At 30.4% G+C, this 827,459-nt stretch overlaps 62 protein-coding genes and 7 long non-coding RNA genes across 164 annotated transcripts; 41 read left to right on the plus strand and 28 right to left on the minus strand.

Annotated features, from left to right (window-relative positions):
* Positions 1-2,032: 2,032 nt before the first annotated feature.
* LOC130665662 (uncharacterized) lies at positions 2,033-30,465 on the minus strand. 7 transcript variants are annotated; one of them, XM_057466134.1, is made up of 12 exons: positions 30,020-30,465; positions 25,518-25,879; positions 22,548-22,689; positions 21,093-21,110; positions 20,437-20,574; positions 18,605-18,750; positions 16,107-16,210; positions 14,624-14,836; positions 9,097-9,243; positions 5,118-5,512; positions 3,974-4,114; positions 2,033-2,836 (listed from the first exon to the last, which is right to left on the minus strand). In XM_057466134.1, the coding sequence occupies exons 2-12, from the start codon at positions 25,807-25,809 to the stop codon at positions 2,584-2,586; spliced, it is 1,989 nt and encodes a 662-aa protein (XP_057322117.1). In that variant the 5' UTR covers positions 25,810-25,879; positions 30,020-30,465; the 3' UTR covers positions 2,033-2,583. The 7 variants fall into 7 exon arrangements, with proteins under 7 accessions (XP_057322117.1, XP_057322116.1, XP_057322115.1 ...); XM_057466133.1 differs by having other exon boundaries at positions 2,033-2,845; positions 18,605-18,744; positions 30,020-30,461; XM_057466132.1 differs by having other exon boundaries at positions 2,033-2,845; positions 30,020-30,461.
* A 4,252-nt stretch (positions 30,466-34,717) lies between these two features.
* LOC130665664 (uncharacterized) lies at positions 34,718-48,013 on the plus strand. 6 transcript variants are annotated; one of them, XM_057466141.1, is made up of 11 exons: positions 34,718-34,953; positions 36,524-36,874; positions 37,113-37,222; positions 37,362-37,477; positions 39,384-39,476; positions 41,710-41,876; positions 42,028-42,219; positions 42,307-42,462; positions 44,197-44,364; positions 46,509-46,776; positions 46,850-48,012. In XM_057466141.1, exons 3-11 carry the CDS (start codon positions 37,207-37,209, stop codon positions 47,825-47,827), a joined length of 2,154 nt encoding a protein of 717 aa, XP_057322124.1. In that variant the 5' UTR covers positions 34,718-34,953; positions 36,524-36,874; positions 37,113-37,206; the 3' UTR covers positions 47,828-48,012. The 6 variants fall into 6 exon arrangements, with proteins under 6 accessions (XP_057322124.1, XP_057322125.1, XP_057322127.1 ...); XM_057466142.1 differs by lacking the exons at positions 37,113-37,222; positions 37,362-37,477 and having other exon boundaries at positions 46,850-48,013; XM_057466144.1 differs by lacking the exons at positions 34,718-34,953; positions 36,524-36,874; positions 37,362-37,477 and having other exon boundaries at positions 37,120-37,222; positions 46,850-48,011.
* LOC130665666 (meiosis-specific nuclear structural protein 1-like) lies at positions 34,947-36,498 on the plus strand. The gene has a single exon (XM_057466147.1). It carries the CDS (start codon positions 34,995-34,997, stop codon positions 36,162-36,164), a length of 1,170 nt encoding a protein of 389 aa, XP_057322130.1. The 5' UTR covers positions 34,947-34,994; the 3' UTR covers positions 36,165-36,498.
* A 788-nt stretch (positions 48,014-48,801) lies between the features above and the next one.
* On the plus strand, positions 48,802-51,399 carry LOC130665667 (uncharacterized). The gene is made up of 5 exons (XM_057466148.1): positions 48,802-49,067; positions 49,148-49,379; positions 50,433-50,704; positions 50,796-50,962; positions 51,117-51,399. Exons 2-5 carry the CDS (start codon positions 49,165-49,167, stop codon positions 51,279-51,281), a joined length of 819 nt encoding a protein of 272 aa, XP_057322131.1. The 5' UTR covers positions 48,802-49,067; positions 49,148-49,164; the 3' UTR covers positions 51,282-51,399.
* Positions 51,400-52,940: 1,541 nt separating this feature from the next.
* LOC130665668 (actin-binding protein IPP-like) lies at positions 52,941-57,468 on the plus strand. 3 transcript variants are annotated; one of them, XM_057466151.1, is made up of 6 exons: positions 52,941-53,222; positions 53,400-53,528; positions 53,601-53,994; positions 54,055-54,220; positions 54,925-55,839; positions 56,337-57,468. In XM_057466151.1, exons 1-6 carry the CDS (start codon positions 53,153-53,155, stop codon positions 56,571-56,573), a joined length of 1,911 nt encoding a protein of 636 aa, XP_057322134.1. In that variant the 5' UTR covers positions 52,941-53,152; the 3' UTR covers positions 56,574-57,468. The 3 variants fall into 3 exon arrangements, with proteins under 3 accessions (XP_057322134.1, XP_057322132.1, XP_057322135.1); XM_057466149.1 differs by having other exon boundaries at positions 53,400-53,994; positions 56,337-57,467; XM_057466152.1 differs by lacking the exon at positions 52,941-53,222 and adding an exon at positions 53,286-53,304 and having other exon boundaries at positions 53,400-53,994; positions 56,337-57,467.
* Positions 57,469-72,154: 14,686 nt separating this feature from the next.
* LOC130665055 (uncharacterized) lies at positions 72,155-84,806 on the plus strand. The gene is made up of 3 exons (XM_057465308.1): positions 72,155-72,638; positions 81,769-81,978; positions 83,035-84,806. Exons 1-3 carry the CDS (start codon positions 72,551-72,553, stop codon positions 83,382-83,384), a joined length of 648 nt encoding a protein of 215 aa, XP_057321291.1. The 5' UTR covers positions 72,155-72,550; the 3' UTR covers positions 83,385-84,806.
* Positions 84,807-86,662: 1,856 nt separating this feature from the next.
* On the plus strand, positions 86,663-90,511 carry LOC130665178 (mitochondrial E3 ubiquitin protein ligase 1). Its single transcript, XM_057465472.1, has 5 exons — positions 86,663-86,993; positions 87,082-87,287; positions 89,322-89,506; positions 89,795-89,993; positions 90,064-90,511. The coding sequence occupies exons 1-5, from the start codon at positions 86,889-86,891 to the stop codon at positions 90,389-90,391; spliced, it is 1,023 nt and encodes a 340-aa protein (XP_057321455.1). The 5' UTR covers positions 86,663-86,888; the 3' UTR covers positions 90,392-90,511.
* Positions 90,472-92,086, minus strand: LOC130665179 (cytoplasmic tRNA 2-thiolation protein 1). The gene is made up of 4 exons (XM_057465473.1): positions 91,929-92,086; positions 91,624-91,855; positions 91,221-91,528; positions 90,472-90,972 (listed from the first exon to the last, which is right to left on the minus strand). Exons 1-4 carry the CDS (start codon positions 91,974-91,976, stop codon positions 90,556-90,558), a joined length of 1,005 nt encoding a protein of 334 aa, XP_057321456.1. The 5' UTR covers positions 91,977-92,086; the 3' UTR covers positions 90,472-90,555.
* A 1,884-nt stretch (positions 92,087-93,970) lies between these two features.
* LOC130665180 (zinc finger protein 14-like) lies at positions 93,971-95,421 on the plus strand. The gene is made up of 3 exons (XM_057465474.1): positions 93,971-94,370; positions 94,625-94,736; positions 94,804-95,421. The coding sequence occupies exons 1-3, from the start codon at positions 94,260-94,262 to the stop codon at positions 95,154-95,156; spliced, it is 576 nt and encodes a 191-aa protein (XP_057321457.1). The 5' UTR covers positions 93,971-94,259; the 3' UTR covers positions 95,157-95,421.
* Positions 95,422-96,043: 622 nt separating this feature from the next.
* On the plus strand, positions 96,044-98,524 carry LOC130665176 (zinc finger protein 578-like). The gene is made up of 3 exons (XM_057465471.1): positions 96,044-96,405; positions 96,495-96,932; positions 97,022-98,524. The coding sequence occupies exons 1-3, from the start codon at positions 96,315-96,317 to the stop codon at positions 98,326-98,328; spliced, it is 1,836 nt and encodes a 611-aa protein (XP_057321454.1). The 5' UTR covers positions 96,044-96,314; the 3' UTR covers positions 98,329-98,524.
* Positions 98,525-99,120: 596 nt separating this feature from the next.
* Positions 99,121-100,567, plus strand: LOC130664812 (uncharacterized). Of its 2 annotated transcripts, none has more exons than XM_057464918.1 (4): positions 99,121-99,410; positions 99,497-99,775; positions 99,850-99,961; positions 100,029-100,567. In XM_057464918.1, the coding sequence occupies exons 2-4, from the start codon at positions 99,626-99,628 to the stop codon at positions 100,286-100,288; spliced, it is 522 nt and encodes a 173-aa protein (XP_057320901.1). In that variant the 5' UTR covers positions 99,121-99,410; positions 99,497-99,625; the 3' UTR covers positions 100,289-100,567. The 2 variants fall into 2 exon arrangements, with proteins under 2 accessions (XP_057320901.1, XP_057320900.1); XM_057464917.1 differs by having other exon boundaries at positions 99,123-99,410; positions 99,494-99,775.
* A 729-nt stretch (positions 100,568-101,296) lies between these two features.
* LOC130665625 (zinc finger protein 809-like) lies at positions 101,297-106,728 on the plus strand. The gene is made up of 6 exons (XM_057466082.1): positions 101,297-101,437; positions 102,909-103,771; positions 103,836-104,208; positions 104,270-105,845; positions 105,904-106,006; positions 106,075-106,728. The coding sequence occupies exons 1-4, from the start codon at positions 101,356-101,358 to the stop codon at positions 104,680-104,682; spliced, it is 1,731 nt and encodes a 576-aa protein (XP_057322065.1). The 5' UTR covers positions 101,297-101,355; the 3' UTR covers positions 104,683-105,845; positions 105,904-106,006; positions 106,075-106,728.
* Positions 106,729-113,081: 6,353 nt separating this feature from the next.
* LOC130665281 (zinc finger protein 239-like) lies at positions 113,082-114,612 on the plus strand. Its single transcript, XM_057465606.1, has 3 exons — positions 113,082-113,296; positions 113,355-113,457; positions 113,851-114,612. The coding sequence occupies exons 1-3, from the start codon at positions 113,132-113,134 to the stop codon at positions 114,498-114,500; spliced, it is 918 nt and encodes a 305-aa protein (XP_057321589.1). The 5' UTR covers positions 113,082-113,131; the 3' UTR covers positions 114,501-114,612.
* Positions 114,613-121,252: 6,640 nt separating this feature from the next.
* On the plus strand, positions 121,253-122,753 carry LOC130664682 (uncharacterized). Its single transcript, XR_008989446.1, has 3 exons — positions 121,253-121,826; positions 121,890-122,099; positions 122,229-122,753. It is a non-coding gene; the product is annotated as an uncharacterized LOC130664682 (long non-coding RNA).
* Positions 122,754-126,371: 3,618 nt separating this feature from the next.
* On the minus strand, positions 126,372-129,214 carry LOC130664681 (zinc finger protein 652-B-like). Its single transcript, XM_057464716.1, has 2 exons — positions 129,054-129,214; positions 126,372-127,226 (listed from the first exon to the last, which is right to left on the minus strand). The coding sequence occupies exons 1-2, from the start codon at positions 129,194-129,196 to the stop codon at positions 126,497-126,499; spliced, it is 873 nt and encodes a 290-aa protein (XP_057320699.1). The 5' UTR covers positions 129,197-129,214; the 3' UTR covers positions 126,372-126,496.
* Positions 129,215-129,584: 370 nt separating this feature from the next.
* On the minus strand, positions 129,585-138,342 carry LOC130664685 (peroxisomal acyl-coenzyme A oxidase 3). Of its 4 annotated transcripts, XM_057464722.1 has the most exons (12): positions 138,102-138,342; positions 137,926-137,977; positions 137,406-137,577; positions 135,733-135,894; positions 135,278-135,581; positions 132,826-133,289; positions 132,619-132,741; positions 132,422-132,542; positions 132,035-132,268; positions 131,378-131,532; positions 130,995-131,297; positions 129,585-129,888 (listed from the first exon to the last, which is right to left on the minus strand). In XM_057464722.1, exons 3-12 carry the CDS (start codon positions 137,529-137,531, stop codon positions 129,769-129,771), a joined length of 2,112 nt encoding a protein of 703 aa, XP_057320705.1. In that variant the 5' UTR covers positions 137,532-137,577; positions 137,926-137,977; positions 138,102-138,342; the 3' UTR covers positions 129,585-129,768. The 4 variants fall into 4 exon arrangements, with proteins under 4 accessions (XP_057320705.1, XP_057320704.1, XP_057320706.1 ...); XM_057464721.1 differs by lacking the exon at positions 137,926-137,977; XM_057464723.1 differs by lacking the exon at positions 138,102-138,342 and having other exon boundaries at positions 137,926-137,995.
* On the plus strand, positions 133,533-146,731 carry LOC130664694 (NIF3-like protein 1). Of its 2 annotated transcripts, none has more exons than XM_057464751.1 (4): positions 133,533-133,873; positions 144,367-144,475; positions 144,544-144,708; positions 146,360-146,731. In XM_057464751.1, exons 1-4 carry the CDS (start codon positions 133,568-133,570, stop codon positions 146,626-146,628), a joined length of 849 nt encoding a protein of 282 aa, XP_057320734.1. In that variant the 5' UTR covers positions 133,533-133,567; the 3' UTR covers positions 146,629-146,731. The 2 variants fall into 2 exon arrangements, with proteins under 2 accessions (XP_057320734.1, XP_057320732.1); XM_057464749.1 differs by lacking the exon at positions 133,533-133,873 and adding an exon at positions 142,879-143,192 and having other exon boundaries at positions 146,360-146,700.
* On the plus strand, positions 138,042-140,343 carry LOC130664701 (uncharacterized). The gene is made up of 3 exons (XR_008989448.1): positions 138,042-138,175; positions 138,296-138,442; positions 140,204-140,343. It is a non-coding gene; the product is annotated as an uncharacterized LOC130664701 (long non-coding RNA).
* Positions 140,783-142,803, plus strand: LOC130664690 (probable cytosolic iron-sulfur protein assembly protein Ciao1). The gene is made up of 2 exons (XM_057464729.1): positions 140,783-141,244; positions 142,134-142,803. The coding sequence occupies exons 1-2, from the start codon at positions 140,789-140,791 to the stop codon at positions 142,680-142,682; spliced, it is 1,005 nt and encodes a 334-aa protein (XP_057320712.1). The 5' UTR covers positions 140,783-140,788; the 3' UTR covers positions 142,683-142,803.
* Positions 146,732-146,975: 244 nt separating the features above from the next.
* LOC130664684 (probable replication factor C subunit 1) lies at positions 146,976-154,295 on the plus strand. Of its 3 annotated transcripts, none has more exons than XM_057464718.1 (8): positions 146,976-147,381; positions 148,828-149,046; positions 150,182-150,346; positions 150,581-151,562; positions 152,736-153,498; positions 153,567-153,736; positions 153,807-153,843; positions 153,962-154,295. In XM_057464718.1, the coding sequence occupies exons 2-8, from the start codon at positions 148,864-148,866 to the stop codon at positions 153,972-153,974; spliced, it is 2,313 nt and encodes a 770-aa protein (XP_057320701.1). In that variant the 5' UTR covers positions 146,976-147,381; positions 148,828-148,863; the 3' UTR covers positions 153,975-154,295. The 3 variants fall into 3 exon arrangements, with proteins under 3 accessions (XP_057320701.1, XP_057320703.1, XP_057320702.1); XM_057464720.1 differs by having other exon boundaries at positions 153,570-153,736; XM_057464719.1 differs by lacking the exon at positions 146,976-147,381 and adding an exon at positions 148,249-148,445.
* On the plus strand, positions 151,626-206,689 carry LOC130664700 (40S ribosomal protein S15Aa). 3 transcript variants are annotated; one of them, XM_057464759.1, is made up of 4 exons: positions 151,626-151,639; positions 204,499-204,636; positions 204,714-204,879; positions 206,493-206,689. In XM_057464759.1, the coding sequence occupies exons 2-4, from the start codon at positions 204,504-204,506 to the stop codon at positions 206,584-206,586; spliced, it is 393 nt and encodes a 130-aa protein (XP_057320742.1). In that variant the 5' UTR covers positions 151,626-151,639; positions 204,499-204,503; the 3' UTR covers positions 206,587-206,689. The 3 variants fall into 3 exon arrangements, with proteins under 3 accessions (XP_057320742.1, XP_057320743.1, XP_057320740.1); XM_057464760.1 differs by lacking the exon at positions 151,626-151,639 and adding an exon at positions 182,263-182,273; XM_057464757.1 differs by lacking the exon at positions 151,626-151,639 and adding an exon at positions 204,099-204,257 and having other exon boundaries at positions 204,502-204,636.
* Positions 155,653-164,559, minus strand: LOC130664691 (cyclic AMP-responsive element-binding protein 1). Of its 18 annotated transcripts, none has more exons than XM_057464731.1 (9): positions 164,401-164,555; positions 163,721-163,802; positions 163,418-163,625; positions 161,636-161,785; positions 161,095-161,221; positions 159,212-159,301; positions 158,675-158,818; positions 158,389-158,458; positions 155,653-156,789 (listed from the first exon to the last, which is right to left on the minus strand). In XM_057464731.1, the coding sequence occupies exons 3-9, from the start codon at positions 163,604-163,606 to the stop codon at positions 156,639-156,641; spliced, it is 921 nt and encodes a 306-aa protein (XP_057320714.1). In that variant the 5' UTR covers positions 163,607-163,625; positions 163,721-163,802; positions 164,401-164,555; the 3' UTR covers positions 155,653-156,638. The 18 variants fall into 18 exon arrangements, with proteins under 18 accessions (XP_057320714.1, XP_057320718.1, XP_057320715.1 ...); XM_057464735.1 differs by lacking the exon at positions 163,721-163,802 and adding an exon at positions 163,855-164,213 and having other exon boundaries at positions 164,333-164,536; XM_057464732.1 differs by lacking the exon at positions 164,401-164,555 and adding an exon at positions 164,333-164,395.
* LOC130664686 (probable allantoinase 1) lies at positions 165,093-170,254 on the minus strand. Its single transcript, XM_057464725.1, has 10 exons — positions 170,097-170,254; positions 168,611-168,780; positions 168,429-168,543; positions 168,219-168,365; positions 168,010-168,146; positions 167,730-167,916; positions 166,940-167,069; positions 166,694-166,866; positions 165,509-165,541; positions 165,093-165,450 (listed from the first exon to the last, which is right to left on the minus strand). Exons 1-10 carry the CDS (start codon positions 170,238-170,240, stop codon positions 165,316-165,318), a joined length of 1,371 nt encoding a protein of 456 aa, XP_057320708.1. The 5' UTR covers positions 170,241-170,254; the 3' UTR covers positions 165,093-165,315.
* On the minus strand, positions 170,438-175,588 carry LOC130664689 (lanC-like protein 2). The gene is made up of 10 exons (XM_057464728.1): positions 175,449-175,588; positions 175,279-175,367; positions 173,795-173,916; positions 173,100-173,279; positions 172,865-173,013; positions 172,501-172,777; positions 172,217-172,399; positions 170,847-170,993; positions 170,640-170,742; positions 170,438-170,577 (listed from the first exon to the last, which is right to left on the minus strand). The coding sequence occupies exons 3-10, from the start codon at positions 173,897-173,899 to the stop codon at positions 170,501-170,503; spliced, it is 1,221 nt and encodes a 406-aa protein (XP_057320711.1). The 5' UTR covers positions 173,900-173,916; positions 175,279-175,367; positions 175,449-175,588; the 3' UTR covers positions 170,438-170,500.
* Positions 175,661-177,551, plus strand: LOC130664697 (uncharacterized). The gene is made up of 3 exons (XM_057464754.1): positions 175,661-175,804; positions 176,996-177,160; positions 177,250-177,551. Exons 1-3 carry the CDS (start codon positions 175,661-175,663, stop codon positions 177,481-177,483), a joined length of 543 nt encoding a protein of 180 aa, XP_057320737.1. The 3' UTR covers positions 177,484-177,551.
* Positions 177,494-181,950, minus strand: LOC130664688 (myeloid differentiation primary response protein MyD88-A). Its single transcript, XM_057464727.1, has 6 exons — positions 181,724-181,950; positions 181,422-181,618; positions 180,845-181,068; positions 180,420-180,588; positions 179,037-179,199; positions 177,494-178,956 (listed from the first exon to the last, which is right to left on the minus strand). The coding sequence occupies exons 1-6, from the start codon at positions 181,834-181,836 to the stop codon at positions 178,581-178,583; spliced, it is 1,242 nt and encodes a 413-aa protein (XP_057320710.1). The 5' UTR covers positions 181,837-181,950; the 3' UTR covers positions 177,494-178,580.
* LOC130664695 (meiosis-specific nuclear structural protein 1-like) lies at positions 182,048-184,903 on the plus strand. The gene is made up of 5 exons (XM_057464752.1): positions 182,048-182,296; positions 183,687-183,808; positions 183,876-183,997; positions 184,062-184,138; positions 184,649-184,903. Exons 1-5 carry the CDS (start codon positions 182,164-182,166, stop codon positions 184,786-184,788), a joined length of 594 nt encoding a protein of 197 aa, XP_057320735.1. The 5' UTR covers positions 182,048-182,163; the 3' UTR covers positions 184,789-184,903.
* On the plus strand, positions 185,196-187,084 carry LOC130664696 (uncharacterized). The gene is made up of 5 exons (XM_057464753.1): positions 185,196-185,422; positions 185,491-185,612; positions 185,688-185,809; positions 185,890-185,966; positions 186,944-187,084. Exons 1-5 carry the CDS (start codon positions 185,290-185,292, stop codon positions 187,072-187,074), a joined length of 585 nt encoding a protein of 194 aa, XP_057320736.1. The 5' UTR covers positions 185,196-185,289; the 3' UTR covers positions 187,075-187,084.
* LOC130664699 (uncharacterized) lies at positions 187,193-189,289 on the minus strand. The gene is made up of 4 exons (XM_057464756.1): positions 188,958-189,289; positions 188,785-188,857; positions 188,499-188,711; positions 187,193-187,344 (listed from the first exon to the last, which is right to left on the minus strand). The coding sequence occupies exons 1-4, from the start codon at positions 188,967-188,969 to the stop codon at positions 187,193-187,195; spliced, it is 450 nt and encodes a 149-aa protein (XP_057320739.1). The 5' UTR covers positions 188,970-189,289.
* Positions 190,901-196,925, plus strand: LOC130664683 (ankyrin repeat and KH domain-containing protein mask-like). Its single transcript, XM_057464717.1, has 3 exons — positions 190,901-191,326; positions 191,399-191,546; positions 193,339-196,925. Exons 1-3 carry the CDS (start codon positions 191,135-191,137, stop codon positions 195,801-195,803), a joined length of 2,805 nt encoding a protein of 934 aa, XP_057320700.1. The 5' UTR covers positions 190,901-191,134; the 3' UTR covers positions 195,804-196,925.
* On the plus strand, positions 198,032-198,806 carry LOC130664698 (NADH dehydrogenase [ubiquinone] 1 beta subcomplex subunit 11, mitochondrial). Its single transcript, XM_057464755.1, has one exon. It carries the CDS (start codon positions 198,153-198,155, stop codon positions 198,654-198,656), a length of 504 nt encoding a protein of 167 aa, XP_057320738.1. The 5' UTR covers positions 198,032-198,152; the 3' UTR covers positions 198,657-198,806.
* On the minus strand, positions 198,476-204,000 carry LOC130664687 (Golgi reassembly-stacking protein 2). Of its 2 annotated transcripts, XR_008989447.1 has the most exons (4): positions 203,147-204,000; positions 202,747-203,077; positions 200,062-201,325; positions 198,476-199,169 (listed from the first exon to the last, which is right to left on the minus strand). XR_008989447.1 is itself a non-coding variant. In XM_057464726.1 (3 exons), exons 1-3 carry the CDS (start codon positions 203,798-203,800, stop codon positions 200,982-200,984), a joined length of 1,329 nt encoding a protein of 442 aa, XP_057320709.1. In that variant the 5' UTR covers positions 203,801-204,000; the 3' UTR covers positions 198,476-200,981. The 2 variants fall into 2 exon arrangements, 1 of the variants encoding a protein (XP_057320709.1); XM_057464726.1 differs by having other exon boundaries at positions 198,476-201,325.
* Positions 206,690-207,939: 1,250 nt separating the features above from the next.
* On the plus strand, positions 207,940-236,382 carry LOC130664379 (protein sidekick). Of its 5 annotated transcripts, none has more exons than XM_057464186.1 (13): positions 207,940-209,182; positions 220,279-220,374; positions 221,580-221,759; positions 223,073-223,286; positions 223,413-223,586; positions 223,660-224,019; positions 224,093-224,220; positions 225,464-225,580; positions 226,114-226,233; positions 227,142-231,389; positions 231,486-231,506; positions 231,772-232,418; positions 233,868-236,382. In XM_057464186.1, exons 1-13 carry the CDS (start codon positions 209,059-209,061, stop codon positions 234,108-234,110), a joined length of 6,672 nt encoding a protein of 2,223 aa, XP_057320169.1. In that variant the 5' UTR covers positions 207,940-209,058; the 3' UTR covers positions 234,111-236,382. The 5 variants fall into 5 exon arrangements, with proteins under 5 accessions (XP_057320169.1, XP_057320170.1, XP_057320172.1 ...); XM_057464187.1 differs by having other exon boundaries at positions 225,464-225,565; XM_057464189.1 differs by lacking the exon at positions 225,464-225,580 and having other exon boundaries at positions 233,868-236,380.
* On the minus strand, positions 236,328-238,638 carry LOC130664381 (uncharacterized). Of its 2 annotated transcripts, XM_057464191.1 has the most exons (3): positions 238,344-238,638; positions 237,797-238,256; positions 236,328-236,511 (listed from the first exon to the last, which is right to left on the minus strand). In XM_057464191.1, the coding sequence occupies exons 2-3, from the start codon at positions 238,137-238,139 to the stop codon at positions 236,471-236,473; spliced, it is 384 nt and encodes a 127-aa protein (XP_057320174.1). In that variant the 5' UTR covers positions 238,140-238,256; positions 238,344-238,638; the 3' UTR covers positions 236,328-236,470. The 2 variants fall into 2 exon arrangements, with proteins under 2 accessions (XP_057320174.1, XP_057320175.1); XM_057464192.1 differs by lacking the exon at positions 238,344-238,638 and having other exon boundaries at positions 237,797-238,282.
* A 1,245-nt stretch (positions 238,639-239,883) lies between these two features.
* Positions 239,884-241,780, minus strand: LOC130665795 (aminoacyl tRNA synthase complex-interacting multifunctional protein 2). The gene is made up of 4 exons (XM_057466386.1): positions 241,398-241,780; positions 240,707-240,859; positions 240,416-240,626; positions 239,884-240,345 (listed from the first exon to the last, which is right to left on the minus strand). The coding sequence occupies exons 1-4, from the start codon at positions 241,560-241,562 to the stop codon at positions 239,972-239,974; spliced, it is 903 nt and encodes a 300-aa protein (XP_057322369.1). The 5' UTR covers positions 241,563-241,780; the 3' UTR covers positions 239,884-239,971.
* On the plus strand, positions 241,141-256,300 carry LOC130665794 (nucleosome-remodeling factor subunit NURF301). Of its 4 annotated transcripts, XM_057466384.1 has the most exons (9): positions 241,141-241,296; positions 242,757-247,832; positions 248,493-248,938; positions 249,088-249,347; positions 250,390-252,623; positions 252,711-253,162; positions 254,230-254,425; positions 254,540-254,624; positions 255,702-256,300. In XM_057466384.1, exons 2-9 carry the CDS (start codon positions 243,678-243,680, stop codon positions 255,902-255,904), a joined length of 8,031 nt encoding a protein of 2,676 aa, XP_057322367.1. In that variant the 5' UTR covers positions 241,141-241,296; positions 242,757-243,677; the 3' UTR covers positions 255,905-256,300. The 4 variants fall into 4 exon arrangements, with proteins under 4 accessions (XP_057322367.1, XP_057322364.1, XP_057322366.1 ...); XM_057466381.1 differs by having other exon boundaries at positions 250,390-253,162; XM_057466383.1 differs by having other exon boundaries at positions 249,121-249,347; positions 250,390-253,162.
* A 3,730-nt stretch (positions 256,301-260,030) lies between these two features.
* LOC130665796 (4-aminobutyrate aminotransferase, mitochondrial) lies at positions 260,031-267,574 on the plus strand. Its single transcript, XM_057466387.1, has 10 exons — positions 260,031-260,167; positions 260,283-260,356; positions 261,893-262,020; positions 262,534-262,701; positions 262,797-262,883; positions 262,972-263,167; positions 264,602-264,774; positions 264,837-265,135; positions 266,242-266,510; positions 266,573-267,574. Exons 2-10 carry the CDS (start codon positions 260,293-260,295, stop codon positions 266,686-266,688), a joined length of 1,500 nt encoding a protein of 499 aa, XP_057322370.1. The 5' UTR covers positions 260,031-260,167; positions 260,283-260,292; the 3' UTR covers positions 266,689-267,574.
* Positions 267,575-267,719: 145 nt separating this feature from the next.
* Positions 267,720-273,966, minus strand: LOC130665157 (VPS35 endosomal protein-sorting factor-like). Its single transcript, XM_057465448.1, has 8 exons — positions 273,721-273,966; positions 273,549-273,636; positions 273,103-273,475; positions 272,686-273,019; positions 269,940-271,408; positions 268,618-268,919; positions 268,014-268,280; positions 267,720-267,925 (listed from the first exon to the last, which is right to left on the minus strand). The coding sequence occupies exons 1-8, from the start codon at positions 273,735-273,737 to the stop codon at positions 267,842-267,844; spliced, it is 2,934 nt and encodes a 977-aa protein (XP_057321431.1). The 5' UTR covers positions 273,738-273,966; the 3' UTR covers positions 267,720-267,841.
* A 53-nt stretch (positions 273,967-274,019) lies between these two features.
* On the plus strand, positions 274,020-278,256 carry LOC130665158 (uncharacterized). Its single transcript, XM_057465449.1, has 5 exons — positions 274,020-274,150; positions 275,354-275,635; positions 277,350-277,439; positions 277,585-277,737; positions 277,827-278,256. The coding sequence occupies exons 2-5, from the start codon at positions 275,579-275,581 to the stop codon at positions 277,860-277,862; spliced, it is 336 nt and encodes a 111-aa protein (XP_057321432.1). The 5' UTR covers positions 274,020-274,150; positions 275,354-275,578; the 3' UTR covers positions 277,863-278,256.
* A 2,135-nt stretch (positions 278,257-280,391) lies between these two features.
* On the plus strand, positions 280,392-283,647 carry LOC130664549 (uncharacterized). Its single transcript, XM_057464502.1, has 3 exons — positions 280,392-280,578; positions 281,770-282,479; positions 283,316-283,647. The coding sequence occupies exons 1-3, from the start codon at positions 280,482-280,484 to the stop codon at positions 283,355-283,357; spliced, it is 849 nt and encodes a 282-aa protein (XP_057320485.1). The 5' UTR covers positions 280,392-280,481; the 3' UTR covers positions 283,358-283,647.
* Positions 283,648-284,514: 867 nt separating this feature from the next.
* Positions 284,515-317,702, minus strand: LOC130664548 (G protein-coupled receptor kinase 1). Of its 2 annotated transcripts, XM_057464499.1 has the most exons (15): positions 317,344-317,702; positions 316,372-317,270; positions 296,045-296,121; positions 295,895-295,968; positions 294,096-294,197; positions 293,787-293,861; positions 291,548-291,609; positions 291,328-291,379; positions 291,040-291,231; positions 290,493-290,812; positions 286,934-287,108; positions 286,366-286,743; positions 286,217-286,271; positions 285,514-285,755; positions 284,515-284,731 (listed from the first exon to the last, which is right to left on the minus strand). In XM_057464499.1, exons 2-15 carry the CDS (start codon positions 316,482-316,484, stop codon positions 284,573-284,575), a joined length of 2,076 nt encoding a protein of 691 aa, XP_057320482.1. In that variant the 5' UTR covers positions 316,485-317,270; positions 317,344-317,702; the 3' UTR covers positions 284,515-284,572. The 2 variants fall into 2 exon arrangements, with proteins under 2 accessions (XP_057320482.1, XP_057320483.1); XM_057464500.1 differs by having other exon boundaries at positions 290,493-290,800; positions 316,372-317,702.
* On the plus strand, positions 317,462-318,107 carry LOC130664550 (uncharacterized). Its single transcript, XR_008989424.1, has 3 exons — positions 317,462-317,600; positions 317,668-317,825; positions 317,916-318,107. It is a non-coding gene; the product is annotated as an uncharacterized LOC130664550 (long non-coding RNA).
* A 2,040-nt stretch (positions 318,108-320,147) lies between these two features.
* On the minus strand, positions 320,148-325,172 carry LOC130665233 (deleted in lung and esophageal cancer protein 1-like). Its single transcript, XM_057465554.1, has 8 exons — positions 324,285-325,172; positions 323,938-324,206; positions 323,773-323,869; positions 322,535-322,799; positions 322,383-322,465; positions 322,119-322,307; positions 321,799-322,026; positions 320,148-320,255 (listed from the first exon to the last, which is right to left on the minus strand). Exons 1-8 carry the CDS (start codon positions 324,480-324,482, stop codon positions 320,148-320,150), a joined length of 1,437 nt encoding a protein of 478 aa, XP_057321537.1. The 5' UTR covers positions 324,483-325,172.
* A 142-nt stretch (positions 325,173-325,314) lies between these two features.
* On the minus strand, positions 325,315-332,015 carry LOC130664545 (serine-rich adhesin for platelets). Of its 3 annotated transcripts, none has more exons than XM_057464497.1 (7): positions 331,841-332,015; positions 331,430-331,701; positions 330,992-331,083; positions 330,696-330,838; positions 329,550-329,775; positions 326,471-329,461; positions 325,315-326,011 (listed from the first exon to the last, which is right to left on the minus strand). In XM_057464497.1, the coding sequence occupies exons 3-7, from the start codon at positions 331,041-331,043 to the stop codon at positions 325,914-325,916; spliced, it is 3,510 nt and encodes a 1,169-aa protein (XP_057320480.1). In that variant the 5' UTR covers positions 331,044-331,083; positions 331,430-331,701; positions 331,841-332,015; the 3' UTR covers positions 325,315-325,913. The 3 variants fall into 3 exon arrangements, with proteins under 3 accessions (XP_057320480.1, XP_057320481.1, XP_057320479.1); XM_057464498.1 differs by lacking the exon at positions 331,841-332,015 and having other exon boundaries at positions 326,471-327,428; positions 327,507-329,461; positions 331,430-331,805; XM_057464496.1 differs by lacking the exon at positions 331,841-332,015 and having other exon boundaries at positions 331,430-331,804.
* Positions 332,016-334,050: 2,035 nt separating this feature from the next.
* Positions 334,051-343,985, plus strand: LOC130664555 (protein turtle homolog A). 7 transcript variants are annotated; one of them, XM_057464512.1, is made up of 7 exons: positions 334,052-334,530; positions 334,903-335,193; positions 335,290-335,480; positions 337,024-337,153; positions 337,306-337,446; positions 339,689-339,719; positions 339,869-340,041. In XM_057464512.1, exons 1-7 carry the CDS (start codon positions 334,485-334,487, stop codon positions 339,894-339,896), a joined length of 858 nt encoding a protein of 285 aa, XP_057320495.1. In that variant the 5' UTR covers positions 334,052-334,484; the 3' UTR covers positions 339,897-340,041. The 7 variants fall into 7 exon arrangements, 5 of the variants coding, with proteins under 5 accessions (XP_057320498.1, XP_057320495.1, XP_057320496.1 ...); XM_057464513.1 differs by having other exon boundaries at positions 334,053-334,530; positions 339,874-340,041; XR_008989426.1 differs by having other exon boundaries at positions 334,055-334,530; positions 339,359-339,719; positions 339,874-339,985.
* A 4,490-nt stretch (positions 343,986-348,475) lies between these two features.
* Positions 348,476-350,350, minus strand: LOC130664556 (exosome complex component RRP40). Its single transcript, XM_057464517.1, has 2 exons — positions 350,061-350,350; positions 348,476-349,084 (listed from the first exon to the last, which is right to left on the minus strand). The coding sequence occupies exons 1-2, from the start codon at positions 350,243-350,245 to the stop codon at positions 348,565-348,567; spliced, it is 705 nt and encodes a 234-aa protein (XP_057320500.1). The 5' UTR covers positions 350,246-350,350; the 3' UTR covers positions 348,476-348,564.
* Positions 350,351-350,661: 311 nt separating this feature from the next.
* Positions 350,662-369,731, plus strand: LOC130664551 (serine/arginine repetitive matrix protein 2). 6 transcript variants are annotated; one of them, XM_057464503.1, is made up of 10 exons: positions 350,662-350,820; positions 351,075-351,306; positions 351,385-351,489; positions 353,599-353,886; positions 356,934-357,062; positions 357,140-357,218; positions 359,052-359,107; positions 359,190-361,013; positions 361,812-361,985; positions 364,771-369,731. In XM_057464503.1, exons 2-10 carry the CDS (start codon positions 351,080-351,082, stop codon positions 364,919-364,921), a joined length of 3,033 nt encoding a protein of 1,010 aa, XP_057320486.1. In that variant the 5' UTR covers positions 350,662-350,820; positions 351,075-351,079; the 3' UTR covers positions 364,922-369,731. The 6 variants fall into 6 exon arrangements, with proteins under 6 accessions (XP_057320486.1, XP_057320490.1, XP_057320489.1 ...); XM_057464507.1 differs by lacking the exon at positions 364,771-369,731 and adding an exon at positions 364,671-364,707; XM_057464506.1 differs by lacking the exon at positions 364,771-369,731 and adding an exon at positions 362,387-362,791.
* LOC130664557 (peroxisomal membrane protein 2) lies at positions 369,010-371,047 on the minus strand. Its single transcript, XM_057464518.1, has 5 exons — positions 370,798-371,047; positions 370,023-370,118; positions 369,565-369,712; positions 369,374-369,493; positions 369,010-369,310 (listed from the first exon to the last, which is right to left on the minus strand). Exons 1-5 carry the CDS (start codon positions 370,893-370,895, stop codon positions 369,215-369,217), a joined length of 558 nt encoding a protein of 185 aa, XP_057320501.1. The 5' UTR covers positions 370,896-371,047; the 3' UTR covers positions 369,010-369,214.
* Positions 371,048-371,190: 143 nt separating this feature from the next.
* Positions 371,191-376,076, plus strand: LOC130664554 (vacuolar fusion protein CCZ1 homolog). The gene is made up of 9 exons (XM_057464510.1): positions 371,191-371,471; positions 371,553-371,650; positions 371,719-371,812; positions 372,494-372,709; positions 373,355-373,530; positions 373,620-373,763; positions 374,697-374,842; positions 374,913-375,302; positions 375,377-376,076. The coding sequence occupies exons 1-9, from the start codon at positions 371,397-371,399 to the stop codon at positions 375,427-375,429; spliced, it is 1,392 nt and encodes a 463-aa protein (XP_057320493.1). The 5' UTR covers positions 371,191-371,396; the 3' UTR covers positions 375,430-376,076.
* LOC130664552 (uncharacterized) lies at positions 375,502-378,911 on the minus strand. Its single transcript, XM_057464509.1, has 4 exons — positions 378,689-378,911; positions 378,456-378,610; positions 378,117-378,385; positions 375,502-377,317 (listed from the first exon to the last, which is right to left on the minus strand). The coding sequence occupies exons 1-4, from the start codon at positions 378,786-378,788 to the stop codon at positions 375,502-375,504; spliced, it is 2,340 nt and encodes a 779-aa protein (XP_057320492.1). The 5' UTR covers positions 378,789-378,911.
* A 4,019-nt stretch (positions 378,912-382,930) lies between these two features.
* Positions 382,931-384,526, plus strand: LOC130665761 (uncharacterized). Its single transcript, XM_057466336.1, has 2 exons — positions 382,931-383,156; positions 384,259-384,526. The coding sequence occupies exons 1-2, from the start codon at positions 383,057-383,059 to the stop codon at positions 384,423-384,425; spliced, it is 267 nt and encodes an 88-aa protein (XP_057322319.1). The 5' UTR covers positions 382,931-383,056; the 3' UTR covers positions 384,426-384,526.
* A 239-nt stretch (positions 384,527-384,765) lies between these two features.
* LOC130665759 (unconventional myosin IC) lies at positions 384,766-396,125 on the minus strand. 5 transcript variants are annotated; one of them, XM_057466328.1, is made up of 8 exons: positions 395,984-396,125; positions 390,904-391,084; positions 390,578-390,693; positions 390,152-390,431; positions 386,799-389,150; positions 386,529-386,629; positions 386,360-386,462; positions 384,766-384,913 (listed from the first exon to the last, which is right to left on the minus strand). In XM_057466328.1, the coding sequence occupies exons 2-8, from the start codon at positions 391,027-391,029 to the stop codon at positions 384,899-384,901; spliced, it is 3,093 nt and encodes a 1,030-aa protein (XP_057322311.1). In that variant the 5' UTR covers positions 391,030-391,084; positions 395,984-396,125; the 3' UTR covers positions 384,766-384,898. The 5 variants fall into 5 exon arrangements, with proteins under 5 accessions (XP_057322311.1, XP_057322309.1, XP_057322312.1 ...); XM_057466326.1 differs by lacking the exon at positions 395,984-396,125 and adding an exon at positions 394,854-394,999; XM_057466329.1 differs by lacking the exon at positions 395,984-396,125 and adding an exon at positions 394,854-394,977 and having other exon boundaries at positions 390,904-391,081.
* LOC130665760 (kinesin-like protein KIF12) lies at positions 396,007-408,408 on the plus strand. Of its 6 annotated transcripts, none has more exons than XM_057466330.1 (8): positions 396,007-396,254; positions 401,659-402,043; positions 403,212-403,491; positions 403,556-403,792; positions 404,607-404,725; positions 404,795-405,267; positions 405,935-406,276; positions 407,876-408,408. In XM_057466330.1, the coding sequence occupies exons 1-8, from the start codon at positions 396,007-396,009 to the stop codon at positions 408,231-408,233; spliced, it is 2,442 nt and encodes an 813-aa protein (XP_057322313.1). In that variant the 3' UTR covers positions 408,234-408,408. The 6 variants fall into 6 exon arrangements, with proteins under 6 accessions (XP_057322313.1, XP_057322314.1, XP_057322315.1 ...); XM_057466331.1 differs by having other exon boundaries at positions 405,938-406,276; XM_057466332.1 differs by having other exon boundaries at positions 407,853-408,088.
* Positions 408,409-409,840: 1,432 nt separating this feature from the next.
* On the plus strand, positions 409,841-415,347 carry LOC130665758 (ubiquitin-like modifier-activating enzyme 1). 3 transcript variants are annotated; one of them, XM_057466323.1, is made up of 4 exons: positions 409,841-409,994; positions 410,092-410,217; positions 410,295-410,376; positions 410,486-415,347. In XM_057466323.1, exon 4 carries the CDS (start codon positions 410,534-410,536, stop codon positions 413,732-413,734), a length of 3,201 nt encoding a protein of 1,066 aa, XP_057322306.1. In that variant the 5' UTR covers positions 409,841-409,994; positions 410,092-410,217; positions 410,295-410,376; positions 410,486-410,533; the 3' UTR covers positions 413,735-415,347. The 3 variants fall into 3 exon arrangements, with proteins under 3 accessions (XP_057322306.1, XP_057322304.1, XP_057322305.1); XM_057466321.1 differs by having other exon boundaries at positions 410,500-415,346; XM_057466322.1 differs by having other exon boundaries at positions 409,924-410,217; positions 410,500-415,346.
* Positions 415,348-416,139: 792 nt separating this feature from the next.
* On the plus strand, positions 416,140-422,067 carry LOC130665186 (DNA ligase 1). 3 transcript variants are annotated; one of them, XM_057465487.1, is made up of 7 exons: positions 416,140-416,235; positions 416,363-416,410; positions 416,583-416,669; positions 416,734-416,813; positions 416,885-419,148; positions 420,309-420,506; positions 420,589-422,066. In XM_057465487.1, the coding sequence occupies exons 1-7, from the start codon at positions 416,216-416,218 to the stop codon at positions 420,763-420,765; spliced, it is 2,874 nt and encodes a 957-aa protein (XP_057321470.1). In that variant the 5' UTR covers positions 416,140-416,215; the 3' UTR covers positions 420,766-422,066. The 3 variants fall into 3 exon arrangements, with proteins under 3 accessions (XP_057321470.1, XP_057321469.1, XP_057321468.1); XM_057465486.1 differs by having other exon boundaries at positions 416,185-416,235; positions 416,580-416,669; XM_057465485.1 differs by lacking the exons at positions 416,140-416,235; positions 416,363-416,410 and having other exon boundaries at positions 416,437-416,669; positions 420,589-422,067.
* Positions 422,068-422,245: 178 nt separating this feature from the next.
* Positions 422,246-436,752, plus strand: LOC130666174 (protein spinster). Of its 4 annotated transcripts, none has more exons than XR_008989619.1 (9): positions 422,246-423,522; positions 425,035-425,231; positions 426,707-427,062; positions 428,084-428,215; positions 428,293-428,554; positions 428,659-428,757; positions 429,913-430,105; positions 430,312-430,424; positions 434,813-436,752. XR_008989619.1 is itself a non-coding variant. In XM_057466987.1 (8 exons), the coding sequence occupies exons 1-8, from the start codon at positions 423,318-423,320 to the stop codon at positions 434,866-434,868; spliced, it is 1,500 nt and encodes a 499-aa protein (XP_057322970.1). In that variant the 5' UTR covers positions 422,249-423,317; the 3' UTR covers positions 434,869-436,751. The 4 variants fall into 4 exon arrangements, 1 of the variants encoding a protein (XP_057322970.1); XR_008989620.1 differs by lacking the exon at positions 434,813-436,752 and adding an exon at positions 432,585-432,601; XR_008989621.1 differs by lacking the exon at positions 430,312-430,424 and adding an exon at positions 432,585-432,692 and having other exon boundaries at positions 422,249-423,522; positions 434,813-436,751.
* A 1,495-nt stretch (positions 436,753-438,247) lies between these two features.
* Positions 438,248-453,221, minus strand: LOC130666173 (MLX-interacting protein). 3 transcript variants are annotated; one of them, XM_057466984.1, is made up of 10 exons: positions 452,783-453,221; positions 451,359-451,717; positions 445,854-445,960; positions 445,140-445,213; positions 444,803-444,922; positions 442,811-443,027; positions 440,877-442,749; positions 440,344-440,467; positions 440,133-440,262; positions 438,248-438,405 (listed from the first exon to the last, which is right to left on the minus strand). In XM_057466984.1, exons 2-10 carry the CDS (start codon positions 451,706-451,708, stop codon positions 438,284-438,286), a joined length of 3,117 nt encoding a protein of 1,038 aa, XP_057322967.1. In that variant the 5' UTR covers positions 451,709-451,717; positions 452,783-453,221; the 3' UTR covers positions 438,248-438,283. The 3 variants fall into 3 exon arrangements, with proteins under 3 accessions (XP_057322967.1, XP_057322968.1, XP_057322969.1); XM_057466985.1 differs by lacking the exon at positions 452,783-453,221 and adding an exon at positions 451,796-451,814; XM_057466986.1 differs by lacking the exon at positions 452,783-453,221 and having other exon boundaries at positions 445,854-445,956; positions 451,359-451,496.
* A 1,412-nt stretch (positions 453,222-454,633) lies between these two features.
* Positions 454,634-459,288, minus strand: LOC130664431 (exosome RNA helicase MTR4). 2 transcript variants are annotated; one of them, XM_057464295.1, is made up of 6 exons: positions 459,162-459,270; positions 458,961-459,085; positions 458,798-458,890; positions 458,471-458,713; positions 454,967-457,413; positions 454,634-454,901 (listed from the first exon to the last, which is right to left on the minus strand). In XM_057464295.1, the coding sequence occupies exons 2-6, from the start codon at positions 459,059-459,061 to the stop codon at positions 454,744-454,746; spliced, it is 3,042 nt and encodes a 1,013-aa protein (XP_057320278.1). In that variant the 5' UTR covers positions 459,062-459,085; positions 459,162-459,270; the 3' UTR covers positions 454,634-454,743. The 2 variants fall into 2 exon arrangements, with proteins under 2 accessions (XP_057320278.1, XP_057320277.1); XM_057464294.1 differs by having other exon boundaries at positions 458,961-459,288.
* A 2,142-nt stretch (positions 459,289-461,430) lies between these two features.
* On the plus strand, positions 461,431-469,383 carry LOC130664432 (sialin). The gene is made up of 7 exons (XM_057464296.1): positions 461,431-462,032; positions 464,670-464,896; positions 465,111-465,347; positions 465,828-465,915; positions 465,989-466,209; positions 466,289-466,819; positions 466,964-469,383. The coding sequence occupies exons 1-7, from the start codon at positions 461,960-461,962 to the stop codon at positions 467,087-467,089; spliced, it is 1,503 nt and encodes a 500-aa protein (XP_057320279.1). The 5' UTR covers positions 461,431-461,959; the 3' UTR covers positions 467,090-469,383.
* Positions 469,384-472,559: 3,176 nt separating this feature from the next.
* LOC130664387 (mucin-5AC-like) lies at positions 472,560-796,868 on the plus strand. 11 transcript variants are annotated; one of them, XM_057464205.1, is made up of 19 exons: positions 472,560-472,882; positions 473,902-473,975; positions 494,347-494,506; positions 649,156-649,252; positions 725,289-725,335; positions 750,308-750,399; positions 763,982-765,966; positions 770,097-770,169; positions 771,221-771,261; positions 772,361-772,519; positions 772,660-773,667; positions 773,738-774,026; positions 774,076-774,368; positions 775,409-775,649; positions 782,835-783,029; positions 785,252-785,314; positions 785,389-785,657; positions 789,488-789,705; positions 789,802-796,868. In XM_057464205.1, exons 3-19 carry the CDS (start codon positions 494,348-494,350, stop codon positions 790,075-790,077), a joined length of 5,505 nt encoding a protein of 1,834 aa, XP_057320188.1. In that variant the 5' UTR covers positions 472,560-472,882; positions 473,902-473,975; position 494,347; the 3' UTR covers positions 790,078-796,868. The 11 variants fall into 11 exon arrangements, with proteins under 11 accessions (XP_057320188.1, XP_057320197.1, XP_057320189.1 ...); XM_057464214.1 differs by lacking the exons at positions 472,560-472,882; positions 473,902-473,975; positions 789,802-796,868 and adding exons at positions 474,703-475,042; positions 787,188-787,236 and having other exon boundaries at positions 789,488-789,625; XM_057464206.1 differs by lacking the exons at positions 472,560-472,882; positions 473,902-473,975 and adding an exon at positions 474,712-475,042 and having other exon boundaries at positions 773,753-774,026.
* LOC130664390 (F-box only protein 11-like) lies at positions 663,341-665,816 on the minus strand. Of its 4 annotated transcripts, XM_057464220.1 has the most exons (10): positions 665,780-665,808; positions 665,516-665,610; positions 664,813-664,842; positions 664,684-664,710; positions 664,574-664,606; positions 664,470-664,478; positions 664,352-664,384; positions 664,241-664,264; positions 663,644-663,685; positions 663,341-663,402 (listed from the first exon to the last, which is right to left on the minus strand). In XM_057464220.1, exons 2-9 carry the CDS (start codon positions 665,571-665,573, stop codon positions 663,675-663,677), a joined length of 225 nt encoding a protein of 74 aa, XP_057320203.1. In that variant the 5' UTR covers positions 665,574-665,610; positions 665,780-665,808; the 3' UTR covers positions 663,341-663,402; positions 663,644-663,674. The 4 variants fall into 4 exon arrangements, 2 of the variants coding, with proteins under 2 accessions (XP_057320203.1, XP_057320202.1); XR_008989395.1 differs by lacking the exon at positions 664,813-664,842 and having other exon boundaries at positions 663,363-663,402; positions 664,148-664,264; positions 665,780-665,816; XR_008989394.1 differs by lacking the exon at positions 664,470-664,478 and having other exon boundaries at positions 663,363-663,402; positions 664,148-664,264; positions 665,780-665,810.
* LOC130664392 (uncharacterized) lies at positions 674,503-675,519 on the minus strand. Its single transcript, XR_008989397.1, has 4 exons — positions 675,494-675,519; positions 675,265-675,355; positions 674,693-674,728; positions 674,503-674,629 (listed from the first exon to the last, which is right to left on the minus strand). It is a non-coding gene; the product is annotated as an uncharacterized LOC130664392 (long non-coding RNA).
* Positions 678,022-679,345, minus strand: LOC130664391 (uncharacterized). Its single transcript, XR_008989396.1, has 4 exons — positions 679,307-679,345; positions 679,118-679,199; positions 678,212-678,247; positions 678,022-678,148 (listed from the first exon to the last, which is right to left on the minus strand). It is a non-coding gene; the product is annotated as an uncharacterized LOC130664391 (long non-coding RNA).
* Positions 691,889-693,825, plus strand: LOC130664388 (uncharacterized). 2 transcript variants are annotated; one of them, XM_057464215.1, is made up of 5 exons: positions 691,889-692,020; positions 692,118-692,201; positions 692,275-692,346; positions 693,460-693,540; positions 693,611-693,823. In XM_057464215.1, exons 1-5 carry the CDS (start codon positions 691,963-691,965, stop codon positions 693,706-693,708), a joined length of 393 nt encoding a protein of 130 aa, XP_057320198.1. In that variant the 5' UTR covers positions 691,889-691,962; the 3' UTR covers positions 693,709-693,823. The 2 variants fall into 2 exon arrangements, with proteins under 2 accessions (XP_057320198.1, XP_057320199.1); XM_057464216.1 differs by lacking the exon at positions 693,460-693,540 and having other exon boundaries at positions 693,611-693,825.
* LOC130664394 (uncharacterized) lies at positions 693,883-698,207 on the plus strand. The gene is made up of 3 exons (XR_008989399.1): positions 693,883-694,110; positions 694,240-694,299; positions 698,077-698,207. It is a non-coding gene; the product is annotated as an uncharacterized LOC130664394 (long non-coding RNA).
* LOC130664393 (uncharacterized) lies at positions 703,810-706,907 on the minus strand. Its single transcript, XR_008989398.1, has 3 exons — positions 706,599-706,907; positions 705,596-706,510; positions 703,810-704,553 (listed from the first exon to the last, which is right to left on the minus strand). It is a non-coding gene; the product is annotated as an uncharacterized LOC130664393 (long non-coding RNA).
* On the plus strand, positions 706,994-707,972 carry LOC130664389 (uncharacterized). The gene is made up of 5 exons (XM_057464217.1): positions 706,994-707,221; positions 707,312-707,344; positions 707,419-707,448; positions 707,603-707,629; positions 707,695-707,972. The coding sequence occupies exons 1-5, from the start codon at positions 707,161-707,163 to the stop codon at positions 707,859-707,861; spliced, it is 318 nt and encodes a 105-aa protein (XP_057320200.1). The 5' UTR covers positions 706,994-707,160; the 3' UTR covers positions 707,862-707,972.
* A 1,366-nt stretch (positions 796,869-798,234) lies between the features above and the next one.
* LOC130665264 (uncharacterized) lies at positions 798,235-812,475 on the minus strand. Its single transcript, XM_057465589.1, has 4 exons — positions 812,128-812,475; positions 804,466-804,716; positions 801,339-801,607; positions 798,235-799,904 (listed from the first exon to the last, which is right to left on the minus strand). The coding sequence occupies exons 2-4, from the start codon at positions 804,712-804,714 to the stop codon at positions 799,901-799,903; spliced, it is 522 nt and encodes a 173-aa protein (XP_057321572.1). The 5' UTR covers positions 804,715-804,716; positions 812,128-812,475; the 3' UTR covers positions 798,235-799,900.
* Positions 812,476-823,209: 10,734 nt separating this feature from the next.
* On the minus strand, positions 823,210-825,563 carry LOC130664590 (charged multivesicular body protein 6). The gene is made up of 4 exons (XM_057464572.1): positions 825,375-825,563; positions 825,157-825,266; positions 823,427-823,833; positions 823,210-823,351 (listed from the first exon to the last, which is right to left on the minus strand). The coding sequence occupies exons 1-4, from the start codon at positions 825,438-825,440 to the stop codon at positions 823,311-823,313; spliced, it is 624 nt and encodes a 207-aa protein (XP_057320555.1). The 5' UTR covers positions 825,441-825,563; the 3' UTR covers positions 823,210-823,310.
* Positions 825,564-827,459: the final 1,896 nt, after the last annotated feature.

Genomic DNA, 827,459 nt, shown 5'->3' on the forward strand with positions numbered 1-827,459 from the left:
ATTCAAATATTTTTCATTATTTTTTTTACCCGCGAAAATAAAAATTTCAAATCTATAATTTTAGTAAAAAATAAAAAATTACAGTACTTATGTATAATTAAAAATTTTTCGATTAATAATGACAGTACACAGAGAGAAGTGAATGGTATATTCTCCAATGTAACATAGTAATTATTATGATCCTGAAGTTAACAGACAATTAGTAATTTTCGGATTTTTTTTTTCAACAAATCAATTAAAAAAAAACAAAAACTAAAAAAATGCACATGTGGAAAATTAAAAAAACTACAGGTGCAATTTTTTTTTATAATTTATTATTTAAAAAAAAATCCAAAAACTATTATACGTTTGCTAACTTCAGTCTCACTAATTATTACCATGGCTCCCTGCCTTTATAAATCCGGAATAATTTCTCATGCAAAAATTTATCAGCAATAATTACTCAAACAAAAATTGATCCGACACAAAAATTTCTCGCTATAAAAAATTTATATATAATTTCACCACATTTGTGGTGAGAAAATATGCCTTGAGAAATTATTGCTGAGAAATTTTGTCGCAAGAAATTATTGCATGAGAAGAAAAAGACGGTCGCCTATTACCATGTAGCATGGTAATGAAAATTTTTTAGCTGTATTATTTATTTGACATAGTAGTTTGTCCGATTCTGAATGGTAACGCTAGCCATGCAGCATGGTAATCATTCCTATGCTAGCATGGTAATTATTCCTATGCTACATTAGAATTATTACAATTTCGATGAAGCTGCTTCCAATTAAAGGTAGTAAGGTTAATATTAAAATAAGGTTTTATAATTAAGAAATTACGTTATTTAATTAATAATAAATAAATTTTTAACTGATTTAAAAAATTTTAACTGATTTAAAATTATTCCACACATTCAATAATACCTCTATTTTTTATCAGTGTGAATGTAGCAGACATGAGACAAATTTTAAATTATAAATAAATAGAGTAAATAATTTTTTAAAAAATATTTACAAAAATGCACTTATTAATTTTTAAATTTTTTAAATGCGCATTTTTTAAAAATTTAATTTAATTAATTATTTACTCTATTTACTTGTAATTTTAAATTTGTCTGATGTCTGCTACATTCTCACTCATCTATTTTTTTATGAAAAATTATTACATGTAACTTTTTTTTTTTTTTAAAGTTGTTTTATTTTTTTTTCTTTCAATAAATCGCAATCAAATGTTATTTATTACAATTATGGTCATGTCATAATTTATATATTGGACGTATATACTATATAGCAGCGCTTAATATTTAAACTGCTTTCACGTTATACAGCATGGGACTCAGTACCATTCTAGCATGGCTTTGATTTTTCTGCTACAAAGTAATATTTACCAGTAGCATGATTACTATGTAGTATGGTAAATATTATCTGAAGAATGGTAATCATTCCTATGCTACATAGTATCGATTCCATGCTTTAAAAAGGACTGGTTACCACGTAGAATGGTAATTATTACCATTCCCTTCTCTCCATGTAATAATTAAAATAATCAAAATTAATTACAATTTAAAAAAAAAAAAAAAAATATGTAAAGTGACGGAAAAAATAAAAAATGATGGATCAGTTACGATAAATTTATAGCAAATCATGAATGAAATATAATCTGACAATATATATCGTTGAGTATGTATATATGTATATATATATAAACATATGTACGTGTATGTATTGTATATTATGATAAGAGTTAAGGTTGCGATATTGATTTGGTCGGGTAGGTCTTTAAGTCCGCATTGTTGTTACTTGATGTTACTACACCTAATATATATATATTGACAAAAAATAGAAACATGTAATGTATTACAGAGGTAAGAGGGCACGAGGGATTACAGCAAAGTGGCTCAAGGTACAGTACAATTACAATTAAACTACTCTATTACTTATACTTGACAATCGACCATACATGTTTCTATAAACTTCTGGAAAATCATTATTATTTTTTTCACTTCATATCTTCAATTATATTCTTCTTTTAATTATTTATTATAATTCGTTTTCATTTATAAAATATTTATATTTTTAAATTTAAAAATAAATTTTATTTAATATTGTCGCGTGTTCGCGGATGATTATTATATTTTTAAATGAGATCATATATCTTTTATTATTTGATACCTTAATGTTTTTTTAAAAATTAACTTTACATTTATTATTATTATTAGATAATTATTTATTTAAAATTGACATCGTTAATTGTTCTGAATATTTTACCCTATTTTTTACGTTACAGTTAATAAGTTTACAAGTTTATTTATAATTTATGGTATTAAGTGTAAAGACGAAATTACGCATTACTTAGTAATGAAAACTTTAACCGTTTACTTTTTGTTGTTAAGAGTGTGGGTTATTAAATTTAAAGCCTAGAGCCATTAGTCGTATTAAAGTAATAAAACTATCGAGTGTTGAATAATTTAAAAATAAAATTACAGTAATGATTTTTGTTGATGTTTGTTTTTATCAACATTAAGGTATCGGTAGTATAAAAAAGTGGATATTACACGAGGAGCTCCTTCAGGGAGTGGTCCTCGTCAAGCAAATCCTACAAATAATCATCCAGCCGATTATTTTTCTCATCTGGTGGACTGGGCTCACTTACACTGAGTATTGGCAAACCAAAGTGTTGGATTTCGACGCTTGAAACAGACGTTTGTCGAGACTGATCGCTATCTGATGACGGGTGATAAACGACAGGGTTCCCGTTGCTTGTTGATGGCTTGTAGGGGAGATGATGGTGGTGATGGTGGTGATGATGTGCTTGAGATGAACGAGGGAAGTCTGGCTCACATGATCTTCTGTAATATCTTTTTTTTTAATTGTTATTAATTTTATTCTGAATAAAAAACTTCACTGATATTTATATATTTATATATGTATATGTATGTATTAGGGTGGTCGTTAAAAATTTAATTTTCTCAGACGCCCGATAAAAAGCTTCTTTTTAGTGAAAAAATACATGGGGAATTTGGTTTTTTATTTTTAAGTAAAAAGAACACATGCCTCAGGAAGATCAAATTTTGTTTTTTCTATACAATCGCGGTTTTTTTTAAATATCTCATGAAATATGCAGGTTAAAGGAAGAAATCATAGGAGCAATTTTGTAGGAAATTAAATTCTTGGCAAAAACGGTCATGTTCATTTTTTTTATAAAATGTGTATTTATGAAGATATTTAAAAAAAACTTTTTTAGATCTTATCAATTAAGGATTTAAAGGATTACGAATGTTAAAAATAACGTTTTTTCTTAAATATAGACAACTTTGTGGTTCCCTAACGTTTCATCCGCAGACTTTTTCCAAAGGTTTTGTGGGTGTAATTACAATAGTACATTAACACACGCACGCTTGCAATGGTACTGAAAAAATGAAATGAGTAAATAAAGTAAATAAATTATTATTAAGTCGCGAATTTAATGTCCGCGGGCAAACATTCGTGATACCAACTTCGTAACTCGTAACATATCAATCGTTAATGCTTGTTATAATTAATTACTATATACTTAGAAAAATGTAATTTTCAAAATTTGTAATCCTTAAAACGCTCAATTGATAAGATCCGAAAAAGTTTTTTAAAAATATCTTCATAAATACACATTTTATTAAAAAAAATGAAAATGACCTTTTTTGTCAAGAATTTAATTTCCTACAAAATTTTTCCTGTGATTTTTTCCTTTAATCTGCATATTTCATGAGATATTTAAAAAAAACCGCGATTGTATCGAAAAATGAACTTTGATCTGAGGCACGTGTTCTTTTTATTTAAAAAGAAAAAACCAAATTCCCTACGTATATTTTCACTAAAAAGTAGCTTTTTATCGGGCGTCTGAGAAAATTAAATTTTTAACGACCACCCTAGTATGAATGTATGAATTTTTTTTCGTCTGTGATAAATGATATCAGTTAATGGTCTGATAAATATATATTTAAATTCACCTGTCGTCAATGGAAGATGGTTGTCTGATAGGACATCTAACGTACTCGTGACTTCCGCTTATTCGCCAACCACTAAAACGTCTTACTATTAAAGACGGGGAAGGTATAGCTGTTGTTATCGTGCTTGATGAAATAAATTCCCTACAAAATAAAAAATAAATTTTATCAATATGAATAATAATAAATTTGAAATTTTTTTCTACGCAGAAATGAACGGCTGCCCAATTTCAAAATACAGTGTGACAAATTTTTCTAAATCGATTTTTTAGTATTTTTAGTTCCAGTTTCTTGTGAACATGATTCAAAAATTTTATTATTATCAGTTACTGTGTTTTGAAATTAGGCAGCCGTGAAATGGAAACAGAAATTTTCTGAAGACTAGAAAAAATTTTTTTGGGGCGAGTAAAAATTTTTTGTTATGATTTGACACAAAATTTTCTTATAAAAAATTACAGCACATTTTTTTGTGTGAAGATAAAAAATTTAAATGAGGACCTAATAATTTTTAATCAATTCATTGATAAGGCGAGGAGATAAAAAAGTATTTTTGTTACCGGAAATAGATAAAACTACGCAATTGATATTTTTATATATTGTATATAGATAAAACAAAAATTTTATTACTGTCATTTGATAAATAAAAATAATTAATCAAGATCTTACGTTTTATTTTAAATTTCTCGATAGCAAAAATCAATAAACCTCATATTTTATGACTACGTATAAAAATGTGATTTTAAATGTCATAGACTTTAAATTCAGTCCGCACTTGAACTTGTACTCAACTTTTTTTTAACCAATTGACCTCCCAAAGGGCCGACAGTAAAAAAATGCATTAAAAAGCAATGGGATTCATTCCCTATTCACAAAAAAATTTTATATCTCTCCTCGTAATAATAAATCACAACAATAAAGATAATAATAAACATCATTAAATTTATTTCGTATTCTTTTTATTCTTCTTTTATCTTCACTTTATTCCGTCCAAGTGGAAATACTTAACAATAAACTTAACAAAGTTTACGGGTATGAAAGTTTGTTAATTTCATTTCTGTATAATTAATACCTAGAAAACTTTTTATAAAAACTAGACGCAATTATTTAAATAAAAGTTTTATAAATAAAAATAAAAATAAAAAAATACCTGGATGAATTTTGCTGCGGTTGAGAAAATGATTCAGTGACAGAACCACCCGGCGTATTTTCCCTCAATAGCCGAGTGTCTGAATAATTAATAATTTTTTTTGATTGAAAATCATCAGTCTTGTCGTCTTGTTCGTCTTGATTTGTTTCGGTTGTTGTTGTTATTGTTGTTGTCATCGTCAACGGCAAAAATGTTTCGCGATCGGTTTCGTTCCCGTCATCCTGAGACGGAATTGAATTTCTCTGACATCTTTCCTCGTCATCGTTATCGTTATCATTGTCATCATCATTGTCGTTGTCTTGATGATTTGATGACTCAGTGACCAGGGGTAAATTATCTGCACTGCGAACTTTCCGACATAATCGCGAAGTTGAACCATGGCGGCGCAGAAATTCCTGTGGGATTTTAGAGAAATTTATTTTTTGTTTTTTTTTTTTTTTGATGGATTTTTGATTACATATTTATTGGATAATTGTTGGCGGTCTATTTGTTGTTTTTGAGATTACGGTGGGTAGATTTAGTCGTTACGACGAAATAAATGCGAACCACAAAATGTACAGCTCTAGTATATTCTGAATATTGATCTCCGCTCTTGTATAATATCTATTACGTTTCGCTATAAATTAACATGAACCTTGCCATTAGCTTTTATAGACTATATTGTAATAAGTAATTTAAATAATTGCTATAATGTATATGAAAAATAATATACATAAATTTCTTTTTTTTATGAAAAAAATCAGGAAGATAATTTATTTATAAAAATAAATCGGCGGTAAAATCAGTAAATTATTTTTTTTATTCGCAATTTACATGCAAACTATTATTTGAATTTCTATATATGGGTCATTCCATGTCAAATCGACAAATTTTTTACCTGACCCCCTTTGATTTCGCTGAAAATTTTCTATCTTTTTCTACCCCCCGAAAGTTATTTTTCAGAATTTTTTCAAATTTTTTTTCCCGACTCAAAAAAAGTTATGAATTTTTGAAAAAAACCGCTCTTTTATTTTTAAATTGCCAGAACTTTTTCAAAAATTGACCGTTTGGGAACTTTTTTTTTTCAAAATTTTTGTTTTTAAATGTAGTTTTCGAAAAAAAATATGAAAAAATTTTCAGAATCCCAGATATATGAAATATTTTAGTTTTTTTGAAAAAACCGTAATTTTCTCAAAGTCCGAACGTTTTTTTTTCTTTTTTTTTTTGCTCTAAAAATACTTCAACTAATTCTGCAATGATCCCCGTTAATCAAAAGATGTGACGACAATCGCTTCTAATTTTTTTTCTTGATTATAAAAAAATTTTTGTTGAATTTTTGCTGATTTTATACAACTTTGTTATGAAATTTTTTTTATTTCCTCGTGAAACCTCAAAAGTTGAAAAATAAAATTTTATTGGAGAATTTCAAGTGATAAGCGTCCAAGAAATTGTTATTTTTTTTAAAAAAGTGAAAAAAAAAAAAGACTTTTCATACTCTTAAATAAATTCACCGTCTCTTAACATCTTTAAATAAATTAAAAACATTTTTTTGTATGTGTTCAAATTATATTATCTTTTATTTAACATAATACTTGATTCTAAAATTCAACATTACACCTATTTTTATTATCTCTTTTTACTGGATGATTCCCTTCTTTTCTTCATCGTACTGTGAAAAAATAACAATTTCTTGGACGATAATCACTTGAAATTCTCCAATAAAATTTTATTTTTCAACTTTTGAGGTTTCACGAGGGAATAAAAAAAATTTCATAACAAAGTTATATAAAATCAGCAAAAATTCAACAAAAATTTTTTTAGAATCAAGAAAAAAAATTAGAAGCGATTGTCGTCACATCTTTTGATTAACGGGGATCATTGCAGAATTAGTTGAAGTATTCAAGTGTTCAACAAACCAAGGCTAGGGTTAAGAAACACCAGGCTCTTAGTCACAGCTAAGACTTCTAAGAGCTATGTCCACCATGGGCCTAGAAATAGAATTTCTAATCTAGTCAACGATCACTGCTCTGTTATCAACTTCTTAGAGGACACTCTGCAAACTTTCAACTCGAAAATTAAAAATATAAAATTAAATAATTAACACAAACATAATCACCAATCCACCACTAGTATTTATTGTCTCTAAATCTTATTCATTATGTACCTGGCCCACTTTCACTTTCTTTTAATACTCTTATAGTGCAATAACCATAATAATTAATGTATATTGGGGACTTAGAGTCCCCATCAGCAATATTTTATTATATTAATACATAATCATAATAATGTAAATAGCCGATTGGCGTTTGTCTATTAAATAAATAAATAAATAAATAAATAAATATTTTTAGAGCAAAAAAAAAAAAAAAAAAAAACGGTCGGACTTTGAGAAAATTACGGTTTTTTCAAAAAAACTAAAATATTTCATATATCTGGGATTCTGAAAATTTTTTCATATTTTTTTTCGAAAACTACATTTAAAAACAAAAATTTTGAAAAAAAAAAGTTCCCAAACGATCAATTTTTGAAAAAGGCAATTTAAAAATAAAAGAGCGGTTTTTTTTCAAAAACTCATAACTTTTTTTGAGTCGGGAAAAAAAATTTGAAAAAATTCTGAAAAATAACTTTCGGGGGGTAGAAAAAGATAGAAAATTTTCAGCGAAATCAAAGGGGGTCAGGTAAAAAATTTGTCGATTTGACATGGAATGACTCATATATAAGGAAATTTTGTAGTTTATTTGAATATTGATAAGAAAAAATTAACTAGGGTAGTGGACTATTAAATTACAGAGTAATTTTGATTTATTATTTAGACTCGAGGTCGTGGATTCGATTCCCGGCTGCAGTATTTGAAAAAATAAAAATTCAAAAGGTTGATATTCAAATAAATTGGCGGTAATTTTAAAATCATAAAATCATTTTTTTAGTTGCAATTTACATGCAAACTTATATAAAATAATAGATACATTTATATATATGAAACTTTGTAGCGAACATAAAAAATTATTATTTATTAATTTATTGAAATTAATTAATTAATAAAAATTATTCCTGCTTTTATTAATGGAAAAAATTTGTAGTTAATTTAAATATTAATAAAAAAAATTAATAAGTAGAGTAGGCTATTAAATTACAGAGTAATTTTGATTTATTATTTAGACTCAGAGGTCGTGGGTTCGAGTCCTGACTAAAGTATTGAAAGAAAGAATTTGAAAAGTTTGCGTTAAAAATTTATTCAGCGTTTTTGTATAGGATTTATTTTATAAAATGAATAGAAAAAGAATATTTGTCAATCTAATATTTAAAAAGTTTGAGGTAGTCGAGTACGAAACAAATAAATGCTATGCCTGATCCGAATAATGTTTTATTGCTTGTAACTTGGGAAATATCGAATCTATCAATTTGTATCAGAGGACCGTTTTTTTGCGGGCTATAAAATCCTCTAGTCGTTATTCAAATTTTTTATGTATGTAACTCGTGAGTTTAGTGGCGAGTTATTTTATCGGTAAGAATAAAAAATAGACTATAAATTTCTCTACAACACAAACTCTGGAGTTCAGATTTGACCCGAGCTTAAGAAAAATTTAATGCTTCTGCTCTTATTGTTGATAAGCTAAAATATTTTCGCGGTGAAAAATTAATGAGAAAAAAAATAAAAATTCCACCTCGGAAATTTATGAAATTCTTAGCAATCTTGAAATTTTACACAAAAGAACATAAATTTGTTTGATTAAAAAACTGAATTATTTTCTACTCTAACATTTTATTTTCAAACTTCAAATTTAAAATTTCAAATAATTCCTTTCATTTAAATTAATACCGACTCCCTTATAATCTTTTACTTTTATAGGATTCCATTAAACGAATGGAAAAAAAAATTTTTTATTTCCAAGGATTTAAATGCTCATTCACTAGAATGAAAAAAGAAAACATTTTAATAATAATTGAAACTAAAAAAAAAAAAAAAAAAAAAAACAATTCATTAGACAATATGACTCACCTGGGATAAAAATCCAGCAACGTCGATTGCACTGTTAACTCGAGGTCTCGAGGATCTGGGCCAACCCTGGCTGCCACCTCCTGCGGCACCTCCACCCCCGGTCGCGCTGTCCAGGGAATCCACACGATGGTTCGACCAGTGCAGATGCTGCAAATTGTTCATCAGCTCATACACACGTCACTCGAAATTTATCATATCTATTGTCTCCTTTTCACCTTCTCTCCATTTTATATTTATATTTATCATGTTTTAATTTAAAAATTTTTTATTTTCGTGTTGTTTATTTTCGCACATACGAAATTATACAGAACATGACAATTCCTTCAAATCCTCATGTCACACGTCCGTTTAATCTGTCAAATTATTGCCGCTTTTATATTTATTGATTTATCTAAACTCATATAAATAAATAAATATATATAATAATAATAAAAATAAAATGAAATTTATTTATTTTCCATTAAAAGGTATCACTATATTTTTATACAATAACATATATATTATATCATATATATAAAAACTGTCATATAATGGAAAATATAAAGATTAAAGTGATAATTTTTCCCCCTAAAATTTATTTTTTATATATAAATTTAGTATCAAACATTTTATATGGTCATAAATTTTATTTGATAAGATTATTTTTGAATGTCACTAAAATTTATACTCCACTTTGTTCAAGATTTAATTAAATTTAATTGAGAATTTTACTTTGACTAGATAAATATTATAGTAAAAAAATGAAAAATTATTTATTTAAGAACGAGTGTGAGTGTAGAAGACATCAGAGAAGTTTAAAATTATAAATAATTAAGAAAATAAAATTTTTAAAAAATGCACTTGTTAATTTAAAAATTTAATTTTATTAATTATTTACTCGATTTATTAATCATTTAAAATTTATCCGTCTGCTACATTCACATTCACATCAACGAAGAAATTTTTTAAACCAAGCAATTAAATTGTGAGACGTTAATAAAAAAATCCAGTTGATATCACACAGAATCGTTGAAAATTCAAAGCGTGTCGATAAAAAATTCTATTTACTCAGTGTGTTATATACTTTTTAGGTATTCCCATATATGTATCGGATACATAATGGATGTGCCTTGTGCGAGAAAAAATCGTGAGTAAAGAAGTGATATTGCTGTTAATTATTTACATATATATGTGAGTGCGAGTGCTGTATTTGCTTTACAAAAAAACTATTTTCAAAATTTTATTTTTTATTTCTTGTTTTTGTATATTATCTAAAAAAAAATTTAATTAAATAAAACCGCGGGAATTTTAAAAAAAAGTTCAAGTAGATTTTAAATATTTTGTGTAAAAAGTTTCGTCAATTTAAATTAATTTTTTTTAATTTTTAAATTGAGCGCGTAACTTTTAAAAAACAATTTAACTAACAGTAATTGTTTTAAATCTGTATTAAGATGGTACTTTTTTTTTGGTCTGTCTCAAGATGAGATTGTCCCCTTTAAAAGTTTTATCCCTAAATGAAGCCATTAAACTAAGAATGGATATAAAAAAAGTCTATTTATAGACTCAATTATTATTTTATGATTATTTTTGATCAATATAAAGTTTGAATGTAAAGTAATTCATATATATAGATATTTAATATGTATAGAGAGCGTCGGAATATTCAGCTCGTTAGTTTCATTCAAAGCGAAGGTAAATTTATTCTTTTCAGGTTTAATTAATTTATGGAAAACTTTATTTATATATGAGAGAAAATTGACTGAAAAAAATATGGATACAAAGATAAAGGGTTTAGACCCTTTGAGAAAGTTTGAAACTTTGTAAAATCAGATTCAAAGTAACCAAGCTAAAGAAATTGTGGTGAGCCAAAAGTTATGCGTCATTTAATTTGCAAAATAATTATTTAAATTTACATATTTCCGTTCTGTGTAATTTAAATTAATAATTTTTATGACTAACGATAATTTAAGTTGACGATTAAATAATAAATTCAAATTTATATCGGAAGTAATAAAAAATTTTGGTAATTATTCAAATTTTAGTCTTTCACTTTCGTTTAAAAATTAAGGAGTATTTTTTTCCAGGTCTCAAAAATTAATTTTTTGAAAAATTTATCAAAGCAAAACTTTTTTTTTTATAAATTTTCGATAGCAGTAAAAAATTTGATTTTATTCAAAATTTTTATACTCAAAATAATGACAATATTTTGTATTTTTTTTTATGCGTTAAATTTTACGATACCTCAATTTTTGTAACCGAAAATAGTAAGACCGTAAATTTGAAATAATTACAAAAATTTTTCGAAAAATATTTTGAGGTTTGAGTAAAAATAAAAAATATTTGAGTGAAAAACCAAATCTATAAAGCTGTGTATAAAAATAAACGAAAAATCAGCAAAAAAGTGTTTGAAAAAAGTAAAAAAAAAGTAAATTGTATGATATAATGATATACAAAAACAATAAACAGTAATACATATGATTATATATGTCGCAAGTGAAAATAAATAAGTCAAATTAATACATAAACGGCTGTATTAATTAATGAATTAATTAATACCGATGGTCACGCGATGTCCACCCTGTGTAGTAGAGCAAATTGGCAGCCACAATCACGAGGCTCACGAGTTCTTCTCTGATAATGAAAGCACTGCTCCAAAACTCCGCAGCCCCCTCCCCCGCACTGCATCACCATATCCGATAATGTAGTCAAAACCTTTTGTTTTTGTTTTTGTTTTTGGGTTTTTAATATTTTTTTTCAATCCAATTCAACCACCATCACATTTTAATATTTTTCAATTTTTTAAATTTTCATTTCAATTTCAAATTTTTTTTTCGTCGATTGGATGAGGACGTCGGCGACGGTTTAAAAGAAAAAAAATAGTGAAAAATGAATTTTAGTTTGAATTTTAATGAATTTTTTTTTAATTACAAAATTTTAATTCTATTAATTATTGATTTTTTTAATTTTAATCTACAAGTGTAAGCAGATGTTGCTAACAAGGCTCTACTATATATATAAAGTACTTAGAAATTTTGTTTTATCGCTTGTTAAATATATAACGCGTCAATAGATATATCGATTTAAAGTGATACTATTGCTATTGTTATTATCGTGTACTATCGAGTGTGAGTGAAGTAGTTTCACTACATATATATGTATATATTAAGGGTGCGCAAATAATTCGGACGTATGTTATTTGCATCAAATAAAATATTAATAAATTTGAATTATTAAATTTGAATTATAGATTCGAAGTGATCCGCAGATTATTTACACACCCAAATTTATATTATACATATATAGAGAGAGAGAAAATTTGTATAAAGTTTAAAGTACTACAAGAGCTTTTAATTACGTAGTAAAGCTATTTAATAATTTAATTAAATAAAATTAAAACTTATCTACTAAACCGTGTACTTGTTAAATTAAAATTAGTCAATTAACTTTTTTTTACATCGCTCTCTAAAAAGCAATTAGTTGAAATTAGTGAATATTCACTATTTGCTAGTGAATTTTGTCAATTCACTTTTGGAGAGTACCCGAGTCAAAAAACAAATTCGGGTTTAAGTCTCAAAGTTCTCAATGAGGTTTTTGAGGATCGATTTAGAATTTGGAGACTGACAACAATGTAGAAAGTTATCGTAGTTTAGTCTTCAAAGTAGTAGTTACGACCCATTTTACCATTTTGAGGACTAAACTGGAATAACATAATCCGGATTAGAGTCTCAAAATACTCAAAATATACAGGAATAATTTTATCCACATTTGAACCTCAAAAGTCTCCTTCGTATTCTCTCCCCGTCCTTTTATATCTAAAATTTTTAAAAGTCTGAATTATAGCTTTTCATTCGTTGAGGATTTTGAGGTCTTAGTTATAATTTAAAATCTATAAATTCAAACATCAAAAGAATTGAGGCTTTTGAGGACTAAATAAAATTTGTTCTTTGACTCGGGAACGAATTCTGCACGGAGAGAAAAATTTTATGGATATAATATCCAAAGTATCCGCAAAAAAGTACTGTTACGATAAAATGGTTCTTTGCATTACAAAACGGCTGTTTAATTTAACTCTGTGTCTTTATTTCAACTTATTCGTATTTTTTTATCTTAGTTTCAACTTATTCGTCTTTACTTCGAGCACGATAGTCATTCACCTTACTTTTGACTTGCTGAATCAAGTCGAAAAAAAGTTATTTCTTCGCTTTACTTTCGCCTTAATATATAAAAATTATTTCACCTTAGTTTTGACTTTTTCGCCTAATAATTTAAGTCGAATAAGTCTACATGAAGTCAATTTCGACTTGATTTCAACTTTTTTGTCTTAAATCGTGACTAAGTAAGCCAGTTAAGTTTGAACCAAGGCGAAAACTCAATGTATTTCAAATCTCCGTAAAAAAAAGTCGAGTTTGTCTTGTGAAAAACGGCCCAAATTTCGACTTGGTAAACCAAGTCTAAATCAAGTTTTATTTTTGACCCGGGTAATTTAACTCTGTGTCTTAATTTAATAGTCCGTAGTATCAATGGAAATGATATATGTTCATTTCATAATAAGAATTCATATATTTTATTAGAGCATATGACACTAGCTCTTGTAACCATACACTAGTTTTTGCTAAAAACCGGTAGCTGTTTTGTTATTGCAAAGATTTGTATCGCTAATTGACGATCCGATTGATTGCGATGGCGCACCGAAGATCGCGGAGCCTTCGCGATTGCGCACACAACGGGCTGACCGGCTAAAATCTTATGTTACAGTGATCTAAAGTGCCTTGGCAAGACTTTATTCAAAGTTCAATCTTATTATAATTTTTAAAATTCGTTTAAAATGGATGAGTGGCGGGAAACTAAATTGTCTGAGTAGAATTTGGGGAAATTCGATCAATCAATAAAATTTCATTTTTATCAAGTTCTTGTTCATTAAAGTTTATGATCATTCTTTATTTACAATATTTTTATTTTTTTTTTCATTAATCAAATACTATCCGTAGGATGGTCTTATGATAAATCCTTAGATTAGCTGTAGTGGTGATATTGTATTGTCATTTAACCGATTTGCAGAGGGAAATTTGAATAGCTAAAATGACCATACAGTCTATCATAAAAGAAGATGTCTATATTAAGTATACCTAGAATGACGATATGTCCAGTCATTCTGATTAAATTTTTCTCTCCGTGTAATGATAAATTGATCGTTATGATAAAATGGATTGTTATTTTATAACGAACATCGTCATTTGAATAAAGAATGAAAAGTTTTGATGGCTTGAGGCAATTTAAAATAAAAAACAAAAAGATGTGACTGTAACGATTGAATAAACATTGAAATGTATGAAGAAAAAAGAGATTATTTACTCGGAAAACTAAATATTTATATAGAGAATATGAGTTTTATGAAACTGAATATAAAATATTTTTTATTTATTTTCATAAATTATTTTTTTGATGAACTAAAATTAAAAGCGCGCAGAAAAATAGTGGCTGTTAACTACAAAATGTAACAGAATATTTTTATAAATATACTTATATATATAAGGGTTTTTTTTCTTACCTGCGAACAGGCGTGTTGTGAAGAATGTTGTGTGCAAGTCGTATTACTAGGAGCGCAAACCGCCCCTGTACCGGGAACTTTTAGCTGCTCTTTGTAATCAGGCTGATAAGGAAGCAACATGCGTATTTTACCCCACCGGTTGAAAAAAAGCGCTATCGCACCGGCCCAAACTATCAGTACCATCACGACTATTCCTACCTCGACCCCACGTACCTGTGTTGAAAAACAGATCAATAAAAAACAGATTATATTAAAGCTATTACATAATTTTAAGGTGTACATTTCAACAAGTCGTAAAATGTGAGCTGATACTATCAAAGTTCCTTCGTATGCCACATAAATTTTCACCTTATTTTTAATATGGAAATTAAATTATACAGTAGCTTATATTTATATCACAAATATATTGAATTCTTGATTAAATATTTTACACAAAAACAAGATTTCTTAGCACAAGAAAATTTTCATTTTCAATTCATAATGCAAAAAATTTCTTAGGGCAAGTGAAAATTTTCTTGGGGCGAGTAAAAATTTTTTGAGTTAAGAAATCCTTTTTTTCTGTTTACAAGTCCAATGATATTCATGCTTGTAAACTTTGACATCTTGAAATTGGTTATTTTTCAGTTTTCAGACAGTAATCTATCGGTCATCCATTAGTCATTTCGATAGAAAGTCTGTCAAAAGTGTATCGAAAATCTATCGAAATTCTGTCAAAAGTCTATCGAAATTATGTCAAAAGTCTATCGAAAGTCTATCGGAATTCTGTCAAAAGTCTATTGAAAATCTATCGAAATTCTGTCAAAAGTCTATCGACAGTCTATCGAAATTATGTCAAACGTCTATCGGAATTCTGTCAAAAGTCTATCGGAATTCTGTCAAAAGTCTATCGAAAATCTATCGAAATTCTGTCAAGAGTCTATCGAAAGTCTATCGAAATTATGTCAAAAGTCTATCGGCATTCTGTCAAAAGTCTATCAAAATTATATCAAAGGTCTATCGAAATCCTGTTAAAAGTCTGTCGAAAATCTGTAGAAAGTGTCTAGAAAATTTGTCAAAAACACAACTTTCACATAATCAAAAATTTCAATTAATAATAATATAATTTTTTTTTATTTAGAGTTTAATAGTTTATTATTTTTAAATTATATGTTAATTAACTTTATATAACTTTTCGTAATTAATAATAATAATAATAATAATAATAATAATATTTGTGACATAACAGATAATCAAATATTTGATCCTCTCTTTGTAAAATAATTAATTCTCCAACTTCATAATTAGTTCTTCTATTTAAATCTGCGGCAAAAAATTTCGATAATAAATTTTAGGTAAACTAGTGGATTAAATAATTGACTGAATATTTTACAGAGGAGAGATAGAACGTGATCTTTAAAATGTTCTAATATGGACACTAATAGAAATTGATCGTATTAGTGGTACTTAGTGTATTGTAATAATTAATAATCAATTATTGAATTACTTGTATGTGTGCTTGATGGGGATTATTGGACGATGATGGTGGCGGAGGTATTGGAGGCCCTCCCGTAACACTGGCATCCTGCTGTGGAGATGTACGTGGCGGCTCTGCAAAAGATAAAACGTAAGTATAATTTTAATCTTAATTACATTAGGGTGGATTATTATTCAAGGACATGCTTATGGTAATTTTAACTGGGTAATTATGTAAATCTTCATTGATTTTCGTTTAATTCGTTAATTTATTTAAAAGTACACGATAAAATTACTCAACATACTTTTTTATTTTAATTAAATACATTAGTCGAATTATTATGAGTCCATTAATTATTAAAATTTTCAATTTGCGATTCTTCTTTTTTGTATCTATTACTAAAAATCTGTTCGCTTTTCGTCATTACAGGCCTCGTAATAATTCAATTGATTTTTTTTAATTAAAAAAAACTCGCTATAAAAAAAAATCACCGCTTAAAGTACAAGTAATTTTTTACTTTAAATTCTATCTTAAGTTACTAATTTTTATTAACAAAATTAATCTCTATTGTCCGGAGTATGAATTATTTATAATCGACATGGTTCTGTCGAAAGTCTAGGACTCTAATAATGTTTTTCCTCCGGTAGTTTCTGTTATTTTACATTGAAAGGGTCTCAGAAATGGTGTCGGATGATAATCAGGAGGTAAAATGAGAAAAAAAATATCCGATGGACACACAGAGCAGATGCCCAGACACAAACCATACACACCCGTGTGAAAATAACATATATGGTCAAAATATATGTAAAAATATATGAAAATTATCAGAAAATATAAGTGGCGAATTTAACTATATTTTCTGATGTATTTTTTTTTATATTGAAAAATATAATACTCATCATATACAAGTCCGTATATATTTAGCATATATAATATATATACACGGAGAAAAATGTTGGTTCAAAACCTACCAATTTTTATTATGCTATCGACGAAACTTGAAACAGGAAGGGAAGCATCCAAAAAATTATTATGCTCTTATGAAAAATTATTATGCCGCATCACAATTATTATAATGTATGGAAGCAATTTTTATTAAATCTTATCGATAAGTGTCTCGCGCGTAGTAAGTCTTATGATACAGCATAATAATTGTTCGTATGAGCATAATAATTTTTTGGATGCTTCCCTTCCTGTTTCAAGTTTCGTCGACAGCATAATAAAAATTGGTAGGTTTTGAACCAACATTTTTCTCCGTGTATGTCAGTCATATACAAAAAAAATATTTTTATCATATATGAAAATATATATTCTTTTCATATACAAAAACTATATTTTTATCATACATAAAAATATGTATTTCTATCATTTACGAAAAATATATTCTAATCATATATAACACATATATTTTGTATTGTGTATGGAAAAAAAAAGTTTCTTATTCGTATGACCAACTCCAATTGAATTAGATCTAAATTTTAATATACTCTTTAAATTGCAGTTAAAATTTTCAAAATTAGTTAACTTGATGCGATTATATATACCCATATACATATACATACACCGAATAAAATATATGCTCAAATATAACAAAAAAAATATATGGTGCCATATATAATTTAAATTATATGCTACCATATACTTCATTTCATATAAAAACTTTATATTTTTTGAATATAAAAGGAAATATATCAATACAATATATTATGTGGTAAATGTAAATGTATACGTAGCTTAATATAAAAAACATATGTTACATATATATGGAATACATATATTTACTACTGTATATAATTCTATATTAAATCGGCGAAAATCTCTATATGACTTTTTATAATATACAATATAATATTTCATATATTTTTTTGTTGCAAACATATATGATTTTATATATTTTAACCATATATTGTTTTTTCATACGGGCATGGTCCTCGGAATGTGCTGGGACTGTAATAACTTTTTTTCTTCGGTATTGTCTGTTATTTTACATTGAAATGTTAAGTTTGGAGAATTTTACCAATGTACGAATCGCGCATGACTTCGTGTAAAATACTAAAATATTTATTTTATTACAATTATTTTAATTATTATTAATTTAGTCGCAATAATAATTTATTGTTCGTAATCGAAAAATAATCTAATTCAATTGTTATGGAAAATTTTTTAATTATACTGCAATTGAAATATTTCTGGAACTTATTAAATTTTTTGAACTTCAAAATCTTCAGAAATATTCCTCAAAATTTACAGCAGTGAAATGAAAAAAAAAAAAATTAAATAATAAAATTTACTGAAGTATTTCAAAAACACAAAACAATTTTTATTTTTATTCCTTGAAAAAAGAAATTAAAAAGACTTTCTTTCCGTCAATTATGCAGTAGTTTTAGCACTTAGCAATAAAAAGTCGTACGTAAATAAAGAGGCGCGAAAGGGCACGACTTGTGCAATAGTTAAAAAAAAGGCTAAGAAAAAAAAATATAATACATGAGACATATGAAAGTATGATGAGGTAATTATGAATGAATTACCCAGGGTGCGGAAGACAATAGGCCGACTTCTGTACTTTTTTCCGGCCCTCACCGCAGTAATCACCAACTGGTATTGCGTGTCAGCTTGAAGGTCGTTCAGAGTAACTGCATCGCTGTTTCCTGCGACCAACCGCACCATCCTGTAACTAACCGTCATGCCATTGTTATTTTATTCCTTAAAATCTTCTCATCACAATATTTTATATATTTTTTCATATTATTTTCATTTTTTACCCACAAATTTTAACTTTCTCGACACACGGAAGCAAAATTCATCATAGTGGCAATCAATCATTTTTTTTCTTAACTCTAAGAAAACTTTCTTTGCCTTGTGTCAGACTATTTTATTCATCACTACATAGTTCTATATCTATGACTAATCTATCAGCAGTTTCCAATTGCAGCCTCATCTAAATTATTTTAAATTAATGAAAGCTACCCTACGAATATTTTTAAATACACGGAGAAAATTTTTTTTTTTAAACAATTCAAAATAATTCTTGTTCCTTGTGACCTAAAAACATCTAACGTTCATTTTCAATCAATATCACTATTGATGACGTGGATTGTTTGTGTTCAAGCAACAAGCTAACTCTATAATGAACGCTATCAGAGTTTGCGGCAGTAGCCGAAGGCTTATGAACACAACAATCACCCAGATGATTACACAAAACATCGCAAACTTCTCCCAGAAAGAGAATGAACTTCGGAGACTCCCCACTACCTAGTTTTCCTATTCCGCGCATGCGCATGGAAAGGTGGGGGGAACACCCAGGTGGGAGTAAAAACCGGAAATACCCGAGGTTCACTTTCTTGCTGGGAAAATTTTACATGCAGACTTACATGTGTTTCAATACTTTCAAATATTTTTAAATTATTGACTTAGTAATTAAAGAAATTGTCGGATAATTACTTGACTATTTTAAAAATTTTATTCATTTGAATTTTTCCCGCTAAATTTAATGACAAAATTACAATGTCAGCTATCGGCATTAAACATTAATTGTTTATAATTTTCTCCGTGTAATAGCAATTGCCAGACCACTTAAAAAAATTGCAGTATTTATTTTTATAAAACCATCACTCACTAAAATAATTATTTATATTTGTATGATTGTTTCGTAGTTTGATTAAAACGAGATGAAATTGGTATACTATTTTATATGTGCTAAGTTTATCGTGTGAACAATTAATTTGTGCATTTACAGTACATTTAGCTCAAATATATTTTTTAATTTTATTTACGCTGACTAATCAACAGCCGACTGTACACAGAAAAAAAGGATTTCTCTGCCCAAAAAATTTTTACTCCCCTCAAGAAAATTTTTACTTGATCCAAGATTTTTTTACATGAATTAAAAACAAAAAGTTTCTTCAGACAAAAGTAGAATTTCTTGGCGCAAAAAAATTTCTTGATGCTAGAAATTTTTTTTCACCCCAGAAAATTTTTGTTTTCAATTTATAATGCAAAATATTTCTTGCACTAAGAAATTAATTTTTTCTGTGTAGTAAAAAAAAAATTCTGTTGCTATAATTACAATTAATTAATTAATATGCATGTTTATTATCGTATGTTTTGTTGATAAGCGTTTAAATGTCAAAGGGTGATTTGCAAGTCGATTGTTTGAAAATTCAATTTATACGCGCACATTCATATATATATATTGACATAAACTACAGTAGACATTTCCGTACTGTTTAATATTTCTATTAAAATTAATAAAAAAATATTTTTTAAATTAATTGAATGTTGAGCTTCAGTCTGTTGATTTAAAATTTGAGATGATAAACATGTAGGACACACGATAGACTTTTTGACAACAAAAATATACCTTTTATCATAAATATCATCATCATCATCATCGTACGTCTCGTTGTACGGTTCGTTGTAACTTAAGATGAACGTTTCATTGTAAGTTTCATTGTACGAAAAGATCTTACGTTGATCATAATCATCGATGGTTTCATTCCTATACGCCGGGAAAAAAAATTATCTAGTTACTATTTGAATATTGATAAACTATTCATTAAATCATCTATTGATTCACACAAACGTCACTACATCTTCAACTAAAAATGAATAACTGATGCAATTGATTTTCATTTTTTAAAATTATAAATAAATGTGTGCATGTCTGATGTATTTTAATATTTTAAAATATCAAGCCGTATATATATTTGTTTAATAAATGCTGTTGGATAACAATTAGTCATCGTAATCATAGCAGTCATACTAAAGTACCTTTCACTGCAATTAGTCCTGTGCCGCAGAATAATTAATAATAAGCAGAACCTAAATGTAATTATCCTACATCTCGCATTAAATAAATTAAACTATTATTTAATAATATAAACTACTTGTTAATGTAATTGCTCTAGTCTCGCGTACTTTTTTTTTAAATAATTAATCGCTATTACAAGCTCTTGTAATGAATATTTATGATTTATTGTTATTATTATATATTTTCAATTTTATATAAATTTATACCTGTCATTTGTGAAATTCCTTTGCCGCAAAACAACCGAAATTTTTATTTAAAGTGCACGCGCATTAATTTGTGTCTTGTTTCCGACATTCATTTATATATTTTCAAATATATAAATATTAGGGTGATTCAGAAAAAAAAATTTTTTTTGGTATTCAAAAATTAAAAGTATACTTGAAAATAAAAATTTTGGTGCCAACCCGAGCTCTTAATAATAATATTAAGGTTTGCCTCAAACCATTTTTCTATTTTCCATTTAAATAACATTGGAAAAAAATTTTTTTTTTTTAGAATTTTCTAGCTTAGAGACTACTCAACGGATTTTTATGCGCAATAAAACTTTGTGTAGAAAATTGAACGCTCTACAAAAAAAATCGCTTATCATTTTTTGATAAATCCCACTGTTCAAAAGTTATATAAGTTTCAAGTCAAATTTATAGTAAATTTTGAGATCTTTTCACTTTTCCGGCGAAACTATCAGTCTTATTACAAAATGTCATAAATATTTTTTGTAGGTAATTTTATTCCTTACAAATTATTAAAAATAAAATTTTTCGAAATTCCGCATTGTTTTCAATTTATTTTCATTTCAATGTCAAGCACTTAAAATTAATCAGAAATCTATTTTTTTAAGAGCTTGACATTGAAATGGAAATAACTTTAAAACAACGCAGAATTTCGAAAAACTTTATTCGTAATAATTTGTAAGGAATTAAATTATCTACAAAAAAGTTCCTATAATATTTTTTGATAAGACTGATAGTTTCGCCTGAAAAGTAAAAAAATCTAAAAATTCACTATAAATTTGACTTGAAGCTTAAATAACTTTTGAACAGTGGGATTTATCAAAAAATGATAAGAGACTTTTTTTGTAGAGCATTCAATTTCCTACAAAAAAATTTATTGTGCATAAAAATCCGTTGATTGGTTTATGAGCTGGAAAATTCTAAAAAAAAAAAATTTTTTTTCCCGTGTTATTTAAATGGAAAATAGAAAAATGGATTGAGGCAAACCTTAATATCATTATTAAGAGCTCGGAATGGTACCAAAATTCTTATTTTTAGTTATACTTTCAATTTTTAGATACCATAAAAAAAAAAAAAAATTGTTTTTTTTTTTTTGAAACACCCTAATAAATATATATATAGAAAAAAAGATTTTTTGATACAAGAAATTTTTTCTCACCCCAAGAAATTTTATGTTCATAATTTTTGGGGAAGTAAAAATTTTTTGCGGTAAAAAATCCTTTCTTGTGTACATTACATATATACATATATGTTTATAAATATGTGGACATGTGTTTAACGGATTGGTTGGGAATGTATAATGTATGTATGTATAAATATGTATGGGTATATGGATATATATATGTGTTATTTATAGAGTATGTAATTCATGCGGAAACGGTTTACGTATGGGCTGTTAAATTTTGTCGTAATAACCATCAAGCCACGCACCTTGCATCTGTTGGTTTGTATGTCACATCGTATTTTTCCACCTGATCTACTTGGCTCGTGCTCCAGGATACGCGGACGGATGTCGGACTGAGGAACATGACTGTTACGTTTTCCGGGACGCCTGGCACGCCTGTCATGGAACCTATAAAAAATTTTTATAAATAAACAAAGTGAGAATGAGAGTCAGTTAATACGAAACACAAAAATATATCAGCTATATATAGGGTAGAAGTAGCATTTGTGGCCACTGCTCCATTTTTGGACATTTATTTTAATCAATGAAGAAGTATGAAAAAATTTTCATTGAAATAGTCCGATAAGAGTATCTTTGTAGGGGAGGAGGGGGCAAAATGGGCCCCTTAAAATTTTTAGTACGCTGATAAATTCGGGTGGATAATAAGCTTATCGAAATTTCTTATACACTGTTAAAAAAAATTTGAAAATTACAATACAAAAGGAATTGAATTTTCATAACTAGATATTTGAATTGTATTTTCAATGAAAAAAGCTTTAAATTTAATATACGTAATTTAATAATCAAACTGGTATTCAAAATTAAGAAAAAAAATATGAATTTTAATAAACGTACTTAAAATTTATACTTGATTTTTAAATTTTCAAAGCAAGTATTGAAAATTCTAAAACATATATTGAATTTTAAAAATTCTATTTGAAATTTCATAATACTTGTTTGAAAATTCAAAAAAAAGTATTTGAAAATCCAAAGTGTTAATTTGAAAATTCAAAAACGTGAATTTTAAATTCTATATGGAATTAGTGATGAAATTTCAAGCACAAATGTATGTGTTTATATGATACTGAAGTTAGCAGACGTCAAATAATTTTGGAATTTTTTAAAAAACGATAAATTATAAAAAAAAAAAAATATTTTGAATAATTGCACTTGTAGATTTTTTTATTTTCTACATGTGCATTTTTTTAGTTTTTTTTTTTTTGCAATTGATTTGGTGAAAAAAAATCAAAAAATTGTTGATTGTCTGCTAACTTCTGGATCATGTGTTTATTGCGTTACATACAATCTTTGAAAATTCAAACAATTTTTTTTACAGTGTACAATGAGGGCTAAAATAGACCACTAAAACTGTTCATTAAATATAATTTATATAGAAAGTTAAAGATAATAAAGTTACGTTTTAAAGTTATGTCGCAGCAGACTATTAAAATTACTTTTATATTATTAAAATACAATTGTTTTATAGTTATTTGCAAATATCACACGTGTAAAGAATAAAAAATATCAAGTCCGAAATTTTTTGAATGGGCCCACTTTGCCCCTAATTTTCGATTTTTCAATTTTAATGGACGCAGCATAATGAAGCTAAACTAAAAAGAAGTAAACACGCAAAAAAAATGAATGATATTATAATTATTTTCTTAAGGGGCTCACTCTGCCCCCCTCTCCCCTGCACATTTTTAAAATTAATTATGTCATTGTGTCTTTTACAAATTAATTTATTAAAATTTTTCAAGTGTCCAAAACTGGCCAAAAACGGTACCTCTGACCTACTGTTTATTTTTTTAATTTCAGTTGGCGGGAAAAATATAAAAAATTTAGGATTTGACAAAAATATCCCCCAGCTTCCAAGTTCATGATTATCAGCAAGACGGATATTTATGTACTGATGTTTTGACAACTGGGTAATTTTTCATTGGCAATTGGGTATTTTTGAATTTGATATTTTCACTGATCATCATGTCAGTCATGTTCGCATGTGCGTTAAAAAAAAATAAACAAAAATTTTATGTAGTTGAGGATATTTTAATGTTTCAAATATTTTTTTAACACCATTATCATTTCTGGGGCAAATTATTTATACTTTTTTTTGAATGGCATACTTTTATTATTTTTACGATCGGAAATTATTTCAAGTCCATAGTACGTGGGTTAAAATTATCGTATTAAAATGAGGAAAATTTTATTTTAAAAATACAAATTCATGCATTAATTATTTTTTAATAATAATAAAAATGGAACTGGAATTTCAAATTTAAATTTTCTAATTTAAAATTCATGAAATATTTCAAATAAAAAATCTTACAAATTCAAAATTTCGTTATTTTAATAAAAATTATTCACAAGCTTAAAGTTACAGTTTTAAATCAAGTGATTTTATAAATCCATTTTTTTTTATTGATATAATAAATTTTATCTAAAGCCGTTTCTTTATCGTTTGATAAAACCCGAATTGAAGAGATAAGATTTTTAAAAAAATAAATTGAAGCTTAAATCATAAGCTCCCACATAAATTCAATAAGAGACTTCAAAAATTTTTAAAATCAACAAATACTGAAAAAAATTTTTTTTATACTTAATTATTTTACTCATTATTAGAGCCAGGATTTTTGAGTTAATTTAAAAATAATTAATAATTAGTGGTGTGAAATTTTTTATATTACGGGGAAAATATTGGTCTTATAAAAAAAGTTTTCAAACAAAAGTTGTGGGAAATTCAATTTTCTAAAAAAAATGTCTCTTATAATTTTTTCTTAGGGTCAATAAGAAAACCGTAATTTCAAAATTAAGATTTTGATAATTAACAAAATTTTGAATCGTTCATTATGAATCTTAATTTTTGAATTACGATGAAAATATTGATCGTATAAGAAAATTATAAGAGACATTTTTTTTAGAAAATTTAATTTCCTACAACTTTTGTTCGAAAACTTTTTTACTAAAGCCGATATTTTCCCCGCAATATAAAAAAATTGAACTATTAACTTCCAAAATAAGGCAACAATCTTGTCCCTACTCATTACAAACATATTTATATAATGACGTAGAAGCGCGTTAATAATAAATAACTCCAAGTATAAAAAAATAAAATATCTATATTTAGTGATCGACTTTCCTATTTATAACTACATACATATATTTTTAAAGTGTAGTTTATGTTTTCCGAAGGTGACGTTGCATTAAGAGTATTATTTATTAACCAAGTAAATATTTACCAACAAATCCTACGCCGTAAAGAACAAGCATAGCGGCCCAAAGGACCATACCGCCAGGGAGGTGAAGGCGGCGGACCAGACCTGGACCGCTTGTACTCGCGCACAATAAATCTGAATTTTTTTTTTTTATAAATATAAACTTTACGCGGTTTCCACATTCAAATTTTGAAATAACATTCGATAAACTTTTATCAAACTTCGCCAAATCACTGTCTCCTCTGTATCCGACTTCACTTTTGTCAGCACAAACATCAAATAACTTATTTTCAAATAAATTTCTACCAAAACGCATCTCGCGTACTGAGTCGCAGTAATTTCTTCATGTTCACATCACAATTTTTATCCATCGCAGGCCTCCTTCTCTGAAAACAAACAAAATTATCATCAATAAATTAAATATTTGAATCAAAAACACTCTTTCACTTTATATCGATTAGAACTAACTACCAAAAATATTTCAAAATATATATATGTATATATATATATATAGATTAAAACAAGGACATGTGTGATGTTTGAATGAAAAATAAATGATTGCCTCCAGCCCCAACGCAAACAAATAACGCGCAAGACTGAAAGCTCAAAGGCCAAAGAACAAAAAAATAAAAGCTGATTTTTTTTATCAAATTTGTTGTATTATATTTTGATTGACGTATTTTATTACTCTCTTTACATGTTACTAGGAAATAATTACATAATTATCTTTATCTCTGTTAGAAATATACAAATGTATGTATATATATTTGAGATCTAAGTTAACGTACACGCACGAGCAACTGAGAACATACAAACCATTATACCCAATGCTCGGCATTAACGTTTGGATAATTGCCAAAATATGTTTGTTTAAAAAAAAAATATTGTCTGAGGTTGTTGACATCCTGGGACAATAGATAATTTTAGATGAACTCGCGTATATCGAGTATGGAACGCACGCGTTTTTGAACTTTTTTGTTGTTTATAAACAATGACGGTAACAATTATTGGTTATTGTGTTGCAATCGACTTTGTGCATATAAAGGTTAATTATTGGATAGCCACTCAGGCCTTGAGCTATTAATTGAATCGTATATTTAATTATAACGGTTGGGTAAATTAAATTGTTACATTTCCAATTAACGATTGACGATTCTCAGTTTCGTCATTAAACCAAAATAGCGAGGCTTGGGTACTGTATAATGACGATATTAACTTTAATGAGAGGGGAGGCTGAGTCTTACTGTATGTATACACAGTAGGTTTATTAGTTGGTTACATTATATGTTGTCACATAATATTAATAATGTTAAAATTAGGTTGCCTTACACACTAAGTGGGTTTCATATTCTGTACGGTAGATAATAATCAAGTTCATTGTATTAAATTTGAGGTCGATGGGTTTAAAACTCTAGTTGATGGCACTTTAATTTTTTTTTAATTTTTATTGATTTTAGTTTTTACTCTTAGACAATTTTATTATTGATTTTATTGTTATTATTATTATTATTATTGTTATTATTATTAGAATTTTTTATGGCTTCCTGGGTTCAATTCCCAGACTAAATTATTATTATTTTTTCAGTTCCTTTCTATTATACATTAAATTGATTCACATGTTAACATTCAAATGTTATAGAATTACTTTACACTGTAAAAAATTTGCGAATTAAATGCGGAGTAAATATGGAGCGGCCCTGGTGAAAATTTTCCGGACTTTTCTCTGAATAACTCTGATAAAGTCTTTAGAACTTTGAAAAAGTCTTTAGAACTTTAGAACTGAGTTTTTCAGACAAAAAATTCCGAAAAATTTCCACCAGGGGGATGACTGTTTGTTTATTAAATCCCTACGGAGTGAAATTTACTCCGAAGGGGAGTTTATTTATATATTAAAACTCCTAATCGGAGTAAATGCGGATTTAAATAAAATCCAGATCACTACGAAATCACTCCGCTGAAAAAAATAGTTTCCTATTTACTCCATATGAGGTGATTAGTCCTAAAAACTCTAAAACTCCGAGTAACGAAGTGAATTCCGATTTAAATAAAATTTGTAATCACTCCCGATTTTTTACAGTGTAATTATAATACACGCAGATAATTTTTGAGTAAAAATTACTCATAAAGTTTGATACTGTAAGGACATCTAGCTAGTGACTAAATTTTTACCATGTTGTTAGTAGAAATTGCACTTCATTTAAATGCTATCGAGTAGTATATTTTATAATGTGCATGAGAAAAATTTAGATATTTACCACACACTGTAAAAAAAAAATTGTTTGAATTTTCAAAGATTGTATATAACGCAATAAACACATACATTTGTGCTTGAAATTTCATTGCTAATTTCATATAGAATTTAAAATAGACGTTTTTGAATTTTCAAATTAACACTTTGGATTTTCAAATACTTTTTTTTGAATTTTCAAATAAGTATTATGAAATTTCAAATAGAATTTTTAAAATTCAATATATGTTTTAGAATTTTCAATACTTGCTTTGAAAATTTAAAAATAAAGTATAAATTTTAAGTACGTTTATTAAAATTCATATTTTTTTTCTTAATTTTGAATACCAGTTTGATTATTAAATTACGTATATTAAATTTAAAGCTTTTTTCATTGAAAATACAATTCAAATATCTAGTTATGAAAATTCAATTCCTTTTGTATTGTAATTTTCAAATTATTTTTAACAGTGCATGTTATCTCAATATCATATTTTTTGGGTAATTTTTACTAAAAATTTATCTGCGTGTACAAGAAAACGTTCAAATTTCAAAATTGTAGATACGAAAACGCATACAACAGGAAAGTTAACTGTTTATAAGGGATTTAAATGGTTTAATAGTTCAAATAATGAATTAAGAAGTGAAAATCGAATTTCAATTTTCAAAATAAAGCTCGAAAATCATATTAAATTGAAAATTTACTACATGGATAAAATGAATAATTATATGTAATTTCCGAAATTGTAATAATTACGTAAAATAGCATTTGATAAATCAATAAACATTACACTGATATTATTATTATTATTTTTTTATTGTTATTCTTGATAAGATGATTATGAAGAGGAGTAACTTTAGACTTTATTGTTCATAAAACCAGTGTTTTAATTGAATTTTTAAGTCAATATACTTTCGTCATGTGTCTACGCTAAAATTAAACGATAAGATCGATTGTCGTTGCTACTCCCAGCACGGCACACATTTATAAATAGAAATTTTTCTTTGGTATTTCCTCGTGATTTTAGTGTCATCTCTTCAGTAATTAGCTCATTTAACAAAAATAATCATAAATACCAAAATCTATCTCAAAAAATTTTCAAACATCTGACGCCATTAAAAATAAACAAAAATAAAATAAATCACCGTAACCGTTTTGCAGTAAGTGACTAAATAATCAGTAATCAAATCAATAAACCCGACAATGAACTCTGATTGACAATTTAATAATGATCAAAATTAAATACTATTGTTAAATATCACGAAATTAAATGACAAACGACGTCATTATCGTTATTTATTTTTGACCTTTACATAAATATTATTTTTACCACTTATTAAAAAAAAAATATAGACCCGAGGGTTGTAAAAAGAGGGTTAAGGGGTCGTGTATAGTACAGCTCATTATCTTTTTTTTTTACCACTACAAATATCTTATGGACGTTAAAGTATCATATGAAACACGAATTCGACGTGCCATGACGAATCCTCGTTATTATCTTTGGGGCGTTTTAGTTGCCTAGGCAATCGCACGTGCCAACACTCACTGATACATTTGTACTTTTTTTTGACAAGGGTATAAATGTTTAAAAATGAGATGATTATTTTTTTTCCGCCATATGTGATCCAGTGGTTATATTTAACACTTCGGGTTATATATGAATCAAAATCATCGAGACATTTTTCAAAATTATTTTAAAATCAAAATCTTTCAATAAATTTTTTTTTTACTTTTCAATAAATTATTTATTTATTCAATACTTGAAAAAATTTTCTATAAAAATTTTTGAATCGAAATCTGGTTGCTTCTGTTAGTGGGATATTTAAAAAATAATTATCAGTCTCCGTTTAAATTTTGTATTTCGCGCGTTATTTATAACAACTGATAATCATAATAATTAATAAAATTAGTATCATTAAGTACATATGTATGTATATTTTTTTTTAATTAAGTCACAATGTGACATGAATCACGTGGCATTGCATTACCGCGGTGTTGCGGTCGATTTCATTGATCGTATGTACTTGTCGCATATAATATATACTGTTGAGTATATGAGAGTTCGACCTCGCATTCATCTCGACGGCTACAAAAGCTAACTCCGTAATATATCAGTATACTGCTGATAAAACGAAATTAAATGCTAAAAAATTCAAACTTCGCTTTAAAGTCCAAGTGCAGTTTTGACTAAAAAATTACGATAAACTTTGAATAAAAAAAAAAAAAGAAAATTAATTAAAATAAACTACAGCCAAGTGAAGATTTAAATGACAAAAGTCAGGATATTTAAATGTATACCTTATTTTAAATCCATCAGCAAAATAATTCCTCCCATGACATTTTTTGCGCGAAAAATCTTATCGTGGATAAGTTTTTCTTGGCGCTGAGCACTAGTTTATTTATTGTCTTAAATTTATTATTTTAAATTTTATTTAATATTAATTTCTGTCATTAACTACATTATTTATTTAAAACATTTCACCACATAAATTTGTACTGATTACTTTTTTTTTAAATTAATTTTTTAAAAAATATCTTTAAGCTTTTTTTGATCACTTGCGAAATTAAATTTCACTACTAAAAATTATTGGGGATTTTTAAAAATAATATGAGAAGCGCGAAAAAAAAAATTAGCAAGCGGATCTTGACAATTTGGTGTTAATACGAACGAACAGAACGACAGGAGTGAAGCGCTGACACTGAAAAGCTCGCCGGGGCGTTTACGAAAGCCAACTACGAGTCTACGGCGAACCGGACGACGTCGACGGGGTGGAATTGCGGCAGAGATGGGAGGAGGTAGAAGAGAAAAAGGAGGTAGTGGTAGAGGTGGTGGCTCAATCGGAGGATGAGGTGAAGCAAGAGCATGAGCAGGAGCCAGAGGAGGTTGACGATAAGCAGGAGCAGGAACAAGAGGAGGGAAAGGAGGATGAGGTGATAGTGTATGTAGAGAAGAGCTTGAAAGCTCGAGAGTGCCCGGGCTGGTCGTCATGCGGAGCCACTCTACTTGTACACTTGTCTACTTACACATACAAAAAAAAAACATTGTTTTCACAAACTTTTCGCGTAATTACTCCAGACATCTTTTAGGCTCTTGTTTTTTTTTTTATAAATTTTTAATTGCCAAGTTTATAAACATTTAAGTTTTTTAGGCCTCCCACTTTTAAAAATATCCAATAACTCAAATTTTATGCCCGTACTAAAATTTTATCAATTAATTGTAGAAAAGTTGAGACGTTAATTAAAAAAAGTAAAATTTCGAGATATAAATTTTTAAAAAATTGATTACAATTCTTATAAATTAGGAGTCGAGCGAAATTTGGTAAATAAATTCAAGCCTACAAAATTTTTAAATTACAATGAAAAAATTGACAAAGATTCTACTGAAATTTAATTACCAAATTTCGTTTGACTCCTAACTGATAACGATTGTAAGTAATTTTTTTTTTTCAAATCTATATTTCGGCGAAATTGCAACGTCGTCCTTTTTTCAATTAATGTCTTAATTTTATTTTTCCTTAATTAATTAGATTTTATTATACAGTGAATTCTCGATAACTCGAACCTTGTTGAACCGCTGAACTCTGAAATACGCGATATCTCGAATTATTTAGACTCTGTAACTCTGTTAATCAATTCGTATCTAGACATCATGAGTGCTAAACGAAAATTAACAATTTTAACTTTACAAGAAAAGTTCGATGTTATTAACGCGGTAAAAACTGGCATGAAAAAAAAAGACGTAGCAGCTCAGTACAAACTACCTGCCAGTACTTACCAAGCATAAGTAAAAATGAAGCTGTAATTTTATTAAGATATGACACAAGTGAAAACATATAATACAAAAGATATCAAAAAGCTAGAGAAGCAGTTGACACCCTACGATGTAGTGCATAAAGAAGTGACTTTCTAAATGTTGTTTCACGTGCTTTTCTCAGTGACATAATCGACGTGCTTTTTAAAGACATATGTGGCAATCATAAAAATTTCCTTTTCTATGTGTCATTTTGTTGTTAACTTTTACGAGTTGGAAATTTTTCTTGGCAGATTGATAATTCTTTTATTGGACTATTCGATGAAGAATTAGAATCCATGACTGTAATGTTTATCAAAGGCCCAAATAATCTAAACTCTATTTTTTCTTTAGTCACTTTTGTAACTGCTGAAAATATATTTAGACAATGTCGATTGCAAAATGAAAATAATATTTAAAAATAAGTACTGAGAAAAAAATTTTCTTCTGACAACTAAATTTTGGTTATGACAACAAAATGATTTGATTGCCCATTGCCGAATATATATCTGGTTGTTTTAACGAAATATTTTATAATCCACCAACAAAACGAATCATTATAAACTACAAAATACTTAGTAAAGATAATTACCCACACAAAATCAATTTGATTGCCTGTAGAGCTTTAAAGTAGTCATAATGAAATGAAATATATTAGTGAACTTTAGAGAAGGACTTATTAATAATAGTTTAATAATAGTTTAAGATGACAAAGTACTTATTAAACAATTAAGTAAATGTACATTATTCAAGTCTGGAATATAATAACTCTGAAATAAGTTTCTTACCAGGGACACTACAAGAGGGGTGGGCGAGATCTAGTGGCGAGCATCGAACTACTCCCGTTGCTGTTGGCTAGCATAGTGACAACTGCCTTTTCTGATGGTAAATATTTATTAGGTTCAAATATATATTTATTAACTTCGAACAAATATATTATTTATTCTAAATGAATATTTTTTTTCGTGTCTAAGTAATATTTATTAGTCAATATAATGAAACTTTGCTTTAATATTTGGGTTTGTTGGCACTATTAAATAATTTAGTTGTCTATCAAATAAATATTTTCTCAACTTTACCAAATGATTTTATTATCTTAGAGAGTAAAATATTAACGTCAACCAAATAGAGTCTATTAAATCATTTGTTAAAAATGACAAAATAGATTATGTTGACGTAATAAAATTTAGTTGTCCCAATCAAATTTTAGTTTAACAGAATTTAACAAAACCGATTTAATTGTCCGAAGAAAAATTTTTTCTCAGTGTACGAGTATGCATCTCAAGGTCAGTGATTATTTTCAAAAAGTGGGGGTATTATCAGAATTTTTTTTAAAAATTATCACAGTAATGGATATCATTTTTTTTTGGGTTTGAATAATTGCTGGGTGTATTGTCGCACAAATAGGTCAAGAAGAAATGATTCAAATTTTTTTTTTTATATTTAAATCAGTGTACCGAGAAATAATTCTGTGCTCGAGATCTTTTTTTACGGTTTCTTATTTTTCTGAAGATCAGTTGTAATATTTCACTGCTGATAAAAGTATTTTTATTATCTTAATAACGTTTATAGCTGTGCGACATTACGTACAAGTTATTTTTATACTTATATATATACATAAATATATAAATACATCACCGCTTAGAGCAATATTTAATTAAAAGTTGTCAACTTTTTCCCCTCAATCAACTGATTGATCTATAAACCCTTTGAAATACTATCGCATTATATTAATTTGATTTAATTTGTGTCTCAAAGGACGTAATTTCTTTTGCTCAGAGGTTCAAATACTAATTTTTTTTTTTTACCCTAATAATTAAATTTAAAATTTATTTACAAAAACAAAATTCCTTAGTTATTATTAACATAATTTACTATTTTTAAAAACTAGGGATGGATATTTATATAAATTTTGTTATGTCTAAAATATTTTTTAGCTCAGAAAATTTTTTCTACCCAAGAAATAGAGAATTTTTTTTATATCACGCGTCTAGGAGCAGTAAATATTTTTTCATTCTCTATGATGTCATATTCTGTCAGATCAATCTTTTCTCTTTGGGTTAGGGTCAGTTATTTAGGAGAATTTATTACTAACTTATAAGCTATCGGAAAAAAAATAAAAAAACTCACGCCATTTACTTCTACTTTAGATATAGAAATAAAAAAGTCACGAAATATTTATCGATGTGAATTTTGTTAATTAGTTGGCTAAAACATTCGGTTTAAAAAATAAAAATGGTCACTATCAAGTAAATTTATATTTGGCGCTCTTGAGCTTATAAACTTTTAAATCATTTTAATTACTTCTGGAGTAATTTATTTTTTTTTAATTCGTCTGGCAGCTGGAAATAATAAGAAACAATTAAGAAATAAATTTATTTTTTGTGTACTTTTTTTTAAGAAGGGGCCATTTTATCTCTCCTATTAATTGGCTGTCATAAATTTTTTTTTCATTCTTGATTATAAATTTCCAAGGAAAAATTGTAAATGAAAAATTTCAATTTGAAAATTCATTCGAACTGGAAAAATGAATTTTTGTTTAGTTTTCTCGGACCCGAATGTGCTTACACTGTAATTTATTAAATTTATATCGAAATAAAAACGTAATGATCCAGAATAATGAATTTAACAGTTGGAAATTTAATTTTCGCTTAATCGTCTAGAAAAAACTGTCATTTTAAACCGTGAAATAGCGAAAATAATTTAATTTTTACAGTTTCGGTTCGGACCACATGCCGCGCGAAGTTTAAATTTCGGTTTTTTCTTTTGCTAAAATTTTTCTCGTGAAAAATAAAAATTCATTGAAAGAAATAATTTTCAAGTCCAAAAATCTGTTTTAAAAAATTTTTTAAAACAACAAAGTTTTGAAAGAATTCAAAATCGCGCCAATTTCAAAATTCAAATAATAAGTTTTATCAGTTTTTAAATTTACATCTCTATAAATTTAAAATTTTCAAATAATTTATCAGTAAAATTGTTTTTTTTTTTTACAAATTAGGTGAAGTCTGCATATTTATAATTAAGAGTCAAAATTTTCCCATAATAAAAATATCCCGTTTTATCCATAACAATAATAATAATAATAAAAGGCAAAAGGTGGTGGTAAAGTAATGGTAGGTCGTCGAGACCGGTGGGACTGATGTAAAAGTGAGTTGGTATGAGAAATAGAGGGAGAAGGGATAGGTCCCAATAAATTTAACTGACTCTGTAACCATCGCCGGGCACTTTACTGCTGGGTAGCGGCATCGCCAGCAAACTGGCGTTCGTCTAAAGTCAGTTTCTCGTTATCCGGCTTCGAGTGCTGTGTTAATTTAAAATAAATATCTCTATATACATATATATGTCATACAATTAAACAAGTAATTAGTTTTTGTGAACTAGTGTTTTATAAAATTGTTATTAATTCCAGACTGATTTGGTTTTTAAAAATTCAAATTAAAAGGTAGAGTAGTATAAATTAATTTAAAAAATATAATTATCAAAATGTCAGAGTTTAATACCGAGTGTTTAATTACAAAAGGATTACGAAAAAATTTATTTAAACAGTCATCGAATGTTATTGATCATGGCGATGATGAAATAATTAAATTAGAAAGACAATTCCGTAATGCGTACATGCTAAAGTCATTAGAGGCGCAAATTGCCGAGAAGGAGGCTAATAAAATTTCCCAATCTATTCAGGATAAATTACAAATGGATTTAATCGATTACGATAACAAAAAGTTCATTGAAAACGAGTGTAAAAAAAAAATTAAAATTAAAAATCAGCAGGAAGAATACGTCGGTTATTTACGCAAACAAATTGAGGTGAGAAAAGAAGTTCGTAAAAGTGAAGAAGAAATGGCGCGAGAGGAACGAAAAATTTTAATTGAAGTTGACAAAATAGTTGACGACATGCATGAGTTAAAAAAAATTCAAAAACGTAATTTGCTAGCCGATAAATTAAGACGTGAGAAATTAATAATGGAAGAAATAAAGGAAGTAATGAATGCGAGAAGACAAGAAGAAGAAGCAGAAGTGGATAAAAAAAATAATTTGTATTTAAATGAAATGAAGTTGAGAGAAGAAATGGATAAAATTACTCGCGATTACGAAAAAAAATTACGTGACAGTTGGATTGAAAAAGTTAGCGAGTTACTTATGATTGATATGGAAAAGAAGAAAGAACAGTATGAGCGAGAAGATATCATTTGTGAGTTAATCGCCGAGGATATTAAGTATGAGTTAATTGTAAAGGAAAATGAAAATAAATCGCTGATGAGGGAGGGTAAGAAAATTTATGCGAGAGATTTAATGGATCAAATGCTGGAGTCCATTGAATTAGAGGAAGCTGCGCGTAAAAGAGATGAAATTTTGACAGAAAAAGTTATCAAGAGAGTTATGGAAGAGGATAATCTTAGCAGACTCACTGCTCAAGCACGGAAACGTAAACAACTACAGTATAAAGAAGACTTAGCTAAGTTTATCGAGGACGCCAGGAGAATACGTAAAGAAATTCTGGCAAAGGCACGTGCTGAGTTTGAATTAGAATCATGGATTGAGAATGAAATAACGAGCATTCAAATTGAGGACCAGCGTAGAAGATTAATTGACCGACATGCTAAAAATGTTGCCGCTTATTTGAAAAACGGAATCATTAGAGAAATGAAATGAAGAAGAAATTGAGTCCGGACTTGATAAATTTATAAAATTAAAATTGTTAATTTATTAATGGACGATTTTTAAAAATAAAAATTTATTAAAATAAATTTTTGGGTTTTTATTAACAAAATAAATAATTATTTATTTTTAAAAATAGCTTTTAATTGATATACTAAAAAAATTGGAGTAAACGCGGATTAAATCCGGAGCGGGTGACTTTTTATTTATTTAATTCCCTCGGAGTTGATTTTAAAATTTACTCCGAATCTGAGGAAATTAAATCAAGATCACTCCCGATTTTTCATAGTGTAGTTAATGGTGTTGTAGTTAATTAGCCTGGAGTTGTAATTAAAAAAAAAAATTATTTTCAGATAATTGTCCCAAGTGCAGTTAATCCGAGGAAATTTCATGGTGAATTAGTGAAATGTCATATGGTATGAAGCGTCAATCCAACCCAAGGGCATTTCCGAGTACCTGATTTATGGATAAATTCACTGGGACCCGATATGACGTATCATCCATGTGCATTATCCAGATCAGAACGACCGGCACAGTCGACTGACAGCAGATGTGGCCATTGTCGCTTCACTGACTCGATCCCTTATGGCCAGTGTTGATAAATGCGCTTACCTACACATATATCTATATATATATATACAAACACATTCATCCCTCAGTCTATTATATTATTAGACCCAACATACGGATCTCGTTTACTTCAGGTAAAAATTTACTGCATATGGTATCACTTAAACTTTTTTTTTTATTTATTTTATATAAAGCCGCATTCAAATCTAATTATTATTATATTTGCCTGATATTTATTTCTATTCAAATTATTTTTGCAGTAAAAGTAAAATTTTTTTAAAATTAGGGAAGAAATAAATTTGAATTTAATTATTAAAAAAAAAATGATTAATTACTCGGTTATTATTTTTATACAAATATTATTTTTATCAGAATGCGGTTATTATGATGAACGGATTATTATTTGAAATATTGATGTTACAACCACCGGTCAATAGTTATCGTTATCATCAAACATTAATCCGGAATGGGCAGACGATCAGGTGATAAAAAAATTTCCATGCAATATTTTTTTTATTTATTTATTTAGTTATTAGTATTCTCGGTAGTGTAATTTAGTGAGAATGTTTATTTATATATATATATTGATTTATCTTATATTTATTTAAACATAAAATCCAGGCGCGTGGTCCAGAGGATCTAATAAAAAAAGTGTATTATTTTACACAACTGACTGTGGAGGTGAAGATGAAAATGAAGATATCGCTCTAAGTCTACAGCAGCGTTCATCTTCACTGGTAATTTATTTTTTTAACCGAAATAAATCTCTGTTAAAATAACAACACGATGGATAAATATGTTGGTAAATTTAACATTCCGGTGTGAAGAAAAAAAAATAACATCTGATAGAAAACAACTTTTCTCGGCTTTCAATTTATGATTAATGATTTTCGCGATCATAAAATATAAGAAAATAAATAACTACTATACCTTTCAGACGTTTAGAAGTTTATATTAAAATGAAAAATTGATTTTTCACATGTTTTAAACATTTCGTTATTTACAAAAAAAATTTTCCTCTAAAAAATTTTGTAAAAATCATTAATAATTTTTTTTTCTGTTTACAAATAAAAATAAATTGATGGTTTTATTTTTGTAATCGTCTAAAAAATATTTAAAAAATTTTAAATAGTAAAAAAAATTAATAAAATTAGCGCGTAAAGTAACGTAATCTTTAATTTTATTTATTTATTTTATTTTACATAATTTAATATATGTGTTCATGTGTGTATATATATATATAATGGGGCTTTGTTTCCGTTGATACAATCCCACGTGTATCCAGGATACACGGGCGAGTTACTACGTTAATCACCACGCGCTGTTGAGTACTAAAAATATTCCTATCCATGATGTTTCTTGTTTAATTTCTTTATATTAAATTACTTCCACTTAGACACTCGACTAACAAATCTTCCCTTTTATTACGCAGATTTTTATTTAAATTATAATAAATTTTAAAAACGTTTTAACCCAGTGAAAAATATTGTAAAAATGAACACCATTTGTGTTAAAAAAATGTTAAAATTCTCTGATACTGGTTCTAAAACTTACACATTAAAATGTTTTCTGCTAACACGTAATGTTAATTTAACATTTTTATTTGGGTTGTTACGGTGTTATTTTGATACTCATGAAAATTTACACCGTAAAAAATTTTGGTGTAAAAATGGCCCCCGAGAATTTTATACGGCTGTAGTCCGAAATAACGGTGTAAATTATCCATCCGTGTAATTTTAACGAGGTGTAATTTGCTTCATTACACCATTCCGTGTTACTCGTTATAATTTTGATTAACGAGCAAAAAATATTACACATTTACACGCTTGACGGTGTAAAGATTTTTAATTTATACCACCTATATTTAACATGGTATTTGGTGTAATTTCTACACCGAATCATTGACACTACACCGAGTTCTAAATTTTCTACAGTGTATGAATTTGGTGTAATTTTTACACCAAAAATTTTACATCCAGAGCTTTACACTACACCGAGTTTAACATTTTTTACAGTGTATATATTTGGTGCAATTTTCACACCAAAACTTTTACACCGACAGATTTACACTACACCGAGTTAAAATTTTTTTACAGTGTATGTATTTGGTGTAATGTTTACACCAAATCATTGACATTACACCGAGTTCAAAATTTTCTGCAGTGTATGTATTTGGTGTAATTTTCACAGCAAAACTTTAACACCCAGAGATTTACACCACACCGAGTTCAAAATTTTTTACAGTGTATGTATTTGTAAGCGTAACAAGTGACTATACAGCAAATTTAACACATTCTTTATTGTGTTACTTTAATAAATTAACACTCACGCTCTATGTTAAAATTACATTTTAAAAGTGTTAACACTTGTTCAGATAGTAATACTGAGTAAATGTTAATTTTGTTTCAATTAACATTCTTTGTGTTAAAAATGAACTGATCAAACAAAACAGCAGCATGTTAAATTAACACAAAAAAATGTTAAACATTTAACACAAAATTTTTATTAAATAAATTTTTAACACAGACTTTTTTCTTTACTCAAACACGAAAAACTTTTACTGTAAAAATTCGTTGTTATTTTTTTTTTTTTAAATGGACAATTTATTTTACTGAAATTTGAATAAAGAAAAACTTTTTACAGACAGCACTACATAATGTAGACCCAGCAGTATCTTCACAGCAATTTTTATTACAAGAACCGAGAATGGCGCAATTGGAGACTTTGGAAGCTAAGGTAACACGCAAAAATAAATGTAGTCATATAATAGACAGTTGAGAAAAGTAACTAGTGTGGTGTAGAGTTAAGTATGAAAGAAAAATGAAGGAAAGAAAAAAAATGATGTATGATTGTATGTAATTTATGTTGAAGAAGAAATAGCATATACAGTGAGATTAGTGTATATTTAATAGGGAAAAAGACCGAAGAAAAGTTTACTTGAATGGTGAGAAGGGTGTTTATGTATTACTGTTCTTATATATATATATATTTTTTGTTTATAAAATTGTCTGGAGATAGCGAGAAGGTGATTTATGCGTTTATGTATGGGGATAATGTATCGTAACATTACATCGTGAATGTATTATGGGATGGTGTTATATGCAGCTTAAGTATTTTAAGTCGTCGAGTCTTGTATTGGGAGAAGGTCGAGTTGTCTTATGAGTTTTGGTTGCGAGAAATCGCTATTTAAATTGCCCCACGCTATGCACTAAATCCAATGGCGTAGGGACTGTCTTTAAGATTTATTTTCTGTATAATTATGATGTAGATTTTTACTATCTCGGTTTCTTTAAATATTTTTTTAGAGTCAAATTTATGTCCAATTTTTTTTTTTTTTTTATGGTTATTTAAAAGTGACCCAGGGTCATTATACAAAGTAGATTTATCAAAAATAATTTTGAGTATGTGATAAATTAAAATTAATATTTTAACGCGTTTTTGAACTTTATCAAAATAATTTTCCAAAAAATTTATCAGAATCAAATTTTTAACTAAACGAATTTTCGGAACGACGAATTATTTATTATAAAAAATTTGGGAAAGTTGCACATAAAAATTTATTAAAAAATATAAGAATCTATCATTTTGTGAATAATCGATTATTTATTTGAATTTGAATAAATATGAGATCGACATCCATAAAAATTTGAGCTCATTACCGTCATTCCAAAAATTATGAGTATCAAAAAAAAGAAATAATCACGAGTACAAAATTTCTAAATTTGATTTTGATACCCGTAGGAAAAAAGTATATATCCGTATATATATGGGCAAAATTAAATATATGTTTCATATATGCGTCATATATTCAGATTTGCCCGAATATATACTTTTTCCGTGCGGGTATAATTTAGAAAAAAAATATAAATATTACAATTAACTTAAATTTATTTTGAAAAAAGAAGATAATGACCAAAAGTAACAGGAGCTTAGTCCATAATTACCAAATCTACAAAGTGCAGCTCAAGTTTAACTAAAGTTGGATTAAAGGATTCCTTTTCAATTTCCTTTATACGAAAACAATTGCAAGGTTCATGTAACGTGAATATAATAGTCGTTGTACAGTACGTATATTGTATACAACATAAATTGAATAGCTTTTCTCAAGCTATAAACCCATACTATATACGCCCTTGTAAATTCTATATATACTATTATTCCGAAACCGCCAGTACGAAGATTCAAGATCTCCCAAACGAGATTATGCCGTGGATTCCGTACAAAAAGTCACTGACCTTTTTACCTGCGCTCATTTCCGAAACCGTTCGAATATCCACCGCGAAACCATATCACCACAAGTGTTTTTCGAACATTTTTTATTCAAAATTTAAAACCATCGCCGTCGAAATTCTCGACTCTCAATATAACGAAAAAAAAACGGAAACTTTCTTTTTGATCTCTTTGTAAGTAAAATAATCCCTTTATTTAAATATATTCTGTTTCCATAATAGCGACATACACTACAGACTGTACTCTTTCATTTATATTTTATATATATATATATATATATATATTTTTTTTTTTTTCCTTTGTCTCCGAGTCTAAAATTACACTCTCTGTTTAGTACTTTGTGTCCGTAGTATTAAGGTCGCATGTTTTCGAGCTCTTACATTAAATATTATATTTATCCGTATTCAGATATCGAAAATTTATATCTCTACATCCACATTAGTACCGAAATATGTATACAGAAAAAAAAAAATTCTCGGCTGAAGGTAAATATTCTTGATTCAAGAAAATTTTTTTGGAGACCTAAATTTTCTCAAATAAAGTAGAAATTTTCTCCGACCAAGACGAATTTTTTTTATCCAAGACAAATTCTCTTGGCTCAATAAAATCTTGACTTGGTTCCCGAAAACGTTTGTCTTCAAAAATATTTTCTTGACTCAAGATAACTTTTTTTTCTGTGTATGAATATGTTTTTTTTTTTATAAATAATAATCCGATAAATTTAAATATTTATTTGTAGATGGCGAGTATCGAGGTGTCATTATCCACCACAACTCCCAGAAGAAAAAAGGGTGGAAGTCTTACCGGTGCAATAACCTTGTCTACCGGTCACAAGAACAGAGATTACTATAAAGAGGTCGACGCTCTTAGGGTCGCCCTTCGGGACAAGGAAAACGTTATCCAGACGTGAGTACTTTATAGGGATATTTTGCGCGCATTATGTGCATGCGATTGTAGTAAAAATAATTAATCGCTTGTGTTAAATCGTTGATGCCGGGTTTTATTGTTATTGAGATGAGGTGGAGGTGAATTTAATTGAAACAGAAATTAATTTCAGTCTCAAGAGTCAGCTGTGTAATAATTTGAGTAATCGGCTCGCATTAAGAAATGGAGTACTTCCGAGCCCGCTCAATGAAACTGACAGAAAAAATACTGAAGAGAGAGTTAATAAACTGGAACGAGATGCTGATAATAAAAGACTGGCTATTAAAAATCTTAAACTGGCGTTAGAACGTTTAGATATTACGGAGTAAGTGATTTTATTTTTAATAGAATTTTATTTTATTTTTTTTTGTTATTATTATTGGAGTTAATTAACTGGGGTTATTTTTAAAAGTAACATTGACACGAGGATACAGCAAGCGGAATTGGAATATCGATTGGGGCGCGAAGAATTGGAATTGTTATCGGTTATGGAAGAAATGAGAACACTGCAAGCTGCATTGGAATTGGCTGACACCCAGGAGAAGCAGAAGAATGATTCGATTTTTAGGTAAATTTGGAATTTCATTACTAATGGGCGGGTTAATTATTAAAATGATCCAAGTACGGGGAGAGAAAAATTTTATGGATGTAATATCCAAAGTATCCGCAAAAAAAGTATTGTTATGATAAAATAATTTTTTGCATTGCAAAACGGCTGTTTATCCCGGGTCAAAAATAAAACTTGATTCAGGCTCGCTTCACTTTATTTTCTTTTGAAGTTATCGATTTGCCGACGATTTTTCGATAAGATCTCGACTTTTTCGACTTAAATTAATTTGTTTTCAACTTTTTGAACTTTTTTCATCTTAGTTTCAACTTATTCGTCTTTACTTCAAGCACGATAGTCATTCACCTTACTTTTGACTTGCTGAATCAAGTCGAAAAAAAGTCATTTATTCGCCTTACTTTCGCCTTAATATATTAAAATTATTTCACCTTAGTTTTGACTTTTTCGCCTTATGATTTAAGTCGAATAAGTCTAAACAAAGTCAATTTCGACTTGATTTCAACTTTTTTATCTTAAATCGTGACTAAGTAAGCCAGTTAAGTTTGAACCAATGCGAAAACTCAATGTATTTCATATCTCCGTAAAAAAAAGTCGAGTTTGTCTTGTGAAAAACGGCTCCGAATTTCGACTTGGTAAACCAAGTCTAAATCAAGTTTTATTTTTGACCCGGGTAATTTAACTCTGTGTCTTAATTTAATAGTCCGTAGTATCAATGGAAATGATATATGTTCATTTCATAATAAGAATTCATATATTTTATTAGAGCATACGACACTAGCTCTTGTAACCATACACTAGTTTTTGCTAAAAATCGGTGGCTGTTTTGTTATTGTAAAGATTTGTATCGCTAATTGACGATCCGATTGATTGCGATGGCGCACCGAAGATCGCGGAGCCTTCGCGATTGCGCACACAACGGGCTGACCGCCTAAAATCTTATGTTACAGTGATCTGAAGTGTCTTGGCAAGACTTTATTAAAAGTTCAATCTTATTATAATTTTTAAAATTCGTTTAAAATGGATGAGTGGCGGGAAACTAAATTGTCTGAGTAGAATTTGGGGAAATTCGATCAATCAATAAAATTTTATTTTTATCAAGTTCTTGTTCATTAAAGTTTATGATCATTCTTTATTTACAATATTTTTATTTTTTTTTTTCATTAATCAAATACTATCCGTAGGATGGTCTTATGATAAATCCTTAGATTAGCTGTAGTGGTGATATTGTATTGTCATTTAACCGATTTGCAGAGGGAAATTTGAATAGCTAAAATGACCATACAGTCCATCATAAAAGAAGATGTCTACATTAAGTGTACCTAGAATAACGATATGTCCAGTCACTCTGATTAAATTTTTCTCTCCTTGTACTTAATGTACTAATTTATTTATATTTTTCTACCCCAGCTTCAGAGTATCTTTAAATATCATCCCATAGAAAAATTGTTATCCAAATAATTTTTATTTATTCCAGTTTTTCAATCCAGCAAAGACCAATTTTTATTTTTCATTAAATTTCATATTTTAAAAAATTAGTACATCTAAAACTCCAATTATTTTTTTAAAATTCTGATTCACGTATTGAAAGTTACAATGCATCAAATTACGAGAAAAAAAATAAGTCAAGCCCGATAAATATTTTTTACCGAATTTCTTGTTGACTTTTTATTTATACGATTCGATAAATTTCTTATGTTATCTAATCTAATGCTATCATTTGTATTTTTTATAAAGCTGTATAAATGAAGCTCGTGGAACGAGATCAATGAATTTATCAGTGTATGCCATTGAAGTGAGCGCAGATCCCAAGAGCCCGAGATTCGGTGCGGGTCCACGAGACAATGCGCCAGGATTGTACGTCGACTGGGCCGTTGAAGATTCAGGCCTTCAAAAAGAAGATAGGTGAGCCCCTACTATACTTTCTCACATTACGCTTTTTCCTTTTTTTCTAACCCTCGCTATCTTATCTCCAGCTATAAAATTCGTGACGTCATAATGGATTTGATTTAATGGTTTACGTATCTAATAATTGCTTTGTTAAATATTATTAATATAATAACAAACAGAATAATTAACTGTACAGTCTAGCAAAACGGTAAAGAAACAATGAGAGTAAAAAGTTGCGAGTTTTCTCAAGTTTTTCACCTCAATAATTACAGCAAACAATGCCGGAAGTTTACTGTAAGCTTGTATATAAATTATGTTAAAAGTCACTTATAAGCTATTTTTTTAACATCTTGTTATATGACGATAATTATGAGAAACACGCCGACTTTGACAATTTATAATTATTATAAATATATAACAATGACGTGTTACACCGTTATGTTAATTATTTATTTTATCATTAATGATTTTATAATTGATGTTTATTATTTATTAATATAAATATTTTTTTTCATATGTATAAATAAATATATATATATATATATATATATATATATATATATGAAATCAAGAATGAACATGTGACATAGTGGTATCGGGAAAACTTGATGAATAATTAATAAGGAATAATTTTAAATGCGTGGGAGGTTACAACCTTTGCATGTTCAAATGCTCAAAATGACGCATAGCATATATGGATTTTTATTGAACGGTTTATAAAAATAAATAACTATTGTTTATATATTTTTTTAATTTTTAAAATAATGATAATAATTAAGGCCAGGATTTTTTCCTTAATTAAAAAATATGACAATTGATAATTAATGATGTCAAATTTTTGATATTGCGGCAAAAATATTGGTCGTGTAGAAAAATTTTTCAAGTAAAAGTTGTTCAAAATTCAATTTCCTAAAAACAATGTCTCTTATCATTTTTCCTTAGGATTAATAAGAAAGCCGTAATTTCAAAATTAAGATTTTCATAATTAACTAAAATTTGAATCGCTCATTATGAATCTTAATTTTTGAATTACGGTGAAAATATTGATCGTACAAGAAAGTCATAAGAGACATTTTTTTTAGAAAATTAAATTTCCTACAACTTTTGTTTGAAAACTTTTTCTATAAGACCAATATTTTCGCCGGAATATCAAACATTTGAACTATTCATTTCAAAATTAAGGCAAAAATCTTGTCCCTAATAATAATAATAATCTATATTGTTAAGAGAATAAAGAAAATTTTGTTCCAGCCATATCTAATATATATATATTAGTTAATGTTATTAAGTTTGGTATCGTTAAAAAGATCGACTTGAATTTGTGCCTTTTCACGGTTCAAACTCTTTTTTATTGACAAGTATCGTGATAAATCAATTTATCGATCGTTCGTATTACATTTAAATAACACGGGAAAAAAATACGATCGTATTTATTTTCTTTAAATAAATTAATAATTTTAATTATTCTGTCACTGAATATGATCAAATATATGTAACTACCATATATATAATTAAGAGAAAATAAAAAAAAATTTAGTCTATGTCATGTCTTCTATGACAATAAAAATAAACCCAAGATTCAGAGTTAATTTTAGAGTAGGGATTTAAAAAAAAAGTTAAATTCAATTCATATTTCATAAACTTGGTAATAATACTCAGACAGTCGGTGATTTATTATCATTATTTTAAGTTTGAAGACAAAAAAAATTAAATAATCAAAAGTAATAAATATTGAATCAAAAAAAAGTTTTGCAAACTCTAATTTAAAAGCCATGTAAAACTTTTCAAACTCGATGACTTTTTAATAAATCATCAAAACTCCATAATAGTTATGATCCTGAAGTTAACAGACAATTTAAAATTTTTGGATCTTTTTTTTAACAAATCGATTCCAAAAAATAATCAAATTGAAAATATGCACATGTAGAAAATTATAAAATCTAGAGGTGCAATTTTTTTAATTATTTTTTTTTTATAATTTATCGTTTTGTAAAAAATTTAAAAATTATTAAACGACGGCTAACTTCAATATCATCAATAGTTACATTTATTCTCAGTCATAAAACCGATTCAATAAAAACTAGAAAAATTTTTTTGACTTGTATATGTATTTAATATTCTCTAAGTCATGTGTTAATGATTTAATTTATCTGTTACAGATTATTAGAAGTAAACGGTAAGCTGGTAGTAACTGCAGCAGCGACAGATTTATCAAGATTACTGGGGGTAACACCAGAAGCCGCGCACATTGTCGTGTTAAGAAAAACAAATGATTCATTAGCGGCCTTACGAGCCCTAAGATCAGAGAATCTTCGGCTTAATCATCGTATCAGTTATCTAGAAGAGCAAGTACGTGATTTATTATCATCCCCCGTAAGGACTAAAATATCTGTTATCGATCCGGCAATTAATCGTCAAGATGTTCAAGTAAAAATACCACAGATAAATGACTTTTAAATATCTAATCAATATTTATATAATTAATACAAACTTTTTTTAGGTGTTTCAAAAAGGCCCTCAAGTGTCGCTGATAACAGGAAAAAAATCAATTGAAAATTTATCAACGTCATTAAAATTAAATAGTTCAAATGGAGAAACACGTGATAAGAGTTTACCGATTTATCAAACAGCCACAAGTATATCACCCAGTAAATCAACGCGTAGTGATACTAATTTACGTACACGTCGTCATTCAACGGATTTATTATCAACGTCGTCATCAAATTTGAATAAACTACAGTCAGATTTGAATTATAAATTAATGTCAAGTAAAAATCTAAAGAAAAATAGCGAAAGTAAATCAACTCGCGGGTCATCAGCAGCGGAAGTGATAGATTACTACCCAGATAATCATCAGCAGTACAATTATCAGCAAAGACGGAAAAACAGTACAAGTAGCACCAGTTTAGCGCACTATCAATTAGGATTAACAGAGTCGGCGATTGAATTCGACTCGGAGCCAATTTACTACCGATACAATCGGAATGGTAATGAGGACACGCAGTCGACTTGTTCGTCGCATTTAATTACTGACAGCGGTGGCGGACTGCAAGAGGATAATAAGAGACGTCCATTGACGGTAATGCCAATCGGAGTACCAAAGAAACCTCTGAGACTCTCATTACATCGGGCTACGAGCCTGCAATCTGTCGAAAGTGCGCCCCCCACACTTTCGACTTCAGCTGCCGTGTCAGCTGCGAGAAAATCTCTCAAAAGGAATTATCATGATGACTATGGAAATGTCATTGAAAATAATAACAGAAATAATAAATTAGAGATTTTCAATGCTGATAAAGACAGAAAAAATTACTATGATAATTATTTACAGTCTTCGTCGGCATCTACGCCGCAGTTGCATGTTTTGAAAACGAGTAACTCACGGACGGAGTTGTCTGGAAAAAGTAATCAGTGGACTCCCCCGAAATCTAGGAGATCTAGATCACATTTTTCTTCGTTAACGATGAATAAATGGTGTTAGCTACGCTCTATTTATTAATATTAATATACCAAATATTTTTTTTAGTGTAATTATTATTAATTTAATATACTTATAGATATGAAAATATATATACTTATACGTATAATAAATAATTAGTGTAGATGTAAGATTATTTTATACGTGAGGAAATTTATAAATAAAAAAATTAATTGATATTTATTTTGGAAATTATTTATCTTATTAAGGGCAAGGGGGCAAAATGGGTTGGCAGAAAAATTTCAGTACACGGAAAAAAATAAATAGTAAATGCAACATGATGCAGTCTTGGTAAATAAACATGATGAAATCATGTTGCATCCACATGATTTGTCGTGTTGCGGTAGCATGAGCAAATCATGTGGCAGCAACATGATTTTCATGTAGCCTTAATAGCATAAAATTAAGCTGCAACAACTAAATATTTATGCTTCAGAAAAATTATTTATTATCAAGCAACAATCAAGCAAAAAATCGATTTTTTAAAAATCCTGTCTACCCCTAACCCCTTAAGCAAAAATGTCATTTACAAATGATTTAATTTGATAATTTACTCTAATTTTCATCTGCAATATTATAAATCCAAAAAAATCTAATTGCTTGATAATAAATAATTTTTCTGAAGCATAAATATTTAGTTGTTGCAGCTTAATTTTATGCTATTAAGGCTACATAAAAATCATGTTGCTGTCACATGATTTTTCTCATGCTACCGCAACATGATTGTCATGTAGCCGAAACATGACAAATCATGTCGATGCAACATGATGTCATCATGTTTATTTACCAAAACTGCATCATGTTGCATTTACTATTTATTTTTTTCAGTGTAGGGTCCTTTTTGGAATTACATGTTTTGTGAAATAGAAATGTGTCAATCGATTCGATGTCTATTTGAAAACTGAATGTATCTCTAGTCGGGTTGTAAAAAAAAAAAATAAATCAAAATTTGTTTTCTACGTATTCTAATGTTTTAAATTGAGGTTACTTTCGTTTAAATATTTTGTGAAAAATTACCGATTCAAATAAATTTACAAGTTCGTAAATATGACCAATAAAAATTAGGAATAAAAAATTACAAGTAGTATTTTTAAAAAAGAGAATGAACTGGCTCTGGTTAAAAAAAAATTATGCGGAAGTTTAAAACTTATAATTTAAAAAATTAATTCACACATAGATGCGTTCAATGTAAAAATTTGAATATTTTCGGGGCTGCAGTAGCTGGGTATTGTAATGTTTCAAGGCAAGCCCGACTCCAAATAATTGTAATTTACAAATTTATTATATCGGTTAAATTCTAAAAATTTCATTATTATTATCCAGAATTTTAATGAATAAAAATGCGGATGTTTGAAATTTTTGTGATTCTCACATTTATAAATAAATCAATAAATATGTGCGTGGCTGTACCACTAGATATATACCTCCAGGATGTACACTTTGTAGTGGGAATTTTCGATGGTGGAGCCAGAGATCCAAATCAAATGAACTATTTGAACCAAGGCGTTTTAATTACTCAAAAAATTGTTCTCACACCATCAGTTAATGTCCTCGGGTATAATTTAAAAATTATTTCATATTATTTGGTTGTAATGTGCAACCTCTGTAGGAATTATTTACACTTTCTTTTTATTTGTCTGCATCAAAGTAAATGCGGATTTAAATGATATCCAGATCACTTCGAATTGACTCCCAATTTTTTACAGTGTACACGGAAAGAAAATTATAGCAGCGGTTCCCATAATTTTGTGAAATTTTTTCCTATACCATCATAGGAATTACGACCATAAATTATGGGAGCGGTTCCTATAATTATAGGAATGTTTCCCATAATTATAGGAATAGTTCCTATAATTATGGGAATGATACCCATAATACTATAGGAATGATTCCTATAATTATAAGAATGGTTCCTATAATTTATAGGAATACTTTCTATAATATTATAGGAACCATTCGTATAATATTATGGGAATGGTTCCCATATTATCATAAAAAAATTATTTTAAAGAAGTGTGGTAATCACTTCTACAATACACAGAAATATTATTAAACATAAAAACAAAAATTCAAATATTGAAAAAAAAAATCGTATTTGGCAAAAAAACATTAAAATTTTTAACAAGAATTTTTTGTCAGCACAAAACATTCAAGAAAATTTGAATTTTGGGAAATTTCTACACTATTGTGCAAAAAAAAAATTTTATGATATTATAGGGATGGTTCCCATAACATTATGGGAATAGTTCCCATAACATTATGGGAATAGTTCCCATAATATTATAGGAATAGTTCCTATACCAATATGGGAACCATTCCCATAATAGTATGGGAATGGTTCCCATAATATTATGGGAATCATTCCCATAATGGTATGGGAACCATTCCCATATCATTATGGGAACCATTCCCATAATGATATGGGAACTATTCTCATACTATTATGGGAATGGTTCCCATAATATATGGGAACCATCCCTATAGTAGTATAGGTTCTATTCCCATACCATTATGGGAACCATTCCCATAATGCATAGCAAAACTTCCCATAATTTTCTTTCCGTGTAGTGATTAATTATTAAAATAATAATTAACATTTTTATTTAAGGAAAAAAAATTTACGAGTTCGTGTTTATCCTTGGCAAGAAAAAAGTGGACCGCAGGGTGACCATAAAGCTGAAAAATCTGTTTACTTGGAACACAAAGTTGAAGAAAATAGTTTATTTCCTGAATTGAGTCAAATTTCTTATCTAATTCTTGACAAACCCTATTTTTATGTTAATCCTATTAATTACCTAGACTCTAACGATGGTGGATTATCAGGTCCGGGTAATAAATGTACGATCGTGAAATTGAAATGGAGTAACCGGATATTAAAACGTAAGAATGAATATAATTTTTTCAATGACAGTAAATGAAGACACTAAAAAAAAGTGTAAGGTAATTAATGATGATAATGATGATTGTTTAGAAATTAATCATCGTCAAGTAAGAGTTAAGCAGCGAGCTGTAGAGTCACCGTTTTATTATTTAGAGAATAAATATTCGCGAAATGCTGATTCCGACCCTACTAAAAGATGCTCACTTGCTTCGGAATTTTATTTTTGTATCGAAGAAATAGGGAAAAAAAATTGTCATGTGAGTCATTTTATTATTTCTTCTTAAAATAAAATTTACTGCAATAATTTACGAATACTTAAAATTTTCCGAATTAAAGAACATGAAAAATTCGTAAGCTCTAATTAAAAGATAAATAATCAAAATTTCAAAATTAATTAATTTTATTTTATAGTCATATCCAGGAGCAGCTTTAATTTGCGAGTCGCGTGGAAAACCCGGATATCATTATCTAGCAGGAATTGAAATTTTTCGAAAAAATTGTCAAGTGATGTTTGGAAATACTCAAGCGTTACAAGAATCTATTGAAAATTTACAAGATTATTTAAATGATAAATAATATAATCAATTATATTTATCTGTAATTTATACAAATCCATAATTTATTAATTATAATTTTTTATTTTTTGTTTTAATTTTTATTTAAACGCATACTTTATAAGGGAGGGAGAGATAAAACTGAGTAGAGGTATGGGGGAAAAATGCCCCCCCCCCCTTTTCTTTTTTTGTAAATATAATTGAGTACTATTTTGAATTTTTTTTGTTAAAAATTTTTAAAAAATCTAACGTGTCATTCAAACAATATTAATGACTTTTGATTTATGACAAAAACTTTAAAAAAAATTATGATGATGTTTCCGATACTTGGTGACAATTTAATATTAAAAAAACTCAGAGGAATAGGATCAGGACAAGTTAATTAAAACTCATATTTATTCGCGACGTTTCGGCTTTTATTAAGCCTTCCTCAGGCACTCTGAAAGAATGTATCACAACAATGATTTACAAAATACGATCAATATTAAAACAATAATCGTACAAAACATACCATAAATAACGTACACTATAAAAAATCACCGGGGTAAGTCCAAGCGGTGTAGGTGTTAAAATTATCAGTGTTAAATTGACCCCCGAAAGCGGTGTGAAAATAACGCCGCCACCGGGATAAACATTTTGTACCGGTGTTAAAATAACGCCGCCACCGGTGTAAATATTCTAGACCGGTGTTAAAATAACGCCGCCGCTGGTGTAGATATTCTTTACTGGTGTTAAAATATTTTACTTTGTGAATATTTTTACTCACTCGATCACTATACTTGTTAATAAATGATATTTTTTATTAATTTTCATAAAGAACTGACATTTTTTGTGTTTTATAATCTTTAAAGTTAATACTCCAAGCGGACGCAATTTACATCGCTTTTACACCGGTTACCCCGCTTTTACACCGGTTTTACTCTGCTTTTACACCGGTTACCCCGATTTGACACCGGTATTTTTAACACCAGTGTATTACTCCTCATACACCGGTGTAATTTAATTTTTACACCGGGCGGAGTTAAAACGAGTCCATTTTTAACACCGCTCTTTTTACAGTGTATGAATTTACTTATTTAACTAGACCATGTTTGCTAATGTACTATGACAAGGATTTATATGATTGACATTGTTAAAACGTCATTTATGGTATGTTTTGTACGATTATTGTTTTAATATCGATCGTATTTTGTAAATCATTGTTGTGATACATTCTTTCAGAGTGCCTGAGGAAGGCTTAATAAAAGCCGAAACGTCGCGAATAAATATGAGTTTTAATTAACTTGTCCTCATCCTATTCTTCTAAGTTTTTTGAATATTTAAAAAAAATTTTTTTTTACCTTTACGTCCAATAATCATGTAAAATATAATTAGTCTTCATGTAAATTACAAGAAAATTCAATTAAATCAAATTTATTTAATGTCCATAAATTTTTTTTTACCTTTTTTAGGAAGTATCCCATTTTGCCCCCAAAATTGTAAGTTATTTTTCAACAGCACCCCGTTTTACCCCTCCCTCCTCTCTATATATATATACTTTATAAATATATAATAATTAATCAACGTAAAAAATTAATTAAAATAAAAAATTGTCAGGAGTAAAAAAATTTTAAATTTCGCGCGCTAGTTTTGCCAACGGAAAGAAAGCAAACTGAAGCATTTGAACCAACATAACAAATATCTAACAATGACTGCTGGTAAATTAATGTAATCAGTGGCTTGGCATATGTCAAAAAATTAGTTTCTAAAAATAAATAATCAAATGAACAATAAATAATCAGTAACTAAAAGCTCCGAAGCAGTCAGTGTGTCGATTGTTTAAAACAAAATATCACCTGTCACTGACGACATCCAGAAGAACGAAATAAACGTCAATAAAATGAAGTGTCAGTGATGCGTTTAAAGGGGAAAAATGACACAAAGTCATTTCACAGCGTCTATAAGATGCTTTCTCGTATATGTAGTGAGTTAATTAATTGATTTATTTTTTTTTACATACATTTATATATACATATATATCAGACTTCATTAAATATCAGGATAATGTACGTGTATTATTTTTCAGTTAAATAAATTATGACCTGGGCGTTTGCTGTATGATTTAATTGGATGATTGCTGATAATTAAATTAAAATTACAGGGGCTGTGGACAAGGGTCAGCTGGACGGTTTAATGTCAGATGGACGCGTGCAGCCTCTAAAAAGTGGTCATAATTCCCAGACAATGGGTTTCGCATCACAAACAATGAGACAGACTGATGTTAATACGGGTAATGTATATCCAGTAGATAATTATCAGTCATTGAGACAACGACAACAAGCTAATGATGTACCTGGTAAAGTATTTACGGCTGGACAGTTCGCGAGTAAGGTACTGAGACACCTGAATGACCAGCGACTGAAGAACCAGTTCAGCGACGTGGGTCTAGTTGCTGGTGACAACGTCATCAGAGCACACAGATCAGTGTTGGCTGCTGGCAGCGCTTATTTCAATGCCATGTTCACTGGCGGTCTTGTTGAGGAGCAGCAGGAACTGGTGGAAATCCACGCGATTTCCCCGAACATCCTGGCGCTTCTTGTCGAGTTTATTTACACGGGTAATGTCGATATCACACAGGACAATGTGCAGGAACTCTTTGCCGCTGCTGATATGTTTGAATTGGACGAAGTCGTCGCAGGATGCATCTCTTATCTGCAGCAACAACTGCATCATTCTAACGCCCTTGGAATTTATCGGTAAGTGAAGATGATTATTTTGCTTGGAGTGACAGCTAATTATTTTTTTTTTTTATGAAGATTTGCTGAAGCGCACAATCGACTAGATTTAATGGAGACTGCCTTACGTTTCATCGAAGTCAATTTTCCTCAAGTGTCACAGGAAGAAGAGTTTCTTGATTTACCTAAGGAATATCTCGTTCATTTTCTCAGTAGTGAATACATTCACGTGGATACTGAATTTCAGGTCATTACTTTTTTTTTTGTCTATTAAAATTCAATTGTTGGTAATTAATTTTAATTAACTTCAATTAAAATTCTTGAGAATTTTATCTGTTTGTATCTGATGAATTTTTTTAAATTTTAAAGGCATTCTCACTGCCCACCACTTTTTTAAAATTTTCAATGACTCATAAGTATTTAAATTTTTTTAATTAATTAATTTTAAAAATTAAAATATTTATTGGAGCTGAGATTTAGATTTGAAAAAAAATTACTTGCAGTTGATATAAATTTGGAGTTAAACAAAATTTGAAAATAAATTTTCATATAAATTTTATAATTCAAATTTTCAAATTTCGTTCAATTCCTAATTGATAAAAACTGTAAGTAATTTTTTAAAAATTTTATACCTCGGCTACAATTTTTTAAAATTAAGGTTTTAATTTTTTTTTTAATTAATTAATAAAATTTTAATCCGGAAATTCAAAAATTTCAGAAAAATTGAAATATTTTTTTTTAAATTAAAACTTTTTGACCTTAAAATTTAAATTATAAAAAATTACCGGTCATTAAACTGAAATAATTTTCACCATTTAAAATAAAAAAGAAAAAAAGTTTTTTAAAATATAATGAAATGTCAGACAGATCAAGAATTAAATAATTAAATAAAACGGCATGAGAGTGTCCATTAAAATTGAATGTAACAATAAATTAAAGTATAATTTCTAGGTCTTCCAAGCTGCCTACAACTGGATAACACACGACATAACGTCACGGCGTTGCTACGTATTTGAAATACTCGGTCACATAAGACTGCGTCTGTGCTCATTAACCCGTTTAGAGTCAGTAATAATTGATTGCAAAGACGCGAGTTTAATAGTCGCCCTGAGATCAATACAAAAAGACCTGGTGTCCAACAAAGGATGTCTCGTACCCCTGAGAGCCCAGCCACGTCTCTGCGCCAAGAAAAACATTCTGGTGATCGGTGGGTCCAAGCGAGAGCACACTTCCGACAACTGGGCCCGGGACGCAGAGAGCACCTACGAGACGATCGAAAAATACGACACGTTCACCGGTCAGTGGAGCGAAGTCGCGCCATGTGGGATAGGGAGAATTTTACCCGGAGTAGCTCTCCTTGATGGCAAAGTTTACGTCGTGGGAGGAGAACTCGAGTCCTGCATTATCGCGAACGGGGAGTGTTACGACCCACGTGACAACGTCTGGAGTTCGATTGCATGCATGATTGAAGCACGTTGCGAATTTGGTCTCTGCGAGCTCGACAACTGTCTCTACGCCGTCGGGGGCTGGGTCGGTGAAGACATCGGTGGCACCATTGAGACTTATGATCCCATTAGCAATACTTGGTCCCTGCACGGCGAACTTCCCGAGCCACGTTTCAGTATGGGTGTTGTCGCATACGAAGGGTTGATTTATATTGTCGGTGGTTGCACGCACGAAAGCCGACACCGTCAAGATGTTATGAGTTATAATCCCGTTACAAGAGAATGGAATTATCTTGCGCCCATGCTAACACCACGTTCGCAAATGGGAATTACTATATTAGATGGTTATATATATGCTGTAGGCGGCATGAATAAGAATCAAGAGGTACTTTCGTCTGTTGAACGTTACTCATTTGAAGAGGTAATTACTTTTTTTTTTAATTTCGATAATTTATTTTTAAATTTCATCATACTGAAGTCAGCCGGCGTATAATAATTTTTGGATTTTTTTAAAAACGACAAATTACAGAAAAAAAATATTTTAAAAAATTGCATACAGATTTTGTAATTTTCTACATGTGTATATTTTTATTTTTTTTATTTTTGTAATTCTTTTGTTAGGAAAAAAATCCGAAAATTTTTAATTGTCTTCTAACTTCAGTCGCTTTAAAAAATTTTAATATTTTACTGATAAAAAAATTTATCAAATTAAAATTTTCATAGTTTTGAAAAAAAGTTTATTTAAAGTTTCAGTCGACTGACTTGAAAACTTTTCCAAAACCGAAATAAAATTTAAACTAGAGGCCGTTAAATAAAAATTTCAAAATTTGAACATTTTCCCGCGTAAATTAAAATCTTTAGTTTTAAATAAAATAAAATAAAAAGATGTAAATAATTATTTAAATAAAATAATTTCAGGATAAATGGACAGCAGTGGCACCAATGAACATGGGTCGTTCTTATCCAGCAGTAGCCGCAGCAGATGGACGTTTATACGTAATAGGAGGTGACCAATCGTGCGAAATAAATTTTTATCGAACTCAAATAACAATTTCCACTGTCGAGAGTTATGATCCCGCTTCAAATGAATGGAGCGAATGCGCATCGCTGCCAACAAGTCGTGGCGAAGCTGCAGCAATAATCGCACCCTTCTGATCCCGTCTTTTACTTTAAAAAAAATCATTTAAATTTCATTTCAACTAAACATTTTTTTAAATTTAATTAATCGTGATATAAATTATTATTTTTTTATAAAGTTCGATAGTTATTGAGCCTTCAGCACTCCCGTTTTTTTTGTGTCTCGCTCGCGCCAGAGCGATCGTGAAATTTGAAAACTGAAATGCTGATAGCGGGAGTGCTGGCGGTTTGATTTGAAAATCATGATAAATAAAAATTTGAAAAATTGTTATAAATAATAATATATTTTATTTATTATTATTTAATTGTTGCTAAATGGCCTTTATATTAATTCGTTGGCTATCAAATAATAATAAAATTAAATCATATCTAAAATCAGCTTAAGTGTTATTTAAATAATAAATTTATAAATAAACTGACTAATTATGTAAACTCGTCCAAAGAGCAAGTGGATGTTAATTATAATTAATAATAAATGTACAGCTAACGACGTAACCAATGGAATTGCACTTGTGTGCTCATCGATACTCAAAGCAACTAAAAAAAATTAATTATTTATCATACACTATTTAAAAATAATTATAAATAAATATAATGTAATAGTTGTTACTTTAAAAAAATCTATAAAGATATATGTCATACCATTTTTATACAAAAAATATCACCGATGCATCGATTCGTAAAATAAAGTCCACAATTTACTAATATAATTATTTAATAATTAATACAATTGTTATGCTAAACAATAATTATAATTAAAACGAATCATTGGAATGAATTATTGTAATATGTAATTATATATATATTAATAGATATTATTAAAATATAACAATCCACGATATTATACAAAATGGACGTTTTACACATGTATCACCACAAATTATTTTTTTTGTTTAAATAAATCTCTACGTAAAAAAAAAAGTTGTTTTATTTACGACACTGAAAGTAGTAGACATCAGACAATTTTTTTTTTTTAATTAAAAAGTTTACCTGAGAGTAAAATAAAATTTTTCGGACATCTACTAAAATATTTTTCAGTTTCTGATTTGAAATTTTTATTTTGTTTATTTAAAAAAAAAAAATTCTTATGTCGACTACTGTCGGTCTCATTCATTTTCTGATACTAAAAGTAGCGACCAGAAAATTTTTTAATTTTAATAAAAAAATTATCTGTAATTAAAATCAAAATTTTTGAACCCACAAATTAGTATATTATATACCAAGGGGGAAAAGTAGGACACCAAGCCGCGGGCATAATTGTCTGAACCAAAGGTGGGGGTGGCAAACACGCAGATTGAGACGTCTTGCCTTCCTTCTTGGGTGTGTATACAATTTTTCACTGTATCTGCACCGGAAGTTTTAATTCCCGCCTTGTTTATAGGGAAAAAAGTCGGCCTTTTCTTTTAGGAGAAAACAAGTAATGAAACTGAGCGCATGCGCCTTTTTTCCTACAATCAGAGGCAAAAATTCAAACTTTCAGGCGCAAGTCTGATAAAAAAACCGTAGAAGGCAATTACACATGGGTTGGAATGTCATACTTTTCTCTCTTGGCGTGTAATATAATAATTACCATACCTGTACCGAAAGTTTAAATTTCTGCCTAGTTTATAGGGAAGAAAGTTCGTCTTTTTTTTTTAAAAGAAAACGAGTGTTAAAAATTAGCGCCATTTTTCCCACAAACAGAGACAAGAATTCAAACTTTCAGACGCAGGTATGGTAAGAAATCGTAGACACCTTCAGCTCAGGTAGACAATTACACACGAGGGTTGAAATGTCCTACTTTCCTCCCTTGGTACATAATATACTAATTTTAATGTCTGCTTTCAGTCTCATTCATTTTCTGATACTGAAAGTATCAGACATCAGACAATTCGTAATTTTACTAGACAAATTACCTGTAAGTAAAATAAATTTTCAAACATCCACTAAATTTTGTATATGAAATTTAAAAATTTTTATTTTATTTAAAAAAAAAACGAACTTTCTTAATGTCTAACTTTCAGTGTCATGTCTAAATTACTATTTCAGTTTTGGAGGTTCTCGGAGTAGTTCGTTGAAGATGTGGAAAAAAGGTGACCATTATCGTGAGCTCTGTGACGAAGGATACTTAGTTGGATATTTACGATAAGCTTTTGAAATCTACGAGGATTTGTTTTGTAAGTATTACGTAACTTTGATACGAGGATCGACCAGCATGCTCGTACTTTCTTAATATAAGAGTCTTCAAGTTTCGGCAGAATGGCATTGAGCCGACAAATTTCATCTCGACGTACATTATCCGTGTCTGCCTCTATTACTTGGGTTGTTGATATTGATGTCAGATTATCAGGTGATTTGAATTCACCTTGTGCATTGCGATAACCCGGATAACCGAGTTCGCGATCTCGTTTCCAGGTTATCTGGTAATAAGTTATTATATCTTCAATTAAATTTGTCAGATACAAGAGTGATTGATGCTCAGCACAATTATTATTGCACTCGTAATTATCATAATTTTGATTTTTTTTAAATTTATTTTTCAGTGATTTTTTAATTTGATTTTTTTTACGTGACATCTTTCGGAATTTTTTATTTTTTATTCTTGTTACCGATTTATTAATAAATATGTCAGAGAAATTAAAATCTCAGTCGTATATAAATAAAATATTTTAAAAAATATAAGCGGCAATGACAGTAATTATAAAATTTATCAGTCATTTCCGCGTGTGTCATCGACTGTCAATTTAAAATGTTCATATATTTATTTATCATACCTGAGAATTAATTGGTTTTAAGAAAACAACGATGGGATTAATGAAGAAAAAAAATTACGTGATGCAAAATAATTCGCGGGTAATCAATGAATCATTAAAAAAATTAATTACTATTTATTTTTAACTTTTGCAAGGTAACATTTATTTTATTTTCATCATTTTTTATTAGTTTACGAATCGCATTATTATTATTTAAGTAAATTAAAGCGGGTAATGTAAGTAAATTTAATTATTTAATCGTTATCTCTTTCTCTTAAGTCTATTTTTATTTGAATTTACTCACGTACGCCGCGATTGTTTACAAATAAATTGCGCGAAGTTTAAATTGTAAATTAATGAGTGTAGATTTTTTTTTACGCGAAAATAATAAAAGTATTGCAAGGATAAGAGCGGAATGAGACGCATTAATTCCCTGAAAAAAATTATTTTTTAAATAAACTTTTAATTAATTTGTGGCTGATCTAAGCGTATCTTTGTTTACTTTCAATTATCTATTGAATGATTTTCCTGTTTACTTATTAGTTAGATAATTTTATAAATGTTTTTTTTTTTTTTTTTTTTTACAAAACCGGAAGCTTGAAATAATGATTTTATTTAATAAGAAATCAATCAAGGATTTTATGTTTAAAAATGAATTTAATTTTAATGGCGGGAACTTGATTTGAATTTAAATAAATAAAATTTTAATTTTGTTTTTTTTTAAGTTTTCTTCGGTTGGGAGTAAAAAAAAATAATTAAATTTGTCGGCGGCATTAAAAATTGAAAGTTCTAGAAGTTAAGCGGCTAGTGAACTTTTGAAATTTTTTTTATGGAAGTAAATAAAAAAAGAGATTGAAGTTTGTGAATAAATATTTTTAAATATTTATTGGCCATTAAAAATAAAATTTTATTTATTTGTCTATATTTATAAAATGCAGTTTTTTTTTATGGTGATAATTTAAAAGCTACTAAATTTTTTTTATTAAAATTTCATCATTCGACGCAACCGCTTCGAGATAAGTATAAATGATTCACACACGTTCTGCAGTTTTTTTTTATTTGCGTTTATAAATATTTATTCAAACAATTAATTTTTTTAATGACAAAAAGAAAGTTGTCATAAGTAATTTATTCATTTGTAAATTTTTATTTTTAAACAAAATTTTTAGCGAAACTATAGATTTTGGAGACAAATGTTTGAAATAAAAGTTGTAGGAAATTTAATTTGCTACAAAAAAGCTCATCTGACTTATTGACGTATCTCTGATAGTTTTTAAGTTATAGAAAAAATAAATAATTTAATTTGAAATAGTAAAATTGAATTTCTTTCTGTATGTTGTAATTACGTTGAAAGAATTAATTTTACGTAAAAATGTCAGGAGATCTTTTTTGTAGAGAATTTAATTTGCTATCAAATTGTCTCTATACATTTTTATCATATCTTTATTAGTTTAGTCATAATTTTGATTTTGTCACACGAACTTTCAAATGTAAATTTTAAAATTTGTAGTAATAATTTTTTTTTTCTAATCAAATTAATATCCAGTGAAGTTAAAAAATTTTTTTTTAGTTACTGTAATATATTTAGAGATCAAAAAAAATTATCTTTTGTCTCAGTTCATTCATTTTTTATGAACTGTTAGAAATTAGTAAAAAAAAAAAAAAAAAATTTCGGCGCGAAAATTTGAAACTAGATTATAATTTCAAAAACAGTAGCAAAGTAATAAAATATAAATATATGGATGCTAATATATTCAGTAATAGATTTTGAATAATCAATCAAGTAGGAAAGTTAATTTGTACAAGTGATCGAGTAATTAGTTATCAGAGTAAGCAATAAGACAGATCGATCGAGTTGTAAGTCAAGGAAGAGCTATTAAGATCCGTTTCGCCAAGTGGATAGACATTCATGTACTGCGTATAATCCGTAACCGAGGTATAGAGTGTAACGATGAGATGAGCTTTAGTCTTTAACTCGATGGATTTAAAAGACGGAGAGACGCGAGATAAACTTTAAAGTTAAAGTGAGAGAGATAATTTACCGTAACCATATTATCTCACAAGTGATCTTGTGCAAAACAGATTTCTGGGTTATAGTTCCTCCTAGTCCCGTGGGTCAGTCACGTCATCCTTGAAGTAAATGAGAAGCTGGACCAGATGAATAAGCTACAGCTTGAGCTAAAGCTACGGCTAAACTTAGAAGTAGAGGCGAGAAACATTAACCCTCACCTCATTTATAACTTGCCCTTTACTTTGCTTTTACTTTATCGCTTCATCTTTAAAACCATCCTCATTCTCATCCTTATCCTCATCTACGTTCACGTCCTCCAGTATCACTATCACTATTATTATTATTATTATTATTATTATTATTATTACTGTTATTGTTATTGTTATTTGTTACTTAGTTATAGTACTTAATTTAAAGACTTTTCATTTAAATTTTTCAGATGAGTTTTATTACAGATTTTTTTTACCTATTTTTACCTAAAGTTAAATGAAGAAAAAAAAATCTCTGGTATAAAAGAAAACGAGAAATAATTGCAGATATACATAAAAAAAAAAATGGAATTCTTGGTACAAAAAAATTTTACTTCCCTCAAAAACATTTTACTTGTCCTAAGAAATTTTTTGCATTACGAATTGCAGACAAAAATTTTCTTGAGGCAAAAAAAAATTTTTTTTCAATTCATAATGTAAAATATTTCTTGCATTAATAGGGTAAGTGTGGGTATTACTGCGTTTTTTTTGTGGGTCTGTTATATTTATAATTTTCAATAAATAAAGACAAACTAATACATGGAGTTAAAAAAAAACAATTATAAACCAATGTAAAAATATTTTAGTATCAATATCGATAATGGTTGTGTACAAGGTTTTTTTTTCAATATCAATATAAAAAAATGATTTCTACATTTAATATAATACCAGAAATATGAAAAAATTAATCAACAAAAGAATAATGCTCGACTAATTTTGTCGCTTGAATTATCAGATCTCAATCATACTTAAAACAGTAAATTTTCAATAAAGAATAATAAAATTAAAGCTGAAGCTTTCTATAACGACTTCTTGCGTCAAGAAAAAATTTTTTCTTAAGTGATTAAATTATATATTTATTGAAAAAATTATATAACAGCCTACGACATTATTATTATAATTATTTACTTTTATAATTTTATTGCAATAAATTTTTTCTAAAGAATTATTAAATCAAATATGAACCTTTGTAACGATTCTTTCGATCGAGAAAAAATTACTTTTGTACGCAATGAATATATAAATTAAGTCATTTATTTGAGAAAAAAGGATCTTTTAGTCTTTTACTTTTTGTTGTACTATGACTAATATTGTTCAGGGAAACATTAATATTTAGCATCAATGTCATAGAGTAATACGGGAGACCCCTATATTTCATTCAAAACAGTGTTATCATCGATCTGCTAGTATACAGTGAAAGATTCGTCCTGTGGACGTTTCAAGTCTGGAATATGATAACTCTGAAATAAGTTTCTTACTAGGGACACTACAAAAGGTGGGCGCGATCTAGTGGCGAGCACCGAACTACTCCCGCTGCTGTTGGCTAGCATAGTGACAACTGCCTTTTCTGATGATAAATATTTATTAAGTTCAAATATTCATTTATTAACTTCGAACAAACATATATATTTTAGACTGGGCCAAAAAATTGACTATTTTTTTTTTTCATAGCTATATCGAAAATATTATTCAGAATGACAAATGAAAAAATTTCATGAAAGTTTGAGCCCTTAATATTAATTTTAAGAGGTCTATCATCGCTATTTTTAATTTTAATTCATAATTTGATGTTTTACGTCAAAACTGCTAAAACATTGGAAAAAAAAAATCATTTCCACTTATTCTTATGTAAAATTAAATTCCCTACAAAAAAGGTCCGATTACAAATTTTCGTCAGATAAGCCGTTTCCGATTAATTAAGCTTAATAAATTGATATATTTTTTCGATTTAACATTATTACTTTTGAATTTTGTAACTGACGAATCAATAAATATCTAATAAAGACCATGACAGATTTTCAAAGGAAATTTAATACTCTACAAAAAAGGCCTCTTAAAATTTTTTGCTAAATTCACTCCTTCGAAAGTTATTCACGTTATTGAAATCGTTTTGACTCAAATTCAACCTTGAATAACTTTCGAAGGAGTGAATTTAGCAAAAAATGTTAAGAGACCCTTTTTGTAGAGCATTAAATTTCCTTCAAAAATCTGTCATGGTCTTTATTAGATATTTATTGATTCGTCAGTTACAAAATTCAAAAGTAATAATGTTAAATCGAAAAAATATATCAATTTATTAAGTTTAATTAATCGGAAACGGTTATTTGTCTGACGAAAATTTTTAATCAGACCTTTTTTGTAGGGAATTTAATTTTACATAAGAATAAGTGGAAATGATTTTTTTTTACTCCAATGTTTTAGCAGTTTTGACGTAAAACATCAAATTATGAATTAAAATTAAAAATAGCAATGATAGACCTCTTACAATTAATATTAAGGGCTCAAACTTTCATGAAATTTTTTTATTTGTCATTCTGAATAATATTTTCGATATAGCTATGAAAAAAAAAATAGTCAATTTTTTTTTGGCCCAGTCTAATATATTTATTCTAAATGAATATAATTATGTGTGTCTAAGTAATATTTATTAGAGTTAATATCCCTGATTAAACAACTGAATTCGATCGAGTTAAACAGAATTAAATTTTTAATTCTATTTAATTCAGATAAATTCTGTTAATTCGGTACCTAACTTAAAAATGAATTCTGTCTAATTCGGCAGGAAAACCAGAATTTGTCAAAATTAAAACTAATTTAAATAATTCTATTCGGTTGAATTCTGATTAATTAAAAAATAATTCTCCAATTTCTGGTTCTGAATCCGAATTAAACTTAATTTGAAATTTTTAAATCGGTTTTATTCTGTTTAATTCAAATTCAAATTTTCAATTCAGTTGAATTCTGTTTTGCAGAATTCGACAGAATATAACAGAATTAAAATTTTTAATTCAGTCGAATTCAGTTGTTTAATCAGGGATAATGAAACTTTGTTTAATATTTGGGTTTGTTGGCACTATTAAATAATTTAGTTGTCTATCAAATAAATATTTTCTTAACTTTACCAAATGATTTTATTATCTAAGAGAGTGAAATATTAACGTCAAACCAAATAGAGTCTATCAAATCATTTGTTAAAAATGACAAAATAGATTATGTTGACGTAATAAAATTTAGTTGTCCCTAATAAATTTTAGTTTAACAGAATTTAACAAAACCGATTTAATTGTCCGAAGAGAAATTTCTTGTCAGTGCACTTTCAAATAATTTTATTAAACATAATAATAAGTATCAGCAGTAATTTTTACAGTTTAAAAAGTACTTTTGACTAATATGGTAGTAAAATCTCGAAACTATCATTTTTTTATTCCAAGTTTTCTGTTCAAAACCCCGATTTACCGGACATTAGTCGCCCTAAGACGAACGGTAGCGTTAAAATTATTTTATAATTCAAAGGTTCTGGTTTTTTGAGCTCAGACAATTTCATAGCAGCTTCGACTGGTCAATTATGGGTTCGATCCCCTTGATCACTCGAGTTCCCTGATTTGGTTTTCATACCAAATCTTAAATTCTGTGGTCAATAATACATGTTCTGCGTTACTACACTGAAAAAGGATTTTCTTTGCGCAAGAAATTTTTTGAATTTTAAATTGAGAATAAAAAATCCTCACATTCAAAAATTAATTTTTTTTTACTCAGGTTTTGATTGCAACTGATGACTTACTATATAATTGACTAGTGTAAATAAATAAATATTGATAAGTTAAACCCTGAATTAAAAATAGCTGAGGAAAATATTACCGGCAATTGAATGTAACGCATTATATACTTGTGTTATGTTTGCGCAATGAGCTGGTGGATGACAAGTACAAAGAGTACATCATATCATATCATATTATACTCTATAGAATAAATGAAGTAAACTTAATGGCTAACAGATTGTTTAGTCGAGCGACAAAGCGAGTAATGTAATTTCATATAATGCAGAGTGAACATCGGCATTATGCCAGTGTATGAACGCGGGATGCCAACTACTAAGTACTTATTATTATAAACTCAATAAGAGGCTTAAAAAAAATGTTTAATAATACCGAGGAAAAAACAACATTGCGATGTACTTACACGGTATTATTTTATATTTATATTTAAATATATCTTTTTATGTTTATTATTTTTTATCAAACTTAAACGGTGATGTATGACCATAAAATACGGTACATAGTTGAGTAAACGAATTTACGAGCCCTTGCGGAAATAGTATCCTACGACCTATACCAGTGGCAGGCACTTTCAAGCTCACTAAAAAAATATATAAAAAAAAAACGAGTACCAATAATTCTGAATTTAGAAATAAAAGTATGGTCTGAAAATGAGCGAAAAACTTTTTTAACTATAAAATATGGGATTTTGGATTTATTCAAAGTACAGATAAAAAAAAAAGAAAAAAAATATGTCACATTTCACACGGAAAAAAATAAACAAGAAAAACTGTAACTTATACAGTAACGCGGCTCTCAATTTACGAGACAATATTCTGTAGGAATTACAGTTTTAAATAATAATTTTATGAAATTTATATATCAGCGTAAGTTTTACGGGTGAAAAATGTACTTTTGAATAAATTTTTAGTAAAATCTTTGAATTATTATCTGAAACTATAATTTTTTTAGTTTTCTATTCGAAGCGCCGCGTTTTGCACCAAAAAAAAGGCGCCAAAAATTTTAAGGATCGGCAGCACTGACCGGATTTCTGGATTTTGTATTTCTAGTGACGTTTTAAATATTCATGGACTCGAATAATGAAAATTTTCCGCGAATGTTCGGTCTGTGCATTTTTCCGAAAGCCGAAAAAATCGCTGTGATGATGATCGATTAATAAATCAATAAAAATCTAAAATTCGAGACTTTGCTGAGTACGGGCGCAGCCTTTTAGGAATTACAGTTTTAAATAATAATTTTATGAAATTTATATATCAGCGTAAGTTTTACGGGTGAAAAATGAACTTTTGACTAAATTTTTAGTAAAATCTTAAATTATTATCTGAAACTGTAATTTTTTTAGTTTTCTATTCGAAGCGCCGCGTTTTTGCACCCAAAAAAACATGAGACTGAAGTTAGCCGACGCCTATTAATTTTTGAATTTTTTTTAAACGATAAATTATTAAAATAAAAAATATTTGAAAAAATTGCACCCATAGTTTTCGAAATTTTCTACATGCGTATATTTTTATTTTTTATTTTTTCGTAATCGATTTGTTAAAAAAAAAAATCCAAAAAATATTAATTGTCTGTTAATTTCAGGTTCAAGAAAAAAGGCGCCAAAAATTTTAAAGGTCGGCAGCACTGACCGGATTTCTGGATTTTGTATTTCTAGTGACGTTTTAAATGTTTATGGACTCGAATGATGAAAATTTTCCGCGAATGTTTGGTCTGTGCATTTTTCCGAAAGCTGAAAAAATCGCTGTGATGATGATCGATTAATAAATCGATAAAAATCTAAAATTCGAGACTTTGCTGAGTACGGCTCAGCTTTAAGCAAAAATAAATAATTCAAATTTATTTGTTAAATAATATAGATAATTAATTATTATTCGTAGACATTTGAATGCAAGAAGCTTGCCGCGATATTTATAAACTAAAAGGAGGCGAGTTGAATGGAAAATAGGTTACATTAAACGCGTAGTAATAATGCAATGCAAATCTTAGTGTTTATATGTCTGGAGAACAATACATCAGGTTGGAGATGTTGTGCGGGTGTTTTAAAACTTAGGACGCAAAGACGCAACTACTGAGCAGGGGAAAGAGACAAATGTATAAATATAATATAACAATGTTATGTTGTGATGTATTCCGCGGCATTGAGTATACAAAACACGCCTGCTAAGTCATTCAAGATGGGCGCAGCAGTTTATGTCTGCTTATGGTTTCTCTTATTCCTCTCGTCTCTTAAACCGTTTTCTTACGGATATGATCCACGCTTCGCTAACTATTAATTGTATTTTATATCAACGGTAAATATTTTAAATTACTTTTCATTTTTTAAATTAAAAATTTCAATAGAAGTTTATCGGTTATTTTTTTGACTTTTATTCGAAAGTAAGGGGACAGAACTCGAAATTATTAGAATTAGTGTAGGAATTTATTGTGGGCATGAAATTTTGAAAAAAAAAAATTATATGAAATAATTCCTGATGTAAATTTAAAAAAAAGAGGGAAAAATTACGATTATTTTCAAATGAATCAAAAATGCGGGAAAAATTTTTTTTCGAATTTTCCTGAAAATTTAAAATAGTTTTTATTTTTTTACTATCAAATTGTTTTTAAAAAATCACGTTTCTCACTTGAATATATAAATAAATTACCATATTCGTAAAATTCCCTCAAAAATTTTTTTATTGCGACTCAATTTCAACTAAAAATAAAAAAATGTTTCAATTTAAAATTCATCTTTCCTTAAAATATAAATGAAAAGCTAAAAGATTTACCGTAGTCGGGATCAAAAATGCATTTTTCTCAGCGTTAATATTTTTCCATTTTCCCGACATCTACACAAAAAATTTTCCATCACAAACTCACTGATAATAAATAATAAATAAATCCTTAAAAAATTTTTTTATTATTCTTATCATCTAAATGTATTTACGCATTACTAAAATGTCTTTCATGTTCGTTGTTATGATACGAAAGATATGAGACTGATAAAAAAAAATATTTCAAAACCTAAATGATGATGAGTCTAATCTCCAACCAAGTTATCGATGATTCAATAGATTTATTAACATTATTATTATATAAAGGATATCAGGTTTTATATCACGGCTGGCATTAAATTCGATAGCGCCAGGATACAGGACATAGATACACTTCATATATATATATATATATAGAAGATAACATGAGATACAAGAGATGTGATGGCGGTTTTGGTTGACTGGCTGATAGTTTGCTGTATTGCGGTACTTTTTCTTGAGTTAAGAAATGAAAGAGGAGACATGCTCGTTAGTTCCACTCGCGGCTCGTTATCTTCAGTATTATATATAAAACCATGTCAAAATATTTATATATATATATCTACTGGTAATTAATCTTAATGTCATTGTGTATTTAATTAAATAAAATAATAATTTAATTAATTATCAACTTTAATATTTAAATTTATCATACTCATACACAGAGAAAAAGTATAGGGAAGTTTACTTAAATATATGAGTTGAAATTACTAAATTCATATTGTAAACTTTAAACGCTATTGGAATTGTGTAATTTTTACTATCTTGAGATTTTAATTTTTATTTATATTTTTTAACTTTTATTATTTTTATGCCAATAAATATAAACTGCATTAGTAAAACTTGACTATATATTTAGTGAAATTTATTATCCAGTATAATAAATTTTACTGTCTTAGAATGAAATTAAATAAAATTAAATTTTTATTAGTTTTTTAACTACACTGTAAAAAATCGGGAGTGAATTCGGAATAATTACGGGCTTTATTTAAATCCGAAGTCACTCCGTCACTCGAAATTCTGGAGTTTAAAAAAAAATCATTCTGCATACGGAGTTTGTCTTTTCAGCGAAAAGATTTCGGAGTGATCTGGTTCAATTTACTTGGATTTGGAGTAAATATTTCTGAAAAACTCCTCTTCGAAGTAATTTTCACGAGGGGATTAAAAAAATAAAAAGTCATCCGCTTCGCATTCACTCCAGATTTAATCCGCGTTCACTCCGAAAAATTTTTACAGTGTATTTATTATTATTATCGTAATTATTTATGGACATTAGGGTGGTCGTTAAAAATTAAATTTTCTCAGGCGCCCCATGAAAAGCTTCTTTTTAGTGAAAAAATACGGGGGGAATTTGGTTTTTTCGTTTTAAGTAAAAAGAACACGTGCCGAAGGACGATCAAAGTTCATTTTTCGATACAATCGCGGTTTTTTTTAAATATCTCATGAAATATGCAGATTAAAGGAAAAAGTCATAAGGACAATTTTGTAAGAAATTAAATTCTTAACAAAAAAGGTCATGTTCATTTTTTTAATAAAACGTGTATTTATGAAGATATTTTAAAAAAACTTTTTTTAGATCTGATGAATTGAGCGTTTTAAGGATTACAAATTTCGAAAATAACATTTTTCTAAGTATATAGAAACTGTAACAAGCATTAATGACTGATATGTTACGAGTTACGAAGTTGTCTATATTTAAGAAAAAACGTTATTTTTAAAATTCGTTATCCTTAAAATGCCCAATTGATAAGATCTTGAAAAGTTTTTTTAAAATATCTTCATAAATACACGTTTTATTAAAAAAATGAACATGACCTTTTTTGTCAAGAATTTAATTTCCTACAAAATTGTTCTCATGACTTTTTCCTTTAATCTGCATATTTCATGAGGTATTTGAAAAAAACCGCGATTGTATCGAAAAATGAACTTAGATCGTTCTTGGGCACGTGTTCTTTTTACTTAAACCGAAAAAACCAAATTCCCTCCGTATTTTTTCACTTAAGAGAAGCTTTTTATGGGGCGCCTGAGAAAATTTAATTTTTAACGACCACCCTAATGGACATGTGTACGATAGTGATGGGTCAATTTTTCATTTTAAAATCAACTTGACTTGACCGAGATTCGAACCCTGGCCTCCCGCGTGCGAACCCTTTCCTCAGTTCTGTCGGTCCAAAGTCTCTTTTGAACAACAATCTCTGAACTTGCAATACATATTCGCATACGCTAACTCTCTACCAATACTTCTAACGCTACCAATTGATAATTTTATCGATCTGCTTTCGAAAAATTGCAAACTGTTTAGTAATTTATTAGTTGCTGTGCAATACTTAAGAATTGCTGTTCTAGCAATAAAAAATACGAATGAATTAGTAATAAAAGTAATAATGGACTAAGTTTTTAGACAAACATATAGTAATAGTCAACATTTTGTGATTTTTACTATACATTTAATTAGTAAATAGTAAAAGTAATGACTATTGATTTGCATGAAAATTTTTTACTCAAGTTAAATATTATAATATTTTCGAGACTCGTTTTCTCCATGATATATTTATTCGAGAGTATTAGTTTAGTACTATCATATGTACATATATATGATATATATGTGTCATATAAATAAAAGGAAATGAATAGTACATTGTAATTTGCGTATATGGCACACACGGGAGCAGCAAATCACGAGTTTAGCCTCCGACTTTGGTAACGATTACGATGTTTGTCCGTGTCCGTATAGTACTGGAGCTACTGGAGACTGGAGTAAGAGTATAAGAGTAGTGTGGAATAGGAAGGAAAGTTTACGTAGAGAGTAGAATAGACTAGAGTAGAATTGAGTTGAGTTGAGTTGAGCTGAGCTGAGTAGTAAAAGGACGTGTTGGGCGAAATGGGTGTCTGGATGGGGTGTGGGTGGTGTTGGCTCGTGGTCATGGTGGTAGTGGTCGCGGTGGTAGTGGTAGAGGCAGAGGGCTACAAGTAACAAGGGGATGAGGCCGCAATAACGTTAGTCCAACGGAGTCTGATCGAGAAACCGCAGCATCCACTTCTCGGTCAAACCGCGTCTGAACCAACTTACGGTCTCAACAGAATCTCTCTGGCCCGCGGGCTTACACAATACTACTTCTCTATTACTTCGCTATTTAACATATCAATGAAACTTTTTTTTATATTCATTTTTAAACTAACATTTAGAAGTTTTAAATAAAATCAGGAGGTTAATTAATTATTTATATGCAGGGGAGGGTGAGGCAAAATGAGTCATCATTTTTTGATAACAAAATTTTTTTTGTAATTGTTTATCTAGTCGCTAGATCAAATATGGGGTAAGTTGGTCACCTCGAATAGTCCGACTGTTTCAAAATTTGAGCAAAAAATTTGATCTGTTTTCATTTAAAGATAATTTTTTTTTTTTTTTTTTTTTTTTTTTTTTTTTTCATTCAATTTCTTTGTAAATTTTTTAAAGAAATATTTTACAACAGAATTTAAAAATTTTTTTTGTTTAAAATTTTTTGTAATCTCTAGATAAAAATATAGGGGAAGTCGGTCACCTCAAATAGTCGGACTATTTCAAAATTTGACAGAAAAAGTTCATCTGTATTCTTTTAAAAAGATTTTTTTTTTCATTCAATTTCTTTATAAATTTTTGAAAAAAATTTTTACATCAGAATTGAAAGATTTTTTTTTTGTTGAAAATTTTTATCTAGTCTCTAGATAAAACTATGGGGTAAGTTGGTCACCTTAAACAGCCCAACTATTTTAAAATTTGACCAAAAAAATTTCATCTGTGTCCATTTAAAAATAAAATTTCTTTAAAAATTTTTGAAAAAATATTTTATACCAGAATCCAAAAATTTTTTTCTATTTTTCATAAAAAAATTACTATTACACTATTTTCAATTTTAGCAAACATGAAAAAAATTTTTTGCTAAAAAACAGTGTCTTATTTTACCTCAATCCTTGTCTACTTTTTTGTCACAGGAAGTAATTCTTCAAAGGATAAGAAGTAGAGGTATAGTGTTAGAATCCTGTGGAATACAAAGTTTGCGAGAGAGGAAGATATTGAAGAATTTGGTTAAGAGAAAGAATGAAAGACAATATAAAATAATACAAGTAAAGACAATATATATATTATATTATATATATAAAGTTTGTAAGAGAGAGGGAATCCCGTGAGGAGAATAGTGGGAGTATAAATGGTATTTCTCTTTCTATATCTTATCCTCTTGCTCATGCTCACAGTTTTACTAGCTCTCTAGCTGCACTGTCGGCTTATCTTGGGACTTTATGTATATTACGATGCCCAAGGCAGAGACACGAGCAGTTGAACGTTGGCTAACTAGCCGAGAAGTCGCGAAGGAAAGAGCCCACGAGGCTCAGTCAGCTTCTTTTTGCACAGACACTTGCTAATTTCGTTAATCATTACTAATATTATTCATTAATTGTTAATTATTTACTGCAAATAATTAAACATTCAAAATAAGAAAACAGTAATGAATTTTTATCCAGTGATTAAAATGAATAATCCAAGAACTTTATAAGAAATACTCCAATTGTTAATTAAAATGCCCAGTGTAGTGTTAATTAATAAAATTGTGAATACAAATTACCTTTTTTAATAAATAAATAATTTTAAATATAAATAGATATTTTTTGAAAATTTTAAAATGTTTTTTGTGGCTTCGTCGTGTCTAATTTTTGTAATTACGATACTCATTACAACGATACCGGCTATTTTTACGTCACCTAATCCAGGTAAAAAAAATTTTTTTTTTTCATTTAATTAATGGAACTTTTTTTGTCATTACAAAATATCTACTTGACATCAAATTATAAATTTTTTTCAATTACTTTTACTATCATTTTTTTTTTCTTCCCGTTACTATTTATAGATAATCTTTATATCTTAATATATATGATTATTTATCAAGCCCACTTGTTTATCATCACTCAATCATTAATTGATACCCATCGGTATTTTATTATAGAAACAGTTGATTGATTTTAAATGTTATCTAAATAAAAAATATAAAAAAATATCCAAGACCTTAGACCTCAATAATTCAACATACGATTTCGCGCCAGTTTCATTGCGTTGTCGCGTGATTTAAATTTATTGTTCATTACAGAAACATTTAATTTATCTACAATTATTAAATTTGAAATTTTATTTTTAAATTTTTAAATTATTATCTTTATTTAAAACATCATTTTTTTTCCGCAGATATTAATAATTTTGGAAATCCTCTTAACCTTCTTTGACACTCGAGTGCACTTGATTTCGACGTACCAATCAATATATTTTAAATTTATTAAAAATATCTGATGCAGCTAAAAATATATTTTTTTTATTTTAATAATTTAATTAATTAATTAATTTTTATAAAGTTGATTAATGAATTGATTTATTGCGTTATCGACTGACAAATTAATTCGTCGAACGCACACGCGATAATATATAAATCGTAATTATATATATATATAATTGTGTTTAATGTCTTCGCGGGAGATTTCCGACGCGACTCGTGTTATTTATCACGCACGCGCTACTTCATACAATACAAAGTATTATATTTTACGTTTTATTTTATTTTATTCACCCTATTAATTAGACACTAGTGAATAAGAATGAGAAAAAAAAATAATAATAATAAGTAAAGAAGCTTAACGAGAGCTTGTCAATTAAAAGTTAATCAGCTTTATTAAAATGTCAACTATTCAAAAATTATTTTTATTTTTATTAGCAATATCTCATAAAATAAATAAGATAAATAAATATATCAGCTGGGTATTAAAAATTTTATTTTATTTCCTACAATTTTTGCCTCTAACGAAAAATTTAAAGGTGTCTTTAAATATTTAATTTTTTTTTAAATTCAAATTATGACATACGTCAAACTGCTCCATTTTTCTTTAATTAGTGGTCTTGTGTTTTAAAAAAAAAAATTTTGGAAATGACGACTATTAATAATCAGCGTAAAAAAATTTTTTATTAAGAAGTTTTGTTTACTGAAATTAAAAAAAAAATAATAGAACAAGTAGCCCACATATTAGAGCACAAAAATTGTCGAAATTTTTTTTTATTTACATTTTTTTAATATTTTAAAGATTAACATCGCCAAGTTATTACTCGTGGTTTGCCAACACGATATTTCCTTGCCAGAATGGCGTTTTTAGACGATTGACAAATGAAAATAAAAGAAAATAGTGAAAAAATAAAAATATAGCAACAAAAAGAGAGAATAATGTTAGTGATAAAAATAGAAATAAAAAATAAAATTGACAAGAAATAAAAATAAAAAGAGCGCAAGTTCGTGACGAATCTCACGGGCATGAGTACGATCGCTCTTGTTACTCCTCGTTCTTGTTCTTGAAGGTAAATCCACGTAGCAAATCCCTAACTCGCTATTCTCAAAAGGGCCTTTTTTATTTTACAAAAAGTCTTTAAAAAACCGCAGTCACGAATTTGTAAATTTTATTTTTTCTGTTTCATTTCTTCTTATATCCAAAGAATTTTAAATATCATATTTTATTTTTCTTCCTTTTAAAATAAACTCATTCTTATCCATCTCTTCTCCTTCTTCTTCTTTTTCTTCAGCTTCAACTCAGCACCTCGAGCTTTTTCTCCAACTTATAAAGCTTTCCTCAAAGACTTTTTTCCCACTCGATCCTTATTCTTCTTAATTTTTTTATATTTCTTCTTACATCCTCTTCTCTTTAAACGTGTGATCGATTCGTTTCGCTTAATTGTCCACCGGTATCCGTTAACGACGCCGTTTTATACGTAACTTTGGCGACAAGCCAGCGTTTTCCTTAATGTAGGTCGTTGGTTATTGTGTAGAATTTTATCGCGATAAAAAATAAACCAACACCAAATTTTAAAAAAAATTAGATAACTAAATACTCGAAGTTAACCGCGGCGGTGACTGATAAAATTCCCGCACTTATTAATCCATTGAGTTGTCACTTAGTTTTATTTCCTGTGCTTAATTTTCCTTCACTACTCAGAAAAAAAAGAATTTCTTGACGCAAAAAATTTTTATTCGCCCCAAGAAAATTTTTTCATTATGAATTAAAAACAAAATTTTGTTGAGCCAAGAAATTATTTTCTTCTGTGTACTAAATTTGAACCAAACGTTTTATCAGCTCAAGCTTTTGCTGGGAAAATTAAAAAAAAATCTAAATTAAATTATTACTTCTTTATCTTCATCCTTTTATGAGAAGATCACAGTCCATGTAAGTCTCTGTAGATACAATAACTATACATAGTACTCTCATTTTTTCTTGTCTATTATACACAGTGTACTTGGTATTTCATCTAAGGCCGAGTATGTTACCACAAAGCTGAGAGACACTTCCATAGTCAGTATATCAAGGAGCACTCGAGTCTTTTCTTTATTCAATGTCTCCTTACATTACTTTTCAGCTGCTTGCTTGTCATCGTCATCGACACTTGTTAATTTTTATGTCTTTAGTTTAAAAAAAGAAAAAAAAAATTACATATACATATAAACCTAATTACTCAAAAGTGATGACACGAATTTTAAAATATAATATTTGAATTTAAATTTATCATGTGGAAATATTCATATTAATTATTTTACGCGAACAGGTGGTCAAAAATGTGTTCATATTACACACGCACTATAAAAAATTGCGAATTTAATTAAAATCCAGATCACTCCGAAATTTACTCCGAACGCGAAGTAATTTTTCCAAAGCCCGGGAACTCTAATAAATTCGAATTTAAATAAAATCCCGACTTTTTTCAGTGTAAATACTTTGGGTTTAATGAATTAATTATTTAAAAATTTATTGCATGACAGATTGACGTTCCATATCTGCTTTACCTCGAGTGCCATTGTGCGATGGCCTTATTTTCAATTTAAAATAAAAATAGTTGTAGTAAAACAAAGACAATTATTGTATCGGGAATCGAGGTAAACAATATACAAGGAAGTGTGTTAACATGCTATTTTTATAATTTGTTTACTAGTAAATGATTTCATAGCTGATCAATTGAGAAAATAATTCCATTCAAAATTCCCGTAAATTATTTATACAATTTTTTTTTTTTTTTTTTCAAATAATTTAAAATAAATTTCCATAATTTACTCGATTTCATTAGAAATTATTTACAAAACAAAAAAATGAACAACAGCGAATAATATTTTTCACTTTCAAAAATTTGAAAAATATTCAAATAAATATCCAAAGTATCCTTAACACCATTAAAAATTTAACATAATAAACAACACGTCTCTTATATATGAATCCCGCATAATTCTTATCATGCATTACACATAATGTAAATTAATATTTAAAACGTAAATAATAATTATGCAACCGTCAAGGTTGAAGACTAGACCTAATCTTTCGCCTTTCTCAGGTGATACTGTTAGCTAATTTTATGTAATGTTTTACAACAAAAAACAATCTAACGACAACAACAACAACAAACTGAAAAACAAATCATGATCATAATAATAATTATAAAGATGTTAATATAAACGTTTGTTGTTGATCTCCGTGAGAAAACACACTCGGATATTCAACTCGCAATTATTTACATCTGGAAAGATCCGGGTCAGCTTTTATCATGTACATACAATATATATATATTAACTTGTCTTGATATCAATTCATATATACATATATATCTGACACAATGTTTGCGACAAAATTTGTTCATATGTCTCTTGTCTGCATGGAACCAGTTACAGTCTGCATATAGGGTTTGACAAAAGTCGATTCCCACTTTACATATACCGTCATATATGTATATTGTATATGATATATTTGATGTATAATATATATATATATGTATGTATGTGGTAGTCTGGTTGATCGCGTTTGTCTCCAGAAATAGATGTTGGTTATAAGGGTATATTTCGGGCAAATAATACAATATCTATCGTACATATGTCACACATGTACTTCATCTATTCAATGTCTATTTATATATACATGTATAACAGAACCCGGGGCAAAATGAGATATATTTTTGGTAAATGTCCGAGAAAATGAGACACCATTTTTTGAGACGAGGAAATTGTTTTTTTATTTTATTTTATTTGAAAATACTCTGCTACAGTTTGTAGAAAAATGGGGCATGATGATCAGTCGGGACAGTTAGGCCTATTTTTTAATTTTTTGTATTTACAATTCAGAATCAGCATCTACACTGTAAAAAATCACCGGGGTAATCCAAGAGGTGTAGGTGTTAAAATTGACGGTGTTAAATTTCAACACCGAAAGCGGTGTAAAAATAACGCCGTCGCCGGTGTAAATATTCTGTACCGGTGTTCAAAAAAATTCTCCGGTATTAAAATAACACCACTGCCGGTGTAAATATTCTAGACCGGTGTAAAAATAACGCCACCGCCGGTGTAAATATTCTGTACCGGTGTTAAAATATTTTACTTTGTGAATATTTTTACTTACTCAATCACTATACTAGTTAATAAATAAAATTCTTTATTAATTTTCATAATGAACTGACATTTTTTGTGTTTTATAATCTTTAAAATTAATACTCCAAGCGGACGCAGTTTACCCAGCTTTTACACCGGTATTACTCCGCTTTTACACCGATATTACTCCGTTTTTACACCATTTATCCTGCTTTTATACCGATTTTACTCCGCTTTTACACCGGTTACCCTGATTTAACACCGGTATTTTTAACACCGTTGAATTACTCCTTCTACACCGGTGTAATTTTATTTTAACACCGGGCGGAGTTAAAATGAGTCCATTTTTAACACCGCTCTTTTTACAGTGTAGTTTTTAATAAAAACATTTAAGGAACGAATAAAAAATTTCTTTTTCAATGGAAACTAAAAATGAGACTGAGACGAAATGGGCCGATAAAAAAAAATTTGAAATTTCCCGCTCTGTGCACTGATCAATTTGCCCCATATTTTTCTATGAACTATAACAGAATTTTTAAACAATAAAAAAATTTTTCTTTGTCTTTCGAAAAGTGTAATTTTACCCGGAGTTCCCTTATATGTACATATATATTAAACTTACTCATACATACACATATATTTATATAGATACTGAGACTTTGATCACTGATGATTGGTATGTCTAAATTATTAACATAAATGATGATTAGTAATCTAGCAGCGTTGATCGCATCATAAGTTTTTTTTATTTTAAACCGTGTGACTTTTATACCTTCCACTACGACTCGCAAGATATATATAATGCGTATATAAGATTAAATATTAAATGTAAAATATATGTATATATATATATATATATATATATATATATATATATATATATATGGATGAAATTTTTATGTACAAGTAAATGGTACGCGAATATTTTATTAGTCGTGACATCGTGACTTGGTGGACAAACTCAATGGAGTCATGCGCTTCCTCATTTCTTAAAACCTGATCTGTGAATAAGAAATTCGTGACTTCATCTTCTTAGTGGCGGATATGATGCTACTGGCACATGTATCACTAGTATGATGGGGAATCAACGAAAGAACCGGTATAGGCGATGAATATCATATGAATTATGATTATAATATTATTGAAAAGATATAAAAGGATATATATGAGTCTGGATATATATAGGGCGGGATATCATTTTAATTTAGATATTTATTTTTTGCTTTGCTCTTAATTATCTCCAAGGTTGGGGATTTTTTAATTTTATCGGTAATTATTTTACCCAAAATAAATTTTCGAATTTATTTATATTTGAATTTTAAGTTGACAAGTGAAATTTAAAACTGTATGTAATAATTATGGAAATTTAAATTTCAATCTTGGATCTTAATTAAAATTGTAAGGGCTCTAATTGTAGGTAATTGAATTCTGTTCAAGTTTACACGAAGATAAATATTTGCTAGTTGTAAATTTAATATTTTTGTAATTAAAACTTTAAAATTTTCTTTATATTGAAGTAAAAATAAAATATTAAATTTTTTAAAAATTTAACTTCAATAAATTTATTAAATTTTAGTTTTGTAATTTAATTTTCAAAATTTACAGTTGTCTAAATTTTTTTTCCACTTTTTCTAGTCGCAAAAAAAATTAAAATGACCCATTTTTTCTTTACAAAATTCTCAATTTCTATTAGCAAATTAATTTCTAAAAATTTTTTAACTGACTAATGATTCAAAAATTTTTTAAAAAAATGTAAATAGCCCGTACCCAACTTTTAATTCTCATTAGATAATTTTATTTAAATATAATTAATTAATTATTATTATTATCCTTGAGATAACTCTTTTTTTATTTGCATAATTAAATTTTTGATAAATTTTATCAACAATAAAAAATTTCACATTCAAATCTTCGAATAAAAGCCCGCGAATTTAAATAATTTAAATATTTACAAAATTGACGAATAAAAATCTAAATTATCAATTTTTCGCGGCTTAATTTTCGATATGTAATAAAATATCAGTAGTCAATCAGAGTTTAAAAAAATTTTAAATGTAAATGTAAAATAAATGCAGTAGAAAAATTAAACAAACAAAAAAATCTTCATCTCAGAATGTAATTGTTGGCTCCAATTGCGCTGAGTTACTATACTATGTACTCTACCATATAGTACGTGACTTGTTACACGTGCCATTACATGTACAACTTTGTAAAGTGATCGTTATAGAACTCATTACGTAATAATAATAATAATAATAATAATAATAATAATAACAATAATACAGTACTGTGTATTTTAAGTATTAGTGTCTGTACTAATAATTTTTTTCTATTTTCTTTCCCTAAAAACGAGGTCAAGATCGATCACTAATATATTCATTATTTCGTCATAGATTTTTTTTATCTATCAATTAAATCATTTTTTTGTACAATACACAAATGAATTTAATTATTTTAGTAACCAACAATTAGCATTAAAAAGAAAAAAATTATAAGTAATAATTACTACTCAATATAATGAATGAAGAAATAATTTTTATTTTCAAATTCCATTACCGATAAATAAAATAAACTATCGAGCATTACTTTACTCAAAATTTATTAGTCTTAAATATTTATCGTGAGTCAGTAAACAAAGTCATTTGGTGACAATGTAATGATCGATAAATTCGAATATCGAAAACAAATACAAGTGGAATTTATATGGAAGTACAAACATAATTATTTATGTATCTGGGAGATAGTGAGGTGATAAAGAAAAATAGAAATGACTAATGGAAAAAATATAAATTGGGAAATAAAAATTTGATTGTTGGTAAGAGTAAATGGATTTTAAAATTTGAATTTATTTCGATGGGTTAAATTGTATGTATACTTGAAAACCTTTTTATAAATTTGTCTTGAATTTTTTTATAGTCATATCACTAGCTTGCTTATTCGTACTTTATCTTTTTCATCTTGTCTTATAGCACCTGGTTTTCTTTATACCGACAAGACTATTGCAACTTGATCTAGTTTCTTTAAGCGGGAAATACTCATATTTTGTAATTCCACTTGGGCCAAGTGTACGGTGGATGAAAAAAATTTATATCAATAATTTTTTTTTATTTACCGGTAGTAAATTTTATTTTTAAATAAAATTTATTTAAATAATTTTTTTTTAATTCTGACAGCGGCTTTATTACTTTTAATATTCAACTATAAAACTTTGATATTAATTTTTTATTCAAATTTAATATAAAAAATTTACTCCAATATTTTATTAAAATAAATTATTTAAGAATTTTTATTTCAATTTCGACTAAAAATTATTTGTTCACGGTAAAAAATTCGCGGAGTAAATTCGGATTAAATCCGGAGTGAATGCGGAGTGAATGAATTTTTAATTATTCACTCCTCTCGGAGTGAAATTCACTCCGGAGCGGAGTTTTGAAAATATTATTAATAAAAAATTGCTCCACTCAATAAAATCGAAGTAAAAACTCGCGTATTACATTATTGATCAGCTGATATGCACACACATACGCACATACATATTTAGGCACACACGCGCACTCGCACACACACATTTGCACACACACAGACATTCGCACACAAACCCCTGAACACACCCAAACACATACATGCACGCAAACACACACTCGCACACACACATTGTTTAGCAGTTTAATATAAATTAACATAAATTTATTTAAGTATTAAAACTCCAGACCGGAGTGAATTTGGAGTGAAATAAAATCCGCATCACTCCGAGATCACTCCGCTAAAAAAAAAATCCCAATTCACTCCGCATGAGGAGTGATTTTTTTTAAAACTCCGGAACTCCGAGTGGCGGAGTGAATGCGGAGTGAATTCGGATTTAATTTCAATCCGAATTCACTCCGGATTTTTTACAGTGTTTGAACTAAAAAGAAAAATATTAAAATAATTTATATTACTCATAAATGCAAAGCTAATAATAGTAATTACTCACAATAATTTTTTTCTTTTATTACCAACAACATTTCAACAATAATACAAATGCTTATTAAGTAAATTAAACTGCTTACTTTCAGTAATTTAATTGCTCACGAAACCAGAATATCTATCGTTAAATTACCCAGAAATATAATTTAATATCCATACTGTCTATTGCCACAGCCAATACCCTCAGCAATTCAAAATAAAAATACCAATTCCTTCCATAATTAAATACTACGTAATTATTATTACAATAACTGCGCTATCATTCAATTTACATCAAACTATTGACCAGTTCATCAATTCGGAACAAAGAAAAATACATTTAATTTGATTACCCAGCGGTTAATTAGCATAAACTAAGCATCGAATTACCCCTAATTGAATACTGAACATCAGTGATTGTAATTTACGTAAATCATTAAAGAAAATTCGGACTCGATCAGTAAAAAATTTTTCCCGCGAATTTTTATTTTTAAAAATTTAAATTTAATAATAAATTTAAATTACAGATTATCTGCACAGTTTAGCCAACTACGACTTCCCTGATTTTGGAAGAAAGTCACCGAAAACGAATGAAAGTAATCAAGTATCTCAAAGATATGAATCAAAGGCCAATGAATCACCTCAAGAAGAGCAAACAATGTACGTCATTGAATTTGAGTCGGAGCCACGAGAAAGGGGAATGGACAATGGAAGTAAAGACAGTGATCATGATTTAGGTGAGGTATAATAAAACAAAACCGCTGAACACATTAATTATCATACTGATAGCTAATTATCTCACTGCTCCCAACATTTTTCTTTCCCTCATAAAAGTAAACAAGAAGAAAAAGAAAAAAAAAACATTATTCTCATATAAATCCACAAGAGTCTTGAGCAACAGAAGGTTCTGGTTCTCGAACCGCTTCACCAAGAGCAACTCTTAGTGAGTGTAAAAACTGGTTCGTTGTATATATAATTGTCCATACAACCAACAACCGACCAGACGATTCGACTATTTTTAAAGTTTACTCACCAGTCCTTAATAAAAAAAAAAGAAATATAAATTTTCTACGCATCCCGTGTATACTTCAAACATTATCATATTTTTTTATTCATGTTTATTTAAAAAAAAAAAAACCTGTTTCGCTTCTTTTAATTTTTAAATTCATTTTTCCTACGCATAAACTGAGGTCAGGGTTCTGTATTTATAAAAAAAATATGCTAATTATAAAGATGTAATGATCCTGTAGTATGATACTGAAGTTAGCCGACGATTAATAATTTTTGTATTTTTTTTTAACGATAAATTATAAAAAAAAAATATTTGAAAAAATTGCACCTGTAGTTTTTGAAATTTTCTACATGTGCATTTTTTTATTTTTTGTTTTTTTTTGCCTTTGATTTGTGAAAAAAATGCACATGTAGAAAATTAAAAAAACGATCCTGAAGTTAGCAGACAGTAACAAATTTTCGGATTTTTTTTTCAACAAATAAATTAAAAAAAAAAAATAAATAAATATATACACACGTAGAAAATTTAATAATCTATAGGTGAAATTTTTCAAAATATTTTTTTTTTATAGTCAATCGTTTTTAAAAAAATTCAAAAACTGTCAGACGTCTGCTAACTTTAGTGTCATATTAAAAAAACTATCGGTGCAATTTTTTCCAATATTTTTTCATTATAATTTATGGCTTGGAAAATAAATCAAAAAATTATTAGACGTCGGTTAGATCGAGTATCATAAAACATAAGGGATTAAATAAAATAAAAATGAATATTTAAATTTCAGACATAGACAAACACAGTCCATTGGACCCTTGGTCAATAGTCTGGTACATTGGATCCTTTGGTGGTTTAGTGGCATTTTTTCTGATAGTGAGTTGCTCCGAATGGTGCTGCAGACGTGGTGCTCGTACACTTGGTACACCCTATGGTGTACCACGTACTGGCGAGCCTGTTAATTCTAGTCGCGGTGTTACTGAGACACCACCTCCGCCTTATCATCTATTCGCACCGCCTCCATACGATTCCGTAAACTACGCTGACCTAGTGGACAAAGCGTCGGGCGAGAAGTTGAATATTTACGTCATCTCAGTGCCAGTTCAATCTAATATTCCAGTACAGCCACAGACAGCGTAGGATTTATATATTTAATATCAGTAATCATCATTACTTAAGATTTATTTTATTTATCGGCCTGACATAACGGAAATTTAAATGTCAATGGATTTTTTTATTTTCATTTAAATTATTGGCCAGCGAGGATTCAATCTGGACTAAATTTCAAATAATTGTATATATATTTTAAATTATTAATTAGGTTTCAAATGTTTCAGTTCATTGATTTTTTTGACTAGAAATTTTATACTTGGAAAAATATTTTTAATTTTCAAGGATAATTACGACGATTTTTCCATGACGGAAATTAAGAAAATTATTTATTTTACAGGAAAATCGATTTGTTGATAATTCAAAAAATTAAAAAAAAATCTTAATTAGTTTTTGATAACTGTGAATTTATTAAAGTCTTGCTATGAAATTTCTCGTATTTAAAAACTAATTACACAAAAAAAAAATAATTTTCAATTAAAATTATGGTTTTTAAAATAATTCAGGAAATTAAATTTACATATGCCCGGGAAAAAGTCAATTATTTAAATGAACTAAAAAAAGTACATTGTAATTTAAATTAAAATGACATTTATCACTTGGAAATTTGAAGTTACGTAAAAACAAATTATATAAATAAGTTAATTTATAATTATATTTATATTTTGACTGATTTAAATTATTTTTTTTAAATTTCATTGAAAATTATTTAGTCCGCGACTATCATTACTTTTATTTCCAATCAAGTATTTTGTCTTTGTCAAAAAAATTGATGTTTTTTTTTTGTATATTATTTTTAAATTCTCTTTGTAGTTGAATGTGTCAGTAATTATTATTATGAGGGTGATAGAGATAAGATAAGAAAAATGATGTGGATTTAATGCTGTCAAAAATAGCTAGCTCGCGATGAGGCGTTTAGATTATAATTAAGAATGTGTGAATATATATTTTGTGTGTGAGAGAGAGGGAGAGAGTGAGTGAATGAGTGAGTAAGCAGAGATGTATAATAAAATAATAAAGAAAATAAAAATTAATAACAAGACGACGACCCCCCTATTTGGCCTCAATCTCGGATCTATCAAGGCCCCAATTGCGCCCAATTGTACAGATATATATATTTATATCACCGACTGCCATGAAAAATGCTGAAATATATATATATGTATATATATATTGGGTATGATGTGTATGATAAAGTCAAATAGACATATTTTTTATTAGCAATAAAATAAAAATCCGTAGATCATGAGTTTGTTTGTAGTGGGAATGGAATTGTAAAAGTGTAAGTATGAGTGGGTGTAGATATATATAAATATATGTGTGGGATAATATGATGTTATATGAGATTGTTGATAATTGAGTATGTAAAGTATAAATGTCAATTATTATTGTTCATACCATTCTATTGTTATTTATTTTTTATACTTTTTATAAATAAAATTTGTAAAATTATATGGTCGTTATTTTTTTTAATCCTTTAACTATTAATTTATTTTGTGATTTTTTTTTTAATTCAAAGAGAATTAATAAATATAAGTTTGAAAATAAGTTTGTAAAAAAAAAGTTTTCAGTTAATAAGAAAAAAAGATGGTCCTGAAGTTAGCAGACGATTACTAATTTTTGGATTTTGTTTTTCGACAAATAAATTACGAAAATGAAAAAACTAAAAAAATGCACATGTAGAAAATTGAAAAAACTGTAAGTGCAATTTTTTCGAAATTTTTTTGTCTTATAATTTATCGTTTTTAAAAAAATCTAAAAATTATTAGACATCGCCTAACTATGAATGATACTGAAGTTAGCCGACGTCCAATAATTTTTTGATGTTTTTTTAAACAATAAAATATCAAAAAAAAAATACTTGAAAAAATATGATACTGAAATTAGCCGACGTCTAATAATTTTTGGATTTTTTAAAAAACAATAAATTATGAAAAAAAAAATATTTAAAAAAATGCACTTGTAGTCTTTTAAATTTTCTACATGTGCATATTTTTAGTTTTTTTTTTTTAATTTAATTGTTGAAAAAAAAACCAGAAAATTGTCAACTGTCTGCTAACTTCAGGATCATTAACTATGATACTGAAGATAACCGACGTCTAAAAATTATTGGATTTGTTTTCATAGCAATAAATTATTAGAAAAAAATTGCACCTATAGTTTTTTAAATTTTCTGTATGTGCATTTTTTTTATTTTTGTCTTTCTTCTAATAATTTGACATTTTTAAAATAATCCAAAAATTATTAGACGTCGGTTAACTTCAGTATCATAAAAAAAGTATTTGAAAAATTTATTATAATTTAATTAAACTGGAGCATTAATGGACAATAAAAAAAAAAAACATAAAAATAAATAAGAACTTTGGGAATATAAAATAGCAGCTCCAGCAACGCGGGAATCACAAATTTGTTTGACGTCACGGGGATGATTTAAGCACAGGGTCAAATAGTAAAATATATAAAGTTGATAAAAAATTAATTTTTTTCTAGAATTTATTTTCCGGTACTTGAAGTCTAATTGCAATAACTCCTGGGTGTATAAAATTACACGTACACGATCCTAGTAAATTTAACCGCGTAGTAAATTAATAAATAATACGCGTTATAAATTTTTCAAATTTTTTTGTCTGTGCAATAAAAAATTATTATTATTTATTTCGCGGAAACTTTTTTTTCTTCCAAGAAAAGAAATTCAAATTTGATTAAAAATATAAATGATTAAATTTTATGAGTGTGAATGTTAGGAACATCAGACAAATTTAAAACTATAAATAAATAGAGTAAGTAATTAGAAAAAAAATATTTTTAAAAAATGCACTTATTAATTTCAAAATTTTTTAAATGCGCATTTTTTAAAAATTTCATTTAATTAATTATTTACTCTACTTATTAATAATTTAAAATTCATCTGATCTCTGCTAAATTCACACATGAAATTTTCCGGCTTTCAAATCAATAAAAATAATTTTAATTACTGTAATTATAATTTAAAAAAATAATTACTACGTAAATTAAATAGAATGCCCTCTAAGATTTAATTTACAACTTTAATAAAAATTAAATCCTCATAAAAATGCTTCAAAAAAAAAAATAAATAAATAAAAATCTCGTATAATAATAAAAAAAAAAACGATGATTGTACAACTTCAATTACACTATCCCGTAAATGTAAATAAATCTAGCAATAACACGTTTATTACAACAATAAAAATATTAAGTGTCAACATGAAGTTTTAAAAAAGACAATCAAGAAGGCGGGAAACTTTGCGGCGTAAAAAAACTGCCGTAAAAGAAAATAAAAAAACAAACGTCTGACGTCATAAATTTCGTATCGCGCACAATGAGTTTCTTTAAATTTCAAAGTTTTTAAAAATAATTTGCCTGAATATTTTAAAATTTAAAATACAATTATTTGAAATTTAAAATTCTGTGAAATGTTTGAATTTAAATTACGGCTATCACTGAAGATTGTCAAGTGTAATAGTAATAAAATAGCGGATATAAATTTAACGTCATTAAATCTAACCTCTTAGAATGGAGTACTTGGGTGAGATAATAGCTCTAGGTCTCGACAGTATTATCCTGGGGATATGTCTTAGACAATATTTCCACTGTCAGACGGCGATAAATTCAGTCAAGGTAAGGACTCGGTTATAAAATAATTAAAATTAAATGTTCATTTAACGTCTTAATCAATAGTCATAAAAATATTATAGTCAATTTTTAGGATATCCAAGTCCATGATGTAGGCGTTAATTTAAATGAATTAATTAAAACGACACCGAATCATAAATTTAATTATATTGCGATCCGTGGTATTGTACGACCACTTGGTAAACCTCTTTATGGAGTATATAATCCGACAATTACTGGTGTCATCCAGCGACTCACTGTCAAAGAGCATGTGGTCGCCAGAACTACCGCTGGATTTTGGTAAATATTTTTTCAAATTCAATTATTCGAATGTCTAGTTCGTTTATCATCAGCTACACGTGAAAATAGGGATGAGTGTGAATGTAGCAGACATAAGACAAATTTAAAATCATAAATAAATAGAGTAAATAATGGAAAAAAAAATATTTTTAAAAAATGCACTTATTAATTTTTTAAATGCGCATTTTTTTTAAATTTAAATTTATTTATTATTTACTCGATTTATTGATAATTTTAAATTTGTCTGATGTCTGCTACATTATCATTCATTTCTCATAATGTTTTTATTTATTGCACAATTATTTATGACAGTAAAGTTGGCAGAGATCTGAGAATTTTGAAAATTTTTAAATAATAAAATGAAATTGTTTAATCAAAAAAATTAAAAAATGGGCTTTTAGAAAATTCTACCAGTACATGCATTTTTTTTTTTATTTTATCAATTTAATTCTTTAATTTTTTTATATGGACTTTAAAAATAGTCTTATGTCTGCTGCATCTACACGCATCAATTATTTTGTAGTTGTAATTTAATAAGTTATTAGTAGGTACTAATCGTACGATGACAATTTTTATTTTTCTTTTGTATGTCATTGTTTTAAAGTCGATACTTTCACTTCTGTTTGTACTCAAGTGAAAAAAAAACAGTACAAGTAAATAAAGAATAAAAAAAAAATTTTAATTAATGAGTTTTTTTTAATTTGACAGAAAATTGATTTGAAAAAATTTTGTATTTTAAAATTAGATAATAAGTTCGAAGATTTGAATTTTTTTTCTTTGTTACGAAAATTTGTCAATAGTAAAAGTTCACATGCGTGTAATATATACGTATATATATGCATTTGTTTCAAACTTTATTTTATCAATTATTTACTCTATTTATTAATTATTTTAAATTTGTCTTATGTCTGCTACATTCACACTCATAAAATAGGGAGTACTGATTACTATTCTGCGCAGTAATCGACGTAAAAAATAAGAAAAAATACATTTTAACAAGACTGATTCATATTAGAACAGGAGTTAGTATCTCGGTGATACGGACCTCAAAAAAATAATTTTTTTTCTACTGTTTTTGAATTTTTTCTGCGAGAATGCACCAAAACAGACACAAAATGTATGATACTGAAGTTAGCCGACGTCTAATAATTTTTGGATTTTTTTTAAACGATATATCATTAAAAAAAAATATTTGAAAAAATTTCACTTATAGTTTTTTCAGTTTTCTACCTGTGTATATTTTTAGTTTATTTTTTTTTCAACAATTTACCGTTTTTCAAAAAATCATAAAATTATTAGACGTCGGTTAACTTCAGGATCATCATAAATGTTTATATTAGTGACCCTTATTCCTACAACGAACGTAGTTAGGGACTACCTTTAATGAAAATAATCACACTCTGTCCCATGGTCCGGATCGGTCCGTATCTTGGAGATACGGACCTCGAAAAAATGATTTTTTTTTCTTACACGGAAAAAACAATATAGTAGTGGCAACTCTCTGGGGGTGAACAGTCAGAATATCCATCAGAAAAATATCCATCGCGAAAATATCCATGAAAAATATTCAATGCAATAAAATGCAATAATATCCATCGAAAAAATTATTCATTTATGCAGAAAATTAATGACTTATGGATATTTTTTCCACTGGATATTTTTCTATTGAATATTTTTCATAGATATTTTTGCACTGGATTTTTTTACATTGGGTATTCTGGCCTAGAACCCTCTCTGAGATAGTACTGAGTACTTTCTGTAAAAAAATTTCTACTACTCTCTGGACAGTGCTGAGTACTATCGCGGACAGTAGTGGATATAGTCTAGATAGCATACATTACTGTCTGACACTTTTTTTTTTACAGAAAGTACTCAGTACTATCCCAAAGAGTAACCACTACTATATTGTTTTTTCCGTGTATGTATGATATGAATTTTTCTCTGTATTTTTCGTCGATTGCTGCGCAGAACAGTACCCAGTACTGCCTATTTTTTCCATGTAGACAAAAAATTAATTATTTATTTGATAATTAGGTCAGATCAAGAACGAACGATGCAAGAAGTTTACAATGCAGTACCTTTTGCTCTACAGAATGGATCACATAAAGTGGAAGTAATCGATGCATTGTCCGCGGAAATTCTTGACATGGATGTTATATCCGACGAATTTAAACCAAGTGCGCCAACAATAACCGACCATATTTGGGGTTTTTTCACGGGTATTTATTTTTAAATTCATGGTACTAATAAATATTTTTTTTACGCCCGGGAATATTTGGCAGTCGTTTAATACTTGGAACCAACATCTTAAACGTCGCATTTTTTCGCGTACAAATGCTTTTTTCAGGTCATTTATTTTTACTAGATGCAACCTCTGGAATTAATTACCAGCTTTGAAAAATTTTTATAGAGATTTCTAACAAAAAGACGTTTTTTTATTTACTAACTCGAGGAAAATTAACGAGAAGTTTTGAAAATCGTTACCTAAATAATTTAATAATTTATAGGAATACGTCAGAGAGGATTACAGTCAACTGAAGAAATGCTACGCGAGGGTGTAAAAATGACTGGTATAGGAGAAATAACAACAGATAAAGCTGGAAATTTGACATTACAACCACCAGCGGACGGTACTCCGCTTTATTTAACGACCATGAGCGTTGGGTCATTACTAAGAAAATTGGATGAACGTCGACGTGTCTACAGGTTTGTTTATTTCAAATAAATATAATTAATGTTGGTGTTAATTTATGAATCGATAAACTGGGACCCGCAGGTGGCTGTGTGTAATATTTGGAGCAATAGGTCTAGTGATTGGAGGAATGCTAGCCCGCAGATACTGGAAAGACCGCGAGGAAGAAAGACTATCTGAGGAATTGCGTCAGAATTTAGCGGAGACACGAAAAGCTCGTCGTCAAAGAGTGAGAGATCGCGAATTACGAGACGACCAACTTTGCGTAGTCTGTCGCGACAACCCGAGAGAAATAATTCTGTTACCATGCGGGCATGTTTGTTTATGTGAAGACTGCTCAGGAAGTATAAACGATTACTGTCCTGGTTGTCGGACAGCTATCGAGCAAAAAGCCGCTGCCTACATAATTTGATGCCGCCTTAAATTTTAGACTTAGGATAAAAAAAATAAAATTGTTTTAAATGTGGAATATAAATAAGTGTATAAAAACTGTATTATATACAAAATATATATTTAAATTGATGATATAAAATTTAATTAATTTATTAAATTTAATTACCAGAATTGGACTATTCATTAAAACTCTACTGATTTTTCCTCTATTTTTTCCTTGCTCAGCAGCTGCATTGCACGCTGAGATTTACCAATGCCTAGTTTAGGCAGACCTCGATTCAGTCCTTCAAGCAGAATGCAGGCTTTACATATTTCCTGACTTGAAACGAACCCACAGCGACTGCAATTCCTACGTTCTGGCATTTTTACAGTCTCTTTGATCTGCAATGTCTCCCCAGAGTGAATAATGTCAATAATTGATGACGGCCTCACTTTCTCTAAGTTTTTTAAAAACGTCCTAGTGTGGCCACGATAAGCGTTTGGAGCAAATATACATTCAGTTGAAAAGTAAACGAGTTTTTTGTAGTATGCGTACATAACTATTTCTTTTTCATAAGTATATTTCAATGGCTTGCAGCGCATTATTGTGTCCTGACCTGACTATTCATTGCAATAATTAATTTTAGCGGATAATTAAAATAAATATAATTAATTATTTACCAGTGAGTCTAGCAGACAATTGTCAATTTTTTAAATTTTGTAAAAAATAAATAAAACGTCAGTAGAATAAAAATTTTAAATTTTTCTCAATCAATTAAATTATTTATTTATTCCAAATTTAAAAATTGTCTTGTATCTGCTGCACTTACACTCATAATTATTTGTAATGAAGTAAAATAAAAACTTACAGTAATTATTGACGTACATCGTTGGAGTCTAGCGATGTCACCGCGTAAAATATTCATCAGAACAGTTTCCGCGATATCATCAGCATTGTGTCCAGTTGCGATGCAGTCAACACCCAGGAGAGCTGCGCCGCGGTCCAAAGCTTGACGTCTGAATACTCCGCAAAATGTACAATTATTTTTGCGGCCTATTTGCTCGACAATTTTGTCCATTGTCCAGCCGTACAAGTCTTTGTAAGACAAAATTTTCAAAGGCATTTGATAATCGTCTCGGTTCTGCTGCACTGTCTTTAGACTGTCATCCCGGTAACCTGGAATATTTTCAAATATTGTTGGTATTTTTATTTAAAAAATTGAATATTTATTGTGCAATAAATCGAATGGTATTAAAGTATTTATAGTTTACCAGTTATTCCTTCGTCAATTGACAAGAGGAATAAATCAAGGCCGTATTTATATCTGTCATTTAAAACTTTAAGAACGTAAGCCAGCACAGTGGAGTCTTTACCACCTGATGCTCCTATCGCAACTTTGTAACCGGGTTTAAATAACTTGCCATTTATAATCGTGTGATGAATTTCTGTCTCGAAGGCAAGAAAAAAACATTCTTTACAAAGTGCATCTCCAGTTTTTGGTCTCTGTTTAAATAAAGAAAACGAATAATTATTTGTTTTTTTAATTTAAATTTGAATTTAAAAATTGTTGACTTACTTTCAAAATTGCGTTGTTGGAACACTTTGCCGAACACTTTGGTGGCATTGTCAATTAATAAAATTTGAATAGTGATAAGTAATTAAAATAATGAGGTTATTTTCTCGATATTGTGCTACTGCACGTGGAAATGAATAATAAACGCCATTGCAGCTGACTAAAATTTGTCGCGCTTGCGCACAGTAAAAATTGACATATAACGATAGTTAGAGCTACAGCATTTCCGAATGCACTCAAAGTTATTAATTAATTTATTATTATTGCGCGGTAAATTTAAATATTTGAAAAATAAATTATTAAAAATTGGAGACAAATCAAGATACGTGCGTTAAAATAAAATGGCGGCAGAATATGATAGGAAAAAATTTTAAATATGAAAAAAAAAACACGCAAGTGTTTGAACAAACCTTGGCGGGAAAATAATATGCAGAAGGGTGTCCTAATGCACTTGGAAATTTAATTTAAATTGCTCCAAGTGTATTGCAGCTAAAAAAACGTCACTTAACTGCTATTTCCCACCAGACGATGCCAGATGATTTTACTCAGGGACTTGGAAGTTATCAGCATCAGCATCAACAATTCGCAACACTTTACACTCGCACTGAACACTTAACAATTTACACTAGCACTGAACACTTGACTATACCACAGACACTTTGCACAATTTAAATTAATAAAAGATAATAAAATTAATAACTGCACAATTTTACACGACGCCACTGCAATTGTATTTTAATTCAAACGTAAAGAAGAATCTGGACTACTACTGCCATTGTCTATGATACTGACTGTCGCTTTTGGACCATCAGTTGAAACAAAGCAATCGACTTTGCGATTCATTCCCTCCCCCACTTTAGCAAAAATTTGAACGTTGAATTCGGCGATGCGCAGTAGCGCCAACGGCGCGAAATTTCCAAATTGAAATTTAGTAATTTCATTAAAATTTATGTGTATGAATAATTATATTTAGACTACAAAATATACGCGACAATTTATATTTTCATCAATGAATTAATAATTATTCTCATTACTGGCGCGTTAAATTTAAATATTTGAAAATTAAATTATTAGAAATTGGAAAAAAAAAAAAATCGTACGACAAAATAAAATGGTTGCAAAATATGTTAGAAAAAAATTTTAAATAATAAAAAAAAAACACGCGAGTGTTTGAACAAACCTTGGTGGAGAAATAATATGCAGAAGGGTGTCCTAATACACTTGGAGATTTAAATTAAATTCAAATCCAAGTGTATTGCAGCTAAAAAAACGTCACTTAACTGCTATTTCCCACCAGACGATGCCAGATGATTTTACTAGATCACCACTATTAAGTTCGCGGGGAAGTTTGATTTTTGGAAATTATTGATATACCAAAAAATTGCTCTCTAAATGCTCTTTCAGAATCGAAAATTGCTCCAGTTGTAAAAATAATATTTAATTTATTATCGTCAATTAAAAATACAAAACTAATTTTGTGTATAACTCTGGACTCCGATTGTCCGATGTCGATGATACTGACTGACGCTATTGGACCACCAGTTGATACAAAGCAATCGATTTTGCGATTATTTCCCCCCCCCCCTACTTTAGCAAAAATTGGAACGACTACAGCGTCGCGCAACAGCGCGAAATTTCAAAATTGAAATTTAATAATTTTATTAAAATTGGTTAGTGGGTGCATTCGGAAATACTCTAGCTCTAGTTCTAGTCAAGTGTTGCTTTATAGTGAGAGGTAGAGCCAAAGCATTAATTGACTTTCTTACTTTTCGAACGTAAATCGTAAATTGAATAAAAATGTTGAATGCGCATGCGTATCGAATAACAAAACTCCCACCAAATAACGCAACCATATTTAAAAAAAAAAATTCTGTGGAGGGTAGAGGTACCTCTACTCTCCATAGCCGAGCTGTAGAAGTGGCGCTGAAATCGTATTTTAAAAATTACAAAATGGCTGACAGATTGTTTTCACATTCATTGTTTACCTCGTAATTAAGAATACATTAATAATACTATCAGTAACAATAAGTAGCACGTTTTTTTCATAACAAAATATATAATCATTTATTAAATCTCATTAAGTGAAATTGCATCGTAAATTTTAAAGATCAATGATTTATTTTAAATACTGATACTATCAATCAGATTATTTATTAAAGAAGAAAGATATAATAAAGACAATAATAAATAAAATAATTATTGGTTATGAATTTTGAATTTCAACGTCAATTAAAACTCAAAATATTACGTAATTAATTGTAAGTGTGATTTACTTACTTTTAAATATTATTTTCAAGTGAGAAAAGAAAAAATAGAATTTTAATTATTTCCACCATGAATTTTAATTCTTCATCAAATATTCCACACGAATATCTCCCTACTGTTGTTCTTGAAAAACTCGAGATTCCGAAAAATAGTATCGTCATTGTCGCAACTAATTCTGAGGTAACTAATTCAATTGATATACTTTTAATATCAATAAAATGATAAATTCATAGCAAAACGCCTGTCTCAAAAACATTTAGTAGACGAAAGTTTATCTGATCGAGTCGCTGCAGAAGTCCCAATAAAGGGACAAAACTTCCAATTTATGATCAAAATTAAACTCTAATTTTTAGTTTACTGTCCACCTCCCTATGAATTTATCATTTTATTAAATCAACCTGGACATGATTTTAAATTAAACATTTAATTTGCAGGACATCGACGCCAATGATCAGAAAAATTCAGAATCAAAGAGTAAAGTCTGCTACAAAATTCAGAGCATCGAATACATCTGCCAGCGCTGTTATCAATCATTTAGCACAGCTGGTAAAAAAATAATTAAATCATAATTATTTAAATTGCTATCAAATATTTTACAAGTTTTCTTTTATAGAGTTACATCGAAAGCATATTTTACGTCACCATGTCGAGGAAGAATGCAACAAACCAGCAAATCGCGTCAACGCATCTAATCAAGGATCAGATTCAAACCAAGAAATCAAGACCCAGATAAATAAACAGCCTCACCAATGTCCATACTGTGATTACAGCTGTAAATATTCATTTACTCTAAAACATCACATACGTTCGCATACTGGCGAGCTGTACAAATTGATGCGCTCAAATAATTACTCGAGTGTTAAAAAAAATTACATTCGTCGTTGTAAGAAATCATTCTCTTGTCATAAATTTCCTCGATCAAATACTCAAATTAGATCTCATGATATGAAATCTTATGTCCATTAGATCATACAGAAGGCTTTGATCTGTTGAGTATAAAATATGTAGATAAATATAAGTAAATTTTCTAAAAAGTCCCGAGAAATATAAATTTTTTTAACTGTACGAGAAGATTTGTATTATTTAGGTACAAATTGTAATAATTTTTATTTATTTCTACTTCGCAACCTGACTATTAAGATTTAAAAATAAGTATAATTTGTTACTGTAATAGAAAATTATTTAAAAAATGTATTTTCATATTTTTATAATAAGTAAATAAATAAATTAATGAGTGTAAAAGAAAAATGAATGAAAAATGATATTTTTTTAATGAGTATGAATGCAGCTGACAATTAACAATTTTTTAAATTTACAAATAAATAAAACGTAAGCAGAATAAAAATTAAAAAATGCGTACTTAGAAAATGGAAAAATCAGTGCGCGCATTTTTTTAAATTTCATTATTTTAATTCATTTATTTATTTATTTAAAATTACTAATTGTCTCATATCTACATGACACTGAAGTTAGAAGACAATTATCAATTTTCGGATTTTTTTTTCAACAAATCAATGACAAAAAAAATATTCATATGTAGAAAAATGAAAAACTGTAAGCACAATTTTTTGAAAATTTTTTTTATCATAATTTATCGTTTTTAAAAATCCAATTATTATTAGACGTCTGCTAACTTCAGTATCATCATATCTACTGCATTTACACTGATAATTTTTTACCAGACCCATTTTACCCCCACTCCTCGTGCCTGTAAAATTAATTATTTTAAAAAATTTTATATTTCGACACTCGTATAATAATTTTTTTTATTATAATTATAATTTTTAAAAAACGCCATAGTAATTTTTTTTTTTTGCATTTCCCATCAGCCATTTTTTCTCTATACAAAAAAAACCAAAACTTCATTCTTCGCGGAGAATGTAAACCAATTAATTAAAATGACTTAATAATTAATTTATAAATTGCAATTATTTTTAATAACAAATGACAAAAGTATAATTAACAATTAATTGGTAATTTCTTGATTACCCACAGTAAAAAGTTTGAACAATGAACAATTAGACAACAATTAAAAGGTTATGGTTTTAAAAAAAATTGAATGCTGATAATTTTTTTAAAGAATTTTTTGGTTTGATTTTAATAAATAAATTTTTAATTTAAAAAATGCATCCGCGAGATGTAATTGAACTGAGTGATAATGAATCCGAGTTTAGTGGCAGTATCGCTTTGTTCCAGATCGCAGATGACCCATCAGGTATGACGTTTAATTTTAAAGACAAAATTTAAGTAATTGCTGTAATAAAATTTTCATTATTTTAAATTTAAATCTTTTTCTTCACCCAGACTCCTCAGTTTTTGGTGACGCAGAACGCGATGATACTTTTGCTGTGCCAAGACGCGTGTCGTCAAAAGCAAAATCATCAAGAAAGAGAAATAATTTTATGAAAAATGTCAGTAGAAATCCTAGTGTCCATGTAAAAGTTCCAACGCAAGTTAATGGCGTAGCATCGAATGCAAGTCATGTTCCAAACAACATTAACTCCCGAAATCCATTGAAAAATATTAAAATTCTCTTAGACAAGATTAGTATTTCTAAACAAGAGGAAAATTCTTTTTCCAAGGACCCCAATACGTACGATAAATTTAGCAGTTCATCAAAGCCTCCGGATAAATATCTTCCTTACGTTTTACTTGAAAGAGTTTCAGTTCCTGATAAAAACTTCAAGTCTTCTCAAGAGCAACCCGATGACCAACAGTCTAAAGATGATGATAAAAATATCAGTAAGTTGTAATTTTTAAAACCGATGTTCTATTATTTAAAAATTTATTTTTCCAAGCTATGGTTGTTAATAAATTGACTGATATTACAGATACTTCACATCAAGATCCTCAACTCAGAAATCTTCCTTTTGTTTTGCTTGAAAGAATCAGCGCGCCTGTAAAAAGAGTAAACACCAGAGCTGATAATATTGTCCTTCGTAAAATTGCTAGAAAATCGTCAAATCCAACAATTAACTCTAGACGACATGAACTGTCTGCGAGTATTCCTGACAAAGAGCACAAATGTGATCACTGCGATTACGCGACTGACTTCGAATGGTATTTTAGGCGACATATGAAGTCACATTCTGGTGGACCTCTTTTAAAATGTACAGATTGTGACTTTGAAACTTTATATTCTGAGAATCTCAAAACACATAAACGTCGTCTTCATGCTAGAAAATCTCTCCCAGTTGGAAATATTAAAAAAACACACAAATGCGATCACTGTAATTACGGAACTAATGTCGCAACAAATTTTGACCGACATATGAAGAAACATTTTGGTGGACCTCTTTTAAAATGTACATATTGTGACTTTGAAACTTTATATTCTGACAATCTCAAAAGACATGAACGTCGTCTTCATGCTAGAAAATCTCTCCCAGTTGGAAATATTAAAAATAAACACAAATGCGATCACTGTAATTACGGAACTAATATCACAGCAAATTTTCACCGACATATGAAGACTCATGTCGGTGGACCTCTTTTAAAATGTACAGATTGCGACTTTGAAACTGTACATTCTGATAGTCTCAAAAGACATGAACGTCTTCATGCTAGAAAATCTCTCCCAGTTGGAAATCTTCATGGAGAACCTGAAAGTGTCGTTGGAAAAAAGCACAAATGCGATCACTGTAATTTCGGAACTAACATAGCCGCAAGTTTGAGCCGACATATGAAGACTCATTTCGGTGGACCTCTTTTCAAATGTACAGATTGCAACTTTGAAACCCTACGTTCTGATAATCTCGAGAAACATAAACTTCGTCACGTTTGCGAACCTTTTACTTGTCCGTATTGCCCATTCACAGCTTTTGAAATACGTGCTCTAAATGTTCATATTCGTTCTCATCCCGTAGCAAATCAACTTGAGTGTAATATTTGTCATTTGAAATTCGCTAGGCTGAATAACTTGACGATTCACAGGCTACGTTATCACACGTCTTGTGTGACCACTGTCTCGAAACTCACCTGCTCATTTTGCCAAAAAGTATTTGCAGATAAATATTCTTTGATGATCCACAAAAAAACTTATAAAAGTGGTAATGATTACAAATGTAAAAAGTGTTCGTACACAACACGGGAGTCGAGATTGTTCAAAAATCATTTAACTAAACATTTAAATAAATAATTAAAAAAATAATGGATTTAAAAAGCTAAAATACAGAATTTCTGTCAGCTAAATTTTAGATAACGAGTGTGACTGTAGCAGACATCAGACAAATTTAAAATTATAAATAAATAGAGTAAATAATGATAAAAAAAATATTTTTAAAAAATGCACTTATTAATTTTTTAATTTTTGAAATGCGCACTTTTTAAAAATTTTATTGTATTTATTATTTACTTGATTTAATGACAATTTTAAATTTGTCTGATGTCTGCTACATTATCATTCATTTCTCATAATGTTTTTATTTATTGCACAATTATTTATGACAGTAAAATTGACAGACATCTGAGAATTTTGAAAATTTTTAAATAATAAAATGAAATTGTTTAATCAAAAAAATTAAAAAATGGACTTTTAGAAAATTCTACCAGTACATGCATTTTTTTTTTATTTTATCAATTTAATTCTTTAATTTTTTTATATGGACTTTAAAAATAGTCTTATGTCTGCTGCATTTACACTCATCAATTATTTTATAGTTGTAATTTAATAAGTTATTAGTAGGTACTAATTGTACGATGACAATTTTTATTTTTCTTTTGTATGTCATTGTTTTAAAGTCGAGACTTTCACTTCTGTTTGTATTCAAGTGAAAAAAAAACAGTACAAGTAAATAAAGAATAAAAAAAAAATTTTAATTAATGAGTTATTTTTAATTTGACAGAAAATTGATTTTTAAAAATTTTGTATTTTAAAATTAGATAATAAGTTCTAAGATTTGAATTTTTTTTCTTTGTTACGAAAATTTGTCAATAGTAAAAGTTCACATGCGTGAAATATATATATATATGTATATATAAGAAGGGTACATAAAGTAAATTTGGAGAGGGGATGTGACTTAGAGTGTGTAGAAGTGTCAGTGTGATGCGGAGTGAGGTTAAAAGTTCAGTTAACAAAGCGTGTAAACAGTCGACAGTAAATATAAATTTAACTATTTAACAATTAAAATAACCCTGAGTTTATAATTACTAGTAAAAATCTAATTTACTTATATTTTTTTTACCCAATTGATGATTTATCGAACAAGTGTCAAAAAATATGTAAGTTTATTAAAAATATTTATACATCTCGAGAAAATAAATTTAAATATTCTGTTTATCCTGATTAAATTTATATTTTTCAGAAGAAATCAATACTACTGACGAGTTTAAATTTAAAGTTACAACAATATATGTTTTAAGTGAAGCAATCCCATAAACTGTCAATCTGACATACGGGACTCTGATACATGACAGCTTGAAATACTAAAGTAAAAATGTCGCAACAAAAGTCGGATTATTTTTCAAACGTTTCAAATATTTATTTCCCAAGAGTTGTTTTAGAAAAAATAGATATTCCAGAAAATAGTATAATTATTTCAACAATTATTGAAACTCCTTTGACTGAGGAACCTGCTGCCCCATCAGTAAGTGATTCCATATCTCGAGCGCCAAAATTTAAATTTTAAACAAATGTTTATTATAAATATTTTGCTTGTAGGATTTTATCAATAATGATTACAATGTTTTGAATCTAGATGATGAAGTCTGCTACAAAATTCATAGCATTGAATATATTTGTCAGGATTGTTATAAATCCTTTAGTTCAGCGGGTAATTATTTTCTTTTTTAAAATTTATTTAATAAAATAATTTTATTTTTAATTGCGCTAATTTTCAGAGCTGCACAAAAACCACGTACTGTCTTGTCACACTGCAGGAAATCGTCTGTTGAATATTCCGATAGAATATCTTCCTGTTGTGAGGCTCAACAGAATTGACGTACCTGAAAAAAAAGTAAAAGTTGAAATAAACAGAAGCAAATGTCCTGCGGGTACTAAATCAGCTCCTAAGAAATGCGGGAGTCAAAATAAATCCAAACGCAGGGATAAGAAGATTAATAAATCTTGTAATTCATCAAGCAAATACTTGAAGGTGTGACGACAATACCAGGGCACGGAAGTGGAATAACATCGGACATGCAAATATGACATTGCGGGATTCAATTTCATGCATAGGCTGGATACTGGCAATTATTTGCCAGCAGTTTAACAATTTTTACACCAGCACCAATCAACATTAATATAATTATTTAAAATATATTGGTTTTCAGTGTTTACTATATATATTTATATTATGATAATTATTATTATTAATTTGATAATTTTTTTTGTATGTATGAAAGTTTTTGTACTCAAACGAGAAAAAATGATAAAATTTAAATCTGAATTTGAAAATTTAAATTTAAATTAAATGATTTAATATTTAAATCTGATAAAAAATTATATGTAATTTTTTCTCGTGTATTTTGTATTTTTTTTTCCTTTTTAGTTGAAACTTTTATTCAATTGACGTTTAAATTTCAAGAAAATTAAAAAAATAATGAATTTTAATTTAAATGTTTTGTTTTTATCAATAATTATACACATGACATTTAAATAATCAAATTAATTTTAATTAACATAAAAATTTGTAAATAAAATATTTATTTTCACTTACTAATTTATATAATATGTATTTTTATACTTTGCGTGAATTTTATAAATAACCGATTGTAAAATATTAATTAAAAATAAAACCATTTTTATTGCATATTTTTTATTTTTTTCTGTCACCAATAAGTCGCTTGCGTTTGAATTTCTATTTAGTTTAAAAATTTTTAATTAAGGAAAATAATTTCCCGGTATTTTTTTAAACGGCTGCAGTTTTACGAGTTTGTATGGAGGATAAAAGTATATCTGCCCTCCACATTCTTCAGTCAGTAGAAAACAAATAAACTTGATATTTTGTGGTAATGAAAAAAAATAATTATTAAATTTAAAACAATCAATTTTAGTTGTAATTAAAACTACAATTAATAATTAATTGTAGAAGATTAATTAAAGTATCAATTGTCGAAGAAAAATAAAAAAATACTTCAAGAAATAGGTTATGGTCTTGTAGTGAAACGTAAATAATTTACGTTTTGGAGTTTAAATAAATTTGTAGGGTTCAATTGATTCAGAAAAATGTATAAAACGAACAGTGATAACATAAATGATGCTCAAGTCATGATAGATTCAAATTTAAAGCCACATGATGAAGTTACTGGTATGTTTTTATACAATTAATGTTCATTAATGATGATGACAGTAGCTGTCATTAAAAAATTTATTTATTTTGAATAAACAAAATGAATATTGACATGATCCTGAAGTTAGCGGATAATTAAAAATTTCGGATTTTTTTTTCAACAAATCAATCAGAAAAAAAACAAAAATCAAAATATGCACTTGTAGAGAATTTAAAAAACTACAGGTGCAATTTTTTCAAATTTTTTTTTTCTTATAATTTACTGTCTAAAATAAAATCCAAAAATTATTAGACGTCTGCTAACTTCAGTATCATAATATTGACAGGTAAAAATTTATGGTACTGAAGTAAGCAGACGTCTAATAATTTTTGGATTTTTTTTTAGATGATAAAAAATTTTAAAAAAAATATTTGAAAAAATTGCGCCTGTAGTTTTTTAAATTTCCTACATGTGCATATTTTTATATTATTTTTTTGCAGTTGATTTATTGAAAAACGAAAATTCAAAAATTTTTAAATGTCTGCTAACTTCAGAATCATAAAAATTTATAATCTTGAAGTTTATTTATTTATGCTTTCAGCAATTTACAAATTTTCATATTTCATTTGCATTATTCAGTGCGATAATCACAATAACTACAATATATAACAGATAAACTTTAGGAATAAGTTACTAAAGAAAAAATATAAAGTATTTGAAATTTCTAAATTATTCTTAATTTCTTAATTTTTGGCTTCAGCTTTCCCTCTGGTTTTTATTTCCACTTGGATTGACTTTTTGAATGAGTTAAGAGATCCTCCAAAGAAATTTACATTCTTTGAGTACTCGTTGACTAGTCCAAATATTCTGTTCCTGGGTCCGTTTTGTATAAATGACTTATTGGAGTAAGGTACTTCTAGAAGTCTATTTTCCCTCAGATTCTTATTCGGAATTTTGAATTTAATATCTGACAATATTTCTGGCGAATTGATCATATGGTTTACTGCCTTGAAAAGGAAAGTCAAATCTGCTAGTACGCGCCTTTCGGATAATTTCATGATCCCCATACTGGTTTTCACTTCTTCAGAATTCATCACTACACCATTTGCTTTCCAATATTTAACTATACATTTGATGAATATATTCTGTACAGCCTCCAGTCTATCAACGTGTACCGCATAATGCGGTGACCAGATCACCGTGCCGTGTCCAAGTTAGCAGACAACTACCAATTTTCAAATTTTTTTGCGATAAATCGTTTACAAGAAAACAAAAATTAGATATCGGCTAATTTCAGTATCATAAAAATTTTTAAAAACGTTTGTGAAGAATTAGAAAAAATTTTCATGTGTACATTTTTTAATAATTTTTCTAATGATCATTAACTTGGTAATTAAAAACAATGAAACTGTCAAATGTCTGCTACTTCCAGCATCATCATTAATGAAATCTTAAATTATTTATTTATGAGATTTATGATATTTATTTATTTAAATATAATATTTTTAGTTGGTGACTATTTTCTGGAAAAAGAAAAAATTTTCCTGGAAAATTCTTCAATTTCTGAAAAGAAGAATGAGGTTTGGAGTGATGATTATATTTCAATAATAAAAGAAGAAGGAATCAATCTACTGAAGTATTATGTAAAATTAAACAACTCGCCAATGCAATTGGTATTAAATTTAACAAACAGTTTAAATTTTATCAACAACAAAATTCTACTTGAACAAAATAATAACAATTTTTTGGCTAATGATCCAAAGTCAATTACTGGTGATTTAGTTTTTGATAAAATTAAACTCGAAAAAGATTTGAATGAAAATGGGCAGACGACAAGTGAAGTGAGTTGCAAAGAATCATGTGAAAATTTGATCATTAAGACCGAAGATGACGTTACCGTTCAGGAAAATTTGATTATCAAAAATGATTTAAATGAAAGTAATAGTCAGGAAAAAAAATTACAAATAACTGACGAAAATTCAAAACATCTTGAAGACATTGAGATTTTAAATAGATCTATTTCTTCAATGGACTTAAACTCATCAGATTTATTTGAAATTTCAAAAGACCCGCCGTTTAATGAGCCTATGAATGTAGTAGACTCTGATTTAGATTCAAATAATAAAGAAAAGTCACAAGTAAATTTAAAAAAAGTTACGGTTCCTGTTACCAAAATTCCTGTGTCAAGTCCAGTTGTCTTGGACAGTAAAATTTCACTTGAAGTAACTGATGACTGCAATGAGCAGAGTAATTTCGTTACAACAAATGAAAATTTATTGGATGCTACTGAATCCAAGGAGTCAGTGAAAAAAGTTTATAATAAATCGACTAATTTAGTGGAATTGCTGAAGGATGCGCATAAATTGAAAAATGTAAGATTTTATAAATTTCATATTAAATTTATTTTAGTTAAAATTTTTGTCTGCTTAATTTTAGATCAATCGAGATTCAGTTTCGAAAAAATCAAAACGCAAAGCCAATGATGATACTTATGAGATTTCGGTAAGAAATGATAGTAGGAAGCGCCGTAAAGCTGAAAAAAGTGAAAGTAATTGTAATGTTGGTTCATTAATGGGACGAACTGCGCAATCGAGTTGTTTTGAAAAACAAGGATTTGTTATTCCAAAAAGTTATCAGCCTTTCGTTCGACTCAACAGAATTGTTCTGCCTAAAAATGACGCTGATTCTTCAGCTATCGAGTCGAGAAATGATAAATTTGAGACAGCGGAGACTACTAATGCTTACAATTTAAGGCGATCTGGTAAAAATAATAATTGCAAGAAGTGCGGGAAGAAATTTGAGTCACCAAGTGAGTACTTTGTTCAGATATTTGAAATATAAAATGAAAATATTAATAATATTATTTACAGAGCTTCTGAAAATGCATATGAAGCATCATGCCGATAGCAAGCCGTTCAAATGCAGGAAATGTAGTTACGCGTCTGAATTTAAAGGGAATTGGAGCCGGCACGTCAAGATTCACATCAAAGAAGAGATGGTGACTAAAGCGCAATCGAGAGAATCAAAAAGTCGCGCGCGTTCTCAGACAAATGAACATGAGCATAAAAATGACAAAAGTTTTACTTGCAATGACTGCGGCGAATTATTTAATTGTAAAAAATTATTAACCGAACATTACAACGCTTATCATAATTCAGGATTTAAAAATAATCAGTATTCGTGTTCTATGTGCTCACGAACATTCAGGTACTACGGTCGATTTTCCCGTCACTTGAGAAATTTCCATGGTACAGGTTCACTGGTGCAGAGTAAAATTAATTAGATTAATATCTTCGAACGATTATAATTTCTATTAGGGATGTGCGAATAATTTGAACTTTCGATAATTCCGAAGTTTTCTTTTGACCGAGTACATATTGCAATATTATTTTCGATAATTCAAATTTGTGTCAGAAGAAAAATAGAGCTGACAGGAATCTATGAAAAAATAATTTTTTGATACTTTGAAAATTACGCTCTCTATTAAATAAAAATTTAATATTTGAAAAACTGATCAAAATTTTGCCCCTCGCAGATTTGAATCACGGTGGAAACACCGTGGAAGTGTAAACACCGTGGATCCACTGTGGTTACACGGTGGGTTTGTTCCATTTCACCACCGGGTATCCACCGTGATTCCACAGTAGCTTTGTGCTATCTCACCACCGTGGTTCCACGGTGTATCCACCGCGTAATCACAGTGGTAAAATAGAACAAACCCACTGTATTTCCACCGTGATTCAAATCTGTGAGGGTGTCGATTTGAATCGAGTAATTTCAAAAGTTACAAATAATTCAAAAGCTTTCGGATAATTCAGAAAGTTTTGAATTATTGGATTTGAACCCGATTCGCACTTCCCTAGATCATATATATATTTATTTTCTGTCATATTTTTTTAAAATCGCGCCATTTACTAGCCGACTATTCTTTACAATTATGTACTTGTCAAATTATTTTTTTGTACTTTAGTTTCTTCGCTAAAATTAATTTATAAATTAAAATAAAAAATGTATATTTAAAATTAAATTCTTTAATTTGACGACTAATTTATCACTTAATTTTCAGTAATTACTGAAACTAAATAAATAGCCCTGATAATTAAATCAGACTTTGATTGTTATAATTTATATATACAATTTTACAGTTGGATTAGCGAGACTGCGTTTCGGATATTTTCGGTTTTTACCCCCATCATTTAAATTTAATACCAATCGCTTGCCCTTTGATGGTCGGAGTAAAAGACCGAAAATATCCGAAACTCACTCTCGCTAATCCAATTACAATTTACTGTAAAATAAAAAGTAGAGGTGGCGCTAAATAATTAACTGTCATTGCGGTGTTGATACTAAAATAGTCGTAATTAAAAAATGTCGCAGTTAAAATTAAATTGTGGGTCAATTATTGACAGTAATTATCTCCAATCTCCTATCCAACCTCCGATATTGGTAATTAAATTGATTTAATTAAATAAATAAATTTAATTTAAAAAAAAATTTTTCGCAGGTCACTGATGATCCCAATCATTTGGTAGCAAATAACGAATCCCATAAAATTTGTGGCAGTGAATATGTCTGCCATGGGTGTAATAAATTATTCATATCAGCAGGTGAGAATTGAACCATTATAAATTTTTAATTAAATTACATCAGCATATTAATTATCAATTCATTACAGAAAAGTATAATGAGCATGTGCTGATCAATCATAAAAATATAAAGTATACCCATGAAAAAAAAGAAAATTATTTATACTGTAATATGTGTCTTTATAAGACAAAAAGGGCTCAAGACTTAAAAAATCACAGCAACAAGCACTTTAGTGATAAATTCTGTATATGTTACCTTTGCGGTAAGATATTTAAATTCAAATCTTCATTAGAAATCCACTGGAATACTCAGCATGGCCTCCCGATTGAGTTGATTGATAATCGTCAGTATCCTGAGAATCGTGTTGATAAAAACCTGAGGTATTTACTCTGCCAGGAAAAATTTTTAAACACTAAAAGCTTAAAACCTGTTGATACGGAGCATAAAAATGACACTAAAAAATGCAGTGTGTGTCTTTATGAGACATTTATTTCGGGTCATTTGAACCAGCACATGAGGGCACACAAGAATAATAAACTATACATCTGCTTTCATTGTGGCGCATCTTTTAAAATCAAAGCAACATTGAAAGAACACTTGAACTTTTATCGTGATCCAAAATTGAAGTCGATTAATCATCACGTGAATCCGAGATTTCGCATAAATACTCAATTTACGTCGAATAACATTTCCGGATGTTGAAAGTTTGAATCACCACAAAGCGACACATAAAATAGGAAATAACTTTCATTGTAATGTATGTCTTTTTACAACAACTTCAAAAAATAGCTTACGTTTGCACACAAAGAAACACTGATGATAAATTATCTACATGCTATCATTGCGGGAAGTCATTAAAAAAGAAATCGTCATTAGAAAATCACTTAAATTCTCATCGTGATCCCAATTCTCAAATGATCAATCATCATAATGCATTAAGTTCTAGAAATAAGAAGCTCGTGTGTTCATTTTGCCAGAAAAAATTTTCAGACATCAAAAGTTTGGAACAACACAAAGAAACCCACAACAAGGGAAATAATTATCATGACAATGCATGTGTTTATGAGACGAAGGATACTCGAACTTTGAAAGACTCACCAACACGCACATGAACGATGGATTACATACTTGTTATCATTGCGGGAAATCATTTAGAATAAAAGCGTCACTAGAATGATAATTTAATTTTTGTCATAATCCGAATTTTCGGGCGGTTAATCGTTCGGATTTAAGGAATCGTTGAAATAAAGGACTGAAGTATTGATTTGAAATTTCACGACGCCAAATATAGAAAGGAAAAAGTAATTATTAATATGATTTTGAAGAAAACATTAACGAGCACATGACTAAAAATTTACCTGTGCTATTATTAGCAATTATTTGAAATTGAAACGCAATTTCAATTTACTTAAGTTATTTTTATATCCCGGACTTTCATGTTCAGTAAATCAATCAAAAGTTTTTCTTTTTTTTTTTTATTCAAATGAAAAAATAATAGCAATTAATTAAACAGATAATGAACAAGTATCTAATCAATTATTAATCGACGTAATTAGTTATAATCTTTATATTTATCTTTATAAAATTATTTTTCATGATATTACGAAGCTATTGGTGTTGAGTCATAAGAAGAAATAAATCATCTGTACTTAGAAATTTTATTTTGGAAGTTAATAAAAATATAACTAAGATTTTATTTTGTATTTTACTTGCAAACATGTAGTTTTTTTCTTTTAATAAACATTTTTTATATTACTATTAATTTTATTATTTGATTTTCCTATTTTTATGTTTGTCTTCGCATAGAATTGCTGTAAATAATTTTAAATTAGGAAAAAAAAGTCTAAAAAATCCAAGTACTTGCATTAATTATAATTTATACATTATAATAGAAAAGCTCGCCAATAAATAAAAATTCAATATTTGAAAACTGACCGGAATTTTTTCCTCTTCGAGCTCGAAAATACTTTTGTATACCATTGTTTTCGAAAAAATTATTGGGTATTTTGGGTGTCATGGAAAAAAAACTTTACCTTACTTGATAGAAGAAGTTTATCGGTAATTTCTGAACTGATAAATTTGACAAAAGGTTTAATTTAGTAAAAAACCAGTCAAGCTTCTATCGAAGTCATCCCAAGTCCAATTCAAAGACGTAATAAATTAATTTTATAACTGGTACTGATTTACTAGACGAACAGTTGGAGTAAATTCATGATGAAAGTCATATTTGTGTCACGTTCTGAGTTTCGTCTCGAAATTCAGATCTAAATTCATATGAACGAAAATTTTTTTTACACGGATGAAGTCTGAGTTTGCACTAACTCATGATTATCGTGGAAAAATAATCTAACGGAGCACTTCGAGTTCCGTGTGCCCTCTGTAATTTCTACAGATTTTTGCAGACACCATAAAAAGCAATAATTAACCATAAATATTTATATTTAGAGCAAACCAGACAACAGGAACTGTCTGTTCATTTCGAGTTCGAAACTGTAAAAGTCGACGAACATATACCAGACTCAGAGGTCTGTGAAAAAATGGATTCATTCAATCCAGAAACAGATCCGTTGGCAATTCCTTTGTCCCAGCAGGCAATTATATTTTTTAAATTCCATTTAAATATATTTTAAATAATAATTCTACATAAATATTTATATTTAGATCAACAACAAGAAATGTCTGGCAAATTGGAGACCGAAATAATCACTATCGACGAATTTAAACTCGAGACCGTGGATGACAACATCATCGCTCCATTAGAAGCCATAAACTTTCCGTCAACAAGCATAGGTGATCTTTGCAAAAATCAATTTTGTAATCCTCATCATTTGATTAATCACCAACGCATGCATAATGACACAAGTAATTTTGGATGCCAAGTCTGTCTTTATAAGACAGATAGGCAACGAATTCTAGACCATCACATGAAAAAACATATTAATGGTGTATTGACATGCTATCATTGTGGTAATGGGTTTGAACTCAAAGAAACTTTACTATATCATTTAAATCTTTATCGGGACCCAATCACAAATTGTATTAATGATCATAAAGCTATAAATAATCAAAGAAAATAGAAGACACACTATCAATTTTGACCTAAAAAGAAAAATGACGAGAAATATTTATAGAAACTTTTTCGGATCTATAGTTGGGTACTTAAAATATATTATTTAAAATGCTCGTATACAAGCGAGTTGACACAATGAATCTTGTAAAATCTAAAAAAAAAATTATACTTTACATAATCATTTTTTTTACTTCAAAGACACAAGTGTTCTCGGGTATATTTTTATTTATAAAATTTCAGATAAACGTAACCTTATATTACTATCAAAAATGAATTATCATCACTCTGCTAACATTCAGCGGGAAACGCGTTCCATGATTGCTTCAAGATCAGAATTTATAACTTCTGAAATGAGTATCTTACCAGGGACACTACAAAAGGTGGGCGCGATCTAGTGGTGAGCACTGAACTACTCCCGCTACTGCTGCCTAGCATCATAAGTTTTTAACCCTTTAGAGTCTGACCTTGAAACCCCACTCTTCGGTCTGGCGGAGCCCGATAGAATTAGAAAGAGCGCGAAGCAAATGTGACAGGGCCGTATTAAAAAAGAAAAAATTTCACCTAAGCGGGAATTAAAAATTATTTCATTTTTTATTTTTAATTTATTAAATAATAAATATCAAAAGACTTAAATTTAAAGTAAGAACAACATTTGGTTTCATTATAAATATAGTTAAGTAATATTGCAATTACATAGCAATGTATAAAATTTTTTTAATTTTTCTAACCTTACTTTCGGAGACTATTTCCTCACGTCAACAATACTAACTACGGCACTGTCGATGAACGCAGCGCGAGATTCAAACGAGTGGGAAGGTACTCACAGGCACACTACCACTCTTACGTGTCACTCATACATGCTCACGGGACTCTACAATTCGCGCTCTCCCCACTAGTCTCACACGGAGACGTTTCAAGATCCTCTGACTCTAAAGGGTTAAATCAATAATCATTAGGATTAAATATATATTTATTAATCTCGAACAAATATATATATATTAGGGTGCTTCATTTCGGAGCCAGATTTTTATTTTTCAAGTGCATGTGAAAAAAACCATAGTTCAACACAAAAACAAAATTTTCGCGCATGAAAAAAAATTCTATTTCAATTACAGACCTAGCTCATTGAGAAATTCGATTTTCCCATTTAAATAACGTGGGAAAAATTTTGTTTTTTGAGAGTTATTTTCATTTCAATGTCGAGCTCTTGATATCGATCAGAATCACTTTTTTAAGAGCTTGAAATGCGGAATTTAAAAAAAACTTTACTGATAATAATTTGTAGAGAATAAAATTGGCAACAAAAAAGACCTTGTAACATTTTGTGATAAGTCTGATAGTTTCACTGGAAAAGTAAAACGATCTCCAACTTTACTTCGAGCTCTAATAACTTTGAAACAGATGGATTTATCGAAAAATGTTAAGAGACCTTTTTTGTAGAGCGTTCAATTTCCCACAAAAATAAATATTAGTCTATTTGATCTTCCGATTTTTTAATGAGGTTAAAAATACTTAAAGCTAAAAAAAAAATTTTTCCCATGTTATTTAAATGGGAAAATCGAATTTTTCAATGAGCTAGGTCTGTAATCGAAATAGAATTTTTTTCATGCGCGAAAATTTTTTTTTTGTGTTGAACTATGGTTTTTTCCACATGCACTTGAAAAATAAAAATCTGGCTCCGAAATGAAGCACCCTAATATATATATATATATATATATATTTATTCTAAATGAATATATTTTTTTGTGTCTAAGTAATATTTATTAGAGTTGATATAATAATATGTTGCTTTAATATTTGAGGTTGTTGACACTGTAAAATAATTTAGTTGTCTATTAAATAAATATTTTCTTAACTGTACCAAATGATTTTATTATCTTAGAGAGAGAATTATTAATGTCAACCAAATAGAGCCTATTAAATCATTTATTAAAAATGAGAAAATAGATCATGATGACGTAATAAAATTTAGTTGTCCCAAATAAATTTTAGTTTAATAGAATTTAACAAAACCAATTTTGACCACTGTGTATACACGGTGGCTTTGTGCTATTTCACCACCGTGGTTCCACGCTGTTTCCACCGCGTAATCACAGTGAAAACACCGTGTATACACGGTGGTAAAGCCACCGTGGAATCATGGTGGATACACTGCGTAATCACAGTGGTAAAATGGAACATACCCACCGTGTTTCCACCGTGATTCAAATCTGCGAGGCAACCCATAAAAAGGGGAATAATTATCACTGCAGTGCGTGTCTTTTTAAGATAAAGGATACTCGAAACTTTGAAAGCCACGCCAACACGCACATGAACGATGGATTACATACTTGTTATCATTGCGGGAAATCATTTAGAATAAAAGCGTCACTAGAATGATAATTTAATTTTTGTTATAATCCGAATTTTCGGGCGATTAATCATTCGGATTTAAGGGATCGTTGAAATAAAGGACTGAAGTATTGATTTGAAATTTCACGACGCCACATATAGAAAGGAAAAAGTAATTATTAATATGATTTTGAAGAAAACATTAACGAGCACATGACTAAAAATTTACCTGTACTATTATTAGCAATTATTTGAAATTAAAACGCAATTTCAAATTACTTAAGTTATTTTTATATCCCGGACTTTCATGTTCAGTAAATCAATCAAAAGTTTTTCTTTTTTTTTTTATTCAAATGAAACAATAATAGCAATTAATTAAACAGATAATGAATAAGTATCTAATAAATTATTAATCGACGTAATTAGTTATAATCTTTATATTTATCTTTATAAAATTATTTTTCATGATATTAAGAAGCTATTGGTTGAGTCATAAGAAGAAATAAATCATCTGTACTTAGAAATTTTATTTTGGAAGATAATAAAAATATAACTAAGACTTTATTTTGTATTTTACTTGCAAACATGTAGTTTTTTTCTTTTAATAAACATTTTTTATATTACTATTAATTTTATTATTTGATTTTCCTATTTTTATGTTGGTGTTCGCATAGAATTGCTGTAAATAATTTTAAATTAGGAAAAAATAGTTTAAAAAATCCAAGTACTTGCATTAATTATAATTTATACACTATAATAGAAAAGCTCGCCATTAAATAAAAATTCGATACTTGAAAACTGACCGGAATTTTTTCGATTTGAATCGAGTAATTTAAAATGTTACAAGTAATTCAAATCTTTCGGATTACTAAAAAACAATCAGACAGTTCGAAAGGTTATCGAATTATTCGATTTTATCCCAATTCGCACATCCCTAGATCCTATATATATTTATATATTTATTTTCTGTCATATTTTTTTAAAGTCGAGCCATTTATTAGCCGACTATTCTTACCCGATGAAAAAAGATTTTATACAATTGTATAAAATTATATACAAAATGTTGCAAGTCTATATAATTATATACAATTTAATACAAATTATATACAATTCTATATAATTGAAATATATAGAATTGTATATAATTATATAGAATTGTATACAATTTGTATAGAATTTCTATACAAATTGTATACAATTGGATCGGGCCATTTTTTCTATCTAATTTATATATAGTCTATATATAATTATATATAGTCTATATATAATTATATATAATTGTATAAAATCTTTTTTCATCGGGTTTACAATTATGTACTTGTCAAATTTTCTTTTGTACTTTTGTTACTTCCCTAAAATTAATTTACAAATAAAAATAAGAAAAGTATTTTTAAAATTAAATTCTTTAATTTGTCGACTTATTTATCACTTAATTTTCAGTAATTACTGAAACTAAATAAATAGCCCTGATAATTAAATCAGACTTTGATTGTTATAATTTATACATATAATTTTACAGTTGGATCAGTGAGACTGCGTTTCGGATATTTTCGGTTTTTACCCCCACCATCTAAATTTAATACCATTAGCACGCGCCTTGATGGCGGGGATAAAAAACCGAAGATATCCGAAACGCAAACTCTCGCTAATCCAATTACAATTTACTGTAAAATAAAAAGTAGAGGTGGCGCTAAATAATTAACTGTCATTGCGGTGTTGATACTCAAATAATCGTAATTAAAAAATGTCGCAGTTAAAATTAAATTGCGGGTCAATTATTGACAGTAATTGTCTCGATCAATTTGCAATTGAAAGGAACAATAATTCTAGTAACAGTAATTTAATTACTGCAATAATAAAATTTCGTAAATTACAAAATAAAAATAATGAAACCCAACCACTGAAATTGGTAATTAAATTGATTTAATTAAATAAATAAATTAAATTTAAAAAAAAATTTTTCGCAGGTCATTGATAATCGCATTAATTTATTAGCAAATAACAAATCCCATAAAATTTGTGGCATTGAATATGTTTGCCATGGGTGTAATAAATTATTCATGTCAGCAGGTGAGAATTTACCCATTAGAAATTTTTAATGAAATTTAGATTTAGATTTAGATTTAGATTTATTTATGCCAAAGCTTAACTAGCCAGATCGCAAAAGAAAAATGTTTACATTACATAAGTATATTACATATTAGGTAATTAATTTTAACGAGATCTTTGAAACTCAATATACACTTAAACATAATTTGCAATAGAGTATTTGTATGACTGCAATACATAGATTATGTTATAAAAATTGATGTGATAAATAACTCTAACATATTATGTATTTAATGATTTTGGTTTAAATGATTTAACTGAAATTTAGTGATTTCACTGAATTTTAGCGATTTTACTGAAATTTAGTGATTTAACTGAAATTATAGCAGCATATTAATTATCAATTAATTGCAGAAAAGTACAATGAACATGTGCTGATCAATCATAAAAATAGGAAGTCTCTGAAGTCTGATGGATTTAACACGGAACCCAATAAAAAGTTAAATTTTCCAATTTCCCTGGAGGAAAAAAATATCTATGAGCACACATGTCCCCACTGTACATTCACAAGTAAAGAAATGAGTGGTCTAAAAGTGCACTTGGCCTCTCATTCTGATGACCGCCCTTACCAATGTCCAGATTGCAATCGTGCTTTCAAGACTAAATCCTATTTGAATAATCACTTGCGTCTTCACTCTAGTTATCTGCCTTACAAATGCCCAGATTGTGCATTTGAAAGCACACGACCCAATGATTTAAAACGTCATGCTCGTGTTCATACGAGCAAGAAACTGTACGAGTGCGATATTTGTAAAAATAAATTTACTCAGTTATCCAAATTGAAATTACACAAGATCGCACATCACGCGAATTCATTTGTCAACGTAACACTCGCATGTTCATTTTGTGCTAAAAAATTTTCAGACAGTTATAGTTTGATGCTTCATAAAAAAATCCACAGGAAAGGAAGTCGTTATTATTGTACCGAATGTTCTTATTCAGTATGTAAAGCATCTGGCCTTAGGAATCATTTTAAAAAAAAGCACATTGGAGAACTTGAATAACTGTAATTTTTAACACTTTTGTTGTTATTTAAGTTTATAATTTAATTCATGTCAACATGAATTGAATATGTTAATTATTTTAATAATTTTATAATGATTATTGTAGCTGGTAATAAATAATTGATCAAAGATAAAATAATTTTAATCTTTATTTTTTTTAAACGTTAATAAATAATTCATTACATGGACTTGTAATTAAAATTTTATTCAAGATCTGAATTAAAGTCAAGTAAATTTTTTCTGCTAGAATTTATTTCAATTGAAAAAAAAACAATTAAATTGAATTCTGATTTCATTTTCATTCAAATAGGGTAGAGGTACTGTTTTTGGTGACTTTAGAGCCAGTTTTGGACACTTGAAAAATTATAAAAAATAATTTGTAAAAGATTCGATAACATAATCAATTTATAAAATATGTTTAAAGATACTTCTATCCCACAACTAAAATGGAAATTTTATTTTACACTTTTTCATTAATTAAAATAAAGAATTAAATGTCCAAAAATGGAGCAGTGGCCACAAATGGTACCTCTACCCTATTTGAATAAATATTTTATTTATTTCGTTTGGCTCAACCCTATATAGCTCGCATTACCACTTTTAAATTTCCAAGGCCCATTTTGCTCTTGATTATTAATTTACATGCCTATTTTACCCCTAGCCCAATTTGCCCTCCCCCTTTCCGTTATAATTTCGCGTTACAAATGCCATAAGGGCGTACCAATAAATTTTTTTCGGGAATCGACGTAGTTATGCCTAAAACAGGCAGAAATGGAAAAAAAAATTTTGGTACGCCCTTATGGCACCCAGGGTACCTACCGGGAGCCATAAGGGCGTACCAAAAAAAATTTTTTCGGGAAACAACGAATTTTTACTTGAAATGCATAGAAATGATGAAAAAATTTTTTTTTCAAATTTGAAATTAACTTGGATTACTTTATTTGTGATTGAGAGTGATCAGTTTGAATCAAAGTATTTCAAAAAATTTTGATCAAAGTTAATTTCAAATTTGAAAAAAACATTTTTTCATCATTTCTATGCATTTAGAGTAAAAATACGTCGTTTCCCGGAAATTTTTTTTTTTGGTACGCCCTTATGGCTCCCGGTAGGTACCCTGGGTGCCATAAGGGCGTACAAAAATTTTCTTTTACATTTCTGCCCGTTTCAGGCATAATATATCCCAGTAAACACATTTACGTAAATTTGACGTCAGTGTGACTTTACGCTAGGTCATCATTTACGTAAGATATAAGTCACGAATGAGTCAGGTGTGACTCATTATTTCCCACTTTTTTACGTAAGATTATGATGTAAAACTAATGACGTATACATGACGTCAATGTGATGTCTGTGTGACATTCTATGACGTCAATATGACATATGGGTGATGTCAAAATTATCAATTCAGAAAAAATATTTTTGAAAAAAAAAAAAAAAAAATGAAATACCGAAATTTTGATCTGATTATTACCGCCCTAATGTATTGTGAATTCAGAAACAAGATTAGATAACGTTAAATAATATAAAAATCCTGGGCGTCTGCTGGGTTCGAACATGGTTCCTCTTGACTGGTAGTCTTGAACGTTGCTCACCGGTCCACATCACGAGAGTTCAAAGCTTGTGCTTAATTGATGTATTTAGAGTGAAATGCCGGAAAAGACAATGTTCATAAGTTTTCGTGAAAGATTTTTACAAAATTTAAAAAAACTTTATGAACTTATATGAATATTTATAGAAACAATATTTTTCGGCCTCGATGATAATTGTTTAAAATTTCATTAAGTTTCATCCAATTTTTTAATTTTTTGTTGTGATGTGAAATTTGAAAAATCTTATATAAAATTTTGCGAAATATTAAACAATTGCACAAAATCGAATGAAATTTAATCGATTGAAAAATTGCGATACTAAACTTTATAATCTTAATATCAAAAGAGTTTAAACTGTCGTTACATTTTCTTTGTCATCCTAAATGATGATTTCGATATATCATTTAAAAAAATAAAATTAATTTTTTTATGATGCTAATGTTTCAATCTAAAACGTCTGAATAATCTATTATCGAGTTTATCGATTACTTTGGACCCAAAAATCTACGACGTTTAGTTGTTATTTTTACACATTTACAAATTTTTGAAAATTTATTCTATGATTGTTTTATTTTAATAAATAGATGACAAAAACTAAGACTCGGAAATTACATCAGCATTGCGTAAAATAATGACTTGTCACTGATGTAAAGATATGATTTAAGAGTGACATCCATATTAGGTATAACCGTGACTTTGCTACTGACATAAATGTATGATTTTAAAATTACATCATTATGATATACGATAATGACTTTATTACTACGTAATAATGTGATGTAGATTTTATGTCAAACGTACGTAATACATAAGTCATAACTCTGACGTCATACAAGAGTCATGTGTACATCAATATGATGTCACAAGCTTTACATCATATTAAAGTCATGCAGAACGTCAGATTGACATCAAATTTACATCAGATGCCGTGACATTTCTATGACCTACGTATGACGTCAAAATAAGGTCATGTGTTCACTGGGATGCTAAGCGTATATCTATATATTGGCCTATTCAAATTGTTTTGAATCACTTTTCTTAATCAGGGTTATTTATTTAAGTTGATTTACTATTATTATAACTTTTTTTTGTCGAGGTCATAATTTTATTGACATAAAAAACAGAACTCAACCTTCTCTGAAACAGAAACAGTGAAAACCACTGTAGTCATTAAGATAAATTTATCGACTAAAAGCAAATATCAATTACAATAATGTTCTGATAGTATATATCATTATTAATTCTCATTAAGAATGATTTATATCAGCTTTAACAATTAGTGTTTAAAGGTAAGCGCATTTGAATCCAAATAATAATTAAAAACTCTGTGCAATTATAATAAAGACACGCGATAAATAAAAACTTATAAAATTTCGATTTATTATTGTTAAATGTAAATAACATTAATTTTGCGAACATTACTGAACGTAAGTACAACTTTTTTTTTTATAATTTTTCCACACCTTAAGCGCGAAGACGCTTCGCGTAATTTACTGACGCTTCTTCCTCTTCGACATCGATTTCATTACACCGAGTCGCTTACACTACGCCAAGGCCAAACATTTTTTACAATGAATGGAGCCACCTGAACTAGCAAACTATAATATTAAAACTGGGCGGTACCTGACAAATTCCCAAATTTTAAATTTCTATTAATTTATTAATTAATTATCATTACGGCGACTTTTTTAGCTTCCGACAAAAAGTATAAGAGAAGTTTTCTCGGAAAAGTTTGATCATTCGAGTCTCCAAATGTTTAAAACGTCATTAGAAATTAAAAAATTCGAAAATTTATTAGGTGCGGCCCAGCCTGACTGATTATTTTTACATTTCGTTGGTTGTTTATTTTTATTTTATGCTATCACATGAGCAACTGAGGTGTGCAATTTTGGATTCTCCAAAATTTAATTTTTTGTTGATTATAATTTTTAATATTACAGATTTGTGGCCACTATATATTTTATTTAACAAAAATGTATACAAAAGCATTAATTTCCTGTTTAATGTTGAGTTACATTTCTCAAATTATCCCACCTGCTGAGACTTTCCGCATGAATCTCGACAACGTTAAAGAAGCGTGGCAGCGTGTCCACTTTGAAAAAATATTGTATCCCTCTAAAGTTTACATGGGACAACTACCAAAAATTGTGAGTATCGATGTACCTAAAGGTAAACGGATATTTCAAGATGTCAAATTCCTTGAAGAAATATTTGTTAATATCAATTCACCTAAAGAAATACTTCAGAGCACCGATTTACCTGAAGAAATACTTCGGAGTACCGATCTACCTGTAGAAATAGTTCAGAATATCAATTCAACTGGAAATCTTCCTACGCCAGACGGACTCATCAATTATATACCAGATTTGCCTCGCATGAAAAGTAGCAAATGTTTACCAGGTGAAGATCTTCTTGACGATGGGACATGTCTTCCGCCTATGGAACCATAAATTTAATAATTTAGAAAATAAATTGTAACTCGTAAATATATATTTATTTTGTACATTAGCAGTTCAATTTTAAATGGATTCATTTTTCAAATAATTTCGTAAGACTTACTTATCGATATATCTTCCAACACAACCATTACTTCATAATTACTTTATTATTTTTTTTCTTCCGTTTTTCTTTTCTCTTTCTTCCCAGATTCTCCATCATCTTCTATTCCCGGTCGTTCAATCTGCCCTTTAGGCACCAAATCATAATCATAATCTTCAAGCTCTAAAATTCCATCATCATCTTCATCATCATCTTGATCTTCGTCACCATCAAATTCAACTGCAGTTAAATTTGTCTCTAATGCTTTTAAATTATTTTCTCTCCCAAATACTTTCTGATATTGCCAAGCCATCACCCGGAATAATTGTCCAAGTAAATTAAGTCCATTAATTCGTTTTTGGTCTTCATCAACAATCACATCTTCATCATCATCATGAATATCCTCAACTTCTCTTACTTTTTTTTCTTCAATAACAGCTGATGATTTTTTATCTCCACCTCCAGTATTATTTTATCATTTTTAGTTTTAATCTGCGAACTAGATGGAATCACAACTTTCGGTTTAATATCTTCCCTATCATCCAAATCTATATATTTGCCTATTCAAATTGTTTTGAATCATTTTTCTTAATCAGAGGGTTATTTATTTAAGTTGATTTACTATTATTATAACTTTTCTTGTCGAAGTCATAATTTTATTGACATAAAAAACGGAACTCAACCTTCTCTGAATCTGAAACAGTGAAACCACTGTAGTCATTAAGACTTAATGCTATATTTATCGACTAAAAGCAAATATCAATGACGATAATGATTTGATAATATATATCATTATTAGTTTTCATTAAGAATGATTCATATCTGCTCTAGAAATTAGTGTTGAAGGTAAGCGCATTTGAATTCAAATCATACGTAACCACTCGGTACAATTATAAAGACACGCGGTAAATAAAAACTTATAAAATTTCTACTTACAAGATTTTAATTTAAATTACATTAATTTTGCGAGCATTACTGAACGTAAGTACAACTTTTTTGAAATAATTTTTTCACAACTCAAGCGCGAAGACGCTTCGCCTAATTTACTGACGATTCTTCCTCTTCGACATCAATTTCATTGCACAAAAATAGATTCAATTGTATACTCGCACATAGAGAATTAATTGAGGAATAATTTAATCTCAATACTGAGTCGATTTGTTAATTCATTGATTTTAAATAAATTATTTTAATCAAACAAACCAGTGTTGTCAATTACTAAGCACGATAACTCTCGGCAGACATAATTAATCGGCATAATTTTATTTTTTAACTTTGTATTCTTTATTGCAAGAACCCTTTTGAAAATCACGGTCTTAATCTCTCCCATTTAAGGGGTAACGGTAACCGATTTTCAATTCAATTTAATTTACGGACAAACACTAGAAACCTAAATACAGAGTCTTTAGCGTTTTTTAAAACCTTAACAGAAGGCTAGAAATTTCGTATTTTCAAAAATTCTAATTCGTCTCCGAGAAAAATTGTTTTAAAATTCTCATTTACCCAACGAGTGCAACAAAGATAGTCCCGTTTATTTTTCTGAGTGTGAGAAAGAGGTCCGGTAGCGTATCCCCTTAATTATAATGTTTATTCAACTCATGCGCGCTATTCACGTTTTATCTTGCCTAAAATGCGAACCCTAAATGGCCGTTTACCGACTGATGAAAAATTATTTGTCAAAACGCAATAAAGATGTCTACTATCACGGCCATTGTGACGTAATGAAAATAAACGTAACTATCTTTCAAGCTCTTACTGAATATGGGGTAATTACAATTCCCTGTTGTTACCCATTGAGTAGCCAAGGTTGTGATGCCGAATGTTTTTTTTTCACCATGTCACTAAACAGCTATTGAGACTTCGCTTTTTAGGCAATTAATAAGACGTGGATAGCGCATAAGAGTTGAATAAAACTATGGGCGCAACATGTAGGGTAAGTCATAATCCGTCACCCGCGATGTGTTTAGTAATCACTTACCCTACTAGTTACGCCAATAACTATTTTGATTTTTGTTATTGGCTATCGTTCCGATTGGGCCATGTGTTAGGTAAAATTATAATTAATGGATCTCAGAACTGATAATTTGACATTAAATTCACGTAAACATGTCTAATGTTCTAGTTTTATATCTTTCTGATAGCTGATTACCTCTACCGTGATTAAACAACTGAATTCGACCAAATTAAAAATTTTAATTCTGTTAAATTCTGTCGAATTCTGCAAAACAGAATTCAACTGAATTGAAAATTTGAATTTGAAAAACAGAATAAAACCGATTTAAAAATTTCAAATTCGTCTTAATTCAAATTAATTCGGATTCAGAACCAGAATTTGGAGAATTATTTTTGAATTAATCAGAATTAAACCGAATAGAATTATTTAAATTCGTTTTAATTTGGACAAATTTTGGTTTTCCTGCCGAATTAGACAGAATTTATTTTTAAGTTAGGTACCGAATCAACAGAATTTATCTGAATTAAATAGAATTAAGAAATGAATTCTGTTTAATTCGATCGAATTCAGTTGTTTAATAAGGGTATCTATCTCTCTTTTTTCTTCCCATGTGTTTATCTATCTAACTAGTACTGTTAATAAAATTGGCGTGACAGTCGTAAAAGAAAATAGTGACACCTACGGAAAAGGCAGTCTATTCAAAAAAATTATTTTTTTTTTTAATTATTTTTATTTAAAATATAATTTTTTGACTGATGTCGTACGACTTTTAAAAAATTTAGTTATATTTTCTTCATTCTTTATTTTTAATGGATACTGTAAAAAATTTTGGTGTAAAAATGACCCCCGAGAACTTTACACGCCCGTGTAGTGTCGAAACAGTGTAAAAAGTAATCGGTGAAAATTGTCCATCCGTGTAATTTTAATACGGTGTAATCTACTTTTTTTACACCATTCCGGGTTATTTAGTATTTGAACATTTAAATATTTTTATGATTATTTTCTAAACGCATGAATGAGACGTTTACACACTTGATAGTTTAAAAATTTTTTACTCACACTACGTAATTAAACACGATACTTGGTGTAATTTTTACACGAAGTCGCCTACACTACACCAAGCCCAAAAATCTTTTACAATGAATAGAGCCACCTGAACTAGCAAACTATAATATTAAAGCTGGGCTTTATTTACATTTCGTTGGTTGTTTATTTATATTTTATGCTATCACATGAGCAATTGAGGTGTGCAATTTTGGATTCTCCAAAATTTAATTTTTTTGTTGATTATAATTTTTAATATTACAGATTTGTGGCCACTATATATTTTATTTAACAAAAATGTATACAAAAGCATTAATTTCCTGTTTAATGTTGAGTTACATTTCTCAAATTATCCCACCTGCTGAGACTACTTATCGCATGTCTCTTGGAAACGTTGTAGACGCGATGGATCGTGTCCAATTTAAAAAGTTATTGTTTCCCATTGACCTTCACATAGCACAACTACCAAAAATTGTGAGTATTGATGTACCTAAAGGTAAACGGATATTTTAGGGTATCGACTTACCTGAAGAAATATTTGTGAATATCGATTCACATGAAAAAATACTTAAGAGCACCAATTTACCTGAAGAAATACTTCAGATTACAGATTTTCCTGCAGAAATAGTTCAGAGTACAGATTTACCTGCAGAAATACTTCAGAGTACAGATTTACCTGCAGAAATACTCCAGAGTATGGATTTACCTGTAGAAATTTCTCCGAGTACCGATATAACTGGACATCCTCTTACGCCAGACGGACTCATCGCTTATATACCAGATTTTCCTCGCGTGAAAACTAGCATGTGTTCACCAGGTGAAGATCTTCTTGAGCATGGGGCATGTCTTCCTCCTATGCAATCGTCAATTTAATAATTTAAAAAAATAAATTGTAACTCGCAAATATATATCTATTTTGTACATCAACAGTTCAATTTTATATGGATTCATTTTTTTAATAATTTTGTAAGACCTACTTATTGATTATCTTCCAACACAACGATTACTTGATAATTTACTCATTAAATTAATTGTAGGCCGAAAAAATTTTTTAATTAATTTATTTTATTACCGATAAATTTTAACTTACGAATAATTAGTATCTATTTATTACAATTAAAATTAAATACACACATGATTTTTTAAAAATTTAATTAAAACATAAAATAATTAATCAGAAGACAGTTTCGTCGTAGATGTGACATTAACTTTTCTTCTTAATAAATTTTTATTAATCACTTTGTCTGTATTATTTTTTTCTCCCGTTTTTCTTTTTTCTTTCTTCCCAGATTCTCCATCATCTTCTATTTCCGGTCGTTCAATCTGCCCTTCAGGTTCCAAATCATAATCATAATCAAGCTCACTTCCTCCATCATCATCTTGATCTTCGTCACCATCAAATTCAACTGCAGTCGAATTTGTCTCTAATGCTGTTAAATTATTTCCTTTTCCAAATACATTCTGATATTGCCAAGCCATTATACGGAATAATTGTCCAAGTAAATTAAGTCCATTAATTCGTTTTTGGTCTTCATCAACAATCGCTTCTTCTTCATCATCATCATCTTCGTCACCAATATCTTCAACTTCTCTTACTTTTATTTCTTCTATAACAGCCGATGATTTTTTATCTCCATCTCCAGTATTTATTTTATAATTTTTAGTTTTAATCCGCAGCGATCAACACAACGATTACTTCATAATTTACTCATTAAATTAATTGTAGACCGAGTAAATTTTTTAATTTATTTATTTTATTACCGATCAATTTTCACTTACAAATAATTAATATCTATTTATTAAATTAAAATTAAATACACAAATGATTTTTTTAAAATTTAATTAAAACCTAAAATAATTAATCAGAAGACGGTTTCGTCGTAGGTGTGACGTTAACTTTTCTTCTTAATAAAATTTTATTAATCACTTTGTTTTTATTTTTTTTTCTTTCGTTTTTCAAAACAAAATAATTAGTTGTTTTCTTGCGCGCGCCTTCTAGCTCAGTTTCTGCAGCTCTGTTACCAACGGCGTGACTAAATGAAAACAACTAATTATTTTGTTTTGTTATTTAATTTTCTTCGCGAACATAATAAACCCCGAGAGATTGGTTTTTTACTTTTCTTTTTCAGAATTTATTGCCCTTTAATTTAATACCAGTCATCATAGGGCTTTAAATTAATAGATGAAAGTTTTTTAATGAAAATACACGGTGTCTCGTCGGCATCCCTATTGTTATTTTATTATTCATTTAAAAAACGCGGCCGAATTGAGCTTTTTTATTATTATTTTCGTGATCTACGGAATTTTTTAGATAATATCGATAAAAAAAAATCCACTTATTAATTTCCCCCAAACTCGGTTAAGAGTAAATTAAGTGGACGATATATATCACTATTAGTTTCAATTAAGAATGATTCATATCAGCTTTAAAAATTAGTGTTTGAAGGTAAGCGCATTTGAACTCAAATCATAATTAAAAACTCAGTACAATTATAAAGACACGCGGTAAATAAAAACTTGGAAAATTTCTACTTACAATATTTTAATTTAAATAACATTAATTTTGCGAGCATTACTGAACGTAAGTACACCTTTTTTTTAATAATTTTTTCACAACTCAAGCGCGAAGACGCTTCGCGTAATTTGCTGACGCTTCTTCCTCTTCGACATCAATTTCACTCACATAAAAACATTTATTTACTCGCTTAATTGCATACTCTTTTAATTGTATCCTCGCACACAGAGAATTAATTGAGCAACAATTTAATCTCAATACTGAGTCGATTTGTTAATTCAATGATTTTAAATAAATTATTTTAATCAAACAAACCAGTGTTGTCAATTACTAAGCACGATAACTCTCGGCAGACGTAATTAATCGGCATAATTTTATTTTTTAACTTTCTATTTTTTATTGCAAGAATCCTTTTGAAAATCACGATCTTAATCCCTCCCATTTAATTATAATTTTTTTTGTTTTTCGTTATTAGCTATCGTTATAATTGGGCCACGTGTTAGGTTTAATTACAATTAATGGATCTCAGAGCTGATAATTTGACATTAAATTCACGTAAACAGATCTAATGTTCTAGCTGTTTCTCTTTCTAATAGCTGATTACCTCTATCTGTCTCTCTTTTTTCTTCCCATGTGTCTATCTGTCTAACTAGTACTGTCAATAAAATTGGCGTGACAGTCGTAAAAGAAAATAGTGACACCTACGGAAAAGGCAGTCTATTCAAAAAAATTATTTTTTTTTTTAATTATTTTAATTTAAAATGTAATTTATTGACTGATGTCGTACGACTTTCAAGAAAATCAGTTATGTTTTCTTCATTCTTTATTTTGAATGGACACTGTAAAAAATTTTGGTGTAAAAATGACCCCCGAGAACTTTACACGCCCGTGTAGTGGTCGAAACAGCGTAAAAAGTAATCGGTGAAAATTGTCCATCCGTGTACTTTTAATATGGTGTAATCTACTTTTTTTACACCGTTCCGGGTTATTTAGTATTTGAACATTTAAAAATTTTTATGATTATTTTCTTAACGCATGAATGAGACGTTTACACACTTGATAGTTTAAAAATTTTTTACTCACACTACGTAATTAAACACGATACTTGGTGTAATTTTTACACCAAGTCGCTTACACTACACCAAGCCCAAAAATCTTTTACAATGAATAGAGCCACCTGAACTAGCAAACTATAATATTAAAACTGGGCAGTACCTGACAAACTCTCGAATTTTTAATTTTTATTAATTCTTTAATTAATTATCATTACGGCGACTTTTTTAGCTTCCGACAAAAAGTATAAGAGGAGTTTTCTCGGAAAAGTTTTATCCTTCGAGTCCCCCAAATGTTTAAAACGTAATTAGAAATAAAAAATTCGAAAATTTATTAGGTGCGGCCCAGCCTGACTGATTATTTTTACATTTCGTTGGTTGTTTATTTTCATTTTATGCTACCACATGAGCAATTGAGGTGTGCAATTTTGGATTCTCCAACATTTATTTTTTTTGTTAATTAAAAATTATAATTTTTAATATTACAGATTTGTGGCCACTACATATTTTATTCAACAAAAATGTATACAAAAGCATTAATTTCCTGTTTAATGTTTAGTTACATTTCTCTAATTATCCCACGTGCTGATACTTTCCGCATGAATCTCGACAACTTTAAAGAAGCGTGGCAGCGTGTCCACCTTAAAAAGTTATTGTTTCCCTTTGACCTTCGCACAGGACCACTACCAAAGCTTGTGAGTATCGATGTACCTAAAGGTAAACGGATATTTCCGGGTGTAGAATTTCATGAAGAAATATTTTTGGATATCAATTCACATGAAGATATACTTAAGAGCACCGATTTACCTGAAGAAATACTTCAGAGTACAGATCTACCTGTAGGAATAGATCAGAATATCAATTCAACTGGAAATCTTCCTACGCCAGACGGACTCATCAATTATATACCAGATTTGCCTCGCATGAAAACTAGCAAATGTTTACCAGGTGAAGATCTTCTTGACGATGGGACATGTGTTCCTCCTATGACATCGTCAATTTAATAATTTAAAAAAATAAATTGTAACTCGCAAATATATATCTATTTTGTACATCAACAGTTCAATTTTAAATGGATTCATTTTTTAAATAATTTTGTAAGACCTACTTATCGATATATCTTCCAACACAACGATTACTTGAGAATTTATTCATAAAAATAATTGTGGACCGAGAAAATTTTTTAATTTTTATTTATTTTATTACCGATAAATTTTTACTTACAAATAATTAATATCTATTTATTACAATTAAAATTAAATACACACATGATTTTAAAAAAATTTAATTAAAACCTAAAATAATTAATCAGAAGACGGTTTCGTCGTAGATGTGACATTAACTTTTCTTCTTAATAAATTTTTATTAATCACTTTGTCTTTATTTTTTTTTTCTTCCGTTTTTCTTTTCTCTTTCTTCCCAGATTCTCCATCATCTTCTATTTCCGGTCGTTCAATCTGCCCTTTAGGCTCCAAATCATAATCATAATCAAGCTCAAAACTTCCATCATCATCATCTTGATCTTCGTCACCATCAAATTCAACTGCAGTCGAATTTGTCTCTAATGCTGTTAAATTATTTCCTTTTCCAAATACATTCTGATATTGCCAAGCCATTATACGGAATAATTGTCCAAGTAAATTAAGTCCATTAATTCGTTTTTGGTCTTCATCAACAATCGCTTCTTCATCATCATCATCATCATCATCATCATCATCATCATTATCTTCGTCATCAATATCTTCACCTTCTCTTACTTTTTTTTCTTCAATAACAGCCGATGATTTTTTATCTCCACTGCCAGTATTTATTTTATCATTTTTAGTTTTAATCCGCGGTCTAGATGGAATCACAACTTTTGGTTTAATATCTACCCTGTCATCCAAATTTATTGGATTTCTTCTTAACAATTTATCATCAGATTTTTGTACTTCTTCAGAAGACTCTAATCTAGACTTGATAGCTCTCGTGCCACGTGATATAGCCAATGGAAATGATATGTAAGACGATGGATTATCAACTCGATACTCAGACCTATAAATTTTAAATTTAATCCATCAAATAAATAATAGTATATTGTGTGACCCGGGATCAAACAAAACGATTTCAGACCAGGGTGAAGTTGGCTGACATCACTCGCAGTTTGAAATTGTGTTTCATCTCGAGTTACACACAATATTTTTCAAGATTACCTGGATTAGAAATTAAAGTTTCATTGTAAGCAGCCAGTCAGAAACAAGTTAATTTTCGACCAATGGTGTCATCAACTATTAAATTGTCATTTGCAATTTATAATTAAGTAGAAACTATAAATACTATTTATTATTCAGACTCATTCTTATAAAACTTAATCAGTCAGAACTGTCAGTCCCGTAAGTAAAATTAATGGTCTAAAATTACTATTAAATAAATTACAAGTATCAGAGTTCAAATTGCGATAGCCTTCAGTTAGCGGGCAGAAAAATGATTATGTTTGTTCCCAAGGGACGAAACAAGTTTTGTTCCTACCCGCCCTATCCAAAAATTCCAATAGAATCCACTCAACTGCGACAAAAACCGCATAGAAACCAATAGTCTATAGGATTCTATGCGGTTTTTATCACAGTTGAATGAATTCTATGGGAATTTTTGGATAGGGCGCTGATTGAAGACATTCATAATTCACACGTTTGCTAAAATTCATTCGCGGTATTAGACTGAATTTATATTGAAGTATATTACAAACCTAGGTAAGAAAATAGGACATTCCAACCCAAGTGTCCCTGGTTAAGAATTCCGATTGAAATCCGATTGAGTATAATCGGAATGAATCGGTTCCAATCGGAAAATAATATTTTTATTTCGTTATTATTTTCCGACCCGTGTAAAAAAAATTCGTTCCAAAAAGATTCAAAAAAAGTTCCGCATGTGGAACTTCTAAAAATGAGACAGATTAGAACTTCAAATGGAACTTTTTTAAAACGTTAGTAATTTTAATGGTAAAAAAAAAGTTTTAATAAGCAAATTTAGAGTCTAAAAAAGACGTTTTTGGAATTTTTTATGGACGTTTTTTTTTGTTCTATAAAAAATTCAAAAGTAGTGATTTTTGAAGTATTTTGGCATGTTTCTGGAACGTCTTTAGTCTACAAAAGTAGTGATTTTGGAATGTTTAGGAATGCCTTTTTTAGTCCATAAAAAACTCAAAAGTGGTGATTCTGGAACTTTTTTTGAATGTCTATATAAAATTCCAAAAAAGTTCCAAAAACGTCCTTTTTTGACTCTAAATTTGCTCATAAAAACTTTTTTTTTACTATCAAAATTACTAACGTTCCAAAAAAGTTCTAATCTGTCTCACGTTCAGAAATTCTACATGCGGAACTTTTTTGGAATCTTTTTAGAACGAATTTTTTTTTACACGGGGACTGGAACCGATTCATTCCGATAAAAATTTTGAATGGAATTCACTAGGTTTCAATCGGAAAATAATATATTTTTCGGAAATTTCCGATCAAATCCTATTGAAGTGAATCGGATTTCTCTACCAGGGGTATAACCGCCTACCCAAGCCGGTGAGTGCGGCAACACGCGAATAGTCGTTTTTTTTCCGTGTTTAAAATTTTTCACCAGATCTTTTACCTGAGTTGAAAATTTTGCCTCTGCTTATGAGAAAAATGGCGCACGCGCTTATTTTTATCATTTATTTCCTCATTAACGAAAAGAATGACTTTCTTCCCTCCAAGCAGGGCAGGAATTCAAACTTTAGGTGCAGGTATAGTGAAAATTAGTTTGTTTCGACTGGCTGTAGAGACACTGAAACTCTAAGTTTCGATGCTGGTATCATGGAAATAAATTTTTATCAATATAAATTTAATTAATACATACCATGGACGAGCTAATACATATTGAGTGAACCCTGTATTATCAGATTGACGTCTACCACATGGGCAACCTTGCGGTAAACTAATACCCTGTGGTATTAAACTTGAAAAATATATTACTGTCAATATAATTATTTTATTCGACATCTTGAACACGTCTGATAAAAAATATTATTTTTCTTCCTTTTATAATTGAACTGTAAAAACAAATTTATTTAAATCCATAATAAGGAACAAAAAATTGTTAATAAATAAAAATAAATATTAAATATTATACGGAAGTGAATTTATTTATTTCCTGTAAATAAAATTCATTTAAATATAATTTTTATATTTTTTAAAAATATTTATATATATTTTTTTAAATTATTTGTTAAAAGTATTGTTGAGAAATCGATGTAATCAGGTCACTGTGACACTAAAACGTAACATATTTTTTTATATACGTCAGCGGTAATTTAATGCTTCATAAGTTGATTACAAAATATAAATGAAGTAATTAAATTTTTTTATAAAATTATTCAATACTTGATTTATTAATAAATTTAAATATGATACAATTTTTTTTTATTATTATCGTGATAGTGATAATTAACAAAAAATTCAATACATAGTTTAAAAAAAAAATAAAAATATATTGTGTTATTTTTAATAGAATTCTTGTGCTTATAAACATTTAAAAATATTTATTTTTTTATTTATTATTATTATAATTTATGTCAAAGTTTTGAACGTGGAGCAAGAGGTGTCTCTCCAGCAGTTTTTAATTCAGACCACCAGCTTGCACGATCCATCCCACCGGTATTGAATGTGAATACTTCTTCAAGACGTTCATAAACCTAAAATACATATAAATATTTTAATATCTCAAGTGTATTTAATATAAAATAAGTGCCAGTCGGCCATACCCGTATATTTTTTATTTAAATAAATTTAAAATCAAGTTCTAAAATTATTAACTAAAGCCGGCTGTCCAATTTCAAAACACAGTAGCTGACAAAAATAAAATTTTTGAAGTATGTATCGAATCATGTTCACAAGATCACTGGAACTAAAAATACTAAATAATCGATTTTGAAAAATTTTTTACTTACTGTGTTTTGAAATTGGGCAGCCGAGCTTTTTAGGTATATTTCTTTTAGAAATATAGCTAGTAGAAGGTCTCATGTCGCAATTTGTAGAGAATTTTACTGTAATATGTTTTATTGTGCCGAAAAATGCCGTCAATTCAAAAGTTTACATACGTATGGGTGCCTAAAAAAAATCGACTACTTTTTTTTTGCTGACACACCTAAATACTGTTGTACACATCGAAAAAAATTCTCTCGAAGTTTGAGTTCTTAATATTAATTTTAAGCACTTCCTTTTTCATTTGAAATTTTTCTCATTTAAAAAACATGTAAATCGAATTACATTTTTTTTAAATTGCTGTAACTTGACCGGATTTTAAGATATCTTTTTAAAACCAGATTTTATTTGTAGAGTATTTGTTGCTTTTTGGAAGTGTATAGTACGATTTTATTCTAACTCGATTGGTGTCGATTGTTTCAGCTCCAAAAGTAAATTTTTTCATTCTTTTCATATATTTTTGTTGATAATGAAGAAACGGGTCATCTTACGAAAAATATGCATGGGACCAATCTTTTAGGAAATTTTGTCCTCTACAAAATTGTTTGTCACACTTATATTGCTAAAGTGTATTGTTCATAAGATACAAGCAATTTAACATTTTACAGTAAAAAAAATTTGAACTATACTAAGCTTACAAATTTTCTCTACTGTAAAATGTTAAATTGCTTGTATCTTATGAACAATACACTTTAGCAATATAAGTGTAATTCTTTAAAAATTGCGACATGAGACCTTCTACAATAGCTATATTTTCAAAAGAAATATACCTAAAAAAAAGTGAAGAAAACAATTAAAAACAAGTGCGTAAACTTACACGACCGTCAGACATTCCAAGAACTGAATTAAGAACAAAATCAGGTGGTGCTAGAGCATCAGCAATAGCGACAGCTTCTGGTTTTAGTTCACTGCAAATATTTAAAATACTTTCACGTATTAAATCAGTCATTTGTGGTCCAGTACAGTAGCCACCTTGATAAAATGAAGCTAGATGTTTTTCTAAGCATGACAACGAGTACAGTAACATCATTTTATTCAAAACAACTTTCAAGCTTTCATTGGATGGCATTGTCTTAATTACTTTGTCTAGTCTAATCGTGCAGTACTTTAATATAATCATCTAAAAATTACAATTATTATTATTATTATTATTATAGCAATCAAATCTATGGAATCTACTATAAAAGAATAATAAATTACTTCTCCATATGCTCGTGATAGTGAAGCGGCGCAATAAACCTGTGCTTTAGATCTTGCAGCAAAACTATCCAATCCTTTAGCTTTACCATCTTCAAATTTACGCTGTGTCTCCATAACAAGATAAGTTATTAACCATTCATACGTATCTTTAACAACTGAAATCGATAGTAGCAATATTTTTAATAACAATTTTATAATTATCAATTATTAAAGGCATTCTCAGAAAGTATTTCATACTTTTTAAAAATATTCAATATTCAACTGTAAGTAATTTTCTTTAAATTTATCTTAGCGAAATTGTTAATACATTGACCTTTTTTTAATTAATGCTTTAAGTTTTCTTTACTCAGTTAATAAAATTTTAATTCAGTTATGACAGTTCAAGGTCATTATATATTTTTAAAGTTGACATCAGTTAAGTTAAACAAAACTTGTCGTTTAACTCTTAATTTACATCAATTATAAGTAATTCTTTTTTAAATCTATACCTCAGCGAAGTTTTACTTTTTTTCAATGAAGGCTTCAATTTTCCGTTAATTACTTAATAAAATTTTAATACGATTATGACAATTCAGTCATTATATATTTTTAAAAAGTCGTGGGCATCATCTGAGAGCACTCTTAATTAAATGTTTAAAAATATCAATTTTTTCTTACACTTCAATGATTTAACATCATCAATACAAGTTGCTGTAAACTTCTTATTAATTATCGAAGCTCCGTGAAGTAAAAATGTCACTGAAGACAATGGACTACCGATTGTTGATCCTGTTTGTACTTCCAACCATTGTCGCAAAACCCAATTACTCGTTTGCTGCATCAGTACATTATTGTCACCTTCATACGTCACCGTCGGTTCATGATTGACCGTCAAGTCGCCAAGATTGGCAGCTAAAAATAATTTAATTATTCTACAACCTCTTAAAAAAAATTAAGTCATCGACCTGGTTTATGACTCAGATAAATGACCCAGCAATTGACCGTAATCCAGTTTCTGACCTTTTGAATGATCATTAATTGAGATTTACATATATTATATATTACCTTTATGATAACCATGTCCACCACAAGCTTCTCTACATTCACTCAAAGCAGCTTTGCACGTCCATGTAATCAAGGGTTTTATTGCTGATACAATTGAATGAATCTCCCCTACGATTTGACTCTAAAGTAAAAGTAAAAAATTTTAATTTACAAAAATTCAAATAAATAAACAAAAATATTAAAGAATAAAAACCAACAAGATTTGGAATGTTGCCGCCACCCATTGATTTTTCAACATTTTCCACATAAACTTCCGTGAACTCAGTCATGAAAATTCGGAAGATTGACGCTGCTGCTAAATAAGGAAATAATCTCCATTGCTATAAATAAATTATTTGATTTATAAATGAATTAATTAAGTAATGATGTTAAATTTAAATTAAAATAAATAATAATTTAATTACATGAAGCTCGTATTCAATAATAGGAGACTCTATTTCTTTATCAGCAGACAAAGAAGATGCAAATTGTTTTCTCACGGCAGCGTAACGGACAGCAATAACAACTGCGGCACCTAATCTATTGACAGACTCTTGACAAATTCCCATACGTCCAGCGGATAAATTTTCTAATACAGCACCGAGTATTCTTTGGGGATCGGAGAATGAACTCTCGTACTCTCCGTCTTCGTTAATGTCGCCGGTACGGTTTAATAAATTATCTTTGGGAATACGATAATTATCGAACATTATAAAACCATTGTCCACTCCATTCAGACCCATTTTTTCTCCCATATCACCGATTGTTATTCCAGGATAAGGCAAATAAGTTTTGCTATCCCTAACAGGTACAATAAATGCATTCAAACCATGGCAATGTCCTTCTGTTATTAATTGTGCAAATACTATTGCCACGGTACAGGTTTTACCTGAAAAAAAAAAATTTTTGAATACCGTTTTCAAAAGGACTGAAAGTATGAAATCATTTCTCTGGGTCGAAGGAAGATTTAAGAGGGTGACCACAGAGAAATGATTTCGAAATTCCCTGTTTCCCGATTTTACAGTAAAGTTTTTCACATTTTTCACTGATTCAGAAATTTTATTCGTATCATTGATATTCAAAGTTTTTATTATTTTTTCATTGTCAATAATTAAATGTGATTGTTTTTAATTATTAATTTCTTGTTATTTATAGATTTGATTTTAGATGATACGTAAGCAGTTGGTTAATAGTTTACTATCTCGCAGTATGTCAGGAACAGCAGGTTTGCCACTGAAAAAAGTTGTCGAAGCATTGAACAATTTTGCTAATACGTCACTAGCAGCGTCATGGGACAACGTGGGTCTGCTTATTGAACCAACAGAGCCAAAAAATGTATCACGTATTCTACTTACTAATGATTTGACTGAAAAAGTTATGCAAGAAGCTGTGGATCTCAATACTGATCTCATTGTTTCTTACCATCCTCCAATATTTGCACCGCTGAAACGACTTACTACCAATGCATGGAAGGTAATAAATATAATTATATATATTCAGGGTGGCCACAAAGAAATGATTTCAAAATTCCCTATTTCCCGGTTTTACAGTAGAGTTTTTCACATTTTTCCCTGATTCAGAAATTTTATTCGTATCATTGATATTTAAAGTTTTTATTATTTCTTCATTGTCAATAATTAAATCTGATGATTAAATCATGCGAGAAACCAAAAAAAGTCAATAAAATAAATTAATAAGGCGGACTTTTGATTACTCGATGTTAAAAATATGTAAGTTAAAATATTTAATAAGAAATTTTATGATTAAAATAAATTAAAAACACACTAGTCACAAAAATTAGGGATATTTAAAAAATTGTAAATTTTTAAGTGATTTTTCCCAGGTTATAACTCGAAGGAAAATGGTCGTGCAACAAAAACTAAAAAGACAAATTGTAGCTTCAAGTGTCTAGTTTTCTGATCTGGTCTTAAAACTTTTTTATTATGCACGATTCTGGAGTAATCAAAAGTCAATCATAATTATCGAAAAAAATTTATTGAAGCCCGTAGAACGTTTTTAAGACGAGCAAAAATTTTGAAAATTTTTTTTTCGATGGTTTTCTTAGGATTACTCCGGCCCGCGCATATTAAAAAAATTTAAAGACGAGATCAGAAAACTAGACACTTGAAGCTACAATTTGTCTTTTTTGTTTTTGTTGCGCGACCATTTTCCTTCGAGTTACAACCAGGGGAAATTCATTTAATGTTTAAAAGTTTTGAACTGTCACAATTAAAAACCTCTGTCTTTTTTAAAAGTAATGATAAAAATTCAAAACGGTCATTACAATTGAGTCATTAAATATTTTAAAAAAGCAGGGGACTGTCTGAGAATGGCCTTAAATTGATTATAAAAATTTGTACCGCAGACAAACAAACGAATACGAAAGCGAGTTAGGACGTGTTCAGAAACACACTCTGGAAGAGAAATATTCAACTCCTGCGTTCAGAAATATCCTCTGGTTAAACCAGAAGTGCGATTTAATATTACAAAGGTACTAATCACACCTGGATAGGCAATTTTTTATCTCCAGAGTGTATTTCTGAACACGCCCTCAGTGTTGCATCGTCTCAATTGTCTCAAATTTCAATCGTACATTGAACGCAATCTTTCTTCTCCTTTTTTTTTTCATTCTCTTACATTATCTCTTTCTGAGCTATGTTCCAAGCTTGAACTCTAGCCCATCGTAAAATTACTTTAAAATCAATTACAAAATTCCACCCGAACAGACATACATAAAATCAAGTTAATAAAAACGGCAGTAAAAAAAACTACATCATTAATTACTGATTTAATTGACTGAGTACTATTGACTTATGTATATAAATAATATGAGTACTATTGACGTATGTATATAAATAAAAAGTTTATAAATATTACCAAGATTTCCAACCCAGCATTTAGCAGCTTGAAAATCCGGAGTGTAAAGAATGAATTCTTTGGTCGCTGGATCATAAGTTGCAGTTGTACGCATCATTTTAGTATTACTGCCATGTCCGACTTCAGTTAATGCGTAACAACCGAGTAGTTTTTTGTTCCATACATCTTGAAAGACTGGAATATGTCGATCCGTTCCTAAGCTTAAAATTGTATTGCCAAATAAATATACTCCTAAAGCAATTTTTACTGACAGAGCCGGACTAACAAGATTTGTCGCTTCATTTATGGTCATCAATGCTTCTGTCTAAATTAAAATATCAATTATATTCATTTATTATTATTCTTTTTTGCTAATTAATTCAGGGTTACCACTCAAAATTCATCAATAAAATTTAGAATTGAGTTTTTATATGGAGAGCGTTTACTGCGGATTTATTGAACAATAAATTATTTACTTTTAGTTTGTAGCCAACGTTATTTATATTAGAAGGTAAAAATTCTAAATGATTCAATCTAGCTAATTGGATTGCTGCTCGTCTTTTTTGTTCATCACTCGATACTCCATAATGTGGCATATGAAATTCATGATCAGCTTCCATGGACTTCCATACGCGCATCTGTTAATAATGTAATTAAAAATTTAAATTAAATTTATTTATTTAAGTAAATTAATTCCTATAAAATTATTTATCTTGTTGTCATGAATTTTAATCTTCGATTCCTGAAAATTATTATTTGAAATTCAAATCAATATTTACATGAATATTAATAATTGATATCATTGGATATAGAGAGAGAAGTTAATTTCTGATAAGGATTCAGAATTTAAGATAATTTTAAAACAATACTCCCACTTCTAAAAAATATCCAATGACCTTGAACTGTCATTATAGTAAATTTTTTCATTAATTGAAAAAAATACAACGTAGTTACAATTTCGCTAAGATATGAATCTAAAAAATTACTTGCAGTTGACATCAATTAAGAGTTAAACGAAATTTATTACATAATATCAGTAAAATCTACGTCAATATTATAATTTGAAATGTTAAATTTTGCGGGCTATAATTTACTTAGTAAATTAAAAAGTAATTTTTTTTTAATTAAGTAATAAAATTTTAATGCGGCTTTGAAGGTTGAAAGTAATCCAATATTTTCAAAAAGTGGGGGGCACTGTCTGAGAATGTCAAGAAATTTTTGATACTTAAGGAGGGAATAGGGTCTGAGATACAAAAAAAAAGAGCATACTTTTGATTTTTTTTTTAGAGTAACTTTTTTATTAAAATTTTCAAAATTTGTGTCATTATTAAACAACACTCCAAGAATGTTTTGATAAATTTTAATCAAAAAATATTGAAAAACAAGCCAGTGGTAGTGGGGAGAGACGAGTCACTTAAAAAAAAAGTCTCCATGCCGTAAGCAAGATAACTCATGACTGCTTCATCTGACATCAAAAAACCAAAAAGATTTCTTTAGTACAAAAGTTTATCTTGGATTTGAACGAAGGAATAAACAAAGTATTCATTTTTGAATTTTTGGTAAAGGTGCGATCAAAAAACTCTGATTTTTACCAAAAATTGCTCTTTTTGTTTAATGAAAAAATAAGTAGTTATTGAAAAAAAAATCCTCCGTTCAAATCCAAGATAAACTAATGTACTAAAGAATTTTTTTTGGTTTTTTGATTTCAGATGAAGTAGTCATGAGTTATCCTGCCTACCGCATGGAGACTTTTTTTTTAGATGACTCGTCTCTCCCCACTACCACTGGCTTATTTTTCGATATATTTTTATGAAAATTTAGCAGAATATTCTTGAAATGATGCTTAAGATGGTCACAAATTTTAAGAATTTTAATAATGAACGTACTCTGAAAAAAAAAATCACAAAACTTTGCTCTTTTTTTTGTATCTCAGATTCCTTTCCCCCGTTAATAAAAAACTACTTTTTAAATCCATAAAATTCCACTTTGTGATTTACGATCCTGAAGTTGGTAGAAAAAAAAAACTTCGCACATGTAGAAAATTATAAAATTACAGGTGCAATTTTTTAAATACTTAATAATTTATCCTTTTTAAATAAAATTCAAAAATTATTAGACGTCGGCAAGCTTTAGTGTCACAATAATTTACCTTGAATTGTAATTTCTCTGGATCTTCAAATACTAGGCGTAAAAATTTCCATGGAAAAGATGCTAATTTTCTATAATCATCCAATGCTTCACTTCTCGGCATGTCTTCAATCCAATCAACATCCATTTTTTTAAATTTTTTATTTCAAAATTATTGTACTACTGATTTAATCCTAAAATAAATAATTAAAAACATCAATTAATTACTTAACAATAGCATTATTGCATTTAAATAAAAAAAAAAGTTTATCACGAGCGACCTCTTAAGCAGAGTAATAAAAAATTCAAATCGAAATTTTCCCGCCACTATTATTAATCACCAAATTAAACGGTAATGAAAGCTGTCACAATTACCCTAACAATACAAACAATTTTCTAGGAAAAATAAATTTAAATTAAACAATACCGAGCTATCGGTAATGAATATACATAAACTGATAAAGAAATAACCATCTTAGTACTTATTGTACAGATTTAAATATTCAAAATGACAAAAAAACTATTTACTCTAAAACAATTACCTCGTGTGTCTAATATCTATCGAAGACTACGCCCACTGAACTAACCTTCAAACTAAACAGCGGAATATTCCTTTTAGATAAAAAATTATTTAAAATAATCCGCAATAAATTTGCAATTAGATTATGTACTAAAATTAATTAATTTATTAATTATTCCAATTAAATTATCAACTTACGGCTTTATTACGGCGTTTTATTTTTTTAAATTTAAAATAATTATTTTTTGAAAAAAAAAAATATATAAATATATGTAAGTAGATATAAAAATTAATATAATTTAAATTATTAAAAGAATATATTAGTTGTAATTATATGCAATTGTTTCTAATTAAAATAAATTTATAAAAATAAATAAATTTTTGAATGACAGCGTGAGGACGCCAACTGATCGACTGATTTTATTCTTTAGACTTTAGACACGGTTTTACCAAGAGCCGGCTTCCAAAACACAGACATGAATATACTCACACATATATAGATAAATATAAATGTATATTTTATATAATATAGATATTTAGTAAGTACTTAATATATACAAGTAATAAAATTTAAGGTAGCCGACGTCTAATAATTTTTGAATTTTTTTTTAAATCAGAGCTAAAAAAAATTATGAGTGCGAATGTAGCAGACATCAGACAAATTTTAAATTATTAATAAATAGAGTAAATAATTACAAAAAAATAATTATAAAGTTTTAAAGTTTTTTAATTTTTTGAATGTGCATTTTTTTTTAACTTTTTAAATTAATTACTTACTCTATTCATTTATAATTTTAAATTTATCTGATGTCTGCTACATTCACACTCATAAAAAAATATATTTTAAAAAATTGCACCTGTAGTTTTTTTATTTTTCTACATGTGCATTTTTTTAGTTTTTTTTTTAATTTTTAGTAATTAATGTTAAAGAAAATACGATAATTTTTAATTATTTTCTAACTTCATTGATTCTGAAGTTAGCCGATGCCTGAAAACTTTTGGATTTGTTTCAAAATCATAAATTATAAAAAAAAAAGATATTTAAAAAAATTGCACCTGTAGTTTTTTTAATTTTCTACATGTGCATATTTTTAGTTTTTTTTGTAATTGATTTGTTAAAAAAAATCCACAAATTTGTAATTATTTTGAAAATTCAGAATTTGATTTTAAAGTTAGCCGACGTCTGATAAATTTTGGATTTGTTTCAAAATCATAAATTATAAAAAAAAAAGAGATTTTTAAAAATTGCACCTGTAGTTTTTTTAATTTTCTACATGTGCATATTTTCAGTTTATTTTTTTGTATCTGATTTGTTAAAAAAAAATCTGAAAATTTGTAATTATTTTGAAACTTCAGAATTTGATTCTGAAGTTAGCCGATGTCTGATAACTTTTGGATTTTTTTAGAAACGATAAATTATAAAAAAAAAAGATATTTTATAAAATTGCACCTGTAGTTTTTAAAATTTTCTACATGTTCATACTTTTAGTTTTTCTTTTTGTAATGAATTTGTTTAAAAAAAATTCGAAAATTCGTAATTATTTTATGATACTGAAGTTAGCAGAAGTCTAATAAATTTTGAATTTTTTTTTAAACAATAAACTGTAAAAAAAAATATTTGAAAAAATTGCACCTGTAGTTTTTTAAATTTTCTATACGTGCATATTTTTATTTTGTGTTTTTTTTTTTTGTAATTAATTTGTTGAAAAAAAAATTCGAAAATTACTAATTCTCTGCTAACTTCAGGATCACATTATTTTCTAACTTCAGAATTTGATTCTGAAGTTAGCTGACGTCTGACAATTTTTTGATTTTTATTAGAAACCATAAATTATAAAAAAAAGATATTTTTCAAAAATTGCACCTGTAGTTTTTTTAATTTTCTACATGTGCATTTTTTCATTTTTTGTAATTAATGTTAAAAAAAAATCCGAAAATTTGTAATTATTTTCTAACTTCATTGATTCTAAAGTTACCCGAGGTCTGACACTTTGGATTTTTATAAAAACAATAAATTATTTTTAAAAATTGCACCTGTAGTTTTTAAAATTTTCTACATGTGCATTTTTTTCATTTTTTTTTAATTTTTTGTAGTTAATGTTAAAAAAAATCCGAAAATTTATAATTATTTTCTAACTTCAGAATCCTGCACGTAACATCAATTGACGTACAAGTAAATTAATCAAAATGCATAAATTTACAATTAAAAATAATCAAAGATCAAAGACAACATATTGCAATAAATATTTGTATATATATTGAATATCTATCAGTATTTATGAGGATGTTTTATTTTCTAGATTGATTTTTTATCAGCGGAAAATCCTACTCCGAAAACTATACCTAAAAAAAAAAAATAGTCACGTGCACAGACATCGGATTGTCAACTTGATTTTTCATCATCCGTAACTTCAATAATAAACTAAAATAAAAAACTGATAAACAATATTTTATGGTAAGTCATTACATCATGTAAATTTAATTATTTTATTACTTTGTTTATTATTTTCTAGGTAATTACCGTCGAGAATAATTAGATTTGTAAATAAAATTTAATTGTTAGGTTATAATTGATGACAATGAAAGCAGTAGATCTCACAATATTTTTATTCTTAAATAACAAAACGTAAATTAATATCAAGGTCTTAAAAATTTTTTTCATGTCATTTTTTTTGTAAAGAAAAAAAAATTATTGGACTTGTGATATTTTCAGCATCAGCATCATCGTCATCAATTAATTAATTAATAAGCTTATTAAGTATAGATTTTAAATTAAAAAAAAAAGATGAAAGCAAACATTCCATCTCCTGTGTACGAGTAAATAAATAATAGATTTAATTTAAAAAATATATGTAGAGATTTGATTTTTTTTTTTTTAGGCAACAATGAGTACATTGGAATTGAAGCAATGTCTTACGGGTCACAGAGGTAGAGTTTGGAATGTTTGCTGGCATCCAAAGGGTAACGTACTTGCATCGTGTGGTGAGGATAAGACAATTAGAATATGGGGTATGGAGGGACAAAAATGGACGATGAAAATGATATTGGCTGAAGGACATTCGCGGACGATACGCGAAATATCGTGGTCACCATGTGGTAAATTCATTGCATCAGCGAGTTTCGATGCTACGACAGCGATATGGGAGCAAAAATCTGGACAATTCGAGTGTAATGTTACACTAGAGGGTCATGAAAATGAAGTCAAAAGTGTCAGCTGGTCCAATAGTGGTCAGTTGATAGCCACCTGCAGTAGAGATAAGTCCGTTTGGATCTGGGAGTGCGATAATCATGAGTATGAGTGCGCTTCTGTTATCAATGCTCATAGTCAAGATGTCAAGAAGGTAATTAATTAATTAATTAGGAGAGAAAGGGCAAAACGGGGTGTCTCCAAAATTTTATAAAAATTGCAAAATTACTTTGAATTTTTGTTTTCACTGTTTTCGAAAAATTTTGTTTTTGTAAAAAAACAGTTTGCAATCAATTTGATTTTTTTTCTTATCAATTTACAATAAAAAAACACTGTGTGAAATTACTTCAGATGTTTTTCAATAATGGAATTGAAAATATTTACAATTTTTGAAATTTAATTAACTTTTAAAAGTTTTTTAATCGATTACTTTTATTTAAAAATATCTTCTTTAGAATTAAGACCTTTCTCAGACAGTGTCCCCGACTTTTTAAAAATTTTCAATGACTCAAATGTCATAAGTGTATCAAAATTTTATCAATTAATTAAAAAAAAATTAAAGCATTAATTAAACAAAGTACAATTTCGCCGAGATATAAATTTTAAAAAATTACACACAGTTGTTGTCAATTAGGAATCAAACGAAATTTGGTAAATAAATTTTTGCCTCCAAAATTTAAAAATTCAAAATTATAATATTGACATGAAGATTTTACTGAAATCTATTTACCAAATTTCATTTAACTCCTAATTTATGTCAACTGTAAATAATTTGTTTTAATTAATTATCAAAATTTTAATAGACCACTGCACTTGAAAGTCATTGACTATTTAAAAAAAAGGAGGGGGAGGAGGTTACTGTCTGAGAATGCCCTTAAGTTTTTAATTTTTTAAAAATTAATTAATAAAATTTGAATACGGTTACGACAGTTGAGTCATTAAATATTTTTAAGAACGGGGGAAACTTTCTGAGCCCTTAACTCTCGAATTTATATTTTATTAATAATGTGAACATAAATAAATAAATAAATAAATAATTTTAGGTTCGTTGGCATCCACATGAAGACATCGTTGCCTCAGCAAGTTACGACAATACCGCAAAATTATTCAAAGAAGATCCAGCAGACAACGATTGGTTTTGCTTTGCAACTTTATCTTCCCATACATCAACAGTTTGGAGTCTATCATTCGATTCAACTGGCACACGTCTAGTGACAGCCAGCGATGATCAGACCATCAAAATTTGGCAGGAATATAAGCCAGACAATAGTGCTGGTATACCAACACCTGATAATAATCCCGTGTGGAAGTGTGTATGTACACTGACGGGTTATCATACCAGGACAGTTTATGATGTCGACTGGTGTAAAAAAACAGGATTAATTGTAACAGCATGCGGTGACGATACAATAAGAATATTCCGCGAAGAAAGTGATTCAGATATTAATCAACCGACGTTTAATTTGATATGTTCCCATGAAACGGCTCACACACAGGATGTTAATTCTGTCCAGTGGAATCCAGTAGTTGCTGGCCAGCTCGCTTCCGCTGGTGATGACGGCAAAGTTCAAATATGGTTTTACAGCGACTAAAATTAAATTTTTTTAATTAACAATTTAAATTAATAATTAACAAAAAAATGTACAGATATTAATTAATATAAGATGAAATTTTATTAATTAGAAAAGTTTGTTCTTACATTCCACCCCCTTAACTTTTTATTTATTAAGTTGTAATATTTTTTTTATTGTTGTTTTTAATTATTAATTTATTATTTTTTATAGATTTGATTTTAGATGATACGTAAGCAGTTGGTTAATAGTATACTATCTCGCAGTATGTCAGGAACAGCAGGTTTGCCACTGAAAAAAGTTGTCGAAGCATTGAACAATTTTGCTAATACGTCACTAGCAGCGTCATGGGACAACGTGGGTCTGCTTATTGAACCAACAGAGCCAAAAAATGTATCACGTATTCTACTTACTAATGATTTGACTGAAAAAGTTATGCAAGAAGCTGTGGATCTCAATACTGATCTCATTGTTTCTTACCATCCTCCAATCTTTGCACCGCTGAAACGACTTACTACCAATGCATGGAAGGTAATAAATATAATTACATGTATTCAGGGTGGCCACAAAGAAATGATTTCAAAATTCCCTATTTCCCGGTTTTACAGTAAAGTTTTTCACATTTTTCCCTGATTCAGAAATTTTATTCGCATCATTGATATTCAAAGCTTTTATTATATTTTCATTGTCAATAATCAAATCTGATGATTAAATCATAAGAGAAACCAAAAAAAGTCAATAAAATAAATTAATAAGGCGGACTTTTGATTACTCGATGTTAAAAATATGTAAGTTAAAATATTTAATAAGAAATTTTATGATTAAAATAAATTAAAAATACATTAGTCAAAAAAATAAAGGGATATCAAAAAAATTGTAAATTTTTAAGTGATGTCCCCAGGTTGTAACTCGAAGGAAAATGGTCGCACAACAAAAACAAAAAAGACAAATTGTAGCTTCAAGTGTCTAGTTTTCTGATCTGGTCTTTCAAATTTTTTATTATGCACGATTCCGGAGTAATCAAAAGTCAATCATAATTATCAAAAACAAATTATTGAAGCCCGTAGACCGTTTTTAAGACGAGCAAAAATTTTGAAAATTTTTTTTTGATGGTTTTTTTAGGATTACTCCGGCCCGCGCACAATAAAAAAATTTAAAGAACAGATCAGAAAACTAGACACTTAAAGCTACAATTTGTCTTTTTTATTTTTTGTTGTGCGACCATTTTCCTTCGAGTTACTTCCTGGGGAAAATCCCTTTAAAATTAAAAAATTTTTAATTGTCGCTTTTCGAAATTCCCTGGCATTTCCCTGTTGCATTAAATTCCCTGATAACTCCCGGTATTCCCAGCTTATGGCCATCCTGAGATTACAGCTCTGTAAATGTTTTCGTGTAAAAATTTTATAATCTTGAGCTCAAAAGTTTTTTATTAGAAAGTTTTTTTATTTTTTCATTTTATTAGACTCCAATAACACGGTTGCGTGTAATATCACAATGTATATAAATTTTAATAATTACAATTAAATATAAATTAATGCATCAACGAATAACAAAAAAATGCAAAATAATAATTTTCGCGTCATGAAAATCGATTTAAAAATTTTTACAACTAAAAATAATTAGAACTGTACTTGAACATGATTACAAAATGATAAATAAACAAAATAAAATTTGTTGTACATAACATGCTATTATATTTTATCAGGAACGTATTGCTTTGAAATGTATAGAGAATAAAATAGCTCTCTATTCTCCGCATACAAGCTTTGATTCAGTTCGCGGAGGAGTGAACGACTGGCTAGCTGGTGCATTTGGTATTTATCTTCATATAAATTTTATCGAAATAAATTAATTGTTAATTGTATAAATAAAAAAATTGTAGATATAGAAACAAGCGTTCCGATAGAACGTGATTCTGTTAATCCAGACTATGGAATGGGTAGACTCTGTACTCTAACCAGTCCTATTACTGATCAGGAAGCAGTGAATCTTGTCAAGCGTCGAATTGATATTTCTTACGTCCGGCTAGCACGTGTCCACAGTCCAGGTATATAATAGTATATTGTGTGACCCGGGATTAAACAAAACGATTTCAGACCAGGGTGAAATTGACTGACACCACCCGCAGTCTGAAATCGTCTTTCATCCTGTCCACACTTAATTTTTCATGATTATCTGCATTGACACTCAAAGTTTCGTTGTCAGCAGCCAATCAGAAACAAATTAGTGTCATCAACTATTCGCGTAAGCGTACATTGTAATTTTCAATTTATAATTAAGAAGAAACTGAAAATATTATTTATTATTTAGACTCATTTTTATAAAAATTAATTACAAAGTCCGAGGTGTCATTTACGTAAGTAAAAATTTTACCATACCTGCATTGAAAGTTTAAATTCTTGCCCTGTTTATAAGGAAGACAGTCGCTCTATTCTTTTATGAAACAACAAATGATAAAAATTAGCGCATGCGCCATTCTTCCTATAAACAGAAGCAAAAATTTAAATTTTCAGGTGCAAATCTGGTGAAAAATAGTATGCACATGAAGGAAAATACGACGTCACAATCTAATTTCAGTTCAATGCCAAGGGCAAATATTAGAGAATGTGTAAATTGCGAACGTCTTCAGTCTGTGGGCAGAAATAAACTTGTTTCGTCCATTAGGAAGAATTAGTATATTATATACCAAGGGAGGAAAGTAGGGCATTCCAACCCTCGTACACTGAGAAAATTAAATAATAGGAATTACTATCTAGTTATGGTAAAATTTTTTACCATCAATCCGATAGTAGTGAATACTATCTAGATGATTGCATAAATCATCTAGATTGTAACAGTTAATTATTATTATTATTCTAAATAGTTAAATTTATAATCCAGATTGTAACAGTTACTATCAGAAATTCTAACAGTTACCATCTAAGGTAAATAAAACTTAAACATTTTTTCATAACATTTAATAATATTAGTTACCATCCTTGATAGTAAATATTATCATCCTGATAGTAACTGTTATCATCCTGATGGTAACTGTTACCATCCTGATATTATTAATCCTATTAAAAAAAATTATAACCCTAACTATTTTGCACTGAAAAACGTTCCAATCATTCTAGATGATTAGAATTAAAAATTTAGCATAATAAACACAATTACTTAATTTTCTTGGTTTATAGAATTGCCCCAAACACGCGGATGCCCTAATCCAACCTTCCTCCGTGGTGTGTATACAATTTTTCACCAGATCTGTACTTGAAAGTACAAATTTTTGCCTCCGTTTGTGTAAAACTCCTGCCTTCCTGCGCCATTCCTCCCACAGAGGCCAAAATTTAAACTTTCAGGTGCAGGTCTAAAAAATAGTATGCACACCACGGAAGAAATTACGTCTAAATCCGCGTGTTTATCATCCTCGCCTTTAACTCGGGCAATTACACACACGGGCCAAAATATCCTACTTTCCTTCCTAGGTGCGTAATATACTAATTCTTCCCAAGGACCGAAGCAAATTTACTTCTACCCACAGTCCGAAGACATTCGAAATTTACGCACTCCCTAATATTTGTCCACTGGGCCGAACTTACTTCGCTTCGACTGACCGTAGACACTGAAACTTTAATTTCCAATGCTGGTACCATGCAAATAATTCTATTTAATTAAATAAAAGTAATAATTACATTAATAATGAATAATTTAAACAGACAAATTAATAAACACGGTAGCAGTTTGTGCCGGATCAGGAGCCTCAGTTTTAAAGGGTGTAAAAGCAGATCTTTTTGTTACCGGCGAGATGTTACATCACGATATTTTGGAGGCTGTACAAAATGACACCGTAGTGATTCTCACCAACCATTCAGATTCTGAGCGGGGTTTCTTAAAAGAATTCGCTGTTATCTTAAACAAATCACTTGACAATTGTGTTGATGTAAATGTATCCAAGATGGACACTGATCCACTTATGACTGTTTAACATCAATAAACATGATGTCATGCCTATAAAAAAATATATATCGTTTTAATTTAAAGTAACAACAACAATAATACTATTTCTCAATAATTTCCTAATCTCCAAAGATTTTCAAGCCCATTAAATTATTATAATGCACGTGCATAAATTACCATAATATAGTTGACAAGAAAAGGTAGAGGATGAAGAAGTTGTTGAAGAGGAAGAGAATGGAGTAGTACCAGAGAACGGAGTAGGATAAACACTCGGTTATTTTACTTTTCATAAACGTGGGTACGTATTCTGGTGTAGCTTTAATACAAATATCCAAACTCCCTCCGGCTTCAGTGAAAGATCCGCGCTTGAGGCGAACGGGAGTACTTTTGCTACGGTGCTCTTGTTAACTCTTTATATTTAATTACAAATATTAATCATCTGTTTTTAAGTGACTCAATATTTCAAATATCATTTAAATTTAAATTATTTATTTATTCGTTCATTAATTCTAAAAATTATAGATTTAAGTATCTAATGCTCAGACATTAATGCAATTAAAAAAAAAACTGTAACGATACTGCTGTGGAAATTGTGTCAGATATATGTCCATGTCCTCAACCGGTTTCCGATTGATTGCACACGATACAAGTTAAGAAAGAAAGGCCTTATTCGGAAGCACAGTCATATTTAACCAGACTCAAGTTCGTTGCGTGACTCGGTCCTGTGGGCGATCTTTTGAGCTTCACTCCACTGATTACTCATTTTTAATTTTTTATACAGGTGTGTTATTATTTTTATCTTCCTTATCATTACGTCATTATTTGTCATATTTTGTTTACTCAGTAAATATTTCGCGGCTAAATTTTTTTATTATTTTAAATTTCTTAGATAAAAATATTAAAAAAACCCCGCCTTGGCACGAGTGCCCTCGAATCTGTAACCGGCTTTTAAGTACAGTCGTTTTACTCTTACATTACATTGCATTGCACACTAGATATTACATTAGACAGTGACCAATCCCACGGCAATTGACAATGACGTTTGAATTATTTTAAATACAGATTCAAATATGTAATCATTGTATTCTTTGTTTCATTTAACGCGGGTATTATTAATTTACATGATCGTACATCAATTGACAGTATAATTAAATTCAAATTTTTAAATTTATTTGCCGTAAATTAATACGCGTGTACTTGAAAATATTTTTAATTACAGGAAATAAAGTTATGTAATTACGAAATAAATTACTACTTGTTAATTTATCGCACGCGCTACTCACTTTCTATAGATTAAAATAAAATTTTAATTAATTTAAAAAAAAGAAAAGTTTAAATCGAAAAATTATTTAAATTATTCGCGGTATTTTTAAAAATTTTATTTTATCTTTTTCTCGTGTTTATGTAAATCACGTGCGTGTTGAAATGATTAATTCAGTTTAACAAATTAATATGTGGAGGCACGTTAATTGTAATTTGTAGTACATGTTAAATTACGTACTGTAATTACCTTGAAAGAAAATCGTGAAAGTTTTTAAAATTAAGAGGAGTAAAAAAAAGTAAAAGTAAGAATCGTTTTTTTTTTTTTAAATGTAAGAACAATTAAATTACGTGTAAAATTTCAAATAAAATTTATTGGGCATGGCTGCTAAATATACGTTTGTATCAGATTTGAAACAAGAGTTCGTTGACTCAAGGCTTTGAAAGCGGAACCAATGGATAAATTTTTCAGCGTAGAAGGGATTCAAGTTTTTTATTTTGCCCAAGAAAACAGTCGTGATGTAGAGACTACATGACTAAAGGAGTTAAGAAATAAAGAAGAAGAAGGAGATAAAGATAAAAAGTGTGAGTACGAGCACGAGGGAACAAAGAAAAAAAGACAAGGAGAAGAATAAGAATAAATAAACTCGAGGACGATCTTTAGGTCTTGCGGGGGCGACTTTACATCCGCGTCCTTGAGGACCCGTCTGCTCTTCGCCTACTCTTTATTTTTTTTTATTATTCGTTTTTAATTTTTTAAAATTATTATTAGTTTATTACCTAGTGTGTAGTTCGTCTTCCCACGTTCTACGACACGTTTACATAAATCGCGAGGCGTTTATTATGCATAAGTTCTCATCGCATTGTCACTCGATTGTTAAATTAATTTTTTTTTTATCATGGCGATTAAGTTATTACGATAATGTTAATTCATTATTTTTAATTAAATTAATTTTATTTATTGCAGGTAATTATTGGCGTGAGTGGACTGAAATAATACACAATGATGAAGATGGAAGTAGTAATGTCACCAGGAAGATTTAATGATGATGGAGCGCCGTTTAAAAATGAAGAAATTAGAGAATGGTCGAGAGTTGATCGTCTAACGGGGATGCTGGAACGCGCGAGAATCGAAACCGGGAGATGGAAAACTAAAAATGACGATGCTGCTCGTTCTTATGGAAAAGTAATTAATGATTTTTAAAAAAAATTTTCCAATTGTTTATAAGGGGTCAACACTTACGGGCAAAAGCAAAAATCCAATATTAGACAAATTGCTGTGAAACCAATTTCAACAGCAAGTATTTCTCGGTGGATTGAAGATATATTTGCTTAATTAGGTGTTATATAGGCATCAATAATATATGAGTACCCGTGCTACACTGCACTAATTGACATGATTTTCTTACTTTTCTATGCATTGACTCTTAAGTCAACCACTAAAATTTAAGTTACATGTCCATGTCCTTGGTAGATTCAAATTACGGTAAATTACACTCATTATCGTAATTTGCCATAATTTACTGTGAAATACGGTGTTTTAACGGTAAACGTACGGTATTTTACGGCAAAAGTATGGTATCTAACAGCAAAATTACGGTATTTTGTGGTAAGTTTCGGTAAAGTTCGGTATTTTACGGCAAAGATGCGGTAATTCATCATAAATTGGCGGTAATCCTGCGGTATTTAACGGTAAAAGTGCGATTTTTTACCGCGAATTTGCGGTAGTTTATTGTAAACGTGCAGATTTACTGCAAAATTATAGCATTTAACCGTAAAGTAAAGAATTTAACCGAGTTACGGTAAAAATTCCACTAATTGCGGCAAATTACCGCACTTTTACTGCAAACTATTGCATTCTACAATTAATTATTGTAAATATGCACCGTAAAAACTGGAAAAGTCAAAAAACATACGGCGCTTACAGTAAAAATGCCGCAAATTACAGTAAATTACCGTAGTTCACTGTAAAATAGCGTAAATTGCGGGAAAATTGCCGTTTAAGTACCGTATTTTACATTAAATTACGACAAAATGCGGTAAACTACAGTAATTCGAATCCGCTATGGATACTCTAATAGGTAGTAGTTTTGTCCTGAGCAAGAATTCATGCCATTTTCATCACTTTTATACACTTAAGGTACAAAACCTGGATAGGTATCTAGTGTTAAAGACAAAAATACATACAGAAAATTTAATTGTGGAATTTAAGGTGTAAGCACTTGAAACTTTGAAAAATGTGGTTGACCCTGATTGTAAACAGTTACCAAAAATTTTTAATTAAACATTGAGCAGTTATTTTATAAATTTGTATTCTACAGGTTACGGACCAACGCGAACGTAATTCCGTTGATGGCAGCGTAACGCAAAAAGCACACAGACAAGTTGAAATATTCCAAAGTAAAGAACCAGGTAGATCTGTACAAGTCGTACGCGCATCTCAATGGTCGTCTTCTAAAGTTACCGATGTTGAAAGTATTCCTCCAGTAAGTTATTAATTTTATCAGTTATTAATTAATTAATTAATTGGTAATTATGCAGTTTCGTTGCACCATAGGTTTTTAAAATTTTCAAATTTTAATTAATATAATTTCCATAAATTCATTTAATCATAGCAAGGCTGGATAATTTCTTATTAAAAATAGATGGAGATCCACTTGTGGATAAGAACAAATTAATTAAGTAATTAAATATTATTAATTGTAAATTTATACTTTTAGAGCCATGGATTAAATAGAATAAATGATGAATTAAAAATAGACAGTTGGAAATTACCATCTTTACGTGATATCCATGCGGAACTAGAACGCGATACTGAATTACCTTCTATTAGAAATACAATAAATGATAGCGTATTTAAAAAATGTACATTAAATAAAAAAAGTAATTCAGATGATGATTTATCGATACTAAGCACCGGTGATTCATCAAAAAACAAAGAATCTTTTACACGCGATTGTAAAAATAGACGATCGTTACAAATCTCACCCAGTGTTATTTCGATATCATCGAGTACCAGTGAGGAAAAAAATATTCAAAATGAAATTTATTCCCCGTTGTCATCAGCGACTAGCGGCAATACATCAGTAATAATTGGTGACAAATCTCTTTATGGTTCACTACGAAAACCTCCGATTCAATCATCACCATCATCATCTTCATCGCGAGGTAATCGCCCGGCAGTGACTGTAGTAAATTTAATAAACCCATTGGAGAAATATCAAGATGATTTGAGAAGTAAAAAAAGTATCGTGACGCTTCGGTCTTCGCCTATTGCTGAAGAAGAAGATATGAAATTATTTAATAATAATAATAATAAACAAATTGGTGCTAAAACAAATTCATCTGGTGATGAAACGTCATCGGCAATAAATTTACCCGGACGAGTTAAAAAAGTTGGATTTTGTAAGACTGAGATACATTTCGCAGCCGATTCTGGTAAAGTTAATATTGTGGAGACTGATGGTAAACCACCGCCGACGAATCGGTTTCGTCGACGTAAACGGAATCATAATTACTCATCTGGGCATGCTGGTAGTTATCCAAGACGAATGATTATTAAGGAAATACCACCTGATGTTAAACATAATAAACTGACAGGTGATGACGTAGGCGCTTACTCTGTTGTTGATTTAGAGACCAAAAAATTCTGGACACCTGAACGTGATGGTAAAATTCATACCACTATGATTAATGTCAGAGGTATAATAATTATTATTTATTACATCAAATAATTTAATAAAAAAAATATTTACTTTTTATTTTAAAAAATTAAATCGTCTAATTTATGGAGAAAATGAATTAGTTATATTGTTAAAGAGCACCTTGCACCTCAAGGGCAAAAACTGATCAAAGGGACATGAGATCTTACAAATTTTCCAAAGAAAATAATTACATGGTGACCACAGATTTTTGAAACTGAAATCCCCTGACTTTTCTAGGTATTCCAGTCAAATAATTAAAAAATTCCCTGACCATATGTAGGAATATTAAATCATTGGAAATATTTATTTAATTCAAAATAAAATGGCATAAGTCAGTTCAATAAATAATCAATCATTGTCGTTAAATGAAACTTTATTTTATTATTTGTCAATGTTCAGGTTTTTTTCATTTATTAAATGAATAATTTTTTATTTTTGATTTTAAATCTTTGTTTTTATATAACTTACTCTATAATAAAATATAAATAAATTTTTCATTTTCACTAGAATAAATTCCATAAATAAGAACGTTTTATAGAATATTAATAAAATATTAATCAAGCACGCGAATAATAAATATAGTGAAACTTATTAGTTCAATACTTATGTATACTTTTAATGTTTTTGGTTTTTTAACTTGTCAATGCATGTTAATGGCTTGAAGATCCTGACGATTGGTTTCTACTAAGACTTTTTTTTTCTAACAGCCTTTTTAATTTAAACTGCTTCATTTTTTCGCTATTAGAATCGATTTCTACTAATTTTTTTTCAAAATAATATTACAATCGCATTCACGCCGCGCCACTTTTTGAACAGTTTTGACAGAAAAAAAAATTTATCGGATTTTTTCAGTCAAAAGAAAAGAAAGTAAAAATTTTTCCAGCTTTGTGATGAAATTCCCTGACTTTTCCCTCATTTTTCCAGTATATTTATAATTTCCTGACATTTCCAGGTTTTCCAGAAATATGGCCACCATGTATTTATAATTTTTCTTTCCAATTTTCAGCTTTAGAATAAGTCTACAATATGATTAGAAACTAAAACCAAAAGAGCGTATAAAAATTTAAAACCTTTTGGAATTAGTGGCGCGATATTTCATAAATTTGGCAGTGATACTCAGACAGTCAGGTTGCGCGTTATCATTAATCATTTATATTATTTTTTTAAACAGACAATGAAGAGTTAAAGAAATCAAAAGAATTGACATCACCAAAAGTCGTATCTGAAGTGATATCACGTCGAAACATTGATCAAGTCGACAATAATACCGTAACAAAAGACGCTGAAAACAACCGCGTACTCTCAACAGTCGTTACAACTCACGAATCAACAATTGCACGTGTCGAAGACAACGTTCCAAAGATTAAAAAGCCAACTGATGATTTTAATAGATTCACTTCCTCATTGCTACGAAGAAATAAAAGTAATGGATTGAAACGTGCGTCGAGTGTCAAAAGTGACTCGGGCAAAAATTCACTGACTAAAAAATCAAGTAAAGACAAAGACAAAGATAAAGATAAAGATAAAGACAAAAATAAAGATAAAGATTTAAAAGATCCCGTGTACATTAACGTATTCCGAAGTAACCGGACGCCCATATACGAAAATTATCAACCCCCAGAAAAATCAACATCTGAACCCACCCACGAGTCCACTCCTGGAACTTCAAAGCCAATTGATAAGAAAAATTCATTCAAAATATCCAATAAATTAGGAAAAAGATCTCCAATAACTACAACACGTTTCGCAACGTGGAGTGGATCCATAGGAAAATATCCCCGTGATTTAACGAAAGCTAAAGTTATAAAGAAAGTTAATAGCAGTAGTAATAATAACAGTAACAGTAGTAATAACAGTAGTACAGAGACCGGTAAATTACAGCGGAAGAGTCCTACGAGTGAATCAAAGAGATCAGATATCAAAACCGGATCAAGGTATTTTTTATTCATGTAGACTTGTAGGTTGAGGTCATAATTAAATATTTTATTTGCTAATGTGTCAGTAGATCCAAGAAACCGATGGAAGTTATTTATCGCACGGCTGTTTATAACATGAAGAATGAAAAATTGTCAAAGCCGACTAAAGGCAGAGACAGTAAAACCCCTCCACGTTACATCAATGATCTCATCTGCGGTGGCAAAACCAGTCGGCCGAGTAACTCAAAGCATAAAGGTAAAAATAATCTTTTTACCTTATTTGTAACACACGTTATTGTAATATATTTTTTTTATTTTTTTTCCAGGCTCCATTTCTCAGACTAACAAAGAAATACAAACGAGGTAAAATAATAATCTGGTATTTTTTTCTTAATTTATTCTATTTATAATTTGTACTTAAATTATTTAGATTTTTATTAATAGTTTTTTTTTATTTTATTTAATATTCTTTGTGTTTCAGCCACTGGAAATAAATGCTCAATGTTATTATTATTTTTTTTATCCGTAAGATTCAGTAATAAAATTAATTCGTTAATAATTTATGTTAAATTTATACGAATAATTTAAATCTGTTAATGCTTTTTATATAAGAGACTTATTGAAATGACATTAGAAAAAGATAAATGATGATTTATTAACAATTGTAAGACTTTTAATTTAATTGTTTTATAGAAATATTTCATATAAGTTATCAAGAAGATTTACACGCTATTTTGTTGTTGTTTTTATAATTTTTTTTTCTTTTTTTTTTTTTTTTTTTTTTTTTTTTCAAGAAAGCCAATGATATGTAAAAATACATTATTATTATCTATATACAATACTTTATAATATAATCGGTGCAGCAACCAAGATATACATATATCATACATAATTTTTGTAATTATATACAAGTGGGGCTGCCTCGGTGTTCGATAAAACTATAAAATTTTAAAAAGTGAAAAAAAAGATAAATTTTTTGGATTGTACGCTTCTATGCATCGGGCAAAAGTTAAAAAAATGGCGCCAAAGCGAAGTACGAATTTAGAAAATGATACTGAAGTTAGCTGACGTCTAATAAAATTTTGAATTTTTTTTTTAAATAGTAAATCATAAAAAAAAAAATATTTAAAAAAATTGCACCTGTAGTTTTTTAAATTTTCTACATGTGCATATTTTTATTTTTGTAATTCATTTGATGAAAATAAATCAGAAACTTTTTAATTGTTGATTTTTGGATCATAGAGCTGACGTCTAATAAATTTTGGACTTTTTTAAAAACGATAGTTCATAAAAAAAAAATATTTTGAAAAATTGCACTCACAGTTTTTTAAATTTTCTACATGTGCATATTTTTATTTTTTTTATTTTTGTAATTCATTTGATAAAAAAAATCAGAAACTTTTTAATTGTTAACTTTTGGATCATAGAGCTGACGTCTAATAAATTTTGGATTTTTTTAAAAATGTTAACTTATAAAAAAAAAATATTTTGAAAAATTGCACTCATAGTTTTTAAAATTTTCTACAAGTGCATATTTTTACTTTTTTTTTTTTTAAATTTATTTGTTGAAAAAAATTCGAAAATTTCTAATTGCCAAACTTCAGAATCGTATTTCAAATACTTTTTTTTACCGCCAAAAAATTAGCAGCCCCAGTTCTACATAATTACCGCAATTTTAAAAATAATTTTTCACAATAGATTGTATTATTTTCGAAATAATTTATCTGCATCATTGGACAATTATGCGAAGGTCTCATTCGACAATTAAATGAGAATCGCGAGAAAAAATACAACGGACGTACGTGTAGGAGGTGACATAGGTTTCTTAATAATAAATTATTCACAGTTATTTTTTTTTCTTTAAATATTATTTCGATGAAACATTTTTAGATGAATACGTAAATTTTTTTTTATACAAATATTTTATTCATTTATCAATGAATTATTTATTAAAAATTTCTAATAAATCTAGTCAGTAAATGCTAGAAAATAAAATAAAAATTGCAATCGAGTTAACATTATTTAATAATTATCTTTTGTTCATTAAAAAAAAACGTTCACTTGCTGTTTATTATAAATATAAAGTCTACCAATCACGTACGTTCAACTGAAAATATTTTTTTTCTACTTAAACCGAGTACTAACAAATTTTATTCATTAAATTCTTTTCACTTTTAATTTTTTAATATTTATATATTTAATTATAATCATTAATTAAATATTTTATACACATATATATATTATGTACGAACATATATGTATATACTTCAATCTTAAAGGCACTCCTGATGTTTTATTATTTCTTTTTTTTAAATCTTATATTACAATTTTATATTTATATATTTTTTTACAATAGTGATTTAAAATTACCACCGTTGTATTTTTTTTATTTTCATTTCCAAGAGTACGATAAAAATTTGTGATTCTAACGGAAAATTTCTGTATAATTTAATCCAATTGCACAATAAAAAATAATTAAATAAAAGATCAATTAATTAATTAATTAATTAATTAATTACAAAGTATCAAATCATGACGTAAATTTCGTTATAATTTTCCAGTATTAAAAAAAAAATTTTTTTAGATTAAATTTAATCTAATTACATATAAATGTATATATATAGAAATTCGTTAAAAAAAAATCTTTAATAAAAATATAAGAAGAAATTTCCGTTTCTTTAAATCGTTTGTTCCTCGAACAAAACCTTTGGCTTCTTGCTTAAGTCACCGCAAGTTTTAAAATCCTTCCATTCATCGTAATCATTACATTTATTTTTTTTAATAATAATAATAATTACTATGATTATTATTATTATTATTACTATTATTATTATCATCAGAATCATCATACTTCAATACATAAATACAATATGATACAGACACCTATGTATAAGAGAACGGTTTTGTTCAGTGATTTAAATAATAACATTTGTTGTTTATTTATTATACTTTTTTAAATCTAAATATAAATATATATTAATAAATATATATTTTATTTAAGATTAAACAAACCACTTTTAAATAGAGTTGAGTTGGATTTATCATTTACACCGATTAAATATATGACAACTTATGTTGTTAATATATACGGCGCCAATGATTGGTGATTGGTCTGTTTAAAAAGACACCCGTAAAATAATAATTACAAATTTTGAATCTCATTCAGCTTTTTGCTGATGCTGATACAATTCTTTCAGTGTTTTAAGCTCGTCGATGAGCGTTTGGTTTCTGTTTTCTAATACAGCTACTCTGTTTTCCAGACACTTAATATATTCTTTTTTTTTTCTTCGACATTCACGCGCCGCTTCTCTGTTAAATTTTTTTATTATTATTATTTTATTAATCAATGGCATTTTCAGACACTGCCCCCACTTTTTAAAAATTTTATTAATCAATTTAAAAAAATTAAAGCGTTAATTGAGAAAAAGACAATTGTAATTTTTTTGAGATATGAAATTAAAAGAAAATTACTTGTGGTTGATATCAATTAGGAGTAAAAAGAAATTTGTTGAATAAATTTTAGTCTAGAAAATTTGAAATTTCAAGTTTGAAAATTGACATGAAGATTTTGATGAAATTTCGTTCAACTCCCGATTGATATCTACTGCAAGTAATTTTTTCTTAATTGAATTAATAAAATTTTGATACTCTTATGACAGTTGTGTCATTAAAAATTTTTAAAAAGTGAGAGGCACTGAGTAAGATCTTAAGGGAGACCACTAGTGTGAAATTTTGAAAAAATCAATTTTTTGTTGCATATTCCGATAGTCTGTAAGGTAAGAGCCACTAGTACCTGATCAGGGAACTAGTACCCGATCACTCATGTATTTGTATATCTATATTTAGTAAAATTTAGTAAATATAAATATTAAAATTCATGGAATGATCGAGTATTAATTCCCTGATCGGGTACTAGGTCTTTTACGTTACCTTCAAAAATAACATACTAAAATTTAAAGTTCATATCTCAAATAATTTTTTTGAATTACCGCTACCTGAAGGTCAGCAGCCGCTGATCGGTTCTCGAAACTAAATTTTTAAAAATTGCAGTTATAACTCAAAGACAAATCATCCGATCGATTTGATTCTTATTGCAGCTTCTTTTATATATTTCTCCATACCACGAGCCTCCAGTTTTCCAATCGAATAGAAAATGTAATTTTGCCAGGCTAAAAATCATCAAATTTTCGCGCGAAATTTTTTACTTTTTTTTAAAAACCCCACCATTTTGTTAAATTTAAATTTTTCTTTTCGGTCGAGGGTCATGGTACAGAAAATACCTTCTAGTTTAATAAACTTTTTGGTTTTTTTATTTCCTGCACTGCGAAGGTCGCTATCTCTGCTGCAGTGAGACTTTTTTTGGAGCCTTGGGAGATTGCGAACAACTCGCTGAGTTTTAAATTTATTTGTCCAAAAATTTTATCATATATTTATTATATATCCACGAATATACACGGAGAAAAATGTTGGTTCAAAACCTACTAATTTTTATTATGCTGTCGACGAAACTTGAAACAGTAAGGGAAGCATCCACAAAATTATTATGCTCATACGAAAAATTATTATGCTGTATCATAATACTTACTACGCGCGAGACACTTATCGATAAGATTTAATAAAAATTACTTCCATACATTATAATAATTGTGATGCGGCATAATAATTTTTCATAAGAGCATAATAATTTTGTGGATGCTTCCCTTACTGTTTCAAGTTTCGTCGACAGCATAATAAAAATTAGTAGGTTTTGAACCAACATTTTTCTCCGTGTATCCTCAAAACATTAAAACATTCCACGCAGTAGTTTTCTTTAAAAAAATTCCCAAAAATATTTTTTTCAGCGGTCACACTACTGGTCCCCCTTAATAAATTGAATATTAATTAAATTATTTTTGTTTCATTACTTACCTATTTTTCTGCAACCTCATTTCCCGTTTCCTGGCTGCATCTTCAACGACAACACCGTGGCCTGTGTACTCTGTAACATTGCAGAAGGATGTACTTTTTGAAAATAATTAACTCAAATAATTATTTAATTGTCTATTGCTTTTTGCAGACAATTTTCTTTTTTTTTTTTTTTTTCTTTTTTCAAGGGTTTAAATAATTGAACATAAGAATAAAAGACAGAAATAGAGAAAATAAATAAGAAAAGAAATAAAATAATAAAGAAGCTTAAGAAGAAAAAGGGACACACCTGGGACAAAAAATTGTGTATCCTGGCCCTGTGCATACTGCACTATCGTACCTCCTGCCGTTGTTGCATTGCTCATTGTCAGCGTATGAAGCCCTGGCACACCCTCCCCCTGGGTCGCTATTTGTATTGTTCCCGCCGGTATTACTGTAAAATATTTACTTCTTTATCTTTTACAGCAGCAACAACAACAAAATAACCCCCCCACATAAAAATCTTTACGCATTTAAACGAAATACCTCGTAAATCTATCGCGCTTTTTAAAATTCAATCAATCAAACGATAGAATAAATTTAATTCGCGGATTACCGTAGATGCCATACCAAGCAGAACAGAGGAAACGGCAGTATTACACAGGGACAGGACAACCTAGATTAATTAATTAACGGAGAGGAATTAGGTAGGATAAGCATTAATAATTTAATAAACAACAATTTAGTTTATGATTATAATTAATTAATAAATGAATAAATAATAAATAAAATAAATAAATAAATAGATTATTGATAATTGAGTTTATAGAGTAAAGTATAAACCAACCTGTTTGGTATTGCAGTGAATGAGAAGACATGTCACTGTCCACGTTAGAGTCACACTCTAGGGAGGATTCAAGGGGAGGCAAAGGACCCGCTGTAACACCGAATCAACAGACTCGGATTATTTTTTTAAAACTTAAATCCATCATCATCATCAACATCATCATCGTCATCATGATCTTGTTCTTTGTACATATCAAGTTGTAATAAATTTTAATTACACGGAATATCGGCAGCAGTATTCGCTATTGCGGTCAGTGTCCTCACGAATGTTTCATTTTTTTTAGTTTGTTTTTTAAATGGTAACTTCGTGCAGTCAGATCATACACGCAAGACAAGCGGTGCAAGTGTACGGGCTTTTAAAAAAAATTTTTGTTATTTAGAGGATTAACTCCAGGGTGGCCACAGAGAAATGATTTTAAAATTCCCTAGTTCCCGGTTTTACAGTAGAGTTTTTCACATTTTTCCCTGATTCAGAAATATTATTCGTATTGATATTTAAAGTTTTTATTATATTTTCATTGTCAATAATTAAATCTGATGATTGAATCATAAGAGAAACCAAAAAAAGTCAATAAAATATATTAATAAGGCGGACTTTTGATTACTCGATGTTAAAAATATGTAAGTTAAAATATTTAATAAGAAATTTTATGATTAAAATAAATTAAAAATACACTAGTCACAAAAATTAGGGATATTAAAAAAATTGTAAATTTTTAAGTGATTTTCCTCAGGTTGTAACTCCAAGGAAAATGGTCGTGCAACAAAAACAAAAAAGACAAATTGTAGCTTCAAGTGTCTAGTTTTCTGATCTCGTCTTTAAATTTTTTTGTTATGCACGATTCTGGAGTAATCAAAAGTCAATCATAATTATCGAAAAAAATTTATTGAAGCCCGTAGACCGTTTTTAAGACGAGCGAAGATTTTGAAAATTTTTTTGTCGATGGTTTCTTAGGATTACTCCGGCCCGCGCATAATAAAAAAATTTAGAGACCAGATCAGAAAACTAGACACTTGAAGCTACAATTTGTCTTTTTTGTTTTTGTTGCGCGACCATTTTCCTTCGAGTTACAACCTGGGGAAAATCACTTGAAAATTTACAATTTTCTTAATATCCCTTAATTTTTCTGACTAGTGTATTATTGAAAAATTTTTAAATTTTCAACTGTCGCAATTAAATTCCCGAATACTTTTCGAAATTCCCTGACATTTTCCGGTTCGTGGCCACCCTGAGCTCCCTAGTTTGCATTAGTATGAATTAAAATAAAAGTGTGCAGAGTCGAGTGTGTTAAGGGTAAGGGGGTTTTTAAAAATAAGAGGATGTGAAATATATTACAGAGGGGATTTAACAGTCGATAAAAGCTATTACTAAATATGATGATGCATGCTGTAGTGGTGCGATAATGGAGACTTTAAGCGTAAAATCATGCACAATAATATCTACACGGCTTGGTGTGGCATCGTCATTGTTTTTTTTTTTTATCGTTTCATTAAACCTCAAAGTCTTATTTTTAATTCCATTTATTTTATTTACACTGAAGTTATTATAAATTTACAAGGATTCTGGAAAAAAGGATTCTGTCGTATGACTGACATGCACTATTATGTTTAGATAATTTTTTAAAATAATAAATTTATATTACGACGAGTCGTGATTCACTGTTGCCGCAACAGTAAATACTTGTTACGTGTTAATCTCTCATTATATTTATTAATATAACCACACGTTATTATATTTACGTCGTTAAGTTAATTTACAAGTGTAGAAAAAGTAAAGTCATTAAATAATTCATTGATAACATAGATAATTTTTAAAAAAAGCGATAAGAAGTTTAGATGAGTTTTAGAAAATAATAATAGTAGTTAAATAAAAATAATAATTACCGGCTATTTCACTGGCACTTAAATCGTTTAGGATTTTACGATACGAAGCTCTTCTTGTCAGCAAATCTCGTCGTTTTTTAGGTGACTCTTCATCTGAAAAACTGTCATCACTGGCTGTTTCGACAACCTGGAAAAATAATTTTATTTAATTATTATTAGAATACACTAATTATAAAATCAATCAACTCACGATCAATTAAATTTTTATCACAGAAAAAAATAATTTCTTGATCCAAGAAATTTTTTGTATTTTGAATTGAAGACAAAAATTTTCTATGACTAGAAAAAATTTCTTGGCTTCAGAATTTTTTTCTCGTCTCAAACAATTTTTTTTTGCTCCAAGAAAACTTTCGATTATCTTAAGAAAATTTTTGTTTTCAATTTATAATGCAAAAAATTTCTCGGGTAAAGTAAAAATTTTCTTGGGATAAGTAAAAATTTTCTGGGGATAATTAAAAATTTTTTGCGCCAAGAAATCCTTTTTTTCTGAACAACTTTATAAGTTTACGCTCAACTATTTAAAAATATTAAAATAAATTACCTGTAATGTTTGTAAACTCCCTTGTGCCGATTGTATAACAGAATTCGGTTTACTGACGAGTATAACATTTCCTTTTGAAATAGCTACCGGTTGTATATTAGTAGCACTCTGGATCACAGATTGATGATTTGGTTGAATAACTGATTGTACCTAACAAAACAAAATAATTTTAATTAATATTTAATCATTTATAATTAACTTTTATGTCAAAATCAAACTGTCAAGACTTGATATTTAAAATTTATAAAAAAAAATTATTCAATTTTCATATCACCATCGAGGCTCAAAATTTTTATCTCGACAACCAGTCGACACAAGTTAATTTCAGTCCAATGTCACGAACAAATTTTAAACTTCTCATTATAGGGAAAGTTGGGGCAAAATGTAACATTACTTTCAAGGCAAAATAATAAATTACACACCGAGGTCTAGATAATGGTCTAGATTTTCTGACTGTGAGTATCGACTTTTTATAGAATTTTTTAGAACGCGATCCTGACCAAAACTATGGCATCGGTTGGATGATTGTAATTCTTAGGGAACCAATTGAGTCTATTGGAAAAACTCTAGCCTAAGAAGTGTAGGAAAAAAATTTTTCATGATACTAGCATCGAAATTTAAAGTTTCAGTGTCTCTACAGCCAGTTGAAAAAAGATAATTTCAGTCCAATGCCGCGATTGAATATTAGCAAACGCGTCAACTGTGAATGCCTTCAATCAGCGGACATAAACAAATTTGAGCATGTTCAGAAATAGACTCTGAAGATGAAAAATTACTTTTCCAGGTGATTGGTACCTTTGTAATGTCGAATTATTCCCTTGATTTGACGATCAAAGGATATTTCTGAACGCAGGAGTTGAATATTTCTCTTTCAGAGTGCATTTCTGAACATGCTCCTTGTTTCGTCCCTTGGGAACAAACATATGATGTTTCTGCCCGCTGACTGAAGGCTTTCGCAATTTAAACTCTGGTACTTGTCATTTGTTTAATAGTAATTTTAGACCATTAGTTTTATTTACGGGACTGATAGTTCTGACTGATTAATTTGACTAATTTAATAGTTGATGACACCATTGGTCTTAAATTGACTCGTTTCTGACTGGCTGCTGGCACTGAAACTTTGAGTTCCAATGCCAATCATGAAAAATCATGATCCTGAAGTTAGCAGACAATTAATAATTTTCAAACTTATTTTTCAACAAATAGAAAATTTTAAAAACTACAGATGCAATTTTTTTTTGTAATTTATCGTTTCGTCAAAAATTAAATATAATTAGATGCCGACTATCTTCAGTGTCATGAAAAATCTACTGTGTAAGGATGGAACACGATTTTAGTCTGCGAGTGATGTCAGCCTACCCTGGTTTAGTAAAAAATAAAAAATAAAAGAAATTATTTAAATAACAAAATTTTCGGTATCCAAGAACTTGATTGACATAAAAGTTAATGACAATAAATCTCAATTTAATAAATTAAAAATAATTGTAAACCAAAACCAGCATTCTGCATTGTTCTAAGTGCAAAAAAAAAGCATAATAAGCAAAAATGTGCGGGAAAATACAACGGATATCAAAGTAAGAGACCCAGTACCGATCCAGGAAACAAGTACCCGATCACTCCTGTATTTTTATATCTATTTACTAAATATATCTATACAAATTCATGGAGTGATCGGGTACTAGTTCCCTGATCGGGTACTAGGTCTTTTACCTCAAGTTTAAAAAAAAAAAAACGTGGAGAATAGGTACGCAGGATGTTTATTTAAACAAATCCTGTCTGTACCTGAGTTGTCCCCGACGTGGGTAATGTCAGATGCACAATGCTGGTGGAGGCTACCAGATGATGTGTTTGCTGTTGAGATCTACTCAATGATTGTACCGAGGTAGCGATTGCTGGTGCCGAATCACCACTGTGTGAATCTGGCGACAATGGGTCAACGGCTGATCCGTTTTCTTCGACCATACTTTCCATATCCTGGGGACTAATAGCCCTAAAAAAAATTAATTTATAATTTTAAAATAATCAGCATTAATTTAAACGGATTTAAAAATATTTTATAATTATTATTTAAAATATTAAATTCACTTGTATTATTTAAATAAATGATTTAAAATTTTCCCGCCATTCACATGGCACTGCAACAACTGCGTCATTTACATAAGCAGTTCTAAAAATAAAATTTAACACACACAATATAAAATGTTTTTAATTTTGTTCACCATCAATAATATAAATAGACAAATCCCAGTGGATAAACATCGCAACTGGACAATAACGAAGAGGTGGATGATACTTTTGTTTTATATATTCTTATATTTATTTATTTAAATAAATAAATACTATTTCCATCACAACATCAACACAATTCAAATGACCTAAATTTAAATTCAAATATGCACATTTATATTTATTTAAATTTAAAAAAATTGTTGCTCTATTGTTTGTTTGTTTGTTTGTTGATAATTATTTATAAAAAACAATAAGTTAATCTCAGTACGGGCGCCATATTTTTCAATATAAGTTATTCTGGTTAACGTCGACGGATTGTATAAAAATGCCTACGGTGATGATGTATACCCTCAAGAAACACACACACATGAGTGATTGAAAAATAAAATAATAAATAATGTATCACTAAATATGTATTATATGTAACAAAATGAATTGTGTGGCGTTTAAATTAAAAACTAAACGTACCATCCACCACCTCTTCGCTACGGTCCATGCCTCCTTGTTATTATTCTCCAGCTGGTGTATGTACTTACCAGTTACGTATTTCTCGTCACCAACTTTGCTGCAATACGAGTGGGCAAGCGGGCAGGTACGTAGCAGCCACGTCAAAACTCCAGTGGCTTCGTCACTGGTTGGAGAGACCGCGATCTCCAATACGCGCGTCACCATCAAAATGGCGCCTGCCCATTCCAATTGTATGAGTGAGTAAGACCTCTATTCTATACTATACCTAATATATGTACATGTATATATATGTATATTTTAAATGAACCTGATGGTTGTATGAACAAGAGTGAGTAAGACGTATCAGTGTAAGAGGGGACATATATATGTATATATATGTATACTAAGTATGTAAAGATAAAAAAAAGTCTCTACATTCTTAAAAGAGATTAGCGTTTATCGTTTATGTATTTGTAATTTTAAAAAGAGACAACTATAGCATTTACTTTTTTTAAATTTTAAAATAATTTAAATCTTTATTAAAAATCTGGAGATTTGAATTTGAAATTTTGAAATAAATGATTTTGTTTTAATTATGTTTTACGATTACAATATTTAAATATGTTTTTAAAGATAATGTATGTTGACGTCATCGGGTGACGTCATCGGTATATTTTATGCATTAAAATATGTATTTATATTTATATGTAGTTTTTTTTTTTGTTTTACGGAATTTTGTTCGTGAAACGAAAAAATTTTTTGAGTATCACTGAGTTAGAAAATAAAATATATGACATTTTTTTTTTAACATGGATATATTTGTTTATTGCTTTTACAAGATTTGTTTTAATCCAGAGATTATGTGTAATGACGTCATTTGTGATAGAGTGGAAGTAGAGAAAAAATGAGTCATGATGATATTTTACGTCGCGGACAAGGTCACAAGTGTTGACCCAAGACCTCATATTTTTTTCTTTAATGTATTTTTTAAATATAAGGTAAACTTATGAGTATCGTTTATTTAAAATAAGGTTTCCTTTTGGATTTTCAGTAAGAAGACCGTTTTTGTAGATGAAGTTTCCACGCAGAATTGTCGATACCACGCGACCATAAAATATTTTTCCTTCGTAAGGACTTATCTGTAATTTTAATTAGTGTTAATGCTATTTAAAATTATTTACATATTTATATGATTACCTTATTCTTGTATAATATATCCGCTTTTTGTACCTACAAAATGAAAAAAAATAAAAAAAAACATTTATTTAAATTTTAAAATTTAAATAAATTCCCTGTCAAAAAAATCCATGTGGGATTGCATTGGAGTCCGTTGGTATCCATATAGAAAAGTATGGATTTATGTAAGAATCCATAGGAATTAATATAGGAGTATATGGATTTATATAAAAATCCATGGAGGAAATCATGGATTTCTGGATTCCCATATGGGAAATGACATAAGGAACTGTGGGTACCAGGATTTTCATGTAGAAAACCGACATAGAAAACTGGGTACCTGGATTCCTATGTAGGAACTTCACATCCTTGATTAGAAAATACGATTAATGATGATTAAAAAACTTTTAATCGTTTGAAATACTCATCAATTGATAATTAAAGAGTATTAACCCGTCAGCACTCCCGTTATGAGCATTTTGGTCACAGGACAATATTCAACTTATAGGATGTCGCTGTCGCGCAAGCGAGACACTAAAAATCACGGGAGTGCTGACGGGTTAAAAACGATTGAAATTTTTAATGATCATGAATTGTTTTTAATCGTAAGATAATATTACAATTTCTGGTCCCGCATAAGGATTAAAAAAGATTCATGATGATTAAAAATTTTTAATCGTCGTGAATTGTTTTTAATCATAAAATAATACTACAATTTGAAGTCACGCATGAGAATTAAAAACGATTCATGATGATTAGAAACTTTAATCGTCATGAATCGTAAAATAATGAATAGTCTTTGGATGGTTAGAGATGAGTAAATGTAAAAAACCATGATGATTATGAGTATTAAAGATGATTGATAATGATTAAATTTTTAATCGTTTCTTATCATCACAAATAGTATTCTAATCAGGAAAAGGAAACTGGGTACATGGATTCTTATGTAGGAACTTCACATCGGAAACCGGGTACCTGGATTCCCATATAAGAACTTAAATATCTGAATTTCTTTGTGGGAAATTCATATAAGAATCTAGGTTTCTACATAAGTAATTTCTATAGAATCCAGGGTATCTGAATTTCTATATCTATCGTCTATTGGTACAAACATATGAATCTATGATGGATTCCTGTAGGAAACCATATAGGAATCTAGGCTGGGTTCCCATATGGATTTTTTTGATAGAGTTGCTAACAAATTACCATCAACTGGGATTCAGGATCCCAGACAACAAAATCAGCATCCATTCCTGGATAAATTCGTCCTTTTATTTTGTCTAGTCCACACAATTTTGCTGGATTTGTTGATACGTAACGTGCTATTTTGCAAATATTTATTTTCCTTCGCTGTGCTTCTGTCCAAATTATGGGCAATCCTAGATAATTAAATAATTTTATAAATAACTATGAAGACAAGTTCAATAAATTGATTATTTAATTTATTTTTACCAAATTGCAAAGAAGAAATTCCACCCCAAGCATCAATGAAACTATTACTCTTAAGATCTTGAGTACAAGGTGAATGATCTGAGACTATCATATCCAATACTCCATTTTCTAAAGCTTTCCATAATTTTTCCTATTAAATATTCAAATACATGAATAAATATTTTAATCAACTGAGAGGTAAAGAAAATTTAAATTTTATACGGGACAAAAAAACAACTTTTTTTATTTCAACAAACAAACTACAAAAAAAAAAAAAAAAAAAACTTTAATTATGCGAATGTAGAAAATTAAAAAATCTATAGACGCAATTTTTTAAATAAATTTTTTTTTGTAATTAATCATTTTCAAAAAATTCCAAAATTATTAAACGTCAGCTAACTTCTGTATCGTCGAATCGAATTATTCTAATCGAATAATTCGAAATTTACAAATAATTCCCAAATTTTCTTCAGAGTTTTTATCAGAGTCTACGAAAGAATTATTTTTTGTTACTTTAAAAACTAAGCTCTTCATTAAACAAAAATGGAATATTTGAAAGCTAATCAGAATTTTCTCGATTCAAACCAAGTAAATTAAAAAGTTATAAATAATTCAAAAGCTTTAATTCGAATAATTCTAAAATTGACGATTAATATGAAAAGTTACGAATAATTCAAAAAGATTCGAATTATTTGATTCGATTCGAACTCGATTTGCAGCCCCCTATTAATTTTTTGTGGTAAAAATATACAATAATTAGAAAACATTTTTTTTTTTCAATATAATTTAAATATTGATAAATAAAAATTACCTGATTTTCCTTTGAGCGAATTGGCGGACAACATTTAAATCTAGTATCACAATTAGGAATTTCATCATCAGTAATTGTTAAATAATGATAACACGTTTCTGCAGTTAGCGGTACACTATTTTTCTTAGCATCTGATACAACATCAAGAGCTTCACTTGCTGACAAATGGACAATATGACAACGTACACTAAAAAAAATCAATGGCAACAATATTAATTACTCGTAATTTTATTTAAAATTAAATTGAAAGAGAAAAATTTTTTTCAAGTTCCCAACTTACTTGTATTTTTTACAGAGCAAAGAAACAGCTTCAATAGCACGTACTTCCATACTAGATGGACGTGAATGAAGAAAAGTTTTGTATAATGTTGGATCCATTCCTTCTACTGATACTTTATCTTCTAATTCTGCATGAAACTACACAATAATTTTTAATAATAATAATATATTACATTTTTTGTATGTAATATAAAAATTATTTTTAGTTACCGCAAGAACAGTTGGAGTTGCTTGCAACTCTCTAAGAGCTTCTTCAACTTCCGGTAAGGTAACAAATTTAAATTCTTCTGTTCCGCTTGGTATTAAAAAACATTTGAAACCAACTACTCCAGCTTCGACCATTTTCTTCAACTCATTCTACAAAATATTTACACTAAATAATAAAAATAAATTTTAATTAATTAATGACAATTAACTTACAGTATTTCCAGGAACAACTCCGCCCCAAAAACCGACATCAACAAATACATTTCCTTCAGCGGATTTTATTTTAGTTTTTAAATTATCTACGGTCGTTGTCGGTGGTATGGAATTTCTGGACAAATATTTGAATTAATATAAAAGTATGTGTATATCTTATGGAAAATAATAATATTTCTTACAGTGGCATATCAATAATTGTCGTGACTCCCCCCGCAGCGGCAGCTTTTGTTGCTGTTTTGAATTCTTCCCATTGTGTACGTCCAGGATCATCGATATGAACGTGAGAGTCCACAAGACCAGGCATCAAAACATTCGATCCAAAATCTTCAATTATTATTCCAGAATATTTCTGAAATAAATATTTAATTCTTATCAACTGTAGTAAATTGTGTGACAAGAAATGAAATGAAACGATTTCAGACCAGGGTGAAGTAGGCTGTTACCCACAGTCTAAAATCGTGTTTCATTCTGTCACACATTAAACTTTTCATGATTATTTGCATTGGAACTCAAAGTTTCATTGTCAGCAGTCAATCAGAATCAAGTCAATTTAAGACCAATGATGTCATCAACTATTAGCGTAAGCGTAAATTGTAATTTGCAATTTATAATTAATCAGAAACTATAAATATTATTTGTTAATTAGACTCATCTTTACAAAACTTAATCACAAAGTCAAAACTGTCATCCCTATAAAAAAATCCATATGAGAATCCAGCTTAGATTAGATTTCTATGTGGGTTCTCACATGGCGTTTTCGGATGGATTCCCATATAGTTTTCGCTAGGAATCCAGATAATTATATAGAAACTCAGATTCTTTTATGAATTCCCCATAAAGAAATCCATATAATTAAGTTTTTATATGGGAATCCAGATACCCACAGTTTTTTATGTGAAGTTCCTACATAGAAATCCACGTACCCAATTTTTTATGTGGGTGTTCCTACATAGGAATCCATCTACCCAGTTTTCTATGTGGGTTTTCTACATGAGAATCCACGTACCCACAGTTCTCTATGTAGATTTTCCATATGAAAGTCCAAAAACCCATGGTTTCCTACATGTTTTTTATACGACGCGGATAAGTGTGTACAGAAATGGGTGGGATAGAATAAGGGATGAGCGTGCAGCACGATAACGTGCCATACGGTAGGCTATTCCGAACACAGGTTTTTTTCTTCATCTTTAGACACTACGATTTTTATATAAATCCATACACTCCTATATTAATTCCTATTCATTCTTACATAAATCCATACTTTTCTATGTGGATTCCTATGGGTTCCGATGCAATCCCACATAGATTTTTTTATAGGGATACTATTTTTTACCAGACCTGCACTTGGAAGTTTAAATTTCTGCCTCTGTTTGTGGGAAAAATAGCGCACGCGCTAATTTTTTCACCATACCTGCACCAGAAGTTTAAATTCCTGGCAGAAAATTGCACACGGGTTAGAATGTCCTACTTTCCTCCCTTGCTGTGTAATATACTAATTCTTCCCAAGAGCCGAAACAAATTCACTTCTGCCCACAGACTGAAGACATTCGCAATTTACGCATTCCCTATTATTTGTCCCTGACATTGGACTGAAATTAGCTTAGTAAAGACACTGAAACTTTAAGTTTTGCTGCTGGTATTATTAAAAAATTAATAAAAACTCACATTTTTAACATGTTTAATTTCTTCATTAATATCACCACAAATTACTTCATGAATTTTTTCATTTAAAACAACGACAATTGCTGGTAAAACTTCATCATCAAAAACAGTACGCTGTGATACAAAAGCTTTAATCTCCGAAGACATTATTATCAAAATTACTCGTCTATTTGTGCTGATTTATTTTATTTATAATTTATAATTAAATTGTATGGAAGTTTTGGTTACGTTATAACTCTACTTAACTGAGATTTCGATAATTTAATAATAAATTTAAACCTCCGTTACTCTAAACGATATCTTTTTTTTTTTTATGAAAGTTCAAAGTTAAAGATAAAAATTAATTCTACAAGTCATTAAAAAATATTAAAAATACGTAATGAAATAAATTATAATAAATTATTATTTTAGAGATCGTATCCAGGAAATTTGGCTGACGATGGAACAGTGAGATCAATTAAGTAGTAAATAATTCCAGCGAGACCTAAAAAAAATTATTTATTACAAATAGTAATTAACTTATTAAATTTATAAATTAATCTTTACCTTCAAATAACGAGTACGGACGATCGGGAATACGAGCTTGATGTTTTTCGTAATCGAAACACCACTCAGCAAACTTACAAGCACGATAAAGATGTTTCAATTCCTATCAAACGTTACGTAATGCAAATAAAGTAAATATTAAAATTGAATAAACGTCAAGACAAAAATAAAAAACAAGTCAGTTATCGTAATTTATTTAAAAATCACCTTCGTCTTTTGATAAAGACATAAAAATGTGTAAGCGTTTCCTGACACACCGTGGCAAATTCCACTGCCTTTTTTCAATAATCCCCGACACCAAACAACTTCGCCGCAATCTTTTGCTATTTCTAGATAATCTTGACGAGCAAAAACCTAAAAATAAATTGAAGATGTATTAGAAAAATAGTATATTGTGTGGCAAGGGATGAAATAAAACGATTTCAGGCCTGGGTGAAGTTAGCTGACATCACCCGCAGGTGGAAATCGTGTTACATCCGGAGGTACACACTAAATTTTTCATGATTATCAGGATTGGAACTTAGTTTCATTGTCAGCAGCCAGTCAGAAATAAGTTAATTTAAGACCAATGGAGTCATTAACTATTAGCGTAAATGTAAATTGTAATTAGCAATTTATAAGAAGAAACTATAAATACTATTTATTATTCAGACTAATTTTTATAAAACAATCACAAAATAAAAACTGTTATTTACGCAAATAAAATTAAGGCCCTTCTCAGATAGTGCCCCTCATTTTTAAAAAATTTTAGATGATTGTCAACTGTCATAAATTTAAATTTTATCAATTAATTAAAAGAAAATTACTTGCAGTTGATATCAATTCGGAGTTAAACGAAGTTTGAAAAATAAATTTCAGTTAAATCTTTATGTCAATTATATAATTCGAATTTTCAAATTAATTGATAAAATTTCGATTTATGACAGTTGAAAGTCATTCAAAATTTTTAAAAAGCTGGGACACTGTCTAAGAATACCGTTAATAGTCTGAAATTATCATCAAACAAATAACAAATATCAAATAATTAATTAATGAAACGGGACCTAAGTCCACCTCCGCCGACCGGAGGCCGATTCCTCGCCCTTTTGAGCATACTCGCGCTGCGAAGTCTTTTCTTTTCTACCATATTATTATAGAAGCCAAACATTGATCAAGCTCAATATTGGCGGATGTTATAATTCTAGGATCAGAGATCCTTTGCGTGTGGGTGCCGAACCAACAGCCACTACGAGTCCAGAACCCGGTGAATCCAGAGCATTCGATTTCCCGCATGCCGGCTTGGAAAAATTCGCCCATAGTACCAATTTCATGTATTGGTCGACAAATGACAAGTATCAGAGTTTAAATTGCGAAAGCCTTCAGTAAGCGGCCATAAAATTAATTGTTTTTTCCCAAGGGACGAAACAACTTTGTTTCTGCCTGCTGACTGAAAGCATTCACAGTTTAGTTCTCTGCTAACATTAATTCCCGGCAATGAACTGAAATTATCTTGTTTTGATTGGCTGTAGAGGCACTGAAACTAATTTTCAATGCTGATATCATGAAAAAATAAATTAATTAACAATAATGTAATGAACCTCATGAGCTAAAGCAAAGAGCATCGTCATCGACGGAGCTCCATGACACCAATGAACAAGTTTGTCTGAACTGCCACCAACAGACGAGGGAAAATTTCCAGTAGGATATTTTAATGAGACTAAATAATCAATTGACGGCTCAATGTCATTTTTTAATTGTTCTTGTGTTAAATATTGTCGTGCCTAAAAATAATATATATTTTGATTTTTTGTTTTGTTTCTGTTTATTTATTTTGATATTTATTTATTATTAAATTAATTAATATTATTTTATTGAAGCTCACTTGTAAAAGTATGTAAAGAATTCCTGCAAGACCATGAGCACCACCAAGATACTCCGAGTCATGCCAAATGTACATTAAAGGCGTACTGTATTTGCGCGACTTAGCGTAAGCTTTACCAGTTGTCAACATGGAATAAATAATTTTCTTTATTACGTCATCGTCAATTGAATTGGGAATGTGTTTGTTGACAAAGAGAAGCGCGTAGAGATAACCAGCACGACCGTACAATAATTCGTCGTATGAACTTTTCGTTGCATTATTAAACAGCGCCAGCAATCTAAAGTCATAACATAAAATATTTCGGATATTAATTATAGAACTGCCGAAATTAGATAATAATTATAGATTACAATAAAATATTAACTTTGTAATCATGGATTCGGACTGCGCTTCATCATTTAGTGACTTAAAAATAACAGCACCGAGTGCTAATCTTCCAGCTTCGCCAATTAAAAACGTTATGTCTCGTTTGCTTCTAGAACTATCTTGTCTGTCAATTAATTCTAAAGCTCTCTGTTGAATAATTTATTTATAAATATGATATTGAGTAATCAATTATCGATTATGTATAGTTTATTTTAATAGACTGGGTTAATTACTTTTATATAAGTCTCTTCATTAAATCTTGTACCGTAAAAATAATACAAATATGCAATTCCAGTGTTTCCAGTATAAATTGAAGAGTCATCTTGATTAATCCATTGTTTTTTATTGTTATTTAAATGATTTAACATTATAATTATTTTTTCTTTCAATGTTTCTTTAAACTCATCATGAATCTGTAAAATTTATTTTGTTTATTTTTTGTTTAATTAAACAATTGGTACTGTAAAAAATTTGCGGAGTAAATCCGGAGTTAATCGGAGCGGATGACTGTTTATTTATTTGATTCCCTCGGAGTGAAATTTACTCCTAGAAGGAGGTTATTTATTTAAAAAAAAAGATTGAAATAAAATCTGGATTACTCCGAAATTACTCAGCTAAAGGAGCAAACTTCTTATTTACTCCGTATGCAAATTGATTTTTTTTTAAACTCCGGAACTCCGAGTGAATTTAAATTTAAATAAAATCTGTAATCACTCCCAGATTTTTACAGAGTATGCAGGTCGATTTGTTTTTAAAACTCTGGCTCTGAGTGATGGAACGAATACTGATTTAAATAAAATCCGTAATCACTCCGAATTCACTCCGTAATCACTCCTGATTTGTTACAGTGTAAGTCTATTGTATATTAATTTTTACAGGCACAATTTGAATTTTGATCGCGTAATAATTTTTTAAAAAATGTTCTTACATCGTTTTTATTAATATCAACAATATTATCTGCAGTCGCTGGTGAATAATCTTCAAATTCATTCTTGAAATGTCGACCATCGTCACGAAAAAATCGAGAAGTCATTTTTTAAAAATCAAAACCTGCAATTAAATTTATGGAAAATAAAATAAATTTAAACGATTGCAATTATTAAGGATAATAAATTTGTGTTAACAATAATTATCTAAGTAATTAATTACTGTAATAAATTTTGAAGTATCAGGACTTTATTCATTTATTTTAATCAAATTCATTGTTTATAATTCATATTTTTATAGATTCTGCGGTATCTAAATAAATTATTTTTACTTAAATGTCAGTGAATGATTTCATTATTCCCTATTGTAAATTTTCTCTACTAAAAGTCTAGCAAGGATTATAAATTTTCCAAACAGTGTACATTTCACTAATAACAAACTATATTTTGCTATAGCTCTTGCACAAAATTTACGTACCTGAATATCGGAAAGTTTTTCGCGGAATAAAAATAAGAAAACGAAATGAACAGAAAAAAGTCTACTGGATCTAGAATACTTAAATGTTTCGCAAAGGTATTAGTATGCGAGCCGAAAATTGCGGCTACCCCCAATTACCCCTTGTCATCTTTAAGCAGTCAAATCACATAAATTTTTTCATTTTAGTTGGGCGAAAAACGTTCCGATCTTCAGGGACATCAAAATCTACACAGTTCTTGAGTACTCAAGTAGCACAGAGACAACATTAAGATGTCATAAAAATGTCTTTTAAAAGGACAAGAGTAATTTTTTTTTTGTCTCAAAGCCGTTTGTTTATATAAATAAGACATTCAGGTATTGGTCCTGAGTCATAGGAAATTTGTGTTCTTTTTTTCCCTCCTAAAAAAGTCATGTCAATTAAAAAATCTTCTAGGTGATGATTGATTTGACAATAATTTGTAATTTACTTTTTGTCGTCAAGTCTTTTACGCAGATATTTTATCGGTGACATAAATTTCTGATCACTGTCAACATTTTGGTGTCTTATCGATAAGTCAAAAAACAGCCTCAAAGCTTTTATCTTATAGATGTCACACAGCCAAGTGTGCTACTAGTGTACATCCAGTAACTACACTCCTATTGTAAATTTTTTTTCCAAATTTACTAATAATTTTTTTGTAAAAAAACTACCATAGATTTACAGCGTAATATTTTTTTATAAATAACAAAATTAAATGTCCAGTAGGCCATTGCTCAGGTGCCTATTCTCTTATCAGCAAACAGATTAAACTTATCAATTTAAAATTAGTAGTTTATTTTTACATTAACATATAATCTATCAATTAAATATTTATATCAATCGAATTTTTAAATACAAATTTTTGCATAGAAAAACATTTTTTCAAGGTTAGTTATTGTTGTCATTGTTTGTTTTTTTAAATATTTACATAAAATTGAATTAATTACTTACTTTTTATATATATTTCTAAATATTGAATATATAAATACCTTTTGACATAAATTTTTACATCAATTTATTATTAAAAATCCTTTTTTATTTTAAGCGACAGTCAAACCGGTTTGAAAAAACTGTAACTCTAAATAATAACAATAATTGTTACTTTTATATATATATTTATATACTGTATATATGTATGTATAGATATATAAATACTTACATACAATTAATTCGGTGAATTAAATATTTTTTAAAATATATCTAAGGATACTTTAATTTTGACTGTCATAAAAAAAAAATCATTTGAATTTTCAAATTGATTTTTGTAAATAGACTCGGACTTGAACGTTGGTATTAGAGGTTTTTAAACCATTACATCATCGGAATAAGTTCAATTGTTATAGGAGTATAGTATTGTTATAATAATAAACAATGAGTGGATATAAAGTCCCAAAATGGGACGAACCTGTCACAGTAATAAAAAAAGAACCGGAGAAAAAAGTTGTTGAAAAAGTTGTGAAAAAAGAAATAAAAAATGAAAATGTAGAAGAGAGAATTTGGGATGGAGAATGGATGGTAATTATTTTATAACCTTTAAAAATATATTTTTATATTTATTTAATTATTATAAACTGACATAAAAAAATTTTAATATAATTATTAACCTTTTAATATTTACCTGTGTAATTGATTACTGCTGTCTGTAGTTGATAAAAAATTTTAATAATAAATAAAATATTTAATTTCAAAATTTAAAAAAATTTTCACCCTCATAATTTCGGAGTATCATCAAATACAAATAAATAAACAAATAATTATATTTTCCCGCAATTTTTAAATTAAAATACATAAATTTAAGTCGACATTTTTTGAATAATATCAATTTCAATCAGTTTAATTACACGATTTCCTGGTGGAAATTTTTCGGAATTTTCTCTGAAAAACTCAGTTCTAAAATTCTAAAGATTTTTTCAAATTCCTAAAGATTTTTTCAGAGTAATTCAGAGAAAAGTCCGAAAAATTTTCAACAGGATACTGAAAGTAGCAGAGATCAGACAATTTTTTCATTTTTATCAACAAGTTACTTGTCAATAAAATATAATTATTAAAATATCTCCATAAAGATTTAGTAGAGTTTGAGAAGTAAAATATAACATTCAAATTATAAGAAAGTGAATGATACTGAAGTTAGCAGACGTTTAATAATTTTTGGATTTTATTTTAGACGGTAAATTATTAAAAAAAAAAATATTTGAAAAAATTGCACCTGTAGTTTTTTAAATTTTCTACAAGTGCATATTTTTAGTTTTTTTTTTTTTTTGTAATTTATTTGTTGAAAAAAAATCCAAAAATTTTTAATTATCTGCTAACGTCAGGATCATAGAAAGTGAATATATTTAAAAAATTTTAAATTTGCTTGGAGCCAGTCGGTCTCCGAACATACGGGGCCTAAATGTTCATCGTTTGATTGGTTGCTTTAGACTTTCATCCAGAGTACAACGAAATATAAAAATTAAATATTACGTCGCATCTCGGGTTACTCTGGTGAACACCATCGTGGCCCGAGTCATGAGTTTTGTCTTCGGACCCCTTGAAGTTCGCAGAATTGGCTTACCTGCTTCAGTTACTCCGTTGGATAAAATTTTTCCAACGGAATGACCGAATATTTAACTGTAATAATATAAAATATACGGGAACGTCACAGTCTCATTATTTTCTTATCATAAATCACTTATTTTATAACTTATTTTTCTCTTTAATTTATAGTTGACACCCTGTCATATGTATGAAGAAGAATATAGAGATTGTAAATCAGTAAGAGGTAGATTTTATCAATATTTTGTTCATGGCGAGCAATTAGATTGCACTCAGTGGAAGACAGATTATCATAATTGCCAAAGGTGGAAAAAAAAGCAAGACGAAGTTGCTTACGTATGTATCAAATATTTTATAAAATTAATATTCAATTTTAAAATACAGTACCGTCAGTAATTCATTTAATTTAACAATTTATTTAATAGAATGATTTATTGGAAAGCGTAAAGAAACGAAGATTAGAACGTTTGAAAAGTCATGTAGCCAACGACACGTGGACGAAACGTACAAAGCCACCAGAAGATTGGGCTGAACCGTTACCTGAATGGATGGTCAAAAAAAACGAAGGCACGTTTCTTGCTGCGAAGCAAAAAAGTATCAATGCACAAGGTCATGATCATGGATATGATCAATATGTGCCATCGTGTACAATACTGTAGTTAAATAATAATGTTATTATGTAGACTTAACAATTATTTTCTAATCAATACAAATTGTTTTAATTAAATATGAGTTTTTATTTAACGAGTGTGAATGGAGCAGACATCAAAAAAATTTTAAATTATTTATTTATTTTAGAATCAACAGCCTAGTGGCCAATAACAGGGTTGTTGACAATACTTATAAATTTAGATACACTATATATAGTGGAAACAATAAAATTTTACAATATTTTCATAAGTATAAATATTACATGATATATTTTGGACTTAAATTATGCAGTCTCACAGAAGTAATAAGTTCTCAAAGAACAAATGAAAAAAAATAAAAAATAAAAAGAAAAATAATTGTATAACTCAGCACTAGATACAGCTTAGCATATCGTAATTGTAATTAAGAGGATATGCCATCTATTCTCTTTCTCACACACATGTGAACAAACGAAACGGTCCTTGTTGCACTTGCATCAGCAAATGGAAATTTAAAATGAGCCGTTCTCAGACATAAACTCAAATTTCTGAACGAGAAACATTTCATTCGATAATTTATAACTTTAGGCATCAAATGAAATATTTTATTTAATGATTTGGGTCTTTGTCTATGAAAACAGTTTATTTGAAACTCGAATATTCCACTCTCTTAATTATACTTATTTTCTTTACCTTAAATCAAACTTTATTAAACATAAATTTTACTCGGTTAAACTAAAAATAAATAAGAATAAATTAAGTGCGCTGATTGCTAATGAATCGGTGAACATTTAGCGGTACTGGTTTATCATGGGTGCCATTTAATTATAAATAAATAGGGTAAATAATTTAAAAAATATTTTTAAAAAATGCACTTATTAATTTCAAAATTTTTTAAATGCGCATTTTGTAAAAATTTTATTTATTTTTAATTAATAATTTTAAATTTGTCTGATGTCTGCTACATTCACACTCATTTTATTTATTTATCGATACCACGAAAATAATTTTACTTAAAATTTTTTCATTTATAAAAATTAACTGATAAAAATATGTATCAAATATATATACATATATTTATATTTTTTCAGATATCACAGTTTTAATTGCATATTTTTTGTAACTTGTCAGGATTTAATGACAAATGATTTTATTTTTTTAGCGCAAGCTTTTATACTTTTGATTTTTTTAACTTTTTTTGGAGTTTTTTCCATCGAAATTGATGGGGATTCTAAGTCGTCTAAGCCTTCTAACGAAGGAAGCTTTTTAATTAAATCATTCTGACTGTCATCAGATGATAAGTTTGTAGGCGGAGCCGGTTTGGGGCTTAAATTTTTCTTCGTCCATGACAGTAATTTTGATTTTGATTTCGTCTTTGTAATTTCTGTAGATGTTTCTTTCGCTGCCGTGGGTGTTGTTTCGGAATTTAATGAACAAGTCGAAGTACTTGGAACTTCGGGTAGATTTACTTTTACGTCTTCGCCTTTCATATTCACTGAATCACTAAAATAAAATAAATACAGTTAATTAATTAATTAACTAATTTTGTTCATGTATAAATAGATAATTAATTAGTCACGTACTTTTTTAGAGTATCGTTAGTTATTGTTCTAACAGAATCTTTTAGTCTTCCCCAGAAGTCATACAGTTTAGATCTGTTGTAATCAAGGAGTAAAGTATATTTCAATTGAGGAGGTAATTCACATGGTTGGTATAAACATGGTATTATTTTTCGATGATTTTGTTCTGTTGAATAATTAAAAATAAAATAATTAGTTTATTATTCTGACACTAATTCAAAAAGGACATATTTTTATACGCCTTTTTGGCTTTACACTAAAAAATTGGGAGTGAGTTTGTAGTGATCACAGATTTTATTTAAATCTTACTTCACTCCGTCACTCGGAGTTCTAGAGTTTAAAAAAAAATGAGTCTGCATACGGAGTAAATAGGGAGTTTACTTTTTAGCTGAGTGATTTCGGAGTAATCTGGATTTTATTTCAATCTGCATTCACTCCGACTCAGAGTTTTAATGGCACATTATAGGTCTACCAGAAAAATCTTTACCTTACGACAACTGAATCATAACCAGGTCTATCACAAGTAACTGTACGACACGACAACTATATCAGTTTCAAACACTACCCGTGAAAATCTCAACCAATCAACAATTCTACCACTTAAGAACTCTCTCGCATTACAACTCTACCAGATTACAAACCTCCCAGTAACGAACTCAACCATAACAATATCTACCATAAACATCTCTACCACAAAACAAGTCACTTATAAAAATGCCTACCATTAGCATCTCTACCATTTACAAGCCTACCATAAATAACTCAACCACATTTCAACTATATCAGAATAAATCTCTGTCAATAAAATACACTACCAAAAAACATCTCTACAATTTTTTAAGCCTACCCAATGAAAACGCTACCACATAGGAACACAATCGAAAAAGTAACTCTGTCTATCACATACATAACATATGATGTGACGTTTTACTTTAATTTTAATAGACCTATTAATGTGCCGTTTTAATATTAAAATAAACTGTGAATTTTACTCCAAAGCAGATTTTCAATAGAAAAATAAACTCTCTTCGGAGTAAATTTCACTCCGAGGGAATTAAATAAATCACCAGTCACCTGCTTCGCACTAACTCCGGATTTACTCCGCTAATTTTTTACAGAACAGTCACTAAGTTTAAAACCAAAAGGGCATATAATTTTTTTTAATTCCCAATCATATTGTAGACTTATTCTAAAGTTAAATTTGTTTTTTTTTTTTTTTTTTTCATATTTTAACTATAAAATAAGTCGATAAAATGATTGGCAATGAAAAAAATTATACGCCCTTTTGACTCCAAAGAGTTTCCAAGAACCAAAAGGGCGTATAAAGGTATGCCTTTTTGGAATTTGACTTTTATTTATTTATTTAATGTAATTTAAATTTCTTACCTATACCAATAGCTTGAGCATAATTTAAAAAAAATTCATTGGCAGTACTTTTTATAAAATTCGGAGACAATACAACAATTAATCTATTACAGCGTTCAGATATTAATTTCATTATTGCCGTATGTTCAAATGTTATTCCGCTTATTAAATCTCTGTCTTTGATACAAAGCTGTAATTAAAATAAATAATATAATTATTGTTCAAATAATCACGTGATGGAGTAGAGTGAGGTTATTCAGGTCATCTCGCGAACTTTTACTCGGCTCTCCCTCATTTTATTTCAGAAATAACGTCTCGGACAAAAAAATCTTAGCAGAAACTTTTAAAAAATATCTCGTGTTATCTGACTGAGATACTTCACCTGATATATAAAGCGGGGTCGCCTTTTAATTCAAACGAAAAAATAATATTTTAATTCTAATTACCTTCAGATTATGTTTTTGTTCTAAATATTCAATAACTTGTTCAACAAAATCAGTATCCTCATCAGCAGAAAGTAAAAATGCATCGTAACGTTGGATTGACAAACCAGCTTTCACTCTATAAAGATCATCGACAGTTAACATTTTGCTGTCAATATCATTATCAGTTATTTCAGCAGACGTTTCGTTTCTCTCCATACGCTCATAATATTTTTCAGCATCTTTCACTGTTACAAAATTAATTTTATTGTAATTACATTGGAGGGAATTCGTTGATAAATTCTGCTTGACATTGCAGACAAATAAAAATATTCAATTAAAAAATAAGAAATAACTGATTTGTTAATTGTCTATTTAAATACGATCCTGAAGTTAGCAGACAATTAAAAATTTTTTTATTTTTTGTTGAACAATTAAATTTGAAGGAAAAAAAAAAACTAAAAATATGCACATGTAGAAAATTTAAAAGACTACAAGTGTCTTTTTTTTTTTTTTTTTTTTTTTTTTCATAATTTATCGTTGTTTAAAAAAACCAAAAATTATTAGACGTCGGCTAATTTCAGTATCATATTTAAATTACCAAATACTGGCTGCGTATCATCAACAACATCCCAACGTTCTATTTTTTCCAATACAATTTGTAAATCTTTTATCACAGTTTTAGGATTTTTTTTAGTCACAACATCTAGAATAAATGATATTGGATCTGGATTTGAAGCTATCGCTGGTATTAATTCACCACTAAATGAAAATAAATCAGCGATTCCTCGCCAATCTCTGAAAAAGTAAAACAAATATTGATTACAAAATCAAAATTTATCAATTTTATTTATTAAAAAACAAATATATATATATATATAAATATATGTATAATTAATTAACCTTGGATATCCATCGTCAGTTGGAATACATTTAATAGGATTTAAAAGTGTAGATAATAAAAATTTTGATTCTGAAGACAATGCAACGAGTGGTACCGCTGACACATCTGCCATTTTCTAAATAAATAAATAAACTAATAATAGTACAAATAACAATTAAATAAAAATAATCGAAAACTGTAATTAAAAATTCCAACAAGTGTCATGACGTCATTGCCAATGCCAATAAAACTGAATATTTAAAGGTTATGAGGGGGAATTTAAATTTGAGTGGTTTTAAATCGAATTTAAATTTACCGCCATCTGTGCAGCTCGTAGATAAAATAAAAATTAACGTGTTTTTAAAAATCTAACCTTGAAAAACGGTTAAAATTATTTTACAATGCAACAGTAATTACTGTAAATTAATATTGATAATTATAAATAATAATTAATTTAAAAATGGAAAAATTTTTATTACAACGTGACAGATATATTTCATCTGTACCACATAGTGAACAGATGAAAGAAAAATTTCGTAATTCTATTGGACAATTAGATAAAATAAATCGTCATAACATTCAACAGCTTACACGTAAGTTTAATTAACAAAATAATTTATAATTAATTATTAATAAAATAGTTAATTAATTATGATACTAAGATTAGCTGTGATACTGAAGTTGGCCGACATCTAATGATTTTTTAATTTTTCTTTAAAACGATAAATTATAAAAATAAAATTATTTCAAAAAATTGCAAGCATAGTTTTTTAAATTTTCTACACGTGCATATGTAATTTTATGAGTGAATGTAGCAGACATTAGACAAATTTAAAATTATTTATTTACTTATTTATTTATTTATTGCAAAAGAACGCCGATCGGCAGTATACATTAATAGTAACAAAAATATATTATGAGAGATATTTGATTTTAGTATAAACATAAATAATGAAAATTAGACTAAGGTAATATAAAATAAAATTGAGATTGAAATTGGTGATATTATACAAGCATTAGTTGTTTAGTATTGTTTTTTTTTTATCGTTGTTATAAAAGCAGACATTGAATCCTCGAAGAAGTTAGTATCCTGGCAGTGCTCGTTGACTAGATTGGCTATCCTGTTCCTAGGACCATGGTAAACATAGCTTTTTGTTATCTTAATAGCGTCCAACAGTCTATGTTGTCTTAAACCAGACCTAGGATGGATAATTTGAAATTGTTCTCGTATCTCCGGTGATTCAATACATCCGTTGACTGACTTATAGAAAAATATTAGATCGGCAACTTGTCATATTGGATCCACGAATGTACATGTAATATGATACATATTTACAGAATTTTTTTTGTATCTTTTCTACCTTATTTATCTGGACTTGAGTATGAGGTGACCATATGACAGTACAATATTTAAGGATCTGTCGGACTAATGACATGAATAGATGTATGAGTGTATGAACGTCGTTGAATTCTTTTCCTAATCTGAGTATGAATCCAAGTATGCTGTAGGCTTGAGATGTAATTTTATCAATATGCTTCGTGAAGTCAAGTTTATTATCTACTATTACTCCCAGGCCCTAAACTGATGTAACTTCTATAAGTTGATGGTGGATTATAAATAAATAGAGTAAATAATAAAATGTAAATAATCATAAGTATACATGTAGCAGACATAAAACGATTTTTTAATCACACATAAAAAAATTAAAATTAAAAAAAATACATGTACGGATTTTTGAATTGCCCAAATGTGCATTTTTTTATATTTATTTTATAAACATTTTGTTTAATTATTTAAAAATTTTTAAAATTGTCAGATGCCTGGCTAACTTTACTGTCTTTAAATGATCCTGAAGTTAGCAGACAACAATTTTAAAATTTATTTTTTCTTATTATCTTGTCTGCTAACTTCAGGATCATATTCACACTCGTTAATTATTAATAAAATAGTTAATAAATTTATATTTGTATTAATGTTGATAGAGGAGAGTAAAAAAATTGAAAGTCTGAAAGAAAATATATCAGAAAAAGAAGACCAATTATTAGTTGAAGAAAAAAAGAAAAACTATTTGAACAGCGAATTAGAAAACCAGGCAGAATTATTGGTAAATATAATTACTTATTACTATCCTGGTATTGTTATAATCAGTAACTGTTAATTATTTATCTTAGGAGGAACTACCAAATGAAAAATCGCGTTTAGTAATCGAAAAAATGGAGTTAGAGTCCAGAAAAAATCAATTGAAGGCTACGAAACCAAGTAATACGGATCAAAAACTTTTAGAACATGGAAGGTAATGTATAATTATTATTTAATTAAGTAATTGCGTGTGTTTATTAATTATTTATTTATTTTAGAAAAAAATTGGAGTATTACCGAATACTCACCGGCATTAGATGGGACTATCCGATGTTGAAAACTTGTACTAAAGGATGTATCCTTTTTTATAATTAATTAATTAAATAATTAATGATACTGAAATTAGCCGACGTCTAATAATTTTTGGATTTCTTTTTAAACCATAAATTAAAAAAAAAAAATATTTCAGAAAATTGCACTTATATTTTTTTTAATTTTCTACATGTGCAAATTTTTTATTTATTATTTTTTTTTTTTTTTTTATTAAATTGTTGAAAAAAAAACTGAAAATTTTTAATAGCCCCCTAATTTATGAGTGTGAATGTATCAGACTTGAGACATTTTATTAATTTTAAATTAGCAAATATCTAAATAGAAATAATGAAATTAAAAAAAAAACGCGTACTAATTTTTTAAATATTTAAATTCGAATTTCAAAATTTTTATTCTACTCGCATTTATTTATTTATTCAAAAATTCAAAAAATTCTCACTTGTCAGTTACATTCACACTCATGCTAATTTCAGGATCATAATAATAATTATAATTTTATATATTGTATATTATTCCTTAATGAAAGATATAGATGTAACAAATCGTCATGACTACACCCAGGAATTTTGTTTTAATGAAGACGACGAAAGAACAGAAGAAAAAATTTGGGAAGAAATTGAAAAATGTGTTGAAATTTTTGAAGAAAAAGAAAACTTAGCACCTAATAAATAATAATTAATTATTTAGATTGTTATGTTTTATATAATTGTATAAATAATGAATTTAATTACGAAATAATTATCAATTAATTTTAGAACGATGTGTAATATATATAGTATTGTATTATTTAAAAAGTATTTTAATATATTTTTTTTACTAATTATGATTAATTAAAACAAAATTTCAAAAAATTTGGACAATTTGAATTTTGAATATTTTTTTTAAATTGATTTGTTGAAAAAAATAAGAAATTTGTAAATTCTCTGGAACTTCAGGATCACGAAATTTGTTGGTTTTTAATTTTTAAAATTCGCGCGGTTTTTTTTTCGACTCACTCTCGTGTTAAAAACTGGAACTTGAGAATTTTCGAGTAGAGCCGCAATCTCTCCATCTTTTGTAAACGTAAATATTTATATTTGAAAATATTTTCTAACCTCAGTTTTTAAATACAATAACAAATAATGCAACACTTGTTATCAATTATACTATTAATCAATTAATACAATAAAAAAAATGGATAAAATATTGGCACTGCGCGAGGAATATTTGTCTTCAGTACCAGAAAAAAAAGATACGCAAGAAAGATTTCGTAATTTTATAACGCAATTAGATCAAATTAATCATAAAAATTGTGATCAATTAGCTAGTGAGTATTTTTTAAATTAATTAATAATATTTTGAACTAATGGTAAATTTTATTAAAAAAAAATTAAGATCAGAATAAAATAGAAGATGATTTGAATGACAAAAATAAACGGCACAAAGATAAACTGTCTACTGAAGAGCAAAAATTAAACAGTCTGCTAAATGATTTTGAAAATCATATTGACCAAATGGTAAAAGAATATTTTTACACTTAATTTTCTATTGGTCATTCATTTAAATTCATTTTTTTTTCTTTTTTATTGCAGGAAGAATCAGAAAATGAATTGAAAACTTTAGCATTTGAAAACTTAAAGGATGAACTAAAAAAAAATGAAATTGAATCTATAAAACCTAGTCCTAGAGACAAGCAAATTTTGGAATGTAGAAGGTACTTTAGTTAAATATTTACTTTTTGTCTGTACAAATATTACTTAAGTCTTAAATGCAATTAATAATTTTTTTGTTTAGAAAAAAACTGAAACATTATAAAGACTTAACTGGCATCGCATGGAATTATACGACTATAGAGAACTGTACTGCTGGATGTATCCTTTTTTACGTTAATTCAAATTTAAATTATCGATTGCTTGAGGGGGATCACTAGAGTGAAGTTTTGAAAAAATCAATTTTTTTTGTTGCATATTCCGATAGTCTATAAGGTAAGAGCCCTAGTACCTGATCAGGGAACTAGTACCCGATCACTCATGTATTTGTATATCTATATTTAGTAAATTTAGTAAATATAAATTTAAAAATTCATGGAGTGATCGAGGACTAATTCCCTGATCGGGTACTAGGTCTTTTACGTTACCTTCAAAAATAATATACTAAAATTTAAAGTTCATATCTCAAATAATTTTTTTGAATTACCGCCACCTGAAGAGCAGCCGCTGATCGGTTCTCGAAACTAAATTTTTAAAAATTGCAGTTATAACTCAAAGACAAATCATCCGATCGATTTGATTCTTATTGCAGCTTCTTTTATATGTTTCTCCATACCACGAGCCTCCAGTTTTCCGATCGAATAGAAAATGTAATTTTGCCAGGCCAAAAATCATCAAATTTTCGCGCGAAATTTTATACTTTTTTTAAAGACCCCGCCATTTTGTTAAATTTAAATTTTTCTTTTCGATCGAGGGTCATGGTACGGACAATACCTTCTAGTTTAATAAACTTTTTGGTTTTTTTATTTCCTGCACTGCGAAGGTCCTATCACTACAGCAGTGGGACTTTTTTTGGAGCCTTGGGAAATTGCGAACAACTCGCTGAGTTTTAAATTCTTTTGTCCAAAAATTTTATTATATATTTATTATATATTCGCAAATATATCCTCAAAACATTAAAACATTCCACGCAGTAATTTTTTTTTAAAAGAATTTCCAAAAATCTTTTTTTCCGGCGGTCACACTACTGGTGCCCCTTAATTTATTTAAATTTCTTCAGGTGTCATTCGTGCCCACTTACTTCCTTATCCTTTTTTGTTCAATTAAAAAAATTAATTATTCCTTAATCGGATATCTAGTCGTTTCAAATGGCCGCGATTACATACAATCGTTTTGTCTGGACAAAAATGACAAAAAAACCGAAGTCAAACTTTGGAAAGAAATTTCAAAGTGTGCTGGCAGTAATGCGGAGAAAATAAGTTATGATTAAATAAATAAATATATTAGCTATGAAAAAAAAATAACAATAATTTTTAAGTGTACAAATGCATTATTAATAAATTTATAAAATTAATTATATAAATTTTTGACGTTGATATTAAATAAATTTATCGAATTCTCCGGATATTTCTCATAAATGTAAGTAAGTAATAAGCTATTGACCATGTTAGAACACAAATTATTCCAATGACTGCAACTGTTGATAGTACGCAAAATAATATTGAACATAATACTGTTGCTCCAACTGAAAGTACTGCAACTGTAATTAATTACAAATCAAATTGTTATCAATTGTTTAAATATTTATGCCCTGTCAAAAATTTTGGTGTAAAAATGGCCTCGAAAACTTTAAACGGTCGTGTAGTGTAAAAACGGTGTAAGAAATCCTCGGTGTAAATTATCCATCCGTGTAATTTTAACAGTGTAATCTACTTTTTTTACACCATTCTGTGTTACTCGTTATAATTTTGATTAATGAGCAACAAATGATCATTGGAAATTTTTAACTATTCAATAAATAACTGTATTAATTTTATTTCGACAGTAAGCAGCATTTTGAACATTTAAGTATTTCTATGATTATTTTTCTTAACGCAAAATTATCATAAATTACACATTTACACGCTTGATGGTGTATAAATTTTAAATTCACACCGCCTAAATTTAAAACGATATTTGGTGTAATGAAAGTCTACGGTTTCTGTGGCGCAGTTAAATGACCGCGAATTCTTGTAGAACTCGACGAAATGACTTTTTTTTCAAATAACTATAACTTCTTCAAAAATGAACTAATTCAGACGTTTTTATTTGTCAGAATTTTTGTACTTTCTAGAAAAAAGTACAAAAAAGTTGAAGATATTAAAATCTATGAAATTTTTAAAAAAAATTGCATTTTTCTCAGACTACGGGAGATATCGAAAAATTTTATTCTTTAAAAAAATCTCATTTCGTCGAGTTCTCCAAGGGAACCGTAGAATTCCCGGTGTAATTTATGAGACGGAAGTCAGCCGACGTCTAATAATTTTTGGATTTTTTTAAAAACGATAAATTATAAAAAAAAAAACAATTTTAAATTGCACTTGTGGCTTTTTTATTTTTTTGCATGTGCATATTTTTAGTTTTTTTCAATTGATTCGTTGGAAAGAAAAATTTAAAAATTGTTAATTTTTTGCTAGCTTCAGGATCATTGTAATTTTAACAGCAAAGTTTTAACACCGAGTTATTTACACTAAAGTAAAAAGACCTAGTACCCGATCAGAAAACTTGTACCCGATCACTCCATGTATTTGTATATCTATATTTACTAAATTTTACTAAATACAGATATAAAAATACATGAGTGATCGGGTACTGGGTCTCTTACTTTACACCGAGTCAAAAAAATTTTTTTCAGTGCGTGTTGAATAAACGTACCTTGGACAATAATGAAACCAGTAAATGCAAATGCGATATTAATAATAGTAAATGATACAAACAAAAATATAGGTATTGTAAATGAAGCCAATATTAAGAGACAAATAGCTGATAAGACTGGATGAGACATTAAATATTTTATTACTTGATCAAAAAATTCATAAACTTTAGCATCAATCATAAACTCATTGACATTTTTCTTCATTTTCGCACCTGTAATTAGTTAATAATTTACATTAATTTATTGGTTAATTATTGTAATAATCAATAATAATTTTTTACTCACATTTACTAGCAATTGATTTAACGTAATTATTAAATCCATCATGATCACGATCTACCGACTCCATTGTATTTCTCTATAATTTATTTATTAACAATTAATAATATTATATTTTATTAATAAGATTTATATAAAATTTATAAAGCGATAATAATATTTATATTTAAATTACTTACAAGATTTGTCATTGCTATAATTTACTGGGTTACTTAGACCTAAATGTCAGAAATGTCAAAAGCAAATAACAATATTAATTTATTCTTAATTTTATGGATAATAATTTATTGCTACAAAAATTTTATTAATCCTTTATAAATGTTTTGATGAATATTTAATGATGTCTTGAATACGCGCAAAAATTGTACATGCGCAACATGTTGGCGCACATAAGAAAGTCTGGTTTGTCAACGCGGTCATAAATATTTTTTTTAAATTTAACTTTTGAAAGGCAGATTAATTTTTTTGTTCAAATAATAAAATTTATTTTGTAATTTTGAATTTATCGTTTTCGCGGTATTTTTATTTTAGAGTGCTAACGATAAATCAATCAATATATCTGATTTTTATTTTTCTTACAATGAGTTTATAAATTAGAAATGTTAAGGTAGTTATCCTGCTACAATATTGTCTAAAAGTTATGAGCCATATACGCGGTAAGAGTGGGTTAGGTGGTATAGTTAAAACGAAACATTGCTTTTGTTTAATACTGTACCCGTCAGAAGTTTACGTACACACTACTCATATATACGTATTAGGGTGATTCAAACAAAAATTTAATTTGTTTTTTTCGCTCTTACCCCCTGAAACGTTAGTGGCTGCCGAGAAAAAAATCCTCCCAAAATATGGGCTCTCTAGCTCAACTCTAAGAGTCCGCTATTTTAATTTTCATTTCCCATCTAATTAACATGTAAAAATTTACTTTTTCACTAAAAGTGTAATTACTCGTAAGCTGCTTAATATTTTTTGAATTTATACAAAGATCTTCAAAGCTGATTCCTCAAGCTTTCCAAAACCCTATGATAAGTCATAATTATCCCCAATTGAAGCTAGCAAAAAAAAAATCGAAAATTAACAATTTCATTTGAAATACAAAATCGATACTATTCAGATAGCTTCGATTGGCGTTCTAATTATAATATTTATGACTTGTCATAGGGTTTTGGAAAGCTTGAGATATCAGTTTTGAAGATCTTTGTATAAATTTGAAAAATTTTGAGCAGCTTACGAGTAATTACACTTTTAGTGAAAAAGTAAATTTTTACATGTTAATTAGATGGGAAATTAAAATTAAAATAGCGACCTCTTAGAGTTGAGCTAGAGAGCCCATCTTTTGGGAGAATTTTTTTCTCGGCAACCACTAAGTTTTCAGGAGGTAAGAGCGAAAAAAAAATTAAATTTTTTTTTTGAATCACCCTAATGTCCCTAATACGTATACACAAATACTATTGAACATTTTCTTAAATTAAAATTTGACATCGTCGCATATGCTCTGCCAGTTGCTGTATAGTGTACTGAGTACGTTTAAATTTACCGCTCAAATAATACTATGAATACTCGCGTACAGCGTTGTCAGATTGTTTTTTTCCAATTCACGACATGGATATTTTTTCATTTATTTTTGAACTTTGAATTGCTATATCTCAACAATGAGATAGTGAATATTTTTTTTTTTTTTTTTAAATTAATTCAGGACAAATTCATTAATTTTCTGTTAGTTTTTCAAAAGTTTCTGACTGTCAATTTTTTTATTAGAATCACGAACGCGACTTGAAACGCATACTCCTCATTGCTCGCAATGTTAATGATACGAACTGCGATTATTAATACGTCAAATTAGAAATAGTCAATCGACTTCAAATTTTAATGGTAATTGTATCTTAGTACCCTTAATAGGTATAAAAAATTTTAGAACTTTCTGAAACTATGTCCATCACCCGACAACTACCTTAAATCATTTTTTTCATGCTCTTTAAAGTACCCTGATAGCCACCTTAAGGTTAATTTATTTACCATTATAGACGACAAATTTATTTTTAATTAATGGGGAATGATTTGGGAAAATTTAGGAATATGTCTCTATTATTTAGGACTAATTAATTAATGAGTAATTACTATTTGGAATTTTAAACGGTAGGGCTTATTCATAAATGCACCTTGGTAGCAGTGCTGCCAGATCGTGCAATATTTTAACCCCCTCCTTACCCACTCCGTGCGATTTCACCTCGGGAAGGGGTAAATTGCACGATTTGGCAACACAGCTAGAAGAAACCCTGCTACGAGGTATGAAGAAAATTACCAACTAGTGTGAGTTGCACGTGGTTTGTTTTGTGCGATAGACGAAGCTGCAGCAGCAATGACTAGAATTGGTAGTGAAAATCCACCTGTGCAGAACGAGAAACGTTCGATTGTTGAAGCCTGTATTAACGGTGACGTTGAAACTGTTAGAAAATTATTAATTAAAGGACACAGTGTCCACGAAACTACTGAGAGAGGCGAAAGTTTGCTTTCTCTCGCTAGTTCTGCTGGATATTATGAAATAGTGCAGGTTTGTTGAAGTTATTTATAGTGAAAATATATATAGTCATTATTATTATTATTATTATTATTTTTCAAACAGGTACTATTAGCAATGAACGCCAATGTTGAGGATAGAGGTACCGAAGGAGACTGCACCCCGCTGATGAAAGCTGCAAGTGCTGGTCATACTGACATCGTTGGTTTGCTCATCGCTCTTGGGGCAGACGTAAATAAGCAATCTACTTCCGGTATGTATTATACTTTAACCCTTCGTCGGTCGCGTGCATTTTCCAGCCGAGTTAGGTCACGTGCTGAGCGTTACGTCGCCGCGTTAAATTGAACGCCCTGTTGCCAAATGTCGAATCGCAACTTTCATGCGTTTTCCCAGTATTAAACATTTTTTTTTTAATAAGAATTGTTTTTTTTCTGCTCCTTTTTGGCCACGTGCCACTCAAGAAAATTGTTATAGTCATCCCGACGAAAGCTTGGGATTTTTTTCCCACCACGGTTTCTTCCCCCACCCTTTAAATGTCGTTTTTGGTGGCTTTGCACTGGGCCCATTTAAATAGCGCATGCGTTCATTCTAACATTATGGTGGTGGAGGAAAATCCTAAGCTTTCATCGGGTCGACAAACAATTATTTTATATGAATAAAATTATTACTATTAAATAACAATTAAATTGTAAATAAAATAATGAAAGCAAAAACTAACCTCAAAAATTACTTCACTCTCAATAGTTGTACCCATTCCACAAGTGGTAAAACAGGCTAAGATAGTGACGGTAAAGAAACTTGTCAACAGGGCAGTTAAAAAAAGATTCGGACACTTACTCGCACTGGGCGGCGAAGCGCCGCTTTCTCATACTCGGTCTCGGATATTAAAATTTATAAATACTTTCCAAGTGTTTTTATGCTTGTAAATAGCGTTTAAATTTTCAAAATAGTTCAAAGAAGGAATTAAATTTTTTTCAAAGCTACTAATTCAAGCAATTTAAAAAAAAAATTTAAATTTAAAAACGGCGGCGCCACGCTCATGTGGCCTGACTTGTTTCTTTGTGTTTGTTTGTTTATATTACTGAGTATTTATATACATAGTCGGGTGGCCCAAAAAGACCGACTATTTTTTTTTTCGAGTCTCTAACAAAAAATTTTTGGTTTAAGATGTTTTAAGAAGCCTCTCCAAAAATCAGCTCAATAAAAAATTTTCAAGAGGTCGCTCACGAATTTTGAAAATATCAAAAATGATCGAAATTCGGAATTTTTGTTTCTGAATTTTTTCTTCCTCGAGGCAGCAATATGTTATATCTGCAAAATTATGACTATGCTGAAAATTTCAGTCCAATATTTAAATATTTAAACGGCGCTTAAGAATTTTGAATATTAACTGACAATATGTAACTAATACTTTGAATTAGTTTTTGTATTTTTTTATAACTCAATTACTGTCATTTCACTTAAATATAACTTTTGCATAACCGAAAATATACAGGACAGTCTTAAACAATAAAATTGGGTAAGTTTTGAATCAGCAAAAAAACCTAAAAATTGAATTAAAAAATAAAAAAGTATGTAAATAATTTATTATTTCTATTTCTCGGGTTGTATTTTTATTCATTATGATACAAATTGATGGTAAAAAAATTGAGAAGGTTTATTATTAACATTCAAGGGTCGCTCGAAAACGTCCAAGAGACAGTACTCGGAAACATTCAAAATTCTTGAGCGACGTTTAAATATTTTAATTTTGAGCTGAAATTTTCAGCGTAGTCATGATTTGATAAATATAAACTACAGCTGCCACGAGAAAGAAGAAATTCAGAACAAAAAAATCCGAATTTCGATGATTTTTGATATTTTCAAAATTCGTGAGCGACCTATTGATAATTTTTTATCGAGCTGATTTTTGGAGAGGCGTCTTAAAACATCTTAAACCAACAAATTTTCATTAGAGACTCGAAAGAAAAATAGTCAGTTTTTTTGGGCCACTCTAATACATAGACATCTCTAAAATAAAAACATTGTTTCTAAATGATTAATAGGTAATACACCATTGATGTACGGATGTGCTGGTGGCCACGTGGACGTAGTTGAGGCATTACTTGAAGCTGGCGCGAATTTAGAAGATTATAATGAAGATGGGCTTACACCATTGATGGAAGCAGCAAGTGCTGGCCATGTGCCAGTAGCCAAAATCTTATTCGAATACGGTGCCGGCAATAATACTCATTCGAATGAATTTAACGAATCGCCATTAACCCTCGCGAGTTGCAAAGGCCACCTTGATATGGTAAGATTTTTGTTGGAAACAGGTTATGATCAAGAGCACAAGACCGATGAAATGCATACCGCGTTGATGGAGGCATCGGCTGAAGGTCATGTAGAAGTAGCCCGACTGTTGTTGGACTCTGGTGCCCAAGTTGGTATGCCGACTGATGCTTTTGAATCGCCGCTAACACTGGCTGCGTGTGGTGGTCATGTTGATTTAGCGATGCTTTTAATCGAACGTGGAGCAAACATCGAGGAAGTTAATGACGATGGTTATACACCATTGATGGAAGCTGCACGTGGAGGTCATATAGTAATTGTGTCATTACTCTTAAGTCAGGGTGCGAATGTTAATGCTCTGACTGAAGAGACCGAGGAAACGGCACTCACGTTGGCGTGTTGTAATGGTTTTCTTCAAGTTGCTGATCGTTTAATCAAAGCAGGAGCTGACATTGAGATAGGAGAATTATCGCCCCTCATGGAAGCTGCTCGAGAAGGTCATGTGGATCTTGTACGTTATCTCCTTGAGTCTGGTGCAGATGTTCATTCTCAAACTCAAACCGGTGAGACAGCACTTACCTACGCGTGTGAGTATGGTCGCACGAATGTTGCAAATCTTCTACTTCAATTTGGTGCTGATTTAGAGCACGAATCTGATGGTGGAAAAACACCTCTGATGATAGCCTGTAAAGCTGGGCATTGGCACACCGTGCATTTTTTAATATTCAAATCGGCCAATCTCAATCGTAATACGACCAACAATGATCATACGCCGTTGTCACTTGCCTGCGCTGGTGGACACCTTTTGGTTGTTAGGCTATTGCTTGCCCAGGCTGCCGATCCATTCCATAAACTCAATGACAACTCAACTATGCTGATTGAGGCGGCCAAGAGTGGAAACACCAGTATTGTTAAACTATTACTTGGCTATCCTTATAGCATTATGGTGAATGCTGCTACCCTTGCCCTTGTAGCCGGGCAGGTCACTACAGATCCAGCTCCAGGTACTTATCCACCGGAAAATCAGAATCAGCAATTTTCTTATATGGATGTTAATTCAAAAACAGATAGCAATCATGAAACGGCATTAACGCTTGCATGTGGTTGTGGTCACAAGGAACTCGTTGAATTTCTACTCAGTCGTGGTGCAGACATTGAACATCATAATAGAAGAGGCTTTACACCATTACTAAAAGCAGCAGCTGCTGGACATATAAAAGTTGTTGAAATACTTTTACATCACAATGCAGACATTGAAGCACAGACTGAACGTAGTAAAAATACACCATTGTCACTTGCTTGCAGTGCTGGAATATTTGAGGTTGTAGAACTATTACTATCTCGTAACGCCAATAAAGAACATCACAATTCATGTGACTATTCACCACTGGCTTTAGCTGCATATGGTGGTTATGTCTATATAATGAACCTTTTGCTGCAGGATGGTGCTGAAGTTGATTCACGAACCGGTTCAAAACTTGGAATAACTCCACTGATGCTTGCTGCTATGAACGGTCATATTCAGGCAGTTAGGTTACTCCTGGATATGGGTAGTGATATTGAGGCTCAGATTGAAACAAATCATAATACTGCTTTAGATCTTGCTTGCCTCCAAGGTAGACATGAAGTTGTAAGTCTGTTACTTGATCGTAAAGCAAATTTTGAGCATCGATCGAAAATAGGGATGACACCATTAATGGAAGCCTCCAGTGGTGGTCACGTTGAAGTTGGTCGTCTTTTATTAGCTAAAGGCGCGGATGTTAATGCAGCTGCATCCACGGGTGATACTGCCCTTACTATTGCCGCCAACAAGGGTCACTACCATTTTGTTGAATTATTATTAGAACATGGTGCCCTAGTTGAGGTTAAAAATAGAATTGGTAGGAGTGCTTTATGGCTCGCTGCAGGAGAAGGGCATCTTAATGTTGTTAAACTTTTATACAATGCCAATGCTGACATTGATTCACAAGACAATTATAAAGTGTCTGGTTTAATGGCAGCGTTTTGTGCAAGAGATACTGAAGTTGTTGAATGGATGGTTGATCATGTAACGCAATTTCCAAGTGATCAAGATATTACAAGGTGTATGGATATTATTAGTGACGAAGATGAACTATTGGAAGACTTTCATATGTGCGTTGAAATAATACGCGCTGCTAAAGAAACCCGAGCAGCCAAAGCCTATGAAAATGACAGTATACATTTGAAAGAACTAGATAGGGAAATAAATACCATTTGAAATTTTAACAACTTAATTTGGGTTGTTTTTTTTCAAGTGTGGGTAAAAAAAAGTCATATTCAATACAAAAATACTATTTCGCGCAAGAAAAAAATTTTATCTCCATCACAGATTCGAGATTCGATTTTCCCATTTAAATAACACAGGAAAATTTTTTAACTTCCTGCTAAGAAAATTGTAAATTTTAAAACATTCGGGAAGTTATTGTTTTCACGCCGATTTTCGAAAATCGAGTTTTCATCAGATGTCGACGTTTTGAGATCCTAGGAAGCTATTCTGACTGTTTTCAGAATGATGTCCGAGTGTGTGTATGTATTTAATTTTTATTTATGGGAAAATCGAATTTTTCAATGAGCCAGATCTGCTAACGAGATAGAATTTTTTTTCTTGCGCGAAAATTTTTTTATTTAATGTCTATGGCATGCCAAAGCTTCTGAGGTGAAAATGAAAAATAAAAAAAAGGGCACATTTAAATATTAAGGAAATAGCCAAGACTACCAGATTTTGTAGTATTGAAATAATTAACACCTCAGGAAAGCGGCTGAGGCAGCCATTTGGCACGCGCGTGGCTCGGGCGATCACCGAAGATCACTCGAAGTCATTAAGTAGCATTGAGCATGGCCACTACTTGGCTGGGTGACCGTTTAGCCACGCGTTGGGTTCGAACGAAGGTCTTTGACCGTTAGGCGCGGGATGAAGATCCAGTGATCGATAAAATGGGAATTTTATCGATCACTGGAGCTTCACCTAAACCGAAACTGTACTGGCTAGATTTTCTCTGTCGTTTCCCTACGCCACTACACCTCAATTGCACAAGGGAGGTTGTAGGGCATCACCGTAATGATGCAGTACAGTATAAGCACAAGTCGGGCCACAACCGCACAATAGAGGCAGAACGAGAAGTAAAGCAGTTGCGATATAAAGGCAAAAAGTGTAAAAGGCCGTTACTACGGCTATATACTAGAAAATAATTAAAATAAAAAATAACATCTTCAGGAGAGTATTCCGAAAATTATTTTTGATTATAACAAATTGATAGTTAATAAAAAAAATATCTCAAAACTATGCACTTTTAAATTAATTTAAACCATTCATCATCCTGCATTCGAATTTCTGGTAACTTTATTTTTCCCTATGACATCCCTAGTCCTAGTTGAACTTAATTATTGTCGGGTGTCTGCTATTTTCAGGGTCATGATTGAATCTGATTGGAAAATTCTAAATGAGTGTGAATGTAGATGATCCTGAAGTTAGCAGACAATTAGTAATTTTCAAAATTTTTTTTCAACAAATCAATTACAAAAGAAACAAAAATTAAAAATATGCACATGTAGAAAATTTTAAAAACTACAGGTGCAATTTTTTCAAATATTTTATTTTTCATAATTTATTGTTAAAAAAAAAATCCAAAAATTATTAGACTTCGGATAACTGCAGTATCATTGAATGCAGCAGACATCAGATAAATTAAAAATTATAAATAAATAGAGTAAATAATCAATAAAATTAAATTAAAAAAAAAACCGCATTTAAAAGATTTTGAAATTAATAAATGCATTTTTTATAATTATTATTTTATTAATTATTTACTCTATTTATTTATAATTTAAAATTTTTTTGATGTCTGCTACATTCACACTCGGAAATTCTTATCAGATTTAATCGAAATTTCCGATTGAAAGTTTGTTTCCGATTGAATCTGATAGAAATCCTGTAATGTCTGCTACTTTTAGGGTCATATTCAATCGGAGTTTTTAATCAGGGATATATTTTATTATTAATTATTTACAAAACTTAAAATTTAAAATTTATAAGTTACATATGATTGTGAATGTACCAGATACGAGACAAATTTTAAATTATAAACCAATTAACGAATCAATCAAAAAGATAAAAATAAAAAAAATTCACATACCAATTTTTAAATTCCATAAATGCGAATTTTTCCATTTTTTTCCATTAACATTCTGTTTATTAATTTAAAAATTTTAATAATTGTCGAATGTCCGCTACATTTACACTCATCTTGCATTAAATATTCTTACAAACATTGTAATTTTTAAATACTTACAATTGAAATTTTTTTATGACACAATTTTCAAATACAGTAATAAACATTTACATCCCACACTTTTTTAAAAAATTACCTCTAACATTTTGCAAACGAAAATAAAACAGATTTATAATTTTAAATTTAAAAAAAAACCGCCCACTAGATGTCGTAATAAAATGTAGTTCTAACCTGTCCAAGTACAAAAATCGTGGATCGTTTCGTAACAAATCCAAGTGTTGAAACAAAAAACGAAAACAAAAAGTTAAATAAATAAATAATTGTCATAAAAAAAAAAAATGGCAAACTTGGTACGTCTCAGTACAAACCAACTGCTGCGGAGCGGTTTGTTGAAATCATTTGTAAAAACTCGTCAATTACCAAAGCCAGTATCAACACCACAATTAGCAGCAATACCATCACTGCGTTTTATCAACACTTCATCAAAGCCACCTCAAGCTCAATCAGACACCAGCTCTCCTGTAACACAAACATCTCACGAAGTAACAGAAACCAAACACTGGATCAGCTGGGGCTTTCATGAAGAAGAAGAATGGCTGGACAGAATGTTAACACACGCAAACTTTTTCTTTTCCATCACACTTATTATTGTTGGTGGTGGTTTCATTTTTTGTTATCTACCTGATCCAAAGTGCCGGAACTGGGCCCAACGTGAAGCTTACCTCGTTCTCCGGTACCGAGAAGATCATGGTCTGAAACCCATTGAGCGAAACCTCATCGACCCGTCAAAATTCACTCTGCCGACTGATGAAGAACTTGGTGACACTGAAGTTATTATCTAAATTACTTTGTTATTAAAAAAGAAATTTTTTTGAATAATTAAAAATAAGAACAAATGGAGTTTGTTATATTATTTATAAATAGTAAATTTAAAAGATATGTAAGTCATGTAAAATGGGACAGAATATAAGCATGGATACCATTTAAAAATATTTGATAATCTTGATGAGTGTGAATGTAGCAGACAGACAATTTATAAATTTTAAATAAATAAATTAATTTAAATAATGAAATTTTAAAAAACGCGCATTTTTATGAGTGAATGGAGCAGACATGAGACAATTTTTTAATTATAAATAAATAAATTAATCTTAAAAACTACTAATTGTCAGGTACATTCACACTCATGCATTTTAAAATTTTTATTCTACTTACAATTTATTTATTCAAATATTTAAAAAATTGACACTTGTCAGTTTCATTCATACCCATAATTATTTTTTATAAGTAATCATGTAGATAAATAATTATCCTGAAGTTATGAGTGTGTGAGTGTAGCAGCCATCAGAAAATTTCTAAATTTTAAATAAATAAATTAATTAATTTAAATAATGAAATTTTTAAAAACGCGCGTGCTAATTTTTCATTTATTTAAAACGCATTTTTAAATTTTTATTTTACTTGCATATTATTTATTTATTCAAAAATTGACACTTGTCAGTTACATTCACACACATAATTATTTTTTATAAGTAATTATGTAGATAAATAATTATCCTGAAGTTATAAGTGTGAGAGTAGCAGCCATCAGACAATTTATAAATTTTAAATAAATAAATTAATTAATTAAAATAATTAAATTTTAAAAAACGCGCGCGCTAATTTTTCATTTATTTAATTTTACATTTTTTAATTTTTATTCTATTTGCATTTCATTTATTTATTTAAAAATTTAAAAAATTGACACTTGTCAGTTACATTCACACTCATAATTATTTTTTATAAGTAATCACGTAGATAAATAATTATCCTGAATTATGAGTATGAATGTAGCAGACATGATCTTGAAGTCAGCACACAATTGAAAATTTTTTGATTTTTTTTTTTAGTTAATTAATTACAAAAAAAAAAAATCTGAAAACATCCACTTGTAGAAAATTTAAAAAACTATAAGTGCAATTTTTAAAAATATTTTTTTTTTATAATTTATCATTTCTAAAAAACTCCAAAAATTATTAGACGTCGGCTAACTTCAGTATCATGTAGCAGACATCAGACAATTTATCAATTAATTAATTAAAATAATGAAATTTAAAAAATTGCGCGTACTGATTTTTCATTGATCTAAAGACTCATTTTTTAATTTTTATTCCACTTACATTTTATTTATTTATTCAAAAATTTAAAAAACTGCTGATTATCAGGTACGTTTACACTCATGCATTTTTAAATTTTTGTTTTACTTACATTTTACTTATTTATTCAAAAATTAAAAAAATTAACACTTGTCAATTTCATTCACACTCATAACAATTTTTTATAAATAATCATGTAGATAAATAATGATCCTGAAGTTATGAGTGTGAGTGTAGCAGCCATCAGAAAATTTATGAATTTTAAATAAATAATTCAATTTATTGAAATAATGAAATTTAAAAAAACGCGCGTACTAATTTTTCATTGATCTAAATGAGTGTGAATATAGCTGAAAATTTTCAATTTTGTATTTGAAATAAATGAAAATCGAATAAAATTAAAAAAATGCGCACTTATGAAATTTCAAAATCTGTACGTGCATTTTTTTATTCTTATACTCGTTTATTTGTAATTTAAAATTTGTCTCATATCTGTTACATTCACACTCATCTAAATTTGCATTTTTTAATTTTTATTCCAACTAACGTTTTATTTATTTATTCAAACATTTAAAAAATTCCACATGTCAGTTACATCCACACTTCTATATAATCTTATCACTATTATTTTTTTTTCTTATTACAAAACTATCAATTTTATTATAATAATAATAATTATTATTATTAATTAGTAAATTAATGTTGAACGCAATCAAAACAAAGTCATTTTGCCATACATATTTATTGATTATAAACTGATATATTTTGTTAAATTATTATTTAATATTAATAATTATTAATAACTTTTAAAATTTTTTAAAAATGATAATCCAATCGTATTTACATCGAGCCTTATATTTTAAATTAATTAGCTCATTAATTATTATTATTTTTCATATAAAATGGACACGTCTGCATCATTTTATTATAAAATATTTTTAGTATCTCCATTTATTCGAATCCTCTTGAAAATTCAATCTGAAAATAATCCAGAGGAAGATGTTAGTGATAATTATAAAATAATAATTAATTTTATTGTGCCGTAGCAGAAGTTGGAATAGTGACACTCGTGTTGACGTTTGTCATTTGATTTTGATCTTGCATTGGGAAGAAATTGCTCGTTTGTGGTAAGCTTGCGCTCACGGTGATGGGTGGCATGCCGGGAAGTGAAATTGGTGTCGTTACCACTTGAGACTGGGGTAAGTACGGCACGTTTGATGTTGGAATATTTGTTTGCTGCGGCATTGCTGGTGGGTTAAAGCTATACTGAAGACTTGGTGATGAATCTGGAATAGATGTGTCCACGAGGAACGGTTGAGCTGGTGGTGCTACTGGCATTCCAGGTATACTTGGAGTGTTTTGATACATTGGCGAATCTAAATAAATTAATCAACAAAATAAAATTGTCATGATTATCCTACAGAGAAAAAACGGGCTTCAGAAATCTATGAATTTTTATTAAGTTGCCGACCAAACTTGAAACAGGAAGTTGAGCTGCCAAAAAAGTATTATGCTACACTACAAAAAATATTATATACTTAATAGGGTGGTCATTAAAAATTGAAAATACATGGGGAATTTGGTTTTTTATTTTTAAATAAAAAGAACACGTGCCTCAGGATGATCAAAGATCATTTTTCGATACAATCGCGGTTTTTTTTTAAATATCTCATGAAATATGCAGACTAAAGGAAAAAATCATAGGAACAATTTTGTAGGAAATTAAATTCTTGACAAAAAAGGTCTTATTCATTTTTTTTATAGAATGTGTACTTACGAAGATATTTTAAAAAACTTTTTTAGATCTTATCAATTGAGCATTTAGTGACGAATTTTAGAAATAAAGTTTTTTCTTAAATATAGACAACTTCGTAACTCGTAGCATATCAATCATTAATGCTTGTTATAGTTTCTATGTAGGGTAAGAGCACCAGTGCCTAGCCCCTAACCAGTAGCCAGCCGATCATATACTTTAACATTGACTTAAAATATATATAGACATAATTTAACATGAGGTGGCTGGCTACTGGTGCTCTTACCCTACTTAGAAAAATGTTACTTTCAACAATTGTAATCTTTAAAACGCTCAATTCACATGATCTGAAAAAAATTTTTTTAAAATATCTTCGTAAATACGCATTTTATTAAAAAAATGAATACGACCTTTTTTGTCAAGCATTTAATTTCCTACAAAATTGTTCCTATGATTTATTCCTTTAATCTGCATATTTCATGAAATATTTATAAAAAAACTGCGATTGTACCAAAAATGAACTTGGATCGTCCTGGTACGTGTTCTTTTTACTTAAAAATAAAAAACCAAATTCCCCAGGTATTTTTTCACTAAAAAAAAGCTTTTTATAGGTCGCCTGAGAAAATTAAATTTTTAATGACCACCCTATTAAGTATATATTTTTTTCTAGTGTAGCATAATAATTTTTTGACGACTCAATTTCCTGTTTCAAGTTTCTTCGACAGCAAAATAAAAATTCGTTGATTTCTCAAGCCCATTTTTCTCCATGTATTTTAAATTAACCCTGATCCCGTCGCTCTTTTCAGCCCCGTAAACCTTGACCATGGGTCATTGGCGTCCGCCACTCATTTAGTTGTTATTCTGCCAGAAAAAATTCGTAGATCTCCTCTGAACTTCTATGCGTTAGAATTATTACCAGAAAATCCTTTCTCGATAAACATTTTCACAAAATTTCAGAGGCACTTGGGCTGTTTACAGTAGAAAATTTGAAAATTCATGGACACAAACGACCCACGTTCAAGGGATCAGGGTCAATGAACATACTTTGGGAGTAATTTGGCTGATTGAAGAAGTTAGCTGCCGGATTGGTGGTTGTTGAAGCACCAGCAATTGCAGGATCAATAAATTTAGGTGGTGCTGACGCATCAATTGGCATTGTCTGCGGTACTGGCACCGTGGAAATTGGTATCGTTGGTGTAGCTATTGATGAAACGACAGTAGTATCAGCCGGTTGCATAATACCCGATGATGTCGACATGTAGTTAGGCGGTATTGCAAAACCTGGTGGTACAGCTGTTACTGCAGGATTGTTATTAACTTGCGGTTCGTAATTAACTGGCTGTGCTTGCGCAGCTATCGGGGTTTTAACTGATGTCTGTAAAATAAATAGTATTTCAAATACTGACATTCACTCAATAATTTTTCAAATAAATTGACTAATTACCTGATATGAATTTTGATAAATTTTGTTATCAAATACATTTCTTATGGGTATTCTATGAAGATAACCGTAACCGATACCACAACCAAGACTTCCTTCGCCCCCCCATTTAGAATTTGGTGTGATCGTAACTTCACGACAGGTATCATCAGTGGTATTGTAGACATACAATTTAAGTGGTCGTGCTTCATGGGCTTCAATCAACGTAAATAAGTCTTCGCTTTCATGTAGAGCTGAATCAGCACCAATAATGTAATCAGTAAATGATCTAAGGCCAGCAAGCTCTGCTGGAGATGACGGATGTACTTCTAATACGTGCCATACGTTTTCATTGGCACCTTCGAATGAACAGAACCGAATACTGACACCCAGCAAACCATGACCGCCCCACGTCATACTCGGTACTATTGTCGTCTGTCTGACAGTTTGATTCTTACTGTTGTAGACCGTCAGCTGCAATTCCTTGTCTATGTTTGTTTTCAGTATATCCTTCAGTGTATCATTGTCCTGGTCCAGTCTTATGTTACCAATAGAAACAATAAAATCAAAGAATGCCTCTAACCCGGCTTTGTAACCTGGTGATCCAGCTTGTACCCTCAGGACGTGGTAACCCTCGGTACCGCCACCAGGTACTTCGAGACTTTGTGATGAACCCATTATTTTTTTTACACGTAAATTATTATTTCAAGTTATTAAATATTATCATTAATAATTTACTTGTTGTTATATTTAATTTAAATACTTGTATATATTTATAATGAAACAAAATAATCAACGTCAAAATTACGTGGCACTAGAAATGGTACAACTTGGTAATGAATTATTTGATGACGTTACGAACTATCTGGGTAATCTACAAACATCAGGAATAGCGAATAATATAATAGTCCATTCCTGTTTTTAAATTTGAATTAAGTGACATCTTGAGTGTCGATGCTGAGTCCATTTAAATTAAAAAATTTTTCAAATTATCTGTTGTGGGTAAGAAAATTTTCAGTTCCGATTCACGGAGACGTTGACTTCCTGCGTGCGCGCATTGATGGTTTCGGTCCTTTTACTCGCTAGCTAACCTCTAGCTCCAGTCGGTGCGCGATAAACAAAATTTAAATCGCAGGTAATCTTTGTTTAATTTATTAAATAATTTTCTATTTAGTGTTTTTTTAATTAATTAATTATCGCTAATTAATTATCAGCAAATATTTTTTATCCGCAAGATTTATTTTTATGGTTTTTTGTCATATGTGAAGTAGAGTGATAAGTGGGGTTATGATTTACTGTAGCCATTTAAATATGACCATTGTTTAATTGTTTATTTGCGTGTTTTTAAAGTGCTTAAAATTTTAATTTTTTTTTTCCAGCCATGGTGCGAATGAATGTACTCAGTGATGCGCTCAAGAGTATCAACAATGCCGAGAAACGTAACAAGAGACAGGTTCTCATCAGACCTTGCTCAAAAGTTATCGTCAAGTTTCTTGGTGTCATGATGAAGCATGGTAATTCTTTTTAACATGATAGTATGTATGGCTTGTTTATTTTTATTGTTAAATTGTAATTATAATTTTTTTGATAGGTTACATTGGAGAATTCGAAATTGTTGATGACCACCGTAGTGGTAAAATTGTTGTCAACCTCTCTGGTAGATTGAACAAGTGTGGAGTTATTTCTCCAAGATTTGATGTACCAATTACTGACATCGAGAAGTGGACCAACAACCTTTTGCCTTCTCGTCAATTTGGGTAATTGTTTTTTTTTATTTTAATGTACAAATTAAATACTACTACAAAAAAATTTTAAATTCGTTCAAGAATTTTTGTGATCATATTTTTAAATTGCAGTAGACTCGCGATTTTCTTCCGTTTTAATTTTTTCCATTCGCATACTGGTTTACCGGACAGTACGTTAGTGTTAGTGTATAGTAAACCATGCACTCAAAAATTAATTCATTAAAATTTAATAACTGACCTACTATGATCTTAGCAGACTGATCTTTGCAATTGAAAATGTTACTTATTTTACAACGTACAGTTTTTTTAATTTCTTACTTATCTGTATTTTAGTGTTTTATAGATATATTTAGAGACAAATTAAAGAGTATCGAGAACGAATCAGCTTCTCACTTGCTCTCTGGACTGAGCGGCAAATTTTATCTCTTGTCCTCTTACTATTTTCGCAGAATTCAGGAAATCTTAAAATCTAATGAAGTAGTTGTTAACATATTAAAGGAAAGTTTTTCAGAAATTTGTAGTAAAAAATGGTTAATAACAGTTTTGATAGTACTTTGAATGGAAGCAATAATATAAATACCTTATCAGTTAAGGTTGGTAACGGTAATTAAAATAATCCCTTAGCACAGTTTGCTTTAGCAAAAGTTTCCTTGAATTTTTCGTCAAATGCTATACAATTTGACGTAAATTTACTACCCAAATTAGAATGCATATTTACTTCAAAAGTTGTCAATTTTCAGGCAAATTTTTATATCAATTTAGTGTCAATTTGACTTGAAAAATTGTTAAGTATTTTTTTACCGTCAAATTGCAGACAATTTTATGAATAAATTTGCTTACCTTTGAAATAGTAAGAATGACCGTTACCGACTTTTTTTCTTCTAAAATTTTACCCATGAATGGAGGAAAAATTAACCGCAAATTATTCTTTACAACTTTGACTGTCAAATTTTCAGCAACTTCGGAAAGCAAATTTCAGGCAATTTCAATGTCAAATTACTTTCAATTCTAAGCTAAAGTGGCTATTAGGGATGTTAGTAATTCTACAACGGATAGATTGTTGACGTGTTTACAATGAAATGAATTACATGTACTAAAAACTGCTGACAATATTGAAGCATTAAAATTATTATATCTATATTTCATATATTGATATGATGAATGAAATGATAAATATTAGATACTAGGACATTACACTATGTTCCCTGAAGATTCTTAATTCTTGCACACATACACAAAACATTTGCACAGACATATCTCCACCACCAATTATCACGCCTTTAAACTTCTTGATTTTCCACCAAATATTCCCGAAAACCGGAAGAAAATCGCGAGTCTACACTCAGTATTACAGGCATTTTTTTTTTAATCATGTGATTTGTTTACCAAAACTCCAAAATCATTAGGCGTCTGCTACTATTAACATAATTAATTTTTATTAGTGTCATTTATTATCTTCTTTAAATAATTAAATCGTTAACTGCCGGCATTAATTTAACTTACGACTACTTTAAAAAAATAATTTTAAATTATAATAAAATTTTTAAATAGTATTGATTGTCATTAATTTATATCTTTTAGTCTGTACAATTGATTACAATTAATATTAATTTTTTTGTTTACAGATACGTTGTTTTGACAACCAGTGGAGGAATTATGGACCATGAGGAAGCAAGAAGAAAACATTTAGGAGGCAAAATCCTTGGTTTCTTCTTCTAATTATTAATTTATAATAAATAAACACAAAAAAAAAATTTTGTATCAATGTTAAAAATGATATCTCCATAACAACTCGTCATTAAATATTGATGCAAATAAAAAACACGTATTTTTTTTACTTCATAGATGAATCCTCTAATTAAATTATCTAGTAGCTAATAATTGAAGTTAATTTTACCAAGAAGTTATGAATAACAAATAATAAAATACTCGGTCTCCTCTTCAAACTTACTCTCAATTTATTTTTTACAAATTCAGATTAAATTACTCAGGGTTCAGTTTACCTAAAAATCATAAATTTATCATAAACCAAAAATGATTCTGAAGTCAGTAGACAATTGATATTTTTTGTATTTTTTTTTTTAACAGATCAATTTAAAAAAAAATTAAAAATATGCACGGGTAGAAAATTAAAAAAACTATAGGTGTCTTTTTTTAAAATAATTTTTTTATAATTTATAGTTTTGAAAAAAATTTAAAAATTATTGCACGTGGGCTTCAGTATCATGAATAAAATAATTAAATGGATTTTGAAAAATCAATTCAATTGAAGGAAAAATTAATTTAGTTAAGAAAATAAATATTTATTTTAAATATTAGAAGTTTGGCATCTGATCTACTCTAAGATACTGAAATTAGTTGACGTCAAATAATTTTTGAATTTTTTTTTAAAACCAGAAATTAAAAAAAACATATTTTAGAAAAATGCACCTACAGTTTTTTTAATTTTCTGCATGTGCATATATGTTTTTTTTTTTTTTTTTTTTTTTAAATTGTTGAAAGAAATCCAAAATTTGTTAATTGTCTAACTTCAGGAATGATTGTGAATGTAGCAGATATGAGCCAGCTTATAAATTTTAAATAAATAAATTCAAATAATGAAATTTAAAAAAAAGCGCGCACTGATTTTTATTTATTTAAATTCTCATTTTTTCATTTTTATTTTACTCACATTTTATTTATAAACTCAAAAATTCAAAAAATTCCCACCTGTCAGTTACATTCACACTCATCTTCCGGACCCCTTCTACAAATCAAAACATTTCAAAATTTTTTTACACCTCAAAAATTAATTTTAATTTTCGTACTTGTAATTACTGACAAGTTTTGCTTAAAGGGGAAGGGGTACAGTGCTGTCAAAATATTTATCTTAAAAAATAATTAAAAGACCAAGAGATGTCACTAGAAGTCTCTTTAAAAATTTTTAAATCCCCGCTCTTGAAAGTAAATACATAACAGCTACAGCATATGGCATATGGACGTCTACGTCTATTGGCCGGTTTAATCTACCAATACAAATCCAGTTACTACCGTTGTGTATATTCAAGTTACATTCCAAACTTCTCAAGAAAGAAAACGAGTCTTTGACGTGCGTTCGGCGGGATTCGCGTTCAACCACGAGCTCATTTCATTTGTACACTTATCCATTTCATTTGAAACTCATAAATCAAATTTTAAATTTAATTTCACGTATTATCGAGTAATCGAATCAACATTAAGTTTAATTATTTAAATATAAAAAAACCATAAGTAAATTTTACTTGTGAACGTAAAGGTGAAATTTTTTACGGAGACAATAGGGTAACGAAGCCACGACCTGATGCCAGGTAAAAAGAGTCCACAGGGTTGCCAGGTCTTATGTTTGACTGTATTCCAGGTGAACGTGTGTTTAAAGCCCAGTGCAGTATTTAATTATAAAATAAATCAGTGAGTGTTTAAATAATTGTAATTTAAATTCAAATTCAAATTTGAATTATTTTATTGCGATCAGTATTTGAAAATTTAAAAAAAAAGTGAAAGTTAATTTGTTTATATCGCGTTGAGTAATTGAATGATTTTAAAAACTGATTGTCAATATAACAAATGATGATAATGACATACTGATTACTATTTAATTACAGTACTGTAATAATAGATAATGTAATAAAAATATTTATTTGTGTCATGAACGTCAATTTGATATTTCCCGGATGGAGAGCGAGGAAGAAATGCAATTATTTTATTTAAAAATAACAATCAATTTATCAAATAATTAACAAGTAAAATTCAAAAAATGAAGACGCGTAAGTTAATGAGAGACAGGTGATTATTATTATTTTTTATTTACCTTGGAAACTATTTCCTCGGCGACGATTTCTAGTGCATTGTTTATCTAATGATTTTTATTTACGTCACAAGACTTAAAATATTTATTATTGTTTTAATGCTGGTATATAAAAAAATCTAAGACTATTTTCTTCATATAATTCCTGGTTAGATTGTTGGGATTGTGTTTGTTGTGATAAGTTGGAAAAGGAAGTATGAGATTGTGGACAATGAAGAGAACTCGGTGGAACCGTTTCAACGTGTGAAAGTTCGGGAGTTCATATATTGTTGATCTGGAAAACAAACACTAATTATTTATGAATTATTGTTGTTTTATTGGTATTATTTAATAGTTACGATAATTTATATGACTGGATTTATTCGTTTATGACAAAGGAAGTGGATTTTTTAAAGATGACTGCGAGGTCGTCTGGAGGACGAGTACGGAGACTCGTTATTCTTTTTACGATTTATATTCTTCTCAATACTGATAATGCATCCGGTGCTGCTGGTAAGTTTTGTAATTTTATTTCTTCCTTTGATGTGGAAATTTTTATTTTTATTTTTTATAATTTTATGGATAAAAAATTTGCGGAGTAAATGTGGAGTAAATGCGGAGCGGCTGTTTATTTTTTTAATCCCTTCGGAGTGAAATTTACTCCGAAAGGGAGTTTACTTTGATATTAAAACACTGAATCGGAGTGAATGCGGAAATAAAATCCAGATTACTCCGAAATTACTCCGCTGAAAAGACAAACTCCTTATTTACTCCATGATCCTGAAGTTAGTAGACAATTAAAATCCAGACAAAAAAAAGAAAAACTGAAAAATGCACATGTAGAAAATTAAAAAATCTATAAGTGCAATTTTTAAAAATATTTTCTTTTGTATAATTTATCGTTTTGGAAAAAATTCAAAAAAAAATTATTAGACGTCGGCTAACTTTAGTATCATATTTACTCCGTATGCGAAGTAATTTTTTGTTAAAACTCCGAAACTCCGAGTGACGGAGTGAATTCGGATTTAAATAAAATTCAAATCGCGGAAAAGACAAACTCCTTATTTACTCCGTATGCGGAGTGATTTTTTGTAAAAATTCTGGAACTCCGAGTGATGGAATGAATTTGAATTTAAATAAAATCCAGATCACTTCGAAATTACTCCGCTGAAAAGACAAACTTCCTATTTACTTAGTATGCAGAGTAATTTTTTGTAAAAATTCTGGAACTTCGAGTGATAGAGTAAATTTGGATTTAAATAACATTAAGATCACTCTGAAATTACTCATCTGAAAAGATAAACTCCCTATTTACTCCATGATCTTGAAGTTAGCGGACAGTTAAAATTAAAAAAAAAATGCACGTATAGAAAATTAAAAAATCTATAAGTGCAATTTTTTAAAATATTTTATTTTTATAATTTATCGTTTTGAAAAAAGTTCAAAAATTATGAGACGTCGGCTAACTTCAGAATATTTACTCCGTATGCAGATTTTTTTGTATGAACTCCGGAACTCCGAGTGACAGAGTGAATTCAAATTTAAATAAAATCCAGATCACTTTGAATTCACTCCCGATTTTTCACAGTCTACTATTATATTGTAATATTTTTTCATAACTCGTTATCTTTACCACAAATTTAAACATCAGCGTATACTTGTAAAAAATGAATGTTCAATAGCGATGAAATGACGCAGAGAATAAACATTTATTTAATAACCCAGGTGAATCATTTTTAATGATAAATTTCCTGGTTAATGAAAATTACTAACTCAAAAAAATACATTGGAGTAAGTAAATATAGAGTTTTAATGGGATTGGAAGATGAGTGATAAATAGGGCTTTTAAAAATGAAGAAACAAGCAAACGATACATCAAAACATTCACCACGCCCTAGAAATAATACTTAAATCCCCTTTTAACAACACGAGTAATCAAATAAAAATAATCTAACCCCGATTTGCTTGAAAAAAAAACCGCACTCAATGTGCTTAATCTTCCCCAGAAAATTTTTTTCTGGGTCACAAAGCCGCATCTGTTCGACTGAGTTTTGAATTGATTATTAACGAGGTGTTTCGCATCTGCAACGTAAGCTCGTGTCTATATCATAATTCAATAGGGTACTGAAGGGTGCCAGAGTGTCTCGTTGACGAGTAAGAGCATTTGGGTGCCCAGACTGTGTCATGATTAAGAGAAAGATAGAGTTCAAGAAGAGTACAAAAGGGAGAGATTAAAGAAAGAAAGTAATTGTGACTCTAATTAGGATTTATTACTCTAGTTTAATTCGTCCGTCAATTAATTAATTGAGTTAAACTGTTGACCTGGAACACCGTAGGCGGTAGTTTGGACAGTTGAGACACTTGTCACAAACGCCTGCAAGTGTTTATTCATCCGGATCAAATGACATTTCATTTCTTTACACAAGATAAGAGAAGAGAAGAGCCCAGGAAACTAAAACCCGGTTTGCTTGTCTTGTTTGCGTTCATGTGATGTAATATTTTATTTTCAGGTGCACTGAGATACTAAATAAAATAATTCAAGTTAAATAAATAACCTGTGGATCTGGTATGTGGATTTGCTACAATCATATCAGAGATTACGCTTATTTCCTTCACTACGTTCGAGGTCATCTTGTGTACATCTACAGCCAGTAGTAGAGGTTCATCGTATCGGCAATTAGTTGGTATGCCAGCAACAAGCAAACCTGTCTCACCACTTATATGTGACTCAGATGAGTAGAGAGCCAAGTAAAGAAAACGTCTTATACAGCAACTAGTACTCATCATCTATTATCATTCTTGATCAAGAACCTGATTCTCTCATCCATGAAAACCATAATACTAAACAGCTTTACTTATTTTATATATATATATATTTGTATACAAGAAAATAGTACAGAGTATAGAGAATTATACAGTGAAGACTTTATGTGAGATCGGGCACATTGAGGGGAATAAAATATTTAAAAGAAGTAAAATTCAAGACAAAGAGTATATTTTAAAAGTAAACGTTTAAAAGAGAGGAAAAAAAAATATAATAATAATAAGACAATTGGATTTGCGTGATTCTACACGCCCTCCTTACTTTAATCACTCGTTGTATTGAGTAGAGTGTGGCCCTATCCTGTCCTTCGTCCTCGGAAACATGCCAGGAACGCTAACGCGTCGTCCGCCGGATACGTCTCTCCCTCGTCTCTCCCTCGCCTATACCTCTCGAGAACCGCATCGGCCTCGTTTTTACCATTCACCTGCGTTCTATTCACGTACAATGTCTTTCCCACCATATAATTCTGATGTTCCACACACTCTTTTTGACGGTGATGCTTTTTAAAAGCCATTCCTACAATTTATATACAGCACCAAATGTAATGAAACAAACCATAAGGTACAAAAAAATTTTTTTTTTCAAATCCTTCGGGATCATTTTAACTACCACTGCTACTATATTTTTATTTTAGACAACTAAACATCTGCCTTGACGGAAAATATCTTAACTTCCGAGTTTTTCTGATCGGAAAAAAATTTTACAAAGAGACGAAAGATACTTGAGCTTGATGTAGATATTTATAGAAGCATTTATTTTTATTTTTTGACACATGTCTAACGAGAAATAAAAATTATAACAAAATATTGTATCTCGATAAGGTAATAGAAGATGATCTCAGAGCAATGACGAAGAAATCGAGAGCTTCGTGGACGAGAGACCACGGATAGGATACGAGTTGTGATAAAATATAAAAAAACAATACGACGTCGAGTGGAAAACTTGATGTTGTAGTTACGCTAGAGTACTTATATGTATTGTAATGTAAGAGATATCTGCTACAAACTATACCACTACGACTATTAAGTGTGTAATATGTAATAGTAGAAGTATACAATATAATGCAGCAAACTATCTATATCTAGTGTTGATCGCAAGTCAGGCGATCATCAACCGTGAAATTACTCCACTCACCCGATGATACATTCGTAGGTATTATGTACCAAGTCTTACGTCTTATGAACTTTAACTTGAGAAAAAATATACTTATGAAATTTGAATACTATTTTTGGAGCAATAAATCATTTCATCACATTCTTTTACAGATAGGGACGGAGGTTGATGTGTTGGTTGATGTGGGCCTAAACCCAAAAATTACAAAAATTTTTTAGTTCATGGTGGAGTGATACTGTTATGTATGTAGTAAAGTGACCCAAAAAAAACGACTTTTTTTTATTTATGAGTCTCATACACTGTATAAAATCGGGAGTGAATTCGGAGTGATTACGGATTTTATTTAAATCCGGATTCACTCTGTTACTGGGAGTTAAAAAAAAATCACTCGGCAAACGGAGTAAATAAAGAGTTTGAATTTTCAGCGGAGTGATTTCGGAGGATCTGGATTTTATTTCAATGCATTCACTCCGATTCGGAGTTTTAGTGTTAAAATAAACTCCGTTTAGGAGTGAATTTTATTTCGAGGGGGAGTTTAATTTAATATTGAAAATCCGGTTTGGAGTGAATGCAGATTGAAATAAAATCCAGATCGATTCGAAATCACTCAGCTGAAAAAGCAAACTTCCTATTTACTCCGTATGTAGAGTGATTTTTTTTTTAACTTCGGAACCCCCGAGTGACGGAATGAAGTAGGATTTAAATAAAATCCGTAATCACTACAAATTCACTCCCAAATTTTTACGAAAAATTCAGAAATTCCAAAAATGATTGAAATTCGGATTTTTTTTTTAATTTTTTCTTTCTCGTGGCAGAAATATTTTCTATCTGTAAAATCATTACTATGCTGAAACTTTTAGCTCAAAATATAGATTTTTAAACGTCGCTCAAGAATCAACTTAAAAATTAAAAAGGGTTATATTTTTATTCGTTATGATATAAATTGATGGTGGCAAAATTGAGATGCTTCAATATTATTCGCTGGTCGTTCAAAAGCGTCTAAGAAACAGCACCTCAAAGTTCTTGAGTGACCTTCAATTATTTAAATTTTCGTTTAAAATTTTCAACATGCCATTGATTTTACAAATATAAATTATTTCTGCTACGAGAAAGAAAAAATTAAAAAAAAAATCAGAATTTTAATGATTTTTAGAATTTTCAGTTTGTGAGCGACCCCACAAATTTTTTATCGAGCTGATTTTTGGAGGGCTCAAAAAATATCCAAACCAAAAAATTTTCATGGGACTCAAAAACAAAAATTGGGGTTTTTGGACCACCCTAATATGTAGTGGATTCTGACAGTATATATATTTATATATATGGGAATGTACAAGCCAAGTTAAGAAGGCAATAGATTTTATAAGTAAAGAGCAGGAATGCAATAGGCAGACGTATATCCAGCACACGTGTTTGCCATCTACAATATTTTCCAAGTAAAAGTACCGGCTCTTCGACTTAACTTTTACGTGCGTATACTCTTATATACTATATGAGCATGTAATGCGTAAGCTGTAAGCTGTTGCGGGAATACTTAAAGTACCCATAATATAAGAGAGAGAAAGAGGGAGAGGATTCAAAAATGAGCAAGAAAGAATGAAAAGGCTGATCAAGAAGTAGTAAGTGTACTCTGTAGTGGCATAGGCAGTAAAGGGACGAATGAAAAATAATAATAAAAAAGAAACAGGAGTTTTAAAAGAAGAGAGGAAGGAGTGAGAGCCTTGCCGGGGGCGGTCACTGGCCCCAAGACCACGATACCACGAGACATTCTACTCTAACTCTTTCCTCTTTTTTTATTATTTCTTTCGAGATTATTCTTCTTTTTTATTATTTTATCTATACGTCTTTGTGGTCTAGCGTCACCTTAGTCACCACACGTTTGTCCTAAAGCACAGGTTGTTTATAACAAAAAAAATGCATACATAAAAAAGTCATTTTTTCGTTTCGCTGACTTTGATTTTAAAATTTCCGCAGTATTGGAAAAAATAATATTGTACTGGAGTTAAGTTGGAATAAAGCCAGTGAACTTTTATGCTCACAGGAATATCGATAGAACAATTTCTTTAGCTAGCTTATACTTTATAGTAGTCTAAAAACGGTTTACGCATAGTTATATATATATGTATATTATATATAGGAGACGGTTTAGTGTAAAAGAGAACGATTAGACAGAAACGCCCTTCGTTATTTTCCGTGGCACGTTCCATATGCATTTAAACTTTACTCCACTTATTTTATTCCCTTGACACTTGGACTTATGGCCAGTAACAGCTGAGTAGTAAAAATAAAAAAAAAGTTTAGTGAATGAAAATAATAACTAGAGAAATAGCGATCATTACCTTCCTCGTTTTCTGTTTCAGGCCCGAAGACTTCTGTTAAAACAAAATAAATTAAAAGATAATTTAACGATACGGAATTTTAAAAATAATTATCCGAGTCTGGATTTATTTTAAATTTATAAAATATGTAACGAATGCTGGCTTACTACTTTTTTTAATTAACGCATTACTGCGTCTATTGAAGGAGGTAACTTTTACTTTTGTGAGATGAAGATTAAATTAATTAAAAGTTCATAAATAATAATTAATAGAGCGAATCACGTTGGATAATTATTAGAACATGTGATGTAATTTTTATATATTTATTTTTAAGGATCTAAGTGAATAAGCGATGATGAATATCTGTGTCGAATCAGACAATTGAGTAATTGTTGATGAGCTAATGACTATTACCATATAGATCATCGACCGGAATTTCGCTTCAGCCAATCTAACCATAAAGAAAGTTTTATAAATAGACTCTACTCATCATAAGAAAACTTTCTTTTCTGTCTGCACTTTCTTGTACTTTTTTGCGAGACAGTTTCCCTTTGAGGGCGGGCTTATTTTCAAATAAATTGAAAGTTTATTCTGAGGATTTTTTTTTAAAAACGGCCACAGAAAATATAATTTTTGTGGAAACGATATTTTTTCGAGTAATAAATGGATATAAATTATTGGATTCATTTCATGTCTAGAGCGAAGAGTCATTTTTTTGATAGAAGAAAATCAAAATTTATCTAGACGATTGCAAAAAAAATCAAAATATCGGGAAATGAATGTGTTTTTTCGATTAAGAAAATTATTTTGAATAAAATCTTGAAATTTTTGCACCAAAAATAGGGCAGAAGTTCCATTTTTGGCCACCGCTCCATTTTTGAAAATTGAATACTTGATTTTGATTAATGAAAAAGTAGAAAATAAAATTTCTATTTTAATAGTGGGATAAAACTACACTGTAAAAAAAAAAAAACGGGGTAAGTCCAGGCGGTGTAGGTGTTAAATTTCAACATTGACAGCGGTGTTAAAATAATACCGCCGCTGGTGTAAATATTCTTTACCGGTGTTAAAAAAATTTCCCGGTGTTATAACATAATTATTTAAATAAGTGCACAGTAAAATTAAAATTTCCTCCAGATCATGTTCATTAAATTTTTATATTTTTTTATACATAATACATTTTTTTTCCAATTTCTATACATAGAATTTTTTTACACCGATTTAACACTGCCACATTACACCATCTACACCGGTGTTATTTTATTTTAACACCTTTTACAGTGCATCTTTGAACACATTTTAAAAATTAATTATTTCATTACGTCTTTTACAAATTATTTTATTTTAATTTTTCAAGTGTCCAAAACTGGCCCAAAAACTGGTACCTCTGCCCTTTATTAGGATTGAAAATTTTTAATAGCATAATTTCTTATGGTAAAAATATTCAATGATTCAAAAATATTTTTCTTTCTCAGCGCACAAATACGAATACTGTAAAATAAAAAAAAATCAATGACAATTTAAAAAAATTAAATTTAATGAGATAAATTGAAAACGATTTATATAAAATAGTCTAAAGGTTCATTCAACTCACGTGATATTCGATTAAGCAAAGTTGGCAGAAGAACAGCATAAAAAAAGCCGTAGAGTCTAGAGGGATGATTTCACCACGACGATATCGCGGGTGTTTTCACCCTGGCTCAAACTGCTGCTGCTGCTGCATAGTGGACGTGTTGGTGATGAAGAGGTAGAGGTAAAGGAATAGAGTACTGGCGAAAAAAGAGAAGACTGATAGGGTACTGAGACAAGCTTGTGAGACGAAACACAAGACAGAGACGGAAAAAAAACCTGCAAAATGTTGCGCATTGCGTCTTACTTGCCGAAAACTCCATACAGCAGGAAGTACTTCCATACAGATAATTTACAACTACGTGTTAACCCGTGAATTCTCTGCATTCTAGAGGTGATCAACCTTGCATTGTTCCGCGACACCTAAAAATAAATAAAGTTACCACATTGGGAAGTAATTTATTAATTTAGTTTAAATTTAAATTTTGTTTTTGAAAATTTAATTAAAATGTTTTTTTTGTTTTTGAAGCTACATGCTTTTTATAACGTCTGTTATGAATGAAAATACGAAGATGTCCCTGCGCTAGTGTACTTATACACGAAGCGGAACTTGAGTATGCAGCTGTTCTAGATCATAGGGTGGCGAATAACTAGACAATGAAGGGTGCTTGAACAAGTCGATATTATTATATATATACATATAAAAAAAGGGGTTGCCCAGGTGTTGCGAATGACTGAGAACTACCGTTAAATTTGAGCAGACATGAAGATGGTGAATAAAAAATGAATATAAGTGTTAATACAGCAATGGCCACAAACCGGGAATATCGGGAATTATCAGGGAATTTAATGCAATTGGGAAATATCATGGAAATGTCAGGAAATTTTGAAAGGTAAAAGATCTTGTACCCGATCAGGGAACTAGTACTCGATCACTCCATGTATTTTGTATAGATATATTTAGTAAAATTTAGTGAATATAGATATACCAATGTATGAGTGATCGGGTTCTAGTTTCCTGGTCGGGTACTGGGTCTCTTATCATAACCAGGGTGGCTACAAACTGGGAATATCGGGAATTATCAGGGAATTTAATACAACTGGGAAATATGGAAATGTCTGGGAATTTTAAAAAGGATCCGGGAATTAAATTGCGACAGTTAAAAATTTAAAAATTTTTAAATAATACACTAGTCAGAAAAAATAAGGGATATTGAGAAAATTGTAAATTTTCAAGTGATTTTCAACAGGTAGTAACTCGAAGGAAAATGGTCGTGCAACAAAAACAAAAAAGACAAATTGTAGCTTCAAGTGTCTAGTTTTCTGATCTGGTCTTTAAAGTTTTCTATTATGCACGGGCCGGAGTAATTCTAAGAAAACCATCGAAAAAAAATTTCAAAATTTTTGCTCGTCTTAAAAACGGTCTACGGATTTCAATAAATTTTTCTCGATAATTATGATTGACTTTTTATTACTCCGAATCGTCCATAATAAAAAAATTTAAAGACCAGATCAGAAAACTAGACACTTGAAGCTACAATTTGTCTTTTTTGTTTTTGTTGCGTGACCATTTTCCTTCGAGTTACAACCTGGGGAAAATCCCTTAAAAATTTACAATTTTTTAATATCCCTAATTTTTGTGACTAGTGTATTTTTAATTTATTTTAATCATAAAATTTCTTATTCAATATTTTAACTTACATATTTTTAACATCGAGTAATCAAAAGTCCGCCTTATTAATTTATTTTATTGACTTTTTTTGGTTTCTCGCATGATTTAATCATCAGATTTAATTATTGACAATTAAAATATAATAAAAACTTTGAATATCAATGATACGAATAAAATTTCTGAATCAGGGAAAAATGTGAAAAACTTTACTGTGAAACCGGGAAATAGGGAATTTGAAGATCATTTCTCTGTAATAAAATAATCGAATTTATTTAAACTTTTATATTTTTTTCATTGAATTTATGAGTACAAGAGATCTGAAAATAGATTTTAAAAGTCTTAATCTCCGAATGCTAGATTGAGATAGGGTAGCAGGGGTGTCGGTGTGTGCTGATGTGCTCGAAAAAAGAGATAAGAGGCCGGGGATAAAATTCAACTAAACTCAACTCAGGATTATTCGAGAGTAGATGAGAGGAAGAGGAGTTGCTGTGCCTTCAAGTGGCATACACTCTTGAAATTTCATCTTTTGCTGTTGTGGCGGGCGCCGCTCTTGCTTTTATTTCTTCTCTCCCTCACAACAAAATTTTTATTTCTATCTTTATCCCTCTGTACTTAGAGCTAACTATAATACTGCTCTCTTTACTTTGCTTTGCTTTACTTATTCCTCTGTACTGCTCTTATTTAACTGCTGCATTTGCCAGTACGTGACTCTGATTGAATACGATTGAGGCCTACGTTGCCTCACATCACTCAATTGTTCTTTTCTCATTATTATTATTATTATTATTTTTTTTTTTCCCGTTCATTCTCTCTTTACTTTATTTGTTCTCTTTTAAATTCATCGGGAATGTATTACGAATGACTGAATAAACTCTTCGAGCAATTGTTAAGAGCAATAAACCGTTCAGTTAACCAGAATAAACTTTTTATACTACAATTTGCCTTTACAATGTACTAATAGTATATACATAATGTTATTAAATTATAAAACTTCCAGTTATAAGTAAGTCTCCACTCGTTATTCGTTGAATTTTATAACGCAATTACCCGTTGGCAATTTAAATAAATAAATTTATTAAATATAGAAGCCTTGGATTTTTAACGATAAAAAAAATATGCAAAGATCATTAAAAACTTTTTTTTTTTTTGCTAAATGTATGAGCAATATGAAAATAATTCCACGTGTCGTTTAAACTTTCGTTTTGAGTATCCCATTCTCTTGAAGAATTAAATCCAATGTCCTGACTCACTATTTTATTATAATATATATAAGTACATATATATATACACATGAATTCATATATACCTTCTTTATAAATATATATATGTTGAGTAAGAGTAAAAGGACACGGTGAGAAGGCCATGAAGTATAAAAGGGGAGTAAAAGAATTTTTGTGGGCTCTACTCCAAAGTAAAAAGAGTTAAATATATATATGTATGTATATATATGTATGTATAATATCAGAGGTTTTGAATTTATTTAATGGTATATCCGTTAAAAATGAAAATAAAGGAAAAAAACGAGGGAGAGACAGAGCAAGAGAGGGAGATACATTGTAGTCATTTACAATTACGTGGACATGCCTGAGTAAACACAAATATAAAAAATGTAAAAAAAAATAATAAGCGTAACTAAATAACAGTATATCTATTGAACTAATAATGTCATTAGATTAGTGATGTTTTGCCCTCAGCCTTGAGGTTGTCTTTATAATTTAAACCTCAAAGAGGTCTTAGCAAGTCTTTTAGTATTGATGGGCTCTTTGTCCGGCTTCTTGTTCCTCTCCTACCGACATTGCTATCACCCACCGCCACGTAGATTATCTTACTTTATTACAAACTCTTTTTTATTATATATAGTTCATCAAAGTATCTTTTGAATTAAATGTTTCAATGCTCTACAGTATAAAAATTTATACCGTAGTTTCTTTGATGGCCGAATTTATTATTTAAATAAAAATTAATTGCTTCCTCTGCGGCGGTTTTATCTGAAAAAATGATAGAGTTGGAGACGAAATATTTTTTTGGTTTTTTTAATTACGGTCATTTTGTATGCAATTTCTTACGTTACCAATCGAAGTATTGATATATATATTCTTGTTTTATTTTGTTTCAGAATCCTTACAAGAGCCAAGATTTACCACACAACCATCTGGTATAAGCAATATATTGATAGAAAATAGAACAAAAATACTTCAATGTCAAGCACGAGGTAAATTGTCACCTATTTTTTTTTAATTAATAAAAAGTATTAACTATATCGCGTCATTAATATTTATAACTAATTATTGATAAAAATCTTTAATTCGTTAATCGATTGATTGATAAAAATATTTAATTGATTTACTATCGCATGACTAAAAGTAATAGATAATTTCCTATCAAATTAATCTAAAGTATTTTGTAATTTATTTCTTCAATTAACTAATCGATATCGATATCAGTAGAATACTTTTCCTACTTTATATTTTTTTACAAAATAGTTTTACAGAGAAAAAAAGGAATTTTTGGTGCATGAGAAATTTATGATCCTGCAGTTAGCAGACAGTTAAAAATTTTTGATTTTTTTTTTACAAATTAATTACACAAAAAAAAAAAAAAAACTAAAAAATGCATACGTAGAAAATTAAAAAATCGATGGGTGGAATTTTTTCAAATATTTTTTTTTTTATAATTTGTCGTTATTATAAAAATTCAAAAATTATTAAACGTCAGTTAACTTCAAAATCATAAAAATTTTGCATTATGAAATTTTTTCGCGCCCTAAGGAATTTTCTATTTCAATTTACAATGCAAAAAATTTCTTAGGGCGAGTAAATATTTTTTCGGACGAGAAAAATTTCTCATCTCCAATATCAAAAGTTTAAAAAAACCGCCACCGCGAAAAATGTCACTTTTGTAGAATCAAAAAAAAATTTGGAGTCGGGTTTTCTACCGATGACGTCCATATACTTGATAGTTTAATCAATTCTGCAACAAATAATCAACGACATAAAATTTTACTATCGAATATTTAATTAAAATCGTAAAACTGGAGTAAAAGTAATTGGTAAGACAATAAAAAAAATATCTAAGATAAACTTTTATTGAGTACTTGAAGTATTTAAATATACAAAGCAATCCTTTATTTATTTTGTAAGTGAGATTATACGTTATTGATGTATATAATCTGAGAGTATATATAAGTATACGGTAGCACGAGAATGCCAAAGAAGCATCGAGACAAACGATTGGATCGAATGACTGAGGGTGAATGAAGCCATAGAATTTCTGAAACTCGTCAAGTGACAGAGATAGATTTTATGAGGATAGAAAAAGATAGAAGTGTAATTTGATAAGAAAGAGTTGCTTGTACTGCCTATATAAAATAAATATAAAAAACAGTATATGTTTTATTAACATTCTTTTTGTTCCCAGGATATCCTCCACCAAAATACAGGTGGTTCAAAGACGGTGTCGCGCTGAGCAATGAATTTACATCAGAGTCATTTTGGCGGATCCAGAACGCAAATAAAAAAGATGCTGGAGTTTACTACTGCGTTGCTAGCAATGAAGTCGGTTCAATTTTCAGTGAACGTGTTACTTTCTCAGTTGCATGTACGTATTTATTTGATTATTAAATTTATTTCTATTTAGCTACTCTCGGTTTAGTTTTAAGTATCCATAACTTCCTGTAATTACAGAAGCTAAAATAATAATTTTATGTTGAGTGTTCCGAGTACTTTATATAGAGTTTTTATATTTTAAAAAAAAGGCCACTCGGCATCCGAAATGGAAGTCGATTTTTCACTATTTCTTTGATTTCTAATGAATTTCGAGCAAAAACCGCCAGCCATAAAATTTGAAAACTTAAATTGCTGCTTTTTTTTAAATACTCAACTGCTTTTTTAAATTTTTGAATTTGATCAAGATAATTTTCTAAAGAATAAGTGTATAAAATTTCAGAAAGTTCGTTTAAGTAACATGGAGAAGAAAAATTTTAAGTCAACGTCTCTTATTATTTTTTGATAAATCCATTGGTTCAAAAGTTATTGGAGCTTGAAGTCAAATTTATAGTAAATTTCGAGGTCTTTTTACTTTTCCGACGAAACTATCAGACTTATCACTAAAAGTCACAAGACCTTTTTTGTAGACAATTTCATTCCCTACAAATTATTTCTAGTAAAATTTTTTGAAATTCTGCATTTTTTTTTAGTTATTTTCATTTTAATACCAAGCTTTGGAAAAAAAATAGTGTTCTGATCGATTTCCAGATCTTGACATTAAAATGACAATAACTAGAAAACAATACGGAATTTCAAAAAACTTTATCAGAGATAATTTGTAAGGAATAAAATTGTCTACAAAAAAGATTCTATAACATTTTGTGATAAGTCTCATAGTTTCGCCAGAAAAGTAAAAAGACCTCCAAATTTACTATAAATTTGACTTCAAGCTCCTATAACTTTTGAACAAATGAATTTATCAAAAAATAATAAGAGACTTTTTTAGTAGAGCGTTAAATTCCCTACAAAAATATATCCTGAGTTTATCTGTACAATGAGCCATTGCCGAGATATAAAATTCCACTCAAATTTTTTTTCCTGTTATTTAAACGGGATATAGAAAATTGCGATGAGCGGCCTCTAAATATTAAGAGCTCATCTTTTAACAGGCATCTTTTTTCCCCCTCTCTACAACTACTTGATAAGGAGTTTCAAAAAAAAAAAATAGTCGATTTTTTGTAATCAGTTTAATATACATACATATATAAATTTTTGAACCAATGGTATTTTTGGAATCTACTCGACGAATTATGATAGACTATGGCGAAATTTTTTAAAAATTTTCCCATGAGGACAAATGCGATAGATTTCTATGAAATCTACTAAAAAAAAAACTAGATACATATTATGAATTATAACTTACAGACATGGGAGTATTTAAAGACCAAACAGAAAAGGTAATAAGTGTAGGGTATGGTGAAGCAGCTATTTTAGAGTTACCACCTATCGAGAGTCATCCAACACCCGACGTCACCTGGTCAACGCCAGACGGACCAGTACCTTATGGTATTAATTATGCAACGAGTCAGCGCAGGCTTCTCATCTTGAATGCCGGCGACAATGACGAAGACTTGTATAGGTAAGAAAATGAGGCCGTAACGTAACGTAAGACGCTCGTCAAGATCTTAAGTTATGACCGAGACTATAACATGGATCTCAAAAGGCCATATTAATATATAACGATTACTTATATTTTTTATTCAAGAGCTCGGGCTATGAACACACAAATAGGCAAAGAGGAGTACAGTCCGTACTTTAAGCTTGAAGTAATTGGCGATCCAAATGTTGAAGTTGCGCCTTCAATTATTATCGCTCCAAATGACACACAAATTGCTAAAGACCAACCAGTAACTTATCTTGACTGTATTGCAAACGCACGGTATGCATTAACTTTTATTTTAAATTACCAATTATTCAAACAAATTACTTATTAATTAATCGTATTGTTAAAGATCATTACACGAATTAAGAGTTCTCTGGACAAAAGACGGCGTACCAATTGAAAACGCCCGTATCTCATACAGCTTCAATGACTTGTGGAACCGGACACTGGAACTTATCTCTGCTAATTTAACGTACACTGGAGTCTACACATGTCACGTTACACTTCGCAGCGGTGGATATCCGATGATAAATGCCAGTGCTCGTGTTGATGTTTTTGAAAAGCCCACGTTTGTTAATGAATTGAAACGCGAGACTCACGGTGATTATGGATCAGCTGTTTTGATCCCCTGTGAAGTTGTTGGTGTTCCTATGCCTAAAATAACTTGGTACCATAATGCAGAACCAGTTGATTCTTTTATTGGGACCAAGTAAGTTTATAATTATTAGATAAAGTTGATTATTTAATTATTAGACTTTTTTATTGATGACAAATTACTTTAGGTTTGATATTAATGAAGACGGTACGCTGGTTATCAAGAGACTGACGATGAGCTACGCGGGAATGTTTCAGTGTTTAGCTTCAAATGATGCGGGTGAATCTTCTAGTTACACGTGGCTTAAAGTCAAGAGTTAGTATTTTATTTTTACTGTATTATTATTAGTATTATTTTAGGGGTGTGCGGATCGGATTCGAATCGAATTCGTAACTTTTCAAATTATTCGTCAATTTTGGAATTATCCGAAAGTTTTTGAATTATTAGTAACTTTTTAAATTACTTGACTCGAATTGAAAAAATTCTGATCAGGTTTCAAATGTTAAATTTTTATTTAAGATCATTCTCAAACAGTGCCTCCATTTTTTTTTAATTTCAATGACTTAATTGTCATAAGTGTATCAAAATTTTATCAATTGATTAAAAATTACTTACAGTTGACATCAATTGGGAGTTAAACGAAATTTGGAAAATAAATTTTAGTTAAATCTTTATGTCAATTTTATAATATGAATTTTCAAATTTTTTAGGCTGAAATTTATTTACCAAAATTCGTTTCATTCATAATTGATGTCAACTGTAAGTGATTTTTTAAAAATTCAATATCTTGGCGACATTGCAACTACATTTTTTTTTCCAATCAATGGTTGAATTTTTTTTACAGTAACCAAATAGTATATTACACACCTAGGGCAGTAAAGTAAGAAATGCCTCAGATCACATGTAATTGTTGACCTCGGCCTCGCCTCGGCCAACAATTACATGTGATCTGAGGCTTTCTTATTTACTTCCCAAGGTGTGTATACTATTTTTCTGCCCTCCGGCCCGAAAGTTGCCACTTTCGGGCCGCTGCCCTGAATGAAGTTGCAACTTTCCAGTTCCGTCGAGCAGAAAATTTTTTTTTTGTAGATTCGTATCTAAGGGCCAGTTTTTCTAACCGGGTTTAAATTAATGTTGCTGGTATATATAGATAGATATACTAGCAATAATAATTTAAATCCGGATTAAAAATAAGCCCAGTTTGAAAAACTGACCCCAAGCTCTATTTACCTCTGATAAAAATTTGAATTATTCGAAAATCTATTAAAATTTTACGTCGTTCAAAAAAAAATTTTTTAATTATTCGTAAACTTTCAAATAATTTAAGAATTTCCAAATATTTCGGAGTTTCAAATTATTCAAAAAATTCAAAATTTTCAATTATTCGATTCGATTCCTTACGAATAGTTCGTAAGTTCGAACTTCGCACACCCTTAGTATTATTATTATTACTATTAATTATAAATTGTTAATTTAAATGAGTAAAGTAGTAGCTAAATGACTAACGCGTAATTTATACGATTGATATGTGTATTTTTGTATGTAATTGACTAAACAGTGGGCAAAAGATCCGGCATGAACTTTGTGAAGAGAGTGGCCCGATGGGCTGCAGGCTATCGAGTAGTCAGGGTACGACAATCCGACCGGCGCTTTGAATTCAGTCAGTATCCAGAGAGTAAGATTACAATTACGAAGACGATAAAAAAAATCATGGCATACTCGATTGAACGAGAGATAAAGCTTTTATTTTTTTTTAACACAGTTGTGACACGTTCTGTAGACAATGAACAAAAAAAATATTTTTTATTAGTTTTTTTTTATACTTTTTTATAGTCACTAGGCACAGCTTGACGTGCGACACCTTTTTTTATCATTTGCTTGTTTACATTTTCATTTTATCAAACTTATTATCACTTTTATTGTGTGCATTGCCATCGGAATCACCACGAGCCCGTTCCCATTTCCTAATCCATTTTTTTTATTATTATCGTTATTATTAAAAAAAAAAAACATGCAGTAGTAACGAGTCAAGGAATGCTGAATCGTGATATTAGATGCCGACTTTTTTTTATTACAAGGAATTTATGGGATACGCATCTGTTTTATTTTATTTTATTTGAACCAATAAAATACACTTTTAGAAATCACGCATGAGATTGATAATAAAATTTAAATGTATAATTTAATGGTGAACTTTTAAAATTGCAGCTTCAATCCCGATTATGGAGACCAGCCCGCGAAATTTGACGGTTTTGGATGGAAAAGACGCGACGATAGTTTGCCGAGCTGTTGGAGCACCGATTCCCAACACGACGTGGATTTTTAATGGTAAAAATTAATACTTGAGGTCATTCTCAGACATTCTCTCCCCTACTTTTTTGAAATATTCAATGAACTCTGTATTGTAATGTATTTAAATTTTGATAATTAATTTAAAAAAAATTAAAGCATTAATTGAAAAAGGGCAACGCAGTTACAATTTCGCCAAGACAGATTTAAAAAAAAATTACTTACAGTTGACATCAATTAGGAATCAAACATGAAGATTTTACTGAAATTTATTTAACAAATTTCGTTTAAGGGATTTTTAAAAATACCCGCCACTTTATAAAAATATTCAATGACAACTGTCACAACCGTATTCAAATTATGATACTGAATTTAGCCGACGTCTAATAGTTTTTGAATTTTTTTTTAAACATTAAATTATTAAAAAAAAAAATATTTGAAAAAATTGCACCCGTAGTTTTTGTTAATTTCTACATGTGCATTTTTTTGTAACTGATTTATTGAAAGAAAAAAAAAATCCGATAATTATTAAATTCAAATAAATTTCAGAATTATCATGTCAATTTTATAATTAAAATTTTCAAATTTTGTATACTAAAAAATTGGGAGTGAATTCGGAGTGATCCTCCGCGTTCACTCCGAAAATTTTTTACAGAGACTCAAATTTATTTAACAAATTTTTTGAAACTCCTAATTGATAACAACTGTAAGTAATTTTCTTTTAATTTTATATCTCAAACAATTACAATTGTCGTCCTTTTTTCAATTAATGCTTCAATTTTTTAAATTAATTCCTAAAATTTTAATACTGTTTTGACAGTTCAAGGTCATTGAATATTTTTAAAAAAACTAGTCTTGGAGTAGTCTCTGTCTGAGAATGCCCTTAATCTTATTTTTAGCATTATTAAAATTTAATATCCATATTAACTTCGCTCAATTATTTTTAGATACGATACCAGTAGAGATCGCTGGCCGCGTTCAACTGCTTGACACTGGAGACCTTTCAATCGCGGCCGTGAATTTAAATGATGCAGGAAAATACACTTGTATTCGTTCAAATGATGCGGGTTCCGTCAACGGGTCAGGTTATCTGTCAGTGCACGTCCGGACACAAATAATTCGTCCCCCAAGTGACACATCAGTGCTTCTAGGACATACAGCAAAGCTTGAATGCAAAGTATCCAACGATCCAAGTGTTCCTTATGACATCGACTGGTTCTACAATGCGCAGTTGATAAATCGAGCCAGTTCTCGGGTAAAAATGCGTCACGACGGTACTCTGGAGATCGGCGCAGTCCGCGCATCTGATGTGGGCGAGTACACATGTACTGTTATCTCCCCAGGTGGTAATGAGACCCGCAGTGCACGTCTCAGTGTAATCGAATTACCATTCGCTCCAATAAATGTAGTCGCTGAACGTGTTGAAAGTATTTCCCCTCGATCTGTCAACATCAGCTGGGTGCCGGGTTTCGACGGCAACAGCGAGATAAAAAAGTTCGTCGTCGAACGTCGCGTGGTACCAGAAACTGGACCTATAGCTGATTCACTGTCCAACTGGGTCGTGGAAAATGACAACGTGTCTTCACAAGTACGCTGGTGTCTGCTCGAAGATTTAAAAGCCGCAGCTGCTTATCAATTTCGCGTTACTGCTGTCAATCTAGTAGGCGAAGGTCCTCCTTCTGAGCCGAGCAACGTCGTTATACTTCCGCAAGAGCCACCGTCAGGACCACCCGTTGGATTCGTCGGCTCAGCGAGATCTGATTCTGAAATCATCACTCAGTGGCAGCCGCCTTTGGACGAACACTGCAATGGACATATTCTGGGTTACATTTTAAGATACCGCCTCCATGGTTACTACAACCAGAGCCCGTGGATTATACAGAACATTACTAATGAAGCACAAAAAAATTATTTGCTATCGGACTTGATAACTTGGAAAGATTATCTGGTACAAGTTGCCGCGTATAATGACAAAGGTGTCGGTGTATTTACTGATGGGCTGATTATCAAGACGAGAGAAGGAGTTCCCGAAGCACCACCGACTAATGTACGGGTGAAAGCCATCAACTCAACGGCGGTCCAGGTCTGGTGGAAGCCACCGAATCCTCAGAAAATAAATGGAATCAATCAAGGATATAAAATCCAAGCATGGACTCGCGGAAATTTAACTGAAGAAAATGAATACAAGTCAATTAAAGTACCGCCGAGTTTATTTGACCCGCTCGCTGAACAGTCGGCTATCATAAGTGGGCTAAAAAAATACACAAAATACAATATTACGGTTCTTTGTTTCACTGATCCAGGAGATGGGCAACGAAGTAACCCCATTGAAGTACGAACGAGTGAAGATGTACCAGATGAAGTTGAAAATTTACAATTTGATGACATAAGCGATCGCGCACTGACAGTTAAGTGGAGTCCGCCGAGCGAAATAAACGGCGTACTGACGAATTACCAACTAAAGTACATGATTAAAGATTTGCAAGAATCATTGCGCGTTTTAAATTTTTCCGCGGATACGCTGTCAAGCAAAGTGGAACAGCTTCAACCAACAACGCATTATAAATTCGAAGTAATCGCCTGGACATCAAAAGGCCCCGGGAAATCACGAGTTGCTACTATTCAGTCGGGCGTTGAACCAGTTCTTCCAGAACCACCTTCAAAATTGGCTCTATCTAATATCGATGCATTTTCAGTTGTTCTCCAGTTCACACCGGGCTTCGACGGCAACTCCTCGATAATCAAGTGGACCGTTCAAGCGCAAACAAAACGCAATACCACATGGTACAATATTTATGAAGTTTCAGATCCGGATGCCAGCACAATTACTGTCAGCGGATTGACTCCATTCATGCAATACAAACTGCGTTTGATTGCTAATAATGTCGTCGGTGCTTCTAAACCTTCTGAGCCAACAAAAGAATTCCAAACGATTCAAGCTCCACCTTCGCACCCACCAATGAATGTCACAGTCCGTGCAATGAGTGCTACTGAACTCCGTGTCCGCTGGATTCCTCTTCAGCAGCTTGAATGGTACGGCAACCCACGAGGTTACAATGTGACGTACACCGAAGTGAGGACCAACAAGTCTCAGAGTATCACCATTGAAGACCACACTGCCAATTCTTACGTCTTGGAAAACATGGAAGAATTCGCGCTCTACGAAATTGTAATGCAGGCATACAATGACGTCGGTTTTTCCTCGCCAAGTCCGAAAGCTATTGAGCGAACTCGTGAGTCTGTGCCGTCAGTAGGGCCGTCGAATGTTGAAGCCAATGCTACATCGTCGACAACAATTCTAGTTAAATGGGGCGAAGTTCCGGTAGAACATCAAAATGGGCAGATTGAAGGCTACAAAGTTTACTACAGCGCTAATGGTCGCTCCTCATTCCAGTTTAGAAACATTCCAAAGAATACTACATTCACTACGACCCTCACAGAGCTAAAGAAGTTCGTCCAGTATCATATCCACGTGCTGGCTTACACGAGACTTGGTGACGGAGCGCTGAGTACTCCGCCAGTTCGTGTTCAGACATTTGAAGACGTACCGGGACCTCCATCGAATGTTTCGCTTCCTGATGTGAGTTTTTCTACCGCCCGTATTATTTGGGACACGCCTGAAGATCCCAATGGGGAGATTCTGGGCTACAAAGTTATGTATTATTTGAACAACAGCCAGGAGAGACAGTTCTCGAAAGAGGTAGAAGCAGAAGCGCGTACATTTACTGCTACTGGTTTGGAATCTGAGAAGCATTACATGTTCCTAGTGACTGCGCAGACAAGATTGGGCTGGGGAAAAACGGCTTTTGCGTTGGTGCTCACGACAAATAATCGCGAAAGACCGCAGCCTCCATCCACGCCTCAAATAAGCAGGTCCCAGGTCCAGAGCAGACAAATAACATTTTCTTGGACACCGGGAACTGATGGATCGGCGCCTCTGCGCTATTACACAGTACAAAAATCGGAGAATGCTGGAGCTTTTCAAGTTATTCCTGAGCGTGTGGATCCATCTCTCACGTCTTACACAGCAAATAATTTAAAACCATTTACATTTTACCAGTTTCGTATACAAGCGACCAATGACATTGGCCCGTCAGACTGGAGCGACGAGTCTGCGCAAGTGCAAACACTTCCTGCAGCCCCGTCGCGTGGTGTTACCGGTCTCAAAGTCGTCCCCATCACTACGACAAGTATCGAAGTACACTGGGATATGATCGAAGAAATTCATTGGAGTGGAGATCACACTACTGGAGGCTACCGAGTCGTTTATCAACCGGTCTCTGATTTTCCTACGGCACTTGAAGCGACGCCAAAGCAGGAAATAATCGGTATCAATCAAACTAAAATGATTCTGAGTGATTTAATGGAGGACAGAAATTATGAAATCGTCGTACTGCCATTTAATTCCGAAGGAGACGGACCCCCAAGTCCACCAGTTACCGTTTACGTCGGCGAAGCCGTACCGACTGGTGAACCTCAAGGTCTCAAAGCAGAGCCTATTTCCTCGACGGAAGTATTTTTAAAATGGAAACCGCCTCAAGCGCACATGCAAAACGGCGACTTACTTGGCTACAAAATATTTTATCTAGTCACTGACTCACCTCAAGTACTAGATAAAAAACAAGAAGAAGAAATCGAAGTTGTACCCGCGACCTCTCTGCAGCACAGCCTAGTTTTCCTAGACAAATACACCGAGTACAAAGTCCAAGTGTTGGCATTCAATCCCGCTGGTGATGGTCCACGTTCGCCTCCGATTACTGTTCGTACAAAGCAAGACTTGCCCGGTCCACCCAGCAATCTCCAGTTCACTGAAATCACCATGACGAGTATGCGCGTAACTTGGGACCCGCCTAAGCTCCGCAATGGAGAGATCGTCGGCTACGTCGTTACTTACGAAACCGCTGAGCAAAATGATAAATTTAGCAAACAAGTTAAGCAAAAAGTTACGGAAACAAGTCTTCTAATTCAGCCTCTCGAAGAGGAAGTCACGTATACTTTTACAGTACGGGCTCTGACAATCGATTTTGGTCCTCCAGTATCAGGGAATGTTACAACCGGTCCTCAAGAAGGCTCACCAATGATTCCAACGAATCTCTCTGTCACCAAAACTGTCTCCTATGTCCATTTAAAATGGAAGAATGGCGCGTCTGGCAAAGGACCTATTCTTGGTTACTACATTGAAACTCGCAGAAAAGGTAAACTTTCTATTTCTTATTGCAATTAAATAATTTAAAAATAAAAAAATATTGAGGGAAATGTCATGTCCTCATGTCGTTTTTTTTCTGGGACAGCCAAAGAAGATTGGCAGCATTGTAAGTGTATTTAAAAAAAATACCCCGATTGGATTGTTTTGAGTTTATTAAAAATAATAATTATTTATTAGGAGCGCATGAATTTTTTCATTTTTTTTTAATGAGAAAATGCCTTCCCGTATTAACAAATTTATTTTAATTAGTCGTAGAGTGTGAGGTAGCTTGTAATTTAACCAAGTACACATTTAAATTAAATCATAATTTGTAATTATGTGGGAAAGGATAAAAAATATTAACTATAAATTTTGTATTTTTTATTTATCAGATGACTCCCGATGGCAGACGATTGCGAAGAGCGACAACGGGCCGCTTGATGAATTTACGATATCATATCAAAATCTTTTGCCATCGACTGCGTACCTCTTCCGTGTGATTTCTTACAACCGCTACGGCATCAGTTATCCCGCTTATTCAACGGAAACAATTTTAACGCCGTCGAAATTGTACTTGGAGTACGCGTACCTTCAGCACCGTCCGTTTTACCGGCAGACCTGGTTCATGGTGACACTTGCCGCGACGTCGATAGTAATTATCATCATGGTCGTTGCTATTTTGTGCGTGAAAAGCAAGAGCTATAAATACAAACAGGAAGCACAGAAGACTCTGGAAGAATCGATGGCAATGGACATTGATGACCGTCAGGAATCTGATCTGTCACTTTACCGCACGCGGCCTTCTGGTGGTACTCTGAGTATTGGAAATGGATGTGGGACTTTGGGTAAACGGGGTACTATTGCCAGAAAGTCAATGCATCCTCCACCGCCGCCATTGCACGGGAAATCACCACCGAGACCTTCACCAGCATCCGTTGCTTATCACAGCGACGAGGAAAGTCTCAAAGGATATGACGAAAATCCAGATGACAGCAGTGTCACGGAAAAACCATCAGAAATAAGTTCAACAGACTCTCAGGTAATTTTTTATTTAAAAATATTATCATGACCACGGTTTTATTGGTGCGCCGTCAACTGATCCCAACAATTTTATATCACGAGTGATCCCTACAAATTGATCCCAATGATAATTGATATTGATAGTAGAATAGTTGTTCATAAAATGAAGCAAAAAAATCTAAGGAGTAAACAGATATTGTGAAAATTATTAATAAATAATTAATTGTCTATGAGATCAGTTGTCTGGGGGATCAATTGTCGGGGATCAGTTGTCATGGAAGCGTTTTTATTAACTCGCTTTCGGGTATGTCTGTTCGAGTGGAATTTTGTAATTGATTTTTTAAAGTAACTTCCTGATGAGCTAGAGACTTGAAATTTGGAATATAGCTTAGAATTAGATGACAATGCAAGAAAATTGAACAAGAAAAAAAAGAAGAAGAAGAAGAAGTAGAAGAAGGAAGAAAAAAAAAAAATTAAATAGTTTGATATATTATTGGTAGATAGATATAACGATTTTCTATTTCAGAGATGATAAGGTGAAAAGAAACTGAAATAAACCAGAAATTTGTCGCATGTTTCTGTCATTATTTTATCGAAGTCTTTAAAATCGATTGCAAAATTTCACACTCGCAATACTAAAAAGCAGAAAAGCATTATTGAAATAAAAAAAAAATTTTAATATACCACGTTTATAAAACGGACTAAAAAGTATGAAATAATATCTCAAACTTATGAAGATTTAAATCCCATACAGATTCTGAACTTCTTACAGATACTCCTGAAAATTTGTGATTGTGAATTTTTAATATCTATGAGAATACTTGTAAGATTTAAAACGAAAAACGTGGGGTACATGCAATACATAACTATCAAAATCCACGTGGAATTGCATCGGAACCCATGGGAATCCATATAGAAAAGTATGGATTGATATATAAAAATCCATGAGCTTCTGGATTCCCATGTGGGAAATCTACATAGGGAACTGTGGGTATGTGGATTCCCATGCAGGAACTTCACATAGGAAACTGTGGGTACCTGGATTCCCATATAGAAACTTAAATATATGGATTTCTTTGTAAGAAATTCATATAGGAATCTGGATTTCTATATAAGTAATTTCTATTGAATCCGGGGTATCTGGATTTCTATGTCTATCGTCTATTGATACAAGTATATGAATTTATACTGGATTTCTAAAGGAAACAATATGGGAATCCATCCGATTTTTCGTTTTGAATCCTACAAGTATTTTCATAACTATTAAAAATTCACAATCACGAATTTTCAGGAGTATCTGTTCGAGGTTCAGAATCTCTAAGGGTTTTAAGTCTTCATGAGTCAGAGAAATTATTTCAATGCGGTGCATACAAATTTTTTTCTATCTCAATTAATAGTTTCTCAATAAAAATAAATAAGAAATTTTTATTAATAATAATAATTTATTTTAAATTAAATTTTTGTGTAGGGCTCGGAGAGCGAAAATGAAAGTGTTCAATCAGATCCGCATTCATTTGTAAATCATTACGCAAATGTTAATGATTCATTACGACAATCGTGGAAGAGACAAAAACCAGTAAGAAATTACTCATCATACACAGATTCGGAACCAGAAGGAAGTGCCGTTGTGAGTTTAAACGGCGGACAAATAATAATGAATAACATGGCTAGATCACGAGCTCCACTTCCTGGTTTCTCGTCGTTCGTTTAATTAAATCTCGGCTTTAAATAATTTAATTAAATGGAGAAATAAATAATAATTTTAATTGCCGATCGTTTTATATCGGCACTATTGTGATATATACCTTGTTAGAATATTAAAAATTTTTAATAATATTTATACCTGCGATTGTTAAATCGATCTCGATAACGAGGATTCAGCATTCAATTGCTTTAGATAGAACTTTTTTTTTTTTATTAATAACGATGTTTAAAAAATATTAATAACAATATTTTTCATTTATTTAATTAAATAATAAAGCTTTATTGTCTGTATGTAAACATAAACATTGACATAAATATATGTCACCTTCATATCAGTTTAGAATAATTAGATCACCGATCTCTAATCATGAAACACATACTCGTGCCACTTAATCTATCGTGATTATCAAATAATTATTAGAGTAATTAGAAGAAATAAAAAGAAAAAAGGAAATATATTAATTAAAAATGACTTTTAATTAACATAAATGTACTTTATAAACATATAGTAATTTGTAAATGAGTGCTTTCTTTTTATACTAATGTACTTTTTATAATGTCGTCATATCATTTTTAAAAATGAATTTAATTACAATAATTAGGGTAGTAATTTAAATTAAGAAAAATGATAGAACTGATTGAAAGAATAGAATGCGATTAAATGTATGCTTGGTCACGAGTTAATTAATTATTAAATTTAACTATTTCTTGTAATACAAAAATGTAAATATGCAATATTTATCGACTGAATTTAATACTTCTTTCTATTTTTTTTTTTTTTATTACGAGTGTGAAAAAATTCGTTCCAAAAACACTCAAGCCAGTGAATTGCAAAAATTGAGAGAATTCTGAATTTTGAGTTGGAAATTTTTGGAACTTTGAAAAAATTAGGAAGTGAACAATTTTCAACTGGTGTAGGCTTTTCCTGTGGGTTGTTTTTTTTTTGAGCAAAAATAATTTGATTTGATAATTTTTTGGGTTTGAAGAACAGAAAAAGAAAGGAATTATGAAAATTTACAACTCTTACCAATGATACTAAAGTTAGCTGACGTCTAATAATTTTAGGATTTTTTTTGAAACGATAAATTATAAAAAAATATTTAAAAAATTGCACCTATAGCTTTTTTAATTTTCTACATGTGAATATTTTTAGTTTTTCTCATTTTTGTAATTGATTTGGTAAAAAAAATCCGAAAATTAATAATTGTCTACTAACTTCCGAATCATCTCTTACCAGAATTATCCAGGTATGAGGCAAAAAAAAATAAAAATGATTTGAAAATATTCATGAAGATTTTTTGACTTTCATTCGAAATTTTTGGGAAGCTCAATTTTTTTCACTTTTCGTACTCGTTTAAAAATAGTCCAAAAAATGAGTGATTGGAACTAACTTTGAACTTACAAAATTCTCAATTTAAATTAATTTTGCTTAAAAAAATTCAAAAAAAAAAAAAGTCGACAGTAGTTGAAAATTTTTCATACTTGTAATTATTTTAAAGTTCCAAAAATATTCAACTCAAAATTCAAAATTGTCTCAATTTTAGAAGTTCTCTGTCAGGAAAGTTTTCGAAAAAAATTTTGTCACACGGATAATAATTGCCAGTAATTAAATATCGGCAGCTAAAATATCCATTAATATTTATGAATTTTTTTTTTTTTACGTTGTAATAACGATGAAGTTAAATACTAAAAGGCTGATTTTTATCTTTTTATATTCTTATTAATGCTTTTACAAAGCATTTTATTATTATTATTATCGCTACTATTTAAAATAATAAATAAATATCAATATTATTTTAAGAAAATCCCTGATGGCGGATAAAGATTGCCGTGACTTAAAATTTAAAATATATATTATATATTAATTATACAAACACTGCCCAAGTATTTAGTTCAAATGGAATTTATGATTTATTTATATTTTTTAGAACTTCAAACTGCCTTATAAGTTTATATATAAATGAATCATGATTAGAAAATACGATTCAAAATAATTTTATTAATAATGTTCCTGTTAAAAATTTATCCAATAATTTTATGATAAAATGAGAGAAGCAAAAATCTATTAATTATGTATCGGCAAATTATAAATCATTTATTAAATTAATAAATTATCAGATCGATGTAACTTAAAATTAAAAATTTTAAGTTTAAAAAAATAAATGATTTTAAATCGTATTTTCAAAACAGGAAATAAAAATAAATAAAAAAATTCAAATATTGAAATGCTATAAATAAAATTGTAAGTTTTTTAATTGTATAAAAATCTTCCGGAGTGAAATATAAAAGTTATAAATTTACAGTTACAGTATTTATAAAAATTATTAATAAATAATTATATTAAATAATTGGTTGAGTTTTTATTTCTTATTGCAACGGCTCACGCTCTTCAGGTTCGCTGAAATCATCTGAAAAAATATTTAGTAAATTAGTAAATTATAATTTCATTATTAACATAGTGACCACAGATTTTTGAAATTGAAATTCCCTGACTTTTCCAGGTATTCTAGTAAAGTAATCAAAAAATTCCCTGACCATATGTAGTGATATTAAATCATTGGAAATATTTATTTAATTCAAAATAAAATTCTATAAATCAGTTCAATTAATAATCAATCATTGTCGTTAAATGAAAGTTTATTTTATTATTTGTCAATGTTCAGGTTTTTTTTTATTTATTAAATGAATAATTTTTTATTTTTTATTTTTTATTTTAAATCTTTGTTTGTATATAACTTACTCTATAATAAAATATAAATAAATTTTTCATTTTCACTAGAATAAATTTCATAAATAAGAACGTTTTATAGAATATTAATAAAATATTAATCAAGTACGCGAATAATAAATACAGTGAAACTTATTAGTTCAATACTTATGTATACTTTTAATGTTTTTGGTTTTTTAACTTGTCAATATGCATGTTAATGGCTTGAAGATCCTGACGATTGGTTTCTACTAAGACTTTTTTTTTCTAACAGCCTTTTTAATTTAAACTGCTTCATTTTTTCGCTATTGGAATCAATTTCTACTAATTTTTTTTTCAAAATGATATTACAATCGCGTTCGCGCCGCGGCACTTTTTGAACAGTTTTGACATAAAAAAAATTTATCGGATTTTTTTAATCAAAAGAAAAGAAAGTAAAAATTTTTCCAGCTTTGTGACGAAATTCCCGATATTTCCTGATTTTTCCAGTATATTTATAATTCCCTAACATTTCCAGGTTTTCCAGAAATATGGCCACTATGGAAAATTATTATACCGAACAAATTTATCTACAATAACTACAGCATAGCACTTAATTAATTACAAAGTAATTACTTCTTAAAAAATTGTTATTTCAAATGTTAAAATATTTGACATGAACTCCTGGACACTTGATTGCTATTTCCAACAGTAAAACTAAAGTTGATTTTTTTAACGCGTTTATTTTACGGCAATTAATAAAAATAAAAAAAAACTCTGTTTCAATATTTTTTTTCTTTTGCTGAATAGCAGGAAAACTCGATGTTTAAAAAAATCTACAAGTCAAATAACAGAGCAGAAGTTTTCTTTCAGGTAAAATTAAAAATAGTGAATAGAGGACTTTTTCTGATTTTTCCAGTATATTTATGATTCCCTGACATTTCCGGGTTTTCCAGAAACGTGGCCACCATGTATAAATAAAAAAAAGTAATAATTAAATTACTTACCTTCATCATTTAGTTGAGATAATTGTTCATAAACATTACGAAGATGTGTTTCCAAGCATTCAAAGTCCAAATTTATTTGTTTCGTCGCACTACGAATCTGAGAATTCAATTTATCGATTTCATTTGCGAAGAAGTCTATTTCACTTTGAGTTTTATCAGTTTTCAAGTACTCAACTTTTATTTGATTCAACATTTCTCTGCTGTCACGTAACGATTGCTGCATTTGGCAGTACAGAGCCATTCTTGAGTCTATTTCATTAGCCAAAATTTGCGTTGATTCAATTACATCCACGCTCTCTTCGTTTTTTATTATTTGTGGTACTTCAATACTTGCACAAGCCATTTTACACTTTTACTTTTAAAATATTGTATTTAATATCAGCGTTGGAAATATTTATTTAACACTTGAGACTCTTGCAAAGTTAGAGACGATGTGAGCAGCTTGTAAGCTAAGACCTGACTAAATTTAAGACCCGAATTTTCGGTATTTATGTACTAAAACTCTGTGAAAATTCAGTAATTAAGGGTATTCTAGACATAAACTTACCAATGATGACTAATTCATTGATCATTATCGTTATCTTGGCGCCTTTAAGATCTTCAAAGGTACAGATGTAATTTTAAACCTATTAGTACCTGAGCGCCATTATAAGCTTGTACCTGAAGTCTTTGTGTGAATCTTAATGAATGAATCTTTCTTATGAGAAATATTTTATGAATATTTGTATGAATTTTAATGAGAAAAATTTTAATTGTCACTTGAATATTCAATTATAAATAATAAGGGTTTTCCCAGACAGTTTCCCGACATTTTTCAAAAATATTTAATGATCTTGAACTGTAATAACAATACCCGGATTAAAATTTTAGTAATAAATTTCAAAAGAAATTAAAGCAGTAATTGAAAAAAGGAGAATGCAGTTACAGGGTTGCTAAGATATAGGTTTTAAAAAAAATCACTTAGTTGTCGTTAAGTAGGGATTAAACGAAATTTGGTAAATAAATTTCAGCCTACAAAATTTAAAAATTTTAATTGTGAAATTGACATGAAGATTTTATTGAAAATTATTTAACAAATTTCGTTTGAGGGATTTTGAAAAATACCCGCCATTTTTTAAAAATACTCAATGACAATCGTCACAACCGTATTAATATTATGATACTGAATTTAGCTAATAATCTTTGGATGTTTTTCAAAATGATAAATTATAAAAAAAAAAATTTGAAAAAATTGTATCTGTAATTTTTTAAATTTTCTACATGTACATTCTCTTTCTTTTTTTGGGACTGATTTAATGAAAAAAAAAAAAATCCGATAATTATTAATTGTCTGTTGACTTCAGAATCATTTAAAATTTATTTAATTTCAAAAAAATTAAAGCATTAATTGAAAAATATGACAACGCAGTTAAAATTATGCCAAAATATAGATTTTTAAGAAAATCACTCAGTTGTCATTAATTAGGAATTCAACGGAATTTGGTAAATAAATTTCAGCCTACGAAATTTGAAAATTCAAATTATAAAATTGACATGAAGATTTTACTGAAATTTATTTAACAAATTTCGTTTGAAGGATTTTGAAAAATACCCACCACTTTTTGAAAATTTTCAATGACAACTGTCACAACCGTATCCAAATTATGATACTGAATTTAGCCATCTAATAATTTTCGGATTTTTATCATAACGATAAATTATAAAAAAAAGTATTTTTAAAAATTTCACCTGTAGTTTTTTTAATTTTCTACATGAATTAAAAAGAAATACTTACAGTTGTTATTAACTAGGAATTAAACGAAATTTGGTAAAAAAATTTCAGCTCAAAAAATTTGAAAATTCGAATCATAAAATAGACATAGAAATTTTACTGAAATTTATTTGCAAATTTCGTTTAATTCCTCATTCATATCAACTGTAAACAATTTTTTTTAAATCTGTCTGCAAAATTTTAACTGCGTTGTCTTTTTTTTATTAATTATCAAAATTTTATTTCGCTCATTACAATCGAGTCATTGAATATTTAAAAAAAGTCGGGATACTGTCTGATCCCTCAAAACTTTTAAAAATAAATTTAATGACACTGTATTTAATAAATTACTTAGCAATTTATTGAGAAAAAAAAATTAATTACAAATTAAAATAAGAACATGTAAATATTTCTTTTTATAAATATTATAAGAATGTATTCTCACAGTTTCTGTACCAAGTACTGAGATTGGAAGGTAATTTATCTGAAGTGAATCGTTTGATAGCAGACCAAGCAGCAACATCAGCAACATTAAAAAATCTTTTGCCGCCAAACCATTTTTCAGTTCCTAATAATTTATCAAGGAGGTTCAAAGTTGTCTGCCTGTATTTCGGCAAGTCTTGATGCGTTAATAAATAAGACAGATCAAGAACTCTGTCAATTTTGAGCGTCTCTACAACAGAGTCAGACTTTTCGTAGCTCTCATTATCAAATAAACGAACTAAGTACCGTAAAATATTTGCCTCCCCTACAATAGGCTGACTCTTGAAACCAGAGGCGATCAATTCACTATCTCCCACTGTAACAATAATTATTTGTTATCTAATTGCCTAAAATTTTAATTGTACTCGATTAAAAAAATCAGCTACCGTTTTTCCAGATCAGTGATAAATTAATCGCGCTGCCATTGGAAGCCGGTTTATTTTTTTCAAACCCCTCAGGAATTTTTGAATTCAAACTGGAATGAACGTAAGGTGACAGTCGTAAATCAACATCACCCCATAACTTTTTTAATGCCACCAGTGAATAACAAGGTCTCGCTGGATTGACATTTATCACCACGTCAGCTGTCACCGGTGTCTAGTAAAAATAATTCATCAGTTATTTCTTCATCAGAAAATGATAATAAAATAATTCAAAATTTAAATAAAATTAATTACCCGACTCGCTCGCTTTGGATGTGATACTGCAGTGTCAGAATTATTTTTATTAAGAACATTACATAAATTAAAAACTTGCTCCTTAAGCTCAGCTAATTGCGCTAGAATTTTTTCCTGTCTTTCTTCTAATGCCTTAACTTCAGCCAATGGGGCCTGAAAAAAATAAATAATTATGTATTTAAATAAAATTAACCATAAAAATATTTGTATTTAAATAAATTTGATTAAACCGGTAACCAGTGATGACATTATTTAAATATCACCCATATATATCCTTATTATTATTATCTGTACATACATCCAGGTAATGATTTATCAAATAACCTCATAATTAATAACTTAAATAAAGTTTTATTTGTTTTTTTAAAATAATCTATATAAATACTTATACAGGAAATGAAAAATCTGGTGGGGTGCAATGGAAGAGACACATCGATCAAGCCAACAGTGAGAACCATATTCTCTCTACTCGGATCGAGTGATTAGTGACCGTTTAAATTTCGGAAAGAGTTCACGCCAACGTCGTCGTAGAAGCTAAATATCTTTTACGGGATTCAAAAATTTTAATAAACGCCATGGCTCTACCACGTGTAAGTAACAGTAAAATTACCACCAATCACTCGCTCATTATCATCACAATTTATTTAAATTTTAATTTCAAAAATCGGTTATTATTCAAATAATTAAATACCTTAGTAATGTTAATAAATTTATCAGTAACCTCTGAGACAATTGTGCACTTATGTTTCGACGAGTCGCCATCGTCATGAATATTTTTCATCTCGTACATACATGAGGATCTTTCAATTGCTGTATTATGATTTATTATTGCTTTTAATTCATACATTATCGTCATTTTTTAAATTATTTTATTTAATTTCACTGTTTTGTTAATCAATACTTAGTATATTTTTAATTAAATTTTTTTTTTTAAATGTGATAATGAATTTTTTTTGTTGCTGCTTTTCGAATTTTTCAATTTTTCACCGCAGCCATATTTTATTTTACATGCGCGAAAATCCCCACTCTGGAAATTTTAAATATGGCCGATTATTATTACACTTATAATCATTTAAATCAATCAAAATTTATTTTTACCTCACTAGTTATCACAATAAATATTTAAATATTAATTATTTATTAATTACAATAATAAAAACAATTAATTTTAGTATAAAAACATTTTTATTTATTTTTAAAGACATTTATTTGACACCGACTTTAGAAACGTCAAAAAAACAATGGCGGCTATTACTACGTAATTCGAAATTTAATTTTTGAAACTTTTATATCAACAAATAATATAAATAATCACGTAAATAATTCATATATTTAATTACCCTAAATATATCGATATTTAATTTTATTTGTCAAAATATTTTATACTTTTTTAAAATTACGCGGGAAAACTCCGGATGATGAAATTTAAATCGATAATCACAAAGTCTAAAAAAAAATAAAAAAACGACTGTAATTAATTGAATTAAATGATTTAATAATTAAAAATAATTATAGTAATTAATAAATAAAAAAATATTTAAATAATTAATAATTATTTATATTTTTTAATTGAAATCGTCACCGCATGGTGGCAGTTTGCTCTCAAGTTGGATTAAAAAAAATCCACTCGTCAATATTACAAGTTAATAATAAACAAAAATCATTGAAATAAAAAATATTAATTGTAATTAATAACTAATAATATTAGTAAGTAATATTAGCATATAAATAACCAATAAATATAATAAAATAACAATAAATATATTTTAATTGATATAAAAATAAGTAGTGGCCTCTTGCGAGGCTTGATGGTAACTAAGGTTAGACTGCGTTCTTTTCGCGGGTTAACAAGACAGTGCTACGCCTTTATTTCATCATTAAATAAATAAAAAATATATAAATAATATTATTAACAGTGTTACAAAAATATATAAATTATTTGCATAGACAGTAACAAATAATTAAGTGACAGAAATGAGTGATCGGAAGTGTGGTTAGAAAAAAAAAAGTTAAAGGCAGTGGAAAAAAAAAACTTTTTTTCTTTTTTCAGTTAAAACCGCAGTGGCGCCGCCTAGAGTCGCATCAAGGCGAATATCCGAGACCAAGTAAAAGTCGTCGAAGACGATTGGGCGACGTTCGTGTCCTGAAATTACCCGATAAAATAAAAATATCATCAGATTGGATGGATTTATCAGGATTGTGATGATAAAATTTAAATTTAAAAATCCTGACAGTTGTATTTAAATTGTAAAATTTTTATAAATTTATTCGATTGACAGTGCATCAGCCGGTAGAGTAATTAGACACGTAAAATGGCGGTGTTGTAATCAACCAATCAGGAAGGAGTTTACTGCTGCTCATCCGTCTGCTAGCTATAGTACGAGACTATAGAGCTCTTAACTTAAGGGATCTCTGCTTACTGTGGATTGTAGAATATTGAAAATTGCCCCTCTTGCAGCCCCGGTTCCCTCGCGTCCTACCAAACGCCAGCTCGCTCGTTAACTTGCGTTTTGTCTCGTCAACCAACCAATACAACACAAGTGAAATCAAGAGTGCGTTAGTGAGACGTTTTGTTGTTGACTTTTTTTTGTTGCGCATCATCGTACACCAACCGGTTGATTATACTCATTAAAAAAGTTTAATATTTTTGAATTAAAAACATTTATTTAAATAATATTTTTACGGGACACCATGAAAATATTTAATTTGATCACGTGACAGACACAAATGTGGATAAAAAATGGCGCTAAGATCAGAGTACAAATATGGGTTACAATTTATTATTATTACAATATCATCAATTGTATTTGTTTACAAACGCGGGATTTCATAAACCACGTGTTAAGTGACATTTAATATTTATATTTTACTGTACATGCTTTGTTTTATTTTTATTTAAATTAAAATTTATTTTTATTTCATCCAACAAGATAAATATTTGAGTGTAATAATTATTTTAAATAATTTAAAAATGACGGGCAGAGGTACTGGTACTAAACGACGTGGTCGGCCACCAAAGTCGGTGGTTATGGAGAGACCGAAAAAATTTCAAATGCAAAATTGTAAGAAACCGAAATATTTACAAAACAAGGGAACGGAAACTCCAAGTTCGCAGCCCAGTACTCCAATACCATCACGTGCTAATTCCCCGCTGGGAAGTGAGTCGAGTAAACGGAGCACGCGGAGCAGAAAACCACGAGGAGGTAAAGCCAGAAAGGGTGGACATGCTGGTCCATATTCTCGACGTGGCTACAATACGAATGTTGATTATCACGACTCAGAGTATCACTACGGCTCGGATTTTGGAGACGAGTCGAGTGAAAAGAGTGAAGCTGAAGACGACGTACTGCAGAGTGATGTCGAGTCATCGGAATCAATTGAAGAACCAGATCCGTCCAGCGATAGTGACTTTTCACTGTCCAGTTTCAGTAATAACAGCGGCACACCAAGAAAATCATTGCTCAGTCAACAGAGACCGCCTAGTCCCGAGCCACTTTGGTTACAAAACCGTGAACTGACACCACTGGAGTTGCCCAAGTCATCAGAAGATTTGCTGCTCGCCAATGAGTACATCATGCCCTGTCTGTCAGTCTATGAAGTCCTGAGACACTTTCGTACCCTCGTACGTTTGTCGACATTCAGATTCGAAGACTTTTGTGCTGCGGTAAACTGCGAAGATCAGACAAATTTGCTTGCTGAGATTCATATCCAGTTGATAAAAGCGTTACTGCGCGAAGAAGACTCACAGCAGACCCACTTTGGTCCACTAGATCAAAAAGATTCAGTAAACGTGACCTTGTATTTTGTTGACGCAATGACTTGGCCGGAAGTACTGAGGTCTTATGTCGAAAGTGATAAGAATTTTGATCAAAATGTCCTGCAAATTTTACAGACAACTGAGTATCCATTTACGTCTATTGACAATCGTATTAAAGTATTACAATTTCTTACAGATCAATTTTTAATAACGAATCCAGTACGCGAAGATTTAATTCACGAGGGTACAATGCACTACGATGATCATTGTCGTGTTTGTCATCGTCTAGGTGATTTGCTCTGCTGCGAAACATGTCCAGCTGTATTTCATCTCGAGTGCGTCGAGCCACCACTGGTTGATGTACCAACGGAAGACTGGCAGTGTAACATGTGCAAAGTACACAAAGTAAGCGGAGTCGTTGACTGTATACCTGATGTTGAAAAAAATGGTCTGCTGTGTCGTCAAGAGCACTTGGGTTTTGATAGACACGGAAGGAAGTACTGGTTCTTAGCTCGACGTATTTTCGTTGAGAGTGAAGACGGTAAAGTTTATTACTACAGTACGCCATTGCAGTTTGAAGAACTGATAAATTGTCTTGATAAAAATGAAATGGAGGTTGCGTTATACAGAGAACTGTCTGATTACAAGGATGAAATAACGAGACAAATGGAATTAACAGAAACAATAACGAATCAGTACAAGGGAAATAAAAAATCTTATTTGGAGATGGAGAACGCGGGTATACTGAAGAAAAGGAAAGAGAAGGAAGAGGAAGAGAAGAAGGAAAAAGAACGTCTGGAAGCTGGTGGTGATCCTGTTAAAAAAACTGAGGACATGGAAACTGGTGATGCATCAGCGACAATCAAAACCGAACGAATTAAAGAAGAGCAGGCTGATGATTCTGCTGCTAATGACAAATCCAAGTCCAATCCCCCGTCAGAAGTCGGTGAGGATGAAGACCATGATGAGAAAGTTGGCAAAGATGGTAAAAAACACACCATTGTTACCAGGTCCAAAACTGGCTCACTTACACCGCGTACTTTTAACATGGACGATTTAAAAAGACGTACTGGTAATGAGTTAGACAAATGTTTGAAAGATGATATCGGTGATAATGGACGCGTTACTCGACAGAAAGCGCATCAAATAGCGACTGGTACTCATTTATTTAAACTGGGTATGGATTGCAATTACAAATCTTACGTCAATCAGTTCAGTACAAACCCAATCGCTCTGAATAAGCCGCAGAGAAATGAAGAACGTGATAAAAAACGTCATTTGTCCCACAAGTTTTCATTGACTCCAGCTTCGGAGTTCAAATGGATCGGCAGCTTAACGGGTACACGTGCGCTGCTTGTCAGTACGATAAGACAGACGATTCTTCAACTGGAGAGTAACATCCAGGCGCCTTTCATGCACACCAACTGGCCATTGCTTAAAAAACCCTGGACTACTGCCGTTGGTTCCTGCTGCATTCCACGTGATTTTGCTCGTGCTCTGATAGTACTGCAGGCCTGCATTAAATCTGTGGTGTTCGCCAGTGTCTGGCATGACCAATTGGGTCACGTTAAATTGCAACGAGTCACTGCTTTAGAGAGAGAAGAAAAGAAACGTCAAGATAAAAAAGAAAAAAAAGAAAAGGAAGATGAAGAAGAGCGCAATAGATTGACATTCAATTTTGTCAAGTATTCATTGGGACTCAAACATCAAGTGTGGAAGCAAAAGGGTGAAGAGTATCGGGTTCATGGACAGTGGGGATGGTTATGGATATCAGCAAGTCGTCGTTATAAATCTGGTGATACGACAAAACTGGGATTGAAAGCTGGGCCTCAAAAAATAATGGTACAAATTCGTGATAACAAGGGAATTAAAATTCTAGCACTTGATCCACCGACTTACGATTATTTGATGCAGCTTCACGGACCATCAGCCAGTAAAGTCAAGCAGGAAGATGTCAAGCCAGATATCAAAGAAGAAATAGAACCCGAGGCTGATGACAAGTCTGGTATTGATGATAAAAAAACAGATATTAAGACTGAAGTTAAAGATGAAAATGACAAGGAGGATAAAAAAATGCGGGTACCGTTTGTGGAAAATATGAAAATTCAAAAAGTATTTCCTCTGATTGATAAATTTGAAGAAATCGATGTAACAAAAGCATTTACGACACCAGGACGTCTTCATTATCCAAAAGTTGCTAAGAAATCTCGTATTGATGATTTTTTATCACGTCGTGTTCATCTAAAATTACTTGAAGAAAGACGATTGTCACAGACAGCAAAACATGAAGTTAATAATCAAGCTGTAAAAAATGAAGAGGAAACTGACAATGATGACAGTAATGAAGACTCAAATAATACATCACTGCAGAGTATTTTATCTGGTAAAATGCCGCCTAAATCACTGGCACCACCAGTCAGAGAAATGCTTATCACTGTTGCCAAACGTATCCAACAAGTACGGAGTCAGTATGCAGCAGCTATGAAAATTGGCAAAGGCAACAGTTGCTATTCACGTTACTGTAACATGACTGGACCAGCTTCTAAAACACCAATTACACCACAAAGTTTAAACTCCACCTGTTACTCCCCTATGTGTCTGCAAAAAGCGAGACTCAAACGCGATCTAGTTAATTTATTAAGACGCGCGAATGCACTCAATAATAATCAGACAGCACCGGGTTTAGTTGCGCTGACATCAACGGGTGTAAAAAAAATATCTGAGGTCACTCCTGCAAAATCAGTCCAAGATGACAATAAGGATGCGATCAAACGTGATCTCGAGTCAGCTGTCGCTTCAGCGACTCACTGCTCCGAAGAAGTCGCCGCGACAAATGTTGACGTTAATAAGGAGAGTCCGAAAGCTAAACGTATTAAATTAGAGGATGAAAATGTTGACGTCGAGACAACTAGTACAGTTACGACAACGACGACAACCACCACGACAACAAAGTCTGTTAAAGTTGATGGTGTTGTAAAAAGTATTTCAGAAACTGAGGACACAAGTAAATCTGTTGATTCGACGGAGACGACTACTGTTAATAGTAACAGTGGATCGACGACAATGATCGTCAACAAACGTGGCAGAACTGTGCAACGTTCTGCGGTTGCTAAAGAACTCAGTGCTGATGGTACTGTAAGAATTTACTCGACAGTAAGCACTGAAGGTAAAATTTATTTGAAAAAAATCGCAGTCACGAGCGCAGAACGCAATAGAAAAAAACGTGCACCTGTTAAGTATCCGCTTTGCTCAACTTTCTGTACCAAAGCTAAGCAGAGGAGTATATTATTATTGCCGCAGCATGAGCTTAGAAAGTTGGGAAGAACTGGTGGGAAAACTCCAACTCAGGGATTTCATGCCCAGGCAAAGGTAAATTATTTATTTATTTATTGAAATTTTTGCATTGATTTTGAAGTTAATGGTTCAAATGTTTGATATTACGGCGAAAATATTGGTCTTGTCAGAAAAGTTTTCAAACAAAAGTTGTAGGAAATTTAATTTTATAAAAAAAATTTCTCTTCAGATTTTTTTATACGGCGAATATTTTTACCGTAATTCCAAAATTAAGATTCATAATGAATAATTCCAATTCTTGATCATTATGAAAATCTTATTTTTAAAATTACGGCTTTCTTTTTAGTCCTAAGAAAAAATTACTGGAGATATTTTTTTTATAAAATTAAATTCTGATCAACTTTTACTCGAAAAATTTTTTTATACGACCAACATTTTCACCGTGATTCCAAAATTAAGATTCATAATGAATGATTCAAATTTTTGTTAATTATGAAAATATTAATTTTGAAATTACGGCTTTCTTTTTAGTCCTAAGAAAAAATTACAGGAGACATTTTTTTTATAAAATTAAATTCTGAACAACTTTTGCTTAAAAAATTTTTTTATACGACCAATATTTTTTCCATTATATCAAAAATTTGACCCCATTATTTATTATTAGTTGATTTTAAATTAAAGCAAAAATCTTGGCGCTATTTATTATAATAATTTAATTCATTCATTATTTTGCAGGCCAATATGTCAGTATGGCCGTACCAGTGTCCAAGACCGCTGTTTAAAACCTGCTGGTTGTATCGCACAGTTGGTTTAAAATCACTGGCAGCCGCGGCACTTCAACTGAGAATACTCTGGGCATGTCTGAGGTGGGATGACATGGTCGCAAAACCTCTTTCAGCTGATGGCAAGCATCAGATTACGACTGACACTGAAATAATGTCACTGGAAATTTTAAAACATCGACATGTTGGACAATTTATGGACAGAGTTCAATATTTGAGACGCAAAGTTCTTATTCCATTGGAACTGCCTAAGCAAATTCGTGAAGTCACGTCAATACGCAGTGGATTGAGGAAACGTAAACGTCCGGAATCACCTCAAAGTACTGAGCCACAAGTTTCTGAGGAATGGGTTGATGAAGATAAACTGGAATTGTGGGAAATAAAACAGTATGGAGACAGGTAAGAATAGAAAAGTTTTTTATTGCTTTAAAATAAATTGTATTGCAAGCTTTTGGGTTTTTATAAAATCATTCCTATCCAAATTTTAACAACCTCGAATTTAATTAACTAACGCAAAAAATGCTTTTGGTGTGTCTTGTTTTATATAGGTTAGAAAAGGCTAATGCCCAGATTATTACTAGGAGTCGTTCGGGTATACCACAAAGTGGTTCTCTTAATCGTGGATCATTGGCGGGTTCGGGTGATCAACTTAGTGGTAAAGCAACACCGGAAGAAATAAAAGAAAAATTGGAACAGCAGTTGAGAATGCAACGAGCTGCTCATCAGCAGAAACGAGCTTTGGAGACACTTAAAAATCCTTCGAATTCATCACCTCAACTTCTTAAAGTTACAACGAATGCAAATCAAGGTAAAAAAAAATTTATTGTAATTATTTGTAATTTTAATTATGATGAGTGTGAATGGAGCAGACACGAGACAAATTTCAAATTACAAATAAACAAATTAAATAATTAAAAATATAGAAATAAAAAAAATGCACATGCTCATTTTCAAATTCTATAAATGCGCAATTTTAAATTTTATTCGATTTTTATTTAATGCACTTATTTCAAAATTTTTAAAATTGAAAATCGTCAGCTACATTCACACTCATAAATTTTGATACTGAAGTTGGCCGACGTGTAATAATTTTTGGATTTTTCAAAAAGAAATTATATAAAAAAATTACACCGGTAGTTTTTTTAATTTCCTACATGTGCATATTTTTAGTTTTTTTTTTTTAAATTGAATTTAAAAAAAAAAAATTCGAAAATTTTTAACTATCTGTTAACTTCAGGATCATTTTAAATTATGGGTGTGCGATTAGTATCGAATCGAATAATTGGAACTTTTGAATTTCAAAATTTTCTTCTGAACGACTTAAAATTGCAATATTTTGTCTAATAATTTAAATTTTCTCAGAGATAAATAGAGCTTAGAAACGAATCTACAAAAAAATATTTTGTTTACTTTTAAAACTGAGCTCTCCATTAAATAAAAATTGAATATTTAAATGCTAATCAGAACTTTCTCGATTCGAATCGAGTAATTTTAAAAGTTACAAACAATTCAAAAACTTTTGTATAGTTTTAAAATTTACGAATAATTTAAAAAGTTACGAATTATACGGAAAGATTCGAATTATTCGAATGAGTGTGAATGTAGCCATCAGAAAAATTTAAAACTATAAATAAATAGAGTAATTAATTAAAAAAATAATATTTCGAAAAAACGCACTTATTAATTTTTCAATTTTTTAAACGCACATTTTTTTAAAACTTTATTTTATTAATTATTTACTCTATTTATTAATAATTTTAAATTTGTCTGAAGTCTGCTACATTTACACTCCGAATTCAAATATTTACGTTGAAATAATTAATTTAAATTTGAATTTGAATTTATTTTAGATGGCGGAATTAAAGTCGTGTCTAAAGTTGCGATACCAGTTAATCCAAACACACCACAAGGAAAATCACAATTGACATCCTTATTAACAACTCCAAATCAAAACAAAACATTCATTGGCACACGTCGTATCTTCATGACCAAATCAGCAGACGGAACAACACGAATGGTGTCTGGTCCAACAAGTATTTTACCCAAGTCAACATCATCGCCAGCAAACGTTAATCAACAGTCACTGATTAAAGCCGCTACTCCCAGCACACCAGTCCAACAAGTGCAGCAACGTGTTCAAATTTTACGCGGACCAGATGGTAAATTACAAGTCCGTGGGTTAATGCCAGGACAGCAGCTCGTACAAATGCCCGATGGTAAACTTCACGTGTTAAATACAACACCAACAATTGCTGGGTCTGTTGTTACGACAAGTAACTCAACAACTGCAACTGTCGCATCACCACAGAGTAACGTCAAAACAGTAACGACAAAATTGACACCAGCAAAAGGTACATTAGTTAAAGGAATTGTCCAAAGTCAACCAGCCCAACCAACAACTCCATTGACTTCACGCATAAAACCAGCTGTGGCTGTAGTTTCAAATGCCAGTGGTGTTTTAACACCACAAAAAAATACAATTGTCATGGCTAATTCAGGGCAGATTCAATTGCAAGGTCAAGTTATCACTACTGGAGGTCAAGTTATAAATGCAAATCAAATAGTTGTCAATAATGCTAATTTAGCTCAACAATTAGCCAGTGGTAAAGCACAAATAGCAACTGTTGGTGGTCATCAAGTTATAATAAGAAATACAGCAACAGGAAATCAAATTGTTCATTTAAATCAAGCGAGTCCTGGTATTATTGTTAAAACTAATACACCTAAAACTCCAATAGCAGCTGCTCAAACAACTACTTCAACTGTTGCTAGTCAAACACCAGTGACACCTACAACACCAGCAAGTACAATTGTTCAAACTCAAGTTAATAATGTAACACCAGCAGCAACTACTCCAGCTGCTGTACCAGCGACAGCAGCTGCTACTCCAGTAGCAGCAACAACAACACCAGCAGCAGCAACACCAACACCAACATCATCGAGTATTCCAGCAGCTACTGAAGCTTCGTTACTTGCTTCTCAACCACCTGGTACTGTAATTAAATGCGTAACAGCCCAAGTTATACAGACAACTCAGGGACCTAGGATTGTCCTTCAAGGTCTCCAAGGTGCTGACTTTACTCCTCAGCAATTGACGATGGTCCAGCAGCAAGTTAAGCAGCAATTATTGAAAGCTCAAGCAACGACAGGCAAACAAGGAGTACTAGGACCAACTAAAATTTATCTCGCTGTTCAACCAGCACCTGGAGCAGCTACTCAGCCATCAACGACAACGACCACACCTCAAACTCCTACTCCTACTCCTACTACTACTACAACAACAACAGAAACTCCTGCAGTTACGGCGCCTGTTGCTACGACTCCAGTCAAAGCTCCAGCACCACTGACACCAATAAAAGTTGAGAAAAATATTGAGACACCTAAAGTTGCTGATAAACCTAAAGTTGTTGTTCAACAAGTCAGCAGGACAAGTGTCTCTGAAGACGAACCGCAACGTACTGGTTTGGCTAATGGACAGCAACCGACACCGACACCAACTTCAACACCAGTAACAGCAGCAGCAACAGCGACAGCGACACCTAATAAAGACGTTAAAATAAAGAGTGAAGAAAATAAAGACACGTTTATTGTAACGGAAGATTATATTGAACACTCAGTAAGAATAGCGTTGAAGCAAGAGAATTTGAACCCTGAAATAGCGGAAAAATTGTTGAAATTCCAACGCTATAGGGAGAGAAGCAAAAAAGATGCTGAGAATTCAGTTACAAATGTACATCACAATTTAACACCAGTAGCGCGCACACCCTCACGTAAAAGACCAGCGGCAGTTACTGGAGGAGTAACGACGACAGCATCAACGACAACATCAGCAGCATCACGGGAGTCACTGCAGACGATAAATGATAAAAATAATGAATGGTCCGAGACGCCACGTAAAAAGGTGATGATAAAACAAGAGCCCAAGGAATCGCCGAAGATGGGGAACGTTGAGGACAGCGACAGTGTCAACAGCAACGTCACTGGGGGTAATGCCAACGTCAGTGTCAACGAAGCAGCGGCAGCGGCGCTGAAGAATCGATCATCAAAAATAAAAGATTCACAGGAGGCGCGTAGGAAGCAGCAGGTACATTCTCGCATGCAAGTTCTACTTTTTCGACACAAAGAACTTCTCAAAAAGGATATACTGAAAAAACGTGCACTGCTGGAGAAGGAATTACAGATTGACATCCAGAAGGATCTATCCTCGGAGTTGACAACCCGGACCAAGGCTGAGCGGCACAAACAGGATGAGGTTAAAGTTGGAAGCGCGAAACGCAAAGCCAACGCACAGGTGCCGACCCAAGTCAGTCCAAGTCGCAGCGGTGGTAAATCTAAAAAACATCGCGCGCCGAGTCATCATCATCATACACCACCTGGTGGGTCATCGTCGGCGGGAAATCGTTTGAAAAAAGAAAAACTTTATTGTTTATGTAGAACACCCTACGATGAAACAAAATTTTACGTCGGGTGTGATCTATGTAATAATTGGTTTCATGGTGAATGCGTTGGTATTACGGAGGAAATGAGTAAATCACTTTCAGAATTTGTTTGCACTGAATGTCGACACGCTAGAGATACTCAAGAGCTGTATTGTCTTTGCAAGCAGCCTTATGATGAATCTCAGTAAGTCTTTATTTTTTACATTAATTTTAATATGATACTGAAGTTACCCGACGTCTGATAATTTTTGGTTTTTTTTTTAACGATGAATTATAAAATAAAAAGTATTTTAAAAAATTGCACCTATAGTTTTTTTTTTTTTTTTGTAATTGATTTGGTGGAAAAAAAATCCGAAAATTGTTGACTGTCTGTCAATTTCAGGATCATATTTTAATTCAAATAATTGTACTTTTATTTATTTAATGTATGGCGGTTTTTTTAACTGTCAGATAACATCACAAATTATTGATACTAATGAATGAGTATGTTAGATATTATTATAATTTATTTATTTATTATATTTAATATTAACAATAGATCATTTTTTATCCCATTTTTTTATTTGATGCCTTTACTGATTTAATAAATTTTTTTTATTGATAAACAAAATTTTTATTTTAAATTTAAAACATTTTTTCTTCTCCGATGTATCAATTATTGACGTCATAATTTCTAGGGTTCCTCAGTAGAACATTTTTTTTTATTTGATTTTTTTTTTTTTAATTTTGCAAACAAAAATTTTTAAATAATTTTTTTAAACTTTTAAAATACTTCCTAAAATTTTTAAATTTAACATAAAATATTTTGGCGCGAAAACTTTTATGATTTAAAATTTCAAAGTAAATTAAAGAAAATATAAAAAAAAAAAAATTAATTTAAAAAAAAATATTGAGATTTTCTACAGAAAACGAAAATATTTTAACATAAAAATTTATAAATATTTTTTTAAAATATTCAAAAAAAAAAGTTATTGATTTTTCATAGTATCGGTCCCTAAAATTTGCAATTTGAGATAAAATATTTTGGCGCGAAAACTTTTATAATTTAAAATTTCAAAGTAAATTAAAGAAAATTAATTTTAAAAAAAATGTGAAGATTTTCTACAGAGAACGTAAATATAAAAATATAAATAATTTTTTCACGTAATTTAATATTTTTATGATATAAATAATTTGTAGACGAAATAATTGTTAGTTATTTAGTTTATTTGTAAATCAACACATTGTATTATTATAATTTTATTCTTTAAGATTCTACATCTGTTGTGATAAATGCCAAGACTGGTTCCACGGTCGTTGTGTTGGAATATTACAGTCTGAAGCTGATAATATCGATGAATATGTTTGTCCTAATTGTCAAAAAAATTCATCTGTTAATTTTGCAAATATGAAAAACCTTGATAATAAAGATTTTGAGTTGTTGAAGAAACTTATTAAACAAATGCAGGTGTGTATTTAAATTAAAAATAATTTTTTATAATAAAATTTGTAACTAAAAAAACAATACTTATGTTTTATTTTATTTTATTTATTTATTTATTTATTATTAATAAAATTACAGGCTCATAAAAGTGCCTGGCCATTTATGGAACCTGTAGATCCAACTGAGGCACCGGATTATTATAAAATAATTAAAGAACCTATGGGTAAATAATTATTATTTATTATATTTTAATTCCTAATTTATTTATTGTCAAAAAAAAATTAGAGGTATGTGAATCGGGGTCGAATTATTCGTAACTTTTCCAATTATTCGATTCAAATTGAGAAAATTCTAATCAGCTTTCAAGTATTAAATTTTTGCTTAAAGAAATTCTCAGACAGTGCCTCTACTTTTTAAAAATATTCAATGATTTTTAATTGTAATGATCGTATTAAAATTTTGATAATGAATTCAAAAAGAGACAGCATTAATTGAAAAAAAGACAACGCAGTTAAAATTTCATCGAGACATAGATTTTTAAAAAAATTATTTACAGTTGATATTAATTTGAAGTTAAACGAAATTTGAAAAATAAATTTCAGTAAAATCTTCATATCATTTTTATAATTCGAATTTTCAAATTTTTCACGCTGAAATTTATTTACCAAATTTCGTTTAATTCCCAATTGATAACAACAGTAATTTTTTTAAAATTTATATCTCGGCGAAATTGTAACTGCGTTGGCCTTTTTTCAATTAATGCTTTAATTTTTGTGAAATTGATTACTTAAATTTTAATTCCAAGTCATTGAATATTTTTAAAAAGTGTGGGGGTGGGATTGTCTGAGAATCATGACCATACTTGAGAACTTACTATTGAATAATTCGAATCTCTCGTATTATTCGTAACTTTTTAAATTATTCATCAATTTTCAAACTATACGAAAGTTTCTAAATTATTTGTAACTTTTCAAATTACTCGATTTGAATCAAAAAAATTCTGATCAGCTTTCAAATACTAAATTTTTATTTAATGGAGAGCTTACTTTTTAAAGTAGCAGAATAATTTTTTTGTAGATTCGTGTCTTTCCTCTATTTATCTCTGTCAAAAATTTGAATTATTGGAAAAAATATTTTTCAACAAATTCGAGAATTTACGAATTATTCGAAAGTTTGAATCGAATAATTCAATTCGATACGAATAATTTGTAAGTTCAAACTATTCACACATCGCTAAAAACAAAAAATTAGTAGTAATGGTAATAATCAATTGATTAATTAATTATATTTATATTGTCAGATCTTCAAACAATCGAATTCAGGATAAACAGCCGATCATACAAGAAATTAAGTGAATTTATTGGTGATATGACTAAAATATTTGACAACTGTCGTTATTACAATCAAAAAGAGTCGCAATTTTTCAAATGTGCCGAGTCACTAGAAACATTTTTCGTCCACAAAATCAAGAGCTTACGGGAAAAATTTTCTGAAGGAAAATAAATAAGCGGCTTTTTAAATTAAACAAACAAACAAACAATAAATAAATAAAAAAAACACTACAGTGATTTTTAAAATAATTCTTGATAAAATAAAAGAATGCAATTTTAAAATAATATTTAAAATAAAAGAATTATTTTTATTTATTAGAGTCGTGTGAATGTTGACATGAAAAAAGTATATAATTAATTAATTAATATTTTTTAGTGTAAATTAATATTAGTCCCAACGATGTAAAGTTTAAAATTTTAACAAGAGATTTTAAAATAATTTTCTTGTTAAAATTCACGGCGATAAAAAAATTTGACATTTTTGTAATAATATCAAATTTACGATTGTATTTTTTTTTTCTTGTTTATAAATGCATTGAAATTATTAGAAATAGATAATAAAGTAATTTAATAAAAATAATATTGTCTATAAAATTTTAATTTAAATCATGATCAGTTTACTGTCTAATAAATACGCGGCAAAGATCATACGGTATAAAATTTAAAAAAATACATATGAAAATTGACATAGATCTACTCCATTGTAAACAAACTTTCGTGTCCTTTATTATAAAAATTACAATATTATAAAAAAAAATTATATATATATATAATTATAAAATAATTAGGACGCGCATAATAAATTGTACAAATTTGTTTATTGTGCTCATAAGTAATTAATTAATAAGTTAATTAATCAACGTTGTTTTAATCAAATAAATTTTCTATCAAATTGTTTATAAACGGTGACACGATGTTAGATTATAAGAAATGACTAATTGAATAATAAAAAAAAAAACAATTAAAAGTTGTAATGATTTAATTAAAAAAAAATCGCTTTGTATATAATAATTAATAATAAATTACAGAAGTTATAATTAATTAATTGCAATTGAAGTAATAAAAGGTGACAACATCTTTGAACTTTTTTTTTTAACTGAACGTAATCAAGTGCCCGTATAAAAAAAATTAATACACTAGTGGCAGTATTGTTAATATTTAAAAATAAAAAAAATAAAATATTGTAGACAATGCGATTTATAAAAAAAAAAAATTATTAATTAATTACTTATACTGCTTGAATTATTTAATTTTCATTTCCGTTAAGACATTAATTGTTTATTTTCAAATAATTAAAATGTATAATTAAAAAAAAAAAATTAAAATTTCGTTTTATATAAAAAAGAAAAAAGAAAAAAAAAATTTCTTTATTATTATTATCTGGTATTTTGTTTGAAACAAAAAAAAATTTTCGAAATTGTAAAAAAAAAAAAATAAATAAGTAAAATTGTGTTAATTAAGATAATAATAAGTAACGAATTAACAATGTACAGTATTTTAAATTCATGTTCTAGGTAAATGCCTGTCGAACAAATTTTTTTAAACAGTAATAAAGATAATAAATAATAAAGAATAATAAATAAAATGATAATTAATCGAATCTTAATATTAATAAAAAAAAAAGTTTAATTATTTTTCATTTTTCAGAATTAATAAATATAATTACGATAAGTTTTAATGTATAAGAGTTAATTATAAGTGCTATATATATTTTTTCTTAATAATTAATTATTAAATGTAAATGTTTTTAGTTAAACTTTTAAAATTAATTTAAATAAATAAGTTAAGTATGGAAATTCTCACGCAGGGACACGATTTAATAAATTTAAATTTACCTATTGTGACGTACACACACGTGCTGCACACAATGTTAAATAAAAAATGATTTAATAAAAAAAAGATTAATAAATAATTTTAAATTATTACTAAACGAAAATAGTGCCAGTGTAATATTTAATATTACTTATGTTTATTTCTTTTTTAAATGTAGTGCTTTTTTTTGTCACGCTGATGAAAAAGGTGGTTTATAATAATTCGAAAAAAGGGGGAGTTTAATAATTGAAATCATGTAAAAATGTTCAGAAAAAAAGCTCTTATACTACAATTTAAAGTAGATTATAATAAATATATTTGTATTAATTTTAATTGATTTTTTATTGTTTTAAAAAATTATATTCTATAATTTATTATTCGTTTGGTACAGAAGTATATTAGATTTTTTTATTCGAATTGATAGAAACTCGCAACCTGTAATTTTGACAAGACTGTCTGAGTATCAGTAGTGTAATTAATTGATGGTTTTAATTAATTTATTTATAGAATTATTTACTCGTTGGTTGCTATGAGGGCATTCTTAGACAGTGGCCCCACTTTATAAAAATGTTCATGTTCAATGACTTTAAAATGTGATAATGATATTTAATTTTTATTATTAATAATTGTCCAAGTAGCATAGAGACAACTTTAAGATTTCATAAAGATGTCTTTTGAAAAGACAATACAAATTTTTTTTTGTTTCAAAACCAAGTTTTTTTATGAGAAAAGAAACCCAGTACATGATCAGGGAACTGGTACCCGATCACTCATGGATTTGCATATTTTTATTTATTAAATTTTACTAAATATAAATACACAAATACAGGGAGAGATCGGGTACTGATTCTCTGATCGGGTACTAGTTCTTTTACCTTAATACCAAAATTTTTACACTGAGTTATTTACGCTAAGGTAAAAGACCTAGTAACCAATCACTCATGTGTTTGTATATCTATATTTACTAAATATATACATAAATACAGGGAGAGATCGGGTACTAGGTCTTTTACCTTAAATGAGACATACAGATGTTGGTTTTAGGAGTCACAAAAAATTCGTCTTCTTTTTTCCATCTTAAAAAAGTCATTTCAATTCAAAAATCGTTTACATGATGGCTTATTTGACAGTAATTTGTAATTTACTTTTTGTCGTCACTTGTGTCAAGTCTTTTAGCAGATATTTTTTCGGTGACAAATTTTTGATCTTTGTCAACATTTTGGTGTCATCGATGGGTCAAAAAACAGCCTCAAAACTGCTATCTTATAAGTAGAATTTCACAAGTAGCAGACTTTGACATCTATAAGATAGAAGTTTTAAAGCTGTTTTTTGACAGATCGATAAGGCATCATTATGTTGACAATACAATCAGAAATTTGTCATCGAAAAAATATCTGCTTAGAAGGCTTGACACAAACGACGGCAAAAAATTAATTACAAATAATTATCAAGTGTTATATGAACGACTTGTCATTTGAAGTGACTTTTTTAAGACAGGAAATAGAAGACAAATTTTCTATGACTCCTAGGACCAACATCTGTATGTCTTATTTACATAAAGAAAAACTAGGCTTTGAAACAAAAAAAAAATTTGTCTTGTCTTTATAAAAGACATCTTTATGACATAAAGTTGTCTCTTTGCTACTTGGGTTTGTAGAGGCATAGAATTAAAAAAAAATTACTTACAATTGTCATCAATTAGGAATTAATCGAAAATTGTTCAATAAAATCTTGATGGCAATTTTATAATTTGAAATATCAAATTTTTTTTTGGGCTAAAAATTTATTTATCAAATTTCGTTTAACTTCTAATTGACATCAAATGATTTTTCAATTGATTCTTTAGATTTTTTTTTTTTAATTAATTAATAAAATTTGAATATGGTCATGACAATTGAGTCATTGAATAGTTTTAAAAAATGTGTTGCCCTTAAACTTGCAAATATTATTCTTTTTCATACTTGTTACTTACTAAAAAAATTTTTACCATTCACATATATTTTGATTTGTATTCGTATAAATTATTTTTTAAATTAAAAGTCATAGCTAAAGTTTGAAAAAAGTATCAAGTTTGAAAATGTGATATTTTGACCAGTTATAGTATTTATTTTTTCTAGTTCGATGATAATAAATTTAAAATTTAATCTGCTGTTTAGATTTTATCATAAAGATATGACAGAAAAATTTTCTACAATTTAATGGCATTGAGTAGATAAATTATTTTTCATCTTTTTCAAAAGGTCATTGAACTTCGTCATAAAATATTTATTTTTTTAAATTTATTTCAAAATTTTATCTATTCAGAATTTTCTTTTTTTATTTAAAAATTTTGCTCCAATTTTTTTTCTCTATCAAATTATTTAGAAATTTTAAAGTCTTGAGTTTAAAATTTTTTAAAATTCGGTTTGTAGAAGAATGGAGTAGAATAAAAAATGGTGTTTTGAAAAGGGAGAGGTAATATATTGAACGAGACCAAACCAAGGGAGACTGGAGTATGCGTAGATTGAAAAACGTTTTTTTTATCTCATCATATATTATGTTGGCCCGTTATATATTTAGAAGACGCATTAGTGCCGTACGAACTTTAGTGAGCGATACGTCAAAGAAGAAACATTACTCGCCTGTATGTTACTAAATTTTTAAATTTATTCAAATAATAACTTAACTTAAAACTTGAATTACCCGTAATTTTTTTTAGTCTTGTTAATTTTTTTAATTGAATAATTTTTTGTTTTCAGTTTTTGGAAAATGATAAGCAAAAGTTACATTTTTGCTCGGGGCAAATCAGTCATTACCAACGCAGTTATAAAAGGTATTCTGAGTTAAAAACCCTTTATATTTAATTGTTAAGTTTAATTAATTAATTATTAATTACTGATATATTTAAATATCAATTATTTATTTCCTGGTAATTAAATTATGATCCTGAAGCATGAGTGAGAATGCAGACATTAGACATTTTATAAATTTTAAATGAATAAATTAATTAATTAAAATAATGGAATTTAAAAAAATGCGCGTACAAATTTTTCATTGATCTAAACGCGTATTTTTTTAATTTTTACTCTTACATTTTATTCAAAAATTTAAAAAATTTCCACTTGTCAGTTACATTCTCACTCATTTTTGAAGTTCGTAGACAATTTAAAATTAAAAAAATTTTTTTTAAACTCAATTACAAAAAAAAAAAAAAAAAACTAAAAATATGCACATGTAGAAAATTAAGAAAACTACAGGTACAATTTTTCAAAATATTTTTTTTTATAATTTATCATTTTGAAAAAAAACCCAAAATGATTATGAGTAAATGTAGCAGACATACAACTTTTTTATTACATAAAGAAAAAAAATAAAATAATTTAAATAATAAAATTTAAAAAAAATTCATGTACTCATTTTTGAATTATCTAAATGTGCATTTTTTTATTTTTATTTTACAAACATTTTATTTTTATTTTTTTTTATTATTTATTGGGTTTATATGCCAAGACTTAAAGCCAGATGGCAAAAATATAAAATTTATGTACATTGTCACATAGAGTACTATATATATATATATATACTGAACATATAATAAATATTTGTGAGATTTAACAAGCTAGTAGGTACTATCAATTTCTAAATTTAAGAAGAATTCAAATTCTTTATTTTTAAAACTTCCAAGAGAATGGGTGTTTATTACATCTGATGGTAGCTCCTGCCATAACCGAATTTTATTATTTCAAAGTTTTAAAAATTGTCAAATGTCCGCTTATTTTAATGTCAAAATTATTAGACGTCAGTTAACTTAACTGTCAAATTATATTTTTATTTAAATTAAATAAATAAAAAAATTACAATAATAGATACAATAAGTAGACATTCAAAGTTGTATTTATTTTTAATTTAAAAAATTTCATACACAGAATTTAAAAAAAAAATTTTTTAATTATTTTTTTTACGTCTAATTTTTAAAATAAAAAATAAAAAGATTTGGAATGTCATATTTATTAATAGTACAATAAAATTTAATCTTATCATTTTAAATTAAATGTCACCTTGAACTTGTTTGCGCAGACATTACAGGTGTAAAAAATTCGATCATTGACATTTAGCCAATAATTGATTATTTTTTCAAATTTCCTGCAATGACAGTAAATAAGAGCGCGTAAAATAAATTGAATATAAATGAAATAATAATTTAAAAACAATATTTTTAAATTACAAGGACTATTTATTAATATTGTATTGAAATAAATTAATACCAAAGTATCCACTTTAGTTTAAGTGGTTCAAATTAAACTAAATCAACTGTATTATAGACTCATTGTTATGTCATGTTGTCTAATGTAATTGATGTATAATATAGGGGATAGTAATACATGGAGAAAATGTTTGACGACTGCAACGTGTGTTGAGCCGAAGGGTCCGAGTGTAAAGACTCAAATTCCTGGACCCGCATCACGACATTTAAAAGAAGAACTTGATAAATTTCAGGTATGATTAGCAATGAAGCATTGAAATCGTCTTACGATTGTCTGGACAATTGTCGTCAATCAACCCGCGAAAAATTGACCTACGGTCATTTTGTGAATTCAATTCCGATTCCCGCGGCAACGAGATTTTGCCCAGAAAATTATTTTATAAAAAATTGACGTAAAAATTTTAACGTCACCACATCTAAATAGAAGTCAAAATAAATTTCTTACGAATTTTTTTTTTAATTAAAAAAATTAGTCGTTATGTTGAGGATACGACTCGTAGTTTACTTACAATTTATTTTATAAAAAAATGATCAAAAAACGCAATTAATTTTTAATGCAATTAGCAGTCAATTTATCGTGATCTGACTGAACATCAAAACGACGATCATTTCGCATCACTAGACATAATATATTTTTATAAAACTTTTAAACAAAAATAAATCTTTCATTTTTTTTAATGCAGTAAAATTGATTTTTGTGGCGTGAATTTCAATCTGCAGTTAAAAAAATTTCTTTTTGTTATCAGCAAGCAGCGACAGTCCAATTGTTCGCGGATTATGACAAATCATCAGGTAACTACATGGTGGACGTTGATGGGAACACATTGCTGGATGTCTACATGCAAATATCATCAGTACCACTGGGTTACAACCATCCCGCGATGCTGGAAGCTCTTTCAGATCCCCACAATCAAGTGCGTGTGTGAATATATTAACTGGTCACACATTATTTTAAATAAATAACAGTCAGATTATCATCATAAACATCATAAAAGATTATTCTTTTCAGAGAACAATCGTCAATAGACCAGCTCTCGGCGTTTATCCAGGTGCTGACTGGCCAAACAAACTCAAGCACGTGCTGCTCAGGCCTGGAGTAATTATTTTATTATAAAAAATCCATCATTATATATTTTTTAATTGTATTAGAATATGAATATTTAATTATTGCAAATGTACATTAGGTCGCTCCCCCGGGTCTAGGAAATATTACGACAATGATGTGCGGCTCTTGTTCCAATGAAAATGCATTTAAAAATGTATTTATGTGGTACGCTGAGAAAAACCGTCATGGTAAATCATTTTCTCAAGATGAAATAGAATCATGTATGATCAATCAAGCTCCTGGATCACCGAAGTACTCAATAATGTCATTTAAAGGTACGTTAATCTACACAAAAAAAAGTATTTCTTGGCGCGAGAGATATTTTCAATTATGAAATAAGAAGAAAAATTTTCCTGGGGTGAGAAAAAATTTTTTGTGTAAGAGAGAATGGAATGTATCCGAATGTCCACATAAAAAACAAATATAGAAAGCATATGAGTGCACTGAGAGAACAATTTATTTGAGCCAAATAAGATTTGTTTCAGGCAAATAAATCCTATATTTGAATGGACCCAATTAATACGTATTTGAGACAAAGATATGGTTCATTTGAATGAAATGGTTATTTGTTTATAGTTAACAAATCTGTATTTGAATGGTGGCACTTTAGCGCCATTTGTTAGCTACAAATAAATATATATTTGAATGAAATAAATGATTTTGGTCAGTCAAATAAATCTATTTATTGGGCTCAAATAAATTGTTCTCTCAGTGTGATAAATTTACATAAAAATCTCAGAAAATTCATCGACTTTTGTCAATTTTTTGAATGATAAGGATTTCGTTAATGAATTTTGAAAGGGATCGTCTTCAGGATGAAGGGAAACTTGTAAAAAAAAGTTTGAGTTTATTAATTGCGGCTGACGAACTCTATGGTGGTAACAAACAGACGCACAAACCTAGAGAAACTTTTAACTGCGTTTTTACAAACATTGGATATACGAGTTCTACTCAAAGGCCAGCTAGGCATTAAAACCTAGCAAGAGAAAAAAAAACTGTGTTTTCCTACATATATATCTATAAAAATGAATTAATCTAAAAATATATTTCTCATATTCATTAAAATTTATAGTTTTTATATTTATAAATAAAGGGGTGGGTCATTTTCCCAACTTTTTATATTTATATTTATAAATAAAGGGGTGGGGCATTTGCCCAACTTTAACAAATTATTTACGTTATATAAATAACAGACTTAATTTAACTACTAAAAAAAATTTGAGTCTATAGATTTTTTTTAAGAATCTCCTGATTATACAATCATCTAAATTAATGAGTTTGCGAATTAATGATAAGATTTGTCTTATTAATCTTGAATGATATCAAAAAAACACAAAATATCTGAGAGTTTATTGATAAGATTTTAATAAACAATAAAATTTAAATCATATTTCATAAATTTAGTACACAGAGATAAAAGTAATCTTGAGCCAAGAAAATATTTTTGAAGACAAACGTTTTCGGGAACCAACTTCAAATTTTCTTGAGCCAAGAGAATTTGTATTGGCCAGAGATTTTCATTTTACCCGGGAAAATTGAGGTTTTCAAAAAAATTTTCTTGACTCAAGAATATTTACTTTCAGCCGATAATTTTTCTTCTGTGTAATGATACTCGGGCAGTTACGTACTGACTGCAGGTTGTTCGTATTTAATTATTTTATAAAATTAATTAGTCATGAGTAATAATTTTTTAATTATTTTAAATGAAGGAGCATTCCATGGAAGAACTCTCGGTTGTTTATCAACAACACACAGCAAATATATTCATAAGATTGATGTACCTGCATTTGATTGGCCAATTGCCAGTTTCCCGGCTTACAAATATCCATTGGAAGATAACGTCAGTGCTAATGCTGCTGAGGACAAACGTTGTCTAGCTGAGGTATAGATTTCAAAATAATTATTAGCCAGCCAGTTGATAATTACCAATTAATTATCTTTTAGATTGAAGATTTAATAGTCAAATTTGACAAAGAAAAGAATGTACCAGTCGCTGGTGTCATTATCGAACCGATACAAGCAGAAGGTGGTGACAATCACGCATCACCAGAATTCTTTCAGCAGCTAAGACAACTGACTAAGAAATATGGAGTAGCATTGCTTATTGATGAAGTACAAACTGGTGGTGGTCCGACTGGTAAAATGTGGTGTCATGAACACTTTAATCTTTCATCTCCACCAGATGCTGTTACGTTTAGTAAAAAAATGCAAATGGGTGGTTATTATCATACTGCTGAGTTGAGGTAATTTTTAAATCAATAAATATTTTTTTCTTCATATTCTATTTGATAAAAATTTAATAAAAGATTTTTTATTAATTTATTGCCGATGATTCGTAAAATATTTTTGGTAATGGTTTATAATCGGGGCTCCACTTGTTTATATCAAGCAAAAAAAATACATATTTACAAAACATAGCATACAATAAAATAATATATATCAAATTTAACTATAAGTATTACATTACTTCATCAAGATCTGCACTTAAACAGTGAATTACAAAAATAAAATAAAACAAATTGAAGAATCTATTAACTATAATTAATTAACATCTTCGTTCAGATAATATTCATAACATGTCCTACGGAAATTTTTGAATGTTGGTGAAGACGTACAATAACCTGGTAACCGATTCCAAGATCTGATAGCGCTAACAAAGAACGATTTATCGTATTTAGCAGTTCGACAAAATGATAACTCAAGATAGTCTTGACGCACGTCACCTCTTCGTAAGCGGTGTTCAACGATCCGTAGATTTTTCTGAATAAGTGGCTTTTGATTCCACTAGAGTGCTTTATAAACAAGACATACTGAGAAAAATTATCGCCTTGATCTAAGAGTTAGCCAGCAAAGTTTTTTGTAATATTGCGTAACATGCTCGTACCTTGATATTTTTAAAATATACTGAACACAAGCATTTAATTAAGATCTCATGTTATTTTCATTAATTTTTTACCCTTGAGGTGCATGACCTAGAAACGTATCGTGTTACAGACAAAATTAAGGCCAGAAAATTTAATCCGCCGAGTAACTGAACTCGTGGAAATAGTTTATTTATAGAAATTTAAAATTTAAACACTTGGAAGTTTAAAAAATGTGTGGAGTCCCACTTATAGACCATTACCGCTACTAATTATTTTTTTGCATCCAAAACGAGAATGACCGCAAATATTTACTATTGAAAATTGTGGAGTGGCCGTTAATTTGAGTCCTGAAGAAGTCAAAAATGTTTGAAGAAATTTTGGCAATAAATTACGAAATTATTCTACAAGAGTCATAATTTCCCGCCAACTTTAATTATTTTCAAATGTTGACGGACATAAATATAATGAATGAATTAATTTTGTAGACCTAATCAAGGATACCGAGTCTTCAATACATGGATGGGTGATCCAAGTAAATTAATCATGTTAGAAGCGATTCTTAATGTTATGCAGAGAGACAATTTGTTGGAGAAAGTTTCAAAAGTAGGCGAGTACACGCTGGATAATCTTAAAAAAATGGAAAAAGAATTCTCGACTGTTATTAATTCAACTAGAGGTCGGGGTACTTTTATTGCTTTCAATGGAGCGAGTCCTAAAATACGTGATCAGATTGTCAGCAAACTCCTCGCTAAAGGTAAGATTTTAAAAATAAGATTATAATAATAATTTACTTATAAATTTTTTATTTTTTTTTAGGAATTCAAGCCGGCGGTTGTGGTGCCGATGCCGTTAGATTGAGACCGGCTTTGACATTCGATCGGCATCATGCTGACATATTTTTAGACACACTTCGTAAAGTTCTTAAGGAATAAATAAATATATGAAAAAATCCACTGTAAAAAATCGGGAGTGAATTCGGAATTAGATTTTATTTAACCCGTCAGCACTTCCGTTAATAGTTGAAATTTTTTCTATCTTTGAATAATTTTATCTATTTTCAGATTCCGCTTTAAAAAAAATTGTATGTTCGGTTATTCTCGTAACTGCTCGTATACCTTCTGCAGTTTGCGGTGTCTGGACTTATCCGGTTGAATTCGTTAAAGTTTAAATTACGTTTATTAATCGTAAATAAGTTACAATTATCATTTATTTGTTTATTATTATTCTAATAATACACAGAGTAATTAATTTATGAGAAATGTTGTCGTATTGAAAATTTTAAATGCGAATTTACTTCGTCCGGAGTTTTAGAAAAAATTACTCTGCATACAGAGTAAATGCGGAGTTTGTTTCTCCAGGGGAGTGATTTTGGAGTCATCTGGATTTTATGGAAATCCAAATTCACTCCGATTCAAAGTTTTAGTGTCAAAATAAACTCCCCTTTGGAGTGAATTTTACTCCAAGGGGATTAAATAAATAGTCCGCTCCGCATTTACTCCAGATTTAATCCGCGTTCACTCCGCAAATTTTTTACAGTGTAATAATAATAATAATAATTCAAAGCACAATAATCTCCAGTCTTCCAAAACTATAAAATCAATTATTAAAATAATTTTTAAATATTTTTGTATCAACAATCTATTACTTTGTCTCCTTGTTTTATTTTCCAACATTTTTTTGTTTAAAAATGTCGTTGTCGTACGTAAAAAATTTTATTAATCACAAAAAAAAATATTTATTAGCTGTAAGTAATAATTGTCTTCCACGAACTGTTTTAAGAACAAATTTGAAATGTTTGAAAATTTTAAAAGAACTAATGAATAAAAAGAAAAATTGATGCTTAATTATTGTTTTTTAAATTCCCTATCAATTTTAAAAATTCAAATTTTATTTATTACTAAATAATGAATAATTTTTAAATTAATGATATAAAAGGAGTTAATTAATAAATTAATGATGTAAATAAATCAAGTAAATTTAATTAACAAAATACTTACAAATAAGATTACACTAGTGTCTTGTACATTTATACAAAATTTTATAATCATATAAATTATGGATTATTAATTATCTCATTAATAATTCTCACGATATTTTTTTCAAAATCTCAGTTAAATGTTCAAATTGTGGATGCCTACTTTTACGCTTTACATATTCTATCGTTTTTGTCTGCAAATGAATAATTTAATAATTAAATACTTATTTAATTAACAATTTAAAGTACAATTAATAAATTAAAAAATATGTAGTAACTTACTCGCATTTTTTGATCAACACACCCGTGTTTTAATGACAAATTCCATAAACTAACAGCCAAATTAGCTAGCGCGGGTTCTTTAAGATCAGCCCTCATTACAAGCCGTCCAAATAAATCCATAGAGAGCGATGATTGTTTGTCATATTGATTAGAAGCTCCCAAGTACTTTAAATGATTCAAAATTTCATCTAAAACTTTTGTACAAATCTTATCAACTTCGCCAATAAATTTTTCATCACTTCCGTACAGTCTGTCGTTGGAATCAACCTATGGAACAAAAGATACTAAATATTATTTTTTTATTTGTGTAAAAATTATTTTTAAACACTTGAGTTTATGACATCTATAAGATAACAGTTTTGAGGCTGTTTTTTGACCTATCGATAAGACACCAAAATGTTGACAGTCATCAAAAATTTGTTACCAAAAAAAGATCTGCTAAAAAACGTGACACAAGTGACGATAAAAAGTAAATTACAAATAATTGTCAAATAATCATCCCCAAGTAGCACAGAGACAACTTTGAGATGTCAAAAGGATGTCTTGATTTATTTCAAAATTATAATAATTGCCAAACTGCCACATAATAATAATTATGAATTACCTTATCTACATGGTAGGGATAAGTTTCCAGAGTTATTGTAGACAATAAATCAAGAACTCGTAAATGCAGAACACACTTGATTGAACTGTTTTCATCAAAGCATCGTTGAACAGCATTAAGTAAGCCTCTCATTAAATATAAAACACCATGCTCAGGACTATCAGGAACGACAAGAAGTGTAGAAAGAAAATTTGATAAATATGATAGTAAATAAGGTTCTGTATTTTTAGGCCTCCCATCAACTTCTATTGTCTTGGGCATCTCCGGAACGAGGCTTAATGCGGCTTTAAAACAGGCGTCAGCTAAAAAAATAATTAATTGTATTTTAAATACATATACAAATACAAATATTTGAAATACTTTTACTTAAATATTTAATATTTAGGGCAGAGGTACCGTTTTCGCCAGTAAAATGACTGGTCTACATAGGGCACTTGAAAAATTTCAATAAATTTGTAAAAGACGCGATGACACAGTTAATTTTTAAAATGTGTACAAACATTTCTATCACTGTTGCAATGAGAATTTTATTTTCTACTTTTCCATTAATTAAAATGTCCAAAAAAGGATCAGTGGCCACAAATGAATCGTTTATTTGAGAAACCCCATAAGTCAAGAAAACAAAATTTTTCAGGAAACACAAAATACATTTTTTTGGAAAAACTTGACATTAAAATAATAAATAAATAATTGAATACTAGAATGTTAGCGTCTCTGAAAAAGATTCCAACAAGAAAAATTTAATTTTTTAATTGAAACTACTTAAAAAAATTATTTAAAGTTGATTGACTTATGGGGTTTCTCAACTAAACGGAAAAAAAAGTTATAAAATCATTGTTTTTGTAAATGTTTCCACTCAAATCATTTATTACACTGATAAAATGAAGTATCAAATGTGTATTTGAACTCTGAAACTCAGAAATTACAAAAAAATTATAATTAATTTAAATATTTTAATTAGTCCTATAACAGTCAACAATAAAACAACATTTGAAATTAATTTCCCAAAAAGCGCGAATTTTAAATTAAAAAAAAAAAAAAATGATTTCTGTAAAACTAAAACTGCATATGTTTCTTTGAGTCATTGACTTATGGAGTTTCTCAATTAAATGAAATTGCTGTCACCCCGTTAATTTTTTTTAAACGATGATTTGATGCATATTTTGATTGATTTCTATGGAGGGACATCCAAAGAAACCAAAAATGCAAAAAATCCAATTTCGTAAAAAACATGACTTATGGGGTTTCTCAAATAAACGATTCAAATGCTACTTCTACCTTCTAAGTGTAAAAACTAAAAATGAATATAATAAATAAATTACCTTGTCCAAGACACTGATTAAGTAAAGCGACTTGTCCAGAAAGTAAATAAAGCTGCAACCGAGTACTGACCAGCGTCAGCGAAGGAATGGTTATAAAACAAAAAGCAGCACAGGCCCGCACAAATGCTGATGTCCGTCTTGTATGATGTCCTCTGACAATCCTTCTAGTATCAACAGCCTGCCTATTAACGCACTGTACCAGTTGAATGTGTACTGAATCAAGATTAGGAAAAGCAGCTCTAGCTTCAGCGTAATAATTTAACTGTTTTTCAAAATCCCGTCCATAGTCAACGCGCTGTACCAGGTCACAAATCAATGCGCCGATCTGCCGTTTCTCGTCTTCCACAGTCAGTGCGTTTACCGAGTCGTGCATAATCCTCGCGATATACATCAGCGCATTTATTATTATCGGGTCTGTTACCAAACCACTCTGAGCTCTGAATCCTTCGATAATATTCTTACAGACTTCAACTTTGATACTTTCCTTATGAAATAAATCAATGAGAGGTAAAAAATTGTCCATCGCTAATAAAGATTCAAAGTCTTGGGTTTTGGAAACAATTTTTTCAACAATTGCTTGTAATTGCGGGTAATAATTTTCAAATATTCGCTTTGGACTCAAATGATTTATTATTTCTTTTAAAAAATCATCGAGTTCTTTCACTGAGAAATGCATTACGACAAATTGGATCCATACTTCAGCGCAATGCATAAATTTAACTGGCTCTTGTAAGCTGGTAATATATCTCCATATTATTTCATAAATAGTTTGACAGTCGTCTCTTGGTAAATCCTCTTTGACAAGACATTCACCCAGACTTCGATACAATAAATATTGGGGGAAACTTATGTCATGTTTGCACTCATCAACAAGATCAACAAATTCCATCGCTCGAGATGCGATGTACTCTGGTTTAAAAGCAACGAGTATCGCATTTAATAATAATGCACAATTGGCTTGTAATTTACAACGTGATATCACTTCTGAAAGAATATTTTCATCAGCAGTACGCGTGAGTACCTGAAGTATCCAGTCTAGTGCCGGTGTATATAAATTTAAATATATAAATATCGATATATTCTGACGATTTAATTCTGTCTTCATTGTTTGGGTAAATAGTTGATTGTATGTCAGTAAAAAATCGTATATATTTTCACGTATGAATTCATAGTCGGATGTCTTTAGTGCCAACCCAACGCGACAGAGATAACATCGTGCGTAGACGGCTATCAGTGGATTGCCGATACCTCGTATCATTTTAGTGATACGCAGCAATGCTGTATTGAATTCGGTGGTTGTTAAGAAACTGTATGATTTTATAATGGCCATTTCGACGTAGAGACGTGGCACTAGTTCACGTATTGATGCTATTTTGTAAAACCAATTTCTGCAGGTTTCCTTGGCGTTTTCAGGGACCATGTCTGGTGTAAAGTTATCTGGAAGACTCTTAGGTACTTTACTACCGGGTCTATAAATAAATTTATTGTTTTAGTAATTTATTTAGTATTTATAATACTAAGGCGCTAAGAATTTTTTTTTACGGCAGTAACTTAATTATTTAGGGGGAGAAGCTGGTCTGAGATACAAAAAAAAGAGCATATTTTTGTGAAACTTATGTACAAAAAAAATCTTTTTGGTTTTTTTATTTCAAATGAAGCAGTCATGAGTTATCCTGCCTACCGCATAGAGACTTTTTTTTTAGGTGACTCGGATCTCCCCACTACCACTGACTTATTTTTCAATATTTCTTAATGAAAATTTATCAGAATATTCTTGGATTGATGCTTAATAATGTCACAAATTTCAAGAATTTTAAGGGGGGGGGGTAAGGTTTGAAAATTATTTTTTTTAATTTTTTTTCTGAATGAACAATATGCCGAGAATATTGTGTACAAATTTTGAGTCAATCCGAGTAAAACTAACGGAGTTACAGCGTTTCAAACGACCGGCCGTGATACCTGATTCTTAACGAATAAAAAACTTTAAATCGATTTTCCCGAAAACGTTATTTTTGAATTTCGTGAACATCATAACTCAAAATGTACTGAACCGATCCTTTTGAAAATTTGAACATTACTTCTTCACATAAATCAACAGGTAACCACGAAGAGTTTTTTTTTTTTTTTTCATTTTTTTCTATTTTTTAATAACAAATTAACCGCGATTTTTTGAGCTAAAATCGCATTTTTCACTTCCAAGTGTTGTAAAAAATCGAAAAAAAAAAAAAAAAACTCTTGGTGGTTACCTCGAGAAATACATCACCTTTAGAATGCATATCAATTTTTTTTTTCGGATGATCCGGTAACGCGTAATGATGTTCATCGTAAAACCACCTTTTTTGAAGGCGCCTCGGGAGATTCAACGTCACCGGCTTATTCTTCAATATTTTTTAATGAAAATTTTTTCTGATATACTTTATAAGTTGTACAATAATATGTCATTAAGTTAAATAAAATTGTATTACTCATTTCGCCGAGAAAAAATCACAAAGATATGTTTTTTTTTCACCTTTAAAACCCTACCCCCTCCCCCCCTTAATAAAGAAGGTACTCTAAAAAAAAAAGTCACAAAAACATTCTCTTTTTTTTTGTATCTCAGACCAGCTTCCCTCCTTAAATAAAAATTTAATATTTGAAAGCAAATCAGAATTTTCTCGATTTGAATTGAAAAATTTGAAAAGTTACAATTCCATAGTGCTAATACTTAGAAGAACAATATGAATAATTTATAAAAAAAAAAACTTACTTGTAGTATTCAGCCTTAACTTTCAGTCTTTCATAGACAAGTTTACCAAAAATATCAAGTATATCAGTAATAAGAACAAATTTACTAGGATAAAAAGCCATTCCCGATGTATCAACGAGTAACTTAGCACACTGGATAGCTATTTTCAGTGCTTTAACTCGTTGATCTGCATGCCAGGCCTGCACAAGTTCATTGTTCAGCTGCTCTATCCTCGAGACGTATTCCTGCTGGGACAAATCAAGCATCTGCCGAACGGAGCCTTCTTCAAAGTCGTCAAGTTGCTCCAGACGATTACGCACCTTGTCCACGAGGTTGTTGGCTTGAACCTTAACCACTGGAACCATCAATAGATTTACAATTATAATAACATATATAAGGAATGTAACAGCAGCATGTAACAGACCAGTTACCAGTTACCTTTCTCGCCGCCTGATAAAAAACTAGTGACTATCGAAAGCTTCTCCGAGGTTGTGTATTTATTTAAAATAGAAGCTCGACGCACGGACCAGGGTTCCACGAATTCGTCGGCAGTGTCGCGTGGTTTTTTACCCGGTGCTACCAAACTTGACGAGTAATCCCATTCATCAGCAGCCATACGAGAAAGCGGATCCAGTTCTTCACGTGCGAATTGCGTTAGTGGATCAGTGCCATCTAATGCCGAATGTCCTGACAGCGGGTCACCAAGGCCTGAATTTATCGGCGTATGAGTCGGAGTTGGTGTACCAGTTGATGTACTGGTGCTGGTACTTCTCAATGTTCCTCTTCGTACTCCAGATTTTCCGTCTATCAACTAAAATATTTAACTTATTATTTATTAATTAACTTTAATTATAATTATTTGTGATTAGTCGAGATAAATTTACTGATATCGTTGCAGGTTTCAGTGGATGCTCCGAAGTCTCCTCTGAACCCAGTGGTTTTATCATTTTCAGGTCCAGGCGACATGATACCCTGGATTATATATTTTTATTTATTTATTTATTTATTTATTTACTGTGCTAAATATTTAAAATAATTATTGTGATATTTATTTACCAGCTGATTTCTGTCATGGCTTCAAATACTCGGTCTACACACGCCTTCAAAATCAATTGTCTACTGCTGCTATTTTATTTACATTTATTTATGTATGTACATGTTGATTTTTTTTTATTTACTGGACAATTGCGGAGTTGATGAGGGAGAATTATTTTGTTTATAAATAATTTATTTATCCGCCCTTTTAAACCGATGGTCCCTGGATGTGTTTTCCTCGGAGATAAAAAAAATAATCTGACACTTGAACGCCATCTTTGTTTAAATTTCAATTATATTTTTTTTGTTTCATATTTTCGCGGTTTTATTATTTGAGTTATTTGTTGGGTTCAATAAATTAATTGTTTTAATTAAAAATTTGAATAAAGATTGTTTGTAAATGTATATACTCATATATTTATATATTTTTAATTTAAGAAATAATTGTAAGGTTAGAATTTTATAATTTAAATTTGATTATTTTTTTCATACTTTAAACTATTTCAAAAATTTTAATTGAAAATTTAAATAAATTATTACATAGATTTTCATATATATTTTCTTATTAATTACTTAATTCATTATGAGTATAAATGTAGCAGACAATTGTAAATTTTTTAAATTTTAGAATAAATGAATAAAATATAAGTTGAGTAAAAATTTTAAAAATGGCCCTGAAGTTAGCAGACAATTAATAATTTTCGAATTTTTTTTCAACAATTTAATTTTTAAAAAAACGAAAACTAAAAATATGCACGTGTAGAAAATTTAAAAAAATACAGGTGCAATTTTTTGAAATATTTTTTTTTTAATAAATAATTTATTCTTTAAAAAAAAATCCAAAAATTATTAGACGTCGGCTAACTCCAGTATCATTTGAAAAATGCATATTTAGATAAATGCAAAATCCGGACGCGTATTTTATAAAATTTCATTATTTTAATTCATTTTAAATTTAGAAATTGTCTCATGTCTGCTACATTCACACTCATAATTTATTAACATAAATAAAAAATAATAAATTATTCTGAAGTAAGTAGACAATAAAGAATTTTTGAATCTTTTTTTTTCGGTTATTTAATTTAAAAACTAAAAATATGCACATGTAGAGAATTTAAAAAGCTACAGGTGCAATTTTTGTGATATATTTTTTTTTTAATTTATCGTTTTTAAAAAAATTCAAAAGTTATTCGACGTCGGCAAACTTCAGTATCATCATATAAATGATTCTAAAGTTAGCAGACAATAAAGAATTTTTGAACCTTTCTTTTCAGCATTTAATTTAAAAAAAAAATATGAACATGTAGGAAATTAAAAAAACTATAAGTGGAATTTTTAAAAATATTTTTTTGTACACCTCGAACGCGAAGCGGAGAGGTAGTATTTTATTGCCACCATTTTTTGATTGTCGTTTTTAGAATAAATTCAAAAATTATTCGACGTCAGTTAATTTCAATATAATAATAATCATTGAAGATATTATTCATAATTTCTTAGTATACTAATTAAAATTTATGTTAGTAATTAATCTTAACAAAAGAACACAAATTTGTCACTGCGTAATTGTATAATTACAATTATTCACTGAATTTAAAATTAGTCATTAATAATTTTTAAATTGACGTCAATGTCAACACTGACGTCTTGATTTTAGGGCTGGAAGCTTATCAACCCAATACGTCTGTAAAAAACTAATATTGACATATATATGGCGTGATTATATTAATATTTACATTGTTATATATTAATCATAGAATTTTTTAAAAGACGTAATTAACTTTAAATGGCAATGAATCACTTCGAAATTCGGGTATATAAACGCCAGCGCGTGGTCATAAATATGATTAATTGTACTACGAGTAATCAAAATTTTTGAAAGATGTCTTACAAGATTTTATTCATTACTTTAATTGCAAGCTTGTGTTTCTACTTTGAGGTGAGAATTTATTTATTTATTTATTAGAGAGTTTTTTTTATTTTTAATAAAAATATTTTTAAATTAAATAATTTTTATATTTATAAAGCTACTGTTAAATTTTTGAATCTAGTAAAGTGACAGTTCGTATATTTTTTTTAAATTTCCCGCTGTGATAATTGAAAATTTTCAAAAAAAGGGAAGTTATTGGTTTTGGTACGAGTTTTATCATATCCCGACGTTGTGTGTGTGAGTGTGTGTAAACTAATTTTTGTCGTACGATATCCTTAGAACGAATTAACCGATTGGGGGCAATCGAAAAGACTCATCAAGACTCAGATCTGATTACATTTTGAAGTCGATCGGTTGAGTGGTTTACGAGTCATACGAAAAATAAAAACTAAAAATTTTTTTTGGAGGTTTTTTTTCATATAACTTATAAATTACTTGCCTGATTAGTCTTAAAATGTAATCAGTTTTAAGTCTTGGTGAGCCCTGTCGATTGCCGCCGATTGATTGATTCGCTCCAAAGAAATCATCGAACAAAAAAAAGTTTACACACACACACACACACACACACACACACACACACACACACACACACACACACACACACACACACACACACACACACACACACACACACACACACACACACACACACACACACACACACACACACACACACACGCACACAGACGGACGGACGTCTGACTGAGAACAGTCAAAATATTTCCCTAGGGTTTCAAAACATCGAGATGTCAAAAACTCGATTTTTGAACATCGGAACGAAACCAATAACTTCCTTTTTTTTTTAAATTTAAATTTTCACGAGAAGTTAAAAAAAAAAAGAAAAATTTTGGTAAAGTTCCCGATTTTCAGCACTTTACTAATATGTCACTAGGTTTTGATATAATATAAGGAAGAGATACCGTTTTTGGTCACTAGAAAATTTTGAACACTTGGAAAATTTTAATGAAATTTAAGACGCAATAAGATAATTTTGAAAATGTGTACAAAGATATTTTTCTTACACTGTTACAATGGAATTTATATTTTATACTTTTTCATTAATAAAAATCAATTATTAAATTTTCAAAAATGCAGTAACTAAAATTTATATTTTTACCCTACTGAAAAAAATTTGTGGTTCATATGATCTTACTAATTTTTGGCTGGAAAAAATTCAAAAATTACGGTGTCATTAAATTTTTATAAATATTTCACTTAACGGATTAATAAAAAAAAATACATAATTCATAAAATTTCTATTAGTTTTATCTGTTTCATATGATAATATGACAATGCAGCAATTTACATAACATATTATTCACAAAGTAAAACCAAATTAAACAATTAAATTTATAAATAGATTTTGATTTTTTTTTATTTTATTCATAAAAAAAATTAAAGTAAACTAAAAAAATAAAACAATAACTTCTCAAATTTTTTTATTTTTGTGGGAAGTTAAAAAAATTCAATCAATAATTCTTCGATTTCAATTTTTAAATAGAGGAGCGACAAAATGGTCACATAGAAAAGTTCTATTGGTCATATAGTAAAAGTTCTTTTTTATATTTAAATCTTGGAATTTTTTTATCGATTTGCTGAAAAAAAAATCATTTAAAATTTTACTTTTTAAATTTTTTATAGCCGACAATTAGTGAGTAGGTAATTAAGCATAATTGTTGTATTGATTTATAACTAATGGATTGTCTTCAATTAAATGAAATAGATACATGCAGATAAAATTGACGATGAACTACAGGCACAAAGATTTAAATTATCAAAAATATGCACAGACGCCGGATTTGAATTTGCTTGCGTAAGTTATTTAAATATAAATATAGAATAATTATTCAAATATAATTTTTATTTCAAGCAAAATTTATAAGTATACAATAAAAAATATAAAATAGAATTTGGTTTAATATTTTTTTAAATATTTGTGTTTTTTTTTTCTCATTTAGGCTTTGGATGAAACTTGCGTTCCAAGTTGTGCTTACTATCAATTAGATGCTGAAAAAAATAATTGCCAGCATATAAGTGAATCTATATACAATCCTGATATGGTCGAGCACTTCCAGTGTACGGATCCAAATTACCCCGTTGATGACTTTGCAGTACGTATATTAATGTTGATGTTAATGTAATAATATTAAATTTAAAAAATTTATTATATTTATTTATGAGAACAAATTTTATTTTACAGCAATGCGATGGTGGATCATGTGGAAGAATATTCTGATGACTCTAAATATAAATTATTATTATAAAAAATAAAAAGATTTTTAATAGAATTAAAAAAAAATAAAGAACGGACAAACTTTTTTTTAAGAAACAAATAATTTAAAGTCTTGATATGAATTATTTGTACTTTCAAATTTAATTTTAACAATTTTTAAATTAGGGGTGTGCGAATAGATAGGATTTACGAATTATACGTAAGTTTTCGAATTATTTGTGAATTAACGAATAATTTCAAAATTTTCTTTTTATCGATTTAAAATTGTTATATTTTTTTCCGATAATTCAAATTTTTGTCAGAGTTAAAGTATAGCTTAGACACGATTCTACATAATAATTTTTCTTTTACTTTAAAAATTAAGTTCTCCATTAAATAAAAATTGAATATTTGAAAGTTGATCAGAATTTTCTCAATTCAAATCGAGTAATTTGAAGTTACAAATAATTCGAAAATTTTCGCACATCCCTATTTGTAATATAGTTTAAGAACAATAAATTAAATTTTATAATTTATAAATACCAATAAAAATTGCATAAATTAAAGTGATTAAAATTTTTTAATGGTCCTTTTAATAATCAATATAATTTAGTAAATTTTTCAGAAGAAAACTGTAGTCTGAAATTTTTTTCAAGAAAGTTTACAAAAATGATACAATAAAATATATTACGTTTATTTACAATAAAATTATTGTTTATTCCATTAATAAGTTTTATGACGATTTTTGAACTTCTTAAAATACGAAGGAAAAAAAATTGACTTAATAGAACCCAAGTAGCACAGAGACAACTTGAAGATGTCATAAACATGTCGCTTAAAAGGACAAGACAAATTTTTTTTTTGTCTCAAAGCCAAGTTTTTTTATATAAGTAAAACATATAGATGTTGGTTCTAGTCAGAAAATTTGTATTCTTGTTTCCGTTATAAGAAAGTCATTTAAATAAAAAAACCGTTTAGATGATTTATTTCAGAATTATTTGTAATCCACTTTTGCTCGTCTCGTGTCAAGTTTTTTAAGCAAATATTTTTTCGGTGATATAAATTTCTGATCACTTTGTCAACATATTGGTACCTTATCGATGTCAGAATACAGTCTCAAAACTTCTATATTTTATAGATGTCAATGTCACAGAGCCAAGTGTGCTACTTGGGATACTTAAGCCCGGGAAAAATAAATTCAAATTAAGTTTCAGAGTTTCCTTTAAATTTTATAAATCATTATTTTTTTTGGGAAATTGATTTTATACAATTCTAGCGTACAATAATTTAACTAAGAAATTTACTTGATTATTATCTTCTACGCAGAAAAAAAGGATTTCTTGGCACAAGAATTTTTTACTCGCCTCAAGAAAATTTTTGCATTATGTATTGAAAACAGAAATTTTCTTACGGCGAGAATGAATTTGCTCAGAGCAAAAAAAAATTTTTAAGTCAATAAATTTTTTCTCGTACCAAGCAAATTTTTGTGTTCAATTTATAATACAAACAAATTCTTGCGCCCAGAAATTCTTTTTTTCTGTGTAGTCTGCACAAAAAGTCCAACTAGTTAATTAACTTTATGAAGAAATTGCTTTAAATAATTGTCACAAAATAGTACATTTATTACACGTAAAAAAAAGTAAGCAAAACCCCCACTAATGGGATCCAATAGATTTTACTTTTGACAAAAGTTAAAAATTACTATTCCATAAGTAAAATATTCTATCGTAAAATAAAAATTACTAGGCGTTTTTATCTTTTACTTATGGAATAAAGTCGGACCGCGTTATGACCATTTGCTGTATTTTTTATAAACCAGGTATCGCGATAGTTTGAGAGAGAAATTAATAATTTTATAACGAAGTCTTACTTTTTTTTTTCCTTGTAATTATTCAGGCAATTAATCAATCCATAATTTTGTTAATAACAAATTTTTGTAACATAAATATAAATATACCCTAAATAGAACATATATTTTATTAAATACCTAACTATGTAAAAAATAAATAAGTTAAGTATCTAATTAAATTTAAATTTAATGTTAATCTTTGTTCTGAAAGTAAACAATAAATAAATAAAACAACAAACTGCTGTCTCTTTTTACTTACAATCGATTGTGTTTTAAATTCTTCCAATTCCTTCGTGTCTTATTTTCTCAAAACATCAGCTATCACTATCATGAAGAAACAAAATGTCAAATTGCATTAAAAAAAAATTGTAATAAAATTTGAATTGATTACCAGGTATTCTAAATATAAAATGAATTATAATTATTTCTGTAAAAATTAATTTCCGTATTTACATTCGCGTAATCAATTTACTGCGTGATTAATCTTTTATTAATTTGCATTGTTGTGTTGTTGTTCTTTGATAATTTTTTGGAGATAATAAAGTAGGAATGCACGAATTAAAATAAAATCTCGTGATTAGCAAGAAAATTATAAAGACTCGGAAATGAGTTAATTTGATATGCACGTTTTGTTTATTAAAAATGATTTTATCAATGAACAAATTTGATTCCTGGCTTTACTCTCAAGTATATAAAGGACAATTACCTCAATTGTCCATCATACTTCAGTTTAAAGTCTTAATTAATTCATTTAATTATTTGATATTAATTAAATAATAGAACATCAATTAACGATGAATAGTAAAGTGATACTTTTAAATATTTTTTATTTTATTGTAGTGTCAGCAAACTTAAATGAAGATAATTCTCAAGAGAATCACGAATGTGGAGGTAAAATTCATATATTAATTATTCAAAGTTACCTAAAAATAAAAAAGATAATTAATAAATTAATAATAATCTATATTATTAAGAGAATAAGGAAAATTTTGTTCCCGTGATATCTGTATAATAAAATATGTTAATTTTATTAAATTTGGTATCATTAGGAAGGTCTTGACTTGAATTTGTGCCTTTCCAAAGTTTAAACTCTTTCTAATTGCTGAGTTTCGGGATAAATCAATTTATCGATATCATTCGAATTACATTTAAATTACGCGGAAAAAAAGACAATTATATTTATTTTCTCGAAATAAATTAACATTTTAACTATTCTGTCACTAAATATGACTGAAAATATATAACTATTATATATATAATTAAGGGAAAATAAAAAATATTTAGTCTATGTCATATGTCTTCTATGAAAATAAAAATTAAATAGATTTAATTGGGTACCAGTGAAAAAAAAAATATATTAGACGACTAATAAAATAAAATTTGATGTGTAGATTTTTTTTGAAGAATCACATGATTATATAATCATTGAAATCAATGTTTGCGGGTCAATGATGAGATTCGTCTCATTAATTTTTAATGATAAGGGAAATACACAAAAGATTCTAGAGTATAGATTTCAAGAAACAGATAAATTCAAATTATATTCAATAACTTCTTTAGTAATACTCACGCATTCACGTAGTAACTGCAGGTTACTCGTAATAGTTAATTGAAAATCATATCCAGATCAATTTAGTAAAATAATAAATTCCTAAGGAGGTGGATAGTAAATTAAAACTTAAAATTTAATTTTTACCATAAATGAGATGAGTGTGAATGTAGCAGACATCAGACAAATTTAAAATTATAAATAAATAGATTAAATAATTAAAAAAAATAATATTTAGAAAAAATTCACTTATTAATTTCAAAATTTTTTAAATGCGCATTTTTTTTTTTTTATTTAATTTTATTAGTTATTTACTCTATTTATTATTAATTTTAAATTTGCTGATGTCTGCTACATGTACCCTCATTAAATTCTACTTTGTCCCTTTATTGGGACTTCTTTAGCAACAAAATAATAATATTTGGTATTAAAGGAATAAATGATTTCCTTTAATACCAAATATTAAAAATACTGATCGTCAAGTAGATTCACCATCAGAGAAAATAATAATAATAAAAATTTTTTAATTACAGACTCGAAAAAATTTGAATTCAAAGTAGATTGTTTAGCAGACGGTACAGAAATACGTTTTAATCAAGAGGGATCCGATGCAACCCAACTCTACGTCGACGGTTATCAAGATTCTTCAGATTGTATGGAGATATATCCTAGTGGAACAAATGATGGCAGTTTTGCTATCAAGTTCGATAAGTGTGGAGTTACATTCAGAAAATCATTTGCTCAATTCAATCTTACTGTCTTACGTCCACCAAATCGAATAAACGACAAAACTAAATATATTTTAATTCAATGCAACTATCCATCAAAAGTTGAAAAAGCATCTAAAGCTCTGACAGTACGTAAAAATAATAAATTAATACGTCATCCAGCATCATCTATGAATGTCTCACCAGCTCACATGATGTCACTGATATATGAAAATCAGCCTGTTAAAGAAGTAGAAGCTGGAAAAGTGATTACTGCTAAAATTTGTATCACGCCAAAAGTTTTCCGGGCAATGATAAAAAAATGCAACATAACAACAAACGACAATAAAGATAAAATAGTAGAGCCTGTTACTGGTGATGATGGATGTCCAAACCGCCCAGAGTTTGGTCTGTGGACATGGAACCCGGATAATAACTGTTATCAAACTGACTTTAGAGTTTTCAAATTTCCAAATCGTGGTGATCTAAGAATTGAATGTGACGTTCACTATTGCCTAGAGGGCCAATGTCGAGCTGTAAGTTACAATAAAATTAATATTATTTACTACATTTTATACCCGTGTAAAAAAAAATCGTTCCAAAAATGTTCATGACAGTGAACTTCAAAAATTAAGAGAATTCTGAACTTTGAGTTGAAGATTTTTGGAACTTTGAAAAAATTCGGAAGTGAACAATTTTCAACTGGTGTAGGCTTTTCCTGTGGGTTTTTTTTATTTTTTGAGAGAAAATAATTTGATTTGACAATTTTTTGGGTTTAAAGAACATTAGAAAAAAAGGAATTATGAAAATTTACGACTCTTACCAATGATACTAAAGTTAGCTGACGTCTAATAATTTTAGGATTTTTTTTTTGAAACGATAAATTATGAAAAAATAATATTTAAAAAATTGCACCGATAGCTTTTTTAATTTTCTACATGTGCATAATTTTAATTTTTCTCATTTTTGTAATTGATTTGGTAAAAAAAAATCCGAAAATTGATAATTGTCTACTAGCTTCCGGATCATCACTTGTAATTATTTTAAAGTTCCAAAAATGTTCAACTCAACGTTCAGAATTCTCTCAATTTTGGAAGTTCACTGTCAGGAATAATTATGATACTAAAGTTAGCCGACTAATAATTTTTTTTTCAAGCGATAAATTAAAAAAAAAAATGCACATTTAGTTTTTTTTATTTTCTACATGTGCATATTTTTAGTTTTTTTTTTTGTTAATTGATTTGTAAAAAAAAAATCCGAAAATTTTTAATTGTCTTCTAACTTCAGAATCATGAATAATTTTGCAACGATTTTTTTTACACGAGTAATTACTAATTAATAGCTAATAAAATACACACTTATTTTTTTTCAGCCCAAATGTAAACAGTCCGCGAGCCCATGCCCCGACGCATAAGAAAAAAACTTATTTTCTCATTATAAATTTAACGCAGCCTAAATATCGTTAATTTTTTATTTTATTTTTCTGTCAATATACAAATGAATTTTACTATTATTAATTATATTATAATTATGTTTTTCATGGATACGTAATAAATACCAAGTATCCTATTGTAACGTTTATTATCGTTTATTTTTTTTTTGTTTCATATAATTGGAAATAGAAAAAACTTGATTTATTATTATTAATATTCATTTTTTAGTTTAATAAATTAAGTAAAAACAAATAAAATTAGTTTATTATTATTTCTGTGTTATTTATGTGTCATGTCACTCGCTCATTTTTACTCACTTTCATACTCGAATATTTATAATTCGCATTTATTTATGCATCGAATTATGACTTACGACTATTTTTTTTTTCATTTTTTAATATTTATTAATGATTCTAGTGGGCGTATTTTTTTTTACCGTCGATTTATTATTATTTTTGTATCTCGTATTTTTTTTTTTATTCATTCGTTTGCTCTTAATTGTGTTGATCAATTTTATAACGTGGCTCAATTAACTAATTGCTACACGCCACACTGCACACATAACTACGAACATACAAATATATATGTATATATATGTATATATATACATATATATATACATATACGTATATATAACACAATTTGATACAAGTAACGACCTAAGTACACACATATGAACGTACATTGCATTTTATTTTAGTATATTATATTAAATTGCTGTTTGGTACATACGAATTATGTCAATGACATTTTTTTTGTACCGCAGATTATTTTATTTTTTACTCCACAATGCAATATATCTCTACTACACTCTAGAGTCTATACAATACGACGCTAATCGCCGCTACAATTTGGGACATTGTTATTATTATTATTATTTTTATTATTATTGTTATTATTTTATTCGCTGCAAAGGAAAACAATTTAAATACTCATGTCTTGATTTAAATTTAAATAAAAATAATAAAGTAATTGTGCCTTGTTTTCTAATCTCTCGTTAATTAATTAATTTTTTTTTTTGGTTTTTTTTTTTTTCTTAATTCTGATGGTATAAAAAAATTTGCTGCTGCTGATTTCGCTGCTGCGGGGCAGTGGGACAATGAGTCATATTTTTCCTTGTTTTTATTTCGCTGTTACCTATTATTTTATTTATTTATTATTAATTTATTATTTAAGTTATTATTTAATAAAGGGCGCTAGTTGCCATTTGTTGACCGCTGCATCGGTGGAATCACTGGATCACGTTCTGTGCCATATATTTTACCAGCTTTTCGCGCCATATTTCCTAACATCTCCATGGAACATTTGTGCGCTGATCTTAACGATAGCGCCCACTCTTTCAAACTGATTTCATCCTATAAATAAATGAGTTATGTATAAATATATATATTTATAAATTTATATAAATAAGTATTTCTATTGATTGATTAGGGGCCGCTCATAAAATACGTCACGCAAAATTTTACCACTTTAATCCTCCCACTCCCTTCGTAACGCTGTCACATTTTCTGTGTCTCTCCTTTCAATATCTCGTCACAAAAGATAGATCTCCCCCCCTATTGTGACTGAAATATAGGGAAGGAATGGGGGCAAAACGGGTTACTTAAGAAAATATCAAGTTTTCGAAGACTCAAATATGCAAAATATTTTTTTTTTTAATGATATTCAAAGTAAATAGAAAAAATTTTCAGTTTCTGTCAAAAAAATTCATTGTTGCGGGAAAAATGGACTGTTTCATTAAAAGGTGAAAAAAAAAAGAGTTTCTGGATATTAAATAAATTTTTTAAAAGTAATTTACATAAAGAAAAATTATATTTGATATAAATATTGGATACAAAGGAAACGAAATTTTGAAAATTTTTATCATAAAACAAAAGTCATAAATATTTTTCGACTGACACTCGATTTTTGAAAATTTTAACAACAAAAAATTTTGGGGGTACCCCCCGGCATAAAAATATTTATATAAAAGTATTTACAAATATGTAATGAATGACTTTCTATCGTAACAAAAAAATAAAACAGAAAAATTTGCAAAATTGTTTGATGCGACTTTTGCAGTAATCGACACCCCCTCCTACCCCATAAGTGCGACCATATTTTATTAACGGGCCCTTACTTTAGAACTAATACTTACGGGATTAGTGAGTACTATTTTAGCATCACGAGTACGTACGACAATGCACTGTTCCCCTTTAACATGCTGCAAATCAGCACTTACTTCTTCTACTTGATCTAGGAAGACGAGCTCGGGCTTTGTTGTTGATTCAGGATGTAATTCTAATCTATTAGGGTATAATTTGGCATAACGTGTTTGCCATGCACTAGCAAATGGACCACCAAGTTTTTTTATGTAACCATGGAGTATACAATCAGACCCTTCAATAAAAAAAATTAATGATCATATATTTTTTCAGTTGACTTAAATCTATAGTCCGACAAGGAGGATAAAAATTCTCAGGCTAAATGAGATATTTTTTTTTTAGTTGCTGATCAAATTTACTTACCTCTAAAACTTTAAATCAATATGCATGCGTTTGCGTGCAGTAAAAAAATTTAAATATTCTAAACTATTATTTTTTTTTCAAAAATTTTTAATAAAATTTTTTTTAAAATTTACATAAATAAAAATACTCACGAATATTTATTTATATTAAAGAAAAATCCACGAAGTAAAAAAAAAGTCTTAAATTTTGAGAAAATAAAAATTTTTATTATTGCGCGAAAACATTTTTTACAGGTAAGTAAATATGATCAGTAGCAACTTACAAAAAAAAAAAATCTTATTCAACCCAAGGGAATTTCCACTTCTTTTATCTGACTACACTTTTTTTATTTACCTTTTTCATCAGCATCAAATCGCTGCTTTTGTTTAGCTTTCTTTTTATTTTCCATCTAAATAAAATTAATTTTTGTATACTTCTATTTGTATCAATGTCACTATCAAAACTTAAACAATATAAAAAAAAAAAAAACTGTACTAAAATACCTTATCAGCTTCAATGTTGATTGTTTCGAAAACAGTCTCAGCGACTTCTGCTTGCCATCTTTCGGAAATGACGAGTGGGAAATTTTTGTAAAGATCTTGATCAGCGTCTGTTAGTTTTATACCCTTAGTATCTTCTTCATCAAACGAACCGATGTCAAATGCATCTGCTGCATTAACTTCCCCCCTGGGTGGTATTAGCGGGGGTGTATATTTCTGCATATAAACCTGCTGCCAATCAATCCCATTGAAAAACGGATGTTCTTTTAATTCATCAGCGCCAGCGCCGCGACATCCGAGCCTGCTGTTGACATCGCGTTGCAATAGACCCTCCAAAAGTGAACGTAATTCACGTGAAAACGTATCTGGCAACTCGACATTCTATAAATAAAACAATAAAAGTTGTAAAAAATAAATTTTTAATGAAATTGAACACCAAAAATAAAATATATTTAAAAATTATAAGTAAATATACAAATAAATCTCTGTCATGCAGTAGATAATATTTAAAAAACTACTGATAAACATAAACCAATATTTGTTCAAATACTGTGTAAATATTTACACCCACCGTCGTCAATGTCATTCGATCAATTTCATGTTTGTCCTTAGTCTTATGCTGCCTGAACGGACTGTGACCCTTTAGCAGTTTGTACATCATGCAACCAAAGGAAAACCAATCAGCGCTAGAATCGTATGTTGTTCCTTTTGACAGCACCTCGGGGGCCATATATCCATGGGTACCGCTAAGAAAAAAAAAACAAGTCAAATATTATTTTGATATTAATTTAATTTAATTTACTTGGTAAATTATTTTCATAAAAAGAAAAAATGAAAAACGATTGACCCTGCGAGGAAAAAAAAAACTTTCATGGCAGTGAACTTCAAAAATTGAAAGAATTCTGAACTTAAGTTGAATATTTCTGGAACTCTGAAAAAATTCGGAAGTGAACAATTTTCAACTGGTGTAGGCTTTTCCTGTGGGTTTTTTTTATTTTTTGAGAGAAAATAATTTGATTTGACAATTTTTTGGGTTTGAAGAACATTAGAAAAAAAGGAATTATGAACATTTACGACTCTTACCAATGATACTAAAGTTAGCCGATGTCTAATAATTTTAGGATTTTTTTTTGAAACGATAAATTATAAAAAAACAATATTTAAAAAATTGCACCTATAGCTTTTTTAATTTTCTACATGTGCATATTTTTAGTTTTCCTCATTTTTGTAATTGATTTGGTAAAAAAAATCCGAAAATTGATAATCGCCTACTAACTTTCGGATCATCTCTTACCAGAATTATTCAGGTATGAGGCAAAAAAAATAAAAATGATTTGAAAATATCTATGAAGATTTTTTGACTTTTATTAGAAATTTTTGGGGAGGCCAATTTTTTTCACTTTTCGTACTCGTTCAAAAATAGTCCAAAAAATGGTTGATTGGAACTAATTATGAACTTTGTATGAACTCACAAAATTCTCAATTCAAATCAATTTTGCTTAAAAAATTTAAAAAGAAAAAACCGCAAGAAAAGATATCGTCGAACAAAAAAACTTTACACACACGCACACGCGGACGGACGTCCGGAAATAGATTATTTCCTAAGACCTCAAAACGTCGAAATCTGATAATAATTTGATATTCAAAAATCGGACCGAAACCAATAACTTCTACTTTTTTTGAAAATTTTTAATTTTCATAGCGGGAATTTATTTTTTTAATAATAACAACTTATATTATTTCCAAAATAGTCTATTGTGTGACAAGGGATAAAATAGAGTGCTACCATCACACAATATCTGAAATCGCGTTTTATTCATGATACTGAAATAGACAGACGTCGTAAAATTCTTTGTTTGTTATTTTAAAAATTCAGTATCAGTAGAACAAAGTATTGAACATTTGCTTCTATAAATTTTTTACGAATCCACGGGTGGATTTTTCTAAATTTTCATTTTTATTGACGTGTAACTTGCTCAGAAAAATAAAAAAATTATCAGACGTCTAGTCATATCAGTGTCACTTTTATTTTACTACGTAGTATATTATTATTTATAATTTCCTGCATTGAATCTACGAGTTTCAATGCTTTACTTGTTTAGCCGGACGGAACGAGATAACTCAAGCCGAATAGCTGCTGTACAAATTTTAATTGTCAACTTGATTGGTTACAATGACCTGATTATTATGAGGCTTGCGATAAACAAAAGTGATTGTGACAGGACTGAAATTAAGTTAGAAATTTATTTAGCGGGTGGCAAATATAAAGTTTTAAGTTTTAAATTTAAAATGTCCACCCATTTCAATGAAACCATTTAATCAACAAAGTTGAAACATGGGTAGAAATATATATAATTTTGATTTATAATGTGCAGTATGTACTTTTGCTATCAATTATCGTAATGGTAAGAACATAATATCGAGTTCACTAGAGCCTCTTGCTGTAACTAAAACTCCGCTTTCAAATGTCGAGTACTCGAACAAAACTTGGTATCTCCAATATGAAATTAATCGTAGATACGAGGGTCTGTCAGAATACCCTCGGAATGCAATTAACTAATTTGGGCAACAATTTTCATCTCTTTTTTGACAGGGAATTTAGTCATAAAAATAACCAAAAGCGTCGTCTTAAAATAGACACTTGATCCCATAAAATTATACGACTTAAACCCCAGCTTCAGTTTTTTATTAACTATTTTAGTGATACTAAAATTGTCTTTTAATATGTCGATAATCGTATCATGATATCGTGGTTTTAAAATAGACATCGAATTAATATAAAATATTTGTGAGCGAATCGAGTTCGAATAATTTAAATTGCCGAATTATTTGTAACTTTATAAATTACTCGATTCAAATCGGAAAAATTATGATCAGCTTTCAAATATTCAATTTGTATTTAATGGAGAGCATGGTGACCACATACTTTTGAAACTGAAATTCTCTGACTTTCCCAAGTATTCCAGTCAAATAATTGAAAAATTCCCTGACCGTATGTAGTAATATTAAATCATTGGAAATATTTATTTAATTCACAATAAAATGGTATAAGTCAGTTCAATAAATAATCAATCACTGTCGTTAAATGAAAGCTTATTTTATTATTTGTCAATGTTCAGGTTTTTTTTATTTATTAAATGAATAATTTTTTATTTTTTATTTTAAATCTTCGTTTTTATATTAATGTTTTTGGTTTTTTAACTTGTCAATATGCATGTTAATGGCTTGAAGATCCTGACGATTGGTTTCTATTAAGACTTTTTTTTTTTCTAACAGCCTTTTTAATTCAAAATGCTTCATTTTTTCGCTATTGGAATCAATTTCTACTAATTTTTTTTCAAAATGGTATTACAATCGCATTCGCGCCGCGCCACTTTTTAAACAGTTTTGACAGAAAAAAAATTTATCGGATTTTTTCAGTCAAAAGAAAAGAAAGTAAAAATATTTCCAGCTTTGTGACGAAATTCCCTGACTTTTCCTGATTTTTCCAGTATATTTATAATTCCCTAACATTTTCCGGTTGTCCAGAAATGTGGCCACCATTGAAGAGTTTTCTAAAGTAACCAAAAATAACTTTTTCGTAGATTCATGTCTAAGCTCTGTTTACCTCTGACAAAAATTTGAGTTATTCGAAAAACTATTACACTTTAACCCAAGTAGCACACTTGCCTTTGAGGCATCTATAAGATATCAGTTTTTAGGCTACTTTTTGAGATATCGATAAGGCACCAATATGTTGACAAAACGATCAGAAATTTATGTCACCAAAAAAATATCTACTGAAAAGACTTAACACAAGTGACGACAAAAAGTAAATTACCAATAGTGGTAAAATAAGTAATTTAAATGACTTCCTAATTGAAATAAGACAGGAAAAACAACACAACTCGTCTCTGTCTCCGAAACCAATTGCATGCCATATTCATACCAAAAAAGGTGACTGTCAGACAAAAAAAAAATTTGTCTCATCCTTTTAAAGGACATATTTAAGACATCTTAAAGTTGACTCTGTGCTACTTGGGAAGTCGTTCAAAAGAAAATTTTCGAGTAATTCAAAAACTTACGAATAATTCGTTAGTTAGAACTATTAGTACACCCCTACAAAATATGTAGATATAAAAAAAACTTACACGCTCGCGTGCGGTTTCTTCTTCGAAAAATCACATGCAAGACCAAGATCAGATATCCTAACGTGTCCGTGTTCATCAAGCAAAATGTTTGCTGGTTTAAGATCTCGATAGACAATAAATCGTCGGTGCATGTGCTCGAGACCAAGAATAACTTCCGCGGCGTAGAATTTCATCTCAGGTTCATTGAAAACCCCGTGTTGGCTCAAGTGATAGTGCAAATCACCGCCATTCATCAGGTCTAAGATGAAACACAATTTGTCGGGTGTGTGGAAGGCGTACGTCATACAGACAATAAATGGACAATCCACCTGGAAGTATTGCTGTTTATCAATCCAAAAACAATTGGAGTGTGATAAAAAAAAGGTCAATGATTAATAAAATTTAAATAATTATTGTTCTTATAAACTACTTCTACTACTACTACTGTTACTACTAATTATAAATAATAAATAATTCTAGATATAGTTATAGCTGAAGATGTTCTTGTTGTTGTTGTTGTTGATGATAATTAGGTGTAATGAAGAAGATAAATAAAGTTAATAAATACCCCGGTGCTGACTAGAGATAACATTATCCTCTCGTTGAGTGCAAGTGTCTCACCCTGCTTCATCTTGATACGTTTTTTATCGAGACACTTCATCGCATACATTTTTCCAGTATCGGCCTTGCGGCATCCGTAAACCTCGCCGAACCCGCCCCTTCCTATTATGCGATGCACGCTGAAGTCGTTCATTGTCAACTGGAGAAACAATGGCAAATCGTTGACGAGCTCTATCGATTATTGAACATTCCCTCGAGGGACGTGAATGGAAACACAGAAACGTCTCTCGCTTACCTGAATATTTAGCTCGAGATTTTTCCATTGGCAAAAACGCGTGTACTTTTCACTGGAAAATATTATTACCGTAATTTTAATATTTTATCAAGTGCCGGTGCTTTTTTAAATTCTTAAACAACTAGTCCGTTTAAAATATAGGAATATTTACTTTGGAAATTTGCTTTATTAGTCTCAGGAACTAGTTGTTTAACTTTTGTTAATTATTTTTTATAATTACCTCTCCAGGAACTTTTGGAACGGCTCGCCCCTTAGATGATTGAAAATTTCCTCGATGTACGGCTAAAAATAAAACGTTATTTAATTCACGTTAACAAAACACACAATATGTGTGTTTATAAGACAAACAAAAAGTGTTTTTTTAATAAATTTTTACACAGTAACACACGATATTACAAATTATTATTTTTTACGATATGCATTTTTTGATAGACGGTAAAAAAATTTGCGGAGTGAACGCGGATTAAATCGGAAGAGATTGCGGACCGGGTGACTGTTTATTTATTTTATTCCCTCGGAGTAAAATTTACTCCGAAGGGGAGTTTATTTTTTAATTAAAACTCCGAATCGATTGAAATAAAATCTAGATCACTCCGAAATCTTTCCGCTAAAAAGACAAACTCCATGTTTCAAATAAAATTCGTAATCACTTTGAATTCACTCCTGATTTTTTCCAGTGTATTCATTAGTAAAATTATTAAAATACATTATTTTAAATTATTCATTAATTTTAATGTCTTAGATGATTTGAACATATGCTTAAAAGCTCTTGTGTAAAAAAAAAAATTGTTGAAAACCGTTGACGATTCTAAACTTCGAAACGTGACATGACGAACTTTTTTTAAATGTTTTTTAAACTTTTGAAAATTCAAGAAAAAAATCGATGAGTGTCTTCATACTTTTTTTTTTTATTTACTTTTGCAATTGCATGGCCATATTATAATTTTTCTAGATGTTAAATATTTTGGCTCAGATGACCTTTTTATCATTATTATTAAATTTAATGTCTTTTTATAAGTTGAATAAAAAATAATAGTCTTATTGCTATTAAAATATGCTCAAAAAAAAAGTTGAGAAATAATTCAAAATTAGCACTTTCTGAAGGTATTTTGTAATAAAAAAAAAAGATGAAATTCAACGCTGTTATAGTAAAAAAAAATTACAGTCTAGAAACGTTCGTTTATACTCAAGTCGCACACTTGGCTTTTTTGACACCTACACAGAAAAAAAAGTTATCTTGAGTCAAAATTGATGTTTTCAAAAAAATTTTCTTGAATCAAGAATATTTACTTTCAGTCAAGATTTTTTTTCTGTCTATAAGATCGCAGTTTTTTGATCTATCGTTAAGGTACCAAAATGTTGACAAAGCGATTAGAAATTTCTGTCACCGAAAATGCACCTGAAGATCGGAACGTTTTTCGCAGAACGAAAATAAAAAATCTTCTGGATCTAGATTTCTGAAATGTTTCGCACGTCAGCCGAAAATTGCAGGCCACCCCCAACTACTCCTTAAATCAAATTACATAAATTTTTTTCATTTTCATTGCGCGAAAAACGTTCCGATCTTCAGGTATATCACCGAAAAAACATCTGCTTAAAAAACTTGACACAAGTGACGACAAAAAGTAAAATACAAATAGTTGTCAAATAAGCCATCATGTAAACGATTTTTGAATTCAAATGACTTTTTTAAGATGGAAAAAAGAAGACAAATTTCCCATGACTCCCAGGACCAACATCTGTATGTCTTATTTATATAAAAAGACTTGGCTTTGAGACAAAAAAAAATTTATCTTCTCCTTTTAGAAGAAATCTTAAAGTTGTCTCTGTGCTACTTGCAGTATTAAGTCAGTTGTATTTTAAGAGGTTTAAAAATCGTTGAAAAAAATCTGTCATTGGATTACGTTTTGAGATTAAAAGAGTCAATGCATTTTCAATTCTTTCCCAACGATTTTTATTACGCCGACTCAAACATTATTTTTAATAATAAATTACATTTCTTAAATCATAAAGTATTTTTTTTTTCTGTGATTTATTTTTCGTTTGTACGATTATTTCATAAAAATATACTCATATATTTTTTTTATTTTAATAAAAATAAATGAGAGCGGAGAATGAACAAGAATCGCACTTTAATTCTATGAACTTTTAATATATCTCTCAACAAGAACAATATTATTTTCAGTTTTATTACCCAACAAAATTATCACATTTAAAATTTAATGTTTTACTTTTTTTTTTTTTCAGTCTTAATATTCCATTAATTTGTCGTAAGTAATTTTCTTCATTAATAAATTAAGAAATGAAGTCAAACTTTTTTTTTTTAATTTAAATTAATTTCGTATGATAAAAAATATATAAATTGGTGGTTTTTAAAAAATGGTCAATGATTTATATAAATATATATTATAATTATAAATATGTTATTTATAAATATGTACATATAAATCTAAATTTACCTCAAACAAATTAACAGGCACCTCGTTCTTCATTAGATATTTGTGTACATGAGAGACAGCATCTGTTGAGTATTCCTGCGAATTTAAAAATAAATAATAAAAATTAAAAATACATATAAATAATAATAATAAGAGCGTGTACATAAAAAAAAATATTAAAATATTAAAAAGAAAAGTACATAAAGGAAAAAAGTTATTTTCACTCGTTTCATAGTGTAGCCGTGATATGATAGATAAAAAAAATAAAGGGACAAAATAAAAGTTAAATAAAAATAAAATATAGACACAAGTGTGGTGTTGGATATTTACATGTGAATGCGCCAGGAGTTCTTTCATTATAAAGTTGTCGTATATCTCTCGTGCGAGTTTTCTTCTTTCTTCTGGGCATTCTAGTTTTTCATACGCCTTTATCTGTGTGCAACATACATATTTATCTTTTAAACCATATTTATTTATGAAAAATGAATAAATAATTATTTTTAAATTTAAAATAATACACTGTAAAAAATTTTTTTAAGAAAATAGTCCCGAGGACTTTACACGGTCTGCCAGGTGTGAATTGACGGTGTGAAATTTTTTTGCTGGGAAAGATCGAGTAGTATTTTTAACACGAGTAGATCAAAAATTGTCCGATTAGTTCAGTCAAAAAAAGATTTCAGATACATGCTGAGAGACGAATATAAAATTTTGTGTTGTTCGAATCAATTTAAATAACGAGAAAAAAAATTCACTGGAAAAAAACTGTGCGCTTATTTTTTTATAAACAAAAAAAAACAATTTATTCACCGTGATCGCGTAAACAAACGGCTCTAAAATGAAAACTATTAGTCGAATCAGATCGTCCAAACTCTCGTTTTGAAGGGGAAGAATCATAGAAACTGTGTACTAAATATCGAATCAAAATATTTGAAACTTTTTAAGTACACGTAGAGAATTTTATGGTATTTTTTGCATCAAAAATTTATAGAAAAACTACTATAGTCATAGTAACATAAGGACAGTATGGAATTATTGTACAAATTACCGATACTGTAGAAATTTTAAAATACATCGAACAGAATTTACAAGGTGCATTGTAATTTTGACAAAGCAACAGATGAAATTTATACCAACTGCATACTAAATATTCTGATTTAACCTAATAAATTTTACTATGCAATTGGTATAAATTTTATCTGTTACTTTGTCAAAATTACAAGTTACCTTGTAAATTCTGTTCGATGTATTTTTAAAATTTCTACAGTATCGGTAATTTGTACAATAATTCCATACTGTCCTATGCTACTATGACTATAGTAATTTTTCTATAAATTTTTGATGCAAAAAATACCGTAAAATTCTCTGCGTGTAATAAATGGTGTCACGACTAAATATTTGACCCTAAATATCTAATGTCAAAATATCTAAGAAATTAGATCTAATCCAAAAATATCTGATCAAATCATCTAATGAAGTTACTGGTGTAATTGTTTCTGATAGTATTGCTACTATCGTAGCAATTTTAAATGTATTTGTATATCTATATCTAGTCAAATTTACTAAGTATAGGAATACAAACAGTGTCACGACTAAATATTTGACCCTAATATTTTGTCATTAGATCTTTTGTCGTCAGATATTTTGAATTCGTTATTTAGTCATGTAACCGTAATAAATTGCTAGTCAAAATCGCAAAGTTATAAACAATTTTGACCATATAAATTACAATTATTAATATTTTCGTGGAGTTATACATGTATTTTTGTTCGGAATAAAAAGAAACTTCTTTTGAGTTTTAGCTGAACTCAATAGCTCGATATGCAAAAAAGTTATTGCAAAAAACTGTTTTTTTTACGGATTTTTTGATCCTAGGGAAAAAATCGTAGCGTAAAAAAAAAATGGAGAGTACTCAGAAAAGATGAAATTTTAATGTTATAATGTACCAAATAAATAACTTATACATTTCCACCATTAGTGGTGTAAATGTTTTAATTCACACGGTACAAAATTTAACACCGTGCGCTATGTAACTTTCACACCGGCAGTGTTAAAAATTTAAACACCAATCATTCACAGCTACCGCGTACTCAAAATTTTTTACAGTGTAATTACAAAATTTAGAAACCGACCTCTTCATAAAACCTAAGCTGAGGAACTGGTTCCTCTGATACAGTCTCACAAAAGTCTTTAAATAAAAGGTAACCTGAAAAAAATTAATCATTTAATATAATAAATAAATAAATAAATAAATAAAGTAATATTTTACATAAATTAATTACCTAACATTTGATTAAATATTTTATCAAAGTTAACTTCACTTTTCTTCTCTAGATATTTATGCATAACACTCCTTACACTGTAACATAAAGAATAAAAATTTATTAGAAGATATAAAGGCGAGTAAAGATAATTTATTACTGTGAATATTATTTTCCATGTAGTAAAAGTAATTTAAATTTTTTTTCAATTTATTTTCTTGCGAAACTAGTTTGTTTTTTTTGAATAGACGTTTTTGAGTTTTATTATTATGATTAAGGACACAGAAAGTTCTCTCCACTTTTTAAAAATATTCAATAATTTCCAACTATCATGACCTTATGAAAATTAATATTAATTGAAAAAAAGACGTAGTTTGCAATTTCGCCTAGAAATCGATTTTTGAAAAAATTACTTACAGTTGTTATCAATTAGGACTTGAACGAAATTTTGAAAGTAAATTTTACCCCACAAAATTTGACATTACGACTTATAATATTGACATGAAAATTTTACTAAAATTTATTTAAAAAATTTCGTTTAACTCCTAATTGGTAACAATTGCAAGTAATTTTAAACTTCCCGCAATAAAAAATGAAAATTTTCAAAAAAAGGAAGTTATTGGTTTCGGTCGGATTTTCAAAAATAAAGTTTTCATCAGATCCCGATGTTCTGAGGTCCTAGAAAGTTATTCTGACTATTTCCGGGTGGACGTCCGTGTCTGTGTGTGAGTGTGTAAACTAATTTTCGTCGTACGATATCTTCGGGACGAATCAACCGATTGGCGGCAATAGAAAGGGCTTACCAAGATTTAGAAGTGATTAGATTTTGTAGTCGATCAATCGAGTAGTATACAAGTTATACAAAAAATAAAAATTCGATAAAACAAATTTTATTTTAGGTTTTATTCTTATAACTCATAAACCACTTGCCCGATTTGCCCAAAACGTAATCAGTTCTAGATCTTGACGAGTTCTTTCGATTGCCGCCAAAAACGATCGAATCGGTTGATTCGTTTCAAAGAAATCGTCGGACAAAAATGATTTTCTTTCAATGAAATGTGTGTTCTTTCGGTTTAGTAGTTTTTTGAGCACGAAGAGCTTAAAATTTACAAGTCAGAAAGAGAGAATACGAATGAGACTTTTGAGGTTCAAATGGGGATAAAATTATTCCTGTATGTTTTGAGTATTTTGAGGCTCTAATCCAGATTATGTTATTCCAGTTAAGTCCTCAAAGTTGTAAAATGGGTCGTAACTACTACTTTGAGGACTACACTAGGATAACTTTCTATACTGTTGTCATTCTTAAAATTCTAAATTGATCCTCGAAAACCTCATTGAGAACTTGGAGACTTAAATCCGAATTTATTTTTTGACTCGGGATATCTTGTCAAAATCGTAACTGTGTTGTCCTCTTTTGAATTCATGCATTTAATTATTTTTGAATCAATTAATAAAATTTGAATACGGTTATGTCAATTTAAGGCCATTGAATATTTTTAAAAAGTGTGAGTATTCGATAAGAATTCCCGTCATAATAAAATTAATAGTTTTTTTTTTTAAATTATTAGATAAGACAGAGTTTAATACGATTTCAAAAATAATAAAGTTATAAAATATAAATTCGCTGTCATTTATTACAAGGAAATAGTCTAGGAAATAAATAAAATTGCCTGAAGGTATGAAACTTAAGATGTAGAGTCATATAAAAGTTACCCTAACGAAATGAGGAATAAAAAAAATCTAATCGATGCCCAAAATTTCATGAATTGAACGGTAAACTTTTTTTTTATTTATTTTTCGTGAACCCGGGGCATCGCGCATGCGATTTTTCTCTACACATGAGGGTGAAGATAATAAAAATTTAACTCGTACGTGAAAATTTTTCTTATAAACATGTCAAGAATACATAAATTAAATATTTATAAGCATTAAAATTTATAATTTATTATTTTTACTAAGTACGGTCCTTAAGTATGTGAGTTTCTAATTGCGGAATTTTTTTTTACCCTAAGGCGCTAATGGAATATTAATTACAAAGACGTCAGTAATCAATTAATATGATAAAAATATTTTTTTGTAATTATGATAAAATATTTTTTTCATCACTATGACGTTAGTGATTGTGGTATTTTTTATTTTTATTATCTTTTAAATATTTTTTAAATTTTATTCTTTGCGGTAAAAATGAACATGAGTGAAGATGTTTGTTGAAAGTAAAAAAAATTCATCGATGGATTTACTGAAATAGACATAGCCATATGTCAGATAAATATATATATACATATATGTTATACACTTGAATACTTCACAATCGTTGCTCAGTATAAGCATCCAATACTTGAGAATAAGACGTAAAGAGCAGACTTTTGTTGATGAAAAATTTTTTTATACTGACATTTCACACTAATACAAATTTATTTCAATTACTTAAATATAATATCATCTATATATATATATACATATAAATATATATGAATATAACGGCATCATAAATTTAAAAAATTTTATTTTGTCATAAAAAAGTAGCATTTTCCATTTTTAAAGGTCAAATGAAAAATGGAATTTATTTTTGTACTTAAATAAATATTTGTTCAAAAAAATGACTTTTCAATTTTGTTTATTAAAATATATCGATAAAAGTTTTATTAATTTTTTTAATTTAATTAAAACTCAATCCTACAAATATTTGGATTTATTTATACACAGAAAAAAATAATTTTTTGTCGCACGAAATATTTCGCATCACGAATTGAAGAGAAAAGTTTTCTTAGGACTAGAAAAAATTTTTCTTTGAAGAAAATTTTTGTTTTCAATTTTATAATGAAAAAAATTTTTCGCGCCAAATAATTCGTTTTTTCTGGATAGATTTAAATTAGATTACTGTATAAATATATATATAAATTTAAAGTTTTGATAAACTACAAATTGATGCAATGATAATTAGAGAATATCTCTGGGGAAAAAACTAAACTTGTAAAATTACTGTATGAAATAGTAATCAAGCGCCCGGGAGTTAATTGAGACATTTTGACATTTCGAATGTCAATTATTTTTATGTGCAGCCTTTAAAAGAAAAAAAAAAAAAATAGAACGCAAAAAATTATATCGATAAAATTTTAATGAAAAACATGTAAAGAACTTGATTTTTTTTTTAATTTTCCACTGCATACAAAAAGATTAAACTTTTTTTATAACAGCCGCTGTATCTTTTTACATCATACTGAAGTTAGCCGACGTCGAATAATTTTTGGAATTTTTTTTAAACAATAAATTATAAAAAAAAAAAATATTTGAAAAAATTGCACCTGTAGTATTTCAAATTTTCTACATGTGCATATTTTTATTTTTTATTTTTTTGTAATCAATTTGTTGAAAAAAAAATCAGAAAATTGTTAACTGTCTGTTAACTTCAGGATCATATTTTTACAGATGCGCTGTGAAGTAGAACAGTTTTTAGAAAAGAAGCATACAAAAAAATTTCTATTAGAATTTTATTATTAAATAAAAAAAAATTGTAATAAAGTAATTAGTAATTAGACAAGTATTTATAATTAACAACTTTGTCATTGATAATTTATTACAGTATATTTTTTATAGTTTATCTATCGAGTGACGATAAAATAAAAAAAAATATTAAACAGTATATAGTGATGTGACAATCGATATCACAGAATTTCATGGTGATAACTGTCTTAATATAGTAAATCCAAAGTTAATAAAAGCTAAATCGTTTGATCATTGGTGTAATCTAGCGTACAGTTAATTTATGCGTTCCATCGGCAATGGCTTCAAAAGCTATCGAATCGCAAATAACCATCTAGCGACATCAGTATCAGTATCAGTATCATTATAATAATAATATTAATCATAATCATCATGATCATTATCGTCATCAACAGCATCATATTCATCAATGCTTCAATCTACAAGTTTAGTTACCAAGCTACCAAGCATTTTATCTCAATATTATACTCATATATCGTACAACGCAGTGCTACATCCTATTAATAGTTAATGTGTGTCTAATACTAACGCTCGATTAAAGTTTGTATATCAGCTCCACATTTATCGCTTCAAAATAAAAATTTTTTTTCTAACTTTGACCATTAAAATATTAATATATCGCCCATAATGATTTATAAAAAATAATAATTAATAATAATGATAAAATATTAATAATGAATAGAACTTTTGTAAATAAATTATTATTATTATTATTATTATTATTATTATTATTATTATTATTATTATCATTTATGAGTGAAGTCAATGTTACAATAGAAAGGAATTATTATTATTATTAATAAAAGTTATTACATTTGAAATTTAATGCATGAATTCCATGAATTTTTTAAATTTTTGTTTTAATTTGCCAAAGTTATGAATACGCTACCAAGTTAATTTATTATAATAAAATAATAATAATAATAATAATAATAATAATAATAATAATAATAATAATAATAATAATAATAATAATAATAATGATGATGATGATAATAATAATAATAATAATAATAATAATAATAATAATAATAATAATAATAATAATTAGTAATGACTATAACTTTTGTAAATGAATTATTATTGTGAATGAATGATATTACATTTGAAATTTAATTAATAAATTTTATAAATTTTCGGAATTTATATTTCAATTTGTCAAACAGTTTAAAAAATTAATATTTTGATTAATTGATCAATCAATTGTCTATAATACCCGTGATAAAGTGATAAAATAACGTAGTCTAGTATTAATAAAATATTAATAATGAATAGAACTTTTGTAATTAAATTATTATTGTTATTATTATTATTATTATTTTTTATGAGTAAATTCAATGTTACAATAGAAAGGAATTATTATTATTTGTAAAAGTTATTACATTTGAAGTTTAATGCATGAATACTATGAGTTTTTTAAAATTTTTATTTTAATTTGTTAAAATTACGAATACGCTACCAAGTTAATTTATTACTACGACAAAATAATAATAATAATAATTAGTAATGGCTATAAATTTTGTAAATAAATTATAATTATGAATAAAAGATATCATATTTGAAATTTCATTAATAAACCTCATGAGTTTTCGGAATTTATATCTTAATTTGTCAAATAGTTTAAAAAATTGATGATTTGATGTTTTGATTAATTAATCAATCAATTCTCCATAATACTCGTGATAAACTTGTAAATTTATGTAATCTAGATGTGACCAAGATAAATAATAATAATAAAAATAATAAAATATATATGAATTTAACGGCATCGTAAATTAAAAAAAATTTTATTTTGTTATAAAAAAAGTAGCATTTTCCATTTTTAAAGGACACATGAAAAATTTAATTCATTTTTGTATATAAATAAATATCTGTTCAAATAAATGACTTTTCAATTTTATTTATTAAAATATATTGATAAAAGTTTTAGTAATTTTTTGATTTCGACAAATATTTGGATTTCATTTTTTCTGTGTAAATATTAATAATGAATAGAATTTTTGTAAGTAAATTATTATTATTTTTCGGAGCGAAACCTTATTTCGACGTTCTAATCCGCAAATTTTAATTCCATTTCGAAAATCCTCCATTCATGCGAAAAAAAAATACTTAAAAAATTGTTATTCATCTAAATATCAATTCCAAATCTAGTATATGTATAATATTTTTGCCTAGATCACTCAAATACTATTTCTTCTGACTATTACTATCTGAAAACTGCACAGAACCATCTACTAAAAAATATTCAGTTAGTCAATTTGCTAATCAGAACATCGATTTATAATATTAACATTTTTGATAATTAGAATCTATTCAATTAATGTATGGTATTGCGGTGCGTATTTAAAATGATGCATTTTAGAATTATTAATCCACATGTAATAACTCATACGTAGATTCTAAAAAATAATTTGTCAATTAAGCAGGTCAGTAAAGCCGCTATTCCTTTAATACAAAAATTAAAAAGTCCGATCGTTAAGTAGTCACACGGAAAAAAAATCTGTCTATCGGTTAACCCTGCGGGCCAGCCCCAAAACTTCCCGCTGTTTTCGAGCTTTGAGCTCGAAAACATTATTGTCAATACATTTTCGAGCTCTTCGAGCTCGATAATACTTTTGTATGCCATTGTTTTAAAAAAAAACATTTTTTAGCTTTTCTTTCTCCCACGATATCTCGCGAACGAATTAACCGATTTTGATGGTTGAGGCGGAAATCGACGTGTTTTATCAAGTTCTAAAGCTGATTAAATTTTGGAATCAATCCATTGAGCAAATTAAAAGTTATCCAAATAAAACATTTTTGAAAAAACTTTATTTTTGAAATATCTCCGAACGCACCCTACCGATTAAGCTCAAATTTTTACAGCTTCAAGACATTAACAAGCCGCGTCAAATGACACCTCAAAGATCAATATCGGTTCACCCGTTCAAGAGTTATGATATTTACATACATACATACGTACGCATGTACGTACGTATACACATACATACACTCGGGCTTCATCGTGAAATTAGTCAGGATAGCTTCCTAGAACCTCAAAACGTCAAAATCTGCTGGAAATTCGGTTTTTGCAAATCGGACCAAAACCACACGGAAAAAAGAGCAGTTGAAAAATTACAGTTTCTACAGTAAAAAAGGCTTTCGGGGCAAAAATCTTTAAACATTAAAGCTTAAACTGAACATAACATAAATAATTAGAAGTTGAACTACAATTATTGTCAATCATTTTTTTCCGTGCACCTTAAAAAAAATTATTATTATTATTATTATTATTATTATCATTATTATTATTATTATTATTATTATTATTAATAATAAAAGTTATTACATTTGAAATGTAATAAATAAATTTCATGAGTTTTTGAAATTTTCATTTCCATTTGTCAAACAGTTTGAAAAATTAATGTTTTGATTAATTAATCAATCAATTGTCCGTAATACCCGTCATAAACTTTGAAATTTACATAATCTGGACATGACCAGTATAAATAATAATAATAATAATAATAATAATAAAATATTAATCATAAAAGTAATGACATTTGAAAATTAATTAATAAATTCCATGAGTTTTTGAAATTATTAATTCAATTTGTCAAAGTTACGACTAAGCTACCATATTAATTTACTTCTACAACAACAAAATAATAATAATGATAATAATAAAATTTAATTATTGTGGTTAACGATGCGAAACCTTTTTGTTATAACTTATAATATAAAATAATAACAATCTATTGTAAAAAATAATTGATTATCAATATAAAGTATAACAAAAGCTATAAATATATTTTTAAACTCAATTCACGTAATTAATTTATTTACATAATAATTATTGTTAGCAACTTTTGTTATTGGATATAATAAATTGTTTATTATAATAAACTTTGATTATTTACTTGTTACTCGAGTTATCAGTAATCGAAGTATTGTTAGACTCGATAATTGTAAAATAAAATAAACTTTTTTTAATAAAAAGATATCGATCAAGTCTTCAGTCGTGATGTGTTTCTATACAGATCGTGTTTCAGTTAACAAAGTCGCTCGCGGTTACGCGATTACTCCTTTTTTTCATATATATTATATATTTTTTTTATTAAATTCAATAGTTTTTATTTTACACTATTTTTCTATATCACCGCCGTATTCATTCAATTTATTTTTTTGTCGTTATACATAAGAGTATTTTGTTTTTGTTACGGTTTTCTATACATTTTTATTTATATAACAAACAAGTAAAACTTGTACAGACGATTGAAGTTTAAATGAAATGATCGTATGGTTGATGACAAACAAACGTCAAGTAAAGAGAATGTGACACACTGCATTATATTATTATTACAGTAATGTTATATTTATATATATAATGTGTTGTCTATAGATGCAAAAAAGACGAAACCAAGTTTCAGACGTATGACGTCTGTTGCATTTTTTTAAAACTCGCATGTACGTTTTTTTTTATTCTATGACTCATAATTTAAATTATCATATTAATGTTAATTTTTAAAGAAATTAATTATTGAGTAAATTTTTGTTAATGAAAAATATATGAAAATTTTAATTTTAATTTTAAAAAGTCGTAAAGTTAAATCGGCCCAGAGAATAAATTTTGTTTTGCGCAATTGCCACGGCCGAGGCCACACGTCGACGTCGTCGTCACGCGTCAGATTTCTCATATATATATATATATATATGTATACATATATATAAAATATTTATAAATTAATGTGTATCCTGGTAAATAATTATTAACATGGGAGTAATAGTAAACCATCATATTACATGTCTTCATTATTTTCGTCTAACGATACATAAACTACAATATAGATTATAGAGGATTACATCTACTCATATGATCATGATCTTAAATCAATAAAATCTGTAGCAGGAGAAGCAGTAGCTTCAATACCCTCTTCTATTTCATACATCAACTATATAGCATCTATGTACTGTATATTATATATTATATATTATATCTAATGGTGTATCCAGAGTATCCAACAACGTACGTACGTTATCCAATAATGTAACAATAAAAATGCCAATGGCTGACCCAGTTTTATTTATTTATTTACTTTTAGTTGTAAATACAAGTGATCTTTGTTTCTCCGTCATACGGGTAATTTATTAAACATTTTCCAGCTAAACTACATACACTAAAATCCACATTGCAACGACGTGTCTATTTTGAGACGAAGGTTTTTAAACAACATTTAAGTGTACAAGTTAGTGTATAGTTGTAGGTAGTAACTGCAACGATGCCAGTCAACTTGGAAGTTAAGCATCAGCAAGTAGTTTGTATAGAATAGTTTGATATAGACGAGGGAGTATTGCTGCTAGACACTAGACATTTACCAACTTCCATCAATCAACCTAAAGAATCTTGATACCCATTTGTCTCTTTTGTGTTTTGTCTCTTGTATTCTATTACTCATCTGATAGATCGATTTATCGTGTGCTTTGTATTTCTTATCTTTTATTATGGAAAATTTTAAATGTTCGCACGAGGATTATTTTTTACTTTACTGCTGCAGAAAATTTTGCAATCCATTGCTTCTCACTTACTGACTTCTTTTTCTTTATTTTTTATTACTTCCCATGAATTTTTTTAGCTCTTTTCTATTTCTTCAACTACTTCTTTGTATTTCTTGTATCTTTTTTCTTATTTTTATTGTATCCTTCTTAGTTTACTAGTTGAAGCGTCCAACCGACTTATTGCCAATTTTCTTGGAGTGCTAGCCACAACTAGGTAATCGTAAAAGCTCAACAGAACTTCAATAACCGTTTGAACATCCTTCTTAAGTGCAGTTGCACGTGGACAAAGCTTCAATAATAATAACAATTATAATAATAATAATAATAATAATAATAATAATAATAATAATGATATAATGAATTCTCTATTTAGCATTTGATACATTATTAACAACTTTATAAGACTTAATTTAACTTCAGTAATAATCAGTATATATTTTACATTAAAGTTATTCTTAATATGACATTTAAGAGATCTTTTAAAAGCTACAATTGTCTCTTCTCTTATTTTTATTGGTAGATCATTATACCACATAAACCCTCTATATATTTTATAGACTTTTCAGCTGTTTTTGTTCGTGTATGATTTCAATCATTTTATTGTTTCTTGTATAGTAGCTACGTTTGCTATTTATAAGATCAATTTAATCAGATAGATATCATGGTGTCAAGTTATTAACCATTTTATAGACCAGTAAGCAATAATTAAACATCAATACTAATATAAAAACATAATAATAATAAAAGTAAATTATAAGTATAAACATTTGCAATAAATATATTTATATATATCTTGTTAATTTTTGACAATTGTTTATGATAAAAAAATAACAGGAACATACGGTCCATTTCAGTTTTATTTATTGGTACACTGTAAAAAATCACCGGGGTTAGTCCAAGCGGTGTAGGTGTTAAAATTATCGGTGTTAAATTTACCCCCGAAAGCGGTGTGAAAATAACGCCGCCACCGGTGTAAATATTCTAGACCGGTGTTAAAATATTTTACTTTGTGAATATTTTTACTTACTCGATCACTATACTGGTTAATAAATGATATTTTTTATTAATTTTCATAAAGAACTGACATTTTTTGTGTTTTATAATATTTAAAGTTAATACTCCAAGCAGACGCAATTCACCCCTCTTTTACACCGGTTTTACCCCGCTTTAACACCGGTATTTTTAACACCGGTGTATTACTCCTCCTACACCGGTGTAATTTCTTTTTTACACCGGGCGGAGTTAAAACGAGTCCATTTTTAACACCGCTCTTTTTACAGTGTAATATTTCACAAGGCCCGTGCTTCCATTTTCTCTCCAAAAATGAATAAAAATCACTATTCGGCAGTGAATAGTCACTTTTTATCAGTTAAAAGTATACCACTATATGAATTACTGACATTCTTTTCACTAGTAAGCAGTGAATAGTCACAATTTTCACTATTTCAAATTTAAGAGAGTTCAGACCTTAATTCTATAAAGTTAAATTAACAAAAATTATTGTAGTATTAACACAGTTAAATCTTGTCGCTAATTGATTACTACTTACAATTAATATTTTTTTACGAAAGAGATAAATTATTTAAATTTAACATCTTTCAGAAATTTTAGCCATTCCCGCATGAAAAAAACTTATACTCTGAAATTATATCAGATAATATAATATTTATTACATTATAGTATAATTTAGAATATAAATAATTATATATTTAAAAATAACTACTTTTTTGCCGTTTTCAATACAAAATTTTATATTTTAAAAGTATATCAATATAATATATAATTTTATATTTTGGCATATATTATCATTATAAAAACTCCATATAATATTAGATTATATAAAAAAAATATATGTCATTATATAGTATCAATTTATAGGTTTATATATATTATGATTTTATAATTCAAATTATATTATTAACAGTATAATATAATATATAATGCTCGTATATAAGCTTGTATAAATTAAAAGATATACATGACACTTTTGTGCTTCGAAAAATTTTCAGTTCCATGAATGCTCTTTCGGTATCCTCTAAAACTTATTTTATTTTGAGTAATTATTTTTTTACATTAAAAATTAATCATATAAATGAAAATTTATAGTCATAACGACTCTCTCTACAAATTTCCTTTCAAGTTCGATCTACATACTTAATTTACTCGAATAAAATATATTCTCATTGATACTCACAATCATCGTCAAACTGAAAGTCTTTATTTTTCATATTTTATTTTATATTTTTAGATATATAATGTATTATATAATACAATATACAATTCAATATCTTGAGATTCTCCAACGTCAATTATATAAAAAAATATATTTAACAATATAATATTTAATATATAAAAAAATATATTCTATTATATATCATTCCAATATATGTAAATTTATAATGAATTTTATAAGTTAAAAATTATATTTTATAATTATATTACATATTATGAAAATATGTATATATTTTTTTATAATTTAAATTATAAATCAAAGTATAACTTTGAATTTATATAAATATTATATTTTATTATACATACATTTTTGCCGTTTTATAAAATTATATATTTACGGTACATTTTGTTATATATAATCAAAATATATGTTATTTTCATGCGGGTTACTATTATTTATAATTGATTGTATTAATTAGACTTTGTAATTGACTTAATAAAAACTGCAATAGGGCGGACGGTCCAGTGAATGAACACGACCAGTAAATGAACTGTACACGGCGAGAAATGTCAAGTAAATGTGCCTATGCAGCATAGTAATGATTACATTACTCTATAGTTTGTGTCACGACGATTATATGTGACTGCGTATACAAACTAGAGTGTAATGTAACCATTACTATGCTGCATAGGAATATTTACTTGACATTTCTTTCCGTGTACATCGTTTAGATTTTTATCATAATTACATAAAGAGAATCCTGCATAGCTGTTTGATTGACAACTTTTTAAACTTCAATTATAATTTTTTTTGCATCCTTCATTATTAAAATATTTAAAAATATGACGGTTCATTCATTGGCCGAGAGTTCATTTACTGGCTTGGTCACCCTATATAATAAATAATTAAACCCCGAGTCGGAGTATTAGTTTTCTTTTGGTTCTCTCAAGTTCTCAAAATTATGCTTTTGTTTCTCCTATAAATTCTCCTTGTATTTCTTTTGATTCTCTTACATTCTCTTCACGTTTTTTTTGCTTTTTTTAGTTCCCTATAAGCTGTCCTGAGTTCTCTATCCGAAGTTTTTAATTCTCTAAATAGAAATTTATGTATACAATGATTCTCTTTTGATTCTCCTTCGTTCTCAAAAAATCAGTTTTCAAATCTGCGAATCATTTTCAAGAGAATTTGCCGACGACATTTACCCAAAAAAATGTATATTCATGTTTGTGTCTGCAGATTACATACTTTATTTGGCTTATAGATATTTAGTATATTTTTGCTGTAATTCAAATATATTCAAATTATACTCAAACAAGACTTTTAATTTAAATATATATTTAATATTTAATTTTTTTAAAAATGAAGTTTTAATAAAAGAGAATGAAAATCACATGACAATCTCTACTTGGCAGTGAATAGTCACTACTTTCACTATTTCAAATTTGAGAGAGACGGAAATCTTTCACTTGATTCTCTTTTGATATTCTTGGTGGGGAAAGGATAAATACTATCATCAGCAGAGTACTAAAAGGCAATCAAAATTACATGGAGTTAAATGAGAACGTGGTATCTCGTGTAATTTTCTTTTGGTTCTCGTCAATTGTGAAAATCAGGAGAGAATAAAAAAAATCAACAGAGAATCAATTGTTCGACTCGGGAATATATCGTTTTTTTTTAGGATATTGTTTATCATAATAGATATTTTGAATACCTGCACAGACAAAAATGATGATCAAAATTTTAATAGTTTGTAGTTTATTTTTGACTTAAAATTAGTATATTTGTATTCTAATATCAAACCAGGATCATTATATATTACAAAATGGCTATTATTTATATTAAAATTTGATACACATAGAAGAGCAAAATTCGTAATTTCGTATATTAAAATTAATGTGAAAAAGAATCGATAAATTGGTATCTACAGTTATTACTATTCAAATAAACATAGAAAAATTTAAAAAATTTACCACTTATTCGATTTATGTATATAATAAATTAATTTATAATAACGAATAAATAACATTTTATATTAATTATTAGTCAATGAGATAGAATTTATAAAATAAGAGTTAAAAGTTTTCGGTATTTTTATGAGCAAAAAATCAGTATCTAGTATACTAATTTTTCATTTTATTATTTACCACTTATTCGATTTTTGTATATTATAAATTAATTTATAATGATGAATAAATGATATTTTAAGCTAATAACTGATCAGTGATATCGAATTTATAAAATAAAAGTTAGTAACTTTTGCAATTTTCGGCTGGAAAAATCAGTATCTAAGATAGCAATCCTTCATTTGACCAATCATTATTTTTTAATAGATGTATGCCATAAATTAATTAATTTTCACTAATAAGTCACGTATTTATACACCTAAAAGTAATAATATTTACTTACTTTTTGGAATAATTGATAGTAGTTTTTAGGAATCTAAAAAAATTAGCAAAGTACTTTGCATTAAGTACATAATAGTACTAATTATTGATAACAGATTCCACTTTTTACTATTACTTATTAATTTTTAATATTCTGTTTTTTCCGTGTGAGTTACTAGATTTGTTGAAATTTACGTTAAAATAATACTAATACTAATAATAATAATAATAATAATCATAATAATAATAAAATATTGAATGTCGTAAAGTGAATTTAAATTTGTCAGACATTCAAAAATAAAATTTTTAAGTACACATTGATAAATTATTGCTTTCAAAGTTATAATATATACTTTTTATTATTTTTAATAGTGTACACTATTATTGCAGTTACTACAAGAATAGCATTTCACAAACAGTAAAATAGCCAAGGTAAATCTAAGTGTAATTGAGCTTCATGCTCAGTAAATTCTTATAACTCAAAAGTTATTTTATAATGCTTGTCAAGAAGAGAGAAAATAGAAGAAATATTTAATGTTAACTTTAAATAAAAATTAATTACTTTTAAACTTTTTACGTCATAGAAGCTAAATAATTTTTTTTTTAAATTACTCTACTACCGTGATAGAGTAGTCTTCATTTTTTTTTCGCCCACTCAATGTCTTTATCTCTTTATCTATATAATATATAGTTTCTATTGTAATATACTTTTTTACAATATATTTTATTCATACTATAGCTGGTTAATGCTCATTTATAGACTAACTCGATGTTTCAAGTACCAGATGCTTCAAATACATTTAACTTTATCTATATATCTTCTATACATTGTTCTAGTGCCAAAAAAAGGTCTTTTCAACTTCATCTCAACACTCAAGTACTTGATGAGTTGATAAATATTTTTACCGTGACCTTTTGTATTACGATAATTTTTTAAAAACATGGTGACCACATATTTTTGAAACTGAAATTCCCTGACTTTCCCAGGTATTCCAGTCAAATAATTAAAAAATTTCCTAACTATATGTAGTAATATTAAATCATTGGAAATATTTATTTAATTAAAAAAAAATGGTATAAGCCAGTTCAATAAATAATCAATCATTGTCGTTAAATGAAAGTTTATTTTATTATTTGTCAATGTTCATAGGTTTTTTTTATTTATTAAATAAATGATTTTTTATTTTTGATTTTAAATCTTTTTTTTTTATATAACTTACTCTACAATAAAATATAAATAAATTTTTCATTTTCACTAGAATAAATTTCATAAATAAGAACGTTTCATAGAATATTAATAAAATATTAATCAAGTACGCGAATAATAAATATAGTGAAATTTATTAGTTCAATACTTATGTATACTTTTAATGTTTTTAGTTTTTTAACTGGTCAATATGCATGTTAATGGCTTGAAGATCCTGACAATTGGTTTCTACTAAGACTTTTTTTTTCTAACAGCCTTTTTAATTCAAACTGCTTCATTTTTTCGCTATTGGAATCAATTTCTAATAATTTGTTTTCAAAATGATATTACAATCGCATTCGCGCCGCGCCACTTTTTGAACAGTTTTGACAGAAAAAAAATTTATCGGATTTTTTCAGTCAAAAGAAAAGAAAGTAAAATTTTTCCAGCTTTGTGACGAAATTCCCGACTTTTCCTGATTTTTCAGTATATTTATAATTCTCTAACATTTCCAGGTTTTCCAGAAATATGGCCACCATGGAAAATTATTATACCGAACAAATTTATCTACAATAACTGCAGCATAGCACTTAATTAATTACAAAGTAATTACGTCTTAAAAAATTGTTATTTCAAATGTTAAAATATTTGACATGAACTCCTGGACACTTGATTGCTATTTCCAACTGTGAAACTAAAGTTGATTTTTTTAACGCGTTTATTTTACGGCAATTAATAAAAATAAAAAAAAACTCTGTTTCAATATTTTTTTTCCTTTTGTTGAAATAGCCGGAAAACTCGATGTTTAAAAAAATCTACAAGTCAAATAACAGAGCAGAAGTTTTCTTTCAGGTAAAATTGAAAACAGTGAATAGAAAAATTTAATTATCATTTTCAAACATCATTTTTCATCTCTGATGGTATTTCCGTTGGTTAAAACTATTTTTTTTTATGCTCATAAGTCTTCTAGTATACCAACAAACCTCCCATATTTTACTATTACATAAATATAACCATTAATATCTCAGTAAAATAATGAACGTACAGAACCCGGAGTAAAAAAACTATTTGAATTATTTTTAAAAAAATAAACTTCAAACAAATTTAACTTTTTTTTTACATTTAAAATTTTTTGAACCCCAGTACAATAAATCAACCAGAAGCTCAAACTTTAAGCTTCAATTTCCGTTTTTTAAATTTATCCGCGTCAATTTATTTTCGTTTTATTAAATAAGAAAGAAAAAAAAATTAATAACTTTGGCTTAAAATTATTAGTCAATAAAAAAAAAAATACGAAAGCTCATGAATCCGTTATTCGAAAGCGGAAACTTAAAGTTCTCGAATGTTTTTGATTGATTTGAGCTCAGATGTTTTTCTTAAGTAATATTAAAAAAAATAATAATAATATCGAAACTACCGAGAGAATGTATTCTGCCCTTGTTATTAACTTTTAAAATTTTTTTTTGTTACATTGAAAAAAAAAATATCTATTCATCTCCAGAATGACATTTATTATGTCTAGAAAATCAGACCCGTCTTTATTTTTAATAAAAAAAAGTTCTCTTTCATCCAGAGATTACCTCAGAAACGTGGGGTAAATATTAAAACCCAAGCTCTAAGTTAATTACTGTAATTAAATATGTAAATAAACAATAATAATTAATGTTAAAGTAAATTAGTGTCTATTGATACCATAATCTTCATAGATCCCTTTATTTCTTATCTATTATTATCAGTCTATTGACAAGAATTTGCTTATTTTCAGTGTATCCAGAGGACCAATAACTTCTCTCCCCAGTATTGATTCGTTTTTCTCCTTCATACACATATATATATATATATATATATATATATATATATATATATATATATATATATATATATATATATATATATATATATATATATTTATATACGTCTGTTGACACATACCTACATGTGAGGTACTACATACCGTTGATTATGTCATTCATGTTATTTATCTTCCACAGTAAAAGAAAATACGACATAAATATATAATACATAAATCCTTTTATACTTCAGAGCTCAACATTAACCAAAACACAATAGTGATTTTTTTTCCTACTCATATCCATTACAAAAATTTATTTTCGTTGCTGTATAAATTAATAATTTAAAAGCCTTGAGTTGATGACAAAATCTCGGTATCCTTGATAATAATAAAAGTCCGGGACCTTATAGACCTAGATTAATACCCGAGCCTTTGATAAATGTCTGATGATAAAATATTACAGCGGATAATTTATTCGTAGTAGCGAGTACGTAGTACTTAATATATACAGGTGTAGAATTAATATGTAGAGGGTAAAAAATATTTTTAAGTAGACTGAAGTACACAGATGATAAGTTAAGCGTTGGGTTGATATATATCCATATATAATAAGTATATAAGTAGAGGCAGAGGTAGAAGACCGTCATCGTCATCATTATAATCATCAATGTGTATACTGTGCATAGAGATGGGTTATTAAAATACAATTTGTCTGCGAGAGGTAATGTTACGTTTACTCGTAAACGACAAAGACAAAGACTAAGATAAAGACCTGAGTCTACGTATAATATGTTGTAGATATAGATGACACCAGACGTAGGAGTGTTTATAATAAATTAACATCTTCATCAGTAATATGGACCTGGCTACACAACAGTTTGTGTCTGTGTGGGTCTAGATGACGTTTAAATCCTAGGAACATATTTCAAAGGGTTTGATAGTGTCTCCAATTTCCAAGCGATGTAGGTCGATGCACAGGACATTAGAGTGATGGAAAAAGACGTTGGTAGGAGGGTGGCTCGTTCCCAGAGAAGGTGGGATTACTCTGCAATGACCTTTTCGCGCTTGCGTACTTTTATTCTTGCTCCTCTTCTTATTCATTTTTTTTCTGCTTCCATAATATGCTCCATTAAATTATAATTTTTTTATATTTTATTGTTACGTTTTCTCACATACTTATTTAGATTTTTTTACTTCTTCAAGTGGCCGCTCTGTTTTTATTTAAATTTTTTAAACGCCTTTTTTATTTTCAAAGTTTGCTGCAGTGTAGTAAGAAATCACTAAAATTGTGGGAGTAGACAAATAAAATTGTATTTAAATCCGATGATGGTTTGGTAAAATTGATGGGTATGGAATAGAGAGACGAACGTTGATCTATTCGACACGAGATCCAAAACAATCTACTAGTGTCCAGGTCAGTCCCCTTAGCCGAGGTTTAATTTAAATCCTGAGCTAGTAAATTGTGAGCTATATGACATCAGAGGCCCAAGTCCCAAGTAAAGTGACGGTCTAATTACGTGATATTAAATATTCAATTTTTTATAACTTTTTTTTTTAAAGATCTCATAAATTTTCATTGAGAAATATTGAATAATTATAAGTTGTTTTATTTATGACTCGCTGGTTTCCGTGGAAAGTTAAAAAATAATAATACGGTTGAAATGTACAATTAATAAATAATTATTTTAAAAAATCACCTTTCGCGGTTTAATGTTTTATTTTTAGCGATAACGACACACTTATTAAAGATCTTGTTGGCTTTGATGATTTCCGGTAAAGTGTCTAAATGAAATCATCCGCGCCACCGACCGATACTTTTTTAAGCCCCTTCTGTCAGGGTCAATTTTTTAAATACCGAAATAGATAAAAATCTTACGGTATACGAGTTAATTTTTGGTTGTTTAATAAAAATTATTTCAAGCTTTAAAAAATTTAAAATTTATCTATCACAGAAAAAAAATATTTCTTGGTATGATACTGAAGTTAGCAGACGTCTAATAATTTTTGAATTTTATTTTAGACGGTAAATTTTTTGAAAAAAGAATCCGAAATTTTTTAATTGTCTGCTAACTTTAGGATCATTTTCTTGGTTCAATAAATTTTTCAAATTGTGAAGTGACAACTAAAAAATTCTTGGAGCGAAAATAAATTTTCTTAGATTAAGAAGAAAAATCTCGTCCTAAGAAAATTTGTGATACTGAAGTTAGCCGTCTAATAATTAAAATTTTTTTTTTCAAAACAAATTATAAATAAAAAAATATTTGAAAAAATTGCACCTGTAGTTTTTTTAATTTTCTACATGTGCATATTTTTAGTTTTTTTTTTTTTTTGGTAATTAATTTATTTAAAAAATCCGAAAATTTTTAATAGTCTTCCAAATTTAGGATCATAAAAAACGAGTGTGAATGTTGCAGACATCAAACAAATTTAAAATTATAAATAAATAGAGTAAATAATTTAAAAAATGATATTTATAAAAAATACACACGAATTTTTAAATTTTTGAAATGCGCATTTTTTTTAAATTTAATTTTATTAATTATTTACTCTATTCATTAATAATTTGAAATTTATCTGACGTCTGCTACATTCACACTCATTACTAAAGTTAGCCAACGTCTAATAATTTAAAAATTTTTTTTCAAAACGATAAATTGTAAAAAAAAATATTTGAAAAAATTGCGCCTGTAGTTTTTGTTATTTTTTACACGTGCATATTTTTAGTTTTTTTTTTTTTAATTGATTTGTTAAAAAACATCCACAAATTTTTAATTGTCATCCAACTTCGGAACATGAAAATTCAAATTTTCATTTTAAAATTCAAAAAATTTCTTGCGTCTAATTTTTTTTTCTGTGCACTAACAATAAAAAAATGAATAAATTTTCGAGATTATCGTACGGTAATGAATTAAAAATTTTTAATAGCTCGTTAAATATTTAAAAAATAAATTAATTACTATCGCGCAAACTCAGCGATATGTTCATGACTGAATGCATTAAATAACATTAAAGTAATAAACTTTAGTATGTTACAAAGGTTCTCTATTAACACGTAAGACCCTTTAGATTTTGATGGGACAAGATTACACGGGTCATTTGTTAGCAAGCCGACGCTCGGCTTGTACTATTTCTGTGTGAAACTTGTACTTAATTTTAAACAATCTTGTTATGCTGTTCCTCTTTATTTGTCTCATTAAAAACAAACCAAAACAAACAAATTAAATTCCATTTTCCTCATTTAAATCTCAATGAATATTTAAACGTGACCGAGTCAATTTCTCTTTACTTTGCTGAGCTTAAATTTAAATTTTTTTATTAGTTTACTCAACTTATTTTTTTCTGGCTCATACATTTAAAGATCAACTCTCGATCAAATAGAAAATAAAAAAAAAAAATGTTAATGAATGAATGAATGAATGAAAGAATTTTTTCACCTTTTTGTGTAAGAAAAAATATTTAGTCTATCCCGAGTTTAAAAAAAGGAGCGAGAGGGAGAGACAGAGTGGCCGGGGGGTCAAACGCCCCAATTTTAGTAGGATCGATGCTCCGGGACAATTGTTTGTAAACATAATATTTGACTTCCTACATTAGTATTTCCCGCTTATAAAAAATTAAGCTCATTAACGTTGAGCAGATAATGGAGAGCTTTGCTACTTTTACCGCCCTATCTAAGACAATAAATCAGGACTGTTCCCAAAAAAGTGAGATACCTTCGAGTAAATAAATAATGACAGTGACAAAGACTCATAAATAAATAAATAAAAAAATCTGTACCTAGGATCTGGAAGGACTATTTTCTTGCTAGCTCGTGCTGCTGGAGTACATTTACTCTTCTCCATAGCCATGAGATAGCTGACATCAGCGAGAACAGCTTCAAGATCCGCCATGTTGATAAATCACTTAATTTCTGGTAATTTATTATCGCTAGAATAATAAATAATACTGTCGTCTGTCTGCTACAAACCAGTACCCAAAAACTCGAGTACTTTTCACCCAAAAAAAACGTTCAAATCTTCAAGTGTCCGCGTTGTTGACGGCACCGCTGCGGCCAGTAGCCACAGCGGCGAATTACCGACGTCTTACACTCACCCGTCTCTTATTTTAAATCTCCTTAAAAACTTTTAGTTTAAATTTCAAATCTTATCGCTTATCGTGATCTCAGTGACCACGATATCCACTACTAGAAATCCTCTACTCTACTCAAGATCCTGATCTTGATCTTGATACCGATAAATTCAATGCTTCCGATGATGATCTTCAATACGTTGATAAAAAAAAATACTTCCTGACAATCCAATTAACTTTTATCGCACACTTTGTCTATACATGATTGAAAAACTTTTTTTACCAACAACAGTTTTAAATTATTTAACCCGATTAACTTTTAAATTAATTATTTTAACCCTTTTAAATTTAAAACACTGACAGTTACCAAGGAGTCATTGTCGTTACATCGTCATTACGTTTCATTAATTTGCGTAGCACTTAATGATTTATAAATATTATTATTATTATTATTAATGTTGTGCTTGTAGGATATCCCCTTAGACTTTTATCACTCTCAGCACGACACAGCGATCACGGAAGGCAACACCGGGAGTTCACTTTGGTCATACAATTGTTATTTATATATTTTATTTAAACTTTCTCTCTTTCTTTAAATTATTCACTCACTGGCAACATAAAAAAATAATTATTTATTAAGTGCTCCAATAAATAAACGAAAATTTAAATAATTTTCCTCACCTGATAAATTAAAACTCTTGTTATTATTGTGATTATGATTATGATTGTGATTATAATTATAATTATTATGTTAATAAAATACTAATGAGTAAACTCAGGTGTGTTTACAGGTGGTGTTTTGTTGTATTGTTTATGCTGGTTGGCTGTGAGGATGACAGGTAAATTTGTTAGTGACCTTTTTGTCGGGAAAACGACAATGACGGGGACGAGGATATGACACTCATGCACTAACTCACGTATCAAAACTCGAGTTGTTGGTATGCATAAACTATGAATATATATAGTTATATTACGTAGTATTAACTTTTAAGATATATACACTAGTTACTTCCTGACTGTGACCTCGTCCGCACCCTGATTGGCCGGAGACTGTAGAGAATTTTGTTAGAAGTGATTTCTCGACCTCGATGTCATTGTAGCGACTCGGCTTTAAATTACGGGAATATGCTGAAGTTACTTTTGTTTCAGGCTCTGTTGGTACAGTTGGTGTCTTCTTTTTCTTTTCATTGTTTTGTTTTTGATGGCGAATTTAATTAAATGATTTTTTAACTTTCTAATTCTCTGATATTTAGGACACGAGGGTCGTAAATTAAATCTAGTCATGGTGAAGACGATGCAGATGGTTTTTAAAATTGAAGATCATATTCTTCATTTGTTAAAATTGTTAATAAAATATCGGATTATTTTTATGGTATTTTGTAACTGATGTTAATGAGATTTAATTAATGTCAATAAATTTTTCCATGTACTTCAATATGGCCTATACAAATATCAATCGACTGTAATAATAAATATAAATATTTAAAAATTTATTGTTAAATTGTCAAGTAAAATTTGAAAAAAATATTAATAAGTTTTTTCTGAGACGTCATGATGCTGACAGTAACAAATATTCAGCAATTTTGTGTTTTTATAAATAAGTTATTAATCAATTAGCACAGAGACAACTTTAAGATGTTATAAAGATGTCTTCTAAAAGGACAAGACAAATTTTTTTGTCTCAAAGCCTAGTTTTTTATGTAGATAAAACATACAGATTTTGGTCCTAGAAGTCATAGAAAATTTGTCTTCTTTTTTATGATACTAAAGTCGATGATACTGAAGTTAGCCGACATCTAATTATTTTTGAATTTTTTTGATAACGATAAGTTATAAAAAACAATTTTTTTTTTTAAATTGCATCGAAAGTTTTTTTAATTTTCTACATGTGCATATTTTTAGTTTTTTTTTTTAATTGATTTGTTGAAAAAAAAATTTGAAAATTGTTAATTATTTGCTAACTTCAGAATCATTAAAGTTAACCGACGTCTAATAATTTTTGAATTTTTTTTAAAAGATAAGTTATAAAAAAAAGTATTTCAAAAAATTGCAATTATAGCTTTTTTAATTTTCTACAAGTGCATATTTTTAGATTTCCTTATTTTTGTAATTGATTTATTGAAAAAAATTCAAAAATTGATCGTTGTCTACTAACTTTAGAATCATTTTTTTTTCCGTCTTCAAAAAGCCATTTCAATTAAAAAATCGTTTAGATGATGACTTATTTGACAATTATTAGTAATTTACTTTTTATCGTCACTTGTGTCAAGTCTTTTAGCAGTTAATTTTTCGGTGAGATAATTAATTTTTACCCATAAGTATTTCATTTTTTTTTTAAAGAAAAAAATATTTTAATGTCTGCTACTTTCAGCATCATAAGACGTCAATATTTAAAACTCAAAAAATTACACTTATAGTTTATGATACGAAAAGATTAAATTCTGTGACGTTTATGAAAATATTTAAAAAACTATAAATTTCATAGAAATATAGGTCATGTTAATAATTAGTACGTTCGAGTACTCATATAAAAAGTTCAATATTTATTGCAAAATTAAAATCATTAATAGTAAAAACGGTTGATTTAATTAACAGAGGCATCAATTCAAATGCATTTAAAATAAACTAGTAATGAATAATAAATTAAGTATGATGTCGAACACACGTCTTATAGTGTGGATAATTAAGACTTTTACGTCAATTAATAATTTTAATAAACACTTACGTTCATACATTTACGACGTTTATTATTGCAGCCATAAATTAAAAATTTATTTGTAGTAATTGCTGCCGCAGGAATGTCTTCTAAAAAAAGTCTAATAAATTAAATTAAAAAAATGTAAAAACAAAAATGAAATATTAGATAATTATGCAATTACGTGGCTTAGCTTTTTTTTTATCTCATAAATATTTTTTTTCCCACGTGCTCATCTATGGATTAATGAAAAAAAAAAAATATATAAATATATATTTATATTTATGTAACTTTTCAAATAATTAATGAGCGACTGGTAAAAAAAATTCATAATAAATCAGAGAAAATTCTAATTAATTTTTTAATCAATTCATTGATACGTAGATGAAATAAAACCAACAAATTGGCGTTTAAAAAAATTAAAAATAATATTTGTAGTTCAAAAATACGCAGAGCCGCGGAATGTCATAATTATAAATTAATTATAGGCTTTAATTGACTGATTATAGACAACTGTAATTCAGTATGATAATTTCCACCGTCTAAATTTATCGTATCGATTGTGAGAGTGAATTGTTGGGTTGATGATGGAGAAAAGAGGCCACTGATCGAATCTATTTTAATTGAATCCAATGGGAAATCACTCAACGATTCATTTTCATCGTTATTGTATCTTGAATTATTTTTTTTCCAATAGTAATATATCTCTAATTCACTTTAATTTATTTTCAATTTAATCAAATAATAATTATAGTTCATCATATATTTATTATCATTGTAATTATTATTATTACCATAAATTTGTAATGCTAAATGGTACAAAATTATTATTGGAATCAATTACTCCTAAATCGATAAGCCAGTTATCAATTACCCGTTCATCGTTACTGTTTTCTTTCTAAAAATAAATTATTTGAATTTTTAAATTATTTTATTAAAAATTATTATTAATTAAGGGGGACCACTAGTGTGAAATTTTGGAAAAATCAATTTTTTTTTTTTTTTTTTTTGCATATTCCCATAGTCTATACTTTCAAAAATAACATACTACTTCTAGTACATATCTCAAATAGTTTTTTTGAGTTACAGCAATGTGAAGAGCAGCCGCTCATCGGTTCTCAAAAATACATTTTTCAAAATCGCTGCAGTTATAACTCGAAGACAAATCATCCAATTGATTTGATTCTTATTGAAGCTTCATGGTGACCACAAATTTTTGAACCTGAAATTCCCTGACTTTCCCGGGTATTCCAGTCAAATAATTAAAAAATTTCCTGACTATATGTAGTAATATTAAATCATTGGAAATATTTATTTAATTCAAAATAAAATGGTGTAAGTCAGTTCAATAAATAATCAATCATTGTCGTTAAAAAAATGAAAGTTTATTTTATTATTTGTCAATGTTCATAGGTTTTTTTTATTTATTAAATGAATGATTTTTTATTTTTGATTTTAAATCTTTGTTTTTATATAACTTACTCTATAATAAAATATAAATAAATTTTTCATTTTCACTAGAATAAATTTCATAAATAAGAACGTTTTATAGAATATTAATAAAATATTAATCAAGTACGCGAATAATAAATATAGTGAAACTTATTAGTTCAATACTTATGTATACTTTTAATGTTTTTGGTTTTTTAACTTGTCAATATGCATGTTAATGGCTTGAAGATCCTGACGATTGGTTTCTACTAAGACTTTTTTTTTCTAACAGCCTTTTTAATTCAAACTGCTTCATTTTTTCGCTATTGGAATCAATTTCTACTAATTTTTTTTTCAAAATGATATTACAATCGCATTCGCGCCGCGCCACTTTTTGAACAGTTTTGACAGAAAAAAAATTTATCGGATTTTCTCAGTCAAAAGAAAAGAAAATAAACTTTTTCCAGCTTTGTGATGAAATTCCCTGACTTTTTCCTCATTTTTCCAGTATATTTATAATTCCCTAACATTTCCAGGCTTTCCAGAAATGTGGCCACCACGAGCTTTTTTTATGTGTTTCTCCATACCATAAACCTCCAGTTTTCCGACCGAATAGAAAATGTAATTTTGCCAGGCCAAAAATCATCAAATTTTTGCTCAAAATTTGACACTTTTTATTTAAACTCCGCCACTTTGTTAAATTGAAATTTTTCTTTTCGATTGAGGGTCATAATACGGACAATACCTTTTAATTTAATAAACTTTTCGGTATTTTTCATTTCCTACACTGTTCCAGCAGTGGAATTTTTTTTGGAGCCTTGGGATTTTGCGAACTCGCTGACTTTTCAATTTTTTGTCCAAAAATTTAATCATGTGTTTACTATATATCCAAAAATATATCCTCAAAATATTAAAAAAATTCCATGCAGTAGTTTTCTTTAAAAAAATTCCCCAAAATCATTTTTTTTCCGGCAGTTACACTAGTGCTCCCCTTAAAAAAAAACCCCTACGTATTTAAACTGAATAAAATCTTGTTCAAATAAAATTCCATCGCCAAGTATATCTAATAATTTAATCGAATAATTATCACATATAATTAAAAGCTTATCAACATGCATTCCATGTGTACTTGGGGTAAAAAAAATATTTAAAATAATTATTTCATTTCTTTTGAGTGTAAAATAAGCAGGCGAAATATTAAAACAACTCAACATGACATCATTGTCTTCCGTAATGTTCTTTAAAATAATAGTACTTTTAAAAAATAAGTTAATAAAAAATAATAAATATAAAAAACAGTTAAAAAAAAAAAAAATAAATAATTACTCACATTAATATCCATAGTATACCAATCAATTTCATTGATTAAAAAAAATTTACCATCACCTCCATTATTTTTTACCTGCAATTTAATATTTATTTCTTCCCCAACAAAACAGTTTCCACATTCTAATTCTGTTTCGATCATTGGATCACAATTTAAATTATCACTGTCTATATTTTTATTATAATTATTCCACTAAAATATAAAAATAATTAATTAATTAATTAATTAACAATAAAAATTGGCGGCAAATAATTTAAAAAATTTAACTGATAAAATTTCACTGGTGACATCAGTTGTCGGCGTTAAAGTTTTCGAAGTCAGACATAAACATGGATCATAAATATTCGTTACTATAAAAGTAATTAAAAATTGGATAATAAAACTTTTAATTAATAAAATTAATTAGACAATTATTTTACTTTCGAGCACTGGACAATCTCGATAAGCATGAAGATTAATAGCAATTGATTTTCCGTTTTGCACACGAATGTTTACTTGTTCTGTAAACTCGTCCGGAAATTCCGATTCAAAATAAATAATTACAAACGCTTGCATTCCAGGAGCTAAATGTTCTTTTTCTCCTCGTGATGTAGAAATTAAGACACGAAATTTAGAACCCTCTGGTCTTTTGTCTACTTGATATCTTGCTAAAACGTTACTTACATTTTTAATTACCGCTTTTTTCTACAATCAGTTAAAATTACGTTTTTTTTTTCATAACTTCATTTAAGAGTAGTAATTAGTGATGTGCGAATAGTTCGAAATTACGAATTATTCGTATCGAATCAAATCGAACTGTTCAATTGGAACTTGAGAATAACTCGAATATTTTGAAAATTTTCAAATTACTTGTAAATTTTCGAATGATTTGTAAATTTTCAATTAATTCGAAATTTCCTGAATTATTGAAAAATTATCGAATTGTTTGAAATTTACGAATTGCAAAATTTTCTTTGGACAGAATTTCCTCCATTTATATCGAATAATTTGAAAATTTTTAAATTATTAAAAAACTTCTGGACACTCAAAATTGACAAACAATTCGAAAATTTTTGGATACTTTTGAAATAATAATTCGAAAATTATTCACGAATCATTCCAAAATTTTCTTCTATCAGACTTATCTTGATTTGTATCGAGTAATTTGAAAATTTTAAAATTATTCAAAAAATTCGGATACTTTCAAAATTTATAAATAATTCAAAAATTTTCTTTTATCAGAATTTTCTTGATTTGTATCGAATAATTTGAAAATTTAAGAATTATTCAGAAAAATTCGGATACTTTGGAAATTGAGAAATAATTCGAAAATTATTTACGAACAATTACAAAATTTTATTGATTTGTATCGAATAATTTGAAAATTTAAAAATTATTCAAGAACTTATGGATACTTTTAAAATAATAATTCGAAAATTATCTACGAATAATTCCAAAATTTTAATTTGTATCGAATAATTTTGAAATTATTCAAAATCTTACGGATACTTTTAAAATTGACAAATAATTAGAAAACTTTCTTTGATCAGAACTTTCTGGATTTGTATCGAATAATTAAAAAATTGACGAATAATTCGAATTACTCGATTCGGTCTGATTCGTACACCCCTAGTAGTAACTAGTAACTAATTAACATAATTAAAAAAATATAATTAACTTTGTAGAGTTTATTTAATTGGTAATTATTAAATTTAATTTCCACCGGCGTGGCAACTATAATTTTTTTCGGTTCCATTATCCTCAGGATACTGCGTCTAAACAATTTATTTACTAATGTAATCATTAGTCTTACGAACCACGATCTCATTAATTAGATACTTACACCGGTTGAGTTAAACTTGATCGATTACTCGATTTTATTTTCAATTCTCTTCCTCGACGTGATCTCTCCCCTAAATTTTCTTCAGCTCCCCTACTATTGGGAATCATATCCACTTGTAACTTCTTCTTAATCAATGCCAAGTCATCAGGATAAATAATAATAAATTTATCTGATTTAATTACATCTCCATTATCAGTTTGATATCCAGCAGCGATTATTTTCCTCGCGTTATTTATTTCTTCAATCGATTGTTTATAATTATCGAACTCCTGTAAGAATAATTAAAATAAATAGAAATAATTAATCAACTAATTAATTAATTCATTTATAAAAAATAATTGATGTACCTCAGTATCGACTTCACTTAAATCCACGTCTTCAAAAAAATCTTTAAAAATTTCTTCAATTAATCCTCGGATATTTACATTTTTCATCCAATTAAATTCATCTTCACCGCAATTATTAATTACTTCACTTAATTTACCATCAGACTCCATATTAACGCGAAAATAAAAGTAAAAAAAAAATCGCTTATCAATTGTCATATACTACAAATAATAAATAATATTTAAATTAAAATTCTTAATTTATTAAAATATATTTATAAAATAATAATAATATTTAATTAATTAAAACTAATTAAAAATATTATTTCGTGTAAGAACGTATTTTTTTTATTGGACTCTTACATTATACGAATGTCATTACCCCATAATTATTAATTAATATTTAATCATTTATTCAAATATCATTCACTCATTTCCTTAACTATTTTTAATTAATTAATTAATTAATTAATCTATCATCCAGGGGTAACACGACATTGAAGAAATAAGAGATTGATAAATCGAGTACACACTTAATTAATTTTAATTATTACTTAATTATAATTATCTCCCACGAGAGCCAACTAATCACGAATCCGAGATTTTTAAAAAGATCGGAGATCTTTTTATTGAAATAAAAATTTAAAAATTTGAATTGGCTTCATACCATTCCCTTCCAATCTCTTGTACTTAATCTACTATTATTTTTAATTATCATTTTTTTCTTTAATTATTTTTTTCCCAATAGTTTTGTTCATTGGTGCGACTAAAATAACTTTAATAATAATAATCAATGAATTAATTAAAATTTGTAACTAAGTGTATTGTGTAGCTCTCTTACAATTGTAAAATATAAAATTCCAGGTGATTATTTTTAATTTTTATTTTTATATTATTGTTAAAAATCATTTATAGTTTAAAATAACTGTACTTTTTTTTTATTACATCTATTGTTTGTTTACGTGATTAAATTTAAATGTGAAGTATGTGAATATCTTATTAATTAAATTTAATAATTAATAATGTGTCATAATCTATAGCAATGCAAATATATTTGCACAATTACAAGTTTATTTTTCCTTTTTAATGTGAAAAGTAAAATATATAAGAGCGGTTTGTCATTACATACTGAAATTTCTAAAATACAATTTATTTATTTTAAACTTATAATTATATAAACTTATCAATGTTGGATTTTTTCTTAATATTTTTTGTCAATTTATTTTAATTATTAGTCACAATTTAAATTGAATTGTTACTTGCTCGATCTATTAAATGTTTTCTTCTTTTCCTTTAGCGTCTTTACATCATTTAATTATTTATTTAGCTGATAAAAAGCGAGTCTTATAACGTGATATTACCATCAACATCATCAATTGTCGTACAGAGCTAACGATTCTTACATATATACATTAATAATAATTTTTTTATTTTCTATCCCATTTTTATGTAATTAATATTGTAATTAATATTCATTTGCTTATTAATCGTCATACTTTTAGTTTTGATGGACGTTAACTCATACAACTTATCATTAAACTCAATCCAAGTTTATCATGTTCTGTATTATATATAAATATATATGTATATCTATATATATGTATATATAAAATTTTTTTATTTCTTTATAATTATAAAAACACTTTAGACTCATTTGTCGAGCTCTAAAGCAGCATACTGTTCTTCGTCGACTTCAGTCATCATTAAATTACCATCCGGAAGTAAGAGAACAACTCGCCTGGTACCACCTGAAGAAAAAAAATTTAATTAATTTATTACTAAATGGATCTACACAAAAAAAAATTTCTTGCGTTTTAAATTGAAAACAAAAATTTCCTTAGGGCGAGGAAAAAATTTCTTGCGCTAAGAAATTTTTTTGATACTGAAATTAGCCGACGTCGAATGATTTTTTTTTTTTTTAAATGATAAATTTAAACCAAAAAATATTTTTAAAAAATTGCACTTATAGTTTTTTAAATTTTCTACATGTGCATTTCTTTAGTTTTTTTTTTTTAAATAAATTTGTTGAAAGAAAAAGTTCGAAAATTTTCAATAGTCTGCCAACTCCAGGATCATAATTTTTTCCAGTCCCAAGAAAATTTTTATTTTCATTTCATAATAAAAAATTTTTCTTACGCCAAGAAATCTTTTTTTTCTATGTAGAATAAATAAAAAAAATAAATAAATTATTGAAAATAAAATGTTACCTGGCGTAGGTTCGTCAGCTTGTACAACCTGAGCAACGACTTGAGCTTGACCGTCAGGGTCTTCTTGGGTACCAACAGCCCCCGCAGCCGAATTATCCATAATAGACATGACCATTTGATTATCAGCGGCCTCACCTTCGGCCTCTTTGACGTAGAACTGGGGCGTGAGATTTACCTGATCGGGCATTAGCTGGGCAACAGCTTCAGCGACAGCGTGATCGAGAGTGAGAACAGAGCCCTCATCACCCTGCTGTTCAGTCGTGACGTAGACGCACTGCTGCTCTCCATCGGCACCACGTGTCACCAGCAATGTCTGGCCGTCTTCAGCGTGACCTGCAACTTGGTATACAACACCGTCCTCCCCCGTTATTGTTACAACATTTGTCGCGTCATCGGCAACGACTTTTGTCTCCTCCTTTATCTCCTGCTTGACATGAGTGACAGTTGAGGCTGTGCTAGTTACTATCGTGCCAGTTAACCCGGCCGTCGTTGCCGCAGACTCTGAAGATATTGACTCGGTGAGTGAGACTGTTGGCTGTGCTGCTGTAACGGAAGTGGTCGCTGTGTCATCCAGACACGGAAGATCTGGTGCTATTGTTACGCCTGCAAGACTTAATTGGGCTGATGGATCAGTGCTAGCTTGTACAATCGTACCTGTTGTCCCACCTGGGCTCATTTCAACGCGCATTATACTATTTGTCTCTGTCAGTGATTCTAACGAGGGTAAAACTAACTCGGCTGTTGTCGTCGTTGTGGTCGTTGATGTGTCCATGCTCTCGGTTGATGAGGTGGTTGCTGTAACAGTTGTACCTGTAATTGAAGCTCCAGCAGTTGTGTCGACTGTCGATGTATGGGGTGTCGATGGTTCTGGCTCGGCAACTGGTTCTCCATCCTCACCGATGATTCGTCCAGTCAGCGGGCAGAGTGTGAACGGCCTCTCTGGACTCTCCGGTGGATTCTGCGGAATATTACATACATTATCGGCCTCTGATGAAACATCAGGTTCGGCTTCATCACTGCTCTCTTCACTCCCTACTTCCTGAAATTCCATGTGAAGTCCATCGCTCTCGACAATTTTTGTTTCCTTGGGTTTACCCGGTGCTGGAACTGCTGCTGCTGATGCTGCTGTTGTTATTTTACCACGTCCTCGTCCCAGTGGTGGCTTTGTATTTGCAACCATTGTTTTTACTGGAGTCTTCACACCTTGAGAAGTTATTTCTTGAGTCTTTCTTTTAGCCATGAGAATTTTTTGCTGAGGTGATATTAGTGACTGCGGTGGTTTGTTACCAGGTATTATTTTAGGCGACTGTTTAGCTTGGTTTGGACTGACAGTTTTTACAACCTGACCAGGTGCTGCAATATATTTAGCACGTATTTGAGCCTGTTGATTAGGACTTATTGTTGCTTGGGGTGAGCTGGACATAATGCGTTTCTGCATCGGGGTACGTGTCTGTGGTGTTTGAAGCCTTGGCGCTGGTGCACGTACAGGACTACGAATAGACCCAATACCAAGGACACTAGTTGGTGCTTGACCACGGACTGTCGGTCTGGGAAGCAGTGGACGTCCATCAGGTGTCTTTTGTTGCTGTTGAATAGTCGTCGGTCGTACATTTGAAGTCATCCTCGGCTGCATGCCTATTGGATTTTGTACCGCAGTCACCACATGAATCTGTTGGAGTTGCGTAGGGTCTGGCTTAGGTTGAATTTTAACTGGCTCAGCTTTAGGTCCTAATGATGGCCGTGGTTTAACCGGTACTTGTTTTGAGATCACTTTCATTTGTGTAACAACCTGACTACCGTCAGGCTTAGAGACAACTTTTACAGGCATTGAGTTTGCCTGGGATTGCGTTATCACTTGTCTTCGTACTACGGCAGTTTCACGATTCTGTACCATAAGAACACCTTGGCCACCTTTCATAGGTTTAGCACCTGGCGAAGAATCGAGTTTGATGATTCCTTCCTTCTTAGACATGACATAAACACCGGATGCCAAGTTCGGCATCTGTTTAGGATCGACTTTGACAACTCCTTTGGCATTTGCGACAAGAACTGGTGATTGATGAGTAGAAGATTTGGTAGGATCTGGCGACTGGAGACCAAGAGAAGTTGCCAAGTCAGAACTTGATACAGAAGTTTTGTTGTTACCATTGGACTGAGCATTCGCGCGATTGAACGCACGTTGAATGACGTCACTGCGCCCTGAAGCGGCGATACGTTCTTCCTCAGACTCACCAGTCCACTCTTCATCACTACCCATCTCCCCTTTTGGTCGTTTAGCTGCAGTTGTATCTGAGTCGCTGTCAGTCAAATCGGCACGGCGTTTACCCAGGAGTTCATTTTCTTCCTCTTTCATGGATCCACACCATTGCTTCACTTGATCCATAGCCTTCGACTTACTTGACCGCATCGGACGTGTTATTTGTGCAGCAGAACTCGGTCCTGGTGTACTCGGTTCCGCTTTGATAATCGTCTTCTGGGGTACTGTCCTGGTTATTATTTTAGTTGTCTGCTGCTGCTGTTGTTGCTGCTGCTGTGCCAATTGCTGTGCTTTCAATTCTTTCATTTCTTTTTGCTTGGCTAAATTACGCTCGAATTCTTCTAACAAAAATTTACATGACGACACAACGTCAGCCGATTCCCAAGTATTGTATTCAGGAGTGTAACCCTCCCATTTCAAATAATATTCAGCGCAACGTTTCTTGGTGTTGTAACGTTTGGCCATTATTTTTTCAACAGCAAATTCGTCTTCATTGGGCTCATCTCCGTCAGTTGGTGCCTTGCCCGGCCTAACTCGAGGCTTAACAAAAGCCTTAGGTCGGGTTTGAATAACTTTTTTAATTTGAGTCGGTGTTGAGATCGGTGTCGTTGTTGTCGGAGCTGACTCTGATGCCTCTGTCTTTACTTCGGCCTTGATAACTTCTTTTTTGGCTTCAGTAGACTCTTCTGGCTGGCCATTGCGTATTACTTTCCGTACTATTTGTTGTTTCATACCTTAAATAAAATAAAGAACCAGTTAAAATATCACCGACGTTTATATTACCCTTAATAAGAACTCTAATTAAATCTGTAATAAATTTACCATCGGTATTTTGTGGTCTAATGTCTGTCATTTTAGCGTTATTGATCTTAGTAAACGCTTGAATAGTTCTGCCAGCAGTGATCCATGTTTCCCGGACATGCTGCTCCATTTTACACCACTTCTGATACAATTTCCATGAAGTAACTGAATCTTTATCAGTTGTTTCTTGCTGTATTTGTGTGTCTTTCCACAGTAAAAACGCCCAGACTTGAGCTTTCTGTTCATTCTGAAAAAATAAAATTGTTTTATTTATTATTAATAAAAGCAATAAAAAATACAGTCCAGGATGGCCATGATATTTGCCGGTTTTCCAGTAAAGTTTTTCACATTTTTCCCTGATTCAGAAATTTTATTCGTATCATTGATATTCAAGTTTTTATTATATTTTAATTGTCAATAATTTAATCTGATGATTAAATCATGCGAGGAACCAAAAGAAAGTCAATAAAATAAATTAATAAGGCGGACTTTTGATTACTCGATGTTAAAAATATGTAAGTTAAAATATTTAATAAGAAATTTTATGATTAAAATAAATTAAAAATACACTAGTCACAAAAATTAAGGATATTAAAAAAATTGTAAATTTTTAAGTGATTTTCTCCAGGCTGTAACTCGAAGGAAAATGGTCGTGCAACTAAAACAAAAAAGACAAATTGTAGCTTCAAGTGTCTAGTTTTCTGACCTGGTCTTTAAATTTTTTTATTATGCACGATTTCGGAGTAATCAAAAGTCAATCATAATTATCGAAAAAAATTTATTGGAGCTCGTAGACCGTTTTTAAGACGAGCAAAAATTTTGAAATTTTTATTCGATGGTTTTCTTAGGATTACTCCGGCCCGCACATAATAAAAAATTTAAAGACCAGACACTTGAAGCTCCAATTTCTCTTTTTTGTTTTTGTTGCGCGACTATTTTCCTTCGAGTTACAACCTGTGGAAAATCACTTAAAAATTTACAATTTTTTTGATATCCCTTATTTTTTCTGACTAGTGTATTATTTAAAAAAATTTGAAATTTTCAACTGTCACAATTAAATTCCCAGATACTTTTCAAAGTTCCATTTCCCCGTTTTTTAGGATCGTGGCCACCTTGCAGTCATTTGTTTGTTTTTTTCATTATTTAAATTAATAATAAAATACTAACATTTCCATTGTCACGAAAGTGTGATGTTTTAGTGCAAGCGCCCTCTTTATTACGATGCTCTTGGAATTCTTCAACGAAATGAAATACCAAATGACACTGTCCGCATACCAGGACATCAAGTCTTCCTATCTCTTCTTGCGCAGCTAAAAAATACACAACAATACAATTAAATATCAATTACCACTTTTAAAAAATTATTTAACAATTCATTTTATCCTCAGAATCTCCAAGTTAACAATCAAAATTATCTCCAATTAATTTAAATTAAATAAATAGTAATTTTAAAAAATATTAACCTTTGATAACAGCAGGATTGTTGACTACCGCAGAACCATCGCCGCCTTCCATCTTGAAGTATTACACTGTGAAAATTTACTCACAGTCAAATCTAGAGAACAAAAAGTAAAAAAAATTTAAATCACAAGTACTCCGACTCTAAACAATGATTTAAAAAATTTAAAAAAAACCCGAGCCCGCTATTATTTCTCTACACGTGAACACAAAAAATGAATACACATATATATAACACATTAAATCGAATTCGAATTAAACCGATTCCCGCATAAACTTATAATACATAAACTTATTATATATATAATATATGTGCAACGAGTATAAAAAAAGGCGACAAATTTCCGAGGGAAAGAGTGATAGAAATAATTGAAAACGCGGCCAGTGGCGTAAATAACTAGTAAGTAAACTGAATTAAAAAAAAAATAAACTATTAAACTCACCTTAATAAATATTATTGTAAAATAAAAAAAAAATAAACGGCGAAATAATGATCCACTGGTTGTATTATTTATTGTCTTGATAATTAATAAATATAAAACTTTTAGTAGAGAATAATCCACGACACAAAGCAGCTTTTATTATCGTGATATGATGCCATCGTGCCGCTCGATGGCGATCCGTTTCCCTGTTGTGTATCCTCTTCTCCAAGATGGCTCTCACTTCCCACCTTAAGAATATATATCCCCAGCACACGTTGGCGTTAACTTTATATCTATCAAATATTCGCGGCTTTATTACAATATAATTTATCTATTGCCGTATATTTTATACGACGCTTTTATAATTATTACTGTTATTATTATTTTTTTTTATAGTTAGTTAACTATATATATTAATATATATTGTACTACCTGATAAATTTATGTAGTTTAGACGTGAGACTAACTCTTGTGTTAAAATTTTTTTTTACATATACTAAGATATTGTTACTCTTTCACTTGATGGCACTCGTTTCCCCGGGGATTATGTTCCGTGCAAAATTTTATTGCGACGCCAGGGACGCAAACGGCAGTACCGGGGACATTATACCGGATCGCGTCGTGCGACTGTGGCGCCGCCATTTCCTTTTTCGATTTTTATCACATGTACACATGTTCACTAATTTTTTGGCGGGAATTAAAAATATATGACATTTTGGGGTATATATGAGTTTTTAATTACATATATTTGTTTATTTATATATTTTTTAATTGAAAAAATGATTTTTTTTTGTTGGTTACGAATAAAATTCAATTTTTGCGGCGGTAATTTGTAGTCTATTTGAATTGCGGTAAAGTTCGCGCGCTTTTTAGAGGAAGTGATGATGGATGCGAGTTTATGTAGGGGGTCAAGAACAATTTATTAATGGAATTTATTTATTTAATTAGTGTTTGGGATTAATTACATTTGTTAGTAGATTCTTTAATAGAATTTTGAATATTTTGAATATTTTGTAGGGATTTTTGTTAATGGAGTGGGAAAGTTTGAATGGCGAGATGCTGATTTGACTATTTTGTGAGGTTAACTATAGAATTTATTAATTTAAAAAAAAATTGATGCATTGTAATAAAAAAAAAAAAGTATGTTTACATTGTACTGTTTTGTATCAGCAAATTGTAATTATAAATTTGCGCGCGTAAAATTTGTTACTCATTTTTTAAAATATATAATTTAACGCAACAGTAAAAATTTTGAATAATAAAAAAAAAAGCAAATATTAATTTTTAAAAATTACTTTTGTCAAAATATGTAGGTACAATAATTGATGAGTGTGAGTGTAGCTAACAATTGTCAATTTTAAAAATTTAAAAAAGTGAATTAAATGTAAATCAAATAAAATTTAAAAAATACACATGTATAGAATTTTAAAATCAGAAAGTGCATTTTTTTTTATTTTTATATTTTCAATTGTTTAATTCATTTATTTGTAATTTCAAATTTGTCTCATATTTGTTACATTCACACATGACCCCAGTTAACAGACAATTAAAAATCTTCGGATTTTTTTATTAACAAATTAATTGCAAAAAAATAAAAAATAAAAATATGCACATGTAGAAAATTTTAAAAACTACAGGTGCAATTTTTTAAAATATTTTTTTTTATTATAATTCATCGTTTTAAAAAGAATTCAAAAAATTATTAGACGTCGGCTGACTTCAGTTTCGTATTCACACATGAGTAAATGTAGCAGACATACGACAGTTTTTAAATTACATACAAAAAAAAAATAATAAAATTTTAAAAAATGCAATTTTGAATTGTCTAAACATGTATTTTTTTGTTTTTACTTTGTTAACATTTCAATTTATTATTTCAAAGTTTAAAAAATTGTCAGATGCTCGCTAACTCTACTATCATATTCACACTCATAAATTAAATTTTACTTTAGTTTTCACTTATTATTCAATTTAAATTTGAAAACAAAATACAAAACTCAAAAAATATGGGCCGACGATAAGCCAGTTCAGTTTTTGTTGTGAATCAACTGGCCACAGCAAACACATAGTTTATGAGGAGGAGATATAAATATCACCTATAACCCTTTCCCTTTTAAAGAACGGTCCTTAGCCGATCGACACCGCGTCAGCCCTCAGTGTCATTCTCCAACTAACTTGCAATATATAATCGAATCATCTAGTTATCAAGTATATGCGAGAAGCGAAATTCTGTCCTGCCATCTATTAAGTTTTTTAGAATTATTTATACTCAAATCAAACAGAATCTTCACAGTTCAAAGGCCAGCTGGGCACAAAACCCAGCAAGAGAAAAAAAAAAAAATCTTCACAGTTTCCAAAATAAAAAAAGTTAAGATTCCATCCCTAAAATATTTGAATGTAACTGACAGCTGTCATTTTTTTTAATTTTGGAACCAAATAAAAAGTGAGTAATAAATAAAAATTAAAAAATGCGCATTTCGATATTTGAAAAATTAGCGCGCGCTTTTTTTGAATTTAATTATTCTAATAAATTAATTAAAAAATTATCAACTGTCATGTCTGCAACATTCAGTCATAATAAATAATATTTTGTTTAAAAAATAGTTCACAGACATACCGCGTGGCGTTTAAAAACCTGGATTTCCATTATCATATTATCAGTTCGGGCGGGGGCGGCATTGAAGCTAGAGGACACACACAAGAACCATCACCACCAGCTTACCCCACATATTGACGTTCATATATTTTCACACACACAAGTTCCGCCGGACGGATTTTCTCTCATAACGTCAAAGTAACGTCATGAGAGTTTGACAGCTACTGTACTCGATTGTATTGTAGTTCTATACCAGCACCAGCACAGGACAAACCAGTTCTACTCAGTTTGAGTTTACTGTCTATTAAATGATTCACGTCGTCTAACATCCAGCAGCAGCACATTTGTCAATAATCAACAACAATGAAGACAAGTGTCTGAGAGTGAAAAATAATAACAATAATTAGCACAGCAATTAAAATAATAAATAAAAATATAAAAAAATAAGTGCGGTGATTTTTTACATCAGAATATGGAAGAATGATCAAGCACGGGATTATTTTTCTACTGCTCCTTGTATTGCCAGGTAAAAAAATTTACAATAACTTGAAAGTCATATTGATTTGTCTGGTATTTATTTTTTTTATTTTATTTTTAATATTTAAAGTAAAAGTTTATGATAATTTTTAATATTTTTAATTTAACAATTAAATAAATAAAATAGAAGTAAGTAAATTTATAGTCAAGGGCGAGCATAGAATGTACTTGCTAATAATTTATTTGTACAAACTGTAGTTTTAGTGTCCAGTCCAGGATGTTAGGTAATAAGATTGTTTGATTTTATCTGAGAATTTAAAATAGAACGGATATTAATAATTTAATCTATTCACTAAAAATGATTATTGATAAATAGATGGAGGTATTGGTACATAAAAATTATTTATTTGAATTATTGTAGGATGGCAAGAAGCCTTGGGATCAGTATCAGTCAGAACTGTCGAAGTAGACATCGGACAAAATCTAACGATAGCTTGTACTGATGAAAATGTATCACGTCATCCTGGTAATTATTCAAATGTCATGTGGGTCCGTGAGGGAAGAAAAGATGGCCAGGTTCGGAGAATGAAAATAGGATCGAATAAAGCACTTGAGCTGGTGAATGTTAGTCTTGATGACGCTGGTAATTACTTCTGTACACTTGACAATGACGCGAATGCTGTTAAAACACGAATTAATATTCAAGTTAAGAGTAAGTTTATTGTTATTGATAAATATTTATTGTTATTGTTTATGTTTTTAATGAAAATAACTGTATTTATTGTGAAAATATTATTTTAAATCGCAGCACCTCCGCCAGCACTTCACAATGTCTGGGTCAAACCATCGACGATACTCGCAAATATTTTATGGGAAGTAGCAGGTACTGGTGGTTATCCAATAATTGACTTCACTGCCGAATATCGTCTTAAACCAGGTGTAGGTGAAGAACCTGAAGACTGGAAACCGATTATGCCGACGCACATTCCTTCAAATTCTGTTTGTATTTTTTATAAATTTATTTAATTAATACACTGTAAAAAATCGGGATTTTATTTAAATCCGAATTCACTCTACGAAGTTCTGGAGTTTAAAAAAAAAAAAAATTACCCCGCATAAGGAGTAAATAGGGATTTTTTATGGGCGAAGTGATTTCGGAGTAACGCAAATTTTATTTCACTCCGCATTCACTCCGGTCCGGAGTTTTAATACTTAAATAAATTAATATTTAATAGGAACGGCTGGTAATTAGAAAAATAATTATTTCAATAAATAATTGATTCGATATTAATATTTAAACTTAAAATATTATGATTTTAATTTATAAAATGTTTTAGTAACTCACTAAATTATAATTTCATATATATGATACATAGTGAAAATATTAAATTATTGAACAGCTATAGGGATATAGTTTTTATGGGAATATTTTGTATTTCGGTATAATATGAAATGTATCTCGTGGTATGGTTGATGTAAGTCATATGACAGTTTGTGACTCAGTGAAAGTTTTATTATCAGCTGCTTATAATTTTTAAAAATCATTTCGCGTGAATATATGGAAAGGGAGCTCGTAATTATTTACGTACTCAACATAAATGTCACCCTATCAAAAAAATTCGTTTGGGAATCCAGCTTAGATTCTTAAGTGGGTTCCTACATGACGTTTTCGGGTGGATTCCCTTATGGTTTTCTATAGGAATCCAGCATATATTCATATATTTGTATCAATAGACGATAGACATAGAAATTTAGATACTCTGGATTCTAGAGAAATTATTTATATAGAAACCCAGGTTCTTATATGAATTTCTCACAAAGAAATTCATATATTCAATTTTTTTTATGGGAATTCTGGTACCTACAGTTCCTTATATGGGTTTTCTACGTGGGAATCCACGTACCCATAGTTCGCTATGTAGATTTCTCATATGGGAATCCAGAAACTCATGGTTTCCTACATGGATTTTTACATAAATCTTCTATCAAAAAAAATCCATATGGGATTACATCAGAACCTAGTGAAATCTATATAGAATTAATATAGAAGTGTATGTAGGAAACCATGGGTTTTTGTAGAAAACCCACATAGAAAACTATGGGTACCTGGATTCCCATATAAAAACTTGAATACATGGATTTCTTTGTGGGAAATTCATATACAAATCTAATTTTCTATATAAGTGATTTTCATAAAATCCAGAGTATCAAGATTTCTATGTCTATCATCTATTGATATAAATATATGAATCTATACTAAATTCCTATAGGAAACCAAATGGGAATCCATCCAAAACCGCCATGTTCGAATCCACATAAGAATCTAGGCTGGATTCCCATATGAATTTTTTTGATATGGTAAAAATATCAAAGACCTGAACTCAAGTATTAGTAATTTTTTTTTAAATTAATATTTTCCGAAACTCCCCTTCGGAGTGAATAAATAAAAAGTCATTCACTCCGCGTTTATTTCGAAAATTTTTTACAGTGTAAGGATTTAAAAAAAATTTATTATTCATTTATTATCAATACGAAATGACAGAGACAAATTGACGTTTATCATCTGGAGCCAAACACAACGTACTTGTTTCGCGTATGGGCAACAAATAAACTTGGCCGTGGTGAAATCGTTCAAGTTGAAGGTCATACTCATCACACCGTCGAAGAATTAGGTAAATTTTTAATTAATTAGAACCCCAGAGGAAAATGTACATAATGTAGTAAAGTTCTTGCAGCTTGAATCAGACTAATAAAATATATTTTAATTTATTGAAAAAAAAAGTTAATCGAGCATGTGTTCGATGATGATGATAAATAATTTCAGAGCTGGCGAAACATCTGTTAGCCGGCGTGGAAAATTTTGATACACGAATCTGGGTAGCGGCGGTAGGAATTGTTATGGGAACACTAATGGTCCTTGGTTTAGGTACATGCTACCTTCTGTATCGTGAGTGCAAGGCACCCTGTAAGCATTCTCTTGGAACTTTAAATACGAGCTTCCGCTTCTACTCTGTCTCTTTAATGCCCTTGCTTGAGTTGCGGACTTAGTCAATTAACATAATTTATTACTAAATAAATAAAAATATATTTAAAAAATGACATCACAGCTCGATGATTGTCATAAAATACTAGTGCATGATTTAATTAGGTTACTAGTTACCCCATTGATAATATGGTTAAGGGAGATAATTAAAAACAGCAGCGGAAGCAAGGGCATTGCTAGTAATTTTTAAATTTATCTATGGCCCTGATCTCTAGCTTTATCTAATTATTATTATTACTGATCATTACTTATTAATATCTATTTAATCTTATATTAATTAACAATACTATTTATTCCTAATTATTAATATCTATTTTATCACTAATTATTTTCCCGGCTGCAAGCGCTTTTTTAAAATATTCATTAGATATTTTAATAAATTTAAATTTTTAATCTGGTAATTTAAATTTTCACTTTTTACTATTATTATTATTACTATTATTATTATTAAATATTGCACAGTAAATCATCTAATAAAAATTAATATCATACTTGAAATAAAATCATTAGTAATAATAAAAGTACATCATTCATTAATCATTTTATTAAATTATTTATTTATTTTATAATAATTATAAATTAAAATATTAAAATAATATTAAATAGTTATTTGGTAGGGGTGTGCGAATTGTGTTCGAATCGAATCAAATCGAATATTACTATTCGATTCGAAACTTCGAATTATTCGTCAAGTTTTTGAATTATTTGTAATTTTTCAAATTTCTCGATTTAAATCAAGAAAATTCTGATCAGCTTTCAAATATTAAATTTAGTAAAAAATGAATAAAATATATAACAATTTATACTTTTGAAAGTTAGTGATGGCTTAAATAAATATTTTATGGTAATTGAAAATTTGGAGCTGTCAAAACGAGGTCTGTCTACAGAATAGAGACACAGCAGGCCCGCACTACACACTCACAGACATACGTGTGTGTGAACGTGTACTTGGCGCGAGACACTGCCGTGTCTCTGGATTTTTATTTATTGGAGAACTTAGTTTTTAAAGTAACCAAAAATTAATTTTTCGTAGATTTGTGTCTGAGCTCAATTTATACCTCTGACAAAAATTTGAATTATTGAAAAAATATTACAATTTTCAGTCGTTCAAAAGAAAATTTTCGTATTATTCGTAACTGCGGATAAATCAAAACTTTCTGAATTATTCGTCAATTTTCTAATCATCCGAAAGTTTTCGAATTATTTGTAACTTCTAAAATTACTCGATTCGAATTGAAAAATTTCTGCCCAGTTTCAAATATTCAATTTGTATTTGATGGAGAGCTTAATTTTTGAAGTAACAAAAAAATAATTTTTTCGTAGATTCGTGTCTGAGCTCTATATATCTATACCTTTGACAAAAATTTGAATTATTGAAAAAAATATTTCAATTTTGAGTCATTAAAAAGAAAATTTGTGTATTATTCGTCAACTTTACAATTATCTGAAAGTTTTTGAATTATTCATAATTTTTTAAATTTCTCGATTCAAATAAAAAAAATTCTGATCAGCTTTCAAATATTCAATTTTTAGTTAATGAATAATTTAGTTTACAAAGTAACCAAAAGTAATTTTTTCGTAGATTTGTGTCTGAGCTCTATATATCTATACCTCTGACAAAAATTTGAATAATTGAAAAAAAATATTATAATTTCAAAGCAAAAATCGTTCAAAAAAATTTTGAAATTATTCGTAAATTTACTAATAATTCAAAAAATTCAAATTATTCGATTCGAAGTTCGAATCGAATAGTTGGATTTGATTCGATACAAACAATTCATAAATTCGAACTATTCGCACATCCTTATTATCTGATGATTAAATTGTTATGCAGAATGAAAAATAGTGCAAATAAATAAACTAGAAGATCCACCATAGAGATTAGACAATACCGGCCTAGATAAAAAAAAAGTAAATAATAAATAAATAGTAAACACAATAAAATAGTAAAGTGTGCTACTAGAGACTAAAAAAATAAATAAACTAGAAATAAAAAATAGATTTAAAGTAGCACATAAATTAGTTGGGTGATGCAGTTATTAACTTCGATGAAGACATTATTAAATAAACTATAGACCACAGATCAGTTGAATTTGTCAGCGCAATACTCTAACACAGGATTATTTTTATTGTTCACGCGAAAATTTGTGATGCATACACCCAGCGATTATTGAGAAAATAATAACATTCAAAAGGTTGGTAAATAAATAATAATAATAAATAAGTAAATAATAAATTTAAAAAAAAAATTCAGAGAGAGAGAGAGAGAGAGTAGAAGCGTAGATAATTACTGGTATAAAATTAGACAAATGAAAATTAATTTGCTCCGCATAAAAATTTTCAGCGCAGCTGGAGGATCAGGAAGTGATTGAATTGGTACCGAATATTATTCTTAACCCGGGATTCTTTGACGAGAGATCTGAGCGACAGCATCAGCTGCAACATCAGGACGAGAATTTCAACAACCAAACAACCACACGACTGAACAACAACACCGTGATATTACCGAGACGACTTTAGCGTTTTATTAACAATTGATTAATTCATTTAATCAACTAATTATTTTTTTACTACTGGTCGGTTATTAACCCGCTATTAATTATTAATTATTAATATTGATATTAATATTAATAACTTTAATTACTTGGTATTAATTTACGGTAGACCGGTAGTTTTTATGACGCAGGAATTTATTTGTTACAATGCAAAAGTGTTCAAAAACGTATTAATTATATTAATATTTATAATAATAAAAAATTGTAAGACTTTGCTATAGATTTCACACATGCCGAATATTTTAAAATTTTTAAAAAACTCTGGTCGCTCGTGTAATATTACGACCACGTTGTTGTTGCTTGTCGACTGGATTTTTTCACTGTAAGTAAATTATTTCCACGAGCTGATGAAAGACTGGAAATTTTTAATGAAAATTTATTATTAATTATTTTTAAATTATTATTAATTTTTAACGAATTGATTGGTGGCATTTTTTTAATGACAAAAAAAAGACTGTTATGTCTGGCGGTTTTTGCAAATTTTTTTTTACTGTTACTTTTTTTTTGGCAAAGATTAAACCGCCTTTTTAATCTGATATATAATAATTAATTAATTAATTAATAACAAAATATTAGAAAAAAATGAAATTTTTCTCATTATTTATTTTTATTTTATAATTAACCTGGCGAGTCCGCATTAAGGCCAATTACGATAATTACCGTAATTTACGGTATTCGGAATCATTACGGTATTTTACGGTAAAATAGCGAAATTCGCAGTAAAAATCAATATTGTGCAGTAAACATCCGGTATTTTTACCGAAAATTTTTGGTAAAAGGACGGTAATTTATCTGCAAATTGCGCTACATGGAATATTGCACTGTAAAAATAGTTACGTTGCTTACGGTAAAAATGCTGCAAATTACGGTAAATTGCTGGATTTTTTGCCGTAAATCTCTCAAAATACTGTAAATTACCGCGCATTCATGTAAATTGTCGTAAATTGCGGTAAATATTTCATGAAAATGCGGTATTTTAGGTAAACCTGCGGTATTTTACGGCACAAGTGCGTCATTTCTACCGAAAAATTGCGGTGAGCTTGAGGTATTTCACCGTAAAGTGAAGAATTGCACTGTAAAAAATTACAGATTCTACAATAAAAATAGGCCTTCCAGGCAAAAATCTTTAAACATGAAAGCTTAAACTGTAATTTTAGAAATTTGTAATAGTAATAAAATTGATACAATTTTAAGCAGCAAATTTTACAGTTTAAATCGACAATATCGAGTTTGAAACTGTAATATTTGTTATTTCTGGATAAAAAATGTCATTTTTACAATTTCAGACTCGGAGCGCTTTACTACTATACGAAACTGTAATTTTTCAACTGCTCTTTTTTCCGTGTATTTTACCATAAATCACTGTCAAGTTGCTGTAGAAATACGTTATTTTATGGTAAACACGCGGTATTTTGCAGAAGTACGGTATTTTGACCGATAATTTGCAGTAAGAGAACGATAGAACTTAAAACAATGGTGCTCACGGTAAAAATGCTGTAAATTACCATGCATTAGTGTAAAATGTCGTAAATTGCGGTAAATATTCCACGGAAATGCAAAATTTTAGGTAAACCTGCGGTATTTGAAGGCATAAATACGTCGTTTCTACCGAAAAATTGCGGCGTATCTGCGGTATTTTACCGTAAAGTGAAGTATTGCACTGTAAAAACTGTAGAAATAAAAAAAACATACAGTATTTACGGTAAAAATGCTACAAATTATGGAAATTTACCGTATTGTACCATAAATCACTCTAAATTTGCCGTAGAAGTACGGTATTTTACGGTAAACATGCGGTATTTTACGGAAGTGTGGTATTTTTACTGATAATTTTCAGTAAAAGATCGGTAGAAATAACAAAATATATGGTGCTCGCGGTAAAAATGCTGTAGATTACCGTAGTTTACTGTAGAATGCCGTAAATTGCGGTAAATTTGCCGTAGAAATGCGGTAACTGACCGTAATTCGGATCCGCCAGGATAAAGGTGATTTGTTATTTTTATAATGACACTTTTGAGAGACGTAATGGAGTTGTTTGTTAAAAAAGAAAACAAAACCAAAAAAAAAAAGGATTATTACCTAATTGATATAAAAATTTAAATTAAAATTCCAGTGTCTACTGAATACTTAATTTTTAAAATATTTAATATTAATTATTTTATTTTGTTTTTGTTGTTGAAAATTTCTCGTCGAGATTGCGCTTTTGCTCTCGTCACTGCAGGGAATTATTGCATTAATAATGATAACAATCCACGAAGTATTTAAACAAATAAAAGTAATAATAAAAAATAAAAAAAAATTGCTTCTAAGTAGAATTTTCTACACTTCCAGCTTTTTGATTTAGCCGATAACTCTATTACTCAACTAAATATATCTGCTAAACAAATTAAATACTATTACGTAACAAAACAAAAACGCTTTCTATGCAGCTTTAAAAATTTATTATTTTTATTTTGTATCGCTGTTTATTTTCACTGAAATAATTATTAGATAGCCACGAAACACTCAACTGAAATCATACTATCGAATTTTTGCACAAGTTTCACACATTAATTAAATAAAATAATACGTAATTTATAAAATAAGTGCAATACAAAGCCTAAAAAAAATTAAAATTAGCTTCAATAAATAAAATCATTGTTACAAAAAAAAAAATTAATTGTAATCGAGCGTCGAATGATCAGAAATATGAGTAATTATTTTTAAATACTGGTTTAATCACCGGAGACAAAACTAAAATAATTAATAAAATCATTTTTTAAAATTGTATCCGGCGGATTATGAATAGTAGCATATCAGGAGGATTCATTGCATAAAAAAAAAATACATTTCATACCATATAGAATTAAAAAAATATATATAAATAATATATATTATAGAGGGAGGAAGTGAATTTGAGATAAAAAAAAGAGCATATTTTTGTGATTTTTTTTTCAGAGTACCGTCATTATTAAAATTCTCAAAATTTGTGACATTATTAAGCATCATTTCAAGAATATTCTGCTAAATTTTCGTAAAAAAATATTGAAAAATAAGCCAGTGGTAGTGGGGAGAGACGAGTCACTTAAAAAAAGTCTCCATGCCGTAGGCAGGATAACTTATGACTGCCTCATCTGAAGTCAAAAAACCAAAAATATTTCTTTAGTACATAAGTTTATCTTGGAGTTGAACGAAAGAGTAAACAAAATATTCATTTTTGAATTTTTGGTAAAGGTGCAATCACAAATCTCTGATTGTTACCAAAAATTGCTCCTTTTGTTTAATTAAAAAATAAGTAGTTATTGAAAAAAAAATTCCTTCGTTCAAATCCAAGATAAAGTTATGTACAAAAGAAATCTTTTTGGTTTTTTTATTTCCGATGAGGCAGTCATAAGTTATCCTGCCTACGGCATGGAGACTTTTTTTAAGTGACTCGTCTCTCCCCTCTACCACTGGCTTATTTTCCAATATTTTTTTATGAAAATTTAGCAGAATATTCTTGGAATGATGCTTAATAATGTCACAAATTTTAAGAATTTTGGTAACGACGGTACTCTAAAAAAAAAATCACAAAAAATATCCTCTTTTTGTCTCAGACCCCTTCCCCCCCTTAATTCAAATAAAAATATACGAATGAACGTGTGATCGTAGTATGATTTAAAAATTAAAATAAAAAATTGTGACTAGTTGAGAGTGTGCAGGCCTCGCAGTATTTATTATTTTATATTTTATATTTTTTTAATTTAATATTTATAGAAAAAAAAAAGTATTATTTTATTAGATAACTAATTGTACTAATTATTGAAAGCATTTCAACACGCATGGTTGTATAAAAATTGGTTGTGCGTAATCAGAAGCTGAGGATCGAATTTTTTCCCGCCTTTTTTGTTTTGTTTAAAAAATTAGTCATTTATTTATTTAAAAATTTTAAATAAAGTAGCAATAATTTACTGGCGGGAAAAATAGATCTGATTGGGCTTCGCACTGTGCACTCTGTGTTGTGAATGGTAATACACTTGCTATCATTAATAAAAATAACGTTATTAATAATAAAAATGATACATGATAATAATGAATAATAATAATAATATTTATAATGAATATATAAAATATATTTATATAGCCAATTTAGTAAATAAGAAAAAAGGCAATTTTTTATATACAAAATGAAATAAAATAATAATGCTGACCGTGCAATATATATTATTATATTAATCTACATATTAGTCATTTAATAATAAATTTTATCGCACTTTGTAGTACACACGCTTGCATCGGGACAATAAAATTGTCATTTGTCCGTTTAATTGATGAGTCAAAAAATATTCATCGTGATATTTATCATTTTTTTCTTCATACATAATAATAATTAAATAATTATAATTGTTATTGTAATTATTTATGGGCTAGTCATTTTTTAACAGATGAGAATTTATTTATATTTTCTTTGTTATTTATTTATTTAATTAATTATTTTTATTTGTTAATTAAAATTTAGCTATTTAGTGACTATTCCATTGCTTCCGTCTGTTGAATCTTTTTGAAATAAATATTTTTTTTAAATTTATTGTATTGAAAACATGCTTTGCAGTATCGCTATTACGATGGAATAAATAATAATAAATAATAAATATATATTAGCTACTGTTGAGACACATAATAAAGCGTATAGGTGCCTGTATTAATTAATTTTATTGTTTATTAATTAATTACTCATACATATTTTTTTTTTAATTTAATTATTGTTTAAATAATAATATTCCATGTACACAAAAGACATTAGTCAACATATTAGTATTATTAATATTTATTTAAATAATTATATATTTTATTTACGTAGTTAAATATATGTACCTGGAAACAAAAAATAAATTTAATAATTTTTCACGCTCAATTTATCAGAAACTCGAGACAAAAAATGGTTTTAAAAGTTTTTATTTATTTTTAAATTATGATTGATAAAAAAATATTTTTATTTCCGGTTAATGCCCGTGAAAAAAAATTGTTGAAAAAATGATGAGTATTCTAAACTTCAAAACGTAACACAATGACAAACTTTTTTTAAATGATTTTAGGATTGTAAAATTCCTGATGGAAATATATTACATTAATCATTATTTATTTTTTCATTAATGTAAATCAGGCCCATGAAAAAATTTAATTTAATGACTAATGATAATTTTTTATCATTAAAAAATTGAATTTATTGGCTAATCTCTAGTGGAAATTTTTCGGAATTTTCTCGGAAAAACTCAGCTCTAAAGTTCTAAAGACTTTTTTTAGAGTTTTTCAGAGAAAATTCCGAAAAATTTCCACCAGGGATAAATTTTTTTGCCATTTAAAAATGGAATTTAATGACTAATGAAAATTTTTCATCATTAAAAAATTAAATTTATTGGGTAATGAAAATTTTTGCCACAAAAAATTAAATTTAATGGCTAATGGAATCGTTAATGAATTAAAAAAAAGTGACAGATTATTTACAACCCTGAATAATTTTTAGAGCCAGTTTTTCAAACCGGGTTTGTACCAGGGTTTAAATTATTATTGCTGGTACATCTATCCATATATATGTATAGATTATACTAGCAATATTAATTTAAACCTGGATAAAAATAAACCCAATTTGAAAAACTGGCCCTTAAACTTCTGAAAATACAAAGAAAAAAACAATTGACTCAATATTAAAAATTAAAATTTTTGACTCATTTGTAAATTTTTTTTGACTTTCCTTTAAAAGTGCTAAGGGTTCATAATTTTTTTCAATGCAAAATACCATTAAAAAATCTGATTTTGAACTATTTCTCAACGTTTTTTCTTTTGGCCTATCAGGATATTTATTGATTTTTCTTTTGAATTTTCAAAAGTTTTAAAAACTAAAAAAAAATTCGTTGAAGTTTAGAATAGTCAACAATTTTTTTACACGGGTGTATTTTAAAAAATTAAGCAAAAAAAAAAACATTTTACCTGTAAATTTTTTTTACGTTAAAGGAAAAAAATTAAATAAATAAAAAAAATAAATAACGTATATTTTTTACCATCCGCAAATTATACAATTTAATAAATAAAAAAAAAGAAAACAAAAATCTTGGGCACATATCAGACAGATTACGCAAAAATAAATCCGCCTAAAATCGCATGTAATGATAATAAAGAGTGTAATGAATAAAATAATAACATGTAATAATAATATTAATAATAATACGAAAAAAGTAAAACAATAATGACCGTTAGGATAAAACATACAATAATTGTTCACGTAATGGATCAATATAGGCTTGTGTTTCATACAGGAAATAAATAAATAAATGAAATTTGTTATTTACAACTGCTTAAAGTAATTAGTTAACTAATTAATGAATTATTTCTGAGACACAAACAATATATATTTCGATATCAAGCTATAATTATTATTAATATAAAGTCGTTCGACCGCAAAGCGTGTCATTTAAATTTAAAATTTATTGTAATTATTATAATTAAGTTATTGTATTATGGTAATTGTAATTATTTATGTTTTCAAATAATATGAGTGTGATTATAATCATTAATGTAAGCCTACATATTTACACTGTATTGATGTAACTTATTATTGTAATACAATCAGTGTATTTTTAATTGTGTATTACACTCAATATTCATCAATCATCAATTAAAATCATTATAATTATTCAATTGTAAATTTATTCATCAGTAATTATCCTTAAATTAATTTTTTATTTACTTTAATTGATTTCGCCAGTCGGCAAAAATTAATTTATTAATTTTAAGAAAAACAAGAGATAAATTATTGAACAAAAACAAAAATTTATTTTTTTACAATCGCTGACAACAATGAGAGGGATCCCCAAAGAAGTTGATGTCAGTAGAGTGTCGATTCATCAACAGAACAATTCTATTTCTAGATCTATGGTAGAAACAATTTTCACTTGACCTCTCAATCGATAGCAGCCTTCTTGTTCTTAGGTCAGTCCTTGAAAGAATGAAACCAAAGTCGATCAAAGGCGCCCGTTATTGACCAGCCTGTTAACTGCAGGTCGGCCACTTGTCTGAGACTAATTAAGTTACTGATCTTAAATTGGTGGCGTATGTCGCTGATGCTGTTTACATTCGCTGACCACATCAAGCAGGGTGAATATTGACAAAATTTACGTTGAATCTTTTCAACCCTGATTGAATCCTATTAAACCTGATTGAAACTCAATGGGATTTCTATCGGTTCCACCATGATATCTCCCTGACAAAATCTCTCCAGGACAAAATCTGTTGAACACGATCTCTATAAACGAGATCTTATAATAATCTATGTAATTATAATGATTTCTACACTGACGACTGGAATCGTATTCAGGTTTTTTTTCACATTTTATGTGTATATCATAAATAAATAGAATGTGTTACACATACATGTATGAAATCATGGAAAATTCCCAGCCCAAATTTGACATCATCGTCAATTGCAAGACCTTGACGTAAACTTACTGTGAAGTTAATCAAAATCACTGAGCGTCAAATTTTTGAAGTGATAGTGTGGCCATCAGGGATTGGACTGATAAAAATAATTTTAGAAATTTTATCCTCGAGAGATTTTGTCATAGGGAGATTTTGTCCAGAGAGATAAAGTCGTGTTACCATTTCTATTAGATTCAATTGGGAACAAACATTCAATTAGAATTGCTTGGGAGTGTTCAAAGTTTCCGATTAAAATTTTGCAATCATTGAATCGGATTCTATTAGAAAATAATAATTTTTTTTTCAATCATTTTCCGATTTTAATTTTTTAATCAGATTCATTCGGAAAATAATAATTTTCTTTCCAAGTAACTTTCAATCGGATTTATTCATAACTTTCTGATGAAAACTAATTGAGTCAATCGGAAATTTCCAATCGGATTCAATCGGTGTTTTTTTTATCAGAGATACTATCGATATACTATTCAGTAAACGGAGACCAGACAACAGACCTATACTCCAGTATTATAAATTAAAATTTTTAAAGCTATGAAATATCCACATCTTTTCAGGATGTCAATTTTACTTCGACTTACGAACCAAAAATTCTGGAATTGTCTGACCCCCATGGTCCCACAAAGTTTCTCTTCAATGCCTCGAGTTTTCTAACTTAAATTTTATTTTTTAAATTTCTATTTTTCTCATGAACTCTCATCTCTAAGGAACATTTTCAATTATACTGCTGCTTAAAATTCATATATAGAGTAAGAGCACCAGTACCCAGCCCCAAACCAGTAGCCAGCCACTTCGTGTTAAATGATGTCTATATATATTTTGAGCCAATGTTAAAGAATACGACCGGCAGGCTACTGGTTAGGGACTGGGTACTGGAGCTCTTACCCTATTAAATTTATAAATTGTATATTTCTATTCTTTATAGTAAAGATGGTTAAGAATTTAATTAAGAATTAATCAATTTAGTTTATCATAAAATTTATCTTAAAAATATAAAATTACACTTTACTAATTACAAATAATATGAAAAATTAAATATTTAATAATTAATAAATACAGTCTGTGCGATACTGTCACATAATTTTTTAATCTGGTCATTACTCGTGTACTCGGCAGCCAGAATAGCATTGGCCAGCGCAATAGTTTCTTTTACAGATCTAGCTTTGATCCAAATCCTTCCATTCATACCCACAGCCAATTCATACGGCTGTTCTTTAGCAAACGCTTCGAAGAAAGGATTATTGGGACTCAATATCTTACGTACGAGACTCAGCGAACAAGTGAAAAGCATTCCATCAGGTCCCAAGACTCCTAGTTTACCTTTTTTACCAAGCGAATCAACGCACACTAACTCCGGTTCCATATCCTTGCTAGCAATCAGTAATTTAGCGAAGACGATGTCTCCGATCTGTACATCAGGACGATTTCTTTTACTCGCACCCTCAAATGCCAGGTATGGTAATGCGGCTTGATCACTTGCTCCAATGTCTACTTTGAATATGTCACCAGCTTTTTGTGTTACTATTCCTACGACATTTTCACCACGAGCTGGAACATACCTACAGTCATATTTAATAACAATAAAATATAATGTTTATATTTATGAGTGTGAATGGAGATGAGTGTGAATGTAACTGACAAGTAGCAATTTTTAAAATTTTTGAATAAATAAATAAATTGTAAGTAGAATAAAAATTTAAAAATGTATGAGTGTGAACGCAGCAGACATGAGACAATTTATAAATTTTAAATAAATAAATAAAAATGCACGCACTGATTTTTCATTGATCTAAAGACGCATTTTTTAAATTTGTACTCTACTTGAATTTTATTTGTTTATTTAAAAGTCATAAATTGTCTCATGTCTGCTTCATTCTCACTCACATTTAGATAAGAGTGAATGTAATTGACAAGTGGCAATTTTTAAAATTTTTGAATAAATAAATAAAATGTTTCGAGAATAAAAATTTAAAAATGCGTTTTTAGATCAATGAAAAATCAGTGCGCGCATTTATTTAAATATCATTATTTTAATCAATTAATTTGTTTATTTAAAACTCATAAATTGTCTCATGTCTGCTACATTTACACTCATTTAATGTAGCAGACATTTGACAATTATTGTAATTGTTAAATAAATGAAAAAAATGTATATCGAATAAAAATAAAAAAATTCACATTTAACAAATTTAAAAATCAGTATATAAATTTTTTTTATATCATCTTTTTAATTGTTTAGTTTGTTTATGTATAATTCAAAAATTTTCTCATATCTGCTATATTCACATGATACTGAAATTAGCTGACGTCTAATAATTTTTGAATATTTATAAAAACGATAAATTTAAAAAATAAAATATTTTTAAAAATTGCACCTGGAGTTTTTTAATTTTTTACATGTGAATATTTCATAAAATTAAACTGTTGACAAAACAAATTCGAAAATTGTTAATTGTCTACTAACTTTAAGATCATTACATTCACACTCATTTATATTTACTTATTTATTTATTAACTATTAGGTATTTAGTTTACCTTCGCTGATAACTGTCAACATAATAAATAGTCGTGCGTTTTTTTAAAACACCAGCTTTACATGAGTAAATAATGTCACCATCACGTCGAAGTCCTGGACCAAGAATAACTTTTTCTTTCGGATTAGTTGACGTTATTTTAATAACATCCCCAGGCATCACAACGTCTCCTATCATGTCACCCATTGTTTTAAATATTTAAATACTCAAAAAACAATTAAATGTTATTACATTCAATTACAAGCCACGTGTTTTACTAATGTACTGATAAATAACAAAACATGTATGTAATTATAGGTTATGAAACTTAGATTTCAAAATAAACCCGCGAGAATTTAAAAATCAGCTGGATTTTTACCGGCACAAAAAATTAAAAATATTTCAACTTTCAATTAAATTTTTGACATTTTGATAAAATTTTGACAGTTGATTCCATGATAATTTTAACGGCTAAAATATTGTAAGTTTAAGTTTTTAAATTTCGCGCTGAATTTCAAAACGAAGCCTGGAAGCTCTGCCAGTAATTTCCTGGTCTGTCTCCAACCAGCGAATTACGGATAAATATAAAACTAATTAAAAAAACGCGCCATCTTTTATCAGTAAAATATTTTATCTCACGGTTGTGTCCCGTTGGTCGTGTGCTTGTGTGTGTGCGTATTCTACTAATCGATCGTATTTTTTCTTAATATTTTATTATTAAAACAATTGCGGATGATTGTCAAACATTATACTCCATTGCCAATCATTATTTAAATTAACAAGTGAGTATTTGCACAATTGTTTCATACTTTTTATCGATTCTTTATAATAATCAGCTCCTAAATTCGATCAATAATCCATTTAAATTATTCTAACCTATTCAAGTGAAAACCATCCGGTTCAAATCCACTCTGCTCCAATTCTTTCTATTTTAATCACCAATATTTTAAATTATTAACCGTCTGTATTTTTGACTTTTCAATTTTTCAAATTAATTAATTAATTATAATAAATAATTAAATCGTTTGTTTATCAGGCGACATGTACAATGGAATTGGTCTGCAAACGCCCCGAGGATCTGGTACCAATGGACATGTCCAGCGTAATTGGGCAGTTGTACGTAAAACTAAAGACAAAGTCGACTATAAATCAGATGATAAATTAGACTCGATAAATAAACAGCCAAACAAGGAAATTCTTGATCATGTACGTAAAAGAAAAGTCGAACTCAAAGTCGCTGAGTTCACTGACATCCTCGAAGATCAGGGGTAGGCATCAAATCTTCATTTTTTCATTTAATCATCAATCATTTTCAAATTAATTTTTTAAATTAAATTATTTTCCAGATTTACCGCCAGTGAAATAAAAGAAAAAATTTCAAAATACCGTGAAGTTTTAATGGACTCAGGATTAAAAGCTCCTGTACCAATAGATGAATTTGGACGTGTAAAGTAAGTAATTAATAATTAATTAATATTTATCTGCATACTTCATTACTATTTCCGGTAATTTATTTAATAGTCGTGACTGAAATAAATTTAAATTCCAGTAATTCTGTATTTAGCTCGAGTATTTATTGATCGTCTTTAAAATAAATTTAAAATGTTGGAAAAAAAAAAATAATAATAAAAAAAATGTTTATCGCTTGGTAATTCCCGGGACTGACCTGGGTATCATAATAAATCTGGGGTTCGTTGCTAACTTTCAACCCTCGGTCATGTATACATATACCTATATATACATGATATATCTATATATGTGCATGCAGGTCATCCCTTCTATTTGAAACATCCGTGTATACAAGCTTCCAATATCGACTTCCCTAAGCGCCGGCGCTTCTCGTCAGAGAAAATAACAGAAATGAGAATAAGAGAGGAAGAGAATATCAGGCTGCGCGCAACCAGTAAAGATTCAATCCCACAGATATTTAAAGCTTGGATGGATGTGTGTGTGTGTTGGTAACGTGGTTACTATAAGTCCAGCATCATTCTTTACCAGTGCGGGTATGGACCGGCGTCGCGACGCCTTAAATAATCAGTACGTCAATTTAAAGACGTAAAGGAAAGGCGGATAAATTATACAGCAAAAATGTAGTCCGTGTTTTAATTAACGAGTTTGTTAACTCAAAATCACATAAGTCTTCCATTAGAATTAATAATTATATATATAAGATATATTAATTAAATTTCACGAATTTATAACGTCATATTTATGTGGATTTTTAATACTTATTATTTTTTTAATAAGCCAACGATTTATATAAAGTTACGGATTATTTAATTAATGAGGTTTATTAATTATAAACTAAGTGTTAGTGTGCCTGATCCAACGTCTTCCTAAATATATAAATAAATGAATAAATAGTAATAATATATATATATTTACACGATTTATACGATCGAATTAATTCTAAGTGTTGGAAATAATTAGCAAAAAAAAAGAATTCGAAGCTCGAGTGACTGAGAAGAGGAGAGACAAAAACATCCGGTTGTTAGAAGAGATCAGAAAGGAAGAGAAGAGGGAGAGACAAATTTTTAATTACAAGGGAACAATTTTATCCTGAAGAAGACAAAATTTTTTGATTGGATTTTAAAAATAAAAATGTCCGATTTATCAATGACTATGTCAATAGCCCCAGGGAAAACTCCACGAGGACGTGGTCCTGTAGACGGCCGTGCGTTTTTCGAACGTCTTTGGCGTGGAAATTTTTTTCTTGACCGCCAAAAAGCATTCAAACAGCGAACGCGTAAACGTAAATTACAGACAGCTAATGGTAAAAAACGGATCCAGCAACAATTGCAAGCTAAACAGCAGCATTGCTGCTGCTGTCAACGTATTCAATTACATTTACTTGCTGGTCGGCGTAACAGCATGAGATCCGTTGTTAGGTGAATAATTTAATTAATTAATTATTATAAATTGACGTGTTTATTATTCATGTTGACTTAAATAGAATTACTTGACTCACTTTATTATTTAATTATAAAAGATTAAATACTTATTGGATCAAAGTATTTTATTAGAAGGTTTCACTTCAAGTTTTAGCTTTAAACTGATTATTTTTTTTTTTACTTTAATGATTTTTAATAAAAAAAAATATTAATATTAATAAATAAATAAAATAAAAAAAATGTATGATAAATATGTAAATATTTTTGACTGTTATAATATATGGGATTATGATAATGACATTGGGGTGTCGCGGGTGTTAAAGAGAAAGTCCGAGGCATGAAAAAGAGCTCTGGCGATTGTGATAAAAGAGAACAGTGCAGCAGGGGATTGTATTGATCGCAAGCGCGAGGTTTAAATGGGAATAGGGGTGGATACTGAGCCCCCGGGTTTTCATTTAAGGGCGAGGGGGTATAGTTGCTGACTTGGCGTCGGTTGTCAGTACGTTATGTCATCTACGGTCTAGTAGTCATCATTTCTAGTCAATATCTCCAAGCAATAAATAAAAATGACTGTGAAAATAAATACTCGGTTTGAAATAACACTTAATTTTATAGAAAATTCTTATTATTGTTTTTGTTATTAAAAATAATTTAAAATTAAATTTCCAGTGTGCGAGAAACACATCAAGTTGCAGAGGCACAGCAGGAGAAAAATGCAAAATTACGTGAAGCATTTGGTATATCAGAATTCTTCGTCGAAGGGAGTAGTCTAGATCCAGAACGACATGCACGTGAAGCAGAGGCTCGTGCTGCTGCAAATAAAGTGTACGATTTAGTCCACAGTCCAAGTCCGGCAGCAGAAGAACCTGAGCCAGTGGTTGCTGAGAAAAAAGTTAAGCGCAAAAGATCCAGCAGCAGCAACAAAAAGAAGAAGGGAAAGAAGCACAAGAAGGACAGGTAGACGATAGTGTGTATGATTGTAAGCGTCTTTGGAGGCTGGAAACGTTTCGGCTGCTTTTATTTATCACGTATAATTATTAGTTTTTTTTTATTTACACTTATATTTATCGTACGAGTGGCCGAACTCTCGACTCGAGGCTCCAAGACCCCCGATAGAGAATTGCTTGCCCCTAGTAGTTTCCTATCATCTTTTTTTTACTCATTTATTATTTTTAAATGATACTTATAATTATTTATATATTACTATTATTATTTATCCCAATTTAATATAAATTTTATTACTGTTATTAATATTGTAACGCTTTTTCGACACATCTACGTCAGTTTTGAATCATTAAATTCGCCTACTGTCTCATACCCCGTACATCTTTCTCTGTTTCAAACAGAACTGAGGAGGACTGAGTGCCTACCCAGTAGGTAAGTTCGTCGCGAATTGATTTTAAAGCAAAAAAATTTATTTATTCATTTATTTTAATAATTAATTGCTATTTATTTATATATTTTATACCCTCGTATTTATTGTTACGTTTCCCACGGTACGGATTATTTTATGAACGTAAATGTTTGCTTATTTTTTTTTTTAGTAAAATATTTATCATCTAGTGATAAATAACTATTTTTTATTCGCGGTAATTAATTTTTTTTATTGATTTATTTTCATCCTGTCTTGATAAATAAATAAGCAAACACTTAGCGGATGTAACTTAAAATATATTATATATATTAGGGATATATATTTTTATTTTATTTTGTTATATCGATAAAAAAAGAGCCTATTGTTAATGTCATCTCTCTATTTTTTTCTGACAAGTCCGTCCCTATCGATGGTTATCAAGGTAATACTAATCCCATATTATAATCAATACAATCCTCATAAATCTCTCGTGTACTATTTTATTGTGTTGATTAAAAAGAAGTTTAAAAGATTTAGTTCTATTGTAAATATATGTTTTTTTTTTATTTACTGTTGAAAGATTTTATATTTTTATGACGTAGGAGAAGAAAAGATTTAGTACTTTTGTGTTTTAAAATTAGAATAGTTATGTCAGTCGAATTATCATGTCAGTTCGTGTAAAAAAAAAAGTTTGAGCAGTCAAACTTCAAAATTTAAGACAGAATTAAATTTTGTAAAATTTAAATACAGAAATCAGTAAATTGTGGGATAAAATTAGATGGCAAAATAAAAAATTTTATAAAATACGATACTAAGTACAAAAGTCCAAAATATTTTGAAATTTACGATTTTTCAAAATTTTTGTGAAGTAAAAAAAAAATGATTTGAATCACAGAATGATTGAAATTTTCAAATTTTTTTTACTTGGTTTTATGACATCTATAAGATGGCAATTTTGAAAGACTAAAAAAATGCGCATGTAGAAAATGGAAAAAGCTAAAGGTGCAATTTTTTGAAATAATTATTTTTTTATAATTCATCGTTTTCGAAAAAATTCAAAAATTATTAAACGTCGGCTAAGTTCCGTATTGCAGTTTTTTGACCTATCGATAAGACACCAAAATGTTGACATAACAATCAGAAATTTAGCGAAAAATTATTTACTTAAAAGACTTGACACAAGTGATGATAAAATGTAAATTAAAATAATTGTCAAATATGTCATCATTTAAACGACTTTTTTATTTAAATTACTTTTATAAATTTCAAGTTAGCCGACGTTTAATAATTTTTGAATTTTTGTCAAAACGATAAATAATAAAAAAATCGTTTTTTAAAAAATTGCACTTACAGTTTTTTTATTTTCTACATGTGCATATTATTAGTTTGTTATTCTTTAGTAATCGATTCGTAAAAAAAAATCCTACAATCGTCTCTTGATTTCAAGATCATACTTCAGGATCAATTTTTTTTAAACAGAAAAAAGAACATAAATTTCTTAATGAGTGTGACTGTAGCTGACAATTGTAAATTTTTTAAATTTTATAATAAATGAATAAAATGTAAGTAGAGTGAAAATTCAAAAATGGATATTTAGATAAACGCAAAATCCGTCCGTGCATTTTTTTAAATTTCATTGTTTTAATTGATAATTTATAAGTTGTCTAATGCCTGCTAAGTTTACACTCATAATTTGTTATGGCTCCTAAGACCAACATCTATATGTCTTATTTATATGAAGACATTTGGTTTTGAGACCAAAAAAAATTTTTCGTGTCTTTTTAAAAGACATCTTAAAATTGTCTTTGTGCTATTTAGGCATCAGTATGAAAGTTGAAATTCGACTGTTTAAACTTTAGTTTTTTACGCGGGAATAAATTGTAAATTTAAAATTTCAAAAAAAATTAATTATGAAAGATGCAAATTACTTGCGATATTAAATTATTGTAATTAATTATAAAATAACTTCTATAGTATTCGCGATTTTATAACAAATTAATTTAAATTTAAAAATTCGCGGTATTGATTTTCATTACTCATAAATAAAAATTTAAAAGTACTCGTCATAAAATTACAATACATTAATTGCAATGTATTAGAAAATTAAAAATTTTTTTAACAGTATAATTAATTGTTAATTACTTAGATGTATTTAATTATAAATTTATTAGGTATTAGTATGAACTAAATCTTTTAATTACGAGTAGTCGATTTGTTGATTGTTTTTTTATTGTACTTTTAACGGCACTCTGTGTGTGTCACTTAAAATCCACGTTTTAAAATTAAATTATTAATTAATTTTTAAAATTAATAATTAATTTAATATTGACAAAATTTAAGACGTTAAATTGTAAAAAAGAATTTTTTTTTATGTGTTTAATTTATTTGTTATTTATGTTTGTACATAACACTGTCGTATTATCGACTACGATTTATTTATTATCAGCACACGAGATATGCACTTGACGACATAAGGAGACGTCCACTGCAAGATTATTAGAAATAATGATAAAAAAACAATATATCATTTTTCATCTTTTATTCATAAATTTAAATATAAATAAATATATAAATAATATTTTGTTATTTTTAATTTTAATTATTGGGATTATAAAAATATTTATTATTTTTTTTATGTAATTTTTATTAGATCCGAGTCACCTAAAGAAAAAACTAAGAAGAAAGATAAATCTAAGAAGAAAAAGAAAGAGAAGAAACATAAAAAAGTTGAAGTCAGTTCTTCTGATAGTGACTCGAGTGATGATTCTGATGATAGCAGGTAATTTATTAATTAATTTATGATTTTTAATTGAAGTAAATGGTAGATAATTGAATTAATAAATAATTTAATTTTAGTTCTTCAGAAGCAGAGTCGAAAAAAAAGAAAAAGAAGAAAAAGAAGAAGTCGAAAAATGAAAGTGGAAAAAGTAAAGAGGTAAGAAATTTTAATATTCTTAAATATGTTAATTATTTTATTTTGAAAAAAGTTTTATCAATGATAAATGTTTTTAAATTTAAATATCAGCACGATATTGCATGTCCCTTGTCACTCAATTTTTTTTTAAAACTAAAAAAATATTTTTTATTTATCAATTCACGATTTTCTTTTTGTTTTTATTTATTTACTTCGCTAGTGAAGAAAAGACCCAACTATTTATACTATTTTATTTTATTATTAAATCAAATCCCTAAAAAAAATCTACTTGTTATTAATATCAAGTAATAAATAGTAAAAAAAATTTGTTTCAAAGACGTTCTCGTCAGTGTACTTCCAAAATTGAGACAATTCTGAACTTTGAGTTGAATGTTTTTGGAACTTTGAAATAATTAGAAGCCTGGAAAATTTTCAACTAGTGTAGATTTTTGTTGTGGGGTTTTTTTTTTAATTTTTAAGCAAAAATAATTTGAATTGAAAATTTACTGAGTTCATAGTCAATTCCAAACACTCCTTTTTTTTTTTAATAAATCAAAAAATGAAAAAACTGAGCTTCCCAAAAAATTCTGATAAAAGCCAAAAATATTCATAATATTTCGAAATTATTTTTAGTTTTTTTTTGCCTCGTACCTGAATAATTCTAGTAAGTCATAAATGTTCATAATTCCTTTTTTTTTCTAATGTTCTTCAAACCCAAAAAATTGTCAAATCAAATTATTTTTTTCAAAAAATAAAAAAAAACGCAGGAATATCCTACACTAGTTGAAATTTGTTCACTTTCTAATTTTTTCAAAGTTCCAAAAATGTTAACTTAAGCTGTAAAAAATTGGGAGTGAATTCGAAGTGATTACGGATTTTATTTAAATCCAAATTCACTCCGTCACTCAGAGTTCCGGAGTTTAAAAAAATTTACTCTGCATAGGAGTAAATAGGGAGTTTGCTTTTTCAACTGAGTGATTTCGAAGTGATTTGAGTTTTAATATTAAAATAAACTCCCCCTCAGAGTAAATTTCACTCTAAGAAAATTAAATAAATCCCCAGTCATCTGCTCCGCATTCACTCCGGATTTACTCCGCGTTCATTCCGCTAATTTTTTACAGTGTAAAGTTCAGAACTGTCTCAATTTCAGAAGTTCACTGTCATGAACTTTTTTATAACGAATTTTTTTACGCAGGTTTTAAATAATTGGGCCTTCAAACTTTTTATTTATTTATAAATTTATTGAATAAGTTAAGCATGAGTCCAGTGCTTGTTTTCGTAAAAAAAAAAAAAAACAGTTTAACCTGATTTTCAAGTTAAAAAAAAATCATTATTTCAAAGTGTAAATCTCAGTATTGTTTGTAATTATCAGCGCCATTTGACAGGATACATTCCCTGAGTGAGTACCCGATATGCCGCTACTCAATGTAATAAATAATTCGTAATTTATTATTATAAATATTAAACTATTATAATAATAACAATTATATATATTTAAAAAAAGAAAAACGAGTTTGCGACTGCTGTGTGTATCACTTGTTTTTTTTTTGTGTTGAGCACTAAATTAACGTGCGTTAAAAAATACACGAGGCTTCTAATCGACATAAAAAAATAGTTATGACTAGATCACTAAAGAAATAGTTAAGAGTGTGTATAATTAATTAATTAATTAATTAAAAAAAAAACGCCTGTACCCCATAACTAAATATTACTCATTCAGTGAACCCATTAATCAGATTTTGATGAATTTCCATTGATAAGTAATCGAAAGACTGTTGACTGAATGCATGTTCGATGTTTTATATTCACTCAATAAATAATTTACTGATATCTTTATTAAATTATTTATTTTAGAAGAAAAAGGCTACCTCGAAACGTAAACGTCAATCATCTGAAAGTTCATCTGACTCGTAAGTTATTTAATTATTTTTTTTTATCATCATTATAAACAATTATTTAATTAATTTTATTTTTATTTTTACTACGCAATAGTTCTCCCGAAAGACCAAATAAAAAATCAAAGAAGCAACAAGAAAAAAGTCCTGAAAAAATTCCCATTGTCGAGACAATCATCCGCGAAACCCGGCAAGGACGTTCACCAAAACGACAGGAGCGTTCTCGTGTAGAGACGCCCCCTCCAAGACAACGAGAATCACCAGTACGTCATTTAGTACCGGATAAAAAAGACCGATCATTAGATAGAATAAAAGAACGGACACCTGTTGTGGTACCGCCTCCAGTAAAACGTCACGAAAGACGCTCGGTATCACGCAGTCGTGATCGTGGTGGCATCAATGATCGTAATAGATCACCTAGAAGATACTCAAGACAGCAAAGAAGTCAATCGCCTCGACGAAGACGTTTTTCACGGTCGCCAAGACGGACAGCTCGATACTCAAGATCGCGAAGTCAGAGTAGACCGCGATATGATCGGTACCGAGGCAGTGGCTCGAGACGCAGACCTTCCCCGTTCAGACGAGAGAGAAGAAGATCTCGTTCACGAAAACGTTCGCCTCGTAGAGACCGGCGCGAATGGTCGCGAGACCGTCGACGAACGCGCAGTAAATCTAGAAGTCGCTCCCGGCGATCTTCTATCAGTTACTCGCCTGTTCGTAAAAATGTTGACCGTTACAAGGACACGCAGGAAGATAAGAAGAAGTTGATGAAACCTAGATCTGTATCACGGGGTAGGAAACCAAAGGTAGTGGCGCCTCGTGTGAGCTTGAGATCGTCGAGTGAAGACGAGGCGGATGTCGTTGACGATGATCCCAAGCAACAGGAGGATGAAGAGAAGTTGAAAGAACTGAATACTCTGAAACGTCTTCAAAGTGGATTAGCAGCCAAAGCGCGCGAGTCACTAGGGAAAAAAGTTAGTCCTGTTAAAATAAAAACAGAAAAAAAAGAAGAAAGTATTTTAGATATCGCTCTGCCTGCTGATCCTCCGAAAAGTTCATCAATCGCTCAACCAATTTTGCGAGACAGATCTAAATCTAAATCCAAGTCGCCGATTCAGTTGAATATCACACGATCTGTTGAGTCAAGTCGGTCACCTTCTCCCGCGTTGCCTTTAACGCGCGCTGAAGCTGAAGCTGCTGCTGCTGCTACTTCTACTTCTAATTCTATTTCTACTATTTCTACTTCAATTACAACTGCTTCGAATGTTCCCACAATTATTTCAAATACTATTTCACCGGTTAAAATTCATTTGAAAATTACGACACCACCTGCTGCACTTTTGATACAAGAACGTGATATAAAAATTCGTTCTCCATCTGAATCACCGCCAATGTCAAACAAAATAATACTCCGAGCATCACGATCCCCGAGCACACCAAAAAAAAGTCCTGTTGTAAAGAAAAAGTCTTACTCGCGGTCACCGACACGCTCGTCATCGCGATCAGTGTCGAGAGACCGCATCAAAGAAACTTCAAGATCACCGCGACGTCGGTCATTGTCACGAGATCGCGAAGAAACGTCGAGATCAAAGTCACGTGATAAGAAATCTAACTCACCGGGAAAACGATCTCGGTCTCCTTCACGGACAAAACAATCGCCGTCGCCAGTGAGGTCCAAACATTCTCGCGGCTCAAGATCCTCGTCGAGATCAAAGCATTCAGTCTCGCGATCACGATCCAGTTCCAAGAAAACCAGCTCGAGGTCTCCGAAGAAAGTGCGATCCAGGAGCAGGACCAGGTCCGAGTCTCACAGGTCTAGAAGTCGGTCGTTGTCGAAAAAATCTCGCAGTAGATCGAGGTCGGGATCTAGAGACAAACCGAAGAGGAGCCGCACTCGGAGCAGTTCTCGTTCATCTCGAAGGTTATTATTATTATTATTTTATTATTTTAGTTAAGAGGGGAAAGGGGTCTGAAATACAAAAAAAAGAGCAAATTGTTTTGATTTTTCTTTCAAAGTATCTTCGTTATTAAAATTCTTAAAATTTGTGACAGTATTAAGCATCATTCCATGAATTTTCTGCTAAATTTTCATACAAAAATATTGAAAAATAAGCCAGTGGTAGCGGGGAGAGACGAGTCACTTAAAAAAAAGGCCATGCCGTAGGCAGGATAACTCATGACTGCCTCATCTGAAATCAAAAAACCAAAAATATTTCTTTAGTACATAAGTTTATCTTGGATTTGAACGAAGGAATAAACAAAATATTCATTTTTGAATTTTTAGTAAAGGTGCAATCAAAAATTTCTGATTTTTGCCAAAAATTGCTCCTTTTGTTCAATTAAAAAATAAGTAGTTATTGAAAAAAAAAAAAATCCTTCGTTCAAATTCAAGATAAACTTATATACAAAAGAAATATTTTTAGTTTTTTTATTACTGATGAAGCAGTCATGAGTTATCCTGCCTACGGCATGGAGACTTTTTTTTGAGGTGACTCGTCTCTCCCCTCTGCCACTGGCTTATTTACCAATATTTTTTTATGAAAATTTAGCAGAATATTCTTGGAATGATTCTTAATAATGTCACAAATTTAAAGAATTTTTATAACGAGGTACTCTGAAAAAAAAATCACAAAAATATCCTCTTCTTTGTATCACAGATCCCTCTCCCCCTTAAAATTGAATTTTAAAAAAATGTTAATTATTTAAAATTTCCAATCAGTTCGACACGACGCAGCAGAAGAAGTTTCTCAAGTTCCTCGCGGTCATCAAGCAGCGCGTCTAGCCGTTCGTCACGTTCTAGCTCCAGTAGCTCTGGCTCAAGTCGTTCGCGATCACCATCAATACCCCGACGTCACGGCTCACCGAGTTTCCTCGATCGACGTCGTATCACCAGGTGAGTTTACTTGTGTTAACTCGTAAATACATTAGCCAATTTTTTATTTCGGCTATTTTATTATTTTTTTTTTTTTTTACTGCACCAACTTAAAGTTGTATTCACTCGCTCAGTTTAGAACATTTATTTTATTATTATTTATGTTTATTATTATTTATTATTTATATTTTTATTTTATTTAAATTCAAATATCCAACAACAAAAAATGACTAAAAGTAAATGAAAAAATTTATAAACTTTAATTTAAAATTTAAAATTTAAACTTAAAAAAAAAAATAGTTAACATGAGATATTTTGAAATTTTTTTAAATAATTGAAGATCAAAAATGAAAATTGATCGTTCAATTTGTATTAAAATTTCCTAATTTTCTTCTTTGTTTTTTGTTTGTTATATCTAGCAGAGACAGATCAAGGGGCAGGCATAGAAGATAGTGTATTCAGGAATCACACAGATAATTGTATAAAATGATTTTATCATTTTATTATTTTTTTTTTTCTCTTTTGTTTAATAAACATTCAATTAAATGGAACAGTACTGAAATAATAACACTTTGAATTTAGCTTCTGGATAACTAAAAAAAAATCAATAAAAATTATTTATGAACAGCAAACAAACGTCTTGATACTAATAATTAACATACGTACATATAATTAAAAACTAAAGTGGAAATAGAATTTTTTAATTTTTAATTTCATTTGTTACTTTTTATTTTATATTTTAATCATTATTTTAAATTAAACCATATGTGGATGCCCATTATCACTAAATTATTATTTTTTGCATTATCGTACGTAGCATGTGTGTATTTCCTATTATATGTTAATGTTCTTTATTTTCATAAATAATAATAATTCATTATTATTATTATTATTATTATTACCTATATTATAACTTATTGTAAATTGATTTAAATACAATTGCAAGTAGTTTAAAAAAAAAAATTTTATTTGCATTATAAATAAAAATGTATTTATTAGTTTATTTGCTAGTAATTTTTGTTTATTTATTTATTATTATTATTAATTTGTTACTAATGCAATTAATTTAAATTATGATACATGATACTGAAGTTAGCTGACGTCTTAAAGTCTTTGGTTTTTTTTTAAAACGATAAATTATTAAAAAAATAATATTTGAAAAAATTGCACCTATAGTTTTTTAAATTTTATAAATGTGCATATTTTTATATTTTATATTTTTGCCATTGATTTGTTTAAAAAAAACTCCGAAAATTGTTAACTGACTGTTAACTCCATGATCTTTTATGATACTGGAGTTATCAGACGTTTAATAATTTTTGGAATTTTTTTTTCTAAGCAATAAATTACAATAAAAAAATATTTGAAAAAATTGCACGTATAGTTTTTTAAATTTTCTACATGTGCAAATTTTTAGTTTTTTTTTTTTTTGCAATCGATTTGTAGAAAAAAAATCCGAAAATTGTTATCTGTCAATTTCAAGATTATAAATAATTTATAAGTCAATTAGTTTTGAATAATTGAGCTAAATTTTTAAGTGCAAAGGAAAGTAAATAATGAATTGCATTAGTGGCATGATATTTAAGGAAGTTATTTATTATTTATTATTTATTTATTATTATTAGTATTATTATTATTATTATTATTATTATTATTATAAAATTATAGTTATCACTTTTGTGAATTTTATTTTTGTTTGCATCGAAGTGTATCACAAATTATAGAAGAAAGTACGGTAAGTACCACCGAATTATTTTTTTTTGTTGCATGGTTATTTTTGAATGCTTGATTATTATTATTTTTTTTGTTTACACCAGACCCCATAAATTAAAAACCTCCAGATTATGATAAAAATGTCACAGGTTAAATAAGTTGACTTTTTTTATTAAAATTACGGATCAAATTTATTCAGTCGAAAAATTTTAAAAGGAATTTGGCTCCATGCAAACTGTGAAAAAAAATTAATTTAAAATTTTGATTTTTTCAAGAATAAAAATTTAATTTTGAGAAATTTGTTTTTTCATGAATTCCATGAAATTAATTTTTCATAAATTTGATAAAAAATTATGATACTGAAATTAGTCGACGTCTACTAATTTTTTGATTCTTTTAAAAACGATGTATGTAAAGAAAAACTATTTCAAAAAATTGCACTTATAATTTTTTTAATTTTCTACATGTGCATATTTTTACTTTTTTTTTTTTAATTAAATTGTTGAAAAAAAAAATCAAAAAATGTTAATTGTCTGCTAACTTTAGGAGCATAAAAAATTTATCATATTTTAAATTGGATAAATTTTATTCAAAATTTTATGATACTGGCGTCAGCCGACGTCTAATAATTTTTGGATTTTTTTTAAAATGATAAATTATAAAAAAAAAATATTTCAAAAAATTGCACCTGTAGTTTTTAAAGTTTTCTACAAGTGCATATTTTCATTTTTTATTTTTTTTGTAATTTATTTGTTGAAATAAAAATCCAAAAATTGTTAATTGTCTGCTAACTTAAAAATCATAAACTTTTTAGTTTTTGTTACTGCACTTTATTGCATAAATTTGATCTAAAATTTAACATATAAGTAACTTTTGATCCGCAACTTTAAAAAAAAATAATTTTATTAAACCCGGAGGTATTTTTATCATAATTAATCTGCTGCAACTTTAACAAAATAAATAAAATCTATTAATATATAAAAAATATTGAAGCTGGAGTTGGAGTGATAAATAATCAAACAGGATTTGAAAAAAATAAAGAACGATAAAATATATAAGAGGATGATGGATTAAAGAAAAAACTGGGTTCTAGTGCTAGAAAACGACCGATACCATATCACCGGCCAACACCATCGCCACAGTCATCACCAAGTAGCAGTGAAAGCAGCAGACACAGCGACTGGTCGAGTCCCAGTAGAAGGTCTAGTCATTCACCAACACGAAGTCCATCTTACTCTCGTTAGAATATAAATTTAAATCGTAAATAAATAATTGTGACATAAATTTAAATTAATTAATTATTTTTTTGTTAGTTAATTTTTTGTCGTTGCATAGCTCAAAAAATACATCAGCGCAATATTCAAAAATTGTGCTGGTTATTTTATTTAAAATAGTTTAATTAATGCAATCGATACTAGTCAGATTAAATTATTAGTTATAATTAAATTAAATTAAATTAAATTATATAATTATTGATATTGCAAAGCGACCAATTAAATTATTGTGATTCGAAATATTTTAGTGCAATGTTATAATCACCTGTTTCATCATATGTAAATAGATAATTTATACGCTCGATTAATCATAGTAATGTATATGATCTCAAAACAAGTCATTCCAAAGTGTGTAATTATTAATTATATTTATTAACTTATTTATTTGTATTACTAATGATAATTAGATCAAATTTAATTGTTTTTTTTTTAACAGTATTGATATTATAAAGTAATAAAATAAATTTTACTGATAATACTCAAAAGCTTGAGGGAATTTTTAAACAGTATCCCTTCCCCCTCCCAGTTTTTGAAAGAATCCAATGACTGAACTGTCAAACGAGATTAAAATTTTGTTAATTAGTTGAGAAATAAAATTAATGCATTAACTAAAAAAAGACGACGTAGTTACAGTTTTGCGGGGACATAAATTTAAAAAAAAATTACTTACAATAATCAACTCGTTTAGGATTTTTTTTAAATAAATTAATTACAAAATACTAAAAGTATATGAGTGTGACTGTAGCAGACATCAGACAAATTTAAAATTAACAATAAATGGAGTCAATAATTAATAAAATTAAATTAAGAAAAAAATGCACATTTAAAAAAGTTTGAAATCAATAAGTGCATTTTTTCTAAATATTTTTTTTTAAATTATTCACTCTATTTATTTATAATTTTAAATTTGTCTGATGTCCGTACATCCACACTTGTAAAAACTAAAAATGTGATGATACTGAAAATTGCCGCCTGATAATTTTTGAATTTTTTTAGAAACTATAAATTATAAAAAAAAAAAGTATAAAAACAAACGCACCTGCAGCTTTTTTAATTTTCTACATGCGCATATTTTTAGTCTATTGCTTTTTTGTAATCGATTTGTTTCAACAAATCGAAAAAAAATCCGAAAATTGTTAATTATCTGCTAATTTCTGCAATGCAAAATATGGACTTGGATAAAATTAAAAAAACTACAGGTGCAATTTTGAAAAAAAATTCAAAAATTATTAGACCTCAGCTAACTTCAGTATCAAATTTTTTTTTCAAATCCACATCTTGGCAAAATTGTAACTACATCGTCTTTTTTTCAACTAATGAAGAAACTCATTGTATATTTTTAAAATATATGGGGGAGGGTGGGGACTGTCTGAGAATACCCTTAAATAAATGATTCAATTTTAAAATTGATTGATATTAATTTAAATTGTTAAGACTTATTTATAATTTAAATTATTTATTTAAAATAAATAATATTTGTCTGTCGTTATAAAAAAAGTATTAAATTTCTTAATAAATCTGTAATATACTCTGTATTGTTGTTGTGTGTGATTAAAGTTCCAAGTGCTTGATAATAAAATGAAGTCAAAAAAAATTTATTAATTCATTTATTTATATTAATAAAGAGTAGGTTTAAAAAATTGGATGTTAATTGTTAAAATATTGCTCATATCTAAATAATTGTAATTCAGTTTTAGATCACGGATATTTAAATTAATATTGAGATTTTATCAGCCAACTGAAAGTAATAAAATTAATAATTCATACGGACACGAATCTTCGAAAACAAATTTTTTGGATACTTTAAAAACTAAGTTCTCCATTAAGTGCAACCAAGAAAACAAAAGTTGTTTAAGCCAGGAGAAAAATTTCTTGGGAAAAAAGACATATATGAAGGAGGGGAAAGTCACCGGTGCGAGGCAGCAGCAGCAGGAGTTCAGTGCTCGCCACTAGATGGCGCCCAGCCACTTTTGATGTCCCTGGTAAGAAATATACTTCTGAACTGTTATGTTTTCAACTTGGAAGCAATTCTGTGTCGTAATTAATCTAGTTTCTGACATGAATTTTTCCTCGGAAATAGCCAGCCATCCAATTGTAGAAATTTTACAGTCTAAAAACCAATCAAACTTAAAAAATTTAAGTGAGTTGAACCCACATAAGATAGGAATCATTAAATGAATTAATGAAAAATGCAACTATATGTATGAAAGTTACTTATTAATAAAGACAAGTTACAAACTAAAATAATTAGTCCAATCGAATACGTATGAAGTTTTTCGTAGATTTCGGCTCGAATATGAAATTAGAGATGAACAACATACAACTTCAACAGATATGTAATGTATGATGTAGTTGGCGGAAAGCGTTAGCTTCGCTTTATCTAACGCTGTCTATAAATATGAGAGACTGTGGTGCAAGCGCGCTTTTCGTATCAAGTATTGTAAGTTACAATTTGTAACCATTCACACCACCTATATAATTATATTAATAAACGATTATTGTTATCCAGTTATATTATATACTTATTATTAGTGCCTTTATCCAAACAATACAAGATACAATTTAAAACTTAAATATAGTTGGTTAGTTTTTATGAAACGAGAATAAAATAAGTTTATATCAACATTGCAAAACAATGTTAATGTAATATACAAACGTTTGTTTGTTTATCCCCATTGTAACCTGAAGATTTTAGCTATTGAAAAATAATAATGAATTAAATGAAAATTAAGAAACTTTTCACATAAAAAGAAAAACTTAAATTCCCAGAGTGAAAACAATATTGTTTTATTAAAGATAGAAATTAAAACTTCATATAAAATTCTTTAATTTTAGACAAAGTTCAGGTGTTCACTTTTGAATGCTTCGACGTTTTTTATAATTGATTAGTTTTACTAAATTATTTTGAATTGAATGCAACTAATTAATTAGAATGGATGGAAGAAGACCATAATGTATTAAATTAATAATAGTAATAGTCAGAAACTAATGAACAAACGTTCGTTTCGATTTTGGAGTTAAACAATAACGGGTCGAGAGCGATTACGAATTTTTAATATATATGAACACATCGTCTTCTTAAATATTTATTCACAAATTATCTTTGCACAACTTTAAGAAATCTTCAATTTATTTCGTTACCTGCTTTGTCGTTGGGTTGACGACGCTCGCTACGACGTCTAATTTAAATTTTTAATTCATTTAATTTTTTAATCAATGCTAGACCAGCGACGAACTCAAACTGAATTATGAAATTATCATTCACCTTCTATTCGTCGGTGATCTTATACTATAGGTGTCTTAAATATAAGACTGTTGTAAGCCATAAATGGGTTTTCTTTTTTGTTTATAAATTGAATGGAACAGTACTGAAATATTAACACTTTAAATTTAGCTTCTGAATATCTAAATCAATAGGAATTATTTATAAACAACAAACAGACACCTTGATACTAATAATTTATATACGTACATAATATACACTCATGCCAAAAATTAAAGGAACAGATAAATTTTAGTGGTTTTTGAATGGTCGTAACTTTGTGAAAAATAATCATATTGAGATCATGGAAAATGCATTTCAAAGTTTCATATCTCTAGTTTGGAGATCTTTTGATCAAAATTTTTTTCAGAGCTATGACTAAATTGAGTATCATTTTGAAAGCTGATCAGAATTTCCTCGATTCGAATCAAGAAATTTGAAAATTTACAAATATCCCAAAAACTTTCGAATAATTCTAAAGCTGACGAATAATTCGAAAAGTTTCGAATAATTCGATTCGAACCCGATTTGCACATCCCTAATAATTTACTATTTTTTAAAAAATTAATTATAAATACTGAGATTTAAAAATAAAATGAAATAAATCAATACTGATAAAATTTAACGTAAAATAACAACAATTAAATCTACAAATTTTCTTTATTGTGTTAAAATACAAATACGATTGACATTTCAAGGTCTTTGAATTTTTTTAAAAAGAGCGGGAGCTCCCGTCTGAGATTGTCATTGAACTGTCAGATTATAAATATCAACATTTAATAATTTATGACAATAATAACTTATTAATTCGTTTATTTATTATTTTAACTTTCAGTTGTTTGATAAAATTAACATAAATAAAAAATATAACTTATTTATAAGCATATTTGTGATAATTTTATTGTTATTGTACTTTAGATACCCGTGATTTTGAATTAAGAAAATATTAACATTGTATTCAAATTAATATAAAAATATAATGGCAATTATTCACAACAATTTTAATGTCTTCTTTGTCTTCTTGCGTCACTTGCTCGGACATTTGCTAAATAAATTGTCCATGCTAGCCCAATTATGTTGACAACCAAAACTTTCAACTAAAAATGAATAACAGTAATTAATAGATTTATTTACTTGTTTAATTAGATTACAATAATTACCATTGGAGGAACGTAACGTATGTTTATAAATTGCAGTAGTGTTAAATATTTTAAATTTGCACTAAGTACCGGCCAATAAAGTCTTTGGAGATTTGTACAAGATTGTTGATGAGATTTACCCTGATGAAAAATTATTTTATTATTTTATTTATTTATCAATTACGTATTTAATTAAATAATTGATATTTTACCTCAAACCGTGACAACATATAAAGAGAAAGAACTTGGAAACATGGAGTGTATAATAATCTTTCAATTAATAAAATAGCTAATGGATGTTTGAAATATTTATAAATTATTTTGTAAAAATAATGAGGTACTGGTCCACCGAATAAAAGTCTAAAATTAATGAAAAAAATTTAATTTATTATTATTATGTTTATTAATTAATTTTTTAAGATCCTGAAGGTAGCAGACAATTAACAATTTTCGAATTTTTTTTTCAACAATTTAATTTAAAAAAAAAAATAACTACAAATATGCATCTGTAGAAAATTAAAAAAAGTCTAAGTGCAATTTTTCCAAATACAGTAGAAAATTGAGAAAGCAATAGATGGCATCTAAATAAGTTTTTTTTTTTAATTTATTGCTTTTCAAAAATTCAAAAATTATTAGACGTTAGCTAATTCAGTATTAGAATTTTTTTTACCCAAATAATCCATAAGCTGACAATACATCATGATCAATTTCTTTGACTCCTCGAGTTTTTTGAGCGATGTAATTTCCAAATGTTGCTATGAGACAGCTGTAAAAAATAATTGTTTAATAAATAAATAATTAATTTAATTAATTAAAGTTCTTATTTATGATCTTCAAGTTAGTAAACTATTAACAATTTTCGGATTTTTATTTCTACAAATTAATTAAAAAAAAAAAAAAAATCTATATGAGTGTAAATGTAGCTGACAATTTTCAATTTTTCAAATTTTTCAATAAGTGAATAAAATCTAAGCAAAATAAAAATAAAAATTCGTATTTAGACGTTTAAAAAAAATGAGTGTGAATGTAGCAGACATAAAATTTTAAATTATTAATAAATAAAGTAAATAATTAATAAAATAATATTTTTAAAAAATGCGCATGTAAAGAATTTTGTAATTAATAAGTGCATTTTTTAAAATATTATTTTCTTAATTATTTACTCTATTTATTTATAGTTTTAAATTTGTCTGATGTCTGCTCCATTTACTCATTTAAAAAAAATCAGTACGCGCACTTTTTCAAATTTAATTATTTTATTTATTTTTAATTTATAAACTGTCTTGTATGTCTGCTACATTCACACATAAATATGCACATGCAGAAAATTCAGAAAGTTTTCGGTACAATTTAAAAAAATTTTTTTTTTTAGTTTATCGTTCCTAAAAAAAATCCTAAGATTATTAGACGTCTCCTAACTTGAGTATCACTTTTATTTTAAATACCTGGTTATCGCTTTTGTTTTTATTGGATTATTATACAAATTATTCATATAAGAAGCAACAAGATTAAAAACTATTTCTGATGGCTTTGATAACGACATTATTATAATTAGCAAATAATTAATTATCTATAAACAATTAATTAATTAACAATATATTAAATTTTAAACTTTAATAAATATTATTTTGTTTAAAAAATTATTTATATATTTTTCTAAAAGTGCCGAGTAATCTTTCAGTTAATAATTCAGTAACAAAAAAAATTATCAAGTGATAAGAATATTTATATGACTTGACTATACATAAACATATAATTCTTTCAGTTTGATATTATATTTTTTTATTTGTTTATTTATTTATTATTATTATTATTAATGTTCTATTTTTTATGGTTCGTTGAAATTACGCCTCAAGTGTTTCCATGAAATTGAACCTTTACACAGATGACAGATCTTCCATCTTTTGTAAAAAAAAAAAATCGCTCATAGGTTAGCTGTCAAAAATGTTGTAAAAAATTTAAATAAATATAATAATTAAAAATACTGGTTTTTTATTATTAATTATTGTCATTAATTGTTGATTAATAAATAAATATATAAATAATGACGTCAAAATCAGATGTTACATTGGATCATTTTTATGTTTTTAATGGAAATTACTCTAAAAGAGAAGGCGATGTAAATTAAATATTTTATTTACACAATTTATTGATAATTAATTTCATAAATAAATAAATAAATAAATTTTTTTTTATTTAGGAAGAAAAAAAAATATTTTATTATTATCCTGAGAAAATAGACATTGATACTAAAATTCGAAATGTTGGATTAAGTGAAGCAATTATTAAATTTACAGAGTATGTTTATTTATATTTATATATATTTAATTTATTAATTAGTTCTGATATTAATATTAATTTTCTAGATCATTTAATCCAGGGCAGACATGTGATTATTGTAATAATCATAAGACGAGACAAATTTATTATCAACCAGAGCCAGATTTCTGGATGATTATGGTACGAATTAATAAATTATTATTATTATTATTATTTATTTTTATTATTAAAAGATTTGATGTGATGGTAACAGTAAGTGAGAAGTGATAATTATTGATTTATTTATTTATTTATTTACGCAATTCGGCAATTATACATTATTGAAACAATAGGTAAAAAATAAATGATAAACTAAAATTACAAATTGAAGGAACAGATAACATCACATAGATGATAAAAAAAGTTATGAGAGAAAAATATAAAATAAACGTAACAGCAAAAAATAACAAATATCACTTATACACAAATAATATCCAGCCGCTTTGCGACCAATGAAATGACAGTTGATTTGATTAAAGTACTAAATTTCTAGCGACACTTTTAAATTTATTAGCCGAAACACCAAAAATGTCAATCTCAGATGCAAATTCGTTGACTAACTTTGATATTCTAAACAGCGGAGCTCGCGTGGAGTAGCGTGTTTTAACTTTCGGGACAACGAATACTCTTGATGCTCTCACTCTAATGTTAGGCATCACGAACTTGAACAGACTAAATAATTCAGGGACATCCAATCGGTTATTATTTATTAATAATATCAGCACCACAACATAATGTCAGATATTTTCTTCTAACAGCAAGAGGCCTACAGTCTATATATTCATAGGCCTGCTGCCGACTAATAAAAATATTATTTTCTAGATAATCGGAGTTCCCTATGTTGTAAAAAATAAAGACGGTATTGATTATACGGAGTATCAACATGACGAAGTGTCAAGTTCAGTATGTCAAGCAATACTCAAACAAGCTTACATGAGATTTAGGCTGTTTATGGGATCATTTGAAACTATATTAAATGATCCTCAGTATGGATCAGTTACATTACTCAGACATAAATTAGACTATTTTTATACTGGGGTAATTATGACTAACAAATTTTTAAAATTTATTTTTATTTATGATTGTGAATGTGGCAGATATGAGACACGCAAGTAGCACAGAGACAACTTTAAGATGTCATAAAGATGTCTTTTAAAAGGACAAGACAAATTTTATTTTATAAGACGTACAGATGTTGGTCCTAGGAACCAAAAAAAATTTGTGTTTTTTTTTTCCCATCTTGAAAAAGACATTTTAATTGAAAAATTGTTTAGATGAATTATTTGACAGTAATTTGTAATTTACTTTCTGACGTCATTGAGTCAAGTGTTTTAAGCAGACATTTTTTCGGTGATTTCTGATTGTTTTGTCAACATTTTGATGCCTTATCGAAGGTCAAAATACAGCCTCAAAACTGATATCTTATAGATGTCATGAAGTCAAGTGTGTACTTGGGCAATTAATATAGTTTTGAAATAAATGAACAAAATGTTAATAGAATAAAAATAAAAAAAGCGCAATCATAGAATTTAAAAATCGGTACATGCATTTTTTTAAAATTTTATATTTTTCATTGTTTAGTTCGTTTCTTTACAATTTAAAATTTTCCTCATATCTGTTAATTCATACTCGTTTATTTTTCTATTACAAGCAATTAGAAATTTGTTTGTTTGTTTGTTTTAGTATTTACCATCTTTGAAGCTGAATCATCGTGATATACTTGATATTTATCAAGGATTACAATTTTTACCATTAGACAAAATAACATTTTTAAAGGTTCAATGTTTTATGAATCTTATTGAAGCAACGTTCCCTCAAATTAAGTACACAGCATTCCTTTATAATGATCAATTAGTATGGTAATTTATAAATTTATTTACTAATAATGTCAGTGAATAGTAAAAGTTTTTTTTTTTAAATTCGAATTTGAATTTTATTTTTTATTAAGGAGCGGCTTAGAACCAGAAGATATGCAAGTGATTTATAATTATTTAATAAGCAGTCTTTTACCAGAATATTTAGAAAAAGAATTTCATAGTGGATCAATGCCACGTAATTCAGCCTCACCGTTTACAAGCTCACATTATGGAAAGTACGTAGCTCGAAACATTCATTTTTAATATTTTAAATATTGCAATTAATAATTTAAAAAATTTTACGCCTCGATTTAATAAGGTGGCCACAAACCGGAAATTATCAGGGAATTTAATGCAACCGGGAAATATCGTGGAAATGTCAGGAAATTTTGAAAAGTATCCGGAAGTTTAATTGCGACAGTTCAAAATTTAAAAAATTTTCCCCAGGCTGTAACTCGAAGGAAAATGGTCGCGCAACAAAAACAAAAAAGACAAATTGTAGCTCCAAGTGTCTGATTTTCTGATCTGGTCTTTAAATTTTTTTATTATACACGGGCCGGAGTAATCCTAAGAAAACCATCGAAAAAAAATTTCAAAATTTATGATCGTCTCAAAAACGGTCTACGGGCTTCAATAAATTTTTTTCGATAATTATGATTGACTTTTGATTACTCCAGAATTGTGGATAATAAAAAAATTCAAGACCAGATCAGAAAACTAGACACTTGAAGCTACAATTTGTCTTTTTTGTTTTTGTTGCGCGACTATTTTCCTTCGAGTTACAACCTGGGGAAAATCACTTAAAAATTTACAATTTCTTAAATATCCCTTAATTTTTGTGACTAGTGTATTTTTAATTTATTTTAATCATAAGATTTCTTAGTAAATATTTGAACTTACATATTTTCAACATCGAGTAATCAAAAGTCCGCCTTATTAATTTATTTTATTGACTTTTTTTGGTTCCTCGCATGATTTAATCATCGGATTTCATTGACAATGAAAATAAAATAAAAACTTTGAATATCAATGATACGAATAAAATTTCTGAATCAGGGAAAAATGTGAAAAACTTTACTGGAAACCCGGGAAATCGGGAATTTTGAAATCATTTCTTTGTGGCCACCCTGAATTCTATAAACCAATAAAATAATAAAACAAATTTCCAGATTTATAACCGGAGCATCCAGCATCAATGAATCAATTGGTATTACAAAATCACCAAAAGTATTTATAAATTATCCAAGTAAACCTACCTCATTATATTTAGTTGTTTATAGCGCCCTAAGTGCGACTTTATGTTTATTTGTCGACAGTAAGTATTTTAAAATGGAGTAACAAATTTATCATTTAGTTTAAAATATTAATTTATTTTTTTTCCATAGGTACAAGTTTATTAATTGATTATTTAAAAAGTCTTGATGCATTCCTGGGTCCTCAATTGACGACTCTAGTTAACACAGTAGCAGAGCAATGTTCTAAGCACGTACCAGACGTCTCTGATTCAACTCCGAAGTATCTTTACTTCAATAGACTAAATTTGGCGTACAAAAGTACTATTCATCTTGACAATAGAAGATGTTCTAATGTACTGACAACTCCAGAAGTATTGAGAATAATTACGGATATAAATAGTGATACAAATCGACTGAAAGAAGATGGCGAAACGATTATTAAAACTATGAGTGATTATTGGGTTGTTGGTAAATTATCCAATTTACGTGAATTTTATGTTGTGATACAGCAAAAAAATGCAAATATTATTGAAATCGATGGTCAGTATTTTATTTTATTTATAAATTAATTACTTGTATATCAATTAATTGATAATTATTATTTTTAATTACAGATGAAGTTAAACGACTGTGCGATAAGCAATTAAAAAGTATATTCTTTCATTAACAATAATAAAAAAATTATATCTAGAATTAAAAAAATATTTAATAAAAAATATTAATTATTACTATTAAATTTTTATACATTTTTCATTATTTTCTTTTTTTTCATTTCTTGCTTTATTTTTATTTTATTCTTTAAATTTGCTGCACTCTTATCGCTTATTTTTTCTTTCTTTGCTTTCTTCTTCATCTCAACCTTCTCTTCAACTTCCGCCTTTTCTTCATCTTTAACATTTTTCCTAGAAACTTTATTGGAAAATTTATTTCTTTGTTTCTCACCTTTATCATTCTTTTCTTTTTTTATTTCAATTTCCGCCTCCAGCTCCATTTCTTCACTTTCATTTTTTACATCTCCACCGTTCAGAATTTTATTTTTCTTTTTCTTCCCTTTAACTTTTTCATTCTTCTTCGTCACTTGAACTTCCTGCTCATCCACTTCCGTATTTTTTTTTTTATTTTTACTTTTCTTCCCTTCAATCTTTACATTCTTCTTCGTCACTTGAACTTCCTGCTCATCCACTTCCGTATCTTTTGTTTTATTTTTACTTTTCTTCCCTTCAATCTTTATATTCTTCTTCGTCACTTGAACTTTCTGCTCATCCCCTTCCGTTTTTTTTGTTTTATTTTTACTTTTCTTCCCCTCAACCTTTTCATCCTTCTTCGTCACTTGAACTTCCTGCTCATCTACTTCCATATCTTCTTCTTCTTTATCACCTTTATCTTCTTTACTTTTCATCGGGATGGCGTTAGAAAACTTTTTCAATTTAGCAACAAAAAATCCATCGACATTGTGCGTATGCGGATAATATCTTCTCGTAAGTTTCAACGAGGGGTGGAAGCGATGGTGTCTATAATTAACGAAACCTTCTTCCCCAAAGTCCGAACCAGTTGGCACTAACTTGACATTACGTTTCTTCAGAGCATAATCAACAATCCATTCATTTTCCTCAGGCAAAATCGAACATGTAGAGTAAACAATAACCGCAGCTTTAGATTTAGCATTGACGCAATCAATCGCAGCCAACAGTAATTCTCTCTGCAGAGTACAGCAGCGTTGAATGTCAGCTTGGTCTTTATTTGTCTTGACACTTGGGTCTTTAGCTACAACTCCAGTACCAGTACAAGGTGCATCCAGCAGCACACGATCAAATCCTTTGATAATTCCAGGAATTTTTCTACCATCGTAATTCGTAATCACGGAATTGACAATTCCCAGTCTATGGAAGTTACCAACAACAGCTTTCAAACGATCAGAGTTAACATCATTAGCAAAAAGAACGCCAGTATTTTTCATCTGCGCTGCAATGTGAGAAGCTTTGCCACCTGGTGCTGCAGACATGTCAAGTATCCGTTCATTTTCTTGGGGATCTAGCGCCATAACTGGCAATAGACTCGAAGCTCCTTGGAGTACGTAGTGTCCAGCCAAGTACTCTGGTGTAGCACCCATTGGTACTTGTGATGAATAGACAACTAAACCGACCTTGGTCCACTTGTCTAGAGGGTCTAGATTGACGCCACGATTAATCAAAGCCTGGGCCAAGTCACGTCTGCGTGTTTTCAATGTATTTGTACGCAGTGTCAGAGGTCGCTGGACTTCACTGGCTTCCAGGTAGTCGATAAGCTCACCCAGAGGGAATATTTGCATGAGTAAGTTAATTAAAAATTCATTGTAACTGTAGTAAGAGCATAAATCGGACTTGAGAAGCTCCAAGTACTCGCTACGGGCATGATTTGGATCTCGGAGACGTTTGAAGTCGTTTAGTACCATCACTATGTCACGGATACGGGTTTGAATGTCTTTCAAACTTATTGGCTCTTTTAATTCTTCTTCAGATGGAAATTCAAAGACGCACTGACGGACCATTTCGTCTGTTTCTGCCTCATCTAGTTTTCTAAAGTGGAGAAAAAAAAATTAATGAGTTATTTTATTAATGAAATTATTGTGGTCCTGAAGTTAGCAGACAATTTGGAATATTTTTCAAACTTATTAATTACAAAAAAAAATATGCACATGTAGAAAATTGAAACTACTATAGGTGCGATTAATTGAATTATTTTCTTTTAACAACTTATCGGTTTGAAAAAAATCCAAAAATTATGACGCGGTTAAATCGAGGATCACGCTGTGAAAAATTGGGAGTGAGTACAGATTTTTATTCAATCTGAATTCACTCTACTCGGAGTTCCGGAGTTTGAAAAAAATCACTCCGCATATGGAGTGAATAGGGAGTTTGTTTATTCAGTAGTTTCGGAGTGATCGGGATTTTATTAAAATTCACATTCACTCAGATTCAGACTTTTAATATTAAAATAAACTCCTTTCGAAGTAAATTTTACTCCGCGGGGATCAAATAAATAATCAGTCATTCGCTCCGCATTTAATCCGGGTTCAGTCCCCAATGAAAAAAAATCATACGTCTTCTTGGAATACGGAGTTTTTGCTCCAGCGAAGTGATTTAGATTTCATTTGAATCCGCACTCACTCTGATTTGGGGTTTAAAGATTAAAACGAACTCTTTCTAGGAGTGAATTTCACTCCGACCCGGAGTTTCAATATTAAATTAAACTCCCCGGAGTAAAATTTACTCCAAGAACATTAAATAAATACACAGCCATCTGCTCTGCATTCACTCCGCTAATTTTTTAGTGCAAAAATTATTTTTAAAACTGAATTAAAAAATAATTAATTACTTTTCCTCTTCCTGTTCCTTTTGTAGTCTTTTGCTTTCACGTTCAATGGGAAGTAAATCGTCGTCGTTATCATCATCATCGTCATCATCGTCTCCACCTTCGTCACTATCATTTTCGTCATTTCCATCAGTTCCTTCGTTAGCTTCTTCATCTTCAGTTCCATCAGCTTCACCATCAGAACCATCAGCTAAAATATCACGCTTCTGCCTAACGAATGATCCCGGTTTCGCTTCACCATTCATCTGGTTTTCTTCTTCAGAAGCGTACTCCTAACAAAAAACATAATAAATAAAAACTGCGACTCTCAGTGCAAAATTAATAAAATAATTAAAAAATTACCGGATCAGATTCATCCTCAGACTCAGTTTTAACAGCAACTTTCTGTTTTTTAAATGCAGGACCGTCTTTGTGAAATTTTCCACCTTTTTTTGGTTTTCTTTTCATAGAATCAGACCTTCTTTTTGCTCGCGGGTTTGATTTTTCTTTTTTCTCGGCTAAATTATTAAATAAAATTTATGAAAATTTTGAAAACGGTTAGAGATAAATTTTTTAAATTAATTTAATTTATTTACCTTGCAAATAACGTGGTAATACGGGATCCCCTTGTTTCCTAGCTTTTCTTCCTGGTCCTTTAGGAGTAGCGGCTTCGCCATATTTAGCTTTACGTCCCATTTCCTTTGTTTATCAATTAATAATTAAATTTAAAAAACTATAGAATGTAAATAATAAATTCGATCCCGACACGTGTGAACATGCTACGGTTTAAATATTTTTAAGGTTAAAGTTCTACTGCAATCTGCAAAAGCGCCTCTATCGGAAACGTGAATAAATAATTTTAATTTTAATGACCGTGAAGTTAGCCGACACCCGCCATTTTAAAAATGAAAAAGCTTATAACTTTAGAAAAAAAAAAAATTTTCAAATTTAAAAAAAATGCTCGTGTAGATTTTTCAATTTTCTAGGCGAGTATTTTTATAAAAAGATCAAAAAATGAATACTCGAGGTACAATTTGAAATTAAATTTTAAGATTACTTATTTTGTATTCAAAAGGTTTTACAAACCTCATTACCGTTTGATTTTTATATATAATTTTTCGGAATCTAGACGAGTATTTTTTTTATTTTTCACTTTACCAAATTTTAATCTGGAAATTAACCGTTTTCGAATAAAATGTCTTCTAATTTAAAAGAAAACAAAAATTTTGAAATTTCGAAAAAATACTCGTGTAGAGTTTTCAATTTTCTAAACGAGTATTTTTTTTAAACAATCAAAAATACTCGAATTGTTATTTTAAATAAAAATTAATTAATAATAATATCATTTATAATTTGTTTTTTATATTATATTTTTCAAATTATTAAAATAATTATTACTCGGACTTTAGCGACTTGACTCGTAGGACTTTTTTCGAAGGGAATAAAATTTCCTATAAAATTTCTATCAAAATTTTTGATGTACTTTCATTGGTTTATGTTCTGCAAGCCAATAAAAGTCAATTTCATAGGAAAAATGAGTTCCGCAACGGACACAAGTGAAACAGCTGGAATTACAGCTAAGTAACTATGGGCACTTTTGAAGAACACCAAATGCCCTACAATTTGCGACCAAAACCGCCTTGATATCATGAAACGCAGCTGAGTATTAGAAAGTTAAAAAAAAAGTAATTTAATTTACGTGTATTTTAAATGGGAAATCTTTGAAATCTAATGGCAAGTACTTAGCATTGGAATTAAGAGCTCATATTTGGTGAGAAATTTTTTTTTCGATGAAGATTGCTCAATCGAAGACTCTAATATTTTTTTTCCTCCGGTATTATCTGTTACTTTCGATTGAAAGAGTCTCAGAAATCGCCAGTTAAATTCTCTGGAAATCCCAGAGACATCCCATAGAAAACAAGACCTAGCACTCGGAGTTGTAAAAAAAATTGAATTATCGCAAGTTAAATTCCCTGGAAATCCCAGAGACATCCCATAGAAATCCCATAGAAAATATAGACCTAGCACTCAGAGTTTTAATAAAAATAGAATTATCGCAAGTTAAATTCTATGGAAATCCCAGAGCAATCGCATCGTCAAATTCTCTGGAAATCCCATAGACATCCCATAGAAAATGTAGACCCAGCACTCGGAGTTTTAAAAAAAAAAAGAATTATCGCAAGTTAAATTCTCTGGAAATCCCAGAGACATCCCGTAGAAAACAAGACCTAGCACTCGGAGTTGTAAAAAAAATTGAATTATCGCAAGTTAAATTCCCTGGAAATCCCAGAGACATCCCATAGAAATCCCATAGAAAATATAGACCTAGCACTCAGAGTTTTAATAAAAATAGAATTATCGCAAGTTAAATTCTATGGAAATCCCAGAGCAATCGCATCGTCAAATTCTCTGGAAATCCCAGAGACATCCCATAGAAAACAAGACCTAGCACTCGGAGTTTTAAAAAAAAAAAGAATTATCGCAAGTTAAATTCCCTGGAAATCCCAGAGACATCTCATAGAAATCCCATAGAAAATATAGACCTAGCACTCAGAGTTTTAATAAAAATAGAATTATCGCAAGTTAAATTCTATGGAAATCCCAGAGCAATCGCATCGTCAAATTCTCTGGAAATCCCATAGACATCCCATAGAAAATGTAGACCCAGCACTCGGAGTTTTAAAAAAAAAAAGAATTATCGCAAGTTAAATTCTCTGGAAATCCCAGAGACATCCCGTAGAAAACAAGACCTAGCACTCGGAGTTGTAAAAAAAATTGAATTATCGCAAGTTAAATTCCCTGGAAATCCCAGAGACATCCCATAGAAATCCCATAGAAAATATAGACCTAGCACTCAGAGTTTTAATAAAAATAGAATTATCGCAAGTTAAATTCTATGGAAATCCCAGAGCAATCGCATCGTCAAATTCTCTGGAAATCCCAGAGACATCCCATAGAAAACAAGACCTAGCACTCGGAGTTTTAAAAAAAAAAAGAATTATCGCAAGTTAAATTCCCTGGAAATCCCAGAGACATCTCATAGAAATCCCATAGAAAATATAGACCTAGCACTCAGAGTTTTAATAAAAATAGAATTATCGCAAGTTAAATTCTATGGAAATCCCAGAGCAATCGCATCGTCAAATTCTCTGGAAATCCCATAGACATCCCATAGAAAATGTAGACCCAGCACTCGGAGTTTTAAAAAAAAAAAGAATTATCGCAAGTTAAATTCTCTGGAAATCCCAGAGACATCCCGTAGAAAACAAGACCTAGCACTCGGAGTTGTAAAAAAAATTGAATTATCGCAAGTTAAATTCCCTGGAAATCCCAGAGACATCCCATAGAAATCCCATAGAAAATATAGACCTAGCACTCAGAGTTTTAATAAAAATAGAATTATCGCAAGTTAAATTCTATGGAAATCCCAGAGCAATCGCATCGTCAAATTCTCTGGAAATCCCATAGACATCCCATAGAAAATGTAGACCCAGCACTCGGAGTTTTAAAAAAAAAAAGAATTATCGCAAGTTAAATTCTCTGGAAATCCCAGAGACATCCCATAGAAAACAAGACCTAGCACTCGGAGTTGTAAAAAAAATTGAATTATCGCAAGTTAAATTCTCTGGAAATCCCAGAGACATCCCATAGAAATCCCATAGAAAATATAGACCTAGCACTCAGAGTTTTAATAAAAATAGAATTATCGCAAGTTAAATTCTATGGAAATCCCAGTGCAATCGCATCGTCAAATTCTCTGGAAATCCCAGAGACATCCCATAGAAATCCCATAGAAAATATAGACCCAGCACTCGGAGTTTTGAAAAAAATAGAATTATCGCAAGAACTTTTGCGGAAATGAATCACCCTAATATATATATATATAAAATATTATTTGAAATTTCAAAATTTGTAAACAGCGTCAAAGCTTTTTAATTCTGTCGTAAGTACACTCTCGTAGTCATAAATACGGGAGCCTCCGACTATAAATTTTAAAAACAAATTAGCTTTTGATTAATTATAAATTTATGAATTTTTATTTGAAATAACATTTCGAGTATTTTTGATCGTTTAAAGAAGAAACTCGATTAGAAAATTGAAAACTCTACACGAGTATTTTTTCGAAATTTTAAAATTTTTGTTTTCTTTTAAATTACAAGACATTTTATTTGAAAACGGTTAATTTCCAGATTAAAAAATTGGAAAAGTGAAAAATAAAAAAAATACTCGTCTAGATTCCGAAAAATTGTATATAAAAATCAAACGGTAATGAGGTTTGTAAAACCTTTTGAATACAAAATAAGTAATCTTAAAATTTAATTTCAAATTGTACCTCGAGTATTTATTTTTTGATCTTTTTATAAAAATACTCGCCTAGAAAATTGAAAAATCTACACGAGCATTTTTTTTAAATTTGAAAATTTTTTTTTTTTCTAAAGTTATAAGCTTTTCTATTTTTAAAATGGCGGGTGTCGGCTAACTTCACGGTCATTTAATTTTATTATTTAAATAATTAATTTATTATATAAACAATTAATTATCGATCAAATCTTGACTGTAATTTACTTGATATTATTTATAATTGTGATTTTATTAATAAAAAATTTGATTTTAAAACTTTAAGTGTCAGTTTCAAATATGGCGCGCAATGGCGGGAGATTTTAAAATCACAAAAATAAAAGAATTCAAATTAATTAAATTAAAATTAGTTCTTAATCAAAATAAGGAATAAATTAAATAGTAAGTAGTAAATTTTTTGATCGAGGGTTAATTACAATTATTGGGAATGTAATTAATTATATTTTAATTAATGACGTAGTTGAAAAGTACATTCCGTATTTGGGTTTTAAATCCTAACCTCATTTTTTTCCACGTGTGTTGGTTTGTTAGTAAATAAATTTCCTTGTTAATTATTGATTGCTTATTAATTTATATAAAGTGAGTTTTAAAAAAAAAAAGCGAAAATGGCTCAAGGAAAAATGAAAATAAAAACAAAACTTCCTGATAGTGCTAAAGCTAAACAAGGAAAAAATAAAAAAGGACCAGCTATTCAACGTCGTGGAAGTGAGTTTATTTATTTAATTTCAATTATTTAGTGTACTTTCTTTTAATTATTAACTTTGAGTGATGATCTACTTAATTAGACGAATAATTCAAATTTAGTTCAAGCTTTTTATGATCAAAAGATTTGTTGAAAAAAAAATAATCCAAAAATTTTCAATTGTCGACAAACTTCAGGGTCATGATTCTGAACTTAGATCACATCTAATAATTTTTGAATTCTTTTTAATACGATAATTTTCAAAAAAAAAAAAATATTTCAAAGAATCGCACCCGTAGATTTTTGAATTTTCTACATGCGCATTTTTTTTATTTGTAATCGATTTGTTAAAAAAAAAAAATCCAAAAATTTTTAACTCCTGCTAACTTCCGGATCTTAAAAAAAATACATACTAAAATTAGCCGACTAATAATTTTCGGATTTCTTTAAAAACAGTAAATCAAAAAAAAAAAAATATTCCCAAAAAATTACACCTACAGTTTTTTTAATTTTCTACATGTGTATATTTATAGTTTTTTTTTTTTAATTAAATTGTTGAAAAAAAAATCCGAAAATTTTCTATTGTCTGTTAACTTTCGTATAATAAAAAAATACATGACACTGAAATTAGCCGACGTCTAATAATTTGTGGATTTTTTAAAAAACGATAAATTATAAAAAAAAAATATTTACAAAAATTGTCCTCGTAGCCTTTTAAATTTTCTACATGTGCATATTTTTAGTTTTTTTTTTTCTTCAAATTTAATTAAAAAAAAAAAATCAAAAAATTTTTAATTGTCTGCTAACTTTAGGATTGTAAAAAATATGATACTGAAGTTAGCAGACAATTAAAAATTTTTGGATTTTTTTTTAGACGATAAGCCATAAAAAGAAAAACATTTGGAAAAATTGCACCTGTAGTTTTTTAAATTTTCTCTATTTGCATATTTTTAGTTTTTGTTTTTTTATAATTGATTTGGTGAAAAAAAAAATCCGAAAATTTCTAATTTGACTGCTAACTTCAGAATCATTAAAAAATATGTCTTTTTTTGAGTAATAATTTTTTATTTTATAATGACTGATGAAAAAAATGATTAACGTCATAATTAATTCATTATATTTCAGACGCTCCAATAAAAGCAAAAAAAGCAAAAATAGTTGAGGCGCATAAATTGAAACAAATGATTACTAAAACAGTCAATAAAGCAGCTGAAACAGAATTACGAGAACGCGCACTCGATGGAAAAATGGGATTAACTAAAAAAAAAGCACCAGCGGCATCAACGAGTTAATTCAATCAGCTCTACAGGCAATAAATAATAATTTACTATCAATGATAAAAATATTATTTTAAGCAATTTATTAAATTAAAATAAAGCATGTTGATAAATAACTGTCAGTTATCAAATTTTATTCGACAATTGAATCGTCAAATTTATTAAACTTTGTACATTAATACATAAATCATTTCAAAATCAAAAATCATGAAAATTTATTCATGGCACATAATATAAATACAATAAATACATTGACAACTATATCTAAATCAATAGATAATTAAATGCGTCGTATAATTTTTCAACAACTTAATAATTAATTAATTTATATACTTATTTATTTATCATTAGAATAATAATAATAATAATAATAATTTTATAGAAGTAGAAATATTTAAACAATCTTAAAAAAAAACATCATATATTATTTCTTATTATTTCAATCACATTGTTGAGGCAGCTTTATGTTTAGAAGTTTTTTTTTTTTATTATGGTGAAGCAACCTATAAAAGTAATAAAAATTATTAATGACGTATAAAAAATGATTTAATGCCAAGTTGGTCAAAAATGTATTAAATGTATTAAATTCAACAATATGAATAGAATTACACATATGTATTTTTTATGATACCAGCATCGAAACTTAAAGTTTCCGTGTCTCTACAGCCAGTCGCAACAAGATAATTTCAAGGCGATGCTGCAAACAACTGCTACTGAATTCGTAATTCAAAAATACCTTCATACAGCGGACAGAAACATGCGTGTTTCTGTCCGCTTGGCAAGAAACACAATTGTTTCTGCCCGGTGTCAGTTATATTTAATGTTAATTTGCAGCATTGGTACTCTCTTGTTGAAGGTGTTAATAACTCTTCAGTTAAAATTATTAAATTATCTATTTTCTGCTGAAAAATCTATTTCTAGTCCAGTCAAATAGACCTGATAAACGGAAACAGGTCCAACCAGGTCTGATTTTTTTAGGTAAGCTTCGGAACATGATTACAAAACATACACCAAAAAATCAAGGTAAAATTTCAATTAGACAGGTGAAAAAAAAATAAAAAACACTTTTAATTAGCGTTTTATCGAAGAATTAAATAAATTTCGGCGAAAAGTGCTATATAAAAGTTGTAGAGAAAAAAATATAGAAAATTATGAGTACCCTCAGTTTTATTGGGTAATGCGCGTTTCCATCCCCCGACAAAATATCCTACGGACAAAATATCTCCCGACAAAAGATCCTCCGACAAAATATCTTTCGATATAATTTTCGCAATTTTCTTGAAAAACTAGTTCTCTAAATAGGTAGTTATTATTTATTTATAAATTCCCACAATTTTCTTGAAAAACAAGCACCCAAATTAGTTGTGAACAGTACAAATAAAACATTTGAATAAAAAAGAGAAATTTTGCGGATAGGATATTTTGTCGGGGATATTATGTCCGGAGATATTTTGTCGGGGGATATTTTGTCCGTAGGATATTTTGTCGAGGATATTTTGTTGGGGGATGAAAACGCGCGGAATCGTTTTATTGTACACAGGTAGTAAAGGTAACAGATCACCTGAAAGTTTGAATGGAAAGAATCATGATCGCACTGACTGATCTTCAAACGTCTAATGAACTGTTGTACGTTAAATAACCAGATACTGTTTAGTGATATCACGTACTAGTAATAAGCAGTCTACAGCAAGTGTACATTGATCTATACTGATGAGCCTTATTGCTATATTCAAAATTAAGTACTTGAACAGTTACTAACACCTTTACCAAATTATTCAATAAGAATTGTACATGTATACTATTTTTGAAGAGAATATTAGTCTTGACCAACTTGGCATTAAATGATTTTTTATATATTATAATTATGGTCGTTAAAATTATTAAATTATTAACAACTTTTCATTAATAATATTAATCTAAATAATTATAAAATTTTAAAAAATAGTTACCACTAATAAATGACCACTTTGTCGATTTTTAGTGATTGCGGGTGTATTACCTCTTCTAAATTCTATTGTACCTTCTTTACCACTGACTAGTTTATGTGAGACTCTATTTAATAAATAAATATAAATTAATAATTAATTATTAAATATTTAAATAATAAAAAATACTTACGTTTCTTTATTAACGATATTTAATATTCTTGGATTATTAGTAATACTAATAGCTCGGGTAATAGCTTCAATAATTTGTGGTACTTCAAGAATTAAATCGCCCTTTAAAAAAAAAATTTAATTAGTGATACTTTTAATCTATCACTAGAATTTCGGTGAAAAAAAAATTTACTAAATGAATATTAATTTAAAATGTAAATTTCATTTTTTTCCAATCTCGGGTATGAATAATTAAATTTAAAAAAAATAATTCTTTGAGTTTAGACGATACCTTATCTTTTTTAAGTTCCGGAGGAATTCTAACAATTAACAAATTATCAGACTCTCCTGTAACAACTAATTCCTGAATAGACTCATAAGGAAGACGATGTTTTAGTTTATAACTTTTGGTAGTGTCCAAAATATAAACAGCCTTGCCAGTCAAAATCAAAATACGTTCCCGCGGTTTGTATCCATGGCGGTCATATTTAACTACGGGTGTCGCATACTCAATACTTTCATCAGCCGACAGAATATTACCAGCGACCGTCTGTTTCAGAGCACTGTACTCATTGCCCAGTCTCTCATCCAAGAATCTTGGGCCCACACTTCGTAGATAAGATTTTTTTTTGTCCTTAAACAATTTCTCCGCGAGTACTTTCAACTCAAAGTGGTCTTTTTCCGCAGGTGTTAGGGACAATCGATACTTGCGTGCTTTCCATTTCTTGTACATACCACGCAGGTGTTCAGAAGCCTCAGAGCAAGCATATGGGCAAGGTGGCCAGTAATTATTTAATACACCCGGCGGTAAATTTTTCGAGAGCCTAATTAGCCATTGAGACTTGGCCAGTTCAATGAAGGCAACATTGACTTCATTAGGCGGCCCATTGCGCGTAATGAAACCTTTTATAAATTTCCTGAGTGTATCGACAGCATGACGTCTTCTTTTCGCTTCCCTCTTAGCGATCCATCTCCTCACGTACTTTTCTAATACAATAGCAGCCTTGCGCATCTTCAAGAACGTCCTCCTCTGCTGTCTTCCTTTCCATTTACTTTGGATTATTGCCGCGATATCATTTTTCTTTCGCTGAAACGCATCTTCAGTGTCGAACAAAGTTTTCGGAAATCGTATGAACAATTTAGTGTTGCCCATTTGGTATTCGTTGTCATCATAATTCAGATGAGACACCAGTATCTGGACACCTTCTTTCGCAGTACCTTGATAAGAAGGCCACGTTGACGGACAAAGCGATTTGTAACGTTGCAAAAACTGATCATAGGGACGTCGATAAGCAAAACCGGCTCTGCGTACTCGCAAATTTTCCATCAATCCCAAGTATTTTACTTGATGCAACACTATTTTGTCATTAAATTGTCCCGAGATTTTAAAATCATTTGGTTTAATGCATCGTATATAAGAAGGCTCTTTACCCATAAGAATATCCACCAAATTATTTAAACTGTTTTTGAATTGTGTGACTGCTGTGTCAGGACGTTTCTTACTTTTTAAATCTTTGACGTCAAAAATAGCCCGCGTTATTGAATTGGTCGTATGTGACATCACCTCGCGTAGATCGCGGAACAATAGGTCGTTATTTTTTTCAAGAAAACCGCGAACGTTGTAAGTGACGTCACCGGCATAATGAACCAAACGAAATTCATCGCGACCCATTATCTTCTGTGTCTGAATGTCTGCTTTCTGGTGGCTTATGTAGTGGGGATGGCTGCTCAAATTTGAGTTCAATTTGTCCAAAAAACTAATGTCCGTCGGCTCGCCAGGACGCAGACATTCTTCGTCCATAAGTGAAATTATTCCTTTGTATTTTTCCTCAATCAAATCACAAATTACTTTGTTATTAAAGTAATCGATGTTCTCCCAAGTGATACCTTCGCGTTGATATTCTTCTTGCTCACTGCGCAATGTCAGTTGTATAAATAATTGCTGAAGTTTTTCATTGCAATAATTAATGCAGAATTGTTCAAAACTATTTTTTTGAAAAATTTCAAACCCGTAGATATCAAGGATACCGATGACGTTAGTGCGCGCACTTGAATTTTGTGAATTAAATTGCAAAGATTTGTTGAGACGGGCGACTAGCCAAGTAAATAGACGATCGTATACAGCTTTTGCGAGGGCATCGCGCGCATAAATTGCCAGCTCGCGATTTAACGGTGAAATAACAACATCACCTTGGGCATTTATTGTGCGATGAGTGAATGCTTTGGCCAACTGATGGACATCGCAGCCTACTAGAGAAGCTATCGCTTCTACGGAAGCTGGTTTTAGGATTTTAGCCTGGCCTTCTTCTTCGGTAAATCCTACATTACCCATATGCAATACTGAGGCAACTATTGAAAATAAATCGTCTTGCTCTTGCTGATTTAATTCAACGGTCTTCATTGCTTCAATTACGCGATTGTATTGCGCTACATCGTCTATTGTGTCTACTGTACCTTTTGTACCGTTGCTTAAGTAATAATAAGTATCAAGATTCCGTTTGAGAAATAGTTTTCGAAGTGTTTCGTCATTTGCGCCAGCGAGGAGTTGATAGAATATATGGAAATTACGTTCGCCACTAGATTGATGAATTACTCGGGATTTTTCGAGTAAATAATTTAAAATATTTCCACCTACTGGATCGCCCTGTAATTTAATTGTCAATTTTTACTGTCTACTTAATGGTAATTAAATAAATTAACAGTAGGGGAGTGCGAATTGGGTTCAAATTGAATAATTTGAATTTTTGAACTATTCGTCAATTTTGGAATTATCCGAAAGTTTTTGAATTATTTGTAACTTTTCAAATTTATCGATTCGAATCGAGAAAATTATGATCAGCTTTCAAATATTCAATTTTTATGTAATGGAGAGCTTAATTTTTAGAGTAACAAAATATAATTTTTTCGTAAATTCGTGTCTATTTATCCTGAAAAATTTGAATTCTTTGAAAAACTATTGAAATTTTAAGTCATTCAAAAGAAAATTTTGGAGTTATTCGAAAATTTATAAATAATTAGATAATTTACGAATAATTCAGAGTTTCGAATTATTCTAAAAATTACGTATAATTCAAAAACTTATACGGAAGAAAGCGGATTTCAAAATTGTTATAATTACTATAAGGAACGAAACTCGAAACCATTAATGGATTCGATAGCTTTTACTTTTAGCATAAGTAAAAAATTACTTTGAAAAAATAGTGTTTAAAATATTGTAAAAATTTTTTGTAAAATCATTGTTTCTAAATAATGTTAATAGGTCCCTGAAGATGCTGTAGGTATACTATGTGCGAAACTTTGGACAAAAAAGTTTAAAAATAGTCAATAAAGGATCGGCAAGGCCATAAAAAATAAAATAATTATAAAATTACTTATTATCTGATCATAGAAGTTTAAAACATAATAAAAAATTATCATTTCATAAGTAAAAGATACAAACGTTTTGTACTTTTTAATTTATGATCACACATTTTACTTATGGAATAGTAGTTTTCATACTTTTGTTCAAAATAAAAGCTATCGGATCCCACTAGTAATTTTTGCTTACTTTTTTTTCCGTAATACGAATTATTCGATTCGATTCGATACGAATAATTCATAGTTCGAACTATTCGCACACCCCCAATAAATAAATAGCAGACTCACGTGGAAATCAAATTGTATATCCATATATTTTCCAAATCGTGATGAATTATCATTTCTATTAGTTTTCGCGTTACCAAATGCTTCGAGTACTGGATTACTACCAATCAATTTAACATTGACAGCTTCAACTTTTTTTTTATGACCAGTTGCTGCGGCAATAAACTCTAGTACTTTCTTAGATGCTTCGGTTTTACCAGAACCGGATTCTCCTGATATCAAAATACATTGGTCGCGATTTTCTTTCGTTAACGCACGATACGCTGTGTCAGCTAATGCAAATCTATAAATATATAAATAAATATAAATAATAAAAGTACAAGCGATTTAATGCCTCGAAAGTATCGATATTTTCTCTTTTTACAGAAGAAAATTTTTTTTTTTTATTAACTATCAACATTATTATTGTAATTTAAATATTTAACTTACATGTGAGGTGGGGCTTCAAAAAAATTTCTCCTCTCGTAATATTCAATTGTACTCGTATCGTATATCGGTAACCATTTGTACGGATTCACTGATACCAATACTTGGCCTATATATGTCTTTAAAAAAATATGACAATTAAAATTAATGACCTTGGTTTTAAAATTAAATACAATAAGTTTCAACTAAGCGTTAAAATTCTTATCAATAAAAAATTTTTTTTTTAATTTTAGTTATGAATCATTTAGGTGAGTTGTCACTAAACTTTAATTGTTTTTTTTTTTATTACACAGGAATTTTTTTCTATATATATATTTTTTAATACATACGTAGATAAGATTTTCACGAAATCTTTTTCTCAAGTTGTCAATAAATGCCTGTTCATTTTGAAAATCTTCAAGGAGTACGAAATCCTGGACACCAACTCGATCTCGTTGGTGAAGATCCCGTTCCATACTGCCACCATAAGTTGGCAGAGATGGTTTTTCTAAATAATCTTTTTCTTCTCTACTGAAGAGATGAAAAAAAAAACTTAATTAATATAAAAATAAATAATTAAAAATTAAAAGTACTCCAGCCTTGGGATCAAGATAAACTGATTAAGTTTTACGAGATAAAACTTAAAAAATTATCAATTACTTAAACTTTAATTGTTAGGTAAATATAAATCAATAATTATAAATAATTGATCTCTTTAATCTGTAAGTAAATAAATATATAATTTATGATTAGATGATTAATAAAATAAATAAGTAAATATTATTTGAGCTTAAGAATAAAAGTTTAAGTCTAAAGAACACAAATTCAAGTCTATTAAAAATATTTAAAATTCGTTATCAATTATTTTTAAACACTCACCGCATATCCGTCATAACAAAATGTAAATAGTAATAAAATAAATTTTTATTAATAAAAAACTAATAGTAATAAATTGTAACAGATGTAAAAAAAAAAAATTGGATAGTAACACGTTGATACTTGATGTCTAAATGAATCGAATCTGGTATCGCAGTAAGTGTTTAAAGATAAGATTAAATTATCTTGATTGTTTTTTTATGCCTTTTATTATATTCTTTAAATTGTTCTCAATATAAACTACTAGTGTATTGTCAGTGTACAGCTATATTTATATGTGTATTGCATATATGGATGTATGTATGGATACAAATATATGTGGATAAATTTGTATTGTTATCATTTTTTTATTTTATTTTAGAACGTGTTAAGTTGATTTTACGAATGTAATAATTAGATATTGAGATATTAAGTAATTAAAATGTAATAAATTATTCAACGGATCAATTTCATGCATATGTATGGAATAAGTCGTTGAAAATCTGTGTGACTGATTTAAATAACGTAATGATTTATGATTGACCGATAAATTATGATAAATAAAAATTATTTATGGTTTTTTTTTTGTTTTTGTAAGGAAGTTTTTGAATTATTTTTGGGTAATGATTGATTTAAAGATGAAGAAACTGTAACTAAGTATTGTTTTCATAAACAAATTTTAAATATCCATGTAAGAAAATCGTGAAAAAGCGTTTATTTTAAACTTCAAAATGTGACACAATGATGAATTTTTTTAAACGATTTTTGAACTTCTAAAAATACAAACAAAAAAATTATATACTTAATACTATAAATTAACGTTCTGAGACTAAGAAAATTTTTGTTTTCATTTTATAATGCGAAAACTTTTTGGAGCAAGAAAAAATGTAATTTGGGCAAGTAAAGAATTTTCACGGCAAGAAATCCTTTTTTCTATTTAAGTTTCATCAATTTTTTTTGTGCAAAATACGTTCAGAAAAAGATAATTTTGAACTATTTCTGAACGTTTTTTTTTGAGTATATATATTTTCATATATATTTTCATGGCCCGTGTAAACAAAATCGCTGAAAAAAGCGTTGACTACTCTAAACTTCAAAACGTGACATAACGATGAACTTTTTTTGGACGTGTCTTTAAACTTTTGAAAATTTAAAAGAAAAATCAATGAATACCCTGATATTATTAAGATATACCAAAAAGAAACCTTTAGAAATAGTTAAAAATCAGGATTTTCAGAACGTATTCTGCACTAAAAAAATGATGAAACCGAGAACTTTTAATGGAGAATCAAAAAAAGTTTACAAAAGAGTCGAAAAACGATCATTTAAAGTAATAAGTCTACTTTTTTTTTCTTTGCATTTTCAGAAGTTTAAAAATCGTTGAAAAACGTTTGTCATTATGTCACATTTCGAAGCTTAGAATAGTGAAGAATTTTTGGGAAGAATTTTGTCGGAAATTTTATCTACTTCAAAAAAGATCTGCTGCAAAATTACTGTAGAAGCAGTAGTTCAAAAATTAGAAGCGTTCAAAACTTTAAGTTTAGAAAAATATATTATTTTCCTCTCAACTAAAACTTCAAACACTCATAACTTTTGAACAAATATTTGTAAGCTGATTTTACCAGAAACCTTTTTCGTAGACAATAAAATTTTCTACCAAATACTATCCGAAAATTTTTTTCCAAAGTCAACCGCTTGGGCGTGACAGGCATTTTAATGAGACACTAATGACTCTTTTGAAACTCTTTCTTAGTAATTCTTTTTTTTTTTAAGTAAATTAAATATTTTCAGTGTAAAGAAAAAAATGTAAATTTTTTCGATAGACTTTAATATTCGTGTGTATTTAATTATTAAATATAAATAATTAAAGGACATGTATAATTATCGTTTTAGAAGCTGGAGAGATAACGGAAAAAGAGTCGTACTATTGTATTGTATATTGTTTCATTGTATATAAGTAAAGGCATTTCCGGTTTCTATAAAAGACTGTCTGGAAAGCCTTATATTATTGCTATTATTATTATTATTATTATTATCATTATTCAACTGCTGGAGCCTGAGAAAAATTTAATTCCCTGATTATTCGCTCATAGTCGATTAACTTTCACATCTTTTTATCACTATTTCATTTTTCCTCAGCAAATATATTCTCATAATGTTTTTTCATTTCATTATATTTATCCTTTTGGACTTTATGATGAGTTCTTAAGCAAATCGAGTGTTTAATAATAGAACAAAAAACATTTATACGGATCGGAAGTACTACTGTTTTTTTTTCTTCTTTTACGATGAGTATTTATGTACGCACTACTCATATCTTTTTAAAATAAGCTGAGAAAGACATTAGACATAACACTAGACACTAGACATTTTAAGATTTTATGTACCATGAACTTGTATAAGTAAGTAGACAAGACCCAAACCGCTAGTTTTAAGGTATCAAGGTCATTCTATATAAAAAATACTTATGCCTTAACCGGTTTTTTTCATCTAGACACGACACATTCGCTTATTTTTTCTTCTATCAATCTTTAGCCTTTAATTGCTTTTTTTAAATAAATTTTAATTAAATGCCCAATAAAAAATTTTTTTAAACTTAAAATAAACTCGTAATTCCGTTTTTTATTTAACGATTTACAGCAATAGCTTGTAAAAAATTCTCAGAACAAGGATCATAAAAGTAAAATTTCAAAAGTTTATCCTCATATTTTTTTAAATTTTTATCCAGCGATTCTCTGCCCTCGTGATTCTTTTGAATTGCCAGTAAATTTAATGATCCAACAATTTTCTCTATATATTTATTTTTTATTGGTTACAGATTATACAAAATTGAGCAACTACTGTTGCTCATATATATATATATATATATATATATATACATTTATATTATTGGAGTAGAGTACAACGGCATCACGTACAAAAATACTTTACGAAGCCTTCAACTTTACACAAGGGATTTTTATACATGAAAATAAAAAAGTAAAAGACATAAAAGAATAAATAAAATAAAGTAAAAAATACCACGAGGACGTCGTATGAGTCATCTAGTATCTTTATGTTGTAATTTTAAATTAAACATATGAAAATTCGATTACAGATAACTCGTTATCGTCTTCTATTGGTAATAAAACGTAACATCGTTATCTTTCAAGGTAAAAAAATATTGTAACGTTTAAAAACAACAATAATATCACTGTTAACAATAAAAATCATATATATATATTATTAGTTTAAATGTTTTCAGCCGTATAAATCAAAAGCTACAAGATCAAGATGTAGAAATCATACCGTGACTCACTCAACTCTCCAGATGTACCCGATGCATCAATTAAAATCATTCGATCTACTCAATCTCATATTACATATATACATATATATAAATACATTTATACTTAAACTAAATACTTAGTACTCCATTATAAATTGCACTTTACTTTCTACTTACAATAAATCATAGACATCAAAAACGAAGGCTCAGTTGTCAAACTCTGTACTCAATGTCATATATTTATTTATTTATTTATTTATGTATTTATTTATATATAAGTTTGCTCGTTCTTTATTTAAAAATAAAACTCAGAAAGTAGTTAACAAGTTGCTAGAGTAAGTAATGAGGTCCGCGACCCGCGTGACCGGTCAGCGTAATAGAGATTCCGGTCTTGGAGAAAGGTCTCAAACTGTTAACTTTAACAAAACTAAGCTAGTTATGGTAATTAACACGAGTAACTACAACTATAACAGTAAAAGTGTATGGTAGAGTTGTGCGGTTTGTTTAAATGGTGAAGTGTAAGAGCACGTTGCCGATGTGTAACTAACGCACGGGATATTGAGACGACCATGAAGGAACCAAACGTTTCCCCACTCATCTTACACATTCTATCCTACTGTAACAGCTTACCATACTTAACTATATCCATACACACCATACACACTTGTACTTGTACTTGTACTTGTACTTGTACTCGGTATTAACAATAAAGAAGAGGATTCACAGAGAAAAAGTTTTTAAGAATAGAAGGAGTAGCATCAAAACATCAGCGGTACCATTTAGAGATTCCCCCATTATCCCTTTCGGGTTTTCACTTTTATTTAGCATTAATTAGAAACTCTGATTGCGCTTGTACTTGAGACTATATAATAAAGATTCCATGTTTTCATGATAGGATGAGTCACGTAAATACTTTACTGGGCACTTATGCATTTAGTGGCATAAATAATTAGCATTGAATGTCCATCAATCTGTCTGCAATCTACTGAATACTGACTAGCTGATTATCTACAAATATATCTGTTTTGTTTCACCTAGAACCCGGTGAGTCAAGGATGGAGAGGGTAAAAGTATACGAGGGTCAAGTCCACCGAACCAACGCAACCCCTAGTATATTCCTGGCGGGTAGTGGTCAGTAAGTTCCCAACACCTACAGTACTCTTGTGACAGTCTCATGTGCGCGTCCACTTATTTTATCGTGTATTTTTTTTTCGTACCTGATGGTCTAATATAAATTTTATTTGACACAGTAAGTAGACTTTATGTAATTTTTTGTTAATTATTTAAATTTAATTAATTAAATTTACCAGTGCTGGAAATAAAGTGACGGATGGTGCTGCTAAAAAGTCCATCGCCGCAACGCCGCGGTAATCGCATTAGCAACAATCAGCATCAATTAAACACATCTCCAACTCGTCAATTAAAAAACCCATCGCCTACGACGAAAGAACCAGTGCGTAGATCACGTGGCATTAGTCCTGGTACCAGATCTGATGGATCACGAGGCAGCAGTCCGGCAAAAGCTTCTTCTGTTGGGTCGAAAAAATCAATCAGATCATTGGGCTTAAGGAAATCAGAGTTAGTGATAAATTAATTTATTTAAATAAAATAATGACGAAATAAACCGATAAGATTTATTTTAAATGCGCGGAATTTTTTATCGCCCGTGTAATCGCGGGAGTTATTGACTTGTAGAATAAAAAAAGTAAAGTACAATTGTCTACATTGAGATCTAGGACATAGATCAAACGTTGTCATCATGAGCAGAGTTTAATGTTCATGTATATATTTTTTTTTTTTTAATAATATTTACTTGGAAAAAATTCTTGTGCAATTACTGTATAGTTTGAAGCGGGGTTCTGGGGATCCGCGGCGATTTTAAAAGCTTAGATAGACGGAGAAATAAATAAAAGAGATAGGATAATGTCACGGGGGTGTAGTTGTGTTTTATTATATGTTTCAAATATCGATCCTTATTTGTAAGACCTTGTATGTTCGTGTCTACGTAACGATCGATATCGAAATACTTATATTATTTTTATATATGTGACTGACATAAACATATGTTAAACGATGAGCTAATATGTGTAAAGCTTGTATCAAAAAAATTACTATCTATATATATATATAAATATATAGTGACGTATACTAATGCATTATTAGATATTTAAACTTGAAATGATAAATGTACACAAAGTACTTCGCATTTAAACTTTATTTTAAACGTCATTATTATTATTGTTGTTGTTGTTGTTATTGTTATTATTATAGTATGGATTTAAAATACTCTGTAGAGAATTGGGAGTGAATTCGGAGTAATTATGGATTTTATACGGATCCGAATTCAGTCCGTGACTTGGAGCTTGGAGTTAAAAAAAAATGTCTGCATATGCACTGTAAAAATTCGCGGAGTAAATCTGGAGTGAATGTCCTCGAAGTGAAGCTTACTCCGAAGGGAAGTTTATTTTGATATTAAAACTCCGAGTTGGAGTGAATGCGAATTTAAATAAAATCCAGACCCGAAATCGCTCCGCTGATAAGACAAACTCCCTATTGACTCCGTATGCGAAGTGATTTTTTGTAAAAACAACGAAACTCCGAGTATCGGATTTGAATAAAATCTGTAATCACTTCGAATTTTCTCCTGATTTTTTACAATGTTGAGTAAATTTTTTCCCCAGCGGAGTAATTTCGGAGTGATTTGGTTTTTATTTCAATTCGCATTAACTCCGATTTGGAATTTAGATATTCAAGTAAATTCCTTTTCAGAGTTAATTTTACTCCGGTCCGGAGTTTTAATATTCAAATAAACTTTCCGTCGGAGTTCATGTTACTCCAAAACGGAGTTTTAATATTCAAATAAACTCCTCTCCGGAGTTGATGTTACTCCAAACCGGAGTTTCAATATTCAAATAAACTTTCCTTTGGAGTTCACGTTACTCCAAAACGGAGTTTTAATATTTAAATCAACTTTCCCCGGAGTTAATGTTACTCCAAACCGGAGTTTTAATATTCTAATATGCTCCCCTTCGGAGTTAATTTTACTCCGGACCGGAGTTTTAGCATTCAAATAAATTCCCCTTCGAAGTTGATTTTACTCTAGACCGGAGTTTTAATATTCAAACAAACTCCCCTTCAGAGTTAATTTTACTCCAAATTTTTTAAAGTGTAACAACCGATTGTTAAGATAATCAATTATTATTATAAGCAATTATTAACTTTACAATCGGGTATTGCTGATGAGTAACATGAAAACGCCGTACAGCGTGACTGTATAAATTTGCGATAATAATCACACGTGTTTAACAATTTCCGTCTCTAACGTCCACATACATACGTCTCGTTGATCGTTTCGACGTTGACGATCGTTGATTATCGGTGACACAAAGAAAAAAACTAAATGCGGGTTTTTACTTAGAATTTTTTTCTACTATCGTTTATTTTCACTTTTTTTTTATTTACTTCATACGGGACTAGATAGAGATAACATTTCGAGGTTTTGCAAATTTTTTTTAATAGCTTGTAGACGATAAGATAATTAAGTCGGCTATGATAATTTATTTTTAAAAACAAAGACAATCGACTTATGATGCAGCAAAAACTTTATTGATTTCAATTTATTAATTATTTAAAAATTACTTAATCAATTTATTTTAATATTTCAAGTGATTCAAGTCTTGATTAACTGTTTGATTGCCACTGAATTATTTAAATTCATTAATTCATTTTAAAAATACCGCTTCATATATCATACATAAAATAGTAATGAGACACCATGAGGTCACCCTTAATGATTTTGTAAAATTCGAGATTACAATCAGTGTCCTTTTTATTAAAAATTATAAATGTTAAAAAAATTAAAAGGTTAATTTAAAATATTATTAACGATTTTATGACTTAATGTCCGGTAACGGTCACGTGCATTATCTTTGTATCGAACTAAAACAAGCTTATACTAATATTTAGATAAGCAGTTGTATTAAACGTCACACCTGTCAGTTGCCTCACGAGATAGAAAAAAAAAATTTATTTTCTATGTAAATATAGAAAAAAAAATATTATTTTAATAAATAATTTTTATTATATTTATTTAGCAAAAAAATTACAGTAATGACAAAGAGATAAAAAAAAATTATTATATACATATATATATATATTACTTTAATAAATAATTTTTATTAACCCTGCGTGTGTACACTATATTTTTCGAGACACGATAAGTGCACTGGGTATTTTAGGGAATAGTCAAGTTTTTAAAGTTTCTAGGCTTTCAAAAAATTTGAAAAAAATTTTGAATCAGTTCTTGAAGTGTCTAATACAGGGTCCAGAAGTTGCCAAATTCAAAAGTTTGAAATTTTTAACAAAAATTGAAGAATCGAAAATACGTAATTTTTTTAAAAATTGACTTTTCCGCCAAAGACCCAGTATACACGCAGGGTTAAATTTGTTTAGCAAAAAATTTGAAATAATTACAGAGATAGAAAAAAAATTATACACTGTAAAAAGAGCGGTGTTAAAAATGGACTTAATTCAACACCATGCGGTGTTAAAATGAAATAACACCGTTGTAGGTGGTGTAAAAATACTAGTGTTAAACCGGTGTGGAAAAAAAATTCCTCGTATAGAAATTAGAAAAAAAAAAGCACACCTACGCTTTCGCGCTTGAGGTGTGCAATATAATACATATAAAAAAATTTAATGAATATTATCTGGAGAAAATTTAAATTTTGCTATGTACTTATTTAAATAATTATTTATGTTATACGTAATTTATTTAAAAATTACACAATTTTACGGCCACCATTTCAATCATCAATAATTTAATTAATTAATAAAAATACTGCCTAACTTTCGTAATCAAGTACGTAAAAATATTCACAAAGTTGAATATTTTGTCCACCGAAAAATGTTTTAACACCGAGAAAGAATATTTACACCAGCGGCGGTGTCATTTGACATCATTTGTGGTGTTGAAATTTAACACCTACACCACCTGGATTTACCCCGTTTTTTTTTTACGTGCATTTTTCAAGTAAATGTAGAAAAAATATATATATATCACTTTAATAAATACGTTTTATTAAATTTATTTTGCAAAAAAATTCAAATATTTACGAAGCGGAAGTTCGATAAAAAAAAAAAATAATAATTGTCGATATTGTTTGTCAATCATTCGAGTAGAATAAATAATTAATGAAGGTCGATCGGTAGATTACACGACTTAAGAAGTCATCAATAAGTAAACGCACGCGATTATTTTCTTCTTTTATTTCTACCTCTTCCTGATGTCAATAGACTTTTCGTGAGTTGGGTTTAAATATAAATATTTAAAATCATTTTTAAAACTACCAACCCAAGTTATATAAAATTTGGACAAGTAATTTATTATACTTTAAATAATTTATTTAATAATAATAACAATAACAGTTACAGTAATAATTTTGTCGTAATTATCACATTCATTACACAATATCAATTTATATAATCTAGCTTGCGTGCGCAATTATTAATTAATAATTAAGTTAAGTATTGGGTACTCAGTAATATTTATTTAATGCTGGCATCAAATGTATTATACGTAATTGAATAGTTTTATTAATACAGAAGCTTAGATAGTAATATAGCGTGAGTTAAAATAACTCGAAACTGGTCTCTTAAAATAACTTTGTAATTTTTTTCCTCAACGTTAAGTAGTTAAGCTTTGAGTGTAAGCTTTAAATAAAAATTAATATTTTATATATAAGAGACTGTAAGAAATTGGTAGTGAATTCCGAGTGACTATGAATTTAATTCAATTCGAATTCACTCCGGCACTCGGAGTTCTGGAGATTTAAAAAAATCACTTCACATAGGAGTAAATAGGGAGTAGGTTTTTCAGCGGAGTCATCTGGATTTTATTTAAATCCGCATTCATTTCGATTCAGAGTTTTGGTATTAAAATAAACCCATCCCTTTACGAAGTTAATTTCACTTGGAACTGGAGTTCAAAATTATAATAAACTCCCCTTCGGAGTAAATTTTACTCCAAGAACATTAAATAAATACACAGTCAGTTCCGCATTTACTTCGTCACTCGGAGTTTTGGAGTTTTAGAAAAAAATTACTCCACATACGAAGTAAATAAGGAGCTTTTTTCCAGCGGAGTAATTTCGGAGTCATCTGGATTTTATTTACATTCAAATTTACTCCGATTCGTATTTTGAATATTAAAATTAACTCCCATTCGGAGTGAATTTTACTCCAAGAGCATTAAATAATTACACAGTAACCCGCTCCGCATTTACTCCGTCACTCGAAGTTCCGGAGTTTTACAAAAAATCACTCCGCATATGGAGTAAATCGGTAATTAGTTTTTCCAGCGGAGTGATTTCGGAGTCATCTGGATTTTATTTAAATCCATATTTAATTCGACTCAGAGTTTTCATATTAAAATGAACTCTTTTTAGGAGTGAATTTTACTCCGACCCGGAGTTTCAATCCCTGATGAAGAAAAATCACTTGAAATTATTCAAAACAATTTGAATCGACTTATATATAGATATACACAGCATGGATTACATCATTTTTCTTAATCAGGGATATTAAATTAAACTCTCCTTTGGAGTAAATTTCATTCCGGATTTACTCCGCTAATTTTTTACAGTGTATAGTATGAAGTACTTAAGTAAATGACGATAAATAGATAATAATGATAAGCAATAATAGAATTGATGACATTAAGTAAAATGAGATATATATGAAGGACACATATGCTATTTATCGATTTAAATACATTTTTTTATTGTAGTATTTATATTTATATACATGTATATGTACATATGAAAAGATGTCTTTGAATAACGGTCAATGGCTTCAGCAACCTTCAACTCACGTGTATTCTTTTGTCCATCTATTTCTTTGTAGTTAAATTTTTAAATAAGATTTTTTATTAAAATAAATAATAAAACTTTAAAATATTAAATTGTTTTCCCTTGACTTGCAGATCAGGGAGCATTGAAAGACTCGCTGATGGAGATAAAAAAGTTATTGCCTCGAAACACCTTTTACCAGAAGATAACATCAATGTAGTCGTGAGAGTAAGACCTTTGAATAATAAAGAAATAAAAGCGGGTGAAAAATTTTCAGTCAATTTTCCCGGTGATGGACAAATTGAATGTGATACTTTGCCCAACACTACGGATAAAAAAACAAAATTGTTTTCTTACAATGTCGTGTTTGAACCAGCGGCTAGTCAGGAAGATATTTTACAGTATTCGGGTATTAAGAAATTAATTGACATGACGATTGAAGGGTTTAGTTGTACGGTTTTTTGTTATGGACAAACTGGTAGTGGCAAAACTCATACACTTACTGGTCCACCTGGTCTGGTAATTAATTAATTACTCATTTATTTATTCATTTCCCGAGTCGAAATCTAAGGCATACTCTTATTCTAAATGAGCATTGAAAACCTACATTAGACTTTTTAGGACATGATCATTGTAAAAGCTTGAAATGAACTTACTTAGACTTACAAGGGCTTGAATTAGACCTACATAGTCATTGATCGAAAAGCGAACGTAACTAGACTTAACAGAAGAGAGGACTTGCAAGGAATACTATGAAAAGGTAAAATTGTTAAATTTACGGACTACTGGAGAATTGATGCAAGTGATCCAGTCATCTCTCCAGTGGGCTAATGACACCCAAGGGTGGATTGGGTCCCACAGGCAGCCTGGGACCAACAGAGGGTCAATTTAAAAAAATCCTATGACTAGTAAAAAATTGCTGCAAGTGATCCGGCGATTTTATCAGTACATTAATGACACCTAGGAGTGGAATAGGACCGAGAAGTAGCCTGAGACCAACAGAGAGTTGATTCAAAAAATTCTGAGCTTGTTCGTTTCACGATATATGTCTTTGTAGGTCTAATTTATGACTTTGTAAGTCTAAGTTGGTTCATTTCGGTTGCGTAACAACATATCCGCAGACAAAATATCCGATGAATAAAATATCTACGGACACAAATATCCTGAAAATTGACGTAACAAAGGGATGAATTCATCAGATCGAAATTTTCATAGTTAAATCATATTTTATAAACATTTATCATTTAATTCATTAAATACTTCATGCGAAAATACATATAATTGATACATACATACATACATAAATGGGTGTGAAACATAGCGCTTTTTTTTCACGAATTTTGTGTGTTTGCAATTACAAAAATATACCCCCACATAAAATGGTGTGAAAGATAGCGCCCTTTTTTCACAAATTTTTACCGACAAATATTTAATCAATTGAATTTTTTTACGGATATTTGTCTACAGATTTTTTGTACGCGTATGTTTTGTCAATGGATATTTTTTTGCGGATATTTTGTCCACGGATCTAAGCGTGTCACCGTTCATTCCAAGCTTTTACAATTATTATATCCTAAAAAGTCTAATTTATCTTTTCAATACTCATTTAGGCTCAAAGTATGTCTTAGATTTCGAGTTGGGTTGACAAAAAATAGTTAAATTATTGAATTATTAATATTTATTTTAGTTTGAAAATATGAATCATTACTCAGCAGAGCATGGATTAATATTCCGTTCATTTGTATATTTATTTAAAATTTTACAAGAACGAAGTGATTTTAATTTTATTATCAAGGCTTCCTTTCTTGAAATCTATAATGAAAAAATAATAGATCTTCTTAATCCTGGAAATTCAAGAAAATCATTAGCAGTAAGATGGAGTAAAAAGACGAGAGGTTTTTTTGTTGAAAATTTATTTACTGTTGAGTGCGAAGACCTTGATGATTTAATTGGTGTTCTTGAAGAAGGTATTGTATTAGTTTATTATAATTATTATTATGTGTGATATAATAATATAATAAATTTAAATAGGTATGAAAAATAGAGCAGTCGGTACGCACAATATGAACGAACACTCTAGTAGAAGTCATACCATTCTTACGGTTCACATTAGATCCGAACAGCAAATGGAGAATGGAGTATTTATTTCAAAGCAAGGGAAAATAAATTTTGTTGATTTAGCTGGCAGCGAAATGACTAAGAAGACACAGAGTGAAGGCAAAACACTCGAAGAAGCTAATAATATTAATAAAAGCCTTATGGTTTTAGGTAAAAAAACTATATATCAATAAAAAATTATTAAAGGTATTCTACGACAATATTCCCCGCTTTCAATAATATTCAATGACTAACTGCCTTGAAATTTTATTAATTAATTAAAAAAAAAAAAAAGCATTAATAGAAAAAAGGACAATGTAGTGGCAATTTTGCCAAAATATAGATATAGATGATTTGAAAAAAAATCACGATACCCTGATTAAAAACTCCGATTGAAAGTCTATCGGATTTCAATCGGAACCAATCGGATTCAATCGGAGTCAATCAGAGTTTTTAATCAGGGTATCGTGATTTGAAAAAAAATCACTTGCAGTTCCGAAGTAAGACACTTGGCTTTGTGACCTATCGATAAGGCACCAAAATGTTGACAAAACAATCAGAAATTCATGAAAAATATCTGCTTAAAAGACTTGACACAAACGGCGGCAAAAAATTAATTACAAATAATTATCAAGTGTCATCTGAACGACCTGTCAATTGAAATGACTTTCTTAGAACGGGAAAAAGAAGACAAATTTTCTATGACTTCTAGAATCAACATCTGTACGTTTTATTTATTTTAGAAAACTTGGCTCTGAGACAAAATAAAATTCGTCTTCTCCTTCCAAAAGACATCTTAGTTGTCTCCGTGCTACTTGGGTTGTAAAGCAAATTTTAATCTACAAAATTCGAATTATAATATTGACATGAAAATTTGATTAAAATTAATTTTAAGTTGAGTCATTGAACATTTTTAAAAAGTGGAGGGAGCACTATCTGAGAATGCCCTTAAGTATTTCAATTAATTACTTAATTATACATTTAGGCTACTGCATATCATCACTGAGTGATGGTAAACGTAAGACTGGTCATATTCCGTATCGTGATAGTAAATTAACAAAATTATTAGCTGATAGTTTGGCTGGAAACGGAGTGACGTTGATGGTAATAAATTAAATTTTATTATTTGAATTTAAATTCAAAGTATTAAAACAATTTATCAACTTATTTCAGATCGCATGCATATCTCCAGCACGTTCGAATTTAAGTGAAACTTTAAATACTCTAAGATACGCATCGCGAGCTAAAAAAATCCGCACAAAGCCCATAATTGTAATGGACCCTAGAGAGGCATTAATATTGAGTTTAAAACGAGAAAATAATGCTCTGCAATTAGAAAACGATCATTTAAAATCGGCACTTAATCTCGCCGCGCACAGTCCCGATGAACTTTACAGTCAAAAATATTATCAACAGTCACGGGAAGACCGACGAACTGCTACACCTCCTCAAGTTGATCTCGATAAATTAACAGAACTTGAGCAAGCAGAACTTACTCAGTTATTGCGAGCTTACATTGATGAGAGTGAAGCATTGAGACGCGAAAATGCAGAGCTCTATGCAACGCGGGAACAAGTGATAAGGGATCAAGAGCTCGTTTGTCGCGAAAATGAGAGATTATTAAAAAAATTAGAGGATGTTAACACGTTAGTATAATTAATTTTTTTTTTCATGATACCAGCGTCGAAACTTGAAGTTTCAGTGTCTCTACAGCCCGAAAGAAGCTAATTTTAAGCCGATGCTGCAAACAACTGTTAGCGAATTCGTAATTCAGAAATGCCTTCATACAGCGGGCAGAAACATGCGTGTTTCTTCCCTTGGCAAGAAACACAATTGTTTCTGCCCGGTGTCAGTTATATTTAATGTTCATTTGCAGTCTTATTACTCTCATTTGTTTACTTACCACTTGAGTTTACTCATTTCATTTTTTAAGTGACAGTTTTAATTAACCAAATAAAATTACTAAAAAATCAGTGAAAATAATATTTTTGTATTATTTACTATTTAATAAGTGACTGTAAATCCCAGATTTCTCATTATATAATAGTTCTCTTTATCATCGGCTTGAAATTAACTTGTTTCTTACTGGCTGCTGACACTGAATCTTAAAGATCCGATGCAAGTAATCATGAGAAATATAGTGTGTGACTCAGGATAAAACACGATTTCAGACTGCGGGAGATGTCAGCCTGCGGCTCGGGCAGCCAACCTCACCCTAGTCTGAAATCGTCTTGTTTCATCCCTCGTCATGCAATATACTATTTAAAATTGAAATTTATTTATTCATTACCTATTGGTTACTGTTTTCTTAAGTAGAGTTTGTTGCCGATCTCCAATAATTCCCGCTCGGCCAACCTACTCAGCAGAGATGCTTAATAATTTACACAATGATGATCTTCCTGGAGTACCTAATGTCTGGACGAATCCAAATTTACCAGAGGCAGATGTTAATAAAAATGGAAACTTATCTAAGCCCCAGAGTAATGGGATGCCTTCGAAAGTATTAAAAGAACTAGATAAACGTATAAATGGTAGTTTTAGTAACATTGCGGAAGCATATAGAGATAAAAGTAATCACCGGCGTTATAATTCTTGGGATAACGGGAACCCGACGGATCCTTCGGAGCAAAATGTATCACCTATTGAGATCAGCCAGTGAGTGTGAGCAATTTTATTGTTTTTTTGACAATCATTGTTGTTGTTATTGCTTTCTATATCTATATTTAGCTCACTGTGATGAATTAGCTGTAAATTAAATCTTATGGTATAGCAGAGAATGTTTACAGGGTGGCCACAAAGAAATGATTTTAAAATTCCCTATTTCCCGGTTTTCAGTAAAGTTTTTCACGTTTTTCCCTGATTCAGAATTTTTATTCGTATCATTGATATTCAAAGTTTTTATTATGTTTTCATTGTCAATTAAATCTGATAATTCAATCATGCGAGGAACCAAAAAAAGTAAATAAAATAAATAAATAAAGCAGACTTTTGATTACTCGATGTTAAAAATATGTAAGTTAAAATATTTAATAAGAAATTTTATGATTAAAATAAATTAAAAATACACTAGTCACAAAAATTAAGGGATATTAAAAAAATTGTAAATTTTTAAGTGATTTTCCCCAGGTTGTAACTCGAAGGAAAATGGTCATGCACCAAAAACAAAAAAGGCAAATTGTAGCTTCAAGTGTCTAGTTTTCTGATCTGGTCTTTAAATTTTTTTATTATGTACGATTCCGGAGTAATCAAAAGTCAATCATAATTATCGAAAAAAATTTATTGAAGCCCGTAACCGTTTTTAAGACGAGCAAAAATTTTGAAATTTTTTTTCGATGGTTTTGACCAGATCAGAAAACCAGATACTTGAAGCTACAATTTACCTTTTTTGTTTTTGTTGCACGACCATTTTCCTTCGAGTTACAACCTGTAGAAAATCACTTAAAAATTTACAATTTTTTTAATATCCCTTATTTTTTCTGACTAGTGTCTTATTTAAAAATTTTAAATTTTTAACTGTCGCAATTAAATTCTCGGATACTTTTCAAAATTCTCTGACATTTCCATGATATTTCTCGCTTGCATTAAATTCCCGGTTTGTGGCCACCTTAGTTTAAATTGAATGTGAGCAATTACGTTGATTATGATGGAAGACCTAAAAATTTACATATTTATGTACTTAATTTTAAGCTGTCAAGGTCACAATTACATTACTTATAATTACCGATTTTGTACACTCTGTAAATTATTTTGTCTTATGGCCGTCCACGGGCATAAGTCCCATGGACCTGGTTAAGAATTTCGATTGAGTTCAATTGAAATCCGATTGAATTTAATCGGAATGAGTCGGTTCCATTTGGAAAATAATAATGAAATAAAAATATCATTTTCCAATTTTAACCGATTCATTTCGATCAGAATTTTTGAATAAGATTCAATCGGTTTCAATGGAAAATTTTTCTATCAGAAATTTCTGATTTATTCCAATGCTCTCTAAAGGTGAATAAGTGAAATAAGTGAATATTCACTAATTCTGAGTGCCAACCGAACCACTTTTTGAAATTAGTGGTTCGGTTTGCACTTGGAATTAGTGAATATTCACTTATTTTCACTAATTCATGTTTAGAGAGTGGGATTCAATCAGAAATATCTGATCGAATCCTATTGAAATCAATCGGATTTCTCAACCCGGAGTCCAAGTAAAATTACATTACATTATTATTATACATATTAGTGAAGATAAATTATTCGTTACAGTGGACGTAGATCAGCGTTCCGTAGAACGTCAACGGTACCAGAAGAAAAAAAATCATCTAAAACAGATGCACTAGGTCCAATAGTATTTTCCCATTCGCTAGACGGCTCACCGGATTCAATTTTGAGCGGCCCGATGACTGAAGGATTATATTCAACTCCCAATACTGGGGATTCTGTCGCACCCACGACACCTTTCCCACCTATATCACATACACTTGTATCATCATCTCCGGTTGTTAGTTTGAAGAACAATACAAGTAACAGAAGAAATAACTCCGCTACTCATAAAGATCGTACGGCTCAACGTGCTTTCGGAAGTCCTGTGTCGGTAAATGATGAAGATGATGTTCGTTTTTAATATTTTAAGTAACATCTAATGATACGCGTATGGCCTACGTTAGGCTAGAATAATTAATTTATATATAAATATATTTTTAAGTATATTATTATTTATTAATATTTAATAGACTGCAGAATATAAATGCTCAGAATTTTTTTTTCTTATTTTTAATAATTTTATTATAAATATTTATGTGTGAAAAAAAATAATCGTCTATTTTATTTCAATCATCTCCCAAGTTTTTATGTATTTTTGGTGGTAAAATAATTTTGCTATTTAATGAGTAAAGTTAAATATGAGGAAACTTCCGGAGAAATTGTAGAAGTGCTTAAAATTTTAAGTTTTACGACAGAAAAAACTCATAGAAAATCTAGACCAAGGACTCAGTACTTGAAGAAAAAATTTTTTTCCTCCACTTTTATATGCGTTCTTCCAGAAGACTTTTCTGACACCAAGAAATCCCATAGAAATTCCAGAAACAATCTAGACTCAGGGTTCGGTACTTGAAGAAAAAATTTTTTTCCTTCATTTACATATGCTAGCGTTCTTCCAGAAGACTTGTCTGATACCCCGAGGCCTTCATGTATCCATCGGACGCCTTAATTTTGATCAATATCATCGCCTAAGAAATTTTATACATAATCTAGACTCCGCTTCCTGAGCTTGAAAACATCGGAAAGTTTCAAATTTTTTTACAAGTAATCAATTATAAGAAAAAAAATATGGACGTGTAGAAAATTGAAAAAACTACAGGTGCGATTTTTCGAAATTTTTTTTTTCTTTTTTAAAAAAATCCCAAAATTATCTGACGTCGGCTCCAGTACCATATTTTAAAATATTCCCCTATATTTCTAATAGAATATTTTTCAAATTCTAGAACTAAATAAAATCTCAGTTTCAAAATTATTTTTTTCAAATTAAAAGATTAAGAAATCTTTTCATGACCATAAATAACTGAAGCCATAAAAAAAATAATAACTCATTTTCTTACGGGTGTGAATGTACCAGACGTCAGACAAATTTAAAACTATAAATAAATAGAGTAAATAATTTAAAAAATAATATTTCGAAAAAATTCACTTATTAATTTCAAAATTTTTTAAATGCGCATCTTTTTAAAATTTCCTTTTATCAATTATTTACTCCATTTATTAATAATTTTAAATATTTTTGACGTCCGCTACATTTACGATAGTGAAATTAGCCGACAATAATTATAAAAAGCCGATAAATTTATAAAAAAAAAAATTCAAAAAAAATTGCACTCATAGTTTTTCGAATTTTCTACATATGCATATTTAAAATTTTTTTTTTCTCATAAACGATCCAGTAAAAAAAAAATTTGAAAATTCTAATTGTCTGCGATTTGTCATAAATTTAAACTCATATTTTTTTCATCTCCTTATAAAATCTATTCCTACAAAAAGCCGAGTAAAATAAAATAAAACATTTCTATTAATAAAATTCGCGTCATTCATACAATTTAAAAAAAAAAAATTTGACCTTCTTTTATTTTTATTCCCGACATCATCAGTTTCGATAAAAAAATTCCCATGACAGCAGAAAAATAAAAAAATGATAAAATTATCAGGTAGTAATTAAAAAAAAATTTTTATAAATCACAAGCCCGCTTTTATTAAATCGATTTCTCGAGTTCAAGATGTCGCCCACAATCGATCAGTTGATAATCGAGAGTGAGTCATCAACTAAAATCGAGTAGTCGAATCTTCTGTCCCAAAAAATATTCAATCGGGTTAAATAAACCCCATAATTAATACAGTAAATACAATAACTCATTACAATACTTACTGATAATTAACTAATTAATTAATTAATTAAATTAACTAATAAACTAATTAACATTAAAACTACAAAGTCAAATAGGTATCGGGTGTTGCTAGTGCTGCTGGTGGACGAAAGCGGCGACACGGAGTAGGCAACGAGAGCAAACTACAAGTGAGCCAGTAAAAGAGTGACGAAGCGGGACACAAAAGAAAGACAAGTAAGAAAGAACGCGAAAGTACTTTACATAAAATTACTCATATTTTATCAAACTCAAATTATTTTATTTTATTTCAGTCTTTTAAATTTATTCCGCATTCAAAATAATCCTGATTATCATAAATTGCCGATAAATCGCAGAGTTAATTATCTAAACTAGGTAAGCAATATCTTAAGGTTATAAATGTGTTTATTAATAAAAATATATATAAATATATGTATATCTATATTTATATTTGCATGTATGTATAAATATATAATAAAATGAGTACTACGATTGCAGAAAGGGAACATAAAAACGGCTTTTTTGTGGTCCGATGTCTAGTGCTGAGGTGGTGGAGAGTTCCGTTGACCCTCCAGCCAAGAAGCGACGCGTTGCTGCTACAACAGGAGGTGCCGACGACTCATATAAAACCCCGATAATGGCCAAAAATGGCTCCAATCCACCTGCTGGAGGCGGAGTTGATGGCAGTGGAAGTGCTGGTGGTGGCGGAGCAACAACCAGCGGTGACATCGACGAGGGCTTGTATTCACGACAACTCTACGTACTTGGTCACGATGCCATGAGACGCATGGCCTCATCAGATGTCCTGATATCAGGCCTCGGTGGTCTTGGTGTCGAAATCGCTAAGAATGTTATCCTTGGAGGTGTCAAATCAGTGACACTCCATGACAACCGTTTGTGTACGATCGCAGATCTAGGCTCACAGTTCTATCTCACCGAAGCGGACATTGGTAAAAATCGCGCTGTCGCTTGCTACCAGCGTTTGTCTGAGCTGAATAATTACGTACCCACTCGCTACCACGAGGGAGAGCTGGATGAGGAGACAATTAAAAAATTCAAAGTCGTCGTGCTCACTGAGACAACTCTGGATGATCAGTTGCGTATAGCAGAGATAACTCGTGCCAATGACATCGCTCTGATAATCGCAGACACTCACGGTCTATTCGCTCAGGTATTTTGTGACTTCGGACCAGCATTTACTGTAGTTGACACTACTGGTGAGCCACCGGTCAGTGCGATGATCGCAAGCATTTCTCGCGATGCCGAGGGTGTTGTCACTTGTCTAGATGACACTCGTCATGGTATGGAAGACGGGGACTATGTTACTTTCTCCGAGGTCCAAGGAATGACTGAAATAAACGGGTGTGAGCCGAAAAAAATTAAAGTCCTTGGTCCATATACATTTTCCATTGATGACACGTCGTCATTCAGTGAATACGAACGCGGTGGTATTGTCACTCAAGTGAAAATGCCCAAGACAATTAACTTCAAGCCACTGAAAGACGCTCTGGTACAGCCGGAATTTATCATCACCGACTTCGGTAAATTTGATTACCCAGAGCAGCTTCACTTGGCATTCATTACTCTCCATGAGTACGTAAAGACTCGGGGTAAATTACCCCGTCCTTGGAACCAGGAAGACGCAGACGCATTTATGGCACTCGTGGAAACAGTGAAAGAAAAACACGGTATCGCTACTGAAGTTAATAAGGAATTGCTGGAGACGTTCGCTAAGATATCTGCTGGTAATTTGAACCCAATCAATGCAACCATTGGTGGTATTGTTGCTCAAGAAGTTATGAAAGCTTGCTCAGGTAAATTTTCACCAATTTACCAGTGGTTGTACTTCGACGCTATTGAATGCTTGCCTCAAGATCGTTCTGAAATAACAGAAGAAGACTGCATGCCCACAAACTCCCGTTATGACTCGCAAATCGCTATATTTGGTCGTAAATTCCAGTCTAAAATCGGTGCGCTCAAGTACTTTGTCGTGGGAGCTGGAGCTATTGGTTGTGAACTGTTGAAAAATTTTGCTATGCTTGGTGTAGGCGCTGAAAATGGTTGTGTTACAATAACTGACATGGATCTCATTGAAAAGTCTAATTTAAACCGTCAATTTTTATTCCGACCCTCCGATGTACAAAAAGCTAAATCATCAACAGCTGCACGTGTTGTTAAAGCGATGAATCCCAGTATGAATGTTATCGCTCATGAAAATCGAGTTGGAACTGAGACTGAGAAAGTTTACAACGATGAGTTCTTTGAAGTACTGGATGGTGTAGCAAACGCTCTAGATAACGTAGACGCGCGTATTTACATGGACCGTCGGTGTGTTTATTACAGAAAACCGTTGCTGGAATCTGGTACACTGGGAACTAAAGGTAATACTCAAGTGGTTGTTCCTTTTCTCACTGAATCTTACAGTTCATCTCAAGACCCACCGGAAAAAAGTATACCCATCTGTACATTGAAGAACTTCCCCAATGCTATCGAACACACTCTGCAGTGGGCGAGGGACAATTTCGAAGGATTGTTCCGTCAGAATGCCGAGAACGCTGCCCAGTACATCAATGATCCTCAGTTTGTTGAGAGAACTCTTAAGCTGCCAGGTGTCCAACCACTAGAAGTTTTAGAGCTGGTGAAAACGGCTTTAGTTGACGAGCGACCTAAGACATTTGTTGACTGCATCATCTGGGCACGTCACCATTGGCAGGAGCAGTACAACAACCAGATCCGTCAGTTGCTTTTCAATTTCCCACCGGACCAAGTGACATCAAGTGGCCAGCCGTTCTGGTCTGGACCCAAACGTTGTCCAGTTCCACTTGAGTTTGACGTAAATGATCCACTTCACTTGGACTACGTCGTAGCCGCTGCGAATCTTAAGGCTGCTGTTTACAACATGCCACCCAACCGCAATCGTGATGAAATAGCCCGCATTGCCAGCAGCATTGAAGTCCCGCCATTTACTCCTAAATCAGGAGTAAAAATTGCAGAGACTGACGCTCAGGTCCAGGTTTCCAATGGAAGCGGCAGCGTCGATCACGAACGATTGAGTCAACTAATTGACGAGCTGCCGAAACAAAATGAAATAAAAGATCTTGTCATAAATCCTCAAGATTTTGAAAAAGATGACGACACTAATTTCCACATTGACTTCATTGTCGCAGCTTCAAATCTACGCGCTAGTAATTATCGTATCCCACTGGCAGACAGACACAAGAGTAAGTTGATTGCTGGTAAAATAATACCCGCTATTGCAACAACAACATCAGTCGTAGCTGGACTCGTTTGTCTTGAGTTAATAAAATTAACACGTGGTATTAAAGATTTATCACTTTACAAAAACGGTTTTGTAAATCTCGCTCTGCCGTTCTTTGGATTCTCCGAGCCAATTTCAGCGCCGAAGCTCAAGTACTACGACAAAGAATGGACTCTGTGGGACAGATTTGAAGTCAAAGGAGAACTTACTCTCAAAGAATTCTTGGATTACTTCAAAAACCAACACAATCTTGAGGTCACGATGCTGTCTCAGGGTGTCTGCATGCTCTACTCATTTTTTATGGCTAAAGTCAAGTGTCAGGAACGCATGGGACTGCCTATGTCTGAGGTCGTCAAAAAAGTGTCCAAGAAAAAACTAGAGCCACATGTACGCGCTCTTGTTTTTGAACTATGCTGCAATGATGAGAACGGCGAAGACGTCGAAGTTCCTTACGTTCGCTACACTCTGCCTTGACTTTACTAAATTGCGATCCACATAAATTCATTATTATTATAATAAATAATTATTCAACTGATTAGTCCATAGTCATTTATACAAATTTATATATTATTATAATTATAATCTTAATAATTATACAATTAAGGGGGAAACGGGTCTGAGATACAAAAAAAAGAGGATATTGTTGTGATTTTTTTTTCAGAGTACCTTCGTTATTAAAATTCTCAAAGTTTGTGACAATATTAAGCAACACTCCAAGAATATTCTGCTAAATTTTCATAAAAAAATATTGAAAATTAAGTCTGTGGTAGTGGGGAGAGACGAGTCACTTAAAAAAAGTCTCCATGCCGTAGGCAGGATAACTCATGACTACCCTATCTGTCAAAAAACCAAAAAAATTTCTTTAGTACATAAGTTTATCTTGGATTTGAACAAAGGAATAAACAAAATATTCATTTTTGGATTTTTGCTAAAGGTGCAATCAATAATTGCTCTTTTTGCTCAATTAAAAAATAAGTAGTTATTGAAAAGAATAATCCTTCGTTCAAATCTAAGATAAACTTATGTACTAAAGAAATCTTTTTGGTTTTTTGATTTCCGATGAAGCAGTCATGAGTTACCCTCCGTACGGCATGGAGACTTTTTTTAAGTGACTCGTCTCTCCCGACTACCACTGGCTTATTTTTCAATATTTTTTTTTGAAAATTTAGCAGAATATTCTTGGAATGATGCTGAATAATGTCACAAATTTTTAAAATTTTAATGACGAACGTACTCTGAAAAAAAAATCACAAAATATCCTCTTTTTTGTATCTTAGACACCTTTCTCCCCTTAAATAAAGTAATTGTATGAAAAAAAAAAAAAAAAAAAATGTATTGAGTTTAAAACGAGTGCTTAAATTTTTTAGTAACTTTATTTTGATAATTTACATTTTTCTACACGTGTGATTATTGACATATGCGCATTAATTATTGAAAATAATATTTTATTATTGATACTAATAGATTTTTGAAGAATAATTAATAGATAAATAAAGATACCTTTTTTTTTATGTAATCGTCAACAAACTTGGACTTTTCGCGTGAGAATATGTGGACTTTCTTGGCAATTATATATATAGATTAATATGTAAATTAATGATAACATTAATAATAAATGAAAAATGATAATAGAGTAAATTCAAAAATTTTTAGGCACTGCTAGATACCAGCGATGGTAAATTTACAGCCATTTAAAACGAATATTGAATATATTAATGAAAATATATAAGAGTGAATTAATAAAAATAATTGATTATTTATCAATTAGATGAAAGCAAAAAAAATTCTTGCCTCAGTAAAAGAAAAAAATTTTTTTTAAGTATTCAGCTACAATTTTTAAATGAAAATTGTTAATCATATCGATAATTTTTGTCATTTTAATAAAAATAAAGTAAAGAAGAAAATATAAGATTTTATTTTCGAAGAGACTAAAAATGTTTTTCAGGTGCAACAAATTAAAGTAGATTTAATTTTGTACAAAAAAAAATATGTTTGACAGTTTGGTATTCATTCAAAAGGATTATTTAATTTGAACTTGTGGATTATTGAATATTTTGATTGATATAGTGATGAATAATATGGAAATATTTATTACATTAACTCTAATGATTAATATAGTTAATTAAAAATGTGTTTGGATTGCAAAAGATAAATAAATAATTACAAAAAAAATACTATGATCACGTTTCTTTTTTGAATTATTAATTTAATTACACTCGTAAGCATTAATTTTTTTAAGTTTAAGGAAATTAATTTAAAATTAATTGGAATTAATAAAATTCTAGCTAAAGATTATTATGATACTCCAGTTAGCCGACGACTAATAATTTTTTGATTTTTTTTCCAAGTGATAAATTATAAAAAAAAAAAATATTTAAAAAAATTGCACCTGTAGTTTTTTTTAATTTTCTACATGTGCATATTTTTAGTCTTTTTTTTTTTAATTGATTTGTTTAAAAAAAAATCCGAAAATTGTTAATTGTCTGTCAATTCTATGAATGTGAATTATATGAATATATGAATGTTTAAATTATATGAATATTTAAATATTCAAAAAATCACTTATTAAAAATGAGAGAAAAATTAAAAATCATAAATCAAAATAAAATGGCGGCAGAATACGATAGAAATATTTGAAAAAAAAAAAAAAAAAAACAAGTGTTTCGCGCAAAATCGCTACAGCTGCTCGCAGCGTATTTCGGAATTTACTTTAAAAATTATTATTAATTCTAAAAATTCAAAAATTGCCAATTGTCAGCCGAATTCGCGCTCATTATATTTCATTTTTATTTACTCAAAAATTTTAAAAACTTCCACTTGTCAGTTACATTCACTTTCATGTTAATTTCAGGATCATAGATTTTTTTTTTAATAAAATTTTGAAAAAAAATTCCCGCCATTTTCTTAGAAAAAAAAAGTTCCCGCAAAATCTAAATAATTTGAGGTTATTTAAAAATGGCGCAGCGTTCTATAACGTAAGTCTTTTTATTTATAAATAATTACTCAAAAAATAATAATTAAACAATAAAATTATTAAATTAACATCATGAAAAAAATAAGTTAATTAATTAACCTGTAATTACATATTTTTCCATTTAACAGATCATTTTTTAAAAGAACCACAACTTCGGAGGATAAAAATGACTCAAGGTATGTTAGCAAGCAAAACAAATAAATAAATATATATAAATATCAAGATGTTAAAATTACTAAATGTAATTGAACGTTCATTGATTTATTATTCTAAAAATAATTCATCAGTTTTAATAAATAGTAAAATAATAAAATTTTCTAATCGCATTAATGTCATAAATGTCAGCAGTCAAAAGAAAAATGACAGACTCGATGATTCAACTGAAGATTGCGGAAAAAGAAAGAGGAATAGTGATGCCAATACCAGTAATTCTGAGTAAGTTTTTTTTTAATTCGATTAATTAATTTATTTAATTAATTTAATTTAATTTTTGTGCCAGATCTCCACCTGCTAAAAAGCCGGACACCAAAACTACAAAACCCAGAGCGCGAAAACCCAAAGCATCACCAAAATTAACAAGTAATTTAAATAATAATTTAAAAGAGTAAATTTTATTATTTTTTCATATTTATATTTATTATTATTTCTAGATAAATCCAAAAGCAAAGAGACGTTGAATAAATTGTCGTTCGTCAAAGAAACGCCTAAAAAAAATTCCACTGATGAAAATTCAACAAATGGAATTTCCAAGAAAGAATTGAATGGAAGCGGTACAAAAGAATCAGCTAAAAAACGTTCACGAGCTTTAAAGTCTGATTCAAGTGATGACGATGGTCATTTGCCGTTACCTGTTACGCCAGAGAAGTCTAAAAAAGTTGATGATGATGATGAAGAAATATCTGAAAATCCAGCATCATCTCCAGATAAATCTAAAGATAAGGAAAAGTCTCCAGAAAAATCCAATGATAGTAAAAAGTCTCCAATAAAAACTGAGGATCTAAAGAAATCTCCAGAAAAATCTAAAGATGTAGAAAAGTCATCAGAAAAATCCGACGATACAGAAAGTCCTCAAGAATCTTCTGACGATGAAAAACCGAACCCAAAACTTCAAAGGTCGCGATTAAGAATAGTCGACAGTGATTCTGAATCCGAAGAAGAATCACCACCAGTTGAGAAAACCCCTACTAAAGATATCCGTAACTTCTTCTCAAAGCCAGCGAAGAAAAATCCCACTAAGGCTGAAAAATCAAAGAGCAATTTATTCAGCAAGCAGGATAAAAATTCCCAGGACAGTAAATCTGAGCAACACAATACTCCTGAGTCTTATAATCCTCTAATGGACAAATATCACCCGATTTTAAATGCCTGCTGGACCAAAGGACAGAAGACTCCATACATAGCCCTGACCCGTACCCTTGAACTGATTGAGCAAACGAGTTCGCGGCTAAAGATCGTTGAGATTTTATCAAATTACTTGAGGTCAGTTATTGTCTTAACACCCGAAGACTTATTACCCAGCGTTTACTTGTGTCTCAATCAATTAGCGCCGGCCTACGAAGGTCTCGAACTAGGAATCGCTGAGACGACTTTAATAAAAGCTATTGCGCAGTGCACTGGCCGTACACCGGCCCAGATAAAAGCCGACGCGCAAGAAGCCGGTGACTTGGGTATCGTCGCTGAAGGCAGTCGGTCCAATCAGCGAGTGATGTTCCAACCAGCGGCACTCACCGTAGGAACCGTCTATTCAAAGCTGAAAGAAATCGCGCAGTCAACAGGCACTGCCTCCGTAGGAAAAAAAGTTGATCGTATTCAGTCTCTGTTCGTCGCTTGCCGATTCTCAGAAGCTCGTTACCTCATCAGATCACTTGCTGGTAAACTTAGAATCGGTTTAGCTGAGCAGTCAGTCCTTCAAGCGCTCGCTCTTGCTTGCGCAATGACTCCGCCCAATCAAGAATACCCGCCGGAGATTCTAGACGCCAGTAAAAAAATATCCAGTGATGAGTTCAAGAAAAAGTACGAGGCCATTGCGTTGATTATCAAGACAACGTACTGCGAGTGTCCCAATTATGGAATGATTATTCCGGTGATTTTGAAAGATGGTGTCGAGGCATTGCCGGATAAATGCAAACTGACACCGGGAATTCCATTGAAACCGATGCTGGCTCATCCAACAAAAGGTGTCCAGGAAGTACTCAAACGTTTTGACGGTCTGAAGTTCACTTGCGAGTGGAAATATGACGGAGAAAGAGCGCAAATTCATATATCTGATGATGGGAAGGCTTACATTTTTAGTCGCAATCAGGAAAATAATACATCTAAGTACCCAGATATCATTGGGCGGCTGAGTAACACTCGTGGTGATGACGTCAAAAGTTGTATTTTAGATTGCGAAGCTGTAGCTTGGGATCGTGAAAACAAACAAATTTTACCGTTTCAAATTCTAAGTACGAGAAAACGTAAAGACGCTAATGAGGCGGACATAAAGGTCCAGGTTTGTGTATTCATGTTCGACTTGTTGTATTTCAATGGCGAGCCTTTGGTAAAAAAACCTTTCGCCGAACGACGCGAGTTGCTGAAGAAAAATTTTAAAGAAGTTGAAGGCGAGTGGAATTTTGCTACCAGTCTTGACACGACGACCATGGAAGAAGTCCAAGAGTTTTTAGATGTTTCTGTTAAGGGAAACTGCGAAGGTCTGATGGTCAAAACTCTGGAGGAAGATGCTACTTATGAAATCGCCAAGAGATCGAGGAATTGGTTGAAATTGAAGAAAGATTATCTTGAGGGTATTGGTGACACGCTGGACTGTGTCGTCATTGGAGGATATATTGGCAAAGGCAAACGTACTGGTACTTATGGAGGATTTTTGCTCGCTTGTTATGATTCTGATAATGAGGAGTATCAAAGTCTTTGCAAGGTATTTTATTTTATTTTAATTACAAATATATGTCATATATGTACAACTTTTTCAGTTTCTTACAAAGTTTTCCTTTATCTTTGAAGCTCATTTTCATTTTTATATTCTTTAGATCTTTTACCCTTTTTTAATTTGTGCGACTGTAGTCCGACTTGCGCCTGTACTGCATCATTACATGCCCTAGACCTCACCCATGGAGACTTTAAAAGTTTCCATGGCCTCAACTTGAGGTACTAGTGCAGTCGGTACGGGCGACCAGCTCTGATACAAGTTGACAGCAAGCTAGCGAAGACCTACTCCAGCAACGTCACCAAGTTGGCCGCAAAAATTGAGATTTCCATAAGCTGTCAACTTTTTAGGAAAATTAGTAACAAATCGTAGTCAACAGTCACAAAAGCTGGAAGTTGTCGTCAACTTGATCGTATTTACTCTGATATTAAATCTTTCTGGTGATTTGCGATCAAGTTGATGACATCTTTCACCTTTTATTCTTTGACTACAAGTTGTTACGAACTTCCTAGTAAAGTTGAAGGCAACTTTCCGTCAACTAATGGAATGTCAACATTTACCATCAACTATCTCAGAAAAGTGGCGACCAGTTGCTGTCAACTTTTAGACATGCCAATTTTTGTGGCCAACTTAGTGACAAGTTGCTGCAGTAACCCTGAAGACTTTCTGATCAGAAAGTTGGTGTACATTAGTTACGACCAACTTGACGACAAGTTGTCGACAACTTTCAGCTTTTATAACTGTTGACTACAAGTTGTACATCTTTCCTAGGAAGTTGACAGCAATCTACTGCCGCAACCTGTTGACAACTTTCTGACAAAATTAAAGGCAACTTGCCGCCAACTTTTGCCATCAACTTATAAAAATGTCAATTTTTACGGTCAACTTGGTGACAAGTTGCTGCAGTAGCTCGTCGCTAGCTTGCTGCCAACTTGGCTATCACCGAAGGTTGTCACCAGCTTGGCTATCAGGGTAATTGACACCAACTTTTTAACCAGAAAGTCTGACTATCAAGGAGAGATTCATAAAATTCTCATTTTACCAGTCACTAGATCTTCCCCCACCTAGCACTTAGATATCTCCGTTTACCCAGCGAACATTCATTTTAACTGCAAATATTTTTATAAATAATGTTTTTCTTTTTTTTTTAGATCGGTACAGGATTCAGTGAAGAAGATCTCCAAAAACATACGACATTATTAAAAGACCATTTAATTTCTGGACCAAAATCTTATTACCGCTACGACTCGTCTCATGAACCAGATCATTGGTTCGAACCAACCCAAGTCTGGGAAATAAAGTGCGCAGATTTATCATTGTCACCAGTCCATCGAGCCGCCGCTGGAATAGTAAAATCTTGATACTAAAATAAATCATTCTTTACTTTAATGAACTTGAATTAATAATTAAAATTATTTTTAAAACAACTAGGTTGATCCAGTCAAAGGAATATCCTTAAGATTTCCCCGGTTCATTCGCGTACGCGATGACAAAAAAGCTGAGGATGCATCATCGGCGCAGCAGGTAGCTGAAATGTACAAGAGCCAAGAGCAGATAGTTAATCAACAGCCATCGAGTTCTGCATTAAATGAAGAAGATTTTTATTAATTTAATACCAATTAATTAACTCGGCAATTGAAAAGCAAGTACAATTTTATTTTTATTTTTATAAATTAAATGCTGTAGTATAAAAATATTTTTTTAAATTCCTGTCGATGTTTCAATTTTTTTAATTTAAATTTGTACAGAAAATAGCATTTAATTTTTTGTAAAAATAAAATTAACTCTTGCTGTCATAAATTTATTAAATTTAAAAGTTAATCTAATAATGGAGTTTAAATTAAATGATACTGAAGTTAGCTGAGGTCTAATAATTTTTGAATCTTTTTACAAGCGATAAATTATAAAAAAAAAAATATTTAAAAAAATTGCACCGATAGTTTTTTAAATTTTTCTACATGTGCATTTTTTTTTTATTACAAATCGTCTGTTAACTTCAGGATCATAAATTGTAAAGTAAATGAATTAATTCCTGAGTGTGAATGTAACTGACGTGTCAATTTTTATGAGTGCAAATGTAGCAGACGTACGACAATTTTCAAATTACATATAAAAAAATTGAATAATTAAAATAATAAAATGAAAAAAAATGTATTTACTGAATTTTGAATTGTCTACACACGGATTTTTTTATTTTTCAAACATTTTAATTTATTATTTCAAAGCTTTAAAAACCATCAGATGTCCGCTAACTTTACTATCATTCAATTTTTTTAATTTTTGAATTAGTAAATAAAATGTAAGTAGAATAAAAATTTTAAAATGCATATTTAGATCAATGAAAAATTAGTACGTGGATTTTTTTTAATTTCATTATTTTATTTCTTTAAAATTAAAAAAAACCGTCCATAAAGCACACCTGCGCTTTCGCGCTTGAGGTGTGCAATTGTCTTATATCTGATACATTCACACTCATAATTAATTCAAATATTAACGAATGTGAATGTAGCAGACATCAGACATCTAAAATTAGAAATAAATAGAGTAAATAATTAATAAAATATAGAATATTACATACCTAGGCGAGTAAAATAAGAAAAGTCTCAGAGCACATGTAATTGTTGGCCGAGGCTGACAAACATGTGGTCTGAGGCTTTCTTTTTTACTGGCCAAGGTGCGTATACTATTTTTCTGCTCGACGAAGCCGGAAAGTTGTAACTTCGTTCATATCAGGGCAGCGGTCCAAAAGTTGCCACTTTCCGGCCGGAGGGCAGAAAAAATTTTTAAAAAATGTGTATTAAAAAAATTTTGTAATTAATAAGTGCATTTTTTTTAAATTTTGTTTCATTAATTATTTACTGTATTTATTAATAATTTAAAATTTGTCTGATGTCTGCTACATTATGAGTGCGAATGTAGCAGACAGTAGACGAATTTAAAATTACTAATAAATAGAGTAAATAATTAATAAAATAATATTTGAAAAAATGCACTTATTAATTTCAAAATTTTTTTAATGCACATTTTTAAAAATTTTATTTTATTAATTATTTACTCTATTTATTAGTAATTTTAAATTCGTCTACTGTCTGCTACATTCGCACTCATAATGTAGCAGACACCAGACAAATTTAAAATTATTAATAAATACAGTAAATTATTAATAACATAAAATTTATAAAAAATGCACTTATTAATTACAAAATTTTTTAAATGCGCATTTTTTTTAAATTTTAATTTATTAATTATTTACTCTAATTATTATTAATTTTAAATTTGTGTGATGTCTGCTGCATTCACACTCATAAATATCAAATGATTAACTCTCTACATGTGCATATTTTTAGATTTTTTTTTCGCAATTGATTTGTTGAAAAAAAAAATCCAAAAATTGTTAATTGTCTGCTGGTTTCACACTCAAATATTAATAGTTAATTATTTTTTAAAAATTTATAAGTGACAATAATAATAACTAAAATATTTGGGCACTAAAGCGCCGCCATAGTTTGAATTTGTAAACAAAAATTTGTCGTTATGTCAACGCAATCAACTTTGTATATTTTTTTTTGTTATTCATTTTTCAAACGTATGATTCATATTATTTTTTATGTTGTGTCTACCATATAAACTACTGCATATTTATTTCATATATATGTCTACTTTAATCTGTGTGTATATTTCAATGCATTGATTTTTATATGTAATGTACATATACATATATCTATATATATATATACATCCACAAGGTTAATGAGTATTTAACACGTGACAAATTTAACAGGCAATACACGTTGTAAGAATAATTGTGTTGGTTATTACTATAAATATCTACCAAGAACCTTATCCTCGTAAACTCGAGCTCTGGTTCGTCAAGAAAAGGTGGCCTGACCTGAGGGAAACCGCTATGTAGACACCACATCATTTTATTACAACACAAATATATGTACATATAAGCGTACATTGATAAATACTATCGACGATAAACGATTGTCAATTATGAAATGATAGTGAAAGTTTAAATTATTATTTTATTTATATTTTGTATTTTATGTTGACATTTTCAATATTCAAACATTTGTATTTTTACTCTCAGTTATTTATTTAGTTTTTGTTTATTTGTTGAGGTTATTGTTTATAAAGTTATATATAAATATTTAAAAATGGAAGATACAATAATACCACCCCATGTATCTAGGCAATATTTAGTTGTTAATGAAGAAACTGGTGGCTCAAGTAATAGTGTAATTAAAAAAAATGAAAGTGACAAACAAGAAATAAAATCGGTAACTATGTCAGAATGGATCACTGTTGTCATATTATGTTTTGTTAATTTGATTAATTATATGGACAGGACAACAATTGCAGGTAAATTTTGAATTTTTTTGACACTAAAAATATGCTGAGAGTAGCAGACACTTTAAAAATTTGGTGCTTTAGATAAAAAAACTAGAATACTTGAAGAAGAAATAAAAAAAAAGTGATACTGGAATTAGTCGGGATCTAAGAACTTTTGGATTTTTTTTTGAATGATAAATTGAAAAAAAAAATATTTGGAAAATTGCACTTGTAGTTTTTTTAATTTTCTACATGTGCATATTTTTAGTTTTTTTTTTTTTTAATTAATTAGTGGAAAAAAAATAATAAATTGTTAATTGTCTGCTAACTTCAGGATTATAAAAAAATGAGACTGAAGTTAGCAGAAAAGTAAAAATTTTTTGATTTTTTTTTGATCAATTAAATTTGAATTAAAAAAAAAAACTAAAAATATTCACATGTAGAAAATTTAAAAAACTATAAGTGCAATTTTCTAAAATATTTTTTTTTGTAATTCATCATTTTGAAAAAATTAAAAAATTATTACGATACTGAAGTTGGCCGACTCCTAATCATTTTTAGATTTTTTTTTAAATAATAAATTGCAAAAAAAAAAGTATTTGAAAAAATTGCACCTCAAGTTTTTTAATTTCCGACATGTGAATATTTTCACTTTTTTATTTATTGAAATTGTTGAGAAAAAAACCGAAAATTCTTAATTGTCTGCTAAGTTCTAGGTCATAAATTATTAGACCTCGGCTAATTTTAGTATCATAAAAATTGCACATCTAAATCTTTGAAAAATTTTTCTGTGGGTATTAGAGAAATTTTATTTTACTTACAAGCCATTTATTTATAAAAACTAAAAAATTTTGCTACTTTCGTTATCAAAAATATCATTTCGCTAAAAATAGCAGTCATTAAAAAAATTATTGATTTTTAATAACGAAAGTAATTACTGACGAGCAAAATTTTCCAAAAATTTATTATTTATATTTTTTTTTAATTCAGAAATAGAAGACAATAGTTATTATATATTTTTTTTTTAGCAAATCAATAAAAAAAAAAAACTAAAAATATGCATATGAAGAAAATTAAAAAATCTATAGGTGCATTTTTTTGTAATATTATTTTTTAAAAATTTATCAGTTTCAAAAAAATTATTAGACCGGCTAATGTCAGTATCATTTTTTTTTTAATTTTTAAGATGATAATTAACTCAGTAATTAAAAACAATAAAATTCCCAATGTCAGCTTCTCTCAGCATCATAAAATATTACATAATTTTTTTTTTAAATTTGTAAATAAATTATTAATTATTATTATTATCAAAAGTAATTTTAATGATAATGAAATCTCGAGACATCTGACAATTTTATCGTTTTTAATAAACAAATTACAAATAATTAGATAAACTCATTTTAAAAATTTTTTAATTTAATTAAATCAGAAGTACAGAAAACCGGGTGTCCTTTTTTTTAAACATTTAAAAAATTGTCAATTGTTTGGTAATTTAATTATTTATTATTTTCTGGAGTACTGATGATCAATTTCTTTTCACAGGAATATTACCAGCGATACAGGAAAAATTTCAAATCGAAAATGGATCCTCTGGTTTATTACAAACAGCATTTATCGTCAGCTACATGATATTCGCACCATTGTTCGGTTATCTTGGTGACAGATATAACAGAAAAATAATAATGAGTGTCGGTGTATTTATTTGGAGCTTGACGACTTACCTTGGCTCTTATATGAAGGTTCATTTTTATTTTAAATTCAAATTTAAAAATTCACAGCTATTCTTATCATACTCACGCTCGGTTCTCTGGAGTTTATAAAATAAGTCAGACACGAATTTATGTTGATTTTAAAATTATCTATGATAATTTATTCTTGTCATTGATTTCTGAGATACGTTAAGTAAATAGTTGAGTTTTATATTTTTTAGAGATAGTAGATATCAAGTCATTGTGACTGATATCAGTAAATCAAAAGAATTTTATTTATTTTTATCTACATATTTAATTTATGAATGAAATATTTCAAAATTATCTCTGAATTATTTAATGATTTCATTTAATAACTTTTTTTTTAATTGCTAGATAAATTTTATTCAAGTTCTGAATGAAACTGACTAGTAATTTCTGATTTTAAAAATAATCTAATTAACTGTCATTAATTTATTCTAATGACATATAAGTAAATAAATAAAAAAACTGACTGATTTTATTATTCTAGACAATAATTACTCAGTAATTACATTCCGCGTCATAATTTCTCATTATTGTTTATATAACAAAATTTTATTTGAAGTTTTTTATCCGATTTTTTTTTTTTTTTAATTACTCTCGGAAAATTTTATTTAAGTTCTGAATGAAACTGAATAGTGGGGATAAGATTTTTGCCTTATTTTTGGAATGGATGGTATCAAATTTTCAATATTACGGCGAAAATATTGGTCTTATAAAAAAAGTTTTCGAACAAAAGTTGTAGGAAATTTAATTTTATAAAAAAAATGTCTCTTATGATTTTTTTATACGACCAATATTTTCACCGTCATTCAAAAATTAAGATTCATAATGAATGATTCAAAAATTGGTTAATTATGAAAATTTTATTTTTGAAATTACGGCTTTCTTATTAGTCATAAGAAAAAATTATAAGAGACATTTTTTTTATGAAATTAAATTTCCTACAACTTTTGTTCGAAGACTTTTTTTATAAGACCAATATTTTTACCGTAATTAAAATTTACTTATAAACATAGAAAGTTAAATTATGTAAATTAGTTGTTGATAAAAATCAATCGTCGATGGGATCAATTTGTAGGGATCACTTGTCGTGGTATAAAATTGTTGGGATCAGTTGACAGGACACCATTTATTCTAATGATATATAAATAATTAAATAAAAAAACTGATTGATTTTATTATTCCAGACAATAATTACTCAGTAATAAAATCTCGCGTCATAGTTTTCCATTTTTATTTACTTTACAAAATTTTACTCGAATATTATTTTGAAAAATTTTAAAAATCAATTCTTCCGCTCAATTTCTCAATTATTAAAGAAAAAAAAAACAAAATTATTTAAATATAATCAAATATATGAAATATTTTCCAATGACTTTCATTTATAGACTTATTTTAATACTTGAATTATTTTTTACCCGCGTTAAATTAATTTGAAATGTTTTACATACTTATGAATATATACTAAATTAATTTTTCAGTCATTTGAAGGATTTATTGCGTTAAGAATGTGCGTTGGAATTGGAGAAGCGAGTTATTCAACAATAGCACCAACGATAATAAGTGACTTATTTGTAAAAGACACTAGATCTAAAATGTTAGCGCTATTTTACTTCGCAATACCTGTAGGAAGTGGTCTGGGATATATTACCAGTGCTAAAATAGTACAGGCAACTGGCAAATGGCAATCGGGATTAAGGATAACTCCTGGATTAGGAATAATTGCTATTATTTTAATTTTAACATTAGTCAGAGACCCAGCAAGAGGTGAAAAAGAAGGCGGGTCACATATTTCTAGTACTTCCTGGTCCGTTGATATTAAAGAGTTATTAAAAAAGTGAGTCTCCATATCAATATTTACCAGACAATTAATTAATTTAATGATTTTTAATTAATGATGATGATACTGAAGGTAGCCGACGTCTAACAATTTTTGAATTTTTTTTCAAAACAATAAATAATGAAAAAAAAAAGTATTCGGAAAAAGTGCACCTATAATTTTTTGAATTTTCTACATGTGCATATTTAGTTTTTTTTTAGCTTCCCGCTGTTTGAAATTTAAAATTTAAAAAAAAACGGGAAGTTCTTGGTTTTTCGAAAATTGAGTTTTCATCAGACCTTGACGTTTTGAGATCCTAGGAAGTTGTTCTGACTGTTTTCGGGTGGACGTCCGGTCGTGTGTGTGCGTCACAAACCGAGAAAACTGGGAATTACCAGAGAATTTAATGCAGCCGGGAAATATCATGAAAATATCAGAAAATTTTGAAAAGTATCCGGGAATTTAATTGCGACCGTTGAAAATTTAAAAAATTTCAATATTACACTAGTCACAAAAATTGAGAGATATTGAAAAAGTTGAAAATTTTTCAGTGATTTTCCCCAGGTTGTAACTCGAAGGAAAATAGTTGCACAAAAAAAATAGTCAAATTGTAGCTTCAAGTGTCTAGTTTTCTGATCTGGTCTTTAAATTTTCTTATCTAGAAGATCTTAAATTTTCTACTACAAAGTAGTAAATGAAATTACTGATACTCCTGATATCAGAAGCATACATTGATTACTGTACCCTCTTTTCTTTCTTATACATATATTAAAATTTACAAATTCTAATATTGTTAATTTTTTTGTATATTGCCAATTGGCGTTTTTACTCTTAAATAAATAAATAAATAAATAAATCTTCGTTACATCTTAGCTCTCTGAGCTTGAAAATAGCGGGAAGTTTTGAAGTTAGCTTACAGGGTCACCGTGTTTCAGAATATTTTTTTGTAATTGATTTGTTGAAAAAAAAAAATTCAAAAATTGTTGATTGTCTGTCAATTTCAGGATCATGAATAATAATAAATTAATAAATATTTTAGCCGAAGCTTCATGTTATCAACGGGAGGATTCACATGCGTAGCATTTGTTACCGGTGCATTAGCACTATGGGCGCCAAAATTTTTACAATTAGGTTTACAATTACAAAATTCAAATTCACTAGTCATTGATGAGTGAGTTTTATTTATTTTACTATTCAAGTCATGTGTTAATTTTTAAATAAAATCTATATATATTTTTCTTGTCTTAGTGTATCATTTGTCTTCGGATTGATAGCAATGTTAGCTGGTCTAATTGGAGTTCCACTGGGTTCAATAATGGCTCAGAAGCTCAGAGTGTGCTATCATCAAGCAGATCCACTTATTTGTGCCGTTGGATTGCTCATAAGTGTTCCATTAATATTCTTTGCTGTTGTAACAGCCAGTATTAATTCAACGTTGTGTTTCATTCTCATTTTCTTTGGACAATTGGCTCTTAATCTTACGTGGTCTATCGTTGCTGATATTCTATTGGTAATTATTAATAATATTCAAAGTTTAACTGAAGCTCTCACAAGCTGTTATTTTATAATTTGAGTAAGTAATTAATTATTGTTATTAATTTTATACTTATTTAGTATGTCGTGATACCAACAAGAAGATCTACAGCTGAAGCATTTCAAATTCTAGTGGCGCATGCGCTTGGTGACGCTGGAAGTCCATATTTAATTGGATTGGTGTGTATTTAATTAATTAATTAATTAATTAAGCATTTGTGTAGAAGGGGACATTTAAATCTAGTAATGGCGGGGGAATATTAAGGGAGTTGTAAATTTTCCTAGTGCCCAAGTAGCACAGAGATAACTTTAAGATTTCTTTTAAAAGGACGAGCCAAGTTTTTTTTTTTTTAAACGGGCAACGTACATTCACTACGTGACTGCCCGAATATTACTGCCGAATTTATAAAATATAATTTGAATTTAACTGTTTATTAAAATCTCTACTGTAAAATCAACTCTAGAATCTTTCGTTTATTTCTGTTATCAGTAAAATTTAGTGACACAAATTTCATCATTAATTCGCAAACTTATTGATTTCGATGATTGTATAATCATGAGATTCTTTAAAAAAAATCTATACGGTGAAATTTTTTTTTATTAGTCGTCTAATATATTTTTTTTCACTAACACCAAATTAAATTTTTTAAATTTTCATTATCATAGAAGACATGGCATAGATTAAATTTTTTTTCTCTTAATTATATATATAATAGTTATATATATTCAGTCATATTCAGTGACAGAATAATTAAAATATTAATTTATTTAAAGAAAATGAATACGATCGTCTATATTTCCCGCGTAATTTAAATGTAATTCGAATGATTTAGATAAATTTATTTATCTCGAAACTTGGCAATAACAAAGAGTTCAAACCATGGAAAGGCACAAATTCAAGTCAAGACCTTTTCAACGATACTAAATTTAATAAAATTAACTGATTCTATCATGTAGATATGACCGGAAAAAAATTTTCCTTATTTCTCTTAATAATATAGACAAGACATACAGATGCTGGTCCTAGAAGTCATAGAAAATTTGTGTTCTTTTCTTCCCCCCAAAAAAATTAATTTAAATTCAAAAATCGTTTCGACGACTTATTTGTAATTTACTTTTTATCGTCACTTGTGTCAAGTCTTTCACGCATATATTTTATCGGTGACATAAATTTCTGATTGTGTTGTCAACATTTTGGTGCCTTATCTGCTTACCTTCTATTTGGGTCGTGAAAAAAAAAAATTCTTGTATTTTTAAATTTAAATATTTTCGCGCCATTTTATGGAGCCGCGGATATGCTTAATTAGTATTGATAAATTAATTTGTTTATAATAGATGTCTGAAGGATTAAAACCAGCACTGACACCACTAGGGCCATTTGATGAATTCGCTGCCTTGACGGAGTTCCGTTGCCTGCAGTACTCGTTATTCGTAACAATCTTCGTAGAAGTTATTGGAGGTTTATTCTTCTTATTTACTGCATTGTACATTGAAAAAGACAAAGCTGTCGTTGATCTCACCATGGCGGGTAAGTAAATTTAAATAATTGATTAATTACTGACATTTGACAATTACTAAGTCGAAAGGTATAACTTATTTAACAGGATGCTTTGTAAATAGCGCGACTTGCTTGGTAGTTACTTTTAGTTGCAGCAATTAGCAGAGTAGTGGGTTGCATAGTCTATTAATTACTGATTTTATTTATATAAAAATAACATGTTTTTACATACACAGTGCATGAGTTGATATCGAGTATGGAGTTAGAGCCACAGTTTTTAACTGATGATTGAGGTAATCCTGTTTTTTTCAAGATTAACAAGTTAAGCGTCAAGATTCCTGGTATTTCGGTAATCAAATTACTCTAGTATATATGCGTTACTTTGTTGCTGATATTTTTTATATTTCGTTAATATTAATTTATATATTTATTTTACTCATTAATATATTTCCTTTAGTCGAAAATTTTGATGATACTGGAGTTAGATGACGGCTAATAATTTTTAGATTTTTTAAAAAATGACAGATTATGAGATAAAAAAATTTTTAGAAATTGCACTTGTAGTTTTTAAAATTTTCTACGTGTGCATTTTTTTTTCAAATTAATTTGTTAATAAAAAAGAATTCCGAAAATTGCTAAATTTTTGTTAACTTCAGGATCATAAATTTTAATATCATTTTATAAATATTTTTGTAGTTAAAAAATTGAAAACTAGATTTTGAATTGTGTTCAGTAACAACCAGATCAGTTATTTAGTGACTTTGAATAAATTAATAGAAAAATTATTATGAGTGTGAATGTAGCAGACAGATAAATTTAAAATCATTAATATACAGAGTAAATAATTAATAAAATCCTTGTTTTAATTGATTACTCTATTTATTTATAGTTTTTAATTTGTCTGACGTCTGCTACATTTACACTCATAAATTATTTACTATTTTTTTTTTTAAGAATTGTTGGATAATTTCATGGTAATATGCTAATTATTTTTTGTTAAATGTGCGAAAAAAAACTAGGCGCTTAACATGTTATTTATTTTTTATTTGTCAGGTAATGGTACAGTTTCAGGGCTCCATTAATTTTATGAAAATGAAAAACAAATGTATAAATATTAATATCGATAAATATAAACATCTAAAGCAGCTGCAGAATCATCTATCCGCTGGTTTAGATCTGCCACAAAAATTAAGTTGCTTGCAAAAAAAAAATAAAAAAATGGGGCCCAATTTATAGACCCTTGCATTTTTTTTATAAACTTTTTTTTTACCGCATGTGGGCTTTGTAAAATATCAAGTAATGAGTTTATAAATAATGCATGTAATTATTTTACAATTTTTTTTAGTGCATTCAAACACTTGATGATTTTTTACATACTTTTTATTTATAATTTAATATTTTTTATTTATTTACGACCGTCTTGTTATTGAATGAAAATTTTATTATTTTCCATGAAAAATTTGTGATGATCTTTTTTCATCAAATTATTTACATACTAGAATTTTTATTAGTAATTTTTTTTAAAACTTTACATCAACTTTTTTTTTTTTAAATATTTATATGCTCAATAAATTTAAATTACAATTTTTTTGATTACGAGTTCGTAAAAAATGTATAAAAAAAAAAAAATAAAATCATAAAAAGTATAATCTTGTAAAAAGTACTTGGTAGCATATCGTCTTTAAAATTATAAATTATATAACGATAAAACGATTTTAAGTCTATTTATATGTCTGTAGATATGATAAAAAAAAACGTCTGTTAAAAAAAATGATATTTTAAATTTTTTATGTTAAAAATAACTCAAGTAGACACAACTAAATCTTTTATTATTTAAAAACAACGAATTTATTACAGTCTATAAATAAATTCACTTTATTTTTTTACTGATGGTAAATTAAAAAAAAAAAGAACAGTTTTTATTTTTGAATTCAAATACTTAAATGTTTTACAAATTCCCAGGTAGCACACTTGCCTTCGTGACATCTATAAAATATCAGTTTTTAGGCTACTTTTTGAGATATCGATAAGGCACCAATATGTTGACAAAACGATCAGAAATTTATGTCACCGAAAAAATACCTACTTAAAAGACTTAACACAAGTGACGAAAAAAGTAAATTACAAATAGTGGTACAATAAGTCATCTAAACGACTTTGCAATTGATATGAGACAGGAAAAACAACACAACCCGTCTCTGTCTCCGGAATCAACATTTGTATATCGTATTCATACCAAAAAAGATGATTTTGAGATAAAAAAAAAATTTGTCTTGTCTTTTTAAAAGACATCTTAAAGTTGACTCTGTGCTACTTGGGAAACTCAGGTATTTCATAGTCGCGCTCTTAATACAAATTTAAAATCATAATAATTAAATATTCAATAACAAGACGATTATAAAGTACTATTATTATTTTTATTTATTTATTTATTTATTAACTTTCTCAGCACACGCATGGGAATAATTATAATTTTATAATTTACAACTTACAAACATGTTTCTTGCAGCCGAATGTCTAAATGCTAAGAATAATGGGCAAGCAGAATCAACGCGTTTGTAGAAAAAATATAATTCACCAATGGGCCCTCACCTGACTAGTTATGCTCCGTAATATGGTACTTTCATTTACATTTTATTTTTTTTTTTTCATCATCTCTTCATTATTCCATAATTTTATATCACGTTACAAATCCCACAAAGGCGCATCCTCTTACAAGACACCATTGAAGAAATATGACTTCAAAAATTTTTTAAATTTCTAATCGACGTACATTTAATTTCCATAAATAAATTTTGAATTTTTCATTTTCGCGCTTCGGATTCCCGGCCCCTACTCTTGGGACAGAGCTTAGAAAAAATTTTTTTTCTTCATCAACGAATTTACAACTCGGGTTTAATTAAAAATGCTTACAAAAAATATAATTTTTTTTTTGCGCCCACATGAGTCCCGGAAACAAAAGGGCGTAGAATTAATCGTGTCCTTATGGGAACTGTAACGCGATATTTTATCACGATAACATAAATAATAAATAATAAACCATATGAAGAATAAAAAAAACTTTTTTACAAATAAGTAATACGTTATCACAATAGCAAATTGGTGGATTATCTTCAGCTGGTCCAACAATGGTAGTATTTATAAACATTAAATCATTTAAATAATCACATCATTGTTATCGCTTTTTTAAAAATAATTTATTTATTTATTTATATTCACTACTTAATCCACTTATTTTGTGGTCATTGCACTTGTGTTGTCAATTGCACTTATAAAGCTTTTTAATTTATTAATTAATTAATTAATATTAGTAATAATAATTAATATTTTGAATAGAAAATGATAATTTAATTTAAAATTAAAAAGCTGATGAAGCTTGCCTGTTTTGTTATATAAATTATATATATATATATATATATATATATATATATATATATATATATATATATATATATATATATATATATATATATATATATATATATATATATTTTTTTTTTTTTTTTTAAAAGTAGTTGCTTTTAATGTGTTTTTTATGCATGATAATTACAAATTTAATCATATAAATTTTTTTAATTATATTTAATTTAAATGAATTAATATTTATTAATTATTTGATTGATAGAATAGATTTTATAATGAGATGAATTTAATTATTGGATTTTGTATTTAGTTCTTTTTTCAGATTACGAATTGTTCAATTAAAGTGATTTTCAGACAATGCCCCTCCCTCTCCCATTTATTTTTTAAAGATATTTAAGGAATTTAAACTGCCATGACCGTATTCAAATTTTTTTAATTAATTAAAGAAAAATTAAAGCGTTAATTGAAAAAAGAACAATGTAGGTACAATTGTCGTCGAGGTAAAGATTTAAAAATAATTATTTATACACAAGAAAAAAATTTTCTTGACGCAAAAAATTTTTACTCGTCCCAAGAAATTTTTTTCATCATGAATTGAAAACAAAAATTTTCTTGGGGCGAAAAAAACTTTTCTTGGAGTGAGAAAAAATTTTTCAGAGCGAAAATAAATTTCTTGTGCCAAAAAATTCTTCTAGTTTAACAAATTTTTTTTTTTTAATTTATGCAAAATTTTTCTTGTGCCAAGAAATTTTTTCTTTTTGTGCAGTTGTTATCAGTTAAGGTACGAGACCCAGTACCCGATCAGGGAACTAGTACCCGATCACTCCATATATTTGTATATCTAGGGTAAAGGTGCCATTTGTGGCCACTGCTCCATTTCTGGACATTTAATACTCTATTTTAATTAATTAAAAAGTATCAAATGAAATTTCCAGTTTAATAGCGGGTTAAAAGTATCTTCGAATACATTTCAAAAATTATTTTTGTCATTGCGTCTTTTACAAATTAATTTTTTAAAATTTCCATGTGTCCAAAAAGGTTTCTCTACCCTATATTTTTAAAATTTTACTAAGTATAGATATAAAAGTACATGAGTGATCAGGTACTAGGTCTATTACCTTAGGAGTCAAACGAGTTTCATTTCAACTCCTAATTGGTAACAACTGTAAGTATTTTTTTTAAGCCTGTGGCTCGGTGGAAATGCAACTACGTTGTCTTCCGATTAATCCTTTAATTTTTTATTAATTAATTAATAAATTAAATTTTAATACTCTCATTACAGTTTAAATTCAATGGATATTTTAAAAAAATGGCGGGCACTGTCTAAAAAATGAAATAAAATGTAATCAATTATTTGTTATTATTTTTTTTCAGATAAAAATGAAGCTGAGACAACGCTAGTAGGTAATGGAGAAGACAATGAAAGATAATAATTATAAATATACAGTAAATGTTAATTATTAATTAATGACTGATAGATTAGTGCAAATAATTAATTATACTTAGTTAGTAATCAATTATTACTAGTTACTATAATTAATTTATTTGAAATTATTTTATGACTTTTTTCATATTGTATTAATCAGTTGTATTATCAATTCTCATAAATATTTTTTTTATATTTATGTTCATTGTTTCGATCTTGTAAAAATTTTTTTGTCGTCTAGGCGTTTTTGTAAAACTTAGCATTGTCTTGTTTGACAAAGGCTGTGCATTGGTGGTCCCAAAAATTTTATTTTGTGTAATCCAACAAATTATTTATTTAAAAAAACAAAAAAAAAATTATAATAATTAAAATTTGCAATTAGATAATTAAATGTTATGTCATTTTAAGGTATTTCATTATCTTTCCTCGAAAGATTTTAGTTAAAATTTTTTAGAAAACTTTTGAATCAGTTTCTCTTTATATGAATCTGATAATTAAAAAAAAAAAATTAATTAAGTCTTAAAGAAATTTATTAATTAAATTAACTTTTAAGGGGACTGAGAAGAAGAAGTGATCAGAAATAGAGAATTTTGTCTTGTCTTCGATTAATATTAAATATATGTAATAAAAAATTATTAAAATCGTATTTTCAAAATTTTTCAAATAATATATATGTATAATTATTCAAAATTTATGATAATTAATATAGTTTATATTTATAATCATTTTATCCGTAAAAATTCAAATTATTCCATTTGGCGCCAAATTTGAAATTTAAAATTCAGTCAAATGAGATTTGCCCAGGTAGCACACTTGCCTTTTTGACATCTATAAGATATCAGTTTTTAGGCTACTTTTTGACTTGTCGATAAGGCATCAGTATGTTGACAAAACGATCAGAAATTCATGTCACCGAAAAAATACCTACTTAAAAGACTTAACATAAGTGAACAAAAAGTAAATTACAAAAAGTGGTAAAATAAGTCATCTAAACGACTTGTCAATTGAAATAAGACAGGAAAAACAACACAACTCATCTCTGTCTCCGGAACCAACATTTGCATGTCGTATTCATACAAAATAGTATATTTTACACCTCGGGCAGTAAAGTAAGAAAAGTCTCAGAGCACATGTAATTGTTGGCCGAGGCTGACAAACATGTGGTCTGAGGCTTTCTTTTTTACTGGCCTAGGTGCGTATACTATTTTTCTGCTCGACGGAGGCGGAAAGCGGAAACTTCGTTTCGCACAGCGGGAGAAAAGTTGACGCTTTTCGCCCGGAGGGGAGAAAAAAAATGACTTTGAGACTAAGAAAAAAATTTTTCTGCCCTCCGGTCGGAAAGTGGCAACTTTCGTCCCGCTGTGCAAAACAAAGTTGTAACTTTCCGGCTTCGTCGAGCAGAAAAATAGTATACGCACCTTGGCCAGTAAAAAAAAAAGCCTCAGACCACATGTTTGTCAGCCTCGTCCAACAATTACATGTGCTCTGAGACTTTTCTTATTTTACTGGCCTAGGTATGTAATATACTATGTCTTGTCCTTTTAAAAGACATCTTAAAGTTGACTCTGTGCTACTTGGGTTATATAACATACATATATAGTATATATTGATGATGATAAATTATTATCAGGTTTCATTAAATCTTTGATTTAAAAATTAATTTTTCAAATTTGAAAAAATTATTCTGCTTTTTTTGGATTTTCATAAAATTAGAAGATTTTTTACGGACGTTAATATCGATTACTAAATTGGCGTTCGATTCTTCTCATTACTAATTAATATTATCGGCTTAATAATTTAAAAAATTTTGAATTTTCTATAAAAATGCTTAATAAGACTGCGTAGGCTTTAAAAACTTAAAATCTCCTTAAAATGACATTAAAAAAAAACAATTACTATTAAAATTAAAGAAAGATATTATTAATTATTGTAACTAAAAAGAAAACTGTAAGATATTTTTATAATTAGTCGTTAGTTACTTGATAAATATCAAGTAATTAAATATAAACCAATTATCATAATAAAATAATTGGATTTATTGAATCGTTAATAAACAAACTGTTAAAAGTTAAAAATCCATCCTCGATAGGTTAAATAATTAATAATAAATTTTTTTATACATAATATATATATATATAAATAAATAAATAAAATAAAATAATGTCAATTTTATTAACTTATGCTTCATTTTTATAACAAACTGTTTATTAATTTGTTTATTTTTTTTTTTTAGTTTTTACAATTTTTAATTAATGTAAATTTGATAGCAAAATTTTTTTTTAACATCCGCTTGTAATTTTTACAAGTCTATAAATTTTTTTTATTAATAATAGAATTACTTTTAAATAAGTATTTATATTTTTCGACGTTTATTCAAAACGTTAAGTGCCGATTGGTATAAAAAATATTTATAAATTTTTTTTTATCTTATAGGTACACTTTTTTTTAATATTAATAATAATATATAAATTTTATAATTTACATAAGTATTTGTAAAGTAAAGGTCCCAATTATCGACACTAAATACAAATATAATTTTATTTATTATTAATAAATAATTTTAATTGGGGTCTGGTTCAAAATTTTCCATACAAAAATATTTTTAAAAATTTTTATGGTCATTTTTGAGACCCCGATTCCCGGTTTTTTTTAGATGATTATTTTAATTAATAAATTATATTTTTAATTAAATATAGGAGTATTTTGTATAATTAATTATTGACATGTAATCTCATGGACGTAAAATTATTTTTTGTTTCATTTATTTTATCATAAAATAAAAGTCCATTTTCTATATAAATTTTCAAAACATTTAATAAAAATATAAAAGAAAAAGTAAATAATAAAATCAAGTGCCAATAATTGGGTCGTTTACTTTATTTACATATATATATATTTTTTTTTGTTCAAAGTATGGAATCTTAAATAATTATATGAATTTTAAAAAATAAAGAAGCTCATAGTCGGCAAGTAATGGCCAAAAAAATAGAATTTATCAATTATTTATTATTCCATACTTTTGATTATAATTTGTACCTTTATATAAAAAAAGAAAAAAAAACAACAACAATATTAATTAATTTTAATTGACTATTGAGAAGTTTAAAAATAAAATTTACAAGGAAAATAAAAATAAAATTATAAATTTTTAATTTGAAAACTTCTCAATTAACATTTTACACGTTAGAAATATTAATTATGTCAGTATGTTATTTTATAATTGTGACGTAACAAATAAGAACATAAAATTGCACAGGATTTTCAACAATAAATTTGTGCCATAACTTTTTTTAGCTTCAGATTAACGGAAGTCTTAAAACTTTCTATTAAACTTAAAAAAAAATAAAATAAAGTAAAACAATAATAATATTTATTTTATATTAATTAATTATTATTAATAAACATGACAGTCATGTTTATTACTGCGTTGATTTTTGTTTGTCTGTACGATTAACAGCTGCCAGAGCTTCTTCAGGTAATCGTTCAGGATCTGAAAGTATGTCTGTTGCAGTACAGAGATACCTCAATGAATTTAATACAGCTAAAAAAAAAGAAAAATTATTGCAATTAGTTAAATTTTTTAATATTAAAGGAATTTTCGGTTCTGTAACAATTAAACCGGCGACACTTCAATCGAACGACAGTTCAATCGACGATACTTCAACTATATGACAGTTCAACTTAACGGCATTTCAACTGAAGACAATTGTCTGATTGTCTGTCGCAGTAACTGGGTGTCTTCTCAGGAAGGCAGGGGAAGAAACCACGTCCACTCTCGACCAAGTGGTATGTCGACCAATACATGGAATTGGTACTATGGGCGTATCCTTCCAAGCATGAGGGAAACCGAATGCTAGGATACTCTGGGTTTGGACTCGTAGTGGCTGTTGGTTCGGCACTGACACGCAAAGGATCTCTGATCCTAAGGGTTATAACATCCGCCGAAATTGAGCTTGCTCAATGTTTCGCATTATGGTAGAAAAGAAGGAATTTCGCAGCGCGAGTATGCCTAAAAGGGTGAGGTATCGGCCTCCGGCCGGCGGAGATAGACTTAGGTCCCGTCACATTAACTAATTGTCTGTCGCAGTTATTTCATTCTTGATTATTGTGAGTACAGTGAAACCTGGATAAGTGGGCCCTGGATAAGTGAGAAACCTCTATAAGTGAGACTTTTTCTCAGGTCCCGGTACCTCTGCACTGAAAAACCTCTTTAAGCGATATTGATGAACCTCTATAAGTGAGACATTTTTTCAGGACTTACTAGTTCTTTTCTCTCATATTTAAAGCTATTTATCCCGTTGTATTGGCAACATTTGTTTAGTATGCGTTCATTAATGCGTATTTAGTATTCGTCACCTGTTTATTTGCAAATTACTTTATCTATTATGGCATTTCGAATCCATTCATTTTTCTTCAGTCATTCAGTATCATTCATTAGTCTGAGCCAAAATATCGAGAAGAAAATTACATTGTCTGTCAGCAACCAAAAAATCGAAGTTATAAGTGAATTACTGTATTTCATTATACAGTATAGTAATGTATATTCTCTATTTCTATTTATTATTCTTTGACCTTGTCTATCTGAGTTTCCCTCTCTGTGTGAGAAACTCGGGTAAGTGAGAAACCTCTATAAGTAAGAAAAAAATCTTAGTCCCTTCAAGTCTCACTGTATATTTTTTCGTAGCGATATTTTGTTTTGAGAATATCGAGGACTTTGTCTCAAGGACTATGAGTCAACAATTGATTTATACAGCAGTTCAATTGCCTTCGGTAGAAATTTCGTTAAGTCGAACTGTCGTACAATTGTCCGCGGTTCAATAGTCGCGGCACCGAATTCTCAGACAGTACCCCCCCCCCCCACACACACACACACTTTTAATAAATATTCAATCACTCAACTTGGCTGCCCAATTTCAAAACACAGTAAGGAATAAATTTTTAAAAATCAGTTTTTTAGTATTTGTAGTTCCAGTGGAGTCTTGTGGACATGATTTAATACATATTTCAAAAAATTTTATTTTTGTTAGTTACTGTATTTTGAAATTGAGAAGCCGAACTGTCATAAGCGTATTAAAATTTAATTAATTGATTAAAAAAAAGTTTAAGCATTAATTGAAAAAAATATGAATATTTTTAAAAAGTGGAAAGGGGGGGGGGGTATTGCCTGAGAATGCCCTTAATTATAATAATTACTTAAATTGTAAAGGTTGTAATTGTAGTTAAAGTTTAATTAATGCAAATAAAAAATATATTTCAAAGTTTAAATACCTGGTCTAAGATCTACAAGTGCGCAGTATTGGTCAGCCCACATGACCGTACTTCTACAGAGATCACTTATACTCGAGGTTGAAACAGAGCCATTAAACGATATTAACAAAGGCTCCAACAACTTGCTGAACTAAATTCAAAAAATTCATAAATTTATATTTAAATTAAAACAAAAGTAATTTAATTCAAATTTGGAAATCCAAATACTAACGATCCAAAATTTCCAATTTTCTTGCGTACGCTTGCGTACATAATCATCATACATTTCCCTCATTTTATTAGTCCTCTGTCGGGATACAGGTGCACCCGTGGCTGGTAACTGTGACTGACTATTACTGTAAAAAAAAATTTATATTTTTCAAAATTTTGAGAAAAAACAAACTTCCAATTTTTCTTCCTTTTTAAGTAATAGATTTTTTCATACAAGCAAAAAATAAATGAGAATAAATTTTTTTTTATACGCTCTCATAGTTCCCGGGGTTGATACTAAAAATCTTAAGGGCGTAAAAAAATCTCAAAATAAGTAAAATTTGTAAGTATAAGTAACAATATTTTTATATTATTATTGAAAAAATACATCATTTGATAAAAAAAAAAATTTCTACGTCTTCTTGGCTTCTGGTACCGATTCCGAGTATCATAATTTTTAGTAAAAAAATAAATTGATTACTAAAAAAAAATTTCTACACCCTTATGCCTTTACAAAGTAACCTTTTGCCAGGACCTGTAACCTGTAATATTTACCTTATAGAAGTGTTGAGTGCATCAATTTCCTTCCTCAAATTGTCCATTTCTTCTTTCAATTGATTTCTCTCAGACCTCAACTGCCTGATGTACTCCGCCCCCTTTTGCAGCATCGCGGCCTTGCTTAATTTGGCATTAGGATTCTGATTCAATTGCGGTATCAAACTATGCAGCGTATCAAACCCAGTTTTAATATTATATCTACGTTTTTGTTCAGCATGAATGTGTCCAACTCGTCGCGACTCCTTGTACGTTCCGCGTTCGCTAGATTCCCCTTTGACGTAAATCCTCGACGGTGACAGCGGGCTCCCGATGCTCATCGGACTGTGAAGAGGACTTATGCTCAAAGCTTGAGGACTGTGCGCACTAGAGTCATTGGGCGAGCCTGGACTATTCTGCTGTTGATGACTCGGCACCTGGACTTGCTGATGACTCGGACTCGGACTTTGGTTTGTTAGCAAAACTGTTGAATTTACACGCTGTATTGTCGACTGTCCAGGGTTTGAACTTAACGTTTGCACACCAGTACCAACACCAACACCCACATGATTTGTCAGATGACTTACACTCGTGCTACCAACTTGCCCAGCATTACTCGGTAGCATATTAACCGGAAGTATATTTTTGATGCCCGAATTACTGCTCATTGTCTGATTTGCGACAGTCGTAATTATTTTTTCCGGGCCACTTGTCACAGTATACAATCCAGTTGTATTATTAGTCAACAAGTGGGCAAGAAGGACATTGTTATTTAAATTTAACGCCGGATCACTTACTGCTGATACCAAAGGCGCCGGATGATTCCGCGTTACTGACAGCGCCGAGCTACTGCGCGAACGACTTCGCGCTTTCATTTGATATTTAGGTACCGCAAATATGTCTTCTTTTTCGGTATTTACAGACGACGTACTGCCAGATGGACGCGGTACGATTTTAGTCTGCTGTATTGATGTGGACAAGTCTAGTCCTGATGGCTTACACTGAAGTAAAATGTGCGATTGCGGTGGATTTGCTGATGACACGGTAACTGTTACTGGTTGTGCAACTTTTGTATTATTTAGTTTATATTTGTACTGATTGTATGACTGGGAGGATGATAAAGATGAGGTTGACGTTGAGGTTGATGAAGATGAAGATGATGATGATGATGGTAGAGATGTGGCGGTGGGTAATTTATAATTCTGTTGCTGAGGCACGAGTTTGAAGGGATCGGATATTTGTGGCAATGGACGTAACACTCGTTGTTGCGGCTGCGAATCTTGGGAGAGAGAGAAATTTGTTACGAGATTGACATTGTCTATTGTCATTTGATTTGAATTCAAATTCATGGGCACTTGGTTGCTGGTATTGAGGTGCAGAGGCTGTAGGTCTGAATTGTAACCGCGGGATTGGGGTTGATAAATAACTTGAGGGTTTTGATTGAACGCTTGGGGCTGCTGGATAACGCGGTTGCGATTTCCTGATCTACCACGTGGAGTTTTTTCTTTAATTGGACTTTCGTATGATTGACGTGATGTGTAATTGTCAATCATGTTGTTGCGATAGGAGTCTTGCGGCTGAGTATAAATTTTAGCTGTGTACTGGAGAGCTTGCATGTCATTGTGGTCTTGACGTAGTGATTGTTGCTGTACTGAGACGTCATTTGATGCTTCGGATAATTGATTTACTTGATTCATAGATGCCATTAAATCTAGATCGGAATAATTGCTGCTGAGTGTCCCGCTGCGAAATATGTCTTCTTCCTCGGGAACTGGCGGGAGTTTTGAATTTAAAAATTCTTGCAGAGGCTCCAGTGTATCCATGAAGTCATCGAGGTTGGGCTGAAGTGGGCCGAGACTCGGTTGGATGAAGTCCGCTAGACTTGCACCTCTGGCTAAAAATTTATGTATTTTTAAATTTTACTTTTAATTTTGTTTTATTTTTAATTGATTTACCGATTTCGCGGGGATCAGGAAAATAAATTGGCTGGTTAGAACTTATTGTTGAGAACAAAGTATCTGTCATTAATTCCATGTAATCTTCATCGACCATCATACTATCCGGGCCTTGCATACCACTTGCATTTCCATGAGAGTTCATCATACTCCCAGGAAAACAAGACGATGAATTCATTACACCGGTGTCCCAATCTAACATATCCATTGATTCCAACTAAAAAAATTAATTAATTAATTAACTCTACCAATTAAATCATTTTTATGCGAGTTTTGAATTTTTGTAAAATTTTTTCCTCTGATTAATTAAATGGAGAGAGGGTAGGAAAATTATTTCGTTGTAATTTTTAATTATAATTATTATAGGAATGGGATTCTCGGGGAATTTAAAAAATTACCGGTGGTCAATTTGCTTACGGTCAGTAGACGTCAATTTATCAACAGTATAATTAATGGTATATTAATAATTAATAGTATTAATATGATAATCATGTAATTTTGCAATTTTTTCCTCGGTCATGAAAAATTGCCAGTTGATAAAAAAATAACCAGTATTGTAAATATTGCAGCTTCAAATTTAAATATTTCTTTGGTAGATTATCATATTTACTCAGTTATTGAGACAAATTATTCAAACTTACTTAAGTCATTAATCTTGAAGCTGAAGCAATAATTTATTAAACTATAAATTATAACTACTTTTCATTATTTTTTTTATTTTTTAAAAATCAAGTCTGCTCTGTAAAAAATCGGAGGTGAATTCGGAGCGATTAAGGATTTTATTTAAATTCGAATTCACTCTGTCACCCGGAGTTCCGGAGTTTAGAATAAATTACTCCGCATACGGAGTAAATATGAAGTTTGTTTTCCCAGCGGAGTTATTTTGGAGTGATCGGAATTTTATTTGAATTCACATTCACTCCGATTCGGAGTTTTAATGTTAAAACAAACTCTTTTTAAGAGTTAATTTCACTTCGAACTGCAGTTTCAAAATTATAATAAACTCCCCCAGAGCTCCACATTCACTCGAAGTTCCGGAGTTTTAGAAAAAATCATATGGAGTAAATCCGGAGTTTGTTTTTCCAGATGACTGATCTGGATTTTATTTAAATCCACATTTACTCCGACTCGGAGTTTAATATTCAAAATAACTCTCCTTCGGAGTGAATTTGACTCCAAGGACATGAAATAAATACAGTCATGTGTTCCGTATTTACTCCGTCACTTGGAGTCTCCAAGTTCTTTCAAAAAATCACTCCACATTCGGAGTAAATAGGGAATTTTTTTTTCAGCGAAGTGATTTCAGAATGATCTGGATTTTATTTAAATCCTACTTCACTCCGTCACTTAAAGTTTCGGAGTATTTACAAAAAATTACTCCGCATACGGAATAAATCGGGAATTTTTTTTCCAGTGGAGTGACTTGGATTTTATTTAAATCCGCATTCACTCCGATTTAGAGTTCTAGTATTAAAATAAACTTCCCTTCGAAGTAAATGTTACTCCAAGGACATTAAATAAATACACAGTCATTTGCTCCGTATTTACTCCGTCACTCGGAGTTTCAGAGTTTTTTTTTTTAAATCACTCCGCATGTGTAAGTAGGGAATTTTTTTTCAGCGGAATGATTTCAGAATGATCTGGATTTTATTTAAATCCTACTTCACTCCGTCACTTGAAGTTTCGGAGTATTTACAAAAAATTACTCCGCATACGGAATAAATTGGGAATTTTTTTTTCAGTGGAGTGACTTGGATTTTATTTAAATAAAGTCCCCTTCGAGTGAATTTTACTCCAAGGACATTAAATAAATTCCGTCATCCACTCCGCAAATTTTTTACAGTGCAATAACTTTTTATCAATAAAAATAATTTGCAGATTTTATTAAAAGTAAAAAACTTTTCAGTAATTACTCAAAACAATTTCCACTAAACCGCCTTAATTTTTTCGAATTCCTTGTAAGCCTGGAAAATTATCAAATAAAAATATTACCATGCCATCCTTGTTGGTCCATCCCAGTATTTTGTTTCGGTAAAACATCCGCCATTTTTTGTACTCAGCAGTAACAGCAGCAAGTTTTCGCTTCCAATATTTACCCTCAAGCACCACAGCCTGATAAAATATATAAATATGTATCAATAATAACAAATAAAAAAAAAACAATACATCCACTGATTTTTTATTATGATAAGTGATTGTAAAATGTGAAGAAACTTTACGAAGCCAGACACGTTATAATTAGAACACGATATCTATGTAGGGTTTCTTTTAATTGAGAACGTCTGTACTCTACTGTTATTATAAATGTTATCTATTGTACTAAACTTACTTCAGGTTTATTATGAGTATCAACATCCAGAGGTGATGCAAATTGACACACCAAAGTATTTTGCTTCAATATAACTGCAACAATTATTTTTATTTCGTTAATTAAACATTTCATCCATTAATTTTTTTTTTAATCAATATTTATTATACTTATACTTTATCTTAATTACTAAAAATAATTAATCAAAGTCCCGGTCTCTATTTAAATAAATAAATAATAAATATTTATATTTTTTTTTGTAAACAAAAATTAACGTCTGTCTAATTACTTTATTATATTTACATTAATAATAATTATTTTTTTTAAAATTATTATTATTAAATGTCTGATGATGAAAATAACTCGTTAATTTACAAAGCTGACGAAATTGTTTGTAAGATATCGCGATGTAAACTGATTAAAGAAAGTTTAAGTTAGGAATTAAATGATAGATTAATAATATTATTATTTAAAAAGAGGGGAATTTAACACGCGTTTGCTGCGTGTGTTACTTTTATTGGCATTTTATAACTTGTATTTGTAAACTAAAAAAAAAATTAAAGATATAATTCATCGTTTTATTGTCTTATCTTTAAACTCGTTCATTTTTAATACTTGTCAAATTTTTATTTTTTCTTATATATTTATATGTATATATTTTTTGTTAGGGTAATACTAGTTGATCCAATTATTGCGGATTTAACTTGTTATTATTATTTTATTATTAATAATTACACTGCATATGCCAGCATCTCCAGATTACGTTGTTCAATCTTATCTTGTCTTTCCATCTCAGACGTATTCCTTTGAAACGATTCCACTTGGGTGATGTTAACTTCTGTCTGAAACAATTTCCATTTTTAATTACTTATATTTGTATTCATGTTTGTTATTTAACTTTACAATTTATCATTGTCGTTATTTGTATACTGATTATTCAATAATCGAATACCAGAGATAACTTGATCAGTAATTTTAATTGATAATCTATTTTTAAAGAAAAGATTACTTTAAATTCCCGCTAAAAAAATTGAAAATTAAAAAAAAGGCCATTCGGTATCCGAAATGGAAGTAGATTTCTATATATATATATATAATTTAATAATCACCCATGAAAAATTTTCAAAGATATAAACAATGGCATTATCACCATAACACATGAGTCAATTATGTGACTTTGAACCCTTATTAAGGGTGAAACAATTATCGTAGAACAAAAAATAAAAAAAGGAAAATATAGCTTTTTCTATCGGCTATCAAGTTCTTTTTACATAATAAGGATAGATATACCCGTTAAAAAGTTATTTACGAAGAAAGCTGAAAAAGTAGGATTTTTCGTTACTTTTGGAATTTTAAATGTGCATTTCTAAACTAGTTGACCAATTTTGCTGATCTTCGAACTTAACCGTGATGATCGTTCATAGAATAAGTGTGCCAAGTTTCATTAAGACCCGTTAAAAATTGTGGCCACTATCGTCGCAACAAGGCGCGTTATATTACATATATATATAAACTTTTGAACCAATGGTATTTTTGGAACCTACTCGGTGAATTATGATAGATTATGGGAAAGTCCTTTGAACATTCCACCATGGAGACAAATGCAAAAGATAGATTTCCTATGAAATCTAGTAAAAAGACAAGTTATTGATATCAGTTCGATTTTCGAAAATTGAGTTTTCATCAGATGTCGATGTTTTGAAGTCTTAGGAAGATATTCTGACTAATTTCAAGATGATGAGCGTGCGTGCGTGCGTGCGTGCGTGCGTGCGTGTGTGTGTGTGTGTGTGTGTGTGTGTGTGTGTGTGTGTGTGTGTGTGTGTGTGTGTGTGTGTGTGTGTGTGTGTGTGTGTGTGTGTGTGTGTGTGTGTGTGTGTGTGTGTGTGTGTGTGTGTGTGTGTGAAAATAATAAGATAGTAGTGCCAACTCTCTAAGATCGTACTGAGTACTTTCTGTAATAAAAAATTTCAGAAAGTACTGTAGGCTATCTAGACTGTACTCGGAAAAAAGTGTTGGCTCGAGACCTAGCAATTTTTATTATGCTGTCGACCAAACTTGAAACAGGAAGTGAAGCATCAAAAAATTATTATACTCATACGAAAAATTATTATGCTGTATCACAATACTTACGCGCGAGAAATTTATCGATAAACTTTCATAACAATTACTTTCATACATTATAATAATTGTGATGCGGCATAATAATTTTTTATAAGAGCATAGTAATTTTTTGGATGCTTCACTTCCTGTTTCAAGTTTGGTCGACAGCATAATAAAAATTAGTAGGTTTCGAGCCAACATTTTTCTCCGGGTACTATCTAGACTAAATCCACTATTGGCCGGGATAGTACTCAGTGATATACAGAGAGTAGTGGATACAGTCTAGATAGCATACAGTACTGTCTGAAATTTTTTTTACAGAAAGTACTCAGTACTATCCCAGAGAGTTGCCACTACTGTATTGTTTGTTCCGTGCACGTTTAGAGATATTTTAAAAATAAAATTTTTTTTTTTCGATAACTTGTTATGTAGTCGGTAGATTGATTTTAAAATCTAGTCAGATCTGAAACTATAAGCTGCGTCGAATGCCACCTCAACCATCAAAATCGGTTCATTAGTTTAAGAGAAATTGTTGTCAAAAGAATTGCGAAAACGTATTTTTGTCTAATAAAATTCAAATCGTTGATCTAATTGATAAAAGTTTCTATTTGAATGTTTGTGGTTAAGACACTGCGTCGGATGTCACCTTGAACGCGAAAATCGGTTCATTATTTCAAAAGATATTGCTGATATAAAATAAAAAAACTACGATTTACTTCATTATTTTTTTTTGTCATCATTTATTACTTTAATTTTCGCAATGGATTGTGTGACATTACTATTTTTGAGCTTGAAGAGCTAAAAAATGTATTAACAAAAAAATTTTCGAGCTCGAGAGCTCAAAAACAGCGGGAAGTTCGGGGCTGGCCCTCAGGCTCAGTCGGTTTTCAGATTTTTTTTATGATTAATTGCTAATTATTTTATAATCATGCAATCAATTGTTGGTAACTTTTTTAAAATTCAATTTCAATCATCAATATTATTTTCCTTATCTGTTTGTAATTAAAATTTATTCATTTTTTTTTATCTTTACTCAACAAATAGACGTCAATAAAATTTTTTACTACGTATTAATATTTCTTATAAATTATCTTCTCATATTTTTATAAAATAATGATACATATATATGATACTAAGTATAAGATTAACGGAAAACTTTTTTCTTTCAATGGATTTAGTAATTAGAAATTAAGTAATTAAATTAAACATTAAAATTTTTAAATTAGAAATCTAATTTATTGATCTTTGGAAGAAATCGATAAATTTTTTTTAAATTTCAATCTGAGAAATAGAAAATTTTCATTACAAAAATTGACATTTGTCAGTTCATATTAAATTCGTTACTAAGTATTGCAAAATATCGCGTCACTGCCTTTCCTTTCACCCCGCGACAGTGAATGTCCGCTTAAATTTCCCGCTTATTTTTAAATTCTTTAAATAAAAATTAAAAAAAAATACAATAATTCTAAACTCAAATTTTTTCAAACATTAAAAAATAAAAAATGACTAATAGACAAATATTTTCTTATCAAAAAAACTCGCCGCCTTAATCTACAAACTCCATTTTTTGAAAGTACTTTTTTCAAACCATAATTACTAAATTTACTTATACTTTTAGTTAATTGCATTTTAATATTTAAAATCTATACTTGATGTTTAGCTCCTAAGATTTATATAATTAAATTTAGTCGCGTCGTCCGATAACTTCTTATCATCAGATAAAATTGTTTGTCATGATAACTAATGTAAGTCGTACCCATAAAATAAAATTTAAAAAATGAAAAAGGAAAAGGAAAAGAAAAAGAAAAAGAAAAAACTATGAATTGCTCCATACTATAAACTAATAAAATACGACAGTAGATTTTACAAAACTTGAACTACTAAATATTTAATTTATTACATAAGTTATTAATTTATATAAGAAACAAAAACAAGGATATTCTATTACCGAGAATTACTATCGTGTCATTGGGTCAATGTCTTTAATGTCTCAATAATAATTAAAATATTTAAAAAAATACGAAGGCGTGGACTGGAGGCTTGATTTCGTTCTTTATCGATAAATCTATTTGACTTAACTATCTGATGACGTGACAAATGTCGACCTTGTCTTGATAAATATTAATCCCTTGTACTAAAATACCCATAATTATTTTTTTTCAAATTCTAAAAACATGACAACTAAAAATTCATATAAATTTTCATATTAATACCGACTTAATTAACTCTGAATGATAAAAATAAACATAAATTAGCTAATTTGATAAAATTACTATTGACCACGTGCGTATTTTTTGTGCGTACGAGTTGTGACGTCACTCATTGAATTGTTTGTTACAGCACGTGGTCTAAATTACTCGGTATTAATTTTTAAAAATATTTATACTGGATGTTAATAAATAATTTGTTACGCCATCTATTTTAATTAACTTATTAATTGTTATTATAATAGATAATTAAGATAAATAACTTTTAATTAACTGACGTCTAAGTTTTTAAAATAAATTGTCGAGTGATTAAAAATATAATTGATTTTTTTTTTATAAATAAATGGAATTTAAAAAATAAATATAAAAATAATTTAAAAGTAAATACCATTGATGTATTAAATATATATGTAAAATTTAAAAGACGTAATAACGTCACTTGGTTTCAATTGTAATGTTGATGTTAAAGTTCTTAACGTTCTCTCTACTCATTAAATTCAATCGTGTATTATCAAATGCATTACGCCACTAAGTCTACTCTCCCTCTTATTTTATAATCATCTTAAAGAGAAAAAAAACGACAGGAAAAAATAAATCTGGGCAGTATTTAAAAAAAATGAATATAAATAAAAATAAAAAAGTATCGCGTTCATTGACCGTGGACGAATAATTACGTAAGTATATTTGAAGCAACACGTGGTTGTAGAACTTCCCTCTCCTTATTACTTTCATCTAATTAAATATTTAAAATAAAGATCTAATTATTAAACATTAATTTTTAAATTTAAATAAAGTTTTATTTATTTAGATTAGACCAAAGTCCGGATGATAATTTAAAAATATAAATTTCTTTATTATCAAAATTGAAAAAAAAAAAAAAATTGTCGAATCTCATGTTACAATAAAAATAAAATAAATCTATAGAATTAAATACGAGAGTGAATGTAGCAGACATGAGACAAATTTAAAATTATAAATAATTTAAAAAATAATATTTCGAAAAAATGCAATTATTAATTTTTTAATTTTTTAAATTTTATTTTATTAATTATTTACTCTATTTATTTATAATTTTAAATTTGTCTGTCTGCCACATTCACACTCATAATAAAATTGAAGTGTCTCTTTGTAATTTTAAAATAAGTTTTTTATTAACAGGGATTATCAGATATTTTCCGCTGGGTTTTTTTCGGAAACAAAATCTCTCAATACAAAACACAGACTGCACTTTGATGCATTACTGTCTAATCTAGCGAAGTGCGCTTTAATTGTTTCATAATATTCGTTTGTTTAAGAAAAAAATTCGGCCAGTTTCCATTTACTGTACAAGTGCATCAAAGATAGTACCGTTCGTAGACTTGAGTGTAATAGAGAGAAAAGTGCGAACCCCTGTTAATGCATATGAAAGTATATACGGTACTTAGAACAAAAAAAAATAATTTTTTTAATTTTTGTCTGTTTTTTTTCCGGCTCATCTCTGAAACGGCTGACAGATTTTGAATGATTCTGAAGTTAGTAGACAATTAAAAATTTTCGAATTTTTTTTTCAACAGTTTAATTAAAAAAAAAAAAAACTAAAAATATGCACTCGTAGAAAATTAAAAAAACTCCGTGCAATTTTTTTAAATATTTTTTTTTCAATTTATCGCTTTAAAAAAAAATTCAAAAATTATTGTCGCCTAATTTCAGTATCATGATTTTGACGGGACTTTTACTGGCTCAAAAAAAAGTCGTTGCCCACGCGTATTATTTTTCAGTAGTCTCCTATATTTATTTCCGGTACCAATTAAAATTTTTTCCATAGAAAAGTGCGGGAGTAAAAATATTTACGAATATTTCGAACGATTAACGTCAGGACTGATATCAACAAAAAATTTCCAGCGAAGCGGGCAGGTAATAGCAAGAGTATTTAATAAAATAAATATTTTCTCACCTGTAAGCTAACGACATGCACTGGAATAATTTATTCAACGAAGTTTCAATGCTCAGCTGTTGTGAACTTTTATCCATCAATGAGTTGGCTATAGATTTACCCAACGTGAAACCAACAGGTGCTATAATAGTATTTCTCACAGCCTCTTCTTCAGGTACAGGTACAGCGAGTTCGTCTTCATCATCCTGAGCTTCAGCTTCAAAGTCCGAGACCATAAAATGTCCAGAGTGAATTGTTTCCCGTGAATCTTTAGATTCTCTCTTAAAACGATGGACACTCATGTTGTGATTTAATGTCGACATTCCTCGTGTTGTAATCATTGGTTTTCGGTACATCAACTCAGTCTGCATTTCCTGTCACTTAAATAAATATTTTATTTATTTATTTACTCAACTTTTTATTTTATTGATAATTTATTGAATAAACTGTCAGCCCACGCTAAATATTTTTATCCATGGACTTTAGACTTTGAAATATTTTTTAATTAATAAATATGTATCACTGCTATTTAAATGGAGTTATTAATTAAATATTAATTGTTGTGATGGAAAATTTATAATTACTATTTTATGTTAAATCATTTAGTTAATATATGTATATATTATTAAATATATAAAAGAACACGCCTCGTATTAGCAACAACCAATTGGCAACTAAGAGTAAAAAACAAAAAAAAAAAAAAAAGCTGAAGCGTAACTCTGTATTTTAAATGTCTGTCTATCAGTAAGACGTTATATTAAATAGTAACTAAGTCACTATTTATTTATCAAATATCTTGATGATTCTGTAATAAAGTTGATAAATAATTACAGTAGATTATTTTTAAATTTTAAATTAAACTCATTAATACAATAGTAAGTCATTATTATTATTATTATATATATAAATAAATATAAATATTATGAAAGTATAAATTTATGATCCTGAAGTTAGCAGACAATTAAAAATTTTCAAATTTTATTTTCGACGATTTAATTTAAAAAAAAAAAATAAATAAAAAAATGCACATGTAGAAAATTTAAAAAACTACATGTGCAATTTTTTAAAATATTTTTTTTTTTAATTTATGGAGTTTTAAAAAATTCAAAATTTAATCGGCCAACTTCAGTGTCGTAAGAGACTGAAGTTAGCCGTCGTATGATTTTTAAAAATGATAAATTGTAAAAAAAAATATTTAAAATAATTGCACTTGTAGTTCTTTTAATTTTCTACATGTGCATTTTTTTTTTTTTTCCTCAATTAATTAGTGGAAAAAAAATAATTAATTAAATTGTCTGCTAACTTCAGGATCATATTTACTGCAGGTTATTTTTCTATTTATTTTAATTTTAATTACTTTATATAAATATATGTATGTGATATATTTGTCTATATATGTATTTATTAATGAGTAAATTTATAAAAGAGAAGGGGTGACAAAATACCTCGTTAATCCTCGTGGCCACTTTTTGTTTTTTTTTTAGCAACGGTATTTAAAAATCGGGTTATTTTTAATAAACTTTTGATAACGAGTTGATAATTTTGATAGAGTAAGACACGATGGCGTAGTGAAATGTATGAGAGTAATAACAATAAAAAAAAGTTTAACAGCACGTTAATAACAAGATAAAAAATAAGAGTAACAGACGCCGTCAGACAATGAATAATTTACGCGCAATGAGCCCTGGTTTTAAACCGTAAGCTTTACTACGCGGTACACCCAGTTTCATACTGATATTACAATAACATTTGATTTATCTTTAATGTAAATAAATAATATGTCGATTATTTTGTCCATGTATTTATTGTTAAATAATTAATAACAGCTGAGTAAGGCGAAGGCGAACGTGCGCCTCGAGCGCGGACTGCACCCACACGACTACCGAGACACTGCTGCCAACTGTCGGTTCGATTTTGCGATTTGAACGCATGCGCGAGAAAAGTTTTTTTGAACATGCGCGGGGAGGCTCGAGCGCGGGAAAATTTTGAATTGTTCAAATAGTGCACCTGCACGGAGAAAAAAGAAATGTGCTGCTGTTTTTTCTGACGTCTATTGTCTGCGAAGGCTGAGGACAAAAAAATTTTTTCCGAAAGTATTTTTCACTTTGCACTGGGAGTTTTTAAAATAATGTGGGAAGATAATTTGTAGGAAGTATGGAAAAGAAGTGATCAGTAGACATACAGAGAAGATGCTCATAGACTTTTCTGAGACTTTCCATCTTCAATAAGGCATTGGGATAACCCATTTAGAAGATTTTCTATCGACTTTTCATAGAGATGCTCAGTGACATGTAACTGAGAAGGTTCTGAGACCCAAAATATTTTTCTGATAGTATTTTTCATCGTTTTAAACTGAAAAATATAAAAAAAGTTTACCGAAATAGAAAAACTTCGTGCCGAAAAATAAAATCGGGGTGGCGCATCTAACTGCGCATGCGTATTAAATAATAAAATAGTATATTTTACACCTAGGGCAGTAAGAAATGTCTCAGATTTTATTTACTGCCCAAGGAGTGTATACTATTTTTCTCCTCGACGAAGACGGAAAGCGGCAACTTCGTTTCGCACAGTGGGACAAAAGTTCGGAGTCGGAGGGGAGAAAAAATTTTTAATATTTTAAAATAAAAAAAGGGCGTATGTCTATTACACAGATGTATTAATAATCCAGGTGCCGATGATTCAGATCAAAAATATCTTATTCCTGATGATACAGATAATCAACCATCCAAATATCCCGATGACACAGATTGATATTCTTACTTACCAACTGCAAATTTTAAATCAAAAAGAAAATGTTGAATTCAAAATTTTCTATGGATTTTCTTAGACGGCGACGTCCTGATTTTCTATAACTGGGTGTCTTCTTAGGGTGGCAGGGGAAAGAGACCACGTCCCCTCTCGACCAAGTGGTATGTCGACCACTACATTACATTGGTGCTATGGGGAGCCAATTCCAAGCCCCACTTCGACCAGAGTGGTCTTGTCTCTTTATTTCTTGAGATGGGAGGAGTGTTGGGTCCAAGTGAGGTTGGACTCGTAGTGGCTGTGGTTAGATACCACACATAATGAGGATTTTTGATTATACCTCCGGTTAATGTCCACCTTAGTTTCGACTAAGTATGTCGTCTGGGTAGCAGAGACGGGATTTCGTAGCGCGAGTTTGCCCAAAAGGGTGAGGAATCGGCTTCCGGTCGGCGGAGGTGGACTTAGGTCCCGTTACATTAATTAATTAATTATAGATTTTCTATGGTGAGGTAAATTTTCAAGCAGTAAAATAAATTTTCCTTTCTCTAAAGTAATTTTTATTTAAAAAATTTATTTGTAAAATTTAACTTTACAATTTTATTTACATCAAACAAGTTGCGTTTATTAATGTCTCAAAGTAATGTAGTAATAAAATTAATAATTATAAATATAATGAGGCTGCGAAAACGATATCACGTTTTAATAATTTAATCGCCTCGCTAAATTTGTTTTCCAAGTCCGAGTTTCCAATATTTTTGGCAGCTTGACTGAGTTGTCTCAGCACCTCTTCCAGTCGTCTCATGCACCGAATAATAGAACCTGCAATTAAATAAACCATCAGTTATAAGCAAACTCTTTCCTCGTAATTTAAAAAACAAAGTTACCTTCAAAGATGTCAGTCATCTTGCAAATTTGAAAGAAGCTGGCCCCCTTGCACCAGGCATAGACGACGTCCATCAAGTAGGGTTTGAATCTCTCGACGTAGCTGTCTTCATCGAGCTCCAAGTTTGCTTCTGAAGAAACTTTGGCGATCCTGCGAGCCAGATCCTGCATTTGCCTCAACGGCCCGCTCAATTCGTTAGTGCTCTTGGGCATCTCGTTGGACTTTTCGTCGCAGACGAAGCAGCTCAACAGGGCGGTCATTTGCGGTACACTCAAAGCGTTGAACAGACCATTAAATATCATTTCAGTGAGCAGTAATTCATCAGCGCCGTTCAACTCACAAGCAACCCGTCCCTTCAGCTCAATAACGTCCGCCTGAGTGCAGTATTCCATCCGTCTCAAGACTCTCTTCCGACACTTCAACTCGTCCATCTGCAGCACAGACTTGGCTTGCTTCAGCTCGAGTTTCGCCTGCTTCAACTCTGTTCCCAGCTCGTCTTTGCGCAGAAATTCGTTGTAGAGATTACTGAGCGCCGGGTCTTTGTGCATTGGATGCGCGAATAATTTATCTTCGAGTATTTTTATCCTTCTGACGATGTCTTCAAACGTTGAGTCGCCGATTCCCATGTCTTTTATGGGATCCAGAAGCGGTATTCCATCTGGGAAATGTTTTTTAACCTCTTTTATAGATTTTAAAACACTCTTGCGATTGTCCGGTGGTCTGAGATCCTGAGGAATCGGCAATCTGAGAGTACTTATTTCGGAAATCAGCGTGTGCATAACAGGAACTATTTCAAATTCACCATCTTCATTCTCTCCGCAAGGTATCGGCGCATTTTCTGTTGATTCCTTGGAAATATGCAGCAGCATGTCGACGATAATAACGGCGCTCTCTTTTGGATTCTTTGAATTCTTCTTTTTAAAATTAATAACAACTCCCCAATCGAACAAATGATTTACGTTTTTTATCTTCACCATCCTTCCGGGCTGGAGAAATTTCAAAATATACTCGACCTTGGTGATGAAATTTCTGTAATCAACCTTCAGCCGGTCCAGCTGCAGACGGATGTCGTGGTAAGACGCGATCTGGTTGTATTTATCTACGACAATGTCGTCGTAGAGCTGCTGCAGCTCTTTAACTTTGTTGTATAAACCAGGAATGGCCGCTTGGTTCTGGAACTGGAAGAAACTTCGCTCGAGCATGTATTCGGGATTTATTTCTTCAACTCTCAGTAGATTAAGTACCATGTTGTAGGTCAGATGAAACGCTGAATTTATCGGATCGGCTTTGCCGAGCACAATCTCTTTGCCAACAGCTGGACTCACTTTTTCGTCAATCATCAGTATGACAATTCCCTTCTCGTCCAACCCACGTCGACCAGCGCGGCCGGACATTTGTATATACTCGCCGGACGTTATCCAACGAAAGTCTTTGCCGTCGAATTTACGCGGCGCAGTGAAGAGTACAGTTCTCGCGGGCATGTTCAGGCCCATCGCGAATGTCTCTGTCGCAAAGAGCGCCTTGATCAATCCTTCACCAAACAAAATTTCTACGGTTTCCTTGAGAATAGGCAGTAACCCGCCGTGATGGATTCCAATGCCACGTCTTAGCAGCGGCAGGACATTTTCAACTTGTGGAAGCTTACGGTCCTCATCACTGAGCACATCCATCGCGTTATTGAACACTTCGTCGATCAATTTTCTCTCAGACTCGCTATTAAAGTCCAGCTGTGACATCTGCATAGCGTAGGCTTCGCAATCTTTTTTAGAAAAACTAAAAATTATAACTGGTGCGAAAGTTCTCTCCATAATCATTTTGACAATTTTGAAAATATTCGACTGCGCGGCGTTGCCACCACGAACTCCGCCTTTACGACCTTTCAAGTCGCCCTTGGCAGCATCTCCATTCTGCTGGAGACAAGTCATGGCTCTGTTGAAGTTGTCTTCTTTGAACTGCCCGTCTTCGTTGACCACCAGATGGATACCATCGCCACCGGCTGGAAATATGTAGTGCTGCAGAGGTGTCGGACGATAGTCAGTGTAAACTACGTGGCAGGGCTGGTGGTGCAAGTGCGCAACCCACTCGACGAACTGTCTTGCGTTGGGTATAGTCGCTGACAGGAATACGTAGTGCACATTGTCGGGCAAGAGAATGAGAGTTTCTTCCCAAACTACACCACGTTCCTTGTCTCTCATGTAATGAATTTCGTCGAATATCACCCAACCAACTTCCCGCATCACTTCCGACCCGCGGTACAACATGTTCCTGAGAATTTCTGTTGTCATTATAAGAACGGATGCCGTTGGGTTTATGGTTACGTCACCAGTTATCAATCCGACGTCTTTAAATTCTTCATAAAATTCACGGTACTTTTGATTACTCAGAGCTTTTATTGGTGTTGTGTAAATTACTCGTTGCTTGTCTCTTAATGAACATGCTATTGCGTACCTGAAAATTTTATTTTTATTTATTTTAATAGAACATTACAGAAATTTTTCTAATTTATTTTTACGCGCTGAGCAACGGGTGTAAAAATATCTGGTCTAGATTTAAAGACGGAAAAAATACTGAGGTATAAATTTTTCTTTGATAATTCCAAGTGGACGTGATAAATAATTGCGATAAAATAAAAGCTTCAGTAACCGAACAAAAATTAATTTACCAGTAATATGAAATTTTTTTGAACCTCAATATAAATTTAAACCTGAGTTTTTAATTATCTGTTCGAAAATCTAAAAGCAAATTGACATTTATTACAAGAAGACAAAGTTTTAAATTATATTTTATAAATAAATAAATTTTTATGTACTGGCACTCGTTAACTGTAATTTTAAATATTTAAAAATTTGTTTCAAAGTTTATCACCCGACCCAGTGATTTTTATTTCCCGGCATTAAATTGCTAAAATCGACAAATAAATATTTTTACTACCCTGTAAAAAGAGCGATGTTAAAAATGGACTCAATTTAACACAGCGCGGTGTTGAAATGGAATAACCTCGGTGTAGGCGGTGTTAAAATACCGGTGTTAAATCGGTGTAAAAAAAAATTCCACGTATAGAAATCAGAAAAAAAATGTATTACATATAAAAAAAAATATAAAAATTAAATGAATATTATCTGGAGGAAATTTAAATTTTGCGATGTATTTATTCAAATAATTATTTATGTTATACGTAATTTATTGAAAAATTACACAATTTTACGCCCATCATTTCAATCATCAATAATTTAATTAATTAATAAAATCACTGTTTACTTGTAATGATCGAATACCTAAGTAAAAATATTCACAAAGTTAAATATTTTCAACAACAAAAAATATTTTAACGGCGGGAAATTTTTTCGATACCGGTAAAGAATATTTACACTGGCGGCGTTATTTTAACGCCGCTTTTGGTGATTAAATTCAACACCGAAAATTTTTACACCTACACCGCCTGGACTTACCCTGGTTTTTTTAACAGTGGACTGTAGTATTAATAAAAAAAAAAGCAAATACTCACTCAGCAACGACAGTTTTTCCAGCAGAAGTATGAGCAGATACCAACACAGATTGATTATTTTCAATGCACTGTATTGCTTCCTTTTGAAACGGATCCAAGACAAATTTATACTCCTTAGCTGGAGCTGTTGTTTTATTTTCTAATGGAATGTACTCGTGATTTGGCGGCACTGCAACCTCATGAGTACACGACTCAATTGTTTCTATTTTGTGTACTTTTATCTGCGATATCAATTCATCTAAACTGAAAGTATCGATTCAAGTAAATTAGTAATCAATTGATAAATAAAAAAAATCATATAACTAAATATTTAAGAACGAAATATACTTTATGTCTTCTAAAATAGACTCGACTTTCTGCTTTTTACTAATTACACCAGCGTCATCTTCAAGCTCACGTTTCGTTGAACTCACGTTGGCTCTAAAAAATAAAAACCAAATGAATAATTTATGAATTAAAAAACACAATAAAATTTAAAAAAAAATCATACTTGGTGTCAGTGCTCTCGGAATCGATTGCTGATGGTATCACCTCAGCTTCATTGTCGTTTTCCTCGTCGAACACGTCGAATGCATCAACTCCAAAATCCATTTTTCTCCTTATCTTTTTATCAAACTTAATATATTATTTTATATATAATACATACAAACGTATATTTATTATTTTATCAAGTAGACAATTGAATGCTCACTATAAAATTTATTTATAAAATAAATTTTAATTCACAATCCGCTGGAACCAGCACCAGATCGTAGGTTAGAAATTTTTTAGGTTAAAAGCCAGCACTGACCCTAGTAGCACAGTTTGCTTTTACTTTAGCAAAAGTTTACTTACAAAACAGTGCTACCGATGACTGAACTCGCAGATACCCTTCTCCCGACGGAATTACCCGATTTTACCCGACAACGAATGATAACAGAGTTTGCCGCTAAGAAACTTAACCAATAAGGAGTCGCCATTATAAGCGCGAAAATTTAAATTTAAATGAAGTGGAAACGAGTGGCATACTTTAAATAAAATGAATTCATCCCAAAAACATTTCTGGACATGTACTGGATCTATTATACGACAACTTTAACAAAATGCTTGATCTTAATCGCGGGAATTTAAAAAAGGACTTAAACAATGAGTGGATCTACCAAAATTAACAAAATTAGAATCAATAATTGTAAACGTACGAATATCAATAGCAGCGAAAATATCAAACGACTGTAATAGAAATATTACCGATTTGAATATTTCGCTAAATAAATCATTGCTCCCGATAGAAAAAAAGAGGAGCAATTTAATGACGGCAATATTTTTAAAAAATAAATTCATTTAAAATCGTGTCCTGATCAACTTAAGATTTTACCATTTTATTAAAAATAAAATTTATTTATTGAGTTATACATAACATTAGGTTTGTATTTTTAATTGATGATAATTAATTAATTAAATATTAATTTTATGACTGGAGCAATTGTGGATTCTGAAAGAGCATTTAGAGAGCAATTTTTTGGTATATCGATCATTAAAAAATATCAAATTTCCGCGCCAACTTAATAGTGGTACCGAAATGTCTTCCAGCGAAATGTACAAGAATACACCCTGATAGCAACCTTAACCACAAGTTAACTTCAAGTTACTGCCGTATTCTGAAGCAAACTTAAGGGGTAACGGTAACCGATTTTCAATTCAATTTAATTTACGGACAAACATTAGAAACCTAAAATAGAGAGTCTTCAGCGTTTTTTAAAGCCTTAACAAAGAGCCAGAAATTTCGTATTTTCAAAAATTCTAATTCGTTTCCTAGAAAAATTGTTTTAAAATTCTCATTTACTCTACGAGTGCAACAAAGACAGTCCCGTTTATTTTTCTGAGTGTGAGAAAGAGGTCCGATACCGTATCCCCTTTAGGGTCGGCAGTACTAAAAGAATTTTCGAATTTTACTTTTCTAATTACGTTTTCAATAATTACGTCACTCGAATGATGAAAACCTTCCGAAAAAGTTTGTCTTTCACGGAAAAAAATGAGCTTTAAAAATTACTATTTGAAATTATAACCCGGAATTATAATACGTGTCGTCTATTTTCTAAGTATCAGTTACGATTTTTAAAGTTCAAATAGTAATTTTTCTTACATAGACAATAAATTTTCATACTTATCCTGTAATTATTCACGTTTTAATCATAAGTGACAAAATTACTATTTAGAATGATGGTATTCACTGATCACTTTGTCATTATATTATTTGTCATTCTCAATTTATATAGATCATTTTTTTTCGTGTTCACATTTTTTCGAAAGCTATAAAAATTTCTGTAATGACAATTGATTAATAAATTAAAAGAAAAGTAAAATTCAAAAATTCGTTTAGTACGACCCAGCCTTAAAAGGAAAGTGTTGGAGAGCAAGCAGTTACCTTTAAGTTGACAGTAAATTGTCTGTAACTTGAATTCAATTTGACAAGTGTTACTGTCAGAGAATGAAGTCGTTGGTTGAGTTCCACTTTAAATTGAAGGCTAGTTTTTTTGTCAAATTACATTCAGATGACGGCAGTAGATTTGCATCAACTTGCACGCAAGTATTATCCAGCCGAGGCTTACCAGAAACTTGTCGTTTATCCGAAAATGTTTCACTGCAGAACTTGCTAAGCAATTATATTTAGAGTGTGGCTATCAAGGCACTTGTAGTGAAATTGAATTCAAGTTACAGACAATTTACTGTCAACTTAAAGGTAACTGCTTGCTCTCCAACACTTTCCTTTAAATTGGTTTCAGAATACGGCAGTAGTTTGAAGTTAACTTGTGGTTAAGGTGGCTGGTAGAGTCGACTTGAGTAAAAAAAAAAATTTCTTCCTTATCTACAACAGATTTTTTTATGACAGTTCCAACTTAACCATCATACTCACACTTTAAAGAGTACATGTACTCTTAAGCACGATCAAACGTCACATACATTTCATATATTCACCAATACCCATGTAATCTTATCTCCAGCTCAGCTGTCCAAGCTGCTGTTTATTTTTTCTTCAGTCTCAGCTCCACAGTCTCAGTCTCAGCACCAACACGCCCACAATTTTTAATTCAAATTTAAATTTACAATACATTTAAATGAAACAATAACAATAACTATATATGAAATATCATTGCAGTGAGTGTGGGGAGAGACTCATCGCGAGTGACAGTCATAGTCGCAGTTTGTGTTCATGTTCAAGTTGTAGGAGTTTGAGTTTGAAATTTAACTGTAGAGTAGTGACAGTATTACATTCGCCTAGACAAGACACCAAGACAGCGAAATAATAATAATTATTATAATAAATATACTGTATTAAATGTATGTAGTAATCACGAGTTCCACCATCTTAACTCTCCAGTGCGTCATAACATCCTAGAAAGTAACTTTACACAACGTTCACTTGGTGTTTAAAATCAATCCACCAACAATTGGACTGACAGCGTAAAATACAAGGATTTGTAATTTTATTCTTTTGAATTGTGAAAATTTATGATGGAAGTTTTGGATCCGACAGTTACTCACGACGACGCGCCACTTTGTATCAATGATTCTATAGAAAAATGTATGTATATATTTTATGTGTTTATAAACATTACATAAATATTGACCGTGAACTTACACATGCGTTAATGTCTATTGCCAATATATTAACACACTAACATATTTCATTTTATCACAATAGCGAACACATTTTTTATCATTTCCGGCTGTTGAGTTCTCACTCGATAGATCAGACAAAGAAATTTTTTCCCATATTCTGACCTATTTCAAGTTGATTATAATTATTTTTTATTGTCTGCAACGGCCAGAGCTTTTGTTACTATGAGTGTTTATGTAAAAGATATAGAATTTTTTAAATGCATATAAAAAAATTAAATAATTTAGAAAAATGCATGCACCGATTTTTGGATTTTCTAAACGTGTATTTTTTATTTTTGTTTTATAAACATTTTCTTTCATTATTTGAAAGGTTTAAAAATTGTCAGATGTCTGCTAACTTTATTGTCTTTCTATTATGAGTAAATGTAGCAAAAATACAATTTTTTAGTTGCATATAAAAAAATTAAATAATTTTAAAAAATGTATGCACTGCTTTTTGAATTTTCTAAACGTCCATTTTTTCATTTTCGTTTTATAAACATTTTATTTTATAATTTGAAAGTTTTAAAAATTGTCAGATATCCACTAACTCTATTGTCTTTCTATTATGAGTAAATGTAGCAGACATACAATTTTTTAATTGCATCTAAAAAAATTATAAGTGTGAATGTAGCAGACATCAGACAAATTTAAAATTATCAATAAGGAGAGTAAATAATAAAAAAAAAATATTGATAAAAAATGCACTTATTAAATTAAAAATTTTTTAAATGCGCATTTTTTAAAAATTTTATTTGATCAATTATTTACTCTATTCATTTATAATTTTAAATTTGTCTGATGTCTGCTACATTCACACTCATAAAAAATTAAATAATTTAAAAAAATGCATGCACTGATTTTTGAATTTTCTAAACGTGCATTTTTTTATTTTTATTTTATAAACATTTTTTTTTTTTTTCAAAGCTTTAAAAATTGTCAGATGTTCATTAACTCTATTGTCTGTCTATTATGAGTAAATGTAGCAGACGTACAATTTTTTAATTGCATATAAATAAATAAAATACTTAAAAAAAATGCATGCACTGATATTCGAATTTTCTAAACGTGTATTTTTTTATTTTTATTTTGTAAACATTTTATTTTATTATTTCAAAGATTTAAAAATTGACAGATGTCTGCTAACTTTATTGTCTTTTTGTTACTTAATTTTACTTACGGTCACTTTACTAATAAAATAATTGCAGATAATTATTAATCCTCATGATTTTTAATAATAAAATTTACACAATTTTGACATTCAAATAAACATGAAAAATTAAATAATTAAATATATGGTGATGTGTTAATTATATTTTTAATTTATAGTCAAACTTGATAGAAATTCTTCACGTTCTTGAGTTCTTTAACTAAAATTTATTATTTTTTTACTAACAAATTATTACCTGATGATTTACTGCAAATTATTTTGTTGTCTATTTTTTTCACAGAAAAAAAAAAGTATTTTTTTTAAAACTTAAATATTTTGCAGAAGAAAATTTATTCACAAAAGAAAATAATTTATATTTATTTGTACGGTTACAGAAAGTCAAATAATTATTTAATTTTAATTGAACAAAAAATGACTGTATGTTGATAAATTCAATGTAATTAAAAACAATTTAAATTTAAAACCAGTAAAATCTTTGACTACTACTTTTAATGAATTAATTTAAATCTGTTTCATTATCTATATTATTAAGAGAATAAAGAAAATTTTATTCCGGCCATATTTACGTGATAGAATCAGTTAATTTTATTAAATTTAGTTTCGTTGAAAAGGTCTTGACTTGAATTTGCGAATTTCCATGGTTTGAACTCTTTGTTATTGCCAAGTTTCGAGATAAATAAATCTATCTAAATCATTCGAATTACATTTAAATTACGCGGGAAATAAAGACGATCGTATTCATTTTCTTTAAATAAGTTAATATTTTAATTATTCTGTCACTGAATATGACTGAATATATATAACTGTTATATATATAATTAAGAGAAAATAAAAAAAATTTAATCTATGCCATGTCTTCTATGATAATGAAAATTTAAAAAATTTAATTTGGTGTCAGTGAAAAAAAATATATTAGACTACTAATAAAAAAAAATTTCACCGTGTAGATTTTTTTTAAAGAATCTCATGATTATACAATCATCGAAATCAATAAGTTTGCGAATTAATGATGAAATTTGTGTCACTAAATTTTACTGATAACAGAAATAAACGAAAGATTCTAGAGTTGATTTTACAGTAGAGATTTTAATAAACAGTTAAATTCAAATTATATTTTCTAAATTCGGCAGTAATATTCGGGCAGTCACGTAGTGACTGTACGTTGCTCATTAGAATTAATTTGAAAAATTTTAATCGTTTTTGTGGCTGGCAAATTTAAAAAAAAAATTTGAGCGGGAAATCCGGGGAACTCGAGTTTACTTTTGATGTAAAAAATTTTTATTAAATTTGTTGATAAAGTTAAATATTAAATGATTTTATTTCAAATGTTTATTCTATTGTCAGAATTAATTCGAATAAATTAATAACAAAATAATTTTCTATTTATAGCGACATTAAGACACATACCAGAAGACACGAAATCATGTATAAAAGCAAGATATACATTAGGGTTCCTAGGATTTCTAGGATTCGCACTGGTCTATGCTATGCGAGTTAATTTATCAGTCGCTATTGTCTCCATGGTTAATCAGACGGCCTATCCTGATAATAATGACAGCAATGACACCACTGACGTCTGCCCCAAAATAACGCCAGTCAATGGAACATTTGTTCCTGTAAGTTATTCGTTGCTAATAATTAAAATTTTTATTTAATTATTCATACGAAATGAAGGTTCTCTTGGAAACTATAAAATTCATTTGATTATTTTTTTATCACATGAGTCATCCGTTTATCTTAGCAGTAGTATTGAGTTTCTTTATCTTTAAACAGTTATTTAATTTACAATGAATATTTATTTAATTATTAAGATTTATTTTTATTTTACAGAGTCCAGGAGAATTCAATTGGGATGACAAGACACAAGGAATAATATTGGGATCATTTTTTCTCGGTTACGTAATTACGAATGTTCCGGGTGGGCGAATGGCTGAAAAAGTTGGTGGTAAATTAGTTTACGGTCTAGGTGTATTTCTAACTGCTCTATTAACTGTCGTAAGTCCATTTGCTGCTTACTGGGGTCTTGGTCCATTTTTAGCAGTACGAATTGCTGAAGGATTTACTGAGGTAATTTTATTATATTTATTTATTATATTTTTCCTTAACTGTACAACGTTACGTTTTTTACAGATTATATCTTACGTATATTTAAATATAGGTAATTTTATTATATTTTTTTTTTTAATTATTGCCAAGGTTTTAATTAATTTTAAATGGATAAAATTTTTATTATTTATTGCTTTCAATGGCAAAATATCTGATTACTTTACTTTTAAAAAATTTACAAAGAATTTTATCAGCTGAACAAAGTATCGGGGATCAAATTTCTTTGATGGATTTAGTAGATTTTTTTTTATTATAAATATTTAGATATCGAATTTAAAATTATATGTCATTAATTTCTAAGAATTTTTAAAATAAAAATAAATTTTTTGGAATTTTAAGTCAGCGGTTTTTTCAAACTTTTAAAATTTCGCGGTTTTTTTTTTGGATAATTAGTCGCTGTATAAATTTAAAAATAAAAATTAATAAGTAAAATAATTTAAGGGTGTGACGTTTCCTGCGATGCATTCAATGCTCGCACACTGGGTGCCACCTTTAGAGCGAAGTAAATTTGCAGCTTTAGTTTATGCAGGTAAATACAATATTACATTTTATTGTCACAATTATTTACATGATTAAAAAAAAATTTATTAATTTTAATCAAGGTTCTAATTTTGGTACTGTGATATCGTTGCCGCTGAGTGGTTACTTATGCTCATTAGAATTCTGGGGTGGCTGGCCGTTAGCTTTTTATCTGTTCGGTACTCTAGGTATTTTGTGGTACGTATTCTGGATGTTCTTTGTCTATAACACCCCGGCAGAACATCCTCGTATTGATTATCAAGAAAAATTATACATCGAAGCCTGTGTCGAACCAAACAATCCGGTAATTTCGAAATCGATAATTACTTAATTACAAGAAATAAATTATTCTTTTTTTATTTAATTAAATTTAAATAAATTAGGATGATGATGGAGGCGTTCCATGGCTATCTGTCTTGACATCAGCACCAATGTGGGCGATAACGATAACACAATGCGGTCAATCATGGGCCTTTTACACCCTCTTGACCGAATTACCGACCTACATGGATAGAATTTTACACTTTGATGTTCAACAAGATGCATTTCTTTCAACACTACCCTACTTGACCGCTTGGATCATGGGTCTAGTGATATCTAATTTTGCGGACTCGCTTATTGAAAAGCGGATACTGTCGCCTTTGACTTCCATGAAATTCTGGAATACCGTCAGTTCAGTGGGAGTTAGTTTGAGTTTCGTCGGCGCTATTTGGGCCGAGTGTGATCACGTTTGGCTCATGATTATGCTCTCTGGACTGGGTTCACTACAAGGCGCAATCTATGCTGGCAATCAGATGAATCATATCGCACTTGCTCCGCGCTATGCGGGTACATTGTATGGACTCAGCAATGCAACAGCAAATGCATGTGGATTCTTGGCTCCGTATGTTATTGGTCGACTCATCGAAGGTCATGTTAGTATTTTTTTTTATCTATTATCTATTGCACAACTTGTTTTTCTCGTTTCAATTATTAGTTATGATGAGTTTTATTTTTTTTTCTTGAATTTCCTTAGAGTAATTAAGTAAAATGAATTAATTATTTTAAATTTAAACTAGGAAACATTATCCAGATGGCATATAGTATTTTGGATGGCTGCGGGCATAAATCTTGCTACTAATTTTGTATACTTGATATTTGCATCTGCTAAAGAACAGTCATGGAGCCGAGGTAACAGGAGTTGATGATTGTGTTCATTTAGAAATATAACGCTACTACGTCGGTCATCAAGTTCAACGGCTGTTGATCGTGTCGCTCTCAGTGCTTTTTAGTTTAATTTTATAGGTCGGTTTACATTTTCTTTATAATTTTGTTTAATCAATTTATTTTTATTACTGACTTTTTTTTTTTTATTGAAAAAAAAAAATTAAAAAATCATTCCGACTAAAAAATCTTTATTTTCATTACATTTTACTTTTAAAATGTGTAATTTAATTAAAAAAATATTTTACAGTATAAATATTTGATCAGCTGATCGATTATAAAAGTAATGAAGAAAATTTATCGTAAAAATATTTTTTCATATGGTACTTGTTTTTTATGCTAAAATTTTATAATTGTTATCATAAATTATCTTATTTTGGTTTTTTTTTTTTTATGAAAAAAAGACGAGGATTAACTTAATATCCTATGATTATAGGATTATTTTATTATTGATGATTAGGAACAAGATTTTTGCAAATGAATGGTTCAAATGCGTGATATTACGGCGAAAATATTGGTCTTATAAAAAAAGTTTTCAAACAAAAGTTGTAGGAAATTTGATTTTCTAAAAAAAATGTCTCTTATGATTTTCTTATATGACCAATATTTTCACCGTAATTCCAAAATTAAGATTCATAATGAATGATTCAAATTTTTGTTAATTATCAAAATCTTCATTTTTAAATTACGGCTTTCTTATTGGTCCTAAGAAAAAATTACAAGAAACTTTTTTTTTTCTAAAATTAAATTTCGAACAACTTTTCTTCGAAAAACTTTTTTATGCGATCAATATTTTCACCGCAATTCCAAAATTAAGATTCATAATGAATGATTCAAATTCTTGTTAATTATGAAAATCTTAATTTTGAAATTACGGCTTTCTTATTAGGTCTATAAAAAAATTGTAAGAGACATTTTTTTTATAAAATTAAATTCCAAACAATTTTTATTTGAAAAATTTTTTTATACGACCAATATTTTCGCCGTAATATCAAAAAATTGACACCATTAATTATTAATTGTTATTTTTAAATTAAGTCAAAAATCTTGACCCTATTGATGATGATCTTTTTTTTTGAGCCAAAGTAGTTCAGTATAATTAATTTAGCATTTATACAAGATAAAAAAAAAATTAAACATTATTTATTAATGATATTTATTTAATATAATAGAGTCATAAAAAAAATTTCAATAATTTGTTTTAAAATTATGAAAAAAAAAAAAAAAAATGAATTTTTGAAAAAATGAAATGAAAAAAATATTCGTTAATCAATTATGACTTTATTACATTAATTAAAATAGATAATTAATATTTATTTGTTTTATCTCAATTATTTTTGTCACAATATCGCACAGTAATGCCAAGTAATTTAATAATTAATTAATTAAATTTATTAGGCGTTAGAAAAGTTATAAATTAATACAGGTTATATATTTCTGAAAAAATATTTCCTGTAACACAGTAATAAAAAAAATTTAATTGATAATTGATAGGTAACTAATAATAGATAATTAGTGATAAATTACACGGGAAATATTTTTGGAAATATTAAAAATATAAAACGAGAGCGCAAATAAAAACTCAGGACGTTATTTAAGAGGTATTTTATAAAGGATATGTAGATTAAAATTGTAGAGGCGTTTCTTCGAACTAAACTGTGAAAAAAAAAGAGAAAATTTTTACTGGCAACTAGATTTAATTTGTCGTATTAATTAATTATGGTCTTGAAGTTACCAGACGACAGTTTTTGAATTTTTTTTGAACAAATAATTAACCCGAAAAAAAAAAGACTAAAAATATGCACATGTAGAAAATTTAAAAAACTATAGGTGCATTTTTTTGAAATGTTTTTTTTTTTTTTTAATTTATCGTTTTTAATTAAATCCAAAAATAATGAGACGTCGGCTAATTTCAGTATCATAACTAATTGGATATTCGCTTTATTTTACTGGATATTTAAGTCAAAGTTTCTTAAAAATTGATGGAATGAAATCTAGTTGACCGAAACATTTTACCAGTGATTTATTATTTTGAATAACGGACTGTACAAGCCTTAAATGATAACAATAATCTGAGGCATAGTTGATTCTTGATACTATCAATATAAAGTTTGTCATGTTGGAAATCATAATAATATTCAAAATAATATTTATTATTATTATTTAAATTTAAGGAGGGAAAGTGGTCTGAGGTACAAAAAAAAGAGCATTTTTTTGTTATTTTTTTTTTCAGAGTATCTTCTTTATTAACATTCTTAATATTCTGCTAAATTTTCATAAAAAAATATTGACAAATAAGCCAGTGGTAGTGGGGAGAGACGAGTCACTTAAAAAAAGTCTCCATGCTATAGGCAGGATAACTCATGACTGCTTCATTTGAAAGCAAAAAACCAAAAAGATTTCTTTAGTACATAAGTTTATCTTGGATTTGAACGAAAGAATAAACAAAATATTCATTTTTGAATTTTTGGTAAAGGTGCAATAAAAAAAACTCAGTTTTTTACCAAAAATTGCTCCTTTTGTTTAATTAAAAAATAAGTAGTTATTGAAAAAAAAAAATCCTTCGTTCAAATCTAAGATAAACTAATGTACAAAAGAAATCTTTTTGGTTTTTTGATTTCAGATGAAGCAGTCATGAGTTATCCTGCCTAAGGCATGGAGACTTTTTTTTGAGGTGACTCGTCTCTTCCCACTACCACTGGCTTATTTTTCAATATTTTTTTATGAAAATCTAGCAGAATATCCTTGAAATTATGCTTAACAATGTGACGAATTTCAAGAATTTTAATAACGAAGGTACTCCGAAAAAAAAATCACAAAAATATCCTCTGTTTTTGTATCTCAGACCTCTTTCCTCCCCTTAAAGAAGAAAAATAATAATTATAATTGGAGAAAAATTTAATTATTAAGATATATATATATAAGTAAAATAACTGTTGCTTCTAACTATAGACATATCTTCAGTACCTTTGACGTTTCTGATTATTCATTAATTATAATTAATTAATTAATGAATTTAATTAGTAACGATTTATGTTTATAATAATTATAACTAAATACTAATTAAATATATATAATTAAGATGAAGATTCATTGACAATAATACTATAAACAATTCTATAATATTAATTATAGTAATTACATTTATGAAATTAATTTTTTCTATGTCTTTGATTAATAATTAATTGCATTAATTATAACTTATAACAAAATAATTAATTTTGTTAAGCTTTAATTGGTCTATGGTATTTTTTTATGTTTAAATTTAATTATTAATTAATTAATAAAATAATCAGACATGATTTTTATTTCAATAAATTAAATCTTCGTCTTGATAAAAGAAAATTTATTAAAATTGTTTTACGTTAACGTTAGTTACGTATGATTAATAAAAGATAATAATTACAGTATTTGGAGAAAGGATTTATGTACAGGATAATTATATAGATTAATTATTAATAAATATAATTATGTACCAATGTTACCGTGATAAATATATTTAGCAAATAAAAGACAATTAAATGTTTTAATTATTCTATTGACGGACCTTTAATACATCAATTAATAATTATTTTTATTTATTCTGCACTTAAAAATATTGAAAGTGAATTCTGAGGGATTAAGGATTTTATTTGAATACAAATTCACTCCGTCACTCGGAGTTTAAAAAAAATTACTCCGCATACGGAATTTTTTTTTACAACGAACTGATTTCAGAGTGATCTGGATTTTATTTCAACCCGCATTCACTCTGATTCAAAGTTTTAATATTAAAATAAACTCTCTTTAGGAGTGAATCCCATGGTGGTCACATTTATAGAAAACTTGGGAATGTCAAAGAATTATAAATATACTGGAAAAATCAGGGAAAAGTCAGGGAATTTCGTCACAAAGCTGGAAAAATTTTTACTTTCTTTTCTTTTGACTGAAAAAATCCGATGATTTTTTTTCCTGCCAAAACTGTTCAAAAAGTGGCGCGGCGCGAATGCGATTCTAATATCATTTTGAAAAAAAATTAGTAGAAATAGATTCCAATAGCGAAAAAATGAAGCAGTTTGAATTAAAAAGGCTGTTAGAAAAAAAAAGTCTTAGTAGAAACCAATCGTCAGGATCTTCAAGCCATTAACATGCATATTGTCAAGTTAAAAAACCAAAAACATTAAAAGTATACATAATTATTGAACTAATAAGTTTCACTATATTTATTTTTCGCGTACTTGATTAATATTTTATTAATATTCTATAAAACGTTCTTATTTATGAAATTTATTCTCGTGAAAATGAAAAATTTATTTTATTTTATTATAGAGTAAGTTATATAAAAACAAAGATTTAAAATAAAAAATAATAAAATGTTCATTTAATAAATAAAAAAAACCTATGAACATTGACAAATAATAAAATAAACTTTCATTTAACGACAATGATTGATTATTTCTTGAACTGACTTATACCATTTTATTTTGAATTAAATAAACATTTCCAATGATTTAAAATTACTACATATAGTCAGGGAATTTTAGTTTCAGAAATTTGTGGTCACCATGAAATTCTCTCCGAAGGAATTAAATAAATAAACAGTCATCGGCTTTGTATTCACTACGGATTCAATTCGCTAATTCTTTACAGTGTATTCGATTAAATATTTAATTTATTATATATTTCATAATCTTACTAGTAAAACTTGCGCAGTCAAGTATAAACTTGAGTATGATACTTAATTATTTATTTTTATGATTATTTTATTACATCAATTAATTTTTCTAAATTAGCTGATTTGAATTTTCGCGCTCCTTCATATCATAGACGCCAGAGTGCGCATGCGTCAAAATGGCGTCAGCGAAAATAAGTAACGACGCGTCGCCGGCTCGTCCGTAATTATTTATAGTTTTTAGTAAGAAATAATTAGAACTTAATTATAAATTCATACTCAAAGTAAAGATTATAATTTTTTCGTCAATCCGATATATAAATTATAATGAGTCATCAAAAATTCTATATAAAAAATTATAAATAAAATTTGTCTATTTTTCGGAGGGAATTTTTTTACTTTAGTTCCATTTAATTCCGTCGCTCGCGTTCGCGCATGGTCAGTATCAGTCTTTTGTTTAGTTTTAATTTCAAATGGACGCTGCTCGTAAAAAGTGAAGCTCGTGGAACCGAACTCGGTATTAATTCATTTGTTTAGAAAATTAATTAAAAAAACGGTTTTAAATTATAAAGATTAACTATTTAAATAAAATTATAAATAAATTTTAATGAATCGTGTCGGGGATTTAATTTAAATTTGAAATTAAATAAAATTTTTGCTGTCGCCATTTAAAGTCAGTCGGGATTTAAAATCGGAAAATTGTTAATTATATTTTAAAAATGTGCGGGAAATTTTTATTTTTAGTGCAGTGAGTGATAAATGAAAGTGTTTATTTAAAAAAGTCGTCAGTGTTCGGTTGTGATTTTTATTTTTTAAATTCGTCAGTGTTCGGTTGTGATTTTTAAAAAAATTCGTCAAAGCGTTCGGTTGTGATTTTTTAAAAAAAGTCGTGAAAGTGTTCGGTTGTGATTTTTTTTACCGGCGTATATTTGGAGGGAAATAAGTTTTTAGTTAGTGCGCATGTCTATGTCGGTGTTGTGAAGCCATTCGTGTTCGAAAACTTTTCGCGTCTTGTCGCTGATACCGTTAAGCTCGTAAGCTCGCGTGTGTTTTCTGTTGTAGTTTTTTATATTGTCATTTAATAATTAATAACGGTGGAAATAGTCTTCTATTAATTATTCAGGTAATATAATTTTACTTTATTGATATTCAAATTTTCTTTATTTATATCTTTCTCTAACTCTTTATTATCTATAGCCGTATAATTTATATATATAGATATTGTTAATAAATTATTCAAATATTGAATCACAATTTATCAGTCAACTTTTATTTATTTAAATAAATTATGGCGGGAATTTAATCTTATTGATTTTTATTATAAATATTTTATTTTTACCGTATATTGAAAATTAATAAAATATAAAATGATATTTTTTATTAATTACTAAATAATTAATTTACAAATTTAAATTTGAATTTTTTTAATTATTGAAAACATATTTGTTAATTATGTTGAGTTTTAATTTAAAATCATTATTACTTTAATAAAAAAATTTAAAAAAACAATTATTTGAATGACACTGACGTTTGCCGACGTCTAATAATTTTTGAATTTTTTTAAAAACGATGAATTTTAAAAAATAGAATATTTAAAAAAATTGCACCTATAGTTTTTTTAATTTGCTACACATGCATTTTTGTTTTCTCGTAATTGATTTGTTGAAAAAAAAATCCGAAAATTATTAATTTTCGGTTAACTTTAAAATCATTTTTGAATGACACTGAAGTTAGCCGAAGTCTGATAATTTTTGGATTTTTTTTCAGACGGTAAATAAAAAAAAAAAAATTGAAAACATTGCACCTGTAGTTTTTAAAATTTTCTACACATGCATTTTTTTTTCGTAATTGATTTGTTGAAAAAAAAATCCGAAAATTGTTAATTGCCGGTCAACTTATGATTTTGAAGTTAGTAGACAATTATCAATTTTTGGATTATTTCTTTCAACAATTGAATTAAAAAAAAAGAAAACTAAAAATTTGCACATGTAGAAAATTAAATAAATTATGGGTACAATTTTTTGAAGTATTTTTTTTTTATATTTTATCGTTTGAAAAAAACCCAAAAATTATTAGACGTCGGCTAACTTCTGTCTCGTGATTAACTTAAGGATGATTTATTTGAATAAATTTTTGTTTCAGAATGGAGGTTTGATTAAAAAAAAAAAAAATGACTCGAGATGAAAATTCAAGGGCAAAATTAAGTGATAAAAAAAGTGAGTAAAGTGTTTAACATAATTATATTACAAAGTTAAATTTAATATTTAAATGTTTTTTATAACCGCAGTTTTAAAATTTGAATCAATTATTATTTATGACAGTAAATAATGCATATGAAACTTCTCTCGTGAGAATCTTTAGATATACTAAGTTTAGCCGACGTAATTTATAAAACTTTTTTAATCCAAGTAATTTGAGGACAAACTCAAGCGTTTAACTAAAACGAGGGCTTATATATATCTATATATATATGTATAAAGACATATACCTAGACAAGTCGATGTACTAAAGTTTAAGTACAAACTCGACTACGTGGCGTTTGTATAAAAGGTATCTTCATTCTCCACTCGCACTTATAACACGTATACCTCGTGAATGTTTTAACGATTTATATGCCGATGATTCTACACTGTCTATACATTTGTATTCCTATTGAAATTTATTTCTGTTTTTACACTTATGCTATATACAGCATAACGTGGCCAATATTTACCCCCATAGATTATCACCACGTGGTACAATAACTTGCCCAGTACTTTCTACAACTCAGTATTAGACGTCGAATTCTCTATTGCCATTTATTTTACACTCCGTTTCTTGATTCAATTTTTTCGTTTTTTTTCATTCTGTTTTTCTATTAAATATTGTTAGTAAATAAATTTCGTGTGTTAACTTTCGTGTAAATTCCAATACAAGTTAATAGTGAAATAAAAAAAAAAATTATTGGACATTGGAAAAGTTTGTGGAGTAAAAAAAATAGACAGAAACCGCAAGTGAGAATAGTATGCGTGTGTGTTTGTGTGCTGTGTTGTCCAAAGGTTATACAGTTGTGTAGTTTTATATATTTACCCTTGCCGTTTGCCGTATAAAAAACCGGGGACGATCTATATATATGTACAAGTAAATATATATACATGTTTACACGTGTTATATGTACGATATGCTTATACTTGATTATATATTCCCTGGAATTTAATGCTTTAGTTAGTAGTTATAACTGCGTGGGTGCAGACATGTAAGAACAATGACTGGGAATATTTAAATTGCTTAGTTTTAATCATTGGTGAGTGATATGCAATTAGTATGATTATTTATTTTTCATTTAAGAACTTCTTTTATTTTATTTGTAAAATTAATTAGTCTGTTTGCAGTAAAAGTTATTGACATTTTTTATTTTATTTTATTGCACTGTAAAAAATTAGCGGAGTGAATGCAGAGTAGGTGACTGTCTATTTATTTAACCCGGGAGCACTCCTGTTATCACGACACTATTCAAATTAGGATGTCGCTGTAGTGCAAGTGAGATACTAAAAAACACGGGAGTGCTAAAGGGTTAATTCGCTTGGAGTGAAATTCCCTCCGAAGGGGTTTTATTTTATATTTAAATTCAGGTTCAAAGTGAAATTCACTCCTATAAGGAATTTATTTTAATATTAAAATTTCGAATCGGAGTGAATGCGGATTTAAATAAAATTTACATCGAAATCACGGTACTGAAGTTAGCCGACGTCTGATAATTTTTGGAATTTTTAAAAAATGTTGAATTGTAAAAAAAAAAATATCAAAAAAAATTGCACTTGTAGTTTTTTTAATTTTCTAAATGTGCATATTTTTAGTTTTTTTTTTTTTCTAATTTATTTGTTGAAAAAAAAAATCCGAAAATTTTTAATTGTTTGTTAACTTCAGTGAGTGTCAATGTAGCAGACAGACAAATTTAAAATTGCTAATAAATAGAGTAAATAATTAATAAACTAAAATTTTAAAAAAATGTGCATCTAAAAAATTTCGAAATTAATAAGTGCATTTTTTCGAAATATTTTTTTAATTGCTTATAATTTTAAATTTATCTGATGTCCTACATTCACACTCATTAACTTCAGGATCATTCCAAAATCACTCCATTAAAAAATGATACTGAAGTTACCAGACGTCTGATAGTTTTTGAATTTTTTTAAAAACGATTAACTGCAAAAAAAAAAATATTTTGAAAAATTGCACCTATAGTTTACTAAATTTTCTACATGTGTATATTTTTAGTTTTTTTTTTTCTAATTTATTTGATGAAAAAAAAAATCCGATCGTATTGAAAAAACAAACTCTTTATTTACTCCGTATACAAAGTGATTTTCTTTAAACTCCGGGACTCCTAGTGAATTTGAATTTAAATAAAATTCGTAATCACTCCCAATTTTTTACAATGGATTGTTTTTTTTTGTATGTTCAAATAAATTATAAATTTTTATTATTTCATAAAAATAAAATTAATTTTATTTCTTGTAACTCAATTTAAACTTTTTTATTAAAAACTTTTGTTTGACTATTTTTTTTTTACGTGATTTTAATTAAAGTCACATAAAAAAGTGTACAAGCGTTAAAATTATGTAGGTTTAATTACGATAGATTCGAAACAAAAATAAATTATTTTATTATTCAAAAACGGATTTAAAAGTTGTTTGGGAATATCGATTTAATATTTATTGTATTAAAATGTTAGTATAAATTGAAAAGAGTATTTTACTAAAAAAAAAAAAAAAAATAAAAAAAAGTGTGTTGAGATTGTTTGAAAAGCCGGATTTCCCCGACGTAAATTGACGGTTGTATAAAGTGTCATGAAGTAGTAGCTTACGGGCGGGTGTGTTACGTGTTATGGGGGTGCGATAAATCGGCGAGATGTGGATGATGCTACGGTGGTCGTTGGGGCGTAACATCTCCCGGGAACGCCTGCCCCCCTAAGGGAGAATCCGGTGGTAGGATGATTCGAAAGTTTTCGTCCAAGAAATTGGAGAGTAAGAATAAAGAATGAAAAGCAAAGGTCCGATGAAAGTTAAATGATAGTATAAGCTGACGATGCTTTTATATCTTCGTTTTTTTTTTTTTTTTCATGCTATGCGTCTTGAAAATTGTTTACTTGATTTAAACGTCAGTTAAATTATTTATTACCGTAAATATTTTATCTAATATATTTATTAATTAAATAAATAATTTTAGTACTTTAGTGTAAATTACTCATTAATTATTACCCATCGGTAATTGTAAACTCAACGATGATTACAGACGTGAAAACTTTTTAATGTATATAAAAAGTTTTCTCGGTAAGCTCGGAGTGAGCGGGAGCGAACGAGCTAGCGGGCGAGCGAGTTTATAGAACGGGGGTGTGTTCACAGGGGGATGAAAGTGCGCTCCGGAAATTAGTCGGCAGTTTCCGCAAAGTTGCCAACGAATCATCTATATACTGCTACCAGTGTTTATACATTCATTATTTAATTTAACTCATAAAATTAAATTTAAAAAAAATTTGAAAAAAAACTTATTTAATTAAACTAAATTATTATTTCATAGGCTATTTTTTTTTTTTTCCTGAGGCTAGATAATTTAATTTGAATTGGTAATACGGTCAATTAGGTATTTGTGAATAAATTTAAAAATTGATTATGACTTGATGGAAAAATATTTATCGTCTGTATAAGGACTGCTTATTAGTGCTCAGTAGTATAAACTGGATATGTGTATACATTTAGAGATTATAAATGTAGATGTGGGTATGAGGGTGTGGGTGTGTGTTGAATTGGACGAAGACCAATTAAATTTTACGTGAGAGTTTCTAGCGAAGGAAGGAGGGTTGGTAAAGTGACGTGGGCTGAGGTAAATGAGGGGAAGTGTCCCGTTTGCGAAAGAGTAACAGAGATGAAGTTAAAGAGAAGGAAAAGGCGAAGAGTTGCTTGTAGATCGGGATAATGAAAGAGTCGGAAAAGAGATGAAAGGAGAAGGGGAAGGGTTTGGAAGGTAGGACAGTAGGCGAGGGGTTGTAGGGGTTCAAAGTCGGAGTTGCGGATGAAAAGGAGGGTTTTCATAGCAACGGGTGGAGAATGATAGAGACAGCTTTACAAGTTTTCTGAAGAAAAATCTCGGTGGGGGTGTTGGGGATCGAAGCGGGGTATCAAGGGGTTGTCTTTTCCTAGTGAAGCGTGGAACGAGGTCGACTGACTGGGTTAGACTGAGAAAACAAAACGCAAAAGTTTGCTTTAAGAGAGAGAAATGAAATTTAACGGTCGACTCGTGGGGGTTGTAGGGTTGTGGCGTCGCGCGACACGACGATGACTTTCTCACTCTCTCGTATATATTCAACTCGGGGATGTTTTTTCTCTATTGCGGGTGGAAGGCACACTGATGTTGAGATAGTAAAGGATAAAATGATGGCAGTCAGAAAGAAGCAATGAGATAAAACGGGCTAGTTATTGTTGAGTTCACGTAAGTATAGCAGAGACAGATGCATCGATCGGATTCCACAGTAGGAGCCCAATGAAAAGCATCTTTAAGACTCGTGTGGCATGAAACGCGCTAGAGGATAGAATAAAACTTTAAGAGGATGAGGAGAATGAGAATACAAAGATGGGAATAAAGTATTATTTCTTTTGTCTTGCTCTATCTTTTCGTTGTCTTTATTTATTTTCCTTCTTACTCTCGAGTCTAGTCTACTCGTGTCTTGTATAGTAGACAAGGGTAAGGGGTAACAGATGAAAGAGTGGAATGGGTATTTGTAGAGTTCGCCTTTCTGGAAAACTTTCCGAGAACAATTTATTACGGATATACGTGCCATTTAGAGACTCTCAAGTTATTATGACGTTCCAAAGTTTATGCCAACTTTTTTTATTTTTATTAAGATTGAAAAGTTTCAAAGAATTATGTTTATATAGTTATACTATTTTTTTTCCTTTGCTTTAAACGAAAAAGTATAAAAAACATTTTTTTAGTGTCAAGATTTTTTTATATTAATGGTCATATTAATAATGCGGTAGCTCATGTTTGTGAAATACACGCACACACACACATATATATATACCTACACCCATTTGCACACATGTTATTGTGTACTGCGATTGAACGTCGTGAGTCGCCCTTGTAGGGTATATAGAAGACAGGAGAGAGGGATGTTAAATTTTCATGGTAACGGTAATCGATTCACCACCACCGGGTGGTACACACTCGAAGATGGCCGTAGGTCATGGACTCGACTCGACTCAACTCAGCTCGACTCAACTGGCAGCCTGAGCCGCGCGCGTTTTACAAATCGACCAGTCTCGCGCACATACAGAGACAGATTAAAAGTCGGTTATGTATTCTATCTCTGTACTCTATATTAGGTCTCCCACCCTGACTCCCCCCACTTTGTGTACACGAGCTTTCGTCCCCTCCATTAGAATCTAGTTGATTAAATGGGCCAATGCTTCGAACAAACTGTTACACGTTTATTTTTATGTACTTGTTAATAGAAGAAAAAAAGCCCTGCGGGAAAATAGAGGGAGGAAAAAAGAAAAAAAAGAAATGCTGATAAAAAGGTTCAATAGAAATGAAATGGGAAAAGTTTTAGTAAGAAAAAAAAAATATGATAAAAGTTTTAGCTTATAAAAGTGTACTATAGAGGAAGACAGGATTGACAGATTTGATTTGAAAGTATAACATCCACTTGTTACGCCGTTGGACAGTGGGGTTAGTTTGCCGTCGAGTTAGAGTAGCTGTTGGGGTGGTACGGTTTATAGTTGTTGTGGTAGTTGTAGTAGTGGAAGTTAGGGGATGGATGAGTTGCTGCAATTGTATAGTAGCGATAGATAAAGAGATAAAGTGTGACAAGAGATAGAATACACTTGGCGTTGGCCGTTGCCAGGGCAATGAATCGCAGATTGACGCAGGCGTCACGACGTTGTCGTTGCGCATCCGCTTTATCTATCTTTTGCGTGTTTCACCCTTCGTTATTCTCCCCTTTAACTGTGTATTCATCATACATATATATATATATATATATATATACATCAGTCACCATCCATACTCCGGTTGCGAAACTAGAAAAGAAAAGAAGGCAACAACAAAAAAAGTACAAGGAAACTCGAGGAACTTTGTCGCTGTTCCCCCACGGGTAAAATCTCCTCGGTAGCCACTTGTATTTTTTACAAGGAAAACTTTTTTTCCGTAGCTCTTAAAGTGTAAGAAAAGAATGAAAAGTTGATAAAAGTTTAAAAAGAAGGGACTCTTTCCCGCTAGCACCTTCTTCATCTCCATCTCCATCTCCACCTCCACTTTCGCCTACGCTTACACTAGTTTCATCCCTGTTTTCTGCCAGAGAATGCCGCCAATACCGTCATCCTCTTGGATAGATCTCATCGGGGTGAGTTGTGGAGCCTTTAGAGGGTGTTTGGGATTCCGGGGAAAGTTTAGTTGGTAGTTTTAGTAGTAGTAACCGTGTGAGAAAGATAGTAAGAGATAGAGATAGAAATAGATAAAGAGGGAAAGAGAGTGAGTTAGCTGAGTGGCTGAGAACGCGCGTTTGCTCGGCTGCCAGTTCCCGCTAAGCGGCCGCCACGGCTGGAACTACTAGACTGCGTGCGATTCGCGGGCGAGTGGTGGTGGGAGAAATACTACCCTACGACGGGAATTCCCGTAGTGAAGTAACGCCAAGTGGGGATACCAACACGCGCGAAATTTGAACTTGTTTTATTAAATCAAATCCACTTAATGATATCAAATTTCACTTGTCATCCAATTAAGTGATTTAATATCATATCTACTTGTTAGTTACAATCAATAAATTTTATTTATATAAACTATTTATTGGCCAATCCATAAATAAACAATTAAAGATTATTAAAGTCAGCTGTCTCTATTGTAAGCATTTTATCTGAAAGAAGTCTGTCGGTTCGCCCCTAGTGAGATATTGATTTCCCTTAGCTGACTCCCACGAGGGTCTCAATCTCTCTCTTTCTTGCTCTTGCTCTGTGTTAGCAGCATCAGCAGCAGCCGGCACGCGGCTTCTCGGGCTGCCGGCCGAGCCGGCTTTCACTTTGCCGTTGCCGTACACCAGAGAAGGCGCATTATTATCTATATATATGTATGTCGGTGTACACAGTTGTCGCTGGTGTGTCGTTTGATATATATATAAGTGGGTGGTGGGTTAGAGATTTAAGTTTATATACATTTGTGTGTTGATGTGCGCGTGCCCGGCGTACGCGCCACAGAGGCACGCGACTTTTATACACGATGATGATCTACTTAGACTTAAAGTGCTTACTAAGTCTGTTTGTTAAACTGTTCGTTGTTGATTTTTTAATATAAATTCTCATCGATTTAACTTATAGAATGTTACTTCTTTATTTACAAGTGTCTTATTTGTTTATTTAATTATTTATTTACTGTGTTAACATAACAGTACAATATTTATGTACATACATTAGTTTAAAGTTTTTCTTTGTCTTGAAGTATGTGTAATCTGTATTCAGTGTTAGTACACGAATTATTTCCAAAGTGCGTAAATTCAGTGAACATGAGAGTTTATAAGTTTATGTAGTTTGGAAACAAGCTTCAAACATTGGGAACAAACGTATAATTTAACTGTCGTACAAGTTTCTCGCCGAGTTGGCGGGTTCTGAGTGAGTTGGGGGTGCGCGAGGATGCGAATGGGATACAGTCTGTGTAGAGTGAGGATGAGGATGAGGATTTTGTAGTGGGAGCTAAAATTATGGAAGGGGATGAACAACAGTTTTAAGTGGTGTGGGAGTAACCTTATATTTTTTTATAAAATACGCGGGTAGTAAAGTTTTGTATGCGTAACGCCATGTTGGAACATGCGCTCGGTCATCCGTTTCGGCCGCAAGTGACTTAAAACTTATTTTTCTATATTTATCCCCTAAAGGCAATATAACTCTTGCGCATATTATAACATCCCCTGCATACACTTTGTACCCCTTATCGCGAGTCGCGTAAACTTTTCTCGAGTTTGCTGGTGGGGTTTCAAGCGCCTCGGTGTATAATATTCTGGAAGATACAAGACAGTCTACGGGCTTTTGATCTCATTCTTAGTACAGTTTTAAAAGTTAAGAGCTCGATATCAAGTGAGAGTACAGGAATATTTTGACAATGGATTCATTCGCGGTCTTTTTTCAAATTTTTTTTATTATGAAATATTGACTATAAAACTATCGGGAAAAATTATCAGCCATCGCGCTACGAAATTTCATTTATTATTGTTGTTGTTTTGACGGTTGTTTAAAAAAAAGCTAATATTTATCACTCAAAAACGATTGACCATTCGCGTGAGCAGTCGCACGTAAAGCTTTAATACCATGTGAATTGACACGGCAACCGCGTGGTGTCGGCAGTCAATTTTCGGTTCAATTGATCCATAAATCAATTTATTTATTTAATTTAACAAATTTAGTTTTGCTTTACTTTATTTTATTTAGGGCTCGTAAAAATGTACGATTGCTCCGAAAGAGTGCTTGTGTATCACGATGATAAAAACAACAAGAGAAAAAATAAATAGATGGTGATAAATCTCGTGATGTGAAATTTCAATTAAATAACACAAGAGTGTTGTGTAGGTTTTAGTATATAAAATATATATATGTGGATTTAAATGGCACGCAATGTAAGGTGAAGGATATTTTGTTTCTGCACGCAAATGCAAAACGACAATGACATTGGGCTCAGATAATAAAACAAAACACTGAAGCTTTTGTGCTTTGATGGCTAAGTGTTGGTGGATTTTGTGTAAATGGGGGATCGTGGGTGTACGTGTGGTGTACGTGTAGTTGGGAAATAAAAGAAAATAAACAATTGTTGGTGTTGCGGGTGAACGTGACACGCGGGCTGACAAACGGTCAGCTGATCGGCACTGCAGCTCTTTTATACAAGTACTGAATATTTTAATAACTTTTAATTATTATCTAATTATATTTATTTATTTAAGAGAACAACCAGTTAAATTATATTATCATTATTAAGTCAAAAAAAATATAATTTACAAGCAAAGCTAATTAACTTGTCATTATGTAATTTCATGTTGTCAGTTTATTGTTCTTTAAATAGCAAGCAGTTGTTCCCAGGCTTTTAGAATTATTCCAACCGTCTCATCCTTTTCAGACCCTTATATTATTTTGTGCATTTATATTCTTACTGTAAAGAAAAATTACGGGGTAGTTTTATTATTTTTTTTCGTGTCCTTTGTCTGCTAAGCTGAAAAAAGTATAGACGTTAAAAGTAGAAAAAGAATTTTTTTTATGTAAAAAATTATAAAATTTTTTTTTGTTAACTAAAAGTGTTAATTAGTGTTGCAAACAATTCGTCAAGTGTTTTACACAGAGGGTTAGTTAACCACTATGGAGCGCTGTCGAGAATCCAATCGTGTGGTATAATAGCTGAGCTAAACTACGAGGTAAACTATTGGGAAAACTTTATCGGAAGTCCGTTGGGCTGAGAGTTGGTGTTGGAAGAGTAGAGGGGGGCAGCGCGAGTCTGCTGAAGGTAGAGTTTAAAGTTGAGGTTCGAGTTGGAGTTGAAGCAGAGACTGTTGGGAGTAGAGTTTTAGTTAAAATTTAAGTGAAGTAGGAGAGTTGAAACTCGAGATAGCCTGATGGGGATGAGTTACATAAAGGGGTTGGAAGCAGTGAGGGGCAGAAGAGGAAGACAGTGACAAAAGTCAATTGATTAATTCGTATCTCAATTTAATTGTTTTCAATACTCGATAGTTTATTTTTATCTGTAAGGAGAAAAATGGAGACAAAAAATATAGGAATTTTTGTCGTGTTGTCGATAAAACTTGAAACAGAAAGTTGAGTCGTCAAAAAATTATGCTGCATGATTATTATTGTGAGCCTCTAGAAATTTTTTATTGTTTACTATAATTCCTGGGGATTCTATGGTTTCCGTGGCGCCGCAAATTGACTGCGAATTCGTATAGAACTCAACAAAATAAGACTTTTTTAAAGAATAAAATTTTTCGATATCTCGCTTAGGTTTCGAGAAAAATAGATTTTGGGAAAAATTTGATTTTTTAAAAAAAGTTAAAAATTTCATAGGTTTCAATATCTTCATTTTTTTGTATTTTTTCCCGAAAACTACATTTGAAGATGAAAATTTTGGAAAAAACAACGTCTGAATTAGTCCATTTTTGAATAAGTTACAGCTATTTGAAAAAAAGTCTTATTTCGTCAAGTTCTACAAGAATTCGCGGTCATTTAACAGCGCCATGGAAACCGTAGACTTCTCGTAGCATACACTGTAAAAAATTTGCGGAGTGAACGCGGAGTGGATGATTTTTTAATTGTTTGATTCCCTCGGAGTGAATTTCACTTCGAAGGGGAGTTTCGGAAAATATTAATTATAAAAAAAATTACTAATACATAGTGAGCTCGAGTCTTTGATATTTTGACATTTATATTGAGTACGGAAATAATTACGAGCTCCCTTTCTATATATTCACGCGAAATGATTTTTAAAAGTTATAAGCAGCTGATAATAAAACTTTGACTGAGTCACAAACTGTCGTATGACTTACATCAGCCATACCACGAGATAACATTTCATATTGTACCGAAATATAAAATATCCCCATAAAAACTATGTCACTATAGCTATTCAATAATTTAATTTTTTCACTATGTACCATATATATATGAAATTATAATTTAGTGAGTTACTAAAACATTTTATAAATTAAAAACATAATATTTTAAGTTTAATTATGAATATCGAATCAATTATTTATTGAAATAATTATGTTTCTAATTAACAGCCGTTTCTATTAAATATTAATTTATTTAAGTATTAAAACTCCAGACCGGAGTGAATGTGGATTTAAATAAAATCCGCGTCACTCCGAAATCACTCCGCCCATAAAAAATCCCCATTCACTCCTTATGCGGAGTGATTTTTTTTTACACCTCGGAACTCTGAGTGATGGAGTGAATTCGGATGAAAATAAAATCCGTATTCACTCCTGATTTTTTACAGTGTAATAATTTTTTGGCCACTCAACTTCCTGATCAAAGTTTGATTGACAGCATAATAAAAATTAGTAAATTTCTTAAGCCCATTTTTCTCTATGTAGTGTTTTGGTCCAGTTATCAGCGCACAGTGAATTGAGGGCAAAAGTTATAAAAATTTACTTTGTAATGCAGGAAATGAAATAATTTTCGTCTACTACGGAAATGATATAACATTTTGTCAAACGACCGGCTCCATTTTATCGCTTGACCGAGAAAATTTTTCTTGCATTTTTATACTTCTTTCTACATTATTTCTCTTATATATATATAATTTTTTTTTATATACATTTTCATTTCATTTCGTTTCCATTCCTATCGTCGGTTTAAAATCTATAATACACGGAAATTGTGCAGAGCCATTGGATATTTTTTTACTCCATATCAAACGAGACATCTTTAAATATATATTTTATTTTCCATTAGATACTTCGCAATCTTATTTTGTGGTAAAAATTTAACAACCGTTAAATTTTTATCTTTTACATTTTTTTACAGTTATTACTTGAGTTAAAAAAATATTTAAACTTCTTATCATTCAAAAAAATATTAATTTAATTGTTTTTTATTTTACATCCTTATCTTTGTCTGTTAATCAAAGTCTTTATCTTGACTATCATTCTCTCTTTAGTTTAGCTCGACTCTGGGCATTATCGAGTAAGGCGAGCGCGACTAAGTTTTCCTCGTAAACTCCAGGTCTTAAGGGTAGAATTATTTTACACGTAAAGAACTGTAGAGTAAGAGAGTGAGAGAGTTTGCGAATGAAACTTTTTTAAGGGGAAAGAGAGTGAGTGAATAAGGGAGAGACGGATAGAGGAAGAGAGAATAAAGTCTGTGGTGGTGAAGCGCTTAAAAAGTTTTCCGCGAGTCTTGGGCGAACTTGGAAAGAGAAAGAGAAACTTGTAAAGGTGAAAAGAGAAAGAATATATATATATATATATGAGTAATAAGGTCGAGATGGAAGAAAAAGAAGGAAGAGGCCGGTAGATTTTGGAGTTGGGGGTGACGACGACGTAGCGGTTAAGTGGCCGGGGAACTTTGGCAAAACTGAAAAGTTAATTTCGTCCTGTTAGATTACTCGAGCGCTTGGCATTAAAGTTGCTAAAGTTTTCTCGATCACTGAAATACGTAGTTTTAATACAACCCCCTACATTATTTTAACTTCCACCCTTAATTTAACTTTTTATCGCTCATTTTTAATCAATCGTTGTCTCAATTAAAAGCTCAACCTACAATTGTCTTTATTATTTTTTTATTTTAATTAAATGTTAACTTATGAATAGAACAGAACCGGCTTTAGTTAATTGGGTAAATGAATTTGTGATTTTATGTCAGAATTATTATTTTTATTTTACATAAAGTTTTGCTCTTTCTTACCATTCATTCCTGTTATTCTATTCTACTACCACTAAAAAATATGTATAAATATATAACTACTTGCCCTCGCTGGAGAGCCACAATCGCGCGAAACTTCTCTGAAATTGATTTCACTTCGTTTAATTCTTGGGCGATGTTCCAATTCCAATAAAGATACATCCAGAGCAAAAAATAGAACGTCGATTTAAGCGAAAAAAAAACTGTACAAGCTTTTGTTAATTTTTTTTTTTAATTCACGTGTTTATGAGTTTATGGGATTATGATTTTTAGTTTATTATTATTTATAAATATTTTAAAAGCTTTAGAATTAAAATAAAAAGTTATCGTTAAATTTTATTTGCATTTATGGACTCGAAATATTGGGGTAAATTTTTTATTTTAATAAATCGGGAAAATAAATTTTCTGCTGATTTAGTCCCGTGACTTGACTGTAAATATTTTTTTTTCTTATTTTATTAAAGCTGCGAGACGAGTCTTCTTGATATAAATATACTGTTAAGAAAATGATAGATGATAATTTTTTTTTTTTATCAATGAATTGAAAGTTTCTTTTATTTATTGAAAAAAATTCCTCGTAATTCAGTTATCTATTTTTATTTTGCTGTAACTAGTGACGTAAATCTATTCGAAGAGGTATCATAAGTAAAAATCAATAAAAAAGATGCAGACAAAAAGCACTTGCACTATTTTTTATTTAAATACCAAAAAAAAAAAGTTAACATTTTTACGTTGTCTATTGTTACTTTGCCTTATTTACTTCCTCGTTACCACTGTATATAATTCTCAAGCCTTTTCAACCATTCGACCGTGACCCTTAAATAAAAAGAACACCACGAGTTGATAAAAAAAAATTACAGCAAAAAGTATGAAAAAAAATATTTACATTTTATTCATCATACTTTTTTTGTATACAGCAGCAATAGGTCTCCACTTCTCGCCTATTATGGCTTTAAAAGTTTGATTTTTTTTTCGAGTTTATTTGATACAGATCGAATCAGTGATTTATATAAATATGACAACAAAAACTTTTTAAATTGACGCTAATTTTAAAAACCTCGACTCAAAAATCCCGAATAAGCTATTACTTTTTTTTTTATTTTTGATAAAAAAATTAAAATTTTTAATTTATTACAAAAGTTTAAAAGTAGGGAAAAATGGAGTTCACTTGCATGAAAAAACAAATTAAATTATTCTTGTATAAACTAAAAAAAACAAAAATGATTGAATGTCCGATGGCCCATACACAGTCGCCGAGCTTCGAAATTTTTCCATAGATCGGCCGGTGCCTGGTTTGCAATGATTGGTCAATAAATGGCTAACTATACTGGCCCGTGCATGGTGAATCATTGGCAGCCGTCTTTTTGCTTATAAAAACGGCGCACAATTAACCGCCGTTCGTTGGCCAACGGTTTGATCGAGTACTTTTGATACCAAGCTTTGGCCGATGATTGATTGCCACGATTGGCCAATGCTTGGCATACTGTTATCATCCGATATTTAGCCGATCTTCGGCCAATGCTTGAAAATTGGCAGCCATTCACGACCTAGTAATGGGCCGATTCTTTTTTTTTGTGTGGGAGATTAAATACTATTGTTTATCTTTAGAAGTTTGATTTTTTTTTTCAAATTTATAAGACGCAGATCGAATCAGTAATTTATGAAAATTTGACAACCAAAAACTTTTTAAATCGACGCTAATTTTCAAAATCTCGATTCAAAAATCCCTAATAAGCCATTACTTTATCTTTTACTTTTAATTGAATGAGGGGTTAAAAAAAAAGAAAAATAAAAATTTTGAATTTATTATAAAAGTTTAAAACTAGGGAAAATGGAGCTTCACTTGCATGAAAAAACAAATTAAATTATTCTTGTATAAACTAAAAAAAAGAAAAAATGATTAAATATCCGATAGATTAAATGTTATTGTAAATTGACGAAGAATGAGAATGACATTTTAAAAAAGGTCATGAAGCTAGTCGGAAATTCAGGGTACGAGTTTAACAGTAGTAAATGTAAGTTCATATAACACGTAGATTGCAACAAAGTTACTGGTATTTGTGATTTTCGAGCTTTGTTAAAGTGTACGTAACATATATCTATATCTACATATATATATATATATATACAGTGAGATAGAGGTCGTAGAGCGAGTTGTCGGATTGTGGTAGTAGTCTTGCTGAGAGCTTTGAGTTAAAAAGAATAAAAAAATCTCGTCGGATGGCGGTATAGGGAAACAAATGAGAATGAAAGAGTACGAAATGAAAATATATAAAAGTTGAAAAGAGACAAGAGAAAAAGAGAGTTCCCGGTACGCGGGTATAGTTGCTGTGAATTTTCTCTGTCTCTTTTTCTCTCCGTACTGTTTTTCCTTGTCTCGGAAAACTTTCCGGTGATGAGCTTTGTTGGTCGTTTCCCCAGCAGGACGGAAAAGTTAAATGCGAAAGTTTTACCCGATATCCAAAGTGTGCGGCAGCGAAGCTTCTCTCTTTTCCCTTGCCTTGAACATTAAAAAAAACCCATGATAAAAATAATAACAATAATAATAACAGGGAAAAAAATATATATATAAATAATAAAAAACAATATTGTATGCACGCAGTTGCCTAGAGTTTCTCAATTACAATTGCTGTTGTTTATTGTCGTAGCAATATTTTATTTTCTCTTGTTCTTTTTATACTTTTTATCATATCTGTTAAGTAACCACTTTAATTTCATTTATTTTATTTATTTATTGTTTTATTTATCTACGATATTATTTAATTGTGGATATGATATCATAAACAGAATACAAAAGGTTCAAATAAAAAAATAACGTATTTATTTATTTTTTTTTTTGAATATTTCCCGCTGCGTTATTTACTGTTGATTCGTTTGTTTAAAAGATGTTCCATTAACTTGTTATTTATAATGTTTACCTACGGTATTTATTTACGAAAATTTACAAAATGAAATATAATATTTCTGATACTACTCGTAAAATATATTATATTTGAATATATGAATTTTTATTTATGTTTTTTTATTCGTTAAAAATAAATATGAATTTTAGTGTAAAAAGTTGAATTGGTGATTTACAATCGAATGATCAAGGTATTAAAGGTTAAAAGCTTGTGATATTCAAGAGTATTATAAAAAAACAGAAAAAAAAAAAAAAAAATAATAAATAAAGTAGATGTAATATTTTTATTTTACAAAGCGTTTTAGAGAATATGATGCTCAATGTAGCAGATAATAAAAATTTTTATGTTGAATAAAATATTATCCATTTCCTTTTTTTCTTTTTTGTGTAGATTTACAGTTAATTTAATAACTGATGCTTTTATTGTTAAATAATGAAAAATAGTGTGGAAATATAAAAAATAGACGTTAACTTATTGTTTTTATAATACATATGAGTAAGTAAGAGGAAGTGATGGAAGAATTTAACTGGATAAATAATAAAACCAATTACATTTTATCGCGATTAAAATGTACCTGAAGATTGGGACGTTTTCCACGAAACGAAAATAAGAAAACGAAATGAACAGAAAAAAAATCTACTGGATCTAGATTTCTGAAATGTTTCGCGAAGTTACTAGTATGCGAGTTGAAAATTGCGGCCACCCCCAATTACCCCTTAAGTCACCTTTAAGCAGTCAACTTACATAAATTTTTTTAATTTTCGTTGCGCGAAAACCCACACGAAAAAATGTAGGGGAGGGTGGGGCAGAGCGGCCCCCCTAAGCCAATTATTACTTTTTGTGGCTTTCAATCATAAGATCACTTTACTTTTGTCCTATTTCGAACAAATTTATGGACATTTTGCCAAAGTTCTGAAAAAAATAGTATATTACATACCTAGGCCAGTAAAATAAGAAAAGTCTCAGAGCACATGTAATTGTTGGCCGAGGCGAAGCCGAGGTTGACAACCATGTGGTCTGAGGCTTTCTTTTTTACTGGCCAAGGTGCGTATACTATTTTTCTGCTCGACAAAGCCGGAAAGTTGCAACTTCGTTCAGGGCAGCGGCCCGAAAGTTGCCACTTTCCGGCCGGAGGGCAGAAAAAAATTTTTTTGTGGGGCAGAGAGGCCCCCCTCCAAAAAATGATAAAAATTTTTTTTTTGTTTTTTTGTTTGTTTTTTTTTTTTTTTTTAAATTGTTTTCATCATTAAGAATGTAGGGGAGGGTGGGGCAGAGCGGCCCCCCTAAGCCAATTATTATTTTTTGTGGCTTTCAACCATAGGATCACTTTACTTTTGTCCTATTTCGAACAAATTTATGGACATTTTGCCAAAATTCTGAAAATTTTTTTTTTTTTTTGTGGGGCAGAGCGGCCCCCCTTCAAAAAGTGATAAAAAAATTTTTTTTTTTCGTTTTTTTTTTTTTTAAATGTTTTCATCATTAAGAATGTATTTCTTTCTCTTGACAACTATTTTTGGTTTTATATTACTCGAAAAAAATTTTTTAAAGCGTAAAAAATCGTTCACTCTCGATTACCTTAATTACTAATTGTTATTTAATAAAAAAAAAAATCAATTCTATAATTTTATTTTATTTCAAAAATTTATCAACTAAAAAAAAAAATTTAATTTTTATAAATTTTTAGTGACCAAATTTGCCTCTTACATAGAGAAACGGCCGAAAAATATGAAAAAATAATTTTTTCGGAAGTTTCGGCTGGTCCATTTTGCCCCAGGTGTTATGCGTAGGGCTAGAAATGTGGAATTATAAGAATTTTTTTTTAATTTGACGATAAAAATATGAAAAAATCACTTTTTCAAAATTTTGGGCTTGTCCATTTTGCCCCAAATGTCATGCGTAGGGGTAAAAATGCGCAAACATATCGGATTTATAGTAATTAGTCGAAAAAAAAAAAAAATTTTTTTTTGGTCAAAATTTCAGGGGGGCCGCTCTGCCCCACCCTCCCCTGTATCCCGGCAAAATAGTATATATCCAGCTTATATCCAGCTTTGGTATTGTCGTATGTATGCTATTTTGCCGGCATATATTCCCGGATATATCTTTTTCCGTGTGAGAAACGTTCCGATCTTCAGGTACATCGATTAAATCAAAAATAGGGTAAATAGGTAATTTATTTTTAGGTTTTAACAATTGAAAATTTAGTTCCTAGTTGGGCCCCGATAAACTTTTTTAAACTTTCTCCTAAGACAATTGACCATTAAAAAAAAAATCTGAAAAACGGTTGATTTTCTATTATATAGAATTTTTTGGACGGCGATCCTGATCAAAATTAAGGCGTCCGTGGGATGTTCGGAGGCCTCGGGAGTATCAGACAAGTCTTCTGTACGAATGCTAGCATACAGAAGTAAAAGGAAAAAAAATGTTTCCCAGCAACGAGCCCTGAGTCTAGATTTTCGATCGATTTTCTATAGAATTTCTTAGACGTTGAAAGAATTTTAAGAAAGTGTTTTTTGCTAATGAAATCTAAATGGTTGACTTAATTGATGACAGTTTTTTTTTTAACAGTAGTTAAAAAACTGCCTCGAATGTCACTTCAAACGTCAAAATCGGTTCATAATTTCCAAAGACATTGCTGATATAAAATAAAAGATACAACGATTTACTTCATTACTTTTTTTTGATTATTGTTTATTCCTTAAATTTTCGTAATGGAAGATGCGAAATCACTATTTTTAAGCTTGAAGAGCTCTAAAGTGTATTAACAATAGTATTTTCGAGCTCAAGAGCTCAAAAATAGCGGGAAGTTTTAATTCTGGCCCGCAGGATCAGGCAGTTTTCAGATTTTCTTCCCATTTTTATTTTCATAAAATAAAATTTTCATTTTCATAAAATCCATCAAATTTTTTTTTTTTTTTTTTTTTTTCAACATGGAATTCATTTAAATTTGCAAGTTATTAATTATTAAATGTTTAATTTATTGAAATAGCTGACGTAAATGGTTGAAATGAAAGAGATGAATAATTATTATTTTTTATTTTTATTGAAGTGAAACATGAATCATTAAAGAGAAATTTTTATTCGATAAAAATGTTTAATGTTTTTTACATAAATAATTAAAAATCAGACTGCAATAATTAATCATGAATATTTAATTTTCAATTAAACATTCGAGAAAAATTTTATAATCGGACAATGTAAGAATTATTAAATTATACCAACCCAAGAAAAAATTTTCAATGTACTTTTTAATTAATGAATACATAATTGATTTAAAATATTTTAAAGCTTTAATAGATAATTAAAATTTTCGATTGGCAAATTGCTATGAATACTAATGGAAAATTCCACTCATAGCTCATTATTCTCCATAATAAAAAAGTATTAATTATTTCGGTACTGAAAATTAAAAAAAATTATGAATTATTAAATTATATCCATAAAATGATGTTTTTTTTTTTTCGAATGCCCATCATTCAAAAACTACTGAATATTTTGACACGAAATTTGCACCATAAACTTCTGCATATTTCAAAAAAGGTTTTTGTACGGAAAAAATAACTAGGTGGTGCAACATGAACCAGTCTACACAGAGAGAAGTTAATTATTGTATCTACTATACAAAAATTGTAATTTTAACTATCTAAAATGGTAATAACATTTTTTAGTGGTTATAATGATCAGTATTACAATTGAAAATGATAACAGTTACAATTGATGATGGTAACGGTTACTATCGAAAATGCTAATTGTAATTATTAAAAATTATAATTGTTACAATAGAAGATGGTAACTGTTACCATTCAAAGTTGTAAAAATTCTTAATTAAGAATGTGTGTGTGCTCGCGCGTGTGTGTGCATGAGTGAGCTCGCGCGTGTGTGTGCATGTGTACGTGCGAGGATATACATGTACGCGTGTGTTTACATGTGGTCGCGCGGGTGTGTGCGCACCCATGTGCATGTGTGTGTGTTCATGTTCGCGGGCGAGTGTGCGCATTTGTGCGTGCGTGTGTGCATGTGTGCGGGTAAGTGTGCGCATGTGTGCAGGTGAGTGTGCGACCCCGTATTTATATACATGTGTGCGTGCATGTGCACGTGCGTAGATATATGTATACATGTGTGTGTGTGTGTGTGTGTGTGTGTGTGTGTGTGTGTGTGTGTGTGTGTGTGTGTGTGTGTGTGTGTGTGTGTGTGTGTGTGTGTGTGTGTGTGTGTGTTTGTGAAATTAATCACTTCCCCAGTTAATCAAATGACACATGGACAAGCGTCTGACTATAACGTTTATATTTTAATTTTTTATTAGCTTAGATGGTCATCATTATTTTGGCTGATAGTAACCATTACCATCAGGTTATTAAGAATTACGATTTTTTATAATGGTAGTATTTATTTAAGATAATTTCTGGTTATCATAAATAATTGTAAACTTTACCATACAGATGGTAGACACTACCATTCAGATTGCTTATTTAATAATTTAAATGATATTATCAATCATATAATTCAGTTTAAAAATTATACTATAACTTGATGGTAACTTTTACCATAAAATTTTCTCCGTGTAGGTGGGTCACCATAAAAAATTATGTTACAGCAACATGAAAAAATCACGTTGAGAAAACATGAATTTTCATGTTGTAGTAACATTAAATTCATGTCGCACCAACATTAAATAGTATATTACACACCTAGGGCAGTAAAGTAAGAAATGTATCAGATCACATGTAATTGTTGGCCGAGGCGAAGCCGAAACTTCGTTTCACACAGCGGGACAAAAGTTGAGGCTTTCCGCCCGGAGAGGATAAAAAATCATGTCATGTCACCGGAATCTGAATGGAATGTTATTACAACATAAAAATTCATGTTTTCTCAACATGATTTTTTCATGTTGGCGTAAAATGACAAATCATGTTACCTCAGCTGAAAATTTTTTCTTGTTTTTGAGTCGATCAAAAACACTTCTCAGAAATTTGTGAAATTTTTTTACTCAACCAAAAAAAAATTATGAGTTTAAAAAAAAAATTCTTTTTTTTCAATAAGCTATAAGTTTTTCAAAAATTGACTTATCCGGACGTTTTTGTTTTTCAAAATTGCAGTTTTCAAATTTCGTTTTTGTCGTTAATTAGAAAAAAATTATTCAATTATTTTAAAAAAATTTTCCCATTAATATAAAATACATATTTTATATTACTAATAATTTTTTATTACCCCGCAACGCGGGCGAGATCTGCTCGTAATTAATAAACATAATTAATAAGGACATATGTTTAATTTATAAATAGGATGGCGTCTAAAAAATCAAAGCAAAACCACTCGATTCAACATCTACTGGAGTTACCGTCCAGCCGTAACGAGAGACTATCTGAGAGCAGTGAACAGCAATCACCAAGAACAACCCCTCGACAAGTTCCCGTGACTGTGCTTCATCCAACACCAAAAAAGGTAAGTACTTTAATCATCATTATCATTTCACACCACTTAACATTATTACATCTTATAAATTTTCTTAACTTTTATACTTTTTTTCTTCAATCGAATAAAAAACCACCCTTTCATATTTAATGAACTCTGAAATAAAATTACATTCAATCCATTAAGGTTTATCAATTTTTATTCTTTACTGTCAGATATTGAGGAATGAAATGGGTTTTACAGAAATAATTATTAAAATAATGATAATAATTGGGTATCATGTGATATTAAAGGATTATATATAGTTAACATCCTTTGTCTTACAATTTCCAGCGTTCGTTTCATCCCCAATGAATTGAAACAATGTTTCGTATACTGTAGACTCGGCAACATGATATTCTTCTTGTTCTTGTTCTTGTTATTCTTCGCGTTCTTCTACTACATCAACTTTTGCTACTTCTACTTCTACTTCTATTATTTTATGGCTCGTTTTCTCCCAGCACGTTTTCATCCCCCGGGCGTACTCAAATATTTACTAACCGATAATTACTCGCTGGATTACTTGCTACAATGTCAGTTATAAAAATTTGATTTATAAAAGAACCAGGAATCTATACTATTTTTTTTATACAATTTCATTTTTAACTTCCCGCTATGAAAATTGCAAATTTTCAAAAAAAGAGAAGTTATTGGTTTCGGTCCGATTTTTGAAAACTGAGTTTTCATCAGATGTCGACGTTTTGAGGTCTTAGAAAGCTATTCTGACTATTTCCGGGTGAACGTCCCTGTGAGTGTGTATGTGTGTGTGTGTGTAAACTTTTTTTGTCCGACGATATCTTTGGAATGAATCAACAGATTTAAACCTCCTTGGCGGCAATCGAAAGGGCTCACCAAGACTTAAAATTGATTAGATTTTGGAGTCGATCGGTCATGTAGTTTACAAGTTATACGAAAAATACAAATTGAAGTTTTTTTTTTAGGTATGGTCAAAATTAAATTCTAGTTTTGTATTATTGTCCACCTCGTATGTACGTATGTATGTAAATATCTGTAACTTTTGAACGAATGAACCGATTTTGACCCTCAAGGTGTTCGACGCGGCTTGTTAATATTTAGAATCTGTGTCAAATTGAGCTTGATCGGTAGGGTTCGTTCGGAGATATTCCAAAAATAAAAAATTTTCAAAAATGTTTTTTTTGGATAACTTTTAATTCGCTCGATGGATTGATTTCAAAATCTAATCAGCTCTAAAACTTTATAAGCCACGTCGAATGCAACCGCAACCATCAAAATCGGTTCATTCGTTCAAGAGAAACCGTGGACGAAAGAATTAAAAAAAAAATTTTTTTGAGTTTTTTTGAAATTTCTCAAAAACGACTCGATAAATCAATTTCAAAATTTGATCAGCTGTAGAGCTCGAGAATGTATACACCACAATGTTTTCGAGCTCAAGGAGCTCGATAATAGCGGGAAGTTTTAGGGCTGGCCCGCAGGGTTAACCGATAGACGGATTTTTTTTTAGCTTTTCTGCGTATAACTCGTAAACCACTTGCCCAATTCGCCTCAAAATGTAATCAGTTCTAAGCCTTGGTGAGCTTTTTCGATTGCCACCAAGAACGCTTGAATCGGTTCATTCGTTCCAAAGATATCGTCGGAAAAAAATAATTTTTTCAGTGAAATGTATGTATTGTTGGTCCGACAGTTTTTTGAGCTCAGAGATCCCAAAAATATACAAGTTGTAATATTTTCGAGCTCCATGAGCTCGAAAACAGTGCGAAGTGTTGGGGCTGACCCGCAGAACCATTTATTTTTTTTATGCCATGATTAATTGGCAGGTAGGGGTATTAGCTAACTAATTTAACTACAAAGTAAAATATAAAAAATATGTTAAAATGAAAAATGGGTTATCGCAAAGTTTGATATAAAGTATAAAAGGTATAAAAAATGAAATGGCTGTAGCCACGTAAACCGCTGACGATCCGTTTTGTCACGAAGTTGCTCGTCACTATTTTTTTTTAATATTATTTTGCATTTTATTTTTTAACATATCGATCGTTTTTAATAAAAAGTACGTATGTAAAATTTTTTATTACATACAATAAACGCAGTTTATATCTTTTGGGTCAATGATTTTATTGCATAAATATTTTATTAACATCAATTGGAGTCTAGGTACTTTTAAAAAGTATAAATTTAATATCACGGATGTTAAAAGTACTTTGTTGATACTGAAAACAATTATTTTTAGACGGTAAATTAAATTATAAATTTACGGTATAGGATAATTATAATTAGCATTTGTTACCGAAAATTAAATGAGGATAATTCAAATAAAGTTTTAATAAAGTTTAAATAAGTTATCAATTGACTTTATACTCTGATATTTCTCTTGACGTTGTTATTATATAGCGTGTAGCTCGTTGGAGTGTTATCGATTTTTAAACTTTCTCAACAAGTTTCTGTCGACAGCTGCCGGCGGGGAAGTTATCAAAGTTTCCAAGCGCGTCGAGAGTTACTGGGGATGGGGAGGTTCGGGCTCACTGAATTCCATCCGTGTAACATTGAGCTTGTTGCGTTTGCGCTATTAAATACCTAGGGGTCGTGGTAATCTCACTTGTTTACACGAAAAAAGCTCTGGTCGATACTAAAGAGCTCGCAAGCTTCCATTATCATCGGTCGGTAAAATCAATCGTCTGAAAGCTCGTTCTGTCGGTAAGCGATCGGCGGTTGATTTGTTACCAACAGACATGTTCAGTTGTCAATTCAGACTTCTGTGCGAATCTACCGACGATAAGCTCACGGTTCGGGCCACGGTAATGCAGGAATTTGTGTAGTTGTCGATAATTACGAGAACGAAAGAAGTTTTAAAACTTTAATCTCGACTCGAGGGCAAATTGAAATCAACTGATAGCAGACGATGTCTTTGCAATGCAAATTAACAAACTTCAAACTTGTACTTGTCGTACAAAGTTCAAGTGCAAATTATTTTGTAGTTACGAGGAACAAAGTTTTATCATGACTCATTACATTAGACAGGGCATAGTTTGTCTGTCTGTAATCTGTTATAACAACTTAGTGAATTAACAATTAATTCAAGTATTGAAACAATTTATAAAGTACTACAGAGTCGATTGATAAAGTATTAAGTAATGAATTTAATTCATTTACATAATAGATATTGTGTTATTTTACTCTATTATTTTTTAAGTACGTTATTATTATTATTGTTAAATTGTCTTAAACGTGTAATTTCCTATTGAGGTGCCTTGAATAGAATGTAAGGAGTTAGCTCTTGTGTTGGATAGTCTTGAGCATACGGAAAATGGCAGAATGGTTGGGAAATTCGAGGTAAATTTATGATAATTGCATAAATCAGAGCTTTCCTCCACAATAATCATAATCTATTGGGATAGTTGCGCGAAGTTAGCTATTTAGCCGACGGCGAATGTCGTCCGAGGGTGAGAAAGCTAGAACGCAGAGGCTTCTTCCGGGGGTGCGGTTGAATAAGATAAAGTCCTTGGGTATAAGAGAGAAGTCTTCGGTCTTGGTTTTGGTCTTTAACCACCACCGTCTCAACCAATTCTCATTGCCGAATCATCCCTATTTTACCTTCTCGTAATTTTCACCCCCTGTATCCCATACTCTTCATTACAACTCATCCCTCAGCCCCCTCAGCTTAAAACCCCCAGCCCCCAGCCCCCTATTTACTACCGACTGTCGTAAATGTCAAGAAACAAAACTAATGAACTCTGTTGACTTTTAGGTTGTTTAAGGGTGGATAAAGTTGATTGGCCGAATGTTTTAAGTCGTTTAGCTGAACGATAAAGCATGACTTTGAATTACTAATGTTGAGATAATAGAACAACCAAGAAGTTGAGTAGTGAGATTGCCTAAAGAGGGACAGAGTAGGTGAACACAGTCTGCACGGAAATTGATCTTAATGGTTTGCCACTTTGTGACTTTGTAACTAAAGTTTTGTGGTTTATATAAGTACGGACTTTGCAAGTGTGTGTGTGAGTGTCGGCTTTGTCATCTGTAAAAAAAAAAGTTTAAATTTAACCGTCTCAAGTTTCAAAATTATAATATTTTTTTGAACATTCGTTGAAGCAAATTGTTTTGCGGACGAGTAAATAGTCTATTTGGATGAGTAGGGTAAGTGGATAATTTTACAGCTTGTGAATCTGGTGTTTTTGACACTTGGTATATGTTTGTATAGTTAACAAAACGAGGAAACAAAAAAATAAAATCTGTTTGGGGTCCGGCTAATCTGGCGTTAGGTCGCGGAAAACGCAGCGTTAAAATACCGGAAAGCCAACCCCTAATCCGCTTAAGGAGATTTATTTAATACTTACGGTCGTCTGGCTCACCTCACGACCTCACTCACTCACTTTTCCCTTCTGTTTTTCTCTGTATTCACATTTACTCCTGTTATTCTTGTTTAACTTTATTTTTTTACGCTTATTTTTATTTTTTTTTGTATCGCCAAGTGATACTGACTCGTGAAATTCCAAACAACCCCTAATTTCCACGCGGACAGAGTGAAAATAAAATCCTCGGGAAAAAAAGGGTTGTGGGAAATTGAATACCAGGAAAAGGAATGAAAAAAAATGAGGTCGGATCTTCCGGATCAAGGGGGTGTTTAAAGGTACGGAAAGGAGTGTAAAGTAGACGCGTGCATCCCCTTGACTACTCGAGTAGTCAAGAATACACCCAATAGGAACAGGGTTGGGAATTTACTCTTAAGGAAGAAGCGTGAATTTTTATGAATGAACGACAGTAAGAATGCAGCCCCAACGTGCTTGTTCATTTTATTTTTTATTTATTTATTTTTATTCTTATTCATTCATTCTCACCCTCGCTTAAGTGCGTGATGTTTAAAAAAAAAAGACAGAATTAAAGTAGAGGTTGTTTAGGAATAAAAAGACACGCCTGTGAGGCATAAAGAGTGTGCTCGAGGGTTACTCGCGAGCTTTCATAAAAATTGTGTCAATTAAGCCGACAAATTTTTGTTCAAGTGACGTATTGGAATTTTCTTTAATATCACAGTTTACTTCTCAGCTTCACTTCTTTCAAGCTCTCAACAGGAACAAATATTTATTTATTTTTCAGTTTAGTTTATATTTTTGCGTTCCTTTTTATCTGTACACAGTTTTTTTTATCATCCGTTTTGTCTTGTACTCATGAAAATGTTACGGGCGAAAATCCCAAGGCTCATTCGGTAGAATCTGACGATAGCCTGAGGGCCGGACTGCATTTAGGGGGTGTGAGTGTAGGGAGGGTTGTTTCTGCCAGCCTGCCATTCTCTCTCTCTCTCTTTTCGTTCTCTCCAAGCGAGACTTCAGGGCGAGGATTAGCCCGTAGGGCATTGTAATGTCGTAAATACACCCCGGTGTTCACCCCTCGAATTTGCAGAACGTCTCTCTGGTTGCTTACTCACTCACTCTCTTACTATCACTCCCTATTCTCTCTTATTGCCTTGTAAGACCAAGAGTACGGTCGCGTACTAGAATCCCTTGGTTGCGAATAGACCTCGGGACTGTTTCTACACCGACACTCGGGACTTCGACAACCACCCTAGGTAACAATGTCTCTTATTACCACTGTATGCGTCATTTAACGTTTGCATTTTGTCATCTTATCCCTTTATTTTCATTTCCATTGATAATTTTTATTCATCCTGGCAGCTCCTATTGTATATACAAGCCCTCAATGAAATCTCTTCCTCAATAATTTCAAATTTAACTTGACTATTTTTATGAAAAAATTGTAATGAGTTATTTAACAGAAGACAAACATAAAGAGTAAAAGATCAGGGTAGTTTTTGCGAATGGTTATGTATATATAATTCAAAGTCTTAAAATAACTCGTGAAAATGGGAAGGAATAAAGGAGTAAGAAAATCGGGGATAGGAGACGCTTATAGTCGAAACGGAAAAGGGTTTTCGGTGGGGATTCACGGAAGGGCTGCGGGGTTATAATGAAATATGGCTGGCGTTCCGCTTCGTATAAGACTGCATTAAGATTATACCTAGCGCGTTGTGGCTGAAGGGCGAGTTACGGTAACGTCGGTGGATATATACTTATATATAGATATATATGTAGGCTAAGGCAGCAACCACCGGGAGAGACTAGCTTCGAAACGTTATAAGGGGGACCGTTTGGTTGGTTTTCCTGTAAGAAGAAGCAAGACGACGAGGGAAATAAGTGAGAGGGTAAGAGTGGGTAGGTGGGTGGTGATGGGTTGGTTCGTTGGCTGACTGGTGGATGCTGATGGTAGTGGAAAAAGGGGTTGAGAAGTATATGAGAGTATATTCCTCCTACAGTGTTTTAATCAAGCTGGATTTGCTGCGGCAAGCCATGGCTCTAACTTTCGTTTTAGCTCACAAGAGAACGAGAGAAAGACTCTAGTACGTCGTAATACTGATGCTTGTTGGTGCGTTTTAAATTCTTATTTTCTCTAGATGATGGAATACGTGAGGTATTTTAGTTTAAAGCTTTTCTGCCTCTCTCTATACTTGGCAAATTCAATCGATGGACATCTCACCCCTAATCTTTAGTTTTGGAAGACGGGGGACTGGAGAAGGGCGCAAGACTCCTTTGACGGATTCGAGACATCTCTAGGCTAGTTGGTAGGTGAGGCCACGTATACTCTTATGTGTACGTGTACTGCAAGTTTCCATGTTTCGCGGAATCGTGAGCTTCGAACGGGGGGTTTTAGTTGGCTGGGGTGGCATAGAACTGGCTGCAAAGTTAGTTATTGGGAAATGGCAGAGCCGTAGCTCTTGGCTTCTACACACTCATGTTTCTAGCAACCGTGGAATGCTTTGTTGATCTCAATTCGTCTATTGTGTATCGTCTTTCTTTGCCCGTTTGTTTAAGCAATCAAATCAATTATCTCATCTACCGATACTGAAATCTAAAAATAGTCTGGCTAAAACAAAACTCCGTCTTTACACACAACAAGAGAGAGAGAGTGAGAGAGAGAAGAATAAAACAACAATAAAAGAATAACTAAAATGATTTCGTGGAAATGGAAATTATTGAGCTTTGCTCGAGAAACTCTGGTCGATGAGCTTCGTTTTCAATTCTTCGAGGGGGACTACGTTACGGTGTCCATGAATAATCCACGATTGCAACCCTTGTGCTAAAAGAAATTACGAGGGTGATTTTCATGTCGCTTCTACACAGCTACTGCACAGGTAATGCTTTACAGGAGTTGTTTCGATGAAAAATTCTCCACCTTATTTTTACCCTTCATGCTCTTCTTTGGTATATATCAGTAACTCTTCATCCACCCTTCAATATTGTGTCGGCTTGTGTACAAGAAATCCTTTCTTGAATAAGAAACACTATAAATTCGGTTTAAGCTTTAATGCTTTGAGTGGAGACGAATATATTAGGAATCATGATTGATTTCAGTGTTGAAATTGATTCGATTGTGTTCTGACGTTGAATCTCAGACGGGGACTCGAGCCTTACTCGTTGTTCTAGGAATTCGTTTAATCTTGGCCACAACCCTTGTGAGAAAGCACACAAGCAGGAAGGAATCAAGGAAGGCGTACATACGCCGGACAATATGGCCGTGCTTTCTAGAAGGAAAGAGAAAGAGAATAGAGCTTGCAGAACAGCCTTGTGCCGGTCAGTATGCAATATGCCAAGGTTCACCATTATCCGTAGCTTGTTTGCTCGTTCCGTCCTCTTCTAGTTTTCTTGTTGAGCGCACTGGCCACCTAGATACCTCTCATAACCCTCCTGTGCCTTTCCACCTTCTGGTCCCGCTGACCTCCTTCATCTCCAACCGAATCCTTGGGCTTGGGAATTTAATTACACTATAGTGCCTACATTGTAGCTCTAGTCAGCCCGGATGTAAACTCCCCATTGTCGTTACACAAAGCTTCTATTTGTCACGAAACGGCTTCGACGCTAGCTTTCAATGCTAGTTCAACATCTACTCCAGTCACTAATTCAACTGCTTTGACGTTTTTCTTCATTTTGTTACCATGTTCATACTTATAAAATGATTTCTTTCTTGCTTCGCTCATTTTAATTTCAAGTTTCCAGCCATGGATATAAATTCAAAGGCTCATTATTATTGACGTAAGTACATCGCAAAGTTCTCGCGGTTTTCCGATTAATTTGAATATTTTAGTCGACTTTTCCTGAGGCAACTATATAACGCAACTCTCGGCTCTTTGCACATTATCAAGTAGATGTTGCTTCTTTAGTCTTCATCTTACGGTAAATTTCCGATCTTACAAAAGTGAGGAATAAAAAAAAAATATAAGAAGAAAAAATCTCAAAAAGGATAATAAGTAAAAGAGTGAGAGGAAGGAAGTTAATTATAAATTTTCTGGCTTTACACAGTACGAGGATCATCCGGCAGCTTTACTCAGGCTATTTCGAAGGAACAATTTTAATGATCGATTTATTCATTGTTCAGTTTGTCTTAATACTATAAAATATATACCTAAAAGTACGGTAATTAGTATCTTATCTATCTACTGTACTGAATATTGTATTCAGTTAAATATTACTATGTGTGGATGGATTTAGTAATAAAAGTTATGTCTTTAGTTATAAACTTGTTTTTACTTTATTTTAAAATATTCATAATGAGGGTGTAATTTCATGGTGAATAATAGGACTTTTGGTTGATGATGGATCCAGGGTATGAGAAAATGGAGAGCAACAGTTTCTCTCCTCTTCACAGTGTATTCTATAGTCATAGTTTTAGTTGTAGTTGTGTAGTTTGAAATTTTGTGGTGAGATCGTTCAGTCATAAATATAACTAGAATAATGCGTATGTTATAGCGGTGATGCTAAAACGAGGATGGTTTAGAAGCTCGTGAGACCGTAAACCCTCGTTACCATTCACTCGTCATTTAATTGCTCGTCCAGTTGATGGTTATTGTCTTACACCAATTTCAGCCGACGTCTCGTACTTATATTCAATAATAACAATAGTAATGGGAATAAACTTTTTTTTTTTTTAATGAAATGCTTTGTTAGTTGGAAAGTAAGTTTGGTAAAAAAAGTTTTATAAAATCGCAAAAGTGAAATATTGTAGATGCATGTGATTTGTTGATGGGAGACTTGGCTGAATGGTATAAGGATACAGCGGAGGTACGAGGGTTGCAAGGGGTAGCGGGAAACGCGGAGTAAACGAATGGTTTGGGGTATAGTAGGTAGGCAGTGGGTGGAATGAGGTAAAAGAGTGGGTGTAGGTGGGCTTAATTGCCCGCGAGTTAATTAAACTGTAATTCAATCGTGCGAATTCGCCGATGTTTTATCGCGGGTTCTGGTCGTGCATCGCGCTCTACTAAAATGAAACGAGGGTTTACTTCTACTGGTTCTGGTTTCTGGTAGTACTGGTGTTGCTGCTGCAAGTTTGCGTTTTAGGGAGTTGCACTTAACGTATATACGTTGATCGTACTTTACGACTGGTAAATATATTTAACCAAATAAATTTTCGTGCTATGGAATAATTTTTGATTGTACTTTAAACTTTTGTTTGTTTGTTTGTATGTATGCATGTATAGATTAAATTTATATTTGAGAATGTGAAAGTTGAGTTAGGCTAGCAAAGTTTCTTGTGGAAAAATTTTTCAGGGTTTTGAGCATGTGCAAACACACCCTATTTCTGATAAACTCTCCAGCGTGTTCAGTCCTGATAGGATGAATATTAAATTCTGGTCACCAGCAAACAACCGGTACTTGCGGTGGTCTTGATGGTATTGAAGCGTACGATTGAAATATGTAACCAGTTGGAAGTTAAACACAAGACTCTTGGAGAGTGAGACTTTGAGGGAGAGAGTGCAATTCTACTACCCTACGTGAATGGAATTCCATCAGTTTCAATTTAACATTTCTGACGGGATTTGTTTTCGTTTTCATTTTAGTTTTTCTGCGACTGGCTCTATATTCTTGAATACCCTCTGGTTATTTTGTAAAATCATCGAGACTCATTTACTCAAATGGTTGTAAGCTAAATTCTCATTTACTTACTACCCTTAAATTTTGTAATTGCTTAGGATGATGAGAGCTTTTGCCGAAGAATGCAATTTCGTTAGTAAATCGTCGCAGTCCATCGGATTATCGGTTCTCTATATACTTCTACTACTACTACTACTACTACTACTACTACTACTACTACTATTACAATTACTTCTACCTACATACTCTACAAGGCAGCTCTTCACCCGTCCGAGCTAGCACTGGCAATTATCTGCGAGAAATTAAGGTCCGGGTCGAAAGTAAAGGGAGTTGTGCGGGTGGTATGGCAGTGAAGTAGAGTCAGAAAACGGGGGAGATGTGAGAGAGGTTGAAGGTGGCAGCGAACGAATCTTGACGGAGCAGAGAGCAGCAGTAGCAGAAGTAGCAGTAACCAGCAAGAAGGGTGGTACGCTTAATTTCATAGACGTGCTAGCATGCCGCCGGCTGGGCCATGCGAGCAAGAACAATCGACCCCGGGAGCGTGTGCAAAGAGGTTCGGGAGTTTAAAAGGGGTGGTTAGATGGTGGAGTAGGTGGTTCAACAGCAGTAAGGGTGAGTACTTCCAAGGGATAATTACAATAAGCAGGCTGGCTGCCCTTGCTGACTCGAGTTTGAGGCCGGTGGTCTAAGAAAACCAGTGCCGTAAGCTTTCAACTCTCCATTTGTTAATCAATTTTTGATATTTTTAAAACTCGTTTCACTTTGTCATTTCTGATGATTAATTTCATTTTGATAAATTTAATGCATCATGATGAAAATTTTACACCGTAAAACCGCACGTTTTCTAACTCAATTATCTGCGGATTCTCGGGCTAATTGAATTAAACCACATCATTCCGAGACCTCAGTACAACTTTACTAAAAATACTTAGGCATCAGTAAAATAATTTTAAACTGAGCTGTTGTAATAATGAAAAATCCATTGTTCTTAAAATGTTCATCTGTTTATTTTTGGTATATTTTAACTAAGTTTTAGTTTAGAAAGCAGCTTTTCTGACATTGAACGGGTTCTTAGAAAGCGTTACCCTTTAGATGCTTTAGATCCTCCAGGCGGTACATACCGGGTCCATTCAACAGCGGCCCTCGCTCATTAATTATAAGAAAACATTGTACCGCGACCATCCGGTGCGGTTCGTAAGTCTTGATATTCCAATGGCATAACTCATCCGAGGGTTTGGTCACCCTCTATTTTAAAAAGCTACACCTAAAAGACGTCTTTCTAATTTTTTTGTATTGTTCTTTAAATAAAAAGTTTTGCTTTGTAGCGTAAAAAAGGCTTTAAGTTATGTAGGTTTAGGCCGGGTTAGAGTTTCGGTGGCTGATGGGAGGTTGAGGTTGGGAGATAGAGGATGACGTTGTAGGAATATACGGAATCCTTTGACGTGCCGAAGCGGGCGCATCTTGAGAACGTCCTTGCGTCTTATCCTAATAACAAGCGGCATTAATCACTAGTGCGCTACGGTGCAATTACCGTGATGGCGTTGGGTTTTCGGGAACTGCTGCTGCTACTACCACTGTTGCTGTTGCTGTTGATGTGTACTGGGAACTTTGGAAGGGGTAGTAACTCAAAGTCAAAGGGTGAACACAAGCTTTCTGTTTCTCATCACCATCTACACTCTATAGTCAATCTACAGTCGCTCATATTTAGGATCATCATGCCTGTTTTAATATCAGGACTTTCTGACCACCAGCTTCTCACAAATAAAGTATTTAATAATTTAGTTTGTTCTAAAAGCAGAAGGCTGGCTTAAGTTATTTAGATTTAATTAATCAAAGAAATATTCAGTTGTATTGGCTAGTGGTTAAACTATTTGAGAAGCTATCTTAAAGCTCTTGTAGATAATTTTACCCGTACCCTCGAGTGCCAGATTGTGATCAATGAACGGCGCAGATGCCACGGAATATTGTGTGTGTATCTAATCGACCACCCTGTCACTCTGACCGCTGAGCCACCCCCTTGGGCCAGAATATCCACCCTTAAACCTCCTTCGTACAGTAAAGTCCTTCAGGGACTCGAGCCCATAAATCGAAAGTTCGAGACTTTGGCACTATCGAGGCTTCTGTAAGATCGCACCGATTTGTCTGAAAACAGAAATCCTCGAGGATATAACGTAAAACCACCCTTATTTTTCTATTCATCTCTTATGTATATATATATATATATACATATATACATATATCCCTATAAAGTGAGCTATAGAACAGCAAAAGTATATAAATTTTGATTTCCTGTAAGAAATGAATGGAAAGGGTTTAATTCAACTGGGAATGAAACAGCCAGCAGGTGATGTCGTCGGTTTTGTACCTCACACCAGTTCCCTCTTTATAACCACTAGCTCCGCGCGAGGCTCTGTCAAGTTTAAACCCGCTACGTGACTAAGTTGCAAGGGACCTGCTAAGATGTCCGCTAATTTATATGTTCGCGTTAACTTGCCGGCCTCTTATGCTTCTGCTTTCTCTCCTACTTCTACTTCTGCTGCTGTTGCTGCTGCTACTTCATAGTACATAGCATCTCTCTTGTACATATTTTCATCCTCTCCCTTATGTCTGCTTCTGCTTCTGCTACTGCTGCTGCTGCTGGACGAGCTTCTGCAAGAGAGGCCACGGCTCGCATAAGTAATCGCTGCTATCACGGCGGGCAGATGTGCCAAAGATCCCTCGTGGTACTGTTAGAATACGTGGCAAACTATATATATACATATATATATATATCTACAGTCTTTAACTATTACCATCATTAATACCACTATCGTTGATCATTTTCTTCATTTCACGAATAAAAACAATACGCACAAATTTTATATCAAAGTTCTTTGAGATCACCAGGTTATCTGTCTAATATTATTACTGGTTACTTAAAAATTCTTTACGCGTAGATTTTTATATTCCGTTCGAATCACTAGCCAAGTTACTGAGAATTTGATGACCACCCTATGACGTCTCGGGATTTATTTTTTCATCAACTGTGGCCTGGGACCCTCGTTTGTTTCATATTCTAGGAAACATTGCGGTAAGGCGGTAGACAAAAAATAAAACCAATGAAGGAAAGTCAAGGAAATAGTGGCTATAGATACAGAAGTTTGATACTCAAGTTCGTCAAAGGAGCTGGATTATCATGAGGTCAAGTTTGTAGCGTCTTAGAAGTTTGTATCTAAACCATTGAGGGTTCTACAACCACATTTTCAAGATCTTGAGACGAATCAATGGGAATTTAAACCAAGACTTTCAGTCTTACGGAATCCAGAGTCTTTGAAGATGATTCGCGACTCTTCTCCATTAGGCTTGATCGGCTCTCATCTGTCCGATCAACCGCAACTTCTTATGCCAAGTTTCCCTGGTTTACAAGACAACCGTCTTAACATTAGTCATTTTTCTTTCATTTCCGTTTCCCCTTCTTAATACATCCCGGAAACAATAATTCATCTTATAAAATATCCTACAAAAAATTATTATTCTACATTTTTTTTTTAAATCCCGTCAATAATTCGACTGTTTTTTTATTTATTTTTCTTCTTCAAGCGTAGAAGAGAGGGTTAAAGACACACAGGAGTGTCTCGGTTGGTTGGAGTAAGTTAAAGTCAAGGCAGGTATTCCGGATGGATCTTGGAGTTTCGTAAAGGCATTCGCCTCCAACTCCGAGTACAAAGTTATCCCGAGGTACGTGAGAGATAGATGGGGTGGATCGTCGTCGAAGGATGTGGGAGTGTAGGGGGCGTCATAGGGATCGTATGTAGTGAGGTGTAAGGCGGGTAGTGCGGGTCGTCCGAGGCGTTTCAAGGCGAGCAATCACTTAGGCAAATATTCATGTGCGAGCTCGTCTTCGACATGTGGGTGATCCAACTCCATCTATATGAACCTCACGAGGGAACGGGAATTCTCTTTCCCTCTCTTGTCTATAGGAAATCTAGGTATATATGTATATAGGTATATATGTATGTGTATGTAGTTAAGGGTAACGGCCAGAGGGCATGAGGGCGGTTTCCAAGCCCTCATACTTACTGATGCTTACATATAAAACTATTTCTTCATATTTAGATTGCACATTACTTTTATAAATTTTATAAAAAATCACGATCATGTAGATCTACATGATTTGCCTTTACTTGTGAAATCCAGAGGCCACGAACCCTTATCAAAACAGTGAGAGGGTGGAATTTCAGGGTGAAACGCCAATATAAATCATGGACTGTGTGTACTAAGGGGGTTAGGGGTGACACAACTGTGTAGCTGCTGTAGGTGGATGGGCGAGGGTCTCAGGGTATCCAGATCTCAAAGTCCAAGCAACTTTTACTTATAACGCGGTACCGGCTAAGGGAGAGAAAATGAAAGCGAAGGAAAATTCGCGCAAGGGGGTTGCGCTTTTCTATATACTTATGTATACTATATATATATATGTATACTAACTTATACGAGTTGGTAGTCTTCGTATACGGCGACGACTACGACGACGGCGAGATCAGTACATTACAGATAAAGTAAGAGACCCTCTTGGACTTTTTTAAGCTATAAATTTCATCTCGGAGAAGTGTTTGCCGAACTGGTTCCTTCCTAACTCAATTGCTCCCGGGCCCTTGTTCAGTGATCTATGATATCTATCCCCCAACACTCTTTTTGAGAAATCACAGCTAGTCCTCGTGCCCTGGATTTCTCATCTTCGACAACTCCGCTCTCAATATAAATCCCTTATTTTTTTCACTTTACTTTATATAAACTTTGTATACTTATACATCTGGATAGATTATAAGCCGCGTTAATGAGTCTTTGATGAAGATATTTTCAGAGGATTAATGGGAATTAAAAAGCACCCGCTGTCTTATAAATGAACCCTAAATAATAGGATATGGAAGAATGTTTTATTAAAAATTTTTATTTTTTATACAAATAAAATTATCTATTTAACATCCATTTGGGAGGATTCAGCTGGGTACAAAATATTAATAATAATCCTCTTAAAAGCAAGCGAACTAGTGGCGATTTTGTTCCGCGTTGACGAGACGATTTTCCTGAAAACGTAAACGAGGAATAGTATAAAGAAAAGAAAGGATCGAGGAAAAAGCATGAGAGCTTGCGATCTAATGACTGGGAATCCTCTTTATGGTTTACAAGAAGTTTGACCCTCAGTGATGAGAATTATGGGGGTGAGGATGCCGTTCGACATCAGTGGACTCGAGTAGATCTCTCTATACAAAGAGCGACTCTTCTCGCCTCGACTCTCTGTCTCGTAGCTTCCTTTCCTTTTTCTCTTTTCTCTTCAGCTATTTTTACTTTTTTCTTTATTTTTTTAACATTTTTTTTGTCTTCTTCCATAAATTGTTCACGGAGGGTCGCCACGCCAAGGTGGCCGGAGACAAAAGAACGGGAAGGAAAGCAGGAGTAATGTATTTAACTCGAGCACCCGAGACGGAGATTACGATGAGAATATTGTCCGTAGGATTTTTATTTTATTCCCTCGGGCAAGTGGATTTTTTTTCTCTTTATTTTTCTTTCCTCTCTTTTTTATACTTATCCTTTTTTTCGTTGTTATCAAACGTATTGTTTCGCGAATTTCTATTCATTCGTCTCATTCGAATGGACAAAATGATACTTAAGGACATTAAAAAATACGTTAAAGGAAAAGTACGTGGGAAAAAAAATATATAAATATAAAACAAAGTGGAGTAGAGAACAAAATATGAGCAAACTTTTTGAATGAGATTGTTTTGATATATTTTTTATTTTTTCGCTTTATTTTAAAATGAAATTTTTTTTTCATTGCTTTTGTCGTGTATGTACAACATGATGCTTTCCGTTTCCATCAGACATAATTGCATGTCTGAAAGTGGATCTCGAGAAGGCATTTCAGTAGGCAGTAGCAGCGATGGTGGAAAAGGAGTATATAGTACAGTACTGTGAGAAAAGGAGCGGCTTGTGAAGGTAACTCGATATCTAATTACCTTCTGGCGTTACCTGTGACTCTATACATTTATATATGTATATATTGCTTCGAAGCTGGATGACGTATGAATGTTTCTTCGCTTCAAATATTTTCCCAACTCATATCTCTTATTACCATTCAGAATTCTGATAAACTTTCGAGCTTTCGTAGTGCTTTAATGAGCTTTTTAATTATTATTTTTTACTCTATGATTTTTCCAAAGCCATTGACGAATTTATGACTAGAAACTTTTTTAATTAGTTTTTTTTTAAGCTAAACTTTTTTTAAATCAACTCAAAGCTCTATGATACTTATTGGAAATGAAACGATTTGATAATAATGACTGCTTATATTTAGTGAAATTCTAATGAATTTTATGGCCATTGTATTTAAAGTAACGATCTTTAAAATGACAGTTCAGTTGTATTTTTAAATGATTATTGATACTTCCGGTACACTGTAGAAAAAACGGGGTAAATCTAAGCGGTGTAGGTGTTAAAATTTTTGGTAGTAAATGATCACTACGATTAATTAGTGTTTTTATTAATTAATTAAATTATTGGTGGGCGTAAAATTGTGTAATTTTTAAATAAATTATGCATAACATAAATAATTATTTACATAAGTACACAGCGAAATTTAAATTTCCTCCAGATAATATTCATTAAAATTCTATATTTTTTTATATGCAATACATTTTTTTTTCTGATTTCTATACGTGTAATTTCTTTTACACCGATTCAACACCGCCAAATTACACTGCCTACACGTGTGTTATTTTATTTGAACACCGCGTGGTGTTAAATTGAGTCCATTTTTAACACCACTCTTTTTACAGTCTCGTATGAACCAAATATATATCCGTATATTTCTGGGCAAATCTGAATATATGAGACATAGGGGAGAGGGGGGGGGGCAAAGTGGGCCCTCCAAAAAATTTTGGATTTGATATTAAAACGACGGAGAAGACAACAATCAAAGGAAAGGGAAAAGGAAAAAGCAAATCAAAACAATCGGTGGATGATACGGCTTGTATTTTTTGTGGCAAATTATACTCAGAATCGTTAGAGCCATGGATTCAATGTAAAAATTGGGCCCATGATTCACGTGCCGGTGTTCACAACAAAGTTGTGCGAAGCTACACTTATGATATTTGCAAATAACTATAAAACAATTGTATTTTAATAATATAAAAAATAATTTTAATAGTCTGCTGCGATATAACTTTAAACTGTAATTTTATTATCGTTAACTTTCTTATTAAATTATATTTAATGAACAGTTTTGGTGGTCTATTTTAGCCCTCATTATATAAAAATTTCGATGAGCTTATTATCCTTCCGAATTTATTGGCGTATAGAAAATTTTGAGAGGCCCACTTTGCCCCCTCCTCCCCTATATTTAATTTTGCCTGAATATATCCCGGATATATACTTTTTTCGTACGGGTATCGTACATTATGTAAAAAAATATGAGAATTTAATGAATATTGTCTGTAAGAAATTTTAATTTTGCTGTGTGCTTATTTAAATAATTAATGTTATAAGTAATTTATTTAAAAATTACACAATTTTAGGCCCGCCATTTCAATCATCAATAATTTAATTAATTAATAAAAACACTAATTAATTGTAGTGATCGAGTAAGTAAAAATATTTTCAACACTGAAAAATATTTTAACACCGAGAAAATTTTTTAACACCGGTAAAGAATATGTACACCGACAGGGGTGTTATTTTAACACCGCTTTCGGTGTTGAAATTTAACACCTACACTGCCTGAACTTACCCCGTTTTTTTACAGTGTATAAATAAAATTATTTTGTTTATTTAAATGAAAGTCGTAAAGAGTAACAGTTACAGGGTAAACTCACGTAAAATTATAATCTCATTAAGAGTATTATTTTCGTTGTCAATATAAAACTTTTCCCGCCACTAAAAGTTAAACAATTTCATATAGCCTTGGCACGTTTTACCCCTTATATAACCACACTTGCACCCCAGCGTTGGTTCTAATACCCTTGACACATGTGTCGCGAGGCATAGACCGATGGCTGAAACTTACGACGGCTGATGATGACCGATTTGTCTTCGATTAAGGTCAATTTTCTTAGAATATCGAGCGTAAAATAAACGAAATTTTTTTAATAATAAAAAAAAACATTTTTTTTACGGGTTAGTTATTTTGTTAAGGGATTTTGTCGGGCGTAATGTTGATTAAAGGTGAAAATAGCCAACAACTCAAGCTTTTAGTTATCGGGAATTACTTAAACCAGCTTTACGACTACAGGAATTGCACACCAGCGAAAAGGGGATTCGGATGCATTACCGTATTAGCTGCCCGTGCTTAGAAAGGGTTACGAATTCAAAGTAGATTATAGTCAAGTCCGAATTAATCCCTGCTATCAGCATTAAATATTTTTTTTAATTTTATTTTATAGATATTAATATATTCAATATTATCTAGTTCAAATAATTGAATAATTGTTATATTTGGAGAAATAATTATCTGCTATTTTTGTCGGACATGATTTTTTTTTTTTGTAAAATAAATTAGGAATTGACATTTCGAGCTGTAAAAAAATCGGGAGTGAATTCTGAGTAATTACAGATTTTATTTAAATCTGAATTCACTTGGGGTTCCGGTGTTTTTAATGGAATCGATGTGCATGCGTAGTAAATAGGGAGTTTGTTTTTTCAGCAGAGTGCACGGAGAGAAAAGAATAGTAATGATTACCATTCTACATAGTAACCAGACTCATTTTTTGTAAAATGGTAAATAATGCTTCGTAGAGTAGAATTTATTATCATTTTTCTGGTAATGATTACTATGTTACATTGGAACAAGTGAAATGGTAAAAATCGCTATCTAGCATGGGAATCAGGTCTATGTAGAATGCTACTCAGTCCTATGCTTGAATAGCTGTCATTACAGTGTAATAAATATATATAAGAGAACGAAGCAAACAAACGAAGTAAATAAATTGTTTAATACTAAAAATTATAATTTTTTAAATTATTCTTTATCTTTTATCAAAAAATGATATTTTATTATGAGCAATATTTTGATTATTTCAATAGATTAATTCAATTTCTACATATATTTAAAGTAACTCGAGTTATTTATTTTGTCATAACCTTATTTACTAAATATAAAATAAATAAAAGATCGTAAGTGTTGCTAGGTAACATTGTAGTCATGTCCATTTGCATAGTTCTCTCGTCAATTTAGAATGGTAATCATTTCTATGCTAGCACAGCCAACGTTACCATGTAGAATAGGGGAGATTACTCTGTCCCGTGACTCCCGACGCTAAAAAATCCTCGATACTATGTAACATAGTAATGGATACCATTCTACATAGGAATTATAACTATTCTTTTCTTCCCGTGTGATTTCTGAATGATGAGGAATTTATTTCGATCCACATTCACTCAGATTCGGAGTTTTAATGTTAAAATAAACTCCCCTTTGGAGTAAATTTCACTCCGAGGGGTTTAAATAAATAAATAGTCATCCGATCCGCAATTACTCTGCATTTACTCCGCGTTCGCTCTACAAATTTTTTACAGTGTAATGGGAAATTTTAATTAATACTGAGTTAATTATTTTATACTTTTATAAAAAGAAACATAATTCCTGTATTTTTTGGAAATTAATTAAAGAAAATAGGAAATTTTCACGAAATTTAGAAAAGTAAAAATCATAAATATTTTCAGCTGAAATTTATTTTTAATTTAAACTCGTGATATTTCCAAAAATTAGGAAAATCAGCATAATTAATTATTAATTTAAAAATTTCGTCATCTTGAAAGTACATGAAGAGAAATGTATGGTACACTGAGGAAAAATTTCCCTTCGGACAATTAAATTGGTTTTGTTAAATTCTGTTAAACTAAAATTTATTTGGAACAACTAAATTTTATTACGTCGATATAATTTATTTTGTCATTTTTAACAAATGATTTAATAGACTCTATTTGGTTGACATTAATATTTCTTTCTCTAAGATGATAAAATCATTTGGTACAGTTAAGAAAATATTTATTCAATGGACAACTAAACTATTTAATAGTGCCAACAAATCCAAATATTAAAGCAAAATATTATTATATTAACTCTAATAAATATTACTTAGACACAAAAAAATATATTCATTTAGAATAAATATATATATTTGTTCGAGGTTAATAAATATATATTTGAACCTAATGATTATTGATTTAAAAGTTGTGATGTTAGGCAGCAGCAGCGGGAGTAGTTCGGTGCTCGCCACTAGATCGCGCCCACCATTTGTGGTGTCCCTGGTAAGATACTTATTTCAGAGTTTTTATATTCGCCAGCTTAAAACATTCATGGGATGGTTTGTCCGCTGAATATTTTTGATAATAATACAGGGGTATCCTGTATTACACTCTGACATTTAGATAGATAGATAGATAGATAGATAAATAAATTTATTTGATCTTGGAGTCGAGACTCCCTCAAGACCATCAATATTACATAATTGAACAAATTTTATACATAGAATACAGCACTTTTTAATAATATAAGTAACAATTTATAATAACATACTTAAATTATACAATAAAATAAAAGTAAAAATTTTTCATCCTGTGAGTACTTCCTTGAACTTCGTATGTCAGAAGTCATCTTTCTTGCACAGCTTGTACATGTGTGAATAAGCCCTTCGCATATTTTTTCATGCCTGGTTACTGCTGAGATTTCGGAGTAGCACAGCTTACATTTATCGTAAGACAATACCTTGGAAGTGCTTCGTCCAAACATAGTTTTAATTCTGTTGATATTCGAGATGCAGGTTCCACTCCAAATTGGAGCTGCATATAATAATATGGGCTTAATCATACTTAATCAAACGTCATCGTGACGTTCGTCACTGTCGTGGTCGCGGTTTGTTTGTACGTCTGTTTGTCGGTCTTGTCTGCCACTAGCCCTGTCGCGTACGTCTGTCTCGTTCTCACTACCGGCACCCCCTTGAGACTTTATCCCAGTCGAAACGATTTGCTCAAGCTCAGTATTTAGCTGAGCCTGCTCAGTAATTAGCTTATTCATAACAATTACAATACAATATGGGAATGATTCCCATAATGTAAGGTAACCGGTTTTTTTGAAATGTTGAATGTAGGAACGGCACCCATACATATTATAGTAACCATTATCATAATATTATAGTAATCGTTACCATAATACATGGTAACCATTACCATACATTATGGGAATGATTACCATACAGTACGGGAATGATTACCATAATATATGGTAACCATTACCATAATAAATGGCAACTATTACCACACGGAGAGAAAAGAATAGATCTGATTCCAATGTAGAATGGTAATCATTCCTATGTTACATAGAAACGAGGGTTTTTTAGCGATGAGAGTCAAGTGGCAAAGTAATCCCCCCATTCTAAATGGTAACGTTGGCTATGCTAGCATAGGAATGATTACCATTCTACATTGACGAGCGGACTAAGTAAATGGACGAGATTACAATTTTACCTAGCAATATTTGCTATGTTATTTATGTAAAATAAGTAAGTTCAAATGTTGATAAAACAACTAGTCCCTCATAATCATGCTTTAAAAATTCGTTAATTTTTTCGTTTGGATCGTATAAATATATAGAAGATGAATTAAAAGCGATAGGAATAATTAATGGATGGGATGGGCCAGATTCGCCAGGATCTACACCACCTAAATGGATAGCAGGAACCTGCATGCAATAAAAGAGGTTATATGTCAGGTTTATTAAAATAAAATGATTAGAGTATTAAAAAATTATTATTTAAATGTTCAAATACTTACACTTCGATCAACCATTATTTACTTTTTATTAAAATCAATTTCTTAATTTAGTTTGTAGATTTAATAAATTTTTTACACAAAATAATAAAATTATTAACAAAGGAGATGACGCCAACTTTCGCACATACATAAACACATACACGCATGTTACTGCGCAACCTTTCGCGCATACTATAGCATGTATATTTATTAAACTGTAGGGACAGCTATTCTAGCATGGGACTCATTACCAGTCTACATAGCTCTAATTCCCGTGCAGACTAGCGATATTTACCATTTCACTCGTTTCAATGTAGCATAGTAATCATTACCAGAAAAATGGTAATGTATCTTATTCTACATAGCATCATTTACCATTTTACTGAAAATGAGCATGGTTACCATGTAGAATGGTAATAATTACTATTCTTTTCTCTCCGTGCATAATACATGGTAACCATTACCATAATGCATAGTAACCATTACATACATTAATGGAATGATTAACATAATATATGGTAACGTTTACCGTAGTATAATGGGAACGATAACCATAATATTATGGTAATCATTACCATAATTCTTTCACATGCGATATGGAAACTGTTACCATAATGATGGGAATTTTTCCCGTACTTATGAGAACTTTTACCTGAAATTTGGGCCTATATGCCATAATTCCAAGTAATCATTACCATAACGGTATGGGATGATATTTCATAAACGTACTAAGAACGGATACTATAAATTTCTTTCCGTGTAGCGCCAAAAAAAGTATATTCTGGGTCTTTAAGATTTTTTTCTGACAATTATTTTAATAACATTTTCAAAACTTAGTGATTCTAGTCAAAGAATATTTCTAACTATCAATTTTTTTATATACATTATGACTGAAATTTATTCCGTGCGACTCCAGAATAATTAACAAGTACACGGAGAAAAATAAATGATTGGAGTTATCATACTAAATTTGTAGCTGCAATCATCTAGGATGATTAAAAAATTTTTCAGTGTAAAGATGGTTAGTGCTACAATTTTTTATAATTGCAGTTACTATTTTTTATAGTAACAGTTACCATCAGGATGATAACAGTAACCATTAAGATGATTACAGCTACTATCAGGATGGTAATATTTACCATCAGGATAATAACGTTTCCTATCAAGGATAGTGATAGTTTATCACTGATAAATATTATTAAATGCTATAAAAAAAATTGATCAAAAATTCAATAATTTTCAAGTACTGGTGCAAAATTATTAATTTTTTATTACAAATATGATGACAAACATACTTAAATTTTATTTATAAAATTTTTACAAAAAAATGACAATTATTTATTTTTTACAATTATTTAAATCCATAATTTAGTTATGTACACTTGATTGTCTAAAATATTGAAATAAGTTACTGTACAGTCTTCAATATCAGCATAAAAAAAAATTTCCAAGCGAGAGAGCTTCTGTTAATAACTTTGAATGATTGAGTGTGTTCATCGAAATAACAATCATCCAAGTACTGGGTAATGAATAAAATTTGGCCATTGTTGACATTTAGTATTTTTTTAACTTGGTAAAATGATGGTTCGTCAGACGGTTTCATTATAATTGAATTAATTGTTATTCTTTCATTCTGAAAACTTGTCCATTGAATGTCTTGAACAAGGTCGTCTATTTTGTATGGTAAGGGTTCATGACATCCAATGCTGACAAGAACATCATTAATTTCAATGTTTATGTTTCCACTTTTGAAAACCCGCGTAGAGTGAAAAAGAAAATAACGTATATTTACGTTTTAAACAGGGGCGCTGATGTTTAAAGTCTAATTGTCTTAGATGGTAACTTTAATCATCTTTAATGGTAACTACTACAATTTCTGATGGTAACTGTAACCATCTAGATCGTAAATACAACTATTTAAAATGATAACTGTAACTATCTCTAATTAACATACATGATTGTAACAGTTACCATAAATATGATTTATACAATCATCCAGATAGTTGTCACTACCATCGGGTTGATGGTAAAAAATTTTACCATAAATAGATAGTAACTGCAATCATTTAATTTTCTCCGTGTAGTCATTTGATATTTACACTGCAAATAAAATAATTAATTTTGCTTAAAAAATTTTTAATTAACAAGTTAATTTTAAAAAATAAATATTTTTTGATTCTTAAGTTTTTTCATCAAAGTATCCAAGTTCAATATCACTTAGTTTTATGACAGTAATTATAATTTTACGATCAGCACTCAGTACTCTTAGGGCTTTATTACTAACGTTCGGGGCTTGCCACGGCATTAACACTTTTCCGTCTCACTCTTGGATTTTCTTATTTGAACCCAATTTTCTTTTTTTCAAGTAACGGCTTAACGAACAAAAAATCAACTAAAAATAAAAAAAAACTTTTTTTCTCTGGTTAAATACAAGATACTAAGTACAGTTTACCTTCACATTTATTTTATTACTAAATAGTTTTCAGGAATTTTCCGCTTTGATTCGTTTAGTTGCTGGAGTAGAGAGTTTAAAATTACGATGTCTGGCCAAAAGAGATATGACTAGAGATGAATAAAAAATAAAAAAAAAATATAATAAATAGTAAAAAATTTACGGTACAGTTTTTTTCTAAAAAAAATTTATAAATATATAAATATATATATATACATTTGATGTTAGTATAATGGAAAATTTAGGGCTGTCGAGAACGATAAATTCGCAGCTGTCCACTCGAATATTTTCCATGTTTTAGGCAGTCGTATCTTGACCGTCGGTCTTGTAGTCCCGGCGGAGCACCGAGACGTCGTCCCCTTCTTGCATATTCACAAATCATTCGTGTAGCCCTTTTTCTCTATCAGAATATAGGATAGGACTCATGACTACTCTCGAGAACTCCACAGGACTCGGTAAACTCATGCATGACCATTTCCCACACCTAAGGGAATTATATTTTGACTTATTTCCAAACCCTCAGCTACTGACCATTCTATTGAATATCAATAGAATTTATCATTTTTATTTATTTGAATTTCAAATGATAAATTGTTCAATTAGATACTCATACATTTTCGGGAATTTATTTCAGTCTTAAGTTTAAATTAGTGAAATAAATGATTCAAGTTTTGGGCGTAAGAGGGGGAGGGTTAGGGGGTGGATTGAGAAATACAAAAGAGCTAGTCGATATGTCATGACGCGATGAGTCTGACAGAAGTGTCCAGTAGATATGCCGTGTGACCTTAGCTAAAAGCTCGCACATCATTCCCAAGTGTATATCCCTTGAATTTCACTGGAATAGATTGATACGTCAAACATATTTTCTAAAGATCGATCCAGTGCCTCGAGAGATAAAGGATGCGGGCATCAATTTGTTTCATGCATGACAGATGAGCAAATATTCCTTTTCTTTATTTATTTCCCACATGTGAATAAAAATAAATAAAATTGAAAATAAGAATTTTTTTTTAAAGTTAGGACCAAGTAATGGAAGCAAAAGTTTTTCTGTTTCTTATTAGATTTTTTTTCAATAAAAAAAATAATTATAGTCGAGGTTGAGAAAAAAAAAATTTTGGAAAAAATTGAGTAGACTTGAAACAAATTCTAAATAAATATGATGACTGGCGCGTAAATTTGAATGGGTGATAAAATTGTAGAGCAAAGGTGTCAAAAAAATTTTTAAAAAATTTTGGGTTCTCAAATTTACTCTGCCCTGGGAATTAAAATGAAAAGTAAATTTTTTTTTATATTTATAATGGTTCTAAATAAATATGTAACTGGCGGGTAAATTTGAATGATAAATAAAATTTTAGAGCAAAGGTGTCAAAAAAATTTTGAAAAAATTTCGGGTTCTCAAATTTACTCTGCTCTGGTAATTGAAATGAAAAGTAAATTTTTTTTATATATTTATAATAGTTCTATATAAATATGTAATGGCGGGTAAATTTGAATGATAAATAAAATTTTATAGCAAATGTGTTAAAAATATTTTGAAAAAATTTCGGGTTCTCAAATTTACTCTGGGAATCAAAATGAAAAGTAAATTTTTTTTTTTATTTAGTTTATTCTTGAGTTAAAAAGCATCAGGAGAAATTAAAATTGTAAATGTAAATTAGGTAGTTAGAGCTTTTTCTTAATGGCGAAAAAGTATTTTCTGAAAGACGGTTATTTGTGATACAAATGAAATCCGTTTGTTTTTATTTGTTGTCATCTTTGTTGGATTTAAAAAGGAGACCAAAATAAATTGAAGAAAAAGAGAATGTGGCTTACGGGACGATGGTAAAAAAAGATGGAGACAAAAGACAAAGAATTGAAATAAAGAAAGAAGAAAAGTAGGATGAGATGTAAAATGGAGAACAGAATAAAGAAAAAGCCACTCGAGTACTGGTTGGTTCATTAGATATTGTAATCCGCACGACGTTCCGACGCTAATGAAGATAATTGCATTAAAGCATTTTGCGGGGTACCAAATACTTGCCGGTAAAAATGGGAATTCGAATAAGAAACGTAAATTAAGAGAAATCTCAAATCGTGTATAGATATACAGCTTCCAGTGATTTTACTTTTACTACTACTACTACTACTTTACCTTTCGTAAGATATCGCTAATTCGATAACAAATTATATTGAAAAAGAAGAAAAGAATTTTATTTTTACTTTCATGGACTTTCGTTTTCTCTTATATACTTTCACTTGACGATGAAATAAAGGTGCTATTAAAACTGTATCTAAACTCGTGGTAAACTTTTTACTACACAGTTTTCATGATTACTCAACTTTTTGAATTTTCACCTGCACTTCGTGCTTACATTCGCTAGGAAATATATTCTTTTATATGTTTTTAGTTATTTTCATGTCACAATTTGTGTTTTATGTTTTTTAAGGACTTGACAAACAGGTCAACTGTTTTTTTCTGCTAATTACACATCTCATTTTTATTCAGTTTAATTTTGTTGAGAGAAATTAATTCAGACTTTTTAATTTAATTACTATGATTTTTTTTTTTATTTTTTTAAATTTATATTCGTGAAATATTTTTTTTTTTATTAAGTAGAAAAAATAATTTCACGCTAACAAATTTAAGATGATCCTGAAGTTAGCAGACAATTTTAAATTTTCTGATTTTTTTCAACAATTAAATTTGAAGAAGAAAAAAAAAAAATATGCACATGAAGAAAATTTAAAAAACTATAAGTGCAATTTTTTTAAAATGTTGTTTTTTATAATTTGTTATTTTAAAAGAAATCCAAAAATTATTAGTCGGCTAACTTCAGTATCATAATTTACGACAATTTTAAAAACTTTGAAATAATAAAATAAAATGTTCAAAAAATAAAAATAAAAAAATGCACGTTCAGACAATTCAAAAATGAATATATGTATTTTTTTAAAATTTCATTATTTGAATTATTTAATTTTTTTACATGTAATTAACAAATTGTCTTAAGTCTGCTACATTTACACTCATCAAATTTTTCTTTGTTTCAAAAATAGCTCAAAAAAAAGTTAATTTTGAATTAAAAATTTTTTTTATTTTGATTATTTTGAAAGTTAAACTTCTTCCATTTCACTTCAGTCGATAAAAAAATTTCATGTACTGAATGTTGATTAAAAAAAAAATACCACCAGCTTACAAAGTTAATCAACAATGAGCTTCAGTAAAAAGTTTAATCCAATTAAACTCCTTATAAAAAAATTTTAGTTGTCTTAAATAAAAGAATCTTGACCGCTGAACGTAAATAACAAAAGTCTAGCAACAAATCGGATTTTAAGGTACAGCAGTAAAAGGCTGCCTGCGGGTGAGTTTTAACTTCTTGCGGTCAGACTTTAGGGCATACCCTGAACTATACCCTCCGTACCCTCATGAGTCCGCATACTATTCTACCTCAACATAACTATAGATCTAAAAAGGCTCGAAAGTAGTATATAAGTACAGAGTCTATACTAAAGTGAGTTTGGTTAAAGAAGAGTAAGAGTGTTCAGTTAGAGTGAACCAGTAGCCCGGGGAGACGAAATGAAGTATTCCTTTACGAGGGTCCTTACTGCTCGTAAACTCGACTTTATGATGATAATTACAGCCGAGCGTAGTAAATCTGGTTGTACGTTCAGACCTGAAATAAGTCTCAAAATATATACATGTAGAGCTACACCCTATACATCTATACTGAGCTTACAGAGTACTGAAAGAATTCTTAATCTTGATCCATTGTTCGTTGCGTTCTCCAAATGATGTTGCACGTGCCTGCCTCAAGGCGCATTAAATAACATTCACATGTTGGCTATTTTCATAAATGTACATCAGGGTTACATCGTTCTGGCTTTATATAAGACTTGGTAACTGACTAAAAGGGGGTTTTCTAGGGCAAAGACGCACAGAACAGAGACTCAAATTACTGACGTGGGATTTTAAAAGTACTTAGGATAGTTTGGTTGCTTTCTTGTCATCTTGATAACATTCTTCAATTTATAAGTACATTGTAAACTATTTGTTGCGAAATATACTACCGGGTTTGTAAAGCTTCTGATGATCTAGAGACAAAACAATAATTTTTTGCACGCCTCGGACCCAATAGTGGGAGAGGTTGTGTTCTATAATCGACTCGTCGCGAAATCGAGATTTTCTTACCTGCAAACATTTCTACAAATTTTATAAGCCAACCTTATGGCAAAAAAATTATACTAGTGTCTAGAGAACTTTCTGAGGAATACATAGTTAGAAATTTTGTGTTAATTTCAACACATTGCGTTTGTGTTGATCTTTAACACAAATTTTATGTTAAATAATTGAACACAAAATTTGTTATTTTGACAGGAAATTCGTGTAAATTTAACAGACTTTTCGTGATAAAATTAACTAATCGGGAAGAAAATTATAGAAACGGTTCCCATAATTTTATAAAAATTTTCTTATACCAACATAGGAACTATGACCATAAATTATGGGAGCTTTTCTATAGGAAATCTAGACCAAATGCTCGGTACTTGAAGAAAAAATTATTTTCTAGGGATGGTTCCCATAATGGTATAGAAACTATTCCCATATATTATGGAAACCATCTCTATAATGGTATGGGTACAATTCCTATACCATTATGGGAACTATTCCCATAATGCATAGCAAAAATTCCCATAATTTTCTTTCCGTGTAATAAATATAAGCACATAATCTAATCAACTCAAGTATACTGATCTACCCTTAGTACAACTGATGTCAATTTAGTAAACAATTAGTTTGATTTCCAGTGATTTTTCTAAAAAACGGAGCTACGAATTATCCTCCCGTAAAATGAGAATAAAAAAATCATTGAACCTGATCATTAAAATATTAAAGTTATCTATGATTATATTTAATTGTAAATCAATTATAATCCAAGTTTCCTTGCAGACAATGCTGCTAAAATGCTTTGCTTGGTTATAGTAATGAAGAAACGCGCAGGAGTGTTTAGCTAAACAACACAACTTTTGTGTTAATTTTCGAAAAACACAAGAAATTTGTTACATTACAGATTTTCTAATCATTTAACATAAAAAATCAGTTAAAGTAAAATAACACAATCGGTTTGTGTTGAATTAACAGATTTGCGTTGAAAATCAACACAAAAAATTAAACCAAATAATTTTTTAACACAAATACACAAAATTTCTAACTGTGTAATTTGGATTTAATTAAAAATTTTTTTTTAAATTTGTAATTATTTAATGATTTTTCCTCGAGACAAATGATAAAATTAGAGTGACCACAAAACTGCTTTGGTGGATAGTAAAGTTATTTAGGAGTTGTAATAAATAGTGTTTACACAATGGTTAATGTGTACGTACGAGTTGGTAAGCGACCAGGCGACTTAACGACCCTAGAGTGGACACCAAGTTCCGTTAGACCAAGTAAAGTAGCGTAGTGGAGTAGAATATGTATACTGTGTGTAACATCATCGTGACCATTAAATCGTTAAAGAGCGTTTATGTGCGTGATTCGGTAAAGTGAGTTTTGTTGGTTATACTTTGCTATATATATAGTACACAAGTATACGGTATAGCTAGTTTAGCTTACATTCTAGTTATATATAGGTATGTATATGATCGAATGATGTGAAATTAGTGGTAACCGTGCGGTTAATTCACTAGACCAAATTCAGACTCAATTTAACTCAGATAACTTTCAAATTATATTGAGTAATTACACGTGTTTAAATAATCAATTGATTTATCATTAATCATTAACTTTTAATTAAACTTCGCTATGATAAATTTATTACTTTATCATTTAGCTTTTATTTTTAATTCAATTGGGTTAAATAGATTCTGATACTCAAGTAGTTTAGTAACTAAAAATAGTCGAACGTTTTCTTCAAAATACTATTATTCAATTTTTTTTATTGTCTTTGCACTCTATTGGTTTTAAAATTACGTGTTATGTTAATTTTTGAAAGCAGTCAATTGATTTTTTTTTAAAGTGGACTAGGTTCTAAATTATTTTAGTGTAAAAGGAAATTTTTAGAAAATTGGAATTTGAAATTTCATAAATTTGGTCTTTGTTACACTGAGAGAAAAGTGCATGGTTGTAGTATCTAGAAAGGGATGAGAATGAAAAAATATCACCGAGAAAAAATTTCCCTTCGGACAATTAAATTGGTTTTGTTAAATTCTGTTAAACTAAAATTTATTTGGGACAACTAAATTTTATTACGTCAATATAATCTATTTTGTCATTTTTAACAAATGATTTAATAGACTCTATTTGGTTGACATTAATATTTCTCTCTCTAAGATAATAAAATCATTTGGTACAGTTAAGAAAATATTTATTCAATGGACAACTAAACTATTTAATAGTGCCAACAAATCCAAATATTAAAGCAAAATATTATTATATTAACTCTAATAAATATTACTTCGACACAAAAAAATATATTCATTTAGAATAAATATATATATTTGTTCGAGGTTAATAAATATATATTTGAACCTAATGATTAGTCATTTAAAAGTTATGGTGTTAGGCAGCAGCAGCGGGAGTAGTTCGGTGCTCGCCACTAGATCGCGCCCACCATTTGTGTTGTCCCTGGTAAGATACTTATTTCAGAGTTTTTATATTCGCCAGCTTAAAGCATTCATGGGATGGTTTGTCCGCTGAATTTTTTTGATAATAATATAGGGGTATCCTGTATTACACTCTGACATTTATAATAACATACTTAAATTATATAATAAAATAAGAGTAAAAATTTTTCTTCCTGTGAGTACTTCCTTGAACTTCGTATGTCAGAAATCATCTTTCTTGTCATATATTTTTAGTTTACTTCCGATAAATGATTATTGTACTGATGTCTACGCTACTTCCTTAGCCCTTCCGCCAATGGAATATTCGGTGAGCATTTGTTATCATGACGGAGCGCGTTATATGTAGAACTAAACTTTTTTGCACAGTTTGTACATGTGTGGATAAGCCCTTCGCATATTTTTTCTTCATGCCTGGTTACTGCTGAGATTTCGGAGTAGCACAGCTTACATTTATCGCAAAAGAAGCCACCTTTAAAGTGCTTCGTCCAAACATAGTTTTAATTCTGTTGATATTCGAGATGCAGGTTCCACTCCAAATTGGAGCTGCATATAATAATATTGGCTTTATCATACTTTTATAAAGGATAAGTTGGTTTTTAATCCTTAATTTACTATTTGATTTGATTAATGGATACAAAACTTGTTTTATTTGGTTGGCTTTATGGCAGGTTTTATTGATATGCGCGGTGTATGTTAATTTGTTATCCAGAATTACTCCTAAGTATTTGGCATTTGTTTTTGGTAGTCAACGTTACCATGTAAAATAGGGGGATTACTCTGTCCCGTGGCTCGACGCTAAAAAATCCTCGTTACTATGTAACATAGTAATGGTTATCATTCTACATAGGAATTATAACTATCCTTTTCTCTCCGTGCATTTTTAAGTAAAACAATTTTTAAAAAATCCCACGTAAATTTCTGTAGTAATTATTAAAATATTTATAAAAAATGAAACTAAAAAAATTTATTCATGAATATAAAAATAAAAATAACCGCATAAAATAAAAAGCATTGACACAAGAATATAAATTATAATAATTTACAAAAAAAAATGATAAAACTCGCGGAGATTGGAGCCTCGTAGCGCCAGCAAGGGTAGTATGACGGAGTGTACAGTAGTAGGGGGTCGCCGGTGTATATAAGGGTGAGGGAGTGACTCGGTATACTAGTGAGGTATAAAGAAGAAGGACTGAAACTGAAGGTAAAAGAGAAGGAAAGGATAGGACGTGATACGAGCGGGCAGGTAGAGGGTATTTGTAATTCCGATTAGCTTTCGCAGCCCGAGAATACGTAGAAGTTACTTTGGAGAAACTTACACGTTGGTACTTCTCGAGAGGAGTATGAGGTGGTGGCGCCGGTGGTGATGCTGATGGTACATGCTAGCTAGTGTGATGCTGATGCTGATGCTGATGGTGATGCTGGGTACCCAGGGGGTTGGTAACACCCGCTTTCTATTCCACATGGAACTAGTGAGAAAGATGCGACCGTGTGTGACCGCTGGTATACATTTTCCTTTCCATATATATATATATATATATACATATATACATTTATATCTATATATATATATAGCTGACGGAAAAGACGTACGGCTCTCTCATGAATAGCATTGCGATAAATTCGATTAAAACTTCTAACTCTGAGTTTCCATCCTACATGTCTCGAGGTTAGAAAAGTACACCTTTCCCATCCTACCCACCCTACACCTTACACCCTACACCTTACATTCTACAACCTACACTACATCAGCAAATGTCTTCCCGGTAACTCGTATATACCAGAGATGACAATTTTATTTTTATTAACTTTTTTTTTACAAGATCATTAGTTACATTTTTTTTTCGACAAAAAATTCTTAATTGCTTGGGTTCATAACTCATCGAGGTAAAAAATAAGACTTGTCGGTGAAGTTAAAGTAAACTAGGTGAAGAAGAAGAAGCGGATAAGGATAAGGATGAGAATGGGGAGGAAGAGGGGAAGTATGTAGAGATGAGAGTGTAGACAGGGCAGTCGAAAAGAGGTTTTGGTGAATAAGGGGTTGTGATACCCGGCAGCACATACTTGAGAAACTTTTCGGCGCTGGGCGATTATGGGATGAGGGTGGCACTGGGGGACAGGACATCAGTGACGATGGGTATGAGGTAACAGAGTGCGAAACAGTTTCGAGTGCTCGCTAAATGTTGCGGAAAATAATGACTGATGGTAGTCGTAAACGTGGCTTCTCTCATTCTAAACTTATTTTTTTCATGTTTTTTTGGTTTCACTGTAAGTTGTGACTTGGGTTACAGTCCTTGTGTCATGAGTTTTCAATCATTATTATCATAATTATGAATGTAATTATTTCTACTATTTAAATTAATGTGTCACGCTTCATTTTAATAATTTACTCGATTACTTTTTTTACCAGACAATCAACAATTTTTGGATTTTTTTTTTACCAAATGAATTACAAAAAATAAAAAAAAAAAAAAAATATGCACGTGTAGAAAATTAAACAAATTCTAAGTGGAATTTTTTTGAATATTTTTTTTTTCATAATTTATCGTTTTTAAAAAAATTCAAAAATTATCAGACGTCAGCTAACTACGATCCTGAAATTAGCAAATAATTAAAAATTTTTGGATTTTTTTTTGAACAATTAAATTTGAAGAAAAAAAAAAACTAAAAATATGCACATGGAGAAAATTTAAAAGACGACAAGTGCAATTTTTTTAAATATTTTTTTTTTTCATAATTTTTCATAAAATTAATAAAATTTTTGCACTTGAATTTACAAAATTGATATTAAAATTAACTGACAATTTTTTTTTCAATTTTTGATCAAAGAATGCGGGAAAAATGGAGCACGACAGAATACTCTAGTAATTTCGTATAAAACAAAATTTTTTTATCGTCAATTTTTTACGTCTACCCGGGGTACAATGGACCTCCGAAATTAAAAAATAAAATAACATTTGAAATTAAAAAAAAATTTTTTTAACAGGCAAATAACGAACAAAAAATATTTCTAAAAAAATGCACATGTCGGAAATTTCATAAACTATACGTGCAATTTTTCAAAATATTTATTTTTTTGTTAAAAAAAAATTAAAAAATTTTTAAATGTCTGCAAACTTTATTGTCATCTCTTTTTAAATTTATTTTTTGATTATTATAAATTTGGAATCGATACACTCTACTCGGGGTAAAACGGGGCATTAAAAAAATTTTCTCTTTTAAATTTAACCCACAAAAATTATTTATTTGAGTATCCCGTCATGCCCACAGTCTCTCCCTCTCATAGTTTCCAAACAAAATAAAACGATAAAGCGGTGAAAAATCAATTATCGAATAGTTTTAGATAAAAAAAAAAATTTGACAGCATATTTTGTCTATAAAAGGGAGGGTTAAAGTCTTAAAGTAGTTAAGTTTTGTTTTGACGGTACTGAGAGCATCTTTGGGTAGGTGAGTTTTAAAAGTAGAGATGGCGCAAGTTATAGAGGCTTTCTCGCATTGTTTGGTACAAGCATTGTCGTACTGACCGATATATCATTTGGTGTGACACTAACTTGCTCTGATAATTTGCTCGAGTGTTCCGGAGGAGCAGGTCGAATGTCTCTGACGTTCTTTACTACCACTCGACTATTTACGCCATCCATCTATACCGACATTCAAAAACAAAGATAGACAAACAAATACACCAACACACTCATAAATTTTAAGTAAAACTCAAACAGCTTTTTACATCCAGTTATACTTTTATAACAAATTATTTTAATCGAACAAACATCCGTTTTAAATTTTGTTAATGTCCCGTTTATAGAATTAGTCGCGACAACCGTTGAATCATCCAACGATTTTTAGTTGTAAAACTTTTCGGAGAAAATTTAAACTTCTGGTGGAAAATGTCTTGGGGTTTGTATATATATACGTACCAAAGTCTTGAGTTTTGCTTGGGTAAATGGTTTATAAGTGAATGAGAGGATGAAGAATATAAAGAAAAATAGCAAGTAGTAGAATAAGTATAAGATATAGAGAAGTGGGTGAAAGATGTCTACGTTACTTTAAACTTGCTCTCTGACATCTCCACTATCTCTTTCTCTAAAAGAAGTAGTAGAAGTAGAAGCAGTAGAGTAGAGTAGAGTAGAACTGAGTCGAGTCGAGCCGAGTTGAGTTGAGTTGAGTTGAGCACAGAATCTAAAGTCTAGAGTCCTCTCTCAGGGCTGTTGTTTACGGGGTGCAACTTTTCCGCGAACGAAATCGGCGTCGCAAACTTTCGAATGTATGCCTCACTAAAGTTAATGTCTCAGTAAAGGTACTCGACAATCCACTGTCCGCTCATAATTTTCCGCAGGCTCTTCCTTCCGTTCCGGAAAATTATGGCGCTGAAAATGCTCTACGATTTTTCACTTCTTACGTTACTTTAAACTTTCGGTGGACGTTACATTGAATAATACGTATTGTGAATATATGTTTCCTATACATATAAATTTATAACTTGTAAATGGACAATTGTGGTTATTTTTATTCTTATTCATACTGACCAATGGATCGGCTAAATATTGAAAAAGGGAGGGGTCAAAATTATGTCCCTAAACTTTTTTCTAACAGAAAATTAAATAGGGGCAAAATAATCGCCTAGGATTTTTTTTTCTACTGTACATCTTGAAAAAAAAATTAAGGGGTAAATCGGGCATCAAAATTTTTAACGAAAAATTAAAAAAATTTTAATTCCATCAAATTTCGTTTTTACATAATTTCGGTGGTCAACAAGCTCTGAAAAATATCAACTGCTATTGTGGTTAAAAAACTTTTATGAAAAAAAAAAAAATTTTAATTAATAATAAACTATGTAAGTTGGTATGATTATCATTTTTATTGATGTTAAGAGATTAATATACGGGCAAGCACACAGTTTATGTAGCATATAATGTATGCGAAACTTACAAGGTCTCGTCTTACTGGCTCAAGACTTGACGGCAACTACAACATGTGCCAAACTATTATCCAGTCTCTGTACAACTTTCGTCTCCTTACTTTACCCCTTAGCTTCTATCATCGATATTGATACCAAGCCAGGTGTTCCCGACACATTTTCCCGTTATGTCGACAGATTTTATGCTTTCAATGTTGTCCTCGGCTCATTATCATCTGAAATTATAAACTAAGTAACTAAAAAAAAAAAAAATTAATATGTTGCAATAGCGAGATGAAAGAGATTGCAAAGCGAAAGTCTCTGAGAGAAACGGCAGAGTGAACGGTTAGAAAAAGTAGGTGGTTGAGGCTGGTCTTAGAAGGGGTTGCAGTCAGGTAGATTGTGGGGAAGCTTTTAAGGGGGGTGATAGTGAGGTGAGAGGAGCCAAGAGGAAAAGAGGGTATTGAGGTCAGTGAATTTTTCCCCTGCGCGTAACTCGTTGCGCCTTGACGTAGTGAGTTTGCCTAGCCAGGGTCTGGCAGAGAGGACCAGCTAACGTTCAGAGCTGCTCGCTCGGACGGATTCGAGTCGGTGGTGGGCGTCGGCGTCGCGACGCCGGTAGTGCGCCTGGCCGACGACTCTGAGACCGCGGTACCCGCGATTGGGCTACCCTCCTATCACCAGGACCAACCCCGAGTACTGGTACCCCGTGATATGCGTGGGCGTCAGATACGCCTCCGAGATATTTTTATTTTTTACCTTTTTGACCTTTTTTTTTTACTATTTTTTTTGTGTTCACCTTTCCGAGCTCGATCTCGTCCCCGTTCGTGAGATCTAGCGACAGTCAGGTGCTTGGCATCCATCTTATTGCTAGGGGGAAGGGGGTGGGAGAGAAAGGGAGAAGGGGGTATGTTCACCTACCTACGAGAAACTCACCCCCTTTGAGAAACGGCCTTACTCGGTTGCCTTTTACGCAACTAGAAAATTCAATTTTTACCGTATAAACGTCGACCGACGTAAAATCAAAAAAATACTTTTAAAATTGTTGAGACGTTAAAAAGTTTTATTTTTTGTCGGAGTTTTTATGTTGAGTAGGTTCATGTAGTCTGATAGAAATTTGTTTGCCAATCACTTGCAATAAAGTTACCTACACCCGTATCCATTAAGTTTTTTTACTCTTTACGTCATCAGTTCTTTTCTTTACATTTTTTGAAAATCCTCAATCAACAGCAGAGAGTTTACGTAAAATAAAATGCTCGATAGCGAGTTTCTTCTAAAAAAAGAAATTAATGAAGCTAATTTGATTGCTAAAACTTATAGAATTTATTTAATAGTTATAATAAAATGATAATAAAAATAAAAAATGATGACTAGAAGCACTGACGCAATTCCCGCGTGGTTTAACCTCTTTGACGTAAAATAAACGCCAGCCCCTTTTTGGGTAAACCAAGTTAGCCATCTCAGAAACCCTTTGCTTCTTTCCGGATCTAATTACCGTCCTTTGGAGCGTCGTAATGCGTCTTTAATCCCAGCAGCGGCAGCAACATCAACGAGGGACTACGACTACGACAACGACAACAGCCATGAAGGCTAACATAGAGGATCGAGGATAGAGGATAGAGGGCTCGCTTGATATCATTCCCCTTAAAATTAAGATGAAGAGAAAGTAAATGCATGTGTATAGTTGAGTTACGGACAAGTAAATCTACAGCGCAGCGCTAATGATACCCGGGGGTCACCAAGATTCCGTATTAATCGACATTGACTTTACTTTACCCTACTAAACTTAACCGATTGTCTACTATGTGACCTACGACCAAAGTTGTCTACAGTAAACAAGACAGCACACAGGACAGTGCGATGAATTTACTACACTGTAAAAAGAGCGGTAAGAATGGGCTCAATTTAACACCGCGCGGTGTTTAAATGAAATGACACCGATTTAGGCGGTGTTAAATCGGTGTAGAAAAAAATTTCATGAATAGAAATAAGAAAAAAAAAATGAATTACATATAAAAAAATTTAAATAATAAAGTATAATTTCAATCACCAATAATTTAATTAATTAATAAAAACACTAATTAATTGTAGTGATCGAGTAAGTAAAAATATTCACAAAGTAAAAAATTTTCAACACCCCGTGTAGAAATCTAAAGCATACTTTGAACCTAAATGAGCATTGAAAACCTACATTAGACTTTTTAGGACATAATCATTGTAAAAGCTTGAAATAGACCCACTTAGACTTACAAAGGCTTGAATTAGACCTACAAAGTCATAAATCGTAAAACGAACGTAACTAGACTTAACAGAAGAGAGGACTTGCAAGGAATACTATGAAAAGGTAAAATTGTTAAATTTGCGGACTGCTGGAGAATTGATGCAAGTGATCCAGTCATCTCTCCAGTGAGCTAATGACACCCGAGGGTGGATTGGGTCCCACAGGCAGCCTGGGACTAACAGAGGGTCAATTTAAAAAAATCCTATGACTAGTAAAAAATTTCTGCAAGTGATCCAGCGATTTCGTCAGTACATTAATGACACCTAGGAGTGGAATAGGACCTAGAAGCAGCCTGAGACCAACAGAGAGTCGATTTCACGAGATATGTCTTCGCAGGTCTAATTCATGCCTTAGTAAGTCTAAGTTCGTTCATTTCAAGCTTTTACAATTATTATGTCCTAAAAAGTCTAATTTAGGTTTTCAATGCTCATTTAGGTTCAAAGTATGCCTTACATTTCGACTCGAACCGAAAAATATTTTAACACCGCTTTTGGTGTTGAAATTTAACGCCGAAAATTTTATCCCACACCGCCTGAACTTACCCCGGTTTTTTTTTACAGTGTAGACTTGGCGATATTTTCAGAATTAAATACAGCAAAAAAATAATTAGTCTCATAAAATGAAAATGAAAAACTAATTACATAAAACTTTGTCTAACGATCTATTTAAATAAAAAAAAAATTGGCAATAATCCAAGTTATCAGAATCAAATGATGGTGATCTTGCCGAATAAATGGTTTTATAACGCCGGACATCAATTTTATCATCGCTTCTATTCGTAAAACTTTTTCCCGGTGGGGATTATCAAGTGGAAGTATAAAGAAACGTATAGTGATCCTTTGGTAAGAGAAAGAAGAAAGAGATGTGAAATGTTCTTGACCGTATTGTAACAGCTTTAGAAGTTTGTTTGCTCCACTTGGCGATAAGGGAAACTAAACGATATCTGTTGGACGCAGAGTCAGCAAGAATGTTACCAACACTGAATAGTTTTATATTGCTGCAGCTCTCTACCACTCTGCGACTAACTACTGCCAGTGTAAATTTCAAAACTGAAAAGATGTCACTCCTGGAAATAGTTATGAGTACTCGAAAAGAGGACTTCCGTCGAGGGTTGGGCTTCGTAACACGAGAGTTACATTGGCTTGGCTTTTGGTTTGGATTTTACGTTACTTCGAGACGAATAACTGGTTTAGGTTTAGGTTGCTTTCGTGTACTTGTATATTGTACTGGATGCTACTGACCTATCCTCGTATCCCCGAGGTTGTTTTGTGGAAATAGAGAAGTTAAAAGACGACCAACGTTGAGTGCCTTGCCGTGTTGTCGCAATGGATTGCGGCTTCCACATGAAGCTTTTGGTTGCTTTAGATTTTTTTGCTTTGAAAACTTCGCGCCAGGATTTTCAAATTTTGTACAAAAAATAAAATTATCCGTTGCCTGATTCTTAAAGTCTGAGATTCCAGTCACAGTAATTTAAAGTTTTGATAAAATTTTTAAATTGATAAGAAATTAATATGATTCTGAAGTCAGCAGACAGTTGATAATTTTAAATTTTTTTTTGAACGACTTAATTAAAAAAAAACAAATAAAAAAAAATATGCACATGTAGAAAATTTAATGAACTATAGGTGAAATTTTTTCAAATATTTTTTTTTTATTAATTTATTGTTTAAAAAAAAATCCAAAAATTATTGAACGTCGGCTAACTTTAGTATCATAAATTAATTCAGTTTAAAAATTGACAGATTAATTTTTTGTCCAGTGGGAATTAATTAGATAAATTTTTGATGGATCTAATTAGCAGAAAAAAATGTTTTTTATAAATATGTAAGTGGGTTTGTGGGATTCTGTAGAATTTGTGATTCTGGTGTAGTTGAGTTTCACGGTCGCGGAAAGTGTTTGTAAGAAAGTTCCAAGCCGCGTCTAATGGCGAAACTTGAGGGGGTTGAACTCGCGGAGTTTGGCTCTGATGGTTGGGGACTAACCTCGTGTTTCAACGTACGGCAATCCAGTCTCTTGCAAGAGGAGCTGGTGTTAAAGAATTTTCAAACAAAATAATAGAACAAACAAAGAAAAAAAAAAACCTATAAACTAAAAATAAGAAAACCTATTTAAGAAGTTTTTCATTTGCGTCTTTCTTGTTGTCCCCCTGCCTCCGTTTCATCAAAAAAACATCTTTTTCTTTGTTCTTATCCCGGGTACTTATCTTTTACTCTTTACTTTTACTCTTTACCCCCGCGAACTTGACCCATTCAGCTCGCGACCTTGGTACCATCCCGCCGAAAGAAAGAACAAGACGAAGAAGAACAAGCTAAAGAAGAACAAGTAAATTTTTCCCCTTCTTTTATCCTGTGGAGTTTCCCACAAACTTTGGACTTTCCTGTTGAAAATTACCAAGAGTTTTATTCGGGCCTGGAATTTATAATCGACTTGGTCGTTCATCTTCCACTAGCGTTACCACTCTACAGATTTCAGCTTGTAAGAATAAAAAAAGACACAAACGCTCTTTAATAAAGTAATAATTATTTAATTATTCATGAAAAGATAAGAGAAAAAAAATTGTGAGGAATTTAGAAGCACGTGTTGTTCTGGGAACTAAACTGCAAAGTTTTCATCATCACAAATGATCACGAAACTTGTAGAAATGCCTCCGAATTGGACTGAAGTCTGTAACCAGAGTTACCCTCGAGGCTTTGCTGCAGAACGCGGGCGATTCTCGGTTCTCATCAAGGACCAGGCAACAAGCGCTGGGTAAACCTTACAGCAGAGAGTACTATTGCGGGAGTGGATATGTAGTTGAGGGAAAGGACCCCGAGGGTTTCTCATCGAAGAAGCTGGTGGACGTTATACCAGAGTAGCTTATACGTATATACTAGCCCCTGTAGAACTTACTGTTTAGCCTGGTTTCGGATTTTCCCCAGCCCCTAAACTAAAATGACGGGGGTTAGAAACGCAGCGGAAAGACCCGCGGTCGTTGCTGATGGGCTTGCACCACCATCACCATCACTGGCATTACCACACTACCACCAGAGCTTCAGTAACTTTAGCTACAGTCAATGGAATAAAATGGTTCCCGTCGCTGCTGATGTAGGAGCCAAGTTGCCTGGTTCCCGAACCGCACAGTTGCCTCGGGCTAGTTTACTGCTTTTGTCGAAATCTCAGATGGAAATGAGCAAGTACATGCCCAACTATAATTGTTTCACATCTAAATTCTTCAAAAATAAGTAATTACCCACCGATAACAATAACAATAACTCAAATTTTGACGTACGGAAAATTAAAACCAAATAAAATTAACGATTTACGATAAAATTTGATGACATCTGTCAAGGAAGTAGGAAACCCGATCGACGAACCATGTCAGGCGATGTCACGGCGACGTCCGCCGGAAGTTGCAAGAAGTCACTACTATCCGAGACTTGGACAGAACTTTCTATCTATGGTATACTATCCAGCAGGCTCTTTCCTCATTGTTCTCAAGTGAGCATACTCTTCCATTTATGTAAGCATCAGACGAGACGGATTCTCCACTGAAAATCACGGAAATTCAAGTCAAGTGAAAACCTGTGTTCGTATTTTACTTTAAACTATTTTTATTTTACTTTTATTTATCCTCCGTTTTATCTGTTTCTGTATACACAGAGACGGTTTTACTGGTTATAGATATGGGTAGATTGTATATTTGTATATTTATATCTTGAGACATGTGATGTAATATATATTCACGTATCTCCGTCATATCGGTCACGTACAAGTTGTATCTGAGGGAGAAGGTTAGCTTGTGAGGTCCCAGTACCAGTCATATATCAGTGACGGACAGGATACCTCTTCTGATCGCAAACCCATGGTTTGTGCATGAAATATCCTTCAGTATCGGAATATACCGTACAGGGGATGGGTATATATAGATATATATGTATGAGGAATGGGGCATAGAGTTGAGGGATGAGGGACGAGAGGCGAGACGGGGATATGCTGCTTCGAGAAGTGTCGCTAACTATTTTACGTAACTTTGCCGACAGTTTGGCCCGCGTTGACCACGTACGTCCGGCTCAGAGTGTCCCCTGGGTTGATGTTGGGGTGCTCGCCAGCAATCACCCTGCCAAGGGTAGCACCACCACCGCCAGTAGTAATAGTAATAGTAGTGGTAGTTGTAGTTTGTACCAAGGGGTGTCTCAAGATATGCATACGTGACGGATGCGGACGTGACTTGTTCATTTTATATGCCCTTACTCGCGAAGCTTCTTATTCTTTTTGCACAGCAGTGCATACATTTCCTATCATCTAATTTTGACACCGAGTTACTTTTAAAGTGAATTTTCTTGAGGTCTCGTTCAAATAAATGATCAAGTTTCTTTTTTAAAAAATATTTTCTCACCATTTTATCGTTCATTGAATTTATTTTATGTCTACTTGGAAATATTTAAGTAATTACACTAATTTAAGTTGCTAGTAAAGTAAAAAAAGTAAATTAATTTACGACATTTAGAAGAATTTTAGTAATAAAAAAAAAATTAACGAGAGTTGCGTGAGGAAAAATACTTGAGGACTGTAATGATCACCGATCATTGTCGTAACGTGAATCGGTACCATATAAAATTATCGGCGCCGGTGATTCCGAGCTAATAAAAATCGTCGTCGTCGTCGAGATCGTTGTAGCTCTTTATATATAGATATATGTAAGAATAGAAGTAACGGCAGGCTCCGGATGGGCCATAACGCGACGTTAATGACCATCGATTAAGTTGGCTATAATTGCTGCGATAAATCCCAGACGCCGGTGAGTACAATGCATCCGCGATGGAAAACCATTTCCTTGATATGGGATAGTCTTCGTGATACGATAAATACTACATGGAAAATTTACTGGGTCATACTTTCATTTATTACTGAAATAAATAATAATTTTTTTTGTTATTAGAAATTTTTTTTCTTAATAATTATTAAGAACTTGTCAGGTCGACCCGATGGCAAATAAATTTTTTTTTAATAAGGACATCCTGATGAGGTCCTGATCAGGAACTCGTCAGGTTTACCCTAATAAGGTAAGCCTTATATTAACCTGACAAAGTCCTTATGGTACTTCAGGCAAATCAGGAAGAAATTCTAGTCGGGAAAGTAATTATTATTAAAATGTGCGAGATAAAATATAAAGTAAATCCTTTCGTTTAATACTTTGACAGTCGATCGACTTTGGTCTTTTGTTTTTTCATTCAACTACCCCCAACTTTATTTCCACCTACAGTACTGTCTCTTCCCCCTAAACTGTATCCATCCACGGCTGGTTCTCTAGTGCGAGAGGAATCAATTATGAAACTTTTCAAATTTGTCAGTAATATTGAAATTTCTTTTATATCCGAAGCTCATAATTGAAGTCTATCGGAGGACTCTTGGAGGGATGTAGTGGCGTCGTCAGTCGTAGTAGAAGAGCCAGGGATGAAAAGAGTGCAGAGTTTTGTAGAGGAGGGGCTCGGGGGCTCGGGGGTGAGTTCGCTAGGAGGATGAGAGTGAGCGACGAGGCGTGAGGGACACAAGAAACTTTTTGTTTTTCCGTCGACTATTGTTTCCTATTGCCACTCCTCTACTTCATCTCACTTTCATCCCCCCGTATACAGAGCCCGCTTTGTAAAATGAAAATTTTCTACGCGGGTGCTAAAAGGGGTGGATGTCTCTCATCATAAAAGGCTTCCGTTCAATTTCGCGGATTCCCAGATTGATATTAGATGATGACTTACTTTTTTTTTTTTTTTCAAACAGTAAAAGACAAATGAAATTTTATTCCTCGCAATCATTTTAATTTATTGATATCGTCTTCATATAATTTTTTTAAAAGTGAATCATTTTTTTTTATTTAAATCTTAATAATAGGAGGGAAAATTTTTCTTTCTAAAAACTTTATTTTATTAAAAATATTTAGGGGGGAGGGGTGGGGGCAAAACTGGGTTCTTAAGAAAATACTAAATTTTCAAGGAAATTTTTTTTTTTTTTACATTCAAAGTAAGTAGAATGAATTTTCAGTTGGTGGTAAAAAAAAATTTCATTTTTGAGGCAAAATGGGATAGTCCATAAAACAAGTAATTAATATTTTTCGACTGACACTCGATTTTTCAAAAAGCTTAGGAAAAAAAAAAATTCAAAATAATGGTTAATTATATTTACAAAATTGATTTTGGAATGTTTAAAAAAACATTTAAATAATAAAATGTTTGTTTTATAAAATTTTGGCGGTACCCCGTTTTAGCCCCCCCCCCTATATATAAATAGATAGATAATTTATATATATGAATATAATTTAAAAGGAAAGAAATTTTTTATAAATTTACTTGTATTTCTTAAAAGAATAGAAAATTTTCTGCTAAAAGTCGAGTATATATTTCGCCCCACTATAAATATTTTCCAACATTTTTTTATATACACAGAAAACGATTTCTTGGCGCAAGAAAAATTTTTCATTATGAAATGAAGACAAAAATATTCTTAGGACTAGAAAAAATTTCTCGCCTCATGAAAATTTTGTTTTTTATTTCATAACGCAAACAATTTTTTAGAGCAAGTAAAAATTTTCTTCGGGCGAGTGAAAATTTCTTGCACTTGAAAATCCTTTTTTTCTGTGTCTGTTAATATTTTCTTTATTTATCTCCGATAAAAATGAAATTTATTCACTTACATAAAAATCTATGATTAATTTTCATGCTAATATTTTCCAATAAAAAAAAAAATATATATGATTTTCTAACTAGTCATTTAACGTCTCTAGTATATCATCGTGTGTCGTGTTGTCACTCTGCATTTATCTCGTATTCTCATTGCAAGCTTTTACATTTTCCATTGGACCGTCGTCTAGAGTCATAGTCATAGTCACCGGAATCGAGTCGTTTCGCAAAAGTTTTCCATTTCACATTGAAACGAGTTTTAGCGAGTGTACGAGTGAGACAGTTCGTTAGAGCGAGCTAAAGGGATCGTGTGTACCGAGTAGAGGCACACATCAGAGAATGTTGTCACGTGTTAGTTGAATGCAGATGCAGCTGGCGTATTTGTACGACGATCGTACTCACACTTAACTCTCATGCTTCGTACTGTACACGTTAAAAAAAAACTTTGATACAAAATGAAAAAGTACAGAGGACATTTAAATAAAACGAGTAAAAATAATAGTAATAATAACAATAATAGTAATAATAAAAAAAAAATTCAGGTCCTGGAGAATACGTACTACGATTGCTCGCGCGGGAAACAATAATAAAAGTTGCATTAATTAAGAGGGTAGTTTGTGAAAACGGTTATTGGATGGTATGGGAATCTCTCTCTCGCTCTTTACTTTTTTTTCTGCTCTGCCTCATTGCATTCACTTTTTTAAATTTTATTATTTTCTTTTTTTTCCGTTTCTTGTTTACTCTTTCAAAGAAACACAAAATGTAACTAATGAAGTTTGATATTGAATTAATTCACTCTCGTTAATTATTTCAATTAATTTTATTTTTAAAATTGTAAAAAATTATTATTTATTCCAGAACTCGGTAAAGAAAATAAGTAAATAAACTTTAAATTAAGTAAAGGGACAATTAGATGATTTAAAAATAATATATGGGTAGGAGGGAGAAAAGGGGGTAGGGTAGGAAAAACAACTTTATATTTTAAATGGTTTTTAAAGATTCCAAAATTACTATTGTAAATATAATTGAGCGTTATTTTGAATTTATTTTGTTAAACTTTTTCAAAAATCAATTGTCAGTTGTAAAATATTAATGACTTTTGTTTTATAATAAAATCTATTGAATATTTGTTTTTCTTGTTTTGTATCCAATAATCATGTAAACTATAAATTTTCTTCATGTAAATTAATTTCAAAAAAAATTAACTTAATCAAATTCATTTAAAATCCGGAATTTTTTTTTTTTGAGTTACGTTCTGGCTTCAATTACATTTAAATAATAATTTTAGAAATTTTTTTTTTGAAGTCACGAATTGTTTATTCACCACAGTGGGCGAATAAACAGTTCGACACTTCTTAGAATCATGAATAAATTAATAAATCGTTACTTTGTTGGTGAAATTATTTCTTTTCACCGTCAATAATGTTACGGAAATCTCTTGCGATAAAAGAATCGCCGTGGCTCGCGAATAGTCCAAACTCATGACGATGCATGAGACTCGAGCCACGATGGTGTTTACCAGAGTAACCTGAGATGCGACGTCGCAATAATTAATTTTATATTTCATTGTACTCTGGATGAAAATCCAGAGCAACCGGTCAGCCGATGACATCTTAGGCCCCGGACGTACGTCCGAAGACCGACTGGCTCTAATCAAAATTAAAATTTTTAAAATATATTCACATTCTTATAATTAAAATGTTTTATTTTAATTCTTGAACCTTACAAAATACATAAAAATTAGAGAGAGCTCAGCAATGGGTGCACATGGGGTCGATTGACACCCCAACGCCACCCACCTGGTATTTTTTTGTAAACCTGGATTTTCCAGTATGTAACATTACTTTTTTTAGGAGGTAACCCAATTCGTCCGCAAAAATTAAAAACTTTTTTTTTAATGGTAACTGAAAATTTTTTCTATTTACTTTGAATATCATCTAAAACAAAAGGATTTAGTGTATTTGAGTCCTCGAAAATTTGGTATTTCCTTAAGTACCCCATTTTGCCCCTCCCTCCCGTAAACTCTTTGGCAACTTATTTTTTTTTAGTTAAATATTTTTTAATACAGCCGAGACGGAACACAATTACAATATTTTTAATAAAAAAAAAAAGTCGGGACATGTCGGAAATTTTGAAATAATTTTATTTTTTTTTGTCCACGATTAAAAATTTTTTACCAAATTTTTATGGCATCTCTTGCCCCGTTTGACTCTAAAATGAAATTAACAAAAAATAATTTAAATAAAACAAAAATAAAAATAAAAAGTCAGATGAAATAAAAATAATGGCATGATAAGTTTAAAAAAAAAAACTTTTTTTTTTATTTTTAAAATTACCGGGGGTAAAATTGGGGAAGATTGTATTATATAATATTAATCTGAACCCTTTCTTCAGTAATTACACTTAAACGATAATCATTCTATTAACGATGCTTCAGCCTAAAGAAGAATTGCCATTTTAAAAAATTGGCCTTTAAAACGAGTCGTCTAATAACCCTTTGGCTTAATTTCTTTTTTTTTGCACGATCAGTTTAAATTTTTTTATTTATTTTTTTTTTTTCGCCCTCGAGATGAGCTCGTGTACTTTGAAGTTACTCACCGGGATGAGATAAAGAGGGGGAGGGGGAGAGAAACAGGAAGAGGGTAAATGTATAAGGATAAGGATAAGAGAGCGTATAGGTGAAACATTAACGCGACGAAGCAAATGGGAGAACGTACGCTGGTGTTTTCGCACCCTCGATTGTCTCATCAATTTTCATTATCTCCCTCTCAACGCATCATTCTTGTATCCATGTGTTTTCTTGCGTAATTAAGAAGTCCATTCGTCTATTCTTCAATTATACATACTCCCGTGTATGATCGATATGTCATTAGCGTAATTTATAAAATTGTCTCTCTGAAAACAAACTTTATATTCAGATAATTAATTATTAAATTTATTTTGTTGGTCGTATTAATTTAGTAATTTATAATTATAATTAAAAGTAATGCGATGGATAAAAAAATTCGATGAGAGAAAATGAGAAGTGAAATGATCCCCTTTATAGTCAGACTTAAATAATTCACTGTCAATCTTTTCACCCTTCTCCTACTTCTTTAGCCCTACCAAGTCTTTTAATTATTCTCACCCTGCTGCCAAATAATATCATTCATTTGAATGTTGAATATTGTCTTCTTTCGTAAAATATAAAAATAATCATTTTTGACTAAAAAAAAATCCGGTGTCAAAAATCAAATAAATAAATTTTCCTTTTTTTTTTTTTCTTACAAAATTTATATTTTAAAAATAATTGAATAGTAATTATGAAATTTTTTCAGAAAAGTTAATATTTAGGGTAGAGGTACCATTCGTGGCCACTGCTCCATTTTTTGACATTTAATCCTTTATTTTAATAAATGAAAAAGTGGAAAATAAAATTTTCATTTTAATAGTGGGATAGAAGTATCTTTAGACATATTTAAAAAATTGATTATGTTATTGGGTCTTTAACAGATTATTTTCTTTGAATTTTTTAAAAACGGTACCTCTACCCTAACTCACTGTAGAATTTTTGAGTCGATTGCAATTTAAAAAAAAAAAATTTATGTCCCGAATTTCTTCATGTCTGTTTTAATTCTCTGTATAGTTTAACAAAAATTCTAAGGATTGTTTACTTTTTTGTTACTTGAATACTTTATTTAAAATTATATGAAAATTTTAAAAAATATGTAGAGTGAACGCGGAGTGGATGACTTTTTATTTATTTAATTCCCTCGGAGTGAATTTCACTTCAAAGGAAGTTTCGGAAAGTATTAATTATAAAAAAAATTTCTAATACATAGTGAGCTTAGCTCTTTGATATTTTGACATTTACATGGAGTACGGAAATAATTACGAGCTCCCTTTCCATATATTTACGCGAAATGATTTTTAAAAATTATAAGCAGCTGATAATAAAACTTTCACTGAGTCACAAACTGTCGTATGACTTACATCGACCATACCACGAGATAAAATTTCATATTGTACCGAACTATAAAATATTCCTATAAAAACTATGTCCCTATAGCTGTTCAATAATTTAAAATTTTGACTATGTATCATATATATGAAATTATAATTTAGTGAGTTACTAAAACATTTTATAAATTAAAAACATAATATTTTAAGTTTAATTATTAATATCGAATCAATTATTTATTGAAATAATTATGTTTCTAATTAACAGCTGTTTCTATTAAATATTAATTTATTTAAGTTTTAAAATTCCAGACCGGAGTGAATGTGGATTGAAATAAAATCCGCGTCACTCCGAAATCACTCCGCCCATAAAAAAATCCCTATTCACTCCTTATGCGGAGTGATTTTTTTTCAAACTCCGGAACTCTGACCGAGTGAGTTCGTATTCAAATAAAATCCGGATTCACTCCCGACTTTTTACCGTGTAAGTGACAGTATTTTCGTTGTTAAAAAATTGTATGTACAAAAATTTTAGTAAATTTATTCATTTGCTACATCGAAAAGTGTAATTTGAAAAGACAATTGTGGTATACACGTTAATACAAGTTTCGAAACCGCAATCACATTTTCGTACATCGACTATAGCTAATTCAAATGAATAAGAGCGGCGAACCGTAACGCGTCGCCGCACAATAACGAACAGAATGAACCGTCGAGAATAGGGACAAAGATCTCGTGCCAATTAATGTCCGACAACGATGATCCTACTGAAAAGCCACGTCGAGTCGTCGCGCCCTTTTGCGGTTTCACAGTGCACACCGCGCGTACATTTTCCTAAACCCGCTTGCATTTCTACCGATACAATCCAAAAATCTCTTTGTCTCTACCCTCCGCAAGCTTATACGCAACTCGATAAAAAGTTTTAAAAAAAATATTTACACAAATATATATACATATATTATTGTTCATAATACATGATAAAAATATTTTATAATAATCCCCTATTATTTCCTTCTTCTTCTCTTCGCTGATAAATAATAAAAAAAATATTTTACCGTAAAAAAGTTGATTAACGAGAATTATTGGCAGCCATGTTAATCCTTAATTAATAATTAGAGTTTATAAAATTTATTTTTCGTATTAAAAAAATTATTATCCCGAGATAATTTTATTTTTTGACTTTTTTCCTGATGGGTAAATTTTTTTTATCAATCAATCGACAATAATTAGCATCAGACACAATGGAAATGTGTATCTCTGGTGTGCGGTTAGGTATTTTAGACAGTGTGGGGTCTAGATGGAGCTTGATTTCGAGGCTGGCTTCAAGGATTTACGTCACGTTCGCGGTGTAATATTGTCAGGGTGTGAATGTGGCCATTGAGCTCTACTAGAGTATACTCTATAGTTTGTCATCCATATATATGCGATATACGGGATGTGAAAAGGAGGAAGTGGTGAAAAGAGAAAGGTGAAATAGAGAAAGCGGAGTGAGATGAGGGGGTGGATAGAGTAATGGTATATAAGGGGGTATTTTGAGTGAGATGAATGAAGAGAGCAAAGGAGGTAAAACGGAGTCTCAGAGTTTTGGGGCGTTAGGAGGCGTTGGTGAGTCGAGTGTTAGGGGGTGTCAAGAGCTACTGGGGAGGTTTAATACAATGGAAAACTGGTACAGCGTGTAAGGTGAATTTGAGCGGCGAGACTAGATATCTAATTAACAGGGCTGCGACAATGGAAGAACCATTCGTCGTTGCTTGTGAATCATATCGTGACGGGTTGCTCTGTATGTTTACTCTCGTCCGGAAAGGAACAACTCCCTATTCATCAACACATGTTTGTGTATGCTCCTATTGTATGTTAATAATTTTTATAAAATTTTTACTTTCATTTTTTAACAAAAAAAAGTTATGATCTATAGGGTAGAGGCACCGTTTTTGCTCACCTTAGTGCCAGTTTTGGACACGAAAAATTTAAATAAAACAATCTGTAAAACACACAATGACATAATTTATTTTTAAAAATATGTTCAATGATACTTTTATCCCACTATTAAAATGGAAATTTCATTTTATACTTTTTCATTAATTAAAACAAGGTATCAAATGTCCAAAAATGGAGCAGTGGCCACAAATGGTACTTCTACCCTATTATTAAGAGAATAAGGAAAATTTTGTTCCCGCCATATATGTATGATAGAATTAGTTAATGTTATTGAAATTGGTATCATTAGATAGGTATTGACTTGAATTTATGCCCTTTCATAGTTTAAACTCTTTTTAATTGCCAAGTATTGAGATAAATAGATTTATCTATATCCCTCGAATTACATTTAAATTACGCGGGAAAAAAGACGATCGTATTTATTTTCTTTAAATAAATTAATACTTTAATTATTCTGTCACTAAATATGACTGAATGTCACTGAATATATAGCTATATTATTTATATCGCGTTACTTATTCCAAAATGACAGATTTTTATACTCCCTTTTGGTTTTAGGAAGCTTCTCAAAACCAAAAAAGTGTGCATAGAAAAAAAAAAGGATTCATTGACACAAAAGATCTTTACTCGTCTAAAGAAAATTTTTACTTACCCCAATAAATTTTTTGCATTGTGAATTGAAAACAAAAATTTATTTAGAACTAGAAAAAATTAGTTGGTGCAAGGAATTATTTTTTGACCAAAAAAATCTTTTCTCACCCCAAGAAAATTTTCGTATTCAATTCATAATGCATAAAATTTCTTGGTGCAAATTCAAATTTTTTGCGGCAAGAAATCCTTTTTTTCTGCGTATTTTTTACATTTAGTAGTGATAGTTGGGCAGTCACGTAGTGATTGCAGGTTGCTCGTCTGAAAGTAACAGACGATTGACAATTTTCGGATTTTTTTATTTAACAATTTAATTTAAAAAAAAAAAAAAAAACAAATAAAAATATGCACTTGTAGAAAAATTAAAAAACCACAGGCGCAATTTTTTTAAATATTTTTTTTTTAAATTGATCATTTTTAAAAAAATGCAAAAATTATCAGACGTTGGCTAGTTTCAGTATCGTAAAAAATTTTCATATTTTTTATTTTTAGAAAAATTTTAATTTATATTTTTTGACGAGTTTATTAATCACCTAGAGATCAACGTGACTAAGTAAGTCAAAATTATTTCATGATTTTTTGAGATAATTTTTAGAATTTTCGTCTTAAAAAAAAAATTTTTACATTTTTGTCTTTTTTTTGGTGAACTCAAAGTTTATTCTTTGTAAATTTTCGTAATTCGAGAATTGATCGAAATTTTTAATCAACACGATTTTGCATTAAAATTTTTTTTTATATAAATTGACCCAATTTATAGTCCAGCTATGACGTAGAATTTTCTTTAAACGCATTATCGTTTAAAAATAAAAATTTGATTGGTTGAAAAAAACAAAGAAAATAAATAAAAAATCAGCCAAAATAACATTGAGCGGATCAAATAATTTGCCGTAAATAAATTGAAAGTTGGCAAAGGGTTTGACAAGTTTGCAGTTGAATCTTCCGCCTTCGCACACTCGATATTAGCTGGACTTTGACCGGACGCAACATGCGAGGGCGTCCAGAGTACAGTTGAGAGTCCGGTGTTGTTGTTGGTTGTTCTTGTTGGTCAAACTGCCGCAAAATTACCAGCAGAACCTTCTCTATACTCTGATACTCTCTTCTGCTGTGTAACCAGCTATATATAGCAAGTAGTAACCAGTAGGTACCAGCCAGTCCAACTACCCCTAAAGGCCTGCTGCCGATGTGTATACTCGTACGTTAACGATATTTGTAGGGTACCGCGAACTAAGTTTCTCGCTTGGTATATTTCCTCTTGGCCGTCTACCGCCATATCCCCGACCCTTATTTTCCCATGGCAAAGGCACTGCCACGCCACCGCTTCCTCAGGCCTTCTAATGGCCAAGTCTCCGCCGCAAAGTAATCGAATATTTTATTATTTAAGAAGTTTTATAATTAAATATTTCATAAAATTAAATTTAAAAATAAAAAATATCATACTGGGATATTTATTAAGTTAATCCTCGCTAATTGTTGATGACAAGTGAGCGGATTTAAAAAATAGTGTCTTGGGTTACGAAAAGTCAAGTGTTAAAATGAGAGAGCAAGAAAAATGTTACGAGTGCGGGTGGTTGTAGAAGAATAGGAAAGAAAAAATTCAAGTAATTAACAACTTTTTCAAGCTGGGGATAATCTCCAGACGGATTCCCTTCGTTTGGCTGAAAGAGTTTTCTCGAGCCGTGACCATTTGCCCGTTGGAGTTTACGATAGTAGAGGATCCTCATCGTAGTCGTTGTCGTTGTCGTTGTCGTTTTACCAATGCCACGGTGTTTATAATTAAACTTTTTTTTACCAACCTCCTGCGTCACTTCTTTCCTTCCTAGTCCTTAGTGATTCTAATTGTCAAACCACCCTCCTTGAGGATTAGAGACGTCGGTACGAAAACGAATACCGTTAATCGAGGGGAATGAGCTGAAAAATCTCTCAACACGAAAGACTTTTTCGATTGTGTTAATGAGACTTTAAATTTATTAAATATAAAAAAAAAAATATCATTGTTATAAATATATATAAGGAAGATATTTGATATTTTTCTTAGAATATCGTTTTCCTGGTGACTGGAAAATTTATTAAAAATTTATTTCACTTCGATCTATTTTTTTTATCTTCATAAAGTTCAGGAAAAAAAAAAAAAAAATGAACAGTGACGTAGCCAGTAAACAGGATGAAATTTACGAAAAATAAAAATAATGAATATTTACCAAATGATTTTTTTAAATTTGAATTTGGGGAATTTAAAAGTAATTGAGAAAATTATTCAATTTCATTACTGAGCTTTTAAGTAAACGTCATAAAAGCAAAATTTACTAATACTTTTTTGGCACATGACGAAAATTAGTGATCTGCAGTGATCGACACCAAATAGGTTATAAAGTGTTTAAATATTGTCATACTTTGAGCTTTGATAATATTTAGGAAGATAAATTAGTCAAAAAATAAAATCAATGTCTAGTAAGCAATCCTGTAAATACAGTCATGCAAATTATATTCTACGGCTGCCCACTTTCATAACCTAGGTGACAAAAAATAAAATTTTTCAGAAAATCAATAAAATATATTTTAGTTTTTATTCCCCGGTCAAAAATAAAACTTGGTTTACTAACTCGAAATTTAGAGCTGTTTTTCACAAGAGAAACTCAACTTTTTTACGGAGATATTGAATACATTTTCGCTTTGGTTTAGACTTAACGCTTACATGGTCACGATATAAGACCAAAAAGTCGAAATCGATTTAATTTAGACTTATTCAAATTCAATTTTGAGATCAAAAAGTCTAAATCAAGTCGGAATTCACTTGGTTTCGACTTGAATTATAAAGCGAAAATGTCAAAATTTCGGTGAACCGCGAAATACATATTCTACACTAAAAAATACTGCTTATTTTTTACTTGACTCAGCAAGTCAAAAGTAATGTGAATGACTGTCGTGCTCGAAATAAAGACGAATAAGTCCAAATTAAGATGAAAAAAGTTCTAAAAAATGACAAAAATTTAATTTAAGTCGAAAAAGTCGAGATCTCATTGGAAAATCGTCAGCAAATCGATAACTTCAAAAGAAAATCAGGTGAAGCGAGCCTGAATCGTTTTATTTTTGACCCAGGTCCTCACTTACAGATGCTGCCTAGTGCAGATTGCTTTGTATTTTGTATAATTATGTAATATTTGTAAAATTGCCATTTGGCCTGTGCCTTGGCATTAATAAACCTTAATCTAATCTAATCTAATCACTAAATGCAATAACTAGCAATGAATATCTCTATAGAAAAAAATACAATTTTCATCAAACGTTTTTAAGAAATCTCATTAGAACCAAAATTGAAAGCAAATCGATTATTTAAAATTAAGCCGAGATAATTGCTTGACCTTCAGAGAGTGAGAGTGAAGCACTACTCAAATGCTTTGCGTTGAGGCGTGCAATATGTGTCCCTATTTGTAGTAAATTTGACACTTTTTTTATTTAGTCGGACACTTAAAATATATAGCAAATAATAACATCAGTCATATATACATATAAAAATATTACCCTTTTATAATAATTAATAGTTTACGTAAAAAAAAAAAATATTTCATCTGCTTATTTGTTTTATTTATCTTAATAATTATTGAGATCAATTTAAGAAATGAAGTGTAAATGAGTGTAATAAAACAGTGTGATAAATTAAAGGGATGAAAAAAGTTAAAAGGATGTTTAGATTAGGGATGTACGTATAAATAAGATATTTTATTAATCTTATGTTATAACTCATGTTATTTCGACTTTTGGCACTTGACCTTTTTTCATCCTTATATCTTAACTTCCTTATGACTTGATGTCTTGTATAACCCACTAAGTGTGACGAGAAATAGTTCTATATAGTCTTATATATCCGAGTATCTATGTCCGAGGGACACCCGAAAAAGTATCCTCGATCTTGTGTAACCACAAATTATTATTATTATTTGCTGGTTGCTTTGGAAATATTAAATTTTGGGGTGCGACAAGACTCGGTAAACATTTAACATTATCCGCAAATATCACCGGCGACCCTATCCCAGAAAATTCTTTACTTATGCTCTGTTTGACCCTTAACTTTAATCTGCAGCAAATAATATCACTCGACTGTCCTTTTACGAACGATCGTTTATTTATTTTTTTTTTTTGCGACAGTAATTCGAAGAATTTTTACAAAATCATACGGTTAATTTTACAGTGAAATCGAATTTGAGTTTTGACAGTTAAATATAAATTACAGCGGTTTGTTATGTGTCAGTGATGATATTAAAAGTTTTATATTGGCTGAGGTTGAGATGATCTAGAAATTGTATTGTACTATTTTAGGGGTTACCATTCTCAGAGGATATCTATGAGATTGGAATACCACTTGTACGGTCAGGGAAATCCAAACTTGATAAACTTTACCACTACTTTGATATTCCTCATATTGTTTATGACTTTAACCTTCAACCTCTTGCGCGGGGAGAAAAAAATTTCAATATTCACTATCGCAGTGTAATGTCTACTATTATGATAATGTAATTAAAACTATTGTGTGAATATAGTAGGCTCTTCTATGCTATATAGTAATTTTTACTATTAGGAGTGTAACCTCTACACGCAGAGAAAAATATTGTAGTTCCTAAGTCTGAATCGTAATTATTACAATCGCAAGATTTGTAACTGTAACTATCTTCATATATGAACAATTACAATACGTATAGTGATTTTTATCATGTGAGATGGTAAGCATTACCATCTTGCGTTAGTAATATTAAGAATCTGACGCAGTCTCGCCTTAGGCTCGGACACCAATCTTCACACCTCGCGTCTTAAACACGATCTCACTCGATAGATAAACTACTATTTTATGTCACTTTACATATAACCCGACTACAATTTTTTATAAGGTTCGACAAGGACCTTATCAGGTTAACCTTATTTCAAATAAGGCACCAATTTTATCACACCGAAAAAAATAGTCGGTAGCAGCTACCAATTGGCAATCGGTAGCCGCTACCGATTTTTTTTCGGTAGCCGCTATCGATTATTTTTCAGTAGCCGCTTCCGATTATTTTGGTAATAGCTACCGAAATAATCGGTAATGGCTACCGAAAATTAATCGGTAACAGCTACCGAAAAAAAATCAGTAGCTGTTACCAAAAATTAGGTAATTGGTATCGAAATAATCGGTAGCGGCTACCGAAAAATAATCGGTAGTATCTACCGATTGCCAATAAGTAGCTGCTACTGATGATTTTTTTCAGTGCATCAAACCCTTATCAGATTTCCCTTATTAGTAATTATTTAAAAAAAACATCAAATTGCGAAAAAAAAAAGAAAATTTTCATTAAGTCCGGAACGTGATTCAATGTATTAAGAGCACAGGTTATCCTAATGTGGTTCTGAAACGGAACTCATCAGGTTTTCCCTATCAATGCAAACCTTTTGTTAACCTAAGAAAGTTCTCATAGTACTTTAGGCAAATCAGAAAACAATTTTTGGGACTGAGGTTTTGCTAGGATGTCCAGTAAATATAGAATACTAGGAATGTTATTAAAAAATTTGAAAGAAAAAAAAATGACCTTTCGTCAATGTAAAAAAAAAAATATTGAACTGCAAGAGCTTGATCTGAGACAAAAAAATCTATTAGTTTTGATGTTTATAATTATGATTATTAATTCAAAAAATTTTTTTTTTTTTATAAAAACGTGGCTAAAAAAAATTGATATTTTTATTTTGCTGCTAAATTTGATAATATTATTTTTAATAAAACTCACATAAAAATGAATAAAGACAAATTTTTTTTTGATATACAATTTAAAGTTTGGAAAGCTATTAAATATAACATAAGTCAAATAAATCTAATAATTACTATTGACTTTAAAAAGTTTTAAATAAAATAAAATAAAAAAATTGAATGTTATATTTTGTAATAATTTATTTATCAAAGGGCGGGTGTATTTAATTTAAAATAGAGTCGACCTGGCGCCACGGACTTGAGAAAAGTGGAATAAAAAAACCGGGGTATGGGTTAAACAAATATGTTTGATGATTATTTTTTTTTTTAACCGCAATGAAATAAAGATATTGATATGATAGTACATATAACTTTTCGCATGTCAACACTTTTACGATCAAGCAAAAGTGAGTTTTGCTTTAGCTCACGCGCTTATATTCTCTTTCTCTTTGCTCTCTTTTCACCTCAACAGTAAATTTCATTTCACGGGATTCTCACTGAATTTATGAACACGAAAGACCGAAGCTTTACGATCCGCCGTGGAATTTTCAACGCCGAAGGGAGGCAGCACTAAGGGGGGATAAAAAAAAGTTATTTCTATTTGTTTTTTTTTCTTTACTTTTTTTTTGAGTCTGTATCATTTTTTTTATATCATCGAAATGTGACTGCGTGACACGTTTCGAATAAACAGCAAAATGACTAAAAGATTTCCACTTTTAAATATTTATGACTCAGTAAATATATATCAGAAGAAAAATAAAATCTTTTCCTACCTTTTGAATTTTTGAATTTTTTTATTTATCAACTGAATAAAAATAATTTTCAATATTAATTTTATTAATAATTATTCAAAAATCAATTTTCTACACGGAAAAAAATAATTGACAATAATTGTAGTTCAACTTGTAATTATTTATGTTATGTTCAATAACTAATGTCATTTCAATCAGTAAAATTATGATTTTAATGTTTGAACTGCTATAGTTAACAGTTAACCGTTGAAATATACTGCTTGACTATTTAAAATTACTACTTAAACCTTAAAAAACTACAAGACACTTGTCAAAAAAATGCATCTGTTACACTGATAAAAAAGTTGACTTGATTCAAGAGAAAAAATTCTTGAACCAAGAGAAATTTACTTGAACCAAGAATAATTTCTTGGCTCAAGAATTTTTTCTCTTGACTCAAGAAAATCATTTTCTTCAAAATTCTATTCTTGGTTCAAGATTTTCGCTCTTGAATCAAGTCAACTTTTTTATCAGTGTATTAATTTCTTACGTTCTACTCCATAATATTTGCTGAGATTCGGTCTAGGCGCGCTGTTGACGAGAATCTCAGTAATATTTACTAATATTTTTTTTCCGTGTATAATTTCATAATCAGAAATTAGAAATTTCATTTCTATACGGAGAGAAAAGAATAGTTATAATTCCTGTATAGAATGGTATCCATTACTATGTTACATAGTAACGAGGATTTTTTAACGTCGAGAGTAACGGGACAGAGTAATCTCCCCATTCTACATGGTAATGTTGACTATGCTAACATAGGAATGATTACCATTCTACATTGACGAGAGAACTATGCAAATGGACATGACTACAATGTTACCTAGCAACACTTACGATCTTTTATTTATTTTATATTTAGTAAATAAGGTTATGACAAAATAAATAACTCAAGTTACTTTAAATATATGTAGAAATTGAATTAATCTATTGAAATAATTAAAATATTGCTTATAATGAAATATCATTTTTTGATAACAAATAAAGAATAATTTAAAAAATTATAATGTTTAGTAATGAACAATTTATTTACTTGGTTTGTTTACTTCGTTGTCTTATATATATTTATTAAACTGTGATGACAGCTATTCAAGCATGAGACTGAGTAGCATTCTACATAGCCCTGATTCCCATGCTAGATAGCGACTTTTACTACTTTACTTGTTCCAATGTAACATAGTAATCATTACCAAGAAAATGGTAATGAATCCTTTTCTACGTAGCATTGCCCATACAAAGTCGCCGTTAATGGAAAAAATGCCGTAGGTTGGCCGATGTCTGACTGCCATCGCTCGGCCAAGCATTGGCAATTACTAATGGCCCAAGCCTGGTTAATTACCAGCAGCCAATGTTCAGACCCAGCAATCAGAAGGACGGCAGTTCGCGCCCAGAGCCCAGCAGACTTTTCACCGAGTTTTTTTTACATCATTTACCCAACTTAAATAGTTTAAATGTTAATGATCATGAATTCGACTGGGATAATAAAAATAAAGTTTTTTTTAAATTAAATTTATTTGCTTGCTTGGCTGATTGCTGGCCACCATTAATCGGCAGATAGTCGAGCGCCATTAATGGACCGAGGTTATCATCCCGGCTATAAGCCGTTTATCGGCCCATAAAAATTGTCATTGCTGAGCCATTAATCGACATTCTTGGCCCAGTAATGGCCCGATTTCCAAACTTTGTATGGGTATTTACCATTCTACAAAAAATTAGTCTGGTTACTATGTCGAATGGTAATCATTACTATTCTTTTTTCTCCGTGTAGGCTGACATATTTTTCCCGAAAACGAAAAAAAAATTTCTAAGATTTAAAAAATTACTTCTTTCAAAATTATTTTCACTCAAAATAAAATTAAAAATTAATTTATAATAAATTGAAACAGGTCAAATTATTCAGTCAATCAAATTTAGAAATCGGCTTTAAAAAATTTATTTTCCACTTAAATCTCCTTTAGTGGTTAAAAAAACTGAATGTATCGTACATTCACGGTCTCTGGCCAGGACATTTTGCCACTAGCACGTCGTCAACGCCTCTGGATTAGATTTCTACCCAATACTCGTCTAACGAATTGCGAACGAACCATTCCAACTCTATTTCCACCCTCGTTTTACCTTCTAATAAACTCTCGTATTGTCGATCAATCTTTTCGGCATTATCAGCCTTAGTATAATAACATTACCCATTTTCTTCATTAACACCGCGCATTTACTGAAATATAAAATATCAAACTTTTACGTCCCTCCGTCCCTTCCCTTTTGTTCACCTGCTGGTTCAAAGAGATTCTCCATAAATATTTTGCGTGTAGAATACATAATAATTTTTACTTCAATCATTGATAAAATAAAAATACATTTTTTTTTCTCAAATTTATATTTATTCGCACACCCGAAGACGTCTTGCATGAACTCAGGTCACGTTCATGTACGATATTAGCTTTTCATACCAACTACAATTCGTTCAACATATCGTCCTTTGTGTAAAAAGGACTTGCAAACAAAATTTACAGTTATTTCATAAAGAATAAGAATAGAAACGTCTTTACACATACTTTTCTTTCATTTGAATACATTGAATATATATAAAAATTTTTTTACTTCATAAAAAAAATATATGTATGTATATTTATATAAATATACTCTTTATGTTTCAGGTATGCTGATGGCAGTAATTGGTAAATAAAAAAATAATATTCTCTATTAATTTACTTACACTGTAAAAAATTTGCGGAGTGAATCCGGAGTGACCGCGGAGTCGATGATTTTTCATTTAGGGGAGGAGGGGGCAAAGTGGGCTCCTGGGGGCAAAGTAGGCCTCTTAAAATTTTCAAAACTTCAAAAAATATTGGGCAAAGTGGGCCTCTCAAAATTTTCTATACGCCAATAAATTCGAACGGATAATAAGCTTATCGAAATTTCTTAAAATATGATGAGGGCTAAAATAGACGACCAAAACTGTTCATTAAATATAATTTATTAAGAAAGTTAAAAATAATAAAACTATAGTTTTATTCCCAGTTCACGGAAAAAAATGAACTATATAAATTGAGAATGACAAGTATTATAATGATAAAGTGATCAGTAAATACCATCATTCTAAATAGTAATTTTTTCGTTTATGATTCAAACGTTAATAATTACAGGATATGTATAAAAATTTATTGTCTATGTAAGCAAAATTACTATTTGAACTTTAAAAATCGTAACTGATACTTAGAAAATAAACGACACGTATTATAAAATTTACTATTTGAATGTTAAAATTCCCCATATTGACAACCGGGTTCCGGGTTATAATTTCAAATACTAATTTTTAAAGTTTATTTTTTTCCGTATAAGTTTTAAAGTTATATTGCAGCAGACTATTAAAATGACTTATATTATTAAAATACAATTGTTTTATAGTTGTTTGCAAATATCACACGTGTAAAGAAAAAAAATATCAAATCCAAAATTTTTTGGAGGGCCCACTTTGTCCCTAATTTTCGATTTTTCAATTTTAATGGTGTTCAGTCACGAGCTTAGGCAATTTGAAAAGCTTCGTGCATTTCCGCTACGATCGGGAGTAGCCGAACTCGCTACTGACTTGAGTGTCAGTATAGTGCCGGGTCACTCGCTATTTGGGCCCGACACATACAATTTCTTGCTCATGACCGTGCTACGGTGGCATGAGAACCCGCTACCAGCCAGCCAATCAGAGAAATTGGCGGCTAACTATTTCCTGTTGGCGCGCTTTTAAGCCAATGGGAAAATTCGTTACTGCAGCCATGCTGCCACGTCACCACCGAGCAGCCACGAAGGAAGAAGACGCCGTCTCAATAATCTATCTACATCGTGCAGTCTTACTAACCACCACGCGTTTTTAACCGCTTTACTTGTCGCATTCGCTATCGCTTATCTATGTAGTTGCATTCGCTATTTTTCTCATAGTTTTAGTGTACATATTGTTTAATAAAGATCTATTCTTTTATCTGTAATTTGTTTTAATTGTTAGTTATTGAATTAACCACACCTACACCAGAATCCCAAAGAGCACTCGCTCATTTTACATTTTGGTCCTTCGAGCCGGATCTGGTGTGGGTTCAATAATTAATAATTATCACAAATTAAAAGTCAAAAAAATTGTGAGTAAAAAGTGCAGTGAAAATTGTGCATTGAAAATCGCTAAGTGCCATGGGCATTGCTGAGCACTACTAGAGTGCTGCCTGTGGTGATCAATTTACACACCGGTGTAAAAAGACATTCTAATTGCAATCGATCGAAAACTTAGCGTCGGTTTACTTTCATCGCGTCCATTTTGTATGCCACGTATATCTAAGATGGCCGCTGAAACACATTCGCTTTGCAAATGACTCGCATCGACACGATGCGCAACATGGCTACCCGCTAACAAAGACCCGCTATGTTGACAACATCTATGGAGGCGCAGATGAACTCGCTGAGGCAATTCAAGTTGCTCTCGACATAAAAAAAAAAAAAAAAAATGTGTGCCGCAGGATGTTTCCCGCTTGCTAAGTGGGCAAGTAATTCAACGGAATTACACGCTCAAGCCGCTCCAGTGAATTTACACTCAACTGGGATGCTACGCTATCATTGTTGCTTCTTCAAGAATGGAATTTATTTCGAGATGAACTACATCAGATCTCGAAGATTCAGATACCTCGCTAGAATCATGTACAAAATGATGTATCAATTGAACTACATGGATTCTCTGACGCTTCTCAACTCGCTATGGCTGCTGTCGTATATTTAAAAGTTACTGACGCTACTGGAAGCTCCAATATCTCGCTAGTGTGTGAACTTAAACAAGTTGCTCCACTGAAACCCACTACAATACCAAGAATGGAGCTCAATGCCGCTGTGTTACTCGCTCAACTGGTACTCTACGTCAAGAAAATCTCGAAACTTGAAAATATATCAATTTTCTTGTGGACAGACTCCGCTGTATCTTTAACGGGGATACGAAACTCAACCCAGCTGACTGCGCTTCAAGAGGTTTAACAGCAGCCAAACTAGAACAGCATTCGCTATGGTGGACGGGACCTAAGTGGCTCAGTCAATCAAAAGAAAACTGGCCATCTGTTGACATCCCTTCGCAGACGGTATCACATCTTGAAGAACGTCCAGGTCTGGGTTTTACCATCTACAAGGCAGATTCACACCCGCTATACACGCTACTGGATAAATTCTCTAAGTTGTCACCGTTACTTCGCACGCTTGGAATCTGTCTACGTGCCATCGCTAAATTTAAAAAAGTGCCACAGTCCACACTGGCCACACCACTCGCTACAGTTGACCTGGAACTCGCAAAGACTTTGCTGATTAAGTATACGCAAAGTCAGTACTATTCGCAAGAGCTGAAACTACTGAAAAATGGTGATTCTCTACAACGAAATCATCGTCTCGCTAAATTGATTCCCTACGTCGACTACAATGAAGTACTCAGAGTCGGCGGTCGCTTGAAGAATTCGCTACTGGATGATGAACGAAATAATCCAGTAATACTGCCAAGAACATCTCATAGGGGAACTCAATTGACTATCGCTGATGTACGGAGATCTGACTGGATAGAAGGTGGGCAAGTTCCAGCCAGGTCTCACATTCTTCGCTGCGTCCGCTATATATATTGAAATTATCATGAATTATTCTACTGACGCTTTCGCCGCAGCATTTAGAAGATTTACTAATCGGAGAGGCGCCTGCAGTACCCTATACTCGGACTGTGGTACAAATTTTATAGGAGCAGACGCCACGCTAAGAAAAGAATTCGCAGCAGGATCGAGACAGCTAAAGGAACTTCAGTATTTACTCGCTACAGATGGCACAGACTGCAAGTTCAACCCGTCAAGCGCTCCCCATTTTGGTGACAAATGGGAAGCAGCCGTAAAGTCAATCAAGTTCCATTTTATACGAACTATTGGTGAATCGCTATTGACTTACGACCAACTCGCTACAGTTAACACAGATTGAGGCTGTGAAAAATTAAAGACCGATCGCTCCGCTACTCGAAGATCCTGCAGATTTAGCCGCTAACTTCTGAACTGTGTGTGCTATCAGTTCACTCTCCAGACGACAATCCTGTCGACACCGTCGCCAGCGCTGGGGAGAATGTTCAGTCACGAGCTTAGGCAATTTGAAAAGCTTCGTGCATTTCCGCTACGATCGGGAGTAGCCGAACTCGCTACTGACTTGAGTGTCAGTATAGTGCCGGGTCACTCGCTATTTGGGCCCGACACATACAATTTCTTGCTCATGACCGTGCTACGGTGGCATGAGAACCCGCTACCAGCCAGCCAATCAGAGAAATTGGCGGCTAACTATTTCCTGTTGGCGCGCTTTTAAGCCAATGGGAAAATTCGTTACTGCAGCCATGCTGCCACGTCACCACCGAGCAGCCACGAAGGAAGAAGACGCCGTCTCAATAATCTATCTACATCGTGCAGTCTTACTAACCACCACGCGTTTTTAACCGCTTTACTTGTCGCATTCGCTATCGCTTATCTATGTAGTTGCATTCGCTATTTTTCTCATAGTTTTAGTGTACATATTGTTTAATAAAGATCTATTCTTTTATCTGTAATTTGTTTTAATTGTTAGTTATTGAATTAACCACACCTACACCAGAATCCCAAAGAGCACTCGCTCATTTTACAAATGGACACAGCACAATGAAGTGAAAATAAGTATCAAGGGTCTGAAATGAAGAAAACGCGTAAAAATAATTAATGATATAATTATTTTCCTTAAGGGGCCCACTCTGCCCCCCTCTCCCCTATTTAATTCCCTCGGAGTGAATTTCACTCCGAAGGGGAGCTTCGGAAAATATTAATTATAAAAAAAATTACTAATACATAGTGAGCCTAGGTCTTTGATATTTTGAAATTTATATTGAGTACGGAAATAATTACGAGCTCCCTTTCTATATATTCACACGAAATGATTTTCAAAAATTATAAGCAGCTGATAATAAAACTTTCACTGAGTCACAAACTGTCGTATGACTTACATCAGCCATACCACGAGATAACATTCCCATAAAAACTATGTCACTATAGCTATTCAATAATTTAATATTTTCACTATGTATCATATATATGAAATTATAATTCAGTGAGTTACTAAAACATTTTATAAATTAAAAACATAATATTTTAAGTTTAATTATTAATATCGAATCAATTATTTATTGAAATAATTATGTTTCTAATTAACAGCTGTTTCTATTAAATATTAATTTATTTAAGTATCAAAACTCCGGACCGGAGTGAATGCTGATTGAAATAAAATCTCCGAAATCACTCCGCCCATAAAAAAATCCCTATTCACTCCTTATGCGGAGTGATTTTTTGTGAACTCCGGAACTCCGAATGACGGAGTGAATTCGAATTGAAATAAAATCCGTATTCACTCCCGATTTTTTACAGTGTATCTATATTTATTATTTATTTATATGTAAAAGTCAACGGTAGAATTAATTAAAAAGTTAGATAGACAAACAAGCATACGTTGATTGTTTAAAACTTTTCGTTTCGTAAACTGGGGGAATTGATAAATGCCAGTGCCCCCCCCCCCGTCCACCCCCTTATTTCTCTTCAGTTTACCCTCTCCCAAATAGCACTCCCACATCCCCATCAGCTTGTTCTGCAAAACCACAATTTTATTTGCCTCCAACAGGGAAACTATTTCTAGCGTTAACGAATCGTCGAGAAATCACGGGGCATTAAACATCCGAGCAATTCGCATACATTCCAAACTTGTTTGGATTTCTCTGAAATATTTTTTTTTCGTTTCTTTATTTAAATTTTTTATTTGTACTAAAACTGACGTGAGAAATTTCCACTAAAATAAATTGTACACAATTATAACAGTGAAAATATTTATAAAGTTTATAAAATAAAAGTTTACACTTTTTATTTTAAAAACTTTGAATTATTAATATTTTATGGTTTATTTTCATTTCATAGAGTTGATGGTTATTGTGTATGTAGAGAAGGATACGGAGTCCTATCCATGGGGGTGCGTTTCGCTGTCACAGGGGGTGGTAACGTGTGTGACGTAGATCACACGCATCGTCAAGTTTACTGCGTTATAAATCCCAGAAGCTCCTTCGTGGCGCCTGGATAACAATTGTTGTCTTATTTCTTCTTTTATTATTCAATATTCCAATCGATTTAAAATCATTCCTTTCTTTCTGACCCAGCCATAAAAAAAATTCACAGTCTAAAGCGAAATCGACTCTCCTTAAAAAATTTAAATTCTAATTTTTTTTTACTAAATTTTATTATAATTCAGTCTCAATTCAGTTCAATTTTATTGATGTAGAATTTATTGTTAATTACTAATTATCAAAATTTTAATTTAATTATTTTTATTCAAATTTTTTGAGCTGATTTCAAATTTTAAATTTTTTGTTATAAAAAATTTTCGATGGCTCAAATTGCTTCAGGTATAACGTAACATAATTTTGAAAAAAATTCAGTTCATTTTCCACCTCCTAATTTTAATTTTAAAAAATTATTTTGAAAAAATTCCAAAAGAGTTTTTAATAATTTTTTTAAATATATAAATAATTTATATATAAAAATATGCCTGTAAAAATTACAGCTCTTCTTTATCATTCATAGTTTTTTTCTAAATTCCACTTTGTTTTCTACTGATTGTCATTTTAATGTCGAGCTTTGAAAAAAAAGTAGTGTTCTGATCGATTTTCAAAGCTTGCAATTAAAATGAAAATAACTAGAAACCATTGGGAAATTTAGAAAAACTTTATTTGGAATGATTTGTAAAGAATAAAATTGTCTACAAAAAAGATCATATGACATTTTGTGATAAGTTTGATAGTTTCGCTAGAAAAGTAAAAAGATCTCAAAATTTACTATAAGTTTGACTTTAAGCTCAAATAACTTTTGAACAGATATATTTATCAAAAAATGATAAGAGAATTTTTTTGTAAAGCATTCGATTCCCTACCAAAACATGTCTACATATTTTTCTTTTGACGCATCGTTAGCTAGTTACAAAAATCAGAAGACTCAAAAAAATTTGCCTTGTTATTCCCATACAAAATCGCCGAGCTTCGAAATTTTCCCATGGATCGGCCGATGCCTGGTTTGCAATGATTGGCCAGTAAATGGTTAACTATACAGGCCCGTGCATGGTGAATCATTGGCAGTCGTCTTTTTGCTTATAAAAACGGCGCACAATTAACCGCCGTTCGTTCGCCAACGGTTTGATCGAGTGCTTTTGATACCAAGCTTTGGCTGATGGTTGATTGCCACGATTGGCCAATGATTGCGACTGCCATTATCGTCCGATACTTAGCCGATCTTCAGCCGATACTTGAATAAGAGCTCTAATTTTCACAGGTGTATTTTTACATCTAAAACTTTTGAACCTGTTTCCAAGTAGAAAAAAAAAGTATTCATTTTTGAAACACCCTAATATATATATACATATAATAGGCAGACGTCGATAGCACGTGGATAGGCAAGTTGGTGTATTTGGAATGTTAAATCTCAACTCGGAGTAAAATCCGGACGTTGAATAAGCTCGAACTCAAAGTTTTAATCACTATCGACTCAGACCCGTTGACTACTCTGCTGAGTAAGAGTAAGAGAGACATTAGATCTCTCTATACGTCTCGTTTTCTCATTTCCCGGGCTCCAATGGCTCTCTCTAGCCCACCCACTGGCACCCTTGTCCACCCTTAGCTCCCAGCAGATTGTATATACCTGTCTCACTGGTACATAAGGCCCGGCCGAGTGCAATGCTACCATACCACTAACTCTTGTTTGTTATTATTAAGACGTAAACTTTGGTTAATATCAAACGGACTTCATCTCACTTTCAATTAAACGACAAATGAACACAGAAACTCCTGTGTTCTGGTGATTTTAATTTCATAAGCCCAAATGTCTTATCCTGTTAACCGGCTCGATAAATTTATTATTTAGATAAAACTGGAAGAGCAAACCCTAAATTGTTGATAATTAAAAAATTATATAATAGCTTGTTCTCAACTCATTAAATAAATTGATACACTAAAAGTTGGCGCGATTAATACGAGCGTATGGTAATAAAAACAAAAAAAAATATATAGAAATACCCAGAAAATTGAGATGCCGGGAATGAGTTAGCCACTGGTCTCGTTGGCTACCGAGCAGCAATTAAACATTCAGCTAATGTGCTTTTCCATTCTCAAAATTGGATATTTCTCACTCGCCACGCCAACTAATTCAATTCCCAACTCTCCAGCAACCAGTCACTTAATTAATTCCATTCGTGATATAAATTTACAATATAATCATTGCTTTAAATTTTTCATCTTGAATTTTAATTTACTATTTTATTTCTATTATACTCGTAATGACGATAATAATAATAGTAGTAGCAGTAATAATCATTATTATATCAATCACGTGCATTGATTTTAGTTAAGTTTGAAATTCTTGCTCTTACGCCGGCTCGGCTTCGTACAAACTTTGATATTTCGTATAATTTCATTGCTCGCAATTAGGACCGGTAATTACCATAACCATTAGCGGGTCCAGTGGACGACGTGGGTAACATTGTAGACATGGTATAGCAGTGTAGTGACTACAGGACTTTACTCGAGTCGACTCTGCTCTGCAGAATGAAGCCAACCGAGTTAAAATCAGTCGGATCCAGAAAGCAGCTATCTTGTAATAGTGTACCAACGGTCTTCCTTTTCGTTTTCATTAAACTACTCACGAGTGTCCGAGACATAAATACTAGTGGTCAGATGTATAAACATTACCCGGAACCTATTTTCCCCCTATCAGTGAAAACGATATGCTGGAAACTGTAAACTGACTGTAAGCTGGAACCAGGAACAAACTCAACAATCAGAAAGTTGTCTTGAGGAATGTGAGCAACGTTTAATTTCTTAGCCGGTTGAATTAAACTCACTCTCGCCAACGTCTGGATAGGACATTTTCACCCGACATTTAGTTGTGTGGCTAGAATTTCCTTGGAAAAGGAAAGGGTTTCTGCTTAAGGTAACTCGAGAGGTGAGCGTACAGTGGCCGCTCGAGAAAACGGATTGTTGGATGATGCTGGAGTTGGGTTTGTCCAATGTACGGATGACTGCAGTAGGAAATGGAGGCCGTGGTTATTCCGGCGTTGTGCAATTGGGGAAGGCTTGGTCAGCTTTTGTACCAGCTTTTCGCTCTTTCGGGGCAACTAATGCTGGAAAGCTAAATTTCTGGATGAATGTTGCAGGGGGGCTGGAGAAACTCTTACTCTGGATTGGCTGGCTGCCGTGACGGTGAATTTTGTTGAGACCCACGGGTGTAATAGATTTACTCGTAAGCTCTACTACGGAAACCTTGGAGAAAACTTTTGCTATATACCTGCTAGATGGATTTAATTCGGAATAGGATTCTTGGTGTGGGAAATTCTGCCGGGGAAGGATGTGCAGGTCCTTTGAAAAATTTTGAATTATAAAATCCCGTTATATAGATATATATTTTGATTGGACACTGTAAGAGTTTGAGATTTAGAATTGCAGTTTGTTCCTTGATGTGGTTTATTGGATTTTTTTTTTTTAGTTATTTTTCATGGGTGGTTATTTGTGCTTCTGAAAATAGGAATATTAAAATTCTTTCTCAAACTCGCGTTCAATCGTACGGCATTCCTCTGATGCTTGTCTTTTTGCTTACAAGTTAGGTTTGAGGGAAGTAGTAATGGCTTACTGATTTACGGAATTGTTTTTACAGATTTTAGTTACGGATTTTTGTGGCGATCCTTTTTCTTACCGCACCGACTGAGTTTATATTGCTTGAGTCTAACAGACAAAGACTTTTTTTTATGCCGGATGGGCAATAAAAATTAAAAAAGCTTTTCAGGTGCGAGGTTCGAAAGGGAAAATAAACTCAGGGGGAGCTGAGACAGGAAGTTGAGGAGAAAAATTATTAAAATAATCAAGAGGTAGGGTTGCGAAGCTCAACGGGTTTGAGGAGTCAATTGGGATGAAAAACTTGGGTAACAAGCAGTTCGGGTGAAATTGCGGGAAAAAGTAGTCGGAGCCAGAGCTCAAGTCAGGATAGGGATGGACTGGATGTTCTCTTTGTCCACAATTTTTTAACTACCTTATACTTTGTTGTAATGAAAACAAATGATGTGCGATCAAGTTGGATGAAATTGACAAAGTAAATATTTCATATTTTTTTTTTCTTTATTTCAAATTTAAAAAATTTAATTTAGCGCGAAATTTTAAAAATTAAATTTAGCGTGAAATTTAAAAAATTTCAATTTAGCGCGAAATTCAAAAAAATTAAATTTAGCGCGGAATTTATAAAAATTTCAATTGAGCGCGAAATTAAAAAATTTTAATTTAGCGCAAAATTTAAAACAATTAAATTTAGCGCGAAATTTATAAAAATTTTAATTTAGCGCGTAATTTATAAATATAAATTTTTTTTAATGGCAATATTTTATTTAAGTAAATTAAAAAATAGGGAGTATGTAAATGAACCCGTGACTAGAAAAATAAATTTACTCTGATTATGCAAAAAAAAAAAATAACTGATCGATTTAATCTTGGCAGCATTACGCTATTATCTTAACGCTGAAAATTTAAACTCTGGTAGCTCGGGAATGAAGCGACAAGTAGCTATTTACGTGCACCACCGCCTCAGGGATGCGTTAAGGGTCGTCGGAGGCCCGCCACCAAACGAGCTTCTATTCGCGGAGGCTCACTCGGAGCACCAAGTTACCCTTAATACGACACACGAGGGCAATCTTAAAAAAAGAAAAAAAAAATCATGAGATAAGCCGCCCACTCCACCGTCAACCCCCGAGCCCAAGACTTTTCGAGGTCTTTATGAACCCCGGATTGAGCCTCGAGTTTTTTCATTAGCCGATAACTGCGACTTCTACGGCACTTTTACTCTATACCCTAAGCTCATTCAGCTCGATTCTCATTTGCCACTTACGCGTTGATTTTTATAAATATTTCCTTTAAGCTAAAAATAATATTTTGTGTCTTAATGCTTATAAATACGGAAAAATAAGTAAGCAATTTAAAAGTGTATTTGTTTTTTTTTACGAAAATAAAAAAACATTTGAAAAAATAGTTTCCTCTTGTCGAGAGTGTAGTGTTAGTATGAGTGTCGCAATATCCGCCGTCATCTGGTGGAAGTGCTCAAAGAGATATCCGCGAAACAAGTTTTCCCGCAATTTTCCTCGGAGCGTGATAACCATCACCGCGTCGAGTGGAATGAAGAGAAGAGTAGAGTAGTGTGTAGAGACGAGCAAAGTAGTAGAGAGTAGAGTGGAGTAGAGTTTAGTTTGGATGAGTAGAGAGTAACAGAGAATAAAGGATAGTTGCTGTATGGTGGAGGAAAAGATGACCCAGGGGGTTGCCCGTTGGCTATAATTTCATTAGCGGCTGCTGAGACAAATGAGCGGGCATTGCGAGACGCGCCGGCTGCCCGGAAGAATCTCCGGCCCGTCGGAAATAACAACACGCTATAGAAAATCATTCTCACGCCCTTTTTATCCTCCCCCGCCTCGTCATTCTGAAGCAACTGAGAAATTGAGATGATGCTTTTCTTTTCTTTGTCATATCTCTCGGGACCTAAGTACTAAAATATGTCCAGTAAATATATATTTCATTTCTCAGGCTTGGATATTGTCCTAATAATTTATTTTAAATTAAATTTACCTTTTTTTTGTTGATAAATTTTATAAAATACTCATACGCTAAAATATATTAGGTAAAATTTTATATATAAGAAACAGAGGGGGTAGAATGAACCCTTTAATTATTATGATCCTGAAGTTAGCAGACAATTAAAAATTTTCAAATTTTGTTTTCGACGATTTAATTTAAAAAAAAAAAAAACTAAAAAAATGCACGTGGAGAAAATTAAAAAAACTGTAAGTGCAATTTTTTTTAATATTTTTTTTTTTTATAATTTATGGATTTTTAAAAAATTCAAAATTTAATAGACGTCGGCTAACTTCAGTATCATTAATTATTTGTAGTCGTAATCTTACTCAAAAATTTAATTAAAATATTTTAGATAAAATTCGCGGGGCTGACTGCAGATTTTAAAATTTTCAGATGGCCCAAATTAACCCAATTCGTCTATATTGTCCTTGTGCTTTAAAAAAAAAATTCTCTGGGTCCATTTTGTCTCCCCACCTCCTCTTCCTATATCTCATACATTCAACTTCTCTAGGACAGAATCATGTGCGAATACTTGCCCCGCATGACTATATTTTTTTCATTTTTGTAATTTTCTAAATTTTTTAAAAATTAAATTTAAACTTGAGTTAATTGTCGCACAATAATAATAATTAAAAAAAAGAAGATTTAATTGCGTGGAAATATCTTAATGAACAAATAGAATAAATGACTTAAATAAATACGAGTATATTTCAGTAATAAGAAATGATGCTTTAAAGAGCGTATATATAGATATATATAAATATATACAGTGACAGAGTAGTAGTTATATCTTGGTTAAAGAAGATGGCTATTTGCCGTGGTAATTACCGTCGCGATATCGCAAGAAAAACATTAATACCAAACGACGTCGACAGTTCAAACAGAGGATCCTAATGGCGAGACCAACTTTCTGTTCACTGTCGTCTCCACCCTCAGCCCAGTTCCTCTATTTTTACTCGTTCCCCTTTAACCCTCCTTCCCATAAGCACCCGAGCCGAGGCCCCTTTCCACTAAATTTCTACTCAAACTCCGCCAGCAGATTCATTTTTTTTCGGTATATTGCAAAGCAGAGTGCTCGGCAAGTAAGGAGAGTTGCAAGAGAGTTGCAATCGGTGGGGGTTAATAGAAGAAGCGGAGAGTTGAGGTAAAGGGGGGTGAGCTTTGTCCAATTAAGCGTCCAGCTTTTGGAGCCACGCGCGAAACTGTTTCGCATATATTTATGTCTGGAGAGCTGAAACGAGTGGAGAAATGACGAAAGAGGCGAAAAACTCAACTCAACCATTTCAGTACTCGGTACTCTCAGCTCTCTTTTCCTCTCTTCCTCAGTACCCTTAAAAAAAAAAAAAAAAAAAACCATCCCACGCCCTCTTGTAACCTCTGAAAACTCTGCTCGAGTATTTCGTCGGATGTCCAACTTATCGCAATTAGCCCAATAATTTCTCTCGTCTGTTTCGCCTCGTTTGACAGTACGTCACCTCTTCTGCAGGTCCTTAAAAAATATTAAAATAAAAAAAAAATACTTTAGCCGTTTAAAAATAAACTGGTAGAAAATTTTTCTCATTATATATCAGAAATCAAACGTCACTATGACTCGATTTTTTTTTTTCTTAAGTATCAACATTTGTATTTTATTTCGTTCGTTCCTTCGTTAGTTTTTTTTTCTTGTATTGAATTTAAGGGGATGTTTTTTTTTGTATTTCCACTCGAATTGAATAATTCGTATAATAGGGGTACTTTAACAGTATTGTATATAATTTCATTTTATCGATTTTTATGACTGGAATAATTTAAAAAAAAAAAAAAAAATTACATACAATGAAATTTATAAATATTTAAAGCGTTGTCAGATTTAATATATTAGATATATCAAATCGCGGAAGCAAGTTAGCAAAGCATTTGACAACAAATGCGGATAAAAATTTATTTTGAGTATCGGTTTGAGTTACGAGTAGTTGGATAAATAAATAAATATGAATGATAATATATGTGTACACGAAATGGCTGTCAAAAATGATAATAAACTCAGATGTTTTCACGATCAGAGAGAGAAGTAACGTATTAAATAAATTGTTTACCGCACAAGGAGAGTTTCCGTTTCGATTAGCCGGGCATAAAGTTTGAAATTCGATAATGCAGAAGGGCGTCCCGACGTCTCGCTCGGCTGTGCACATCCGGCAAACTTTTGTCGTCGGTCCGTCGCGTCCGACGACGTCCAACGTTGCGCGCCGCCACGGCGACGTCTGTCCCGAAACGACATCAGGGTTGAGAACAGTTACCATGCTTTGAGTTTTAGTACCATCTAGTTGCTGGTGGCTAAGACTTATTAGCTATTACTGTTGTTATTATTACTGGTAAACAGTAACTAGTAATTTGTTGCTGGCTAACCGGTGACTAAAACATCTTTGAGTGATGGCTGATAAATGTCGAATCAATTGGATGCTAATGACCGGTACCAAACTTAAATTCTTTAATGTCAATATTAAAGCTTGACTGATATTCGTTTAATGTCATATATATGTATATAATATTGAATGGTTGGGACACTCTTTAACCAATTCAGTTTCTCTGGCAACTTGGAAGCTTGGACGCTACAAGAAAGATGGCTGCTAAAATGTATGAGTCGATAATGACGCCATCTGGCTCGCATCGTCAAACTTTCTCAGAGTTTTAATACCCTCACAAGAAACGACAAGCTTCTGAGGTTCTGATTTTCGTTTAGTTATATTTGATGATGGAATTTTTTTTTTTTTTTTTTTTTAATAAAAATTAATCTTTTTTTTTGCTACTATACTATTTTTATTAAAATAAATTACGTACTTGAGCTTATAAGTAAAAAGTTTTTAATGAATTGAATATATATTTATTTTTCACTTTTTATTGACCCAGTTATAATTTTTTTTTCAAGTGAGTAAAGTTACGGGAGCTTATGTGGATTTTTTTTAAAGACTAGTAGATTTTTTTTATTTTATTGGGGTTAAGTGGTCACCCCAAAATTTAAGGAAATTTTTTTTTAATTGTTATGGGTATTTTTTTATTGATATGGCCACGAAAATAAATATATACCTCGCATGGAAAAATATATATGTGAAAATTATGTGCAACATATATAACATACAATTATTATTATATATATAGGGGAGGGGGGGGGGGCAAAAGGGGGTACCTAAGGAAATACTAAGTTTTCGAGGACTAAAATACGCTAAATCTGTTTGTTTTTAGTGATATTCGAGGTAAATAGACAAAATTTTTAGCTGCCGTTAAAAAATAAAATTTTTATTTTTGGCGGGCAAAACGGGGTACCCTTAAAAAAAGTTGAAAAAAAAAAATTTCTGAAAACTGATCAAATTTTATTACTTGAATCTTTTATATGTAATATACATACAGAAAAATTACATTTCACATCATTGGTGGACACCAAGGCAAAAAAAAAAATCGGTCTGTCAGTTGACCCTGCGGGCCAGCCCCAAAACTTCCCGCTGTTTTCGAGCTCGCTGAGCTCGAAAACATTATTGTGAATATATTTTCGAGCTCTTCGAGCTCGCAAATACTTTTGTATGCCATTGTTTTGTAAAAAACCATTTTTTAGCATTTCTTTCTTCCACGATATCTCGCGAACGAATTAACCGATTTTGATGGTTGAGGTGGCAATCGACGCGTTTTATCAAGTTCTAAAGCTGGTCGAATTTTGAAATTGATTTATTCAGCCGTTTTTGAGAAATTTCAAAAAAACCAAGGAAAAAATTTTTTTTGAATTCTTTCGTCAACGGTTTCTCTTGAACGAATAAACCGATTTTGATGGTTGAGGTGGCATTCGATGCGGCTTATAGAGTTTTAGAGCTGATTAGATTTTGGAATCAATCCATCGAGCAAATTGAAAGTTATCCAAATAAAACATTTTTAAAAAAATTTTATTTTTGAAATATCTCTGAACGCACCCTACCGATTAAGTTCAAATTTCTACGGCCTCAAGACATTAACAAGCCGCGTCGAATGACACCTCAACGATCAAAATCGGTTGAGGTGTCATTCACACATACATACACTCGGACATCATCGTGAAATTAGTCAGGATAGCTTCCTAGGACCTCGAAACGTCGACATCTGATGGAAATTCGATTTTCGTAAATCGGACCGAAACCAATAACTTCCCGAATTTTTGAAAATTTACAATTTTCTTAGCGGGAAGTTAAAAATTTTTGTGAGGCAGAGAGGCCTCCCTTCAAAAAATGACATTTTTTTTTTTTCTTTTTTTTAAATTGTTTTCATTATTAAGAATGTATTTCTTTCTCTTAACAACTATTTTTGGTTATATAATACTCAAGAAAAATTTTTTTAAGTGTAATAAATCGTTTCCCCTCGATTAGCTTAATTACTAATTGCTATTTAATAAAAAAAAACAATTCTGTATTTCTTATTTGTCATTATTTTGAACCCAAAAAACGTGTTTTTTGATTTTTTAGATTGCAGATTATTTTGCATTATTTAAAATATTTTATCAATAAAAAAATAAAATATTATTTTCGAATATTTTTAGTGGCCAAATTTGCCCCAGCTATAACAAATCAGCCGAAAAATGGATTAGAGTATTATATTTTATTTAATTTGACGATAAAAATATAAAAGAATCATTTTTTCAAAATTTTCGGCTGGTCCATTTTGCCCTAGGTGTTATGGGTAAGGTTAAAAATGCGGAATTATATCAAATTTTTTTTAATTTAACGATAAAAATTTGAAAGAATCATTTTTTCAGGATTTTCGGCTGGTCCATTTTGCCCCAGGTGTCCTGCGTAGGGCTAAAAGTGTGCAAATATATCGGATTTATACTAATTAGACGAAAAAAAAAAAATTTTTTTTTTCATACAATTTTGAGGGTACCCCGTTTTGCCCCCCCTTCCCCTATTTATGTGTGCATATATGAATTCCTCAATGTATGTGTACGTGCAATCATATATATGTGTGCATATATCTACTTATATGTATGCACCTATGACCTTTATATTTTTATATCAATGTCTAAATATACGTATGTATATATATTTTATATTTATCAAAATATATGTATTTTTTATATAACTTAAATATATTTTGGCGCGAAAAAGATGTGTCGGAATATATATTTCATATAAGTAACGTATATTTGCATATATGTTACATATTTAACTTATATATGTTTACATATATTTTCCGCATATATAAATTTTTATGCGGGATTGATGTGTGAAAAATTATATACTTGAAAAAAAAAAAAAAAAATTTGTAACTTGAAATATAAAATTATTTTTTTATAGTAAATACAAAATAAAAAAATAAATAAATAAAGTAAAATTGTAAAATACACTTTGATGTGCCTAGATTGAAGTTATCAAAGTAAGTTAATTTTTATCATGATCGTCATAAGAATAGTACAGTAGTTTAATTCCACAAGAGACTATAAATGTTACCCGACGGAATTCCTCATCAGCAAAGTCCATTGACGAAATAAAGAAAACCAGTGAAACTGAGTAGAGTCCATACTCGCACTATAAAAGTAACGAAAAAAGAAAAACTAACGTAGGAGAATGTAGAAGTAAAATGTTGGGCTATTTGTGTGACAAACGAGAGATGTCAGTGCGTCGAGTCTAGATCGACTACCTCCATCCCCTCAAAAAGTTTGACCAAACTACCCTAATGTGTCGTATTTAATCCATTGATTAATTCACTTCTCTTCCGCGTCCTTTATGATTAGTCTCTTCACTGTTACGTCGTCTATTATATCCCAGAATCCTATATACTCATTCTCATTTCTTCCACTTGTCTTTCAGCTTTTATTATACTTTTATACTCTCACGTTAATCAATTTTTCTCACCCGTAAAATATTACACTCTCGTGTTTATCCTACATGACTATCGTATTTTTACATTTTTTCTTACTAATTTAAGGGAACGTGGGGTAAAAAGACCGACCCAAACTTAATAAAGAAATTTACTGATAATTTCCGAGTGGCCACTTTGCCCTGTCTTTTACACTAATTATAAACTAGTAACCAGAGTATCATTACTCAAATTATTTAATGTGTTTAAAATTTAATTATTCATCGAATCATTTATATAAAGCCTGGGGTAAAATGAGACACCATTTTTTAGACAAAAAAAATTTTTTTTTGTTAAAAAAAAAGCTTAGTTACAATTTGTAGTACAAGATGGGGCAAATTGATCAACTAATTAACAGATCTGCGAATTAAAATTAATAATACTGAACTTAGCCGACGTCTTATGATTTTTGGATTATTTTTAAAAATGGTAAATTATAAAAAAAAAATATTTGAAAAAATTACACCGATAGTTTTTTTAATTTTCTAAATGTGCTTACTTTTAGTTTGTTTTTTTTTTCGTGATTGATTTGTTGAAAAAAAAATTCAAAAATTGTCGATTGCCTGCTAATTTCAGGATCATTCAAATTTTCTAGGAAAAATATTTTTTTTTTTATCAATTGAATCCTCTTTTATTGACAAATAAAAAAAAAACTGATTCTGAGGAAAAGTCACGATTGTAATAAATAACAAATTTTTTACTTAAAATTTTAAACTAACGCACTGTCCAGACTAATTAACAGTCCATCATTTTTAACAAACCATAACTCAGTATATTTAAATTAAATAATTTTTTCGGTCCCAAAAGTGTTGCCCCCCCCCACCCGCTTATTAAATTAGTCTACTACAGGGTGGGCATAATTTTCTCTATTTCCTCCACTATATAGAATAGATAATTAGCAAATTAAGTTTATTCGACTGCATTAAATAAATAAAAGTATAAAATAATATTTATCGTATATTTAATGTGAAAAATATAACAGCAGTGTTGTCGTTTACGATTAATAAATATTTAAATGTTCCCCCGGGTCGTCAATGTGGTTTATCGGTCTCTTTTACACTGATGTCGAATAAGAGTTTTTAAAATTCATGTATCTTACAGCCATTTTACCGTCCAATAAATCTTATATACGATTTAGGTGTCCAAAGGGTGTTTTTCTTCTCTCTTTTATCACTCGCTTATCTCTTATTTCACTCATATCCCGATAGACTCATTAAATTTTTATCAATTTGTCATAAAAACAAATCCAACTACTCGTATTAATCTTTATAAATCATAACTTATATTTAAGGGCAATAAATATTTTAAAAATCTATAAATGTTAAATTAATTGATCATTTTTATTTAACAATAAAATCAAAAATGCCAAATATCGTAAGTTTGATTTATAAAAAAAAATATATATATATAAATAAATAAAAAAAAAGACTTATCGAAATACGTATACAGAATGTATATAAAGAAAATAAAAATAAAAGCTGGGCTTAAAACGGTAGGGCACACTGGAGGTGGATAAGGACGACTAAGGGGGTGGTTGTGGATGAGTATAAGAAGGAACAAAGTTAGAAGCCGCGTTACCACGATAAGATCTACCGTCGTTGAATTTCGCAGCACACTCTTTGCTTCTAACTTTTACCCACGATTCGTCCTTTTAACGTTATATATAAAAAGAATAAAATAAAAAAAGAAAAAGGTTAAAAAAAAAACATGAGATAGAAAATAAAAGAAAGATGTATTTCGTGTCACCTTTTTTCTTACATACACACATACACGTACACGTACGATATATATTTATTGTAGATATGTATATATATATATATATATATATATATATAGATCCTTTCAATCAATTCTATCAATTCCCAAAGCGTTGACACGGAAGAATGTTTACCAAACATTTCTGAAACTGTGGTTTTATCCATTTCCGCCCGGACATTTCGAAAAATGCATCGCTTGTTTACTTTCATCCATGCAATACGTCAACTACAACCCTCAACAAATTTTAAAAACTTTCTCATAACATTCATAAGTAAATTAAATTTTTTTGTTTTCGAACAACAAACAATACAATGAATTGACAGAAATAATGAAAAATAGTTTTGTTAATGGAATTATTGTAATAAATTAAAGATGAGGATTGAATGAATAAAGTTTGTAGAGGTAGAATAAATGGTGACATTTTTTGTGACGTTGAATTGACCGAGATCATTAAAATTGGGGATAACATACGTGGGCTTAGTGAGGTCTGAGGGTGTTAATAGTGAAATTATAATAAGGCTTTAAAGATTTCCTGCATGAATAAGTTTTGGTGTTCCTTTATTTTGATAAATCGTTTTTTGGCTTTTATCATTCTGTGATCGTAAGAATTTTTTTTTCTTTTAATTAAAAGTTTAGATTAAGAATTTAGGTAAAGATACATTTTTTTAGGTTTATTTCAAATATAATCGTTCGAAATTTTTGTACTTTCGGCTGATTAAAATTTTTATTTCTTTCAAATTTTTGAATTTTGAAAATAAATTTCATGTTCATCAGTTTACAGAAAATTTTTTTTGTAAAAATTGAGACGTTTGGTTTCCAAAAATAAATTTGATTGATTAATTATTCAAAAAATAATTTCATCGACAATAAACTTGTTAATTAATAAGCTGATGATTTACTAACAAATTATTCAAAAAAAAGTAACAAAGTCACATTTGATAATTCATTAATTTATATAAATATTTAAATAACACAAGTTTATATTTATCAATTACGTCTCAAAAGTATGATAAATATTTAGTTAATAAAAAAAATTAATAGCACAAAAACAAGTAATAGATTGGGGTGAAAATAACGTGGCCATAAAAATGTCTCGTAGAGATCCGAAGCACGCGATGGTATAGAAGGAGTTATTTGTTGAATGAGAAAGGATTTAGTGTGAAACGAATAAAAAAAAAATAATAGAATAGTCCACGGGGACGACAAAAGCAATGTATATATATATATACACTAGTTGATAATGCTACAATACGTATGTAAGACGCGTTAGTCGTTCGAGTATGCAGCCTAGGTGTTTGTTACACTCCTTACAAATAGAAGCTTTTTTCTAAGAAAAAAAAAATAAATAAAATGAGTCGGAACTACTGAAGCTAGTAAAGGTGCAAAAGAGTAAGAGATAAGATTTGAAGGTTGAGTTCCCTGATTTACTGAGGCAATCGCTCTTTATTTCTCTCTAGGCGGCCCTCTAATGTCGTCTTCGATGGATATCGTCTTGTAATAGCCCTCCGTTACCTGAATATCCGTAGAGATAAATTTATCACTCTACAAATACTTATATATACTTCAGCTTACAAGTCATTGAAAGTGGATGTATATATGTGTGCGTGTGTGCAGGTGATATTGAGGTAACGACGCGTATTGAATTAACATTGCGTTTTATTGTTTTATAGTTCGTTATTTGATTACTGTGCTAATGAGATAACGCTCTACTGATTGCGATTAATTACATCGTGATATAAACCATATTGCTATGGACATTGTGCTTGGTCAATTAATTTTTTATCAAACTACAAGCAATTTACATTCACATGTCATCCGGTGATGATTAAATATACTCTTATTTCACGCTGCATTTTTTTTATTGCCTGTTTTATAATCTTTTAATTTTTTTTTTTAATCGCTTGTTAAGTTTTTTGTTTAATAATATTTAGTTTTTTTATTTCAAACATAAAAAAGACAGACAGGTTTTTATAAATGTACCTGCAAAGCGGAGCGTTTTTTGCAGAACGAAAATAAAAAGTAAAAAATCCACTGGATCTAGATTTCTGAAATGTTTCGTACGTCAGCTGAAAATTGCAGGCCAACCAACTTACCCCTTTAATTACCTTTAAAGTCAAAGTACATAAATTTTTTTAATTTTCGCAGCGCGAAAAGCTTCGATCTTCAGGTACATCTTTCTAACATTTAATTTGAAAAATTCAAAAATAAATAAATTTAAAAATATTTTTGAATGTTGACTCACTATTTAATTAACGGTTATTATTTAAAATAAAAGGCGACCATCAACTTCGACTTTTTAATATTTTAGGTCATCAATAATCCGTGATAACTCACAATAAATATTTTGTAATTTCAAATGTACCTGAAGATCGAAACGTTTTTCGTGCAACGAAAATGAACTAAATTTAAGTAATTCGACTGCTTAAAGGGTAGTTCCGGAAGTTTGGGGTGGTCTAACATTTTCTACTGACAAACCATCATCTATATGTGAAAAATTTAAGAAATCTAGTCATCTAGTAGAATTTTACTATCAATAGTTTTTTGTCATTGCGCGAGAAACGTTCCGATCTTCAGGTACATAATTCTGAGTCAAAATCTAAGACATACTTTGAACCTGAATGAGCATTGAAAACCTATATTAGACTTTTTAGGACATAATCATTGTAAAAGCTTGAAATGAACGAACTTAGACTTCCAAAGGCATGAATTAGACCTTCAAAGACATATATCGTGAAACGAACAAGCTCATAATTTTTTGAATCGACTCTCTGTTGGTCTCAGGCTGCTTCTAGGTCCTATTCCACTTCTACGTGCCATTAATGTACTGATAAAATCGCTGGATCACTTGCAGCAATTTTTTACTAGTCATAGGATTTTTTTAAATTGACTCTCTGTTAGTCCCAGGCTGCCTGTGGGACCCAATCCAGCCTCGGGTGTCATTAGCCCACTGGAGAGATGGCTGGATCATTTGCATCAATTCTTCAGTAGTCCGCAAATTTAACAATTTAACCTTTTCGTAGAATTCCTTGCAAGTCCTCTCTTTTGTTAAGTCTAGTTACGTTCGTTTTACGATTTATGACTATGTAGGTCTAATCCAAGCCTTTGTAAGTCTAAGTAGGTCCATTTCAAGCTTTTACAATGATTATGTCCTAAAAAGTCTAATGTAGGTTTTCAATGCTCATTAGGGTGACCCAAAAAAACCGACTATTTTTTTTTTCGAGTCTCTTACGAAAATTTGGTTGCTTACAATGTTTTAAGAAGCCTCTCCAAAAATCAGCTCGATAAAAAATTTTCAGGAGGTCGCTCACGAATTTTGAAAATATCAAAAATGATCGAAATTCGAATTTTTTATTTCTAAATTTTTTTCTTTCTCGTGGCAGCAATAGTTTATATTTGTAAAATCATGACTATACTGAAAACTTCAGCCAAAAATTTGAATATTTAAACGGTGCTCAAGAATTTTGAATATTAACTGATAATATGTAATTAATACTTTGAATTAGTTTTTGTATTTTTTTATAACTTAATTATTGTCAGTTCACTAAAATATAACTTTTGCATTACCATAAATATACAGAACAGTCTCAAACAATAAAATTTGGTAAGTTTTGAATGAGCGAAAAAACCTAAAAATTGAATTAAAAAATCAAAAAGTATGTAAATAACTTATTATTTCTATTTCTCGGGTTATATTTTCATTAATTGTGATGCAAATTGATGGTGAAAAAATCGAGAAGCTTTAGTATTAATATTCAAGGGTCGCTCGAAAACGTCCAAAAGACAGTCAAAATTAAAACACTAATTCGAGCCTCAAAAACCTCATTTCTTTTGATGTTGTACCTACCGCTGAATGTGAAATACTATTTTGACCCTCACTATACTCAAAATAGGGTATGGAGGCCGAAATTCGTGTTTTAGAATAATATTTTCAACCTCCAAAACCTAAGATCGCTTTAAAACCCTATTTTTCGGTACTTCAGCCTACTAAGAGTATAAGTAGGTTAATTTTACGATTTCATGGAACATAGAATTTCGTCAATCTACAATTGTTGATCAACAATGTAAGGAAAAACATATAAAAAATATGTTTTTTACATAAACTTTTTATATTTCTTTTTCTATGTTGTTGATTAACAGAAAAACATATTTTTATATAATTTTTTGATATTTTGATAATTATATTTTTTATAAATTTAAAATATATTACGAATATATTTTTTTATCTCACCATACCTATATTTTTGTTATATTTACAAATATATTTTTATACATGTATTTTTTATATATTCTAAGATATATTTTTAATACATTTTTGAATATGAAAAATATATTTTTTCTATAAATTTTTTTCATGGGGGTACATGGCCATATATAGAGCCTATATATTTTTCAAATAATTTTATACATAACTATATAACCAAAATTACACATATCACAATTACTTACACGCAGGATTATATAGCACACGAAAAAAAAATAAGAAATTTTTTTGTTATTACTAATAATAGATTTTCAATTATATTTTGCTGTTTCAAAAGTGAGTTATTCTTACAATCTCATATAGCACAAGTAAACTTAGAAGTCACTGTCGGTAGCGTAGCGTGGTCGTTAAAGCGTCGGTCTTTCGTTCGTTAGGTCCCGGGTTCGAATCCCACTGAATCGTGTGCGTTCGGTTGATATTTATAGCGTTTTTTCCCTAAATTAAAAATTTCTACTCGGTTAGAAATTAATATGATCGGAAATCTGATGCATCATCAAAAAAAAAAAAAAAAAAAAAAAAAAAAAAAATACAGAAATGGCTCAATTTTTGCGTCTTCTCTTTCTAAAGTAATTTGATAATTTTAGTTATATTTTGTTCAAATTTCTGAAAATTATAATTAATAAATAAAAAAATAATTTTAAAATTTTAAATTTTTCCCGCTCCCGGCAGCCATTTTGATTTCCATTTCTTCTCCTTTCCCTTCTTTCCCCGCACCTGATTCAAATTGTAGGCTTTGGAGGGTCATTTTAGGGTTCTGTAATACTAATTTCAGCCTAAACTTGGTAAAAGCGGACAAAAATACCAAGTTTAGGCTGAAATTAAGGTTTCGTTGTACAGCTTGGGCTTATCTAAAAAACTAATTTCAGCCTCCTTACCCTCGAGTAGAATTTGGAGGCTGAATCTAGTTTTTTAATTTTGACTCGGGAGCACTCGGAAACATTCAAAATTCTTGAGCGAGGTTTAAATATTCAAATTTTGGGTTTAAATTTTCAGCGTAGTCATGATTTCACAAATATAAACTATTGCTGCCACGAGAAAGAAAAAAATTTGAAATAAAAAATTCGAATTTCGATCATTTTTGATATTTTTAAAATTCGTGAGCGACCTCTTGAAAATTTTTTATCGAGCTGATTTTTGGAGAGGCTTCTTAAAACATCGTAAACCAAAAAATTTTCATAAGAGACTCGAAAAAAAAAAATAGTCGGTTTTTTTGGGTCACCCTAATGCTCATTTAGGTTACAAGTATGCCTTTGATTTCGACTCGACGATTAAAAATCAGTCGGAAAGTTTTCAAATCTATTATTAAAAATCGTTTGTTTCTTATTTGTAACCAAATTCAAACAAACATTGAACTTAAAAATTTCATTAACAATTCCTTTATAAAAAGCTTTATTATTAATTAATTAAATTTGTAAAAAAATCGAGTGAAAAAGTAATTAAAGTAAAATATATTGATAAGTCACAAGCTTCCGTACAACGAGAAATATTTGGAAATACTAAAAAATTCAGTTAAAAAAATTTGTAACAAAGGAAAAGACGCCTTGTGAAATGTGAAACATGTAAAAGCGAGAGAGGAAATAGGTTGTGTAAAAATGAAAACTGGATGCAGAGCAGGAAACAATAGACACGAGAGTGAATATACATATGAGGAGTTTAAAAAACCGTGAGTCGGTGAGTAGCTCTCGTCGAGTCTTCTGAATGAAACTAATAAACTGGATAACCGAAAAAAATTGCTCCGAGCTGTTCGGTTTCATTTAGAGGCCGCGTTTTCGCACAATACTAGCTTCCTACTCCCCTCTGCCGAGAGGTACTTCCACCAGCTATCCTATTTTATAACACGGCATGCACGCGGGCCCCGAGGGGCGAAGGGTCCGCGAGGTAGTTTGAGGTATTTCAGGGGTTTTCGCCAACGGGATGAGAATGAGCCCGTTCTCGAGTACTCTCGCATCTCACACTAACGCCAACTATACAAATATCTATACACATTCGTCTATTGTAGAGAAAAATATATTCCCGTTTTATTTTTTTTGAGTTCGCTGTCCAATAGTCCACTGTACTCTTCAGCACCGGAGCTCGATTTTTGTGTAACTAATTTTTTTATATTATTTTTTGTCCAAGCTTTCGGTATATTCACACGAACATATTGCAGTTGTTATCCGGTACTATGCTACACTAGATGAACATCACACCAGTTGGTGTATTTTCTATCTAACAATGACCACTGGTCTAAAACAAATAAAATACTCGATTCATTTTTTTTTTAATTACACGGTAAAAATTTTTACTGAGGTCATACCAGAAATAATTAATTAGTAATAAAATTTATTTAATGTAAGTAGATCAGGGGATTGCGGACGTTAATCTTGGGTCAAACGTTTGGCAAACAAACGGGTAATGGAAAATTCCTGATTATAAAGCTCGTATGGATAGTTTAGGTCTTTTGCGGTATTTTAGTCAAACTTATTCAACAGATTTTAAGTTCTGATAAATTATTAAATTTATTATCGACTTAAAAGTCGTTAATTTTTTTTTAATTTTTCCATTGTGTCTAATTTCGCTGAGTTAATTGGAAAAATATGATCTATCATTTTTTTGAGCTTTCGATGGGTTCGTTAAATTTTCCCACTACAGCTCTTATCTTTTTTTTTTATTACAAAATATAATGTGATAAAAACTTTGACTGGTAAAATTAAAGCTCAAAATATAGGGTAAAAATATTATTTGTGGCCACTGCTCCATTTTCGGACTAATATTTTATTTTAATTATTGATAAAGTATGAAATAAAATTTTTATTGTAACATCGTGATAAAAGTATCTCTGTACACATTTGAAAAATGAGTTATCATTGCGTCTTTTACAAATTATTTTATTTAAATTTTTGAAATCTCAAAAACTGGTCCCATAGTGGGCAAAAAATGGTACCTCTACTCCACAAGGAGAAATTAATCTCGTTTGAAATGCTATGGTGTCATAGTAAAACCTGACCATGTTGGTCACCTGCGGAAATTGAAGTAAACTCATGAAAAAATTACACGGAAAAAAATGGATCTCGAAATTCAATTATAATTACTAGGAACGTGATACCATAAGTAAGAGATACGAACGATTATAATTTTTTTAATGTAGTTGCATATTTTACTTATTGAATAGTAATTTTTAACTTTTGTCAAAAGTAAAAGCTATTGAATCCCATTAGTGGTTTCGGGTGACATTTCACATAGTAGTTTTTGTTAACTTTATTTCTCGTGTACTATGGCCATAGTAAAATTGAAAACACAAATTACTGTAACCATTGTAAATTTTATTATGGTCACAGTAATTTTTCATGGGTTAATTTCGATTTTACTATGACACCATAGCATTTTAAACAAGAATAATTTCTCCGTGATGTAAAAATAAATTTAAACGTAGACTGAAAAAAGATTTATTTGAGCCAAAAATATCGGACATTTGGATATGGCCAAATAAATAATTAATTGTGAAAAAGATATAATATAATTGATCAATTTAATTGCGTGAAATAAGTGATTTATTTGGGGTAAAGAAATGATCCGATTGCTGTAAATAAAGGCTATAGTTGGGCCATGTGCTGAAGTATAGCTAAATTTTCTGTTATTCTTCACAAATTTAATATCTTTACCAAAAGTATATCAATTACTTACCACAAATGAATTATATATTTCAGTCAAATTATAAAATTATTTGAATCAACTGCCATATTTACCCGTACAAAATATATGCCACATATATGAAACATATATTCAATTTTGCCCGTATATATCCCGGTTATATACTTTTTTCGTTCGGGTAGTTGTACCAAATATATTTATTTGTCATTAAGAAATATTAAAAAAAAAAAGCCACAAATAAATTGATTGATTTGGGACAAACATTTTTTTTCAGTGTAAGAAAGTAAGAAAAGTATAAAGAATAAAAAAATGAGTGCTTGTGGTGAGAATAAATATAAAGACTTGTAAAAAAAACATATGAGTGACATTTGAGTATAAACCGTTGAGATTGCAATAGGGACTTTGTCACCATCTATATATAGATCATTCTAGGTACACATTTACGAAGATGCATATATGTGTGTGTATGTATATACGGTGTGTGAGGAAGAGAGCAAGTCGAGTCGTGATTACAGTGCCTTGTATTCAAATGGTCAGCCCGACCCACACCAATCACACGGTCTGTCCCGGTGGTATGGCACCCTCGATACCCTCGTCTAACACCACCGGGACTGGATGCGACGCTTCGTTCGCAACCTCTATACATACTAGTATTACTCTATATATCTCTCTCACTCACTCACTTACTGTAGATCTACAATGACCATAGCCCAAGCATAAAGTCTGACTTTGTACTGACGCCTTCCACTTGACGGCTTCATACAATATACAATACAATATATATTTATATGTATATATACTACGAAAACCTCTTGTCCATTTTACCTCTTCTCAATCTAAACTCCTTTCTCGTGATGCTTGGTGTACCACATTAATTTAAGGGTAATATACCTTCAATAACCAAATTCTATTGTCATCTATAAAATTAAAATGTTGATGACCGGGAAAAATTTCATTTTAAATCAATTCTTGTAATAAATTAATCATACGATAAAATATAAAATATTTTGCCAATAAGTATGAAACTAATTATCGATAAAAAAGTTAGTAAATTAATTATTTACAAGTAGTGAAATAAATTTAATATAAAAAAAAAAAAATTTTGATAGATAAATTTCGATTGTTTAGTTAATTTTAAAGAATTGTCAATTTCAAATTTCACACTGTAAAAAATCGGAAGTGAATCCGGATTATATTTCAATCCGAATTCACTCCGTCACTCGGAGTTCCGGAGTTTTAAAAAAATCACTCCGCATAAGGAGTGAATAGGGATTTTTTTATGGGCGGAGTGATTTCGGAGTGACGCGGATTTTATTTCAATCCGCATTCACTCCGGTCCGGAGTTTTAATACTTAAATAAATTAATATTTAATAGAAACAGTTGTTAATTAGAAACATAATTATTTCAATAAATAATTGATTCGATATTAATAATTAAACTTAAAATATTAAGTTTTTAATTTATAAAATGTTTTAGTAACTCACTGAATTATAATTTCATATATATGATACATAGTGAAAATATTAAATTATTGAATAGCTATAGTGACATAGTTTTTATGGGAATGTTATCTCGTAGTATGGTCGATGTAAGTCATACGACAGTTTGTGACTCAGTGAAAGTTTTATTATCATCTGCTTATAATTTTTAAAAATAATTTCGCGTGAATATATGGAAAGGGAGCTCGTAATTATTTCCGTACTCAATATAAATGCCAAAATGTCAAAAACCTAAGCTCACTATGTATTAGTAATTTTTTTATAATTAATATTTTCCGAAACTGCTCTTCGGAGTAAATTTCACTCCGAAAGAGGGTGCTCTCTGAAAACGAATTAGTGAAAATCACGTGACAATCACTATTTGGCAGTGAATAGTCACTTATTGCTAGTGAAAAGTATACCACTGTTTGAATTAGTGATATACTTTTCACTAGTAAACAGTGAATAGTCACTATTTTCACTGTTTCAAATTTAAGAGAGTGAATAAATAAAAATTCATCCACTCCGCGTTCACTCCAGATTCACTTCGCGTTTACTCCGCAAATTTTTTTCAGTGTATTGGTAATGCCAATTCAAAAAATTGATTTACAATAATTCCACTTACTAAAAGTGGATGAAGAAAAAAATAATAAATTGATAACTTTTTTTTTTAAACTCAATTCATTAGCACAATAATTGACGTATGAAAAGTTTTCGGTCAAGCTTTTGAGAGAGAGCTTTTATCAAAGTAAGGTATTAATAATATCTGTACTTACGGCGTATGATCAAAGAGGAAGAGTTAAAATTAATGTATATAAGGTAAATTGTTAAAATACTCGTATACTTTTCATTGGTTTGCATTTAGTTGTATAGACACAGGACAAAATTATGCAGTGACGATTTAGTATCCTTTGGGTCTATTGGACATAAAAGTCAGTTCAACGTTTACACATTCAAACATTAAATACAAATGACGAGGACTAGAAACAGCTACTGTACACAGACAACTTTATAAATCCTCGATTAGTTTAGTAGTGAAAACATTTGCATGGAAAATTGTTTTACTTTCCTTGAGTATTTTATTTAAATTAAATTAAACAAATATACTCTCTAATCATTCTTGTCTTAATAATTCTGTCTTTGTCTTTATCGTTAACGGTTTCGTCGCCGTCGTTGTCGTCGTCGTCGTTTCCTTTAGTACGACATGACGCAACTTTCGCTTTTACCACCATTTTATAATTCATGGCGTCACCGTGTTCGGTGTATGTTACACGAGGTAAAAGAGGGTAGGATAAATTTCGTGAGGGTAAAGAGAGTAACTAAATCATGCATTTTATTAGGCAAAACATTCACCCCTTAGTTTACTTATATATTTATTTATTTTTTTTTTTTTTACAAAGAAACCGAGCTTTTATATCAATCACTTTTTTTATAAATATGTACCAATCGATGTAATCAAAAATTTTTTAATTAATCCATTAATTATCATCTTTCATTTTTACTCAGTAATTAAAAGTAATAAGGAAATTTTTTTTTTTTTTTTTAAGTTTCTTTATTGTTTCAACCCTTTAGTCATTGGCGTAGAAAATTACATTACATTTAATATAAAAAATGTTAAAATTGAGTTTACAAAAAAATTTTTTCGCGGAAGTAATTTAAAATATATTTTCATATAAAATTTTTAGAGTATTCAAGATTTGTATCTGAAAAATATAGGGGTAGAGGTAAAAATCAGCTGCGTAGAATTTTTAATAAATTGAAAAAAAAAAATCCTAATGAAAATTTTATTGTAAAAATTCAGTATCAATTTGACAATTCCATACATGAATTTTTTTTTTTTTTTAATATTTTTTTTAATATTTCGACGTCAAAATACAAAAAAAAATCGTTTTGAAGGTAAATATTCATGATTCAAAAAAATTTTTTTTGAGAACTTCAATTTTCCCGGCTTAGTAAAAGTCTCCTCTGACCAAGACAAATTTTCTTGGTTCAAAAAAATCTTGACTTATTTTCCAAAAACGTTTGTCTCCCAAAATAATTTTTTGACTCGATTTTCTTCTAAAAAATGCACATTTTCAGAAAACTAGAAATTTTGTAAAGAAAAATTTTATCGAAGTTCACTTTGCTCTTCATTAAAAATTTTTTTAACAGCTGGGTAATTTTGATATCAAATATTCACTTGATAGTTATAAAAAAAAAAAAAAAATAGCAGTCAGGTTACACTTTCAAAAATTTTTTCTTAAGACTCTTAGCGTCTTCTTAAAAATTTTAATAAAATCCGTTTAATATAAATATTTTTTCATTAATTAAATATTTGTCGAGCATTGATATTGTTTATTTAAGATAAAAGAGAGCTTAAGGGGTTGAATGAACATATAGTGAACAAGAACAAGAAATCAGAGGCATTTACGCCACTGGTTAAAAGGGTCGCGTTTTGTGTCCTGAAGTAAACCCTTCTCTCTTTATCTCCTTGCCCAGATTTTAATATAAATTATAATCTAATGTCGTTTCTTAATACCCGAGGCACCCTTAGTCGTATCTTTATCATACACACTTTCGAATAAGGAGACAGCTTATTATTACAAATTTATACGTTAATCTTAAATTAAATATTATATATTATTTCAATATTTAATTCAACACAAAAAATATATCCAGCCAACTTTATCACCGAGTAAATTTTAACAAGAGTAACTTATTTTATCTCACTTATCAGCCTTAACTTTTTCTAATCGGGAACAGTTTAGGGAAGATTTTAAACTTCCACGACATGAGACAAGAGGGCCAGTTGATAACTCCTGAGATACCGAGAAAACGATGGATTTATGTCTTACCGTCTGTGTCTTCAGTATATTTAGAAATATAGAGGGTAAAAAAAAATATATATACATATATAGTCACTACTGCTTACTTAAGCTTACTTGACCCCCCTCAACCCTCTCGGCTTCAACTTTAACGTCTTTGTAGTATTATTTACCCTAGTACACATTTCCCGAGTCTCCCGTATTTACGCGCAAATATACGCGTGTACGGGTGTCCCACGTGTTTGTCTTCTTATATATCTCGACAACTCGCGTATTTTATGAGTCTTGCCCAAAGCAAACTCACCCTTATAACCTTATATACCCTTATCCTTTACACATTCCACTTACTGAAATCGAATCCATATTTTTTTATTTCAATACTACATCGGAAAGAAATAAATGGGCTAAGAAGTTAATACTAATCACAGTAGGCAGTAAAAAAAAAATTTATCAGAGAAAAATATAATCAGTACACTGTAAAAATTTTGCGGAATGGACGCGGATTTAATCCGGAGTGAATGCAAAGCAGATGACTGTTGGTTTATTTAATTTCCTCGGAGTGAAATTTACTCCGAAGGGGAGTTTATTATAATATTATAACTCCGAATGCGGATTTAGATAAAATCCAGTTTACTCCGAAATCACTCTGCTAAAAAGAACAAACTCATTATTTGAACAGTTAAAAATTTTGCGTTTGTGTTATTTTACTTTTACTGATTTTTTATGTTAAATGTATGAAAAACTGTAATGCAACAAATTTCTTGTGTTATTCGAAAATTAACACAAAAGTTGTGTTGTTTAGCTAAACACTCCCGCGCGTTTCTTCATTAATATAACCAAGCAAAGCATTGTAGCAGCATTGTCTGCAAGGAAACTTGGATTATAATTAATTTACAATTAAAGATAATCATAGATAACTTGAATATTTTTATGATCAGGTTCAATGATTTTTTTAATCTCATTTTACGGGAGGATAATTCGTACACGGAAAGAAAATTATGGCAGCGGTTCCCATAATTTTGTGAAATTTTTTCCTATACCAACATAGGAATTACGACCATAAATTATGGGAGCGGTTCCTATAATTATAGGAATGTTTCCCATAATTATAGGAATAGTTCCTATAATTATGGGAATGATACCCACAACACTATAGGGATGGTTCCTATAATTATAGGAATGGTTCCTATAATTTATAGGAATACTTTCTATAATATTATGGGAATCATTCCTATAATTTATGGGAATGGTTCCTATAATTTATAGGAACCATTCCCATAAATTATAGGAACCATTCCCATAATATTATGGGAATGGTTCATATAATAGTATGGGAACTATTCCCATAATATTATGGGAATGATTCCCATAATGCAATTGGAATGGTTCCTATACCATTATAGGAATCATTCCCATAATATTATGGGAATAGTTCCCATACTATTATAGGAACCATTCCTATAATATTATGGGAATGGTTCCCATATTATCATGAAAAAATTAATTTAAAGAAGTGTGGTAATCACTTCTACAATACACAGAAATATTATTAAACATAAAAACAAAAATTCAAAAATTGAAAAAAAAAATCGTATTTGGCAAAAAAACATTAAAATTTTTAACAAGAATTTTTTGTCAGCACAAAACATTCAAGAAAATTCAAATTTTGGGAAATTTCTACACTATTGTGCAAAAAAATAATTTTATGATATTATAGGGATGGTTCCCATAACATTATGGGAATAGTTCCCATAATATTATAGGAATAGTTCCTATACCAATATAGGAACCATTCCTATAATAGTATGGGAATGATTCCCATACCATTATGGGAATGGTTCCTATATTGGTATAGGAACTATTCCTATAATATTATGGGAACCATTCCCATAATGGTATGGGAACCATTCCTATATCATTATGGGAACCATTCCCATAATGGTATGGGAACTATTCTCATACTATTATGGGGATGGTTCCCATAATATATGGGAACCATTCCTATAGTAGTATAGGTACTATTCCCATACCATTATGGGAACCATTCCCATAATGCATAGGAAAACTTCCCATAATTTTCTTTCCGTGTAGCTCCGTTTTTTAGAAAAGTCATAGAAAATCGAACTAATTGTTTGCTAAATTGACATCAGTTGTACTAAGGGTAGATCAGTATACTTGAGTAGGTTAGATTATATGATTATATTTATTAGTTAATTTTAACACGAAAAGTCCGTTGAATTTATACAAACTTTCTGTCAAAATAACCGATTTTGTGTTCAATTAGTTAACATAAAATTTGTGTTGAAGATCAACACAAACGCAATGGGTTGAATTAACACTAAAATTTGTGTAGACCGTTTGCAACACTCGAGTTGTGTCGAATTTTACACAAAATTTCTAACTGCCCGCGTCAAAAAACAAATTCTAGTTTAGTCCTCAAAAGCCTCAATTCCTTTGATGTTTTATTTGCCGCCCTGAAAGTAACTCTACTTTAGGACTCAAAATCCTCAATGAGAACTATGAGGTCTAAATGCGAATAATTTATCGATTTTTAATTGTAAGTAAGACCTCAAAATCCTCAACGAATAAAAAGTTATATTTCGGACTTTGAAAAATTTTAGATAGAAAAAGGAGGGGAGAGAATACGTCGATACGACTTTTGAGGTTCAACTGTGGATAAAATTATTCCTGTATGTTTTGAGTATTTTGAGGCTCTAATCCAGATTATATTATTCCAGTTTGGTCCTCAAAGTGGTAAAATTGGTCGTAACATTACTTTGAGGACTAAACTAGAATAACTTTCTATACTGTTGTCAATCTTAAAATTCTTAATTGATCCTCAAAAACCTCATTGAGAACTTTGAAACTTAATTCCGAATTTGTTTTATGACTCGGGTGTGTACTCTACATATGGAGTAATTTTTTCAAAAAACTCCGAAACTCTGAGTGACGGAGTAAATTCGGATGATATTTCAATCCAGATTCACCCATGATTTTTCTATTGTAATAAATAATTTTATTCAAAATTAATTCAAAAAAAATTTTTTTTACCCCGGAACATTATTTTTTTAAAATTCATTACATGATCTGGTAAAAAGATTTTTTTTTAACTACAAGAACTTTTTTTAAGGACAGTAAAGAAGGCAGAAAAGTTAAAAAAAGAAAAAAAGTGAGCTTGTGAATTTTACGATCGCGAAAAACTTTGAACTTTGAACTAATTTAACGCTTTATTTTCACTTCTTTCCGCCGCCATTAACATACTTTAACATTTTTCTCGGTCACTTTTTTTTTTACTATCATAATATACCTTATATACGAAGGTTTTCATAATTTACAACAAAAAATATATCTTATAAGTTACGTCTTCATCAGTAGTTCATGAATTCAGACGTGAATGGACAAAAAAAGTTTAAATAACTTTTTTTTAGTCTCTTTGTATGATTTTTTTTTTGCTGAATTGGCGAAGCTTTTTGTCGTACTAGACGCAGTTCGATGAACAAAAAGTTGGCCAAGGCACGATGATGCCTATACTCTTGTCCTGCTAACGGCGAATAGTCGTAGGCGTGGATAGAACACAGATCAAAGTTATGAACAAGGGGTTCAACGCATGCGCCCTTTAGTTTATGCATTTAAGTTGCTTTGCTTTACTTAGAGGCTGGGATTGCAGTTACTGTAAGTAGGGGTAGGAAATTTTATTATTAATTTTTACTCGAAATTTTAATAATAATTTTAATCGAATTGAAAAAAATTCGTAAAATTTTTTATTCTTGACTTTGAATTAAATTTGTGTCTAAACTATTCAATATACAGACAAAGTCAACTAGACTTTTTTTATAGAAAATTTAATTCCCTATAAAATTAGTCTCATATATTTTTGTCATATTTTCAATATTTTCCTTAGAATTTTAATTCATAGACAAAATATGACAGCCTATATCTTTATTTAAAAAAAACTGGATCCTAAAAATCAAAATTCCCAATTTATTATCACAGATACGAAAAAAATGTATGAGACCAAATTTGTAGAGAATTAAATTTTCTACAAAAAACTATTGATAAAATTTTTTCGTAAACTCAATAATTCGCAAGTTATTTGAATTTAAAATTATATTAGAATTTATTTTTCTAATTTTCCCACGGTAAATATTAAGAAAATAAATCTAAACCAATAAATCAATAATTAATTAACAAAAGAAAAAATCAGCAGGTCATTTAATTACAATGTTTTATAATCGTTAAATATGATTGATGCAAATTGATCGGCATCAAACGCGACCTCACCGGTTGCGTAAAATAAATAAAAATAAAATAATAATAATTATCGGACTTAACACCGCGTCATGTTAATCAAAGTCGTTAAAATAAATATCCGAGGACTATTTACCTCCTCGTTCATTCGTTATCGTTTATTTAACGGTGATATATATTTCAAGTGTTTAGCAGCTCAGCGATTAAAAAATAATAATCAATAAATATTTAATAGTAAGTTTGCTCCCACGTAACAATTATTTACTCACAGTAACTTGGTAGTATTTATGTTGTTTTAAAGTTTGCGGTAACCGTTCAATTAACTGTCGCGCAAAAGTGAAGAACGTAATTATCTATCCCTAGTTTACTAGAATCGAAGGGTCACAGGATGGCCTAGGGATGGATGGATGCATTTAATGACGTAAAATTTTCATGTGAACACACATCAAAGTCTAACGGTCAATGTGCGGTTATATAACTCGCGCTCTTTCTCTTTACAATTATATTGCGAAATAGAGTGAGTGAGAGAGTGAGCGAGTTAAAATAGAAGGAGTTAAATGCGAATAGTCAAGTACAGAGTACAAGTGAGAGGAATAGAGAGAGAGAGAGAGAGACAGAGAAAGAGAAAGAGAAAGAGTATACGAACTCCTTCATGGACGGTAAAGCAACCGCGGGCCGCGCACGCCGGCTAACTACGTTAAAACTTTTAATATTAGTTTAGTCGACGGCCACGGTAGATTGAGACGTAATTCCAGGTAATACCTTGCTTCTACTAGTTACTTTCAGTCTAATATTGTACCGAGGAACGAACGAACGAACCGACGAAATAACGTACAAAGGACTAGAGCTCTCTAGTACTCGTTCGCTCGCTAGCCGGCATCAGCATCAGCATCAGCATCAACATCAGCGTCAACGCTAAAGCTGAACTGAAGCTAAAGTTGAAGAGAAAACTGGAGAACTCAGACCCTTAGTCTCCATTTAATTCTCGACGGCACATTCACTATTAAAAATATTTAAAATCAGAATGCCAATAACATGCTCGGAAATAAAGCGACATCTGCGGTAATAATTTGAGAAAGCTAGAAAAAAAAAGTTAAGTAAAAACGATGAGGAAAAAATATGGGAGTGGAAAAGTCTAGAGTCGATGCGTGAGTACTTACACAGCTAGGAAAACTTTTATTCTCACTACTACTATCTTATCAGTACACACCAGTGGTATATCGTGTCTACTGTCGTCTACATCCAGAGCTTCTAATCTAACTCCTCGTGTACATGAGCAGACTTGAGGTCTCTGGATGTTTCGCTATAGTCAAAGTATTTTTTTATTTTTTTTATCGTCTTCTCTTCTCATCTTTTGCTTGTAGCTTTAGTCAATAGTTTTTTTTCCGAGATTTTTTAAGCTGAAAAATTTATCTGCTCCTTAATTTTCGCTAAAATATTTTTAATAAAATATCAAATGGCGGTAAAAAATAATAAGTTTGATGTAAAGCTTTGAAAACAAGTTATTGTTCTTGCGAGCAAGTTTAAGTTTTACTGCAGTTACATTTAGCCTAGACTAGGTCTTAACTCGGTTCTTGAAATTCCTAAAGCAGAGACTCTCGGTACCTATACAGAGCACGTGGCATTCAAGAACAAACTACGCAGTTAGAAATTTCGTGCATTTGTGTTAAAAAATTATTTGGTTTAATTTTTTGTGTTGATTTTCAACGCAAATCTGTTAATTCAACAAAAACCGTTTGTATTATTTTACTTTAACTGATTTTTTATGTTAAATGATTAGAAAATCTGTAATGTAACAAATTTCTTGTGTCATTCGAAAATTAACACAAAATTTGTGTTGTTTAGTTAAACACTCCCGCGCGTTTCTTCATTACTACAACCAAGCAAAGCATTTCAGCAGCATTGTCTGCAAGGAAACTTGGATTATTATTGATTTACAATTAAATATAATCATAGATAACTTGAATATTTTTGTGATCAGGTTCAATGATTTTTTTATTCTCATTTTACGGGAGGATAATTCGTAGCTCCATTTTTTAGAAAAGTCACAGAAAATCGAACTAATTGTTTGCTAAATTGACATAAGTTGTACTAAAGGTAGATCAGTATACTTGAGTTCATTAGATTATGTGCTTATATTCATTAGTTAATTTTAACACGAAAAGTCTGTTGAATTTACTCAAACTTTCTGTCAAAATAACAGATTTTGTGTTCAATTATTTAATATAAAATTTGTGTTAAAGATCAACACAAACGCAATGCGTTGAATTAACACTAAAATTTGTGTAGACCGTTTGTCCCACACGATTTCCCGAGTCAAAAAACAAATTCGGATTCAAGTCTCAAAGCTCTCAATGAGGTTTTTGAGGATCAATTTAGAATTTGAAGATCGACAACAGTATAGAAAGTTATCCTACACAATAAAAAATATTGTGTATGTGTGTCGAAAACGGTTTGTGTTAAAAATTGTAGTGTGTTAAACTAACACAAAGTTTGTGTCACTTTATTTTGTAACATAAAAAATGTGTTATACACTCTTTATTAACACATTTTGTGTGTTACTGTGGAATTCTTTGCGCCCTCTTGTGGCGATATTTCAACATAATCTTTGTGTTAAAAAGGGGTTACACAAAGTTCGTGTCGAAATTTCAACACAAATTTCGTGTCAACCGTTTTTAACACACAAACTGTGTTGATTTTACACAATATTTTTTACTGTGTAGTTTAGTCCTCTAAGTCGTAGTTACGACCAATTTTACCACTTTGTGGACTAAACTGGAATAACATAATCTAGATTAGAGCCTCAAAATACTCAAAATATTCAAGAATAATTGTATCCAAATTTGAACCTGAAACGTCTCATTCGACGTGTTCTCTCCCCTCCCTTTTCTATCTAAAATTTTTCAAAGTCTGAAATATAACTTTTCATTCGTTGAGGATTTTGAGATCTGACTTACAATTTAAAATCTCTAAATTATTCGTATTTAGGCCTCATAGTTCTCATTGAGGATTTTGAGTCCTAAAGTGGACTTACTTTCTGGCGGCAAATAAAACATGAAAGGAATGGAGGCTTTTGAGGACTAAACTAGAATTCATTTTTGACTCGCGTTGTGTTGAATTTAACACAAAATTTCTGGCTGTGTCCGTGACGCATTAGTTTATTTTTAAGTTGGTAGTTTTCCCATAACCCGAGTTATTTTCCAGCTTACCATGAACTTGGCAGCAGTAGTCCAGATCCGGGACATTAGCCGTGATTTTTCAGCCAATCGCAAATGGGTGTCCGGAAGTTTTTAAAAATATTTTTAGTTTATGATAAAGAGAGCGAGTGAGTGAGAGTATGAGGAGTGAGGGATAATATACTGAGGGGTGAGAAAATCTAAGGGGAAGGAGTGTAAGAGAGTTGAGCGGGAGATTGTTACTCGAAGTTTAAACTTGCTTGTCGACTGCCGTTAACAAGGTTTGCCATGGGGCTGGTTCAGTAGTGTCTAGGTCTCAGGGTGTGCTACATCTCGTGCTACCCCCTAATGTCTTACGTGTCTCGTGATCTTTGCGGTCTTCATCATCAACATCATCGTTGTATTTGCGTCGTATTTTTTTAAATTTCAAAATCATTCCGATTCCATTCCACTTCTTAACTCGACATGAACTCGAGTATTTGATGGACCGTTTCAGTAAAAAAATTAAAATTATTCTGGTACTTAAAAAATTGGGCCGTACTCTGTTCCAGAAATTATTTAAAAGAACAGGAACTTGTAAAGTGTTTTTGTAGTAATTATTGGATTGGATTCTGTTTGAAAGTGATAAAGTGTAGTGTGTAGATTGTAAATTGGTGAGGCAATTGATAAAAACAAAGTCAATAAATAAACAAAAATGAAAAAACAATTAACAAGTTGTTCTTTGTGTGATGAAAGTAAATGAACAACAAAGAAGGAGTTGCGAAAAAAAAAGGTATCGCAGTGAAAAGGGATTTTATTTTCTGAACGTCTCAATAAAATATCTCGTCAAAGGGGTTTGTTGCATCCAATACAGAACCAACTGCATCGAATGGCAGTGAGGGTGAGGTCATAGACTGTAAAGTACAGGAAGTGGAAATGAAGGCGGTCCGTGAATTCTTATAGGACGTTGGTGATCATAGTGAACGTATGGGAATGGTGGAGAAGAGGATAAAGAACCGTGCAAGAGAAGAGTCTGAAAGAAGGTGGTGGGAGGTTGTGGATGAGGGCCAGGAGGAGTAAGAGGTAAAAGGAGTATAGATTGAGTGAGAGGTAAAGAGTGAGGAGTACGCAAGTAAGAAGGGAGTGTGCTGGCGAGAGAGTACAGAAGCGGGGGTGGTCCAATCAGCGGCGACTACATCAGGGTGCTGCGCCGCCCTCTCCTCAGTTAGCGTTTCTAAGCCTCCTTTACCACCCTCTTGTCCTCTTACTCCTCTACCCTCAGTCCTCAATTCTCTCCTTACTCCTCCTCATCGTTCTCTGGCTCTTTCTCCTGTACTCTCTTTGGAGAACCACTACCATTACTACCACCATCTCGAATTCTGCAGCTCTACCGATCTCTGCATCTTCCTCCTCCTTCTTCACCTCATCCTCACCCTCATTCTCATCCTCCCCCACCCCCTCTTCCTTCTCCCCATCCTCCTGCTACTCAACTTACCTCCCCTTTTTCGTAGCTTGTCTCCATCGCGTCCTCTCACTCTTCAGCTCCTCCTGGCGGCTGCCCAAGACAAGTGCCCGCGGGATATTCTCGGCATGAGAGGAGATTGTTGCCCGGTATACCTGCTCACGAACAGCAGATCCACGTCCTCCTTGAGTACATCCTTTTAAAAACAATTAAAAAAAATTAAATTATCTGTTATTTTTATTTTTATTAATAATCATTTAAACTTTTACAACATAATTACTATCCATTATTTTTGCCAAGTGAAAGTTATCAGATTTTGATATCGGATTTTTTCAGTTAACGGTAAATTGTTTTAGATATTTTTTTTTTTGTTTCGTTGGTTTAGTGAACAAACGTGGACTGAACATTTCATTGAACTGTTGTGATTTTTTCCTACTCGGAATTTTTTTTTTTTTTTTTTACTGTGGTAATGATGGAGAGGAAAAAAAGGACATCGTTATATTTGTAAGTAAAATACATAAATTAAAAATTATTTTATAAATCATAAGGCGAAAAAATGATTTTAAAAATAGAAAAAAAATTTTTAAAAAGACGGAAGTCAAAAATAAAAAAAAAGGAAATGTAAAAAAAAATCACGATTATATTCGATCATCTGCACCATTTATTTTTACATGGGTTGATATATTATTCACCGCAGGGGTCACATAGAGTAAATATAATACCGTCTGACCATAAAAAAACTGTTACTACTTTGAAATAGATTTTATTTGATGCTCCCTGAAAAAATATTTATTTGAATTTTCCGAGTTGATTTTTTTTTATTCTCTTGCTCAAATGAATTTTGGCAATAAATGACAATGATCAGCAGACATTGTTAAATTAATGGATGATAAAAAGGAGAGAAGTATATAAACGCATCGTCGTCTTCTCGTCGGGGGACTCGCGTCACGTAGCAAGAGGGCAAATGGATAGAACGTGGAACTAGGGCGATGAGATTATCTCAGCCAATAAACCGAATGGTTTGGAATTACTGCAATTATTATATCGCGCGTGTTGTCGCTACCGATTGACAACTCAATGTTTATGGTTGTCACGAAAGTAGTAAGGAGACTAAGAAATACAACTTTTATGTTTACGAAAGAATACGATTTATTAAGACATCTAATTACATATATTAGATAAGATTGAAATGGCTCGAGAAATAATTTCAGATTAGATTTATATGGGATTTATTGTCGAATTACTACACGCAGAGAAATTTTTAGCAAAAATTACTCAAAACGTATGATACTGTACAGTTAAAAAATTTGTGTTAAATTTAACACAAATCACATGTCCCACTCTCTTAAAATAAATCAGTGAAAAGTACTTCAATCAGTGAATGTTCACTGCACAAATGGGCCCCAATATATCACTAATTGAATCAACTGATTTGTGGGTTTTTTCACTGATTCATTTTAAGAGGGCAAACGGTCCACTCAATTTTTTGTGTTAATTAAACACATTATACTTGTGTAATACAATAATACAGGTATGAAACTTGTTGAAATCAGATAACACATTCAACTTTAGTTAAATTTAAACTTGATGGTGTCAAATAATTGACACAAAATATTTAACCATTTAATTTTTATATACAGGAACACAAAATTTTCAACTGTGTGTGAGAACATGTGGTTAATATCTAAATTTTTCCCATGTATATTGTAAATATACTACTCGATAGCATGAAAATGCAGTGCAATTTCTACTAATGACAGTAAAAATTTAGTGACTGAAATTTATTCGAAAATTTACTGCGTGTACACAGTTAGAAATTTTGTGTTATATTCAACACTAATCGTGTGGGGCAAACGGTCTACACAAATTTTAGTGTTAATTCAACCCATTGCTTTTGTGTTGATCTTTAACACAAATTTTATGTTGAATAATTGAACACAAAATCTGTTATTTTGACAGAAAATTTCGGTAAATTTAACAGACTTTTCATGTTATAATTAACTAATGAATATAAGCATATAATCTAATTAATTCAAGTGTACTAATCTACCCTTAGTACAACTTATGTCAATTTAACAAACAATTAGTTCGATTTTCTGTGACTTTTCTAAAAAACGGAGCTACGAATTATCCTCCCGTAAAATGAGAATAAAAAAATCATTGAACCTGATCATAAAAATATTCAAGTTATCTATGATTATATTTAATTGTAAATCAATTATAATCCAAGTTTCCTTGTAGACAATGCTTCTAAAATGCTTTGCTTGGTTATAGTAATGAAGAAACGTGCGGGAGTGTGTATCTAAACAACACAAATTTTGTATTAATTTTCGAATGACACAAGAAATTTGTTACATTACAGATTTTCTAATCATTTATCATAAAAAAATCATTTAAAGTAAAATAACACAAATGGTTTGTGTTTAATTAACAGATTTGCGTTGAAAATCAACACAAAAAATTTGACCAAATAATTTTTTAACACAAATACACAAAATTTCTAACTGTGTATTTTGCAAAAATTAATAAACCGAAAATAATTGAAATAATCAACAAAAAGTTTTTTTTAAAAAATTGATGAATTATTTTTCTAAAATTTTTTTTTTTCTCTTAAAAATACCAGAAAATCTCCCTGGTTAAAAATACTGATTGAAAAGAATTGAGAAGCGGTCACTCCATGCAAACTGTATATCTATATATACAAACAAAAGAATTGAAATTATTGAAAAGAATTCGAATTTCATCATTTTTAATACTTTTAAACAGGGCTTTCAAAATTTTCTAGCTCGGTAATTTAAAAGTGCAGGCGTCAATAAAAAAAAGAAAAAATTCAAAAGCAGTCCCGGGAATTTTAAATTACTTAGCTTTTGAATAATTACAATTTAAAACCCCTTAAAAAAAAAAATGATTGGACACGATTTTTTTCCCCAGTGACCCATTTTTCAACTCTCCATTAAATAATGAGTTTATTCCATAATATTCAATAGTATAAATAATTAAAATGATAAATTAAATTTTTCATTTGAAGTTACAATTATATAAAATAATTAAATCCTTAAATAAAATTCAGTTTTCACAAATTAAAATTTGAATATTTGATTCCGTAAACTAATTAAAGTGCCTTTATACATTTTTCATTAAATCATTACATAAATGATAACGTTAAAATATTGAATATTAAAATGAAATTTTAATGACACGAATAATTTATTAAAAATAATAAATTAATTTTTTTTTTTATCAACTTCCAGTATCTAATTAAAAAACGAATGAAATAATTAAATAAAAAGTAATAATATTTTTAATTCGATTGTCAATAAAATATGAGCTCTGAAATAAAACAAAAAAAAAAAAAAGAATATAATGCAATAATTTATTAACGTGTATAAGTAATGTAAAAAGTTGGTCTGACAATATAAAAGCCAATATTCACCTTTAGTTTGTAATTTAAATTATTTATTTATGACAACCGACTAATAAAAGTTGTATTGCTTCTGATGGGTATCCTACTCTCAGAAACTCGACATGAACCGCCCATTCATGTCATGCTTGTTCGCATATACATTTAACAAACGATTTTTTATTTTAAAAACTTTACAAATTATTTATTCCTCAAAAAGTTTTATTTTTGTATTTATCATAAAATATTAAAAAAAATTTATTTTATTTTAGAAAGACAAAAATAATTTCTCGACTTAAAACTTAGGCTTCAAATTTGAAAAAAATTCATAAATAAGTATTCAAATTTTTTAATTTTTATTTACTGTTGTTTAAAAAAAAGCCTACTTTAGATTTTTTTTTTATTATTCATCCTCGTAACCGTTATTACAGTTTTGGTCTTAGTATTATATATATGTATATATATATATATATGATGGCCCTTAGGTTTAACATTTATCCATTCTCCCTCGGAATACGATCGGGAGAAAGCGAAAAATAAAGAAAAGTAGAGAGAAAGAGAGCGAGAGAGAGTAAAAAAAAATGTAAAAATATATAAGAGAGAAAGAAAATGAGAGAGGGTGAAAGAGAGAGTTTGGAAAAGTTTTCCTGTGTAAAGTACCACGCGGACTGGCTCGAGGTTATGAAATTCTGATGGCTCATAAAATGTAAGAAAATTTACAGACTACGGTCTTCGTTTTCTCTCTTTTTCTTTCTCTATCATCGCGTATAGACGAGAAAAAGAGAAATAAACTTTTTAAAACTTGCCGATCGATCATAAACGTTAGTAATGTTCATTTTAAAAAATAATAAAAATAATAATTATTATTATTAAACAAAAAAAATTCAGTAAAATTTTATTTCATTAATCATACAAGTGGTAATTAAATATTTAATTTCATGATAATCATGATTAGAGACAAATATTGATGATTTTTTTTTTATTTAAAAAAAAAATATGATTCTGAAGTTACCAGACAATTAATAATTTTTGGATTTGTTTCTAAAAAAATCAATTACAGAAAAAGAAAATCAAAAAATATACACATGTAGAAAAATAAAAAAACTACAAGTGCAATGCTTGTAAATATTTTTTTTTTTATAATTGATGGTTTTAAATGAATTCCAAAAATTATTAGACGTCGGCTTACTTCAGTATCATTGAATTTATCAGACAATTTACAATTTTTTGATTTTTTTACCTCAAATCAATTACAAAAAAACAATCTAAAAATATGCCCATGTAGAAAATTTAAAAAACTACAAGTGCATTTTTTTTTTTCATAATTTATAAATTTGAATAAACTCCAAAAATTATAAGCCGTCATCTAACTTCAGTATAAAATAAAATTCTTATATAAATTATTTAAAATATTTATAGCAGAGAAAATATATAAATATTGAAAATAAAAATAGTAATTACACATACATTAACCATAAAGTAAGTGTTGGCCGTCCCTCATCTTGCCGCCCTCATTTGAGTCTCCCCAGCTCAGAGTATCGTCAATGTCGAGGTCTGGAATGAGAAACTCTATACGTAGGACGATGACGTCGAGCTGTAGGATGGCTACACTAGGTGAGCTCTCGCCAATCTCCCTCGAATAATTATGTATAAAGTCGCAAGGTGCCGAGGGAAAGTGTGTAGGGGTGGGCGAAGGGACCCGGTGGTTCAAGGGAGACAACTTGGGGGTTCGCCTCTCAAAATACGTCTAAATATTAATGAGGTGTCCTTGCCAACGGCGAACTTGTTCACCGTCTTGCTCTAGCAATCCAAAATTAACGCGCGACAATATTTTTTTTTTAATTTTTTAAAACAAAAATGAGAAAAGATTTAAAAAATAGCTAAAGATAATTGAAAGGAGACAAGTTGAAATGAGTTGTGTCAGTTTTAAAATAGTTTTGGGTACAAGAGAAAAGGGTTGACAAGGAGTCGAGCCGATAGTTAATACAAAGAGGGTACGGGAGTCTCGTTCTTTCTCACTCTTATAAAATTTTATCTCTATTTGTAATTTTCATTCTAGTTCACTCTTGCTCTATTTTATCTGACTCTCACCCTTACTCTTATTCTGTTTTCTCGTTTTCTCAACTACAGTATATACTCTAGCTACACAGTTGGTGGTAGAGTTCCCCTGGGACTGCTAATTGTGAGCGACAGTCGCACGGGTAACCGGGCCAACGTCGTTCTCAAAATGTCAACTCGAATCGTCGACTAGTCGTGTCGTCGACTTGAGTAAAACTTTTTTTTTCCTTCATAAGTAACGACAGTCTTTTCTCCATTTTTTTTTTTTTATTAACTTCTTTATCGAGTAACAAAAGATCTATCACTTTCAATTACTATCAATTACCGCGGCCTAAAAAAATAAATGAATATAATTAAAGTTATTATTTTTTTTGTGAGTTGATTTAGTAAATAAAATGGAGTCGAAATTACAAACTCATCAAAGATTTGAGTTTACATACGTTGCATCCGACGTCATTCCATTAGTAAACTTTTCTACTTGTTCGTTGATACTTGTGAGGACAAACCAACCCAATGACTATTTACCATCTTGAAGTACTTAATTTTGCTTTGGGAATAAAGTCTTGGTAAAATAAGGAGTAAAGAGAATGTATAAGGAAGAGAAGAGATGCGAGTAATCGTGGCTGTAGTAGTTTAAGTAGATGCGGCAGGTAACCGAGGCGTGATTTTGGTCGTGTTGGTTGGCGATAGCAAGAAGAGTCATTTAAATAGTACCAGTGGTAGTAGTAGAAGTAGTAGTCGTCTGTAGTATCTGAGGTAATACTCAGACATGTCGAGAAATACTTACTGGTGTGCCGACGAGTGTGTTGTAGAGCTGTTGAGCAAGTGAGAGACACTAAGGCGCCTTCCTTCCTATTTTCCTCGGCTGCCTCTCACAATTAGAATACTCGGGGGAACTCAGCCCTTGCCGAGTTAACCAGGAGATAGACGGATAGATGAGAATAAAGTTAGAATAATAGAGTCCTCATGACAATTCAGTTGAAAAAAAAAAAAAAAAAATAAAAGAAAATTTTTTTTTCTAATTAATAAAAATTATTTAAGGGGGACCACTATTGTGACTGCCTGAAAAAAGATAATTTTTGGGAATTTTTTTAAGGGAAACTACTGCATGGAAAATTTTAATGTTTTGAGGATATATTTTTGGATATATAATGAATACAAGATAAAATTTTTGGACCAAAACATTCAAAATTCAGCGAGTTATTCACAATCTTTCAAGGCTTCAAAAAAAGTCCCCCCACTGCTGCAGTGATAGGCAAACAAACCGAATAAGTCATAGATCAAATTGAACGGAATATAGTATAGTGCCGGATAGCTCAACTGGTAGAGCACTCGGCGCGATACCGAATTGGTCTGGGTTCGATTCTCAGTTCGGGCAATCTATATTTTTCTCAATTTATCTATAAATTGTCTTATTGAGAAGGTTTGCATTTTTAGGTTTCCATTATATTAAAAGGCAAACAGCGACCTTTGCAGTGCAGAAATTCAAAAAAACCACAAAGTTTATTAAACTAGAAGGTATCTCCTGTACCGATACCCTCGGACTGAAAAAATTAAAATGTAACAAAATGGCGGAGTTTTTAAAAAAAATTTCAAATTTCGCGCGAAAATTTGATGATTCTTGGCCTGGCAAAATTACATTTTCGATTCGATCGGAAAACTGGAAGTTCATGGTACGTAGAAACATATATAAAAGAAACTGCAAGTCGAATCAAATCGATCAGATGATTTGTCTTCGAGTTATAACTGCAATTTTGAAAAATGTATTTTTGAGAACCGATGAGTGGCTGCTCTTCAGATGGCTGTACCTCAAAAAAACTATTCGAGATATGCTTGAAATTTTAGTATGTTATTTTTGAACATCTAGACTATCGACGCTCGCAAAAAATTGATTTTTTCAAAATTTCACACTAGTGCTCCCCCTCGAAGTTTAAAAAAAAAACTTTAATTTGTAAAAAAGAAAAAAAAATAGATTTATTTCGAGCACCTTTTTCACGTCCAGTGAAAAGAAATCGCGTGATGTATTGAAAGTTTGAGTCTGACATACATCAAGGATAGTACAGAGCACAGAGTACAAGTATGGGTTTCATCGTTGATAAGGTGTTCTTTCAGTTCTACAAGGCTGAGCATATCTACATAAAGTAAAGAGGTATACAGATAGAGCGGGAAAGAGGGATTGAAAGGGGTAAGTCTTTAGAAGGGCATTAGCGTCGTGGAATTAATTGATCGCAGGATATAGAAGTGGGTACCTGATGGGTGAGCTCCTCACATGCTTGTAGGTCTCTCATTGCGCGAGGCCGAGGCGTGTCGGGGTAATATCGGTACTGGTTCGTACCAGTCAATATTCCCAACTAATACCCCCTTTTTTCTCCCTAACCAGACAACCCTTTACCCTTACTTACCTACTATACTATTAACAACTCTGTACTCTGTACTCAGTACTCTTAAACCGTTTACTCTTTAGCTTTATACTCACGATATAATCTGATACCTTTACCATCGTCCACTCAAATTTCGATAGACTTTTCGTGCCGCACACGCTCTGTAGAGGGACTTCTTATTCATGATGATAGGACACCCCTATTCCCTCTTGCTCTTGCTCTTACTCTTACCCTCATGGCATTGAGTCTTCGCCAGGAGCATTTGTTTGCTGAGGTCCAGGACTAGAGGGTTATTAAACTCGACCCACAGACCACATCACAGATAGTATGTGTGGGGTTTCAGTTAGGGTGAAGTGAAAACTCTCTTCTGGATAACCAACTTCATATTATTCTGTACCATGTCTATCCATCTTTGTGTCATTATGTTTACACTTTTTTATTTTTCTTCAATTCAAAAATTTTTTTTATCAACAATTTAATTAGAAAAAAAAAAATAAAAAAATGCACATGTAGAAAATTAAAAAGACTGTGTGCAATTTTTGAAAATATTTTTTATTTTAATTTATCGTTTTTAACGCATTACTATTCTATGAAATATTTACCCCGAGTGTTGTAATAATTTGAATGATAAAAAAAGAGATTTTTTCTATTTATAAATAAATCAATCGATTAATAATTAGCCAAGTTTATCATATTATACATAAATATAAAGAACGATAATGGATATTCCATCATTCATGTGTGGAAAAAAAAGTTTCTTTTTAATTTTTTCCTCTAACTTTTCCAAACTGCTGTAAATAAATAATCGTCGAGGTTCAATACGAAGGACTAAAAAACAGTACTATCAATACATAAAAAACAATAATATAAATGAATACGATATTGATTTAATAATATAAGTTTTCAATATAACGCATCTAGAAGCGATATTCAAAAGTATTATCATTTATATATAAACTTAATAATAACAGCAGGAGCGTTGGAGCCGTTTTAGTAACAACAGCCAGCCAGCCAGTCGATTTTCCTGATATTATTACGATACGTATATATGTATATATAAATATATTAAAGGGAAAGTAAGACGTAGACTATATCAGTAGCAGTAGCAGCAGCAGCACTTTGAGCGCAATCACGAAACCAATTGGAATCGGTAAATATCGCTGGCAGAGGAAACAATCTTGGGGGTTGTGTGAACTACTGGAGGTTTCAGTTGCTACTCCCGAGTATTTAAACTCAACTCGACTTGACTTGATTCAACTAAACTCAACTCAACTCTATACAGCTACTTGTATACTAGTATAATATAAGTAGTAGAATGTGTATAAAGGAGTAAAGGGGGAGGGAAATAGTAATAGAGGGTGTAGAGGCGTGTGCTGCACTAGTGGTTAAGGTGGGTCGAGTAGTTGAGTTGATACCTAGGCAGATATGTCCTTGAAGCATGCGAGCGCAATCACGCGGCCTCAACAATCATTGTTTTGAGATTATTCATGCTCATGGATACCCAACACACCCCACAGCTATAACATCTTATTACTGCTTTACCATCTCAATATTAAACCACATTATTGTAATGCTCTTCAATAAGTGCTTTCTGCTATTTGGGTGAAATTTTTTTTTTTTTTTTGAGAGACATAAATTTCTTGTTTGAATCCAATTTATGTGTACTGAAAAAAATAATCAGTAGCAGCTACCGATTATTTTTCGGTAGCCGCTACCGATTATTTCGGTACCAGTTACCGATTGAAATCGTATATGTGTGTGTGTGTGTGTACGTAACTGATACCAAAAAAATCAGGAATAGTTACCGAATTAATCGGTATAACGGCTACCGAAGAAAAATCGGTAGCTGCTATCGATTATTTCGGTAGCCGCTAGCGAAAAAAAATCGATAACTGCGACCGATTATTTTTTTCAGTGTAGAATATCAAATTTCTTTTATGAGAAATTTTGAAATTGAATTTTGAAAAACCGAAACTGTTCCTACACAGAAAGAAAGGATTTCTGAACGTGATAAAATTTTATTGGAGCAAGAAAAAATTTTTTGAGGCAAGAAATTAATTATTGCATCAAGAAATTTTTTCTAGTCCTAAGAAAATTTTTGTCTTCAATTCATATCGCTAAATATTTCTTGCGTCACAAAATCCTTTTTTTCTGGGTAGAAATTTTTAATTTTGATTTCTCTTAAAATCGATCAGCAAAAACTGCCAAATTTTATTGAAAATATGAAAAAGTCAAATTTTTTCCTGTGAAAACTTAGAATTTGTCGTCGTTTTCCATATAATATATAACATATAAAATATTTTGAATTTTCCAGTATTTATACAAAATTTAAAAATTGATGTTCAATTAGTAACAAATTTTGAAAATATAAATTTTACACAATTTCATGAAATTAATACATTTACATTAAAAAATTTCATTTTAAGTTTTTAGAATTGACCAAATTTCGATAAACGAACAAAATTAATTTTGTAACAATAATTTAAAAAAACAGTTTTAAACTAAAAAAAGTTATTTATTGGAACAGAGCCAAACGATTTATTAACTCAATATCACCCAGTAAAAAAAAATATCAAACCTATAAAGAATGAAACAGTTATATAAAATATATAATGTCGTGATAATTGGGAAATAGTTGTTATCCATGTTAATAAATCAAACTGGGGGTTCGGGGTTGGGGGTTGACAAAGCAGTAGCACCGGGATACTCAAACAGCACGATGATATTGTTAACAACTTGGTCCGCCTTAAATTATGCCTGCTAGCTAATTACAGAGAAACGCGCTCATGACATTCGTGCACCGTGGCTACAATTAATTTCAGCAATTATCGCTTCGCGTCTCCTTTTCTCATTTCCATTCTATATATCATATACATAGACACACTTACACACATATATATACATATACATGTATTCAGTTTGCCTTATTACATTGCATCTCACCCTTTATTCGTTCTATTTCTATCCTCGACTATCAACTATCACCAACACCAACACCGACATCAATTACAATTACACATAAACTAATCACTGAATTTCATAAATTTAATATTGATTGCCTATTTCTCTTTGTTTATGTTTCAGGTAAATACCTGTTCGATAAATTCAATCAACCCTTAATTTTTCAACAATTCATCAGCGGGCGGTAAGTCTTTGAAATATTTATTTTTATTTTATTACCCATACGAAAAAAATATATATCCGGGCAAATCTGTATATATGAGACATATATTTTTATATATTTTGCATATATGCGACATAGTCCAGATTTGCCCGGATATATATTTTTTTCGTATGGGTAAGAGGAAGACAAAGACAAAGAAATAGAATCGTTAATAAATATGAGAAAATTAGTAATTATAAATCTGATCAGAGGCATAGTGTTGTTTCGGTATTGCGTGGTACTTTGGTCGCGTGGACTTTTGCGACAGGCACGGCCTCGCGTGATCTGACGTCCCTTCACGGATTTCCACCCCCTTGTGGTGCTGCCGATGAGGGTAAAGGTGGAATTTAAAGCTTGTTGCATGATGTACACTGCACTGAATGTAATGTACTGAATTGTCTTCATATATATATATATATACATTGTGGGGGATGACAATTATAGCTTAGGGATAATTATTAGGTAACAGTTAAACGGACTGACCAAGCAACGCTTGTATTTATGATTTTAACCCTCGTAAATTTTCACCGTTAAATTGATATTTTTTTTTTTAACATGAGAGCTTTAATTAATTTTTTTAAAAAAGTCGAGTCATGGTCAATTATATCAGCAGTAAGAAAAAAAATCCTTTAGAAAAATTTCTACTCCTGGTTTTCCGTCACTATTTACATTTTTTTTTAATCACTGAATAAGATATAGATAATATTATTCAGTAGATATTAAAAATGTGGGGTAAAATGGACCTCTGAAAAAAAAAATTTCTAAACTATTATATCGTTTCCTTATAAATTTTTTTTTGCTGTTTCTTCACGGATTAAAATGTCACAGGAAGTGAAAAAATTCTTGATTCATTTAAAATTATTTTCCGTGAACAAAACATTATTAAAATTTTTAATTAATTAGTAAAAAAATAAAAAATGATTTAACAGTCAGTCAAAATTTCTATTTAACTATAACAGCACAATGGAAAAAATTTTTATTTAAAATAATTAGTTGGCTCTTATGATTTTTAATTAAATTTTTATGAGTCTCATTTTACCCCTCCCCCTTTCCGCCATAAAAAATAAAAAATTAAAATCCGATGTCCGAAGGTACCGAAAAATTTTTTCATTGACGGAGTTTATAAAAAATGAATATTGTAAAAAATGTAATTCGTGTAAGGGCGTTGATAATTTTTTTTTATCATTTTTTTTGTTGATAAAATACATGTAATTTAAAGAGTATTGCAGGTATATAAAATACAAGTGCGTGCATGCATTATGTAGGACCCACCCTCAACTCTCACTCACCCTCTGGCGGTCTCAGTGTGTGCACACGGCATTTCCCACGTTTACCCACGATGCGACGTGTGTCTGCTATGCGTTTGGACGTGGCACAGGCGTTCGCGTGTGATCTACCACGGACCTTGCTCACATAAGCATTATACGTGTCTCTAGCATCCCCTTTCTCTACCTGTCACCCTTTTACTCTTTCTCTTTCTCTTTCTCTCTTTATATGTATATATATGAATGTTGCCCATAGACTTTTCACCCTCCATTACGTCTCTTTACGCCCGTCAGAATGCTGTCCAACTTTCGGGCACAGACAGCTCGCGATCTTCTCCACCGAGAATTACTTAAACTTCAGCTCTCCCAGTAGTTGACGTTACGTTTGTTTTAATCGTTACCCTCTACGTCATTGGTTAATTCTCAGTGATATCAACAACCCTCTTGTTTCATAACTTTACCAAAAATTTTTACACATATCTTCACATACACATCAACTGTTCATTTTGTAATTTAATTAAAACGATAATATTATTTTTCACCTTCACTTTAATTATTAAAGACAGTGGGGTAAAATGAGACCATTCAAAAAAAAATTTTAATTACCATAAAAAAGATGAGGTAAATTGCTAACTTGGTCAATTCCAAAAAAATTATTCCAAATAAAGATTTTTAATAAATTAGTATATTTTTATGGTGTAAATTGGACATTTTTATTCTAATAAAAAATATTTGCTGTAAATTTTTTAAAGTAATTTTTATTCGAGTCTCTTCTAATTAAAAAAAATTCAATTATCTGACGTTAAAAAAAAAAATTTATACATAATTTTGAGTGGTCATTTTTTTTCTGGGTACCAACTTGCCCCCTCCCTTTCTTTGTACATAATAAAAATTTTTTGACAACAAAAAAAAATTTTTTAGTAGAATATTTTATGATTTCGAAGTTAGCCGACTGTTGACAATTTTTTGATTTTTTTTTTCAACAATTAAATTTGCAGAAAAAAAAAACTAAAAATATGCACATGTAGAAAATTTAAAAAACTACAGGTTCATTTTTCTTAAATATTTTTTTTTCTTATGATTTATAGTTTTTCAAAAATCAAAAAAACTATTAAACGTCGGCCGATTTCAGGATCATGAATATTTTAACTTTCATTTAAACAAAGCGAAAAATTTCAGGCATTATTATTAGTAATTACATATATATTTATATATATATGAATATAGGTGGAGAATTTGATCGCGTCTAAATTGTCGTGGGTGTATACGTTATAGTGTCGTGCCGTTTAAGTGGCGATCGCATGCCGACTAGAGAATTATGGTCGAGTGGATATAGGATTACAAGTCTACGGGGTTCCTTCGTGTGTTACTTTACTATATGTATGTATATAAAGACATAAATAGTAAAGGTGCAATAACATATAAGGGTATAAAAAACACTGCTGTTAATATTGCATGACGAATGACGATTCGATAATTTAACCTGCGCAAAATCTATTCGAAGGTAATTTTTACTCCAAACTGAAAACCTCAAACTGAGGCTTTAAATTTATTAAAAATTCATTTTTCTTTGTATAGATGTATGAAAGCATATAAACAGCAGGGAAATTATGCTTTTAAAAGTATAACCCTTCTATTGGTTTTTCAGAAATACATTTAATAGTTCAATTATAACTTTTTTTACTAACAATTGGATGAGCAATTTTTATAAATTTATTTATAGAAACACTTTTAGTTTAATCCTTTTGTAAGTTTTATTTATTTATAGAACACGAGTAAATTTAAATAATAGTGCTGGAGTAAGTAAAGCCTATTGATCATGTGAGTAAAAGACAAGAGACTTCCCTCGTATGAGTGGCGAGTGAGTGAATAAAGAGGGGGTTGATTCGTAGGTCGGAACCCTCGAGAATTGCTCGTATAGAATGGCCAAACCTTGTGAATTATCAATAAGACTCGATGATAGAGTGAGAGACTCAGACTTTTTCCCATGGGTTTGCTCACTGCTTGGACATTATAAATAATTCCCGACATTTTTGCTCTCTCGATATCCACTTAAAATTATGTTGAAATTTTTTCTTTTTTTTTTAAGCTATCGTTTATTATCTTATGAGGAAAAAATAAAATTTTAGTGGCCAAGAGACAGTGGGTGAAGTATTTATTGTTGGCTGTTGGTATTGGGTTGGATATATAGTGAAGATGGGCAATATTGCTGGATAAGGTATTACGTCTTAGTGTAAAAGATGGCTTGAGATTTCTCTTTCCATATTTTGTGATTCTTTGGCAGAAGGGTGTGGGTGAGACGAGACTTAGTAGAGCGAAAGGAGATTCCACTAAGCTTTCAGATTTTACCCTCTTAGCCGACCAAGGATTATAAAACGCAAATACGTCCCTTGATTAACGTCCTATACACTAAATGTATTTCTATTCACTGGGATTTATTAATTTTACTTTGGTTTAAACCGAAAATTAATTGTTAACTAAAAGAAGTTTTTTAAATTTAGTGCTCATGTATTTTTTGTTGATAAAAAAAAATACGAAAAACTCGGTATTTCCTTAAGTACCCCGTTTTGCCCCTCCTTCCCCTAATTATATTGTTAATTAACTTAAATATGAGAATTATAATTCATTATTGATTGACTTGAATATCAAATTCGTCTGTATATTTGTCGTATTTATTGTCCGATTAAATTTTTTATACTATTGCCGCGCCAATTCTGTGACCGGTAGAAAGTAAAAACAGTCAAAAACACGAATATGTCCGCTCAGATTGTAGCAAACCTTCGGTTTTGGGCTTGATATATTACTTACAAATAAACAAAAAGGTTTAAAGTTGTGATAGTGAATAGAATTCTCTTGTATACAAATCTAAGGTTGACACTAAAAAAATATTTACCTGAAAAAAAAAACAATTGGAAAGTAAAAAATTTACTGGATCACTAGATTTCTGAAATATTTCGCATATAGATGCTGGTATGTCAGCCAAACATCTTAGGCCACTTCAACTCCGGAACTACCCCTTAAGTAGTCAAATTATATAAATTTTTTTCATTTTCGTTGCGCGAAAAACTTTCCGTTCTTCAGGTACATAAAAAAATCAATAAAATTGTTTTCGGTCTTACTCGAACCATTATGGAAAATGGACATTTCTATCCATTTTTATCCATGATTTGTAACAATTGACTTCAAGTACACAACTTTTCGGTCGTAAAATTAGTAAAATTAATTGTCTTTCGGAAAATATCACGACCACGCACTAACGACCAACCGGAATCAATGAACACAAAAATAAACTTAAATTTGTAGTTACTTATCCAATTTAAATTACCTTAAATACTCAGACTTGTTTATTAGAATGTCCTCTCGTAAAAGTGTCCTCTTCATACCCCATCAATGTTTTATATAAATTGTAGCCAGCATTTAATGTCAGTCAATCACCGACATAATTTTAAGTGAGAGTCACTATTTTTACAGCTATAAGTATACCACTAATTCACCCAGTGATATATCTATAGCTGTCTCCCAGTGAATATCTACTAAGTGAATTTCACTGATTCATTATTAGAGAGTATTTTTTTTATTTTTTTGAAAGATAACATTTTCATAAAATAAATATTTTGATGAGGTAACTTATGTAGCTTATATATAAACCCTATTCACTAAAATAAAAACAAACTAATTTAATTAACAAAGTTTGTTGTAAGTTATAATAAAAAAAAAAAGAAAAACATACTGAGTGAAATAAAATAATTATAATAAGTAATAAATAACGAAACCTACATGACAGTATAATATGATGGATGCGAAAGGATTCACGGTATCTAGAAATTCGATATAATTTCAAGGGTTGCTTGAAGATAGCCACTTTACGTGGATAAACTGCAGGAAGAGAACTTGAGCGCAGGGAAGCCTCAAGCATCCTACGGAAGTCTGGCTCTAATTAAGCGGCCCTCTCCTTACTCTCTTGCCCACCCATCAACCCCCACGGCTAGCTCCTTCACTCATCATCTTTCATCCCAGCGTAAGCTACATCTCAGTGATTGCTGTTCGTCTCTCCCTCCCCTTATTCTGCTCCCTAATTTTCTTTCTCTCTCCGTGCATATCATATCCAAGAGATGAGTTATAACTTATAACGTTATAAGGATCTCTCGCGTGTTATCATATTCCTGATTGTTATGTCTTCGCGATATGCGATCGTGTGCAGGTTGAATTGATGCCACGGTTACTAGTCTTTAGCCTTTCTCATTTCTCTCTTCTCAACTTTCTTCATGGCTGCAACCACGAGAGTGCTGGATTCCTAATTAGATCTGCCTCTTTTCCACTCTTATACTCTCCCATTTTCTTTTTCTCCTTCTTCATTAGATGTTTTTTTGAACCTCCGTCGTATTTATTTTTAAGGTTTTCTCAACCGCGGGTTAATTGCGCTGAGAATGGTATCCTATAGATAACAAATGACTGGCATGACTGAACGAATGAGTAAAATACTTTCTTAATTGGCGCATAATTATGCAAATAATACTTAAGTTTGTTTATAAAATTGGGGGTGAAATTTTTATAAATCACTACACTGTAAAAAGACCGGTGTTAAGAATGGACTCAATTTAACAACAGTGTAAATTGACGGTGTTAAATCGGTGTAAAAAAAATTTCACGTATAGAAATAGGAAAAAAATGTATTGCATATAAAAAAATATAAGAATTTAATGAATATTATCTAAACTCTTAGAATGAATCAGTGAAAAGACCTGCAAATCAGTGAATATTCACTACGAATTAGTCCCAAGTATATCACTGATTCAATTAGTTGTATCATGCGTAATGGATTTAAAAATGACACACTTTTACGCCCATCATTTTAATCACCAATAATTTAATTAATTCAAAAAAATACTAACTGTACACTGTAAAAAAAAACCGGGGTAATTCCAAGCGGGGTAGGTGTTAAAATTTTGGGTGTTAAATTTCAACACCGAAAGCGATGTTAAAATAACACCGTCGAAGGTGTAAATATTCTTTACCGGTGTTAAAATAGTTTTCGGGGTTGAAAATATTTCTAGTTATTCGATCACTACAGTTAAGACAGTATTTTTATTACTAAGTTAAATTATTGGTGTAATTTTTAAATAAATTACGTGTAACATAAATAATTATTTATGTAAATACATATAGAAAAATTGAAATTTCCTCTAGATAACATCCATTAAATTTTTTTATATGCAATACTTTTTTTTTTCTAATTTCTATACCTTTCATTATTTTTTACACCGATTTAACACTGGTATTTAAACACCGCCTACACCAGTGTTATTTTGAGTCCATTTTTAATGTCTCTCTCTTTATACAGTGGATTTAAGTTTGTCAATAAAATTATGATCCTAAAGTTAGCAGACAATTAAAAATTTTTGGATTTTTTTTTGAACAATTAAATTTGAAGAAAGAAAAAAACTAGAAATATGCACATGTAGAAAATTCAAAAAACTACAAGTGCATTTTTTTAAATATTTTTTTTTCATAATTTATCGTTTTTAAAAAAATCTAAAAATTATTAGACGTCGGCTAACTTCAGTATCATCTAAAATTGGGGGTAAAATTTATCATAATTTTTACAAATGACTAGTTTCCATTTTGTCTCTATAAATTATTAAACAAATTTTTTTAAACCCATGCAGTTATCAAATGTCACTGTGACGAAAGAATTATTGAAGTGCCATTAAAAATATATTTTGACATTATATCAGTAACTCATTAGACAATCAGGTTTAAATAGTAAGTAGTAATGGGTTAAATTAGTCAGACTATTGAAAGGTAACCTGAGAATGAAACCCATGTCTCGGACAAGAAACGTTGAGTGTTAGAATTACGTCTACCTAATGGCGAACAACATGAACCTTATAAGACTTAGTATCCAGGGATTGGACGAGGTAGAGAATAGAATAGAAACTATATAAGGGTATAGAGCAGAGAAAGCTTGAGGTCACAAGACCTCGGTTGCCCTATCGCCTTACTCACCCTCGGTCACATCGACGCGACTAAATTAACCATGAATGGCCAATTAACCTTGCAAACCAGTCAGCGAGGTACCAAACCACGTCTGGTTTACACTCACACTCGATTTTATTTCATGGAAATTGCAGCCAACAATTGAAACGTCTTTAGCAGTTAAAGTTTGACAAACCGCTGAAAAAAAAAAACTTTAAAATGATAAAATATAATAGCAATAACAATAATAAAAAGATGTTTATTGCGAGTTTAACTGTGTATATAATAATTGCCAGGTTTATCGGATGCATCTGAGCATGGAATAAAAATCAGATGAGCTTTTTTTTATCCAAGGACAAGGCGGTACCAAGGGGTAGTTCTGGGGTAGCTCTAGGGTAGCGGGTTATTTAACCGACAAAACCCAGACGCCCCTTATTTCTCAGATACACACGACACACAAGCTAAAGCTTAAGCTTTAGTGCCGGGAGTGGGTAGTAAGCACGAGCGAGTAGGAAGAGGCCACCGTACTTTCAACTGTAACGTCGGGCGGTACCACGCGATGGTACATTTTTAATTACTTACACCCACGCAGCTGCATCAAGCGCGATCACTATAAATCAAGCCCCGAGCGCCGCCCAGCAAAGTAATTACACCTTGAATTTTAGATAATGCTGCCGCAACCACGGTTCCTCCTTTATTTTACTTTTTTTTCCTTTATATTATATTTTTACAATTTACTCTTGCTGCCAATCAACCATAAATTTTCACTCCTCTTTCGCGAATATTCTTTTATCAGTACACCGTAATTTATTTTTTTTTTTTTGAAACACCCGTTAAGAAAGTGGGTAAAAATATCAATGAGGGTTGACTTAAATGTGGGGCCTGCATTTGTCGTTGGATCGTCACGCACGTGGTGAGACCGAATTCAAGAGGACCTCAGGGAGATTACTAATGCGAGCTAACTACACCAAAGACGTTTCTACAAGTCTAAGATAGGTTCGGTGGTGAGGGTAGTAAGGGAGCAGAAACAGGACCTACCCTCAAAACCCATAACCCTAACCCTCTCACGCCATTCCAAAAGTCTTAGGGGTTAAGACCTTAGTCGTTATTGCATTCCCATGCGACACGGACCACCGGCAACTATGACTGCACGATCACGTGAAAAGAGAAGACAGCCAAAGTACAACTATACTTTGCGCTCTACATAACAGCACACCAGACACTTGCTACTTCCTGCATTTATACAAACACTCTTACTGCTCACACTATAACGACACACGTGTGCATAAATATAATTATATATTCACAGCATATAAGCTATTCTACACGCACCAGCAAACGAATGAACTTGAGCTTAGTTGGTTATCCAGTTTCGTACGTGTTTAAACGTAAACGCGATATGGACCTACAAAGTTATTTGTTAATTCACTGGCTTGGATCGAATTTCAAGTGACTATTCCCAAATCGTCATCACTAATATTCCGCTCTTGAATACTATCGGGAATGTTGGACCAAAGTTTCAACACAGTCTTGATACCAACTCAGAGTTTCAGCTTTTGAACATCGAATTGGTGGTTAACAAAAAAAAATATGAGTAAAATAGAGAAATAGTATACATGTAGAAAACAGAGCGAGATTAATATGAATGTTAATGTGGACAAAAAAGACAGAAAGACATGGACGAAAATTTTAAGAAAAAATCTCAGAAAATTCATCGATTTTTACTGGTCTTTTAAATGGGAAAGAGTTGGATGCTAATATTCAATAGGGTTCGTACCAACACAGTAAAAAATATTGTGTATTTGTGTCGAAAACGGTTTGTGTTAAACTAACACAAAGTTTGTGTCACTTTTTGTAACATAAAAAATGTGTTATACACTCTTTATTAACACATTTTGTGTGTTACTGTGGAATTCTTTGCGCCCTCTTGTGGCGATATTTCAACATAATCTTTGTGTTAAAAAGGGGTTACACAAAGTTTGTGTCAAAATTTCAACACAAATTTCGCGTCAACCGTTTTTAACACACAAACTGTGTTGATTTTACACAATACTTTTTACTGTGAAGGATGAATGACAGCTTCTACAGCAACAATTAGGCTGATTCATTGTTCGTGACGGCTTAAACCCAGGCGACTCACAGACCTACTTTCTAAAAGACGTCACTATAATAAACTTCTTAACTGAATTTTTCTTTGATTATAATCAATTATTTTTAACAAAAAAATCGAAAATCGAATTATATTAATAAGACTTTAAGTCATGGTGGCCACACTCCTGGAAAACCTGGAAATGTCAAGGAATTATAAATATACTGGAAAAATCAGGGAAAAGTCGGAGAATTTCGTCACAAAGCTGGAAAAATTTTTACTTTCTTTTTTTTTGACTGAAAAAATCCGACAAATTTTTTTTTCTTTCAAAACTGTTCAAAAAGTGGCGCGGCACGAATGCAATTTTAATAACATTTAAAAAAAAATTAGTAGAAATTGATTCCAATAGCGAAAAAATGAAGCAGTTTGAATGAAAAAGGCTGTTAGAAAAAAAAAGTCTTAGTAGAAACCAATCGTCAGGATCTTCAAGCCACTAACATGCATATTGACAAGTTAAAAAACCAAAAACATTAAAAGTATACATAAGTATTGAACTACTAAGTTTCACTATATTTATTATCCGCGTACTTGATTCATATTTTTTTCATTATACCAACATCGAAACTTGGAGTTTCAGTGTCTCTACAGCCCGTCGAAACAAGCTAATTTCGAGCCGACGCTGCAAACAACTGCTAGCGAATTTGTAATTCAAAAATACCTTCATACAGCGGGCAGAAACATGCGTGTTTTTTTCCTTGGGAAGAAACACAATTGTTTCTGCCCGGTGTCAGTTATATTTAATGTTCATTCGCAGCCTTATTACTCTCATTTGTTTACTTGTCACTTCAGTTTACTCATTTCATTTTTCAAGTGACAGTTTTAATTCACCAAATAAAATTACTAAAAAATCAGTGAAAATAATATTTTTGTCTTATTTACTATTTAAGTGACTGTAAATCACATATTTCTCATTCTCAAACAGTTCTCCGCATCATCGGCTTGAAATTAACTTATTTCTTACTGGCTGCTGACACTGAATCTTGCAGGTAATCATGAAAAATATAATTTGTGACTCAGGATAAAACACGATTTCAGACTGCGGGTGATGTTAGCAAACTTCACTCTGGTTTGAAATCGTCTTGTTTCATCTCTTGTCACACAATATGCTAATCAATATTCTATGAAACCTTTTTATTTATGAAATTTATTCTAGTGAAAATGAAAAATTTATTTATACTTTATTATAGGGTAAATTATATAAAGCAAAGCCCATCTAAATGTTTGGGATTTGAGGCGTGCTTAAAGTATAACTTGATAGTGAATTTGTGAAAGGAGTGAAATAATTTATTTGGTGATGAAGCAATACGATGAATAGCTTAGAGTTAACAAGACGCAAATAGCTTACTAGTGATAACGATAAGATTGGAAACTGACCAAAGAGGCTTATCAGTACGAGTTACCTAAGCCGCGGTAACTTTTATGGTTTCGGTGCCCTCTGTAAACTCAAAATGAAATTGGCGGTAACGACAACGATATAACCTTTGAGAACTACACAACTAGTGTACTGTATTGAAGTAGTAAGGCATTTCTCGTTCCTCGTTGTAAACTTGCTAAATCTCGATTAGCTTAAGGTTTAAGTCAATACACCGGGACCAAAGAGGATTTCCTTTTGCTTCAACACTGCCCCGTAGTCTCTAGCCTCCAGCATCTAGCATCTAGCTTCTAACTATAAACTGTAGCCTCTAAGATATCTTCATCGTAGGTTTACTATAATCTAAATTAATGCTTTTACTTTGCCGAATGATGAAACGAATTGGCTTGAACGGTTGATTGGTAACTAGTTTCAAGATGTTGAGATTGATGAAGACTTGCTGGTAACGATAAATTATGTACTGTCAATATTTCGATAATTTTTTTTTTTTATTAAACTTGAATTTCGCTATAGCGCGGCCAATATATAGCAGGGAAATATTCTATAGTCTTTTGTCGATAGGGTATATTCGTTCAATTGATTTTTACTGCAAGCCGATTGTCACGAAGCTCGAGAACATTTTATGAAACATTTATGAAGGAAAAAGAAACAAACGAACGATGGGAAAAAAAGTATAGATTATTCATACCTGAAATTACTAGTTAACAGTCGTGTCTTTTATTATAGAATAACGAGAATTGGGTTGAGAATGTAGTTTATTATTCATTTTTTTGTTGTTAGCATGATACTTAGATCAAGGAGTAGACAACTCAAGTACATTCAGTGAACTTTTTAAGAATTTCCCCTTGTAATTTTCTCTTCGTTACACGCTAACATTATTTTCCTCGTCTCTTATAATCTACTTGTACTCTTTTATCAGGATATTCCTGCTATCCCGTACGCACATCATGAACGCGAAAAGATAAGAATATAAAATAGAAGAAGGAAAAAAAAATATTAAAGACTAAAGTATTAGCTCGGACGTCTCAGGCGTGTTCTTTTCCCATTACCGAATGCAAATCGAGGCCTAATTTTAATTTTACGTGTATTAAAAACACCGGCATCACCTCGCTGGCATCTCGCAGCTGACGGAATTTAAACGGGGGGATGTGTTGGATGTAGGCTGGTTCGTTGGTTGGTTGTTGTAAAAGGAATTGAATGAGACCTCGGTGTTATAAAGAGAGAGAGACAGTAAAATTGTAGAGGATGGGATTAGGAAAAGCGATTTACTTGGGTTGTGTGTTGAAGGTACCGGAGAGATGCAGTAGAAAGCTAAGAAACGCACGTAAACCGGGTGAAAACCAAAGCCACGAAATTAGAATACAAACCCCGGGAACCCATATGCCTTGAGATGAGATGAAGGCGTCTAATTTACATACGGCTGAACGTCGATTCCCGTGTTACGCGGTAGTGGTGATGGTAGTTTGTGGTGATGGTGATGGTGTATAAGAGGGTAAACGAATAGGAGGCTGTCTGAGAATTCGTTCTCGTCGAAAATACTGTAATTGCTTCCCATCTCAATTTTCTTATTCATCTACCAAATAATATTTTCAATGACAGCGTCTATTTTATACCCGAGAAAAATTATCAATCCCACGGGAGTCTTATGCAGATGAATTTCAAATGAAAAATTGAATTTATGTTTGTCACCGATATCAATTAATTCATTGCTATTTTATCTGCAAGTAAGATTTAGATGAAAATTGTTAATAATTATCACTAAGAAATGAATGAACTTTATGTTTTTTCTTTAACCAACGAGCATGTCTGCAGAAATTTATCTCTTCTCCTAAAATCACAAGTTTCTCACGGTTAGCTAATGGGCATGCGGCGCAATTACTGAATCGTGGCAAGCTTACTTGTGCACGCGACGACATTGCTGGACGAGAAGCCGAGGCACAAAGAAGCCCACCATGATCGTCGCGCTCTTTCTTCATCACCCGTCCAACAACCACCGAGAAAGTTTCTTTAGCTTTAGCTTTAGGTTGAGTAACAGTAGCAGCATAAGGGAATGGAGTGAGACGTAGTATGGGTTGCGCGTAGAAGCCCCGTTTACTGGTAAAACTTTGTTCTGGCCCTGGGGATAGAGCTGCTGGCCAGCTAACTCGTTGGAAGCCCAGTCAGCTTTCGTTGAGAAAGACCAGCTACTGCGACTTGTACGTCAACTCCTCCTTTCATTTCAATGCATACACCATTCCTATTAGTTCCTTTTACCGGTAGAGGGACCAGAATCTAGTTGAGTAGTAGTCATTCGTCTAGGATAATTATGCCGTGGGCGCTTTTGTCCAGCTTACTAACCCGCGAACTACGTCAATGCTTTGTCTTTAGTTCTCGTTAAGGGTTAATGTCATCTTGGCATAACGCAAGACCTTCATCAATGTTTTATCAACAATTAAAACTTCAAAAACACACTCTTACCAGTATTGACATAAATAAATTGCTTTAAAATTTTTCATGTCACTGGCAAGTAAAAACAGTGAGCTAAATAGTAAGGGAGGAGGCGAAAAAAAAACTGAATAGGGGAGTAGGATTATTAACTGGATAGAAGTGGTTCCAGAGATATGGTTCGGGTCGCCAAGTCCCAGCTGATGCCACAGCACCGCAGGCTCGTAAAATAATCTTGCGCGATAACCCGAGACGCAGAGAGACCGATTAAGAAATATAAAGAACCGTCTTTTTTATTTTATTATTATTTTTTTTATTTTTACTCTCCGAGCTATGGAAAATAAATTCCATAAGTGAAATCCTTACGGTTATAGAGAAAAATTATTTTCGCGGAATGATTAATTTAAGATGTTCTTTGCTGCAAGAAGCTATTCGTCTATAATGAGACGTAAATCTCAATTGTTGGGATGATGAGACACAGATCAGAATGAAAACGGGGCAAAAGGCGTGCCTTGAGTCTTCAGACTATAGTTATAGTAGATATAAGTAAAGAGTGATATGATCTTTTAATGGTCGCTTTGTGGCCCGATTCATTGCCAAGAGATCTAAGGCGCCAACATCTAAAGGACACGCTGACGTTCACGTCGTCGTTTATACTCATTGTATCTTTGTCTTTGTTGAAAAGGAAGACGAGGTTGCAGCCGCATGAGAACGTGACTACTGGTTTCCTTCATCTACCCACTAATATAACCTCTGTCTTCTCCTTTCCCTCGTTAACCGCCTGAGCAAGGACGACTACAGCCAACACTAGACGACGTTGGACTAGAAGAGCAAGAACCTACGGACCAAGTAGTGTGGCGGCGGCTGTGTCGGTGCTTAATTTTCCCCTCGTAATTACGCGACCAAGACCAACCGGCAGCGGTAGTAGGTACTACCAAAAGCTAAAGCAGTAGCTGTAGCTCTGTAGAAAGACCAAGATTCACGTTCTATTGTGTAAGGATATAGGACAAGGCAAGTGGCATGCGCCCCTACGGGTATTCTACTCGTCAAATGTACATTGCTTTTCATCATGTCATCATGAATATATGACTAACTTTATTGTCAGCGAAAATCGATCGGAAACCTCAGCGCAATTAACTATCATCAACGCTCATGAGTTATTTTTAACCCCGCTGTGAAAATTTTCAAAAAAAAAGCAAGTTATTGGTTTCGGTCTGATTTCCAAAAGAGTTTTTATCAGATCTTGACGTTTTTAGATGTACCTGAAGATCGGAACGTTTTACGTGGAATGAAAATAAGAAAAAAGGAATGAAAAGTAAAAAATCGACTGGATCTAGATTTCGAAAATGTTTCGCACGTCACCTGAAAATGACAGGCCACCACCAACTACCCCTAAATCTGCCTTTAGACACAAATTTCATGAATTATTTTCATTTTCGTTGCATGAAAAACGGTCCGATCTTCAGGTACACGTTTTTAGGCCTTTGGAAGCTATTCTGTACGACGATATCTTTGGAATGAATCAACCGATTTGAACGTGCTTTGTGGCAATCGAAAGAACTCACTAAGACTTAGAATCGGATAAAATTTTTGGAGTCGATCGATCGAGTAGTTTACGATAAATATGAAAAATACCAATTAAAAACAGAAAATTTTCAAGTTTTCGTTGCTTAACTCGTAAGTCGCTGGACCGATTTGTTTCTAAGTTTGATCAAATCTAAGTCTCGACAAGCTTTTTTGATTGTCACAGAGCTCGTGCGAATTGGTCGATTTTTTCCAAAGTTATCGTTGAAAAAAAATTACTTTTTTTAAGCGAAATGTATGTTTTTTTCTGTTCAATCGTTTTTTGACCTCGCAGAGCTCAAAAGTTTATCAAACATAAGCACTCTGAGCTCAAAAACATCGAGAAGTTTTGGGGTTAGCCCACAGGGTCAACCGTGTTTCAGATTTTTTTTTAAATTTATCTACTCAGCTTTTGTTGATGAGACTATTCAGTGATCGTAGTCGACGAACTTGGCTCCTCTCGCTCGGGAAAATCATGATATTCTCTAAAGGAAACTGCCGTTTCCTATTAGATACGACACTCTGCTCGAGATAGTGTGACCACAAGGATCCCTATGGTCATCAAACTTTATCAAATGAATCCGAGACACCTAGTAGTTCGATTTTGCGTAAAGGCTGAGAGGATCACGAAGTAAACAGGATTTTGAATCTTCTAGAGGTTGTTTTTGTTGGTAAGGTCTATTTCTAACGACATCTTGTGGTTATGCTATAACTTGGTCGTATGAATTGGCTATTAGTAGTTTCGTAACAGTATGCTCTAATGGCGACCTGTTGGCTGGTTTTCCTCTTGCTACTACAACTTCATCTTGCCTCACATCTCGTCCTTCATTAGCGCCAGTGTGCCTTGTATTTCATGTCGTTTCCAACCAATAACTTGATTTACAGGTAAAGCAGTCGTAGTTCCTGAAAGCCCATCGTTAGAACCCGATCGATTCAGCAATTCATCTGATGGCAGTAAGACCCAAGTTGCTATAACTTTGCGACAGACTAAATTTTTACTTTTTCGTTTCACTTCCACACTGTGCAGAAGATTTAACAATACATAAAAAAAAATATTCCGAAATAAAGTAAAAAGAGAATAGTAATGGTAAAATATAAAAGTCACTTTTCAAAGGATCCATTCCCCTATTGTTTCCGAAAACCATTGGTTCTTTGAGCTACCTAAAGTATAATACCGTGAATCTTTGTTTCACGCTCGATGCATCGCGGTATAAAAGTACTCGAGCTTTCACGATAAATTATAAGACATCGACTACTAAACGTTTCATAAATACTTATTTAAACTGAAAAAAAAGCATGATAATAAAACAGGTGCTTTTGTATTTGAAATTTAGTGTACATCAAATGCACAGAAACTTAAATCTCACGAAAATCTACACGATTTTATTGTAAATCCTATTTCTTATGTAAGAAAGGGTTTCTTCCTTTAGCGTCTAAATTCGTAAGGTGTCTAGGCGTCCTCTTTTCTCTTCAACTCCGTATATCCTTATAGCCATTGCTTTTACAATACATCCTCAGCAGCCCTTTCTCTTAACGTCCAAAGTTTTCAAAGTACATTCAATGCGAGGGATGTCGTATATACCATCACCCCACTGCCACCGTCATCCTTTCTATTCCCCGACTCTCTCTTCGAATCCTCAGTCACAAACTAAAATCTAAAACATCCAAATAACTTGATGAATCCCGTATTTTTTTCACCTAAAAATAAAACAAAAACAAGAAACCTTTGCAGCAACCCACTGAAATGAGCATTGAAGGACAATTGTCCCTTCAAAGAGTTTTCTATGTAAGTATCAGAACACGAGTGAGGGTCCAGTTGAAGTAAAATTTACCCTCGACTACTGTAACTTGCGGGTTTTCCGTTAGACATCTTTGTTGATGGTCTCCCGCAGCAGAAACTACATACTAGAAACACAGCTTTGGCTTTCTACGAAACCAGAAATCTAGAAGCCTAACTCAAACTCTAGCTTTAACTGTAGCTGGGAGGCAGTCGCCCATCACCGTAACATCGTCATACACCACTGGCTTCATCTCATTTCGTTCCACGACAACGATACGTCGTCTGCAGGATCCTGTTACTAGTTTAACTTATCCTAGACTACACCAGCTTCCTTTATATCCTTCCTACCAACATATAGCCTTCTTTATCACAGCATCTTTATGTCTAATCAATACATAACTATCATCATAATAGTTTCTTTCGGTTCGTGTAGGCATCTACTATTACTATGTACGCCATACATAAGATCTATCTCAAGGATTTTTCATCCCCATCTCCAGTCTCCCATTCCTTGCGACATAGGCAATAAATCCAGTAGGGAAAAGCTCGTGAATGGCGGACACGCGTTAACCGTAAGTAAGCGTCTCCAAACACGAATCCAAGAGCCCAGCGTTGAGAGACTGGTTACTTGTAGTACCAGAGGGGTGTCAGAGAGACAACGTTGGCTCTGTGGCGAGGTTAATTTATGGGGCTGTAACAGCGACAAGTGGTTCACAAGTCGCCGGTGGCATCACCGTTTGGCGCTGCTGTCTACCTCTTTATCTCACACTCCTTTCCTCGACTGCTGCTAGTCTCACTACCATTCATGATGCCATTCTCTGCTTACTCTTCTTGCTGGTCTGAACCCTCATGCTCGTGGAAATAAATTGGGTTTACCGACGAGGTGACTCTCGACGTCGTGAGTCTTATACACCAGAGCTGGGATTTACCATCACACTCTATACTCTTTTCCCTAGAGCAACCCCTAGTGATAATTACGCTTCGCGGACGTGTTCGTGTTATGCTTGACATTACGTAATGCTCTGTACCATACACTTTTATATTTTACTTATTCGTTTTCATATATTTTTTATTTTTTTGGTAATTTTATTTACGCATTACTTTATTTATAATTTAGCGGGATGGTTTGCACCCTCATTGGTAGGCAACTTGCCGGGCGCTTTGTGCCAATATAGCACCAGAGAAAGCTCTCACCCTTCCGCAGTTTTAAAGCGTATTAATTAACCCTTTATTAGAGTCTGAGCGAAAACCACCACCAGCAGTCTAGCTATATATATACCTATATTTATAGCTATATACATATTTTAAAAGAGGGAAGGGATACGTGCGACGAAGCCGATTCACCAACAGTGTCTGGGATGCGCCCGCGGGTGTCATTCAGTATTTATGAAAAGCTTCGGATCTTATTCAGCTTCTCTTTTTTTTCCTTTGTCTTTCTCCCATGATTCGTTGAGCTCTGGATTGCTCGGAGTAAAACAAGAAATTGAAAAGACGGACGATAGGTCTGTCCGAATTGATAAGATTAAGTGTTTATTGGAGTATGGTTATGCATTATTAATGTCACCGTATACGCAATTAAAGTAATGGTTTAATTGCTAAGATGAGTACTACTACCGCTAGACGCAAGCCCTCTTGAGAATTCTCTATGATCACTACTACTACTACTACTACTACTATTTCTATAACGTAGATCTCTTCTTCGTCAACAACAAAGTTTCTATTAAATTTTGTATTTACCCCTTACTCAAGTTCTGAGAAAATTGTCCGCTGGGAAGCGCTGCTGCTCGACGACTAGAGCAAACGCTTTCTATTCTCGGGTAATTATTGCCTTGAAACCCAGTTGATTTTAGCGAAAAGTTATCTTTTATACAACGAACCTTATATACCCGTCGAAATATAACAGATAACCCCTTGCTAAACAGCTGAATTAGTTTACTTTTTTACTCACTCAGCTCCTTATTTCGTGTACTGCAATATCACAAATTAAATCGCTTTGTAAGAGGGTATTTGGTTGTCGTTTGTCTTGCGAGTGTTTCACATATATTGCGACATAAGAGTTAGAGACCGAGTGGTGTCCTCAATTTCCCACCCGAGGGAGGCTGCCCACGGGGATGAGAACCGTGTCGGGATGTAAGTTTGAGAGAGACGTAAAAGGGTCTTGGATCGAGTAAAACCCACGCTATAGAGTACAATCCATGGAGTCCAGGCTGGTGTTGTTGCTGTTAGTCGGAGAGATGTAGAGCCTCGGGTGGTACGATGTACGATGGAATCGAGATGAGATTGTCCCGATCCTCACCCTTACCCGTATCCTCCTCTTCTTTCGTCCGATGCTGGCTACCCTTATATATATACATATATAAGTTCCCCCTTGTACTTTACTGTAGTTGTTATCATCAAGGATCCTAGATCCTTTCTCGTGAACCCGAACGAAAATAATTATTACGACTAATTACACGCGACGTGTGTGGTGCCGGTGAAATAGGGAGGACGGAAAATGGGAGCAAGGTCTCATCGTATTCTCAGGAGTACCACGGCTATGAAGGTAATGTATATATGTATATGTATATATACTTGGGCAAAGGGGTTGAGAGATTTTGACGAAACCAACAGCGTGCATTTGATAGCGTTATCCTTGGGTTACCTTCCCTGGGTGATGGGGAGGACATTGAAGAGGGTGGGTTATAAATTTACCCAGGCTTTCTCTCTTGGCTTTCACTATCTACTCCACTACTCTACTATACAGAGTTTAGACACGCGAGCAGTTACGATGAGATGGATATTAGAAAGAAGCCATGTACAGAAGATGCTAAGAAGTGGCTGTCGATTCGAAGATGATGAGATATCAAGCAGACAGATGACATACTATTTGACTTATATATCAAGTTCAATATTTCTTTGTTTAAATGAATTTTATTCCAGTTGGGGGGATAGGAATTGATTTTGATCGGTTATTTTATATAGCATAAGACGAAAGACGAGTTATGACATCTAGCTGGAAACTGCTTTTTACCGTGAGGTTGTAAGAATAGATTTTTTTTCTGCAACCTCATCAGAATTTAAAAAAAAAAAAACAGACGTACAAAATAGATTTGTTGGGGTGAATTCTTTGCGGTGGACATGGTACAAAGTAGTTTTAAAAAATTTACAACCGAGCCCTAAAATAGGGGAATGTTTGGATGGCTGGATGTTTGCATGTAAAGTATCATCATGGAACTTGGACTGTCCAGTCGGAAGCGACAAGTCTGATCAATGGGGTGAAAATAAAAAGACATCTTTGTTATGCCCCATACCAGTGTTATTCTCTTGGTTTTTTCGAATAGTGGGTGACCCCGAGTGTTTTTTCCAATGAAATGGAAGATTTGAAATTAAAGAGGAAGTCCGGTGACGGTGAAATTAGGAAGAGTCCCCTGAGAACGAGAGAATGGAAGTCAATGCTTGAAAGAGGTCGTAGTCAAGAGGGACTCGGGTGATGCAGGGGGTTTATGAAGTAGCGACAAAGAGGGGAGGAGTTGGGTGACAAAGGGGTGGCTTGCATAGCCATTCTCTTATTCGAGGATCGTCCCAGGGCAACTAGTCGACCGAGTAGAGGAGACCCCACCGAGTAGAGGAGACCCCATTACTCGGACGGCAAACACACTTCGACCCTTGGTCATCTACTCATCCTCCTCAAAGCTCTATTTTCTCTCTCCCTCTTTCTCTATCGCTCTCTTTCACCCGTTATTCATATCTACAGCTCGAATCCTCTCTTCTTCACGTCTGCCCTCCTGTATCGGCACGAGATTCGTATTTAAATGAGGCTCCATTAATCTGGCAGTCTCCGGTGACCCGAAAGTTCAACCGGACTCTAGTCAGCGTTTCATCGCATCGCAAATGCAAAGAAGCTTTGAATATTCCTTGCAAGTCTATTTTATTGGCAAACAAATTTTATAAACATAAATATAAGATTTATCATAATTTATTATCTCGGCGATGTTATTCGTAAGATGTATCTGAATTTTCTGCAGCTGGTGCAGTCCTGGGTTGTATTTAGGTGTCGAGACATCATTAAGAGCTCGGGATGTTGAGTATCACGGAAAGGGATTGAGAGTACGCGTGGAGAGATGACAAAGCCGCTCGTTAGATTCTCTGAGGGTCCTTATGGCCAGCGCCAAGGGTGAGAACGTGCTTAGACCTCGATCTGCCTCCATCGTGTTCCTCATGTCACCCGCGCTCTCACACCCCCAAGGACTTGCTCTCTTGACCACTTGGATCCTTTATCAGACATTGGTCACTTACAAGTTTCGTCCAAGAAATTATTGTTCTATTCCCCTCTACGACTTGAACTTCTTCAGCAGAGTTAAAGAATTCAAAAGTTCTTATCTCCGTGTTACCTTTGCGATAATTAATAAAATTTGCAGAATCATGACTTTCGAAGGATTTAAATTTAGTAGGAAACAAGGGTTTGGGTAACATTGGTACCAGTGAATTACGAGCAGCTTGGCGATTAAACTACGACAGCATCCATCTAATACGCCAGTGCTCAGTGCTCGTAAACACACTCGAGCGCGTCGCTTTGCTACATACTACTAGTAATAACAATAATAGTAGAAGTAGAAGTAGAAGCAGCAGCAGCAGCAGAAGCAGTAGGAACAGTAGCTACTCTTAAAAGGGGTTGCGAGGGTGCTTGATACTCGGTGCTTGCAGCTACGTCGTGGCTCACGTGCAAGTGCTATCCCGGTGAGCGTTTAAACGCAATAAAGTAAAGACTGCGATATATGTGTATATGTGTGCTGTGTAAATTAACGCAACGTGACTTATGCTTGTTAACTAATTACTTAATTACCCGACAAATCTTATCAGTATGCTCTTAAAAATATTATTACATTCAATTTAAATCATTATTTTATACCTACTACACTATTGTTAAATTTATTATTATTATTTTTACACAGAAAAAAGGATTTTTTGGCGCAAGAAATTTTTTCTTGCTCTAAGAAAATTTTTGTTTTCAATTTATATGATGCAAAAATTTTTTTTGGGTGAGTAAAAATTTTTTACCCCAAGAAATATTTTTTTTCTGTGTATTATTATTATTATTTTGCGTTTTGCATTGCGCATGGTCATACTTTGGGCCCAGCTGGCGCCGGATATGGTCCAATTTTTGAAATATAGTGAAACCTAAACTTACAACTGACCTTCTCAATAAGACAATGTGTAGATAAATTGAGAAAAATATAGATAGCCCGAACTGGGATTCGAACTCAGACCATGTCGGCACATGATTTTTTATTCATCAAATTTTGGGCGTCTTATTCTTATTAGATTGCAAAATCACCCAGGACCTTCACGAATAAAATACATGTATTATATATATATTATATAATATATATTTATAAGACAACTTAATAATAAATTTATTAATTTTTGTAAGTGAATTTAATTTTATCTTGGAAAAAAACCGAGAAAAAATAATATTATTATTGTTAACGACTTTTTTATGAGGCACAAGTGGTTTGTAATAAAGTAGAGACATTTTGAGAAATAAATTTTTTTTTTATTGCCAGTTGATTATTATCAACAATTGATATTTAATTGAAGTAAATTCACTTTTTGTAGCGGTATCGAGTCTGCTGAAATTAAAAAATAATAATTAAATACAGATACGAAGAAAAAAATAATTCTTTGAAAATAAATTTTAAACAATGACTTACTTGGATTTTTTTGAATCGGACGGTTGTCCTCCCGAATCTTCACTGATAACAAAAAAAAATTTAATTTTAAAATTAAGGTTATTTTTCTTCGGTTTTATTGACAATTAACTTGTGATGTATTACCTGGGTTGACTCAGTGTTAACGCGTTACAATGGCCAATGAATCTTAAATAAAAAAAAAAAAAATATTTTCTAATCAAATTATATTTTTAAAAAATTATAAAAAAAAATACATATCATAGAATTATTTTGTAGGCATTAAAAAATAATTAATATGAATATAAATAAAGCTGTCGTTTTATGAAATCAGGTAAAATAAAAAATTTTGCATAATTATTATCTTATCGCCTGAGTAAATTTAATTTGTGTATTTACATGATTACTTTAATTATTTATTTTATTAACAATGTCTGCGAATTATATATTCTATCAACTTAAGCAATAAAGAGATAAAAAAAATTAAATATTTGAATTATCAGAAAAAAAATTATTTGTTAAAAATTATCTGACTTCTATATTAGGATCTAATTACTTTGAGTTTTTTATGATCCTGAAGTTAGCAGACATTAAAAAATTTTTGAATTTTCGTTTTTCAATAAATCAACTGCAAAAAAATAATATAAAAATATGCACATGTAGAAAATTTAAAAAACTACAGGTGCAATTTTTTTAAAAATTTTTTATCGTCTAAAAAACAATCCAAAAATTATTAAACGTCTGCTAACTTCAGTATCATAGTTTTTTAATTGTCATTGTTTTTCAAATGACTTGCAGTTCAACTTCATTATAGGTCTCCTCGTTATAAGACGTCCAGAATTTTCAAAAAAGTTTCTTAAACTCTTCCCTTTGCCTTACGCGCCTTAATCACGTTTTGCACCGTCCTCGTTATAAGACTTAGAGTTTGTACAAAATACGGATTTCTCTCGTTTGCAAAACAAAACATCGATAGTCTCGTAGCGTAGTTCAGACACAAGACTTTGTAGTCCTGATGATAAGGAATCCGAATTACTAGAATTTTTTTTTTCTTACCGTCCAGATTCAGTATTGTAACGAGGATAGACTGTATTTAAATTACTGACAAAAGTGAAATTATGAAAAATAATAGTAATAATTAGGAATATTTTACCCAAATCGGCTGAACGTTTTCTACGGAAATCCGGTTCATCTAGAGTAAGAAAAAATTGTTTATATAAAAAATTAAAAAAATAAAATTATTTAATAATTAACATTTTTCAATTATCTTATAATTGAAATAATAATATTAGTTATTTTACCCGAATCGGCTGAACGTTTTCTACGCCATGCCGGTTCATCTAGAGTAAAAAAAAAATTATTTATATAAAAAACTTAAAAAATAAAATTAATTAATAATTAACATTTTTCAATTATCTCATAATTGAAATAATAAGATTAATCATTTTACCCGAATCGGCTGAACGTTTTCTACGGAAATCCGGTTCATCTAGAGTAAGAAAAAATTCTTTATATAAAAAATTAAAAAAATAGAATTATTTAATAATTAACATTTTTCAATTATCTTATAATTGAAATAATAATATTAGTTATTTTACCCGAATCGGCTGAACGTTTTCTACGGTAAATCGGTTCATCTAGAGTAACAAAAAAATTATTTTTGTGACAGACACTTGAAATCTACGACATTTAGCGCCTATAGGCGGCAGCTAAAAATATTAGATAAGATACAGCTGGTAAAAAAGATACCTAATCGTTCTAATAGTGACGTCATCCTCGGATCAAAAAATATTTTTTTATCATTCATGCGATATAAGTGCTATCTTGGCGCACGCTCTTTTGTTCGCCAAGTAGCTGTTTGCCCATTCAACTGTTTCCACGACATTTTTGTGCGTTATACGATTATCTGCGTGCGACAAGTAAATTTGAGTGCGACAAGTAAACTTGTCGCACTCAAATTTACTTGCCATATGCAGATTATCGTATAACCCACAAAAATGTCGTGGTAACAGTTGAATGAGCAAACAGCTACTTGGGGAACAAAACAGCGAGCACTAAAATAGTACTCATATCGCATTAATAATAAAAAAATGTATGTTCAATTCGTGCGGTGTTGCCGATTACCCACTCGAGCAAATGAGCGCACTCACTTCGTTCGTGCGCTCAACTTTGCTCTCGTGGGCAATCGACAACTTACCGCACTAGTTGTACAATATACTATTTGGTAACATGTGCGATAGCAAACGACCAAAAAATATCGAAGTAACTTAACGAGCCATCTTGTGACAAAATTTATTATCATTTTAATTCGTCCACTTACCGACTTCTTTCTAATTTTCAACAAATACTCAAAACAATCTTACCAAATAAATTAACACGGATTTATAACCTGCCATTTATAGGCACTAAATGTAGTAAATTTCAAATATCTGTCACAAAAACTAATGTATTTATCTAGTACAATCGAGTCTAAGACGCTCGTGTGTTGGTACCCTCGCCTACGGCTCGGGCACCAATCTTCACACTCGCGTCTTAAACACGATCGCACTCGATAGATAAACTACTATTATATAAAAAATTTGAACAATAAAATTAATTAATAATTAACATTTTTCAATTATCTCATAATTGAAATTAGTTATTTTCGATACGTATGCGGAACGGTAGGGATTCTGACGGCTTGAAGTGACATCACGAGTTTGAGACTATGGGCGCTTTCTTATCAAGACCGGATAACTAACTTGGTCTTGATAAGAATGTATCCATAGCCTCAAACGCGTGCCTGCACTTCAAGTCTGTCAGGGTTCCTACCTTTGAGCATAAAGTATCGAACAAAATTTTTTGTCATATCAACGGCGGAAATAAAATTTGAGAGAGAAACAGTCAAAAATGTTTCAAGTCGTGTAGGAATGTAGAGACAGATAGAGAAATAGAAGTTACTTTTCGATACAAGTTCGAGGAAAGTTAACCAAAGTATAGATTGCCAGAAATCGTATAGTTTGCGCCCTCTGCATGTTGCTTGAAAATTCAACTTTCGCGGTTGATATGACAAAAAATAAGATTAAACATTTTACTCGAATCGGCTGAACGTTTTCTACGCGGACCCGGTTCATCTAGAGTAACAAAAATGATTTATATAAAAAATTTACAAAATAAAATTATTTAACAATTAACATTTTTCAATTATCTCATAATTGAAATAATAAGATTAAACATTTTACCCAAATCGGCTGAACGTTTTCTCCAACTCGGCTCGTCACCTAAAATAAAAAAAGAAACCAATGATAGAATAAAAAATCAAATTTTTTAATTTACACATTTTTGGTTCCTACACGGAGAGAAATTTTTGGTAACCGTTCCTAGTTCGTTTATGAAATATAATCCCATACCGTTATAGTAATGATTACTTGGAATTATGGGATACAGGCCCATACTTTCTAGAAAATGTTCTCATAAGTATCATTATGGTAACAGTTCCCATATCGCATGTGAAAGAATTATGGTAATGATTATCATAATATTATGGTAATCGTTCCTATTGTACTATAATAAACGTTACTATGGTATGTTACCATAATTTTCTGGTAACGGTTACTATAATATTATAGTAATGATAACTATAATATATATGGGTGCCGTTACTATAATCGACATTTCAAAAAAACCGGTTACCATGCATTATGGGAACCATTCCCATCATATATTGTAATTGTTACCATAAATTTCGCTCCGTGTATTTTCAAAGAAACATAGTCATTATTATTTATTATGATTATAACTTGTTCACTCTATAGAACAAAATATATTTGAATAAATATTGGGTACTTGCCAGCATAAACACTAACAGCCACCATAGTGACGGCAATCATCAATAGGAATAGAAATTTCATGATTTAATTTTTCTTTGCTGTGATATTACTGAAACAAATTATGTTATTTTATTTACTCATAGAAAATTTATTATTTTCCTATTTTAATTGCTATTAGAATGGAAATATTAGAAGTTGGTACTGAAAATTAAAAATTTCTCGCGATAAAAATTGAAAATTTTCAAAAAAAGGGAAGTTATTGGTTTCGATCCGATTTCCGAAATTCGAGTTTTTATCAGATCTTGACATTTTGTGGTACTCCGAAGCTATTCTGACTATATTTAAATGTGTGTGTGTGTGGGTGTAAACTTTTTTTGTCTGATGATATCTTTGGAACGAATCGACCGATTTTAACGTTTTTGGCGGCAATCAAAAGAGCTCATGAAACTTAGAACTGATTAGATATTTAAGTCGATCGGTTGAGTTTTTTACCATTTGTACAAAAAATAAAAATAAAACAAGATTTATTTTTTAAGTTTTTGTTGGATAACTTGTAAATCGCTAGACCGATTCGTTTCTAAGTTTGATCAAATTAACTCTCGACAAGCTCTTTCGATTGCTGCAAACCGGTTGATGTTTCCGAAGATATCGTTGGACAAAAATTACTTGTTCAGTGAAATATATGTATTTTTGGTCTTGTCGTTTTTTGAGCTCGAAGAGCTTAAAAGTCTATCAATAACACCGATTTTAAACCCTCCGAGCTCCCAAACGGCGGAACGTTTTGGGCTTGGCCCACAAGATCAACCGTTTTTCAGACTTTTTTTCTTATAAGCTCACCTTGCAGCGATTGTGAAAATGAAACTTATTAATTTACGGTTGGGAAAAATTCTTTATATACTAATTTTCCACTCATAATCAAAATAAATTTTGACTTGGATCAACAGTAATTATCTATAATTTATTGTACGATAAATTTGTAAATATATATATTTATTTATTTATTTTATATATATTATTTGAATAAATAAAATATTGTATCCGTATTTGCAGGTTCTGTCATAAAAATAAAACCAATATTAATATCTATAGGTCATATTTATTGTAATTATCTTCAAGGTAATTATTTCCGACAATAAATACGTTTCATGATGATAATTAATCATTATTTTGTTATAAATAAATATTATGTGACAAGCTGGTAAAATTCCACCCAGTGAATTTTAATACATTTGTAAAAACAACAAAAAAATAAATTGTCATGACACTCAACATTCATTCGGCCAGAAATTTTTTGATAATTATTATAATATTATGAATTTTTGATTATCTTATAATATTTACTCACACACGATTGTACGCATAGCAAACAGAGCTCTGTCACGATCGGAGAGAGTGAAGGCGACGGGCGAAGGGTTTTATTTAATTAATTATTTAGTAAAACTACCCAAAATATTTATTCTATTACTCAACCAAGGAGCCTAATAGGACCGTCACGTGGCTAGTGTGAGAATGTTTAATATTTGGCAAGTTTTGTATACTAAATAAGTCTATTTCGTACCGAGCGGAAGTACGATAGACAATCCCGATCGTTGACCTGCGTGGCTTTAGGGTAGGTCAGGGATTTTAAAGCGAGAGGGAAGTAGGTAGGTGAATATGGGCCCTCGAGAAGTCCCTGTTCCTTTACGTCTGTCTCTTACTGTACCCGTTAACTTACGAATGTTAGAGTGAGAGGTATAAATAAGAGAAAGATATATTTGATTAAAAAAAAGAAAAGAATCTGTATATTCTGGTATAATATTATAATAAGGTTTACATTGGGTATGTTATAGGTTTAACAATATGTATATATATATATATTTTGACTTACCACTCAGCTGGAGGTGGTTTACAAATCTGCGCTGATCACACTCTCTCTCAATTCACCGATTTGAATTTATGATCGCGAAATTGTTTTATTTAATTCGCCGGAACACTGCACTGTGGCGTCGTGATTTTACCTCAGCGGAATTACTGCACTATCCGGACTCGGAGCTACTGGGGTGCCAAGCGGATACACTCCCCTATCTACCGAATACGAATGCGGATATTGAAATTTGTTTTTAGACCGTCAGGTCATCCTGATTTGGGTGAGTCGAATCGACCGTGATTTTTGCGAGTTTCTAAAATTTAAGTATTTGGCCAAGGAGTCCGATTGCCTAGGCGGTGGACCGTCACGTGGACAACGATTAAAATTTTACCTCTGATTCGCGGTACTAACCGGACTTAAGCCGTTAGAACTAATCGGTACTTTATTAAAATCTGGAGAGCTTCGGAGAGATTATTTTTGATCGACTCGAGATCCGGCAGAGTTTAATTCTGATTAGCGATTGACTGCCTTCGTTAGATTTTCGGCAGTTTATATACTCTAGTTTTGAAGGGAAAGTCATAGATTTTTGGTGCAATCATTGGGTCCATCTCATTAACATGATGAGTAAGTACACGATTCCGGGAATAACTTTCTAAAAATTTAGAAAAGTCCATATATGGACATCGGGTGATATCGTTTTTGTCAACAACAACGGATGAGTAAGTGCTCTAATAGAAAAACAAATGGCTAAGTGCGTAGATCCGATTCGTCACAGCATGGGAACGTATGCAGTGATTTCGAAATATGTAAATTAGATGGTCGTAAAATTTTTATGACCGCTGAGTCAATTAGAGGTCCGGTGCACACGTGCAGGTGTTCCTTTAAGTCGTAGCTATACATACTTTGGGTACTACGCCCGTACGCATACATACATACTCTCTTATAAATGTGTTGTGAATAGGTGTACGCAGGTAAGTGTGGATGCAAGATGAGTATACGGCTAGACGACATAATTGGGTTTGAGCATAGGCTCTGCCCTTTTGATAGAGAGAAAAAGAGAAAGGTATATTGTCATATCGTTCGATCTCTGTTTTCTTACTCATCGTGCATGCACTTACATAGGTACCTGAGAAGATCTCAACGCAAAGATTTTGGGTGTGGCTTTGTACTTTTTTTTTATAAAGTGAAAAATTTTGGAAAAATTAATTAAATGGTTAAATCGCGATCCATATGTAACGATTGTTACAGCTCCAATAAATCTGTCACTTAATATTTTTTCCTCAATAAATTTTTTTTGTTTATTTATTTGTGCGTAAGAAATTTTGTATATTTAGTTTTTTTTCGATCATCATAATGCATTATTAGAAAATATTTTTATGATTGTGTCGAGCTTACCCGGGTTGAAAAATTTGATCGGTTTTAAATCAAATAAAAATTTTGAGTTATTTCTATTCAATTTAACTTTTTATTTATATTTAATTAACATGGAAAATTTAATCGAATTTTGCCCGTATACGGAGAGAAATTTATGGTAATAATTAAAATATATTATGGGAATGGTTCCCACAATGTATGGTAACCGGTTTTTTTGAAATGTCGTTCATAGGAACGGCAACCATATATATTATAGTTGTCATTACTATAATATTATAGTAATCGTTACCATGATATATGGTAATGGTTACCATATATTACGGTAACCGTCACCATAACATTATGGGATATAGGCCCATACTTTCTGGTAGAAGTTCTCATAAGTATGGGAACAATTCCCATCATTATGGTAACAGTTTCCATATCGCATGTGAAATAATTATGGTAATGATTACCATAACATTATAGTAACGTTTACCACAGTATAATGAGAACGATTACCATAATATTGTGGTAATCATTACTATAATTATTTCACATGCGATATGGAAACTGTTACCATAATGATGGGAAATGTTCCCATACTTATGAGAACTTCTACCAGAAAGTATGGGCCTATATCCCATAACTCCAAGTAATCATTACCATAACGATATGGGATGATATTTCATAAACGTACTAGGAACGGTTACCATAAATTTCTCTCCGTGTACTATTCCTAATATGGACTTGTTTTCAGTAATTTTCAGTCTACTTTTGGTCGCCTGTAGATCAAAATCATACTTTTTCCTAAAAATATTTTGCCTTCTTTTGTTTTTATTCAGACCAAAATTAGACTTTTTCTTGGTACTAATTTTTTAATAATCTGTTTTTGATTCTCTTTAGATCAAAAACAGCTTAAAATTTTCATAAAAATTTAAAAATAGATCAACTAGTTCAAATACTGACCAATTAATCCAAACGCAGTCTAGTTACACTAAAATCAGATCAAATTTTTCGACCCGTGTAGAAATTGTAAAAATCCTCAAAATTTTATCGTTCGATTAAAAACATCTAGAAATAAATTAATTTTTTTTTGTTATATATAATCCCAGACAAAGGACATGGGATAAAGGTATTTTGACTAAAATATATGTAATGTTATCGTTGAGAAATGAGAATAGAGACTAGTGGTAAGAGTAAACGTGTCCCAAGTGACTGAGCAATCAGTCAGAGGATGCTTTTGCTTTTCAGGTGACTCAGCTAGGGGCCATTTCATCACTGTTTCGCTTCCTCTCATACTCACATATCTACCTATAAATATGTATACATATCTCTATGTATAGTTACCTCATCCTCTACAGATCTTTACTACAGTCCTGTTGGTGATGTATGCAGGGGGTCACGACCGGTAGCAATCGTACAACCCCTATCCCACCCAAGTGAATGTTCTCTCTAGAATATCTCGCGTATGAATATATGAATCGAACCTCCTCTCTCATACATTATCACTAGTCCCACGGTACTAATATGTCCTATGAATTTTAACCTACAAAAACTTGTCATACTTGACTACCAATCACCGGCAATTATTATTTTATTCCTACTCATCTAAATATTCTTTTGCTTTCTCATAACTTTTTTTTGTTAATGAGAAGCTTAATAACTTGGACAAAGTATCTTGCAACACTATAGGGTGGTAATAGAGTTAATTGCCATCGGGGTTACTCCTTGGGAATCTGGCTTACAAGTTGAAAGGTAACGTACACCTGATACCGACAAATTGCTTACGAAGTTTCCTTATATTCCCATAGTAATTAATATGTGATTATTAAATTAATAAATTTATTATGTTTTCAATTTTATCTATCAATATTGTTATTATTATTTTTATTGATTAATAATTAATAATTTTATTTTTATAAAAAATTTTTATTACACATGGTGACCACATTTCTGGAAAACCTGGAAATGTCAGGGAATTATAAATATACTGGAAAAATCAGGGAAAAGTCAGGGAATTTCGTCACAAAGCTGGAAAAATTTTTGCTTTCTTTTCTTTTGACTGAAAAAATCCGAGAAATTTTTTTTTCTGTCAAAACTGTTCAAAAAGTGGCGCGGCGCGAATGCGATTGTAATACCATTTTGAAAAAAAATTAGTAGAAATTGATTCCAATATCGAAAAAATGAAGCAGTTTGAATTAAAAAGGCTGTTAGAAAAAAAAAGTCTTAGTAGAAACCAATCGTCAGGACCTTCAAGCCATTAACATTAAAAGTATACATAAGTATTGAACTAATAAGTTTCACTATATTTATTATTCGCGTACTTGATTAATATTTTATTAATATTCTATAAAACGTTCTTATTTATGAAATTTATTATAGTGAAAATGAAAAATTTATTTATATTTTATTATAGAGTAAGTTATATAAAAACAAAGATTCAAAATCAAAAATAAAAAATAATTCATTTAATAAATAAAAAAAACCTGAACATTGACAAATAATAAAATAGTTTCATTTAACGACAATGATTGATTATTTATTGAACTGACTTATACCATTTTATTTTGAATTAAATAAATATTTCCAATGATTCAATATTACTACATGTGGTCAGGGAATTTTTTAATTATATGACTAGAATATCTCAAAAAGGCAGACAATTCCAGTTTCAAAAATCTGTGGTCACCATGTTACAATTTACAGGAATTTTTTTTTACCAAAATTACAAATTGGGTATCAAATTAAAGCTTAAGGTCAATAAATGCTTATAACATTTTTTTGAATAAATTTCTACTGATTTTGAGGCTGAAAAATTTTTTAAAATTCACGTACTTAAATTTTGTAAAGAATATTTTTTTTTACACACCCCTATTTTGCCTAAAAATAAAAAAAAAAATTTTAGTATGACTCAAAATTTTATTTGGACAATAAGTGAACAGTAAAAAATTTAGTGTACTCAGCATAAAAAAATTGAATTTTTTCTCCCTCTATTTGATCCTGCCCTGTATATAAAGTTAACAATTTATGCTACTGTTAATTTTTTATCTGAAATATTTTATATACAAAACAGATAATGAACACGGTAGTATATTTTATTTTTGGTTTTTTAAAAAAAAATTGACAAGCTTTGTAAAGTGAAAGACTTGAGGTATGAGAATTGTAAAAGAGCTGGAGTGAGGAGAGTCAAAGGGTGATGGTGGTGGTGGTAAACGGCGTAAAAGCACAAGCTTTACCACCCCCGACCTTATCTACATATCAAAAAGGCAATCCGGAGAACTCGCTTATGTAAACGGTGTGGGAGGAGACGGCATGTCCCGTCGCTCGATGAAAAGAATTTTTAGAGAGCGCTAATAAACCCTCTCCACTCTTCACTCTTCACTCTACTCTTAACTTGAATCTCTACTCACTTCTTCTTTTATTTCCAGTGGCACAAGCTTGACGAGCTATTTTAACAGCTCGGCTTTACTTGTTCACTTTCTTCTTTACAATAAAAAAAAAAAAATTACGTAAATTCGCTGTAATTATTTTATTTGAGAAAAATTATTTTTTTTCCGTCGATGAGATTCTGCGGTTCTCATGCAAGAAAAAATATATCGTTAAAAGGTATCGGGGTAGATTGTATACAATAACACGGCCAATATTGAAGCAACCTTCTAATTAAGTAACCAAAACCACTATATTTTCTGTCTATATATAGACGTATGTTTAAAATTGGTTTTTAATTAAAAGCAAAAAACCACAACCGACGTAAATGTTTCTCACACTTTTATATATATACAGATTCGCCTTTAATAAACGTTAATAAAAGTATACGAAAAAATATAATAGCTATTTAATATATATTTTTTTTAAGTTCGAATAAAAATAAAATAAAGGAACGATGAAAGGGGGAGGGGGAAAACTAAGTCCCGTGCGATATAAATTAAAATTTCAGGATTTTTATAAAAAATTTTACGAGGAGTCCAAATAAATACGGGGTAATTTGGGCCACATTAAAAAATTTTTACACCAAATTTAAAAATTCAAGCATTAATTTGTCTATTCATTGGAACCTTTACACAAAAAAAAGGATTTCTTGGCGCTAAAAATTTTTACTCGCCCCAAGAAAATTTTTGCTTGTCTCAATAAATTTTTTTCATTGTAAATTGAATACAAAAATATTCTTGGAGCAAGAAAAAATTTTTTGAGGCGATAAAAAAATTTTTTCGAGACTTGAGAAAATTTTTGTCTTCAATTTGTACTGCAAAATATTTCTTACGCCAAGAAATCCTTTTTTTCTGTGTAGTAAAAAATTTTTTTTCATTTGGTTTTCATAGAATTATTTATCCCGTCGTATCCGCGAACTCCATTCTGGCCCACCTTCCCCGATATCACAAATAAAAAAAAAAAACATGAATAAAACACTTGGGTCCATCTCGGAGGTTGGACTTAACTTAGTACTCAACAATACGAAAGTACTCAAACAAATATTAGTCGCGGTTTCGCCACCCTCTGGGACACTCAGCCGTCTCAGTCTCCATCCACAGCAGTAGCATCAGCACCAGCACTACCTGGAGAATCTATATACCCCTCGACCATTCTCATCCCTTATTTTGTAGACTCGCATTGCGGCTAATGTCTTTTCTGTGTTGCTTCAGAGTCCCTAGACGACGTTACGTTCTGTGTTATCGTGTTTTCCTTCTTGCTGGACGTCGAATTATACCAGAGGATGACGTATTGCGACCTTTAAATCTTATATTCATAAATATATCCGCGCATTTCAACCCATTGTAAAAAATACTTTTGCTTAGTAAATGATTTACTGGATTAATTGTTTGGCTTTTATTAGCAAGCTGTTAATTTTGTTGTGCGTTAAAGTTTATGCGTAAATTGAGGATACGTGATTTCCGTAACGGCAATCACTGGTTACAGGTAATAGGTAATAGGTAATAGGTTCTAGGTAATAATGTTATGTTGCTAGGAATAGTATTGGTAGCTATAGTGATAGTAGATATAGAGAAGAAGGAGTGATGTAAGACGGAAATGGAGATTGAGAGACAGAGGATCAAGAGTTATGGTCGATGGCTATGACCGAGGGTATAAACAAATTACACGCGAATGGTTTCTTGCTGGTGATTAGCGGCAAATCTTGTTAACAAACTTTACCATGTTATAGATAGTTCTGTATTGCCGAAGGCATTCATAAGTAAAGCTTATTTATTTTTTATTTATTACAATTTAATTAAATTTAGAGAAATACACTGTGAAAAATCGGGAGTGAATACGGATTTTATTTTAATACGAATTCACTCTGTCGGTCGGAGTTCCGGAGTTTAAAAAAAAATCACTTCGCATGAGGAGTGAATAGGGATTTCTTTATAGGCGGAGTGATTTCGGAGTGACGTGGATTTTATTTCAATCCGCATTCACTCCGTTCAGGAGTTTTAATACTTAAATAAATTAATATTTAATAGAAACAGATGTTAATTAGAAACATAATTATTTCAATAAATAATAGATTCGATATTAATAATTAAACTTAAAATATTATGTTTTTAATTTATAAAATGTTTTAGTAACTCACTAAATTATAATTTCATATATATGATACATAGTGAAAATATTAAATTATTGAACAGCTATAGTGACATAGTTTTTATGGGAATATTTTATATTTCGGTACAATATGAAATGTTATCTCGTGGTATGGTCGATGTAAGTCTTACGACAGTTTGTGACTCAGTGAAAGTTTTATTATCAGCTGCTTATAATTTTTAAAAATAATTTCGCGTGAATATATGGAAAGGGAGCTCGTAATTATTTCCGTACTCAATATAAATGTCAAAATATCAAAGACCTGAGCTCACTATGTACACGAAAAAAAAAAAAAAAATAGGTGCTGCAACAGAGGACAAAATCCAGTTGCAGCAACAGGATTTTCATGTTACAGCAGCAGGAAAAATCCTGTGGGAGCAACAGGATTTTTCCTGTTGCTCTCACAGGACTGCATTCTGTTGCAGCACCTATTTTTTTTTCCGTGTATTAGTAATTTTTTTTATAATTAATATTTTTCGAAACTCCCCTTCGGAGTGAAATTCACTCCAAGGGAATAAAATAAATAAAAAGTCATCCACTCCGCGTTCACTCCGCAAATTTTTTACAGTGAAAAATAATTTTTTGATTGTAATAAAAAAGGAAAAAAAAAAAATAGTGTAATTCCCAAAACGGCAAGTACATAAATGTATATATATTTGAGGTGTAAAACTTTTCATTAAACATGACACAAAAGTGTAATCCAGCAATGGGAGATGATGATGATGCTAAAGATGTGTATGAAGTGAAAAAGGGTGGGGTGATAGGGAGTATAAAATAGGAGGTAGAGGATGGAGGTAGGGGTGGAGGTTATACGGGTTTTCCTTTTGGTGCCATTAGTCATTAGTGATTCTAAAAGCCAAAAGCAAGTATGAGAGAGAACGTGCCGGCGGAATATTACAGCGGCCACACCGCTGGCTTTTACCATACTTCACCAGCTTTATGCTCGGCTCATTCATCAAAGCACATCCCCGAAAGAGACGGCTTTATATATATACATATACATATATATTGATGTAAATATACGGCTAACGGTTTTCTGCTTCTACTTACTTGTTACTATTATATACCTGCCCCGAGCTCATTTCGTCGTTCATTCGTGTAATAGCTCTCCTCTATAACGCTCCACTCATACATAGAAAATTTTAAACATTACTTTTAATTGAGTTTCATTGTTATAAATATTTTCATAGAAAAGTTTTACACATTTTTTTTTTATTATAATTTAATTCTGCATTTTTCATAATTAAAATTATATTCATTATTTTAAATTAAATTTTTGTAAAATTAATTAGCGAGGCAAAATCGGTACTTGAGAATAAAATTTTTTAATTTAAATATTTCCCTATTCACTCCTTATGCGAAGTGATTTTTTTTATATACCTAAAGATCGGAACGTTTTTCACGAAATGAAAATAAAAAGTAAAAAATTCACTGGATCTAGATTTTTGAAATGACTCGCATTCGCGCTAGTATGTCAGCGGGAAATTGCTGGCCGACCCCAACTACCCCTTAAGCAGTCAAATAACAGCAATATTTATTTTCGTTGCGTGAAAAACGTTCCGATCTTCATGTTCATTTTTTTTTAAACTCCGGAACTCTGATCGACAGAGTGAGTTCGTATTAAAATAAAATCCGTATTCACTCCCGATTTTTTGCTGTGTTCACCTCATGACATTTGACTTGAGATTAAATTTAAAAAAAATAGAAGCTTAGGATTAATTCGCGGTCCAGTGGTAATGGGAGTCAAATGAAAAAAAAATTCAAGAAAGATAGAGATAGAGTAATACCGATGATGTAATGCAGAAATAGTTATAGAGAGTAAGTAGAATACGAGTAAGGGAAAGAGGGAATCAGAAAAGAGGGAATTTGAACACGAGAAGTACTTTAATATTACGGCAATCCCCTTGGCTCAGAACTCCACTCATTCTACTCACTCGGACTTTGTACATATATATGTATATTACATACTAGTACTGCGTCTCGACATACTCGTACCGGTACTACTACGACTATCTACAGGCTTCCGATGAAATTTTACTTCTTTGACGTCTCTGTCCCACAGGCATTCTAATTCTCTGACAATCGGATTTTCTCAGATCACCAACAAGTTTCACGTGTTTTAATTTTTTTTGTTTTACGTCTACTGCATTCTCGTGACAAAAAAAATTCATTTAATTTCTAACGGGAAAAATTTTTTTTGTATAAGAAAAAAAAATGATCTCTTAAATTTGATAAGACAGCCGGATATCCTATATATTTTTCATCCGCGGATACTTAACAGTTTATCGCTTCCGACGTGTCCAAAGAGGGTGGAATAGTCCAGCGACATATTTGAGAGGGTCGAGAAAACGATAAAAAAAAATATTGAATCCCAGAGACAGAAGTATAAAATAAAAATGTTAGGGGAAGTCGGTAAGGTGAGAAAATCCAGGGACATGTCGTGTCAGTTGTCCAATGGACCAAACTCTTCTCCCTTTGACCCCCATTACTGAGGATGCTTTTGAGCTGTTGAAGAAATAATAAAAATGCCATTAGTGTCGTTGGTAGACGAGACCCCAGCGTCTAAGATTTCGTGAGTTGTATCGTCTTTCGAAGAATCTTTTTGTCACGCCCTATCAGTCCAAATCATCGTATAAATATCCTCTCGATTCCATAAAACCCTTTATCGAATTAGTTGTAGCTTTGACTTTATAGCGGCACGGAAGGACCTAAACAAATTTACCAAAATATCAATATCAAATATTGAATAAACCCAAAAAATTTACGTCAGTTTCAGCTTAAGACGGAAATCTAAAAGTAAACTCTCAAATAAACACATCGTGCTTTTTTACGACTTTACTTTAGCATCCTAAAAAATCCTCCCCCTCGCCTCCTCTCCCTATTTTTAGGTAGAGCAGAGAGTTGTTTACTCGCTTACTCGCGCATTATTAACTCAACCACCGGAAAATGTCAACCGGTACTGTGGGCGCTTATCTCTACAGCTTTTCTTTATTTTAACGCCGACCCTGTTTCCCCGTCCAGTTTACAGAAACCCCCAACGTATTTTGTGTTTATCGCTTCCTCAGCGTTCCACTCGGGATATCTCAGATGCAATAACTTGCTTTTACTCAACTTTATACCCAGACTCTCCTCCCATTCCTTGGGTTGGCCTACTCCTCAATCTAACCCCGAGCATTTTTAGCTTCAGCTCAAATACTTTAAATCGCATTGATCAAAGTCTATAATGCTTTAATCATCCTTTCTTAGCTAAAACTTAAACCTTTGGCTCAGCTTTTCTTTTATTTACTAAAATTCGCTGCATTTCCTCCCCTCTTTCCGTCCAGGCGAAGTTATACTGAGCGAGGAACGAGTTATACAGTCGTTGTATCCGCAGCAGGGATAAATGAGCTGGGGGTCTGAAGTCTGAAAGATAAGGTGGACCAACCTCCCCAGCACCCTTTTACGTCTTCTCCTAGATTATGGAATGGCACTTTAATTACACTAATGGGAGAACCAAATGTTAATTACGATTCGAAGTCTAAAAGAGAGACGATTTCAGGGGTGGCCGAGGGTGCTGAAGGGTAAAGAGCTAGAGAAGAACCCACTGGAGGAAGTCAGGGGCTGTGCCAACGAGATTTCCGGCAAGGGTCTCGGCTTATTCGTTTCTGGATTAGTATTATTTAATTGAAAATGCCGGCGTCGATGAGCCGGGCTTTGCTCATTTTTTTTTTTTATTTTACTGACAACCTTTTGTATCTTTATGTAATTAAATCTATTTCATTATTTATTTACAGTTAGAAATTTTGTGTCAAATTCTACACAAACCGTGTGGGGCAAACGTCTACACAAATTTTAGTGTTAATTCAACACTTTGCGTTTGTGTTGATCTTTAACGGTAATTTTTAAAGTAAATTTCTTTCCGTGTACTCCATACAAAGTCGCCGAGCTTCGACATTTTCCCATAGATCGGCGGATGCCTGGTTCGCAATGATTGGCCAATAAATGGCTAACTATACTGGCCCGTGCATGGTGAATCATTGGCAGCCGTCTTTTTGCTTATAAAAACGGCGCACAATTAACCGCCGTTCGTTGGCCAACGGTTTGATCGAGTGCTTTTGACACCAAGCTTTGGCCGATGATTGATTGCCACGATTGGCCAATGCTTGGCATACCGTTATCATCCGATATTTAGCCGATCTTCGGCCGATGCTTCAAAATTGGCAGCCATTCACGACCCAGTAATGGGCCAGTTATTTTTTTTTTGTATGGGATGCTGCATAGGAATATTTACTTGATATTAAATATCATAATTTGAGAAATTCAACCTCATAATCATCAGCCACTATCATTCCCATAATTTATTTATGAAATTTTATGGAACATTTTTAGAACGAATTTCTTTACACAAGTCAAATTAGTAGTAATGGAGTAATTTCTGTGAGTAATTATGATTAAAATTCAAATTATGTTGGTAAAAAATTGAACAATGTCCATTTAATGCTGGTGTCACATTTTATTATGGTAAATTACCATTAAATAATCAGCGTGCGAAAAAAAAAAAAAATTAATGTCTGTTTATTTAGTAAAAGTTAAAGTTAATTAAAGTTTAAAAACATTTATAAAAGCTAATATGTGGATATTAGTAAAAGTAGAGGTTGATCAGAATTGCTGATTTTATCTGGAGGTTGTCCAGAGTGGATAGTGTTTTGTAAAAGGCGACAGGGAGCTTTTGCCCGATGACAAAATGTCGCGACTATATCGAAGACGACATGGCAAGTTGATTTTTTATCTTTCTCTCTTGTAGACTATGTTTACGTGATAGAAATGAGGCAAGAGAGAGTCTAGGTTTTCCAGAGTTTACTCTCGACGAGGGTGAAAAGTTTAGCATACACATTTTACACATTTGAATCCTGACACGCTCGCCAAAACTTTAAATTGAAACTCGCCTATGGACCGTTTCATGACCGACCTTTCATGTTACATTTTTACGTATAGAAAATTGATACAAAAAAAAACAAACATTGAATTTTATAAAATTTCGTTTTAAATTAAATATACAGTTAAGAATTTTGTGTATCTGTGTTAAAAAATTATTTGATTAAATTTTTTGTGTTGATTTTTAATACAGGAATCTGTTAATTCAACACAAACCGCTTGTGTTATTTTACTTTAACTGATTTTTATGTTAAATGATCAGAAAATCTGTAATGTAAAAAATTTCTTGTGTTATTCTAAAATTAACACGAAATTTGCGTTGTTTAGCTAAACACTCTCGCGCGTTTCTTCATTACTATAACCAAGCAAATTTTGAATCGTTTATTTGAGAAACCCCATAAGTCATGTTTTTACGAAATTGGGTTTTTTGCATTTTTGGGTTTTTTGGAAATCCCTTCATAGAAATCAATCAAAATATGCATCAAATCAGCGTTTAAAAAAAAATTAACGGGGTGACAGAAATTCTATTTAATTAAGAAGCCCCATAAGTCAATGACTCAAATAAACATTTGCAGTTTTAGTTTTACAGAAATAATTTTTTTTTTTTTTTTATTTAAAATTCGCGCTTTTTTGGAAAATTAATTTCAAATGTTGTTTTATTGTTGACTGTTATATGACTAATTAAAATGTTTAAATTAATTATAATTTTTTGTAATTTCTGAGTTTCATAGTTCAAATACATATTTAATACTTCATTTTATCAGTGTAATAAATGATTTGAGTGGAAACATTTAATAAAACAATGATTTCATAACTTTTTTTTCCGTTTGGTTGAGAAACCCCATAAGTCAATCAACTTCAAATAATTTTTTTAAGTAGTTTCAGTTGAAAAATTAAATTTTTCTTGTTGGAATCTTTTACAGAATCGCTAACATTATTGTATTCAATTATTTATTTAGTATTTTAATGTTAAGTTTTTCCAAAAAAATGTTTTTTGTGTTTCCTGAAAAATTTAGTTTTCTTGACTTAGGGGGTTTCTCATATAAACGATTCATTTGAGCAGCATTGTCTGCAGGGAAACTTGGATTATAATTGATTTACAATTAAATATAATCATAGATAACTTGAATATTTTTATCATCAGGTTCAATGATTTTTTTATTCTCATTTTACGGGAGGATAATTCGTAGCTCCGTTTTTTAGAAAAATCACAGAAAATCGAACTAAGTGTTTGCTAAATTGACATAAGTTGTACTAAGGTTAGATCAGTATACTTGAGTTGGTTAGATTATGTGCTTATATTTATTAGTTAATTTTACCACGAAAAGTCTGTTAAATTTACACAAATTTTCTGTCAAAATAACAGATTTTGTATTCAATTATTTAACATAAAATTTGTGTTAAGTGTAAGGTCCATCGTGCCTCTGAGAGTCCATTGTGCCCCGATCTCCTCTATAAAAAAATTTTTAAATATCCTCTGGCTTCTAAAATTCAAATGTCAAATGTTTGGATTATCTAAATAGAGACGGATAAATTTATCGTTGAATTTCGATATCAGAATATAAATATAAGAAAAGGGTTGCGAGAATAAAGTTTTCGTTTACTCAACTCGGATTATCATGATTTGAACAAGGATTTGAAATTTTCGATTGCCGGTTTCACTTTGGCTGAATGTAAAGAAGAAGAATAAGAAGTTGAAGAAGAAGGAGAAGGGGATAGAGGAGTGAATAAAGTAGGTGGAAAAGAGTGATTGATTTAGCATAGGACATGAAGGGGTTTGAGAAATACCGACCGTTGCCTGGCTCCCATCACTTGCCCAACAATTTCTTCCATAACTTTTTTTATTTTATTTTATTTCTCTCCACTATCTTACCATCGAAAAGTATCAGCGTATATCTTAGGACTGCGCAAAAGCCCCAGGCTCGTATCTCATCGCGAGATATCGAGAAATGCTGGGCGATTTGTGCGAGCTTCGTCGACGTATTTACGAGCTCACGTCTTACTCTATATCTCTGTGAGTTTTTCCGAATTTTTTATCTTTGTCTCTATTTTTTTATCTTATGATTTCTTTCTGCATTGCTCTATATATAATACTCTATACTCGGAGGGTAAAGTTTCAGAAAAAATACTGTGGGAAAATATTTAACGTAAAATATTATAAAAAATATATTATTTGGTTGTCAGAGTTCGATCGCGTTGAAAATTAACGGAATTTGGTAAATTCCGTCTTTTGATTTAGAGGTTTAAGCTGATACCGATAACCGAGTCCCGTCTCGTTCTCGTCCGATCCTATAGAATCCCAGCATGCCGATCACGCACTCAAGGGATAAAGGGTGAGAAGAAAGGATGAAGCATCTCCTTTAATACCCTCATCCTCATCCTCATCCTCATTCTCATCCTATACCACCACTCCCCCTTTCTGCTCTTCCTTATTCTCTAGTCAAGCTTTAGGACTACTACCACTTCGAATTCTACCGACGGGTATAAAATAAAGGGCTGACATGCGAGCAAAAGCAAGGAAAATTCTAGCATAGAATGAAAATAAAATGAAAGAGAAAATAGTTCGTAGGGTGGCCGTCGCTACTTTGCAGTGAAGGATCACTGAAAGAATCGGTTAAGCAACTGTCTTTCATAAATATATACACATATACATTTTTTTTCTTTATATATATTCTTTAGCTTCCTCTACAATGGCTATAGACAAATCGGTTGTTAACGCAGTAGCCAAATTATTTCATAACCTAAAATTATCAAAGATAAATTCTTTATAAAAATCAAATTTTTAGCTGCCCGTTGTGCCCCAAAAACGTTGTATCGTAGGACAGTTTTTTTTATACCGTCGACTATCCGTCAAAAGCCTGGTCTGGGGGACGTAGGGGAAATTTTTTTTGAAATTTCAGTCTCCCCACTATTGTGCGTTCAGTTTTGCCCTCGACTACTCGTTATAAGCCTATTTTATTTTATATGATTTCTAACTTTATATTCCTGCATGAAAATATCATATATGGTAAACATATATTAAAAAATATATGCTACAGATATAAATATATATGCGACAATACATGAAATCTTATATAGAACTATACATAGATTTTGGCCGATTTTATTATATTTCTATATATGTTTTCTCTTAAATGATTTCATATATTTCCGTATAACTTCAATATATTATTTATATATTTGAAAACTTATAATTTTAATATATTCAAAAATAAATGTTATTTATATATGGAAACAAATAAGAATACATATACAATTCATCATTATATGGCACGATATATGTACCATGTATTTAACTTTATAAATTTTTGTATATTTTTCGATATATAGAACCATATAAGTCTCCCCATATATGTAAAAATAAATAAAATCTATTCTTTTCTGTCTTCCTCTCTCTGTTATAAGATTCAAACATTGTGTTCAAAATATATATATATGAGTGCTAGCTTACAAATTTACATATATAATTATCAATATATGTAATATATATATGTGCTAACTTATAAGTTTACATATATGATTATAAATATATATAATACATGTATTAACTTATAAACTTACGTATATAATTAATCATATTAAAACTTACTATATTATATATAAGAAAATATATGTCGTTTTTGGCCACTTATATGGTCCCATATTGATTATATATTTATTCCATATATATATTCCATATATATTTATCATATATGGTATATTCATGCTTTTTGACGTTTTGTCGTACGCCGTTATCTCGATTTTTCTAATGCTTGTAGTAAAGTCTCTATAAAATATACAAAGTAAATTTTCATCATTAATTTGTCTACTTTTTCCTTTTCTCGGTTTATAATTTTGATAATTTTTGCTGCGGCTTATAACGGGTTGTCTGATAAGAAACTCAAAAAAATGGAAGTGGGGGGAATTGTTAAGACTCAGTGACTGCCGATTAAGGGGAGGCTTGTTACGGGCAGACTTATGACGGGTAGTCGAGTATATAATTTTAAATATTTTTTCTGTAAATGACTATAATTTTTTGTTGCAGTTGTACCTGAGTAAAAATCGGCAGGCGACCCTGCCTCATCACCAATTCCAACAAGCGACTTTGACAAGATCGATCTGTCCCAGCGATCACCGACAAGGTAAGTGAATATATTTATTATTTATATGATGTTTCCATGGACAAATTTAGTTCCCTGTTTGCCATATGTTTGTCTGTCACCTGTAAGTTAAACTTAGGTATACAAAGTTGCACAATTGCTCATACTTTGTAACACAATATTATTCGCGTTATACTTTCAGTTTGAAAATATAACAGTCTGAAGGGGGAACGTCATGCTTACTTGAAGTAGCGCAATATTACGTGTATAATAGTTTTTAAAAATTAATGAGCGCTGGGAATAGAATTCGATTCCCGTGAAATATGACCACCTGCCTACGAACTAACATTTACCTTATGGTTTATGAACTTGAATAAATATCATGAATTAATTTAGGGCTTAACTTTTTGAACCTGGCTAAATCATTGAAGTTTTTGTGCTCAAAAATTCTCAAGGAACTTTTATTCACTTTCAAAAAATAAATCAATTCGTAATTGCTATTATAAGTTTCGTAACAATAAATTCAAATTTTTGAAAGTACACTAAAAAAAAAAAAAAAAAAAAAAAGAAATGGTTATAAGAAATTAATAAATTCTTTTGCTTTTATACAAAATATTAATTTGCCCCATATACATTTTATAGAACTGAACACGGAAAAAAGAGCAGTTGAAAAATTACAGTTTCTACAAGGAAAAAAAAAAATTCGGCGCTGCAACAGGATTTTTCCTGTGGAAGAAACAGGATTAGGAACGAATTTCATATAGTAATTTTTTTTGTCAGCATAATTACATTCTAAAATTATAAAAAAAATCAGTGTGGAAAAAAATTCAAATTTTTAATTAAAATTCAAATTTCGGAAAAAAACGCAAATTTTGAAAAAATTTTAATTTTTAAATTTGAATTTTCTTCCAAACTTGGAATTTTTTTCAAATTTTGCAATTTTATTGTACTGACAAAAAAAAATTGGTATATCAAAAATTGGTATATGGTATATTACCATATAAATTGGTATATTGGAAACTTGTTCCTTATCCTATTGATTCCACAGGAAAAATCCTGTTTCTGCAACAGGATTTTGTTCTGTTGCTCCCACAGGACTGCGTCCTGTTGCAGCGCCTATTTTTTTTCCGTGTACAGTAAAAACAGGCCTTCGGGACAAAAATCTTTAAACATTCAAGTTTACACTATAATTTTGGAAATTTTTTTAGTAATTAAATGAATACAATTTCAAGTGGCAAATTTCAAAATTTAAAATGTAATTTAACTTAAATAAAATGACTATAGTAAAAAAACATAACCAATCATTATAATAATTAATTTTAAACTTATTATATTTCTCTTACAATTTTTTTTTAAATTTATATATTTATCATTTACTCATGAAATTTTCTAATATCAATCAATTAATTATTTTATTTACTTACAATTAAATAACAAATTATGAATTGAACTCTTTTCATTTTGGAGTATTTTATATTTTCAAAATTTATTTTACAAATACTGAATACTCCTAAAATAGCTATTTACACAAACTACCATTTCTCAGCCCAAATAAATTTATTTCCGTTTAAAATATCACTTAACTCCACAGAACTTTTTTTAGTGTAAATTTAAAAATTTTAAAAAGTAAATATAACTTCAGTATAACTTAGTCTTAATAACAGAGTATGTGAAAATGAAGATTTGCAGTAGAAAACAAAAGCCCGACATTTCAATTAGGTCCCTTATTAGTTAGCGATAATAGGTACGAGGGTCGTCCCAATGGTATATGAGCTTTTCCAGTGCTTACCATAGGTTACGTAAGGTTGTTTGCTAGAGAGTCCAGCTCTTACGTTATTAAGGGCTGACTAGGCACTCAGTCTCGGACGGTGGTAATACACGCCAACACTGGCGCTTATACAGCCTCGGAATCCTTTCGAGGACCTTATAACCCTCGGCAACCAATGCAAGTAAGTTAAAGCATCATGTTGAGTTTGCCCGTTTTGTACAGGTCATAGGATCGAACCAAAGCTTCTAAGGGTAAGTGCAAGTGTAAGTGTAAGTCTCTCCTCCTACATCTATATAACTAAATTTCTCCATAGGTATGTTTAAGTCTAAGTGTTGGTGTATAAGCAAAGGGAGACTGACCTGTCGGCGTCGTTAGGTCGATTGATTTTCCCGCCCCGGGTGCACACGGAGGTGCTGAAGCCCAGGACTGTCGCAGCAGTCGCCTGTGGTTTCCCACAAAACGATTTCCCTTTCTTCCTCGGAATATATAGACAGAGAAATGTAGATTTATATATAAATTATAAATGTATAGAGTAAGACGGAGACAAGTTGCAACATCTTGTATTGTCACATACCCAACGCGACAAATTCATAATTGCGTTAATGCGGATAGGGTACGAAAGGGTTAGACCGTTAGACCACAAGGCGGAGACTGTCATGGCGTCTTGTGGCTGCAAAACCTCTTCTTGTCTATATCTAATATTCTGGCTCCTTTCCTTCCCTATTCCTATCGCCGAACTTGTTACGCTCGGAGGCTCGTTAATCTTCGCAGGATTAGATCGCGGTGGCTATGAACCAGGAGAAAATATCCTCCATTGTACCCAAAACAACGGGTACCAATAATTATTAATTAAATTCTATACTCGACGATGACTTAAAAAAAAAAATTGTTCTACAAAATATCAATTTTTGATTTTTTTTCGTCAGAAAACGATCACCTCTTGTGTAACACAATTTGGTATTCATGAATAGTCAGTATGTAGATGAAATTTATCGATTTTATTTTTTGATGTCTGTATATGAATAGACAGTAGTAAAAAAATAATAAAAATAAAAAGGGATCAGTGAATATAATTTAACTCACGAGCCGAAATAAAAACAGTGATAGCGAGGCATTTCACGCACGAGTGAGAACGTTTAGCAGATTCAACGTGCGTGCCGGCACTCGTGGCCTCACTGGCATCACCATCACTACCACCCCCTTAACCCTCTATATACTCACTCGTTTTCACTCGTTCACGTTTCTCCCCTCTGAAAAATATACCACTCGCTGACACCTGTAGCTTCCAACGTTATACGCTTCTACATACGTTACATATATGCCAGTCCAACCCCTTTCCTTCCTTTTTATTTCCTTCTGGTCTTTTGCTTCCGACCCTGAGTCCAACTCCTCAGCCCAGGGGTTTTGGTACCATAGGAAAAATTGTTTCGATAAGATTGAGATCTAATGGCCGTTGCCAGAAATAAAATTACTTGAATCGGGGGTCGGGCAGTAAAAAAAAATGGACTCTACAAGTGGTGGACTTTACGGGGCTTAAGATTAATCCCCATAATTACTCGGTCTCATTTAAACGTAACCTACGGGTTTTACTCTTCTAACTGTTAACTCATTCCCTTTCTCTCCCAGGAGACCCCTAAGACTCGAATTTAGTTTTTTACACGGCAGTCTACGGTTTATAGGTTCTGAGCGGCAGCATGCCGGCCATTAAGATATTTATCAGGTGGTAAGAGAGGGTCATTTTTCTAGGTTATAAACTCCCTCGTTTTAAACGGATGTCCGCCGGAAAATCAAAACCCCTCGATCTATCTTTACTACCCGCCCTCTGTTTACTATGACTCATTTCTGTTCCGGTAAAACTGTCTTTTAATTTTTTTTTAAATCTTTCAATAAGATCGCCGTATTGACGAGACGATAAACTTTCTGACGGATACTGAATGCTGGATAGGGATGAAGAAAATCTTTATCAGGCAAGATCGCCCGCTGGGACTTCCGTTTGCTGGACAATGAAACCCGATATTTTAATTAGGGACGTTGAAATTTTTTGATTGTGATCTGGGGAGTTTTGGGGGTGAGGTTTACAGAGGGTCAATTTTTATAATAGAAAGTCCAAATCGGAAATCAGTCCGGGCTCAATGGTACGACACTTGACCGGAAGTTATATTCACTGACATATTTTTCAAGTGTCATTTAAACTTGAATGGAGTTATGATAAGAATAATAACCAAAAGTCTTTCATTAATTTCTTTTTTAGTTAATTAATATTTTTACAAAAAAAATTTTTAATAATTACAATAATTAATATTTATCGTTAATTAATTTATTTCAATAGCTTTGTTTTATACACTGCAAAAAATCAGGAATAAACACGGATTTTATTTTAATCCGAATTTACTCTGTCACTCGGAGTTCCGGAGTTTAAAGAAAATCACTTCGCATAAGGAGTGAATAGGGATTTTTTTATGGGCGGAGTGAATTCGGAGTGGCGCGGATTTTATTTCAATCCGCATTCACTCCGGTCCGGAGTTTTAATAATTAAATAAATTAATATTTAATAGAAACAGCTGTTAAGTAGAAACATAATTATTTCAATAAATAATTGATTCGATATTAATAATTAAACTTAAAATATTATGTTTTTAATTTATAAAATGTTTTAGTAACTCACTAAATTATAATTTCATATATATGATACATAGTGAAAATATTAAATTATTGAACAGCTATAGGGACATAGTTTTTATGGGAATATTTTATATTTTGGTACAATATGAAATGTTATCTCGTGGTATGGTCGATGTAAGTCATACGACAGTTTGTGACGCAGTGAAAGTTTTATCATCAGCTGCTTATAATTTTTTAAAATCATTTCGCGTGAATATATGGAAAGGGAGCTCGTAATTATTTCCGTACTCAATATAAATGTCAAAATATCAAAGACCTGAGCTCACTATGTATTAGTAATTTTTTTAATAATTAATATTTTCCGAAACTCCCCTTCGAAGTGAAATTCACTCCGAGAGAATTGACTAAATAAAAAATCATCCACTTCGCGTTCACTCCGCAAATTTTTACGGTGTCAAAATATGTATTCAGTTTCTTTAAAAAACAAAAATTTAATTTAAAAAATTTTTTTGGCTAAAATATGAAGTTACTCAAATAAACGTAATACTCATAAATTTAATAAAAGCCGTAGTAGATAATTTAATTGTATGAGTGATTATGAAAGGGTCGAGTAATTCATAGCAGGTCAATCAAGCTACGCGCCGTAGCCAATTTCACGGTGAGGATGCTGAGCATCTGCCTGAATATATATTTCCCTCCGTTTGAAGATAGTTAAAGGGTATCTAATGTAAGGGAGCTTACTGGAGGAGTGTAAGAAGGAGTACCACCGGGTGACCTTTCGTTAATCACCAAAGGCCGTTTGAGTTTGGAGAAACTGCGTGAGTGACCGCACCACTGTCTTGCTCTCTTCGCATCTGATCCACCGGGTCTACTAGCTAGCAGCAAAGCCAAGTAGTATAGACTGAGACTAGTCCGACTATTCACTATCACCGAGAAGCTAAACCCGTTCGATGATACGGACTCAAACGTCTCACGGTCTGTTGCGGCCACGACCGTTTTAACGTCCGTTCTAACCACAGAATATTCGATTTTACCTCTACACCGCAGTCTACAGTCGTTAACCACCACCACCACCACTACCACTGGAGACTGGAGACGTTAATTGCAATCTCCAGCCAACCGAGAAGTCATACACGGCTGTCCTCAGGCGAAAATCCAAGTCACAAGTCTAAGTGCTCCAATCCTCATGGCATTAAATATATATATATATAACCTAGCCTATATACATATATTTATCTTAAAACACGAAGATTTAACATCTAGAAATATTTTAGCTTCAGTCTTATGTACATTTTCTAACTGATATTAACTAAATTCGCAAATTTAGTGTCAATGGTTCATTAGTTTAATTAATTTCAGTACCTAATGCTCAACAATTTACGAGTCAATCATTTTTTTTTTTTTTGTGAATTACACAAGTATGTGGATAACTTTTCACGTCTACGGATGGACTGCGCCAACATTCTTAAACGCTTATCTAAAAGATTTACATTATAAAACGGCTTAGAATAAATATATATACAATGTATATTACAGTATATATTCAGTGCCTATAGCCGTTCAAACTTGTCCAAATGATCTATGGTCATACGTCTTAGACCGCTCGGCCAAGAGCCCGGTTTATCTTAATTTTTGAATAATATTATCTCCAATGATAATTTCAGTTTAAAAATTATAAAAATTGATTAGAGTTCTTTATTTTTAATAATTAATAATATTGTGAAAATATACTTACTAGAGATCGTACATAAATAGTAAATTTATGACGTTTAGTTATTTTTGCGGGAAAAAATATTTTTTTAGGATAAAAATAATAGAAATAAGTTACTGGTTCTTAGGAGTTTAATCCCCGATTAAAAGAAACGATTCAAAACGATTGGCAATGTTAAACTTCCATAAAAAGGGCGGGTGATTCAAAAGTAATCAACGTATTCAAAAGCATTAAAAAGTATTTAAAAATTTTTTTTTCAAAACGTTTCTTTTCATAAGAGATATCAAATAAACATTTTAAACTTAATTTGTAACATCAAATCACAATTTATTTTATTTTTATATACAGAATGAGGTTTAGTTGCACACAAATTTTTAAAAATGAAGTATTTTATTTCATATAGTAATAATAATGATACATGTAATAAAAATTAATTCATTAAATTAACTTGACAATAACTACTAATTTGTTACAAACTATATAATACTATGTACAGATATTCGTATAAATATTTCGTTGTAATTTTTTCAAATCTTCATTGGTTAAAAATTTGAAAATATCCCTCGTAAAAGTACTTGGGAGTCGCAGTTCTTGGAAAATATCATCAGTTAACTCAATAGCATTGAATAAGAATTTTTTTCTTCTTAATGCTTTTTTTAAGCGGTAAGTGATCATTCCGCCATAGAGTGGAAAAATAGATTCAATGTCCAAATCTAAAATAGTATTATCACTAACATACTTCAAACTTAAAGCTAACTTCTGTACGCATTTATTATACAACACATAATGATATGTAACATTACTTGTACCAATAAATGTTACCTTCATTTTTTCAATTTCGCTTATGCACTGGTTGCGTAATTCACCAAATTTTTCTCTATTTAAGACCGCAAAATTTTTTTCATTGACATAAAAATTCGCCGCACTACATTTCGCTATATGTTCCGTAATTGCGTCTTTAATTTTCTTTAAATAATATCGGTTTGAAGTAAATGCTTTTTTACCCTCACTGTTTTTCAAATTAATATCAATACCAGCATTGAGAAGTTGCCTTATAATATGATTGTCAAACGCATATATAATTCCGTAATGAAGAGCTGAATCTTTACTCTTTGTCACCATATTTATATCAATCATATCATGATTCAAGAACAATTCTACTGCTTTCGAGTTACCGTTTTTGACAGCAATATGTAGAGGACTTTCTCCTAAAAATTTCTCCACAATATTAACATCTGAACCGTAGGCCAGAAGAAGTTTTATAATTCGTAAATTCCCTCTCATAGCCGCCATGATAAGTGGTGCTTCATAACTATCAGTATCAGGATTCGGATCAGCATTATTTTTTAAAAGTAACTTTACCATTTTTACACTATCTCGTATAATAGCAATATTTAATGGTAGAGTGGCATCACATAAAAAACAAGAAATCACTACTGTTTCCCAACAGATAAGGGATGGAGGAAATAACTCAGGAATTTCTTCAAAATAGTTTTCAGCTGCCTTCCTGAAACGGGTTAATTCAGAGAACTCAATTTTATGATTAATATTACTAACGTCTGCTCCATAGCTGATTAGACTTTGAATTGTTTTCAGGTTATTCACTATAACAGCAAAATTAAAAACTGTACCCCAACATGGACTTTTTGCATTTATGTCAGCTCCTTTGCGGAGCAGATAGTCCACTAATTTTGTATCCTTATTTAAAGTTGCTATTTGAAGCAACGTTATACCACTCAAGACTGGAAACACTGCGTTGATATCTTCGATCACACCTTGTTCTATCGAATTGGAAACGTATTCGTAAGTAAACTGTGAACGGCTTAATTCCATTGTAATGAATTTGATATAGTTGGTAATTGTTTATTTTTAACAAATGAACTTTTAAAAATCGAACTTAAGCACTTTACTGATAAAGGAACTGTTCACTTTGTACTAATTTAGCGTAAATTATTAGTAAACGTTGGTTACACTAATGTAGTCTTAAGAAGAGAGTAACTGTACGACTTGCAGTCTCAAAATCTAAACTGAGTTTAAATGATGATGTCTATGGTACCTTGGGCATTAGCAAAAACGCCCCCGATAATGATTTTTCTTGCCCCACTCTTCAAAATCCATCTTCATACTTACAACAAAGATATAATTATTCAAAAGTAAACCCATACAGGACAATAATAGTTCTTAAAATTAATTTCTTTCTTTTGAAATTAAAATTGTCCATTCAACAATACGAGATTTCCAATAAGTAAATTATCTCAACTACTATAGTTTTCCAGTCCTTATTTCAATAACTTTATCTTTCTCATCTTACAATTTAAATAAATTTCGAGCTACTAATGACGATTCTACGTCATAGAAATATTTATACTAAAACTAGCTATTTAACAGTTTTATACATATGCGGATCATTAAATACTCATGTACTTTACGATTGTAATACTGTATATGAGTGTCATTACGACAATTCATCTTTAAAGCATGAAGATTTTCTCGAACTAATTACACTGTTAAATTTTTACCTGAGTTCTCATGAGCGACTTAATTATGGTCCGGAGAAAATATTCGTATTTACAATAGAGTTGATTAAATTAAAATATATCGCTGCCGGCAAAAATGAAATTTTTTTTTTAAGGGTAACAAAAAATTTTCACTATTTACTTTGAATGACATTTAGAAATAAAAAAGATTTAGCGTATTTGAGTCCTCGAAACCTTAGTATTTTCTTAAATACCCCGCTTTGCCCCCCGCTCCCCCCTATATATGCATATATTTATTCTAAAACACGATGATTTAACATGTAAAAATATTTTAGCCTCAGGCTTATGTACATTTTCTAACTGATACTAACTAAACTCGCAAATGTAGCGTCAATGGTTCACTAGTTTAATATGTTTCAGTACCTAACGCTCAAAAATTTACGAGTCAATCATTTTTTTTTTTTTTTATGAATTTCACAAGTATGTAGATAACTTTTCACGTCTACGGATGGACTGCGCCTACATTCTTAAACGCTTATCGAAAAGATTTCCATTATAAAACGGCTGAGAATAAATATATATACAATGTATATTACAGTATATATTCAGTGCCTATAGCCGTTCAAACTTGTCCAAATGATCTATGGTCATACGTCTTAGACCGCTCGGCCAAGAGCCCGGTTTATCTTAATTTTTGAATAATATTATCTCCAATGATAATTTCAGTTTAAAAATTATAAAAATTGATTAGAGTTCTTTATTTTTAATAATTAATAATATTGTGAAAATATACTTACTAGAGATCGTACATAAATAGTAAATTCATGACGTTTAGTTATTTTTGCGGGAAAAAATATTTTGTAAGGATAAAAATAATTGAAATAAGTTACTGGTTCTTAGGAGTTTAATCCCCGATAAAAAGAAACGATTCAAAACGATTTGCAATGATAAACTTCCATAAAAAGGGCGGGTGATTCAAAAGTATTCAACGTAATCAAAAGCATTAAAAAGTATCTAAAATTATTTTTTCAAATCGTTTCTTTTAATAAGAGATATCGAATAAATATTTTAAACTTAATTTGTAACATCAAATCACAATTTATTTTATTTTTATATACAGAATGAGGTTTAATTGCACACAAATTTTAAAAAATGAAGTATTTTGTTTCATACAATAATGATAATAATAATAATAATAATTTATGTAATACTGATGAATTCATTAAATTAATTCGATAACAACTACTGATTTGTTACAAACTATATAATACTATGTACAAATATTTCATTGTAATTTTTTTAAATCTTCATTGGTTAAAAATTTAAAAATATCCCTCGTAAAAGTACTTGGGAGTTGCAGTTCTTGAAAAGTATCATCAGTTAACTCAATAGCATTGAATAAGAGTTTTTTTCTTCTTAATGCTTTTTTTAAGCGGTAAGTCATCATTCCGCCATATAGTGGAAAAATAGAATTAATGTCCAAATATAAAATAGTTCTATCACTAACATACTTTAAACTTAAAGCTAATTTGTGTACGCATTTATTATACAACACATAATGAAATGTAACATTACTCGTACCAATAAATGTTACCTTCATCTTTTCAATTTCGCTCATGCACTGCTTGCGTAATTCACCAATTTTTTTTCTATCCACAAGCGCTAAATTTTCTTCATTTACATAAAAATTCGCTGCACTACATTTCGCAAGATGTTCCGTAATTGCGTCATTAATTTCCTTAGAATAATGTCGGTTTGACATAAATGCCGTTGTACCCTTACTGTTTTTCAAATTAATGTCAATACCAGCATTGAGAAGTTGCCTTATGATACGATCGTCGAACATAAAGTACAGTCCATAGTGAAGCGCTGAATCTTTATCCTGTGTCACCATATTTATATCAATCATATCATGATTCAAGAACAATTCTACTGCTTCTGAGTTACCCTCTTTGACTGCAATATGTAGAGGACTTTCTCCTAAATATTTCTTTACAATATTAACATCTGCACCGTATTCCAGAAGAAGTTTCATAATTGCTAGATTTCCTTTAAGAGCAGCAATGACTAGTGGTGCTCCATAACTATCAGCATCGGGATTCGTATCAGCATTATTTTTCAAAAGTAGCTCTACCATTTCAACATTTTTTCGATTAATAGCGATATTTAATGGTAGAGTGACAAAACCCAAATCACCAGAAAGCACTATCGTACTCAGACTGGTAAAAGATGGTAATAATGACGCAGGAATTTCTTCATAATATTGGTCAACTGTCATCATGAAACGGTTTAATTCAGAGAACTCAGTTTGATGAATAATATCACTAACGTCTGCCCCAAGGCTTTTTAGACATTGAATTGTTGTCAGGTTCTTCACTACAGCATCAATATTAAAAACTGAACCCCAGCATTGAGTTTTTGCATTTATATCAGCTCCTTTGCGAAGCAGATAGTCCACTAATTTTGTATCATTATTGAAAGTTGCTATTTGAAGCAACGTTAATCCACTCAGGACTGGATACACTGCGTTGATATCTTCGATCACACCTTTTTCTATCGAGTTGGAAACGTATTCGTAAGTAAACTGTGGACGGCTTAACTCCATTGTAATTAATTTGATTTTGTTGGTAATTGTTTATTTAACAAATGCACTTTTAATAAACGAACTTGAGCACTACACTGTTAGAGTAACTGTTCACTTTGTACTAATTCAACGCTATATTATTGGTAAACGTTGGTTATACTGATGTAGTCTTAAGACGAGAGTAACTGTACGACTGGCAGTCTCAAGATCAAAACTGAGTTTAAATGATGTTGTCTATGGTACCTAGACATTAACAAAAACGCCATCGACAATGATTTTGCTCGCCCTACTCTTTAAAATCCATCTTCATAATTACAACAAAGATATAATTATTCAAAAGTAAACCCATACAGGACAATAATAGTTCTTAAGTTGTTCTTAAAATCAATTTCTTTCTACTAAAATTAAATTTGTCTAGTCGACAATACGGGATTCTTAATAAGTCCATTGTATCAACTACTATAGTTTTCCAGTCCTCTCAATAGGTTTATCTTTCTAATCTTAAAATTTAAATACATTTCGACGTACTAATGACGATTCTATGTTATAGATATATTTATACTAAAACTAAATATCGATGAGTTTTGTAAATATGCGGGTCATTAAATACTTATGTATTGTACTATTGTAATACTGTATATGAGTGTCATTACGACAATCCATATTTGAAGCATAAAGGTTTTCTCGAAGTAATTACACTGTTAAATTTTTACCTGAGTCCTAATGAGCGATTTAATAATGGTCGGGGAAAAATTTTTGTATCTACAATAGAGTTGAGTTAAATTAAAATATATCGTTGCCCGCAAAAATAAAATTTTTTTTGTTTTTAAGGGTGACTAAAAATTTTTCTATTTACTTTGAATATCATTAAAATAACAAGATTTAGCGTATTCGAATCCTCGATAACTTAAGATTTCCTTAAGTACCTCGTCTTACCCCCTTCCCCTCTCCTATATATGTATACATTGAAAATGATTATCCAATAGTTTATATTTATTCAATTAATAATTGTTACACTGTAAAAAATTTTGAGTCCACGGTGTTGTGTGAACGATTTGATGTTAAAATTTATAACACTGCTGGTGTGAAAGTTACACTAATGGTGTAAATGTATAAGTTGTTTATTTAAAACTCCATTACTTCGACTCTAAGTATTCAATCTTCCCGCATGAAAAAACTTTATATGTGAAAACATATATGATAGAATATATGAATATTATAATGTGATATATTGTACAATATATAAAATAATATTTATATTTTTGCCGTATTATTATATGATAATATATTGAAACAAAATATATTGCTAGAATATATTATCAATATGACTTTTTATGTATGTTTTACATATATATTTTAATATATCTTTTTTATATTGACATATTATATTGAAAGTAGTATATTAATTAATAAATAATATTTTTTATATTTTTTATATATGTTTTCCAATATATTGCAAAATATATGGATTCCAATATATTGTAAAATATATGGCACTTTTTTTACTTTTCTTAGGTTATTGCCAGTAAATATAAGGTCAATGAAAAGAAGGAGAAAAAATAATAAATTTGACTTTTTGTTGTGGAATTGTGTAGAAATTGAAAAAGTATATTGAAAAAATTAAATTTTCCACATATTGCGAAAAAAATAAGTTTTAATATACTGGAAAAATATAATTCCAATATACCGCGAACCATATATTTATTCGTATAAATTCTTTCATATATAATCAATTATATAGAGACCATATACCACTAATTATATGAGTCAAAATATATGGATATATATATCAAGTTTATTATATTATACTTATAAATTATATATATATACTATCCATATATGATAAGAATATATTTAGCATTATATGAGATAATATATATAGAAAAATACAAAACATTATATACAAGTAAATATATTATGATAAATATATCATCCAATATATGTAAAAAACATATATTTTTCAATATAGATATTTTTGCCGCTATATATTTATCACAAATTCACCATATATTTTTTTATATACTTTTAACAATATATAGCTTTTCCATGCGGGTTTATTTTAAAACAACTTAGACCAATTACACCGAGATCATTTCACACCTAGCAGGCAGTGTAAAGTTCTCAGGGACCATTTTTACATCAAAAATATTTATAGTGTATGGGAACGTTGTAGTAGGTTTTAATATTTCGTGTCACGATTTTAAAAATAATTTTTTCAAACATTTTTCCTCAAATTATTTGTCGTAAATTCGAATTTTGGAAAAAAAATAAATTGCATAATTTTTTTGTTCTATATGAGTACTATTTCTTTAGTGTATGAAATTTAACATCGGGCATTTTATCTCAAATAGTGAACCATAAATAAATGTCACAATTTCATCAGAAAATCGTTACCACAGTTATCTATTTATATTCTAGATACACGTGAAATAATTTGAATATTCGTGATAAAATAGATGGTCAGAAGTAGAGAGAAATTAAACAAAAACTTTAGATGGAGATTAAATATTTTGTGTGCTAAGTAATCAGGTCTCGGATTGGTTATAACGATTTCGGTGTATATCATGGTTGATAGCACCTCACGCATATCGTTTGTTGGTTTTGCGGTATACCATTAGCGTTGCACTTGCTTTTACTTCTACCGCACTAGTCTGTACAGTGAATTCCCTCTTTCTCGGCCCCTCTACTAGTTGACCTCAACCTCTTTGCCGTTATCATCTCGAGGGAAAATTCAGAGTGCGGGTATTTTCCATAGCTTACAGACCGCTTACTAAAATTCGCGTTTACCTTTTACCCGCGTATCAAAATTATGTTTATAACGCGACATTTATTAATTATTTTCTTAACAGTAATTTTAAATAAAAGCTCACACTTAACCCCTTCTCCTCCCCTACTCCAACGCCACCAAAAAATGAATTTCAATAAATGAAAGGCAGAAAAGAAATTTATAACATTGTTTTCATTAGATTAATAATTACATATTTATTAATCGATGAAATACATTCTGTTGTATGCAGCAGGTTCAGGAACCTAGAAGAATATTTTTTAAAAAACGATTTAACTTCAGTGGACGAAATAAATAAAATTGAATTTTTAAAATGAATTTCATTCCTTGCTATTAAATTTTGAAAACACACGTTATATACTATTATTGTATATTTTTGAGCTGACCATTTAAAATTTGAGTTTTGTCAAACAAAAATGATGATGAATATTGACTTTATAAAATTTTTTTGATTTTTAATAAAAAGCATATAAATTAAGGAATTACCCTTGGAAGTGATGGTAGTTGACCCATGTCTTCACATCGGATCTTAAAAAAAAATTTGATTTATATTTAACTCTTGTTATTTTCTGTTGATTGTAAAAGAAAATTAAACCCCCATGAAAAAAATTAAGAAAAAAAAATATGTTACAGTATAAAAAAATATCAATTTTTCTGTATAAAAATACATGGAACATATATAAACATATATAAAAAATACATGTATGAAAATATTTAAAAATTATATTCAATAGATATTTTTATTACGTTTTATTTTTTTAATGATTTTATATATATTTATATGGATATGTATATACATTTATATGGATATATATATATATATATATATATATATATATATATATTTATATATATTTGATATATTTGTAATATATTTAAATCACATTTAAAATATATATGACAATCGGCCCAAAGTTTGTTATTAAAAAAATGTTTTTCATATTTTGACACATATTTTTTTTATAAATTTTTTTCATGGGGGAAAATTACCTCCCCTGACTTAAGGTTCCATGTCTTGGGGTTCATTGTAAAAATATGATAGAAGTGATTTTTTGAGTTTAATTAACATACAAGAAAAATTACCTGGGCCAGCTGAACGTTTCATGTCTAAGTTTTATTGGAAAAAAAAATAATAGAAATAAATTTAATAAATGTTTGGATTTTCATTAAAAAGTATAAAAAAAAAAAAATTACCCTTTGGTGGTGGTGGAGGTGGAGGGCCCATTTCTTTATGGAACATTAAAATAATTTTCATTTATAACGTTCAATTCTTGTTAGTTTCTGTTCATTGTTATATAAGAAAAAAAATTACCATCCTGATCTGAACGTTTCATGTTTAATTGGAGAAAAATGATAAAAACAAGTTTATTAAATGTTTGGATTTCCATTAAAAAGTATAAAAACAAAAAAAATTACCTTTCGGTGGTAGTGGTGGTAGAGGTTTCATATCTTAATGAAACAGTAAAACAACTTTAACTCTTGTTCTTTACCATTAAATGTCATACAAAAAAAAAAAAAAATATTACCTTCTTGGGGTGATCGCTTCTCCATATCTTCATTACAAATAAACAAAAAAATAAATAAATTATCATTAGTTTCATTGATATTTTTAGCATTTTCGGATATTTATCAATAAATGTAAAAAAAAAAATTACTCTCATGAGGACCCCGTTTCATTTCCATGTCTTGATTAAAAAAACTATTGAAATTACTCAAATTCTTGCTGTCCAAATATTGACATTATTCATTATAAAATACAAAAAAAAAATCTGGAATATCCCATTGACTTTGAAGGTCAACCTTAAAATTTTTCTGTCAAACTTGTATTATATTTTTTTTTTTAGAAAACTTATACCTTCAGTAAAAATGTTAACGGTCTTTTTAATTCTACTGCACGGAAAAAAATTTACTGTTGCTGCAGCAGGAGGGAGCCATGTTGCAGTAACAGTATTAATCCTGTTGCTGCAACATGACTGCCTCCTGCAGCTGCAACAGTAAATTTTTTTCCGTGTGTGAGCAGGCGAATTGATTAAGTCAAAAATTTAACGAAAACAGAAATTTTTTTTTAATGAAAACAGAAAAATCATCATTTCAAAAAAATTTATATCATGAACCCGCTGCTTATATAAACAAACATTGATTTTTCGGGAATCGAAAGGGAAAAATTTCCGCCTGATCCGGTGTAGGATATAAATTTATTCAAAACAATTCGAGATAATAATTTTTTGGTTTAAGTGCTTCGTCATCAATATTTCGAACGAATTAATTTACTTACAAGAATTTTCCAAATTATTTTTTCAATAAAGTTTTGTCAAAATGATGCTTAGCCAATATTCAAAATAAAATTATTTTATTTACCTGCGGTCGCATAAGCGACCAACAAAGTAACTGCAAACATCATCAAGTAAATCTTCATGATTGCTCGGTTTTGGTCAATTCTTCTTTAAAATCTACTATTAAATAAACAGAAAAATAAAAATTTGAAATTTTTTACAAGAACCCAATCATTTTATTGAAGAAACAAAAATTTTATAGTAAAAAAACAAACTATGTTTTTTATGAAATGGAATATAGCGATGAGTTAAAATATTAGATAGAAAAAAAAAGTAATTATTAACTTACCCAGCAAAGAAAAGAAAGAGAACTGATAATTTCAAGTATCACCTAACGTGTTTATATAATCATGTTTAAAGGCCACTGCAATTATATTGATAACACTTTTTGACCACGTCAGTTTAACAAATGTTGAGTCACTTCGTTACATTTTATGCTCTGGAAAATTTTAATATTCATAATGATTGTATCCTTTGCCATAGTTGGACTATAATAATAATAATGATAATATTACAAGCTGATAGCGAAATATGTAACAGAAAAACAACGCGTCCTCTATAATTCTTTATCTATAATTTGAGTAAAGAAATTTTACCTCTTCGATTTTTCAAATATTTACAGTTTACAATAATTTAAATATTATAGGGGAGGGAGGGGCAAAAGGGGGTACTTAAGGAAATACCAAGTTTTCGGGGACTCAAATACGCTAAATATTTTTTTTTTTTAATGATATTCAAAGTAAATAGAAGAAATTTTCAGTTACCGTTGAAAATTTTTCATTTCTGCGGGCAAGTGGGGTACCCCCTAAAAAAGGTAAAAAAAAAAAATTTCTGGATTTTAAACGAATTTAATTAAGTTAAATTTTTTTTTAAGTAATTTACATGAAGAAAAATTATATTTTACACAATTATTGGATGCAAAGGAAGAAAAAAAATTTTTAATAGTTTTCATCATAAAACAAACGTCATTAATATTTTTCAACTGACAATTGATTTTTGAAAAAGTTTACCAAAAAAAATTCAAAGTAACGCTTAATTATATTTACAGAAGTGATTTTGGAATGTTTAAAAACCATTTAAAATATAAAATTTTTTTAACTTCCCGCTAAGAAAATTGTAAATTTTCAAAAATTCGGGAAGTTATTGGTTTCGGTGCGTTTTACGAAAATCAAATTTTCATCAGATGTTGACGTTTTGAGGTCCTAGGAAGCTATTCTGACTAATTTCACGATGATGTCCGAGTGTATGTATGTATGTATGTACGTACGTACGTACGTACGTACGTATGTAAATACCTGTATCTTTTGAACGGATGAACCGATTTTAAACTTTAAGGTGTCATTCGACGCGGCTTGTCAATATCTTGAAGCTGTAAGAAAATTGAGCTTGATCGGTAGGGCTCGTTTAGAGATATTCCAAAAATAAAATTTTTTCAAAAATGTTTTTTTTTGATAACTTTTAATGTGCTCGATGGATTGATTCCAAAATGGACTGGGCTCTAGAGCTTTATAAGCCGCGTCGAATGCCACCTCAACCATCAAAATCGGTTCATTCGTTCAAGAGAAACCGTTGTCGAAAGAATTAAAAAAAAAAATTTTTTTTTTTTTTTCTGAAATATCTCAAAAACGACTCGATAAATCCAATTCAAAATTTGATCAGCTTTAGAACTTGATAAAACGCGTCGATTGCCACCTGAACCGTCTCAATCGGTTTATTCGTTTGAGAGATATCGTTAGAGAAAAAATGGTAAAAAACGTTATTTTTTCGACAACAACAGCATACAAACGTATTTTCGAGCTCGAAAATGTATTCACCATAATGTTTTCGAGGTTCTTGAGCTCGAAAACAGCGGGAAGTTTTGGGGCTGGCCCGCAGGGTCAACTGACAGACTGATTTTTTTATCAAATTTTGGGGGTACCCTGTTTTGCCTACCCTACCCCCTTTTGCCCCCCTTCCCCTATATTTAAAATAATTTGTCTTGAATATTACTTTATAAAATCCAAGCATATTTATATATGGATTATAACATATATAAGGAATATATATGACATAAGTGAATCTCGGAATCAAAAAATTATGATAGAAAAATTGGCCTCAATACTAATTTATATGGTTTTATTAAATATTTATTTATTTTTTAAACTTCTCACTAATAGGCGAATTTAGAATTTTCGAAAGAAAGGGAAGTTATTGGTTTCGGTCCGATTTTCGAAAATCGAGTTTTGAACAGATCGTGGTTTTGAGGTCCTACACTGGAAATAAAGAATAATTGGGTCCAATATAATTAATTACGGATTTATCACCAACTAATTTGACAACAGAAGTCAGAGTAATCTTACAATCGTTTCTGTTGTTGGCAGACTAAAAATAATTTATTTAAAAAATATATTGCGTATATAATTAAATTTGTTTTTTTAGCAAATCTTCTTTGTATAAATAAAACTTCTCACTCCTGGTAGAGTATTATATTCTTAGGTGCGGTTATATTTTTACAATATTATTTATGATATTAATTTTGTATGGTAGGTTGTACTGCGGTAACTGGCTGGTGAGAAGTCCGCTGGGGGTTGTAAAGCGTAGCTAGATCTTTTCTCTCAAGTTAAAGTCTTCTCTCTACTCTTCCTCTCACTTTTGTGATATCATTGTCTCAAGACGAAAGAAAGAGCTTTGATAGTCTTTGCTGTAGTCTTTCTTGCGTAGGCGAGAAGCTGAAGAATGCGTTGGTACTAGTGGTGGTGTTTAAGGAAAAGAGGGTTTGGGTGAGGTGCCGTGGTTAAGGGGATATAAATAAAGGAATAGTAACACTTTCTCTCTTAGACAAGAGAAGTCGCCGATTTATCTCTTACTTTAAACATTTTTTTTTATCTCCTTTCTCTTCTACTGAATGCACTTTAAGGAAGTCACTTGGTCTCTTTGCCACTCTTTTCTCTACACAGAGCTAAAGTAAAGCTCGAGTCGAGCTGAGTTAAAGAGTGAAAAGGAACTACGGTGAAAAGCTGAGGAAACGAGGACTAGGGCTGTGAGCTCGAGGTGTCTAAGGGAAATCTTGACGCTCGACGCGCTTGTCGGACCAAGGGAAAACCCACAAGAGAATGAGTACCCACTTGTTCAGACACTTTTCTTTACTTAATTCATACTAGTTATTTTACTCAAGAGATTTTACTTACGAACAAAAAAAAATTATTTTTATTTAATTCAATACTCGGACATTTTTTTGCATCAGCATCATTTTGCGGTACTTGTTTTAGAGATTTTTGGTCATGAGAATAGAGATAAAGAAGTGATAAAATCGGTTATTGTAGGGACGGGGTGGGTGGCAAACGGGGTAATTAAGGAAATGCTAAGTATTCAAGGACTCAAATACACGGAGAGAAAAGAATAGTTCTAATTCCTATGTAGAATGATGACCATTACTATGTTACATAGTGACGAGGATTTTTTATCGTCGAGAGTCACGGGACAGCGTAATCTCCCCATTCTTATCATCTAATGATGGTAAAATTTTTACTATCAATCCGATGGTAGTGAATATTATCTAGATGATTGAATAAATCATCTAGATCGTAATAATATTAATTATAATTCCTGAAAGTAACTGTTATCATCCTGATGATAATTTTTACCATCCTGATAATAACCGTTATCATCCTGATATTATTATCTCTATTAAAAAAAATTATAACGCCAACTATCTTGGCATTTGAAAACTTTCGAATCATTCTAGATGATTGGAATTAAAAATTTAGGATAATAAACACAATTACTTAATTTTCTGAGTTTACATTGACGAGAGAACTATGCAAATGGACATGACTACAATGTTACCTAGCAACACTTACGATCTTTTATTTATTTTATATTTAGTAAATAAGGTTATGACAAAATAAATAACTTAAGTTACTTTAAATATATGTAGAAATTGAATTAATCTATTGAAATAATTAAAATATTGTTCATAATGAAATATCATTTTTTGATAAAAGATAAAGAATAATTTTAAAAATTAGAATGGTTAGCAATAAACAATTTATTTACTTGGTTTGTTTACTTCGTTGTCTTATATATATATTTATTAAACTGTAATGACAGCTATTCAAGCATGGGACTGAGTTGCATTCTATATAGCCCTGATTCCTATGCTAGATAGCGATTTTTACCATTCTACTTGTTTCAATATAACATAGTAATCATTACCAGAAAAACAGTAATGATTCCTATCCTACGTAGCATTATTTACCATTTTACAAAAAATTAGTCTGGTTACTATGCAAAATGGTAATCATTACTATTCTTTTCTCTCCGTGTACACTAAATCTTTTTTTTTAATGATATTCAAAGTAAATAGAAAAAATTTTCAGTTGTTAAAAACAAAATTTCATTTTTGCGGTCAAAATGGGATACTCCCTAAAATTAAATCTTTTTACAAGTAATTTAGATAAAGAAATAGTATATTACACTGCAAGGGCAGAAAGTTGGAGATTCCTGCACTGTGCGTCATGATGCCCGAGGCATCAGACGCGCAGTTCAGAGCTCTCCAACTTTCTGTTGGTCGGGGGACAGGCATCAAATGCATCGATAAAAAAAATTATCATTACACATTTTTACAAGAAATAAGTATGATCCTGAAATTAACAGTCAATTAACAATTTTCGGATTTTTTGTTTTTTTCGAACCGATTGCAAAAAAAAAAAAAAACTAAAAATATGCATTTAATGAAAATTAAAATAACTGTAGGCGCAACGTTTAAATGAATAATTTTTTATTTTTATAATTTATCGTTTAAAAAAAAAATAAAAGACTTACTAGACGTCGGCTAACTTCAGTATCATAAATAATTTCTAATTTTTTAAAAATTATGAAATTTATTAAAAATAATTTTTTAGTCTTTATTAATCTTTAGTAAATTTTACTTTTTCAAAAACATATAAAATTTCGAATTAATTGTAAACAAGTTTTGAGGTTATGAATACGAGCGAGAGTGTCAGCAAATCTTGTCAAAGTGACGGTAGTATACGTATAACCGGGTGGCAGTGTGCACGAAAAACTCTTTCGTCCCGCTACTGCTTTCTTTCGGCCTGCTGTTATAGATGGCGCGCGAGTAATCCCAGCACGGCCCAAATGTTAGATTTTCTGCCACGAACCCGAGGCCGAACGTACGTACTTTCGGCCGTGGTATAAAGAAAAAATTTTTTAATACTTTTTATAATAAAATAAAAGCCATTATTTTTTTTCGACTGACACTCAATTTTAGAAAAAGTTTAACAAAAAAAATTCAAACTAACCCTCAAATATATTTACAAAGATGATTTTGCAATGTTCGAAAATCATTTTAAAAAAAAATGCTGTCAATTATTTATTCACAATGTGTATTTCAATGCCATCGTGGTATCGTTATGAAGTTCAAGCATTTTCAGTGATATCGAACTAGTGTAGCGTACGTGCAGTTGTTTTTGCGATAAGAAAAAAACACTTGAATAGTTGATGGAGAAAAATATCTTTTTTTTCCACGATTATTTAATATTTACTTACTTTTGAAAAATTCTAGCCGATTTCTACTTTAATTGAACAATAACACAGCAGTAATTTTTTTGAGTTTCCATATTTTAAATATTTAAAACACGACATATTTGAATCATGAGTATCAACTCAAATTTTACCTCATTTTTATTAATAACTAAAAATATTAAAATTTATTTCATCAAAATTACATTCTGAATAATAAAGTTTAAAATCAAATATAAATTATCTTATATAACTTGATGTTATACTTTTGACATCTGGTTTCATCACGTAAAAGAAGCCCACTAATGACTTGTCACTCATACCCCACATATCTTCAGATGATAGCATAATCAGACGCAGCAAGCTGATAGCACAAAGCCTACGTTGATGATACAGAAGAACGTGTGTGCTTGAGGATATTGTGTCGTTAGCTACGACAAAGATGAGGGTACAGAAAGAGCAAGTACCAGCCAAAGAGAAAGACCGCGTTGTACATAAGAGAGGGTTAAATGGAGCCACAGGTAGATAAAACGTGCTTTGAAAATCACAAGACTTGCCTACTGCTTTGAAGTCAGCTAACTTTTAATCATTCGCCCTTGATTCTAAACCATTTCATCTTTTAGCTGACCAAGTATTTTTTTTTAAGACAATAACTACCATATAATAAAATATTTTCATCAATGACACAAATTATTGTCATAATTTGAACCCTCTTTATATTGAAGACAGTCGTAAGTATTTGGGTAAATGGGTCAGAAACATCCAACGTTTTTCCGAGCCATCAAATCCGACCGCGGGTCAAATTGGGCCCCGACTCAACCAAATGGCCCGCATCTAATACGACAACTGATACCGCCCCAATTTAATAAAAAGAAACGACAAATTATCAATACCAATAACAAAATATTTATCATAACAAATAGTATATATATATTTAAGAGATGCAATGAATTGGGGTTCAGGGACAACATAAGGCAGAGCAAGATATAATATTTACTTGACTTTGAGTATCTTAGGGATTCCACGATTTTATTTTTAAGCCGAATACTATCAAGGGGAAAGACAGTTTAGCTTCATCCCGTGAGTTTAGTGGCCTCGTAAAATGCAAGTATATAAACCAACTCAATAATAAGACGTAACAGACCCCACCGCGTCAAACTTTTTATCCATTGGCATTATTAAAAAAAAAAAAGAACAATGGAAGAAGCGTAATATAATCATGATTACGACTATGATTGCGTTTTTTCATGGTCGCCATGCAGATTTTTAACATAAATATTTTTTTTTACGACATTAATAAAAGCAATGTCATCAATTTATATAATCCATAAATGCCCAGAGGTTATTCTAATAGTGTGTAGACATAGACCACCGAAATTTCGTAGACCTAGTCAATTTTACAGATGAACGGACCGGAATTCGGGTATCCATAGTTGGCAGTGTTCGGTTGCTGTGGATCGTTGGATTAACACGGTCTCTAGTTTTGAATTCGCGAGCTATTTCTGGACCGTGGGCATTCATGATGACTCGGTATAGTTACATATATATATAGTAAGCTCATATAGATTTAGCCAAAGCAGAAGTAGGAAGAGAAGAAGAGGTCGAGAAGATAACGTAGCATGGTGCCTTAGAATGGGATGAATAATGAAGTAACTCGCGCCTTGGCCGGAAGGCCAGAGGAAGCTGTCCCAACCGAGCAGTAGCTCGACAACCCTCTAACTCAAACCAATCCTCCAACGAACTGAACCAGCCTTATTCTCATTCCATCTCACTCTGGCTGAGATTAGCCGTGAATTATGGCGTTAAGATCACATCTAATTGTATCAGTCCACCCTGTTATCTATCTATCCATCTGTAACCCAAATGGAGGAGTTAACTTGGTTATTCTCTCCGCCCACTGGTGAGCATTTCTGGGTGAGCCGAGCAATGCAGAGCTCCTTCCGTCTCTTACGCGCCATTGACCCGAACCTTTAACTGCAGACCCAAGTCTCCATCGATTTACCTAATCTTCAGAGTTGTCTTACATTACTAACTGCCAGAGGAAAGACAAGACGACGCTATTACCATCTACAGATCCAACCGGTCCTTTATAGTCCTATTTAGAGTGTATTCTATAATTCCAAATTAAGATGAAGATGAGGATGAGCATAAGTATAAGACTGCCTTAAAAGCTTTGAACGCAGAATTGAATAATTTTGGTTGGATGTCAGCTTAAGGGCCAAATGGAGATGTATTAGAGGGTCCTCGATGATCACTGAGCTACGTTACTAATCAAGACGCATGATTATAGGCCCGCGTATCCTCACTAACCCTTTGCCCTTCTGTCAGTACTCCATATATTAGATCGGGACATTACGGGGGTTTTTTTGAACCAATATGCAAATGGGTTAATCCGATATTCTTTTCATTTGGGTAAATGTTTTGATAGTTTACGAGCAATTAATTATTATTGTGGTCCTGATTATGATAATTCGGCGATTAATTAGCGAACGTGTTAACGAAAGCACTGGAGCAAGACTTAGTTCAGTCTAGGTTCAAGACTTAGATATTCTGAGAGAGAGAGAGAGATGTCTTATGTTTGAGGTTTGGTTAACCAAGTTAGCACAACCCCAATGTATCGTGTTAAATTATGCTCAATGTCGAAAGGGTGCCACATGTGTTCATTTGTGATAACCTCATTATTACTCATATCATTTACAATCTCATTCATTCCGTCATAGTTCTGCTGACATCTGATTAAAATAAAAGTTGTTTAGTTAGAAATTTTATTTCTTAACAAGTTTTATATTTAAAGTGGGTTTTAAACATGACGTGGAAGTTCATGTGTGTGACAGTTGTAGATTGAATTTCTTAATTTACTTTTTTTTGAATTAAAAAAGATGCAAGTCTGAAGAGTATGAAAAAAAATGATAATAATTTTCGGAATATTATCAATAGAATTGCCAACTTTACTCGATTATAATTCAGAAGGGTGGAGCTCATCTACATACTAGTTTCCGGTCTGACGTCACGTAGAGATCGAAGTCATACGATGTCGGTATAAAGTCGCGGAAAGAAGGGCAGGGGGTTGAAAGCTAAAAGTATGAAGAAGAAGAAACGAACTTTGAAGTCAAATAAGTTGTCAAGACTCATTTCCATATGGGATCGAACCATTTAGCGCAAACATTTTTTCCATAAGCTAAAAGCACCGAGTCAAAGAACTAGACGTCGCAGCAGTCCTCTAACTTACAATTTAAATAAAAGCAAATACACGTACGTCGTGTCTCATTCCTGGTCTTTGCGCTTTTTTTATCTTTTATTTCCGTCCCCTTGGCACTTTATGCCGTCTGAGTCACGAGCCCGAGCCATTTCGGGACAACTTTTCAATAGATTCGAACAAAATATATGATGATACCGAATTCTAATAAAAATTTTAAATTACTTAATTAACTCATAAATTGAGAAAAAATAAAAATATTTAAGTGATTCATGTTTTATAAATTTTGGGTGATAAAAAATAAATTGACACAATTAATTTTTAAATTGTTTTTATTGGATTGATTTTTGCATCTTATTTATCAATTTATTTAACATCATACTACTTTTTGGTAGATATTCTATGATGATCTCCAGGGTATGAAAATGAATCATCACACACCTAAAATTTTATTTTGTTAATATATCAAAAATTTTAGTACTTCTGAATAAATAAAAAAATTACCAGGTTCAACCTCGCGTTTCAACGGTGCTGGTTTTGCTATTAAAATAAATATATATCAATTATGTATATATTGAGGCAAAAAAAAAATTACTTTTATAATTTCAATTTTACTAATTTTGTATTCAATAATAACCCGGGTCGAAAAATTTGATGGGTTTTAAATAAAATAAAAATTTGAAGTTTTTTCTACTCAATTTTACTTTTTATTTTTATTTAATTAACATGGGAAATTAAATCGAATTTTGCCTGTACTATTCCTTATTTAGACTATTTTAAGACTCGTTTTTAATGATTTTTAGTCTAGTTTTGATCGCGTGTAGATCAAAGTCATACTTATTTCTCAAAATATTTTGCTTAGAATTTTCATAAAAATTTAAAAATAGATAAACTAGTTCATATACTGACCAATTAGTCCAAATGCAGTCCAGTTACACTAAAATCAGATCAAATTTCTCGACCCGAGAAGTCAATGAGCATTAAATAGTAAAAAAAAAATAACATGGCAATTGAATTTTTGATTTCAAAAATTTATATAGAGAAAAAAAAAAAGGTATATTTATATATTTATTTACCTGCGCTTGCAATCGCAACCAAGAGGACAAATACGTACATCATTGTATATATAATCTTCATGATTGAATTTTTATTTTTTTTTCTTCGCAACTGGACATGAAAAAAAAGCAAACAATTTATAAGTTCAATTTAATAGAATAATAAATAATGCAGTGTTATAATTTTATGTATAATGTATTACAAAAATATTGTAAAAGAATAAAAGAAAATAATTGTATCAATACTTACTGCAACAAGAACAGAAGTAACAGATAATTTGGAAGGTAAAACGAGTGCTTATATACATTTATGTTATAATTACTGCAATTAAATTGATAATATTTTTCCTTGTGGTAGAACACAAAAAAAAAAAAAAAAACAATTATAATAAAATTTACATACGCAAACATCTGTATCTATTTAATAGACATTTCGAAAGTTGAATGCCATTGGTCAATTATAAAATGTTTACCATTTCTTATCATCAAGAGGAACGAGTCGATACCTTGTAACTAGTTTGTTTTGTATCGAGTGATAAAAAATGAATCGAATAGAATATAAAATTTTATTTTGTAAAAATAAAACTCTCCATGGAGAGAAATGCTCGGTAAAAATTACAAAATATTATGGGAACGGTTCTCATATTTATGCGATAACAGGTTCTTTCGAAATATTTATTATAGGAATGGCACACATATTTGTATACAAATTATGGTAACCATTCCTATCTATGGGTTTTATTTCTATACGATATCAGAGTATTTCCTATAAAATTATGGTAATAATTTCTATGTCATACTACGGTAACAATTATCATAATATTATAGTTATGGTTACCATAAAATTATGGTTATGCTTACCATAATATAATGATAAGTATTTCTATAATATGTGATAATTATTACCATATTATTTGGTAATAATTACCATAATATGTGGTACTAATTACCATGATGGATAGCAGTAATTATCATAATAGATGGTAATTATTACCACAATACATGGTTATGATTGCCATAATATTATGGTAATAATTACCATACAGCATACTTTTACCGTGAGATTTATAAATACTTCATATTATGGTAATGGTTACCATAATATATAGTAGTCATTACCATAATCTATAGTAATGGTTACCTCAAGCATGTAGTAATGACTACCACAATATATGGTACTAATTACAATACCATTTAGAAATTCCTCATATTATGGTAATGATTACCACAACATTACGGTAATAATTACTATAAAATGTAGTAATAATTACCATAATATATACACTGTAAAAAGAGCGGTGTTAAAAATGGACTCGTTTTAACTCCGCCCGGTGTAAAAATAAAATTACACCGGTGTAGGAGAAGTAATACACCGGTGTTAAAAATACCGGTGTTAAAGCGGGGTAACCGGTGTAAAAGCGGAGTAAAATCGGTGTAAAAGCGAGGTAACCAGTGTAAAAGCGAGGTAACCAGTGTAAAAGCGGAGTGATACTGGTGTAAAAGCGGGGTAAATAGCGTCCGCTTGGAGTATTAACTTTAAAGATTATAAAACACAAACAATGTCAGTTCTTTATGAAAATTAATAAAAAATATGATTTGTAACAAGTATAGTGATCGAGTAAGTAAAAATATTCACAAAGTAAAATATTTTGACACCGTTAAATAATATCTACACCGGCGGCGGCGTTATTTTAACACCGCTTTCGGGGGTAAATTTAACACCGATAATTTTAACACCTACACCGCTTGAACTTACCCCGGTGATTTTTTACAGTGTAGTAATAATTACCATAATATATGGTAATAATTACCATACCATTTAGACATTCCTCATATTATGGTAATCATTACCACAACATTATGGTTATAGCTACCATACTAGCATAGTAATCGTTACCAAAATATTATAGAAATATTTCACATGCATTACAGGAGTGGTTACCATGATGTATAGGGTTTATTCCCATACTAACCTAGGAACTGTTTCAATGTGGATAGAAGATTCATTCCTATGTGACGATAGGAACTACTCCTAAATATGGTAATCATTACCGTAATGTAATTACCATACGATATAGGAACTAGTACCATAATTATAGGAATTGTTCTCATAGATATGGCAACTTTTCCCCAAAATTTTGGGTGCATATCCGATAATTCCAAGTAATTATTACCGTAACGTTATGGGTTGATATTCCATAAACTTACTGAGAACATTTATTATAATTCTTTCTCCGAGTAGAACATAGATACGAAAAAATGAATAAATCCTGATACTTTTATTTAAAATATTAATTGCTGCCAAGTAAATTTTAAAGAATTTAAAAAGCTTTAGCTAAAATTATTATTAGTATTTGTCAGAAATAAATAATTCATTTCAATAACTTTGTTTTATATAAAAATGAAATACATATATATTTAATATCTTAAATAAAAAATATATATTTGTATCAAATAAAATATTTATTTGTGGTAAATAAATAAAATTAACGACATATAGCTCAAGCTACTTTATATATATTTGAAATATATAAACAACCGGATACCTGACCTTAAATTTTAATTTCAAAATTAATAGTATTATTAATTGACTCAAGCCAATCAGTGGAAAAGCACTCGGCGCGATACCGACATGGTCTGGGTTCGATTCCCAGTTCGGGCTATCTATATTTTTCTCAATTTATTGATAAATTGTCTTATTGAGAAGGTCAATTGTAAGTTTAGGTTTCACTATATTTTAAAATAGGTTTTGGGTGATTAAAAAATAAAATGACACAATTAATTTTTAAATTGTTTTTATTGGATTGATTTTTGCATCTTATTTATCAATTTATGTAACATCATACTACTTTTCAGTAGATCTTCTATGATGATCTCCACGTTATGAAAATGAATCATCACACACCTAAAATTTTATTTTGTTAATATATCAAAAATTTTAGTACTTCTGAATAAATAAAACAATTACCAGGTTCAACCTCGCGTTTCTTCACTGATGGTTCTACTATTAAAATAGATATATTTTCAATTATGTATATATTGAGGAAAAAAAAAATTACATTTATAATTTCAATTTTACTAATTTTGTATTCAATCATAACTCGGGTCAAAAAATTTGATGGGTTTTAAATAAAATAAAAATTTTAAGTTTTTTCTACTCAATTTTTCTTTTTATTTTTATTTCATTAACATGGGAAATTTAATCGAACTTTGCCTGTACTATTCCTTATTTAGACTATTTCCAGACTCGTTTTCAATAATTTTTAGTCTAGTTTTGGTCGCCTGTAGGTCAAAATTATACTTTTTTCTCAAAATATTTTGCCTTCTTTTGTTTTTATTCAGACCAAAATTAGACTTTTTCTGCGTGCTATTTTTTTCAGTCTGTTTTTGATTGTCCTTGGATCAAAAACAGCTTAGAATTGTCATAAAAATTCTAAAATAGATAAATTTGTTCATATACTGACCAATTAGTCCAAATGCAGTCCAGTTATACTAAAATCAGATCAAATTTCTCGACCCGGGAAGTCAAAGAGTATTTAAATGGCAAAAAAAAAACACATGGAAATTGAATTTTTGATTTCAAAAATTTATATAAAAAAAAAAAAAAGTTGTAACAGGGAATTTTTCATAAAATGTTTAGTCTTTCTATTGTGTTCTATAATTAATATTTAAGTTTTTAACTTCAACTGAGATTATTTTTTTTTATGTATAAAATTCGTAAACTCGAAAAATTATTTGATTACTCTCATAATTTTTGATGCTCGTTATTTTGATAGTAAGCTACGATGGGATGGGACTGATAATTTTGAAATATTATAAAAGTGATATCTTTCTGACCACATAAATGTACAGGTATATTTATATATTTATTTACCTGCGCTTGCAATCGCAACCAAGAGGACAAATACGAATATCATTGTATATATAATCTTCATGATTGAATTTTATTTTTTCTTCTTCTCAATTTAACATGAAAAAAAAAAGCAAACAATTTATAAATGCAATTTAATAGAATAATAAATATTATAAAAAAATAAAATAAAATAATTGTATCAATACTTACTGCAACAAGAACAGAAGTAACAGATAATTTGGAAGGTAAAACGAGTGCTTATATACATTTATGTTATCATTACTGCAATTAAATGGATAATATTTTTCTTTGTGGTGGAATACAAAAAAAAAAAAAAAAAAAGAAAAGAAAAACAATTATAAACTATTTACCATTTCTTATCATCAAGGAGAACGAGTCGATACCTTGTAACTAGTTTGTTTTGTATCGAGTGATAAAAAATGAAACGAATAGAATATAAAATTTTATTTTGTAAAAAAAAAGGCTACATGGAGAGAAATTCTCGGTAACAATTACAAAATATTATGGGAACGGTTCCCATATCGTATGGTAACAGATTTTTTTCGAAATATTGGTTCTAGGAATGGCACACATACGAATTATGGTAACCATCCCTATTTATAGGTTTTTTTCCTATACGATATCAGAATATTTCCTATACAATACTGGTAATAACTTCTATATCATACTACGGTAAGTATTATCATGATATTATAGTTACGGTTACCATAAAATTATGGTTATGCTTGCCATAATATTATGATAAGTATTATATGTAGTACTTTAATATGTGGTAATAATTACTATATTATATGGTAATCATTACCATAATATGTGGTAATGATTTCCATAAAGCATAGTAACTTTTACCGCGACATTTAGAAACACTTCATATTATGGTAATGGTTACCATAATATATAGTAATTATTACCACAATTCGTGGTAATGGTTACCATAATATATGGTAATGACTACCGCAATATATTTATGGTAATATATGGTAATGATTACCGCGAACATATAGTCATGATTACCACAATATATGGTACGAATTACCATACCATTTAAAAATTCCTCAGATGATGGTAATTATTACCATCACATTACGGTAATAATTACTATAAAATGTGGTAACTATTACTGTAACATTAAAAAACTCTTCATATTATGGTAATGATTATCGTAACATTATGGTAATCGTTACTATAATATACAGTAATAATTACCATACCATTTAAAAATTCCTTATATTAGGCTCTCTTAAAATGAACCAGGGAAATTTCACTGATTCTCCAGTGAAATCCACTGATTTATTTTAAGAGAGTGGATATCATTAACACAACATTACGGTTATAGCTACCATACTAGCATAGTAATCGTTACCATAACATTATAGGAATATTTCACATCATATATTACAGGAGCGGTTACCATGATGTATAGGGTTTATTCTCATACTAACCTAGAAACCGTTTCAATGTAGATATAAGATTCATTCCTGTGTGACGATGGAAACTATTCCCAAGTATGATAATCATTATAGTAATTTAATTACCATAAGATATAGGAACTTGTACCATAATTATAGGAATTGTTCTCATAGATATGGCAACTTTTCCCCAAAATTATGGGCGTGTATCCGATAATTTCAAGTAATTATTACCGTAACGTTATGGGTTGATATTCCATAATTTTACGAAGAACATTTATCATAATTCTCTCTCCGAGTAGAACATAGATACGAAAAAAAAATTAAAAATATTTTTTATAAATGAATAAATCCTGATACTTCTATTTGAAATATCAATTGCCACTAATTAAATTTTAAAGAATTCAAAAAGCTTTAGCTAAAATTATTGTTAGTATTTGTCAGAAATAAATAATTCATTTTAATAACTTTGTTTTTAATAAAAATAAAATCTGTATATATTTAATATCTTGAATAAAAAATATATATTTGTATCAAATAAAAGATGTATTTGTGGTAAATAAATAAAATTAACGACATATAGCTCAAGCTACTCTATATATATTTACAATATATAAACAACCGGATACCTGACCTTAAATTTTAATTTCAAAATTAAAAGTATTATTAATTGACTCAAACCAATCTATAAAAAAAACCGATAGTCATAAATAATTAATAAAATATGTAATTATTTATTAACCAACTAATTATTTTATTTATAAATTAATTATAAATAATAAATCAATCTCCGTTGATTTTGAAGCATTTAAAATTTATTTAATATATATTAAATTTCCGAAACTTATATATTTACATAAATTATTTATTCATCACAAATTAATACCCAATTGCCCACGTGCATATGGAATTTATTTATGTAAAATATAAATTTATTAAATGAAACTTTTTCCAGTGCACACAAAGTTTCGAATTTCCTTTTTTATAAAAAAAAAAAAAATAATTAAATTTTTTAATTATTAACAAAACTTTAGTACTTGTATACAAACTTAACAATTGTATCCTTTATATTTACGTGTACGTCTGCGTCTAAATTTCCGAGTGTATTCTATAAAAGTTGTTCACAAATGCCAAGCCCCTGGAGCACACGGAATTGCACTGTTTCGTAGTACACAGATAAGGGTAGTAGGAAAAGCAAAGTACTGAGGGTAAGAGAGAGTGAGGAAAGTAAAATGAGATGGGACGGGATGAAATCCAAGTATATATGAGAAGAGAGGAGAGAGGAGAGAGTGTGAGGGTAAAGAGGATAAGGGTAGAAAGAGTGAGTATGAGAGTAGAGGTCCACATTTGCATACTCGTCAGCTGTGCTTCCTTCAACTTTTCCGTGACACCCGCCTCTTCGTTCATCTCCTCAGCCTCGTCGCACCCTTTTCCACTGACACTCTCCCACCCCCACCCCCTTCCCTTCTCTTTTCCACCTACACCCCATAGCCCACAGCCCACAGCCCATACTCTCGACTAAAGGCTTCACGTATACACCCTTCCACCCAACCCCACGTACGACAACGATGCACGTCAGGGACTCGAGAAAAGCACCCGTGTATTTCTAGTCCCGATTCATAATTGCAAATTTCCTCGCCTTATTTATGCAACCAGTTCGCATCCCCTTTTCTCACCCCCTACTCTCTTCCCTCCTCATAAACTTTTCTCACCAGACATTTTCAAACTAATACTAATATACATTTTAAAATATATATATGTATATAATTATTTTCGATAAAACTTTTATCACTTTATTGCTGACTATCATATTTATATTTTAGAAAAATTTTTAACGGGAGCTATTTATTTTTTTTTTAGAAGAAAATATGATACGGGGGTTAAAAAGCTTGAGTTTAAATGTCTCACAAGGCCGTATATTTTCACTTTGTCACATGTGTCGTGATTGTTGGTGTCTTTGTCACGTTGGCAGCTGCCTTTGCAATACAAAGAGAGCTTTAGTATTTTCTCTTCACCCTTGGACTCGCGACGCCTACGTAAAACTCCTTTTACCTCTCTCACCCTGTATGCATATATATATACTATATATATACGACCCCTCACGATTTCTCCATCCGTCCATACCACGTTTTACCCAGAAGAAATGGTGATACAATGATGCGCAGTTATGCATTATGTATGCTCGAGGTAAAAGCTAGTTTCTCATTTAGGGCGTTCAGAAAACCATCTCTTGCTATATATATGAACACACATTCACCTTTTACGTTTATTCGTATGTTTTAAAAAGTGGAAAACAATTGAAAAGTTTAAATCACAGAATAAATTATTGAGTTTCCTTTTAAATGAAAATATAATACTTGATAATTCGCTAGCAGCCTTCACCCTCTTTGTAGAAGTTCATAAACAGAAAATAATAAAATAGATAAAGTAGTACTAAAAATAGCCCGATTTAGTATTTTAGTCACTAATTTAAAAAAAAAGTTAATGGGCTCATTGGCATAAGTTTATTGGGCTCAAGGAATTTTATGGTTTTCGGACATGAAACATTCTTACAGGGAAAAAAATAAATAGTACTGGTTACCGTTCTGTGCAGTAATCGACGAAAAGTTTAGGGAAAAATATATTTTAATATGACTGATTGATATTAGAACAGGAGTAAGTCATTGCTTAACACGGACTATTACACGCTGAAAAAAAAATGGTAATACTTGCCATCTTAACGAAGTAACTATTCCCAGCCTTACATTTTAATGATTCTCATTCTTTTATGTTAACTTTTCCTATCGGAGATGCCAAGCATTCTTATCTAGATAGTAACCATTCTTATCCGTGATGATAATCATTGCTATCTTAGAAGGCAAAATCAAAAATTTTTTAGACATAAGAAATATTAATATCTAGATGGTAACTATTACTATCGGCAATAGTAATTATTGCTATACGAGAAACGAATAGTTAACATAAAAGCATGATAATGATTATCACATACAGATGGTAATCATTCCCTATTGCAAGATGATAATAGTTAGCATTTTTTTTTCAGCGTGTACTTTTTAAACAGTAGCCAGTGCTGTGCTATACAGTACATGAAACGTATGACTGGTTACTGTTAAAATAGTCGTCGATTATAGCTCAAGAGTATACAAACCTCTCAGCACAGCTTTTATTACTGTATAGAATGCGAGAATTTGTTATTTAGTGACAGAAATGGTTACTTAAGTCTCGTAGTTCTCATTAATATCCAGAACAGTGATCGATCCTGTTTTGACATAAACTATTACTAAATTCATATGTGTTTGTAGCGTCAAAAATAGTAAAGACACATATAAAGTTAGTAACCGTTCGTGTCAGAACAGGACTGAGTACTGTTCTAGATGTCAATAAGATACACAAGATCTAAGTAACCATTTCTGACACTAAATAGTAAGTTCTCGCATTCTATACAGCAATAAAAGCTGTGCTGAGAGGTTTGTATACTCTTGAACTATGAACGACGACTATTTTAACAGTAACCAGTCATATGTTTCATGTTCTGTGTACCACAGAACTGGTTACTGTTTAAAAAGTAATAGTACGTGTTAAGCAATGACTTATTCCTGTTCTAATATGAATCAGTCATATTAAAATGCATTTTTCCCTACACTGAAAAAAAAAACTGGTTTTCTGAACTATGAAAAACATAGTTCAATGAAGCCTCCACTATTACCCTCAGTTCAGATAACTAATACATAGTTGTAAAATGTACGATGATATCATAGTTGTTTTAACTGTGTTATAGTTCAATGAACAATGACAATAGCGAACGTAATTAAGTAAAAAATGGTGTTCTTACTACAAAAAAATAATGAAGAAAAATCCTTAATTATATTCGTCGACGACTTAAATGATGTTAAATTGATGAAATTATAATCGTACAATTGCTGAAACATTTGTGATTCTGCTGAAGAATAAGTTCTAAGAAATAATATTGAATAGTTACCACAACAAAACAAATGCTTAGTTAAAACTACTACTTTCAAATAGTTTCGGGCACTATGATATAGTTCAAGAAACTAGATATATTAGTTAAGATGACTACTTTTTCATTCTCATCCCTTTCTAGTTACCACAACCATGCACTTTTTTCTCAGTGTATACTTTTCGTCGATTACTGCGTAGAACAGTAACCAGTACTATCTATTTATTTCGGTGTAGGAGGATTTTCCATTTCTTTGTATCTGGAACAGATGCGCATGAACAGAATTTTCCTTGTTTATGGAAAAGAGAACAATTTCCATAAATAAATTACTATTAAAAAAACTATAAAACTTCATGGATAAATGAATTTTCTTCGTTTTTTAAAAATCGGCTATACCATTTTTTTAAACGATCTCTGAGGTCAAAGTTCACGCCATCACAATAAAATATTAAATGTATTGAGATTCAAAAAGTAAAAATTTTTTGAGAACAAAGGAATATAAATTGTTAATTTATCTAGGGGCTTAAGGTTTGTAATTACGTTTGTTTTATAGCCGTGATACTTAACTTAATTGTATAATTGGTAAGCAAAAGCCAGAGACGTGACGCCAGATCCACGCGTACAATCCAGACTAAAAAAAAAAAAAACAAAATATATGAAATAAAGGGGTTGACTTGCTGATGCTTAAGGGTTTTTTAAATGTCCCTGTTAACGCGACCTCAGTCTTCTTTCTCGGTTCTCGGTTCTCAGTTTCTCTTAATTTACTCGTTGCTAATTCCACGCGTTTTAATTTCGTGAAAACCCGATGAGCGTCACTTGTTCATTAACCCTCTTTTCATTTTATTTTTTTATTTTTATCTCTAGAGATTGGGAGAAAAAAAATATTCCTAACTGTTTTTCAACAGCTTTATATTTATATATACATATATATTATATATAAAGCCTTAAGGTTTCTCTTTACTTACTCGAAAGACTAAAATTCATCTTCCCTCTCTCACTTGTCATCCTTTAGCTCGAACGTCGCCGAGTTCGTCAAATATTTGCTCAATCACCGCAAAGACATTTCACTAACTTGCTCTCGGCTGCTGAGACCGGATCGTTTTCGAGATAAAAAGAGACCAAGTTTAACCAAGAGCGTTAGATAGAGAAAATTTTAAGGGCTAGAGTAGGGCCAGGGGTGAGGGTAAAAGTAAAGGAAAGAGAGAAAGAGTAAATGCAGTGAGAGAATCCATGGAAACCATTTTCGGGCGCGATCGTCGTCATAAGTCTTGAATTTATGGGATTCGTTCGGTCGAGGGTTCCTACTAGTGGACTGTAGCTACGAATAAACCAGAATGTAATAAAATGTATTAGAGCAAAAGAGATATTTGCTTAATTATAAGAGCTTTTACGTACCCTCACACTACCGATAAAATATCCTTTTAAATTATTAAATGCTTACAAGAATTAACGTCTGATCAAAGCCATTTCCGCAGCTCATTATCAAAAGCAACCGCTTCGTCTAATAAATTGGGCCACTTAAATCTTTTGTTGATACTCGCAATAGTTACCCGCATGGAAATATCATATATGGTAAACATATACTAAAAAATATATGTTACAGATATAAATATATATGTGACTATACATGAAATCTTATATAGAACTATATATAGATTTTGGCCGATTTTATTATATTTCTATATATGTTTTCTCTTATATGATTTTATATATTTCCGTATAACTTCAATATATTATTTATATATTTGAAAACTTATAATTTTAATATATTCAAAAATAAATGTTATTTATATATGAAAAAAAATAAGAATACATATATAATTCATTATTATATGGCACGATATATGTACCATGTATTTAACTTTATAAATTTTTGTATATTTTTCGATATATAGAACCATATAAGTCTCCTCATATATGTAAGAATAAATAAAATCTATTCTTTTCTGTCTTCCTCTCTATGTTGTAAGATTCAAACATTGTGTTCAGAATATATATATGTGTGCTAGCTTACAAATTTATACCTTCGCAGATTTGAATCACGGTGGAAACACGGTGGGTTTGTTCCATTTTACCACTGTGATTACGCGGTGTATCCACCGTGATTCCACGGTGGCTTGACCACTGTGTATACACGGTGTTTCCACTGTGATTACGCAGTGGATACACCGTGGAACCACGGTGGTGAAATAGCACAAAGCCACCGTGGAATCATGGTGGATACACCGCGTAATCACAGTAGAAACACCGTGTATACACAGTGGTCAAGCCACCGTGGAATCACGGTGGATACACCGCGTAATCACAGTGGATACACTGTGTATACCCGGTGGTGAAATGGAACAAACCCACCGTGTAACCACGGTGGATCCACGGTGTTTACACTTCTACGGTGTTTCCACCGTGATTCAAATCTGCGAGGGTATATATAATTATCAATATATGTAATACATATATGTGCTAACTTATAAGTTTACATATATAATTATAAATATATATAATACATGTATTAACTTATAAACTTACGTATATAATTACTGATATTAAAACTTACTATATTATATATAAGAAAATATATATCGTTTTTGGACATTTATATGGTCCCATATTGATTATATATTTTCCCATATATATTTATCATATATGGTATTTTCATGCAGGTAAATTTAAATTATCAATAAGAAGAAATACTTATTTTAATTTTTCACTGCCGGGAGATGAAAGAAATTTTTTTTTTATTTTCGTTATTAAGTCTGATAAAAATTATTATTGAGGCAGTTAAAAAAAATATGCTACCAGGGAGTTGTTATGTGAGATTAGCAATTCATGACGGCGTACTTGTTATTATTGTTGAGTTCAGGAGGGTGTGGATACATTTAACACAATGGCGACAGTAGTAATAATAATAATAGTTATTATCATATTAATTAAGAAGAGTATTTTTTATAATATACTATACGTTTATTTGTTTTTATGTTTATTGCTTTTTTCTGACACGGTTTTACTTTTTTCCTTTGTCTTTCTTATAGGGGATTGTTTTTTTTTTTATTATGTAATCTGGGGCTTGTTACAAAAAGTGTGAATATAAACAGTTGTATTATTAAAGAAGTTGGTGAGTGTCGAGAGTGTTACTAAAGTTTAAGTAAAGACATGAAAGAAAATTAACAATTTCAAATTAATTAAATTGTTTTAATGAAAAATACTTGATTGTTGTTTTTAGTGACAATTATACTCGAGCTTTGAATAAATTTGACTTTAAAAATTTATCAAAATTTTATTTTACTTCAGAGGGACCACTAGTATGGCCGCCTGAAAAAAAGATTATTTTTGGGAATTTTTTTAAAGAAAACTACTGCATGGAATTTTTTAAATTTTTTGGGGATAAATTTGTGGATGTATAGTAAATACATGATGAAATTTTTGGACCAAAAAATTAAAAATTCAGCGAGTTATTCGCAATCTCTCAAGGCTCGAAAAAAAAAGTCCCCCACTGCAGTGATAGCGACCTTCACAGTGCAGGAAATCAAAAAAACCAAAAAGTTTATTAAACTAAAAGGTATTTCCCGTACCGAGACGCTCGGGCTAAGAAAAAAGTGAAATTTAACAAAATGGCGGAATTTAAAAAAAAAATTTAAATTTGGCGCGAAAATTTGATGATTTTTGGCCTGACAAAATTACATTTTTGATTCGATCGGATAACTGGAGGTTCATGGAACGTAGAAACATGTCGATACTGCCATTCTAATACGTCGTATCCCACAAAATTTGACATTTTCACTTTTCTTGAAAAATGAAATCATTGTAACAATGTGCAGCTCGTATCAAAATTTTAGAGGTCAAATTGTTTATTTAGTATTTTTAAATAATTATTCTAGTATGTCGTATCCTACATGCAGACTTTCGCGCCATTCTAATATGTCGTATCCCATTTTCGCATAGGTTCAGACACGCTTAACATTTTCAATTTTAAGTTAATTTTAACGAAGTAATTAACGACATTAGTAAGAAGGTAATTATGCACAATTTTTGACTCTTTTTACAGCATATGATTCAAAATTATGTATTCACTACAAATGCCTGTATTTTATGAAAAACATGAAAATAAATTTGTAGGTTATACCAATGTAAACATATTACAAATAATTTTCTTTGCCAACCATGAAACGTTTTTATCGTCTCCTGAAAAATTTCCCAAATGTGGGATACGACGTATTAGAATGGCAGTATCGATATAAAAGAAGCTGCAATTCAAATCAAATATATATGATGATTTGTCTTCAAGTTATAACTGCAGCAATTTTGAAAAATGTATTTTTGAGAACCGATAAGCGGTTGCTCTTCAGATGACTGTTAGTCAAAAAACCATTCGAGATATGCACTAGAAATTGTAGTATGTTATTTTTGAAGCTATAGACTATCGAAATATGCGAAAAAAATGGATTTTTTCAAAATTTGACACTAGTGGTCCCCCTTAATTCGAAAAAATTTTTAGCTCTTCTTTATTTAAATCACACGAATTATCCTGCGTCAAAAAAATATATATAAGACGATTATTAGCATAACGACGTTAATTAAATTACAAATCAAGAGTCGGTGTCTTTACCAGACTGAATTTTCTATGAAAAATTTACATTAAACCCTAAACGTTTTTTTCATACTAATTGCGCCACCAAATAAAATAAACTTAAATAAAATTTTTTACTAATCCAGACATAGAAACAGTTGAGTAATAAATAACCAACTAGTACAATGACAAGAGTGGCTTCGTAGGTCAATATATAGAGTATGTGAATTGAAGCGAATCACGTTACTATACGGACGATTGCTCTTCACATCTAAGGGGATTGATTCCATTCTCTCTTTATTTTTCTCTATTTTTATTTTTTTATACACATATATAACACTTATGTATATATATTTATATAAGAAAATTTTTCGCGAAAAAAAAGAAATGAAATGAGAAATCTATATCCTTGAGATCGTATAGATGGTTATATCGTATATAGATACACCGTAAAAATACTGCACCCCTATTTATATATAGATACATCTCGTAAAGAATTCTATTTTCCAGGGTAATCCGTGGTTCACATCTGAGACATACTTGTTATATATATATATTCTTTTATATGTTGACGCGGGTCTACATGTGTATGTATGTATGTATGTATGTATGTATATATGTACAAACATACATATATATATCTGAAGAATTTTTTTTTCTTATAAGTAACTTGATAGAGATCTCAACCGGATCTCCGGCTCGACTCAACCAACGACCCAACTTACCCATAAATATGATTGCCGAAGCACCCTTTTATACTACCCTATCCCCACTTACCCTCTTTTTCTAGCTTTCCAGGATCACGTCTCTTTACGATCACATTTCCAAAATCCAATCTACGATTATTTTTTATTGAAATAAAAATAAAACTTTTTTTTCGATCATTTCAATCGTATTAAATTATTAAGGCATTTGATATTAAACTAATTTTCATATCTACACGGAGAAATTATTCTTGTTTGAAATTCTATGGTGTCATAGTATAGCCGGACCATTTTGGCCACTGACGGAAATTTAAATAAACACATGGAAAAATTACTATGGCCGTAGTAAAATTGACAACGGTTATATAAAAAATTACTGTAATCTTACTGTAAAAAAGCGGGAGTGAATTTGTAGTGATTACGGATTTTCTAAATCTGAATTTACTTCAGCACTCGGAATAACGGAGTTTCAGAAAAAATCACTCTGCATACGGAGTCAATAGGGAGTTTATTTTTTCAGCGGAGTGATTTCGGAGTTATCTAGATTTTACACTAAAAATTAGCAGAGTAAATCCAGAGTAAATGTGGAGTGGGTGACTAACCTAATGAACTTTGAAAATTGAACTGGACAATTTGAACTTTGGTAATTTGAACTTTGGCAACTTGAACTTTGGTAAATTTGAACTTTTACTATGTGGATGATGATGATGAATGAATAAAAAAATAATTATATCAAAAAAAAATTATTTTTGATGTAAGATATACTAAATTATTCAAAGTTCAAAATGTAAAAGTTCAAATTTTCGAAGCTAATGAACTTCGAAAATTTGAATTTTTAGTCATCTAATGAAATATGAAACCGTGGAGTGGATGACTGTTTATTCATTGATTCCCCTTGGAGTTAAATTTGGGAGTTTAATTTAATATTGAAACTCTGGGTCGGAGTGAATGTGGATTTAAATGAAATCCAGGTCACTCCGCTGAAAAAATAACCTCCAAATTTACTCCGTATGCAGAGTGATTTTTTTCGAAACTCCGGAACTCCGAATAATGGAGTGAATTCCGATTGAATTAAAATCCGTAATCACTCCAAATTTTTCACTGTATATTAAAATCCACATTCACTTCCATTTGGAGTTTTAATATTTAAATAAAAGCTCTTAAGTAGTAAATTTTACTCCAAAGGAATTAAATAAATACACAGTCATCCACTCCGAATTGAATCTGCGTTCACGTCGAAATTTTTTTACAGTGCATTGTAAGTTTTACTATAGCCATAGTAATTTTTCCATGTGTTTATTTCAATTTTGGTCAGGAGGCCGACACGGTCCCGATTACTATCATAGTAATGACACCATAGCATTTCAAACAAGAATAATTTCTCAGTGTATTTAAAAAATAAAAAATAGTTTAACAAAATTCCATAGGTGGAATTTTTTATCTCAGTTACTTAATGGGTAACAATTTTATCTAAATTAGTTCTCAGTCATGACTAGCAAAAATTTTTAAAATACTTTGGAGGCTAATATATATTTTAAACTAAAATAATTTTATGGTTCTTGAATTGTGAATAAAAAAATTTTTAAAACGAATAATTTTTTTATTTCAAAAGAATTTAGTTTTTGTTTACAATAAATTTTGTTTCTTTTTATAGCAGTTTCAATTAGTGTTGAAACATTTTTACTACCAGATAAGATTACTAAATATTTCAAGGACTGGAAAAAAAAGCTTATAAAATACTTGAAAAAAAAAAAAAATCATATTATTCATCACTTTAGTGACTCATATTATTCAATCAAAATAATTAATGTCTACCTATTGACCGTTGAATTATTATTTACTTCATAGTCATTAAATGTAGCTCATAATAAAAAAATAGTCGTCATGGAAAATAACAAAGTAATTAAAAAAAAATGTATTTTTTACACAAAAACATTTTTAATGTCCATTAAGTAGAATTATATATGTCTACAAAAATTTCCTAGAATATCACACTAATCACTAATAGATTTTTTCAAAATTCTCGGAACCAATTAACGTCGATTTTTATATCTCGGATAGCCATTGCTTCATCAGTCAACTACGAAGTAGACAAATATATAAAGAGTAACTTTTAAATTACTATCGTCATAACGACTGAATCTTTCCAAGTGTTAACTTAAAAAATAAATATAAATATATAGACCGGTGATAAATAAAAATATTAAAAAATGACAATTAATTTTTTTATTCCTCTAGTTGTACTTGTACTTCTTAATTTAACTTCAGGTAATTAAAGCAATTTAAATAAATTATTTAGCAATATTTTAATATATTCAGATAAAATATTACAATAGTTCTGTAAATTTAACTCAAATTTATTTAGGACTCACTATTCGTGTAGCTCGTCAAGTAGAAGATCAACCAGAAGAAATTCCAGAAAATGTAATTGTAATCGATGAGCCTATAGGTAATTAAATTAATTTTCTTTTAAATTGATAATTTTCATTTTATTTCATTAAATAATTTCTAATTAAACTCAGAACCTGTGCGTGTTACTCGTCAAGTAGATTTTCCACCAGAAGAACTTCCTGAGCAAATTTCTGTCTTTTCAGGTAAATTTTAAAAATATTTTATTTTTAAAATTACTAGTCTTTTAGATTTTTTGGAAAGTTATTTTTAGTCTTCAAATTCAGCTGCCTAGATTGCACATGCGCACTTAATTAATCAACAGGCGCATGTGTAGATCAAGGCAACGTCAGCTGAATTTTATAACCTTACATATCTCGATTAATTGATATGACATAACACCAAAGATAGCTTTTTTTTTTAATGAGTTAAGTTCTTATAAGAGAATATTATTAAACATAGCATCCAATTTTCAAAGTGTAAATCTTTTTTAATAATAATAAAGTAAATTATTTTTATAACTCTGACTGCATGACGCTGACTTGAGACATTTAAATGCGTTTTTCTTCGCGCATTCATTACACAAGCTATTTTATACATCTAGTGACATCGAGTATAATACTGATTCTATATAATGTATACCTGAGTCGAAATCTAAGGCATATTTTGAACCTAAATGAGCATCGAAAACGTAAATAAGACTTTTTAGGACACAATCATTGAAAAAGCTTGAAATAAACGAACGTACAGAGGCATGCATTAGATCTACAAAGACATATATCATGGAATGAACGAGCTTAGAATTTTTTGAATCGACTCTCTGTTGGTCCCAGGCTGCTTCAAGGTCCTATTCCACTCCCAGGTGTCATTAATGTACTGATAAAATCGCTGGATCACTTGCAGCTATTTTTTACTAGTCGTAGGATTTTTTTAAATCGACCCTCTGTTGGTCCCAGGCTGTCTGTGGGACCCAATCCACCCTCGGGTGTCATTAGCCCACTGGAGAGATGACTGGGTCACTTGCATCAGTTCTCCAGTAGTCCGCAAATTTAACAATTTAGCCTTTTCGTAGTATTCCTTGCAAGTCCTCTCTTCTGTTAAGTCTAGTTACGTTCGTTTTACGATTTATAACTCTGTAGGTCTAATTCAAGCCTTTGTAAGCCTAAGTCGGTCCATTTCAAGCTTTTACAATGTCTATGTCGTAAAAAGTCTAATGTAGGTTTTCAATGCTCATTTAGGTTCAAAGCATGCCTTAGATTTTGACACGGGTAAGATGTTATTTTTCAATAAATTTCATAGTACATAAATATTTTATTTAGAAAATTTTCGTGTTGTTCGTCAAGTAGAAGACTCACCAAAAAAAAGTTGTGATGAGGAATTTGTAACGGATAAAATCAAAAGTAAATTAAAAAAATCTTTACAAGCCCTCAGTTTTTTTTTTTTTTTTTAATAACTTACATTTTAATTTAGACCATCGACGTGTCGCTCGTCAAGTCAATCATCCGCCAGAAATTCCAGAAGAAAATAAAAATGACCAGTACACCAAAGAATTTTACTTTGATTTCTAATCTCCGTTGGCAAATAAGCCAACGCAAAAAGTTTTAAAATAAAACTTTATTGATTGTAATTGTGCATTAAAAATAAATAATCTTTAGAAAATAAAAAAACAAAAAATTTATTATTTAATTGTTTGAAATAAAAAAAAAAAGTTTTATTTTTTAACCGATAATTTATTGTTTTTTTTCTATAAGCACTAGAGTTAATTTAAAAATAATTACATTGTTGTGATTTATGACGCATTGTTACGATAAGCGATATGTCAAACTCAAATCAAAGTCCAGTAGTTAATAACTATTTTTAATTTTTCTTAATTAACGCGCATTTAGAGTAAAACTAGTTAACTTTCTAATTTATCATGAAAAATATGTTTTTTACTTGTTTTATTGTTTTATATTTTTATTTTATATCAGGTAATTATGTTGACGTGATCAATTTTTTTATTTTATAATTTCTGATTTATCAAGCCAATAATTATAAAAATACAAGTATTCAATTACTGTTTATTTTTTTTTTAATTTTATAAATTCATTTTATCGCAGGATGCATTCGATTGAGTCCTCAACATAGGCCTCAAATTGTTTTTGAAGTTGTCAAGCACAGTGAACACTTTTTTTTTTTTAATTACTCGATCAATTAAGGAGACTAATGAAAAATAAAAATATCAAAATTTCAATTATTTTTTATTTAATTAATTTTTTATAAGACCTCAGATTTAACTGAGTATCATCCGGGGTGGTATGGCAAAGTGACATAAGCTTCAACTGATAGGCAGAAGGATCCAGGTTCGAGCCCCAGTAATAACGAGTAACTTTTTATTGATAAAAAGTTGAACAAACATCAACTAATCAGTACAAATAGTAATCTACATATATATAATTGGTTCTAAATTTTTTTTATCGGGTTATACTATCGATACTAAGGAATAAGTGCATTACGCTTACACGGTAAGAAATATTTCGCGGATATCACCATGCCAGTATGGGCGTGAACGCCATACTGTGTGGTATCGAAGATTTTTATAGGTTATAAAATTGTATGCATAGATGATTCGACCATTGCGGGAATAGTAACCCGATGAAAAAAGATTTTATACAATTATATATAGACTATATATAATTATATATAGGCTTTATATAATTGGATAGAAAAAATGGCCCGATCCAATTGTATACAATTTGTATAGAAATTGTATAAAATTCTATACAAATTGTATAGAAATTTTATACAATTCTATACAAATTGTATACAATTCTATTATTGCAATTATATCGAATTGTATATAATTTTTATAAAATTGTATACACAGAAAAAAAGGAAATCTTGAAACAAGAAATAAAATGTCTTCGAAATTTTTTTCTTGAACCAAGCGAAATTTCTTACTTTATTGAAGTAAAAAAATTATTTGGATCAAGAAATTATTTCCTTCGCGGAAGACATAATTTTCTTAGTCTAAAACATAAATTCTTTAAACCAAGAAAAAACTTTCTTGGTCCCAAAAATTTTTTTTTTGGTTCGAGAAGATTTTTTTTTCAATTCAACAAATTTTTTTTTTGGCTGAAAATTGTTACGTTTTTAAGTCAAGAAAAAATTTCTTGAGCTGAAACAAAAAAGTTTTTGAACCATGAAAAATAACGTTTTAAACCAAGAACAAACTTTCTTGGCCCAAGAAAGTTTGTTCTTGGTTTAAAGCATTATTTTCTCGGGCCAAGAAAGTTTGTTTTTAACTCGAGAAATTTGTTTCTTGTCTAAAGACTGTTACCTTATCGAGTCAAGAAACAATGTCTTGAGCTAAAAAAAAAGTTTTTGTACTAAGAAAAAAAATTTTTTAAACCAAGAAGAAACTTTCTTGGGCCAAGAATTTTTTTATTTGTCGCAAACAAAAAAAAAATTACCAGCCAAAAAATTAATTTCTTTAATTAAGCAAATAAATCTATCGAGCTAAAAAATTTTATTTTTTTTTGTTTCATTTTTTTAATGAACAATTTTTTTTTTGTTTTAATATTACAAACAATGCTGTGAAGCAAATAAATACTGAATCAGAAGCATTTATAAGGGATGGGCAAGTTTCGCAATAAGTTAAATATTTAAACAAATTGAGAATAAACAAATATCGCTTAACCGAGGAATCGAACCCAGATCGATTCGGCGTCACGCGAGAGCTTTACCAACTAAGCCATCCCAGCCTTTGCTAGACTACGTTTACTTTGCCCACATATACTGAACCACACTGGCTTATGGTCAGTCACATTTTTAAATCCTAAACCCAGAATTAATATTACAAATGTTATCGCCAATAATTTAGAAAAATGTTAGTTTTGACATTTTACCAAAATACTGAACGGATTGTATGAATCGTTCATAAATGAATTTCGACATAAATATAAAAAAGTTGAAAAAAAAAAAAACGAATTTAATTACAAAAAAAATTGAGAAATTATTCAGTATTATTTAATTACATTAATCAATTAATTTATTATAATAATATAATTTGGTTATTTAATTTTTAATTTATTTAAAATAAAAAGGTGAACTCAAAATCCGTTTGCTGCGCTAGTGTGAGAAAGAGAGAGAGAGTGGGGAGTATTCATTCCTTCGGGTGCGAAGGAGGGAGCACCTATGAGTGAGAATCCAAGAGAAAACTTTCTTGGCTTGAGACTCTAGTAATCTTGGTTTGAGATTTTTCGTGTGATTGGTCAGAGAAAGTACACTATACTCAAACCAAGAGTTTAAATTTCTTGAATCAACTCCCTTTATTTTTAGTTCGAGTTCGTACCGTTTATTGTTTCAAAACATCATAGTTCTTTAATTAAGTGTATAACTTTCTCGAACTAAATATTTTTATTTCTTAGTTTAAGTAAGTAACATACTCAGGTTAAGAAAAATTATTATTAAACTAAAAACTGCAAGTTTTTAAAACAAGTAATTCTATTATTGGACCAAGTATGAAATATGTATTGGCTTAAGAATTTTTTTTCTTAATTGAAGATTTAAAATTCAAGAAATTATTTCACTTCGTTCAAGAAATTTCCGGTTTTCATTCCACTCGCTGAAAAATTTCTTGGTTGAAGAAAAATTTTCTTGAGTCAAGATTTTTTTTTTTCTGTGTATAATTATATAGACTTGTATACAATTTGTATAGAATTGTATACAATTCCTATACAGTTGTATACAATTGGATCAGGCCATTTTTTGTATATAATTTTATACAATTGTATAAAATCTTTTTTCATCGGGAACACTAGCGATAGTTGTCGCGGACGCCGCAATATCAGTATGGCCGTCAGGCCCATACTGCGTTGCCGTATCCAGAATGCTTCTGGCAGATAAACCTAGTCTAACTACATATATATAGTTTTGGCGGTAATACGATAGTATACATTTATTGACACGCCAAAAATTATGGCGGGAAAAACTAGTAGCAATGTGGTATGGGTCTCAGGGCTATGCTGTTTCACCGTGCCTGCTATGCATACGTGTGAGCAATACAATAGCTCCAGTACTATACAGTATAGTAAATAACGCCATACTTCTGGGACTCGTTGCAATACTGTCATGGAATATTTCACATACTATTTTAGTATCTGTCTTGAGACCATACCAGCATGGTGTTGAACGCCATGCATTTCTTACCGTGTATATGTCCTGCATGTAATTTCAAAAAATTAGAATTTTTGATCGTTTGTAAGGTGAGATATTGATAATCAAAGTGCACACAGTTAATATGGAGTAGCTCGAACAAACCTAAAAATGCATTTTTTACCGTGTATTAGACTAAAAATTCCGAGAACACTAACTAACAGAACTACACGCACTAATGACACTAAAGCATTAGTCCGCGAAAATACAAGACTATTAGTTTTTCATTAGTGTTTTCCAATAGTTTTCATTAGTATTTTTCCGTAAAAGTAGCCAGTACCATCTTGTTCTTTCCGTGTGGGTCACGAAAAATCTGTTGTTTTTAATTACCATACATGTTTTAAATTTACATATATTTAACAAGTATCTAATAATTTGCCAATATCTTCATTAAAAAAAAAAACTTTTTTTCGGGTCACAATAATTTTTCTTTTTTAATTTTATTAAATTTTCTAAGGGCCCCATTTTACCCTCAATACTTTGTATCAGTATAAAATTTCGAATATATGTAAATATTATAGAACTTGGTAATAAAAAAAAGTCGTGGGTAAATGGGCGCCATGAAGCGAAATAGGCGATTTTTTAAATTTCAAATTACAAAATTGTTAATTATCTACTCTAAATAAATTCATTTTTTTTTTTCATGTAAAACTATATTATTTTTGAAAGTTTAGTCTCCTTGATTGATAATTTTATAAAAATCCATATTTTTGTTTTATGATAATAAAATTTTTTGGCAGATGGAGAAAATGATTTTGACATGGGAGTTCAGTCGCATATGAACACTTATGAGTATAGTGACTCAGTTCAAAATTTTAATAAAACTTGAAAATATATATATGCAATACGTCAAATTCAAAATGATATCTTCATATACATGTATATATATAAAAACATAAATTTTTTTATTACCAATATTTTATGTAATTATTCGTTCAAAGTATTTTCAAAAATTACTCACTTGGGAATGAATAAAAAATAGTAATAAAATATTTATAGACATAAATTTATATGAAGTCAATGAATATGTAATTTTTTTACAAATAATGCGTTAAAAAAATACTTAATCTAAAGTAAAATATCTGCAGCAACGTATACATTTAATTCTTGGGCTTAGGTCTCAACATCTTCAGTACAAACGAACCCCCAACTGGTTTAAGAGTCAAGGAGGGTTTGCTCTCAACTCTTCTCTCTTTCAGTTGACACTTAATTTCCGTTATTCGTACGCAATCCTCAGTAGTCGGCTTTATGTCACACCCTTCATTCCTTTAACTAACTCATTCCATTTCCCCACTTCCCCGCTTCTTCACTTTCCCATTCTTTCATCTCATCCCCAGCCCCCTAAATCTCTGCACACGCTTGTATCATTCTCTAGAGCCCCAGATTCTCTACTCAGCTTCTAGTCAATCCGAAATTAAAGCTCAATTTTGCTCTTACACGAGTTTAGAAAATTTTCAGAAATTCATGTCAGAAGACAGTGAAGAAAAGTCTGCACGTCGTAGACCGGGCGGTTGGTCGAGAAAATAAAAATCATCCCTCACAGTCGGTGGTCGATGTTCGGAGGGCTGACAACTCACTCACCAGTAAAAAATAACGAAAGGCGTCTTTGCAGTCGTCATTGTCAAGCCGATGTGGGGATTACATTGTCGTAAAATCTCGTAAAATTTACATTAATTTTTTTTTTTTCGTAATAAAATATTGATGCGCTGGATTTAAATTTCTCGGTATGAACATAAAAAATTATTTTACATTTTCTTACTGTCCACCTTACATAACTTCTATAAATAATTATAATAATAATCATAATTTAAATTATGGCAACAAAAATTTTGTCTGGGATTCAAAATTTTGTCTGAAATTTCTTAGGCTTGACTTTGAATCAAAATTCCGTCTAAAATATTAAACTTACGAATAAAGTCAATCAACACTTTTTTGTAGAAAATTTTATTTCCTATAAAATTGTATAAGTATGAATTTGTCGTATTTTGAATAGTTTCCTCAGAATTTTAATTTCAAAGTCGCTAGATCATTAATGAGGTTAGATTCCTAATTAAATTATAAACTGGATACTTAAAATTGAAATTATGACTTATTTATCACAGATACGACAAAAATTTATAGAAGCAAAATTATAGGAAATTAAATTTACTATAAAAAAGTATTCATTGACATTTTACGTAGGCCTCATAATTTATAAATTATTTGAATTGGAATTTTATTAAAAATTTATTGTTTAAAATAATGATAATATAGATTTTTTTATTGTTAAATAAGACGGCTTTGGAAAGTTGGCCTCGAAAATTTAGTGAAAAGAGAGTAAACTGTCGCAGGTCGCCACAATTGGTCGACGTAGACGTCTAAACTGGTTGCCAGCTGGCAGATTGCCGTACTGAGAACGCGTTACCGTAATCTCCAACCCCTTGATTCTTAGCGTGTTCCCTTCTTCCCGAAGCTCTGCCACCCATTACAGGCTGGTACGTATCCACGACCGCCAAACCTCTTGCGAAATATTAATTAACGTTATTAACCACCTCGGAGTCTCGAAAGCGGTTGTAACCCCGGGTTCCCAGGCTCTCTTTTCTTCTTAGACTGGGGGTGGAAAAGAGAAGGGATGATCTCACCCAGTAAGGGAAAAAAAACCCATTATCGTAAATCATCGTTTTCCAATAACGCTGCCAGGCCTCTGTTTGAAGAAAGTACCTTACCCCAGTGTATTCTACCCCCTTATGTCAACCTTCACCCCCTCTAATTCTGACATTTATTATTTATCGGATTTCCAATTGATCTAGTGATTTTTTGTAAATTAAATTTACCCGCTTTCTGTCCCACTTTCGGTACTTTTTCTAAAGACTTTTTCACCCGGGTGTGTTCAGTTCTTAAGAATGCTTCACGCGTCTCTACTAGAGTGAAAAGGTTGAAAGCAAAAAATAAAGTGGTACTTCTTAGCCCTCGTGGTCAGGAATTTAGCCGACGAATCGTAAAAATACATCAGGATTTCCGAGCACGTGATACTCTGTTCAGTATCTTCTTTTCCGTTAAGAGCTCGGGGGTGATTTTGAGGGGCTTTCACTCACATATCCTGCATCCTGCATAAAAAATTAAGTCTATCACTAATACAATAGCTCAAGAACATCCTTAAAATGCTTTATTCTCTTCTCCCATTTAAATTAATTAACGAAAAATTAAATTTTTCCATCTGAAAATATGCTAGTAGCTGTAGCCGAAAGTGGTGACAGTGAAAATAACAGGGGGTTAGTCAGTTGAGAAAATGAGTGAAGAAAACGGGTGGTAGTCGCCCTTATTTTCTTGCCAGCTCTCCCAACCGATTCACCCGTCGTTTTCATCGTCCTCGTTGTCGTCTCCTCCCATAATTTGATTGTTTTAATTAAATTTTCCCAGAATCGCTTTACGCCGGGCACACTGGCTCTTTCTTAAGCTTCAATGCGACCTCCCCTAAATCGGGGTAAGAAAATTTTCTATTCCTTCAGTAAATTTATTAACTACGTCACTGCGATTGATAATTAACCAGCAGAACAAACAAATTATACAATTCAGCTATTGGATTAATAGAAAAAAAAAAAAAATAAGGACAGGGGACTTAAGTCTCAACCCAAGTAATTAATTACGGATTGCTGGCTATTTTGTTACCTGGTATGAGCCAGGTCAAACCGCATATTTCTATCCTAATAAGACGAAGGTTAGACACTACTGTGGAAACTCATTCCCCCAATGGAGTACGGAAGTTGGTAACGACGCGCCACCACGCATATTTCTCTAGATATTGGAATTTGTCGTGGTTACTTCGAATTATCTTCCTCACTAGCTATTTCATCGTGGTCGTCTACTTCTACCTCTACCTCTACCTCTACCCCGAACCCTGAGCTCCAGTCGATTGTCACCCCCTCCCCCCAATTCCTCCAACCTACCTGACTCCTTTTAACCTCCTGCTCTTCTTCCTCTTCCCTTACCCCTTATGACCGCAGCGTCGTTACCAATTTCAAGAAAATTACAACCCTTGCATGCTTCATTCACGTCAAACCTCGTCCTCATATTATCATTTTCACAATTTTACTCACCACTTTAAACTTTACAATATATATAACTCAATAAAAATATCTTGAGGTTAATCATTGTCAAACATCGTCAATAAATGTCGTTGTACGTCATTACAAGCGATTAAATTACAGGCGTTTATTTCAAACAAAGGTAAACTCCTAATTACCCCGTAAATTTTTTTAGTGATTTCGGGCCGGAAACCAAATAAAGGATCCTTACAATAAGACTTTAAATTTTATTGAACAGACAGATTTATAAAATCCAGAGATGAGTCGGTTTTGTCTGTGGGAGGACGGAAAAAATATTTTCTGCAGGGGGTTAATAAAAAAAATAAAATAAAACTGGTGAACAATAAATCCGTGTCAATTACACTTTCTGGGAATGGCATATTCTCGACGGTGGTCTTTAATCGTAGTCGAGTAACTGGCATAACGTGAAGCCAGTCCATTGAAGTCAGTCCAGAAGCCCTCGAAGAGCTTCATCCCCTTAGAAAATTGCAACCCCTATCTACAACTCTCTTTCCTTTATAACCACTCGCGGTACAGAAAAGGTACTACGAAAATACTTGTATGGTATGAATGCGCATTTTTACTAAATTAAAAAGTATCGTGTGACTGCGTTGCGGGCTTTTTAAACCGTTCTTAACCCCCATCTGTAGCTTTAACCCTCTCACGGCACGTACTTTTTTTTTTTTCGTATCTTGGGCTCGGTTTCTTTCCTCTCGTGGTTGCGGGCTCTCAGCTCACTCAAGTCCCCTCACGAAATTGCTACCCTTGTTTGCGTTTAATGCTTTGCTATTTTTATTTTATTTTACTTTTTTTTTTTATTCTTCATAGCAACCCTCGCTCTCAAAAAGACGAGATGCTCATTTTCGCATTCTACATTCAGAAATCAAGAAAGAAATTATTTTTTCTTACTTAACTTTTTTAAATACAATTCCCTTTTTTCCGTAATAAAATTACATTTAAATTATGCTTTTTTTTTTTATTAAAAAAAATTTCAAATTTGCTAACGATTAATTTTAATTTACGCGGACAAGTAACTTGTCGTTGAGTTTAAAAAAAATTTATTAGCTTTAGTATGAAAGCGAGTAAAAAATATATAAATTTCTCGGTTGCTTTTTTTTAGCTTGTAAGGGAAAGGGAGTAAGGCACGATACATATTATGCGCTCGTAAGTCCCTCTTTGCTGGCAACAATGCGAAGGGGTGAGTATAAAAAAGCTTGCTCGGGTAGCGTCGTAATAAAAAAATATCGGACTGTGTTGTGTGCCGGTAAAAACCAATAAACCCAGCCAACTCGTCGCGGTTGCGGTCTACGTTGCAAACGTTATCCACCGGCATAAGGGATAAAAAGACAGAGAGAGGGGGGGGGTGAGGTTGCAAAGGATAGCAGAGGAACCAAAGGGGAGTATCAAGAAGAGTGGGTGCCAAAAGGGGTTTATAGAAAAACGAGTTCTTGCTCGACTCTGAAACTCATTTCATCCACGCAGATCTTCCCTCGAAAAAAAATTTTAAAAGGACAACCGGAAGCTCTTGCGTGTTAATGTCCAACTTCTGTCCACTATCTTTCAGATGTAGCCATTTTAGTTTTTTGTCGAATTTTTTTCAACGACTTATTCAAATTCTCATGTTTTTTTTTTGTTTGAATTATTTTTATTTTTTTTTTGGGAAGTGAATTTTTTTTAGATTTTTTTTTATTTGACTAAATTCTCAATAAAGTGATTGAATTCGAAACTTGGATGAATAATGAATTTTTATCAAAGATGACGGACAATAGTCGCACGTGCTTATCTACTTGAGATAAAAATGGCTCAATTCCTAATGGTTACGTGCTATGATTTTGAAATAATCAATTATCTCTGTAACGACATCACTTAGAATAAGTAATTAAATTTTTTAAGCATAATCCATTAAAACACTTTATGAAATTAATATTTTTTATTTGTTAAGTGTTAGATGTATATAATCGCCTATTGTTAATTACATTAATGTGTACTATACAATTAAATGTATCTGTTTTGGATGAACTCAAGGAGTTACGACTTCATGGCCAATAAACAATAAATAATAATAATAATTAATAATAAATGTCATATCTTAATATATATGAAAAAATCCAATTACATTTTTCTTTCTTTATAAATAAAAAAAAAAAAAAAATTTTAAATGCCAAAATTAAATTTGAGTTAAAAAATTTTTTTTTTAATTATTTCAATTTAAATCATTTTCAAATTCATCTTGACGCGATTCAAAAATAATTTTTTTTCTGTAATCGGGCATTTAAACTCATTCTTAAAACTAGACATAAATTATTTATAATTACTTGTAACTAAAAATAAAATAAATTTCAGAATCTTCGAGGTATAGAAATTATGAAATTTATTTTTTAAAAATTCGTAATAATTCATTTGAATCAAAAAATTTTTTTTAACCAAAAGTATTTGAATTTGAAACTCTGGGCTTGAGTATATTGTCTTGACTTCTAACAAAAAAAGAAAAAAAAAAGATTGGCTACTTCAGTGATATGCGAGTGAAATTCTTAGGTCGTGAATTACATTGCGCAGATTAAGTCCACCACCTTAAATATTCATCCCTCTGGAAAACCAGATAAAAATAAGAAACGATTCTGTCCCCCGTGTCTTCAATCTCGCACAACTTCTTTTTCTTTTATCCTCTAGCGTTTTTAAAATTACACTTTAATATATATTTTTTTTTCATTTTTAACAAACCCCTAAATAGAAAAAAAAAACAATGTATTAATTTTTTTCCTGCCGACATACTTATTAACCGTAAGAATATTTATCGTCGTGGCGTTTAGGTCACAGAAAAAAAAAAAAATAAAATATTGTGACGACAGCTCGTTGGTATTTAATGTCTTCTCAACGTACTCTTAAGCCTCTTACGCGTTTCTGAGACTCTTAAGCCGGACAAAGAGAAGCTTTTTTTTCGTCATACCCCTAGATAGTGTGCTCTAGTAAAAGAGAACCTTGAGATGGGGCCAAGAAAAAACTCTCGGAAAAGCGCCTCTGATAATTGAATCAAACGATTTATTTCCCCGATTAAAAAATGATTAAAAAAAAATCTCTTGTTACTAAGTCATATAACTATATATTTATATACACTTTATATATTTTTATATTTATTTCCTTCAATATTTGCCACTGAAAAAAAAAAAAATTACATACAGAAATTGAATTTATCTGTCCTCGAATTTTCTAAACAAGTTATTTTTCTTATCGTACTTAATTACTGTATGCATGCGAGCTAAACTAGTTCGATATCACTGAAATGTACTTGAGGTACGTGACATTACTACTTGACCGAGTCGAAATCTAAGGCATACTTTTAACCTAAATGAGCATTGGAAACCTAAATTAGACTTTTTAGGACATAATCATTGTAAAAGCTTGAAATGAACGAATTTAGACTTACAGAGGCATGAATTAGACCTACAAAGACATATGTCGTAAAACGAACAAGCTCAGAATTTTTTGAATCGACTCTCTGTTGGTCCCAGGCTGCTTCAAGGTCCTATTCCACTCCCAGGTGTCATTAATGTACTGATAAAATCGCTGGATCACTTGCAGCTATTTTTTACTAGTCGTAGGATTTTTTTTAATTGACCCTCTGTTAGTCCCAGGCTGTCTGTGGGACCCAATCCACCCTTGGGTGTCATTAGCCCACTGGAGAAATGACTAGATCACTTGCATCAATTCTCCAGTAGTCCGCGAATTTAACAATTTAACCTTTTCGTAGTATTCCTTGCAAGACCTCTCTTCTGTTAAGTCTAGTTACGTTCGTTTTACGATTTATGACTCTATAGGTCTAATTCAAGCCTATGTAAGCCTAAGTAGGTCCATTTCAAGCTTTTACAATGACTATGTCCTAAAAAGTCTAATGTAGGTTTTCAATGCTCATTAGGTTAAAAGTATGCCTTAGATTTTGACACACTACGAAAATTAATTTAGTTAATAAATCAATATCATAAATAAACAAATTATTTGAAATAAAAAATCATTCAAATTTCCTTATGATCAGTGAGTACGACGATGGTGGTGAAAATGAAATATTGCTAAAGGAAAATGAGGAGATATAACTGGGTATAAATTTGGAGGCTCTACAATTGGTTCAAAATGCGATAAACTCGAGGTGAGGAACTTGCGTCAATAGGGAATTCAATTTAAATGTCCCATGATTACTTACTTTTTTATATCTTCTCTTACATTCAACAAACACAGATTGATTTCCCTCACCCCTATTTGTGTAGTCCCTACTTTGTGAAAGGTAAAAAATTCCTTCGATTTTATTGCAAGGTATGCCATCTATTAGCTAGTCTATTGTGAAATTGTATTGAAATTTTTTGTATAATCGGGAGAGTTGGCCAAAACAAGACTCATTTTTTTAACAAAAAAGGAAAGTTTGTTTTTTTCTTGTAAATGTTTGTCTGTAGTCTTTAGAAAACATACATGGAGTAAAGTTTGTTATCCCAAATATGACGACTATTTATAATATCAGTAAATACAAAAAAATTTTATTTTTTCGGTCAAAATTTGCTCAGGATGACTAATTTGCCTCATATTTTTTTTAGAGACTACAGACCAGTGATAAAAAATGACTGTAATTTATGTGTTCAGTCAGATCACGAGAAATCGACTGACAGTTGCTTGTCAATTGACGTCAAAAATAATTTGGTCAACTTTTCAGTCAAATGATTGCCTGCACAATATTAAATTTACAAGCCTTTGTAATTGTACGTAAACTGCAACTCATTCTACTCAACAAAACGACCGATTTGTTTCTTTTTAAAAACTCGTAAAAATTCTCTTAACTTCTATTTAGATGCGAAATGACAGTAAAAATTTTTACTCTCAATTGTTTAAAAAATAATCTTCCGGTCAAAATCAAGTTGGCGCGAAACCTGACATCAAATTGTAAAAAATGACCGGTGGTCAATTTCTCTCTGGTCAATTGACGTCAACTTTCTGACAATTAACCAGACAATTTCTCTGCCGTACATCATGAGTACAAACAATATTTTTTGTTACAAAGTGGTGTCTCAACTTGCCCCACTCTTCCCAATATATAACAAATTTAAAATTGAGTAAAAATGAACTCGTACTGGAATTCAAAAGTTAACAAATGTATGATAATATTAATAAATATTTTTATTTTAGAAACAAATTTTTTGTAATTTTGGTGAACTTACCATCTGTTTAATTTTAAATTATAGCTTAAAGAAAAATCCAAGTGTTAGTTGTTCATATTATGGAATAGATGCGCCTGCTCAAGCTTTACAGATGGAAGTACCCGATTTATATGCAAATTCGATATTTGTCGGGGGGGTTAGGACATTCACTGCTCGGCTAAAAACGGCTCTATATCTATACCACGTGATAAAAAATAAAAAAATCTCTACTCTTAATCAAAGTAGGAAATATTTCAATACATAATTTATGTATTTTGTTAAAAGTTATATATTTATTATTTGTGTTGAGTTTTTATTATTGACATTACTATTTTTCGTTCTTCAATAATAACATTGTCGATAACGTTCGGTAATGAGTATTATAGATATTTTTAATTACACTCGCAAGTATAATCGTTAAGTAGATAAACAACTTCGAAATAATTCGTTTCATACTCCAAGTTTTTAAACGTAAATTGTGTAAAATTTAATTTTAGCAGCTGTAATATTTAATAAAATCATTAAAATTTTTTTGAAAATTAGTTTGGAAAATTTTTTAATCAAAAAGTGACGGAAAATTAAAATGAAGATTGGATACTTTCTAATGATTTTTGTCCTTCTATTGGCTATTAATGTGATTGCAGGTAAAAAAAAAAATTTTTCTAAAATTAAAAAAAAACTTTCTTTATTTTATTTAAAAAATTTTTAATTTTTAAATGTTTCAAAATACACAGGTCAGACTGTTCTAAGAGTCGTTCCTGAAACAGGTGATTAAAAAAAAAACTTTATATGTAATGACTAAAAATAATTTTGTTTATTAATAACGTTTTTTATATTACAGCCCTTGATCGATTGGTTATCAAAGAAACAAGTATTTTAAAAATTTTTTTATTCTTAGATTTTAGTTTAAGAATTTATTTAAATAAATTACCATCGATAATTTTATAAGTTTTTGTATTTTTATTTAACGACTACTATTTTTGTCATCATTATTTTTTTTTTATCAAATTGTTTCTTTATTTTAGAAAAAGGCATGAAAAGTTCTAAAGAAGGTAAATAAATTTTTTTATTAATCAATAGATCACCGGATAATTGAGAGTTTTTTTTTAATCAACAGATGATGAAGATGGTGATGATAAAGGCGATGATGATAAAGATGACGATGATAAAGATGACGATGATAAAGATGACGATGATAAAGATGATGATGATAAAGCTGATGATGATAAAGATGATGATGATAGTAAGGATGACGATGATGAAGATGATAGTGAGGATGACTAGTAATTAGCAAAAACTGAAATTTACAGCAACATGAATTTAAAAATTTAACTATTGGCTGTCAATTACACATGCAATAATAAAATTAAGAAGGACTGATAGATAGTTTAATAATTGTTATTTTTCTCGTTTTTACCTTTCAAAAAGTTTCCATACACTTATGGTAATAAAAAAAAAATTAATACCATATCTGGTGTCAAATACTTGAATTTCGGAGGTCGCTCAATACACAGTTGAAAAATTTCTGTTAAATTTAACACAATAAGTCACATGCCCCAAACAGTCCACTCAACTTTTTGTGTTAATTTAACACATTATACTTGTGTCAAACAATAATACAGGTTTAAAACTTGTTGAGATCAGATAATGCATTCAACTTTAGTTAAATTTACACTTGATGGTGTCAAATAATTCACACAAAATATTTAACCACTGAATTTTTATACACAAGAACACAAAATTTTCAACTGTGTATTCTTCTCAGTTTTTTCATTACGACAAATTTCATAACAACACAAAAAAAATAAATGATTTGAAAATTCGTATGAAAATAACATATATGGTCAAAATATATGTAAAAATATATGAAAAATATCAGAAAATATATGTCGCCAATTTAACTATATTTTCTGATATATTTTTTTTTATATTAAAAAATATAATATTCATCATATACGAGTCCGTATATGTTTAGTATGTATAAAATATATATGTCAATCATATACAGAAAATATATTTTTATCATACATGAAAATATACATTCTTATCATATACGAAAACTATATTTTTATCATACATAAAAATATATGTTTCTATCATATACAAAAAATATATTCTGATCATATATAAAAACATATATTTATATTGTGTATGGAAAAAAAAAATTTCTTATTCGTATGACCAACTCCAATTAAATTAGATCTAAATTTGAATATACTCTTTAAATTGCTGTTAAAGTTTTCAAAATTATTTAATTTGATGCAAATAAATATACCCATATACATATACATACACCGAATAAAATATATGCTTAAATATAACAAAGAAATTATATGCTACCATATATTTCATTTCATATAAAATTTTAAATTTTTTGAATTTAAAAAGAAATATATCAATACAATATATTATAAGTTAAATGTAAATGTATACATAGCTTAATATAAAAATCATATAAGTTACATATATGGAATACATATATTTACTACTGTATATAATTTTATATTAAATCGGCCAAAATCTCTATATGATTTTTTATAATATACAATATAATATATCATATATTTTTTTGTTGCAAACATATATGATTTTATATATTTTAACCATATATTGTTTTTTCATACGGGCACTCAAACATTCAAAAATTTTTTTCGTCTGCCAACCATTTGATTAATTTAAAAAAAAAAAAATTTTCCAATCTCTTTTCTATTTAATCATTTTCCGACATTTTGTCTCGTCAGTTTAACACCCGGTATCCATTTCCCCTGTGTGACACCTGAATATTTAATGCCCCGTGTAAATTGCCAACCGCTACTGAATAAACACTACTTAGTTCATGTATTATTAAACCTCGTGGGTATTAAAGTAAATAAATAAATAAAATAAAAAAGTAACTGTTGGATATAAAAATGTGTATTTTAATAAAGTAATTTTGTTAAAGAGTAAAAAAGTAAATTAAAATTTTTTACCTTTAAAGAAAAGGAAAAAAAGTAAAGGGTGCAATGGGGGTAGTGTTGTGAGACCGAAAGAATTCGCAAAGATAAGCGTCGAGACTGCTTGGGGGTTGCTTTTACTTTTCGTAGTCTTCTAGGGGTCGTCTTTTACTTCTTTTACTTCTTGTACTTTTTGGTATAAAAAGACAACGACATAAACCACCAAAAGAGTAAAAAGAATGAGGAGGAAAAATAAATAAGAAGGAATAAGAAAAAGTTTGAAAAAAAAAAAAAAAAGAAAAAATGAGAAGAGGACAGAGAAATGATTACAGAAAGTTTTAAAAAAGTTTTTTTCCCTCGCGATGAGATATTTCCGCGGCTCGAGAGCGACTGAGGACAAGGTCACTTTCGACTCTTATCATTATTTTCATAGTGAAAATAATATTTTACATTTTCTTTTTTTTTTCCGGTGTTTGATGATTTTTTTACAAATTTATTGATTTTTTAGTTCACGTGAACGTTGATTAATTTAAGACGTTAATGTTGTAGAGTAGGCAAAGATTTCTGGTGACAGAGATGAGGAAAATGAGCGAGAGGGGTAAAAGTACTTGGTAGAGATTTGATAAATTATTTTACGTCAAACCCCCGACGTGCATTCATTTGTTGAGAGTTAGCTCTGTCATTGGCACCATCGTTCATTTTATAACTGTGACAAAAAAAAAAGGATAATCTTATATCGTTAAAATAAGTCTTTAAGTCTTTTATTCTCATTTATTATTTATTTTTTACATAAATTATTATTTAGATAGAAATTTTATTGAGATTTCGAGTGCCCGGAATATTTTTTTTTTAAATATATTTTTATACGTTTCCAGTTTTTAATATTTTGCAAATTATTTTTCAATAGTAATTTTTGCAAAAATTTTGTTGAAGAAATTCCATTAAAAAAAAATCTGAAAAATGGTTGACCCTGCGGAAAAATCCCAAAACTTTCTGCTCTCGAACTTCAGGAGCTGAGTCTAGATTTTCTATAGGAGCCAAAATTAAGGCGTCCGATGGATGCTTGAGGGCCTCGGGGTTATCAGACAAGTCTTCTTCAGGAAAAGAAAAAACGCAAGCACATAGAAGCGAATGAAAAAGAATTTTCTTCGAGCTCAAATAACTTTTAGACACAACAAACTATACATTTCACTGAAAAAAAATAATTTTTTCCAACGATATCGTTAAAACGAATTAATTGGACTGAGAACTTACCAAGAGTGAGAACTGATTTCATTTTGAGGCGAATCAGACAAGTAGTTTATAAGTTATATGAAAAAAACCTAAAAAAATAAGACTTTTTAATTTTTATTTTTCGTATAACTCGTAAACTACTTGACCTATTGACTTCAAAATCTCATTAGATCTAAAACTAGGTCCAAATTGGTTGATTCGTTCCATGGAACGAACCAACCGATCTTTGCAAAGATATCCTACGACAAAAATTAATTTATATCCATACACACACACACACACACGGACGTCCATCCAGAAATAGTCAAAATAGCTTCCTAGGACCTCAAAACGTCGAGATCGAAACCAATAACTTCCGTTTTTTTGAAAATTTTCAATTTTCATAGCGAGAAGTTAACAATTCACGTATATGTCGACATATATCTCTAATTACCCATACGGAAGAAATATATATCCGGATATATCCGGGCAATTCTGGAATATGTTACATCTATGCAACATATAAGGTAGAAATTATTTTGACACATTGGTTAATTCAAAATAAAATAAATTTTATTTCATATCGACTCTGTGTCAAATTCTATACAAAAAAAAATCGTTTTACCTATAAATCGCTTTTTGACATCTGATAGATTCATGGTTATTGGAATAAGAGTACTTCTATTAGAAGACTACGAATAGGAAAAAGTAAAGCCAAGATTCTTAAGAAAAAAGAGAACGAGAGAGAGAGAAATAAAGTTAAAGTCAGTAAGTCGAAGTTATCGCCAAGGGTAACGTAAATCAAGTGTGTTGCCCTGCGATCTGTTTGGATAGCTCAAGAGTTTTTGCCTACGTCGTCTCTCAGATTCCCTCGATAGCTTTTTTCTCCTTCTAACTCACTTATTTTATTTTATTTTATTTTATTTATTTCATTTTATTTTTTTAACCTCTCAAAAAAATGAAAAAAAAAAGGCAGCAAAAACAAGTTAGAAAATAAAGTTTTGGTGGAATATGGGGTAATTCGAGCAAAGACAAAGTGTAATGGGAAAATGAAGGTTCAAAAGAAACGACGGGAACGGATGCAAGGCTGAGAGGGTTGCAAAGATCCCGATCCCATTATCCATTTGTGCAGGAGGCGCACTACTGAAAAAGACTCAATGAAAGATAAAGAGAGACGACAAGTTAAATAAAGTGTACAAGTGAGAAAGAAAATACGTTCCTGACGATCCTCAAACTTCCCTCTGTCGTTTCCGGCTGACTTTATTGACGCTACCACCCCTTTTACTTGAATACCATCGTCCTTCCTTCCCCTTCTCTTGAGCGGGAGTCAAAGATTCGATTTAAGGATTAAACCAGACTTGTGTATAATGCGTTCAACTATAACCATTGTCTATTTTAATCCTTCTTTCTGTCAATTATTATTATTATCTTTCTTCATAAATTACATCTGCCAAACGGTATTGTCAATACAGATCGTAAATTACCTTTTACTTCTTCGCAATACAATTTCCGTAAATTGAAAGAAATTAGTTCCTAAAAATCAATTTTTTAATTATTAACTAATTATTATTATTGGTAATTTATTTAAGGAGTATTAATACTCGAGTTTTGAATAACTTTGATTTTAAAAATTTATCAAAATTTTATTTTACTTAAGAGGGACCACTAGTATGGCCGCCTGAAAAAAAGATTATTTTTGAGAATTTTTTTAAAGATAACTACTGCATGAAATGTTTTCATGTTTTAAGGATATATTTGTGGATATATGATAAATACAAGATGAAATTTTTGGACCAAAAAATTCAAAATTCAGCGAGTTATTTGCAATCTCTCAAGGCTAAAAAAAAAAATCCCACTGTTGCACTGATGGCGACCACAGTGCAGGAAATCAAAAAAATCAAAAAGTTTGTTAAACTAGAAAGTATTTCCCGTACCGCGACCCTCGGGCTAGGAAAGAAATTGAAATTCAACAAAATGGAGTTTTTAAAAAAAATTTTTAATTTCGCGCGAAAATTTGATGATTTTTAGCCTGGCAAAATTACATTTTTGATTCGATCGGAAAACTGGAGGTTCGTGGTACGTAGAAACATATAAAAGAAGCTGCACTTCGAATCAAATCGATCGGATGATTTGTCTTCGAGTTATAACTGCAGCAATTTTGAAAAATGTATTTTTGAGAACCGATAAGCGGCTGCTCTTCAGATGGCTGTTACTCAAAAAACTATTCGAGATGTGCACTAGAAATTGTAGGTCTATTTTTGAAGCTATAGACGATTAAACTATGCAAAAAAAAAAGTTTATTTCAAAATATCACACTAGTCCCCCTTAACGTCATAAATTTAAATGAGTGATAAATAAACTCAATTAACCATCCGTAAACTTAATTTTCTTGTTAAAATTCAAATCAAAATAACTCAGACATTATTCAATAAAACAAAAAATTACAAGAATCTTTTCTTATATGAAATTTAATTCTCTATAATTTTATTTCTATACATTTTTATCGTATCTTCGAAACATAACTCATAATTCCATTTTTTGTAACAAGTTTATTATTAAATTAAAAATCTAATCTAATTACCGATCTCGCGTCTTTGAAATTAAAATTCTGACTATACTATTAAAGATACGACCAATATATCTCTTTACAATTTGATAAGGAATTAAATTGTCTACAAGAAAGCATTCAATGACTTTATCCTTAAATTCGATCGTTTAGCCACAATTTAAATTCAAAGTCAAGTACAAAAAATTAATATTTTTGAAAATGCCCTTTTAAATTTTAATTATTATAATTACGATTTTTTTTTTATTTCTTTTAAACAAACGTTTTCGTACGTCACTCGAAAATGAATCTACCATCAGTAGATTTCAGGAAACACATCGACATTGACGAAGTAGAGAGTTAGGGAAGAACGTCGTCGCTAATGTCGTAACCGAAGTGTCATCACAAACCCCCAGAAGAAGCTTCGCGAAAGCTTCTGTTACGAGGACTAACGGGGTTGAAGCCTCTTACTAGACGTACGTCACAAGATATATATCGGTTTTAGTTTAAGGGATCTTTAAATAAAAAAAATACTTAAGTTATCTTGGAAAATCCTTAAAAAATACCACAAGCTTACTTTTTAAAGCTTTCATTATAAATTTATATTACAAAAAAAATTTTATAAAACGGACAAAAAATTTATGTTTGTTTTAAAATCAAATAAAATAAAATTTTCTTCAGCAAGAAATTGTTCTGAACCTCAGGTTTTTCCCATTATTTTTCGAGGGTTCCCGTTGGACTTTTGGACATTGGACTGCTGTAGTAAAGGGTAGTAGAAGTGTATAGTCCATACTAAGAGGTTAACTGGCTGAGGGACTAGAGTTACTCCCTTGTCTATATCCTGATCGCAAAACCAATCGCGACACCTTCAACAGCCATTTCGATCCCGTGTACAGCAATAATACCAATCCGAGGAAACGATAAAGTGGAAGGGGTCGATGTCCATGGGGATGCAAGTAAAAAAAAAAGTATATAGATCTTGGGGACATACGAGCAATGTTTGGTCCTTTTATTGCCCATAAAAGCAATAATGCGACGGCATTCAACGCGCGTGCCACCCAAGTATCGTCTTTCGGAAAACGATACAACCCCAATGATAGATAATCGCAAATATTATCTTTTATATTCTGCACGGATATAAAAATTTGTCGGGGGATTTTTTTTCCTTGAGATTTTTTAGATGAGGAAATTTAAAAATAAATTTGTCCGGCCTAATTTTGGTGGAATTTTACGCCAAGCTAGACCTCTAGATCGTTATTTACAAGTATAAAATTGCCTTAGGGTTTTACGGAATGAGGCGACGATGGCCTCGTTTCCGAATACGAGGCCTGCTTTGACGGGACATCCGATGTAATATGGCTGAAGCCGTTGAGCTTTTGATAACAATCTCGTCCCTTTAACCTCCTGTCTTATACTCAATCCTCATCTTCATCTCTCATTTACTTTTGAATTTACTACCTCAAAGGTTCTTCACTTCTGAATAATATTTTTTTATGGCGTTATTAATACCACGCTTTTATTTTTTAAATTATTCAAATAAAGATCAAACTCCTCTTACGAGTTAAATGCTGTTTTAGTTTTTATACATTTTCGTTATGAAATTTTATCTTTTAGTGAATGAGATTTTTTTTTTTACATATTAGAGTAGACATTTTGACGGAGAGGACGATGTATAATTAATTGATTTTCGATAACACGATATTTGAATTATATATATTCAAAAATTCAATCGTTGAAATCGGAAAAAATTATGTAGCAAAAGTTACTTCAGTTTTTTGATAAATTCGTTATGGTATAAATTTTTTTAGTTAAAATGATTCTTTTGACGTTAAAGTAGACATTTAAATTAAGAAAATGACGTACAAAAAATTGATTTTCGATAATAGGAAGTTCAAATAATTTAAATATTTTAGAAATGAATCATTGACATTTTAAAAAATTGGTGTAGCAAAAGTCACTTTAGTTTTTTGATAAATTCGTCATGAAATAAATTTTTTTAGTGAAAGAGACTTTTTTAACGTTAATCTAGACATTTAAACGAAGGGAAAGACGTATAACAAATTGATTTTCAATAATAGAAAGTATATGAAATCGAAATTGAGAAAAAATTAAATAAACGAAATTTGAAAAAATAGGTGTGGCAAAAGTTACTTTAGTTTTTTGATAAATTCGTTATAAAATAAATTTTTTTAGTGAAAGAGACTTTTCCATGGTTACAGTACACATTCAAACGAAGAGAATGGTGTACACCAAATTGATTTTCAATAACAGGAAGTATAAAAAAGAGACATTTAAATATTGAGCCTGGTATCGATGTCTGAAAAGGTTGAAGTAGCTTTAAAAAGGTCACTGATCTGAGATTAGTAGCCAGTGGAATCCTCTTTACTTGTATTCCACTTGAAAATAGAGTCTTACACGTGTTTATTTTCCACCCTAGTGTCCCTAATCCAGCTTGTCCAAAATCTCATATCCTTAAGAAGAGTATGAAAAAAAAAAATGTGGACTAACTCGGAGAGACTGAATACATTGGAAACGGGGATGCGATTACTCGTTGAAGCGACGGATTTATTGTAGGAAATTTATGCCGTTAAGATGTAACGTGTGTCTTTGGAAAAAGTACTCAAGGGGATGAATGTGAGCCTGGGAGGAGTAAATGTGATATGGGAGCGTGTTGGGGAAGAAATGAATATGATCGAGCTTCAGAGGACGGGGTTTTAAAAATAAAATAAAAAAACAATGTAAATTTTTTGACATTCGACTCGCATGTTGGGGTGGTAATGGCACGTCTACGACGCCTTAATGGCCCTTCGTCTTCAGTTTTACGGTCGATTATCGCCCTCTGAACCCTTTTCACTATCGCGTACACCGCTTCAGTCTGTAAAGAAGCTAAGATTTTAACGGGGGCTGCCCGAGATGGGGGTATAATGGTGTAAAGGGAATTGTGGTATCATCGTAAACTCACTAACTCACCCCATCATACAAAATCTTATAGTCTCTTCTTTATATTATCCAAACAATGAATTCAGATGATCGTAACCACTTTTACTTTTTTTTTTAATTTTTGAATATCACTTAATTTATAACTTTATTTTTTCTTCAAAAACTTATCGAAATCCATAGAAAATTATTTTCAATTCAAAAAATCACGAAGTAGCGAACGGCTGCCTCCAACTAGTCGGGTCGCGGTTCGAATCCCGTCAACTGAATTAAAATTTTTTTTTTCTGTTATCTATAAATAATTTTTTTTTTCATATATTCATCAACAAATAAATTATTAATTGAATTAAAAAAATTTATCAAAAAATTATTTTTTGATAAAATGGATTCGACGTTGCGAATAAAATAAAATGTAACGAACGCGTAAATTAACAACTCACGCGTACAATCTCACATTACTATCCAATATCTGAGTGTATATAAACATATATATATATATTTGATTGGTTATACATCAAACTCGTTTTCACTTGTACGAATATCCGGATGCTTGACTGCACGCCATCGCTCAGGGATCTTGAACTAACGAGGGGTACCGGAGTCCATCAATTTTAGTAATGCTCAAAAAAAAAAAAAAAATAAAAATAAAATGAATTTAATAAACTCAAAAAAATAATAAAATAAATCCGTCTTTTATTAACTTTGATTTTTTTTTTTTTTGTCAAGAAAAAAAGTCAATAAAGAATCTTGATTAGTTGTCTGGGACTTTTGGTGGTTAGTTAAGAGCACGTGTAAAGAATTCGGAATCGGTTGGTTAGAAAAGTAAAAGCCTAAAAAGGGTGGCGGTAACACCGAGAAACGAAATTGCGAGCGTTGAAAAGGGTTGATTAGGGATTCGACTGGGGTAGTTCAATGTCTTCAATATTCTAGTGTCAATTTTTTTTTTCCTTCATAAATATGAGGAAAAAAAGTAAATAGGGAATTGATGGATCGTCTGGGTTTAATTGGATGATCGATTGAGGCTTATTTAATATTTTTGTTGATACGCGATTCGGATATCTCTAACTCTTAGTGAAATGAAAAGGGGTTGTTTTGAGTTAAGGGTTAACTCACAATGTATGTTTAATATACGGCCGGCACGTGAATATAATTCGCGGTGTAAATCATCCGAACAATGTCTTAATGTCCCGGTCATGCGACGCCCAAGACGGAAAATCCGGGCTTGTGTTTAAGGTTAAAGAGTGAGGGTGGGGGAGGAAGGGGGTGTATTATAGTACGGGTGTTAAGGAAAAGGGTGTTACCAAATAGAGAATAACCCCCGACTACTTTCTTGGATGCATTCAAAGGGAAATAAATTAATGGCTAAGAATTTCAAAGCTAAAGACTATTTCCGTCAGGTTCTATTTCATACATTTTTGTTATACATATATAATTATTTTAATAAATATATAAATTATACGGGAAAAAGGGAAAATATTCATTGGGGTAAGTAGGGTCACTAAAAATATTTTATAATGAATTCTACAGAAGTTTTCATTGATAAATTAATTAAATTTTGATGAAATAATGAAATAAAAATTCGTAGGCGGCCCATTTTACCCTTGTATATTTTTAATGACAGTCATAATAGTCTAATTATGGCGGCAATAAAAACAACATTTTTAAAAAATTCAATAATAAAATTTCTTGATTTGATTAATCATTAATTTTTTTTTTTTTTAATTAAAAATTGAATCATTAGAAATTTTTTTCTGTCTTCATCTCGGTCGAAGCGGCTTCCATTCAACATTTAATATTTTCTATAAGTTTTGATTTGTATCTATTTTCATAATTTCCCGTCAACTGATAACTTTACCTCACATCGAACTTAATTTAAAAAAAAAATTATTATGTGAATAATAGCAAAGAATTTTTTTTTTTTTATAAGAAATAAAAAAAGTCTGGTAGTTAAAATGGAATTTTGTGGTACATGGGAGTATATTGTATTTAGTAGATGGTTTTCTCGACAAGCCTTCTACTTTATAGAATGTATTGTATCTTGCACCCCTCGGTTTCCCGCATCTTTTCACCATTCCACGAGGCTACGTAGTTGTTCTTGCTATCTACGGCCGCTGGAAATATTCAAATGAATTTCTAATCTGCCGCAACTCAGACTTTATATAGAATATACAAGAGTTGAGATAGGTACTTACTGTACTTGTTAAAAGGATAGGGGTACTCTCAAAATCAGGAGGCGAAAAATAATACAGTTTAATTTTATCTTGATTATTAACTATCATTATTATTTTTTATTCTGTTAAAATAATAATTTGAAATTTTAGTGAGGGTAAATCTTTATTTTATACACAACCAGAAATTTTATGTTAAATTCAACACACATGGTAAGAAATATTTTGCGGATATCACTATGCCAGTATTGGCGTGAACGCCATACTGTATGCACGGAGAAAAATGTTGGCTCAAAACCTAGCAATTTTTATTATGCTGTCGACCAAACTTGAAACAGAAAGTAAAGTATCCAAAAAATTACTATATGCTCTTGTAAAAAATTATTATACTGTATCACAACTATTATAATGTATGAAAGTAATTGTTATTACAGCTTATCGATGAGTGTCTCGCGCGAAGTAAGTATTATGAGACAGCATAATAATTTTTCGTATGAGCATAATAATTTTTGGATGCTTCCCTTCCTGTTTCTAGTTTGGTCGACAGCATAATAAAAATTGCTAGGTTTCGAGCCAACATTTTTCTCCGTGTGGTATCGGAGATTTTTATAGGTTATAAAATTGTATGCATAGATGATTCGACCATTGCGGGATTAGTAACATTGGCGATAGTTGTCACGGACGCCGCAATGTCAGTATGGCCGTCAGGCCCTTACTGCGTTGCCGTATCGAGAATGCTTCTAGCCGATAAACCTAGTCTAACGACATCTATATAGTTTTGGTGGTAATACGATAGTATACATTGATTGACACGTCAGAAATTATGGCGGGAAAAACTAGTAGCGTTGTGCCCTCGGCGTTGAAGTATGGGTATCAGGGCCATGCTGTTTTGTCGTGCCTGCTATGCATACGTGTGAGCAATACAATAGCTCCAGTACTATACAGTATAGTAAATAACGCCATACGTCTGGGAGTCGTTACAATACTGTCTTGGAATATTTCACATACAATTTTAGTACCTGTCTTGAGACCATACCAGCATGGTGTTGAACGCCATACATTTCTTACCGTGCAAATACACAAATTTTAGTGTTAATTCAACACATTACGTTTGTGTTGATCTGTAACACAAATTTTATGTTAAATAATTGAACACAAAATCTGTTATTTTGACAGAAAATTTGTGTAAATTTAACAGACTTTTCGTGATAAATTTAACTAATAAATATAAGCACATAATCTAACCAACTCAAGTACTGATCTACCCTTAAAACAACTTATGTCAATTTAGCAAACAATTAGTTCGATTTTCTGTGACTTTTTTAAAAAACGGGGCTACAAATTATCCTCCCGTAAAATGAGAATAAAAAAATCATTGAACCTGATCATAAAAATATTCAAGTTATCTATGATTATATTTAATTGTAAATCAATTATAATCCAAGTTTTCTTGCAGACAATGCTGCTAAATTGCTTTGCTTGGTTGTAGTAATGAATAAACACGCGGATGTTTAGCTAAACAACACAACTTTTGTGTTAATTTTCGAATAACACAAGAAATTTGTTACATTACAGATTTTCTAATCATTTAACATAAAAAATCAGTTAAAGTAAAATAACACAAACGGTTCGTGTTGAATTAACAGATTTCATTGTTGAAAATGAACACAAACAATTTTTTAACACAGATACACAAAATTTCTAACTGTGTAAAGAATGTTATTTATCACATATTTTTTATCTCGTTAAATAAATTAATGATCATAATATTAATAATATAGATATTTATAAAAAAAACTATTAAATCTAGTAAATGATTCGATGAGTAAGAGAACTGTTAGTGACGCTTAAGGGGTTGCGGATCGTCATCTTCTGAGAGAAAAGGTTTGCACGGCCACCCGTAGTGTTAAGCCTAGGGGTAAAATTCACAAGTTCCTTTTCTTTACACCCTAACACACTCGTTACCTCTTTCCGCTTTTCCCAATATCCCTAACACTCTCAACATTCTCCACATCTCCATTGCCCAAAAGAAGCGCTAAACCTCCAGCCGAACGTCTCTTTAATGCTCTTAGTTGTCACGCTTCTTCGAGTCCACCCTGCATCCCTCGTGCCGTTTCCTGCCGAGCTGGATAAATACCTGCCACGTCCAAATTACTTCTCGCGAATACGTTATACCCCACTCAAACACACTCACTTATTTATTCCGTCTCAATGAGTTCGTTTTTTTTTTTTTCTCGACACAAGAAGAAAAATTTTTTGTCTTAATTATTAAAGACTATTAATTTATCCAAAATAATAATCATTAATAATAATAATAAAAAAATAGTTAAAAGAAAATTATCTGGTGGCAATTGACTGCGTGGTACTGACAGATAGCAATTAACAACAGTCCGGACTCTCGCCTCCACCAAAGAGACACGTCGTTAAATAATCGTTTCTACCCTTGTTGCTATTGCGACTCCTGTTACTGTATCGTACCCTTTCAACCCGTTAAGACGTTTATTTAACGAGTGAATCTCTCGATGCTACTCAATTTACCAATCGCCATCCGCGCGTCAATGCCAGACATTTTTTTTCCACTTAAATTTTTCTGCCTCTTCTTCCCTTTTTCCGAGGAATAAATAAAAAAATAATAAAACCAATTGATGACACAAAACATTATAATATATAACGCATAATTAAATTTACAGTAATAAAAAATTTTTAAACGATTACCCTTAAACAATAAGACATAATTATATGATAGGGGTTACGAACCCTTGGGGTAAAAAATTTTTTTCAACTCCTTTTCCGGCAATAAAACCCCCGTGAAAATGGGGTAAAAAAAATTAAAGATATATATGTATATATATATATTTATGTACTGCGTAGACCCTTGTACGCGAGAGATACGTTACATATATGACACAAAGTAGGTATGGGGTTGGTACAGTGCATGTGAAATAGCGGAGCATTATGGGCATTACGAAAATTCACCCCTTAGTTTCACTCACCGACCAACAACCGGCCTGTTATTACCGCGTATATCATTCTCATGTTCTTTACGCGGTTGGAGATAACGATACGGGGTTGTAAATACGAAATTCCGGCTTCTGAAGAAGGGGTAGTTACCCCCATGACGAATAAATAACTATTACATACTTATAAGAGACTGCGTTTTTATTTTCGCTGCTTGCTTTTTTATGGACAAATATTATTTATTTATTAATAAGCATGGGGAGGAAAGGTGAGGAGTGGGGGTTGATGGAAATTAATAGTCTGAATTAAAAATTAATGAATTGGGGGCGAATTTTAAAAAATAAATATTTGGCAGGAAATTTGAAATTTGAAATTAATTTTTAAAATATTAAAAAAATTGTTTTGTTAATGAGTGGGAAAAAGAAAGTGGGGGTTAATAATAATTAATTATTTGAATTGAAAATGAGACTGGAATCGGGAAATAAAAATCGGGCGGGAAATTAAAATTTTTTAAAATTTAATTTCAATAAGAGGGTAAATTTTTTTTAAGCGGAAAAATAAAATTTTTTTTGGGGAAAGGGGATGTTTGGAATCTAAATGGCAAAAAAAAATCAGGTAAAATTTTCAGAGACATTTGTGACAATAATTTAAGATGATTACCTTCTATACGTTACTTCTCACCCCGAAACCTCAATTCCAAGCACTTTTGTCTCATTGAAGGGGGGAAGGAACGAGAAAAATCGTCGTTAGACAAATGGGATGTTTTATCTGGCATTACGTCTTTTTATTTGAGCTCAGATTACAACCCGTCGGTTGTTAGGGGGTAAATTCCACGATCGGGGCAGGAGGAAGCCTTAAAAAATCTGAATGAAATTTATCTTACTTGAATTGATATCACTCTAAATGAATTCAATCAATTTGCATCCAAATACATTTATCATAAAAATATAAATTTACATTTAGAATATTATTTTTTTTCCTCCCCTACATTTTAAATTTATAAAATAAACCCATACCCTCATTTTTTTTTTAATCAATTCCAAGAAACATTTAAGACACACGGGTTCGGATTTTAGTTATCAATTCAAAACTCAAACGTGGACCAATCAATTAGTAATTAGCGCCGGCCAGAGTAGACGGAAGTGCCCTCAAGGATGCAGGGTCGCTCCCTGGGCGAGTTTGTCGGGGGTAAAAGTGGGTTTTGAACTACGGGGGAAGGACGCGGTAGAAAGAAAAAGGGGAGGGAAAGAGGTTAGTGACTACATGAGGGTCCAAGGAAGGGGGGGGGCGAGAAAGCGAAGGGTTTAAAAAGAGAGTGGGTCTTTAGCGAGTGCAAGAAACTTGAAAGTTCGAAACTTTACAGTTCTAGCTTCTAATTAGCGGACAAACAGTTTGCCGCGGGATACCCAGAAAACATGGTGGGGTAGTTAAACCCTGTTTGAATTACTCTTACTCGTCAAATCGACCATTGACCCACGGAATTTATTTAGTTTTTTATTTTTTTTAATATTATATTTTTAACGTCATAAATTATTGAGGATAACTTTTGAAAAATATTTACTCGCGATTAATTTTTCATGGTCGAAGTTTGATATTTTGACAGTTTAGATGGATTCTAATTATATTAATTATTTGAGTATTCAAATGTAACGTTAAAGTGTCATACATATTTCTGAATTATTTTATCGATCTTTTTAAATAAATGTTTCAGTATTTCAATCAGAATTATCTTTAACGAGTTTAATAAAAAATGTTTATGAATATTTTATAACTTATAAACTCAATAAATTTACTTGTTATTTTGAAACATACAAAATTTATAAAAATTGATCTCTGTCTAATGAGAGCCAAGTAAAATAGAGATGATAAAAAAAAATCACTTTTTTAAACCTAAAATTGGATTTATTTTTTGTCAATTAAAAGAAAACAGTGGCTTTGAAAAAGTTTTTTTTTTTCGAGACAAAAACGGGGTGTGGAAAAAATAATTACTTTTGGAAAAGTTAAAAAATATGAAAATTTTAATTTTAATAAAATTTGGTAGTTAGTTTAGTGACATTAAAAATTTTGTTTTACATTTTTAGACAAAATAGGATAAGATGGTTACTATCAGAAATTTACGTAAGATATAAAATATTTTGTGAAGCATTTTGAAAATTTTAATTTACTCAAGGAGGATCAGTAGTGTGGCCGCTTAAAAAAAATGATTTTTGGGAATTTTTTTAAAGAAAACTACTGCATGGAATGTTTTTATGTTTTAAGGATATATTTGTGGATATATATTGAATACAAAATAAAATTTTCGGACCAAAAAATTCAAAATTCAGCGAGTTATTCGCAATCTCTCAATGCTCCAAAAAGAAAGTCCCCCGCTGCTGCAGTGAAGGCGACCACAGTGCAGGAAATCAAAAAAACCAAAAAATTTATTAAACTTGAAGATATCTCCCGTACCTAGACCCTCGGGCTAAGAAAAAATTGAAATTTAACAAAATGGTGGAATTTTTAAAAAAAATTTCAAATTTCGCGTGAAAATTTGATGATTTTTAGCCTGGCAAAATTACGTATTTCATCCGATCGAAAAACTGGAGGTTCATGGTACGTAGAAACATATAAAAGAAGCCGCACTTCGAATCAAATCGATCGGATGATTTGTCTTCGAGTTATAACTGCAGCAATTTTGAAAAATGTATTTAAGAGAACCGATAAGCGGCTGCTCTTCAGATGGCTGTTACTCAAAAAAATATTCGAGATATGCACTAGAAATTGTAGTGTTATTTTTGAAGCTATAGACTATTGAACCATGCAAAAAAATTGATTTTTTGAAAGTTTCACACTAGTGGTCCCCCTTAAACAATGGCAAAAAATTATGTTTTTTTAAAATTATTAATTAATAGAGTCAAGTACAGTAATAAACTTGAAATCACAACTAAGGGATAAAATAAGTCAGATGTAGTTGAAGTGTAAGCATTACAAGTGATTTTGAGTAAAATAAATGGTAATTTTGAATCAAAAAGTAACAAACAGATTTGACGCATCTGGTGTTTAGCGGTTTGGCTGGTTCTAGTTTGTAACTAAGGACTTTATAGCGAGTCATAGAGAGTAAGTGAATGCTGAATAGAAGATACGAGTGTACAGCAGCAGTTGCTGTAGAGTAGTGATCAATATTCCTTAGCCCGTTTGGCCGGAGAGTCCGGATTCGTACACCCCCTCCTATCTCTCTCTCTCTCTCTTTACTTCACCACTTCCTTCGCGGAGTGTTTCTCACCCACCTCAGGCTCGAACCCAACACAAACTGACGTTATTCCTCCCCTTACCCCGGTAACAGCCCCGTTCCACCCTCGTCTTAATTAGGAGTCTGAATCTGCGGCGGACACGCGTAAGGGGTTTGCTAGAAAACCTCCCCACTACCCCCTTATGTTCTATCGTCTCTGCTATGCCTTGTGTCCGAAACATTATTCCCAACTTTCCAGACACTGGAATTTTTTTTATTTTATTTAATTAGACTTGAATCATAAAAAAATAATTAACTCATTATTATTTTAATGCGATGAAGTAAAATATTTTTGAAATTTTTAATTTTGAGTCGACGCGAATGTCATTTAGGGCGGGGGAGTTTAAAGGAGAGAAAACTTCTCGTAAGACTTTTTAAGGAAAGATTGAGGAGAGGCAATAAGGGGGTGGACAGAAAATCTTGCAGGCGCATCGATAACGTCAACATAATTAATTATCTTTCAAGTCGCATTGCAAAGTTTAAAAAAATTGACAGCTTTGTAAATTGTGTTTTATAAAGACACTTTTTGTCAACTGAAAATTTTTTTCATCCCATAAATTACTGAGAAAATAATTTCTCAGTCTGCAATAAATTAAAAAAAACAATTAAATAAAATTTTAAGTAAAATTTTTTAATGAAAAAGACTAGAGGTGGCAAGGAAATAATTTATAAAATTTGTTTTTGTTACAGAGTCGCCTCCAACGAGGCGGGAGTATCCCCGCCGAATGATGAACAAGGTAAGAAATTTATTTTTAAATAAAAATTTGATTCCACTGTTGGCCGCAAATGAGAACGAAATTAAATTCCAATAATCCGATTACAAAGAAAAAAAAAATTAACCATCAATAATAAATACATATGAATATTATTCTGCAATTAATATATTTTATGTCTCGATATTTATATATGTAAAATGAGTACCCTAGTTAAAACCCAGATAAATAATTAAATTAACTTTTTTAACATTTTTAGATACTAGATCAACTCGTCTGATCTCATTTTTTTTTTTTCATCACTTATTAATTGCATACCCTAATGAAATACTATCAATTAGTCTGATAGTTTCACTGTAAAAAATCAGGAGTGAATACGGATTTTATTTAAATCCGAATCCATTCCGTTACGTGAAGTTGTGAAGTTTTAGAAAAAATTCCTCCGACTACGGAGTAAATACGGAGTTTGGTTCTTGATTTTTTTTAAATCCGCGTTCATTGCAGTTCGGTGTTTGAGTATTAAAATAAATTCCCCTTCAGAGTGAATTTTACTCCAAGGGGATTAAATAAATACACACACACACACACACACACACACACACACACTTAGAAATTTTGTGTTAAATTCAACACAAATCGTGTGGGGCAAACGGTCTACACAAATTTTAGTGTTAATTTAACACATTGCGTTTGTGTTGATCTGTAACACAAATTTTATGTTAAATAATTGAACACAAAATTTGTTATTTTGACAGAAAATTTGTGTAAATTTAACAGACTTTTCGTGTTAAAATTAACTAATAAATATAAGCACATAATCTAACCAACTCAAGTATACTGATATAACCTCTTAGAACAACTGATGTCAATTTAGCAAACAATTAGTTCGATTTTCTGTGACTTTTCTAAAAAACGGAGCTACGAATCATCCTCCCGTAAAATGAGAATAAAAAAATCATTGAACCTGATCATAACAACATTAAAGTTATCTATGATTATATTTAATTGTTAATCAATTATAATTCAAGTTTCCTTGCAGACAATGCTGCTAAAATGCTTTGCTTGGTTGTAGTAATGAAGAACGCGCGGGAGTGTTTAGCTAAACAACACAACTTTTGTGTTAATTTTCGAATAACACAAGAAATTTGTTACATTACAGATTTCCTAATCACACTCTAAAACCAAGTGTGTTACAAGTGTATTATTTTAACACATATTAAATGTGTTGTATGTTTAAGGCCGTAAACAAAACTATAGTTTTTAGTAGTCACTTAAAACACGTTTCACGGTGTGTTAAAAATCTATAGATTGCTTATGGCGTTTCATAATATTCGGCAAGTGTCTTAATTTCGACTACACACTTGGTTTTAGAGTCCATTTAACATAAAAATTAGTTAAAGTAAAATAAGACAAACGGTTTGTGTTGAATTGACAGATTTGCGTTGAAAATCAATACAAAAAAATTAACTAAGTACTTTTTTAACACAAATACACAAAATTTCTAACTGCAGAAATCACGTCATCCTCTCCGGACTTAATCCTCATTCACTCCGTAAATCGTTTAGTCTTCTAACCCACGAAAACCATATATTTAGTTTTTCTAAATTTATTTTTACATATAATTAATATCGTAACAAGTTAACAGGCAATCAGTAACCACGGACGATCGACCCAACGCGTTTAATCGGTTTTTCGACTAGCTCAATATAATAATCGCGTGCGCACTTCAAGGGTAGCACATATATATTACTTTATATATACATTTAGTCGATCAGACCACAACCATTTCTTATATATCTATATATCTATATAAAATAACCCCAAGCGCTTGGGCGCCCAACACATTTTTTGATAGACCCGTAGGTCTCTACTCAGTAATTGTGCAATACACGAGTCTTGACGGCGGCAATTACCTCGCAAACTTTTAGCTCTGTAGCTAAAAAAAAAAAATCAATCAAACTCTGATTTTTTTAAATATTTATTTTTTCTCCGTCCAAACTCGAGTATTCTCCATGAATCAAAAAAAAAATGTAATGACTATAGAGTTGTTCTCCGAGAGGTATATACAGTCTCATTTGTAAGCCCTCTACGTCTTTAGCCTCCCCTCATTATGCATTGCACATGAGAAAACTTGCCTCGAGACGGTTCGTTCATCCCCTTGCCCCCGGTCTCCCTTTAACCCCCGACGCGGGCGTACAACCGAAAGCTTTTCCTCTCTCACCTCTTTTACTCCGCTCATTGGCTCACGGTCTTGCTTTTCGCGCTTGCGACTTTCGCGTACCTAGACTTCTTTATAAACTTTTAATGACGGCAAAGCCCAATCGAGAAAACGCAGACGATATAGACTTATATATATGAGCATGTACAGTTGTGTTAAGAAGTTAAGTCTACTTGGTGAGAGGTAAAGTGGAAAAAATAAATTATGTTATGTTCATTGAATATCAATGATTGTTGGTATTTAACTTTTTAAAATATTTTGTCGGACTATAGATGTCTAGAGGTAACACGAGGTCATACACTAAGTCGGGTGTTTTTTATTCATTAGTTTCGAACTAAAATTAATAATAAATGACGAGCGGCAACAGGAATAGTTTCTTTGAATATTTGAAAATATAAACAAGTTGGAAAGACACTAGACACTAGTGTTATCTAATATTTATTGCATACCGCAAATCGAAGTAATGAGTAGTGCTTTACATTCTCACTTGAAATTATGTCGCTGATTTACTGACTTTAAATGCTGGCTACAATTTATATAAAAGATTGATGGGGTATAAAGAGGATACTTTTACAAAAGGGCATTTTAATAAATAAGTCTGAGTATTTAAGGTAATAATTAAAAGCTTTATTTTATTTTTATTTTCATTGATTTCGGTTGCCCGTTCCTGCGTGATCGCAATAATCTTTCGGAAGACTAAATTAATATCACTGATTCTTTAAGCGTCAGCTTTAGATTTTTGAACGAGAGAACTCTATTTACTATCAGAACTTGAATCCTTTCGGTTTGATTGTAATTACTATTTTAAGCCCAAAACCGAAGGTATGTTACAATTCAAGCCGACATATTTGTTTTTTTACCTGTTTTTGCTATCTACCGGTGACAGCACTGGCGCGGCGGTAGTTTAAAAAATGGTGACTGAAAAAAAGCGGTTGGTTTTAAAAAATTTAATCGGACAATAAATATGACAAACATATAGACGGATTTGATATTAACGCCGATTAATAATGAATTGAAAATTTTCATATTTTAGTTACTTAATAATACTTATCCGAGTCGAAATCTAAGGCATACTTTTAACTCAAGTGAGCATTGAAAACCGAAATTAGATTTTTTAGGAGATAATCATTGTAAAAGCTTGAAATGGACCGACTTAGACTTACAAAGGCTTGAATTAGACCTACATAGTCATAAATTGTAAAACGAACGTAACTAGACTTAACAGAAGAGAGGACTTGCAAAGAATACTACGAAAAGGTAAAATTGTTAAATTTGCGGACTACTGGAGAATTGATGCAAGTGATCCAGTCATCTCTCCAGTGGGCTAATGACACCCAAATGTGGATTGGGTCCCACAGACAGCCTGGGACTAACGATATATGTCTTCGTAGGTCTGATTCATACATTTGTAAGTCTAAGTTCGATCATTTCAAGCTTTTACAATGATTATGTCCTAAAAAGCCTAATTTCGGTTTTCAATGCTCATTTAGATTCAAAGTATGCCTTCTATTTTGACTCGGGTAATCACTCAGTATCAAAGTCGAAAATAAAAATCCAGTAATAATTTATTAATTTCCATAATTATATTTATCATAACATGAGCATTCGAAGTGAGCATGAAATTTTAAAAACTTTTTAGTTACATAAATAATTATCACATTTTTACATATGAATAATTATATAATGTATATTATATGAGATTTCAAATATAATATTGATTGAAAAGTTCAGTGATAGAAATTATGCACGTGTGATTAAACAAACTAAAGATAGCTCCAAGTCATGTGAATTGACAAAAGTACATACGTACGAATGAATAGATAAAGAGAACGGTATATATGTGTGCAAATATAAATATATGTAAGGTAAGTGGAGAAAGGGTGAATATAGAGGGTGGCAAAAGATCCAAGGTGCTTTCGATTTGCAACAAATCATTCAAGCATTTACGCCCGGCTGCCCGCCCAGTTGAATTAAACTTTCGTAGAACTCGCGAGTTAAGTGATGGAAGGAGTTGCTTGTGAATCCACAAGAGGGTAAAGGTATGCGTATTCTCATCTAATCTAACCTTTTCCATATATATATACACACATATATTTCGTAAACTAAAAGTTACTATTCCAATAATAGTCTCATTCGAAATGTAACATTCCCAAATTATATAAGATTATAATGTAACGTGGGATTTTGTGTGACGTGGGTTATAAACACGTGATAAGAATTATTTTACTGCTAACAGAAATAACGGAAAAGATAAATATATATATATAGATATAAAGGAGGTCTTAAAGCATGATATCGTTAATGTCGACTTATAGTTGTGGTCAGTTGCAAGCCCGGATACTATTTCCCACGTGTGTAAGATGATCATTCCTTACGAGCTTTCGAGAATAGTGTAAATTATATTTAAGGACTATACGTATTGTTAGACCCTTGTTCAACAGACTAAACTATTTATTGCTTTGGATAAATAGAATTAAAATACCAATAGATGTCCCTGATATTTATTTAAGTGAAACTATTCTTTTTTTTTTACTTAAGGAAGGGTTTGGCAGAAGGCCCCGTCCAAAAATTTGATCAAAAATTTTTTTTTGGCGAGAGGCCGTTATGCCTAAAAATCAAAGTTTTTTTTCTGGGGCAAAATGCCCATGAATTTGTTCGAAATAGGACGAAAGTAAACTGATTTCGGGGGGTTGTCTTGCCCCAACCTTGCCTATGTTGAAAAAAAATAAAATCTCTTAAATGATTTAATCGAAAATAAAATATTAAAAAATTAAAGTACCTGTTAAGTGAAAGAAAAAAAAAAGTGTTGCACCGCCATTTTGCCACTCACCTCATAAAGGTCCTTAATAAAAATCGCAATCTAAACAAGCTTAATTTACGCCTGCCACATAATTACCAGCCCCCAAGGGTCTGGGGTTTCGGTGGTGGTAGAAACCGTTGGAGCCGCGGTAGGAATATAAGGCAAGCCACTTCTGACGCAGTCTGAAAGCGAAAGAGGTAAAAGAGGCGGAAGAGGCTGTAGAAAACACGGTGGATGCTAAAGTGAAGCAGAAGAACCCGGAGATACTACTGTTGAATAAAGACAGTTCGTCGCAGGGTACAAGGGGTTGAGGGAACTAAAGAGTGTAACTGAGACGGAAAGTGTGCTCTGAAAAATCTAAGAGGCGTAAAGCATTAAAAGGGTTATATAACATTCATTAGGAGCAGGTCAGCCTTTGTGAAATTTCCCTTGGAAGCTATATACCCTCACTTTCTCTCTCTTTCTTCAGCTTATTCATTATTTCTCTCTCTTTTCAGTTATCGCTGTCTCCTGGGCGTACAGTCATAGTCATAGTCATGGTCATAGCTATAGCTATAGTCAGCCTAAGTATGTGTGAGTGTGTGTGTGTGTATGTGTGCTACGGAAACTAGTATAGGGATGAGGCAGACGAGCTGATGAAGATGTCGCACACGCCAGGGACTCCGGCCAGATTACTCGGTCCGCAGCCCCGGGACCCTGGTCAGGGCACATGCTAATTGCTTTATTTGACATCAAGAAATAATGTACCCGGCTACTGCCGTTACTACTGACCATCCTATTCTCATTCTCATACTATACTCTTACTTCATCTACTCCCACTTACTCATACCTCATCTTCATTTTAGTTACTCTCTTTATTTCATGTTCTCTTTGAACCTTTAGTCATCCATGCATATTTCATTTAAATTATTGATGGACCAAAATATTAAGACCCGATCGGCTGCCCAATTTCAAAACAATACACGGAAAAAACAATAAAGTAGTGGCAACTCTACGGGATAGTACTGAGTACTATCCCAGACAGTAGTGCATACACGGTAAGAAATATTTCGTGGATATCACTATGCCAGTATGGGCGTGAACGCCATACTGTATGGTATCGAAGATTTTTATAGGTTATAAAATTGTATGCATAGATGATTCAACCATTGCGGGAATAGTAACATTGGCGATAGTTGTCGCGGACGCCGCAATGTCAGTATGGCCGTCAGGCCCATACTGCGTTGCCGTATCCACAAAGCTTCTGGCAGATAAACCTAGTCTAACTACATCCATATAGTTTTGGTGGCAATACGATAGTATACATTGATTGACACGCCAGAAATTATGGCGGGAAAAAATAGTGTCATTGTGCCCTCGGCATTGTAGTATGGGTCTCAAGGCCATGCTGTTTCGCCATGCCTGCTATGCATACGTGTGAGCAATACAATAGCTCCAGTACTATACAGTATAGTAAATAACGCCATACTTCTGGGACTCGTTGCAATACTGTCCAGGAATATTTTACATACTATTTTAGCATCTGTCTTGAGACCTTACCAGTATGGTGTTGAACGCCATGCATTTCTCACCGTGTACAGTCTAGATAGCATACAGTACTTTCTGAATTTTTTTTTTTTTACAGAAAGTACTCACTGTCTTAGAGAGTTGCCACTAGTGTATAGTTTTTTCCGTGTGAGGAACAAATTTTTCAATCTCGATTTTTTAGTATTTTTAGTTACAGTGGGGTTACAGTGAATCAAACATGATTCAATACATATTCAAAAAATTTGATTTTTGTCAGTTAATGTGTTCTGAAATCGGGCAGCCGTGACTCTTATTCGCAATTACTCTTCATTGTTTTCATAAAATCTGTCTATTTAAAAGTTTTGACAAGAGACCAATATTTTGTAAAATGACTCTGTTCAATTTGACATCGAGATCAAATTTTTCTGAACTTTTTAAAAATTCAAATTTTCATTGAAATAATTTTGTGTGATTTTTTTTTTTTTTTTTTTTATCAGAAATTATTAGTTTCTTATTATTTACAGATTTTTGATACAGAAAAAAAATGAAACAAATTTATGAGTCATTTTAATCGCATATTTTTGAAAATAATTTTTCTCCTCTCAAATACATGAAAATATTCTCAATTAATCACAAATATTTTTCGATAAATAAATTTAGTAAAAAAATAGAATATTAAAATTTTTGAAAAATTCAGTAGCTTAAAATATGAACTCCTAGCACCTCCCCCCTATTTACCTATATTTTTTTATACTTATATTTATTTAAGCGAACGGTAAAAGCTCAATATCTTAATATTTTTTTTTGGGTACGGTATAAAATTTATAAAACGCTGGTTAATTTAGAGGGTGCGGGTAATTGGTGCAATTCGGTTGCGTACTCTCGTCTACATAGACATAAACACGTGAAGAGTCTTAGGCTCAGGTGTCGAGGTAAAATGTAATAGGTCGCATCATCCCTGCGTGGTTGCCATTCCCTCGTCAACGACCACCTATACCCCAGTCCAAGTCCCAGTAAGTGTCTTTACTTGGCCCCCTGATCGATGTATAATACCTCAGTCTTAACTGAGGGTACTTCCCTCCCACCCCGACATCGATCCAGTAAGTACATTTATTTTTTTTTCTCCACTCATGTCCCCTAACACCGAAAAAACTTTCTAGCTCTAGTAATTTTTTTTTCTGCTCACTACTTGTTTAATTTTTCATGGGTAAGTTTGGATCGAGACCAAGGGGATGATCCGTAATTTTTTGTTGATTCACATTACATATATATTTTTTTTCTTCATTAAAATTTATTATCATAAATGATAAATCGTAAGAGCAAAGTGTACTTAATATTGTTTGAAGAATTATAACGGAAATTAAGAGTATGGAAATTAAAATTTCCGGTTTATAATTGTAAGGGTTGGCTGAGTGTCTATATGTATATTAAGCTACAAAACCCTTTTTACTCTTGTCCGTCATTTAAACTCAAGGGTCCAAGCTCTTTTACACTCTATACCCCCTTAGGTACAGGGTATTACACCTCTCGTAACAGGAAAACCATTTTAAATATTTACTTTTGAATTAATATACAAATATTAGCTTACAGTCATCATTATCACTTTGTTTTTTTTTCTTTTTTTTTTAATATTTATTCATAGTTTTTTTTACACTTTAAAAAATTTCGGAGTGAACGCAGATCAAATCCGGAGTGAATTCGGAACGGATATTTTTATTTATTTAATCCCTTGGAGGGAAATTCACTCCAAAGAAAAGTTTGCTTTGATATCAAAATTCCGGTCCCGTACGAAAAAAGTATATATCCAGGATATATACGGGCGAAATTGAATATATGTCTCATATATGCAGCATATATTCAGATTTGCCCGAATATATACAGATATATACTTTTTCCGTGCGGGGTTCGGAGTAAATCCAAATTAAAATAAAATCCATACTCTGAAATCACCGTCGAAAAAAAATCCCCTATTTTTACTCGATACATGGAGATTTTTTTAAAAACTGCAGAACTACGAGAGCCTATCAGAATTCGTCGAGTAGGTTCCAAAAATACCATTCGTTAAAAAATTTATAAATATATGTATATAGTATATATGTGTAATTTAACATGTAAATATACATGTATATGTACACTCTACAAACAAACCAGAGTAAGTCCAAGTAGGGTAGGTGCTAAAATTTTCGGTGTTAAATTCCAACACCGAAAGCGGTGTTAAAATAACGCCACCGTCCATTTTTAACACTGCTCTTGTTACAGTATACATATATATGGAGCTAAATACCGTTCGGTCTACGGTAAAGAGACACGGTAGGCTCGCGCCATGACACTTCACACATATACATGTGTTTGATTTGAACGTGTAGTTGGCGCGAGACACTACCGTGTCTCCTGATGTGATAAAACCAGCCTTGTCACCACGATAGCGCCTACAATTCTTATCGAATCCTAATGAAATTTTCTCCACTTATTCTATGGGTAATTATCCTGATCAAGATGGAAAATGGGCTAAATCGGTTGATTTATTTAGAAGTTATGGTTGTTTGAAATTTTCTCGATTTTTCAAAAAATTCATTTTCGCGCCATTAAAATTTATGTAACTTTAAAACTAAATCTTATCAACAATTTCTGTGATAAATTTCTTAAAGTTTCTTTAATAAGCTTTAATTTTTCTCCTTAAACTCAAAATTTTGACTATTTCTTCTAATAATCTGATAGCCTTCAAAATTTGAACAATATCAAGAAAATTACTGAGTATGGTTTTAATGACATAATTTTACAGCTTTCATGAGAACTCAAAATTTTTAAAACGTCTTTAGAAAAAATCAACCTCCTGCCAGATGGCATTTTTTTTACAATCTAATAGTTACTTAATTTTAATAAATATTACGGAAGAGATAAGACCCGCATAATATTTAGATGGTTGAATTGTTTAGTTAACCTTTAACGTTAATTATCTTGAGTAAAGAGCATCAGGGATGTGATGCTCATGGATCCGTAAGTAGCATCAAAGAACTCGTGTACTATTTAGCAATATCTTTCCACTTAGTTTAACGTAGTAACCAAAAATATCATCACTAAATTTCGCTATAGAGAAAATTTAATTTTGTAATTAAAAATTATTTTAAACAGGAGTAAAAAATTTTATTGTTCACAAATTTATTCAACGAAATTTTGATTAAAAATTTTACGAGGGGTAAAATGGGACATGCAGATTTTTATTCATGGAAATTTTCCATTATTATACACGACGAAAATAACTTTAACAGGAAATGAAAACTTTCCAACAATAATTTTCTATTTCTATTTCGATTTCATTGAGTATCAATATCAAGGAAACAAAAATTTAAAATTGGGGTGGAATATTTGAGCCAATATTCAGGGCAAATCTAAACAGGATTCGAAAATAGAATCCTCGAAACGATAGAATAATATCCATAAATTCCACACCGTGAAAATAGAAATAGAAAGAAAGAAATAAAAAAAGTACGAGTACTATAAAAGTTTCCAGACAATATTTGGCTCATTGACTTCCTCATATATGTACATATTTTAAGAAACATCCCTATGGCCCGTGTCCGAGATCCAATGCCAGTAATTTTTTATCAGTAATTGTGATTATATTCAGTAAACCGATTGCCATTAGTCATTTTTGTTCATTAATTTCTATTTATATTTTCATATTTTCCTTCTTCTATCAATAGAAATCCAAAAGTTATATCCTTTGAGTCGTTAGATTATGAACTAATAAATAAATAAATATTTGGATGATTTTCAAAATTAAACTGCTCATCGAAATATCCAATGCCAATACAAAGTATCCATTATCACTTATCATTAAATCCAAAGCATAATAAACAATTGAAATTCAATACAGCAAATAATGAGATTATTGTATAATACATTTTCCTCTTCTCGTACCTTAACCCTCGGCTATTTTGACATTAAAATCATCGGATTGAGGATATAGGTCTGCTGTCATGTTACGCTTCAACCGAAAACGGGTTGGATTATATGTCCATATATATGTAGAAAAGAGGATGCAACGAAAATGTAGTATAGAGTTTGCAATTTGCGGTTAAGGGTATGGCGAATTATTTGAAATTGGTGTTTTACAGGTTCCATGAGAGATCAGTGAAGGCTGGGGGCTGGATACTGGGTACTGGGTAACTTTAAATTTAGTAGTTTGAGGGTTTTTGGTAAAATAATGGAGTGAGAGACAGTGGATAGAAGGATGGTTCGAGCTCTATTATGGTAATTATATGATAAATACAACAAGGCCTCTGGCGCTGTCTTCTCTCGTCTAGTGGTATAGTCCCTTCCATCAGTGGCAGCCAGGAATCTCTCACTGAATTTAACGTCGCGTCTTTTCTACCCCTCTTTATTCCCCGCTCCTATTTATACCTTTTCATCCTTTCTACCTCAAGCTCTTGAAGGTTCCCTAATTCTCTGGTTCTCTGGTTCTCTCCTTGGCGGTTTGCTTTAAAATACGCCGCCTCTTGACGGAATGCAATTAATCTTTCTCTTGTCTCGTATCTCGCTCACTCGCTTCCTTTAATTCTCTGTCACACTTACTCTGTTACACAGCTACTATTTTCTTGCAAGATATCTTTTACGCTTTTACGCATCTCTTTCTTGTACAGAGCCGCAGCATCCGAGATCTTGGGTGTAGTAAGGCACCATAAGATCTGGGTAAAGAAGAAGAAGTGTTACCAACTTAATGAAGTACGACTTCTGATGCGTGCCAAAAAGGGAGATTCTGAAAGACGAAACCTGGAAAATCCCGACTAAATACCCGGGTTCATTACTCTTACGTTTTATCCTTTAGTGTAGTAAATACTTTAATTTATTAACTACAAAAAAATTACTTTTTTTTTATTCAAAGTAAAACCGGAATCGAATTGGACATTTCGGAAATAAAATAATTTTGTTTTTTTTTATAAAAAAACTTTAGCTTACCCACCCATATGAAAATAACATATATGGTCAAAATATATGTGAAAATATATGATGAATATCAGAAAATATATGTGGCTAATTTAATTATATTTTCTGATATATTTTTTTTATATTAAAAAATATAATATTCACCATACACGAGTCCGTATATGTTTAGCATATATAAAATATATATGTCAATCATATACAAAAAATATATATTTATCATATATGAAAATATATATTCTTGTCATATACGAAAACTATATTTTTATCATGCATAAAAATATATATTTCTATCATATACGAAAAATATATTCTGATCATATATAAAAACATATATTTATATTGTGTATGGAAAAAAAAAGTTTCATATTCGTATGACCAAGTCCAATTAAATTAGATCTAAATTTTGATATACTCTTTGAATTGCAGTTAAAATTTTCAAAATTAGTTAATTTGATGCGAATATATATACCCATATACATATACATACACCGAATAAAATATATGCTTAAATATAACAAAGAAACTATATGGTGCCATATATAATATAAATTATATGCTACCATATATTTCATTTCATATAAAAATTATATATTTTTTGAATATAAAAGGAAATATATCAATACAATATATTATAAGGTAAATGTAAATGTATATATAGCTTAATATAAAAAACATATAAGTTACATATATGGAATACATATATTTACTACTGTATATAATTTTATATTAAATCGGCCAAAATCTCTATATGATTTTTTATAATATACAATATAATATATCATATATTTTTTTGTTGCAAACATATATGATTTTATATATTTTAACCATATATTGTTTTTTCATACGGACAGGGTAAGTCAGCTCATAATTATTCCACAGAAAAAAAAAATTTCTAGCCTCAAAAAATTTTTGATGGCTCGAAAAATTTTTGTTCTAAATTCGTAACGCAAAAAATTTCTTAGAGGAGTAAAAATTTTCTTGGGCCAAAAAATCCTTTTTATTTTCTCTGTAGCAATAAAATTTGTATTTTTTCATTTAAATTTATTTACTTACCATAGAATGAAAAATGGGGCAAAATGGTCTCTTCAATTTTTATTGATAGTAAATTAAATTTTTTAATTAAAATTTCCAAACATTCGTAGATTAGTTGACATACAATTTAAAAATTTAAAAATAAATAAATTTAAATTTGACAAAATTAAGTTTTACTGGGTGATAAATTAACGATTGACTTATACATGAGGGTAGTAATATATATTATTGATGCAAAGATACAGCAGCTAATTCACTGATTCAGCTCTCACGCAGAATCATTATAAATAGTCATAATTACAACAGTCGAGCGAGCGGCTAATTTAATTACGCTGATTAACGTTGTACGTTGCACCTTCTCGAGTGGATCCAGCCAGCAGTAGTAGGAAAGCACCAGAAGCAAGGATAGCACAGGAAAATCGAGAGTATTGTACTCTCATGTACAGTGTGGAGGATAGAGTGAGAGACGTAAGAGGAGTAGCAAGAAGAGGAGACTGGCTACGAGTTACGAGATATTCCTGCTTCCGAGATACAACATACAACACAGAACACATTCAATTTATATACATATATATGTACATGTATAGTAGTATCCCTGGCTAGGATCCCAGTACCAGTACCAGTACCAGTACCAGGACACTCTTCTTCTCTTTCATATCCTTCAGTTACTCTCGTCCCCTCACACCCTCTATATCATGGTATTATGCTTATGCATAGACAAGTTATAGCCAAGCTAATATGATTATCTCTTCGACGATGAGTTACACTCAGTCTATCTAAATATTAACCCAAACTTTATTTTCTTTTATAATACTTAGCAAACTTATTTTGTAATTATTAATATTATTACTCCATTTTAGTAAATATTTTACAAATTTATGGGAGTGTGGGACAAAATGAGACACCACTTTTTGATAAAGTTTTTTCATGTTAATGTTTATCTATAGTCTAGAAAATTTTTAGATAAAATGGTCAAAAAAATGTATTGTACTTATCTGTTATTTTATTACAGATTGGCAAAAATCTGACTTGATCTCGAGTCGAAATCTAAGACATATTTTGTACCTCAATGAGCATTGAAAACCTAAATTAGACTTTTTAGGACATAATCATTGTAAAAGCTAGAAATGAACGAACTTAGACTTACAAAGGCATGAATCAGACCTACGAAGACATATATCGTGAAACGAACGAGCTCAGAATTTTTTGAATCGACTCTCTGTTGGTCTCAGGCTGCTTCTAGGTCCTATTCCACTCCTAGGTGTCATTAATGTACTGATAAAATCGCTGGATCACTCGCAGCAATTTTTTACTAGTCATAGGATTTTTTTTAATCGACCCTCTGTTAGTCCCAGGCTGCCTGTGGGACCCAATCCACCCTCGGGTGTCATTAGCCCACTAGAGAGATGACTGGATCACTTGCATCAATTCTCCAGTAGTCCGCAAATTTAACAATTTTACCTTTTCGTAGTATTCCTTGCAAGTCCTCTCTTCTGTTAAGTCTAGTTACGTTCGTTTTACGATTTATGACTATGTAAATCTAATTCAAGCCTTTGTAAGTCTAAGTCAGTACATTTCAGGCTTTTACAATGACTATGTCCTAAAAAGTCTAAGGTAGGTTTTCAATGCTCACTTGAGTTAAAAGTATGCCTTAGATTTGAATCGTTTATTTGAGAAACCCTATGGGGTATAAGTCATGTTTTTTACGAAATTGGGTTTTTTGCATTTTTGAGTTCTTTGGAAGTCCCTCCATATAAATCAATCAAAATATGCATCAAATCAGCGTTTAAAAAAAATTAACGGGGTGACAGCAATTTCATTTAATTGAGAAACCCCATAAGTCTATGACTCAAATAAACATATGCAATTTTAGTTTTACAGAACTAATTTTTTATTTTTTTTATTTAAAATTCGCGCTTTTTTGGGAAATTAATTTCAAATGTTGTTTTATTGGTGACTGTTATATGACTAATTAAAATGTTCAAATTAATTATAATTTTTTGTAATTTCTGAGTTTTAGAGTTCAAATACATATTTAATACTTCATTTTATCAGTGTAATAAATGATTTGAGTGGAAACACTTAAAAAAACAATGATTTTATAACTTTTTTTTCTGTTTAGTTGAGAAACCCCATAAGTCAATCAACTTTAAATCATTTTTTTAAGTAGTTTCAGTTAAAAAATTAAATTTTTCTTGTTGGAATCTTTTTTAGAGACGCTCACATTATTGTATTCAATTATTCATTTATTATTTTAATGTCAAGTTTTTCCAAAAAAATGTTTTTTGTGTTTCCTGAAAAATTTTATTTTCTTGACTTATGGGGTTTCTCAAATAAACGATTCATTTCGACTCGACAGTAATATAAACTTAGAAAAAAAAATTTTTTTGGTCTAAATTTTCAAATGGTCGTCCTATTCACGTCGACCATTTGAACCCATACTTTTTTTAGAGACTATATAACTATTTACCAAAAATAACTATTTTTTTTGTTAAAAATTAGTGTGACATTTTGTCCCACTCGCCCTCATAAAAATATTCTAGCCAATCACCGACACGTGTCGAGCAGTACTTTACTCCTTATGAATTTTTCTCTTTTTAAGCCCAGATTTTAATCGTAAACAAAAAGTAAAAAAGTTCCATAATTTATCGGTTAATAATTAATTTATAATTAATCAGTGTCTAAAAAATAATTATTTAGCGAAAAGAAAAGGAAAAAAAGTTAGTATTTTGTCAAGTTAGATTAATACTGATTAAATAAACGTCAAAAGACATTACATAAAAGAAAAAAGATTGAAGTAAAAAAAGCCAACAAATAAAAAAGACTTGACGTTGAAGATTACCCCCCGGTATTGGATAAACTCATTACCCGTAGGTAATTCCATCGATGCTACTGAGGGTTAGTATCAAGGGTATTGGCCTCGAGATTCACGTCTGTCCACGTTTCCGAGTCAAAAGCTCGCGTCGATGAGGTACGAAAGCTCGTCGAGGGCTAAATTCATCAGCCCCTCTCTTGAGAGATCTGCTGTGGGATACTGAAGGTAGAAAAGGGCCAACATTTAATACCAAATCGTTGAATATTCCTCGAATGGTCCTTGATATTGAATTGACTCCTCGCCTAATTGTAACCTCTACCTCATCGTTAACCCTCTTCTCAACTATCCCTCGCCCTCTCGCTCGTTCTCTTCTCCCGATCCCCATCCCCATCCTCCAGCATCCAAGTCCTCAAAATTTCCCGTACCCTTTCAAAACGACATCTGCATAATTCTTACATCAATCGATTTAACATTTCGCCCCTTCCATTCCTCTATTTATATTTAATTACATCAATCTCTTTCGTCTTACGCCTGTAAATTATATTTTTAAAATTATTTTCACTCCAACTCAACCTCTAAAAAACTCACTCGGACTTTATAGTCAGAAATTTAATTTCGGGTGACCGCGTTGAGGGTTTTTTTTTAAAAAAAAAAATTAACTCCTGCGGTAGTAAACCAATTCACGAAGCTCTTCATGTTCTCTCGGGCATATTAGCCAAAGGGATAATACCGCAAAGTCAACGGTCAGTTTATACCTCTTTTTATTATTATTATTTCAATTTGTCGCTGAGTAATTAAAATAAAAAAAAATATTAAAACTGTGGATGGATAACTTTTTAAGAAACTTCGAGGCCAATTAACTGGTTCAAGTTGCCATTAAATGTAATCAAGTACCGAGTAAGTTCTTTTTTTTTTTTTACGATGATTCAAAATTTAATTTGTATAGAAAAAGGGGCAAAATGAGCATCTGAGCTAAAAAGGGCTCAAAATTTTTTTAGAAATTCAAATTTCATAGCAAAATTTTTTTTTTCAACGAACTTTACAAAGAGGCAACATGGACACGGTGGGGTAACTTGGGCCGGCCAAAATTTCTTTAAAAAAGTTTTTTATTTTAAAATTAAATTTTAAAATGGAATTTGTAGTGAAACTATAGATTTTAGAAAAAAATGTTTTAGACAAAAGTTGTAGGGAATTTAATTTGCTATAAAAAGAGTCCTATAACTTTTTAACGTATCTCTGATAGTTTTAAAGTTATAGAGAAAATAAACGAAGGATTAATTAATTCAAGAATATTGTTGAAAGTAATTTTCATACTTTTAATTGTCATTACGTGGAAACAATCAGACCTACGTAAAAATACCATCTGACCTTTTTTGTAGAGAATTTAATTGGCTACTAAATTGTTCATATGCATTTTTATCATATCTTTATTAGTTTAGCCGGAATTTTGATTTTTTAGACAAAAATCCATTCATGTAAATTTGAAAGCATAAAAAATTAGTTTTCCAAAAAATTGAATTGACGGCCAGTGAAAAGAGTGAGGATACTAGTCATGTATAGAGGAAAAAAAAGTAGGTTAATTTAATGATTAATTACAAATATTGAATAATGGATTAATGTGGAGTAGGAAAGGACAAGAGGCAAAGCAAAGTTTTAAATTGAAAATTAAGTGACTAAAGAATAAGTTGTCGACGAAGCAATTTTAAAGCGATGACACAGGATCAAGAAGGTTTTAGGGATGGAAAGCAAGTTATCTTCAAATCGGAATGTATAATGGACGGGACGATTTCGGATTACTAATAAGTCTGGAGAACCATTTCTCACAAGAATATTTAACTAATCAATACGTATAAGAGACTTGTAGTTTCCTATTAGACTGACATACTTTGTGCTTAATAATTCATAATTATGATTAAATTATCCATTAATCATTACTGCATGGCACGGTAATTTTGACTCAATAATCAATTTTTATGCTGCAACGAATTTGTAGATTTATTTTTAATTTACTGTAATGGAATTTATTTTTTTTTTTTACGAAAATATATGAGTCGAAATCTAAGGCATACTTTGAACCTAAATGAGCATTGAAAACCTACATTAGACTTTTTAGGGCATAATAATTGTAAAAGCTTGAAATGGACCGACTTAGACTTACAAAGACTTGAATTAGACCTCCATAGTCATAAATCGTGAAACGAACGTAACTAGACTTACCAGAAGAGAGGACTTGCAAGGAATACTACGAAAAGATAAAATTGTTAAATTTGCGGACTACTGGAGAATTGATGCAAGTGATCCAGTCATCTCTCCAGTGAGCTAATGACACCCGAGGGTGGATTGGGTCCCACAGGCAGCCTGGGACCAACAGAGAGTCGATTCAAAAAATTCTGAGCTCGTTCGTTCCACGATATATGTCTTTGTAGGTCTAATTCATGCCCTTGTAGTTCTAAGTTCGTTCATTTCAAGCTTTATAATTATTATGTCTTAAAAAGCCTAATTTCGATTTTCAATGCTCGAAAAATTCCCTATTTTCTCCGCATGCAGATTGATTTTTTTTAAACTCAAGAACTCTGAATGACGGAGTGAATTCAGATTCAAATAAAATCCGTAATCTGAATTTTTCATTAAAAGTTGAAATTAATTTTTTGAAAATAAATTCTCGAAGAAAAACCTTTTTTTTTTATGTAGCAATTAAAATTTCTGTTTTGGAAAAATTTATTTTATCTCTGTACCGAAATAGAAAAAAAATTTTTGGAATAATTCTGCAGTCGGGGTTAATTGACCATTGCTTTGATTGTCCTGTAAATTTACCTCTGAAAATTACTTCTCTTTATCAATGAACATAAATAGAGATGCAGAAACCTGTTCTCCTTTGACTTCAACATAATAATAATGATAATAATAATAATAATAGTAATAATAACAATACTTGGTTGTTGTTCGATGACTTGACTTCGCCAGAACAATATGAAATTCTATTAATAGATGAAGCAACATTTATTTCATCGAGTGGCTGAGCGTGTCAAAGAGCCTGTGACGCAATGAATCGCAAAAATAAATAAAGGAATAGTACCATTGGACAAAAAAAGAATGAAATAACAAAAAAGAAATATATAATGTAGCAGAAATACGATAGAATAAATAGCACGAGTATGAAGAGACAAGAGACAAGAGACAAGAGAGTCATGGGAAGCACGAGATAGCGAGCACAGTAGCAACACACCCTCCCTCTGGATGCGGGGGTGGATTTTGCCGTGAGGCAAACGACGACAAGAGACAAACAACAAAATGGAACGATCTAGTTGCCAGGGGCTATAATGCATCCACGTCGTGCGCCAGCCACGTCCTTCATTCCCCACGATGTGAATTGTATGAGGATAAAAAAAAATGCGCAACTCGATTCCCGACAGATCAAAACTACTGTCCAGCATACGCGTCGTTTGATATTCAACGTTTTAAACCTCACCGAGTATTGAAAAGAATTTTTTACGCGTTTTATTCGTTTCTTTTTTCTTTTTTTTTTATTACGCAGACTGCTCAATTGAGCGAGCTCGAAATTCTAATACGTGGGCTGTGTGCCGAAGAGAGAGAAAAAGGGTGTACAGGTAAGTCAACAGGTGGTCAGTACGGCAGATTGTGGCTGGACGCCCACAAACCCCGTGGCTATCCATCTATCAAGGGCTTTGTACCCCTGTTTGGGGTTTACTTTATAGCTCGTTGATACCGGATATTCTGGATATCCACTTGTTTTTTCGTTAAAGTATCTGGCTCCTTTATTTTTATTATTTTATCACTTTTTTAGTTCACTCTCCGAGCTGTGCTTAGGGCTGATAGAGAAAAAGCCGAAAATCCGAGTGGTTTTTTTCCAATCAATCTGATTTTAAATTAATTTTAAAACTACCTTTTTGAAAAAAATACTGATTTTGTTTAATACAGTTTCTAAAAATATTCGAGATCATTTTCGAGTGAAAGTCGAAATTTTATAAATTTCTTAAGTGATTTTAAAATCGTGGCCTATTGTACCTCAGTCAACTTTTTCCGGTTCTGAATAAAATTTCAAGAAAAAAATTTTTCATTGAAAATTTGCCTACACAGTTAGAAATTTTGTGTTAACTTCGACACAAATCGTGTGTAGCAAATGGTCTATACAAATTTTAGTGTTAATTCAACGCGTTGCGTTTGTGTTGATCTTTAACACAAATTTTATGTTGAATAATTGAACACAAAATCTGTTATTTTGACAGAAAATTTGTATAAATTTAACAGACTTTTCGTGTTAAAATTAACTAATAAATATAAGCACATGATCTAATGAACTCAAGTATACTGATCTAACCTTAGTACAACTTATGTCAATTTAGCAAACAATTAGTCCGATTTTCTGTGACTTTTCTAAAAACGGAGCTACGAATTATCCTCCCGTAAAATGAGAATAAAAACCATTGAACCTGATCATAAAAATATTCAAGTTATCTATGATTATATTTAATTGTAAATCAATTATCATCCAAGTTTCCTTGCAGACAATGCTGCTAAAATGCTTTGCTTGGTTGTAGTAATAAACAAAAGCGCGGGAGTGTTTAGCTGAACAACACAACTTTTGTGTTAACTTTCGAATGACACAAGAAATTTGTTAAATTACAGATTTTCTGATCATTTAACATAAAAAATCAGTTGAAGTAAAATAAAACCAACAGTTTGTGTTGAATTAACAGATTTGCGTTGAAAATCAACACAAAAAATTTAATCAAATAATTTTTTAACACAAATACACAAAATTTTCAACTCTGTATTGTCTCAGGAGACGAAACAAAATAATTTGAAGAAGAGCGACTTTTAAACTAGAATTTTTTCTTCCTAATAGAAGAAAGTGATGATTCCTGACAATTCGAATCGCATTTAACTAAACAGGCATTAAAATTCCGAGTTTCAATGCAGATACACTGAGAGAAAAGTGCATGGTTGTGGTAACTAGAAAGGGATGAGAATGAAAAAATAGTCATCTTAACTGATATTTCTAGTTTCTTGAACTATATTATAGTGCCCGAAACTATTTGAAAGTAGTAGTTTTAACTAAACATTTGTTTTGTTGTGGTAACTATTTAATATTATTTCTCAGAACTTATACTTCAGCAGAATCACAAATGTTTCAGCAATTGTACGATTATAATTTCATTAATTTAGCATCATTTAAGTCGTCGACAAATATAATTAATGATTTTTCTTCATTATTTTTTTGTAGTAAGAATACCATTTTTTACTTAGTTACGTTCGGTATTGTCATTGTTCATTGAACTATAACACAGTTAAAACAACTATGATATCATCGTACATTTTACAACTATATATTAGTTATCCGAACTGAGGGTAATAGTCGAGGCTTCATTGAACTATGTTTTTCGTAGTTCAGAAAACCAGTTTTTTCTCTCAGTGTAATATGTAAAATAAATTGACCAATTGATTCATTTTTATTTACCAACAAAATTTTGAAGGCACCTCGTGCTTTGATCCCTCGAGATTTGATTTAACTAGACGTCTATTATAAATTCACAACAGCAATTCCATTAAATAAATTTTCTGAGAAACAATAGATTAATTAAAATTTCTCCAGAGGTATTTTTCACTTCCATAATTTTATTTTCTTTGATAAAAGCTCATGGGGTTGGTCATGCGTGTACTGAGAAGATGGAATTTTAGTTAAGAGTGTCAGAGAGTGGTAAAGTAAGACAAAAAAGAATAAAAAATAAAGGAAATGGTTAAATTTTTACTCTCATTCGATTAAGATTTCCAAGAATAAAAGGAGGTCGGGGTGGCAGTGGCAGGTTTCTCATCGTGCTAGCACACGGAAGACTCCGAGATGGGCGTCGGGGTGGCAGAGATCCGGATTTAAGGCGTCGTCCGTGAAAGCCCTCTAGAGGCGGTTGAGCTTGGGGTAGTTTAAGAGAAAGAGAAAATGGCTGGGGGTAGAAAAAGGAGGAATAAAGGGCTCGGGTATGAGGACAGAGAAAGAGGAGGTAAAATAGGGTGGTTAGGAGGGTACAAGTAGAGGGTGAGTTAGCTCTGGTACTCTCCCAACATAGACGTGTTAGAGTGTAAGTGCTAAGATCTCTGAGTGCATTAACATGCCTCCAAGGCAACTTGAATACAACCCTTCTTACAACTCAAGTTCCCCCGAAAAACCCCCGATCCAACCTTTCCTTAAGACTCTTTCTCTTACCAGTTGGGCATCCACAATTCCTACTTAATTATATTAAAAATCTTTTCTACAATTCTTATAAAAAAATAAAAAATTAATTCATTTTCGTTCCCCTCACTTAGAATATCTTAAACAATTTATGAATATTTTAACATAAATATTTTAAATATTTATCGTAAGTATGGTCTTTTTAATGTAAAATAACGGATTAAATGCTAGATCTAAGAAATGATAGACATGGGGCGAATAAAGTCTTGTAGAGGAAAGAATCTGCGGTAACTCGGCTTACATTATTTAGAGGAATCAAAAGAAATAGCAGTCAGAGAAGTATAAGGGCGAGGTAACAACGTCGCATGCTAATCACTCGACCCAGATTGAATAATGAATCAGTATTCTTTCCCTACTGTTCATCCCCCGGCTGCACTGACTACGTGACAGGTTTTTTATTACCCCATAGTAGTCTTACAAGGTGTCTGGGGCTTTAGTTTTAACCATAAAATTGCTAAATACAATTTAAAAACCCTGCACCTAAACCTAGATCTCGAGTACATCGTTTGTGATTTTTAACAGAGCATTTTAAAATCCAAACTACGATTTAGGAGCTAACGCGCGGGGATGAAAGACTCGGAAGCCACGGAATTAAGTAAAGTCTCTTGTGGGCTAACGCACCAGTTTTAGTCGGGATTCAAGCTTAGAACCAGGGAAAAGGATTCTTATTATTGCTCTTAAGGGATTACGCCCTCTAGTTTGCGGGACGCTCTTGACTGTAATAACAGGGCCCTCATCCTTCTCATTCCCATCATCTCTACCCACCAGCTTTCTCATCCCAGCTACAATACCGTCAGTCCTAGTATCTAAACTCAATTCTTGAATTAACGCGATCTACGATTCACTCACTGGCAAATGTAACAGCCCAATTCCTACCTAAGCCAAACATCAAATCGGAAGATCTCTTTCTCTTTTTTAAATTTAATCGTAAAAATTAGCTAACCCTCTTGTAGTTTTGTTGAGGATTTTCACAGAAAACAAGACATTTATAAACACCCACGAGATTAGATTTGTTAAGATAATGGTAAGGGGGTTAGAGACATCCCCTTTTAACCACAGCCACTGTACGTACACTCTGTACGGTTGAACCAGAGACACTTCCACCGTCTTAATCCGAAATATGACCTAGCAAGAGGCAAGTTACTATTACCCGCGAATCCACCCTACTACCACGCATCCTTGCTCAAACGTATAGCAGACACACTGCGTTAAAGACGTTAATATTATCTAGCAGTTCTCTCTAAAAGCGTTGAGCAAAACGTTAATCCAGGACCTAACTAGCTTGAAGCTCACAGTCAGAAATCACGGAATCAGAGATCAAAATTATCCGAGTGTAATTTCCTATCGAACGATCGGATAATAATTCAATGTAACGCCCTCAGACGAGACCAATTAAGAGGGCAACGAGTAGGAGGACATTAACTGGGAGTAACTCGAGTTAATTTACGCAAGTTAGCTCCCGTTACGAAGAAAATATTTGATATATGTGGTGGAAAATACTGTAGGTAATCTGTCACGGTATCGACATCTAGCCCTCTTTTTCCTTCGGCTCACGGTATACTGGGATCAGATCGTTGCAGCCCCTCAAGGTTTTCGGTGGCTACCAACCAGGACCGAGGGTATAGGAAACCTATTCCAGAATCCGGGTGAAATGGTTGGGGAATCAGTAGGTAGTAGAGAGAAGTCAATCCGCTTTGCCACCCGCTTACTGCAGAGTCCGAGACTCTGGCAATATAAACCGGGAGTTCTCTTTGCTCTGAAAGCCTCCCCTTTAAAACCAGCTCACCCCGAATTTTCATCCTCAAACACCCTCTCTGCTCAAGCACGGCTGATTAAACGCGCAACTACGTAACCTAACGCAAATATACTGTGTGCCCAGTCTCAACTTTCACGAATTAAACTCATCCTACGTATTTTAATCTACCCGATGAACCTTCGATTTTACCTTTACTTTCTTGCTCTTTGAATCATGAGACCGGGATCGGTCACTTTACGGAAATATTTATCGAACCTTTCGCTCTATAGACTCACCCGGACTTTATTCCGAGCTTTAAAATCATCCTCTTCTTTATAACCCACCCCTTCACTCCTTCTACTGGTACACGATACTCATCTGATAGCAGATCCCTCGAATTGGACGACGTCGTCACGTCGCGAGTTAGGTGCCCGCGTTCTTCTTTGATCCCAACTACTCTACCTCTACCTCTCGAGTTTACCCGACTCGAATTATTTGCCCTCTTAATTACATTTCGATCCGGGATTTCTCTATCTATCTGTCCAATAAATAGGAGCCTCGGATTTTATTTAACGACTCAAATTGTAAAGCCAAAGAAACATTTTTTTTCTTTTTTTTATTCAATTTACTTTTCTTGCTTGTCCTTTTTTAATTATTAATGTGAAGGCAGGTTATTTTTAATTAGTCAAAAATGCAATACCGCTTTCTCGAATAGTTTTTTATGAATTAATTTTTTTTTTTGCGCGATAAAAAAAAATTAAATCGCTCAGGTTGTCCCACAAAGTCGAGGGCCACTCGATGGGTGCGCACCTTTAATCAAGGAAAAAATGTAATATAAGCTGTAGTGCTCAGGGTGAGTGAGTTTTATAATAATGATAATGAAAAAATAAAACCGAGGAACACGACGAGCGACGAGGATAAAGAAAAGTCAGAGCTCGCTGGATTTTCGGGGAGTCATCGCGAGTCGGGGGTTGACGGTGCCGTGGTAGTCAAAAAGGGAGAGAGAGAATGAGGAGATGGAGATGGAGATGGAGATGGAAATGGAAAAATAGAGAAGGGGTGACTTGGAGCCGTGGCCACAGAGGGAAAGGAACAAAGGAAGTTATCGCCCTGGAATTTTTATGCCGACGAGACCCGAGGAATGCAAATCACGTGGGTTATTTTTTTTTTCACTGTTTTCCTTTGCTTTTTACTTCTGTCTCATTTTTTTCTATCCAATCATCCCCTTCCAATGAAAATACAAAAAAAATTTATTATTGTTATCATTATTTTTTATGTAAATAAATTATTTCTGGACAAATCGATAAATTTATGTGATAAAGGTTAGAGGTGAAAAAAAATAGTCGCGTGCTCGAGCCGGGGTGGAATAAATCGAATGGGTTATAAATCGAGGGTGAAGTGATAACTCACGCAGTGATTCGCGTGGAGAGTAAACCGAACCCAGAGCTCGAGCCTGACTCTGTCTGGTTGCTCTTGTGAGGACAGGTAGGGCTCTACCTGTTGCACACGATTCCGTTAAACGCGAGGGGGAGTTCGGAAGCGATAAAAATTCCAAATCGGGGTGAGTCGGAGGGCGAATCAATCGGTTGGATTGAGTGGAGAAAATAAAATAAAAAAAATCACCCAGTTTTTAGATTAAAAAAATCTACAGTGAGTTGTCTTCAGTTTTTCTAATGAAATAATTTTTTATGTCCAGGTGGATGAACGAGGCAGATCACCCGGTACGTCAATGCGACCTACACCTGTCGCAATCACCTCACCGTCCAGTCCAGAAGAGCCTGTCACACTGTAAGTCCATTTTTTAAATCCATTCAGTCTTCAAAAATTAACAAAAATAGTCCGGTCAAAATAGACATTTTAAATAACAAAAATCGGAAAACCGCCCCTGTGGGCCAGCCCAAAAACTTCCCGCTGTTTTTGAGCTCAGGGAGCTCGTAAACATTATTACTTGTAAAGTTTTGAGTTCTCCGAGCTCAAAAATTTGTTAGGCCGGTAAAACATACCTTTACTGAAAAATTATGGATGGAATGAACCGATTTGAACGTTCTTGGTGACAATCAAAAGGGCTCAACAAGACTTAAAACTGATTACATTTTGAGGCGAATCGAGCAAGTGGTTTATAAGTTATACGCAAAAAACCAAAAACAAAATAATTTTTAATTTTTATTCTTTGTATAACTCGTTAACTACATGACCGATCTACCCCAAATCTTATCAATTCTAAGTTTCGGTGAGCCCTTTCGATTGCCACCAAGTACGTTCAAATCGGTTGATTCGTTCCAAAGATATCGTTGGACAAAAAAAGTTTACACACACACACACACACACACACACACACACCCACACACACACCCACACACACACCCACACACACGGATGTCCATCTGGGAATAGTCAGACTAGCTTCCTAGGACCTCAAAATGTCGACATCTGATGAAAACTCGATTTTCGAAAATCAGACCGAAACCAAAAATTTGAAATTTTCTTAACGGGAAGTTGAAAACTCCGACAGAGCTTAATTTTGGTAGAAACCCAGGGTACACTAGTAGAAATAAAGTGCCAAGTCCCCATCGATCATATGTGTTAAAAGTTATTCGAGGTCAAAGCTAAAAATTTTCGGTTTTTTGGATTTTTCTCAAAAACGTTAAGTTTTATAAAAAATACAGCCCAGACAAAAATTGTAGATCTCAAATATTCCTTATACTTTATTCCTAACAATCAAAATTTTCTTACACTCTGTTAACTTAAGTTGTGGTTCCCAACAAATCTCATATGTTTTGCGCGTTGAAAAAGCCACTCAGACAAATTAGTCAACTCCCTGTAGTCTTGAAAATCCACTGGTTAAAATTTCCATTATTGTTCTTACACTAGCGTGGATTATTTATGCGCGTATTATATTTTTTTCCAAGACTACCAAGAATGGAAACAATATGTCAAGTGTATGCTCGGGGTGACTAAGGGTAGTTTCTTGTTGGTCCCGTCTGGTAGGTGTAATATCTTGCAACATAACTGTTGACTCGAGTATAATGATTTAAAAGTAACCCCAGGTTTAATTTATCAGATTGATGTAAAAAAAGGCGGATAAATTTCATTGATTTTACACCCTTACACCAACTTAGATTTAGGTATTTCTGCAGAATCACTGAATCAAGGGGATTGTAAAAAGGGCAAAAGGCTATATATATATAATATATAAGTAACACGCCGTCTGTTAGTAGGCTACGAAAAAATGCCTCCAGGGTGAGCAGTGATTTAGAGAAATTAAAAGTTTAATTCATGTTGGTTGGGGATTCGCGAGGGTTTGTCCGTCGTAACCTCCCTCTTGAGGCCCCCATTGAGAACATTCAGCTGAGAGTTTAAATAAAAACCAAGTTTTTGAAACCGCGGTACACTTACATCAAACTTTTCAGGGCAAGCAATCCGTCCTCACTCAAGGGGGTACCGGTTACTTTTATATATTTTTTTTTTACTTTATATATCTTACATCTTACTTGTCATTTTTATTTTTTCTTACCCTCCTAACTCTAATAAACCATCGAAAAATGAAAGCCCAGTCATCTAACTCATGATCTATTGCTTTGATAAATCACTTTTGATGACAAACATGACTACTTTTTTTTCTTACTAAAAATATTTGAAACTTTTGGTTTATTGTTTAACTGTTGTCATATATATGTACTTTTTAAGTTTTGAGACTCGATGACCTGATTAGTGAGGGGATGAATTAAAATAAAATCGATCGGGGTATGGGTAAAATTGAATGAAATTTCGATAATGGAATTGAATTTAGATGTATCCTTGTGAACCCGGTCATTGGTGCATTAAAAAATGATTAAGCTGTCAGAGTTTGAGAAGGAAAAAGAGAGAAGAAGGAATAGATGGAGAGTTTAAATGATAATTTATGATTTGGTGATAAATTTAAAGAAATGTTGTGAGATTGTTATAGCATCGGATACCCAGTATAAGTTGGTTCTTAAATCTCTCGGGCATTGCTTTTAGTGTGCGTATAGTACACAACCCACCAATAAATTCCCATCATCAGGTATACGCCTTTTAGATATAAATCATTTTAGAGTAAGTGAATCTGAATTGAATTAAATGAGTAAATATTACTGTTGGATAATGAAAAACAAAATTTTATATTTATTGCTATTAAATTATGATTTTATTTATTTTTTTCGAATGATCAATTTTTTGGCTGCGATTCTTACAGGAAATTATCGGAACAGACTCAAAAAATTTAATTCACTTGTCATATTTTTTAAAATTAAAATTGGACTATAATCAAAACCGCAAAAAATATGAAAAGTTTCGAGTATGAACAATAGAAATATTTTTTTTCTGATAAATTAAAGATAAAGTCGGGGAAAATGGGATACCGAAAATTGTTTTTACAAAATACTTGCACAGGAATTATTTTAAAAAATTTTAATTTCATTAGCAAAATTGACTATTAACAAATTATTAACAAGTATTCGTAGGAGAGGGAGGGGTAAAACGGGACACTTGAGGATTCAAATCCGTGAAATCTTTTTTTTTGTAATGATATTTAAAATAAATAGAAAAAACTTTTTGTCACGGTTAAAAAAAAAAAATTTTACGACGAAAATATTGGTTTTATAAAAAAACTTTTCAAACAAAAGTTGTAGGAAATTTATTTTTATAAAAAAATGTTTCTTATGGTTTTTTTTATACGACCAATATTTTCACCGTAATTCCAAAATTGAGATTCATAATGAATTATTCAAATTTTTGTTAATTATGAAAATCTTAATTTTGAAATTACGATGAAAATATTGGTCGCATAAAAAATCATAAGAGACATTTTCTCTAGAAAATAAAATTTCCTACAACTTTTATTTGAAAAATTTTTTTATACGACCAATATTTTCACCGTAATTCCAAAATTGAGATCCATAATGAATTATTCAACTTTTTGTTAATTATAAAAATCTTAATTTTGAAACTACGGTGAAAATATTGGTCGTATAAAAAATCATAAGAGACATTTTCTCTAGAAAATAAATTTACCTACAACTTTTATTTGAAAAATTTTTTTATATGACCAATTCTATTTTTGCAGGCAAAATGGGGTACCCCCGAAAAAATTTATTGAATTAAATTTTAACAAGAAAAATTCAAAATAATGCTCAACTATATTTACGAAAGTGGTTTTGAAACATTTGAAAAACAAATTTTTTTTACTAAATTTTTGGGGTACCTCGTTTTGCCCCCCTCTGTGTTCTCTATATCAGTATATAAAAATTTGAACAGCAAAAAAAATTAATTCAAAAAATTTTAAAATTTTCTCTTAAAAATTCAGATATAAAATTTTATTTGTTACAATGACTCGCTTTTGTCACACGACCTTTTCATGAATTTATTGTAATCGTAGTAAGGGAGTGCATGTGGGGTTGGCAAGCCAGCTTTCGAGCCCAGTATAAATGCATAAATACATGAGCGCAAGCCGAATTTCTCGAGGGATGAGACACGAGCAAGCTTGCGCTTCGCACATATTCATCTCATCCTTAACCTTTTTTACTTTCTTTTCTTCATACTTTCCACCCAACGATACGCAATATCGCAACAGCGAAAACACGGCTTTCCGAGGCATTATCCCACCCCCTTTAAATTTCCACTTCTCAGCTTTTCGCAAAAAAGCAGTTTCCATTATGCTTTTGAATTCTTACTTTTTTCGGTATCGTAATATTTTTTTACATACTTGTAAGGGCGGTTTACCGACAAGGTACTAGACGCTCGGGAATTTGGACAGTCTATACTGTAACCTACGTACCAACTGGCCGCAACAATTTACGCGACAATTAACCTTCCAAGTATCCAAAATATTCCAAGAAACATCCTGGCATATTAATCTTCAAGGAAAATATTGTAAAAATTTTTTCTATCCCCAATTAAATAATTAAATAAATTATTAAACATAATCGTCTGCACATGTTTGAATATTTTAGCCCAAATTGACCTAATGCAAATTATCATTAAATATTACAGTTTTTTTTAATATACGCGAAGTGAGGTCACCGATCAATTAATTACAGCTCATTAACATCTATTGAATATCTAATTAAACGTTGAGTAAAACACTTGATTATTATTTTAAATAACTAAAAAAAATTTTAACTATAAAAAGTCAATAAATTATTCAATTTACTAGAATAATTTATTTTACCTACTTTCCGTCATTTCTTTAATTTATAAATTGATTTATTGTTTTATTCAAATGTCTAGATAAAAAAAAATGAAACATTAAAAATGAATATTAATTTTTACGTGATTAACTGAAATAACTACACTGTCAAAATTTTTGATGTAAAAATGGCCCTCGAGAACTCTACATGTCTGAAAATTTCCACTAGCACAATTTCTTGTAAGAAGCAAAAACAATATTTCTTAAAGTCATTATTTCTCTTAGAGTACGTCTTGACCTCGAAAAAAAAATTAATTAGTATTCTAATGGATAAAAATCACCCTTAGAAAATTAAGTAATTGTTTATTATGCTAAATTTTTAATTCCAATCATTTAAAACAATGGTATAGAATATTTACTATTGCTAAGAATGCTATTGATGAAAGAGAATAATCGTACAATTTCATGACCATTTCTAAAATTATTTTCCGATATCGAAATTTTGGAAATTGCTACTAATAGCAAGTAGCAAGTAGCAAATAGCAAATATCAAATTCAACTCCGCCGTCCATCTTACGGCATTAAATAAATTAATATTTTTAATATTAACGTTTTTCAATCCAGAAATAGTCAGTTTTATAATTTTTTTTAATAGAATTACACTGAGACAATTAAATAATAGGAATTACTATCTAGTTATGGTAAAATTTCTACCATTAATCCGATAGTAGTGAATACTATCTAGATGATTGTATAAATCATCTAGATTGTAACAATTATTATAAACATGGTGAATATCACAATCTAGATGATTTATACAATCATCTAGATAATATTCACTACTATCGGATTGATGGTCAAAAATTTTACCATAACTAGATAGTAATTCCTATTATTTAATTTTCTCAGTGTAATAATTATTGGATGATAACTTCTGCAATAAATTTAGTAAGAGTTACTATCAGGATGGTAACAATTATAATTTCTGATGGTAACTGTTACCATCTGGATTATAAATATAACTATTTAGAATAATAATAATAATTAACTGTAGTCAACATATAGGATTGTAACAATTATTATAAATATGGAGAATATTACAATCTAGATGATTCATAGAATCATCTAGATAAAATTCACTACTATCGGATTGATGGTCAAAAATTTTACCATAACTAGATAGTAATTCCTATTATTTAATTTTCTGAGTGCATATAAACAATGAAATAAAATAAAAATAAGCCATATAGTTGGTTTTTATAAAGATATAAAGAGCTTATAAATATAACTGCAGCATCAGCTTAAAGCGAGTGAAAAGCGTAGTCGGTTTGTTGGCTATATAGCATTGTCTTGTTACTCTTATACACAAATATACAGTAAGGACTGTTACCATCACAAGCACATTTATGTCTTTCCGTTACTTGCGATCTGGTTCTCTAGCTCGACGTAGTCCTCGTTTAATTCCGAAAACCAGAGCTAATAAAAGCCCACAATTACCTCCGGTTTGGGCCATTTGTCTTGACAGGCGCGTCGTCTCATGCCCGATATAATTCACCCTGGCAACAACACATTGTTGCCTAATGAGGTGTAAAACATTCCGAGATATCTTGCTACTCCTGTCTACTGGGAATCCCTATTCTGTCTGGCTCCATCTACAGTCAGCGTCTCGAAACATTCCTCAGCTCTTTTCCCACTCACTCACTCACTTACTCACTCACTCTTTTACTATTTCGCAGCTCAAGTAAAATTCAATGTTTATTTCCTCTATTAAATAAATAAATAAATAAACAATAATGTTTATTTATTTTCATTTTCTCAGTGTCTTAGAAAGTTGTTTCAGTGATTTGCGAGGATAAAATCCAGCATCGACAGGCTACGCACGTGTTACGCCTTCAGGACCCGACCAAATCCGTGTTACACCTTACAAACAAGGGGAATGTGTTGCTAGTGTACTGAAACCTTAAGAAAAAAAATATAAAAAAAAGGACGTTATGATATATTTGTAATCACGTTACACGTTACGTGACCTTCTGTCCCAACTGTTTCACATAACAAACTAGCTCTTTTTTATTTTCATTCCCCGAACAATAAATATATTTTTATTGACATCACAATTACTTCGGAAATTTTTTTTAATGGTAAATTAATTTTTTCAACCAACACCCCGGGTCGAAAAATTTGATCGGTTTTAAATAAAATGAAAATTTGTTATTTCTATTTAATTTTACTTTTTATTTTTATTTAATTAACATGGAAAATTTAATCAAATTTTGCCCGTACTATTCCTTATTTAGACTGTTTTCAGACTTGTTTCCAATCATTTTTAGTCTATTTTTGGTCGCCTGTAGATCAAAATCATACTTTTTTCTCAAAATATTTTGCCTTCTTGTGCTTTTATTCAGACCAAAATTAGACTTTTTCTGCGTATTATTTTTTTTTTAGTCTGTTTTCGGTTGTCTTTAGATCAAAAACCGCTTAGAATTATCATTAAAATTTAAAAATAGATCAACTAAATCGTTTATTTGAGAAACCCCATAAGTCAAGAAATCAAAATTTTTCAGGAAACACAAAAAACATTTTTTTGGAAAAACTTGACATTAAAATAATAAATAAATAATTGAATACTATAATGTTAGCGTTTCTGAAAAAGATTCCAACAAGAAAAATTTAATTTTTTTACTGAAATTACTTAAAAAAATTATTTAAAGTTGATTGACTTATGGGGTTTCTCAACCAAACGGAAAAAAAAGTTATAAAATCATTGTTTCTTTAAATGTTTCTACTTAAATCATTTATTACACTGATAAAATAAAGTATTAAATATGTATTGGAACTCTGAAACTCAGAAATTACAAAAAATTATAATTAATTTAAACATTTTAATTAGTCATATAACAGTCAACAATAAAACAACATTTGAAAATAATTTCCCAAAAAGCGCGAATTTTAAATAAAAAATAAAATAAAAATATTTCTGTAGAACTAAAACTGCATATGTTCATTTAAGTCATTGACTTATGGGATTTCTCAATAAAATGAAATTGCTGTTATCCGGTTAATTTTTTTCAAACGCTGATTTGATGCATATTTTGATTGATTTCTATGGAGGGACATCCAAAGAATCCAAAAATGCAGGAAACCCAATTTCGTAAAAAACATAGGGTTTCTCAAATAAACGATTCAACTAGTTAAAATACTGACTAATTAGTCCAATCGCAGCCCAGTTACACTAAAATCAGATCTAATTTTTCGACCCGGGACAATTTTCCGATATCGAATTTTCACATTAAAAAAAAAAAGTAATTTTATATCTAAGGCGATGAAAATTTTAAAGTCGTATCTTGACCTCAATGAGCCAAAGGTCAGCTTCCTAATGGAAACTTTTCTATTTTTTTATAGACGAGCCCAGGGTAAAATGGGTCAGGTCAATTTAGAATTTCAAATAACAAAATTTTTTTTACAATCGTGGTCCATTTTACCTCAACCAGTATTTTTTAATTAAGATAACAAACACGAAACAAATTTGTCTAGACTGACTTACCCCACATTTTCTAAAAGCCGTAACTGAGTTTTGTTAAAAAAAATCTAGTTTATTACAAACCTATTTTATAATTTACTACCATTTTTTTTCTTGTCCTTTCCCTCGACGCCTACGGTTACGGTAGTTTCCATAGTAAGAACTAAAACATCCTACACATACACAAACATAAATATGTGTATATAAATATATACACCGAGTTATCTTACTCTTTTGCTGTAGGGTTGCTTCGGGTCTCTCTCCTAAATCATACTAGATTTGTTTGTGCAGATGCTGCGTGCGGTAGCGTCCTAGATAGCGTATAAGTACGATAACGTAATTAATAGATAAAAAAAAAACCAAATATTTTCCCAGCAGAAATATATCAAAAGCAATAAATAAAATTATAAAAACGAAAAAATGAACTGCTATCGATTAGGCCGTTTCATATTAAATTCTCGTCCTTTAAAATTTCATTTAATCCTCAGCCTCACGTACTCGTCTTTAGCTCCGAGCAACCCTTTCTAGTCCACCCTCAGCTCTATATAAATTCCCACTGTCCACCGAAATTCCTTATCTAAATTATTAATTCATAAAAATTATTTTTTGCTCCAAGCACTGGCTATTAATCACACGAAAAATATTATCATTTTATTTATATTTATATTTATTGATATAAAAAAGAGATAAAATTTTTAGCAAAATAATACACGCAGTAGATTTTCTACTCTCTATGTTGGTTTTGCTTTACTTGGTTGCCTATAAATCAGTGGAAATTTGTTATGCCCGGCACGCAGATGGTTTTGTTATATGAAAATATGTGCCGCATAGGGATGGCGTAAGTATCCCTCGGTAAAACACATCCCTTATACCTTCTCTTCATCCCACTTCATTCTCTCTTTCTCTCTTTTTCAGTACATACCTACACATATATATTATATATATTTAAAACATACTAGAAGCTTTTCTCATTTTAATTTTCTGAAAAACCAGACCCCCTCTTCAATCTTTTCCCAAACTGCTCGTAGGCGTCATGCTGCCGTTAACACTCTCTTTAATTACTATCTAAAAGTAACGTCCATATTTACTATTTCATATACAAAAAACCGGGCATGATATTTCGAGTCGAGGTGAGTAGTTCTGGAACTGTATAGTTCCATGAACTATTCTTTTGTCGGATACGTATCCGATCGTTCCTCAAAATTTACTTTGGTATACTCACTAGTTCTTTTTTGTCCGCCACTGCCGTCATTACCAACAAGCAGTAAAGCAGCAGAATAATTTTTGATTAGTGATTTCTAATGGAACTTTGAGTTGAATACCAATCATAATTCATTCTCTATTTAGTATAAAATAATATAGTTCGCCGTGAATGCGTCTTAAACACATAGGTCGCATAGCATAATGTTGTGTATACTAGAGTATTTTGTATGTCTACGTTCTAAATATTGAACCTTCATGAGAATTAAAAACATTAAATAGTTCCATGGATATGATTCCAGGAACTAGTTCCTTTTCACTCCGGAAACGTTCCAGGTTCAATCCGGAATGTTCCCGGAACTACCCACCTCTATTTTCGACCCTCAAATTTCACTAAAAAAAAAAAACAATTTTCTGGGTAAAATTTTAATTTCAAATTTTTAGGAACCGGGCTCTTGACCGAGTGATCTAAGGCGACTCTAGATCGGACTTTAATCGGCCAAGTGCTGGGTTCGAACCTCAGTGAGTGCAAATATGAATTTTTCACAAAAGCTTCAGGTCATTTGCCAAAATATCCCACACCCAATAGTTAATTAGTCGCTGATTTTTAGGGCTGACTCGCGAAAGAAAAAATTTTTAAATAAAATATCACATATTTTTTTGAGATAAAAATGATCAGATCTGGTGCTGAAGAGCAAACAAAAATAATTATCAGCTCAGGTAGGCCATCATGCCCCACCTACGCTGATAACAATAATCATAATCATAAACGCAAATAACTTTGAACGGTAATAAAATTACAAGAGTAAACAATGTTGAGTAAGAAGACTATAGTCAGCTTAATATTTAAGTGACTATAAGATACTAAAATAGAACAAAGAAACGTTAGAGGCAGAGTAGTTAAAATAAAAGATCTACTAAGTTATTCAACGTATTTACTATCGCGAGTTTGAAATAAATATAAATAAAAGAGTAGAGAAAAAAGACAAGTTAAGTTTCAAATATGCGATCGTGTAAGATGCTTTTTCGAGAAGCACTTGAGGGAAAGGCCGTCCCGGTCAGCGTTAAATATTTTATTGGAATTCGATTGCTTTAATGTCCGGATGCGGATACGGATACGGATACGGATGTGTAAGAATGAGAGGAATGATGATACACGAAAGCAGATACACTGAAATGGAAGTTGTTAGTTGAGATAAGGGAAAGAATTCCCTTGGAAAGACGATCGGCGACTGGGCAGATGTCTCCTTCGTAGATAAAATTCCGAGATCTTTAGACGAGAGGTTTAAAATCTTTCAGCCCTCTTCTGGCTGATGTATAAATGGAGCGAGCTGCTCGAAAAGTATCGCGATATTATTTAGGATAGGCAAGAGGGATGCGAACATATCACTGGTCATCCCCTCGATAATAAAGCCAATCTGTATGTCGTTAGTCGAGGGATCATTTCACCCGTGGGTCAAGAGTCGGGATTCCTACTTCAGTGTCCTCGGTGACTCGTTAGTCTTTTTATGATTTTCGTTCTGTCCGGGCGAGTTTACATTCTTTAAAATTTGTCTCCGCACTTGAAGCGAATTTGTATTCAATAATTGACAAGGCAGAGCCTCTTGAGTTTTCATCACATGTGGGATCGAGTGGTTAAAGAAGGGATGGAATATAAAGAGGTTCTATTTTTGAGAAGAAATCTTCTTGCAATTGTGGATGTTTTTTAGCTGCAGGCGCCCAACAAGGGTGGCATGTTTTCTGTTTCGTTCCTTATTCGCAGTTCCTATTTCAGGGTTGCGGGGAGAGACTGGGTTAGTTGTAAGCAAGAAAGTAGGGTCGAAAATTTATCAAGTGCTGAGTTGGATAGTGATGGCAGTGTAGGAGGTGCTGATGGGTAAAAGTGCGAAAAGAGAGTCATGGTAAAGTCTCCCGAAGGCAAGAGAAGAACCGAGTCATGTGTATCCAGCAGCACGTAGTGCCAAAAGTAAGGGTGCATTAGCCAACCTCGGCCATTATCCACGCGTGAGAGAGTCTTAAATTATCTGGCTCCTACTGCTCTTTTACACTATCCCCATTGCCGCTAACCATTTTGTACGCCAGCGTGAAAAAGACATATGAGTCTTTGTAAAAATGAATAATTTCATAAATTTAGTGCTTTAATTCGACTAATCTTATTACCTAACTTTCAACTTTCAACTCTTAACTTAACCAATTTTTGTTTACGGGGAATATATTATTGGATGAATTGATTATACAGGGACTTGGGACAAGTGAAATTCCGATACACTGATAACTGGGTTGAATGACTGGACGGGATATCCGGGGCAAGCCTAACCGCTAAGAGCTCTGATCCGGTGGTGGTTTATCTAATTTGAATTGTCGAGGAGCAAAAGGATAGAGGAAGCTTGTGCTATAATGGTGTGCTAGGTACTGGGTACTTGATACTGGTGGGCGGGTAAGTAAGGATAGGAACAGGATGGCGAACTTTGGTAGGGCTCGGGCTCGGGCTATCTCTTGGAACACTGTTCCAAAGAGGCTCTTTAGACTCTAGTGACGTGACGTCGCTTAATACCCTAATCCTGGATGCTAGTGTAGAAAGTGCTGTCTGAGATACTGGTAGTAGTGGTGTCTAAGACGATGGCGTCTCATGTACTCAAGACTATCTGAGGTTTGCTAATTAATTGACGAGGTTCAATATGCATTCGTCTTATTTTAACGCCTGAAACCTCGTCGTCCCACGTAACGGGCATCACAGAATACTGGATAGATAGGACAGGGCATTTGGTATTAGAGATGTTTAGTTATTTTTATATTGTTGATCCAGCTTGAAACGTGATCTGTGCTTCGTCATAGTCGATGTGTTCATCGTCTTATCACGTAGTACAAGAGGGGTTACTTTCTAATTATTCCCCATGGGTTTTGCGTGGTGAAGGGCTATAGACTACAAAAAGAGATGGATGATTGGAGATAGAATGAGAAAGTGAATGTTGGCACTAGGGTGGGTAGACTCATCGATCCCTTCTCATCTTTCTCTCACCCACTGGGTCCTTCTTCTGCTTCCTATGGTTCTTCTGGCTGCTTCATCTTCACCCCCTCGTTCTCGTTCTCGGCCCGACCCCGGCCTTCTTTGCCACCCCTTGGTACTGCTTTTCATCTGCTCACTGAAGTCCGTAGTCTCGACGCGGTCGAGCGGTCTTGCTGGCTCCGCAAATAAAAGTGATAATGTCTTGAGCCAACGATGCGATTTAACTTACGATTCTGGGTGATCCTCTGGTGTTGGGAGAGTTGAGTTCACTGTTCTAAACTTGGTGGTTTTGAAAAGCGGGTGGGTGGCCGGGTAGATGCCGGTTGGTTGGGTTCTCATGAGCTGGAGATGAGTAAAGCCAGCAAGTTAGTGAGAGACAAGATTCAAGAAAGGGATGCTGAGGTTTAAGGGAGGCTTGAGTCGTTCAATCCTAGAGAGTAAGATTCTCTTCTAAGCGCTGACGCTGATCCGGCTCTTCATTCAAGACTTGCTAAATCTTCGATCACGGTTTATCTAATTTAAGTCATTGTATCCGTGATAATTTTGATAACTATTAACCTAGTGTACAATCGCTCTTGATTTTATGAGAAACCGCTGAGTACTAATTTCACTTTTGACAGATCGTCAATTGACCATTGACACTTTTTTAGTAAAATTTTGTTGCGAAACTTGTCTGGGAAATATTTAAGTATGAAGGTTATAAAGCTCTATTAAAGTCTTTTGTTTATAAAGCATAATAAGTACAAAGTATTGGTCTTGATAGCAAGTTGCATCCAAGGTTTCAAGAGACAATCTAGAACCAGAGTTTCCCATCGAGCTTTTCATGTCGTTTTTCTTCTTCTCGTTGGTTTAAACTTTTTTTCCTTAGTTTTGCAGTTGCAAAGAGGCTTGCACCGACGTAGAATGCACGGTAGAAAATATCAGAACCGGGGGTGGATTCACTCCCAACAGAAACGTACCTTGGGGGTGGACAGTGCGCAGAACCCGCCCCCCACCTTCATTGCGTCGAGTTGTAAATGCGCCTGTCGTCCATTCGCGCACGTGCATCGCGACTTTATTCTCCCACCTTGTAGCTTAACTCAGGACATCTACAACCCCCGCCAAACTACCCCGAAGCGGGCTTATTCAACATAGCACACAGTAGCTCGCGAGCACCCCGTCGGCGAAGGGCTTCAACGCGTTCCGTCGGCCTCACTTTTATTTAACATTTCGCTGTAGCCTCGAGCCATTTCGCGAGGGCTAAAATAATTTACAGTGTATTAAATAATTGTCTTTTAAAATCTTGTGAATATTTTGACCATACATAGAAAAATACAAAAACTTTTTTACTAAATTAGGTAGGATGATTTATTTGTTGGGTCGTAGTGACGTAAAAAAACGTGTGCCAAGGTGTTAATAATGATAATAATAATAATGAAAAGAATGATGATGTTGATGTTGATGATAAAATAATGATGAAAAAGTGAATGACAAGAGTTCACCTGGGATTTTTGTGTTCCAGGGTGGAACTGACCAGCGTGCCAGGTGGACAGAATGCAATGGCACATCTCAAAAAACGTAAGCTGGAAGCTGATTCGGTTATCCCGAAGCCGCTACAACAACAGCAACAGTCAGCACTCCAGTTAAATGGTAAAAAACCGTTACATCAAGTTTGTAGTGCGGGTGGTAGTGGTTGTGGTGGTGTAGGTGTAGGTGTTGTTGGTGTTAATCAACCGAGTGGCCAGATACAGCAGCAACAGCAGGACATGGAAAGTTTTGATGCCGCGACAAAACGTAGGAGAAAAATAGTTCATGATGATGTAAGAAAGAGTATTGACCAGAGTGACAAGACGATGGCATTGCCTCAAAAGAAACGTGTTTTTAGCGCTAATAATAATTTAGGCAGCCCGGCTAGAAAGACGAGTAAGAATTCAGATGAACAACCTGAGGACGATGAAACTTTAATACGTGAAACGGAAGCTGCATTAAAAAGTTTGTCGGGTAGTTGGCCTGGGCCTAGTGGTTCAATGTACCAGAGAGGTAATCCGGATGAGGATAAATATGAATCGAATTTTGAAAATTTATTTGAGGAGAAAAAAGATAATCCTAAAATGTCACCGTCTTCGGTTTCGACGTCTTCGAGTACCAGCAATGAGACGGGATGTTCGCTCAAGGATGTGATTACGTATCGTGGGCAACAGGATCGACGATTTCAGCAGAACAAATTGCAAGAGTCTCATAAACAGCAGTCGCAATTGGTGATGAAGAAAAAAGAAGAAATATTAATGAGGATGGAGCCGGATTGTCAGCCTATGCAGTGTCAAATAAACGCGGATCTCAATAAAATGCGGTCGTTATCTAGGTCAATGATAATAAAGGACCGAAATGACAGGATGTCTGATCTACGACAAGGCGACAAGTATTCGCGTTACGACCCACCGGATTTCAATGAGCTTGTAGACGACTCCTCAAATGAATTAGAGATTGACATGTCTGATCCCCTCGCTGAAAAAGACGACAGTGAGCGAGATCGTTCCGATGACAAAGATAAGGATAGAAACAAAAGTAATGGGCCGCATCCCTCGTCAAGACATCACCCTCAAATGTATTCCAATTATCAAAGGTACCCAGACAACAGTATGAAAGTATCACCAACGACCTCAACATCACCACCAACTTCCTCTTCGTCCGCATTCTCCGGATCATCAGCATTCCGACCGCCCAATGCCGATCACACGAAACCGCCTTGCCGTACACCAGTAGCACCTGCATCAACGGTATCCAGCCCACCAATAGGACCCTATCCAGCATCAGCAACATTCGTGGGTTTTCCTACACCAATTCCTGGTCCAGTGATGCCAGTCCCACAGCCAGTGATCCCGCCCTCAGTAGACGAGAAACACTCGGTGTCGCTTCTCCAGTTGAAATCACCGAAAGAGGAGCAGCATCAAGTTCAACCGGAAGCTACCCCAATTCCTGTAAAGACTCCCGGGACAGGATTACCGCCCGTCACATCACCCGACACCAATTCATCAAAGCAGTATACGATTCTCCAGCCGGCCGGTCTGGGCTCCCGAGCGGCCACTGCGATCCAGGACATTGCCCGTGAAGGTGTCGTCAGTGTAACTGCTGTCAGTAGCGCTGGTGTCAGCAATACCACCAGCAGTTACACCACCGGGAATAACAAAAATAATCCTCTTAACAATAACAACAACAATACTAATAACAATAATACTAATACTAATAACAATAATAATAATAATAGTAGTAATAACAATACTAGTAACAATAATAATAATAATAATACTGGATCCACGAATATTGGTAACACCAATGCCAGCAGTATCACCACCAATACCACCACCTCAACTACCACGTGTCCATCAGTAGGTGACGTCTCTACTACAACAGGAACCGGTCCACCAGACGTGATGAAGATGCCAGACAGAAACGGCTTCGATGGCAGCAGACCCGGCATGTCTATGTCACCGTCCAGCCTTGCTCGAGGTATGACATGAGGCTCTTTTAACCGTTACACAATATATATATGTATATATATGTATATACGAAATTTCCAGCGTCAATTCAGAAATAGGTCTTTCGCGAGAGGGTTGCTTTTTGCTCGCGTGGGTAAATGCTAAGGGAGAGTCTGTAGATATACGGGTTTTGAAACATGAAAGGGGCACAAAAGACACTTTCCACTGGCTTCCTCATCACTACATCACATCACTGCTCCTGGACCTTCTCTTCTCTTCTCATTTTATAGATATATATATAAAGTTAGGGGAGACTTAGTCCGAACGCAGAAAATCAATAATTACCAAAGCGAGGGTGCTATGACTCAAATGTTGAAATCAAGGTCCTATCCCTTATTCTTGTGTCCTCTACAGATCTTTCCAACCCTTTTCACTCCCTTATCCATCACTTCCTTTATTCCATTCCAACTATTTCTTTTTTTTTTATTTTTTCCCGATACTTATTTAGCTGGTAGCAATTATTTGATAAATATTTACGGATAAATGAGAGTGGGATTGACGGGTTGAGTAAAGTGCATTCCTTAGTCTTACATACGGTGACACGATGAGGGTTTTAGTTGAGAAAATTTGGGGTTGATACCACGTCATACGTATAAGCCACAGCTGTCAGCGAGTGGAAACGTGACTAGCATCGCCCTCCGCACTTACATATATATGTATATAATAACATTCTGCTCTGAGCAGCCTTATTACCACCCTGCCATCACTTTCAAGCTCTCATTATCCCGTTAACATTTTCTCTATCCTCACTACCAAGATTAGCTCATGTCCAAGGAGCTCTCCTTAAATCTTTCATAAGAATACTTTTACTTTTTTTTAAAATTCTATTACCGTTTTACTAAATCCTAAATTATGATTAATCGGTAAAGCATAACGTGCGACCTAATTTCGCTGTTATTTAACGTAACAATCTTTTCGCACTCACGTTAATAATATAAAATGAAAAATAAATATATATATACATATATAGAGAAGAAAAAAAAAATTAGCTTCGATTTTTCTGATATGATTGCGTGCACGATTGGATTTCCGGGCGTCGTTTTCTCCTCGCAAAAGAGAAGCATGTTGACACGCCATAAAACCACTATCGGGGAAATCCGCCGGCCGCAAAAAAGCCACCCCCGTGTACAATCCCCATCCCCTTTTTTTCAGTAGTTAGTAGTCAATAAAAATAAAATATAATAACAATAATAATAAAATAAACTACCGTGTAACTCAATTTTACGGTCACTCATTTTTACCAACTGGTATTTAAAAAAAAACCTAATTTAAATATTTTATGATTGACATATCGGTTTTTAAAACAAAAATAAAGGTAATAGAGTTTTGTTGAAAAAATATCTGAAGGTGGCACGCGTCCACATCCATCCCCTAATACAGAAATGAATAAAACAATCCGGGTGTTTATGTACACCTCTTGCTTAAACCCGCGATGACGGTGACCCTCACATGAAATGGCTACGAAATAACACTATTACACACTTGGCATCCCTCTTACGGTTTCTGCTTTCCGACCTCATCCACGGTCTCTCGCCCGGTTTATCCCTCGACAGCTTCACTCTCTTTTCATATACCAACAAAAACCCTCGTCCTGTCTTTTTCCACCCTCACCGTCTGTCCAACTCACCGGTTTCTCTCTGGCCTCTACTCTTGCTTACTCAGTCGCTTGGAAAAAAAATAAACGTAGGGAATAAAAATAAAAAATCTTCTACCCGGGCTCGTTACAAGTCTATTCAGACCTCCGGAAAAGAACAGCGCGTGCCGGTATTCATTTTGTTGACCGGAACCATTACCTCCTACCTCAAAAAAAAGGTTTATTTCCCTTATTTGTTTTTTATTTTAACGCACCTAATTTATTAATACCACTTCCTACAAATAAACTCTTTCCTTAATTTTCCTTGCTGGCAAATTGCTAATTATAGTTCCTGTAAATAAATAATTAAAAAAAAAAAAAAAAGAAAATGGAAAATCCAAAAGTGCATACCTCAGTCGCTCATTTTATTTCATTATATTAATTTATTTTTTTTTTGTTATGAATTTTTATTCAACTTCATTTTTTCATTTATTATTTTTTTTAAATATCCCGCCTTTGTTCTTAGATGTCGCTCTTTTTTCTAACCTATACTAGTGTTGCTGCCAGTAGTTGATGGAGAGAAAAAATGAAAAAAATTATAACAGTAAAAATAAAAATGGCAGGTTAATTTTTCGTGAATAATCAGTTTTACGTTTCTAATTAATTACAATTAAACTAAAAGGATTCAGACAGTGATTTTCCATAGGGTTGTTGTAAAACAAAATACAAAGATAATAAAAAAAAAGTTGGGCCAATTAATTATGTATATAGAGAGTTATCGTGTTTACGAAGTTTCATACGTAACCATTGACAGCACTGGTTTTTTTAGTTAAAATCATTGTTTTTAAACTAATAAAAGAACGAATCGACTCAAAATTAGGTTCAAATTACTTCTTAATAAATTCTCGATATGCTGGAATACAATTTTACCTATTTTGGTGTAATTAAAAGGGTGCAGAAGTATTTTTATGTGAAAAAAATAGTCAAAAAAATGAACCGTTCATAAGTACCTTTAGCGCTTTCGCGCTTGAGGTGTGCAAAATATCCCGGGTCGGTAAATTTGATCTGACTTTAGTCTAACTAGATCTGTTTTTGAATTTGGATGAAAATTTTAAGCTGTTTTTCATCTAAAGACAATCAAAAGCAGACTAAAAAATAAATAATAAGCAGAAAAGGTGTAACTTTAGTCTGAATAAAAACAAAGAAGGCAAAATATTTTGAGAAAAATGTCTGATTTTGATCTACACCCCCACAAAAAAATATATATCCCGGCAAAATAGTATATATCCGGCTTATATCTTTAGTATTGCCGTATGTATGCTATTGTGCCGGCATATATTCCTGGATATATATTTTTTCGTATGGGCAGGCGACCAAAACTAGACTAAAAATTGTTGAAAACGTTTGAAAATAGTCTAAATAAGGGATAGTGCAGGTAAAACTCGATTAAATTTCCCATGTTAATTGAATAGAAATAAAGAGTAAAATTGAATAGAAATAACTTAAAATTTTTCGACCCGGGATTTTATTTATTATATGAACCAAAGTATTAAATAATTTAGTTTTAAGGGAATAAAGATAACAAAATAAACCAACCCGTTAATGACGTCACGTATACTAATCCAATTTACGAGGAGTAGCCCGTTAGAGGATAACTTATACACAAGGACAGAGACAGAGATAGAGATTGAGTATGTAAAGGTACAGAATAGGACAGCTAAGCAGGGATAGACTTGGTCTACGCGAAATGACGTCCTGATGAAGTTTCTCCTGCCGGTAGGTCGAATCGACGGAGTCTGGGCGTACGGAGGATCAGAGCCAGAGGGATTAGTACGACAAAGTTTATAAAAGTCCTAGTCCAATCCTATTGGGAATCCTGCCCCTGTACTCAACATATCCCCTTATAGCCTTACACATTCCTTTACTCTCACCCTCGTCCGACCCACACCCTCCCACACCCATACTTACTCAGTCATCGCTTAGCTTTCCTTCAGCCGTAAAATCACATGAGATCTTAGTTTAATAAACAAATTATTATTATTTTTAATATTGTCATGACGATAAATGCTGCGTTAACTCATGTCGGGGTATTGAGATACGGTATATTTGTTGTATTATATGTTATATGTTATATGTTAGTCTGGGGTCACGCGATCTTATTCCATGCAAGATTACTCGAACTGGTGTATAGTCAATGTTCTATGCCAGTATCATTATTGTAAGGTAGATTTTTATATATTTTTCTTCGTGTATTACGTGACCAAGACTTTTGTTCAGTGGATGTGTCTACCGGGTAATTGTGGTCAGTCGATAATAGTTGTCACGAATTATTTATTTCATAAATTGTTAACGTGAATAGAAAATATATGTTTACAAAAAAATGTTCACTTTATTTTTATTGTTTTCAATGAAAATTAACGGTAATATTTGTTGCAATTAATAGTTTTGTATTGACCAAATAATAATTGAAAACATTTATAAGTCTATCGTGACAAGGTCCAATAACGCCGCTTTGATTTGTGTTTCAGAGGGCAACAAGTGCCCGACACCAGGTTGCACGGGCCAAGGTCACGTGACCGGACTTTACTCGCACCATCGCAGGTTAGCAATTACTGATAATTAACTGACCGCTCAACCCTGATTCAATTCTCATAATTTACTTACATTTATACAAATATTATCATTACTCACTAGCTTATTTATGTACAGAGAAAAGAGGAATAAAATGAGCTCGAAATAATTTTTTTTTTATTTTAACTTTACATAGTAGGCAGTCTGGGGCAATTTGGACCACTAAAAATTTTTCTGGGTTAAATTAAAAATAATTTTTTATGAGTGCGGATGTAGCAGACATAAGACAAATTATAAATTTTAAATAAATAATTAAATTTAAAAAAACGCGCGTACTGATTTTTCAAATATTTAAGTACGAATTTTAAAATTTTTTTTCTATTTACAATTCTATTCATTTATTCAAAAATTTGAAAAATTGAAAATTGTCACCTGCTCTGAAAAAAATTTGCGGATTAAATGCGGAGTGAATGCGGAGCCGGTGACTGATAATTTACTTAATTCTTTCGGAGTGAAGTTTACTCCGAAGAGGAGTTTATTTTTAAATCAAAACTGCGAATCCGTAATCATTACCGATTTTTCATTGTGTACATTCACACATAATTTTTTTCGTATTTTCTAACCGCTTTTTAAATACACTTTCTAAGTAAAAATTTTTTTTTATTACGTGGCTCGTTTTGCCTCTTTAAAAATTTTTTTACATCCGTCAAAAATTAATTTATTTAAAAAAATGGACAAAATTTATGATACTGAAGTTAGCCGACGTCCAATAATTTTTGGATTATTTTTTTTAACAATAAATTTATTTTTAAAAAAATATTTGAAAAAATTGCACCTAAACTTTATTAAATTTTCTACATGTGCATATTTTTATATTTATTTTTTTTTTAAATTAAGTCGTTGAAACAAAAATTCGAAAATTTTTAACTGTCTGCTAACTTCAGGATCATTAAAATTTTTAAAAAATATGACTGGCGGAATTTTTTTCGAGCTCATTTTACCCCTGTTCCAAAAAACAAATAATTTAGTCTATATTTTCTTACAGTATTTTTGACATAAAAATTTTCTATTAATTTTATAGTTTATCTGGATGTCCAAGAAAGGACAAATTAACGCCTGAAAGTGAGTAATTTAAATTTATAAAAGTTAAATTATTTTTATGCGCATATGTAGATAAATTAGTGCATTGATTTTTGCACAAGTAGGTTGCCACAAGAGTTAATAACAATCATATCCCACGTTATCGCATAATTATTAATTAATAAAATTCCATTTATAAATATTGCGTGCGCGTGGGAGTGTATGTGCGTATTTATTATTGTTTTTTTTTTTTACTATATCATTTACTTCTTTATATTTATTTATTTATATTTAATATCATTTTGTTTATCTGTTAACACATTGTAAATATTTAATGGATATATTCACACGTATTATTATTTTATTTGCTTTTATGTTATGCCGGGTAGAGAGCTTCATTTGTTGTTTTTTTTTTCTTTGTCATTTTTTTCACCTTTTGAATCGTCTACTTGGAAGGAGAACAACCCAGGAGATCACGGAATATTTTCCTTTACATTTTTTTGGTTTCTGTTTGTAGTTTAAATGAAATAGTTGCAATTATTTTTCTTTTTTGAATTTGAATTTGTGTTGATTATTCGAACTCGAGATCCTGACGACCGAAAAGAGACCCGGCATGCGCAGAATCAAAATAAAAAAAACCTGTGATTAAAATAAAAAAATTAAATTGAGGATACGAAGACTATCAGAGATCAAAAAGTCATTGAATCCAAAAAAAAAATATTAAATTTAATTCCATTAAAATTTAAGTGAATTTTTTTATTTTTTATTGTGTTGTTCAAAATTTTTTTTTTATTTAAATTACTCTCTACCCGCTCGATGTTTATTTAAAAATTAATAACTAATAACATTTAACACAACATTGTATTTTTATTATTAAACCCTCTGAAATTTTATCTATTATTATTTTTTTATTTCTGATTCTTCCTTCTTAATCTTCGTATTCTCTTAAAATTTTAAATATAAAATACCTCCCGCGCGTTACGTCCAGATTTCAAAATTATGAAATAAAAAAATTCGTAATAATCTTGTAAAATATTTTAAAAAATATGTATCGATTCTGCGCGGCCTTAAGTCTCGTAAAAAAAAAAAAAAAAAAAAAAAAAATAATCTGTAATTTCGGCCTCCGTCTGGATTCTCGCAGTCCTGGTGATGCATGAGACTATTTTGAAATGCCCAACACCGGGTTGCAATGGTCGTGGTCACGTCAGCTCCAATCGCAGCACTCACAGAAGCCTCTCAGGTTGTCCAATAGCTGCAGCAAATAAGCAAGCATCTCGCGATTCCCGTCACAAATTATCAGGTCAGTTTGAATTTTCACAATCACTCGAAAGCCTGTGTTCAAAATGCTCTTGTCTGCACAACTTAGTCGTAAAGTTAAAAAAAACTGATAAAAGAGACCGGCAGAAGTATGAAAATTAAATGAAAAAAATTTTCAAACAGTAACAGGAGTACCGCCAGAATTTATCAACACAAATCTACTACCGGGATCGATGGACGTTAAGGGTTACCCACTATACGGCACAGTATCCCAAGAAACGAAGCCAAACGTTGTCGGCTCGCCTACTTACGATTACTACAAAGGGCCTGGAATGCCAGGGAAGCCGCCGAAAACCCCAGAAGACAGTTCAACCCGTGGCAGCACGAAAGTCATTCCCAAACCCGAAGTATCGCCTCCTACGAGCTGCTGTAACAGTTTACCGGGCAGGAATCCTTCAAACCCAGACTTACTAGTCCCTAAAACCGAGGAGACTTCATCTTGTCGTGTGAATTCGCCTCCACCGCCCCCACCACCGGTGCGGCAGCCTTACGATCCTTATCTAAACCAGGATTCAAATTCGTCGTCGATGTCGTCCATGGAAGCGATGAACTCTCGGCCGATAGGAGCCACGATTCATCATCCAGGTCAGCATCCGCCCCATCATGTGCTGCCAATGCAGCCGACTGTTACCTATCCCATGTCCATGGTAGAGGACACGCGAATGTCCCATCAGATGGCACAGAGATCGCCTTACGAACCGAGCATGATGAGTGGGACGGCGACATCCACCACCAGCGAGGACATCTATCATCATCGTAGCGCTGAGCATCGAGGTTACATGCACCCCGTTACAAATGGAATCACACGACCTGTTGTCACGTATTCCAATGACGTCGGGACTGCGAGATATGACAATGTAGCGGCTGCCAATCACCGGCCTTATGATCCAGGTGCTGGATCTGGTTATGAACGATATGACGCCCAAGGTTGCTCGCCTTTCCAGCAACAGCAGCAGCAACAACAACAGCAACAGCAACAGTTGCATCTCCGAGCAAACATGTACTATCTCGGGCAGACGGGAATGACCCCTGATGAACAGGAACGAGCTTACCATCAGGAAGCTGCGGCAGCGCAGCAACACCAGATGGCAATGGCTGCTGCTACGGGAGTAATGATTAAATCGGAGGATGGTAAGAATATTTCTGATTGCTATTTATTGTAAATAGCTAATCTTGATGGAAATCCGTCATTAATGGATAGATTTTTGTGATTCAGTGAAGTGCGTCACGACGGCTCAAGTACAGATGCAAAAATCTGGTCCTCCGACGTCACCAGGCGGCTCGGTGATGGATCTATCGACATCGAGCGTGACGTCAACAAGTCCTCAGGCACCTCCTTATGGCTCCAATAGTCTCAGTCCGCAATACGGCGGAGGGCAGACCGTAGGAGGAAGTCCCCAAGCAGCGGCAAGTCCGCACTTGACATCCAGCCCCCAAGTTCCAAGTCCACAAGGACAAACGCTCGACCTCAGTGTGAATCGGCTTCACAGGTAATTAGTAATTTTGTTATTTATTAGCAGGAGTATGTTTTAAAAATAGTCAATTGACTATTTATATGTTCAGCGGAGCACCTAGTCCTCAATATTCGACGGGTCACGGTGAAGCTGTTCCCGTTCCAGTGGGTCCGCCTTTCCCAGCACCACGACCCATCGAGGAACAAACAGAACCCGTGGATTTTTCTACGGCTAATGAACCTGTTAATTTCAGCGGCGGTCCTGGAATCAGGCCTGTTGGTTTTCCACCACCTGGAGTCCACGCCGCAGCTTACAGCCGAGAAAGCACTCCAGACAGTGGAGTATCCCATTACATGGACGCCTACAGAGATCCGAGTGGTAAGTAATTATAAATTTTACCATTTCATTACTTAAAGCCGCGTAATTTATCGCGAAACCCGTCTAGTAAAGTATTTTTGACTTATTGCCTACTTGTTCATCAAAAGGAAAAAATAAAACCGTTAAAGTAAATAAACGACGTCCTCAAAAATATGCCAGAGAAATGAGTAGTAGGGTGATAAATTCCAAGCGGACGTTGAACGTGGAAACATACAAGCTCCCCGAGGCTTGAGGGGTTGCAGTAAACAGCAGCAGTAGCAGGAAGGTCAAAAAAAGTACGCACGTGGATTTAAAATAGAGCAAAAAGTGAGACAGACTGAAAGCGGGTGGTTGTGCCCCGGGGGGCTGACCAGCGCTTCGTTACAAGCGTCGAATAAAAATTCGTACTGAATGCTACACGGGCTTAGTAATAGACGCCAGAGCCGGACTCATTTCGTCTACTCTCACCACTTGATCGTACACATGAATACATATATACAGATACATATTCAACATGTTTTATGTAACTCATACCCCGAGCTTTTCTCATTCCACAGCTTTAGCTCTTACTCCCTTCATCTGTCTCACTTACTCACTCACTGGTATTCCAAAACACCGGAATGTTATATATCTCACTCGTCGTTTCCTCCCTTTCTCCCTCACACAAACACACACACGCACACAAATACTACTTTAGAATTCTCATACCACAGAATTCACGAGCGTTGGAAACACGGGCATTGTTAATTATCAATATTTCGCGTACACGCGGCAAAAGTCCAGTGAGTTGAGTCCGACGGCAATATTGTCCATTCGTCCCACTCGGTTTCCCATTCGCGGGGGAGTAGTTATTGAAATTGAAACATTTTAGTACAACGAGAACGTCGGGGATCGTCATTTTCTACACTGTGTTATATATTAACTCCCTTGGTGCTTCACTTATGACATTCTCAAGTTAAGTAGACTAGGAAAAAACAACACACACATAATATACAACCACCAAACCACCGAATCCTTAGTCTCCTGCCACCAGTATCTTACAAACTAAATAATTGTTTCAGCATACGGACCAATGAGCCCACATCCAGGCTACGGTATGACAGCAGTCCAACCGGAATACCCGGGGAACACTTACACCCCTTACCCAACGGCTGGGTACAATTGCGGGGGCAGTTATCCAGGTGGGCCTGTCACCTCTGGTTACCAGATTCCAGCGGGCTACAGTCCAGCGCCTTGCTACAGTATGCCGCCTCCTCAGCACACGATCGGAACACTGGACAAACCCTCGGGCAAGGATGACGGGTAAGGTCCAACATGAATCAAATTTTAAAGTACCTGAGTATTAATTATTGCCGCGGGTTAATCTACACGGGTGGTAGTTATTTATGATCTGTCAGTATATCAGTACATAGGAGGGCGGAGGGTGTCAATAATCCTAGCCCGCGAGCTAGTGCTAGCCATTTTATCGGAATGTTATGGGGTATCATGCTAAATCCATGAGTACAAGATAACTTGTACGTTCACTTAATACAGCGGCAACTACTACCACCGCTAAGATCCCAAGAACTACCACTAGCGAGCACTAGCAGCACCACTACAGCCACCTTCATTTCGTTAATTAAAGTAATTACTCTTCGTAGCCGAAAGTGCCAACCTTATTCTAATTGACGTAAAGCTCGGTGGTGTGGCGATGCTCAGGCGAATAGTGGAGGTGAATGGCTGAGGCTGAGGCTGAGGCTGGTGCTAGTGCTAGTGGGAAGTAGATATAGTTCGGTAAGGAGTATAGAGAATGAGGTGAAGAACCGGTCCGGGTTTAGGTGCGGGTGGATTTTAGCTTTAGTCGTGCTGGGGATGGGAACAAACGCAGGCTGGATAAGACCATCACGGGCAGAGGCTGAGCTGAAAACTGAAGAGAATGAGAAAGCCTGAGGGGAGAGTAGTGTACCAGAATATAATCAGTTGCCACCGCACTGGATTATAAGGCGAAGGCGAGGAGACCTAACGTCCCCAACGGGGAGGGAGTTAGAAACCCGTAACATCTCGAGCCTTCGTCTGCTAAACTGCTGCGTCTTTCTGAAAATTTAACCATACAAATTCGACCATCACTTACCGAATTATTCAGGCGGTTAATCAGTTTACCTAAAAATCTGCTGGAAGCGATTCGCCTTTTTTTAAAATACTCATTTTTGTTGGAAATCAATCACGAGCTTTAGAGACTTCCTATTGGTTTACGCTTCAAAAGTTATAATGTTTTATTTTTAGAACCTCACACGAAAAAAAAGAGTTTTGTCGTCATAATAAAAGACGGGGTGACGAAAGTTTTTGTTGTAGAGACAAACATGACTAGCGTACGGTAACAAATCAATTGCGACGTAATAAAGAAGTGGATTTGTTATAAGAATAGATGAGATAAATTTTAAAAATATCGCCGTATTTCAAAACGCGCACTTGTTACCGTAAGTAATATTAGCTTATGATTACAAGAAATTTTTTAAGTGCTACGAATTCCTTTTGTTCCTTTAAAAAATCAATTTTTTTAGTGTAACACAACAGTTTTGTTAAGCGCAACGAATAATTCGCTATCATTACAAAAACATTGTGATCACAACAAATGTTTTGTTATCCATGTATTAAGGCAGAAATTTGTTACCATGTTATCTTATCATGTAGTTACGAAAAATTTTTCCGTGCAGGCTTGAAAAAAAACTTTTGCAGATAAATAATTACAAGGGAATACTTGTAGTTAGCTTTTGGTACCTACACGCTGAAAAAAATGATAACTATTACCATCTTGTAAAAGGGAATGATTGCCATATTGTGTGTGATAATCATTACCATGCTTTTATGTTAACCATTCGTTTCTCGTACGATAATATTTATTATGTGGTATACTAGGTAGTATAACTATGTACATTTAACATAAAATTTGTGTTAAAGATCAACACAAACGCAATATGTTGAAATTAACACAAAATTTCTAACTGTACATCTACATGTTAACTATTACTGTGACCACGTAACTATATGGTAGTATAACTATGGTTTACTATATGGTCAAAAAAAAATTACTTACAATTGATATCAATTGGGAGTTGAACGAAATTTGTTGAATAAATTTCAGCCAACAAAATTTAAAAATTCGAATCATAAAATTTACTGAAATTTAGTCAACTAATTTTGTTTAACTCCTAATTGATGTCAAGTATAAATAATTTTTTTAAAAATCTATATATCAGCGAAATTACGGCTACGTTGTCCTTTTTTCAATTAATGCTTTAATTTTTTTTTTAATTAATTGATAAAAATTTGATACGCTGATAGGAAGTATATTACCACTTATTTTTGAGCGTGTACAGATAGGTTATGTTGTCCATCATTCAATAAAAATACTTTAACAATATTAATCTGTAGCCAATATAAGCTACTAATAGAATAAACCTGCGTCGTAAGTGTATTGCAAAAGCTCTCGGTACAGCAATACCACGAAATCAATATCACTGATTGATGAAAATGGAAACAAAAGTACAAAATGTCAATTTTCTGAGATTGGAAATGAGAAGCTCTTTTGGCGCTCCTTGTAGACCGCTTGAGACCAAGTGGTTCCTAGAGTAGAAAACGGGATTCTGGTGGAGGTATTCGCGGCGTGATTGCACTCAAGACCCCGGTCGGTGTGGTCGATTTTCTGGAGGTTTGAGGAGGATTCTCCCACGGGGAGTAAAGAGCGTACGGTAAGAGGGTAGTGAGCTTGCGAATAGCTACGGAGTTTATATATATAGCAGATAGTGGTATAGGCCCTCGGCAATATCGCGGCCACTCAAGGGCCATCGAGGTCTCGAGCTTTCTCGTAACTCGAGAACGAGGAGACGACGAGACTCGTTCGGACTGTGGACGCTCGAGACGCCCAAATGTGGGAATAGAGTTTGCAAACTCCGTTTTCTATCTCCTCCTCTCCAACCTAAACACGTTTATTTTTCTCAACCTCTTGTATATTTATACCAAATTCATTCTCAGTGGACGCAGACGCTACAACTAGTTGTCTAGTCTAATATTTTTTAAACCTCATTTTGAGTTCTGCGGATAAATATTTCATAACTTTTATGATTTTTTATTCTCATCAAAATTTTTTAAGACTCAATCAGATAAATTTTATTATTTTCTTGAAAACTTCTACTTTAAGTGGATCTGGAAACTTATGATCAGACATAATCAGTGATCTTGGAACTGACCAGTAGCTATTCCATTTATGGTCAGACGTCATAAGTAGTCTCTACTTGAAATAGTCGTAGATAATTGTATGCTTAGACACGATCAATAATTTCTACTTTAAATAGGAGGTATCAAAATTTAAGATCAGACATAATCAGTGATCTTGAAACTGACCAGTGAAAAATCCATTTATGGTCTGGCATCAGTTGGTCTTAACAAAAAATAGTAGTAGTAAAAATTTCTGATCAGACATGATCAATTATCTTGAGACTGTCGGGTAGAAAAAGAAATTCGAAATCAGTCAGGATCGATAGTTTCTACTTAAAATAGTAGATCTGGAAATTGATGATCAGACATAATCAGTAATTTTGAACTTGACCAGTAGAAGATCCATTTATACTCAGGCATTAATTGGTGTTAACAAAAAATAGTAGTACAGTAGAAACTCTGTAAGTCGAATCTCGATAAGTCGAAAACCTCCTAAACTCGAAGAAATGTTTCATCCCCTTCCCTTCAAACCCCAAAACCTCCGTTGCTCGAAATTTTTACCCTCTATAAGTCGAAATAATTAGTGAGTCCCTACAAGCTATTTCTGTACATTTTTACCCTCCATAACTCGAATACACTGAAAAAAATAATCGGTAGTAGCTACCGATTATTTCGCTACCAGTTACCGAAATAATCGGTAGCTGCTTTCAATTAATTTTCGGTAACAGCTACCGATTATTTCGGTAGCCGTTACTAATTGAAATCGGTACCAGCGACCGAAAAAAGGTCGGTAGCTGTTACCAAAAATTAGGTAACTGATAACGAAATAATCGGTAACGGCTACAAAAAAATAATCGGTAGTGGCTACCGATTGCCAATAGGTAGCTGCTACCGATTATTTTTTTAAGTGTACATACACTTGGACCTCTTTATCTCGAATTTAAAATTATTACTATGTAAGTATCTTATTCGAATTACCAGTTCTACGAAATTGTAAAATTATCATACCTTTAGACGTAGTTAGGATTCACTGCAATACACATCAACTTCGACAGCTCCTGCTGCCTAACTCGAAATCCTCTATAACTCGAAAACTCTATCTCGAATTTTTTTGCCTCTCCCTTGGAGTTCGAGTTATAGAGGTTCTACTGTAGTAGAAATTTATGATTAGACATTGTCAGTGATCTTGAGACTGTCGAGTAGACAAAGAAATTCAAGATCAGACTCGACCAATAACTTCTACTTACACTATTAGGTATGGAAATTTATGACCAGACATCAGACATGACCCGTATCCATTAATTAAATTAGTAGTAATAAAAATTTACAGACCGAATAATTTTGGTTTAATTAGTAGTAAACTTTAATTACCAGACAGAATACTATTAATGTTATTGTTATAATTTAAAAATTGAACGTGAGATTATAATTTGGATTGACTGGTTACTATCTCGGTGCAGTATAAATACGAGGCGGCAATCGTTGAGTTACTCACCGCGGTCAGCCCTCCGTGGCCGCGACGGCAAGAAGCTCGTTCAGTGTCCTACGTCCTCCTGCGACGGCATGGGTCATATCTCGGGGAACTACGCTACCCACAGAAGGCAAGGCAGCTATTCCATATAAAATCAATCAAAATATTTCTTTATTATCTGCGGATTCTTAGATATAAGCACGAGTACCCTTAACCCGCACGCTAAATTCGGTCAACTAAAGTCACCTTCTTTTTAAGTTATCAACTAATTTCTATCAATCTGTACTTTTTTTTACGTAATGTAGAATGACGTAAACCCTCTTGAAAAAAATTCTTGAATTAATAAAAAAAGACAAATTTTTGATTTCATTTATTGCGAGTCTTAGGAATTATTTTTTTTTTCTTGTACATATATTGGATTAAATTTTGAAAAACGCCAGCCTCAAGTGGGCAGCAAAGTGAACTGAATGACCGTGTCGTTGAGAAAACTCAAAGCTAGGGTCGTCTATTGTGTGACGAGGGATGAAACAAAACGACTTTAGACCATAGTGTTGGCTGACATCATCGCAGCCTGAAATTGTGTTTCATTCTGAGTTACACACTAAATTTTTCGGTATCAGGCGTTTTGAGCACCTGACAAAATATCCCCGACAAAATATCTCCGGACAAAATATCCCCATGAAAAGAAAGCAAAAATAGTGAAAAAAGCCAAAAAAACTGACACAAAACTGGGGATATTTTGTCCAGAGATATTTTGTCAAGTGTTCAAAATGCATGGAACCAATTTTTCATGTTATCTGCATTGGAATTTAAATTTTCAGTGTCAGCAGTCAATTATAAACGACTCAATTTAAGACCAATGGTATGATCAACTATTAGCGTAAGCGTAAACTGTCATTTTCAATTTGTAATTAAGCAGAAACTATAAATACTGTTTATTGTTGACACTAATTTTTATAAAACTTGATCACAGTCAGAACTGTCATTTACGAAAATAAAATTAATGATCCGAAATTACTATTAAACGAATGACAAGTATCAGAGCTTAACCCTTTCCCGGTTTGAAGTCTCGAGGAGTCTCGGTGTGATCTGTGTGGGGATAAAACCAATCACAGTTCCTAGTAAAGCTGTGTGAGTACCGGTTCAATCGTATTAGTGCATGCATGCTCCCCCTTCTACTATTTTTTCTGCCCCTTCTCTACTAAATAGGCTAGCGCTCTCTCACTTAAAAACGAAGACGTATGATCCAAATTAAGAGTAGGGATTCAAGGTCAATCGGGAAAGGGTTAAATAACATGTGCACTGTAAAAATTTTTGGTGTAAAAAACGACCCAAGAACTTTACACGGCAGTGTAGTGAAAACGGTTTAAAAATCCTCGGTGTAAATTGTCCATCCATGTAATTTTAACACCGTGTAATCTACTTTTTTTAAGCCATTCCGTGTTACTCGATATGATTTTAATTAATGAGCAACAAATGATATCGAACATTTTTAACTACTCAATCAATAACTATACACTGTAAAAAATCGGGAGTGAATTCGAAGCGATTACGGATTTTATTTAAATGCAAATTTACTCCGTCACTCAGAGTTCTGGAGTTTTAAAAAAGAACACTCCAAATACGGAGTAAATAGAAGTTTGTTTTTTCAGGTAAGTGAATTCGGAGTGATAACAGTCATCCGCTCCGCATTCACTCCTAATTTACACCAAAATTTTAACACTTAGTCATTTACACCACACTGAGTTTTAAAATTTTTTTCAGTTCTTCATATTTCTACACTGTTAAAAATCACCGGGGTAAACCCAGGCGGTGTAGGTGTTAAAATTGGTGACGTTAAATTTTATCCCCGATAGTGGTGTGAAAATACCGCCGCCGCCGGTGTAAATATTTTTTATCGGTGTTAAAAAAAATTTTCCGGTGTTCAAATATTTTACTTTGGGAATGTGTGCATATGTATGTGCGTGTGTGTGCATGTTTGTTTAAGTGCATGTGCGAGCAAGCGTGTGTATACGTGTGTGTGCGCTTGCGTGTTTAAGTGCGTGTGTGTGTGCGCTCGTGAATTTGAGTGTGTGTGAGTGTGCGCGTGTTTGAGTGCGTGTGTGTCTGTATCAAGATATTTTTTGCGTTTCATAAGCTGCCCAAAGCTAATACTCTGAGCGGACGCAGTTTACCCCACTTTTACACCGATTTAACACCGGTATTTTGACACCGAATTACGCCTCCTACACCGGTGTAATTTCATTTCAACACCGGATGGACTTAAAATAAATCCATTTTTAACACCGCTCTTTTTACAGTGTACCTGCTGTCTAAGCATTCGCGATTTATGCTTTCTCTAATCTTTGACCCCGGTATTAAACTGAAATTATCTCATTTCCACTGGCTCTAGACACTGGAATTTTTAGTTCCGATGCTGGTATCATGAAAAATAAATTACAATAATTGGCTAATTGACGTTTCATTGTTTCTACTTTTTTTTTCACTGATTAAATTATTAAATAAATTGATATTGATATTGAAGACGACTGTATAAATTTACATACAAAATATCAATCGATTAATTTTCTTAAATAATTTAGATTCTAAGGGATAATGAATGTATGTAAAATAATGCTCTATTATAATTATTATTGTTACGAATTTAATGAGGCGTCGTCGCGAGTATGCATGCTTACTAATCAATAATAATAATAATAATAATATAAATGGTAATATTTGAATGTAAGTTCGCGAGGTGTAAAACTTTATTATAAAAAAAAAATAATTTATTAGTAAAAGTAGTTGTTAGTTTAATGTGAGGTCTAAAATAATATTTACAGTTTATCTGGATGTCCAAGAGGAGACCGTTCACAGATTCAAGCTCATTCACAAGAACTAAAGTGTCCGACACCCGGATGCGACGGATCAGGACACGTTACCGGAAACTACAGCTCACATCGTAGTCTATCGGGATGTCCACGAGCCAATAAACCTAAAAGTAAACCACGTGATGGACAGGATTCAGAGCCTTTAAGGTTTCTATTCATTCATATATTTAATCAATACGGTTCATTTTATTCTCTATTCACACATCCAAGTAATCGTTACTTTAAAGGAGGCCGCGGTAAAATAAGACGAGGTTTGAAAATATATTTTTTCCACGAATAGAAACGACAGTAAAATGGTACTTGGGGTAATTCGGTCATACTAAAATAATTTTTTTTTAATCACGTGATTTTTTTTTGTGAACTTGTGGACTTTTATTTTTCGATCGGGTAAATCGGGCACGTTAATTTTGAATGAAAATTTTGTTTACAAATTTTATTATAAAAAAAAAAATTTTTACTTGACAAGTGTCTTATTTTGCCTCGTGCTCGCTGTGAAAATTTCAAATTACAATAAAAAAATTTTTAAATAATTTTCAAAAATAATTCTAAAGTATAGACTTCAATTGAAAAAAAAAAAACTAAATTCTATTTATAAAAATATTGAATTGAAATTAATTGAAAAAATTGTTTAACTTTAACATGGTGGCCACAAATTTTTGAAACTTAAATTCCCTGACTTTTCCAGGTATTCCAGTCAAATAATTAACAAATTCCTTGACCATATGTAGTAATATTAAATCATTGGAAATATTTATTTTATTCAAAATAAACTGCTATAAGTCAGTTCAATAAATAATCAATCATTGTCGTTAAATGAAACTTTATTTTATTATTTGTCAATGTTCATGGGTTTTTTTTTTTTATTAAATGAATAATTTCTTATTTTTGATTTGAAATCCATGTTTTTATAAAACTTAAGGAAAAAGCCCCTATACCCGCTCGGCACCATTAATCGCTCACTTTAAATGTTTAAGGCGTTTTTTTATAATTTTTATTAAAAAAAATAACAACTAAAAATATTATTATTGATAGATAATTATTTGTGAATCTAAATATATCAAAATATGACGTATCAAATTATTTTATAATAGATTATAAATTTAAATTAAATGACTGTTTTCAAAATCGCGCTCAGCCGGGCATTTTTTACTTTAACGTTCATTCGTTAGATTAAATTTGGGTTACGTCAAATTTTTTAAGACTTGTTATAACTATATCTTATTAAATACATTTTTAAAATTCATGAAATTTTATATTATGAAAGAATAAAGAAGTATAATTTATAAATTATTTGTCCAAATCAATAAACTTATCATAGTTTAATTGAAATTGTCTTTGAGCGACTATAGGGCCATGTGTTGGTCGAGTAATGGTACATCACAGCTTTTAGTGAGCGACTATGGGTACACTCAAGGACTTTATTTTAAAAATTAATAATAATTAATTATCTCTATTATTCTTCAAACTTAAATTTTATTCTAATACTCGAAACTTCAAAAAATAACTATAAAAAAAAATATGGTTTCTCATTTTATTTATTAATTTATATTGAGTGATTTAATCTCACTCCAATAAAAAGTGAGCGGGTATAGGGGCTTTTACCTTATTCTGTAATAAAATATAAATAAATTTTGCATTTTCACTATAATAAATTTCATAAATAAGAAGGTTTTATAGAATATTAATAAAATATTAATCAAGTACGCGAATAATAAATATAGCGAAACTTATTAGTTCAATACTTGTGTACACTTTTAATGTTTTTGGTTTTTTAACTCGTCAATATGCATGTTAATGGCTTGAAGATCCTGACGATTGGTTTCTACTAAGACTTTTTTCTTCCAACAGCCTTTTTAATTCAAACTGCTTCATTTTTCCGCTATTGGAATCAATTTCTACTAATTTTTTTTCAAAATGATATTACAATCGCATCCGCGCCGCGCCACTTTTTGAACAGTTTTGACCGAAAAAAAAATTTATCGGACTTTTTCAGTCAAAAAAAAAGAAAGTAAAAATTTTTCCAGCTTTGTGACGAAATTCCCTGACTTTTCCCTGATTTTTCCAGTACATTTACTTCCAAGTTTTTCATAAATGTAGCCACCATGTTTAAATAATTATAAATAATGAGGCTAAAAAATTTGATGTAATTAAAAATAATGAATATTATTAATGACGTACACACAAAATACTAATAGTTCTTAGTTGAGTTAAGAAGGGTGAGAGAAACCCTCATAGAATCAGTCTAGATAGAATTTAGTTTGAGTTAAAGCCAAGATGCTGACTAATATGTCGCGGTTTCCGCTCATTTCACGCTGTCTCCCTTGTGGATTAATGTGCGGTGATTATGATGGCGCTTTTGGGTACACTAGGTGTCCAATACCAGGTTGTGATGGGTCAGGACATGCGACCGGAAAATTTCTAAGCCACCGAAGGTAATTTTCTAAAAAAATCTCTCCTCTTTACATGATTTCCCCTTCTCTCTAACTAACGAAAATGAATTTTCCAGTGCATCGGGCTGTCCAATAGCGAATAGGAACAAACTGCGCGTGCTCGAATCCGGCGGTACCGTTGAGCAGCACAAAGCAGCAGTAGCGGCAGCAACAGCAATGAAATTCGAAGGTGTTAATTGTCCGACACCTGGTTGCGACGGAATTGGCCACATCAATGGTTCATTTTCAACTCACAGGTCGTTGTCCGGGTGCCCTCTTGCCGGTAATACACTTCGCAAGCCCAAGTTCGAAGACATGACGAGCATGTACAGCAAAGGAATCAACGGTGAGGAATAATCACAAACAAATAAACGACACAAATAAATAATAAAAAAAAACCCCACTTAAAATAAATCATGATCCTCGAAAGGGTGAAGGTGGAGAGGGATTTTAAAATCGATACGTCGATCCACAATCGATTTATCATGCTTATGTCGTTACATCTTTAAATATGTATATATTTCGTTTGAAAATAATTTTCAGGACTCATCAAAATGATGATTTATGAATACAAAACTAAATCACTTCCTTTTTTTTTATTTTTTTTTAATTTATATTGTTACCTGTCATACCATCACCTTGTAATTATTTCCATGCAATGATGTGCTGTCATACCAATTTTGAATATACCTTTTAATCCTTAATTATCTTCATACTTCGACACTTCGTATTATTTTTCATGTTAATTCTTTGTATCATTTCATGGATCGCGTATCGAGGATCATACATTATTATTTATTTATCTATATTTATTAGGGTGCTTTTTTTTAACATTTTTTTTTTCTAGCCTGTATGGAAATTTTATTGTAGACGACAAAAAATTTCCTGAAAATTTGAGTCCTTAATTTTGAGGTCGCGATCTATATTTAAAAATTTTCGCGCCTAAAGAGCGTAGAAAAGGTATCGAATTATTTTTAAAAAATTCCTACTCAGGCAGTTTTTGAGCAATCGACTCGTTTTCGGGCTCATTTTATAGAGCTTGAAGTCTTCTTCAAAATTGCTCTTGGTGACATGAGTGCACTTTCAACGATACAAAATTAGGAAAACTTTATTTGTGACGAAAATTAAATAATTCTCAAACCCTTCAAAAGAAAAAAGAAAAATAACAAACAATGGCGTTGAAAATATTGAATGGTTTTGAATGCTTTTTGTAGAGTATTTAACACACTAAAAAATTTGTAAAAATATTTTTTATTAAAAGTCGATAGCTTGAATAATAGCAGCCAGCAATTATGATTTTTTCGTGATAATAAACACTTTTGAAGTTCAAAGTCTCATAACTTTTGAATCGTTGAAAATGCACTGATGTCACTAACAGCAATTTTAAAGAAGACTTCAAGCTCTACAAAACGAGCCCGAAAACGAGTCGATTGCTCAAAAACTGCCTGAGTAGGAATTTTTTTTAAAAAATGAGATATTGTTCCCATGCTTTTTAGGCGGGAAAACTTTAAAAATAAATCGCGAGCTCAAAATTAAAATTAAGGGCTTAAATTTTGAGGAAATTTTATGTCATCTTCAATAAAATTTTCCCACCCTAATATTTATATTATAAATCCACGTCCATTCCAACTCCACGGGAAATTTTTATAAAATTATTAGTGAATATAATTATTTTATTTTATCATAAATTAAATGTTTATTGAGATTTTCATATACGAGGAAGACATGAAGACAATGAAGATAATTTAAATAAATCAAATGATTAGTAAAAGAAAAAATTTTAATTGAAAAAAAAAAAAAAAAAAAACAAATGACTTCTGCGTGTTTTAAATTCTTGACAATAATCTATTCTGATTTATTCTTGGGATCACATCAGCTCCTCATTTCCTGCCATTGAGCTTTGAGGAGAACATTTACTTTTGAAGGTAAGGGACTGACGTACTCGCCATATTGTTTATGTGTTTTGTTACTTATATACTTTATTTTAATTATCCGTCTTTTTTATTATTTTTAAAAACGATTACACATGTGTGTCTCAAATGATCCGAGTGTTTATTTATTTTTTAATTGCACATTTTTTTTTTCATTTAAAATTTAAAATTTTATTTTGTTTATTAAGTAGCATAAGTCAACACTCGGAGTCAAAAATGGTATGATGGCACCTCACGCTATTCCTTCGAGAAAAAAAAAATCAATATTTAAAAAATAAAAATTTCCTACCAATTCCTTTAATTTTTACCAAATTTTTTTTTATCCGACTACGATTCGCAGCGATTTGGCGAAGTAAAAGTATTAATTAATGATTAATCAAAAAATTAAATTATAATTATTTTTTTGAAAAATTACATTGAGAAATTTATAAATTCGATAGTAAAAATTTTAATTATTTATTAAAAATAAATTAGTGCTTTTACTTAATTAATAAATTATCACAGTTAGAAATTTTGTGTATTTGTGTTAAAAAATTTTCGGTTAAATTTTGTGAGCTGATTTTCAACACAAATCTGTTAATTCAACACAAACCGTTTGTGTTATTTTACTTTAACTGATTTTTTATGTTAAATCATTAGAAAATCTGTAATGTGACAAATTTCTTGTGTCATTCGAAAATTAACACAAAAGTTGTGTTGTTTAGCTAAACATTCCCGCGCGTTTCTTCATTACTACAACCAAGCAAAGCATTTTCTGCAAGGAAACTTGGATTATAATTGACTTACAATTAAATATAATCATAGATAACTTTAATATTTTTATGATCAGGTTCAATGATTTTTTTATTCTGATTTTACGGGAGGATAATTCGTAGCTCCGTTTTTTAGAAAAGTTACAAAAAATCAAACTAATTGTTTGCTAAATTGACATCAGTTGTACTAAGGGTAGATCAGTATACTTGAGTTAATTAGATCATGTGCTTATATTTATTAGTTAATTTTAACACGAAAAGTCTGTTAAATTTACACAAATTTTCTGTCAAAATAACAGATTTTGTGTTCAATTATTTAACATAAAATTAGTGTTAAAGATCAACACAAACGCAATGCGTTGAATTAACACTAAAATTTGTGTAGACCGTTTGCCCCACACGATTTGTGTTCAATTTTACGGGCATTTTCACACTTTTTCCAAATATTCAATGATTTTGAACTGTCATAAGTGTATCAAAATTTTGATAGTTAATTAAAAAAAATTAAAGCATTAATTGAAAAAAGGTTAATTTCGCCGAGATATAGATTTTTAAAAAAATTACTCAGTTGTTATCAATTAGGAGTTAAACGAAATTCGGTACATAAATTTCAGCCCACAAAATTTGAAAATTCGAACTATAAAAAATTGACATGAAAATTTAACTGAAATTTATTTTTAAAATTTCGTTAAACTCCTAATCAAAATCAACTGTAAATAATTTTTTTGAAAATCTATGTTTTAGTGAAATTGTCCTTTTTTCTATTAGCGCTTTCCCTGATTAAAAACTCCGATTGAAACCAATGAATTCCGATTTAAAGTCTATCGGATTTCAATCGGATGCAATCGGAATTCATCGGTTTCAATCGAAGTTTTTAATCAGTGTTAACATTTTTTAAAAATTTGAATACGGTCATCGCATCTGTAAGTCATTGAATATTTAAAAAAAGTGGGGGCACTGTCTGAGAATGGCCTTAACAAAAAATTTCTAACTGTGGAAATAAAAAAAAATAATAATAAATCGAATAAAGAGTAACGAAGTAAGCACGAGTAATCGATCAACAATGACCCAACTCGCTGTGTAAAATAATAATAACAACATCAATAATAACAACAATAATAATAGTTAAATATAAATGTATATAATACAAATTATATATATTTTTTCAAACCCCTCCACTGAAACCCGATTATTTGCTCGCTACATTTCGTGTTAAAATACACGCCTTGTGTTCCCCGCACTCCTCTCTAAATATGCGGGAGAGGTATATTATTACAATGCTTTAAAAAAAAATATATATATAAATATACTTTATATATATATAATGCTTATCATTAAAAAACGAGTAAATGCCAGCAGGTCTCATGCATTCGTAAATCTTCTTTTTTATTTTTATTTATTATATTTTATATCGATAATAAAAACTAAAGAGAAGATAAACAGAGTTAATTTTTGAAAAAATATAAAAATGGGGGTTGGTTATGTCTATCCAGGGGTGGACGCCGGTGGTCCGGCTCAGGGTGGTGCGTTGGGTGCGGGACAGGGAAGCACGAGTGCTAGTGGACCTGCTGGTGGTCAGGGCGAGGACCTCTACACTCTGGAGGCTGAGATCACCGAGTTACAGAGAGAAAATGCCCGGGTCGAGTCTCAGGTCATGCGTTTGCGCTCTGAGGTCAACGCTATGGAAAATCATCTCAAGCATGGAGAGAAGGTAACGTTTTTAAATATTGACTGTTGGTAATATATCAACATATTTATTATCTATTAACTTTTACTTTATCTGCTGACGATCACTTTTTTATTATAGGAAAACACAACTATCGCTCAAAGAAACAATCATCTCACAGATTACTATCAGTCGCTGAGAGACAACATGATAACTTTTCTAGAGCACGTGAGAATACCCAGCGCACCTGGGGGTCCACCTGAAAAAATGGGCCACGAAAATTTTGACAGCTATCTCACTAAATTGCAGACCCTCTGTACACCTGACGGTTACTGCGCCGATGAAACAAACCGGCCTACATATGAAACTGTAAAAACTGCACTTCAAGATTTTACTGTCTTGCCGACGCCCATCTGAGACCATCAGTCTCAAGGTTGAGTCACAAAATTTTATCACTAGAATCATTTAACCGGTTATCAAAATTTGAATTTTTAAATATTTTATTAAAAATAATTCGTAATTTCGATTAAAAAAATTTGAAATTTTTAATAAAATATTTAAAAATTTGAAATTTAAAAATTAGTAACTCAATCGTAATAAACTTTGAATAATTTATAAAAAAATGTAAATAAATTTAGTCGAAATAATTCGCTCACGCGATAATGAAGGTTGTAAATAATAATAATAATAAATTGATGTAAAATTACATCAATTAAAAAATGTAAAAAAAAACTAGTGATGTATCTAAAATAGTTTGCTTACAAAACTACAAAACCAACAGGAAATATAAATTAAAATAATCAGCTCTATGTAATTAGCAAAATTATTATCGCTAATTATAATTATTTAATCATCAATTAAATATATTTCACACTCTCTGTCTTAAATAATCAATTGCTCTCATCTGCTATCATTATTAAAAAATATTTAAACAATTAGTCGATAATAAATACAGTGGCAATTGTCTATAGTTTGTACATAATAATAATAATTAACAAGAAAAATATCATACGATTTAAATGAGTCGTTTAATAAAATAGTTAATGAATAAAAATATAAATTAATAAATATATTAACTACTTAAGTGTCAATAATGAGTTAATACCTCGGGTACTTCTCAATATTATGACAGCCAGTCGAATTTTAATCGTCTAAGATGTATATTACGAATTTATTATTGCCAAACGTGTAGTCATTTTATGTGAATGAATGATTAATAATTGATAATTAATTATCGATATGAATAATAGCATTTAAATAATGAAAATATTTCAAGTGTAATTGCAATTAAAATTAAAGCTCAGTATTGTGCAATAATTTTAGTTACTTTATTTTTTTTATGAACAAGACTGTTGATTTATTGCCTAAAAAATATGAAAGCCTATTAATGTTAAATTTAATGTTTTATATTTAATTTTATTTATCGCCATGGCGGATCCGGATTACGGCAATTTACTGGAAACGCGGTATTTATACGGAAAATTTACCGCAATTTACAGTAAATCGCGGTAATTTACGGTATTTTGAAGTATGTTACGGTAAAAACAAGGCAATTTTCCGTAAATTGAGGTATTTTTACCGTAAACGACGTACATTTTTTTATTTTTACAGTTTTTACAGTGCAATACTTCACTTTACAGTAAAATACCGCAGGCGCACCGCAATTTTACGGTAAATTACGGTATATTTGCTGTAAAATCCCGTAATTCTGCCGTACAATATCGTACGTTTACCGCAAATTACGGTATTTTACCGTAAAATACCGCATTTCATTGCAATTTACGGTACGTTGGCCGCAAATTACAGTTTTTCAACGCCGCAATACCGTAAGTTTACCGTCAAATACCGTATTTCTAGCTAAATTACGGTATTTTACTGTAAATTGCGGTAGCTTTACCACGAATCCCGGCATCATATCGCAAATTGCTACACGTTAACCGTAAAATACCGCAGTTTACTGTAAATTACGGTACACTATTGTAAATTACGGGTTTTTGACTGTAAAATACCGTACGTGTACCGTCAAATACCGTATTTCACTTCGATTATGGTACTTTACTGTAAATGCCGGTATTCTATCGCAATTTATCGCACGTTAACCGCAAAATACCGCACGTTCCTGTAAATTGCGGTATTTTGTCATAAATTACGACGCGTGGACCGCAAATTGCGGGTTTTTACTTGAACACACTGTACATTTATTGTAAATTACGGGATTTAACAATCAATTTTAGGATTTTACTGTGAAATACCGTACGTTTATTGTAAAATACCGCATAATTTTGTTAATTGCGGTAAGTTTACCGTAAATTGCGGCATTCGACCATCAATTGTGATATTTTGCTGCAAAAGACCGTTTGTTTACCGCACGTTAACCGTAAAATACCGAATGTTACCGTACGTTTTCCCTAAAATACCGTATTCTGTGTGATTCCTAGCGGATTCAAGTTACGGTAATTACCGTAATTTACGGTAAAATTACAGTAATTTACGGCAGACTGGTATTCTACCGTATTTTTGCCGTAAATTACGACAAAATACAGTAATGTGTCATAAATTACCGCATTTTTACCGTAAATTGCGGTAATTGCCGTAATTTACCATAGTTTGGATCCACTAGGGACGTATCGTATTTTACCGTAAAATACCGTAAATTACGGGAAAATCAAATAATTACCGTAATTTAGATTCACCAGGGGCGCTCGCTTATCACATATTTTTTTATAAATTTTATTCATCACTTTTAATAAATTAATAATTATAATATTAATAATATATGATATTTATATTAACAATAAAATTAATAATAATAATGATATTAACATAAATAATATAGTAATGAATAATGATAATAATCATGATTCTGCGATTGCAGTAATGTAATAATTGTAAAAAAAAAAAAAAAAAAAATGAAATAATCGATGATTAAGTTTTAAGATAAAATTTATTACACTCGCAATTAAAATATGGTGCGGATTAATGTTTATTAATTTTGTTAATTATATTAATTGAGCGGTACTTGTTCATAAAAAAAAAGAAAAAAAAAAAACAAAGTATGGGTGGAATTAATAATGTGCAATATTTATATTTTTTCATGTTTTAATTAATTTTTAATTATCAACTTGATGTTATAAATTTATTTATTGCTTTGTTATATTTAATAATTTAAATAATGTAAAACGTGTCACTCAAGTCTCATAGAATTTAAAAAAAAAATATTATTAAAAATATATTAAATCATAATAAAGAAGACTGTGAAAATAATATTTAACTTACTATGATATTTTTATTTATTGTTTGTATTGTATAGAATTTTTTTTTTTTTTTATTCTTAGAGGTCTTTACCCACACGGAAACAAATACACTGATGGAAATTTTTTTTAAATTCGAAGTAAATTAATTGAATTTATTAACAAAATTAAGGAAATCAGAACTTGAAAATTTAAATTATTGAAAAAAAAAAAAAAATTATTATTTTAAACAAAGAATCATAAATAAACTAATTTTGAAGTATGAAATGGATAGAATAAAAAAGAAACCATGATTATTTTCCATTTTCTGATGTCGGAAATTCCGTTTTTCGACGTCCGAAATTTCAAATATCAAATTCGCCTCCGCTGTCTTTCTTACAGCATTAAATAAACTTTACTTTTACTTAACTCTAAATTTTCAAGGGATAAATGACATAAAAATAAAAATTCTCATTTATTTTATGTTCATTTCATTCAAATAATCGTTTTTTTATTGTCCATAAGTCAATTAATTTCAAAGCTACACTGGAAAAATTTTCAGAGTGAATGCGGAGTCTAATGTGAAGCAGATAACTGAGTATTTATTTAATCTCCTTAGAGAAATTAACTCTGAAGGGGAGTTTATTTTAAAATTAAAACTCCGAATCGGAGTGAACGCGGATTCAGATGAAATCCAGTTTTCCTCAAAATCACTCTGCTAGAAAAACCAACTCTATAATTACTTCTTATGTCATGATTTTTTTAAAAACTCCAAGTGAATTGAGATTTACATAAAATTCGTAATCACTGAAAATTTACTCCCGATTCTTCACAGTGTAATCGGTATTTTAAAAACCTGAATTTTAATTTAAAATTATTTATTTTTCACGATACTAGGATCGGAACTTAGTTACAGTGTCTACAGCCAGCCGGGGACAGCCTTAATTTCATTTTCGTAAACGACTGCTCTAACTTTGTGATGAAATTTTATAAAAATGAGCCTAAATATCAATAGTATATACAGTTTCTACTAAATTACTCGCAGATAATTTTTAGTAAAAATTACCTATAAGGTTTGGTACTGTAAGGACATCGAGCCAGTAACTAAATTTATACTGTTAGTAATAATTGCACTTCATGCATGGTAAAAATTTATATATTTACCACATGTCCTCACAGAATTTATCTGCGTATATTAATTGCAAATGACAATTTACGCTTACAAATAGTTGATCACATCATTGGTGTTAACTTAATTCATTTATGACTGTCTGCTGACACTGGAACTCAGGATGAAACAAAATTTCAAATTGCAGGTGATGTGAGCCAACTTCACTCTGGTTTACAATCGGTTCGTTTCATTTCTCGTTACACAATAGACTATTTTCAAAGACTAAGTAAGATTTTTTTTTAAAAGTTAGTACTGGATTTTAATAATTTTTTAATTTAAATTCAATTAAATATCTCGATTAATTACATAGAACATATATTTTTGAATATTTGAAAAAATTTTCACAGTGTATGTGAACATATATGTCGCCATATATGTGGAAATATACGCAAAACTAATCGCACATATTTTTTGTCTTTACGCGCATGTGACATATATTTTTCCACGTGGGTAAATTCGAAATTTTCAATTTAAGACACAGAACAATTAGATAAATTTTGTAAGTAATTTAATAATTTTTTTCTACTCTAATTTAATTGCATTAAATTTCGCTTTAATCAATATTTATAATTATATTTATTTATTAATCAATCGAATTATAACTTTGTAATAATTTTTAAACTTTTTCTTCTCTGCGTAAATTTGAATTTTTTTCTCATCGAAAAAAAAATTTATCTCCATTGCAGTAATTTAATTAGTTAATTAATTAATTGATTGATTTATCCACAGACTTTTCTAAAATAAAAAGTATTAATTTTAAAAATTAAAACAGAAGAAAAAAGCAAAGGAAACAAATAAATAAATAAAAGATAAAAGACAAAAAATAAATATGTAATTATTTGCTCGCATGAATCTTCTGTGTACTCTAGTAGCACGTCATTAATATTTTAAAAATTTATTATCATTTAATTACAAGATAATAAACAATGACATTAAATTTCAAATTTAAATTTTTTAAAAATTTTGTTATCAGTTTAAAAAAAAAAGTAAATCACATATATCCGGATTCTTAAAACAAATATTTAAGTGATAAAAATAATCATTTTATTTAAAATAATTATAATAATTAATGACGCGTTACGATTATTAAAATTGCTCATATTTATTAAAATATTATTTTAATTAATATTTATTATTATCATTATTATTATTATTATTATTATTATTATTATTATTATTATTATTAATATTATTATTATTAGAAAGGTGATAAAAATGTAAGAACAGTATTAGAATTAATAATTATCGAAATATAAAAAAAAAACATAAAACAAAATATATAATATTTGTTTTGTTTATAATATATAATACACTGTAAAAAAATTTTTGGACCCGGTGTAGTGTAAATGTCTCGGTGTAAAAATTTTGGTGTGAAAATTACACCAAAGTCGGTGTTAAATTAAGGCGGCAAGAATTAAAAATTTTTACACCGCCAAACGTGTAAATATATAATTTATGATTATTTTGCGTCCAGAAATTGAATCATAAAAATATATGAATGTTCAAAATACTATTTAATGTCTACATGAAATTAATGTAGTTATTGATTAAGTAGTTAAAAATATTCAATGATCGTTTATTGCCCGTTAATCAAAATTAAAACGAGTAACACGGAATGGTGTAAAAAAATTAGATTACACCGTGTTCAAATTACCCGGATGGAAATTTACACCGAAAGAATTTCACACCGTTATTTCACACTACACCGTGTAAAGTTTTCCGGGTCCATTTTTACACCGAATTTTTTTACAGTGTAGAGAAATTTAAATGATACTGAAGTTAACAGACGTGTAATAGTTTTTGGATTTTTTTTCAGTCGATAAATTATAAAAAAAAAATATTTTAAAAAATTGCACTAATAGTTTTTTTTATTTTCTACATGTGCATATTTTTAGTTTTTTTTTTTTTTGTAATTGATTTTTGAAAAAAAAAAAAAATCAAAAAATTTTTAATTGTTTGCTTACTTCAGGATCATGAAATTTAAAATGACTGTGGATGTAACTGACAGGTGTCAATTTATGAATTTTTAAATAAATAAATAAAATGTGAGTAAAATAAAAATGATACTGAAGTTTGCCGACGTCTAATGATTTTTGAATTTTTTTTAAAAACAACAAATTATAAAAAAAAATATATATTAGAAGAAATTGCACCTGCAGTTTGTTTTATTTTCTACACATGCAATTTTTTTTTTTTTTTTTTTCGTAATCGCTTTGTTAAAAAAATCCAAAAATTTTGAATTTTCTTCAGTCTTTTAACTTCAGGGTCATAAATCAAATTTTAAAAAGGCGTATTTAGATAAATGAAAAATGAGGACACGCGTTTTTCAAAATTTTATTATTTCAATTTATTTAATTATTTATTTATTTATTCAAAATTTATAAATCGTCTCATGTCTGTACATTCACGCTCATAATTTAAAATATACTCAGCACTGTGTAGTGAAAAAAAATACAATGATAATAGCGATAGCCGGTGGAAAATTTTTTTATTGTATTTTTCAATTATTATCAAGTACTTAAGTATTATTACTATGGATCATTGATATGTAATTAAACTTTTTTTTTTATAATTTCCTTCTAAAAATTTAGATTGAGAGCGTGATGATTTTTTAATTAACTAATAATGAAACTAATAATAATAATAATATTAATAATAATAAAAGATAAAATTATTGACACTATTAATGTTATTTTCATGTCATTATTATCATTATTGTTGCAATTTATAAAATTCTACGATATTATAAGTTTCAATGACATATGCTTTAAGTAAGTATAGATGTTACTCCAAACGAATAAAGGGTATTTATCGATTAAATAAACAATTTATGGTCTTTTTATTATTTTATCCATTTATTTAGTCTTCTATTGACAATAGCAGATTTGATCTCAAATCAAAAGTTTTATTTTTATAAAAAGTCGCCTGTAACTTTTTTTCTGTTGGGGATATCTTCACATAATACAAACATTTTTTGTTCTTTATGAAGTCCTCTAGTAGGAAAAACCCGAAAATGTCCTGGGAAAAAATTATTTTTCAAGTTCAGACCCATATGGGGATAAATAAAGATGACACTGTCTATGTCTTTTTATGGAGAGTGGCCTGTAACTTTGTTCCTGTTGGGAATAACTCCACACAATATTAACGTTTTTTGTTCTTTATTACGTTACCTAGTAGAAAAAACCTCAAAAAGCCGAGTTATAACGATACATGATCAAGGAGGATTGAAGAGGATGTCCTCTAGTAGGAGGAACTCCAAAAAGTCCCGATAAAATTTTTTAAAAAATCATTGACCATTTAATCCAAGAGAGTGATAAATCATGACTAATTTTTAAGTAAATTAAATTCACAATACCTGTTCATACTTTTATATTATCAATTCCCGAGCAATTGACTCAATGATAATATTAAAGATGAATAAATACTTACATCCATGACAAGATAAACGAGTCAGTGAAAATAAAAAATCACGTTAATTTTACCTGGAAATATAAAGATAACAGTATATGTACTCACTTTTTTATGAATTACATGACGTTATTTTACAAAAATAATTTTGTCAAGTCATGTTGCTTTGCTTAATAATAATAATACTTGAACACTTTACTAAATATATCATAAAAAAAAAATTTCTTCTTTTAAAAAAAAATTCAACTAGACTCCCACCGAAAAATATTTAAAAGAAATACCCCCATGAAAAAAATTTATATAAAAAATGCATGCATGAAAATATAAAAAAATTTTAAATTATTAATAAATAGAGTAAATAATTAATAAAATTAAATTTTAAAAAAATGTGCATTTAAAAAATTTTGAAATTAATAAGTGCATTTTTTTTTTTTTAATTATTTATTCTATTTATTTATGATTATAAATTTGTTTGATGTCTGCTACATTTATACTCGTAAAAAATACATTAAATATATGTTTAATATATTTTGTTATATATTCATACATGCATTTTTTGTATATTCTAAGACATATTTTGAATATATATAAATTGCATTTAAAATAAATAAAATATATACGAAAATCGGGCAAAAGTTAGCTATTAAAAATATATTTTTTTTATAAATTTTTTTCATGGGGGTATAAATGAGATGTTAATATTAAAATATATAAAACATAAAATCCTTGCACTAGATTCAGGTAATAAAAAATAACAACAATAAATATAAATTTAAATATCTTAACATTTATTAATAGAGTATAAAAACAAAAAAAGAATTGTTATCTTACAAATGACACGGGCAAATAAAATATAATAATAATCTAATGTTTGTCCCGTATTAATAATTCTTATCATACAAATCACAATGAAAAATATATATAGTACCTACGTGCGGTGACATTGCCGTCAATGCGCACGTCAAACTGGCGTGAGTTACGTCTCAATTAATAATAATATTACATATATATTTCTACATATCTACATATATATAAATATATATTTATATATTTGAAAATGCCATTGGCAATTCATCATACGACCAAGCTCCGCACTCATCACTTTAGTCATTCTTCCGCTATCTTTTGCTCATCAATAAATACTATCATTCTAGATCTAATTAATCATTTTTAATTATTATTATTTATCTTTATATATATTTATTAATAAATAAGTCTTCCATCAGGCAGCTTAGGACATACTTTAATTTGGAATGAGGATTGAGATCCGTTTTAACGTTGGAATGTATTCGTTACGTACAAACCGACGTAATCCGACTAAAATCTCTCCATAATTAACACTTATTTATTAGTACACTGTAAAAAATCAGGAGTTAATTCGGAGTGATCTGGATTTTATTTAAATCCAAATTCACTTCTTCGCTCGGAATTTTTACAAAAAATTACTCCGCATACGGAGTAAATATGAAGTTTTTTTTCAACGGAGTGATCTGGATTTTATTTGAATCCGAATTCACTCTATCATTCGGAGTTTTTACAAAAAACTACTCCGCATATGGAGTAAAAAGAAAAATTTTTTTTTAACGGAGTAATTTCGGAGTGATCTGAGTTTTATTTCAATCCGACTTCACTCCGTCTTTTGAAATTTCAGAGGTTTTTACAAAAAATTACTCCACCTACGGAGTAAATATCAAGTTTCCTCTCAACGGAGTGATTTCGGATCTGGATTTTATTTGAATCCGAATTCATTCCGTCTTTTGAAGTTTCGGAGTTTTTACTAAAAATTACTCCGCATACGGAGTAAATATGAAGTTTTTTCTCAACGGAGTGATTTAGGTTTCAATCAAATCCGGATTTCGATTCGGAATTTTAAAAATAAAATAAACTCCTCTTCGGAGTAAATTTTACTCCAAGAAAATAAAATAAATAAACATTCCGCTCACATTTACTCCGGATTTAATTCTCGTTCACTCCCAAATTTTTACAGTGAATTATTATTATAAATTAAAATAAAATTATTTTGGTCATCATCTAATTTTTTATCTCCATCTTCATCTTTGTCTTTGTCTTTGTCTTTGTTTATATTAAATAAATAAAAATCATCTCTCATAATCATTTTCTTGGTCTCAATTAGACACGTGACAAGTGACATTTACGGGTCAAAATTAAATGGCACGTGTGCATAGAGAACATGAACACTTTGGGCACGCAGTCTTCTTGCGGATGCGTTTGTTGTTGAGGTTGGTCGTACATCGTAACGACGGTGGTGCCGCATTCCCACGATCGAGGTTGCCGTCGTCGGGGTATTACTTGTTTTGTTGTGGACATTTACGTGGATTGAACGATTACGTCCGTGGACTTCAGCTCGTGCTGATGGATTTAAAGACGTTGGTAGACTTGGTCGTGGTCGGTGATGACCAATCATATAGTCTCACCTTTGAAAATAAAATAATATCTCAGTTATTCATTTATACATTTTTTAATTCCTACTATGAATGCTAATTTTTTTTTTATTCCTGAACAATTTAATAGATAATTAATTTTTTTTTTTAATGCTATTGTAATTTTTAGATGGATTTTTTATGCGCCATTGCTTATAAATCGCTATGACTTATGACTTATGACATTTTAATGCTTATGACATTTCTATGACCTTTAGAAATTACGAAATTTTTTTTTTTTATATATGCAGATGCATAATTAGTAATTAATAATTAATATTTATTATTTTCAAATATAAACAATTAAAATTTTTTTAATTATGGAATTTTTCTTGACGTATTTTTTATAAAAAAAAAATTTCGTGATTTTTTTTCTGTTTAATTACCAATTAATTAATTTTTGTAAATATACTCAGGAAAAAAAATTATAATCTGGAGCAAACAGAGCCGCGAATAAAATAAAAAAAAATTTAGTGGGTTCATTAAACCCCTAAGCTTTTTATTTATCAGCAAGATTTTTACAAAAAAAAAGTTAATCTGGAATTAATTTAATAAATAAAAGACGAGTGGAGATAAAATAAATATTTTAAAAAATATCATAATTTTCTAGCAGTCTTTAAGCCTACGCAGTAAAAAATATTGTGTATCTGGGAAAAACGATCCGGGTTAAGTTTTTAGTGTTGATTATTTTGTGTTAAATCGACACATTTCACTGTGTTACTTAGAAATTTTAAATCGATCTGAATATTTAACGCTTTTGAAAGTGTTGTTTAGTACAAAAATTATAATTATCAAAATTTATTAAGAGTTACTTTAAAATTAACACAAATTAACTTCTCGTACTACCCGACTTTTGCGTTGAGATTTTAACACAAATTTAGTGTTTAAATTCCACAAATATTGTGTGTCCGTTTTGAACACACCTTGTGTTAATTTTGAATTTTAACACAATATTTTTTACTGTTTGCGAAAAATTTTGTTGTTTTGATAAATTTGAAAATATTCCAGTTAATTTAAAAATAATTAATACTTAGTGGTGTGAAATTTTTTATATTACGGGGAAAATATTGGTCTTATTAAAAAAGGTTTCAAACAAAAGTTGTAGGAAATTAAATTTTCTAAAAAAAATGTCTCTTATAATTTTTTCTTAGGACTAATAAGAAAGCCGTAATTTCAAAATTAAGATTTTCATAATTAATCAAATTTTGAATCATTCATTATGAATGTTAATTTTTGAATTACGGTGGAAATATTGATTGTATAAGAAAATCATAAGAGACATTTTTTTAATAAAACTAAATTTCCTACAACTTTTGTTCGAAAACTTTTTTAATAAGACTAATATTTTCGCCGTAATATCAAAAATTTGAACTACTCATTTCAAAAATAAGGCAAAAATCTTGTCCCTTCTAATTAATAAATAATTACCTGGCATATGCAGGTGGTGGTGTAGGAGCAGTTGGCTGATCACTAGAAATTCCACTTGTCGCAGATCCGCTATTGGATACCGTAATCATCCCTGGTAAAATAGGGGAAATCCCACTGATACTAGCGCGAGTTGTTAATTGGCCTGGATTAAGTTTAATAGCGTCATCATAACTAGGCGGTGCATCAGCGACTGCTTCATAATCCGGTGGTTTTTGTCTTGCGACACTCGCTGGTTCCTCAACACTTATCACGTGAATCGGGTCGTCAATCTGTAACCAAGTTATTGTTGGAATTGGTAATTGCTGAAGTTATATTACGTTTAAAAAAATAAAACTAGAAAGTGAATGGTAATAAGTATGAACAAATACATATATTTATTCATATATATATATGAGTAACTTTACTTCAACTTCGTACATTAAGTTACTCTTACTCTACTATGTCTAATAATTTAATGTATGAGTGTATGATTGGCTAAGAGAAGGAGGATAGAAGAGAAAATAACAGTGCCCCTTCCGCGGTGACGAAATGCAATCATCGGCTTAAAACTCATATACTCTATATATCTATCTATATATGTATATATTTAAATATATACTAGACAGTATTATACAGACTGCACTTTAATATCTATAGTTTATTCTTAGACAAACGGGTGTAAGTTGCCCTTTGTATTTTATAGATTCACTTTATTGCGTTAGAAAAAAAAAAAAAAAAAAAAAAACATTTAGTTAAGTGCAAAAGTATGTATTTATAGATAACAATTACTATCTATTTATAGATAACAATTACTATCTATTTATAGAAATCAATATTCTATTTTTATATCTATATTATTTTTTTTTTACTTTTAGAATAAATTTTTTTTTTTTCAGTTTCAAAATTTGAATGTATTTTTTACATAGTTTCTCAATACATATCATAAAAAAAATAGTCTTCTGATCGGTTTTAAGAGCTTGACATTAAAATAAAAATAACTAGAAAACAATGCGGAATTCGAAAAAACTTTATTGGAAATAACTTCTAGAGAATAAAATTGTCTACAAAAAAGGTCCCATGATATTTTGTAATAGGTCTGATAGTTTCGCCAGAAAAGTAAAAAGATCTCAAAATTTTATACGAATTTGACTTCAAACTTAAATAACTTTTGAACAAATAGATTTATCGAAAAATGATAAGAAACTTTTTTTGTAGAGCATTCAATTACCTACAAAAATATACTTGCCAATTATTCCTATGAGGCATCGGTAGCTACTTATAAAAATCAGAAAAATCGACTATTTTTTTTTTCATTATATCGAAAATATGGTTGGAAATGAAAAAAAAATACTGTGAAAGTTTGAGCTCTTAATATTAATATTAACAGCTGCCGCATCGCAATTTTCTATTTCCCGTTTAAATAACATGGGAAAATTTATTTTTTAAGCTTTAGAATTTTGTAGATCACGGTGGGACCAATATTTTTGAATGTTCAAGATGTATTCTTATGGGAAATTTGACGCTCTACAAAAAAGGTCTCTTATAATTTTTCGATATTTTTATTTCTTCAAAAGTTATTCGAAGTTAAAGTTAGATTCACGATAAATTTTTACATTTTTTAAATTTTTTGACGCAACCATCAACTTTATGGGAAAATTTTATAGGACATTTTATTTCCTATAACTTATCTCAAGAAAGTTTTCTTGAATAATCTAAATTTTGTTACTTAAAATTAATTATATTACTCGAATTATTAGAATTTAAGTCAAAAATTTGCTTTTATTATAATTCAATATATTATAAATGCTTTTATAAAAAGTGTGAAAAAAAAAAATTTATAATAGACATTATATAAAAAAAAAACATAAAAGTATAAAGAATTAAATATATATATTATATAAAGTAAAACATATATAAATATAAAAATAGAATTGATTTATCTTTTAAATATATTTATTTGCTAGAGGGTAGTTACCCCGGATCAATGAATGACTTAGTGAGAATCGACAATTCATATTAATATACACCTACTACAAGTATAAATATATATATATAGAATGTAGGTTTACACTAGTAGTAGTATAGAGTACTGCTAGAATTTATTTATAGAAGTTTATTCTCGAATGAAGCTAGTGCAAGTACTTTAACAGAAGGTAAATTATAGCTATTGGAATATACAGTAATAGGTAAAACTCAATTCTACACATCTATATGGAGTAGACTGAATACGGAGTAAAAGTTAAAACTTTGGTGTCGATGCACCGAAGTGAGACGCGCCCATTGTCGGATATTTTTAAATCACATCTACAGAATTATCCACGAGTTCGAAGCTCTCGTATTGAGAAAAAAAAAAATATTTTTTTTAGTCAAGCTATTGTTCATGTAAATTAAAAAATATGTGCAATATTTTTTTAGTGCTTTTTTTATCGGAAAAAAATGTATTCTTATCACTTATAAAAATATATTAATCAAGTGGTATTTTAGTTCATTTAATAGATTTAAAATGTAATAGGAAATTATGAGTTTGAAATTGACAGACGATCAACAATTTGCGGATTTTTTTTTTCAACTAATAAAAAAAAAAAAAAAAAAAAAAAAAAACTATGCTCGTGTAGAAAATTCAAAAAACTAAAGGTGCAATTTTTTGAAATATTTTTTTTTTTATGATTTATTACTTTGAAAAATAATCCAAAAATTATCAGACGTTGGCTAACTTCAGTATCATAAAATTATCGTTATTTTTTTTTATATTCAAAATGGCGTCACTCCACTTGCAATTTTTACTGACCCATTAGATTTAAACTATTGCATGAAATTAATTTCTGAAGGTTTTAATAAGTTAAGCAAAAGTGAACTTAAAATGAAATTACTTATAAATTATTATAATTAATTTATTTACTATTATAAATTAAAAAATAAACTTATGAGATTTCGGCGTGAAAATGGCGCCCATCACTTGGAATTTTTATTGACCCATTACACGAAAATTATTGATCAAAATAACGTTTTAAAAATTTTTCCAAGTCCAGTACAAGTGAATTAAGAAAAATATCATAAAATGAAGTAAAATAAAAAATGGAAAATGAAAATGTCACACTTAAAATTTTTATGTAATTTATAAAATTTATTTATTGAATAAATAACTTACTTGGACCGTAGTATGATGATTAGAACCATGTGCACCGACGTTAGTTCTCGTAGGTGGTGCATGAAGCCAACAGCACATAGCAGCACATATTAAGAGTGCACCAGCAACAATACAAGCAACCCCGACATATCTAACAGGCTCGACATAGTTCTCAGCAAGTCCTAGCCAATTAATAAGCGCACCAACGCACAGTAAAACCATTCCATACCGATAAGGTCGTTGTGAACGCCTCGATTCTTCGAGTGACATTTCTGAAACAATGAAATATTAAATAAACATACAATTATTCAATATTTGTTTTAATAAAGTGGACTGTAGAAAAAAACCGAGGTAAGCCCAGATGATGTAGGTGTTAAAATATTCGGTGTAAAATTTCAACACCAAAAGCAGTGTTAAAAAAATTTCCCGGTGTTAAAATATTTTATTTTGTGAATTTTTTTACTTACTCGATCACTACAGATAAACAGTGTTTTCATTAATTAATTAAATAACTTTTAAATAAATTACGTACATGGAAAAAAAATTATGGGAACGGTTCCCATAATTTTATGAAATGTTTTCCTGTATTATAGGAACTACGACCATAAATTATGGGAGTAGTTCCCATAATATATAGGAATGAACTCTATACATTATAAGAATCATTTCCATAATAGTATAAAATCCATTCCTATATTGGTATGGGAACTATTCCCATAATAGTATGGAAAAAATTCCTCTATCATTATGGAAACCATTCCCATAATAGATAGGAAAAGTTCCTATAATTTTCTTTCCGTGTATAACATAAATAATTATTTGAATAAGTACATTGCCAATTTGAAATTTCCTCCAGACAATGTTCATTAAATTTCTAGATTTTTTTATTTGTGATATAGGGTAGAAGTACCATTTGTGGCTACTGCTCCATTTTTGGACATTTAATACTTTATTTTCAATAATGAAAACGTATTAAAAAAAAAATTTCATTGCAATAGTGTGATAAAAATATATTCAAACACATTTAAAAAAATTAATTATGTTGTTGGGTATTTTACAAATTATTTTATTCAAAATTTCTAAGTGGCCAAAACTGGCCCTAAAGTGGCCAAAAACGCTACCCCTACCCTATTTTTTTTTTCTAATTTCTATACGTGAAATTTTTTTTTATACCGATTTAACACCACCTGTACTGGTGTTATTTCATTTTAACACCGCTCTTATTACAGTGTATAAAAATAATTTTTATTATCAATAAAATTATAAGATTATATTTGAATTCAGGACACGGTGATTTGGTAATAGCTGGTCCGTTTGTGTGTTAGGGCCAGGCAATGAATAATGTGCCCTAGATGGACGCACCTCAGCTCGATAATATGTTTTTTTTTCCACCCCTTGTCAGTTACTTCAAATCTAGTCTATTTTCGTATTGTGGTCATTCACTGCGGCTATTACCGTATTTACGTCGACAGACTTGGCCGTTCCACTTTCCCCGTTAACAACAATCGTAATATCTATATATATATATACGATAACGGGACAATGTGACGTGAGAATTCATTATCGTAGAATCGATTTTTAAAAAAAATATTATTCTTCGTCAATTGACAATATTTTTTTTACGTAAATCAGAGCTTATTTTTTGGAAATTAATATGCAATTTTGAGAAGATTCATATATACATATATCTATATATTTTTTTTTTTCAAAGGAAAACAAATTTTTTGAAATATTTAAACAGGTGTTAAATTGCGAAATTGAACGTAACACGGTCGTGTTAGCAATCGATCGTAAAAGCAACTTAATTATTAATGATTCCTGTTATGTTGCAAACAACGCAAGTTTGTCTGGGTCGCGTATGTTTTGATGCTGCCGTTAATAATGCAGTAAAAGAAACATAAAAAAAAAGGAAATTATTAAACTCAGGTCACACTTAAAATTATAAATAAAATATTAGTTTACGCTGTTCTGATTTTTATAAAAAGGAAAAAAAAAATTGATTAAATGATTTTTAAATTTTTGATACCGGGTTTGTTTACTTAATAATTATTTAGCTATAGATATTTTAATTTTGTTTAATACTACGGTCTATTTTGTATATAATGTCAGTTATTCGTAAAAGTATTGCGTGTAATATTTAATCGCGTGTGGCATTTAAATTTTTTATACATACACGCTACCGATTTGTGACACGCATGTAAAATGTTTGTAATTATAATATTTTAAATTTATTTTATTTTTAATTGTAAGGAAGTAATTTTTAACGACAAAAATCACATTTCAGGAAATCAATATTAATAATAATAATAATAAGAAAAATAATAATAATAATAATAATCATAATAATTTATATGATTATGGGAATAAGAAAAATTTTGTTCCAGCCATATACGCGGAGAGAAAAGGATAGTAATGATTACTATTTTACATAATAACCAGACTTATTTTTTGTAAAATGGTAAATAATGCTACGTAGAATAGGAATCATTACCATTTTTCTGCTAATGATAACTATGTTACATTGGAACATGTAAAGTAGTAAAAGTCGCTATCTAGCATGGGAATCAGGGCTATGTAGAATACTACTCAGTCCCATGCTTGAATGGCTATCATTACAGTTTAATAAATATATAAGACAACGAAGTAAGCAAATGAAGTAAATAAATTGTTTATTACTAAACATTCTAATTTTTAAAATTATTCTTTATTTTTTATCAAAAAATGATATTTCATTATGAGCAATATTTTAATTATTTCAATAGATTAATTCCATTTCGACATATATTTAAAGTAACTTGAGTTATTTATTGTATCATAACTAGGGACAAGATTTTTGCCTTATTTTTGAAATGAGTAGTTCAAATTTTTGATATTACGGCGAAAATATTAGTCTTATTAAAAAAGTTTTCGAACAAAAGTTGTAGGAAATTTAATTTTATTAAAAAAATGTCTCCTATGATTTTCTTATACGATCAATATTTCCACCGTAATTCAAAAATTAAGATTCATAATGAATGATTCAAAATTTGATTAAATATGAAAATGTTAATTTTGAAATTACGGCTTTCTTATTAGTCCTAAGAAAAAATTATAAGAGACATTCGTTTTAGAAAATTAAATTGCCTACAACTTTTGTTTGAAAAATTTTTTAATAAGACCAATATTTTCCCCGTAATATAAAAAATTTCGCACCACTGAGTATTAATTATTTTTAAATTAACGCAAAAATCCTGGCCTTAGTCATAACCTTATCTACTAAATATAAAATAAATAAAAGATCGTAACTGTTGCTAGGTAACATTGTAGTCATGTCCATTTGCATAGTTCTCTCGTCAATGTAAAATGCTAATCATTCCTATGCTAGCATAGCCAACGTTCCCATACAGAATAGAGGGATTACTCTGTCCCGTGACTCTCGACGCTAAAAATCCTCATTACTATGTAACATAGTAATGGATACCGTTCTACATAGGAATTATAACTATTCTTTTCTCTCCGATCTACACGATAGAATAAGTTAATTTTATTAAATTTGATATCATTAGAAAGGCCTTGACTTAAATTTGTGCCTTTTCATGGTTTAAACTCTGTTTTCTCGGCAAGTATCAAGATAAATCAATTGATCTATATCCTTCGAATTACATTCAAATTGCGCGGGAAAAAGATGATCGTATTCATTTTCTTTAAATAAATTAACATTTTAAATATTCTATCACTGAATATGACTGAATATTCATAACTATTATCGATATAATTAAGAGAAAATAAAAAAAATTTATGTCTTCTATGATAATGAAAATTAAAAAAAGTTGATTTGGTATCAGTGAAAAAAATATATTAGACGACTAATAAAAAAAAATTTGACCGTGTAGATTTTTTTTTTTAAACCCCATGGTTATACAATCATCGAAATCAATAAGTTTGCGAGTTAATGATGAGATTTGTCTCATTAAATTTCAATGATAATAAAAATAAACAAAAATTCTAGAGTTAATTTTAGAATAACGATTCTAGTAACCAGTTAAATTTGAATCATATTTTATAAATTTGGTAGTAATACTCGAACATTCATGTAGTGACTGTAGGTTGCTCGTAATAATAATAATAATAATGATGAATTATTATTATTATTATTATTATTATTATTTTTTTTTTTATTATTATTATTATTATTTACATTTACTTGATTAATAAATAATGAATTCTACGAAATTCTTTATTATGATACAAAAATTTAAATAATAATTATTGTCACACTTATTTAAAGTTTAGTCAGTTTAAAAACCTAAATAATTTGTTTTTTTACGGAACAAACAATCAAATAAAATAATTATTGTTCACGCTTTCTAGAACAAAAAAAGTGACAAATTATGTTTATTATTTCCCTCTCAATACTCTCAACTATATATCGTATATATTTAAACTCTTTCTTCCACATAAAAGAGTAATGAATGAAACAAGATGTCTGGTATGCCTGAATCATGACCATGAAATCATTTACTGTGAAGGATTCTCTGTAAATTTACTTACGTAAATCTTATTGTACTTGCACAGTAAATAAATAATAAACAAATAAAATATAATACATGTATTAATAGAACAGCAATAAGTTTACATTCAAAAGAATATATATATATATATTTTTTTAATATTCAAATAATTATGTAAGCGACGACTTGTCACTAAAAACTGATAAAATTTACTAAAGTACTTGCTCGGGGTCTTGTCATAAATTATTTAATAGAACAACCGAGAAATTGATAACATGGAAATAAAATATAATGATAACTTATCAAAAACTTAATGCGCGGTTCAGAATAAAATGTATTTAATTTTAATATTGTTTTTTTTTTTATTGTTTGAATAATTAATATTTTAAAATATTTATCAAGTAAATATTTATAACTATTAATTATTTATAGCAGTATCTGTTTCCTCATAAATTATTAACTCCATTATTATTAGAAGTAAGTAATGAGTATTGAAAAAAAAAATAACATTTTTATTCACAAATAAATTTGCAATTTTTCATGGTTATAAATCTTCTAATATAAGTAAAAAATACTTTCTCCTTTATTTTAAATTAAATATGCACACGAAAAAAAAATTCTTGACGCAAAAATTTATTACCCGCCCCGAGAAAATTTTGCATTATGAATTAAAAAAAAGAAAATATTTCTTCGGGACCCGCATGAAAATAACATATATGATAAATATATATGGAAAAATATATAATCAATATGGGACCATATAAGTGGCCAAAAACGATATATATTTTCTTATATATAATATAGTAAGTTTTAATATAATTAATTATATACGTAAGTTTATAAGTTAATACATGTATTATATATATTTATAATCATATATGTAAACTTATGAGCTAGCAGATATATGTATCACATATATTGATAATTATATATGTAAATTTGTAAGCTAGCACACATATATATATATATGTTTTGAACACAATGTTTGAATCTTATAACAGAGAGAGGAAGACAAAAAAGAATAGATTTTATTTATTTTTACATATATGGGGAGATTTATATGGTTTTATATATCGAAAAATATACAAAAATTTATAAAGTTAAATACATGGTACATATATCGTGGCATGTAATGATGAATTATATATGTATTCTTATTTGTTTCCATATATAAATAATATATTGAAGTTATACGGAAATATATGAAATCATATAAGAGAAAACATATATAGAAATATAATAAAATCGGCCAAAATCTATGTATAGTTCTATATAAGATTTCATGTATTATCACATATATATTTATATCTGTAACATATATTTTTTAAAATATGTTTACCATATTTGATATTTTCATGCGGGGACAGAAAAAATTTTCTTGAGCAAAGAAATCTTTTTTTTTCTGGGTATAAAAAAAATTTTTTTTTAAATTGTCAACAATTTCAAGTAAAAACAAAAATAAAAGAAATTACGACTTAAATTTTTGATGATTTTTTTGTAAACGACGGACCAATAAATTTATCTCGGTCATTCACATGATAATTTATTCACCTTTCATGAACAGTAATGTAAATTATAAGAAGATTATAATTCTATTATTCAAAGATAACAAACATCATGTGTTGACTTAATAAAATATATTGATATACGACAATATACGATACTTATTTATTCTCTAATAATAATTTATGACCCAAAAAATCATAATTTGAATTATTTAAAATTCCCGCCATTTATGTTAACATTTAAAAAATATAATTTACCAAAGAATCAACAGATTTTATTTTGAAAAACAAATAAATATTAATTACCCGGCATTAAGTGCTACCGTATCATTAATTTCAATAAAATAAATACGTGTAATCCTCGATCTTAATAACATTAAGACTCAATAAATTATCTACAGATCGTAGTATTAAATACCGCGTAACCTTCACCTGGTTACGCATGGGCGTAAACATATATCAGCGTTCATCATATTAACATTAAGTCCTACGATGTGTTATAAATTTTGGTATCACGTCATCTGCATAGAAATGAAGTTAATTGTCCACAAAAATAAGACATAATTAGGGACAAGATTTTTGCCTTATTTTTTAAATAAATAGTTCAAATTTTTGATATTACGGGGAAAATATCGGTCTTAGTAAAAAAGTTTTCGAACAAAAGTTGTAGGAAATTTAATTTTATTAAAAAAATGTCTCTTATGATTTTCTTATACGATCAATATTTCCACTGTAATTTAAAAATTAAGATTCATAATGAATGATTCATAATTCTGTTAATTATGAAAATCTTAATTTTGAAATTACGGCTCTCTTATTAGTCCTAAGAAAAAATTATAAGAGACATTTTCTTTAGAAAATTTAATTTCCTACAACTTTTGTTTAAAAACTTTTTTCATAAGACCAATATTTTCCCCGTAATATAAAAAATTTCACATCACTAATTATTAATTATTTTTAAATCAACGCAAAAATCCTGGCCTTAGACATAATTTAAAAATTATGCACTTGAAATTTTCTCAACGATCGAATTCGAATTTAATTTGAATGCAATTAAAAAATTTTCATTACTTTTTTTTTACTCTAAATTAAAATAAAAAAAAAATGTAGGTAATTTGCAATCGCATACTAATCAAGGTCATGTAAACATGCACTTTTTTATTTTTATTAACCATTTGCACCATCGATCGTCCAACATCGTGCGAACGGGGTTGCGTTATGAGAATTAACTGGTGACCATTTAAGGACACGTATGAAGACGTAACAAAGATAAATAAATATACAAATATATTCATGGTTTACTTATATACGCGTATATGTATGTAAAAATAATGATAATTAATTAACAATAGTTAATTACAGCACTTAACTTTTTTTTAAAAATTTTGAAATTCAAATTTTATGAAAATTTAATATTATTGTTTTTATGTAAAACAATTGTATTCTCATGTTCTAACATTATGTTGGTAATTTTCATATTGATAATTGTAAAAAAAAACCAAGGACACCAAGAAGAAAAAGGAGTGATTACTATATATATTTATATGTATAAAGTAAATAAAAAGATTCATTTAATTAAAGATTTAAAATTCAAATTTTTTAGTCAATGACATAATAATTATAATTAATATATACATACATACATATGTATATATTTATTATTTATAAAATTAATTATCAAAACTTACCTGTATTGTAAGGGTTCGATGAATTAGACAGTTTGAAAGTTTAAAGTCCTGGTTTATTGCACAAATTTAAAAAATTATTTGACGTAAAGAGAAAACTTTAACTTTTAATTGACAATAACTTTTCTCTTGCAAGCTTACAAACGTAATTATCACAAGACTTAAAGTTAATAAACAATCTTTTATAAAAAAAAAAACGTGATAATGAAAATTTATCAATTGAAATAAACAATTAACGCTTGTTATTTAAGAGAACGCCGTGCGAGCGTTGCTCCTACGGCGGACTACGCGCGACTGTTGGCTGATACGTCGTTACAGTCATACAGTCTTTACTTTACTAAACTTTATACTGTACAGTTTGTACAGAGAGTAATGTTAGTAAAGCCCGCGCAATGCCTCTTACTGTAAGACCAGACTCTAGAGACTCATCGGCAACTTTATTGCGGTCTAATTTTATTCTAACGTGTGTATGTACGTCGATGACGTAAATTTATATGATGACCAGTAGTTAGAGTTGTCATGGTAAGACGTGAGGGTAAACGGAAATAGTGAAACCCCTAAAATATTACATATATGAGGTAAATGACCCAGCCGTCTCGGATTTTGACCTTTCAAATTTACGATTATTCAAATATTTAAATTTCGCGGGGGATGTTTTTATCGGGATTACGTCATTCATATCTGGTATTTAGTGACGATGATAAGTTTTTTCAATTGTAATTCATGTTAACAAATGTTGTAATGTCAAATTAATTTTTAATATAGAGCAACTTTGGTTGCAGCGAAATAAAATTTTGTTTTTTTAGAAAAAGAGTCCGTGTGAAGCCCAACTTGCATTGGCGAAATTTAAATCATGTGATGAAATTTTTAATTAAATGTAAGAGTGGTATTGATAAAATATTTTTAAATTGACGTACTTTTTTTGACTTGTGAGTAGAGAGTGCTATGTGACTAATCAATGCAAATAGTACTAAACTTGGTGAGTAATTGTGTACTAAGCCAGTTTAATTAATGATAGCTGATAAAAAAAGAGGGAGATAAATAGATGACGTACTTTTAAGACGTCATGGTGCGTCGATTCTTTAAGAATCTTTAGAATGTTCCTGAATTCTGTTGGTTTCGGTGGGAGAAATGACTTGTTTTGGTACAGACTTATGCTGACGTCACATTCAAGTCAAAGTCGTAGGGCCCAAAAATTTAGGGGACTTTTGTAGTATAGTTGATGCTAACTAGTGATGAATATGAGATCAATTGCTGGAACTATTATTAGAAAATACGTCATATAAATGTTAGAAAATACGTCACATAAATATTAGAAGATACGTCATTAGAGTGTCCTATAAATTAGATGTATAAAAAATTTTTGTATTCTATTTAAATAAAATTAAAAAATTTTTGAGAATTTCGAAAGCAAATTTTTGATCGAAAATTGAATTTTCTTCAAAAAAAGATGAAGTTTTTTCCATAATTTCGATCTAAAAGATAAAATTCGAAAATTTGAGATCAAATTAAATTTCGTAAATTTTTTTTTTTATTTAAAAAAATACTTTGACAAAAAATTGTATTTTTCAAAAAAAGATAATGGAAAGTTGGTCGTAATTTGAATGCAAAAAAAGTTAAGGCTTGAAAATTTTCGATGATTTATTTGTAAGAAAAAATTTTTTTTTAAATCTAAAAAAAAACTCACTGCCATTGAATTTGTACGTCATATTTGTCTAAATAATTTTGATTACTCTTTAAATTTCCTTGATAATTTTTTCGTATAATAAATTTGAATTTTTATTTCCACAATAAAATATTTAAAATAATTGTATACACATAATTATTATAATTAATAAAATAAGAATAATTTTTAAAAAACCTGTAGTAAAATTTTCGGTAAAAAAACATAACTAAGATTTGATGATTAAAGTAAATGACTTAAGAATTTAACGCTATTTTAACAGAATAATCGTTTATTTAATCAACTGTAAGTCTCAAGTACTTAATCCATAATTGTTTTGCTACAAGAAGCTAATGAACGAGCCACTTGTCACGTACATGTTTATTATCAAAAGTATATACGTCTATCTTATAATAATAACTAAGTATTAAAAAAAAAAGTTTTTGCGATTTAATAAATTGTTTATTATAAAACTTTTTCTTCACTTGAAGACCAGATAAATTACTGTTGTCTTTACAATTAAATTATTAAGAAACGGATAAAAATTACCGCGACTGCTGATTAAGTATCTCTGGGAATTGCAATAGATTATTAAACTTATTATCAAAATACGTCAGCAGTGTTATGATTCACAGAAAAAAATTTTAATTCCGTAGTCAATTTAATTGTTAAAAAAAAAAAAAATGATATCATTGCAATGATAAAATTTTTTAATGTATAATTTAAAAATTCTCTGTAAATCGAAATGAATAAAATAAAAATAATATGACGAACAGGTTAGTATATATTCCTTTCTCCTCGATATTATATATTAAGTTGAAGGTTGTCGAGTTTTTGATTACAAGGAAGTAATGACGGTGATTCTATTTGACAGATTGACAATTACTACTTATTTTTAAATAAATAAATATATTATACTCCTACATATGTTACTTAATTAATTTAAATTAATTCTATTGAATAAAAACTACGAGGATATGAGCAAAAAAAAAAATGTTATTCAACAAAATATTGTTTATAAAAAACGTTTGTTTCATAGTTAGTCTTACTGTTATTGGTCGTAAAAAAATATTTTTTATTTTTCATTTCAATTGTCCTTATCTACTTGTAAACTTGATAATTTTTATATTAATTACTTTTTAACTTAAAAACGTTATTTTTAAAACTAGCTGATAACGTTTTATTGAAAATTTTATAATTATTTAGTGATGTATCTTATTGTGTTATATATTTATCAGATTATCATTTTTTTTATTTATTTATTTACTTATTGATAAACTGAGAACAATTGATATAAAATACCAATCAAAGATTAGAGATAAATATCGAAAATAAATAAAATTATAAAATCATCATATATTTTAAATTCGAGCCTAATAATTTTTTTATCAGCAGATAAGATTTTAGAATACATTTTATACAAAAAAAATGTAAATGAAATTTGACATAAAAGGTAGAGGTACCATTTGTGGCCACTGCTCTATTTTTGGACCTTTAATACTTTATTTTCATTAATGGAAAAGTATAAAATGAAATTTTCATTTTAATAGAAGATATAAGTATCTGTGTACACTAGGGTGTTTAAAAAAAAAAAACAATTTTTTTTTTTTATGGTATCCAAAAATTGAAAGTATAACTAAAAATAAAAATTTTGGTACCATTCCGAGCTCTTAATAATGATATTAAGGTTTGCCTCAATCCATTTTTCTATTTTCCATTTAAATAACACGGGAAAAAAATTTTTTTTTTTAGAATTTTCAAGCTCATAAGCCAATCAACGGATTTTTATGCACAATAAATTTTTTTGTAGGAAATTGAACGCTCTACAAAAAAAGTCTCATCATTTTTCGATAAATCCCACGGTTCAAAAGTTATTGAAGCTTCAAATCAAATTTATAGTAAATTTTGAGATTTTTTTACTTTTCCGGCGAAACTATCAGTCTTATCAAAAAATATCACAGGAACTTTTTTGTAGATAATTATATTCCTTACAAATTATTGCAAATAAAGTTTTTCGAAATTCTGCGTTGTTTTCAAGTTATTTCCATTTCAATGTCAAGTTCTTAAAAAAATAGATTTCTGATTAATTTTAAGAGCTTGACATTGAAATGAAAATAAATTGAAAACAATGCGGAATTTCGAAAAATTTTATTCGTAATAATTTGTAAGGAATAAAATTACCTACAAAAAGTTTCTTTGACATTTTGTAATAAGACTAATATTTTCGCCAGAAAGTGAAAAGATCTCAAAATTTACTATAAATTTGACTTGAAGCTTAAATAACTTTTGAACAGTGGGATTTATCAAAAAATGATAAGAGACTTTTTTTGTAGAGCGTTTAATTTCCTACACAAAGTTTTATTGCGCATAAAAATCCGTTGAGTGGTCTGTAAGCTAGAAAATTCTAAAAAAAAAAAAAAATTTTTCCTATGTTAATTAAATGGAAAATAGAAAAATGGATTGAGGCAAACCTTAATATTATTATTAAGAGCTCGGATTGGCACCAAAATTTTTATTTTTAGGTATACTTTCAATTTTTGGATACCAAAAAAAAATTTGTTTTTTCTGAAACACCCAAGTGTACACATTTTTAAAATTAATTATGACATTGCGCTTTTTACAAGATATTTTATTTAAATTTTTCAAGTGTCCAAAACTGGCCCTAAAGTGGCCAAAAGCGGTACCTCTACCCTATAGTAAAATAAATTGCATAAAAAATACTTCGTACTCGACAAATGTCATTTTTTTCTCAAAAATTAATTACTTATAATAATGATATACAATTAGATAGGTATTAAGTCATAGTTCATATTATCAAAATCATCAATAAAATAATAATATAATTATATGCACATAAAAAATGGGTTTCCTGATACAAGAGAAATTTTGTAGTATGAAATGAAAAATGTTTAAAAAATTAATTATGCTGTTACGTCTTTTACAAATTATTCTATTCAAATTTTTCAAGTGTCCAAAACTGGCCAAAAACGGAACCTCTACTCTATTCAATTAAAAAAAAATTTAATTAATTTTTTTTATAAATAACATCAAGATAAAATTATGTAAAAAAGTTTAATGCAATTTTGTGGTATGCTCGCACAAGTCGAGCTCTATCTGTTTTTAATAAGCAATTATCCAGTAGTGTACATGCAGTTATTAGATAAATTCTATTAACGAGTACGTGTCGACAGATTGATGATAGTTTTTGCGTTATTAAATAACAAAGTGCACTGCGTATAAAGTAAATATTATTTAACAACTGAATTAATGCATTTTCCTCATATTTTTATCTCATTTTTTTTTCTTTGATTTTTATTCTATTTAAAAGGAGTCCCCTAGCGAAATTGTTTATACCGAAAATTTAAGTTTATTTTGTTGATTTCCGGTACAGTAGAAATTGATAAAAATCTCGGTATGTTTTAAGAATTATACCCAATTCATACCCAGATTATACTCAAATCTTCTCATGTTTTGGATATTTTTTTTTTAATTTTCTGTATAATTTGAGTATACTTTTAGAATTATACTGAAAACATACCCAAATCATACTCAAAAACCAGGAATGTTTTAGATATTTTTTCGGTATACCGAATTAGGTAAGGTCTGAACTTTTTTCTCTATCACACTCAAGTCGGCGAACGGTAGTATCCTTGTTACATTTGCGCAATAAATGGAAAATTTTTCCACGTTTTTCTCTTAAACAAATGAAAATTTTTTAAAAATGAAAACGTAGATTGCTAGATTATAGAGCAATACATCGAGCTTCGTTCTTAATTTTGCGTTTAGAGGTTTGTTTGAAAGAAAATCTTGGACAAAAATTTATAAACCCTCCTTAAAGTTTTAAATTGTCAACATGAAAAATTAATTTATGGAAGCCGGGTCAGCTCACTTTCAAATTTTAAGAGAATGGCTCTATCTCACGTCCACTTTCAACATGTGCACTTTGAATTTGTGGAGGTGCACAAGTTGAAAGTGGTCGCGAGGGTTCCATTTTTCCACAAATTCAAAATGCATATGTTGAAAGTGGACGCGAGATAGAGACATTTTCTTACAATTTGAAAGTGAGCTGACCCGGCTTCCATATTAATTAATACTAAAGCCAGCTATCATGATTTAAGTCATGCGTGTTAAGTATCATAAGTATCATCGGAGGTGATAACTTCGTCTCGAGTACGTCAACGGACTCATCAGCAAAGCTGAGGTACTCTACGCTAGACTATCGCTCTACTAGTACAGCCGGAGGTAAAACACTGTTGCGAACATCAATGCGATAGCCCAGCAATAAGTCAAGGCGGATAGTAATCTAGCCCTATGCATTGAATTGTATACTATTCACGGAAAAAACGAATTTCGTTCTGATAACAAAAGACGGGATAATGAAAGATTTTGTTATAATGACAAACATGATTAGCTTACGGTAACAAATGAATTTGTGTCGTAATTGAGAAGTCGATTTGTTATGAGAACACATGATGTTTATTATAATAATATCGTCGTATTTTAAAGCCGGCATTTGCTACCGTAAGTAATCTTAGCCTATGATTACAAAAATTTTCGTTAATGCTACAAATTCATTCTGTTACTTTAACAAATCAGTTTTTTAATTGGAACACGACAGTTTTGTTACAGTTACAAATCATTGCTTGGCCCAACGAAGAATTTTCTAGCATTACAAAAACATTTTAATCCCAACTAATGCGTCGTTATCCGTATATTAAGGCAGAATTTTGTTACCGTAAGTTATCTTATCTTGTGGTCACAAAAAATTTTTTTCCGTGTTTTGTTGCAGTGATCATATTACTAAAGTATGTAACACTGTAAAAAATCGGGAGTGAATTCGGATTTTATCTAAATCCGGGTTTATTCCGTAAATTTTTTACAGTGCAATTTAAACTGTTTACAGTCGAAAATTTATTTTGTAAACTTTATAAAGACCTTTCACACTACCGGCTATCTTACATCAATAAATAACTATATTATTTTTTCCTTAAATTATTTATTATGTGAAATTGATGATAAAAAAAATTTATCTAAACTATTTTTAAACCACGAAAAAAAAGTTTAAGCCACTAGTTGTCATTTTTATTTTATTAATAAATCAGGGGATTCCCCCGATGTTTTTCAATCCGCCGTTAAAATTAACTGATAATTCAATTATTTTATAAACATTGTTATCAATAATCTAAAAAAATTGAAAGAACAAAAGCTTTGATACTTTTTTTTAAAACTTTAAACTTTTATAAAAAAAAACTAAACATAAAATATTCAATTTATTACCTTGGGTTAAATAGTCATTCAATCATCAAAGGTTTTATTATTTTGAAATGATGTCCTCGATCGCCCACAAATTGCGCTATCTCACCGCATAAATAACACATCAGTCTCATTATTTATTTATTTATAGTTATTATATTATTGCAATAATTTAAATAAAATATATTAAACCAGTCTACAATTAAAAGGCATTAGAAAATTTGAATTAATAAATTAAAAATTGTTAAAAACTTGTCCTTTAATTTATACTACGGTAGTAAAAAGTTAAACTGCGATCGTCGATGATTCCACGTCGAGACTGAGAAAAGATCAATGACCGATTTTCCGCTTAATACACGATGCTCTAATGAATAACTTGCATCCGTAAAATTGATTCTCTTTTTTGTATTTTTAATTGCTCTCTTCATTGCTTCTTCATTTATATTTTAATTTTCTACCCGTTATTCAAATTTTTTTAAATGAACTGCAGGTAATTTGCTGCTGACATTTAAAAAATTTTATACATTCTATTCCTGTCACACGAATTATTTGATTTTTATTTAAATAGCATAGAAGTTTCATTGATTCAAAAAATTATAAAGCCGATTTATTTTCATTTCCACTGCAATTTTTTTTTTCTTTATTAATTTAAATTTAAAAGATTAGAACTTCGAGTGGAACTTTTGAAATTTTTATCTTAAAATATAAAACGTTTATCTAGAATTTTATATGAGCAAAATTTGAGTAAAAAAAGAACATTTTTAAAACATATTTTTCTAAATGGATTTTAACTTTTTACCCTGGTTTCGAAAAAGTTCAAAAATTAAATTTAGAAAATTTTTATGAACGTTGTTTAATTCTTATGGAAATTCTTTGGTTTTTAATGAAAACTTTTTCGGAACGAGGGTAAAATGTAGTAAATATTTAATGTTGACAACAAACTACTCCAACAGGTGTAATAAATATATAATAATAATAATGATACTAATAAGTGATTGGCGCCGTCTGAGATTATATTGTTGATAAATAAATATTATTTGCGCTGTAATCATTTTTAGATTTTATTCGATAGCTTAGATAGGATTCTGTACCCAACTTAAATAAACGAATGTTAATTTTAAATATTTGTGTGTATATAAGATGGCTCTTAAATTAAATGTTAACATTACGTTAACTAAATACTGGGTAAGGTCATTTTTATTTTTATTTTAATAAAAGAAAAAAAATCTAAAAGTAGAAAACAGTTTAGTTTGAATTCGCGGGAAATTTAAAAAAAAATAATTTAGTAATTTTTGCTTGGATTGTCATCAGTTTTGTAAAATAAAACACTTGTTTATATTTATTGTCGAATGATAGTAAAATATTTGAAATTTTTTTTTTTTATTTTAAAAATAAATAAAATTTCGTTCGTGGAAATAATTTTTTTTAAAAAGAATTATTTAAATAACTGTGCAAATTTATTTAGCAATATAAATATATATATGTAGGTATATATATAGTCAACGGAATAAATATCAGCATGATAAATTTATTCTTTTAATTAGACTTGATTAAATATATCGTATATTTTTTTAAGTAAATTTATTTAAATAATTTCAGTGAAGGAAATTTATTTTTGTCTAATCAATGGTCTTGTTTTATTTACATATCGGATTTGTTATTTTCATGTAATTTAGTGAAAATATTTTTTTTTATCAATGCGTCAATTGTGTGGAAAATAATAAACTTTTTATTTATTTATTTTTTTTTTAAATAAATAATATCACAATTTCTTATTTTAAAAATTACCGGTTTTTGAAAAAAAATTAATTTTTTTTTACTTTGAATCGGAAGAATAAAAAAAAAATTTATGGTAAAATTTCATTTATTTCTTTTTTGGTACCTGAGAGTTTAAAAAAAAAATTATTTCTTTACTAGGTGACGTAATTGAACTTTGAATGAAATGAAATAGAGTATAAATGTCACTGCGAAAGTTTTGTTGAACATTGAAGGGAAAATATAATTGGTTGTAGTAAAAATTTACGCACCTCCATCTTTTAAATGAATATTATTTTAAATTTATTGGACTCGTTTAGAAAATAAGTTTTTTTAAGCCAACGGATTAGTCATCAAGATTTAAGTCTAATTGAATTTTAAATGTAATCACTTATTTGCAAGTTATCAAAAGTAAAATTTATTCTTGTGAATTGAAAATTTAATTTTTTTAACACATAAGCTACTTAACTGATCACTCTCAACATTCGCGTTTATCAATCTCCATAAATCTCTTTCACGGTCACACTCATTTGCATCAGACAATCCGCTCGATGAGTTTCATAAATTCAAATATTAAATAAAAAAATTTTTTGATTTAATTACGAGCTACACGAAGATAAATTTATAGTAACCGTTTCTAATATGTTTATAAAAATCATCCTATACCGGTATGGTAATAATTACTTGGAATTACGGGATATAGGCCCATACATTCTGGGAACGGTTCCCATAACTATAGGAACTGTTTCCATAGTCAATTCAAATAATTATGGTAACAGTTCCCATATCGCATGATAATAGAATTATGGTAATGATTACCAGACTCATAGGAATAGTTTCCATAAGCAAATAAGAATAAATCCTATAACCAAATTGTAACGGTTCCTAAGTGCATATGGAAATATTTCACATATATTATGGTAACCATTCCCATAATATATGTGAAATATTCTCCTAATATTATGGTAATCGTTTCTGTGATACTATGGTAAACTTTACCATATATTATGGTAATCATTACCATAATGTATGGGAATTATGACCATAAGATTATGGTAATGGTTACCATACTTTATGGTAATGGTTATCATATTTTATGGTAATGGTTACGATACATTATGGTAATAATTACTATAATATTATGTTAGTGGTAACTATAATATTATGGTAAAGGTTACCATAGTATTATGGTAACCATTACCATATATCGTGGTAATAATCACTATAATATTATGGTAATAGTTACAATAATATTACGGTAATGGTTACAATACATTATGGTAATAATTACTATAATATTATGGTAGTGGTAACTATAATATTATGGTAAAAGTTACCATAGTATTATAGTAACCATTACCATATATCGTGGTAATAATCACTATAATATTATGGTAATAGTTACAATAATATTACGGTAATGGTTACAATACATTATGGTAATAATTACTATAATATTATGGTAATGGTTACAATAAATTATGGTCATAATTACTATAATACTAAGGAAGCCATTACCATAGATTATAGTAATTATTACTGTAATAGCATGATAGCCATTACCATATATTATTGTAATTATTACCATGTATTGTTGGAATTATTACCATAATATATGGTAACCATTACCATAATATTATGGGAGACATTACCATACATTGTGGAAATTATTACCACAATATACGATAACGATTGCCATAATATTATAGTAATGATTAATATAATATTATGGGAATGATTACCATACTATTACAGAAATAATTACCACAGTGACACAGTAACGACCACCATAATTCCATAGGAACTATTCCGATATCATATTGGAATTATACCCATAATATGTATGGGTTCCGTTCCTACAATCGACATTTCAAAAAAACCATTTACCATGCGTTATAGGAACCATTCCCATAATAAATTGTAATTGTTACCATAAATTTCTCATTGTGTACTAATTAAAGACTAAACAAATTTAATATAAGACACATTGTACTTAATTAATTATGAATCATTATGATAAATTTAGTAATTCTTTACATCCAATTCAAAAAATTGTTTTATAAAATTTCAATTTTCAAAGGGTCAAAAACCGGGCTGGGGTCATTTCCTTTTTTCTGGAGGACAAATATCAATTACTTTAATTTCGCCTAAGGAAGTGTTTTGTAAAAAAAAAAAAATAAGACGTTAAATAAATGCAAGTCTGATTATTTATCACAGTGATATTAAAAAAATTACATTTTTAAAAACTGAACAATTAAAATATCATAAATAATTATGCGTTAATTATTTTATATATTTACATATATAAAATTATAATTATACTTTTAAACTTCTTTGGTTATTAAAAAAAAGAAATCAGTTTATTTTTAAAGTCAATAGATTTATCAATTACTTTTTTCTGTTTTATATAACGATATATATATATGTATATATAACTGTACATTATTTACACATGTTGCAAAAAGACGTTAATTATTAATTGCTGCTCCTTGATGTTTAATTATATTTAAATTACTTACGCTTCTAAAGCGACAGGCTCGCGGTCTTTTTTCCGTTCTAAATAAAAAATAAAAATAAAAAATGAATTAAAAAATAAAAACTCCTTAAAAAAATATAAAAATCTATAGGAACCTTTTGGTTTTTCAAGTTGATCCTCCGGCACATCTGGCAACGAAACATCCTGAGGAACTTCCGGTACCGATTCTTTGACTTCGTCAGCAATAAGAGCGTCAAGTTCAGCTTCGACTTGACCTTCATCCTCATCAGTAAGTTGTCCCATGAGTAAGTCATCCAGCTCACGTTGTTTTTCTACACCGTCACGTGTCTCGTCCATAACTTTTTCAATTTCGTCAATCGAAAGGATCTCATGCAGCTTTTTCAATGCTGTGTTACCGATTTTAAGCCCATCGAGAACCTTGGCTTCAACTTGAGCGAACTCAAGATCATGGACCATTCGCTCTAAATTCTCTAACTGGCTGTCAGTGTTTGACAAAACTTGTTCTTGGAATTTTTTCTTACGCAGAAGTGATAGCGCTCGTCTATAATAATAATAATTATTATTAAAAAAGTTATTTATCAAGACACGGTGACTACAGATTTTTGAAACTTAAATTTCCGGACTTTTCCAAGTATTCCAGTCAAATAATTAAAAAATTCCCTGACCATATGTAGGAATATTAATGAGTCTGAATGTAGCAGACATCAGACAAATTTAAAATTATTAATAAATATAGTAAATAATTAATAAAATTAAATTAAAAAAAAATGCGCATTTAAAAAATTTTAAAATTAATAAGTGCATTTTTTCGAAATATTATTTTTTTAATTATTTACTAAATTTATTTATAGTTGGAAATTCGTCTAATGTCTGCTACATTCACACTCATGGAATATTAAATCATTGGAAATATTTATTTAATTCAAAATAAAATGGTATAAGTCAGTTCAATAAATAATCAATCGTTGTCGTTAAATGAAAGTTTATTTTATTATTTGTCAATGTTCAGGTTTTTTTATTTATTAAATGAATTATTTTTTATTTTTTATTTTAAATCTTTGTTTTTATATAACTTACGCTATAATAAAATATAAATAAATTTTCCATTTTCACTATAATAAATTTCATAAATAAGAACGTTTTATAGAATATTAATAAAATATTAATCAAGTACGCGAATAATAAATATAGTGAAACTTATTAGTTCAATACTTATGTATACTTTTAATGTTTTTGGTTTTTTAACTCGTGAATATGCATGTTAATGGCTTGAAGATTCTGACGATTGGTTTCTACTAAGACATTTTTTTTCTAACAGCCTTTTTAATTCAAACTGCTTCATTTTTTCGCTATTGGAATCAATTTCTACTAATTTTTTTTCAAGATGATATTAGAATCGCATTCGCGCCGCGTGACTTTTTGAACAGTTTTGACAGGAAAAAAATTTATCGGATTTTTTCAGTCAAAAGAAAAGAAAGTAAAAATTTTTCCAGCTTTGTGACGAAATTCCCTGACTTTTCCTGATTTTTTCCGCATATTTATAATTCCCTGAAATTTTCAGGTTTTTAAGGTTTACCAGAAATGTGGCCACCATGCCTCCACTTTTTCAAAATTTTCAATGACTTTCAACTGTCATAAGTGTATAAAAATTTTGTCAATTAATTAAAAAAAGACGATTTCGCTGATATAGAATTTTTAAAAAATTACTTACAGTTGATATCAATTGGGAGTTGAATGAAATTTGTCAAATAAATTTCAGTAAAATCTTCATGTCAATTTTATAATTCAAAATTCAAATTCAAAAAGTGAGGGGGGGGGGGGCACTGAGAATATACTTAAAATAATTATAAACAATACAACTTACTCTTTACGTCCACTTTGAATTAATTTTTTAGCGAGCTCACGATCTTTTTCAATATTCTGTTCAATTCTTTTCTGATAATGTTTTATTTTATCTCTCGCCTGTTTCAGTTGCTATAAAAATAATTTATTTATTAATCGGTGACAATTAAAATTATAATTTTCATTCAACGTTTCAGTTATTTAGGTTATAAATATTTTATTGTAAATAATAATAATTACCAGGACAGCTTTGTCTTGTTCAGTGACACGACTCACTGGTTTCTTTTTAGAAAAAAATAATCCCATGGTTTTTTATTTGAACTTTTTTTAAATTAATAAAATATATATCTATTTACTACTAAATTAAAATAAAATCTGTGCTTGTCACGTCAAAATAATAATAAAGCTGATGGTCGTGTTCGAAATATGGCACCGCATGAGTGTGAATGTAGCAGACATCAGACAATCGAAAAGTTCAACAATCGATATTTCTGCGAAAAAACGATTTAAAAAATTTTAAGACTCGGAAATGTATTCGTTTTCAAATTATCTTTACACGGATTTTATTCTTTTTTTCTTACTTTCTTTTTTGGAGCTATAATTTTTAAAATAAAACTTTAATGAACATTTTCAGAAATATATATCAATAAAAAAATATCAAATTAACCCATTTACATTCTTTTTAAACGAACTACAGATGACTTTTTTTTTTTTTTCAATAAAATTTATAGAATTTATATTAAGCTGTATCTATTTAAATAATGACTAAAATGAAAAAAAAAAAAAATTCATCTCTTCATTTCATCAAAATCTACAGATGAATTTTTTTAAATTATTTTTAAAATTTTTATTTCATAAGTTATTAATTTTTTTCTCATCCGACAAATTTTTATAATGACATATAGCTACGAAAAATGTGGTTTTATCGATAAAAAATAAAGGAAACATGTTTAATTTTAAAAAAACTACAAATGAATTTTCATATTTTTTTTAAATATAGATATATATATTTATATAAATTAAAAAAACTATATTTTTTATATATTAAATTCTTTAAAAGCCATTTAACCATCACAAATAACAAGTTAAATTATTTATAATCTTATTTTAAGCTAAAGACCATTTTTTGGACCCTTTTAGAACATTTTTTTAAAAAATATTATACAATATTCTGATTCAATTAAGAAATTAATAATTATATACATATATACATTAGGGTGAGCCAAAAAAACCAACCTATCGAATTTATGTCTTAAAAAGGAACTATATATCGAGAAAAAATTCTCCCATTGGGCAAAATTTTTAGCTCAATTTTAAAAGGTGTCGGTAGCTATTTGAAATTTCCCATTTAAAAACATGCAAAAAAAATTTTTTTGATTAAAAATATTATAACTTTTGAACCGTGTGAGATAAAAATTCGGCTCTAGAATATTCTTGTATGGCATTAAATTTCTTTAAAAAAAAGTCTTAGAAGTCGAATTTGTAAACTTGATATTTCGTATACTAACAGGCTATCAAAGTCTAGAGTAAACAGAATCATACAAATTTAAGGCTTTATTATTAAAAATATCAATACTACGAGAAAATTTGTTCAACATGTAGTGCAATGAAATCACCAACAATATCCACGTTGTAACAAATAATATTTTGTTATCGATCACAATAAAAGAAAAGTATTTGGAAAATCCAAATACCTTAAATTTGTATGATTCTGTTTACTCTAGACGTTGATGGCCTGTTAGTATACGAAATATCAAGTTTACAAATTCGACTTCTAAGACTTTTTTTTAAAGAAATTTAATGCCATACAAGAATATTCTAGAGCCGAATTTTTATCTCACACGGTTCAAAAGTTATAATATTTTTAATCAAAAAAATTTTTTTTGCATGTTTTTAAATGGGAAATTTCAAATAGCTACCGACACCTTTTAAAATTGAGCTAAAAATTTTGCCCAATGGGAGAATTTTTTCTCGATATATAGTTCCTTTTTAAGACATAAATTCGATAGGTTGGTTTTTTTGGCTCACCCTAATGTATATATGTATATAATTATTAATTTCTTAATTGAATCAGAATATTGTATAATATTTTTTAAAAAAATGTTCTAAAAGGGTCCAAAAAATGGTCTTTAGCTTAAAATAAGATTATAAATAATTTAACTTGTTATTTGTGATGGTTAAATGGCTTTTAAAGAATTTAATATATAAAAAATATAGTTTTTTTAATTTATATAAATATATATATCTATATTTAAAAAAAATATGAAAATTCATTTGTAGTTTTTTTAAAATTAAACATGTTTCCTTTATTTTTTATCGATAAAA

Source organism: Microplitis mediator, chromosome 3 (assembly GCF_029852145.1).
Source record: "Microplitis mediator isolate UGA2020A chromosome 3, iyMicMedi2.1, whole genome shotgun sequence".
Taxonomy (NCBI): domain Eukaryota; kingdom Metazoa; phylum Arthropoda; class Insecta; order Hymenoptera; family Braconidae; genus Microplitis; species Microplitis mediator.

Bases quoted from the DNA above. Each gene is read 5' to 3' on its own strand.
- LOC130665662 (XM_057466132.1), bottom strand. From the start codon at position 25,809: ATGCGTTTTGGTAGAAATTTATTTGAAAATAAGTTATTTGATGTTTGT. The intron at 18,751-20,436 runs GTATATTTTTGT...CATGACGGTTAG, and splicing joins GATGATATTTATGATAAAAG to TTACAGGATGGTGCGGTTGG. The intron at 4,115-5,117 runs GTATTTTTTTAT...TTTATTTTGTAG, and splicing joins CCGCAGCAAAATTCATCCAG to GGAATTTATTTCATCAAGCA.
- LOC130665666 (XM_057466147.1), top strand. From the start codon at position 34,995: ATGTCAGAGTTTAATACCGAGTGTTTAATTACAAAAGGATTACGAAAA.
- LOC130665664 (XM_057466141.1), top strand. The intron at 37,478-39,383 runs GTAATTTATTTT...AACTTTTTACAG, and splicing joins AGCAGCGTTCATCTTCACTG to ACAGCACTACATAATGTAGA. The intron at 44,365-46,508 runs GTGAGCCCCTAC...TATCTGTTACAG, and splicing joins GGCCTTCAAAAAGAAGATAG to ATTATTAGAAGTAAACGGTA.
- LOC130665667 (XM_057466148.1), top strand. From the start codon at position 49,165: ATGCGGATGTTTGAAATTTTTGTGATTCTCACATTTATAAATAAATCA. The intron at 50,705-50,795 runs GTAAGAATGAAT...ATGATTGTTTAG, and splicing joins GAGTAACCGGATATTAAAAC to AAATTAATCATCGTCAAGTA. The intron at 50,963-51,116 runs GTGAGTCATTTT...TTTATTTTATAG, and splicing joins TAGGGAAAAAAAATTGTCAT to TCATATCCAGGAGCAGCTTT.
- LOC130665668 (XM_057466149.1), top strand. From the start codon at position 53,153: ATGCGTTTAAAGGGGAAAAATGACACAAAGTCATTTCACAGCGTCTAT. The intron at 53,995-54,054 runs GTAAGTGAAGAT...TTTTTTATGAAG, and splicing joins AACGCCCTTGGAATTTATCG to ATTTGCTGAAGCGCACAATC. The intron at 55,840-56,336 runs GTAATTACTTTT...AAATAATTTCAG, and splicing joins AACGTTACTCATTTGAAGAG to GATAAATGGACAGCAGTGGC.
- LOC130665055 (XM_057465308.1), top strand. From the start codon at position 72,551: ATGTTTTTTGTGGCTTCGTCGTGTCTAATTTTTGTAATTACGATACTC. The intron at 72,639-81,768 runs GTAAAAAAAATT...TTTAAATTACAG, and splicing joins TTTTACGTCACCTAATCCAG to ATTATCTGCACAGTTTAGCC. The intron at 81,979-83,034 runs GTGAGGTATAAT...TTTAAATTTCAG, and splicing joins AGACAGTGATCATGATTTAG to ACATAGACAAACACAGTCCA.
- LOC130665178 (XM_057465472.1), top strand. From the start codon at position 86,889: ATGGAGTACTTGGGTGAGATAATAGCTCTAGGTCTCGACAGTATTATC. The intron at 86,994-87,081 runs GTAAGGACTCGG...GTCAATTTTTAG, and splicing joins CGGCGATAAATTCAGTCAAG to GATATCCAAGTCCATGATGT. The intron at 89,507-89,794 runs GTATTTATTTTT...AATAATTTATAG, and splicing joins TATTTGGGGTTTTTTCACGG to GAATACGTCAGAGAGGATTA.
- LOC130665179 (XM_057465473.1), bottom strand. From the start codon at position 91,976: ATGCCACCAAAGTGTTCGGCAAAGTGTTCCAACAACGCAATTTTGAAA. The intron at 91,529-91,623 runs GTAAACTATAAA...AAAATATTCCAG, and splicing joins AATTGACGAAGGAATAACTG to GTTACCGGGATGACAGTCTA. The intron at 90,973-91,220 runs GTAAGTTTTTAT...TGCAATGAATAG, and splicing joins GATGTACGTCAATAATTACT to TCAGGTCAGGACACAATAAT.
- LOC130665180 (XM_057465474.1), top strand. From the start codon at position 94,260: ATGAATTTTAATTCTTCATCAAATATTCCACACGAATATCTCCCTACT. The intron at 94,371-94,624 runs GTAACTAATTCA...TTTAATTTGCAG, and splicing joins TTGTCGCAACTAATTCTGAG to GACATCGACGCCAATGATCA. The intron at 94,737-94,803 runs GTAAAAAAATAA...TTTCTTTTATAG, and splicing joins TCAATCATTTAGCACAGCTG to AGTTACATCGAAAGCATATT.
- LOC130665176 (XM_057465471.1), top strand. From the start codon at position 96,315: ATGCATCCGCGAGATGTAATTGAACTGAGTGATAATGAATCCGAGTTT. The intron at 96,406-96,494 runs GTATGACGTTTA...TTCTTCACCCAG, and splicing joins GATCGCAGATGACCCATCAG to ACTCCTCAGTTTTTGGTGAC. The intron at 96,933-97,021 runs GTAAGTTGTAAT...CTGATATTACAG, and splicing joins AGATGATGATAAAAATATCA to ATACTTCACATCAAGATCCT.
- LOC130664812 (XM_057464918.1), top strand. From the start codon at position 99,626: ATGTCGCAACAAAAGTCGGATTATTTTTCAAACGTTTCAAATATTTAT. The intron at 99,776-99,849 runs GTAAGTGATTCC...TTTTGCTTGTAG, and splicing joins AGGAACCTGCTGCCCCATCA to GATTTTATCAATAATGATTA. The intron at 99,962-100,028 runs GTAATTATTTTC...GCTAATTTTCAG, and splicing joins TAAATCCTTTAGTTCAGCGG to AGCTGCACAAAAACCACGTA.
- LOC130665625 (XM_057466082.1), top strand. From the start codon at position 101,356: ATGTATAAAACGAACAGTGATAACATAAATGATGCTCAAGTCATGATA. The intron at 103,772-103,835 runs GTAAGATTTTAT...GCTTAATTTTAG, and splicing joins ATGCGCATAAATTGAAAAAT to ATCAATCGAGATTCAGTTTC. The intron at 104,209-104,269 runs GTGAGTACTTTG...TATTATTTACAG, and splicing joins GAAGAAATTTGAGTCACCAA to AGCTTCTGAAAATGCATATG.
- LOC130665281 (XM_057465606.1), top strand. From the start codon at position 113,132: ATGTCGCAGTTAAAATTAAATTGCGGGTCAATTATTGACAGTAATTGT. The intron at 113,297-113,354 runs GTAATTAAATTG...AATTTTTCGCAG, and splicing joins AAACCCAACCACTGAAATTG to GTCATTGATAATCGCATTAA. The intron at 113,458-113,850 runs GTGAGAATTTAC...AATTAATTGCAG, and splicing joins TAAATTATTCATGTCAGCAG to AAAAGTACAATGAACATGTG.
- LOC130664681 (XM_057464716.1), bottom strand. From the start codon at position 129,196: ATGTCGAATAAAATAATTATATTGACAGTAATATATTTTTCAAGTTTA. The intron at 127,227-129,053 runs GTATGTATTAAT...TAAAATTTATAG, and splicing joins TATGTATTAGCTCGTCCATG to GTCTGAGTATCGAGTTGATA.
- LOC130664694 (XM_057464751.1), top strand. From the start codon at position 133,568: ATGATACGTAAGCAGTTGGTTAATAGTTTACTATCTCGCAGTATGTCA. The intron at 133,874-144,366 runs GTAATAAATATA...ATATTTTATCAG, and splicing joins TTACTACCAATGCATGGAAG to GAACGTATTGCTTTGAAATG. The intron at 144,709-146,359 runs GTATATAATAGT...TAATTTAAACAG, and splicing joins AGCACGTGTCCACAGTCCAG to ACAAATTAATAAACACGGTA.
- LOC130664685 (XM_057464721.1), bottom strand. From the start codon at position 137,531: ATGGATGTTGATTGGATTGAAGACATGCCGAGAAGTGAAGCATTGGAT. The intron at 133,290-135,277 runs GTAATATTTATA...TTTTTTTTTCAG, and splicing joins ATGCTGGGTTGGAAATCTTG to GTAAAACCTGTACCGTGGCA. The intron at 131,298-131,377 runs GTAATTTATTAT...TGTAATTTTTAG, and splicing joins TATCACGAGCATATGGAGAA to ATGATTATATTAAAGTACTG.
- LOC130664690 (XM_057464729.1), top strand. From the start codon at position 140,789: ATGAGTACATTGGAATTGAAGCAATGTCTTACGGGTCACAGAGGTAGA. The intron at 141,245-142,133 runs GTAATTAATTAA...AAATAATTTTAG, and splicing joins ATAGTCAAGATGTCAAGAAG to GTTCGTTGGCATCCACATGA.
- LOC130664684 (XM_057464718.1), top strand. From the start codon at position 148,864: ATGATGAAGATGGAAGTAGTAATGTCACCAGGAAGATTTAATGATGAT. The intron at 150,347-150,580 runs GTAAGTTATTAA...TTATACTTTTAG, and splicing joins ATGTTGAAAGTATTCCTCCA to AGCCATGGATTAAATAGAAT. The intron at 151,563-152,735 runs GTATAATAATTA...TTTTTTAAACAG, and splicing joins CACTATGATTAATGTCAGAG to ACAATGAAGAGTTAAAGAAA.
- LOC130664691 (XM_057464730.1), bottom strand. From the start codon at position 163,606: ATGGAAAGTATGGTCGAAGAAAACGGATCAGCCGTTGACCCATTGTCG. The intron at 161,222-161,635 runs GTAATTTATTTT...TTATTTTTCCAG, and splicing joins GGAGTTTACAAACATTACAG to GTTGTCGAAACAGCCAGTGA. The intron at 158,459-158,674 runs GTGTGTCCCTTT...GCAATGTTACAG, and splicing joins TACACAATTTTTTGTCCCAG to AGTACACAGGCCACGGTGTT.
- LOC130664686 (XM_057464725.1), bottom strand. From the start codon at position 170,240: ATGTCTTCGGAGATTAAAGCTTTTGTATCACAGCGTACTGTTTTTGAT. The intron at 168,544-168,610 runs GTAAGAAATATT...ATATTTGTCCAG, and splicing joins ACAATTATTGATATGCCACT to AAATTCCATACCACCGACAA. The intron at 166,867-166,939 runs GTAAAAATAAAT...TTAATTATCTAG, and splicing joins AATTTCTTCTTTGCAATTTG to GATTGCCCATAATTTGGACA.
- LOC130664689 (XM_057464728.1), bottom strand. From the start codon at position 173,899: ATGACTTCTCGATTTTTTCGTGACGATGGTCGACATTTCAAGAATGAA. The intron at 170,994-172,216 runs GTTCATTACATT...ATTTATTTTTAG, and splicing joins TCTTTGCTTTAGCTCATGAG to GTTTTTGCTCGTCAAGATTA. The intron at 170,578-170,639 runs GTAAAGATTAAT...AATTTTTTTTAG, and splicing joins TCCGTACTCGTTATTTGAAG to GTCTCGCTGGAATTATTTAC.
- LOC130664697 (XM_057464754.1), top strand. From the start codon at position 175,661: ATGAGTGGATATAAAGTCCCAAAATGGGACGAACCTGTCACAGTAATA. The intron at 175,805-176,995 runs GTAATTATTTTA...TTTAATTTATAG, and splicing joins TTTGGGATGGAGAATGGATG to TTGACACCCTGTCATATGTA. The intron at 177,161-177,249 runs GTATGTATCAAA...TTTATTTAATAG, and splicing joins AGCAAGACGAAGTTGCTTAC to AATGATTTATTGGAAAGCGT.
- LOC130664688 (XM_057464727.1), bottom strand. From the start codon at position 181,836: ATGGCAGATGTGTCAGCGGTACCACTCGTTGCATTGTCTTCAGAATCA. The intron at 181,619-181,723 runs GTTAATTAATTA...TTACTTTTTCAG, and splicing joins ACTGACGATGGATATCCAAG to AGATTGGCGAGGAATCGCTG. The intron at 178,957-179,036 runs GTACGTGACTAA...ATTTTATTTTAG, and splicing joins ACTAACGATACTCTAAAAAA to TGATTCAGTGAATATGAAAG.
- LOC130664695 (XM_057464752.1), top strand. From the start codon at position 182,164: ATGGAAAAATTTTTATTACAACGTGACAGATATATTTCATCTGTACCA. The intron at 183,809-183,875 runs GTAAATATAATT...TATTTATCTTAG, and splicing joins AAAACCAGGCAGAATTATTG to GAGGAACTACCAAATGAAAA. The intron at 184,139-184,648 runs GTATCCTTTTTT...TGAAAGATATAG, and splicing joins GAAAACTTGTACTAAAGGAT to ATGTAACAAATCGTCATGAC.
- LOC130664696 (XM_057464753.1), top strand. From the start codon at position 185,290: ATGGATAAAATATTGGCACTGCGCGAGGAATATTTGTCTTCAGTACCA. The intron at 185,613-185,687 runs GTAAAAGAATAT...TTTTTATTGCAG, and splicing joins AAAATCATATTGACCAAATG to GAAGAATCAGAAAATGAATT. The intron at 185,967-186,943 runs GTATCCTTTTTT...TCGGATATCTAG, and splicing joins AGAGAACTGTACTGCTGGAT to TCGTTTCAAATGGCCGCGAT.
- LOC130664699 (XM_057464756.1), bottom strand. The intron at 188,712-188,784 runs GTGAGTAAAAAA...AACTAATTACAG, and splicing joins TAAATCAATTGCTAGTAAAT to GTGCGAAAATGAAGAAAAAT. The intron at 187,345-188,498 runs GTACGTTTATTC...AATTAATTACAG, and splicing joins TGGTTTCATTATTGTCCAAG to TTGCAGTACTTTCAGTTGGA.
- LOC130664683 (XM_057464717.1), top strand. From the start codon at position 191,135: ATGACTAGAATTGGTAGTGAAAATCCACCTGTGCAGAACGAGAAACGT. The intron at 191,327-191,398 runs GTTTGTTGAAGT...TTTTTCAAACAG, and splicing joins GATATTATGAAATAGTGCAG to GTACTATTAGCAATGAACGC. The intron at 191,547-193,338 runs GTATGTATTATA...AATGATTAATAG, and splicing joins AAATAAGCAATCTACTTCCG to GTAATACACCATTGATGTAC.
- LOC130664698 (XM_057464755.1), top strand. From the start codon at position 198,153: ATGGCAAACTTGGTACGTCTCAGTACAAACCAACTGCTGCGGAGCGGT.
- LOC130664687 (XM_057464726.1), bottom strand. From the start codon at position 203,800: ATGGGTTCATCACAAAGTCTCGAAGTACCTGGTGGCGGTACCGAGGGT. The intron at 203,078-203,146 runs GTAATTAGTCAA...TTTATTTTACAG, and splicing joins TTTATCAAAATTCATATCAG to ACATCAGTTAAAACCCCGAT. The intron at 201,326-202,746 runs GTATGTTCATTG...TAATTTATTTAG, and splicing joins TCAGCCAAATTACTCCCAAA to ATTCGCCAATGTATCAAAAC.
- LOC130664700 (XM_057464759.1), top strand. From the start codon at position 204,504: ATGGTGCGAATGAATGTACTCAGTGATGCGCTCAAGAGTATCAACAAT. The intron at 204,637-204,713 runs GTAATTCTTTTT...TTTTTTTGATAG, and splicing joins TGGTGTCATGATGAAGCATG to GTTACATTGGAGAATTCGAA. The intron at 204,880-206,492 runs GTAATTGTTTTT...TTTTGTTTACAG, and splicing joins TTGCCTTCTCGTCAATTTGG to ATACGTTGTTTTGACAACCA.
- LOC130664379 (XM_057464186.1), top strand. From the start codon at position 209,059: ATGACAAAGGAAGTGGATTTTTTAAAGATGACTGCGAGGTCGTCTGGA. The intron at 223,287-223,412 runs GTAAGAAAATGA...TTTTTATTCAAG, and splicing joins AATGACGAAGACTTGTATAG to AGCTCGGGCTATGAACACAC. The intron at 226,234-227,141 runs GTAAAAATTAAT...AATTATTTTTAG, and splicing joins CACGACGTGGATTTTTAATG to ATACGATACCAGTAGAGATC.
- LOC130664381 (XM_057464191.1), bottom strand. From the start codon at position 238,139: ATGGCTTGTGCAAGTATTGAAGTACCACAAATAATAAAAAACGAAGAG. The intron at 236,512-237,796 runs GTAAGTAATTTA...ATATTTTTTCAG, and splicing joins ATCTCAACTAAATGATGAAG to ATGATTTCAGCGAACCTGAA.
- LOC130665795 (XM_057466386.1), bottom strand. From the start codon at position 241,562: ATGACGATAATGTATGAATTAAAAGCAATAATAAATCATAATACAGCA. The intron at 240,860-241,397 runs GTATTTAATTAT...TATTTTTTTCAG, and splicing joins AATTTATTAACATTACTAAG to GCCCCATTGGCTGAAGTTAA. The intron at 240,627-240,706 runs GTAATTAATTTT...TATTTTTACTAG, and splicing joins ATCCAAAGCGAGCGAGTCGG to ACACCGGTGACAGCTGACGT.
- LOC130665794 (XM_057466381.1), top strand. From the start codon at position 243,678: ATGACGGGCAGAGGTACTGGTACTAAACGACGTGGTCGGCCACCAAAG. The intron at 248,939-249,087 runs GTAAGAATAGAA...TGTTTTATATAG, and splicing joins ATAAAACAGTATGGAGACAG to GTTAGAAAAGGCTAATGCCC. The intron at 254,426-254,539 runs GTGTGTATTTAA...ATAAAATTACAG, and splicing joins AACTTATTAAACAAATGCAG to GCTCATAAAAGTGCCTGGCC.
- LOC130665796 (XM_057466387.1), top strand. From the start codon at position 260,293: ATGATAAGCAAAAGTTACATTTTTGCTCGGGGCAAATCAGTCATTACC. The intron at 262,021-262,533 runs GTATGATTAGCA...TTTTGTTATCAG, and splicing joins AAGAACTTGATAAATTTCAG to CAAGCAGCGACAGTCCAATT. The intron at 262,702-262,796 runs GTGCGTGTGTGA...TATTCTTTTCAG, and splicing joins TTTCAGATCCCCACAATCAA to AGAACAATCGTCAATAGACC.
- LOC130665157 (XM_057465448.1), bottom strand. The intron at 271,409-272,685 runs GTAAGTTTTTTT...ATTTATTTATAG, and splicing joins GTTAAGGCTGAATACTACAA to ACCCGGTAGTAAAGTACCTA. The intron at 267,926-268,013 runs GTAAGTTACTAC...ATTCATTTGCAG, and splicing joins GTGTTGATCAAAAAATGCGA to ACAAAAACGATAGAATATGT.
- LOC130665158 (XM_057465449.1), top strand. From the start codon at position 275,579: ATGTCTTACAAGATTTTATTCATTACTTTAATTGCAAGCTTGTGTTTC. The intron at 275,636-277,349 runs GTGAGAATTTAT...TAAATGAAATAG, and splicing joins GCTTGTGTTTCTACTTTGAG to ATACATGCAGATAAAATTGA. The intron at 277,738-277,826 runs GTACGTATATTA...TTTATTTTACAG, and splicing joins ACCCCGTTGATGACTTTGCA to CAATGCGATGGTGGATCATG.
- LOC130664549 (XM_057464502.1), top strand. From the start codon at position 280,482: ATGAATAGTAAAGTGATACTTTTAAATATTTTTTATTTTATTGTAGTG. The intron at 280,579-281,769 runs GTAAAATTCATA...TTTTAATTACAG, and splicing joins AGAGAATCACGAATGTGGAG to ACTCGAAAAAATTTGAATTC. The intron at 282,480-283,315 runs GTAAGTTACAAT...ATTTTTTTTCAG, and splicing joins TAGAGGGCCAATGTCGAGCT to CCCAAATGTAAACAGTCCGC.
- LOC130664548 (XM_057464499.1), bottom strand. From the start codon at position 316,484: ATGGCGGATCTTGAAGCTGTTCTCGCTGATGTCAGCTATCTCATGGCT. The intron at 295,969-296,044 runs GTAATTAATTTA...AATTTTTTTCAG, and splicing joins AATATTTAATCAAATGTTAG to GTTACCTTTTATTTAAAGAC. The intron at 294,198-295,894 runs GTCGGTTTCTAA...TGTTGCACACAG, and splicing joins AGCTTAGGTTTTATGAAGAG to ATAAAGGCGTATGAAAAACT.
- LOC130665233 (XM_057465554.1), bottom strand. From the start codon at position 324,482: ATGACAATTGATAAGCGATTTTTTTTTTACTTTTATTTTCGCGTTAAT. The intron at 322,027-322,118 runs GTGAGTAATTAT...ATTATTTTAAAG, and splicing joins GGTATACTATGGATATTAAT to AACATTACGGAAGACAATGA. The intron at 320,256-321,798 runs GTAGGGGTTTTT...ATTTATTTTTAG, and splicing joins ATTTTATTCAGTTTAAATAC to AAAGAAAACAGTAACGATGA.
- LOC130664545 (XM_057464497.1), bottom strand. From the start codon at position 331,043: ATGGAAGGCGGCGATGGTTCTGCGGTAGTCAACAATCCTGCTGTTATC. The intron at 329,462-329,549 runs GTAAATTTATTA...ATTTTATTTAAG, and splicing joins TAGACCACAAAATACCGATG to GTATGAAACAACAAATAGTA. The intron at 326,012-326,470 runs GTAACATTTTAT...TTTTTTCTTCAG, and splicing joins AGCTGACGAACCTACGCCAG to GTGGTACCAGGCGAGTTGTT.
- LOC130664555 (XM_057464511.1), top strand. From the start codon at position 334,485: ATGATCAAGCACGGGATTATTTTTCTACTGCTCCTTGTATTGCCAG. The intron at 334,531-334,902 runs GTAAAAAAATTT...GAATTATTGTAG, and splicing joins ACTGCTCCTTGTATTGCCAG to GATGGCAAGAAGCCTTGGGA. The intron at 335,481-337,023 runs GTTTGTATTTTT...ACGAAATGACAG, and splicing joins CGCACATTCCTTCAAATTCT to AGACAAATTGACGTTTATCA.
- LOC130664556 (XM_057464517.1), bottom strand. From the start codon at position 350,245: ATGGGTGACATGATAGGAGACGTTGTGATGCCTGGGGATGTTATTAAA. The intron at 349,085-350,060 runs GTAAACTAAATA...ATATGACTGTAG, and splicing joins GTTGACAGTTATCAGCGAAG to GTATGTTCCAGCTCGTGGTG.
- LOC130664551 (XM_057464503.1), top strand. From the start codon at position 351,080: ATGTACAATGGAATTGGTCTGCAAACGCCCCGAGGATCTGGTACCAAT. The intron at 357,219-359,051 runs GTAAGAAATTTT...TATTTATTTTAG, and splicing joins AAAGTGGAAAAAGTAAAGAG to AAGAAAAAGGCTACCTCGAA. The intron at 361,986-364,770 runs GTGAGTTTACTT...ACTGGGTTCTAG, and splicing joins GATCGACGTCGTATCACCAG to TGCTAGAAAACGACCGATAC.
- LOC130664557 (XM_057464518.1), bottom strand. From the start codon at position 370,895: ATGTCGTTATCAAAGCCATCAGAAATAGTTTTTAATCTTGTTGCTTCT. The intron at 369,494-369,564 runs GTAAAATATCAA...ATTTTTCATCAG, and splicing joins ATATGTTGTCACGGTTTGAG to GGTAAATCTCATCAACAATC. The intron at 369,311-369,373 runs GTAATTATTGTA...ATTCATTTTTAG, and splicing joins TACGTTACGTTCCTCCAATG to TTGAAAGTTTTGGTTGTCAA.
- LOC130664554 (XM_057464510.1), top strand. From the start codon at position 371,397: ATGACGTCAAAATCAGATGTTACATTGGATCATTTTTATGTTTTTAAT. The intron at 371,472-371,552 runs GTAAATTAAATA...TTTTTTATTTAG, and splicing joins ACTCTAAAAGAGAAGGCGAT to GAAGAAAAAAAAATATTTTA. The intron at 375,303-375,376 runs GTCAGTATTTTA...TTTTAATTACAG, and splicing joins AAATATTATTGAAATCGATG to ATGAAGTTAAACGACTGTGC.
- LOC130664552 (XM_057464509.1), bottom strand. From the start codon at position 378,788: ATGGGACGTAAAGCTAAATATGGCGAAGCCGCTACTCCTAAAGGACCA. The intron at 378,611-378,688 runs GTAAATAAATTA...TTAATAATTTAG, and splicing joins ATTACCACGTTATTTGCAAG to CCGAGAAAAAAGAAAAATCA. The intron at 377,318-378,116 runs GTAATTAATTAT...TCTCCACTTTAG, and splicing joins AAGGAACAGGAAGAGGAAAA to AAAACTAGATGAGGCAGAAA.
- LOC130665761 (XM_057466336.1), top strand. From the start codon at position 383,057: ATGGCTCAAGGAAAAATGAAAATAAAAACAAAACTTCCTGATAGTGCT. The intron at 383,157-384,258 runs GTGAGTTTATTT...ATTATATTTCAG, and splicing joins AGCTATTCAACGTCGTGGAA to ACGCTCCAATAAAAGCAAAA.
- LOC130665759 (XM_057466324.1), bottom strand. The intron at 390,694-390,903 runs GTATGTATTAAA...ATTTTTTTAAAG, and splicing joins TTCGTGAAAATCTTATCTAC to ACATATATAGGCCAAGTATT. The intron at 386,630-386,798 runs GTATCGTCTAAA...TTTTTTTTAAAG, and splicing joins CGGAACTTAAAAAAGATAAG to GGCGATTTAATTCTTGAAGT.
- LOC130665760 (XM_057466330.1), top strand. From the start codon at position 396,007: ATGGTGCTGCTAAAAAGTCCATCGCCGCAACGCCGCGGTAATCGCATT. The intron at 402,044-403,211 runs GTAATTAATTAA...TATTTATTTTAG, and splicing joins TTACTGGTCCACCTGGTCTG to TTTGAAAATATGAATCATTA. The intron at 406,277-407,875 runs GTGAGTGTGAGC...TATTCGTTACAG, and splicing joins TCACCTATTGAGATCAGCCA to TGGACGTAGATCAGCGTTCC.
- LOC130665758 (XM_057466323.1), top strand. From the start codon at position 410,534: ATGTCTAGTGCTGAGGTGGTGGAGAGTTCCGTTGACCCTCCAGCCAAG.
- LOC130665186 (XM_057465485.1), top strand. From the start codon at position 416,458: ATGTTAAAATTACTAAATGTAATTGAACGTTCATTGATTTATTATTCT. The intron at 416,814-416,884 runs GTAATTTAAATA...TATTATTTCTAG, and splicing joins AGCATCACCAAAATTAACAA to ATAAATCCAAAAGCAAAGAG. The intron at 419,149-420,308 runs GTATTTTATTTT...TTTTTTTTTTAG, and splicing joins AGTATCAAAGTCTTTGCAAG to ATCGGTACAGGATTCAGTGA.
- LOC130666174 (XM_057466987.1), top strand. From the start codon at position 423,318: ATGGAAGATACAATAATACCACCCCATGTATCTAGGCAATATTTAGTT. The intron at 423,523-425,034 runs GTAAATTTTGAA...TTCTTTTCACAG, and splicing joins GGACAGGACAACAATTGCAG to GAATATTACCAGCGATACAG. The intron at 428,555-428,658 runs GTAATTATTAAT...ATACTTATTTAG, and splicing joins TCGTTGCTGATATTCTATTG to TATGTCGTGATACCAACAAG.
- LOC130666173 (XM_057466984.1), bottom strand. From the start codon at position 451,708: ATGCAGACTGAGTTGATGTACCGAAAACCAATGATTACAACACGAGGA. The intron at 445,961-451,358 runs GTGAGAAAATAT...AAATTGTTTCAG, and splicing joins TGCATGTCGTTAGCTTACAG to ACAGAAGTTAACATCACCCA. The intron at 443,028-444,802 runs GTAATATTTTTA...TAATTTTTTTAG, and splicing joins GGACCAACAAGGATGGCATG to TTGGAATCAATGGATATGTT.
- LOC130664431 (XM_057464294.1), bottom strand. From the start codon at position 459,061: ATGGATTTTGGAGTTGATGCATTCGACGTGTTCGACGAGGAAAACGAC. The intron at 458,714-458,797 runs GTATATTTCGTT...CGATACTTTCAG, and splicing joins TCTATTTTAGAAGACATAAA to TTTAGATGAATTGATATCGC. The intron at 454,902-454,966 runs GTAACTTTGTTT...ATTTAATTGCAG, and splicing joins GATGACTGACATCTTTGAAG to GTTCTATTATTCGGTGCATG.
- LOC130664432 (XM_057464296.1), top strand. From the start codon at position 461,960: ATGATGGAAGTTTTGGATCCGACAGTTACTCACGACGACGCGCCACTT. The intron at 466,210-466,288 runs GTAATTTCGAAA...TAAATAAATTAG, and splicing joins GTGTCGAACCAAACAATCCG to GATGATGATGGAGGCGTTCC. The intron at 466,820-466,963 runs GTTAGTATTTTT...AATTTAAACTAG, and splicing joins GTCGACTCATCGAAGGTCAT to GAAACATTATCCAGATGGCA.
- LOC130664387 (XM_057464205.1), top strand. From the start codon at position 494,348: ATGGCGTCTAAAAAATCAAAGCAAAACCACTCGATTCAACATCTACTG. The intron at 771,262-772,360 runs GTGAGTAATTTA...GGATTCTCGCAG, and splicing joins GGACAAATTAACGCCTGAAA to TCCTGGTGATGCATGAGACT. The intron at 772,520-772,659 runs GTCAGTTTGAAT...ATTTTCAAACAG, and splicing joins TTCCCGTCACAAATTATCAG to TAACAGGAGTACCGCCAGAA.
- LOC130664390 (XM_057464219.1), bottom strand. From the start codon at position 665,573: ATGAAGATTTACTTGATGATGTTTGCAGTTACTTTGTTGGTCGCTTAT. The intron at 664,843-665,515 runs GTAAATAAAATA...TTTTTAATCAAG, and splicing joins GGTCGCTTATGCGACCGCAG to ACATGGAAATGAAACGGGGT. The intron at 664,385-664,573 runs GTAATTTTTTTT...TGTTCCATAAAG, and splicing joins ACCACCACTACCACCGAAAG to AAATGGGCCCTCCACCTCCA.
- LOC130664388 (XM_057464215.1), top strand. From the start codon at position 691,963: ATGACAATTAATTTTTTTATTCCTCTAGTTGTACTTGTACTTCTTAAT. The intron at 692,347-693,459 runs GTAAATTTTAAA...TATTTTATTTAG, and splicing joins GCAAATTTCTGTCTTTTCAG to AAAATTTTCGTGTTGTTCGT. The intron at 693,541-693,610 runs GTAAATTAAAAA...ATTTTAATTTAG, and splicing joins TGTAACGGATAAAATCAAAA to ACCATCGACGTGTCGCTCGT.
- LOC130664389 (XM_057464217.1), top strand. From the start codon at position 707,161: ATGAAGATTGGATACTTTCTAATGATTTTTGTCCTTCTATTGGCTATT. The intron at 707,222-707,311 runs GTAAAAAAAAAA...CAAAATACACAG, and splicing joins GGCTATTAATGTGATTGCAG to GTCAGACTGTTCTAAGAGTC. The intron at 707,449-707,602 runs GTATTTTAAAAA...TCTTTATTTTAG, and splicing joins ATTGGTTATCAAAGAAACAA to AAAAAGGCATGAAAAGTTCT.
- LOC130665264 (XM_057465589.1), bottom strand. From the start codon at position 804,714: ATGTCACTCGAAGAATCGAGGCGTTCACAACGACCTTATCGGTATGGA. The intron at 801,608-804,465 runs GTAAGTTATTTA...ACTTGGTTACAG, and splicing joins ATCATCATACTACGGTCCAA to ATTGACGACCCGATTCACGT.
- LOC130664590 (XM_057464572.1), bottom strand. From the start codon at position 825,440: ATGGGATTATTTTTTTCTAAAAAGAAACCAGTGAGTCGTGTCACTGAA. The intron at 825,267-825,374 runs GTAATTATTATT...TTATTTTTATAG, and splicing joins AACAAGACAAAGCTGTCCTG to CAACTGAAACAGGCGAGAGA. The intron at 823,834-825,156 runs GTAAGTTGTATT...TTATTATTATAG, and splicing joins ATTCAAAGTGGACGTAAAGA to ACGAGCGCTATCACTTCTGC.